The 1,153,433-nt window shown below is 37.9% G+C and overlaps 4 protein-coding genes, 1 non-coding gene and 3 pseudogenes across 15 annotated transcripts in view; 4 read left to right on the plus strand and 4 right to left on the minus strand.

Moving 5' to 3' along the window:
• Positions 1 to 66,880: 66,880 nt before the first annotated feature.
• Malrd1 (MAM and LDL receptor class A domain containing 1) lies at positions 66,881 to 684,851 on the minus strand. The gene is made up of 39 exons (XM_038334493.1): positions 684,653 to 684,851; positions 670,850 to 670,987; positions 649,220 to 649,314; positions 648,971 to 649,132; positions 641,767 to 641,863; positions 626,945 to 627,091; positions 618,930 to 619,096; positions 605,946 to 606,038; positions 603,845 to 604,070; positions 597,272 to 597,418; positions 583,358 to 583,455; positions 575,585 to 575,758; positions 567,183 to 567,303; positions 534,771 to 534,923; positions 534,295 to 534,400; positions 533,474 to 533,841; positions 525,588 to 526,000; positions 488,860 to 488,947; positions 469,798 to 469,974; positions 465,976 to 466,138; positions 433,903 to 434,059; positions 428,923 to 429,033; positions 425,433 to 425,646; positions 398,970 to 399,217; positions 395,465 to 395,756; positions 344,376 to 344,621; positions 342,673 to 342,830; positions 271,986 to 272,169; positions 242,181 to 242,309; positions 230,312 to 230,473; positions 203,578 to 203,735; positions 188,329 to 188,530; positions 172,530 to 172,793; positions 161,566 to 161,691; positions 152,179 to 152,245; positions 100,549 to 100,628; positions 100,365 to 100,461; positions 69,430 to 69,505; positions 66,881 to 67,024 (listed from the first exon to the last, which is right to left on the minus strand). Exons 1-39 carry the CDS (start codon positions 684,849 to 684,851, stop codon positions 66,941 to 66,943), a joined length of 6,387 nt encoding a protein of 2,128 aa, XP_038190421.1. The 3' UTR covers positions 66,881 to 66,940.
• Positions 104,171 to 104,271, plus strand: LOC119818089 (annotated as a pseudogene).
• Trnak-cuu lies at positions 109,373 to 109,445 on the plus strand. Its single transcript has one exon. It is a non-coding gene; the product is annotated as a tRNA-Lys (tRNA).
• LOC119818183 lies at positions 231,722 to 231,833 on the plus strand (annotated as a pseudogene).
• Positions 684,852 to 702,173: 17,322 nt separating the features above from the next.
• Positions 702,174 to 702,742, minus strand: LOC119816351 (annotated as a pseudogene).
• A 331,934-nt stretch (positions 702,743 to 1,034,676) lies between these two features.
• Arl5b (ADP ribosylation factor like GTPase 5B) lies at positions 1,034,677 to 1,062,590 on the minus strand. Its single transcript, XM_038334105.1, has 6 exons — positions 1,062,319 to 1,062,590; positions 1,049,445 to 1,049,505; positions 1,047,740 to 1,047,887; positions 1,044,167 to 1,044,250; positions 1,041,601 to 1,041,752; positions 1,034,677 to 1,040,341 (listed from the first exon to the last, which is right to left on the minus strand). The coding sequence occupies exons 1-6, from the start codon at positions 1,062,365 to 1,062,367 to the stop codon at positions 1,040,293 to 1,040,295; spliced, it is 543 nt and encodes a 180-aa protein (XP_038190033.1). The 5' UTR covers positions 1,062,368 to 1,062,590; the 3' UTR covers positions 1,034,677 to 1,040,292.
• Positions 1,062,591 to 1,068,841: 6,251 nt separating this feature from the next.
• On the plus strand, positions 1,068,842 to 1,117,629 carry Nsun6 (NOP2/Sun RNA methyltransferase 6). Of its 2 annotated transcripts, XM_038332738.2 has the most exons (13): positions 1,068,842 to 1,069,234; positions 1,070,531 to 1,070,686; positions 1,073,658 to 1,073,737; positions 1,087,525 to 1,087,634; positions 1,089,105 to 1,089,258; positions 1,090,976 to 1,091,057; positions 1,093,778 to 1,093,897; positions 1,095,122 to 1,095,167; positions 1,097,051 to 1,097,094; positions 1,101,454 to 1,101,598; positions 1,107,877 to 1,108,025; positions 1,112,112 to 1,112,237; positions 1,117,094 to 1,117,629. In XM_038332738.2, the coding sequence occupies exons 1-13, from the start codon at positions 1,069,160 to 1,069,162 to the stop codon at positions 1,117,325 to 1,117,327; spliced, it is 1,521 nt and encodes a 506-aa protein (XP_038188666.1). In that variant the 5' UTR covers positions 1,068,842 to 1,069,159; the 3' UTR covers positions 1,117,328 to 1,117,629. The 2 variants fall into 2 exon arrangements, with proteins under 2 accessions (XP_038188666.1, XP_038188668.1); XM_038332740.2 differs by lacking the exons at positions 1,095,122 to 1,095,167; positions 1,097,051 to 1,097,094.
• Positions 1,117,630 to 1,122,667: 5,038 nt separating this feature from the next.
• The window catches only part of Cacnb2 (calcium voltage-gated channel auxiliary subunit beta 2), a 351,316-nt gene continuing 320,550 nt past the window's right edge, over positions 1,122,668 to 1,153,433 (minus strand). For 3 of the 10 annotated variants that reach the window (XM_038332729.1, XM_038332731.1, XM_038332734.1), the window contains 11 exons: positions 1,150,129 to 1,150,251; positions 1,148,352 to 1,148,488; positions 1,144,961 to 1,145,037; positions 1,140,885 to 1,141,018; positions 1,137,206 to 1,137,286; positions 1,136,753 to 1,136,811; positions 1,129,534 to 1,129,643; positions 1,126,987 to 1,127,138; positions 1,125,513 to 1,125,608; positions 1,123,988 to 1,124,173; positions 1,122,668 to 1,123,159 (listed from right to left, as the gene is read on the minus strand). In XM_038332729.1, the coding sequence (XP_038188657.1) occupies positions 1,122,668 to 1,123,159; positions 1,123,988 to 1,124,173; positions 1,125,513 to 1,125,608; positions 1,126,987 to 1,127,138; positions 1,129,534 to 1,129,643; positions 1,136,753 to 1,136,811; positions 1,137,206 to 1,137,286; positions 1,140,885 to 1,141,018; positions 1,144,961 to 1,145,037; positions 1,148,352 to 1,148,488; positions 1,150,129 to 1,150,251 (1,647 nt within the window). Of the gene's footprint in view, positions 1,123,160 to 1,123,987; positions 1,124,177 to 1,125,512; positions 1,125,609 to 1,126,986; positions 1,127,139 to 1,129,533; positions 1,129,644 to 1,136,752; positions 1,136,812 to 1,137,205; positions 1,137,287 to 1,140,214; positions 1,140,277 to 1,140,720; positions 1,140,741 to 1,140,884; positions 1,141,019 to 1,144,960; positions 1,145,038 to 1,148,351; positions 1,148,489 to 1,150,128; positions 1,150,252 to 1,153,433 lie in introns of all 10 variants that reach the window. The other 7 variants (XM_038332727.1, XM_038332730.1, XM_038332733.1 and 4 more) reach the window with 3 other exon arrangements.

A 1,153,433-nucleotide genomic window follows, 5' to 3' on the forward strand; every position in this document is an offset into this window, starting at 1 on the left:
AATGCGATGCAAAGGCTTGAGAAGACAAGAAATGGGTGTGGTGAAAACTCAAGCTGCACATGCAACCAGCTGAAACTTGATGGCCGCAGCAGTTCCCACCCACCCACCCACCCACATGAAGATGGTAAGAGTCGCTGGCAGTCATCTCAAGTCTTCTTAACTGTGCCTTTGTGTTCACCAGTGTGGCAGAATAAACTCGAAATTGCATAAGGAACCATACTGATTGATGATCTGAAGGTCTCAGTTCAGGCAAAAATTGGGAACTTGAGGGTGGGGCGAGACGCGGCCAAGGGAAGATGGGGAGAGAAAAGCGTGAAGGGGAGAATGGGGGGAGCTCGGAGGAATGGGATGCTTGGGATCTCTGATTTTGAAAACAGATTTTTGTTCTTTCTAGTCCTGTGACATAAATATTAGAGAAATTATATTATACCAGGAAAAAACATTAGCAGACAAGTGTGCAGAGTTGGGTTGAAGTAATCTACTGGACCTCTCGCCATTTGAATGGGAAACCTCACAAACATCTTTCGTATTACGTGTAGAACTCCCTTTCACAGCTGGCATCTTTTAGGAGAAGATTCAGAGTCTTGGTTTTGAGACTCTGCGTTCCATAGGCCCAAATGTGAGATTTTATTCCTTATCTTGGAGCAAACATTCCAATGCAATGTGTCATGATATGTTAGGAGACTTGCTGACACAGGAGTGAACTGTCAGGACTGACTAAATAGATTTTTCTTGTTGGTGTTGTTCATGATACTAATAAAATTATAGTTATTTCAGAAAAAATATTAGCAAATAAATGCATACATATTCAGTCATGTGTGTAGAAGGACTATCTTACAATACCCAATTACTTAACAAAAACAGAAGAGAAGATAGTAAAGAATATTTCAGAGAGATGATAGGCTCTATGGTGGTTTGGATGAGAATGGGCACCATGGGCTCATATATTTGAATACTTGGTCCCCAGTTGGTGGGACTATTTTGGGACAGATTAGGAGGTGTGGCCCTGTTGGAGGAGGTGTGTCATTGGAGGTGTGCTTTGAAGTTTCTAAAGCTCACCCTCTTCCCCTCTCTTTCTACCTCCTCACTTCTTCCAACTTGCGGATAATATGTAAGTTCTCAGCCACTGCTCCCCTGCCATGCCTGCCTATTTTCTGCTATGCTTCTCCATCACAGTGATCGTGGACATAACCTTTGAAACTGTAAGCAAGCCTCCAATAAAATGCTTTTTTTTAAATAAATAGCCCTGATCATGGTATCTTTATAGCACTGGAAAAGGAACTAATAAGGTCAATATTATATTGATCTCATAATATTAAGACTAAACATTGAGGGAAAAACAAAATTAACACACAACCTTTCTACAGATTTCAATTGAGCTTGACAAGACTAGGTACTCACAATTTAGTTTTGTTGTGCTTTTTGGTGGGACATAAATATTACTTAATCATGTCTAATTCATTGAAATACATGTTATTTGTCAAAATTCAGCAAAAGATGAAAAAACATTTAAACTAGGTTATTCTATAACATACATAAAATGATAGATAAATTGAAGTTAAACTTGTGCACAGAGAAGAGAATGAAAGGTTTAGAATCTCTTACAGCATCTAACAATTTTAATGAATGCTGATACACTGTTAATAAATGTCATTTGCTTATGAATAAAAAAAGTCTATTCACCTTTTAACACTTAGAACATTCCATGTAGTATTAAAGAACCCAATACCCATTTGTCCATGTTAAGTAATGTCATGTGACATTTTTACACCTGGATGTGTTCTCTAATTGTGATTTAATTCTATTGTCTTGATTGACTCAGACATCATGTAGGGAGGTTTTTCTCCTTGCTGATTTGGAATCGTTTCACTCACTGTAGCTCCTCACTATTTTCTCTTCATGTTACATCACTGTAGAAACACCCCAGTGACATTTTAGGATGAAGTCCTCTAAATGCACATCCTTTTGTTTCACTTCACTTTGTCATTTATCTTCTGTGCTTTTCCCATGTTTTCTACAGGAAATATCACTTGGATTTCTAAAATTTGCATTTTTATGTGTTTTTGTATCTTCAGTCAAATAAAGAACTCCCCCATGGAGCCAGTGTGAACCTTAATCTGTCATACAATGTCACTTTCCAGCCTCTACATTCTGTACCTTGAGCACAGGCTTCCAAATGTTTTGTGTTTACTTGATCTTGTTAATTTTATGATTCCTGTATATAGGATTAACCTCAAAAGATAACATTGTTTTTGTTTATGCAGGATAGAAATTAAGGAAATACATTTTCTGCGACTTGAGGGTTAGCGTTTGAATGTAATGTGTAAAGTGTAACTGATACCAAAGTCCTTTCAGGACATGTTTGCACCATGGTACAGAGGACATGGGCAGCCATTACCTTGGTAACATTTATCTATGGAGATTGAGTGTGAAGGTAAGAGCTAAGGGACTCTTAGGGCGTCAGGGGATGTGCAAAGAAGCACAAAAATCTAGAGGTTGCATTCTGAAGCTTCCCAAGGTCTCTGAGAAGCTGTGAAAGTAAAGTATGTTCTGGATATGGGTGTTTACATTTAATACCCTACATCTATGATTTCAACCAATTGAGGGTCTTTCCAAAAAGGCAAATAAATGTCTACATTAGCATGTCCAGATTTTCGAATTATTGTTGAAGGAGAGCAGTATAATAGACTTTTAAATAACATATATTCTAGGTGTTAATCAACTATAGTTGATTTAAATTAGATGTGAAGATATATGTAGGCCTTACGCAAATACCAAATTACTTTATACGTACCACTTAAGCATTGGTAGACTTTGGGGTGGGAAGGTCCTGGATCAATCCCCTGATGACTGTATTAGCTATGGACTATTATGTGTAGCTGACATGGGAAAAATGTATAGATTTTCTGGGGACAGCTTGAAAAGATAATTCCAGATAGAAGTACACAAATAAAATATGATTAAGGTATTGTAAAAATAACAACTTCATAATGGTTGTTTTCTCTTTTCTAAGTGATGCTCCAGAGTCCTAGTCTCTCGTATGGACCTTATAACCTATCCATTCAATATTACAACTTCTACAATCCAGATCTAGATTAGTAGTGATAAGTGGAATCAGTATCTAAATTTTTATTCTGAAAATACTACTTTATGTAAATGTGAATCTCAACAAAATGAATGTCTTATAGGGCCTAAATGATTTGACAAAAATTAGGGTATATAGGTAGAATGTCATCTTTTATGCTTTTGTGTTTGGAAAAAATAGTTTAAAAAGAGACATTATGGAAATGTATTAAACATACTCTCAGCCACTTAGAATATAGAAAACAAAAAATGTGAATGGGGTACGAGGAACTTGGCATACCTTTGCAAATGAGTCTTCAAAAAATGTTTCAGAAAAAGAAGAAATATTTTCAAATTGATCCAAGGAAGACATGACTAATTAACCCATTTAAAAAATGGGGCTCTGAACTGAACAGAGAATTCTCAACAGAAGTTCAAATGGCCAAAAGACACTTAAGGTCATGCTCATCCTCCTTAGCTATCAGGGAAATGCAAATCAAAACAACTTTGAGATACCATCTTACACCTGTCAGATTGGCTAAAATCAAAACTACCAATGATAGCCTGTGCTGGAGAGGTTGTGGGGTAAGGGGTACACTCATCCACTGCTGGTGGGAATGCAAACTTGTGCAACCACTTTGGAAAGCAGTGTGGCGGTTTCTCAGGAAATTCGGGATCTACCTACCCCAGGACCCAGTAATTCCACTCTTGGGAATATACCCAAGAGATGCCCAATCATACTACAAAAACATTTGTTCAACTATGTTCATAGCAGCATTATTTGTAATAGCCAGAACCTGGAAACAACCTAGATGCCCTTCAGTGGAAGAATGGATGAAGAAAGTATGGAATATATACATATTAGAGTACTAATCAGCGGTAAAAAACAATGACATCTTGAATTTTGCATGCAAATGGATGGAAATAGAAAACACTATTCTGAGTGAGGTAACCCAGACCCAAAAAGATGAACATGGGATGTACTCACTCATAATCAGTTTTTAGCCATAAATAAAGGACATCGAGCCTATAATTTGTGATCCTTGAGAAGACAGTAAGAAGGTGAAACCAAAGAAAAACATATAGTTATCCTCCTGGATATTGAAAGCAGACAAGTTTACGGGGCAAAAATTGGGATCTTGGGGGTGGGGTGGGTTGGGGCAAGGGGAGATGGGGAGAGCAAAGCGTGAAGGGGAGGATAGGGAGAGCTTGGGGAAATGGGATGCTTGGGATATAGGAAGGGTGGATATGGGAACAGGGAAGCATATATCCTAATTAACGGAGACATTTTAGGATTATTAAGAGACTTGACTCTAGAGGGGTTCCCAGGTATCCAGTGAGACGCCCCCAGCTAGTTCCTTGGGCAGCTGAGGAGAGGAAGTGGGAAAAGGCCAGATCCTATAGCCATACTGATGATTATCTTGCATATCACCATAGAATCTTCATCTGCCGACGGATGGAGCTAGAGACAGAGCCCCACATTGGAGCACCGGACTGAGTTCCCAAGGTCCTGATGAGGAGCAAAAGGAGGGAGAACATGAGAAAGACAGTCAGGACCGTGAGGGAACCTTCATCTGGCGAAGGGTGGAGATAAATACAGAGCCACACATTGATGCACCGAACTGAGCGCCCAAGGTCCAAATGAGGAGCAGAAGGAAGGAAAACATGAGCAAGGAAGTCTGGACTGCTAGGAATGCTCCCACCTACTGAGATGGTGGGGCTGATCCATTAGGAGCTTACCAAGCCCAGCTGGACTGGGACTGAAAAAGCATGAGATAAAACTGGTCTCCCTGAACATGGAAGACAATGAGGGCTGCTGAGAAGCCAAGGACAATGACACTGGATTTGGACCCTACTACTCATACTGGCTTTGGGGGTCCTGGCCTGTTTGGATGCTCACCTTTCTAGACCTGGATCGAGGGGCGAGGAACTTCAACTTCCCACAGGGCAGGGAACCCTTACTGCTCTCTGGACAAGAGAGGGAGGAGGAGTGGAGGAGGGAGGGGGGTAATTGGGAGGCGGGAGGAGGCAGAAATTTTTAATAAAAAAAAAAAAGGCAACACAGGAAAGAGCAGTTTGTATTATTACTCATCTATCACTGGCATTCAGTTGTTAGCTTTTAGGAAGCTTTGAATGAACTGGAGTCAGATTGAGAACTGGACCAATTTATAGTATATAAGAAGGGATAATTATTGCTGACATTTTGAATTCCACACATTAGCAAACATTAGTTTTAAAAGGAAAGCTCATGGAGCTTAAGAGATGGCTTAGTGGTTAAGAAATCTTACTGCTCTTACAGAGACCTGAGTTTCTATTCCTAGCACCCACAGAGCAGCTCACTACTGTCTATAACTCTCTCTATCTCTGGCTAGTGAGTACCAGGCACACATGTACTACACAAACATATGTGCAGACAAAACACTCATACACATAAAAATTTGAAAAAAGTAGCTTCACAAAATACAATATATATAATGTATAAATATAACATATATATGTATATATATAATCTGTTCTAAGAGTGTATTGTTCATTAAATAAGCTTGATAGAGCAAAACACTGAAAACTGTGACATTAGACGTTGATAACAGAACTGCCTAGAACTTTCTCGACCAGTCTCACCAGCTCAACTTGTTTCATACTCAGATTTCTGAGCCACACCCTGCTTCAGGATGTTGCTTCAATGATGCTGAGTTGGGTGGAATGTGGGAGACTACTTTTTTAATAAGCTCTTTAGGAGATTATATGATGTAAGTTATCCTAAGGCCAAGCATGTGTATCATGCATGAATATAAATTCTATGTTTTTGAAAGCTCTCTCTCAAATGTCAGTGATGAATGATAATGAGTTTAAATGAAAATCTCTCTTATAAAATAATACTGCTTCAAATGAAAGGATATCAGTTCTCAGATGGTTTCCCAAATTCAGATTTCACTTGGATTACCAAGTAAGAAACATCAATTAAAAAATGGACTATAAAGCACATTCCTCTGAGATTAAATCCACTTACGTGCGGAGGTGTTGTTGTCTGGAGTTACAAAAGTAATAGCTGAGTTGGTACCAGCTGTGCTCCTTCTTAAATAACTTCTCGGTTATATTCGTACATTATGTTATTTGCTCTTTTGGTTTAAAAACAGTAATTTCTGTCATACAGGTATTTAGAAGTATTTGTGAGAACTTTTCTTTTGCCATACTTTATACAAATAAGTTTAGAAAATTATATATAGTGACACATTACTCATGTACCCCAAATATTTTAGGGAGAACAGTGTTTCTACCATAAGAAAGGACTAGCCCTTTAATTATAGGTACAGTTTTTCTTTGTAGCTTACTTATACCGTATAAAAAGGTAAAATATACACACGGATATGAATTATTAACATTTTAGCTTAAGTTTTAATTATGAAAAGTAATTATCACATTGTTCACAACTTTATCTAAAAAAATACTATAATTATATTTCTAGTGTAATACAAGAAATGAAATAAATGTCTTGTTTTCACAAATGCTGATTTTTACCCTTGCTGTAGATTTGTTTACTTAAAATATTTTTCAGGAATTAATACATGACATGTTATACAAAGTATAATTATTTTATACTTGCTATAGATCTATTTATTTAAAATGTTTTAGGCATAAACATATACTGTTCAAATTGTAGTCATTTACATTTTATCATGCTTGTGTAAGTTATAGTACCTAAAAATTTAAGGGTTAAAACAGTTAGGTTGACTATGGAGAAAGAATTGCTCTTCCAAATCAATCAAAATGATTGAATAAAATCTGGATGTGTCAAAAACATGGGCTGTAAGATAAATGTATTTAAACATGATAATTTTGAGAATCTTATTTTTGAGCCACTTTATTTAGAGATTACATGAAGCTTAATCCTTGGCTTTGAGCTGTAGAGCAGGAAGGACTCCTCAGGCACATTGTGTTGCCCAAATTCTGACTAAGCTTGACAAAGGGAACTATTCTGAAGCTGCATTGTAAAGTATCGACCATCTCACTCTACTAAAACAATAGACTTACAGTAACAGAAACAATATCCCCTTTGACTTCCTTCCCTTCGCAGTTCAACTCACAGGCCAATCTGCCTAATTTGGGAACAGCAACAAAATTACTAATGGCTTATAAATGCGTAAGTGAGGATTTGAAGATTTTAGGCTGTATTTTAACACTATGAATGTTGTGCAAAATCAGCAGAGCAAAAGGGAAAGCAACTCTGGAAGAACACACCTCAGGTTAGTCCACTGCTGTTCTCTGTCTTTCACCCTTCTCCTTTCTCTTCATAAGCAGATAATATTCTGTGGAAATTGCTATTTTCAATATAAAAGGGTTATTGTCACAAAGAATGTATTCTTTATTACCTCAGCTATATGTCTTTAATTTTGAAAACAGAAAAGAAGACCTTTGCAGTCACTGATCACCAAGTACACAGGGAAATTGGTTGGAAAGGTCAACGTCGTCAACATAAAAGTAGTGTGAACACTTGTGAATCACTGGAGAGTTTTCATCTCTGAAGCTCGGCATAAGGATGCAGGACAGAAAATAGGACACAGACGTCTTTGACTTCTATCACAATGTTTTCCTTAATCTGTTTTACAAAACAGTTTTGAGGTGCTAAGAATTAACCAGAAAAACTCTTTGCCACTAGCACTGCCTTAACCACTCAAACATTCCCATGGTCTTGGCTGTTTTATTGATAGGGTAGACTAGATAAAAAGTCTCTAAATATCTTATTAGATTAGTGGCTAATAATCTCTTCATAGATGAGGTGAATTTAAGTCTCTTAAAGCAGACTGATTACCTGGATTATTTGGGTGGATTCAGCATAATCACTATGGCTGTTATAAGAGGGAGGCGGGGTTAGGGTCCAGAACAGGAGGCTAGTGGAAGTGAGAGGTTGGGGTCATAAGAGAAATGATTCCTGAGCCAAAGGAAGCAGGCATCCAGAAAAGGAGCAGCATCCTTCCCACCAGGGCCCTGAACCTACTAATAACTTAGCTTTGCTCAGAAGACCCATTTTACTTCATTTTATTCATTCATTTGTTCATTTATTTACTTATTTATTTTTGGTTTTTCAAGACTCTGTTTAACACTCTGGCTGTCCTGGAACTGACTCTGTAGATCAGGTTGGCCTCAAACCCACTGAGACCCACTTGCCCCTGCCTCCCAAATGCTGGGATTAAAGGTGTGTTCCACCCACCACTCTGCTTCCAATAGCCCTGTCTGAGTTTTCCTTATGTCTCCCTGTGGCCTTATTCCAAGTGTTTTTACAAGCTGCCATGCTCTAGCCTTGCACCCGCCTACTATCTACAAGGCAGCCAGAAAGACCTGTTTACCACAGATATCAGAGCATGCTTCCTCTTCTGCACTAGATGGTCGGTCTCTTCCCCATTTTACAGGGAGTACAGCTCCAGCACTGGCCCCCAAATCCCTGCACTCTTACCCTTCAATGTCACATCCTACGCACTTGTCTATTCTTCTGCCCTGCCCTAGTCCCTTTGGTCCTTTGTTGATTGCTCCTCCACACGTTACTCTTGTCAGGAACCCACGACTTTAGCTCTTGCAGATTCCTCTGCCCGGAATATCATTTCTCTGATATTCATTAAACTCTCATCCCTTTCTCTTGAAATTGTTACTGTCAGCTCTCTGATACCTGCTCTTTCTATTTCATCTAAAATCTCAGAAACTCCTGAAAGTTTTGTCTTCAGTCTTTTAAACCCAGCTTTATTATTTTTCCATAGCCTTCACTTTTTAGTATACTAAATGCTTTATCATTTATAATATATTCATTATATTGACATTATTTCTTCAGTGAAAATATTAATTAACTGGGCTAGAAGAAAATACTAGATGAGAGGTAAATTGGAATAAGCTATTTAGTTTTACATTCCTTACATACAATCTATATCCTTACAATGCCTATGTTCCATCTCAATTACTGGGTACTGTCTCACTGATATTTGAAGACTAATTCAATAGATGCTGTGGTCAAATTAGGGCACAGTGTAAAACAAGCAAAAAGCATCGTGACATAGAATAAAGCAGTGAGAAGTTAGATTGTCTTCCCATTGATATCAGTTTACATTTTCACAAGAGAGCCATAAAGACATGTTTGGCTACAGTGACTACAATGCGAAGACACTCATCTGAAATGCTCTTTTTTAGTTATTGCTATTTGAACTGCCTTGTTGACTGTTATTTTTTTAAACTATGGAGATGTAAAATTCTATCAAAAGTGCACTCTTCAGTGTGTGACATGGATTTCTGACAAGGTGAAATTGTTGGGTGGTATCTCTCAAACAGATACCCCATCTACACAGAGATCCCCTCCACACACCATTTCGCTGGGTAGCATCCAAATATCTGCTTTTCCATTCTTTATTTACTTTTGAGACATGATCTTATTCAGACAATCTATAACTAACTCACTATGTAACACAGGAGGAATTCCTGATTCTTCTGGTTCTTGCACCCAAGTGCTAGAATTACTGGCCCTTGACATACTTTGGCTAAAAATTGCTTTCGAAAATTAAGGAAGCAAAGAAATCAAGCATTTGTAACTAAAGGTCCTGGTGATTACTATTAGACTTGGGGGGAGGCTTCTTGTATAAAGAGTCCTTTATTTATTAATATGTTGTTTACAACAGGATGTAAATAATGTGAAAGTCAAAGTTTATCTGCTTAATTAATTTTCTCTCTCTGCTTCTAAAGTGTGACTTGGCTTTTATTTGTATGTTTTCTCAGGGTCTTGGTCAATTCATGAAGTTTGTCTGACATGGGGGCAGTTATGGGGCACATTCCTCTAGAGATCTTTTGGGAGACTGCTTATCAGTGTGGGAATAACTGTCTGCTTCTGCATCCTTCTTTGTTTTCTGCTGAGTATGCACTTTTAACAGTCATCACATGCAATGATAAAACCTGTGGTTACTGAAAAGAAGTAATGATGAGCCCCATGGGATATGAAAAAGAAACCTGATGGATGCTTTGAATGCTGCTCTATGTGTTTTTGATAGCCAAGGGGCTTCCCCAACCTTAAGATTCTTCCAAATCTTAAAACTCTGTTTCTGTAAGTACTGTCACCTTCAATAAGTAGCATTATCTACAAAAAACTTACGAAATGTGAACACATGGTTCCATGGTGTTCTTTTGGGGATGGCATTGAGGGGGAGGATCATGGACACCTTAGGCAAGAGCTGAGCATAGTGGCTCAGCAAGCCATGGAATGGTGCTGTAAGGAACAAGTCTCACTCCAATAAATTACAATCTCCTGGATACTCTCTGTAGTTTACATGGACATGTAAGAAGAGACATAGATGCTGTATGTTTCTTGACATTTTGTGAAATCAGAGAGGATGTGGATGGCATGCAACTTCTGATCTCATACATTAGATTTTAAAAGGCTGGGGGAATTTATCATTTTAATGTTCTAGTTTAGTCTTAATTTTTTTTCTTATCCTATTGAATATATTATTGACAGTACCAGAATACTAAAGAAGTTGATAAATAAATATTATATGTACATGCATACACACATATATGCACACATTCTCTCTGTATGTGTTTTGCTAAGGATTAAACCCAACACTTTTCCTCCAAGCACTGTAACACTGGGTGATGGCCACAGTGAAGTTAACTACAGTTTAAAGAAGCAGTTCTCTAACTTTTAAAGGTCACATATCAGATATCCTGCGTATGAGATATTTACATTATGATTCATAACAGTAGCAAAATTAGAGTTATAAAGTAATAACAAAATCATTTTATGGTTAGGGGTCACCACAACATGTGTAACTGTATTAAACAGTCACAACATTAGAAAGGTTGAGAACCACTTTTTGGTGGAGGCTGCTTGTTCATTCCTGGCCACCCAGACCTGAAATAATCACACAGAAACTATATTATCTTCAGTACTGTTTGGCCAATAGCTTAAGAGTAATTCTAGTTAGCTCTTACATCTTATTTAACCCATTTGTATTATTTTTCTCTTTTACAACAAGGCTTGTGGTTTTCCAGCAAGGTCTTGTGTCTTTCTCCTTCAGTGGCTACATGGATTATCCCTAACTCAGCCTACTCTCTACTCTGTCTGCTTGGAATTCCTGTCTTGCTCTATTCTGCTAAGCCACTTTAGCAGAAGCAGCTTCATTCATTAACCAATAAAGCAACACAAATACAGAAGGACTTTCCCACACCAATCACTGATTTAAAGATTCATTAAATCAAAAATTAAAGAAATGTAATCACACACACACTTATATAAAATACATAGTCATGCTTATTTAAGTTTTCTTGTGTGACTTTTACTGGGGACATGTCAACAAAATTCTGCTCATCCCAGATGGAGAACCAAGAACAGGCCCAAATCAGGGATTCAAAAATGCTTTAACTGAAGAACCAATGACATTACTGGAGTCTTTGAAGGCATAACAGTAAAGTATAAGGATTCAAAAGCAGATGTAAAGCACAACCCAGCTTAAGTGGAAACCCACTGAAACTTCAAGCCTGGCTCTCTACCCATTTGCAGGCAGTTAACCAGGAGCCTCCTCCAGTTCCTTGGTTAAGTGATCTCCCCTTCTAGACCGTATTTCCTGCCTGCCTGACCTTGGATAGTTGGTATTGATAGTTTCAGATTCCCTAAACTTGTGACTTGTTGACATTCAGACTCTTGCAAGGAAAGATGTTCCATTTCAAAAGGATTAGCTGCACAATGGTGTTTTAAATCTTAGAAGAGAATCTCCCTTTCTTTATATGTAACATTCTCTTTTTAAACATTTGGAGAAACATTTTCTAACATTTGGAGAAAGTAAATCTTTCAAGGGCATTTATTCTATTAGTTGCTTTGTTCTCCACTCTGTGACCTAACCTGACAAAGGAGCAAATGTACCAGAAGAGGGTCTAATTAGCTCACATGAGGATTAGAAAGGAACAGAGGCAGGAGTGGTTCAGTAAGTAGCACTGATCTCGTTCGGTATGTGGCAGAGAAATGGAACTGTGATTATTCATTGGCTTCTCTTTTTCTGTCTTTGTTAAGTCTGGAACCCCATCCCATAAAATGGTGGTACCATATTTGAAGTGGGTCTTCTCCAATCACCTAAATATCTACACAGGCCACCCAAAGGTGTGCAAAATAAATGGCCTAGATATATATTTTTAAAAGATTTATTTATTTTTATGTTATGTATATGAGTGTTTGACTCATGTAGTTATGTGGACTGCTTGTGTACAGTGCCCACTGAGGCCAGAAGAAGGTGCTAGATCCTCTGGATCCATAGAGTGGCAGAAGATTGTTAGCAGCCATATCATTGCTGGGAACTGAACCCAGATCCTCTAGAGCCTGTGCTCATAGCTTCTGAGCTATTTCTCTATACCCCTATGCTTATCTTTTTTTTTTTTTTTTTTTTTTTTTTTTTTTTTTTTTTTTTGGTTTTTCGAGACAGGGTTTCCCTGCAGTTTCTAGAGCCTGTCCTGGAACTAGCTCTTGTAGACCAGGCTGGCCTCGAACTAACAGAGATCTGCCTGCCTCTGCCTCCCGAGTGCTGGGATTAAAGGCGTGCGCCACCACCACCCGGCAGCAACCCTATGCTTATCTTAATGCATTCAATTTAACACTCAAAAGTCAGAATCACAAGCACACCACTTGACATTTTGACACCTGACACATCACTTTGACCTCCATAGGAGTATTGCAGCTCCATATTGCAAAATACATTAATTATAACTTCAAAACTCTCCATAGGCTTAACAACTTCAACATGCTTTAGAAATACAGAATCTGCTCTGAGACTTAAGCAATCTCTTAACTCCGAATCTTTAGAACATACTTCCCAAGCTGCACCTTTTCCATATTCAGTGTCATAGAAGATATGCTCCTATCCCAAAAATGAAGAAGGGGGGCATATCAAATATCAGATCAAAGCAAGACAGAAACCCAGTATTCTGCAGACAAATCCTGCAGTTCCATGCCTGGGATCTAGAAGATTTTATAGTCTAGTGTCTTTACATCGATTTAGGTTTCACCTTAACAGCCTTACACAACTGCCTTTCAGTTTCTCCTCTCAGGGAATCCATTCTGTTACACAATGATTTCTGGAATCTTGATACAAGTCATTGTGACCTAGCTCTTGCAGTGCTGTGCCTGCAAAAACAGCACCAACAATGTGGACACTGATGATCTCCCAAGACCTGATATCAGACTGGCATGTAGTCTGCCTCCTTTCTACCATAGCTGCACTGTCTTCCTTGTACTTTGGTGGCTTCAGGGTGTGGGGAAAATGTCTCCAGGCATTTTTTTCCTAGAAGCAAACCCCTCTGCATCACTCACCTTGTAGTTTCTCTCATTTCAAATGAAATTGGTTTGTACTCTAGGATTTTGTATGGATCTTGTACTCAAGGCATCTTTCTCCTTTATGCCCATTTTTCCTAAATATTATAACTATTTTTTTGTAACTGCTCTCTCCTCAACTTGAATCAGGTATGAGCTTTTCTCATCAAATTGCACACTTATGTCTGCAAGTTTATTCAGGTTCACAGACTTTTCCGTAACAAACTGAGCACTTTTAATGTTTTTGTTCATCATTCTGATCCTTTTAGTTAACCTGAGTAAATGCATTAAGCATCAACAAGGTCAGAGATTAGATGTTTTGCTGTTATGAAACAAACAAATAAACTAGTTTATTGGTGTGGGAAGTCTTTCTGTATATGTGCTGCTTTTATTGGTAAATGAATAAAGAAACTGCCTTGGCCTGTGATAGGGCAAAAGGGTAGAGCTAGGTGGTGAAAACTGAACTGAATGCTGGGAGAAAAAAGGCAGAGTCACCAAGAGACACCAAGCAGTCACTGCTTGGAACAGAGGAGCCGGAACCTTGCGGGTAAGCCACAGCCACAGATTAATAGAGATGGCTTAAATTAAGATGTAAGAACTAGCCAATATGATGCTAGAGCTAATAGGCCAAGCAGTGATTTAAATAATATAGTTTTTGTGTGATTATTTCAGATCTGAATGGACAGGAATGAATGAATGTTCTCTCTCTGGCAACAGTTTATTACTTTGAATTTAACCTCATTCAAGTTTTCAGGGCATTGACTAAACACAGTTAGGATCTTTACCAGAAAACACCATGAAGATCCTTTAGCCTGGTTCTCAGCTGAATCTTTTGCTCTTCTATGTGGAGAGAAGCCTTTACTGTACACTGTCCTCTAGGCATTCTGGTCTTTTCAACTCCTACCAGAATGGCCTTTTAAGCTCTGTTTATAGCAGTCTATGGTTTCATTAATCCACAAGTCTAAATTCTTCTAGTTTTTCTCCCACAAATTAAGTTCAAAAGCTCACAAGTGGTTTGGTCAGGTATAGACAGAACTGACCCCATTTCTTATTACCAGGGGAGTCTTTATTTGCTGCCTTCCTTATGGAGATGGAATAACTGAAAAAAAAGGAATTGATGAGAGGGAGTGTTAATTTGTCTTCTCAACTCAGAAAGATGTCATCCATCATGTCGGTGGAGAAGGTCTTGTGGCCAAATCAGCTTGGTCTATGATGCTGAGCAAGGAGCAGAGCAAGATTCTTAGTTTAAGATCCTATGATATGGACTAGAAGGTTGTCCCTTCTCAACAACCCTCTCTGGGTGTTTCCTTACACAATATTTAAAGGTGTCCCTATGTTGGTATACAAAAGAGGTCCACAATAACCCATAATGGAGTATAACAAATGCTTATTTATCTTGGATAAACTCATAGAAAGAATAATGATCTGCAGCCCTCTGTGTGCGGTGGGAATTGGAGCTGAGTCTAGCAGCCAAGAGGCCCACAAAAGCTTTTCATTGTTGTTTATAGTACATGAGAGCATGCCCAAAGTGGGCTGTTATCTTAAAAGCTATTGGCTTAAGGAGTTTCCACAGCACCTCCCTATTTTGTCTAAGTAAGAGAGTTCTAAGTCTAATACAAAACTATATACAATACAAAAAAATACTAAGTATCATCCAGGGAAAAGAAGAGACAAAAAACATATATAAAAATTAGAATTAAAACCAGCACGAACAACATCAAACAAGAAACATACATAAATAAGAGACAAGAGATAATAGGCCAAGCAGTGATTTAATTAATACAATTTCTGTGTGGTTATTCTGTGGCTAAGCTAGCCGGGGAGCTTGGAAGAGCAAACGGGCCCTCTGCTTGCAACAATTGGTACCCAACGTGGTCAACTAACGCCACATAAAACCTGAGATGGCTTAAAAAGAAATTGTAATATATATATATATATATATATATATATATATATATATATAGAGAGAGAGAGAGAGAGAGAGAGAGAAAATTTAACACAGCCTTTAAAACATGTTGTGACTCATTTAGAGGTCTTTTATGTCTGAATCTATTTTTATTGTGTATGTGTAATCATTTTCTGACCAGGAGCCCCTCTTAAAATGTTAAGCAGCATGGCTAGGACTAAGGCTGCTTTGCCTTTTGACTCCACCCAGTCCAACATGGCAGATGTATGTTCATTGCCAGCTCTGCAAGTCATGTTTACTGCCCTAGGTCTAGGAATATAGTGGGTCTATATCACCATTAAGCAACTTGTAGCACAATACTCACAAACTTCATTTAAATATTCCATAACAGGACCTCCCAGAAGAGCCAAAGTCATTCCATGACACCAGCACAAAGCATGAAGCTGGCTTTTAAAGAAGCCAAACCACTGATTATAGTCAGCAAACATTGCCTATATGAAAAAAAAATGTGGCTATCAAGAAGCTGCACTTGGCTGCAATTTTTGTGGGTCTAGAAGCCCTCTTTTTGTTTTTTTCTAAGCTTTTTAAGGTCTTATGTGGATCCATACCCCAGATGGTGGATGCTAATTTATTGGTATACAAAAGAGTTATACAATAGCCCAGAATGAAGTATAACAAAAGTTTTTTTTTTGTTTTTTTTTTTTTTTTCTGGGGAAAAGGCACAGAAAGAGTAGTGACCTGCAGTCCTCTGTGTATGCTGGGAACAGGAACCAAATCCAGCAGCCAAGAAGCCTGTACACACTTTTCATCTGCATTAATAGTACATGAGACCATGCCCAAATTGGGCCAGTATCTTAAAAGCTATTAGCTGAAGGAGTTCCCACAATACTCCCAGTTAATTTGGTTTCTTAATCATAAACCTCCCTGGCATCTCCTGCCTTTGGCACTAAGCCTGGTGACAATCATCAACATTTTAGAAGTTATTTGACTTACTTTAAAGCAGATTAGGAAAGACATTTACTGCAGGAATCTTGCTGATCAGGTCACCTGAAACTTTACTGTTTTCTCTTAGTTTCTAATGATATTGTCAAACCAACAACACAGAATTTAATAAGCACAATTAATCTGTCATTGGATACATTAGTTCTACTCAGGCTGTTTTTATAATTTCATAGGGAAAATGTGCCCTGCTCAAAGCCAGAAATATCCTCCAATATCACTGATATTCTAAATAATTGACAAATCATAGTGATTTTTGTTGTTTCTTAAATTATTATTCAACTCAAAATGCTACAATCAGGTCTACTTTGTTGTCAATGTTTCCTAGAATGTGTCACACCTACCCTCTAAACATAACCTCATTCATGTACAAAATATCAGTGACAATTCCCACTCTACTTCAGATACATATTACAAATTATATGTGGTTCATTATACTGCTTCTGAACAGTGCCATTTTCTATTTAAGGTATGCTTGGGTAAGGATCCTACATTTAGTATTTCAGATGTTTAAAACCTTAGTATGTACTGCTAAAAGTTATTGATGAACTACACCTTTGCCCATGATAGCTTTGATAATTTTCTTCAACCCATTATATTTTCTTTTCACCAAATCTCAGTAAGTTTTCTATTCAGACTCACCCAAAGCACCTTCTCTGACTACCTGACCCTTCTTCTGTCACCACAGATGCCAACAATGTACTCATCTTCCTAAAATTTATTTTTTTCTGTCTCTTAGAACTCATTTATGTTATCATTGTGATTTTACTGGAAAGGTGAAATCAATCTTTTAAGTATCTTTTCTGTTAACCATCTATTACTGAAGACTGAACCCATCATGTCTGTGAAGGAAGGTCCAATGAAAAACATAAGCCTTCCTGAGTGTAGGCATCGCTTTCCTGAGTGTATCCATCGTTTTCCTGACTGTATCCATCACTTTTCGCACACTAGTTGTTTCATGCCCACACAATAGTTCCCCATCATCTGAGGTTTGTTTTCTATGGCCTTGGCTTCCCACAGTCAACAAAAGTTGAAAAAATGCTCTACAGTGTAATGATACACATGAGAGATGGGGGGAAGGAATCAGAACTTCTGCTAGAGTAAATAAATTGCCAGGCTATTTATGTTTACTTATAATTCAGCTTTATTATTAATTTCTTGTTTTACCTAAATCAACATTAAACTATTATATGTATGCATATATAAAAACATAACACTCAGTTGTTCATGCATGCATGCACATGCACACACATATGGTTCAATTCTGTCTTCAGTTTCATGCATCCAGTGGATTTTCCTCAGTGTGCCCCTCAAACAGAAAAGAGACACCACTGTAGGTTGATTTTCAGACTCACATTTTATATGTCCAATATTACTGGTGCCAGAGTTCAGGCCAGTGTCACAGATTGGTACAAATGAAAAGATACAGGGGAAAGAAATGGGGGAAAGCACTTTGAGATATTAATGGAAGAGAAATCATTGTCTGGGTCAGAGAAGGGAAGAAACATTTATGGGAGGATGAAAGAAAATATACTTTAAAAAACCAAAGTAAACCAGATAGAAATCAAAAGATTCACATTCTTCACATTGATATTGACTTTTGTGTTTCAGTGGATGCCCTGCGTGTGCCCTTGAGTATTTTCAAGTTTTTACAGTGCCGAGAAAGGGAAAGAAATAGACATGTAACATTTACTGAAGCTTAAATATTAGATGAAAACTCTTGCATCTTATTTTTCCCATAGTTTTCTATAATTACAGTATTCAGTACCATGTTGAATTTCTGTGCTAGAAATTTGTATATGGACCCTTTTTAAGGGAAGCCCCTCTTCCAGAGCTGACGTCCATGGTCATCACTATCTGAGCTCTTGTCTGTCATTGCTTCATAGGTTGCACTGACAAAACATAAGGAAACCTCAGCATTCCCTTAACCATCAGAGACATGTATGGAAGGATAGTTAAGTATGGTTTTTATTTTTAAGATGTTTGAAAGAAATATTTTAGATTCCATTTAATTATCTTCTTGTTTTAAAGACAACAGTTTAGTGCATTATGACGTAATACAATTTTAATTAACACCACAGCAATGTTTGTGATAAACCCATTTCTTATCTAGTATAGACCAGAAGCTTTATATATGTTCTCTTTAATATAGTGAACCTTATCTAGCACATGGCAGATGTGTTCCTAATCCTCACAGCAATCTTGAGTAGCCATGTGCTTGCATCCACTTTGTAAATGAGGAAACACACTTTTTGAGTGGATAAGCAACTTGCCCAAGGTTAATCAATGAGAGCCACAATTTTAATCCCCACAAACACACATACACATTTTTTATCATGCATTTTATGAAGTCGACAGTTTTTTAAAATTAACAAAGCTCCTAGAATTTCTAAGAAACTTAAATAACCCTTGTGTGAAACATGCTTTTATACCTCTGAATACTCAGAATTTATGGTGGAGGTCAACTCATTAAGTCTATCCTGAGGTGCACAATACCTGAAGATACCTCTAGGTGGCAATAGCAGGCCAAATGCATAGCAGAAAAAAAAGGCACACAAGAAGGAAGATAAAAGAAAACAGTGTAGAAAGGAAGGATTTGTTACAGATGACCAGAGACTCCCATTGGATGAGCTTACTTTCATACTTAACCTATTTACGAAGGTGTGTACAAAAGCTGCGTACACAGTAACCAATTATATTTTCCTTTTTCCCCCCTAGAAGTTTTAAAAAGTAAGCTTTCTTTTGTTAGTTCCAATGACAAAATTCCAATGTTCCATGCCTGAATTTAGAAATGCTTTATAATTTTTTTTAATTTGACAGTCAAATATAGACCTGTTTAATTTTAAAAGAGGCTTGATTAAGATTTCAGACTTCTTTTTAACTTAAATTATTTTCAAAACTCTCCAAGTGTTTTAAATTTACAACAGTCTTTTTCTTGACAGCAGAACCACACATTTTGTTTTTCAGTTTTTGTATTCTTCATAACGTGATAAGGAGAAAATGGAAATAAAATTAAAACGATTTGGAAGAAATGGTGCAAATCAGCAGGGACAGCAGAGTAACTGAACTTCTTCAGGTTCCTTTGTGTGATGGCTGAGTGTTTATCTTCTGATTGTAAAAGTATGACTTCAGAGTTCTCAAGGTTGCTTAAGGACACTGATGTATAATTTATGAAAATTAAGCTTCTGTGGAAGATGGACACATGGAAAAAGAGAAGCCTTATGTGACTACCTTCTTTCATATCTTTGCTTCAATTTCTCTGAGGCTATCTGGAGTTCTTTTGAAGTACATCTTATTAAGATCATAGTGACTTTCAAACCTAGGGGGTTTAAGTTTCACTCTCTTTGTTCACTTATTGCACCATTATTTTCTTTCTTTGTTCAGTTATAGCTTCATCTATGCACATACAAGCACACTAACAGTACCTACAAAGCACCTTGTGGGAAAAAATAAAAATATCTAAACTAGGTATTCATGCGGACAGAAACCTATAATCCCAGTTTGGGGAAGTCTCAGACAGGGAGATCGGCCAAATCTGAAGATGGCCTGGACTACAGATTGAGAACCCTACCTCAAAAAACAACCACACAAAAAAAGAAACACTGAATTTGTCATTCTCAAGTAATCACACACTCTGGAGGGATGATGAAGCAAGGACACGTTTGTGTTTGCTGTTCCACCTAGCAGAGTGGAAGACACCATGTCATTAGACTTTCAACAAAAGTGGTTGGTCACAGTCTACTACTGGGGGATCATTAAATAACTAGCACCAAAGAGATAATCCGTACGTAAGAGAATGAAGGAAGAAAGAAGCGAGAAAACTAGGAAAGAATAATAAAGTCAAAGGATTAACAATTGGGGAACCCTAACAACTACAGAGCTTCAAAATCTAGTCTGCAGCACTCTGTTTATTAAGTGACAAAGTTGATCTAGCTAGAGATATGGCTCAGCTGTCAAAAGCGAGCCTCACAATCACAAATTAAAGTGAAAGTGTTGAGAGAGATATTTGAAATCTTCGTATGTTGATCCTTTTAGTGCTTTCTCAATAATGTAATAAACAAATATATTAAGTACCTCTGATGCACTCATGCAGAATCAAAGTACAAAAGATTCTGGAAAATGTAACTTTACATGGTACATTATAAGTACTTATTATTTATTAAGTAGGTATGTAGACTATTCAAGTTGATATATATTCAAAAAATAAAAGCTAAGGTGGCCTCTTCCAGAAGTGAAGAATAAAAGAAAGAGAAATGTGAAGAATGATCAAAGTGAACTTAAAAAGAACCATAATATGACTAAAGTTTGCAATGCATTATATGATATTAGTCTTGGTTCTTATAAATAAGCTTCTTATTGAGCATTTTCCAATGTCACCAGGCATTATGCTTTAAGATAAGTTAAGGCCTCCAAATGCTTCTTTTAAAAAATCAGAAATGCCTTATCTCTAGTGTTCTTTGGAGGCATTAAGTTTTTCTGCTTTGGTTTTCTAATGGTGCTTTTCCCCAAAGCTGTCATCCTTTAACAAAAGCAGACTAATCAAGCTGCAAACTGTCCCTGAAATAAACTGAACAGTGTCCCTAGGTTTGGCCAAGTACTGGAAAAGTATTTTCCCATTATCTGGACCATGACAGCAACCATCCCTGTGAATTTGCTTCAGAGTGTGGGAGTGTTCTTGATTAATTATATGCTTTCTTAGTGTGTGTATGTCTGTGTATGTCTGTGTTTCTTTCCTTACTTTCTTTCTCCCTCCTTCTTCCTTCCCTTCCTCTGTTCCTTCCTTCCTCCCTCCTGTCCTCTTTTCCTTCTTTTCCTTCCTCGCTGACTTCCTTTCTTCATTTATTCTTATCTCTCCTGGTTTGTTTATCACTTTTGATTTGAATTTTTTGAGGATTAAAGAATGGAAAAGCATTAATTAGGTTAAAATATTATTTTCTTGTATGAACAAGCAACAGCTTTTATTCCTCGAAATAAAAGTTAAGCAAATAATTGCATGGGATGGGGCATGGTACTGTACATTACAAATGTTACAATTAACATTTGATTTATTAATATTCTCTGATGATGAAAGTTATAAAATAATCCCATACTAGTTCAGAATTAAGTATAATAAAGGGTTATTTATTTAGGGGTGATTCACAGATCACTGTCCTAGATCACAGTCCTCTGCATGAACAGGGAACAAGAACATAGTCTAGCAGCTAAAAGCAAGCACTGGAAGCAAGAGAGCAAGTGCAGGCTTTACAGCTACAGTATAAGAGACCACACCTAAGTAGGCTGGTATCTTAAAGGCTATTGGCTGAAGGAGCAGAAGGAGCTCCCCTAGCCCCTCCCCTTTTGTTTAATAAGAGTGTCCTAAACCCAATACAAAACTATATACACTAGGAACAAATATCAAGTATAAGATTAGAATTACAACCAGCATAAACAATATTAAGCAAGGAATGTATGCTAAATGTTTTAATAAACATTCTATCTTAAGGAGTCTAAGTTTTGTATTGGAAATGGCTTGGCTAGATCATAAGAGGATAGTGACTATGACTATCTAATCTTCAACTCCATCAAAGGCCTGAGAAGGGAGATACTATTACTTGAGTAGGCAAGAAGTACAATCAAGCAGCTTTCAAAATGTGCAGTAGATGACAGAGACAACTGGCTGCTTGAGCAATCACCCAAAGTCCCATTTGCAATGTTGAAGCAACCAGCTTTGGCTAAGGCCTAGAGTAACTGACAGACCAGTTTCACAGGCAGGAAAATTTTCCAAACTGTCCTATGCTGTCTTGGCAAGATTTGACAGTCTTTTATTCTTGTATCCTTCTTGTCCTGTCTAGACATCATGTACTTTGTCAGTGGTCAAAGCATGGGCAGTTTCATGCCCAAAGGCCAGTTTTGGGTCTTTATGTTTATTTGTTTTGAAGTTCTTATTTGGAGTTCTGGCCAGAACATTGTAAGAAGGTGTACCATTTCCACAGCTGGTACCCCCAAACCAGTCTTATAGTAGCACTATCAGCATCATGACATCATATCAACCAGGTGGAGTCATTTTTGTGAGGCCCCACCATTTTTCTCCTGGAAGTTTCAAAGACTACTGCAGGAAAATCTACTATTCATTGTGGAAAACTTAAGCATTATTCACATAAACATATATTCAATGAGAGATATGATACAAACAAAATGGGCATGGAGAAAAGTAAAATATTTCCTTAAAATATATCTTCTTTCTGTCCTATATCAGATGGCTCCTGACATGAGACAAAAATTCTGAATTTTTCTTTTAACAACTTGGATTTAGAGAAGGATAGCCATTGTCCAACTCCAAAGCTAGCATTTATTTTTAAGTAGAGATGTATACGTGTCCAAATAGTTAAATTTACCATACAGCTAATATAGCATCATAAGGCAGATTTCTCTTTGCTTGTTGATTTTTTCTGGATAGCTATCTTTGTATAATTAGGTATCTAGATGTCCAAGGTCTTTCCAGTCTTTGAAGATGAATATTTTCATGTAAAGACAAGAACAGAATGCTGCCACAACCCATATGAGGTTTTCTTACCATCTGTATCATTGTTACCTCTGTGGCTCCATCATTTCTCTTTCTCAAGGTTTCTTCTTTTCAAACCGAATCTTTATCAATTTTGATGGTATCCATAGCTTTTATTCTCCTGTGGAAACAAGAGTGAAACCCCTTCCCCAATGTAGCACATCTCTTGGTTTCCATCGTGAGGTCAGCACACCCTTGAAATATACTGGCTGATTTAATTCAGAAATTGTTTCATTATCAATGTCTCTCTGCTGCTGTTGTTCATTTCTCATTAGCATTAAGAAAATTCAAGGTTAATAAAGCATTGTGTAATCTATTTCTGGGGGTATTTTCCATCCCGTTCTGTGTGATTGGCATATCCTTTATAGTTCGATTTGATCTTTCTATTACTGCCTGACTTGTGGGATTGTGTGGTATAGCTGTAATATGCTTTATATTATAATAAGCAAAAAACTTTCATTTTCTTAGACATAAATACTGGACCATTGTCTGACTTTATTTGTGCAGGCACACCCACGAGGGCCATAATTTCTAAAAATGTGTGCTTACTAAATTAGCCTTTTCTGAACTCAAGGCAGTTGCCCATTGAAAATCTGAATAACTCTCAGTGGTGTGGTGTACATATTTTAATCTTCTAATTATGCAAAGTGAAACACATCCATAGGCCAGATCTCATTCCTTTGAGTACCCTTTGGGATACTCTCTGTGGGTAATGGTGTTTGGTTATAGAAAGAGCAAGTAGGACATCCTTATAATCTCCTTATCTTGTTGCCATGTAATAGAAAATTCTTTCTTTAAACATTTCCTATTAACATCATGGGTTTTAGGAAATTCTGAGGCCTTTAAAACAATAACTGATCAATTTCTGTATTACTTTCTGCTAGAGGACCTGGCAGACCCATGTGGGATCGAATGTGTGTTATGTATATGGGACAAAGCCTATTCCTGATTATATCTTGAACCTCTATGAATAATAAAGCCAATTCCTTATCATCTGGTATAAATTCAGCAGTTTCAATATGCAAGACAACTCTTTCTGCATATTGCAAATCAGTAACTATATTGAGAGATTTCTCATTTAATTATTTTAAAGGCAAGGCTGTTAGTGTCTCTGGATTTTTGCTAGTTGCTTTGTGTTCTTGTACAGCCTGAATATCCTTCCCAGAAATATGAGTTGGGGACTTCAGGAATGTAAACCTGGGTATGCCATTGCTGCAATAGGTCACAGACCCATAAATTCACTGCAATATTAGCTCCATATGGCTCCAACCTTCCTTTCTGTCCTTCTGACCCTATGCATTCAACCCACCTGGTGCTTTGTTTTACTGAAGGTAGGGTTCCAATTCCTAGGAATTGAATTTCTGCCTCTTGAAGAGGCCAATCTGGACGCCAAGATTCTGAAGTAATGATAGTCACATCCTCACCTGTGTCTAGTAATTCCTCAATTACAGTGTCATTTATATACACTCTTAGCCTTGGTCTTTGATCATTTATAGAAGTCTGCCAAAATACACAATTCCTATTTCCTACTGGAGTTTTTGACTCATCCTCCAGGTTTATTCCATCATCCAGAACAGTATGGTTTTTACGGTAGATACTAGATTGTTTAATTTTTATGGTGAGACATGTTCTCCACAGTGACTGGGAATGACTGGACTTTGTTTAACATGGGGGCCTATGAGAGCTTCCCCCCAGGAGTTTTCCAATGGTATCAGGTTGCCTTGTTTGTCTCTTGTTGACCTACATTCAGTAGTCCAATGTTGGCCTTTGCCACACCTCCTACATATACCAGAAAGCTGAGTCCTCCTATCTTTGCCATTCCTAGAGGAGACATTATTTTTAGAAATTCCTTGTCTACAGTCCCTTCTTAGATGTCTAATTATTCCACAATTAAAACATTTGACATTTTGGTGTCTCCTCATACTATTGGAAATTGCTTCTCCTTCTCAAGTTTCCATTCATCTATGGATGCTGATCTAACTTTTCAAGGTCCAAGGATCTTACATTCTAAGTTGGCATTTTCAAAAGCCAAGGATTTAATTAGTACACATGTAGCTTCAGGGTCTGTTACTCCTAATTGTACATCCTTAGTTAATCTTTGTAAGAAGTCAGTAAAGCGTTCTCTCTGGCCATGTTTAACCCTAATATATAACTCAGTCCTATTTCCTAGTTCTTGAATTCTGTCCCAAGACTTTATTTTTTTTCTTTTTTTTCTTTTCTTCTTTTTTTTTCATTTTTTTAAATTTTTTTCTTCTTTCTCTTCTTTTTTTTTTCTTTTTTCCCATGGTTTATTTTTTTTTTATATTTAAAATTTTCCATCTCCTTCCCTCCTCCTCCCCCCTCCCTCCCCTCCTCCTCCCCCTTCCCTCCCCTCCTTCTCCCCCTTCCCTCCCCTCCCCTCCACACATACCTCCCCTCCGTCCTTCTCAAGGCCAAGGAGCCATCAGGGTTCCCCACTCTATGCTAAGACCAATGTCCTCCCAACTCCCCCCAGGTCCAGGAAGGTGATCGCTCAAGCTGAGAAGGCTCCCGCAGAGCCCGTCCATGAAGAAGAATCAGAGCCCAGAGCCATTGTCCTTTGCTTCTCAGTCAGCCCCCGCTGTTGGCCACATTCAGAGAGACGGGTTTGGTCGCATGATCCATCAGTCCCATTCCAACTGGAGTTGGTGATCTCCCATTAGTTCTGTCCCACCGTCTCCATGAGTGAACGCACCCCTCTCGTTCCTGACTTTCTCCCTCAAGTTCTCGCTCCTTCTGCTCCTCATCAGGACCTTGGGAGCTCAGTCCAGTGCTCCAATGTGGGGCTCAGTCACCTTCCCCATCTGTCGCCAGCTGGAGGTTCCCTCACGGTCCTGACTTTCTTTCTCATGTTCTCTCTCCTTCTGCTCCACATCAGGACCTTGGGAGCTCAGTCCGGTGCTCCAATGTGGGGCTCTGTCATTTTCTTCATCTATCTTCAGGTGGAGGTTCTATGGTGATATGCAAGAAATTCATCAGTATGGCTATAGGAACTGGCCTTTTCAGGCTCCCTCTCCTCAGCTGCCCAAGGAACTAACTGGGGGCATCTCCCTGGAAACCTGGGAACCCCTCTAGGGTCAAGTCTCTTGACAACCCTCAGGTAGCTCCTTAAATTAAGATATATGCTTCCCTGCTCCCATATCCACCCTTCCTATATCCCAAGCACCCCATTCCTCCGAGCTCCCCCCGTTCTCCCCTTCACACTTTTCTCTCCCCATCTTCCCTTGGCCCAGTCTTGCCCAACCCTCAAGTTCCCAATTTTGCCTGGCGGTCGTGTCTACTTCCAATATCCAGGAGGATTACTATATCTTTTTTTGGGACTTCACCTTCTTATTATCTTCTCAAGGATCCCAAATTTATAGGCTCGATGTCCTTTAAATATGGCTAGAAACCGAATATGAGTGAGTACATCCCATGTTCATCTTTATGGGTCTGGGTTACCTCACTCAGAATAGTGTTTTCTATTTCCATCCATTTGCCTGCAAAATTCAAGATGTCATTGTTTTTTACCGCTGAGTAGTATTCTAGCATGTATATATTCCACAGTTTCTTCATCCATTCTTCCTGTCCCAAGACTTTAAACCTGCTGTGCTATACAGGGACAAGGTGCATTTGTCATAGCGAGCCTGTTCCTGAGGACCAGAGTAATGACCTTTTCCAAGAATTTGATCTTGGGACGTCTCAAATCCTTTTGTTTCTCCTGTTGCTCTAAATTTTTTGTCTCTTAAATAACACTTCCATGCAGCTGAGGTTCATTTTCTAGGACTTCTGAGATTAATTGAAGCCAATCATGTGGCATTGCCTTAGTGTTGAAGCCCATGTTTTTACCATTTCTCTGGCAAATGGTGAATGTAGCTCATAACACTATTGCTTGTTTTATTTCTTTTAGATCGTTCATATGTATTGCTTCCCATGAATATTCTTTGACTACCTTAGGGTACTTTGTGCCAGTTGGTCTTTCCGAGGAAATTACTGTATATGCAGTTGAAACTCTGTGTAGGTCATCCCAGGGTCTGGCACATACTGATGACGCTAAATCTTGTCCTTATACATTCTGCCCCTGCTCATCAATTGCAATAAATTCCTCAATCTTTTCACTACTTCCTTTTTTTAAAAGTCTGAATCTCCTATAATGTCTCATCCTTGGACATATCTTAACTTTTCAACAGATTTCAATAGATAGATTTAACAGCACAAATTCTTTCAGATAATTTTGTCAAATTGATTAGTATTCAACCATTTTTAATGAGATAATTTTTAAGGAGATAATATTGAAAACAAAGCTAATTTCTAGAATCAAAGGGATGTGGAAGGAAAATTGTGTAAGCCTTGCAGAATACCTTTCATACTATAAGCAAAATAATTATTGAACCCCTAGGTGTCATCGGTCATTTTTTTGTAGTTTTTCAGATCATACTTGTCATAAGGCAATTGCAATTAATTGGAGTGGTTGTAATAATTGTAATCAGCCAGCAGGTATTTCAGTTGCAGTCATGTGGCTGAGAGACACAAGCAGCAGTGAACAGCATGTATTGCTTACTTAGGTACTGAAAAATATGCTTTGCTTAACAAATTAAGAGCAGTTATTAAGGTGATCAAATGATTCTAAGTGTTGGGACCCAGGAAAAAGAGAAATCCCAAAGTTTTCTGTCAGAGCAAGTTGCGGACTGTGTGTACTACAGTGATCACAGGCAGCAGTGTGTGGGCTGGCATGTAACATACAGAGAGGCAGCATGTGGGTCACAAGCCAGGGAGCACTGAACAGCAGGTTGCTGCATCTGAGGGCTGGCTAGAGCTGCCCAATGCACCACACGGCTGGTGGACTGATCCCAAAATGTGTGGACTAGTTCCCATGTTCAGGCACCAGATGATGATGTAAGTTACAAAATAATCCTACACTAGTTCAGAATTAAGTATAATAAAGGGTTATTTATTTAGGGGAGACTCACAGATCACAGTCCTCTGCACAAATGGGGAATGGGAAGAGTTTAGCAGCTGGAAGTAAGAGAGCAAGTGTAGGCTTTACAGATGCATTTATAGTATAAGAGACTATGCCCAAGTGGGCTGGTATATTAAATGCTATTGGCTGAAGGAGCTATAGGAACTCACACAGCAATTCTCTATTATTTACCAGAGTTTATAGATTCAAAAGCACATAGCTGTGTCTTCAATCTTACCTAACCAATAGCCATGTCCGAACTCTCTGCTGCAAGACCACCAGAAACCACTCCCCTGTCTCATACTCAGAGGAACTGCAAGCACAGGAAAACAAGTTGTTTACTCAGAGCAGCTGCAAGCATAGGAAAAACAAGTTGTTTACTCTCAGGCAATGGGTCATAGGAAATTCAGGTTCTGGGGGTATACAATCCCCAACATTCTTCCAGTTCAAGTGTTCAAGTGATTTCTTTAAGACAAAATTTCTCACAGGTATGCCCAGATGTTTAGGTTATAGTTAATTCCAAATATAGTCAAGTTGGCAACCAAGAATTGCCAACAAAGCGACTCACTTTTGTCCATGTTCATTTAATGGTATTGAGTATAACCATAGATATGCCCTATTCTAGATCACAACCCAAAACTGTAACATGAATAATAAAAACTCAGAGACAGATATTCAGGTTTGACCTAAAGATCAGAAAAGCAAAGTAGCCAGCCACTAGAGAGACCTTTCACCTTTACCAAATCTTCAGACTGAAGGGACAAGATCCTGTGTTCATGAATCCTCAGGTTCCATACTCCACTAAGTTCCTGTCTCTTCCCTTTTATATTTCTCTCTCTAATCAGCCATATCACTCCTGTCTCCACCTTTCTAATCCTTGGATTGAAGGTGTGCAATCCCAAGTGCTGTGATAACCTTTGTGTGAGCTCTTTTTCTCTTTTAGATTCAATCTTGCGTGATCTAGGGTGGCCTTGAATTTACAGAGATTTGTCTACCTTTGTCTCCAGAGTCGTAGCATTAAAGGACTGTGCTTCTACTACCTGGTCTGTTTGGCTGATTAGTATGGCGGTTTTGCCCTCTCATCTTCAGGCAAGCTTTATTTATTAAAACACAAATAACATGCCACTGTATTTCCCCTTTTTGTCTAAAATAAAATAGAAGGCCATAGCTAATATAAGAAAAACTCTATGTAATAAGTACAATAAATAAATACAATATATACTGGCAATAAATACATCAGTAAAGTCTAGTTCATTTGCATTTGAAAAGTTCAGAGAAAGTACTACATTATCTATCCTATGTTGGTGAGTCCAAAGTCTTGTACCAAATTTACTTTCTATTATAACTTGCTTTCTGCATCTGGTAAACAAGGAAAACTATAACTATTTAGTATTCCACTCCCTCAGAGACTACAGAAGGAAATAATATTAACTGAGTAAGCAGGAAGTGTGAACAAGTGACTTCCAAAAGTTGTGAGAAATGATGGAAACAGCTGACTGCCTGGACAGACACCCAAAGTTCCTTTTCAACATTGGGGCATCCATCTTTAGTCTACAGGCTTAGCATATCTGACAAACTTTTCTGTGAAACAGGATTTTTCTGAAGGGCTGTCTCTCCTTGTCTTGACAATGTTTGGCAGTGGTTTTCTTTTGTGTCCTACTTATTCAATTAGGACATCATACCGTCAGCAGTTTAGGCAAAGGCATTTTCTTGCTCAGTGTCTTGCTTTTGTCATAAAGAAAGCAAACTTCCTGTGCAGTTTGTTCACTGACCATTATTTTTTTCTGTAGTAGATTGATGCTTCCAGGAGCAAACATGTCTCACTGTCATTTAAAAACAAGAACCTATTTTATTAAAACATCTTAAATTTCCTAATGCCATATTCTGTAGATCTCTGAAGTGTTTGAAGATGACCTGCCTATCTAAAATATATCTTTGTTTGACCTTAAAACATACCAAATGTGACTATAAGTTTGATTATAGTAGGCGATTACCTACTAACCTGCATTTCCTTATTATCCTAAACAGTTGGTAATGATGATTTTAAGGACTAGAAATTTGTATTACATTGTTAAATGAATTATATAGGAATTATACCTTGAACAAGAGCAGAAATGTACATACCAAATGTTCTAACAAAATTAGTCTCAAATTTGTGTCATTATACAAAATTTGTACACAATATACAAAAGTCCCATCCAATGTAAAGCATTTAAAATTGGTAGTTCCTTTCAAGTAGATTCCATAATCTACCTTATCATATTTATATCTTATCATATTTATATCCTTCCTTATTTCTTTCCATAGTAGATTCAAAAATCTACCCTTTTATTCTATCATAGTTGTATTCTCATTTTTTTCTTTTTAAAACAAGAACTCTGGATTTAAACTCCTTTGTTCAACTTTCCTCCTGACTGTAAGCAATAACAACTTGTAACTACCCCCCAAACAATGGCAAATATCCATAACCCATTGACCAATCAAAAACCATTTATTGCACCTCTTGGGAATGTGGTTGTCATATTCTTAAATTTGCTTCTTATTGTCTGGGGATGATGGTATCTTCGGGGGATACTAAAAAGATAAATTTGGGTTAATTGTTAAGTCCTGGGAGAGGTATCTGTATCATTTTTTTTGTCTGTGCATACACAATGGAAAAGTGCAGGACTTGTTTTTAGTTCTGACTACAGTAGTCTGCTAGGCTAAATCATCTTAGCTAACCACCTTAAAATTGTTCTGAGCACTTTGTAGTCTAAAGCCAATATTTAGGTAGTGTTTTTGAGCTTAGTAGTATTATCATAGTCCTTGAGGAATCATTATTATTATCCTCCTTTTGGAAACATCAAAGGTCATTGTTAGGTATGTGCTATGGGAGATCCTTTTGTCTATGTGTTGCTTTTATTGGTTAATGAATAAAGAAACTGCCTTGGCCTGATAGGGTAAATCTTAGGAAGGTGGGGAAGACCAGGCTGAATGCTGGGAGGAAGTGGGTGAAGAGAGAGATACCATGTAGCTGCAGCCAGAGTCAGACATACTGAAACATTGCCTGTAAGTCACTGCCACCTAGCAATACACAGATTCATAGAAATTTGTTAAATTAAGATGTAAGAGGTGGCCAATAAGAAGTTAGAGCTAATGGGTCAAGCAGTGTTTTAATTAATACAGTTTCTGTGATTATTTAGGGGCTAATTGGCTGGGAACCAACAAGCAGCCCCTCCCCAACAAACTGGTGCCCATATGGTGAATGAAATCCACCATATGAATGAAAGGACTGGATTATGTATATCATTGTGTTATCCTTGAATTTTGTGACTGTGAATGAGCTAAGTACAGAGAGACATGTCATTGTATGGGCAGCTAAGCCAAACCAATATGTATATTATAAATGTATTGTGACTTCCAAATTTAGGTCTAAGGATATGCTGCTTTGGAAAAGAGGTTCTTCTTTTTTCTTTCTCAGAAGATGAGAACCTGCCGGGCGGTGGTGGCGCACGCCTTTAATCCCAGCACTCGGGAGGCAGAGGCAGGCGGATCTCTGTGAGTTCGAGACCAGCCTGGTCTACAAGAGCTAGTTCCAGGACAGGCTCCAAAGCCACAGAGAAACCCTATCTTGAAACCCCCCCCCCAAAAAAAAGAAGATGAGAACCTGTGGTTTGCTTGTAGACCAATATGGTTTGATGGAACAAGACTCCCTGAAAGGTTGTTGTAAACACCACCACAAAGAAAATACTTTGCCCAATAAACAGCAGGAAGCAGTTTGGAGAAACTACACCCATGTTTCCAAATATTTTTTATAAATGTTAAAGGGGGGTATGCTATAGAAATGAATAATTTGCATTGGTATGGATCTTGTTTTATTGATGCGAATTTATGGTAAATTTTGTTATACTATGTATATGTATTTATGATCTTGATTAAGGTATTATGATTGTGTAGTTAATTTAAAAATATAATGCATAATTAAGAAATATAGGTTAATAGATGATCTTCTATAATAGTCAAGTTTGTAGTCATGTTAGTTAAACTTTAGAGATGTACAGAGATGTATTTCATTTAGATAAGTATTCATCAAATCTTTCATAGACCTTGAGAATATTTCATTTAAAATGTTTAAGAACTTAGGATTTTTCATGACAGTGAGACACATCTGCTCCTGGAAGTACCAAGCTACTTCAACAGGAAGATGGGCACCAAAGAGGCACCTTATGGAGTTGGTTAGCCATTTGTGCAAGAAACTGCTCTTGCCTCACCTGCTTAACTGTACATACAGAATCTGCAGAGAAATGACTGCTGAACTTGCTTAAAGGTGAGATGATCCTTCGGAGTTCTTGCTTCATGAAAGATTCTGCAAGACATTCTTCAGGATACAGAAGAAAATGACTGAACTTTCTTTAAAATCTCCTGCTTCATAAAAAAATCTGCCAGATTCTATGGGCCTGTAGGCTGAAGATGGATACCCCAATGATACAAAAGAACTTTGGATGAGTGTCCAGGCAGTGAGATGTCTCTCAATTCTAGAGTTTTGGAGTTTGCTTACAATGTACTTCCTGTTCAGTTAGGCACTATATCCTTCTGGAATCTTTGATGTAGTTAAAATATAGGTAGTTATAATTATAGTTTTCCTTAGTTATGATAAAAAATAAAGTAGTTATAAATATTATAACCGTAATTCCTGTTTTGTTATGTGTAATTTTACTATGTTAAAGTTAAATCTTCCTTTTCTGTTTAAACAGAAAAGGGGAATGGTACTTCTGTCTATGTGTTGCTTTTATTGGTTAATGAAAAAAGAAACTCTCTTGGTCTGATAAGGTAGAACTTAGGTAGGCAGGGAAGACTGGGCTGAATGCTTCGAGGAAGAGGGCAAAGAGAGAGATGCCATGGAGCCACAGCCAGATTCAGACATGCTGAAACTTTGCCAGTAAGCCACTGCCATGTGATGATACACAGATTCATAGAAATGGGTTAAATTAAGATGTAAGAGCTAGCCAATAACAAGTTAGAGTTAATGATCCAAGCAGTGCTTTAATTAATACAGTTTCTGTGTGATTTTTTTTGAAGCTAAGTGGGCAAGAACCAACAAGCAGCCCTTTCTCCATTAGGCATGCTCATGATTCATGGCAGAAAACTGATAGAGTCTCATATCCAAATTCATGTATATGAAGGTAGATGAAACCTTTTTGTAGACTGTTAACCTTCTATATGACCATTAATGTCATGACTAAAAGTCTGATATATATATATATATATATATATATATATATATATATATATATATTAATCTTAAAATTTTTATAACTTAAAAGTTGTTTAAGAGTCAATTTAAAACCAAAGGATAATGAGATTAATATCAATAAAACATTTCTTAAATATTTTTTCCTTCTGTCCCATATCAGGTGGTTCTTCTGACTTGATACAGAGATTTTGGATTTCACTTTAATAAGCATGCTTGGGTTTAGAGAAGGAGATAGTCACATTCCAACTTTAAAGCCTGTTTTAATCTTTAACTGGAGTGGGACTTACAACAAGATGATTTGCATTATATGTCTGTAGAGAATAGCAGAAACAAACATTTGTGAGAACTTATGAAATTTTATACTGTTGTAAATATGATATACAAATAGGCCAATTTACTCTCTTTATTGGGATTTTTTTCTGGATGATTTGTTTTTTTTTTCCAGATGTCTCATTTGTAGAGTAGTCTTTGGATTCTTAAGATGAATGCCTTATTCTCCTGAAAAGACAGAAACAAAACCCTTCCCCAAACCTAATTTTGGGGGAGATTCTCTTTTGGCATATTATATCTGTCCAAATGAAAAATATTTCTTAGTTTTATAAGTTAGTTTAGAGTAAATGTCCATGCTGTTTGATGAACTATTATCTCTTATAATTAAGAGATGACTCTTGTTCAAATAGAATCTTCATCAATTATCATGGTATTCATATCTCTTCTTCTCTTGTAGAAACAAAAGCAAAACCCCTTCCCCACTGTAACACATGTCCTGGTGTCCACTCTGAGGTCAGTATATGTTTAAAATATATCGGCTGATTTAATTCTGTAGTTTTTTTTATTCTATTTAATGTTTCCCCACAGCTGTTGTTCCTTTCTCATTTATATTTATTTAGAAAATTCAAAGTTAATATAACTTGATGAAATCTATTTCTAGAGGTATTTTCTATCTTTTTCTGTGTGTTTACCATATCTTTTAGAGTTTGATTTGTTCTTTCTATAATTGCCTGCCATGTAGGATTGTGTAGTATACCTGTACTATACTTCATATTACAATAAGCAAAAACCTGTTTCATTTTCTTAAGTGGCATATTCCAGAGCATTGTACATGTTTTATTTGTACAGGTATGACCATAACTTCTAGCAAATGTGTCATTACTGAATCAGGCTTGTCTGAACTCAAATTTCCCATTGAAAACCTGAATAGGTATCAATGGTGTGGTATACATATTTTAGTTTTCCAAATTGTACAAAATGGAACAAATTCATTTGTCAAATTCCATGCCTTTAAGTTACCTTTAGGTTACTTCCTGCAGGTAGTGGTATTTGGTTGTATAAAAAACAAGTAAAATATTTCCTCATAATTTCTTGGACTTGTTGCCACGTGAAGGAATTTTTTAAAAAAAAAAAAAAAACCTTTGCTATTGACATGATTTTATGGAATCTGAGGCCGTAAGCACATTTTCAATCAATAATTGATTGATTTCTGCATTACCTTGTGTTATAAGCCCTGGCAGACCCATATAAGATTGGTTGTCCGTTATGTATATGGTATGATTTCTATTCCTGATTGTATCTTGTAACTAAATAAATAATAATATCAATTATGTATCATCTAGTGTAAATTCAGTGGTTTTAATATGCAAAACAACTCTTTTGGTACTTTGTGAATTGGTAACTATGTTGAGAGGTTCTTTAAAATCCCTTAGCATCACAATAAAAGTATATAATTCTGACTTTTAGACAGAATCATAAGGGCTTTGATCCACTTTACTTAAATTTTCTGATTTTTGACCTGTCTTTCTTGATATATTTGCATCAGTATAGAATGTAGGGGTTAGAATTATGGAGTGTCCTATACAATATAAGGAAGGATCCAGTTATTTCTCTTAATAAGTTGAATTATCTTGCTTTGGGGATAGTTGTTGTTAATCTCTCCCAAAAATATACTACAAGTTCTTTGCCAGGGTTTGCTTTCTTCCCAAAATTTGTCAATTTATTTCATTATTAAAAAGTTCTATAATTTCTCCTGGGTCTATTCCTGCAAATTGATGAAGTCTCAATCTTTCTTTTATAATTAACTCACACACATTTTCATCATAAGTTTTTAATTTTTTACTTAGTTTATGTAGTAAAAAGATCTATTCTAAGATAATATTTTCCCTCTGTATTCAATTTGTTGTAGGGAAATGTTTGGCGGATAATATGATCAGAATGCAGTTTAGATTCAGATCCACATAATCCAAATATGCCTTCTGTAATTTTTCTTCCATCAAAACTAATTATATTTCAGGTTCATCTAATAATTCCCTGGGGCCATCTAAGGTTTTGTTAAAATTTATCAGTTCATCAAGTTTTATCCCAATAGTGTGTCATAGATGGGTAATGTCTTCTAGCAAACTTTGGAAGTCATTAAGAGTCTACAATTGATCTCTCCTATTTTGTACCTCTTGGGGTCTAATTCTTGTAAACCTACTTTATAGCATAAATGATTAATATAATCTCCTCTTTGTATTTTTTAGGAATAATTTACAATCCTCAACAAGTCAAAATTTTCTTTACTTCTTCAAACATTCTTTCTAATGTATCTACATTTGAATCAGATAGTAAAATGTTGTCCATGTAGTGATAAACTATAGATTCAGAAAATTGCTTATGCGTCAATTCCAATGCCTGCTTTAGAAAACATTGACACAGGACAGGGCTTTTTAACATTTCCTATGGGAGAATCTTCCATTGGTATCTCTTAGCACGCTGAGAATTAATATAAGTAGGCACTGTGAAGACAAATTTATCTCTCCCTTTTTCTTGTAAATGTATAGTGAAGACATAATCTTTTAAATGAATAACTATATTAGTACATCTTTTAAGCAATAGTGAAGGCAAAAGAATTCCATATTGGCTGAATCACCTTATTAATAGCTTTTTGATTTGTTACCATTATCTATTTTCCAGATTTCATTTAAACAACAAATACAGGAGAATCCAAGGGTTGGTTGATTCTTTAACATCCTGAGCATTTAGTGGCTCTGTACTGCTGCTCTAAAGCCTGCAGCTTCTCTGTTGTTAACGGCCATTGTTTAACCCATACAGGTTTGTTTGTCAGCCATTTTAAAGGTAGGACTGTTGGTGTCTTTAAACTCTCAGCAGCTGTTGTACCCTGTTCTTATACAATCTGAATGGTCAGTGACTGTTCTTTACAATATCTTGTAATATTTTTCCCAGAAACATACGTCTCATGGTTTGATTGTAAGATGGGGGAATGTTACTCTGAGTATTCCATTGCTGTAACAAATCATGTCCCCACTTTGCTACACTAGGCAATATGATTTAATATTCCTTTCTGTCCTGCTGACCCTATACATTTGACCCATCTTGCCTTCTGCTTTACCTGAAATAATAGTTCTATCCCTGAAAACTGAACATGTATGTCCTGAAAGGGCCAATTTGGATGCCAAGATTCTGATGAAATTATTGTCACATCAGAACTTCAATGACAGCATCATTTATTTGTATTTTCAATTTTGGTCTTCATTCATTTATAGACATTTGCCTGGAGAAGCGATATGTACAATGAGATATTAATGTAAATTCTATGTAAGATTTTTAAGGTAATTCCTGTAATTTTTTTGTCTTTAAAGTTGAGCAAATATTATCCTTCTAATCTCATATGCATACTTACAATAATGTAGATTCACATTTACCTAAAGGCATGTCCAAAGATGATTAAAACAGCATTCTAATATAACTACAAATTAGATATAGATGAACATGTTAATAAACAAAACTAACAAACAACTTTTTTGCATATTATATAGTCAATACCTTATAATAATAAAATGTGCTGCTTGAATGAATTTATTTCCCAAGAATGTTCTTGAACACAGAACAAAATATAGGATAACACTCATCATTCAATTTTTAGCAAATTTCCCTAACTGCCATATGATGTGGGAAGTCAGATAATAGCTACCCTTAATAGAAAGAAGGAAAAATGACAAAGCAGCCCTGGTGATGTGTCTGGGATGCTGGGAAAGTTCCATAGCTTGATGTGATATTGTGATATGGGTTTCTACACTCATTTTTCCACCTTTGGAATTTATTAAATGTAATAGGCATTCATTTAATAGTTAGTTGCATAAACTAAGTTGAACATAGGTCAGGAAGGAGGAGTTCTTCTAGGAGAACATGCTGTTGTGTTATTGCAGTCATCCATAATAATCTGTAGTTCTCGTAGAAGAGAAGTGATTGTATTGCTTATCATCTTTAAGTAAGCAAGTGTTTGCTAGGAACAGATATTTTCTAAATTTTAAATAATTAAATTAATAAATTATTAATTTCTAGAAACATTTTATTCAGTGTATTATTTTCCAAACAATAATTAGCTAGGTAGTGGTAGTAAAATTGTGTACACTTGATTTTATGTGGTATTTACCAAGATCAGAGAGATAATCCTCCCTGTATTTCAGAAAGGCAGCAATAAAGTTAACTCTGAAAGTTTTAGGAGATGTCACAGGAGAAAAATAGGAGAGCTTAAAAGTTTCCCTAAAAGAACAAGGCATTTGAATGCACAGTAATAGATATTAAGGAAGTAATTGGAATGCTTGGCTACTGTAACAACACAGCAAATGAGATAAAACATTTCCTGTATCTTAACATATTCAGAAAAACAAACAGCAGAGATAAACACTTCCCTAAAAATCATTAGGCAATACATTTTCATAATATTTTAAATTTAAAATTTCTAAGATGGGAAAGCCAACATTATTTTTCCCAACAATTAAATATTAGGTTTACTGTTTGTTGGAAACGATGGGGTTGCCTTTTCTTTGGTAAGGTTGAACAAGAAGGAATATACTAAACCTTGAGTTACACTTTGAAACATATTCTGATATTAGTACAATATGAATATTTATACATCTCACTATAAGACATAGTTTTACTTAACAATGGAGATCCCTAATATTACTATAGACTGTTTTTGTAGGTCCGCTGAGGAATCTCCCATGAAGAAGGATGGGTGATTTAGTAATTAGTTCAACACAACCTATTAATATTATTGAGGAATAATCAACAGAATGTTCCATTTGTTATTATTAGTTTTGAATACACATTGTGAGAGGCTCTAAGGCAGACTGGGTTTGAATCTTGCCTCCATAGTGCTTGTAAGCTGTGATTTAAGGAAAATTGTTCAACTCTTGCTGCTTCAAAGCCATTAAGTCATTAATAGCAACATAGGAATAGGAATATGCCTCAGAATCATGAAGAATATTGAATTAATACATGTAACAAGGGTTTCATATGGATCATTAAGTAAGTTTGAATGCATCTTAGTTACAATCCTGAGTGTATTGTTATTTCTATACAACTAAGAGAAAAGCTCAAAGACATAAAAACTTGGCCCTAAGAAATATGGACAGGTCATAAGTAAATCCATGAAGTCAAAACTTATTTTTGGGATGCTAATTCTTGTTGAACATAAAAGCAAGGATTGTCATCTAGACAGGACTCCACCACTGACCCTTCCAGGATGGCAAGGTGTCCCACTAGCACTGGGGCAATCTCAGCCACACTTGGTGAGAGGGAAAAAGGGTAAGGCTTTGGATCCAGATGATTTAAGGTTCTGTGGTTGAGGTTTTGAGCCCTGTTCATGTGACGTTCTAAAGATGAACACAGCAGATAACCCAGGTGAAATTCTCACAAGGATAAAGAGTTTTAACAACAGTCACCAGACTAGGGTAATCTTCCAAGGTAACAGCAGTTGCCTCAGGCTCTCCATTAGAAGCTTTGGAATTTGAGTTCCAATCTCATTATCTACTCAGCTCTGGCTTCCTTGGTTCAGCTTCTACCAAAGACTTGGAGTTAAGGACCTATGGAAGTAAAAGTTCTTCTTCAAGGGAGAAAGTGCAAGCATCTAGATTTAATGAGCTTTGATTATCACTGAAGCTTGTGACAAACTGTGGAAACTTGGGTAATTTGCTTTAAACACTTAGGGCAACTATACTTAGGATCAGGTAAAGGGTGAAAGACAAAAGTGAGGTAGAGAGCCTGATTATAGCCCAGCATCATTTAGTGAACTCCATTTTTGGTTTTAAATGCCAGGTGTCCTACACATATTTAAAATAAAATATTTTGTTCTTTAAAAAGACATGTTCATATAAATGTGCTTATTGTACAGCTGTGAGCGCTTCTTTGGCAGGATCCCCTGCCTCCTGTGCTCTGCATATAGTCCCATGCTTCCAAGTTCTTTGGTATGTGGCTGATTTGATGTCACAGCTGTGTGTATTGTCATTAGCAAAGGCTGCTATAAGAAAAACTCATAGATCCAGGGGCTTCAACAGTAACTATTTCCTCCTAACAGGTCAGAAGAAGGTCTTAGATCCCCTGGAACTGGAGTTACTACAAAAGATTGTGAGCGCCATGTAGGTCCTGAGAATCTAAACCCCAGACCTCTGCAAGAGCAACAAGTGCTCTTAACTGCTGAGCCATCTGTCCACTCCACTTCCCACCAGCCATCTTTTCTGAAGCCAAATACCTAGGAGACTGTGGACATTCTATACTTGCAGGAAGGTCATTTGCATTATGCTCACAGTGTGCTTTGTGTATGTATGATGTATCACACCAATCAAGGTATGATTTTTGCATCTGATAATTCACAAAGAAAATCAAACGTTCTTAAGTGCTGGGGTGCTAAAGGAAGACACGTCATTTGATGAATTCCAAAAGCAAAGAAGAAAAGGGTCTCTTCCATCTTTTCTTGTCTTAATGTTGGCTTGGTAAATAAAACATTTTAAGAACATTTTCTGTTTTTGGATTCAAAGGAAAATGCTAGATAAAAGCACTGGGTTATTGCAGCTGCCATAATGCACTACACCTCTAGAGAGTCCTCCGTGTGAAACCTCAAAGTCATCAAATTTATAGCACCGCAGTTCATTCTTTATGTTATGAATAAGAAAACAAAACTGAAGGCAACAGGGATTTACCTATAATTAAAGGCTCAGAGGGAAATAGAGTCTCTGAGTGGCCCACCATGCAGATTTTTTGCTGACTTGACTACAGGGTAGAGAGAATGTCATTCTGATGGAGGAGAGTTATCTGTCTATGTTTCTTTCATTGGTTAATTAATAAAGAAAACTGCCTTGGCCCTTTAAGAGACAGAAAATTAGGTAGGTGGAGTAGACAGAACAGAATTGTGGGAACAAGGAAGTAGAGTGGGGGAGACGCTTCAGGCAGTCGCCATAGTGAGTCTCCATGCTGCTCCTCTCCGAGATGGACGCAGGTTAAGATCTCTCCTGGTAAGCCACACCTCGTGGTGCTACCCAGATTACTAAATATGGGTTAAAGGAAGATGTGAGAACTAACCAATAAGAGGCTGAACCTATGGGTCAGGCAGTGTTTTAAAAGAATACAGTTTCCGTGTAATTATTTCGGGTGTAAAGGTAGCCGGTGGCCGGGTGGCGCAGTCCCGCTGCTTCCCACTACAGATTGGCGCTCCAACGTGGTGACTAAATCCACTTAAAAACCTGAGAGGGCTTTAAATAAAGGAGAGAGAGAGTTTAACACAGCTTTTTGCTGTTTGCCTGGACATGCTGTAGAGAGATCTCCTGTTTCCGCAAGAGCGGCAGAAAAAAAAAAAGCTGAGTCATTTTAAAACGCGGCTTCCTGGTGCTCTGCCGCCATGACTGAGGCAGTAGCAGCTCTGGCTCTGCTCAGCCATGCTAAACTGTGCTGACCTCAGGCAGGTCTATTGTAATTACCATAATAACAACGCAGTTAAGGTTTAGACTTGGCTGAAAACAGGCAGTACCGTATTACCTCTACGTGGCGCAACTTAAGTTTTTAAGAAGTGCTTAACCTTTTAAGAAGTGCTCCTGGATAGTAAAAAAATTACAGATTCACAATAGGACAGATTCAGACATAAAAGACTTTTAAATGAGTCACAATGTTGGATGAATGTATGTAGGCTTGAGAGAGAAGAAGAAAATATAGAAAATAAAGTTAATGCCTTTTAAAAAAAAGGTAAAGTCTTTAAAGAGACAGAATAAAGTAAAGTGATAGAATGAAAATAAGCCACGTAAAAATGGAAAATTCACAGAGAGTCTGGATTGTGTATTTTATTGTGTTTTCTTTGAAATTTTTGACTGTAAAGGAGCTAAATACAGAGAGACATTTCATTATATGGGCTGCCAGTCTAGACCAGAATGGACATCTTAACAGTATGACTTCAGGATTTGGATCTAAGAACATGATGCTTTGGAAAAGAGTTTCTTCTTTTGTTTTCACAGAGGACGAGACTCTGTGGATTGCTTCTATCCCAATATGGTATGATAGACCACGCCCTCCTGAAAGGTTGCTGTGAACACCCTCAAAAAATTACTTCGCTCAACTGCCGACTGAGATGAACCTAGCAGACAGGTTATACCATAAAAGACCTAAATAACAACGCCCCCATTCAGCAGGAACCAGTTTGGAGAGAAAAAACTGCGCCCATTTTCCCAAATATTGTTTATAAATGTTCTTTTACATTTAAAGGGGGAGATGATATAGATATGAATAATTTGCATTGGTATGGATTTTAAGGTCAATTTGTTATATGTATATGTATTTCTGATCTTGATTAAGGTATTGTAATTGTGTAGTCCATCTAAAAATGTAATGTATAATTAGGAAATATAGGTTGTTAATGGATAATCATTGATAATAGTCAAGCTTATAGTCATGTTAATTAGATTTTCTAGATATATAGAGATATATTTTAGTTAAATAGGCATTCTTCATATCTTTCAAAGGCTACAGAATATGGCATTTTAAATGTTTTTAATAACTTAGGGTTTTTCATGACAATGAGACACGTCTGCTCCTGGCAGCACCAATCTACTTCGAGAGGAAGATGGGCATCGAAGAGGCTACTTATGGAGTTTGTTAGCCATTTGGGCAAGAAACTGCTCTTGCCTGGACTGTTGCATAAACTGGACACAAGGAACCCACAGAAAGAGGACTGCTGAACTTGCCTAAAGGTGAGATGGCCTTTTGGTGTTCCTGATTCATTAAAGAGTCTGCGAGACGTTCTGCAGGACACAGTAGAAAGCGACTGAACTGTCTTTGGAATTTCCTGCTTCATGGAAATGTCTGCTGGATACTTATGGGCCTGTAGGCTGAAGATGGATGCCCCAACGGTACAGAGGAACTTTGGGTGATTGTCCAGGCAGCAAGTTGTCTCTGTCATTTCTAGAGTTTGAAAGTTACTTACTTCTTGTTTACTTAGGTAGTATTATATCCTTCTGGAGTCTTTGATGGAGTTGAAGAATAAATAGATAGTTATAGCTTTCCTTAGTTATGATAAAAGATAAAATATATTTAAATATTGTAACTGTAATTCTTGCTTGATAACTGTTTTGTTACATGTAATTTTACTATGTTAAAGCCTTTCTTTTTTGTTTAAACAGAAAAAGGGGAAATGATGGAGGAGAGTTATCTGTCTATGTTTCTTTCATTGGTTAATTAATAAAGAAAACTGCCTTGGCCCTTTAAGAGACAGAAAATTAGGTAGGTGGAGTAGACAGAACAGAATTGTGGGAACAAGGAAGTAGAGTGGGGGAGACGCTTCAGGCAGTCGCCATAGTGAGTCTCCATGCTGCTCCTCTCCGAGATGGACGCAGGTTAAGATCTCTCCTGGTAAGGCACCCCTCGTGGTGCTATATAAATTACTAAATATGGGTTAAAGCAAGATATGAGTATTAGCCAATAAGAGGCTACAGATAATGGGCCAGGCAGTGTTTAAAAGAATACAGTTTCCGTGTAATTATTTCGGGCAAAGCTAGCCGGGTGGCGGGACACAGTTTATAAAAGGTTAATCAACTATTTTATTACTTATGGTACACAGTTGTTTTCTTTTGAATCTAGACTGCCACAGACTTGTATTAGGAATGCTTAGTCCCCAGGTATGGATGCTATTTGGGAGACAATAGAACTTTCAAATGATGGGGCCTCACTGGTAGGAGCAGTTCAGTAAAGGTAGGCCTTCGGCAGTGATACTGGGCTTCTCCTTCCTGTCTCAGTCTCTCTGCTTCCTGTTCACCAGACAACAGCCTCAAACATACTTCCTCCAGCATGAACTGAGCTGTTCTCCCAAGGCTTCACCATCACGGCGAACTAACACCTCCTGGATACATGAGCCAAGACAAATCTTTCTTTCCTTAGGCTGTTTCTGCTGGGGAGTCTCTCCATGACAAAATATAAGAGACTGCTACAAAACTGAGTATTTCTGCTCTTCCCAAACCCACCCAGTGACATTCAATAAACCTCAATGTGATGGTGCTAGGAGGCGGAGTTTTGGGAGCTGTTTCTTCACAAGGGTAGGAATCTCTGGGGCTAGAGAGCAAACATCTTTAGTGCCCCACTCTGTGAGGACAGAGCAAGAGGACAGTCACATAGGAAGCAGATCTGCCAGTGTCTTCATTGTGGACTGTGGGAAATATATTTCTGTTTGTGTAAACTACTTAGCCTACTGGGACTAGGATCCTTTCCTGTTAAAATACAGACCATTCCAGAGTCTGTGCTTAAGTCAAATTCTGTGGCTAGAATGCTGTTCCACCAGACATTTTCCTGTGGATACCACAGAAATTGTGCTTGGAGATTTAGTTTTCCAGAAGTTTAAGAAAACATGAGACCATAGGGAAAAATGCACTTTCCCCAGTTGGTTGTATCAAACAAAGTCTTGGTAGTCAGCAGTAGTCAGCATGTGGTACTATTTGGTTCACTTTGAGAGTGAACTCTCATGAGAAGAAGTAGGGTTTTTGTGGGTATGCTCCAGAAGTGGCTCTAGCTACCCCGTCCCCTTCCTGTCCCACTTTTACCTCCCCGCCACATGAGGAATAAACTTCCTCTGCCAGCCAGGTCTGCAGTCAAGTGCTGTCTCACCACAGCCCGGCCAACCATGGACTGGAACGACCACAACAGTGAACCCAAACAACCCTTTCTTTCTTTTAGGCTAGCTATCTTAGGTACTTTCCCAGTGCCCGAAAACTGAATGCTACAACATTGTATTAACTGGATGAAAAATCCATGAAATCAAATTGATAAATATTTAATCCCATATCCATAAAATGTAGCAGTCTAGCCTCTTGTCAAATGTAGCTTAGTTAATAGCATTATTCATGAACTATAAAATAAACTTCAATATCAGGGCCAGGCACATTGTAAATGTGCTTGATGTGATATTAAGCACTTCCAAATGACGATAAGTGACCTTAAAACTCCCACCTCTTCCCATCCCACCTAGAGACAACTATTCATGTGTCAAATGCCACTTCCCAATGAGGCTGCCTGCTGCCCTGCCTTTCTGCCTCCTCCAGGTTAAGCGTTAGTGTTTGTTTCTCTCTGTTCTGCTGATAATTTATTCATAGTAATGAATTAGAGTTTTCTGTTTTGCTTGTCCTTCAGTATTTTTAATTTTTGTGTTTACAGACACGAGGCCAGGCCAGGTAAGACAGTGGGTGACCTGTGGAAGTTTGATGAACGAAACTTCTTTTCGGTTTAGGACCTAAAATTCTTCAGGTTCAGTGCTAATTTTTGGAATCTATCTATGCTTAGACTGAGATGCATTTAATCTTGGAAAGCATACTGCTTTTTCTGGATCCTTTTGCATAGATAATCTTCTTCCAACTGTGTAAGCCCTAGTATAGCAGAAACATATTCAATCAGTTAGCTTTTCATGAAGGAATGACTAAGCTGAAATTTCCCAAAGCTTTTTTGCCCACTTCTCTACTTCATTCCTCTTATCTGCTTCTCTTGAACACAGTAAAATGTTTTCTCTGTGATATATATATATATATATATATATATATATGATATATATGATATATATCACTATTTCAAGGGCCGAGAAAAATGGGGGAAGCACACAATCTGAGTTCTTATGGCTGGAAGTAAAAACCTCCAGAAGTGGGGGATTGTTAGACATGCTTACTATCCTCTGTAACAAACAGTTGCCACCTCGGGAAGTTCAGCTGTTTGCCACTTGCAAAAGATCACCCCAGTTGGGCTTGTCAGTCTCCATTCCCTCATAAAGGGGAAAGAATTTTTTACGAATTATAGGCTCGATGTCCTTTATTTATGGCTAGAAACCAATTATGAGTGAGTACATCCCATGTTCATCTTTTTGGGTCTGGGTTACCTCACTCAGGATGGTGTTTTCTATTTCCATCCATTTGCATGCAAAATTCAAGATGTCATTGTTTTTTACTGCCGAGTAGTACTCTAATATGTATATATTCCACACTTTCTTCATCCATTCTTCCACTGAAGGGCATCTAGGTTGTTTCCAGGTTCTGGCTATTACAAATAATGCTGCTATAAACATAGTTGAACAAATGCTTTTGTAATATGATTGGGCATCTCTTGTGTAAATTCCCAAGAGTGGGATTGCTGGGTCCTGGGGTAGGTGGATCCCGAATTTCCTGAGAAACCTCCACACTGCTTTCCAAAGCGGTTGCACAAGTTTGCATTCCCACCAGCAATGGATGAGTGTACCCCTTACTCCACATCCTCTTCAGCAAAGGCTATCATTGGTGTTTTTGATTTTAGCCATTCTGACAGGTGTAAGATGGTATCTCAACGTTGTTTTGATTTGCATTTCCCTGATTGCTAAGGAGGTTGAGCATGCCCTTAAGTGTCTTTTGGCCATTCGAACTTCTTCTGTTGAGAATTCTCTGTTCAGTTCAGTGCCCCATTTTTTAATTGGGTTAATTAGCATTTTAAAGTCTAGTCTCTACGCCCCCAGCTAGTTCCTTGGGCAGCTGAGGAGAGGGTGCCAGAAATGTCCAGATCCTATTGCCATACTCATGAATATCTTGCATATCACCATAGAACCTTCACCTGGCATTGGATGGAGAAAATGACAGAGCCCCACATAGGAGCACTGGACTGAGCTCTCAAGGTCCTGATGAGGAACAAAAGGAGGGAGATCATGAGCAAGGAAGCCAGGACCGCGAGGAGTGCTTTTACCCATTGAGATGGTGGGACAGATCTAACGGGAGACCACCAAGTCTAGTTGGAATGGGACTGATGGAACAGGGGACCAAACCGGACTCTCTGAATGTGGCTGACGGTGGAGGAGGACTGAGAAACCAAGGACAATGGCAATGAACATGAACTCTACAGCATGGACGGGCTCACTGTGAGCCTTGTCAGTTTGGTTGCTCACTTCCTGGACTTAGGGGGAGCTGGGAGGACCATGGACTTAACATAGTGAAGGGAACCCTGATGGTTCTTTGTCTTTGGAGAGGGGTGGAGTGGGGGTATGGGTGGAAAGGAGCGGAGGGAAGGGGGAGGAGGAGGGGAGGAGATGGAAATCTTTAATAAAAAAATGAGAAAAAAAAAGGAGAAAGAATTGTCAATGACCTCACCTGGGGATACAGCTGCTGTGCACCATCTGTTAGTTGCAAGCTACCCCAGTGCACGTGACCTTGGGGAGGGGCTAGAGTATAGAGGCTGGGGGAAACTAGGGGGAGGAACTTTCCACACCGTCAACCCTGCTGGGTAAAGACCTTACTGTGCAGCCCTTTGAGGGGAAGCACCTATACTCCTTGTAAATAACACCTTACCTATGCTCTGTCAAAGTCCAACAAACTGAATCTGGTTCACCTGTGTGAACTTCTGGGGAATCGTGCCTCAGTTTTTCAGTGGGAATTTAGGAGGAATTTTAGAAGTCACTTATGTCTCACCCTAGAAAGGAATTTTAACAACATGTACATTATATTCTCCTGTACCCAGCACTGAGTCTGCAGGAACTCTGGTTGCCACTTTTGGCTGAAGTCACCTTCATCCACTCACTGATTTATCTTGTGGTCCCAGGAACCAAATTTCTGAAGGGTTATTTATATTTTAAAAAGTGAATAAAGAGAGAGATGAGCGTCATACTCATTGTTCTCTTTTCTGTGGAAACAATTTGACCAACAGCCTCTGGTTCCCAAAAATTTCCTTTAAAAAATGATTCAAAATGTTCTGCCATTTGAACCTTTTAATATATATTTTTTTCATAATTCTATGATATTTGTTTTCTGATTTAGTGGAAGGGAAAAAGGCAGAGGATGCTTATCCTAGCACTTAATATTTTTACTTAGCCATCTTGATTAATTATAGCTATGTGCTGCAGAAGTTCAGCATAAACTGGGTCATTTAATGTATAATTACACCTTTTAGATGAAGTGCAGATCTATTGCTGCAATTTTCCATGGGTTGCTGGTGCTGTTCTGTGCCTGAACAGAAGCCAGTCCCAACCATCCTGTAGCAGGAGGAATTACTTCATGGACGAGGTGAGAGAAGTGGAACGAGCCCGAAGATAAAGCAATATTACAGCATCAGAAAAGGGAGAAAACTGGTAGGTGACACCATGAACAGCCATAAAAAACAAACTCCATTTCACAGATGGTGAAACTGACAGTCCGTATGATGATTGGTAACGGTTGACGCGGGAATAAGTTTTTAAGAAATGCTCCAAAATCTTGGAAACACAATGCTGTTTATGTGCCGCAGCCGACCTTGTGAAGCATGCATATTTATCTCTTAGCCCTGTGGAAAAATGGAATACTGCAGGAATAAAACAGTAAACAAGAGAAGAATCCAAGGCATAACTTTGGCTTTGCCTTGAACTTTACAATGTTAGCATAAAATTTATAAGGTGTGCTAGCTTTTTTTGTAAGGGTAATTTTTTAGAAACAAGAGTAACATTTTATAATTTGATTGCCTTCATGTGTGACAGCATTAGACTTTCAATACAGACTTGCACAAAAAGAAAAAAAATTATCACCAAAATGTTCAAATTATTTATTTGAGTTACACATTTAATACCTAATTTGCTTGGTAGTTTTGGTGCTGTGTCTCCTTCCTGGAAATCTTTTTTCCAATTTGAAAGGTGATAGAAGACCTCAGAAGTGCATCAGAGATGCCCTGCAGATAAAATAATTCATAGAGCTGTTTCCTTGTTCTGGAAAGTTCAGTGATACTAACATAAGTGTCAAGGTTCTAAACGGAGACTTGTTTTACAGTTTCATTTTCTTTAATGTGTTCTAGACATTAAAGTCTAGATTATTATAGGCAATAAATTGCCAAAAGGTCTTAAAAACTTTTAACACACAGCCATAATTTCTATCTAAATCCAAATAATGACCAGTCAATATGACACCCATGACACTGGTCCTGTTGATACCAATGTTCCCCTTTCCCACCTTTCCCAGACCATTTATTCATTTACAAACCAACTTCCTCATTGTAAAATAAGTATAATAAAAACTATGTGGTCATGTAACATTCTTGCTAAAATCACTCTCCTGGGGAATGCCGGCTACCTTCCATTTTGTCATTAAGATACTGTCCTTCACTAAATTGCTTTGAGTTTTACTTCTGATCTTATTTCTGTGTGCCCGTGTCTTCTCATTCTCTAGGGCATATAGCTAGAAGTAGAGTTCCCAAGTTATCTAATAAGTTCATATTTAGTAACTTGCGTAACTGACAGCATTTTGCAAGCAGATATAGTGTTTTATGTTATCCTCAGCAATGTGTGAGAGGGTTCTTGCTTCTTGATATTCTAAATAATATTTAGTATTTTTTGGACTTTTCTTATTTTAGTCAATCTAATTTATAAGAAGTAGTAGCCCTGGCTTTGGTTTGCGTTTTTCTGCTGAATAATTATGTCAAGAGTGTCTTCATGTGTTTATTCACCATTTGGATATCTTCCGCAGAGAAGTTCTTATAGAGATGCTCAACCTCCTTTTAAAATGATGTTTTTAAAAATATTCAGTTATTTGTCAGATTTCTGAACTAACACAACCATTTTCAATTCCTGAGCATAGGGTACTCTTCCTCAATCTCCATTTAGTGTTCATGAGGAAGTCTGTAGGTTGAGAGAAAAGGGGATTTGTTGAATGCTTTGTTTTGAGACAGGGTCGTCTTTGGCTTAGAACTTGCTATGTAGCCCAAGCAGGCTTCAAGCCCACAGAGATCCTCTTACCTCTACCTAATGAGTGTTGGATTAAAAGTGTGCATCATCCTGCCTTGTGATTTCTTTCGTGGTTATGGTGGTGATTTTCTACCACTAAGGGGGGATTCTTGGTGCCTTTCCTTTATCTTGGACTTGTCTATCCTGTAACACACAAATATTCGCTGTCAGGGTGACAAGGAGACTCTCCAGCCCAAGTATCCATCTGAAAAATCCTTATCTTCTAGGGAAGGGGAGGCATAAAATTCAACTGCCTTTAAAAAGTGAGCCTCTTACATCTCAAGATACAAACAAAACCCATTTCTGAGGAAGAAAGAATGCTATGCTCGATGGGTGGCATAAATCACAGCAATTTCTTCTTTCATGTTATGTATGCTGGAAGTCCAAGACTAAAGTCTGTAGAGGTTTGCTTTCTTTTGAGTTCTCCCTCCCTGGCTGAGATTGTTGCCACATGGTGTCCATTCTGTGGGACAGATTGAATTGGAGCCCCTTCTAAATAACCTCATTTTAATTTAATCATATTTGTAAAGACCCTGAATTCAGACACAGTTGAATTCTGAAGTGTTGGGGTTTAAATCTTTGATATTTGGGGGCTGAAGGGAGACCTCAGTAGTCAAGAGTATGTATTTTGCTCTTGCAGAAGACTAAGTTCTGTTCCCAGCACCCACAGTTAGCTGCTCACAATTGCATGTAATTCCAGCTCCAGGAGGATTCTAGACCTCATGGCCACATACTCACATGCAGAAGCACAAATACATACAATTAAAAATAATAAAAAATCTTATAGTTTTGCATTGAGATTTTTAAAAGTTTAGATTAAGTTTACAACAGGATAGAAGTTAAGACCTCTGATCCTTGGAAAAATCTCAAAACTCTCATCAAGGATCTCAATTGAAGCTTCAGAAATGATCAGGAAATGCTAGAATGGGGTTAGGAAACCATCCTCCTTAAGCGCAAATCATTAGTCACAGCCCTGAGAGTCAGAACAAGACATAGAACTCCCTACCACTGTTCATGAGACTGAGCAGGGGGACCTACCTCTCTCTACATACTAGACTGACATAAAGCTTTGTTGAATTGTTTCAATTACTGTTAGTTTTATGTAAGTTTTTCAAGTCTATAAGCACTTCTGATTTATTCTCCTATGAATAAAGAATTGGGAATGGCGTAATTTGACTTCTTAATAAGCTATAGGGCTCTCTTGTGTTATCTTTGCTACATGGACCAAAACCAATGTCAATCAAAGAGCCTGCTGGATCACCTTCATCCCTGCATCTACCGTTTTCAACATTCTAAAAATCATAGCAATCATCCTGTCTCTGAAGACATAGTTCCAGCTAGGACTGTTTTTTTTGGGGGGGGTGGATGGGGTCGGGAGGTAAGAATAAGTTTATTCTGAATCCAAATATTAGTGACTGTGACCTAGAAACATGGATTTAAGTCACCTTAGTTTCTGTGTCCCTGTGTGGTAACAGTTTGATAAAGCCTTTGAAATAACAGAACACCAATAAGAAAAATTTTCAAATCACTATACTTTCTGAAACATTGGTGGGTAACTGAGATAGATGATGTGATAGTTGTCAACATGAACATATCTGGAATTAACTAAAACCCAAATGATTTGCTACCCCTGTAAAAATTTTTTCTTAAAATTTTTATTATTTTTTTTCTAAATCATCTGAAGTGGGAAGAGTCACTTCTGACCCAGATCTTTGACTGTGAAGGTACACCTTTAATCCAGATCTTTTGAGTAAGAAGACTTTCCTCTAACTTGGGCCTCACCTTCTGCTGTCAGTCTCTAGAAAGGACATGGAAGAGGAAGCTTGCTGTCTTTGCCTGCTTGTTCTTACCCTCACTAGCCAAGTCCATTTCTTCACTGGTATTAGAGTTTACTTCTTTAGGATTCTGGTGTATACTGAGGACCAGCAGAGACATCCAACCTTGTGGACTGAACACTGGGTTCTTGAACCTTTCAGTGGTAGGAAGGCATTGTTGGACTAGCTGGACCATGGCTTATTAATCATTCTAATCTACATATTCTTTCTATGAGTTTGTTTCTCTAGCGAACCCTGACTAATACAGGCAGGTTAGAGTAAAGTGGGGAAATCTCCACTAGAGGATGGATTCAGAGGACTGCTTGAAATTGTTTACAACCAGCTTTTTGCAGTCACAAGACGCAACAATCCATTTCCACCTTGGTTAGAGGCACTACCTCTATCGGAGGGATGACTGTGACGGGACGCCAGTGCTATGGAACAATCTTTGTACACTATAAATATGTGTTACTCTCATTGGTCAATAAAGAGCTGACTAGCCAATGGGTAGACAGGATTTTGGGGTTGGAGAGAAGGGCTGAGTCAGATGAGACACCATAAGATGCAGAGTGAACAGGATGGGAAGTATGTAGGTGAGGTAAATGAGTCTCGGAGCAGCACATAGATTAAAAGGAATGATTAATATAAGTTGTAAGAGCTATCTAGTTAGAAACAAGACTAATCTCTGGACTAAGCATGTATAATTAATAATAAATCTCTGTGTGGTTATTTGGGAGCGGCTGGCAGGACAGAGCTGATCGTCAGTCCCAACAAAAATCTCTACCTGCAGGCAAGTCCTGATTGATGTAAAACACAAACCGCAATGACAGGGATTGATCCAAAATGAATGGCTGTCATTAGTCAAACAAATAGCTATGATCCATCAAAATTTAGGAAGCTACAGAAGCAGCAGCACAGCTCCTATGATGACTAGAGACAGAAGAAGGAGGGGAGTTGAAGTAGAAGAGAAGAGCTTTATAGAGAGCTATAAAGGCCGAATGGAGACAGTGAGACAAATGGCAGGCCTTGGTTGCCAGAAGAATTCTTGACATCAAAAATCTCAAATGCTAGAGCTAAGAGTGGCTACTGCAAATGGCCAAGTGTCTCCATAGCCGAGGCCCACATAGGGACTATGCCATTTGTAGGTCAAAGATCCTATACTCAGATAAACTTAGGGTCTCTACCAGTTGAAGGTGCCATTTATTGCTGCTTTTTGTTTGCCTGGCACTGTCAGACTTTGAGGAAAAATAACAGCTACCAGAGACCAGCGTCTGAAGGGCATCTTGCCTATTAGAGATTTCCATCCAGGTAGCTAAAGAACTCTGAGCCAGGAAAGTAGGAACACTCTCACACAATCTTATACCAAGTGGGACACAAAAGTTGATATACTTAATGTGAAGGTGGGAACAAATGCTGAAAATCATCTTCTGCAATCAGTCCCAGTTGAAGCACCAGGTAAAAGCAGGTGACTTTCAGTCCAGGGTACATCAGCCATAAATAGAAAGCGCTGATGTAAACACCGAAACCTAGCACAAAATGGAAGCTTCTCCAATTCTTCAAATCTGTTGGACCCCTCTTTGAGCACCCATGTGTAGAATTTTAGGACTTAGTATGGCCTCAAGAACCCGGAGAAAATGAAAGTCCCTTAAATAGCCTAAGGTACCTGAGAAACTCGGAGCCTATGGACCTGTACTACAAGAGAGTGAGTAAGCGCTTTGCAGAATGAGCTAGAATTATGGAGAGGCTGAAAATCCCAAATTTATAATGCATCATAAGCTCCACCTGAACTATGCACCAGTATAATGTATATTCCATCAAGACTGCCTTAGCTTAGGCTGCTTCAGGTTCCTCACTCATTGGGCAGACTGTTTGGGCCTGCCTGCTGTTTCCTTGTCATTAGGCTGACAACTTTCATTTATTTTGCAAAATAGTTTTTATTATTTTGATCTTTATGGAAGAGTGCTGTAGTTAGGTAATTTTAACCCCCTCCACTTCCATAGCTTCATCCTCCTGCTTGAAGTTCTCACCTCTTCATTGACTTTTATTGATAGACACCACACACACACACACACACACACACACACACACCTAGTGAGTCCATTTAGTGTACTTATGTCTACATGTGTTTAGGGTTTATCATTTGGGATTCCAGGGCATATTAAAGGTGCTTATTCCTGAAAAAACAAATTCTTCTCCACTCAGTAGTCATAGATTGATTGTTTTTCTTACTTTTCTTAAATGGTGCCTTAGTATTGCTTTCTATGCTGGTATCAATAACTTAATCCCACATGCTGAAATCATAACAAAAAGATCAATTTTTAATTATAAATTTTATTAGTGCCAGTTTTTTTTACATGATATCATTATCCACCACCACCACCACCAAACTCTCAGACATAAGAGCAAGGAAAACAAGTCTGTCATGAGAAGAAGCCCAGAAACCCTATTATCAATTGACCCAGACATTGAATTGTCAGTTACATGAGTATCTTGGTGGAAAGGGTGTGAGACCTAGCAATTTAATCAGACTGCTTATTTCTGCAGGGAGGAAGACGTGAGCATTGTCTGTAAGCAGAGTGAGGGGATCAGCACACGTGAAGTTAGTCCTGTAGAGGAGCAAAGACAATACTCCTAGACCAGCCGAGGAGCAAAGATAATACTCCTATACCAGCAAGGAACAAAGACAATATTCCTAGGCCAGTCGAGGAACAAAGATAATGCTTCTAGACCAGCCGAGGAGCAAAGATAATACTCCTATACCAGCAAGGAACAAAGACAATATTCCTAGACCAGTCGAGGAACAAAGATAATGCTTCTAGACCAGTCGAGGAGCAAAGATAATATTCCTAGGCCAGCAAGGAACAAAGATAATACTCCTAGACCAGTCAAGTAGCAAAGACAATACTCCTAGACCAGTCGAGGAGCAAAGATAATATTCCTCTCAGACTCACTACAAACTCTGTAACTCATAATAATTTGGAGTGGCATCTTTGTGGAGTTATTCATTTAAGATAAATATAAAATACAGACTCTTTCAAGCAGAAGTCCTGAAAATTTGTTGCCTTTAGATGCACGCTTGTTTGGGAAGTCCTGCAGACAGAGGGAGGGCTAGGGTACAAAACTGAAATTAGGAACTCTCTAATAAAGAAAGGTGAAAAATCATGGAAACAAATAATATTTTTTCATATTTTGAATTGCTCTAACTATAATGAAAAATAGTGATGTAGTGCAGAGTTTTGAAACTATAGAGATTTATAAAATAGTATAAAACAGCACATAAAGGGAAGGAAATTCTCTTTTAAGGTTTTCACACATGAAATGACATTTGAACGATGCAAAAGGTGAATGATACACATTTTAGACTCCAGAAACACCACTTAAAACAATATAATTTACTAAAATATGTAAAAATTTTTGATTCAAGGGTACTATTACTCTTTTTAAAAGCTTACACAAATTAGATCTATTGGCATTACAAAATATCTGATATCACTGCAAAATGTAAGACTTCTATGTACATTATTAATTTTCAAAGCAATTAACTCATCTTTTCATGATATAAGATCTCTGAGGATACAAATAATAACTCAAACTAAGATTAATATACTAAAGGGTTGTGTGGATAACACTACATCCCTACATAAGCTCCCAGCCCTTTCATGCACCAGTCTGGACGATTAGGAGTCCTTCAGTTTAAACAGAAAGCAGTAAGATGAATTCTCCCACTTATCACTTCTTATTCTGGCAGCAAAGTAACACACTTGCATTTTTAAATCACTCCCAGGGTATCATCTTTCAAGTATACCATGAAAAATCTACAGACAATGTAAAGAGCTAAGGCACTCCTGGCAAAAAGAAATTTCTATGTTCTAGTTTTAATGAGAAAAAATACCATTGTTTCTTTCTTCTTGCTATCTTGTTCTTTCAAAAATAACTTCTTTTTTAATGATGCCTTGGATCCAAAAGACAGAAAGAAACTACTCTCGTCCTTTCAGTGACCATGATAGTATTTAATTCCAATGAAAGAAAGTTGGGCTTTTAATTTTCATCAACTTTGCTCTACTTTCAACCTCCATACATACGCTGAGTGCTTTGATATGATTCAAAGCAGCACACTGACCACTGACCCCTTCCTTACATGAACTTGTCTGTCTATGTTTATTCTACACTTAGCTCCATGGTGGTATCATCCTCTGCGGGGGAGTGAGCAGATACAAGGCTGGTTTTCTGAGACCTCTGCTTATCCTCTTTTCTTTGTTTTGGGGTCTGCCTCTTGATGCTGAAGTAGATCAAAGCGCCTCTAAAGCTGCAGCTTTCTCATTGTCGTTCCAGCCATGGTGTGATAGAGGCTAACAAAGAGGAACAAGAACATTTGAAGCAGCTACAATAGTATCTATTATGCATCAATCATAGACAAGAGCTGAGTTGTGTAGGAAGGCTATGTAGCCATTGTGGAATATTTCTTTGTAATGCCAGACAGAAATAAACATTTGGAGCCAGGCTTTCCTAGGAAAATAGCCTCTCTGTGATGTGCATGCTCAATGTAGTTGGTGGGTCTGCAGTTCAGGCACGATGCCTCAAATGGGAAGTAAATTGCAAAACCTTGGAATAAAGGATACCAGGCACTGAAACAGCTGTGCTGTGAACCAGAGATTGAATGCTTTATAGTTATCAGGCCAATAGCTAAGTGTGCAGAAGTACAAAGGCTTTGGAGACTACGGGGAAAGAAGTCTACCAAATAGCAGTTGCTGAAAGCAGAGCATCCAGTGCTCTTGTATATCAAAGAAACGTGTTTGGAGAAATCTCTAATTTGTGTTGTCCTCATTCTTAGGACATACTTTACTCTCCATCATATTCTTTTAGGAACATCTACAGTTTTAAATGAATATGCTAAATATTTAATTACTGCTAATTATGTCATATAACATTTCTGATTATGACATAAATTATAAAATGTTCTTGAAAAGTGAAATCCAAGGCCCTTTTCTAGTAACAAGGTTTATTTCATCCTCCTTACTGTCCGTTACTATCTTTATTATTGTTCTTTATTTATTAGTAATTTGTTTCTATCACCATTATAAAATTTCTATTGGGTTAGACTTTAGTCTGTACGTGTAGTGTAGCCTTTTATATGGTCTTGAAGATGCTATTTACCTACAAGGACATAATATATGTTATAATTTATAAATGTATTTATACAATTTGAATTTTTATGTGGTATGTATATATGTGTGTAGATTTACATTATGTGGGCATATATATGTGCATATGTGTGTGGAGGTGTGAGGTTGGTGCAAAGTGTCATTCTCAATCACTATCTTCTTTCATTGAAGTAGGACCTCCTAATGGAACCTAATGGAACCTAATCTGGCAATCTGGATAACCAGTTTGCCCCAGGGATCTGTTTTCTTTGTCTTTTGGACACTGAAATTTCACTGCCATGCCCACCTGTTACTTGTGGGTGCTCATATAATCTGTCCTCACACTTGCTCAGCAAGCATTTTAGCCACAGACCTATGTCCTTAGATGTTTATATAAATACATATTTATGGTATTTCAGATGGAAATGGTTACTACTTTTCAGGCATACTAACAGAAATGATTAACATTTCTGATACTAATATGAGAATAATGTTAAATTTTCATGAGTATGCTTTAATTTGGCATTCAATTGTTTCTTTTAAAAAATCAAAAAATACACATAAAATAAAAACTTCTATCTTTAAAAAATAAATAAATAGCCGGGCGGTGGTGGCACACGCCTTTAATCCCAGCCCTCGGGAGGCAGAGGCAGGTGGATCTCTGTGAGTTCGAGACCAGCCTGGTTTACAAGAGCTAGCTCCAGGACAGGCTCTAAAGCTGCAGAGAAACCCTGTCTCGAAAAACCAAAAATAAATAAATAAATAAATAAATAAATAAATAAATAAATAAATAGGTTTCATGAGCAGGTTGATAATGAATGTATTAAGAGACTTTTATAATAATGTAATTCTAAATACTATATGTTCTTACTCTGTACATATGTACCCAAAACGAAAGTTTGTGAGGAACATCATATCCACTTCTGAAGGTTTCACTGCAGAGTGGTTATTAGTAAAGTTAGTCACAGGAACTTACCACCACAAGTTTCTCTTGGTTAAGTATGTATAATCCTTCATAAGGAAAAATAAAATGTGAAGAAGGGATGAAATAATTTTTAGAACCTAGAAAACTACATTTTCCTGACATATTCTTTCTCTGCAACCAGAGCCCCTCCTAGTACCAATATCATAAGTTTGTAACCTTTACAATATTCTAGGAAATTCAAAATTTATCTCCAATGTATATAATATTTAATCTATTAAAGGCAATTAATGGCAGTTCTCATATAGCGATTCTTCACAAACTGAATATTTTTATATACTTTACCGAATATTACATATTAAATTTCTAGACACCAGTGTGAAAGTACTCAGAGAACGGAGTTTTTCAGTAGTAATTTAAAGCGAATAAATTTATTAGGGTAGGCTGCTTGTGATCATATTTGTTCTCTTAATAGGAGACACCAGTTCTTCAGTCTGTGACTGCAAAAAGATGCCATGTGGAATGGAGGTCACCTGAAAGCCAGGATCCCCGAGAATAAAGCAAACCTCTTCATTCTTTTCATGTTCGGCTCAACAACAAGAGCATTTTTCTTTTGTTGAGGTCACACAGTCTGTGGTATTTTGTTACAGAAACTGCAGCTGAAGAAGTACCAGTTTGTGTTTCAGTTAATATTTTTGGTTTCTAATAGCAAAAGTTGCCATTGACCCATTCATGGATGAAAGGGGACATATTGAAAGGAGTCCAAGAAGTGAAGAGAATTACAGGGAACACAGAATGACAAGAACCTGCAAATGCTTCTCACATTTAGTCTGAGTCAGACACGCAGTTAAAATTGGGTCATTATCCTTCCAGGGATTTCTGTTAAATGCTCTACCACTCTTCAGTCTCGTGTATCTTTGCTTACGATGCTAGTCCTCTCCAGAAAGAAATTAATTGCTCTTTGAGTTCAATTGATTTGGAATATATAGTGAAGGGTTTGCAAAAGTCAATTTCAAAAGGACTTTCTTTAACTTTCTGTCTTTTAATTTTATTTCCAGCACGGCTCAGGCCTTTTAACTGAAAGAAGAGATGGTGGCAGAAAACAGTTTACATACCAGAAATCTGGTCCACATGCTTCTACAGAAAATGATCCTACACACTGTCTTAATTAGGGCTTCTATTGCTGGAAGAGACACCATGACCATGGCAACTCTTATAAAGAAAACATTTCATTCAGTTTGGCCTACAGTTTCAGAGGTTTAGTTCATTACCTTCATGGTGTCAGACACGGTGCTGCAGAAGGAGTTGAGAGTTCTACATCCTGAACTGCAGGTAACAGCAAGTGGGCTGAATGCCACACTTATGCTGAATAGCTTAAGCGTAAGAGACCCAGAAATCTACCCGTACAGTGACACACTTCCTCCAAAAATGTCACATCTATTCCAACGAAGTCACACCTCCTAATAGACCACTCTTTTCTGTGGGTCATTTTCTTTCAAACTACCGCACATACCACACGTACTGGGTCTTCTTGGAAGCCCCTTACTTTCATCATTTGAAATGCTAAAACATTCAGTATGTGATTTTCTCAATTTGAAAAGAAAATCTTTAGAAATTATAAAAACAATATTTGTGTAAAATCTCCTAAGTTGGAAAAAAATGGTGTATTGCCATTGCGCCGGTCAAGCCTTTGTTGTTGTTGTTGTTGTTTGTTTTTTGTTTCATCCCCTAAATCTTCAGTTCTGAATAAAGCACTCAGATGATGTGAGATACTTGGGCATCCACCCTCTTCATTTCATTATGAGACTGACCAATGTTACTGAATGTAGCTGCACTGCATGTATTTTCATTCTCTCACATTATTGTATGTTATTTACAGCTCTTTAAAAATGTACATGAAGCTAACTTATGGATGTCTGGTTGCTTTAACAGCTTCAAGCATGAGTCTAATTCCTGAAGGAAGTGATGGCTGGCCATGGCATATGCACATGCTGTCAGCAAGAAGGAACAGTCTGGAGGGGCCATGATAGTGACACCAGGATGTGTCTCTACTGCATGTACTGGCTTCATGGGATCCGATTCTCTTTGGATGTAAACCTTGCTCAACCTAGATGTAGTAGGGAGGGCCTTGGACTTTCCACAGGGCAAGGTGCATGGCACTCCCTTAGGGTTTAAGGAGTGGGAGAGGACTGGGAGGAGGAGAGGGAGTGGGAATTTGGATTGGTATGTTTAAGTAATAATATAAAAGAAAGAAAAAAAGCAAAACAAACAAATAAAAAGGAACAGTCTGCGTGCTTCTTTTTCTTGGTCTTGTCAGCATTTCCTGTACGTAATATCCTTGGAATTTGCTGAATGTCTGTCAGCTCAGACCGTTAACTACAAAATGCAATAGACCGAAAGACTTCGTTCTGGAGTCTGAGAATTGTAAAATCAAAATGGCTAAAATAGTAGGTTTTATTTTGGAGACTCTTCTCTTTTGTTACATGTGGCCACCATCTTTTCTTCCTTTTGTGTGCTCTGGTAGATGTACTAAACTCTTTGATGTCATTTTGTGTAAGGACATCACCATCCGGTACTTAATTACCTCTCAACAATCTATTTCTAAATATTACTCATTGTTTTTTTTATAGCTTACCCTTATTAATTTTTAGTATATATGAACATTCAGTCCAGAACACCAACTTTTGGTATTATAAACATTACTTAAAAAATAAGGACATTCTTTGTTTTATAGTAATATATAGGTTAACCTTATACCCACTGGTATCTAGTTGTAAATTTAATTTGGATTTTTCTGCTAACTTCATAGTTTGAAGATTTATTCACATATTATTGGCTCCCTATCTTTGTGAATTTCATGAATATTATCATTTTTTCTGTTTATTCTTTCTTACGGGTTTGTAGTGTTCAAATTCTGTATTTGAGTACTCCTTGGCTTCAAATAAAATTTTCTACTGTATAATTTATTCTTCTGTAGCTTACTGGTTTCTTTAACTGAACAGGAAGTTTTCAATTCAAGGTTACTCAGATTTTTTAATCCTTTTCTTTTGTTTATAACACCACTTAATTTTTATTTTACTGTATCTGTCCTTCTGGTGTACCTGTGTGTGTGTGTGTGTGTGTGTGCACATGTGTGTACATGTGTGAATTCCCCTATGCCATGGTTCATGTATAAAAGTCAGATCACAACTTCCTTCCAGGAATCAGTTCTCTCCCTCCACCATTTAGGTCTTGGGATGGAACTCTAGTGTTAAGGATAGGCAACAAGTGCCTCTACCTGCTGAGCCATCTTACTGCCCTACAGCCAGAGGGTCACCGAGCTTGCTGCAAGATTGTGTCTTGCAGAGAGTAAAGAGGGGCAGGCCACTAGTTCATGGTATCTGGGAAGCAGAAAAAAATAGGACAGGAAGTACATAGGGCAAGGTAAATCCTTTAAGACATACCTCCAGCTAATTAGTTAATATTTTTGTTGTTTTTTTGAGACAGAGAATTAACTAAATTCTCCAGTTAATATTTTGTTTTTTGTTGTTGCATCTGTAGCTTACTGGTTTCTTTAACTGAACAGGAAGTTTTCCAATTCAAGGTTACTCAGATTTTTTAATCCTTTTCTTTTGTTTATAACACCACTTAATTTTTATTTTACTGTATCTGTCCTTCTGGTGTACCTGTGTGTGTGTGTGTGTGTGTGTGTGTGTGTGTGTGTGCACATGTGTGTACATGTGTGAATTCCCCTATGCCATGGTTCATGTATAAAAGTCAGATCACAACTTCCAGGCAAGTTACAGAAGAGTTTATGTTGACTCACAATTCTAGAAGTCCACAATGGTGAGGAAGGCATGGTAGCAGCCACCAGAGCAAGAAACAGAGGAGTCACATCCGTCTTCAACCACACGAAAAAAGCAAAGACTGCAAACTAAGCAGGGTAAAGCCCTTTGCTCTCAGTCTACCCCAAGTGACTTACTTCCTCTAGCAAGGCTGTGCTGACTAGCGGAGGAAACCAAATGTTCAAATATGTGATCCTATGGGAGACATTTTTATTCCACTATATTCAGCTATCCATTTCTTCCAATTATACATACCGCTATCAGTGCAGCTATTGAGAACAAATGATTCATAGTCCAATGACTTGCCAAAGTTATTTCTGAGTTCAAATGAGAACTGGCCTCCTAAGAGTACTATGCTTATGGATGCCCCACTTCTGAACACTATTTGCCTTCAAAAGGTAATACTTCATAACCAAATCATAATACATAAACTCAAATCTGAACATATATCTATAATGACATAGCATGTATATTTAGTATTTCCCAACTATGTTTATAAATGACATTCATTTAGTGTTTGCCTTCTTTAAAAGGTCTTTGTTCATAGTTGTATTAAAATTTTTATATCGTCATGAAATATGTTAGAAAGAGTTATTTTATTTTCTATTTTCCAAAATACAATATGATTTTGACACTATATTACATGTATCACAAAATTCACTTTTGAACCCTTAGTTCAACCTTCACAATTATTTATAAATACCAATATGTTGTTACAAGACTACCTTGGTCCTCTAATCTTCCTTTATTTGCTTTATAAAAAAAATCACATTTTCTGGGAAATTTATTTGAGATTTTTGTTATACTTCAGTTTTATAGATCGTCATCCCACCCTCTCGCTTTTGTTTCTCTGAGGTACTACACCATTTCAACGGCTGTCATTGCCTAATTGGACATAATTTCCCTTTGATTAGTTATTTCATGTAAAATAAAAATTAAGAAACAAAAGGAGAGAACTGGAAGGAAAAATGGATCTTCTGTTTATAGACTGGCATATCTTTTATTGTCTCAAAGTTTTATATATTGATATGAAAAAATTACTCCCACTTCCTTGTGATGATTTCTTAAAAACAAATCTTTCTGCAAATATTTTGAGCAGTTCAGGATGTTATTTATAAAATTTCTGGAAACATATCTAAGTAACCAAATATTTTTAAACATCAAAAATTTAGAACGTTCGTTTCTATTGTTTTCATATTCAAGGGGAAAAAAGTTTTGCAGAGCACTTACCTCGGCCAGAGTGTTTAACGACATGTGTCAGTGTGAACCTTTAAGCAGCTACTTTGGGATTAGCATTATTTGTTTTAGACATACTCTGGTCCATGGTTATATAGTTCTCTAATTCAAGATGGGTCAGGAAGTTCATTTCACTGAGACTTCAGAATGTGGCTGGAAGGAGTGATGTCTTTCCACTGGTGTTGAAGAGCAGCTGCCCTCACTTTCTTTGTCTTACGTGTTAGCCCCCCATAGTGGTTTCCTAGATACATTAGCAATGAAATGCAAAACACTGTGATGCTGACACAGAGAAAACCAAGATCATGTTAAGAATCACAAGCCTGATATTTATTTGTCAGTAAAGTACATAGCTGAAGTTTTTCTTCTTTTTCTTTTCTCTTTTCTTTCTTTATTTTAGGTTTAAGAAGACTTTTGACAAAGAAAAATCCCTTGGTTCTCTTATATTTCTATGTAAATTTCTTCTGAATTTTATTCATAAGAATGAATTTTGATACTGTGAACTGTAAGAGACATCACTCTGAATAAGTAGTTTTGGTATATTTTGTTTTCCTTCCCTAACTGCAGAAGGCTCTTATGTGGGAAGCACAAAGTGGTTGTTTTTTAGAGGCAAGCTTGACTCTGCTTTATGGTGTGATAAACATCAGGAAATGATTGAAGTTCAAGAAGATGAAAAGAGAAAACAAATAATTGTAGTGTTTTCAAGGCTCCATCTAAACACAAAAGAATAAAACAGGCAAAGATGATGTGGTTCTATTTGAATTCTATATAATATTTATATAACAGGAAAGTGTTATTAAGTGGCACTCTATTATAGATACCTTATAGTTTTCTTCCAGATATATGTACTTTGTCTTCTTTAGAATCCATCATTATTCTGTGAAAATTGGCTGTCTCTAGTCAAAATACACACATGATAAAACCCTTTAGTACTTTTTAGACTTACAGATATAACAAAATGTTTTATATTTGAAAAAACTATTTCAACATTGACCTAAGCCAGTGTCATTCAAGAAAAGCCACTGGAAAGATAGAAATGTTTTTTCCCATTGTCCAGTATAGACATCTCTAGCATATGTGACTACTGAGATCTTTCAGTCCTGTTCAAATGAGGCACTGCATTTTAATTTTTTATTCAGTTTAAAGTAGTAAAAGACAATGACATCTTGAATTTTGCATGCAAATGGATGGAAATAGAAAACACCATCCTGAGTGAGGAAACCCAGACCCAGAAAGATGAACATGGTATGTACTCACTCATTAGTGGATTATAGCCATAAATAAAGGATATTGAGCCTATAATTCACGATCCTAGAGAAGCTAGATAGGAAGGTGAACCCAACGAAAAACATGTAGTTATCCTTCTGGATATTGGAAGTAGACAAGATTGCCATGCAAAATTGAGAGCTTGGGGGTGGGAGTAGGATGGGGTTAAGGGGAGAGGTGGAGAGAAAAGTGAGAAGGGGAGGATGGGGAGTGCTTGGTGGAATGGGACAGTTGGGACAAAAGAGTGGATATGGGAGCAGGGAAGTATATATCTTAATTAAGGGAGCCATTTGAGGGTTGGCAAGAGACTGGACGCTAGAGGGGTTCCCCGGTGTCCAAGGAGATGTCCCCAGCTTGCTCCTTGAGCAGCTGAGGAGAGGGTGCCTGAACTTGCCCTATACTATAGCCACACTGATGAATATCTTGCATATCACCATAGAACCTTCATCTGGAGAAGGATGGAGATGAGACAGAGACCCACATTGGAGCACTGGACTGAGCTCCCAAGGTCCAAATGAGGAGCAGAAGGAGGAAGAACATGAGAAAGGGAGTCAGGACTGCTAGGGGTGCATCCACTCACTGAGACAATGGGACTGATCTAATGGGAGCTCACCAAGGCCAACTGGACTGGGACAGATGGAGCATGTGATCAAACCGGTCTCTCTGAACATGACTGACAAGGAGGGTTGACTGAGAAGCCAAGGACAATGGCACTGGGTTTTGATTCTACTGCATGTACTGGCTTTGTAGGAGCCTAGTCTGTTTGGATCCTCACCTTCCTAGACCTGGATGGATGGGAGAGGCTTGGACTTCCCACAGGGCAGGGAACCTTGACTGTTCCTTGGACTAGAGAGGGAGGGGGAGGGGAAATGGGGAGAGGGAAAGGAAAATGGAAGAAGGGGAGGAGGTGAAAATTTGTAAAAATTATATAATTTAATAATAAAAAATAAAAAATAAAGAAACTAAATCAACCTGCATATTAAATAGCTGCATGCATATAGTTACACAAAAATAGTACACTGCACATTATACTTATCAACTAAAATATGAAAACTACATACAGTGCTATGTTGTCCATATTTTCACTGTTTACTATTTGTAACTGCTATTATTGTTTGCCTAAAATGCATTTGATGAATATGTTAATTATAAAACAGATTAATAAAGAGATATCTTAAGTACTCAAAGAATCAATTAGCATTAATCATTATGATCATTTGTCCTGATATGTCCTAAATTAGAAAATACATAACCCGGTCCAAGCTAGTAGAAAGGTTCAGATGCTTTCCTGCCCTTTATGTGAGTTTGACAGATTATACATTCTGTAACTACTTGTCAGCTCTTCTTCCTTTACCCAGTTTTGCAATCACAGTCGTGCAAGCATTGTCTTGTACAAGAAAGTTTTCAGAAGAAGCCTGCACAGAAAAGTGAATTATCTCAGTCTCACATTAAATTCAGAAAAATTCCATTCTTCTAGTTTTATAGAATTTTCATGTGTGTTTAGAATATCATATAAAAAGTTAAAATATTTTAGGGTGTATGCAACAAGTCCCTGCATGAACAAATTAATATTTCTATCTATAGTCTCATTTCTTTTTGTGTAGATTTTCTGTTATCGATGCTCTTTGTGTCATGAATTCTTTTAGTATTTACACAAGATTAGGTCAGATAATCATTTTCTTTTGAAAATAATTGTATGTTTATGTTTGATACATTTTTATGTAGCAGCCTTCTTCTTCACTGAATAACAACTCCTTATGTTCTCTCTATTATTTTTTCTGGAGTCAATAATTTTATTGTTGAAACGAAAGAAAATTTTTGAAAAATAATTACTAGAGAGATACAATATGTAAGGGAATACACAAAGGTGACACAGGGACTGGGAGGTGACTCCACAGTTGAGAGTTCTGCTTCTCTCCCAGAGACCCCAAGGTCAACTCACAACTCCCTGTAACTCAGTTGCAAAGGATCCAGTGTCCTCTTCGGGCATTGTACATGCACAATATTACATATATGTACCCACATACATGCACATGAATAAAAATTGGACCTTTAAAAGTTGAGTAAAATAAAATGTAAGATTAAGTTATTGAAAAGTTAATGACAAAAAACATAATTTTTGTCCAGGTTGTAATCACACAAAATGTTAATAAAATGTATGTACAAAATCATCCTTTAGCCCTCAGTTATTTTTCTGAGATGATAAAATTATCAAAGGATAAAGAACTTCTTGAAATGTGTAACTCAAGGGTACAGTCCATCTTGGCAGAGAAGTGAAGGTAGCAGAAGTTTGAAGCTATTGGTCATGTCAGAGTGACAATCAGGAGATGGAAGTGAATGCATACTCAGTTCCTTTTTCACTGTATAAACTCTAGCATCCTTGCTAGGGAATGAGACAACCCACAGTGAGTAGGGCTTACCCTCTAAGTAAATGCAGTTGATATAATCCCTAAAGCCATGCCTAGAGACCCATCTCCCAGGTGAGTCTAGACTCTGTTACGTTGACAATTTCCCAAATCCAGTTTCATTCAAATAGTTCCATTTGAATATTGTTTGGTAAAGGATTTCAGTCAATCTTGCTAGTTTTCATCTTTTTAGGGTGATATGTTTAGCATGGGCACCATGTCTATTCTGACAAATAAGAAGTCATTGATGAAAAATGTTTGCTGGATGTTTGCTGGACATGCATTCTAGAAAGTATATCTAGAAGTGCAAACTGAGAAAGTTTTTTCAGATGTTAAAACATGACACACAGGATAAAGTTATCCTTTCCTATCTTGAACTTTATTCTTTACACACAATGAAGCCACCATCTCATCTGTAGTGGAACTAACCCTAGAAGAGAGTAATTAATGTTGCAAACAAGTCGGAGTTTTGCTGAAATAGCTGAACAATGAAAAACCAAATTCATGTACCTTGTGCACATCTGATTTTCTGATATACATATATTATTAAAACTATCAAAGTGGAGGTGTTATATTTATATAATCCAATATCTCTTAATTTATATGTGGCATTTCATCTCTATGTAGATGTGTTGTGATTATCTAATAAACATGGATTTGGGATTAATTATCTTATGCTTTTTCAAAATGCAAATGTAATTATTAATTAGGGTTATCATCATTTGATCATTCTCATAAGATTGCAAATGGAGTGAGCTTACCTTTGTTTCTAAGCGTTAGTGAAAAGAAATAACATTTAATACTTCTTTATATTCCAGATGTGAAGCAATCTGATCATGAGTTCTAGAGCTAACCTCTGAGCCCTATAGAAAAGCTTGCCATATCTTACTATAACCACCTCTTTGATATACTCACAAATGTATTTTAAACTTGCCTTGATTTATGACTCTTTGTTTTGCAAAACCATGAAACTGCCTCCAATAACACAGAATATAGGGTAGCCTAAATCTATGTTCCTAGGCCATGGCCACTCAAATTTTGCTCTAGAATAAACTATATTTTCATTTCTTAAAATAAATAATCTGAATAAAAAACAAAAGTTAATTAGGCAGACTGTTTTATTGAAGTACTCAGATATGCAATGAAGATAAGGCGTTGTCTGTGATTCCATAGAAACGTTCAAATAATCGACAAGGAACGCTGCTTCATTATGTTGCAATCACACTAACATTTGGATATTTTCTTTTTTATCTCCTATAGGATCAGTTTAGTGAATGAAATTTTCTATAAACATATATTGGATGAAACAGTTTTGATGTTATGACTTGAGATGGTGAGATATCGTTTCCAGGCTTCCTGATTTTGCACCATAAAATGGATTTGAGAAAGAATAGATGGAACTCTAGGAGGAAACATATATTTAGAAGGTTAGTATTTTCCAGGTAGGAAACTTCTGAGAGAATCATGAGGAACGAAGGATATTTCTAATGATAATCAGAGTACCCTGGGCCTTGATTCAGATCACACTACCAGATCTCTGATGTGGGACACACTCGGTGCGTTTCCAGGAGCTGTGGACGTGGGTCTTGCTGCCTGCCCTCACCTATGCAAGCATAGAGAAATTCAGAAGGCAGTATTTTGGCACTTTCTCTTGTGCTGTTTCACTAAGCTTGATACATAGACTATGGTTAGGATAAATCCAATAAAATCACAAGAGCTTTGAGACAGAATTAAGGTTGTTGAATATATTAGAAAGTCTAAAATATGAGAAGTTATCTGGGAAAAGCTTGTTTCTTCCAAAAATATTTTGCAAAAGAAAACTAGGAGAATATAGAACATAAAGATTAAAACAGCCTTAAAAGACTTAGCTATCAATTTGTATTCATGTTCTTTATAGAGATTCTGATTTAAAAATACAGCACCAACAAAATCTTTACCTAGCTACAAAGGCCTTACACGTAAGACAACTGGAGTAGGTTGAACACTGAATATCTTTAGATAATATTATGAAAATACTGCTACATCTGTAGACATGATACGATGGGTATATTTTAAATATGTTCTTACCCCCTCAAATATACAACTGAAGTTTCATAGTTAAATTAAGTAATAGCTGTGATTTGCTTAGAGTGGGGCATGGGTTGGAGAACACATAGAAGGAAATGCGACAAAGGTGGCCAAGGGCTGAGCGTATCTGATGGGGACCAATGGGTGATCGAGAGGGTTTTGTTTCTTTTACTATATCCCCAAAATCAATAGTACCATATGACATTTCTGTATGAGTTTTACAGCAATAATTTAAATAAATATATTTTTCTTTTATGTCAAAGAGCTTAGAAAGGACTTAATTCATTTCTCTAAAACAATAAAAAGAGATGTGTCAGGTTTTCTTCTTTAGTCCTACATAATGAACTGAAAATTAAATTTTAAAAAGAATGTGGAAATATGGAAAGGAAATAAAATGAAATTCTGAAGTCTTGCTTTGCATAATAAATGTCAAACTGCAGTGAAACCTGCATGAAAGCATGCTGAAAAGTAGGCCAGGGAGCTAGACCTGTCCCTGTGCATTCCGGGAAGCATGCACCCACACACTATAAAAACTGTCTTTTCAGGACTAAGGAAAGTAGGGCACCTTCGTAGCCACTATTTATTGACTGTTGATTTGTTGAGGTACTAACATACAAATTCTCACATCTAAAAATTTTATTTTAATTTCTCTTAGAATTAGCATTTATCTGACACCAAAACACTTATCTAAGTTGGGGTTAAAAAATTAAATTTTCTTATCTTCAGCAAAAATATACATTTATTTGTATATCTTTCTTATTCAATTGATTAAATATTGCATCTCTGTAGATTTTTATTGTTAATTGAGTAAAAATATGTTTGATTTTCTCACTGAGTCATCCACATAAATCCCTGCATGGTCAGTGTGATTTCTTCCTGTTGCTTTTTTTTTTATTTCCACCTAAACAAAACCTATAAGTGTCCATGACATACTTATTGAAGAAAACATGAAAATGTAAAAAGTCAACAAATCTTCAATAACATCATACAAGGTCCTGAAATGTTAGAAACCATCTGACCTGCCTCTTTGGTGCTCGTTTTCAATGTCAAGAACAAAAAAATTAGAAACGGCTGATAGATTATTTTATAAAAATTAAGCAGGAGGACTGGGGAGATGGCTTAGGTCTTCAGAGTATATACTGCTCCTAGAATCAACTCAGGTTGCTGCATCACATCTGGCCCTCCAAACAACCTGTAGCCCATCTTTGGGTGTACTTCCTCCTGCTTACACCTGCACTGAGGTGTATGTATTCCCCACACCAACATGTAGACATAAAACACATATAAAAATAAATATTTAAAAATGTACTAAGGAAAAATATCCAAGTTTTCTTCTATATACTTATTAGTGAGGCTACACATAAGCCAGTAAAACACCCAGTGAGTAGTTGCCGGGAATAGCTGACTAATGCTTCTCTATGGGTTAAACAGATATTTTTCAGAATTACCAGCTTTCTTGGAGACTGTACAGTGACCACAAAGCCATTTAATAGTGAACTGATTTTACAAGCCGAATTAAACTGTCCTAAATGGAAAATATCACTCACTTCTAGAGCCTTAAATGTCTTTTTTGCTCCTAATTGAAATAGTTCACTAGAATGTTTCTCTTAGCCATGATGTAGAAATGGTTCCAAACACAACTAATTAATGATGGGTAGGACGTGTGTGTGTGTGTGTGTGTGTGTGTGTGTGTGTGTGTGTGTTTGCTTCTGAATCAATGTGATTTATCTTGCCACTTACCTCTGTTTTCTCTGGGTTCATGCAATTCCCATAAACTGGATTGACAAAGGCACAGTTGCCACCCCCCTCAGATTTCCTTAAAACAAAACAAAACAAAAACAACTCAGGGTCACAAAAACCCAAATGTTAGTGAAAGAGTACTGATTATTTGATTTCCTTATTCGTTCTTTTTCGGCAGTCTTGCTGTCTTGTCCAGTCCAGGTGCAAACTCTTCTTCCATCTGCCTTGACCTTTAGGTGAGTGAAATACAGGGATGGATGCCCTTACCTGGCAATAAAGAAGTATTAAGTGCTCTTGGTTCATGTTCAGGTCATTGTTAGAAATTTCTGAGGGACGCACTGTCTCACCAGTACACTCTTTTTTTCCTCAATACATTACCATAAAATATATATATTTTTTTCTCTGAAGGATACCAAGGCAACCACATTCATGAAAACAAATATAATTTGAACTCTCGAGTACTTAGATCTAAATAGACTCTGGCAAATAAAAGGATCGTCAGTTGGTTTCAATGCTGATTTTTTAAATATTGCTCAAGTTATTCTAACAATGCAGCATCAGAAAGAGCAATGGAATATAACACTGTAATATGGAAAGCCTGTCTTGGACTCCCTTACACTAGAAGTGCCAAACCACATCCTGAGATCACACCTCATGACAGTGTCTCTTGTAGAAATCTGAAGCCCATGAGTCAAAATATCTAGTAGTTTAACCAACAATCTTATATTTGAGCGTTTGAGAGTTTTGCTTTATTTTTATTAATTTAGTTTTGCATGTGTGGATGTGTGTATTCACTTATGTATGGGTACATGTGTATGTGGTGCTCATGCATTTGTTTGAACATTGTATGGAAGCCTAAAATTGACATAGGATGACAGTTTTTGATGAGTCTCACTTTCTGCACCAAAGCAGGGCCTGTCTATTGGACCTGGAGCTCACGATTTTGCCTAGTTCAGTTAAACAACTTGTCCTATGACTCCCTGCCTACCCACCTTCAAGGCTGGAATTCCAAGAAGGCTGTCATGCTCACCCAGTGTTTACATTAAATCTGGGGATCTGAACTCTAGTTCTCTATTTTCCCACAGAGTCGTCTGTTCAGCCTCTTGAAGAGTTTTTCATGTGAGTATTTCTTCTCAAGTCATGGACTAGATCTGTACAATTCAACATAATCGAACTCCTAAATGATTGCTTTCTTTTTATACTTTCTCTTCTTGTTGGAAGACAATCGACTCTGGAAGAACTGATAAAAAAAAAAGTGACACTCACTAAGAAAAATAAGTATAACCAACAACTACTCAGTTACAAATAAAGGGATATCCCAAATACATGCGTGCATATACACACCCAAGCGCATGCGCCCCCCCCCCCCACAAAACCATAGACACACACACACACACAGAGGATGGGAGGGGACATTTCTGGAATAATTACCATTGTCTTAAGAGCAACCAAGCGGAAAAATATAAATGCTATAATTTTTTGTGTCTAATCGGGGTACAATATTAATTAACAAGTTCATCAGTATACACCCTTAAATACTAAAGGAGAAGCGGAACCTCTCAACAATATTTTGTTTAAAGTTTCCAGAGGCTAGACCTCCTATCTACCCAAATCACACAGGTTTTTTTCTAAGCAGCAGCAGCATTGCAGACCCTAATCTGGGTGATGGTGTTTAGGTGGAAATACATCTCCCCCTGGTATCAATATCATCTAAGCATACTACCATTACTGCTTTTTAAACCATTAGATTAAATATGCCACAGATGAAATGGTTTACTGTCATTAAGGGTACATTTTAGTAAATTACACATACACCTAATATAGCTTTTTGTAAGTCATAATTTGAAAAACAGCTATATCTAACCTTAAGTAATTCAACAATTTATCTGTTATTCCTTAACCCACTAATGGAATGTGTAGGAATTTCACCATTTGACCTGGATAAATACATTTGGAATCTTTGTGTTTGTTTCTTCCCAAACAGGTTCATGTTACATTGTCAGAGCAGTAAATTCAGGGCATGCACCTGGACAGGAGCAATCTCTAACTGGTGACTGGCAAGAACATAAAGGTGGTTTTTGAAATGTGTCAAACGGCAAAGCAAGAGCTGGTTTGGGACAGCTTGAACATGACTTAGCAAGTACCAAAACAGAGTGAAGCTAGAAACTAGGAAATGTGAGGCAGCCAGAGACACAAAAACACTGCAAACAAAACTCCAGTCTAAGTTCAAATTGGGAATGAAACCAGGGAATAGGAAGAAGCTGAACTCCAGTGCTAGGCAGGACAGAGAGTCCAGGGATGAGGGGCAGGTGACTAGAGACTGACGAAGCAGGCAGGATGACACAAATGATGTTGATATACGGCAATGGCTTTCAGATTTGGTCTGATGGAACCCCAGGCAACTCAAAGACTGACAGGCAGAAGTCAGGGAAGTTGATAAAATTCTCAGTCATCTAAATATGTGTAAGGAAGCAATTCTTCTTCTGAAAAGATTCTTCAGTCTTAACTATTTAAGTATTTATTTTTCCTGCTAAAGTGAAATATGCTGGGTGTGGACTTCATGGGTTTGATCTACCTAGAAAGACAAGAATATGTGTGATGAGGGTATGGAGTTGTAATAAAGGAGGTCGGTGTGTGCTGATGGAAGGCAAGTACCTGTAAATTCTCATGCTTCAAAGTCTGCTTCAAGCTATCTGTATTCCAACCAAAACTATGGCTCTTATTGGCAATGGTTGGTTCTTTGGTTAAATATTGATATCTTTACTAATATAATATTATGGCAGGTGTATGTAATATAAATTTGCCAATGTAACCAATTTGAATTTTACAATTCAATCTTAATTACATTCCTAATATTGCAGGAATATCTATATATTAAATATCACACATGCCCTACAGATGACCCCATCAAGTTAATTTGTTATTACACACACTGCATAATGCTCTTTAATATTGATAGCCCCAACAATAATTTAAACACTGAGTTACTTACTTATTAATCTACAAATATTATAAAGAAGCAAAAAAGCAAATGAAAAAGAATAAAATCAAAATATATGTTATGGCAATAAACATGACTTTGTGATGAATGTGTGTGTTGTTTTTAACAGCTTTATTAGGTTATAATTTATATGCCATGTAATTCACACATTTGTGTCTGTGTATGACACATAAGCGTGTACCTGTTCATTTGTGTAAGTGTATGTGCACATGTATATCTAAGAGAGTGACTGTTATTCACTGTTTTATGCACTGAGCTAGGTGGCACACAGTTTTACCGGTTTTGCTGATTCCACTTCCAGTTTTATTTTATGAGTACTGGGATTACAGACATGGACTACTGCATAGGCCTGACTTGACATGGGTTCTGGGAATCTGAACATAAATCTTTCACTTGAGAGGTAAGCATTTACCCACTAAGCCATTTTCCTAGTCCTCAATTCACTCACACACACACACACACACACACACACACACACACACACATGATCCAATGATTTATGATATTAATTTTATTAAATTTTAGTTACTAATATAATATTATTGTAAATATACATAACACAAATTTGCCAATGTAACCAATATGAACTGTACAAATCATTCTTATCAGTTACATTCCTAATGTTATGCAACTGTCAATATTATCTAACTCCAAAATGTGTTCATCACTTCCAACTGAAACTCCATAACCATTAAGTTGTAATACACAACTAATTATTAGTGTGTTGGGGACATTATCTTACTATTATAGAACATTAGAGTACCAGGTAAATAAATTTTTCACCAGGCTAAAAAGAACAGAAAGGAGACAGTGACACACTGTCACTCTAAATATTGAAACTGTATCTTGGCAGGAGACTGGGCAGGGTTGACAGGAAAAGGCCAAGTTAAATCCATTCATGCACTGTAAGTTTATCAATTAATATTTTATAGACTGTTAAACTTTCATAATTTGTTTAATTACTTTTATGATTAGCAAGAGTATCACTTATAAAATTTATTTGCATAATTGCCATTTTTATCAGACATGGTTTAATATCTTTGTTAGCCTTGGTTTTTTTCATTTCATTTGCCTGTCGTTTTGCATGCTAGTGAGATGGACTGGCTTTTAAGTCAAACCCATCAAGCCCCTAATGGTACTACTCTTCCCTATAAGCAAAGATATCTATCTATCTATCTATCTATCTATCTATCTATCTATCTATCTAGCCCCTTAGGGGCTAGGAAAACAGCTTGTCACTGTATGTGGATCTGAGTGCAGTTCCTACAATGCATGTGATAAGGTTTTATGGTAGATGCTTATAATCCCAAGTGGACAGGAAGAGACAGGTAGATGCTTGAGTTAACAGCCATCCTAGGCAACTTGGTAAATTCTGTTCAGTGAGAGAATCTGGCTTCAAAGGAAAGAAAAAAGTGGGTGGTTCTTCTTTGGCACTTTGACATGCACACAAAGACATATGTACACACAATACACATATGCAACAATACAGAATTAAGAGTGCATCTTCTGAAATCAGGCTTAGAAAGTGATTAGGGAGAACCTAGTTCAATAAAGCAAAATGCAACAGCATTTCAGATGGTCTCTCCTGTTCATCTCCAAGTGAATCATATTATCAGACTTCCCTGTCCTCCGCAAAGCATACAGAACCATACTTCCTTTTCATTCATTTCAATTTTTAATTTATTTTCAGATTACCATATAAATAGATGAGTTTCACCCAGGCATCTTCGTAAACATGTTATACTTTGATCTCATCTCGCCTTTTTCACTGTTTCCCCTGAAGAAGGATGCTTAAAAGAAATCCCACATTAGCTCAGAATTGAGAATAATAGATGATTATTTATTTAGGTGTAGACTTACAAATCAGAATCCTCTGCTGGAACAGAAAACAGCCACTGAATCCCACAGCCAGAAAAGAGAGTGGTTGCACGCTTTACATTGGCATAAATAGTATAAGAGGCCATGCCCAAGTGGGCAGTAACTTAAAGGCTACTGGCTGTAGGATTTCCCACAGCAATCCCCCGTTAAGTCTTTCCCCATATACTTGGTCACCTCCCCTCATTTCCTATTACATACATTCCATTGTCTTCTTTGTCCCATTTTATTCACCCCTCCCCTGTCTTAATATTCTCTACTTCATTTTGTGATCTACAAACACATATATAAACACCACAAAGACAGACACACACACATACACACACACACACTTGGCTCTTCATATAACAGAAAACATTACTCTGGATTCTTTCATTTGACATAATGATTTTTGTTTTTATTTCCTGCAAACGTCATGGTTTCATCTTTTATGGATGCATAAGATTCCACTGTACATTTTAGCCACATTTTCTTCATCCATTCATCTACAGATGGACATCTAGGCTGGGTCTAGTTCCTGGATATAGTGAACAGTACAGCTCGAAACACAGATGGGGATTATAGGCATTTGAAACATAACCAAGACTTATGTAGTTGTGTCATATGATGGCTCTTTGTTATTTTTCTGGAGAATTTTCATGCTGATTTACATAGTGACTGCATAAGCTTATATTTTTTACTAGCAGTGAATAAGAATAAGCGTGCTTTCAGAAACTGATACACTTACAATGCAGATGTGAAAATAACTTGAAGCAAATAGCATAAAATTTTAATGGATTTTTCTATTAAAAGATATTGCCTGTGTACATTGTGTGGTAGAACTGACTTCTTATTAGGTAGAACTAATAAGCTAACTTCTGTATATTGTTTCTGAGAATCCAGACAATATTTCAAGTTCCCAGACATGAATGCTGGTAGTTCCCAGGTGGAATGGGCTGCACCATGGTTACACACCCTTCCAGATGTGTGATGATGGTGCTGACTTTGGTGTGTTCATTTCATTTGCTGTTCCTTTTCATTTCAGGAAATGCATCTAGTGTTTACAAACCAAACAGCATATGTTAACTTCTCTAAAAAGGTAAATTCTCTTACAGTGTTTATGGTGCATGGTTCATTCCTCTAGGATTTCTATTTAGAGATCTGTAGAGATGCTAAACTCTCTTAGATGCAGTTGTTCCCAGTGTTTACTACACGGTAATACTTGACAGTGATTTAATACTACTCTTTATTTGTTTCTTCTTTTGACACATACAGTTTCTTCTAAATTACCCTTTTTTCTACATCCAGGGCTTGTACTCAGTGGAAGTATAAATCTTTGTAATAGTGATAACTACTATTATTATTTAAAAAATTATTTTCTCTCTGTGTGTGTGTGTGTATACATGTGTACATGTGCGCTTGGGAAGATCTGTATGGTTATGTGTTTGTTTCTTAAGGTGAATATACGGCCAAAAGAGTGTGATTGTATTTCACGGAGTTGGAGTGACAGCCAATCATGTGCTGCCTAACACAAGTGATGATAACCAAAGCCTGATTTTCATTATTACTATTATTACTATTATTATTATTATTGTTGTTGTTATTGTTATTATTTGTTATTATTATTATTATTTTATGTATACAAGGGTACCAGGCCTCATTACAGATGGTTGTGAGCCACCATGTGGTTGCTGGGAGTTGAACTCAGAACCTTTGGAAGAGCAGGCAATGCTTGTAACCACTGAGCCATCTCTTCAGCCCCCAAAGCCTGATATTCTGAAAGAGCAGTAAACACTCAATTGCTGAGCCATCTCCACAACTCCAGCGCTGTCACTTAAAACATTGCTTAGTGCCAGTGGCCCCAAAAACTCAGCCCAGATACAGGGGAGGGCCTTGGTCCTGCCTCAAGGGATCTGACAGACTGCTGATTTCCAATGGGAGGCCTCACTCTTTCTGAGGAAAGGATAGGGAGTGGGGTACAGGGAAGGTGGGAGAGTGGAGGAGAAGAAGGAGAGGGGACTGGGATTGGTATGTAAAGTAAAAAAAGATTGTTTTGAAACAATAAAATTAAAAAAAACTGTTTAATGCTATCAAGAATCTTTTAAATCGTTCTGTTTCAGCTCTTTGTCTATCTGTCTCTCTCATGTTCTCTCTCTCTCCCTCTCCTCCCCCCCTCTCTCTCTCTCTGTGTGTGTGTGTGTGTGTGTGTGTGTGTGTGTGTTTATGTGTGTGTGGTGTCCCCTTTTCTCTCCCTTTGTAAAGACAGAACAATTGAAACTGTTCCTCTTTTAGCTCCTTGATGGTTAAAGATCACATCTATTTTCCTTACATCTTCCAGTACCTAGTACACTTCTGGGAATATAGCACAGATAAAGCAAACTTTTAAAGAAAGTAACTTTATATTGTTTTCTGAAGGATTAGTGATAGAACCAAGTCCATTCACTGCCTCTATTGTCTCTTCTTTCCTATGCTCAACAACAATTCACCAAGAGCTGGGGATGCAGTTCAGTGGCAGTGTTTCCCTGGCGAGCATAAGGCCGTGGATGTAACATGAGTTCTGGGACTTGAACTCAGGTCCTCGTGTTTGCACAGCAAGCACTTGGCCTGCTGAGCTGTGTCCCAGTCTCTTCATATCTATTTCAATGTTCATTGACTGTATTTTCCTTGTCAAGGAGAGATCTCTTCAGACATAATTTTCTCCCTCCATACCATCCTAAAGGGCCATGGAAAGATGGTATTTTTACCCCTCTGTTTTATAACCAGGGGAAGTTGGGGGGCATTGCTTTTCTTATCTTGCTTGTTCATTCAACAGTAAGAGACTACTGCTCTTGTTTCCAATGAAACTTTTCAGTGTCAAATAATCTGTCTAGGCTATCTTCCTCTAATCTAAACCTTAGGAAAGTTTTATTTTACAACTCACCTCTTGATTTGCAGACCAAATTTTATCTTGTCTGAATAGACTGATTTTAATGATAGTTATGACACTTTTAAATTTTAAACAATTTATTGTCATTTTTGTAAGGCATACTTAAGGCATGCAAAAATGCACAGTGAAAGAGCAAAACATAAACATGGAGAAGGTGCGAGGAAGTGGAGAGAACTACAGGGAATGAAATAGCGTGATGTGGGATTCTCCTCTGTATGCTGTGAATACCACTGGTTAGTAGAGAAACTGTCTTGGGCCTGCTCAGGGAATAGAGGGAGGCAGAGAAAACTAAACTGAATGCTGGGAGAAGGAAAGCAGAGTCAGGGAGAAGCCATGGAGCCACCCCTCGAAAAAAAACACGCTGAAACCTTGCTGGTATGTCATGAGCCTCGTGGTAAATTATAAAATAATGGAGATGGGTTAATTCTAGATGTAAGAGCTAGCTAGAGTTAATGGGCCAAACAGTGATTTAAATAATATGGCTTCTGTGTGATTATTTCAGGGTTGAGTAGCTGGGAACTAACTAGTGGGCTCCTTACAACAATAGCACATGGAAATGATATCATATATTTATTTAGCGTGTTATAAAAGCATGACATGGAGATGCTAGAAGTCAAATGTATGCAGGAAAGTCAATTCCACAGTCACACTTTCAAAGGGAAACAAACCAGGTACTCAGAAGTGCAAGTGACATTTATTGTGTGAAGTCTGCTATTGTCATCTAGCATGAACAAGTAACAAGTTGAGAACATTGTTTCCCTAGAGGGGTTCCCAGGTTTCCAGGGAGACACCCCCAGTTAGTTCCTTGGGCAGCTGAGGAGAGGGAGCCTGAAAAGGCCAGTTCCTATAGCCATACTGATGAATGTCTTGCATATCACCATAGAACCTCCACCTGACGATAGATGAAGAAAATGACAGAGCCCCACATTGGAGCACCGGACTGAGCTCCCAAGGTCCTGATGAGGAGCAGAAGGAGAGAGAATATGAGAAAGAAAGTCAGGACCGTGAGGGAACCTCCAGCTGGCGACAGATGGGGAAGGTGACTGAGCCCCACATTGGAGCACTGGACTGAGCTCCCAAGGTCCTGATGAGGAGCAGAAGGAGCGAGAACATGAGGGAGAAAGTCAGGAACGAGAGGGGTGCGTTCACTCATGGAGACGGTGGGACAGAACTAATGGGAGATCACCAACTCCAGTTGGAATGGGACTGATGGATCATGCGACCAAACCCGTCTCTCTGAATGTGGCCAACAGGGTAGGCTGACTGAGAAGCAAAGGACAATGGCGCTGGGCTCTGATTGTTCTTCATGGACGGGCTCTGTGGGAGCCTTCTCAGCTTGGTCGATCACCTTCCTGGACCTGGGGGGAGTTGGGAGGACCTTGGTCTTAGCATAGAGTGGGGAACCCTGATGGCTCCTTGGCCTTGAGAGGGAGGGAGGGGAGGTATGGGTGGAGGGGAGGGGAGGGAAGGGGGAGAAGGAGGGGAGGGAAGGGGGAGGAGGAGGGAAGGGAGGGAGGAGGAGGAGGGAAGGAGATGGAAATTTTTAAATATAAAAAAAATAAACCATGAGGGAAAAAAAAAAAGAAGGCAGCAGGAGGTCTGCAGAGTGCTTTATCATCTTTCATAATAAAATGCTGAGACTATGTCAAGATATGTTTTAGTAAAAAGCTATACAGAGAAAGCAGCTGACAGAGGGTGAGCAGAGGTTCTTTAGAGATCTGTAAACTTGGTAGGCAGAGAGATAAGTTCATTCAGGAGATGTTTTCATCTGTTCATATTTACAGTTCTTTTATACGTAAACTGGGGCAATATCTCAGTGCTTGTGCTTTCTACAAAGTATGAAGACCTGAGTTCAAATCCTCAGAACGCATGTAAAGCTGGATGTGGTGCTTCACTGTAATCATAGAACTCTTCCTGTGAGAGACAGGATACCAGGAGGCTGGTATAAGCAGTGGCCAAAAAGAGACCCTGTCTCAAATATGTCAGAAAGTGAATACTTTATGTAAGGCTGTCCTCTGACATCCACATGCAGGCCATGGCATATGTGTACTCTCTCTCTCTCTCTCTCTCTCTCTCTCTCTCTCTCTCTCTCTCTCTCTCTCTCTCACACACACACACACACACACACACACACACACATTCAAATACAAAACAAAGTCAGCATAAAAATGTAATACTAAATCTTTTATGAAAATCCAATGATAGAATAAAATTGCCTGATGCCCTAACATATTAAAAGAAGAAATAGAATCCAGGAAAGATACCTTTTCTCACTGTTCTATAAAAGATGAAGTAATCTGAGTATGGATAAAGGAAAATGAGAAAGGGTTAGAAATAAAATAACCCATTATCAAGAATTTGGAAATATAATGGTTTTATTTTTTAAATGAAATGATCTGTATGAGAGAAAGAAAAACGTAAAATGAGAAGGGGGAGAAAGGGAAGGGGAAAGATGAAAAAGGGGATAGTAAAGTCAAATTACATAGAGCAAAAGGAAAGGAAAAGGACCAATCTGAAAACACAGAGATAAATGGGGAGTAATATAGATGAGCTAGAAGTTTTCATTTCCAAGTTCTTTAGGACAAAATATTTGGTAGAAAAAGTTCAGAGTGAACTAGATTTGCAAACACGACTAGAAATGCCATAAAATGGAGAGGAAAAGATTTGTCATCTAGGGTCATGGAACCAAAAAACATTGGGACACCAAATTTTGCTGAACTCACTCAAATGAGATAGCAGCTGCCATATTTCTCTCTCGTATTTTCATGCAGGAAAAAAATATGTTGACCACAAAGCCTGTGACTGTTTAAAATCAAGCTAGCCACGATGGAGCATGCCCAGGAATATGGATGCAATTATAGGTATACAGCTGACCCGGGTTCCTGTAACCCAACCTGGAGTAAAGTGGATCTGCCAGGAGAGCTCGGGCATCACTCTGCTTCTCAAGTGCAGAGCTAGCAAATTCACAGGCATCTAACTTAAACCAGATGCAGGGCAGGAGACTTCCTGTGGACATGAATTTGAAAGCATACTGTAAAAGCAATTCCTGACCTGGTAAAAGGACGAGAGGAAAATATTGAGATGACAGAGGGGAAGATGAAGGTTTATGGAAAAAGAGGTCATCATGAGTTATTGAAATATTAACTGTAACCCCCACATCTAATAGCACAAGCATGATTAGGTGATGACAGCGTTGTACAGTCCTGTCGATACTTTAAAGAGTAGTTAGACAAATAAACCAATAGTTCTTAAATATGATCGATGAACCACTGTGTCTGAAGACCCCTTCCAGAGATCACTCAGTTCAGAGCTACTTCTACAGTAATGACATAATACAAGGGTAATAGATTATTTTTTATTACAACAATCTTTTTATTGGCTTCAGCTTCACCAACAGTGACTGTAATAGAGTGGGACCCTGATGACCTTTAAGCTCAGGGCCATGGTATAGAAATGGACATTGTTTTCTTATTGCCTCAAGCATGTGATAATTTTTAAGACGTCACCTTGATTTCTATAAAGCACTAAAAATTATTAATCATATTAACTCTCAACCCTTAACTGATTCCTTGCTCTGTTGTTGAAAACAAGCATAACAGGCACTGGAGGGGAAATATGCAAGCACAGAATACAGGCATGTGATACCTTTGGGGAAGGAATTATAAGACTGAGTTGCATGCTAAACTAACAGCTTTTCACAGAATAATGTTTGGAACAATGACTGACAGGAAAAAATATGAATTTTCCATGTAGCCAAACTTGTCCTCAACTCACGAGCATCTTCCCTTCTCAGCCTCCTGAGTGCTGTAATTATAAGTACAGGACTACATGCCTACCTTTTCAGTATATTTTTATTAGCTATATCTTTGGAGAGTATTTTACTCATATGTTCTTTCTATGAATGTGATAATTTAAAGCTACACAGTGTTTATAATTCAGTTTTCAGAAAATGCTGCTGTTTTCATATAAACACTATATTTTATACTGTACATTTTAATGCTACTTTGGGTGCTATAAGGCATTGTTAAAATAAATAAAACATAGCCTCAAATATTTCTTAGTTTATTTTCTAAATAGCAAATTCTGGTAGACATAAACCACATTAATAAAACCCCTTAGGAGTACTCAATAACATTTGAAATTGTAAAAAATCTCCCTTAATAACAAAAAAATTTAAGAATGGACAAAATGGAAAAAGCAGAAAAAGTTCATATATTCAAATTCTTCTTTCTAGGTGGCAGGTATGTATAGGGTCCAACAGACACATCGTAAGGGGAAGGTTAGATGGATTTTAAAATTCTCGCCTTTGAAGTTTGAGTCCCAGCGTGGTTGTGAACCGGAATCTCTGAGCCGGGTGATGTTTGTAGAGACCAGAAAGGATCTCTCCGAGCTTCTTGTGTATGAGCTGCACAGCTCTACGAGCTCCTTGTAAGCATTTCAGCAGCAGACAAAATCTCACTGTTCGGGATTAACATATGTCCCTCTAACCCACTTCCATGATCGCCCCTTTATCATGTCTTCTCAAGCTACCTGCTAACCCTGCTGCACTGTTTAATTTACAACTATGTTAGAAATCTGAGACTCCTCAGTTTGTTTTAGTGCCCTTCTCATTGACCAGAAACACTGCCAACTTCAGAGTCTGACTGATTCACTGTACTTTATTTTGTATTTATTGTATATCCTACTATAAAGACTTACAGCATTCCCTCATGTTGACATAAAATGGTTTTCCAACTTTATTGCTCTGCAAGAAAATTCACCTTAATTTCCTTTTTGAACTATCATGGATAATAAGTGTCTTTGATAAAAACATTGTCTTGTCTGTGACTGCCATTAGTAATTTATTACCTAGATTTTTTTTAATTGTTCAGGTAATGAAAAGGCAACAACTTATGTAAAAGTCTTTAAGGCAAATCAGACACTGTGGCATCTGTTTTCTTATATACATGTTTCTCCCACCTCAAGATTAACTTCCCATGGTCAGAGCTCACGGCCTTTTCAAGTTATTTAGAAAAGGAAATATTAATCAACTATCTGCTGTAAGCTCAGGGAGCAGTTTATACACAGGTTCTGTTTCATTAATCTTTGTTTCATGATGACATAACATAAAACCAACAGTAAATATTTGGGGCTGGTGATGTGGATTACTGGTAAAGTTATGACATTGACATGTTACACACACACACACACACACACACACACACACACACACTGAGAGAGAGAGAGAAAGAGAGAGAGAGAAAGAGAGAGAGAGAGAGAGAGAGAGAGAGAGAGAGAGAGAGAGAGAGAGAGGAGGAATGTTTATAAATATTACCAAAAGTAATAAAGCCCACTAGTTAGTAAGCTAATTAACATTAACTTTACAAAAGAGTTTAAATGTAATTACTTACATGGGTGGATAATGGAATTCCTGGAAGGCAAGGGTTACTAAATAAAAACTGCTATGGAAGACACTGGCTATCTCCCTAGTATAATGGAAGCCCAAGAATTTTTCAAACAAATCACGGTATTGCCATTGCTCTTGTTTCTCCATCATGCCTACATTATAAGATCCTATATTGCTGGAGACAGTACACACTTTAGCTATGAGACATATAGAAATCAGTCCCAGACAAAATAGGAAACTTCCTTCCTGGTAACTATCTTCCACAGTCCTGGGCAGTGCAGGAAGTTTCACCAATTGACTCCCAGCACTGGACTCTGCATCTTATAATGCTGACTTTGTAGGCAAAGTATCCACTGCTACTTATAGTGGTGTGACTGGTCTGTGCCAACTGAGTACTTCCTGGCTGGATTTGAGCACTGCTTCTTAGAAGAGAATTCAATGCCTGCTGCTGTAAAACTGGGTAAAGAAAGAAAAGAAAAGAAAAGAAAAGAAAAGAAAAAAGAAAAAAAGAAAAGAAAAGAACAATACAACAAACATCCCCCCCAACATAGTTAATGAAGTAATAGATTCTGGAATATCACTCACTTTCATTAATTTGTTACAGGATCATTGCCAAATTGTCACACACACATAGGCAGAGAAGCTTTTTGTAGTGAACAACAGTTACTTCATAGGAGCATAATTAGACCAAGTCCCAAGAGAAAGAGACTGAGTGCTTAGCCCTAAATGGGATATCTGTGTCAAGCCCATGCTCCCTGCCATGGCTCAGGGCATATCCCAGAGGAGGAGGCAGAAAGATGGACGAGTGAGAATGAGGGAGAGGTCTGTGAAATGCTGCCTTCTAGACAGGACATGCCATTGCACTAATCATCTCACAACATCTGGGATCACCTGCAGAAGACCCAAATAAGATGCAGTTGGTCGAGTCTAGTACAATGAGACAACTTCTCTCCAGGCCCAGTGCTTTCTGAGGCACTGTTGGCAGCTGATAGCTGCTGAAGGAGAAAAACTCATTTTTTTCTAAGGTGATGGCTCCTGGTAGGTTTGCTATGCTTCATTGATGATCCCCTGACCTATGTACATATAAACAGCAGTAATTAGACATAGTGCTTTTGTTTTAACAGGTCATAAAGACATTTTCAAAGAGATGAGAAGTGAGAGAGTTGAAAGAGGAGATATTAGAGTTGAATATGATAATATTTCATTATATACCTGTATGGATTTCTCAAGAATAAAGAAAATATAATTAAAAAATTATTTGAGGAAGTGAAGAAATATCTCAATTATCTCATGTCAATTTCCACTAATATTTTGTGTTTCCACTCCATTTTCCTAATGATCATTTGTCTTATAAAGGCATTAACCTATGATAGTTTAGAAATTAAAACCAAATCCTAACTGGTTCTTCTGTATGCAGGTTGAGTAGTTCTGTTTTCCAGCATGGTTTGTCAAATATTAGGAAGTGGTCATTGTCCAGGATGACTTCTGCTCTTTATTCATCTTTTGCGGTAGCTACCTTTTCCGGAAATACTCCCCCTTCTCTTCTTGTGACATCTTGAGGTTCCACACTTGAAGAAGACAGTTTACTGTGTGACTTTGGGTCATCAGAATGAAGTCCTTTTCCACGTAAGTTGCTGAATATAAAGACTCACTCTAATGTCCTTATTGAACTTTTTAGTCATACAATCTGTTTGATTGAAAACTGATTGCAATGTTGAAGTTAATTATCAGCCTCTGTGCTTCCCTCAGTAATTACCCAGCAATTTCCTTCTTTGAAAAGTTTGCAGACAATTAATTTCAAGTTGACAATTATATGTAAGGAATCTTTTGAGAAAATCAGTTTCATTTCAAAATAAATTCTGAATGTCCTCAAGTTCCTTTAAATATATGCCATTTTGGGTTTATTTATTTGGCTGGAATGCCCCCACATGTGTGCCTAATTTCAGTTTGTATCACTTATTAGAAAAAATAAAAATAGTATAAGGTAGCATTTATTTATAGTTATTTTGAAACTTTTTTACAAGAAACATACAGAGGATTTACAGACACAAAAGTACACAGCAGTCTATGTAGACTGCTCCACATTGATCTGTTCACATTGAATTCCAGCTAATTTCTGCCGCTTCTTTTCCTATCTGACCTGTGGATTCTTCGCACTGACCATCTGTATGACTGCTGTTATTAGACAAGTTCTGTTTTCCCAAGATGCTCTTCCTTTGCCATCTCTTCTTCTGCAATTCCAACTCCACCAAATTCTTAGTCTACCTTCCTGTTATATTGCCATTCCTTTCAAAGCACTATGCCTTCCTGTGCCTTTGCAGTGTATCCTGGGAAATAACGCTATGCAGTTGATACATATTTATTGTAGCATTGGGATTGTTTGATTTACATATACTTCCCTCATATAAATAATTTATCCCTCATGGCATATAAATTATTATTTAGTTATTTAATTTGGATGTGTATAGTATTTGTGAGTAGTATTGCATGTTATGCATAGTGCCTGTGTGTGTGCATGCTGGAGACATAAAAGGTTGTCAAAATCTTCTGTTGCTCTCCACTCTGTCTGTCTGTCTGTCCATACGTCTGTCCGTCCGTCCATCCATCCATCCATCCATCCATCCATCCATCCATCCATCCATCCATCCATCCATCCATCTATCTATCTATCTATCTATCTATCTATCTATCTATCTATCTATCTATCTATCTATCTATCTATCTGTATGGCCTCTCACTGAAGCTAATGTTCACAATTTTTGCTTGGTTGGATAACCAGCAAACTCCTGGATCTGTCTTTTCCCACCAGTATGAAAATTCCAAACACAATTTGCCAAAAATATCTTTCTTCAGGTGCTAAGGATTTGAACTCAGGTTCTCATGATTATGCAGCAAATACTTCTACCTACTGATCTCCCCAGTCCTATAATTTAGTTTTTATATTCTCAGCTTCTAGCACAATTAAATATATATCAGGTTCATAATAAGTGGTTGCTATGAGTACATGAAAGACTCTTCTGAGAGTTATGACTTTGTGATTCTTCCTCTCCACAAAGATGAAAGTAAGCTAATCTCAAAGGGCTGTTGTCTTCCTATCCTTTGATTCATTCGTATGATTGAAATTCTAACCCAGAAAACAAACTGCTGACATTGTAGGAGTGTCTCCAAGGATGCTTCTCAAGAGAAATTATGTGAATGAAAATTTGCAAGACAAAAATAAGTCCATCAGAAGTATAACAAAGCAGTTACTGAAGAAAAAAAAAACAGCCTTCCTACTCGACTTTCTAGTGGCATAAAGAAATCTCAGTTAAATTATGATGTCTACTCAAGGGTACTGGATGTACTCACTACACATACTTTATACTGTACAAAATAACTCTCTTGCCCTCTCTGCCTTCCTGAGTTTCATTACTTCATAGCAGCCTTTCTGATTCATTTCTAGCATATTAGTCTACCCAAATTGCTTGGTCAGGAGGAAACAAATGCAATCTAGAACTATGGCAGGCTCGAACACATCATCTTTCTTGTATGGAAGATTTACAATGACAAACGGAAGATAGTTGAAAGTACTGAGAAATGAATCCTATCCAGGGACTACCTTTACCTAACAGAGATATTAGCATAATAATAATCATGACTGGTTATCTCTAGAATGACTAACTAAATATGGGGCTGCTACACAGCAAAATGGTTTTCATATTTTATCAAAAATACCTGTCCAACTGTAGTCATACCCAATAATAACATATCATTAACAGTTTTAGATACTTAACATTAATATACTAACGTGTATACTCTGTGAAGCTTGGATTATTCTATACTGTGGGATCCTTCTCAGCTTGGTTGATCACCTTCCTGGACCTGGGGGGAGTTGGGAGGACTTTGGTCTTAACATAGAGTAGGGAACCCTGATGGCTCCTTGGCCTGGAGAGGGAGGGGGGTATAGGTGGAGGGGAGGGGAGGGAAGGGGGAGGAGGAGGGGATGAGATGGAAATTTTTAAATATAAAAAAATGAAAAAAATCAGACTATTTTATATGGCTAAATAATATCTTAAAAGATTAGAAAGTTGTTTAAACCAGTATGAGGTAGGAGTTAAAATAGAAAGTCATATTAAAATTATGCAAAAATTCTATTTTGTTTTATAAATATGTCTTACATTCTTGAAATAAACTTCACCATAATATATTTTAGAAATCATTTTTTGATCCAAGAAAAACAAAACAGGGATAATATCAATTTTTATAAATAACAGTAGTAATTAAGTTGTCAGGTGCCAGTATATCTTCAGGGCAAAATCTGTCGCACATATGAACATCCAGATTAAACAGTTTAGTATGAAGACTGCATTATTCTCACCAACACAGTCAACTGATTTCCTGCCTTCCTAAAATGCCAAGATTTTTGTTGCATGTTTTTTCATAGATCTTGAATATTTGGATTTGTATTGTTTGAGACTTTCTTCATTAGAATTCTAGTCTTTACAGCTCTAATTTACAGATTGAATCTGAAGCCCACCAGTGACCACAGGAATGGTTATGCCAAAGGCCACACAGGTAAACAGCATCTGGCAGGCCTTTAGATGTCCTTTTGGCTTCCATAGAACAGAGTGAAACTCAGCCAAGTTTAAAGAAAATTCTTCAGGAAAACAAAGATAGCCAAGCCTTTTTTTAATCATCTGGTGGAATTATTAAGTGAATAAATTATAGAGAAAGTATACCATTTGTTATATAAAATCTGAGCTCCAAGGATAGACAGGATGAAAAATTAGTTATAATAAACCTTTGATGGGATGAATGCCCTTGTCATTTGCTGAGCTTAGAGGTATAAACATGAGTGTGTTGGGGAGACTCAGCTATCATGATGGTTGAGATCTGTTATAGGAGACAAAGAAAGAAGTAATGAGCCAAGTAAAAACATGTCTGAGGACTGTGGTTCCTACATCTCACGGTGCCCTAGGAATGATGGCAGAAGACATTGCTTTTGGGTTTGGCCTTGATGAAAGTGTTCATTTTTCATCTTTTATTTTTTTACAGTGAACGCAGAATTAAATGAAAGATGTCTGAAAACTTGTTCTTTGTCCCAGCATTTCAGGAAATTAAATCTATCTTCATCTGATCAATTATTCCTTTATGTTTACCACCCATCCTATATTTTAGTCTTATTTAGCCCAGAAGGTCCAGGTCACAAGACTTCAATGTTGTGAGATATTTGATCACACTGTGTAAAGATATATCACTGCAATTGGTTCAATAAAATGTCAAACAGTCTATAGCCAGGCAGAATTTCTAGGTACAGGGGACACTGGGAAGGAGAAAGGTGGAGTGGCCAGGAAACCAGGAGGAAGCATGAAATGTAGGAGATGAGGTAAGAAGACATGAGCCATGTGGCAGCACATAAATGAACAGAAATGGGTTAATTTAAGTTATAAGAGATAGTGAAAAACAAGCCTAAGCTATTTGCTAGAAGTCTCCCTGTGGTTATTTGGGAGCTGCTGGATAGGACAGAACAGTCCAACTACAGTTCAAAGTTTTCCTTTTGTTTTGTTTTTTGGCAAATCTTCAAGCCCCAACTGTCTTTTTTTTTGCCTCAACAATTTTTATTAAATATTGTCTTGTGTTAAGCAAGATTCAAACAATTAAACATTGTTTTCCTTGCTTTTTTCCCCAGAATTTTGTCTACAAACCGAACTAAAACAATTGAGTCCTAGATGTTTGTAACTGTCAGCTAGTTACAGAGCAAAGTTAGGTCGTACGGGAAATTTTTCCAGGTTTCTTAATTAATCCTAATCTATAAATTAGATTACTTTTTGATATTTTCAACAGACTACTAGTCCTTCAGGGACTCACAAAACAAAGTTAAAAGTACGACAATACTGTGTCGAATGAAAGGCACCGTAAAAGAGGAGAGGGTTAGCGCAGTAACGTGTCAACCAGGGAATACTTAGGCCCCTAAAGAGCTAAGCTTAATACCTGATTTACACCAGGTAATTTCAAAGTCAGAAGGGAACTTAACAATGATCCAGTTCACTTTGCAGCTGTTATAAAGCCAGTTATATAAATGATTAATTTAAGCAGCACAAATACTGTAACTATACAATTCCATTTCACACTAAAGTATACTAGAGAATGTTGTAAGCTGAATATCAAATCAAGAGAGGTGGCCCCAACCCTCATGGGAGAGGTGGCCCCATTCCCACCACAGGCCAGGGAGAACTGACTCTGATAACATGAGTGTAGGGGAGCTCACTTCGTCCCCTTGCTTGAGGTAGGAAACCTCAATAATCTGGACTGACCAGCTTGGCTACCACCCAGGCTCACAGCTGGGCCTTGGGTTATCCCACCCTAATTTACGCCCCATCTAGGACCTACTTGAGCTCTTGAAGGACTGGACCCGTGGAACAATACTTGCAGAATCTCCATGACTTGGGGCAGTTGTGAGATATCCCAGACGAGTTTCTGTAAGGATCCAGTGATGATGATATACTAGAAACCAGAAGCCTTGAACCCAAGTGACTCATTGCAATGAACATTTGCTAGTAAAGCTGTTTGAACAAAATGTAGACTCTGGGACACAACTCAGCTCCCAATGCCACTAAAACAAATGAGGAGTTGTTGGGAAAGATGGAGAAGCAAAGAGGGTTTTTTTTTCTTATTTTGTTTTGTTCTTGGTTTTGTTTGCTTGCTTGCTTTGGTTTGCTTTGATTTTTTTTTAATTTTCTTTTCAGGGGTGCTGCAAGGGTGAGGGGAATATATGGGGGTACTCAGAGGTTAGTAGAATTAGAGTGCATGGCATGAAATTTTCAAAGAATTAACAAATTATGTTAAAAAATAAAAAGTTAAAACATGACTTATGTCAGTTTGCAGCCTTTGTAACACCAGTTATAGGAAAGATTAAGCAGCACAAACACTAACTACATGATTCCATTCCATACCTCAGTATACTAGAAAATGTTATAAGTTGAATACCTATGATCTTATGCATATTTTTGCTTAGAGGATAACTAAGTAAAAATGAATATTAACTGCACTAGAAAAATATCAAAAATATGCAACAGTAGCCTACATTTTGAGGTTCTCTTTTACATGTTAGAAACAGTCCAGTTTCATCATTTGACATATAAGAAAATGCCAAATATAAAAAATAGTTTATTTCTCTATTGCTCAAGCCTGCTTTCTTCCTGGTTTGGGGACAATCTCATCAGCACTGGGAGCCATGTTTTCACCCACATCAGACACTCTGCAATCTGCTTTAGTGCTCTGTCCCCTGACCTCCTTATAATACAGACCCCTGCTTCTGAAGGCAAGTCCTAACTTTGTCTCACCCGAACTACGGAATACATCTTTGTCCTTAGACTGCCAGGCCTCTGCTGAATCTCTTCCACTTACTCTCACCTGTTCTGTTACTTCTAGTTTTTAAACATGGACATGACCTTGGCATTAATTTGCTTCTCACACTTTCCTGAATTGTATTAGGGAGCTTTCTAGGGAGAAAGGGCTGACATACTCAAATTGAAAAAGAAATTTGTTTGATAAGACACTGCTTACATAATGGTGTGGCTAGGTTACAGCGAACCCATGAGGGGTGGTGCAGAATACCAGGCTAGGAACATTAGGTCTCTTAGCACTTAAGAAAGAAGAAAGAGTAAAGAGTTATTGGAAGCCAGACACAACAGTGGGGGTAAATGGGGAGGAGAGCTACCTACAAAACTATCAGGCTACCAATACCTAATTCTGCTCTCATTCCTCCTCCCAAATAACCCAAACCAACCACATACAAATGTAATTGCAGGTGACAAGGGCTCCTTAGTGAAGTCTGTCAGGGTCAGCCTCTAAATAGAACACACATATGCATACACACACAGACACATACAAATTAACTAATTAATTAAAAACATACCACATTTGGTGGTAGAAAGTAGTCCTCTTAGAACAGACAGAAGATAACATTTTCTTTTAAGAACAAAAGTAAATTGGAATCTCTTTAGTAGGCATTAAAGCCCTTTAGTGTCTCTGCCACATACATTGTAAAGAGTAATTTATTCAGTTTCCTTCCCATATGCTAGAATCCATTGTGCCATTTTTCAGCCCACAAGTTTCCATATTTTCTTCTCTTTGTTTTTGAACTCAAGATTTTTTCTCCCTTCAGATCTCAACACAAATGTGTCTCCTCCTCTTTATAGCCCTCTTCATACATTTGAGCTTCCAGCTCCCCAGATTGTACCACCTTCAAGTCATACATCAAGACTTGCTTTGGGTACCTCTCTCTCTGGTGTAAATAGGGAGTAAAAGAGGAACATCTTATGAGATCTGAGAATATGTGTTCTTTTCTTTGGGGCATCTATTTTAGATCTTTTCTACCATTGTACGACAAGGAAAAAAAAGTCAGAGTTAGAATGAAGGGAAAAGTAAAAAAGAACAGGATGCTTAAGAATCTTCTTCAAATAGAGATGAGGAAAACGAAGAAGGAGACTAGAAAAATATTATTTACAGCATAACCCTGTTTTTAATATCCCTATTGTCTTTGGAAAATCAACACTGAGCAGGCTGGCCTGAGAATGACCAAGACATGCACAGGGCACTGAGATGTGACAGATTGCTTTTCCTGCACTCAGGATGTGAGAATGGGATTTGTGTCTTACAGATGAATGCAATGAAGACTGTTGGAGAGTGCAAAGCTTTGCTAGCCTTATAACCAACCTCCATCACTGTGCTAGTGGCCTTCTGGGAATGTGCATGACAAAGAAAGTTTAATATAATAGGAATAGATGTTTGATTTTAGAACCCATGCCACTAATTTAAGAATCTCAAGGAACTTTCTGTATCATTGATAGAACAATAGGAAAATAAGGCTGATGTGTGATAGAGCATCCTGAGTATCCCTGCTTTTCTTCTATGAAATGTAAACAAACAGAATTCCCTTCATTCTTCCTCCCCATTTCACTCTTGTAGGATTTTAGTCTGTATTCTATCATTATACTCAACAGAATCAAACAAGTACCCTTCATGGTTGAGCAATCTTTCCAGCCCTGAGATCTCTTCCTAAATGTTTGTGGATTTGAGTTATGAAACTTGTCTAAAACCACATTCCCAAGAGCAGCATGTTCCCTACTCAGTGGTCATTCTGCTGCTGTTCATGCTGTTATATGCTGAATGTTTTAATCCCTCGAATTGGCATGCTGATGTTGATGTCCTTACAGTGATGGAATTAAGAAGGAGTTAGCTTTAGCTTTATATGAGGTCAAAAGAGTTGGACCTCCTTAAATTAAGGGATTTTATAAGAGGAAGAAACACCTGACTTTCTACCGTAGGTACTGTGAAGACACAGGAAGTTGGAGGCCATTTACAAAGAAGACAGAATAAGTCTCATGGGGATCTACTACACTTTAATATTGGCTCCATGGCTCCGTTTGAGTTAATCATAATCCTGTAAGTTTTTTAGGAAATATTTTATATATAAACTTTTATAGAAATTTTCATGGACTTAATTATTTCCCTTGATAGGTAAATGGAATGTGTTTCTTTATTTTTATTTTTTCTTTTCTTTTTTACTAAATTAATATAATACATGTGAGTTATGTGCCCTAGGTGGGAATATAAACTATTATTTTATTTTCTGTTTTGTGTTGTTTTTACCAATTTTCCCCAACCAAAGATGATTCAATCTAAAATAGAAAAGGAGTAGCTACAACCTGGCTATAGCTAAAGAAATGACCAATCGCCCTCTATGTGCATGTATCTTTTGATCTTGATCTATTGGAATATGTTTGGTACTGGCATCTACCTTCTCTTACTGTGAATCATTTTTTTAAATTTTTTTATGAGTCAATTTCCTCCTCCCACGATGTATTTAGGATCAAATTTACCACAGGTTTGCAAAGCAAACAATGTTGCATGTTAGGACATCTCATCAGACTCTATGAACAACTAAACTTTTGAAGACCTGTGTTTGTTATTGGTATAACCCAAAACTTACCCATATGTGATTTGATCAGATATGGGAGGCTGACTTGAAATTGCTAATTAGAATTTTTTTCATTTGGAATGCATACATTGGAGCAGGGAAAAATATTTCATCTCCTTATATCTCTGGGGAGAAAACAAATAAACAGCATTCATTCTCTAGTGGACAGTTTTGCTATTGGACGGAGAGTAGACTATTGGACTAGAGGTAGAACCACAAAGCCAGCAAGCAAAAAGAGGCAGAAATGAAAGATAATGGGAATGGGGAGTTCTCCTCCGTCCCAGTCCTGCTGAGGCTCTACCTCACTTTTTTATCTCGAACTTCAGTAAACACCCTGGCTCTTGTGCTAAAGTCTTCATTTTGATCAAGATAGTTAGTTCTGCTTTCTTTTCCCCGCATTCAACATGGCAAGCAGTTAACACAAAGGTCATGGAAACTATAACAAACGCCAGGAAATGAAATTTCTAACAGCAACTTTAAGAGCCTCTTCCCTGTCCTTAACAATGTTTGAGCACAGTCTTCATATTGTATTTTAAAAGAAATTAATTAAACTTTTCTTTGAAGTTACGGAAGGGTCTCATGTAGCACAGATTCTTTTCATAACATTTAATAAAAACCTTAAGTCAAGGCTTACTTGTAGAGGGTGATATTTACTTGGTTAAATTAATTTTTGTGTACATTGGATTTTGGCATTACTTTCAAGTAAGCCATTGTAATTTTACCTAATCATCTCTTGGCCAAATATTTCATATAACTTCCAAGCAAAACAACTTACTATGAAATTCTGTAGTGATATCTTTGTTGATTGAATCTAAGTATTTTCTGTTGTGGATGCCACAAAATAAACCATAAATACTCAGCTATGATCATGTATTGCGTACCAAATATGCATGAAATGTTATGTGCTATGACATAAAGACATGCACTAGTATGGAAATAGCTGTTACAAAACCATGTAATAAGTCCTATAACAGCATTGCTGAGTATGTTTTGAGTGATTAATATTGACGAGATGGAAAATATATTGACATAATATCAAATGTATATCATAATATATTTATCATAATATCATAAAACACCTATTTGATATTATGTCAATACATTTTCCATCTGGTCTGAATTCCACCATGTGGGCTAAGATGACTGGATCTTAGGGATCTGCCTGGCTCTGACTCTCTAGCTCTAGTATTGCAAGGACTGTCTGCCACACGGGGGTCTTTAATATGAGCTGTGGGAAGCAAGTCCAGGTGCTCAGCTTGTATTAAGGACATGCTTCTAAGTGAGTTATTTTTCCACCCTTTAGCACAGTCTTTGTATCTTAGGGTAGTATCTACATTTTAAGTAAATATATAAGTTTAATACATAAAGTATGTGATATTCTAGAGAATCCTTAAAGGGAACTCCATGAGGACCTGGGGTCATGTCTCAGTTGCTAAACTATCTGCCATGCAAACATGAAAAAAAAAACTGAAATCAAATCCCCAATACCCACATAAAATATGGACGGCAGACAGATGGTTTCCTGCTGCTCATTGGACAGCCACCTTATTTGAATTGATGAGATCCAGGATAAGTGAGATACCATGTCTCAAAAGATAAAGTGTTGTGGGGCAGGTCTTAAATTCAATCAAAACTAATTGGTTCATGCAACTCTTCATCCAATGAGCAAAACTTGATTGGGTGATGTCAATTGCAACTTGAATGGTTCATGGCTAGGTTAAGACTATTGAATATTATTTCTTCCCATAGAAGAAGGTTCTGTATAGTTCCTTCTGGCACTGTGAAAATTGAGCAGTACGGATGAAGCTTCCAGGTCAGTTCCAGCTTGATTTCTCTATTTCCTATGACTCAAGTAAGTATATGGTGTTATCATCAACAAAATCTTAATAACAAGTTCTAGTGGGCAGCCAGGAGCAATTGTAATAGCTTGTATTTATTGGGGTTCCTTGAGACCCCACTGATTAGCAATGTGAAAGAAGTTAACCCTTACCTGGAAATGTGTTTTTATTTTCCGATAGCTTCTGACATTAGAGATAGGCATTATCAACCTCATATATGATAATTAAGACAGAATGTCTCAAACTCTTGGTTATATAGGTCATAGCCCCTAGAGCAGAATATACTAATATTGCTCTGGTAAAGGAACATAGTATTAAACTGCCCCTAAACTTCCCTAAATAACCATCTTTTAACCCTTAGATTAGTGAAGTTTCTTTTTGTATTAGACCGTGGCCAATACAGAGATACACAACAAGCAAACGTGTAGGGAATAAGAGACTGGAGGAGCTAGTTGGTCATCTTTTTCCTAGTCCTCCCCACAAGATTGTGGAATCATCCTGAGGAGCAATTGAGGGACTGGAGGAGCCGGAGGCAGTAGATTACTGCTGTGAAAGTCTTCTCTGGTCATGGCACGGCCTTGCACACATCTCTGTCACGGTATGTCCTCACACACATCCCAGTCATGGCACGTCCTTACATACATCCCCAGCCATGGCACGTCCTTGCACACTTATCCAGTCAAAACATATTCTTGTACACATCCCCAGTCACGCCATGTTCTCACATACATCTCCAGTCATGACACATCCTTGCACACTTATCCAGTCAAGACATATTCTTGTACACATCTCCAGTCATGACACATCCTTGTACATGTCTCCAGTCATGACACATCCTTGTACACGTCTCCAGTCATGGCATGTTCTCACATACATCTCCAGCCACAGCACATCCTTACACACATCTCTAGCATGGCATGCCCTTATACACATGAACTTATAGAAGCTGTGACGGAAAGGACCTGACTTGTGCAAGATCGAGCCTGTCAAAAGTTCAGCGTGGTAAGGGAGGGAATTGCCAGAGTAAAATCCTTCCCTCGCTGGAAAGCTACTAACCATTGGTGACCACTGGAGGAGAGTCTGCTCTCCTTGGGTCTTGTTCCTGAATGGCTGCCCACGTTCCAGTGGATGGGGCTACACAATATTTATACTGGCAGCACTGAATTAATTCAATAGATTTTAAAAAGAATACAGGAAGTTGTGAGGGGAAAGGGTACTTCTGTATGAGAGGAATTGAAAGGAGGGAAGAGGGAGGTAGATTTGATTTTAAAAAAGCACATTATGGTCATATATGAAATGTTTAAACAATAAATTTTAAAAGTAAGTGTGGTGTTATTGAAGAAGCCATCTAACATGAACCTCTGGCCTCTCTCCATACATGCCTACATACGCAAGGCACACCTCCACACCCATATGAACAGGTACATACAGGTGCCCACACAAGGCACACCTCCACACACATATGAACAGATACATACATGTGCCCACACAAGGCACACCTCCACACACATATGAACAGATACATATGTGTGCCCACACAAGGCACACCTCCACACCCATGTGAACAGATACATACAGGTGCCCACACAAGGCACACCTCCACACCCATGTGAACATACATACAGGTGCCCACACTCATGTGAGCATATACATAGAGCACATACACAAATAATGATTTCATGAAATACCCAAAATGCCAAACTAGTTAAAACTACAGAAATTCTAAGATCTGGATAAGTTAAAACAGCTCTGTCCTCTAGCTGGGAGACTGAGAGACTGTAGAGACTGAGGAGTAAGGAAGAAAATACAGGGGGACGTGATGGGAGGAGGAAGGAGGGGGGAGAGGGAGAGAGGAAGGGAGGAAACATGAAGGGAGAAATTGAAGGGGGAAGATTGGTAAAGATGTATTTCATTCTCCTCTTTCATTGTAGCTTATCTCAAACATTTTAAACAAACCTCCATGTGGGTTGGTGGCTCCATTTTCAGATTACGCTTCTTCTGCTCCCCAGTGGGGATTACCTCATCTCCCCAATTTATTTTCATGATATTTAAAATATATACAAGATGAAGAAGGGGTCAGCTGAGGAGAGCACATGAGAGTGGAGTTGCAGCATGCGAGAGGCACATTAAATCAGTTTTTTTCTGGGTGAGTTTATAGGAAATATGATCTTCTGTAGGATGACTCCCCTGAAGCCATTTTGCTGGGAGTTCCCTGAGAAAGTTCCCTGAGAAACCTCCAGTAGTGGTTCCCTTAGTTCAATATGGACTGGGTTAAACTGGTTCCTTTTTAATTTTATGTGTGTCGGGGTGAGGGAGCCTGTGGTCTGAGGAAAACATGAAGGAGTCAGTCTTCTTCCTTACCCCTGTGGCTTCCAGGGATCAAACTCAGGTCATCGGTCTTGTCTGCAAACTCATTTCCCACTGAACCATCTCACCAGACTAAAATGGGCTCCTTTGAGGATTTTCCGCCTTTAGTGGGTGAGTGTGATCTTTGTTGGCCTTCAATGGGCTGTGAAGTGAGTTGGTGGGCAGACCATTAACAAACTGAGAATACTGTCTTGGATGGTTTGAGGCTTGGTAGAAAAGTGGACTAAGCATTTGGAGTAAATTTAGAATATCAGAAATAGAATACACTTAGAGAACGAAGAGAATAGGGAGTTTGAAAAAAACACAGCAGGATTTGTTTGAAAGTTCTAGCCTGGGAGTATAGCTTCTCCACTGTCCTTGATCAGAGAGTGGTCTTGCTGTATCAGGGGAGGTCATTCTCCTCAACCCAGTGCCCAGCCTCTGCAGGGGTGTACATGGAGTCATGAAGGATACATCTACCCACCATCCAAGTCAGCTGAATTGAGGAAAAGTGGAAATCTTAAAATTTGTTGGAAAATATCGTATTAAGCAAACTAAAGCAGGCAAAAAAAAAAAAAAAAAAAGACAGATGCCGTGCCTCCTTTCTCATTTGAGGATCCTAGCTTCTTGTTTCCATGTGTGTCTTATCTATGTGGGTGTGAGTGATTGCAGACACCATGAACACAGAAACAGGAAAGGAGCCCACGCCCATGATAAGGGGAACATGAAGCTCAGGGAGAAGTGGGAAAACAGAACACATGTGATCTGAAAGTGGGAGGGATCATACTGGGTGAGAAGAGTTGAAGAGGGATTTGCAAAAAAGGGATCCGGGAGAGTGGAGTGAGGGCCAACACAAACTAAGGAAACCTCCTACTTTGAAAGTGATTTTAAAAAATTAAATAAAAGCAGGAAAAACACACACAAAAGAGTTGGGAGGGACTGGACTCTAGAATGTGCAGAGTCTGCTGTGTCACAAAGAAAGCCACAAACAAAGGAACACAAAGTCAAATACCGTAAATGTACTCCTCTGTTGTATTTGGCAATCTGATTGCTAAATCTTTCATTTCCTCCACATTCCATTAGCTGCCGTCCTTCTCGCTCTACTTCTCACATCTTGGCCTATCATCACACATCACAGCTATAACGCTGTGTCCACTCTTCATGTTTAACACTTAAACAAGTCCTCTTTGAAGCCACTAGCAACCACCATTTCTCTCCTCTCCTTTTCTCACCCCAGCCTTTACATCTGACCTGAGGATGGTGAATCTCCCAGTTCAGGTCTGAAACAGCACAGCTCTCCTTGGTTAGGCTTGTTTTCATGTTGTAGGCAGAAATAGAAGCTGGGTCTTATGAAACTAACCACCCTATGGAAGTTGCCAAGGTGCCCTCGACTGCCTAAGCGGTTACTGTGAATCTGTTATTTTGGTGTTTTTTTTTGTTGTTGTTACTTGTTTGTTTGTGGATTTTTCTCTGGTTATGGCCTCCTGGATGATAACATTTAGATTCCACCTGTGTGTGGAAATGAATTTTTCATGAGTCATTTAAAATACTAAACACTGTCTAAAAAAACAGAGGGCAAATTAAAATGAGTTGGATCAGAAAATAGAAGGAGACTCTAACAAGGAATGGAGGTGAAGAGTGGAAGAAAAGGAGGGTGTGCAACTGAATACCAAATATGACGGAAGGGAGGGAGTGATAGCTAGATCACCCAAGTGCCGTGGCAAAGCTTGAGGACCCAACTTTGGATCCCAGCATCCATGCAAAATGCCAGGAAGTTTGGCATGTGTTATTAACCCCTGCATGAAGTGGTTGGTGTGTAGAGAGATAGGGAGTCAAACTTGCCTGAATTGATGAGTTAGGCCCCAGGTTTAGTGAGATATCCTGCCTCAATAAATTAGGTGGAAAACAGTTGAGAAAAATACAGTGTTTATTTATGGCGTTTACACACGTGCACACACTACATATATGTACAGCTGCACTTGCCCACATGATTACACACAAACAACACACAAATAAACAGGAAAGAGAAAGAACTGGTGACTGTCTTATTGTAGCGTAAAATCACTAACAAAATCTGTGAGTAACCTCATGCGGCAGAGGAGGTCCGACATGAACAGGAGAAGGTGTGAACGGAGGATGGCACCCTCTTTATACAGCTTGCTCATTAACTTAATGGGTCGCTGGAGTCAGGTTAGGGTGTCCCACCAGTAGTTCGATCAGATACTGATCTAGGTGTTTCTGGGAAAGCATTTGTTTAGATATATTCAAAATTTACTGTCTTTAATCAAAGCAATTTGTCTTAGGTTAAATGAAGGAACTTAAAAACAAAACTTACTTACTCACAATGTGGATGGCCCTCAAAAAAAAAAAAAACACTAAACTTTCTCAAGAAGAAAAAATTCTCCCTTAAGACAACAACTTACAAATCCTGCCCGAGTTTCCAGCTTGCTTGCCCGTTCTGTGGATTTTGGTTTCAAGGCTGCACCTTCAACTCAGGCTGGAAATCGGAGTTTGCCAGCTGCTCTCCAGGTTTCTAGTTTGCTAGGCCAACATCTATTCCCCTCCCCCACTTACACACAATTGGAGAATCTCACTTCATGTATGTATATATGTATTTCTACACACATGCAAGGTTTCATTTAGATTTAAGTGTCTGCTTCTTCCTTTATCTTAAAAACTCTTTTAAGTCTAAACCGCTTCTCATTCATATCTGTCTACAAATATTGCCTGGTAATATTTTATGAATATAGAAAGCAATTCTAAAAATGCTTCATGAATACAAACCCATGAATGGGAATACATTCAAAATGTTTTTTGATAATGCACATCATAGTTTTATAACAGATTCCCCTTAATTCATGATGTGAAGATGGATATTTACTGACCAATAAGATTAGAGTTTATGATTAGAGCTGGAGACCTGAGACGATTTCATTAAGCAGGACATAGGAATGATTCAAGGACATAGTAATGGCTTATCATCCACTGCTCTGTGACATAATAGTGTCACAAGTCTAGATGACCACCAACTTGGGCATTCAGAACAAGTTATAGCTCTTAAAAGTGAGTCCTTATCTTGATGAGCTTGTGAAATCAGTTCTGCTTGCTATTTGTGTCGCCTGTGGCTTATACCAGTGAAGGGAAGAGGTGCGATAAGTTGGAAACTCAAGCATTCATAATAGCCCTGTGCATTGTAAAAGGTAGACATGGACCCAGCTTTTTGGTTCAGTCCATCTTTGCTTCTGGCCTCTGTGCTGCTTGGGAGATAGGCATATGGCCTGGATTATGGATGCCAAGAGGCCAGCCTCTCTGTGTAAGCAAGAAAAGGTTCTCCCCTACAGATCTGAAGCCTTCTCTGGTAACCATCAGGATACAACATAACCAGATCTTTTCAGTCTTGGAGGATATCTTGTTTTCTTTCTTTTATGCCATCAGAAATAATCCAATGTAAGTAAAAATGAAACTCTGGATTGGAAAGTAGTTACTGCTTCTTCCAGGAAAAGATGCCCCAAAGCATGGAAACATAAAATTTCCTTCCACATGACGAAGGGTGAAAGGAAAGCATGAGATGAAATGTTTCAGGATTTTCCTGCTGTTCATGTCAGAGCCAGAGGCTGACTTACCTCGTCATTCTTCTTCTGTTCGCAAGACAACACAAGACAGCCACTGCAATGTGGGTCACAAGGAACCCGAATCCGATACCCAGCAGAGTCCATATGTCTGGAATTTCAAGCCCATGAAAAAGATAAACACGATTAAAAAATATTAAATATCCCAAGCTGCTTTCTTATGCATAATGTTACTTACAATTCTGTGTGTAAATTAATCCCACACTAGAAGGTTTAGACCTGATGTGGCATCGATTTCCAGTCCATCCTTGTCTACACCTGGAAAAGAAAAACCATGTGAGAGTTGAAAACAAAAGTCAAAAAGGAGAAGCCTACTGCAGCAGAACTGCAGTGGCACTGATGATGGACAAGAAATCTGGAGCTACCAGTTATATGAGAAAAAGGGGCTAAGAAACCAAAATGTTAAGCAAAATCAAAACATTACATTTTATTATTTTCATATTAAAAGATTTTGTTATAATCCATCCCCTTGTGGAGTTTGAAAAGTGGGTCTTGGCTTTCACATATTTCACTTTTTGTTTGGAAACATTGACTCTTTTCTCCTTGCTTATATCCATTCTCATTTTATACTTTGTGTCATTTGTCTCAGCTTGAAAGCTCTCTACTGTGTGGCTTTCTTTCTGTGGGCGTGGTCTGTGCATGAGGATGGGACCAGTAGACAAACATGGAAACTCCTCTGGTTCCATTCATCTGTTTTTGAGATGTAGTCTCTAATTGGTCCGGAACATGACAGATAAGCGTGGCTAGACGGCCAGGCAGATTCAGGATACAACTCTCTGCCTTCTCAGTGCCAGGATTCTAAACACACCACCAATCTCTCCCTTTCTATCTTTAAAGATGGATTCAAGGTGTTGAACACAGATCATCATGGTTTGAACGGCACACACATTATTACCCAAGCTTCTCCAGCCTTCGCATTTTTGGTAGTGAAGTGATTTAGTTCTTTCAGATAATAGAGTAGTTCAAAATATAGATTAACAAACATACAAACCAGAATACAAATGTTATTTCTCATCACAAACAGATGTTTCTTCAGTCGCTTAGATTGACAACTAATTTAGATTGATATCATCATTTGTACCTTAGAAAAAAATATTCATATCACACCAGGCTGCTGTCACCTATATTCAGGAATATAAATGGTAAAACTGGTCACACTGGAATACATAATCTTCAGAACAATAGGATCTGGAAATAATTTCCCATTCTAAGGGATGTATTTTTTGTTTGTGACATGGTTTTTCTCCATGTCACATTGGCAACCTGTAACTAATTATGTAGACCTTGCTGGCCTTGATCTCACAGAGACACATTGGTATCTGTCTGTCAATATCTGAGTTTAAAGTCAGTGCCACCATGCCCAGGCAAACATTTTTATTTCTAAGTCATTTTTTCTGGTATAATGAATCCCCACATGAGTGTGAAAGTTAATATCCATGTTCTTATTTAGCAGAAACAATGAGACACAAGCTAAAGTGATTTGGGCTGGATTTCCTTCAGCTTACTGAGTGTGCTAAAAACATCATTTTAAAATTAACTTTTGAATATGTGTTTAAACCTGTGTGTCAGAAGCATTGCTTACTGCATTGGCTAGTTTTATGTCAACTTGACACAAGCTAGGGTCTTTACAGAAGAGGGAGCTCAGTTGAGAAAATTCCTTCATAAGATTCATAATATTGAGCTGTGGAGCATTGATAAGAGGGCCCAGAGCATTGTGAGTGGGGCCACACCTGGACTGGAGGTCCTGGGTTCTGTATGAAAGCAGTCTGAACAAGCCATGTGGAGGAAGGCAGAAGCAGCTCCCTGCCATGGCCACCGTCTCCGGGTTCCTGTTCTGACTCCTGTTGGTGAGGAAGAGTGCTGTGGAAGTGTAAGCCGAACTCCTTTTCCCAAGCTACTGTGGTCACGATGTTTTGTTACAGCAACAGTGACCCTAACTAGGATACTGCAAGCACATGGTTTCTGTCTATCTTCCTTTTAAATTTGAAAATTTGGATGTATGAAAGCAATTCCTTCTCTAAAATTGAATTAATTAAATGTAAAGGCCCTAGAAGGTCATTAGAGTTTTCTCTTTTGTTAATAGTCCTTTAAAAGTAAAAAATCAAATACAATCTGATAATGTTGAAGTTTCTAAAATTCAGATGAAAAGAGACTTATTGAATTTGGAGTATTTAAGTACTATTCTCATAATACTTAAGATTGTGAGTCTTTTGTGTTTCCTTCTCAGTCCCCATTAAACAATGTGTGCTACATGACAATCTTTCACTCATGTGTGCTAGTGTGACTTACAGATACTTTTGTATTCTGTTAATTATGAGTTCATTGTGTGTTAACTGGGTTTCTTCAGACTTGAGACTGCCATGATCCTGGGGTCAGTACAACATCTCTACTTTAAACAAATACTACATATTTGAATATATCTATTGAGTTAAATTCTGTGGGAATCTCCAAGAATGTCTTTGGAGAGATAGAGTGATGATTCTCATCAGCTGTTCGAATGTCCTGTATCAGTACATCATCTGCCTGTGCCTGCTGTCCACCTACCTACATATTTAGATAGTGACATTTACATAGAATGTGGTTAAGGTGAATGGGGAGAGGGAAAAAGGAGAAACATTTACAGGGTTGCAGAAAGAATTCAGGACATTTAAAGTGCTTTCATCTCTGTTTCTCAAAGGAAGCCTCCTCTATGGAAAAAACATTGTTTGAAATAATTGTGGCAATTTGATCCCTAGACTTCTGTAACTTTTCCAGGGCAGAGTGGTCCTCTGCTTTTGAACCAGATTCTGAGGACAGCAGCACAACTATGCCAGGATGGTATCTGCCCAACCTGCCAGCAACAGCACTGAAACAAGTTTTTCTGTTGCCTCTCTTGGAGAATCGCAGTCAGGAAGTGAAAGAACATTCCTTCTGTTCTAAATACAGCGGAGTGCACTCAGTTCCTCCAAGCTTACCCCAAATCCCTATGAAATATCATGGAGATGTTTTTAAAGGAAATATTAGCATCATTTTCATCGTCGTTTTTAAAGGAGTCTTTCTCATTACAGAGTCAGTAGGATTAGAATAACAAATGAAAAGTGAAACAATGCCTAATGCCCCAGGATAAAGACTGTTCGAGAATTTAGTAGTTAGTGTACAGGGTGATTTTATACTTGTCAGAGGTGAAGGCTTGAGGCTCATGCAGGAGAAATGAGGCACGGAAAGTGGCTGGGCTGAGGGACTGAAACCAGCGAGCTTTGGTTATATGGCTAAGCACCAAAGAAGAGTCATCCAGACAGGGACAGTCTAGTCATAGAGATAGAATCTGGGCGTTTGGTCCAGTGACTTGGCAGGTTTGGGACTGTTGCATAATTGCCTGAGGCTAGAGACTTGTTCCAACAAGGAATAGGACAAAGATTCATCACACACCTTGACAATTAAAGTCCAAAATGTTCCTCATAGGAAATTATTTAGCTACTTTATGTCTAGGCAAGGCTGGAAGCAAATATGCTTTTGATTTTTTTCATTTTACATTTCAATCTCAGTTCCTCTTCTCTTCTACTCTTTCACTCCCCCCACCTCCCTTCCACCCAACGCCACCCCTCCATCCACTGCTCAGAAAGGGTAAGTCAACAAAGTCTGGAATATCAAGTTGAGGTAGGACCAAGGCAACCCTTCTCCCAGCCCTGTTTCAAGGCTGCCTCCATAGGGAGTTTGTTCTAAAAAGCCAATTCATGGACTAGGGATAAATCTGGTCCCACTGCCAGTGGGCCCGCAGAACTATCACCCACATTCTGAGGGCCTAGTTTGATCCTATGAAGGTTCTAGCAGTACAGATGCTAAAATTGGAATGATAGAGAGAAGATTTGCACGCCCCCTGCGCAAACATGATTTTATGTCTCGTGTATTGCTAATGTTATCTATGAAGACCATGAGCTATCTTAACCTAGTATGTAACATTCTAATTTAGAATGCTCGGATCTTGATGTCTGTCTCTCCCTCCCACTGTCCTTCCCTCTTTTCCTCTGTGCACATGTGAGTATCTCTTTATTTTTTCATGCCAAGAGGAAAGAAAATAGGTCTAAAATCTTTGAATTGTTAATTATATTATTTTTAAATGCAGTCATTTTATATACATTTACCTTGAATAAAGGTTCCAATGTGAAAAATACATATAGAAATCTGATTTATTTAGTTTTATACATGTTTTAAGTTACTGTGCTATATATGAGTGTGTGTGTTCCCTACATTTTAATTGTCTTCTAACACTTGATGATCAAACAATGACACAATTCCAGTGAGTATTGTAGAAGCTTCTCCCAAATTCATCCCACCAATCCTCTGACTTTAAACTCTGTACCTTTCCTTTGGTTTAGGTGGAGTGGAACTCATGGCAACGCCATGTCGTCCTTATGATACAGGCATCAGAATACAGATTCCCAGCCAGCAGAGGTGGGTTTATAGATAGACATGGACATAAGTCTATGCAAGTTCTTGGTCACAAAGAGTTACAGTTTGATGTCTATTTCTCCTTAAAGACTTGCTTCCTCAACTCGGATGTGAAACAGGAAGCATGCTTGAAGTCCTGTTGTAAGCTCAGATAGTCCCTTTGGTATCGTTTATCTGGAAAGGCCATTCTGAGGGTGGGATTGTCTAACAGGAGACAGTCTGTGAAGTCACTGGGAGATGGAGAAATGGTGATTAACTCTATAGTCTCCTATGTGTTCAAGGACCAATTATACACAGCAAGGCTTTTGGCTTGACTCAATAAATTTAGTTATCATTCTGACCACTATGATTTAAGACTCGTGTTTTAATTTTTATTTATGTGTGTCTGTGTGAGAATCTGACACATGTGTTCTGAAACCACAGAGGCCAGAAGAGGGCACTGAGTTTTTCTGGAGTTGGAGTCATAAACATTGTGATCCAAGCTGTGTCCTCTGGGAATGGGCTGGAGCAGTGTGCGTTTTCAATATATTGCTATTTAGATCTATGATTTAGCATGTAGAAGACAAGCTTATGTGCTTTTATTACATGCTTTTTTACTAACAGGTTCAAGCTATTAAATGCACACCTGTCACTTTTGCTAGGAGGATCCAAGGTCACTCCACATCTCCAGGCCGAGCTTAGCATATTACAAACTAGGGCATGTTTCTCCATTTCATCCTTCATGGAATGAAAGCACGGAGAACTTGATTCTTACATCGCTAAGGAATGCATGCCGAAAAACATTCCACTGTGGCTTCTCAGACTGTCCTGTGCTGACCGCACACGCTTCCTTCCCGTGGTCTCTCTCCAGTTAAAATATGGAGCACAGTTGATATACTAGTACTTGTTACTATACTTTGTTCTCATAAGAAAAAAAAAATCATGCTTAGGAGAAGTTTCTGGTATGGATGGTATGAACGTATCTGTTTGTCACATTAAGCCTTACCTGGGACATGTGGAAGTACAGAAATATAGGGCAAGCATAGGGCTAGGAAGATGAGGACATAAGGGGTACCTAGACACTGGGAGAAAATCTGTGTTCTAGCTCCATGACTTTCTACAATCCAGACACATCCGAAGCATTTATAGAAAGCCACAATGAGAACTACAGAACTTGTAGGTTAGAAACCCACAGAAGAGACGCATGAAACGCCACCATTGCAGATTTCACTAAGAGGTTGCATATATGGAATTTTGCTTTTTCGTAATTATTCTAGTCATGAATCTTCTCCACTGAACTTCTATTTCTTGTCCTAACAGTCTGGTCTTTAAACTAAATCTGACAAGTGTTGATTCTAATCCCTTCAAGGACACTTAATGAAGATGGAAGAAGAAATACAGTCAAAGCATCCCAAACCACGTAATATAGTAACACTCTAAGATTCTTGATGAATGTACATGGCAAGGAAGAGAGGGAGGTGTTGGATGTATTTCTACCCACTATATAGCAATTTCTCATGTAGAGAAAAATAGAGAAATCTGGAGGGTTTTTCCCAAAGTAAGTGTTTCCTGGGTGATGGGCTGGGGCTATATCAAGAAAATGGTGCAGGAAAATATAACTAATTGCTTAGCAAGGCACCTTCACATGGTGGATGAATTCACTCTAATAGAAAATAGGAAAGCAGGAGGAGCCTCTGAATAATCTCAGAAGCACAGAGTGCTGCAACTCTGCAGTCCATGCCAGTGATTAATTTGCTTGGATTAATTTCCCCCATGACTAATTAGCTCCAACATGTTTTCCAAAATTCGTAAGTACTAGGTGGAGCCCACCTGAAGGAAAAAGATAAACATCCTGCTCCATTCATGCGTACGAGTCTGTTTTCTTATACAAAGAGGAGAAAGGGAGAAAAAATGTCATTAGATTCTTTCAGCTATAGCCCACACCCTAATCTTTCTTCAATTCTAGTAGGTCCTTTGCTATTAGCAGGTTTTAACCGAGGTGCCACTGGAATCACCCAGCTCTGGGTGTGCTTGGCAACACCCATTCATTACTTTCCCACACCTGGAACACAAGCTCATCTTGTCTTTCTTGTCATTTGTGTACACACCCCAGCGATTTGTCACACTGCCAGGGCCAGTAAGGAGCAGCTCCACACTTACCGAGCTTGCGTTCATGGACTAATCGGTGGGACTCAGCAGAGGCTTTGCTCTGGCTGCTTAAGTGAATTGGGTTGTTGTCTCAAGTGATGAATCAAGTTTAGCTTCTTTCTATTTGTTCTAATAGGTCTGAAGAAAGCAAAGGGCGTTCAGAGGGAGGGTTCCCTCATAAAGATGCTGTTATCTGAATATTCAAACTTAGAAGATAGTGTGCATGACAAGGAGGTGGTATCTAATACTTGCCACAGATCCAGGAAAATTGAGGAACACACATTTATTTGTGTGATTCTTAATAAGTATGAATCACAAAGAATCTTCGAATTACTTTACAATGTCATATTCCATCAGGAAAAAATAAATTAAGAGTTCCATGTTTTAAAATGTTGGGGCTGAGAAGACAGTCCTAGTTGGTAAAGTGCTTGCTGCAGAAGCATGAAGACTGGAGTTCAATTCCCAGCACCCCAGTAAAAAGCCAAACACCCAGTAAAAAAGGGGGTGCCTGCTTGTATTACCAGCCCTGTGGAAACAAAGATGAACAAATTCCTGGGGCTAGTGAGAGGCCCTGTCACACAAAGCAAGGCTCCTCTGCTACTCTTGAAGTTGATCTCTGGCCTGCACATACACACATCCATACACATGTACGTGCACTTGCACACTGTACAGACACATGAACATGCACACATCTGCCTCACCAAAGTCACATATATGCACACACAAGGTTTGAAAGTCGAAAAAAAAGTGACAAGCTCTTATGTGTGCCTCTTCAATGTCATTGCAATAGCATGCCACATCACCTTCACCTCCTAAATCACTTTGTCTTCCAATCCCATTGCATTCCCGCTCTTGGGCCTGGCTAAAGGCCACTGTCACTTTGTTGTAGGAACAGAATTGACTTTCTGGTCTCCAGAGTAATGTCACATTGTAAAATTTCTCTTACTCTAAACCTTCACTGTCTCCAGTGCTCGTAGAGCCCTGCCAGGTGAGATGGTTCTGTGCCAAAACGCCTTCCCTAAAATGGGCTGCACAGCTTTGATCTCAATTTTTCCTTGTGCTCATAGCCCCCAACACATGTTTGAAGGCCTCTCATTGAGAGACGCTCTTTCATACTCGACGACTTTTCATGACCTCAACTGTCAATGACTAGAAGATGACTTCATTTCTTTATCCACCTGGGCAACTAGCATCAATCCCCAGAGACCATATTCTTAGGTCACTGGAGAATTTCTTTTGTGTCCTGGCTTGACTTAGACATTCCAAGTTTGGCACCATAGTGTCATGGACAGCACTTAATCCCACAGAACTCTAGCGGTCAGTTTCCTGTTGACTTCTTTCAAACTAACTTTATTGAGGGAAAGACCTATATGTATTCTCTCTTATAGGATCTAAGCAGCCAGCACCACTTTGTGTGTAAATGTTTGCTTATAATATTTATGACCATCACCATAACAGCAGCTAATATCTGCTATTAGAGTCATCAGAACACATCTCTTCTGTGCATACACAATGCCCTTTAACCTTTAGAACCCCCACTAACAGAATGAGCACGTCTTAGGGTCAACTGGGAGTTCAGCTCCCCAAGTGCCAGCCAGAAGTTGATAAGTGGTACCTAATAGTTTCTCAAGTGGTATTGACTCTTCTGTTCTGAAGGCCTTATTTTGGGAACCCCTTTCTGAGAACAACCTTTGAGGTAAAAACTATTCTTAATTTAGAGAAGAAGGAAAACAGAGAACATTGTCTTTTTTTGCAGTGAGTTCAGGTTCCTTAATCTACTTGAACTTTTATACTCATATCATATTAAATATTAACAAAAATTAAATTCTGGTTCCTCATAAACTATTGTTTAGATATTATTAGATTCTGTCCTTGGGGGATGATGATTCAGAGATGCAAAATGTGTACTCCTGTGTGGCTTTTATTGCAACCTAAACTTGAATCCCGAGTCAGACTGCAAAACATTTCATATGTAGGCAGGAAGCATATTCATAAGTTATTTCAAATTATTATAGTAAAGAAAAACTTTAACTACTTTTAAGTAGAAAGAAGATAAAATTTTCCTTCGTGTACTATGTTCAAACAGGTGTGCAGTGAACTGGAATTGTTGAATAGTATGAAATATTTCCAAGTTAAACACCATCACGAAGTTGATGTTTTGTACTTTGTGTCTCCCCTGCTTTCCTTTTGATTTTATGAAGTAGTAAGTTCCTGGAGCACTATGGGGAACAAAACAAACAAAAGGAAAAATTAAAGAAAGAAGAAATAATAATATATGATATAGATATGAATAATTTACATTGGTATAAATTTTACCTTTTTTCCCCACGCACGCCACAAGAGGGTGAGGAGCCCAAGACGGATGGCCAAAAGCCACCCTTTCTCAGCCAGGAATCGAACTAGGGACCTCTGGGCTCGCATGTGCCAAGCTTAGCCTCTGAGCCACTGCCCAGCTAGCTCAGTGGGTAGAGCATGAGACTCTTAATCTCAGGGTCGTGGGTTTGAGTCCCACGTTGGGCACCATTCTGTAGTGATTAGCAGGCCTGCTTTTTGTTCTGCCCAGCTCCCGCATGGTTAGCATTACACCCAAAATAACAACACACAAATTGTATTCTTTTAAACACTGCCTGGCCCATTAGGTTCAGCCTCTTATTGGCTAACTCTCACATCTTGACTAACCCATACCTAGTAATCTGTATGCCACCACGAGATCGTGGCTTACTGGGAAAGATTCAGCATGTATGACTTTGCTCCATGGTGTCTGTCTCAGAAAGGAAAGGCATTGCGATTTTCTAACTTCCCTTCTTCCCAGCATTCTGTTCTGTCTACTCCATCTATCTAAATCCTGCCCTATCAAAAAAGCCAAGGCAGTTTCTTTATTAACCAATGAGAGTCCTCCATCAAATATAACTAAAGAATTCACAAACTAGACACTTGGTAATAGACTATTGTTAATAGAAACTGGATCCTTCTAAGACTGAATAATACAGAGTTTTGCTGTGGAGTATTAATTGCAATACAAAATAATTTGAAGGGTATCATTTTTGGGAATTTTTTTCTCCCCATGAAATCAATTTTTTTCCTTTAAAGACATATTTTGGACTTTTAGTTCCAGCAAGACCTTTTATTCATACTTTATGTCCTACACACTGAAATATACATGAACAAACAAACACAACATGGGGAGGTTAAAACAAAGAAAGAAAGGGTCATGAGTTGCTGGGTTATGGAAGAAATTTCACTAGCTGTATTACAAAGTCTGGGCTAAGAACTGTAGGAGTCTTAGGCTCGCTCTGACCTTTTGGTAAAGAAAGGAAGGTTTTAGTTGTAAAACCCGAACAAAATCTGAACTTCTGCCATGGCTCCACACCAAACTGAGGGAGAATTCCAGGCCCAACACTCGGCTTTTCTGAGAAATTACTGAACACTTTCTGTTTTTTAGCCTTGTTTTAGGTTCCAGGCAACTTCATCAGCAGATTGTGTTCTTTCTGGCCTTCGGATGCACATAGGATAATGGCAATGCCCTTGCACTACACACAATTATCTTATTCTTGTCTCATATGTCTTCTGTGATAGGTGTACTCTATCCATATCTTGAGATATTTTTGCTTTCATATAATTGTCATTTTGGCTCTTATCCTAATCTTGGAGAAGACCTTAATCAAAAATCCCAGATGTAATACCTTTCACCTTGTTTCTAGTAATCTCCTTAACCCCATTAGTTTTTTTCTTAATCTCTTGTAATTATATATGAATGTTTAATTTTACACACACACACACACACACACACAATTTATACTAAAGTGTAAGAGCAAAAATCTGAAAACCTGACTGGGTGGATAATTTTGCAGAAACAATATAAATTGTGAACGTAATTTAAGCAGAATATACAGAGTAGTTTCATGACACCTGTGGTACTGAAAGAGTCTTAAACATGTTTCAAATTAGGCATCTTAACCACTCAAAGTCTCAGGAAGGGGCCATATAGTATCCACATCCAGTGTATGCTGTTTCAGAAAGAAGTCAGTGTTTGCCTGCTTTTAGGACCTCACAAAGTGTTATACACAAGGGAAAGGGACAGTATGGCCATTTTTATACATGGCAAAGTCTGAAGTAAACTGGCATCAACCCTAATGTAAAGGGCATACACAGCCTGCAGTGAGATTTTGTAAACACAGCCTCATCTCGCCATAAGTAGTTCTAATGCACAGGAAAAGGCAGGTGAATTTGTACAAGGAGTACGTGAGACATGACAGCACAGTGGACACCCCACTGTTCTAAGCCACCAAGAGTCTATGTGCAACAGTATAGCTACCTCCCCTCCCCCAGCCACAGTTCTGATAGCCTTTTCTAGGTCTCGTTGAACAAGTGTCAACACAAGTTTGTCTAACTATATAATCAATCCAAAATAATTTTGTTGTTTGTGTAGAATCTTTTCAGTTCTATCCTGGTCTAGATCATTTGCTGAGGAATTCCCTTAAATTTTTAATAAAGAGTCTCAAATTTTTAGTAATTTCTAAGTTATATGTGTGTACATGTACACACACATATACATATGGATATAAATGAATTTGCCTTTAAACAAATGAAAGGTTGAAAATTAGCTACTTTGGTTCAAAAGGCTAAGTATCTTTACTACATATATCCAAGTAACACATCCTCAAGATCATAAACTGATCTCTTTTGGAGATGTGTAAAAATTCCATATTAAATATGTTGGCTTTCAACATGCATGCTTCCTGCATTTGTGGATTCAATAATATTCAGACAGAAAATATTTGGGAAAAATATTGTGAAATTACATAGATATTTTTGTCATTATCTCCTAAACAATATAATATGATAATCATTTACATAGTATTTATACTGTACAAGTATTTTAGTAATATAGAAATAGTTTAAAATACACAGCCAATATGTGTAGTATATATGCAAATACTAAACCATTTTTTTAAAATTTCTTGGACAGCTATAAAGTCTGCAACACACATCAGGGTTCTAGAATCAGTCTCCTGTGGATATTGAAGGCTTATAGCACATTTAAATATCTATAACTAAGAACAAGTGAAGAAACATGTACATCACACTTCTACTGAAGGGTGTACACAACATAGTCAATTATTTATTGTGTGTACCTAGGCACACATGCACAAATCACAGAGTGGCCCTTGAATTCTTTATGTGTCTTCCACCATCAGATTAACTAGTGACCTCTTAAAGTTCTCATGCTTAGACAAAGCAAAGAATAATGGTCTTTAACATGCATCAACTGGAGAAGGAACACTATGGATGAGCATGTGTGGTTAGCACATAGTTGGGGTCTCTGGGATAAGATTATAATGGCTAAGGTATTGACGGAAGAAAAATTACCCTGTTAAGTACTATTTTATTTTCTGAAGTTCTTATCAATCTTACAGACAATACATCATTTGACTTCTGGAAATACTATAGGTGAAGAAGGTGGGGAAAATTAAAAAAAAATAAGGCAAAGAGGAACATGACATAGGAAACGATGTAACAGAGACTTGTGTTACAAACAGACTTTGTCAATATGTCATCTTAAGTTTGTGCAGTTTCTGTCATGATGAAACCTAATAATGATTTTACCACATCCCATATATAGAACAAGCACTTTTTGTTCAACTAAAAATGTACGTGCTTGTATTTCCTGAGAATCTTGCAACATTTGTCAGGAAGCAGATTCAAATTTGTAGGCAGTTACAACTGATATTTAGCAAATATTGCTTTTGTTTATATAGCTAAATACATAAGTATTTTTATATCATGCTGGTGTGTTCATAACATGCAAGCATGGTGGTAATGTAAACAGTGAAATATATTTGCATTTGTTTCACACATTTGATTTGCATATTTATATCAGTACAAGATTTTTAAAGCTTAAAGTGGATAATTCAAATATTTATCAGACCATATGTAACATAAATTATGTGCTAAAATGTCTTTTAAAATTATTGTGATGTTTTTAAATAAAGATTTTATAGTTCTGTGTTCAGAAATATTTAGGATGACAAAATGCTGTTTCCTGAGTGCTGGAATAGAAGCACAAATAAAAACTCTCTTGAGCTCATAAAATAAATATTTTATTGAAGGTAACATGGGTATGGGTGAGAGAATACAGTAAAGAAATAAACAAGTGAGTATGTATTTATTGACAGAATCAGGGAACAACTAAACACTAGACAGGAGACTACAAGTATAGAATAGACGACTTTCAAATTACTTTTTTAGGATTTATTGATTTAAAATTTTTATAAGTACTGGTGTTTTTTGTTCATGTATGCCATGCATGTATGTGATGTGGAAGTCCCCTCTGTGTGCTGTGATTACAACTAATAAATAAAGAAATTGCTTCAGACTTATAGCAAGACAGTACTTAGGTAATCAGGGAAAACTAAACTGAATGCTGGGAGGAAGAAGGTGGAGTTAGAGAGATTCCATGGAGCCGCCGGAGATAGACGTGCTGAAACTTTGCTGGTAGGCCATGACCTTGCCTTGTGGTGATATACAGATTAATAAAAATTGGTTAAATTAATATGAGTTAGCCAATAAGAAGCTAGAGCTAATGGGCCAAGCAGTGATTTAATTAATACAGTTCCTGTGTGATTATTTCAGGTTTAAGCTAGCTGGGTGGTCGGGAACCAACAAACAGTCCTCCTTGCAACATGTATGTATGTTCAGTGCCCATAGAGGTCAGACAAAGTGTCCAATCCCCATGAACTGGAGTTACCAGTTCTCATCTGGGTTATGGGAATCAAACCCAGGTCCTCTGTAAGAGCAGTAAACGTTTTTAAGCACTGAGTCATTGCCCAGGCACATTCTCAAGAAGTTTTAGCATTAAATGGCTGGCTTCAAGATCATGTTTGTAATTCAGTGGGGAGACTGATTTCTGACAGACAAAACCCACACAAAAGGAATTCTTGGGAAAAGGAGAATAGGTCCCAAAGCCCCTGGTGGACAGGGTCTTTTCAGAAAGATGCTGTAAAATGTGACAGGTGATGGCTTGTGTATAAGTTTCCTGATAAAACTACTTGGCATTCTCTGATAGTGAGTATCTTAGGGGGACTTGAAGGAAAGTGATTGGCAGAAGCAGCCCTGTGTGGTGGGAGGCATGCCAAGGGTGATAAAAGCACAGGGATTATTTCTGACTCTTAGACAAGAATAAAACTAGAAATGTGGCCGGGCGGTGGTGGCGCACGCCTTTAATCCCAGCACTCGGGAGGCAGAGGCAGGCGGATCTCTGTGAGTTCGAGACCAGCCTGGTCTAAAAGAGCTAGTTCCAGGACAGGCTCCAAAGCTACAGAGAAACCCTGTCTCGAAAAAAACAAAACAAAACAAAAAAAAAAAACTAGAAATGTGAATGCGTTTAAAGTCTTCATGTTAATGCATATGTAAGGTCTCCACGTGAATGCATGTGTAAGGTCTCCACGTAAATGCATGTGTAAGGTCTCCATGTGGATACATGTGTAAGGTCTTCATGTGAATGCATGTGTAAGGGCTCCATGTGGATGCATGTGTAAGGTCTCCATGTGAATGCACGTGTAAGGCCTCCATGTGGATACATGTGTAAGTTCTCCATGTGAATGCATGGGTAAGGTCTCCATGTGAATGCATGTGTAAGGCTGCCACTCTGTGGGTAACATTTGTGCTTCTTGTATTTTAAAAGAGTATCACGTGACCATATCCACACATGTGCAAGCCGTACTGGAAGTGCAGCTCTAAATATAAATGGTAACAATTTCTTCAGCTGCTTCTTGTGTTGTAAGCTTGGAACTTGCTAGGTAGCCAAGGATGGCCTTAAGCTCCTAATCCTCCTGCTTCCACTTCTCCAGTGCTTAGATAATAGGCATCAACCACCACAGTTGGATTCTAAATCTCTATTTTTAAGTAAATAATACCTATTTTACTTATTTTACTGTTACAGATAATTTCTCTATATTTCACAGCCAGCACCTTATTACTGCTCCTCCAATAGCCATCTTCTCCATTCTCCATTTCCATGTGTCCAAATTCATGTGAGTCACACACACACACACACACACATACATACACAAATTATCACATGAAGTTTTATCTATTACTGAGCCAATACCATATGCATATTAATATTTGCTTATTTTCAATTTCCTCGAGTTAATTATCCAATTTGTATTAGCTTCCTAGTTGCTATACTTTATGTCTAGGCTTGGAGCTTGCCAACAAATTTGAGTGCAACATTCTACCAAGTAAAATGTTAGGCAAACAAACAGGATTCCTTTTCTTTTCCACAGAGAAACTCCCAAAGGAGAATTTTAGAAGAGAATTTTAACCTTTATGCCACTTTCCTTTTATGCCGCCCTGGGCTGGCTTTTCAAGAACTTGGAGCTCTTCTGTTTAGAATCAGTTGAGCATCCCCGATCCGTTTCTTCCTCCCTGGTTTGGGTACTCTACAGCATGCATGCTCGTGGTCAGGTTTTAGTTTGTTTGGATTTGGAAATAAGGTTCAAAACTTGTCGATGTGATGCTCCCCATCACACTCCCCATTTCCTTTCAGCTTCTGTATATCTCCACGATAGTCTACCTTACAGAGATTCTCGGATCACTCACCATATTATCCGTAGAAACTGTTATATTCCAGCTGTCCTCAAGCAACTGGAATAGAAGAGGGCAAGGGAAATCATATAATGGTAAGGCAGAGGATGTATTCTTGGGGAGGAAGAGAAACCAACCAGAGTGACAGGGAAAGAGTGGGGAAGGATCCTAATTCTAGGATATCAGGCAGTCCACCTAGGATGGGCAGGAAAAATAGATTCCCCTGAAATAAAGAGACTAATGTAAGTAATTCTATGGGGCATCTCCTTATTAATCACGACCACTTGGTACTGGTGTTTGCTTTAAATTTAAATGCTTAACGATACATAAATAATGTTATTTTAAAATAACATTTGTAATAAAATATTTAAGTTTATGATAAAAGTACAAAAAGAAGCTTCCCAATGTTATCCAAACAGCATGGTCTTGTTTCATTGTTTTTGTTTCTGTTGCTGTTGTTTTTAAAGCTGCATGAGCATACAAACTGACTGCTTCAGAGGAATTAGGCCTTTGTTTTGATGTGTTTCTGAATTTTTTAAAAAAAATACTAGTAAATACTAATTTTCAGTGCAATACGAACACAAGAATCTTTAAAACATGCATGAACTTAATCTTTTCCCTTAAAATCTTAGGTGTGAGGAAGGAAAACATAATCACTCAGCCTTCAAGTGCCTCAATTTCCTCATCTATTAAACACACAGAGATGAAATCAGCGACGTCACGGTGATACTGTGAGTACCCGCTCATGAAATACCCTAGGTGCTTAGCATGTCATAGGGGCGTTGTCCACTTTCTATGATGATCAAATATTACCATACATGTTTAGTAAGTTCCTAACTTATTCAGTGTATGGTGCTTGTTATTAGACTTTTTATGGCTAAAGCTACTGACATTTTGATTTTAAAAAAATGTGCTTCAGATGACTGGTAGTGTAAATGCTTACAGACTGAAATAGACAAACCCTCCATGTCCTAAAATAACCTTGATGGCTGATTATCAAAGGGAGGAAAAACATAGACTAGTGACCTGGTTGTGGCAGGTCAGTAAACGGATAGCTTTACACAATGCCAATTAAAATATTCACAAGATAACAAACCATTTGCCTTCCAAAGTAAATCATGGACTGTATTGATTCTTCATTTCTTTCTTTTAAAAAGTCCCTGATTATTTTCAGTGGCTTCATGCAGTAAGACTCTCATGCAGTAAGCAAAATGTTGTTAGAGGCACACTACCAAGCACACCGCAGAGAGATTTTTCACTATGGCTGACTTTACAGTAAAAAATAAATGATAGGAAATTAGAGAGGGTTTAAGTATCCTGTTGGTAAAGTATAATAAAAACGCAAGCTGAGCATGTCCTCAGATGAGCTTCTAGTCCAATGCCGTCTCCATCCTCCTTCATATATATGTAAGAAAATTCAGGATCAAAGAAGAAAAGAAAATGGGGAAAAATGACTCAACTTGTGGTCCAGTAGCTGCTGTTCTTTACTGTTACCATCAAGCACATCACAAACTCTATGCCTTCGATATTCATCGTTAGGAAATGGAATATAAATGGAGGACAATCTCGGTGACCCTTTCTGCCTACTGCTCCAACTCCTTGTGTCCCTGCTTCTCTCAGTTATCTAGGCCAGCCACATCTGTCCTGTCAAGTTCTGCTATGAGCTGATAAGGGCATCAGCAATATATTCAAAATATCCTTGCTAATTGGACCTGCATATATTAGGCAGTATTATTATGTTGTATATGCTTCTCAAAACTGTTCTGCTTTTCTGTTAAAAATATAGTTGCTTACACTCAGCTATCAAAATACAATGGCCACTAATAGTGTGAACTCAATGAACCATATCACCAGAGTTCTTGAGAAGAGCAGAGTAGCTTCTGAAAAGTATAAGAGATACATCTTCTACTCAACTCTGAAATCTATGTGATGATTTCTATTTAAATCTTTCAACCTTATTTTGTTTTTATTTCTTTTTGGAGATAGATATTATATATCCTAGACTGTCCTTGGGCCTTTATGTATCTGAAGATGACCTTGAACTTTTGATATTTCTGTCTCTACATCCTAAATGCTGGGATTACAGAATTGTGTTAATACTGCAGGATATAACCTAGGATGTTATATATATTAGGCTAGCCTTCTACCAGTTACCTATATACTCAGTCCTGTGGAAATATTAAGGACTTTTATAAATTATTTTATTCCATTCTAGGAATAGTCTATGGAGCAGTTAAAGCAGATATTTACATTACAAACATGGAGATCTCAGTGTTTATGAAGGTCATATAGGCAACAAAAAAAACAATAATATACCACATGTTACTGGTGAAAATTTAAAAATCATTTATATTCTAAATAACTCAGAACTTTTTTGGATTAGGATTTACAATTCTTTCTTATTCTCTTCCTCCCTTTCTTCTTCCCTTCACCCTTACCCCTCTTATCACTTGGGATGGAACTGAAAGCATTATTCATGTTAAATATGCACTTTAATATAGAGCCATACTCCAACCCATCGAATCTCCTTTCTTAACTTCTTAATTCTTTAGATGTAGCTCCCCACCCCAACAAAATGTACTTTACTTATAGCCCCTGTGGTCACTTTCTGGTACCTACTAGGCATTCTCTTCCTATCACCAGCAAGATACAAGTGAGGAGACCACTGAGGTAGATGAATAAGGAGAAAAGTGTTCTCACTGAATTCTGGGAAAGGCGCTCTGAACTCTGCATTCTTAAAAAAGGAACAAACAATAGGTAGAGGATTCACTGTGGAAGAGTATACACTGTGAAGACATGGTAGAGAATAATGAATATTCTCTTCTTTCAGTCTAATGCAAATAAAAGTTCAATAAATTCAAAGGACAGACATGTCATTAAAAAACATGAAGCCTTGTCAGAGAAAAGATTGGAGTATATGACTAGTGGCTTTGGCCTTGGTCACTTATCACCTCTTAAGGCATACAGAACATTAAAATAGAAAACAAAAAAGAATCTGTGCATGATGGCTCATTCCCAATACTTGGGAGACAGTAACAGAAGGATTGAAGCAAGTTCAGAATGAATGTTATCTGCATTGTGATTTCGAGGTTAACCAGGGCTACAAAGAAGAAACCCATCTCCAAACAACAGAAGCATGAAGAACAGGAGGAGGAGGAAAAAAAGCTAGAGGACAGAGAAGAATAGGAGACTTAAAGAATGGAGATAGTGGGTCTAGTCTAATAGATTGAGACATTTGACGATGGAAAGAAGGATACAAATTATTACTAAGACTTTTGGCAAAAGAATTTCTAATGCATATCTATATGGGCGTTATATTTATGTGGTAGCAAATGTTTTTGAGATCCTCTAAATTATAAAAGAATTTACATATGTACATATGCATACATATATTGATAGATATATGATAGAAAGATATGCAATAAGGTAAAAAGATAGATAGATGATAGATAGATAGATAGATAGATAGATAGATAGATAGATAGATAGATGATAATGTAACATCAGATGTTACTCAACAATGTGAGGAAATTCATTTCATCACACCAGATAGACTGTTATAAAGTTAAATCTCTAAGATAAACAAAAGCTTCCTGAGAACAATATCAAGAAAATTGTTGCACAATTGAATAGAAGATATTAATGGATAAATTGTTTTCCATTCTAAAACCATTTTACTACTAGAAAATTAGGTGAATATTTTAGAGCAACTTTGTAGGATGTCAAATTTCTATCAATTTGGGAAGGTTGTATTTGATGGAAAGATCTCACATGCACATGGATCAGGTAGGACTAATAGTTTTAGGATTATTAGTCATCTTACCAAAAACAATATATAAATTCTATGCAAATTCAACAATTTTTTCACACATCTTCAGAAGACAATATTCAGCTTCATATGGAAACACAAACAACACAGGATAGCTAAAATAATCCCAAGTAATGAATTGCTAAGGTATTACTATTACCATCTTCAATTTGTACTACAAAGCTATAGTACTAAAAAGAGCATGTTATTGGCATAAAAGGAGGCATGTTAATTGATGGAACTGAATTTAAGGCCCAAACAAAAATCCACATGCCTGTGAATACCTTATTTTTGATAAAGAAGCCAGAAATAAGTAAAATAAAATGCAAAAAAAGTCAGCATCTTTAATAAATTGTGTTGGTCAAACTGGATGGCTGCTTGCAGAAGCAAGCTAATAGACCTATCCTTATCATTCTTCCAACTCAACATCTCATGGATCAAAGGCCGCAACACAAAATCAGATATACCAAACCTGATAGAAGAGAAAGTGGGGAATTGCTCTGAACTTATTCTTTATTCTTCACTAAATCCAGATATCTTCAGTCATCATAAGTTTTAATACAGTAGGAGGGGCAGGAATACAAAGCAGTGTGTAAGTATTCGTGACTTCAATCCCAGCACAGGCTGCTATGTCTCTGACATTTCTTTTAGGCAGAGCAATCTCTTGGTAATCACTTCTGGTTCCACTCTGCGCCTGGTTATTTTCATCTTCACATTATCTAGTACTGCATTTCCTAGCAACAAAGGGAGGTTCTTTGGGGAACTTAGTTTCCTAATTTGCTTTTACTTTAAGAGATATGAATTTTAAGTTCAGCTGAATGTTAAGTTTACTTATGCAACTGAGCATAAGTAAAAGCAAACAAAGTAGCCACTTATCATGCTGAAGGTATCTCCTTCAAAATTAGGTGAGAAGAGAATGCTTAACTCAATGTGACGTTCCTCCTGGGGTGAGAGTTGACTGGAGAAATGTGGGTCATGACATTGGTCCCAGTCTAAGCCAGCCCTCTATATCCATTTCCGTTAGTGCCTACCTTGTCCTTTAGTGAAGCGCTGACAAAATAAAATGGGCCTCCACTCACTCATGGGTTTGAAAAATGACTGTGGTTGATTAACTCTGTTCTCCATATATCTTATTAAATGCACTAAAAACTCACAGTTTAGGAAAACATGTTCTCTCCCTTCTCTTAATCTTAGATTTGTCTTTTCTACACCAGGTGTCCACGTTCCCAGTGGAGGGAACTTGCCAGAAAAATGGCAGTGCACTTAGGAGGTGATACATCACTTTGTCACTTGAAGAAAATCACAGATACATTTGCTCCCACAGTAGACAGCATCATGCTACAAAGGCATGGCTGAGTACTCTGAGCATTGACTGTGTGAGAAGGTGCTCATCAGTGATAAGCCTGTTCATTGGTAACACAGGGCCCAATTACAGAGCTAACACTTGAGACTAGAGCACCACTCGGTTATTCATGTCGATGCTTCTTTGACGGGATCTAGGGTGGTTTCTCAGCAGCACACATGCGGAAAAGCTATCTTTCTATCATCAAGTACCAATATCTCCATCAAGGATTAAAAATATACAGAATAGGAGAAAAATGGACTACAGATGAAAAGCAACCTGTACAGCAACCTCCATGACCATCAAAAATGAATGACATCCTAGATCATATATGGACTTTTAGAAATTTGTCCTTGAGTTTTGTTTACTTCTAGGAGTACACACACACACACAATCATGAGGGTGGTTGCATAAACAAATGAATATTAAAATTGAAGAAAAGTGAACTTTAAATTTTCTTAAGGATTTTATTCTACTCCTTTTTAAATATCTATGCTTATAGACAGAACTTATTTATCTCATTACTTTCTAAAATTATTTGTGTTGAGAGGCTATTTAAAGCAGACTTCTAGACAATAGTCTTAAGTTACTTTTCTCTCACATGACTTCCACTACAGTAAGTGAATTGGTTGATTTATTTTGCTCTTGTTAGTCTGTGTTTGATTACAAAAATCTATCCCAGCTATGAACTCAAGAATAGTTAGAGAAAATGTGTATTCTCTTGTCCTTAGCATTGAATCAATATTTTTTCTTGTTACTGTAATCAAATACATAGCAAGAAATAACTTAAGGGGATGGGGAGTTCACTTGGGCTCAGAGTTTGGGGTGGAGTCCACCATGGTGTGGAAAGCATGGTGATGGAGGGTATTCTTGGCTATGCCCATGCCCCATGCTGATATGACTCTGCTTTGCCTTATCTTGCTGAATCAGTAAAGAGAGAGCAGGCAGTAAGCATGGGTATACTATCACTCTCCATCCTCCCTCTCCCCCCTGCCCAGATCCTATTCCTTCAACTAGCTTCAACCTCCCAAAGAATCCATAGCCTCTCATATAGTATGAACTGCAGACCAGTGTTTCCAACACATGAGCCTGGAGACCAGTGTTTCCAGCACATGAGCCTGTGCAGACATTGCACATGCACACATTATGAAGCACCCTCCACGCGTGCACAGTGATTTTAAAAATGAGATTCCGGTGATGTTTCCCCACACTTACGTAAACTGCTCTGAATGCTTTGCTATTGTCCTTCCATTGTGCTCCTACAGAAGTCAAATAGTCAGTACCAGGCTACTTACAATTTAGCAAATACAATTTTGTGCATTTGGTTCCTCCTAAGAATAGGTTACAGTATTTAGTAACCTTTCATTTATTGTTCAAGTTTAGTCCTCAGATAACTTCAGACAAAGAAAAAATAAAGTAGGTAGCTCCTACCTAAGTAGAACACACCAGACACTTACTTTTCTAGTTTTCATGGCAGGTGGCAGCCGAGGATAGTGTAACTCTCTGCAAGAGACCGTCTGTCACCTTGACTATGAACTTGGAGGAAGTGATGCATCAAGGCCAACCCCAGTAGCCACTTTGGTGCTATCATCAGTTGTCAGCTGGTGGGCAGTTTTGCCATAAGCTTAGCTCTACATCGAGTAGTAACAATATCAGTGTACCTCCCTGTCAATACTGTGTCATGAATTAGGTCCCCATTCCTGGATCCATAGTCCAGCAGTCTTGTTTTCCAGCCTTCTGGGATCTGTACAAAGTTTGTTTTAAAATAAATTTTTCTACTTAAACCTATTTCCGTGGTTTTAACTGAAAACACTGACTGCCTTGCCCTCTGATCTCATTCCATTTTACAACAGTCTGCTATGCGAATATCTCATCTCACCACGGCTCTGTCGCTCATCTGTCCCTCTGGCTATATTAATCATCTTGAAGCCACAATAATTGCTTTCCTATGTTTCCCCCTCACACCTAAGAACCTTTGTGGTAAAAATAGTACTCATCAAGTGTCTGCTTATTTTGTATGAAGAAGCTGTTTAAGGAATAACTAAATAATTGTCTTTTTGAAGTAAGCTTTTTATTATATTGTAGTTTTTTTCTTTTTAAAACAATGCCACTACTGGAACTCGCTAATTTAGAGTACTTTCTAAAGATGCCCTTTTGAGTTGCCAAATAGCCCTCTCCTCGGCCTCAGAATAAACAATTCTAATGGTAGTGAGATATAAATGATCCCAGGATACCAACATCTTCCCAGGTATTCCAGTCCCAGTTGCTTTACTCACTAATCCAATCATTGGGAGATAGGATGTGCTAATTTCCTAGCCGTGATAATGGATTAATAAACTTGTAAATAAAAAACAGTGTCTGAATTTTTGTTTGTTTTTCAACAGAGGAAAGTAAGTGAAATGGTGTTTTTTGAAATATTCAATTATTGACATAAAATATTTGAAGCAGTAACAGAAATTATCCTTCAGTTTGGATAAAGTGTTCTAGAAAGAGTGGAGAGTTTGATTTTCTAGTGCTCGCCTGCTGCCTGGGAAACCCATCATAGTCTCTGCCTACTTCTGTTAACACTGTCAGAATTCACAGACAGAATCAACCATTCTCTGCCCAGTAGCAACTGTGCCTACAGATTAACCTCCTAGGAGGCTAGGAAGGCTGATCCCAGTGGCAAAGCTGCATTGGGGAATATGTAAGAACTGACTAGAAATCGGGAATGTTAGAAAATACAACAACAACAAAAGAGAGAACTGCTCAAAAAGAAGAACTAGTAAGAAATATTCTTTTATTTAGGCTAGGGACACTATTGGACTTCATTGTTCATCTTCATATCCTTAAGCATAGGCATAATATTTAAATACTCTAAGATACGCCAAGCACAGTTCATTAATCCTTAGGAGGTAGCTTAAAAGTTGCTTTCTACAAGTCAATTGTGGCAATTTATTTCTACTACTTATTTGATGGGTTAAAGAGATCTTCCAATTTTCCCTGTCTTATCCTTCTCAATAATTATCTTTTCAGTCAATTTCTGCTTTACTTTTAAGAAATGCTGAGTAATAATTTGGTTTTGCTTTGCAACACGTTTAACATCGTGGTTAGCAACCACATCTGAGTTATGTTATATTCCCGCCTTCTTTTTCACTCTTTGATTGTGATAGAGGTTCTACATTGTCTAGGTTAGCCCAGCCCTCACTAGTAGCCCAGGCTGGCCTTGTACTTGATCCTCCTACTTCAGCTTCTTCAGTTAGAATTAGATGATTATGCCACCAGGTCCATCCAACGTGTTTAAGATTAACAGCACCATGACTATGGTTTCTGACAACCACAAACTAGCTTAAAGTTTTAAATCAGTTCTGGCCAGGTAAAAACCCAGTGCAAGGGAATCTATAACCTAAAACAATGATCCTAGAAAAAAAACTCCTAGCAATAGCAGATATGTATCCTGAACTGACCATCCCCTGTGACCAGGCAATACTTCCAGTGGAGGGACTGGAACACCAAACCAGCCACATAACTTTTGACCTAAAGTCTGTCCTGTCTATGGGATGTGCTGGGGTAAGGGTGGTACAGAGATTGAGGTAGTGGCCACCCATGACTAGTATCCTGAGACCCTGCCATGAGAGTGAGCCCATCGCTGACAATACAACTTCTTTTATCTAAAATGTCTCTTTTGTCATTATAAATTTCCTTGCTAACTTCCTATATTAATACTTTCCATCAATAGTGCATCACCAATTTTCTCATTCTCTCTTACTGTCTACAGAGATTATACTCTTGTCTCCTGCTACTTACAATCAGTTTGTTTCTTTAAGTTTAGTGAGTATCTCTTTTTTTAAAAAAAATTATTTATATAGCATACAATATTCTGTCTGTGTGTATGTATGCCTGCAGGCCAGAAGAGGGCACCAGACCTCATTACAGATGGTTGTGAGCCACCATGTGGTTGCCGGGAATTGAACTCAGGACCTATGGAAGAGCAGGCAATGCTCTTAACCTCTGAGCCATCTCTCCAGCCCCTAGTGAGTATCTTTTATAGATAGGATTCAGATGGTCTTGCTGTTTATTTTCCATTTGTTGCCTAAAAACAACAGCAACATATTTCTCTAATGCCTCACGTGAGTTCTCTGGGTAGGTATGGTGTTTTGGAGAGTGCTAATAATACTTTGTCTGAATATTCCTTGACATCACTTCCATTATTGTTTTCTCTGACTTGAACTTGTGCTAAGGAAGCAACTGCGCATCTTTAATTTACCAACACCCTATGAGGAAGCATTCTTTCTTTGACTCCTTATCCAAATTTCCCTCTGTTACTTCACAAGCATAGCAGACTTTTACCTGTATAATTAGATCTACCTAGCTGAACCTATCTTTTTATTCTGTCATTTTGTCTCTCGTTATACATGTTTCTCACAAGTAGTCAATTTTCTTTTAAGCACAGTTTATATATTCCTCAGTTGTCTGTCCTGATATTTTTGTCTTATCCCCATAGATCCAAGTTTCTTTCACATATAATTTTTTGTTTTGATTATTACTCTTCTGCAATTCTAGAAGATATGGCTTTGGTGAGTAATTTGGTGAGTAATTTCTCTGGGTTTTGTTTATCTGCAAATGCCTTGCATTTGACAAGTAATTTGAATGGTGTTTTTGCTGCAAAGATTCGTTTTCTTTTGTCACTCGAGGTACTGGTTGATTGTCTTTTGGTTTTAGGCACTTCTGGTGGGAAGTCAAACTTCATTTATATTGTGTGTCTCTGTCTGCAGTGTATTGTTTTTCTTCTCCAGCAACTTCTAAGCCTGCTTATTTTTTCTTCGTGTTTGTACTTTGCAGTTTTCCTGGGAGCTGTTCAGATATGGTTTTCTTTGTATTTATCTTGCTTGGTGTTTTCTGTGTCTCTAAAATTTATGAGCTGGCAAATTTTATGAAATTTGATATATTTTGGTTCTATGTTCTTAAACATGTTTACGCTCAGTTCTTACTGTTTTAACCAGGACTCATTAGAAATATTTAAATGATGTTAATTATCTAATATGTTACCATGTCCTTTAATATTACCTCCTTAGACTTCTAGGCTTTCCTCTACAAAATTCTTTCTATCTGATGTCAACTTTATAAATTCCAGAAGCTCCACCCACTTTAATTCCCCTTTGGTTTGTTCAGAGAGGGTAATTTATGTCCAATGCTATAGAGAACTTTTATGCATCTCTCTTCTTATTTTAATTCCAATATTTCATGGCAGTTACTTTACAGTTCCAGGACCTCCATCATTTCTATCTCTGCGAGATTCTGAGTAACTTTATAAAAGATGAGGCTTTTGTTTAGTTCTTCAAACTCATTTCTAACCCATGCATTGACATCTTTGCTAAATGTGATAATGAGATATTTTAGATATATTGACCTCTGACCTCTTTTCCCCTGTGGCAAGGGATCATCTTTTTCTGCATCTCTGTAAGTTTACTTACTTCACCCTGAAGATTGTATGCTAAGACATACCAGTCACCTCTTTTAAGGAATGTAGTTTTTTTTTTCTGTCTGACAGTTCAATGTCTGGTCACTTATATTAAAATCTATGAAGGTGTAGTTTGAAACTATGAAAAGCAGTAGAACTCTTTCAAGCTCTTCTGTCTTAGCAAGATTCTGTCTCACTTTGTATATACCTCTAGAAAAAAATATCAAGGGTTAGTTTTCAGCTTTGTTAGGATGGTCTGGTATAGGCCTTATTCTGAGGTATAGTTGTTTACCCTAAAGTTAGGTGTTATCTTATATTTAATCTTAAATACTCCATATTTACAGGTGCAAGCCATTGAAACTAAAAAAGCAAGATACATATGTTTTAATTAATGAACTAAATCATTTATTTAATTTTGAGGCAACACCTTACTTTGTAGCCTAGCCTGACTTAGTAATTGAAGCCAGTCATCCTCATGATCCAATCTCCTGGATGTTGAAATTATAAGCTTGGGCCATCTTGTAAGTGACAAGATATTTATTTCTGCAGTACGTGTGGTGGGCTTTCGACACGCCAGGAATGCTTGGTCTTCACAATTTTGGATCTCATGACAATAGTTCTTAAGTGATTGTTGAACAGTTTTGCACTGTGCCTGTGGAACCTTACCCACAGACTCCTAGATCTTTCCTTTGAATAATTCTCTCTATCTGTTGTCAACTTCGCAAATTCTAGAAATATCACCTGCTCTAAATTGTCTCCTGCATAAACACATACTTTCTATGTCACGGTTGGGAAATAGTCACTACCCAGAGACTCTGCAGGATATGAGAGGGGCATTCTGCAGTTTCTTTTTCCTTAGGTTTCACAGTATTGTGTTGCCCAGAGTCTTATGTCAGGGAATGATTGCACCATATAGCACACTCAGGCTCATGATTGTTCCCATTGAGACAGTGGGCTGTGGTGTTTATATCATAACATTTCATCTTACATTATCTATGGTTCTGTTTTCCAAAGTTTCATTTATATATGTCAACAATCATGAAAAAAATATTAAATAGAAAACTACAGAGAAAAATCATTCTCCAATTATAACTCTTAGATCATTCTGAGTGGTAAGATGGACTCCAGGTTCTGTGCCTCCCCCAGTGTGATTCAAACTTTGTTTACTGAATCCAAAATACATATTTATCCCACTGTCAGCCACAAGTTTGCCATCTTTGTTGTCAAATTAGCTGTCTGGATGCTGTAATGGTCATTTGAGTCAACAACTAGTAGCAACTTAACACAGCTCCACAAGGCCCATATCATTCCCTTCACTTTGTTTCACGACATGAGCATGGCATCATATCACACCATCATCAGAAGGGTAACTATTTTTGCAAGATGAGAGACCAAACATAACTCTTTAAGCATATTGTTATTGCTGCTGTACTTCTTAAGTAACTATTCTCACAGTATGTTCTCTATAAAACAACCTTCAACTTACGTGCATGTATCTAGGAAAGAAAGTCAATATAACTTTCAATATTACTCATGGTTTCAAGCATTCACTGGTGATTGCAATGAATAACCTACAGATAAAGAGAGACCATTGCAGTCGGAAGCAGAAGTTCTCTCTGTCTATGCATATACGTATATGTATAATGCAATAATAATTGCTGGAAAAACAGGGCCATGAATTTGAAGATCAGTTTTAGTATTTCAAAGGGTTTGGAGGAAAGAAACAGAAGAAAGAAATTTAATTATAATCCCCAAAATAAAATTAAAAATAAAAAACATTCTAATACTTAGTATTCTTCAATAAAATTCTTCAATCACCCTTCCTCGTGCTGGTTGTTATTGTGCAGGATATTTCTATATCAAGCTAAATCTTGCTTGCTCTCACAGTTGCACGATTTACTAAGAAATTACACATGTAAATTAGATGACCGTTTGTTCTGGTATACTTGGGCAGTATTGCCTAGTTTGTTCTGGCTAAATGCACCTCCTTTCATTGCAAACACGTGCTGGTTTAGGAAACAAATTGTCACTGGCTTCACTTACCTGCCTATTCCCACACAAGTATACACAACCCATATGAATTGCTCCATTGTGGAAAGCTTTATTGCTCTGAACCTCCAAACAGACTGGGCATGTGGGACTCCTCTCTATGGTGGTTTCACTCTATATAGTTGGTGCAAGAGTGGTATGTTTCGAGGAGCACTTAAAACACGGTAGAGATGGCATGCCTTATCTTAAGGTATAAATATTAACTGATGGTCAATATCTCATACCAAAGGGAGTTTGAGACACATTGTTATATAAAACGAAATAAGCTATAACCCAATGCACACTGAAGGTGCTGCCACCTTTTCTCTGACAAAGCAGGAGAGGGTCAAGAAGTTACAGAAATGAAAATAAATGTTCTACATGCAGAGAGTGACCAGATCCTTCCCCCAAATTCTCCAGTGACATGAATTTATTACTCACTTCTACATGTTTCTTTTGACTAACAATACCACAAAGTATCTAATGCATACTTGTAGATCACCTGAGGATATTTCCTACATTTCATCCAGCTTCTGAAACTGCTCTGTGAGGCTTTCTTTGTCTGATTATCTCTAATTGGGAGAGGGAGAGGGAGAGGGAGAGGGAGAGGGACAGGGACAGGGAGAGGGACAGGGACAGGGACAGGGACAGGGAGAGGGAGAGGGAGGCAATCTATAGCAAACTAACGAAAGAACCATGGCCTCCTCAGAGCTCTAGAGGATTACAGGAAATATCAAAACAACTATTTTACGCGCTGTGTTCAGTTAATCATTGCAAATCGATTATAAATGGCTATATGAATTCTTGCTTTTTATGTCAGCCAGGAGGCTCATGGTGATGGTTAAGAATTGAAGGATGTTGTTTGCAGCAGTTAGAATGGACTGGACTGGCATTGCTGCTCTGTAGCTGACTGGGGTCTGATCTCAGCAGAGGTACAAATGCCCACAACGACAGGAAAACTGCATTTCCACATACCCTTTTCCTGAAGAACAAATGGGAAAATGGGAGCTTAACCTGACTATTCAGCCACAGTGACCTTTTATATTATTAGACAACATGCTGCTGCTAGCACAATTATTCTGCTCTTATTATAAAATCTTATGAGATAAATTTTCTGAGAACATGGTCATCTTTAAGAAAAGTTTCATTTTCCATAATATATACTCAGGTGCTGACTTATCACAGAGTGTATAATCAATGAGTTAGTGTTTACAAAAATACAATTTTCTTATGATCTGATTGAAGGAACTGACCTTCTCATTTATTTCTGATGGTGACATGCTAAGAATTTGTAGGCATATACCCCTTTAAGAAAGTGGAGAGATATGCACAAGCGGTAGCATTTCCAGAGACTTGAAATCAACTTCATGTGTTTTTCAAATGAATGGTATTTAAGTCCACTGAGTTCCTAAAAACAGCATCCCATAGGATCCCCGGGCCCTGGATTTCATGGACATGTAAGCTTAAAAAGCAATATCTCCATATCTTCTCCCTTGGTAACCAAGAACCTTGAGAGGAGGAGTTCTGGAAGAAAGCAGGCAGCACAGTCAAGTCAGGAGACTCGGTGGCAGGGGGGATATCTAGGAAGGGAAATGAAGGAGAAGTGAAGGTGAAATTTAGGGAACAGTTTAGGACTGGAGTCCTGTGTCAAGTTAATAACAGAAGGAATGTGAAGGAATAGTAGGAGGGAGCCCTTGCCAGAGCCAGAGCTGGAGGAAAAGAGATGTCTCTCAGGATATAGCTCATACAAGGGAAGAGTCAGCTTGCAGGGCCTTAGGAAGGAGCCAGTTGGAAATAACCTTATGCTCCTTTGGCCTCTGAACTCTACCAGTGTGCCCCACAGACTACATCCCATTAGAAGTCGGAAAGCAAGAAGCCTGCCAATATCGACCAGAAAAGTCAGCAGTCTAGGCAGAAAGCATGGGAACACAAAGGGAGAGAAACTGGTGTGAGGGGCAAAGGGATTTTATGCCCATGGAAAGAAACAGACCATGTACCAATTCTCTATATTAATAAGTAAACTTGTATTTAAAACAGTCTCATCTATCATTTAATTTGATCTATTAGTGCACAGAGTGGGAGGCTAAAGTTAGATTCAGAACGAGTACTGATTTTTCCACCTAATGTTAGAAATAATAACTTCCATTATAATGTGTTGAAATTATTAGATTATTGAGTCAAATAATTAACTCTGGGTAATTGAATGTATAATATGCACATTCTTATTTATGTATGCTTAAATAATTTTTATTTTACCCAAATTACTAGTAATTACCTTATTAGTCGATGGGCAACATTATTTTCCTACATCAAAGTCTATACCAAGGAATGCTCAAACTAAGGTGAGTGTTCACTTCTGCCTAGGAGGGGTGATATGACAGCTATGTTTTAAAAAGCACACAATTACTACAGTGAGTAAATCACACTGTAAGTCCATTCTTATGAACATATGAACACAGGAAGTTGCCTGTAATTCTGGGAAATACCATATAAACACAAGCCTATATGATCTTTTTAATGCACACTTCTCTCTCACCCTCTTGCTAACCCAGTGATTCTCAACCTGTAGGTCACAAGCCCTTTGTGGTCGACCAACCCATTCACAGGAGTTGCTACAGTCATCAGAAAATACAGATATTTACATTTTGACTCATAACAGCAGTAAAACTACAGTTATAAAGTAGAAACAAAAATGATTTTATGGTTGGGGGTCAGTACAACTTGAGGAACTGTAGTAGGGTCACAGCAGTAGGAAGGTTTAGAACCACCGTTTTAGGCCAACACTTATACTAGCAATGTATAGAGGACAGCAACCTTTAACACTTGTATTTGGGGCTCTAAACCTGGAAGAAGTAGCCACAACCTCAACTCTTCCTAGTATAAGCAACTTCCAGAGTTGTTACCTGAATTGCACTTAATATTTCTATTCAGAATGTGAGTACCTAAAGCTTCCTAATTTCTTTAGTGTAATAACCTTTTTTAGAAATAAGTTTGTCTAGAACGGACTCTGAGTGTGTGTGTGTGTGTGTGTGTGTGTGTGTTTTGCACGCTCGCACGCATGTGTAAATACATGGTTGGGAAGTTAACAGTTATTACCATATATTTTTTTCATTTTTTCTTTTTGTGATTCTGAAGAATAAATTTAAATTACTTGTTTGTTTTTTTATATCATTCATTTTCTTTTCCCTTCTCTTCCACTTTTATTGAGTAGCAGTATAAGCCTGTCAACTATTCGGGTAGACTGAGTTTCAAGCCCAAAAGAATATATATTTTGCTGTTTGGGTTAACCGTTCATTTAATTTTTTTTCCTGGTGCAGTGGTAAAATATTTTGTCTAAAACTATATTAGGAGAAGAAAGGATTCATTCAGCTTCTCTTCCAGGTTATAGTCCATTGTCTGGGAAATGAGGGCAAAAGCTCATGGCAGGAACTTCAAGCAGAAAACACAAAGATGCTGTCTCTAGCCCCATCACTGAGATCACTAACTTTCTTCCACAGCCTAGAGATAGTGTTGCCTGAAGTAGGCTAGGCCCTTTGCATCAATTAATAATTAAGATAATTCCTCACAGATGCCATGAGCTACTCCAATAAAGGCAACTGTTTAATTAAAACTGTTTTTGGGGGTTTGGTTATTTGAGACAGGGTTTCTCTGAAGCTTTGGAGCCTGTCCTGGAACTCTTGTAGCCCAAGCTGGCCTCAAATTCACAGAGATCCTCCTGCCTCTGCCTCCGGAGTGCTGGGTGGGAGTGCCACCACTGCCCGGCATTAAAACTTTTGTAAAGGTGATTCTAGGCTGTGTCAACTTGGCAGTTAATACTCTGAGTCTGTGCTTCATAACTACAGTCTGTTGCTAATGAAACTTCAAAATGAGAGATGCAAAGTCCTGGTCAAATGGATCAAAATGGTTCCAACTTGCTAGCTCTGGGTAGCAGAGAGCCCAAGTGCACTCCCAGATGTACAGTGAGAGTAAGCGTTAGATGGCTTCATCTGTTTTCTGGAATATCTTAACATCTTGTTTCTGCAGTAATTAAAGTCAACATATGGTAATACATTTAAAAACAAACAAAAAAAGTTGCTGACATAATCCTTACAAACAAAGAATAGAGTGGCATTTTTGGTAAATTTACTCTCTATGGCTATCTTTAAAAAACACATCCTGAAAAGCATCTTTTGGAAACTGTCCCCAAATAGCCACAACTGGGTTTAATTTTAAGGAAAATGACATATGTCTACAATTCCTGTATCACAAGTTTAGTTGTTACTACTACCAATAAAGGTCTGTGGGTTTTAACATAACTTGGTCATTTAGCATAGAGAAGTATGAAATTGGTAGTTTAACAGTCCTGTCTAATAAACAGAAAATACTTTGTGAAATAACTTTCAATTAAATTAATCTGCTTGTTCAAGTCATTAAAATTAAGATAATGATCTTGGATATGAGAGAGGCCGAATCCTATCAGAAAGTAAGTGGAGAAAGAGCTACAATGCTAATTCTTTGCCAATAAATACCTTTGACCCTCAAGAATACATATAATAAATGGACTGACAAAAGAGTATAGTAGTTTTTTGCATTCTTTGAAGTCCTTCCTTCACCTAATTTATGTTATGGATCCTATACTATGCAACAGAAAAGTAGGGTATAACCATGTCATACAAATTATAAGACTGTGCAAGAGGAAATAATATATAAAAGTTGTTAAATGTCTCAGGATAGATTATTTTGCTTTAGGGACAAAATTATATTTTGTAATATTGTGAATTATCTTTTTATAAAATTTCAAAATGCTGTATATTTTGTTGCTGCAGTGAAAGCACCCATCTGCTATGCAAAGGACAATGACTATACATTCATTTACTTCTTGGTTCTGAGTGTATGTGTATAATAGTTTTAGTATTGTTATCCACTCAGTAAGATGTTATGGAAGTGTGATAATATTTTTGACTAATAATTCTAGAATGTGATTATGTCTTATTATTCATGATATTATTCATTAAGCTATGTATGCTGACATGTCTCCTTACACAGAGATTGAGAAATAATATGACTATATGATCTTCAAAATTATTCAATGCCCTTTTATGATTTTTTGAAATTATTACTTTTTTCTGTGACAATATTAGTAAAACTTAGCTTCCAAAATTAAATATGTACACATGGAATTAGACGCTAACAACATCTTAGGAAACATCAGAGAGCTTCATATTGGATGTTTAAACAAAATGAAAAACACAGATGTTTCTTTCTTCAAAAACAGACCTGTGAATCCTATTATTCTTAAAAAAAATTGTCTTTAAGATTTCACATGAAAAGGAAAATTAATTTCCACACATCCTCCCTTTGCTGTGTAATACCACAGATATAGCTATTTCTAGATTGTAAAGAAAGGAGGAAGTTAGATAGTTCATGAAACAGAAAGAAACTAACACTAACCACAGTGTAACAATGACCCAGAGACAGACAGACTAGAAGCAGATGCTGTTGTTACCACATTTTCAAAAACACACTTGGAGTTAGGAGACTCCATTAAATACCTGATACAGAATAAACCAGGCAAAAGGCATGCTTGCAGCAGTCAGCTCCAATTACAATGTTTCAGTGGGATCCTGTTGATGTTTATCTAATCTTAAAAACATTCATTCTTTTCTTTCTGCTTTTCCTTTGGAAGGAATCTAGGGAAAATGGGGTTTGGTACCTGCTATGGGACTCAGGAACTACCAGGAACAGAATTGAATTGAGACTCTTCCTTGAGGGGAGGGACTTCGTGACCTTGGAGAATGGCTGCTAAGGGGAGGAGTTGTAATTGTTTCAGTTTAATCTGCACAGCTCTGCTGTGGACATAATCTCTGTGAACACTACCACTGCTCTCAAATACTGCGTAGATTCTGAGGTGTATGAAACATATACTAACCACACAGTGACGACTAGGACAACCTTCACTTTAGCTTTAGTTAAAGAGAACAAATAACCCATCCTGTTGAGTTGCAAAGCATTCAAATCATGTATCTCCTGAAAATAAGAAGTGTTTAGCTGCTGCCCAGGGACATGTTATTAGAAATGTGATCGGAGAAAAAATCAATGTCCAAACACTGTACATTACGTTGTCTTATTTAGTGCCTATTCTCCATGAAATGATTTGTATTTCTTTTAGGAAATACTGGGAATGTCTGTTCATGACCACAAGTATTAACCTGATGAGGTTCACAGGACCCCTCTACCAGCATACAGGGGAAACTAATTGTGAAGAGTTAGTGTGAATCACTAATTCTCACAGTCTATGCCGCAATCGGAATACACACTGCCTGTAAGGCTGTCCCCCCTCACTCTCTGTCTTTTTCTATTACTGGAAAACAAATCTTTTAATTTATTTTCCATATTTTTTACTGTACTATACATTTTTCTCTGTTCTTCTCCCTTCCTCCCCTCTCCCATGACCATTTTCCCCAGTATTGTCTGAGACACTATCTGAGGACTCTGCAGGCATCACAGGCAGGTCTGCTGTATTTCAACTCCTCCTCTTCTGAGCCACTTTCTCTTCAGTACCTTTCAGAGATGGCTGCATCATCTCACAAACTCCAGGGACAAATGGAGACACGCGTTTCTTTTATGTACATACAGTTCTGTCTCCCTTGAAGCTGTAACACACATCACTTGTGAAATAAAGTCACGATATCAAGACTGATTTTCTTCAGTGTATAACTTTTTAAAGAAAAATATACTTTTTTTAACTTTCTTGTATGTTTGTATATCGGAACATTTGGAACATTTTTCACTTCTATTTCTGATTTTATTTTATTTTATTCATTTACCTGCTTTGTGTTTTGTGTTCAGTCATATGTCCTATGAAGCTTGGCTCATTTTCTTTATTTTTGTTGTTTGTTTGTTTTTGTTATACTAAATGAAGCAATTTGAAAGCAGAACATTCACAAGGCTTCAGATTAAAAGAATAAATTTAAAAAAGCCTTTTCTGTTCCTCTGGTCACCCACATGACAAAAAAGGAAGCCAGGCAGAGCTGTTTGCTGACATGCCTCTAATGGACTGAGTCTGAACCTCCTTCACCAGGACTCTTGCCAAACGGCTTCCTCAGACAATCTGTGGGTGGTGACCTCATTGGAATCTCAGAGCAAAGGCTAAAAAATAAACCATAATAATTGCAAACAAACCTCTGATTTGGTGAAAGAATGGTTGGTAGAATTTGGGAAGTGGCTGGAAACACGCTTGCTGGAGAGTTTAATAGGATAGTAGGTCTCTCTTAAAATCAACACTCTGTCTACACAGTCAAGCCCCTGCCTCCAGCACCAGCATTTTCTGTGATATTAAAACAGCTTACACCGCTTTGGATTTTAATTCTTGTCCATCATCTCTGTGATTGTTCAATTAATTAATTTTGTTTTCATATTAATCTCCGGTGGCTCCCTTAAGCAGCCTCTCTCTGGCGCTATACCTCTAACACTGCCTGGAACGTCCCTTAACATTTCCTGTCCAAACATTCTACCTTCACCCCGTCCCACTTATTTTGCCCTGTGCCTTTAAGGGACAACATGATTTTACAACCTGTGGGAGAAACCAATAATGAAAAAAAAAAGTGGCATTTAACATGTGACCTTACAGGCTCTGTTTAACTTGTACCTTACGAAACCTTGGTATTCCTTTTGTTGACTAATTAGGACTCAGGCTTTGGCCTCTCTCCCGAATTCTCCCGCCAGTCATGGGATTCTTTGACTCCTTCTCCAGAGAGTGACCTCAATCTTGTTTGGGGCACTGTAGCTCCAGCCAGAACTGCATACCAGCTCTTTGAGTCAGCCACAGGTGGCTCCACACATGCCTGTTACATTTGCTCTTTTACTTATTTTAGAAAATAAAAAGAGTATTATGCAGTCTAAACCAGAATTTTGTTAATGGAGTTGAGACAGCAATATATCACCAAGGGCCCCAGACTGACTGTGGTTCTGTCTCAGGTAGACATGCATCCAGGACTGTTCTTAACATGGGCAAATCTTACTTTGACTCAGCTATTATTTTTATGCTGCTTAGAAAATTTGTTATAGAAATGTATTTCTTTATAATATATTTATTGTGTAAATTAATATATTTATTGAGTGGAATAGTGTCTCTTTTTCTTGGGTATTATAGAAAACTTTTTCTGGACTATCTGAGCATTGCTCAGGAGAGAGAATTACACACTGCACTGTAAGGCAAGACTCCTGCCTGTTACATCACTATATGGCTTTTTGGTCTAAGGCAGCAGAAGCTTTACCTGATGCTAGTAATTTTTTATTTTAATAACATTTTTTCCATTTTTTTACACTTATTTTACATAACAACCCAGTTTCTTTTTCCTCCTTTCTTCCCTCTTTTTCCTGCTCCACCCACACAAACCCCTGGCTTCCCATCTACACCCCTCCCCTTCCACTCCTCCTCCATCTCCATTCAGAAAAGGGCAGACCTCCTATGGCTTGAACAAAGATTGGCACATCAAGTAGAGGCAAGACTGAACTTCTCCCCTTGCATAAAGTCTGGGCAAGGTAATCCAGCATGGGGAACAGGTTCCCAGAAGCCAACTAAGTGGCAGGGACAGGTCCTGATCTTACTGTTAGGAGCCTTAAAAAAGAGACTAAGCTACACAACTATCACCCACATGCAGAAGGCCTAGGTTGGAGCCATGTAGGCTCCCTAACTGTTGATCAAGAGTCTATGAGCTCCCATGAGCTCAGGCCAGTTGTCCCTGTTCCCCTGTCATGGCATCCCCTGGCTTCTCCTCTTCTTCAGCTAGACTCCCAGAACTCAGTCCAGTGATTGGCTGAGGATCTCTGCATCTGCTTCGATCAGTTAACTGGATAGAGTATCTCTGATGGCAATTAGGGAAGACCCCAATTTGATTACAGTAGATGGCAGTTCAGGTACCCTCTCCACTATTGCTAAGAGTCTTAGCTGGGGTCATTCTTGTGGGTTCCTGGGAGTTTCCCTGGTTCCAGGTTTCTCACTAACCCTTAAATTCCACCTCCATAACTCCCCCAACCTACCTCCTGCACATAGCCCACCCAACCTGCTTCCTCAAGTTCCTATCTATTCATTCCCCACCCCTGCCCCAATTTACCTGGAAATTTCTTCTATCTTTCCTTGCCAGGGATAACCATGCATCTGTCTTGGGACTTCCATTTATCTAGCATCTTCTGGGGCTGTGGATTGTAGGTTGGTTATCCTATACTTTACTCCTAATATCTACTTATGAGTGAGTACATAACATGTTTGCCTTTCTAGGTCTATGTTACCTCACGCAGGATGTTTTTTTTCTAGTTCTATCGCTTTGCCTTTAAATTTTCTGATGTATTGTTTTAAACAGTTGATTAATACTCTATTTTGTAAATATACCACATTTTCCTTATCCATTCTTCAGTTGAGGGCCACCTAGGTTGTTTTCAGGTTCTGGCTATTATGGATAATGCTGTTATGAACATAGTTGAGTAAGTGTCCTTGTGGTATGATTGAGCATTGTTTGGGTATATACCCAACATTGGCATAGCTGGGTCTGGAGGTAAATTGATTTCCAATTTTTTGAGAAACCACCATATTAGTTTCCAAAGTGGCTTTTCAAGTTTACATTCCTACCAGCAGTGAGGAGGGTTCCTCTTACTCCACACACTCTTCAACCTAAGCTATCATCACTGTTTTTGATCTTAGGCATTCTGACAGGTGTAAGATGATATACAAAGCTTGCTTCTTGACAGTTTTTCTTAACTTTAAATTATCCCACCTACCTTTTGCCTCTGGGTTTTTACTTTGCTCTATTTCTGTATATCTTTTCTCTCCTTCTTACTCCATGTCTGGCTATGTGTCTGGGTGACTGGGTCCTGGAGTCCTCCTCTCCTCCTTTTCCCATTCCTTCGTCTTTCTCCTTCTATTTATTTTCTCTGTCTGCATGCCCCGCCTATCCTTTCTCCTGCCTCGTTATTGGCTGTTCATCTCTTTATTAGACCAATCAGGTGTTTAGACAGGCAAAGTAACACAGTTTCACAGAGTTAAACAAATGCAGCATAATAGAATGAAACACATCTTTGCGTCATTAAAACAAATGTTTCACAGCATAAACAAATGTAACACATTTAAAATAGTTTTCTACAACATTGAACAATTCTGGTAACCAGTGACAATTGTGTTTAGTAATGCTTGCTTTGGACTTGTGTACTTAGGTTCCTTAAGAATCACTAGGCTGGACTGCTTTTGTTCCTTATCCACTGCTACTGTGAACTCTAGCCTGCCTCACAAAACATATGGATTGTTCTATTTTCTCTTCTGTTTTTGAAGTGGTTGGTATAAAATAAGATTTAATTAATAAAAAATTGGTAAATCATTTTTAACACCAACATTATAGAAGTTTATTTTGGAATTTTGTATAAATACATACTTCACATTAAATGATAATGGAGAAAAAGCTATCAGGTGTTGATGGTCATTTGATAGAAATTATGATTAGCAATTTAATCCATCTAAGACATTTGGTTTTTTTAGTCATTATTTGTGTATGTATTCACACACATGCATATACACACATATACACATGTGCACACACATGCATATACACACATATACACATGTGCATACACACATACACATGCATATACACACATGTGCACACACATACACATGCATATACACACATATACACATGTGCACACACACACAGACAATTTTCAAAGACTACATATCCATCTCAGTGGTGGAGTACTTGTTTATTGTGCATAAGATCCAGAATACAACCCTAGTGTCTCAAACAAAAATTATAATGAAAAATATTTTTACCTGTTGAAAGGCATACCATTTTAATATTTCTGATTTTTAATAATTTTTAATTTATTTTTCTGGCATAATGTCATATTATGTATTGTGTCTTAAATGTTCCCTAAAAGCTTGTATGATGATAGTTTTGTTTCCAATTGACAGCACCACTGAGAAAAAATGGGGACTATATCCTGCCTATTTAGCGAGACTACACGACTTGTGGCAAATGTTTGAAAGTATATTAATCCCCTCCTTTTTCCTTTTGGTTCATGACAATGTGCTGAACAGCTTTCCTCTGTCACATGCTTCCACCATGATCTGCAACAAACAAACCTATGACCAAGTGGGACAAGGTAACGTAAACCAAAGCCAGACCCAGATGAATCTTCCCTTCTTTCTGTTGATTCAACACAGATATTCTGTCACATCACACACACATGCATACACACACACATACACTCATGCACATGTACAAACACACTCAAGCACACATGCACTCATGCACACCCACGCACATACACAAACACCCCTACATAAAGCTGAATATCATATGGTTTATGTATATGCATTTTTGTGCATGTGTGTGTGTATGTGCATAGGTACACAGAGGTCAGTGGAAGATATTGCATGTCTGCCTCAATCAAGATCAACTTAGGATACAATCACAGGTCCTATGGAGCTGCTTAGTCAAGCTCCCCCACTGTCTTTTCCAAGACTGCTACTCCCTAAAACCTCAGTATCCTTTTTTGATTTTTTAGTTCTGACTAATTAACAAATTGTTTCCTAAAAGCTTTGTGATTTGAGGTGACTTAGGTATATTCTCATCATGCTGGACTCTGCCTGCCCCTACTAAATGGCTATCAAATAATACTGAAGTAGATTCTAACCCCAAGTGCAGTCTTCCTTCCCTGTGTTTCATTATGCTGAATATCAGTGAAAGACTAAGAGTCACGTGTTGTGATATTTTTCATAAAGAGTCAGAATAAGTACCTCTCTCTCTCTCTCTCTCTCTCTCTCTCTCTCTCTGTGTGTGTGTGTGTGTGTGTGTGTCTGTCTGTCTGTCTGTCTGTCTCTGTGTGTGTGTGTGTGTGTGTTAGGGTGATTTATCCCAGTGAACAATGAGAGGCAGAAATAATACACTTCTCCATTTACCAACACATATTTTTATATTTATAGCTCATGCTCCTTCAGCACAGTGACCCCTAAGCAACAGTAAAAGGTGGTTACTACAACTGATATGGTTATGGGGAAAGTTCCTGAAGCTTTGATTTACATCTCAGCAGAAAATGTTTGTAAAGCACAATGTATTTAGTCTTACTTTCTACTATTGGAGTCTTTATTCAAACTAAACTAATTCTCATTCTGACACAAGATTAAGAAAGGTGTTTCTTAATGTTATCTACCAAATGAAAACGTGTTTATGAGGATGCTGTTGTTATTGTGAGGTTAGATATCTCCATGTACAATCAGAAAGCATGGCATGCCTGTTCGCAAAACTGCAGGACAGTGTTCACAGCAAAACTAGCCTTTGCTAGGAAGTGATCAATTGTGTGTTTTAACTCTATGTACTAGATGGTAAATTCCACACTGTATTTTGAAATTTAATACCAAGTTCTATGCTCCTATAAACACAGATTAATTTTTTGACTATTTATTAAGTCATTATTTCACCTTAATCTCCGGGATGTACACCACTATTGTTACCTTCTTTATTCTCTTGGTGAAAGAAGAAAAATAAATCTTTGCTAGAAGAATACACAGGGACTCCTCTCCATCTCAAGAGTTTCAGACAGACAGTAGATTTAGCACAGTGGCAAACACAGACCAGTATTTTCAGGGGCTAAGAAGAGTCCCAGAGGAGTTTCAAAATTAAAATGCATTGAGCTACTTAAGTCTGTCAACATTTCACTGGTCAAAGGGTGAGTTCAAAACATCTTACCCCATTTGCTAGATTTTTCTTCTATATGGCTGAGCTTAGCCACCTAGCAACAGCACAAAGGACTCCACTGTGACATAGCTAAATGCATGCTGGCTGATCAAGAAGAAAAGCCATGTAGGAGGATCAGGACATAGCAGGATGCCCTGCGATCCCACAGCCACCAGGGAGCCTGGTTAGGGAAACTGTGAAGTTGAAATGGAGGAATGACTTTTTGTCAGACATTCGGGTCTCTTAAGTGTCTTCACTGGACACACACACACACACACACACACACACACACACAGGCACACACACACACACCACATCGCTGGAAGAAAAGATCAATCAAATATACCCATTAAAGCCTCCTTGCATTGATGTGCAGAAAACTGACCAGAACTGTGCTGATTACAGTGAAGTATTTCCTATGCTGTTGTCTGAGGGTTGGTGAAGGAGCTGTGCATGCTCTGATTCTTATGCTATGGACAGCTATGTCTTGTTCTGTGTTTGAAAGCAAGTCATTTGACAGAAGAGACCATCCCAGATGTAACCCACCAATTTACTTCTCAGAAGACAGAAAGATCTACTTAGCAGTCAGGTCATAGCAGAGACCTTGGAAAACATATAGATCACAAATCCCTGTCAGCCATGACCAGTGAGTGGAATCTAGGCCATGGCCTTCCTCGGAGAATGCCTGCCTTGAAAGGCGATGGGTCCTGCAAGAAGGGCAGACCCCCCCAATAGCCAAAATAACTCAGCTTTCTGATTGAAAGCTCACTGAGCCTTCATGGGAAACCAGAATGCCATTTAGGAGCCTAGGCAAGGTCTGTTAAGGACCCTGTGAGAATCAAGAAAAGCACAGGAAAAGAAAACTAGGTAGTTGTGTTTTTAAAATAATTTTATGTATGTGCATATATGTAAGGGTGTCAGATCCCCTGGAACTGGAGTTAAAGACAGTTGTGAATGCCATATGGGTGTTGGGAACTGAACCTGGGAAGGATAGCCAGTGCTCTTAACTGCTAAGCCATCTCTCCAGTCACTTAATTGTGATTTCATGATCATGGCTATTGGTATATGGATCAAATCAAACCTCAGCTCTGGAGCAAGGAATAAAGGAGGCTTGGAGAGCTTGCTGAGAACAGGCCCTTTTTAATGTCAACAACATTCTTAGTAGGCCTTGCTTGGCTGGCAGGGCCTGGGGTAGAAGATGTGTAATGCTCTCTGACAACAGGGAGAACGCTGAGGGATAGACATGTCCATCTGTGGGGACACATTAAAAGCAGTCAGTTGATTCTGCTTCCACCGCAATTGTGTATATATATATATATTTACATATATACACACATATATATATGTACATATATATATTACATGAATATATTTTAATATTTCTATATATGCATATAAAACTCATTTGTGTGTGTGTGTGTATGTGTGTGTGTAAGGTGTAAGGACTTTTGAAAAATCACACTTGTAAGTGATAAAACCAGGGCATGTTAAAACAAAATTGTAGGAAGCTCCAAAGCTACAGAGAAACCCTGTCTCAAAAAAAAAAAAAAAAAGCAAAAACAAAAAGCAAGAAAAAAATGTTGGCACTAAAATGCAGACTCTCTCTTCTTCCCTGAAGCAAATCTCTTTTGAGATCATCAACTATTCATTGTAGTTCAATAAGTGTCATGGTCCTTTACACAGTTATACCCTTTCTCCTTCAACAAATAGGACCTTAATAAATCTACTATCTGGAATTTCTATATTTGCTCTAATAATATTGAATCTTCTCTATGTCAAGATTTGTATTTTGTACATTTTAATACATGTTACATAGTATTTCAGCAGACTATAGTGAACATTTACATCTGTTTTCAGTGGGGCCCTATGACTTAGTAGGACAATCAATACTTGTGCTTTTATATCTCAATAACATGTTAATTTTAATTCCCAAGACTGAGTTTCTTGAGTGAGTATATACTTTACCTTGAATTTTCAGATTGATGTTAGCACTTGTTTTTTTCAAACAATTCTGTTTTTCTTCCTACTTTGTATTCAGTTTCTTTTTTCTTTTGTTGTTGTTGTTGTTGTTATTATTATTATTATTATTATTATTTATTTTTTTGAGACAGGGTTTCTCTGTGTATCTTTAGTTGTAATGGAACTCTCTCTGTAGACCACGTTGGTCCTGAACTCATAGAGTCCCAACTGTTTCTGTCTTCCGAGTGCTGGGATTAGAGGTGTGTGCTACCATGTTCTCCTATGAAACAGTTTCTTAAGAATATTTGAAAATTGCATGTCCACAAGTTCTGTATATAATGGTGAGTGTGGATATATTTTGATTAATGGTGGCTTGGACTATACTGGTTTTCGTGTACGTTATTTAAATAGGACATAAAGCTAACAATTCAGTAGTTTCATTTACTAACTTTTTATTGCTGATTGAACTTCTTTTAGACAAATAATAACAAATAATTACTTCTTTTAGACAAATAAATAATTTTTGCTGAGAATAATTATTGTCTAGGTGTTTTTGTTGCTTTGAGAGAGAAATATATATTTTTTTTTCCTGGCTGGCAATTTTTTACTTGTAAATTCTGTTCTAGGTGTCTTTCATCATAATGCAGTGTTTATTTTGTTCAGGAGTTATGTATGATAACAGATTCTTACAGCTGTTAATTGTTTTTATGTTTGTTTTGAAAAGATACATGTAAAATTTTACAAAATATTTTATTATTTCTCTAAGAAGTTTTGTTTCCCTCTTTATGTCTCTAAAAAGCTTTAAAATAATTCATTTTATGATGTCAGAAATAGCTATAAGCAATTCTTGTATATAAATTTAAAAAGTAATTCATCATTGACTAACCATTTGTCCTAATACTAACTAATGGACAGTTCAACCTCTTCATTCTCATTAACTTGAAATTTTACCTTTTATGCTAGTTTCATGCAATTATACTGTCTATATAAGTAGATTATTTGTTTTAGTAATTATTTGTCTATTCCTTTTCAGATTGACAGTATTTATTGTATTATAATGTTCTGGCTTTGAAGGCTTTCCTAACTCTTAATTATGGCTTTTAGCTTTATGCTTATATTTTTAGGTGAGCATTTAAATCCTTTTGTTTTAAAATTTGAGTGCAAACACAGCGTGCTAATTGGACTGATTAGTCAGATGAGATAGTTGATTTTCTATAGCTCACCATCATAGGGAACTGAATACTGTGTCAAGTTGGGAGCATAGGCCCCTGCCCCTCGCATCTATCCCAGCCCCCAGGCCTGGTCTGGACTCCAAGTCCCAGCAGGCCAGGTCCTGACCCCACCCACAGGGAGGACCACTCCCCAGGGTATTTAATTGACCCCCCCCCAAAAAAAAAGAGAAACACGTGGTCTCCCTTTCCTCCTCCTGGGAGTGAAGTTCCAGCGGCTTCCCGATTCCCGCTCGGGAACACCGGAGAGGGCAGATCTCCCATTAAACCTGTATATTTCTTAATTTGGCTTGTTTTGATTTGGCTTGATTGGGAATTTTGCATCGGCAGGGAGCTAGTATTAAGAATTATTCCTAACACACTGGGAGTATTAAAGAGTGGTTTGCACACATTATTCCCCACCTATTTTTGACATCATCTTTGAAGTTCCTCTGTTTCCAGCTTTGTTTGGTTAATTATGCTGTTATTTACCTTGAATATAGTAAAAACATTGTTCCTGTTCCTGAAGAGACTGACAGTTTCCTTGTTCAATTGTTACTATTGCTTTTGAAAGCCTTATCAGTCTTGTATATTTATCTTGTGTATAGCTACCATGCCAAGCTCTTTCCTCATTTTAATTATTTTGTCTAGACTGTTCATATCTGCAAAATATTTGTGGTTTTTCTTTTTGTCAATATGGTTAGCATCTATGTCCCTCTGGCTTTCTCCTTTAGCTAAAAATCTCTTGAGAAATATATTAATCCAAATGCCTGGAAGATATTCCTTCATTATGGTTTTTTTCAGAAAATTTTCATTAAAAAATATTAGCCTTAAGTTTGAAAGATAAAATTGTATGCATTTATTGTAAAGAACATGATATTTTTATGTATGTATACATTGTGGCATGACTAAATCCAGCTGTTTAACATGTAGTTTACCTAACATGAGTATCACATTTATGATGATAACACTGTCATTACCTTTCAGTAATAAAATATATTTTTAACAGTAGTCATGATGCTTTCTAAATTGTTGAGGTTAAAATACAATTAAATTGAGAGAGAAGGATACCTTTGACTTAATTTCTACTGTGAAAATTAACATAACAAACTTATATTCCTATTTGGGCTCTTCTTGGTAATTTTATTTCTCTGTGAATCCATTTCTTCCATTTATTGCATTTGAAAAAATTCAACTACATGGGCTCTAAACTTACTTAAAATTGTCTAAATGTTGGCTTCTTCACATTGACTTTTGTAAAGTGCAATGGTTTTCATTTGCATTCTCTCGTGTAGCTATGGTTATATGCTTTAGTCTTTAAGCACTTGTACACTGAGTTTCAGAACATAACAAGAGGCAATGGTCTTACATTTTGTTGAATTGTTCTGTACAGCACTTTGAAAGAAGTACGGTTTGTTGTTCTGGAGATAATTAAGGCAATAGTATATAAACAATTCAAAAACTGTGTATCTGCCTACACATAGAGCCACCATGTAGATACAACATTCTTCAGAATGTTCTTAACTAATAAAGTGGCATACAAGCCTATAAGAATAAAAGTGCACAGTGTTTAAGAGTAGCAAACAACCAGAAGAAAATAAATCTTAGTGGACTGTAGACATTTGATGAAAATCTGCATTCACGAACTTTGTGTTTCTAGAATCAGAAGTCACAGAGTCAAACTCCAAAGAGGCAATGTATCATGCACTTAAAACCATATAAGCATAGAGTCTGCCTCAAAGACCCAGGTGTGAATAATAATGACATTTGTGTTTTGTTTCAAGGAAAATTTCTAATTGCACCATCTCATCTTTTTAAAGATTTATTTTATGCATATGAGTGTTTTATTTGTATATATACCTGTTGGGGCAGCTGGCCCAATCCCTGCGTTCAGGGGCGTGGCTGCCCCAGGGGAGAGAGGGACCTTTAAAAAGAACCGGGTTGGTGATAGCCACCCTGTACATGCGAATTCCTATATTAGATATGTTTTCAGCTCTCCTATGGACTTATATTAAGTTTATATCTTAACTCCACAGGTATATCAAAACATGGAAGTGCTGCTTATATGTAATTATTCACAATGCACTCTAGATTATTATTTTTATTGTTTTAAAAAGAAAAAAATGGCTGCTAGTGTGACTATTAGTCAATTTGTTCACTGCTCTTTAACTTTCCGTGGATGAGCTCTTTCCTATATCTGGCCCAATAGATGATCTTCAACTACTGCCCATCCCATTGATTTCTACTGGGTATGTATCATAGCTTATGTAATTGCTTCGCTCTAGGCAGGCACTTTATTTCCAATATTTATAAGTTATTAGAAAGCTGCAATAAACAGCCCATTGGGCAATGTTATTTTCATTTACTAATAGTAAAACTCTAGGAATGGAATTGTTTCATTTAAATGTAAATGAATGTGTAACAATTTTTAATATTATTTTTTAGTTATCATGGAAAACAGTGGACTTCAATCTGATAATACCATGCAGAGTTGAGTGAGGCCCAAATAACTGGAAAAAAAAAAAACAACTTGGTGTGTCTATGAGAGCGCTTGCAGGCAAATGGATGGATCTAGTAAACATCATATTGAGTGAAGTTTCCAGGCCCAGAAAGACAAATATCATATGTACTCATTCATAAGTGGCATTTAGACATAAAGCAAAAGAAAACCAGCCTACAGTCACAACCCCAGAGAACCTAGACAACAAAGAGAACATTCGGAGAGACATACACGGATCTAATCTACATGGGAAGTAGAAAACGACAAGATCTCCTGAGTAAACTGGGAGTTTGGCGACCATGGAAGAGGGTAGAAGGGGAGGGAAGAGGAAGGGAGGGGGCAAAGAAAAATATATAGCTCAACAAAAACAATTTTAAAAAAGAAAAAAATCCCTCTTGCTACTCTAAGGAGTCAGTCTCCCTCCTCATTTCATATCATCCTCTCCTCAGAACCAATACGATTCTGATCCCTCAGAGACTGGACATAAGCAGGGCTTGGTTTTATACTGTGTGGTGCAGTATTATTTTAACAACCCATTTGAATGTCAAAATGAAGAAATCTAGATGTTAAAGCAAGAAGCGCTATGAATCTATATAAAGGAGAATGAAAGCAAACCTGTCTGTATGGCCAGCAGTACTGAGCTTCTCCTGTTGTTTAAAGGGTATGCTTATCTGATGCTGGCCATCTCTTTCTAAATTTGGATCCTGAATATACCAATGTCTTAGGAACTATTACCTGCGATACGCTCTGTTTTCTGCATCTTTACTACATTTTAGCAAAAGAGGTTTGTTTATTAGTTGGTTGGTTGGTTTTTAACACAAATCACTTCTGCTACTCAGGAGTCTTTTTCAATGTTCTGATAGATGTGTAAGAAAATACAAATGGAAATAAATGATAAGTTTGCACCACAATTCTTAAAAAAAAATGAAAAAAAGAAAAGAAAAGAAAAAAGAGAGCTTTGAATCAGTGAACTGAGTAACAAAGACCTGTCCTTCTCATGGAAGCTGGGCATCACCAGAGCTACTGAAGGCCTCAAGAGAGATAACAAAAAGCTGGAGGAAAATACGCCCCTCTCGTCTTGAGAGTGCCGTCTTCTCCAGCTATTGCTATCAGAACTCTTGTTTCTCTGGTCAAGATGTGCACACGCAACAACAGCACCTGGTCCCATGGCTTTCAGTCTTGCTACAAAAGTCCTGTGACTGCATCCTTAAATGCTAGCTCTGCGCATTTGCATTCTGCTTCCTCTGTGGGGACTTCAGGAATGCAGATGATCGTCATCTTCCACCTCTCCTACTTCCTGTGACTCTTTTTCTCTTTATCACCTTTGCTCCTGATTATTTTCTCACCATTCTCAAAGTCATAATATTTTTGCATTTAGATCTATTAGTTCTTGAGAACTAATCTTTGTTATATCTTTTCTTAACTTTATTTTTCCAAAGTTCTAGTAACAATTCAATTGATTCAAAGTATTTCATTTTGTTTCAATTGACTCTTAATACTTTGTTGTCTGTTTTTATACATAGACTTTGAGTGTCTTAGTGTTGTAGAAGCTTAGGTTTAAATAATCCCAAATGTTTACAAGTACTTATTCTCTTTGAAATTAGAGTTGTTTGTTTTTATTTCATTTTTCTCACGCTACCCTTTTTTTGTAAGAAAATAAGGGTAAAATCAGCAAAGGGAAAGTGTTAATAAACTGAGTTTTTAAAAACAGTAGCTTTGTGGAAATGAAATTTGTGTTCTCATTGTGGCAAGGGTCAGACAGTTGAGGAAGAATGATATTCCTAGTTTAAGAGCACCCTCTTCTGTCATTGTAAGAAAGTCGTAATTTTTAATCACATAATAAACACACCATGTGCTTCTCAGTATATTGTTTCTTCTGGCTTAGAAATTCGTATCTCAGTACATTTAAGTACATACTTTAGCATAATGATATTATCTGTGAAAATTCAGAGTTCATTTTCATAAATGCAATTCACTCATTCGTTTATTGATTCATTTATTCTTTGGTTAGCACATTATTCAAATAGCTCTTGTCAATCACATATGTGTTGTACGCTTATAATGGAAAGATAATGAAAATTATGATCTTTATTATCCATGGGAAAAAGTAATCTACCCTCATACCCTCAAATATTGCAAATTTTAAAGATGATAAAAGAAAACTAAGTTTTCTTCTACTATTAGAAGTCTAGGTGTGTGTGTGTGTGTGTGTGTGTGTGTGTGTGTGTGTGTGTGCATTAGAAAGTGTGGAGGTCAGAAAACATTTTTATGGCATGGATGGTGTGGATTATCCCTCCTTCCTGTTATTGGACTTGTGTCATCGGGACTACATAGAACACTTTCTCACTGTTCCACTTCCCTAGCTATTTTGTGTAAATTGTAAGAAAACATTTGAATGCAGGGTTATCTAGGAATGATAGTTAAAATGTCCAAAGGCTATTTTTCCCTCTTCCCCCATTAATGACATTTTATTTTATTTAAAAAACACATAAATAGGCCAAACAATAACTTTTAGCCTTTTATTAAAGTATCCTATTTAGTCAAGTAATTAATTGCTTTGATCACACTATCATGAGTTTTTGCTGTTATGACAAAGCAATGAAAATATAAAATTGTGTGAATTGATTTGCTGTGTGTGTATAGAGATTTTTGTTTTTCCTTTGAGAATTGAGAAGTTCTACCTCCTACATCTGTTTCTTATAGTGTTGGATGCACACGAACATTTGCCTGCATTAGCATTTTAATTTCACAATATGTATTCATTAAGATATATTTATATTATAATTTGGCTACTTGCTTTCACACACACACATACACACACACATATGTAAGATTACATAAATTGCCTCCATTTCTATTTGTCTAGTTGTTTTCCCTGATTTTTTACTTTTCTTCTTGGCATGTTTCTTATTTAAAAATAAATTAGATTAAATTATATATATTATATATATATACAAAGCATATGTGTATCATTGTTTACATATATAAGACTATATTATGTACATACCTCCCAATTTTATATAGTCTGTGTTTAGTTGACTGTAATCTTCATATATATAAAACAATCCAATAGACTTGAATGTATTCTTTGTGTTTTAGTTTACTATTATATATATATATATATTCATATATATGCTGATAGTTTAGAATATATTCTTTCTGCTTAGTTTCCCCTAAAGCAATTTTATTAAATGCTGACTTCTGAATCTTTTCTTCACCCACTTTTCTCCTATACCCACCCGTTTACTTGATCACGACCTCTGCTGTCTGGGATGCCCTGATGCCCTTAGTGTTCTCAAGTGACTTTCTAGTAGAAACTTTACTTTCACTAGATTATGCACAATCTACTTATTAGGCACAAAGTATGTAGAGACCACACTATTATAATATTATATAATTATATTATAATGTCAAAAATATAAAAAAAGAAAACAGTGATTCTGAGAAATTGCTCATAATCATTGTTATTAAAGTTTTTCTTTGAAAATGGTATTTGATTTGTAAACATTTTATTGATATATGGATCTCTTGGCAGTAGTATAATTACACTTTGCTCCAACTATTTCCTTCCTGAAATTCCATCTGCCTTTCTGTTCTCTGTCATATCTTGTCCCCCACCTTTGAGTTTTGCATTTGAGAGAAATAAATTTAGTTCTTCTCCATCTGGATTTCAATTGCTAAAGTTTATTTATGTACTTGAGGAGGTTGCCAAGAATGCAAAGCTTTTTGCTTACTCAGCTGAGACTATCTAAAGCCAGGGAGCTTTCCAGCTCAACAGGGTTGAAGAGGACAGGACTACAAATGGCCTTACTGAAACAGTTGACATCAAATAGCATCATCCACTTAGCTGATGTCTAATAAACATCGTATGGTAGACTTCTCAGTTACTTTGAGAGATCTTAGTGATTAGTAACTTGCATTTTAACTCTGAATCAAATAACAGTTTATGATAAATTTCCATGCTAAATAATATGAGGAAAAGTATAATCCTGAGATGTGAGATCAATTACATAATGGACTTGAGACCAAACTCTTTAAGAAATTCACTTGAAATTCAGTTTCATCGATGATACTCTCTCTCTGTCTCTGTCTCTCTCTCTCTCTTTCTCTCTCTCTGTCTCTCTGGGAGGAGAATATGTGCACAAGCTTCTGAATGGGCTCACACATGCTGCTGCCTGCCTGTGGAGGCCAGAGGACTACTTCAGAGAGCTAGTTCTTTTCCTTCACCATGTGGGTTCCAGGGTTCAGGTTCAAACTCAGGTTCTCAGTCCTAGGCTGCAAAGTACCTTTACTCTCTGAGCTATCTCATTGCCTGGAGTATTATATTGTTTTTTATTTGTTTGTTTGTATGTTTTTAGAGCTTATATTGTTTTGTTCTTTGACAGTTTCATACATGTATAATGTTTATCCTGATAATTATGATCACTCCACTAATCTCCCTTTCATTTGGTTATCCCACAACACACACACACACACACACACACACACACACACACACACACACACAGACAGACACCCTTTCCACATTCATGATTTTTGTTGTTGTTGTTATTTAGAAACCCAGTGAGTTTAATCAGGATCATCTATGGTACCATGGCTTTGAAACTCTCCACTGGAGCCTGGTGGGACCACTAACGGTTACCCAACCAAAGACAATGTCTACAATGTCTCTAGAATCTCTCAGTAGCTAATAGCTGCAAAATGAAGGGTTGGGCCTCCTAACCTCCTCTGGAGAGAGAAACAAACTACCTAATCTAAGATATGAGTGCCAACTCAAAAGGATTTAAGAATATAAATAGATAATAATGGGTATTTTTAAGATATTTGTGTTTCATTATAATTAGAATATCAACCTTCAAAAGATTTGCAGTTCTCTACTAGATTAAAAAGCCATAAACAAAAATATAATGCAATATGCATCACTTCATTTCGAATTTATGAAACTTTTTTTTTTCACAATTCCCTACAGTCGGAGAAAAAAAATCAAGAATCTTTGATATGCAATATGAGTAATTCCCAGAAGAACTCACAAGGTCTGTTTTTGTTTATTTTTGCTCTAAGTATGCAAATGGACTCCTATCTGTACTTTTAATCTCACAAACATCCATTGAGAAGTCAGAAGATAGTCTTATTTATGAACTAATTCTATCCTTTATTTTTATGCAGCACAAATATGGGATTTGAAATAAAAAAGAAAGAATGGAATTGCAGAAACTAGCTGTATATGAAATTGGAGAACTGTATCAAGAAAACATCTTTTGAGCCAAGTGTAATGGCTCACAGCAATAAATCTGGCCTTTGTAAGGCTGAGGCAGCAGAATACAGCAAGTTCAAGATGAACTTGGTCTACAGAATGAGACTCAAAACACAGAACTCTTTTAAAACCATATAAACATAAAAGTGGTAATAATATACAGTTTTGAAATGCTGCATCTCACATGCTAGAAAATGTCAAAAGTATGTACAACTACATCAAACATCTAATGTTTCTTGAAATATAGTCACTTTATTTTATCTTACACACACAGAAATTTGTATATTAGCTTCATAATTCACAATTTTTACCTGGCTAATCATATATTGGTTTATGATTCTACTATCTCAAGCCTCAAGACAAGTAAGTAAACTATGTGACTACAATGCTAAAAACAATGAAATAACAATTAAGAACTCACCTACACATGGGACCAATATTCTCTACCACACAAGTGCCACCATTTCTGCAATAATACACTGGACACTCTGAAAAAGAAGCATCATGAAGGAGACAATTGATAATGAACATTTTATAAGTAAGGGGTATATATTTGTACTATATATTGCATTAAACTTCATCTGAGAATAACTGGCTTCTCGATTACTAAAAGCAAAGAATTCTTCCTAGGTATACTTCTTGCTCCTAACTTGGCCAGTGGTTCCTGATGGTCTAGATGCTTCTTGCCCTTTGTGTACCTGAATACTAAAAGAGAAGATGTTTACCCCTAGATTAGGCGCAATCTATTTATTTCTTAGGTATCTGCAGGGCTTGTTTTTTGAAATACTAGATGTTTGTGTTTACTGAAACATTTTTTTGTGTGTCACAGAAATCGCTGAATGATGGCAGATTAGCATGCATAGGTGGTCATGCACTCCTGTGCATATGTATGACCTGCCTTTTGGTCTGTGATAGACACTGGCACAGTTCATTTGGTCCCACTTACCCAGGCACTACTATTTCCTTGCAAGTGTCACTTTTTAGTTCACCTTTAGAATAGACATTTATTTTCAAAGATGGTCTGCTTACAGGTTAAATATTTCAAAACAGTTAAGCCATATATTTTCACATACTTTCTACTGCAAAAACACTTTGTGCCATTAGCTCTCTGTGCTGGATGTATTGATCCTGCATCTCCTTGATACACCATGGCTGGCCAGTGTTTCTGATCCCCAAAGTTCCCATCTGTCTTTAACACAGCCATTTTTTTTCAGGATTCTATCCTACCCTGCTTGGGCTATTGTAACTGTAATACTTGATGGAAACCTCTACCACTTTTAAGTTTAATACAGTGATACAATGTTTTGACCTACCACCTATGCAATGTCTAACTTTGACCTCGGCCCTGAGAATGTGATCAGTAACAGTACTGGCAACTTGACACTCTTGGTGAGGCTTTTGTTACTGGAACCATCTCTCTGAATTGGAATTTCAGATCAACTAAGCAGTTGTGTAATATTGGTGGAGGTTGTTAACTTCTCTGTGTGTTCCCTCTCTAGTAAACATAAGTTAGAAAAGAACCCTTCTCAGGTTGTGTTGAGGGTATTTGAGAACACCTCATGATGACTTCATAAAGATATTCAGGTATGGCGCCTGCTGTCATTAATATTCCAAGCTTAAGGAGGAGGCAACAGAGTAGCATAACACTGTACAAGGCAATGCAGCATCTTAGATGGGCACCGATACTTGAGAGGGATAACAAGGACGGGTGGGACCTTAGGTAAATCAGGGCACACTCTGTGCATTATACTTGGCGCCCACTTATGTTGACAATCACGTGCTTGTGTGAAGGTAAGCATAGAGACTGCTAGGCTTGCAAAATGGATTCAGTGTGTTTCAATAATGGGGATTGGGGAGTTCACCATGGTTGAATTTGTGGTAACTTAAGATTCAGAGATACAGGAGCCTATATTCAAAGCATATAGACTCATGGAAGCTAGGACTTTAAGAAAAAGCCTGGGAGCCTTCGTGCTTAGAAAGAGAACAGACTGGCTGCAGTCTGTCCAGTAAAGAGGAAAATCAAGAAAGAAACTGACCCAGTTAAGAGTCCTTTGTGAAGAAATGGTTGCCGCCTAAAGGAATAGGCTAGGGCTGAGACAGAGGGGTGAGAGCTGTATACATTTATTAGCAATTAGAATTCTAAAGTTTAAATAGTTTCATGATTATTTGGAAGAGTAGAGAATTATGTTTCAGGTTCTGACTGGGCCACTGGCACGCTGGTGGCTTCATTCACATAGCTGAATGACTGATGGGGAAGGAAAATTGAAAGATGATTCTGTGTTGGGTTGGTTAAGGGACATGCAAAGAGATGCACTCCATGATTCTCCATGGCACTGAAATCTGCAGCTCTGAGCTATATGAAATAAGGCTTAGACTCTCAAATTTGAATGTGGAGCTTTCTTTATGGCCATTGGTATTTGTGGCAAAAAAGGCATGCCAATAGGAGTTACCCAAGTTTAATGTAGAGAGAGTGTGTGTGTCAGGGAAAGAGGGAGAATTAACTTTTACTTGGGAAGAGAAAATATTATTTATGAATAAAAATAAAGAAATAGAAATTTCATGCAGACACTGTGGATTAAAGTAGATCACTGGGGGACAATTGGTTTGGGGAAGATTGTCCAGACAGTCATTGATTATTCTAAAAGCATTAGGAAAGAAACCAGAAGTGTGGAGGGAGGGGTGTCTAAAACTACCATGTGTTTAGTATCTAGTGTCAAGTGTCATTTTGGGTCCAGAGCTTTCAACAATTTGCTTTCTCAGTACTGCCTTTCCCATCTTGGCTCCCCTTGCCTAGTTTTATTTAACTATCTAAGGCTGCAGAATGGACAAGGAAAGTGAAAAGTCGTCTTTCCTTCTGTGATGCGCCTCCTTGAACTGAATAGATAGAAAATTTCCTCCAAAAACAAGAAACCAGATGCTCCGGTAAAGGAGCCCAGCAATCAGCAGGGCACAAATAGACACAAACATGCCCTGCTTATTTCTCCTAAGTACAATTGGAGTCTCTTAAGTAATGATTTTGTTCTAGCACAAAAAGTGAAACCAAATAAACAAAACCAAAGCATCATCCATGTGTGATGCTGTCAGGCATCACAATCCACAGGGCAACCATTGCCCCCCTCCTTCTGGAGTCATGCATGTTCACTACGATCACAACGAATAAAGCAGCCTTGCTGCTCTTCAGCATGATGCTATGGAAACCTTGTCTATGCTTCTTTATCGTAGCCAGTGGACTAATGGGGAGAGAACAAGGACGCTGCGTGGAGCATAAGGTCAGCTGTTCTTCCACAAGTATCATCTTCCATGGCTTCTTTGCTGTTGAACTTGTTTGCTTGAAATAATGTCTCTAACTGCCCTTGAACTCACGAAACCAGGCACCCACTGTCTGCTTCCCCAGGACTTAGATTAGAAGGTACCAGCATGGCAGGCTTTTAATTTTTATTTCATTTATTTATTTTTGTGTGGTTTCTGGGAGTCAGTCTCTTCTCTTCGGGCTTTGAAAACAAGTACTTTATAGGTTGAGTTCACTTTTTAGTTTCCATGCTGGTGTTCTGCTCAGAGTGTAATGTTTTTCTGTGAAGGTTTTATAAATTCATAGCAGATCATTAAATTGAAATACAGACTATTTTCATTTTTAATCTTCTCAAAGCAATTTTGAGCACTAAATGAAATGGTAAAGGGGATGGATATGGTTTGTTAGGAATGAAGAAGACCATTATTTCTAGTACATAATAGAAGAATCCATAAGAGTGTATTACAATGCTCACAAGGCCCCTTGTTCTTTGGTTATAGTGACCTCTCACTGGCCTAACCGTCTGGCCTTGGTGATTAGGATCCTGTGTCTGGAGGCCAACACAACTCACTGATACAACATTTGTGGGAGAGTTTATATTTAATCCCATTCTGGTGTATTACTTTGGACAAAGAAAGGCATGCACACAAGCACAGACATACTCTTAAATATGTAACTAGGTGCCTCTTTTTTTCTCTGAATAAAATAGAGGCTTGAATGTGTCATCTGCTTCACTAAAGTTTTCTGGAAAGATGGATAACTGCACAAACTCTGATTTTAGCTCTGTGTTACCTGGGATCAGGCACTTATGACCTGTGTGTGTTTGGGATTTTAAGTGCATATTTTTCATCTAAAATATCTATCATTGATCTGTCTGTCTATCATCTATATCTATCTATCTATCTATCTATATCTATCTATCTATCATCTATCTATCTATCTATCTATCTATCTATCTATCTATCTATCATCTATCTATCTAATCTATCTATCTATCTATCTATCTATCATCTATCTATCTATCTATCTATCATCTATCTATCTATCATCTATCTATCATCTATCTATCTATCTATCATCTATCATCTATCATCTATCTATCTATCTATCTATCTATCTATCTATCTATCTATCTATCTATCATCTATCTATCTATCATCTATCTATCATCTATCTATCTATCTATCATCTATCATCTATCTATCTATCTATCTATCTATCTATCTATCTATCATCTATCTATCTATCATCTATCTATCTATCTATCATCTGTCTATCGAGATATTTTACATAAATATACAGATAGATATATGAGAGTTGGAAAGATGAAGGCATAATTTTATCATTTCTACACTAGTGAGTTATACATGTAAGGTATTAAATAATTGTTCTCACTCATTGCTGTATTTATGGAGGAGTTTTTGAATGGCAAGGAAACTAAACTACATTTCCACCACTTGACATCACCAGCTTTTCCTCATCTCTTCTCCCATTGTTATAAACGCCATCACCTGTAGGGACACTTTGTTTGTGTTTTAACAAATAAAGCTTGCCTGAAGATCAGAGTACAGAGCTAAACCACTAGTGGCCAGGGAGTGGTGGCACACACCTTTAGTCCCAGTACTAGGGAGGTGGAGACAGGAGAGATATAGCTGGGCCGAGAGAGGAATATAAGGTGAAAGGAGACAGGAACTCATTGCAGTCTGGGGTTTGGTGGAGACAGATGGAGTTTGGTGTGGCATTCTGAGGACATGGTCACCCCTTCTTCAGTCTGAGCATTGATAAAGGTGAAAGAACTCTCTAGTGGCTGGCCTCTCTGCTTCTCTGATCTTCAGCATTAATCCCTATATCTGATTCTGGGATTTTTATTATTAAGACCAACTGAAATTTGTGCTCCAATCACCAGTGTCTGAAGACCTGCCATGAGACAAGTGCAGTCTAAACCGTTTGCCATATGTCGCTTTCTTAGCCCTCAGAACATTGTGTGGAAATGGAAGCTCCATGTGATTAACCAAATTTATTTGAGTTGTTAGCAAAGAAACATATACACTCTAAGCAAATATTGCTCTTCCAACTCAAAGAACTTCTTGCCTAAAAATGTCAAATATTTTCTTATTTAGTTCAGTTCCAATATGTGGTGTTTATACACTGTAAAGAAACAAATGTTTTTTGAGACAGGGTTTCTCTGTAGCTTTGGAGCCTGTACTAGCTCTTGTAGACCAGGCTGGCCTTGAACTCACAGAGATCCTCCTGCCTCTGCCTCTGCCTCCCGAGTGCTGGGATTAAAGGCTTGTGCCTCCACCGCCTAGCCCACAAGGAAAGAAAGAAAGAGAGAGAGAGAGAAAGAGAGAGAGAGAGAGAGAGAGAGAGAGAGAGAGAGAGATAGAGAGAGAGAGAAAGGAAAAGAGAAAAGAAAAGAAAAGAAAAGAAAAGTGTGAAATTTGTACAATCCCTTGTTTCTCCACCTTTTACACTGGGACAATGAAAATTAATGAACCTTAAAAAAAAAAAAAAAAAAAAGAAACAAATGTGTAATATCCACGTATGGTTTAAAGAGATGTGTAAATCCTAGAACTTATGTAGCAAGTCAAGACTTCAGTGATGGATACTCTTTCATAAAGACATAGTGTGTGTGTGTGTGTGTGTGTGTGTGTGTGTGTGTGTAGTACAGGTGCTTGTTTTGTGTATATGACTTTGAAGAAGCCACATACTCAGGAGATACCGTACATATTGATTTTAGCTGAGCTATTTCACAGAGACCTAAGTCTCACCATAATTAGCTAAAATATTTGGTGAGCCAGCACCAGAGAAATGTCTGTCTATGTTTGCCAGCTCTAAAATTATGAGCATGCACCATCATGCCTGGATGGATTTATCTATCTATGTATCTATCTATATGTATTTATCTATCATCTATCTATCTATCTATCTATCTATCTATCTATCTATCTATCTATCTATCTACCTACCTATTCATTTTTGTTTTGTCTTGTTTTTTGAGACAGGGTTTCTCTATGTTACCATCCTAACTGTCCGGGAACTTTCTCTGTAGACCAGGCTGGCCTCAGACTCACAGAGATCCTCTTGCCTCTGCCTCTCGAGTGATGGGATTAAAGGCATGCACCACCACTGCCTGTCTGCTCGGATTTATTTTTACACTGGTGCTGTGGATCTGAACTCAGGCTCTCATACTTTTATAAAACACCGTATTTGTCTCTGGAGCCTCTTTTTTCTATATTTTGAAGCCCCACTGCAAGGGCCATAGTAGGGATTATTATGTCTCAGAGATTTAAAGTAGCTCCAGGATCCTTGCTGGGAATTTTTAGTGCTTTGGTTTTGTTTCAAACCGTCTGAAACTTTATGAAGCTATGTCATTATCATACATTACATATGATATTATATTTTTGATGTATTATCCTATAATTTTATATTTTCATGCCATTTTCTAATTCTCTATGCAATGGAATATCACCATAATTATAGTATTACTTTATCATAAATTTTCCAAACTGCTACCACTGTACATAATTAGAAATATCACTTCCAGTTTAATTTCAGTTGGAGGAAACTTGATAATTTTTTTCTGTTGCATAAGCAATCAAAACCTGAAAAAGTTATGGCCTCCTGATGAGACTCAGGGACTGACAAAATTCATTGAAATATTCTCACTGTGCCTGAGTCTGATGTTCTTAATGACTAACTTAAACCTCGAGGTGTGCAAAGACAGATGCTCACCGACTGCTGTGAGGCCACTGTGGGGAGTACTGGCCACTGCAAGGATAGATCTCCAAAAATCCATCTAAGGCTGACCTTAAGAGAAGCACCAATTGAAAAAGCAGAGATGTGTGGCATACATTGGCAAGTGTGTATTGTGGATCTGTTTTAAAGGCATTCTCTAAAACACAAGTGTTGAGCACATGTCTTTGTGGTAAGATTGAACATCCTTTGAGTATATACCCCAAAGTGGTATTTCTGGGTCTTGAGAAAGGTTGTTTCCTAATTTCTGAGAAATCCCCACTCATAGCCAAAGGGCTTTACCAGCTTACACTCCCACCAGCAATGCAGGCGTGTTCCCGTTACTCTATATCCTCAAAAGCATAAGTTGTCATCAGTGTTTTTGATCTTGGCCATTCTCACAGGTATAAGATGGAATATCAGAATTGTTTTGACTGGCATTTCTCTGATAGCTAAGGATGTTGAGCATGTGTCTTTCAGCCATTTTATATTCATCTGAAGAGAGTTCTCTGTTAGGTTTGTACTACATTTTTTTATTGGACTATTTGTTCTTTTGATGAACAATTTCTTGAGTTCTTTGTATATTTTGGAGATCAGTCCTCTGTCTTATGTGGGGTTGGTGAAAATCTTTTCTCATTCTGTAGGCTGTCATTTTGTCTTTTTGACCATGTCCTTTGCTTTATAGAAGCTTTTCAGTTTCAGGAGGTCCCATTTATTAATTGTTTCTCTCAGTGTCTGTTCTACTGAGGTTATATTTAGGAAGATAGCAACATTGTTTGTCATAGCCAGAACCTAAAAACAACCTAAATGCCCCTCGACTGAAGAATGGATAAAGAAAATGTGATACATTTACACAATGGAGTATTACACAGCAGAAAAAAATAATGACAGCTTGAAATTTGCAGGCGAATGGATGGAGCTGGAAAACATCATATTGAGTGAGGTAACCCAGACCCAGAAAGACAATTATCACATGTACTCACTCATAAGTGGTTTTTAAACATAAAGCAAAAAAAATAAGCCTACAAATCACAATCCCAGAGAACCTAGACCACAATGAGGACCCTAAGAGAGACATATATGGATCTAATCTACATGGGAAGTAGAAAAAGACAAGATCTCCTGAGTAAATTGGGAGCATATGGGGACCATGGGAGAGGGTTGAAGGGGAGGGGAGAGGCAGGGAGCAAAGCAGAGAAAAAATGTAGAGCTCAATAAAATCAATATAAAAGAATAACAAAATGGATAACTTAGAAAAACACACATGTTAACTTTATCATATTTAATAGAGGAACCCAAAGTATAAAAATGTAAATAGAGAGCACAAAATATGGATTTCATTGTGACAAGGGCTTCACTAGCTGTTTGAGTCACTTTAACCCAGTAGCTATGTCAATGTGACCTGCAGCTCGTGAGTGGCCTATAAGTGACAGGTACTTGACTGAAATCAATGGGGTGTTTATCACCCAGTTTGAGTGGCAAGTCTTCCATTTCTCTGACCTTATTTTTAATGGTACACCATGTCAGTGCAGGCAATAAATCATAGCACAGTTTGATTTGTGCTCATCGAAGGATGTCTTAAAGAAAATCTTATCTTCACATGGACATGAGCAAACTGTCAAGAGTCTCAAAGAACAGAACTGTATTAATACCATACTATTATTCTCTTTTTTAATTTTACATTACTAAGTCTAACTCAGACTGGACTCTAAGTCACAATTTTCCTACCCCAGCTCCTGAGTTATATATAAGTCCTGAACCTCTATATGTCTTTACCACAGCTTCTTTCTTATGCTCTTTCAACAGACTAATGGGCCTTCCTTTGGGGTCACTTATCTTTAGGGTCTAATGCTTAGTAAAGGAAAAAAGAAAAAAACAATGCTTTTGTAGATTATCTTTGTGTATTTTATATATTGGACTATATATTTGTATATGGGACCAGATCTGGCCATTTATTCATTTGGTATTATGCTCATCAATACCAGAAGTAGGTAAATGAGTCTTTTGTGAACTACAACTGGTTCATGATTGTGCCACATACTTCATAATTCCATAGGTACCTTTAAAGACATAAAATATATTCTTGCCTACAACTGATATAAAATATTTCCAACTTATTAAGAAATATGATCAAATATGTATTTTACTACTGATTCATATTATCATTTAATTTTAATAGAATCATATTGTCTCTAGCTCTCTATTATTTTATAAATACCCCACATGAAATAAAAATTTGATCACTCAGAGAGAAGATAAGAATAGCCTATACCATGAGATTTTATATGTTATAGGAATTTTTAGAGCAGTTTTTATATACACAGGACAACTGTTGTATATTATCAGCTCTTATGCTGTATGAATGCTCCAAGGTCATAAAAATGTTTCAGAAAAATTAAAAAAACGCTTCAAAAGAAACCTAATATTTAATTACTTATAGAAAAATATATTATTAAATTATGTGATACTCTCATCAAAAAGTAGGAAAATGCATGTAATTTCATAAAGATAATGCAGTACTAATACTGTAGGCATAGGATATCTGAACCATCTGCCTGTTTTCTAGTAAATATTATTTAGTGGACACTTTATGTAATAATAAAGAGTCCATGACTCTTTTAAAAACTTAACAAACCTAGGATTTCAATAATCTTCATGCCTCCAAACCAATACCATAAATCCATGTCTATTATTATTTAGAAAACTGACTTTTAATACTTTATCACCTACAGATTTAGTTAATAGTCCATATTGCAAAGGAAAGTTCAAAAGAAAATGGAGTACCTGAGCAGCTGGACTCATCGAGTTGGAAGTGATCACAGTGGGCCACACCGTCACAGCGCTGGTGAGATGGAACACAGATGCCTGATGAGTTGCACATCAAAGCTCCATTGGGGCAGCTCTGATTGGCTGAACAGAAAACAGTGCGGGTGGTTAAGATGAGAAGTGGTAGCAAGTACATCTGGTTTTGAATGAGTTTCTAATAATTAAATGATTGCTGCCTTACTTTTAATTTTTCATATTTTATTTTAGAAAACAGTTCCTTTATATTTTTTCTTTATTCTGGGCAGAGAAATATCCCAACAGTGATAAAAGCTCTATCTTCTCTTCCAACGGACCCAGGTTTGATTCCCAGCACCTTCATGGTAGTTCAAACTGTCTGTAACTCCAGCTCTAGGGATCTGACACTCTCTTTTAGCCTCTGGAGACACAGCATGCAGGTGGCACCCAGATATACTTGCAGCCAAAGCACCCATGCACATAAAAAAGTAATTTTTAAAAAGTCTTTATTCTTGAAAATTTCTTACACTTGTAGAGTGAAGTATAATTACATTCTACCCATATTTCTGATCCAACTTCCACCCTTTCCCATTTGACATATACCCTCCATCTTCAAGTCTTTTTAAAAACCCATTAGCTCCAAAGCTACAGAAAAACCCTATCTCGAAAACAACAAAAACAAAACAGAAAAATAAAACCCCATTAAAGTCTTCATTAGTGCTGCCCCTATGGGAGTGGGGCTTCTGCTGGACAGTGAGAATCCTCTCAGAGAGTGATTTTCCCTCTCCCAGCAATGATCAACTATCAATAGTTCTCAGTCATGGGAGGGGCCTAGAGATTATCTGACTTATCTGTGCCACATTTTTGACCGGCTTGATCTTGTCCTGGTATTGTTATTGTACAGGCAATCACAGATGCTGTGAGCCCATGAGTACATCACACATGTCATGAGAAAATTTTTCTTTCTAAATACAATTTAAATTAACCTACAATTTTCATCAAAAGTAGAAAAAATTGCTGAAATCATTTCTCAATTATTGTCAGGGACTTGATTTTATGTTGCCCCACAACTGATGTTGAGGTCTGAATACATAACAGGACTGTGTTTCTGGTTAGAGACTTAAATAAAGGATATTACAGCTAAGTGAAGCCATCAGGGTAATACCCTAATCAAATGCTACTAATGTCCTTATAAGGAGAAATGAGGAGAGAGGGAGGAGAGGAAGGGAGAGAGTGAAAGCAAGAGCAGGGATCGAGGATGGAGAGAGAGGTGGGAGTGGGGAGAAGAAAGGTAAGATTAGGGTTTGTATGATCAGAGGTAAGGTCCTATCTTCTGGATTCTGCCAGAAGTGATAAATACTAAAATCTCTTTGGATCTTCAATTTCCAAAAACGATTTAAAAGCTGTTAGTAATCATTGTGTATATATATTCAACTATGACTTGAAGCACAATTAGTAAAACTCATAGAGAGAAATTGGGGTTCAACCTGAAGGTCAGCAAAGCAAAATAGTCAACCACTGGCTCTTACTTTGACTCCCCTTTTTGCCTACAATAAAAATAGGCTATAACTAATATAAGAAAACTATATACAGTAAGCCAACATGTACAGCCATAGAAAGAGCATAATAAATGCAGCCTGCATTGAAAAGAGTAGTTGCTCAATAACTGCACATGTCCCTGTGCTGATTGTCCTGAAGGTGTAGCTCTAGCCCATTCCCTCCTGGCATGCAGAGACTAAAGTCCAGTATCAGTACCTGTCACTGTATACCAGAACTCGGCCCCCAAGTGGCCTCCTCCATCATGGGAAGCCCCCCTCACCTCCCAACCCACATCCTGCAAGGGTCAGAGTTGACAACCAGCCATCATCCCTTATAAGAATATTCTGCTAGGCCATGGGCTAAGACCTGATAGAAGAAGTGACTTCCATAGTATATAGTTGAGAGAGACACCTGTGACTGCTCCCTTAGAGGGTCATGAGCCCCTCCAGGAAGCTAGGATCCTTTGCAGGTATCAGCTTCCCACTCACCGCCCCACCTCCCCAGAGAATAGCCTTGGCACACTGTAAAGCCAAGAAAAAGCCAAACCCCAGATCTTACATGGCTGCTACTCTTCCAGAGATCACATTATGCTGTCTAGGTACAGGTGATGCATGGTTAATAAAAACTCAGGGAGAATAATTGGAGTTCAGCCTGAAGATCAGAAAAAGCAAAGGAGCCAGCCATTGGCTCTTGCTTTGACCTCTGTCCAACACTGCGATCCTACCTTCAGGAATCTCAGAATGAGATTGTGTCTGAGAGCTGTCTCCTCTTATTTTATAGTCCTCTCTAGTTCTAGAACTAAATGTGTGCACCACTGGGATTAAAGGCATGTACCACCCGGTTTCTATGGCAAGTTATGTAGCTACTGGAATTAATGGTGTACCATTACCTGGTTTGTAAGGCTGACCAGTGGGCCTGCTTTATTCTCAGATCTTCAGATAAGCTTTATTTATTAAAATACTTTTAATTGAAATGCTACTATGTTTAAGTTTAGTAAAACATAGTATGTATAATTCATGTGGCTCTAATGGATTATTCCAGCATAATGGAAACAGAGGGCTTCCTTCTTGTGGTTTCTAAGGAGAGTTTGGCCCAACTTTAGAGCATAAGGATAGGTTAGAGGTGCTATGCTCACAGAACCCTAGATTGTCATGAAAATAATGTGTTTATTGAATCTCTATTGAACCTTGTCAGAATACTCTGCAGTGTGAAAAGCAGAGATTCCTTCCTTTCTCAGAGAGAACATTTCTTGTGGCTGAGAGAGCAGGACTCTAAGAGTCAATCACTTTGAGAAACAACTAAAATGTCACAAAAAGATGAGACATGTCTTTCAAAACACTGGCATTGAAATGGAAAGTAGCATTAATGCATAGGGTTATTTGTTTCTAGTGCTTAGCATAAGTTTATGTGTTGCAAGAAAAAAAGACTCTGGGGTCTTTACAATTTTAGGTAGGAATGCTAACAGCAGTTGATATTTGAAGGTCTTGTACGCTAACAAAATCAAAATTCCTAGCTATCAGAGTGCTTCCATGGATTTGTGGTGAGATCAATATTTAAAAATAATTCACATAAAGATCCATCCTGCCAATGAAATGTAACTTTTTCATAAATTGAAATGGTATATATTTTACCAAGAATCATTTTTTTTCCCTCAAAAAAACTAATGGGAAATACAAATACAGTTAATCTATGTGGTAAGAGGGTCTTGCTGTGAGGCCTAGACTACCCTAGAACTTGCGGTCCTGCTGCCTTAGCCTCTTTAATTCTGGGATTATATGGACAAGGTGGAAACCTTGTCTACCTTACATGACTTTAATTTCACAGCAGGATAAACAAAAGTAGGAATCTCTATTTGAGGAAGCGTTTGTGATTCCAGCATTTGTTCCATTAGTCAGTATCTACTCACCTCCCTCCAAAATAAGTCATCTGCTGATACTGCTTGCCGTGACTATAGAGTGACCAGGGAGCTGTTTCTCAGAGAAATGGCATGCCCAAGAAAGCTATGAAAGTTAGTATCAGTGGGACTGGCCAGAGACTGGGAGTTTACAGAAGTTACCTGAAGCTGGAGTTCAAGAACACATTAAGTAAAGGTTCCAGGGAGAGGGAGAGAGGGTGGTGAGTAGACAAATGGGGGAGAATGACAAGTCTTCTACAGCATGGTAGGATAATTAGGGATGACAATGATTATTTCAGAATAACTACTAGCAGAGTGTAAATATTCTCAGTACTAAGTGCTACATATCCCAAGTGATAGATTTGTCAAATAACCTGAAATGATCTTTGCATGTTGTGTACATGTGCTGAAATGTTACACTATATGTAGCCTATAAATAGATATGGACACTATGTAACAATTAAAATATATATGTTTGTGTATATACATGGGGGATGGTGTTTGAATAAGCAAAGGTGATCTTCCTGATAAACTCATGCTTTCTGTCCAGTGTGTTGAAATTATGCTGTTCCTCTCCATTAGCCAAACTCAGCCATACACTGGGCTGCAATTTAAAGAAGTTTGTTATATATGTATATATGCCCCACCACTGTTAGACAGAAACTTGAGAAGCAGACAGGTATATAGGGAGTTGACATATTTCTCACTAGTAACTGATGTGTCCCATGAAAGTTAGTGACACTTTTGGTGATGTGAAATGAATAACTTTCCTAAGATTATCCCTTATCAATATTTTTGTATAATTGGCTACTATGTATGTCAGTTATGATGCCAATATTAATAGTACTTGGCAATGGCAGTGTGAATTACAGTATGAAAGAATTAGCTCTTATGATAGTCACCATTGGTATAGTCTGCATTAAAATATCGGTAACTAAATCCATTTATAGATGTCTGGGAAGATTGTATGAAAGAATATGACTAAGTACATAATGTCCTCATAATAAATTATTATTCTTTCAGCACTAACTTATTTTAAAGTTTCACTAAACATTAAACTGTTAAGACAATTCATAAGAGTTCTTGTTACATTTAATTCAAAAACAGAATGTGCATCTGTACTATCAGAGCTAGATTTGAATATACACCGAGTCTTGTAGTTTTCATTCTAATGGACCATGTGTAACTTTGCTGTTAAAATTGCTGAGCTCTGGGACACAACAGGAGAGTTGCATACATAAATCACAGCAATTCAAACACATGACCTGTGTAAACTCAAGCTAGACAAAATCACAGCATAGAGAGAGGGGGTAAGCATGAATCCACCACGACTGGCATTTGATAGCATCTAAGAGAGGGAGAATCAGTTTTCTTTAATGATATATCCCCTGGAGGGTCAGCCACACTCCAAGGAAAAGAACACCTCTGAGATTAGTTGGGAAATACACACTACACTTTCTGGGCTGTAGGGCGGGTGATAAAGAAGAGAACTCAAAGTTGTGTAGGTAGAGGACAGGGTGGTTACAGAAGGAGTTGGTGGAAGATAGTAAACATGTTCAGAACAGACTATATGAAATTTTAAAGAGTAAATATGCTATTGTTAAAGAGATACTGAGTTCTTCTACTCTGCCCCCTTCTCTTTTCCTTCTACCAGCCCATTCTTCTCAACCTCAGAATCCCATAAACTAAGTGCACATTCTGAAGTGTACGCTCCTCCACTGAGCTATGCTCTCAGTCCCTTACTTCTGTTCTGCTACAACAATTACACTTTCAAAAAATCATTCTCAGGAACCATTTATGTTTGTTTTTAAAATAGTATCTACCAAGTGAATGAGTTTATAGATGGAAAATGATTTATGTTACTTAGGATTACTTTAGTAAGACAGAGTGGCAATCTCTAAGATGATGATAGGTTGGAATAAATATGCCCATAGATATGAAAGCATGGTGTTTGAAAAAGAGTATGGCAAAAGACGGATTCTTCTCATGAAACATTTAGAAACCCAATTTTCTATAAACTTTATAGCCTTATTTGGACTGATTTTGGAGTATTTCTTCATTGCCTAAGTATTTATACTAGAGTCATTTCCTATATTCAATGCATATCCTTTACTTTTATGAATTCTGATAAATAGTAACTACATTTGTTTTTTTGTTGTCTACTTCTAAAAAGGTATTTGTGAATATTCATTAACTATAATGTGACAGCATATAAAATCCATAGAAACTGAAATAAGTATACTTATAAACACTGTCTGCATATATTTATATATATACATATAAAGATATAGACACATTTACATATACTCATTATTTATAAGCATCTTTGCCTTTTAAAGGAGAAAAAACTACTGTATTTTCTGTTTTAATTAATTTGAAGTAAAATGTAGTTACCATTGTATATTATATAATGATTTACACATTGGAACACTCTTTCCATCTCTCCTGTGGGTGTTTATTTATCCATCTCTACGTCTGTTTCAAGCCTTGATAATTTTTGTCTCATGTGAACTATCCCTTAACTTATAGTAATTGATTGTCTGTCTAAAGATTTTAGGTCCACTCAGCTAAAGGTTTGTTTTGCAAATTAAAAATTTAAAACATGTTCTAAGATATGCTTACATGGAAAGAATCATGTTTTGTTTTTTTGAGACAGTCTTTCAACACAGCTCGGTCTGACCATAGACTCACCACCTCTTGTCACTCCTTCATAAGGAAGCTTCCTATTTTTAAGCATGGATTATGTTCCGGAAAGCTTTCTATGTCAATACTGCCTTGGATGCGTATTCCAGATGCTGATGAGGCAACTACATTTTGTCATACATGCCCTTTGTTGTTATTTTGGGCTGTAGTGTTACTATTTTCTTCCAATTTCAGTTATGCTCTTGCATTTAAAACAACTTCTTCCCTCTGCTCTTTACTGTAAGTGCTAAGTAGAGCATCTCACGTTTACTGGAAACTCAATAACAGATATTGGTGTGAACTGATAGTACAGCACCTTAGGAAGGACTGGTCAAGATAAAATACTGCTTCACTTTTTCAGAGCCAGCAATTCAGTCAATTGAGATACATACACTTAAAAACACCATTTTTCAGGTCCAACTTCACATTAAAATTTAATAAAAAAAACCCTCAAAAGTAAATTAGATGAAGCTTCTCAGATAATTCTTCTTTGTTGATTGTGCTTCCAGAAGGGGACATTATGTGATACAGCAACGAAAGATTTTCAAGTGCCATTTGACCTTTATTCCCGGATCACAAAAATTAACAATTTAATTCGTATAGACTGTGAGTTAATTATCTTTATTCTAGTACAAGGAATTTCCCACTCTATTCTTTTGTAAAGTTTTAACAGAAGGGTTTGACTAAGGTGTTGAAAAGATAACATGTATGACTGCACTAATTAAATCAGATAAAAATGAAACTGTTTTTGTAGAACTAAATTACATTTTAAAAAGCTCTGAATGACCTATACTGCCTTAGATGCATCTGTTTAGGATCCTTAAAACTCAGAGGAGCAGGGAGAGAAGGAAATGTAGATCGATATCATTTCTAATTGATTCTTTGGACTACTATGCCAGCTTTCTAGCAAAATGGTGCCATGGGTCATAGTATCACACACACTAAACACTCCAGACATGGAACACTACATGGAACAGAAGAGAAGAACCAACAAAGGTATTCACAGAAAAGATCAGTATGGATACCAGCAAGGACCTGCATTAAAATAGGGACAGAAAATAAAGATAGAACGAAAAAGCCGCAAACTGCTGGTTTCCATATCCAAGAAGCAAGAAGAATAACTGATGTTTTACACATGACAGCAGCCTGAAACAAAGGTTTCCTCTTCAGCTGTCACTCATAAAGCCATTCCAAATCAAAGCACACCAGTTATGAGAAAGCGATGCTAGTGAGAAATTTTAAAAAGAGAAGTAAGAACACCAGAACTAGTTTTGGTGCCGAGGACTGTTTTTCCTAATGCAGGAAAAACATATCTGCTAGGCCATATCTCTAGTCCAAGGCCTAGGCTTCATTATAACACACACACACACACACACACACACACACACACACACACACACACACGCATGCTCACGCGCACACACACACACACACACACATATATATATATATATATATTTGTTATTGATTGTTCCCTTCTCCCATCTCCCTCCTCTTGCCACACTCTTTGTTGTTAGGCCTTCAGGCCCACCCCAACAACACCCCCTTCTGCTTTCATGTAACCAATGCTAGTTTTTATTTATTGCTTGCTTATTTACACTTCAAGTGTTCCTTTAGATTTTATATCGCTCTATTTTTATTATTTTCTCAGCCATACTTGCAAGATCAGTTATCATATGCTAATGTCAGGAATCCTTCTTTGTCTTCTGTGTATACATTTCCAAACACATTCTGAACATTTATTTCCGTGTTTCACAAACACAGCATCTCAAATGAAGTCACGATCTTTCCAGAGAACCGCCTGTATCCCCTATTTTCATAGCTGTCAATATGGTACATGAGCTGCCCTGATGCCCAAGTAGGGAACTTCAGCCATTCTGGATCCCTTTCTTTTCCTCCTCTCATAATAGCATCATAAATCACTCATGATCTTTATCATATACCACACTTTAATCCATCTCTGAATATTGAAACTGTGACATCTAACGAGTCTCTCTGCCTCCAGCCTAGTCAATACTGATCTTCATTGATCAAACACTCTTACATAGCCCTGGCATAGACTGTAACACCACACTTAGAAATGCCTCATGCTCTGTAACACAGCATGTTCATCCTGCCCTATCAAACTGTATTACATTCCTCTACTTATTGATCTTCCTCTTCAGTATAGTTTGTATCTACACCCTGAGACAAGTGCATCTGTCTACATCAGTCATGCTTGTCTTAGTTAGGGTTACTACTCATGAAACACCATGATGAAAAGTAACTTAGGGAAGAAAGGTTTATGTCACTCACAGTTCCACATAAGAGTTTGTCATCCAAAGCAGTGAAGACAGGAACTCAAACAGGGCAGGAACCTGGCGATAGCTGCTGATGTAGGACATGAAAGTGTGCTGCTTATTGGCTTGTTTCTGATAACTTTCTTAGCTGCTTTGCTATAGAACCTAGAAACTATAGAACCTAGGACCACCAGCCCAGGGATAGCAACACCTACAATGGACCAGGCCCTCCCCCATCAACCACTAATTAAGAAAGTGTCTATATATTTGCCTACAGCCTGGCCTTAGAAATTTTCTTAAATTCCCTCCTCTCAGATTACTTTAGCTTCTGTTAATTTGACATAAAACTAACCACCATAATGCCTACCACAAGATATAGTGTCTATGAGGGTTCTATTGAAGGTATGTGAATAAATGTTTGAACTATAATTTAAATAATAACATTGCAAATGAATAGCAAAACCTAGAAAAAAGTGTAATGCCTTGAAATATTTGGTGAACTATGTTTGTTAACCACTCCTGTGCTTCTTGTTGCAGCGTTTTATCCTTCACTCCTAATGTGGATTCCCTTTGGGAACAGAACTTCATATAAGGAAATATCCGGATGCTAAGTTTCCAATGAGTACTTAAAATCATAATGATACAACAGTCTTCTAAGCTCCTCTTTAACTAGTGTTCTACCTTAAAGTCAAATGTCCGATGACATCAGATGACTGTATTGAATATAATATTGTTTCTGTTAGTCAAATTATATTAGAGCTCCGAAGGAAACAGCAATAAACAATTTGGCAACGTTTATTTGGAATTTTCTCCCTTTGCCTACTTCACCAATAACACAGTGTTATGAAACCTGCCTTCTTTTAATTCACACAGAGAAAAACAAAAGGGCAACAGGAAGCAGAATAACCAACCTTCAAGTCTAAGGCAGAAAAATGGTTTTACTAATGCGAGTCTAAAAACTCCATTCCCAGAGACTGTTTTCCACCTTTTCATTTATTTTACTCCCTTCCCAATAATCACATTTCTAGATTTCTAGTTGATTCCTAAACCCCCTTGCTTCATTCCTTGATTCCTTCATATGGCTCTATTCCAAAATGACTTTTCTTCATGTAAAAACCATGATCCACTCTTATGTTTTAGGAATTTAAAAAATATAATGTAGAAATAAAATAAAGAACCAAGCAAAAAAAAATATGTAGGATGTTAGTGGCTTTTGAACCTTACCATGACTGGCTAATCACCTTTAACTGTAAGCAATTATTTCTTAACATTTTGCCCCTTTCTCTCCGAAAGAGACTACATAAAGCAAAAAATGGCAAATATTGAGAGCAGAGTTTGGGATTTCTATACCCTAGCTCAAATTCTCCTAGTCCGGTAGGTTAAGTAATATTGACTTTGCTACATGGATGAGGAAATGGCATTGTCAACACTAAAATATTTTCTTGGTATTCTTTATCCTTAGTATTTAACATAATATACCCTTATATATTGAAAATATCTTTTTCATACATGTCTCTGATCACGGTTTCTCCTCCACCAACTAAATCTTCCTAGATTTTCCCCCACCTCCTCATCCATACAGCTACATGACTTATTCTCTTTCTTTGTAAAAAACAAGCAAACAAATTAGAATTATCTTAAAAAGAAATCACAAGAAACACACATATATGAACAACCAAAAGCAAAAATCATAAAAACACAAAATATTAAACCAATGATAATCAAATAAAAGACCATCTAGACAAAACAAAGCATTATGAGGTGAAAAATCTACAAATACCATTGAATTTGTTGTTTTAGACATCTATTACTTGCCATTGGACATACCATTACATGTGGCTAATACAGCCAGTGAGAATCCACTATAGAAAGCTATTTTTTTCCTTTGCAAGCAGGTAGAGATAGCACAGATGTTGAGTATAGAGTATGGGACTAGGGAGGGAGACAATCTTCTAAGGAAGGGGAAATAAAATACACAGTTATCAAGAAACGGCAGGCTGAAGCAGGAGGACAAAATGGGGAGGGTGCGAGAAGATGTGGGGTAAGGAATACAGGAAGGGCCAGCTAACACTAAGGGCCATTGAGAAGTCATAGGAAAACACCAGAAACTCTTAATGATAGGAAACCTACTAATATAATTTTCCAGGCCTAAACCAGTATGTGTGTGTGTGTGTGTTTGTGTGTGTGTGTCTGTCTGTCTGTCTCTCTCTGTGTGTGTTATAATCAATTCTTTGTCTATAGGCCTTGATTTGGGCTAACTTTCTTAACATTTAAGATAAAAATAAATTATAACTGCAATACTTGAGTACATTTCCAAAATGTGCTAAAAAGATATCATAATGAAAAATGAGCTAGAGTTCAACGGATGAGAAAAGAAGAAGCTAACAGAAGTTAGTGTAACCACAAATGGAGCCTTTCCAGAAAGGAAAGCAAGAGCCACATGGTTTGTTTAGACACAAACATACTGTTATTGATGATATGGGATATTCTAGAGACCTTGACTTCATCTGTCAAACTCTGTCATTTCTAAACAGAATCTCTTCCTGGAACCCTGAGTTAGTGAAAACACTCACCACAGCTGGATTCATCTTCATTAAAGTGGCAGTCAGCCACTCCATCGCAAAGCAGGAGAGACGGGATACACTGGCTTCCCGAGCACTGGAATTCTGTATTACTGCAGAGTTGAGGAGAGGGTCTGGGAGAGCAATCTATTTCATCAGATCCATCTATACAATCTTCCTGTCCATCACACTTCTCTGAGGCAGAGACACACTGGGTTGTGTAGAAACAAGCAAACTGATCTTCTTCACACAGTGTTGGCTGTGGTAAGGCCGGACCTGAAAAAGAGCAGGCGTGTATGATGTGATGCTTTTTCTTTGTCTATGTCCAGTATTGAATCATCCCAGGGAATACCTAACTGTTGTATAATTATAAAAGAATTCTTAACTTAAATAAATTAACTTCTAATTATGAAATAGTAATTGTAATAAATATATAAATGTGATAAAATATGCCTTAACTACTCTCAGAAGCTACAGTCTTCAAAGGCGGCATTTCTGGGGATGGCAAAAGGGCTCAGCAGATGTGTGAAGTGAATACTTGCTGCTGAGCCTGAGGAGCTGAGTTTGAATAACGGAACTGAGGGACAAAAGGAAAGAAACAGCTCTCAAGCTGTGTTTTGATCTTCACATGTGCAATGGAACATGATCCCACATGTACTCAAGCACAGACACCCCAAAATAAGTAAAAGGTAATAAGCCTAATTAAAGTGTGTTAATCGGGGGTGGAATAATGGGTATGCAATGTGGAAGGGGAAACTTTGCAGTGCCTCACACCTAGACGTGGACCTATGCTGGAAGCCTTGAAGGGCTAATGCAACTTAGGGGCCACGGCGTTGTCACACGTCATCTGTCACACAGGAACTCAGCTGGACCCCATCAAACCCTCTCACCTTCAGTTTTCTTTCCCCTGTTTATCTGTGGGGAGAATTTCCTGGGAGATTTCTCGGATGAAGTATCTCAGCAGGAATATGTCTCCTGAGTTAGCCTCCTGGGGACCCTGATCTAAAGCATAGCCAACTACCAACACATTTCTTGTTCAAAATTAAACCTCCTCTGAATTCCTTCTCAACTTTTCTACTGAAATATTTTTGATCCAGGAAGAATATGAAGTTTTATTTCTCGTGGGAGTCTAGGTATGCTCTGAGCTGGAGGCACTCCTCTGTTAGCTCAATATTTCTTTTAAGTCTCTTGTTTTATCCTAATGTAAATTCTGTGTTTTAGTACAGAATATCCCCTCCCTGCTTTTGAGATAAATGAAATTTATCAGTGTTCAAATAAAATTAAGATTCCTGTAAGAAACACTTTGCTTACCTTTAGACCTGAGTGTAGTATTTTGCATATATATTTCAAGTAATTTTCACTATTAGGAAATGTTTCTAAAATTGAAATTTTAATGAATTGGTTATGGAATATAATTTATGGAATCATATGATTATTTAAATTAGCATTTCTCATTTCACATTGTAACAACTGCTCTATTTTTACACATTAAAAACCCTAAGTCCAAACTTGAATTCCAACTGCACATGAAAGAAGACAGTTTCATGAAACTGCACTGCACAGTTTCAAGCACATGAATTTCAGGATAGGCAAGACCGTGGAAACAGTGAGTTCTGGGAGTGTTAGAGGTGGGCGATAAGAAGGAAGGGAGGGCCAGAACATCGGGGATTTCACAGCAGGGAAGCTTCTCCATATCATCTAAGAATCACCCACTTGTCAAAATACACTGAATTTTCAACACCAAGCAAAATCAATACCAGGGTGAACCCTAATGTATGAGCTTTGGGTGATAATGAGGTGTCAGTGTAGATTAATCTCATTGATGGTAGCAAATGTAGCACCCTTGTTAAGATGCTGAAGATTGAGGAACCAGAACTTCTATGTTGAGGGTGTAGTAAATTTCTATGCATTCTACTTGCTTTTGCTGTAATACTTCCACATCTACACACATAATATATACATAAATATGCTATGTGTCCTACACAAACATTCTATATATACTGATGTCAGTATATATATATATATATATATGTCAACGTTAGTGTTAAGCTTTACGTGTGTATTTTTATTCACAATTGCCAATATGAAACCTATATTCACCCTGCTATTCATGTCTAATAATTCTCTCTTTAAATCTGCATTTTCTGAATCTCTGCAAATCCTCAGAATATAGACATCCAGTCTTAGAAGCAGGTAAATATAGCGTATTCTGGTCTAGCTCAATGACCATGTCTCACTATGTCAAAAATTTGCTTAGTCAGGTTAATTAAACTAACAGCATTGAGGTTCAAGGACAGTGTAAAGAGAAGGAAAACCTTGTCGGATCAATAATTAACTATAATGAGTTTCCTTGAAAATGCATCACTTTAGAGAGCTATTTCACAAGAAAGTATTCCATGCTCTTCCAGTGATTTAACTTACATTAGGAAGATAGTGTATTCTATGTTTATAGTGTTTTGTTGTATCTCATGGAGTACAATTAAAATAGACAGGTTTAAAGAAAGCAATAGAGGGAGATACTCAGGAATGTTTGTGGGCATGTGTGCATGTATGTGTGTGATAGAGTAAAAAGATAGAGAGACAGGGACAGTTATATGCACACACAAACACACATACACACACACAAAGAGAGAGAGAAAAAGAGAGCACTGAGGAATGTTGATTTATTTTAACATGATATTATATATTATATGAATTAAGGGTGTTTTCAAGCTATGATATGTCAAATGTATCACATTGTCCTAATGACAGGCAAAGAGAAAAGAATGAATTCAACAAAATTCACAGTTTATAAGCTATGATGTTTCTCAAAAGGAGGATCACAGATTTCTAGTGCTTTGAAATCAGCTGTTATAATTATACAATAATCTCTTCTAGGTTGCAGTTGATTTATTGTTTTTATAGTGGCATTGATTCGTGGATGTAGCAATGATGTTATTTTCCTTTAATATGACACTAACAAATATGTTTTTGGCAGTGGAGATTAAAGGCTGAAATTGATAAGTATTATCTTGAAACTGTATGTAAGAGGCCATTCTTTTGACTCTTTTGCAAGCATATGACTATCACCTATCCTGTGCGTCAACAGCAAATGGACTCAAATCCTCTGTACACTTCAGTTCTTTACTGTATGAGTTAACATTAAGAACAGGCACTCTGAATCAAAATAGAATCTCCTAAAACTATATAGTATCATTAGGAGACTGCAATTCCTTTCCTACATTATTAGCACTTGAATGCATCTTTGCTCATCAAAGCTTTGATTTCTATATAGAATTTGGAAAAACCAAGTTGGAGAGAGAAAATATTTTCCTTTCCTTTGAGAAAATAGTGGCATCTCATTACCCAGATAGAGTTGAGGGCATGAGTTCAATATATATATATTCAAAGCCTTAAATAGTAGATAATATGCATTGCCTAATGGACTATTCCCATTGACTGATTATGCTGTAATAATAATGAACAGAGAAGCTATATATATATATATATATATATATATATATATATATATATATATTCAAAAAACTCTATTACTCTATAATCCCCTTATATTTAAATAAAATGAAGTGATAATTTCTTGTATAGATTCTGGGAAGTCTACCAGTTGTTCTGGGACAATTCGGAATTTGCCATAAATAGCTCTGACAAACAATGATATTTGTGAGGTTTTTAATTTTTTATATGTATGAGTGTATCTGCCTGCATGTATGTATATACACCATATGCATGTCTAGTGCTCATGGTGGGCAGAAGGGGCAGCAAGTTCTCTAGAAATGAGGTTACTGACAGTTGCAAGCTGCTGTGTATGTGCTGGAAGTTAAACCTGAGTCCCTCTAGAACAGTCAGTGTTCTTAACCATTGAACCATCTCTCTAGTCACCTGTATGTGAGAGTTCTTTTATATACTAGATTTGTTTCCTAAAAAGGCCTTAGACAGGAAAAAAGAAAAAGATGGTTTAGAAATAATGTCCCTGTGAAAAGTTAGTAACTGTCACTAACTTTAGCTTCTCTAGTTAACAAACTTTCCTTTGATTTCCACCTTCCACTTCATTTTGTGTTTTGCAGGCTGTTTGAGTGCCCAGCATGGTGACTATCTCTTCATCCTTCTGAGAATGCTATGTTTTGTTCACTTATGTCTAGATAGCAGTAGAACATATTCTTCACAGAAAAATTATTGCACAATGACACTCAGTGGGGCATTGTCATGAGTTTCATTGATGCGCTTTACAGACTCATGATGCCCAAGGATAATCTGATGAGTGTTATCTATATGACAAATATGTTTAGTGAAAGTGAGTTGAAAGGAAATACACCCAAGAAAATCTAGAACCAAAAGTCAAAAATTAATCTATTTGTAAATATGACCATTCTTGGTGACTTAGTATGGATAGTCATTATAACATACAGGAAATCCTTTATAAAATTGGTTATTATATTGAAGATATTATCTCAACATTAAAAATATTGTATACAATTTTGTGAGGGATATAATGTTTTTACACTATAATTCATAAAACCTCTTGACTTGATAACTTTGAATTTTTGGACTGTGTTAATATTTCTCCAAGATCCCTTTATAATGTATACAAATACTAACTTAATTTTTCAGAGTATTCATCTACCTACCATTATGGATTAAGAGGTTGTCAATGAAAGCTTATTCCAGAGTAAGGATAGTTATTGTACATTTTGTTCTTTGCCTAATTACTCAAACATCTTCTAACAATTAATAACTACAGGGAAATGTCATCAACTTCTCAGTGTCTTTCTATGTTTATCTAAGTACCCATTTTAAGACCTATCATTTTGGTTTTTACTCTCTTTTTCCTTACTCTGAATATGCTGATGAACAAATCCTCTAGGTTTTTATTTAATTCCTCTTGGTTTCATTTCATTTTCTTATCATGACTCTTTAGATTCTCTGAAACTATTCACATAAACACAAACACATACATACATACACACACACATGTTTTCTAGTACTAATTATATTGTAAGTTCCAAAAATGCAATTCTCTCATTTTTACTATCACAAAAATTGAAAGAATATTTTATACAACAAAAGGAAACCCAAGTCAAAAGAATAAATAAGGATTATATGAGGTTGCCATTCTCACAAGATTAGAGCATGGCTGTCTATACCCTTGACATCACTAGGCATATTCTTTAATTGTCTCTGTATTTACTCTTTCAAAACAAAAATGTGCCAGTTGGAAGCGTACATTTGGCCAATCCCTAAATTGGTAGTCATGTATGAGAGTCTCACCACTTAAACTAGCATATTGATTTCCACACTACTTTATTTTTGGTTATGCATCTTGTCTTTTTATTTTTGGAATCACTCTTGAAAATGATGTAACATTTAAACCAAATGATAATGCACATTGCCAACAATAAACACACTATATTCTAATGACAAATGGGAAGAGAAAACAACAGTAAAAGCCATCAAATGTATAAACTCATATAATATACAGTAGAAGAAAATTACTGAAAGTTTCTAGCCAACTACTAAATTAGTTTCTTACCCTTTAACACAAATATTTTTATCTATATCTATAAAAATGATTCCTTCAATGTAGGCCTCTTGTTTTTTTTCTAGCGCTCCTATCTCCATAAATTTAGCCCTGATGAATACCTGATTAAGAACTCCCTGCCACTTATCCCCTCTTGTGAAATCCTATGATTTCAAGGGCAAAGCCAAAGCTTGCTTCTTCAAGAAGTATCCTTAATCCTCTCCACAGGAAGTTCACTCTATTTCTGAATCCCTAGCTTTTAAGTTTGTATTTCCCTTATATGTTACTGTGCAATTTAACATAGATTGTTATTTGACAGTTTAGCTTTGCTCTATTAAAATATTCCCATTGCCATTATGCCATTTTGTTTATTTTCAATATAGCAGTAACAAGTGATCTTTGGCTTTAAGACTGTTTGAGAATCATATAAAGTTTAAGTCAGTAAAAAGAACATGTATATGGTAGGAATTGTAGTTAAAATTAAATATATTTAAAACAATTTGAATGTATTAATCAATTTTATAGTTTTGCATCTCTAGTGTCTCATAAATTGACCTCATTTTAAAATGAATGTTGAGGAATGAGCAAAATACTCAGAGAAAAAAATTGTCAAACCTAATTCACTTATAGGATTATGGAAGACTATTAGGCTTTAAAATTATTAAGGGGATCATAACGCTCTTATTGACTGTCAGAACATGGTCTTTTTCTGCTGTACTTTTCACATGGATGGATTCATTGGACTTGAAGATAAGAAAGCAAGAACCAGAAACTTTGGTTAGAAGTGAGAGTCATGTAGGTTCAAGGGGCCAAACTTCTGTCTTTTGCTCCACTGCCTTTGGGGAAGTCGCCTGCCATGGCAAAGGTTGCTTGCTCTTTCTTCCATGCTTGGCATTAGACAGGAAGGAATTACACAGATAAGGGTGAGAAATCCAAATTACAACCATGGGAAAGTCACCCACAGTGTGAACTGTACTCTGTCACCCTGATTTGTCAAAAACCTGAGCAAGCCGGAAGGTAAAACAGATCACAGAGAAATCCATCTGCCTTTCTCTTAAAAGATGAATGATTTAAAATCACCAGTGGTATTTTCCACATAAATATATAAACAACTTGAATTTTGGGATTACATCTGAGCTGGAATTCATCCTTGAACTTTCCGTGTAGGTGTAGAGACAGGAAAGAAGAATGTGGCCTCCATTCAGGAATGTGAAGAAATTTTTCAACAGTTATAAAACCAAAATCAAAACAAATTAACAAACACCCCCATGAAATTTCCTAGCTTCCTGTTGCCTTGAATTACTCTTATAAGTTCTCTCTTATTTTGTTAGCAACTTGATAGTTACCAACAATTTATATTTAGCAAGTCAAGATAAAAAGGGATACTCTGGGTTCATATTTCTTTCCTTTGGAATCTGTCTTAGGTTTTGGAAGGTCGATTTTCTTTCTATTTAATGAAAATAAGTTAGAAGGAGTATAAGATGTCTTTGGTAGTCACCGAAGAGAACCTTCTGAGCTTTTGGAAGCCATCAGCGGAGCTTGAAGTCCGCTGTGCTTATGTAGTGGATAGGACATCAGACAGCATGTTCTGCTGAGGATATTAATCAGTGGATGACTACACATGTAGCGTCACATAGAGTTATTCTCAGGCTTAAAAATAGCATTTCCCATTTACCTATTGAAATGGCTAATGCAAATGTTTTAGAGGGGCAAAGTCTTAAGTCCTGAATGTTGTCCTTTCATGGGTGAAAAACTCAAGCCCATTGGGCAGTTAATTGGTACATTGAAGATTCGAACCCAGGGCTTGATTTTTAGTGTGTACGTCAATAGAATCTAGCAACACTGGGTTCTTAAGGTGGGAACACCAAAGCAGCGCAGTCTGGGTGGTTTAAATAGCATATATTGCAGAAAGGTGGCACATATTTGTAACCAGAACACTTGAGCGGCTGAGGCAGAAAGATCATTAGTTTAAAGCCTGCTAGGGCTCCATTGTAAAACCCTGTCAAAATCAAAAACAACGAAAATCCACAAATCTTTATGTACCAATAGTTCCAGAGGTCAAACATTTGGGCTCAAGTCCTTTTCAGAGACTTTGAAGTCTCCATGGAAGAAGCCGGTCCATTCTTTTTTATTACATTGTTGTTTTACTAAGTATCCAGGTAAATTATTGCTTGCAAATGGATTACTTTTAATCTCTACCTATTTCAGCATATAGAATTCCATGTGTCTATCTCCATGTGACTCTTCTAATAAGCACACTGTCCACATTAATTTAAAGGGTCTCCCATAATTCAGTTTGAGATCATCCAAATCTCACTTTAATTATGTCTTCAGAACCTCATTTCTAAGTAAGATTATATTTGGAGGTTCTAAAATGGGCATAAGTTTGGAGTACCTCAGTTTTATTCTAAATCTGCTGTAATAAAATCATACAAAGCATACATATAATAAACAAAATGAAAAAAATCTAACCAAAAATGACTTGGGATGGCGAGGGTTTATTTACCTTACACTTTCACGTCAAAACATATCATTGAGAGAAGTCAGAAGTGGCTCTCAAGGCAGGCACCTGAAGGCAGACCCGTGGAGGAAAACTTTGTGCTGGCTCATTGTTCTGTACTCAGTCAGGTGCCTTCTACAGCCTAGAACCTCATACTGAGGAAGCTGTGCCTTGATACATCAATTAGTAGTCAAGACTGTCCTTTATGGACATGCCCATTGACCTCGATCTGTGGGACTCCTTAAATGGAGCTTTCAAAGAGAGCCTACCTCTAAGGAGGCTTGGAACCCAAATGTCTGGCCTCTTAACTATTGAGAAATAAAGATCTGTGGATCTTTGCTATTCTTGTTTTTGACAAGGTTTAACAATGGAGCCCTTGATCTCTCTGCCTTGGCCTCTCAAGTGTTCTGCTTACAAATGTGTGCATCATACTGCACAATTCTGGCATCTTTACTAAGATGACACTGAACTGTGCCACATCGACAATAAAGGCTTGCCAAAATTTGTGGAAGACATTTTTCAACCCAGCACAGCAGTAAATTCTGATGTGGAGACATGTGCTTCCTACCTGTGCCTCAATTTCCTACATTGGTATCTTCTGGTGTTGGCCTACTTGTCTGATTACTGGAAAAACTACATAGAACTGTATCATAAATAGTATGAGATAATTCATTGCTCAATATGACATAACATCCCCTTAGTTTTGGAAATATCTGTGTCCTCACAACCTTCTAAAATGTTTCTTAATCATGGATAAAAAAATGAAATCCTGTTTATCCGAAGGAGGAATAAGAAGAAAAGGAAAGCAGAAATCACCCCCCCCTCTCTCTCTCATCTATCTATCTATCTATCTATCTATCTATCTATCTATCTATCTATCTATCTATCTATCTATCTATCTATCTATCTATCTATCTATCTATCTATCTATCTATCTATCTATCTATCTATCTATCTCTTTTCTCCCCCCTCCGCTAGATTGCTGAAGGGGTGTGATTAGCTCTTCTGCTCTCATGCCATCAGTGCTGCCTCACCTGTACCCCAGACAACAGGGTCAGCTCTAGTGTGCTGCCCAGGTGGGGGTGCAGGGTCCCCACTCTCTTGAATGCCACAGCTAGGGAGGGACAGGACTGGTTCTCCCACTCTTGTGGCCCCAGACACGGCTCTCTCACCTCTGGCAGTAATGAGTGAGGGGAGGAGTCTGCTGAGAGCCCTGCTCCTGCCGCTGGCTTTTGTCATGGCCCACTCAGATGCAGCATTCTGGAATCTCTATGTCATCACTGTCCTTGTCCCCTCTGCCACCCAAGGTAGGTGCTTTTTAGGGTGGAGAAGGGCTGAGTCTTCAAACTCATGTGTGAAACATTAATTCTCAGTGGGCTACACTGAGAGGGTTGAACTCTCAGCAGGCCAGGGCGCCAGACGCTGTCTGCTTGGGGACCCTTAGGACTAAGACAGGCCTTCTGGTGTGAGTGTGGGTGAACCAAATCAGAGAACCTGAGAGCAGGAGAACTGGCCCAGCTCCTGGCTGCAAGCTGCACTGGATGAGCTAGAAAAGGCAGTGCTGGGGAGCTCACAAGGTAGTGATGATGAAGAAAGGTGCTTTGGCCACCCAACTACCACCCAGACCCAGAACCAAGGCTGTGAGCGAGCTCACCCCAGCATCCACTTCATCTATGAACTACTGGAGCATGTAAAGAGCCAGGACCTACAGATCAAAAGCTGCAGGATCTCCATGAGAAGAAAGCAACAACAGGATATCCAAGAGGAGTCCCAGGGAGAGCTCATTATCCATAGTGTAGCAGAAGCCACAGGTCTCAATCAGACCAATAACTTATAGCAAGGAGTACTTACAAGTAAAGAATGGAATAAATAAATGAGTCACACTACAGCTTCCACAATGAGACTTCCTCCTCCTTCTCTTCTCTTCTTCCTCCTCCTTCTTTTGGTTTGACTTGGTTTTTCTCTTAATTTTTTTTTGTTTGGGGATGGTTTGCAAGGGCAGAGGGCAGATGTGAGGGGACTGAGAGATAAGTGAAATTTGTGAGGCAAAATCCACAAATAATCAATTTAAAAAACATATTCTATGAAAATGAATGCATTCCCCTGTAGACTTATAGCATTTGTTACAAGGTGAGCAGAAAATTATCCCAGATAATGCCATGTCTTACTGATGTTTGGATTGTACCAACTGAGGGAAGAAGAACAGAGCAAGTAGTGTAGGCATAGAACAGTTTTGCTTCCCCCCTTGGAGGGCTGAGAGATGAATCAATACTGAAAGAAATTATGGAACTATCTATTGCCCACTTCACATAGCAAGCACTAATTTACAGGATCCCTTATTATAAAGTAAGGACATTTGTAATATATATATTATATTTCCACTGATACATACACACACACACACACACACACACACACACACACACACATCAGTGGAAAACTGTTGCACTCTCAGGATTTCTAGTCAATAAAACATAGTAAAACATGTAATTTGGAGAAGAATTTATTAAAAATCATCAGTTATTAATTTTCACATGAAACATTTACTCTTATTCAGCAGAACTGGTAAATAGTTTTCATTGACTGCCTCTTCAGTCTCCCTTCCCATACTTATTCCTAGCCTGTCTCACCTTCTGTCTTGCCTACTCTCCTTGTTACTTTCTTGATGTGTTCTCATTCTGCAGCCCGGGATGCTCTAAAATTAAAAATTTTTCTGCTTAACCTCCATGGTACTAACTGCCACAGACATGCACTGTTGGCATTGGTAGGAAAAAAGTTTTATTTTCTTCATACCAACTGCTGCTTACTTGTCTTAGCAAATATTTCTCATGAATTAAAATTCCTGTTCTCTTTTTGAAAGTCTAAAAATTCTGAGTTTTTGGCTGCTTCCTGGAAATTCAGTACAACTGGAGGAATGTTACTGGTGCAAAGCAATCTGAGGTGACCTGTTGCTACGGGGCACCGATATTTCTGCCGTGCAATGATAGACGAATCAGGTGACTGAAAAATAAAAGATCGATCATCCACAAGGCTTATGTCTAATGCTTCGCTGAATAGTAAACAGCTGAGGCTTAATCAGACTTCGTATTTCTCAAAAGTTTTAAAAACCTGGGTTATTATTGTTTGAAATAACAAGAAAACATGACTCAAAGTAATAAAAGTAAACCACGTTATGCTATAGCTTTTTATATTAATTCCAATAAACAATTTTGGAGAAATATTAAAGCAATGATTTAGAACCCGGGGTATAGCCTAGAGAAGAGAAAATTTGTCTATTCAAATATACAAGGCCCTGAGCATAATCCTCAGCACCATGCACACATACCCACCAACCCACCCACCCACACAGCACACACACACCATACACACACAGACACACACAGACACACACACACACATGAACATACACAAATAGTAAATAAAATAAAGCAAAGATCTTTTAAACATATAACTTCATTTCATATATGGTGTGGGATTTCCCTATGCGTGCTGTGAATATGTTTTAATACCACTGGTTAATAAAGAAGCTGCTTTGGCCTATAGCAGAGCAGAATATAGCCAGGCTGGAAGAGATAGAGAGAGAGAGTAGTCAGAGTCAGACAGATGCCATTTAGCTGCCAAAAAAGGAAGACAAGCTAGACCCTTACTGGAAGGCAATAGCCTCGTGATACATAGATTAGTAGAAATGGGTTAATTAAAGCTGTAAGAGCTAGCTAGAAATTTGCCTAAGTTATTGGCCAAACAGTGTTGTAATTAAAATAGTTTCTGTGTGATTATTTGGGGGGGTGCAGAGAGGAAAATGGAGTCTCTGCTGACACATACAGATTTCTTCACAACTAGAAATAAAATTGTTTCAAGTAGACATTTAACAATATAACAAAAATATCAAGAAAAAATAAATAATATTCTCATTTTCTTTTCTCAGAGTCGTATATTGTTTTGTATACTCTTTCAGACAGAAAAAGCACAGATGGTATCTGTAGATTATTAATATGGTTTTATATTTTCTTTGTCATGTTCTATATTTATTAAAAAGAAACACAGTCTTCTATTGATATTAGTCCTTCACATTCACCAACATATTATGAATATTTTTTCTCATGGTACTTTCCAATGGCAAATTCACCTACTCCGTATGTCTCTAAAATTTTCATCACAGTGCTAAAATCACACGGAAAGGCATTTATACCAGCCCTAAAAGGATACTTCTTTAAGGATTTTAAAATATAAGTCTAGCATTACACTGTATATTACAGTTATTTTTTCTTTCCAGATCTTCAAATTAAGCTATTTCAGGTTTACTGGGTGATACTAAAGACACCCTGGCATGTTTCTATGAGATCTGACAACTGTACCTTCAGAATCACTCATTCAATTTATTACTAGAAAGGTTTTGACCAATCAGCAATGAATCCCTCTGCCAGGATGCTCTGGAGAGGCACACGAATCCACAAGGTGACAGAGATGCCCAAGGTTTCATGGTCCAGGTATTAGTTGTTTATAAGCTTCTCAACAGTAAGTCTACTATATAACACATCTAGAAAGAATTACCACTCCATCAGGGTCAATCAGCTTCTCATACATTCACTGCTGTTAATTTTAACAAATACCTTAATTTAGGGAATATTATATGATAATTACTATTATTATCTGAATAATAGCAATGTTCAGGCCAATCTACTTTCTTCATTAAGCTTAAGATATGAGTGATATCCTTTGATTCTTGAAGATACAAAAATCAGAGTAACACACACACATATGCACACGTTCATATATACAAACATGTATGCACACATATATACATACAGTCATAGATCTTCCAGTCATTCTTAGTTCTTATTGTTTATACATACATATGTAGGATTTCCAGAGAACATGATTGTGTAACAGCTGCTAGAAGATGTTAAGAAAAAAAAAATGATCATGGCTATACATTTACTCTTGAATGGCAAGAGATTTATATTTAGAAAAAATGGTAAGGACAAAAGTTTATTTAGGAATAAAAATAAAAAAGTTGAAAGAATTTTTTCTGGTTCCTACACAAATGTTATAAGAACATCTGCAGATTGCAAAAAGCTAGAGAGACAAAGGAGATTGATTCGAAGGCTGCTTCAAAGAAGCAGGGTCAGAGAACAGGGAGCCACATGTGCTTGGCTCCCTGTAGTACCTAGCTAAGGTAGTAGGAGATTATTTTCTGTGCTTCTAATCTGCATGCCCAGGAACATTTTTTGAAAATCAGATAGCTATATGTCCTCAGTTTTGAAGAAAGATAAAGCCATTGTGACAGACCATGGAACTGAACAACAATTTGAATTTCTTTTAAAGTTTTATTACCTTTTTTATTTTATTATTTTTAAATAAATCTTTTTATTGATTTTATTGAGCTTTACATTTTTCTCTACTCCCCTCCCTTCCTCTACCCATCCACCCAACCCTCTTCCATGGTTCCCATGCTCCCAATTTATTCAAGAGATCTTGTCTTTTTCTACTTCCCATGTAGATTAGATCTATGTGTGTTTCTCTTAGGGTTCTCTTTGTTGTCTAGGTTTTCTGGGATTGTGAATTGTAGGTTGGTTTTCTTTGCTTTATGTCTAAAAGCCACTTATGAGTGAGAACATATATTTGTCTTTCTGGGTCTAGGTTACCTCACTCAATATGATTTTTTCTATTTCCACACATTTGTCTGCAAATTTCAAGATGTCATTATTTTTTTCTGCTGTGTAACAGTCCATTGTGTAAATGTGCCACATTTTCCTTGTCCATTCCTTGGTCGAGGGGCATTTAGGTTGTTTCCAGATTCTGGCTATGACAAACAATGCTGCTATGAACATAGTTGAGCACTTGTCCTTTTGGTACAATTGAGCATCCTTTGTGTATATAGCTCAAAAGTGGTACTGCTGGTTCTGAAGGAAGACCTTTTCCTAATTTTCTGAGAAATCACCATACTGATATACAACGGGGCTATATCAGCTTGCATTTCCACCAGCAATGCAGGAGTGTTCCCTTTACCCCACAACATCTCCAACCTAAGTTGTCATCAGTATTTTTGACCTTGGCCATTCTTACAGGTGTAAGATGGAACCTCAGAGTTGTTTTGATTTGCATTTCTTTGATGACTTAAGATATTGAGCATCTCCTTAAGTGTCTTTCAGCCATTTTAGATTTCTCTGTTGTGAGTTCTCTGTTTAGGTCTGTACTCCATTTTTTATTGGACTATTTGTTCTTTTGATGACCAATTTCTTGAGTTCTTTGTATATTTTAGAGATCAGTCCTCTGTCTGATGTGAGGTTGGTAAGATCTTTTCCCATTCTGTAGGCTGTCATTTTGTTTTGTTGACCATGTCCCTTGCTGTACAGAAGCTTTTCAGTTTCAGGAGGTCCCATTTATTAATTGTTTCTCTCGGTGTCTGTGCTGCTGGGGTTATATTTAGGAAGTGATCTTCTGTGCCAATGCATTCAAAGTGTACTTCCCACTTTCTCTTCTATGAAGTTCAGTGTGGTTGGCTTTATGTTGAGGTTTTTGATCCATTTGGACTTGAATTTTGTGCATGGTGATAGATATGGATCTATTTTCGTTCTTCTACATGTTGATATTCAGTTATGCCAGCATCATTTGTTAACCATGCATTCAACAGTGTGAATTCTATTGTCAAAAATACTAATATGTATATACTAATAAAATATAAGGGAATTAAACAGCATTAATAGAAGTGATTACAACTGAGGGACTCGGTGGTTTCCTTAAATTGTTTTATTTGGATAGAAAAATAAATAGCTGTCTTAGAGTTAGTATCTGGAGTAAAATTTAAAAATTTAAGCCTACAATGTTTTTCTTTTTTATGTATATGAGATATACATGTATGTATATGTATGCATATTTGTATGTATGTGAGCATATTTGTGTGTGCAGGTTCACATAGGTGCCATTACATTTGGAGACCAGAGTTTCATTTCAAAAGTCATCCTCCATTATTCTTCTACCTTATACAATGCAGTAGAACTCCTGCTTTCTCAGGGACAGAGATCAAACCAAAATGGCTAGTTTTGCTAGCCAGCTTTTCTCTGGGGATTCCTGCCTCTGCTCCCTAGACTAGAATTGCAGGTGGATTACCACTACTACCTTGCAATTGCAGGGGTTCTTGGGAGCTGAACTCCAGTCTCCTTGATGGCGCAGCAAGCATTTAACCACCAAGGCAACTTCCCAGTCACAGAATACATTTTAAAATAACATTATTCCTATCTATTAGTAATTGATTGTTTACCAGAGAACAAATAGCCCCACTTAACTAGAGACATCCTAAATATTCAGGTGTCAGTTATAGCGGCCCCTGACAACGTTTGTGTTTTCCTGCTGAAATACAGAGACTGTTCTAGGTTGTTTCACACAAATAAAATAAGGAATCAGCCTGGGGAAGGGAAAGGCTGACAAAGTGAGGAGAATGGAGAAAATGGATATGGAGAAAGTGCAGGATGGCAGCACCAGATGCACCTTTGCCTTGGCCAGTTACCGTAAGTCTAGAATAGAAAGGTAGGCAGTGAAGTCGTAGCAATGGAAGGATGTTCCTTTGGCTTTTCTGAAGCTGCTTTAGTGCAGTGTTAATTTGATGCCCCAAAGTCATGAAAATTTTATGACAAAGTTCATGGACAGAGAAACTACCTCTTGACATGTGCACTTATGTATTCAACACTTAGGAGTAGGACTTCATTCAGAACTAAATGAAATTCCCATGAATCTTCCAATTATTGTATATTTAGATATGAAATTAATATTTATTCCTATTTTCTGAAGCACATTACCTCCAGAAGCACATTCAGGGGTAAAAGTGATATCATCAAGAGCAATAAAGATGTCTTCCTTTCCACCTAGGTCAGCTTCAAACACCACCTTGAATGGACTATTACTGGAGAGAGGCACATGTGCATAGGTCCAACCAGTGCCTTTGTTTTGCATCATGGACCACATCAAGATGTTTAGTCCTGATTCCTCGATGATATACACCTAAAACAATAACCAGAGAAAACAACTTTCTTATGGTTGGATGTTAAAGGTAGATTTGACCATCCTCAGTTAAACTGATTTGGATTATTTAAGTCATTTAGTAATCAGAATAATATATACAAAATCTTTACTATTATAATAGAAAATCTCCCTGGAGCAAGTATATCAATATTCATCAATAAATATTAAAGCAAAAATACTGACCCATGTAATGAAGAAAACATAACATTAATTTATTATAATGTTATGGTTAAAGTTTTTGACAGATGAACTCCACAATATTTAATTATATGATGAAAATTTAGTGACATCTATGAAGAGGCTATACAAGTCTAAACATTCATGCTGAGACTACAGAAAATGGTCTGCTTTAGTGACAATCATGCATCCAGGTTACATGGGTAAAGGCAGAGACAAACTGCATAGCTTTCCCTGAATTCCAATGCTGCATCTCACAGAAGCTCCATATCCCTGCAGCACAGCAGGAAGGTCTCTGTTTTGACTTGGATTCCAGGAGTGGATACTCTGGAATATCAGGAATACTTTGCTTGTTTCATTAAGCATTTAACTCATGAAAAGTAGTGTAGGTAAAGCATGAGTGGGAAGAGAGTGTGATTTGTCTTAGACCCAGCATCTCTCAGTGATTCTGTGTTTAATCACCACAGATGGGGCAAAGTAGAAAACTGAAATTCAGTTTCATCCTTAGAAGTACATGGTTTAACAGAGTTTTAAGTTTAAAAATATACTCCAATCTTATTTGATAAAAAGACACTTTTCAGAATAGTAAATATGTAGCTTTCTCTTAAAACTAAGAACTTAATAGAGGTTAACATAAGTTAATAAAATATAAAAATAACAACAATGCAGTCAATATTAACAAAAGTTAAGCCCATTTGAATATTTTATAGTCGATGAACCTTAATTAGTGTATGGGTATGCAGTAGGACTATTAACTTCTATCTTGAACTCTGAAGTTGCAGAAACAGAAATCTAAAAATTAAAAATACACAAAGCACAGAACTGTGCTGTTGGGTGTAATATACAAGGGGCTTGGAAATCACCCTCAACTCCTTACAAACAAGAAAGTCATCTGAGCACAGTGAAAATGAGAAACTCTTCACAGATCCCAGAGATACAGAGAAAACAACTTCTAAAATGAAAAAAGGACAGGGAGTGGAGTGGGAGAAGGCAGAAGAAAGACTGAACAGCAACCTATGGCCAGAGAGTACAAGGACAAAACAAAACCTGAGAAACAACTGTAAATGGACTGATCCCAGAACACAGTCTCATTCAAAAAAGACAAACTTATATCAAAGACAGAACCACCTATTTGAAAACCCAACTTCCATCTTTTCTGGGACCCACAGCGGGAGGCAAAAAGTCACTCCCAAATGTTGTCCATTGACCAAAACACATTAAGTGGTAGGAATGTGCCTACACCGCACACACAAAACACTCACACACATGAACACACACATACACGTGGGTGTGTGCCTGGATAAGCATAAAATAATAAGAAAAAAACACTGAATTTAAAGTAAAAGGATTACAGAAAATTCTGTTACTGACACTACAAACAAACGAATGGTTTCTATGTAATAACAGGATTAGACACCTGAACAAAAGCCCTTGTTTGAGCAGAAATTTCTCGGGAAAAATAAAGATAGCATGTACCCATAGGAAATACTAAATAGACTAACCTCTGATCATAAAATCTTATACTAAATGGCTATGCATCCACTTGTTTCTATTTTCTTATTTAACAAGCTGTCCACAACAAGAAGACATTTATGTAACACAAGACAAAAGACAACACAGCTTAAATAACAGAACAAACCACGAATTAGACTTCTAGACGGGAAAGAAGCTGATAGGGAACTCTCTATTTTAGCTCAGGGATTTTAGCAGCATCAGAAAGCAAGAAAAGATGTACACTATGAGAACTCCAATAAAGGCCAAAAGAGACTGATAAAAATAAATAGTATAACAGGAAAGAATAATGCCCTTGATGGACTTGATAGACTTAACACAGAAAAGGAAAGAATGGAAGAACATAGAGAAAACGTCAATAGAAACTTCAAAATTTGAAGTAGGGCCGGGCGGTGGTGGCACACGCCTTTAATCCCAGCACTCGGGAGGCATAGGCAGGCGGATCTCTGAGTTCGAGGCCAGCCTGGTCTACAAGAGCTAGTTCCAGGACAGGCTCTAGAAACTACAGAGAAACCCTGTCTCGAAAAAAAAACAAAAAAATCTTGAAGTAGAACTATCCACAATGAAACAGACAATAATAGCAGAACAGGGTATTGGAGGCTGTGGACTGACTACGCGATCTTCTCTAATGATAGACATCAAAGAAAAAATCTGGGATGACCAGTAAGACAAAGAGTAACACAGGTGTTTATTATCTACACCTAAACATTTAAACTCCAGAGATGCAAAGAAAGAGACAAAGAGAAAAAACTTGAAAAAGCCCTACTGGGAAAAATATTCCTTAATTATAGATGAGGAAGTATGAGACTATGTGAGACTTCTTTTCAGAGACTTGCTTATTCAAGTCAAAAGTGTGGTGTAACATAGAATATGAAGAAGTTTTAAATGGTAAAAGGAAAAAAATCACTATTTAAAATTCTTTATCAAGTCAAGTTATTACCAAAGGATAATAAACCCTTCTTCAAATAAGAAAAACTTTGAGAAAAAAATTTTGTAGCACTAATTTGCAAATAAAATTAGGAGGATTTTTTTCAGACACAGGGGAAATAATACAGGCCCAAATACCAGATTTATATAAAGTAAGACTGTTATAGAAGAAACAGATTTCAAACTTGAATTGTTTTGTTGATGTTGCTCCTCTTATGTTATTCATTCAGATAATTTGATGCAAAAATAAAAAGAATATTATTCTCTTGTTTTAGCATTTGGGTATGAGAAATCAATGATTGTTACAAAGGAAATTTAGGGCAAACTGAGCGTGTTCTATTCTAGTGTACTTAGATTCCCCAGGAAACTGTGCAGCATTATTTGAAAGTGACCTTGGATTTATTTTCCATGGACACTGACAACTCATGAGAAAACTAGAGTTAGTTTGAAAGATAGAGCCATTGATAGACGAAGAGACCAGAATTTCAACCTAGCAAAATTGCGTAAGTGAAAAGATAATGGGGAGGGTGGAGTGGGGAGGCAAGCAGCAATCATGGCAGCCATTTATTCACGTATCAGTGCCTACTTTAAATGCAAATATAGCAACTGAAAGAAGGTATTTTTCAGAGCCAACTAAAAGTTAAGATCTGAGTGCATACTTCTTTGAAGGAACCCAGTTAAATATCAAGACTAGATGAAAATCAGTGGGATGAAGAAGAGTACACAGAGATGACACTAACTATAAGAAATATGGAGACACTGTTCTAATGTTGGGCAAAACAGGCTTCAGAGAAAGAAAATTTAACAGGGATAATAAAGTCCTTACTGTAGTCTCAAGGCTTTGTCCTTTCTTTAAACAAACCTGTTGAAGCCCCAAGATGACATTATTCCAATGTGCCATCTTCAGGAAATGATCAGATCTCAGGGACTGCCCTCCTCAATTTGATTAGTACCTGAATGAAGGAAGCCTGAGGGAGATTTCTGGGAGCTGTTCTCATGTAAGGACAGACTAGAAATAATTTTTCCTATTTACAAATTACTCTTTCTAAAGTCTTTTGCTATTGTGGCCCTAGTGAATTGAGATGGAATTATAAAAGTTTCCTAAATTGCATACACATCCTCAATGTATGTGTGACTAAAAACAGCGTTATCAAATACTTGAGACAAAAGTGAATATATCTAAAGGAGAAAGGAAATGAATCTATTATCATAGCTGAAGACTCCAACCTTTCTTTACCAGTGATTGACAGATCAGATGGAACAAAGCAGTCAAGACATGTTTGAAGTGAGGACCATCAATCAACTGGGTCTCATTTACATTTATACAATGCTTCAATCAGCAACAGAGGAAGATACATTCTTCTCAAGCTTACACATAAAAATCACTGAAATTGGTGGCATTCTGGAAAAATAAAACCCACACGGTAGCCAAGTTAAATGAACAAAAGTGATCTGGCTCTGGGACCGCCACAGAATTAAACTAGAAGATCATAATGGAGAGATAACACTTAAAGCAAAGAAGTTTCAGAAGAAACTAAACGATGTTTCAAAATAACTCAAACTTCAGCCTTTGATGTTTACAGGATAAAGTACAGAAGTGTGTGGGGTGTGGTGATAGGGGTGTATTTTATAATTACAGGATATTAGGGATAAGTATAAGGCTCTGTGTGTTTATTTGGGACTGAGCAGCTGCAGGACTTGGCAGAACAGAAACTTGTCTACCTCTAGATGTAACGAATGGACCAATTCCTTGAAATACACACAAATCAGAACTCACAAGGAGAAAAATCAGCAATAAAAATATGAATTTGCCTGTTAAAGAGTGTGAATGGATCGATAATATTCCAAATAATACACAAACCCAAACTAGTATTAGAAATGAAACTATACATTAATATCTCTCAAGAACATTAAGAAGAAAAATACTTCCAAGCTATTAACAAATTAAATCTAACAATATATTAAGAGTAAATCAATGTCATGAACAAAGAAATTGATTACAAGCATGTTATGTCAGTAAAAATTCAGTAATCATTCAATATAGTATATCAAATCAAGAGGCTATAGACAAAATGTCTTATATTTACACATGTAGACACATATATGGGATGGAAAATGCTGACTCTCAGGAGTCCTGGAGAATCAGAAACAGCTACTAATACACACAAATCCAAATAGAAACTGTCTGATGAAAACATACAAATATAACTGAGGCACTTTTGAAATATCACAGGTGTAGGAAACAATCACCACTATCAGCAACAACCAAAAAGGGGCAGGCTTTTCCAGCAGAATTATGGAAGCACTCAAGGAAATAATGCCTTAGGTACAAACTAATAATGAAGCAAGGGGTTGCAAGCATGCTGGTTCAGCAACTTGTCTGAGGAGCGGATGAGGATAACATTTGTATCTGGAAATACAGGGCAGGTAAATCCTCAGCTCAAGCTCAGGGATTTCCAAGTTGAGCAATGGAATCACATAAATGAGGCAATCCTTCCTGAGACTACTACAACTTTTACCTCCTCCAACAAGTAATAAAAAAGAGTATATCAAAAACATAAGGCCACCAAAGTCATAGTTCCTCTTTGACAATAGAGTAACATAGAGTTGGAGGTCATTCAGAGTGCACAGTCACTGCCAGAAGAAAGGTACTTATTGGTTTGTCTAACGAACTGGAACATATGTACTATTATTATTGGAACAAGTTTCACCTACATACAGAGATGTATCCAAATACTTTTGCGAAACAAAGAATTATAACTTATTCCTTGCATCTACATTGGTGTCAATTAAATCTAGCAAGTACAAACACACACACACACACACACACACACAAGAGATTTTTTTCATAAGTTATGAAGACTAGCACAAGTGTTCGGATAAAACCTTCAGTAATAAATCGATTATCAGAAGGGCCAGGATTAAATGCAACTGCAGAATGAACTGAGTGAATCAAAATTTCCCCGAGGATAAAGACAAAGCCATCAGGAATTCAAAAGAACTTAGGAACTGTAGCACTGGAATGTGAATGGCTTCTTCATAAGAAGGGCAGTTTGGACACAGGAAAGAACGGTGGGGTTTCAAACAGAAGAAAGCCCAGGTGGGGATATAAGTAAGCTAACGACAGAAGCCTCAGATGAAACCACATCTGTCCACACATTGATCTTGAGTCTTTGGTCAGAACTGTGAGAAATTGTATTGCTAATGGTTATGTTGTCTAGTTTGTAGTTTTGTGCTATGGTCCCTGGCAAATAAATACACATATCAAATTAGAAAACAACTTAAAATTGTAGATTGCATAGAATTAATAGGGTGGTGAGAAAAAATAGCTGAGAAATATTTTTAATCAATGTTAACATGCTATAAATGACAGGTATTTTTATTAATATGATTACCAAGAAATATGTGCGTTCTTTAGGAAGTTCATCTAATAATCCAGCCAATTACAAGAAACCACAGAGCCTGATTGGTAAAATCTTGCCAAACGTCGTCTTTTAGTGGTGGGCGGTTATATTCAAATATGAAATAGATTGTTAATCATAATAGATGAAAATTTTCAACTAGTTTAATAAAAAATATCCACTTCACAGAAAACAATGACAATTACAACTTTAAAACTTTTGGAATAAGGAAGAATAACTGAAATTCAGTGAATATAATAAACCCCAAATAAAGGCAATAAGTGCCAAAACAAAAGGCAAACAGAAATCCAAGAAAATGCCCTTATCATGAAGAAAGAAGAGTGGCAATAAATGTACAGTCTTATATCATATACTAACATAGCTTTGACATGTAAGAGCTGAGACTGACAAACACATAAACAAAAACAAACAACAGCAACAAAAACAGATACTCAGTATAAGTAAGGAATCTGACACACCTTTCCCAGTAGGCTAAAGAGGATACGAAAACTAAAGGGTAGATGAAATGGATCAATTTATTTCTGTTTTCATCACTCAACTATGTATATACCATATTAGCAATGAACTAGGTGTAATAATTCCTTCAAGCATCCTAAAGAAAATGTGTGTATATGTATAGATTCGACATATGACAAAAGGTCCTGGGAAATAAACAGAAGTAAGACAAAGGGTTCAATCAATGGAAATAATTACAGTTATGTGGGGGAAAAAATTGAGATTTTAATTATCATTTCTATTCAAGAGTAAAACCTAAGTAAATTAGCTAAATCCGGAACTCCATGTTGTAGAAAAATAAATGAGAACATTTTAGTCTTCTATGATGGGAAAGGGCTTGGTAAGTAAGATATCAAATCCAGATTCAATACAGAATCTGAAAAATGATAGAGTTCACCAACTAAAAATGTAAAAGAAAACTTTCTTTAGCTTCCAATATGTTAAATAGTCCTTTGAAGAAGTCTTCCTCAGCCTGGGACCCAGACTTCTAAGCAAAGCTGATTTGGTTATTTCTCAAGGTGACTTTGTACCTAGTCCATTTATAGTCAGGTGTGAGAAATACTTTCTTTTGCAAATTCCCACTTCTATGTCTTCACAATGTGACTTGATTTTCATTTCCAGAAGTAATGCTTTTCAACTGGAGGTCGCTTTTCTCTCTTTATTGCACTGTGAAGGGGAAGTCTGTGCAGAAGGTCAAATTAGATTAGCTCCCTCCTCTTGAGTTCAACCTCTGCACTTGTGCATTGCCATTATGTCCTGTGTAATTTATAATTTAATAGTGGATTACAGCAATATTTTTCTCTAAGGCTTTTTTTCTATTATCTGCAAGTCGATATATATACTATTCCAGCATCTTTTTCTCTATTTCATGTGTCAAATTATCTCTCTGTTGTCAAATCCTATACATCAAATTTTACCAAACTGTTAACATGGACCCATATTCTTGCCATGTGATAGGTGACAGGTGTGTGTAGATACACTGAGAAATCATTTAGGACTACATGCCATTAGCAGAGGAAGAGTTCTAGGCGCTTTCATAGGACCTATAACCTGTTCAGTCACAGGTTTTTGGCCCTGATACTGTTCTAGCTATGAGTTCTACACTGTGGAGTTGATGTTTGTGCCATTATTAGACCAGTGTGCATTCCTTGTCAATCAGATCTTTATTGTATCAAGTTGGATACTCATCTGACTAAAAAAAAAATCCCTTCTAAAGTTCAAGGACTGTTGTAGAAGATGAAGTGGAAAGACTGTAAGAGGCAGAGGTAGTAGATGACTACAAAACCAAAACAAAGCAAAACACAACAAAATAGTATTTCATGAAGACAGCAGAGTAGTTGCACATATGAGTTTACAAGGATTTGACAACATCCACAAGACCTAGACAAGTTCAAGTCAGACAGCAATCTCAATGTGGAGGGGTAACCTGGGATTGACATCCCACCCCTAGCTGAGGAGCTATTGATAATGATAACTGCTGGAGAGGGGAAGTTAGTTTTTTTTTAAGGTAAAATCCCTGGTGGGTCAAATATGTACCAATGGATGGTCACACATCCAAGAGTTTATTCGCGACAATAACTGGACTTCATAAATTAAAAAAAAAAAGAATAACAACACAATGTTGTTGTCATTGGATATTGAGTGGGGAGAATAGATTTGGGAGGAAATGGAAGAGGAGTTAGATAATCAAAATACAATGCATGGGATTCTCAAAGCATTAATAATAACAAAATCATATTTGCTCATTTTAACTATGGCTACAGCAATATTATTTGCCTTACAGTATAAAATGTCTGCAGCATAGCAATAGGTATATTGATAATGGCAAGCATACCATTTTTACTTTTATTTCTGCTTAAATTAGTGAGAATTGACCAATTTTATTGATCAATATATTCTGACTTTCTTGCAGGTCTTTTTAGGGTACAGATATCTGTTATGCATTTTCAGCCATTCTAATGTATAACACACGATAGGGCCATTTATATGTGTCATTGTTTCCTCTCTTAAATACTCACTAGTATTATTTTCTAAACCGGCTCTGATGAGAAGTGCCATACTACTTGTGAATGTAGCAGATATCAAATTCAGCCTAAGCAAGGATGAAAGAAAACTGCTGTGCTGTGTCTGGAAAGTCAATTAAAACCTACTTTAAAAAATATCTCTAAAAGGAGCATTGATAGCAGCTCTCAACAACGTTCATCATAACACAAAGTAGAAGTTTTAGTGGTTTTTTTTTTGTTTGTTTGTTTTTCATCTCCATTGTCTCCCACTTCTCTATCCACTTGCCTGGAACTTCCTGCAGCAGTAGCGAGAGCTATGAAATACAGTTGACTCTTTACATCTACACAAGCCTAGAGGGAACAGCCAAGCCCTGCAGAGCAGCTCACATGTAGTCACTTGTTAATTACAGCCTTACTGTACTAAATTCTAACCTAATGCCTGATTAATATGTGAATATAAATCCAAGATATATTTCTCCCATTACTAAGAGGACTTCATCATTGTATTTTATTGGGCCATTATTCATATTATCCCCTTATATATAGCTGGTGAAGAGAATTGTGAATTGCGAATTTGAAACCCTTCTTGTCTCACAGTATCTGCTCATGGCTAGTGTCTCTGGACCACAGTCATCTGGGTTTTTAGACACAAGATGTATTGGAATGGGTCTCATCTTTCTGTTATTTGCTATTTTGAGTTTTATGAGTCTGGGGTATCATAAAGATAGAGTTCTGCTTGAACTGACAGTGGAAGCATCTAAAAGTCTGGCTTTTGTGTAGGCAGTGGTCAATATTGTAATGGTCTGTCCTGTCCCTTTAAGAGACAAGCCCCACCTACTCCCTCCCCCATCCACCACTGAGGCAGGCAGATCTTCCTTCCTGCTTCCAGCTGAGTCTCTTCTCTTTCAGTCCCTCTTCCAAACAGGTAGCTGCTGCTGTGGTTTCCCCTGCCCCACTGCTCCCCTATTTCGCCTTTTCCCTTACCTTTCCATAACCATCTAAATAAATACTCACTTCCTCTGTGTGGTGTGTCTACCTGTCTCGGTTGGTCTCCCACTTATCATGCAGCTCCCTGCCTAGGACCCTCTGGCCCTCATGGCCTACGGACTACTTAGGGGCTTCTTGCCTGGGACCTGAATGCCTTTGTGGCCCCCATGGTCTTGTGACCAGCTGCCCCCTGCCTGCTGCCACTCAGGAATTTGTATATTTTATTTTAAACCATAACAAATATGACATACCTTAGGAAGTTACCAAAGGCAGACCTCAGTTTGACAAAGATGCCCTTGTGGCTCTTGTCCTTTAACTGTTTATCCAACAGATGATTATATGAAGTCCTGAACAAGTAAACTAAGTATTTTGTTTCATAGGAAACTCGGCAGAACAAACATATTCATCATACCTTTCACTGCTTTCTATACATGAAGAGTTCGTAGACACATACAACTATTTGGCTTACTATTAGATTTCTATGATATCTATGATTTAAAGCAAATTTATATTAAATGGTATAACATGTCATACATGTTATGCCCAGATCCATGAAGTCCCCCCAAAATCAACAAGTTCCATATGTAAAAGCAAAGAACCTTTCTTTCATACAATTTGCAAACTTGGTCTCTCCTTGTATCCAACATATTTGAATAATTGCAGAGCCACGAGCTCAGTTAGAGTTGGGTTTTTATAGTAGCAAAGATGGGGGTGAGGAGTTTCTAAGAATCAGGACCCCTGATGGACATTTGTCTAAGGGTGTCCTGGTGAGTATGCTGGCAGGTGATCCTATCTACAAGGGTTGGAACTTCAGGCATTTCCTTTGAATGGTCTGTCCTTGGGTGGTGCTCAGTAATCTGTTTGTGGCTCTTCCCCCACCAGGTATTGCTTCAGGCCTCCATTAAAAGGATGCCTGAGACCAACACTGACAGGTGATAATGGTTGGAAGAAAAGAACTGTGGGTGGTTTGTTTCTATTTCGCCTATCATGACTGGCTCCTACAATACACGGAATATGCAAAAGTTTTTCTAAAGAATTAGATTCTAATAACTATTTACAGAATATAAAGGCGATTTCTGAATAATGAGTATGTAAACATTAAATAGGTTATGGAAACAGCTCTTTTATCTATTTTTTTAAACAATTTTGTTATTTTACATACTAATCTTAGTTCCTCTCCCTCCCCTCCTCTTCCCCACCTTCTCCCCTTGCCACCCTAACCACTCCTCAGAGAGGCTCAGGCCTCCCATTTAGGGGTTAACAAGGTCTGTCACATCACTTGAGTCAGAACCAATGCCCTCCCCATGGTATCTACACTAAGCAAGCTATTCCTCCATAGGGAATGGGCTCCAAAAAGTCAGTTCATGTACTAGGGAAGAATATTGGTTCCGCTGCCAGTGGCCCCGCAAGTTGCCCAAGTCACACAACTGTCGCCCACTTTCAGTGTCGCCCACTTTCTGTCCTCTGCAGGTTCCTCAGCTGTCAGTCCAGAGTCAGTGAGCTCCCACTAGCTCAGGTGAGCTGAAAACAGCCCCTTAATGTGAGAGGCAGGAAGACACAAGAGGGAAAAGCAACAGAGCCAGTCGATGTGGGAAAACTAAAGTTTACCATCCTCTAATTTTAGAATATTGAGCAGATTCTGGAAGTTTCTCCTCTCTCACTTTATCCTTGACTTTAATGTATGGTGTACATAACATCATTGAATGAGGAATACATATTAATTAATATAAATTTTTTAGTAGTTTTTGACATATAATAAACAGCTGATATTATTATGTTTGATATTGTTCTTGTATTTTTTCCAGTACCACTCCTGTTTTACTTAAAATGGGAATCATAATCAGAAAATACTGCATAAAAACTATTATATATTATATATTATATATATATATAAATTTATATATGAGACATTATCTTTCTGCACATTGTAAAGACATTTATTATAGGTCAATGAAACTTGGAAAATGCAGACATTTAATTTTAACAGATTTATTAAGCAATCACGCATTCATAGGTTTTTCAGGCAAGTTAACTTTACTACCAAGAATGCATAAAGAAAGTTCATTGAGCAAGTCTCAGGGCTAATAATGTGCTCATGAGTAAACCGATGAGCATTTAACAATCATCATAACAACAATTTCCATGGGATTATGAATAAGAAGATTTACATGCTAAGTAAATTTGAATTCTATAGGTTTTAATAGTAATTGTTTAGATCTATGAATTCAACTTTAAAATAAAAGCTATTTCAGAATGGCAAGCTAATTATTCTGAAATATGAACATTAGACCTCTAAGACACTGTCCAGATTTGTCAAATCATGTCATCACAGAGGAAGTTTTAAGAAGTAGTTCATTTCACTTTTTCTCCATGAGCAGCTATATTACACAAAATTTCATGAAATATAAATTTTATTTTATTTTTTATTAATTTTTTCATATAATACATTTTGATCATATTGTTCCATCCAACTCATCCCAGATCCTCTGTTGATCCCTAAACACCCATCTACGTGTTCTTTCTTTCTCTGAAAAAATGAAGAATCAAAAAAAAAACCCAATAAGACAAAAACATGACAAAACAAAACAACATGAAGTATCTACAGATTACATGAAATGTTACAAAGGGTATATATTTAGAAACATATGTGTTTCCTTTGATTTTCTTAAGAAGAATTTGGCAAAATCAGGATATTCACTTTTTTTTTTTTACTGACATTACATTTAAAATATAAACAAATTCATGGCTAGGCATATGGGCTACTAAAAGTTCAATATTTTCAGAAAAAAAGTAATTTGGTTTCCCTTAGGGCTCTTAGGCTATCTGGATCAAAGGAAGACCACTATCATTTTACCGAGAGATTAATTTCATATGTGGCCATGTAGCTGAAAGTCAGAAAGAAGTTAACACGATTAAGTTCTTCTATATTAACAGCCAGGAAATAGGCAATATTTAGTGAAATGGATACTGGTGGTATTTTTCTATAATTTCTTGCCTTTGTATCAAATCATGCTGATGACTTTGTAAACAGTTTAATATTCTTATTATCAATTTACTTGGAAATGGTACTGTAGTATCCCTAGTCCTGCAAAGTATTTGTTTTTCTCACGCATCCTTCTACTGCAAAGGCTAGGATAAGTCAGAGTAGTTTGGCTTGTAATCCATAAATTTACATGAATATCATGTTTAATTTTACCTGAACTTCTCAACTGCATAAATTTATATTCATTGCTTTAGATTTATATGATGAGTCAATATGATGAGTCATGTTAGTGTAGTGACACAATTTAGGCGTGCTTTATTTGGAAATAATCTCAATATGCTGGTGAAGAAATGTCCTATTTGCTATTTGTAGGTATTGTTTTTGCAGAGCACATTGAGGGTTCATGTTAAATAGAGCCATGCAATCTTTTGCCATGACTTCTAGAGAATGCTAATGGTTCTTCCCATTCATATGTTGAATTCTATCCCTGGGAAATGTTATTGGGAAGTAGGGATCAACATCACCACATGAAAACTGATAATCCCAGGTTTCAGTGTTGACCAGGACCCTTCCAGTATCTAACTACTTCTAGAGTTATTGGCTCAAGTAAAGAAGGATCCAGGGAATTAGACAAAGCAATTCTGTCTCTGTCACCCTTTCTCTCTTTTTCTCTCTCTCTGTGTGTGTGTGTGTTTATGTGTATGTGTGCACGTACATAGCATAGTAGCTTATTTTTCCCTCAAGTCTCTCTTCTCATGTATGAGAGATGCTCTCAAATATATCAAATAACCCCAAGCCTATCATACATCTCGCAGTTTCCAAACTAGAAGAAACCCCACAAGCCAAATCAAATAGAGAAGACCAGAAATACTAAACAAAGTCACTGTATCACTGGACCATCAACCTCATCAAGACAGTCCAGAGCAGAAGCCCGCTTCCCTACCACCACCACCATCACCACCCCCACCACCATCATTACTGCCTATCATGTTGATTGCTAATTCCTCCCCAATATTATTTCTAGAATTACTTGAAGACTGCCCAGAATACAGAAGTATTTTTTATATTGCTGTCCTCTAATTAGAAAACCCATGAATGATCCCACAGCAAGAATCACAACTCATGGCAGAGACCATCATTTGTAATTTAGAGGATATTTACAGATATTTACAGATAAAATCTAGGTGTTATATATTTGGATACCCCAAGCAGATGACTAACTCACAAAAGCATGGTTTGGCATTTGTTCTGAATGGAGGAGGATGCAGAACCATGCCAGTAAGTAAGTAAGATCTGCTTGCTTTCATGAGTAACAAATCATAACAAAAAAGAAAGACTAATAATGCAGGGTGTTTAGGAAGTTAGACTCCATGGAATTTTTTTACAACCATAAGCCAGTGTCCCAAATTATTATATATTATATGTAGAAACTTTGAAAATATTACAAAGAATTAAGGTATTGAACTGAGGTCACATGTCCCTCAAATGCTAGAATGGACTTTCATTTCTATTGTTTTCCCTTTGAAAACAGATTCTCTCATAGAGTTGGGGTAAATATTTCATTTTCTTTGCATGCTTGAAAGACTCTGTTTGTCAGTGATTAGAACTTTTATGGCTTTTGTTCTTTTGTTTTCTTTTTCAGGCTTCTTGGATAGACCACAGGTTGATAAGTAATGGATGCTAGAGGTTTGACATAAGATTTTCTAATAATCGTGTAATCTAGGAGAAGGAAAAGTGTCTAAGCATCTTTGTGTCTGAATTTCCTTATTTTAAAGTTTGAAATGTACCTCCTACATTAGGCAAATGTTTGAAATAAAATTAATTATATGTGTAATAAAATTATATATATGGTTTTATTACATATATATAGTGTATAAAATACCTCCTGAAAGACAGGGAATGTAACAGCTGTCCCCATTTCCCAGAGACAGTGTTTGAGTTAAAAGCAATAAAACCAGTCATGTTGGTCTAAACAATTAATTGTTAGGTCATAACCTTGGGAGTTGTGCTCCAACACACACTTTTAATTAAACATAGAGATCAAAATTGGTTCATCCTGGTTTAAATAAACTCATTAATCTTTGATAAAGCTAGAAGTATAAGTATTGTCACCTTCCTTAAGGACTGATACTTTATAATTGGAGCAGATCTAAATTTAAAATTTCAAGGTAGCTTTACCTTTTCTGCTTGAGGTAGAGATTTCTCTATCATTATCTCTTGTATCACATTTCTTCATTGTCCTTAGGCAAGTTCTTATTTGTAAAGTACATGTACAATCTACTCAGACTCCTTTATCTCCAGGTACTCTTTAAATTGAGTTCAGGTGGCAGTCATCAATGAGTTTAGTCTTGACTCAGATGGAGATGAATTGCACAGAACAGTATTGTCAAAGCCCCACAGCTCCAGGTAGAGATGAGAAATTAATGATGCCACCATTGACAGCGTGACTACAAAAGGGGGTGGTGGCTGAAACTTATATGATGAATATTTCCATTGACATAGATCTATCTCCTTCCATACCTTTAAAATCCCCAGAACCTGGGGATCCACCATGTAGAACCAGAACCGAACGGTACACATTCCAAGGCTTGCCGGGAAGAGCTGAGAGGTAATGATTCTTGCAATAGACCCTTGTTTGGAGACAGAAGAGTTGACATACAGGAAATGCCGACCACTACCTAGAACAGATTGAGAAAAAGTTTTGTTTTTCAGTGCAGCAATTTATTTTACTGAACAATACAGAATAAGTTTAAACCATGTACAAATATCATCATTACCTTAAATGCTCTCCCTTCCTCTGCCTCCCCCAACCCTACTAGTTAAATAGAATTTATCTCTTACCAGTCATCTCAATATAGCAATTAATTCTTCTGAAGAAAAAGGTGTTGCTAGGGTCATGTGATAAGCAGGATTTATTTTACACAGGACTCAACTCTGTGTTGACTCTGAAGGTGTGGTCCTTTCCTCCAGTTCATTCAAGCCTGTCTCTTCAGAGCCATAGCATTTTGTATGTTATGCATAGTAGACGGGTACAGCCTGGGCACTAGGAATGACTGATGTGCAGCTTGCTTTCAATTGTTCTTACTTCTACACTAGCCAGAGTAGTAAGATGTGGCTAAAGTTTAAGCAGAATGTGATTCTGAGAATAACTACATAATTTGTTTGTTGATGTCTGTGTGTATTTATGGGGGGCTTGCCTGCGTAGGCATATGTGAAAAATACATAAGATATATTATATTATATTAATTACATTATATTATATTATAATTTATATTATAATATATATATTAAGGTTAATAATATATGTATGCTTCTGTCACTCTCCACCTTACACTTTGACATAAGGCTTCTCACTAGACCTGGAGTTAGTCCATTAGGATAATCTGTCTGGACAGCAAGCACCAGGGATCCTCATGTCCCCATGACCCATAGGTTGCAGATACATCTTACCTAGCCTGGTTTTTAAGTGATTGCTCAGGATGTGAACTCAGGTCCTTGTGCTTGCACAACGATGACTTTACTCATTGAGTTCCTAGCTCCATTTTATTTTTTCCACTGTACTATACATAGTATCTGTGCTCCTCGAATGCATTTGTTTGTCAAAGGTCTCTGCATTCAGTATAATTGGATTTATTTTCTGATTGACACCATTGTCAAAACTTATCAAGCTACTTTTCTCTTTCTTGCTTTTTCTGAGGTAGCAGATAAGTTACATATATAGTTACAAACAAGTCTAATAAATTATTTTCTACTTAATACGTTTTTTCCTTTGTGGCTTATCAGTGTTCAAGGATCAGCAGCAATCTTCTCCCTTCACTTCTGACAGTAGAACTTTGTGCTTTCTTTTGTTGTTTCAAGTATCTTGGTCAGAGTGTTTTTTTTTATTTTATTTAACCTTTCAAAAGCTATCTTCTATTTTTACTTATTCTTTTACACATTACATTAATAACTACTCATATTTGACACTTTCATTTTCTTCTTCCTTTGGTATCAAACAGCCTTTATCTTAAATTAATTTTATTGCTTTCTTTCCTTCGAATGTTCCAAATTTTCTTATGTGTTTCAGTACGTTCAATGAAATATACAGATTTTGATGCTCTGTTCTCTTTTGAATTAAAATATGTTAAGACTGCTATAGAAACTTCCTTTAGCCATGAGCTATTTACAAGCTGTTTTTGAATCTCTGTGTTATTGGGAGTGTTGAAATTATATTCCGAGTTCTTGCATTATAAGGAGAAATGTGGAAAAATTGGGAAAGAATTAAAAGACATCAGTTTCAATCACTGGCAGAAATGAGGTGGGGTTCTTCTCAAGTTAGGTAAACATGTAAAGAAATTAGAGAATACTTCTGATTTTATGTGAAATATCTGTTCTCCCAAGGGGAAATTGTAGGAAGAATGCTGTGGATGGCTTCCTTCTTTAGAATTATTATGATCGTAGTCCATGACACGTGTTCATCGTCTGATTTTTCTGTGTTACTTGAGACTACAGGCACTCTGCTGCTCTTGGATGAAGTAGATATTATCAGGTCCAGATGGTTGATTATGGTGTTATGCTCAGTCATGCCCTTCTTAGTATTCTGCTGGCTGGATCTTTCCATTGATAAGCAAGTTGATTTTCCAGGAGTCATAAAGTTCTTCTTAAATTTCTATGAGGATTTACTGGACAAATTATGGTATTTTAGGTGTTGAATACTTATGTTAGAGAATATTTTTGTATTCTGGGAGGAACAACCTATTTATTACCATGTGTGTTCCTCTTCATCCTTAATAATATTCCTTGTTTATGAGTCTTTGTCTGAACTCCCAAGTTCTTCTGATGAATGTCCTTCCTTTACTTTGGATCTTTCTGTGTTATATTTAGTACAGATTATGCACAGATAGTATTATGTCTTTTTTTCCACACTGACAATACCATTCTTTTAATTGATGAATTTTTACTATTAATCTTTATTGATATAGCATACTATTGATAGAGCTGGTTTAATATATATAATAATTTGTAACATTTTTGTACTCGTTACTCTGTTTCTTTTCCCCCTCCATTCACTTTCTCTATTCTCTGGCTTTAATTAAGAATTATATAGGATTTAAATTTTCATTCCTCTGTATGCTAGTTACATACCTTGCAAAAGACACCTTTGCTAGTGGATGACCTTAAACTTAAAAATACATTACAACTAACTCTAGCACTCCTTTAAATACCTACATATCACTTTATGGGTCACAAAGGTAATCACTGTCCAACAGCACACACCCTTTAAATCAACCCAACTTTCTCATATTGTTGAAGATTTATCTTTGCCTATGTTCACTTAGTTTTAGTGAAATGGTTTCTTCTAAGGTCAGAGCCACCTGAGAGAAGAACATTCATGAATGTTTCTGTGACTCTTCCCTTCCCCTTGGGAAAGCTGAGGAACTCCTATTCTTCTAGGCAAAACCCTGGTGGGATTTCAGAGTAGATGTTTCCTTAAGATTGCTCCTCTCTGTGTTTCATCTCCTTCAGGTTTCCATACTGGGTCTTCAGCTATTGGACAGTCATGGCTTCGATGTCCTACCGAGTTCCTACAGAAGTTCTTTCCCAGGGCTTTTGGTCAGCATTTGTGACCCTGTGCCCACTCGTTTGTCTCCCACAGAAGCAGTGACTGTTCCCATGACCTTGGCTCTCTAGTGGACTCATGAAAAGTGAAGACTATTCAGCTTGCACAGCTAGCTTATGATTAAATGGATGGGCAGTTTTCCTTAAATCCCCAACATGCTGGGTAAGAACTGGAAATAACTTGTATCTATTTTTAAATGTTGCCTACTGAAAATCTCTTATGATGCTCTCTGAAGACTTTTTTTAATCCATCAAGGAAAAAATATATCAAGAAGGGTGGCACACACCTGTTGTTTCAGCCTTGGGAGTTTGAAACAGGAAGATTATATCAATTTTGAGGCCAATCTTGGCCTCTGAGTGAGATTGTTTCTCAAAAACTAAAACACATTAAATCCAGTGGGTCACAAGGAAGAAAAGAAAGACAAGGGTACAATAAACAGATGTGTATGGAGTAAAGGTGGCCAACAGTGTTCAGAAAGAGGTAGGAGATTACAGGGCAAGGGTAACCAGAAGGCATCATGTCAAAGTGTGAAATTATCAGGGAACAAATCTGGCAAGAACAAAAGTAAATCCACCATCAAAAAAATAATAAAAATATAAAGCTAACACCTGAAATAAAACAACACCAAAAAGCAAAACAAAGCAAGAAGGAAGAAAAAATAACTAAAATATATGACTCAAAAAACATCTTAATGAAGACTCTTCAGGATAAAAAGAAGGAGTTGAGATAACTTGAAAGTTGTCTTCCTTCCCAAAGACCCTGGGAAGGGCATCTCACATGTTGCTAGATTAGGAGAAATAAGCAGAGCATTTTGTTTAATACACAAAAAAAATATTTCTAGATTTAAAGATATTTTGTTTCATCATTTGGAAGCAAAGGTATGTTGCTCCCATGGTCAAAATAAACCTTGATCCCTCTTTAACTTCTGCAAAGGACAGTAGCTTTTTCTTTGAAAATATGCTTTAATTCCATGCTGTCTTTAAACAAATAAGAACACATAACCTGCCTCTCATCTTGCCCTTTTCCTACATGAGGATTTCCAGTGCATTTAACCACATAGTTTTATCTTGGATATGAAGAAATAGTATGTTTGGATGGTGCAATCTAGGTTTTATAGTTTAGCTCTAAAATAGTATAACGTGCAAAATGTAAATGAATATACTTCAATCTCAAGCTTTTTCTGTCCTAAGTTCTAACCTGACATTGAAAGTCAAATATTTAGGGCCATAAGAAAAGCAGTAATTACATTCATTGATGCAAATGTAATCAAGTTTACAGGTAGGAATTGAATTATGATTCAAATCATTGCATTTCACTATATTTATTTTTCACCCTATATTCAGAAGAGTTTATGTGTGGAATTATCTGGTGGGTCATGGACAACCTATGGCAGCTGTGAGCCACCAACTGCCAAAAGCTCCTCTGCTGGGCTTGGGAACTCTGAAGCCCCTCTTGCATTCATGCCAAAATTTTAATTGTCTTCTTCTTGTTATGTCACATAAGTAACCACAGCTGTGGCAAGCTGTTTTGTACAGCAGTTATGCCAGGTTCAGAGGGGAGCATTGCACAGTTCTCTTCCACATTCTTAGTTCTTATATTCTTCTAGACCCATCCCACAAAGTTTCCTAAATCTTGGATAACATGAGGTTACTATAGATGACTTATCCACAAAAGAGCACTGAGTTACTTATGGGCTACACTGTACCACTTAGGAGTCTCTACATGACTGCTATCCTTTGCAAAAAGAAGCTTCTCTGATCAAAGTTGGGAGTGAAAATCCACAGATTTACACAAATATTTAGAATGCAGTTTGGAATCACATAAAAGATGGGCTTTTGACAAGATTAACAGTACCGAGCATGAAATCTCCTCTGCAAACCAGGACTCATATCTAATGAGAAAAGAGTTAAGTATTTCCATAACATTGCTATGCCGCTATTGTATCAGTGAGTACATACTGTCAAACAGGACAGTATTTTATCTCTCATGAGTCTAAACGAGCCTTTTCTGGTATGATATAAACTAGTCAATAAAGACAGCATTCCTGGTCAATTTGAGATGGATTTCTCTATGCCCTGTCTATTAAGCACCAAAGTGATCAATGTCCTCACTAATAGGCATTTTCAACACGCACATACTTAATTAGATGGAATAGGAGAACATTAACACCTGAAAATTAAGGGAGGTTGATGTGGAAGTCCCCTCTGTGTGCTGTAATTTCCATTAACAAATAAGGAAACTGTTTTGGACCTATAGCAAGGCAAAATTTAGGGAGACAGGGAAAGCTAGGCTAAATGCTGGGAAAAAGAAGGGCAAAGTCAGGTGGATGCCATGGAACCACTGTCAGAGTCAGGCATGCCGAAACTTTGCCGGTAAGCAACTGTCATGTGTCAATACACAGATTAATGGAGATGGGTTAAATTAATATTTAAGAGATAGCCAATAAGAAGCTAGAGCTAATGGGTCAAGCAGTGATTTAATTAATACAGTTTCTGTGTGTTTATTTTGGGTTTAAGCTAGCCAGCAGCAGGGAACCAACTAATGGCCCTCCTCCAACAGATTGGCATGCCAATATGGGTAACTACATCCATGTAAAACCCTGACAAAGCTTAAAAATTAATTCTAGACACACACACACACACACACACACACACACACACACACACACACGGTTTGCTATTGGCATTTTCTTCTATGGGATCTGTTTGCTAGAAGCAAGCAGAGGCATGGCTTCTTTAAGAGAGGTTTTCCTGACTCAGTAATAGCAAAAAAAGCCAGCTTGGGGAGTGGGAGGGTGGAGATGGAGGAAGGGCGGATATAGGAGCAGGGAAGAAGATACCTACATTAAGGGATCCATTTTAGGGTTGGCAAGAGACTTGGCTCTAGAGGGGATCCAAGGTGTCCATGGTGATGACCCCAGCTAGGTCCTTGGACAGCAGAGGAGAGGGTATCTGAACGGCCTTGCCCCACTATCACGCTGATGATTATCTCGAATATCACCATAGAATCTTCCTCCGGTGATGGATGGAGATAGAAACAGAGACCCTCATCAGAGGAATGGACTGAGCTCCCATGGTCCAGTTGAAGAGCAGAAGGAGGGAGAAGACGAGCAAAGAAGTCAGGACCGCGAGGGGTTGGTCCACCAACTGAGGCAGTGTGACTGATTTAATGTGAGCCCACCAAATCCAGCTGGACCGGGCCTGAATGAACATGTGATCAAACTGGACTCTCTGATTGTGGCTGACAATAGGGGCTGACTGATAAGCCATTGATAAATGCACCGGGACTTGTTTTTAAGGCATATTCTGGCTTTTGAGGACCCTAGTCTATATGGATGCACAATTCCCTAGGCCTGGATGTAGGGGGGAGGGCCTTGGACTTCCCACAGGGCAGGGTTCCCTGCCCTCTCTCAAGCAGGGTGGAAGAGGAAGGAGGGGGTGTGGGGAAGCAGGAGGGGAGTGGGAGGAGGGAAAGAAGTGTTAAATATTGAATGGAATAATAATAGTAATGATGATGATGATGATGATGATGATGATGATGATGATGATGATGATAAAAGATCAAAAAGCCTTTCAAAGAAAAATTAAATTTTTCTTAAAATTAAATTTTTAAAAATTTTTCTTAAAAATCAAAAGGTAGAAAGTTGCTTAGACTTTCAAAATTATTAATATATGAGTTATTTAGAAAATATACCACATCACAAATGATCATTAGAGTGGAATATTGTTTCTGTTTTAATAAATAAATCTTTCCTGAAGATCAGAGTACAAAGTAGCCACACTGGTCAGTCAAAAAGACTAGGGAGTGGTGGTTTACACCTTTAATCCCAGCAGCCACACTAGTTAGCCATAAAGGCCTAGCAGTGGCAGTGCATGCCTTTAATCCCAGCACTAAAGAGTATAAGACAGGAGGAGACAGGCCTCAGTCTCAGTCTGAGGACTCATTGAGGCAAGATTACCATTTCAGTCTGAGATAGAGGTAAGACCTAGTGGATGACTGCTTTGTATTTCCAATCTTCATCATGAACCCTAGTATTTGTCTCTGGGTCTTTCTTAGTCATGCTAAATCTGGTGCCCATCATTTGGGGAACATATTTATGAAAAAAAAAAAAAACTGTTCGCTTGTAGCTTACAGCCACTGGAATAGGCCAGAGCTACATGCAACTAGAGTCACCACCCTACAAGCTACGTATTTCTTTCTTCTCTTTTGGTGGATTTTCCCTGAATTCCATCCTTGGGCTGCAGCCTAACTAGGGAGGTGCCTTAAAATCCAGACAGGCTTTTACTGTTCTATGTAGCAGCAAGAAACCTCACATCTTTATCATTATTGGTGGCAGATTTGGTGAGAAATATGAAAATTCTTAAAGGGAGGAATTAGTTAAAAAGGGGAGTTTTTTCCCCATGTTAAAAAATGGAAAACAAAGTTATAATAGAGAAAGTTAGGCCTCTATATGATTATGTAGTACAAGATTGAAAAATGCAACAATTAAATGAAGGGATAAACAACTTATCCAGGATTGACATACTGTTAATTATTATTTTGATAATCATTTTTGTCATTTTAATAATTCTTGGTTTATCTCTTAAAAGTTGATTGGTTTGACTGCCAAGATACAGGTCTTAGAAAAACATAATAAAACAGATCATAGGCAGAAGAATATAATGGAGAAACAATTTAAGCAATGCAATATAAAATTACAATGGAACAGTCTAAGGTTTTCAAATAGCCAACCTTAATATATCCAGTAGCCTTACAAGAATTTTCAAATGATGGAGGCTCTGAAACAGCTGGATGGACCCTTGTGCCAATGTTAGATTTAAGGAGATTCAAGGAAGTAATAATCTAATATGGCATACATTTACCTTTTGTGAAGCAAATGTTAAACTCGAGGTAAGTTTGTAATAGAATTATCCCTAAAGACTGGATAAACTTGGTTAAACTTATTTTAGACCCTGGTCCATAATTACAATGGAGTACCTGGTTTAGAGAAAAGGCTAAGGCTATCGAACAATGGAGTAAAGTTAGAGGTAGGGAAATCTTCCAATATTAAATTCTTGGAGTAAGAGATTTTTTTACTCTAGAAAGGCAACCTCTATATAATAACCATTCCTTTTATGAGACACAGAAGCTTTGAAATCTTGGGTCAGAATTTAGGAAATAAAAAAGAAAATTGAGTCATGTTAAAGTTAGACCAGGTCCAAAGGAAGCCTTCATGAGTTTCATACAAAGATTGACTTCAGCAGTAAATAAGATGATAACAAATTTAAAACTTAGACAAATAATAATTGAATCCAAAAGGATAATCAGGCTGTTAAAGGCAAGATCAGCACCTTTGGAGGAACATATCTGACATACAATTAATATTGAATCGCATAACCATGATGATGCATTGAATAGGATAGGTGACTTCCAGAAGTTTCAAGAAAAATTGAAATGTCAAGTGTTTCAATTATGGCAAACAAGGTCACCAAAAAGGGATTGTAAACAGGGCATTCCTAGAAACAGTGTTTTTTAAAGCATAATCCAAGAAGAATGCCCCCCCTTTCTGGATTATGCAGGTGTGACAAAGGCAGCATTGCACTAATGAATGTAGATCAACAAGAGACATTCAAGGTGATCCTTTGCCTGTGGGAGACCCCTTTAGGGTACTCTTGAAGGACCCTAGGCTAAATCTAGTTCAGTTATTTCCATAGAGAAAACTCCTTCCCAGAGCAATTAAAAGATCTAATGCCTATTGTGTGAAATCATATATCTCTGGATAATTAAACAGCTATAGAAGAGAGAACAAAAAGTTCAGGAGAAAACATAAAGTAAATATTTTTGCAATATTTTGGCAAATGTCTATAAATGAACAAAGACCAAAATTAAAAATACGAAAAACATGATGTTGTTATTGAAGGTTTGGTAGGCACAGGTATGGATGTAACAGTAGTTTCAACAGAATCTTTCCATCCAAATTAGCCTCTTTAGGAAGTAAATGTTCAGATTTTAGGGATTGGAACTTTATTCTCAGGCAAAACAGCATGAGATGGGTCAAATATATAGGGCTGGAAGGACAGAAGAAAATGTTGCTAATAAAGCAATGAATTTGTGGGGATGTGATTAATAACAATGGGATACTCATATTAACATTTTTCGAATCTTAGAAACTAATCATAAATTCACATATGCTTCTGGGAAAAATATTACATGATATTATAAATAAGAGTCACTGAACATTCAGGTTGTAGAATAACAGGACACAGCAGTTGCTGATCTTTCAAAGGCATCAATACCCCTACCTTTAAAATGGTTGACAAACAAACCTATATGGGTTGCACAATAGCCTTGAATAATAGAGAAACTGCAGGATTTAGAACAACTGGTATAGGAGAAATTAAATGCTCAGCATATTGAAGAATCAACCAGCCCTTGGAATTCTTTGGTATTTGCTGTTGAAAAGAAATATGGAAAATGGAGAATGGTAGCAGATTTAAGAGCTGTCAATAAGGTGATTCAGTCAATGGACTCTCTATAGTCTGGAATTTCTTTGCCTTCTCTCTTGCCTAAAGGATGGACTCTTATAGTTATTGATTTAAAAGAATGATTCTTCAGTATACCTTTACAAAACAGATAAAGAAAAATTTGCCTTCACAGTGCCTACTTATAATAATTCTCAGCCTTCTATGATATATCAATGAAAGATTCTCCCACAGGAAATGTTAAATAGCCCTACCCTGTACCAATATTTGTAAATCAGCCATTGGAAATGATACATAAGCAAGTTTCTCAATCTGTAGTTTACCATTACATGGTCAATGTTTTATTATCTGATTCAAATGTACATACTTTAGAAAGAATGTTTGAAGAAGTAATGAAAATTTTGCTTTGTTGGGAATTACAAATAGCTCCTGAAAAAAAGTACAAAGAGGAGATTCTATTAGTTATTTAGGCTATAAAATAAGCTTGCAAAATATTAGACCCCAAAAAGTGCAAATTAGAAGAAATAATAGTTCACCATAAATTATGGTCTTTTAATCTAAACTAACCTATGAAACTAACAAATGCTTTTTATTTGATCATATGTAACTTGCCAAAAGAGAATCACCCCAAAATTAGGTTTGGGGAAGGGTTTTGTTTCTGTCTAGGAGAATAAAGGTATTCAGCTAAGGAATCCAAAGACAACTGTACAGATGAATCATCTGAAGAAAAAGTACAAATTATCCAGAAAAAAATATTCCAAGAAAAAGAGTAATTGGTCTGTTGGTATATCACATTTCCCATAAGATAAAATTTAATAAATCTTCCCAAATATTTGTTTCTGCTATTCTCTACAGACATATAATGCAAATGGTCTTTTTTATAGTCCCAGTTCAATTAAAGATTAAAGCTGGCTTTAGAGTTGAAATTTAGCTATATGCTTCTCTAAATCCAAGGATGCTTATTAAAGTGAAATCCAATATCTCTGTCTCAAGTCGGATGAACCACCTGATATGGAACAGAAGAAAACCAAACATTTAAGTATTTTATTGCCACTAATTTTATGATCCTTTTGTTTTATTTTGACTCTTTAAATGCTTTTTATAAGGTATAAATTATATATATATATATATATATATGTCTTGGAATTAATGGTCATATAGAGTACTAACTAATTCTAGGAAAAGGTTCCATCTACCTTCCTGTACATGATTTCAGGTGTCAGTCTCAATCAGTTTTTTGCCATGAACCATGACCTTTGAAGTCTCAAAAAATAAGGATGGAGTTCCACAATGACAATTCTTCCCAGACTATGATAACACCACTAAGCTGAAAAACACCACCCCAAATCAGCTTTTGGACAACAAACTGTTCAGAACAATTTTGAAATTGGCTAGCTAAGATGATCCAGCCTAACAGACTACTCTAAACAGGATTTGATACAAACCCTGCACTTTTCCATGATGTATAGACTGAATAGTACAGCTCCAAGTTTCTCAGGACTTGACAGTTAACCCATTATTTTTTCTGTTCAGGATCTCCTGAAGATCCTGTTGCCCCAGATAGCAAAAAGTAAATTTAAGAATATGATGTCCACATACCCAAGAGGTACGGTGGGTGGTTTAGGGTTGTTCAATGGGTTAATGATATTTGTCATTGTTTAAAGGGGTTGGTTACAAGTTGTTATTGGTTGTGGTCAGGAGGAAAATTGAACAAAGGAGATTAGAGTCAGTGTTCTTGTTTTGAAAAGAAAAAAGGGGAATGAAGATATGATAGGATAAAGGGGTAGATTATTGATCTACTTTGAAAAGAAAAAGGAAGATATAGATAAAATAAGATAAAAATGTAGATTATTGAATCTACTTTTTTTAAAAAAAAAAATGCCACTACTAATTTTAAATATTTTATGTTGGATTGACCTGTATTTTGATACAAAATGAGATTAATTTGGTTAAAACATACTGAACATATATTTCTAATCTTGTTAAGGTATTGTACCTGTACATTTCATTTAACAATGTAATGCATATTTCTAGTCATTGAAAGTTATTATTAACAACTATATGGGATAATAAGGAAATGTAGGTTAGTAATTAGTCACCTATAACAGTCAAATTTGTAGCCATATTAGGTATGCTTTCAAGGTCAAACAGAGATATATTTTAAAAGATAGTTCATCTTCAAACACTTCAGAGTTCTACAGAATATGGCATTTAAAATGTTTTAGTAATGTTGGCTTTTTTTTAAATGACAATGTGACATGTCTGTTCCTGGCAGCACCAATCTAGTTCAGAGAAGATAATGGGTATCAAAGAAATTCCACATGGAGTTTACCTTCTTTGTGGAAAAAGTAAGCCACTGGGCAATAAAATGCTCTTGCCTTGACTGCTGACACTTTGCTGTTCTAATTGGACAAGCAGGATACAAAACAGAGTGACTGCCAAACATTGTCAAGACAAGGTAGGAAAGCCCTTCAGAATATCCTGCTTTACAAAATGTCTGTCAAATATTCTAGACCTGTATGCCAAAGATATATACCCCAACAATAAAGAGGAACTTTGGGTGATTGTCCTGGCAGCCAGCTGTTTTTGTCATTTCTCACATTTTTTGGAAGTTGCTTACATGCACTTCCTGCTTACTCAGTTGATATTATTTCCTTCTCAGGTCTCTGAAGGAATTGAGGACTAGATAGTTATAGTTTTAGTTTACTTTGTTTACCAGACTCAGAAAAAAACTTTCACTAAAGCAGTGTAAAGTGTAAAAGGTTGAGAGGAATTAATAGATAATTGATAATACAAATTAGAATAGAAAGTGAATTAGGTACAATCTTTTGGACTCATCAAATTATGATAGATATGGAGATTTTCCTCTAAATTTGTCAAATGAAAATGGACTAGACATTGTTAATATATTTATTGCTGGTGAATATTGTATATAGTTATTGTACTTATTGTATATAGTTTCTTTATATTATATTCTTATATAATATAGAATATTCTTATATTCTTATTAGTTATAGCCTTCTTTTTATTTTAGACAAAAAAGGGGAAATGTAGTGATATATTACTAGTGTTTTAATAAATAAAGCTTGCCTGAAGATCAGAGTTCAAAACAACCATTCTAGTCAGCCATACAGGCCAGGCAGTGGTGACACACACCTTTAATTCCAGCAGCCACACTAGTTAGCCATACAGACCAGGCAGTGGGGGCAAAAACCTATAATCACAGCAGCCACATTAGTCATACATGTTCAGTGGTGACGGTGCATACCTTTAATCCCAACACTAGAGAGGAATATAGGATTGGAGGAGACAGGTTGTATTCTCAGTTTCAGACTGAGGATTTGTGGAGGCAGGATCACCCATTTTGGTCTGAAGTAGAGGTAAGAGCTAGTGTCTGGCTTCTTTGTTTTTCTGATCCTCAGCTTGAACCCCAAATTCTCTCTCTCCCTCTGTTTGTATTATTCATACCACAATGCTTTACACTACATATGCTTTCTAAATAGAGCCATCATTCACCCAGAGAGCTCGAGCTACTCTCACTTTCAAACATTTACCAACATTCAGCTGCTTACTGAAAACTAAATATTAACATCTAGCAAAACCCTTAGTGAAAGGTCAGAATAGACTCCCTATACAGTTAAGAATTTGATACAGAAGAAAAACATGAAGCCCTAAATTCTCAAGTGCCAGGACAATTTAATGGGGAATCATTAAACCAATTCACTTCTGTTACTTACATGAAGCTGTGAGGAATGATCAATAGCAACCAAGGAGGCAGTAATTGCAGAAGCAAAATTCTTTGGTTATTTGATTTAGAGGTGCCTAAAAGCTTCCTATCTGCTATCTTAAATTCTCCATACTATTCATATATCATATCTCAAGACTCTCAGTGTGTCTTATAAAATCTGTCATAGTTCAATTAAGTGTGATCAGGGTGCAATATTCTGAAAAAAAAGATTTTTAGCAAATATTTCTAAATTTTACCCTCCCTGTTGATCCTAAATATTTTTTGCACACTTTAAGTTTAGGACTTTACCTTTGCTTTATGATTTAGAGTTTCTAAGATTTTTAGTGTAAATATTCTTAAATTTAACAACTATTTAGTTACCACTGGGAATATAGACAACTTTTCCAGTAGTATTCAACTTTGATTCTAACAATTATTTGACCACATTTTTGAAAATTAGTGGTCACTTACTATCACATGTACATAATATGCATTCAACAGTGAAGTGTGCTTTGCTCAAATGACAATGAAAATATCCTATTGTAAGGGAAACAATATAATAGATACTTCACACTTCATGGCCATTCTTGTATGAGCAGAAAATAGTCCAAAATGTCTTTTAGATGTGAGAAGCTACCATCTTATATTTGAAAAAGTTTCATTGAATTATTATGTTAAATGGCAATAAATTTGACATTTCTCTTTTAAAAAGACAGTTAATACTCATGAAGAAAACTCTGTTTTTATAAGACCTCTGACATAAGTAAAGGAAAACACATTTGTTTCCTGGTCAAATCATAAGAAATAATTTCCTGTGTTAAATGATCTGAATTTACTCCTTTGTTTAAATTGAAGGCAATTTTCCTCTTTTTTTTCTTCTGCTTATAATACAAGGCTGTTGGGCTTTTTGAAAGCAGTCTGTAATGTCTCTCCATCAAAACAGAGAATTCTCCCTGCTTCAGGGTAAGATGTCTGGCCCAACATTTTGTGTAATTTCTGCCTGTCCCTTACTCTGAAATAGAAGGGTGCATAATGACTATCAATTGAAATGCCCTCAATCCCTTTATGTACTTACTTCCTCCAGGATTTCTGAGCTACTGGCAATTTGTGTCTAAAATATTTCAGGAGTTCAAAATGTAAACACATTTGGAGTACAAAAGTTTCATCCAAGTTGTCAAACTGGAAGTCTTAAAGCATCTTGTAAGTCAAGCGAAATTTGGTATAGATGGGAAAGAATGGCTGTCACTATCTTATTTCCACTCGTTTTTTGAGCAATACAATAACTATATTTGAAATTTTGTTATTTCTGTTTTTTCCTAAAGTGTATCTTTGGTCATTATACTTTTTTGAGAATGATTGATAATTGAGATATAGTACACTCTCAACAGAACTTTTTTTAATGTTATTAACTTATACCATATTTGGTTCTATAAAATTTTATTATGGCATTTTTAATCAGGTATAAAAGCAAAGTTTCCCATAGAGGCATATTAATATAAGGTAGTTTCATATTATTTCTAAACTTATTGATTTAGTATGTGGAAACGATAGCTCAATCACATGAAGACTATAAACAGATGGTGTTAGCTGGCACTTCCTACAAATTTGAGCAGAATCAGGTTTCTGAATTTCTAGTTCTCATATTGAAGGGCTCAAGGACCCATTTATGTGCTGCTTATTTATCAAAATGTCTTGAGAACAATGAATCAGCCTAATTGCATTTGTATAACTTGATCACATTTTTCAACTGCGAATATAAAGTTTTTTGCAGTCACACAACAAGGAAACACTAATAAAATGAATGAGAAACAATTTCTTTTTTCTTTATTATTATTATTATTATTATTATTATTAAAATTATTATTATTATTACTAATTTCATTTTATATTCCAACTATAGTTCTCCCTTCCACCCTTCCTCCCATTCCCCACCCTCGCATTTTTTCCAACTCACCTCCCATCCATTCCTGCCAATGGATAAGGGGTCTTTTGGGGAATCAAAAAAGTCTGGCACATTAAGTTGGTGCAGGACCAAACCCCTCCCCACTGCATTAAGGCTGAGCATGGCATCCCACTATAGTGAATGGGCACCAACAAGCGAGCTCGTGCATCAGAGACATATGTTGGTCTTAGCCAGGGCCCCTGGTATAAATGAAACTTTAAAAAGAGCCTACCTTCATCGAGATTTCAGAATGATTGTCGATGAAGGAGTGTGGAAAACAAGAAAGAATGGGATAACTATTCTCTTTTAATTGGAACATGATATCTGATTCTTGTACTGACTTAGGAGTCAATACACACTTTGAGGAAGATGAACCACTTATCTATTGACACTCAGGCCAAAGATCTGATTTAAACCCTAACTTTACTGTTCATTTGGTGTTTGATCCTGAACAACCCTATTTAAATTCTCTAAGACTCAGAAGCAATAAGAGGTAATTACCATAGGTACTTTTCTCTCATGAGGTTGTAGAAAAAATTAAATGCTATACTACAGGCAAGGTGCTTAGAACACAGTTGCAAATTAGAGTTATTCTCCTGGGAAATTTAGAGAAGAGATATATAGTGATTCTAGCAGTATGAGCAAGTTCATAAACCATGCATTACTGATTAGATAGCTTCTATGAGCCTGTGATGTGTCTTCCATTTTTACTAGAGAGATCAATAAGATCTAATAAAGAAAGTATTGGGCACATACCATAGAATCCTACAGTTAAGGCAACACTAGGTTATTTTTAGAATGAGTATAGGCCTATGCAGGCTGAGTTTAAACCAAATATTCATATTTACAACTCTGTAACCTTGGGACACTCTCTCCATCCCAAATTTGTTGCATAGTAATTACCTCTCAGTGAGTGGTAATACTAAGAATGCAGAGGGCTTAGGAGGGATTAGTGTGAGTATAAAACAACATATTGATAAAAATAGAGGAACAGTGAATCTGGGGAAAGAGCGTAGGTGTAGGGGGCATTAGAAGGAATGGAGGGAGGGGAGACTGAGGTTTGGATGTTTGTGTGAGGGAAGAATAAATCAATAGAAAAAGGACAGGCCTCAATAACTTATCACAAGGAACTATAATGTACAGAACTTTATCTTGCAGACTTATTTAAGGGAAAACCTCTAATGAAGTCCAATCCTGACAGTTGGGAACAAAACACTTCACTAAATATTAAATTATATAAAGATCTCAGGGGCTGTAACTGGATGTACAGACAGCTTTTTTAAATGTGGTTCTCAGAGTTAGAATCAACCAGAACCTTCTGTGTTATGATTGGGTGGGTTACCTTTCTACAAATTCACTACCTCCCCTTTAAACCCTCAGGAGTTCCACGAAGACTACAAGAGACCTTGATTAAACCAGAGTGTGAAGTGAGTAGTACTCTGAACAGTGGCTGCAGAGGCACGTCAGTATTTGGCATAACCTAGTTTGACAGATAAAACAATCCTCTCTATAATTACTATAACGTTTGTCATTTATTTATTTGTGTGTGTGTGTGTGTGTGTGTGTGTGTTTGTGTATGCTGGCTTGTGTATTCACATAGGGATCCATGTGCTACAGCTTGCAAATGGTGACCAGAGGATGAGTTTTAGGAGTCAGTTCAACCACCCTACCATGAGAGGGCTAGGACTGAAGTCAGATTATGATGCTAAACAGCCAGCACCTTTGTGTGCTGAGTCATCTTGCTAATTCAGTAATTCTTGTTTTAGTTGTATATTATTCTTTAAGAAGAAAGAATAATCACCTTTAAAAATCTCTTTTGTGTTTTACTTTTTTCTTCATGAAAACATACCACTATTAAGATTCATTTAAAAAGTAATCATTGAATTAATAGATATTTAAATACTAGAAGCAATTTAATTTTATAATTTCACATTAAATACTGTCAAATAATAAAAATCAAGATAAAAATACTTAGTATTCAACAAACATACTCCCCTTTATTACATATTTTATTATAATATCCTTAATCAGTCTCTTTTCCTAATTTTAATATGTTTCAATGAAATAAAAGGAAGAAAATCAGAGGATAGGACAATAAGGAAGTACAAACAGAAGAAAAAGAGGAAAAAATACTGTAGTGTGGGACAATGGTCTTGTACCTTGTACAAGATTTGTCACTTTTTTTTTTTAAATAAAACACTGATTGGCTAGTAGTCAGGCAGAAAGTATAGGTGGGGTGACCAGAACAAAGGAATTCTGGGAAAAGGAAAGGCTCTGTCTGCAGTCATCACCCAGACCCAGGGAAAGCAAGATGAGAATGCCTCATTGATAAAAGGTACCAAGCCACGTGGCTAACACAGACAAGAATTATGGGTTAATATAAGATATAAAAGTTAGTTAATAAGAAGCATGAGTTAATAGGTCAACTCATTTATAATTAATGTAGGCCTCTATGTGTTTCTTTGGGACTGAATGGCTGTGAGACTAGGTGAGACAGAACCTTCTACTTACAATGTTTTAATGTAGATAATGTGTTTAATGTTTTAATGTAGATAATGTGTATAATGTTTTCATGTAAATAATGTATATAAATGACATCATATGTGACTCCATACACCAGATACAAATATTGGCAACAAGAGAAAATGAAATAGCGATTTTGTTAATGATGAAGAGCATCTTTTTTGGGTAGGGGAGAGCTCTAAATATTACATAAAAAATATGAATCTTTTAAAATAATCTGAGATACATTCACATGGAGTTAAATGTGGTTTCCTGTGATCTTGGACACATTATGGGAAAGTGGTAGCTACTTCACTGAAGGAAAACATTCAAAGATGATCAAGACTATGGGCAACCATGGGCTGGCTAGGCCAGCCACAGGGGTGAGAGTCACATAGCATGACTTCCACTACAATCCAGTCTAATAACTAGGAAAGGCAAAGTTGTGTCAGTGTGAGAGGGTTCAGAATGTGAACACTAGTGGATCAACTAACATTTTAATAGGGAATACTTATTCTGTCAACAAGTATTATTTCATTTTAGTACTTAAAAATGATTTCAGAATATCACTTGAAAAAGCTGTTGTGTTTTCAGATCCTACATACCAGTGATACTATCTAAGAAATTACTTCCTATGTCTGCTTCATGTCCTGTGGGTTAGTCCATATTTGCAAATGAGATGTTCTTTTAAATGCTAAATGACATTCCATTTATATATCACATCTACATATATATTTCCTGTTCCCCCAAAATAGCACTTATTATCTTTTAAAACACTATGCTAGTTTTTAAAGTATCAGTGCTTGGTATTGATTTTGTATGGTCCAGTACATAGATGTTGGGATAGTTATACATTGTATAAATGTATTGCATGTATCTAATGTGTACTATCTGTCTCAGTCTTGGATCAACTTATTATTCTTGGTAAAGTTATTTTATTTCCTTTTGAAAGTATTTTGTGTTGATCACGTGTAACTTCAACCATTACTTGTCTCTACTTCAGAATATAATTATGTTAATCTCATTCATTCAATTTCTGTACATCAGAGGGTTTTTTGGTCTTTAAGCTACTAGAAGAGGCAACTTTTTTGTATTGTTAGGTAAATTGAAAACAGTGCTACTTGAAGATATAACTAGGATGAGGCCATGTTCCCAGCTCTTCCAGGTGTTCTAAATGCTATTTCTTAGTGAATTCCTTGGAACTTTCTTGATATTTGTATGAGTCTGCTATGGAATTCACAGTTAAATATCATTGACTGAGTGACTCTAACATCAGAAATGTATGTTCTCACAATACTGAACACAAGAAGAATAAAATCAAAGCATAATGACTTGCTTCTACTGGATTTTTTTCATTGGATTAGTGATGTTAGTGATGGCTAACTCTGTCTCTGCCCTCACACGACTTATGTTCTGTGAGAACCCAATGCTGCTGTCTTTCCTCACAAGGATGCCACTCCTATTGAAATAAGTTCCATTATTTTCACTTAATTTAATGGGAATTACCTTTTCCAAATTTCTCTCTCTCTCTAAATACAGTCAGAATAGGGTTTGGATACCTAAAGACACACGAGCAAAATATTTGGTGGAGTAAGACAGTTCAGTCTTTAATGGTGAATTTCAATATGATTTTTGCATATCTATGTATGTTTCTAAGAAGGTTCCGAGGGCTTCAGTTTCTACTGTGTCTGTTTCATCTCATCGGACCACACTATCATCTCCTAACTCCCCCTGTCCCTTTTCTCTTCTATCTATGTCACCTCCTTTGCTTCCCTATCCTCTGTTTTTTCCTCTTTCTCCTCCTCTTCATGAACCCTTAAATTTGTTTCAAGATTTCTGAGTCCAGTGACAGTAAATTCTAAAACTGTGTAACAATATAGACATCGGTTTTGTGTACATACATGTGTAAATATGTATGCATGTGTATTGAGAAGAGTGAACTGAGTCAGAATGACATGGTACTGAGCAGAATGACATGTGTATTGAACATGAAGAATTGAGTCAGAATGACATGGTGTATAAAGAATTAGCTCTTATCCATCAAATTACATGTTTATGTCTGCCAACAATCCTAAGTAAATGAGTGTTTTAGTCTTCTTGTTCCTTTTTAGACAACAAAGATGAAAGCCTACAATTAATTAAAGAATGGTGGCCTTGACGAGCAATTTAAAGGAAGCCAGGTAGAGAAGCAAGAAACAGCATAGTGATGCCCTGGAGAGGGCTTATAATAAGCTTTATATTCTGCTCTTACTGTTTAGTCTTTGTTAATTCATGATACATACATTTTAGAAATAATTTATTCTCCATGTTCTTCATCTCTGGTGTAGGAATGAAAGCATTTATCTCCATCACAGGAAGTATAGTTATGTGAATAACATGCATGATACTCCAAAATATCAAATTAAATTCTATCTACTGATTGTTTTATAATTTAAATTATTGCTATAAGAAAGACATAATATTATATGACTGCAATCCCAGTACTGTAGAGGTGATTGTCATACTTAAAATATATCTATTGAATTCTTTATAATTTAAATTATTGCTATAAGACAGACATAATATTATATGACTTTAATCCCAATACTGTAGAGGTGATTGTCATACTTAGCTGTGTAGTGAGTTTTCAGCTTATCTTGAATACATGGGACTCATTCTCAAAACAAGCATTGATATATACCTGATAACTTATCAGTACTAAGATTAATAGGTGATGGCCATGATGTCAAGTGTTGAAAATAGAACTGAAAAACTATAAGCCTCCTTTGCATCTAAAGACCAATCATAGTATTTAGCAGAACTATGGATTTATGGCTTTATAAATTAATCAAAACACAGTGTGGCAACAAAAGAAAAGAGGATATATTCAGTAACACATAGCCTATATGTATAGTTATCAAGAGTGATAAATGCTAGCACAAATGTATAAATTACAGAATTTATGATTCTCTGCCACTAGAGATTACAGCCCAGCTGTGGAGACAATCAATTATATCATTAAAATGAAACTATAAAGGAAAGGAATGGATAGAAAGAAGCCCTAGTTGTTATTCCTACATTAATTCCAGTCATGCAAATAACACTCTTGCTATTAAGCAGAATATATATTGAGACTAAACACTATTCTTCTGTAGACAAGACAGTACACTGGTTCTCATAGTTCCTCTATACAATTAAGAAATGTCGCGAAAATTGTTCATGAATAGCCTGTGATTAATGTTGAAACTGTCTTCTTTATGTTTCTAAACCAATAAGTGAAAGGATCAATAAATATAAATTTAATTAACAGCAATACTGCAAAGCTTACAGAAAAGCTGTAGGACCTTTGAATATGTTGGTCTCTAAAAAGAGACTTTGAAAGTACTAGAGGGTTAAAATTAATTAGTGTTTTTAATATTTATTTGCTAGCCCATTGTCTCAGAGATACGAAAACAAATTTACTGAGCTGTATTCTGTATCAAGATGATATAATCAGATTGCATTAAAAAGAGCACTCTGAAAATATACTGTCTCAAGTACTGATTAGCAGGGTGCATAATCAAGTACCCTATCAGAAAGATTACATTTTTTTAATCTTTGGATAACAGAATTACAGATAAATTGAACAAATAACCATACTGAAAATTCTTCCATGTACTCAAATGAATATACACTCACCATGGAAGTTCAATAAAGGAAAAACAACTATTCCCATTATCCTTTATCATGAGAAGGAACTGAAAAGTTGTGGTGCATTTCTAGTGGTCCGTTATTATGTATAGTACAAAACTACAGTAAGCTCAACTATGAAAAATGAAGATCCAGTCAATAGATATTAGAAAGGTCACATTAGAGGTCAAGAATTCCCAGGTGAGTGACAAATAGTGCCTTTTAATGAAATAAATAAAGGAAGATATTTGAGGTGTATCTGAGGGCGCGTCTAAAGAACTCAGCAATTTTTATGTCTAGGTTATTGTCTGGATTACATAGCACAAATGTACATCAGACTGTTTCTCACATCATCTCAAGGAAAAATAACCTATGTCCAGTCCCAGAAATTACCATCTGATTCAGGATACTGCCATTAGAACCATGTTATTAAAATACATATAAACAGTCCTGTACCACATTTTAAAATGAACAAATATAGTGAAATTATATTAATATATAAATTAGTTTTAGACTTTTGTTTTATTATTTTTTTGCTTTTGTGTTTTGTTGTTTGCTTTTGAGACAAGGTCTCACTGTGTATCCCAGGCTATTCTGGAACTCAGTAGATCAAGAAGGCCTGAGCTCATGGAGATCCATCAGCCTCTGCCCCACAAGTACTGGGATTACTAGTATGTGCCACCACAACCAACATAAAATAATCTGAAAGACTAATACATTAAGAGTCATAGAAGTAGCTATAAATGGTGGCTCACATACTGTATGTTAGTTTCTTTTCATACTGCTATAACAAGAATACCTGATAAAAAACAACTTATAAAATAGCTCACTTTAGCTCAAGGTTTAAGAGAGAACAAAATCAATCATGATGGAGAAATGGAGGTGGCTGGGTACATTACATTAGGTAGCAGAGAGATGATTGGTGGTACTCAGCTCACTTTTTTTCAGTCTGGTATCCTCACCCCATTGGATGGTATAGTATCACCCACGTTCAGGGTGGGTCTTCCTTATTCAAGTTACATTTCTAGAAAAACTTTGAAATGTTTGTATGATGATTATAAACCCAATTAAATTGACAAGAAAGTGAATACCCATACCTTGGGAAGCAGAGCAGAAAAGGTGTCTAGAGTTTGAGACCAGTTTGAGCTACCTAGGAAGTTCTATGCTAGTCTGGAGCTCAGTGTGCAGAACCAAGAAAGAAATCCTGATAAAACAATAAAAAATGAAAATTGAGGAAATGAAGTATTTGAAGTTAGAAACAAGAACTCAGCCACCTGGTTCACTCACTCCCCTCCTCACAATCTTTTTTCCAACAGGATTTTCTAGGTGACCTATTTCACCAGTCAGTGTGCACTGAGACCCTACCTTGATATCCAGGCATGCACCATCCACTGTCCCTCCAAATCCTACCAGCTATGACGTTTTTCCTTGTTTAAATCAACTTGCAAAAGCCACATGTTTTATTAACTATGTCTATTGCCTTTTCCCTCCTTCTATAATGCAAGCTCCACTATGAAAGGTTCTCTTATGTATCAACAGCAGCAGGAGATGTCCCTGATGTTTAATACATGAATAAATGAATATTCAAAAGGACATAGATGATATGGAATTGGTATTTACTTATTTCTCATTTTGGTTATAAACTGTACTAAATTTTATATATATATATATATATATATATATATATATATATATATATATATACCTATGTCCGTCCTTATGTGCTCTTTTTATATAACTCTTCAGCAAGAATGCTTTCTAAATTGAGTTAAGAAAATTCCTCTGGGTATTAGCAAGCAAGTTCTGTATTTCAATTTCACATAGTTTACTCTGTTTCCTTGCAAGGTTTTATTATTTTCTTATTACATTTAAACTTTTGTTCTACCTGAAATGTATGTCTACATATTATATCGTACATGGTAGAAATTCATATCCTTCTGGTTACATGACAAGGTATGTCACTGTATTAAAGAACACACTCTGTCTCTATTGAACTAAACTATCCACACTTGGTGATATACCAAATATATTAAATCCCAACTGATCTTAGGTTCTTGATTCTCTACCATGTTTAACCAATGATCTAATGTGTATTAAATTATTACTTTTATAATGAAAACATATCTTAGGTTAAAAAGAAGAAGAAATAGAACTTAATCAGTGGTAAGAATATTCAAGGTAAAGATTAATTTTAAAACAAATCAGGGAAAAGACATGATTTTTAAAGCATATGGCTGTTACACATTGGTAGAGATAAGGAAAGAAGTCATACTATAAGTAAACTTCATAAATATTTAATCTGCTCAGAATCTATATAAATAAAACAATGTGCTCCTTTCTCTGATCATATACTGGCTAAGCCAATCTTCCATGTATTTCCTTTGAAATGTTATTTAATTATTAAATTATTTTGTGGTTTGCTACTGTTCCTTGCTCCAATTGTTTGAGGGGGCTATTGCATTTGGGTTCTCCAGTAAAACAGACCTAAAAACTCTGCATGTGCATATAAACATGCATACTTAAGTACAAAAAAGTTGACAGACAGACACAGAGACGAAGAGTAACAGAGACATAGAGACTAGATGAGATAGAATTTTATAAGAAATCAGAAAGATAGTGAGTCTGTAATTCTCAGAAGGGGCTACCAGCCTGGAGTGCAGAAAAGCTTATGGCATAGATGAAGTTCAAAGACAATCCAATGAGTGTTCTTTATCTTCCTAAAGGGGCTGGCTCTTTTTGTTCTAGACAGACTGGCACAAGACAACATTATGGCAGGCAATCTCATTTACTCAGAATTCTACAATTTAAATGTCAACCTAAGCCTTTAACAATGTTCATTTTGACAAATGAAATGAACCACATCAAATATTTCAGGCTGCTTCATAATCCTAAAAAGATTCATTTTATAGGAAAAAAGCTATATATACATAAAACAGCAGTTATAGAAATGGAGACCATGAATTTAAGAGAGGGAAAGAATATGAGTTACGTGGGAGGAGTTGGGGAAAGAAAGAGTGGAAAAGTTGTAGTTTTAAATTATAAATTATAACAAAAGGTTCTAAGTATTTTGCAGGAAAAATCAGTGGTTTTTTTTTGGTTTTTCGAGACAGGGTTTTTAATATTTAACAAATCATACTGTGCTATATTTAGAACCAATGTCTCTTTAAGTGGGTGGTGCAGTCATTGAGGAACTGATGATTGATCATAATGTGACCTTTCTTATTTTTCTGCTTTCTGTATTTATTATTTATTTATTGTTTCATTTTTACATCCCAAGCACAGTTTACTGCTGTGGGATAATGCTCTTATACCTGTAAAGATTTGTCACTTGTATTGGCTTAATTAAATGATGATTGTCCAGTAGTTAGGCAGAAAGTATAGATGGGGTGACCAGAAAAGGAGAATTCTGGGAAGAGGAAAGGCTCAGTCTGTAGTCACCAACCAGACACAGAGGAATCAAGATGAGAATACCTTACTGAGAAGAGGTACCAAGCCACATAGCTAACATAGACAAGAATTGTGGGTCAATTTAAGTTGTAAGAGCTAGTTAATAATAAGCCTGAGATAATAGGCCAAACAGTTTATAATTGTTATACATCTTTGTGTATTTTTTGGGGACCAAATGGCTATGGGACCGGACAGGACAGAAACTTTTATCTATGGTTTCCCCTCCTCTTCTCCTAGTCCCTTTGCTCCCTCCCCTTTTCGTGTAGTTTTATCACTTTATATCCCCTAATTTCATTGAGAAATGTGATTCTGTCAGGAGATAATTAGATGTCCCTCGACTGAAGAATAGATAAAGAAAATGTAGTACATTTACACAATGGAGTATTAGTCAGCTGTTAAAAAATGACTTTATGAAATTTGAAGGCAAATGTATAAAACTAAAAAAAAATCATTCTAAGCAAGGCAACCCAGACCCAGAAAGGGAAACATGATATGTACTCACTTATAAGTGGATATTAGCTGTTAAATAAAGGAAAACCACAGTATAATCCACAGAAAGGCAAATCAATAAGGAAAGCTCTAGGGATTACAAATGGAACTCCCTGGGAAAAAGAAACAATAGATTTTGCAGGTGGACTAGGGATGCATAGAAATGGGAACAGGAGGGATCTAGTAGAGGAAGGAGGGATGGAGGGAGAGATGACTAGAATTTTTGGAGGGGCATTTGAGGAGTGATACCAAGTACAGTAGAAACTTCCTGGAACCTATGAGGATGACTCTAGCAAGGACACCTAGTAATGAGAGATCTGGAGCCTAAACTGGCTATCTTCTGTAACAAGACAAATCTTCCAGGGATGGGACTGAGAGACTAACCCAGTCACATGAATCTTCAGCCTACAACCTGTCTTGCCTTCTAGACATGGTGGGGCAGTAGTGACTCAGAACTTGTGAAAGTGGCCAACTGATGACTGGTCTAACTTCAGGCCCACACCAAGAGAGGGAGTCCATACCTAACACTAGGAACTCTCTAGGAGCTGGAAGCTGAATGACCCATAGACAGACCTGTGGTAGAACAGAACACAACTGTCCAAAAAAGAAAAATTGGTAAAATCATTCCTACTGATATTCTGCTATATTCACATATTGGTGCCTAGCCCAGGCATTACCAGAGAGGCTTCATCCAGCAACTGATGGGAGCAGATGAAGAGACCCACAGCTAAATATTAGGTGAAGACAAAACTTCAGGGAACCCACAGAAGAGGGGGAGGAAGGATTGTAGTCACCAGAGGGGTGTAGAACACCAGGAGAACGCATCCCACAGAACAATTAAGCAGGGCTCCTAGAGGCTCACAGAGAGTGGAACTGCAATCAGAGAGCCTTCGTGGATCTGTGCTAGGTCCTATGCATATACGTTGTTATTGTCATCTTGACATTTTCGTGGGACTCCTAATAGAGAGATAGTGGGTGTCTCTGACTCTCTTGCCTTCGTTAAGGATCCTTTTTCAACTACTGTGTTGCGTTTCTCAGCCTTGATATGAGAGTTTGTGGTTTTGGTCGATATTTTAGGAGGCCTGCTCTTATTTGAAGAAAAATAGGGGAGCAGTGGACCTGGGAGAGAAGGGAAGTGAGGAGGAATTGGGAGGAGTGGAGGGAGGGGAGCCTGCAGTCAGGATGTAGTGTGTGAGAAAAGAATAAATAAAAAGAGAAAAGAATGTTTTAAAAGGTGCCTTTCTTTCTTTTTCTCTTTTCTTTTATTTATTATTTTTAATTAAAAAAGAGTCATGGGCTTCCCTGTGACAGTGACAGCATCTGTTTAAGATTTCAGTATTTAAAATAGAAGGGACAGCTCTTTTACTTCTCTTTCCAAGTTCTATTTTATGGGAAAATTCACACCATTTGCTAGGCTTCCCCACAGCTGCTAAATTTACCTGGTGTGTGATCAGATTCGGGGTTCAAGGCTGCAGTAGGAATTGTGCTGCCGATGGCCCAATCCAAGTCGTCTTCAGGACCTTGGGTGAGACCACAATCTACAGTCCAGTCCCCAGATGCTGTTTCAAAATTGCAGCTTCCTGCTGTGCTTACGTAATAACCTGGTGAAGGAAGATAGCCATATAAGCTTCACAACACATCTACAACCTTCCATGCCCCCACTATATTGTTGATGATTCAAATCATTTTATAATAATTTGTTTTTAATTTTGAAACATTTTGTGTATGTGTGTGAGAAAGAGAGACAGAGACAGAGACAGAGAGACAGACATAGAGAGAGAGACAGAGAGAGAGACAGAGAGAGAGAGAGTGCGAGAGAGAGCGAGAGAGAGAGAGAGAGAGAGAGAGAGAAGAGTGTGTGTTTGCATGGGGTAGGCTTATGCCATGGAGTGTGTGTCGAGGTCAGAGGACAGGCTCAGGTTTCGGTGCTCGCCCACCCTCTTTGAGACAGCATCTTTTTCTTTTTGCAGCTCCCTAAGTGCTACACAGACGGAATGAATTCTTACGTTATTTAACCAGTATGCATCAACCGAGATAGCCATCAGCACTTCCTTTCTTTTAAAAGGATGTTTTCTGTTATCCCTTAAATTTCTTCTTGGCCCTATCCTTTTCTCAATAAAACACCAATCTTAGCTCATGAAACCTTAATCAGCATAAAGCTCTGTGTTAAATGGATGCCAAAGACAGAACACACTGAACTAATGTTCTCTTACACCTTACTGAGTTCCTAAGAGAATTTCCATAAACAAAAATTTAATTCTTTAAGAATTGTTTCATTTTCTCCCTAAAAAAGCAAGATTTTTAGTCATTCTTTTCTTCTTTTACATTATTTTAACTCATTTTTAATGACTACATAATCTATTATCTTTTGTGCTTATTTATGGACTTTGTTTCTTATGCATGTCATGCTAGTATTCCATAATACAGAACATTATATGATGCAAAGACGCAATGAACTCACCAACACCAGCATTTAGTCACCATATCATCAAACATTCAAAAATTTTTGGACATACCCAGGACTGCTATTATACTTTCACACATGGGTTCTGTGCTATTTGTATTTCCATATAACTCAATCCCCTTATTCATAAACCTAATGCTTTTGTTAGTGCCCTAACCCCTTGGATAATATTGTTCCCCCTAGCTTAACTTACCTAACTGTAAGAACCCTTCAGCTTTCAAGACACACATGTAACTAAGATATATTTTCTTACATTTTGTCTACCCACCTTAAAACAGGTGACTTTTTAAAAATTGAGCTATACATTTTTCTCTGCTCGTCTCCCTTTCTCCCCTCCCCTTCTATCCTCTCCCGTGACCCCCACACTCCCAATTTCCTCAGGAGATCTTCTTCTTGCCTTTTTGGCTAAGATCATGTGTAGTATCTCTTCTTATCAGTTTAAAACAGGTGAGTTTTTGTCTTCTAAAGTGAATCTCTGCCTCTTATCTGGACTCCTCATTAAAAATTTATTCCTCTTCTACAGCTCATCTCTTTTAAGGTCATGTTTTTTGGTCTTTCAATGTACAGCCCTTGCCAATTTTTTTATAATAACTTGCACTGGTCTTCCACCTTCATTTTAAAATGCATGTGCTTATTTAGGTTTTTCACTCTGTATATCCTCACTTGTTCTTCCCGCATACTTTTATATAAGTGTCCTGAAAACATGCACACATCATGAGATAGAGACTAACATATTCAAACATTTCTGGAACATTCCATTTGGAATATACCACCATCATTTCCAAACCATGACAGTGTTCTCTCCAAGTATGCCCTCTGTGAAATTTCCATTTAACATGAATCTTATCTCTTTTTGTAAAGGCTCAAACTCTGGAGTCACTATTGGTTCTATATCCATATTTATACACTGAACATGTAACCAGTACCTGGATATTTTTCCTTTGAGGATTTGTGAGTGCATCCCCTTGTTTGATGATTCATGAAAACCACCCTGGCTCAGGCCCATGATTATTTTTGCAATGTCTTTAGCACAGGCTTCATCTTACCCACCTCACAAACTCAAGCCACATTAATCACCCTTAACACAGTTCTTGTGTTATTTCATCTTGCTTAAAATAGTCCATTTTTTGCACACAGTGTGAAAACACTCTTCCAAATCCTAGCATTGAATATGATAACCTCTACTTGGATGAATTTTTTTTAGGATGAATCTGTCTCATCTTTACAATTGTCTCAACCTCAACCATGTGTTAGAAGATCATCTCGTTAAAATAAACTGACTTTATAAAACATTTATGCTAAGACCCATATCTATATTTTTAAAACTACTCCACCAGCAGTTGGTTACTCTTTTCTTAACCATTTTTATATGTCTTACTTAAGATAAAACCGTTCCTTTATTTTTATTTTTATCTGTATGGGTGTTTTGCCTTATGTATATCAGTGTACCATATGTGTGCAGCAAGACAGAACATTTAATCTAAGTAACCACGTTTTTCCACTGAAGAATGTGTGTCAAGCTGAAACATGCCCCTCCCCAGGTGGCTCATGATTCAACTAGTCAAGTGTGATGTGAACCTTCTTTTCCTTCTGTTGGTTAGTTTAGGCATAGTTTGGAATGAAAATCTAGATAACAGCATCTTCAACAAATGATGCCGGTAAAACTAGCTGGCTGCATATACAAAATCATTATTTATCACTCTGCACAAATATCAACTGCAAATGGATCATAAAACCAGCTAAAGTAAACCTCAGAATAGAAAATAGGGAATGGCCTTGAATTCATTGGTACAGGAGAAGACGTTCTAACCAGAACACTGTTAAAATAGGCATTAAAATCAACAATTAATAAATTGGTCCTCATAAAACTGAAAAGCTTCTGTAATGCATAGGACACAAGCATTCAGCTAAGGAAGCAGCCTATAGAATAGGAAAATAATTTTACTAACTATACATTCAATACAGAGCTAACATCATATATATCTCTATATATAGCCAAGAAAGGAGATATCAGAAAACCAAATAACTCAATTAAAATATAGGGCACATATCTAAACAGGTTGTCAACAGAATAAACTCAAATGGCTGAGAAGTATGTAAAGAAATGTTCAATGTCCATAGCTATCAGAGAAATGCAAATCAAAACTACTTTGAGATTCAATCTTACACCTGTCAGAATGGGTAAAAGCAACAAAACAAATGATAGCTTCTGCTGGCAAGAATGTGAAACAAGCGAAACCTCATCCACTGCTGGTGGGAGTGCAAACTTTTACATTCACTATGGAAATCAGTATGGTGGTTCCTTAGGAAGATGGGGATTGTTCTACCTCAAGACCCAGCTATACTACTGTTGGTTATACCCCCAAAGGATGCTTCATCCTACACAAAGACCTCTGCTCAAGTGTGCTCGTAGCTGCTCTATTCATAGTAGACAGTAAATGAAAACAACTTACATGTCTCTCAACAGAAGAATGGATAAAGGAAATGTGCTACTTTCACACAATGGAGTATACTCAGGCATTTAAATATGACAACATGAAATTCATAGATAAATTTGTTGGAACAAGAAAGAAAATCATCCTGCATGAGATATCACAGACCCAACAGGCAAATACAGATTTTTATTTGCTTATATGTGTATATGAGCTGTTAATTCAATGATTACTAAGCTACAATCTGTAAAACCATCAATTAAAATCACCTGTAGAGTAAGCAAGTAGGGGCGAGAGACAATCTTGTTAGGAAATGGAAATAGAATTGATAGTTAATTGATAAGAATAAGGAGAGAGAGCTGGAATGGGAAGATTCAGTGGATAGAGGAAGGGAAGGGGTGAGGTAAGGAACACAGGAAGAGAGCTAAAATTAAGGGTTATTTGAGGGGTAGTATGGAAGCCTAATACAGTAGAAACTTCCTAAAATATATACCTACATAACAGCAATTTAAATGAAATTGCCAAATAATGGGGAGACAGAGTCCAAGTGGTCCATTTCTTATCACAAAATCAATCTTCCAGTACAAGGACTGGATTACATCTAACTAAGTTGCTGGTTAAAAAGGTCTCATGACAATGCCCAATCAACCCAAGTTATTGCCAAGACTATAAGCTGCTCTCCACAAACTGAGGGCAAGGCCCCATTGCTGATTGCACCTACACAACTCGTTGACCATGTAGAAGTCAAGCTGTACCTATACAGGCCCCTTCATCCCCTGGTTCTATCATCTATAGCACAAGAAAGAGCTGCACATTCTACCAAGAAAGAAACAAACACAAAACTAGCCACAATTCTTTGATCTACAATGGTGTCCTGTCTGCAAGAAATGCCAGTAAAGTGGTGGCTTAAAAGTTGTGGAAGTAACTAATCAGTGTCTGATTGACTTAAGGCCCACTCCATGAGATGGAACTGCTTGGATGACTGAGAACCTGTGACTAGATAGATCCAAGCATCTTCCATGAACCATGTTTTTCCATTTCATGTAACATCAAATTCACCCTTGAATGAGCAATTTAAATCTCAGGTCTCCTGATTCAGAACATACTAATTCTCAGGGTGGGTTATATGTGAGCATATGGGGGTAATTATAGCTCCTATTATTTATTTGAAAAGATATTCATTATTTTGCACTATTGCTTCAATTGCTTTGCAACTTTGAGGTATTGTAAACATTTCTAAGAGAGGATTTAGTTCTTCTGGGTTTTGACATATTTGTGGTAACTATTAATTTAAAATTTCACTTTTAGACCAGAGATAGCAAGGATTTTATATTTCCAGATAATGAATATGTGTCAAGTGTTTTAAAATGGCAGAGACTTTATAAGAACTCTGTCAGATGATGATCTTTAAATGAATTTAACACATTACTGATATTCCTTTAAGCAACAGCTATTTTCCTAGTAGTATATTACTTAGCCACATGGCAGTATGATCAGTGTAAATACTCATCAACACAGAAATATGTCCATAGTAGATTATTTTTTGCCTCATCTTCACATATTCACCTGATTCAATCACATCTCAGTGCAAGGTACAGGTTACTTCAAGTGAATAATACTTTTAATTCTTGTCAACTTTCATTGAGCAGGATTTCAGAGAATCTGTATAGTGTGAGAGATAATACCATGACTGAACAATTCTGTGTGTACTTGCTATAAAGGAGGAATGAAAGCATCTGTCCATCACAACACAGCATACCCCTAGCTGATATACTGCTACAATGAATACAAGTAGTAGATGAAAAGACAGCATTTTAAGTTTAATCATTCATTATTTTAAATTAATTATCTCACTTCTTACAAATGATTCATTTCTGCAACAGGAGGGAGGGAAACAGAGTTTTACGTCTGTTTTCAGCCTATAGTAACATTGAGTCATGAGAACAACTGCATTTTTTTGTTGTAGATAAAAAGGTCATGAGACACAGACTGTGACTGAACCTCAGCAACAATCTATAGAGGCAAAGGAATTAGGTATAGGGTAAGAGATTATGGAGAAAAGATAAATCTTGATAGAAGAGGGAAATAGAATACATAGTTATGGATGGATGAGTGGTTTTATACCTGGTGAATCAAGGAGGGTTGGGGTAAGATGGGCTCAAAGGGGAATGCAGGGAGAGATGGCTAAAATAAAGGGCCTTTTGAGGTGTAGCATGAAAATCTAATATAGCAGAGGTTTCCTAAAATATACACATATATGAATGGCTTCTAAATGAAATTGCAAAATAATGGGGTTAGGGTGAATCCCAAACTAGTAACCACTTGTGACTAAACAGAGATTCTAGTACCAGAACTGGGTTACATCTAATTGAGTTGTTGACCAAAAGGGTCCCATCGCAATCTGAAAACAATCTAGGCTGCTGCCAAGACTATAGGTTGCTCTCCATAAACTGACATAAAGGCCCCATTGCCATAGACAACACCTATACAACACCTGAACACAGAGGCATTGAGCTAGTGCCTACCTGGAGCATTCACCACTATATACTAGTATCTTTGGTACAGGAAGGTACTCTTCACACTATTAAAAGAGGAACGTAACCACCAAGCCAGTCACAAACATGTAATTAACGATGGTGTCCAGTCTGCAAGACATAATAGAATGATGGCGGCACAAAGCTTTTGGGAGTAATCAATTGATATCTGACTTGACTTAATGCCCACCCTATGAGATGGAACCCATACCTAATACTATTGGGTGGTCAAGAGCCTGAGAATTGATAGCCTAAGAACCTAGGAGGACACAAAATCTACCATTCTCAAACAGATAAACAAAAGGCCTAGCAATAAAATGACTCCTAAGAATATTCTACTATACTCATAGATCAGTACCTGGCTCAACCATCATCAGAGAAGCTTCCTCATATAGCAGATGAGAACCAATATAGAGACCTACAGCCAAACATTATGCAAAGAAAGAGATCTCAGAACACCCAGCCCTAAATTGGATATTAAATTACTCCCCTCAAGGTTCAGGAAACACGACAGAAGAGAAGACAGAAAGAGTGTAAGAGCCAGAGATAATGGAGGACACCAAGAAAAACATGGCACCCTAATTGAGCATGGTCAAGCACAGTGTATCTTACAGAGACTGAGGTCCACATGCACAGGGCCTACGTTAATGCTCTCCTATATGCATAGCTTCTAGCTTAGTGTTTTTTTATGCAATTCTTTAGTATGTAAACTAGTATGCAACTTCACTTAGACTTTGTTTTCTTTCTTTCTGTTTGTTTTTTCCAATTCCAGTGTGTTAGTATTTGTTTTATATTTTTATTTTATTTTACTCATCCATTGGAAAGTCTGTTTGTTTTTTAATAAGATACAGAAAAGAAGTGGAATTGGAGGGGAGTGGAGATGGGGAGGAACTAGGAATAGAGGAAGTGGAAACTATAGTCCAGGATATACTATGTGAGGAAAAAAATTATATTCAGTTAAAAAGAAGAAAATTTCAAATGAGAGCAAACTTAATGAAACGCAGATGCTCATATTGACCACTCCAGAATGCTAAGCCAACCTATCTTCAATTCAATATATTCACTCCAATGTTTTTATTTAATACGTTGAGTTGTTAATTATTATAGACCCGAATGACATGTTTACTATGGCAGATGAAGGAAATGAAACCTCTGAGAATGTAGATAATTGTAGCTCTTGGTTTTAATTTAATTTAATTTCTAATAATATAACTGAGGGTCTTAGTCAAAATAAAGACTGCATTTTACTAACTCCAAATGTCAGTTACACGCCACGAATTTCTCTAAATAACATTTAGTTATTCATAGTTAATATGTAGCTAATTGAACAAAACCACATTTCATACCTGCAATGCATCTATAAAACAATGGGAAATCAATATTAGTGAGTTAAACTTGGAAAATAGCATACCACTTATCTGCATGAGTGTTTTTTAAGGATGTAAGCAAAATCTTTTAAGTTTATTTTTTCACAAAATTGCCTTTATCATTGACAACACATGGTTTTATGCATAAAATGTCCTTCAGTAGATCATCAAAATTGTGAACATTTGTCCAATGAATATATAGTTGACTTAGGTTCTCAAAACTATGATCACATCTGTATTTTTATATCAATATCTGAACTATGGGAAAATTAAAATTATGTGAATCAGTCTGATAGTAAAACAAAGAAAATAATAACCACTTATATTTGAATAATCAAAATAAGTGTTATTTCTTAGGTTTATAAGACTATATTTATATTGTTTATACAATTGTGTATATCTTATATCATGTATGCTTGTTCACCAAACACATACACAACATTCTCCTTTTGTAATTTGTAAGTAAATGCTAATAAACTCATGACAGTATTTGTTACAATTTAAACTAAGAAACTTCATTATGATAAACCTGAATATAAAAATCAAATAACATTATAATTCAATGTAATAGTCTTCCACCTGATTTATATATAATAGAAATTGGAAGTTTAGAAGCCTACAATGTCTTTTTATATTTAGATATTCAGTTCTTTGTTCCTAACACATACTATGAACAGAAATTCATAGAATTTTATGTTCATATAAATATTTTATATATGAAAAAAGTAAAGGGAAGGCAATTTTATATTAGTGGTGTGTTAGATTGTCTACTTAATACAGTCTAGAATCACTTAGGAAGGCAGTCTCAATGAAAGATTGTCTACATTAGGTTGGCCAATGGGACATTTGTGGAAGATTGTTCCTAATTTAGTTAAATTGAGAAGTTAACTTTGAGTTATAATCTGATTCCAATTCATTAATTTGAGAAGACCCAGCCAAGTAATTGGGTAATCCCTAGTCAGGGTCATCCTAAACTACATGAAACAGAGAAAACTTGCTGAGGACTAAGCATGCATGCATTCATTCTCTTTCTGCGTCTCACCGAGGACGTGATGTTACCAGCTGTCTCAAGGTCTTGCTACCATGCCTTTCCAAGTATTTGGTAATAGCAACAGAAATAAATTAGAATAATATATTTAGAACTTTTATATCAACACAACAATGACATTTCTTTCTATTCAACTATATGTCAATGGCAGTAGGTTTAAATTATTGTTCCTTTAGATTTTTGCACAAATTAACCCAAACTTTCTATTGTATGCTGATGATTCTGAAATTTTGTCTGCATTATAACTTGTGTAGAAAAAAATGCAAATTCACAAATGTTTGGAGTAACATCCTTGTAGAACCCTTATTTGAAATTGATTCCTTATAAATAGTGCTAAAATATTTTTGTTCATTAAAAGTAGTTAAAAATAGTCCAAGAAGTTAATATTCAGTTGAAATTTAAAATTTTATATAAGAGATATCCCTGGCTAATATAATTTATGTAATATCAGTATTATAATACTATAGCATTCATAATTCAATCTGTAATTTTTGAGAATTCTTTTCATTTTTACACTTTAATTTAAAATTAAAATATTAGTACAGCCAGGCATTGTGGCACATGTTTCTAATTTCCACCATTTTGGAAGCAGAGACAGGTGGATCTCTGTGAGTTTGAGACTAGCATATTCTACAAAGTGAATTCCAGGACAAACATACAGGCATAGCTACAACGAGAAACCCTGTCTCAAATACCAACCACACACACACACACACACACACACACACACCACCACACACCACACACACACACACACACCACACACACACAATACCTAAATATTGAAAACATTATGTTAAGTGAAAAAAAGTCAGTAACAGCAACATACACCTCACATGAGTTACTTAAATAAGCCACAGAGAACACACCAGTTCAGTTATAAAAGGCTGGTGTCATGACTGGGAATTTGGAGAGTGTTTAATAGACAACTTGCAAATTTCTAAGCATTCTAGAGATGAAATACTGGTGAAGGTTGATACAACAACATAAATATGATTAATTTCACTACCCACTCTCTATTTAAGTGATTTAAATACAGAATTTTTTGTTATGCTTATTTTAAAAAATAATTTAAGAAATAATAGACCAAAAGGATTAAGGGAGAAATAAGTGCATCAGAGTCATTGCTATTATTATAGATCTCAGGAATGAAAGTTATGCTGAGTTAAACAAACCAAGCACTACTGGTCTGAAAACAAAAAGGAACAGCACAATGACTCCTATTGAATTTGTGCTATATTCATAGATCGGTGCCTTATTCAGTCATCATTGTAGATACTTCCTCCTCCAGCAGATGGGAACAAATACAGACCCACAACCAGTCATTACACAAAGAGTGAGATGATAGAACACGCAGCTCTAAGTGAGCTGTCTCCATCAAATCCCTTCCTTCGGCGCGTCAGAGAACCCCTCAGAAGAAGAGGCAGAAATCAGGGAGGACAGAAGGAATAGAAAACACAAGGAGAACAAGACCTTCTAAATCAACTGAGGAAAGTTTCTTATAAACTCAAGGAAGCAGCAAGCACAGGGCCTTCACAGGTCTCTACCAGGTCATCTGTAGCTTACAGAGTAGTACTGTTACAGGATGCCTAATGTGTAAACCATTGGGTCTCTAATCTTGTGCCTTCTCTTGGGGCCGTTTAATTTTCTGTTGGTTTCTCTTTTTAAAACTTGAAATCAGCTTTTTATCTTATATTTTATTTTCTTATTTTTTTAAAAAGATGGAAAACTAGAAACCAATTTGTTTATGTGGAATCCTGACTTCAATAATGTCATCAATAGTTCTCATCTCCCTGTTATAGGGAATATTTGCATATAAGTTCTTTATCTCCTAAATCTAGACCAGACTGTTAGTTGGCAATCAGAATTGGTTCATATGACATTTTTGGGATTATCTACAGTTAAGACAAATGAGCTTTGGTTAGATTTCCTGTGGCTCTTGAATAGGGGTTCTAAGAGGATCAACCTCTGATAGAAGCCAGCACCTCATAAGATGACTACCTGTCCTCTGTGGTGGTCTTAGTATGTGATCACAAGTTGTATGTCTTACCCAGGAGGAGGAGGTTCCATATGAAGTATGAAACCAGAGTACTAGTTGTCCAAGTTGAGAGAGGAAAATGTCATAGAGCTGATTATCCAGTTATCATTCCAAATCTATCTATCAAATTGATTATCAACTCACAAAGTGAGCAAATCTGAACCTGCTAACAGGACCACTAGCTTTTGCAGGAGTTTATCTGTGGCCAACTGTCACTGCAATAGACATCCTGTTAGTGTCAAGACTTCATGTTGATGAGCTGTACATAGCTCAAGTTCACTGGCAGAGGATCTATTATACAAAAGACCCTAATTTTCAACCAATAAGTGAAATCAGACAACAAAAAGATTTCCCTTTGGAGGCATATATAGAAGTACAGGCCTGGTATTTTAGAGGTCCAGAAGGTAAAGCCTTAAGAATAAAGAGTTGAAGATCAATCTGGGCTATTTTCAAGCACTTCTTCCACAGAGGAGGGCAGTGGGATTTGGTATAGAAGTTTAGAAGTAATATGCCCAGATAAAATTGGATTTAAACATGTCTAGCGCTTTTTTAAGTTACAACTTTTTTACACTTAGAAGAGTAAAATTTTTAAAAATAAAGGGGATCCTTCTGGTGATAATGCAACATAATTGATAAGAATATACTTATTTTTTACTTTTTCTCCAATCTATTAATCAGGCATTTTTTGAGGGAAGAATTCTGAAAGAAATGAAGCTGATAAAAGCAAATGTGGAATGGAGACAGCTATTGTTCTTGTCTTGTCTTACAGTTCTGACATCACCTCTAGTTCTGCACAAACATATGATGAAGGCTTTTTGTAATGTGATCCCATGAAATTTTCTGTACGGAAGTAAAGGGGATGAAAAGGCTGCTGTTCAGATATTTTTGCCAAAACTTGGAAGCAATGTTCAGCAGTTTGAATTTAGTTGAATGAAAAGAGCAATATTGTCCAGTATTAGTATTACTAATTTTTGTGTGCATATTGATGAGAGGTGCACATATTCACCATGTGTGGATATGATTGTTGTAATTTCCATGGGACCATGTATTAAGGTCAGAAGGTAACCCTCAGGTGTTGATGGATTTCATTTTACACTATTCAAACTAGGTTTTATTGTGTTTTTTCCCCCCTATTATTTCAGGCTGAATGACCTGTCTGTTTCTAGAGATTCTTCTGTCTTTGCCTCCCATCTTCCCTTAGGAGCACTAAGAGTAGAGACAAATATACTACAATGGTCAAGTTATGTGTATTCCTAAGGATTCAAACTCAGGTGCTTACATTTATAGGAAGTGATGTACGTACAGAGCCACCTCTTCAGCGCCTGCCTCCTGGCCCGGCCCAAAGAACATTTGCTCTGATCCATGCATGCGCCTGGAGAAAACCCGAGCCGACCAGGCCACATAGTGGCTGACAGATAAACTCACCGCAATGAGCTTCATCAGACCTGTCAGAGCAGTCAGGCTTGTAGTCACAAACGAGGTGGGATGCAATGCACGTCTTGTCGTGGCACAAAAAGTCTGTGGCTTCCGAGCAAATCTCAGCAGTTTCACCTACTATGGAAAACAAAAACAAAAACAGCACCGGCTCAATATTGTCATTACAATTGAAGACAGTTAGTTGCTACATAGATTTCCCATTCTTTTATAAAACTAGTGCGTGTTGATAATCGCCCAATGCTCACTTCTAAACAACCACCTATCTTTCCTTCTATCTCCAGTTATTCATCTTCTCATATAGCACCTGCATTTTCATTAAATAAATGTGCTTCAAAGCAGTTAAAGCATATGTAGTCAACACATACAGAACACTGTCAGCAACCACCTTGTTACTAATCTGCCGATACCAATCCTTTTACACTGATTTGGGAGCTGCTGCTATTAACCAGGGCAGTCTACATGACAGTGGGTTTGGAAATATCCTTAGGAGCCTGGTGGGCTCAGCAGTGGGTGTACAACTAAGAACAGTGACTCCTTTTCTCTCAGAACTATCAATAACCAACAGCTCGGAGGAAAAGAGCAAAAGGTACAGTGTATCTTTTAGTCTATTCAAGGCTGACCATATTCCTGTAAAAAGACTAAAAATCTGGTTAATGCGTTAAATATCCTTTGTTGTTGTTAGATCAGGCTCGTTCTATTGAACGTTCCTTCTAAGCTCTCTAGTTAACTTAAGCCCTCTACCAGAACGTTTTACAGTATATGACTTGTACTCTATGTCCCCATTCCTTTCCGCACGCTGTCGTCTCTCCTAGTGCAGACTCCTCTGTGGGTCATGAATAGTGTAGTATGCAAATACAAACTCAAAGAAACAGCTTGTTTCTTCTTCACCTGTCTTGTTCGTCTTTCTCCTAGGTCTATGCTCTTGATTTTAACTCATGTAAGAGCAGTTTGATTCCTGTATTTGAATTATTTCCATTTCACTTAGCAATGTTCATAGTTCTTTTTCTACACTCTAAGCTCTGGTGAGTCAGAGGTTTTTTTTTATCATATTCTACTGGGCCTAACACATCCTTTATAAAATTGGTGACAAATAAGTGCAGGTTATAATAACACATCATATTGCCTTCATTTAAGGGGAGTTAATAGATGTACACAGAATCTTCAACGTATTTTTATTTTTAAAATTACACACACACACACACACACACACACAAATGACATTTCACAGCTTAATATAGCTTAAAGTTCTAAAGCTAAATTTTAAATTACCTTCAACAACACAAGGAAATACAGAAATGTCTTTATTGCATAGGCCAGTGGTTTTCAACCCTCCGAATGCTGTAACTTTTTAATACAATTCCTCATGTTATGGTGACCCCCAAACATAAAATTATTTTGTTGCTACTTCATAAGAATAATATTGCCACTGTTATGAATAGCAATGTAAATATCTGACATAAACGACATCTGATGTGTGACCCCTGTGAAAGGATCATTTCACCCTAAAAGGGGTTGTGACCCACAGTTTCAGAACTGATGACATAGATTATTATCGACGGGTATGTCTGAGATTAAGTTAATTTACTTAATTTTATATTGTATTTCCATTAGTAAAAGGCAAAACTTTTGTAGACTCTACTTTAGGCATTCCTATTACCTTGAGCCATCTTTATATAGCAATAGCTAATACCGGTGGAACTTCCACAGATAACAACCATGAATTAAGATGGTTGCAAAGACAGAAGAAGGAAGGACAGGCAGTAGTCTAAGGCTACAGTCACCAGTCAGCTATGGGCTCAAAGGTCACCGTTAAAAGAGTACTATAGAAACATTGTTAAATTATCCTGATTAACTCATGTTAACAGAAACTATAGAAAACTTTGTTTAAATTACCCTAATTAATTACCTAATAAGGATTTTTTAGTGAACCAGCATAGTATATGAAAACTCTTCAGTATGTAAGTATATGCAATTGGAATTGATGTTTTTTTGTCCCCTATGCCATAGGATTTGAATCTGTATAATTATTCCCTGGGGGAAAGGTGTTTTGATTTTAAACTGTAAATTAAGTGTCATTAATTATGTAAAATATGCCAAAAGCACTAAATCTTCAAGTAAGGCTTATGTTTCTGCAATATATAACTGCAAAGAATAAGAGAAAGGAAGTCAGTATTCTGTGGTTCACTGAATATAAATGGTATCTAGGATCTCTATAGAACAGCAGATACACAGCAACAAATAAGTTTTTTAAAAGAGCCTTCAAAATCTCAAGAAAAGAGTCTTTTAAGATAAGGAAACAATAAATTAGAAAAGCTATATTATTTGATGGAGAAATATTTTGCACATATTGTAGTCATAATCCATATCTTTAGTCAATCAAAAATAATGAAAATTGGCTATTAATTGTGTGACAAATGTGTGAAATGAAAGATACTCTCATTCTGAAGGATTTTTCCTGTTATGACTATAAAGTGTCCCTTCTATCTCTTCTGATTGATTTTAGTTTGAAGTCAACTTTGTTAGAAATTAGTATGGCACACACCCGCTTGTTTCTAAGGTCCATTTGCTTGATAAACCTTTTTCCCAACTGTTTACTCTGAGTAGGTGTCTGTCTTGTGGTTGAGGTGTGTTTCTTGTAAACAGCAGAATGTTGGATCCTATTTTCCTATCCAATCTCTTAGCCTGTGCCTTTTTATAGGTGAATTGAGTCCATGCTATTAAGTGATATTCATGAACTAGTGGTTGTTAACTCTGGACATTTTTTTTTTGAGGTAGAAGATTGTGTGTTTCCCTTCTTCTAGTTGTGATGGTGAAGGGTCACTAGATGTCTGAGTATTGTGGGCATTGTTGGACTCCTTGGTTTGTGATTTTCCTTCTATTACTTTCTGCAAGGCTGGATTTGTGGTACATATTGTTTAATCTGTTTTTTTGTCCGGAATATCTTGTTTTTCTCCATCGATGGTGAATGCAAACTTTGCTGGGTATAGTAGTCTGGGCTTACATCCATGTTCCCTTAGTGTCTGTAGTAACTCTCTCCAGACCTTCTGGCTTTCATGGTTTCCATTGAGAAGTCAGGTGTAATTCTGATAGGTTTCCCTTTATATGTTACTTGACCTTTTTCCTTTGCAGCTCTTAATATCTGTCCTTTATTCTGTATGTTTTGTGTTTTGATTAGTATATGGCGCGGGGATGCTTTCTTTTGATCCAGTCTATTTGGTGTTCTGTAGGCTTCTTGTACCTTCATAGGAATATCCTTCTTTAGGTTGGGGAAATTTTCTTCTATAATTTTGTTGAATATATTTTCCGGGCCTTTGAGTTGCAATTCTTCTCCTTTTACCCCAATTATTCTTAGGTTTGGTCTTTTCATGGTGTCTCAGATTTCCTGGATGTTTTGTGTTAAGAATTTGTTGGATTTCATTTGTTCTTTAATCTGTGAGTTTATTTCCTCTATAGTATCTTCAGAGTCTGAGATTCTTTCTTCCATCTCTTGTATTCTGTTGGTAATACTTGTCTCTGTAGTTTCTGTTCATTTACTCAGAATTTCCATTTCCAGTCTTCCCTCGGATTGTGTTTTCTTCATTACCTCCATTTCATTTTTCAGGTCTTGTACTGTTTCCCTTACCTGTTTGATTGCTTTTGCTTGTTTTTTCTTGGGTATCTTTGAAAGATTTATTTATTTCGTCTACCTTTTTTGTTTGTCATCTCCATTTCTTATGGCCGTTTTTTACCTCCTGTTTAAGGTCCTCTATTATTTTCATAAAGTACTGTTTAAGGTGGATTTCTTCTATTTCTTTGGAGTAGGGTGTTCAATCCTTGTTGTTCGGGATGCATCCTGGATTTCTGGTGATGTCCTGTTGCCTTTAGGGTTGTTGGAGGAGTTCTTGCATTGGTGCCTGCCCATCTTTTCCTTCAAATGAGCTAGGAGAGAACTTGATGACTTGGTCCAATCTTTGCTCTGAGTGATTCGGGTGGATCTTCTCAGTGCTGGAGCAGGAGCTATTCCTTGCAGCACAATCTGAAGGATGACAGTACTCCCTTGCCTGAATCCTCAGACCTTCCTGAAGGGCAGCCTCTTACCACTCTGGGTAGGTGGCAGACATTGAGGGCTGCTGAGAAGCCAAGGACAATGACACTGGATTTGGATCCTACTATGCATACTGGCTTTTTGGGTGGGCCTAGCCTTGTTTGGATGCTCACCTTCCTGGTCCTGGATGGAGGGGGGCGGATACTTGGACTTCCACAGAGCAGGGAATTCTTACTGCTCTTTGGACAGGAGAGGGAGGGGGTGAAGAGGGGTGGAGGGTAAATGGGAGGCGGGGAGGAGGCGGAATTTTTAATAAAAAATAAAATAAAATAAATGACCATTAAATTTGTATCGATAAACAAGATCCATACCAGTGCAAAGTATTCATCTCTATAGTTTATCCTCCATTAAAAGTAAAAAGAAATTATAAGCAATCACTTAGAGAATTTGTTTTGTTCTCTAGATTATTTTCTTGCTGGTTGGGGTTGGTACTATTAATCAGGTCTTTCATGGGGCATATTGTGAGGGTAAGTCCATCTCAGCCAGCAGTCCTGAAGTTGCCAAGGATATTAGACCATCTGGGCATGCCTCAGGAGGTCTGTTTCATCAAACCATATTTACTAGTAAGGAATCCATAGCTTTCTATCATCTTTGGAAAATAAAAGCAGAATCTTTTCCAAAGCAACATATCTTTAGTTCAAAATTTTTGAAATCAAGCTACCTTTAAAGTATATATGTTGTGTTAGCTAAGCAGTCCATACAATGAAATGTCTCTCTGTATTAGTACATTCACAGTCAAAAAATTCAAAGAAAACACAATAATATACACAATTCAGATTCTCTGTGTATATTCCATCTTTACATGTATTATATTTTTTCTTCTTTATTCTATGACTGTCTATATTCTATCTTTTAAAGACTCTGTTTTATTGTAACATGAGGGCCCTACTTGTTGTGGTTTCTGTCCTGCCTGGTTCCTGCAGTCGTTATGCCCGCCCCCCCCCCCCCCAATCACACAGAGGCCTACATTAGATATAAACTGATTGGCCCATAGCTCAGGCTTTCTTATTAACTCTTGTAACTTATATTAACCCATTCGTATCTATGTCAGCCACATGCCTTGGTAACTTTTTAAGCGGGGCAGGTCACATCCTGCTTCTTTGATGTCGGGGGAGAAACTGGGGAGGAATGGGCTTCCTCCCTTCCCAGCATTCTCCTGTCTCATTGTCCCACCCTTACTTCCTGTCTGGTTGTCCCACCTTACTTCCTGCCTGGCCAGTCAGTATTTAAACATGATGACAGAATACAGACAATTCTCATAAAATTTTATTTTTTTTTTAGAACCACTTATCTTTTTTATATCTATATCTAATTCTTCTATCTCCCAAGCCTACATACATTTATCCAACACTGTGACCTGTTTAGAGGTCTTTTTTTATCTTAATCTGTCTATATTGCATATCTATAATCATTTGTGATTTCAAGAAGAAGGAGTGCCTTTTAAAAATTCTAAGCAGCATGGATAGGAATAAGGTTGTTTTGCCTTTTTGGCCCCTGCCCAATTCAACATGAAGAGAGATAAGTTGACTGCTAGCTCTATGAGCCATCTTCTCTAACCCAATTCCAAGTACAAAGCAGAATCTATGTTGTCATTAAGCAACTAGTAGCCGGATTGCTCACAAACCCCATTTAAGTATAGGACCTCCAAAAGAGCCATAGTTCATGCTTGCCAGCAAGAACCAGGAAGCTGCTGGATCAGTTTCTTGCTGCTAATGCTGAGTCATTTTTAATGACTTTTAATTGGCTAATGGAGCCTGTCTCTGCTGCCACCAGTAGTAACAAAGCCTATCTGAAAAAAAGTGGCTACTAAGAAGCCATGCTAACTCTTGTCTTTTGTGTCTAGAATTCCTTCCCAAGCTCTCTCAGGTTTATGAAGATTGTAGTTCTGTCCCACATTGGGCATTATTTTGTAGGTGAAGATGCTCGAGCTTCATTCCCAACTGCCCCAGGACCAAATAATAACACAGAAAACTATATTAATTACAACACTGTTTGGCCAAATTAACTTATGCATAATTTCTAACTAACTTTTACATCTTAAATTAACCCATTTCTATAATCTGTGTAATATCCATGAGACTGTGGCCTAGCCTTTTTCACCTTGGCAGCTACATGGCATCTCTCTGAGCCCATCCTACTTTCTTTCTATATCTCTGTTTGAATTTTCCACCTGGCTTTACTCTATAAGCCATTGACCAAAAACATTTCTTTTATAACCAATGGTAATAAAACAATATTTCATAGCATATAGAGGGGAATCTCACACCATACAGAAAAATTGATAATGGGTTCCAAATCAAGTCAATTATTTGAGAGGCGTGTATGGGAGAGGTTATATAGGATAAGGTGGGGAAATTATATAAATATTGTACTCATGTATAATAAGGTTAAATAAATAAAAAGAAATTTGTAATAGGTGTTGAAATGTCAGTCCAACACTGTGCTTGATGATTAATAAAGGATGTTTAGGAATTACTTTCAGAGGAGCCATAAAGTATCCTAGCCTGTACTGTTGTGTTAATATACATTTAATTATTTTTCTTTAGATCGTCTTTCAATTGCCTAAAAACACCATCTAGACACTTATCCAGATGGAGGGTGGGCCACCATAACTCCAACTGAAGGGAAAGACTCCACATAGAACTGTTTTGAAAATCGCATTTGCCTTAGTTTCCTATGCCAATGCCACAACATATTGCAAACTAATATTCCTCGGATATCTAAACTTATTTGAAGGAAGGTCAACATCTGGAGTAACAAAAAAGGAAACTTTTATCAGAAAGTCTATGCTTCAAGTGTCTTTTCATAGATGACTGCCCATTATACTTCATTGACCTCTTATTCTAGAAAGGAAGATGTGTGGGGCAAGGTTTACAAGTGAAGGAAACCTAAACATTACAGACAAGGGGATATTATATGGTCATTCTTTTTCACATGTCTAGAAAATTTAGCTATTTAATAACAAATCTGAATTCATAATTTCTTCACATAATCTTTGTATTTTATTTCTGTTGATGTATTTTGCCTTGCTGTAGGAATTCCTACTGCCAGTAGCCTTTAAGTTACCCACCCACTTGGGTGTGGCCTCTTATACTATTTATGCTGATGTAAGGCATGCATCTGACCTCTTTTCTGGTTGCATGATTTGGTTGCTGTTTTTGGTTCCAGAAGAGAATTATGACTTGTGAGTTTACCAGAAAATAAGTAACCCTCTATTATTTCAATTCTGATCTAGTGGTATTCTTTTAAGTGTCCTTCATCTGGCGCCCCACATGATTCGGGCTTCAAATCTACCAGGTGGATGGCCTAAAGGCCTAACTGGTCCACAGCCAGAAAGTCTCCCAACCCTGCCCTTTGGCTTGCTTTTACTTTAAGCAGATTTTTTTTTTTGTAAAATTCCCACCACAGCACAACTAACTGCGTACAGCGACTTGAAAATTTCCCAAATTCATTAACATCCCCTCCCCCACCGCTGCATTCCTTGCCACATGGCGTCTCTTGTGTAGCTTCTGGTTTGTGCTCCCTAGCCGTGAGGTCTGGCCTTCTTGCTCCATGTATGGAATTGATTTAATTGCTTTTAGTTTGTCAAACAAAGCATATTTCTCAGTATTTGGCCAGTACCAAGGTGGGAATCTACAGTGGCTCAGGACCATTTGTGTCACCACCCATTGCATCATTGTTAGTTGCAAATCTGCAACCATGACACCAACACCTGCTGGACAATCAAGATTGTTACATCTAAAACAATTTACTGGACCTCAGAGCAGATATTTAATAAATCAATATGACAGACTACATTAACATTGAAATTTTAGTAACTTTTTTGCTAATACTGTGGATTGATTTCTGAAAGGCTTATATGGTTACAGTGATGCATACATTTATTGGATATTGGTACTCATTTTTTTTCTTCACATTATATCCTTCAGAAAGAATGTAGCATTTTAGAAATGATACAGTCTTTACAGACTAAAAATGAACAGCTTGTTGACAGGATTAATACCATTGAAAATCAAAAGTTACCTGAAAAAACTAATACTATTGAAAAGGGTAACATTAATTTGGCAGACAAATTGAATCTATATCTAAGGCTACTGAGAAATTATCTGAAAGAATATATACTGTTGAATTTGACAATAAAAATGTATTAAAAATTATGACAGGCTAGCAGATAGAATATCTCTCCAGGATGGCAATCCTCATGCTATCCAAATAATGTCTAAGGATGAGGTGTTATCTTTAAGGAGAAACTTCAGACCTTGGAATCACATGTGCAGAATGTGGACCAGAAGCTAGGTGCCTCAATAAAACCACTAGAAATATATATATATATATATATATATATATATATATATATATATATATGCCAGGAGATTAAGGATTTACAAAAGACAACAGTAAGAAGATTTGAAATAATTGAGGAAATTATTGGAGTTGATAAACAAGAAAAGAAGGTACAAGGACAGGATTCAACATCACCAGTAGCTGTCAGAGATGACTTACCCACGGTTTTAGCATCCTACCCTGTAATCTACTCTGACAAAACATCAAGTTCTAAAGGGCCAAACAGGTCCAGAGAAGGTAGATGATACCTATAGGAATGAATGATCTAAAAGAAATTAAGCAAGCTGTTGTAACTCATGGCTTGGATTCCATATTTGTTAGGGAGATGATAAATATATGGGATTCTAGCATTAAGGTGACACCACATAACTGGATTCAATTAGTTACAGCAGTCCTGGATGATGAGCCCCCATTGATGTTTGGATGTTACTTCAGGGAAGATGCTAAAATTTTAGAACAGGGAAAATCAAAATGACTTAAGACTTCCCAAAGTCAAATCTTGGTGACAGCAGCTTTTTACAATGAACAAATCTTGTCCCTATGCCACAAAGCAGCCTTAAATGATTGGGACAGGATTCAAGAATAGGAAAATGAATTGAATCATATGCCAGGGTTAAACAGGGTCAGAGAGAACCCTTTAGTGACTTTTTACAAAGATTAACTAAGGTCTTACAAATAGGAGTAACAGACCCAGATGTCAGACGAGTACTTACTGTATTTCTGGCTTTTGAAAATGCCAACTTAGAATGCAAAAAAGATAGTTGGGCCTTTAAAGTTTAGATCAGCACCTATGGATGAATGGATCCTGCATAAAAGGATCACTGAGATATTTGACTATAATACTGAATCTTTGGTAAGAGAACAATTTCCAAAGGTATGAGAAGACATAAATGTGCCAAATGTTTTAATTGTGGTAAATGGACATCTGAGAAGGGATTGTAGAGAAGGAATTCCTAAGAATAATATCTCCTCTGGGAATGGCAAGAATAAGAGGACACAGCCTTCATGTATATGTAGAAAGCGTGGCAAAGGTCGACATGGAATCAATGAATTCGGATCAACCAAGCACAGACAACGCATTCTGATACCATCAGGAAATTCTTTGAGAGGCCTCTCACAGGTCTCCAAGCCAAACGTGGCCCAGTCATTTCCAGTCACTGTGGAGGACATGTCTCACCAGGAAAATTAAAAATTCCAGAGCCTTCTGTAAAAGATCAAACTTTTCTAGAAGATGGCATAAACATGGAGGATAAATCAAAAATTCCAATAGGAAGCAGTAAATGTATATTCTGCCAAACTTCTATAAATGATCAAAGACCAAAGCTAAGAGTGTGTATAAATGACATTGTAATTGTTAGTTTGATAGACACAGGTGCAGATGTGAGTATTATTACTCCAGAATCTTGGCATTCAAATTGGCCCATTCAAGAAGCAGATGTTTAATTACTAGGAATTGGAAACATATTTCATTTTTAACAAAGCATAAGATGGGTTGACTGCATAGGGACAAAAGGTCAGAGAGGGAAGCTAGGCCATATGTGCTTAATATTGTAGTAAATTTATAGAGTCATGACCTGCTGTAGCAATGGAATACCCAGATTAACATTCCTGCAGTACCAGGAGTTCATAATTCTGGGAAGAATATTATAAGTTACTATACACAAAGGTCACCAGCCATTCAGGCTATACAAGAACACAAAGGAACTAGAAAACTGTTATAGGTACCAACAGCCCTACCTTTAAAATGGTTAACTGAGAAACCAATATGGATTAAACAATAGCCTCTATCTGGAGAAAAGCTGCAGGCTTTAGAAAAGCTGGTAAAAGAGCAACTAGTTGCTCGCCATATTGAAGAATCAAAAAGCCCTTGGAATTATCCTGTATTTGTTGTTTTAAAAAATCTGGTAAATGGAGAATGGTTACAGATCTAAGAGCTGTCAATAAGGTAATTCAACCTATGGGCCCTATACAATCTGGAATTCCTCTGCTTTCTCTACTACCAAAAGATGGCCTTTTATAGTTATTGATTTGAAAGATTGTTTCTTTATTATACCTTTACAAGAAAAGGATTGAGAAAAATTTGCCTACACATTGCCTGCTTATAATAATTCTAAGCCTTCTAGGAGATATCAATGGACCATCCTCTCACAAGGAATACTCAATAGACACACTCTGTGCCAATACTTTGTAAGTCAGCCATTGGAAATAATACATAAGCAATTTCCTAAGTCTATAATTTATCATTATAGGATGACTTTTGCTATCTAATTCAAACATAGATACTTTAGAAAGAATGTTTGAAGAAGTAAAGAAAGCTTTGCCAAAATGGGGATTACAAATTGCTCCTGCAAAAAATACAGAGAGGAGATTCTCTCAGTTACCTAGGTTATAAAAATAGGTTTTCAGAAAATTAAAACACAAAAGGCACAAATTTGGAGAGACTTTTTACAGACTCTCAATGTCTCTCAAAGATTGTTAGGAGACATTTCCAGTCTATGACCAGCTGTTGAGATAACACCTGATGTAGTAATTCATTTAAACAAAACCTTAGATGGTAATAAAGACTTGAATAGTCCCAGAGAATTAACAGCTGAAGTAAAAAAAACGAATTGACAATTGTTGAGGAGAAATTACAGGAGGCACATATGCATAGGGTGAATCCAAATCTTAATTGTATTCTAGTCATACTGCCTTCCAGAATTTCTCTTACAGGAATTTTAATGCAGAGGGCTGATATTGTTTTAAAATAAATCTTCTTAACACATAAACCAAGTTAAAAAAATTAAAACTTATGTGTAAAAAGTCTCTGAATTAATTATAAAAGATAAATTAAAACTTTGTCAATTAGCAGGTAGGTATAGACCCATCAGATATTATCGCGCCTTTTACTACTGATGGAATAAAAAAAATCTATGGGAAGACAATGAACAATGGCAAAGAGCTTGTGCTAATTTTGAGGGAAGAAATTAATAGCAATTGTCCCAAAAGCAATAGACTTAACCTTATATAGAGAACTCTTAAGATTCTTCCCCAAATTGTATGTGATTCTCCAATAACTGGAGCCCGTACATTTTATAATGATGCAAATAAATCAGGGAAGGCAGTCTACAAATCAGAAGAATTAAGTAAGGTGGAACAAAGCCCTTATAATTGCGTACAGAAGGCAGAATTATATGCTATTCTCAGGGAGCTAAGAGATTTTAAAGAACCTCTTAATATAGTTACTGATTCACAATATGCAGAAAAAGTTGTCTTGCCTATTAAAATCGCTGCATTTATACCAGATGATACAGAATTTACTTCATTATTTATCCAGGTGCATGACATAATCAGGAATAGGGTTTGTCCTATATACATAACACACATCCAATCCTATACGGGTCTTCCAGGTCCTCCAGCACAAAGTAATGCAGAAATTGATCAATTATTGATTGGAAGCATGTAGCAAGTCTCAGAAATTCATAAAAAAAACATCATGTTGATAGCAAAAGTTTAAAGAAAGAGTTTTCTTTTTTTTACTTTATTAGTGTTAACAAAAGCACAGTTTTAATTCCTAAAATGTTAGTGGTCCTGTAGTGAGGAGCTGTGGGCCTGCTTTTCGTCCTGCCCAGCTCCTGCACGCCTAGCTTAGTTTATACCCCAAAATAATTACACGGAAACTGTATTCATTTATACACTGCATGGCCCATTAGTTCCAACCTCTTATTGTCTAATTATCACATCTAGATTAACCCATTTCTAATAATCTGTATAGCACCGCAAAGTGGTGTCTTACCGGGAAAGATTCAGCATGTCTGACCTGGTGGCTGGCTTCATGGCGACTGGCTCACTGAGGAGAGGCGGGGCAATTGTCTGAGCCATCTACCTCACTTCCTTTTTCCTGTTCTGTCTACTCCACCTATCTAAATCTTGTCCTATCAAAAAAGCCAAGGCAGTTTGTTTATTAGCCAATGAGAATCCTCCATCATGGTCCCCAGTGGGCTCTTGGAGCAGCCACCAGCCTGGCAGAGACAGCTGCTAGAGTAAGAGTAGTACAGATTCTTAGTTGCAAGCGGCAGACACATGGCAGGTGGGCAGGAGACAGAGACATGGACAGACACAACATGTTAAATGTTTATTTAGGGTGTTATGGAGGGGAAAGGGAGAAGGGGGGAGAAAGGGAGAGAGAGAGAGAGAGAGAGAGAGAGAGAGAGAGAGAGAGAGAGACGTGTGCACATGCTAAGAGCAGAAGAACAGGCATGAAGAGAAGGAAGCAAGAAAGAGTTTTCTATTACATGGCAACAAGCTAAAGAGATTATGAAGAGATGTCCTACTTGCTCTTTCTATAGCCACCACTACCTACAGGAATTAACCCAAAGGGTACTCAAAGGAATGAAACCTGGCAGATGGATGTGTTCCACTTTACAGAATTTTGTAAATTTAAATATGTGCACCCCACCATAGATATGTATTTAGGTTTTCAGTGGACAACTGCTTTAAGCTCAGAAAAGGCTGATTCAGATCACACATTTATTAGAAGTTATGGATATCATGGGTATACTTGCAGAAATAAAGAAGGATAAAGTTTTTCCTCAGGGTTAGGGACATCATTTAGGGGTTGATTATAATTGGTATAAGGTTGGGGATTGGGGGGAAATTTTGTAGGCTCAGGGATCTCTTTGAAAAAAGGGAGCAACTGGATGGGATAATAGATTAGTGTGAGCATACTCACGATAATAATAATAATAATAATAATAGAGTAAATACTTGTGAGCTATTATTTATAGGGAATTTACATTGGTATAGATTCTTGTATATTGATACAAGCTTAAATTATATTGAATATGTTCCTATTTTTGTCTACAATATTAGTATATCTAGGCACAGTTACTTTGTTGTACTATATGCATGCATGCTTCTACCTCTGCTTAAAAAATTTTTGTATATTGATACAATTTTAGGATATATTTATCAAACTGCAATGTACATTTCTAACTCTGATCAAGATACTTAAACATTATTTATATTTTGAGGTCATTATCCTCATTTGTTGCATATTTGTTTATTGTATAATATTTTTATATGAAGTCTTAATCTCTAAGTTATATAGGTATTAAGAATTATAGATCAATAGTCATCTATGTTTGTCAAACTTATGTTATACTAATCAGGTTATTTAGATACATAGAGATTGTATTCTGCATAGATAGGTAATCTTTAACAACTTCAAAGTACTGTAGAATATGACATTTAAGTAACTTAGGTTTCTGTTGATGTGAGACACGATTGCTCCTGGCAGTACTGATCTATTCCTGAGAGAATGTTGAGCACTGAAGTTTGTTTTTGAGTTTGTTTTCTTCATGGCACAATTGGCTTTTGGGCAAGGAACTGCCCATGCTTTAACCACTGACAAGGTACATCATATCCGGAAATGGATAAGCAGAACACAAGGAAAAGGACTGTTAATTCTTGCCAAGATAGGGTAAGATGGTTTTGAAAAATTTCCTGCCTTTGAAAATGGTCTTTTAGTTACCCTAAGCCTTAGCCAAAGTTGGTTGCTTCAATGTTGCAAATGAGGCTTTGGGTGATTGCCCAGGTAGCCAGTTGTCTCTCTGTCATTGTACATTTTTGGAAGTTGCTGGATTGTACTTCCAGCTTACTCAAGTAATATTATTTCCCTTCTTGAATCTTTGATGGGGTTGAAGACTAGATAGTTGTAGTTACTTTCCTCTCATGACTTGGCCAAGTTATTTATTATACAAGACTTAAACTCTTTAGGATAGAATAATTATTGAAACATTTATCACATGCTTCTTGTTTGATATATTTGTTCTTATTGTATATAATTTTTTTATTAGGCTTAGAACTCTCTTATTTAAGCAAAAAGAGGAGGTACTGTAGGAATTCTTATTGCCAGTAGCCTTTTATGTTACCCACCCTACTTGGGAGTAGCCTCTTAAACGATTTATGCTTATGTAAAGCTTATGTAAAGAAAAGTCTGGCATCTTTTCTGGCTGCAGGATTCAGTTGCTCTTCTTGGTTCCAGCAGAGGATTGTGACTTGTGAGTCTACTCCTAAATAAATAAACCATCTATTATTCTCAATTCTGAGCTAGTGTGGGATTTCTTTTCAGCATCCTTCTTCATTGCCTATTCATTATGTGATATATATATACTATATATATATAATGTATATTGTTTTGTAAATGTATACTATATCATGTATGCATATGATTTTTGAGTGGTGTCATAAATATGTGTATTTATTGTTTTTTATTTTACCTAATAATATTTGGAGTTTGTTTGTTTACTCTGTTGAACATGATAGAATCCTTTCTAGACCTTTTTCTATTATAAATTTTGTTAATTTTTTTGTATTCTTGTGATTGAGGTTATATTTCTTCTTTTCTGTATATATTATTTCTTCAAGTATGCATTACTGACACATTGACTATGAAACAGGCCTGCTTTGAACTTCTATTGAAATAGCTTTACTTCTCCATCAATTCTAAACACATAGTTTCACTTGGTATCCAATTTTGCTTGCCAGTTATTTACTTTCAAGACTTGAAATATATTGAATCATAGTTTTTTGGGTTTTTAAGGATTCCTGTGGTTGGGAACAAATGTTATTCTGATGTACTTGCCCCTTTTCTGTGTTCCTACTTGCCACTTACATTTTTAAATATTGTTTCTTGATATATAATTTAAGTCAGAGTTGTCAGAATACCATCATTTCTCAATGGCTGGATCTACTCAGAGGGAAGCACACCTATAAAATATGAACCTTCAGGGAAGAATTTCCTACATAAACTATAACAAATTCATCAAATGTATGACAAAATGATTATTCCTTGTTGAATTAACTTTTGCATCAACCACATTCCCTCAAATAGCAACAGGTATGAAATAGAAACTCAATGAAGAAAGTTCTCATAGACTCCTGTAGTTTGGACTCTTAGACACTCTTCTTTCAAGGACAGTTCATTCATTAGTTATTTCTGTTCTATGATCCATCATCTAGAATCTTTAAAAATAAAGCTTTCTGATTCTTTAACACAAAAAAATGGTTTCCTGTATAGGCTCTATAATCATGCCTGTGAAAGATATCAATTGTTTATCCATAAAAGTCTTACTTAAAAGTGGGAAAGGACCATATTAATAGTCAACACCATGGAATTAAATAAAAACAATCATAGTCAAGGAAATAAATGTCATTTTTAAAATGTAAAATTTTGTAATCCTTAAGACTTTTATACCACTACTGAGCTTTCATGAAACAAAGTCTTTATAAATGCTGAGCAATCTGATTTAGAACTTTTAATTAGTCTGGGCGTATATATTATTTTTTGTAGTGAGGTCACTTCAGGATAATAGTACATAATTTTCAATTTGCATGCAAATTTCAGGGTCAACCATGATCAATTTATAGCCTTTCCTGAATAAAAATGATACAAATGCTTCTAAGTGTAGTACAATATTATTTTGACCTTTTCAATGAACTTTCTTATATTGAAATATGCATAAAATTTTTTATCTGAAAGAATCGTTTAACATATTTCAATCAGAACCCTAGATGTTGGTAGGCTTACTGGAAAATGAAAATAAGTTCTGAAAGTGGGACACTGGCATATATTATGTTATAGTTTAACTTTGTAATTATTAACAAATGCGTTATATACAAAGAAGAAAGTTTGAAAAAAATAGTTAATTAAATCTTTAAACTTCCCTGAATATAATCTACTCATATTTTATTATTTATTTAATCTTCTTGAGTCTTGATTTTTTTCATCTGCGGAATGGACACTCTATGATTCATATGTTATTGGAATAGGTAAGTGGACATCAAATGACCTAACACATAGATTAATTTCAGCATATGTTTTACACTTGATAAATGCTTTATAACTACTATTTTCTACATTTCCTTCTGAATTTTTATTTCTTTATTTCACTTACCATTCATCTTTATATTTTAAAAATGACTTCCTGGATGATCTAACTAAGATAACAATACAGAGTTGACATAAAAAAAAACTTTAGCTTTTTAAAAAAAAAAACGTGGTGCTGAATGTTGTGGCCCTTTTACCCCATCATAGGCCAGAATCATTACCAGCAAAAAATATGATTTTCAAAACTATTTTAAATGACCTTTTACTTTTTCTGATTTATAAATAATTAGTATTCATATATTATTTCTCAATACTAGTAGACAGATTCTTGGTACTGACTTCAGATAATGGTATCACTGTATTTGGTGAATGCTCATCATAACAGAAAGCACTGGTTGTCAGAATGTTAACATTAGCAGGATGAAAACAGACATTCAGCAAGCAGTATTGTTACTAATGTGATTGTGTTGAAACAAGTCACAAGTCTTATTAAGTAAAGAGGACTTTCCTAGAAATGAGCTTCCTGCCCTTCCCAGGGTGCCAGAGACTCAGGGAAGTGGCAAGCCTCTGAATGCAGAGGTCTTGGTACCCTGTTGAAGTCTTCAATGGTTCTGATGAGGAAAGACCTTTTCACTCTTCCACATACTTGCCTGCTTTTTGGAAAAACCACATGAGCTGATCAGAGAAGCGGAACTAATTCAAATTTCATTTCAATGTGTTTGTAATTTTTAACATACAGGAGATAACTTTCAATCTCTGATTCTACTCCCCAAAATATATGCAAGCTTAAAAATAATTTACATAAAGATGATCTAGAGATACATTAACAAGATTCAAAAAGAAATTAGTTGGGGATAAAATTACTAATTTCTTAATACTTTCATTTCTTTTTCCATTTTAATCGCTCAAATTACATATTAATCTTACTACAGATTAAAAGAACCTTTTTAATACTTTGGATGATGCTTATATTTAAAGCAATTAAAAGAATGAAAGCATCATCTAGCCAGATGAATTCCTGTGAGCCTCAGATAATCAGGATAATCACCTAATTCTACGTTTGAGTTTCTACCAGAGTGGGACAATTAAGAGAATTCTAATTAACCACTGAGAGAGCAGCAGTGAAAATAAATCCGGGGTGTTCCCTGGAGCCGAGCACAATGGACTAAGTAAGAAATATGTAGATTATGCAGCTAGGGACGCAAAGTGTATCAGAGTTTTATAAGGGGGAAAATTAAAGAAACATAAGATAGAAACTCTCAAAAGTCTGGATGAGTTCACCAAGGCCCCAAATAAAAAAATAATATATCCTTTCTCATATATATCTCCTAGCCTCAAGCCTTTGCTTTGTGTGTTTAACTTGTGGAATCTAGGAATTGCAGGATATAGATGAAATGGAAGTCATAATAGGAAGTACTGGAGGGAGAAAGGTTTAACCAGGTAGTAGAATGGTGGGGATGGAGGAATGAAGGGGCATGAGAAAGGTCAACCAGAATAACATGTGCATGAAGAACTTTACTTGAACTTCAAGTAAATCATATAATGAGAGAATAGAGTAGAACAAAGGGGGAAATGAAAAAAAAATATCATTATCCGGGTGCATTCTGGAAGCTGATGAGTTAAGCAGGGATGGAAGTAGAGGAGTTGAGGAACTAAAGAATAGAAAATTAATAAGTGAAATTAAGAAGCTTTATGAAACCTACTACCTTGTAAGATTATTTAAAATATCATTTAAAATATAAAGTTTAAATAAATGCTGTTCGTTGCTGAACAATGTTGTTCCCAGAAACCTAAATATTAAATGAAAATCTCAGTACAAGTATAGGCTGTGGTTACTTCCCTATGAACTATATCAGGGAGGTTCCAGGAGCATTCAAAACAACATACATTATAACCATTGATCTTAGTTGCCAACTATAAGTATCTGATAAAATTCTACTGTTGAAGACCCCACATATTTTTTTTGTTTGTTTTTTTGAGACAGATTTCTTGTGTAGCTTTAGAACATATCCTGGTACTTGCTCTATAGGCCAGGCTGACCTTGAAGTCACAGAGATCTACCTGCCTCTGCCTCTGCCTCTGAAGTGCTGGGATTAAAGGCATGTGCAACCACCAACTGGCAACCCCACATGTATTGGTTGCAGGAGATAGAAGAATAAATCTTGAACTGACCAGGAAATTCTCTCCCTGCTGGATGGCTTTCATAGTGCTGGTAGGTGTTTTTCAAATTACTCAATTTGAGGGGAGGGAAAGGGATTGTGGTCTTAACAAATGCTGGACTATTCTCGATACATTATCATCTTGCCAGGCAAGATGGATTTACCACTGCAATAGTAACAGGACTGGTTATGGGAATAACCAACCACTCTCTAAATTGGATTTGAGGCATCTCTACTAGAGGGAATCCATATCTGGTCCTGGAAACTCCATGGAGAGAGAAGTCATAAGTTCAAAGAAAAATCTGTGTACTTTGATTTTTAATAATCATACTGTTAAACTGCCTTCTAGACATTTATTTTCTAACCATAGATTTGTGTGAGTCGGGTAAGTTTCTATTTATACCAGGTAATACAGAGGCTCAGAGCTTTTCTCAATGTTGAGACTAAGTGACAGTGAGCGCTTAAGCAGAGAAAGGTTGACTACATCTCTCCTCCCAAAGGTCAGAAAAAGTCACAGAAGAGAAGGCTGAAAGAAAGTAAGAGCACTGGGGTGAAGAGGAGTTCTGTGAAGCTGTTCTCTTGACATGGCATGGCTATTGTACCCATGAATATACAGCAGCTTCAGGTATTCACAAGAACAAGCCAGTTAAAAATTCCAGCAGTGTGTGTGTGTGTGTGTGTGTGTGTGTGTGTGTGTGTGTGTGTGTGTATTAGGTCCCACCTCTAACTCAAGGGCTATTGTTAGTTAATGCTAAAGGAGAGAGGATACTTTTCTTTGGCTAGTGGCTACTGATAGGCTACCCATCTCACAATGGATGTCCCCACATACATTTACATATGGACAGTAATAACTGGATTCAGTGAAATACAACAAAAAAGAGGAAGACATGAAATTGGAAGGAAATATGTATGAGCAAGAATAGAGGAGGATGGGTTAAGATATATTGTGCATGTCAATATCGATCTGTTTTCATTTCTGTAGCTCTGTAGTAGAGTTTGCCATCAGGGATAGTGATGCCTCTGGATTTTTTTTAATGTACAGGAATTTTTGTCTATCATGAGTTTTTTGTTTTTCCATATGAAGTTGATTGTTGTTCTTTCAAAGTCTTTGAATAATTGTTTTGGTATTTTGATGGGATTGCATTGAATCTGTAGATTACTTTTGGTAGGATTGCCATTTTTATTAAGTTGATCCTACCAATCTAAGAGCACAGGTTGACCAATGGAATCAAATCAAAGACCAACATATTAATCCACACATCTATGAACACCCGATTTTTGACAAAGAAGTTAAAATTATACAATGGAAAAAAGAAAGCTTCTTTGACAAATGGTGTTGGCATAACTGGATGTCAACATGTAGAAGAATGAAAATAGATCCATATCTATCCCCATGCACAAAACTCAAGTTCAGTTGAATTAAAGACCTTAATATAAATCTGACCACACTGAACCTGACAGAAGAGAAAGTGGGAAGTAGCCTTCAATGTATGGGCAGAGGAGACCACTTCCTAAATATAAATAGATTGGAGATTTTCTTTCTTAGAGAACACATTTGGTTCACCATTCCTGTATGCTCAACATGCAGATCACAGATTCAGTCTTTGGAGATCTCCACATCTGTACTGAACATGTATAGGACTTGCCATCTTGTCATAGTTTCCTAAGCAGTATATAGAGTGCAACACCATTTACATAGCATTTGCATTCCATTAAGTACAGGTAATCTAGAGATGATTTATAGTGTATGGACGACGTATGCAGGCAGTGTAAACACAGTATGCCATCTTGAATGAAGGACATGAGCATCCATGGATTTTGATATCCATGGAGGTTCCTGGAGCCAAGCTTTAGTGGCTAACCAGGGATATCTAGAAACATTAAACAGAAAGTCTCACCCTCACAAATTGTCTTCTATAAAACTGTGGTGAGCTACTTGGTTTTTAATGAAAGTATGTATTTTCTTTTCCTCGGTAACAAAAGTGTTTTTAAATAAACATGTTTCCTTGTGGTTTGGTCATGCAAGTAAACTTTGGTTCATTTAGTGTAAGTATAACTGATATGCAGAAGCTTTACAAAAGTTTCAGAGGCAATTGGCACATGATTTTTGATTCTTTCCCCACCTTAGTTCTGTCCAGCCAGCTGGAGAGGAACCATATGACTGAGCAGTTATTCAGATTTATCATCTCTCCTACCATATTTTATGTTCTCACCCACACTCTATTCCCACTTTAATATTCTAGTTACTTTCATTGATTTTTTAGATGAACATTGTACTGACCAGCTATGAGAATAATAGAACATATCTGGAAAACACCCTTCACCACTTATTTATAAAAAGCAATGCAGTAATATTTGTTTGAATGCATGCTACAAAACCCTAAGGATACATTTTCAGTGAGCTTATCTTGGTTTGTATTTTAACACCAGTTTTGTTATATTTGAGGCCAATAGATGTGAAGGAGGTGACTTGTAAAGACGGTTTATCTTGCTCACAGATCCCAAGAGAAGAGAGACAATATACCCATGGGCAGCTACACAGGGAAGTCTTAGGTTTGATTTAAAAATATAGGAGATGGGGGACTGTAGGAAATTATATTTAGTGTGGTTTCTGTAGGAAACAGATTTATGATTTGCCAGTTGGATGATGTTAATAAGATTCATGGCATAGTGGCCATTCCTGACAAAGGTACCTGGGATGAGTAGGGCAGAGAGGCAACACCCTGAATGTGTCACCTCCAGCTACAAAAGAGGTGACAGAGGGGTTGAAGTCTGAATTAGTAAGTTTGTATTTTTCAAATACCTCACAGAAAATATCAGGATACTGCAATAAAACACAAGCAACTTGCATAGCTTGCTCTCTGTCACTGGTCCAGCGGAGTTCCACAGGCATAGAGCAGTCTCTATATAGTCTCTATAGCTAACTCCAGTTGATTGCTGTCAGCTTTTCTTAGACCTAAGAAAAGGCCCACCGGAATGTGTAACTATGAGGAAAGCATGTTTGAAGCAATATGTTCATACTTGAACTCTGTTATGTCATCTTTTCTGTGTTCAAATGGTAAAACAAAAACATGTGCTTTAAAAAATTGGCCACACAATAGATGGGCAGAACAATGTAACCCAAAGGAACAAGATGCACCCAAAAACCACAGCGTAACACAGTCTCACATTTTGGTGTCTGATTTTAACATCTTCCTCAAGCTGGTCTGCATTTTTGATTTTGGGTTCTGTAAGATTCCCTGTGCCCTTAAATAAACTGTCCTCATACTTAATGTTATTGGTAACAAGAGTAGACCTAATTAAAATCAAGATTCTCAGCAATTAGCATGAGAATGCAGAAAGACTTAAAACCTAAGATTAAGTTAGTGGAAACAAATATAAACCACATTCAATTTCTTTTTTCTTTTTTTCCCTGAGCTTTTCTCTTACCCCTCAACAATCTAAACACTTCATTCTCCAGCTCCTTGGAGGCACTTCTCAAGCAATTTGTGTGATTCATTTGGTTCAAACCCTCTCCGAGACACCATCCTGCATTCAGTCTCCATAAATGAGATCACAACTGCACTAGAGTTAGTCTGCTCTTGGCACCCAGTTATCACTCAGTATATAGTATTAATAGTTTCCTTTGTTGGCTTCATTGATATTTATGCAGTACATGATTCTATAAAACAATGAATCTCATATCCAACAAATCAAACCAATAAGAAAACCGCATCAGTTTAACAGAGCTCAGGGTTTGTGTTGATTCAAGCATCACTCAGTCTCAGTATGGTGTGAGTAGCTAGAAGGCACAGCAGTGAAAACGAAGAACTGAATCTACATGACTACATTCTCACAAATGAATCCAGAACTGGTCAATTCATGCCTGACCTCCATCCTTTGCTCTCTTACTCCATATGCCAAATTACAGAAGTACTATTTTATTGCAAGATGCACTTCCCAGTCCTATTTTAGTGTGTGTGAGTGTGTGTGATATGTGATAATTAGTGGGTCAGACATGTGCTACATAACATGTGTGGAAGTTAGAGGACAACCTGTGTATATCTGCCCTTGTCTTCACACTCTGTTTAAGATAGGGTCACTTTGCTATCATACAACCCAGGAAACTGGTCTGTGAGCTCTGGAGATGCTCCTGTGTATGTCTCACCTTTCCCAAGGGTCTACTGGGATGACAGATGCCAGAGTTACACTATTGTATTAGCTTTTTATAGGTTCTGGGGATCTAAGCTCAGGACTTCAAGCGCTTTTATCAACAGAGCCAATCTCTAGTCCCATCTGCCTAGTCTTTGGGAGACTACAAACTGTTCTCTATAATTCCACAGCCTTAACCCGTTTATGTTAATCCTCAACAAAATTAGTGCATCTCATCCACTTTGCTTTTTAGAGTAATAAATTTGCTGAAGTTTTTCTATGCATTAGTAATTTAGTATTTTAACCATCTTCATATTTGCAATGATGGTTTAACAGTTGTGTTACATGACTTTATTTTTTTTGATTATAGCTGCTTGTCCCAAACCTATATTCCCCAAGCCTACTTCTCATATTATTCAAAAATAAGGTATTTGTTGTTGTAAAAATGCTGTGTGTATGTATATTCTATAAAGTGCAATAATGATAGAAAAATTAACAAAAGAAAATGAAAATGGTAGATCTGGCTTGATATATGCATATGCATAAATATAAAAATTGTATATAACTTATTTTATCATTTGTAATCTCATGATATAATCTTCTAGAATTTCACATTGGTTTTGATGTAAACCCTAAGTTTTGATTTATTCTGCATTGTAAACATTCACTCAAATATTTCAGGACTGGAGAACTTATCTTGTAATTGAACAATGAGAAATAGAAAAATAGATATAAAAATAAGCATAAAGTGAAAATTTTGCTGGAAAACATTAATTTTGTTTTAAATAAAATATAGTCCAACAAAAATTGAGGCACAGTGTTATCTATGTAATGACCATACTGATTCAATAATATGTGGAGTAGTTCATTAGAGTTGAAACAGTTTCTAATTAGAAATTACATGAACTGAAGATCATGTTAGCTAGCATTCAGATTTATAATGCCTTCATTTGAACCTAGGGTTGTTTCAAGGGCTATTTAAGTCTTACTAAAATATCTGCTCAAGTAATTATTTTTTCTTAATATTACAAATAAACTAAGTCATATCATTGGGCCTTGATTATAATCAAATATAATAACATTAATTATAATATTCCATTTATGATAATGTTATCCATAAATTACATCTTCAAATGTAGACCTTTTAACATTAAAATGCTAATTTTTCTCAATTGAAAGATAAATCAATATCTGATATTGTCTCAGTATGCTACAAATGGTTTACTCAAATACAATATTAAACTAATTAGACTCATCCATGGTCTTGATTTTGTTTTAATTTAAAATAGCTGATTAAAGATACATTGAATTCAATCAAATAGTCCTCTGTTTACAATATGGCTCTGGGCCAGGATTAATAATTATTTTCTGATTTTAGAGAAAGTAAAAAGTTTGATCCTAAGTCTTAAAATGAACAGGGAGGATGTTTGACCCTAACACTGTGGCCTCTTGCTTTCTGTCAACCCAAAGCCAGCAATAAAGGCAGATGAGGGCACAGATGCCACTGACTGGAATGGGAGGGCAGATGCCACAAAGGCAAGAACAAACTCTTAGTTCAGAATAACATAGTGTCAACTGTGTGCACCCTGAATCATTCCTCACAGCATAGAACTGGGCATGCTCAATATGCTTTCTTGACACAAACAAATTAAATCTGAAGATAAGTTACTCTGTGTTGACATAAACCCATGAAGGATTAATTACTCATATGCCATTTCCTCATTCATCCATTAAGCAACAACAACTCTTAGAATGGGATCTTACAAGGGGTAATGAGCTTGAGCACCTAGATGATAATGCTGGACAGTTCACTACCAAACACAGCTCTTTGTACAAAATAGTTTTGTAACTGTTTTAACTAAAAGTAATGTCTCCCTATATTATACAAGACATAGCAATGCATTTTTGACAGGATTGGCTAAGTGATATTTTACTTAAACATAATCCACAAATTTTGAAAATCAGTTTTATTTATTAATCTCTTCATATCCAAAAACTCTTAGGTGGTTCTGTAAACTCAAGGAGACTAGAACCAGTAGATTTTCAACTTGCCATGAGGTCTTCTCTAATACACAGGTAATATCTAGGATCATAGCTATATTTGAATAAGACAATTTTATTAAAATGAATCTATAGCAATGGAGTTCAGAGACAAGATATCAACGTTTCATTTTTCCAGTGGCACATTCTAGCTGTTACAACATGCTTGTAAGATTTACTCATGTGAATTCTTCTAACTGAAGAGGAGATGTGCTTGAAAATATTTTCTGAACAATAAATATCTCTGTCAGATGTATTAATAAGCTATAAGCAATATGGTATTTATTAATCGGTAGCACTGTGTTCAAGGATAGCCTGTGCTACATATTGAAACACATCTCAAGAAAAAGCAATCCCATTATCACCACCATTAGCAAGAACAAAGCTTTCTATGACCTGGATTTTTCTCAAGAGTTAAAGTTTTGCTTTGATTCCCTTACTAGAATATTTTCCTAATATTTCTGAACACAGAGCAACTCTAACAATGAAAATTACTTGAACACTAAAAAAAATTGTGCTTGAGTTGGCATTACCTTAAAGGACTTGTTATTACAAACTGTGCCTCTGTAGGAAACAATGATAAGTCTGACATTACATTTTCCTTTGAGAGCTTTTGTTGCTGTCAGCTCCGATAACTGAAGAAGGTGCTGAGAACACAGCCTGCTAAGTTAAGAGAGAAGTGGCTGGGACTTCCTATGCTCCATCTCTGGTTTTTTTCAAGTATCCTGCTGCATTGTTGCCAAGTGGGTCCTTTTCCTCAGAGAATAAAAACCAAGGTAGACTCCATTCCTCTGACTGTCAGCTGTGGGCCAGTTTGTGAAAGTTTAATTACAATAGGTATCCATCAGTGCTGGACAGCTTTTCCTAGCCATGTTGGTCCAGTTTACCATGAACCCTAGGCTTTGCTTGTTCCTCTTCATCTTAGGTTGTGATACACTCATTTCCTGGAACAACTTGAGTAGTTGACTCTTCTGTTCTACTGGAATCAGAAAACTTGGCAATCATTTTACACTGACCACCAGATATGTCACCACTAGATAACTGATTTTTACCTCCAGGTAATCAATGTGATTTTTTAGAGAGTAGCTCAATAAATGGAGGCTACCATTAAATATTAGAGAGATAACCAAGCTGGCAAACAGAGTAATTTCTATGTAACTTTTCTTTCAGAGATTGTGGGAGTTAATTTAAGCATTATGACAGCAGTAATTCTAATGTCACTAATCATTTAATGTAGGTGGAGTAGCGAACATGAAGTATTAACACTGAATGTTCACAGTTTGTATTGATTTGTTTTATCCTCCAACTGAATCTATAGAGTATGTCTTATTTTATATGCAACAGTTAGAAAAATTATGAAATTTGTTTAATCTTCTAGAGAGTCAAAATTACACCTAAGAAATCTCCCTCTAGAATCACCTTGCTTAGTCCCCTTGCTAGGAGGGAGAGTCTATTTATACATAGCAAGCATTGATTTTGGATGACAAAATTCTATACACCATTGAGCTGTCTCTCTTATTTTGCACTAGCAATGTGTTTGCTTAAATCTGCCCATCTCAAGGTTATCCTTTCCCTAAATGTCTCCATGGTTGACATCTACTTTTATTTAGGTTTTGACACCTGCAACTTCAAATTGCATCTTTCCTACTACTCTCGTCAGGGCGTAGTTCTCTATATTGTACAGATCGTCTCTATAGATACATTTCCATCTGTCCCTCCACCCACCCACCTTCCACTTAGAAACCTCACTTTGTTTATTTACCCTTACATTATAAAGTCACAAATGCTGTAGCTGTTCGCTATTTACAATAAAAGTCATTTCTAATTATTTTAATGGGGAGAGATATTTATTTTTTTCTACTTAGGATCATTCCTCTACCCCAACATTTATTTTAAAATAAAGCAACACTCATACACTGAGCAGAAACAGTACTTACTACTTAAACAAAAGGTAGAGATTATGTTTTAATATCAAATTCTACTGGATTCCATTTATGGAATTATTTATTTGTGAACGTTATGTAGAGTAATCACTGCTTTATGACCTCTAATATCAAGCTAAATCCAAGGTGGTGCAGGAGTGATCCCCATACCACCTGTTGACATTTCAAACTAGTTACTCTTTCCAGGAATAGGCAGGAGTCTCAATTATAGGTTTGCAGGGGGAAAACAGAAGATATGAAACAGTAACAAAAAAAGTCTCTTCTTCAGATTAGCTGTGGGACAATGTCCCTAGACATCTAAAATTGGTGCTATTTTCTAACATTTTCTTTCAAATTGTTTCAATCTTTTTGTAGTCAGGATTATTTGGTGGGTATGATATGACTGAATATTCTGAATGTATAGAGAAATAACATAGATCATTTTCTCCTTTGTAGATTTTATGGACTTATGGGAGTATTTTCTATCCCTTAAAATTTGTCTTTCCTTTTTCCTAAACTGGAAACTGGCAATGACTCATTTGCATTTTCATATTTTCTGAAGAAAAAGGAATAATTTATATAGCTATTGGATTTTTACCCTGAGAACCTAGGTTTATTGGTGTCTTAGAGGCAGTTTACAGAGAGGTCTTGGAAATAGACTATCCAGAGGTATCACACTGGGAGAGTGTGTGTATGCATGTGTGTGTGTTTAAGGTGTGTTCAAGTCAAGAACGATGCAATGAAATGGGAATTTTAAAAATCCACATGCTGAGCCGGGCGGTGGTGGCGCACGCCTTTAATCCCAGCACTCGGGAGGCAGAGGCAGACGGATCTCTGTGAGTTCGAGACCAGCCTGGTCTACAAGAGCTAGCTCCAGGACAGGCTCCAAAGCCACAGAGAAACCCTGTCTCGAAAAACCAAAAAAAAAAAAAAAAAAAAAATCCACATGCTGGAACATTAAGGGACACACACTCATCCCTGCTATCCTGCTATGAGGAGATATGCAATGAATCTTGTTGAATTTTTTCAAGCTCAGTAACCAATAAGTACTTGCTAAGCATGTGGGAACTAGGGTCTGGAGGAGAATCAAATGGTAAGTGCTGAACAGAACTTTTTTCACTACTAAAACATTCTTAGCCTTTTGCTGTTGTTTGTATATATTTATTAAGCTAACAACTATTATGACACCAACTATGCCTTAAACAAATTATTTAGAATTAGTAATTGAATCTTCACGAGCATAGTATAAGATTGAAACATCATCATTGGTATTTTATAGGTAAGAAAATAAGGCAAAAAATATTATGTCACTTGATTTAAGAGAAGAAACAGAGGTCAAGTGGGTGCTAAGGACTCTTGCTGCAGAACTGGGCACAAATGCTACCTAACATTAATAGCAAGTTCTGTATCAGGTGAATGTTTACAATTAGGAAATAGCTGTACCTAAATTGTAATTGATTGAAATAGATACCCTCTAAATTAAGAACTTTTTTTTACTATAATTATGGCCATTTGTTTCTTTTTCAGTATATACCCTTCCTTCTTCCCATATTATGAAATGGATATTTAACTCTGTGAGATTTGTATTGGATTTTTAAAGAAACTAATAAAAATGGGGCTATAATTTTGTTATCTTTAGCTATGTGTGTTTGTTTCTATATTAACTTGTCTAAAAAGTCATAAACTTCAAGTTGTGAGCTAAAATAGACTCCTTAATAGAACCATTCTTCAGACTTATTTAAAAAATGAATTTGATCCTTATTCAAGATATTATAAGGCAATTTACAGAATAGTTATTTAAGGAAGCACAATTAAGATTATCTTCATTATTTTGTATAAGTGTACTTTTATTTACTGGAACATCAGTCCCTAAACATCTCCAAGTCTTATCATGTAGGAATAATAGGGACCATGTGGAGGAGCCTCTCTTCATGTACATATGTCAGGCAACTGAGGAGTGACTGCCTTTTCTAGAAATAATGGGGAAGGGGCCAAAGTTTCAAAAGGTTTGTTTCCTATGAACCAGAGTACTTTGAAGCAGCCCTGCTCAAAACATGGGCAGATAACATCACTCATGACAAAGTCACAGTTTTAGCTCCCTTGTTGAAATGATATTTTAATATGATAACAACAGGAAAATTAATTCACACACAGGATCTGTCCTTCTCTCCCAGAGGCTTGTGTCCAAGTGGGTAAGAAAAGAAAACCACAGAAGTGTCTTTCATTGGCAGTATGTATCACACAGGACTGTTTTGGAACTCAAACCAAAGAATTTCTCTTAAAGAATTTTGCAAACTGAAACTGTACAAACTTATATATAATTATTTTTTGACATTTACTAGGTAATTCTGTAAAGAAAATCTGTAGCCAGACTTCACACTTAGATGTGTCAGGAAGGATTGCAGAATTCTGTCACAATTCTGTCTGAATGTAGGTCTAATCTTGGAGCAGCATTTAAAAAACTCCTAAGCATAGCACCTAAGGTTATGCTTGATGTAAACTTAAATTTATTTCTTATGCATGCATTGGCAGCCAGTTTCTAATCTGTTTAACTGGCTTATTTTTGTCACTTTAATATATATATATATATATATATATATATACATGTATGTGTATGTGTATGTGTATATGTATATGTATATCAGATTTTATATTTTATACTGTTTTAAAAATAAATTTAAAAGGGAAAACTGCATGGTACAAAAGTGAAGTTACTGTTGCAATTGATCAATGAGAAGGTACTACAGCTTTTAAACTACTTTTTTTCGTGGGGGTGCTTTTTGAGACAGGGTTTCTCTGTAGCTTTGGAGCCTGTCCTGGAACTAGTTCTTGTAGACCAGGCTGGCCTCAAACTCACAAAGATCCGCCTGTGTCTGCCTCCCTAGTGCTGGGATTAAAGACGTGAGCCACCACCACCTGGAGCATTTAAACTATGACTCAGCAGAAAGGTACTGTCTCCAAACATCCCATGAACTGGGAGGATGGTTTGGGGATTCTGGCATCTACATCAGTGTGCAGCAAGTTTCTGTTTACTTAGACACAAAGTTTATGACAAATGATTGTGGACAGACATGACTTTTTAATAGATGTTTTAAAGTGTACAGTTATTAAGCAGCACTTTTCAATTGATCTGCGTGTACAGACAAAGGCGACAGAATGACACAATTTATACATATATAGAAAAGATGAAAACAGTCACACTCTGAGTGTGTTTCTGGATGGGAAAGCCTCCCAGAGACTCACCAGTTGTGCAGTTCTTGAATTCAATATCATCAATTGCAGCTCCTCCTCCAAGATCCTTTGTTCTGATTCCTTGAAATATGACCTCAAAATTCCTTAATTTCCCCAACAGGATGGTGGCCTTTTGCCAATGATTGTCGGGGTCTGGCTTGCTTTGTTGCCATACTTCTGACAGGCCTTTATCTGTCTGAAATTAAAGAAGTTCACATTAGTGGAAAAGCTAAGGCCCTTAAGAATAAGAAGAAATATTGCATGGCACTGGAGCTCTAAACCAATGAAAATGGGACTTTTGCATCCCAATGCCACTCATCTCCCACCCCCATCTCCAGGAAATCTGACCAAAGTTCCACAGCTCTGAGATAAGGGACTTGTTGTCCCACAGCATGGGAAAGCTAACTACATCCCTAATAAGAGAGAAGGTCTACCATACTTGGGAAAGCTTGCCCCACCCCTCATGATACCCTGGGAGAGCGGGCTCCGCCCCTCAGCTGAAGTCCTCAGGACTGATCAACTGAACTTCCACCCTAGCACACATCCAGCACTTGGAGTAGTCACACCCCCAAATCTATCCCAGCTATATGACCTGCTGGGGTGTGTGAAGTGACTAATCCTGCAGAACCTTAGTCGCAGGACCACCAGGACAACAGGATATTCGAGAAGAGTTTCGGGGAGGACCTAGCAAAGTCAGAGGCCTTGAACCTGCCAGCAGCTCTGGACAGAGTGAACATTAGCAAGTAAAGCTGTTTGGATGGAAGAGTATAGGGCATGATACACAGCAGTTCCCACCATCTCTAAGATGCATGCAGAAGCAATGGAGGGGAGAGAGAGACAGAGGAGCAAATTGCTTTTCATTTCTTTTTAATGATTATTTATTTTATCTTATTTTTATTCCTTTTTATCTTTCCTGGGGGGAGCAGTACAAGAGAAAGGGGAGGATATGGAGAAATTGGGAGATGAGTGGGATCAGGATGCAAAATTCCCAAGGAATCAATACAAATCTGAAAACTTATATAAACAGTTGAACTCTGATAGCATCCAATGCTGTTGTTTATCTCACCCCAAGAGACATGCTGGCCTATCCACATGATTTCCCAAAGCAATACTGGTGGGCATAGCAGTGAACATGCTTTAGTATTTACAGAGATAATATCATGACAGTGTTCTCATTAGTTAAATCCACCTGTCCTTACATATAAAACAGATTCTTATTGAAAGAAATTATGGGATTACTGAGTTTATAGTTCTGGACATCTCTTCTCTACTTTTAACACATTGTAACTAATTATTCTGGTTATACATTTCTCCTAAAGAGCTTTGTGCACTGATAGGGAGAAGGAAGCAAGAGGCCAAAGGATTCATGGGAAATCGGTTATATCTGTGCAGCGAGTTGAAGAAGGAAAGTGATACTTGTCTAACTCAGTTAGATTTCAAATATCCTATTAGTACACACTCAAAGTATTTTTACTTTTCAAAAGGATAAATATCTGTGAACCAGCTATACTGGGTTCAGGATATAATTCTTCAAGCTAAGAGTTAATTTAAAAAGACACAAGCAAATATTTCCTCAGAATAGTGAAGGTCCAAGTAGATAACATGCTAATATGTGAATGCTTTTAGAATTGTATCCTGATCTAACATACGCCATAACCCTAATGATCAAAACGTGGGGAAAACCAACTCCTACATGAAGCTAACAGTTGAGACGCAGAAGACTTTGCTTTTGCATGCTGCTTTGTGGTGTTTTGTTTCGAGCTTTTCTGGAGAACTTGATATCAGGTTCTAGGCATGCCTATGGGGAGTTTACCTTGACTGTTCTGAGATGGGAAAACTTGCCCACTGTTCCTTGTTTGTATCCTAGACAGTAAAATTGAAGAGAGATCCCTGACTGGGTTCAGCACACTCTGCTTGGGATTGTAAATGTAAGGAGCTGGTTCATGCTCCAGTTCCCTCAATTTTGCCTGTAGGATGAACTGTGCACTTGGAAAGTGAAGCAAAATAAACCTTTTCTCTCTGTGGTGCTATTATCAGGTTATCTTATCATAGCAACAACAGAGAAATGGGACGGGATGATTTAATAGATCACAGTGACGGATATTGCCCAGAGAAGAAAGTGTTGACATCAGGTTGCACCTATGGTTAGCATCCAAACACACAGCACTACCTGCTGCTCAGTCATTGTTCTTCCCTGATGAGTTCACGATAAAAATGTGGCCTCAGAGGGTAGGAATTTGTAATTGTTTTTCTTAGATCTTTGGGGAGCCCACCACCCAAAATAAATCACACAAAGGTTTGTTCTTGTTTATGAATGCCTGGCCATAGCTTGGCTTGTTTCTAGCCAGCTTTTCTTAACTTAAATTATCCTGTCTATGTTTTGACTCTGGGATTTTATCTTTATTTCTTAGTTTATTTCTTATTTGGTGGCTTACTGTGTAGCTGGGTGACTGACCCTGGGTGTCCTCTTCTTTATACTGCTCCTCGATCATTTTTCCACAGACTTCTCCTCCTATTTATTTTCTCTTCTTGCCAGACCTGCCTATCATTTCTCCTGACTTGCTATAGACAATCCAACCATTTATTAGGCCAATCATGTATTTTAGACAAAATAACAGCTCCACGGAGTTAGACAAAAGCAGCATAAAGGAATGTAACACATATTTGCATCATTAAACAAATATTCCACAGCATAAATAAATGTGACACATCTTAAAATAATAATCTACAACAGCAATCAAGTAACAAAAAAGTTGAGCATTTAATAGAATAGCATCTAGAAAATCAGACATCATGTTCACATGAATTTATAATGCACAGATAGGAAATATATGACTTATTTGTATTTAAAAGATATAAGGAAATTTACAAAGAGAAATGTCTGAAGAAGGATATAAAGGAGTTATATATTTATAATTTCTTGCTTTGGAGAGTTAATGCATACATCCAATGCTTCATTCTGTGGATATATAAATACTTGATCAAATTGTTATTTTTATGGATTAGAGGAAAGAAACAGAAGGTGTAACTATGTATCATTGATGTAAAATTAATTTTGCAAAATAAATAGCAATTTATAGATAAAGCTTTTTCTCCTATTTCCTCATATATGATTATCCCCAGTGACTTGTGAGATACCTGCATTAAAGGGAATGGGGTTAGGAATTCCATCTTTCTAATAACTAAAGAAGATCTTTTCAAGGTTAGTATTTGACTCTCAGTGATGTTTTAGTGATTGAGAATCAAAGGAATGATAAATTAAATTAAAGATGAAACTGCGAGGATCTTTCTGACACTTAAAAATATCAGAGACAAGGGTATTGATGAAAGCCTGTCTTAATTTATAAATTGTAACATTTTCCCAGGCATCCACTTCTGTACCTCATACAATACTCTTGAGATGTGCTAATCTTGAAAAGGGTTTTCAAAAAATAACATCAAAGAAAGTCACGTGATCCCCTTAATAAATAAAATATGAATCATTTCTTAAATCTTATAACTAGTCTTCTATTAAAAATAAAAAAGGCTAAGAGACTTGAACAAGGCACTTTGATTTTTACATGAACAAAAATAGAAAATGAGAGTTAATTATGTTGTGAATCTTCCATAATTGGGTGTCATAGGCTATCACTTTAATATATTCTAACACTTTATATACTCTAATACATACATACATGCATACATACATACATATACACATATACATATACATATATATTATATATGTATATATATATATATATATTTGGAATGTAGCATCAATTCTTATTCCTATAATTGCCAATTTCTTTTCCTTAATGCATATTTCTACTTACATGCCTATGTACTCATTTGTTTATTCAGAAAACATACAATGCTTACACAGTGACGATTTCAATACTACAGTCTTGAATAAAATGGGGAGAAGATGGAGCCTACCCCGTGGAAGTTAAGTAGTCTAATATAGAGTTCACAAAAACAAATTGCTATACTGACTCCCTCTCTCACGCACACAATTTTACAAGGTGGGTTTGTGATCAACTCCAAGTTCTTTGCTTCTCAAATCGTTTATTAATGTCCTGAGTTCAACTCTTTCTAAGGGTGTATGATTAATGCCACTCATATCCATCCCATAATTATTCCACTAACTGGCAATGGGGATAATATTTGTATACACATAGATTTTAATTCAAGATTCCTAAAAATAATTAAAGAAAAATAACATATATATGTGTGCGTGCGTGTGTGTGTGTGCGTGTGCGTGTGTGTTAAATTTCAAAAGTGGAAGAAACATTACTCCCTATATTTTAACAATTTCTTAAGCTAAGAATACATTGTATTGTCATGTGCACAGGAGACTGCATAAGGTATTTGCCTCCATGGCTCATATAAATCTATATTTTTTATGTCTGATAAAGAAAGGCAATGGGAAACACTAAGAAGATAAAGCCACTTCCCATTTTAAAGTTGTGTTAACAGAGAAATTAACTCAGCGATCTAGTCTGATACATTTGATATAAATATACAAAGTTTCATCAAAAATGAAAAGTTTATCCTAAACCATTTGAGAAATACCTCTTTTTATTCACTGATATATTTATGATAATTGAAAGGTTTTCACAGACCCTAAATCTCTTGTTTAATTATCTATCTATGTTGTACCTATTGAGATACCATACTTTTTCATCAACTATTTTAGCAATGTCTTTATTTCCTCCTAAGAAAAATTAAATTACTTGGCTATAAACTGCAGAATACCTAAGGATGTCAGGCAATAAGAAGTCATGAAGTCATAGGATGACAATGTGTCAATTTGTCATCATCTATACAGTTAGATATGAAAAATAAATTGTTGGAATAATCCAAGAGCCCTGATTGGTTTTTGTAGTCAAAACACTGGAAAGGGGCAAGTTTTGCAAGAAAGGTAGCACTTGATCATTAACCACACTATCACAACCAAACACTTCTGAAAAACCATTTGGTATCCCTCCACCTGAGCAGAGACCCTACATTTCTATCTACACTAGGACTGTATTAGGTCCCCTCAAGGCTGCATTAAATGAAGGTAAACTGAGAGAATTTGTCACAGAGTGTGGTCTTGTGTTTTCTGACCCACCTGTCATTTCTCTGTGTCACAGAACATTGAGGACAATCACTCACACATTCATTGCAAATAGTTAGAGCATATTTTGGTGGTGGGAATTTAACACAGAATCTTATTTTAAACCCATACTACATCCATGGCCTGTTTCCCTTAGCCATATAACATTTACAGTATTGGAAGAACCATTGTTCTACCTTGTAAACACTCTCAAATGCAGCTGCCAAAACATTAGAGGATTCAAAACTGCACTGGTAGCAAAGCCTTTCTGATAACCAGAGGTTTGGAAATATCAGAAGGTAACTGTACAGGTGATTTATAGTGGTACTTTTTACAACAGGAAAACTTTCCTATAAATACATTCCTATACAATTCTAAATTTCTATGTAATACTAAGTACAATGGTAAACATAAGACATTGAGCATCAATCAAAACCCATGCAATACTGCAGTATTAAAATGACCCCAATGTATTACTCAGGAAGTTGAATAGTCCAAATGATTTACCATCTGACAAACCAGCTAAATGCATGAATGATGTGTATAGCAAACTCAAAGACATAATAAATTTGTAAATAAATATATTTGTAAGAAAAAGGAAAATAATTGCACATCAGCAATGTATTATAGTTAATAAAGTTCATAAAGAAGCAGAGATTTTATACTAAAATTTTGAAAGCATAGGTAAAAAATATGGTAAATTTCTTGCTATTTGAATAAAAGTTTACAAAAAAGATATTGGAGAAGATCTGAATGATTTGTGTAATAATGGCTCACATTTAGAGATACTATAAACTTATGTTTCTATCAGTCTAAAGAGATAATGACACAGAAGTATTTACAATTATATATGTACATAGAACTGTATGCAGATTACTTATATACATCCATGTATATCTTATATCAGTACCACCTGAGCTACAAGAATAAGAAGATCAGACCATCAAGGAGCATACTTGGTGCTGAGATCTTTATTATAAATTTTATCTTCTAAGGAAAGGGTACTGTATCTTAGTGGGACAGCAGAGACTAGACCTGGACCAAGTGTGTACCTGAACTTGATGTGTCTTACATTTTTCAGAAAGTGAGAAAGTCACAAAATAAAGATCCAAATGCATGGGGGATGTGTCACAGGGTTAGAAAAGCAAAGCAGAAGAGTTAAAGCCCGCAGAGTGTGAAAAAATGAAAAAAACTCATATACGATTGCTTTGTAATGTATGGTAACAACAAATATAAAGAAGCCCCACAGATATAAATAAACCATACACTGAATAAATGAGTGGGGGAAAGAGACAAATCTCCTATGTCAAATAGTTTTGAAAAATTAACAGAGATATTTTGCTGATGAAGATATGGAATTTAAATTCTCACCCTTCGACTATGGGTTGCTGAGAAGCTCCTGTGTTTCTGACATTATACAAAGTAATTGGCTAGTATTTCTCAAAACTGCAAAAATTATATCAAACAAGAAAAGTCTCAGAAGGAGTATAAGAGGACAGAAGTGCTATAATAGTTTTACACATTGGGTTTAAAACTGAGATACTGTATCTTATGTATAAACTTTAGATAAAATTTTTAATTTTTATAATGGTAAATATAAGCAGTTGGATTTTAGATGATAATATTAAGTGACCATGAAATATATAGATGATCCCTCTACTATTTTGCTGAAATTATATCAATCTGTGTAAGATAAAAAACACTCAATAAGTTTTAATATATTTCTTATTTACATATATTATATGATATTTATTAACAATATATTTATAGTAATCTTATTAGTATTTATGATATATGAAATCAAATTTGTAAAGCTGGGAAAGCTATTACTGCCCTTAACTCAAATTAACATAATAAACGCAGAGGGAACAGCCTCCAAATATTACAATTAAATAAAATGTATTTTGTGTATCTAGTGTGCTCATAAATTCTTTTTGACTTAACCTTTTTTAAAATTCATCAACTGGGAAAATTTTAAATATTTTTAAACAAGAGTAATGATGACAAAAGGATAATGATATCTGTAATACCCCAAGAGATTGGACACTATGTAGGAATTATGTTGAATCTAAATGACAGCAAAATAAAATTCACTTCATAAATATGCAACTGAATCATTTCATAGAAACCAAAACTGATACTTGTTCCTCAGAGAAAGACTAAAACACAATATGATTCAGCTCATATAGATGATTTTATTGGTAAAAAAAGTCCTCTACAGTTATAATAAAATATTGTTTGAAAATACAAAATAATGATTTGTATTTATTAAACAGAAAATGATCTTCCAAACATTTAAGATGAGAACTGGGCTGGAAAGATGGCTCAGTGAGAAAGAGCGATTACTGCTCTTGCAGAGGACCCAGTCTGGTTCCCAGCAGCCACATGAGGAGCTCACAAGCACCTGCAACTCCAGTTTCAGGGACTCTGATGCGTTCTTGCTTCCATGGGTACCTGCATGTGTGTGGTGCACATACATACATACATTCATAATACTCCCATACACATAACTGAAACAAATAAATCTTAAACAAATCAATCAACTGAAGCAAACTGACAAGTACTGAAATTTAGAAGTCACACAATTTTTAAAACTATACATAAATATGTTTAATGTTTATGTATATGTTAATGACATTTTCATTAAAAATAAGATGGAAATCAAGAGCAGTTAGCACACGTAAAACATGAGATAATCTGCACAGAAACTTCTTGCAAACTACTAGGAAACATCTGAAGGGAATTCTGGAGTTAGTGGCTCCTGTTTCTTTTAAGACGTGGGAGGCAAAGCAAAGCATCCTTTGTTTGGATGTGTGGCCACAGACACTTTATGAAATATTCATTTAATGTTTGTTATGTTATTTTAGGTAGAATATATTCACTTTATTGCTGGAAGGGCAATTCTATAACCCCAAAATTTATTTTGTGAAAATATTCTTCACAGATTCCTGTAACCAAAATAAGACTCTCAAGTGAAATGGGGAGTATAATAAAAATATAAAAATTAATGAAGCTGGAGTTATACAAATCATTTCTTCAGATCATAGTTATTTTAATCCAACTTTCTGTGATACTGAGGATTTCTAAATATAGCATCACAACCTTACATGATATATAATACATCTTTATTTTCTCCTATTCACACAAGGATAAATATCATTTACATATCCCCACACATGGGTAAGCATATGCATTTACATTTATGACTGAAAATATCCCTCAAAGGGCCTTCCTTTGGCATTAAGAAAAACATCCTTAACATGACCCAGAATCGTCTCAATGGCCTCACACATGACATTCATTTGTGTTTTCATTCGCCAGATGGGTGTTAATTTCTTTTTCATCTTTATATTCAATTTTAATGATCAGAATCAATAATACAAATATGCTAGATGTCTTTTGATCTGCAAATATAGTTGAAGAAGATTAAGTTATATTCTTCTGCAAAGGTAAAAATGAATCATCATATGTTGAATTTTCACATTAAACAGCCCAGTACCTGGTATCTGTGGCCCTTTAATCATTCACTCAAGGTGCCCTCAAGATACTCCTCAACCAGAGATGCTAGATTCTGGAACACCATCCTCTTCCTCTTTCTCCTCTTCCTCCCATTCCTCCTTTGATTTCCTTCTTGTGTCTCATTGTTTTTGCTAGTACTTCAAATACTATATTAAATGGGAGTGTTTAAAGTAGATAGTCCTATATTGTCCTTGACTTTAGTGGGAATGCTTTGGGCTTTTCTCCATTTAGGATGACATTGGATTTGATTTTTTTTACATGCAGGCTTTACTGTGTCAAGGTATGCTATCTCAAATCCCGCTCTCTTTAGGACTTTTATCATGAAGGTATGCTAGGATTTGTGAAAGATCTCTTCTGAATCTATTGAGATGAGCAGGTACTATCTGTTTTTTAAATGCATTTATATGATTTATTAGATTTTACTGACTTATGTAAAGCCAATTGGCTTATAATGGCTATCTTTTCGATGTATGTTCCTATTCAGTTTGCAACTTTGTCGTCATGACTTTACAGGGTATGTGGTTTAGAGTAATACTGGTTTCATAGGAGTTTTAAAGTATTTCTTCCATTTATTATACCTTATATAACTGAACTTAAGGTATTCTTGATAAGAGGGAATTTATACCTGGTAGTATGAACCTAACAAACTAACTATGGCTAAAAGAAATTGCTATTGCCACTAACCTAAATCAATGAAATCTCCTAGTGTAGTCTAAGTACTTATAGCAACTAGCAACAGATAGAAACGACTACAAAAAGCCACAGCTGCTCCAAATGTAGAGAATAAGAAATGGTGGAGCTTCCAACCCCAACTGATACATATATAAGGCAGTCCCTAAACCGAAGGATCAGGAAAAAATACTGAAAAGGTGAAAAGACTGTTAGAGCCTGAGGCTCAGAATGTTGTCTGGGTTGGTCTTGTTTCTAGAACATGACAGGGTAAACGTACCCATTAAATATTAACTATTATGATTGCCTGATTAAGATCACCACAATGACAGCCTCGGTTTACAAACCAACACGTGCAGAAAAAATTCCACATGGCCTCATCCATAGATGAAGAGCTAAAGATGGTTGGGGGCACAAAGGTCCTTGTGTCCAAATAACACTAGAAAACCAGGAATGTTAAACATGCAGGGGTCTCTCAGAGGAGGAATTCACCATTTCCTACCCAGAAGGCTGGGGTTGCACATTGTTAAGGACCTGATATCTTTTATGCTCTCTGTGAAGTCAGACCTCACCTTCCCTTTGCTAGAGAGGCAGACCTCACCAAAATCTCCAGATGCCCCTTCCTTAGATTATTATCTTTAGATCTCAGCTAATGAAAACAATCCTTAGGGGAGATGTCACATGTATTTAAGTCCTGCCGACCTCTATGGTATTTTGATCAGAGACTACACTATAGTTTCGACCTTTTTGATGTAGAGCCCACCTTCAAGGTCACATGTACTTTGCAAAGAAGTTTCTAAGTAGTCACAAATTAAGCTCTACAGCTCAACTGAAATAGGAATGATTGTTTCCTAGAAACTTTGCCCCAAACTGTTCTGAGTTTTAAATATATTGACAATAAGCCACATGACATCAGACTCCCCAAATCTGATTTAGGTTGATAAAATTGGCCATCCATAGACATATGTATAAAATTGCCATGCTAAACTGACTCAGTAAGTTGTGTGTATATGTGTGCATACATATGTATATGTACATAGATGTAACAATAATAACTATGAAGAGTTCATGAATTTGGAAGATTTGGTTGGAATATAAGAAGGAATAGAAGAGGACAGATGGTTGGGAGTGATGCAGTTGCAATACTCAGCTATAAAGTTCACGACAAAAGCATTTACAACTTAAAAGGTACAGAGGCTGCTTCCCAGCCTCATTCTCCCTAGCTTCTTTTCATTCTTCGTGTTCCTCTTGAAGCCATCCTTCATCATTCTTTTAATGTCCCATCGCTGGTTTTGGACATCTACCCAAAATGTTCTTGGGATTTACCAAACTGAACCTAGTTACTCCTACTCATGTGTCAGCTTAATTAACACTTCCTCTTGGCAGCCTTCACCGGTGTCCTCAACAAGGACATAATTACCTAATACATAATTCAAGAATACACAATACTATACTTACGTTTTTATAGTGTGAAAAATGCAATCCTCCCTGCCATGAATAATTAACAGATATCTGTTTCTATCATTAGATAAACATGAAATGATGGGAATAACTGGATACATAGTACTAAGCATAGTGACTTTTACATAGTAGGTGTCCAATAAATAATGGTATGTATAGTGAATATATCCGATATGCATGTGTGTCTGGAAAGAACAATAATTACATTTTAAAATGAACGTGTAGACTATAATGTGACTTCCAGACTATTTATAAGAAATATAAATTATTTCTTTTTAAAACATTTGATGAGTCTTAGGGTTAGTTTAAGGTCAAAGGAGAAGGATAATAAGAATGCCATGACTAGAAATCTGTATTCATGACTGACCTTTTCCCTTTTTCTTATTCATTCCCTTGATAAAATTTTTTGGAATGTTCAAACTTTATTATGTCACACTCATGTAGCACCCATTTGCATTAATATTTAAAACTTCCTTAATGATGCACTTTACAAAATTACACTGGTTGATTTCTCCAGGGCAGTTTATGGTCTACAAATACAAGAACCTGGCTCTACTTAAATAACTAAAAACCAGAGACTGGGTAGCCTAGAGACCTAGAGTAAAACCAAACACTGCTGGTTGACAAAAAGTAACAATGAAATCACTCCTAACCATATTCCTCTATATTCATAGTTCAGTGTGTTATCCAGTCATCATTAGAGAGGCTTCCTCCAGATGGGAACATATTCAGAGACCCACAGCCAGTCATTACAGCAGAGAGAGCATAAAAGGAAGTATTTATTAAATCTGTCCCCTCAGATCTCGGGGAATCCCACAGGGAGCAGGTGAAAAGATCATAAGAGCCAGAGGGAATGGAGGACACCAGGAGAACAAAGCCCTCTGAATCAACTAAGCAAGGTGCATAAGAGCTGACAGGGACTGAAGCAGCAAGCACAGGGCATACATAGGTCTGCACTAGCACACACACACACACACGCACACGCATGTACGTCACGTATACTCTTCACTCTGCAGCTCATGGTGTCTCCATCAACTTCACCCTTTTTCTCCCCAGCAGTTTCCCTGTCCTGACAATCCTGCCTAGCCATCTGCCAATCAGCAGATGCACACACACACACACGCACACATATATATAATGATTCACATCATTTAATATTCTTATACTTATAAATTTTAATGAATAGAAATTGCATAGGTGAGTGAATGTTAAATTAAAGTTGAAAAGTGCTGTTGAATAATCATTTCATACACTGCAAAGATATGTTGCTCTCATCACTAATAAAAGCTGATTGGCAGATGGCTAGGCAGGATTGTCAGGACAGGGAAACTGCTGGGGAGAAAAAGGGTGAAGTTGATGGAGACACCATGAGCTGCAGAGTGAAGAGTATACGTGACGTACATGGGAAGCGTGTACAGGAAGAAAATCTGCCCTGTGGCAGCACATAGTTTATTAGAAAGGGATAATTTGAGTTATAAGAGCTAGCTGAAAACAAACCTAAATTGCCAGCCAAGCCTTTAAACTTAATAATAAATCTCTGTGTGGTTATTTGGGGAGTGGCTGCTGGGACACAGAAGAACTCTGCATACAAATGGCAACCACCATCAGGCAACATAGGTCCAGGTAAAATCCGATAAAGCTTTTAAAAATCTGTTCCAAACACATAAAAAAACCTGAGTTGAGTGTGGCTTTCTGGTTACATAGTCTCTTGCCAGCTGCAGTGCTGAGATACTGGGAAGAAGAGGACAGAGTAAAGTGAGTCAAGAGGAGATACTGTGAGATGCAGAGCAAGCAGGATGGGAAATTTGTACATGAGGTAAGTGTGCCTCATGGCAGCACATAGATTAACAGAAATGGGTTAATTTAAGTTATAGGAGAAAGCTAGAATTGAGCCTAAGTTATAGGTCAAGCATTTATAATTAATATTAAGTTTCTGTGTGGATGTTTGAGTAGTAGTTAGAGGGACAGAAAAGACTAGCTACAGAAAGGTCACTAAGAATTGTTTTTTCTTTAACAGTTAGGTAACTTTCCTAGAATATACAGTAATTGATCAAAGTCTCAGGTAATGCAGGAGTTTATTGAGCATATATGGTTATATGGAATATACCATGGAACTGCTACTTTGGTAGAGTACCCTACAGATGACTCTTGCAAGATCTTTGCTGTCCTCTGTGTAGAAAAGGGTCACTAGCCCAAATAAATCCCCATCTATGATATTCAAGATAATTTCCTACTGAGTGCTCAATGACCAGATTCCCTTGTCTTTCACACTACATATCGTTTTTGAAGGAGAAAAAGAAAAAAAAATAAATGAATGTAGAAAAACAATGGCAAAAAAAGAGAATGAAAAGTCCCTAGAAAGCACAAGACAGAAAGAATAATCAGAAAAGGCGGCAATGTCAAAAGCAAGATGTCAGAAGATGTCAGTTATGAATGATGGTGATTGTCCCTTGGCACATTGTCACTTATGAATGCTGATAACCAGTCAATGCAAATGAAGGACAGTGCTTTATGATGAAATTAGGGCACATAAATCGGCTCACTCATCCTCTAGGAGAAGAGGAGGAGTAATGAGAAATAACCTACAAATGCATGCACATAAGGCAACAAGGAAGGAAACCGAGGGCATCAGTGTGACTCTTATCTAAATTTCTCTTCACAAAGTATCAACTGTATACACTGTTGCTATTTCAGAATAAAATTCTTTCACCAAGTATAAAAGTAAAATCTCAAGGTAAAGTGGCTGTAAACCAATACTATTTAACAGAATAAAATGTACAAAGCTGTTTGTCTATTAAGAACAGTATATGTTTGGCATGAAGAAGTGTTTTCTTGCTTTAATAATTTACTGGGCACTTAAAAGTAGGTGTTGTTTTGTATTTTCCTGGCAATAGACACATTAAAATGTCTACTATTTTACTTTTAACTAATAATGAAACAGAGTAAACAAAGAAGAAAATAATAAAATGGATAAATTTACACATTAATTAATACAGAATGAAAATGATATTTGATAAATGTTTATTAACTAAATCTTAGAACTTTAACATGATAAATGTATTCATTTTATACTTTAAAACTCATTGATTGAACATTTGATTTGTGGTAAGTACCCCTCTACTTGTTGATATAATATTATAAAAGAAAATGAAATTAAAACTAATATTTCTTTATATATACACAGAAAAAGACATAGTTAACTTCAAGGAAAGAAAGGGTTATTCCAAAGTTTATTTCTAGCAAAGAGAACCACATTATCAAAGATTGTGGAGTTTTTAAATGTTTTATTATTTTGGAATACTATCTAAAACAGTTGTGGTAATGAAAACAGGTATCAGTAATATAACAGGATACAAGATTAACTAAAAGAAATCAGTAGTCTTCCTTTACACAGATGATAAATAGGTTGAGAAAGAAATCAGAGAAACATCACCCTTCACAATAGCCACAAGTAGCATAAAATATCTCGAAATAACTCTAACCAAACAAGCGGAAAATTTGTATTACAAAAACTTTAAATCTTTGAAGAAAGAAATTGAAGAAGACACCAAAACACCAAAAATGGAAAGACCTTCCATGCTCTTAGGTAGGTAGAATTAAGATAGTAAAAATGGCAATCTTACCAAAAGCAATCTACAGATTCAATGCAATACCCATCAAAATTCCAGAAAAATTCTTCACATACCACAAAAGAACAATACTCAACTTCATATGGAAAAAGCCAAAATACCAGGATAGCCAAGACAATCCTGTACAGTAAAGGAATTTCTGGATGCAATACAACCCCTGACTTCAAACTCTACTACAGAGCTACAGTACTGAAAACAGCCTGGTATTATCATAAAAAACAGACTGGAGGACCAACAGAACTGAATCGAGGACTCAGATATTAATCCAGACACTTACAAACACCTAATTTTTGACAAAGAAGAAAAATATATAAAGTGGAAAAAATAAAGCATATTTAACAAATGATGCTAGCATAACAAGATATCAACACATAGAAGAATGAAAATAGATCCATATCTATCCCTATGCACAAAACTCAAGTACACATGGATCAAAGATCTCAATATAAAGCCAACCACACTGAACCTCATAGAAGAGAAAGTGGGAAGTACACTTGAATTCACTGGCACAGCAGATCACTTCCTAAATATAATAACAGTAGCAAAGACACTGAGAGAAACAATTAATAAATGGGACTCCCTGAAACAGAAAGGCTTCTGTAAAGCAAATGACATGGTCAAAGAGACAAAATGGCAGCCTACAGAATGAGAAATGATCTTTACAAACCCATGGGACAGAGGTCTGATCTGCAAAATATGCAAAGAACTAGAGAAATTAAGTCATCATAGAAACAAATAATCCAATAAAAAATGGAGTACAGACCTAAACAGAGAATTCTCAACACAGGAATCTAAAATGGCTGAGAGACAATTAAGGAAATGTTCAACATCTTTAGTCATCGGAGAAATGCAAATCAAAACAACTCTGAGATTCCATCTTACACCTGTAAAAATGGCCAATATCAAAAACACCACTAATGACTACTTATGTTGGAGAGCATTAGGGTAAAGGGAAAACTCCTGCATTGCTGGTACAGCCCCTTTGGTTATCACTATGGCAATTTCTCAGAAAATTAGAAAACAACCTACCTCAAGACTCAGCAATACTTTGGCTATATACCCAAAGGATACTCAATTGTACCACAAGGATATGTGCTCAACTATGTTCATAGCAGCATTGTTTGTCATAGCCAGAATCTGGAAACAACCTAAATGTCCCTCAACTGAAGAATGAATAAGGAAAATGTGGTAGATTTACAAAAAAAAAAAAAAAAAAAAAAAAAAAAAAAAAAAAAAAAAAAAAAAAAAAAAAACGTACTACACAGCAGAAAAAATAATGACATCTTGAAATTTGCAGGCAAATAGATGGATCTAGAAAACACTATTTTGAGTGAGGTAACCCAAACCCAGAAAGACAAATATCACATGTATTCACTCATAAGTGGCTTTTAGACATAAATCAAAGAAAACCAGCCTACAATTCACAATCCCAGAGAACCTAGACAACAATGAGGACCCTAAGAGAAACACACATGGATCTAATCTACTTAGAAAGTAGAAAAAGACAAGATCTCCTGAGTAAATTGGGAGCATGGGAATCATGGGAGAGGGCTAAAGGGTAGGGGAGAGGAAGGGAGGGGAGCAGAGAAAACTGTGTAGCTTAATAAAATAAATAAAAAGAGATTAAAAACCAGGTAATAGGATTTGAGTTTCTGTGAAACTTTTGATGATAGTGATGAAGATGGGGATGAGACAGAGATGAGAAGAACATGGAAGATTTGTGAGTCACCCTGAGACAGAAAAAATAGTAATTTGAGACATAAAGTGACAGTTTTCGTCAGTGTTTAGTGTTTTGTAGTGATAGAAATCAGACTCAGAATGATTTCACATGAAAGAATGTTTGCCTAGGCAGCTGCTCAGAATTCAAAGGGAGACAAGACAAAGCAGGAAGTCAGAAAAGCATGAGTGTAATCTTTATTAAGAAGGACCCAGCTTCGTGAACCCAACTCCACACAAGTCACCAAGTAGAAGTGCCACATACCGTGCACGTATGTCCTAATTGCAGTATGGCATCTTCAGTGCCATTCCGACACCAAAAATAAATGATGGCAAAGTACAATGGTCATGGGCCAGATTGTTCTTTATTCTCTCAGCAATGTGGGGATATTGGCTGGGAACTGTTGATTCTGGGTCAAAATTTCTAGACAGTAGAGGAGGAAGGGTCAAGTATTTACTAGCTCCAATGTCTATAGTTCAGGATATAACTGAAGTCAATTTTATATTTTGCCTGGTTATTTTTGGATATATAGGTCTAGGTAGCACTCACAAGTGTCTTCCTAGATTGAGTTTCTCCATGACACATTCTATGTCTTACCTCTTTTTAACATGCTATCAAAAATGCATAATGCAGACATCCAATACATCTCAATAAGCTATGATATTCTTGAAACTTGTTTTGCTTTAGTGTGTGTATGTGATTTTAATATAGGAATAAACACAATCAGAGAAGGAGTTTTGATACAGCATAGGTAATGCTAATAATAGCTCTGAAATTATCTATTAGTAACTACCAATACAGAAACTGAGGCTCGGAGTAGATAAGAAACTTGGAATTGATATCAAACAAGCAGGAGCATATAGTAGAGCAGAAATGGAAGCTACATTTGTTTGAATGCACACTGCTGCCACTGTGTGGAAGTGGAGAACCATGATAGGCCACTGACTGGCAAGGCCTGGCTGAGTTCCCGCTGAGCCAATGGTAATGTAAACTTGTCTTTAAAGAGGTAATAACAGGACTCACTCTACATTTGTCATCTGGACATTTTAACTACCGAGATGCCATAGCAAGAATTGAAAATGAAGCTTTGATGTGGTTTAGGTTTTCAATTTATTATGTATATAAAAGTTATGAGAGCCAGGCTCATTAAGGTTTAACATAAGAAAAAGACTGTGTTTGTCCCTTAAAAGCTTGGGCAAAAACAATAAGACCCAAACATCCACGTGTAGTGAATTAATTAGTAACAAATAGCAACATATGTTCTGGGGACCAGAACACATGGGGAAAAATAATATTGAATTTATTAATTAAATACTGTCCCGATGATTGACAGTGAAGATACTGGGGTGTAACGAGATAGAAGTATGTGATGTCAGAAGTTTAGAAGATTAGCAGGCAGTTCACATAGTTAAAATAGATCAATCTTAGCTTCACACAGGGCCTACCTGTTGACTACAGACTTCATACCTTCTCGCAACTACACAGATGTGCACTGGGATAACTGGGAAGTGGGCGATAGTTTGAAGTTTTAGGAGGAAATGTTAAAATGAAAAGAGTCTTTCCATAGACGAGTTGCATTGCTTCCTTTTCATTTATCAAGGATTTGACAACTCCAACAATATATGTGGGCTCAGAGGGAAAATGTAACAATGAATCATGAAAACTTGCTTGGAGACATAACTACCTTCTGTAGTACGTATTTCCTACCCTGGGATTGCATGAGAATGACAAATGAATTAAACTATTTCATGATTTTCAACTTAATTAACCAATATTTACTGTTTTTTTAGCTCAGCAGGGTAAAGTGAAGCAAGCCATTTATCTATAATTCTGGCATGTTTTTTAAATACCCTGAGCTTCATTTACCTCATCAGGAATGGCAATTGTAAAATTTATCTTTCAAACATTGGCAGAGATTAGAAGTCAGTTGTTCATAGTTTCCAACATGAATTCAGGCACATAGATGAATAGTCTACTTACATAGACTTAAAGGCAAAATTCATTAAGACCATGATAAATTAAAGAGGTAATCTCTAATTAATAACTACTTGCAAACAAAAAAATTGTTTTCACCAAAGGAATCTCACTGGGGAAACAAGCCACTCTTAAGGGTAGGCCTCATGTCCAGCAACAGATGGCCAACACAAATTGAACTTAATGACATAGTTCGAGGTCCTTTGTCTCCAATATGTGTGTCAGATATATGTAACTCTTCAAATCCTTTATATATATAAACACACTCATTATGGCTTTCAGTTTTGTGTTTTTGTGGGCTTTCTATATGTAAGAACATGTGTGTGTGTGTGTGTGTGTGTGTGTGTGTGTGTATGTGTGTGTGTATGTGTGGTGTGCATGTGTCTGCAGTCATTTGTGGTTTTTCCCCACTGTTTGTTTTGTCCTATTATGATTTGTTTGTTTTGTTTTATCTTGGTTTATTTTACTATTATTTTTAGATGCCTATTTGTTTTCTAATAAGAAATACAAAGAGTATGGAACTAATTGGGAGGGACGGTGGGGAAGAACTGGGAAGAGTAGGAGAGGGAGAAGCATAATTAGTATATATTCTATAAAAGGAATCTATTTTCGATAAAAGATAAAAAAGGTATATTTCTAAAATAAATGAGTTTTTAAAACATAAATCTTAATCATTTGAATGATAAATAATTGAAAATGAATAAAAAACAAACCCAATAATAACAGATGCATCTTAATTTCATAATTAAGACAAGTTTTGGCATTAGAAAAGTCATGAGAGAAGTGAGTTGGTAGATTATGGCTTGACAGGGACTAGAAGGACAAATAATTCTCCTAGGATCATTTTATTCTATAATATTCTGGATCACACAAGTCTCCATGCTAAAACTATCTGTGCTATAAAGAAGTGGAGCTAGAAGTAGTTTACCTGGATTTCCCTGTCCAGTTCTCATCATCCAAGAAAGATACACAGATCCTCACACACAGCAAGCTGACCAGGTGCTGACCAAGCTCCTCTGCTCCAACCTTGCACTTCAGTGCAACCCTCTGAGCAGCCACAACCTACTTCCAATCAATACCACTCCCCTACCATTTATATATGCCCTCCTCTTTCTCTCACACACTATTATCCATTCAAAACCATTTCCTACTGATCAACAGCACACTATTTCTCCATTTTTTCACATCTTTATTGATGCAGAAAAGGAAGGAAAATTGTGAGGAACACAGCAAGAGCAAACAGAGATAAAAAACAAACAGACAAACAACAACAACAAAAAACACAACCCACTGCATTAATGTCAAAATGGAAACGAATGGTTGGGTGTACTTTTACCTTGTCATTTAATAGCTGTTAAAGGAGATTGTCATTATCTCCGAAACCTGTTCTGGCAGAGAGAAAAGGCAAGGGAGCAAAATTCCCTCACTTCTCTAATCCTGCATACTTTAAATAATATGATTAACTGTACAACTATAATATTTTAAAAGACAATTCCAAAAGGTAATTTACGTTAAACCATTCTACATGAAGTGTTCTTCTTTTAAAATGATCTCTGTTTCAAATTAATCTGCTTCTTTGCATTTTTTTCTTTTTATTTCCCCTGTGATTCCTGATGATCAATGGTAGAGAGCTGCATCTGTCAGCTAGAGATTCCACAATTCTCTAGTACCTGATGTTAGATCTGGTCACTTGTGTGACTGCCAAGCAAACCCAGGTCAGGATTTTATTGCTTGGATAGAGGCCACTCCGAGAGAGAGAGAGAGAGAGAGAGAGAGAGAGAGAGAGAGAGAGAGAGAGAGAGAGAGAATAAAATCAGCTGTTATTTTTAAAGAAAATTTTTATACTTAACATCAAACAAATTTGGAGGATTTTCTTAATGCCATGGGAGGTTATATTGCATTGGCACTTCATAGAAAACAAACCCAAAACAAACACTAACAACAACACCAAAAAAAAAAAAAAAGGTTTTGGAGCGTGTTCTTTTTAGCCTAAACATTACTTTACTAGAATATTTTTAAGTATTTCGTGTAAAGAGGCAGATTTCACCTGTGTGTTTTGTATAGGGAGCATCCATTAATTTTTTAAAATTAAAATTACAGTATTAGTTATATTTTGGGGGCATAATTCCAGAAACACAAGTTAAATTTCTATGTTCTTAGATTAACTCATTAACTTATGTATACATACTAATTCATCATTTTTCTTTTTTAATTTATTGTACACTACTTATTATGTCAATCTTTCCTATAATTGTTTTCATCTATATTTTTACATGTCATCCTGTATGAATTACATCCTATCAAGCATTAATGAGCTATATGTCCTACTTTATAGCTCATTTTATTATTATTATGTTTGACTCAACCTCTTTTTAGGCCAACCCATATTTGTGGTGAGGTTGGATGCTCTTCTTGCTAGGGAAACCAGATTTCCTGTTGCCACCTGGCCTCCGTGAGCAGCAGAATGTATGTTTTGCGGTTACATGCAGCTGTTAAGTTTGATAGTCTCCATTTCAATTTTGCTTACAATCAAGCCCTAGGCATCATGAAGACACACACACAGCCTTCCTCCAGGGTTTACTTTTATTGATTTCTTTTCTGTTCATGCTCAGCATTTAAATAGGATGTCTCATCTCTAGACACATGATGGCCTACTACTGTGTCCACAATACACTCCTTGTTTCCTTTGGTCACTCAGAATACCTCCTACTCTATACTTATTACAAGCAAGATGATGGTGATGTGAGACTTACTCTAGTGAATTTAATATTACCATTGTCATTTCCACAGATGTATCATTGTACGTTATTTTTAAGGTACATGTATTTGTATAGGGTTATTTCTGAATCACAAAATTTTAACATACATAATTCCAAAATTGTGTCCCTTTGTGTTAAAACAAGTCATTTTAATTGTTTACTTATATATACGTGTTCACAGAATAGTAATAATGTTATCACTGGACAGATATATTTTGAAATATAAATTAAGTAAAATTAAGAAAGAATGATTGTATTTTATTGATGAATGCTATAAGTATATACACTACCCTATATTTGTGCTTAGAGGATTAACACAAACAAGTAAAACCTTCAAAAATTTATACACAATATTGAGATCACCTAACAGTGAGATTCACAGAACCTCCTGATAGGAAGGAACAGTGTTTTTGTTGCTCTCTGATCTCCAGTTTTCTGATTCACCTTCCAGGTACGGTATAAACCAGAAATCACTGGGGCTATGATGAGCACATTGTGGCTCGATGGCACATATTAGGGGCTTCTTTGCTGGTGAGGACAGCAATTCCAATCATATGTGAGAGCAGTTTGCTTTCTGGTGGCATTATCCTCAGATGGAGCAGAAGATAAAGACTCTGGCGCTCATGGGGCACAAAAGCGGACAATGAAAGCAAATGTTCTCATTGTTCTTTACGTTGCTCTCTTTTTAAAAATTTTCAGTCCAATTAGTGGAGATTCGTAGTGGAAAAAAAATGAAAATATAAGATAAACTTCAAGGAAAAACTCTAGGCAGAAAATGAAATCTATCTTAGAAGATTATGTAATGAGTAATTCTCTTACATTGCCAGAGTGAGCCATGGATCCAGGGCACACCACTTGTCATCTCTAAGCACAAAGGTCCAATTCTCATTTGTTCAATATTATGCATATCTGTACCTCTAACTCCAAAATAGAACTACTACTTTATGTGAAAATACTGTGGGGAGATGCTTGCCTTTGCCATACTTAAAACATTGCCTCTAAGCCGGGCGATGGTGGCGCACGCCTTTAATCCCAGCACTCGGGAGGCAGAGGCAGGCGGATCTCTGTGAGTTCGAGACCAGCCTGGTCTACAAGAGCTAGTTCCAGGACAGGCTCCAAAGCCACAGAGAAACCCTGTCTCGAAAAACAAAAAACAAAAACAAAAAACAAAACAGAAAAAACATTGCCTCTAATTAGCCTTCATGTTTTTCTATCATGTCTTCTACAAATATTGCTGACCTGGCTTTAGTATCTTTGTTGCTATGTTTGTTTTCTACATGTGACATTTTAACAGAACTTATTTACTTTGCTGATGTTTTAGTTATTGATTGGTAAGAAAATAATTTCTCATGCACTGACTACTGTGTTCTGAAACAAAGGTATGTTATTGATCAAAAACTTGCAAAGATATCACACAGTGACACTTCTTCTCGGGGTTTCAGAGGCAATTGTACTAAATATTAGTAATGCCAGCATGAAGTAGAGAGATAAAAACATATAAGGGACAGAGCAAACACAGAAGCTATGTGCATTTTCTAAATGGATTTTGCTTCTCAAAATATAGCAAAGAAAAAATGTATAGCTCAATAAAATCAAATTTTTCAAAAAAGTGTGAGTACTACAAAAAAAAGAAAAAGAAAAAAAATCCTCTTGGAAGCAATGCTGTTCCTCTGCACCAGTGTCTTCAATGGTCTTTTGAGTACTGGGCTCATTACTAGGATCATTTACCTCCCTTTGTTATGCTTAATTATTCTTGTTGCATCATCAAAAGCAAATTCTACAGATGGACTCAGTCACATGTGCCTTCCAGCCTTCTCCCTGGCATGCCTTCCTGATGCTGACTCCGATCTTTGAAAGCCCTGTATTCAAGCCAAACTTTCAAAATATTGTTCATGTCAAATATTTTAACCCGATACTAGTCAAATAATGAACAAGGAAAAGGGCAAAAGAAAAAGGCAGTATCAGTCTCTGCCTTTGAGAACGAGAAAGAAATGATAAATTGTCAAATCTTCTTTGTTAGCTATGGGTAGTCCAATATTCTGAGAGTGGGAAAGCACAATTATAGTTTAAGCCTATCAACATGACTTGAATACATAGGACACACTGACCTCAATGGCAATTAGTCACTTTCTCCAGGTAGTCATACTGACAGTAATAAAATATGTCTCTCATACTTGAAGCTTTTTAACATTCTGGAACCCTAGAGAAATTATTAATAGACACAGTAATTTTAGGATTTGATATTTATAAACCTTCATGTTAATTTCATTAGGTCATCTAACCAAGAATTTAAAGTGCTCTCTCAGGATTGCCCATCTTTTTTCTACAATGATCCTAAATTAATGTGAGTTACTTGATACTAACTATATAAATTAATGACTTTCCTCACTAATCTCTCAACCAAGAATTATAAAGTCAGTTCTTAGAATAGAAGTTCATACAAAGGAAGCCAAATCTTTCTTAAAGACTGTGTACAAATCAAGGAGGTATAAAGGAAAATGCACTGTTGGAGAAACTAAGAGTTAATAGACAGGCATGGCTGGGATACAGACTACGCTCAGAAGACTGAGTCAGGGCAGATTGTCTTCCTGTAAATTGCATTTAATTTAACTTGGGTAGCATTTTTGTCTTTTCTTTTTTAAAAAATTGAGAATATACATGCAGAAGATTCAACAAAATGCCAAGTGTTAAAAGATTATAATGACAATTTCCATTTCCTCTGGGAGTTGGTGAAATTAACTGATGAATAAGTACTTTCTCACACATGTATGATTTGTGTATGGCTGGAAATTATCTATGCTCTTTCTTCATTTATATACTCCTTAAAAGTTCATCAATTGTTTGTCAAATGAATATTCATTTCTCTATTACACATTCAATTTTTAAAATAAATTCTGTTTTTCACATAGTGTGTATGTATTTGTGTATGAGAGAAAGAGAAACAGAGAGATTCTCTGGATGTAGAGTTATAGATGGTTATGACTCTGGACATAGGTTCTGGGAACTGAACTCTGATTCTCTAAAAAAAAAAAGCAGCAAGTTCTCATATCTATGAGCCTTCTCTTCAGCCCACAATGCTCATTCTTAATGATTGGGACTCTGGTGGTTTGGATAAGACTGGCTCCAGTAGACTCATATATTTAAATGCTTGGTCATTAGGGAATGGTGATACTAGGCAGGTATTAGGAACAGGTGTGGCCTTGATTGTAGAAGTGGGTCACTGGGTGTGCACTTTGAGTTTTTCAGAAGCCCAAGCCAGGCTCAGAGTTTCCCTTTCTCTTCCTGCTTGCTGTGGATCTGGATGTAGAACTCTGGGCTTTCTGCCTGTATGATGCCATTATTCCTGCCATGATGATAATGGATTAAACCTCTGAAACCGTAAGAAAGCTCCAATTAAATAATTCCATTTATGAGTTGTGATCACGGTGTCCCTTCACAGCAATAGAACAGTGACTAAGACATATGTGAACAACACAGACAAAAACTATGATGACCTTTTAAAAAGATTTATTTTTAAGAGACACCTATATCCTCTTGATAGCATCATGTTATTAGGGATTTTTTTCTTTATCAGAATTCTTTCATTGTTTCCATTCATTATGAGTCTGCTCTGGTTTCTTTCTCTTTTGCTTTTTAATTTGTTATATTGCTGTTTTGAGACAAGGTATCATTAGGCTATCTAGGTTGGCCTTGGCATAGCCATCTTCCTGCTTTAGCTTCTCAATTGCTGTGATTATAGGCTTGATTACTATAGATAACCATGTAAAAATGACTTTTTAGAATATACTTATCATGTTGTCATTTGCAAAATATAATTTATCCTTTAAGATGTCTTTTACAGATGAGCATATCCATGGAATTGAAAGCCAACAATTAAAATGATCTGGTAACCCATGTGTGTTCTCATAAATCACTCCTATCCTGTAGGCTCAAAAAGAAAAAAAAAATGCTGTGTAAATGTCTCCAATTTCAAAATATGTTGATTAATTCAATTAGCCCAATGACAGTATGATAGTAGATTGTTTGTGAAAGTATTAATTATCATCTAGGCATGGAGGTTCATGCCTATAAATCTCATCAGTCACCTGGAAGTCTGACTCAAGAAAACACTCATAAACTATATTCCCAAATGGAGTACATAGCAAGCTCCAGCCTGGGCAACAGAATCTCTGCCTTCCATTACAAAAAGCACAAATCTTCAACAATACTCACCAAAAGAATTTGAAAGAATAGCTTGAAACTACTGATTTGTGCTTAATAACACAAAGGTGTTGGAAGACTCTCATTGGTTAATAAAGAAACTGCCTTCCCGGGTGGTGGTGGCACACGCCTTTAATCCCAGCACTGGGGAGGCAGAGGCAGGCGGATCTCTGTGAGTTTGAGACCAGCCTGGTCTACAAAAGCTAGCTCCAAGGACAGGCTCTAAAGCTGCAGAGAAACCCTGTCTCGAAAAACCAAAAACCAAAAAAAAAAAAAAAAAAAAAAGAAACTGCCTTGGCTTTTTGATAGGACAGGATTTTGATAGGTGGAGTAGACAGAACAGAATGCTGGGAAGAAGGGAAGTTAGGCAGTTGCCATGACTCTCCTCGCTGACATGGATGCAGGCTAGAATCTTCCCAGTAAGCCACCACCTCGTGGTGGTACACAGATTACTAAATATGGGTTAATCAAGATGTGAGAGTTAGCCAGTAAGAGGCTAGAGCTAATGGGCTAAGCAGTGTTTAAATTAATACTATTTGTGTGTTGTTATTTTGGGTGTAAAGCTAGCCATGTGGGAGCAGGGCAGGACGAAAAGCAGGCCTGCTCATCTCATCACTACACAAAGGGGGAATTAATCCCAACTTTTTCTTTTGTGTGAAGTTTACATAATGACTTTCATTTAAATAAATTAAAATCTAAGGGCATAATCAGAGCCTAAACTGCCAATTGTCTTTGTAATATTTGATTAGTATGTATGTGCCTGGGTACTCATCTAACAGGGTGACTGTTGATGTTCTCACCATACCCACTCATTTCTCAGATCTCTCTCTATTTCCTTTTGACCATTCTTTAAGTTTAGAGCCTTAACTCATCACATAGTAAGCTGCTTTCATGTTCAGGTTACCTAATTTGAGAGTTGTATTCTTCCATCCAAATCATATTATTTTGGTTTAGCAAATAAGGTGCTATTTTCTTTGTAAGAATAAGTAGTAGTCAATTACTAATTCCTTAAATAAAATTAATAAATTCTTCAAAAACTCTTAAGAGGTGTGAGTGTGTGTGTGTGTGTGCAGTATGTATTGCTGTTGTTGTTGTTTGTTAATTCTTGGATTGAGGAATTTATAACCAAACTAAGGAGAAATTCTGAAGGCTTGAGTACTCAGGGATGGAGGGGACCACTGAAAATTCCAGGATATATGTGAAAGAGCTGAATGTCCCATCTCTTGATGATAACATAGTGAGAAATAAACACTGTGTATGTGGCAGGAGAAGGGATGGAGGATGTCATAGTTACTGTCCTATTGCTGTGAAGAGGTACCATGGCCATGGCAACTCATAAAAAGTACATTTAATTGGGGCTTGCTTACAGTTTCAGAGATTTAGTCTATTATCCTCATGACAGTGAGCATGGTGGCATGCAGGCAGACATGGTAGCTTAGAGTTCTAAATCTCTTCCATAGGCAGCACAAAAAGAGAGAATATCACTGTTCCTCGATTGGGCCCTTGAAACACCCCAGTGACACACTTCCCCCAACAAGTCCACAACTACTTTTATAAAAGTGACACTTCCTAAACATTCAAATATATGAGCTTATGGGAACTTTTTTTTTTAAACCACTTCATATAAATCAAAGAAAAAAGAAAATTAGACCAAGTAGTATAGGCCTATAATCCCAGTTACTCAAGTGACTGAAGAAAAATTATCCTATTTTCAAGACTTGTCTGGACAACAGAGTGAGTTCAGAACTAGCTGGGCAACATCATTAAGACCTTGTGTCAAACAAACAAAACAACAACAACAAAAACCACAGAAAAGGGCATCAGATATCACTCAGCAGAGTAGAAAAATTACCTAATATACATGAAACCTCAGGTTTGCTGTACCACCAAAAATTAAAAGACAGAGAGAAAAAGGGAGGGAGTGGTCAGGGAAGAAGGAGAAAGGAAGGTAAAAGGATTGAGAGAGGGTAAGAGAAGGAGAATTAATGAGTTTTGATCTTATGGTGTAACAGGGACAAATATATGGAGATATATACTAAGGAAAAACAGAGAATTTTCATCCAAATTTCATTCATAAGAAGAAAATTTTCATGTTTAATTTTAACTAATGTATTTTAATAATTTTAAAATGAGTTCTTAAGCTTTACACTCCCTACTTACTGAAAACTTTCTTGCTAGAAGTCACATTCAAGTATTTGAAGAGGTCATCATTACAAGTTATATTCACGAATGCCATATAGTCTCTTATGCCAGAAATCCCAGTAGCAGAAATCTCTGACATAAAAATTTCCTCATTTGCATTTTGAGACATTTTGAGACATTGGCCAGTAGCCAGACAGGAAGTATAGGCAGGATAACCAGACAGAAAGTAGAGGCGGTTCAATGAGAACAGAATTCTGGGAAGAGGAAAGTCCTATTCTGCAGTTCTGACCAAGCCACAGAAAAAGCCTTGCTAAATAAGGTACCGAGTTACATGGCTAAGATAGACAAGAATAATGGGCTAATATAAGTTATAAGAGTTAATAATAAGCCTAAGCAAATGGGCCAATCAGTTCATAGTTAATGTAGACCTCTGTGTGATTTATTTGAGACTAAACAACTGCAGAAACCAGGCAGGACAGAAATCCCTCAGTCAACAACATATTAATCATACATTCTTTATTGAATATGGTGCCATATTTTCCACAAAAAAGAAAGCAAATCCAGTTAATTTGGAAAAATTCTTATGGATACACATCTTACCAAAAACTATGTAACTAAGAAACATAAACACAAAAAGATTCTTCTTCTTTTTCTTCTTAGGTTCTCATACAAAATTTATATTTTTCTTATAGTAGATGCTTAGATCAGGACTCTTGGAACTTTTTCACAACCTGGATGTAATTTTTAGGGTTAATAATAATGTGCTTTCTATTAACAGGCAGATTTATGATTTACAGGAGGTCTTCACGAGAGATGAAGGAAGGAAGCAAAGAGAAAGGACAATGAAGGAAATGAGGTAAAGGGGGAGAGGCAGGAATAGGGAGAGGAAATAGAGTGGAGTAGGGGAGAAGAAAGGAAAGGAAGGGAGGGTAAAACAGAGGGAGGGAAGAATTTCAGGCAACCAGCTACTCTGTCTGGATTTTCAGTGTATATTGCCAGAATTATATCCTTAAATGCACAATGTGAATATTAGCTGAGAGAGTAGACTTGATTTTCAGATGTCAAGAACTGAGTTTGTGCTAATCAAGTTTTCTAGTTTGTTAGGCTTATATCTTCATTCCAAAGATGTAGACAGAGACTGTACTTTCCCAGCTTCTCAGACCCAAATAACCACACAGAAACTATAACACTATATTATAACACTGTTTGGCCAATGGCTCAGGCATATTCCTAGTTAGCACTTACATCTTAAATTGACCCATTTCTATTAATCTGTGCATTGTCACGTGACTGTGTCTTACCAGTGTTTATGTTACTCTTTTGGAGGCCAGATAGTGTCTCCTTTGACTCTGCCTATTCTCTCTATCTCTGTTTAGATTCCCTGCCTAGCATTACTACGCCAAGTCATTGGCCACATTGGCTTTATTTATTAACCAGAAAAACAAACACATATACAGAAGGACATACCACATCTTCTCTCCTTTTCTGTCTAAATAAAAAGGGAGGTTTTAACTTTAACATAATAAAATTACATGTAACAAAACAGTTACCAAGCAAGCACTCTAGTTACAATATTTAGTCTATTTGCATTAGGCAAATTTAAAGAAAATATACTATCATCTATTTTATCTGTATGAGTTTAAAGTTTATATTAATTTATCTTTTATCAAAACTAAGGAAAACTATAATTTAAACTATCTAGACTTCAACTCCATCAAAGACCCCAGAAGTATATAATAGTACCTAAGTAAACAGGAAGTGCATTGTAAGCAACTTTCAAAGTTCTAGAACTGACAGAGCCATCTCTCTGCCTAGACAGTCACCCAAAGATTTTTTCTAACATTAGGACATCCATCTTCAGCCTATAGGCCCATAATATCTGGTAGATTTTTCAATGAAGCCTGAAATTTGAAGATCAGTTTTGCCTAGTACTGGCAAAGTTCATCAGTTGCTTTCTTCTGTGTCCTGCAGAATGTCTGGCAGTTTCTTCTGTGAAGCAGGAACCCCAAAGGACTATCCCTTCTTTTGGAAGATTCAGCAGTCATATTTCTTTTTTTTTCTCATTTTTTTATTAAAAATTTCCATCTCCTCCCCTCCTCGTCTACCTTCCCTCTACTCCCTTCCACCCATACCCCCACTCTGCCCCTCTCCAAGCCAAAGCGCCATCAGGGTTCCCTTCACTATGTTAAGTCCAAGGTCCTCCCAGCTCCCCCTAAGTCCAGGAAGGTGAGCAACCATACTGACAAGGCTCACAGTGAGCCCTTCCATGCTGTAGAGTTCATGCTCATCGCCATTGTCCTTGGTTTCTCAGTCCTCCTCCACCGTCAGCCACATCCAGAGAGTCCGGTTTGGTCCCCTGTTCCATCTGTCCCATTCCAATTGGACTTGGTGGTCTCCCATTAGATCTGTCCCACCGTCTCAATGGGTAAACGCACTCCTCACAGTCCTGACTTCCTTGCTTATGATCTCCCTCCTTTTGCTCCTCATCAGGACCTTGGGAGCTCAATCCGGTGCTTCTATGTGGGGCTCTGTCATTTTCTCCATCCAATGCCAGGTGAAGGTTCCATGGTGATATGCAAGATATTCATGAGTATGGCAATAGGATCTGGACATTTCTGGCACCCTCTCCTCAGCTGCCCAAGGAACTAGCTGGGGGCGTCTTCCTCGATACCTGGGAACCCCTCTAGAGTCAAGTCTCTCAGCAGTCATATTTCTATGGATCCTGCATGTCCAGTTCATACAGCGTACCATCAAGCAGTCCAAGGAAGAACAGTTTCTTGCCCAACTTGTTAGCCTTGTCACATTGAAGGTAAATTCCATGATGAGCTTTTCAATATCCATGAACCTTTGAAGTAATTGGTGCTGCCAGAAGGAGACATGCTTCACTGTCATGAAAAGTTTAAGGTTTTAAAATCTTTAAATGCCATAATCTGTAGGTTTTTGAAGTGTTGAAGACCTGAAATATATCTCTGTATATCCAGAAAGCTTAACTAACATGATTAAAATTTGATTATTATACGTGACTATACTAATATGTATTTCTTAATTATACATTATATTTTTAATGAGGTACATAAACATAATGCCTTAAACAAGAGTATAAATATATATAAAGTGAAACACTATTGACCTTAAATTGGTTTCAATAGACCAAAACCCATGTCAATGTATTTCTATATCATATCCTTTCTTTAGCTTAGAAAGAGATTGACTGTGATCATTAATGATTTATACCAAACCCCTTTTAAATAAAAATAAACATTTATAAACAATCATTTTGGGAATTTGGGTATAGTTTTTCACACTACTTCCTGCTAATGATTGGGGGAAGCAATTTTAGGGTTCACAGAAACTTTTTGGGGGATCTTGCTTCATCAAACTACATTAGCCTGGAAGGAATCCACAGGTTCCCATCTTCTGTGGAAACAAAAGCAGAATCTTTTTTTTTTCAAAGTAACATCCTTAGACTGAAATTTTTAAGTTGAGATACCTTTAAAATATATTTGTTGGTTTAGCTTAGCAGGCTCCAGAATCAAATGTCTCTCTGAAGTGATAATAACTTCAAGGAAAACACAATAATATATATAATCTAGACTCTTTGTGGGTTTTTTTTTAGTTTTTAGTGGGTCAATTTTGATTTTTATTCTATTTTTTTATTTAAGAATTTCAGTTTGATATCTTTAAATTGCTTCCTTTTAATCTATGGCTTTGTTCATCTTTTATCCTCTCTGCTTTAAGCCCATGCAAATTTATCATACTTTGTGTGGCCTGTTTAGAGGCTTTTTAAAAATCTGAATCTCTCCCTTCTTATTTCTGGGTTACAAAGGCCTTTTTATAAAGCTATTTTAAAATAAAACAAACTAAAAGGTGTACAAAAATACAGAAAATAACTTGCTTCATATGTCTCCTAAAAGAGATAAAAATAAAGGGGACAATGCCAACATGTTCAACAATAAGGGATTCTTGGATTCTTTCCTTTAAAAAAAATGCAAAATACAAGCAAGGATACACATACTTAAAACAAAGTTCAGGAGAAGACAGAAATCCTCCAATCAGAGCAAAGCAAGAGTTTCTTTTTGTTTATGTAGATACATACAGACTGAGATATGTAAAGGAAGATTCACATTAGACCATCACATGATTCTACCAATGCATGTTGCACCTATAATTCACAAACATCGTCAAAAAAACATCACTTCAACTTGGTTTCATCAAAATTAAAGAAAACCTTTAAATAAAGTGGTTACATTCAAACTTTAACTTCCTTAGTACCATGCTGTATATTTTTAGCAGATCTGCTTTAAAATAAATAAAATAAGTAAAATCTGAATCTCTCTTAACTTTGTATCCGTAATCTTTTTCTGACTAGGAACGGTTTTTAAAATGGTAAGCCCTGTCTGTGGTCATGGCAGGCCCTGGATGCTGATTCCACCTCTCTTGGCCTTTTGATATAGCGGAGCTTAGTTCTCTGACAGCTCTGCGACCGCTGAGTAGGAGCTGTGCTCACCACTTCAACTCTGGGAAAGCATTGTGGAACACATAAACCCTTGTTGTCTGAGTAAAAGCTAAATCTGCCATGCAGCATGCTGCATGGCCTGTGAATCATTTCTTTAAATGTCTGTTTTTCAGATTTGTCATTTTAAGAACTGTTACAAGATCAACCTAGAGAAGTCTATAATGAGCCTAAAAATGCAAAATTATCTTGAGTACAAAATCTCAAAAAATATTCACTATACTAATAGACAAAATCTATCTATCTATCTATCTATCTATCTATCTATCTACCATCTCACATATATGTAGAGAGAAAGAGAAATACATTTGTAATAATTATAAATTACTATTTAAATGGCAATGAAATAGAACAGAATATACATGTTATAGCTATCTATTTTTCAATCATACAAATTATTAATTAATATCTATATTATCATAAACACAAACTATTTTGTCCATTTCAAAATAATATTATGAACTATGGATTCCATAGTTCTAAATCTGGTACTTAAATAAACAGAGCTGTTTCTGAGATTCCAAAATATGTCAAGCTAAGATATATATATATATATATATATATATATATATATATATATATATATAAAATAGCTTTTATTTTGTGGCCATCTATGTACCGTAAACACGCAGTTGTCTCTGTTCTTCTGAACAGAAGGATGCTGTTACATTTTTTCTATTGTGTCTACACTGTATCTTTCGTTCTCCATTATCTCCCCATCTCTGTTGTTTACTCTTCCTTAAGTTTCAGTAATGAAATGGGTCCTTTGTTCTTAATTTTCATTAAAAGATGAATAATTAAACTTCCTCCAAAAGAATTATGTTAAAAACATAATTTTATTCTAATGCAGCACTTTTGCTGGGATAACTATGATTCACATGACATTGAAGAACATACAACAGACAAACATCAAGACATCTTTTCTCCATGGCATGAAATGATAGCAGCTTCCTGAACTGAGCATTGTTGAGATACCAATTCCAACAGAATCAACAGACAGAACATTTTCATGACTATATGATTTCGAATAGCTTGTACATTATCTTTCCACATCTAGTGCAGGATATTTGATCACATTTTGAGAAAATGTGTAACTGTTTTATTCTGACTGGTTTAATAAAAAGATGAATGGACAATAGCTAGGTAGGAGAGTTTAAGTGGTACTTCTGGGCTGAGAGAGGAACTGAGCAGGATAAATCTAGGCATGGGGAGATGCCAATGAGACACTGAGGATGCTGAACATACAGGATGGAGGAGAGGTAAAAAGACATGGTATAATATAAATGAATAGAAATGGGTTAATTTAAATTGTAAAAGCTAGTGGGACAAGCCTAGAATAAGATCAAACTCTCATAATTGATAGGAAGTCTCAGTGTCATTATATGGGGCCTGGTGGCCCAACAAGAAAGCCAACAACACAATCTAATTCCCACTTCTCCTAAGCCCATACCCTTCCTTTAACTACCAACATCTATCATCCATCCTTACAGTATTGCCACTTCCAAAACGGAATATGAATGGCATCATGAAATTGCCATTTTGGGGAATCATCTTTGGTTCAGCAAAAATTCTTTGAACATCCCACGTTTTGATAGGTGTCAATAATTTCCTTTATTTTGTTACCAAATTATATGTCATGGCATAAACTTAAATCAGTTTAGTCAACTTCTCACTGAAGTACATATGTGTCAAATATAATTTGGGGTGTTTCTGAAAATTATAATATGCATAAACATGTATGGTGCAGGAAAATTCTGTATTCTGTCAATTATGTTTTAAATAAATGCTGATTGGCCAGTAGCCAGGCAGGAAGTATAGGTGGGACAACCAGACAGGATGTTGAGGCGGGAAAATGAGAACAGGAGTATTCTGGGAATAAAGAAGTTTTTCCTGCAGTCCTGTCCAGACACAGAAGAAGGAAGATGTGACCTACACTGCTGAAAAAGGTACCAAGCCATGTGGCTGACATATATTAGAATAATGGGCTAATGTAAGTTATAAGAGTTAACCAGAAGCCTGAGCTAATGGGCCATCAGTTTATAACTTATGGAGACGTCTGTGTAATTTTGTTTGGGGTTAAATGGCTGTGGGACCTGGTGGGAGGACAGAAACCAAGCAGGACAGAAACCCCAACAAGCAGGCCCTCATGTTACGCATGTACAATATTGGGTGAATATTTCTTCATTATAAACTAGGGTTATAATTATTAGCTCATATGTTGGTGGAAGTCTCACTTTATTTTTTTACTAACCTTTATAATTTATTTTATTTATTGTTACAAAAGAAAACAACTATCTTTTTTATCTTACATAACAATCCCCCTCTCTCCTCTCCTCCCATTTCCTCCACCTTCTCCCCCAACCTACCCCCATATACTACTCAGAGAGGGTAAGGCACATTGCTTTGAGGAAGGTCCAAGACCCTCTCTCCTATATCTAGGTGAGCAAGGTATCCATCCAAAGAGAAAGTTCCCAAAAAGCCAGTGCAAGCAGTAGGGATAAATCCTGGTGCCACTGACAGTGATCCCGCAGTCTGTCCCAGACATACAACTGTCACCCACATTCAGAGGGACTAATTTGGACATATGCTTGTTCCTTCCTTATCTGGCTGGAGTTGGCCATTAGCTCAAATGAACTGTTTCAGTGGGTGTCCCCATCTGCAGGTAGTGGTGGTGCACGCCGGTAGGATTTGCTGGTGTTCCCACTTATATTCCCACTAGCAGTGTAGTATTGACCCTGAATCTCTGCAGCCTACTGACAATTTGAAGTTGGCCATCTTTATTTAGATGCCCTGAAAATTTTATTGATCTTTCACTAATAAATTACTTGATATTTTTGTGGTCAGTTATAGTGAAAATTCTTTCATGTTTTTGCTTGTTTCTAACATCTTTATTCTTCACCACAAATATATTTTCCTCATTTTCTGATTGGATTGTTTTAAGTTATTACTACAGAAAGGGAGGAAAGTATGAAAAATAGAGGGTGAATATTCTTGAGAAACTCATGAATTTCCAGCTCTTGTTTTGCATTTTAGCCATCACTCCTTTGTCACTTTTGAAGGAATCACATACACTATCTTTTCAGTAAATAGAGTGTTATCCATTAAATTATGAATAGGATGTTTCAGAAAACCATGACCATACACAGTACTGTATAATTTTTATTCAACACTGAATATTGTCTAAATAATTCCTTGTTGCAGTTTTGGTCTCCACTATTATGATCTCTATAATATAGAACATCATTTTATAAACTTAGTGGACATTTTCATCTCTATTTTGTTTATTGTCTATTGTGTCTTTGGTTCATTTTTCTACACTTTAGGAATCTGTAGAATTCATTTAAAGGTGCTGTAGTATAAGTTAGTTAACTATAGCACATGAAGCTTAAATATTGTGATTTCATTTGGCTCATTTAAATCTGAGTATTAGGATGAAAGTCAATAGACTTAAGGATGAAGGTTGGAGGTTAAAGAGTCATTCTTTATAAGGATAATAAATCCTCCCCCATTTACACATTAAAAACAATATGCTTGAGCGGAAGGGGAAAATGAAAATCAAGGTCGTACACAGAAAACTAGGAAAAAGTCATCTAATGTCATTCCAAGCATTTTTTATCCTCTTACATTTGGCACTGGAGACTGGTAAAATAATAGCAAAGTGAGGGCAAGCATTTTCATTTCTACAAAGTTCCTAAATGACTTGGATGCAACACCATGTCGTATTAATGCCATTCTGCCTATGAGATATGGTGTTGATTTGGACATTTGTCTTATGTGAGGAGGAGGGTAATGACTTTTTTCAATGGGAAATGTCAATAGCTCACTCTTCCTTTGCTTTAAAAGCACTCATTTTGTATTACCTGGATATTCATTCATCACAAATAACTGACTTCCGACTACATCCTGCTATTCCGCATCATCTCATAATGACACCTTTAGCCTGTTACAGAAAATAAACATCAGCTTGTGCTCTAAGTGCAACACCTGACAAATCACATTTTGGCTCAGTTATCAGTGAATGCAGAGACTAAGATTCATGCAACCCACCTAAACAGACAGGATGCAAAAATAAACATGTGGGATGAGTGACAGGGAAGGTCATTTTGTTGGAAAAATAACAAAATTACTATTTAGAATGAAATAAGTCACATATTTGGAATGATACATATATTGATAGTGTCTCCTTTATTTGAACAGATGCACCAAATAGTCTGAGTTTACCTTATGTGAAAGATAAAACTAAAATTATGGTTTCTTAAATAATTTATAGCTTCAAAAATATGTCCTTGCATATTAGTATTGTATTAGGTTATCCTGAATTCTATTTATATGAATGGTAAGAGTATAATAAAATATATTGTATGAAATTCTACAATATGAAAAGGAAATTATTTGTAGTTCATATTATGAGCATAATTTTTCATATGCAGAGAAGGTGGTGTGTAGATGCAACTAATTTCAAACAAGTTTATGAGTGGGAAGCAGCATAGCTGGGACTCAAATTCTTGTCTTTATTCGATGATCTTTTTGCATATCCAGGAGCTTTCTGCCCTTCTGTCAATTAAATTCTTCTGGTTTGGGGAAATAAGGTACTCTGTCACAGATTGAAGAGCCAGATTCCATAAGGAAGGTAAATTCTTTCCCACTTAACATTATAAGCTCTCTTTTAATTGTTTCTCTTGATTGAATTCTTTTCTTCATAAAGAAAAGTAAAACCGAGGAGAAACCCTTGCCTGGTACCAGTTGTATTCACAGGAAATAAAAGACCAATGAATCAGTAGATTTGTGCTGTCTTCTCTGTGTACGGAAAGGTCATATATTTTCAGGAAGGTAAACATATCAGAATGTACAGATGGCTAAGTACAGCAGTTTTTATCATGGCCCAAACACTCATGCTGACATCATTATATTTTCTAAAATGCTCTTTTTGAAAATAAAGTGGACTTTGAGACAGCTCTGTCTCACAGTGCCTGCTATGCAATCTGAAATCACAGGAATTTGAGTTTAATACCTGTGCATGTATGAATAAGTCATGGATGGTGACAAGTTTATAATCTCAACACAGGGAAGGTAGAGAGGGGTTGATGTCTAATATTAACTGGCCACTCACCCTAACTTAATCATTAGCTCCAGGACAGTTAAAGAGTCTACTGCAAAAATATAAATTAGAGAATGAAAGAAACAATCTAACTTTGACATGTGACCTCCACATGTGTATGGACAAACACACACTTGCACCTGCACACACAGGTACACCCTTCTACATGAGCAAATACACATGAATTAAGAGAAAGGTAATTCTTCCACAGTGTTAGGAATATAAAACATTTGTGGTGAAGGTTGTCAATCATTTTGAATGATCCATTTACTGCTTTTACTTCTTGATATCTGTGTTTGCTTTAATAAAATTTTCTTAGATATTTCATATTATCTAAGCTACTGAGGAAAAAGTGATCACAAGTTTTCAGCTGCAAAGTTTGAAAAATTTGTTAATTTCAATAAGGCAACATATATCAGTAAGTTTAATAAGAACAGAATGTATAATATATTAATCAAAGATGTCCTATCCTGGTAAAAAGTCTAGCCTTAATAATTTTGCAAAATGTGAAACATTTCTCTAGTTCTGAGCTATCTGTTTAAAAGTATCTTCTGGGTTTTTTGAAATAAGGATTATTAGTATGACCTGGAGAGAATCATAATATAGAAGTAGAAATGCATCATGCGTTCACCCACTGAGACGGTAGGACAGAACTAATGGGAGACCACCAAGTCTACTTGGAATGGGACTGATGGAACATGCGACCAAATCGGACTCTCTGAGGGTGGCTGATGGTGGAGGCTGACCGAGGAGCCAAGGACAATGGCGATGGGCTTGGTCTCTACGACATGGACGGTCTCTGTGTGAGCCTTGTCAGTTTGGTTGCTCACCTTCCTGGACCTGGGGGGAGTTGGGAGGACCTTGGACTCAACATAGTGTAGAGAACCCTGATGGCTGTTTGGCCTCAAGAGGGAGGGAGTGGGGGTGTGGGTGGAGGGGAGGGGAGGGAAGGGGGAGGAGGAGGGGAGGAGATGGCAATTTTTAATAAAAAAAAGAAATCAATAGAAAAGCAAAAATCCAAAAAAAAAGAGTAACACATTTTCTGAACTTAATCTCACTATACCAGAATCAAATTCATCTGTAACTTGGCTAATATTTTGTTAGTTGAATGAGCCCCCTGTGAAGTAAAGAGTAAAAACAACTCAGTAAAAATCATCCCTGTACATCCTTGTAGCCTATGATTGTTGGTGAAATGAAATCCCTGAATTCACACAATGTATCTTTCCTCTTCTTTTAAACCACCAGCCTCTTGGTAATTTCAATTTCTTGTGGTCAGAGCTATACTCCAGTTCATAAATCTGAAGTACCTCCCAAGCTTCCTGGCTACCACAGATTAGTACCAAAGGTGAAATTAGCACCATGGTCTAATTTCAGCACACACTGAATGGCAAATAAACATGATCAGCACTGAAAATCTGTGCGAAGGCTGCAAAGATGTATTCCCTCAATCTAATGATAGAGCCTTCATACACTTGATCTGGTCTATTAAGGAAATTCATCAATAAAGTTATATAGACCATTTTTCTTCTATTGTTTAAACAAACTTCCTTCCAAAAGCAATTTTAGCAAGGAAGGGTTTTTTTTTTTTTGGCTCACAGTTCCAGTGCACTCTGTCATTTTAGGTGGCAGCACGTGGTAGCTGGTCACATTGTATTCAGATTCCTGACGTGGAGAGGGGTGAGTGCTAGTACTTAGTGTCCTTGCAAGGGTGCCACCAACATTAGTGGAGGTCCCAACACTCTATTAACCCAGTTTAGAAACTCCATCTCAGGCCTGTGCATAGTTTATTACCTAGATTATTTTAGTTCCTGTTGACAACTGATGTTAACTAACATGTTGGTTCAATTCACAATAAAAGGATAATTCAAAAAGGTCCACTTTTAGTAACTTTAAAAAAAAGTCTTGAATGGGAAATTATCATAAGATGATACAGAGTTAAATTAGCATTAAAAGTAGTTATTCTATATGTAATGTAGATTCTTTCTAGACTGCATAGCCAATTCCATAGTAGCTCCAACATATAATCTTCCTCCACTTTATAAATTATTTTATGATATATTTACATACTTTTTTAATGTTTATATTTAACATCTTTAAGTATTGAAAATATATCTCATTGTTTTCCAAATAACAAAATGCCTTTAATAAGCAACTCGTGATTAGGGACACACAAATAGATCACACATGCATCCTGCATTCATGATAGTGGAAGAAAATCAAGTAACAGAAAGAATATTTAAGCTGGACTCAGAAAGTTGCCCATTGTGTAGGTAGTTTTAATTGCCAACTTCACATGTTAAAATCACCAGAGGAAAGTCTCAAAGAGGGGGAACTTTTGGGGATGTCTATAGGAGATTGTCTTATCTGCACTGTGTTGGGAAACATGCTAATTATGGATGGCAGTATTAATTGAGTCTGAGTATTGGAAGATGTAAGCACAGAAAATAGGCAAACCACAAGTACACATCCTGCATTCCTTTCCCTACTCTTGACTAGGGATGGGATACAACTAGGCATTTTCCAAACACATTAACTTCTCTGCTATGATGGATTGCCACATAGAATCATGAGTTAAAATAAGATCTCTCTTTCATATATTGATTTTTATCAGGGTATTTTATCATTGCAACAGAAATAAAATGAGGACACAGTCAAGATTTGCCTCTTTTAGGTTATGTGTGGATGTGTATTGGTAGAGAAAGAATAGAGAATAAAAGTGCCAGAAAGCACAGATATTTTTATTGTTGTTGTTTTACAAGACAGGTTTTCTCGGTAGCTTTGGAACCTGTCCTGGAACTTGCTTTGTAGTTCAGGTTCACCTTGTACTCACAAAATTACACCTGTCTCTGCCTCCCAAGTGCTTGTATTAAAGGCATGTGCCACCACTGCCCAGATAGCACAAATACTTTAAAAGCCATGGATGAGGAAACGGTGTATATAGGAACACAATTGACAAATCTGTTTGGTCACTTGTAGTCACATTTGTTTGACGAGAATCATATGAACAGAAGTGCTAAGTTAGGTGAGGTCATAGGATTGGACACCTTGCACCATGAGAACGTGAAGAATTACATTTCTCACAAAAGAAAGGACTACAGATGGGGCATGGTCAGAGGCATGAATATGGAGAAACATTGCTTCTTACGTAATCAATATGTTAGCAACCCACCTTCATTCAAGGTCTCTCAGAAATCAATGTCACCCTGCAGAACTCTTTTCATTAGTATCCAACTAATAAGTTTGGGTTTTATGGATACCCCATGATGAATGTTGATATGGAGTTCTCAAACAGTATTTAAGATGTGCAGCATAAGACATTGACTAAAGGATTTGACTGGAGAACCATCTCTTGATTGACCTGCTCTAACTTAAATTGTGCCATAAGAGAGTGTAGTCTATTGGCTGTCAATGGCCATCTCATAAGTGCTGTTTATGCTTGACCAGCATGATTTATTTTTGTATAACTTGGAAATTAAATGAAATGTTAATATTCCGTTATAGTATCCTCCAAAATTACTTAACCTGTCATCATTCAAATTTCAGAGGTAAAGAAAAAAGAATGTTAGAAAATAGCAGAGAAACTGAAATTTGTCTCTTTTATCACGCAAAGGTTCAAAATTAACTCTATTAAAAGGATCATTAAGGATTTAATATTTCAATCTTTTTCTCTTGAGGTTGCAGAAGGAATTTTAGATTTTTTAAGTTGATGACTTTATTGTTCAGTATTATACAAATTGCTATTTTGCATGTATAATTTGATGCCTTACAATCTGATGTAAAAACAGTGCTTTAAAAGTTACTCAGTACATAACTAACTCACGTGTAAGATGAATGTTTTCTTTGTCACTATCACTAATTACTGTTATATAATATTTTATATTCTGAACAGTTCACTGACCATTTGAAAATTCTGAGTTTAGGGGATTTGTTTTTGATATTTCTAAATCTGTTCTTTAAAGCATTTCTTATTTCTATTTATCCAAATTCTACTCATCTCTCAAGATACAACTTAAATACTTATTTGTATCAATCCACCTAATTCTATAAGCATTTTAACAATTTCTGAGGCCATAGTATGTTAAATATTTCATTCTATATGTGGTATTTAATTATACACTATGTTACATTCTAGGATAGGACAGTAGGCAGGCATTTACTATGCTTGTGTCTTGCAAGTCACTAATCAATGAAGAAGAGCATCTTCTTCATGCACAGAGGTCTGGTAGGGTAGTGATGTTGGGAAACAAAGACTCCATTCTACAAGCATATTTTGACAGTCTGGACCTATCATTAGAATCCATTTAGGTTCCATGACTGACTGAAGTACAGGAAGTCATGAGCCACATTTTGCTTCAGAAAGATTAGAACTATGAATGAACACTCAATTTCTACCATCAGAATCTTCATATAGTTTCTCACAAAGAGACTGAGTACCACCCCATTGCCCTTTGAAGCACAGCCCACTCTAATTTTAGAATCTCACCCACCCTTCAGAAGAGGCGAGCCTGAGTAAATATGTTTGAGTGTAAGAATGAGAACAGAAGTAAAGAAAGTTGAGAATAAACTTGAAACTTCCTTTTAGAGACTAGCTGTCTTAAGTTAGGGAATTTGTCTTCAGAAAGAGAATCTGAGTTGTGACTGCATATTCCAAACTTCACAACTTTTCATATTTTTTCAGCCTTTAACTTTTTATCCTTTTCTACATAGTTTTTGGAGAATGGCAGATGACCTCGACAAAGCTTCCTGTGGGCATAAATGATTAGTAATTAGAAAATATTCCTGACTTCTTCACAAGTAGAAAGATATAATACTCAAAGGAGTGTGTATTTGCTAATGAATATTCCTTCACCACAGAAATCTGGGTTCTGATCATCCATTTTAATTAAGATTATTCTAGGAGTGTGAATAGGAGATATTTGTTTCTTCACCCTTTACAAGAATTGATAAGATTTCTCCCATGTTAACTGTTCATTCTGATAAAAACCAGAGCAAGAGAATCACAGAGCCTTTGTACTCCAATGCTATCGTCTATAATTGGGCATATCACCCACTATGTAGCCTCCTAAGAGGCAGGGTGTGAAGCAACTACAATGATAAGACATTCTGATCTATTTTGGTTAAAACGTGTATTGCAAACTCTATAGAAAATGAGCTGAATAGATACTGAAACATAATTGATAAGAGTAGGTAAATTACACAGAATTGCCATTATGTAGAAAAAGTATTTTAATTTTTTAGGCAGTGTCCTAGAAAACCTGAAAAAAGGATAATAAGTAAATGCCTTCCTATGCTGTATATTTTATATGTATATGTATATTTTAAAAATATACAACCATTATCAATAAAGAAGCAAAATTTGAATTAGCTAGTTCTTGGCATTCCCAGAGATCTGCTCTGTAAAATAGTTGGGAATTTAAAATGGATAAACACATAGGAACCTATTGGTTCATTTTGTTCTAAAGCAGACAGCCTGCAATACTGTGTTTCCTCCTTTCCTGCAGATTGTGCGGAGGATACAAAGTCGGTGGCTCATTCATTTCTTTTTATTTTCTGGTATTTTGTGTTTTTGTTTTTTAACTGATGCATCGTGCTTCCACACACAGAATGTGTTGTGATGTTTTGATACACGAATACATTAAACAATAAGGGAATGAAGGTAGTTAGCATGTCCATCACTTAATATTTCTTTGTGAGGACAATATTTTAAACACTCTCTTCTAATTGTTTTGAACTAAAAGTACAATATAATCACCTGACTGAAAAATAATAGAAATTATCTTTTCTTATTTCAATTCAAATTTCACCCACTGGCTCTTCTCTTAATTTTCTTTCCTCTTTGCATGACTGAACCATCACTTCAAAAATGACAATTATCAATTCATAAGCCAAATGTTCCTATAAAACCCAAAATCTTTCTGGGATTCTTATATAGAAAATAGTAATTTTCAGCCGGGCGGTGGTGGCGCACGCCTTTAATCCTAGCACTCGGGAGGCAGAGGCAGGCGGTTCTCTGTGAGTTCGAGGCCAGCCTGGTCTACAAGAGCTAGTTCCAGGACAGGCTCTAAAAAAGCTGCAGAAAAACCCTGTCTCGAAAAACCAAAAAAAAAAAAAAAAGAAAATAGTAATTTTCAACAGTTTGACAAAATGAAATACAGAAAATAGGTCTTCTTTTCATTAACTTAAGCTAAATTTCCTATGTTTTTTTTTAATCAATGAACACAGGCATAAAAATAATAAGATAGCTGGCATTAATGTTATGTGACTATCTCATTGGTAACAAGGGCAGATATTTTATCACAAGGAAGTACTATGAAAATCTATGTCTATCATATGTGCTTCTTACCCACATTAAATAGCTGTATTATCCATTCATACATTTTATTGTGTATGCCCCCATTCAATTTTAGAAAACAAATTTCTAAAAATTATTTTCATAATTAATTCACTCTCCATTTATCAGTATTGGCATATAGCTATAAAATATCATTTAAAGTTAGGAATAAATGAAGAGAACTGATTTAGATATATTATCATGTTACTAAATGACAAACTAAATAAAAAAAATAAAACCATTCTTCTCACACGATTACCTAAATATCTTGAGTTGACCACCACTCAACGTTCACAGGAGCTGAAATACTATACTGTGTCTCATAGGTTTATATAATTATCTGTCAATTAAAACTTAATTCAAGCTCTCTCTTCCTGTCCCTTCCCAGCTTGCACCCAGAACCCCCTACCCCGCCTCATCCTCCCATCTTTGGGGCCACAAAATCCCACAGCTCAGCCTGTTTGGGCGCCGGGGACATGGAATTGAGTGTACCCAGGCCAGTGGGAGGTCCCCTCCTTCATTAGCCTGCATGTAGCAAGGTAGGCCCTTTGTCAGCGAGCTGCTTGGCCTGCAAGGAGACCTGACAGTCTGCCAGAGGATCCATCATTCATTGGGGTGAGTGAATTGAATTCATTGGGGGGAATTGAACTTCTAAAAGAAGACCCAAAGGGGATTATTCAGAGGAAGAAATGGGCAGGCGCCAATGCAAGAATTCCTCCAACAATTTGAAAAACAACATGAAAGCACCAGAACCCAACGAAGTTATAACAGGAGGACTTGAATATGCTAATCAAGAAGAAGTAGAAAAAATTGACTTTATGAAAGTAATAGAGTTCCTTAAACAGGAGGTGAAAAACTCCCTTAAGGAAATGGACGAGAAGAATAACAAAAAGTTTGAAGAATTGAGTAAATCCGTAAATGATATCCTAGGAAACCAAGAAAAAGCAATCAAACAGATAATGGAAACAGTGCAAGACTTGAAAACTGAAATAGAGGCAAGGAAGAAAACACAACCCGAGGGCCAGCTGGATATGGAAAATCTATGTAAACGAACAGAGACTACAGAAATAAGCATAACCAACAGAATACAAGAGATAGAAGAAAGAATCTCAGATTCTGAAGATACCATAGAGAAAATAAACGCACTGATCAAAGAAAACAGCAAATCCAACAAATTCTCATCACAAAACATTCAGGAAATCTGGGACACAATAAAAAGACCAAATCTAAGAATAATAGGCGTAGAAGAAGGAGAAGAATTACAGTTCAATGGCCCAGAAAATATATTTAATAAAATTATAGAAGTAAACTTCCCAAACCTAAAGAAAGATATTCCTATTAAGGTTCAAGAAGCTTACAGAACACCAAATAGACTGGATCAAAAAAAAAAAAAAACAACCCCCGCCATATTATAATCAAAACACAAAACATACAGAATAAAGAAAGAATATTAAGAGCTGCAAAGGAAAAAGGTCAAGTAACATATAAAGGAAAACCTATCAGACTAAAACCTGACTTCTCTATGGAAACCATGAAAGCCAGAAGGTCCTGGATAGATGTTTTGCAGAAACTAAGAGACCATGGATGCAAGCCCAGATTACTATACCCAGCTAAGCTTTCATTCACTATAAATGGAGAAAACAAAATATTCCAGGATAAAAACAAATTTAAACAATACATAGCCACAAATCCAGCCTTACAGAAAGTAATAAAAGGAAATTCACAAACAAAGGAGTCCAGCATTGCCCAAAATAACTCAGACATCTAGCGACCCTTCACCAGCACATCGCAAAGAAAGGAAACACACAATCTCTACTACCAAATAAAAAATGACAACTGGAGTTAACATCCACTGGTCATTAATATCACTTAATATCAACTGACTCAATTCACCTATAAAAAGGCACAGGCTAAGAGATTGGTTACAAAAACAGGATCTAACATTCTGCTGTTTACAAGAAACACACCTCAACCACAAAGACAGACATCTACTCAGAGTAAAGGGTTGGGAAAAGGTCTATCAAGCAAATGGACCTAAGAAACAAGCGGGTGTGGCGATACTAATTTCTAACAAAGTTGACTTCAAACTAAAATCAATCAGAAGAGATGGAAAGGGACACTTTATACTGATTACAGGAAAAATCTATCAGAATGAAGTCTCAATCCTGAATATCTATGCCCCTAATACAAAAGCACCCACTTATATAAAAGAAACATTACTAGAACTCAAGGCAGCCATCAAACCAAACACACTGATAGTGGGAGACTTCAACACTCCTCTTTCACCAATGGACAGGTCAATTTGACAGAAACCTAACAGAGAATTAAGAGACTTAATAAGGTAATTAATCAAATGGACTTAACAGACATCTATAGAACATTCCACCCAAACAGGAAAGAATATACCTTCTTCTCTGCGGCTCATGGAACCTTTTTGAAAATTGACCACATACTTGGTAACAAAGCAAACTTCCACAGTTACAAAAACATATTAGTAACCACCTGCATCTTATCAGACCACCATGGATTAAAATTAGAATTCAACAACAATGCTACCCCCAGAAAGCCTACAAACTCATGGAAACTGAACAGTCAACTACTGAACCACAGCTGGGTCAAGGAAGAAATAAAGAAAGAAATTAAAGTCTTTCTTGAATTTAATGAAAATAAAGACACAACATACTCAAATTTATGGGACACTATGAAAGCAGTGCTAAGAGGAAAATTCATAGCACTAAGTGCCCACTTAAAAAAAACGGAGAAAGCACACATTGGAGACTTAACAGCACACCTGAAAGCTTTAGAAAAGAAATAAGCAGACTCACCTAGGAGGAGTAGAAGACTGGAAATTATCAAACTGAGGGCAGAAATCAACAAAATAGAAACACAGAAAACAATCCAAAGAATCAATGAAACAAAAAGCTGGTTCTTGGAGAAAATCAACAAGATTGACAAACCCCTAGCCAAACTAATCAAACGGCAGAGAGAGAACACACAAATTAATAGGATCAGAAAGGAAAAAGGGGACATAACCACAGACACAGAGGAAATTCAGAGAATCATTAGATCTTACTACAAAAGCCTGTATGCCACAAAATTGGAAAATGTAAAAGAAATGGACACTTTTTTAGATAAGTACCATATACCAAAGTTAAACCAGGACCAGGTAAATGCTCTAAATAGTCCTGTTAGTTGCGAAGAATTAGAAACTGTTATCAGAAACCTCCCTACCAAAAAGAGCCCAGGACCTGATGGGTTCAATGCAGAATTCTACCAGAACTTCCAAGAAGACCTAATACCTATACTCCTTAAGGTATTTCATAATATAGAAACAGAACAGTCATTGCCAAATTCCTTTTATGAAGCTACAATTACCCTGATACCTAAACCACACAAAGACTCAACCAAGAAAGAGAATTACAGGCCAATCTCACTTATGAACATTGATGCAAAAATTCTCAATAAAATACTGGCAAACAGAATCCAAGAACACATTAGAAAAATTATCCACTATGATCAAGTAGGCTTCATCCCAGAGATGCAGGGCTGGTTCAACATACGAAAATCTATCAATGTAATCCATCATATAAATAAACTGAAGGATAAAAACCATATGATCATCTCATTAGAGGCAGAAAAAGCATTTGAAAAACTTCAGCACCCCTTTATGATAAAGGTCTTGGAGAGATTAGAGATACAGGGGTCATTCCTAAATATAATAAAGGCTATTTACAGCAAGCCGACAGCTAACATCAAATTAAATGGAGAGAAACTCAAGGCCATCCCACTAAATTCAGGAATGCGACAAGGCTGTCCACTCTCTCCTTATCTCTTCAATATAGTACTTGAAGTTCTAGCAATAGCAATAAGACAAAACAAGGGGATCAAGGGAATTCGAATTGGAAAGGAAGAAGTTAAACTTTCATTATTTGCTGATGATATGATAGTGTACATAAGTGACCCGAAAAACTCCACCAAAGAACTCCTACAGCTGATAAACTCCTTTAGTAGCGTGGCAGGGTACAAAATCAACTCCAAAAAATTAGTCGCCCTCCTATATACAAAGGATAAGGAAGCAGAGAAAGAAATCAGAGAAGCGTCACCATTCACGATAGCCACAAATAGCATAAAATATCTTGGGGTAACTCTAACCAAGGAAGTGAAAAACCTATTTGACAAGAACTTTAAGTCTTTGAAGAAAGAAATTGAAGAGGACACCAGAAAATGGAAGGATCTCCCTTGCTCTTGGATTGGGAGGATCAACATAGTAAAAATGGCAAAACTACCAAAGGCAATCTATAGATTTAATGCAATCCCCTTAAAGATCCCATCAAAATTCTTCACAGATCTTGAGAGGACAATAATCACCTTTATATGGAAGAACAAGAAACCCAGGATAGCCAAAACAATCTTATACAATAAAGGAACTTCTGGAGGCATTACCATCCCTGACTTCAAACTCTATTACAGAGCTACAGTATTGAAAACAGCTTGGTATTGGCATAAAAATAGAGAAATCGACCAATGGAATCGAATAGAAGACCCAGATCTTAACCCACAAATCTATGAACACCTGATTTTTGATAAAGGAGCTAAAAGCACACAATGGAAGAAAGAAAGCATCTTCAACAAATGGTGCTGGCATAACTGGATGTCAACCTGTAGAAGAATGAAAGTAGATCCATGTCTATCACCATGCACAAAACTCAAGTCCAAATGGATTAAAGACCTCAATATCAATCTGAACACACTGAACCTGTTAGAGGAGAAAGTGGGAAGTACTCTACAACATTTGGGCACAGGAGACCGCTTCCTACGTATAGCCCCAGCAGCACAGACATTAAGGGCAACATTGAATAAATGGGACCTCCTGAAGCTGAGCAGCTTCTGTAAAGCAAAGGACACTGTCACTAAGACAAAAAGGCAGCCTACTGACTGGGAAAAGATCTTCACCAACCCCACAACAGACAAAGGCCTGATCTCCAAAATATATAAGGAACTCAAGAGACTAGACTTTAAAATGCTAATTAACCCAATTAAAAAATGGGGCGCTGAACTGAACAGAGAATTCTCAACAGAAGAAGTCCGAATGGCCAAAAGACACTTAAGGGCATGCTCAACCTCCTTAGCAATCAGGGAAATTCAAATCAAAACAACGTTGAGATACCATCTTACACCTGTCAGAATGGCTAAAATCAAAAACACCAATGATAGCCTTTGCTGGAAAGGATGTGGAGTAAGGGGTACACTCATCCATTGCTGGTGGGAATGCAAACTTGTGCAACCACTTTGGAAAGCAGTGTGGAGGTTTCTCAGGAAATTTGGGATCAACCTACCCCAGGACCCAGCAATCCCACTATTGGGCATTTACCCAAGAGATGCCCAATCATATTACAAAAGCATTTGTTCAACTATGTTTATAGCAGCATTATTTGTAATAGCCAGAACCTGGAAACAACCTAGATGCCCTTCAGTGGAAGAATGGATGAAGAAAGTGTGGAATATATACATATTAGAGTACTACTCGGCGGTAAAAAACAATGACATCTTGAATTTTGCATGCAAATGGATGGAAATAGAAAACACCATCCTGAGCGAGGTAACCCAGGCCCAAAAAGAGGAACATGGGATGTACTCACTCATAATTGGTTTCTAGCCATAAATAAAGGACATCGAGCCTATAATTCGTAAAAAATCCTAGAGAAGCTATATAAGAAGGTGAACCCAAAGAAAAACATATAGTTATCCTCCTGGTTATTTGAAGTAGACAAGATTGCCGGACAAAAAATGGGAACATGGGGGTGGGGTGGTATGGGGGGATGGGGAGAGAAAAGTGTGGAGGATGGGAAGAGCTTGGGGGAATAGGCTGGTTGGGGTATAGGAAGGGTGGATATGGGAACAAGGAATTATATATCTTAGTTAAGGGAGCCATTCTAGGGTTGGCAGAAACTTGACTCTAGAGGGGTTCCCAGGTGTCCAGGAAGATGCCCCCAGCTAGTTCCTTGGGCAGCTGAGGAGAGGGTGCCAGAAATGTCCAGATCCTATTTTAATACTCATGAATATCTTGCATATCACCATAGAACCTTCACCTGGCATTGGATGGAGAAAATGACAGAGCCCCACATAGGAGCACCAGACTGAGCTCTCAAGGTCCTGATGAGGAGCAAAAGGAGGGAGATCATGAGCAAGGAAGCCAGGACCGCAAGGAGTGCTTTTACCCATTGAGATGGTGGGACAGATCTAACGGGAGACCACCAAGTCCAGTCGGAATGGGACTGATGGAACAGGGGACCAAACCGGACTCTCTGGATGTGGCTGACGGTGGAGGAGAACTGAGAAACCAAGGACAATGGCAATGAACATGAACTCTACAGCATGGACGGGCTCACTGTGAGCCTTGTCAGTTTGGTTGCTCACCTTCCTGGACTTAGGGGGAGCTGGGAGGACCTTGGACTTAACATAGTGAAGGGAACCCTGATGGCTCTTTGTCTTTGGAGAGGGGTGGAGTGGGGGTATGGGTGGAAGGAAGGGGAGGGAAGGGGGAGGAGATGGAAATCTTGAATAAAAAAATGAGAAAAAAAAAAACTTAATTCAAAAAAAAAACAAGAGGTCTGAGAGCTGCTTGGCCTGCAAGGGGACCTGAAAGTCTGCAGGAGGATCCATCGTTCTTTGGGGTGAGTGAGGAGTGAGTGCCCGAACCGCGGCAGCTGCCCGGAGAGGGACCACCGACTCTCCACAACTCCCTCTGCCACCAGCACACTTCCTGCTCTTCCTGCAGGGGTTATTCTCCCCGGATACCGCCTCTCTCTCCCTGTCCCTTCCCAGCTTGCACCCAGAATCCTCCCCCCCTCCCCCTTCCTCATCCTCCCGTCTTTGGGGCCACAAAATCCCACAGCTCAGCCTGTTTGGGCTCTGGGGACCTGGAATTGAGTGCACCCAGGCCGGTGGGAGGTCCCCTCCTTCATTTGACTGCCCGGAGCAAGGTAGGCCTTTGTCTGAGAGCTGCTTGGCCTGCAAGGGGACCTCACAGTCTGCAGAAGGATCCATCATTCTTTGGGGTGAGTGAGGAGTGAGTGCCCGAACCACGGCAGCTGCCCGGAGAGGGACCACCGACTCTCCACAACTCCCCCTGCCACCAGCACACTTCCTGCTCTTCCTGCAGGGGTTATTCTCCCCGGATACTGCCTCTCTCTTCCTGTCCCTTCCCAGCTTGCACCCAGAATCCTCCCCCCGTCCCCCTGCCTCATCCTCCCGTCTTTGGGGCCACAAAATCCCACAGCTCAGCCTGTTTGGGCTCTGGGGACCTGGAATTGAGTGCACCCAGGCCGGTGGTGGGAGGTCCCCTCCTTCATTTGACTGCCCGGAGCAAGGTAGGCCTTTGTCTGAGAGCTGCTTGGCCTGCAAGGGGACCTGAAAGTCTGCAGGAGGATCCATCGTTCTTTGGGGTGAGTGAGGAGTGAGTGCCCGAACCGCGGCAGCTGCCCGGAGAGGGACCACCGACTCTCCACAACTCCCCCTGCCACCAGCACACTTCCTGCTCTTCCTGCAGGGGTTATTCTCCCCGGATACCGCCTCTCTCTTCCTGTCCCTTCCCAGCTTGCACCCAGAATCCTCCCCCCCTCCCCCTTCCTCATCCTCCCGTCTTTGGGGCCACAAAATCCCACAGCTCAGCCTGTTTGGGCTCTGGGGACCTGGAATTGAGTGCACCCAGGCCGGTGGTGGGAGGTCCCCTCCTTCATTTGACTGCCCGGAGCAAGGTAGGCCTTTGTCTGAGAGCTGCTTGGCCTGCAAGGGGACCTGAAAGTCTGCAGGAGGATCCATCGTTCTTTGGGGTGAGTGAGGAGTGAGTGCCCGAACCGCGGCAGCTGCCCGGAGAGGGACCACCGACTCTCCACAACTCCCCCTGCCACCAGCACACTTCCTGCTCTTCCTGCAGGGGTTATTCTCCCCGGATACCGCCTCTCTCTTCCTGTCCCTTCCCAGCTTGCACCCAGAATCCTCCCCCCCTCCCCCTGCCTCATCCTCCCGTCTTTGGGGCCACAAAATCCCACAGCTCAGCCTGTTTGGGCTCTGGGGACCTGGAATTGAGTGCACCCAGGCCGGTGGGAGGTCCCCTCCTTCATTTGACTGCCCGGAGCAAGGTAGGCCTTTGTCTGAGAGCTGCTTGGCCTGCAAGGGGACCTGAAAGTCTGCAGGAGGATCCATCGTTCTTTGGGGACACCAAACACCTCCGCGCTCCTTTTGAAGGAAGAGATGGGCAGGCGCCAATGCAGGAGCTCCTCCAACAACATGAAAGGCAACATGACATCACCACAAGCCAGACATCCCGAAACAACAAGAATTGAACACCCTACCCCAGAAGATATAGAAGAAACCGACATTAAACAGTACTTTATAAAAATAATAGAGGACCTTAAACAGGAGGTAAAAAACTGCCATAAAGAAACGGAGATGACAAACAAAAAGGTAGACGAAATAAATAAATCTCTCAAAGATACCCAAGAAAAACAAGAAAAAGCAATCAAACAGGTAAGGGAAACAGTACAAGACCTGATAAATGAAATGGAGGTATTGAAGAAAACACAATCTGAGGGACGACTGGAAATGGAAACTCTGAGTAAACGAACAGAAACTTCAGAGACAAGTATTTCCAACCGAATACAAGAGATGGAAGAAAGAATCTCGGACTCTGAAGATACTATAGAGGAAATAAACTCACAGATTAAAGAACTAAACAAATCTAACAAATTCTTAACACAAAACATTCAGGAAATCTGGGACACCATGAAAAGACCAAACCTAAGAATAATTGGGGTAGAAGAAGGAGAAGAATTACAACTCAAAGGCCCAGAAAACATATTCAACAAAATTATAGAAGAAAACTTCCCCAACCTAAAGAAGGATGTTCCTATGAAGGTACAAGAAGCCTACAGAACACCAAATAGACTGGATCAAAAGAAAGCATCCCCACGCCATATAATAATCAAAACACAAAACATACAGAATAAAGAACAGATATTAAGAGCTGCAAAGGAAAAAGGTCAAGTAACATATAAAGGGAAACCTATCAGAATCACACCTGATTTCTCAATGGAAACCATGAAAGCCAGAAGAGCTTGGATAGATGTGCTACAGACACTTAGGGAACATGGATGCAAGCCTAGACTATTATACCCAGCAAAGCTTGCATTCACCATTGATGGAGAAAACAAGATATTCCAGGACAAAAACAGATTTAAACAATACGCAGCCACAAATCCAGCCTTGCAGAAAGTAATAGAAGGAAAATCACAAACCAAGGAGTCCAACAACGCCGACAATAACTCAGGCATCTAGCGACCCTTCACCAGCACAACTAGAAGAAGGGAAACACACAAACTCTACTACTAAAAATGACTGAAGTTAACAACCACTGGTCATTAATATCACTTAATATCAATGGACTCAATTCACCTATAAAAAGGCACAGGCTAAGAGACTGGATACGAAAACAGAATCCAACATTTTGCTGTTTACAAGAAACACACCTCAACCACAAAGACAGGCACCTACTCAGAGTAAAGGGTTGGGAAAAGGTTTATCAAGCAAATGGCCCTAAGAAACAAGCGGGTGTGGCCATACTAATTTCCAACAAAGTTGACTTCAAACTAAAATCAATCAGAAGAGATGGAAAGGGACACTTTATACTCATAACAGGAAAAATCCTTCAGAATGAAGTCTCAATCCTGAATATCTATGCCCCTAATATAAAAGCTCCCACTTATGTAAAAGAAACACTTCTAGAACTCAAGGCAGCCATCAAACCACACACACTAATAGTTGGAGACTTCAACACTCCTCTCTCACCAATGGACAGGTCAATCAGACAGAAACCTAACAGAGAATTGAAAGACTTAATGGAGGTAATGAACCAAATGGACTTAACAGACATCTATAGAACATTCCACCCAAATAGGAAAGAATATACCTTCTTCTCTGCGGCTCATGGAACCTTTTCGAAAATTGACCATATACTTGGTAACAAAGCAAACTTCCACAGTTACAAAAAAATATTAGTAACCACCTGTGTCTTATCGGATCACCATGGATTAAAATTAGAATTCAACAACAATGCTACCCCCAGAAGGCCCACAAACTCATGGAAACTGAACAGTCAACTACTGACCCACACCTGGGTCAAGGAAGAAATAAAGAAAGAAATTAAAGTCTTTCTTGAATTTAATGAAAACAAAGACACAACATACTCAAACCTATGGGACACAATGAAAGCAGTGCTAAGAGGAAAGTTCATAGCACTAAGTGCCCACTTAAAGAAAACGGAGAAAGCACTCATTGGTGACTTAACAGCACACCTGAAAGCTCTGGAAAAAAAAGAAGCAGACTCACCTAGGAGAAGTAGAAGACTGGAAATAATCAAACTGAGGGCAGAAATCAACAAAATAGAAACACAGAAAACAATCCAAAGAATCAATGAAACAAGAAGCTGGTTCTTGGAGAAAATCAACAAGATTGACAAACCCTTAGCCAAACTAATCAAACGGCAGAGGGAGAACACGCAAATTAACAAGATCAGAAATGAAAAGGGGGACATAACCACAGACACAGAGGAAATTCAGAAAATCATTAGATCTTACTACAAAAGCCTGTATGCCACAAAATTGGAAAATGTAAAAGAAATGGACAGTTTTTTAGATAAATACCATATACCAAAGTTAAACCAGGACCAGGTAAATGCTCTAAATCGTCCTGTTAGTCGCGAAGAATTAGAAACTGTTATCAGAAACCTCCCTACCAAAAAGAGCCCAGGACCAGATGGTTTCAATGCGGAATTCTACCAGAACTTCCAAGAAGACCTAATACCTATACTCCTTAAGGTATTTCATAATATAGAAACACAAGAGTCACTGCCAAATTCCTTCTATGAAGCTACAGTTACCCTGATACCTAAACCACACAAAGACTCAACCAAGAAAGAGAATTACAGGCCAATCTCACTCATGAACATGGACGCAAAAATTCTCAATAAAATACTGGCAAACCGAATCCAAGAACACATTAGAAAAATTATCCATTACGATCAAGTAGGCTTCATCCCAGAGATGCAGGGCTGGTTCAACATACGAAAATCTATTAATGTAATCCATCATATAAACAAACTGAAGGAAAAAAAACCATATGGTCATCTCATTAGATGCTGAAAAAGCATTTGACAAAATTCAGCACCCTTTTATGATAAAGGTCTTGGAGAGATTAGGGATACAAGGGTCATTCCTAAATATAATAAAAGCTATTTACAGCAAGCCGACAGCTAACATCAAATTAAACGGAGAGAAACTCAAGGCTATCCCACTAAATTCAGGAACACGACAAGGCTGTCCACTCTCTCCTTATCTCTTCAATATAGTGCTTGAAGTTCTAGCAATAGCAATAAGACAACATAAGGGAATCAAGGGGATTCAATTTGGAAAGGAAGAAGTTAAACTTTCATTATTTGCAGATGATATGATAGTATACATAAGCGACCCCAAAAACTCCACCAAAGAACTCCTACAGGTGATAAACTCCTTCAGTAACGTGGCAGGATACAAGATCAACTCCAAAAAATCAGTCGCCCTCCTATACACAAAGGATAAGGAAGCAGAGAGGGAAATCAGAGAAGTATCACCTTTCACAATAGCCACAAATAGCATAAGATATCTGGGAGTATTGCTAACCAAGGAAGTGAAGGATTTATTTGACAAGAACTTTAAGTCTTTGAAGAAAGAAATTGAAGAGGATACCAGAAAATGGAAGGATCTCCCCTGCTCGTGGATTGGGAGGATCAACATAGTAAAAATGGCAATTCTACCAAAAGCAATCTATAGATTCAATGCAATCCCAATCAAGGTCCCATTAAAATTCTTCACAGAGATTGAGAGGACAATAATCAACTTTATATGGAAAAACAAGAAACCCAGGATAGCCAAAAAAATCTTATACAATAAAGGTACTTCTGGAGGCATTACCATCCCTGACTTCAAACTCTATTACAGAGCTACAGTATTGAAAACGGCTTGGTATTGGCATAAGAACAGAGAAGTTGACCAATGGAATCGTATAGAAGACCCGGATCTTAAACCACAAACCTATGAACACCTGATTTTTGATAAAGGAGCCAAAAGTACACAATGGAAAAAAGAGGGCATCTTCAACAAATGGTGCTGGCATAACTGGATGTCAACCTGTAGAAGAATGAAAGTAGATCCATATCTATCACCATGCACAAAACTCAAGTCCAAATGGATTAAAGACCTCAATATTAATTTGAACACATTGAGATTGATAGAGGAGAAAGTGGGAAGTACTCTACAACAAATGGGCACAGGGAACCGTTTCCTATGCATAACCCCAGCTGCACAAACTTTAAGGGCAACATTGAATAAATGGGACCTCCTGAAGTTGAGCAGCTTCTGTAAAGCAAAGGACATTGTCACTAAGACACAAAGGCAGCCTACTGACTGGGAAAAGATCTTCACCAACCCTGCAACTGACAAAGGTCTGATCTCTAAAATATATAAGGAACTCAAGAGACTAGACGGTAAAATGCCAATTAACCCAATTAAAAATGGGGCGATGAACTGAACAGAGAATTCTCAACAGAAGAAGTTCGAATGGCCAAAAGACACTTAAGGTCATGCTCAACCTCCCTAGCTATCAGGGAAATGCAAATCAAAACAACTTTGAGATATCATCTTACACCTGTCAGATTGGCTAAAATCCAAAACACCAATAATAACCTTTGCTGGAGAGGTTGTGGGGTAAGGGGCACACTCATCCATTGCTGGTGGGAATGCAAACTTGTGCAACCACTTTGGAAAGCAGTGTGGCGGTTTCTCAGGAAATTCGGGATCAACCTACCCCAGGACCCAGCAATTCCACTATTGGGAATCTACCCAAGAGATGCCCAATCATACAACAAAAGCATATGCTCATCTATGTTCATAGCAGCATTATTTGTAATAGCCAGATCCTGGAGACAGCCTAGATGCCCTTCAGTGGAAGAATGGATGAAGAAACTGTGGAATATATACATGCTAGAATACTACTCAGCGGTAAAAAACAATGACATCTTGAATTTTGCAGGCAAATGGATGGAAATAGAAAACACTATTCTGAGTGAGGTAACCCAGACCCATAAAGATGAACATGGGATGTACTCACTCATATTCGGTTTCTAGCCATGATTAAAGGACATCGAGCCTATAAGTTTGGGATCCTTGAGAAGATAATAAGAAGGTGAACTCCCAAAAAAGATATAGTAATCCTCCTGGATATTGGAAGTAGACACGAACGCCAGGCAAAATTGGGAACTTGAGGGTTGGGCAAGACTGGGCCAAGGGAAGATGGGGAGAGAAAAGTGTGAAGGGGAGAGCGGGGGGAGCTCGGAGGAATGGGGTGCTTGGGATATAGGAAGGGTGGATATGGGAGCAGGGAAGCATATATCTGAATTTAAGGAGCTACCTGAGGGTTGTCAAGAGACTTGACCCTAGAGGGGTTCCCAGGTTTCCAGGGAGACGCCCCCAGTTAGTTCCTTGGGCAGCTGAGGAGAGGGAGCCTGAAAAGGCCAGTTCCTATAGCCATACTGATGAATTTCTTGCATATCACCATAGAACCTCCACCTGACGATAGATGAAGAAAATGACAGAGCCCCACCTTGGAGCACCGGACTGAGCTCCCAAGGTCCTGATGAGGAGCAGAAGGAGAGAGAACATGAGAAAGAAAGTCAGGACCGTGAGGGAACCTCCAGCTGGCGACAGATGGGGAAGGTGACTGAGCCCCACATTGGAGCACTGGACTGAGCTCCCAAGGTCCCGATGAGGAGCAGAAGGAGCGAGAACATGAGGGAGAAAGTCAGGAACGAGAGGGGTGCGTTCACTCATGGAGACGGTGGGACAGAACTAATGGGAGATCACCAACTCCAGTTGGAATGGGACTGATGGATCATGCGACCAAACCCGTCTCTCTGAGTGTGGCCAACAGCGGGGGCTGACTGAGAAGCAAAGGACAATGGCTCTGGGCTCTGATTGTTCTTCATGGACGGGCTCTGTGGGAGCCTTCTCAGCTTGGTCGATCACCTTCCTGGACCTGGGGGGAGTTGGGAGGACCTTGGTCTTAGCATAGAGTGGGGAACCCTGATGGCTCCTTGGCCTTGAGAGGGAGGGAGGGGAGGTATGGGTGGAGGGGAGGGGAGGGAAGGGGGAGAAGGAGGGGAGAGAAAGGGGAGAAGGAGGGGAGGGAGGGGGGAGGAGGAGGGAAGGAGATGAATAAAAAAAAAAAAAAAAAAAAAAAAAAAAAAAAAAACAAGAATCAAATGAAGTTAATCCATACGAGTCACTTCTTTCATGTGTAGAACAAGCCTGTGGTTTTAATAATACACAGAGATAGAACTCTCCAATTGTTATGACTTCAGAGGCCTTGGGGAACACTGATGGACAGTCAGGTCTCTGTCTCCCGGTTATCAGGCAGTTTTAAAGTATGAAGGCAGATTGGGACTGTATCTTCCTTTATGGTCTATACTTTATTTTTGAGCCAGGCTTTCACCAACCCTGAAGCTAGACTGGCTGGTGAGCCATCGCCAGGAATCGTCTTGCTTCTACTCAACAGTACTAATATAACAGGTTCACACTGTCACACATAAACTTCTTTATTGAGGGTTGGTACTGGCATCCTAACTGAACTTCTTATGCTTCAACTATAAGCACATTGTTATTGAGTCCTCTGCTCAGGCCAATGGAGAGGGATTGCTATCTTACAACAGCTACTGTAAGTGCTGGACAGACTTATTACTTGCTTGGATGTACATTGAAATGCAATCATTTCTCCATTAGTGTTACTAAATTTATAGTCATGATAGTATAAACTGTTTATTAGTGGATTGTGTAGTTACGCTTTCAGAAATGATTCTGAAATAGCAAACCCAATCCTAGCACTGAAGTCTAGATTATCTACAGTTGAGGCAACTGCAGAAAGTACTGGAGGCAGCTAAAGAATGCTGAAGGAGGGAAAAATAGTCTTCCCCAGGAAGGAACACACCAACTGGTTATGTACCAAACTGTCAGCCCTGAACGCATGCATACGAGTAGCATTATCCAGACAGAGAAGGTTGTATTTCTGTATTTAGAAAACATATGTACATACACATACACATACATGTATGTAGCAGCAACTAATGAGGAAAAAGGCCATACATTTGAAAGAGAGCAAGAAAGGTGTACCGGCTAGTTTTATGTTAACTTGACATAAACTAAAATTGATTTAGAGGAGGGAACCTCAATTAAAAAGATGTCTCTATAAGCGTGGGCTGTAGGTAAACCTGTAGGACATTTTCTTAATTAGTGATTGATGGGGGAAGGGCCCAGTCCATTGTGAATGGTGTATCACTGGCTTGGGGTCTTGGGTTCTATAAGAAAGCAGCTGAACAGGCCACAAGGAGCAAGCCGTTAAACAACACTGTTGCAGAATATTTAACAATTGAGAAAATGTATCATTGTTATTGGTTTAATAAAGAGTTGAAGGGCCAATAGCTAGGTAGGAGAGAATAAGTAGGACTTCTAGCCAAAGAATAATTGAGGGTTAGAATCTGTTGTGGTAGGAGACACCAGCAGGTCACTGAACATACAAACATATAGAACAGAGGAGAGGTAACTGAAACATATAGCAGAACGTAGATAAATTAAAACAAGTTAATTTAAATTATAAGAGCTAGTTGGGGGAAAGCCTAAGCTAAGGCCAAGCTTTCATACTTAGTAATAAGTCTCTGTGTCATTATTTGGGGTTTGGTGCTTCAAAAAGTTTGACTAGAATGTAGTAAGCATACTACACTTGGTCCCACCCAGAGGCTTACTATTGATTAAGAAAGGTTGACCTTAGCTTGGACTTTTCCCCAACTAGCTCTTATTTTTTATTTTTATTTTTATTATTTTAGCTTTCTCGGGCCCTATGTGGATAAAAAAAATCCCCAAAAGAGTCAGATGCAGCCTCCAGGCAACCTTCACCTCTCAAGCAAGCCAGGTGCTTATAGCATATGGAGGTGTGGCCCCTTTAATTTAGCCAGCTCTTGTGCAGTCAGGATCAGCGCTCCTGGAGTGGGAGACTCGGGGCAGAAACACCTCTTCAGTGTGGACACAGCAGTTTCCCACTGCGAAACTGGATATGCAAGGCTGGGATGGTTTGACCAAGGTGGTGGACCCAGACACTAGTGCCATCTACTATGCTAGCTGCATAGTGGAAGGGCCTACCCTTTGCCTAGCTGTTGAAGCTATCTGTTGAGAGACCTGTGTGGTCAGAGAGGTCTTAGTAAATTTAGGTGCTGCAGGTGCTTAGTAAATTTAGGTCTAGACCCCAAAACTCCTCTAAACAGATATAGAATGCTTAAAAATATGCTTAAATGCCAAAGAAAGAAATAAAATGGATATAGACAGTCAAAGAATAAATAAGTCTAAAAACAATGAAGTCTTTTTTGGTGTTGAATATTGAGTAGCTGAGACAGGGTCTACATGACCTACAGAGCCTAAAGTATTTGCCCTTACAGAGAGTGCTCTGTTGTTCAGAGATATTGAATTGTGGGAAAAATACTGGGTTAAACCAGCCTACATGTTTATGAATGTTTTTTTTAATTGATTTTTGTTGAGCTCTACATTTTTCTCTGCTCCCTTTTCTGCCTCCTCCCCCCTCTTCAACTGATTCTCAAGGTCCCCATGATCCCAATTTACTCAGGAGATCTTGTCTTTTTCTACTACCAATGTAGATTAGATCTATGTATGTCTTTCTTAGGGTCCTCATTGTTGTCTAGGTTCTCTGGGATTGTGATTTGTGGGCTGGTTTTCTTTGGTTTGTGTTTAAAAACCACTTATGAGTGAGTACATGTGATAATTGTCTTTCTGGGTCTGGGTTACCTCACTCAAAATGATGTTTTAATTTTGGAGTGGAAGTCAGAGTATGCACTGTGTTGGGTGAGATGTTATGCTTTAGTTTCCACAGGGGAAAAAGCTGTGGATTCCTTCAAAAATCAATGAAGAATAGATTTGATCATGGGAGAACTCCTGAAAATCTTGACTACAAACATGAAGGAAGAAATCAAGAAGAAAACTCAAGAGAGGTGACATAGAAGCTGATTCCCCCTTCATGGGAACAGCTCCAAAACTGAATGAATCATGATACATCACAGTTTGGTTACACGGTCCAAATGGGACTCATAAAGTTCACAGATGCCTCTCAAACATAGATCAAAAAATCATCTTTAGCTGACGTTTGCACACCACACATTCCATATTTGTGTTAATGCAAATAAGCATACTATTTTTAAAAGTTTGTGTGTTTTCAGAAAAACAAAAAAGGATCAGAAACCAATAAAAACAGGTACCCAAGGGATCCAGGCACTGAAAATGCCTCTGTTTCAGTTTCCTAAAAATTCTATATCCAGGACAAATTCAGAACTGCTTGCTGAGATGGTCCAGTCTTGCAGACTACTCTCACCAGGACATCAGATAAGCTCTGTACTTTCTGATTTACAGAGACCAGACAACAAATGATAGAGACAGCTCATTATCTCTGTTTCCTCAGGGGTCCCCTAAAGATTCTGTTGCCCCCTGACAACAGAATGAAGTCTAGAGAAGATGACACCCACATCCCCAATATGGATGTAGATGATTTTTGTTCTTTTGATGGGTTATATATGTTTGTCATTGTTTAAAGTGGTAAACTGAAAGTTCTTATTGGCATGGTCAGAGAGAAAACTAAGCAAAGAAGGTTAGATTCAGGGGGTTTGTAAGAAGAAAGGGAGATATGGGAATGATAAAGGACAGATTATTAAATCTACTTTTAAACTAAAAAAGCCACCATACTGATTTCCAAAGTGGCTATACAAGTTTGCACTCCCACCAGCAGTGGAGAAGTGTTCTGCTTACTCCAAATCTTCTCCAACATTAGCTGTCCTCAGTGTTTTTAATCTTAGCCATTCTGACAGGTGTAATATGGTGTCTCAGAGACATTTTGATTTGCATTTCCCTGATGACTAAGGATGTTCAGCAATTCCTTAAATGTCTTTCAGCCATTCAAGATTCTTCTGTTGAGAATTCTCTGTTTAGATCTATACCACATTTTAATTGGATTATTTGGTATTTTGATATCTAGTTTCTTGAGTTCTTTATATATTTTGGAGATCAGCCTTATATCAGATATGGGGTTGGTGACAATCATTTCCCATTCTGTAGGTTGTCATTTTGTCTTATTTACCATGTCCTTTGCTTTTCAGTTTTAGGTGGTTCCATTTGCTTATTGTTGCTGGTGTTATATTTAGGAAGTGCTATCCTTTGAGAATGCATTCAAGGCTATTTCCCACTTTCTCTTCTACTAGGTTTACTGTACCTGGATTTATGCTGAGGTCTTTGATCCACATGGAATTGAGTTTTATGCATGGCAATAGATATAAATCTATTTGAAATCTTCTACACATTGACATGTTATGCCCACACCATTTGTTGAAGATGATTTCCTTTGTGCATTGCAGTTTTTTTCTTATTTATAAAAAATCAGGTATTTATAGGTGTGTGGATTAATGTCAGGGTCTTCAATTTGATTCCATTGTTCAAATACCAGTTTTTATGCCAATACCAAGCTGTTTTTATTACTATAGCTCTATAGTAGACCTTGAAGTAAGGGATGGCGATCCCTCAAGAAGTTCCTTTATTGTGCAGGATTGTTTTTAGCTATCCCTGGCTTTTTTCATATGAAGTTGAGTAATGTTCTTTCAAGGTCTGTGAAGAATTGTGTTGGGATTTGGGTGGGGATTGAGTTGAATCTGTAGATTGCTTTTGGTATGACTGCCATTTTTATTATGTTGATCCTACCACTCCAAGAACATGGAAGATCTTTCCATTTTCTGATATCTTCTTCAATTTAATTTTTCATAGACTTAAAGTTCTTGTTGTACAGGTCTTTCACTTGTTTGGTTAGAGTTACCCTAAGAGAATCTGTATATTTGTGGCCAAAAAATGATGTTTCTATGATTTCTTTCTCAGCCCTTCTTATTTGTATATAGGAGGGCTACTGATTCTTTTGAGTTAATCTTTTATTCTGACACATTACTGAAGGTATTTATCAGTTGTAGGAATTTCCTGGTAGAATTTTTGGGGTCACTTATTTTCAGAATTTTGTGAGTTCAGCTCACAAAATTACCTCCCAAGGTTCAGGTTAGAAACCACAGTGTAGCATAAGGAACTTAAAAATTTTCTTATCTTCGGGTACAGAATGAACTCACACATGTGCTGTTTCAATCATTCCTCTTTATTCTTCTACTTCTCTAAATCTCTTGACCTAATTGTCTATACTTTCTTAGCTCAAAGTCTTTAGCTCCAATTCTATAATTCTAAATGTTTTTTTTTTAATTCTCTGTTTCAATTCTTTCTTCTTCTTTATTCACCTGGCTTATATTCACTTTTTTGTATGAGGCTTAAAACAATAATAAAAAAATTACAAGAATTACATCTCATTGGTCAAAAGCACATTTCTTTGGGTGAGTAATAAGGGAAGAGCCCTTTACCATGGCAAAGCAAAGTTTCATTGTTTCTGGAGTAAGACTGTGCCCAGAGAGTGGAGGCACAGTGCTCACTGAGATAAGCTATGAGACATAGTTCGTTCATAACCCAGGCTCGGCAAATGAAGAATCGGTATAATTTTTTTAGGCTTCTTACTATTGATATCCTTGGTTAGGCATCTTCAACTCTGACCTTGTGCAAAACTGCAAAGTTTTAAGTTATCGTCCATTTACAAAAGCCTTTAGTCTAGTTTGAACTTCCTCTGAGGGAAAAATGAGTTAATTGTGAGCAATTTGTCTTAGACTGAGGAGAAATTGTTATTTTCTTGTGTTATTCTATATAAAAGGAACAAATTTGGTTTTTAAGTATCTCACAGTCCTCGTGGGATGATAGATTTAGTTATGAAACATATTTTAGTATATAATCTATATATTAAAATTATACAGGTTAATAAGAAGTCACCTTTCTGAACATCCACAGCTATATGTGTACCCAGTAAGTGAATAATATATCACAAAAGAGCTTTTGAAAGAACACCACAGCTTTTCTGTAAAGGGAGGAAAGTAATGGCATTTGAGAAAGTTATGGACAGGAAAAACCAGTAACTTACAGTCAATACCCTATGTCTTTTCCACGAGAGACTTCCTAACAGGAATTATCTGTCTGGTAGGTTGACTTGTAAAATACTAGTTGTCACTGCTGTACATTCCTATGGCCGCTTGCAATCAGCAACTCTCAGTAACTTAGTAAGCTATCATATATCATCTACAAATGGCCAAAGTTGACCTTCTTCCTTTCCATTTTATATCCTCTTGACCATCTTTTGCTGTCTTGTATAGGTAGAACTTCTTGTACTGTATTGAATATATATGGAAAGAGTGGCAACTTTGTCTTTTTTCTGACTTTAATGGAATTGTTTGAGTTCTTCTGCATTTAATTTGATATTGGCTGTTGGCTTTCTGTAAATTGTCTTTATTATATTTAGATATGTTCCTTGTATCCTAAATCTCTCCAAGACCTTTATTATGAAGGAGTCAAAGGCATCTAATGAGATGATCATGTTGCAAATTCTCAGAAAATTTGGAATCAATCTACCTCAAGACCCAGTGATACCACTCTTGGGGCTATACCCAAAAGATGCTCAGTCATATCACAAAGACACTTGCTCAACTATGTTCATAGCAGCATTAGTCATAATAGACAGAACATTGAAACAACCTAGATTTCCCCTTAACTGTAGAATGGATAGAGAAAATGTAGTATATTTATATAATGGACTATTAATGGCTGTAAAAAAATGATGGCATGAAATTTGGTGGCAAATGGATGGAACTAAAAAAAAATCATCCTGATTGAGGTAACCCAGACTCAGAAAGACAAACATGGTATGTACTCATAAGTATCAATATATATAATCAGATTAGGTATAAAGCAAATGATAACCAGACTACAATCCACAACTCTAGAGAAGCTAGATAACAAGGAGAATCCTAGGAGAGATGTATGGATCACCCTGGGAGGGGGAAATAGATGAGGTCCCATGAGTAAACTGGGGTCAGGTAGTGGTAAGGGGAGGGGAGGGGAGATGAAAACATAAGGGAACAGGATGGTCAAACTGAGAGAGGGCCAGAGAAAAGAGCAAGGAAAGAGATATACTGATTGAGGGAGTCATTATGGGATTAGGGAAAAACCTGGTGCCAGGGAAATTCTCAGGAATACACAAGGATGACCCAAGCCAAGATTCCTAGCAATAGTGGAGAGGGTGCCATAACTGGGCTTCCCCTGTAATCAGACTGGTGAATACCCTAGCTGCCATCATAGAGCCTTTATCCAGTAATGGAAGCAGATGCAGAAATCGACAGCTAATGGAGGACTCTCATTGGTTAATAAAGAAACTGCCTTGGCTTTTTGATAGGGCAGGATTTAGATAAGTGGAGTAGACAGAACAGAATGCTGGGAAGAAGGGAAGTTAGTTAATCACCATACCTCTCCTCTCTGGGACAGTTGCCATGAAGCCAGCCACCAGGTCAGACATGCTGAATCTTTACCGGTAAGCCACCACCTCGTGGTGCTACACACATTATTAGAAATGGGTTAATCAAGATGTGAGAATTAGCCAGTAAGAGGCTAAAACTAATGGGCCAAGCAGTGTTTAAATGAATACAATTTCTGTGTAATTATTTCGCGTGTAAAGCTAGCCATGTGGGATCCGGGTGGGATGAAAAGCAGGCCTGCTTGCCTCATCACTACAAACAGCCAAGCACTACAAAGTCCAGTCAAAGAAAGGGGGAGGATTATATGAGCAAGAGAGGTCAAGATCATGATGCAGAAATTTACAGACAGTCGAACTAAGCTTGTGGGAATTCAAGAACTCTAGACTGACAGTTATGGAGCCTGCCTGGTACTGAACTAGGTCCTCTGTATGTGGATGACAGTCTGTAGCTTCTTCTGCTTGAGGAGCCCCAGGCAATAAGTCTAGAATCTATTTCTGGTGCATGAACTGGATTTTTGGAGCCAATTCCCTATGGTGGAATGCCTTGCTAAACTTTGATGCAGTGCTCGATTCTGCCTCAACTTAATATGCCAGGCTTTGTTTACTCCCCATGGGAGGCCTTACCCTTTCAGAGGACTTGGATGGGTGGGTTGGAGAGGGAGGTGGGGGGAGAGTGGGAGGAGAGGTGGGAGGGGAAACTCTGGTTGGTATATAAAATAAATAAATATATAAAATATAAAAACCAACTCCTAGTCTCAAATACTTTACATTGGTATGAATTTTGTATATTAATATAAATTTAAGGTTATTTTTGTTATACTGTATATATGTTTCTATTCTTGTTTAAGGTACTTCTGTATATTGATACAAATCTAAGGTTACTTTGGTTAAATTGTATATATTTTTCTATTCTTGTTTAATGTATTGTACCTACATAACTCATTTAACAATATAATATAAATTTCTATGACTATTATTGCAAACTTTTTAGGATAATGAAGAAATATAGATTAGTAGTTAGTCATCTCTAACATTAAATTTGTAGTTATGTTAGGTATGTTTCCAATGTTAAACAGATATGTTTTAGATAGATAGGTGGTTTTCAAAGACTTCTAAAATCTACAGAATATGGCTTTTAAGATGTTTTAATAACATGAGGCTTTTCATAAAAGTTGAAATACGTTTGCTCCAGGAAGCACCAATCTACTTCAGAGAAGATGATGGACATCAAAGAACCTCCATATAGAATTTGCTTTCATTTGTGACAAAGTTAACCATCAGAAAAGAGACTGACTTTTCCTTGACTGCTAACAATAAGCTGTCCAAATTGGACAAGCAGGACACAAGACAACTGCCAAACTTTTTCAAGGTACAACAATCCTTCAAAAACTTCTGCTTTACAAAAAAAAATCAGTCAGATATTCTAGCCCTTAAGCTAAAGATGTATGCCTCAATCATGCATAAGAATCTTTGGTGGCTTTCCAGGCAATCAGTTGTTTCTGCCATTTTGATAGTTTTGGAAATATTACTCAAGTAATAATATATCCTTCTCAGGTCTCTGATATGGTTAAAGAATAGATAGCTATAGTTTTACAGTTTTTCTTTTTACCAAATTCAGAAGAGAAACTTGTAAAGAGAGATAAAGTTTATAAGGTTGAGGGACATAAAAGCTTATGTTGTTTACCCAGTCAGATATTTTAAGGTCTAAAAGACATTTTTAGGTTGGTAATACACGTTATGATAACAAATGGTCTATATATAAAACTATAAACTCTTCAAGATAGGATAGATAGTAAATTATTTTCTCCAAATTTGCCAAATTCCAGTGGACTGGACATTGTGAATGTAATTCTTAGCTGATAGTTGTTCTTATTGTTCAGTTTTGCTATATTCTAGTTAAAACCTTTCATTTTTATTTGGACAAAAGGGGGATATGTTGTAGAATATTTGCTTATACTATTCAAAGGTGCATCACTGTGATTGATTTAACAAAGAGTTGAATGGTCAATACCTAGGAAGGAGGGAATAAGGAGGACTTACAGGCAGTGAAAAACTGAAGGTTACAATCTGACATGGCAGGAGACACCAGTGGGACACTGAAGAAGTCAGACATATGGTGCCGAGGTGAGGTAACCGAGTCACATAACAGAATGTAGATTAATTAAAAACAGGTTAATTTAAGTTATAAGTTCTAGTTGGGGAAAAGCCTAAGCTAAGGCGAAGCTTTCATAATTAATAATATCTCTGTGTCATTATTTGTAATCTGGGGATCAAAGGAAAGTCTGACTACACAACACTTCTCCATGGCCTCTGCATCAGCTCTTGCCTCCAGGTCCCTGCCTTGTTAGAGTTCCCGTCCTTACTTCCTTCAATGATGAACAGTGATAAGAAAGTATAAGCCAAATAAAGTCTTTCTTTCCCTACTTCCTTTTTGGTCATGCTGTTTCATCTAAGTCATGGAATCACCAATTAAAAAAGAAACCCTTCTTTTATTTAAAACAATAAGGGATTCAGATGGAAAAAAGAGAAGGTGAAATGATGTAATAATAGTAGAATCTCAAAAAATAACAGAATTATAAGAAAATTCAATTTGATTAGTTTATGTTACAAAAGCCACATGATTGTAAACATAATCATTACAAAACCAATTTTCCTTTCTCTAGGTTCTATATATCCTTTATGTCTATATTCTATAAACCCTTTTTCTAAACTATGGAATAAATGTAGCTGCATTAAAAATTCAGTGGGCTAAAGAGATCAGAATACAAACAGTTTGAACCTTGCCAATAACACTGTGTGAATGTAGAGCTTCTCAGATTAGAGTGATGTTGAATGTATAGAAGATAAGGTAATTGGAGGTCTTTAGCCAGAGTAAGTATTTATATTTAAATCAATCGAATATGAAGAGTAAAGGAAGAAAATGATAAGCCACTTACTAATTGAAGAACACTTGCCTTTTTATTTGATCATTTGATACTTTCTACAACTCAGTGAACAAAATCACTGCAGCTATTCTTCACTGTCCTTAAGGAACTGGTTCCAGGCACCCTGGGATAGCGAAACCCATATATATTCAAGTGCTGTTAACAAAATGGTGTATCTAATGCATACAAGCTAGGAATGTTCTCCACATGTGTTATATCATCTCTGATTTTCCAAATATACCGAATTCAATGCAAATGATATATGAATTGTTATTATGTTACATCACCTAGGGGATGGCAAAAAAGTCTGTGAATGGACTGGAGAGCTGACCCAGCGATGAAGAGCACTGTAAGCCTTGCAGAGGGCCCTGGGTATGGCACTCAGCACCCACATGCTGGCTTACAGCCATCCCTAACTCCAGTTGTAGGGAATCTAACCCTCTTCTGATCTTAAAGGAGACTATGAACACATGCGGTGCACATTCATACAGGTAAACAAAAAGCTCATATATAGTAAATAAAATAAATAAATGTTAAAAAGAAAGATCTACGTATGTTTAATTTAGGTGCAGTGGTTTTGTATGATTTGAAGAGAAACCTGAATAGATATACACTAATTTTTAATATTTCATTGTGAAATCTATAGATAAGGAACCCACAGAGAGAAAGGCTGACTCTATCTCTATTTTTTAAGTTAGAAATATTAAAAAAATTTCTAAGAAATTGAATAACTCAAATTAGAAATCAGAAAATTGAATACAAGCTCTTTTTTTCTTAAAATGCCATGTGAATGGACTTTAGGAAGTATACTTCTCACTCCTAGGCCTTCAACTTTTGAGTGAATTGCCTCTACTAGAGAATATTGAAGGGCTTGCCAGATCTAAAATTTCCCTGTTCCACTAAGCAAGACAAAGCAAAATAGCAGTTTAATTATGATCCTTCTGCATTACAGGGTTGCTCATTCAGGAGAGCTCTCCTGAAATACATTAGTGTTCTCCATTTCTGGCCTGAATATATTATGTGGTCTATCGTGACTGCATAATGGACAGTCCCAAATGCTTACAATTAAATATATTTAAATTCCCTAAAGCACCCAGTAATCTTGATTTTTAAAAAATCAACAGTTTATTACAGATGGAGCACTTCCAGAAGGCGAGAATGTTCTTCAGAGAGCAGGTGCTTCTTTTCAAATAACTTGTTGAAAAGATGCACAAGGTTGTTTGTTTCATTTGCAGCTGGGCAGACTTCACTGTACATGTGATCGATGAATAGCAAAGCAAATTGAAGAGGTCCCCCCTCCGAGACTGAAGAGTGTTCATACCCATATCCTAGTTGTCCTCAGTTAATCTCACCAAAAGAAAAACAAGTGACTGGAATAGTAAGTGAAATCACAAACAAAGAAATAAATATAATTTATTTATTTTTATTATTTTTAAAATATAAATATTTTAAAGCCAACTGTGCTTTTATGCCACTAAAATATTTATTATTGGGATGGGTACATAGCACTTTTGGTAGTGTGCTTGACTAAGATGCATGAGATCTTGGATTCCCTTCTCATCACTGCATAACTGAGCATGAGAATGGATAGGAGTGGGAATAAACTACATCATTAAAGACAACAGTGTCCTTTCCCCCAGCATCCCTCAACCTTCTTTAGCTTTCTCTGGTGGGGGAGAGTATCATGAACCCCTCACCAGTGACGACTGGATGTTTAAGGGCTCAGTCCCATACAGGCTCTGTAAAGTTAAGTCTTGTGAGCTCATGAGTGCTACAGCCATGCCATGCCCTGAAAACAAAGTTTTACAGGCTTTGTCCCTAGAGTCCAGCTCAATAAGATCATATGTATATTTATTTGTTTTGTTGGGTTTTTTTTTGAGATACTAGTCTTTTAAAATGCTATTAAATCCCCATGAGAATCAGTTAGAGGAGACAGGAGGTCTAGACTACTTCTTAAGAAGACTGATACCTCTAAAAATCTTAAATTTCATGTTAGTATATTATGAAGTTTGCTTCTATAATATAGATAGTTGGAAGCAAGTTTCGTTTAAGTAAATAACAAAAAAGCAAATCCACAAAGGACAAAATCCCTCACATGTGAAACACCAAATAATACAGTATCCCATTCAAAAAAGTACTAAGGAAAACTTTTGTGAGAACTTTAAATTTCATATACATTTTTTACATTCAAGCATAAGAATAACATTGTGGTTATATGCTGCATGTTTCTTCCTAGGCTGTTTTTTTTATACCTTATTATAGCGTGGTCTAAGGTTTGCAAGTCGGTTCAGATTTCCAACAAAACATGAGCACACAGTTGTAAATGATTCAGACAGATGAGGTCTTTGACATTCAGGTCAGGTCTTTTCCATCAGCGCCGGGGCACTTGAGCCAAGCTCATGTGTTAAGAAACAGCAGTGGTGGCGAGAGCATGCTTTAAACTAAGATTTCTTGGAATCAGAACTAGATTCTTAAAACACATAAACGAAACACACACGCACACACACACACACACACTTCCTTCTAACTGATGCTTTAATTTGTTAAAAAGTAGAGGTGTTTTAATTATGTCTTGTAATATTAATATTGATCTTGTTGTTTTGTCTCCAAACTATGTCACTTTATTATGCTAAATTAAAACTCTGATGGAAACATCCAATTAATACTCAGGACCAAAATGCATTCATATGTCACATTTAATAAGCAGTTCAATGCAATCATACCTTGATCATACTCATGAGCAGCTCAGTCCTTTGTGATGTATTAGTGAAACCGGAATATCTACTATTAGTACTCAATAATTATGTGAATGAGAGAAAATGAATAGTTGCTCTCCTTTCAAATCTACAAATAACCTCTTTCCTCTCGCTGAAAAAGAAAGGAAAGGGAACAGTGGAATGAGAGAACTGAGAATAACTCTGATCAAAGCAGGCTCTGGAACTGGGGAGTGCCACTGCACTTCACGCTCATATGTTCCAGCTAATCAAACATCAGAGGGTGTATGGCCACAGGAGCTGCTCCTTGTGAGGAATGAGGTTTCCTCTGGCAAGACCAGAACACTGTCCTCCCTGCTGGTGTCCCAGAAAGCTCTGCAGCATCCTTAGCCAAGAGCCTACCTTAATGAGAATCTGAATGGACCCTGTTGCTTTTTCAGATATGAAGTACCAGAAGCTCATAGTGCAGGCAGCGCTGGATTCTTTCCAAATGGCACTCGTGAAGTGGGCTTTGTCACCGCGAAGGCCCACTGGGGTGGCCTCTAGATACATGAAGTGACCTAGGAATAAGGATGGAATTTAAATAGGACCAAAAGTACAATGAGAGGATTATTCTAACTTTCTCATCTTAGTTGAGGTTTTTTTTATTACATCTCACGTGATCTAGCTGCCAATGGCATTTTCACCTGATATGGAGAATAAATCCATAGCTTTGTCTCTAGCTCACTGGCAGAACAACTTCCAACAGTGTGTGCTTTTGGCATCATGCCTCACAGTATGCAGATTAAATGATTTGCCAGGGTATTTGTGCCATCACATCAACAAAATGGTCACAGGAATTATTTAATTGACTCCACAAACTATCCAGTTATTATAAAAGACTTCAAAGATTTCCATGAAATAAAAATAAGTGAAGATCCAGTCACCTGTTATGTGTATCATGAAAAAGAAGCTACTGAGTTTTATCATTACTATGAAAATATCTAAAGCACATCATGGATGTCAGTATGTCAGATGAGTGTTTAGATCTTTGCGTCTGTGACCTAACTTATCAGATACATTTTATGTGATAGGAAAACCTTAACATTAAGCTATCTTTCTGCTATTTTGTACTGGTCAGGATGTTATAGGTCTTTGTTATCCTGTTAATGTTCTTTGCTCCTTGAGTGTTGCATCTGACATTTGGCTATAAATACTTACTATAAATAATAGTCTATGTCCAGCACTTTTACAGACGTAGTCTTAAGGTATTATTTTCACAGTTTCTCAATAAAGTTCAATCTCTTTACCTATAGGCTTAATCCTGTTCAATCTTACAACCTCTGTTAGGTACAGTGAGAAAACTTCACTATCTCCATTTGACAAATTTTGATGCTGAGTTTGTGAAAAATCAAGTGATTTTCTAATGATCAAATGAGTGTACAAATTCAGGGAAATTAATTACAGATGAGTATATTCCACTTAGGAAAGGTGTCTGGTAAAAGAAAGTGTTGTCATTTAATTACAATTACTAAAACTAAAATTAATGCAAGATTGTGACTGTCGTTATGGGCTGATTTTCCTCTGCCATCTCCCAATCCCTGATCAATTAACTAGTCTTATCATGATAACTGTTTGGAAATATTACCACTTACCTACCTGTTGAAGACAGGTAAAGGTGATGCAATTAAAATGAACATTAGTCAATATACCTAGGATCTAACAAAAAAAAAGAACTGTGGAAAATACTATGCCACACACAAGAGGAGTTGATGTGATGATGCAGGGCAAACTACTGCCTAAAAGTGGGGAACTTGTGAAGCTACGAGAGCCTAAGGTAGAGGCCTGAAAGAGCAGCTTCTTCCTCACAACCCTTAGAAGGAACCAGTGCTGCCACCAGCTTCCTTTTGGGTTTCTGACTTCCAAAACTGAGACAGTATTTGTGTTCATGGTCTCAGTCACCTGTACTAGGTGCCTTGGTACAACGGTCCTAAGATATGAACACACATGCTGAATGTTTGTTTGAACAACACTCTCCCTGCCATGGGCTCTTCAGCTGCTGCTGCTGACAATAGGGTAGACTTTATGAACATAAACAGGGCAACCACAACCACCTCTTCACTTACCATGCTCATTCCCAAGGGTGTGGTCTCTGGGGGGTCGACGACTTTTATGAGAGCCAATTCCTGAAACCCAGTCTGAGTTTTCAGCTAGGGAGTTCTTCCAGCCACACCAACCTTCCTCAAAAGTGCAGGAACCACCACATTCATTTTCGTCACTGTTATCCCCGCAGTCATCCGCAAAATTACAGCTCTGCTCAGGACTATAGCATCTGCCATTTTGACATTCTTTATAGCCATGTGGGCAAAAACCTGGAATAAAACAAAAATGGAATGATAGATTACTCCATTGACAGTCTAGGGGCCATAGAATGGATTTGTTATAACGTAACAAGGACTACAGTTTGCTCAATAACTTGAGGTATCTGACTCCCATTTCTCTCTTTTAATTTGTTTAATAGGTCAGGTTCATTCACAAATAAAACAATGAATTTGAAATTTCAGAAGAAAAGTCCATTTTGTACATTGACCTCAAATTTGATCTTTTACATTATAATATAAAATCAGAAAGAATCTTCCTTTTTGACTTTTGTTTGGTTCTGATGTTCTTGGTGTTAGTGTTATTTTTTTTTAAGATAGAGTCTCTCTCAGTAGTCTATCCCAAAAGTAACTATGTTGCTTAGGCTGACCTGGAAAATTCAAAGCAGCCCTCAGGCCATAGCATCTTGAGTCCTAGGATTACCTACAGGGACTACATACTTATTTCCTTTCTAAGTTCCTAGATGCCTGGAAGACAAGCTATTAAGATCATTCCTATCTATATTTCTAGGATGAGGACTCCATGACTGGAAGGAAGTTGCAGGGCAGCTGAGAGTTGGTGTGGATAAAAGTGTTGAGTGATGTTTCAGGCATGCACTGAAAGATGCGCTGGAAATTCCTGCAGAAATGTCTGTTATAGCCTGAATCTTAAATATCTTCCAACAGATTGTTTTGGAAATGTAGCCCCCAGAAAGTCCCCATTGGAAGGCTGAAGAACTTTAAGAATCAGCATTTACTTTAAGTCACTAGTCGTGTGACATTGAAGGGAATTGTGGAATCCTATCCCTTCATCTATCACTTTTCAACTTCCTACCAAGAGATTAAGAGTTATGTTATAGTTAGGCTCCTAGTTATGATGTGCCTCACCCCAGGCATAAAAGCAAAGGAACCAATGAATCATGAACTACAAAACTCTGAGTCAAAATTAATGTTTTTTCTTTATAATTTGATGATCTCAGGTATTTTAATAATGACAGTGAGAACACCACAATTTCACATGAGGACATTGATTGTCATGGGAAAGCAGATGACAGATGAAAAGGGATATAGAATTTACTGGGATAAACCCTGTCCAGAAGGTTCCCAGCCAGTCCCTGCTGTGTACATTCCTGCACCACCATTGTGAAGATGCCCAAATCAATGGGCTTCACTCTCCAAAACCCATGAAGATAAATTTCCATTGAGCACTCTGCTTCCACCAGACTTCCTTCCATGGATTAATTTCTGAATGTTTCTTTCTGTTTGTTTGCAGTAATGAATCAAAATTTGGTTTATTTTAGTGGATAGATGATAAGACAAAAAACTTTTAATATTTAAATTATGGAACTCAACTAAGAACCACAATGTAAAAGCACCTTCAGAGTACAAGAGAAGGGAAAATACTTACATTAACTTTCTCACTCATAGACGAGAAAATCAAAGGTTAAAGATGTCAAATGAAATGTGAATTTTTCAAAAACGGAGTTGCCATTTAGACCTAGCTCTCAAATCTTCTAACTATGTTTTGAATCCACTGGCTTAAAATGGACAAGGCTTCCTGTCACAGGGAAGCCCTACTGAGGACTTGTAGGGTGGCAGAAGCATTATTTATGAAGGCTAAAGAGAAGCTGAGAAACTAATAAATTATTTCATTTTACAAAAGCTGGCACTTACATTGATTCTGTCCATTCCAATTTATTTAGAAAAGAACCAGTTAAGAACTTAAGAGATGATTTCCTCCAAAGAAACTAAGTCAAACCACAACTGAATCCTTCCAAGTTAAAGAAGAAAATATATACATAGCTCTGAACCGAAAAATATTAAAATGTTAATACACTACAAATCTCAGTACAGCTAATATTTTGGGAGAGTGATATATTTGAATTTTAAAACTAACTACATAAATAAAAGTATGTCATATAACTATACAAAACTATATTTGAACACAGTCTATACATTAATAAAGAAAATATCACTGTTATAATACAGTTCATTCCATTCATAAGATTCATAGTGATTTTGTTGTGAAGTTCAAAACAATAAAAGACCACTTAAACTCTATCAAGACTTTGGTCATCCAAATTTTAACTAATCTGCAGCTGACCACAAATCCCTTGATGGTACTGTGGCCCAGCTAAAAGGGGAGAGGAACTTTCAAAGGCAAAAAACATAATTCATTGCTGCAGACACACATTTCTACAGGTGTGGGATAACTCCCAGGGTCTTTTTAGTTCTGGGGAAATTTAAAAGACATAAAATTCCTGGAACTGTTTTTAAAGCCTCAGGTTACTTAGGATTAGCCGCAGTCCTCTAAGATAGGGGCTTTCTTCAAAATGGAGTCCTCTGCAGCTACATTCTTCAGTGGCTCTGGCTCCTTTGAATCAGACTGCTGAGTCACTTTCTTATTGGACTAAAGGTTGATATTGAGCCTGTAGGGTATGCAAAGTTGATTTTATCTGTGTTAACTCTCCTTTTCATATATGTAAATAGCTACTTTATAACACAAGTGCCTAACCACAAGCAACATGAGACACTTTTCAGTTGATATAAATGTATCATATGCTGTATACATATGATATTTGGGGAAGGACATAGACCAATGGCACATTAAGGAAAGAATGTCCAGAGTCTTGACAAACATGAAGCTTCAAATGCCTCACCAAAGGATCTCTGGTGTTGCAATTTATTCAATTTAACAAAATAAATCTCCTTGCCATGATGGGGAATGACTAATTTAAAAAAATGAACACAATATACATACAAAGAACATGTATAGAAATATGTATTTGAAAATCAAGGAAACACATTTTTATGAGATTAATCATCAAAACTGTTAGCAACCACAGAGTTCCAAATTTTTCATATTCAGCAGTTAAAGACCAGACAGTTCTTATAACCTTTAGGTCAGGGACATATTGTATAGGAATTTATAGCTGTGGCTAGAGATGTTAGTTTTATGTCTCTGTGACCAGAAATCAGTTTTCCTAAGATAGGTTTAGCAATTAAAACATTCTCAAGAATACTTTCCCGGGATGGTATAACTGTAGTTTAGTGGCCCACTACAATCTAGTTTTGATAAAGGACATGAGAAATTATTAACTAATATTATTTACCTATTTCCACGTTATTTTATTTGATTACTGTTTTTTGCCAAAAGAAAAACAAAGCAAAATAAAAAAACCAGCAATGTAAGCATAGGCATTATTTGCTGCAGCTTTGATGATTAAACTCATAAGATTGTGATTCATTGATTTTTATAAATATATTTCCAATTATGTGCTTCATATTATGTTTATTGATTAAATTAGACATTTACCATCATGGCAGAGATGTTTATTTTGTTAAAAAGAATAAATTAGAACAGTATGGATCCTTCTGTATACATCTTAGACATCTGTAATTTCAAGTCTCAGATTTTCTTTTCTGAATATGCCAATTTTGATGGACAGTCTCTTCCTTCTCTATTAACAGTGATTCCATGCTTCTAGTTATGCAAGAAATGATATCTAGAGGAACTCTATGAACATACGAAACATATTTTGGTATTCAACTTGACTCCTTACAGTCTTTAAGTTTCACCACATTTTTCCCATTTGTCTTTCGCTTCTGGGACTTGGAGTGCCCTGTTAATCCCACAGATTTAACAAGAATGATCATTGACCCAAATCATGGCCAAATTAATTAAAGCAAGCCTTTTTATTCATGTATATGGGCTATCTCTTCCTAAGGTGGGCTTAAGAGGTCATTGAAACAGGGAATACAGAATCATTTGTAGTTAATGTTACAGGCAGGACTAGCCCAATCTTTGAGAAACAGAGATTTAATCATAAATAGGAATGAGTTTAGTTTGTTTTTGCTAAGAGATATCTTTCATACCTAAGATGTAAGCAGGCTAGTTTATTGTGCACCACTTGGGCAAAAAGGCAATAATAAGAACATATACAAGAATGTACTTATGTACTTGGAAACAGAAAATCTGATGCAACGTTCTCCTTAAGCAGCATAAAATCCCTAAAGCAATCTCTTCCCCTACTCCTTTATTTGTGACTAGCTTGACACCCATGTACTTCCCATAAATCTCCAGTATGTGAAATACAACTTTTCAAGGGGTCTTAGCTTATATACACTGACATTGGTCTCAGAATTTGCCCACATCTGTCATAGGGCCAAATTATCTACAGAAGATCCCGAGGCCCTAGGAGCAGTGGTTTTCATACATATAATATTTTAATCTCATGAAATCATAAAATCTCTCAACAAACATAGTCAACTGTTGGCCCTATCACTTAAATATTTTGCACCATATCTTCTGTCTTTATTTTGGAGAAAGTCAGTATTGCTTTTCTGGATTTCATTGCCATTTTCTCTCTGATTACTGCATTCTAACCTTAACACAAATATAATAATCTAGAACCACAAATTTTTCAATATGAGATAAATGACATATGCGACCTCAGTTTTACAACTATTACTACAGTAGTCTCCATTATGGAAAAAAAAAGTCTTCAAAATAGCCTATTTGGAGGCCAAAAAGAAGAAAGTTGAAGATGAGCCTCAAATCTATGAGTGTGCACCAGACATGTAAATAACCAAAAAAGTAGCATTATGGTTTTCTTAGTTAAGGTTTCTATTGCTGTAGGGAAACACCATGACCAAAAAGCAAGTTTGGGAGGAAAGGTTTTACCTGGTTTGTGCTCCAACATCAGTATTTATCATCAAAGGAAGTCAGGCCTAGAATTCAAACAGGGTAGGAACCTAGAGGCAGGCTCTGGAAGGGTGTTGCTTACTGACTTGCTCTCTATGGCCTGCTCAACCTGATTTCTTTTAGAGCCCACTAGCACTAACCAAGGGATAACACCAACCACAATGGGCTGGGCCCTCCCACATCAATGACTAAGAAAATGGAGGCGTTTTCTCAATTGAGATTTCCTCCTTTCAGATAACTCTAGTATGTGTGCCAAGTTGACATAAGACTAGCCAGCACATGATGAAACACTTAAAGAGGTTTAGGATGTTATGATAATTAAGAAAATATGTTACTGACTTTCAGAGTTGTTTTATGATAATTTTCTGTCTAAATCATAGACAATTTGATCATCAAAGTAAATAATAAGATAACTTCTGCTTATAGCTAGAATTAAAAAGAAGGTATGAGAGCTGAGTGGTGGTGGCGCACGCCTTTAATCCCAGCACTCTGAGTTCGAGGCCAGCCTGGTCTACAAGAGCTAGTTCCAGGACAGGCTCTAGAAACTACAGGGAAACCCTGTCTCGAAAAACCAAAAAAAAAAAAAAAAAGGTATGAAATTGCCTTCAAACCACATACGCAAATCGAGCACTAGGCAAAATACATTAAACATTTAATCAAATATTGAAGATAGGAATTATAGGACTATGGTGCTTTAATAGAACAAAAGGGAACCTCCTACTGTGGTGCTTTCCTGGGTTGAATTCTGGAAGTGTAAATGAAATACACTGAGGACACAGGAGTGGAAGCATATCAAAACTACAAGGCAGAACTATAGAGAGAAAGGACTGGTGTAGATAAAGAGATGCAGAAATGTGCTCAAGTCTTTTGCTGAATTTCAGTTGGCATATGGGTAGAGCAGAGTTGATAAGAACAAAAGGTAACTTTTAAGACAATAACAAACTTGCAGCTATAAATAGAAGTTTTCAAGTGTTCACAGAAAGACAGGCATCTTTATCCTTCTACCATCTAGAACAAAATGTTCTTAACAAATACAAGGTATTCAGTGGGAACTTTAGAAAGGAAATGACTTAGTAGAAGACAAAATAACTTTGGGAAGAAGTATTCTTTACAATATAGATGAGCAAACTATAGTCCTCAGTTCAACCAGCCTTATCTGTAAATAAAGTTTTATTGAGACAGTCACAACCACTTATTACATATTGAAATATAACTATTTTTATCCAATAGTGGTAGAATGAAACAATTACAATCAGGAGTAGAAAATATGTAATTTTTTTTAAAAAGTGCTTTTTGGTAATTCACAGAATCAAATTTCCTGAACTCTGCTCTAAGTCTCACAATAAACATTTAAAATAGTTATTAAGTAGGCAAATCAGAACAGTAAGCAAGTTGGCTTACTAGGACAAAGTTCACGAGTATGTATATGTATACAAACACACACACACACATCAAACTTCACCAGTCAGCAGGCCAACACTTACAATTCATGAATAGTTAGGAATAGGTAATCTATATATTCCTAGGGGAAAGTGCTAGAATGGAGAACAGCTGAGTAATGATGTTCAAATTGTAAAACTTTTCAGACAGGAGAGAAAATTTCAAAAAACCCGTTTTTATGGTGACTTTCATGAAAAAAATAATATAAATATTATAAGAATAGCTGAGATTAATGTCTTTAAATAATTGAAAATAAACACAAGGAGCTTATTTATAAAAAGTTGTTTGAACTCCATTAATAACTCCACATCTATCATATTTTGATCATCCCTCAAGTTGTCATTGCAGTTTTATTGCTGCTAAAGTTGTATGTATGCTTGGGGAGATGTCTGTTTACACAGCTTGATGTCTTGAATTGTGTGTGTATTGTGGAGTGGCAGATTTGAACTAGTATGTGTGTGTACTGTTTCACATATATTTGATTTTTTGTAGTGGAAAAGGAAAGATGCACCTAGGAAAGTCAGGGGATGAGTGGCAAATATAATCAGAACATGTATAAAACTCATAAAGAACTAATGACATTATTTAAAAGAAATAAAAGAATCAAAACAAAAAATATTTTAAAACAGCTATTAGAAATATAATATTCTAGGTTAATTTAACGGGATATTTCCAAAAGTAAGTACCAAAAACTACAAAGGAATCATTTAAGTCAACAAAAAGGACTTCCAAAAAATACAGATTAAAAGCCAACTTTATAAATAAAATAATTCAGAATTGTTAGAAACTTAATTTTCCTAAATGAATCCATAGTGTACTATCCCAATCATACTTTATTAGGTGTTTTAAAGAATTAGAAAAATTATTCTAAAACTTGTATGGAAATGCAGTTCTTAACTTAGCCTGAAATCTGGCAGACTTACAGCATCTGACATCAGGGTATCTATAAATCTCTGTGGGGAAAAAAAGAGTTTTGTTCCTCTGCTTGAAATAACACTTTGTGAATCTGAAAGTTCACAGGCCCAATATGATCTCCCTCAATTTCTCTTCTATTGTTGTCGTCCAGGCAAGGACCCTGGGGTTGGACACCCTTGGCTTTGCAGTTGTTGCAGCAGAGGTGTCATGGTCCTGGGACAGTATGGAATATCCAAGGGAACTTTGGTCAAGTTGCTTAAAGGAAGGTGCAGTCATGGAGTTCTGCTTGGATCAATACTATGGTGATGGATGAACACGTCTATGACTAGACGTTCAAATTCTTATCCAACAGGGGCAGAACTACAAGAGATTAAAGTTGTAATGGGTTAGACTTCACTTCTCCTCCTCCCAGGTCAGGATAGGGAGATGTTTTCCCATCATTTTGGTCAATAAAATGCTCTTATTTACTTTATTCTTAGATTATACCTGCAAGACAAATGTTTGTGTGTGTGTGTGTGTGTGTGCATGTGTGTGTGCACATGTGTTTTATTATTAATTTTAACACCTGATTCTTGATGTGGTATTGTTTGATGCTGATATCCCTGGGACACTGTTAATGCTGACTCAAACAACATTAAAGATACACTCTGCATAAGTACTTTAAAAGCAGTGAGTAGACTCCCCAATTGTTCCAGACTAGGTCCTTGATATTAAGGATCTCAGGATCTCTTTTCTTTTTTGTACTTTTCTGTTGCGTTTATTTGCTTAGAGAGATGGATAGAGCAGCATATTTTTCATGTAACGTGAGGACAGAAACAAAACCAGTCAGGACTTCTGAATATTTTTAAAGCCAACTATCCACTGTAGACTGAATAATTGCTTTGTTAGAATAACAAGCATATTAAAGGTCTTCATATTTATAATTTTTAAAATACCTTTCATTTGTTCTCCTTGGGAAATTGTACAAAAATCTTAGAGAGAAAAGAGGGAGAGAGAGAGAGAGAGAGAGAGAGAGAGAGAGAGAGAGAGAGCTGCTAAGACTTTATTACTGAAGACACATATTCTGGTGGCAAGACAAAGAAAAGTCACACTGCATGGGCTGGGAGCTTCCTCCCTGTTGGCTAGCATTCACAGTGCCAGAAGGTACAGACTGCTGAGGGAGCAATGTCATTAACAGTGGCACCCAACTGTGAACCCTGAGAACTACAAGACTGACCTGTCAGGTAATAGTTGCCCAGTGCTGCAGTCAGGCAGTTACCACAGGAGTAACCAAACACCATCTGACAGGATTTCAGGTTTGCTATACAGGAGGAATTCACGTCTGGTACTGGAATGATGTCTGGAAGGAGAATAGTGGTCATAGACTTTACGAGGGAACTTACTAATGCTTTGATATATGGATATGATGTACAGCTACCTTCTAAATGCTATACCCATAGATTAGTAGCACTTTCAACCTTGGTCAGAGGAACTTCTCTTTACAGTGGGCAATTCTTAAGGCTGAGTCTCATAACTGCTCAAAGTGATGAGAATAAACACCCACTTAGGCGTTAGCTCTTTCCCTCCCCAAACAAGTCATCTACATTTCTCTTCCCAGGCTCAGGACTCACTGCACAAGAGTGAGGGAAAGGCTCACAGAGCTGGAGGATGGAAAGAAGTGCTGTGAAAAGCTGTGGACTAATTTCATAGCAGCACAGGTTACTTACAGAAGAACCGTGACACACATGGCCCATCAATATTGTATGAAGGATACGGGAGGAGATCACTGGGTCCTGTCTCTCCCTGAGAACACATATCAGTTATAGTTACTGGAAGAGGGGCAGTAATGTTTCTTGGTGGTGAAGCCAATGGAAAATTGCTTGTGATCAAGAAAAAAAACATCAATCTGGTGCTCATACTGCAACAATGATTAAATCAACACGCTACAAAAACAGGAACCTGGAAGGAGACTGGATTGGATAAAGGAGTTTAGTGGGAAGGGGAGAAGGATAAGAAAGGAATTGGGAAGATGTGAGCAAATTAAATTATGAAAGTGTAAAGAATAATTATTAGTATAGGAGATGAAATACAAAAAGATAGCCCATAAAGATGATCCTAATCTTGAAAGATTGTCTTTCCCAGATTTTCTTTCTTCTTTTTCTTCTGTTGAATACAAATTACATCTTTTTCTTCACACTTTCATAATTTTAATTCTGTATTAGCAAAACACTGGAACTAGAAATCCAAATATAACCACAAAAATCATTGTTCCTTAATGATTTAAGCTGGAGTAAAGTTCTAATGCCTCAATTGAAAATAATTTATACGCACTGAGTTTACAGCTCGTCACATTTACAAAAGTAAGTAAATAGGATGGGCTTCTGAATCTGAACCTCAACCATCCATAATAACGGAAAGATGCTCCAACATTTCTTTCCTTTCAAATGACTGGAAAAAAAGTATAATAATCTTTCATTGTGTTTTAGGTTACCTGACAGAGGCTTTAAGTATTTAAGGAGAATTGCTTTTGCTGTAGATACTGCAAATAGAGCAGCTGCTAGCAGACAGAGATTGAGTCAGATTTAAGGATAAAACCCAAGATAAAAATCATTTTAGAAAAATTATATCTTGTGATTTTATGGAACAAAATTTATCGATTTTCCCTTTCATGGTTTTTTGTCATCCAGCATTAGATATAATTCTCCCAGACTTTTTCTACTACTTTGTGACTTTCTGTCTCCTTTTAAAAACATTTAAACCCTTTATTCAACTGAAATGTACTTTGGGATTTGGAATGTAAGAAAAGGACTTTTAAAGTGAAAAATGAGAACTGGAAAAGAAAGGATGATGCTAGTGCATTTATATCCAAGAGGAGGGATGCACACACATACATAAGAAGAGCGCATGTGTTCCCACATACACTGTGTATACACATGCTAGTCTATTTGTTTAAAGTCCTGAATAGATACACAAGAACTGAACAATTGCTCTAAAACTCAGAACATTAATAGACATCAGGAAAACATTTTAAATCAATTTTTATGCTAATATTATATGCAGTCATTAAATAAACATTTGCTTTATTTTAGCAATAACTCAAGGCTAGACAGAAAAGCAAGAAAAGGTCTACAATAGAAACATACTTCAAGACAAAGGACTGAAGAACAGAAAACTCTCATTCAGGAAACTAGGACAGGCCAAAGCACCTTTGAGGAATGATAGTCTAAATTAGATGGCAAGAAGGTTGACAACGTTTTTGCATGCCATGGTTTGGGAGGGATTGAAGGTTGTTTCTATTCTGAACAGTTGTGGAAGACTATCACACTTAAACTATCAACTTTAAGTCTAGAAAAAGAAATGAAATGGTCCATGACTGTTTCTAGAATCTATATGAAATTTATAGACCAGTGTCAAAAGGGATGTTAGGTAGGAAAGTTGAATAGTCATAAAAGAGATTAAGAAAATCTCAGTAGTGTCCTGGCTCTCTCCTTTCTTATACTCAATTAACCCCTAACACCTATTTATTTTGCTATTTAAATATCCCTTAAACAATTTTTTTTCTCAAACAGCTACATGGGACATTTTTTTTCTTTCTTCAGCTAAAACAGGGCTCTGTAGTTAATTGCTACATGTTCATTTTTATCTTGCTCCTATTTCTGTCTTCTGTTTCCAAAGTTTCAAAATGCAAACTAGATCACCTTCATGCTTTAAAGTCCTTAAAACTTAAAAGTCTCACTCATACCCTGGTGTAGGAGGTCCTTCTGTTTATGTGTTGTTTTCATTGGTTAATCAGTAAAGAAAGTGCTTGGCATAATAGGGTAGAATTTAGGTAGGTGGAGAAGACAGAACTGAATTCTGGGAGGAAGAAGGCAGAGTCAGGAGAAAGCCACCATGGAGACGCCAGGTCAGACATGTTAAATCTTTCCTGGTAAGCCACAACCTCATGGTGAACACAGATTAATAGAAATGGGTTAAATCAGGCCGGGCGGTGGTGGCACACGCCTTTAATCCCAGCACTCGGGAGGCAGAGACAGGCGGATCTCTGAGTTCAAGGCCAGCCTGGTCTACAAGAGCTAGTTCCAGGACAGGCACCAAAGCTACAGAGAAACCCTGTCTTGAAAAAATTCCAAAAAAAAAAAAATGGGTTAAATCAAGATTTGAGAGTTAGCCAATAGGAGGCTAGAGCTAATGGCCTAGCAGTGTTTTAATTAATACAGTTTCTGTGTGATTATTTCGGGTGTAAGCTAGCCAGGGGACTGGAACAAAGGGCCCCCGCCCTCCATGCAACAATACCCTCTTGCTCCACTGTCTTGTTAAGGAAGGGAGAAGGAGACTGCATTGTTACATTTAGGTTAAGCAACTTCATTAACATGGCTCATGTTCACTTTAAAGTCCCCAAGGTATTCATTCTAAACAGCCTTGTCTCTTACCCTGCTTCTCCTTAGCTCCCTGGCCCAATAACTTTGATTTCTAGTGGCTCCCTTAATCATATACAGGCTGGGCCACTTCCCTTCAGGGATCCCTAAAACTTAAAGATTTTAGCTCCATCTCCCCTCGTCAAATTCATCTCCTGTATCTTCTGTTATGACCAGTAATGCTGTCATAGAGGTGTAGCATGATCAGGGTGACAGGTTGTTGGGGAATATTATTTTGAGGTGTGTTTCTTTTGTTGTTTATGCTGCATTTTTTAACTCTATGAAGCTGTGCTTTTTTTCATGTCTAAAACACCTGAATGGCCAATAGCGAGGTAGGAGCAAGAGCAAGGGCAGGTGGGGCTGATAGGCAGAGAGAATAAATGGAGATACTAGGAAGAGGTAGAGCAAGAGAACAAGGAGAAGAAGGCATCAGGGGTCAGCCACCAGCTACTCAGCAAGCCATGGAGAAAGACGTAAAGAAAGGGATACAGAAATAGAGAAAGATAAAAGCCCAGAGGCAAAAAGTAGTCAGAATAATTTAAGAAAAGCTATCAAAAAAAAAAAAAAAAAAAAAAAACAAGCCAAGTTAAAGCTGGACATTCATAACTAAGAACTAGCCTCCATGTGTGATTTCTGTGGGAGCTGGATTGTGGGTCCCTCAAAAAGCTGAAAGAGTAAAACACCACATAACAATAGGTGTTACATGAGTTTAGAGAATGGCCCTGTGTCAGCAAGCTTCATGGGTGAGAGAAACTTGCTTGTATCGATGCTATATATGTGCTGGACAAATAAGAACCATAAAAAGAAATGAAGAAGCTGCATAAATCTGAAGAGATAGCAAAGTAAGTGAGCAACAGCGTTCTGAGAAAGGGCTGACTGGACAGTGAGTCAGCATTTTTGTTGTTTGACAAAAGTGACAGCCATGTAGCTTAGCTTGACTGCAGAATCTGTAGACGGCAAAACTAAGGGCTAGACAGGGAGACAGGCATCAGCAACCATTCACTACGGGCAACTGCAAACAGTGTCTTCCCTTCATTCTCAAAATCCATAGCAGCATATAGTTTGTTCAAAACATATATATTTCCAATTCTTTAAGCAATTTTTTTTCATTTGTCAATAGAGAAAATTCCAAAGTCACCATTTTAGTTCAAAATGCTTTTATAGAATGTCCTTCTATAATAAGGCAATGTCTGTTTGTAAACCTTACTGGCCCAGTTAAAACAAATTTTACTTAATGGTACTGAGGCACTTATCATATATAAATATGTATTAAAAAAATATATATATATAATATAAAGACATATATAATACCAATGTGGGGACATAAATGAGACTGTTTAGCCTAAATTCTATAAGAAGGAATCAAAACAAATCTATATTATTTTATTCAATAACACCATTTATTCAGCATATTTTAACTAAAGTAACTATGCTTAAATTAATTTCAGTTGAAGTGATTAAAATTTGTGTACATGATTGGTAGTGGTATAAAATTTTTATAGCAAACTTAGATCATAGGCTTTTTCTCTTTGAATATTTATTTAGCTAAAGTAAATTTTTTTTCAATATTTTAAATTTAAGGAATATTATATAACATACACATTACAGGTGTATAAAAAATAGGAAATACAGTTAAAGTGGCTGGTAAAACTAGTCACAATTTTATAACTCTATAGCATGAGTTATATGAGGCACTTAGAAACATCACCTAAGATACACATAACCATTGTAAGAATGTTCCTTATCATTATTTTGGACTGTGGAAATTAAGGATAAGCAAGCTAAAATGGCTCTTTGTAGTGGTGCATGCCAGACTGAAGAAGAATGCCTTCCAGGCCAAACTTGATTGCATATCAAGACTCTGCCTCAAAAGAATATTAAAAGAAAAAAAAACCAGAGAGAGAGAGAGAGAGAGAGAGAGAGAGAGAGATGTTGAAGGCAAATAAAAGGAGTGTTGCAGAAACGAAGGGAAGGGAAAACTAAAGTGAAATTTCTTAAGTTATACTGTCTGTTTCTAACTCAAAATTTGTACATTGTTATATTTATCAAACACATTCAAATCAAAATGACACAGTAACAAACATCTGTTGAATACTTATTCTATCAAGGGAGTTTTCTACTAAAACATATGTAAGTTATGTTAAGCAATTATTAGAATCCTTCTATGAGGTAGAACCACTGACATTCCAAGCTCTTATTATCATATTGTTTTAGAGCAGCAGTACTGATTTTATGATACTAAACAACTAATGTGAAAAACCCTCCCTATTCAATATTAAAAAAAAAAAACCTAAATTCTCATTCTCATGCTTTCTTATCCCATTGTATTTGGGTAAGGGTCTGAGAAGAAGAGAAAAAAAATTTGAAAACACTGGTTCAAGCCTGAACAGACAGTAACTATGAACAGAGGATCCTTGGTCAAGCCTCACCAGGGAGAACCTTCTGTGTGTGTGTGTGGAGGGGGTATGGCTCTGTGAGGGCAACATGACTAACACAACTAAATGCTTCATGCAGACCACTTCAGCCCCTCAGGGATGAACATTTTCATCTAATAAACTCCTGGAGGCTGGAGAAGTGGCTCAGCAGATAACAGACACACACACACACACACACACACACACACATTCCTTAATATATAAATACAACCTGTATAGTCTGTATAATATCATTTGTTTGTAGGTTTTAAGGGATGGCCATTGGTATTAGAAAATCAGATAGAAGGCTTCTTCCCTGGGGAAGACAAATTCTAACATTCTCTGCATTTTTTTTTTCCTGTAGTTCCTTGTAGAGGTTTGAGGTCTATTGGGCTTTCCCTTGTCGACTTTAGAATGTCTACAGTAATTTTTCTTGTTCAATTCTTGTTTATGAAGTCATGTTGGTAGGACTTTGGTTGGATATTTAGACATTTCTAGGGGACAGTCACACATCATACCCTCCAATCCTCTGGATCTTACAATCTTTCTCCCCCTCTTATGCAATGTTCCCTGGGCCTTATGTGTGGTAGTTGTTCTGTAGATGTTTCTGATGGAACTAGGCTTCACAACTCGGCATGTTGGAATTTTCTGTAATGATGTCTTTATTTGTTGCAAAGGTAAGTTTCCATGATGAGATGTGGATATAAGGCCAAATATTTAGAGTATCTATAGGAATTATGCTGCTTTACTTAAGAGATGGTTATAGGTTCTCCTTCAAGACTCATGACTTTACTAGCCTTGTGCCGTTGGCTAGTTTTACAGGTACCAGTTATGACTTCACTCTTTTGAGCTGATACAATTAGAAAATTATTGGTTACTGCCAAGGTATGCATGCCACTACTGTATCCTATGCTTCTCATGACATGTTGATCTTTGCTGTGGTTTATGGTCATCATAGGTAGTTAGGAGTGTTGGTGGCTTTCCTCCCTTAAAAACTTGCATAGCTCTTCTTGATACCATGAATGCTAGTTCTCTCAGAGGAGGCATTCAGGTCAAGTCCAGGTCAGGAGCCTCTGAACCCTGACCTGATGTGTGTGCATGGTATCTTCAGCAATGGGGACTTACTTTTTACTTCTGGATGGTAGCTAGCAGTAGCCTGCAATGTTTTGGGAGTCTGTTTGACAATCCTCACCAAAACAAGTCAGAAAGGGTTTCTACTTCCTACTGTTGGGATTTGTTCTATGTCTTTGACTCTTGGAGAGAGCACTGTCACTTAAACTATAATTATGTATGTATGTATGTATGTGTGTGTGACTTATATGTATTATAAGGTTTTAAAAGGTATATAGTAGTATGATTCTTTGTGATTTTTAAGGGAACTTCACTGTTATTTCACCCTTCTTCAATATTTATTAAATCCATTCACCCTCCCTAATTAGAGTGCCATCTTTCTACATCTCAAATCAAATGTACTATCGTACGACTTCAGCAAATGTAGATATAAGCATATAACACAAAAGTGGCCCTGAAATGAACTTAGTTAGACCATAAAATCAGGCTGGATGTACTGTAAGAGAAAGTCTGAAGAATTACAAAGGTTAGTGGCTGTGAGATTAAAAATAGTCACACCATTTTATAAGACATTTTTATAAGATGCTATGTTATCAAGAAGTTTCTCCTTTGGATCTTCAATAATTTAAAGGAGATATTTTTTAAAAAGGAAAATTCAATTTACAGCTTTCAACAAGACCAAAATATTGAGAATTTCCGTGCTATTATTTGATTTATTCTTTGCCTAACAACTAATTTTTACTTCTGTTGTGCCAGGTCCTGTCTTTGTTGTGGGGAGTACAGCAGAGAACGCAAGCATTTCTCCTCATGTGAGTTGTCCTCTAGTAGAGAAATGGTGTGGGAGGTCCTTCTGTCTGCATGTTGCTTTTATTGATTAATGAATAAAGAACTGCTTGTAGCCTATGGCAGGGAAGAATAGACTTAGGGGGGAAAGATAGGCTATAGAGAGAAGCAATGGAGCCATCACCAGAGTAAGACATGCCAAAACTTTGCTGGTAAGCCACTGCCACATGGCAATACACAGATTAATAGAGATGGATTAAATTAAAATGTAAGAGTTAGAAAATAAAAAGCTAAAGATAATGGGTCAAGCAATGATTTAATTAAAACAGTTTCTGTGTGGTTATTTAAGTTCTGGAAGTGACTTAAGTAGAGAACTGAATACATGGCAGGAAACAGTTGTTAAAGCAAAGAGGCCCATTCTCAAACATGAAGCTCTTAGTGAAGAGAGACTAGAGTTTTGGAGAGACTAGGGAATCTCAGGATGCTAATTTCCCAGTGATAAATGTGGATGCCATGGAGAGAAGAAGAGTAAAGGCAGCAGGCAGGCACTCCTGGTTCTACTGGACACTGGAATGACTTTGGTCTTACTCAGATATCTCTGGCCAACAGAAGATGTTAAAAATCAATCTTGGCAGGCACACAGAAAGTAATCAGTGAAGACTTGCATACAAAAGGAGACTGTTAGAACAGTCTAGATTGGAAGTGAAGCAGCTTTAGACCCAGTGTGTTCAGGTGCTAAACAAGGAACACCAGTAAGGTATTGCACACCCAAGAAGTGTAACCTCATCTCATCAGAATGTTGGAGTCTTGATTGTGAAAAGTCTTGATAGTGAAATTGAAATTTTGTTTTCAAGTATTGAAAAAAATTCATATAATATATTTTGATAATATTTTCCCTTTCCTCCAGTTTCTCTCAGATTCAAAAATATTTTTTATAATACTGTCTGGGTAAATTAATAATAGATTCAAGGTGAATAAACAGAGAATGAAGAGGGTTAGAACCACTTTTAGAGCTTTGGCATGAGACAGGCTGAATGAACCAATTATTTACTTTAATCAAGTAGTGCAAAATCTAAGGCTGAATCAAGATATATTTTGTTGCAAAAAGAAAGAAATATATCTTATCAAATAATATAAATATGTTGTTTTGCAGGGTTTTGACTTGTATCATTTTATATGCTTCTCTCCACAATTCCCTGAAAGGTGCAGAGACTAGAATCTTCTTGGACAGATTGCAGAATTGAACTTGAGAGGAGTCTAAATGATCTCCTGGCCTGCATAAATCAGCCAAGATATATTATCACAGCAAATCACACGTTGGCAAATATTGACTATTCGGCTGTGTAAAAAGTGTTCTCTCTGGAGAAAAATAATGGTGAAATTTCCTTGAAGTTTACTGATGACTAACCATTTCTCTGGTGTGTTTAGAGAGTAAAAAACACCCCCCAACGACTTAGAAAATGTTGAAAAATGGACCGAAGACTGTATCAATGCAGTAGTGACAACTAAGTTTAAAACTAAATTTTCTCTTGAAGCGTTTGTTGATTAAGCACAAAACTAGTAAATAACAGGAAGAAAAATTAATTTTAGAAGATCCTGCATAATTTAAGATGCTATGTTATATCATTAAAAGTCCAAATGATTTTGATGGATACATAGGAGTGGCAAGCATTTAGTACACTTTTGTATACTGCAGACAAGATTAATTGCAGAAAGCAAATCTGTCTTGTTGACTATTTTTAGGACCCAAAGTTGCCATATTAAATTCAATTCACAATTCTTGAGTGACTCAAAGCCTGGCTTTAATCTGTTCCCTTAACATTTCTGCATAATATTTTCCATTATGAAAATTGTTACTAATGTAATTAATGTACCACTATCAAGCCTGTTTTGAAATATAAATGATTTATCAGATATTTTACAAAAGGATGTGTCACTGTTTATTATATCAAAACAAAGCAAATTTAGTTTAAGAAGTGATTGGTTTAAAAAATTAAAAATTCATTAGCAGTCATCAAAGCATGAATTAGTCCCACTCTGTCTCTATGGTATCAGTTTCTTTCAGATTTTCCATACATCATGTATCTATTCACACTAATGTTTCTCAGTTTCCCTAAGTACACAATAACCTTTAGACACCTGAGTCACTTAATCGGATTCACCCCAGTGTTGAGTCTAATTTTCTTTATTGATATAAATTTGAGTCTAATTTTCTTTATACCTAAACCTTACCACTTTCACTCACTCTTTGAAGAAAAAAATATCAAATAATGGATTTTGTAGAAATAACATTGAGCGATGGTCCTACTGTGTGCTCTAGGACCTTTGGATACAGAATAGCAAAGACAGCCCACCCCCTAAAAATCAGATGATGAGGCAGAGTTAATCAGCATCTAACATATTTTCCATATTCTGAAAACATAATTGGAACCAAAGGTGAGAGTATCTTGAGACAGAACCCTGGCAATCCTGTGGAAGCTGTTAATCTTCTCAGGTTTTCAATACTAGTTCGGCCACACATTGTTAAAGGAGATGTACTTAGTAGACCTCCTAAAGATGCAGCAATTTGAGTACCCAGAATTCTCAAGGCAGAAAGTGTCCTTTGGCCAGAGTCTCTTATCACTAACAATAAATAACAGGTGCTTGGAGTTCATATAGAATTGGGATTTTTTTTAGTTCCAAGTACAGTGTCTATAAGACAATTCTTGCATACTTGTAGCACTGTGTACTGTTGAAGATACCAGAGAAATTCAGCAGATTTTCTGATCCACTTGAATAAAATAATCTGGATGGTATCCCAGACAGAGTGATTAAGTCATAAATTTTCTTTTTTGTTGTAGGGGTCACATCAGGATTAAATTTTTTTTTCTTGTATTTTGGATCAATATTTGAGCTTCAGTCTCCAGCCTTCTTAATATTTAATTGGGGCATCAAGGCTGGCAGGCACTGGAATTTTGCTAGAAGTAGAAATAACCTCTACATCTCAAAGTTGTTAGTAAATCTGCACTTACGTAAGAGGTAGACCAGTCTAAATTGTGTAGTTCTGTTTTTCTTATGTTGGCATGAAGATTGTTCTGAGCAGAGCAGTTAGTAACTTGCTCAGGAAATTGTGAAGATATGCAAGAGACACATGGGAAATTCTACCCATATAGGAAAGTTGGAGTAGATACTTATTAGAATTAATGAGCTATTCTCAGGGCCAGATCTGAATCTCTTTTCCAACAAGTCTGTCTTTCTTTCTTAGAATTTATCGATTTGTCACTACTACAATGAGAATAATCATCCCTTAAAAGAGTAAAGGGTCACTGTGGCATTAGCAGATCATTACTAGGCAGGACAGTAATGCTTGTGAGAGTTCAGGGTGACAATGGGAAGTCTTGTCTGATTTGAAAGTGAGCAAGAAAAGGGCATTGCCAATGGCTGTGATGACAAGCTAAGGTCTGCTGGTAGTATACTATAGGACTCACAACATATCAAATATTCAGAACTATACACATCAACACTAAATTTAGTTGGTGACAATTAACTGTATACTTTCAACTGAATCCATTGGGTTGATTTGTTAAGGTATTTCATCATTCTAAACAAGGCTTTGAATGCCTTCAGGAAATCTGTGATATTATTTACCCTTCATTGAATATTAAACATTTCTGTGATAAGTATATGAAACCTTATTGATGGTTTCTCAGGAACCAGCCCCACTGCAGCTTCCCTTGAAGATGCTCTCTACCACCAGGGGAGCTCCTGTGACATTTGATGAACACTCAGAGCACCAAGGTAAAGTGTCTATAGAAATTACTTGCTCAGCAGCATCTGCAAGATGCTCTCCACCATCAGAAAAACCCTGTAGGGTAATGTTTCATGAACACTAAGTGTGCCCAGGTAAAGTTTCTATTCTAACTGCTTGTTCAGATGCAATGGCAAAATGATCTCTATGATCAAAATGGTCTCATAACTTTCTATGAATATCCAGGATACTTATATGGAAAACTTCTATAGCATCCCACACAGTCAGCAGCATCTAACATGGTGCAAAACTCAGGTCTGAATGGTTCCTCTCCACATGACAGAATGATTTTCTTTTCTTATTTTATACTTCCTAATCTACTGATTGACATTCACACTTCAGGAAAAACTCCTTTTCAAGAGAAATGTTTCTCTAATGTTCATACTGTCCCCTGGCCTGCTTTATTTTATTTTAACTCGGTCATAATTTATGATTTTTGATCTATAGGAGTTGGAGAAACTTGAGAACCATCCTCAATCTCTCTTTTCCTTAAAGGAGATCAAATCAATGTCCTTTGATTCAGTCATATTTTGGAAGAGATTTAGAAATGATCTGAGAGTTGCACAATTGAATTCATAGTTGAGTAGAGGACTATCAACTACAACAGAAGATCCTGAATACACAGAAGCCCATTTGCTTTAAGCAGTGTGGAAAGTTACCATAGCACATCAACTTTGCTTGATTTAGGGAGGACATGTCTTTATCCCAAAAACCTTTTAGCTTCCTGCCTTTGAAACCTAATACTAAATTTAGTGACTTCTTCCACTTTACAGAGTGGTACTGGCAGAGCATATCCCAAATGTAATCAGTTCTTTCCACAAAAGACAGATCATCAGGGATTTTGCACAGATCATAAAGAAAGCTCTGACTGGAATCCTCCATAGATTGTAAGAATTTATTGAACCTTAGGAACCATCTCCTTGATGACAATGGAGTCTTAGAATGATAAATCCAAAGCAGTAGGCTGTCTTGTGTGGAAGAGCACATTCCCAACAGCATTATAGTGGCTGGAAACAAGAAGCTATATGTGACATGGTTTAGGTGCTGCCATCTACCTATAAGTATACTCATTCTCTTCTAACAGATGTACAAGCAGATTCTCTTCACTTTTCACCCTAAGTCAGTGGTTCTCAACCTGTGCAACATGACCCTTTAAGGATCAACTGACCCTTTCATAGGGATCACATTCTAGATATCCTGCATATCATATATTTACATTATGATTCATAACAGTAGCAAAATTACAGTTTTGAAGTAGCAATGAAAATAATTTCATGACTGGGGTCACCACAACAGGAGGAACTGTACTATGAGGTTGCAGCATGAGGAAGGCTGAGAACCACTGGTCTAAGTGTTCATAAATCTCCATGGGTTATACATCAGAATCTCAGCAGTACATAGACATTTGGTATCCAGAAGTGGTTCCCATGTTGCTGAGGATTGAATGTTTCATTCCTCTTTTAGGGAGTAAAAAAATTGTTACTGATTTCTCTCAGAAAAGAGCCAGTCCTATGACAGTTTCTCTTATCACCCGAATATGTTCAACTGCCTGGATGACTCGATCTAGAAAGTGGCCAGTGCCAAGCAGCAGCCTGGCACACTTAACAAAGCTGGAGTGGAGCCTCAGTGTTCCATCTCCTGTCTAGAATTTGCTTAAATTTGGCGATAGCTTGTGTCTTTGTAGAAAGCATGCTACCAGAATGCCTTAGCTATTTTTGTTTCCACTTAGTCAAATATCTGACAGAAAAACAAGACAAAATACAAACTTGAGGAAGGAAAGATTCACTTTAGTTTGTGATTTCAGAGAGTAGTCTCATGCCATGATTTTGTGTTTTCATGTGCTTGGACAGAACATGATAGAGGTAGGGCTTGTCAGGTAGAAGAGCTGCTCACTAAATAGTGGGTGTGAGTGAACTGGGGACCAGGTCTAAGCTTCAGAGGTTTCTCCAAGACCTACTTTTCCTGCTTGCTAAGATCCATATAAATTGTACACAGCTTCCCAGTAATGTTACATGCAGAGAACATTGTATTGAATATATGGGCCTGTGGGGAATACTTTATGCTCAAACCTTAACAAATAAAGTAAATTAGTATTCTTTGATAAAGCCTATCACATTCCATTTTTTCTGGATTTCATTTAATGATGCATGGACCTTTGAAAAGTCTTTGAGAGGCCAACATAAACATAATTAAGAATATATATCTGCCAAATTTAGAGTCCTAACTCTTCAGTTAATACCTGGGCTATTTGATGGTGATATTTAATAAAGGACACAAAGGTATCACAAAGACCTAGACTATAATAATTCTTTCACTATAAAGAATGACTAATCTATTTGTAAAATGTCCTTATTTGATTTGTTCTTCATATGGTAGCTCAAATTTTTACTTGTCATTAATCAACAGAAATAAAATAAAACAACAACTAAAATAAAATAAAGCAACTACTCCTTCCTTTTTCAAATTAATTTAATATTACAGTAGCTTAAGCATACCTATTATTGTCTTTCTGTGTTTGTAGCATCTTGAGCAATACCCTTTAGGCTTGATATGTTAGTACCAGGATTACTAAACCACTAAATATTCAGTCAAAAGAAGGATCAAGTATATATGTGGTATTTTTGATAGATCACTATGACGGAATAAAATGCATCTAGAATCAGCTTTTTACTGCTGAAACAAATAATATTAAGTATCAAGAGTAATGTTGCCATGACACAGATTGGTGCTTTCAAGAGTTACCCTTTCCTACCCTCTTATTTCTTCAGCTGTTTCAGTTATAGTTTTGGGATTGAGTATTTTATGGATTCTCATTTTTCAAACTCATGAGGCTTACTGCTACTTTCTGTTATGTACTCACTAAAGAAAATATTTCTCTACCATAAACATGTCCATCACTTAAGGGTCCTTGAGGAGGAGAAAATGAATAGCAGTAGATCTTCAAGTAGACATTTATCTGGAAAGTTATTGGTGAGGTAAGTACAGAAGACAAACCACTCTGTGCTAAGTGTGAAAAAAAAGCTCCTGACTGTTTCATAAAGACGGAAGGGAACTGCTCCCTTAATGGAAAGCTTTCTTTCCTATTTATAGCACAAAGTGAGTGTTTTTCTCCCAGCAGTGGTTTGTAGAAAGACAGCCTGAAGCACTCTATTTGGGATCTATAGAATCTAGGTAAAAAAGAAGCTTGGAACACTGCTCCAGAGGAGCTCAGGGACAACCATTATGGTTTTCATGTGGTACAACTCCATTTGAACACATTTCATATTTCCTTTCTGAGTTTCCTTTGTGATTTCTTCTTTGGTAGTTGATTTCACTGACAAGGGTGGGATATCCAAGTTTTGTTTTGTTGTTGCAATAAAAATCCTGACCAAAACAACACAATGGGGGAAGGAAAACTTGGTATAAAGTTTCAGGTTATAGTACATCATTGAGGGAAGTCAAGGAAGGAACTCAACAGCTGATAATATTACATTATTGCATTCATAGTCAAGAGCAGAGGGGAAAGAATGATCCCATGATGCCTGCTTGCTTCCTTGCTCATATTCAGATATATATGCATATATATGTATATAAATATGTGAAGAATGTATACATATAATTATGGTAGCTTAAAGCCAGTCTAGTTGTAAAATTATTGTTTCTGTTACTACTGTCTGCTTCTTCCCTCCAACTAGTCAAGGGAGCAAATGTCTAAGTAAAGACCACACATTAAAAAGTTAGACATAAAAGTAACCAAAAATGTGGAGAAAAGATAAACATTAAGACCTTTAAGATACAACCATTCCAACAAATTGCAAATTGTAGCATAGAAACACAAAAACATCTTAAAGATGAAGTTTGCCAGTTAAAGACACTGAAAACATTATTAATGGAAATAATTATGCAGAGGAAAGAATATTAGGAATGTAAGACAATCACGGAATTATTACATTCAGATGCCAATAAAGAAAACAATAGTTTAGTATACCCAAAGCTCTCAAGTACACTGCAGCATGAGAAATTCTTTTAATTCTTAGTCTTTTGCTATGCATCTACAAAGTAGAAGATAAAGATAAGATAAAAATTATGTAATAAAATTATATAATAAAATCTCCCAAATTTAAGGTAAGATACATAAAATGCCAACTGTAAAATGAAGATTTAATATTCAAAGCCACAAAAGAAAAAAGTAAACTTACAAAGGCAAATTCTTTAGGGGAACATCATACTTGAGACTATGAGAGAATAAATAAGTATATCGCAAGTCTTGAAAATAAATTATTATTGAAGCAAACCATAGGAAAGTATAAATAACATAATAGAAACAGTTTAATACATTGAGGAAAGTGTCAATCATCCCATTCAGTAAATAAACCTTCTAAGACAAATCAGGTAAAGATGAGAGAACAAATTGTGTTTGAACTAACTAGGAAACCATAAAATTATAGAATCCAACAAATATTTATAAATTAACAATATAAATGTGAACGATATTGACTCACTAATTAAAAAACATAAACTAATCACCAGTGCCCTCCAAAACCAAGGTTCACCTGTTGTTTCTTTCCACAGATTTCACTGAATAGAACCACAGAGACTTGAGATTTCAGGACAGAATAGTATATAACAAGAAAATAAAAGCTGGAAACGTATGCGCAGAGTAGTGGGAAATCTCCTTTAGCCAAATACATTTAAGAGGCTGGACCAAGTTGGGTAGCCAGAGAAAACCGCCAGTCCGCCCAGCACTCTTTCTTGTTCCCATGCTCTACACCTTGAAGTTGCATTTTTTTTTGTTTCTGTTTTGTGAGTTTTTTCCTACAATAAAGAATAATAACTGTAATCTTTTGGAGCTATCTTTGGATTATTTGATTCATGTCTTCCCCCCTTTTTACATGTTTAGTAACATATGGCACACAATATGGGTCATATGGACCATTTCACCCCTTTTGTAACCCCCATGTAGTACATTGGGCACTGACTCTCCGTTAATAGGTAGTTTAGTGTGAACTTACTCACAATAATAATAATAATAATAATAATAACAATAGTGAGTAATAGAGTGAATACTTGTGAGCTATTATTTATGGAAAATTTACATTGGTATAGATTCTTTGGTATTGATACAAATTCAATTTATATTTGTTATTTCTGTTTACAATATTTGTACACTTATACAAAGTTATTTTGTCAGATTATATGCATGCATGTTTCTACCTCTGTTTAAGACATTTTGAATATTGAAACAATTTTTAGGATATATTTATCATATTGCATTATATATTTCTACCTCTGATTAAAATTGTTTACATTTTGAGGGCATTGTCTTCATTTGTTACACATTGCTTACAGATATTTTAAAATTCTAATATAAAGTTTTAGTCTTTAAGTTATATAGATACTAAGTATTATAGGTTAATAGTCATTCATGTTTGTTATAGTCAGATTAATTAGGTTCTTTAAATACATAGAGATTGTATTCTACATATAATTTTCAACTACTTCAAAGATCTGTAAAATGTGGCATTTAAATAACTTAGGCTTCTGTTGACGTAAGACACAATTACTAACAGCACCAATCTATTCCCCCCAAAAATGTTAAGGACCAAAGACACTCCACTTAAAGTTTGTTTTCTTCTTGACACAACTGACCTTTGGTCAAAAAACTGCCTATTCCTCAACCACTGACAAACTATCCAGACTAAATAAACAAGATACAAAAAAAAGAAAGACTGTCAAACCTTGCCAAAACTGGGTAAAATGGCTCTAAAAATTTTCCTGCCTCCAAAAGTAGTCTGTCAATTACTCTAGGTCTTAGCCAAAGTTGGTTGCTTCAACATTGCAAATGAGACTTTCCATGATTGCCCAGGTAGCCAGTTGTCTCTGTCATATATTGCACATTTTGGAAGCTGCTTAATTGCACTTCCTGCCTAGTCAAGTAACATTATCTCCCTTCTCAGGCCTTCAAGTGTGTTAAAGATAAGATAGTTGTAGTTACCTTCCTCTTATAATTTAACCAAGCCATTTCCAATGCAGAACTTAGATTCCTTCGGATAAAATGTTTACTGATGGAACATGCGACCAAATCGGACTCTCTGAAAGTGGCTGATGGTGGAGGCTGACTGAGAAGCCAAGGACAATGGCGATGGGCTTGGTCTCTACGACATGGACGGGCTCTGTGTGAGCCTTGTCAGTTTGGTTGCTCACCTTCCTGGACCTGGAGGGAGTTGGGAGGACCTTGGACTCAACATAGTGTAGAGAACCCTGATGGCTCTTTGGCCTGGAGAGGGAGGGAGTGGGGGTATGGGTGGAGGGGAGGGGAGGGAAGGGGGAGGAGGAGGGGAGGAGATGGCAATTTTTAATAAAAAATAAATATACTGGAAACAAAAAAAAACATTAAACACATATTCCTTGCTTAATATTGTTTATGCTGGTATAATCCTAATTTTATACTGGATATCTGTCCCTAGTGTATATAGTTTTGTATTGGGTTGGAAACTCTCTTATTTATACAAATGGGAGAGGTGATGGGGAACCTCCTTCAGCCAATGACCTTTAAGAGGTTGAACCAGGTTAGAAGTGTGACCTTTTGGGTACCCAGAGAAAACTGCTGGCCCACCCAGTGCTCTCTTGTTCCCACATTCCACACCTTGAAGTTGGATTTCTCATTCCTGTTCTATGAGAATAATAACTGGAATCTTTTGGGGCTACTTTGGGATTATTCTACTTGCATCCTCATTCCCTTTTTATGCATTCAGTAATATCATAGACATTCTCATATGCAACAAACAAGAAATTAAATAAATATACTACAAAGTGTAAGCATCACTATGTATTAATAAAAACACCAAATATAAATATATTTCTTGAAATGTTGGTGCTTCTAATATCATAAATTGTTATGACCTTTTTGAATTTTAAGCACATACAATTAGTGTTTCTCTCTATATAAAACATCAACCTATTCTGATACCTGGTAAGATAATTAAATTTATTGTTTGTGCTTAAACCACAAAATCTAAGAATTGCTTTGAATGTAGTCCATGTTTGGTCAAACACTATAACTTAAATATTGCTTTAAAACATAAATATTTCTTTAATCAATTATTCACCACATTGACCCGTGATCACCTACACCTTAGCCTGTAGTGCAAAAGATAACAACACATTTAACTCTTTTAACACTTCATCCTTTCTATGTCATGTTGGGGCCTGACAGGCTGAGAAAGAGATTATTTGACTTTCAAGGAGACTATATTATTTTATGACTTATTATTTGTTTATAATGGATGTGACTGGATGAAATGACATATTAATTTATGGTGTATTCATCATTAAAAATACCAATAGTTTCTGTACATATAAAGCAAAAACTCAACACATGCTTCCAAAAGTTGGAGTTTAGTGTGCTATGGGACATTATTCAGATTTGTCATTAGCTATAAAAATTAGCCATATAATTTTCCCAATATGAAGTGGATATATCATAATGCCTTAGTATTACAAGTAGGTTATTTTTATTCATTCATTAATATTTCCATGAAAGTTAACTTTTTAACTATTGCAAATACTCTTGTAATGTTTGGAACAATCTATCTTCCCCATTTTAACCTTTTTTTATGCTGTTGCTAGATGTACAAATTTCAATGCAAATCTCTCTCTCTCTGACAGTTGTTCTTTAAGACATTTACATTGTGTTTGTCATCACCTTTAAGAGAATACTGCTTATAATTTGACTTCTATGTACTTCTTCAAATTTATCAATTAAGACAGTCTTTTTATAAGTTCTTCTCAACCTAAATATGTTCATTTCCTCATCTTATTGAGTTAGCTTGGACTTTTGAGTATGCTTTGGAAAAGGAGTAGTGAGATGATAGGTGCACTTGTGTCTGTTTTCTAAAGGGTTATAATAGGCTTTGCCAAGTTGGATAAGTTATATTTCCAACTTTCCCACAGTTTCTACCATTACTTGATTGTTTATTATGAATTTATTGATATACATATGTAAGTTTTCATTTGTAGGCTGTGGATATGATTGTTCATGTACTTCATTTTTCTACTGTTGCACTGATTTATAGACATGGACTAAACTGTCCTTGGTCATGGTGAATGATTCTATTTTTAATATAAAGTGTTTAGTTTGTTTCTTGATGTTGACTGAGGATATCTGTATTTATGTCATGGGCAACTTTGGACTTAATTTATCTTATCTATATCTGGTTTTGATTATTTGTGCTTATTGGCCACAGAGAATGAACAATGATAAGAAAAACTATGTGTAAAAAAATGACATGATTTCTTCCTTAATGCTTTGTGTAATTCACCAGTATCTTCAATAGAACTAGGAGTTTCTGTTTTGGAAAGGCATTAACTAGTGATAAAATTTAATTTTTTTAATAGTACAGTCTTAATTCATTATTTTCAGTTCTTTTTTTTGACAGGCTGTATTTCAAGAAAGATTCATTTTACCTAGACTATCTGACTAGGAAAACAAATTTGTTGACAGTATTATTTGATTATGTCACTATATTATCCTGATATCAATATTCCACATTAAAAGATTTAACATGTAGTAGGTAATGGAAAGAAATTTCTCACTAAAAGAAGGTAAGAACATAATTATTGAGCATAATTGAAATGTTCAGCATTCTTTCAATGTCTTCAGAAAACACTGAATAGCTTTAGTAAACAGTATGAAATGCTTGTATCTGGTGCAATTTTATTAAATCTAACTGATGGCTTATTTCCTGAGCCTTCCGGATAATTGAGTGTTGAGGTCACTAGGATATATATTATAATTATATATTATATATATATATGATAATTAAGAAGAAATGCAATTAAGAAAATATGTCAGAGCTGGGCGGTGGTGGTGCACACCTTTATTCCCAGCACTCAGGAGACAGAAGCAGGCCGATCTCTGTGAGTTTGAGGCCAGCCTGGTCTGCAAGAGTTTGTTTCAGGACAGGCTCTAAAGCTACAGAGAAATCCTGTCAAAGAAAATCAAAAACAACAAAGAGATGGGGGAAGAGAGAAAATATGTCAGGAGTTAGAGAAGTGATTCTGTAGCTAAGAGTACTTGCTACTATTGTAGAGGACAATGGTTCAATTCCCACTTTCTACAAAATCTCATAAACATATATAACTCCAGTCTCAAGGGATCCAAAATCCTCTTCTGCTTACCATAGGTATTATACACAAGATATATACAGAGATATATATGTATATACAGACACACAGGAGGAAAAAAACTCACACACATAAAATAAAAATAAATAAGCAATAGAAAATATGCCAATTTGTTTGTGTCCATATAGTGTCAGCGACTAACTTTAACAAGGATCCCACTTATGAGAGTAGGGGTATCAGGATTAGAAAAATAAGTAAAGAAAACAACGATGTAAGTGAAAATAATAAATAGAAGAACAGTATAATATCAGGAGGGAGTTCCAGTGAATATTTAAAATCACCAGCTGTTTAATTTCCATTTCCTAAAATACCCCAAGCACAAAGGCAAGAGTAAGATTAAAAAAAGCGCATTAACATGATACAAGGAATGAACAGAACAGTTGAAGGATCACTGGCTACATTCTTAGTTAAACATTCTGCTGCTAAAAGAAGACAAGTAAGGCTCACGCCCTAGAGCAAAACATTCTGTAGGCAAACCACTCACTTAGTAGAATCCATTGTTATCTCCCTAAGACAGTAGGAACCTAGTTGGATCCTTAGACTTTTCTTTGTGGTTGAAACAGATCTACTTCTTAATACCTGACATACCTTGCCTGCACATTAGTCAGGCTTCATCTGAGATGTTGCCTTGAGAAAGCAGAACTCTCTGCTCTAAATCAGGGTGGAATGGGGCCTTGACCTTTGAGGTAGAGACAGATCTACTTCTTTATACCTGAAATACCAGGTCTGGCTACTAGCCACACCTATTGCCTGAACTGTTGACAATAACCTTGAAGGAACAGAAGTAAGTTCCAATTTTCTGACCTTTAGTCAAGGTAGAATGGACTCATATATGGACTCTGTCAATATAGCAAATAATAACTAAATTCACCTTTTATTGTATTGATCCCAAGACAGACACATGGACACAGATAGATGCCAGTGCTTTCATCTGTCAACCGCTGGCAACCACAAAATGTAACATGCAATAGACAAACAGATCAGCAGTGCTTTTGAAAGACCTCCAGAGCGGGGAGACTCTCACTCCAGATTCAGGAAAACACAACCCCTCAACCCCAGGAAGTCACGAGAGACCGTCCTTGCAGCAATCACACAAGGTTTATTGACAGGACAGGAGCTAGTGCACTGGGGCTGAAACTCATTTCCCATGCAGGTATAGAGAGTTTGACCCCAAGTAGATGGGAGAAGGGGTATTTAAGGGAAGAAACCACAACCCAGTAATCCAAAGGGGATAGGGAGGGCATCATTGGAAATCTCTGAAAATACCAGTGATAATCACAAGGGGGGAACAACCTCCAGCTGGCAACAGATGGGGAAGGTGACTGAGCCCCACATTGGAGCACTGGACTGAGCTCCCAAGGTCCTGATGAGGAGCAGAAGGAGCGAGAACATGAGGGAGAAAGTCAGGAACGAGAGGGGTGCGTTCACTCATGGAGACGGTGGGACAGAACTAATGGGAGATCACCAACTCCAGTTGGAATGGGACTGATGGATCATGCGACCAAACCAGTCTCTCTGAATGTGGCCAACAGCGGGGGGCTGACTGAGAAGCAAAGGACAATGGCGCTGGGCTCTGATTCTTCTGCATGGACGGGCTCTGTGGGAGCCTTCTCAGCTTGGTCGATCACCTTCCTGGACCTGGGGGGAGTTGGGAGGACCTTGGTCTTAGCATAGAGTGGGGAGCCCTGATGGCTCCTTGGCCTTGAGAGGGAGGGAGGGGAGGTATGGGTGGAGGGGAGGGGAGGGAAGGGGGAGAAGGAGGGGAGGGAAGGGGGAGGAGGAGGGGAGGGAGGGGGGAGGAGGAGGGAAGGAGATGGAAATTTTTAAATATAAAAAAAATAAACCATGAAGAAAAAAAAATAAATAAATAAAAGTTGAACAATGTTATCTTTTCTTCTATTAAAAAAAAAAAAAGATTATTCTAACTTTATCTTCAGCTAGTTACTGAAACAGAGTCACTGAACCGGCTAACCTAGATTTTTGGCTCTCCTCTTCCAGCTAGATGGATCTGGATTTATCTGGGTCTTTCACTTTGAATATCAAACTTTAATAAGGTCTATCTTGAGATTTGGGGTTTGTTTTGCTTTTAAGCACTAATAAGTGTATCATTATTAAATTGCTGAAATAGTCCTCAATTATTAAAGACAAGCAAAATTTAAGAACAGAGACAAATTTTTGTCTTCAGGGAAAAAATGAAAGAGCTGTTTTGAATTTCAGTTTTTACAAGTTAATTGTCAAATAAGCACAGTAAAGTATATACATAAAGTTAAAGACCTGGATAAATCCAGATCTCCCCAAAGAAGGCCCTGGATGAATCCAGGTTTCCCCACCACCACCCCCAGCAGGAAGAAAAAAGCCAAAAATCTAAGCAGGAAGAGAAGAATCAGAAATCTAGGATTAGCCGGTTCAGTGACTGTGTTTCAGGAACTAGCTGAAGATAAAGTTAGATTGTAATTTTGAGAATAATCTTGAGAAACAGGGAGTTTCCCCCCTGTGATTATCACTGGTATTTTGGAATACTGTGTTTCAGGAACTAGATGATTATGACCCCGAGAGTGATCTTGAGAGGCAGGGAGTTGCCCCCTTCTGATCATCACTGGTATTTTCGGATTTTTCTACACCCTCCCTGCCTCTTTCTGATCACTGGGCTGTGGTTTCTTCCCTTAAAAACTCCTTTTGGTCACTCGGGGTCGAACTCTTCCCCTGCTTGGGTTATGAGTCTCGGCCCCAGTGCACTGGTTCCCGTCTCATCTCATCATTAAACCTCGTGTGATTGCAGCAAGGACAGTCTCTCGTGAGTTACTGGGGGGGGGGGGTCGTTTTATCCCGAGACTTGAGTGAGAGTCTCCCCACACTGGGGGTCTTTCAAAAGAAGTTTTATAACTTTGGAAAACAATATTTAATAGGTACCAAAAATTTAGCAAAATGTTCCTCAATTCAAAGTATATTTGTCCTGAATCTCATGTTGTCTTTTGTTGCAAAACATTAACAATAGCCTCATTTATAAGACAATGTAATCAAGAAAACAACAGAGATGAAATACACTGCACTTTGTGGAAAAGCTATTTATAGGTAAGGCATTTGGCTAATGTGCTTGCAGCAAACTTGGCCTCATTCACTACTAGAAAATGGAATGCACTGCAGGGATTTGCTAAGCATTTTTTCTTCAGATTAGAAGCATTGCAAGCCTTGTAATATATGCAAATGATATTTGCATGCTTTCAATCTTTAATGTTATAGTGTTGAAGCAATACAGCTAAGATACAAACTAGATTGAATTTTATGAATATTTTATTAAGATAAAGTAGCCATGCCTTCTAATGCATACCTGACATTAGTTTGTATTGTCTCTGATTTCATACACATTAGCTCTTGCTATAAAAATGAAAAGAATTGTACAAAGGAGCTGGAGCCCTTTTAAAAACTTTTCTCTATTCTCTCTCTGTTTAAAAAAATCATTAATAGAAAACTACTGAATAAAAATCATTTGATTTTCAAACAAATTTTGAAAGCAAATTATAACATCTTAAGTTGTAGGAACCAAAATATAGTGTTATAAATTATAGGAGAATTTATGTAATAAATGATACCAAATATATGCAATTATTTACAAAATTGCAGTCATATAAGACTTGCCATGAGTGGACTACATGTTGCTGAATGGTTTTATGGAAACTTAGTCAATACGAAGGTCAGTGACAGTGGACAGGAAAGCCTGAAAATACAAAGAGAAAATTTTTCTGCTTCTCAGTAATAGGTGAAAAATGCCACAGAAAATCTGTTGTTTCTTAAGTAAAAATTGCTTCACAAGAATGTTCTTTACAGTGGACAAATCAGGAGAGCTGTGATGGCAAATAGTGATTATAAATTTGATTGAACCAATAGTCCTAACAGATAGGTAACACACAACTCAAGGCATACACATCAGGATGTTTCTGGAAGGAATTAGATGATGAGAGCTCTGGCCAAATCAGTGGAATAATCCCCTCGGGATTTATAGCATGAAGCATTTGGAGCAGGGTTGGGGCCTTCCTGCAAGAATTAGCTTTCTGGAGGAATGTCCTGGGGTGGGGGGAGAGAATGCTTTGCCCTTGTTCATTTGTGTTCTCTCATGCTGATTTTTGCATAGCAGGAACCTTCACCACATGTGGTGCTGTGGAGAAATTCTGCTTCTCACACCATGAGCCCAGAAACAGTCACCATGGATTGAACACATCAAAACTATCAGCCATATTAAAAACATCCTTTCCTGAGCTGCTTTTACTAGGCATCATAATGGAATAAATAGAAAAGTAACTAAAGGAAAGTCCATTTGTAACATATTCCCAAACTGATAGAAAACAGTTCTGTGAGTTGTACATATTAGAAATTCATTTGTGTGGTTCATGGAGATTGAGACATAAGAGATTGAGATGGGATCAAGAAATACAATACAACCTAATATTGTGTTTTACAAAATTTAGTTGAATATTAAAAATAATTACTGAAGATGACTTAGAATGTTCCCAACACACACACACATACACACAAAATTTGAGATCGATGTGCCAATTATTTTGTCCATTCATTACATGTTTATTGAAAGATCATACTTTAAAATATTTTCAGTAACTGTCAGTCAATCCATATGGAAGAACTGTGTGGAAATGTAACAATGAGACACATCATTTTGCACAGTGGATATACCCTAATAAAGGAATCTGGTACATATAATATAAAATTTCAAGAGACTGGGCCAGTACACAGGTGCAAATGAAGAAGAGGACAGAGTTAGATGGTCACATCTGTGTTACAGCTGAATGCTACCAAGAAGCTAATCAAATAAAAAATTTTCCAAAGACACAGAAGACATGTAAACTTAGAAATATACTGGCGTAAGGGATAATTTCTCCTGCCAGTGATAGGTGCTTTGTGGATGTGGAGAACTCTGTCTTTAGCATGGTCTGTGTGATGTCAGAAAGAGGAAGTAGGTCAGGTACATAATAGGCAAGATGATTGACATACTCATGACATGACATACTCATGACATGACATACTCATGATATGACATACTTATGGCATGACATGATGGGGGAGGGTCTTCTGTTTTGTGTTGATTTCATTGGTTAATAAAAAAACTGCCTTGGCCATTTGATAGGCCAGCCCTTAGGTGGGTGGAGTAGACAGAACAGAATGCTGGGAGGAAGAAGGAAGTAAGGCAATCGCCATGCCTCTCCTATCTGGGACAGTCGCCATGGAGCCAGCTACCAGGTCAGACATTCTGAATCTTTCCCGATAAGCCACCACCTCATGAGCTACACACATTATTAGAAATGGGTTAATAAGACGTGAGAATTAGCCAGTAAGAGGCTAGAGCTAATGGGCCAAGTGGTGTTTAAAAGAATACAATTTATGTGTTGTTATTTTGGGGCATAAGCTAGCCAGGCAGCCCAGAGCTGGGCCACAGGAATGCAGCCTGCTGCTCCTTCTACAATGACATACTCATGAAAGGACACACTCATGACATGGCACACTCATGACATGACACTCTCATGACATGACACAAAAATGACATGACATACTCATGACATGGTACATTCCTGCATGGTCTTCATTGGTTATAAAGACTGTCTTTCCTATGTCAGCTTTGGTTTCACATCCCCGGTAACATTCTGGACAATATACATAGAATGATTAAATTTAATCCTTTAATAATAATAGAATATATAGAGAGAATTTAAGAATATTAAAATATAATTTCTCTGGTTATTTTTGTCAATCCCAATTTTCATTGTAAATACATGCATTACTTTCATTTATGGCTTTAAGAACCTTCAAATACAGCCTGCCATTTAATCAGAATCTATAGGAAGCTTTTATTTCCTGAGTTACGGCTTTATATTTCCAATGCTTAACTTGTTTGTCTTCCAGACAGTCCCTTGGGTGATACCTGAAATTCAACACACACAGAAATTTAGGGTCTTACTAACCTCTGAACATCTCTAAGAGCCCAGGAGATCTGGTGTTCATTATGCTCATTCCGTCTGTTTCCTTTCCTTTTCCCTGTACACCCACCCCCTTCTCTGTCTCTGTCTCTATTGTATAGCCACCAATGCATATTACTCCTACCTATTACTTTTCAAATACACTTCATCCCCCTGTATTGCTTCCACTCAGGCAGGCATTATCAATTATCTGGAATACTTCTTCATCATCATATGCCCTTCCTCTAATTAATCCCACATGATACCTGTTCCTATTATCTTTTTAATTAACAAATAAATTATATCACCTTCAATGACTCAAATGATTTACTGTTCTCCAAAGTCACAACACTCCACAGATTCCAAAAGATCAAAGCTCATATTCTTTAAAGATGGCATTTAAGACCTTCCACAGTAGATACTTATGCTATTCTTATAAAATCTAAAGATCCATAGGAGAAAATACACCATTTCCTAAACTTTACAGTATCTTTGTACATTTAACTCTGCATATTCATTTCATTATGGAGTGACCTCTTCCTGCTTTTTCCAACCATTTTTTTTAAAGTTTAACTGCAGTAGTGTACAGACTTCTGTGACACTTTACTGCCACAGAAAGACATTTTTTCTAGTTCTCTGTCTTCCAACAGATGCTACACCCCCTGTATAACTTCTATTTCAGTAAACACTGGGGAATAAAATTAGTGGTTTTAAGTTTTTCCAGTTACTCTTACTTTAATTGTGCTGTTCATGCTTTTGAGTAAGTAAACAAAAAAGTCAATGCATGAATGAATGAATGAATGAATGATCTGTATTTTTTTTCTCATGGTTTATTTTTTTATATTTAAAAATTTCCATCTCCTTCCCTCCTCCTCCCCCCTCCCTCCCCTCCTCCTCCCCCTTCCCTCCCCTCCTTCTCCCCCTTCCCTCCCCTCCCCTCCACCCATACCTCCCATCCCCCCCTCTCTTAGCATAGAGTAGGGAACCCTGATGATCTGTATTTTTAAAGAGATAGAAAACCTAGTTCAGGTAAAACTTAACACAGGTACATTCATAACATTAAAATCAACTTTAAATCAAATTTAATAAATGGGAGATAATAATGAAGATATTTACAAAAGAAGACAAGTAAAAACTTCAATAAAATTAATTCTTTGACAATATTAATAAATTTCTAAAACATTGTGCATAGAGTTTGATAGTTAAAACAAGTGTAAATAGGAGACAAATCAATAGTAATACAAGATATCATTCCATAGTCTATAAATTTTAAAAGGACAATAAAGGACTATCATGAGAATGTTTATAAAATAAACATAAATTGGAAAACTTTGGTGAAATAAATACATTTTTTTCAAAAATCTGGACCTGGGGGGAGTTGGGAGGACCTTGGACTCAACATAGTGTAGAGAACCCTGATGGCTGTTTGGCCTCAAGAGGGAGGGAGTGGGGGTGTGGGTGGAGGGGAGGGGAGGGAAGGGAGAGGAGGAGGGGAGGAGATGGCAATTTTTAATAAAAAAAAATTATTTCTACTTGTACTTCCAAGAGGAGACAGAAAGGTTGATAATGTATATATTTTATACAAATTAAATCCATAATCAATAACTTTTCCACAGAATTTTGAAGTGAGAATTTAACTTTTTGTTTCTATCTGATATTTAAGAAAAAAGAATAGGAATTTACTCTTTTATAAAGCACAAGAGGATTTTGACATATATTCTATGGAGTTATTACTAATAGTAACTCAAAGAGGAAAAGATGGTATAAAGAAAACAAAACTATAGACCAATATTTCTCAGAAACTAAGGCACAAACTTCTTCACTAATTTACAAACAAAATTTAATTATGTAAGATATGGCAATCCTCGACAATTTTTTTTGCCAAAATGCAAAGACTTTGTTCAAAGTCTTAATATAAACAACTATATAAACAAAGAAAAATAAAAACAAGTGTTTTAATAGATGTAGAAAAAGATGAAAATTATAACAAAATTATCATTAGCAATGGAAATATACCAGTGAAAACACTAGACTCTATAGGTTAATAAAGGGTCCTGCATTCCTTAAACCATATCAGGAAATCATATGTGTTCAGGATTTATGAATTTTTATAGTCTAATACTATGGCAGCTTTAATCAACAGAATCAAGAACATCATCAGAATCTTAATAAAAATGTATCTCATAAATTACATGAGAGAATTTTTTTATCTTCAATTAGGCTTTTGTGAAATTAAAGATTATTTTCCGTCTCCATTAATCCATACCCGTATTGTTTTTCATTAGCATGGTCTACGTCAAGATACAGAAGCAACTTCAAGCAGTATAAAATCTAGTCATTACATTCTTAAGAATTTTAAATTAGAGTATAAATAAGTCTACAAACTCAGAAAGTTAAATACATTGATTTGGGGTTAATCTTGTGTTTCAAAGACAGATGGTTAATCAGTGTAATAATTCTTTAAATATAAGATGAATTTACTTTGGGATAAAATTTCTGATCGTGTTGAGGTTGACAAAAATGGAGAAAATTGTGACTTGAAACAATTCTGACTTGGAGTTTTCTGGTTTGGATTTTATTGTTGATATTTAATCAATAGTGACTAATAATGTATTATATCTCATTACCACATTTCTTCTCTTCAATGATATTATAAGCACAGTCCTAATCTGCCAATAGAAAGTGTGTAGTGTCACAGTGCATGCAGTTCCCCTTGTGACTCTTCCACCTGTCGATTATTTTCATACCATGACAGAGTCTGTTAACTGCCCTCTTTATGTGCCTTCTGGTTCTCTTTTTTTAAAAAAAATCAATTTATTTTACATACCAACCACAGTTTTCCCTCCCTCCTTTCTCCTCTCCTCCTGCTTCTCTCCCTCAACTTCCTTTCTATCTACCCATCCACTCCTCAGAAAGGGTAAGTCCTCCCATGAGAGTCAACAAAGCATAGCTTATCAAGTTGAGGGAGGACCAACTCCCTCCCTCCTGTGGAAAGGGTGAGCAAGGCATCCCAATATAGAGAATGGGTTCCAAAAAACCAGCTCATGCACCAGGGACAGATCCTTGTCCTCCTGTTAGGGAACCCAAAAATAGACCAAGCTATACAACTTACCAACATACAGAGGGCCTAGGTTGGTCCCATGTGGGTTCCCTGGCTATCAGTCTAGGGTAGGTTAGTGGACATGAGCTCAGGTCAGCTGTCTCTGTGGGTTTCCCTGTCGCAGGCAGTCTTGTCAGCCCTTGCTCATATAGTCGCTCCTTCCTCTCTTCAATTGGACTCCCTGAGCTCAACCCAATATTTGGCTGTGGATTTCTGTATCTGCTTCTATCACTTACTGGGTAAAGGTTCTGTGATGACAATCAGGGTAGTCACCAATCTGATTACAGCCACCCTCTCCACAATTGTTAGGAGTCTTAGCTGGTGTCTTCTGATCTGATTTACAATTTTCAGCTGAATTCAAAGCTGCTCAAAACACGTACAATTTCCCAGAATGTTTTACTGTGATTCTGTGACTTGATTCTGGCTAATTTCAAGTTTCAATAGTCTTTTGACAACCTCCAGAAACAGTTCCTATACAAGAGCTTCATGAATTTTCCCAATCATGACCATGTCTCACTTGTAAAACAATCTTTCGTGTGCCTAGGCATTCAGGCATATAAAACACGTATAAAATAAAATGTTTCCTGATAACCACAGGAAATTTATTCTAAGACAATTTTTGTTATACATATAATTATTAAAGGCAAAGCACATTTTGATGTTAACTAGGTGTATATGCTTATTTAATTTTACATAAGAAAAAAATCTTGGCTGAAATTTTGATACCTTCGGGATTTAGAGAATTGCCAACAGTTTTCAAACAATTGATATTTTGACTTTATAGTCATCAATATTTAAAAAGCCATTTTCCAAAAATACATAACATAAAAGTATGTTTAAGACCATGTCAGAGATTGATAGAAATTTTTGCTGAGACCAAGACAAATTTTGTTCAATGATTTTTTTTTAATGAAACTCAACATTTAAACACACTTGAACACACTACAACCCACTGATATACTATCTACTTACTAAGCTCTGAAATGATGATAGAAAATATTTAAAATTTTTATTTTTTGTCATTAAACTATTATGCTTCTTAATAGCTAAAACCATTTTACATAAGTGAAATCCCTGCCAGTTATAACACACAATAGTTAGGGATCTGAATTCAAGTGGTTCTAGCAATTTGTTAGTGCTGTATGCTGTTAGAACATGCTAATCAAAACACATCTTTGTCATGTGTTCTGAATCAAAGATGCAGGGAAACTTACATGGTCACAGCTGAAAACTGCTGGAAACATTGCACATTAACTATGTGTTTGTTTTAATCATTTAATTTTTGGCCATGTGAATTTAGAACCTTTTACTGTTGCTGATTTTTTTCACAACTTCCACTTTCATTTCTGTGATCTCATATGGGCTTATGATCCACAGTTTAACTAGCTATGCCTTAGATTATAGCTGATGCTCAGCTCTGAGCCACTTTCAAAAACCCATTCACACTTATTGCTGTCCGGAGGGTTCACACTGCTGCCCTGGACCATGAAGATGATGGACTGTAAAGGACTGTTGACTTAGCTGAGTCTCGATGCCATAGCCTACCAGTTAGCAACCATCTGCATACATAAACATATGTGTGTATATGTGTCTGCTTCTGTTGATAGGTTACATAGGAGATAACAGAAACCACTTATATAATAGTAAATTACAATATAACTGTCTTTACTCTGCAAAAAAAACTTCAGAAAATATGTTCCCTAGGTTTTTAACAACACAGAACAGCTTACTGTACCAATTGTACTACTGAGATTCATACCAATAAACAAAATTTTAATGTGAACATTTATCAAGTAGATTGTTAAATTCAAATTTTTAATTTATCTGACATGGGTTATAGTATTAACATAAATTGAATTTAAACTTTACACACTGGCAAGATTATATAATATTATATCTAGGATATTAAAGTATATTCTGTATTACAAAACACTGAGTTTCTGAGCCTGTACTTTACTGGACTGTGCATAATGCTTAAATTTCTAAGGCATTTAGAAAGCAGCAATGCATTTATATATGCAATTAGAGTCATTGAAAACATTTAAAAGTAGCTAGAACACGCACACATTAAAATGAGCTTTGGGAAGGCGATAAAGATGACAAAATTATAGTCTTTTGAAATAGCTGCTCCAGCAATTTCCCAGGACAAACAGTAATTTATGCTAAATGAATAGTAACATACTGAATTCCATTCAGTTCAATTGCTTTTTCACTATCCAAGGTGAAAAGAAACAGACTATTTACCAATTGTTTTTACTTGGTAAGTGTGTGCTCTTGCATGTTCTGTGAAAATCTAACCAATATAATAGTCCAGTCTTCAATTTCCAAGCTGACCTATATTTTCACTCTAAATTCTGGGGTGTGTCTGCTAAACAGTGTGAAATTGCTGTGATAGCATCCATGAGGAACATCCTCCTTTCCCCTCCATGAAATTTTAGAACACTTCTGCCTACTAAATACAAATGCAATGGATGTTAAAAGGCTCTTTATGTTATTGCATAGTAAATATTGCAATAAAAATTTCCTAGTGGATTTTCAGTGATGTAAATATATTTTATAGTTTAAACAATATCACCAAAACATAGGGGAAAGTAAAATAAGTCATTTTATGAAGCTTGAGTGTTAAAACTAAGATGTGTTCTACCAGGCAAACATTAACTCAAAAATCATTCCACAGTACATCTATATGTATACAGTAAACATCTTTCAGCCACACCTCCGGAGGAAGCTTCCAATTCTGCAGAGGCTAGGTCAGCATCCTGAACCCTAGGTAAGACAACACCTTACCCCATCTGTGCTGGCCCAGCATAATTCTAACCGCCTCTCCTCTCCTCATCACCATATACCCATGCCTCTTGCAGAGGCCTTCCACTCTATCAGAGGACAAGCCAGCTCCCAGAAAACCTGAGACAAGGCCAGCACCCTGAACCACAGAGGCTAGGCCAACTCACTGAAAACAGGAATAAGCCTCCTACCCAAACAGAAGCTAGACCAGCATCTGAACCTCAGAAGACCCCTAGCTAGATCATAGGCCACACACATACATAGCCAGAACTTCAACCCCAAATGTGGTCAGCAACCTCCCTGTTAGACCACAAGCCATCTAGGCCTTTGGAATTCCAACCCCCAATGTGGGTGGAAACTCAACTACAGGCCATGGGATCAAGAAAACATAGAGGAAACAGAAACAAAGAAAGGAAACACTCAGCTTACAAAGATAAATCCAGAAATGGTCACCTAGAACTATAATAACTTGTAGTGTTGAGCAGTGGTCCACATTCCCGCCTCCCCGTTCCCGGCTTATGCCACAAAATAACAACACACAAACTGTATTCATTTAAATACTGCCTGGCCCATTAGTTTCAGCCTCTTATTGTCTAATTCTCACATCTTGGTTAACCCATTTCTAATAATCTGTGTAGCACCACGAAGTGGTGCCATACCGGAAAGATTCTAGCATACGTCCATCTTGGGCCGGAGCTTCATCACATCTGACCCAGAGAGTAGAGGCATGGTGATTTATTAACTTCCCTTCCCAGCATTCTGTTCTGTCTACTCCACCCACCTAAGGGCTGGCCAATCAAATGAGCCAAGGCAGTTTCTTTATTAACCAATGAAATCATCACAAACAGAAGACTCCCACATCATTTCCCCCTTTTTTCTGTTTAAACAAAAAAAGAAGACTTTTACTTTAACATAGTAAAATTACATATAACAAAACAGTTATCAAGTAAGAATTATAGTTACCGTATTTATATATACTTTATCTTTTATCATAACTAAGGAAATCTATAACTATCTATCTATTCTTCAACTCCATCAAAGACTCCAGAAGGTACCAGATACCATTGAAACCAAGTGGCCCAGGTCATTTAACCTCTCAGAATGACACTGTTGTAGTATTCTCAAAATTCTGCATCCAGAACATCTTCAAAGCAGCTAGCTGAGATGACCTAATGTCACAGACTATCCAGCCAAGACTTCAGATAAGCTCTACAGCTTCTCATTACACAGAGACTAAACAAAAATAATGTAACTAACTCTTCCAGGGCTTGACCATTATCCAAATTTTCTCAGGGTCCCCTAAAGATGCTGACAGCCCCATTCAGAAAGAAACAGTTTAGAGAATACAACACCTGCATTCCCAAGAGGTGAGGTGGATTGGTTTTGGTCATTCAGTGGCTTATGGACGTTTGCCATCTTTTAGGCAGATTGATTATAATTCCTATTGATAACTGACAGGAAAAAAAGCTGAACAAAAAAGAATAGAGTCAGGGATCTCTTTCTAAAAGAAAAAGGGGGGAACATTGTATAGAAATGATGGGATAAAGAACTGAATTTTGAATTTACTTTTAAACAACTACTAGTTTCAATTATTTGACATTGGTATAGATTTTTATATATTGATATACATTTAAGGTGATTTTTGTTATATATGTTTCTACTCTTATTTAAGGCATTGTATCTTTGCAGTTTGCTTAAAATAGTAATCTAAAGTTTAAGTCATTGATAGTTTTTTAGGATAATAAAGAGAGATTGGTAGTTAGTCATCTATAACAATCAAACTTGTAGTCATGTTAGATATGTTTTCAAGGTCACACAGAGATATATTTTACATAGATAGATGGTCTTCAAACACTTCAAAGACCTAAAGAACATGGAATTTATAATGGTATGTTCACACTTCTAAGTGTATATTAGTTCTAAAGGATAACCAGAGATGCTAGCCAACAAGAAGGGTTCAAGTGGGACACTTGGATCTCACTAGGAAGGGGAACTAGAAGATATTTCATGTGTGAACTGTGGGCAGCTGGGAATGAGAACATGAGGGATTAAGGAGGGGTAAAGTGAAGGAAGAGTCCTGAAAAAGCCAACTGGAAAATGATTCATTTTAGTTACGATCAGGAAGAAACATGGTACAGGTGAAACTCCCAGGAATCTACAAGGATGACGCCAGCTAAAACTTCTAGCAAGATGGGATGTATAACCTGAACTGGACACCATGTGTGACCAAGCAAAACTACCAGTGGATGGATTGAGACACAACCCAGCCACATAACATTCAACCTACACCCTGCCTACAGAATGTAATGGGATAAGTGTGACACAGAGATTGTGGGAGGGGCTAACCAATGACTGGTCCAACCTGAGACCCATGACATGAGAGTGAGCCCAGCCTGACCCTTCCGGGAGCACCAGGAACTAGAGCCTGGGAGCCCCAAAGACCTAGGATAGAACCAAACACAACTGGAGAAAAGTCAATGTGATGATGCCTAAAGAGATTCTGCTATATTCATATATTAGTGCCTAGCCCAGTAGTCATCAGATAGGCTTCACTCAGTACCTGGAGGAAACAGATGCAGAGGCCCAAGGTCAAACATTAGGCCAAGCTCAGGGAATCCTGCTGAAGAGAGGGAGGAAGGATTGTAGGAGCCAGAGTGGTCAAGGGCTTCACAAAAATGCCACAGAACCAACTAACCTGGACTCATAGGAACTCACAGAGATGAACCAACAGCCAGGGAATCTGCAGGGGAGTGACCTAGGCCCTCTGCATATGTGACAGTTGTGTAGCTTGGTCTTTTAGAGGGAGATCCAACAATGGGAGCAAGGAGCTGTCTCTGACTCATTTTCTGACTTTTGGGATCCTGTTCCTGATACTAGGTTGCCTTACCCAGCTTTAACACAAGCCAAAGCGCATAGTTTTACTACAACTGGATATGCTGTTTTGTAGATATCCATGAACTGCCTGCCATTTTCTGAATACAAAAAGGTGATGCAGCAGATGTGGGGGCAGAGAGAAGGTTGGGGGGATGGATTAAGAGGATAGGAGGGAATGGAATTTCAGTCAGGATATAAAATAAATAAATATTTTTAAATGGAAAAAATCTTTCAATTTCCTTATCCACACCATGCACAGCTAAGTATGGCATTAACATCAGTGACTCTCAAGAATCTTTTAAAATGTGCCAAGTTTAAATCCTGCAGTCTCTGGTTTCTTTTCTGTCTCTTTTATGCTTCAGTGGTTATCATGTCAATCTACCTCTGAATCTTTACTATGACTTTTCCACCATTTTAAGTTCCAGATCATAAATTAAATCACGACAGTCAATAAACACATCTTTTAAAGATTTTATGAGAGCTGTTTCTTTGCAAAGAACAAGATGTTCAAAGATCTGACATCTGCTTTTATTAATGTAGAGAGAAAAGCAGGTAGACTCTGCTTTTAAGAAAATTCTCTCATATACAGTTAATTTTATAATGTCTCCAAAGTAGAAACCAAAGGACAGAAAAGAGAAAAGTAGCACAAAACACTGACACCCAAGCATTGCTGAAGACATTATATAGCATTTCCTCGGTTTTCAACGGCTTACTCAGATTCTTTCAGATCTACATTTTATAGAAGAGAAAAATTAGAATTAGAGAAGTGAGTTTGGCCCTACACACAGCTAACAAGTGGTGCTGAGATCCAAGGGCACGTCTCTACCTGCGGATACATTCATTTCACCCTGAACATCATGTGCAGTGCACAACAGATTATCATCCCATGTGCAATCAGAATTTTGAATGACTCTATGCCTGCATCCTTACCAGGGAGAAGCAGCATTTTTTACTATAGGCAAATATTTCAAAGAAATAAATAATAGATAAAACATTTCATAACCATGCTTATGCTAAGACAAGCATTTTTACTATGAGTTAATATCAACAAAAAGAAAAATAACGGTTTTCAATATTTACAAAAAAAGACAAAACCAAAAACCAGCTCTAGTCATGTCAAATATGTGATTTACCTAAATCTGCTTTACACTTTTATTGTTATGTGTATATCCTAATAGAAATTTATTATGAAACTTTATTTGGGAAAAGCAAAAGTGATTAAACCGAAAACCATAAGCAGGTATTCAAAATTTATCCCCTTCTTTTATTATATTAGACTTCATAAAGTATTTATCAAAAAGATGAAAATATAATAGTGGCTCAATTTGGACCAGGGTATTTCAAAGGAGACTGAATAGTGGCTTACATTTTATCATTAAATTTCATTTAATGTGGCGGCCGCACTTACATTCGCCATTACAAGATGGCGCCGAGGGCTAAAGTAAACAAGTATGTGGCGCGAACTTTTCGCGCCACATCTGCCTGGCAACAGGTTTCCACCAATCCTTTTCTGCCACGTCACCTAATCAGTAGACACGCCCCGTCCTCCTCTATATAAGCCGCCACCCAGCCCGGCTCGGGGCCCCCTGCTTCCAGCTCTCCCTCAACCAAGCAGCGCTTCATTAAAGTGTGATCAGAGAAGAATCCTGTGTCGGTGGTGATCTTTCCCTGCTGGTCAGGGTTCGCTCGCCGCAGCTGGTGCCGAAACCCGGGAACTTCGGCGGACACACACAGGGGGCCGAAAAGGATTCAGAACTCTACACACGAAGCGGTCGGCGCCGGTAAGTATCCTTAGGTATGCTTCTTGGAGGAATTAGTCCTTTGTGGTTTGCACTAGCAGTGGTTGTTTTTGCTGTAGTGGTTTATGCCTTTTGCATTTTTATCCGTTGTCATTTAACAACTATTTTTATACTTTTTCATTTAGCAATTACTAAAACTGCTATTAAATAAATCAAATAAGACTTTAAATTTTCAAGGGATCAATAATAGCATCACTTTGGTAATAAAATCTTTGGTCTCTTTTGATCATTGCTTCTAGATTTGGTCCAATTGCATCTTCATAGGAATCATGCTATCTTTTTTCTTTTGCTTTGTTTAATTTTATTTTTTTGGGTGCATGGTTCCTTTGGCTTACAAATTATATTCCACCATCAAGAGAAGACAAGAAAGGTACTCCTGGGAGCTAGCCGGGTGAAGGTAGGGACTGAAGCAGAACCAGAGAGGGCATTGCTTACTGGCTTGTTCCCATGACTGCCACAGAGGGCACTGTTTACTGGCTTGTTCCTGTGACTGATAGAGAGGACACTGCTTACTGGCTTTTTCCCACGACTGCTCAGCTTGCTTGGTTTCCTCCTTTATTTTTTCTTTGTCTTTTTCTAGTAATCAGGGAATTGTAATTTTAAACTACTTTGAGAGTTCATCTTCCTCCAGTAAGAATGGAAGATCAAGAAAACAAATGACAACACATACTGGCTCCTTCAGCTCCTTCAGCCAATAGCCGCTGAGATACCAGCCCATTGGGGCATGGTCTCTCTCTCTTTAAAAAAAGCAGCCACTTTCCTCCGCTCGCTCTCTGGCTTCCAGCTCTGCTTCTGACGACTAGGCTCCTTTCCTGATTGCACAGAGGGCTGTTGTCTGGGACGGTGATCTGTAAGTTTTTCCCCCTTAAATAAATAACCATTCTATTAATCATTAAAAAAGAGGGATAATTGGCTGATGGGATGATAGTTTTGTACTTGTGATTGTTTCTAGACAAATATATTGGTATCGATTCTTGTATGTTGATACAAAGTTAAACTATATTGACTATTGTATGCATGCATGCTTCTACCTCTGTTTAAAACATTTTTATGTATTGATATATATATATATATATATATAGTATTGATATGTGTATATTTACCATATTACAGTGTACATTTCTACCTCTGATTAAGATACTTATATATTGTTTATGAACTGATATATATTTACCATATTGCAATGTATATTTGTACATTGTTTATATTTGGAAGTCATATTGTCCTCATTTATTGCATAGTTGTTTATTGTCTTAGTCTTTAAGTTAGATAGGTATTGAGAATTATATAGATCAATAGTCATCTATGTTTGTCATTTATAATTAGACTAGTCAGGTTCTTTAGATACATAGAGATTATATTCAGTATATATAGATAATCTTCAACCTCTTCAAAGAGCTGTAGAAAATGGCCTTTAATCTAATACAGAGTTTTGTGGTAGTAAGACACAATTGCTCCCACAGCAGAAGGGAAACACTCATTCACTGCTTTTGGGTGTAAACACTGGTACATCCATTATGCAACTCAATGTGGAGAATCCTTGGGAAGCTGAGAACTGATATGGCTGAAGATGCTGCCATACCATTCTTCAACATATACTCAAAGGACTCTACACCTTCTTACGGAGATACTTGTTCATTCATTTTCATTGCTGCTCTATTCATAATAGGCAAAAATCAGAAAGAGTCTGGGGTATTTATCAACTGCTGAATGGATAATGATGATGTGGTGTATTTACACAATGGGATATTATTTAACTGTTTAAAATGAAATTATTCAAATTGCAGGTAATTATTGCAAAAAATTATTCAGTTTGCAAGTAAATGGATAGAGCTAGAAAAAGATCATACTGACTGAGGTAGCCAAGACCTCAAAAGACAAATATTGTATGTTTTCTCTTATATGTAAATGTTTGCTTTTAAATTTTCAGTGTGTGTTACAGATGTAGGTACCTAGCAAGAGATCACTGGAGAAGATGGGATCTTCCAACAAAGGGGGAATAGAATATAGTGTTATGAAGACATAATGGGGAAAATAGAATAGGAGTATTTTATGGGGAGGAAGATGAGAGAAGGATAAAAGAGGCATGATGGGGTGGACAAGCAACACTAGAGGCATTTTGAAGAACCACAAGGAAACCCGCTACTGTAGAAGCTTCCTAAAATACATAAGAAGATGTCACCACATAGTGTGGGAGATGATGCTCCGACTAAGCATCCATGCTGTCAAGTAAAGCCTCCAGTGCCAAGAATGATACCTCGTAACTCTCTTAATGCAACTTTCATTAAGATATAATGAATCCATTCAGATTTTCATTTGGTTAAGATGCCAGCTCTTCTTAAAATACCAGGATCCCCTAAACTCACAGTGAAGTCAATATTTCATATCAATTTCACATTAAATCTCCAAGATTTCACACTTAATGGGTGTGCTTCTGAATGCATTGGTCTAGTTTCTGAATGTAGTTAAGCATCCATTTAAATATTACAAGAAAGCAAATAGATAGCATACCCATTTATTTTATCTTCTTCACTTACATGTACGCATTACAATAGGATAGCTATTAAAATGTTAATCTATTTCATCTTTATTTTCAGAATACTCCTTTGGGTATAATATCTCTACTGTAGTCATATTAACAATTTATAGCAGTGATGTGCTTTATCTAACAATATTGTTTAATATAATTTCCATCAATATATTAATATTTTTCTTATGTTCAATATCCTTTCTTGTGTTCCATATCCTTCCTATGTGTGTTCATTTTGAGGGAAAAAATAGCCAAGACAATTCTGAGTTGCCCCATTTCCTTAGGATATCTCAGGTATTGAGCTCTCCAAGTGACTGTTCATTCCTGCTCAATAACCCACAGTCCACCTCCACAGTTTACGGGACACCGTCTCTTCTTTCACGTGATATCTGTCCTGCCATTGCCACCCTCTCTACCATATTGTTCATCACTGTATCATGTGGACCTTAGGCAGAAGGGGTCATTTCCTCAGATGAGCAGAAGCATGGTTTCAAATTCCTACACATCTAACAAATGTCTCAAATTAGACATCCTATAAATACACTCATGAGGATTTTTATACATCCTCAGGATATAATAATAGCCCAAAAGATACTATGGTACTTTTAAAATTTTTTCTTTGCCTCACTGACTTGTTATGAAGAACCCAGTTTCTTTTCTAAATATGTTTTTATATGAATGTGTGCCTGTGTATATATAAGTACCACATGTGTATCTGGTATGTGCAGAGGCCAGAAACATTAGGCAGACCTCCAGAAACTAAAGTTAAAGACATTTGTGAATCATGTGGGTATTGAGAACTGAACCTGTATCCTGTGCAAGACTAGCAAATGCTCTTAACTGCTGAGTTATTTATATAGCCTCATAGTACAGATTATTCTATTTTCTATTGATCAAAACTAATATATATGTATATATACATATACATATATATATGGGGGAATGTGTTTGATGGTACAAATATATATGTATGCACATGTGTGTATATGTAAATTTGTACATATGAAAGCCAGAAGTCATTATCAAGCATTGTTCCACAGGAGTCACCTACATTGTAATTTTTGTTCATTTGGTTTGGTGTTTCTTGAGACAGGGTCTCAAGACCTACCTGCTGCTAGTCTTCAATGATCAGGCTAACCCAGCAGGCTAACCCTATAGATCTGTCATTTTCTTTCTCCTCAGCATGGGATGGATTACCAGTTGTGGGATTCTAAATGCACACTACCACTTCTCCTCGGGAAGCCACATACACACACACACACACACACACACACACACACACGGCTCCACTTCTTCTAGGGATAAATCTCAGTCCCTCACACTTGGAGACAAGTACTTCAGCAACAGATCAATCCTTCCTGGGCCTCACTAATCACAAACCTTAACACACATTAAATATTGTAAGGATAAACAAAGAGTTTAACATTACTCACATATGCTATTAGCTTCATAATTAATATATAATTAGTGTTATTTTATAATAATTGTTTACTTCTTCAAATATTTTAAATACTTTTTAGTAGAAATATTTTATATGTTTAAGGTATCAATATACCCCAATACATTTTAATTTATTTTTCTTGTATTCCTTTTAGTAGTTGTTAGTTGAAAACAGATGGGTCAACAAAAATGTGTAATCTTTTATACTTTGAATATTTAAGGTTATTTTTCAATAAGTTCAAGAACTTACTTTCTTACAGAACAGACTTCTATAGCATCAGCACAGATAGCATTCGTATACACCAGTCACGAAGGAAGGCTATGCTTTCCAGGAGGTACGTTAACTGAGGAAGCTCGGTGGCATTTCAAATAACCCATATAAGGAGACTTACTCCTATATAGTCTTGGTATGTCTGCAACCTCTATGCCATTCTACACAGTGTTAGGACTACTGCAGATGAAGTGCATGTAATAATGGCTACTGAAAACCAGATAAACACTTTCTCTCAATCGTATTTAAATACCACCTCTGTGATTAACAGAAAAGAAAAAGCAAAAGTGATGGAGTTCCCTTTTTTGCTCAGTAAAACAATCCAGACAAATGATTGAACTCATTCTGTATGGATGACATTCGTTTTTCTTAAGTACAAGAGAGGTGTAGATACTAGCAGAGAACATGTCCATTCTCTACACTAAACACATAGTTACATATTAACATCTATTACAATACAATTGGAAAAATATATTTTATCATTTTATTATAATATGCTATTTTTATATCACCCATGTGTAGATTCATGGGATTAACAGTATTCTCTAACATTGCCATAATATATTGAAAGTTGCTCACTCAATGAATGCCAATGGTATTTTTAAGAAATCACTAAATATTTCAGGATAAAACGACATGTGGACATTTTAAGTCATAAAGTATTTCAATATATACATTCAGTAATTCAAATAAGTACATCCATTGGTCTACAAAGAATAAGTAATTACATACTGCTCATGATTTGTTTTGCTTAATAATCTTTTTTTCCCTTCTTATGATGAGAGGATGTAACTAACGTTCCATGGAAACCATTTTAAACATTTCACAGTTTGAACTTAACTTAGGGTATCACTGCATGGTGTGGCACTCTCCTGTTGCTGGAAGCAGTAGCTCTTATCAGTGAGCATCTGTCTCACTGCAGTGCACCCTGTGGTTAAGCTATGAGAGTCAGCCCCTTAGATGTGTTAACAGCAATATTGACATGCATGACTTTCACCTTACTGATAGTTTTCATAGAAGGTAACCTCATTGTGCCTGGAAAAGCATATAACAAGAATAATGTCTAATTAAAACAGAAAATCTCTCTCTGCTCTTGATTTTCTTTGTATTTTGTTAAAATATATAAGACTATTTACTTAAGACTGATCTGATTTGAAATCAGATGCCGTTCAATAGAGTCTTCCTGTATTCAACTTATCTAAGACACGGCTCTCTACACAAAGAACCCAGAAACTGCTAAATACAACAGAGCTTGGAGAAAATTTGGGAGACATTTTGTAAGTAAAGACTTGTAAAATACATTTCAGTTTAAAAACATTTTTTTCATGATGAAGCAATGCATAACTAGAAATTTATTTCATTTTCACCCATTTCCTTATCTACAACCTACAAAAACACAAAGGAAGTACAACTGAAAACACACCTGTTGGAAGGGGAGGATCCAAGTCTTCCTTTGTGGAGCCGAGAGATGGCAGACATCCTTTTGTAAGCACAATGTCATCAAGGGCGATATGGCCAGGGTAGCCTTCCCCAACTCTGCCTTCAAATTTGAGTCGAAAGTCTTCATCGCTAGACAACAACAATTCTTTTCTCTGCCAGAAATTGCCTTGTTCTTCAATGAGATTGAGCAGTGTCTTTGTGTGGTTTGTGACTGTCACCTGGAGCAAGATGAGGTTCCTACTGCCAGGACCATACATGTGATAATTAAAAATTATCTGTAGGAAGAACAGAACATTACAAATGATGAGTATAATTATTTCCACTTTAAAAATATTTCAGTATCCTCTTCTTTACTAACAGATATGGAAGGGAAATTAGATGGGTACAGTCTATTGATTCCTAAGCACTTTAGCACTGAAGAAAGGCAGAATAAATACATGCAGGGAAGATAGTATAATAAAGTTGAATAGACATTCAGAAGAAGATGAAAAAAGTTTATTTTTCTATTTCTAAAGCAAAATTCCTCTCTAAAATCCCCATGTTGGCAATTAACCGTCAATGTTCAAGCATGAATAGAAACTGTGTCACGACGTCTCTGTCATCACTAATGGACTGATGACACGTGAGAGTGGCTTCATTATGGCCCAAATGGGTGTTTTATGTTGAATTACGAAGGAGTATTTTGCTTATTCCACTATATTCTTATAATAGAAGCACATTTTTAGTGCTATAAGAAAAGGGATTCCACAGAGCAAACCCTGCAGAGTTGCTCTTACCAGATTTTACTTGGGATGCTAGAAAGAGGCACCAGCAGAAAAGACCCTGGAACTTCTAAAACTAATAAAATTGCTATTTCCAGTGATTCATATTCCAATATGTCCGAGACAGAGTTTACTAGATTATCAGTCATTCTGAAGTGGTAGAAGAGAGTAAAGGAAAAATCTGGGAAACAGAAGAAAATGGCTTCTAAACAATAATGATTCAGAGCTTTTAAAGGCTTTTATTTTGCCAAGTGTCTGAGAGAAAATGATTACAGAAGGAACTCTTTATACAAGAATACCTATTGAAACATAAACAATTGTGCAGAGAATACTCTGGAGAGATAGAAGGAATGTACTTCAAGAGTGAAAGATATGGTTAATTAATATGTGTAATGGATTACTACAGAAGCTTGGACTAAGAGGAGAGCCAAATTCCTTAGCTGATAAAATCTCCAAGTGTTTTTCTTTGTAAAATTATCTCCACTGATTAATTTTTCCAAGACAAATTTTATGATGGTTTTTCCTGGGACAGAAAAACTTATATAGATTACTTATTTTAGTGATGAATATAAGGGACTGGACAGATCTCAAGAATCAACAGATGCTAGGAATTCAGGATCAGCTTTTTGATCCACTGCTGTGTGAATCCCAGGCAGCTACAAACATCCCTAGCCAATGTTATGCTTTACATTCTCATTAATATAAAGACAATGAAACATATATTCTCTACCTGTATCTTAAGGTATGTTTAAATCATGCCAGTGGGTTTACATAGAAACAACCTCCTCACCTTTATTTCCTGGGAGACTATTGACAAAAACAAAAACTATCCTTGGGGCAATAAGAAGGAATGAACATCTGGAAAATATTGTCTTCTAAATATTTTTTTACATAAAATCATCATCTAAAGATCCAATTTCTCAATCAATTTTAGTATTCTCCCTGATACCTGCTTTTCATAATGAAAGAGAAAAACAATTTCATTTTCTTTGATTAAAGATATCCCATAAGGTGAAAAAGAACACACATAATTTTACCAAAAATTTCTTGTTGTTCTGCTTACCTCATACAAGTATTCGTCATCTTTGAGAGCCAACAGTTCTCAGGATGACCTTTTCTTGACTATTTGTATTCAATATATATCATAAATATTAAGAAAATAAGCCATTTCTCTTAAAAAATTGACCCTTCCAGGCATCCCTTATAATTCTCAGACAGGAGGTTTTAATATGAGCAAATATAATTTAGTGACCAAAGGGATATAGAGATGGATGAGATTTTTAGTTACTATAACAAAAAATTATTTTAAGCATTCATAGAAAAAAACTGTAATAGAAATGCTTGGAAATCAAACTATAATTTTATATATTTCATGCTTTACTAGTTAATTAGGTGTGTAGACTAAAACTAACTTGCAGTTTTGAGACTTTTCTAAGGACATATACAACTAAATTTATAGACATAGACTTAACATTTATTTAATCTGCTGTGTCTAGCTTTCAATTTTGAGAAAGTGTCATTTCTTTGCAAAACAGCAAAAGCACGTAAAAGGATATTTTATTAAATTCAATTCAGTACCAAACCAAGGTGTAGTTTTATTGTTTGATTTCTCACTTCCATTCTGAACTTCTGACCAAGTTTTCTCTCTAAAACTCTTATCCAATTCCTCTTTTGTAAAACCTCACTACCCAGCTGAGAGCAGAGATTACTCTGGGAGAGCCCAATTGTGAAGGCATCCTAGGATGAGACAGAAAATCCCCTTTGATGAACTGAAGGTTTGCCAAGGATTAAGACCAATGGTGATGAGTGCTGTCTGAAGGCTGATGCACGTACGGTTCTCTTTGGGTTACAGCTACCTCTACTGTGCACACAGCACAACAAAGAGTGTCATTTTGAATATCATATCATAACAATTTAGATTGTGAACCTTTCATCTAACCTGAAATGAGCAGAAAAAAAACTTCTTTAAATAAAACTTACTTTCTTTCAGTGTTCAAATATTGGCGAACAACCAATCCAGCATATATATGTTATAACATAATTTTAATGTTGCATATCTCATAGTACAAATAAGTGGAGTATTTATTTAACAGTCTCTTGTGAGCAAGGTAACAGGAATGACTTCTAAGAGCTTACTTTACAGTTAGTGCCTTAAATTACATTTAGTTAGGTTGAGTCCTGTAGCTGAGATGCCCTAGACATTTATTCAAATTTTTATAAGCCGAGGATGAAGTCCTGTTTTTTCTTGCCTATAATTTTTCTTCATTGTTTTAAGAACCAAATCTACTTTATCCTCTCTGAAAATATACCTTTGTCTCTTTTATAGATAGCTTTAGCTACATCAGAGTCTTGAATATATTATTTATATATTGCATGATATTTATTTATTTTTCTTAGTGGTGGTCATGAAATTCTCATAGTTTCTATAACACTAAACTCCTAGGGGGAACAAAACTTGTCTTTTACTTATTTTGTATTATCTATAATCATGAACAGTTAACCCTGGAATTTTTCCAGTTATTTCCAAAATTCTGACTTCTGTATAGTATATTCACAAGAAAGTTTCTCCAGTAATTCTAATAACTGTTCCCATTTTTCTTTGTCCCCTCAAATATGCTATGCTGAGTAAGTCCAAATACACAGTGATTCTAGCCCCAGGCATCCCATTTTCTGCACATGACCCTTTCCAATAGCTGTTTATAAGATCCCTGAATTTTCCCATCATACCTTGCAGTCTTTGCTTCTCTTGCTTATAACTGGGCTTGAAATTCTGGCTGTTTTCATGGACTGCTGTGGGAAAAAGGTTTTGAGAAGGATGTAATGACCAGAAGAATTTCCCAGGGTATGATCTACAGCTGGCTCCATGCTTGTAGCTGGGACGTTGCTAGATTTCAGATTCCAGTCAAAACCCTCATCCTGATCCTGATCCCAGGCACAAAGATCAAATTCGAAGTCACAGCGCCCACCGGAGGTACCTGGAAAAAATGCAAGCTTAGGTTGAAAAGAAAGACTACCTTTAAACCTTCATTGTTTCTTTTCCCTAAATCTTTTCTTTTCCATTTTTTCCCTTTACTGTAAATAGATTCTTTCTCATACAATATATTCTGACTATAGTTTCTCCTTCCTCTACTTTTCTTAGTTATTTTTCCCCCTTTCCTCTCCTCCAGATCTACTCCCTTTTCTGTCTCTCATTAGAAAAGAGACAAAATAAAATATAATAAGATGAAGCAAAGTCATTATATCAAGGTTAGGCATGCCACCCAACATGAGGAAAAGAGTCCCAAGAGTCTGAGACCCACTTGTTCCAACAGTCAGGATTCCTATACAAATATTAAACTGAAAACTATAAAATATATGCAGAGAACCTAGTGCAGACCTGTAGATCCTGTTCTTGTTTCAGCCTCATATTTGCCTTTATCAAATGATTGAAAGGGTGTTGCTTTCCTGGTGTCCTTCATCCCCTCTGACCCTTTTAATCTTTACACTTCCTCTCCTGCAGGATTCCCTGAGCTCTAAGGAGGATTTCATAGAGACCTCTTTCTAATGACTTATCACATCCAAAGATCAATGCAATCATTCAACCTTCTCTGCCATTTTTCAATCTGCAGTGGATAGTAATTAACACAGATACCCACAACACAACTACCCATGGTATAGAAAATAAGAGATTTCAGAGCACTTAGAGCAAAAGGGGAAATATATTTCATACCCCCAAGGCTCAAGGATCATTGTGGAAAATTGGCTGAAAGAGTGTAGGATCCTGTCATAGTAGATGACTACTAAGAAACATTATCTTTTGTACACAGCAGGGAACTGTACATATGAACTTGCAGCAATTGTAACAGCATTCACAGAATATATGAAAGGCAACGCAAAACCAAATCCCAGTAAGGGGATTGTCGTGGGGGTGAGCATATAATCCCAATCCTACCCATGGAGCACTTGGCAATTGTCAGTTTTAAAGAGGAAGAGACAGTTTTCTCTGAGAGTGTAACCCTTGGCAAGTGAACCATTGAAAGGATACATATCCAAGACTGCCTAGGCATCACAAATTGGTCTTGAAGAATTTAAGAACAGCAGGAAAGGACAAAGATGCAGAGAGAAAGGGAAGGGTATAGAAGGATGTGAAGGAAGAGCTTGAATATGATCAAAGCACATTGCATGAAGCTGTCATGGAAATAATGCAAATAAGTACATAATTCAAAATAACAAATGCCTTGTGTCATGCAATAATAAAACGTCCAAATGGTATATCCACAGTAACGTTTAAAAATAATAGTTTAGTTGTATACAGTTGTGACCATGGCTTAAATGAGTTTAATTTTTTAAAAATCTAGCATTAGCCTCAAAACCATAAAGAAAAAGGTGTTAATATTGTGCAACTTTCCTCCCTGAAACATGAATTCATGTTTCATGGAATAAACTATTTCTTTTCTTTCACCTTTGTTTCTTGTGTCTCGTTAAATAATTAGGAACGCTATTACTAAGTAATGGAGTCTAACTTGATAAATACTACCTGAAACAATAGTTATAACTTATCATTTTAATTGTTTAGAAAAAACTATTTAATATAGGCATGGAAAATTTGTGGAATTTTATATAAAAAGTGAAATATTCACTAACTTGAGTTAGTTATTCCAATAAGTTGCAGAAATTAAAAGTTAAGTTGTATGGAACACCAAATTATCTCTTGGATGTTCTCTTGAATATTTAACTAATATAGTGTTTAAGATACATTTTCTTCTCATTTCCATGTTTGTGGTGGTTATACATACATCTCTTAATAGTTATATAATAGTTTATAAAGCTAAAAATGTTGGTGAAAATGTTTCAGAATTAAGCCATATGCTACAATTGATCATGTCTTACAAATTATTTACTCAGGACACTTTTAAATAACATTTAACTTCTTTGCTCATGTTCTTCCTCCTTCTGTTCCTCATTTGGACCTTGGGAGCTCAGTCCAGTGCTCCAGTGTCTCTGTCTCTATCTCCATCCATCGCTGGATTAAGGTTCTATGGTGATATGCAAGATATTCATCAGTGTGGCTATAGGATTAGGCCAGTACAGGCACCCTCTCTTCTGCTGCCCACAGAACTAGTTGGGGACATCCCTTTGGACACCTGGGAACCCCTCTAGAGCCAAGACTCTAGCCAACACTAAAATGGCTCCCTTGTTTAGGATAACTTCTTCCCTGCTTCCATATCCACCCTTCCTTCATCTCAATTATCCCATTCCCCCAAGCTCTCCCCAATCTTCCCCTTCTCCCTTCTCTCTCCCCATCTCCCCTTCCCTCCAACTCACTCCCACCCCCCTGCTCCCAACTTTTGCCCGACGATCTTTTCAGCTTCCAATATCCAGGAGGATAAATATATGTTTTTCTTTGGGTTCACCTTCTTATTTAGCTTCTCTAGGATCACAAACTATAGGCTCAATGTCCTTTGTTTATGGCTAGAATCTGCTTATGAGGGAGTACACACCATATTCTTCTTTTTGGGTCTGGGTTATATCACTCAGTAAAGTGTTTGGGTGCATCCACCCACTGAGACAATGGGACTGATCTAATGGGAGCTCACCAAGGCCAGCTGGACTGGGACTGATGGAGCATGTGATCAAACTGGACACTCTGGATGTGGCTGACAATGAGGGCTGACTGAGAAGCCAAGGACAATGGCACTGGGTTTTGATCCTACTTCATGGACTGGCCTTGTGGGAGACTAGTCTGTTTGGATGCTCACCTTCCTAGACCTGGATGGAAAGGGGAGGACCTTGGACGTCCCACAGGGCAGGAAACTGTGACTGTTCTTAGGACTGGAGAGGGAGGGGGAAAGTGAGTTGGGGGAGTTGGAGGGAAATGGGAGGAGTGGAGGAGGTGGAAATTTTAAGGAAGGAAGGAAGGAAGGAAGGAAGGAAAGAAGGAAGGAAGAAAAACAAAAAATTAATGTTTTTTGGTAATTATATTATTTCCTCTTTATTTCCCGCCTTCCAAACACTTTCATACACCCCTTCTTGTTCTTTTTCATTAATTATTGTTATCTACATATGTATATATTTATACATATTAATACTTTGAGGACATATTTTATCTTGTATAAAACCTGAGTATAATTGATTTGCTCAAGTTTAGCAAAATATAACATAATTATTTTCAAGTAATAAGTTTTGATTAATTTGTACTTAAATATTAATGAAGAAATGAAAACTTGTGTAAGCATAAACATATTGTGAGCTAGTATCCGGAAGATGAAAAGCACTTAGGAAAAACCTTTGCAGCATGTCCACCTCTATTCAAACAAATAGCACTCCTGCGAAGAAAGCTTGTTTGGACAACTGTTTGAGTTATACTAAGGCTATTTTATTTAAATGAATGTGAATGATTTTTTATCATCAAAACACCAGGAACCATCCTCTCTAGCACACTGGCCAAGGAAAAACTAATAAAAGCATGTAGAAGGTGCAGCAATTTCCCCATAAAGAATTTACTACACAATATTCTCCATAAAGTGTCCTTTCTAAATTCTTTCTATACAGCACCGAGGAATATATTTTATTTATGGACATAGTCTCATCACTGATCAGATAAAGTTTAAATTAATAAACTCTGTGTTTCTATAGGTTATGATGTGAGGATTGTGGAATAAACAGTTTTTATTATTATTGTCATATTGTTTGGAAAGATAGAAATTTTGTGGTTACTTTTTATCATTTTTGAGGCAGACTAGTGATTTTTAGATCTTTCCTCTTGCCACGTTAAACACACGATCCTAAGATGGCTGTGAATGTCTGAAGCTACTTTATGTTGTCTTCTCTTGTGGTTGTGCTGACAAAGCACAAACCAGTACTGTTTTCCTGGTCCCAGCTGGAAGCAGAAGCCTCTCTAGTGTTCTTCCATTATCTCATTTCTTAAGCTGTCTCATGTTTTACTAATATGTTTTCATAAAAAAGGAATTGTGAAACACAAAAGTATTTGGAATTCAAACACACATATGCTCTGGGTAAAATGTAGTTGCTAGGTACAAACTCTACCATTGTGCTAAATTTCCAACCACCCTTTTTTAAAAATTATTATAACAAAAGTTTGATCAAATTTGGACTCAGTTTAGGGGAATGTTTTCATCTCTCTACTTGCAAATGTCTTTAAAATCTTTTTGGCTGGTAATGATCTCTCTCTGGTTGACCAAGGATTGTGTCTGGATGATCAAAAGATGGCTCTGAATGAATGTGAGATCTGCCTGATTGATCTTGAGATCTTGAGATCTTTCTGGAACCCATAAGACTTCTATCTTATTATCAAAAGTATGTTAGGTAATATTATTGTTACTTCAGAGAAGTAATTGCCTGGGGAGCCTATGTTTTAGATCTCTCCGAATGGTTATTACCTGGAGAACTTCTTAATACTGGCCTTGATTTTCTTCTAAATTATATCTCTGTGTTTGGGTTCTATCCAACTCCATTCAGGTCTTACACTGTCATGCACTTTTTAATTAAAAACTACTTTTTTATATTATGTGTTCAGTTTATTGAACATTCATCAAGTAATAAGGTCTATTCAATAATCATACATAAAATTATCATATAAATTGCGGCCTGATTTGTGGCAAATGTTGCATTCAATTTTCAAATGTTCTATGCCTTTTTTTAACCTAAGGATAAACACCACACAGAAGTATTTTGAAAAATAAACCAATAATTGAGCTTTTAGTTTTTTCTTTAATCCATTTACAAATGTCTTTTAAAATGGTAGGTTATACTATATAGGAGAAAGCTAATAAATTATATTTTCATTGTATTTTTTTCTGTAAGCATGCAATTATTTTGACTCAGAAGTCCATGCTAAATTGATTGGTTACTCATTCAGCTAACCTTAAATCTTAGTTTATATTTTAGTTATCTCTTTGCCATTATTTATATTACTAGTAGGCATGTTTCCATACCATGGTATAGTAATTTCTTTTACACTGTGTAGCTTTGTGTCTAAGCCAACACAAGTCAGACATATAACTTTATTCACTGTCATTTCTATTTTCATATTTCTGATATCTATTATCTTATCTCAGTTTTTGCATCTTAATATTTTTGTATCAAGAAAGATCTGTAATTCCTAATCATAAAATTACTATTTTATAACATAATTCCTGCTTATTGTTTCACTTATGAATATAACTGCCATTTTTATAAATCTTCCTTTTCTTGTCTAGATCCATTCCAATCTGCTTCTTTATGCTCCCACATGCATTTTACTCCTATTTTACACAAATCCTCTTTTTATGTGTTTAAGTGCACACTGTATATTAAACCTGATTTGTTCAAGTAAAATTGGAATAATATATTTTTGAAGAATGAATAATCCTGATCCATGTTATTTCAGAAGTATCTGGGTAATAATAGTACAGAAGTAGCTTTAGAGTATGTGGCCAGGCCACTATTTGGATCTCTCAATTTTGTTTGTTGTAGAAAGCCCCCCCCCACCATTTTTTGAGATCCTGCAATGTCCATACTCCGATTTTTAGGACATAATAGATTATAATTTCTGTGAACTTTTGTAATGAGGTGGAGCTCCTTCTCACACTGCTTTTGGCTCTTTGACTCCCCAATCTCCACAATATTTAAATAATTCCAACAACAGTCCAGGACACCAGTCATTATCATATCCCAATTCCTGTTGTCCTTCTAGATGTAAGGCTAACCCCCTTTGCCCATGTAGGGCCTCACTATTACAAATGATAATGAAGTTCTCTCCTTACTTTATATAATATTCTTTCTTACTTTAAGATAGTAAGTACCTAGGAGAAAGTGTAAACAACTCATTTTGGTAAATTTATAAAGAACAAACTGACTCTTGAAATGTTAGATACCTGTTTAAGCTGATGAAAAGAAAATGAAGTTGTTTTATATTGACTATTGGAATTCAGAAACTATGTACTCACATGTAACAGCATTTTTGTATGCATAGTGAGGTCATTAGTTTTCTGTAAACTTGACACATGCTACCTCAGTATCGGAATAGGATCCTCAATTGAGAAAATGCCTCAATCAGACTGCCTGTAGGCATGTCTTTAGGCATTTTCTGGATGAAAGATTGATATTGTTGGCTGCAGCCCACAGGGAAGTGATGTCACCCATGAGCAGTGGTCCTGAGTTTTGTAAGAAAGCCTTTCTCCCCAAGTTTCTTTGGGTGATGATGTTTTATCCCAGCAATATAAACCCTGACAATGGGAGATAGTGAGAGTATATTTTACTTAAAAATACATTAGAGGAGGATATTTGGAGAATATGCAAATACAAAAGCAAAAATTTCATGCTGAGCTGAGTAGTTTTCACATGCTTGATAAGTTATAAAAAACATAACATAATAATAGTTTATTGTGAGTAAATTTCAAATTATATTTCTAATCCTAAATTTTAAGTGCCTGAATTAAGTGTAAGCCAGGGTAACTATAGCAGGAAATAGGACTGACACCATTAAATATAAAAAAATTTCAAATTTAGTTTCTATTAGTTTTTATTAGATTACCATTGTCCTTCCTTGTTATTAACTCAGCAGAGGTTTCTGAATCCTCACTTTATTACTGTCTGCACAGCCAGTGATGCTGACCACTTTTATAGAATAGCATCCTTTGTCTTTGGTGATCACAGTGATTGGGTGTTTTCCCTCTTTTTCCTTTTGCCGCCTCTGATTCTGTCACTTTTGTAAGCATTCTCCTCTTAACTATTGCTGCTTTTGGGATTATTCATGCTATTCCTGTTGTCTATCCTCTCTATGCTATTAACCTCCTGATTACCATTTAAATATAATACAATATACATATTCTATTTTTGTTACCATTATGTATGGATATAATACAATTGCATATATTATATAATTGTGTGTGTGTGTGTGTGTGTGTGTGTGTGTGTTTTCCTGGCATTATAAAAACTATAGAAAGTCTTTCTCAAACCTGATATCTTTTTTGCCAGCTCTTGAATGGTAACATTTCTAACAGTATTGGATACTTGTCAGGCTATAAATCAATACATGAAGCTGTGAACTTTAAAGCTTTTTGTCCTTCTTTAACCAAGGATAGTGGACGAAACTGTCAGTAATCCACTCACTAAACCCAGATATTCCATTAAGTGTCCTTCATTAAGTAATTCTCAGATTTATAAGGTTCTCCTCCCAATAGAAATTAACTTTCTTTTCATTGAAAGTACTTGACATGGTAATCTCTTTAATAGACTACTCAGGTGCCTTTCTCTGACCCTCAATTTCTATAGTTGTCCCCATCATATATTGTCAGAGTACTGTCTCTAAAACTCAAATTTGATGGCACCGCTACTCTGTTTATATTGTTTAAGTGGCTTTTAAAGCATTCACTTCTTTGCATTGGTATATGTGTGTGTGTGTGTGTATGCCTGTTACTTGAGAAGCACATAGGAATACATTATAAACATATTTTGATTTTGTTTTGTGACTATTAAGAAAATGCAACTAATAATAAACTTTTCCTAATTGAATTTCAAGGCTTAATTGGTCTTACTGAAGATTTTCCTAGAAAATATTCAGTTCAGACAGATTGTAAGAAACAGCAAAATTCCCTATGTTCAGATCATATAGAAACTCTAGAATGTAAGCCACTTTCAGAGAGTCCAGCTGGCCTTGGTGAGTTCTTATTAGATAAGCCCAACCGTTACAGTGGGTGTACCCCTCGCGGCCCTGACTTCCTTGCTCATGTTCTCTCTCCTTCTGCTCCTCATTTGGACCTTGGGAGCTCATTCCAGTGCTCCAGTGTGGGTCTCTGTCTCTATCTCCATCCATTGTGAGATGAAGGTTCTATGGTGGTATGCAAGATATTCATCAGAGTGGCTATAGTATAGGGCCAGGTCAGATGCCCTCTCCTCAGCTGCTCAAGGAACAAGCTGGGGACATCCCCTTGGATACCTGGGAACCCCTCTAGAATCCAGTCTCTTGCCAACTTTCAAATGGCTCCCTTAATTAAGATATATACTTTTCTGCTCCCATATCCACTCCTCCTCCATTCCAACTGTCCCATTCCCCCAAGTTCTCCTCATCCTCCCTTCTCACTTCTCTCTCCCCATTTCCCCTTACCCCCATCCAATCCCCACCCCCAAGCTCTCCATTTTTGCCTGGAAATCTTGTCTACTTCCAATATCTAGGAAAATAACTACACTTTTTTTGGGGGGGGGGTGGAGGGTTCACCTTTCTATTTAGCTTCTCTAGGATCGTGAATTATAGGCTCAATGTCCTTCATTTATGGCTAGAATCCACTAATGAGTGAGTACATACCATATTCATCTTTTTGGGTTATCTAACTCAGGACAGTGTTCTCTATTTCCATCCATAATTGTAGCTGTGAAGACTGTGTTATGATAGTATAAGGGTAGATACTTTGTGACAGTCAGATTTATATAGCTGCCACCAATCTGCTATGAAGCAGCTCTTAAAACTGGACTGTTGATTTCATTACACAGTTCTGAAGCAGGAGTCAAAGCTCAGTTGGTTGTGCTGCATATAGCCCACCTTCAGGAAGGAAGTCCATCATGATCGGAGTATGTTGCAGAGAAAACCATGAAACTAATGATTATCAGGTAGTACACTGGTAAGAGGGGAAAAGAGAAAGAACATTCTACAGTATTCTAGGGAACATCACCCAGTGGCTCAGAATTCTATCTAGGTTTGTGTCTTTGATAGTCTACTATATTCCCATAGTGCCTTGCTGTGAACCAAATAGTTACTTTATGATTGTTTAGGGGACATGCTGGATCCAAACAACAGAACATGTAGAAATAAATAGACCAGAAGGAGTACAATGTAACTTTAGTCATTACAATCAATTATATTTGGCATGGATGTAAATAGCAAAGTAATAATGAAAAAGGAATTGAATGGAGGGCAGACTTGAGACTGTGAGCTACTAATGCATAGCTTTAAGAAAATCAGGGATCTTAGCTTAAATTTTACACATAAAATAAACAAAATGGGTCACTGACTTAAGTATAAAGTGCATGCGATAAAACTTGGGCAGCTGAGGAGAGGGAGCCTGAAAAGGCCAGTTCCTATAGCCATACTGATGAATTTCTTGCATATCACCATAGAACCTCCACCTGGCGATAGATGAAGAAAATGACTGAGCCCCACGTTGGAGCACCGGACTGAGCTCCCAAGGTCCTGATGAGGAGCAGAAGGAGAGAGAACATGAGAAAGAAAGTCAGGACCATGAGGGGTGTGTTCACGCATGGAGACGGTGGGACAGAACTAACGGGAGATCACCAACTCCAGTTGGAATGGGACTGATGGAACATGAGATTAAACCAGACTCTCTAAATATGACTGACGGTGGAGGCTGACTGAGAAGCCAAGGACAAAGGCACTGGGCTTTGATTCTTCTGCATGGACAGGCTCTGTGGGAGCCTTCTCAGCTTGGTTGATCACCTTCCTGGACCTGGGGGGAGTTGGGAGGACCTTGGTCTTAACATAGAGTAAGATGGCTCCTTGACCTGGAGAGGGAGGGAGGGGGGCTAAGGGTGGAGGGGAGGAGAGGGGGAGGAGAAGGGGAGGAGATGGAAATTTTTAAATATAAAAAAATAAACCATATATATATTCCACAGTTTCTTCATCCATTCTTCCACTGAAGGGCATCTAGGCTGTCTCCAGGATCTGGCTATTACAAATAATGCTGCTATGAACATAGATGAGCATATGCTTTTGTTGTATGATTGGGCATCTCTTGGGTAGATTCCCAAGAGTGGAATTGCTGGGTCCTGGGGTAGGTTGATCCCGAATTTCCTGAGAAACCGCCACACTGCTTTCCAAAGTGGTTGCACAAGTTTGCATTCCCACCAGCAATGGATGAGTGTGCCCCTTACCCCACAACCTCTCCAGCAAAGGTTATTATTGGTGTTTTGGATTTTAGCCAATCTGACAGGTGTGAGATGATATCTCAAAGTTGTTTTGATTTGCATTTCCCTGATAGCTAGGGAGGTTGAGCATGACCTTAAGTGTCTTTTGGCCATTCGAACTTCTTCTGTTGAGAATTCTCTGTTCAGTTCATCGCCCCATTTTTTAGCTGACTGAGAAGCAAAGGACAATGGCTCTGGGCTCTGATTCTTCTTCATGGACGGGCTCTGTGGGAGCCTTCTCAGCTTGGTCGATCACCTTCCTGGACCTGGGGGGAGTTGGGAGGACCTTGGTCTTAGCATAGAGTGGGGAACCCTGATGGCTCCTTGGCCTTGAGAGGGAGGGAGGGGAGGTATGGGTGGAGGGGAGGGGAGGGAAGGGGGAGAAGGAGGGGAGAGAAAGGGGAGAAGGAGGGGAGGGAGGGGGGGAGGAGGAGGGAAGGAAATGGAAATTTTTAAATATAAAAAAAATAAACCATGAGGAAAAAAAAAAAATAAACCATATAAAAAAACTTTTAGAAGAACAGGAGAAAATTTGTAGCAGCTAGGACTTCTTCCAATGTTTTCCTAGGTACTACTTCAAAACCATGATCCTGAAGAGGAAATATTAACACACTGGACTTCATAACAATTAAAACTGGTGTTTTGCATAATTATCTGTAGAAGGAATTAAAACACAAATTGGGGCTTAAGGGCAAATATTTTTCACCTATATATCAATAATGTACAAAATGGTGTTTAAAGTTGTTTGTAAAAATATCACTTAGAAAACAGTAAAAGATTGAAGAAACATTTTAATAAAAAGGAAATATAAATTTTAAAAACACATGCATAAATAATCACAGCATTTGGGAGACAGAGGCAGATAAATCTCTGTTCAAGGCCACTCTGGTCACGTAATGCGTACCCAGTCAATCAGAGAATATAGCGAGATACCCTGTTAGAGCTACATTGTAGGAGTTTTGTCGAAGGCCATGAGAGTTACAGCAGCTAGTGTCCTGATGTCAACCCACCAAATAAGTGATTCTTTGATGGAGGTTAATCCTACCTAAGCAAGGCCTGCAAGACCATCACTTTGGAAACTGTTGCTCACTTTTGCTAAAACAGCTAAAACTCTCTCCCCAATATCTGCATTGTAGTGTGCAATGTGATGTGTATATGTAATCTCATGATTACATCTCAATCTTTATGGGCACATATATCTGTAGGTGGTCAGGATGAAGACCTTTCATTTAAATATATTATTTTGATATATAGAAAATATACTAGAACATGCTTCATAACTAGATCTATTTGTCCCATGAGATTTGTAGGCACTTAAAAACCTGTCTTGTTCCTTTCACTCAGACTAACTGCATACAATTTGTTCACTTTCACCTCGAGCAAGTTCAAACTAGACTAAAGGATTTTTATAAATGGATCATAAGTTTAAAACTTTACAGTTATGCACAAGGTCAGAGTCACAGATGTCCAACCAAGGTTGCCGCACAAAGAACCCTAAGAAAAGCATGCCAATTCTTTGCTTGCCAAGTCTGCTGACAATAGACCTATGTCTCAAAGTTTGTCACTGGCACTGTGCCCCACCCTTGACTGGTCACAGTCTTTCTCCTGAAATCATGAAACCTTGAAATCCTTGTGTTTCCATTTCAAATGGTTCAACTACTTATTGCTTACTCTAGGAATGTGCTTTTGACCAATGAGAGGTAACTTGTAATTTTTTTCATTTTTTCAAGCCTCCTGAAACAAGAGAGCTTTTAAGCTAGAAGAGAAGAAACTAGGAGAAAATAGAATTAGAATGGAGACAGAAGAATATAGAGACAAGTTTGGAATAGCACAGTGTGACAGAACTCATTATCTACAAGATACCCTAAGAAAAAAGTGCCCTTTGCTGGCTGTAGAATCCATTTTGAACCCTGATGAGGACCTTGTGGCTGGACTCCAAAGGCACTCATTAGAGTTTGTGCCCAAAAAGAATGAAATAATATTCGATATTGTGCAAACTAAGGGTAATACAAATTACAGTCATACTATCTCATACCCATAAGAACAGGAAGAATAAAAATAGTTAAAATATCAAATGTGTAAGTGTTGGAAAAAAGCACCTCTTATTCAGTGCCAGTATTCATGCAAGATAATATAGTTAATATTGTAAATAAAAACATTGAATATTATATCTATATCATAGAATATGAATAAGAAATTTAAAAATTATTTATATAAGCAATGTTAATGTATCTTAATGATATTATACTGAGAGGAAAGAGATGGTCTGGGGAGGCCATTTAAATTTTTTCTAAAAATGATAAAATATAAAACTAATTTAGAATCCATAATTTTCCAAAGCTAAGAATGGTGGAAGTAAGGATAACTGTATGGGATAAGCCAAAAAATACATTTATGAAGACAGAAACTACTAGCTGTAGTAATGACTATAATGACTATAAAAGGAACACATATAAGATACAAAAAGCTAAACACACATGCTGTGCCAAACCACTGTGTTAGCTGACACTTTACTATAGTTCTTTTCTGTTACTAATGCTATCACTACATGAAGGGCATAGAAGACTTCTGTATTATCTATGCATAGCTTCCAGTACATTCATATTATCTCAAAATTTAAAGGAAATTGATATCATTTTGCAATTATTACAGGGTGATCTCAGTAGGAATTAGTGATATAATCATTTCATTTGAGGTTCCTTATTTCCTTATCGTTTTCATCAAACAATAATAATATAACATGAAAAACTAAGACCTTTGCTAACAGTGCTTAAAAAGTAGATTCTGGGATTAGAACAATAACTTAGTGGTTTGGAGCACAGTTTCCTCTGACAGAGGACTCTAATTCTGTTCCCTGTACAAAGAGATGTACAATTATCTATAACTGAAGTTCCAGGGGATCCAATGCCCTCTTCTGGCCATGTGAGCAATGCATACAAAGTGATACAAAGTACTCATAATAGATAAATTAAAAAAAATAAGTCTTTAAAATATCTTTCACATGAAGTATATTTGTTTGCATATGAAAATATTTTAGGACATAGTATTATGATAAACTTCCCTGATAATGTTAATTTTTGAAAACTTAAAATGAATTTTACATATTCAAAGCATTTACGTGATCAATAAAAACATTTCATGCAAAAATTCTTCATCTCTACTGACAATCTGAGTGCAAAATTTGGACAATAATACCCTACTATGTTATATAAAATACTGCATAAGGAAGAGGAGGGGTAAGTGCTGGTAATTCTGAGGAGACAATGAAAGGTTTCTGAGCTGTAAGCCACTCAGCAGCAGCCTTCAGTAATGACTTCCTAAAGCTTAGGGCAGCTGCTCCTTCACAGAAAACCTGGCTTATTAACATCATGATACCTGACCTACTTTCTAACATAATCTCCCAAGGAAAGCAAAAGATTCCCAGCTCACTATTAATAAAGTTTCTGAACACACGCCCATTGTTTTCAGGAGGATGTATGCAAGCCAATGTTGGGATTAGTGTTTAAACACGATTTCGTTATTTCCCTCTCTTCTCTGTAGAAGCAATTTGCACTTAACTATAATTTCCCCGTCTCTCAAAATGTGGATATTCTTACATCCTCTTCCCTTTCTAGACAGCACCACCAAAATCATTCATGCCATATCTTCCTCTCTATGACTCTGCCAAGATCGGGTATATTGGAGTTATCAGTGTATGCCACATAAATAAAGAAAAAAGAAGCTGGGTACTAGCAAGTCAAGTGGCATGTGCTAATTACAAATTATTTTCTTAGTTTCTTTTTTTTACATGACTTTTAACTTGAGCAAAACGTGGGGTTTCAAATTTTTTATGGTTTGGCTTAGTTTTTTGACTTTGTAAGGTGTAAAGAGACACATGAATTTTGATCACAGTGAACTAAAAGTACACTGTGAGTCTCTCCTATGATGCTGGACAACTCCAAGTCATCCGTTCAGGCTCTAGGGCACACAACTGATATACTAATGTGCATACACTGCACTACTAAGCTAAGATGGCTCATAGATAAGATGTTAAATATACTTTGGTTAGTTATACATTTGCTTTACAGTGATTTGGGGAACCAGGTCCAGTGAACATTTAGGAGTATCTTACAAGTATCAAAGACTTTCAGTACCCAGGCTAGTGCACAAAGAAATTCAGAGAGGACACTCAGGAGTGCCATATTCACTCTGTCACAAAGGACACAAATTTCAATGCAGTGTTTTAGATGGATCATGGAACTGAATGTAACAGAGAGATAATGCAGAGTAGAATGTAACCTACTCTAAGTAACAATATAACAAGGGGTTGGAGAGATGGCTCAGCAGCTGAGAGAACTGGCTGCTCTTCCAGAAGACTTGAGTTCAATTCCCAGAGCCTGCATGATAGCACATAATCGTCTGTAACTCATGTTCCAGAGGATGGGATCTGATGTCTTATTCTGGCTTCTGTGGGTAGCAGTATAAAAAGGGCTGCTTTAATTATTGCTTTCAAATATGCTTTATATTACCTGGCTTGAACCAACAATACTTCCCATTTTAATTTAAATGCAATTCCTCAAGAAGAACTAATATGACTACCACATTCAATGCTATTATCCACTACTCTAAACATTTACTTCCTAATTTTCGCTCTTACAATAATATTATCACTATAGAATAAAAATATATATGGCACTGTAATTATTTTGTTATTTCTAAATATTGTTATTTTACTTTTTGTTTGTGTTTTTCACTGCTAAAGTAAACATTTACAAATGAAATTCTGTAAGAAGAGAAAATTCATGTCTATGTTACACTGCATTATTCCACTGCATCATAAACAGAATAAAACCTGTTACATAATAGATAGTAAATATTTTCTGAAGGAATAAATAAATGCTCATTTTTAAAACTTTGATAAAATGAGGAATGAATCCATATTGCCTATAAGCACACACTTAGTGAAGTTTGCACCTGTTTTCCTGTTTACTTTGGCCCTAGTAGGTTATGCCTCAAGGAGCTTCTTGTTCAAGGAAGATCAGAAAATGTGAAGTAGTTCTGGACTCTACCCATACCTGTCAGTTTTAGGTAAGAATGTCATAATCAATTTTGTCAAATTTGACAAGCAGGCAAAAGTTTATTTAGCAAGAAAATACTAAGAAGAAAACAGAACCCTACAAAATTAGGAAGGTTCTCCACAACTTATTTGACAATAAGGATGCAAAAAAAAATCTTCAATATAATCATTGACATGCCCAATACAACACTTTTAAAAAATAATTCTACCTCATAACCAAATGATATCACTTACATGTTTGTAAACATTATTCAGCACTCAATAGCCATGCAGTACAGTTCATCACAAAAGGCTGAAGAGGGAAAGTCTTTTAATACACATAGAGAAAAAGCATTTTGCAAAGTCCACCCAAAAGCTCTCAGAAAATTACATATAAGTGGAAACTTCTTCAACTTTATATAAACTACATCAACAGAATACTGCAGATAGTACAATTAATGAGGAAAAGCTTTGTGCTCTAATTCAGACATCAGAAACAAGACTCTCTTTCCCTTTTAATGCTAGACAGGGTGGAATAGGGTAATGAAACTAGAAAAGTAAGTAAAAGTAAAGTAACAAATAAAATTGCCTTTATGATGCATGACATAATAGACTATGGAAAAGAAATCTAAAAGAATAAATACCAATAGAGTCATGGAGTTAATAAGCAATTGCAACAAGATTGTAAGAGTAAGGTTAATATAAACACATCAGTTTCTCTCCTATACATTAGCAGGAACCAACTAGTGTTTGAAAATAGTAACCTAACAAAAGATTAATCTTTGAGGGTATATGAGGAAAGCTACAAAATATATGACTGATAAAACAATAACTAAACACAAGGGTTATTTTCCATAATCATAGATAAGAATACTGAATATTGCCACAATGTCAACTCATAACTAGTTTTATCTTCACATTCAATGAAATCCCCCAATGAAATGTTTCATCATTGCTGACAAATTGATCATAAGTTTATAAGAAGAATGGAAAAAATAACCAGTAACAGAGAACCAAGGTCAGTGATCTCAAGCTTTTCAGTGAAATATCATCATCATCACAGTAAAGTTTTGCTTAAAAAAAAGCAAATAGCCCAGCCCACACCTCTATGAAAACCTCCCACACCACCCAGGCCAGGCCAGTGTCCTGAATCATAGGTAAGACTGCCTACCACCCTGCCTTCATTCATATACCATAACTACAATTGCTCCTCCTTGCCTCATCACCATATCCTAGCTCACACTTCTGGCAGAAACTTCCACCCTATCAGAGACAAGGCCAGAATTCTTACCTCCAGAGGCCAGACAACCATCCTGAACAACAGAGACCAAGCCAACTCCCTGAAAGCAGGCAGAAGGCTCCTACCCCAACAGAAGCCAGGCTGGCATCTAAACGCCAGAGGACCATTGACCAGGATAATAGCCATGCACATACTTAGCTAAAACTTCAACCTCAAACTTGGGCAGTAAGCCCCTAAAGAACAAGAAGCCTTCCAGCCATCAGAAGTCCAGCCCCAAACATGGACTGTGACCCTCTTTTCAACCACAGGCCATGGCCAAAGACCAGAGAGGAAAAGAAACCAAGGAAGAAAACATCCATCCAACAAAGACAAACCCAAAATTTGACACCTAAACCTATAATCAATCCAAATTCAGATGCCTAAAAGTAAATGTAAGAACGCAAACAACAACAGCCAGGGCAATAAGTTACCACCAGAGCCCAGCTATCGCACTACAGCAAGCCGTGAATGCAGCAGAAACAGAAGAAGATGACGTTAAAGCCAACTTTATGATGATGATGGATGTTCTTAAAGAGTAAATGAAATGCTTTCTTAAAGAAATCAAGGTAAAAACAACCAAAAACTAAAGAAACTCTACAGATCCATAAATGAATGCCAAGAATAAACAAAGAGTTGAAGGAAACTATTCAAGACACAAATATTGAAATAAAATCAAGAAACAAAACACAAGCTGAAAGAATTCAGAAAATAGAAAGCCTGGGTAAGCAAACAAGCATTACCAACAGAATTCAAAAGATGGAAGAAAGAATCTCAGGCATTAAAGCTACATTAGGAGAAATAGATTCACTAGTCAAAGAAAATGTTAGATCTAAAATATCTCTACCACATAACAGCCAGGATATCAGAAATATCGTGAAAGACCAAACTTAAGAATAATAGGAATAGAAGAAGAAACAAAACCCCTCTAAAATCCCAGGAATATATTTTAAAAAAAACATCACAGAACAGTTCCCTAAGGTAAAGAAGGACATGCCTATAAAAGTACAGAAATTTAAAGAACACCAAACAGATTGGATCAGAAAAGAACATCCCTGTGTCACATAATAATCAAAACACTAAATATGTAGCAAAAAGAATATTAAAAGCTGCAAGGGAAAAAGGCAAAGTAACATATAAAGGCAGACCCATAAGAATTACACCAGACTTCTCAACTGAGACTCTAAAAGCCTAGACACATAGATATCTTGCCAACTCTAAGAAACTATGAATGCCAGTTCAAACTACTATATCCAGCAAAATTTAAATCACCATAGATGTAGAAACAAGATTTTATGGCAAAGTCAAATTTAAACAAAATCTATCTGCAAATCCAAACCTATAGAAGGTACCAGAAGGAAAATTCCAACCTATGGAAGTTAACTATACCCACATAAACATAGACAATAGATAATCACACAGCAGCAAAATCCAAAGAAGGGAAACAGACACCACACACCTACACTCATTCACACACACACACACACACACACACCAAGAACAATAATATAATAAAGGAATAATAGTAGTCATTAATATTTCTCAGTATCAATGGATTCAATTAACCAATTAAAAGACAGGCTAACAGGAAAAATACAAAAACAGAATCTGTCCTTGTGCTGCATATGAGAAACACACCTCAACATCAAAGACAAACATTACCTCAGAGCAAAGAGAAAGAATTTTCCAATCAAATGACCCCAAAAAGTGAACAGGTATAGCTATGGTAATTTCTAACAAAATAGACTTTAAAACAAAATTAATCAAAATAGATGGAGAAGGACATTTCATACTCATTAAAGGAAAAATAAGCCAGGAAAATGTCTCAATTCTGAACATCTATGCTCCAAATGCAAGGGCATACACATTTATAAAAGGAACATTACTAAAATTTAAACACACTTGGAACATATACATTAATAGTGGGAGACTCAACACCCCACTATAACCATTTGACAGGTGTCCAGACAGAAACTAAACAGAGAAATAATGCAGCTAACAGATATTTTTATTTAAAGGGACCTAACAGGAATTTACAGAACATTTTACCCAAACACCAAATCACCAAAATGAGGCTTCTCAGCGCTTCATTGAACATTCTCAAAAATTAACCACATACTCAGTCACAAAACAAGTCTCAACAGATAAAAATAAATTTATATAAGCCCCTGTATCCTATCAGATCACCCAGATTAAAGCTGGATATCAATAACAGTAACAAAAGGAAGCCTATAAACTCACGGGAAATGAGAAACTCACTACCGAATTACCAATGGGTCAAGGAAGCCATAACGAAAGAAATTAGACTTCCTAGAATTCAATGAAATAGAAGGCAAAATATACCAAAACTTATAGGGCACAATAAAAACAGTGTTATGAGAAAAGTCCAAAGTACTGACGCCTACATAAAAAAATTAGAGAATATTATACTGAATAGCACACCTGACTTAACAGCACACCTGAAAGCCAGAGAAAAATACTCTTCATAAATTATAATATATTTTACTGTAATTCTAACAAAGCAAGCATAGGACTTTTATGACAAGAACTTCAGGTCTTTGAAGAAAGAAATCTGAGAAGATAACAGAAGATAGAAAGATCTCCCATGTTCTTGAATTGGTAATATTAACATAGTAAAAATGGCCATTTTTACCAACAACATTGTACAGATTCAACACAATCCCCATTAAAATTCAAACACAGTATTTACAGACCTTGAAAAAATATACTCAACTTCATAATAAAAAAAAACAGCATAGTCAAAACAACCCTGTACAATAAAAGAACTTCTAGAGGTATCACCACCCCAGATTTCAAGATCTATTACAGGGCTATAGTAAAAAAAAGTAAGAAATAAACAAAAAAGCACCTCATAATATTGGCATGAAAAAAAAAGGTGGCATAGGGAACTTGGGAGAGGGTTGAATGGGAGGGGAGAGGCAGAGAGGGGAGCAGAGAAAAATAAAGAGCTCAATAAAAATCAATAAAAAATAAACAGGTAAATCAATGGAATTGAATTGAAGACCCAGTCTTAAATGTACACACCTATGAACACCTGATTTTTGACAAAGCAGACAAAATAACACAATGAAAATACAAATGGTGTTGGAATAACTGATTGTTGAAATATAGAAGAATGCAAATTGATCCATATCTTTCACCCTGCACAAAGCTCAAATCCAAGTGCTCAAAGACTTCAACATCAATCCATATACACTAAGCCTGACAGAAGAGGATGTGAATACCCTTTAATACAATGGAACAATGTATTAAATACAAATAAAACACCAATAGTGTAGGCACTAAGATTGACAATTAATGAAACTGAAAAGCTTCTCTAAGGCAAAAAGCACTGTAATTAGGATAAAGCAGAAGCTAACAGAATAGGAAAAGATCTTCCTTGTCCCCACATGTGACAGACGGTTAGATTACAAAATATAAAAATAACTCAAGAAACTAGACATCAAAAATAAATAGTTCAATTTAATAATGGGTTACAAATCTAAATAGAGACTTCTAAACAGAAGAATTTCAAATAAAACCTAAAGAAATGTTCATCTTTATCCATCAGAGAAATGCAAAGCAAAGGGACTCTGAGATTCTGCCTTATACCTGTTAAAATGCCTAAAATAAAAAACACAAGTGACAGATTATGCTGTAGAGGATGTGGAGCAAGAGAACACTTTTTTCGTTGCTAGTGGGTGTGCCAACTTGTACAGCCATTTTGGAAATTAATGTAACATTTTCTCAGAAAACTGGAAATCCATCTACCTCAAGATCTAGCTATACCACTATTTGATATATACTTAAAAGATGCTCAATAATACCACAAGGACACTTGCTCAACTATGTTCTAAGCAGCTTTAATTCATAATAGCCGAAACCTGGAAACAATCTAGATGTCCTTCAACTGAAGAATGGGTAAAGAAAATGCTTACCATTTACACAATGGAACATTACTCAGCTATTAAAAATGACACTGTGTTATATCTTACTACAACTTGATATGCCATGCTTTGTCAATATCCATAGAAGGGCTGCCCTTTTGCTGAATAGAAACAGAAGAAGGAAGGAGGCAGGGGCAGAGGAGAGGTAGGGGATAAAATTGGGAGGAGAGAAAGAAGGGGAAACTGCAGCTGGGATGTAAGGAAAACATTAAAATACTTTAAAAATGCAAATAAATCAAATAAATGTCTAGTTGTGGCCTCCGTGCGCATACACACAGCAGACAGACACAAATAAGATAAATACTTTTAAAGTATACACACACACACACATTCAGCATATGTAGAAAATTAAGACATAGGTAAATCAGCAAAGGCCAATTTTTCAGTAAATCACAGCAGGGTAGTAAACATTCATGGGAAACAAAGGAAGTATACATCGGTGGCATTCCCTTCACAAAAATAAATGCTGAATTGTGGACCCAAATGTAAGAAATAAATATAAAAATCTTACCAAACAACAAGAGAAACATTTAGAAGATCTTTTACGGCAAGAAAAATTAAGACACAATATCAAAGCATAATCCATGAAAGAAGTCATTGATGAGCTCAACTTTATTTTGATTGAAGCCGATTCTTTATCTAGTCCTCTCTAAGAAAACTCCAAAACTAGAAGAAATATCTATAAACCAGATATTGAATTCTACTCCATAGGTCATGCTACCTGACTTTGAACCTTGGCAGGCCCAAATGTCCTGGACTGCTCATATTTGTAATTCTGGCACTCCTACTTTAAGATGAAAGCTTGAGATGAAAATGAGGTAGAACTCATCTGTGGAGTATTCAAAGAAGCGAGAGAGAGAGAGAGAGAGAGAGAGAGAGAGAGAGAGAGAGAGAGAGAGAGAGAGAGAGATGATCTCAAGGTGGGAGAAGAAAACTAATTCCTAAAAGCTATTCTCAAACTTCCACATAAGCTGTGGCAAATACATGCCTGTATTCAACCAAAAGACACACATAGTTAAAACAAAAAGATTTAAGACAACATAGAGAAAAATAACACGGTTTTGAAAAAATAGTTTTACATTTAGCAATAGCTTAATCTAGAAATGTATGTTAAGTCCTGTGACTCAATAAAATATAAGTAATTCTATTTTAAATGGAGAAAAGCAAGCCTAAAAGATGCCTGAGCAGACAAAGGCATTTGCTGTCATACTCGACAACTGGAATTCAATGTCCAGAATTCATACACACAGTAAAAAGAGAGAACTGACTTGTAAGGTGATCTTTAATTTTCACGTGTACACCATGACTCACATGCATGGGTATATACACATGTATGCATACACATAGAGAAAAACCAATAGGTGAATAATAAAATGATTTTTGGGAAAGGGTTTCAAAAAAAAGATGCTCAGCATTATTATTCATTTGGGAAATAAAAATTCAAACCACAGTCAATTCCACTTGAACACAGTACATTTTAAATGAACACAAGTCCATCCTCTGCTTTAAGATGTTCTTATATCCCTTCTCATGGAGGCTTCTCCTTGCTGCACTATTTACATGCATAACACATACTTGTGTGAGCATTCATACATGTTTATGTGTGTTCTGTGCATCTACCTGCCTACACTGAGAAAATATATTCTATTTAACAGAAATATGTGGTGTACTGCTGAAAAAATATTTTGGACAATCTCACAAAACTCATACACTGCCTGACATATAACTGACCGATAAAATTTATGAAATTGTTTTTAAACTCCAATGTTCACTATTTTTCTTTGTATTTTAGTTGAGTTATGAAAAACTTTAAAATCTTTTTAAATTACCTGAATATTACCTTAACAAGGTCCAGAGGTCTTATTATGAATTGTTTTATGCCTCTGTATCTGGGAACGTTTCCTAGTTTTATTGTGCTTTTTGGAGGGAAGAGCATAAGTTATTAAAATATTTTTCGAATCCTATCCAATGGGAATTTTCACATCTACTAATTGAGTCCAGCCTATTAACATTAGTATTAATTAATGTATATTTTATACAACTAAAATCTTAAACTTAGCTTAATGTTTAAATATATAATTTTCATTGTCTTTAATATACATATTCTCTGTATTTTTAAAATGAAAAGAAATATAAAGCTGCTTAATTGAGTTACGCATTTACCTTCCCATGGCAGAATTTAAGTATTTTGATAATGCCTGCTATGGTGCGGGAGAATTGTCTGTAATCTGTCAATCATGTTTTAAATAAAACGCTGATTGGCCAGGCAGAATGTATAGGCATAAAAACCAGACAGTACGTGGAAATGATGTAATGAGAACAGGAGAACTCTGGGAAGGAGGAAGTTGATTCCTTCCTCTCCTGCCCAGATCACCGAAGCAGCAGGATGTGATCTGTACCACTGAAAAAAGGTACTGAGCCACATGGCTAACATAGATCAGAAAAATGGGTTAATCAAGATGTGAGAGTTAGCCAGTGAGAGGCTAGAGCTAATGGGCCAATCAGCTTTATAACTTATAGAGATCTCTGTGTTATTTCTTTGGGGCTTGCCGGCTGTGGGGTACTGGGTGGGACAGAAACCCCAACAAGCAGGCCTGGCTTCCTTCATGTTACACTGCTATACCATTGATAAATTTCCAATTCAAATATTAAGAGAAAGTCAAGTATGGTGTTTCATGCCTATAATCCCAGCACTTTTGTTGTTCTTGAGGCTGTAGGATCCTGAATTTGATGATAGCCTGGACTACCAACAATCTCAACAATCTTCTTTCTGAAGTGATTGATTAAATACAATAAAATTACAAGGAACTGAAATCACAATTATTTTCCTTAGGAACCTTTATATCAATCATATTAAATTAAGTATTTGAAGATTTAGATAAACTAATCAGTTTGGGGGAGTATTTTTCATATTTTAGAGAAGTTATCAAATGCTTAATTAAGAAGTGATTTTCATTTTCTAATAGGTTATGATATGAGTTCATATTAATTTACATCAGATTAAATAATACATAAATTTGTATTATAATTTATTACTTTTTACTCCAAAATACTGCTTGCCCAGAGCTGACTTTAGCATTCTTTATGTTATTTGTAGATGGTGCACTACTAATTAATGATGATGCTTTACGAGTTGCAATTCCCTTTAGCTATGATAAATGTTCAAAATATACTTAGAATTCTCAATAAAAAAAGTAGACTTTTAAGCCCAAAGCTTTAAAAGGTTGCCAGCTAAAGTTCTGAAGTCAGTTGCTATGGTGACTCTTTTAATTGTTTCTTCCTATTCTTCCAGATCTAATTAGAACATCAAAGTTTATAGCATATGTAGGATAAGAGCACTCATAATTCCCTCAGCAGGTTCTAGCTGCTCTGTAATTAAAACATAACATTTAAGACCAGCAGACCAGGAATACATTAGAATGTTTAAACTGTATAATAGAAGAAAGAAGGCTATGGAAAAAAAGGATTCCGTTTCTGTAATTAGAACCAGGTCAAATATGACTCCTTTGGAGGATCATTTTAACTTTTTGTTGACCCTTTGTACTAAGGAGTTGAAAACATTTTCCTCTTTCCTATGCAGTCTCTGGAATAAATTTAACTTCTATGTTCTGACATGCAAGGGTCCAATAAAAAATTCAGGGCATTTAGTAATGTGATCACCACAGAACATGTTCTGAAAAGCAGGCCCAGTATATTCTGCCTAAAATCTCAGCACTTGGAGGTGAAGGAAGGAGAATCACAAGTTCAAAGCTACTCTCAGATGCTTGAGACTAACAGAAAGTCAAATATGATGTTTCATGCCTAAAATCCCATCACTTTCGTGGTTCTTGAGGCTGTAGGATCCTGAGTTTGATGATAGCCTGGACTACCAACAATCTCAGCAATCCTCTTTCTGAAGTCATTGATTAAATACAATAAAATTACAAGGAAATGAAATTACAATTATTTTCCTTAGGAACCTTTGAGGACAGTTTGGCTCCATGAAAGTGTCTCTCAAGAGATCAAACAGGTCTAATGCACATAATCTCTGCTGTTATGAGTGTGGAAGGGAGGGAGGGAGAGAGAAAGGGAAGGAGGAAGGGAGGGAAAGAGGGAGAGAGCGAGAGAGAATGAGAGAGGTGCAGGAGAAGAGAGGAGAATATAGAAGAAGAAAAGGGGGAGAGGAAAGAAATGAGACTCTTTAGAAAAGATTACTCCATAATGGCTGCTTCATAAAAAAATGTTTAAGAGAGAAAGTTTTCAGCATATGTCTCATAGTACATTACTGAATTTTATAAGTACCACTATCCTAAAATAGCAGTAATATTATAGCATATATGCAATTAGGAAAAGTTTATTTGGTAGTAATTGATGTTTTGAGCACTGAAAAATACATTAAATTATAACTTTAGAAATAACAAAGGCTACATTACAAGAGACTTTCAAAAACATATCTGTATTATTTAAATAATAACTTAAAATTAGCATGTTACTCAGATGAAAATGCCACTAAAGCAACATTGTAATTGTTGGATGCAAAATTTTAACTGAAATTTAGCAGTGAATATTTAAAGGTAAATATAAATAGTAATAGTTATATATTAGTAAATACAGCATTTTATAATTACTTAGATTTTTCACTTGGTTTATACACATTTATATTTATTTTTTACATGTTCAAGTAACAAATATTTGTGTCATAAAAAAACTTCTATATCAATAACTATTTTATACCTATATGTACAAATCGCAAAGTGTATATACATGTTTATGTGGATTTTTACACATGTACAAAAGTTGCCTACACATGTGTGCCAGAATAAAGAGGCTGAAAGTCAATCACACTTCACCACATTTTTTTAATTAAAGGTTGTTCATCAAACCTGGGGTTTATTATCAGGTTAGGCTGGCTGACCAGTGAGCTACAAGGATCCATTTGCCTCCATCCTCCGGTGCTGTTTTACCACACCTGTACTATTGTCCAGGATATTATGCTGAGACCCAAACTCAGGTCCTTATATTTGCATGACATATACTTTATAAATCAGGCAATATTTCATCTCAATATCTTCTCTGAAAGAATCAATTTTTAATATAATGATTTCATAGCTTGAGCAGAGCAATGGGTCATAAATCAAAGTACTCAGGTACCAGGACCAACTTAGTACCATTTGTATTTATTATGATGAAACATAAACCAGTCTTGTTGGTAGCTTCACCTATAATAATCACTAATAATATTTGTCCCACTGTCTTCTAAGGATTAAATAAAGATCAGATGGAAATGAGTAAATAAAGGCTTTAAACATTAAATGTTCTATGCAAGTATCAGTTCTGATACTAACATTGTTATTGAAAGTACAGATTTGGTTTCAAGATGCAGATAATACCTAATTATAACATTTTAGCTCAGAACTGGTAACAGTAGAATAACCTATCAACCTTCATTTTGACAATCTGTATTTACCTCATTTATAATGAAATAAAGCAACCTTGGATTATGCCACACCATGTTACAGGATTACCTCAATAAGCACATATGGCCCATTTAGCTAAGGACTTTTTAATAGGTACTGTCTAGTATGAGTTGAACCCAAAGAATAGCTCTACAGTTTCAATCTGTATGTATTACATTAGAACACTTTGCCATCATATTATTACATTTTCATAGCATTATTTTGTTTTATTTATTGGCATATCACATCTTATTTATGTAAATAGATGTCAGCCTTTTAAAATCAAAGTGCACATACTTACCAATCTACATAAATTGATTTTGATGGGAGTTTTGTCTCTTTTCCAAATACATTGTTTCATATGGTAAATAACTGTTCCCACACCTACTTTCCAATTTAACTCCAATTACTTATACCTTTGTGCAAAAAAATGCCATGCAGCAGTTTTCCATAAATTGTGTTCAAAGTTAAGTTCTTAGAGGGAGGAAGGAGACCACTTAAATAGTTAAATCACTATGGCTGCACCTGCCACTAAGATCAACTAATATTTGGGTTCAATGTCGAGCAGCAAGTGGGAACCTGAGACACACTTTCACTTACCACAGATGAACACAGTCTCGTCTGAGTTATCGGCACAGTCATTCACAAAGTCACACAGCCTGTCCTTTAGAATGCAGTGCTTGGAAGCACACGTGAATTCGTCAGCAGCACACTTTCTGTTTGTGTTAAGTAACGGGGAGCAATCTCGAAAGGAAACATCATCGACTGCCACATCTCCTATGTAACTGATACCACGTTTTGCCCTAAAGACAATCTAAAAAGATAAAATGAACAAGAAGAGCCAATTAGCATTAGGCTGTGAAGAAGTCCAGAACACAAACAAACATGGCAACAAGAACATCTAGATTGACTTTCATAACAAATACTCCCAAATGAAAGTGACCTCTATCAAGATAATGGCTCAGAAAGACTAAACATCATGAGTGTCTGCACTATACTCAATTCTGGGAATATGAGAAAAGCAACAGTACCACCTAAGAGATATATAGTTAGCATATAGACTATAGACTCCAAGCAGAAGTCATGCACCCACTTCTACACCCTGTGCTGACTCTCAAATCCAAAACAAGACTGCTTACCTCGTAGACACACACACACACAGAGAGAGAGAGAGAGAGAGAGAGAGAGAGAGAGAGAGAGAGAGAGAGAGAGAGAGAGAGAGAGAGAGAGAGAGAGAACCCAGTTACTTTTGTGTATATATAGACTGAAGATGTACCCATTATATTTTTCATAGGATTGAACTGCTGAAAAGGATAAATGAGTAGATATTTTAAATACATGGCAAAGTCCTTAGTACACGCATACACACAGAGGTGTGTGGGTGTCTGTGTGAGTGTCTGTGTCTGTGTATGATGGCCCTGGTTATCATCGCAAAACTTGTGTTTAAATATAGGGTTTTCTCAAGTAAGACTATGCAGACTTCTCAGTGCTGCTTCACAGTATAAGTCATGAGTTAAAAACTCTGATCTTTCTGAGTCTATAGAGAAAGGAATCATGGGAATGAAGAATCACGAGCAATATGTAATGTATGCTCATCACTGTGCCTTCTCAATGTATTTTGGCACAGCAGATGCTCAATACCTTGTTACTGAGGGGATGGATAAGTCATAAGAAAAAGCAAGTGTTTACATGTTATCCATACTTTTAAGAGTCTATCAGTATGAACAGACTTTTTAGCCAGATTTCAATATGTGTATTTTTGAATCTTAAAAAGCAAAATTTATAAGTGTGTCCACATGCTGAAATATCACTTAATACAATTTTGAAAATAATTTTTCCATATTAATATTCTATATGCATAGAACTGTTAAGGAATTTGCTACATGATCTGGAAACCCATGTCTGACAGAAGCAAATCCATTTAAATATTCTCACTGAGATTTTTTTTTCTTCATTGAACATCCATAGAAGTTGAATATCTAGCCTCCTTCTAATGATGTCTTATAATATGCAAAGTCATTAGTTTATTCTCGAACAATTATTTCTTCAGGTTGAACATTTTACCCACATACTAAACTATCTCCAAGTGCATAATAAGGAAACTAGATAGTCAAATATAGGGCAAGAAATATATGGCATTTTTTCTGCATGGCATTCCTGGAAACTGGGACAGTGCAGTTCAAGCCCTTATACATATATATCATGTAGAGCTCTCATGGCTGAAAGAGCTGGTCCATCAGAAACAGAGCCATAGAGATATCTGCTGTGTATTCACAACCAGCAAGCTTACTTGTGCATACAAACAAGAGAACAAATGGAATTTTTAATTATGATCCTATTACTTGAGTATTTTCAAATTCATGAAATTCAACTCCACATAATTAAAAAGAAAACAGTCTCCTACATATGGTATGAGCATCTTGCTCTATTTATTTTAAAAGCCATTGTTTGGTTTTCTATTTTAATATGTAGTACAGTTTTATCTGGAAAAGCTGTCCTTCAAATGAGAAACAGTGGTAAGAGACAAAGTCGGAGGAACTCGATTTACAGTTGGGAAAGAAAACTTGGGAATGTTATGACAAATATTTAAGTCAGTGTAGCGTAATCCTGGGAACTAAAGATTAAATGCCTATGCTTTCAATAATGAGCTGAGGTGGGTGAAGTCAAGCATGGAAGAGCCTGGTGATGTTAGGCAAGGGATTTTAAGGAAAATCATGGGCACGCCATTCTACCCTGTTCTTGGGTCTTAATACACACTGATTTGTAGGAACTCAAAAGTAGCAAATGATCCAGATCTTAAATATTTTATTTTTAGCATAGCTGTTTTATATGTAACTTTTTGTTTACATGCTCTAAAAGAAAATCAGCCATACTCAACTGTGACAATTTTTGGAAATGTGAAAATATGTTATTTTACCTCGCTATAAACAGATAATTATCAATTTCTCTGGTTTGTTTATTTAACTATCTAAGTACCTATCTGCATGAAAATGGCATAAAAGTAAATTTAAGAATGGTTTTATTTCAAGCCATTACATTTTGTTAATGAATGGACTTTGAAATGAAAGTACAATATCCTAAAATATATATTTTTCAGAAGATCTCATTGATTTTCCCTTCCCGGGGGGATCCATGTGTCTCTGTTAGGGTCTTCTTTGTTACCTACCTTCTCTGGAGCTGTGGATTGTGGTCTGGCTATCCTTTGCTTTTCATCTAGTATTTTGAAGTGATGGGGGTTGGGTTAGGGGATTAGGGCTGGGGGTGTTGGTCCTGCCTCAACTTAATGTGCCAGACCTTGTTGGCTCCCCTTGGGAAGCCTTACCCTTTCTGAGGAGAGGATGGGGGTGGGCTGGAGGGAGGGAGGGAGGAAGGGAGAAGATGGGAAGAAGGGAGAACTGTGGCTGTATGTAAAATGAATAAAATATAAATATGTACAAATAAAATTATATATTATTTTATTTCAAAAAATAAAAAATACTCAATCCCCATCAAAACTACAGATTTCCTGATTCTTATTAAGTCCCTCAAAATGGAAAAAATACCAAATATCTTATAACTTTGTGATATTCATTTTTAAAATTGTAATATTCGTACTACTTGAAATTTTCTTTGGTTGTTCGATATGTGCTATTTTATATATAATAAAATAAAGGCATATACCATCATATACTCCAACATATTTTAATTGTATAAATCTATTCAATATAAGAAGTTCAAATCATTAAAAAATATTTCAAAAATGACTTTTGCAGCTACATTTACAAAACCTGTATTACAATGTCTGAGAGTCAAATCTCAGAAATAGAGGAGGTGTTCTTTCAATGTGAGAAGCTTGCTGAGAGTAAAGGACTTTTATCACTCACATTACGTGTACCTACAAGTGTAGTTGTCTAATTGGGAAAAGTTATGGCTTTTTAAAATGGTAAATTCTGTGTGGAAAATGCCATATGGGGTGCTAAATGTTCTGCATTCACACAGCACATCAAACTGGGAATGAAAAGAGATGAGAATAATGAGAGAAAGAAGGAAATTAGTATTTGAGACAAAAATTAACTAAGTTCTGTCTTCAAAAATCGCTTTGGTTACAAACCTCTGCGTGTGAGTGGGTGCCCAAGAACACTTCCACTTTCTTCCACCGTGGCCCCTGCTGTCCACTCTGAGCCCACACTTTGGAGATAACATTGCCTTTTTTGATGAGCACCTGCAGAGATTAATCAAGTAATAGGTTTTAAATATTTAAACTTTAGACATGTTTGATTTAGGCTTTTAATTCCTACATGTAGTCCCTGAGAGAAAATCTAAGACTTTTTCATTAGATACCTTTGTTTTCTACTGTGATCGTATAGCGCCAGGCCTCAGGGGCATCTCACAAGCTCTGTGGGATGATGCTCTAAAAATGTGCACGAGTATCTGTCAATCAAGCCCTAATGTGTCCAGACACCGTTTCATTAAGAATTCAACTCTACTAGCTTTATGAAAAATGTGGCAGCGCAGCAGCAGAAGCAGCTGATATTTTATATATTAAGTAATATACAGATGATTGAAAGGAAAAGTATTAAATTACTTAGTAGAACATTCTTTTGAGAATGGCTTCTCTGGCCAATTGCTTTTAGCAGACTGGTGTGTCACAACACGTGCCCATCACAACAGCATAGATGAGTGATATGTGCAAACACTAACCGCACTGTATAAGCTTCTTGCCCAAGGGTCTTGAAATAAACAAAGGCCTATTGTATTTGTTATAGTTTTTACTTTACTGTCTCCTAAAGGTCCATGGGAAATGGGTTGGTTTTTAAGTGGTATTGGGAAGGAATGAAATCCTTGAGGGTAATCCTAACAGGACCTTCTAGGTCACTGAGTTTGTGGCATCCCACACAATAAGATAGATATCATTAGGAGCAGTTGCACAATTCCTCTGTTAAAATAACTAAGATTCTTCATTTTATATCATTATTTTTTAAATTTTATTTATATAACTGAACATATATTTAGATTGAATTTATGAAGCTTTTAACTTTTAAAAAGTAAACAGGCTCGTGAGATGATTAAAATGGAAAAAGTGCTTGTTCCACAAAAATTACAACATTTCCATCGCCACTGTCCAGAGCAGAAAGAGAGCCACATCCTGAAAGTTGTTCTTTGGTGTCCACACACATACTCTTGCACTCACACACCATACACACAAAGATAATATTACATAAAAGTATAATTTAAATTAACATTTAAAGGTGTTGTGCTTTTAAGATTGAATTCACATAAATTTATTTTACACAACTAGAATTATCAGAGCAAAATAGTACTAGAAAAAATAATATGAAATTCTTGGTCTGTGAATATCTAATTCAACACAGTAAAATCAAGAAGCATAATTATAAATAAAGAATCCATTTCTGGAGCATATAAGAAGAATGCACAGGAAGAAGTCCTTTGTATGAAAGCCACATGTTTCACAGGATTAGCAACAAGGGAAATTATGTAAGGTGATATACTAATAACAAAATAGTAATTAATTTTGTTAATGTGATTTTGTGTAACCATGCACATATATAAGGAACATGTGTAATACCATTTGTTACTTATTAATTAATACCACAGAATATAATAAGTTGATAATGCCCATGCTACTAATAAAAGCAATAAGTAAAAGTTTTGACTAAAAGAAAGTGTGTGTTTTTTTTTTGTGTGTGTGTGTGTGTACATGTCAGTATTCATGCCTGTGGAGTCTGTGTTTCTTCTCCACCTTTGTCTGATTTTTATTTGAGACAGGGCTTCTTACTGAACCCCATGTCTATGGATTTAACTGGATTTACTTGTCAACCCCAAAGCTAGTGCTACAGGAGAGTTGGTTTGGGCTTTCTACATGACCTCTAGGTGTCTGAAGTCAATTCCTTTTGCTTCCATGGTATAAATTTTGTCCACTGAGCATTGACACAGCCCCAAAAAGCAGTTTTAATACTAATGTCAAATAAGTGTAAATCATAACTTCATAAGATTGTTTAAGGCAGTTTTAGAATATTAAACAAGTGCATTATTAAATACATGCACACAAATACACTATCAAACAACATTGGTTAGAAGATCAATCTGCCATAAAAAGGTGATCCTTACAAAGATAACTTTGTAATTTTTCCATTATAAAAACCCCTAAGGGAAAAAAAAGAGAAAAAATAAGAAAAATAAGAAAAAACTCTAAGAAGAGCATTTTTTAAAGAAAGATATGCTTATACAACTTTTAAGGGAAAAGTTTAATATTTTCTAGGCAAATTCTAGAACCAAAAATGTGAGGCAATAATACTCAGAACAAATATAAAATAAAGTAATTCAATGACTATTGGAAAAGAAGTTGTACAGCTTGTGACAGTCTGCTTCTTTCTCTTGTGGGAAAATAGGAAAGCAGTCCAGTTTCATCTTATTGTAAGTATGATGAACCCAGTCTCCTTAGCAAGACACATTTATCAGTATTTAAAAGGATAGCTTTTGTCTACATATTGCTTTTAGCAGGACTGGTTTAAAACTATTCAATAACTAAGTAAGATTTTTAAGAGGTAATGCTAGGACATGGCTGTCTGCACAATAACAAATGGTAAGGCTTGTCAAATGGATGAGGATTATATTATATTATATTATATTATATGCAATGTAGGGATCTAAGAAATAATATAATAAACCCACACATTGAAATGCATAGGCATGTATTATTAACACCAATATATGGAGGATTCTCATTGTCTAATAAACAAACTGCCTTGGCTTTTTGATAGGGCAAAATTTAGATAGGTGGAGTAGACAGAACAGGAAAAAGGAAGTGAGGTAGGTGGCTCAGACAATTGCCCCACCTCTCCTAGGTGAGGCAGAACGCCATGCCTTTCCTCAGTGAGATGCAATGAAGCCAGCCGCCAGGTCAGATATGCTGAATATTTCCCGGTAAGACACCGCTCGTGGTGTTACACAGATTATTAGATATGGGTTAGTCAATATGTGGGTAAGAGGCTGAAACTGAGCCAGGCAGTGTTTAAAAGAATACAATTTGTGTGATGTTATTTCGGGGTATAAGCTAGCCGGTGGCCGGGAGCTGGGCAGGATGAAAAGCAGGCCTGCCCGCAGCTCCTCACTACACCAATATAAACATAAGATAACATATTTTTATCATGTATTTAGTACTAGTACAAAATAGTTGAGAAAAGGAGACTTGACATGTTCTGATTTAAAACAGGAAAAGAAACTAGAAATGTAGATAAGTAATGGAGTTAAATCATCCTCAGGCAGTCAGAGTACCATTAATTGAGGCAAAATTAAAAACTACTAGAGGCAAAGACTGGGGAATAAAATTGAGTCAGATTTAGACTTTGCAATACCTTGAGTATCAAGACAAAAGTATTTTTTAATAAAAGTGGACAAAAGAAATAAAGTCCATAATGATAAACTAACAGCACCCAATGGTATAACATGAGGTGAGATAAAACCACAGCAAAAAGTACACACAGCAAATTCAACTTGAGGGCATTTTGAAAAATGGTTTGACTGCAGTCTTATAAAATAACAAGATCCTAGAAATGATGTGGGAGGTCCTTCTGTTTATGTGTTGCTTTTATTGGTTAATTAATAAAGAACTTACTTGACTTATAGCATAGGAGAAGGAAGGTGGGGTTAGATGAAAGCCATAGATCTGTCACCTGAGATGCTAAGAACTTTAGCTGATAAGCCACAACCACATGGTGATACATAGATTAATAGAAATGGGTTAAATTAATATTTAGGAGTTAGCCAATAAAAAGCTAGATCTAAGGGGCCAAGCAGTGATTTAATTAATACAGTTTCTGTGTGATTATTTTGCGTCTAAGCTAGCTGGGCAGCCAGGAACCAACAAGCGGCTCCCTTCACCGACACAGAAGTCTACAGAAGATCAGGAAGTGTTCATGTGAAAGGTAGTAGAGATTGGTGGCAATTGTGAGTTTGGTATTAGGACTTTTGTTGAGGGAGAGGTGGGAAAGACAAAGGAGCAAAGAGTCTTGTTTTGTTAATTTTGGGCACTACAAGTGTAGAAGGCAGACTTTTAAAGACTGGGAAATGAGTGGAGTTGGGGGTGCATGATGCAAAATTCTCAAATATTGATAAAAATGTGTTACTACAAAAGAAAAGAAATAATATATTTCCTTCTAAGTTTCCATGTGAATTAGTACTATCTTTCCAGAAGGTAATAAGGCTCTAGTATGAAAAGTAATAAATAAATATTAATGACATGTTTTATTGCCTAAATTTGTCTATAGGAAGTCATGTTTCCTGAAAAAATAATCAACTCTGGTACAGATATATAAAGTTTTCTCTGAATAGAAGATTCGAAATTCAGAGTAGGTGAAGAAGCCTTTGTAAGTGAAGGTCAAACAACCATTCTGTACATAGCTCCAACTCTGCTTCAGTAAGCACTGTGATCACAAATTCATCCTGCTGCATGCCTGGCTGACAGGCTGGATGACCACAAGCAAATGATGCATCGTGTCCTTGGCTTGTGTTAATGCTTTCTATGGACATTACTAAGTAATAAAAATAATACTTAAAAAGACTTATTTTAATAGATGCAGTATGCAATTAACAAAAATAGGGTCTCGAACTGATGGGCATAAGGAAGTTAGTTGTAAATGAAAATTGTAAAAGGTTTATTGAGGTTAATAGTTTAGTTATTTTCTCTTAAAGAAAGTAGTTGAAAGAAACCTATTGAAAACTCAGCATTCCTACAATTTCAGACAAGACCCCAGATTATAGCACTGCCAAACCACACATAGCATGTCCACCTGATTATGTTATACTCTCAACATTGACGCTGAAATCAACATGGCATGCTCCAATATAAATAATACCTCAGAAGAGCCTCAACCTCAGAAAAGAAAATAGTCATACACTGCAGAAAAAGGAAATCCCATTTCACCCACAAGTGTCCAACCCTGGAACAGCTTGTTCTATAGCATATCACTATGATGCTAATAAAGTTTAAACTTGTCTTAATGACACTGTAAATTATGACACAAGCATTTTTATAGAGAAATTTTCAAAAGCAACATTGGCTATACAGTACCTGGAGAGAACCTACTGTGGCACCATTCATATATGTCCAGAACACCAAAGTACACCTCGGTCCCATGAGTGAGATGACAGGTGTGAGGATGTCGGCCAGGTCACCAAACTTCCCATTTGAACTGTCAGCATACAGGTACCAACCATCTGTGGTATTTCTAGGAAAATGTTCATCATATACAAAAAGAAAATTTTCATAAAATATAATTTGACAACGTCCATATATTATAGTTATATAATTATTTTCTATTAGTATAATGTTTTATGGCAGAGTTCAGTTCTATAACCTTCACCTAGAATAGACCTCTGTTCACATTCTGAATTCCTGGTTCTTGCATTATCGATTGACACATGAGTATGAATTATTGTAAACACAAAACTGACCAATTCCTTAAGAGTAAGATTGGTTTCATATTTATATAACAAATATTCTGATCTATTTGTAGAAAGTATCTTCAGTTGGGTAAGATGTAGCAGTAAAACCATGAGGGCAGTAAAGGGAGGACATGACCACAAACACACAAATACAGACCATGGATAGCAGCAAAGCTGGCCTGGAGCACAACTCACAGGTCTGGAAAGGTTTGTTTAAACTAATCCCTTCTTTAGTTAGTTAAGTTTCATGTCCACATATTTAATAACCTTATAGTATTATTTACTATTTTATTTAAATAATAGTATTTATTTAAACACAGTTAATAATTTATTAACCTTTTTAATAACCTTATATAAATAACCATATTTAAAAACATTATATTTTTTTCACATATCCAGGTATAAAAATGGTAGAAATAATTAAATAACAATGTTCTTTTCTCATAAAAGACAAAAATCTATGGACTTATATTTAAAAATTCAATAAATAAAAAATACAAAAGACAGACTAGGTTATTGTAAGCATTGTGTAAAGATTCTTCACATTTTGAAGACAAATTCTTCTTAAAAAGTATTTATTTTCTTGCTCCTTCCTAAGTCAGGTAGAGTTACTTGATAATGTAGATATTAAGCTTACTGTTTTTTAAAACCATTTTCATTGTGAGTTTTATCATCTTTTGTTTTAGAAAAGAAGGACTAACAGGGGATAAATGAAGAGGAAGACAGATTTATTCACTCAGTTCACATATTCACTTTCCAGAATGTTCAATCTTTCCAGACATGCCAGTAGTTGTCCAAGGAACTGGAAATAGAATTACCTGCAAAAGACTTGATGAGGTTTGGCCTCTGGCCTCACCTTTCACAAAGTACACAACTTTGAACAGGCTGTTTAACTTGTTTCAACATAGGCTCTGCATTTTCTACAATAAGTAACTCTCTTTGCAATCTTAATAAGAACTAGAAATCAATAAGTGGAATACCTCACAGAACCTTTCCCACTTAGATAGGTGGCATAGCAGCTGTAACCCATGTTTCTGTTTCTGTTAAGTTTCTGCTAATGAAGTAAGCAACTTTGTATTCTACCTTTCAGGGGTGATAAGGTTTGGGCCAGGAATATTTACTTAAACTTGAGTTATTGAAGATATGGTCCATGAAGCACCTATCTTCAGAAGTAGCATTTCTGAGAGGTGATGGGATCCTGAAGGCTCTAGACTCATCAGTGGAACAATTCAATTATAGATTCACAGATTAATGGACTGGTGACAGAACTTTGAGAAGTAGGGATGAGCTGAAGGAGGAATGCCACCAGGAGTATAGAATGGAGGGATACATTTTGTTGATGGCCTTGGGTCTCTTGCTTCCTGACTGTAGTATGATGAAGAACGTTTGTCTATTGTGACCATTTATGTGCTCCCTGCCATGTTGCTCCCCTTTGACTACCATGGACCGAGCTGCACGAAATCATTTTTACCATACATCACAATATAGTCTCTTTTTAAAAATTGTTTGTAACAGATGGAAAGCATCATACACAAAGTATGGATTAAGGCAGTTTTGAAGAGGCAAGACTGTTATATGAATTTGTCTGAACTTTATCTCAGTGAAAAGTATTTCCAGTATTAATCCTTATATGCTTAAAACCCCCAGTATATCATCACTACCAAGAATAGAGTGTAGTTATATACATTAAGGTAAACAAAAGAAGCAATGAAACAACCAAAAAATACCTTATGCTTTTCTACCCATATTTTATCAACAAATGGATTATATGTGGCTTATTTAATATATGAACTTTTATTTAAACAGCTGTCTTGTGTGGTTTAGCTTTATAGCAATTTGTCATAGAATAATCTAAAAGTTTCTCAAGTCTTCTGTGAAACTTCGTGTTACTATTAAGATATGGCTTCAAATGAACATTCTTCTCTAAGTTATTGCTATCACTCAAGAGAAACTTGGTGCATTCTACTGAGATAACAGGAAAGTGTTCACCCAGAAGTTGATACAGGTATGGTCTAAGGAAGCCAGGCTTCCTTACATATATCTCCATTTGACAGAATTTTAGGGCACCATTTGCATAGTCCTTATTTCAAAGGCATGAAAGATGAGAGACTGAGGGGGTATGGAGAGCTTTTGAGGTCAGTTAGACTCTCTTCAGAGAGATCCTGAACAGCAACAGGGTAAAGCTTTGATGTTAAGTGCTATGGAAGGACCCCAGCATATTGGAAATGTCAAGACCATGACACATCCTCACGGAGGCCATGGATATAAAAAGGAGTTAGCCTATACCTAAATAGACATCTGTGTGGTGTTGTTTTCAACACTTGAAAGGATAGGGCTACCAAAGCCCTTCTGAGCTCAGCTGATACTATTCCAAACCCCAGATACAGGACATGGAGCTGTAGGATTTAGGGTTTTACCTGATAGTTAGTGACTCTACTTTGGTGTCATTATCCTTCATAATGCCTTGGTTCTTCCATTTTGAAATGGAATGTTAAAAAAGAAAGAGAAATAAAGTAAAGAAAGAAAAGATGAATGAAAGAAAGATAGAAAGAAAGAAAGAAAGAAGAAAGAAAGAAAGAAAGAAAGAAAGAAAGAAAGAAAGAAAGAAAGAAAGAAAGGGTAATGTTTTCTCTGTCCTATATTTTGAAGCTTATAGGAGGTCAGAGTTAAGAGAATTAAAACTTTAAAGTGTTGGAATTTTTAATGCCCATGGTTCATAAAAATTAGACTTTGGGACAAGGGTGGAAAGCTACAGCTTAAAGTAATCTCTGTGCGTGTCTCTCTGTTCTCTCTCACGCGCGCTCTCTCTCTTTCTCGTGTGTATGTGTATGTATGTGTAATGACAGAGGAAGAATTGTGTTGCCGGCTATTGTCTTAGTTAGAGTTTCTATTGCTATAAGAAAACACAATAACCTAAAGCCATTTGGTGTGGGGGTCTGTTATTGAATCTTTTAATTCCACATCACAGCTGGGGGAAGCCATGGCAGAAACTCAAATGGAGAGGAACTTGAGGCAAGAGCTGATGCAGAGGCAATAGAGGAGGGCTGCTCCTGGCTTATTCTTCGCAACTTGTTGAGTCCATTTTCTTATAGCACCTAAGACCACTGTGAACCCCTTACCCCCATCAATTATCATCCAAGAAAATGTCATAGCCTTGTCACAGCTAATCTAGTGAGGGGAAATTTCTCAATTGAGATTCCTGCTTGCAAAAATTACTCTGACTCATGTCACGATGATATAAATAGCTACCAGAGTCAGTTTAAGTCATCAGTTTGACACCATCTCGAGAGAGTCTGAATGAGGAATCACCTAGATTAGACTGAGCAGTAAGCCTGCCTGTGAGGGATTTTCTTGGGTTAATTGAAATGAGAAGCTCCACATTGAATGCGGGCAGTACTGCATCACAGGCTGGGCTCTGTAAAAAACACAAAAGCCTAAGTGACCTGAACACCAACGCACGTGAATACATTTGATCACTATTGTCTGCTCTTGATTATTGAAGGAATGGGACTAGATTTACCCAGTTCCTGCTGTGGTGACTTCCTTGCCATGTTGTTTATAACCTGGAACTGGGAGACTAATAAGTCTGTCCTCCCATGTTGGTCTATAACTTGGAACTGGGAGACTAATAAGTCTGTCTTCCCATGAGCTGCTCTTGTCATGGTATTTTACTGAAACAATCAGAAACAAAACAAAATAGCTCCCAACCTTACCCAAGGAAATATTTGACAGCCCTCACAATCACAAATCTTTATAAACCCATCAGAAATAAACAGTTAACCAAAAGTCTGAGGGGAAAAAATTCTTCTCCAAGGAAACATGGCATAAAACAGACACATACTGGGCAGACATCCAGATGTCAAAGCTGGTAAAATGTCAATGAAATTTTCAGTGAAATACTAATTAAATATTTGCTGTATGTGGGAACTGGGAGGAGTAAAAGCCAGGAGGTGAAATTGTACTCATTTATACCCTCTAGTCTGTTACTCATGGAGCAGTTACCAAAGCCATTCCAGGATGGAAAGAAAGTAGGAGTCTGCCTTCGTGATCGCACAGGTGTAAAGGTACGGGGAGGGGGGGGGGGCACTGTAGCAAGGCCACAGGGCCACCTAGACATTACTCCTTGAGATAACATGCACACAAGAACGTGTTTAGAATATTTATTTCTCAAAAAGCAGTACTGGATTCTATTATCAAAGGGATCCTTTATCTTTCAAGCCAAACATGAAAAGCATCATAAGATAAAATTGGAAATTTACTGAACTGTCTTCTTTCAAGTAAACTGTGTTTAACTAAATTTGAATCAAAGACATAAAATGCAATGTTTTCTTTTGGTCTGAAACAAGGACTTCATCTTACTGTTGGTACAGTAGTTGCTGGTAACAACTGAAACATTTTTTCTGCCTCTATGGGATTACTGAATTGCACTTTTAGAGGAAAAACACAGAAAAAGTTCAGTAGCATTCTGTTTCAGAAGTGGAGATTTTGCTGTGAAAGAGCAGGGTTTGTATTTTACTCTACGCAGGATCTTATTATTTTTCCTTTTTCAGGCAAAAGTAACCATAGACAACATACAAATGAGGGCGTAGTATACACTGTGTTACAGTAAATAATATTTCCAAAAGTCAGGCAGTGGGCTAGACAGCCTAGGGCTGGGTTTTACTGAATTGCTGACTCCTGCTCTATTATATCGACAGCTGCTGTGATAATTGCCGGTGCTTGTAACAGAGACAAAAACGGGGCACAAACAAACGCCTTCTGGATGTTTCAGAAAACAGAGTCTGAAACTGAGAACAAGGAGATAAATAAGGAAATTCCTAGAAGACGGTGACGTGCAGAGCAGATGAGTTCGTCTCTGCCTGAAGCCTTGGCTGACCAAATGGCGCAGTAAACAATTCTGGAAAGCTACATAAACATTGCAGAGATGTTAGCAGCTGCACACTGTGGAGGAGGATGGATGAAGTGTTAATCCCCTAAGAGAACAACAGTACATTTAAGATGCACATGAGATTCACGTAGCCTGTAATTTACAATATTCGCTTTTTAATCAAAAACTACTAAACATGTAGCCTGATGTAAAATGTGATGATTATGAGATGAAAAATGAGTAATAAACAGAAACTCACAAGTGTGAGTTTATTTTAGATACATCAGAAATATTCCATAGCACATACTAAAGAACCATTCAAAAAATATAAAAAATAATGTTAAGAAACTAGGGGAAATTTATTTTGGTATTACCTAATATACACATAATCTTTAGAGAAAGATGTAAATTCTAGTATAATTAACAAAATAAATTCGGGTATTGAAATATGAAAATTGAATTTTTTAAAGTGTAGGTGGGATTAAAGCAATGATTGTGTAAGATCAAAGGAGGAATGAGTGAACAGGAAATATGTCAGCACACCATTACCTTGAAAATCATAGAAAGATTGGCAAGCAAAATCTCCAACTCAGAGACATGGAAGGCACAAAGAACACCAAGACTGAAGTAATTAGAATTGTAAAAGATGGGAAAAGAGTAGAAAAAAATATCCGAAGAACTATGACTGAAAACTCCCAAGTTTCATGACAAAAGGGTAAACATTAATTAGGTGAACAGCATGTTTACAGCATAGTCCAGCAAAGATGAAGAGAAACCTTGTACACAGACAAGGAATGGAGTAGAGAAAATCAAGAGGAATTAAAATAAATGTCTCATCTAAAACCATCAAAGACATCAGAATTACATGTTCAAAGTATTTTAAATAGAACAAACAAGAATGTCCTATAGCTTTAAAAATAATGAAGAAATGGAGACATACTCACATTTCCTTAAACAGAATAATTTACCAGCAAGCTTCCTGATAAAAATTATTAAAAGAACTATGGTCCTCATGAAGGTAGAAAAAAAATGACATATGCTACATTTTGACATAGAAAAATGGTTTTAAAAACCTCAGAGATGTAGCTAGAGGGTGGGAAAAAGGAGGATTTTATTTTACTACAGACAAGAAAAGAAATAACTACACAGAAAGACCCTGTCTGGATGAACAAAGAACACACAAAGAAACTAGCAGCCACATCTACTGTGTGTTCCACGCTAATTGTGCTCCAGTCTTTTCTTAACTGTAGTTTTAGCACATCATGGAATCATCTGGCATACTAGCCATGGCCAGTGGAAAGTGAAATATGTAAAGTGCATTCTGCAAACATGATACTGACGTTTATTGAGTTGTAGCTGAATGTCTTTATGTTCAAAATCAATCAGAAGTAATTCTGTGTAAAAATGAGAATGTAGACAAAGTACCATTTACCAGCAATTGTAATAAATAATGTGTGTGCTTTTAGTCTTTCCACTCACATAGAAGTGAGGTAAAGTATGTCTCATTTCTTACATGAACAACATGAACTTAAGACGAGAGCAATGAACAAATTCTAATTCAGTTTTTTCCATTTTAAATCCAATTCTTTGTCCAATAAATATTTTTCTCCCCAGCATAAAACTGTCAATATTAATTAAAACTGTACCTTAAGACCCAACATATTATTCTAATTGTCCATTTATATGAAAAATTGTGTCATTTACTTTTCAGTAAAAACTATTATTGAGTTGGTTCTCCTAAGAAATTTTCACCTGCCACAGTAATGTCTGATCCATCCCACTAGTTATGAATGAATCAGTAAAACTGTATTTTCTGGGAGAATGGGTCAAATTTCCATTAATTTTTCCCATCTCCTCTCTTAAAGATTTATAGCTACTAGCTGTGTTCAGACTGTTTTTACATGTCTGCTATATACCCCCTCATGACTGTTGAATGGCACATAGAAATTATGCTCCTGTGGAATCAGAGCACAGGCTATGGGCAAGTGTTAGATTTGGACAGAAGCAATTATTGAGGATCCCTCTTAATTAAACATTAACAGAATACAGATGAAAACCTATTTCTTCACAAGAGAGTTCAATATTTCTGCAGCTTTGAATAGTGCTGCTTCCAAAGTTTACACAGTAATTCATACTTTGTAAGATTCCGAGTAGATACCTGACATGGCAGATGACAAGCTGGATTTCACATTTGCCTTATGTATATGTATAACGTTTAGTTTGTAAGCTCAGTACAAGAATTAGCTGCATTAGCTAGTGAGAACAATGCAGGTAAGAACAAAAGGACTGCTTAAACACAAGCAGTATCTGGCCAGACAGCTTGCTAGTCAAGATGACTACTCACTAACAGGCAGAGAGCATTCAGTGAGTTTAATCTCAATGATGGAATGACTCATGACCCAGATGGGCTAGATTAATGTGGCCGGAAGCTATCCACTTCTCACAATGACACATATTTAAAGCTTACGAATAATCGGTTTCTAAAATTTTCCATCCAATTTATTTAAATCTTGAATATCCAGGAAAACTGAAACCATAGAAACCTAAATAAGTAAAAATGGATACTACCATCATGAGTAATCACTCTTACATGTCAGTGTATTGTACTTAAACTCCAGGTTAAAAAGTCATTGATATTACTGGTGTAGGGTTCTTGCACATTGAATTTATTCCATTATATGACAAGTACTGAAGTATATTGCTCAGCTTTCTGAGGTAGAGTGTATTATAAACTCCATAGACTAGCTTTGTTTCTTATATGACAGAGGACCATATGCCTAGATATGATAGTGGCCAGAGCCAGAGCAAGCTGGGCATTTCTACATCAATTAATAGTTAAAACATATGCAAATCTTGTTGGAGGGAGGCCACTTGCTCATTTCCCGGCTGTTCAGCACCTCAGACCCAAAATAATTACACAGAAACCATATTATTTAAATTACTGATTGGCCCATTAGCTCTAGCTTCTTAGCTGCTAATGATTACATCTTAATTTAACCCATTTCTATTAATCTGTGTATCTCCATGAGGCTGTGGCTTACCAGGAAAAGTTCCAGCAACTATTTCCAGTGGGGCTACATGGCTTCTCTCTGATTCCACCCTTCCTTCTCCCAGCATTCAGTTTAGATTTCCCTGTCTAGCTCTGTTCTACCCTATTAGGGGCTCAAGACAGTTTCTTTATTAACTAATGGTATTCACAGAATACAGAGGAGAATCCCACATCGCCTCCTCTTTTCTGTTTAAATAAAAAGGAAAGTTTTAACTTTAACATAGTAAAATTACATATAAAAAGAACAGGTATCAAATAAGAATTACACCTACAATATTTATATCTATTTTATTTTACCATAACTAAAAACCTATAATTATAACTACATAATTTTCAACTCCATCAAATATTTCAGAAGGATATAATATTACTTAAGTAAACAGGAAGTGCATTGTAAGCAACTTCCACAACTCTATAATTGACAGAGACATGCCATTGCCTGGATAGTCACCCAAAGTTCTTCTGTATCATTGGAGCACCCATCTTCACCCTATTGGCCCATAGTATCCAGCAGATTTTTCCATAAAGCAGGAAATTTCAAAGACAGTTCTGTCTATATTGGCAGCTTGTCAGTTACTTTTTTCTGTGTTGTGAAGAATGTTTGGCAGACTCTTTCCTAACTTCAGATTAGGAACCCTGAAGAACAGTCTCATCTTTAGGCAAGTTCAGCACTCATTTCTCTGTGGGTCCTGCATGTCCAGTTTATGCAGCATACCATAAAGCAGTCCAGGCAAGAGCAGTTTCTTGCCCAAATGGCTAGCAAACTCCATAAGGAGCCTCTTTGATGCCCATCATCTTCTGAAGTAGCTTGGTGCTGCTAGGAGCTTATGTGTCTCACTGTTGTGAAAAGTCCTAAATTTTTTAAACACTTAAAATGCCATATTCTATTTGAAAGATTTGAAGGATGCCTATCTATCTGAAATACGTCTCTGTACATCTAGAAAATCTAAATAACATGACTACAAGCTTGACTATTATAGATGATTATTTATTAACTTATATTTTTTAATTATACATTATATTTTTAAATGAGCTGCACATACAATATTTTAATCAAGAGCAGAAATATACCTATAACAGAATTGAATTTAAATTTGCATCAATAAACCAAGATCCATACCAATGCAAAGTATCCATAGCAACATTTGGGAATATGGGCCTAGTTCTCTAGACTACTTCCTACTTACTGGAGGCACTGCTAATTAGGTCTTTCATGGTGTATCCTGTGTGATAGTTTCATCTCAGTCAACAGCTGGATTAAGTAATTTTGGGGGGGGTTTACAGTGACCTTTAAAGGGGTCTTGGTGTATCAGACCATATTAGTCTTGAAGCAATCCACAGGTTCTCATCCTCTGTGGAAACAAAAGAAGAACCTCTTTTCCAAAGCAACATATCCTTAGGTCCGTATTTTGAAATAAAGATACCATTAAGATATATAGGTTGGTTCAACTTAACAGTTCATACAATCAAATGTCTCTCTGCACTTAGCTCCTTCACAATCAAAAAATTCAAAGAAAACACAATAATATACATAATCCAAACTCTCTGTATGTATTTCATCTTTACATGGCTTGGTTTTACTTTATTACTTTTCAATATCTATCTTATTATTTTTACTCCTTTAATCTATGCTTGTCTATACTCTTTCTCTTTAAAGACTTTGTTTTTTTTATTTCCTTTTATAAATATCTATATTTTTTTCTTCTCTCTCCCAAGCCTATGAACATTTATCCAACACTGGGACCCATTTAGAAGTCTTTACCATCTGTATTTGTCTTTACTGAATATCTGTAATTATTTTCTGGCCAGAAGTACTTCTTAAAATGCTAAGCACTTTCTTAAGAATCTAAGCTACAGCATTATTAGGCCTTTCTGCTTATACCACACAGTCCAACATGGCAGAGTCCTAATCACTGCTCTGCACACCATACACATTTACCCAGCTCCAAGTATGCTATGGTCTATGTTGAGCCATTAAGCAGTTTTAAGACATAGTTTACAAACCTCACTTAAATGCTCAGCTTCCTGAAAGAGCCAGAGGTTGTGTTGGCAGCACGGCCCAGAAAGCCGGCATTTCAAAGCCATGCACTTTTTTTTCTGTTGCTGCCAAGTCAGGAAAACTTCTCTTAAAGGAGTTGCAGCAAGCCCCCAGCCAAAAAAATGCAGCTTTACTTTGTTTTTCTGTGTCTAGAATTCCTTTCCAAGCTTTTTTTTTCCACATGGATTTAGTCAACCATGTTGGCACCAATTTTTGGAGGGAGACCGCTTGTTCATTTCCCACTGCTCAGCAGCTCAGACCCAAAATAACCACACAGAAACCATATTATTTATATCACTACTTGGCCCATTAGCTCTAGCTTCTTATCTGCTAATTCTTACATCTTAATTTAACATATTTCTATTAATCTGTGTATGGCCATGATGCTGTGGATTACCAGGAAAATTTTTAGCATCTATCTCTGTGGTGGCTTCTCTCTGACTCCACCCTTCTTTCTCACAGCTTTCAGTTTAGATTGCACTGTCTAGCTCTATTCTACCCTATCAGTGGCTCAAAATAGTTTCTTTATTAACTAATGGTATTCACAGCATACAGAGGGAAATCCCACATCAAAATCTGACATGATTGAGGCAATTCCCCAATCAAGACTTTCCTTTAAATGACACTGGGCTCTGTCAGGTTGGCAATTAAAGCTGAATAAGACACCCTACCTTGTCAATTCACAAACATATCTCTTTAAACCATAACCTTTGAATTCATTTGTTTCTGATATCTCATGTTAAAAATGTAAGACACAATACAACTTTAACAACTTTTTTTATGTCTGTAAGGTTGTTCGTAATGACCTCCCTCTTCTAGCACCATTAGTCTTTTCTCTTTGTTCTCAGGAAGTCTTTTCAAAGACTTACCTTTGAAGCTGAACACATAAGTGGGGGGAATGCAAGTCAAATAATCCCAACTAACTCCAAGAGAATTCAAGATTATTCTTTATTTTAAGTAAAAAAAAACTCATGGAACAGGAATGGGAAGTCCAAGCTCAAGGTGTGTAGTAGGGGAACAAGAGAGAGAGAGAGAGAGAGAGAGAGAGAGAGAGAGAGAGAGAGAGAGAGAGCTGGGTGGGCCTGTGGTTTTCTCTGCATACCCAAAAGGTCATACCCCAAACTGGTCAATCCTCTTAAAGGTCATTCATTGAAGGGGGTTCCCTATCATGCCTATTCTTCTTTCCAATAACCCAAACATGAGAGCTCAATCCGTTTAGCTGATAACATTTGGAGGTAACCTGTCATGGTATGGTTTTCTCTGATATGTAACCATAACCAGGTAAGAACTGAGTTCTGGGGGTCGCATGCTTGTTGTTTAGATGTAGAAGGCTTCTGATGCATCATTCGATGATCTTCTCAGGAGCTTTCTCTATTCTTCCATGGTAGATGAAGAGCTAACAGTGTCACTTCCCAGAGTATCCATGTGTGTGCTCCCTATTCCATCCCTTAATAAGTAAGTTTTCTTCCCAGGTATCCGTGGATTTCTTGTAATACCCATGTTTTGAGTTTTGATTACCCTTATTATTATGGTATTTACTTTATTTATTTCTACTCTAACAGAACTTCTCAGCATGCTAATATAGTTGTGATTCTATGACATGTCAGAGAAGATCCAAGCCTCCTTTCCTATCAGTGTCCACCATGATGGTACAGGTTTTTGCTTCTGGGTTTAGTTTGTTTGGTTGGATGTTATTTTCAGTTGAGAAACATGGTTATTGGTTATCAAGTTTAACTGAAAGATCATTGATAGGAATGGGGCAAGAAATTGTAGGAAAGAGCTTTTGCCACCACTCCTAGGCTGTTTCAAGCATTGCATTGTGTTATAGAGGTCTCTGAGCTTTATTTGAAAATTTCTGCTATTTTTATCAAACAGATTTAGAATATGATGTGTTTTACAAAGATTTCCATTTTTTAGTGTTTTGTTACTAATTTAGGGTATTTAAAAATGAAAATTACATACCTTAAATACCAAAAGATTATTGCATATAGTCAGTGTTCATTTGTATTCACTCATGTTATCTATCTGTCAGCAATTCAAGAACTAACACAACCCTTACTTCCATCTAAATTTTCTCTTTTTAATAATTTTTAAGCATGAGTTTCAGATAACAAATTAATTGTTTCATTTGTTTGAAAATAATCTCTGTTTTGCCTGAAATTTTGAGAGTAGTTTTAAAATGCAGAATTTAGCATTACACCCAACATGGGTAACTTATACAAAAGGATAAATGTTTGATTCTGACCAGCAAAAAGCCAAACAATAAGACATAACATTCAAACATGCACTGAATTGGATGAGGCTGGTCTCTGGTTGTCTTGCTATTCACCATCATCTCAGCCTCTCACTGATGCCTGTTCCAGGGACATTTCGTATTCTGCACCAAGACAATTTCTTTTTGAGCATCTTTTCTAGTCTGCCTAACTCTAAAAACATTATACCCTAAGCTATCAGTCCTGCTTCTGTTTTAGTGTTTCCATCATTATCTAGGTAACATCAGAGCTTCCTAAAACTTAATAATATCCCCCTCTGTCTCCCTCCTCTTCACTCCATCCCTTCATCCCTCCCTCCCTCCCTCTTTGATACCTATTTGTCTTGCAGGTATTTTTGCTTTTCATTCTTGACCTTATCATCTCTCATGTAAGAAATACCCTTTTGGTGCAATCTTTATTCTGATTTCAGTAGCTTCTCTTCCAGAAACCCAGACACCGAGTCTCTTTCCTTCCTAAGCACTTGCTCTTATTTCACTTTCACACAAGATAACTATCATTTGTCATTCCTCTCGCTGCTATAAATATCACTTTCAGTTTGATAAGTAAAATTTTTTACAGCTACTTACAGTCAGCTCCAAAGTTCAGCCTGCCATAAATCTCCTTTGCTTTGTTAACTATCGAGCTTCCAACCTTGTGCTAATGAATACTTGTTTCTGTTTTAGTTCTTGTTATTCTGCTCAAAATGGTATCTAAGGTTTTATTTGTGATATCTAAATGTGTTTCTATAATTTGGTTATTTGTTTGAGTTATTTCTATGAATTAGTATATAAAATGTAGTTATTAAATGACATTTATTGTTTTCAAAAACAATGTTTGAAGACTATAACTTTTATTAATATAGTTGGTACATTATAAGACTGTTTATGTATTAACAATGTTCAAACAGAATATAAACAAAGAGTTAAAACAAAATCTTTTATTTCTTTTGAAACAGTTTCTTTTACTACATAACTCTAATTGGCCTGACACTTGCTATGTAGGCAACAGTGGCCTTGAATTTATAGATATCTGTCTGATTCTGCATTTAAAGTACCAAAACTAAAGGCATGTGACACAACAAACAGCCTAAAAAATCTTTTAAAAATTATTAGTAAGGGCAGAGTCATAAAAGTCCAGATTTTTTGGCCACAAATTTTATTATTCCAGAGACTAGATCACTTTTATTATCAGGCCACAAATAAAATGTCAAAATATTGTTAATACATAAGAAAAATATCTTCTATATAAACTCTGTTTTAATATGATAATTGTAGAATTTTAATAACTCTAATTATTCTAAGATGAGTAATTATAATGAGAAAATTGTGATTATTGCATAAAATGAAAACAATTATCCATACGTAATAAACTATCCCATTTAAAACAAGGCTCACAAATTAGTGTGTTTTTAATAAAATCACTAATTGGGTCATTTTATTTTTATTAGTAATATTTAAATCTCACTATATTCCCAAATTATAATGTTATTTGCAAATATAATCTCTAGTATCAGAAGCTAAGAGATGCGTACAAAAATACTTGTCATATGTATATGGTTTATAAGAAACTTCATTATTTCTCTATTCTGGTACAAAAACCACTTCAAAGTTGCCTAGAAAAAAAATCACGCAACCCATTTTCACTGGCTCAAAAATTACCTTTCTTATATTTTCTCTGTGTATCATTGTTCCTCTGTGTCCATTAAATCTACATATGAGTTTATAAAGCATGCATTTTGTATAAGTGATGTACTTAAGCAAATATGTACAAATACTCTGTTTATTGACAACAGAAAAATAGGCATAAATACTATGGGAAATCAAGAGTTGAAAATTTTATTGTTATTGGAATAAAAATTTTGTTCTAAACGAGATGTTCATTAGCAGATGAGTGGAAAATAGTGTGACGCCCACACAGAGAGAGAGAGAGAGAGAGAGAGAGAGAGAGAGAGAGAGAGAACTGAGTTTTAGTTGCAATGAAAAATATAATTTTCTTTTTCCAGAAGATAGATGGAACCAAAGACCATCAGTCTAATTAAATAAACTTGAGTTGGAAAGACTAATATCATGCTTTCTCTCAAATGAAGAATACACACCTGTCTGTATATACACATATAAACATGAACATTTGCAAATATGGAGATGGGTATTGTATAAAAAAGACATTAAAGTAGAAGTGATACAGGGGAAATGTGAGGAAAAACGTCAACTTAAAGGAAGGTTGAGAGAAAAACCAAAAAAAGTTAATAGAGGGAAAAATATTGACAAAAAAGTATGTTTTCTCACATATATCAAATCTATAACTAAATATATATGTAAATATGAGAACTTACATTTCATAGATAGAAAACATAGAAACACTAGTGGGCTATTGGGTAGAGAGAGAACATGATCAGGTGGGTGATGGAGGAGAGTTATCTGTCTATATTACTTTCATTGGTTAATTAATAAAGAAAACTGCCTTGGCCCTTTAAGAGAACAGAAAATTAGGTAGGCTGAGTAGACAGAACAGAATGCTGGGTAGCAGGAGTGGGGAGATGCTTCAGGCAGTCGCCATATGCAGTCGCCATGCTTTTCCTCTCCCAGATGGACGCAGGTTAAGATCTCTCCTGGTAAGCCACCCCTCGTGGTGCTATATAGATCACTAACATGGGTTAAAGGAAGATGTGAGAATTAGCCAATAAGAGGCTGAAACTATGGGCCAGGCAGTGTTTTAAAAGAATACAGTTTCCATGTAATTATTTTGGGTAAAGCTAGCCGGGTGGCAGGACGCAGCCCGCCACACCATTCTACAGATTTGTGCCCAACGTGGGGCTCAAACCCACAACCCTGAGATTAAGAGTCTCATGTTCTATCGACTAAGCTAGCCCCACGTTGGGCACCAAAATGATGTGAGGGATTTGAAAAAACCAAAAATAGTCCTTTTGGAATAAATCAGTTTTAATAAAAGGAGAATAAGGGAACTTACAAAGCCAAGGCTCCAGTGAAGCAGAGGGTGACGCGGGGGAAAAAAAAAGGCAGCTATCCCCAACCCGGTTCTTTTTAAAGGTACCTCTCTCCCCTGGGGCAGCCACGCCCCTGAACGCAGGGATTGGGCCAGCTGCCCCAACAGGCAGGGAGAGAATGGACAAGTGCTATTCAAATGGCAATGATAATGTTTTCTCCCACATATCAAATCTACATCCAAATATATATGTAAATATGAGAACTTGTATTTCATAGATAGATAGATGATATATAAATCTATGTGTCATATAAAGTGCCATAGTGAAACTCATTACGTTGTTCACTAAAGAGTAATAATAACAATAATAGTAATAATGGTTTGGCTCTAACCTTTCCATATTAGTGGAAAAGAAAAGCTCTACAAGAATCATGAATCAGTAATCACAAAGGCAAACACATTGCTTAGTAAAAGTATCACATATTCATAAGAGTATTTCTTACATATTCATGAAGAGAACAAGAATAATTTGTTAACAATTATTTTAGTCACATTTTTAAAATACAATGAACAATAAACTTATTTTATAAGCAACAATGAAGGACTTCCAAAGATTAGTTAGCAAATACCATAAGTAATATACATGTAACTCTATCTTTTATTTATTTATTTATTTATTTATTTATTTATTTATTTATTTATTTTTTGCTTTTTTCGAGACAGGGTTTTCCCTGAAGTTTTTGTGGAGCCTGTCCTGGAACTAGCTCTTGTAGACCAGGCTGGCCTCGACCTCAGAGATCCGCCTGCCTCTGCCTCCCGAGTGCTGGGATTAAAGGCATGTGCCACCACCGCCCGGCTCTATCTTTTATTAGATAATTCCAGTTTATCTTGATATCATAATGCTGGTAGAACCTTATATAGTATATATCTTAAATCATTCAAATTTTTAATCCCTTTTAATATTTAAATGCTGGTGAAAGAAAATAAAAACTGTAAAAATGAAATTAAATTCTTGTACAAGATAATAAAAGACTTCAGGAGGGGGAAGTCAGATAATCAGAAAAAACCACCAAAGAATAACAAACAAAAAATATATAAATAAACATGTTAACTAAAAGGAATAATTACTAATGGGGATTCAGCAGAGATGTAAAATTGAGAAAAATAATAGGAGTATACATGTGGCAGGTGAATAAAAAGAAAGACAAAAAAAGCTGTCAAGTAAAGCCAGGCATCATTTAGAGTCATTCTTGTGAGGACATGAGACAAGTTGTTGTGTATTGCGTTATCTGCTTTAGGTGGCTGGATATTCTTCCAAGATGACTTCAAAAATACCAATATTTCTACCACCAAAATCTGTATTTAGTTGCATGTAATTGACCTTGGTGCTCTGTGTCTGATTTGGGGTCCTTGCGCTATGAATTTCAGAGCTAGGTCTTGCCTATACCAGGACTTCTCATTTTACATGTGAAGAAACTAAGGCTACACTTATCTCTGGATATGAGGATAAATATTTAGAATGCAGTTAAAAATAGTACTAGTTATGCAGTTCCAATTTTCAACCCATAAACTCATGTACATATGAGTAGCACTAAATAGATTCAGGTGTGGAGAAGGTATGGGCAAATTAGAGGAGTTCGTTTGGAAAGGAAAAGGGGTTGAGAGTGATATAAATAAAGGCCTCATGCAAGAAATTCTTCTTTAAAAAAGAAGTCCCCTCTCCACTAGTAGAAAGCTCACCTGCGGTACAAAATGTGAATCCCTTGGTCCAACCCAGACTTATTTAATAAGAAACTTCATGGTGTTTTAACTAAGTCTGTGAGTAACTCTATGGCATAGATAAGAACCATTACAAAATTGGACTTGATGATGCCAATCTCAGGGACTGAGAAAGGGAGGATCTCTCAGGCTCTAGGCCCCCATTGGATACATAATGTATCCTACCCACTAAAAACAAATCAGAAGAGAAAACTGGGTTTGGGGTGGAGATAACAAATACTCCAGCCATTGGTCTAAAACGATGAGCTTGTCTCATTAGCCTACAGCAGCAAGATGAAATTCTATGAACAAAAAGAGAGATATGGATGTGAAGAAAAAAGCAGGCAAGGAACTGGGGGCCATTGGATATTTCATAGATACTGTTTGTTCTCCATCCTACCGTTTCTATCTTTACCTAAACTCTTTTCCTTTGGAGACACAATTAGTTAACTGCAATTCAGGCATACTATAAATCTTCCAAAAGTTTGGCTTTCAGAAAACGAAACCCACAATAAAATGCAGGAATGTGTTAAAGAGCAGACTTTAACATCAACAAGAACCAGATATAAAGACTGTAACTCCCACTTCACCAAAGAAAATATCAACGATGATACCCTTTTGGGTTTGGATCTTTTTGTGTTTGACTGTCAATCAAGAATAATATCACTGAAAAATTAATTGGATTGATATACTGTGATTACAGATGAAAGGAACCATACAAATTCTAACATATAGTCAACTCTCAAGTAGTGTCACTTCATTTCTAGGATTTTATATGAAAACAGGTAATATTTAGTAATTGTTACTCTCTATCATTTCTTTTACCCCAGGAGGACAATATTGGAGAACAGTATCTACATATACATCAGAGACCATTCATAAACAGAAACTGCCCTCAATTTTCTACAGGTATCTTATTCCATTCATTGTTGTGAGAAGTTTCTGGGGGAAGCCATGATTTAGCATGGGTCCCAGAAACTGGACCAACAGACATATACATGCAACCTACATACAGGTTCCTCAAAGTCATGGAGCTTGGCTGCAATAGCATACCCTGTAATAATAAGCTACGTTGCAATGATGAATGGACTGAGCTATGGGAAATGCAATTGTTATTTGTGCTTTATTTTCCTGTAAATGCTGTCGGATCTCATTGGTAAGGACTTTGCAGAACCATTCCATTTCTAAGACAACAACTTGATCCTTTATCTGCTTTTATTCTGCTTGCAGAAACCACTAGGTTAATTTCCCACTTTTTGCTTGTTCAGTTATTCCATGAAGTTGACATTAAATATGGATTTAAGTATTAAGATAATTTATTTTTTTCTATTGTCATTTATTGTTACATGTTTCATAGGAAACAGTGACTGCAGCAATGGAACTACTGTAATATCTCTACACTACAGACACATCTGGAGTTCGTTGCAACTGGTCACTTGCTGAGCACTATGTCCAGCCATTTTTAATTTCAAAGAAATATAAAATTTTATTTGTTTTGAAAAATAATAAATATAATTTGATGTTTTCTGCTCCAATTTTCCCAGATCCTCACCACCTCTCTACATAGCCAACTTTGTTCTTTTTCTCTCTAGTTGAGTAATATATATATATATATATATATATATATGCAAAAAATCATAAAAATCAAGACAAACAAGCAAGACAACAAAAACAACAAAACTGTCAAAACAAAGCAAAAAAAAGCAAATTGAAAAAAGTTCACAAAAATACCACTGAGTTTGTTTTCTATTGACCATTGTTTCTGGGCATAGAGCCTTCCCTGAAGTGTGGTTGATACACCAAATGAGATTTCATTACAGAAAATTTCTTTCCCATTGCCAATATCAAATGGGCATCAGTTGTAGAAAACTTTTTCTTAGGGGTAGGACCATGTGTCTACTACCCACTCTCAATGCAGAAACTTTGTTTGTCTTAAACCTATAAGGGTCTTTTGCATGCTACCACAGGCTCTGCAAATTCTAATGTACATCCATACCTCTGTCTCTGAAATACACCATACCACTGGAGTCAATGCAGAAACTTTGTTTGTCTTAAACCTATAAGGGTCTTTTGCATGCTACCACAGGCTCTGCAAATTCTAATGTACATCCATACCTCTGTCTCTGAAATACACCATACCACTGGAGTCTTTCTGTCACCCTAAGAGTTGAGGTAAAAGGTTTGATGAAAACATTCTGTTTAGCCCTCAGTTGGTCCTGTAGCATCCTGCTTGCAGGAGCCCTTCCTCCTGTCTTACTTCTATTCCCTGTGAACTCCAAATCTTGGTGCAGACTCTGTTCTGTCCTTTCCAAATTTTCTCCTAGCACAACTCCATTCCTCTGTGCCACTGGATAGCCTGAAGAAACAGTCTCCACCATGGTCCATACAGACCATCCAGTCAACTAAGAAAAGAGCATGTGGGATATTGACACCAAGAAACACCCCAATTATCGTTAACTCCAGATGCCTAGATCCCAACACAAAAACAAAGACACAAATTGTAAAGACTATTTGCCTCCTTCAGAATCTAGTAACCTTATTGTAATTAGTGCTGAAAAATGCAATTTAACTGAGCAAAAATAAGGGCTACAGAACATCAATTATAAATATGTTCAAGGGCCTAAAGAAGGGTATAAAATGCCTTAATGAAAAACTAAGAAACAATGGGAAACATGGAAAGAATTTCATGACATGAAAGTAGATATAGAATCACTAAAGAACACACAAACTGCCAGGCGGTGGTTGGAGTGGCGCACACCTTTAATCCCAGCACTTGAGAGGCAGAAGCAGGAATATCTTTGTGAGTTCGTGACCAACCTGATCTACAAGAGCTAGTTCCAGAACAGGCTCCAAAGATACAGAGAACCCCTGTCTCAAACAAACAAACAAGAAAAAAAGAAAACACAAACTGAAGTAAAACTAGAAATACAAAATTTAGGATGCCAAACAAAAACCTTGGAAAGAAGCCTTCTTGATTTATTAAAATACATGAATGAGAGATTTTCAGATTGCCTTTTCATGGGTCTCATGAAGTTAAATGGACTGGCTTTGAATTTAGTCTATAGCCCAGGTAGGTATTGATATTATATCACCCTACTTTAGACTTCTGAGTAGCTGGTATTATAGCTCTGGACCACCAGGCTTAGGAGGACTGCTTTCTTATTTTACAAACATACTCAATATAATCTCTGTTTGTAAAATATTTTAATAAATGTTATAGTGTTAGTCCATGCAGATATACTTGTCTTTGGATATAGAATACAAGTTAATATATATCACTAACCTCCGCCTTCCGTCATTTGGTCATTTAGTTTTTAAAGCATGATGGAGGACTTTCATTGGTTAATTAATAAAGAAACTGCTTGGCCCAATAGGACAGAAAATTAGGTAGGCAGAGTAAACAGAACAGAATGCTGGGTAGAAGGCAGTGAGGCAGATGGCTCAGGCAGTCGCCATAGCAGTCACCATGCCTCTCCTTTCTGAGATGGACGCAGGCTAAGATCTCTCCTGGTAAGCCACCCCTCATGGTGCTACACAGATTACTAATTATGGGTTAAAACAAGATGTGGGAATCAACAAATAAGAGGCTGAAACTAATGGGCCAGACAATGTTTAAAAAAATACAGTTTCCATGTAATTATTTTGGGTAAAGCTAGCCAGGTGGTGGGACGCAGCCCCGCCGCTCCATCAACAAAAGCAGAAGAAAATACAGAGTTTCAAACTGACTTAGGTCTTATCTGTCCCATTGGATAACTGACATAAAAGAGCTTTTTGTGGATACCAAGGAATATTTGAAGAGCACAACTTCTGTGTGATAACATCCACGGAAAGTCCCTGAGAGAGAGTGGGGAGGTGGCGAACACGATGCTTTATTTTGCATTTCATTATGACTAGAGAAGATAGATTCTCTAAGATTAATGTAACACTACTTAGGAGAACGGGAGTGTACCAGGTAGCATTACTAAATGCAAACTACCCATACTCCTGGTTTATGGTTTAATTTGAATACCATATAACTCTCAGGAACAATTTATGTTCCTAATATCAGAGATATGTAGATGTTTTCATTAAACTACATCATCCTGTGGATAAATATCTCTTTACTATTCAAAACACAATCATCACATTCACACAAGCACTGCTGTGCTACGGAGAAAGTGCTTTGTTCTTTGCAGCTCCTATTTGACTGAATACACAGCTGTAAGGAGGAAGCAGACATGCTTTCTCGCCTATGAAAGAGCACAGTGTATCTACTGGGCTTTGTGTGTACTGTACTGTTAACTTTTCTTCAATATACTTTAATTCCCCAGAATCAACAGAGAAGTTTAAATGAAGCATGATGAGTTTATTTTAAAAGGGCATCATTTTTGAAAACCCACTTATATGGTAATCCTTGGTAATTGGAAACATAAAACAGGTAACTAATGTTTGTATAAAGGTTCTCATGGAAACTAAAACCAAACCAACAAGGACAAGTGAAAAATGAGTCCATTAAAGCAAGCTTATCTAAGATGTTGAATGTTAACTGCAGTTGGACAGCAAGCCAGGAAGACAACTGATCAAATCAACCCAAAAAAGGTAAGGCAGAAGTCTTGCATCTTCCTCTAATTGGGAAGGGGAGGGAAAGGGAGAAAAATATATAGCTCAATAAAAACAATAAAAATTAAACCATTTATATTAATCTAAATTGTGCCACATGAATTGTTGCCTCTCCTCCATACTGTACCTCAAACTTCCTCTAAACATTACAGTATATCATGTCATCTCTGTATACAGATTATAGCAAAAATCAACCTCCCTGTTATCACTCACAAATTAACTCTATTCATCTGTCTTAATTCTTAAACAAACAAGTGTTTTGAGCTGTAATATTTGGAGGACTGTTCATGTTAGCTTTGCTTAGACTTCATCCATCTCTATTATTTTTCACAGTATATTCTACTTCCATCATATCGTTTCTGGTGTTGCCAGCATCAGAAACAAGAGTTACAATTACTTTTTTCCCTACAATGATAGCTTTTAGCTTTTCATGTAAGAAAGAAGGTATTCCTTCCCGTGAATTTCTCTTTTGAGACCCTTCCTATTATGATTAAATGTAAGTCAGTACATTGGATGTGAAGTGTATAGTACAAGCAGCAGGGCATTATTTGCCAGGATCTCAGACACAGTCCTCCTGCTTCTGGATAGAATTCAGTACCTGAAAAAGTCAATTCCTTATCAGATAGACCTGAAAGGGACTTTACTGATGCAATTGTTGAGATTTCTACCATAATGATGTCAAAACATGGTCTCATATTGAACAATAAAAAAACAAGCAAAAAACAAGAAAATTTATGAGCCATTTCAGGGTTCTCGTTGGGGTGCTGTATTCATAGTCCTAAATATGCCTCAAGTACCTACTAAAGCTTCTTCCCTATCAGCTGTGGATACTATTGGTAAATGACACTCTCCTCACCTTGCTGTACTCTTTTACGCAACAAGATAGCTGAAAACAAAAACCTCCCATTCCAAGAGTCTATCATTAGCAGCATTCTAACTTAAACTCTACAATAAGAAGGACAGAGCCAGGAATGGTGGAATAAGCCTGTAATCCCAGAACTTTGGAAGTACAGGTAAGTGGATCAGGAGTTCAAGGTCAGCCTCACTGCACAGAAAGATTGAGGCCATTCTGATAAACATGAAATACTGTCTCTCAACCATACATGCATACAAATATAAATAAATATACATAGAGTTTTGTAAATACAAAAATAAATAAACAAAACATAAAGTCTGAAGAATGGAAAAGAAGCCATTTGTCTCCTTTGAATTTGAAATCAAGCACAGAACACAAATAAGAAATAAAGGACAGAGAACTAGACAAAGATTAAAGACAAAAGTTTGGAGATATCTACTGTCAGAAATGCAAAAACACAATCAAATCAATTTGGAAAATATAGAAAATATTAGAGTCTCAGTACTTGCATTAAGATAGAAAAGTAAACACTGTTTTTGCTCTTGGGAAAAGAGCAGGGGTTAACATGTAAGTGTTTATAAACCAAAAGTACTAAAATTTAACCAATTGCCATTAGTATAAAAATGCAACTCTTTTTTTAATTCTCTCAGTTTATATTATGACACGTCTATGTGGATAAAGTTATATATTATGCAATGAAGCAGGTTAAAATCTCCAAGGCTACTCATCAGTAAAATAGTATAGGCATGATTTACTGAGTTATGGCATAGTCATTTGAGTGAATACTGTTGACTCAACAAAAGTATTAGTAAATTATTCACTCAAAATTTTGTGTGAAATTAAAAGTTTATTAAAATAATAGGTACAAAATATTAAAAACACATGTACATACATATACAATGCTTAGGTAATGGTGGTAGATGATATTAGATGCCATTTTCTTATGTTTCCTATGTTTAAATGAATTGCTAAAAGGCAATTATTATTTTATCAATATGACAATTAAAAATGTAAACAAGGACCCTGTCTCGAAAAACCAAAAAAAAAAAACTGTAAACAAGGAAGGACTTATGAGATGACTCAGTGGGGAAAGGGACTTCTGCCAAGTTCGATGCCCTGAGTTCAATTCCCTTTACCCAATGAGAAAACCACTCCCACAGTTCTTTCTCTGAACACCATACATGTACTATAGCATGTACAGCTCTGGTCCTCAACATATAAACTCACAAATATGTAAGAGAAAACAGTCCAAAAAGTTATCATATGATATTATTCATGGCATTGTTCTGAGTAATTGGAATTAGCCATGAGAGAAATTCAAAACTAAACTACATTGATATTCAATCTTATTCCACTCAGAAAGGCTATCACATAGAAAACAAACAACAAACATGGATAAGGATTAGGATAATGAGTTTGATGGAAAAGAACTTAACACACTGCTGATGAGAACATAATAACCTGCTCAAGTTTCCTCAAAAATCTAAAAACAGGAGATTAAGCTGCCCCACCCCTGGGCAGGAAATTACCAAAGGAAGCCAAACCAGCATACCTCAGAGATATGTGCACATTCATGTATATCACAAGTCCATGCCTAAAGTCTAGGACACAGAATAATCTTAAATGTCCATCAACAGATGATGGCCTAAAGAAAATGTGGTATACATTTTTTTGGTTATAACAAAGAATGAAGTCATCTTTTGTATAAAAATGGTTGTAAACAGAGATTGTCATATTAAATAAGGCAAGCCAGACTCAAAAGGATGAGCAGTTATTGTTTTCTTGCTAACATAAAATATTTATTTACAAAAATATCAAGCAAAAAGGAAAATAAGTACTATCTGTTAAGAAGGGACAAGAGAAGTCTGGAGCAAAGTACATCAGATGCATGTATGAAAACACAAAATTTAAGACAATTATTTTGTAACCTTATTATATACCAACAAAGGAAAAAATTGTGTATCAATTTTTGTTATCAATGAAAGCTGTGAGTTATTAAATGTAGACATACAACCAAGCATAGCAGTGTCCTCTAGGGAGAGTAAGCACATGTAGGCAAAAGATAGCAAGGGGCACTCACCGCTGTCCATGACACCCGCCCTACATACACAGTGGACCTAGAGTAGATATTTTCAGAACAGGTCTTTTAAAGGAACAGAAAGAAAGCATCGGCCTAAACAAGATGACCCGTGGGAGTACTGAACAGGAAAATTCGCTGTTTTGAGCAACTCACTGATTTCTCAATCATTGTTAGAAAACAACATTGGTGCTATCTACAAATGATTAGTATAATTAAAATCTTATCTCAAAAACAGAATTAAGTTGAATCTATGTTTCTAATACTGGGGGAGATGGTTTTCTTCTATATCTGTTCAACTATATTGACTACAGGAATTGAATATATTTACTTCATTTCAAAAAATTACATAATAAAAATATATTTTGATTTTTGAATGGAATTGAAATTGTTTAAAAATCAATTTTAGTGAATATTCAAAAGAGGGCATGGTCTCTGGTAACAGAACGATTCTATAATCTTCTTATTAACATATTCTTAAACTTTTATCTTATTTAGTAAATAAGCTGGCAAATCTCCCTCTCAGTATATATTATAATTTTAAATATTGTATAAACTCTTAAATTACAGCACTTTAAAGCACTGAAGTTAGCTTTGTAAAAACCTACCCCTCAATAAAAAATATTTCTGAATTAAATGAAAATATGTAACTTAACTTACTTAATTACACAAGGCAAACACATATGAAAGTATAACAATAAGAACTATGGTGGATTGAAAGACAATGGCTCCCAAAGGGAGGGTGTGACCTTGTTGGAGGAAGTGCGTCACTGTAGATTGGACTTTGAAGTCTCTTTTGCTCAAGTTTCCCTCAATGTGATAGTCAACTTCCTGCTGCCTCCATGCTCCTCAGCATAGTGATGATGGACTGAACTTTTGAAACTGTAAGCAAGTTAACTCAATTACATGTTTTCTCGATAAGGGTTGTCATGGTCATGGTGTCTCTTCACAGCAATGAAAACCCTAGGACAAGAAGGTAACCTCAGGACAGTCTAACAGAAAGGCATTTATTCCCTACTGTTTTAAAAGTGTAGCTAGACTTCTCATCCAGTCCTTCAGTAATTAGCAGGAATGCTACTTGCCAACAAGTATCAAACAGTTCAAAAATCACTTCGGCCAATTAACACTTGAAATATTTATACACTTTTTTTGCTGTAATACTGTTTCTAAAGACTGATATTTAACCATTATTCTTAATGTTGATATAAATTCTTTAAAATCTATACTTAAATATAATCTTATACATATGTGGGTGTACATGTGTGCATGTGTTTCATCTATTTTAATGTATATATCTGCAAAATTATAAATAGCAATATTTCACATACACATAAACTATATTAATATGTATGAAAATACATACATTTATTTTAAAGGCCTTGATAATTTCAGAAATTTCTCTATGATTTCTGGAGCATATTTAAAAATCATCAACCTGGAAAGCACTAGTTATTTTTTGTTTTTATCAAACATCATTCTATATAACGAAGCATGAAGAACTTAATTTTGCCTATGACCATGACATACATATATATATATATATATGTATGTATGTGTGTGTATATATATATATATATATATATATATATATATATATATATATAATTATAGTAACACTTCCTGAGCTATCATACTGACTGTTGATCGTGTGGGTCAGAGAGCAGGGTTCTGCGATCAGAGGAAATCACAAGCTGGGAGAAATCATTCCACACCGCATTCAGATCCACACCATTCCAAGCATGTTCACACTCCATGGAATTAGGTGACAGTCAAGTCCTGCATAGGGTCAGTGTCATGCTTCACTCTTAAACGAATAGTAATTTCTAAACAAATTCATCTGATGATAAAGCTTCCAGACAAAGCCCCTAGTAGTTTCTACAAAATTAAAGGTACAGATTCATGCCATATTGCCTGCCACCACTCCCTCCTCTTTCCTATGTCCCCCTCTTATTCTTCTTCTGCCTTTGCTTTCCCTTGTCCTTGCCATTCTCCTCTTCTTCCTTCTCCTCCTCACCACATTATTTTACCCTCTCAAAAATAATAAGATAACTTTTCTTCCCAATGTTCTCTTTTTTCATACTGTAGGAGGAAAATGAGATTTTGCCTAACCCCAATTTAAAGAAAATAGGCAAATTTCAGGTGCTTTAAGTCAATTTTATTACTGTGTTGAATTATAGCTAAGATAGGCCTTTCTTTCTTCCTTGTTGCAGTCTTGGGAGGCATCTTGCCAGCTGTTAAGCTGTATGCAGGATGAGTACCCTCATCAACTTCCTGCTTTTTAGGCTTAGCCTTAAAAAAGGCAATGACTGTCAAAAGCATCCAAAACAAATGAACTAGTTGTATCAAATGGTGACATGCTACTGAAAACAAATGAAAAATAAGACTGCACCTGTAATTTTACAACACAGAATTCATTTCAGATGTACAAATTGTCTGTATATTTTTAAAAAGCAAAATTCACTTTGAAATATCAGTCTATTAAGCCTGCCATTTTATTTTCATGTGGAAAAACACTCACTTCTAGACCTTGTCTAGGATTCCAATACATGGTGAAAATTCCCTATATATTCCTCTCATAGCATGAATTATCTAGACTTTTTATTGCCTCATTAAATGTTTAAAGTGAAAGAATATTTTGAAATATATGAGCATGACTTTTTCTTCTTGCACTTGCCTGAAAATGATCTTTTCTGCACTGGACCAGAAGTGATCTTTGCCGTGGGTAGAGCTTGAGGAGCAGGTTGTAAGGGAGGATAATTGGCACAATTTATTTAAATTCTCAATACGGGTCTTGAAAATTCTTTAGAGAAGATGGCTTTGAAAACTGACTTTGTCTTTCTAGAGTCACATGCTATAGGAAGGAGAGAAAGGGGCACATTTTCTGAATGGGCAAAGCTACCCTTCAATTATAAACAAAATTTGAAAATTGGAGCTTGAAGCTTACTATGCAGCATAGAATGGGGGAGACAGGCTCCCTTGGCTGAGGATGAAACCTGAAGAAAGGCAGAGAGATATGCAGGAGCCATGTGGGCCATTGCCTTCTTCAAGGCTCATTGTCATGTGGGTATAGAAATTTAACAACATCTGTTAAGTGTTCTTATTTAAAATGAATTTAATTTTGTGCTTTATCTCCTTGTGGAGAATTACTGCGGGCCAGACAGTCGAAAAACAATGCAACAGATTGGGAAATGTAGTCCCTGGGACTCCTCCAGGATTTTCTAGCTTATTGGAAGTATGAGGGTAGGGATAGACAGAAACCAGCTGCTGCCTTATAGAATATATTGATGTATTTCATTTACACTTTACTTCCAGGGACAGCTCTAATCAAGTCCTTATTTTTCTTTGTAGAAATTGACTTTCATAACTTCACAGAGTTTCTTTATACACACAAGAGAAGTTTCTAGGATATTCTGCTGACTTTTAAGTCAGAAGCAGCCCATTTAGTATATGGACATTTCAATTCATTGCTTGCTAACTAATGAAAGTGTTTAAAACAACACATTACTGTTGTGTGTCACTCTGTAAACTACGGACAGCTATGCTGTTATCATTTAAGTCAAATGAAGGTAAACAAATCATTTACTAGAAGGAAAACCATGAAAGAGCTCAGGAAACAAGGGCAAACTTGAACCCACAGAAAATGTCAAGATGCTAACTTGGTGACTTCCCTTGAATCTAAAAGCACTTTGATCAATATGATCAGGGAGGAGGAACGTTTTCTTGAAGCAGCAGTCGTAGATGCTGAGGGATCTTTCCATCCTCAACTGTAGCAACTGTAACATAAACAAGGTTCCTTCTATTGAGTTCTGCAAGAGTTCTCTGAAACCAGACTGAGAAAAGGAAGAAGAGGGCACTTGCGGACTGGGGACACTAGCCACACTTGTAGAGCATAAAAGAACACAGACATTTTCTACTGGACTATAGGAAAAAAGACCAAAACAAATGATGAGAAGCAACAAAATGACACAGGAAAAGCTCAACTAAAATAATGATTAAGATGAAATATAAAGAGGCAATGAATGGAAAAGCTTCATAGAAAACAAGAAAATGATAGCTGAAAACAACAGAGTATAATAGAAACTGGATATCAGGAAAGGGCCGCTAAGAGAGAAAAATACGTTCATCACTATTGGTGAATTGAACTGTTGGTGAATTTGAAAAATTTTATATGCTTCCTAAGTCAAATTGTTTACTCCTCTTCTGTTTTTTAAATTGTAAGGACTCTTTCTTCCAAGGTCAAATTAATATTTCAAATAGTATGATAGATTCTGACTGCTGTATAAAGGCCCAAATTCAAAAAAGCCAGAATAAATGTACACACATATAATTTTAAGATGGGAAAGATCTGTTTTTTTATTAAGTATAGTATGTGAGGAATAAAACATTAGGGAAAGACACATTTAACCATTTAAATTAGGAAGTATACATTGCTGTGGATCCTCCTCCTGCTATTGACACCAAATATTATTTTAACTAAATCTCTATCATTCTATTTATCAATCAGACTTGATAGGCTAGGATGAAAAATAATGTCTTAAAAATCACTATGGAGACATGTACTAGCATGTATGAATCTATCAGTTAACAGTTAAGCGTTCCATGTCAGAGTCTGGTTCAGTTCTCTAGTTAACTTTTAACTTCTTACACATTAACATTACTAGATATCCAAAGGGGATCATATGTGAAAAATCCCTAATATTTAAGGAGATACACAAACAATAAAGGAACATAAAGATGCCTGATAATATAGGAAGTGCAGGCTTAGTCAAAGACAGGAAGTCACAGTGTTGAGAGCCTAGATTTTGTACTTCTGTGGTAGATGGAGATAGAGCCTAGAAGAAGAATTATGTGGCAGGTCAGAGGGAATTCAGATGAGAGTCTGGCAAAGGGCTGCAGTGACAGCCTTTCTAGAAAACAAAGGGGCTGAAAGATGAGTTACATACTTAGAAGAGTAATTAGGTAAAACACGCTAAGAAAGTAAAAGATGAGGCAATTATTAATTTCAATGTAAATAAAAATTCATAAATCATTTTGTATCCAGCCATAGCTTGCAATAAGACACAATATTGCTGAACTATATAATGATTAAATTCAATCACCAGATATGGCATACAACCTGTAATTCTAGCACTCAGGAGGCAAAGGCAGGTGGATTTCTGTGACTTGTGGTCAGCCTAGTCTTTACAGAAAATTTCAGAATGCCCCAAACTACAAGTGAGAACCTGTACCTCCCATATAAAACAAAACACATAAAAAACAAATTCAAATGAAATCATACCAGGAATATGGGGAAGAGAAGCAGGAGAATTGAGGAAACGGATTCTTCATTTGTTAAGAAAAATTAATATTTTTTAAAATGAAGATATGATTATAGACTATGAGAACATACTATTTTACAAATATGAACTAACCAGTGGCTAATAAAAGCATAGATGAAAAGTTATACTGTCTTAGAATAAATTAAGGTCTCTCCAACAAATTGGGTTGGGGTTACTGCAAATGCAAAGTCTTTGTCATCATGGGACTGTCAACTTTCTTTCACAGTTCTCCCTTTGTACATGTAGCCACTGAGTTGATATTAATTTGTAAAATGTAATATATGTAAAAAAAGGAAGCCAAGAGACAGGATGACTGCTATACCAGCCAAAAAGTTTGCCTTCAAGGGTATGAAATAGTCACATAGTTCCAAAAATGAGAACTATTACAGTGAATGAGTGGTCTAAAGGTGAATACAATAAAGAAAAGGTTACATTGCCGTCTGGTTTGCTCTTGCTCTGTCTGTCTGGGAGAGACCTCTCTTTCTGTGCATCACCAGCTAGAGCTGTTTCATTTGTCCTGTGTGCAGAAAGAGCCCACCCATCATTTACTAATCCTTCTATTTCCTCTTTCAATGAGGTGTGCTTGACATCTTTTTTTCCCCCCACTGAGGTCTTCCCCATAAGAACTAGACTCACATTTTATTCCTTTTTCAACCCCCATTAAAACAATGTTTCTCAGACAGTATTCATTATATCTGCTTACCATCTCACTGCTAACATCATTGTAGAAAAATTAATTGGAAGTCCAAGAACCGGGTAGAGATTAATAAATTATGGAAAGTCCCTAAATTAAAATTCAAATTAAGTTGTAAATAATTATTTAATCACATAATTTACAAAATACTAGATAAAATATGTTCATAGGTTTATAAAGAAAGTCTGGACATTTGCCTGTGTTCATATGTATATGAAACACACAAAGAATGAGAAAGAGGAGAGAAATAGAAATTGGGATAAAATGAAATTATTTGAAAAAGAAAATGCAGATGTAGAAAGAAATGGATGAATAAAAGAAGAGTGGAAGGCATTCAAAGAAAAGAACTATGAGTAGATTTTACTTTATCTTGCGCATGCGCATGTGTGTGTTATGTATGTGTATGTTCAAGTACATGTATATTTTGTGTTTGAACAGGTGCATGTATGAGGTTATACATGCAACTGTGTGCATATGTGTGTGGAGGCCAGAGGTCAACTCTGTTTCCTTTCTCAAGACATCATCTACCTTATTTTTGAGACGAGTCTTCCCTAGCCTGGAAGTAGGCCTGCCAGGTTGGCCAGGGAGTCACAAAATTCTACCTGTTTCTCCTTCCTCGGCACTCTTAGTGAGTGAGATGTCTCATCAGCCTCAATACTTTAAAAAATTAGCAGTAATTTTCATGCTATAAGTGTTTGACTAGAATATTTAAGACCATAGGCAGAGGCAAAACCAAACCAACAAGCAAACAAATAAAATAGGTTAAAAAAATTCCTGTTTCTCACAGAGAAGGGAAATTAAAATATTACATAATTTTACTTTATGATTGTTTATGACCAGATTCTATGGAGATCTCAGAATCATTCCTTGCTTTTGACTATGTGCATTTGTGTATGTGTGTGATTCTATGTGTGCGAATGCGCATGTCTGTACATAAATGATTGCATAAAACGGTGTATCCTTGGAAGTCAGAGCACAGCTTGTGGGACCTGGTCTTTCCACCATTTGTGTCCTGGAGATTGAGCTCAGACCCTCATGGTTAGCAGCCAATGTGTTTACCCACTGAGGCACCTTGCCAGTTCCATTTGCTTTTTTAAGTTTTTTTTCTCCCTAGTACAGTGTGAAAGAATATATGCAAACCTCTTGTTCTTGAACAATACATTATTCTCTACAATCACACGGATCTAGGATAAGATGGGTAACAGCAATATTTCCTAGGAAATGCTTTGAGAATATGCAGCCACTTACTTTGTGTGATCTACTGATGGTCTGTGGTTTTCTTCCCCGTGGTGAATACTGATCCCATTACTGAGTCCCCACCTGAATGTATTTGCGTCATTGAGTGAATTTGCAGGCTCTGGCTGGTACCATTTACATAGGTTTCTCTCTTCAAATGTACAAACCTCCAGAACTTAAATGAAACAGGATAAAAACAAAAGCTAATCACAATGAACATGTTAGGAAGGGGCGATTTATTCTCTGCAGCACTTTTTTTCCTTTTCTTTTTCCTGTCTTAGATTTCTTTTATGTTTGTTAGTTTTTTGATTGGGTTTTATTTATATTAAAAAAACTATATTTTCTCATGTTACATACCAATCCCAATTACCACTCCCTCCCCTCCTCCCATTCACTCCTCAGGGAGGGTAAAGCTTTTTTTTTTTTTTTTTTTTTTTTTTTTTTTTTTTTTTTTTCGATTTTTCGAGACAGGGTTTCTCTGTGGCTTTGGAGCCTGTCCTGGAACTAGCTCTTGTAGACCAGGCTGGCCTCGAACTCACAGAGATCCGCCTACCTCTGCCTCCCGAGTGCTGGGATTAAAGGCGTGCGCCACCACCGCCCGGCGAGGGTAAAGCTTTTTATAAGAAATCAGCAAAGTCCAGCACATTGCTTTGAGGCAGGACCAAGGCCCTCCCCACTTTACCTAGGCTGATTAAGATATCCATTCAAAGAGAATATATTTCTAAATGCCAGTACAAGCAGTAGAGATAAATATTGGTCTCACTGACAGTAACCCCATAGTCTGTCCCTGCTCTACAACTGTCACCCACACTTGGAGGACCAAATCATACTGCAAAGTGTGTGTGTGTGTGTGTGTGTGTGTGTGTGTGGTGTGTGTGTTTTCATGTGTGTATATATCTGTGTTTGTGTTTGTGTGTGTGTATATATGTATGTGTTTGCCTGTGTGTGTGTATGTATCTGTGTGTGTGTGTGTGTGTGTGTGTGTGTGTGTTCCTGTGGTGCATGTCAAGATCACACTTGGATGTTGTTTTTCAGGAGCTGACCTTACTTTTTTTAGGCAGGATCTTGCATTTGTTCTGCCGTTTATCAGTTAGGTAAGGACAGCTGGCCAGCATGCCTCAGTGAATCTTAACTTTCCTATCTCTGGATCTCTGAGCTTACAAGGCTAAACTGTCACACCTGAATTTTCTGTGGGATTTGGACATCAAAAACAGGCTCTCGTGCTTGCTCAGCAAGCACTTTACCAACTTAACCATCTTCTGAGTTTCCATATTGTAACTTTTAAGCACTACTTAAATATTTAGGCCAATGTTTTATATAATCACAAGAAAAATCTTTAAAAATACACCCACTGAAACAGTCTACCTAAGCTAATAGGAACTCACCAACTCCAACCAGACTGGGAAGAAACACATAGAACCAAACCAGTTCCTCTGAATGTGGGTGACAGTTGCATGGCTGGTGCAGACTGAGGGGTCACTGACAGTGGCACCAGGATTTATCTCTACTGCTTGTACTGGATTTGGAGAAACCTATTCTCTTTGGATGGATACCTAGCTCAGCCAAGATATAGTAGGCAGGGCCTTGGACCTTCCACAAAGCAATGTGCCTTACCCTCTCTGAGGATTGGATGGGGGTGGAGTAGGAGGGTATGTAAAAGACTGGGAGGAGGGGAGGGAGTAGGAACTTGGATTGGTATGTATGATGAAAACAGATAGTTTGTTTTCTTTCTTAAAAAAAAAACAAATAGATAAAAAAAATTGAGGTTCATTTTTATTTGACTCTCCATAGAAAGTAAAATATGGGAGTGAATGATTATATTAGCAGTGCGCTCTATGAGGTGAGATGCTCATTACTTCCTACAGCGTCTGTTTCCCATCTCTTCCCAGCTGGCATTTTTGCTGCCTGTTTGACCTTCAAGCTCTGACCTGTTGGCTCTTCTTTGTCCATGGCAATATTCTGCTTGACTTTGGCTTAGTCCCTGAAGATGTCAGCACAAGTTTAAAAGCATTTGATTTCAAAGCATTGAAATTTATGACAATGTTTATATAGTCTTAACTACCTTTAAAGATTTTAAGATTCTTGTAATGATTTATTATGCTATAAAAATTAGAATGCAATTGATTTTCATGTGAAAATTCTTCTTAAATTCTCTCTCTCCCTCCCTTTTTCTTTTCCTTCTTTGCTGAATGTGTCCATGTATCAATTTATTTTAAAATTACTATTGCTTGAGTAAAAATGAAATCACTTCAATGAATTCTTATGTGTGTTATAGAAAACATGACATTGACTCATTTTCTGAATGCATCAACAGTCATGATATGCCACAGTTGAAAACTTTAAATTAGTTTATATATTTATCATTATGATGATAAGTATATAATATCCTTCTTAAAAATGTGCAGTGATTCATGGCATTTGAGTGCTAAGCTCTGATATTAATATATGTTGTGTATATTTATCTTGTGAAGAGACTTAGGACTCAATAACCGTTCTTTACATTGTCAAAATAATAAGAACTGTTCATTTGTAAAATTATTCACATAAAATATCAACCAGCAAAGATGGAATGTAAAGATATGCTATATGACATGGCACCTGCAGTCAATAATAATATATATCAGAATGAAAACATATTTAAATGCCAGGTGTCATGATAAGTGTTCATAACACAACTTTTAAAAACACATTAGAAATTCTAAACCTATAAGTTATAAATAAGTTTATTATGATATTTCATCTTACAAAGATATAAACAATGGAGGTCATACAGTGTATTTGAAAATCTAATGTATCCAAACCAAAAAGACCCTGTGATATCAAAAATGAATAAACATCTGTTTATTATTATTAAATAATCTGTAAGTTGTCATGTATTAATAAAGGGCAATACTAAAATAGCAAAGCTGAAAACTACAGCGTTTATTTCTAAAAAAGCTTCAATTATGCTAGGTTAGGTTTTTGTAAACCTTTCGATCCGTTACTGCTTACATATATTTTGTCGCTTCCCATGAGAAAGCCTGAATACCACGTCTTCCATCTAATTATCTTCAATTTGTGATGCATAATATAAATAAGTCCCAGGACACATTGAAGGAGATAGAGCCATCTTATTTACGGAGTGCATCAGTTTTGAATTTATGACTTGTTTTAGTGTATATTTTTGTATAGTTGCAGAATATGAGTGAATTTTTTTTTGAGTTAAGTGAAAAGCTTTTACGAGACTTCTTAAAGCCTAAGCTTCTTGACACACTGGTGAAGATAGATGAGGCACACCATGCTTTGTGTCACTGGTATGTTTGTAATTCTCAATATTATGAATACTTTGATCAATAATACTGCAGTGTTGTAAATTAACATACTAGTCACTTAAAGCACAGAAGGAAAAGATACCATAAAGTATTTGTTCTGTCTGACTTTGTGTTTTACCTCCCAGGCATGCTTCTTCCATTTGCATCTTTGACGGCAAAGCTCAATATTAAATTAAATACTTTCTCACTGATCCATTTAAGAGGTATGAATTGTCAGGTACCAATAAATGAGAACCATATTTTATCAAGACATAGGGACACATCTCACATGTACTAAATTTACTCTTCTTATGAACTCAGTGTATTTTTTACAGTGCTCTTTGTTTGTATGTGTGTGTTTGTGCATTTGCCTAGGGAAAATTTAAAAATAGTTCATCTACTTCAAGTTATTATACTGTTCTATTCCTAATTACTTCTCACTTGAGTATATAGGAATAGTTGGGTGAGGGGTAGATGCAGAAGAGGTATAATTCCTTCAAACAGTTTTATGGATAAAACATGCAGGAATTAGGAATTCACCTACCACAAGAGGATTCATCTGACTTGTCAGGGCAGTCATTTCTGAAGTCACATTGCTGGATTTTTCCAACACAGTGACCGTTAGACCTACAGACAAATTCATCATCTGTGCAGTTGTGTGGAGGCAAGGTCACTGGAACTGAAGGTTCTGGTGGATTTGGAATGTCCATCGGCAAATTACCTTGAAGAGAAATGACACAAAGACATCAAATTTTGTGCCTTGTAGTTTTCTTAAATGTTTTGCAAAATTGAAATTTCTAATTACATTATGTAATTTTATGAGGGATATTTGATAGTGTTTATTACTGTGTTAAAACCATCTCAGCATTTAAATTGGGACTTGTCTTAGCAAAGGCAGAAAACTTGAATATTTTTTAATCATAAAAAAGTAGGTGAAAGATTTGATAGATGACAATGAAAGTTGACTCAAATTCAAATAAAAGGAAAGTCCATGACAAACACTTGGGAAAATGAGTAGAAGCCAAGAGAGCGGTGGGTGCTACCATCTAGAAATAGAGCCAGTTTCTTAGCTGGGGTCATCCTTGAGGATTCCTGAGAACTTTCCTAGTGTCAGATTTCTCACTAGCCCTTTAATTGTTCCCTCAATCAAGATATCTCTTTCCTTTCTCTCCTCCGCCCTTTCCCCCTTTTTGAGCATCCCATCCTAATGTAGATAAATCAAATATCATTCTAAAATTTAAGAAAAAATAAACAATGATTTAGTGTTTGAAATGTTGATAATTTTAAAGGAATTAAAAGATAGTTTGAATAAAAAAGAACAGCCACTAAGCTTAATGGAAAATTACTTCAAGGTAAAGTTAATCATGATAGCTACAGCATTGCCTCCACTCCCAAATTATCTGCAGTCTTGGTTTCTGTTACCTCCAGGTAACTGCAGTCTGAAAACACTGGATAAAAAATTGCAGAAACAATCTGCAAGTTTTAAATTGCGTGTGACTCTGCCAAGCATAATGAAATCATGCATCATTTTGTTTTTCTTGCTTGGGATATGAATCACGCTTTTTCTTGTTTACTCACACCATACAACCTACTGTCCATTAGTCCTGCTACTAGCCTTCTCAGTTATCAAACTGACTGTCACAGGAGTGTTCAAGTTCTCCTTACTGTACTTAACGATATGCCTAAAACACAAGAAGACGACACTGGAAATTCAGCTGTGCCACAGTAAACATGCAGAGCTGACCTTCAAAGTGATAATGTCCAGTTTACCGACCTGATAGTGAATTATAAAAATGAATGTTTAAATTGCCAATATCTATGCTGAGAACAGATTTTCCACATTTGGAGTCATAATAAAGAAAGAAAAAAACCTGCTTAATTTTTGCTATCACATCTAAAATTGGAAAGGTAATGATGGGAGTAAATGGTAATTGTTCAGATAATATGGAAATGGTACCAAATTTGCAAGAAGAAATGAACAGAAAATGTGTTCCCACTGAAAACAGTTACGTTACCAAGCAAGAAGCCTGACAAAAGGATTCTCCAATAAGAAAGGAAGCAAGCCCTTTATTGTAAGAAAGAAATGTTTGCACAGATCCATGAATAGGTGTGGACTGAAACCACACAAACCACTGGAGAGGCTATGCTTGCCAACAGAGAAGCTGCTGGCACATTTGTGACTGAGTTAATGAAGCTGACTATAGAGAAAGAATAAACCAAAAGCAGTTTTTCTTCTTTGAGAAAACATGCTTTTTGAGAATCTTTCTAGTAGGTCTATGCCTAGTAGAGTGCAAAGGAAGTATTTAGGCATGAAGCACAGGAGAAATGCCCTTGCTATAATATGGCAACAGTGCAGGATGCATAGCTAAATCAGAAAGAGTGTGGAGTGAAGACTCCACATGTTCTCAAACAAAAATGAGAATTATCTGCCAAGATCCCGACTACATTATTAGAAACCATGGGTGACAGTCATTTCATTTATGGAAAGGTTCCACTAAAGTTCTATTCCAAAAGTGAAATGCTATTTGAAAGAAGAGGGAATGGAATTGAAAAGTGTATTAGATATGTATCTGGCCATCCAGGACCTATTGGCCATGAAAAAAAAAATGAACCAAAAGCTGATCATTCCAACCACAAGCAAGTGTGACAGAATTCTTTCCAAGAGATGAAAAGGCATGCAGACATATTAAATGAAGAATACAAAGCATCTGTAGCATCATACACAGATGAAAACTAAGGCACTATGCATCACTTAGATGAGTTAAAAAGAAAAAGGTGGGGCTGGTAGGTTAGTTCATGGGTAATGTGCTTACACAGGCATGCAGAGTTCAGTCCTCAGAACCTTCATTTCTAAAAACCTGCCATTTAAAAAAAAATCCAGTATGTGCCTTGGATTCCAGAATTGGATAGGTATAAAGAGGCAGATTCCTTCACTAGGGCCCAACAGCCAGCCAGTCTAGCTGTACTGGTGAAGGATAGGTTCAGCAATGGACCCTGTCTCCAAAGATAAAGTAGTGGGTGAGTGGGAAAGACACATGACACTGATCTCTAAGCTCCATGTGCATAGGTACACGTACGTGTACACATATACAATCAAACTAGTATGCACAAATGAAAAACAATAACTTCTGACAGCACTGCTCTTCCAAAGAATGTGAGAAGCAAACAAAAAAGAAAGACAATTCTTCATCTGTATAGATTTGAGCCATCAATCATCTGGACTTGACATACAATAGATATCAGCTAAGGCTCGGTGATCCTGGTTTCCTGGAAACAGATGAAGCACCCGCAGATGAGAGTGTCCTAGTGTTGACATCTTTCACCTCTCGTATCCATTATGTCATTCATAGTGTCACCTGAGGAGGCTCAGTGCAGTATCGGGTGCTTTGAAGGGGAAAAGAGAGCAAACAGCTTCATATAACCAGGTAAAAGAGTGCTAAATTTTTCTATTTTAAGTTACTCATCTCTTCACTTGCCCAATTTATAAAATAAAGTTCATCATAGATACAAGTGATATTATACAGAATGAGCAGGATATATAGATATAGATATATGTATATATATATTATATATATCACAACAATAGAAAGAAACCATGAGTTTAACAGAGATCATAGGAGTATTTGGGGATGGAGGTTTGGAGGGAGGAAGAGGAAGGGGCAAATTATGTAATTATATCATAATCTCAAAAAAAAGTAATTAAAATATATCTTAAGTATATAGTATTCACAAAAGATCATGGAGACCTACATTGCCTGTATTTACATTTATGTCAACATTCCTATCTATCTATATGTCCTGGCTTGTTTCTCTACTATTATAAACACCATGATCAAAAAAGGAACTTGGGCAGGAAGGAGTTTATTGGTTACAGGTTACAGCATATCATCGAAGAAAGCCAAAGCAGGGATCCGGAGCCAGCAACTGTACAGAGACTATGGATGGATGATGTTTACTGACTTGCTTCTTCTGGCTTGCTCAGTTACATTCTCTGTTGAATTTAAAACCACCAATCCATGGGAGGCACCATTCACAGACTCTCTCATCAATCAGCAATAGAGGAAATCTTCCATAGGCATGCCCACTAGCCAGCCTGGGGAAGGCAATTTCTCCATAAATTTCCACTTCCCAGCAGTTTGTGTCTAGTAGACAAAAATTAACCAACACACTCTATGCAATTATCTATCTCTTTTATGTGATTAAGTAACTTCCAAGGTTTGGGGTATTTACTGAGATCCCAAAACACATTACATGTGGCTATGGAAAGATTGCTATGGTATATGAAGTAATTTACCAAATGTTACAAAACATTTTATGCACAGATTGCTTTCATATGTTTCACTGGAATATAAAGGAAAATTCCTTTGTAGATCATCTTCTTAAAGTGCTTAAAACTAACTCCAACCAGAAATGAATTTAACCATGAAATAGGTTGTGAACTTCCTAAAAATGGTTCGTTCCTGCACTTTTGTTGAAAACACACGATGCAATTAAAATTCAGGAAGGCAGAGATATTGAAAATTCTCAGTTGTATATTCTGTTTCAAGATTGTCATCCATAAGGTAACAAATATACTCAGTTAGGCTCATATCAGCTTTTGCATTTATTTAAATGAGGATGTGATCGCATGATCCTGTTCTCTAGTCCATGACGGTCCTTATGCTAGACAATATGGCTTTAGTTCAGGGCCTGGGCTGTGGAGCTGATTACACAAAGATCCATATCATTGGCACTGAGGTATGTGCTGTAAGCACTACTCTGGGTATGCACTGGGAAATATGTTAATTTCAAGGGAGACCCTTAATTTGTGTTCCAAGGTCAGGATATTCTAGAAGAATAAAAGCTTACATGGCAGTGGATCATAAACTATTTCTTTTTTTGGCATTGCTTTGCATTATACATATTTATAGGAAATTCTATTATCTTGAATTCATATATTGTAGTTAAATTTGAACTCATACAATATATTGTTGACTACTACTTTAGTATTTGCTATACAACATACATCTAACCACTGCTTTCAATTTAGTAATTTTTTTATTGTTTTCTAATTCTGGAAATGAGTATTTTGTGGCAGGAGAGCATCCGAGTGGACTTTGTAGAAGTTCAGAAATTTATTCACTCCAGACATAAAAGACTGTATTGTAGTTGCTTCAAAATTAATGGTATTCTCACTTTTTCTTATTTTCAAAATTATTTTTAATAATGAATCATTTAAACATTAATATATGTTAATAAAATATTATAAAATATGCCTCACTCCACAAACATACTAAAGGAATTATTACTAACTAATAGCTTCAGATCCTCATTCTCAGAGAAAAGGAGGAAGAGAGGGAGGGAAAGAGAAGGAAGAGTCAGGGAGGGAGAGACACAGGAAATCCATACCTATTTTTAAAGCTACTCTTTTCCCAAATGCCACCAGCGAGACCACACATCCACATAGAAAACTGTACTAATTTATGATTCCATGTGTATTTTTATAAGTTGAGTTATGAAGTATTTGCCTGTTTGTTACTACCTAGTGAGCTTAATATAATGTCCTTCAGTTTCATCTTCTGTCTGGGGAAGGTTGTTAGAAAACAGTGTCATGGTCTTGAGGCTTAAATAACAACTTTGTAACTGTCAGTTCAGGAGAAAGGGAAATTCAAGATCATGGTGTCAGTAGATTGGGATCTAAAAAGAGCTAACTTCCTGACGCACAATGGACACTTTTTCCTTATGTCCTGAATTAATGAAAAGATCAAGTCAACTCACTTTTTTCTTTCATAGGGGTGCTGTGCGTTCTTGTGAATATTTAAGTCCTAATTATCTCTCAAAGGCTCCATATTTTTGTGCCATCACTCTTAAAGATTGTTATACTTCAGTATGAAGCAGGCTCACATGTCTGAACTTTCATGCCTTGGTTGATTAGCGATGCCATTTTGGAAGATTGTAGAACCCTTGAGAAATGTGATGGGACCCAAAGAGCAGAATTAGTCAATGGCAAAAAGCCTTGTGGGGTATATGTACTTAGTCTCCAGTAGAACTTCAATGCTTCCTGGCCAGTGTCAGGCAAGGAGCTGCTGCTACAAGCTCCTATATCAGAGATGGACCTATTGCAGCCACGATGTGTTGTCGAACCTGTGAACGCAAATCAACCCTCACTCTCCATGGTTGTTCCTGTCGGGGTATTTCCATCACAGTGAAAGGTAATTAGTTTAGAAAACTAGTAATAATGTAGTCATAATCTTCACCTCACTTTTGCATATGTGAATGTGAGTGTGTTGACTGGTGATGATTTAGGTCATGAAACTAGAAGAGGCAAAGAAGATGGAAAAGACGTTCTAAGGTAAGTGTGGAATAGAAACAGAGAAATGGAACACACATGAAGAAAAATTGGAATGGGGCCACTGACAGAAGGCATCTTGGTTCTTTCATATTTTTATCAATTATTAATAAATTTCCTTCAGTTATCCATGTATAATCTTACATGCATATAAATATTTATTTTGGTAAGTATTGATATGTTTTATTAGTGAATCTATCTTTTATGAGAAAATCCAGACATCTACAAAATGGTCTAACTTTTTGACATCCTTGCTTTGAGTGTGAGAATCTTTTCTAGTATGTGGTATCATTTGTATTTTCGAGATTCTAAAATCTGTGTAATATGCATCAGTATTCTGATAGGCAATTCCTTAATGATGTATGATAAACATATTTTCATTTGCATATTTGTCCCATTTATAACTGTGAGGACAAATTTGTTCAGATCTCTTGATTATTTTAAGATTTTAATCGTTTTATTAGCATATATTAATGATGAAAATAGTTTTCATTGTGACATTTCCATACAAATACACATATTTCACCCATTGTCCTCTATATACTCACTAATTTCAAATCAGGGTTTCATTACCTAACTCTGAGATATGAATGTTCCCTGGATGTTTTCAATAGCACAAAGGTCTTTTTCAAATGTTTTTCCCAACAATGACTTATTTTATTTTTCATTCTTCAGTATCTTTCAAAGAAAAAAGTTATAATTTTAATGAAATCCAGATAAGTAATGCATTATTTAATAGTTTAATGTCTTTTGTTGATGTAATTAAATTTATCATTAAACCCAATGTCCTCCAGATTTTATGTCATTTTCTGTGCGTTTTGTAGTTCAGTGACTTTTACATGTAGGTCTTCAACCCATTTTGAGTTAGATTTCTGTGAAGGATCTATATGAAGAATTGGTGTTGGGTTTTGCACAGGTCTTTTGAAGAAAGAGGATCACTCCAGAATGTAATTTCAGGCTTAGCAAAAGTAGCAAGGGGCATAAGCCTTGATGGACTGACCATTCCTGGCTTTGCCAAAGCCTCCTTTACTGTTACCCTAATTATATCTCTAGCAACTCAGTTTCTACATACTGAAACCTCTTATCTGGAGTTGTTTGAAGGAATCATTTGCCTAAGCAATTCTCAGCCATGAGACACCTGGTTTGCCAGGTTCACTCAAGACTGAGTTTTGTAAAGGTTTTTAAATTCCTTCAGAAAGAACTCAAATAAGTATCAGACTTTAAACAAAAGATAACAACACTGACTTTAAACAACAAAAAAAGATAGTTCAAAGCCTAAGTGTATTGCATTCAACCAGATGCAATCGCTCTGTGGAATATCTCACTTCAAAGACTCAATCTTTTGCCTGAGATGTTCACTGATTCTAAGCAAGAGAGTTTGTGCAAAAAAAATTCTTTTCTCCATAATATTTTCTTTATTTTTGGCTCGCTATTTTATATTGTTTATTCTTTATTTGATTGCTCTTTCACTGGTGCCAACTGGCCCTGAACAGTGCTGTTTCATAGTATACCTTCAAATTGGGTTATACCAACCCTCTGCTTCATTCTTTAGTTTCTTTAGTATCATCATAGGGTTCTCATACCGATTACAACAATCTTGTCTTCCACTCTTCTTCTTATAAGGCTGTGAATCCCATCTGCAAGTCCTGCCTCATAATTTAATCTAATCTGAACTGTAGCCCCAAATTCCCTTCTCTAAATATCATCAGACAGGGGATGAGGATTTCAGTCTATTAATTTGGAGTGGACACAAAGATTCATCTTATTGAAAATTTGTGGTTTAGTGTTTTGAACTATTATTGTTAAGAGTGAGACTGAATTGGTAGAGGTATAATAGATTTGTTTCTTTAAAGAAATAAACAGACACAATAGGAGAGCCTCGGTTGAAACAAAAATTGCAGAGGCAACATACAAATGGCTGCTTTCCATCCCCACCGAGAAGCAGAGATTAGTTTGCTTTGATCTGATCTTCTGCCACACAGCTAAGCCACAGGGAAACCAAACCACCTGCACATCTGTCATGTGGAAGATTTCCTAAATTGATGGCTCAGGCTCCAGATGGACTTGGTGTTCTAACTCCTTGCTCTGCGAATTCCTTGCAACAAATGTGATAAACTTCAGGCTACACTAATAAATTCTTTTTGATAAAACAGATTTTCTAGCTTGTTTTATGCTACAGTTCTCTCCCAACAGCCATCCCCACATTGATCATTAAATAGACAGAGTGGCTATCTTACCACCCTTAGTCCTTGATAAAATTTACCTTGAAAAAGCTTGAGATCTAACTGGTGACTTAATTTGCAGAGCTGTTATTTATGTCTTTTAGAGGAAATCATCTATATATTCTGCCTGTGACCTTTCATGTTAAGAAATGACTTCATTTAAAATTCTATAAGGTCACTGGAGCTTAAATTTAATCAATCTTCACACAATTGAGAATGTGGAACTACCTACACCTCCAGGGTCAGGGCACAGGTATTTCCTATGGCACTAAATGCAACAACAGAATAGACTCCGAGGAAAAGAGCTCCATCTAGTATGATCAAAATAATAAAGTGCATGTGTAAGCCCCGCTTAAGTGAAGTGGAGTTTCAGACATAGTTGCTAGCCACATGTGCTACTTCATGCCCTAACCACTGGGGAAGCCAATACAGGCAGTCTTAGGCCAGTCAGAGCTATATAATGAGACCCTATCTCAAACAATACCACCAAAAACCGACAAAATCCTAATACAGTTATTGTTTGAAATTGACTCATAAAAATCACAATATAGGTCTTTGCTGCATATTATATCATGGAGTTTATTTTCCTATGTTTGATACAAATATGGTCTTCCAAAGTATGTTTGCTTTATAACATAAATGAAATGAAATTTTTGTATCTATAAGCATTCTGTTACATTGAAGTGGGGTTAGAAGTAGAAAGAAAGCTTGGGATTAAGGTTGTACATTTCCCTGGCACTTTCAAGCCTAGAACAGAAGACTTCAAATTAGGACAGTCCTTGAACCTCAACCTAGCAAGTGCAGCCTCTCACAATGACCCTGCAGCAGGTCTTCCTGGAGCTCTCTGAGGACAGGGATGATTCTGAGAAGAAACGAGGTCTCTCAGTGAAGTGAAAGCTTCCCCAAATACAAACATCCTCCCCTGCCCCCATGGATGCTTTCTCCCTCTTGCAATTTAAAAGTTTTTGTTTTAGTACTGCATATCTATTGTAGATACACAAATTATATGACCATGAAGAAGGCAATAAGGTGGGGAGGGTAAAGCACTTATAGATAGAATTAGAGCATTGAACTGGCTCATTCTCTTTTCAGAGTTGCTTTGACTGTCATTTTAACACACATTCATTGTACACATTAATGGGTTTCACTGTGACATTTCAGAACAGGTATTATTGTGCATAGGTTACACATAGCTTCTTTTCTACCCTTCTCACCTTCTGAAGCATATTAATAAAAACTCAGAGAAAGAAACTGGGGTTCAACCTGAAGGTTAGAAAAGCAAAACAGCTAGTCACTGGCTGTTACTTTGACCACAGTCTGAAAAGGTGATATGCCTCCAGGAATCTCAGGACAATGCTGGAGAGCTGTCTCCTGCCATTTTATAATCCTCTCTAGTTCTAGGATTAAAGGCATGCACCACTACTGCCTGGTTTCTATGGCAAACAAACATGTCTACTGGGATTAAAGGTTTATGATACTGCGGCCTGGTCTATAAGGGTGGGCAGTGTGACTGTTTTACTTTTCTCTTTCTCAGGAAAGTTTTATTTATTAAATTACAATAGAAATGCCAATACAACCTTTAGTCTCCTTCATAGTCCTTAAGATCCTTCTAATTCTTTTGGTTTGTGGTTTCCACACAAAAAAGAAAACATGTAATACTTGACCTCTTTCTGTCTTTTTTTTTTTTTCAATATGATCTCATCCACCTCCATTTATTTTCCTTAAAATAATAGGATGTCCATCTTTTTTACAGGGTATGGTACTCCATTTGCAACATACATACGAATTTTCTTTATCTATTCTTGTGCTGGAGGGTATCTAGGCTAATTCCATATCTTACTTATTGCAAATAATACCACAACATACATGATTAACCATGTGAAAAAAGAAGCAGCAGCTGAGAAAAGTTCCCCCTGAATTCTAAGACCTTCACATCCATTTTGTCATTTGTGTGAATGAGTGTTGTGTTTGCATCATTTCCACCACACACTTTCCCCTCCCCAACTTCTTCTACCCCTGCACTCCCTTTCAACCTCAAGACCTCTTCTTTAATTGCTATTCTTTCATACACACACACACACGTATGTGTGTAGAAGGAGCGGCGGGGCTGCGTCCCGCCACCCGGCCGCTGGCTAGCTTTACACCCGAAATAATTACACGGAAACTGTATTCTTTTAAATACTGCCTGGCCCATAGTTTCAGCCTCTTATTGGCTAATTCTCACATCTTCCTTTAACCCATATTTAGTAATCTGTGTAGCACCACGAGATGTGGCTTACCAGGAGAGATCTTAACCTGCGTCCATCTCGGAGAGCAAAAGCATGGAGACTGCATATGGTGACGGCCTGAAGCGTCTCCCCAACTCTACTTCCTTGTTCCCACAATTCTGTTCTGTCTACTCCGCCTACCTAATTTTCTGTCTCTTAAAGGGCCAAGGCAGTATCTTTATTAATAATGAAAGTAACACATAGACACTCCTCCATCATATGTGTGTGTGTGAGTCTACTTAATGTTGCTTATATGTACATGTACTTAAGGCTGACCTCTGGGATTAGATAATTTATCAGGGGCTCATCCCAGAAGGAGACTGAGTATCTCTCTTAAATTGGGAGAGGGGCCTCGTGCTCCAGACACTTGAGGTGTCAGCTTATGTTGTCATTATGTAGCTCTTGTTTAAATGTCCATATTGTCAAGTATTCTGGCAGTTTTACTAATACATGCATTGATATAAAAATGAATATTGAGTAAAATAGTTGTTTGTATAGAATTAAAGCTAATTGCTATCAGCATAAAATAAACTGTCATACACTCTTACACATAAGGAATTAGAAAATGAAAAGGTCCAAATGATTTACAGGACAAAGCAACAAAGCACACACACACACACACACACACACACACACATATATATATATAAACACATACATACACATACGCACACACACACACACACACACACACACACACACACACTAAGCTAAGCTAATGAGAACCCTATGATGTCAAACTAATAAGAACCCTTGGAAATAAGAATGTTGTATTGTAATATTATTGTCTTGGATGAGGGTCATGGTAGAGATAAGGGAACAGAGAGATGTGAAAACCATTCTAAGTTGCAATTGACAGAAATTGCCAATGGATAAGTATAAAGAGAACTCTAGTTATGGCTAAATTTCAGCCTGGGGTTGGTAGATAAAAATGGTGTCATAAAAATAGCATGAAAATCATTGTTGGGGGAGGCCGCTATTTGTATCTCGGCCACTTGGCTAGCTTAGACCTGAAATAATCACACAGAAACTGTATTAATTAAATCACTGCTTGTCCCATTAGCTCTAACTTCTTATTGGCTAACTCCTATATCTTAATTTAACCCATCTCCATTAATTTGTGCATCACCATGAGGTTGTGGCCTACCAGCAAAGTTTCAGCACATCTATCTACGGAAGCAGCTCCATGACTTCTCCCTGACTCCACCTTCTTCCTCCCATGCTATAGGCCAAGCCAGTTTTCTTTATTAATTAACCAATGGGACCAACACATAGATAAAAGGGCCTCCCATACCAATACATAAAGAAAGAAAGGCTGGAGCTGAGACAAGGTAAAAGAATAAATACCCGTCTAGATAGTTCTATACAAATTAATAGATGATACAGAAAGCATAAGTACTTTGGAAATTAGTTCAATGATTTGTATTTGCATGAATTTTAATTTTCATTCTACATCATTGTATCACTGAACAAAAAATGACAGTTTAGTTAGTACTGAAAGCAAATTGATGAGTAAAAATGAAGCTACAGGCATTCATCCTACCTTATCCAACATGATAGCAGAAGAAAAACAGCTGAGAAGTATTTATAACGGTATATTATTAAGTCTTATTTTTGTTTGTGTTCATTGAACAAAAGACTGTAGGGCATCATTATATGGAACATTCAGCTCTGAGGGGCTTTGTGGTTTAGACCAAAAGTCCCATTTGTTATGAAGCTAACACAGAGCCAAATAGTTCAGACAGGTTTTCAAGTTTCATATTTTTCATCCCAAACTTGAAGCAGAAAATTGGGACTAATGATCTGTAACAGACACTTCCTATCTTTGCTTCTGCCTCCAGCAGCTCTACTCTGGCCATCTTGGCACCATTAGCCACAAAATATTTTTAGCAGAATAACTGGAGAATCTAGAGTTTTGGTAGTGATTAACCCTACTTTTTGTATTCTTTTTCCTTCTTCAGTGTCCCCAATGATTCTATCTCCAAACTGGGAAATCATGTAGGGAAAACTCTGGCCATTAGAATCAGACAAATTTACACTGAAAGATCATTCCTGCCCTGAAGCTTTACTGTCATCTGGGCCACTTCTGTTCTGTAAAATAATATTTTACAGTTTGAAGTAGAAATCATTGCCTCTTTTGTTAGGGTTAGTGTATCTGATTATCAATGTGTTAGTGTTTTACATCATGGAGCTAAGATATACATCCATTTGGGTAACTTGTCTCTTCATTTCTCAACATAAGGCTAGACAGTAAACTTACTAATTTGACTCAGCAGTTAACATCTAGCAAGCTTAGATGGAGCAGGATTGTTCTCAACACTTAAAACATTATGGGAATGGTCTTGTACTGTAGTTCAGTACTAGCATAATTGTCTAGCATGCTTTGGGATCCCATCTCATTCCTAGCACTACAAAAAGGGATGCAAGAATATACAAAACACATATTATTATACCGTATTATAAAGCCCGTTCATAAGTTTCCTATCTAGATAGGAATTTATACATTCTCTGACCTTACCAGTCCTACTGGGTATTGCTACCCTACTGCCAGGCTTAACTACATAGATGTTGGTAAATGCACACATATCATATCCTAATATGGGCTGTAATTGTTTTCCTTCTTTCATCCTCAGATTTAACAACAGAAATTCCAGACATGGATGTGGTCCTTCAACTCTGGTTCCTGCTTGTGGAGGCAGGACATGTGGAAGTGGATTCACAGCTTAGGACTTCAGGGTGTTGCAGAGCTCTGAAGAGGAAATTGATACCATTGCTATTTTTGTTCTGAGTTAACTTGCATGCTTGAGATCTAGAAGTAGATTATGTGACTATATGTAAATGAAAATAGTCTTTCAAGAAATTCATCTGATATACAATAGAAAATTTTTATGTGGAAGTATTTAATACTTAAGGAATAATAAAATAGAATACATATTCAAGATATCTAAAATACCTAAAAGTTTAATATTGCTCTATCTAGCCATTACTTCAGCAAATATTTATTATTATCCCCATATTTCACTACTTGGCTAGTTGCTAGAGATCAAACAGCTGGTTTGACTGCTTTCTTATAACTACAACTGTTATTAGGGAAAAGAGAAACTTTACTGTAAGGGTAATATGTGTTGTGTAGAAAATAATTTTTCTAAATGTATGGGGGAAAGATAGAAAATGCCAAAAAGAATCTATGTAGGTGGTGTTCCAAGTACTTACTGAATAAGCAGATGCTGAGGGGAGAACAGGAAAAATCACTGGAGGGGAATAAATAGACACCCAGAGGAAGCACATGCTAGGAAGAGGAAAAGTGTAAGTCCAGACTGAGATCTGAACTGGAGAGAGGGAAAAAACATTAGGTAGGAGGCCTTTCTTTATAGTTGCAGAATATAAAGACACACCATAGAAAGGGAAGTCATGAAGTCTGAGGAATCCAGGCATTTATCCTTCCTCAGCTTCCTCAGCTCTTAACTGAAGTTTGGTTTTACTTTGTTTGAGATAGGACTCTTAACGTTGAAGAATCAGGAAAGAGGACTGAGTCATTTACTGAAATTAAACAAGGCCCAAAAGAAGTCTTCATTGATTTTTTTTTACAAAGATTAACTTCAAATGCAAATCGAATGATATCAGATTAAGAAGTTAGACAACTTTTAATTGAATCTTTGGCTTTTAAAATGGCTAATTGAAGCTGGCCAGTGGTGGCATATACCTTTGATCCCAGCACTCAGGAGGCAGAAGAAGAACTTCTACAGATATAACAAAAGTTCAGTAGAGATATTGAATATTAGAAAAAAATTGCGGAATTAAATCAGGCGATATACTTTAAAGATATATTGACCTCAGAATGGTAACAGGTGGATATCTGTAAGTTCAAGGCCACCCTGGTCTTCAAAGTAACAGTCGGGACTGTTACACAGAGAAACTCTGTCTCCAAAAACAAAAAAATAAAAAACAAAAAAGTGCTAATTCAGAAGGCAAAAGGATGATTAGGCCTTTTAAAGCAAGATCAGCACCAATAGTTGAAAGAAATGGAAGTACCACTGATATTGTATCTCACACTTAAGATATTGCTTTGATAGGAGAAGTAATTTCTAGAAATTTTAAGAAAAATCAATTTTTTTGTGGTAAACAAGGTCATCTGAAAAGGGATTGGAGGCAAGATGTTCCTAAAAACAATGTTCTTCCTAGAAGTAATTCAAACAAAGGGTCCCAGCCTTTTAGAGTATGAAGAAAATATGGCAAAGGCCAGCATTGAGCTTATGAATATAGATCAACAAGAGGCAGGCAAGGTAACCATTTGCCATGGGGAATGCACTGAGGGCCTTCCTGGAGGCTCTAATATCAAAGTTGGCCTATCAGCATCATAGAAACTCATCCACAGGGCAATTAAAAGACACAATACCCATTCTTAATAATCACATATCTCTGGCTATGACTGAGCAGAACAACTTCTACAGATATAACAAAAGTTCAGTAGAGATATTGAATACTAGAAAAAAATTGCTGAATTAAATCAGGCTATATACTTTAAAGATATATTGACCTCAGAATGGTAACGGGGATATGTGTTACACTGGGGATGAGGTTTTGCTTTTGTTTTCACAGGAGAAGAAAATACCATCAAGATAGATAAAGATTAGATTCAAACAGGAGAAAACTATTGATTTGGAGAAGTGATAGTTCATCAAACCTCATGGCCATTTCAATAAATTAACTTATAAGACTAATAAATTTGTCTTTCATTTGATCAGACATAACCTGCCAAAAAGGGAAACTCCCCGAAGTAAAGGTTAGGGCAGGGTTTTATTTTTGTCTTTACAGGAGAATAAAAATATACCACTAAAAAAAATCTAAAGACCAATGGATAAATAAGACCTCTGAAGAAAGATGAATCATCCAAAGCCAATCCTAAGAAAAACAGTAAATTGGCTTAATGCTTAATTTCCAATGAAAAAAAATATATAAATGTTTTCAAATGTTAGTTTCTGTTTTCTATAGACATATAAGGCAAATGGTCTTTTTGTGGTCCCAACTCAATTAAAAATTAAAGTTTGCTTTGGAGTTGGAATGTGACTCTGTCGTTCTCTAAGCCCAAGCATGCTTGTTAGAGGAAAATCTAAAACCTCTGTTTCATGTCAGAAGAGTCATCTGGTATGGAACAGAAGAAAAAGCAAAATGAAGGGACTATTATATTTGCAACACATAATCTGTTGGCCTTACTTTTACTCTTTAAAACTTTTTATAAGGTACAAATATTATCTCAAACTTTATAAAAATTATATATATTTAAACTTTCTGTCATGATAGTAATAGTCATATAGGGTACAAACTATTTCAAGAAATAGACTTGATTTAACTTCCTGTATATGATTTAAGGCTTCAGTGCAAACCACGTAATTAGTAATTAGGCTTGTGAATCTCTGGTATATTAGAGTATGGTCCTTTTACTTCTCCAAGATCTAATGCATGTGATATTTAAAATGTTTAGGTTTTCTACAGTAAATCGCGACCATTCCCATTAAAGACTTTTGAAATCTGCAAAAGGATGATGGTCCTTCCCCAATGATGATCCCACCTAAATTGTGGTAATGCCACTGAGATGACAAATACCAGCCAAAATCATCTTTGAACTACAAACTTCTCAGGACAGTTTTAAGGTGGCTAATTAAAATTGTCCAGCATCACAGAATACTCCAGCCAGAACTTCATTGGTAAGCCTTGCACTTTGCCATCACACCAAGACTGGACAACAGCAAGCTCTCCCAGGACTTGCTATTTATCTCGTTTTTTTTTTTTTTCAGAGTACCCTGAAGATGTTATCTCCTCCATCCAGTAAGAAGTAATCTTAAGAACACAGTGCCCACATTCCTAAGAGATGGAGTGAGTAGTTTTTGGTTGTTTGGTGAATGCTCTCATTGTGTAAGGTGCTTGACTACAAGTTGTTATTTATCATGGTCAGAGAGTAAACTTAAGCAAAGGAGATTAGATTCAGGAAAAGAAAAAAAGGTGGGATTTAGAAACAATTGGATAAAAGGTTAGAATATTGAATCTACATTCAAACTTAAAAATACTATTTGTCTCAAATATTTTACAGTGGTATGGGTTTTTTTGTATACTGATACAAATATAAAGTTACTTTGTTATACTGCATATATGCTTCTACTCTTGTTTAAAATATTTCTGTATATTGATACAAATTTAATGATATTTTTATATTGTATAATGTTTCTATTCTTAATATATTTTGTATATTGATACAAATTTAATGTAATTTTTGTTTCACTGTATATATTTCTATTCTTCTTTAAAGCATTATACCTAGGCAGCTCATTTTAAAATTAAAAATTTAATGTAAAGTTTTAGTCCTTTAAAGCTATTTTGGTTAATAAAGAAAGACATGTTAGAAGTTAGTCATCTATAATAACCAAACTTAGAGTCATGTTAGGTATGTGTTCAAGGTAAAAGAGAGAGATGTTTTAAATAGATGGATGCTCTTCAAACATTTCAAACCAACAGAATATGGCATTTAAAATACTTTAATAACATAAGATTTTTCATGACAGTGAGACATGACTGATTTGGTAGCACCAATTTACTTCAAAAAATTATGATGGGCATCAAAGAAACAATTTGATATGGATTTTGCTTTCAATGTGACAAAGTTAGCTGTTTGGTCAAGAAACTGACCTTACTTTGACTGCTGATAGTATGCTGTTCAAATTGAGTGAACAAGACCCCCGAAAATAGTGACTGCCAAAGCATGATAGGAACGTCCTTTAAAATTTCCTGAATCACAGAAAATTATATCAGATAATCTAGGCCTGTAGGTTGAAGATAGGCATACTAATTTTGCAGAGGAACCTTGGGGTGACTGTCCAAAAATCCAGATGTCTGTATTACTTCTATAGTTTTGGAAGTTTGCTCTACACTCCCTGTTTACTCAGGTAATATTACATCTTTTGGAGGTCTCTGATGGGGAGGAAGACTAAATAGTCAAAACTACAATTTAGTTACAAACCTTAGAAGTCTCCAAGAGAGGATAGAAAATAGAGGAGTTTTTCTTCAGTCGCCTAATACACATGGACTGAACATTGTAAATGTAATTCTTATTAAATAATTGTTCTTATTGCATTTACTATGTTAGACTTAAATGGAGTACTTCCTTTTTATTAGACAAAAGGGGAAAATGTTATGGGAGACTTGTTTGTATTGTTGTTTCAAGACCTCCAATGGAGTTGGGCCATGAGTCTGCTGGATGGAGCCCATGTTCAGCAGGCTGGAATGAACCATGGTGTTTTCCAGTGAATTCATAGGAAGATAGAGAGACTCAGAGAGGCATAAGGAGGGGCTTGGAAAGATTTAAGAGTCCTTTCATTATGAGAAAAAGTGGAGGTCAGCTGATCCTTTTCTTTGTCACTCTGAGAATTTATCAGATTTATACCCTAATATCTGACTCCAAAGCATTACTTACTAACAAAGCATTAAAGACAACAATAGACCATTTGCAAGGCAAATAGAATAATACTCTTTGAAACAAAGCTGGCTTCAGGCAAGAGCAAATGAGTGAGTTGGTTCTAGAAAGATCTGATCCAAAAGATGACCAGGTATATGTATATGGAATGGGCACATTAACTAAAATATGAATGAGTGATGAATCTGACTTCTTACTGGCCTTCCATAGAAAGATTTAACTTTGTATAGTGTTTTTTGGAATAGATAGAAACCATTGACATCAGTCAGCACTGCCATAATGATAAGATGGGGAAGGATCCTAACTACATAGAAGGAAGCAGGGTGCAGCCCCTAAACATGCTTTAAGGTCCTTCACACAGGGACACCAATGTGAGGGGACAATGCTGAGTCAAAATTTCTACAATCAGGCTAGTGCGGTGGTTCATGCCTTTAATCCCAGCACTCAGACAGGCAGAGGTGATCTCTGTATTTGAGGCAAGCATGATCTGCAGTGCAAGTTCCAGGACAGTGAGCGCTACAAAGAGAAATCCTATTTCAAAAGACAAACAAACTACAACAAAATGATATCAACAAACCAGGTACTCTTGGATTCCTGTATACTCAGCAAGTGACATTAGTCTCCCATGTCATTTGATTTAAGAGCATCCAGTCTGAGTACCAGTGTAATATTTATGAATTTCACTGCCAGTTTTTCAAGACTACTGTGCATTGTAGGAGCATCCCCTTCTCCACACCATCTTCCAAGCCTGGGCTGTTCTAATTTTAGTGGCTTCTCTCCTTTCACAGAGCTTCTTACTAGATGTCGAGCACAGATATGGAGTTTAGGAGAAAGGTTGCAAGTGAAGATATATGTCTTGGAAATAGATATAAATAAAAAATGTGGAAACAATAGATTGTAAACAGTTCCTAGAAATATTTTACAGTACATCCTAAATTTAGGATATCAGTGTCACTGAAGAAAAATGAGAAGCTAATGAAGTTTAAAAACCACAATGAGTCTATAAGCAACTCAATAATTACTACATTGGGATAATTATTTTTACAATCACTTAAGTCTCATAAAGATCATGACAGTATAATATAACTTCAGATATGACTTCCTAATATTTTGTATATGATAAGTGATTAAAAACAGATTCAAACATCTTTCCTATGTTTCAGTTTTAAGACTATTTATTAGCAGAGATTTACTATATTTTTCCAGTGTCAATATATTTAAGGAAGTGCAAAAATGAGGGCACTTGAGTTTACTCCTGAATATGAAGTATTTATTTCCTTGTTGATTCTTCCAAGTAAACAGATTTCAAAATGCTCTCTCTTACCTGGGTAGAGGGTACAATCCATGAATGACAGATCATCAATTGCAATATCCCCAGTGAAGCCATCTCCAACTGAAGCCACTATCAAGATCTGAGGTATAAAAAAAAAGGGTATTGAATTATGAATGAAATTATACAAACCCATGACTGAGAAAGAATTTACAAGTCTGGGGAGACGGCTCATTCATTATGTAAGTCTGAGGTCCTTTGTTTGATTCCTTACACTAACATAAAAATTGTGGGTTCTGTTGAGTACCTTTAATCTTAGCATTAAGGAGGTGGGGACAGGAGGGTTCTAGTGGCTCACTGGACAGACAGTCTAGCCTGATTGGTAAGACCAGGATCTCAGTGAGAAAAAGACCCTCACTCAAAGAGATAGTTATGGTTCATGAGGATGACAATTGGACTTGTAGTCTGAGCTCCACGTGCCCACACAACTGTGCTTGTACCACCAAACACATGCACCTTCCTACGAAATGTATGCATGCATAAATTGCAAACACACACATATACATATATATGCCACATGAACACATAGTGCACTTGTACTAGCGCTTACATACACCTTCCTACAGACATATATGCATTAATGTGAAACCACAATATATTCATGCACCCATGTGAACACACATACACACACACACACACACAGAGAGAGAGAGAGAGAGAGAGAGAGAGTGAGAGAGAGAGAGAGAGAGAGCACAAATAAAAGGAAAACTCTTGGCTTCCCTTGGTTATAGGAAGTATTAGCATTATGGAGCCTATTTTGATGCTCAGTCTTTATCTGTACTGTGTCTACTGTGTCTTGTGTAGCTAGGGTCCCAGAAATCAGACTGAGGGAATGAAGAAAGGACAGACACACAGACACAAGCACAGAAAAGCTGGGGTCAGGGCAACTGTATACCTCTGAGAGAGCACTGCCAAATACTCAGCAACCAGGAACCTGGGTGCATTTATTATCTATAGCAAAGGGGAGAAGTTAGCTAACCTCAGCAGGAAGTCTCTGGTGGCAGCAATCTCAGACTATAAACATCCCAGAGGAGGAAGCTATAGATGAGAGTTTTGCATACACTAGTTAATCATTTGGAAATGATTAACACTCTCTATCAACATTCTTGCTGAGGTCTGAAGAAGGCATTTCTGTTCCCTGGTCCTGACCTGTAAGGAAGGCATTTTAAATTTCCCATGTCCCAGAGGCTGCTTTGCTCCTTGTCAGTCATATGTATTCACAAGGGGTTCCTCAGTTCCATACACTGAATCTGACGACATCCAATTGCCTGAAATCTCATGGTACGGCTCCAACCTCTTCCCTAGAGATTTCTGAGTGGTTCTAAGACAATGTGATTGTCTTGTTTCCTTCTGACTTTTAGGCATCTCAGGTTCTCTCACTTCCCACCTCTTCCAGTTTTCCCCTTTTGCCTTTCATCAAGAATTTATCCACTTCTCAGGTTAAATGTCCACACCCTTTCAGGAGCAATTTTAAGTGTTTTTCAACATGTATCAGAAACTGATGAATCCATATTGATTTCCTTGGGACCGCACTAATCACAACAAATCACGTGACTATGTTGCTGTTACAGAAGCTGTAACTCCACCAAAACCCCAGGAAAAGGGGAAATACAGCAGATTGTGATTAAAGCTGAGATTTAGTGTAATAGAATTAATCATGATGAATTATTTTAATACCTATGCAAATGTGTGGCATACTTACACAACATCTTCGTATAATTTAATAAAAGAGTTCTTGACGCAAATCCAAAGTTTTAAGAGAAAAAACATTCTTTTTTCCACTATTAAAGCAAAAGAGAATTTCCATTCATGCTCCCTTCACAAATGCTGACTCTGGAAGCAGAATTTTTATTTCACTTCTCTTGTCAAATCCTATCCTGCACTGAATGTTATCATGTTCCTCATTTATGAATCAGCCCATCGAAGAAGGGAGGTCTGGAAGGTCAAATTTGCTGACCTCAAATGGCTTGGTAACTGTAGCAAACTTTTCTTTCTTTCTTTCTTTCTTTCTTTCTTTCTTTCTTTCTTTCTTTTCCCTTTTTTTGTTTGTTTAATATTTTTCAGGCCAGGACATCATAAAGTTTTGTCAACATGAGAAAGATTTAACAATTCAAATCCTAGGCAAATACAGTTCACCTGCTATTTCCCGAGAAGAGCTTATGTATTGACAAAACGCATTATTTTCATTACCATCATGATACAACAAAATATTGCAACAAGTTGGTCCACAGGAGGAAATCCATGCCGGGTATTGTAAACTCAGTTAAAAAAAATCCATAGCTAAGGAGGTCTTAGGTCCTAGGCAGGAGGTTAATGCTGTTGTTTAACTAAATTCAGAGTGACAACGCATGTTTATGGCCTCAGACATCACTCCTCTCAGCCTGATCAGAGAAGCTTCTCTTTGCAATGATAATCACAAATATCGTGACTGTCGTTGGTCAAGGTAATGAAAATAGGTGACAGTTGGATACTCAACCCTATAAAAGGTGTTTGTACCATCCCCTCTAAGATTCAGGGAATACTGTGGAATATAGGACAGAAAGAATATAGGGAGAAAAACTTCCAAATACACTCCAAGGCATGGCATAGCTGTCTGTTGCACCCATGTTTACACAACTTAAGTTGCCTACTGAGCCTGTACAGATTAGGTCTGTCAACTGTCAATCATAGATCAAAGAGAAATCAAATTGGCTAAATGAATTCTGGTGGAGGGGTAGTAATTGTTAATTGTTTTCAATTGTGTACCCACGCAGGAGCCTACCCTCACACCAATAGCCATTTCTAAATCATAATCACAGATAATATGCTAGTTAAAATCAGTGGGTCATAAAATAGCACAATAGATATGAATGTAGAAAAGGGGCATGTTGGGAGGAAGAGGGAAGGAGAGAGGTGGAGGAAGAATAAGGAGGCCAGGGTCAAGTTGAGAAAAATAGTAATGTACTGAACAAATGTATGTGTCAAAGAAAATATCTAAGAATTTTTTTAAAAAACCATTGGAAGGGAAAACAAAATGCAGAAAATATATTCAGGATAAAATCCTACAAATATCAATAAAAGGAGATCAACCATGGAATTTGGCAAAAATTAGTACAAAAATGTATATTGAAGAAAAGCCCATGAATAGCTGAAAATAGCCAACAACCAGCTCAGCTCAGAAGAAAAGGGAAATCAGATAAATAAAGATACACTGTGATTCATATACACAACTCATGGTTATCATTAGTGTAGCAATATGCATGGAGAGAAAAATAATGTCAGAATCCAAATATTTAATGGAAGAATACAGTTGTAGCCCATGGAAACATCTGTGCAGTAACTTTGGTTAGATAAACAATATATAGCTTCATTCTAGGATAGAGGCTCATCTATTGTCTTTGTATAGCCACAAAATAAGAAACTGGTCAATTTTATTAAAAATTACAGGAATATAATTGTAACCTAGAGAATGCCCGAGGAGGTGAATATTACATTTTAAAGACTGCTGTTTACATGGCTTATTCTGTTAGAGATCACTCGGTATAATCTGGCAAGCACATTGTTGCTGCCTCTCAAAGAAGATAGGCAGGTCCTGCCATAACACATAAATTGAACCATGCATAACATTTGTCAAAATATCACTATGTTAAGGATATATCATGTGAGCATTCTTGAGAACCAATAGACAGTAGTTTCAAGTTCTGATAAAAATAAAATGTTCAATTCTGTGTCTTACAGAGAGTCTTTCTCAATAACTGGTCAAACGAATCATTTTAAAAGGCTCCTAGGGGGTGGTCAGATGACTCAGCAAGCAAAGGCTCTTCCCAACAAGATCGAGAACCTGAGTTTGCTCCCCTGGACCCACATTGTGGAAGGAGAGAACCCACTCCTGCTAGTTGTACCCTGATCCCCACAAACATACTATGGTGAGCACTCCCCCACCCAGTAAATACATATAATAAATAAATGAATAAATAAATATAACACTTAGTAACACATCATAGTCTTAAAACTCATTTTTCAAATATTGGTATAAATACATATGCCCTATATTTAACTTAAGTACATAAAAAGTTCTTAAATTATCATGAATAATCTAGAAATTACTATGTCTCTGCACTCATGTGTCTGTACGCAATCATACATACAAAATATCTCTGTTCTGAAAATTCCTCTTTATATCTAGTGTTGTTTTTAGAGTGAATAGAAGTACATTGAAATATTAGTTCTATATGCAAGATAATTGCATTCTGGAAATTAGGGGAGCCACATTTTATGCCCACGTCCCATTGCATTTTATTAAATACCTTAAGATGCAATTGAAAACCCAGTTCAGTGTAAACTATGGCTTTCTTAACTTACAGGTCACAACTGTGGGTTTACAAAGAATTGGGAAAGAATTTGGCAAAAGATTTCTTGGTGCACATAACCTAAAATTAATTAAAAATCTAGTGTGGTATAATTGAGATGTCTTGGCAGCTGTACCACATACATTCCTACATCCATGATTCTAAATACACAGCATGTGTATTTTGCTTACGCATGTCCTGGTACCATGGGTTACCTACAGACACTGCCTGAAACACCACAGCTCAGACACAAGACTATTGCATGCCACAAGCTGCCATGGTTTGTTTGTTTGTTTGTTTGTTTGTTTTACTAAGGCACACTAAAGCTTTTCTGCTCTTATAGAAGTGCAATGTTTTAATGATGGAAGAGACATCACATGTTCTTTTCATCTCTAATGAATGGAGTTTTCAAAGCATGTCATCTTATTGTTCAAGTCTTGAACAAAGTCACACCTTACTAGTTACCAACGATTTCCAAAGAACAGACATTTACATTTCCCCCTCATATTTCTTAATAGTTTCTCTTTAGTTTTCATTTTGTTTTCCCAGAAACCTGAAGGCCTTGTAAGACTGATTTTACTAAGTGTTTGTGAGGAATTGTCCTCAATTCTGACTAAGACATCCAGAGAATTACTTAATATGTATCATGTAATGGATAATTCTTGTGGGGCCCTGAAAGTTTGCTGTAGAATAAGAAAATCTGCCCTCTACTACACATGAAAAGATTTGTTTAATTCAACATAAAAGGGCTTTTAATCATCCTTAAAACTGCTTACAAAACCCTAAAAGGAATCCCTATAAAATAAAACTCAGATTTGATCTAACAAACCTTATGTTTATAGGTCTATCTCTATTTCGCCTTATTGCACGCACAAACCACTGCAGAATAATTGGAGCTTTTAAATATTATACTGAATATGAAAAAATTATTTAGTATGGACCACAAAAGTACATCTAAACTGTTTAAGAAACTAAGCACAGAGATGGATAATAAAAATATAATTGTGATATCAAAGGATTAAGTGAACTTAGACATATAAGTAAACCAAGTAAAATGAGAAGATTCCTTCAAAAAATATGATTTCTACATAATCTGTCTGAGTCCTTAAATGGGTTAGAAAAATGTTAAATGTTTTGTTACTCTTTAGTATTCAGAATGAATTTATTTTTAGATAATGTTGAGCTATGTAGAATATGGCATTTTACAGGTTTTTGACTTAAGAAAAGAATTATGTGCCACATTGGTATTATAGTGTTTCTATGGTAACCAGAATGAAAAACAAAATCTGACCGTGCCTTTGAATATCTTATATATAATACACAAAAGACTAAATAGTGACTCTTGGGCTAGACCTAGATCATCAAGTTTTGGTTTAACTTAAAAGTATTTTTCAAGTCAAATAGGTGGCTAATGTTTTAAGTAGGATATTTCTCAAGAAGACACTGCCCCACGGTGATCACAGGCTCTCTCTTCTATGTTGCATACTACTGATTATCTTCTTTTTTATTTATTTATTTTTATATTATTAAAAATTTCTGCCTCCTCCCCGCCTCCCATTTACCTCCCCCTTCCACCTCCACTCCCCCTCCCTCTCGTGCCCGAAGAGCAGTAAAGGTTCCCTGCCCTGTGAGAAGTCCAATTTCCTCCCCACTCCATCCAGGTCTAGGAAGGTGAGCATCCAAAGAGGCTAGTCCCCCTCCAAAAGCCAGTATGTGTAGTAAGATCAAAATCCAGTGCCATTGTCCTTGGCTTCTCAGCAGTCCTCCTTGTCCACCATGTTCAGGGAGTCCGGTTATCTTATGCTTGATACCTGTCCATCATTCCTATACTTTGTCTGGTCTCAAAAGCACCTAAGTCTATAAATTTCTTCATTTTGTTAAGTCAGAAGCCAAAGTGTCTGAGATTTTCCCCTACTTCTCAGGCAACAAGCCAGACTGTCACATGCCTTATACAAACATTTTTTTAAAAAAAAAGAAAAGCAGATTGTGTAGTAAAAAGCTATAGTCAGAGAAGGAAGTGCCTTCCACCATTGTCCCATTCCCACATGGTAATAGTGTACACAAGGACTGGGTTCTTAGAAGAAGCATGACATTGAGAGACTCTTGTTGCAGGTTGCTGGCATAACTGCCCGTTGTGGAAGGAAAGAAGGAGGGAAAGCAGTGAGTGGGGGATTTGCTTTTCTATGTAAGGGATGAAAACATCGATAGAGCAAGACCATTCGTGAGGTGTCTTTTTATACTTTCTCACTATATCTATAATTGAATTATTTAAGTCAATGCAGCCTCCCATGTTGTGACTGCTATTCTTGGTTGTCAACATTATACCTGGAATGAACTATAAGCCAGAAATGAAGAGCACACCTGTGATCTAGATCTTAAGGAAAGAAGATAACATGCCTTTGATCCAGACCTGGTACTAGAAGGCACATCTTAAATCTTGGCAACATTTTTTGCTGGAAGCTTATAGAAAGACAATGAAGAAGGAAGGGTTTGTTCTTACCTGCCTGCCCTTGCCTTGTCAGCACATCCCTTCCAACTGGGACACCCAGCCTTGCGGGACTGAAAAGCTACTAGATTCTTGAAATTTCTATTTATAACTAGTCATTGTTGGACTGCAGCCGGTAAATCATTGCAATACATCCCCACATTAAAGGCATGTTGTCTTGTTGTCTCAATATCTGGATCATAGGTGTGCCCGCCTTTTCCAGAATACACAAACATACACACACACACACACACACACACACAGAGAGAGAGAGAGAGAGAGAGAGAGAGAGAGAGAGAGAGAGAGAGAGAGAGAGAGAAATAGAGAGAGAGCTAGACAGAAAGACAGACACACAAACACACAGGGGAGAGAGAGAGAGAGAGAGAGAGAGAGAGAGAGAGAGGCAGACAGACAGACAGAAGGACAGATAACACACACAAACACAGAGGGAGAGAAAGAGAGATTAATAGATTAATTCATTCCATAAGTTGAATGACGCTAGAGAACCTTGACTAATCCTGACTAATATGCTTGTCTTATTTAGAACCAAAGTCTTCTCTTTTGTCAGGATCCCAGGGACTGCACACAGTTACAGCTTACAGTTTCTCTTCAGCAACAAGACCTCTCTCTCCCCATCAGTGTCTCTGCTGTGTTGAGTGCAGGGAAAAACATACTGAAGAGCTTGGAGCTTGGTAGAAAAGGCAAGGTCATAAAAACTTAGACATAACACTTTATATACAAAACATGTTCTAAATATTAAGTGACCTGTGCACACACACAGACACACAATCTTCCTTCTAAGTCGTAGGAAATGTGGTTACTTCTGGTGATTTTAAAGGGCTCAGAAAGCCAGAGTTTATTTCAGCTTCTTTTGTCACATTAGATGTACTCAAAGGCAAAAACAACTGGACGTGGTTTGCTTTGATTCTACTTTTTCTTCTTTCACTTCCCCTACATTACAGTGCCTTTCTGAAACTTCCTAAGTGGATTTTGAAAGGGATAAACGTTGGTCAATTTGAAACAAATTTGCTCCTGAAACTCTGCAGACCTGCATGCTATTTTAAAGCATCCTCTGGGGACCAGTTTTGTAGAAGCTTTCTCACATCCCATCCGTTATTTGAATGAAGACAAATAATGCTCTGTTTCTCCAAGTCATAAGAATTTATACAAAGCAGACTTGACTGCTGGTTACAATGAAGCATTTAATTGAAAAAGCCCGGTCGATAACAGGAAAAGAAATGAAAACGAGGTTTAAAGCTATTGACTGAAAAGTTCAGAAAGTTGTGGTTTTATTATTAAGAATTACATAATGAGGCCTACAATCTTAACAGAATATAATGTACTATTGCTTAAACGGTTTCCATACACATGCCAGAGTGCAGTTCTCCTTTAATAACCATTTATTTTTTATTGATTAAATATTTTCTTTGATAGCCTCGTATATGTATTTAATGCATTCTGGTTATTATTCCGTCTCTTTCCCATTCCTAGCATTAGCTCCCTCCCGTAAATTTCCTTTCCTGTCTTATCTTTAAATAATTTTTTCAATCAACGGAGTCAATCTTCTATACCATTAAATATTATATTTAAAGAAAAGTGAGTATAACTCTAGTTTATTATTATATATACAAAATGATTCCTTATATACCCAAATACCTATATACTTTTTATCTCCTTATGTAGGGGGCATTTAGCCTCTATGATGGCTAAAATGAAAATGTCCCCATAGACCCAATGGTTGAATATTTGGTCCCCAGTTTTTAAAGCTGTTTGTGCAGGTTTCGATGTATATGGCCTAGCTGGAGGCTGCATATCACTGGGGATAGGCTTTGGGACTTAAAAGGCTCTTGCCATTACCAGTATGCTTTTCGCTTTCTGCTTATACTTAATAGGCTGTGAACTTCTTGCTCCAGTCTCCACAGCTGCCTTGATGCTCCTATCACCATGGCAGCCTGCTGATATGCTACTCCACCATGCTACTAATAGACTTTTCACCCTCTGGAACTATACATCCCAAATAAACCCTTCCTTCTAGAAGTTACATTGGTTATGGTGTTTCATCACAGTAATATGAAGATAACTAATAAACTTTTCTACTTAGCAATTTAAAACTAACCCAGACTTAAGTACGGAGGGAGGGGAACTGGGAGACAAATCTATACCCTTCCAATAATCACCTTGTTTAGTTTTTTTGTTTTGTTTTTTATTATTTTTGTGTTGTTGGATCAAAGTCAACTTGTGGAGGAAAAGGTTTCTTTCATCTTAGACCTCTAGGTCACCGTTCACCACTAAGGAAAGTCAGGTAGGGACTCAAGATAGTAAACTAGCAACAGCAACCATGCAGGACCACAACTTACTGGCTTGTTCCCCTGAATTATGCTAAGTGAGCTTTTTGTACACCAAATGCCCACCTTTGGAGGGGGCAAAGCAATGCCCACAGTACACTAGGCTCTCCCACATCAAACAGCATTCATGAAAACCCCCACAACATGGTCATAGACCAATCTGATGGAGGCAGTTCTTCAGTAGACATTCTCACGTCTACTGAGTTCAAGATTAGCCAGTACCACTATATTTGTCTTGGCACTGTCAATGTCCCATAATATTCACAGCATTAGCTATTGTGCATTAAAAATCCACTGAGGATTCCTGCACAGGCTTTACTCAGAAAAGTCTATTGGGCTACTTGAACCGAAGCTGTGTTTCTCCTCCCCACTGCTTACAGTGTTGTATTCTTTGTGCATTTCTGCATTTAGATGTTATCCTCTTCTCTGATTGAAAACAAGTATAAATTGATACCGTGCTTTTGTTTCCCAGATTCCAAGGACCGAATAAACACACAGAAACTGTATTAACTACAACACTGTTTGACCAATGGCTCAGATATATTACTAGCTGGCTCATACATCTTAAATTAACCCATTTCTATTCCTCTATGTATTGCAATATGGCTGTGGTGTTACATTGTTTTCTACATGTCTTGTTTTGTTGGTAGCAAGCTGGAATTTCCCTGACTCTGCCTTCTTTCCTCCTTTATCTCTATTTGAATTTTCCACCTTGATATATTCTGCCCTGCCATAGGCCAAAGCAGCTTCTTTATTAACCAATGGTAGTAAAACATATTCACAGCATTGCAGAGGGGCATCTCACATCAGACAAGCTCTCAGACAGGCATTGAGGGCCATACAACATTGCTGTGAAGCCATCTTTCTGGACACTGTGAAGATGTCTTGCTCTCATTGGTTCAATAATGAGCTATATGGTTCATTAGCTAGGAAGGAAGAGGTTAGGCAGGACTTGTGGACAAAAAGAGATCATGGTGATAAAGAGGGTGGAGTCAGCAGCCAGATGCAGGGGAAGCAAGAGATTAACATGCCATGCTGGAAAAAAGGTACTATCACATGGTAGAATATAGGTTAAATATATGGGTTAATTTAAGTTGGAAGAACTAGTGAGTTACAAGCCTAAGCTATCAGCCAAGTATTAATAATTAATAATAAGCCTCCATGTCATTATTTGTGGAGTTGGGGGTCTCCACACAAAACTCCACCTATCCAGCATTTGCAGAGCATACCCAAATCACAGTAAATGTTTACTTATTTGGGGAGGATTATTTCCAATAAAACAGTTTACATCATTATGGTGATGCGGCCAATTCCCTACATTTACAGAGCAGGTACTGTGGCTGATATATCCCAAGTAGGTTTTATTTACATAGCATGCCAAGACCAAACACAGTGCTAATTCTTCCTACCCCACCACACTGTCATCTAATTTTGACAAACCTTCCTTTGCTTCTACAACTCTCATGTATCTCTCTCTTCTTCCTACACAGCCTTCCTGTTAGATTGCAATTTAATTTATACTGTTTCTATGTAGTTTTTCAAGTGTGTTCTTCTCTCTCTATCCCTAAATCCACTTGGTTATAAGTTTTCAGATCCTTCCCTTCCTCTTTTGCTATTTCTCAATTATCACATTCTATTAAGAATAATGGTTTTATTTGTTAGATAAACATTAGGATATGTTAAAAGAAATTAATAATTTTATATATAGAACATTATGTATTAAAAATCTATCATTTTATTTTTGTTCCTTTTGAGGTGCATTTTGCCCTATGGACTGATAGTAATCTTCCAGTCAACTAGAAGGATTTATAATCAGTACAGAAACACAGCATTGGATATATAAATGAAAGTGCTTTTAGACAAGATTTGCAGAACAGGGAAGTGATTCCGAATGGGAGCAGCACCATTCCATGACCTGAGACCTAGGACTAAACCAAGGGAGAAAGCATCTTGAGCACCAGTGTTCTCCCATACTGCTTCCTGACTGCAGATAGTAGGGCAAGTCTCACATTCCTGGCATCACTATGTTTCCTCTACGATGGCTTGGCCCCTAACACTGAGCCAGAATAAACCTGCTTTTCCTGAGCAAGGAAAATGTAACTTATCCAGCACCTCTTCTTGACTTTGCAATTCTGCTTCTGTGTCTGCTGAGAGTACAACTATGTGCCATGAGAATTGATGGATATTTCTTTAGCTCTGGTTGGGGCAGAAGGAATGTGTAGACTCTGAAATCCTTATACTGTATTGGAATGGGATCTAGAAAATGCAAATAACTCACCTCTAGGCCCCAATGAAATGATGCCTGACATACTCCAAGAAAACTCTTGGCTGTTAAAAAAAAAATAAAAAAACCTAGTCCTTTCAACCAAATTTCTGCTATTTGTTTTTCTTTTTGTGGCTTCTACCAGTATGACTAACGATGAAACAGGGAAGATCTACAGCAGTACAAACCATTTCAATATTTAAAGAGTGGCTCTGTATCACTTGGTTTTGCTTTTTTAAAAAACAACAACAAAAAAAATCTTGTTTTTGTTTTTGTAAGGGAGGTGCTGAGACAAGCTCTCCCTAGACCACCCAGACTAACCCGGAACTTACTCCCTCATCCAGAACGTCCTCTGACTCCTAATCCTCCTGGCTCAGCCTCCTGAGTTCTGGAGTAACAGGCATGTGTCTGTACTCCAGTCTCTTGTGTTGAGAAAATGATTGATTTCTACTATGAAAACATGACATTTCTCCCGCTAGCCCTGCAGCAATATGAACAACACCACACCGGTCTTTGTCACACTTCATTACTTAGGGACTTTATAACTGCTCTTGTCCCTCGGATTCCCATAGAGGGAGTGGCCTCCATACTAGGTATTCTGCTATAAACTCATTTGCAGTTTAAGTTTTAAAATACCATTCTAATTAAACAACAGTTGCCTTTGACACTAAGGCTTTTAATGACACTGTGGTTGAAAATAAAGTTCCGGCGTGACATTTGAAACGTTTATTTGAAGACTTCATTATCATGTTCTGTCACTCAAGAGTTTTACTTCCTTAAAGTAAAAAATTCGATTTTAACCTTCTCGTCCATTTACTATAAATTTAACTATAAAAACTTTATTGGCAACTAAACCATTGATCCCCAGAGTGATATTTTATGGTTATTTGGTCATTAATTTTAACATAACATGGTTTGCGGGGAGAAAGTAAGTCATTAAAATCCCCGAATTAACACATATTTTTACTTAAGACAGACTAAAATATAAAACAGACACCAGCAGATGTTATCAGGATGGCGTGAGGGGCTATGCACAAACTTTGGAAATCCTTTAGGAACTCAAATTCTTTCTTTACATTATATGGGGGAAAGGGATAATTTTAATTTTAGAAATCTACAAGAAAAACAGGGCTATAAAGATGGCCCAGAGATTAAGACCTGATTACTCTTGTAGAACATCTGAGTCCCCAGCACAAACTGACAGCTCTGGAACCCCAGTTCCATGGTATCCAGCACCCTCTTCTGGACTATAGGAGTACTGCATGAACATACATGCAGGTGTGACATTCACCATGTAAAATAGTAAAATGTACTAAATATTTTATACAGAGGAAAGTATTTGCAATAAAACCCATGTATGATTGCTTTATGTTTTCATATAATATTAAGAGAATATTACTAGTAAAATTGTTAAAGTTTTTATTCTGTTTTATTTACACTGCACCACAGCCTAGGACAGGAACATTCCTAAAAAACACTCACCTGCCTATGGTCCTTCTCAGCCTTGAGATTAGCTGACCTTGTAACCTCTGCTAGAGTATTAGATGCAATAGATATTATTATCATTGCTTTTCATTTGGTTTGGCTTTGGTTTGTTTTTGGTTTTTTTTTTTTGTTTTTTTTGTTTTTTTTTTTTTTGAGGTAAGGTCTCACTCTGTAGCCCATGTTGTTCTAAAACTTATGTAGTCCTGGCTAGGTTCCAAGTCCCAGTAGGCCTCCTGCCTCAGTTGTTCATATGCTGGGATGTAGATGTGAGCCACCACCCTCAATGAAGAGGCAATAGAGCCTTAAAAAATCCCATGTACTAGCTGGGTGGTGGTGGCGCACAACTTTAATCCCAGCACTCGGAAGGCAGAGACAGGCAAATTGCTGTCAATTCAAGGCTAGCCTGGTCTACAGAGTGAGTTCCAGGATAGCCAGGGCTGTTACACATAGAAACCCTGTCTCAAGAAAAACAAACAACAAAAAAATTCCATACAGCTTTTTTTTTTTTTTTTTTTTTTTTTGGTTTTTCGAGACAGGGTTTCTCTGTGGCTTTGGAGCCTGTCCTGGAACTAGCTCTTGTAGACCAGGCTGGTCTCGAACTCACAGAGATCCGCCTGCCTCTGCCTCCCGAGTGCTGGGATTAAAGGCGTGCGCCACCACCGCCCGGCTCCATACAGCTTTTTGCTTTATTTTATTTGAGTCTTTGTATTTAATGAGATTGCAAGATGTAGCAGCCAGGCTGAGAGAGAGACTCAGTTCTGTAGATACATGGGACCAGAGAGTTTAAAGTCTTCCATGGTCAGCCCTAAAGACATGCACATACAAGTAACCCTAATCGGACTTAGTAGGGTACACGCACATGTACACAATAATGTATAAAATATAAGTATAAAATATATGTAGCAATAAGAATTTTGAAGGAGGTCAAAAGTTTGAGAGGGACACTATGGAGGGATATGGAGGAATTAGAAGCAAAAGAAGGTATGTACATGATGTAAATACATTACTTATATATGAAATTCTCAAAAAAAATAAGTTTATAAAAGGTATAGCATCCAGTATATCTATCCTACTATATAGAAATTTTCCCATATGGAAGTTTTTGGCTTATGATGAAAAAGAAAATCATTGTTCTCTATGTCATTTTAGAAAGAACTTTCTGAATCTTGAGACCGGAAACTGAAAACATCTAAACTGCTTGTGCAAGTTAAATTTTCATCATAATTGTTCAGTATTTGACCAAAATATTCTCTTTTATAAAATTTCACCAAACACAGTGGTATATTTTCTGGTTAATCCCATTTGTATAACAGAACTGCTGACCTGGTATCAATATATATCATATTTAAAAAGTAATAGAATAGAAAGAAAAGGTGGCAAACTTGATGAATTGGTTATAGGTCAAAGTCACAACTTCCCATTGACCAAGTGACCAACGAAATTGCTCCCTAGCCCTTTCCCTAAACTCAAGTCTGTGTGTGAGCGTGTGTGCACACGTGCAAACACAAACTCAAATATTCTGACAAATGAATGTTTTATAAATCAAAAAAGCAAAGTCATCCTGATCTAGACCTCCTGCAGTTCCTGAAACAAACAGGCAGAGTCCTTTGCTCTGGTTCTACTGAGTCAACTATATAAGTCACACTTATATAGTGAGGCTCTCCAGCCTCACTAAATACAAGATAAGCCTGTTTCTGTTTTAACTCCACCCACTGGAGGGGTGTCCAATCAGCCTCAGGCAGTCCCTAAAATCAGTTTTTACAGCACTAGGTAAGAAACCCCAGATGAAATTACATCTGGGAATCCACCAGCATAAGGAAATCAGTGCTCATCTCATTTTGCTTTTGAAATGACTGCTCCCAGCTATGCTATTCTTGATGTTCCAGGGCCCAGATATTTCTCTATAAACTGATATTTAAATTTATAAGCTTACATATCTTAAATGAGAAGCAATTGTAAATGTTATTCACATACTTATCAAATTGTAGCTATTGAAAAAAAGAAATTTGGATCACAACGTGATTTCTAGTAAGATATTGTAAGCAAAGAACTGTGGAGTGCCTTTGGCACTGGCAGCTGCAAGCTGGTGTGGACAGTTGTCTATCCAGCAGAAGGGAAAGGGAAAAGCCCACTGAGTCCTCTTTTTTTTTTTTTTTTTTGTTTTTTTTTGTTTTTCGAGACAGAGTTTCTCTGTGGCTTTGGAGCCTGTCCTGGAACTAGCTCTTGTAGACCAGGCTGGCCTCGAACTCACAGAGATCTGCCTGCCTCTGCCTCCCGAGTGCTGGGATTAAAGGCGTGCACCACCACCGCCCGGCTCTGAGTCCTCTTCTTTATATAGAACCAGATCCAGATAAAATCTGACTAAAAAAAAAAAGCTTTGATTAAGATTGTAATACATTAGGATTTGTTGTAATTTAGCTGGTTCTCATTCAGTGCATTTAAGTTGACATCTTTTAAGAGCTATTTAAAGACAGAATATAGACTTCCTAATGCTATTTAAGTGATAGGATTGAATGAGCTGTCACATTTCTAACCCTTCCAGTGGTATATGAAAAGAGGATTCCCACATTGACTGTGACACTCAATTTAGACATCATTTAATCTACTAGTTCCCAAACATTTTATCATAAGAATTACCAAAGTCTTTTTTTTTACCAAGTGTTAAGGCACTCCATTAGAATTCCAAATATGGAATGCATAGCGATTGAGACAATATACTTTTGAAGACTCTGAACAGTGTATTAATTAGGAAAATGTCTAATCTGTGAGTCAAATACAGATCCTTTGATTGAAAGGGCAAAGCAGGTAAGGAGGCCCAGGGTTCTCTGCCTGGCAGCTAAGACAGCTGTGCACACATTTGTGTTTGCTCTCCCAGAAGCTCTGACATGTGGATTAGCTCTGACATTAACTGATGTGAGAGGGGATAGAAATGCCTTTTTTATTTTTTATTTTTTACTAATGCCTCTTAAACCACTTTTGTAACTATTCAACCTTGCAATATGAAAAAATGCATTAAACACTGATTTGTTATTAATTTCATTGCTTCAAAGAAAACTTTGCTTGCCATTGGTCTAGACTCATAGTAGTGTGTAGTGACCTGCTGTAAGCATCAAATTAAAATGTTTTATAATTTGGTGAGTTTCCATCAGCTTCTACTCCCCTAAGCCTCTAACTATTGCTTCTTCTAGATCCCATATACCTATGCTATAAATGGACATAATGCTTCATCTCACCCTAAACTCTCAATAATTAAGAAACTTGAGACTCCAGTATTATGTTTCATGATGAAACAAAATTGGAGCAATCTGGAAAGTTTAATATAACAATGTGTTTCAAGCTACTTCTCAACCCTAAAATTTCAAAGGTATTCTAGTATGATATGCAAGTTCATTGAGAGAAATCTTGAGTAAATAAGCGCAGGTACCAATCCTAGCACTTCTTCCCTGGCTGGTGTTCACAGATCACTGTACATACCCCACCCCCCGTCAGAGGTACAGAGACACAGCACACTCAACTGCCGGGAACAGCTGCGCAAATCTCTGTAGGGTTTTTGCTCCCTCTCGCTGGAGGCTCGAGGAGGGAGTGGAGAGGGAGACCGAGTCACAGTGGAGTTTCCCAAAAGCAGACTCCGGAGACCAACATTGAGGTTCAGATCTGGTTAAATGTATATGTTCACTGTTATATAAGCATACATTATCCAATCAACTAAGGTCATATCAAGTTACTGTCCAATGAGTCCAAACGACACAGACCCTGTCAGGGTCCGGTGCCAGCCCAGACCCTAAATTATTCCTCCAGACCAGAGGGGAGGTGTGGGATTAAAGACACAACTCACATGGCTTTTTCGGGAGGGAGATTCTCATGAAATCCTCAGTTCACATCCTGAAAATTCCTCTGCTTTTATTCTCCAAACAGCCTTATATATCAAAACATAAACTGAGGAGGAAATTCATTAGCATTCTGTTTCCTAGGCCTAACCAAACCCATGTTATGTGAGGGTGTATGGGCGGGAGTGTGTTCAGGCAGTGTATGTGCAAACAAAGGGCAGGAAGCATCAATATGCTGTGCTTTGGAGCCAAATTAGAAGGTCTCCAGTTGTTTGGGCTCCATTATGAGTCATTTACTTTTCCAGAGACTCAGGTCTGCTCAGTCAGCTGCAGGAGATGTCACGTCTCACATTCCCTGTCTTTTAGTGACCATCTGAACAGAGACTGACCCCTCGAATGTTCTTTGGTATACATGGTAGATTGGTTCTAAAGCCCTGCACTCCCTTAAGATACAAAACTACAGGTGTGCAAGTCTCTAGTACAATGTGGCATACATAGTCTTACACGAATACATTCTGCTGTATACATTAAACCATTTCTAGATTACTTGTAATCTTGCACACAGTGTTAATTTGCATTGCTTTTGTATGGCATCGTTTTGACGATAATGACAAGAAACAATTCTTTATCTGTTCAAAAGGATAATTTCCCCAAATATTTTGTATGAGTATTTGTTTTAATCTATAGGCTCAGAATGCCCTGTTCTTGCTTTTAGCTGAAACCCAAGACTGACATGTGTTAAAGAAATTAGACATGAAATGTTTAGTCTATACTTCATTTATCAGAGAACCTCAGCAACAACTAACTTTCAATGCCACCCCGACATCTAAGTATACAGCCAATTATACAAGTTTAGCTTGGTTGGAGTAACATGCCACCATGTGTACTTTCTCTCTAGAAAATGCAAGCACCAATCACTATTTCTTTTTAAGTGCCTGGAACCCCACTGTATGTGAAATACAATAAACCAAAGTTTAACTTCTCACTAAATCCTCAAAAATTAATTTTACATAAAATTATGTAAGAATGTGAGAAATGATAACCAATTTGAGGGAGAAGTCAATGGACAAGAAAAAGCAGTAGTGTATGTATGTATGTCAACAGTATGGTGCAATGAGCTAACACCAAACACCACCTATGGTTCTTTTTTTTTTTTTTTTTTTTTGGTTTTTCGAGACAGGGTTTCTCTGCAGCTTTAGAGCCTGTCCTGGAGCTAGCTCTTATAGGTCTCGAACTCACAGAGATCCGCCTGCCTCTGCCTCCCGAGTGCTGGCACCTATGGTTCTTAAATGACAGAATGAGGCAATTCTTGCCAATAGAAGCAGTAGTTCACCACACACGTTTACATAAGAAAAGGAAAGCCCAAACTGTTTATTAATTGGTTTGTTCAGTTAATTTGAAGCATAAAACACTCACTTGCATTATTTCACAGAGAACCAGAAGTAAAATTGGGCCTTAACTTTTAATCCCTCAAGTTCATATTCTGCTTCTCCTTCATCCTCGTATTATGGCTTTTCCAGTGTGTTCTACTGACCCATTTGAAAACAACTGGTTTCAACCTTTCTGGAGAACTACCACCACCTCCCAGCTTTCTGTAGCACCAGCAGAAGTCTATTTGTATTACATAATTCTAGAACTAGATGATTAGGAATAATAACTCATGATTTCCATTATACCCTCATTTAATAATCAGAATGTTCTGAAAACAAAGAGGCAGAAGACTGGAGAGTAGCCGTTGTCCACTTGTACAGACATTTCAACAAACTTGGGTAATTCTTAATGCTCAGAAGGGATTGAAAACTGCTGGAGCTCCAGCTCAGAGGTTAAGAGCACCGGCTGCTCTTCCAGAGGTCCTGAGTTCAATCCACAGCAACCACAGGGTGGTTCACAACCACCTATAATGGGATCTGATGTCCTCTTCTGGCATAAGGTTGTACATGCAGACAGAGAAATTACATAAAAAGTGGGGCTCTGTGCCATGTCTGGGCAGCCTAGAGGAACTGACCCAGCTGATGAGGGCACAGGTGAGACAGCCCAGGAATGTGAGCATGATCCCACCCCTCATCTGCTATATGGTGGCATGGTCAGGAGAGAGATGTCCCCTCACCTATCAATACCAGAGACAGGTGGGAGAGCTGGCCCTAAGGTCATAAGAGCTAAAGATCTACCCCTGCTGCTGCACTGATTGGGAGAACAGGTTCTGTGCCTCCTGTGGGCAGCACAATAGAGCACACACCCCCATCAATGACTTCATAGGAGAGAGAGTTGACCTTGAGGTCATAAAAGCTGGAGGACTATCCCTGCTCTTCATTAGCTGCAGCACTCAGAAGAGTGGCCCCTATGCCATGGCTAAGCCACACAATAGAGCAGGACCTGAAGGTATAGGTGTGGGAAAATCAACCCTGAGGACCTGAAGACAGAAGAACCATCCCAGCCCCTTGCTCATTGCTGTAAGGAGTCAAGGAGTAAACTAGGCAGGGACATGCAGGAGATGTCACCCTGGAGATGAAGGCAAGTGAGAACTGGCAGGCTGATCAACCCTGCAACTGCCCTGGCTCAGAACCAGGGTTATATAGTGGCCTATCACATCTGTGATCTGCAGGTGCACATGAAATGGACTGGTCCTGCTGACCCAAACCTGCAGGGTCTCCAGGACATAGGGCAACAGCAGGATATAACCAAGAGGAGTTTCAGTGAGGATTCAGCATCCATATGTAACAAAAACCAGAGGCCTCAAACAAGATAATGACTCTTTGAAAGGAATACTCGCAAGTAAAGATCTATGATAAAAGTGTTTACTGCATGACTCTCTGTGTTTCGCTACAGCTTCCATGATGACATCAACTTTTCCTTCTCTCTTTTTCCTTTTTCTTCTTAAACTTTATTTTATTTTATTGGTGGAGGTTACAAGGGCAGAGGGCAGATATGAAGGGACAGGGAAATGGATGGGATGAACATGCATGATGTGAAAGTCAAAAAGAATAAATTAAAAAAAGTTATAAAAGTGTTCAAAAATTCCACTCACATTGCTGATGGCAGCTCTATGAGGCTACCTGCACAGGGCTAAATACACTGAACCACCTAGAAGGCAACAAAAGCTTTCCAAGGTCAACAGCAGAAGTGAAAATATGCTCCTTTCGTTGTGACTTCCCAAAATAGCAATCTTGTAGAGTCTACGGTGGTTGTATATAAACAGCAGGGATCATAAAAGGTAGAAATCGTGTTGGTATATGAAACTTTATGAAGGAAAAGTAATATTTATCTCTTCTATTTTTAAAAAAATAAGCTAGTTCTTCAACAACCTCTACATTCTAGTTACTCTTCCATATTTCCTCTCTTATCTCCTTCCATCCCTATCAATCCCCTCTATTCTTCCTTTCACAAATGAAGAACTGTATAATAATAAAATACATATGAAACACATATCGTAACAGTTAAGTGTAAATAAAATTTTAAACAAAGTCTTAGGAAACAAATCCTAATGACTATCTAAAAAAGAACGAATTAAGATAGAAATTCTATGTACATGTAATGAGTCAGAAATGGGTTATCATTGTTTAATGCTTCAAACTGGATGAAACTGACTCCATAATTCTTCTTATTCTCATGACAATAATTACATTATGCTGTGCTTCATACTGAGTATAGCATCAGATTTTTCCTTTTCACACACTCTGGAAGTTAAAAAAGCTACTATATTGGAAATCAGTAGAAAGAATATTTGTTTCCTACTAATTTCTACTTTCTAATTTTTCTAAATCACCTAATATTTTATAAAATATTTTAATCATTACTAATTTTAATTTAAAAATTTTAATAAAATGATTCTCCTTAATATACAGCATATACGGGACATAAAAATGGTTAGGTATTCAGGATAAGATATTATTAACTAAAAGTTTTAGGAGGGCACAAACTGGCTCTGGAAAACGGTTTTCTTCTATATTTAGGAAATTGTAAGAGTGAAGGAAAAAATGGATCTGGGCAGTGTCCGTGCTATATTACTAAAGTTTATCTGCATGCTGACTGATGAGCTTTTATTTATATTTATATAAATATATAAAATCATTGCATACTTGTCATGAAATCACAATTGATCTGCTAACTGTTAATGTAGGCAATGCACTCGCATCGCATGTATAAAAACATTTGAGCTGACTATTGTCTGTAGATGCTAATTCACCATGAGTAAAGAGACGCATGCATGCTGCGTTCTTGTAGTTTGTTGTTATCTGAGGCTGCTTGCTCATTTTCTGGCTGCTCAGACCCAAAATAATTACACAGAAACTGTATTAGCTAAAGCACTGCTTGGTCTATTAGCTAAGCATATTTTTAGCTAAGTTATTATATCTTAAATCAACTCATCTCTATAAATTTGTGTATTGTCACGTGATTGTGGCCTACCAGTAAGGTTCTGTTTGGCGTTTGATGTCTGTTTTCTGCAGTGGCGACATGGCTTCTCCCTGGCTCTGCCTTTTTTCCTCCTCTATCTGCTTGGAATTCCCACCTTTCCCTATTCTGCAGCGCAATAGGACCAAGGCAGATTCTTTATTAACCAATGGTATTCATAGCATACAGAGGGGAATCCCACATCAGATTGTGACAAAGAAACTTATGTTTCTCAGGCAGTTTGGGTTAGTAATTAAGAATTGAAACAGGAGTCATGGGGAAAATTCTCTGTGCTCCCGTTTTACCATTCATTGACTTAACATTTTCATTTTGACCTTACATTGGAGGACATTTGTAAAAATAGTGCTTGGTGTTGCCCATGTTCCCCACACTATTTTCCCCAGTGTTAATTTTTACATGATACTGTTCACTTCTTCCACAAGAGAGCCGAATCTTCTCAGAGGTATGGAGAATTGATAGAGAGACTATATCAATATATAGCATCTGACATGTCAAAAGCACTAAGTGAGCATTAGTCATGGTTTTTCTATTTCATATCTACACAAATAAAACTGGTAGAAAAGAGAGTTAGAAAGAAAAACATTGAGCAAAGCTGTATGATTTAATCTTGACTTCTGTGACTCAGCAGGGCAATGGTCAGGATTTTATGAAAAATTCGCGCTCAGCTAAGGTCCCTGGAAGGGATATGGAGATTTGGGGTATAACATATTTTCTAAGAAAGCTCTGACAGGTCTATGGCCAAGCAGTAAAACATTAGTTGTGCAAATAAGAAGACCAGAGTTGGGAAGGAGAAATGAGGATTCATCAGAGAAAGTAAGTTAGGACAATCCTAATCAGCAAACTCTAAATTCAAGTGAGAAACCACATAAATAAATATATAATGTGGAATAATTAAGGAACACATATGACATTCACTTCTGTCTTCCACACATGTGCACACATACCTACAAACATGTACACAGATGTAAGCATGCACACACAATGTACACACAGTTAAACACTTGCTGTGGAGGCATGAGAACTAAGAGATATGTCCACAAACAAAAGCAAAAAAAAATTAAAAAAACAAAACAAAAATCCTAGGGATCTAAACAATGGAGGCTAAAATGAAGTGTAGACCTGGAGAAGATGAGTTGTAATAGAATCAGAATATTGTCCTTAGTCCTAACTCTTAGATGGTCCTTCGAAGTTGTCCTGAAGTGAAGAAGGACCCCATACTTTTATTCCTTGCATTCTTCAGATATAGAATGCCCTAAAGGGGCACCATAAGCTCTAGCATTCATCAATAGTTAAGAATCTTTAGAGATGGAAAATGCACAAGCTTTCTCTCAGTGGGTACTAACAATAATAAGGACATATCAGAAAACTATCAGAAACAGATGTGAAGGATGGATAGGGGAATTTCAGATGAGATGTGGTGATAGAACACATCGGTGACCACAAGAAAACATCTTATTGTTTGACTAGATTTTCTGTCATACAGAAACCATAAATAGTGATAGTCATTGAGAAAGAAGAAAGGTTTGTGTGGGGGAAGGCTACTCAATCAGGGAATGAATTTAAAGCACCATTTGCAAATCAGTTCAGAGATACAATAAACTGAGGGAAAGACACAGAAGAACCATGAGAAGGGTACAGAGAGACTGGACATACATGGAGGCAGCTGTAATGGCTAATATCAAAGCTATATTCCCAACACAGAACCCAAGGAAGCAATATGTTATTAACTATGTGTCATGTAAGCAAATTTTAGGTTAATTTGACTTATCATCTATACCTATTTTGGTACTAACTTCTCAACACACTAATGACAAACTTGCATATATAATGATTTCTCTTACACAAAACTGTAACTTTACTAGAACACTTTTTTTTCCTTTGATTAATATGCCCTGATACCTTGTGAAAGAGCTGGAAGATGTTGCATATTCAATTCAATCTGGAAATCTTACCTGACTCCAGCAAGGTACATTCTTTCAATTCCCTTACTACAGCCATACTTGATTTTTATTTAAAGACAATAAAATTCAACGCCATAACAAGGGATTGTTAACAGCATCACTACAAACACTTAAAAATTTTCAAATACACACAGTCTCATTCCCTAAGCAGTTCTGCTTCAAATCTTTCATATTCTTTTAACAACAAAAATTACTGTGTATATATGCTGGGTATTTAAAACTATAGTGTGACTGTTACACATGTAAAGTCACTTAATTAAAAGCTGCAGCCCAGAGAACCACAAGAATATCCTAAGAGAGTGTTACCTAAAATCCACTGGAACATTGAATTACTTTTAGTTTATATTGCTTTGATAAAAACTATCTTGATCAAAAGCAATTTGGGAAGGGAAGGATTTATTTCATCTTACACTTACAGGCAACAGTAGATCAATACATCAATCAAGAAAATGCACTATCTGCTTGACCACAAGCCAGTCTTGTTGGGGGCATTTTCTCAACTGAGGTTTTCTCTCCCCAAATGTCTCTAGCTTGTGTCTAGCTTGGCTATAAAACTAGCAAGCACATTAATCTTTTTAACAGCTCTGTAAATAAGCACATTTCTTCTGTCTAAAAATAACTACCACATGCATATGTTCATTCAAAATGTTTACATACTCTATGCTCATAAGCATAATATATAGTTGATAAAAGTCTATCCCTGTTGAATGTACAGTTTAGTATATGAGATGAATAGCATCATGTATTATCTTCTCAAGGATCCCGAATTATAGGCTCTATGTCCTTTAATTATGGCTAGAAACCGATTATGAGTGAATACATCCCATATTCATCTTTTTGGATCTGGGTTACCTCACTCAGAATAGTGTTTTCTATTTCCATCCATTTGCATGCAAAATTCAAGATGTCATTGTTTTTTACCGCTGAGTAGTATTCTAGAATGTATATATTCCACAGTTTCTTCATCCATTCTTCCACTGAAGGGCATCTAGGTTGTTTCAGAAAAACATATAGTAATCCTCCTGGATATTGGAAGTAGACACAATCGCCGGGCAAAAATTGGGAACTTGAGGGTGGGGCGAGACGGGGCTAAGGGAAGATGGGGAGAGAAAAGCATGAAGGGGAGAATCGGGGGAGCTCGGAGGAATGGGATGCTTGGGATACAGGAAGGGTGGATATGGGAGCAGGGAAGCATATATCTTAATTAAGAGAGCCATCTGAGGGTTGTCAAGGGACTTGACTCTAGAGGGGTTCCCGGGTTTCCAGGGAGATGCCCCCAGCTAGTTCCTTGGGCAGCTGAGGAGAGGGAGCCCGAAAAGGCCAGTTCCTATAGCCATACTGATGAATTTCTTGCATATCACCATAGAACCTCCACCTGGCGATAGATGAAGAAAATGACTGAGCCCCACATTGGAGCACTGGACTGAGTGCCCATGGTCCTGATGAGGAGCAGAAGGAGGGAGAACATGAGAAAGAAAGTCAGGACCGTGAGGGGTGCGATCACCCATGGAGACGGTGGGACAGAACTAACGGGAGATCACCAACTCCAGTTGGAATGGGACTGATGGAACATGTGACCAAACCGGACTCTCTGAATGTGGCCAACGGTGGGGGCTGACTGAGAAGCCAAGGGCAATGGCACTGGGCTATGATTCTTCTGCATGGACAGGCTCTGTGGGAGCCTTCTCAGCTTGGTTGATCACCTTCCTGGACCTGGGGGAAGTTGGGAGGACCTTGGTCTTAACATAGAGTAGGGAACCCCGATGGCTCCTTGGCCTGGAGAGGGAGGGAGGGGGTATGGGTGGTGGGGAGGGGAGAGAAGGAGGAGGAGGAGGGGAGGAGATAGAAATTTTTAATAAATCATGGAAAAAAACAAAAAAAAAGATAGCACCATGTAGATATAGCTGTAATAAAGATGCAGAAACTTTATCCCAAGATGCTCTCACCTCTTTGCATTTTATCTTTTGTTGCACAACCCACGAAGTCTCCCATTCATTTTTATGGTTTTGAAGTATAATATTAGTACCTCATACACTGATGTCTTTGATGTCCATGTCTTTCACCGAGCATAAGTGTTTTTGAGAGTGCTCCAAACTTCTATTGTTTCAGTTCTATCTTCCTGTTATTTGCTTAGTGCCATTTCACTTACTGGTTTTCACAATGGGTTTATCCATTTGAATGAACTTGATCTTCTGTTTATCCTCAGGAATAAGCTTTTATTTCTTTTGGAACAGAATGGAATTCCTTTCACATGATGAAATTTTTAGTTTAATGTTATAATAAACAACAAAACTCTTTTACAAAGTCTTTATAGATATTTTTGAGACAGGGTCTCACACCTCTAATTCAATGAACATCTCAAATATCATAAATTATAGCTGTTAGTATAGTTATCTGTTTTTTTTTCTATTGATCAAACAGAATATCACAGTTCTATAGAACAGAGACATATGCCTCACAGTTCTGGAAGATATAAAATTCCAGGTCAAGTAACCTGAATATGGATTCATAATTGACACTGTATATTAGACAACTAAAAAAAGAATCATTACTGAAAGAGACCAATTCTCCTTCTCCCAGCAGTCATGTGCTAGCTTGTCTATAGCTCATCTTTCTCAGATAGGATTTCTATTGCTGTCAAGAGACACCATGACCACAGCAATTCTTATAAAGGAGAACTTTATTTGGGACTGGCTTACAGTTTCAGAAGTTCAGTCCATTATTGTCATGGCACTAAGCCAAGCAGCATGCAGGCAGACATGGTGCTAGAGAAGGAGCTGAGAGTTCTACATCTTGATTCTCAGGCAACAGGAGGAGTTGAACACTTGTGGTACAAACACAAGAACCAAATGATATGTTAAAAAATCAATCAAACGAACAAAAAAAAAAGAACAAGAGAAACCTAGGGAGCAAAACAGTAGAGGCTACAATGCCCAAGTCTGTGTTCCACACTGGGCATAGCTTAAGCATAGGAGACCTCATAACCTGCCTCCACAATGACACACTTCCTGCAAAAGGCCACACCTATTCCAACAAGGCCACACCTCCTAATAGTGCTACCCCCTATGACTAAACATTCAAAAATGTGAGTCTATAGAGGTCATACCAATTCAAACTACCATATCTTCTCAACTAAAAAAAAAGATTGCCTTCTTTCTGTGTCAACATGATAGGGCATCACATCATGAAAGCACGTATGCTAAGTGTGTGGAGTCTGTACAGCAGCCAGAGTACAAAGTCCACCTCACTGTGTGTGAAAGAAAAGATAAAAGACCTGTCTTTATGCTCCCAAGATAACTAATCCCCTCATTTGATTAGGATATCCATACCTATCTGAATTTGGAGCCCTCAACCTAATCATCTCGCAATGGTACCACTTCAATATCATGATGGTGATTGAGTTTGCATGAGGTTTGAATGGGATTATTAAAGCTCGATTATATGAATATGAAATTTTAATAGACAGAAACTAACTCAGAAACTGTGAGAAAAATTCTATCAAATATTCAGAATAAGCAGTGTAGATATACCACAATTTTTTTCTAACAGCTGAGAAATTTAGAGCTATGCAGCCTGGGCCCTATTTTTTATCATATTTTAAATATCCCTCACCTTCCTTCTCTGTTCTCAATACTCATGGAAAATGACTGAGAGCTAAATAATCAGTTATTACAAAAACTACTTCAGAATTATATTTGCTCTTATTATTGGATCCCTCCTATGTTGATAGAAGGTTTTACATCATAGCATATATAATAGATTCCCTAGGCAAATGCAACACGGGCCTATCCATTTCAAGTTCAAGTTAAAGATTTCACTATGGCAATAATCAAAGAATATGTTTCCAAAACAAATAATGACATAAGAAAGAAAGATGGAATGTGTGTTTCCAAACAGAAAAAAATACTCTTTTTAAAAATATTCCCTTCCCTTCCAGGAAACTCATCTGTATCATTCATAATGTAATTTTAGTTCAGCAAAAACTGTTGACACTGCTTTAAAACAGTTTTAGACAACAGTCTCTAAAGCATCTTACAGGTGAGCTATAGGAGGAACGTGTTATCATACCAGGAAGTCAGGGACTTACTTTAGACACAGATATTAAATAAAATAAAATAAAATTACATTATACCTCATGCTATTACTCCCTTCAGCCCCACTCAGCTACTTCCTTTCAACCTCTCCTATGAACTCTCATTCTCCCTTGATAGCCTCATTTGACCATTAATAGAACCAGATACACACACACACACACACACACACCACTGGATTGCTGAGTCTGTGTTTGTTGTTTGTAAACACATAGTTTCAGGGTGACATTTGGATGACTGATAAGGGGCTCATCCCGCGAGCAACAAATTCTCCTTTCTCAGAATCCTGTAATGGTCTGTAGTTCTTCCAAACTAGCAAAAGTGTGTACTAAAACCAAAATCTTCAGTCTGACATTATAAGAAATAAGAATGCATCATGTCCTTCCTCTAAAGTGAACCAATAGGTTTCCTAAACAGTTCTAGACAGAGGCCAGACTCAAAGTGTAAATTGGTATAGATCGCTGAGCTCTAACAGATAGCAGCACAATAGTTTCTGTTGAATGTGAAAAAGGCTGAAGGCACAAATCAAGATAAAGCAATCATCTGACAAAGAATTTCAAAAAAGCCCCAGACTCTCTCCTCAGTGAACACTACGTGACACATCGATTTCCACTGGAGATAAAAGCAAAATTCATGAGTCACCAGTATCCGCAAGAGGATTTGGTTCAGTGTGTTATAATGCTCTAAAAATGAAGAGAAAAGGCAAATCTGATGTATTTCATGTGATGAAAATTATGTGGCTCTGTAGAGGCAAACCATTCAGGACGTATTTCATCCCGTTATTCACAGACTGAACAATACATCAGAGAGGAGTTGCCGCTTTGGTTGTGTGTCCAGAGAGTGCGTCGGTCTGATTAGGATTATTTGCATCAGATATGGGATGGCGTGTAGAATTTTCAATGAGATAATTCAGTCATGATGATTTGACACACCTTTCCACCTTTTCACAAATCATTTAAATAGTCCTTGCAACGTGGAGGTGAGTGGAGCAGGTGCTGGCAAATCCAGCATGTGTATACAAGTTTCCAAAGAGCAACTAAATCCCACAGAGGAGATTTCGACACAGCTATATGCTAGCTCTGCAGCCTCAGCCTGACAGAATCTGCCAAATTATACAAGACTGCCACAGATGCAAGAGGCATCACTCACTTTGTTCTCCTAAATCCAGAGAGAGATGGGGCAAAGGGATTGGGATTTGGCAAGGTTCCTTGGTAGAAAGGAAAGAAATGCTGGCCTACGTGAAAGAAGAAAGGGGAGCAGAGGAAGGTAGGGGTATGAAAGGAAGGACAGTAAAGGACAGATGGAGAGGGGAACAGAGGAAGGAAGGAAAGAAAAAGGAAAATTAACACAGCTTCAAGCTCAAAGTAATCCACAAATTGACAAGATTTTAAAAACATAAAATTAGCTTATTCATGTTCATACTTAATATTTATCATTCAAAGTTTTTGTTTGTTTTTGTCTATAAATTGGCAGGCTTTCAAGGAATAATTCCTGATACCTGCAATCTTTCTCTCCTTCCTGCCTCTTATTATATAAACATTTGGGTACTATCATGAGTACATATTAATTTCAAATTTTCCTGCATATCATCTCCAATGAAGACAACCCTTAGCAGTACCCTACAATGATTGCAGGGAGTTTAATTAAAAGGTGACATTTACTGTTACAAGAGTTCTAACAAGTTCAGGAAGATTGAAAAGAATAGATTGGTGATGTTGGACTTGTTTTCTGACCTTTCTTATCTCTGTTTTTGCTGTTCTGCTTCCTTTTTGTTTGCTTGTTGGTTTTTTTTTTCTATTTTTGAGACAGAATTTCACTAGTTAGCCCAGGATGGCCTCAAACTCATATTGTTCCTGCCACTGCCTCCTATGGGAATCTGTGTTATTGTGTCTGGCGAACTGGTCAGATCTACTGCCTCCTCTCCTTCCCTATTCACTCTTCTTTGTAAACCTTTGTATTCATTTTCTCTGTTACGATACAGAAGACTGTGGTCACGTTTGAAGTGGGACAACCTCTGAGAAGTGAAGGTGGTGACCCACGATGGAGGGAGCGATGCACACCGACACATCCTTGGGTGCTGTTCACAGAGAGCTCATGTCCGAAAACTCCATCTAAAACCTGTCCACACAAATTCTCACAAAATACACACGACTGCAAGGAAAATGTTAGACAAAGTGACATAAAATTTATGTCGTCAGCACTTCTGTATGTAATCTCAGGGAAAGTCGGATGAAGCTGACATTTGTTAAATATGGCCCTGTTTATTTACAACATAACTTAAGCATTTTCACCTAGCAGTATTGAAAATGATACAACAGTGGTTTTTTATAGGCATATTCTACAATGCAATATCAAAATATTATAAATTATTTAAAATATCACCCCATCTCTCACTGTAAAATTTAGCTGAAAAGATTTCTGTTATTACTATTAAAGCAGGTTTCTAGAATGCAAGAGGAGGCTTCCTAACTTAATCATAATGTTCTCTGCAACTGAAATAGCTATGGATGTGGTCCAGCAAAAAATCATGCACTTATTTAACACATTATGAGACATTTTATCCCTTTTCTGCAGCTGTGGCTCTCCACTGTGAACTTCATAGGCAGCAATGTTACATTACAATGCGAAAAGTTTGGGGCATCTTTTTAAAAATCTTTTTCAAATGTCCTTATCCTTGGTCTACGTTGTACACTATTATGTTCTCCGGGGCAGGGGGGATGTTGGAAAGAAAATGAGCTGCCAGTAAAAATCTCTGAATTCTCTATTGTCCAACGATCAAGAAATTGGATTAAACTGGGTTATATAACACTTCTCACTGAATGCCTTGATACCTGAATCCACACCAAGGATTCATTCCTACAGGAGAAAGGCAAAGGGAAGAGAGAGCACAGTTCAATATAAGAAGGCATGTTCTGTCTGCAGACAAGATGGGAAACTACATGAAGCAAAGATTCCCAAACACGATGGTGCTAAGACACCCCTAGGTTGAATTCCTGGTAAAAAGTTTGTTTACACACACACACACACACACACACACACACACACACATATGAAATTTTGTCTTTCTCTCTCCCTCTCTTTCTCCTTAATCTCCTTCTTTCCTTTCTCTCCGTGGGCTGCAGGATATCATGATTCTGTGGAAGCCAGAAAAAAGGCATTATATCTCCTAGAACTGGAATTACGGGTGAGACAATTGAGATGGATGCTAGAATTCAAATGCTGATTATCTATAAGAAAAAAAGTGCTTTTGAGCCATTCTACTATCCCTCAGATTAATTTTAAAGTTAAACAAATTAAACTACCATGTTCTGTGATTTTGATGTAACATTTTGTGAGCCAACCACAAAAGTAGCTGAAAATATCATATAATAAATACATGAGAAATTTATTTTTCATTATATGCCTGGTCTATCACTAATGTGAATAAAACCATGACATGTAAGAGATGGTGTATGCAATAAAGGATTTATTTAAAAAGCTAGAAATCTTCCTTCATAATGTCAGTAGTATACTGATTACAGGAGTTGAAACATATTTAGAAGTTAAATTTGGGGATGCTTTTCAAAATAGCTGTGATAAAGTTTCCTTTTGCTCTCATTTAATTCAACAGCCTCTATAACTAAATCTGTTTCAAATGCTTTTTCTTTTTGACATGTGAATCCCTTAGACCCTCCCCATGAGATGTCATTCTGCCAAACTGAATTTTCATGGAAATATTTTGATGGTTCAATACCAGGAGAAAGTGAGATGTCTCAACTCAAAAAGATGCTGGAAACTATGAGTTCTGAGAAATATTGAATAACTTTGGTTAAATGCAGCAAACCTTTTTGAACACATTAACTACAAAGAACTTATTTAGAGCATTAAGAATTTCTTGAAGGTGAACAACAAATCGTGGTCAAGTTGACTTTTCTGTCTGTCAACTGTGCCAATCAGGGACAGTACATATTTGTCAAGTTCTAGGGCCACAGGTTATTGTGTTTATTTGGTGGCAATGTTCTAGAATGAACAGAACATACGACAACACTAATATAGAGTGTAACATGGTTGTAAGCACCAATCATGCCTAAAGGTATCTCAAAGTCTACATTGGCTAAAAGTGAAAATTCCTCCTGGTATTGGCACTTGTCATAACCTGCAATGTGGTGGAATATTATTTTAAGGTGTGTTACAATGTTCCTTTTTAATATATAATTTTTTACTATTTTGGTTTTTATATCTAATGTGTAACTGATTGGTAATATGGGTGATAAGGGAAAAATATACTAAAATGTCAAATAACTGAGGAAAAACTCAGAAGACTTAAAACCTAGCCTTTCTTCCTCAGTGCCTGTAAGACTTTAAAGACAATGGCTTCACTTCCTACGGCAGATGGAATGAGTGGAGACAAATAACACCTCACTGTTTATTAATATTCTAATTCTATGACCATTCTTCCATTGAGAAACAAAGTCCATCTCCTGTACAAACTGATGATGCAGATGAAGACTACTCATCCTTGTGTAATTAGCCATATAATTTTCTATTTTTCTTTTCTTGAAAACAATTTATTTGTATAATATATTCTGATTATAGTGTCCCTCTTGCCCAATTCTTCTGGAATCATTCCCACCTGTCCTCCCATCTGAAACCAACAATTTTTGTCTCTTCTTAGAAAACAAACATGTTCCTAAAGAATAATAATAAAATGAATATAAAAAATCAAAACAAGGGACAGAACTAACAAGAGAAAAAAAGATCCAAAGATCCAAAAGAAATATTAATGCCAACTGCTCTTAGTGTATGCTTGTAACAGAGAGATCTTGAAATTTTTTAGAATGAAACTAACAAATGTAAACATCTTTATGTTTCCCTTACTTAAAATTTTGTTACTTTATTCCTTTTTTACTTACTCTGTGTGTTTGTACACATGTATAGTGGTGAAAGGACAGTTTGCTCGACTTCCTTCTTTCCTTTTACCATGTGTCTCCAGGGGTAGGATTTGGGTAGTTATGCTTAAAGGCAAAAACCCTTACTCACCAGCTCCCAAAATCTTTACTTCCAAAGAACATTTATGTAAATTATGTGAAAGCAGTGGTTTGATTACAAGAAAAAAGGAGAGAATACATTTTATGGGTTAATTAAAACTATTACTTTAATATAAATCTGCAATTACACAAACCTGTCAAAATAAAAATGAGACTATTTTATGTCAAGTTCACTAATACTGAATTTATTTTTTTTCATGGTTTATTTTTTTATATTTAAAAATTTCCATCTCCTCCCCTCCTCCTCCTCCTTTCCTCCCCTCCTCCTCCCCCTTCTCTCCCCTTCTTCTCCCCCTTCCCTCCCCTCCCCTCCACTCATACCTCCCCTCCCTCCCTCTCAAGGCCAAGGAGCCATCAGGGTTCCCTACTCTATGCTAAGACCAAGGTCCTCCCAACTCCCCCCAGGTCCAGGAAGGTGATCGACCAAGCTGAATTTAAAATACAAATAAAATAATAATACCCAAATGTCAAAAGATAAATTTCAGTCTCTCTCTCTCTCTCTCTCTCTCTCTCTCTCTCTCTCTCTCTCTCTCTCCACATATTCACATATGTATTAACTCTGTGTGTGTGTATGTGCATGTGTGTGTACACATACACACTATGTGTGTGTATCGGTACTTTTGTACTACAGCTCATGTGTGGAGATAGAGGATAGACTTGGGTTTTTGTCCTCCATCTTGTTTGGGGAAAGGACTCTTGTTCACCATAACATTAGCCCATTTAGCTGTCCCATAAATCTTTGAGGATTCTCCTATCCCTGCCTTTGACTTTGGTATAAAGAATTGGGAATACTGGCATTTACTACGGTGTATTGCTTTTAGGTAGTTTCTGGAGATTTGAACTCAGCAAGCATTTTACATACCAAGTCATCCCCCCAGCTCTTTCAAAGTTATCAGAATTGCTAAATAATCTTCTTAGAAAAGTCAACCATTGTTGCCATGGCCAAAGAAATTAGTTTAGCAATTTAAAATTGTTAATAATTATTTTCATATGAGGTGATAAAATCAAACTAATATACAAAGAATAGTCCTAACAGTCTACTTACTAATTATTTCTTCATTGTCCAGTCCAATCATTCAGTAAGTAGTTACTACACAGCTGAGTTGCAGATACCGTGCTAGGTGCTAGAGTAATGGAACTGCAGGGTAAGTCATGTCTCTAATAAAAGACTTCCATCTGTAATATACAAAAACTCAACCCAATTTTCAAACTTTTATGGAAGATTGTAAAATACTTCCTAAATAAATATTCACTAGGCAACTAATCTCATGAAAATGTGTTCAACGTTGTACCACAGCGTACCAGTTAAGACTACAATTAGATGTTGCCACTGTCTTTAAAAGAATTAAATGTAAAAGACAATATAATAGACATTGGCTTAGACAGGGACATCCATACACTGCTGATAGGAATGAAAATTAGTGAACTTTAAAGCCAGTAAGAGTGTCTTAAAATGATAAGCGTACGTTTCTCAAATGCGGATAGATAACCATTACTGGTTTTTCACCTATGGAAATGAGTCAATGTTTATATAAATACATGTACACATCTGCTCAAATAAGACTTATTTACAATAGCCCATACTTCAATCAACAAGTTAATGCATAAACTGTGGTTTATCCAAATGAATGATTGATACATGCTAATGCTTAAATAAATCTTGAGATGATTATTCTGAATGAGTCAGGTGATTAAAGATTTCATGCACTCTCTGATTTCCTTTATATAAAAATTTAAGTTTCACGGAAAGTAGTGGCTGTTACTAGATGCTAAGTCAGGTCTGAAAGATGTTTCATGTGAGGGCAGGAGCAATTCTGAGACCATGGGGTCTGTGTTCATTAGCTTGATTGTGGTATTGACTGAAGCGCCAAACATATATGGTCTATTATGTGGTAATTACTCATAATAAAATTCAGATGGAAATTTCAAAAATTATCTGTAATGACTTGTAAAGTCTTTACTGGACATGCTACACATAATACTTCTGTTTATTATAGCTGAACAGGCAAAACAAGAACTCCCATACCTACTATCCAATCCTATCTTATTCATTTCATTTTATGTGAGGGATCCAGAAATGTCCATGAAATTTACTGTTAAGTGCATACTTCCTGAGAACCTGTTATTTCACTAGGAACCAAGTTAGGCAATTTCCCTTTTGATATTACAGTTAATGAAAGCATTGATTCTTTCACTGTTTCTTCAAATAGAAACTGGGACTAGCTGTTATGCAATGGAGAAAAATACCTTCTTGATTAAATTGAACTCCACTTAAGCAACCTCGACCAATCAACAAAACATGCAAAATATGTACTTTTAACATTTATCAATGTACTTTACCATTTCTTGGTTGTATTTCATTAAAAATAAAAGTTCAAAAGAACTTTCCATTTATAAGTTCCTTTATTAGACAATAGACTAAGTACGGTCAAGGAGAATACTTTCTATGTGACTGCAATGGGTTTCAATTCCCAACTTTCATGTTTGGATTCATAAGGAAGGGTGCTATAGTAAATCCCATGTTCACCTGACTGTGAAGTTGCCTTCCTATAAAGTTGCTTTTTCATGGAATCCAAATATTGGGTAGCCTTTACAAGAAGAGTCAATGTCCTGAATAAGTGTTTGGTCTAAATTATAAACTACCTAGCTAGATATTAAGAATTATTTAATATCAATAATTGTATTGGACCATGTCTTTGTGGCAGAAGAGGAAGATATCACCCTACCCATGGTAGATTAGATTTCATGATTTCTACTTATATGTCCCTGGACAAATTACCAATCCCTGTGTGCTCTTTACCAACTGAGTCACAGTTAATGTGCATCTCGATTGTTAGTTTCTCTGGAGCTATGTTTGTGTCTGTAAAATAGTTAACCTGATTCAGGCATTTAAATGGAGATAATGCTTCCAATGTTGGTAGCTGAAAGAGATTTAGCACATGAAAGAATAAACACAGAACTTTGAGTCATAGATAGATATGATGTTCCTTACAATACTTTATGTATGGATCTTTTTGACAAGCAGGAGGAAGAATAAATACTGGAGCTCCTGTATGTTCCAGGTTTCGGGAAGTGCTGGTAAGAGGAGGAATGGCAGCCATTCACAAACCTGTCTGGTCTAAATCCTCTTTCTGCTACTTACAAGCTTTTCTTTTTAAAGGGCAAATGACAACTTCTCAGAAATGCTCTCCCTTATATCTAAAGAACTTTCAAACAAATAGGGGGCCTCTGATTTAACTTCAGGGAATTGATAAGGAAAGAAAACATAAAACATATCGAAGTCTTTTACAAATTTGTAAAAAAGACACATATGCATTTGAATGAGCTAGAAGACATGTCAAATTTAGAATTAAAAAAGTATTCCACCAGGGATAAGGTAATTTGTAGTCAAACTGAGTTCTTCCTGAGAGGAGAGATGTGATCTTTAAAAACGCGTGTGTTCTTTCCAGTGCAGTTTCCAGTTATAGTGCCGTAGGCTCCTTCATGCTGACTTCCATAGTGGCTAGCTGAAATGACTTTTTTAACCAGTGTAAGAACTCCCCTTTCCCACATCCTCATATTTGTTATTTGGTTTCTCTGTGGATAGTCCATCCTAGCTGTACCACTCCCGGACCAAGAGGTCACAGGAAACAGATGAATAACACCAGAACTGTTAACCAAAAGACTCTGAGTCAATATACCATAGAGGTTCTTGCAAATCCATGTTTTCTGTATACAATTCACAATAGCCAGGTAATGGCACCAGTTTAGGTGTCAGTTAATTAACAGAATGAACAAAACCATGGATATATCTAATGCAAATTTTTTTCAGTCATACCAATAAATAAATACATAAATAAAATGGGTCTTTCATAGGAAAACTGATGAAACTAGAGATTATATTAACAGAAATAAGACAGATTGAAGAAATTAAATATTACATGCTTCCCATGCTTCAAACTAAATATGAGGGAGGAAAAACAACATGGCACAATGGGTGAATACAGTCAAAGTACATGACATACTTAAAATAAATTGTCTTTATGAAGCCCAGAACCATGTGCAGTGCATACATTCCAGCTAAACAATAATAAAAATTAGAAAATAAAAATATATTCTCTGCCTGGATTTCAGCTGTTCACCTATAAAAAATTTAAATGTCAAACGATGTATTCAAAAGCATATATTTATGAGTTTGTAGTCTGCAGAATTCACAGATTAGGGGAAACTCTCTTTTGATGTTTTAATTTCAATAGAACAGGCACTTAATATTGGAGGGACCTACAGTTCTTTCCAGTGTCAAGCGCTTATCTAAGGAGATGTTAAACATACTCTGTTGAGGTAGTCGTGAATCTCAGCAACTCAAAGAGCCTTAGCGCACCCTTCAGTAAATGATGAATGTGTTTCAAAGAATCTCTGATCCAATTCTACCAGCTTTTAATTCAAGATTACAGCGATATTTCACATTGCTTAGACAGTAGAAAGCATTTCAAATATATATTATGAAACCCATTATCCTACCTGAAAGGGTTGCCTGCTGGAAATTGGGAGGTGTTTCCTTATCCATCTGTCGCCTTGATCCCCAAATATCTGCCAGAGCAGCTGTCCCCTGGAATTGCTCCAGATTCTCTGGTAGACAGCCAGCTGGTAAATATGCTTTCCAAACATGTGGTAGTACAGGCGGAAGGTGCAGCTACTTGCTCCCGTGGCATTAAGGATCGGACTTAGTAAAATAGCTTCGTCTTGAAAACCCTGTGGCCCCGATGTTTCTATATAGAGGTAGTGTCCTGTGGCTGTGCCCAGAGTGTTATCCTTCATTGGGCCTGTGTTCAGTGTTGAAGTTGGACCCTGCTTCCTAGTCCAGTCGAAGTCATCTTCCACACTTTGTTCCCAGTTACAAATTCCATTTTCAAAGTCACACTGTAATTCAGGTGCTAAAAATGGCATTAAACAATATCAAATTAGTGTAGGGGGAAAGAGGTGATTAAGAACACTCACCGATAATTGGATCATGTAAAGGAAAGCTGTAGTTGTTTTCAAATGTGACACAAAACACAGTTATAAAAAGAGTAATTCCTAGGCATCGAATAATATTTCATGGAGTAAAGATGAAATGTTTAGACAAGAATCTTCTTAAATATTTTTAATGTTAATTTATTTTCATTTTTTGTAACATAACCCTGGGCTTGTGATATAGCTTAGAGGTAGAGCATCCTCTAGCAAGCACAAGGACCTAAGTTTAATTTCCCGTGCTACTATTATCATAACCTCAGGCAAATGGTCATGGTTGTTTTGTTGTAATACCTTTCTGACTGGGTACATTCTCAAACTTAGCTGAATGGGCCAACCAGGGAACATTAAAGAAAAATAAACAAAACCACTAAAGCTTACAAGTTATATATGAATTATTGATTTAATTGGTCCAAATAGTTTTAAAAACATGCATTGGGATTCTTATACTGGCTTTGGTATGTGCAATTGTGTTTAGTGTATATGCTTGTGTGTGTTTTTGGTTTGTACACACACATGCATCATAAGGGTACATGTGTTTGTTTGGAGGTCAGAGATGGATGCTATTTCAGACAATCCAGCTATTCTCTTCTATAAACCTCCACCTAATTATTGTGGTGTGTGGGGGCAGTTAATGTTCACACCTTGTGCATGAGGGTACTTATTCTTTGTGTGTATGTAGAAGGCAGAGGAGGGCATCCATGTCTTCCTCTGTTATTTTTGGCCTTGATCTTTTCATGTAGAGTCTTTCTGGTTGAACATGGAACTTGTGGGCTCATTATTGTAGTCTAGGCTAACAGCCAATAAGCCGCAGTGATTCTCCTGTCTTGGTTCTTTCCATGCTGGGGTTATGGGTTGGCGGGGGATCATGCCAGCATCAGGATTGTTAAGTAGGTGCTGGGATCCATACTTCTGACCTGATGCATCCATAGCAAGCAACTCAACTTCTGAGCCATCTCTTCTGCTCCTTCAAGCACTCATTGATGAGCTATACTGATTGACTAAGGGGTTCCATCTCTGTTCTTTCACCTTTAATCTTGTTGCAATGGTTACTGAAGGCTTTTAGTTTAGGGTCTGGGATTTGAACTCAGGACCTCAGGCGAGCACTTTCCCCTCTGAGCCATCAGCTCAGTCCTTACATTAGAACTTTTTAATAAGTTCCCCCAGTGATTCTAATAGAGCCGAGAGTTGTTATTCTTTAACAATTTTAAATATTTATGGTTCGCTTGGTTATCATGGAAAAAATTGCTTACATCAAAGTAAAAAGTCTCAAATAAACCCCAGTCTATCAGACAAAACCCACATATTTCCAGGTATTCAAGAGGATTCTGATGAGGGGTTCCCCAAAATCTCACTCCAAGAGTGTTTTCATGTCTTTCTCACCACAGCTCCAAATGTCTCTACACAGCTGTGCTCAAAGCACACCACTGGGGAATGGCAGCAGTGCTATTTCTTTCTTTATGTAAAATCCTGGACCATTATCATCTTCCCATTTAATCTATATTGTTAAATCTCAGTCCTAATTAAAATGGCTTACAGTTTTTCCTCATTTGTCTTTCCCCTTATCATATACCATCGTTTCTACATGTGCTAAATACTCATGCCTTCTTCCATGTCTCATTTTGTCTCCTGTTGCACTATGTACAATATTGACTCTTCACTGTATCTCATTAATGGTATTTTTCTTTTTTTCTCTGATATTTTCATATCATGTACTGTTTATCACTAGTACATACTAATTATACAAAATAACATATCTCATTATGATGTTTTCATAAAGGCATATAATATATTTTGATCTTATCCACTGTCTTCTATTACCCTTCCTTGACATCCTATGGTAGTTTGAATGGTAATTGTCCCCATAGGCTCATACATTTGATTGTTTGGTTCCTCAGTTGGTGGAACTGTCTGGTGAGAATTAGAAGGTGGGGATTGTTGGAGGAAGAGTGTCACTAAGGCAGGTTTTGAGGTCTCAAAAGCCCACTCATTCTGAATGAGCTCTATTGGTATCCTGCTTGTGGAGAATGATGCCAACTCTTATCTATTATTTCAGTGTGGTGACTTTCTGCCTGATCCCCTACCATCATGGTAACAAACTCTCATGCTCTTACATGTAAGTCATCGATAAACTCTTTCTTTTATAAGATGCTTTGGTCATGGTGTCTTATCACAAAAATAGAAAAGTAATTAAGGCAGAAGATGGTACCAGGGAATAGGCTATTGCTGTGACAGATCTAACCATGCTGGGTTTTTTAGGAATGTGGAAAATTTGGGAACTTTGGACTAGGAAAGTGGCTAAACACTGTAAGCATAGATTAGTGGTCTATCCCAGTAAAAGCTTAGAAGAAAATATAGTGACCCATCTCAAGAGGATCCTGAGGGGAAAATATTAACAACTGTGCTAGAGATCATTCTTGTGATATTTGTCAACAATGGGTCTGGTTTTTGCCTATGTCTTAAGAATCTGCCTGAGGCTAACTTTGAAGAATTTGAGACTAATTTTGTTGGCTGAGATTTCAAGACAGCCTATATTAACTCTGTGCAGTGGTTATTAATAATCATGCTTATGCAGATCTATAGTAAAAAGGAGCAAGCAAGGCGAAAAGAAATTAAAAATGTACATTTTGAGGAGAAAAAGAAGCCCCAGGAAATACAATGTTAGAGCCAAGGCTTGTGCTGAAAGAGATAATGAGGTCAGATATGAAAGGGAAAAAAGGAAGTGATCCTCTCAGGACAAGCCCCATATAGCTAACCTTCCAACTCATAAAAAGGAAGGTTTATGCAACAAAGAAATCTAATGCAAATATAATTCAGGGAGGGGTCAGGTTGAATCCCAAGCAGGCAGACCAGTTTTGCAGCATTGGCCATGTGGTTCTGGGTGTAGAGTTATGAAAGATACAGGAGTAAAGGTGTTGTGGTGTCTTCCTCCACAATTAAAAAAGCTACTGAGACCAGGAATCGGGCAGGGGAGTTGCTGAACATAGGCCTGAAGGGTGAAGATTTGAAAGTAAAGCTGTGATTGGGTTCAAGACCCCAAGATTTAAGAGGTGCCAGAGGCAAAAAAATGTCTGCCCAGGAGAGCTGCAGATAAGGAGTGGAGCTAGTCCAAGAGAGAGAAGTGTGTTGTAGTCAGCAAAGGTGGAACTGCAAAGTCATTTGAACCCTTTGACATCAGATATAGAACATGATTTGGAGTTTGCCCTGCTTGTTCTCATTATTGCTTTGATCCATCCCTGCTTTTAGAATGGTAATGTGTATTCTAAGTCACTGTATGTTAGAGTTATGTAATTTGCTTTTTTTATTTTAAAGGGAGTTAGTTACAATTAAGAGTGCCTTGAGTCTCAGAAGAGACTTTGGACTTTTAAATTGCATGGGGTCTGTGAAAGACTATGAGGGCTTTTGAAGTTGAATTAAATTCATTGTATATTATGATGTGACCACAAGCCTAAGGGGGTCACGGAGTACATTGTGGTGGTTTGAATGAGAATGAGAATATAGGCTCAGATATTTGAATTCTTAGTCCATATTTGATAAAACTCTTTGGAAAGGATTAGGATGTGTGCCCTTGTTGGAGGAGATACATCACTGAAGGGGTGGGAGGCTAAAAGGTTTCAAAAGACTCATGATATCCCCAGTGAGCATTTTCATCCTCCTTGAAGGTAAGCACGTAATCTCTCAGATATGCTCTGGTGCCATCACTACCAATCTGCTCCCATGATCTCTACCACAATGGTCATGAACTCTGATCTGAAACTGTAAGCCTGAAATAAACTTTTTCTTATAAAAGTAGCCCTGGTCATGGTATCTTACCACAGACACTGAAAAGCTTTCCCCTCTCTCTGATTTTCTTCCTCTTTTCTAATAGTCCATTACATGCCATTTATTCATTATTAACATTTATGTATATGTGTGGGCCTAAGCGTACGTATATGCATCACATTCCTGCAGTAGCCTATGCAGATTAGAAAAGGTATGGAGTCCTCTGTAACTGGAGTTACAAACAGCTGCGAGTTGTCATGTGGTGAAGGGATCTGAACCCAGGTCCTGCGTAAGAGCAGTAGTTGCTCTTAATTGCTGTGCCATCTCTCTAAACTATATCATATATTTCCCATTAGTTTTCACACATGACAGAAAGGATGACATACTTGTAGTTCTAAGTAGTTTATTGCACTCACTATGATAGCCTCTAGTTTCATCGTTCTTCCTATATGTGACATGATTTTGTTCCTTTTTATGCTTGAACAATACACCATTGGCCATGCACAGTATTTAATATATCCATTCATTTCTTTGGAGAACATTAAGGCTGATTCTCTAAGTTGGCTTGTATGAATACACATAGCCAGATATATAACAATGCCCATTATCTACTATCATAGACTCCCTCAGGTGTATGCACAGTAGTAGTCTAACTGAATCATGTGGTAGCTCTATTTTGGGGTATGTTGACAAATCTGCATGCTGGTTTCCATAGTAATTGTACTAACTGATATTCTCATTACATTACACAAAAAGAGGCTTGGGCTTTTAAGCTTCTGACATCATTCAGTCAAACTTAAAAAAGAATTGACTAGGACCTCATCAATCAAATACTCCATTTTTAGGATAGCATTTGGAGCATGTTCATTTTTCAAGACACAAAGATCTTGTTGATGCCAGATACTTGCTTTGAGAAAATAATGGGATAAAAATATACATTTGAGAGAACTGGGCTGAGGAGACATGATTACAGTTTAAAAGTAGTTTCACATTTTAGATCCATTTATGTGTTAATATTTAAAATATAAATGTCAGCTGTCTTTAACTATTTATCTGAGTGGTGGCTCTTGGTGCCAAAGGTGAGCAAGCACCCTAAACAATAAGTAGAAGTGCAGGTAAATCAAAGCAACTGGATGAGAACAAGTCATCTGAATGGACAGCCCCGAAGAGAAGCTAGGACCTAATGAAGGGAGTCAGTGAGCAGATGACAGCAGGAAGACAGGCTTTCATCTGATGACTCCTCAATTGTGACTAATCAAGCCAGCTGTGATGTGGATGGGGACATTCCAGGTACTCCCCAGGTGTCAGTCTGTGTCTGTGAAGCAGAAAGGGGATGCCAAATTGCTGAGTTTCTGTCAGAAAACTGACACTAGAGCCAACAAGTTTTTACACTGACTGTTGACATACTGACTTCACATTCAATCTTCATTCCAAAAGAAACCATGGGGAACTCCACCCTTCAGTAGAGGACCACATCTCCAAGTACCCTGCAGGAAGCACAATTTGAATGTTGGGATATGTAATGGAGACTATATTTAATAAAGTACAGTTTCAGCAGATGCCACTGTGATTTCTCTGCATCACTGAGTAGGCAAGAATTACATTTATACTATGATTACATTTTTATACTATGATACACCATACTAAGTTCTACTAATATCAGGATGCTTAAGGAATAATTTAGAGAATTCTTAAAAGCTAAAAAAGACTTTGCAAATTTGCAAAAGACTAAATTAGATTTTAAATCAAGTTATATATCATATGATTATCACTGTCAAAATTCATTGTTTACTCTATCCACTCAAATAAGAGTCGTGTAAGCTTCATGTGCTAGGTGGTAATTTAAACTTTGATATAATTTATTAGCATGTATATCAAAGATCATATGCACATATAGCTTTCCATTGTGGCTAATATGGAAATTACTATCTGAATGTTTAATATGGGGCACTGAGCATTCGGTGGTTTCACTTTGGTATCGAATGAGTTTGCTAATTTCAATGTAAGGTTGAAATTTGTAAACTATGTTGAGACAGGATAGGAGTCAAAGAAGGTTGGAAACATTTTTGTTTCTGACATTTGTTAACAAAATAAGACTGTTAATGGCTAACTCATTTTCTGATGCAAGCACTTGATCTGTGGGAGCCAGGTCCAGCAAACTGGGAGTCAGACCAACATAAAATACTACAAACTTTTTCCTGTTTGAAACCAGAAAAACAAATCTGAGCCTTGGCTCTTCACTATCTACTCTTGAATAAACAAATAAAGAACCCCGCACAGGTAATTTCTCTTCCTCTAAACTTCCTCCCTGACTCGGCTCTCACACTCAGCAGTTCTCCAAAGAGTAGCTGCAATCCTCCCTAACAAATCTCCTAAACCTGTTCTCGAACCCACTAGGTACAGCACGCCCACACTGATATTTATGTATGTCAACTTTCAGTTCTTTCACTACCCTAAATATCTTTGAAATAAAGAATGCTTCTTTAGTATGGATCACAAAGATCTTTGACCTTGGGCCTCTGGTGTGGGAAGTCCTTCTGTATATGTGTTGCTTTTAATGGTTAATGAATAAAGCTGCCTTCAGCCAATGGCATAACAGAATATAGCCAATCTCATATATATATATATATATATATATATATATATATATATATATATGAGAGAGAGTAGGTGGAGTCGGGAAGATGCCATGTAGCCACCAGAGGAGAAAGATGCTAGGATTCTGCCAGTAGGCACAATACTTGTGGCAAAATATAAAATAATAGTAATGGGTTAATTTAAGATGTAAGACCTAGCTAGAAATATGCTTAAGTTATTGGCCAAACAGTATACAATTAATATAGTTTCAGTGTAATTATTTTGAGTCTGGGCAGGCAGGAGATGAACGAGCAGCCTCCCTTAACAGGCCTCCCCCTTACCCCATCTCTGATTTATATTCTCTTAGTGCACTCCCTGTTTCACCTGTCTCTTACTTCATGGCTTTTGGCTTTTGGACATAAGCTTTACTTGCCATGTTTCACATCTTAGCTAAATCATCACCTACAGAAAGTCCAACTTTACTATTCTATAAAGTCACCCTGTATCTTTCTTCACCGTTTCAGTTATAATTGCCATAATACATTTCATTAATGCATACTTGATCATCTATCTCTTCAGTTAGACTGTGAAGCACATGGAGGCAGGAATTCTATACTAATTTTTAACAATGTATCCCTAGGAGCTAGTTTGTAATCCTACTGAAGAATAGCAAGGGCCTGCCAAGATAGTTCAGCCAGGAAAGCCATTATGCCTGATAACTTGGGTTTGATCTCAGCACCCACACAGTGGAAGGAGAGAATTGTTGCATGGAAGTTGTGTTTCGACCTTCATTCATATGCTATGTCATGCATAATCATTCACACACACAACATAGAGACAGAAAAAATAAACTAATAAAATCTTTAATAATAAAGGAAAGACTGACATGTTTTGTTAATTTGATTGTACAGTACTCATCAACTTTTCAATTATATTTGAGTCATTGCCTAGTCGCCTAAAATGTACTGAACTAATTCAGACCAATTATTCCACACTACACGAAAGGAAAAACAGCACCCTTCCTCCTGGGGAAAAATAATCAACCCCAAATAACTTACCACAGTCAGTTTCATCTGTGCGGTCTCCACAGTCATCAACCAGGTCACAGAGCTGGTGTCTTCCCACGCAAGCCTTTGTCTGTCTACACCAGAAGTGATCTGGCTCATCACAGCTCTCGACAGGAGGAGGAAGAGCACAACCTTCAAAACGAATGTCATCAATAGCAGAGACCCCACTATAAACCGACAGACTGACTTTCTTTAGTGACAGGTAGAAGGGCTCAGTGAGGCGTCCGAGCTGGACAGTTGCCTCTGACCATTGGTTTCCTTGGTTATATAGCACTCTCCAAAGGGCTGTGGTATCCTTGGAATTTTCTAGATGTAGTCGCAACTCAGCTGCTCCCACTGACAGTCCATAGTTATAAAACCTGAAAGAAAATCAACATAAGAACTGAAAACGTTATAGGAGAGATTAGACAGTTAAGCTTTGTACACCTTCGAACCTCCACTGACATCAATTACTAATTAATTATGATAATGAACATATTTCTTTCCTACAGTAACTGTAGCTGCCTATTTACAAGAATTTATCTGTTGAGATGCACACTCTAGGGCTCTTACTTACAACCCTGGAACCTCTTGCAAAACACAGGGAGACTCCTAGTTAAATTCAAATCTAATGGTAGAAGGGAAACCCTCCTTTCATCTTGAGAAATAAAATAACCAATGCTGATAATATACTCTGAAGTCAAATTATTTTAATTTAATGCAGTAGTCACCATAAAGTGTAACCATGGGTAAAGCTTGAATAGCTAGAAAGTGCAGAGATATGCCCACAGTCATCATCCCCCTAGGACAGTTTACCCTCATATAATAGTTACCAGAACGACAGTGTGCACCCGGGCCCTGTCTGGCTGAACGTTGGGCTCTGAAGTTTGGCAGTTTGAAACAAGTTGCTGCTGTTCTTCAAAATGAACATGAAATGCCCTGTTGAGATATAAAACCAAAGCATTAAGTTTACCAACTGGATTGGGTGAAGCAACAAAAGTTCTGTCTCTTAATGCTATGCCAAGTAAGTTTCATGTCCAATTAAAATTATACAACAATAAAAAGTCAACACAGATAGCAAAAATTGCCTTTGTACATCCATCCACAATTAAATGATGCCATTAGCCAATTAATAATTTCAGTTTATGTGGTCACAAATGTATCTATTCCAGTCATATCCCCAATAAAGAAATCACTTTTTACAGAAGGCACAATGGGTTGTCAGTGTCATCCCACATGCTGTGCTCTTCCGCCCCTGAGATCCAACCAGCAGTCTCTAGAAGTGTGCAAAGCATCTCTAGTGTTTTACCTTGAGCTGTGCCATGAGTGTGATCTCCAGGTGGGGCTTGCTGCTCAAAATCAGCAGTGAGACCGCTTTGGGAGCTCCATGTCCAGTCAAAATCGTCACCGCCACTGGCTTCAAACCACCCACAGCTGTTTGCTTCGAAGTCACAATCAGCAACTGAAGAAGAGAAATGAGACATTTAGACAGCGTCCACCTAGTCCCCTGCTTTGGAAAAAGGTAGCTGTCAAGTAGTTACACTCTCAATGTGCTCTTTTAGGTACAAAGAGTCACAGAAAAAAAACTTTCCTGGTCTGGAAACAGGGCATGCTTTGCACATTAGAAACAGAGAAGTCTGATTTTCAGAAATTCATTTTCTCCCAAGCATTCTTTCTGGGACACAGCATTACTCAACCACACTGCTTGAGTAACTGCTAGCATTTGTAACTTTGCTCCAACAATGTGTCATTTCCTGTCCTTCAGCACCAATGGGGTGTTTGTTTCTACAGAGCATTTTATATTAAACTGTTAACTGTCACTGACTCAGACACTGACACTGTAGAAGCCCCAGATCTACTTCCTTTATCTCCTTCCTGACTTTACAGAGGTTGGTCTTTCAAACATCGCTATGTTTGTCACCTGATTTGTGTAGAATAGAGAATGTTTTTTCTAGGAAATATGGTCAGTTACATTTCACAAAGCCTTCTTGAAAAGAAGAAGAAGGGAAGGAGTTGGAGAAGAAATAGAAGCTATGAGCCACAAGACTGCAGTCCTAGAGCCAACAGTTCCTACAGACCTGCACAAGAGACTCTGTGCTGCCCACTTGGTACAGTTCCACAACAGCCCTATGCTACAGGCGATGAAGAGAGTGGTTCTTTCTGAATATAAAGTATGTAATTTCACCAAGGCCACATTATGGTCAAGTTGTAGAGGGGGATTATATATTATATAAAATATACTTTTACATGACAGTTAAAAAAAGAAAAAAAAAGAAAAACTATACTCATTACATTGGGAAAAGATAAGTCAAAAGTATAGTCAGAATTAATTTAGCATAATGTGCAGCCAGTAAAAAGGATTCCCATTTGTGATTGATCCATCAAGATTCTCCACCACCACATAGATTTGAAAAGTTCCAAAACATGTAGATGTCATGTTAATCCCTGTGAAGCAAATACTTTGATTCCTGCTTCAGACAAACTTAAGAAAAGGATCTAAGAATTCTCGCTACAGAAATGCAGAAGGGAACACATTGTGATGTTCCCATATAATGTGTATCTCATACAGCTACCTGGAGAGGAAACCTGACTTTCTGATAACAAGGAATATGATGCTGCAGACATGGTGAGTACTCCAATGACAGCAGGGCAGGGCGGGAAGCACTCTGAGATGACTCCCGAAAAGGAGTTAGCTTTGCAGGAACACAAGTAGGGTTATTCTTAATAGTCAAGAGTTGGAAATCAGGCAGGGAAAGCAAACTCTTCATACCCTTGGCTCCTGTGTGGAATCCATAACAGTTGATTTCACAGAAGTTGAGAGCAGCAGATGGCTACCAGAAATGGGAGAGAAGGAAGCGGTGGTGAAGGTTTGCTATTGTTTAGGTGGGCATGGGTGGGATGGGGCAATAAGCCTTGATAAGCTATTGCACAGTGTGTTGCTCAAGCAGCATGATACTGTGCTCCACATTACAAACAAGATTAAAGAGGGTTTTGAATATGTTTACCACAAGATATGAATATATTAAGGAGAGAGACATGATTTCTATTATTTTAATACCATTCTCTGTATCTATGTATTTAAACACTGAATGGTACCATATAGATATATACAATTTTTATGTATCAATGAAAAATTATTTTAAAAGAAAGCAATTTTATGGCAGAAAGACACTTAAGGAAATGTTCAACATCCTTAGTCATCAGAGAAATGCAAATCAAAACAACTCTGAGATTCCATCTTACACCTGTAAGAATGGCCAAGATCAAAAACACTGATGACAACTTATGCTGGAGAGGTGTGGGGAAAAGGGAACACTTCTGCATTGCTGGTGGGAATACAAGCTGGTACAGCCCCTTTGAATGTCAGTGTGGCGATTTCTCAGAAAATTAGGAAACAACCTTCCTCAAGATCTAGTAATTCCACTTTTGGGTATATATCCTAAGGATGCTCAATCGTGCCACAAAACATGTGCTCAACTATGTTCATAGCAGCTTTGTTTGTCATAGCCAGAACCTGGAAACAACCTAAATGCCCCTCAACTGAAGAATGGATAAGAAAAAATGTGGCACATTTACACAATGGAGTACTACACAGCAGAAAAAATAATGACAGCTTGAACTTTGCAGGAAAATGGATGGATCTAGAAAAATTATTTTGAGTGACACAGAAATAAAATTGTCACATGTACTCATTTATAGGTGGTTTTTTAACATAAAGCAAAGAAAGTCAGCCTACAAACCACAATCCCAGAGACCTTAGACAACAATGAGGACCCTAAGAGAGACTTCCATAGATCTAATCTACATGGGAAGCAGAGAGTAGAAAAAGACAAGATCTCCTGAGTAAATTGGGAGCATGGGGACCTTGGGGGAGGATTGAAGAGGGGAGGAGAGAGGTAGGGAGGGGGGCAGAGGAAAATATAGAGCTCAATAAATATCAATGAAAATGTATAAAAAGAAAGCAATTTTAACAGAAAAATGCTATTAAAACTCAAATGTGCTTTTCTACTTTTCCTTGTTCCCAAGTTCTTATGCACATTTAAAAAGCTTAATTACTTATAAAAATAATAATGAAATTAGTCTCCAAGCTAACTGTTAATTGCAGATATACTTTATTGGAATAGCCATGGACAATTATGCATGCCATAACCATTTCTGACTGAGAAACTCAATACGCTGGGTGCATATGAATAATTGAGGTTCAAAGATTTGTCACTGCTTCTGGAGAATTATTGACTTTCTCAGTTATATCCACTGCAAAACAATGCCACAGTCACCACTTGCTCAGAGCACATGGGCAGGAGACTACGCTAGGGCCGGTTCCATTTTTAACAGAAAGCGCGTGGACACAGACTTTCTGGAAGTTATGCTTATATTTTCTATGACTAAGGGTTGAGAAGCTAATGATTTTACTGTGGCTTTTAATTATTGTTACAAAAATTACCTAAGTGTCCTTTATTAATTATGTTAATTATAATTACACTCGTTGCCTCCGGGGAGAGGTGATGGAAGATACTTGCTGGACTGACAAATAGGTTCAAAACTGTCAGGTTTGCAGCCGTTTGCTGAGTAAGAAATCAAACTGGTATGAAACTTAAGAGCACTTTTGACTAAATATCCAGCCTTAGATCCTGTCTTATTTTGAATTTACTATCTAGAACTTCTTTGATGGTTTCGATGATCCCATTTGGGTTTAATGAAAGGAATAAGCACAAAATATAAAAAAAGAGAATTCTGAACTAATAATTTAGGCATCACACAAAACTTAAGAAAAAAAACTTTGGATGAAATATGCCCAAATGTATAATGAAGTTTAAACACAAATTCTTTCATATTAGCCTTATAGGCAGATGCAAATGTTGAGTTTAAAAGATATTAGACAGAGTTTGTGAAAAATGTTTTTTAAAAGTTAGAATCTGGACTGGAGAGATAGATCAGGGGTTAAGAGCACTTGCTTTTCTTCCCAAGAACATGGGGCTGATTCCTAGCACCCACATAGTGGCTCACAACTGTACATTGATCCAGTTTCAGGGGATCTAATGCCATCTTCTGGCATCCCTGGTACCAGGTAACTGTGTGATGCACAAACATTACTGCAAGAAAGACATCCATATTTGTAAAAAATGAAACAAAATAAATTTAAAATAAAAGTTAGGATCTAATGCTCTTTCAGAGATCAGCACTGTAGACCAACAGTTATTAATTCTTTGTTGAAAACATCTTGAAACACCTGCTGTCTTATTTAATCCCCAAGAAATATCCTAGAACTATAACTGTACTTTAAAAATGTTTTATGACATTTAGTTGTGTGAGTGATAAGATGCCACATGCTACCTGCATGTAGCGATCAAAAGACAACTTGCAAGAGTCCACTCTCCTCTTTTTGGCAATAGATGTCAATGAACACAGAGACCTACAACTGTGCATTATGCAGAGAATAAGCGTCTTTGAAGTGCTTAAGTCTATATGGGATGTTTTATACCACATACCTGTCCTGTAAGGCTCTGGGTTCTTCAGGGAAGAGGGAATAGAAAAGTTGTAAGAGCCAGAAATGTCAGGTACTTATAAGGAAACAGTGTCTTCTGGACACCACAGGGCAGATGCTCGTGTGAATTCCTCATGATTGTGAGAGCATGCACAAGGCCTGTGCACACTCCAGTCAAACAAAATCCTAGCATGGAGTGAGGAAGGTGGACACCACTAGCTGAAGGACTATTTGGGATTTGATATTTTCTGGGACAGGGAGAATTGGTTTTGTTTAATAGTGTGACTCCTTGTATATTGGCACCACTCCAGAGCAAGCCCCACACCCAAAAGCAATTGGGTAACAGAAACTCGACTCAATATTTTTTTTAAAAAATAGAGAGTGTTCAAAAAGTTGAATGGGTAGGGTGACTGGAGTAGATCTGGAATATACATATGCACACGTGCACACACAGTCACACGCTAGACCTCTAGCTTTTTTGAGCTTCCTGAAAGGTGATTGAAGGATAAAAGTTGAGAATCCAGTGTCGTGGATTCTGTTCATTGAGGTCAGGCCTTGATTATTTTAATTTTGAGTGCATTAGTACTGTATCCCCTTTTTTGAGCATATTCTCTACTTTTGTAATTATTTCATTTCAGCTTTTTATCATGCCTTTAAGTGATTATATGCTTGAAGTTAAGATAAAGTTGAAATAATTGAACTCTGAACTTCATCAATAGTTAATATTCATTAACTATTCATTAACTGTATAAAATAGGGAGAAACGATTTGGAAATGAACTATATAATAAAAAAGAAGTCTGTGTAAATGAATAAAAGGAATTAGCCAATCTAAAGTAAAGTCAATGTATAAACAACCAAACAGCATTTGATCTTCAAGATTACTGTATTTTAAAAAATAATGGTTCACTCTATTATCATACACATATTTTAAAATCCATAAATTTATGTTTTTTATCAGTGAAAAAAATTTAAAACACAAATTCTCCTATTTAAAAACTTATAACTACAATATTGTTTCAGAAAAATCCTGTGATGTATCTAACACAGATTCTGTTAATAGAATGTTAATAGAATATTCGTCATGTATCTCACATGCTTTGGCATCCACATATGATGGGATCCAATCATTGACTACCCTTTGTCCAAACTGTACTTTCGGGAGAATTAAATATCAAACAGCCTCACTCTGCATAGGGCAAGTGACTATTCTACATAATAAGGGCAAAGTTTTCATAAAGCTCACTGATAATCAGGTTGGTTTGCAGTCCATTTGTAAATGATGTTGGCCAAATAAGCATGGGATTCCCAATTGCTATGCAAACCTACTTCAAATGCACATCCTCCTGCCGTTCTGTGTTCCCTACTTAAAGGGGCAAGGAAGACCAGCTCAGACATAAAGGCTACATTGATTATCATATTCATAAATAAAAAGGTCATCTGTGTCAGCTAAGAATTCCCCTCTTCCCCCAGCATCCAAAGGAATTATAGCAACACAAAGCTGTTAGTTAACAGAGAGGGAAAATTTCCAGAACAGTCATAGTCCTTGACATATTAACCATATGATATATATTCATATTCTATCAATTAGGAATCTAGAATTTATAAGCAAGTAGGTAATTATGGCAAAATAACAAGTACTATGTGTTCATTTATTCCTTCAACCATTCATTATCCATTTATTAAAAAAAACCTGATAGAGAACATGTTACATATTTGTAAAAATATAAGGAGTAAGACCACAACTGTAAATATAAAGGGGGAAAATTATAATGGGCTGGAGAGATGGCTCAGTGGTTAAGAGCACTTGTTGCTCTTCAAGAGGACCTAGTTCTATTCCAAACACTACATGGTGGCTCACAGCCATCTATAATTCTGGTTCTAGGGAATAAGACACTCTATCTTGCCTGTGTTGGCACTAAGTATGTACATGTACACAGACATTCATTAAAGGAGAATACCCATAAAATTAAAAAACAAAAAAGATGCAGGAAAAAAATTACCTGTTACACTGAGGGACTAGGTAAGGTAGCATTAGCAGAGATGAAAAATAATTGGTGATAAATAGATGGATAATGATAGATAGATGATAGATAGATAGATAGATAGATGATAGATGGATGGATAGATAGATAGATAGATAGATATAGATGGATAGATGGATAGATGATGGATAGATGGATAGATGGATAGATGATACTAAATGGATGGTGATAGGCAGATGATAGATCATCACCAGAACAATGAAATGTCTAATACATGTGTCTGGGAGAGAACACTCGCACAAGGGGAACAGCAAGAGCCTCAAGAGCAGAGCTAGAACCTAGGAAAATAAATGTCTCTATTTTATAAATAGTAAAAGAATAGGAAAAGGGGAGGAAAGCAAGGAAGAAAAAAATTATAGATGATGAAATTAGATATCTATAATTTTCAATGAGATAAGAAACAAGTGAGATGCTTTAAGTGTGTGAGCAACAAAATCTACAAAAAACAATATATTTTATTTTATATGCTAAATAGATATGAAATAAATATTTATGAACACATATTTTATATATGGTTATATATATTTATCCCATAAATGAATATATATACAAATTAAAAATGAATAATAAAACCTATAAAATAAGGATATTGTAAAAATCTAGACAAAGGGAATACATGCTTGGTACTGTAAGCCTAGCCAAAAGCTTATATCTAACTATGTCACAGGCCCTAGGGAAGATTCTATTATTCATGTTTTGCTAAACGGACATGTAGTCACTCTGCATTCTAAGTATTTATATTTCTATATGGACTAGTGCAGTTCTAGCCTTGGTCAGAGATTGCTTTTACAGTAGTTAAGGCAGACACTCATGGACAGGCAAGGTTCTAGAATAAGTAACTGTTGAGTACTTGGTGATGAATAACTATCTATGTCAACCTCATTCAGGGCCCAGGGAGCGTTATGGGATAGGAGGTGAAACCATTGTAAGAGCTCGATGACAGAGAGAGGAGTGTAATGAAGTGCTGTCTCTAGGATATCACATGGTGTTGCAGTGATGAATTCACAGGAGCTGTGGCTATCTACATACACACACAGACAAACACACACAGACACACAGAAACACACACGTAGACAGACACATACACACTGACATGAAAGTAGAACGAAACTGTTTAAGAAGGGAGTCAGCAGGAGTAGAATAAAAAAACAAAAGGGGGAAGGGTGATAGGGAGACCAATATAATTGCAATACATTGCAAACATGTATAAGACTATCCAAAAATAAACAAAAATTGATATTTTGTGATATCAAAGGACAGTCTTTATTAGAAGAGACAGTTCCACAACTCTGAGTGATGGGCAGTCTCTGAGGTAAGGGTCTAACCCACCAAGATGGAATAGGCTCAGATTTCTCCCATCTTAAGACAATCATTTTTCCCTGCCCCAGCTTCCTGTGCTGTTCATGTTCTTTTTCACCCGCTTTCTTCTTTCTTTCCCCTCTTCTCCTCTTCTCCTGCTTTTTATATGCAAGTTTTTGTTTTTAATTATCATTGACCCCATATAGTCATTTCCAAATAAATGTAGCATCTCTAGGTTCTATCCACACCATTTTATTAAAATTATATTTTCTAGGAGTAACAGCATCATCCCTGTGGCTAAATCCCACAAACATCTTCCGTCTTTTATAGAATGTAGGTATTTTCTTCACTCTGTGTCCTTAGAGAAATCGCCTTAGTCATCACCTCACTCCTTGGTCCTATGGCCTATGAATGCCCACATCCTTCATAAACTTTGTAAAGAATCTTCCGAGAACTGAGATGTGCCAGGACCACGTACACAATAATGTTGTGCAGTAGGGAGTATTGATGTCCTTCTTTTTGCAAAGTGAAACACTGTAGCTCAAGACAGTTCCACAGCTGGGAAGCTGAAAGGTCAGAGCGCACTTGTCCCAGACTTAGAATTGGACCTCTCACCACCTCTGTCCAGCCAGACCCCAGCTCATCACCACCTCTGTCCAGCCAGACCCCAGCTCATCACCACCTCTGTCCAGCCAGACCCCAGCTCATTTTTATCCCTAGTTTCAGTTTCTCTCACCTGCTCTCCCTCGCTTTCTATACCTTCTCCAGTTTGTTAGTCAGCCTCCTGTTGCTCTGAGGGGAAAGAATCCTAGATAAAAAGTTAAAGAAAGAAACCTTATTTGGTTTGATGGTTTCAAAGATCTTAGCGTATGGCCTGCTGTCACCGTTGTCTTTATGCCTGTGGCAGCATGGCACGTGGCAAAGAAATCTGCTTACCTCACAGCAGCTACGAAGGGAGCTGGAGAGAGAACGAGACTACGAAGGAGGAGGAGCAGAAAGAAGAGAAAACTGAGGACAAAATGAATCTTTCAAAGACACTCCCCAGTGGCTTACTGCCATCTCCTAAACCAGAGGTTCTTAACCTGTGATTCATGACCCCTTGGAGGTCGCATGTCAGATATCCTGCATATCAGATTTTTACATGACAGTTCACAACGGTAGCGGAATTACATTGATGAGCCATCAAAGAAGCAAGCTTATGTTTGAGAGTCATCACGACATGGAGTGCTGTATTTAAGGTTGTGGCTTCAGGAAGGTTGAGAACCACTATAAAGGATCAATCCATGCTCAACAATGTCACTGGCTAGAGACCAAGCCTTCATACCTCCTGAGCTCATAGGAACCATTCCATTGCCATCTCCAAATTATAGCACAGGTATAATAATTACACTAATCACTTAAATCAAACAAATGTTGATTCATGTTTACAGTATTGTGAAAGTCTGGGAAAGTATCCCATCAGTTAGGGAGCCCCCTGAATTTCTCATCATTCTCCTCTCTCACCCTTGATAAATTTTTAAGCTGATGTTTCACACCTAAAGTTGTAAGAAGATATTGTTAAAATACGAAAATGGAATTTAATACAACAGAAAGTCTCCCAACATGAAAAGCCAGGGATTTGGCAGACTTTAAAGGTTCAGTGTTAGTTCCTGATACCAAAACATGATTAGGGTAAGGGAACACATTCTCTCTCTCTCTTTCTCTCTCTCTCACACACACACAAACAGAGAGAAAGAGAAATGTAAAGTTCTTATACAACTTACTTTCAAGTTCAATTTAACAACACCTAAAATGATAAAAAAGAGCATATGCTATAATCAAATTTGTTTTAGTCCAGGGATATAAGTACAATTAAACACAAGTAAATCAGCTCCATATATATATATATATATATATATATATATATATATCCACAACAATAATTATATAACCATCTTTTAATAGACAGGGAATAGACTTGGCTAAAGTTAGAATTGTTTCATGATGAATGCCTTGAAGAAAAACTAGGTAATGGAAGGCTCACACCTCAACAGAATAAAGAACATGCACACACACACACACATATACACACACACACACACACACACACACACAGGAAACCCATAGTCATTATGGGTTTTAAAATCAGAACTAAAACAAGAATTTCTACTCCCACTACTCTTATTTTAATTTAGTACTGATACTTTAGCCAGAGCAATAAGACAAGGGAAAATAAAAAGGAATAGAAATTAGGTGAGAAAGAAGTCAAATGTGACCCTGTGTTCAATGTGATCTATAAGACTTTAAAGGTCACTGAAAGATTTTTAGCTTGAAAAAACAAGCTAAGTATTTCATCAGGACAAAGTCAACAAACAAAACCCAGCTGTTTTTATGTTTGCCCATAATGAACCTGCTGAGAAAGAAATCAAGGAAACAATCCCATTAACAATAGCCTCAAAGAGAACAAAACAACTATTTCTTACCACGGTGATAGAAGGTCTCTACATAGAAAATATAGAATACCAGAGAGAGAAATTAAAGATGACACAAGAAATAGTCGCATTCCTATATCCATGACTGTGCAGAGTCAATATTTTTAAAAACCGTCATTGACCAAAGTGTTTCACAGATTTGGTGCAATTTCTATCAAAATACAAATGACATTTTTTATAGTGATAGAATAAACAAAGCTAAAATATGCATTGGAGTATAAAATACCCTCAATAGCAATCCTGAGCAATGAAATTCTAGGATTATTACAATATTCTATTTCAAATTATTCAATATTTCTACAATCACTAAAACAGCATGATGTTGGCTCCAATTCTGGCATGTGTGCTTGTGGGATAGAATAGAAGACTCCGAAGAAAGCCCACACGGCTTCACGATGGGATCCTTGGCCAAAGTGCTCAAATAACATATTGGAAAAGCAACTACAACAATTGTGATTAGGAAACTATATAACCACATATACAACCCTGAAACTAGATCCCCATTCCTCACCAGTACACAGATCAAGTCAAGTGTATTCCACTCTTTAACATACTAAAGAAACACACTGGGAAGCTTTCAAGATGTAGACAAAGGCAAAAGAACTCTGTGTAGGACTTCAGTAACTCAGGAAATAAAATGAAGGATTGTCAAATGAGATTTCACCACACAAACATCTTGTACATGCCAGTTCCAGGGACACAACCTTTTAATCCAGGCATCCAGGAGGCAGAGTTTTGCAGATTTTTACAAATTTGCTGCTAGTATGATCTAAATAATGAGCTCCAGGTCAGTCAAGGCTACACAGTAAGATCCTGTCTCAAAAAGAAACCATCTGCACAAAATGGAAAATAAGACAATTTAGAGACATAAAATGAAAATAAGAGAATGAGAAAATATTTGTCGGCTATTAAACCAGCAAGGAGTTATTATCTAGGATATAAAAACAAAGAATTAAAAATGTTAAACACCATCAAAAATCTAATCAATAAACGGGCAAATTTACTTAGTTGACATGTTACAAAAGAAGAATAAATGGTCAGTAAACAAATAGCTAAAGTTTGCCATCTTTAGCTATCAGGAAAATAAAAACTAAAACTACCTGGAGACTCAATCTTATCCTAGTGAGAATAAGGAACATCAAGCAATTAAAAGGGAAAGAAGCTTATACCTTGTAGCTTGGAATTCAATTCAGTACAGATACTCTGGAAGTCATATGGATGTTTTTCAACAACAACAACAAAAAAGGAAAACTACCAAATGACCTGCTATTCCAGTCCTAGGTACATACCTGAAGAATCAAAGCCAACATACAACATAGATACTTGCCACCCAAGCAGCTTAAATTACTATTAAATAGCCAAGCTCACAACAATAGAAGAATGGATAAAACAAATGTGATCTCAGACAGGTGGTGGTGGTGCATGCCTTTAATCCCAGCAGAGGCAGGCAGATCTCTGTGAGTTCAAGGACAACCTGGTCTACAAAGGCTATTTCCAGGACAGGCACCAAAACTACACAGTGAACCCACCCCTGCCCCTGAAAATGTGATCTCTCTCTCTCTCTCTCTCTCTCTCTCTCTCTCTCTCTCTCTCTCTCTCTCTCTCTCTCTCTCTCTCTCTCTCTCTCTCTGTCTCTGTAACAAAGAAAGAAATCATATTACTTGCTGGAAAATGAATAGAAGTAAAGATCAGACTCAGGATTTATGCATTACAGGTTGAACATAAGGGGTCACAAGAAGGAATCTCAAAACTGAAGGGAGACAGTTAGGAAAGACAGAAGAGATCAATCAGGTTTGAGGAGAAAGGGAATACAACAGAAGGTAGAAAGAATTCAGAATGAACAAAGTACATTACTTGCATGATGCAAATCACCATAATAATTCGAATCAATACAGCTGAAACAGTAATTCCAGTTTGGGTTATAGACTAGAAGGAATTCGAAGAATGCCATGAACAGTTATTTGTACACTAATTCTCACAGAAGTGTTATTCACAGTGACCAGAATGTAAGAGTCACTCAAGAATTCACACAAGAAGAATGAAAAATAAAGGGCTGAATATACATGAAAAGACTAGCATACATCCTTTAATAAAAGGAGATTCTGGTGTATGATAAAATACACCAGAAAAAAAAGCTTCAGGGCATTATCTTGATATGAAATAGATCAGTTGCAATAGAAGAATATTATATAGCTCGTTTATATAAGGGGCTTAGAGTAGTGCAACTTCTACAGAGAGACAACAGAATAGTAGTTGCCTGTGCATGAAAGTAAAGAGAATGAAGAGTTATTGATTAATAGAGTTTCAGAGAGATTGATGAGTATTGGAGATGGGTGGTGGTGATGGTTCTGGAACAATGTGGACAAGTTAACACTACTTAACAGCACAACAAAGATTTCTAAGACTATAATTTATTTTTGAGAGCAAGAATAACTTAATCCAGGCTGACAGTAGCCTAGGGTGACCTTGAATTTCTGGTTCTCCTGCATCTACCTTCTTAGTCCTGGGATTATAACTATGATCAACCATGCCTGGTTTTATACAGTGCTAGAGATTCAACTCCTTGCCTCATACCCAAAGGTGTGTACTCTACTAACTCACTCATGCCACCAGCTATTAAATTTTATATTATATGTATTCTATTCTCACAAAGAAAAACTAGAGTGGGAGAAAACAAAAAAAATAAAGACTTGAGATTCCATTGCTGATTTAAAGACAGAGGCTATATGAGAAAGAATATAAACAAATCAAGGACAGTGAAGAAGTCCTAAGCCGTGAGTAAGTGTATGAAGCCAAAACCTCAGTCTTGCAGCCAGCAGGAGCCCAGTTATACTAACAACCTGAAGTGAACAATAAGTAGCTATTTTTGATGTCTCAAGATGAAAGTCATCAATATGTTTGATTACAGCCTTATGAGGCACTAAGCCAAGAAGAAAATCACACCATCCTGGGATTCTGGTATCCAGCATTATGGGACAGGGCTGTCCTACTGTGTAGATGAACTGCTTGTAAAATCCCTTCCTCACTTCTCACCTGCTCATTCCAATATCCTCGAGGGTTCAAATTACCAATAGAGAAAGGCATGGTATTTCCCTAAAACCTGAATACATCCTCCAACATGCTTTGAAAGATGTGTAATTATGGTAAAAACATAATATAAATAATATGCAAGTAGTCTCATAGTTTAGGGAATAAAAGCAACCTCTACACAGGTTTAGTGCAAGCATAAAATTTTCATTCAAATATTTTGATCTACATTTAGTTAAATCAGTAGATACTGGACACGTGGATGAAAGCGCCAATTTTCATGAATGAGCACTGCTTTTAGTCACTATGTTTGTAGTAGTTACATACAACGAAAAGCTCATAGACAATTAGAAAATAAATACTCTGGGAAAAACAGCCAAAGAATTGGCAGGTGCTATCTTTCAAATGCTAAAGGCAACAACTCATTTTTATCTGAGTCCTATTCTATTACAGAGGACTAGAAATTATTCTTTGCAGGCAACAAATTATTTTCTTTTCTTTTATTCTAAATGTGTCAACGACACTTTTTCTTTTTTAAATTTTGGTCAATCAAGTAAATATGGTCTGCCCCTGAATTTAAATTTTGTCTTTATTACTGTCCTGATAACCTATTTGTGAATTATAAAAATAAGCTGCTTTGACAAGAGTGACAATTGATGTACCAACTGAGTGTTTAATTTCTGCATCATAAATCAGATATTAATGTTGAGCATTAACAGGTATTTTCACATATTTGACTATAGTATGCATAGAGTGAAATGGAACAAGTAACTAAATGGGGACTAAAAATTGGCCTTTACTTTTAAATAATTTGTTATAAATCTTGGCAATAAAGAATAAATTGATGTTTTAAAAAAAATCAAAAAAAAAAAAAAAGATTTCCAGCCAGAACAGTATTAGGCTACATGGGACTCCCTTTGAGTCTTTCAGTGTCCCTGATACTACTTCAAATCAGAATTTATATCCTCTTAATTTCCTAAATTTTCAGACATATGCTCCAAATGTTTCTTTAGTTCCTAGAAAGATGGCGATTCCCTTAAAGAAGTCAAAGAGAAGGCCAATGCTGCTTGATAAAAAATAACCCACAACATAATTAGGAAAGGAAGTAGATGTAGTAATAAAATAATTTTTAATTTGGAGGCATGTACTATCATGAAGTAAAAGTGAACTATTAAATGAAGTTAAAGATATGAAAGCTCTAATTAGGCTGGACTGGAACAAGACCTTTAAAATGGTTAAGTACAAAATAAGAAGTGTGGAGGAAGAGGGGGCAGGCCATGTAGAGAAGTGAAGGATCCTAAGAATTGTAGCCAAATAACCTCGGTGCCAATTTAACCTGTACCTCTTCTAATTATCTGCATAATTGGACTTTTACTGAGAAGTACAAAGTATCAGAGATCATTCACTGTGTCTGATAAAGAGACTATTTATTTTACAAATACCTGATAAGAAAAAAATTGATTTCTCATAGCAGAAAAAATTACTCTTAAAAATGATCCACTAGTTTTTGACTACCCTGACTCTTCCTTATTACCAATGAGGAAACCTCACTTTTTTTATATATTTTTCATAGATATTTTCTACTGTCCAGATGAAGTATAAACTACTTTCCACTGCAGAATTTTTTCTTCTTTTGTACCACTTCTAACAGCATACATTAGTCATTGTTCATAGTTACTCTTATTATTTGTACCATTTCCTAAGGCATGTATCAGTCACTGTTAATAGTTACTGTTATTGTTTGCTTGGTAATGAAGCAGTTGTAGTCTCTTTCAGTCAGACATCTAGAGCAGTGTTCCTCAATCTGTAGATTGCAACCCCTTTGGGATTGCATCTCAGATATTTACATTATGAGTAATAACAGTAGCAAAATCACAGTTATGAAGTAGCACAAAATAATTTTATGGCTGGTGGTCCCCACATGAGGAACTGTATGAAAGGGTCGCAGCTGTAGGAAGGTTGAAAAACCCTGAACTAGAATGTCTCCTTGGACTCCTTGCAGAAGGAACAAATTCTGCATTTGCCACAGAAACTCAGCAAAGTGATGAAAATCATCAAAATATATTGACTATAATTTAAGAAGCAATGAGGCAGTTTTAAGACCTTTTCGTTAAATGCCACAGGTGTGGAGTGGTTACATTATTTGAGTACCTTGCAAATTTAATTTTCTGAAGACTCAGTGGAGAATCTGAGTCCCACTTCAGTGCCCAACTCTATCTTGAACTCCGGAACAGGGAACTACTCTGACCCTCTCTCTCTCTCTCTCTCTCTCTCTCTCTCTCTCTCTCTCTCTCTCTCTCTCTCTCTCTCTCTCTCTCTCTCTCTCTCTCTCTCTCTTTGCACTTCTCTTTACTTAGCTACAGAAAGAAGAATAAATACGAATGCCCTTCAGCACGGTCAAGTCCAAAGTCAGTACGGAGAAGAACATAGAGCACTCTGTGATTAAGTCGTCTTTACAGTTTGTTCACACAGATACCCAAAAGGCAGGTTCCAATGATCCCGAGAAGCAAATGCATCATTATCTCGGCCAGTTAAAGTTTAGAAAAACTGATGTTAAATAAAAAAGGATTAATATTTTTTTCTGCTTTATGTACACACATTGCTAACTTGAATATGAAAATCAGATGTGCAGAAACAGTAAGCAGGGAAGAAAAGGATTAAAATGGATAAAGTTTATAGCAACAACAACAAATGAACTACTTACAATTCTAATCTGTAAGCTTTGGGTGAAGAACAATTATCTTGATGGAACAAATATCCCCATGAGCTCAAAGTAAAAATATGAAGAAAAAAATTCTTCAAAAAGCATTTAGAAGTGATCTTAAAATATAATTTATGCAATCATAGAAAAGCTTTTTAATAAATATTATAATTTTAACAGAAATCAAATTTTCTAGTGAAGCCATCACTCATTTTCCCTTCTAACTTTGATTTTCCTGATCTAACACCATTATCTTCAGACTGATCAAAATACCACAGGTTACTCAGAAGATTTTACCTTTATGTGGAAATGGTTTTTCCTCTGTGATCAATGTCTTTGATAAGTGAGAATTAATGGGCGGTCTCCCCATTTCTTGGTTGTATGTCACAGAAATGGAAAGCCCACCCCAACACCAACTTTCCATTAGGGCAATTTCCATTATCTTCTCCTGTGGAGGATTTCAGGGTAGAAAAGGGTGTGCAGATTCTACACTTGAGGACAAGAAGACGAAAACTAGAATCTTTTTACACAGATAAACCTGTATAAGTTTTCTTCTACCAGGATTCATCTCCAATATGATTTAATTTAAAGGCTAAGCAGCTCAATAGTTAGTAGATTTATGTTGAGATCCCCCACTCCTTATTTTGCTTAGAGAAAACAAAATAAAACAGAGGCTAGAAAATGGCAACTCATTTTCTAACATTTATTGTGACAAAAGTTTTTTATATAAAAACATCTTGCATCAAGCCTTTTAGTTGATAATTAATTTAAAATATTCCCAATATTACCAACAGACTTCTCAGAACTTTTTTTTCAGAAAACATACGTGAAATAAAACCATAACTCTTGGTCAGTCTTTTAATACAGGGAATGCAAGCTTTCTCTCTCACTACATTTATTTCATGAAAGGAACTCACAGTATCGCTGCTGACAGGTTGTGATTTGCAGAAACAGGCAATCAGCATCTAAAGGTGATTACATATATCAGGAAAACAGATTGTTCCATCTTGAGGGCTGCTAACTTACCTTTCCCCAAGCTCCATTGAGTTCTATGCTAAACAGATTATTTATTTTATATGAAACAGAGTAAGTAAAAAATAAGAAAGCATCTAGATATTTTTAATTGCCCCTACTTTAGAAGACTCTTTAAACAGAAAAAATTGGTAGTACTCACAAGATGGTCTGACATACAAAATGGCATTCTGTTTTACAGAACTGTCAAATAAATTTTAGTTTTTGTCACTTACATCTTAGTCCATAGATGAAAATCCAATGTGGACATGCTAAAACCATCTATTGATGTTATTTGACACATGAAGTCTTTATTATCTGAATAATCAAGTCTTTCTGAGCTGTATGATATAAAGTTGCAGTGTCTGTTTTACTATATTTTGTTAGCTCATTGCGAATTCCATACAATGCATTTCAATTGTAACTCTCCTGTCTCTTTCCAGATTCGCCCTCACACCTCCTCCCCCTCCCTACTTTGCGTTCTCTTTATTATAATAGCCCTTCTGCTCCAGTTTGTGCTGCCCACCTGGACCTTGACCAACATGCCAGAACAGGTTGAGGACGCCACAACCCTAAACAAATTGACTCTCCCTCCACAGAAACCGTCGTTTTCCAGTAGCTACTCTGGTGGAGGTGGGAACTCATGACCTCCTCTCCCCACCATGCTAAAATGTAGAATGGCTTGAGGATTGGGTTTTATTAAGATGGATTTTACTTTTAACTACGTGTATGTGTCGGGATGGGGGCATATGCAAGTGTGTGTAGGTATCTGCAAAGGTCAGAGTCATCAGAATCCTTGGAGCTGGAGTCACACGCCATTGTGAGCTGCCCACTGTGGGTGCTGATATCCAAACTCAGATATTCTGTGGGGGCAGTCTGAGTCCTTGATTGCTGAACCACCCCCATCACCCCAGAATTTAGTAAAACTATTTCTTGACAAAAGAAGGCCTTCTGAAGAAAAAGTTAAAGCACATTTAAACAGTGAAAACCTGACTCCTTCCTCCTTTCATTTTTTCATGTCGCTGCTTATTGACGTAATACAGTGGAGGTAAGGCTAGCAACAATAACTGAGTACTACTAAATATTAAGCCAAATTTGACTCCAAGGAATATGTTGACCTAAGCAAATTAATAGATCCCCTAAGAATGATAGTAATCACGTGCTTATTGCCATTAACCTATCATCAAATAACCGGCACAGGAGCAATGGACCGTACAGAACTCTAGAGTGATTTGGGCAAAACTGGTTGCTGACTGTTCTCTGCCACCGCTGCCCATTTACCCACTTGTCACAGGTTGTCCTGCTGAGATTCAGTTTGTTTTGAATAATAAGACAACCAGAAGAGCTGTAAACATTGCCTTCAACGTCAACATACAGACCAGCTATCTTCACAAATGGCAAAAACACCATTTATAAAATACTGACATGAACTTCATGACATGATATTGTAAAATACTCACCATGTATAACAAAGCCTCATTCTTAAGCCTGTCACTTCATGCTTTTATGATGATCAAAAGATTCTGTTGAGATGGGTTATGTGTGCCCAGTTATGTAGGTGCAGTCATACACTCCACCATAGCATTTTCTTCAGTGATAGACCACTTACATTACAGTGGGTGGAGCCATGCTGGAGCCATTAAGCCTGTGTATGTTATGCTATAAGAACATGTGACACTGCCCATGACACATTGTATGAATAACTCCTATAACTAGCATATGACTGTATCTCAGTGAGGATGAAAATATACAGGAGGAATTTAGCAAAACACCATAGTCAGTATGCTGTGTAACTGGGAGGCATTGGGGGAGAAGAGAATGGGGAGAGAGAGTAGTGGGGAGGGAGGGAAAAGATTCTTGGAAACCTGTTACTTAAGTTGCAATGTTATACAAGAATTAAAGTGAAGATAAAATATTGAATTAAATTATCCAAAGCTACCAACATTGTGTAAAACTTCATAGTTTCTACATATTTCATGTTTATTTTTAAAATAATTTTCTCTCATTTATAAAAACTGAATATATAAAATACTTTAACCATGCTTCTAAAATCTGAACATAATCCAGAAGTACTAGAATTTTAAATCTTTAATATGATTTATAATTTTTCAAGTAGATTCTAAAAGAAAAAGAAGTTAAATTGGACTAGTGATAGCTATACAAGTGAGAAAATTATATTAAATCCGATGAAAACATTAAATATTTGAGGTTCTATAACAGAACCATATTGTCCCTTTCTCAATAGGATTTCTGCTTATGGCTGGACTCCCAGGGCGGGGGGTGGGGCAGGCACAATGTCTTTTCTTCTGGGCCGGAAAGCCCCGTGTTCTAAGGAAGTTGGGTTCTCTATGGGAAAAATCATTGTGCTAGCTAGGGCATAACTAAATTCCAGCCTAAAGTCCACACTACTCCCTCTAATATCCTTACTCAAAGAACAAAAAAAATCGAACTCCACTAACTCTTCACAGTGCCTTTATCTCATCTTAACTCAGGGCCAGAGTCTTAATGGAAGATCTGTTTTTAAAAAGGAATAAAGCCTTAGCATTTCTATGAATAAACAGATTCATGGGAGAAAATTAACACTCTAAAATATAGCAAGCAAAGAAATCAAATTACAACTTTGGAGGCTGAGAGTTCATTTGCTAATATTAAACTCGATTCACTATGACTGTTGCCCAGTTATGATTCCTTTTATGTCTATAAATCTATTATTTACAAAATGTGATCTATAATGTGGGCTTGGGGTTTTATAAGAAAAAGAAAGAACATGATGATGGATCTGGGAGGAGCTGGGAAAGGGAAGTGAATGTGATCAAAACATATTATATAAAAATTTTATTACTAAAGGAAAAGCATTAGTAGTTATTTTCAAGACATGTCCTTGATACTCCAGACAGCCTGCACTATGCTTCCATGTGACATTCTAGAAGCCTGAGAGAGTGGTTTCTCTTCCAAGAGTGACTCTCATCAGAGGGTTGAAACTTAATATTACTCAAATCAACCACGAAAGTGACTCTGGAAAATCTCAGTCTGAGGCCAGGATGGCCTTGAGGACTCCAAAGGGCTCTGCAACACGTGCCTTGGAGAGCAGGGTTTAGAGGCAGCCTGTGTTTAAACTCTACCAGCTATATTCTGTAGGCTGAATTAAGCATGTGTGATGGTTATAAATTTATTATGCCAGCTTTAAAATCACCCTGTTTGAAATTGTAAATATTCTTCTTTTGAATAGCTCAGTATCAGGCATTGCAGTGGAAGCAGTTTCTTTCCTTTTAGGGTGGGTGTTCTAGTAGGGTTCTGCTGCTTGTTTAGGTACCTTCCCCATAACTGCACAGTGGTACAGGAAAATTATCTGTATTCTGTCAATCATGTATTTTAATAAAACGCTGATTGTCCAGGAAGGAAGTAGAGGCGGGAAAAGCAGACAGGAGTAAAGGTGGAAAAAAGAAAACAGGAGTATTCTGGGGAGCAGGAAGCTCCCGCTCCCATTCCAGCCCAGAACACCAAGAAGCAAGATGTAACCTGTCTGGCTGAAAGGTACAAAGCCATGTGGCTAACATAGATAAGAATAATGGGTTAATATAAGCTACAAGAGCTAATAAGAAAACTGAGCTAATGGGCCAATCAGTTTGTAATCTTATGGAGATCTCTGTGTGATTTTCTTTGGGGCTTGCCGGCTGTCAGGTACTGGGCAGGACAGAAACCCCAACAAGGAGGTCCCTGATGTTACAGAATGAAAGAAACCCAATTATAGTTCTCTTCAGTCATGAACATATTGGGATATTACATCCTTTATTGACATAGTCATCCTGGAAATAACATGCTTAGTGGTATATCGACTATGATCCCCTTCAAAGTCAGCTCATGTATGAGGATAGTTAAATCACATTCTTGTTCCTTATTTGCATTCTATCTCAGCCTTAAAAACAATTTCTTTATTTTCTGTTGTTCTCTTTTACTTCTTTTAGTAGCTATCTACTTTTTAATACATAATAATACTTTACAGTAGACTTTGACTGTTTAAATCATTCATGTCATTTTCTATTTTTTGAAGAGACACCCTGATAATAACATCTATAAAATAAGGAAAATAATAGTGTCTACCTTGTGGATTTGTTTTGATGTAAAAAACTTTATAATCATATTCAGTGTAAGCCTCATGCCCAGCAGGGGATGGCCAACACAAAACAAGCTCAAAGCTATTTTAACAGGTTTAGAGGTCTCATATTTCTTTGGACATTGTGGTCTTATTTGTTTTTTGCTTTTATATTTTGGTTTCTGGTTTTGTGTTTTTATAAAAGGTCTCTTTTGTGTAAGTTTTTATAGTTTGGTTGGTTGGTTTATTTTTAGAGAGAAAAAGAAAGGGCATAGAGTTGAGTGGGTGGGGTGGTCGAAAGGATCTGAGAGGGGTTGAGGGAGAGGAAGAGTATAATTAGAATACATTATATGAAATTTTCTTCATTTAAAATAGGTTTTATACAAAGATTTTAAACTATGTACATTTGGTCAGAATTAATTATATCAGAGGCAACTATAGAAACATTCATTTATAGCAGAAGTTTCCATAGATATACTTATGTAATAAGAAAAATAAACAGCACTTTGTTAAATTCCATCTTAGAAAATTTTTATTTGTATAGATTGTATTTTCCAACTCACTTGAGTAGTTATTTTCCATAGTTATTTATTTATACTTATATCTAGTGAGCTTTGTATCATCCTAACATTACTTGTATTCAAAGTATACAATCTGATTTCACAGGATATTTATGGTAGAATTGTTGCTCCTGTAAAGCACATTATCAAGCCTACCATCTCACACACTTAGTCTTTGGAGTTTGAGTGTTTGTGCATGTGTGTGTGTGTCTCTGTGTGTGGGTATGTGAGTTTATGTGAGTAATTAATTGTAAGATCAATTGAATTTACTCATTTGTTATAAATCATCACTATACACAATCTTGTTAACTATAGAGTTCATCTTGCTCACTGTATCTTTAGATTTACATATCTTGTATGCTTCCTACATTGTACACCTTACAAATTCCATTTTCTTCACAGATTCTCATATCCACAGCTATATTATTTCTTAGTATATATCACCTTCTCATATATCAGCAAAACAATGGAGTATCTTTGTTTCTTTTCTAATTTATTTCTTTTATTTCAATATCACATAGTTCGTCCTTGTTAAAACAAAAGACAGAATCTCATTATAAATGTCAGTATTATATCATTTTTTCACATATACTCCTTTCTTTATCATTTTATCTGTTAATGGACACGTTATTATCTAATGCTGGCCTTTATAAACATTACCGAGACATGCCTAGAAATATCTAGACTTACATGATGGTGATTTCATTCCCTCTGGGTAGTTTCCCAGAATGGGAAATTTTAGGAGATTCTTTAGGAATCTCCACATTGTTTCCCATAACTCTGACAACTTATATTTCTACCAACAGCACTCAAGAGTATACATTAGTCTACCATTATCTAATGGTGATGATTAATGGCAGTAAACAACTTTTCATATACCAGTTAGATATAACTTGTTTAGGGGAATATTATTCAAGTCTTTTGTTTATTTTTCAATCATAATGTTTCTCTGTTATGAGTTAAATGTATTCTTTTTAATTTTTAAGTGCCAACCCCCATAATATAGACAGTTTAGAAACATTTTCCAGTTATCAGATGGTCTTTTTATTTGGTTATTCTTTCTCTATTTTTGGGCACTTCAGGGTAGCATAGTCACACTAATTCTTTCTGTTTGAACCTCATGTTATTATCTTCTAGGAGTTTTAGGGTTTGAGATCATTGTTTAGGACTTTACAGATTTTCACTAGACAGTTCTCACTGGACTAGCATAGTTTACACACTCAGATGGTAAACACAGACACATAAATCCTGGCAGAACCAGTGACACTTTCAGCCGAGACAGCCTTCACACATTCTGTTTGACCACTTGGGTGTGAAATCACAGACCTTGTTAAATAAAATATAGCCTGTATCCTCTGGAGATGCAAACTGAGCTGTAAACAAAATCAAGGGGATGAGAAGCATTCTATTTCCTATCACCAATTCAGTGGGATGTTTAACTGTTTCAACAACACTCATTTTAATAAGAGCCAATGGTAAAGAAAATGAATAAAACGAGAAACTCAAAGGAAAAGTTTTGCGATTTCGAATATACAAAAGTAGTCATCTATGGTTCTACTTGCTGTTCGCATTGTACATGGAATACAAAGAATGGGCAAGTGCACCTGAGGGATCTGCGGTAGGGCAATTATCTGCATGCCAGGAAAAGCTTCCAGTAGCTTCAGCTCAAGCATGGGGCCTTTTGATAGCCTTGTCAGTCTGCCCCACAAATATGACAACTAACTACCTGGTTTTGATGGGCACATTCCCAAATTCCTTTATCCGGAGTTTCATTCAGCTTCTGCCCAGGTGAAGCCTTAACACATGAGAAGATCTTATAGCAACATGGCAGATATACTGTAAACTAGTGGGAATGAGGGCATTTTTATGTAACAAAATAGTATATGAAGTACATTAGTTCTGCATGAATAATTCATTTAAAATCAGTCTATCTAGATTTTTGGCTGAAAGAACTGATTTGGGATTGACATATAGAAATATTTCTGTCTTATGTTACAAGAAGAGTTATTCATACATGTGATTAAGTTTTCCCACAGACTTGCTAAGGTTAACTTCAGTTATATTTAAAGTTTTTCAACATTCTTGTTTTTCGGAGCTGAAATAAAAATAAGAAAGAGCCTAAAGCTAGCAAAACAAAAGGGCCTCAGAAGCAAGGTCACCATGGCCTTTCCACTTCTCTGTGTGAGAGCTTATCATAACCATTTCTATGATAAACGTGCCTGATAATAAGTGTTGAGACCCTTAGTCTATCCAGAGTCTAATCCATATCTAAGAAGAATAAATGCTATGCAAAGACCAAATGAAACTGAATGTGTGGGCTTTGTTCAGTTCCCCCTCCTTGGTCTATTACCATTACATCATATACTCTTTTGTCTACTCACATTTCTTCATAGCTGCTCATCCTTTATGGAACCTAAGCCCAACAGTGGGCAGTTTTCTCGGGGCACTTCTGTTTTTATTCCTGATCTTTCCTATGCTATACTAAACTTTGTTTAAAAATAAATTTTCTATGCTTTTTTCTTGTTAACCTGTTTTTTATATAAAGGAATTTAATTTGTGGTCTTTGTAGATAGAGAAAAGTATGAAACCTTCCTTCTCCTACAGCTTCAGTTATACTGAATTCAATGTTAACTTTGAAACTTGTATATTACTCAAATTCTAGCAATATGATCTGTAATTAAAAAACAAAATGATTAATTAAACAGAAATAAAGAGATACTGATTAGCTTTATTTAAAACTCATCAATTGTTAAATGCATCATACACCCACTTCTTTGTATTCCTTGTTAATTATAAGAAACATACACACATACATGGTACTTGGAAAGATTTATTAGGCACATAAGTTATACATTCTCATTCATAGAATATTAACACAGAGAATTATATATTATGTAGAATGAAAGATGGTTTCAAGTGGGCTAGAGAGATGAGTCATCAACCAAGATCATTAACTGCTTTTCTAAAAGAACTCCAGCAACCAAATGTCAGCTCATAGTCATCTGTAACTCTAGTTCCAGGAGAGTCCATCTCTCTCTCTCCCTGGCCTCTGAAGGCACTATACATATGATACATTGACATACATGCTGGCAAAACACTTGTACACATAAAGTAATAAATTAGTTGAAAATATTAAAGCCATGTACAATATAGAATTTCTACTTAAAATAGTATTCATAATGCCTAATATATGTCCTTAAACTATGTGCCCATCATGAATGGATGGATAAAGAAAATTTATTATGCACACATAATTTAGTATAATTTAGCCATTAATGATAATGGTATCCTACAAGAAATTTGAAAGGCAACAGATAGAACTAGACAAAAATATCTGAGTGAGGTATTACAGACACAGAAAGATAAATATGGTATGTATTCACTTATATGTGGACATTGAGGTTAAGCCAATGATAACCAAACTAGACTCTGCAGGACCATAGATGTTATAGCGTAAGAGACTGGGGCAGGGTGGACAGATATGTCTCGTTAAAAATGAGAAAATAGATTGGTGTGGACGGATGAGGGAGTGCTGGAAGGAGAGGATCAAGTTGGGAGGGAAGAGACACCAAGACAACAAAGCCCCCAAACAACACAGCCTAAGAATTCATAGAGCCTGAGGTACCATGCACAGAACATGCAGAGGTGAGTAACCAGGTCCTCTGCATAAATATTATGGCTTCCAGTTTAATGTTTTTGTGGAATTCCTAGATGTCTGAACAAGTGAGTCACTGATTCTTGTACCTTCCATTGAGATCTTTCTTTCTCTTTGTTTCATCTAATTCTGACATGTTAGTTCTTATTTGCTCTTATTATTATCCCTGAGAAGTCTGTTTATTTTCTAATGGAAGACAGAAAGGGAATGGAACCAGATGGGAAGAGAGGTGTAGAAGAACTGATAAGAGCAGAGGAAAGGGAAACTGTAATCCGGATATGTTATGCAAGAGAAAAAGTATTTTCAATCAAGGAAAAATGAATTTTAAATTATAGATTATAAAAAATGGTTACCCATTAATTGTATCAGAGTAATAGACATGACTATGATTAAGCTAAGCAAAAAAGACAGACAAACAAATACTGTATATTTTCTCCATTAGGGGGATATTGAAAATAAGCCAATTAGACTACATAGTACAGATTGCAGTATGCTGAGAAGGCTTCCTAAAAGAAGCTAGAGATTGGTTAGGTAGTGATAACTATGATATACTTAGATAAAAGTAGTAAGTTATAATGCCATCTACAAGACTGTGGGGTGATTATAGTTGATAATAACCTGTTACAGGAATTCAAAAGCTCCAATAATAAGGAGGTAGAAGTGTTATTTATCCTGATTTGTTCAGTATATGTTGTAGCATGTATATTAAAATATCATTTATTCTTTCATCCACAAATATATGCATTTATTATTAATTACAAATTTAAATATTTCCCTACAACCTCAGTGGAACTCTAAAACACAACCTGCTACTACACAAAGAGGACCAAGAGGTAAGCGACAACCCACCCTGTGGGACACCCCACTTTCTAGGTCCTTCATACCTGGGAGAAACCCTGGGCCCCTTACCAACCTGCCTCAGCTTCTTTACCCAGCAAGCAGGCGAATTTCCTGCAGGTAGGCTGCTCCAAAACCACCCATCATATCCATTGGACTCTACAAGCTACAAAGCTACAAGTTCCAACCTACTCCCCAACCCTCCTTTCCCCCTCCCCCTGCAACCTCAGAGGAACACTGAAACACACGCTGCAACTACACAGAGAGGACCAAGAGAGAGGACCAAGACAGGAACTCAGAAGCACAAGCTGTGACTGCACAGAGTGGACCAAGAGAACAAACAAAGAGATCAGAACAAAAGAGCAAGCCAAGAGACAGGGCAAAGAGAGACCTCAGTGGCTCGCTGAGACACAGACAGTGACAGCACTGAGCAGAACAAGAACAGTTCCCAATGACACAGACAGCCACTGCAAGGATTGGACCAAGAGGCAAAGACACTACTGGCACCAATTGGAGGAAGAGATGGGAAGGCACCAATGTAAGAATTCATCCAACAATCTAATAAGCAACAAGGTAACACCAGAACCCAGTGGTCATAAAATGATGGGGGAAGGTTTGTTAACCAATCATCTTTAAGAGACATACTCATGAATATCTTGCATATCACCATAGAACCTTCACCTGGCATTGGATGGAGAAAATGACAGAGCCCCACATAGGAGCACCGGACTGAGCTCCCAAGGTCCCGATAAGGAGCAAAAGGAGGGAGATCATGAGCAAGGAAGTCAGGACCGTGAGGAGTGCGTTTACCCATTGAGACGGTGGGACAGATCTAACGGGAGACCACCAAGTCCAGTTGGAATGGAACTGATGGAACAGGGGACCAAACCGGACTCTCTGAATGTGGCTGACAGTGGAGGAGGACTGAGAAACCAAGGACAACGGCAATGAATGTGATCTCTACAGCATGGACGGGCTCACTGTGAGCCTTGTCAGTTTGGTTGCTCACCTTCCTGGACTTAGGGGGAGCTGGGAGGACCTTGGACTTAACATAGTGAAGGGAACCCTGATGGCTCTTTGTCTTGAAGAGGGGTGGAGTAGGGGTATGGGTGGAGGGGAGGGGAGGGAAGGGGGAGGAGGAAGGAAGGAGATGGAAATCTTTAATAAAAAAAAAAATAAAAATAAAGTAAAAAAAATAAAAAAAGTAAAAAAAAAAAAAAAGAGAGAGAGACAGATCTAAGGATGAGGCATGGCTTTTGGGATCCAGAGAGAAAAAGTGTGCACGGACCAGGAGCTTTCTGTGTGGGTCCACTGTGACTGAGCAGAGCCTGAGCTCTACATTCTTGTAGCATTAGTTTCCCCTTATAATAAATAAAATTATAATTATTTGGGGCTGGCTAGATGGATCAGCGGTTAAGAGCATTGCCTGCTCTTCCAAAGGTCCTTGTTCAATTCACAGCAACCACATGGTGGCTCACAACCATCTGTAATGAGATCTGGTGCCCTCTTCTGGCCTGAAGGTGTATATACAGACAGAATATTGTATACATATATATATATATATATATATATCCTTTAAGCTAGCCTGGTAATTTCAGGATTCGAGTTAGCTTAAACAATACAACAGGAAGACTTGATTATCATAACCCAGAAGAATCAGAAGAAATTATTTTAACCATAACTTTATGAGGATGATGGAGACCTTTAAAGAGGAAATGAAAAATTCCCTTAAATAAATGGAGAAAAAGACAAACAAAAAATTGGAAGAAATCAATAAATATATCAAAGAAACCCAAGAAAATCTAGAAAAAAAAACAATTAACCAGGTGAAGCAAACAGTTTAAGACTTGAAAACTGAAATAAAGGCAATAAAGAATACACAAACTGAGGGAATTCTGAATATGGAAAATCTGGGTAAATGAACAGAAACTACAGATGTAAGCATAACCAACAGAATACAGGAGGTAGAAGAGAGAATCTCAGGTGTTGAAGATACTGTAGAGGAAATCAATTCATTGGTTAAAGAAAACATTAAATCCAACAAATAATTAACACAAAACATCCAGGAAATTTGGGACACCACGAAAAGACAAAAGCTAAGAATAATAGGGATAGAAGAAGAAAAGAAACTCCACCTCATAGGCACAGAAAATATATTGAACAAAATCAGAGAAGAAAACTTTCCCAACCTAAAGAAGGATATCCTATGAAGGTACAAGAAACTTACAGAACATTAAATAGACTGGACAAAAACAAAAGTTCCCTTGCCATATCATAATCAAAATGCAAAACATACAAAATAAAAAAAGAATATTAAGAGCTGCAAAGGAAAAAATGTCAAGTAACACATAAAGGCAGACCTATTAGAATTATACACAACTTCTCAATGAGAAACATGGAAGCCAGGAGGTACTGGACAGATGTGCTGCAGACACTAAGGGACCATTGATGCAAGACCAGACTACTATGCCCAGAAAAACTTTCAATCGCCATCAATGGTGAAAACCAAGATATTTCATGATAAAACCAGATTAAAACAATACCTGTCCACAAATCCAGCCTTACAGAAAGAACTAGAAGGAAAACTCTAACCCAAAGAAGATAATTGCACCCTCAAAAAAACAGGCAACAAATAACCTCACACCAAAAAACCCCAAAGAAAGGAAACATAGAAACACTACCACCAAAAGATAACAGGAATTAAAGATCACTTGTCATTAATATCTCTTAATATCAATGAGCTCAATTCAGCTATAAAAAGACACAGGCTAAGAGAATGGATATGAAAGCAGGATCCATCCTGTTGTATACAAGAAACATACCTCAACATCAAACACAGACATTACTTTAGAGTAAAGGGTTGGGAAAAGATTTTCAAATCAAATGAATCTAAGAAACAAATGGGTGTAGCTATCCTAATATCTAACAAAATAGACTTCGAACTAAAATCAATCAGAGAGATGGAGAAGGACATTTTATACTCAAAACAGGAAAAATACATCAACATTAAGTCTCATTCCTGAACATCTATGCCCCAAATACAAGAGTAATCACATATATAAAAGAAACATTACTAAAGCTTGAATAGCACATCAAACCCCAAACACTAATACTAGGAGACTTCAACATCCCACTCTCTCCAATGGACAGGTCAACCAGACAAAAACTTAACAAAGAAATAAGACACCTAATGGATGTCATGACTCGAATGGACTTAACAGACATCTACAGAACAGTCTGCCCAAACACAAAAGAATATAACTTCTTCTCAGCACCTCATGGAAACGTCTTTAAATTGATTGCATACTTGGTAACAAAGCAAACCTCAACCGATACAAAAAAATTTGAGTAACCCCCTGTATCTTATCAAATCACTACAATCTAAAATTAAAAATTAAAAACAACACTAATTGCAGAAAGCCTACAATCTCATGGAAATTGAACAGTGCTCAATTGAACCACTCTTGGGTTCAATTTAAGACTTCCTAAAATTCAATGAAAATGAAGGCACAATGTACCCAAACTTATGGGACACTGTGAAAGCAGTGCTAAGAGGAAAATTCATAGCATGAATTGCTTACATCAAGAAAGTAATGTCACACGAATGACTTAACAACACAACTGAAAGTTTTAGAACAAAAATAAGCAGACTAAGCCAGAAAGTGTAGATGACAAGAAATAATCAAATTAAGGGCAGAAATCAATAAAATAGAAACAAATAAAAAAATACAAAGAATCAATGAAAAAAAGAACTGGTTCTTTGGGATAATCAACAAGATAAATAAACCTTTATCCAAACTAATCAAAAGGCAGAGAGAGAACATATGAATTAAAATCAGAAATGAAAAGGGAAAAATAGCAATAGAAACTGAGAAAATCCAGAGAATCATTAGGACATATGACAAAAACCTGTACTCCACAAAGTTAAAAAAATAAAAGAAATGGACAATTTTCTGGATAGTACGTCATAGCAAAATTAAATCAAGACCAGGTGAACAATTTAAGCAGACTTATAACCTGCAAGGAAATAGAAGCAGTCATCAAGAGCCTCCCAACTAAAAACAGTCCCTGGCAAGATGGTTTCAGTGCAGAATTCCTTCAGAACTTTAAAGAAAAGCTAATGCCTATACTCCTCAAAGTGTTTTACATAATAGAAACACAAGGAGCATTATCAAACTCTTTTTATGAGGCTACAATTATCCTGATACCGAAACCACACAAAGACTCAACCAAGAAAGAAAATTACATATGAATCTCACTCATGAACATAGATGCAAAAATATTTAATAAAATATTGGCAAACCGAATCCAAGAACACATCAAAAAAAATTATCTACCATGATCAAGTCGGCTTTATTCCAAAGATGCAGGGATGTCTCAACATGTAAAAATCTATCAATGTAATACACCTTATAAATAAACTGAAAGAAAAAAAACCATATGATCATCTCATTAGACGCTGAAAAACCATTCAACAAAATCCAATATACCTTCATGATAAAGTCTTGGAGAGATCATAGATACAAAGAATATATCTAAACATAATAAAGTAATATACAACAAGTCAACAGCCAACATCAACTTAAATAGAGAGAAACTCAATGTGATTCCATTAAAATAGAGAACGAGACAAGGCTGTCCACTCCATATCTACTCAACATAGTTCTTGAATTTCTGGCTAGATCAATAAGGCAACAAAAGGATATCAAAGGGATTCATATTAGAAAAGAAGAAGTCAAACTCTTGCTATTTGTACATGATATGATAGTATTCATAAGTGACCCCAAAATTTCTACTAGGGAACTCCTACAGCTGATAAATACCTTCAGTAATGTGGCAGGACACAAGATCAACTCAAAAAAATTAGGAGCCTTCCTATACACAAATGATAAAGAAGCTGAGAAAGAAGTCAGAGGAACATCATCTTTCACAATAGCCACAAATAACATAAAAAAACATCTTTGGGTAACTCTATGAAAGACCTGTCCAATAAGAAGTTTAAGTCTTTGAAGAAAGAAATTGAAGAAAATGTCAGAAAATGGAAAGACATCTCCCATGCTCTTGAATAGGTAAGATCAACATAATAAAAATAGCAACCCTATCAAAACAATCTAGAGATGCAATCCAATCCCTATCAAAATCCCAACACAATTCTTGAAAGAACAGTACTCAGCTTCATATGGAAAACCAAAAATCCAGGGTATCTAAAACAATCCTGTACAATAAAGGAACTCCAGTGGTATCACCATCCCTGACATCAAGCTCTATTAAAGAGATATAATAATGAAAACAGTTTGATGCTGGTATAAAAACAGACAGGTTCACCAATGGCATTGAATTGAAGACCTGAATATTAATCCACACTCTTATGAACACCTGATTTTTGACAAAGAAACTATAATTATACAATGGAAAAAGGAAAGCATCTTTAACAAATGGTGCTGGCATAACTGGATGTCAACCTGTAGAAGAATGAAAATAGATCCATATCTATCACCATGTACAAAACTCATGTCCAAATGGATTAAAGAAAGACCTCAATATAAATCTGACCACACTGAACCTGATAGAAGAGAAAGTGGAAAGTTGCCCTCAATGCAAGGGCACGGGAGACCAATTTCTAAGTATAACCATCTCATTCCTGACTCTGTAAACCTGACTAGGATGTCACAGGTTCTAAGGTCCTACTATTATCACTTTTGCTAAATAATTATGTTGTCAGACATACTTTTAAGTACTGTTTTATACCTACAGATTAGTTCTGGATCCAGCTTTTATCAGAGAAGCTTTATGCTACAGTAGTCTGTGGCTAATGAAGAAACATGTAACTGACCAAATAACCTAGAATGAGTAACGGTGGGGTGCTCTAACCTGACTACAGCTATAACCCCTTTCAAGGTTCAGGGAACATCATGGAAGAAAGACCACACCGAATATAGGAGCAAAAATGGGGAGATGTGTAATAAATACTATCTTCTGGATACTACAGGGCCATTATACTAGGAACTCACTCCAGCCATGCTGGTCTGCATGAGACTTGTGTAAGATTGGGCCCTCAACATTTCATTGTGGTTGGGGGAGGGGCTTATGACATCCCACCCTTCACAGAGGGACTGGTGGCAATTAATGCTTTTTGTGGCAGGAGGGTCACTTTCTTCAGTGGTCTGACTAAAGATAAGTTGCTCTTGCACTGTGGAAAAACTTGAACACATTCAAGCAAGTAGCTCTATACTCTGTGTCACACACAGAAAAGAAGATATCAATAGAGGAGGAGGGACTCATTGAGAAGGGTGCTAGTGGTAGGTAGAAAGCAGGAGCTAAGGGAAGATAAAAGGTGTGAAAATATAAAATACGAAAAACGGCTTTAAAATAGCAAAAACAAATCTTTCTGTAAATAAAATTACTTCTTAACATTAAAAAATTGATTCAACATATCCATACCCTCTATTAAATTCTAGTGACTATAATATACTTTAATAAATAAAAGCAATTGTTTGAATGTCTAAAATTACAATAATCAAAAGAAAACAAATCTTACCTGGGTTTTGTAAGCTGGTACTTTGAAGTGACTTAGAGGAAATTTCACATTCCTGGGATATACTGATGTCATCTACAGCAACAGCAGCATTCAAAGACAAAACTGTAGCTTCCAAAACTAACTGTTATTGCAGAAAGAGTTAGTAAAATACACCATAGCATTAAAATCTCAAGATGATTTTATTTTAATAAAGAAACTCATTTACACCTGTTCCATTTTTCAGTCTAATTTTAGAAAACTTCTGTGACCTGAGCATTCAAATTATAAAGCCACATAGTCATAGCTGCTTTGACAGCCTCTTATATAACCTTAATATGTTAGGTAACCTTGTTTTAGTTAAAAGTTGCAACATTCATCACTCATGAAGGGCATGCTTCCCGTCGGAGCCACTAAGCATCATATACATTTAAAATGAGCTCTTTGGGGTAATCAACTGTGTGGTTTACAATTCAATTTAATTAAGATATGAATTAATTGTAATGGTTTAGCTAGAGTTATTCATTTCTAAATCTGAATATTTAAGTATGCATATATATTATGTATAGATTTAGGAACATACTTTATGTGATAATGATTACAGCCATTAACTATGTAGAGCCATTTGTTATATTCATTTACTAAGCCATAGGAAGCCAAGCATTGATTTTGTTTTATTCCAAAACTCTGAATGGTGACTTGACATACTTTTTTTTTCTTTCCTGTTAATCACTCAAATTCTCACATGCTTATTCTACTACAAAAAAAGGAGGAAAAGATTAAGGGAGAAAATCAGAGAAGGTGGGAAGATAAGGAGAGGGAGAAGAAGACTGAGGAAGAGATTAAAAGAAGAGGGAGAGAGCAAGATAAAGAAAAGTGAGTAGGGGAAGAAGAGACTGGAGTAGAGAGAGACAGAGATAGCTTGTTTCTAGAGCCCTGAGGGGGTAAGCTAAGGATACAATCTGTAGGCATACTTAGTAGCCAGAGATACATCTTATCATCTAATACTGAGGCATTAACTGTTTACTTAGGTTGAGGCTCAGAACATGCTTCTCTACATCTGTCAATTGAGACATCATTCTGCCTGTGCTTGTGTGTGGCCTTTGCACATGGTAGCCAGCTGTATAGAAATCTCTGCGGTACCTCTCCTAGAAATCGGTCACACAATCGCACCGTATCAGGTGACCTGCCCCATAATCAAAGAGAAATTTCCAACAGTGAAGAGCCAAAAGGACTCTGAATAAAGAGGGGTGGGGAAGCTCCCTTTATTATATTACCTTTAAATCAGATTTTATTCAATCATATCTGCTTGTCTGTCCATTCTCATTGAACCTAAGCATTAAAACACAGTCCATGTTGGATTTTTAGGAGTTAATGTCTATGACCTATATGATATCAAAATTGATGGGTACTTTTTTATACTTTGCTTTTTTTATTCTAACTTTGTGTTCTTCACCAATCACAATGGTCACAGTTGATATCCTGTAACAAAATTAGGATAAACCCTGATGATAATTTCTGCCAAAGATGTTGTCAAGAAGAAACAGAGACTGCAACCCAACCAGAAGTAAGGGGATATGGAAGTGTATGTAATGTTGGAAACCTTTGGGTCTTAAGGAAGTATAGGATTTTAGACAACAACCAATTAATTGGATAATGAATTGAAAGGATCAATTGCTTGAATTAGCACAATCTTGCTAAACAGAATGATATTATTCAAAAGAAAAATAGCTTAGGATATACAAGTAAGCAAAGTTCTCTGCATTTATACCTGAATTCACATATTTTAATTTAATGTTGCTTTTGTTAGTAGATGCATATTCTCTATGGAATACTATCCTTGTTAATATACTCTCTTAGCTACCTTTCTATTGCTGTGATAAAAACCCATAACCATGGCAACTTACAGAAAAAAAGAGTTTATTGGAGCTTACAGTTTCAGAAGGTTAGAGTTCATTGCCTAACTAAGCATGGCAACTGGCAGGACAGGCATGGGGCATGTTAGTTTCTGATTTAGCCACAAGCATAAGACAGAGAAAGCGCTAACTGGGAATGGCAATGGGTGTGGGTTTTTCACATGTCAAAGCCCACTCCAACTGATACACCTCTCCCAAAAGGGCCACACCTCCTAACCCTTCCCAAGCAGTCCTACCAATTAGGAATCAAGTAGCTAAATATATGACCCTATGGTGGCTTTTTTCCCTCAAGAAATAGCATTAGTTAAATCCATTTCTTTCCATATATACTCAACACTCACAGATTTAATATTGCTTTAGATAGTAGATACATATCCACTATGGAATAATCTTCCTTTTAACATATTTTCTGTCTTTTTGAGCTAATATGAGAAGACCTTCAGCATGTGTTTCTTATTTTAAAAAGTTACATAAAAAATCAATAGGCTGGAATTTTGTAGCAGTTGAGATTTCTATATAAATTTGATAAAAACATATATATAAGCAATCAATAAATAGAATTGAATAGAAATTAAAATAAGGCAGTCCATGTGAATACAGGCTATGATGGCAGATGGTAATAATGAAAAAACACAAATGTTTTATATGCAATTTTCAATATTTTACAATGTGATATATAAAATTTGAAGAATTTTTTTAAATTCTGATTATATTTGGCTACTTTGATATCTTGGATAAGAAATTTTATTTTCACACAAGAGGCAGAAAATAATAGCACAGATGAAAATAGTAGCACAAGTTTTAGAAAATAGTTTTGGCATAATGTACAAAAGTGCTATAATTTAGAAAATGTTAAATATTATTTGCAATTTATTTGTGTCAATATTAAACTTTAAAATTCCCCTTTTATATTTTATTGCTATATATCACTGATAAGGGGCATATATATTGATAATATGCACTGATAATGTCAATTAAAATAAAATGTGTAATTCCTCATGTCAAGAAAAGAGACCTTTATTAAAAAGAAAAAGCAGAATATTTGTGGTACCATTCTGTTCTTGAAGAGAAATGTGTTTGTACTCTGTATGTGTAACTGGTGGGTCCTGGATGAAGTAAAACAATGATATAGATCATGAAGATATGACTATTTCATTTTGGCTGAACAGAAACACAAGGTGATTTACTAATATCACTAAAGTGTACCTCAAATTAAATTGCCACAAATAAATTAAACATACCTCAAAAGTCAAAGAAAACTGATATTCAGTTATTTTCAAATCCAGTAGCTTACTTCCATGCAAGTAAAATCAAGACCACATATTGAAAGATTACAATGAAACTATTAATTTAAAATAACCCACTTTTTAAAAATGGTTCTTTAATCTTATAATGCATAGCTATAAATAATTATCAGCTCATATCTATTTCTATTTTTATAATACTCTTTGGCATTTAGTGTGTATGTACATGTGAGTGCATGTGCGTGAGTGTGTGTGTGTGTGTGTGTTGTGTGTGTGTGTGTATGTCTGTGCAGGTACATGCTGGTCATGTCACATCTGTGGAAGTGTGAGAATAATGTGTATGAGTTAGTTTTCAACTTCCTTTCTGTGGGAGTTGAACTCAAGTCCTCAGGCTGGGTAGAGGCTGCCTATTCCACTGAGAGGTGCCATCTCACCAAACCATTACTCTTGTTACTGTTTTTATCAGACAGGTCTTTGTATTGTGACTAAGAGTTGTTGCCTTTTGGAACTACAGAATCAATGATTAGCCAATGTGGAACAGTTTGTTTAAAAGAATTGTTTCAACTATGAAAAAGGGAAGCTAAAATATTCTTTTTACAAGATCCTCTAATAACTCAATTCTCTAATTAAATATAGATGTATTTCCTTTTGAAAATTATTTTAAGCCCTTGTTGGTTTTGTTTTATACATTTATAATTATTTTGAAAATGACAAAATTTCTTGCTTTCAGAAATTATAACCCATAATATTGTTAACATCCAAGTAATTTTTATGTATTAATGAAAACAGAAGCTTTCCCAGAAAATAAAATAAGATTTCTCAATACCTTGGTATATAAAACAACATGAAGAAAATTAATTACTGAACAAACAAAAAGTATAATTTGTTAGAATTAGAAACTAGAATGTGGTTGCTTTTGAATAATAATGGCTGTATGAATAATAAGAGGAACAGCCATTTCTTCTGTAGAACTTATAGCATATAGTCCATAAACTTAATCTTGCAAGCATAGCAAACCTTTTGTACTCATTTTCAAATAAAAGAAAAATAAGTTTAGAAAAGTAACTAGCTAACTGTCCCAAAGCCACTGGGAAGAATGTCTTGCTTAAGCTATTGTTGGTGTATCTGCACAGTATTACATCACTTAGTGGAGTAAAGAGATCTCTGCTCCTCAGCATACGAGTCACACCAGAACTACTGATCAACTGATGCCATAAACAGAGAAGACAGAGGACAAAGCAACTTCATTCAGATGATATTTACTGCTGTGTCATAATTCTTACCCTTCACTGACTCTTCAGAGAAGTTTATGAAATTGTTATTGATTAATAGTTAATAACTGATAGAGAATGAACATCAATCCAATAATTGTAGAAAATACAAAAAATCAATTTCTGGTGAAACCTAAAATATGACCTATATTTAAATAGGAACTTATACATTGACCAATAAGAAATCCAGGGACAGTATTTAGACCAAAAAATCTCTTAAGATATTAAAATTTAGAATCTAAGTTACAACAAAATGAAATTTCAAACTGCAAAAAAATATACATATTTTTGTAAAGAGTTCAACATCACAGCTGAACAGGAACAGACCAAGTTCAAACAGATTGGAAGAAATGAAAATAAAATTAAATATTTGACTAAAATTCTTTCAATTCTTCTGCCTAAATGATGGAGAGATTCCTGAAAGGCTGTTAAATTAATTTTCTTACAGAATCAACAGAAAGTCTAATCCTTTCCCAGCAGGACATTGAAAATCCTAAGAACTAAAGGTGATTATTTCCTAGGAAACTCAAAGTAATTTGTTCCCTGTTGTGGTCTCCAATTCACATCAAAGCACCATACTGCATCCAAATTTCATGCTTCAAATGAAATACATAGGTCTCATAATCCAAGGCCTTTCTTCTTTCTTGTGTTTAGACTGGATTGGATTACCCTAAATAAATAGGTTCAGAGCTTAAGCATATGAAGCCAATGATCAAACCGAGACCAAGGCCACCCTTAAATCATGCAGCCCACTAAACTTAAGTGTTCAAACTTTGGAGTTTTTCTTAAATACTCACTTTAAATATCTTCAGATTTGAGCACTAGATAGAATATTTATGGGCACCATATCATCTTTGTTTGTTGTTGATATATGAACTCGTAGCTAGCTAGAATCTCCATACATAGCTTCAGGACTTAAAATATATAGTTAGAGAAATCATATCAAGACCAATATAATATCAGTATTTTCAAGTATAGGTGATAAAAGGTACAAGACCAAAGCTGTATCTTTTTGAATAATTAATGCTAATATGTGAGCAAACAAACTGCTGATACCTTTTCAATGTATGACTACATGTATATTTATTTTTATATGAATTACTGGCTATAAACATGTTATAAATGTATATCCTCTTGTAGAAAAAATTGTTTAAAGCATATAAGTATGCACATTTTATATATTATTTGCATTTTAAAAAAAATGTACAAAATCTTAACTGCTCTATATATCAAAGTTATTGAAAGACAACAATTATTATCCAAAGTTTATGGGGGCCAGATGGGTTCAGGCTTCAAATAGTTTGAGGTTAAGGGTAATATTTCTTACCAGTTACACTATGGGAAATCAGCAAAAGTAAAATGAGCACAGGAGTAAAATCAAATGCAGAGTTAAATAAACTATCCAAAGATTTCACATTGATTCATGTCAGGTTAGGTTTTTAACTCTCAATTTTCCAAAGGATACTGCTTTCGAGTTTAATTTCAGAAATTTCTGATTTGAGATTATAAACTTACAATGATAAAATTTGGTAAATGATTAAGGGATTCATCCCTCTGATTTTTTTCACTTGTCTGTGTTTTCTAAACCAAATGTGTTCTTCAGTAAATATATAAAAGGATTAAAGAAAGACAAACGAAAGTCCAGAGGAGAATTCACACCTGTTCTTGATTGAATTAAGCATGAAGAAGGTTCAGCAAAAGCCCAATGTCAAGGATTGTTGGAAATAAAAGCCAAAGCATGGTGCTGAGTCACAGGCATGGGACTAGAACATGGGATTGGTAGTGCAGAGCCATACCAGAAACTCTCACCATCTGAGGTCAACACATCACACACACACACACACACACACACACACACACACACACACACACACACACACAAATCCACCAACCATTCTTCCACTGAGCTAGTATGATAGTGAGGGGTAGGCTCAATTTGTATAACAAATCAAATCCAAAACTCAAACCCCAAACAAGTAATTTTAGAGAGAATAAAATCTACACTTTATTGAAATTCTCCAGTAACAGTGGAGAATTTCAGGTCACAGAAAGGAATGGCAGGCATTTCTGCTCATTTTGCACACAGCTAGACCTATCAACAGCTATTCTCTTTCCTTCTCAATGGCAGTCAACAGCGAACTCTGATAGACTGGTTTGATGAGCTTCCATCTAAATAAAAAATGAGAACACTGAAGCAATGGAATGTAGAATACAAACACTAAAGAATAAATTTATCTTGTTTTTTTGTTTTCTACCAAAGGCAATAGTGAGTAACACTGAGTTGAATCCATGGGTGGTCTTGGTTTTCTCCCAAAAGAAGCCATCAGCCCTGTCTTATCCATTAATGTTGGCATTGAATCCACAGATTTCTCTAACTAAGGAGGTCTCTAACTATTGAATCCAAAAAGGGCCCCCTTTTAAAAATATGAAGAAATCCTAATAATTATTACATATCCACTATTTCTAAGCAATATGGAGGTAATAATCACCACATCTACAATAACAGCTCCCTTGTGTGTAAGCTACTTCATGCTGGATTGTCTGTATTTTACATTTATGTAGAAATATCTAATCCTTATAATGCTTCTATAAAGTGAATAGTCATAAAATTAATGTTTGTTTCATATTCCAATGTTTACTGGCAGGAATTGACTTGCAGTGGCATTGCTGCCACCTACTGCTACTCTTTGTAATGAAGGGAACAGCCGCAGTTAACTGATGAGGGATGGTTGAAGAGGGCACTGAGGAGGCTCAACTTATCCCCTTTTTCCATTCCAGTTTCCATTTTTAGAGGACGCAGCTGGTTTTCAGAAGATGTGTAGCCTTCAAGTTGGCAGGATCTAGAATAATTTGGGGAATGGCCCCTGGGCATGCCTGTGGGGATTATCTTGATTATGTCCATTAATCTTGGAACACCTATCTTCCAAGTGGGTAAAACCATTATCTGCGCAGTGTAAAATGGAAAAAGACATCTAACCAGTAGCTTTCATCTCTCTCTCTCTGTCTCTCTCTCTCTCTCTCTCTCTCTCTCTCTCTCTCTCTCTCTCTCTCTCTCTCTCTCTCTCTCTCTCTCTCTCTCTCTCTCTCTCTCTCTCTCTCTCTCTCTTTCTCTCTCTCTCTCTACTTTTTGATTTCAGAAGCCATGTGACCAGCTCCTTCAGCCTCTTGCTATTGTGACTTCCCTGCCATAAATCATTTAGAAGAAAATCACAGTCCAGAAAGTTGGAAACTATTGCATCCACTTAGAGAGTGAGCTATAGTCACCTGCTTTTACCAATGAGCAAGACAACAAAATCAAAGGTAGCAAATGTTCTTGTGTTATTGGACGAGAGCAGTATGGTGAATATGTAGGCACAATCCAAATCACTTTTGTCACCCCAGATATGCCATACTCACTTAGAAAAACATTCTTTTTCTTCACTTTTGACATTTATGCATATATCCAATGAACTGTGGTTATATTCATCCTCCTTACCCTGTGTTATCCCTATTCCTTTCCCTATGAACCTCATTGTATCACCTCCATACTCCATTTAGAGAAAATGAAATCTCTTCCCCTCCAGCAACCTGATTCATTAGCTGCCTAATGAATAAAGATGTGCCGTCATGGGTGGCCCTTCTATCCATGATGTATTCTGGTGGATCCAGCCTTGTGTAAGTATTCATAGCTACTGTGTGTCCATGGTGGCAGCCTCTGTGTCAATTCTAAGTGGCACTGTTTAAGGACACTCTTCCTCACCTTCCAGCCCTTATGTTCTTTCCAAATTTCTTTTCTTTCAGCCATCTGATGTTAAGTTTTATTGCTGATAGTTGTTATACTTCCATACATAATTATTAGTAATAGTTATAGGTCATAGTAGCTATCTACTAGTTCTTGAACATTAATGCCTCATTAATACTGCAAATATTCATTGGATGTACTATTTTGTTGCCAGAAATGATTAGTATGAAACATGTACCTTCTGATGAGCTGCATTCATTGCTTACATGCTTACCTGGAAAGGAAAAGTTGACTCTCCAGCTTTTGCATGAAGATCGACTTTTGCTTGGCTCCACTGAGATTCAGGGAGCCTGGTAACTTCACTCTGCTTTAGCAAGCTGCCATCTAACGATGTTCTTGTGAAAACAGAGAGACGTGAATGTTCAGATAAATAATACCAAAACAAAACCTGTAGAGAAAAGTTTGGAATTATATGCATATTCATTTAACAATCTAGTGTAGTTTGTCAATAATTTAAAATAGTAGGCCATCAATAAGATAACAGATATTGTAGCCAGATTGCCCTTACACTCCTCCTAAATGTGATGTCTGTCAAATCCCTCCCCTCAGGGCTCAGGGAACTCTGGAGGAAGGACAAAATGTAAGAACCACAGGAGATGAAGAAAGGCCAAGAAAACATGGCCTTCTAAACGAACATAATCAAAGTACATATGAACTCATAGAGACTGAGGCAGCCTGCACAGGTCTTACATGGATCTGCACCAGATGGGGTCCTAGAACTAAAATAAGTGGACACATGGCCCCAACACTCACCCAGAAACCATCTCCAATTGATAAACACCAGTAAAAGAAAGTTTAGTTTTCCCTAAGGGAGTGTCACTAGGGAAACTAACTTGTTGAGGGTAGACTGTGTGCCCGGCAGCAGACAGCCAAAGGAAAACAAACTGAACTACTTTGATGATTCTTCATCTCATAATGTTGCATCAATGCTTCTTTTGCTTTAATTTTAGTCTTATTGTATATCTTTAGTTTGCTATATTTTATTTACAGATTTCTCTCTTTTTACCCTCTAGGTCCTTCGGGTGTATATTATGGCATCTCAGTTTAATGATTTTATGGGGTTAGAAAGTGTGAATGTGTGAGTCTCTGAGCACATATCTGTTTTCTGTGCCTTATTTCCTTCTGTTTGCTTTTGTTTTGCCGTATTCCAATGTGTCAGTTTTTATTTTATTATATTATTATTCCTTAGAAGCTTGATTTTTTTTAAATGAGAGACATAAAAGGGGTGGATCTGGATAGGAGGGAAAAGGAATAGAAGGAACTGGGAAGAGTATAGAGAGGGAAATCATAATCAGGATATATTATATGAGGAAATCATAATCAGGATATATTATATGAGGAAAACATTTTTAAAAAATAAAAACTAATGGTCGAGCATAATGACTTAGAGGGTAAGGCTATTGCTGCTGCCAATACCCACGCTTAATGCCTGTCAGCAACTCATGGAAGTTGTTCTATAACCCTCACAGACCCACATATATACCCCTCTAAGTGAATATAATAATTTCTTTTAAAAACAAAATTAAAATAACCCAGAATAAGTTCAGTTTCACAAAATACTAATGACTTTCCCTGAACCTTTTGTATTTCTCCCCTGAGAAAAATATATGGACATCTGTGTTATTTTTAATATTTGTCAAAATTGCATCAATAAATCAAAATAAAAATTTGCATAACAAAATAAGTTTGAGGATTTTTCTTTGCCAGAATAGTCATGGGTCCTCCCACTCTACTCCCAGAGACATTTCCTTGGTTCCTACCCTATTGCTTCTGTAAATCTGGGTTGTGCATGATTCAAAGTTACAACATTGGGAATAATTATATATGCTACTTTTACTCAAACCCAAAACTAGTAAAAGCTTTCTCTAAAAGTTAGTTTTTTTCAATACAGCAAATTATAACAAATAAGTACATTAATTTTTCTATTATGATATTATTGGTGAACTTGAATGCTGATGGGATACTATTCATCAATTATTTAAGGCACATAAAATATTCTTTAGGAGGTTAGAAAATTTTAATAATTTTTCTCCTTAGTCATCATTAATGAGGACAGCATCTAAGGGACTGGTGTCTTAACAATATACTAAAGAGAATGAAAGGAGTTCTCTGTTCGCTTCTGACAGTAGCTCTAACAAGGAATCGGAACTTATTTGTTCTACCAACATTTCCCAGGCACTCTTTCGGGACCTGGTACTGTGTAAGAAAGAGATTAATCCTTTCAGTCTGAGGATGATTCATTCTGCATAATATCTTTTTCAAAACTTCCACAAAATGAACTTCAGATGCACAGTGATTTTTCATCCTACCCATTATCATATCGAGAGCACTAAAGAAAGCTGTAGAGACATCTTAAAGAAAAATGGTGCGTTCAAAAAAGGAGGCTTTTGGCTGGTAAGAAGAATGTTTTAAATATTCTTTTCTAGTTCTTCGGTGCAAGATACTAATCACTCTGTATCTCAATTATTTTCCTGTGTAGATGTGGAGACCTGATCAGAACAATATCTCTGATTGTCCATTGCATCTTAGATTTTGTTGTTATGCTTACCTAAGTTCAGACCTTGACAGGTAAATTAGAAATATAGAGTCAAAAGGAAGCATTTAATTAAATGCCATGGAAAGTGAGGCCTTGTTCCTCGATGGCAATTAAATTTTAGATCCCTGCTGTAAGTCTTGCCATGTTCCCAGCTTGTGAATATGCAAAGGGGGCTTTAAACCTGGTTGTGCATGAGATGCTCATACCCCGTTAGTATTTGAGCTGTCAAACTGTCATTCAGCTCTTCACTACTGTGAAGTCATTTTAATAGTCGCTAAACATAAATGCCTAGGAGATCCATATTCAACAGCAGAGGAGCTTACAAGTTATATTTAAGAGAATTCGCATTGTATAGACTTAAATCCTTCAGTTTAGTACAGACCAAGCAACCTTCCAAAGCCTTTTCAAATTTAGTACTGTTAAGGGAGAAGTCATTGAACAAAACTTAGTACAACTGGGATTTTAAATAGATACTCATCAATGGTGAAAACCTCGAGACTGTCTCACTGGTAAACCTCTATGCTTTAAACTCAAGATCATGAGGCATCTCTTAAATTCCTTGCAGACCCATTACAGCAATCTGTGTATAGTGGGTATTCTATTAACACATTGAAGGAGAAAAAGAGAATAAATGGACTATATAGGAGTTTAATTCCTGTAAATATTTAGAGAGGAAGTAAAGGCAGAAGAAAGGGAAAGGGAATAAGGAAGGAGGATGGAAGAAAAGCATCTAAAATAGATAATGTCTTAGATGTTCTTAGGAATCTAGAGTATTCAGTGGGAGTGGAGGAAAATAAGGAACACTAGTGAAATAACAAAGGTATAACATTTTGTAGATATTTAAATATAAATTAAAACACAGCAAGGAGAGAACTTCAGTGTCTCAGTGATACTCATCATCTTAAATGCTCAAGAAAAACACAGGAATTTTTTTATCATTGTAGGATATCACTTTAAACAGAGCTTAAAATTATCATTGTATCATGCTTAAAATTATACCATTATAGACAATTGAATACAATATTAACATAAAGACTGGAATTTTTACATTTGTTTTATACTAAGATGGCTGGGTAGTTATGAGCACTGTCTGCTCTACCAGAGGACCCAGGTTTGATGATCAGCACCCACATGGCAGCTCAAAAACATCTGTAATTTCAGATCCAGGGAATTTGATGCCTTCTTTTGTGCTCCATGGGTATTGCAGGCATGTGATACAGAGATATACATGCAGGCAAAATACCCAAACATGGTTTTCTTAATGCAAAAAAGAAGTGTGGAAAAGCATACACACACATATGCATTTTAGTACACAGGGAAGGTTCCTTTTCAGTTAACTGACAGCAGTAAGCCAGATCTAGTGACTCTTTGTAAGTCTCTAAACAATACCCTAGTATCTATCTTACTTAGTATTGAAAGCCATTTCCCCAATATTTGAGCTTTCTTCTTTATACAGTGTTGATTTATCTCCATTCAAAAAGTTACTTCAAATTCTCTCTCTTTCCCCATATCTCTCACAGTCTTTGCCCCATTGTCTTTCTGGGTTGGCTTAAATGAGAATACCCTCCATGAGCTCTGGCATATGAACACTTGCTGGCCAGTTGATAGTGCTGTTTGGGGGAGGTTTAGGAGGTGTGACCTTGCTGGAGGAAGTGTGTCACAGGGATGGGTTTTGAGAGATTAAAACCACTCCCAGTTTACTCTCTCTGCTTCATGCTTGTGGTTCAAGATGTGAGCTTCCTGATGCAGCTGCCGTGACTGCTGCTTGCTACTGTGCCTCTCCTCTATGATGGGCTCTTATCCCTCTGAAACCATAACTACAAATAAACTCTTTCTCCTGTAAGTTGCTTTGGTGTGACATTTTATCATAGCAACTGAGAAGTAACTAATATCCTTCCCTATCTCAGAACTCCAGGTCATGGGTTTGTTACCCTTTCTCGGGTGTATATTCCGTGCTCTCAGCTAGCTCTACTTTCTGGTTTCACAACAGACTATATATCCTGTTTATTTCTATTTTTGTCAGACTTGCTACATATTTTAACATCTAGAATAAGAACATCTTTGGTCCTATAGCACATATACCTCTCCATGCTTTGGCTGAGAAACCTAGGTTCAGATATGGAGAGTCTGCTCCTTGGGAACTTTAGTATAAAAGACAACCCCCTTCACATCCACCTTTGCCCTGGTTTTCTCATGTGTATGTTTTAAAAGAGAACGTCGTGAATTACGTTCAAGCACAGCCACATTAAAACAATTGCAGAATAGCTGAGGAATTAATAAAAAAAAAAACTGAAAGCTCCAGGTTCATATTATCTGCTTTCTGACTTTAATGGCAAAATCCTAAAAGTAAACCACTGTGGCATTTTGGCAGCAACAAATGCGAACTCAGAAAATATTAATGCTCACATTAATATCCTTCATATTTCATATTTCCTAGCTAATTACAACCAATAACTACACTTCAACATCAATGAGAAATGATGACTGCTGGTCCACATGTGTTCTGTTTGTCCTATCTCCTATTTGTAGGCAATGTGCCAAGTTTCCACGAGGGGCTGAAGTGACATTTGAAGCTTCTAAATTAAAGTCCTCATTGTGAACAATGACAAGCTGCGGGAACAACGTACATGTTGGAGCCATGTGTTGACTATATACAAAGTACAGGGTAATTCATACAAAATGACCCTAAATTGTGCTATTAGAAAAGGTGACTCAGAAGAAAGCTCAGGTTCCTTTAAAGTCTTCAGAAACTGGCCTTAATGGTATCAGCCTGATATGACTGTGGAGGGGGAAGATAATCACATCATTTCATAAGATGGAGGCTTTAATCATATCACAGCGCCCAACTTGGGTTATTTTATTGCTTTCCTGCATTATTTTATAATGAAGAGCATTTGTTCCATAAACAGAACTATTATCAATATGTTCTGAATCAGAGAAGCAGAGGTAATTTTCCAATTACCTAAGAAGATAGGAACTTGGTTTGGTTGCTTCCTCTGTAACTTTTCTGAAAGCACCATACATTACCCTGTGCTTAGAAGTAAGGACATTTTATACACTGAGAGAAAGACTCTGAGGGAGAGCATTAGCTATTTGTAACTCCGGCCACAGATGGCCTCCCTGTAGTCTATTGCTTCTTTCTAGGCTAGAATGTGCTATCAAGTAGCCCTGACTCCTCTCCAGCTCAAAGATGGTTAAAATTGAAACAGTTTCTTCCAAAAAAGAAAACCAAATACTTCTGCAAGTCGGTAGTGGTTCTTTGAAGCACTTTCTTTTTACGTTTAAAATAGGGAACCTTTAACTCAGCTACTGGGGATAAAGCTTTAGTTCTGAGGTCAACATTAATCATCAGGAATGTGGTACACACTGGGATCTATTGAAAAATCACCCCCAGTGAAGTTATACATATCACCAAAAACACAAAAAATTTCCTCAACATTGATGAAAACCTGGCATCTCGATGGCTAACAATAAATAATGGTCATCAACAAACATATAGTGATGAAATATGCAGGGCATCTTCAAAAAGAACACACACACACACATGGCTTTTTCAGTGACAATCAGTGAATCCTAAGAAAACCATCTTAATACTTGTTTCCAAGTACATGGAATGAGGGCAAAATTAATACATCCCATTCTCTTTCTCTTGGTGACTTTGTGTCTATAACTTAGTGTATGACCTTGAATTGAGGCTAGGTAAGCTTGTAAAGTACTTTGTAAAGTGTGGAGAATTGCTCCTGGGGCTTCTAAAAAAATCTATATCATTCTATCACAGAGAGTTTAATTAAAATAAAGGAGAGGTAGAAACATGGTGAGGGCATTTGGCTAAGGTAGAAATGGAAGGAAGATAAACAGTGACTTTAATTTTCATCCCCGCAAAGATATGGGAGGGGGAAAAAGTAAAAAAAACAAAAAAGAAACTGACAACCCATTAAAACTCGAGGCATTTACACTCAGATCTGTCCCAAACTAAAAAACATAATTAGATTTATAACTCTAGATGATAAGCAATTCATCATCAAGGATGTTTGAGTAAATGTATGTAGAGGCATGAATTTACTGTGTGCTTCAGGATTTTTTTCAGTCATTATTTTCTTATCTGTAAAGACCAGATCATTTAAAAATAAGCTAAATCTTTTGAATTAAAGGTATGCTCAACCTCTGCAAAAATAAACAAGATGAACAGGCACTTCTGGTATAAGAGTTGGGTCTTATAGAAAACCAAAGGATTGTTTAGTAAATACCTATTGTCTTAATGACTTTGCCCGCTGCCATGTTCAAATGCAAGACAAATGCAACTTAAGTTCAGAAAGGATTTATTGTGGTTCATGGCTTCCGGTTATTAACCATCATGATAGGGATGTCATATAGCATACTCAGCCTCTATTTAGGGCCAGATCCACTCCATGTCGGCAGCTTTTCTTAAAGAATGCTGGTGTGTTCCAGATCCTGGGTTCTTTTTAACGTAGGGTTTTCTTTCCTAGCTCTATGCAACCCCTTCCTTTCCTGCAGGAATATGACTCTGCTGTATGGCAGGGGAGTGTGAGGTACCTGAGTATGTTGCTTATGTTGGGAGGAAACAAAGATGATGCTTGGCTTGCTTTCACTTTTGTATTTTTTCAGAACCCTAGGTGATGGGATGAGGTCTTCCACATTAGAGGTAGATCTTCCCTTTTCTGCCTAGCCTTTCTGGAAATACTATCATAGACATATCCAAAACTTCATTTCCACACAGGTTCTTCACCCTCTCAAGCTGAAAATTAACCATCACATATACTATGTGCCAAATGCAGGGCATTATTTAATTAATTTTTATCATTATGGCCATAGGAAGGATGTACACTAAAACTAATCATTTCAGTAGAGACACTATCTCCAAAGTCATGGTCAAACAATATGTATCACAATTGAAAGTGACAAACCAAAGATCTAAATCCCTGCCCAGATATGCTTCCTTCTCTGTTGTATTGAAATGGAATGAAAATTTCACTTCCTGTTGTGTGTTTGGCAGCATTAACAAACTTACTAACTCACTGAAAAAAATATCAAAATAATTGTAGTTTTTCTGCATATATCCATCCTTTCTCAATATTTTAGCTTCCTCTCGACTGGCACTTACTTAACTGATTTTATTCAAATAAACTTACACTCTTGAGCAAAACCGGTAGTACATTAGGCAAAGACCATCCACTTTAGATTATTGAAAGGCCCACATGACAAGGATGTAAAATTACAAAAGCTCTAGCAGGCCCTATAAGAGAGCAGTGTATGTGGTATTTTGTAGTCTTTTAGAAGGACAGAATATTTCAGACCAAAACAGCTCCTGGAAACCTCTTAAAGCATCATGAAAAGTGATAAGAAAACACGGCAGGCATTTGCTGTCAATACAATCTGAGGTCAAAGATGGAACCACAGAACAGACAGTGGAGGCTCAGCAGAGCTGGTTACCTGGCATGGAGTAGAGGCAGTAGGGGATTTGGTAAGGATAGGACTTCCAAGCCTGGCCACCCCAGTAGACTGCTGTGGGCCAAAATAAATAAATGATCCTGGAAAAAGAAACAGAAACAAATGTGAAGTCACGTAGGCAGTTGCCAGTTCTGTGCACATTTAGCACTTGGCCTCCTTGACCTCCTTGGCCTGACTCAACTGTAAATCAGGTTTTAAAAAAATCACATTCCCACTATTTACTACTAGGTTCTGTGAATAACCAGAGAACTTCATATGTATAATATTAAATATCTAAAACAAAATTTAATTGATAAAAGATAAACACTGAATGCAAATTACCTAAACAAACATTTTTATTGCTTTAACGCCTGTCATAGAGTTTGAAATCAAATTAAATGAAGCTTTCAAGTTTACAATTAGATATTCCACATGCCCTTAGGAAATTCTCGTGGGAGTTTTATTTTTAAGTCTCTTCAACATGCACTGAAGGAGATGCATGTATGCGATGAGTCTGGTCCCTCTTGGGGCTTACATGGTTGACATTGTTGTCTATGCTGGAGGGGATGAGAGCTTAATTAAAGATCTAATCTGAACATTAAGAAAATAACTGCTTTTAGACTTTAACTGACATGGACGTACTCACAGCAAATGCGCAAGGGACAGCATATTTTAGCAGCTTGGAAGATCATATGCTCTGAGCTGCATGAGGGAGAGCCACCTTGAATATTGAAAACTCACAAAGAAACCAATGCCAAGCAATGTCGGTGTCTGATCCTGCTCTTTGAGGACCACAAAGTGACAGGCAGAATGAAACACAGTCTGTAGACAAAATAGAAATCCAACTGTTTCGACTTAGAAAACACCTCATTCAGACAGTAATTTTCCTGGATTCAGGTCAATGCTGAGTACACTAAAAACAGGGGGACTTTGTAATCAAAATGTACTGCATCCTAGAGTACTGCCCATGTTTACACATTTTACATTTGCAGACACGTGCTTGTTTCATGTAATGGCCTGAAAATTAGACTGTGTCTTAAAAATGGAAAGACCAGTCTGTTAATGAACATAGGTAAAAATCATAGGTAAACATACATATATGAGTACACAAATAAAGAGTAGGTTAAACAAAATCAGCCTAACAAGTTTGGCTCAGGAATGGTTAGAATGACCCTAGTGTTTAAAAATCAATCTCTACAATAAACAAAAAGGATAATCTGAATATCACAAGACTATCAAAAAAGATGCTAAAACGCTTAATTGATAAATTTCACCTCATGTTCATGACTTTTTTTTCAAAAACAAATTATATTATGAGCCAAAAGGAAAGTTACAGACAACTGGATTAAGCAAACATGGCACTCTAGGATGAATTTTTGATATATCCCTGGAGATAAGACTAAAAGAAGCCCAGCAGATACCACTACTTCCATTCAGCAATTCCCAGAGGCTTTATCCCATGCAGATGAAGAACATGGACAGTTAAAAACTCTACATAAGCAAGCATACACACATGCACACATGCACACACACTTGAGTTCACAGAAGGTTAAAATCAGGAAAGAATTGTCATTATTTACAGACAGAATAATATTAGATATTTAGGGAAAATGTAATTGCTAAAGACATTGAGTTCAGGGTTTAAATTTTAAAACACTTCTGGTGTATTGACTGATGGAGGAACCTCCGTGAGAATAAACACATCCAATGGGATAGAAAGGGATGAATCAGCAGTTAACAGTGCTTATCGCTATTTCAGAGGGTCTGAGTCTATATAGCTACTGTCTCTGAGATTGTGTGTTCTGACCTGTGCACTGGTAGAGGAAACCCCTTAGGAATAAGCACATAAAAAGGGGTTGTAGAACATTTATTTTATACAGGTGACAAAGAACCCAAAATAGAGGAGCCCCTAAGTAAGTAACATGAAAAATATTACAAGCATTTGACAGAACATACAGGATAAGTGAAAATGTCTATCAGTCAGAACTGAGACCCGTACAGTCCAAGTCTCTTTACTTGATAAGTGAGTAAATAAAATGTGGTTAGTCCCCCAAACGAAATATTGCTCAAGAGTCAAAAAGAAGGAAAATCACTGCAATTATTAGCATGAACAAATTTCAACTACATAGTGCTAATTTAAGGGGGTCAGAATTCAGAGTCTATATATTGGATGACCTGGTTATCTGCCACTCTTTTTTTTAAGAGTCTTACTATTTTTTTTTTATTATTGAGATCTATATTTTTCTCTGTTCCCCTCCTTGGCTCTCTCCTCTGTCACAACCCTCTCCCATGGTCACCATGCTCCCAAATTATTCAGGAGGTCTTGTCTTTTTCTACTTCCCATGTAGATTAGATCTATGTATTTCTCTCTTAGGGTCCTCATTGTTGTGTAGGTTCTCTGGGATTGTGATTTGTAGGCTGGTTTTCTTTGCCTTATGTTTAAAAGCCACTTATGAGTGAGTACATGTGATAATTGTCTTCCTGTATCTGGGTTACCTCACTCAAAATGATGTTTGCTAGCTCCATTTGCCTGCAAAATTCAAGATGTCATTTTTTTCCACTGTGTAGCACTCAATTGTGTAAATGTACCACATTTTCCTTATCCGTTCTTCTGTTGAAGGGCATTTAGGTTGTTTTCAGGTTCTGGCTATGACAAACAAAGCTGCTATGAACATAGTTGAGCACATGTCTTTGTGGCACAATTGAGCATCCTTTTTATATATACCCAAAAGTGGTATTATGGGGTCTTGAGGAAGGTTGTTTCCTAATTTTCTGAGAAATCACCACACTGACATCTAAAGTGGCTGTACCAGCTTGCATTCCCACCAGCAATGAAAGAGTGTTTCTCTTTATTTACCCCACAACCTCTCCAGCATAAGTTGTCATCAGTGTTTTTGATCTTGGCCATTCTTACAGGTGTAAGATCGAATCTCAGAGTTGTTTTGATTTGCATTTCTCTGATGACTAAGGATGTTAAACATTTCCTAACGAGTCTTTCAGCCATTTTACATTTCTCTACTGAGAGTTCTCTGTTTAGGTCTGTACTATGTTTTGGGGTTGTTTGTTTGTTTGTTTGTTTGGATTATTTGTCCTTTTGATGACCAATTTCTTGAGTCCTTTGTATATTTTGGAGATCAGACCTCTATCTGATGTGGAGTTAGTGAAGATCTTTTCCCACCCCATAGGCTGTTGTTTTGTCTTATTGACTGTGTACTTTGCCTTACAGAAGCTTTTCAGCTTCTAGAGGTCCCATTTATTAACGGTTTCTCTCAGTATATGTGCTACTGGGGTTATATTTAGGAAGTGGTCTCCTGTGCCAATGCGTTCAAGTGTACTTCCCACTTTCTCTTCTGTAAGGTTCAGTGTGGCTGGCTTTATGTTGAGGCCTTTGATCCATTTGGACCTGAGTTTCATGGAGCTTGCTTTCTCAGGCCTTACCTGCCACTCTTTAAACAGACAATGAATTTGATACAGGTCTTGATGGGGAATCTTTGCCAACCAATTATGTTTAAGAGGTGGGACCAAGTTAGGGTGTGGCTTCCTGAGATCCTGAAAAAACAACATGCAGCCCAGATGCCCTCTCTCATGTGGTTTCCTTGCAGCACAGCTTAGCTTGGACTTCTAGTTCCTGTTTCATGGGTTTTCCCCTTATAATAAATAAAAATATAATTGTTTTGTCTTCTAGCTATCCTGGTTATTTCCTGAATCAAGCTAACTTCAACAGTTGGCACCGAATCGTGGGTCTCGGGTCTCCAGCTGTTCTAGCCAGCCACCATCGGCTCCACGCCATTCGTTTGGTATAGAATTCCCACGTAGCAGCCCTGAGTAGCCGCTAGCCAGGGTTCTTCATATTTTCCTCATTAGACATCTCAGAGCTGCTCCACTTCCTCAGGCACCTGGACCACCTGTGACTGAGCTGCTGGTTTCTGCGTCCAGATTTTCCAGTGCTCACAGAAGCACAGGTGGGATGCGGGCTTCCCCAGGTGTCTCTGTTTGGCATTGCCATCTTGTTCTCTTTGTGCTCCTGGGGCTGCAGACCAGTCAGGAATGCCCGTGGAGCTCACAGTCTGTGATTTACACTGAATAACTGTTTTTAATTTGAGCATATCTTACAGTATTTAACACTAAATTCAGATTCAAGCTGGCCACATGGCTACAAGTGTGCCGCAACACCTACTGGCAGGTAACGGTTATTGCACCTACTCCAGCTCAAACTCAACCACAGGTAAGATTTGTAATATAAAAGGGAAAGATGGCAGACAATTTAACAATCCAAGAATTCAATAGATTTTTTTTACTTATACCTTGTATGATGTTATGCAAGATTTATATAATTTCCCTCCTACATCCCGCTATTTGATTCTAGGGATTAGCTTGTCCTTCTTATTTTCTCCTTAAAAACATGGTTTGATAATAGGGCCAAGAATAAGGCACTCTTAGAAATGATGCAGTCTTAACAGACCAATAATGAACAATGAAAAGGGAAAGTTAGCACTCTGGAGAAGGATACAACCAATTTGACAAACAAAACCCAGTCAATGATAGAGTGTGCTGAGACACTGTTTGAGAGAATTCATGTTGTTTATGTATTAGTCAGACTTTGTTGAATGGTTATGATAGATTTACTGATAGAATGTCTCTCCAGGAAAGAAATACGCATGTTATAAAACTTATGTCCAAGGATGAGATATTACCTTTACTGGACAGACTTCATACCTTCAAATCCTCAATGCAGGCATTAGAACAGAACAATGGACAGGAAATCCAAACTTTACAAAAGGCAGTGGTAAAAAGATTTTAAAAAATTGAGGAATTTATCAAATTTGATGACCAGGTAGAAAAGATACAAAGACAAAATGAAGTCTAATCACTATGTACCAAATTCTGGGATAGCTTACCAGAGTTCTACCTGTATTTCCAGTGATATCATCAGAAAGAGCATCTGACACCAAATACCTTAACGTAGTGAAAATATACATGGGAGCCCATATGTATGACTGATCTAAAGGAAAGTAAACAAGCAACTGTATCTTATGGAATACATTCATCCTTCATTAGGGAAATGGTCAAAACATGGGCTTCACGCAACAAGGTAACGCCACAAGATTGGATTCAGTTAATCTCAGCAGTCCTAGAAAATGAACCTCAGTTGCTTTGGAGGTGCTACTAGAGAGAAGAGGCAAAAATTTAGAGCAACAGGGAAAAGCAAAAGGACTTCAGGTTTCCCAAGATCGAATTCTGGATGAGGCACTTTACTCTGATTCTCAGGATCAGAATCTTTTTGATGAACACACCTTGTTCCTGTGTAGCACAACAGCTTTAAATGCTTGAGACAGAATTCAGGATCAGGGAAGAGAACTGAATCATATACTGGGGTTAAACAGGGTCAGAGAGAACCCTCTAGTGACTTTTTACAAAGATTAACAAAGGCTGTACAGATAGAGGGTAACAGATCCATAAGCTAGACATGTACAAATTGAATCATTGGCTTTTGAGAATGCCAACTTAGAATGCAAAAAGATCCTGGGTCCTTCCTTTAAAGATCAGATCAGCACTAATGGATAAATGGATCTTACAAACAATGAATGTTGGGAACTTAACTATATTACTGAAGCTTGGGTAGAAGCAATTTCCAGTGGTATGAGGAGACATCAAAATATCAAATGTTTAAATTGTGGTAAATAAGACATCTGAGAAGGAATTGTAGACAAGAAATTCCTAGGAATAATGTCTCCTCTGGGAGTGGCAAGAATAGGAGGACTCAGCCTTCATGTATATGTAAGAAGTGTGGCATTGGACCAATGTAGGTCAGCAAAAGACTGACACTGACAAGGCAACCTGTTACCATCAGGAAACTCTTTGGGGGCTTCTTGAAGGACCCCATGACAAACCTGGTCCAATCACTCCCAGTTACTATGGAGAATATATCTCACCAGAAAAATTTAAAAATCTAGTGCCTACTGTAAAAGACTTTACTGGTCTGGATGATTGAACAGATGTGGAGGATGAATCAAAAACTCCAGTAGGACATAGGAAACATATATTCTGGCAGACTTCTATAAATGGTCAAAGACCAAAGCTAAGAGTGTGTATAAATGGCATTTTTATTGAAGGCTTACTAGACACAAGTGCAGATGTAAGTATCATTACTCCAGAATCTTGGCATCTGAATTGGCCTTGGTGTAAGAGGTCCTTCTGTATTTGTATTGCTTTCATTGATTGAATAAAGAAACTGCCTTGGCCTTTTGATAGGGCAGATTTAGATAGGCAGAGTAGACAGAACAGAATGCTGGGAAGAAGAGCAGAGTCAGGTAGACACCGTGAATCTCCAGCCTGAGACAGACATAGGTTAGAATCTTGCCGGTAATCCACAGTCACATGGTGATACACAGATTTAATAGAAATGAGTTAATCAAGATGTGAGAGTTAGCCAATAAGAGGCTAGAGCTAATGGGCCAGGCAGTAATTTAATTAATACAATTTCTTTGTGGTTATTTAGGGGATCAAGCTAGCCAGGCAGCAGGACACAGCCTGCTCATCCTACTACAGGCCTCCTCAAGAGGCAGATGTTCAGTTCCTAGGTATTGGAACCCTATTTCAAGTGAAACAAAGTATGAGATGGGTTGAATGCATAGATCCAGAAAGACAGAGAAGGCTGAGGTCACATGTAGCTAATATTGCAATGAATTTGTGCGGTCATGACCTATTACAGCAATGGAATACACAGATTATCATTCCTGCAGTCCAACAATCTTATGTTTCTAGGGCGGTTACTAGAAGATATTATAGACAAATGTCACAAGCTATTCAGGCTGTACAAGAACACAAAGCAATTGATAAACCTTCAGAGGTACTAACAGCCCTGCCTTTAAAATGGTTAACTCGGAAACCAATATGAGTTAAACAGTGGCCTCTAACAGAAGAAAAGCTGCAGGCTTTAGAACAGCTGGTATAAGAGCAACTAGATGCTCAGCATATTGAAGAATCTACCAGCCCTTGGAATTCTCCTGAATTTGTTGTTAAAAAGAAATCTGGAGAATGAAGAATGATAACAGATCTTAGAGCTATCAAAAAGGTTATTCAACCTATGGGCCCTTTACAATCTGGAATCCCTATGCCTTCTCTATTACCAAAAGGATGGCCTCCTACAGTTATTGATTTGAAAGGTTGTTTCTTCACTATACCATTATGAGAAAAGGATAGAGAAAAATTTGTGTTCACAGTGCCTACTTATAATAATTCTCAGCCTACTAGGAGATATCATGGAAAGCTCAATTGCCCCACATTGTGCCAATACTTTGTAAGTCAGCCATTGGAAATAATACATAAGCAAGCTCCTAAATCTACAATTACATGGATGACATTCTGTTACCTAATTCAAATGCAGATACTTTAGAAAGAATGTTTAAAGAAGTAGAGAAAGTTTTGCCTAAATGAAGATTACAAATTGCTCCTGAAAAGATTCAAAGAGGAGATTATGCTACTTACCGAGGTTACAGAATAAGTTTGCAGAAAATTAGAACACAAAGGGCACAAATTAGGAAAGACCAGTTGCAGACTCTTAATGACTTTCAAAGATTCCTAGGAGACATTTCTAGTCTACGACCTGCTGTTGGTATAACACCTGATCTGATAATTCATTTAAACAAAACCTTAGGTGGTGACAAAGACTTAAATGATGTCCCAGAGCATTAACAGCTGAAGCAGAAAAGGAATTGACAGTTGTTGAGAAGAAATTACAGAAGGCACATGTGGATAGGATGAATCCAAATCTTAATTATATTCTAGTCATATTACCTTCCACAGTTTCTACCACAGAAATTTTGATGCAGAGGGATGATATTATCTTATAATGGATCTTTTTAATAAATAAACCAAGTAAAAAATTAAAAACTTATGTGGAAAAAGTCTCTGAATTAATTATAAAAAGTAAATTGAGACTTCATCAATTAGCAGGTATAGACCCAGTAGAGATTATAGTGCCTTTCACTTCTGACAAAATAAAAAAGTTATGGGAAGACAATGAACCATGGCAAAGAGCTTGTGCTAATTTTTGGGAAAAATTAATAGCAATTATCCCAAAAGCAATAGACTTAATCTTATAAAGAGAACTTTTTGGATTCTTCACTGAATTGTATGTGATGCACCAATAACTGAAGCCAGTACATTTTATACTGATGCAAATAAATCAGGGAATGCAGGTTACAAATCAGAAGAATTAAATGAGGTGGAACAAAGCCCTTATAATTATGTCTAGAAGGAAGATTTATATGCTATTCTTATGTTACTACAGGATTTTAAAGAACTTCTCAATATAGTTACTGATTCACAATATGAAGAAAGAGTTGTCTTGCTTATTGAAACCACTGAATTTATACCATATGATGCAGATTAACTTCATTATTCATTCAGGTACAACACATAATCAGGAATAGGATTTGTCCTATATACATAACACACATCCAATCCCATATGGGTCTGTCAGGTCCTCTAGAACAAATTAATGCAGAAATTGATCAATTATTGATTTGAAGTATGCTGCAGGCCTCAGAATTTCATAAAAAAATATCACGTCAATAGTAAAGGTTTAAAGAAAGAGTTTTCTTTTACATGACAACAAGGTAAGGAGATTATAAAGAGGTGTCCTACTTGCTTTTTCTATAACCAAATACCATTGCCTGCAGGGACTAACCCAAAAGGTACACAAAGGAATAAGTTCTGGTAGATGGATGTGTTCCACTTTACAGAATTTGGAAAATTAAAATTGTGTACCACACCATAAAAATGTATTCAGGTTTTCAGTGGGAAACTGTCTTGAGCTCGGAAAAGGCTGACTCAGTAATCACACATTTATTAGAAGTTAGGTCATCATGGGTATACCTTCACAAATAAAGGCAGACAATGGTCCAGCATATGTCTCTAAGAAAATAAAACAGTTTTTGCTTGTTATAATATAAAGAATATTATAGGTATAGCAAATAATCCTACAGGTCCAGCAGTTATAGAAAGGTAATATTGAACTATAAAGGATATGCTAAACAAACAGAAAGGGATGGACAATATCCACAGAAATCGATTACATTATGCTTTATTAACCTTGAATTTTCTTAATGCTGATGAAAAGGGAACAATGGCAGCAGAGAGACATTGGATAATAGAAAAAAACTTCTGAATTGAATCAACCAGTGATTCAATTCATGGTGAATTGACCTCAATTTCAAGGATGTGTTGACCTAACAGTGGAAACTAGGAGATGAGCTACATTGGAGAATTGGTTTCGCTCTTGTTTCCACAGAAGAAGAAAAACTATGGACACCATTAAAATTAATAAAGATTCTCTTTGAAAAAGAGAAACCTCTTGAGAAAATGAAATGACAGCTCATCCATAATGGTGACAATCATATAGATGGTGAGGAAAACATATAAGGTTGGGGCAGGCTTTGACTCATCTTTACAAGAAAATATGCATCTTCAAATATTCAAGAGACCCTGGATCTTTGGATGCTGACAGAAGGAAAAATAATTATCAAATAAGGATTATTAAGAAAAGGTAAAATTACTTATGTGGACAAGTGATCAAAACATACATTTAACATATAAAGAGCTGGCTTTGGAATTGGACAATGTCTCTGTCTTTCTCCAAATCCAAGCATGTTGTTAAAGGGAACATTCAAAGATTCTGCCTCGTGTCAGGAGCCATCTGCTATGAGAGAGAAGGAAGGCTTTAGAAAAAAATTACTTTTTCCGTGCCTATTTTTGTCTATATCATATTCTTCATTGAATGTATGTCTGTATGAATAATGTTTATATTTTCCATGATGAACAATAGAGTTTCCTACAGATCCTTTTCCTGCAGTAATCTCTGAGGTTTCCAGGAAGAAGATGGGGCCCCACAGCAACAACTCCACTTGATTGAAATGACATAATGATGCTACTACAAGACTGGTTTTTGGATACCAGCTGATTACATGGTGCACCTTCTCATGACGTTCTGGCCAGAACTTCAAATAAGAACTTTGGAGAAAAAAAATACCCTATCAACTGCTCGGAAATCACTTGCAACTATACTAGATAATAATCTTGAAACTTAACCATCACTTTACTTTTACAGTATTTCATAAAAAGAACATCACCCCATGACAGCTGGAAGAAGATGACGTCCCCTCTCCTAAAAAAGTTTGTCCTCAGGGTTGGGAACACCATTTAGGGATTGTTGATTTTTACTTGTATAAGGTAAAGGATTGGGGTGAAAACTATGTATGCTCAAAAAAAGAAAAGAAAGGAAAAATCAAATGGGATAATATATAACTTAGTGTGAACTTATTCACATGAATAATAATACTGGGTAAAAGAGTGAATACTTGTAAGCTATTATTTATGGATAATTTACATTGGCATAGTTTTTATATATGGATACAAAATCAAATTATATTTGTTATTTATGTTTATAATATTTGTACACCTATGCAAAGTTATTCTGTCAGATTATATAAACACATGTTTCTACCTCTATTTAGGACATTTTGTATATTGATACAACTTTTAGGATATATTTTCATATTGCATTATATATATTTCTTACCTGTGATCAAGATACTTATACATTGTTTACATTTAGAGGTCATTGTCCTCATTTGTTGCACATTTGTTTACAGATTACTTAATATTCTGACATGAAGTCTTAGTCTTTAAGTTATTCAGGTTTTAAATATTATAGGTCAATAGTTGTTCATGTTTGTTATATATACAGTCAGATTAATTAGGTTCTTTAGATACATATATTGTATTCTGCCTAGATAGGTAATCCTCAACCACTTTAAGGATTTGTAGAACATAGCATAACTTAGGTTCTGTTGACATGAGACATGATTGCTTATGACAGCACCAATCTATTCCCGAGAGAATGTTCAACACTGAAGATACCCCACTCAGAGTTTGTTTTCTTCTTGGCACAATTGGCCTGTGGACAAGGAACTTCACATGCCTTCACCACTGACAAAGTACATGGTATTGGGACTGGAGAAGCAGGACATGAGGAAAAGGACTGCCAAATCTTGCCAAGATGGTAAGATGCTTCTGAAAAATTTCCTGCCTCTGAAAATGATCTGTCAGCTATACTAGGCCTTAGCCAAAGTTGGTTGCTTCAGCATTGCAAATAAGACTTTGGGTGATTGCTCAGGTAGCCAATTGTCTCTGTCATATACTGCTCGCTTTGGAAGCTGCTTGATTGTACTTCTGGCCACTCAAGTAATATTATCTCCCCTCTCAGGTCTTCAATGGAGTTGAAGACAAGATAGTCATAGTTACTATGGCTTAGCCAAGCTTATTTCCAATGCAAGACTTAGACTCTTTGGAACAGAATGTCTACTAAAACATTTATCATGTGTTCCTTGCTTAATATTGTTTATGTTGGTTATAATTTTATACTTGATATCTGTTCCTATTGTATATTGTTTTGCATTGGGTTTGGATCACTCTTATTTAGACAAAATGGGGAGATGATAGGAAACCTTTGCCAACTGGTTATCTATAAGAGGTGGACCAAGTTAGGGTGTGACTTTGGGGGACCTAGATAAAAACAGCGAGTAGCCCACATGCCCTCTCTGTGTGGTTCCCTCACAGCAAAGCTTAGCTTGGACTTCTCGTTCCTGTATTATGTGTTTTCCCCTTGTAATAAATAAAAATATATTTTTTTTATATTTTATCTACCATGGTTATTTCCTGAATCAAGCTAACTTCAACAAAGTCTCAACAGGTGCCTGTGGCAGGGTAAGGGAGCAGTATCAACTACAAAGCCACACTTGGTGGAGAGGAATCATTCTATATCTTGATTTGTTTGGTGGTTACAGAACTGTGCCTAAGTTTTAAAACTCACTATTCCCTTTGCTAAAAAGGCAATACTTTACTATATTTCAATTGTAATTTCACACAAAACCACAAAGGCTTAATCATAATTTATAGTATACTGGAATGTCTGTGAGCTAAATGCACATAAACACTAAGTAAACATCTGTGACCAGTGCATGATTCTGTGAACAAACAGAAAGGTAGGAGGTGACTTAGGGGCTTCTTTTTAGAATGTTTTAACAAAACAGTTATTAATGGACAAAGAGAAACAAAGAAAAAAAGAAGAAAGGGAAAATCACTAGTCTACTATAAAAATAAACATAAATATCCACACACTCTAGCATTGGGCCACTCTGTTTTCTTGTAAAACTGTACATAGTTCTGTGCACATATGTGAAGAAACACTGGAGATTAGTTTTAAAAGCTGTAACTTACAAATGGAAAGCTTCAAAATGAAACTGGATTAGAGCACTGTGACATTGTAGACATTGTAATGGGAATCCACCCTGTTCCCATGAAAACTTCTATTTCTCTGCCTTCTTTCTTGTCCTGATACAGTTAGGTGACTCCGCAGGTAATTGAACTGGAGTTTCCTGTGAGACCTGAGTAGGTTCCCTGGGACTCACATGGTACAAAGAAAGAATTGATTCCAAAAAACTGTGCTCCAACCTCAGACCTATACACGTGCATGTCTCACACCCACACCCACACCCATGCCCACAGAGAGAGAGAGAGAGAGAGAGAGAGAGAGAGAGAGAGAGAGAGAGAGAGAGAGAGAGAGAGAGAGAGAGAGAGAGAGAGAGAGAGAATGACACTAATACCCAGGTCCTCCATTGTTGTTATCCCAGCATGCATATGTGTGTGTGTGTGTGTGTGTGTGTGTGTGTGTGTGTGTGTGTGTGTGTGTGCTTTCTGGCTTTAGCTATCAGATTCTGACTGACTACCTCAACCACTGAGACCACAGCACCTAGCTCTGTCCATGCTATTGGCTTAATGATTGGCCTGGGTACAGAAAAAGGAACAATGCATATTAGCGTACAAAGAAAATTGATACTTATATCTATTTTAAACTTTAAATTTAAGTCACTGTAGTACTGAATATTAAGGGGGACGCTATGGCTTACTGGATCAACAAGCAAAATGTCAAGCACTAACTGTTCCAGTCAACAATAAACCTGTTTAATATTTGTAGCCCGCAGTCTTCCTCCCTGATCACTTCCAATGCTCCACCAACCCCATGTTCCAAAGACTGTAATTGAAAATTCTGCTAAGATTTGTGTTTGGCATACTTCTTTATAGGTCTCAAAGGAGAAGCAGGATAATTCCCAGTGAGGAAATTTTCAAAGTCCTAAGTACTCTCTCCTCTCCTCTTCTGCCATTTCTAATTATATGCATGTCTCAAACAGAAATCCTAGCAAAGCTCCCATCCCCCTTCAAGATGTTTCCCTGGTTGGAACATTTTGTATAAATGTTTAGATTATGAAAGTGATCTCAACCTCCAACTGTGTGATGACAAAGTTAATGCAATATTAGGTATGTGTGCCATGCCATAGAAATGTAAACAAAACAAAGAACTAGAGAGCAAGGCTGTTATGTGTGTCTGAGAGTGTCACAAAGCATTTTCAGAACACTGCAGGTAGTTATGGTTCCTTGGCTTTATGAGGATATGCAAAAGCTATAATGATGTCTTGTAGTGTATAGTTTATAGGATTTTCAGGTTTTATAGTGCTGAATCCTTATCCTCTGTTTCCACATAGAAGATGAGACTATTTTTTTCTTTCTGTTTTGCAAGACTTGGAATGCTTAAAGGAAGGAAGCAAGCCTGCTGCACAATCCATACCTCCCTCTTTACATCATCACTATAATATTTTTCAAATGCAATCATAAAATTGATGGTTGACAAAAGCATGCTCCTTTCAGGACACCCAATTAGTTATTAATTATTAATCAGGTCTTAGGGTTTAAGACAAGATGAACAATGCTTCTTTAGTCTGCAGTTAGAAATGAAAGCACGCAGCATCAGCATCTCAACATGCATGAAAACACCTTTAAAAGAGGAGGACGCCTTACCGCGGTTGGTGTCCTCTGTGTGGCCAGCCCCAGGAAATGGGTGTTCTCCACTGCTCAGCCCTTCCACGACCTCCCAGTGGGAGTCTTCTGTGGAAAATGGTTCCCAGCCACAGAAACCAGACTCGAAGTCCCAGGTGAGGTGACTTGCTGTAATGTATGGAGAAGGAAACATGGAAAGGTAAAGACAGGTTTGTCTTTATGAGCAGATATTTTTGCTTTTTAATGAAATTCTCCCTAAAAAAAGAGAAAAAGCAACTACAAAAAAAAGTTAAAAAAAAATAAAAACAAAAAACAAAGAACTTACATGAACTAACCTAACAAGGGAGCATAGTTCACTCCCCCTCCCCCTGAAACTTATTCCTCTTGGGTATTCTTTCCTTTCATGGACTCTGAACAGACAGTTTAGAAGGTGTGGTTATGGACAAGAAGTAACCCCCCTCACAGGAAGTCTATTCTTCTATTGTCACAACCATGCAGACGTATAAACTAGCTATGGCTGTCTCTCCTGGGCCATACATAAAATATTCTTTGGTCATTCTCTGTGAGCTCAGCTAGCTGTAGGCCACCTCAAGTTTCTTCTAAGCCAGGAAATGTCGCTTCTAAGTGTAAAATAAGATATAAAATATATACTTGATCTCCAAAATGGGCTTTAACATTGTAAAGTCTTGGGGGTGACTTGAACCTTCCCACTTATTTCCAAGGCATCTCCAAATTTCCACAGATACTTCCCCTAAAACAACAATCCTCTTCTATAAAGAGACAACCTTTCTGGCTTGGTCCAGAATTGCCTCCATTTTATCCTTGCTGTCTGAGCATAGTAACTAAGGCCTCTCATTTTCCTCCTGCTTTCCCTAACTGGGTAAAATGCTCAGTTTTACTATTTGGGGCTATCAGTTACATACTGTTTCCCAAAGGAAGAAAGTTCATATACATAATCCTTCTCATTGTAGCAACTGGATGCTGCTGATGCCATCCTACTAATTACCTTCAAGCCAATGTGTGAAAATAGAGGGTGTCACAAGATCTCTGAATTCCCAAACCTTTGAGCAGATAAAAAAAATTGCAAAAGTTTTCATGGTAAAAATGACAATGAGTTTTATAAATGTTGAAACTGTCTACAAAACAAAATTTGGAATCAGGTCTCTTATCTTTTATCAGTTAAAAAGTTGGACTAGGGAGATAGTTCATTGGGGAATGTGCTTGTGAGAAAGCATTAAGGCTTTAGTTTGGAACCCAGCACATATGAAAAGGCAGGTATGTCAGCCTGCCTCTCTAATTCCTGTCCTAATCAAGTGGAAGATCCATGGAGCTGGCTGGCCAGTCTAACCTTACTCAGTGAGTCCTGGGTTCAGGGAAGAGACACTACACTTAAGAAAAGTAGTTTTTTGTGTTTTGATATTATCAGGATGCTCATAGAAGGAGCCAGGGCACCTCAAGGACATGTCTTCCCGACTCCATCTGGAGGTCAATGACAGTTTCTCATGAATTAAGTTTTTAGACAAACAAAACAAGGAAACAAGGGATACAGCAGTAGATGAAAAGACACCACACATGCCCAAGCATCCACAGGCACAGGCACACAAACACATATACATATTCCACACACAAATTTAAAAATGCATAAATAAAAATAAATATCAACGATTATGCTTTGTGCATAACAGTAAAAGGATGCTGTAATAATAAACCACTTGGGAGATTTTATTGATGACATTTGTTCTAGTACACTTACAAGGAATAGTTTTTACAAAACAATTATTTTCAACATTAGTTGTTGTATAGTGTAAAAACCAATTTTACTTCATTATATTGACATTTTTCATTAATAATTGTTCCCCTACATATTTCAAAAAGTTTCAGGTGAAGTAATAAATATCAGAAGAAAGCAAGGTCAATGATATAATGACAGCTTGGCATACTAAGTGTGGTGTGCTAAATGCTATACATGTGTAAAATTAAAATGATATTCCTCTGCCATAAATAAAGTGCATTAATTGTAAGCATAATTTTGACTTTTTGGTCACCTTCCTTGCTGTAATTATGGGGTACTTTTCACTACTTCTAAATAGAGTACATGATACTCTTTACAGTTTCAAAGAAATTTCTCTCCCAGTTAGTTTGTTAGAGTAATGTTTTCAGATGCTGATGATGCTTTTTCTTAAGTGTTTCACTGTAGTATAATAAGGGCACAAGAAAAAGAATTGATAAGAATGTGGTCCAAAAATGTAAAATATTTATGAATCTTTTACTTCAGTTCTTAATGATATACAAGGAAATCTTGTATGAGAGCTAATACGGACATCTTATTTACTGACTATATATTAGGTTCTAATAAGGCTATATCATAAATATGAAGTTGATATTTATGAATCCCACAAGGACTAAAGCTCTGTAACTCACATACAATTGAGTACAGCATACCTCTTACTCATAGGGGTATATCAGTATCCGAAAATGTGCCTATGAATTTCACGAGTCTATAAATCTCACTCATCAAAGTAGAATTGTATAAAATTGATTTACCTCATGTTGTTTAGCACAGTCAAGGTTTATCTGTGCTGCATTGTATCTTAATATTTGATATGTTTTATGTGACAGATGCTTAGGAATATAGCGACTATCTTAGTATATTCTTGATATATATATCAATAATTTTGTTATAAATATTCAAATTATTCAATAAAAATGGAAGAGAACGTAAAAGGATAATGAAGTAGAAAAGAAGGAAATAGGAAGGTAAAGAACGAGGGAGAAAGGAAAAGAGAGTAAGGGGAGAACAAAAAGGAGAGGAGATAAGGGGAGGAAAGAAGATAAATGATCCAGATTTTTTTCTCAGCTGTCAAAATAGAAGAGGCAGGCGGATTTCTGTGAGTTCAAGGCCAGCCTGGTCTACAAGAGCTAGTTCCAGGACAGGCTCCAAAGCTACAGAGAAACCCTGTTTCAAAAAAAAATCTTTTCTTGTGCCCATACGATACTATCGTTAAATATGCATGCCAAGTGTATTGATGGATAATTGAATAAATTTAAAGATTTAGAGATGTGAAACACAGTGATTGCTATATGTATATATTACAAAATGCTTACGACAAGAAAGGTATATAGCACATCATTTGTGACATTCTATGAGTGATAGGAACATTTAAATCTACTCTCATTGTTTTAGTGAATTTTACATCTTCATAATTATTAGATGCAGTGACCATTCTCTAATTGGATCATCTTACCTATGGAGTCTGTGTCCTTGTCCTCACCCCTTGTAAACACTGTCTTCCCCTTTCTCTGAGCTTGACATTTTTTCATTGCATGTACAGGTACAATCACACAGTACGTACATTCTTAAGCAGAACCCACTCTAGAATCATTCTTGTTACGCATACTAGCTGTTCCTTTGTTTTGACTCCTCAATAAACTTTACATAAATCTCTCATTACTTTCAGTCTTTGTTTCCCCTGGCAGTGGATAAAGTTGTTTTATTTTTGCTATTATGGGGAAAGTTTCAATGAACATGGGGAAACAAATACATTTGTATATTAACTGTGCTTATTTATACAAGATTATAATAAATGACAAAATCTCTGCTTTGGTATTATAATGGTGTTTTTAAGTGAAATTATGAGGGCTTGGGAGTCTCTATTGTTGGAGGCCATGAAGTACTTTGCCTTTAGTTTATAATGAGTTTTAATATGACGTCTGTTTCTTCCCTAAGCTGTCTTCATTTTTAGAAACTTCTTTGTCAAAGTGGTTCACTAAGCTTAAGATGCAGATGAATTATTGGGGACCATGTTACAATGCAGCATTTGGTTCTGTAGTGCTGGTATAGAGCCCAAAGTTTTGTCTCTTTGAACCAGGTCCATGGTAATCTGCTTTTTAATTCCACAGAGTACATGACACAAAAAAAGCAAAATACCAGCAAACTCAGTGGCACATGCCAGTCACCTGCTTTTGACAATCTACTGAGTACAATCTTAATGTATATTTTCACTAAAAAGAGCAGCTGAAATCAATAGCTTTAAGGAGCATCTATATGAGGATGTCTTTCAAGAAAGGCACACTGTGTATAGATTATCATGTGAAAAACCCCATAAATTAGTATTTATCAAGTCTCTGTGGTATTGTAAATATTTCTAAAACTGTTCAAATTACATACACCATGCTGAGGTATGTGGAACAGTCAATAATAATGTGTTTGCTTAAGGACCTGCATTCAGAACCCAGAATTATGTACAAAATTAGGTGGGGCAGTGTGTACCTATAATCCAAGGCTGGGAAGGTGAAGACAAGAGGACCCCTGAAGGTGTTGAACAACCCCTGAGGTTGTTGCATCCAACCAAACTGAGAAATGGATTTGCCAATTAATGTCTCATAGGGAATACAGCAATAGAGGGAGACACCAGACTTCAACCTCTTGTTACTCCTTCTATATGAACATATGTACTAAACACCACACACACACACAATAAATTTTAAAAAGAAGAAGAATAAAAAGAAAATATTTGTAAAAGTTTAAAAACATATAAAGACATTTTACTTAAACTACAAATTTGAAAGTTTATTTGTAAAATCTGAATTAAAACTTGGACTTGCAAAACAGAAACCTAAAATATGTGTAAAATGTATCAATTATATTTAAAAAATTTAGTACAACCTCTTATTTTATAAGGACATACCTTTATGTGTACAAATATATAATGCTTTACTAAAGAGAACACTGAACTTATAATGATGCTACTAACTCACTGTAAATAGGGTTCCCCAGAGCAGGGCAATTGGATTAGTTCTATTTTCACTATGACAAAATGCCCGGTGAAAATAAAAGGGAGTGTTAGTCTGACTGGTGATTTTAGAAGGTTTCAGATGTTGGCTTGGTCCCTTAAAACTGACCAGAAGACCATGTCACAGGGAACAGATTCTTCATCCTGTCTCACACAGCAGCAGGGGGGACACTCTGATGGTTAGTTTTATTCCATCACTCCTCCCTCTTCCCAGGGGATGGTGCCATGGACAGCCAAAAGGAGTCTTGGCCCTCGGTTTAAGGCAAGAGAAAACTTAAGGCAAGTAATCAGTAGAATTTGTTGATGGGCACAAATAAGCTGTCTTTCTATTCACCCAAAGGAACTGATAGAATAGTTCTGAGACTGATTACATTAGAAAAAAGACAGTAGAGTCATTCTTGACATTTCAGTAAACAAAAAATGTACAAAATTAATAGTAAAATATCAGCTAAATGGTTCAGTGATGCATTTGATGTAGGAGCCCAGTGAAAGTGGGGAGGGAGTGGTCAAAGAAGCATTTACCACAGCGAAAAAATAGAAGATAAACTTCCAAATGAACAATTAAGAAGGAACATATTTTCTCTCAGTCTTTGAAATTAAAAATAATAGAAACTTTTAGAAATGTGAATGCCCCCCCAAAAAATAAACTTTCTATAAAATGTTTAAAACAATGATGAAATGAATTTCATATACATTAGAGAAAATAAATTCTTCTTATTCTCTTTGAAAGCAAAAGAAAAGCAAGGGCAAAAGCCCACTGAGATCACACTGGTTAGAAGATTATATGGCTGGAAGAGCTAATTGAACTTCTGTTTATAATCAGGCCCACCTGGGAGTATTCTTTTGTTTGCCCGTTTTCTTCTCCCAGTGTCCCCAATGACTTTAATAAAGTCTTCACTGGACCATCAAGAGAAGAGTGTTGTATAAAAGATCTTCTCATTACAGAGTGGAATTTATCTTATTGCAGTATTTCCCCCTACATAATAATATCTCACAAAATAAAGCATTAAAGGAAAATAAATGCCAAATTTTTAATTTTTTAAAAAGCCCTTATTTGTGACACAGTAAACAGATTCACTGGGGCTCATGGTTTCTTCAAACAATCCATGGAGTTAGATGCTAAGTTACCTCACATGGGAACCACTGATTGCATTCTAATGCAAATCCCATTTCCATGGGAGTGTGATGTTTGAATCATTACAGAATCTTTCCTCATTGCTCTCATCAGAGACACTTCATACAAAGCCCAGAAGGAAGGTGTTGGCCAAGTTTGGTCTTCTTTAAGATAGCTGGAAGGAATGTCTACAGTCACCATAGCTGGGTTGGGAGGAGGGGGTAATGGCAACCCACATCCTCTTTATTCTCCCTTCCCAGCCTCCAAAATAATTACTTAGCTGGGAACACACAATGCATTCAACAAAAGTTATCAATCTGTAATATATCTGTAAATAAAGATACCAAGCTCTTTCTCGATCTTTTTGTTCTTTAATCAAAGTATACATACGTACATGAATGCACACATGCACACCCACACACTCACACCCAACACATGAAAACACACATCACACTAATCATAACAATTTATTTGAAGAACAAAGATGGACATTTAGTAACTTTAGCAGCAGACACCAAGCATTAAATTAACAAAGAGGCCAACAAGGGAGCAATACTAATAGTTTCAGAGTGAGAAAGCACTTTCATTTTAGCTCAAAGAAATTGTGCCCGGGGAATAGCAAAGGCTATTTCCATCCCCCAAACATGAATGACAACAGGAAAACAATCCTAGAGAGAGTCAACTTACCAGAAACCTCTAGGGTTGTATTCCTGAATGAATCTTCATCATTCCCACTGGAGCAGCCTGTTCCAGAATCGCAGACTGAAGAATGGGTAAGGCACTGGCCACTGGCACAAGTGAATTTGTCAACAGAACAAAGCTGCTGTGAGTGGGTCTGGCTACAGGTGTAAACCAACAACTGACCAAGCCCAATAAAACTTCTCTGTCTCAAAACTGTGCCTTCAAAAACAACCTTTATGAAAAAAAAAATGATGAATAGGTGAATGCCTGGTCTTAAAATACAAAAAAAAAAAAATAGAAAAAAAAAACTGAAGGGTCACAAAGATAAGTCACTGAGGAAACACCTGTTTAAAACACATCCAATGCATCTGATGGCAAAATCTGATTTCAGATTTTTGACAAATCTGATCTATATTCCTGAAAGTGATAAGCACATGGGCTTCATGAAGTTTTCTGGGAAGTCAATCAAGAAGAACCAAATATCCATGTAACCATGAGGATTCCTTTTACTGCAAATGGATTATTCAGGTATCATTTTTACAGTCTTCTTTCTTTTATTTCAAAAAAGGAAAAAGTCACACAACAAAAGAGATTTTCTCTATTACTCTAGAGAACATCTCTGTTACTGTTTCAGTAAAACATCACTGAACATCATACAAAAGATCTGTCAAAATACTGGTAGCAAAGATTGGCCTCTTTTAGCCACACTGCGTTTAATGGTTCTGTGCAGATTTTATCTTTTTTAAGGACAAAAGAAGTACATATTTCTTGTTTAAAAAATACTTTGGATCAAATATCAGATGGAAAATACATTTAAAGTTTTGCTTCAGAAGATAATATTCAATTCAAATCCTGTGTTAGAAGCAAAGTATGCATGCGGTTACATCATTCTCTCATAATCAATAACGCATGTGTACATACACTACTGGCCAGCAGTTATGTCTTTTCAGAGCATCAGGAGACCTGATATATGATTCACATGGGATCTCAAAAATGATGAGCTTAAACTTTGATCTCCACACTCTGCCTTTTTGAATTCATATTTTAATACCATCTTCTATGCAATAGAAACTATAACTCCAAAATGTACTGTCTTTAAATTTTGCTTTATGTTTTTGCCAAATCACAAGGCTAATTTCACTTTGTGGAAAAGTACACTTACTGAATATGTCCTTCAGCGGTTGTAAATATCAGCTTATAAAATGGCACACTAGTGTCAAAATGTTAAGCCTAAAGAGTGTAATATAAACTTCGATTTATACGACTTCAGTTTATAAATGCTATGCTTTAAAAGTGCCATGGTTAGGGCATATAGAATTCTAAAAGTCCACATGGTTATCCTCAGTATTTGGGGAGAGGTGTTCAAACACAGTAAGACCATGAAACAATGATGCTCGTTTTGTAAGTCACACATAGTCAATCTTGTATTTTTACTTACATGCTAACATTGGTCTATAGTCTATAAATAGCAAAGATCTCAAGTCAGCTCTTGAAAGCCATCATCCACCAAGTCTTCTGTATGTTTCAGGTGTACAGTGGTATAGATAGTAATTTCATCACCTGAGTTTCAGTAGAAGTATTTGAAACAAAATATCTGCATCATGAAGAAAAGTGCTTGCCAGGGGCAGTGCTGGGAGCTAGGAAGCACAAGGCAAGAATATAGAGAGTAAACAAGGTTTGTGTAAGAATGGGCCTGCTAGTCCAGAGGTTCTCACCCTGTGGGTCACAACCCTTTGGGGTCAAATGACCCTTTTCATAGGAGCTGCCTAAGACCATCAGAAAACACAAGTATTTGCATTACAATTCATAACTGTAGCAAGATCACAGTTATAAAGTAAATAATGAAAAAATTTATGGCTGGGATAACCACAACATGAGGAACTGTATCAAAGAATCATAACACGAGGAAAGTTGAGGACCGCTGAGCTAGTAGTTCCTCTGCTCACAGAAAACTTGGCCTGTTAAGGACTCAATATAAAGAAAAGAAATTCTAATTATTATTCCCAAAGATACAAGTATACTTTTCTAATTTAAATTTAACAGTTGATGAAAAATTATATATTAGCAAAGTAAAAATTTAAATTGTAGCAAAATCTTATTTTTATACCTTAAATATCTTCAGACCTTCTGGTATTAATACCTCTGCTTTCACCCATGTCTTGTGAGTTGATATATTGAATGTCCAAGCCATTTTTTCTTCCTTTGATTTGAAATAGAAGCATATTAATAAATTCCCAAATGTTACTCTCATGTTCATATATGTGCTCTTTTAATTATATGTGTTTGGGTGGAAGTGCCCCTGCAATCTCTGGCATCCCTATACACAAAAGGTCTGGAATGTTCAGGTGGAGCCTCTGCTCCAAGCCCCCTCCCCTGTTGTTACCTCAGTGTGGACTCCACCCCTGAGAAAGCCCGCCATCAGTGACTCCACCCCTGAGGGCATTAAACGCCCCCACCTCATGGTTTACCCTTGAGGTATCCTCAACTTCCCCTGGGCCCACCCAAGAATGCTGTTTTCAGAATAAACTTAGATTTATTGATTTAGATTGATTAGTTTATTACATTAGCGGCGGCAAATTCCTATTGGCCAGAATTTAAACTTAACATTTGGTGCTGAATCTGAGAAGAATGGAGTGTTCCCGCTACCAGGTGGCCATGGAAACCACTCTCAGTTCCCCGCCATTAGACAGACTCGCTGCATGAATTACCCATTTTCAATCCATAGCCTCTAAAGAGGTGAAGGACCCCTTTTGCCTTCCAGTCTGCCTGCCAAGACGCTTCAGGTGGCTGGTCTGTTCTGGGGTAGAGACAGTCTCTACCTTTTGGGACGCTTGTTTGGGAAATGTCCTGCACAGGGGAACCACAACTCTCCTACTGTTTTGATCCCAGGCTATTTTGGAGGATTCTCTTAGTCTTCCAGTCTCCTGCTAATGACTTGTGAGTGGATACTTCCGGGTCCAAGTTCGTTACCCAAAACCCTTCAAAATTTATCAAAACTGGGGCTGAGCTACCCTGGCCAGGTTCCTGCGCACTCTTTTTCTGCCCCTCTCCTCCCGCTGTCCCTAGGCTTTCTCTCGGCTCCCAACTATTGCCTGCAGGCAATCAATCTCCTTGCTCCTCTGCCTGTCTGGATTTCAAGCTTGCCCCTGGCAAGCACTTCATGATGCAGATATTTTGTTTCAAATACTTCTACTGAAACTCAGGTGATGAAATTACTATCTATACCACTGTACACCTGAAACATACAGAAGACTTGGTGGATGATGGCTTTCAAGAGCTGACTTGAGATCTTTGCTATTTATAGACTCTGTGAAGCTGTCATACTGTGCCTTTCTAAAACACCTGATGGTCTAATAATGGACTGACAGGCTGTCTCACTTCTGCTCGTTTACTTATCCCTCTCAGATGGCTGATGGCAATTGATGACTTAAGGTACTGGTAACTCATTACTTCATTAGTTAAATTTCCTGCTAGAAGTGCAGACAGGGGTGCCCCTTTCACAGGCCTCATAGTCCAGGATTAACAGGTTTCAGATGTAACTTCAGAGGTTCAGAATTTTAAAATTTCCTTTGTCTTCTAAAATAGCCATGCCTTTTAACCTACAGCTGTTTGCTATGACACCAAAATGTAAATCTGTTCCAGCTGTCTTACAGACAGATACTTGCAGTTTGCTGGGAGAAGTTCTGCTGCAGTTTCGAGAAATCTGGTCTGGTGAAAACTATCCATCTCCAGAGCCTATGTAGATCCCACCTAATTTCAAGCATATTTTACAGGTCCCTCCTGCTGCCAGAGCTGAGGCCAGCCTACAGGGGGTTCTCCAGATATGTGAGCAGCTACACCAGCACTTGGGACTTCACCATTGGCACTGCCTCTCCAAGCTCAAATGGGCACCTACTCAGCAACTGCTTCTCTGGCTTTCTTTCTGGCAGTTTTCACCCTTTCCATGGCTAGTGCTGTCCATATGGCCAATGACAACAGTCTATTTTTTCTCCTTGCAACCTGTCTTCTCAGTCCCCTCAAGAAGTGATGTAGGTGTGTCTTCTATCTATCTGATGATTTCATTGGATAATTAATAAAGAAACTGCCTGGCCCATCTGATAGACCGGCCCTTAGGTGGGTGGAGTAGACAGAACAGGAAGAAGGAAGTGAGGTAGATGGCTCAGTCAGATGCTACGCCTCTCCTAAGTTAGACAGACCACCGTGCCTCTCCTCAGAGAGAAGCCAGACGCGATGAAGCTCCAGCCCAAGATGGACGTATGCTAGAAACTAAACGGTAAGGCACCACTTCATGGTGCTACACAGATTATTAGATATGGGTTAAAGCAAGAGATGTGAGAATTAGACAATAAGAGGCTAGAAATAATGGGCCAGGCAGTGTTTAAAAGAATACAATTTGTGTGTTATTATTTCGGGGCATAAGCTAGCCGGCGATCAGGAGCAGGGCGGCAGGAAGCTGGCCCGCAGCCCCTCACTACAGAATGGCACCCAACGTGGATAACTGAATCCACAGAAAGCTTGAGAAAGCTGTCTGGCTCTGTTTGCAAGAGGCAAGAAAACACTCTCATCTGAGAGAGACTTCCTGACTCAGCTTTAGCTGCAAAACCCTGGAGCTCTTTTAAGAGGTCCTGACACGAAACACTTAAACGGTGTTGATGAAGAGCTGAATGCATGCTTTTCGGTTTTTAGCCGTAGCAGGAAAAAAGCTGGGCCATTTAAAATGCTGGCATTCTGGTCCGTACTGCCAGCGCAAACTCTGACTCTTTCGGGCAGGCGGTCCGACTACGTACAGAGCATTTGAATGTGGTTGGTCTTTGAGAAGAATGCTGCAGCTTGCTTGCTGGCAGGGACCTTGAACCGCCACAGAGTTGTGGTGATAAACATGGCTACAACCGGTACCTCTGCCATGAGGCTGGAAAGCTAAGGAATGGGCTGGATCTAGCTGTCAAAGCCACGGCTTTAATCCTACCTATATTGCTTGGTAAATTAAAGACTCGTGTGGTCAGAAAAAGAGAGATATACAGTAAAGAGAGATTCAAAGACAAAGAAAACCTCTAAATGGTTTGCAGTGAGTTAAAAATACATGCAGGCTAAAAGTTAAAGTTCTTTTTTTTTTTTTTTTTTTTCTTTTTTTTTTTTTTTTTTTGGTTTTTCGAGACAGGGTTTCTCTGCAGCTTTTTTAGAGCCTGTCCTGGAGCTAGCTCTTGTAGACCAGGCTGGCCTCGAACTCACAGAGATCTGCCTGCCTCTGCCTCCCGAGTGCTGGGATTAAAGGCGTGCGCCACCACCGCCCGGCAAAGTTAAAGTTCTTACAGTTAAAAAAAAAGAGAAAGAAAGAAAGAAAAAGGAAGTAGTTTGTTGTGGTGGTATACACCTTTAATCCCAACACTTGGGAGGCAGAGGTAGATTGACCTCTGTGACTTCAAGGTGTGGCAGGACATACCTTTAATCCGAATGCCTGGGAGGCAGAGACGGAAAGATCTCTGTGAGTTCAAGGTTTTGTAGCACACACCTTTAATCCCAGCACTGGGGAGGCAGAGACAGACGGATTTCTGAGAGTTCAAGGACAGCCTGATCTACAGAGTTATTCCAGGACAAAGATATACAGAGAACCTGTCTCAAAAAATAAAAGTAAAAATAAACGAAATAGAGGTTAAAATAAAGCCGCACAAAGATGGAAAATACACAGAGAATCTTGATACTGTATACTATTATGCTCTCTTTGAATTGTTTGAATGCTGAGGAAGAAGCAACAGCTGCTAAAAGATATTTGTTTACAAATGCTGCTGAACTAATCCAAGATAGATATTTTGAAAATACCTTGACTTCAGAATTTGGATCTAAGGATATGATACTTTGGAAAAGAGATTCTTCTTTTGTTTTCACAGAAAATGAAACCCTGTGGATTGCTTCTATCCCAATATGGTATGATAGACCACGCCCTCCTGAAAGGTTGCTGTGAACACCCTCAAAAAATTACTTCACTCAACTGCCAACTGAGATGAAAGTGGCACACAGGTTACACCATGAAAGACCTAAATAACAGCGCCCCCATTCAGCAGGAAGCAGTTTGGAGAGAAATAACTGCGCCCATGTTCCCAAATATTGTTTATAAATGTTCTTTTACATTTAAAGGGGGATATGATATAGATATGAATAGTTTGCATTGGTATGGATTTTAAGGTCAATTTTGTTATATGTATATGTATGTCTGATCTTGATTAAGGTATTGTGATTGTGTAGTTCATTTTAAAAATGTAATGTATATAGGTTGTTAATGAATAGTCATCAATAATAGTAAAGCTTGTAGTCATGTTAGTTAGATTTTCTAGATATATAGTGATATATTTAAGTTAAATATGCATTCTTCATATCTTTCAAAGACTATAGAATATGGCATTTTAAATGTTTTAATAACATAGGGCTTTTCATGACAATGAGACACATCTGCTCCTGGCAGCACTAATCTACTTCAAGAGGAAGATGGGCATCGAAGAGGCTACTTATGGAGTTTGATAGCCATTTGGGCAAGAAATTGCTCTTGCCTGGACTATTGCATAAACTGGACACAGAGAACCCTCAGAGAGAGGATTGCTGAACTTGCCTATAGGTAAGATGATCTCTCTGGGTTCCTGATTCATAAAAGAGTCTGCGAGACATTCTGCAGGACACAGCAGATAGTGACTGAACTGTCTTTGAAATTTCCTGCTTCATGGGAAACTCTGCTGCATACTGTGGGCCTATAGGCTGAAGATAGATGCCCCAACAATACAAAAGAACTTTGGGTGACTGTCCAGGCAGCGAGATGTCTCTATCATTTCTAGAGTTATATGGAAATTGCATATTTCTTATTTACTTAGGTAATATTGTGTTCTTCTGGAGTCTTTGATGGAGCTGAAGAATAGATAGTTATAGTTGTTTTCCTTTGTTATGACAAAAGATAAAGTAGATATAAATATTGTAACTGTAATTTTTGCATGATAATTGTTTTGTTATATGTAATTTTACTATGTTAAAGTGAAAGCTTTTCTTTTTTGTTTAAACAGAAAAAGGGGAAATGATGTAGGTGTGTCTTCTATCTATCTGATGATTTCATTGGATAATTAATAAAGAAACTGCCTGGCCCATCTAATAGACCGGCCCTTAGGTGGGTGGAGTAGACAGAACAGGAAGAAGGAAGTGAGGTAGATGGCTCAGTCAGATGCTACGCCTCTCCTAAGTTAGACAGACCACCGTGCCTCTCCTCAGAGAGAAGCCAGACGCGATGAAGCTCCAGCCCAAGATGGACGTATGCTAGAAACTAAACGGTAAGGCACCACTTCATGGTGCTACACAGATTATTAGATATGGGTTAAAGCAAGAGATGTGAGAATTAGACAATAAGAGGCTAGAAATAATGGGCCAGGCAGTGTTTAAAAGAATACAATTTGTGTGTTATTATTTCGGGGCATAAGCTAGCCGGCGATCAGGAGCAGGGCGGCAGGAAAGAAGCAGATGCCTGAGGTCTCCATGATGGCAGGTAACATGATGCCTCTCCTCCCACACTTCCTGCAGAGTATGAACCCACCAAATCCCAACTCTCCCGCTTCTCACATCATCCCACGCCCACTGGAAGTATCCAGACTTAAACAGGTGCCCCTATACCCAAAGAATCTGGAATGTCTAAGTGGAAGCACTGTTCCAGCCCCTGGCATCCCTATACACAAAGAGTCTGGAAAGTTTGTGTGGAAGCATCACACCAGTCCTGGGCATACATATACTCAAAGAGTCAGGAATATTCGGGTGGAAGCTCCACCCCCAAACCCCTCCCCTGGGGTTGCCTCAGTCCAGACTCCGCCCCATCCCTGAGAAAGCCTGTACAATCAGCAGCTCTACCACTGAGGTTATTAAAAGTCCCCACCTCTTGGTTTCTCCTCCTGGTTTTCTCAACTTCCTTTGGGGCCACCAAGAGTGCTGTGCTCAGAGTAAGCCTGGATTTATTGATTGGTTTATTACATCAGCAGCCACAGATTCCCATTATCCAGGATTTTAGTATAACAATGTTTAGTTGGAAGTCATGTATCTTTGTGCTCTAAGTACTAGGAACTCTTAAAGTACTTATGTAATAGTAAGAATAATTTTGAAGGAAAATATAAAAGTAATCATATCTGTACATTAAAACTATTTAAAATATCTCCCTTTATTAATGCATGTCAATTGCACATACTAACAGGATTTGGTGTGGAATTTTCAAATATGCTTACAGCGGACATTGACCACATCCAATCACACATCTTCCATCTTTTTCCTCCTATCAAGAGGATATAAGCAATTGCATTTCTGAAATAACACCACAAAAGGCAGCTGGCAGAATTGGCGACTTAAACGCTGATCTGCTTACATTGTGCAGCATCGCTGTGCTGCTGGAAGGCAGGCTCGTGCGGTGTGAGAATATGTAGCTGCACATGCAGGCACAGCTTTGCTTTTGGTTTGTTTTCAACCTGTAGGAGAAGTGATTCTAATTTCTACACAAAGTAATTTTGTTGTTGGGTTTTTTTTTCTCTTCACTCTTTTGGGCGCCTGCCATCCAGTTCCCAAATGAATTACATGTGGAGTCTTATTATTACTTACAAGAGCTCCGGCCTTAGCTTGGCTTGTCTCTAGCCTGGTTTTCTTAACCGTCTACCTTGTGCCTCTGAGCTTTTATCTTTTCTTACTTCTGTGTATCTTACTTTCACTCTTACTCCATGGCTGGTTGTGTGGCTGTGTAGCTGGGTGACTGTGTGACTGGTCCCTAGAGTCCTCCTCTTGTTCTCTTGCTTTTTTTTCTTCTCCTGCCACATCCCTCCTCCTATTTATTCTCTCTGCCTGCCAGTCCTGCCTATCCTTTCTCCTGCCTTGCCTTTGGCCTGTCAGTCCCTTATTACACCATCAGGTGTTTTAGAAAGGCAAAGTATGACAGCTTCACAGAGTTTAACAAATGCAACATAAAAGAGTGCAGCACATCTTTGCATTATTAAAACAAATGTTCCACAGCATAAACAAATGCAACACATCTTAAGATAATATTCTACAACACATAATTACTCTCTGAAGATTGCATTTGTATATTTGACTCTCTGACAATTTTGCCTCAAAAGCTTTTCCCTTTCCCATATCATATCTTAGACTTCTATGATGATCGTTTATTACAGCAACTTGAAGCAATAATGAGTAAAATCATTACTGTGTGCTATGAGCTAAGATCTGAGACAAAGTCTATACTGTGCTGCTTATCAGAGCTAATAGTTTTGGCCACTGTGTTCTAAGACCTTGCTTCCATACTCTGAATTAACCCTATCCTTCTTCAGATATTAGCAAGCATTCAAGTTATTTTGACATTTTCCTGGGGAAAATAAATGAAATTATTCATAATATAGGTAACCATTATTGTTCACGAAATTCTGTAGTGCAAATGTGAGGTGACAGAACTTCCTCAGGTGAGGTTGAGCTCTGGCAGCCTTGCTTGCTTCTAGTATGAAATGGAATAAACAGGAAATATCCACTTCTAAGTCTTATGATGGAAGGCATGTTCCCAGGTAATAGGCTTCTCTCTCCTCAGTTCTGCTTATCTCATCCACGTCCAAGATTTTCCTAAAATGAATCTATCTGCCACTGAGTGTTATAGCCTCTGATGCCTATCCCAGATTCCCAAGCCTCAAATACTTAAGAAGGTCTCTCAGATCTACTGAGTGTGCTTCCTGTCCTTCTGCATTCCTATCAAGTCCTGAGATTTCCACAGGGGGGAGGACCACACATGAGGTTGGAGGTGAGATCTCTCGTGTCACACTGAGATGAAGAAATTAAGGTCTATAACAAATTTCCTCACCAATTATTTCCATATAACTTTAGTTATTTAGCAAGAAGACACTTCTAAGCCAGCTCTCAATGACACTATGTGGCAAATTACACCTACCAATCCCCACGATGACCACTTTAGAAGAATAATTTAAAGCATTTGCCATTGTCCACAGTGACTGACCGATTTCCCTCTACCTGAAGGTAAATGCATTTACCCTCTAACTGAACAGAACACTTTGAAAAATGAATTTCTTCCCATATACTAACTTAATGTATATTATGAGTGAGACTGAGATTTTTCTACTGTTTCTCTGTTTGAGAACACTTGTGGTGAAAAGATAACTTCCCCCAGCTAACTGAAGGTAACTTTTGAGTTCTGTTCTTAATCTCAGACTATTCAGTTAGTTTGAACAAGTGACAATATTAAAACATAAATAATTAAACCCCCAGCTTCAGAAAGGTTTTCAAGCATGTTCTAATTTTCTATTACCTTAAAGCCCATCATTAATCAGTTGATCAACAACTTTAAAACTTCTTTGCTGTTCCAGATAAGGTTAAAAAACTCTGACGTACCTGTCAAACACTGTGCCTTCCCAGAAAAGAAATCAGATGGAACACTTCAATACTGATTTTTGAAAAATCTACTTTTGAACACATCTTATGATAAAATCATAAAACTGAAGAAATGTTCTAATAGAACTAATTATAGCCTTAAAATTGTATTATATAAGAACATCAATACCTTCTAAGAAATTTCATTCTGATCCAACCTCTATATTTATTTTATTTGGAAATGAAAATTTTAAAAAAAATGTAAAAGTTACAAGATAAGTTCCAATTATCTATAACCTATTAGCACTAAAAAAAAAATTCAAAAAGGGAGTGTGTTGCTATTGATACTGTTTTGTAGATGGAGACGGGAGTTCTTGACTCTGCATAGCTAAACTACAAACAGGAACTGGATTTCCAGAATGAAGAAAACAATTGTCTTCATTCAAAAGACAAAGGTGGTTTAGGTCGAGACATATTTGAAAGGTAGTTGATAGTCCTTTTATGTGTGGGATAAAGCATGGACTTGTGACTTAAATGTACTCCGAGGAAGAGTCTTCATTCATGATCAACAAATGGTAAAGAGGGGGTCAGAAAAAACATGAACACTTTCAAAATAAGTATGATCTGAGGGCTTGATGTACAACACTCTACACTCAATTTGAGTCATTACACACATTTCCATTCTGTAGGATAAGCCCCTCCTAGATGACTCAATGTAACACACTCTAATTAAATAAATATGTGGCACTTACAGGCAATTTCTGAGTCTTTTATTACATAGCTCCAAGGCCACTAACAGAAAGATATCATTGATTTTTATTGTTATATATACTAAAACTTTGAAAATCTATCAGTGATATTTTGGATGGATTAAAATAATCCTGAAAACTAATGCAAATATTATTTTAATGTATGATAATATCTCTTTAGATATGTAAATAAGCATTGACAAATTTTTGTCATGAGATATCATCAGAACATATTTTTAAAACATTTGCAAGCATAATCTGAACTCAATAAAACCATTTTAGATTTTTTTTCACTATTCCTTGGTCAAAGGAGATAATTGAAAACCTGAAAGATTACTGAGGCATGAATAATACCTTAGCATATGCAGATAAAAATTAATTTGGTTAAAAGTTTCTTAGGTGTTTGTGTGTGTAGAGTTTTTTCCATGTATATGGGAAGTTGCCAACATGGCAGAAAATGTAAAAAAAATAACTTATGCCAATCTCTCGAACAGCTTATTAAATTGACTGAAATACTTTAAATATATCCCAATAACACATTAAAGAAGGAATTATGAAAGCTGCAAAGAGAGAGAAATAATCAATAGTCCTTTCCATCTATAATGCCAATGAACCACAATAATAACTGCAATGCTAAGATATTCTAAAAAGTGCTATAGTGGCACTTAGGTCCAAGGGGTAACCAAAAATTACCTAACTGGACTAAGGCTAGTTCAAGAGGAGATAATTTTTGTCTGGCTCTGCAAATTTAGCCAATACTTGCAGTTGTAAAGCCAAAGAACCTAGAGGAGAACCTACTACTTCTGTCCTATAATCTGTAACTGAATCCTAAACACATATTGTCATACCCAAAGAATGGGGCAGATCTCACCCCTCATCAAAGAAGCTTAGTTTTCTAGCAGAAAGAAATAATTACAGAGGCCACAATAAAAAAAAAAAGCAAAGGTAAGCTGACCATGAGGTGCCTGCCCTCAAATAGTACATTTACAAAACAGCCTCTAACATACAGCTCATAGAACGTCAAGGAAGACAGTGGAGTATGATTGTAAGAAATTGAGCTAAAAATGTTTTAAATAATAAAATATATAACAAGAAGAGAAATATAAAAAAGAACATTATATAATATTAATATTTCACACCAAAAAATATCTGGTGGGAAAAAAGAGGACATGAAGTGAGTTTGGGGAAAAAGTTGGACAGAGTATCAGGTGGATAAATATGATCAAAACATGCTGTATGAAATTCTCTAAGAATTAATAAGTGTATCATATTTTTAAAAGGGATACTAGGATCCATATCTCATCCCAGTAGCAAACAGCATTTTGCCTTGTGATGTACCATACGGATACAAGTTAATGTTTTAGAACTCTACTTTTTTCTTCAAGCAGCAAAAAGAAGGAGGAAGGACTGGGTATGATGAGAAAAGTAGAAAAAGGAAAAGACAAGGTGAATTGAATGCATTCCTTCCCTGTTCCCAACTATCATTCTTAAAAGCATCCTTATCTTTTGGGATTAATTATCTTGATACTTCAAGCTTCAGAAGGAAAAAGAGCAAAATACAGTGCAGGTGACAAGTATTCTGTCCTACCAGACAGGCACAAGTGACAATCAGACTGTTCTTGTCAATGTATCCAACAAAAACCGTGAGAAAATTTCAACTGGATTTAAAAGCATTCCAAAACAAAAGAAACTCTTTTGAATAATCTTACAGCCTCTCCAGTGTTGGATTTTCAGCAAAATATTTTCCATTTCTTAGATGATTATAAACGATTCCTGTGGTTTTTTTCATTCCTAGTAAATAGACTTCATAGAAGTGGAGATTTGCAGAGTAATTAATCAAAATGTAAATTGTAGCTAATTTCATTCCATTATATATCAACTGGAAAGTTGTGGATTTGTTTAACCCATTTGCATAACCACAATGTTCACTCTACACAATAGCATGCATTTAAATTTAACTCAAATGACTCCTTTGTGTTTAATCAGGAACTATGAGTCTTCAAATCCCTACTTACTGATCAGAACAAAGACTTTATTTCCATCATATTTATGCTTTTAATAATTACTGTAGATGTAAAATCTCACACAGATTACACAAGAACTCTAAAGCTGAGCTAACAATGTATAATTCCAATTACATTATTTCTATCAGGACCATAATTTCTTAAATATAGGTTCTTGAATTTTTATTCCAATGTCACAAGTACGTTGGAGTCTGATAGTATCACCTAAGTTGACTTCTTAAAACATTCTTAAAATGTATAACAAATAAAGTTAGGAAAAAGAATATCTAAATCTAGTGCTGGATAAATAGCTTAGTGGTTCAAAGCACTTGAAATAATTCTCATTGAAAATATAGTTGAGAAAATTATTGGGAGACAGTATTGCCCTTATTAGAGAAAAATTGTAGGCAAGAAAACCATAAACACCAACAGACTCAGTTTGTGTATGCTATATTGTGATGTGGGATTCCCCTCTGTATGCTGTGAATACCACTGGTTAATAAAGAAACTGTTTGGGGCCTGTGATAAGGTAGAGGAGAGCTAGGCAGGGAAAACTAAACTGAATGCTGGGAAAAAGGAGGTGGAGTCAAAAAGAAGCCAAGTAGCCCCACCAGAAACAGACACCAGAACTTTACCTGGTAAGCCACAGCCTCGTGGCCATAAACAGATTAATAGAAATGGGTTAAATTAAGATGTAAAAGTTAGCTAATAAGAAGCTAAAGCTAATGGGCCAAGCAGTGATTTAATTAATACAGTTTCTGTGTGGTTATTCAGGACTGAGCCGCTGGGAACTGACTAGTGGCCTTCCTACAACACTGTAGACACTTTCTCACTCACATAGCTCACTTCAAAGATGCACACATTGTTAAATGGCTGTCTTATATGCTGGATCTTCACCACTGGTTAAGTTTTATCATTGTTTCCTTAGATTGACCCTCCTTAGAGGCACTCTGACTGCTTTTCCTTTGTCCCTTTGGTCAACTTGAATAATTTACAGCCTTCACCTAAAATGCATAACAGCGTTTAAGGTGGACCACTGAGAGCCGATAATGTGGAACTAGGAGTTAGACAGATTCTGCCCAGCAGAAAAACAGGGAAAGGAGCCACAGTGAGATAATTAAAGATGGCAAAATTCCTGACCTTTTTACTCTCATGGCCTGAGACAAAGGCCTGGTAGGATTTTTCTTTCATGGTAGCTCCACCCTACCTGTCAGCAGATGACTAATCTAAGTTGGCCAAATAAGCTCAAGACTTGAGCTTAACCTCTGTACCCAAAGCTGTGGGCATCTCAGTTCCTCTTTCTTCATTTAAATTGACAGATCCTAAACTAGAAAAAAAGATTTCCCCCCCCCCCCTCTAGCCCACCAAAGACCATTAAAACTCCCAGGCCTCCAGAAAAGGCTCAGGTCTGCCCTTCCTGTCTTGTAGGGGAATTCTCTCTGTGTGCCCTGATGTGCATGCTTCTTCACCTTTTTTGGGGGGAACTGGGGATTTTTGATTTTTCGAGACAGGGTTTTTCTTTAGGTTTGGAGCCGGTCCTGAAACTAGGTTGTGTAGACCAGGCTGGCCTTGAACTTACAGAGATCTGACTGCCTCTGACTTCCAAGTACTGGGATTAAAGGCACATGCCACCACCACCAAGCTCACTTCTTCACCTTTAATAAAAGTAGCTTTCAGCTATTGTGGAAAAAGAACACTTTCTGCTCTTGCAGGAGACCTGGCTTTGGTTACCAGTACACACATGGAGGAGAAAGGACTGACACCATTGTGACTCAAGCCACAGGGCTCAACACCTCTTCTGGCCCCTGAGGGCATTGTCTACATGCGGTGCACATGCATACACATAAGAGTGAAAAGAATTTAAGAAACAATATATCAAGTCTATGCATGACTGAGAAATAGAAAGACAAGCAAGTTCTTAAGAACAGGAATGTCATATATTCAAGGTATTTTAAATATTATTTTTCTCACCTTATTAGTGTACAGTCTTACTCTCAGAACACTGTTTTCCATAGTGTAATAGAATTGAAGATAGCAGTGTCCGTCCATGCAATGATATACTGAACTGTTAAAATACGCACTGCTCTCTACAGATCCAAAAGTAGAAGCATGATTGTCCCTCAGCCACACCATGCAACCTAAAAGTGAAGACAAAAGAAGCAATTTGGGGAAACAATTATGTGGTTGCTTATGTTTATTTATTTATTTGGTTTGTTTGTTTGAAACACACATTTTTTATGGAGTTTTTTAAAACCATAATTAAAATATTTTATTTTAAATGGTATGACACCTGAAAATGATTATAATAACAAAAATGGATGAGCTTTAATTTCACACATCAAATCACTCCAAATTCTTCAAGGGAAACTTTACAAGGCATAGTGAAAGACCAGAGTCACTTTGAAAAGAAAAAGCAAGTATCAGAACCGGACACACATATGTCTGGAAATCCTGGAATGATGAGACTGGAAATCTGATATAAATAAAAATGATATGAAAATATTGATAATAGAAGAAATAGAAACACATAACATTTTGTGAGATAATCTTTTGAAATACTCTGAGGTCTCTTTTACCTCATCTGCCAAAAGCACCTTCTCATTGGCTTGGTAAAGAGCTGAGTGGTCAATACTTAGGGAGGAGAAGATAGGTGGGCATCTGGGGAAATAGAGAAACTGGGAGAGGTTGATCTGAGAGACAGGGAATTCTCCAGATAGATGTAGAGGAACTTTGAGGTACAATATGGAGGAAAGGTAATAATTCATGTGGCACAATGTAGATTAATATAAATGAGTTAATTTTTATTGCTTTTATTGAGCTATATATTTTTCTCTACCAGTTATAAATGAGTACATGTGATATTTATCTTTCTGGGTCTGGGTTACCTCACTCAATATGATGTTTTCTAGATCCATCTGTTTGGCTTCAAAATTCAAGATGTCGTTATTTTTTTCTTGTGTAGTATTCAATTGTGTAAATGTACCACATTTTCCTTATCCATTCCTCAATTGAGGGGCATTTAGGTTGTTTCCAGGTTCTGGCTATGACAATGCTGCTATGAACATGGTTGAGCACATGTCTTTGTGGTATGATTGAGCATCCTTTGGGTATATATCCAAAAGTGGTATTGCTGGTCTTGAAGTAGGTTATTTCCTAATCTTCTGAGAAATCGCCATACTGATACCTGAAGCTGCTGTACCAGTTTGGACTCCTACCAGAAATGCAAGAGTGGACATTCTCTTTACCCCACAACCTCTCCAGCATAAGTTGTCATCAGTGATTTTGATCTTGGCCATTCTTACAGGTGTAAGATAGAATCACAGAGTTGTTTTGATTTGCATTTCTCTGATGGCTAAGAATGTTGAATATTTCCTTAAGTGTCTTTCAGCCATTTTAGATTCCTCTGTTGAGAGTTCTCTGTATTAAGCTTTTTTTGATTTAATGTTTATGTGGTCAATGAGTCTATTTTCTATATTGTATCTTCAGCACTTGAGATTCTCTCTTCCATCTCTTGTATTCTGCTGTTTGTGCTTGCATTTGTGGTTTCTGATCATTTTCTCATAATTCCCATTTCTATAATTCCCTTGGTTTGTGTTTTCTTTATTGTCTATATTTTAGTTTCCAAGTCTTGAATAGTTTCTTTCATCTGTTTGATTGTTTTTTCTTTGTTTTCTTTAAGAGATTTCTTGATTTCTTCTAATTTTTTGTTTTTCCTTTCCTCCATTTCTTTCAGGGAATTTTTATTTCCGCTTTAATGGCCTCAAACTTTCTCCTAAAGTTATTTTTAGGTTATTTTCTTATGCTTCATCTATATTTTGTTGATCAAGGCTTGCTGTTGTAGAGCCACTAGTTTTTATTGGTATCTTGTTGCTCTTTGTGGTGTTGAGTGTGTTCTTACCTTGTCTACCCATCTTTTCCTCTGATTGGTGTAGTATGGGAGCCAACCATGATAACCTAAGTATGGGCAAGTCACACAAAGGAAGTTCTTCACTTCCAACCATTATCACCTGCCAGAGTAGGACTCAGCAATCGATAAATTTAACAAGAGGCCTGGGTCTCAGTAGTTTACCTTGAAGCAGTGTCTGTTTACAGGAAGAACTACAAGCTGACATTACCTGAGCACCACCCAAAAACAGACCATCCAAAGGAAATGCCTAACATTCCAACCACTGTAGATAGGATCACCTTCCAGCACACATGCACCAGGACACCCCTAGACAAATATCAGCCAATCAAAGGTCCTGAAAGTCAGAAACCCCTCACCCCCACCTTTACTATTATAAAAACCCAATTCTAACTGAGCTCGGGACTCTCTGTTTATTCCAATATGTTGGACATGAGGAAAGACCGAGTTTGCAAACTTGCTTAAAATAAAGACTCTTTGCTTTACATACAAGACTCAGTCTCCTTGGCTTTTGCAGGGACTTCGCAAATTTGGGTAGACTAGTAAGTAGTTGGGGTTCTGTCTCTGGTGATCAATCTTCCAGGTGCCAGTGGATCCAAGGTTCATAAGGCTGCTCCTTGAGGTGCAGTCAGGGCCATGGTTCCAGCCACCGTGGAGGTCACTCAGTGTTCCTGGAGGTGGTTCAGTGCTCCTAGGGTTGCTCTGCTCCTCTGGAAGTCATTGCCTCAGTCCTGCTCTGGTGGAAGTCACTCGGTCAAGTGTACTCCTGTAAAGGTCACTGCCTTGTACCTGCTTAAGCTGAGGTAGCTGGCTCAGGCCTGTTCCTAAGATGTCCCTGGCTTGGGCCTGTTCCTCAGAGGTCCCTGACTCATGCCTGGTCCTGTAGATGCTTCTGGCTCGGGCCTGCACTCTTGGTGGTTGCTCGCTTGTACCTGTTCCTGCTCCTGTGGAGGTTTCTGCCTTGGGCTTGCTCCAGCGAAAGTCACTGGTTCAAACCTGCCCCTGTGGGGATCACTGCCTCGGGCCCGCTGTGACTAATGTCACTGGCTCAGACCTGCTTTGGAGGAGGTTGCTGGCTCAGGCCTGTTCCCACAGATGTCCCTAGCTTGGGTCTGTTCTTGCAGAGGTCCTTGGCTTCTGCCCAGTCCCACAGTGGTCTCTGGCTTGGGCCTGTTCCCTCGGTGGTCACTCCTTTGTATCTACTACTGTGGAGGGGCATAAATGGGTTAATTTAAGGTATAAGAGCTATTTGGGAACAAGATTAAGCTAAGGCCAAGTTTTCATATTTCATAAGAAGTCTCCATTTCATTTGTCTGAATCTGGGGTACAAAGATAGACCTGTTACAATAATGTATTCGTTAGTTTATGTCAGCTTGTAAAACTTAAACACATGTGGGAAAAAGGACTTTTTAAACACACATGGGAAAAGGGAAGAGGGACTTTCAGCTGAGAAATTGTTTCCATCAGAATGGCTTGAAGGCGTGTCTATGGGGCTTTTTCTTGATTGATAAGTAAATGCAGGAGAGCCCAGCCTACTCTGGATAGAGATACCTGTAGGTAAGTAGGCTTGAGTTGAAAAATAAAGATGCTAAGCAAGCCATATAGGCAAACCAGTAAGCAGTATTTCTCCTCCCTACAGGTTCCTTCCTGATCCTGCCCCAGCTTCCATCAGTGATACTGTAACCTGAAATCCTAATAAATATTTTCCTTCTGAGGTTACTTCTGGTCATAGTATCTTATCATTGCAACATAGAAGCAGACTAGAGCAGAGAGCACAGGCAAAGAGATGGAAAATTTAGGATCAGAAAGTAACAATAGTGCCCAAAGCAGTGTAACAGAACTTAAGAATGTCCTTATGGTTTTTATTAGTAAACGAAACACTGTTGAGAGAAGAATCTCCAAACTTGAGGACACTTGTAGCTCTTCTAAAACTAAAACAAAAATAAAATTAATAAAAAAGGGAATATAAGGAGAAAACCAGAAAAGCAACAAAAGCAGTATTTGAAGCAACTGTAATAGAATTTTACCATATCACAGATTAAAACCCATAAAATACCAAGCAGCAAAAATATTTTTAAAAGAACAAAAACTAATATGCAGATCAAAGAAAAAATAAAAATTTAACAAAGGCTAGAGAGGAAATATTTTACCTATAAAAAAGCAAAATTAAAAATTTTTCTCTTTCTAAAAACTATAAAATATAAAAGAGAATAAAATGAAATGCTTATATTCAGATCTGGAAATGATTCTTCTGTATTATGGCTAGTGAGAAGTTGCTTTGTAGACATATCTAAGGAGAAGTGGTGGTATAGGAAAAAGAGAATCTTCTCCAAAAAGAGAAACTGAATGTCCAGCAATTCAAAAAGGCAGTGGCCACAAGCCTGAGCAATACAGAGAAAAGGACAAGTAACACACTCAAAAGAGGTAAGCCATGACAAACATAGGTGCAACCTTGTTGCTGCCAACAGTGAAAGAGGAGCAATAATCAGAAGCCTCATCCAAATGAAACTCAGGAGGCCCTGGTGAAGATACTAACAATCCCAGCTACAGGAGAAGCCCAGAGTTCTCACAATCTTCTAATACATTTGCAGGTTTTACTGCAAAAGTGCCTCATGCAGATGGATAAACTGGAGGCATAACCCTTTTCTCTCATCTATATGACTCTGGGTACCATCTTCATGGAAAATCTATCATTGAGTAAAACCAGCTAATTACCAGCTTCAGAACAAGAAATGATCACAAGTCAGGGAGTCTGAATGACACCCATGATGTCATTCATCCAGGGGTGATCAACACTTGGGAGATCTGGAAGGTACGAAGATACATCTTCTGGATTTAGGTCTGTATAAACTTCAGTGCTGTAATTGCATCCCCTCTTCCAAACATACTTGGGAGACAAACCCAGCCTTAGTATTAGGCAGTCCAGGGAGTAAAATCCAAAAAGGTTTGGAAAGGTTAAAAATCTGTCCAGTATAAACTGCAAAGCTGAATTTGTCCAGCAGAGGCCCCTGGTATCCAAAGAAAGAAGGCTTACTGAAGTCTGGTGGGCAATGGGCAGTTGTACAGTAGATGTTCAATGCCACTGAAATCCTGTGAAAGACAAGAGTCCACCAGTGCAACCAGCTGTCATGTGTCCCTGTTCACATAGCTGGCATGCCTATAATGGACTTTGAAGATATGTGTGTGGTTGATAAATCCACTATTCTATCCAAAGCAAAAAATAGTAAAAAGACTGACCCAACTCAGCACAATTAAAGATGAAAGGGGACATTACTAGAATTCCAAAGAAATATACCAGATCTTTAGGCAACACCTCAAAAAGTTATATTCCAAAACATGAAAACACACAGATAAGGCGAGGGAAGCAAATTATAAAACATGCAATTATGATCTCCATAAGATATGAACTTAAAAAGTCTTCAAAAGAAGACTTTAAGCTATAATTAAAAAAATAAATATTATAGAATAGATGAAATTTTCAAGATCTTCCTCATATTCAAGAAGATGAATGGACAAGGTAGATGGATGTAATTGGAATGGGAAGATCAAATAGGGAAGGGAGGTGAAGAGCAAGGAAAAAGATGGAATCTGGGGAGGTATAGCTAAAAGAGGGGGGCATTTTAGGCGTCATGAGGAAAACAGCGAAAGTTTCCTATAATGTATATTTATATGAAGGCAATCTAAAATGAAATCACAAAATAACCGAGAAGACAGGGCCCAACTGGACATACCTTGTCATGAAATGAAAGGTTATATCTAATTGAATTCTTGGCCAAAGGGGTCCCATGGGAAGTTACAAACAACCTAAGCTTAAGGCTATTAAGTCAGCACAAACTGACAGTAAGTCTCCATTGCTGAAGACAATATCTATGCAACTCACTGAACATGAAGAAGCCCAGCTGGTGCCTAGCTGGAACCTTTACCCCTATGGACTAGTGATCATGCCCTGGAAGGTACTCTGCACACTGCCAAAGGAGAGTTGAACACCAAGCTATAAACCCTATGTTCTACAATGGTGTCCTGCTTGTAATATACCAAGGCAATTTGGCACAAAGCTTGTGTAAGTAGCCAACAAATACCTGATTTGATTATGGCCCCCTCCTTGATATGAAACCCATACCTGATGCTGTTTGGGTAGCCAAGAATCTGAGATTAGATAGGGTGTGGGGAAAAATAAATACTACTGTTCTGATGAAGGAATATAAGAATAAAATTACTCCTAAGTCATTCTACTACACTCATAGATCAGTGTCTTGCTCAGCCATTATCAGAGAATTTTCCTGAGGGGAACAAATACAGAGACCCACAGCCTTGGAACACCATAAAAGGATGTTTCCATCAAATACCCCCCTCAGGTCATAGGTAAACCTGAAGAAGAGGCAGAAAGAATGTAGAAGCCAGAGAGAAAAGAGGACACCAAGGAGACAGGACCTCTAATCAACAGGATTGAACACATATGAACTCACAGAGACTGACGCAGCATGCACAGGGCCTGCACTGGTCTGCCCAGGTGGGGTCCTACAGCATACAGAGAAATGGACATATCCCCTAGCCCTAGCCAAGAAATTATCTCCAACTGATAGGCACTTGCAAATGAAAAGCTAGCTATATCCAAGGGAGTCTTACTGGGGAGAGCAACCACTCTTAAGGGTAGGGCCAAGCAGTAGATGCCAACACGAAAAACTAAAAAAAAAAATCTTTAGAGGTTCCTTGTCTCATAATGCTATGTCATGCCATTTTTTATTTGACCATATACATATTTATTTGCCCTTTATACATATATTATGTCTTCCATTTTTTAATGGAATTCCTGTGTGTGAATGTATTGGCCTCTTTGTTTCTTTTTTCTTTCTTTCTCTCTTTCTTCTTCTTCTTCTTCTTCTTCTTCTTCTTCTTCTTCTTCTTCTTCTTCTTCTTCTTCTTCTTCTTCTTTGTTCATTGTTTGTTTGCTTGTTTTTGTTGGGGGGAAGTTCTTCCTTATCTGTTTGTTTTCTAATGAGAGATAGAAAGAATGTGGATCCATATTTGAGGGAAGGTGGGAAAGGACTAGAATGTATAGAATGAGGCAAAATCATAATCAGATTATTATATATGAAAAAACTTATTTTGAATAAAAGAAAAAGAAGAAAAAATACAAAGAAATTTTAGTTAAATACAAATAAAAATAGTAAATAAAAAATTTAGTGTCTGTGCAGGTGTGTGCATGTATGCGTGCATGCAGTATGTGCAGTGTGTGTGTAGGTGCCCACAGGAGCCAAAAGATGATGCCAGGTCCCCAGGGCTGGAGTTCTGGCTGCTGTGAAAAGCGTGTGGGTGCTGGGAACTGAACTCACATTCTTGTAAGGAAGCAGATGATCTTCACTTTAGGTTTTATGTAATAAATTTAGTATTCATGTGTGTATATTAAAATTAATATTATTAAGCCAGTTAGGTAGCTTATCAAGTCAAAGTGTTTATACAGCAAACACAAGCAGGAGGACTTTTGGTTCCATTTGGTTCCCAAACCTACATAGTAGAAGTAGAAATCCAAATTCTCACATACATTTTGTGGCATACTTACACTCACACACACACATACACACACACACACACACACACACACACACACACACACACTGTATACATTAATAAATCAATACAATCTTAAATTAAGAGTACATATTTAAAAACATGTCAGGTTACATTTTCAAACTAGTAGCAAAAATAAAAGTAAAAAGCAACCAATAACTGAAAAAGAGCTCAGGGTGCGGAGACATGCACACAAATCATAATAACTTACATTCCAGTAACAGAAGGAAACATCATTTCAGTGAGAAGCAACATGACTGGGCTTGATAAAAGGCTTTGTTTTTAATTCATATAAACGAATACATCCAGACCATAAGAAAAATAAAATAAAACAACAGCTAATGTGGCATAATTTTTCTTTCACAGCTTTAAAAAACATTATTTTTCCCTTTAAAAATTTATGATATATTATACTCTTATTAATATGTATGTTTATCAACACCCCTGGCTTAAAGATTTAATACTCATCACAATAAAGCATCCTATATAAAATACATTGCATTTCATTTGGTACCTTCATCATTGCCACTTTGATTCTGCCAGGGTACAGAGTCCAGGAAAGGGACCTCACTTGCTTTTGTGCACATCCAAGAAGTTTGCTCAGCAGATGCCTCGGCTACCCAGGCACACATGGCGAAGTCAAGTCCACAGGGCTGGCACACTGAGAGGAGAGCAAAGGGCCTTGGTGGATTATTCCAGTCTCCTGGAGTGACAACTCAGCCTCAATTGTGTGTTGCAAACTAAGAGGTCTTCTGCAAATGCACAAGGGCACATCACTATCTTGAATGTTTGGTTCAGTAAAGCCTTAGACCCAGGCAGGTGCACCCAACCTTCTTCAACCGGGACATGATAATGTCATCTACAAAGTTCCTGCTGGAGAACTACATAACTCCATTACAAAAAGGCATCATGTACAATTTTAAGTCATTTTTGTTTGGCCAAATTCAAAACTGTCCTGGGGTACATGTGACCCACAGGCCAGACACAGCTGCAAGAATGCCTAAGCCACTCTATTTTGCAAAAGTTTTTCATTTGATAAAAATGTGGATCTTCTCTTCAAAGGAATATTGGCTTAAAAATTAGATTTGTAATTTTTCTTGCATCATAGCTTTAGAACAAATTGTGAAGTTCCCTATTTCTCCTTATCTACTTCATGGAATTATATCCATTAGTTTGTTTAGCATTCACCCTCAAACTCAAATTTTAAAAGCCATATATTGTATATGATTATAAGATACTCTGTAATGGTATGACTTTATAAAATGTCATCTTAGGTAGATGTGTATAAGCTTGTTCACTATTCTCTTAAAGTGCAAACTTGGACACCCGGCTAAAACCAAGACATTAGTGCCAACAAAGGTTGGCACATACATGCTGCTGTAACTGGTTGCTGGCTTTTATACATTGTGACCATACCAACAAAATGGGAATCTCAGTTTGACACTTACATCTCAAGCCTTCATCTGAAGAATCAAATCTGTGGAGCTCCATATCCGAACAATGTAGGTCCTGCTTGTTTTTCAACACTTCTTGACATGGTAAAGCCTCATCTGTTAAATTTATACAGAGAACACAAGTGAGACGCAGGAGCCCTTGAAAGCACATCTCTCCCAGAATGGTACAATTTACTAAAATGTTCTGAACACTTGCACAGAAGATTACAAAGCCATAATCTGGACAAAAGAGATAGGGAGACAGAGACAAAGACAGAGAGACAGGGACAGTGAGGATAAAGCAACCATGCCACTGGATCTATGGTTCAATAAGATCATGGTAGTATCGAGGAAACTTCCAAACCTAACCATCAATGTTTTCAAAGAAGCGATCTACACTGACACTGAAATGAAGAATCTAGGATTGTGACTTGTTTAGGGAACTTATATGGTAGATGATATCTTCTGACGCTGGAAACGGGCTCCACTCTTGATCTACCTTCTCTGACTAGATCACATTATGAATAGTTTTGTGACAGAGATTATACTTGGAAGTAGACTCGCTGTCCCCTCTGATCTTACTACTACTTGCAGAAAATTCTTACTCTCTGATTAGGAAATACTGAGTTTAACTCTCTTGACTCCCACTGGGCCAGGTTGTCATACTCAGCAGCAAATGGTATGAACTCTTCGGTCTTTGAAAATTTGGGCTTTGGCTGTTTCAACATTCACTTTTATGTTATTTGTTGTTGTTGTTATTTAGTTCCTGGAAAATAACTTCGAAGAAAATGTGAACTCTATTGAACCTTCCACTTGCTTCTGTAAGTGCTACCAATTGTAGCACAAATAGCAAAAACACAGAGACAGATACTGGGGTTCAAGCTGAAGATCAGAAAAGCAAAACAGCGAAGCAACTAGAAAAGTCTTACCTCTACCAAGGCTGAGTGACTGCAGGCTGAGCCCTAAGCCTTTGTCTCCTCCCATTTTATATTTCCCTTTAGTGCTGGGATTAAAGGTGTGACTCCCTGGTACTGGGATTAAAGGTGTGAGCCACCACCACCTGCATATGTTTCTACATTGATCTTGGGTAGGCCAGGCTTTGAACTCACAGAGATCCATCTGCCACTGTCTCCCAAACCATGGGATTAGAGGTGTGACTCCACTGTGTGGCCTCTAGTGGCTTATTTTTACCCTCTGATCTTCATGCAAGCTTTGTTTATTAAAACCTAAGTGAAATATCACTATAACTAGTTCTCACAGATTCTAACTTGTTTCCTAACTCACTCTTGAACTTGCCTTGGGGATGAAGAGACACAACTCCATTTTTTCATTGCAGCATGAAAACCTCTGATGATACTGAATTCTCCCTTTTATACCTTCAAGTGGCCCACTCTGCAATGGTAACCTAGCATGTGTAGCTCGCTCCTTTTGATACCTCAACTCTAACAAGTCTTTCATGTTTCTTAGTGACACCAATGAAAATGAGCTATATATGATGATAATCCTATAAAATCATATCACCTACTGACCCTGGAATCATCTTAGTTTATTTGAGAACATTCCATGGTGTTTGCTCAATGACCGCTTTTATCATACCAGCCCATCAGTCTATGGTCGTACAATGTTTTTAATGACTTTTGTACTTGGTCATGTCTTTATTTCTTTTCTTACAGTTGTTCAGACAAATGCCTTTCCCTTTATCATTTTATGCACTTCCAGTCTCTCAAAGAAAAACTAAATACAACCCTCTACCTGGTCTGCCCTGTATTTATACAGCTAATGGCCATAAAGAGAGGATGCAATCTTACAGAATGATATAAGTTCATATTTGTGACCCTCCAGTTCATTACAGTATGACACCCCAATTCTCTTCCATCTTAGACAAGTGTTCCTATCCTCCTCATTCTTTCCCACTCCAACATCATTGTCAGTTAGTCACCTTACTTCACACTTCGTTGGGAAAATTAGAGAAATCTGATGAGACCCACTCCAGCCCCACCTTCACCTGCTGTGTTCTCTACATCTTTTCTTGTCAGCTGCCCATGCTCTTCTCTGGACATCATTTTCATTTGTAAAGAAATTGCATATTCTGCTTATTTAAAGATTCACTCCAGTAAGTTTATCCTCTCTCCTCTGCAACCACATGTTCTCTTTCTATTGAGATCGTTCCCTTTGGTAACCAAACAACAGTATTTCATTCATCTTCAAATGGCTCAAATTATCAACTTATTTTTTTAAGCAATGCAGATTCTCATGAATTCCATTTACTCTTGAACTTGGATTGGTGAGGGCTCTTCTTAATGTAAATTTCCTACTCTATAAAACACACTACTTGAAGTTGTTCACTTCGGTATCATTTTGTAGATCTGCAGCATTATACAATTAAAATCACTATGTATTTCCAAAACATTCCTTTATATTAAATAAAATCCATTGCTGGTAAGGCTCCATTCTCTCTACCGTCTCAGACACTGCCTTCTGTCATTGTGGATTTACTCACTCTGTGCTTTTCAAATAAAGGAAGCGATGTGGTACCTGGTCTTCTGGGTCTAGCTTCTTTTGCTTAGCGTGTGTTCATACTGCCTCCATACTACAAGTATTGTATTTCATAACCTTTACTTCTGCCCCATCCCAGTTTCAATGGAAACTGCATCTATCAAGCGTAACTTCTGAAGTACTGTATCTATTTACTTTTCAATCCTCAACAAACTGTTCAATAGCGTTGTGTATACTTGATTGCTCCCTATTCTTGGTGTCTGGAGCTTTACTGGAATGAGGGATGGAAAGATGGGAAATGCAGCATTCTCTCTAAACTCCGCACACCATTTTCTCTTATGTGACCAGATTTTCACACTGAGCTACATGTCAGGCTCTATTTCGCGCCTTATCTGGAGCCCAACTAAGCCATCCTCCTGCCATTTTGGTTCTTTCCCTAAGATGATTAAAGTACCTACAAAAAGTAGTCCATAATCTGAAATTTATTTTCCTCTGCCCAAAATATCTTTCTACAGATTTATTTTCAATTAGAAATAGCAAACAACTTGTACTTGTGCTTCAAGCATGAAGTTTGCAACATGCCATCTCTTATCTCCTCTCCTCTCCTCTTCGCCTCTCTTTCTCGACCCTATTCCCTACTCCCTCCCTTTATCCTCCTCCCTCCTGGCATCCTCTGCATTAGAAAAAATTCTACTTTATCTGCAAAACATGTAAAAGACTCCATTAATATTACCAGTTCTGGCTCAAAACACAGTCATCTTATTCTGGATTCTATTAACATTATTGCTTGAGTCATGGTATTATGTGACCCACACTGATCATAAACTCCTGACTTTTCTGTCTTTATCAACATGCCAAGATCTAGAAGTACAGGTATGTACTACCATGATATGCTATAATAATAGAAGCAATGATGACCTTGAATTCCTGACCCTCCTGCTTTTGCATTTCTCCTGAGCAGAGAGGGAAATATTTTTAATAGATGCCCTTGTAAGAGGGAGACAGAAAAGCCCTTGCTATGATCTTCACCTAGTAAACCAATCTTACTCCTGCAGGCTTTTACAATTACATATCTTGCTAAAGTGCACGTGTCTTGTTCTCTGGACCCCTTGGCCTTCCTGCTCAATTACTATCTGTGCACTTAAGGTCAGCATACTGAGTGTGCTATTTAAATTTTTACTTTTTTACCCTCACCTCTGGCACTTTATCTCAGTCCCATGCTCTCTTGCTCATCATTGACATAAAACACATTTATTTATTTGCTTACTGTCTGTTTACCCCAAATAAAAATGCAAGTTCCCCGAACATAATGAATATTACTTGTCTTTTTGCTCTTGTTTATCTCAATGCCTAGAAATATATCTTGGCAGGATACAGAGCTAAATTCATATTTATTTCTTTAACAAATGAGTAAATGACTAAAGAAATCAGATTGAAATTACTTTATGGTCTCTAGAAATCATCTTATATTTTATTTGTGATAAAGTATATCGATTGGTAATAGCAGTGATTTACCAATACCTACATAATATGTTTTTTTATAATGAGAGTTTGAAACTGATGAATATGCAAATCATCTTGAAAATAAGATACACTGGAAATAAAACTGCACATGCAATTTAGAAAACAATGACAATAAGTGACGCTAGGATACGACAATAACAATTAGCATGAAACAATTACAATGGTAATTTTGTGGATTCAAATCAGTTGCTACAAATCTTCCCTTCAGAGCTATTAACATTGGGCATAATTCATTGAAATGTTATGTATTATCTCTGATTTACCACTATTTATACAATAGTTTTAAAGTGATATAAGCAAAACTAGCAAAATATTTAAGTGAAAATTGCATTTGATTGGGATGTATTCTGTATGGATAAGGTATGACATATTTCTTTTATTTCTCAGTATAACCACTTTTAGTGATATCCTAACCAAATTTATAACCATAATAGGTTTATGTTTGGATGTTGTTTGCATACATTGCCAATCAATAAATCTTCAAGAAGCTCATATTATTTTAATATATTCAATACAGCAGCTCAAAGTCATGTGTAGATATCATATTCATTCTTTCCTTCTCCTTCCTCTCTCTCGTCTCTCCCTTCCTTCTCCCTCTTTTCCTCACTCCCTTTTGTACATTGTACTGCCATCTCAATTTACAGAAAATTTTTAGACAGGTAGTTAAAATTTTTCATCTTTAATAGAAGAGAGGTTTGCCAATCATCCCAAGGCATCTAGACTAATGAAGTCACGTGTCTACCACAGCCATCCTTCAAAGCTTATCTCACATAAACAGGTTGTGTGCAATTGGCCAGTGATTCCCATTCATTAGGTAATGAATTCCAGCTCTGTTGCAGTAAAAGTTACCATTAACATCCAATTTTGACCCTAAAGATTTCAGATAGCTTTTGGTAAGTTTTCTTTAATTAATAATGGATTTAAATGAAAAGTTATTAGTTCTTAAAAGGTTACTGAAAAGCTAGCATTTTAAAAAGGTAAGTAAGATTTTAGTTATTTAACTGGATAATATTTATGCATCATGAAGATTCTAATTAAGCAATGATTTGTACATTTGTGTTATTTTATAAATGACACTGAAGCAAAGTCCTGAAAACCCAATCAAAAATATTCACGGATTTCACAATATTCTGATTATGAGTCACAGCATGCAATCATTATAAAAATTATAATCATCAATTTATTCAAGAATCAATCAGTGTTATTCAAGAAGCACTGATTAAATACATTTTATTTCCATATAGTCACAAGCCTTGATTTCTATTTTGTGCTTAATAGTTTGGGAGAGTATAAACTGATATTTCTTCCAATAAACCTACCATGAGTTTTGTATTCTGAGAAGGACAACAACTCTATACAACATTATTTTTAAGAGTAGAGGAAATGTCTGAAGGGTTTCTCTAATACTATAAAAATAACATAATTTTATTGTTTCAGTAAGGAATTAAGAAATGATAAAAGTAAGTATAATTATGTATTGCTATAAAGTTGTTATATTGCAGTAAAAATTAAAATATTTTTACTAAAACAATAGGGTTATTTTCCTCTGAACATATAATTACTAAATTATGGAGAAACTATACCATCTCTATTTTTTTATTTAAAAAGCTACCATTGTTTTATAAACTTGTTTTTAACTTACTTCTCATAAATTCAACATTTATTTCTTCTTGAGAGCCTTTGTCAGTGTTTTGTGGCTTTCTAAGTGCAGATCAAACTCATATTGGTATATTTAAGAATTCTTTTTACTCTGCAACATGTCGAGCCATTTTGTAATGTGGATTTTTAGTGGCTCATTGCTATTACACTAAGCCAAATTAGATGCTTCTTCTGACCTTGTCTCCAGCTACTATGTCAAGGTAATTTTCCAATTCTAGAAACTTTTAAAAACTATATTCCATGAGACTGTTTAAATAATTATCCAAATAGGGAAGTGTACTTTATTCTGTTCTGATTGTGTGCTTTGTTTATGTGTATTACTCTGTTGTACCACTTAGGAATTTTGGTGAATTACAGTGATGAATCGCCAACCTTTCTTGGTTCCAGTTTCAGGGCACAGTACCATTCTTTCATTGTTAGCTTTAGTGTTGGCTGTAAGATTTGAGAACATTTATGATATTAAATAAGTTCATAATTCTTCATAGTATTTTGAGTTTTGTCAAACAGTTTTTCTGGATCTACAGAGGCTATTGTATGGCCACTTCTGCATGAGTCTGTTTACATGGTCTCACAAACTGATTGCTTTAGTAACATTGAACCAGCCTTGCATTTCAATTGATTCTATAACATTTTACTAAAATTTTTGAGTTCTGTGAGAACAATGACCATTGAAGTTAGACAACATGGTATTTTGTGGATTTTGTCTGGAGTTTTGTTGTGTAATGTAATCTTTTCAGAATGAGGTGGAACATGTTCTCCTAGTTTCTATTTTCTATACTGAAAAGAATGAACACCATTTTATTTTTAATAAGTCTTTAACAATATTTGCAAGTAAAATATGTTGTCTTAGAATTTTCTTTCATGAAAATATGCTAATTTTGAATTTTACTAAACATAATATTCGTCATATTATCACTTATTATTTTAATAGTTTAACTGAAAGAAACTACCAGAAATCAATTGTTAGATGTGTTATTAGTTTAATATCTATAAGATTTTTCTCATTAGGCTTCATTTCATTCATGACATTTGTAATCTATGTTTTTCATCTTTTTAGTTTGGCTAATCTAATAAAACAATTAGTTTATTTTCCTTTTACAATGATTGACTTTTGTTTCTGGAATTTTATTTCTCATTGCCATTCATTATCAATGCTATCATGTACTTCCCTTTTATATGGTACTATATGGTACTTTAGCATCTATCTGTATTTGAGAGAGAGACAGAGACAGAGACAGAGAGACAGAAAGAATATATTTGCCTATTACAAGACTACAGTGTTATCCAAAAAGATTTTTCGGACATTTTTAATAAGAAATTTAAATAAGAATGACCCCAGAGAGTCATGCATTTGGATGCTTAGTCATCAAGGAGTGGGACTGTTTGATAGCATTAGAAGGATTTGGAGGTGTGGCCTTCGTGAAGGAAGTGTGTCACTGGAGTTAGGCTTTGAGGTTTCAAAAATCCATGCCAGACCCCATCTCCATGTCCCTGCCTTAGGATCAGGATGGTTGTAGATTTCAACTACATCTCCAGCACCATGCCTGCCACGTCTGCCAAATACTCCCTGCCACAATGATAATGGACTAAACTTCTGAAACTAAAGCAAGCCCCCAATTAAATGCTTTCTCTTGTAAGAGTTGCCTTGGTTGTGTTGTCTCTTTACCCTAATAGTACAATGACTAAGACAAAGGAGCAATGTGTTTCTACTCAGCCGGATTACTAAGTCCCAGTCTTCTGGTGGAGGTCAGGGCTTTATCATATGACTGAATGGAGGCAGGCCCAAATTAGCACTTAGCTGTGAAATTTTATTCATTTCTTAATCTTCTTTCCCCAGATTGAAGACTTTGCTTGTTTTCTACCGTTGTACCCCTGGACTGAGGCTGTCCTGGACAAACATTGCATTCGACTGGGATTTAGTTTAACCATTATATTGTTTTAAAATATTTTAACAAATAATAAATGTTAATTGTTACATATTGGTAGATCATTTTGTTCAAGTATATAATATGGTGATTTTGATGACTTTCTGTATATGCTTTCTATTACGTTTGGGAGAGATGTAATGAAGTTTCCTGGTGAAATCATACATTGCTTTTAATTCCAACAATATTTTCTATTCATTTTGAAATACTGCCATTGAAGCCATATCTGTTGAAGATTGGGGGGGGCGTTGTTTGTTGTTTCGGTTTGGTTTGGTTTTGGTCAACTTGCCTTTAACCATTATGCAGTACAATGTTTCTACTTAGCACTGCTCATTTTCATTGTATTGAGACACATTTAACACTGATTTAGCCACTCCACTTGGGTTAGAGATGTGTCCTGTGTCATTTTCCAACTTCTTTGGTAGTTGTTGTTCTGTTTTATTTATTGAGAAGAGTCTTGCTTTATAGTTCAGAGTAACCTTAAACTGTGATCCTCCTGCCTCAATCTTAGAGAACAGTGATAACAGGAGTATCCCACTATGACCAGCTTTCACCTCCCCTTGCTTTTGATTAATATTTGTAATTTTAGTTAGAATGAGATTTCATAAAATAAAATTGGTTCACTTTTTAATCCTAACTTACAACCTCTGACTTCTAGAAGTAATTGCTTTGTGATTACAATAAAATTGGAAATTTTATTAATTTTTGTTTGTCTACTCTGCATTAATTACCTTTGTCTCATAATAGCATCCCTTATATCTTTATCTCCACTATATATTTCTCTTCTCCTCTGAGTGTATTATTTCAAAGATGAGTATTTTTGATACATTTATCTTCTATATGCCTATTGTCTTACATTCATTGTGACTCTGAGGATAAGCATATTTTAATATTTTTCTTATCTTATTAACATTTCCAGCAAAAGGCAAAAGTCTTATAGTCCTAGAAATTCTACACTAACCACTTCATGTAGTAATTATATTTGTTAATCTCCATTCATTGAATGCATAAGGTGATATAGAAATATTCCTCTGTGTGTGTGAGTGTGTGTGTGTCTGTGTAAGATGTAAATATAAATATATATCCCATATGCTATGCTTTTAAGAGAGAAAATTACTCTATATCTGGATATTTTTTAATTAGTTGTTTTTCTTTTATTCTTGAAGTTGTTACTTTTGCTTTGGTATTGTTTTTGATTTTATGTTTTTGGTTACACCTGGAAAAATCAGCCACATTTCCTTTTAGAGATATCCTTCTGGTGATGAATACACCAATGATGATAATAGGAAATAAAGCAGACAAAATAGATTTTGAAATACAATAGAAAATAGAAATTTATTCCTAAATGGATGGATTATCAGTTTTTGAAGCAAACTTACTTAACTTTTAAAGTGATTCCCACTGCTTATCCCTATTATAGGAACCAAAGTAAATATTCAGAAGAATTTTGTGCTCCCTAGCAATGAAAGTTATCCGTATAAGAACTGACTGACCAATAGCTTGGCCAAAAATAGCCTCCCTCCCTCTCTTTCTTTTTCCAGTCCCCAAATTGATATGTACAGAGTTCATCCTCAATCTGAACAGCATGGGGAAAACATTAAAACCTTTCTTTATCCTTGACTTTCATAAGGAGAGAAACAAGTTAAATACTCACGCCTTTACTTTATAAAGTCATTTAAGCTTACTTATCTGTTTACATCCGATTAAAGCCATGCCTAAGCCCAGCTTGCATCCGGAAGGATTTTCTGATGGAAGACAACCATTTGGCTTTGTCTCCATGCCTCTGGTGCTCCCACTCAATCCCACCCTCAGGAACCTAGGAAACTAAATCACTGACTCTCTTTATTGGACTTCTGTTCCTTGTCCAGGAATCAGGGAATGACCAGGATGCACATTTTGCCAACGCCAGGTCTGTTTTTTAAGCGTAGCTTTGCTTATTTCACAGAAACTGCCCCAATAACCTAATTTAAAATGCAAGCCCCTCTTCAGTGATCCTCATCTCCTAGGTCTGGAGGGAAGCCCAGCCCCAATCACTCTCACATGTGGTTCTGATGATGAACTGTACTCAGTCTGTTCCATTACTGCCTGGAGTTGGCTGCTCAATCCCAGTGGAAATTTAATGCTTCTTAATTTAACCACCTTTCATTCCTGTCCTTTACAGAATGGAGCCACACCCCTTGTTCCATGACATCTAACTTATCAGAACCCTGTCTTGCATGCCTGACATTCACATGTATTGAAGACCTCAGTCTTGAATCCTAAAATCATCTGCTCTGATCCCAAACCCTGCAATGATGTATGAATTTAACATATAAAAGGCACAACTGAAAAGAACAACCTTGAAATGTACACATGATGACTAATGCTTAGTATCTTTCACTTCCACAGAATCTGATGTACATTACAAGCAGATTGTGATAACAAGTAAAGATATTGGTGTTTTTCTATTTGACCCCAGGTTTCTCTGCAATGTTTATGGAATGTTATCATCTATTGACTCTTATTTCTGTTTTGTTTTTCTTCTTTCCAGAGGTATTTGAAGTGGTCACTACAAAATCTTGTATTTATCTTTTGAATATGTATTATGACTCCCACTACCTTGGTCTTTATCCCAAAATGATGATCACAGATAATGAGAAAGTTGCTTTAATTTCAACAACTAGTAATAGAGAAAACGTTCACATCTGAAATGAAAGTAGGGAAGTTCCACTCCCAAGCAACATCAAATGGTGTCCCGTGGAAATATGCAATGTAAGTATAGCATCAAAAGCAGAAGCCCAATAGCAAGGAAAAACTCTATCCAATTGATGGCCTACATGTCTGTTTCTCTTTTGAGGATGATTAACAAGACTAGTCAATAACATATTTTGTTAGAAGTCAGTTTGACAGTTTCCAATATCCAGGATGACAACAATATGTTTTTCTTTGGGTTCACCTTCTTATTTAGCTTCTCTGGGATCATGAATTATAACCTCTATGTCCTTTATTTATGGCTAGAATCCACTTCTGAGTGAGTACATACCATATTCCTCTTTTTGGGTCTGGGTTACCTCACTCAGAATGGTGTTTTCTATTTCCGTCCATTTGAATGCAAAATTCAAGATGTCATTGTTTTTTACTGCTGAGTAGTACTCCAAAGTGTATATGAGCCACACCTTCTTTATCTATTCTTCTATTGAGGGGCACCTAGGTTGTTTCCAGGTTCTGGCTATTACAAATATTGCTGCTATGAACATAGTTGAACAAATGCTTTTGTAGTATGATTGGGCATCTCTTGGGTATATTCCCAGGAGTGGAATTGCTGGGTCCTGAGGTAGGTTGATTCCCAGTTTCCTGAGAAACCGCCACACTGATTTCCAAAGTGGTTGCACAAGTTTGCATTCCCACCAACAATGGATGAGTGTTCCCCTTACTCCACATCCTCTCCAGCATAGGCTATCATTGGTGTTTTTGATTTTAGCCATTCTGACAGGTGTAAGATGGTATCTTCGAGTTGTTTTGATTTCCATTTCCCTAATTGCTCAGGAGGTTGAGCATAACCTTAAGTGTCTTTTGGCCATTCGGACTTCTTCTGTTGAGAATTCTCTGTTCAGTTCAAGGCCCCGTTTTTTAATTGGGTTAATTAGCATTTTAAAGTCTAGTTTCTTGAGTTCTTTATATATTTTGGAGATCAGACCTTTGTCTGATGTGGGGTTGGTGAAGATCATTGACAAAATTGCTGGGCACGGGTTGGGAGCACAGGGGTGGGGGTGAGGTGGAGATAAGGGGAGATGGGAGGAGAGAGGGAGAAAGAGAGAATGGGGAGAACTTGAGGGAATGGGATGATTGGGATGGAGGAAGGGTGGAGATGGGAGCAGGGAAGTATATATCTTAATTATGGGAGCCATTTTAGGGTTGGCAAGAGACTTGACTCTAGAGGGGTTACCAGGTGTCCTAGGAGATGTCCCCAGCTTGTTCCTTGAGCAGCAGAGGAAAGGGTGCCTGAACTGGCCTTGTCCTATAGCCACACTGATGATTATCTTGCATATTACCATAGAGCCTTCATCTGGTGATGGATGGAGATAAAGACAAAGACCCACATTGGAGCACTGGACTGAGCTCCCAAGGTCCTAATGAGGAGCAGAAGGAGGGAGAACATGAGCAAGGAAGTCAGGACCACGAGGGGTGCGTTCACCCACTGAGATGGTGGGACAGATCTAATAGGAGATCACCAAGGCCAGTTGGAATGGGACTGATGGAGCATGTGATCAAACCGGACTCTTTGAATGTGGCTGACGGTGGAGGCTGACTGAGAAGCCAAGGACAGTGGCACTGGGCTTTGACTCTACTGCATGGATGGACTCTGTGGGAGCCTTGCCAGTTTCGATGCTCACCTTCTTGGACCTGGGGGGAGTTGAGAGGACCTTGGACTTCCCATAGTGTAGGGAACCCTGACTGCTCTTTGTCCTGGAGAGAGAGGGAGTGGGTGTGTGGGTGGGGGGAGGGGAGGGAAGTGGGAGAAGGGGAAGAGATGGAAATTTTTAATAAAAAAATAAAAAATAAATATTAATTAAAAGAAAGAAGTATTCACTTTGACAGACCCAAACTTTTGCAGAAAATAAAAAGTACACTGAGGTGGACAGGGTCAGAAATAAGTGCTTTATTAAAAAGACTGAGTGAACACTGGCTGTATTCCTAATTTGAGAATAGCATCAGGTAACAGGAAGAGAGAGACTATGATGGGAGAGTTGAGCTGATGGGCAGTCAGCAGTGGAGTAGCTCAGCCTATAATTCTGATAGGCTGTATTTTTCTTGTCTAATTAATACCACCCTCTTTTCCTGAAATGTCTTTGGTGTTGATAATCTGATTATTTACTTCTAAAACTGAGTAGCATGAATCTAGCCCCCTGAAATATCTATTTCAATCAATCCTAAGGAAATTCCTTCTCTAATATACAGCGAGCATTGCTAATACAGGCCTTTGTGTATTTCAGTGTTAGAAGGACTTTTACAGATCCCATAAATCCTGCATATCTGCAACTTCTATCATACCAGAAATAACAATGATTAAATTTCACATACAATAAAAGTATCCACTAACAAAATCCTTGTTCTTTCTTAGGAAAGCCAACATGTCTCCTTGAATCTTGAATTATTATCATAACTGCCATATATTTTAACTAAGTTCAAACATGGAGTCCCTTCTGACAAAATAGCTTCTAAGGTTTGTGTATAAGTTAAGTCCCCCAGAGGTTTATGTCTTTACTGTTTGATCCACTGTTTGACAACATTAACAGCTGTTGGGACCATTAGTGGTAGATCTTAGTCAGGGAGTCATTAGAACAAAATATGTACAACTTTGAAAAGGATCTACTGTAATTCTTGTGGGATCCCAGTTGGTTCTCATAAATTTATTATAATAGAGAAGAAAACCTTTTTCCACCTCAGTTTCCTGTCCCATCAAATGTTCTTTCCCTCTTGAGTATTCTTTTCTATGATGTCATCCACAATGATGTATTTCTATCATGAAGTAATCACCGGAGTCAAGCATATACCCTGAAATCTAGAACTATGAGCTATATTAACTTGATTTCCTTATCTTGTACCTAGTCTCAAGTACTTCATTATAATAACATAAAACTTACTACTAAAATAGTTATTGTATTTGGTTATATTATATTAAACCATAATGCAATAAAAAGTAATGTAAAATTATATATATATACATATATATGATCCTTGGTTATTTGGTTAAATTTTTACCCAAATCATGTTTTAATTTTAATACTAAACTTCCCATTGGAAAAATATAAATAGGGAATTGAATGGTATCTGGTTAATAAAATTAAGAAATCAATACTGATGTCATCTTATATTGACATATGTAGATTATCAATGTATTTTGTTTTATTCCAAATAGAAGATAGATTACAGCTACTATTTTCTTCCAATTGATGCCTTGCAGTGGATTATCAAACCTGTTCTCTTATGAGGCCATTTCTAGTGTGTGGATGTCAGTTTTCTATCAGCCCTCTGGAAGGCACAGAGCTCTCTAGTTTACATTTAGCTAGCCAGTGTAAACATCACTAAGAGATTAGAGGCTAATGCTACATCATCCCACTTAATCCTTTATAGCATCAGAGCCTCTGAAAGAACCTATCCTCACTTCCAATGTAGGCAAGTCGCTCACTGTTAAACAGTATATCAGGGCAATAAAACATAGCCACTATTAAAATGTCACAGAAAAACAGAGAGGAGAAAAGTCATTGCAATGCCTACATTTTCAGGGTAAGAATCAAGATGAAACAAAAAGTTCTTACCATCTGCAGGCAAGCACCCTGAACTGAAAGATATATCATCGATAGCTATAACTTCCTCTTGTCCATGAGTGGCAAGCATTTGAGCTTGAAAAACAACCTGCACAAGAAACACAAAACACATGAAGGACACAAAGTAAGGTGCACCACGCTCTCATGACGCTGTAGAAGAGAGCTTACAAATAAAACGCACGCCACTTCCTGGAGGTTTTCGGGTACCACACAAATTCCAAGGAAGGGGGATCAAATATTTTCAAGAATAAGACAATATTGCCATCATTGTACTGCAGATATTTGGTGTGGGTTATGGGCCATATTCGTGAAGTCATGTGGCATCTCTCTTACATCTACCTTTACATTTTGAGCTCCTATATATGCAATTTATGTGCTCACATAAGTTTCATCTTGACCTCTGGACCTTGGCAGTTTGTCTCACCTTCACCTTTTAGCCACAGTCTCGTCTGAATTGTCTTTGTGTTATCATCGTGTGCATTGCTGGTCACTTGCTGGCCAAATCATGCTTGGAAAACAGACTTACAGTTTTGTGTTATGATGTGTAATGTGTAGACAACCCATGTCTACATAGCAAGAAATATTGTGCTATGATGAATCATAGCAATCCAAAGAGAAGCCATTTTATTTTCTAATTACTTAAATCAGTAGAAAATTGGTATGTTGATAGAAGTTTTATCATAACCTCACCAAGGAATGCCATGGTGCTTGTGGCCTCATTCAAGTGTGTATTAAACATGTGTAGATCGTTCAGCCTTTTTTACTGTATAAACATTATCACTTCAGAAAATGAATATCCCTCCTTGGGTTAATGTTTAGTATGGATCCACTGAAGCACATCCCTGTTCTGAGTTGCATTCACTTTTGATCCTATACAACATGTTGTGGAAGTATGAGTCCGTACAAAGAAAATGTTGTCTACTAAATATCTGATAAAACATGTGTTCCACCTTGAGTAACCTAAAATGTAAGTCTTAGAAAGTCATATTTTTCACACTAAATAGAAAAACTGGAAGATTACATAGAAAGTAGAATCATGTAGGAAAGACACAGAAAATGTTAAATGAAGATTGTTTCTAAGAAAAGCAGCATGCTGCTCATATGGGTATGTAAAACAGTACGTACAAAAATAATACATAGGAGGGCTACAACAACAACTCGGTGGTTAAGATCAATGGTTACTCTTCCAGAAGATACGGATTTGGTTCCAGCACCCACATAGCAGCTCACAAACATTCCTGTAATCCCTGTTCCAGAGGACCCAACACGTTTCTGACCACCGTTAAGCACATGGTTCACAGGAATGCACTCATAACACTCATAAGCATAAAATAAAATTAAACTTAAAAAAATAAATAACCCATATTACTTTAACTTTAAAAAATCAACAAACAATCCATGTTATATGATTTATACAAGGAAAACAAGTTATACCTAAAGCAGCAACTGAGATACAGTTCGGTGCAAGAGTACCTGCATTGTACGCCTGAGTCCCTATTTATTCCCCTCCAAGCTCAAAGCTAGGCCAGGCATATGGCTCATACCTTTAATCCTAGACTTTGGGAGAGAGACAGTGGAGGATCAGTAGTTCAGGATCATCTCCTGTCATATAAAGAGTAGGAGGCCATCCTGAGCTTCATGAGACTCTATATCTAAAGAACACTATGCGCTGTGTAGATAAGACCAACGACTGATCTTCCAAAGCACCCGGGTTTGTTCCCAGAACCCTGATGCTAGCTCACATCCCTCTGTAACTGCAATTTCAGAGGAGCCAACAACCTCTTTTTCTTAACCTATTAACTTTCTACAGATTTTAGGCTTGTATGTGATATATTAACATGCATTTGGACACTCAAATAACATATTTAAAAAGTAAGTAAGTGAATAAATAAATAAACCTTTAAGAAATAAAATACAAGGCTTGATACATAATTGATATTAAATAATGTTAGCAACTGTTATTATAACAGATATTAAGTTATGAAAGCTATTCTAGGAATTATGTTTGAGAATCCAAACCTCAATATTTCTATAAATTGTATTTTCTATTTTTCTGAGCAGTTTTTCCAATGTCTATGCTTTCCAGCTCATGCCAAGTGTATCCCCACAGTCACAATATTTAAAACAAGAAGTGGAAATAAATGTCTGTTTCATCACCAGTCTAATTTCTGCTTCTCCTACACTCTCTCCCCAAAAGACCACCCATCATCAGAGTTGAGCTGGTATCCAGCCTAAGGGAAAACATGTTTTACTTCACAAATATCTGTCACTCTCCTGAGCTCTCCTCCCATGTCTCTGCCGCCTGCCAGTCATTTCCCCTCAAATGAGAAAAGTTCCTTCTAAATCGTAATATGCTGCTCTTTCTCCCCAGATTGAGCCTCTCACTTCACTCATTTGCTGACAATGAATTCGACCGCAATGTGGTAATGTCCGAAACTCCAAAATGACCTTTACAATCACTGTCTCCTCAGGTCTCACGTCTAATCAGCCAAGACCCATTAAGTCTATTTTCCTTCTAGCCTTGTTTCCATTCCTATTTCCTCATGCCTGATCTATTGAAGCAGCCTTTAAATTACCTTCCTGCCCTAATCCGCTTCTCATTAGAGCTTGCAATAGATATTGTATGTTTATTTGGCTCAGCTAAATCACAGGTTAACTGAAGAAAAGTTATTGTGATAATTGGCTGCCATTTGAGCCCCCAGCTCAGCCAGGGGAAAATTTTTCTTAAAAAAAAAAAAAAAAAAACAGGGACAATTTCTTGAAGGGAAATTTACTAATGGCTCTGTAAAGCTACAAAATAGAGTCTATCAAGCTTAACTAAATGGCCCCACTAACAAGATTTAAACAAAAGATTTGTTCCCCAAGGATGTTGGTTATAATCTGGAAATGTAGATAAAACAAGTAAAACCTCAGGCTAATGAGAAAGAGCCAGGTCTCATGAAGGAACAATGTCAAAATCTGTCTTAGCTGTGGTAGTGCTAGTTCTATAAAAGCTGATACATAATATTCCTTGCTTTATGCAAAGCTTTTTCAAAGATGGTTATTCCAAACATGTATGTTATTTAGATGGTATTTGGAATTTTTTTAAAGGAGTAAACCAGTCCCAGAAAAGGAGGGAAAGGGGTAGGGGAGAAGCCAGCAACTCACAAGAGAGGTTAGGGGTTTACATTATCTCGGGAGGAAGGCATAGCTTGCACCAATTCAACAATAAAATGAGCCAAATTTATTTCCCCTGAGATATTTTAGAGAAAATGACCTCTGAAGAGAAATAAGAGCTCTACTCTCAGAATTCTCGATTTAAATGTTGGAGTAAGCTGTGATATCAGATCAGTAACAGATCGGGTTAACAATAAGTTCATGACCAGAAGACCTTACACAGATAAATAATAGAAAGACACATGCCATTAGAGCTAATTCATAGTAGATATTCAATTATTTTCCGATCAATCTCTTTTCTTTCCCTTGCATTTTTAGACAGGGTCTCCTTACGAACACCAGGCTGATCCTTGAACTTTGATTCTCCTGTCTCAGCTTCCCAAGTTCTTTGTCTATACCACGTGTCAGCATACCTTGCTGTCATTTTTTAGCATATGAAAAAATAGTTACTGATTACTACGTAATAAAGTTGACTGCTTTGGGGGGGTTCATATTTTTATCCACATCTTCTCAAACTTTATAATTAGATACAGTTTAGAAAATTGCTATAGTTCAGTGTTAAGTGATTGTCATATAAAATCAAACTATATGCTCAAACATGGTGTGCTGATATGATAGATTATCAAACTATGTAAAGCTTAAATCCCCAGTGTTAAAATGGGGGCAAGTCATCACTCCCCCTCAGAGGGATTCCTTGTGGAATAGGTTGTGGCACAAAGTACTAAGCACCATTCCCTAACTTAGTAAATGCTCTTCAGTAAGTATTAGTTGCTACTATGTCTTACGCGTTGTCAATACATCTATGAAAATTTGTTCATTCTTTGTTCATAATGTTAACTCCTTGTTTATGGAAGAGCACATTCTGGGAAATTAAGACACTTCAATTTTATTAAGGGATAAAGTTAGATAAAGGGCTCTGGGTGACCACCAGCTTCAGGGGATTTTCCTAAATCTCATGTTCATCTTGGCTGTAGCTGTCACTGACTGAAATAGTCCATCTACGTATTTCTAAAGAAAGTGTGTGTGGCTTTAAACTATCAGAAGTCTGCAGGGTGGGGAAATTGCAGAGAATGAAATAATTCTCAAAGGTTTATAAGCTGCAGAGGCAGCAGGTATAATATAGAGGTGCTGATTACAAAATTCCTAAAATAGTCTTCCCACCAAAGCTCTACAGGAACAAGATGATAGATGAAGATAGTCAGCATTACAAGCACAACACGTCTCTGCAGCCCAGCACACAGCAGTGTGTGAGCATCTGTTACTTGATGTCAGGACAGTGTTAAAGCATGAGTACAGCCTCGGCATCCCAGACGCCATGCCATCTACTTCCTACAGAACTTTAAGTTACACACACTATTTCTCCAACAATTTAAAGTGTTTAGTGAACACACATTAATATACTAAGTCTCATCTATGAAAGTTGAAGTTGCTGCTCCACTTCAAAAACTCCCATGAATAATCTGTGTCTTAGTCACAGCTGAATTTCCCTAGAGATGATATACTCTGGAATTTAAAGTTTTATATTTATTGGCTGCACAATTTGAGCAACAAAATCTATAATGTCTGGAAATGGGTAGCTGTGGTAACCAAGGAAGTCACTTTGAAAGATTTGATTGACAAGGTCCAGCAAGTGTATCACCTTTGCCAAGCCTACAAATCTCTGTCACCCTACTAAGAGGAACCTTGACCTAAAGATATGGACAACTAGATACTAATCATGTATCAACTTGGGAATGATCATTTAAGATTTCCTTGGTACTCATGGTTTAGAAGTTAAGAAAAATGAATAAGTAATGGTTAAAACATGGTCCTAAATAAGATCCTTACCTGTCATTAAAATTGACACCAGAGAGAAGCTAATGGAACAAATTGCATCCAGTGAGATGGCTCATTCTTAACAAAATCAATCTGGGCTTTGCTGTGTTGCATAGGCAGACATAGAGGCCTGAAAATTGTGTAGGAAATATACTAGAACCTCCTCTAGCACCGACTCTCATCTCAACCATCACAGCAATCACTGGTGTCCAGGGGAGCATAGGGCATACCACACCCAGCTAAAGCCACTGAAACACCAAACAGTGCCAAACATCTCTTAAAATGGTACTTGAAACCTTTCTTGTATCATGCTCAGCACATCCCAAGTAAGTCATATTTAAATAAGCAAAGCAAGCAGCAGAAAAACTTAACTATGTCATGATGTAAGATGTCTCTTGCCCACAAAAACAAACATGAATGTTGACTTCAATAGATGACAAATTATCAAACTGTAAAACTATGCCCAACCATAGAACTATTAAATCTATGCAGCATTTAACCAGATCCTAAATTATTTTGTATCTTCTTTAAATAACCTTTTAGTTGAACAATGACTGAAAATTTCAAGTACAGTGATTCCATGGCATCAACTAAGAAAATGTCACTCACAAAAATGTCATTCAACATTTATAACTGGCATAGATACCTATCATTTATCCATGCCTTTCCTCTTAGTCACTCAAGATTAACTGAAGGTTGACTTGAAGCTAATTCATTCCTTAGGCGGAAACAACTGGATATATAACATCAAATTAGATATTTTTATATGAAATGTATTTTTAAATGATAATTATTGATGAGAAATTTTGGGACAATTTACATCTCTCAACCTTCATCAAAGAAACTTCTACTTCTATTTACAGTAGACTGCCATTAACACAAAGACCAATAAATTGTCAATGTGCAGAGAATAAGGGATCACTGAGTATTCAGCTCCCCCAAGACTAAGAGACCATCATGGTAAAGTGGATGGAAGAATTTTAAGAGCTAAAAAAGTAGATGTCTTCAGCAAAACTTTTGGTTGGATATGACAGGGCTTTTGAATATGTCACCTCATAGCAACAGTGTCTTCATGCAGAAGATCAAGTCAGCTAAAATACCAGGACGAAGCAGGGAGGGGATCCAGAAATACACCCCTAGCTGAGAGGTTATTTATGGCTGCTGAGGCAGGAAGAGACATTTTTCTTCAGGGATCCAGCACTTGAGAGGCTACCCATGCTCCAGCAGATGGTCCTATACACATGGATGCTCAGGCAGCATTTGTAGTCTTAAGGGTTTTTTTTTTAAGTACAAAAATTTGGGAAGACAAAAGGGGGAGGGAGGGTAGTGAAGAAATTTGCAAGGAGGAAACAGGGGGTTATGTTTGATAAAAAAAAGACATTATATGCATTCAAGCAATGAAAAAAGCAAAGCTAAAAATAAGATAACTGACTGCAACATTATTTCAATAATAAATGATAAAGAAAATATTTTGGCTAAATTGGTCCATAAAATAGGTTTAGAAATTAATTTTCTTAAAAAAATAAAATGCTTCAAAATACTTCTCATCTTTATCTGAAAAGTTTTCTTGACCATCCCAAATGTTAAAACATGTAACACTTTCCCAGGAAGTCTTATAATAAGCATTATATTATAATTTCTGTCACGTATAAAGTTTAATAGGCTGCATCAATAAGCTTGTCTTTTATAAGCTTGCATTGGATTTAATTCATAAAATTATTTAGGAAAATAAAGGATGTGTTGAAATGAGCTTGACCATGAGATAAATATGAGAATCATCCTACTTCAACAGCATTTGGAATTAGAATGTAAATTAAAATCTCTTTTTTTTCTTCATAATTATCCTCTGCTCTCAAATGCATGGGGAAAGTTAGAGAGAAAAATGCTTCTTAGGAAGAAAAAGTGTGGAGAAAGAGAAGTAAACAAAGTAAAAGACGAAAATAAAAGATTTAAGAAATTGAGGCCTTAATTCATAAAATTATAGTTAACCTTTACATCAATGTATCTTAAAATATATCTATTTAAATTCAAAACACAAAGTCAACGTTTCACAATGAAAATGTCTATTACCATGACTAACCATTCTAATTTACTCAAGACTTGAAAATTATGAGGAATTCCAGTCTGGCAGATGAATCGGCCATGTGACTTTTTAATTGGTCTCTTTTGAAGTCTGGGTTCTTACGGGTTTTGCTCCAAAGTCATAGCTGGAGATAAAGCTTACCTGAAACCGCTGTGAGCTCCGGATTTTGATGACATTTCTCTCCCACTGACTCTGGATTGTCTCTGCTTTCTGCCATACTTGCTGGATAGGACTGTCACAAGTGGTTTGAAGGCCTGCTGTCAATTTGTTGTTCTGGTGACTGGAGAAGTCATAAAATGTAATCTGTAAGGAATAATTGATAACCAAATAATAGCAATAAGGGAATTGCCAAGTTCATCAGAACTGGAAAGGCTTTGTGTTGTCAAATACCTGACAAACTTGCTGGTCATTAGTTGGAAGAAAAGTTCTGCTTCTTAAGTTTGAGGAGATGGAATTCACTCTGGAGACCAAGGTGAGAAAATTGGCTGTAATGAACAAGAATTGTGAAATTAGATTAAAGCTGATCACTGGCAACCTAATTTTAAACACTGGAGTCTCTTCTGGTATATATACCCAGTTATACAATATAACTGCGTTGAAAGGATTAAAAGCTAAAACACACCAGTGAATTGACTGATATTTTTACATTTTATGTTTAAAAAACTAACAGTGATCATTATAATATTATGGGCAACAGTCCAAAATACGCTGTAGTCACATTTGACATAGGAACTCACAACTCCATAAAGAAGTTATCTAGGAAAAACACAATTCTGAGATTGCCTACTAAAATAAGCACCTTAGCAGCAAATGCAATGATAATATTGTTTTCTATACCATCGTTTCAAAAGACTTAGGTGACATGGCCCTAGATTTTAGCAGAAATACAAGGAAGAGCACTGAGCACTGATGTTTTTCTCACTTGTTGTGGTAACAAATATACCACTCTTGGAAACAGTTTTATTGTTTGGAAGCTTCTAATAATAAAAAAAAAAAAAAAAAAAAAAAAAAAAAACGCACTGGATATTCGCTCAACTGCCAGAGAGTCCCTGGTGTGCTTTACCAGGGTTATCACGGCTGATATGGAAGCATCTGCTATGTTGACACTGTGTTTGGTACAGTGATGTTTGTCAAAGGAGAAGAAAAACGGTGTTGAGAGCGATTATGATAACCTATCTATTCAAGCCACTCAGCGGTATTTTAAAGCCAGACTGGAAGTCAAATCTAATTGTCACATCATTGAGTCAATCAATACTAATATTTTGAGCCCTAACAAACCTCATCTTTTATGGTATTCTGGTAGAACAATTGGACAGCTATTAGCTTGCTCTTAAAGCAATAAACTGATGTTGAGAAAATTACTAATTAACAAGCATAAGTGTTGGGAGGCCCAGCTGGTCAAAGGTTGCAGTCTACCATCGCCAGGTAGCTTTTGCCAAACTCAGCAACATGAAGCATTTCCTCCCTAGTGAAACTTCCTGCTCTCTACCTTCCCTTACTTGGAGGATGTCTCTAGGCCCAGATGCCTGACTTATCTCTAGCGTGATCCTTGGAGTAGTTTCCTGCTAGAGGTTTTCCCCCAGCTACATATATGGTAACTAAGACTTGTACTAGGAGCGTTGCTGTAGGACCCTACTGCCACATATGAAGGTTTGTTATAGAAACATGCTGTTTAATGCAAATTAGGATTTGTTCCAATGCTTTCCAATCCTATATTTTTCCCTAACTCTGGAATATGGTTGAGTTGTCTCACTGAAGTTATCTCCCAGAGGGCTAGCTCTGTTGTGTCCACAGCTGGCTGAACCCTTTTCCCTGCTTCTCCCTCACCACCTCAAGGACACACAGCTGATGATCCTAAGGAGGAAGGAGAACCACACATAAACAATGTGGATAGAATGTTGGTTTTAAACAGAGTGTTAGCTCTATGAATAGATTTTTTAAAAGATTTCAATTATTACATACAGATATTCAACATAATAGACAGATAGACGGATAGATAGATGATAGTCATATATATTCACAGACTAGCATATCAAAAAGAGGAAACACACACACACACAGCCACCACCACCACCACTACAACAGCAACAACAAAATAACAAGAATCAAAAAAACCCACTGCTCATTGATAACTCTAAACATCAACAGTCTCAATTACCAAATAAAAACACATAGACTAAGATTATGGATATAAAAGCATAATCTATCCTGCAGTATCCATAAAACACCCCTTAACACTAAGGATAGACATCACCTCAGGGTAAAGGGTTGGAAAAAGATATTCCAAGCAAATGGACCTAAGAAATAATCTAATAAACCATGTCTGACAAAATAGACTTCAAACCAAGATTAGTCAGAGAAAATAGGAAAGGACATTACATATTCATCAAAGGAAAAATTCACTAAGACAACATTGGAATTTTTAACATCTATGCACCAAACACAAGGACACCCATGTTGACAATAGAAACACTATTTCATCATATAATTGCACATTGACCTTCATACACTGATAGTGGGAGGCTCCAATACATCACTCTAGCCAAAAGACGGGTCATCCAGACAAAAAGGAAATACAAAAATGTTCCAGGTAACTGAAGTCATAAACCAAAAGAGACTAACAGATGTTTACAGAACATTTCACCCAAACACAAAAGAATATACCTTCTTCTTAGCATCAAATAGAACTTTTTCCCATTGACTACTTACTTTGACACAAAGCAAGTCTCAATAGTTACAAGAAAATTGAAATACATCCTATATAACCGCAAAGGATTAAAGCTGAATATCATCAACACAAAGCTTGCAAACTTTTGGAAACTAAATAGCTCACTACTGAATGAAAAACTGGTCAAGACAGAAATTAAAAAAGAAATGAAAGATTTTGCAGAATTCAATATAAATCAATACATAATGTACCCAAACATATGGAACACAGTGAAGGCAGATCCGAGAATCAAGTTTATAGCACTAAGTGCTTAAAAAAAATGGACAGACAGCTCACGTGGAAGTTCTAGTGCAAAAAAAGCAACCAGACCCAAAAGAAGTAAATGGCAAAAAATAATCAAGTTAAGGGCTAAAATTAATAAAATAGAAACAAGAAAAACAATAGCAATAAAATAAAAAATAATAATAAAATAATAATAATAATAAAAATACAAAGAATCTTCTCTTCAACTTTTAGATAATATGGCTAAGTGCTTATCTATCCTATTGTTTTTCTCAAAATACTGACTTTTGTTTCATTGATTCTTTGTATTTTTATACAAAAAACAAAGAAAGAAAATTAGAGAACAATTTCCCCTATGAACATAGATGCAAAAATTCTCAATAAAATACTTTTATACCAAAACCAAAAACATATTGAAAACATCATTCCCCATGATTTGGTAAGTGTCATTCCAGATATGCAGTGATGGATCCATATACATAAATTGATAAACATAATCCACCACATAAACACACTGAGAGACAGAAACCATGTGATCATCTCATTAGATGTGTAAAAGGCCATTGGCAAAACATAACAACCCTTTATGATAGAATTAGGAAACAAGGGAGGTACCTCAGCATAGTAAGGCAGTTTACAGAAAGTCTAGATTTAACATCAACTTAAATGAAGACAAACTAAAAACAATTCACCTAAATTGGGAGCAAGACAAGGATGTCCACTCTCTCTATATCTATTCAATATCTTGATGTCTTAGCTACAGCAACAAGACAACTGAAAGCGAGCAAAATCAAAGTATCTTTACACGTAGATGATATGATTCTCACATAAATCACTGGAAAAAATGTACCAGGAAATTCCTACAGCTAATAAACACTTTCAACAATATAGCCTGATAAAAAATTAACTCACAAAAATTAGTAGCCTTCATATATACAAATGACAAACTGGGAAAGAAATCAGAAAAATAAAACCTTTTACAATAGCCTCAAATAATATCAGATATTTTGGGTTAACTCTAACCAAGCAAGTGAAAGTCTTGTATGCTAAAAAAATCTTCAGGTCACTGAAGGAAGAAATTAAAGAAGGTATCAGAAGATCTCCCATACTCATGGATCAGTAAGATTAATATAGCAAATATGGCCATCCTACCAAAAGCAATCTTCAGACTCAGTTATCCCCATTAAATGCCAACACAATTCTTCACAGAGCTTAGAAAACAATTCTCAGCTTTATGTGTAAATAAACAGTAGCAATAAGGATAGCTAAAACAATCCTGAATAACAGAACTGCTGGAGGTGTCACCATCTCTGATTTCAAGTTGCTACAGAACTATAGTAATAAAAATATCATGGTATGGGCACAAAAACAGACATGTAGTCCAATGGAATCAAAATGAAGACCCAGATGTAGATCTGTAGACAAATGAATACCTGATTTTTATTTTAAAAAACGCCAGAAACACACTAGAAAAAAGACAGCATCTTCAAACTGGTCAGACATATGAATGTAGAAGAATCCAAACAGATCCACACCTATCATCCTGAAGGAAACTCAACTCCAAATGGATCAAAGATTTCAAACTTAAACAAGAAACAATGAATCTGATAAAGGAAGAAGTGGGGAATAGCCTTGAACTCAATGGCACAGGAAAGAACAGAACACTGTTAACATAGCCACTAAAATCAGTAATTAATGAAGGGTACCGTATGAAACTGAAAAACCTGAAAAGGTTCTGCACAGCAAAGGACAACATCATTCAGACAAAGGGAAAACCTACAGAATGGGGTGCTCTTGGTAGATTGGAGAACTTTCAGTTTATGACTTTTTTTAAATGACTGCTGCATGCTCATGCTACAGCACTCATCCATTGCCTGTGGGACTAGAAACTTGTACAGACTCTATGAAAATCAGTGTGGTGCTTCTTCTGGAAGATAGAATGGATCTACCTCTAAATCCATCTATGACGCTTTTTGGTATTTACCCAAAGGTTATTTCAACCTGTCATAGAAACACTTGCTAAACCATGCTGATTGCTGCTTTATTCATAATAGCCCAAATGACAAACAATTTAGATGACCTTCAGCAGAAGGATTAATAAAGAAAATGTGGTACATTTACACAATGAAATATTGCTCAGTCATTAAAGGAAATGAAACTAAAAAATTTTCCAGTAAATTGATGAAACTAGAATAAAATCATCCTGAGTGAGTCAACCCAGACCCAGAAAGTCAAATGTGATATGTACTCACTTATATGTGGGTATTAATTTATAAGCCAATGATAGCCAAGCTACAATATATAGAAGCACAGAGGTTACAAATAGAATAAAAGACTAGGGGGCAGATAGACCTTCCTAGGAAAGGGAAATATAGTTATAAATAAATAAAAAGTAAAAGAAACCTGAAAAAGGAGAATCAAACTGAGGAAGGAACATGGGGCCATTTGAGCGTCACATGGAAACCTAATACAGTGGAAGCTTCCTAAAATATATACTTATATAAGGCATTGTAAATGAAGTTGTCTAATAACAGGAGAGACAGAGCATCAATTGGACATCTCTTCTCACCAAATAAAGCTTACAGTACTGAGAATGACTTATAGTTAATTGAGTTGTTGGCCATTGGAAACCCATGGGAATCCACAAACAACCCAGGTAGTTATAAATGCTATAGAATGCTCTCCACAAACTGACAGGAAGACCCTATTGCTGAAGACAAGTCTTATACTACCAATTGAATGTATAAAAGTCTAACTAGAGCCTACATAGATTCTTCACTTCTGTGTTTTAGCGTTTGGTATAAGGTACTCTACATGCTACCAAAAGAGAAACATAAACACTAAACCAGCTAAAAATCTTTCAGTGTACGATGGTGTCCTGTCTGCAAGATGTACTACTGCAATGCTGACACAAAGCTTGTGGACATAATTAACACATATCTCATTTGACTAAGGCCCATTACACAAGATGGAACCCATACCTGATCCTGCTTGATTGATCAAGAACCTGAGACTGTACAACCCCAGGATCTAGAATAAAACCAAATTCTACTAAAAGAACACAGCAATAAAATGATTCTTAATGGCATTCTGCTATACTCATAGATCAATGTCATCTTCAGCCATCATCAGAGAAGCTTCCTCCTCCACCAGATGGAAACAGAGAATCACAAGCAGATAGTGACCTTGGAACACTCAGCCCTAAAAAGGATGTTGCGATCAAATCCCAGCCCTGGGTGCTCAGCAAATTCTGCAGAAAAGGTTATGGAAAGAATGTAAGAACCAGAGGAAATGGATGGCATCAAGTTTTCAAAACCCTCCTAATCAACATGAGCAAACTTTACCTAAACTCACAGACACCGAGGCAGCAAGCACAGGGTCTGCACCAGACAGGGTTACAGACCTAATAGAGATGGACAAACACCCCTAGTTCTTACTCAGAAGCTATCTCCATTGACAACCACATGGAAATGAAAATTTAGTTGTCTTTAAAGGTGTCTCACTGGGACAACAAACTACTTTAAAGGCTCAAGTCCAGCTGTAGACAGCCAACAGAAGAAGAACTCAATGGCATCTTTGGAGGTTCCTTGTCTGTTAATATTCTGTTAAGCATTATTTTTCTTCTAAAAATTTTTATTTTCACTCTTACTTTTATGTTATTTATATGTATTTTTTCTATTGTCTACCATATAGGTCCTTTGTGTTTATTTTATGGTACTTTGTGTTTACGTATTTTAGTTTTCTGTTTTGGGGGGATTCCTGAGTGGGTCACTGTGTCTTTTCCTCTATGTGCAGTGTTTCTTTTCTTTAAATATCTTTATTTCTTCATCAGCTCTGAGAGATAGCTTTACTGGGTATGGCAATCTTGGTTGCTGGTGATTTACTTTCAGAACATAAAACATATCTTTACACGTTTACCTGGCTACTGGGGTTCTGATCACAGATCTGATAGTATTCTGCTGTGCTTGCCCTGTAAGGGCCATTCACATTCAAATTACCAAAGTCTTTTCTTCCTCAATGATCCCTGAGCCTGGAGAGAAGTTGGGATATAGATACCTTTTTAAGGCTGAACATTCTGAAGTCTCTGTGTTAATCAGCATTTTTTGTAAGCAGAAGCTTCACCGATTAGGGTTGAGATGTTAATTAACCTATTAATCTACAAGCGTGATACTAAGTCATTAGGAGTTGTTTTAATAATAATATGTCCATTTCTGTAAATAATAGTAGTGGTTTTTCCCACAAGGCCAGAATAGCCATGGTTTGGGGCTCCAATGTTGATGGTAAATGTGGTTTCATCTTCTGGAGTGCAACTTAAATCCAATCAGAAAGTGGTTTGTTATCCCCATCCTGTTCATGTCGCTCTTGCAGCAGTGAGCATGATTGCTGGCCAGTCATTATTGTTGCTCTCAGAGCTCACATTTGTGTAAGGTTGATGATTGCTTCTATTATTACAGTAATATGTATACCACCCTCAAGCACTATGAATGCTAGCCAGTGGGGATGAAACTTCCAAATAAATATCAGTTTGACATCCATGTCCCATGACTGAATTTCATGCTGTCTTCAGTAGTAAGTTCTTACTGTCAACTTCTGGAAGATAATCAATAACATTGGCAATGGCCTAATGTTTAGTGACCTATGGGACCTTACTGGTCCACATATTATGGCATTTATGATATAATATATCATGACTTATATTTGAATATATGTATGTGTATATATATTTATATGTAAGATTTGTATGTGTGTATATATTCATTTTCATTTGTGTGTGTAATTCTTCTCCTTACTCCCACTGCCACCCTGCCTCCTTTATCCTATGATTTCTTAAAATTGTTTTTGTAGAGCTATATATTTTTCTCCGCTACCCTCCCTTCCTCTCCCCTCCCCTTCTACCCTCTCCCATGATCCCCAGGCTCCCAATTTACTCAGGTGATCTTCCCATGTAGATTAGATATATGTGAGTCTCTCTTAGGGTCCTCTTTGTTGTCCAAATTCTCTGGGATTGTGAATTGTAGGCTGATTTTTCTTTGCTTTATGTCTAAAAGCCACTTATAAGTGAGTACATATATTATATTTGTCTTTCTGGGCCTAGGTTACCTCACAATATGATATTTTCTAGCTTCATCCATTTGCCCGCAAATTTCAAGATGTCATTATTTTTTCTGCTGTGTAGTACTCCATTGTGTAAATGTACCACATATTCCTTATCCATTCTTCAGTTGAGGGGCATTTAGGTTTTTTCCAGGTTCTGGTTATGGCAAACAATACTGCTATGGACATAGTTGAGCACATGTCCTTGTAGTATGATTGAGCATCCTTTGGGTATATATCCAAAAGTGGTATTGCTGGTCTTGAGGTAGATTATTTCCTAATCTTCTGAGAAATCACCATACTGATATCCAAAGCTGCTGTACCAGATTGCACTACCATCAGCAATGCAGGAGTGTTCCCTTTACCCCACATCCTCTCCAGCATAAGTTGTCATCAGTGTTTTAGATCTTGGCCATTCTTACAGGTGTAAAATGGAATCTGAGATTTGTTTTAATATCCTATTTTTTTCATGGTTTATTTTTTTTATTTAAAAATTTCCATCTCCTCCCCTCCTCCTTCCCCTTCCCTCCCCTCCCCTCCACCCATACTCCCCCTCCCTCCCTCTCCAGGCCAAGGAGCCATCAGGGTTCCCTACTCTATGTTAAGTCCAAGGTCCTCCCAACTCCCCCCAGGTCCAGGAAGGTGATCAACCAAGCTGATAAGGCTCACAGTGAGCCCATCCACGCTGTAGAATCCAAGCCCATCGCCATTGTCCTTGGCTTCTTAATAATTATACTAGCTATGGAAAGAGAAGTAAGTGATCTAAACAAATCACTTATCTCTAACATTGGACAATTTTTTAAAGACAGGTAATGGTAATCATGATAAGAATGTGGAAATTGAAAAATTAGAGGAATTTGAATCATGTAATAGATAAGAAAAAGCACAGACATCCAGTGGCCTTCTCAAGCAGTAGCATACAGCAGAACAAAGGAAGGGATTTCAGACTCTGGGGCTTTGGCCCGAGAGTCTCATTGAGACTCAGAGAGGTGTGTTGTTACCAAAACCCTGGGGTGATGTTTGTGCAGCTGAATCAACAACTGGACTTTCGAATCTCTAATCTAGAACTTATTTGTTAGCCTGTTCGATTTCCCTTTTCCTAAGGTAAGGATGTCAAAATGACAGACCTCATCAGTGCCCCAACTTGTGAGCCACTGGAGAGATGATTGAATAAAAAAAAAAAAAAGAAAAAAAAAAAGAAAAAGCACAGAATGTTACATAAAATCAGGCTGCTAATTGTTGTTCAGGTGGAGTCAAGAACACAAAACTCCAGACTTCAAATGTAGATTGTGTTTAGTTTATTTTGGATTTATCAAGAAATAGAAACTTTATAGATGTTGAAAGGTTAATAAATAGCATTAGTGGATGATCAGGGTATTATAAAACTTTCATTCTCTAAAATCTGAGGAAATGAGAAGTATGCAGGGCAGCCACTGCTAGACCTCAGTTGTCATTGCTGCTGTAACAATCTACTCTACAGATAGTAACCTCAGAGCAGCACAAATTATTATCTCACCCTTCCTGTGGGTTATAATGCCAGACACTGGGTGATTTTTTTGTTGTTTGCTTAGATGTTCAAAATGCTAAAGTAAAAGTGCTGACTGGCTTTACTTTTTTTTCTCATGGCTCTGGAGATGAAACAGCCTTCAAATCCAATCAAGCTAATCAAGCTGTTAGCACAATTCCGTTCTATGCAGTTAGGCTGAGGTCCAAGTTCCTTTGCTAGTTCTCTACTTCTGTAAGCTATTCTACCCCCTATTTTATGTTTTCTTTTCTCCATCTTTGCTGCCATCTTAGAAGGATTTCAGGCTTGTGAACCTAAATAGCTCTGATGCTCACCTTATTTCTCCCATGTTTCTCTTCTCTTTTCATTGACTCATGAGATTGCTTTTGGCCCACTTCAGTGATACAGGATGATCTTCTAATTTTAAGGTCAATTAATTGGAGATCTTGTCTGTGTTTGAAAAGTCCTTTCACAGCAAAACCTTTGCCTTCTTTAATAACCGAGGCATAGGAATCTTACTAAAGTGGGAATTTTTAAAATTCTGCTAACTATGACCAAGTACATACTAATTAGCTTCTCTTGCTCCTTGTGCTACAACTTAAGTCATTGGCCGGAGTTTACAAAGAATAAATGTAGTGTGGATTACTGTTGTATTTTCTTGACTAATAGGATGTAGGAAATTCAAGTGAGTATTCCTGACTGTACTCTAAGAGCACAGGCTGACAACTGACACCTGCTGAGTTCTGCCAACCAACCCCACTGGCAAAATTCTCTGTTACCATATTTAATAGAGTTTCATCCTCATTTATTGCTGTTTATCATTCAAAAGTAAACCTTTTGCATTTGCTTTCATTTTACTACAAACACTGTTACTGAGTCTATGTGTCCACTGAGAATGACTGCTTTTCACTTATTGCTCAATTAATTTGAATAACATAGATCCACAAGCCATTTGTCCATACAGTTCCGACCAAAATAGAGCACTCTGTCTTTTAGGGTCAGATTTGATTCTAGCCCAAAAGCAGTTGGCTGTAATCCATTGTACCTCACTTTTCTTTCTCTCTATAAACATTTGCATCATTTCCAAACATACATACCAAAGAAAATTTAACAACAAACATATGGGGGAACAGAGATCAGGCTCAGGGGTCTAGAACACTGCCCACTTTCTCACAGAGTATGGATTCCATTCGTAGTTCACAAACTACCTATAGTGTGAGTTCCAGGGAACCTCAGGTCCTCTTCTGGTCTCTATGGCAACCTGCATCTGTGTGTGTGTACATCTGCATGTGTGTGTGTGTGTTTGTGTCTGTGTGTGTGCATGTGTGTATCTGTGCACATGTGTGTTCATGCACATGGATTTCAAAAAAATTCTTAAAACTTTGAAAATGGTTCGATATTATACTGAAAAATGTACTGGTGAAAAAGCATTCATTTGCATTCTACTGAGCATTTTATTTGTACATTAATTCTAAGACAGAGATGTTATTCCAATATTTATTTTCCTTAGCCAAGATTTTCAGTCTATAGCTTTAGTTACTTATGGCGAACTACAGCAAAAGAAATATTAAGTAGAAAATTCCAATCAAATAATTGTGATTTTGGATATTTTTAATGATAATCAGTATGAATTGTCAAGTCAGCGCAAATCTAGAATCATCTCAGAGACTGACCTTGGAACATGTCTGAGGGGCTACCCTGATTGTACTAGTTGAAGTAGGTAGAGCCACCCTATATAAGTGTCATCGTATCATGGCATAAGTCTTGGACTGGATAAAAAGGAGACAGAGACAAACATCATTGCTGACTACTCCTGGCCACAGATATAGAATGATCAGTTGCCTCAGGTTCCTGCATCCCCAACTTCCCTACCACAATGATCTCTGACTTAAACTGTGAGATATAAAATAAAACTTAAGATGTTTGGTCACAGGAACAGAAAAAATAAAATGATAAAAGATTATATTTTATTATTATTGCTAATCTATCAAAAAATCTGTACATATGGGAAATGTATAGTATCCTTAGTCTCTGTCACCCTCTGGGATCTTGAAATGTATCCACCATTAATAAGAAAGAACTATTGTGTAAATAAATATCTTCATCTATGCAATGTCCAGATGAAGTCTTTAAAAATAGCATAATAAAGCTGATTGTTATATAAAATCTGCATGTAATTCATTTATATTGATGGCTACAGTTCTCATTTGTAACCAACGTAATGGGAGCATATTTTTATTTCTAGAAGAATAGTTACAATATTTACTCCTTGTCTTATTTAAGGTTTCTTTAACATGAAGAGACACCATGACCATAGCAACTCTTATAAAGGAAAACATTTAATTGAGGTGGCTTACAATTTCAGAGGTTTAATCCATAATCACCATGGCAAACATGGTAGTATGCAGGCAGACATGGTGCTGGAACAGAAAATCCTACATCTTGATGGGCAGGCAATGGGAAGTAATCTGGGACAGTGGGTGGTGTCTTGAGCATATGAGACCTCAAAGCCTGCCTCCACAGCGAAACACTTCCTCCAAGACCACACCTACTCCAACAAGGCCACACCTCCTAATAGTGCCATTCCCTTAGGGGGGGGCATTTTCCTTCAAACCACCAAACTCCTCTTTTTCTAAAATTCCATTCTGTCAGACATAGAAATCTTCACTCTTTATTGAACATACTAGGGGATGGAAAACTATGACCTACTGATTAATCTCACTGAAAGACTAAATTCTATTTTCTTTAATTTTTTAAATTAAATGTGTCTACGTGAGTAAGTACATGCACGTCATGGCACATGTGTGGAGGTCACAGCATATCTTTCAGTCCCTTCCTCCCATATTGGGTTCTGAAGATCAAACTCAATTTTTCAAATTGCATGTTCTTATCCACTGAACCATCTCACTGAACCAACTGCCTAAATTCTTAAATTCTTAGTGGAACAAGGTAATGGTAAGTCCTTCTGTGTTAGTTATGTCTATTTCCACAATACATAGCAGACTAAATCGAACATAGATAGTACAGTTCCCGAAATAGAATCCTTAAACAAAAAGCAAGCCGAAGCCTAGAACAGATGAATTATTCTATTGAAATTGCTTTGGGTAAAAGCAATATAAATGCTCCCAAGCAATATCTGCCAGGCATATACATTTACAAACAGACTTTATCTTTGCCCTGTTGTGAGATCTTAAATACATGCATGAAGCCAGAAGAATGGTTGGTGAATGGGATATTTTGCTCTTGTCTTGTAAGTACAAGCATGAGTTTTGTTTTTATGTCAGTAGATTGAATGTTCACTGGGGAGAAGAACTATGCTCTTTTCCACTGTGTTGTTAGGCCCTAGAGAAGTATTAACATAATACAGATGCTTAATAAAGAGCTTTTGAAATAAGATGGAAACTAATAAATCAACATTATTTTTTCCTGATTTCTATATAAACTGCTATTCAAACTATAAAGCTGCAAAAACATGATTTATTTCTGCTGTGGAGTCTTCATGATAACATAACATGACTCACTACATAATCTAGAAGCCTGTCCACTCTTAAAGCGTGGATGTTTATTTTCATGTTCTGAAAGAAGCAGAAACCCGAAGCAGACTGAGAGATGCTGAGTTTTACTAAAATGAATAACCCAGAGATAAGCAGAATGATTATGCCAGAGGAAAAAGTTCGTGCCTAGTCTTGTAATACAGTGTTCCATTGATTTCCCTGGGAGGCTTGCTCTTTTCTGAAAAAAAAAAAAAATGGAGAAGGAGCAGATCTGGGGAGAAGGGAGGTGAGGCAGTCCTCGGAGTAGTGGAAGGAAGGGAAGCTGTGATCAGGATGAGAAAAGAATAATAAAACAGTATAGGGAATTAGTTTGGATAAGTGTTTGTCTATCTTGTTGATTTTCTTAAAGAACCAACTCTTTGTTTCGTTGATTCTTTGCATTGTTTTCTTTGTTTCTATTTTATTGATTTCAGTTCTCAGTTTGATTATTTCCTGTCTTCTATTCCTCCTGTGTGAGTCTGCTTCTTTTTGTTCTATGGTTTTCAGGTGTGCTGTTAAGTCACTAGTTTGAGCTTTCTCCACTTTATGCAGGCATTTAGTGCTATGTAGGCATTTTGTGCTATGAACTTAACACTGCTTTCACAGTGTCCCATACATTTGAGTGGTTGTCCCTTCATTTTCATTGAATTCTATGAAGTCTTTGATTTTTTTCTTTATTTCCCCCTTTCCCCAGGAGTGTCAGTAGAGCACTGATTAATTTCTTTGTGTTTGTGGGCTTTCTGCAATTAGTGTTGCTGTTGAATTCTAATTTAAAGCATGGTGATACAATAAGATACAGGGGTTACTCCAATCTTTTTGTACCTGTTGAGGTTTACTTTGTTAATGAGTATGTGGTCAATTATAGAGAAGGTTCCATGAGATGCTGAGAAGAAGGTATATTCTTTTTTTTGTAAAACATATATTCTTTTGTGTTTGGGTGGAATGTTCTATAGTGTCTGTTAAGTCCATTTGAATCATGACATCTGTTAGTTCTCTTATTTCTCTGTTAAGTTTCTGTCTGGTTGACCTGTCCATTGGGGGCAAGTGGGAGGTTAAAGTCTCCCTATGTTAGTGTGTGGGGTTTGATGTGTGATTTAAGCTTTAGTAAAGTTTCTTTTACATATGTGGTTGCTCTTGTATTTGGGGCACAGATGTTCAGGATTGAGACTTCATCTTGATGAATTGTTCCTATTATGAGTGTAAAGTGCCCTTATCTACCTCTTTTGATTGATTTTAGTTTGAAGTCTATTTTGTTAGATATTAGAATAGCTACACCAGCTTGTTTCTTAGGTCCCTTTGATTGGGAAATCTTTTCCCAATCCTTTACTTTAAGGTAATGTCTGTGTTTGAAGTTGAGGTGTGCATCTTGTATACACCAGAAGGCTGGGTCCTGCTTTCATGTCCATTCTCTTAGCCTGTGTCTTTTTATAGATGAATTGAGTCCATTGATGTTAAGAGATATTAGTGACCAGACACAAGCTTAAGAATTGACTGTAATTAAGAATTACAGAATTAATGGTAATTTCTGTGGCTAAAACTTTGAAAGAAAAACTGCTAGTTGGAAACTGAGAAAGGGCAACAGGAGAACCATGTGTGGCACTAAGAAAAAAAATCAAGAAAGAGAGCAAGAATAAGAATGTCTCAGTGGAACCAAAAAAACTAGAAAGCAATATTTGAAGAAAATACAACTTAAGGAAAGGGGATAGTAAATTATGGGTAAAAATGAAATCAGAAAAAAAAGTGAAATTAGAGATATTGAATAATAGGGTTAGAAAGGGTTAAGCAGTGAGGAACACAAGATTATCAAAAAGATAACTTAGTGGAAGGAGGGGTAACCCAAAGAAAGAATGTGTGAAAAGCCACACAGTCTACTATATCACAATCCACTTAAAAACATAACGGGAGTTATTGTAATTCTATATGTTTCTATATGTGACATGAAAGATGTGTGGGACATATATAGATTAAAAGATCAAGCATGGCTACAAGTTTGGAATAGAGGAGGAGGTTGATTGGTGGATTAGAGTTTCAGCGTATAACTAAAAATGTGTTCAAACAACTTTTGGAAACCCATTAGAAAGAAAATTTAAGTATATTGATATTAAAAAAATATCAATAGTTTAACTGGATGTGCAATGTGTTATCCAGAAGACAGGGGTTAGTAAATGAAAATTGGTATAGGAGTTCCTTCTGTTTGTGTGTTGCTTTCATTGGATAATGAATAAAGAAACTGCCTTGTTCTAGTGGATAGGACAGAACTTAGGTAGGTGGAGTAGACAGAACTAAATGCTGGGAAGGAGGCAGAGTAGCAGACACCCATGGATCTCCTTCCGGAGATGGAAGCTGGTTAGAACCTTGTCAGTAAGCCCCAGTCATTTGGTGATACACAGATTAACAGAAATGCATTAAATTAAGATCTAAGAATTAGCCAATAAGAAGTTAGAGCTAATGCACGAGGCAATGTTTAAATAAATACAGTTTCTGTGTGATTATTTCAGATGTAAGATAGCTGGGTGGCCAGGATGACAGGCAGTCCACTCTTCCTTTACAGAAAATCACAGTGCTAGGAAAGGAATACCTCTTTATACATTATTGGAAAGTATGTTGTGTTTAATAGGTATGGCCCACATAGCCCCATGGGTTTGAATGTGTGGCCCATAGGGAGTGGTACTATTAGAAGGTATGGCTTTGTTGGAATAGATGTAGTTTGTTAAAAGAAGTGTGTCACTGTAGAGGAGAGCTTAGAAATCATATAAGCTACACCCAGAGTGGAAAAATTTACTTCCTGTTTCCTACAGATAAAGTGTAGAACGCTCATTACCTTTCTCCAGCACCATGTTTGACTATATCCCACCATGTCCTACCATGGTGATAATGTTTCAAACCTCTAAAACTGTAAGCAAGCTCCAATTATATGTTTTCCTTTATAAGAGTTGTCATGATCATATTGCCTCTTCACAGTAATAGAAACTCTAAGACAGTCATGGAGGTCACAGAAGCACTCCAAACATCTTAGACTATTAAACTACGCTAACTAAATGGTAAGACTCCATTATTGAAGATACCACATAGTTTGACTATAGGAATTAGAGAAATTAAACCAACCTGGAAACTTCCTCACTGCTGGATAACTTTTATAGTGCTGGGGTATGCTATATAGGATACAAGCAGAGAAAAGAATATCAATATTCTTATCCAGCATTTGACCCTCCATGCTACAATACCAACCTGCTTGGCAAGAGGTCTCCACTAGTGTAACAGTAACATGGTTGTTATTGGGTAATTAACAATTTTCTGATTAGATTTGGGGCCTGTTATACATGAGTGAAATTCATGCCTAGAATTGGAACTTGATCAAAAGTCTATTGTTGGGCCTACCATGGGTTCTATGATAAAATCTGTTATTGTTATTTTGCTATATGGTCATAGTGCCATGTTGACTTTTAAATACTTGGGGTACTCTCAGCTTTAATCAGAGAAGCTTCTTTGGTATTGGGCAGTCATCAATGCAGAGACTATTACTTTGGTATTGGGCAGCCATCAATGCAGAGACTATTACTTTGGTATTGGGCAGCCATCAATGCAGAGACTAATTAATAACTGACCAAATGCTAATAAGAGATTGCAAGTGCTAAACCTTAAATATAACATCCTTATCAATGACCCCATCTGTGGAGGCCGAGATGCTGGCCCATTCTCACTATTTTCTGATGGTCAGAGACTTTGAGAGACTAAGAGGCTTAATTACACCTCCTAACTCAGGAGGTGGTTGCTTGGCTGTTTTGAAGTGAAGGTAGCTCAGGATATGCAAATGTACTTCAGCTCCTTCCATTGTTACTATGAGGTCACCTAGGGACCAGCTGTTTACTGCATAAGTAATTCAGTGTACATGAGTATATGTGACTTCAGCTCCTTCCATTGTTACTATGAGGTCACCTAGGGACCAGCTGTTTACTGCATAAGTAATTCAGTGTACATGAGTATATGTGACTTCAGCTCCTTCCATTGTTACTATGAGGTCACCTAGGGACCAGCTGTTTACTGCATAAGTAATTCAGTGGACATGAGTACATGTGACTTGGGTCATTTCACTAACCAGGCAACAGAATGCCGATAATGGGAAGTCTCCGAAAGGCTGTGTGAGTTAGCTTTGCTCTATCATGTTAATGAAGTCTTTGTTACCTTCTCCCCCAGTTAATATTGGGTATAAAAGCTGTGGAAAAATAAATGCGGGTGATTTTAGGATCTGAGTAATCCCTGAAACTTCACCCCAATACTGTCTTGTGGTTTCTGTCCTCAATTCCCATGCCCCTATGCTGGTAAGAGGTGATTTTGTTGATGTTCTCAAAACACATCCTCCACCAAGCCTCCAGAAACACCACAGGACAGGTGAAAAAAAAAAAAAAAAAGAAAAAAGAAAAAAACCTGAAGGATGGGAAAGAGTGCTATGAAATGCTGTCTTCTGTACACAACATAGCTACAACATAGCTATTGTACCCATGAACACATACAGCTGTGGTGACTTGGACAAGACCTGCTCAAGATCAAGTCAACCAAAATGCCAGCTAGATAGAGGGTCCTGTCTAGGCCCCATTCCTAACTGAAGAGCTGGCAGCTGATAATAGTGCCCTGGGAAAGAGAGGGCCTCATAGTAAACACAAATGAGCTGCACAAATTGAACTGAGTGGTTTATCACACACACAAAAAGAAGGCATGTAGTTGAAAAAAGAATGTGTTGTGATACACGAGGAGTTGGAGGTGAAATGGGGTAGATGTGTATACAGACACCATTCTATACATATATGTAATTGTCAAATAATAAAACACCTATAATCAAAATAATTTCTGGTCATCATCTGGCTAAAATGTCAATTTCTTTGTGTCGGGGACAATTCTAAACTATTAATAAATCATTTCCATAAGTCAATTAATCAACATAAAATATTTTCAAAAAAGAAAAACAAAACAGTTGGTCACCAGCAGAAGTACTTTACATGCCATACTAAATAAAATGTAATGTATCTACTTAAAAGCAACATTAGAGAGAGTTGGGTACTTAGAAGGGAACGAAAACTTTAGATAAAAAGATTCTTTTAATTAAGAATCATCTTAATAGTATTTTAAATGAATAGAACAAAACTATTTGCTGGAATTATCATATATATTGATTACAGATGTAATATAAGTGCCAACTACAGAAATATTTTAATACTATCTGTTGATTAATATTGCACGTGTCTCAGGTACGAATTGAGTGTAGTACCAGTATATCTAATTCCCTCACATAAAGGCATTCCCAAGTGAGAAAACCATAATCAGTGACACAAATAAAAATATTAGAATTAAAAAGTGATTTTTTTTTCTTTTGATAGCCTGTGGTTTTGATTTGTATTGGACCATGCATTTCTAAGGTTTTTTAGACTCATATGTATCTGTGTCTATCTAAGTGTGCACCTACTTGTAGTGCTCGTGAAAACCAGGAGTCATCAGATCCCCTGGAGCCAGAATAACAGGTGAGTTGTGAGATGAACAATGAGGGTGCTGGGAATGGAACTCAGGCCCTCTGGAAAAGCAACGAGCACTCTTCAGTGCAGGGCCATCTCTAAGGGGCTGGATTCTACCTCCTAAAAGTGTCTATATGGAATGTCTTAAATACCACCAAATGTCAGAAATAGCTGAAACTCTTTTGTGGTATTTTTTTGAGATTATATTGTAAGTCTTTCATTTCCTCTTTCCTTTTCTTTTTCAAAACCTTCCCGTATGCCCCTCCTTGCTCTCTTTCAAATTCATGGCCTTATTTGTTCATTAATTGTTGCTACATGCATATCTTTGTATACATATGTATTTCTAAATATACTTTACCTATATAATGTTATTAGTATATATGTTTTTAGAGATGATTTTTCATATTGAGTAACCGGTTGGAGAAACTTCATGGGTACATGTTCTGAGATGTCTAGAAGACACCATCTCACAGCAAACTCCCTTATTCTCTGTTTATTCTTTTTAGAAATCACATTACCATTTTAAAGATATATTTGAATTTCTTATAGTGATACTACTTTATCCCATGTAATGCTGCATGCTTTTAAAGCCAAGCATCATACTTTCACCTCTGCCTCTGAGCCTCATTGGGTTTCACATACTGCCTAGGGTAATATTTTAATTCTCTAGAAGATGCCCATGCTCAACTCTAAAATCTCAAGACTTTAGTTGCATGATGAATATCTTATTTTGAAGAACTGACAAATTACTTCAAGAGTAAGTTAATCAAAAAATTTCATTAGTACTTAGGAATCAAGGATTTAGAAAAGGAGATAAGATTCTAAGACAATTTTTAATAAATATTTTCAAGAAGTTAATATCTAAAGTAAAAACCATTCTTTACTCAAAAATATTACTAGGAACTATTCACAATTTAAAATTAATTATACTTATAAATGATTCATGGCTACTGTGCCTTTGAATAAGGCCAGGAAGAAAACATACACACACACACACACACACACACACACACACACACGAAAGAGCCTCTGAGTACAATGAAGAGAATGGGAAAAGCACCAAAGAGAAATGTTCTACATAAGAAATCTGAATGATATTGCAATAAAAACACCCGATGCAGCAAAGTCAGCGAGTATCATAACCTAGTGAGGTTACTGTATTGTAGTAATAATTGGTCCTGTTTGTGAAACTGGGTCTTTGTTGCAATAAAATTGGTTTGTCCCTAACAATAATTAAAGATTCTAAAGAAAAATATTTTTACATCAAAGCCAAAATATATGAAATTATATCTTGCTAATAACACTAATGTCATCCAGAAATGGGAATATCTGCCATTTGTTGAGTACCAGACCATCTATGATAAACTTTAATAACAATGTATAACTTAGTTCCTAAGTCCATGCTGCTCTTAAAATAATTCCGTGAACTTAGCGTTATTATCTTTGCTCTTAAAGTTCAGAGAACTGAAACACAACACTAACTAGGAAATGAGATGCCCATTATAATCGACAAGTCTAATGTTTGTTTATATGAATCTTGAGTTCTTGCTTGCTTTAAATGATCTCCGCAGCAATATCCAGCACTGGATAGTTCATTGTTTTTATTTAATGGAAGTATCACCCATTTCTTTTAAAAGGTAGGTCATAATGTGTGGAAACAGACTAGTTGAACGCATTATGGAGTTGAATTTTGCTCATTCTAATGTATGGTAATCAATTACTTAATGTAAGTTAAACACACAGTGTTGGATGAATGAAGTTATTTAGGTAATTAATAAAGAACTGAATGAAAGTCCAACCCCCAGAAATATCTCCAAAGCTAGAAGGCAGAATATCTAGTAATCCTGAGTAGGCAAATACTGTTGTGGAATAAACTTATTGTACACTGTGAAGATGTATCACTTGGATTTTTTAAAAATAAAAAGCTGAACAGCCAAGAGCTAGGCAGGATTTGGGGGGCAAGGAGGATGCTGAGAAGAAGGAGGAGACCCTGAGAGATGGAGAACAAGCCAGACACGTAAAAGGGGAGGTAGAAATCACAAGCCTCGTGGTAGCACATAGATTAATAGAAATGGGCTAATTTAAGTTATAAGAACTAGTTATGAACTAGCTTAAGCTATAGACCAAGCTTTCATAATTAATAGTAAACCTCCATGTCATGATTTGGAAGCTGGCTGGTGGGACAGAGAAAGACTTGCAACAAAGTACTATCAGACAGAGCTGGAATTAATCCTACCAAAGTAAAGACATTCAACCATTTAATCTGTATAGTGTTGACATGTTCAGATTCACAATTCCCCAAATGCATCCAAAAAGTTTGCAGCATACCAACTGTTAGCTAAACAGACCTGTTGGAATGCCAGGAATTTGAGCGTGAAAACTTGTGCTATATTTAGAATCAGAAATATTTTAAGGAATTAAAATACATAAATTTCATGGAAGAATGTCAACACAGATTCTACTTATCTAATCAATTACAAGGAACAAGCTAAAGATTAATCCAATGAAGAGATTAAAGGAAAAAGAAAAATAGTGTGTTCAAGCACAGAAACTAGTCTGGTTAGTTATGGAAATCAGTACGAGGGTTCTTGAAAAGTTAAAAATAGAACTGCCACATTATAGTATTCAAGTATTTATACTCAAAGGAATAGAATCTAGATAGGTAGAGATGCCTAAACATCTATGTTTACTGAAGCACTGTTAACAATAGACAAGCTATAAAATGGGTCTGAGTACCCATATATGTGTGAGTTGTTTTTAAAATGTGGTATATATGCTTAGGTAGAATTTGATTTGGCTGTAGAGTAGAAAATCATCCCATATTCAGGAAAATGAGTAGAATTTGAGATATCATGTTAAGTGAAATAAGCTAAATTTGCAAAGTCAAAGAAGCCATGTTTTCAGTCATGTGTGGAATATTGACTGAGCAATAGATTATGAAAGACAAGGGAGGTAGGAAAAATGTGTGGAAGGAAGGGTAACAAAGTGTTGAGTGTTATCCAAGTACATCATTTAATGGATAGAAATATGATGACTGAATCTTCCTTGAGTGAATTAATTCTGAATAACTGATATGATAACAAAAAACACAATGGTGTGGACTGATGTTGGGGCAGCTGGCCCAATCCCTGCGTTCAGGGGCGTGGCTGCCCCAGCGAGGTAGGATACCCCTTAAATAGCATCGGGGCGCCGGGAGGAGCCCGTTTGCTTTCCCCCGCGTTACCTTCTGCTCCGCTGGACCCTTGGTTCTGTAAGTTCCCTTATTTCCCCTTTTATTAAAACTGATTTATTATAAAAGGACTATCTTGGTTATTTCCTAACCCCTCCGACTGCCGGTACCGCCCGTACCCGCAGGTACATTTCCGCCGGTGCCTGCCGGTACAGACTACAAAGCATATCATGTAACTTAAACAAAATTAAGTTCAAAGCATTTACCAGATACGTTGCCATTGTGGTCCCAGAATGGAGGTGAAGGACCAATGAGCCCACTTCTTCTTTTCCAAGGTAGTAGATTCTGATCTTGTGTCATGATGCCGAGCCCATCCTCAAAGTCACACCTTTCATAACTCTGGCCTAATGAGCAATAAAAAGAGATTTTTTTTTTTACAATTTCCTTTCTTTTGTATTAAAGACTATATCAGATTCAGATTTTACAAGGTCAGCAGAAAAGGACTGTGATTCACAGCTCGACCTCTACTCACACAAATCCTTTTGCACACGACATTCTAGTAAATTACCAACACACAAGACTTTGTGCACTCAAAGAGAAAGAAGGGTTCACAGAACCATAGGACCACTGTGAATCTGGGGTTCCATTAACTGAGTGACTTGACCAAATCCTTCAGGAAGCTTTTGCGTTTTCTTGTAAAATTAAAATATCAGCAGCCCATCTTGTGTCTCTCAAACTACTACTGTGAGGATCTAATAACATATGCATAATGACATTTTAAAATCTTGGGGTACCATAAGATGTAATGGTTACTATTACATTTATATCTTCATCTAAATATTGATTTGCATGATACCTGGTGATAGCAGAATTTTAGATTTTAAAAAGCAGTCATAAAAGCCTCCCTGATTGAAAGTCAAATGTCTCTAGTATACATCTTTGGAATTAAGCTGCCTTTTGGTTGAATCTCAGCTTTGGGATAAATACTGGTGTTTTTATCAAGGAAGAGGCATTTCTGTGTCCCCTTCTCCTTTAGAGACAACTGATACCCTGGAGAAGGTTAAGAGTAATTAAAGACTTGGGTTTTGGTTACTGTTTGTGGTTGTTGTTTGTTATCTTAAAAATGAGTAGGCTACTATTCTTTATTCTACTATTTGCAATGTCAAGAAATGTCATGTCCTAAAAGTCCAGTGTCTCAAATGTAAACAGCCCCTTCCCTAGCTCTAAGAGTCACAGCAATGCTTCTGCTTAAACTGCTACCACTAAACAACCTCAGCTCTTTGCTGAGTGCTGAGTGCCAGTAGGAGTAAATATGCTTGCCAGTTTTCAGATAATGCCTGACATCTCAGTGAAAAAACCAAAAACCAAAAACAAAAACAATGGTTTTCATTTAATCATGTTTTCAGATGTAAATATGATTTAGTCATAGCCATGTATATGGTGTATTTCTTCGACATCTTTTATGGGAATGAAAAAGTAATGTAGAAATATCTCTTTTTTGTCAGTTCTGTGCTTTATTGTCTTTATTCCTAGCTTCTTTAATTTGGAAGACTCTGCTAAAGAGCAGTATTCTGTTACACTAGCAAGAATCCTCAGTGAGCACAGGGGTCATTAAAGCATTCCCCCTAATCTAACAGTTTTGATCTTCAGCAGCCTCAGGAAAAACAGCATTTTCTGAAGAGGAATCTGAGATGATGTCTTCTAGATATTAAGGAACTTAAATAAGTTAGTAGAGTTGTCAAGGATGGGTCAAGAGTGGAACTCTGTGTTGTTGTTTGCAGTTCCAAAAGCCCCACTCCAAGGCCTAATTAGTTTAGTCCTTAAGCTATTTTTACTAAAATACAGGAAAAAATCATTAATTCTAGCCAACCTAAGAAAGCCACTTTTTTACAGATAGTTGACACCATTCTATAAAAAAATCAAAAATTCTATTAGGCTAAGAATTATGCCACATTAAACTTGGGATTTTATAAAACCTCTAAAATATTTAGGTTATCTGGTTGCACAAACACTGAACTAATTATCCAGCCAGTTGTATAAATGTATGGCATTACACCATATGCCACTTGCCTCAGCAAGGACTGAGGGCAGATAGAATGTGATTATTTCAACCAGCCCAATGTGCATAGACAATAGACAATAATATCTTAGTTTAAGCAACTATATGCTAGGAACTATATTCATAGAATTATGAAATCATTTAACAATATGTTTCTCAGAACTTAAACTTTTCATTAGTTAACACAAAACTGTATGTTATCCACTCAACTCAGAATATATTTGCATAAATATTTTTCTATTTTTCAAATTTTATTTTGGTTTCCAACAATTTTTACAATGATCCATAATTAAAAACAGCTCTTTTAATCTCCATATTTTAGCAGTCATGTGTATAAATGTGCACAAATTCTCACAGAGGTGACAAATATTGTTTTAATAGAAAGAGATTACCTTCAGCCTTCAGTACAATTGCTGAGTTGATGTTCTTTTGCTAAGTTCTTTGTTCTTTTTTGCCTAGAGGTAATGATGATTTCTGGGCATGTTAAAACTAGAGAAAAATAGCTAAACAAACCACCTTTTCCCTCTTAATAGTCTCAATGGGGGTTCTTTTGTTATAAAATGAATCTAATCAGCACACATTTTCAACTAATTTTGTTTGAAAAAGCAATCATGAGCTACTGGATTATTCAAAGACATCCAAAATTTTCATAAGTATTCATTTTCCCACCAGCACAGAATTGCACATTTTAAACCATTTTGTCAATTTCACAGAATTGTGGCTGTTTAGTTTTCTAATTCAATATATGACTCGGCACTCAAATCTTAAACTATTTGCTGTATTCAAATCTGCAGCTATGTAGACTGCTACTAATACAGCTACAACACATTGTGAGGGTTAGAGCACATTTAAACAACATAATGACCAGCAAGTACACAGGCATTTTGTCAAATTCCCGTGTGTTTTTTTCAACTTCTGAAACTCGTCTTTTTGCTTTTGCTTTTATGAACCCTAAGGTCAAACCTCCACTCATCAAAGAGGGAGAATGATTCCATGTTGTGTTTTAAAGGTTTCCTGGAATCCCTAATTATCTTGTGAGTCAGCTTGCACAGCCCTCGATTTGATCATTAAGGAAATTCTGAAGAATCACTCGTAGAGTCAATCTTTTAGAACAGAATAAAAATATCAAGTCTTGAAAGTTGGCTTCAGTTATGTTCCTGAGAAAATGAGAAGTCATAAGTCTTTAATATTGACAAAAGTGGGGCGTGTCAGATAACCCAGAACTCACGATGCATTCAAGAAAGTGTGGTAAATCATTAAAATATGATGTTCTCGGAAGAAAGAACACAATGTAAGAATGAGGACAGCTCTAGCAAAACAAAAGATAAGGCAGAAAACATCAAAAGCAAATCACATTTCAGTTTTCCTAGGCTTAAGTCTAGGAAACTACCTAATAGTTCCTGGAAGCATAATTGTTATCGTCAATGAATTTATATAATGGAAAATACATATCGCCTAACACTTATCATTTTAAGCATGTAATCCTGTGGTGTTTATTTTTTACTTTGTTACATCACCATGCATTTTAGATTTCCTTTTTCTGAATTTTATGGAAAGGAAACCTAGGCTAACACAGAGTCGTGCACATATTGAAACAGCTGTAACTAATGGGTTATTTTATTTAGAAAAGTTGCTGAATTTTATGATATCCTATGAGACTTACTGACACATTATTTTTAAATAGCATTCAAACGAAAGGAACTGTTCCTGTTTAAAACATAGTAGTAGTCAGAATTCAAGTTTAGAGTGTTGGGTTTTCATTACATGTCTATATATCCAGGTTGCTGACCTTAGATCTTACTTTCTTCACATTGATAGGAGCCAAGTGACTTAGAATATTCCTTTGTGATAAAAGCTTTAAGATTATTACACTCGCTCCTAACATCCAATGAATCTGCAGAGATATTAATTCTGGATGACACTGGTGATTCTGTACACTAAAATTAAAAGTAGCTGATGTTATTTGTCATAGAATGACCAGTTTGGTTGCATAAAATTATAAGTTTGATATATATATAATACTGAGTGAATTTTAAGTGTTTTTATGGATATTTTCAATAGTTTTAGAAAAGCCCTATGAATCTAAAAATTTCAACTTTATGGTCATTTGGTTCTGAAATCCAGGAATTAGGATCAGTTGAATATTATGTCTAGCAAAGAGAAACTGTGATTTAGACCTGAATATTCCAACTTTCAAAATTAAGAAAATGATTCTGAATAGTCTCTGTTGGTGGCCTCTAATGAAGCCAAAGCTAAATATTTCCATAATGTGGTTCTCACATACCCCTCCACTCCACCACTCCATTATCTGGTGTACCCCATGGTTATAATTGTGCTGGATAGAAGAATTACAGACTTAGTCTCTCTCTCTCTCTCTCTCTCTCTCTCTCTCTCTCTCTCTCTCTCTCTCTCTCTCTCTCTCTCTCTCTCTCTCTCCCTCCCACTTTCTCTCCCTCTTTCTCCATCTCCCCCGCTCTGTATGTGTGTGTGTGTGTGTGTGTGTGTGTGTGTGTGTGTGAGAGAGAGAGAGAGAGAGAGAGAGAGAGAGAGACTGTGGTTGGAGAAATGACACTCAGGGTTCAAAGTACTTGCTCTTTTTGCAGAGGACCCAGGTTCACTTCCCAGCACCAAGGTGGTAGCTCACAGCCCTATGTAACTCTCTAGTTCCAAGGACTTTGATGTCCTCTTTAGGATTCTGTTGGCAACAAGCATTCATGTGGTGCAAATATGTACATGCATATAATGTAAACCTCCTACGCACATAAAATAAAAATAAAAAACTTTAAAACTAATGATTTTTTCATCAAATGATTTTGCAGGCCCTCAAAGCTTATCGTTCGGATCTACTGGGTCTTCTCTCCCTAAATCTCTTTATCCCATTATGCACATGGTCAGACCTAGGTTTGTATTGTGCATGACCCATCTGAAGACACTGAAGATGGAATCTTATCTTTCTTCCCATCATCTGAGTCTCACAAGACAAAGTCTCTAAAAATATTAAAGGAAGCTGATTTTAGCAGTAAATCTTGAAAACTTAATAGGTATCTTTTGATTCTTTTCATCTCCTAGTATCTCTCGCTCTGGCCATTGTCTCTGAAAAAGTTAGATCATCAATCATAGTAGAAATGTAAGAAGAATTGGGGATTTTTCAAATATGACTACATGAAAATTGTTTGAGTCTGATAATAACAAAGGGAGGTCTGGAGGATGCAGGTGTAGACTTAATGCCATATGATTATATTTGAGGAAAAAAATCACAATTTGAAGCAAAGCCAGGAGATATGGGAACAGGAATGAAGGAGGTACACTGGAGGTTCAGGCTTGAGAAGACAAAAGACTTGGTCTTTAGGAACCACATAGGGAACCATGTTGGCTGTGTGATGAGCAAGTCACATGTAGTTCAGACAGGAGTCAAGAGGGAGTTGAGCTCAGGCCCATAGATAAGCACGAGCACAGAAGAAACTTTTGACTGTGGTCACTGCTCAGAGATACACACAGGCATGGTAGCCTTGAGCAGTAGCACACAAAGATAGAGTCCTGGCATTCTACTCCAATAAAGTGGGAAATACAGACTTCTTTTCACCCATGTGTGCAGGTGTGGCAAAGGATGAGTGCCAGGTCCTAAGTGTAGGCAGGAATGTACAAGGCAGGATGTGCATCTGTTACGCTAATGTGTTTCCTCTTACACTGACTCCTCTTCTAGAAAACTGTCACACACACTACCTTACCACCAAATTCTATGCTTTTAAATGCTGACTTCCACATAGACACTTCAACAAGAAGGAAAACCAAACATCAAAAAAACCCAAACATCTTTTTTTGTATTTTTGAGGAAAACAAATAGAAACTTATGAGAATAGAAATTCTGTAATTGGGCCAATGTGCCTAACAATGCTTTGTTCTCATTTTTAGTAAAGACAATACTAATAAAAATGCTGTTTCTTCAATAATCTAAAAATACTGTCTTATTATGATTATAAGAATGTGTTTTAGAAACATAAATATAGAAAAAAGGAAAGATTAAATGTAATCCCAGTGTACAGACATTTCCACATACTCTTTCCATGCAGCGATATTCCATATTTTGGGTATACTTATTGATTATAATTCTTTAGTAATTATATAACATGTACATTCTCTCATTTTAAATAACACAAAAATTGGCAAATTTTTGGACAAATTACTACAGCATAGATATCCCATGATTTATTTAAACATTAACTGAATATAACAGTAGGTTATCTACACCTTTATCATAATTGATAATGTTGCGAGGTGAATAATATTTATATAAACTTGTTTGCTTCTTATAAAAAATTGCTAAAAGTGAAATCACTATTGGGAAAGTATGGATATTTTTGTAATTTTTGATAATATTACAAAAGTATCATTCAAAGAAGAAAAAGTGTTTCAACTTTAGAAATATTTTATAAATAGAACAAATCAAATCAATGTCACAAAATAGTCCCATACACATCTGTGACCTCCATGCAGTCTGCAGTCAGTGTTGGACAGTATTTAGTGACAGAGACTGCAGAATCAGAGTTTTGTGTAAATTGAAAAGCTCTGTGTGTTTTGGTGTTTTATTTTTCCTTATTGAGCTGCCTTTTTCAATCTGCAAAATTGGAAACATAGTACCTCCTACTATTTGGATACAATTCCTGGGAGGATAGTGCTTAGAGGTGCTTGTCATTTCTAAGTACCCAGCATATATCAGCTAGAATTATTAATTATCACAATTTCTCGGCTCATCTGGGATGCCACCATTCTGGGTTAAGTATATTACAGACATGATTTCTAGTTCTTTAAATTTTGTAAAGATAAATTTACTTACCTGTGTGCGTATATGTGGGCATGTGCTTGCCATAGCATGTGTATAGAGATCCATGGGTAACTTGCCAAAGCCAGTTCTCGGGTTCCACAATATGAGCCCCAGAATTGGGCTCTGGCCACCAGGCTTAGTGGCCACTGCTTAACCCATTCAATTATCTCACATCCCCTTCTTATTATTTCTAACAATCATATTTCTAAATATTGATTTCCATAATATCAGAGTAATTTACAGAATGTATTGCTATAAGCCTATTCAAGAAAATATTTTCCATCAATAACACAAAGTGCATTTCCCATTAGTCTTTTTGCTTATTGCCTTCCTAGCTGTTATTAGTCATTTTCTAGGTGACCTTGGACGATACTTTGACATGTTCCCAAATTTCCTTCTGTTGAATTTTGTACTAGAATGTAATTAACATATAAATTGATTCCATGAAAATGTACCGTGGTCATGTGACTGAAGCAAACCATTCAGAAGACTCTGAAAACAATATAATTTTTCTAATTTGCTTCACACAAGCCTCCAGTGCTTAATATTATATGGTTTAGTTATGTAATGTTGCTGTTTTTTGCACTTTTGTCTGCCTTCCACCTCAAACTGAGGGGCTGGATCTTAAAAGCACTGGCTTGTGGAAGCAGAAATTATGGGAAGTGATTGACAGAAAGAATCCTTATTACACAATCAGTGCTCTAGCAAGGAGAGATGTTAGAAATTTGTCTATGTAGATCCAACAACCATGTACAAAGAAGGAAGAATATCCTCATTTCACAGTGAACCCAACACCTCCATATAGCTTTCCCAGCTCCAGGTCTGAGAAATAAGTATCTGTTATTTAAGTCACCCAGTCTATGTGTGCATTGCAGCATGCTCACAGATTAAGACATGTCACCAGGGCCAGCTGAACTGTTAAATAGTTCTGTTAGCTGCTTCATGGAACACTTTGTTTTGAAGCAATAGCAAAGGAAATTCCACACAACACCTCACATTTCATCTGTTTCTGCAGCATTTCAAGGAATCAATTAGTCTTAAAAGTAGTTAGCTCTGATCCTATTGAAGAAACACTTTGATACTTAACCTTATCTGGTTAAACCTCTTAGATTTAAAATTGCACTTCTAAGACAAATTCTACTTTTTGCATATACATTTATAATTTTGCACAGTAATTATGTTTTGAAAAACTTTCTCCTTGATGCAAAATATGCAAAAAGCATCACTTATAACCTCAAAATATAATGACAGTTCATGTTAAATTATAAATATGAAAATAAATTCCTACTCCAAAAATACTTACATGGATAGAAATGCTCTTAGCATAATACCATAGTAGGAAATAAAAATAAAATGCCTGATGAACTGAATACGTCTTTCAATTTTGAATCATAAAATGCAACTAAAGATGACTGTGTGTATAGAATATATTAATGTCACCTGCAGATATATAAAGATACCACCTGAACTTTATGTTAACTGAAAATTTACAGTGAGAGGAGCCCATTGCAAAGGCCATATCTCCACTCCCCATTAATAATCCACTCTATTATTAGCTTCTGGTTGTGTTAGATGTATGTTATAGCAATAAAATAATTCCATGGAATTTATTGCTAAGAAAAAGCAAGCAAACTAAAGTCTTTGTACAGGAAATAACTTCGAGCAAATGCTAGTAAAGAAACTATAGCATTTTTGTGTGTATTTGCATGGACCTGCCGTTAAAAGAAATAAACCAGGTAACATAGAAGGGAAAAGAATGCGTCGAAGTGTTGACAGGTGGTAGACGAGGCAACATCAAACTCCAACTTTCATCACAGCATTCTTTTAGTAACTATCCAGAAATAAAACATAAATGATGTTGGGGATACCGTTTTCAAATCTCCAACTGAGAAATCCCACGTTTGCAGGGTAAGAGGAGTGGTTCCCCTCTCTGTTACCCGTTACCCAGGCCAGCCCAGCACTGCAACCGAAGGTTCCCGCAGAGCTAAGGAGGCTGTGAAACTAACTTTCCCAGCCTTTTAGTACCTTTCATGGAAGGATCTTTCTTGTCTTACTACATGGGGAGCAATGGAACATCTTCTCAACTAGATCGCCAAGCATCAATTAGGTACTAAGGAACAGTGGTGGTGCCCTCAGTAAGCAGCATGCAAATCTGGAGACTGCTCACCTTTCACCCAACAAAGGCACCATGTTGCAAAGTCTCACCGCTGTCCGAGTCTGCAGGTAGCAAGTCTGTGTGTCTGCTAGACTTGAGTTCCCAGTCATGTTTCTTGCCCAGTCCCATCCTTTCCCTAAGGCATCCCAAGATCAAAAGCCCAGCATAAGTGGACAAGTATCTGAGACTCTCTCTCTCTTTCCCATCCCAGTCAGTTAGCAACATGACTGCTCCAAATCTTGGTGTTCTGAATAAGTTTACCACAGACCTAAAGGCAAGAGCATATCTAACCCTAAATATGGATGGATCCATTATATTTATGAATATAACAATATTCATATATAACATATATAACAATACATATACATACATGCACATAACATCAATTAATGAAAAAGTCCATTCATTTATAAGAGAGTAAAATGGGGTATATAAAATAGTTTGGAGGGATGAAAGGAAAGGGGGAAATAATTTGATTATATTTTAATCTCAAAAATAGAATAAAAAACAAAAATAAACAAATTGGAACAACATTATCTAAACTTACCTTACCCAAGTGGCTAAGCAGTAACCCTGAAGTCTTGCTCATATTCACTGCCCAATACAGAGCTTTCTTTGCTCAGTGACAAATTACAAAGCATATTCTTGTCCAAATGGGAAAATAACTTAAAATTCTGATCTACCATAGGCTATAACAGAACCCAATTGGTATTGTTGCATGAGACGGAATCCAGCCTGGGAGTCCTACTGGGTCAGTTCCATTTAACATTAGTGAACAGGCAGTGGCCGAGCTCAATATGACAAAGTCAGACCACCCACTAGCAGAATCCCGAGCAAGACTCAATAGTAAAAACCTCTCCCCATCTTCCAGCTGGTAGAGCTGGCATTTTCCTATATTCTCAAGCATCAATGTAAAGGCACTGTATTATGAAACTTGTCAAGTACATACAAAAAAAGCTCTCAGCTCCTACGTTATGTTATAAAATAAATGTTATTAAACTTAAATTTATGAAAATCAGTTCAAGTGTCTTTTTAAGCCATAATAGCATAGATCTTGAAATCAACAGAAAGAAGGATCTTGGAAATTTCATAAATATTTGAAAATTGAGACTGCTTAAAAATATCCAAGATCTGCAGCTGGAGAGATGGCTCGATGGATAAAGCCCTTGCTGTGCAGGTATGGAGATCTGTATCAGATCCCCAGTGCCAGAATAAAAGCCAGAAACAGCAATGATGCTTACAGTCCCAGCTCTAGACGACACAGTAGGGTCTCTGGTGCTCACTGGCCAGTCAGCCTAGCCAAGTGGTGAGTTTCAGATCCAGAGAGAATTACAATCTCAAAAAATAGGATGTAGAAAATTGAGAAAGACACCTGGCATCAACCTCTGACCTTGACACCCATGCATATACACATTACAAGCACTATGGCACAGACATGCATTCACATGTACACACACACTATTGATTTCAAGTAAATAATCTACCATTGTATATCAAGGAGATAAAAGGAAAGAACAACAAAACAACCCCAAATTAGGAGAAGTAAGACACGAAAGAGATGATAGGAGACAATTTGTGGGGATATGACTCCCATGGCACAAACAACAGAAGCAATCATGTACAGAAAGGATGGCTTCAAACTAAAAAGTTTCTACACAGCAAATGAAGCAATTAATAAAGTGAAGAAACAATCTTCACAGTGGGAATAAAAGGTGCCCATCACATGACATGTAAAAAGAATATCCAATATAACCGAGGAACTCAAATAACTCAACAGCAATAGAGCAATGCAATTTGAAAATTGGCAAAGGACCTAAAGAGACATTTCTCACTCAGCGAAGCCCTACACATACACAAGTAAAGGCAAAATAAGATTACAGAGGGATGCTATTTCATGCCTGTTGGGATTGGTTGTTATGAAAGGACAGGATAAAGGAGCCAGCTTAGTACTGCAGGTCTGTAATTCTAGGTGCTAAGGAAGAGGTTGAGGCTGAAGGATCACAAGCTCAAGGTCAGCCTAGACAATGGAGGGAGATCCTTTCTCAAAACTAAAATATAGAAAGGGGCTAGGGGTGTAACTCAGTGATAGAGTGCTTGTCTGTCATTCCCATGGTTCAGTTCTTATTTACCATAGAAAAGAAATAAACAGATAAAAGAGAAGTATTAGCACAAACAGGAAGAAAAAGGGAAATATATACATTTCTGAGGGGAATGCAAATTAGTACAACCATCATTAAAATTAAAATTTACTATAAAACTAAACATACAATGACCATATAGTTTGGAAATGCCACTCATGTATGTATATAAATAATTTAAATTAATGTGTGAAAAGAATGTTCCCATCTCACTATTATTGCACATTAGTCAAATAAACACCTAATGGATGAAGAATATATGATGCATACACTATGAAACTCTATTCAGACTTACAAAAGAAATTTATGTCATTTGCAACAGCATTCTTAAGCTAGAATTAAGCTTAAGATTGTGCTAACTGAATTATGCTAGCCATAGGAGAAGAAATATCTCAGGGTCTCACTTATATATGGAATCTAAACATCTTGAACTCTGAGAGCAGAATGGCATTACTAGAACGTGGGGCTAGGATGGGATGTTATTACTCAAATGGTATAAATTTCAGATAGAGAAGGAGTAAATTTTAGATCTACTGCATGGTAAGATGATTGCAATTAATAACAGAAAGAGCAAATTAAGTGTTTTATTACAAAAATAAAAGAAGCAATTAGATATGCCAAATTACTGATATAATCATATTCTACTATATACATATAACATTGCTGTCAAAACACAGTGAGATGCTACACCCATGAACACTCAACAATGTGATTGCTTTCACTAGACCTCACAAGACCACACCAGTGACCATGTTAGCATATAGAGAGGGAAATTCACAAGGCCCCAACCCTAGGTGATGAACTACAACAGCTCATCACTACTAAAAGAGGGAGAATCAATTTTTTCCAGGTTTCTGATAGTTTCCCACCCCCCAAGCAGGCAGCCTTAAATACACATACCTAATGAGAAATAATGAAAGTACCATATATTTATCTATGAAATTTTGAAACAATTTAAATTGTTTAAATATGTCTATGAAGTAAAATGAGAACAAGAATATTTTCAAAACATATGAATGCCATCAGTGGTGAGTGATATTCTACTTCAGTTCCTCCAGTTTTATTAAGAAAAGTCTCAAAGGCTTACATGCCGATCTATTTTTTTAAAGGTCATATAAATTGGATGTTAAAGGAGGCATACACTGATATTTATTTCAACATAGCTACCATACCATCACTATAAAGGTAATTTGTTAAGCCAAACTAAGCTTAGCATCACAAGTTTTTTGTGAGTGAAATTGTTTATCCATCATCCCTTTACAATATTCTTCCCCTAGACTTGTGTAAAAAAAAAAAAAATACCTAACATTTTAAAATGTCTCTCACTTTTATCTCCAGGTTCTTGTCCAATTTTAAATAAAATATCAAAGCAGAAAGTTTGCAGAAAATGACAATAAAAAGCAAAAAAGCCAAAGGGCAACTTCCCAATTTAAACATTTAAAATGAAATGAATTTACTTGACAGACCCATGACTGCCTTTCTCAGAGACTGGCTTATTAAAACTTTTGATACAGCAGAGGCTTTTCTAACTCAGGAGCATTCTCCCTCTTTCTCCCACATTAACTTTTCCCCCAAAGCAAGACCATCCATGATATCCCGGCACCAGGACTAAGGAAAGCTTCAGCGAGATTAATCATAGAGGGACATTGCACTTCCTGTCAAGCCAACAGAGTGGTTCCTCTCTGCTACCCACTGAGGGCAAGAAGAGCTCTGCAGACAGACCTGAGCATTGGGCGGCATATCCATATTTAGCCTCACTGGGAAAATTGGACAGATACAAATGGATCCTTGTCTTTGGTTGCTCTCTGTGTTTAATAGTTACTAGATACGATCAGATGAAAATCCCAAACTAGGAGAAAAATCATCACCTCTTCTTCTTCAGTAGAAAAACTGTACAGTAATCTTTTTTTTATTTTTTGATGTAATTATGACCAACTATGTAAAAGGAAGGTAACTATAAGAAGAAATATAGAGATGCTTATTCCCAAAAGAAAGCAATAAATTCTATAAGCACTGACTGCCACTTAAGCAGAATAAAATTAGAAAATGGAAATTTGAATTATGTAATGGGCAATAATAAAAATCTGTGATTCTGATAATTGCATCAACGGTTGTATGACCAACAACAAAACTGTCACAATTTTGTAAAAACATCATTTGCAAAAGGAGATTGTATAAAAGAATGGAACCAGTCTCCACGTGCACTGTACGGTGTACCTTCAAGATTGTATATTGTAGTGGAAACACCAGAGGCATACATGTTACCCTCTGCATCCTCCTCCGATAAGTTACTTCCTGTCATTAACACTATTCCAGTAAACAATGGTGCCCACCCGTTTAGGGCATTCTCTCATCTTAAAACCATTAATAATAAAACAATGATTCAACTTCACACAATCAACAAATAGCTCACCCCAGACTTTAATGCCCGCCATAGTCTCAACTGTTCTGTAGTAAAATATGTAAGCTGACATTCTGCTATGCATATTAAGTCATTTGGCAGTAGTGTCCCATAAGTGAAAATAAAATCTCTCATCCAAACTAAAATTACTTTCCATATTAAATCTAGACTTTAGCTCATAATTTTCATCCTAGCATTTTGCAACTGAACTAATGAGTTTCTTTGAAATTGTGCTTCACTAGTCAAACACTAAAGCTAAATTTCTGTTTACTACTTCTTTATAAATACAAAAGCTATTTTAATATGCTTTCCATCTAATTAAAATTGTAGAGATGTGATATTATAACAATTTTATACAGAAATCTTATTTATTAGTACTTCTGAAATAAGAGCATACTTGCATAGGAACCTAGCTGGAGCTCATGACTCCTCAGGAGGCTCTGTGTAAGAAGAGACAAGGAACAGGACTTGGGGGAAGGATAGGTGACACTTACATTGCCGCTCATCACTGTTGTCCCCACAATGGTCTGTGAAGTCACACACATGATCAGAAGGCAAAGAGACTCCATTACTGCACAAAAAGGCTTGGGCTCCTCGCTGACATAGTGGAGAAATGAAAAGACAGGCAGTCCAAAGGAAACAAAAAGGTCCTTTCATTGGGAACACCAACAGGACAGCCTGGAACAGGAACATCCCTTGGTGTTAGAGATGCAGAGTCAGTCACGTTCAAGATGACAGCTCATAACTGGAAGCTTTCTTTTCTCTCTCTCTTTTCCAGATTTGTTTCCTGTGAGTGTAACTCTGAATCTCTAATACAATTCTGAGCAGATGCCTTCCCTGGCAGTAACTCGCTCTTTCAGGGGAAGGACTTTGGAAAATATTTAACTTAAGTAACTACACCACTAAAGCTAGGTGACCGTGGCTGTTTATAACCCTGTGTAGAGTTTTATGATCTTGTTATCTACTGAAAGAAAAACTTAACAAAGAGCAAATACACAATCGGGGGGACTATAAGAAAGTTGTGAACTTCATAAAAATTTTCGGCCTTCATTTTTATATCATTTAACCTCTTTCATATAAAATTAGGGCACTATTATCAGACCAGATCATTAGAATTGCTGAATGAAATGCTTATTTTCTTTTGCAGGTTACAAACAACGCAGTGCCTTGCCCAAGCATATTAACACATGTTCTACCACCAGTCTTTCTGTTTTGATTTTGCTTTGTGTTTTTCGAAAGATGTTCTCCCTTTGCAGCCTAAGTTGGCCGTGCATTTGCAATCCTACTGCCTCTGACTCCCAACTACTAAGAATATGGTACAAGTATAGGAAAAAATACAGACAAGAATGCTCACCTGTCCATACACTTTAAATGGTTTTTAACAATAACTGGTTTATTTAACAATAAAGCGTGTGACTTGAGATGCACAATCAAAATTAACATCATACTGAAGTAGCAGATACAGAGACATTAAATAGAGACTACCAGGAGGGGTCATTAACATTTTTATGAAGTTCACTATTTAAATTGGTCTTTACACATAATTTCCTGGGATTCTTAACCTTCCTTGTTCATTGGCAGGGTCCAAAGGAAATCATCTCATTTAAAAGGAATTAGCTTTGAACTAATTATGCTGCCAAGTTTAGCCTTAAACTGACTAGCCTGCCTCTGTCTCCTAATTGTGGGATTTAGAGATATATGGCCCCATGCCTGGCTCATAGTGTTGTTTTCAACTACTACTTTATTTTTAAGTTTCTGCAATGTAACTGCAAAAGACCAAGCTAACCCCTAAGCCAGCAGGAAGCAACTACAAAATGTAGAATGGGAAGGCCCAGGTTTAAGGGTAGGGAATAAGCCTGTGCACATTTTTATTCTTGTCAACAAAGTAAACTTACCCTGTATTGTGGGCAAAGAGCATTGTACATTCGCAGTGTGATCATTTAAGACTCTCAAAGGAAGGCAATCCCTCTTTGTGTCTTGTCAGTAAACTCTTAACACACTCTACAGTCTTTAAACCTTCTTCAGAAATATTTCTCCTTTTAATTTTATATATGATGAATGAATAATGATAAATACATTCTTTATGGCTCTTTTCTGTTCCTCTTTTAAATACTGATTATCTTTAGAGATTTCTAGTGTCTCATTTTCTGATCCATTTGTACGTTCTTCTCAGCTTTCTATTCACATCTATAACATCAGGAAGTATCTGTTTACTGTTGTCTTGTAAATCAATACCTGCGATCCTGAGAGACTCTTTTTCCTGTGTATAGCACACATACACACATACACACATACACACACACACACATACACACAAATTGATGTATATAATTGTGTCAATAACTGAATCAACCAGCTGCTACTGTGTTTCATATTTCAACGAATGGTTCCTTTGAAACTGTCTACTGAACTCTCCACTGTTCCTGGGTTATTATCACCCATTTTATCTCAATAATCAAATGTGTCTTCTATGTGCAAGTTGGAGACTATCAGTTCTCATTTCTGTCATTCCAAATATCCTTATAACTCATCTTCTATTCTTTAAGCACAATATCAACTCTAAAATTCAAATATATTTATTACTACTTATTTTCCTCTAAAATAAATAAAATAGTAAAGTCCTTGATGTGTCTGGTGCAATGTGTGCCCTCCTTTCTTATACTCTGTTGCAGATTTCAGAACATGTCTCAAAACTCTAGTTCCCTTTGTCTCTTCAAGTTAATATCTATTATTGACTTCTTGGCTTATATGATTATTGAGGGCTGAATTTGAAATGTCCCCATATGCTCATGTTTTCAACTCTTGTTCCTCCAGCTGTTGGCACTATTTTGGAAGTCTATGGAAATTTTAGAAAGTGGAACCTACCTGGAAGAAGTAGGTCACTAGGGGCATGCACTTGAAAACTATACCTATCCCTTGGTTCCTACCTTTCTCATGGCTTCCTGGCCTGCTCTGATATAAACAGCCTCCTCCACATGTACCTGCTACCATGAGGTGAGCTGCTCATCTACTCCTTCACCAATGTAATGGTCTGAATATAGGAGTCAAAACAAGTCTTTTATCCTCCTAAGTAATTTTAGTCATGTATTTTGTCACAGCAATAGAAACTAATAAAGGGATTTTTTTTTAAAAAAATAACAAAGTGCTCTCCCCATCCTCCCCTTCCTGCTTTTCTCTCCCCATCCTCCCTTACCCCCATCCCACCCCACCCCCAAGTTCCCAATTTTTGCCCGGCAATCTTGTCTACTTCCAATATCCAGGAGGATAACAATATGTTTTTCTTTGGATTCACCTTCTTATTTAGCTTCTCTAGGATCATGAATTATAGGCTCAATGTCCTTTATTTATGGCTAGAAACCAATTATGAGTGAGTACATCCCATGTTCATCTTTTTGGGCCTGGCTTACCTCACTCAGGATGGTGTTTTCTATTTCCATCCATTTGCATGCAAAATTCAAGATGTCATTGTTTTTTACCGCTGAGTAGTATTCAAATATGTATATATTCCATGGGATATAGGAAGAGTGGATGTGGGAACAGGGAAATATATATCTTAATTAAGGGAGCCATTCTAGGGTTGGCAGAGACTTGACTCTAGAAGGGTTCCCAGGTGACCAGGAAGATGCCCCCAGCTAGATCCTCGGGCAGCTGAGGAAAGGAGCCAGAAAGGGCCAGATACTATTGCCATACTGATGAATATCTTACATATCACCATAGAACCTTCATCTGGCGATGGATGGAGATGGAGACAGAGCCCCACATTGGAGCACCGGACTGAGCTCCCAAGGTCCAAATGGGGAGCAAAAGGAGGGAGATCATGAGCAAGGAAGTCAGGACCACGAGGGGTGCGCCCACCCACCGAGATGATGGGGCTGATCTAGTTGGACCTCACCAAGGCCAGCTGGACTGGAACTGAAAAAGCACAGGATAAAACCAGACTCCCTGAACATGGTGGACATTGAGGGCAGCTGAGAAGCCAAGGACAATGGCACTGGATTTTGATCCTACTACACATACTGGCTTTGGGGAGGCCTAGCCTGTTTGGATGCTCACCTTCCTAGACCTGGATGGAGAGGGGAGGACGTTGGACTTCCCACAGGGCAAGGAAGCCTTACTACTCTTCAGACTGGAGAAGGAGGGGGAGTAGATGTGGGGAGGGGGAGGTAAATGGGAGGCGGGGAGGAGGCAGAAATTTTAAAAAAATAAATTAAAAAAATCAGTAGATTTAGTAAAAAGTAAATCAGTTTGATGAATGTTAAAAAAATAACAAAGTGTTTTAAACAATTTTCTAAGAGTGGAAGAAGTTTCATTTCTAGTTAGTCACACAACCTTCAATACTCATTTACTGTAACATCCCTCTGTCTAGGACAGTCAGTGTATCCATAACTGATTCTCTCAATTAGCTTATAAGAATTAAACAAGTTATACACTAGAACTCTTAACTTGCTCATCCTACTTATCTGCCTAAATCTCATTTTCATTCTCTTTTGGTAACCATGATTTATTCCCTATTTTTCTTTATGTGAACTTTTAAAATTTTAGAGTCCATATATGAACTATCACACAACATCTTTCTTTCTTACTCTGAATTATTTCACGTATAACAGTATCTTCTGGGCTCATCCAATTGCAGCAAATAGCAGAAGCCTGGAATTCTGTTGGAGCTCAATACTTAAGTGTTATGAAAACAAAAAACCTAGACAAAGGAGTTAAAAACAAACATCTTTTTCTAATGGAAAAAAGGGGGATATTTGCATAGAAATGATGAGATAAAAGGGTAGGTATTTTAAAATCTACTTTCATCACCATTAATTTCAAAATATTTTACATCTGTATGGATTTTGATTTATTGGTACAAATTTAATATTAATTTTGTTATACTGCATGTATGTTTCTACTTTTGTTTGGGGTATTGTGTTTATGCAGCTCATTTAAAAATGTGGCATGTAGTTAAGACATATAGATTAATAGTTAATCATCTATAATAGTAAAATCTATAGTCATGTTAGGTATGTTTTGAAGTTCATAAAAGATATATTTAGATAGGTAAGTGGTCTTCAAATGCTTCAAAGACCTACAGAATATAGTATTTAAAGGTTTTAATAACAAAGTTTTTCTTGACAGTGAGTCATGTCTGCTCTTGGCAGCACCAATTTATTTCAGAAAAGATGGTGGGCATTAAAGAACCTCTATATGGTGTTTGCTTTCTTTATGACAAAAGCTAGCCATTTGGGCAAAAATCTGCTCTTGCCTAGATTGCTGACAGTATACTGTTCAAACTGGAACAGCAGGATACAAAAAAAAAAAAAGCAACCGCCAGACTTAGCCAAGACAAGGTAGGAGAGTCCTTAAAATTTCTTAATTCTCAGAAAAGTCTGTCAGATATACTAGACCTGTAGTTAACTGTTAACTATTCAGGCAGGCAGATGTCTCTGTCATTAGGTAACATTTCACTTTTCTGGTTCTGGGGTCTTTGATACAGCTAAAGACTAAATAGCTAGATATAAAGATTTCTTTAGTTACTATAAAAAAGGAAAATTAGGTATAAAACTTTAGACTCACAAAAATAAGATAAATAGTATTTTCTCTAAATTTGCCAAATATAAATGGACTAGATATGATAAGTGTAATTCTTACTTAATAACTGTTTTGTTATATATAATTTTACTATGTTAAATTTAAAACCTTCCTTTCTAATTAGACAAAAATTGGGAAATGTAAAATATTACTTTATACTGTGTATATATATGTTGCTATGGTTGGTTTAATAAAGAAGCTGACTGGTCAATAGCTTTACAGAATAAGGTTAGGAAGGAAAAAGTAGACTAAGGACCCTGGAAAGAAGACGGGAAGTATCAGATGAATCGTTAGCCAGACATAGAGAGGAAACAGGAAGTGGTACAAGATAAAAAAAAGGGGAGGGGGAATGCCATGTGGCAGAATACAGATTAATATAAATGGTTAACTTTAAAATATAAGAGTTAGCTAGTAACAAGCCAGATCTATTGGCTGAGAGTTTATAATTATTAAGTCTTTATGCATTTATTTTGGAGCTGGCGGTCCTGAAAAAAATTCGTGTGTGTGGGGGGGGAATGGGGAGAGAGAGAAAGAGATTCTATCCGTTCTATTCCCCTAGATAACCCTGACTAATACAAATTTTGGTACCAGAAGTGGGTCTGTCAATCATTAGTTGGGTATTATCTGACCCATCAAGCCATAATTTAGGATGTACACAGCATTATCAAATAGAAGTGGTATATATGCAATTAGGCCCAAACAGGTCCTAAAAGTACAAGCAAGTTAAATGAAGAAGTTACCTAAATGTCTATGGTTTCTACTCCTGTTACAAGGTTGCTGCTGCCAAGGATACATTTACAGCTGCCTCGTGGGGCATATATGCCCTATGATAATTGACTGTTTCTGAATGATATCTAGTCACCACCCAGAAGTGCACAGCTGCAGCATGACAGTCCCTCTTGGACAACCCTGAAAGATACCAGTGAAGGGAAATCTTCACAGTGGGCAGGACTTTCAGGCAGGACATGTGATCATGTATTTTGTCTGGAAAGGAAAATGGCCAGATGTTTAATTATTCAATGATAAATAGGCTGGAGCTAGTAGATTGACTGGATTGCCAGGGACTTCGAAAGATTTCAATTGGAAAATTTGTAAGAAAAATCTGGGGAAGAAGTATGTGCATAGATCTCTTCAAATGGGAGAAGGATGTGAAGGTAGTTGTGTTCTGCATAAATGCTCATCCAAAGGTGACTTCAACTGAGGAGGAGTTCAATAATCAAGTAGATAAGATGACCTATTCTGTAAAGAGTCAGCCTCTTCACCCAGCCATCTCTGTCATTGTCCAATGACCAATGAGCTAAGTGGCCATGGAGGCTGAGATGGAAGTTATGCATGGGCTTGAACATATGAACTACCAATCACTAAGGCTGTCCTGCCTACAGCTGCTGATGAGTGCCAGATATGCCAACAACAGAGACCAACACTGAGCCCCAGATATGGCACCATCCCTGGGGTGACCAGACAGTGACATGGTGGCAGGTTGACTGTATTGGACAAATTCCTCCAAGGAAAGGACAATGCTTTGTCCCTACTGGAGTAGATTCTTATTCTGTTTATGTATTTGCCTTTCCTGCAGATAATGCTTCTGCCAATATTGCCATCCATGGATCTACAGAATGCCTTATCTACCATCATGTTATTTCACTCAGTATTGCTTCAGGCCAAGGAACTCACTCCACAACCACAAAAGTGTGACAGTGACAGTGACGGTCATGGAATCCACTGGTCTTACCATGTTCCCTAACTTCCTGAAGCAGTTGGCCTGATAGAAAGATGGAATGACCTTCTGAAGAAACAATTACAGTGTGTGTGTTTGTTTGTGTGTGTGTTTGTTTGTGTGTGTGTTTGTGTGTGTGTGTGTGTGTAAGAGAGAGATAGAGAGACAGAGACAGAAAGAGAGACAGAAAGTCTCTCTGAATTAGCTAATTTTAACTGCTCCTGTCATACAGCAAATGACAAATGTGTAAGTTATATGAGCTAATGGGCATGTTATCTCACTTCATGATTAATACACCATTTATTCTTCTGATATTTCACTGAGTACCCTAAACACACAATAAATGTAATTTTAAAAGACGAATGTAGAGACCAAGGCTGACAAAATGGGACTGCAAGAAAAGGTGATTTCTGTACTAGTCTGTCAGCTCAATCTCCAGAGTCCATAAAAGCAGGAAAAAAACAAATAAAAATGAAACAAACAATCAAAAACAACAAAACCTGTCCTGTGGGACTTGTATGATGGTTCAGAGGTAAGGGTGTTTGCCACCACCTCTGACCACTTGAGTTCTATCCTCAAAATCCACACTGGAGGAGAGGGTCAGGTCCCACAAGTTGTGTTCTGACCTGAACAAGTGGACGTGACACATGGAAGGACACACACATACAAATGAATAAACAAGAAAATCCAGAATGTGTTAAATGTACATGATTAAGAAAATGAGCCAGGTGGTGGTGGTACATGCCTTTAATCCCAGCACTAGGGAGGCAGAGACAGGCAGATCTCTGTGAGTTCAAGGCCAGCCTGGTCTACAGGCTGGGTACCAAGTTCCAGGATGGGCACCAAGGTTACACAGAAAAACCCTGTCTTGAAAAACAAAAAAAGGAAAAAGAACAAGAAAAGAAAGAGAGAGAGAGAGAGAGAGAGAGAGAGAGAGAGAGAGAGAGAGGAAAATAAAGGGCCTTATTTACTTTGGAGCTAATTTCTCCTTTAGCACATGACTGCTGTGTAATTAAATTTTGTGTGTCCACATGCAAAACAGGGCACGGCTGTGACTTTTTCATCCTTGTTTCTTCGTTTGGGAACACAGGTTCTGGGAAATTCTAATTGCTTGAACAACTTGATTCAATTGTTACCTGAATGAAATTAATTAGAGACTATAATTATTTTACCTTTTGTGTGTATACAAGCAACATTGCTAAAGATGTGGTTTTCAGTGTTGCTTTTATATTTTTAGAACTTTTGCTAATTTTCAAGACCTTATTACATTAGAAATTTCAATTTTATGTAATAGGAACGCTCGCATTTCACAATACAAAGTCAGTAGAGGATCATAATGCATAAAGCTCATTTTAAATTTTCCTCTTTTAAAAAGAAAGGAAGTTTGAGAAGGTGGAAAAATAATGATAAGGAAAAAATGAATAAATAAGAAATAAAAGAAACAAGAAAAAAGAGAGAGAAGAAAGCCCAAAGCAGCATGAAATGGCATGAAAAGAGAGGAGTATTTCAATTTTATATCCTGATCCTAAATTCAGGTCTCATAATATTTTAAAATATTAACCAATATTTCATTTTGATTGAAAACAGTTGCAAATGTTATCACTATTACAGTTGTTTCTTACCTGGTTTCAGATGGTAGACTGCTTTATTAGCTATTGCTACCCTACTAAAATTGACGGCATCCCATGTTGTTTGAAGTGCCGTTAATAATTTAGAAGAAAATGAACTTGGATGATGAAAACCAAAGCAAATGCTTGTAGCTCCATAGGTTGACATCTGATGAGACAAATTATCTTTTGTTCCTAAAAGGTAAAACTAATTTCAACAGATTAAACTTTGTCACATTTCCTCTGAAAGTGGCAGAGGGGGTGAGAAATCACAGAACACAGACATGGCACAGGTTGTTTCTATCCAGGATATGGAGAAGGTGGGGGATGGGCTCACTGGAGCCCAGAGTTCTGACCCTCACTAGAGGTTTTTTCTATCCTCTGATCACATCAAAGCATCTCGCTTATATTATTTTCTATGTTACCTTTAAAAACTGCAGCTCAGATATAGTAGGCATCTGTCCAGGATCACATAGCAATTAAAAAGGGATCCTAGACCTTAACTCTAAGTAAAAACATTTATTGAGGCCAATGTGAATGTGTTGAAGTTTATTACTAATGATCTCATCATTTATTATGAAGTCCTAGGAAAGATGTCAGGAGTGAAATATTCAATAAACATCTTACATAAATTATTATTTTCACTTTTATAAAAACAAAAGCACCTACCTATTCTTTACTAACAATTGGAACTAGACAGAAAAAAAAGATATGGTAGATAGGTATGATGCAGTTTAATTCAATGACTTAAAGAATATATATATAATCTGACTTAAAGAAATTTTACTAGTTGTAGAAAGGTATGTACAGATATTTACAAAAATCTACACATACTGCTTCTACTTTTGGTTTTAAAAATGATCAATTGTATCTTGTCATAAAGCTACTCTGTGCTCTATCTAGACGGTTCGGCATGAGTGTCGACTGCAGAAGCCTAACACTACCTGAATTTTATCCCTGGAACCCAACGGGGAAGCAGAGAACCAACTCCCAAACTTGTTCTCTGAAATCCACACTCATGGCATACCATGTGCAGTCTTTCATGCGAGCACACAGGTACCTACACCCACGCCCCTCAGTACAAACACATACACCAATACTAAAATACTAGAAAAAATAAGCCAGCTCTAAAATTACGCAAAAAGTTCTCTCTGAGGTAAAATAGAATATAAATTTTAATTTATTTAAAATTAGAATTATAAATTTTAATTTATTGATTTACTATGTGCATTGGTTTTGTCCTAATTTAATCAGTTAAGGTAATGAAGCTTCTTTCACATACACCAGTTTATTTTTATATATAATTTGTTTTAGTTTATTTTTTAAAAAACAAACTATCTATTTTCATTTTACATACCAATCCCCGTTCCCACTCCCTTGCCTCCTTCTACTCCTTCCCTCTACCCTCTTACCTCATCCCCCATCCACTCCTCAGAGAGGGTAAGGCACATTGTTTTGGAGAAGGTCCAAGGCCCTCCCTCCTATATCTAGGCTGAGCAAGGTATCCATCCAAAGAGAATGGGTTCCCCAAAAGCCAGTAAAAACAGTAGGGATAAATCCTGGTGTTGCTGCCAGTGGGCCCCTCAGACTGCCACAGCCATGCAACTTTCAACCACATTCAGAGGGCCTGGTTTGGTCCTGTGCTGTTTTTTTCCCTGTCCGGCTGGAGTGGGTGAGTTCCCATCAGTGGAGCTAAACTACTCTGTGGGTGTCCCCATCATGGTCTTGACCTCTTTGCTCATACTGTCACTCCGCCTACTCTTCAACTGGACTTTGGAAGTTCAGCTCAGTGTCCGCTGCTGGTCTCTGCCTGCAGTTTCCATCAGTGGCTGGATGAAGGTCCTATGATGACATTTAAGATATAGAATATAAATTTTAAATTCAGATCTAAGTGCTAAACTTGAAAATTGAAAAGCGGATGTTAAGAACAAAAAGAGTGCTAAATATAGAGTTAATGAACTAGTTTATTATTAAAACAATACTTATAGGAAACTCCACAATTAATGCTAAAATAGCCATTGAAAGAAAGTATGATGAGGTTAAATAGAATCAAAGACCAAAGTAACATTGTATTACAAAAAAAGAAACAGACCCTTAATGTTAAACAATGAAACAGACCGTGTAATAAAAGGATTTCAATCTGAGAAGACTAAAAGTTAGTATTGATAGTCTTCACAAAGGAAGAAAGGGAATTTGCTAGAGAAAAATTCCTGGTCTGCTTAAAAATCCAGTTCAAGATTTCCAGAGATTATGACCATTCAAATACAAGCTTCCCATGAGACATTGTCTGCTTTGGGCAAAGCAAGTTGATGTCAGAAAAAAACAAAATCAACAAGCTGGCTGTGTTTAATATGTAGACCCTGCATGATAAAGAAAATAAAGCAACTACCTATAAAATAATTGGAAGATTAAATAAATACTGAAAATATGCACAACAAACAAGAGGATAGCTGAAAATTAAACCGGACTTTGTGAATATTCATTAAAATATAATTATTGCAAAGAAAAACAAAGCAGATGACATAAGCAGAGCATAAAAATCTGGACACAAATTTAGTGAAATGAAGATAGCTATGGATAAATGATACAAAATACAACACAGACTTGAATGAGAAATGTGAAATTATATAGTTTAAGTAACTAAAACACAGGCTAACAAGATTTAACGTGTGACTAAAAGAAATTCACAAAAGTGAGACAATGAGGAGAATTAATCAGATGTGCTGGCTACACAAGACTTACAAAAGATCAAGCCAGTCAAGGGATCAGGAGTCACTCAAAACATTCTCCCTCAGCCCTGACAACTCAGGCGCTTTGGCAGCTGAAGGCTACCTGGGTAAGGTGGGGAGTTTGTTCCAGTTATGTTGGCTAGGCTCGTCGATGGCCCTACACCTTATGAAGATAGCACTGATTGGTTTCATTGGGTTATGAAAAAAACCATGGAATTGGGAGGGAGATACTGTGAGAGTGTGTCTAAGAATAGTTACCGGAGAAATGCAGAACCTATGTGATCAAAATACATTGCATGCATGTATGAAAATCTCAAAGAATGAATTAACAACTTCAGACTTTATTCCCAACGACTTCAAAATAATGAATACATTTAAAATTATAACCCCTAGGAGAATACATAGAAATAAAATGTTAGGTCATCAAACTAGCTTCCATTTATTTTGAAACTTCAGTGTATCACAGATGACTACCGGTAGCAATGCCATTTGGTGAGAAGCAAAAACAAGATATTTGTGATGGAGGAGTGTCTATGTGTTACTTTCATTGATTAATAAAGAAACTGCCTTGGTCCTTTAAGAGGACAGAAAATTAGGTAGGCGGAGTAGAGCGAACAGAATTGTGGGAGAAAGGAAGCAGAGTCGAGCAGACTCTTCAGGCAGTCACCATAGTGAGTCACCATGCTTCTCCTCTCCGAGATGGACACAGGTTAAGATCTCTCCTGGTAAGGGACCACCTCGTGGTGCTACACAGATTACTAAATATGGGTTAAAGGAAGATGTGAGAATTAGCCAATAAGAGACTGAAACTAATGGGCCAAGCAGTGTTTAAAAGAATACAGTTTCTGTGTAATTATTTCGGGTGTAAAGTTAGCTGGGTGGCGGGACACAGCCCCGCCGATACGTCTACATATTTGAAAGTGGAAATTTTGAAAAACAGGAAGAAAGTATGAATTAGTCATACAGGTTTCAACAGATGTATTTGAGTTTGAACAATCTGCTTCTGTGATCTACTTGAGATGTGGAGACCTCTTTAAGTCTAGTGCACTCTGCTCTCTTAGCTGAAAGGATGCTTGCACTCTTGCATGATGAGGGGGATGATATTGCTTCCTACTTACTTTAAGCAGCTCCAGTAGCAGAGTCATTGGTGTCTCCCAGGAATTTAGTCTCTGTCTGTCCCTAGTAGCCATTTCCCAAGAATAAAGGCAATGTTTACCAGCTTTGATCTGAAAGAATGGAGTCTGGAAATGTCTTACATTAGAGATAGTTTTGCAAGGTGGATCAATTAATCTTCCACCGATGTTTATGTTGTAGTTTTATACTCAAGAACATCGCCTCATTTAGTTACCACGCACTGCTGCACTTCCCCTTGTCCACATCTTTTTCTAAAACTTCAAAGGACCCAACTGAGTTTTCTACCTCTTCCTCAGAGATATGATCTACAGATGGCACAAATAGTTTTCTGGTTTAACTTAGCTCAATTCTCCATAACTTTGTGAAAATGTCAGAAGTGTGTGTATGTTTTCTCACTCAATTTTTGCACATGTAGACTTCACCAAAGGCTCTAGTCAATCTGCTAGTTCATGGTGCCCAGATTCTGCTAGAACAATATCATGTTTGTCATGGGTGCACAGAGTGCCTTGTCCAATAATGAGACCACTGAATTCCTGCAAATTACAATTGGAGTGATTGTGCCTTTAAGTAAGAATTATAGCTAGAGAGATGATTTACTTAGTAAAATCTTTGCTGCAAAAGCTTGAGAACCTTAAAATGCTAGCCCTCATATAAAAGTCAAGTGTGCTGTAATTCTCCTGTAATCCCAGCACAAAAGAAACAGAGACAGCAAGATCCATGTCTCAAAAAGTAAAGCAAAGAGCTTTTGAGGAAAGTTCCTGATATCCACTTTTGACCTCCACATACCCATGTATATATACAGACACATTCACACATGTACATGAATACACATATATGAACACTTGCAGACACACACAACACATATATAGACATACAAACACACACACAAAGAGAGAGAGAGAAATTGAAGGATTGTTGTCTTCTTAATTGAAACCCAAATATTTCTATAGTTGCTTGCTTGATGGGGTAAAGAAAGCAATACATTTTTCCATGCTGATATTTGTACAAAATCTTGATGATTTGTTTTGGTACAAAACCTGCATCTGGAGGCGCAGCTGTTACAAGAGTCTCAATCTGATTATATTTTCAATAACTCTCCATTATTTTCTGAGGCTCATCCATCTTCTTCAAAGGACAAAAGGCAGGTTAAATTAGCAGGGACGAGGATGAGTGCCCATGGTAGTACTCATTTCTCCCCAGCTCTGGGAGTGCACCTTCCCTTGTTGATGCCTATGTGCACAGGAAAGAGTGCATACACAGCAGGTCTGAGGATGCCTCTTAGAAAACTTGTTTATGGTGTTACCTCTTGGCTAGCATCTGGAGTCTTAACATTTCAAAAGGTTGCTTACTGTTCTGTAATAAATGAGGAAAAAAAATCACTGTTCCTAAAGTCTTAGTGTAAGCAACATGGATTATGCCAAATGCTTGCTTTCCTTATGGGAGGCTGGACTTTTGGGGGATGCCAAATAGAATCTGACTACATGAATAAGCCCTACTGATACAATGGGCATGGGGTTTCTAAGGAGTATTGTTGCTTGTGACATTTCACATGTATCGCCATAACTCCCTACTGTGTAAATTGAGGCTGCCCCGTGTGACTCCAATTGGAAAGCACTCTACAAACTTGCTTCTGGTTTCCCCTAATTTTGCCTCATGTTCCTTTTCTTTTCTCTAATCTTACTCTGCATTGTTTTATAATAACAAAGCTTAACGTTGCACGCAATGATATGCTGTGTTCTATAACTCCTCTATTAGTCAGTTTGCAGTGCTATAACCAATAACCACCTCCATTATTCTCATAATTCTAGAGGATGAGAAGTCCAAGGCCAAGGTGCTGATGAATCTGCTAAGGATCCATTTCATGATTTAGAGATGATTTTACTATCCTACAAGCAATGGTCCCTTATGATGATTCAAGTGTCCTTCCTGATTTAAGAAGGAAAAACAGTGGTAGAAACAAATCATATCCCATTTTAATAGCATTAATCTTATCCTGAGCTAATTTCCTCCCAAGTTCTCAGCCTCCAAATACCATCACATTAGGATTAGGCTGCATTGCATGAGTCTGGGACAATACAAACACATAGTCCTTTTTCCTAAAAATTCATTAGATCAAGACGGTCTTGCAGATCTCATGGAATAAATTGAGCTTATCCATTACATTTGTATATTAATTAATTGCTGTGATGATACTTCCAGTTGCACAATAAATCTGTGCCAACTACCCACTTATCAATGTGGAAAAGTAACCAAGTGAAGGCTTTACAGAAATACTGAACTCACTGGGAAGTAGACTTGGTCCTGAAGTCCACTTATCAACCATTGTTCTCACCTCCAATCACTGCTCAATGAGCAATGTTGTTCTTCTAGATGTGAATGGTTTTAATATTAATTTAGAACCGGCTTAATGATTTAAGAAACTGCTGAGTATTTCCTATATCTCAATAAACCTCTCCATTCAAAAGACACAGATATTCACCCAGGCAAATCACTTGATGTTTCTGTATCAAAGTACAGTGTACTTAAAGAGTGACCCACCCATTTTAGTGTTGTGCACTTCAAGGTTCATTAGCCACTACTCAGATCTTTTATATATCTGACTTGGTTGAATATTATATTATAGCAACAATATTAACTTTGCCTGCAATCATTTTGTTACCACATCAGTATCATTTTGAGATAATATCTCTATTTCATAAGAAGTTCAAATAGACCATCCACAAGAGCATTTTGTAACAATTTTGAAGGTTTTTTTGTGGGAATTTGTAGATGTTTAGCAAACAGGCTCTTTTAGGCCATCTCATTATATAGCACATAGGGTTCAAGGAAGCAAACAATAGCAATAATTCCATGGTCACTACTTGATAATAACTACTAGGCCTCCTATTTGATAGACCTATTTACTATGTCTTAAGTTACTACCTCTTCATTATAGGCATCTCAAATACCCTAAATACCAGGCTCCATAGAGTCTAAGACTCAACTAAGTGGGCTTAACAATTCTACATAGACAAAACTAAAATATTTCCATAAATCCAGAATTGTTTTCCCACTACCTGAACCAAATTAGTCATCCCTATATACACATTCCCCATTTTTAGTTGATAGGATTTGGCAAATGCTGACATCTTCTTAGCTTTATCAGTCTGCTCTTCACAGTTGTGCCTGCTCTGGAGTAATAAGGTTGATGGAGTGAGACCTGAGAAAAGCTGGGTCATCAGGGAGATTATAGCAAACCGAAGCAAGAAAGGGCTGCTGTCTTCACAACGAAAGATCAGGAGGGTTTTTGGAAGTCAGAAATGCCTTATGCCCTCCACCTCCCAAACTCCAGTTATTCAGATCTTAGGCTCTCACACTTTCATAAGCAATTCTCTAACTTCTGCACAGAGTTTTAATGAGTCTTTAAATTCAAGCTATTTTTAAAAATCAACAACTTGCAAAAGCAGACTCAATCTACAAGTAAAATTCAGCTATTTTAAGGAGTCATAAAATTTGCTGGTCCCTTGACCATGCGTGCCTCAGCACAGGAATTTAGCAGCTTGAATGTGTCACTTTCTTTCTTTAAAAATGGCACTCACCCCATCCAACAAGGCCTATGTCCTCAATCCCAATCTTTCATGTGTTTTGTGTGTTGTTTGTGTGCACCTGTTTTGTTGTTGTTGTTGCTGCTGCTGTAATTTGCTGTATCAATGTCACATAAGTCCCTCTTGGCAGCTATTCAGAGTCATTGAAGGCGTTTGCTGCCTTTTGGCTTCTGAGCAGTAGAATCTGTCACCCAACCTCTATTCCTGGAGAGTCCTGTTGTCCTCGTCATTAATAGAGAGCCTAGCCCTGTGACAATACCTCCAGCCTACAATGGTCAAAACTGAACATAGCAATGCTGATGTCCTATCCTCAGGCACTATCTCTGTGCTTTTAGCAAAGGTGTATCCTCTAGATTTTTCTACATCACTCCGTATCTCCCCTTGCCAGGGAACCTCAAGCATTTCTTTATAATTGGTGTTGCTTATTCTGTCATAGAGCTTTAAATCCTAGGTACCAAGAGACTTCTCTGAAGTTAGTGGATTTGGGTATACATGGCATTTATTACCTTTAAGTTCCAGATCCAGAATCTCTTTAAGCTCTAGATAGTACATACTGGCCAATTTTTACAATTTCTGTCATATTAATCACATTCTTCCATGGTCAGGCCCAACATATCTACAGTCAATTTATGCTGATTTCCCACTAACCACCTGACAGCACAAAGCAGAAGTGGGCACAACTCCTAAGACAGGCAGACACCCATAGGTTTGTGAAGGAAAGGTCTCTGAGCATCTTACAGCATGGGACAACGAATCTTTTCTAAAGGAAACTCCCTTCCAAGCTCTTTCCTGTTCTTTATCTCTTCACAATAAGACAATGGCTGCCAAAAGGCCATTAATGCTTCCTCAGGGATGAGTCCCTGTTAAGTTATTCAATCCCAAGTGATCATTCCTAAATGTATATACATATGAACAACACTAAGTGGATTCAGCAGGTTGTGTTTATACACACGCATGTATGTATGAATGCACGTATGTATACATATTTGGGTGTAACAATAAAGAAGAAGTCCTGAAGTTGAGAGTGAATCAGGGAGACACAGGAGGAGTTGGGGATATCATAGAAATGATGGAAATGCAGTGCTCATCTATAAAATTCTCAAAATAAAAATAACTCTATATAAGAGAAAGGAGGGTAGAGGGAATAGTAGCACAAAACAAAACCAAGAGTGACCTGTGCAGTAGCGTCATGCCCCAGAGGAACTTGCTGATGTTGCTCCCATGAGAGGTTGAATGGACAGAGCTAACACATGGAAAAAGACCCAACAGTGACCCAGCAACCAATCTAGAAAGACAAAGACAAGTGGCAATCAGCAGGGCAACAGGCACAGAACACTCAGGAAATGCTCCTGTATCAACCTGAGGCTCATCCAGAGAAAATCAAATATGTTCCCCAAACCAATGATGCAGAATGGCCCATGTTTTCTTACCTAGTCCATCTCAGACTTCCTTGTGTCTATTCAGAGCTCGTGTGAAGCCTTCCTTTCTTCCAAACTAGAGCTTTCTCACCTTCACTCTTCCTTTGAGTCTTTGTTTAAGTGTGGTAACCGACTCATTTCAAAACTATGAATAAATAATTTTGGTTCTCATCTGGGTATTTGACTGCTTTCACACATTCGAAGCCTGAATTCATTTTTTTTTTTCTTTTAGGACAAAAAGAGAAAATTTTATTTGGTGAAGACAGACATCCAGAAGAGACCAGATGGCAAGGTGCTGTGACAAGGGAGCCTAGAAGGGGCCACAGAGAGATCCCACACTGGGCAAGGCACAGGCTCAGGATCTGGAAATGTCCTCAGCACCATCCAGACAAGCTCTGCGTAGTTGATACAACCGTTGCTGTCCTCATGACCTGCCACCACCATCTCCACTTCCGCCTCTGTCATTTTCTTTCCCAGTGTGATGAGGACATGTCAGATTTCAGCACCTATGACGGTACCATTCCCTTCCTTGTCAAACACACGAAGGCCTTCAACATAGTCCTCATAAGTTCCCTGGTCCTTGTTCTTGGCCACAGTCTGCAGCATGGGCAGGAAGTGCTCAAAGTCCATCACCTTCACACTCATCTCATCCCTCTTGGGGTTCCCAGGACCTTGAGCACCTTGTTGGTAGGGTTCTGGCCCAAGGCCCTCATCACGTCCCCACATTGGCTGTACAGGATTTTGCCATCACCTGTTTGGTCAAATAACTGGAAAGCCTCCTTGAATTCTGCAGTCTTGCCCTCGATGAAGTCACACATCTTGGCTGCTCAGCTCTGTAGGACCTTTTATGGCCAGTAATGGGCCCAAACTCATTTTGACTGTCATTATACCTCTGGAGGCAAGATGAACTTGAGTTACACATATTTGAAGCATAACCTGAAAACCACATTAATTGTGTGGGAGCCATAGACCCTGGTACTTAGAAAACAGGTAGTCACCTTTGGAAAGCAACAGTCAGAGCAGTCACCAAGGACAGACATTAAGCCCATCCCATGTCCCATTCAGTATCCTAAAGCATCCTACGCCAGGACACACACACACATACACACATACGCACACGCGCGCGCACACACACACACACACACACACAGTGTCAGAGTTTGACCCTTTCTACACTTCTTTACAGCATCTCATGATGTTTGAGCTCAGGTGCTTCCAAGCATTCTGCAGAGCAAGGCTCTCATGCATCTACTTTGTTTTTGTTTCTCTCCCTAAGTTTCAGGATATAAAGCATTTTTGGATGGGGCCCTTAACTTAGCACAGCAGGTCTGTCTTGCTTAGACATTTACTGTCTCTAGAGGAGCAGAAAACATGGCTTAGTAGTTAAGAGCAATTATTGCTCTTGCAGAGGACCTGGGTTTGATTTCTAGCACTCTCATAGCAGTTCACCTAGGTCTGTAACTCCAGTTCTGAGGGTTCCAGTGCCCGCTTCGGGCCTCTATGAAAACTGCAAACATGTGATGCACATGCATACATGCAAGTGAAATACAAATATACATAAAATCAAAAATATTAAAAAAATAAATGTCTCCTGAGCTCCTCATCAGTAACTACTGAGTTTCCTTATCTAGTTCACCCATATCCAGGTCTACTCTAGTGGCTTACATTGCTTACTCAGTTTTTCCTTACCCTTCTGGTTAAGCGCCCTTATTTCCCCATTAGCTCTCGGGGAAAGAATTTAGCAGTAATTAAACAACTCTCCTGTCTTTTTTTTTAACTTTCATTGATATTTTGCAGGATTTCACATCATGCATTGCACCCATCCCCTTATTCCCCAAACCTGCCCTCCATCCTTGCAACCTCCTTCACAAAATGAAATTTGCAGGCAAATGGATGGATCTAGAAAACATATTGAGTGAGGTAACACAAACCCAGAAAGACAATTATCACATGTACTAATTCATAAGTGTTTTTATACATAAAGCAAAGAAAACCTGCCTAAAAAATGACAATCCCAGAGAATCTAGACAACAATGAGGACCCTAAGAGAGACATGCATGGAACTAATCTACATGGGAAGTAGAAAAAGACAAGATCTCCTGAGTTAACTGGAAGCATGGGGACCTTGGGAGTGGGTTGAAAGGGAGAGGATGGGTAGGGAGGGGAACAGAAAAGGTGTATAGCTCAATAAAATCAATAAAAGAGCAAATAAAGCAAGCAAACAAAATAAACAAAAACAAAAAACAAAACAACAAAGAAAATTAACAACCAAAACAAAAAGGGAGAAGAATCTCAAGATGGACGCTGTAGTGTGGCCATTGAGTGGCACTGTTAATCCGTTAGCCCTTCCATCTTCACTTGCTGTGAGTCATTGGTCTGCTAGAGACCTCTGACTTCTGCTGGACCATCCATAAGGGACTCGCACTGGGACTCCTCTTGAATATCCTGTTGCTATCCTGAGTCATGGGGATCCTGAAGTTATGGATCTGTAGATTCATTTCCTTCACAAACTTCAACAGTTCATAGATGAGACAGAGACAGACACGAAGAGATCATGAGACAGGTCAGATTGTCAATAAATATTAGCGTCCCTCCTTTCAAGATACCTATGAGCCTATAGGCAGACTGTTTGGGCCCCTACATACACTACAAACTTTTTTTTCTGAAAGGAAGTAAAAGAGAGATGAGCACAACAAACTGCCTAAGCAATGTTAGGAAAAGGAAATGCTTGTTATGGGCTGTTCTGGACCTCCTGTGCCAGTTTGGGATGGAAAAACTCCACAATGTTGAGGTCCAAGAACAAACTAATGCCATTATACCATGTATCACTGATTAGAAAAGAACAGGGATATTGAATTGACTTACATGTTGGTTCAGTCTATAAGTTTTGTTGCTCACCTGATTTTCTTCTCTCTCTAGAACCTTCCATCTCTGTCATTGTCCCAAAAATAACAAGTATTGACTTGTGCTTCACAATGTCAGGTTTGTTTAGAATTTGGAAAGTGCTTTTCTTTCCATTCTCCCCTTACATCCTGTCTCTCTGTCTCTTACCTATACAGTCTCTTGTTACTGCAGTGTCTAACCATCCCTTTGCTTCATATCTATATATGTGTATCTGCATATACATATATAGTGTGTGTGTGCTCTAAGATGTGCATGTACACATGTGTGCATATGAGCACATTTATGTGTCTGAATGTAGGTATAAGAATACCATGGTGCATGCGTGGAATTTGAAGACAGTTTTGGGGGTTGTGCTCATTTCCACCATATCTGAGATGTTCTCTTTTGTTATTGGCTGTTGCTTATGACGTTTGTCATAAGCTGACCCACAGCTTCTAGGGAGTTCCTGTCTCTGCCTCTCATTTCACAGGACACACGGTGCTACACCTGGATTTTATGTGGACTCTGGGGGCTCAAATTCAAGCCTCATGTTTGTGTGGCAAGTACCATTGCCCTCTGACATATCTTCTCAGTCCTCATATCATCATGTATGTCTTTTGTTAATTCTTAAATTCTGTTTACTCTACTTTCTGATTAATTAATTCACAAGAAAAACCAGTGAGCTCCTGGAAAGTTTACTATTTTTACTACCAAAATATTACAATTTAATATATAGAATTCAGGATTCCTGGCTACTTACGGTGATTAATTTTCTTCAAGATGGTCTTGTCTTGCAAACTGGACTTAGTTAAAGTTGAGAATGAGTAAAGAAACTGTTATAATTTTAATATCAGTGATGCAAAAGCTATTTTGCTATCCTTTCTTTTGACGCTAGAAAAAGGTTCCACTCAGCTACCAACAAAGATCAGTGATGATGTGGAATGTGTGCTACTGGAATGTGTGCTAGGCCTAGAACTGTTCCAGCTTCTAGCTGAATGCCAAAGACAGTGGCAAACAAGATGGATTACGTGTTATGTTTCAATAGAATTGAACGATAACAAATTAAATAATGATGTAGAATGAAAACAAGAACCAAGAAAAGACAGTAGAAAAGAAAGCAAGAAAAAAAAGAATGAGAGAAAGAAAGGTATGGCAAGGGAAAAGCAAGAAAGGAGAGTGGGAAGAAGAGGATACTTTCTAGTGAACACAGCGTGATAAGATTCTCTCCCAGAGCGACAGCAAGGCAGATGCAAGCTGAGCCCAGGAATGAAGGCATGTACAAACTTTCACACCCCTTTCTAGTTAATCAGCCATAAATGATTGACATAAAACACACTTAAGGAGCAAGAAGAAAAGTAAAAATGAACCATGAAGACATTTTAAATGCTAAATATCCTTAAACACAAGGGAAATGTGAACAAAATCAAGTGTGAAATCCCATCTCGCATAGCTTAGAATATCTACCCTCAACAAACAAACCGGAGTGAAAAAAACAAATGTTGTTAAGGATGTGGAGAGAAATAAACTCTTCTGTACTCCTTAAACTCATCCAGCCACTGTGGAAATTGATACAGAGGTTTCCCCAAAACAAAAGGTCATCTTGTAAGACCCAGCTAGACCGCTGCTGGGTAGACACACAGCTGCAATGGTTTGAATCTGAAATGCATTTTGCAGTCTCATGCTTTTGGTGCCTGTCTCCAGTGGATAGTGTTATTTTTGTGAGGTTTAGGACCTGTAGCATAATAAATAGTTCACTGGAGTAAGGACCTTAGTGGTACACTGGTTCTGGCAGCTACCTCCTGTCACTGCAATGGTAGGAGCATCAGACATGTGAACCTCCACTCCTTCTACCTTGTAACCTTGAGCCAAACCAAATCAATCTTCCCTGCCCACTCCTTTTCTGTTCTTATATTAGGTATTTGGACACAGTTCAGTGTCTCTGTGGTGGCTAAATATTTTAATATGGTTTGTAGGTCTCAAAGTTGGTTTGCTGAAAAAATGGTAAAGCATTTGAGGCTGTCCTACAGGGAACTCAGAGTACTAGAAAGAAACCTAACTGGTCATTCTTATGGAAGCTTCTAATGTGGTTAGAAATATGGACAGTAAATAAATATGACTCAAACAGTGTCAAGGACTCTACAGTGAATTGAGTTAGAAATCATTCGTGCCATCCAAGAAACATTCTGGCAACATCCTGACCAAATTCTAAAACTCTGAGTCTTAATTTGAAAGTAATAGACAAATTAATTTGATAGAGGAACTTTTAATTCAATATAGCATGGTGTTCATGACAGAGCAGCTCTCATTTCAAAGGAATAAAAGAGACAGTTTATCCTGGGTCCAAATATGAGTAACTATGGCTCAGAATCAGAGACTAGGTTTCCTGAAATGCCATGTTCTAGTGAGGTATCACTTCTGTGAAGTTATTATTAAAAACAGAACAAAGAAGGTCAGTAATCCAGACACTTTTCAAATACATTGGTGGAAACGTCTGACACACAAAGTTACAATGATTTGGAAAAGTCCTTGTAAGCCTTCGACATTACCTGATGATATTCTTATCTTTGGGGTCAGTAGAAATTAGTTGTTTGCTAAGTTAATAGATTTCAAAGATTTCACTTGATAGGTATAAGGAAGTTAGATAAGAGATGGGCAAAGAATGACCACTAAGGGAGCTGAAAATAGCTTAATAAATTTAAATTAGGCTTTGTAACTGAAACATGCCAACGTTTCTGCCATCTTGAAGTTCTAATTTTTAGTCAGAATGTTCAATGGGAAGTGTGACTTCAGTGGTGATAGACAACAAGAATCCATTACTCAGTGCATAAAGTCTAAAGAAAAACTGATGAACGCTGTCACCATGAAAAAATAACACAGACTTGATACAGAGCTGTGTAAGCTCACTGAATCATCACACAATGGATGAGTTACTGAAAAGCTATACTCATTTCCTCATTAAATATACCATTCTCAACCTTTAGTGTGAGATAAAGAACAGTTTCGAAAAAAGAAAAAAGACCTTACCGAAAAGCAAAAGTAGAATTACAAAACCTTCACTCATGTATTCTCAATAATTTACAAGAATATCGTATCTGTCTTCTCTCATTTTTGAGCTGAAATTGCACATTCACACCTTGACTAGAGCTGCATTCATCCATGTGACAATTGCTGAACCTCTGCTGTTCGTCTAGCTCTCAGCAGAGTGCTGGGCACACAGTGAATGGTGTTGTTCCTTATGAGTGGAAGTACTAAATTCTCACTAACTGCATGCCTGTCTAGCCTGAATGTGTGCTGATGGACTTAATCTTCTGTTAGCCGGTTTTCCGTTACCCACCCGGGACAATCACCTTATTAGGTGAAACGGTTCCTTCTGGCTCCCAGTTCTGAAGTTCCAGTCTTGACTGATGGGTTCTTTGCTTTCCTGTGAAAGAGCAATACGCCACGTGGGAAGTTTATGGCACAGGAAACTGCTGGGTTCCTGCATGGCAGCCAGAAAGCAAACAGAAATAGAGCGAGAGATTACAACCCACCAGTTCCCTCAAAGGCCTACTCCAAATGGCCACAAACCTACTAGGCACCACCTGTTAAAGTCCCCGCCATCTCCTAAGAGCTCCAGCAAGCTGAGGAACACGCCTCTAATACAGGTGTTGGTAAGAGGCAATCCAGATACAAACTACAGTAACCTGCTTTTAGAATTTTCATGCAACTCTGTTGAAGGGTTAAAGAATATAAACCGGGCGGTGGTGGCGCACGCCTTTAATCCCAGCACTCGGGAGGCAGAGGCAGGTGGATCTCTGTGAGTTCGAGGCCAGCCAGGTCTACAAGAGCTAGTTCCAGGAAAGGCACCAAAGCTACAGAGAAACCCTGTCTCGAAAAATCAAAACAAAAAAAAAAAAAAAAAAAGAATATAAACAGTGTTGGCTACAATGGTCACATCTGTAGGTGCTATTACAGGGTAGATGGTGAGTTGGTGTTTATCTTCCAATACATCCCCCAAAGAGAATGTGAAAATTCAGGAGAGACATGACTGACATTTGAGATGAGCTGAGGTGGAGAGTGAGGGGGTTTTACTGAAATGCATTTTATGTATGTATGACATTCTCAAAGAATAAATAAAAACATCAAAAATAATAAAAAATAAATCCCCAAGCTGGAATTATAAATAAGACTCATTTGACTTATAAGATCCTTTATTATATCAAGTATGAATAAATGCATTTGAAATTTAAAATAAAGATTTAAAGATTTATATTATCTGAGAAAATTTAAAGAAAAATCTGAAGTCAACCTCCATATAAAATGATGATTGTATCAACAAAGGGTCGGAGTATTAATAATCATTTCTAGCCCTAAGGAGATACACATATGGCATCTAATGTATTTTTCAGTGATGAAATATAGTCTCAAAAATACAAATCAATCATAGGAAGGAAGTCTGGCCTCATCACCATCAAAGATCCTACATAACTCATCTGCTTTGGTTCAGACCTCCCTTTGTCTCCGTGAAATGAAAGCTGATGTATTCAGTTATAACAATACGCCCAGGGCAGGATTTTCAAAAACTTTTGAAAGTTTTAGCTCCATAATGAGTGACATAAATGGGAATCTGCACACAGAATGTGGACAGCTATTGATGCCAGGAATTCTCTACACTAAACAAAAAGGATCAGGGTTTTCAAAGGTATGGATGCTTTGAAAATGTTCCTGAATAAGATTCATAAATACCTCCCTTCACAACAAAATACTCCAATTTGCTTTTTCTCTCTCATTTGTTTAACTCTTTAGCAGAAAATTCATACTCTGGTGCTTAGGATTGATGTCACCATAGGCATGAGTTTGTTTGAAAAGGGTCAGGATACATTCTAATTTTCCTGGTCAATCCCTATCAGTCTAGGGTTTCTTTCCATCTATAAAATTAGGTTTGCATCCATTTGGAAGTAGCAGAGCTGTAATTGGTGCCTTCCAATCAATTCAGACCTCCCAGAAGGTAAAAGCCTGAGGAAAAGACACAAATACTGATTTTTTTTTTCAGTCTTAAAGCTCATGTTTGTTTAAATATGGTGGCTACACAACTCCTTGCATTGTGTGAAGATCATGGTCATTATCAGAGTGCATTGCAATGCTCCTCATGTCTGTCTAGTCCCACTAGAACTGAGAGGTGACTGAGGTGTGTGTGTGTGTGTGTGTGTGTGTGTGTGTGTGTGCGCGCGTGTGTGAGGAAGGCTGTATATACATATGTGGGAGTGTTTTGGAGACCAGAGGTTATATTGTTTGTCTTTCTTAATTGTTTTCCACCTTATTTTTGAGACAGGATCCCTCACGGACCTGAACCTATTGATTGGCTAGACTGTGACTGGCCAGCAAACTCAAGTAGCCTTTATCTACGTTTCCCAAGCACTAAATTACCAGATGTGTGCAGAGTTGGCAGCTTTTTATGTGAGCGCTGGGTATCAAACTCAGGTCTTCAAGCTTACAGAGGAAGCACTTTTTCTACCAATCATCTCCCCAACCCCTGAGACCTTCTAGAACAATGTTTCCACAGTTCAAAGTTAGATAGCCCAGGAGAAAATAAGGTTACAACAAATGAATAATAGGGATCCCACAACTGCAGACCGAGAGAGAGATAAAAATGTTTATAATAGTTCACAGCAAGGATATTAGTCCTTAAGGAAGGAAGGAGCCTGACTTTAGCTAGTCTTTCATAGCCTCTGATATAATTGGAACTAAATGGAAAAATTTTTTGCTTATGAAAACTGCAGCTATTTAGAACCGAGTGTTTTAAGAGTTTCAAACAACTCAGAAGTGCATGATGTGAAAGCAGTAGACAGGTGGTTGCATGGTACCATCTTCCACTGTCCTCACTGAGCATGAGCTGAGGGGTTCCAGAAGCATTCTCCAACAGCTAGAGGTCATGAGCAGCAGCTAGTAATTTATATGACAGTCACACGTCTGAATTAGTATATTGTATTTAGCTCAAAAGATATTTTCAGTTTGTATGGAAAAATAAGCAGCCAAGCACAGCACTTCTACATCTAAAAATGTCTCTAAGGAAATACTTGAAAAAAATATGGAATAATTTCATCTTAGATTTCTTAACATAGTTATACATGTGAAAAATTTAAGGAGCACAATGCATTTATAAGAGTTGTGACTGAGAAAAAACACGGCCAGGCATGGAAGTTCGTGCAGGAGAACTATGATGTTGATTCACCCTGGACTACACAATATGAGTTCAGCCTGACCTAAATGATAAAACTCAGTCTCAAAACAAACTTTGCAAGATAGAGATCAAGTATTGGCTGCAGGCTACTTTCTAATAACGAACTAGATATGCAATGTCTTCACTCATATTTAAAGTATTAAAAACAATAATAACAAAAGAATACAATATAAACTACATGCTGTTCACAAGGTCAAAGAAAATATATCCTGCCTAGATTTTTACAAGGAAAAAAAAAACTTTTGTTGACTTTTGCTACAGATCGGCAAAAATCAATATGGAAAGACATTTGCACAATGGCTAGTGTACAAGAAAGTATATATATAGTAAGGTCTAAAAGATAGTGGGTACCCTTTTGATCAGATCATGGTTGCTTTCCCGTAAAAATAATATTTTTACTCAGGTATATATTGATGCTTAAAACAATGGTCATATTTCCATCCATTTGCATGCAAAATTCAAGATGTCATTGTTTTTTACCGCCGAGTAGTACTCTAATATGTATATATTCCACACTTTCTTCATCCATTCTTCCACTGAAGGGCATCACTGTGAGCCTTGTCAGTTTGGTTGCTCACCTTCCTGGACTTAGGGGGAGCTGGGAGGACCTTGGACTTAACATAGTGAAGGGAACCCTGATGGCTCTTTGTCTTTGGAGAGGGGTGGAGTGAGGGTATGGGTGGAAGGGAGGGGAGGGAAGGGGGAGGAGGAGGGGAGGAGATGGAAATCTTGAATAAAAAAATGAGAAAAAAAACAATGGTCATAAATCATTTTTATAATTAAAGGTCATTTTCACTTTAAAAATAGAACTACCTAAAATGTAATCAGAGCTAATGCTTTGGTCAGGCTTCTGTTGCATGCATTTGTTCATGTGAATCTCACAATAGCCAAAAAAAATGGGTAATCTTTAAATCTCATTTTCTTTCTTTTTTATAATTTCTTTTCTTTTATTTTAAAAGAAAACAAACTATCTTTCTTCATTTTATATACCAATCCCAGTTCCCACTCCCTCCCCTCCTCCCATCCCCCCATTCACTCCTCAGAGAGGGTGGGGCACTTTGCTTTGGGGAAGGTCCAAAGCCCACTCTACTATAGCTAGGCTGAGCAAGGTATCCATCCAAAGAGAGCAGGTTCCCGAAAAGTCAGTACAAGCAGTAAAAGTAAATCCTGGTGTTGTTACCAGAGGCCCAACAATCGGCTCCAGCCATACAATTGTCACCTGCATTCCAAGGGACTAGTTTGTATTGAAGGAGGCTGATTCTTCATTTCTGAGCTGTCTAGACTGCCAAAATAATCACACAGAAACTGTATTATTTGAATCATTGCTTGGCCAGTCACTTAAGCATATTGCTAGCTAGCTCTTACATCTAGAATTAACCTATTTCTATAATTTTATATTTTACCACGAGGTTCGTGGCCTACCAAGAAGGTTCCAGGATGTCTGTCTCTGGTGGTGGCTCCATGGCTTCTCTCAATGCTATCTTCTTTCATCATTCAGTTTGGTTTTCCCCGCCTATCTCTTCTCTATCCTATCATAGGCCTAAAACAGTTTCTTTATTAACCGGTGCTATTCACAGAATACAGAGGGGAATCCCACATCACCTCCCCTTTTCTTTTTAAATAAAAGGAAGGTTTTATCTTTAACATAGTAAAACTACATATAACAAAACAGGTATCAAGTAAGAATAATAGTTACAATATTTATATCTTCTTTATCTTTTATCATAACTAAGGAAAACTATAACTATATATTCTTGAACTCCATCAAAGACTCCAGAAGGATATAGTATTACCTAAGTAAACAGAAAGTACATTGTAAGCAACATCCAAAACACTAGAATTGACAGAGACATCTTGATGCCTGGACAGTAACCCAAAGTTCTTCTGTACCATTGGGGCATCTACCTTCACACTACAGGCCCATAGTATCCAGCCGACTTTCCCATGACGCAGGAAATTTTAAAGACAGTTCTGCCTATATGTTGGCAGTTTGTCAATCACTTCTTCTGCATCCTGCAGAATATCTGGCAGACTCTTTCATGAAGCAGGAACCCCGAAGGATCATCTCACCTTTAGGCAAGTTCAGCAGTCATTTCTCTGTGGGTCCTGAATGTCCAGTTCATACAGCACACCATCAAGCAGTCCAGGTAAAAACAGCCTCCTGTGCAAATGGCTAGCAAACTATATAATGAGACTCTTCAATGCCCATCTTCTTCTTGAAGTTATTGGAGCTGCCAGGAGCATATGTGTCTTATTTTCATGAAAAGTTTTAAGCTCTTAACACATTTTAAACGCCATATTCTAAAGGCCTCAAAGATTTGAAGAATGTCTATCTAACAGAAATATATCTCTCTACATCTAGAAAAATCTAACTAACATGACTACAAGCTTGACTATTATAGATAATTTATCTATTAACCTATATTTTTAATTATACATTTTTAAATGAGCTGTACAAACACAAAACTTTAGTCAAGAACAGAAATATGCATATAACAAAATTGACTTAAAATTTGTATCAATAAACCAAGATCCATACCAATGCAAGTTATTTATCTCTATAGCATATCCCCCCTTTAAATGTAAACAAACATTTATAAACAATCATTTAGGGAATTTGGGATTCGTTCTCTCCAAACTTCTTCCTGCTTTTGTTGAGTGAAGTAATTTTTTGAGGAATGTTCAAGGCTGCCTTTCAGGGGATTTTGGTCCATCAAACCACATTAGTCTGGAAGAATTCCACAGGTTCTCATGATCTGTGGAAACAAAAGAAGAACCTCTTTCCCAAAGTAACATATCCTTAGGTCCATATTTTGAAGACAAAATACCTTTAAAGTATATATGTTGGCTACTTAGCTCATTCACAGTCAAATAAAATTAAAGAAAACACAATAATATACATAATTCAGACTCTCTGTATATAGTCCATCTTTATGTGACTCATTTATTTTCACTCTATTACTTTTCAATGTTTATTTTATTATCTTTACTCCTTTAATCTATGCCTGTCTGTACTCTGTCTCTTTAAAGACTTTGTTTTACTTCTTTGTAAACCATTTACGTAACTTTTATACTCTCTTTCTTCTCTCTCCCAAGCCTACATAATTTTTTAAACACACTGTGATCCATTTAGTGGTCTCTTCCATCTGTATTTGTCTTTATTGCATATCTGTAATCTTTTTCTGACCAAAAGTGCTTCTTAAAATGCTAATCCTTCTTATGAACTTAAGTGGCAGCATTGCTAGGGAAAATACAGCCTGCCTGCTTGCTCTGGCCAGTCCAGTATGGTGGAGCTATTTGCTGCCTCTGAGAACCATGTACATTTTTAGGCACACAGAGGGTCTATGTTGTCATTAAGCAAGTTGTAGCACTCTGCTCACAAAACCCCATTTAAATGCTCCATAGATGAATCTCATCAGAGTTTGTACTAAAACCATCACCCAGTAAGCATCCATTTCAAAACAGTGTGGCTTTATTTCTGCTATCACAGAATCAGTAAGACCTCTTTTAAAGGAGCCACAATATGCTGCCGCAAGCAAAGCCCATTTGGGAAAAAAAATGCAACTAAACTTTGATTGTCAGTGTTCCTTTCCAAGTCCTCTCATGTTTTATGTGGACATAGTCAACCATGTTGGAGTGCCAATTTGTAGTAAGGAGGCTGATTTTTGTTTCTCAGCTTCCCAGACTCCCAAAATAATGACTCAGAAACTATATATTGAAACACTGCTTTGCCCATTGTAACATGAAGGGGGCCTGGTTGTTGGGGTTTCTGTCCCACCCGGTACCCCACAGCTGGCAAGCCCCAAAGAAAATCACACAGAGATCTCTATAAGTTATAAAGCTGATTGGCCCATTAGCTCAGGCTATTTATTAGCTCTGTAGCTTATATTAACCCATTATTCTGATCTATTTTTGCCATATGGCTGGCAGGTCACATCCTGCTTTCTCGGTGGTCTGTGCAGGACTGAGAGGAATCAGCTTCCTCCTTCCCAAAATTCTCTGTTCTCATTGCATCACCTCTACTCCCTGTCTAATTTTCCCACCTATACTTCCTGCCTGGCCAATCAGCATTTATTTATTTTTTTTTTTTCCTCATGGTTTATTTTTTTTTTATATTTAAAAATTTCCATCTCCTTCCCTCCTCCTCCCCCCTCCCTCCCTCTTCTCCCCTTTCTCTCCCCTCCTTCTCCCCCTTCCCTCTCCTCCCCTCCACCCATACCTCCCCTCCCTCCCTCTCAAGGCCAAGGAGCCATCAGGGTTCCCCACTCTATGCTAAGACCAAGGTCCTCCCAACTCCCCCCAGGTCCAGGAAGGTGATCGACCAAGCTGAGAAGGCTCCCACAGAGCCCGTCCATGAAGAAGAATCAGAGCCCAGAGCCATTGTCCTTTGCTTCTCAGTCAGCCCCCGCTGTTGGCCACACTCAGAGAGACGGGTTTGGTCGCATGATCCATCAGTCCCATTCCAACTGGAGTTGGTGATCTCCCATTAGTTCTGTCCCACCGTCTCCATGAGTGAACGCACCCCTCTCGTTCCTGACTTTCTCCCTCATGTTCTCGCTCCTTCTGCTCCTCATCGGGACCTTGGGAGCTCAGTCCAGTGCTCCAATGTGGGGCTCAGTCACCTTCCCCATCTGTCGCCAGCTGGAGGTTCCCTCACGGTCCTGACTTTCTTTCTCATGTTCTCTCTCCTTCTGCTCCTCATCAGGACCTTGGGAGCTCAGTCCGGTACATGATTGACAGATTACAGACAATTTGCCCATTAACTCTAACTTCTTACTGGCTAACTCTTACATCTTCATTTAATCCATCTTCATTAATCTGTGCATCACCATGAGGTCATGTCCTACAAGCAAAGTTTCAGTGTGTCTGTCTCCATCAGTGTGGCTCCATAGCTTCTCTCAACTCTGCCTTCCTTCTTTCAGCATTTAGTTTAGCTTTCCCCACCTAGCTGTGCTCTACCCTATCACAGGCCTAAGACAGTTTCTTTATTAACCAGAGGTATTCACAGCATATAGAGGGGATCCCAAATCAAGTTTGGACCTATGCTGGTTCCCTTCCTTGTCCTGCTGGAGTTGGTGAGCTCCCATTAGCTCAGCTACACTGTTTCAGTGGTTGTCCGCATCGTGATCTTTACCTCTTGTTTCATTATTCTCACTCCTCCAACTCTTCAACTGGACTTTGGGAGTTCAGCCCAGTGTTCCGCAACAAGTCTCTGCCTCTGTTTTCATCAGTTGCTGGATGAAGGTTCTTTGGTGACATTTAAAATATTCATCAATCTGACTACAGGGCAAGGCCAGTTTGGGCATCCTCTCCTCTATTGCTTAGGGTTTTAGCTGGGGTCATCCTTGTGAATTCCTGAGAATTTCTCTAGTGCTAGGAGTAATGGTTCCTTATAATGGTTCCCTCAATCAAAATATCTCTTTCCTTGCTCTCATCTCTGTCCTTCCTCCATATCAACTATCCAGTTCCCTCAAGTTCTCCTCCTTGCTTCCCTTATCACCTCCTCTTCCCCCTTTACCTTCCTTTCTCCTCCTGCCCCCATGCTCCCAATTTTGTCAGGTGATCTTTTCTACTTCTTTTTTCCAGGTGGATCTATGTATCTTTTTCTTAGGGTTTACTTTGTTATTTAGTTTCTTGAAAAACAGAATCAGGTGAGTTTCTTCACTAAGTTCATGTCACTTAGCAGTTGAGAGCCTAGGGTAAAGCTTTAACTCTACTAGATCTATGTGCTTAGTCACAGTTCTGAATTGCCTCATGGAGATTGCACATACCCAAACAGTAGGTCTCTTTAGAAACTAACATTTCTAAAATGTAATGTGTGATTTGATGTTTAGGGGAAGATAATTTGATCATTTATTTCTCAATCTACAAAACCACAAAGATTGCAGTTCCCTCTCCCCAGACTTCAGAACAGTTTTAAAAATGACTGTTTATGTGAAGTATTTTAAGTGGAGAAAAAAGCATAATAAAAATGACAAGAAAGAATAACACAAATATTTATCCAAAAGTAGCCAATACATGAAAAGGTAAACTAATGAAAATTTCTAATAGCCTTAAATCTTTGAAGAAGGCTTGAGAAGGTGAGGGCAAGTGTGAGTCCTGAGGAAGCTGCTCTCTTCCTAATTTATCCAAGGTATATTTTTCCTTCTTAGAAATCACAATATAGGATAAGACTGCTTATTTCCACACAGGGCCATTTATCCAATGTGTGAAAGAAAATATCTGGAAATTCATCCATGGAGACAGTGTGTGCTAACATTTAGATGGTAGCCACAAATGGCATTGTAAATGTGACAGTAATGTAAGATTGCTTAAGACACTATATAAAGATTGATGACACAGAAAGTCAACAATAAAGATTAGTGTTTGGGGAATTTCATAGTAGAAAACACCCATCACCAGACATAAATGATCATGTCTCTATGCATATAGATGACGTGAGGATGTCAGAAAAGGTGTCCTGATTATAGATACTATAATTTTTCCAAAAAGTGTAAATGAAGTAGAAAAAGGACAAGGAATCAAACTATTAGCCCAACCCTCAGCCAAGACACCGAAATAACGCAGACTCCTCACGGGTGTGTAGGAATGTAAAGACATTATTTATGAAATAACCTAAAGATATACAGTTAGTAAAATTTCACAAGAAGACAAATATAGAGCAGCCAGGTAGAGATAAAATAAAATAATCCTGAACAATAAAAAATACTGTTGGAAGTCTCACCAATCTTAATTTCAAGTTGTACTACACAGCTATAGTAATAAAAGCTGCATAATATTGGCATAAAACCAGACATGTTGATCAATAGAATCAAACTAATGACATAGATGTAAGTCTACATACTTATAAAAACCAAAATTTTTATAAGGAATCCAAAAATACACAAGGAAAAAGACAACATCTTCAACAGATGGTGCTGATAAAACTGAGTGTCTGAATGTAGAAGAATGCAAATAGAACCATGCTTATCACCTTGAGTAAAACTCAAGCTCACAGTGTACCACTGATTTCAACATAAAACCAGACACCTTGAACCTAATAGAAGAGAAAGTGGGGAATAGCCTTGAATTCATTGGTACAGAAGAAGACTTCCTGAGTAGAGCACTAATAGTGCAGGCCTAAGATCAACAAAGTAATAAATGGGACCTCATGAAACTGAAAAACTTTTGTCAGGCAAAGTATCTCATTAATAGGACAAAACAAAAGCCTACCAAATCAGGAAAGATTCTTTTTTTTACCAACTCCACATTCAATAAAGGACTAATATACAAAATATAAAAAGAACTCAAGAAATTAAATTAAAAAACAACTAATACATTTTAAAATTGGGGTGCAGATCTAAACAGAGAATTCTCAATAGAAGAACCTCAAGTGGTTGAGAAACACTTAAATGTTCAACATTCTTAGCCATCAGAGAAATGCAAATTAAAGATGCTTTGAGATTCCATCTTACACCTGTCAGAATGGCCAAGATCAATAACACAAGTGACAGCTCATGCTAGCAGAGATGTGAAAGTATAAACTTGTACTGTCACTATGGTAATCAGTATGGCAGTTCCTCAGAAAGTTTGGTATCAATCTTTCTCAAGGTCCAGCTATACCACTTTTGGGCATATACCCAAAGGACACTTTATCATATCACAAGAACACTTGTTCAACCATGTTCATTGCTTCCCTGTTATTAATGATCAGAACCTGGAAACAACCTAGATGTCCCTCAGTGGAAGAATGGATAAAGAAAATGTCATACATTTAAACAATAGAGTATCACTCAGTTATTTAAAAAATGCCATCATAAAATGTGCAAGCAAACTGATAGAACTAGAAAAATAATCATCCTGAGTGAGGTAACCCAGATCTTGCAAGATAAATACGGTATGCATTCACTTACATGTGGATATTAGCCATTAGATAAATGGTAACCAACCTACAAGACCCATAGAGCCAGAGAGGTTGTATATAGAGGAAGGGACTAGGGAAGACACATGATGTCCTTGGGAGGGGAAAATAGAATAGATTTTACAGGTAGGGACAGGAATGAAAGGATGAGTTGAGGTAAGGAAGGAAAGAGGAGATAGGGTTAAAAAAGAGGAGGGCTGAAGAGACAACTTGAGTTGACAGGCATTTGAGGGTTGATAGAGAAACCTAATGCAGTGGAAATTTCCTAAAATGCTTGAAGACAATCCCTCTTGAGGTCTCCTGATAATGGAAGATATGGAGTCCAACTTGCCATCTGTTGTCACCAAACAATGCTTTAAGTAGTGGGACTAGGTTAGATTCAATTAAACTGCTGGTCAAGGGGGTCCCATGGAAATCCTCAAACTAATGCTGTAGTTAAGACAATGAGTTTCGCCAGCTGATGGTGGAACACACCTTTAATCCCAGCATTAGGGAGACAGAGGCAAAAGCAGGCAAATCTCTGTGAGCTTGAGGCCAGCTTGCTCTACAAAAGCTAGTTTCAGAACAGGCTCCAAACTGATAAAGGAACCCTATATCAAAAAACAAGAAACAAACAAAAAACAATGGATTTCTCTCTGCAAACTGACAACAGGACCCAACTGTGTATAACAATACCCACGCAACTCACTGAACTTGAAGAAGTAGAGCTGGTGCCTACATGGAGCCTTCACCCCTATGTTCTAGTGTCTTTCTTACAGGAGAACACTCTGAAGGTTACCAAAACAGAAAGGTAAACACCAGCCCAGCCCATAGCATTTAACCTACAATCTCTCCTCTCAGCAAGATATGCTAGAGCAATCGTGTCACAGAACTTGTGGGAGTGGCCAACCAATGTCTGATTTGACTTAAGGCTCACTCCACAAAAAGAAACCCATAGCATAGCTGACACTGTTTGAGTAACCAAGAACCAGAGACTGAATAGCCAGAGAACTAGGATAAAGCAAACGCTACTAATCACAAAAGGCAGCGGTAAAATTATTCCTGATAATATTCTGTTATACATCAGTTATACATTAGTGCTTTATTCAATAATTATCAGAGATGTTTCCTCCTACAGCAGATGGGAACAGATGCAGAGATCCATAGCAAGACCTCTCTCTCTCTCTCTCTCTCTCTCTCTCTCTCTCACTCTCTCTCTCTCTCTCTCTCTCTCTCTCTCACACACACACACACACACACATGAGAGAGGGGGTATAGATATGAGGAGGGAGGGAAAGAAAGAGTATGTGGGTGTGTACTTGTTACACACCACTCTAAATGAAATATCTCTATCAAATATCTATCCTCAGGGCTCAGGGATCTCTGCACAAGAGGAGGAAAAAAATCATTTAAGAGACAGAAGGGACAAAAGACACCATGATAACAGGGCACACTAAATCAACTAAGCAAGGTTCATATAATTTTAAATAAACCTTGAAGCATCAAGCATAGAACCTCCATGGGTCTGTATCAGGTCCTCTGTATGTATGTATGTGTGTGTGTGTGTGTGTGTGTGTGTATACACATATGTGTGTGTATATGTATACATACATACATAAATTTATATGTGTGTATGTATGTATACATACATATTATATCTTTCAACTTAATAATTATATCTTTCAACTTAATAATTTTATGGGACTCCTGAGTTTGTGAATGACTGAATCTAGGATTCTTTTGCCTCCTCTTGGGACTCCTTTCCTTCTGTTGGGTTGCCATGTCCAGCCTCAGTGTGATGGTATTTGCTTTAGCCTGTTCTTTTCTCAGGAGAGACAGAATAGCATTGGATCTGGAGAGGAGGGGAAGTGGGGAAGAACTGGGATGAGTTGGGGGAAAGGGACTGTAATCCGGATATATTGTATGATAAAAGAATCTATTTTCAATGAAAGGAAAAAATGAAAAAAAGACTACAGAAGATGGTTGTTATAAGCAAGTCTGCAATCTATTGATATACAATGTGTTTGTAAGTCTTTTTTAATGGGAGAACCCATCTTGTATGGGATATTTTACACAAAAATGTGTTGGTTTAATTGTCCACTCTCATTCATGGAAGAACTATGCAGGAGCAAGGAAAACTGAAATCAGAGAATAGAAAATTCATATCAGCAGAAAGGTGTTATTAAAGACCAGCCTCAACAAAAATACTTCTTCCCAGAGTAGGGGCATGGGAATTGAAGGCATGTAAGTAAAGAATATGAAGACACATTAAAAAAAAAGACAGAAACCATAAGACAGTACCAGGAGGATATTCCAGGGATTACTGAAATCCTGAAAATTGCCCGTGTTTATTTTTCCACAGATTTTATACCCAATACAAACAGGGGAGAAGGTAACAAAAGACTTTGTTAACATGATACAAAAGGTAACTCACAAAGTTGATGGCCTTATCACTCTGAGACATCAAATCCTTTGCATTCTGTTGTTTAGGTAGCTGAGGTGCCCTAAGTCACCTACACTGAAGACCACTCTCCCCTAAGTGACTTCATAGTTACAAAATAAAGGAGCAGAAGTACATTTGTATATTCTGACCACCTGTCATGATGGCACTAAGCTATCTTAACTTCAAAAGAGCCAGACAACCACCTCCTGAGTTAGGGGGTGCAATTAAAACTGTTAGTCTTTAAAACTCTCTGACCATCAGACAAGGTGGAAATGGGCCTGCATTTTTTGGCCTCCACAATTCCTCCTTTTTTATTAATTTTAATAAAGCCTGTGCTTCTGCAACAGGACAGATGATCACATCTGCCTTAGGTGAACATTTCCCATTTCCCGAACTTACTTGTCTTTGGAACATGGACTCCAATTATGCAAGTCCATGCTTTAAGCACCTGGGGGTGAAAAGGGATCAAATCTGTCACTGACTGCTGATCTCTCTGTAAACAAAGGGGAGAAAAATACTTTTGGGCTCTGTTTTTTGGAGCCAAACTTTTTGTCAAGAGAGTTCATTTGCAATTAGATAATGTTTTGTCAACAATCATGCTCCTAATGGCTACAGTCTCCTAATTAAAGAAGAGGATATCACCAGTGTTGGGAATGTCCTCTTCAGTTGGTGTAGAGCACTTCTTAACAATTTTTTACTGTATCGAAATAGAAATTTCTTATCAAATATGTTAAATCCATGTACTCACAGGAAATGTCAAACTTTTCTTAACATCTTATAGTAAAGTAAAGCAGTTACAAACATTACCAGGTCAATGCCATACTTCTAGAATGGAAATTAACAATAAACGCATAATTTGTCAAATCACAATTCTCTTAAATCCATTCTAATCAAAGCTACCCTCCTCATATTTGAAGAGGGGTTTCACACTCCTTGTAATGAGGCCTTTTTTACCTCAGGGGAAAGTTTATGTCTCAGTTCTCAGGTCCCATATTTTAACAGCAGATTGAATACCATACTGTCAGAATGAGTTCTGTGCCCCATAGGGTAAAAGAGTCAAATGTTCAGTCTGCATTTCTGGTCTGGCTCCAAAGTAAGCAGGACTCACTAGGTCTGGACGTCTGCATAGCAAGTCTATCAAGAGGCTGGAAATCACCAGCCATTGCCACCATCTTCTTTCCCCTGTCAGACTGCAGCAAGCTGTTGTCAGTCAGGAATATTGATTCAGGTGTCCCTTTCCTTAGCCTGCAGCATGGTGATACAAGAAAATCGGGATCATCCGCGGCTGCAGTGTCATCAGGGCTGGTACTCCTCTGTGGGGGTGTTAGCAGCTAGGATGTCATTGGGGCTGGAAGGCCTTTGCTGTCTATGCAGTCATTTTTTTCCAGCTTCATTTTCTTCCTGTGAAAAAAAAAAAAGCACAAACATATCCTTGACCCTAGATTAATACAGGGTCGGGTCTTTTCCATAACCCAGTAAAAGGGCTTTTTCACCTTGCCTTACCAAAGGTTGCCTTACTGCCATTATGCCAAAATCTGTCTGCAGCAGATTGTTCATGGGCACCCATAAAAAGTGTATGACTTAAGGCAATATGTGGCAAATCTGATTCTGTTTTTATCCATTTAAGTTGTTTGCAAGGAGCTCTGGGCATGCTCCACAATTCCTTTACATCATTAACAACATATGCAACTCTTCCATTGGGAGAACCATCTGTAAAATTTAGTATAACATCCTTCAAGGGATCTTTTACTACAACTTTAGGAAAAATAAAGGAACACAGTTGTGTGAATTGCAGCAATGATCAGCTCTGAAAAGATTGTTAATCTGGCCTTTAAATTAAGTAAATGCAATTGTCCAAGAATTACTATTTTGAAATAAAAAATCAATTTGTTATTTAGTGTAAGGAACATTGGTCATAGTCGGTTCCCTGCCAAAATATCTCCTGATTCCATACTGTTGTTTTGTGCTAAACAAGCTATTGCTTCAAAATAATTATGTAGCACCTTAACTGGTGAAAACAAAAGGTACAGTCATAGAAGCAGACTATTTTGGCATAATACTGCTGTAGGAGTAAGTTTTGTTGGTAATATCTATGATTGCCAAGGCAGATCAAAATTAATATAATGTACTTACTGTTTCTGTAGCATAATCTACCTGCTTGAGTACCTGTCTGGCAGCTTCTGCAAGCTGTCTACTGGAATTTAGACCACTGCTCTCTTTAACAATTTTACTTAGTGGCTCAAGGTCTCCCATAAGAATATTATAATTAAGGTTTTAGCCACCGTATATCTTGTTAAAAGTTTGTAAGCTATCTTTCTAATCCAAGTTGCAATTCAGCCTGGCTGACAGGAAAATGGAAAAAAGAAAGCATATTGCTGGCGTAACTGGATATCAACACACAGAAGAATGAAAATAGATACAGAGCCATCACTATGTGCAAAACTCAAGTCCAAATGGATCAAAGACCTCAACATAAAACCAACTACACTGAACCTCATAGAAGAGAAAGTAGGAAGTACACTAGAATGCATTGACATAGGAGACAACTTTCTAAATATAACCCAGTGGCACAGATACTGAGAGAAACAATTAATAAATGGGAGCTTCTGAAACTGAGAAGCTTCTCTAAAGCAAAGGCCATGATCATTCCAAGACAAAACGACAGCCTACAGAAAGGGAAGAGATGTTCACTAACCCCACATCAGACAGAGGGCTGATCTCCAAAATATACAAAGAACTCAAGAAATTGGTCATCAAAAGAACAAATAATACAATAAAAAAGCAAACAAAACAATGACAAAAATAGAAAATCAGCCAGGCATGTACAACCCTGGATACTGTGACAAAACGTTGTCATCTACAATAACCACACTGGTCACAAAACAATGACAAGAAATCCATCACATTTTAAATAAAGTCACATTTTTGTGTTAGACAGCATCCATAAGTACCTTCAGCTGTGGACAGCAAGTGTTGGCACTTAAGAGATCTGTAGGATAAACTGATAAATGTCAGCTTCAGTGTTCAAGCTATAAAACAGAATTCACAGCTAGAAGATGGTGGAGGGGTAGGAATTCCCTGCTGTGTCCTGTAGTGTTCAGAATCTAGAAAAAGTAGAATCCAAGAGCGGTGGAGAGCAAACAGCTGGAGTTAATGAATGAAGGCCGGAAGACTGTGGGGTTTGAGAATTAAATTCAAAACTGGAATGAGGAGACTTACCAGGGAAGTCAACTGAAGCTGAGAGAACATAGCAGGGTCACTGAATAAACATGTGATGTTAAGGTGATTGGCGGCTTTGTTGAGAGCACACACTGGAGAATCGATGTGTGGAGTCCAAGCCCAAAAGAGAAGAAAGCAGTTTAGGGAAAAAGTTTTCCCAAGAGTTTTATCTCAGTGGGAGCAAAAAATAAAGAGATGGAACACTAAATGAAAACAGGAAAGAAAAAGTATGAGTGAATGGTGCAGGTCCTTTTTAAAGATTTATTTTTAGTTTTGTGCAGAGGCAGGGATGTATGTTCACTTGAGTACAGTGCTTGCAGAAGTCAGAAGGGGGCAACAAATTTCCTGAAGCTGGAGTTACAGGCGGTTGGGAGCCAGCCAACCCTGGTACTAAGAATTAAACTTGGGAACTGGACAAGTGGAATATCAACTCTTAACCACAGAGCCCTTTTCCTTCCTGAGCAGAGTCTTTTAAGATGTTGCGTCATGTCTGTGTATTTGTGAGAAGATTAAGGGAAGGAAAAAAGTGAATGCAAAGGAAGAGATAATCCTGGAAGGTCACCCTTATGTGGTTGCCCAAGAGAGGAGTCACAGGCAGCTTACCACATTCTCTGGTGACAAGGCTGAGTATAAACAGACTGAGATTGAGATAAGACTCAGTCTCTGGATCATTTTAATTTTCATAGAGGTATAAAGAGCAAAGCAAGTGGTAACCTGCACATGAACCCTGAAGGGGAAGAACAGTAAGCTTGCAGTGAAGAGTTGGATGGAACAGTCCTACAGGACAGGAGGGAAGAGGATGGGTGCCACATACAGTCATTGGACGGTGGCATACATCAACAGTCCACAACAGCTGAAGCAGAGCTTTAAGAGAAGAAGGAAGTAGAAATCCTAATTGTGACCAGCTTTGAGCTGTGTGATCTACACAAATAAGTTGTCGTTACTGTACATGTCAATAAAATAGAGAATATGTATTTTCACATAATATAGAATAGATACTATGTATACCTATCTAGTCTTCATATACATACATTATTCTTCACATATTATACTCATTGTCTCATTCCTCATACAGATACAAATGTGTGTATCACATCCAAAATGGAACTGGAAACAGGGTTTAACATGCAGTGGTTATTTTCTACACTAGTATTAGTGCTTATAAATTTAAATATAAGACAAACCCAAAAGATTATAATTTATCAAAGTTTATTAACTCCTTTTCGTCACCTAATAGTTAGCAAATACAATTCACTTTATAAAGTTTTTTTCAGATATCAGATTGGATCATCTAAAATTGATTCTACTCAATTGTTGGGCTTACAAACTATGTAAATACGGTTCTGTTTATTATGTCCCGATATTGCTGAGGGACCCAGGCCCTAAATAGCATTTCTATGGTGCATTGCTGGCTTCTTTAGAGACCACGGTTCAGCTATCTCCTAGCTTTTGCATGGCTTTCTTTGTGTCTTTTCTCATGTGTTTCCTAGCACTTTATGATGTTTAAACATGCTTGAAAAAAAAGTTCTGAAAACTTTCTTTAAAAGAAAAAATCTTTGGCAGAGAATATTTTTCTTAACTGAAGAGAGAGGCATCTAAGTTAGTCAGAAGACGAATGAGCGATGAACTGTCAGAGGCTGAGAGGAAAGTGATGGACCCACCGCTGAGAAAGATCAATGGTGCCCCGGAGGGAGAGAGGGAACACAGCCCAGACCACCCCCAGGCCTGCCTGAACCAGAGATTTCCCTGAAAAAATGAGCCATGAGCTGCAGGCTGAACAATGAACCTCAGAGAGGCAAAGGCCTGAAAACAAACAAACCAAAACCCTGACACATTCAACTCTCGGCTCAAAAAATAAAACAAAACAACAACAAAGAAAATCCCTCTCAAATCTGTGGCAGAAGGACTTGCATAGTTTCCCAGCAATGCCTGATGTGGTAGGGTGTGTAAAATCACATCTTCTTTCCAGCCCCAAACCTCCACATACTGCAGCTCCTCCATCCAAGTGCAGTTAAAGGGCTGATTGAAAATGAACCTAGACTCTGGGGAACAGGTTTATGTACTTGCTGGATAAAATAATTTACTTTTTAAAACACAGGTACAATTTCTGAAGAGTGAAAATACCATTTAAATTCAACCCACCGCTAGCACTGTCAGGGTGCCTGCATGCACAATAACCCTTATGCTACCACCTTCCAAGCAAAGAGCACAGAGCCAGAGACAGCCGGCTACAGAGCTCCCTGGGCTCTGAGCTCACCCGTAGCATTTCAGAAGCATTATCAAGTTAAAAACATGCTTGCTTCTGCCTCTGTGTACATAGGGACAATTTCATATTCTAATTTAAAACAGCAAAGAGACACGCTGTTTCCAGAATTTACATAAACTACTTCATTTTGAAGTTGAGGTCCTAAGATGTTCAACGTAATCTACAGGATTTGGATGCATTTTAATTGCCAAATTCAAATGGAAAGAACTATATTAATAAAAAGCCAAGCAGTTGCAGTAACCCTTGGCTTAATCCCTATTTAACAAGTATTGACAGGCACTTTTATATTAAGAAGGCAATAATCACACACCATCTGCTGCCAGTTAAATGAAATTAATTCAATTGTTAAATTACAAATGTAAGGACTGAGTTATAAATGTGTTTGATTAAAACTGACCATGGGAAGATTTTTCTTTTTGGTAGTGTCTGTTGTGCTCATTTTGAACTCTTTTGAAGCAAAATGCCCTGGTCTCCTTCCTTCCTCATGTTTTGCTATGTCAGTGTGTCTACACTCTTGCCAGAGAATGAGTAAACTGAGAGGCAACACACACATTCACGCACACGTATACACACACACACATGCACACACACACATGCACACACACATGCATGCTCACACACACATGTGCACACATGCACACACATGCATGCTCACACACACATGTGCACACATGCACCTGTGAGACTCTAAGGTTAAAACTACTAATAGCACTTATTGTCCAGGCTCATTTTCAAACAAGAAGTGACTATATGAATCAGTACCCTGTGTGGTGAATGCTAATTGTAACATACACTTGTCATACTCATGAATTTGACAGCTGAGGACTGTATATACAATGAATTAATATTCAATTAATATTCATAAGTTTTTAATGTATTATTTGTCAATATATAAAAATTTAGTCTGAATCAATTTATAAAAATGTCTAAGACTATTAGTTACACATCACAGATATTCATTGATACCTAATGAAGCACAATTAATAAAAACTCGGGGTCAGAAATTGGGGTTCCACCTGAAGATGCAAAAAGTAAAACAACCAGCCACTGGCTCTTATCTCAATCCAGTCTGGAAATGGTGATCCTGCCTCCAGGAATCTCAGAATGAGACTGAGTCTGAGAGCTGTAGAAAAAAAAAAAGCTGTGTCCCGCCACCCGGCTAGCTTTACCCAAAATAATTACATGGAAACTGTATTCTTTTAAATACTGCCTGGCCCGTTATCTGTAGCTTCTTATTGGTTAATTCTCACATCTTCCTTTAACCCATATTTAGTAATCCGTGTAGCACCGCGAGGTGTGGCTTACCAGGAGAGATCTTAACCTGCGTCCATCTCAGAGAGGAGAATCATGGAGACTCACCATGGTGACTTCCCCAACTCTACTTCCTTGTTCCCACAATTCTGTTCTGTCTACTCCGCCTACCTAATTTTCTGTCTCTTAAAGGGCCAAGGCAGTATCTTTATTAATAATGAAAGTAACACATAGACACTCCTCCATCAGAGAGCTGTCTCCTCCTATTTTATATTCCTGTCTAGGTTTGGGATTAAACGTGTGTACCACTGGGATTAAGGTGCATGTTATTGTGGCTACTGGGAATAAAGGTGTGTGTTATTGTCACTAAAGGGATTAAAGGTGTGCGTTACCATAATCTGGTCTGTAAGGTTACCCAGAGGGACTGTTTTACTCTCAGATCTTCAGGCAGTCTTTAATTATTAAAATACAATATACAATTGAAATGCCACCACAACCTAAGTCTGATAATAGGATAAAATTTATATATGTGTGTGTGTGTGTGTGTGTGTACATACATATATATGTGTGTGTATATGTGTGTGTGTGTGTGTGTGTGTGTGTGTGTGTGTGTGCCAAATACAAAGAGAGTAAGAGGGGCTGGAGAGATGGCTCAATGGTTAAGAGCATTGCCTGCTCTTCCAAAGGTCCTGAGTTCAATTCCCGGCAACCACATGGTGGCTCACAACCATCTGTAAATGAGGTCTGCTGCCCTCTTCTGGCCTACAGACATACACACAGACAGAGTATTGTATGCATAATAAATAAATAAATATATAAAAAAAGAAAGTTTTTAAAAAAAAAAGAAAAAAAACAAAGAGAGTAAGAAGATAAAATCGGATCTCAACAAAAAAATCTAACTATGGACAATTGTTGGAAAATTTGCAAATAACTTGGCAGAAAAGGGGATGATTAAAAATAAATTATCCTTCAGAGTTCCTGAGATTATCCATTGTCAGAAGCCAGCACCACATTTTAGAAATAAAACAATTATTTAAAGTTCTCAGTATCCCAGAGCACCTTAGCCTCTACTCCTCATTCTGGTAATGTCTTCCCCTCCCTCTGCAGGAGATGTAGGACTAGCCTCCGAAAAGTCCGAGATATTCCCAATTGCTCCCAACGGGATTGGTCATCAGTGAGTGGATAGTCAAAGGTCATTAATATTTAAAGAAGGTTCTAAGCTTTGTCTAAATTTGTCTCATCAGAATTACCATTTTTCATTCTTCGCTCTGTACTATGAGCCAGGAGTTTGTGCCCTAAGGGGTGTTCTGCCTGGCTTTCAGGTGCCTGGAATGAGTAGGGAGCTACAGCAGAAGATGCAGGTCAACAGTAAAGCCTCTCTCCTTGCTGGGGCATAGGTTAGCAAGGCTGCATATCTCTAGTAAGCAATGTAGTAACAGTTTACAGTTGTTGGTAACTATGAGCTAGCCCTCTCTTCTGGTGGCTATTATAATTAGTGTGGCTTCCAATCCCATTCATTTAGTTCCTTCCACATTCCTGGTCACTAAAACTCGTCATTTCTGCTGATTTCTATTTTCTCACAAGTCTTTCCGTTGACCTAACTCTGCAAACAGACAGACTCTCTTAGGAAACCTGCCTATGTCTTTGCTTTAATGTCACTATTATTACCTACCTGCCCAGTCTGATGCATCCTCTGACTAGAGACAGATCATACAGGCAGAAAAAAATCATATGAGAAGAATTTATGAAAACTATCAAAAATATATTACATCTAACTAACTTCAGAAAGAAGAGAAAGCCATAGGAAAACACTTAGACATTAAAATTTTAATTTATTAAAATAAAATCTAATAGAAATGATAGAAACTAGAGCATAAGAACCTTCTAGAAAACGAATGAGAATGACAAAAGTTAGTGATGTGGAAAGGAGAAAAATAAAGAAAATTGAGCACAAATCCAGGACATCCAACCTCCCCTTCATAGGTATCCCAAAGAGAGAACACTCAGGGGAGGAACAAATCATTAGAGAAATGCATGAAAAGATTAATTTAAACTGAACATACAGACCTCCAGACTAAAAGGACTCCAAGGGAGCCAAAACATCACTGAAATTCCAGTACTTGGAACTTTCTAGACTAAATAAACAAGTGTGAAGAAAACTAGTGATCCATGCAGTGTGGTAAACAATTTACAGTGTATGATCTTTAAGTCAGAAATTGTTTTCTTGTTTGTTTAAAAAGTATGCCAACTACATAACATAATTATATCAAAATTAATTTCCTCATCTAACAACCGTGGTTAAATTTGGCTCACAATATGACCTAACTTTCTGACTGAAACGTATTGTTGCTCTAACCATGTCTGTAATCTATTGTAGTTTAACTCAGGTATATCAAAGACCTTAATTCTATGTCACTATGCTAGTGGAGAAGGGATACAAAGAAGTCTATTACCTCCATCTTCCGTGCAGTAAAAGGTCACCTTCAGACAGAACAATCACTGTGCTGCTTTAGCTTTGGCATTAAAAACATTACAGCTACCATCCTAGAGCTATAGATCTGCTGTGAGATCACCTTCCACTGCTTGGCTTGCTTAACCATTTCATGGCTAAACCATGAGGTGTATTGTGAGTAAGGTAAACAGCTTTAAAGAAGAATAAAAAAGAGATTGACATGAGGCAAGGGGAATAAAAGAAAGGAGACTTTTATATCCATCAGTTTATTGTGTTCTCTTAACAGTAAGAGATTATTCATAGTAGTCAAGACTCACACATCAATTTAAAAGAATAATTAAATTAACAATTATTAAACAATGACTGTATAACAGATACCACACCACAAAACAAAAAGAATACAGGCGTGATGGTTTTCCAGGGGCTTCCGTATCAGAAGAACATGAAAGAAAGTCAAAAGAAATGGCTATCCAGTGTGCTGAGGAAGCAACTGAGGCAATAAGGAATCTCCAGGAAAGCTGGTAGATAAGGGGGAGCCTGGAATAAGAGGAGAAATTGAGGATACTCCCAAAGAGCAAATGGAAGATATCAAATGCCACAGCTAACCTCACTTGAGGATCTAGGTCTTGCACCCAATAGCATTTAGTGATAATTGCTTTAAAGGATTTCTACATCCTTCCCATTTATACAGACTAATCCTTGTGACCTCTAAAGGCCCTACCCTCCCAGATGAAGATGTTCTTTGGAGGTGAGGTTTTAAGAGGTAACGGGGCTCAGATGAGGTTACAAAGGTCAGGCACTCTCGGCAAGATCACTCCTTGGGAAGAGATCAGAGTTCTCCCTCCTTCCCTTCCTGCCCATTAATGTAAGGACATAGCAAAGAGAGCAGTGATCTACAATCTAGGCAGACTATAGAAAGAATGAGAGGAACTTAAGCCAAAGCGAACCAGTCAGCAACTTTTAAAAGCTCAGGAAATGCATCATTACTCTCATAATTGTGAAAGTTATCACCTTATCACAAAGCTACCTAGCCAATGACTAGCTGATAGAAGAAACACATCCAATTTCTTCTTCAGCATCTTTGCTCTTCATTCTTCTGGAACAATTTCCCACCAACAATTTGCAGGCCTACTCTCTAATCTAATCAAAATTGGATATTTAGATCTTTGTTTATCACTGGGAATATTCTTCATCTAGTGGAACTATAAATAGGATCTTTATTCATCTTCAGTTGTAATTTTATGAAGTATTTGGTGGTTGTGGGGGCCGGCAGCACCCATGGTGCCAATGACTATGGTAGAGGTGCTGGCAGTGGTGTAATGCTATTGCTGAGCATCAAATAAACCCTCACCCTCATACCTGTCATTTCCTGAGCCTATAAAAGGACTACACAAGCATTATTGCACCGAGTTTGTACAACACTCTATAAACTGAGTATGATTCTCTAATTTCCAACCAAAGATATGACACTGTCATGGAGAGGTTTAGTCACATCTAAGATTATAAAATTCAACCAGGTCATTAAACGGCAACCCCTGCTCCTCACTGAGATTCTACATATTTTGGGATTGTTCACTTGTTTTGTGATCTTATCTTGACTTAAATATAATCTAAAAATAATGTATTATTTGATTATAACAAAATGACACAGACTGGGTGGCTTAAATCAGGACTCAGAAAGTTCTATTGCTGAGCTGCATACCCTGCTCTCATTGGCACCAGCATCTTTAGGAACTAGTCACTACAAGAGCTTTTTTTTATTTGCTTAATTTTGTTACCTATCTCTGCAGCAAGCTTTCTCAAACTGTCATCTACCAAATCATGACATGGAGACTTACTATTAATTATGATTGCTCAGCCTTATACGTATCCCACTAGCTCTCATAACTTAATTGAACCTCTTTCACTTCATCTACATTTATGCCTCAGGGGCTGATTACCTTTCTTTCATTCTGTATGTCCTACTTTACCTGCTTCTCTCCTATCTGACTGGCTGGCAGCTGTATGGCTGCTCCAGGGCATCTCCCTCTTTTTCTTCCTCATTCTCTCTTCTCTATTGAGACGAGATTCTTCTTACTACTTATTCTTTTGGGCCACCAGCCCCACCTATCTCTCCTGTGCCCAGTTATTGGCCATTCATCTGTTTATTAGACCAATCAGGTGCCTTAGGCAGACAAGTTAAAACAGCAACGCACCTTTATATAATTAAACAAAGGCAGCAGAAACAAATGTAACATACCTTTACATAGTTAAAGTAATATTCCACAACATAAACAAATGTAGCACATTTTTACTTAATGTAATATTCCACTTCTGTCCTAAGTATTTTTCATTTCTCTAATAAGCATCATGAGTAAAAGAAACCTGTAGAAGAAAGGGTTTATAAGGCTCAATGGCTGTGGTTCATAAGTAAGGGGAGCTAAGGTAGGACGTCAACACAGGAGAAAGGAACTGAAGCAGAGAACTTGGAAGAACACAATTTACAGACTTGCTCTCCATGGCTCAGTTGCCTTGGTTTCTTATACAGCTCAGGACCACCCACCCAGGCATGGTAACACCCCAGCAGGCTGGTCCTCCCAAGTGAATCAATCAAGCAAATCCCCCCACAGTCATGGCCAAAGACCAATCTGGGATAACAATTCCTCAGTAAAGGTTCTTCCAAGAGGATTCCAGTTTGTGACAAGTTGGAAAAAAACTAAGCAGCACAGCCTCTTAATAAACAACTCCCAGACTCCTTTATTTAATGCCTCATTCTAAGATACAGGAAAAAAAAAACTATGTATCATCCAGCTTGGGAAACATTTGGACAAATGAAGAAAAATGCTACTGGATTTTAAAAGTATAAGTAAAATACATAGAATTGAATTGTTTCATAGGGAAGTTTGCGTCTCTGTGGAGTGTAATCTGTGGAGTTCACCTTAAGGAGAATACTCTTTCCAGGAATCATGTGCTCTCAAATCTACTAGCTGCTCCCCATGCAACATTAAAATTGGTCTTGATAATGACAGATGGTTCACCACCTTGAAACTTTTTCATCTCACCTAGTAGTTCCTAAACAGGGACAATATGACCCCTTTGGGCATATTTTTTCATTATATTTTGTTTTGGCTGAAGGTTATTTTTAACAAATATATAAAATGAATAGTACCTGGAGAGTTTGGTTGGCACATGGGCCTGAGAATGAGAGATTCTAGATGTTCTGAAATGAACTGGGAAAATTCTTCACAACAAAGAATATCACCAAGTAAAAGACAGTTTATAGCAGAGGCATTACAGGGCTTGTCTTCAGGGTATACTCTGCTGGGAGTCTGAGAACATGGACTCCCATTCTGAAACAACTGTATCTGCTTATTGTCTAGCTAGGGATTCTCTTTCCTCTGGTTCTAAGTCTACATTCAAATGAGAAATGTTTCCTTTCCTACCACTGATCAGTTTCGCTTAAGAAACATCTTCCTGTTGAATATCTGATGCTTTTAAGTACATATTATGTAATGACTACCTGACAAATCAGGTTTCCCCATATCAACTGACCTCCAAAGTAGTTAAGATGACAAAATAGGCAACTTAATTTCTTAAATAAGCTTTTGAAACAAATATACTAAATCAGGAAAAATCCACGTTGATAGCACTAGGGCAGATGAAGACAGTAGTAAGAGGCAAAAGAAGTGCCTACTTTCATTCAATATATATATTTTTGTATTTATTTCTTGAGCATATATGTCATAGAATAGGACATATATATATACTAGAATAGGACCATGTGTGACACAGTCATGAATGAGATTTGATCATTGTATTAAAGCCACTAAGAGACAAAGGTCTCTCATGACTCTACATACAACACTAGGCAATTTCTTGATGTAATCTATTTCTCTGAAGGTGTTTTCAGAGTAAACAGCAACTGGTAGTGAGGACAGTATTCAGGTTTGCTAATTATCCAGTATTATAAATATACCTTCTTTTATCTAAAAACTCTTTGAAAGATATCCAGTCCATTACAATAGACTCAATTTTCTAAATTTTGAGTTTCCTCAACATTGAAATAAAGCTGTTGGACACACAGTATTCACCCAGGTTTCTCTGGTCCTAAGGAAAACAAGAATTAAGGAATCACTAGCGCCATGTCTCAAACCTAAGTGTCAGCTGTCTCCTGGGCTTCTGGAATTGAAGATCAGCATGCGTGAAATTGAGAATCATGAATGTTATCTTGAAATTAAGATAAATCGCCAATCTGTTCATACTTGACAATAAGAAATAGCCGTTAAAGTATAGAAGAGCACAGAATACAGTTTGAGAAATATGACAGACAGCATGTCATCACACATGCTTGGAGGAAAAATGACCTTGGTAGTGTTTGGATGTTATCCAAAAACAAATACTTAAGTATTTTACCCAAGGAAAATGAAACATTATACGAAGAAGTAAAAAACTTGAAAAATAAGGGTCAAGTTCAAGGGGTGACATTTCTTTTAGCTGGACTACAGAGTGGATGAATCTGAAGCTAAATATAAAGGTGTAACTTACTACTTTGCAGCATTTATTCCAGAGACTTGTGTCAGAGCTTTAAGGATCCATTAACTTCAGTACCCAAAGACAAGCAGAAAGTCTGTCCTGTCTGCTTTTAGAAATACTCAAACCTGATTCTAAAACAGAATCACTTTCCCACACCCTATCCATGAGAAGGCAATGGCAAGAAGAGTCTTTTCAACCGACAGATGACAGTTGCACATTGATTGGGGAGCGATGTGATGACCTGAGCAATGTGTAACTTTGTATCTACTAAATCAAGCTAATTCTCTATCATTTTACAAAGACCACTTTTGCCAGCTCTGATAATGTGAGCCGATTCCTATAAATCTCTGCAAAGCTTGCTGCTGCGTCTCCTCAGCTGACTGAAATATACTTTCTAGAGACATCGTGTCTGACCCAAGAGAACATGATGACCAGCCAGGCCTGCTGAATCACCCAACTGTAAGAGTCTTTGACACCAAGGCTATATGAGCAAGACACTAAATTCCCCAACATACAATCTGAGCAGACACATACAAAATCTCCACACTCCCTCTCTACCACATTTCCTCATTTTGCTTTCATCATACCCTGTATTCCAATGTAGTCTTGTCTTATTTTCTGCTCTGGGCATTCACTTTTACCTCCTTGGCTTGGAGACAACCGCAGATTACCTCACATTGCCCAGAACTACGATGCCATATCACACATATCACAGATGCTATTTACTATATCTCAGATGAATTGACAAATACAGCATGGACTTGATCCTACTTCTCTTCATCCTATTACACACAATCCATTCATAATATAATAAGCAATTTTTTCTCATAAAGGGAATTTAGATATTTAGCCAACTAGAAAACAAAGGTCAAGTGTGTCGCAAATGTTTGCAAATCACTAAGATAAACATTTGTAAGAAAAGAGCCACCACACAGTAGGAAACTGCTGGCTTGCAAGTGGAAGAATTAGAAAGATGATCATCTGTGTAAACATAATTATAAGCACAATTTCTAAGAGTTAATAATAATCTTTTAGAGAAAATAGTGTCTGAAGAGTTCTCTATTAATGTAGAGTAATAGCAGAATAGTTTGATCAGATAAATGTTGCCTATTTTAGAATATAGAAGAAGTTGCATAATATTCAATACAGCCTTGCATTTGTGTGTATATGAATTTCATGTATCACAAGTTGAGGGGCACAAGCCCCAGAAATCTGTTGTCTCACAGCTCCTCCACGGGCTGACATTCCAAAGTCGAGGTGCAGCAAGACTCAATCTGCCCCCAAGGCTCTATCGGTTGAGCTGCCAGTGCCTCTTCCAGTTGTTACCTGACTACTGATTTCCAGACTGTCATGAATGGAACAGAGGTACCACCACTGGCTGCAAATAAAAGCAGAAGAAATGAAAGAGTGAGTGTCTCTTCTCAGCTCACTCAGGAAAGTCACAGGAAAATTTGCCAACCCCCAAACTGGTGAAGAGACAGAGGAGAAGGTAAGGTAAGAGAAGAGAGGAGAGGGGAAGAGGAGAGCAGGCCTCAGGCTTCAGGGCTGAGGTAGGTTCGTAATGGAGATTGCTATCTAGAGCAGCTGCACAGGGAAGTCTTAGGCAGCAGACAGGGGCTCTGTGGGAGTAAGGATTGCGGCCTGAGGGCAGTATGCTTGAGACAGACAGAACATATTTCCTTCCAACTCTGTGCTAAATTATGTATTGAGCTATATAAGAATTATCAATCATATATCCACCAAAGAATTTTCATAGGAATTGATCAGGTACGTGGAAATGCAAATTACTTAAAAATAATAATCAAACAAGACAAAAAATTGGAAAAGCATGTATCACATGACTACAGAATTTGAATTAAAAAAGAAATGGTTTATTGAAGACAATAAGAAGCCCAGAAATGATACCGATTTATAAACCTGAAAGGGAAAAATGACATTTAATAAGAAATATTGGAATATGGGTATCTAAATCATAATAAGCAATCTCGATCCCAATTTCATGCCATATATAAAGTCATGCACATCAAGCAAAATGGCTCAGGGGGAAAACTTACTTGTGGCTAAGTCTAATGACCTGAAATTGACCTCCTGTGTCCTCATGGTAGACAGAAAGAATCAACTTCCACAATTTGTCTTCTGGCCTCCACAAGTGGGCTTGGGCACAACTTTTGCCCCACAAAATGTAATTTTAACTTGAAATTATGCAGAAATAAAGCAGAAGCCAAAATGTGAAGTATCTCATCCTAATATGTTCAAGAAAAAACATAAATAAATCTTTTTTCAGACTAAGGTTAGAAAAAAAAACTGTCTTAGGAAACAGAAATAAAAAAAAAAGATATTATTTAGAAAGTTCACTACAGGCCACCAAGTAGAGAAATACTTGTGACCATGTAGTTAATAAAGATCTTATCAACAGAACACAGAGGGTATTTTATAAAAACACATGACAAAGGAGTAAGTGGCAACACTTGAAAAAATGCTCAATATCATTTTCCAGCAGGGAAATAAATTAAAGCCATAAAGCATTGCTAATGGAAATGTAAAAATTCTACAACTACTGTATAAATATGTTTAGTATTTGTTGTACAGCTAAACACCCACTAGGGCCTAACAGTTATGATACTTGCAAGTATTTATCGAAGGAAAAATGGAAACACATGCTTCCCCAAAGGACGTGTACAATAACATTTATGCTAGCTGATGAGATGAGAGCTGAAAACATATTCTTTTCAGCTTAACATGAAGCATTCAGCTGGACATGCCATTTTTCCGGGTCATGATACAATGTCAGATGCCCATTACTGGTAAAATAGAAAGATAAATCACCTTATACTGATATAATAAAATATTATTTTTCAGAATAAAGGAACTAATTGCTAACACATGGAGAAACAAGGATGACTATTGCAGACATTATTTGTATAAATGGAGGCAGAAAGGAATGAAGAGACCTATGGTAGGATTCACCATACATGATGCTCCGAGTAGGTAAACCTAAGTTATGGTGAAAGACATCAAAGTAATGACTACCTGAACTGGTGGGGTGAGGGTGGCAGAAAAACCTGCCTTACAGGGTACCCTGCCCCCTCTTAGGACTGGAATAGGAGGGGGCAGGGTGAGTGGGGGAGCGAGAGGGAAATGGGAGGAGGGGAGGGAGTGGAAATTTTGAATGGTATTATTTATAAAGCAATAAAAATTTTTAAAAAAGGAAAGCCTGCCTTAGACGAAACCTGAGAGAAATGTCTAGGTGGATGAAATGTGAAAAATATAATTCAATAAGTGATATTTGATAATGGTATCAAAACACTAATAAATCATACTTGGTGCTATTTCACAACATATATAAAATTACCCAGGCCCAGCAATATGGCACAGTGACCAAAGCCACTTGCTGTCAAGTTTGGTGATCTGAGTTTGGGCCCAGGGACAATTGGTAAAGAAGGGAGGGTGATACATTAGATGATTATGACTGAGTGATGTAGAATCCATATCTTTATTTTGCATGTGTTTGTTATGAATTTTATGCTACTGTATAATGTTTGTTCATGCAGGCAGCACATTTCCCTCATGATTTCTCTGTACTTGGTACTCCACTTATTTCTAAAGATAATACAATACACATAACTTGCATTCTAGTGGAAGAATAAAAGAATTGATGAATTAAATAGTAGATAAATATGTGTTAATGTGCAAAAAAATAAATCATGGCAGATGCTCATAACAGCTTTAACAGAAAGAGACAGTAGTGAGAACAGGTGAGGGAGGGGTTAAAGGCTGCAATTGTAAACAGAGTGAGGAAAGACTCCCTGAGAAGGCAGTACATGAGGAAAAGCCTGAAGAGTGTACAGAATAGATCACAGCAGCAGGAACAAGGCCCCCAAGGTGCTGGCACTCCTGGCATGATGAAGCAGAGAGGTGGGGAGGAGCACAGATCACCGACGAACCCTGGAGGCCAGTGTCACACCTTTGGCTCTTAATTGTAATAAGATATGAAGCCACGGAGGGATTTGAAACAGAGTCATGCCTTGGTCTTATTTACATTTTAATAGAATTGCTCAGGGTCCTGTGTTCAGCATAAATTTAAGAAGTCCAAGGTGAGAGCAGGGAGAACACTTTAGATAAGAAAGAAACCAGATAAGAGAATGTTGGATTGGACCACTGGCATGGCTGTGAAGTGTGAGAAATAATCAGATTTTCGTCATGTTCTGAAGTCAGAGTTGCAAATTATTTCAGGGACATCAGAGTAGGCGAGAAATAGAAAGGAGTCAAAGATGGAACTGCTTTTACAGACATGGGAAGAGTACAAGAAGGGGAGCCTTGTTGAGGCACAATCCAGCAGGGCAGGGGGAATCCTGCGAGTTCTAAACACTTGATCCTCTGAAGACTAGGCAGGCAGGCATCTGAGAGCCACTGAAGAATTCCATTTCTTACAAGTGGATCTCTGCAAGATGCACCAAGCTTTATTTCTTCACCCAAAAAAAAACTTGTTTCCCAAGGAAGTAATAGAAAATTTAGAAAGAAACAAAGAGGAAAAAAATAGTACCTCTAGCCCCACAGAAGAAAAGAAAGAGGCAGGTGGCTCTCAGAGGCTGCACTATAATTATCTGTGTCCTAAATGCAACTCAAAATTCCGTGTAGATCAGGAGAAAGAAGTTGGGTGAAATCAATTAGTACAAAGAGGTAATGGAAGCCAGAGTCTATGTGGAGATGATTCAAAAGAATGAGCAGGGGGAATGGTGGACAGAAGAGAAAGAGGAAGGGAAGGAATCAGTATGAACGAAACAATGGCTGTTTTATGTTATTTCTAGCACTTAGAGTGAAACAAAGACCTAAGGACCTTCTCCTAATATTATACACAAGTTTGTCTGATGTGTGTTGGGTTCCCAAAGGCATCATTCCACTCACTTCTCCTCACCATTCTTGGCTAAGAGTGATGCAGTCATAACTGACAAGGAAGGTGGTTTAAAAACATGAAAAGAAAGAAGACACTTAGTGACCCATTGTGCCACTGGATGCTCTGGGACCTTTCTTACTGGTTCTAGAGTCTGTGAGAGATTGTTTTTATGCTAAATCACCCAAGTCAGCTATTCTATTACTTGACACATAACACATCCTACTGGAATCATTTCCCATGTACCAATGAGTCTCTCTTTGTGACAGCTGTGTGCTCTTAATATTAGCATATATGCTATATGATATATTATTTTATAATACAGTTTGAGAATGACTGCTTTTGAACCATAATGAATAGGAGAAAAATGACTCAAAATTTTTTACTTGATCCCCCTAAACTCTGACTACCAAAAGCAGATGCTCTGAGACCAGTGAGAAACAGCTTCAGTTTAAAAGACCTACGCCTTGGGAGCTCAGTCAACTGGACCTTGGGAAGAGCAGAAGGAAGTCAGGACCACCAGGGGTTGATCCACCCACTGAGACAGTGGGCCTGAACTAATGGGAGCTCACCAAAGCCAGCCGGACAGGGATTGAACGAGCATGGGATCAAACTGGACCCTCTGAATGTGGCTGACAATTGGGGCAGACTGAGAAGCCAATGATAATGGCACTGGGATTTCTCTACTGCATGTACTTGGCTTTTTGGGATCCTAGTCTATTTGGATATATACCTTCCTAAGCCTGGATGGAGTGGGGAGGGCTTTGGACTTCCCACAGGGCAGAGTACCCTGCCCTCTCTTATGACTGGAGGGGGAGGGGGAGGGAGAGTGGGGGAGCAGAAGGAAAGTGGGAAGAGGGAAAGAGGTGGAAATTTTGATTCCTAGTATTAATAAAATAGTAAAAAATAAAAAATAAAAGACCTATGCTAACATCCCAGAAATTTAAACCGGAAACCTGTGGACATGATCATAAAGAGCTTGAAGCATCTATGTGGCCTATGCCACTCTTTCATTATCCTAAGACTAGTTATTCATGAATAATATAAAACTTAGCTATTGAGAACATAGAGAGGTTTGTTGCCTGGCTACAGGCTAGAGAACAACCCATTCCCTCAACATCCTACATCACAGTCAAAACTAATTTCACAGCAACTGCTAATGCCATTTCTATACTCATATTGTAACTACTTTACCTGTAATCCCCAAACTGGTTCCTTACTGCTAAATTTATATATCAGGTGCTGGCAGCAGTTAGGGTTGTTAAGCATGGTCAATCACATTTCATAATTCTCTGAATTTAAAACATTTGAAACTAGTTAAATGGTTATGTCTAGCATTTGATTTTTAAATGCAGCAATAAACTCTTATTGCTTTCCTGACTGATGGAACATGCAATACAATTACCCCTGTATATTCTAATGTATATATATATATATACATATATATATATATATAAAATCTTCTTTTGAAAAGGGAGCAGCTTCTGTCAGATATTTTAAATGAAAATTCAAAGCCAAGGTCATCAGAGTGCTTCAGGAATCTTTCAGAATTAATTGAAATGCAGGCTCCTTCTCTAAAATGATTTGAAGTCTTTCCCCAAATATACAAGTTGTCTGGAAGCATAATTTACCATTGTGCAGACTGAGAGATTATACAATTATCTGTGACAGCTGGAGCTCAGGGATACACCAAGCAAGACCTGCACACCGCCAACTCTGGGCTGACAGGTACGGGAATAAAATTGGACATAGTTAAGGCAGCTCTCTTTTACATCCATAGTGGAGCCCCAGGGTGTAAAATCCACTGAGAACCCACCCAGAACCGTATGCTGAACTCCATCAATTTACATCCTTTATCTCTTTCAACTTTGAAAACAGGCAACTGAAACTCAGGGAGGACAAAGCATTTTCTCACGGTTCTACATGAAGTATATCCAACTCTCTGACGTCAAGGTTTCTTTCTGACAGAGCATATTTATGGTTACATATAAATGATTTATCTACTTCTTGAAAAAGATGGATGATATCAGCCTACATCCCAATGTGTAAGAAGGAACAAATACATCTGCCTCATTCCACCGTTGATGGAAGAGGGTCATCTGTCTATGTGTTACTTTCATTGGTTAATAAAGAAACTGCCTGGCCCTTTAATAGGACAGAAAATTAGGTAGGCAGAGTAGACAGAACAGAATTGTGGAAGAAAGAAAGCAGAGTCAGGCAGATGCTTCAGGCAGTCGCCATGACTCTCCTCTCCGAGACATACGCAGGCTGGAATCTTCCCAGTAAGCCACCACTTTATGGTGGTACACAGATTATTTGAAAAGGGTTAATCAAGATGAGATGATTAGCCAATAAGAGGCTAGAACTAATGGGCCTGGCAGAGTTTAAAAGAATTCAGTTTCCGTGTAATTATTTCGAGTACAGCTAGTCGGGTAGTGGGACACAGCCTGCTGCTCGTTCTACACAACGTAAGTTTTAGAAGGTGGATTCTAATTGTTGGCCAGTTCAACCAAAGCACAAATGGTTGCATTAACCTCCTGAACCCTTTCACTTCCTTTTATGGGGAGAGGGAACTAAAGGAAGACAAAGATTCAGTCAGTCTTTTACACACAAGATAAAGGGTACCAAGACACTCTTGCACATTAACCCAATCCCTGTCATTCTCCTAACACCAAGGAGAAGCAGATATTTGTCGCAAGGATGACTCTGAGTCAGGCTGGTGTGGTAATTGACCTATTGATTACAGAACTATTTAGGTGTAATTGAAATTAAAATTCATTTTGCTTGACCCAAAACAATTGCTTTTCCTGCCATATATTCAGGATATATTTACTGACCCCTCCATATTCTTTGGGGGGAAGTCCTTAGATAGAATCTCAGGCAACAGGGAACCTCCCAATCCCCATGTTGTAGACAAATGCTTCCTTTGGTTCCTATTTATAATGAAAAATATATACTATATCACTTGAAGACTCCATTTTCAGCTAAGTACTTCTAACTCCTATGCCTCCCCTATCTCTCTGCTACAGAACTCTGTGGTTGAGTTTTACCAGTGTTAATTTCCCCTGAGCAATTCCTGTTGGATGCACAGTGAATAACTAAAGTTAGAGAAGGAAACAATCCACCAAGGAAAATGTCTGCATTATTATGTCTGAGAAGTTAACTGTGACTCCTTTACTGCATATATATCTTAAATAAAAATATTAGTTATAGATTGACCAACTTTAAATATTACATGTGTGTTTTTATGAAGAAACTGCTAAATTGCACACCATCCTTTCTCTTACAAACTTCTGAAATTCTAAGATGTATTAAAGAGCCTACTTCATATATCAAAATGGGAAATCTTTGTTACATTTCTTTCATCTTAATAAGATTCCCTACAGTTCTCAGTGTGGTCTTTATCAATGCACATTCATTCAAAATAAAAAAGTATAGATGTCCACATATAGTTAATCTGCAATGATTGTCAGCTGTGCCCTAATTGATTTGATGCCCATTAAAATTCTATTTTGAAATATAAAACACTCCAACAAGTAATAAATAAATGATCATCCACCTAGCATAACCAGAAAATCACATTAATTATAAATTATTCAAATGAAATAGTGTCTCAGCAAAAATATCTTTAGATCATCTCTAAAAATTAAGTAAATATGAAAGAAGAAAAATTAAGGTTTCAAGTTTGCCATGGTTGAACTGGTGCAATGTTTTGAACACCTGGTTAGGATTAGTGCTCAATAGAAACAATATTGAAACAAGTCTTGGTGCTTATATTATTTTTCATGTATTTGATTGAAGAAGAACAATTCTGAGGTCATCTAGAAAAAGCCTAAAAAGTGATTTATTCTGAGGTTTTATGTTAAAATAAATCACCTTATCAGGAAGCTAATGTATGGTGTGTTTGGATGAACCTTGATACACCTAAAGATAGATTTTTTAAAAAATAACAAGAGTGTTTATGAAGAAAGGAAAGAAAAATTCCAACATATTTCAAGCAATTAACTCTTTAACATTTTCTCTCTCCCTTCTCCTTTACCACCCTTACTCTACCCCCATTGTCTTCTCAACCTTAATATATAGATGAGTAATGATTGATAAATAGATGATAGACAGACAGACAGACAGACCCACAGACACCCACAGACAGATGACAGAAAAAATATTCACAGACACATAGAGAGGCATGATAGAGTTATAGACAGAAACATTTTGGATGGATGGATGGATGGATGGATGGAGACCATAAAGTCTAGAAATATTGTAGATCTGCCATATGTGAATTACTAGGTGATATGTCATAATCTTGTTGATTGGATCCAGTGGTGTGGAATGGGTTATGTGCTACCCAGAACATACTCCTTTGATTATAATCCCTCCCATGTTATGAAATGAGAGGTTTGTTTAAAAATATGATAAGTTAACTGATGCATATAAATGTGTCACATACTCATACTAGGGATGATGAAAGTCATGTTCATATATGATGAGCACTATAATTTTTCCCAATACATGTACATACTAATAACTGTTTCCTGATAGAAATTAACTTCCCCATGTTCCTTGGGAGTGGCTTAACCACCCAATATGGTGGTTCGTTATATGTCTGTATTCCAGACTGCTTGGTTAGAGCTACAAGAACATGAATCAGTGATTAACTCTACTTCTGCCATTGCAATACAAGAAAAAGCTTATTGGAAAAACATAAGAAAGAAGTGTTGCCCCTCTTCTGAAACTTTTATAGAAATATTTTTAACCTTCGTGGCGTTGACAAGAGAACAAGGAGCCCTGTGAATACCTGGCCGCAGCATTAGTTGAGCCTGGAGAAATAGGAGTAAAGTTTCATTATCAAAGACAGGTTGGGAAGACACAGCTGTCTTTGAAGAACTGAATTAGGGTCTCTGACAGACCAGGACCAAAGAAACTTCACCTTTTCACTTCCTGCTGCCAGTTACAAATGGCAGTTTTCACATAGAACCAAATCCATTTGAAATGACAGTCTTATTTTAACCCAAAATATTTAGTGTCTACTTTTGCAAAAGCAACTAAAATTTATAAAAAATAAAAATTTATAGAACTATACCATATCCACTCAGTAAAAGAAGAGCAACCTGGCATTACTCATCTTTGGTCAAGTTCACAATGGAAACAAAATATGTATATCCCAGGTCTCCTGGCTTGTGACAACACAAGATAATATCTCATTTATATTGCACACCCATTATGGGTCATCTCTGTTTATCTCATCCTGTGAGCATTATTAAAGCAAAAGTAAGCAAGTCACACAACTAATCCTAAAGTTGTATATGTAAGTTTCATGGAGAAATTCCCATGAAATTTCACTAGCCAGAACAAGCCATGTAAGCAAGTCCAATGTGACATGAATAGCCAAGGGAAGACATATAAATAATTGAAAACAAAGTTAGATGGTGTTATATGCCCTACCAAATGTTGTTACTGTCCAACAAAAGACACATCAAAATAAAGCATCTTAAAAATAACAAATAATGAAACCAAGAAGAAAATGGAGGGTTTTTTGTTTGGTTGGTTGGTTTTTTGGTTTTGATTTTGGTTCTGAAAGATAGGGTTTCTCAGTATAGCTTTGGAGCATGTCTTGGAACTAGCTCTTATAGACCAGGCTGGCCTCAAACTTACTGAAATCCTCATACCTCTGTCTCCCGAGTGCTGGGATTAATGGTGATTATAAACTGTGTAAGAAACAAGATTAAGTCAATAATTGGGAAAAGTCACAAATTCTCTAAATTTTTATGTACAAGTTAAATAATTTATATGAACAATATTTTCTCTAGCCTCTAGAAAATTAGAATACCATCATGTATATTCATAATAAAAGATTAAATATGGAGCCATAGAACAAGGGTTCTGAAATCAAACTCAAGCCATTCCTCTGCTTGTTCTTAGAATATTTTAGGCTAGTGACTTCAACTCCTTTGCCTCTGTTTCTTCAATGTAAAATAATAATAATAACAGTACCTGTACTATTAGTATATGGTAAGAATAAATTTAAAACATGCATAACATTTGTAAAAGTGTGAGGCAATCAGCATCAATAAAACTAGCGTTCATTAGAGTGGTGGCATTAAATAAAGATGTATCTAAAGCAATGCTATTTTCTAACTTTCCTAATAATAAGAGAGTACTCTCTTTTGATAATTGCCCTTCATTTTTTTTTCCTTTTAGTAAACATTTTTAGGCTTATACTAATAAATAACATTAGTCATTCTTTGAGCATTTGGAACGTAAGAGTTCTCCTGTGCACACTTTTATTTCCCATTGCAACTCTAAAGATGCTTGTTACTTTGAAAGTAATAAAATGAAAGATTAAAGATTAAGTCGGCCAAAGTCATAAAGCTACCAAGCTAAATAAAACTAATAATCCCATAGCATATAGTAGCAGCTTAAGTTTTCCAAATCTGACCATACAAACATATCCCATGACACATCATCAACAACATGATTTGATGTTTCTCATTTATACATGAACTTGGGTTTGACATGTAGGTAAACTAAAACCCAGAGAATGTAATGATATGGATTCCTATGGCTTCTGAGATAAAGTTTACCAGGCAACATAACTGCTGATTTTCTCAAAAACTTTATTAAGAGAATTTTGCTATGGTTTAAGAACTTGGAAAACTCTGAAACATGACTGGAGAGGTTATGGCAGCATCCTGACATCCCCAGTCAAGAGCCAGGAGTAAAAACAAAGCCAACTTAGAGACTTTAGACCAATGGGTCAATCAGTTAGTTCAATATCAGAGGGTCAGCTGCCAGCATACAGTACAGGAATTACATAATTGAACTCTGCGTGATGGCCCCAACTATAGAATAAGATAGGATAAAATGCTTAATGTTTTAAGTCCCTCGATATGAGGAGGGCTGTTACATAGCAATAAAAGTAGAACACCCAGGAGTAAATTGGTTTTTCTGTGCTGCCCATGAATTTTAGAGTTTGATTTCATAATAGCACTATAGATATTATTGCTCACATGTGAATTCCCAATCCTTTCAAACTAAAATCAAATCTGAATTCTTTATTGAAAACTTAATATTTTTCCCTCTGCCTGGATAACTGACTCATTCCAAACGTTCTGCATTTTTAAGTCATTCAACCAAGGTGTAGAAAGTTCACTTCTGAAGCAATCAAAACTTAGCAAAAGATAGCTATCAAGTTCTAAATGCAAATAAGGGTACTGTGTTTGCCCTAACAAATAACTATCATTTCAGCAAGAGCAAGTTTTCTTGCTTTCTGAAATAAGTTTGCCAACGGAGTTTACTGTGTTAACCTGGCCAGAATGCCAATGAAGGAAATTCGTATCTACTGTGGATTATGGATGGGGGAATTGTTTTTCTGGAAAATTTTAGTAGGAAAACTGCAATATGTAGGAAAGAATGAGAAATGTGAAAATAGTTCATTTTCCAACATAAATGTAACTTAAAATTCTATTCCCTGTTGGTGTCTTCAATTCCTTAGCATAAAATATATGCGGGGATTAGCACTAAAATATCCTTTATTTCATGTGGGAGCTAAGAGAATGTACATTTATTTTCCATTTGAAGAGGAAAAGCAAAGATATAGTTAAGGTCAAAGCACTTTTTGAATCAAATTATAACATTTGTTCAAAGAAAACATAGTTTATGAAGTAGAAAGATGCTTAAATCAGAAATAATTTATAAAATGTTTTCATTTTAAATGTGAAATCCACAGTAATGCATAATTATAAATTCTAAATAACGTAATTTTTATTTGAGGCTCATTTGTTGAAACCTCTTCTTTTTAAGCCTTTTGCCCAGATAGACAAAGAAAATGATGCTATTGCTTTCTGGATTCCTTCCTCACCTTGAACTAAAAGCCTTCAAGAACTATGCATCATTTTAGTATAAAAATGAAAAATGGGATCAACAGCACTGTGGATATACATAAAGAAAATGCTCTCTTACTATTCCCTGGGCTAGCTTATTATAAGTCTAAGAATTATGAACTTGGTCTGAAAGCATTTGGCAAAGGATCTGAGAGGCAGAAATTGATCCTGAGAACACTTTAGGTTTAGAATTTGAAGCTCTGCTTCAGGTAGTACAACATACTGAACATGGAGAAGTCCAGCTGGTTCCTACATAGAGTCTTTACCCCTATATTCTAGCATCTTTGGTATAGAATGGTGCTCAACACATTACCAAAAGAGAAACATAAACACTAACCCAGACACAGCTTCTTTGATTTACAGTGGTGTCTTTCCTGCAAGTTATGGAAGGGCAATGGCCGTACAAAACTTGTGGGAGTTTGACTTTAGGCCTCCTCTGCGAGATGGAACCTATTCCCAGCATTGCTTGGGTGACAAAGAATCAGAGACAAGATAGCCCAGGGACCTAGGATAAAACCAAATACTACTTTTGGTCTTAAAAAAAATACCCTGTAGTAAAAAAAAAAAATGACTACTAGTGACATCTGCTATACTCACATAGATCAGTGCCTTGCTCAAACATCATCAGAGATGCTTCCTCCTGCAGCAGATGGGAACAAATACGGAGACTCGCTGTCAGACATTATGCAGAGAATGAAGACTCAGCCTAAAACAGGATGTCTTCATCTAATCCTTTTCCTCAGGGCTGAAGAAACCCTGTGGAAGAAGAGTCAGAAAGAGTAAAAGCCAGCAGAGATGGCAAACAAGTCCCTCTAAGTCAACTGAGCAAAGCTCACTTGAACTCAGAGACTACAACAGTATGCCCAGGGCCTGCACAAGTCTATACCAGATTCTCTGCGTATGTATTATGGCTTCCGGTTTAGTGTTTTTGAGATTCCTGAGCATGCAGACAAGCAGGACCCTTGTGCCTCCTTGTGTCTTCTCCTGGGCTTTTTCTTCTGTTTGTTTGTCTTGTCCAAATCCAATGTGAAGGTTTTTGTTTTTCCTTATTATATTTTCTTTGGTTACATGTTATTATATTCCTTAGAAGACTGTCCTTTTCTAATGATCTAGATCAAAGGAGAGAAGAGGAGGAACTGAGGGGAGTAACTGGGAGGGAAAACCAGATCAGAATATATTATGTAAGAAAAGAATCTATTTTCCATAAAAGGGAAAAAATAAAATAAAATAGAAATTTAAAAGAGGAGAAACAGGAATTATCGTGCATGAGACAGGTCCATATAAAATCGGAAATGGATAGCAGAAAAGCAGTGACTGACAGAGCAGGAGGTAAAACAATCTCCTACAAAAAAGTTCAATAGTAAGAACACCAATTTCCATCGGAAAGCAGAGCAGTAGATGCTAGAAGAGGTCCAGTTGCATATGATTGAGTGTTGACGTGCGGGAGGATTTTACATCTGACTTGCGTATGACTGAGTGCTGACGTGCGGGAAGAATTTACGTCTGATGTGCCAAAGACAGGGCCCACATGTTTACTCACACCTCTGGTCCTGAAGGGAGGAGAGAGGTTACTCTGTAAAGATGATGAACATGAGACTCTCAAAATTCAGGAAAAAAAAAACGAAGCCCCAAAGACAATAATGAGAGGTTTAGGGCACAGATAAAGTTCTCAGTGAGTGTATACTGTTGACGTGAACATGGCCTCAGACCCATTGCAAGAGCAAGGCCTTCCTTCCCTTGGTTAGAGTGTAGATGTTGACAGTGTGCACAGAAAGTGTCAGTCCGGCTTTCTCCTGGATGAGACTCCCTGCCTTGATTAGCTAACCTTCCTCTTTGTTGGAGTGCATATAATGAGGCCACGGTCTTGTTCAGCTGTGTCTAACAAATACACTTAGTTTCCCTGCTGCTGGTGTGTCTCCATTAGAGTGTATCACCCGATAGCAGCTTTTTCTGTCTGCATATGTTGTTTCTTTATTCCCAATGACCTCAGTCAGGCCAACCCAAAGCCATTCGGGTCACATATGTGTTGGGGGTTGGGGGTTAATTCATATCTCAAAACTAAAATGGATATTGACTTACATCTAAGTCTTCAAGTCTAAAATCTATAAGGAGAGCAGTTAGAAATTCAGATGGAGGTATTGAGTGCAAACTTAGGTTGCCTTCCATAGGGAGGGCTGATTCTGTTCGCACTTTAGTTTTCCTCTCGGGAGTTTACACTGAAGCAGCAAACACTGGGGTTACGTTAGGATGTTACCTTATTTCAGGTCAATGGTTCCTGGCCCTTCAGGCAGTATCAGGGGTAGACTGCCTTTCATGGCATCGGTCCCAATTTGGTCTAGCCCTTGATTGGTCACTCCCACTAGTTCTGCACCACCTTTACCCCAGAACATCCTGCAGACAGAATAAATTGTAGGTCAAAGGTTTGTGGTTGGGTTGATGTCCCAATCGCTCCACTGGAAGATGGCCAATTGGGGCTCTATAGCCCTCCTAACTAGGAGTCTTTCTAGGGTCACCCTTGTGGATTCCCGGGGTTTTCCATTGCACTAGGTTTCTACCTTGCCTCTGAAATCCCCTCAATTCCAGTCATTGCATTTTAATTTTAAAAAGTAAATAAGTTAAATTCTTCAGATGATTTCTTTGTAAGAATTTAAGTTTATCAACATTTCTCTTCCTAGCTAGTCTCCCTGCAGTAGTTTCTGTGGTGGAATCCAGGGACTGGATTCTGATCTGTCACTGTTTCATCCTCAGACCTCTTTTGTACATCCATACACACATGTGGTTGTGTTTTTGTGAGTGTATGAATATGTGGGGATATGTGTATAGACTAGAGATTGATGTTGAATATCTTCAGGAATTGCTCTTCACCTTTCCAGACCTAATATTTTATTTCAAGTGAGCTTAATTCTCTGTTTCTAAATTGAGAACCTAGCAAATGTAACTGCATACAAGAACACTTCTTGCCATATCTAAGCATGGTCTTGTGCTTAATCTCCAGCACCATAAATAATAATGGTTATGATAACAATGACAATAAAGTCAGGCATGGCACTACACATTTAAAATCCTATTACTGGATGTGTAGAGGGAATCCTCAAGACTCATTGAACCCCCCCCCCCCAAACTATCCAGGGCAACTCCAGGCCAAGAAAATGTTATTAAATGAGAATAACCTCAACAAACCTCAGAGCACAGATCTTGAAAGAATATCCATACACTTAACTGTGTTTTTATGGGCTATGAATATGTGGGTCTCGGCATTTGTATGTGTTTCTTGTGTTTTTGCCCTTGGCTCTTTTTCCTCTGTTTTTTTTTTTTTTCCCGATTCCTATTTGCTTTATCCTTTTTACTTTATTATGATTCCTTAGGAACCTGTTTGTTTTCTAACTGGTGATGAAAAGGATGTGGCTCTGGATTGGAGGGAGGTGGGGAAGAACTGGTGGGAAAACTTAAATCAGAATATATTGTTTGAAAAAATAATCCACTTTCTATAAAAGAATGAATAGGAAAAAATTCCAAACCAGAAAAAAAAGAAAACATGTATTGTTGCTACGTACATACATAAACGGTTAAGTAATCCCAGTACTGTGGCAATCAGGTGAAAGTCAATATAAGAAAACAGGAAAGTATAGCATTTACTGATTTCGCAATAAAATCAACATAATGGATAAAAATTAATTAACCCTATCTATAAAAAATCTACATCTAAGATATCACTCTACATTTATACCAGGATTTGTTGTAAGAAATTTTAAATTTTGAAATTTTCAATTGAGAAAGAGAAATATGTAATGTTATTTGCATAGATTATTTAAATCTTGTTTTCAAAAGTGCATTTTAAAACCTATGGTTGGTATGAATTCTCCTTCTGCTTATACTAAATAAGCATAATTTGAAAAAAAGAATATAAAGAAGATACCAGCAGCCCAAAAAACTTAGAGAAAAAAAGGCCTAAGTGATGTAAGTGATGCCTAAATAACCAGACACAGGCTAATGACACGGCGAAGGCATCCACATTTGAAAACCAAATTCAAGAAAGAGATAGAAACATTGAAAAGAATTCAAACTGAAATGAAGATGGAGTTGAAAACCTCAGTAACCTACTAAGAAAACTCAGGGAAAAGCCTTACAGATAGACCTGATCAAGCAGAAGATGGAATATCAGGGGCTGATAAAGCAGAGGATTTAAGCCACGCAAGCAAAAAATATTTTTTTAAAAAAGTAAAATAAATGCACTGAAGGGAACAAGAAATGAGTGTGGGACACTATGAAAAGAACAGTATTCTCATTGTAGGCATACAGAATGGGGAATGCTAGGTCAGTGGAGCAGACCAGATCCTCAACAAGGTTATAGGAAAGACCCTGTCTCAAAGGGAAAAAAAAAAACCCACTTAATAAGAACAACACTCAAACTTAACCTTTGGTCTTCACACAAGTGCACAACCATCCACCCACATAAGCATGTACACACAAACACATACATATGTATATGGAATTATTATTGTCAGTAATAATTATTATTGTCAGTAGGTGAAGGTGCCTGACACCAAGCCTGATAACCTGAATTTGACACCCAGGACCCACTAGAGAGAAGGAGAGAACCAACTCCAAGAAAGTTGTGTGATGGAGGAGTGTCTCTGTGTTACTTTTATTATTAATAAAGAAACTGTCTTGGCCCTTTAAGAGACAGAAAATTAGGTAGGCCTAGTAAACAGAACAGAATGTTGGGTAGAAGGCAGTGGGGAGACACTTTAGGCAGTCGCCATATATAGTGAGTCGCCACACTTCTCCTCTCTGAGATGGACGCAGGTTAAGATCTCTCCTGGTAAGCGATCCACCTCGTGGTGCTACACAAATTACTAAATATGGGTTAAAACAAGATATGAAAATCAACCAATAAAAAGCTACAGATAACGGGCCAGGGGCCAGACAGTGTTTAAAAAAATACAGTTTCCATGTAATTATTTTGGGTAAAGCTAGCCGGGTGGCGGGACACAGCCCGCCACTCCTTCTACAGTTGTGTTCTGAGCTCACCATGTGCTCCATGGCATGCATGCATACATACAAACACACACATACACACACACACACATGCAAATAATATAATTAACTTAGCCCATTTTCTATGCTATTTCTCAATTTACTTTTTCTATGAATCTATGTTTGTAGATATGATCTATTTTAGTACATTGGCTTAAAATGATTTAAATATGGATTATTGTTTATAAAAAATTATAACCACCATGATTCACAATTTTCACTACACTTCAAATATTATGTTTCCTAAATTAATAGATTGTTTTCAAGGCCATTGTAAAACATGGCTGGTGTAATCTAACTGATGTTCACTTTTGTATCTCAGGCCTTCAAAAGCAACATTGTAAAAGTTGATGATTACCCAGTGGATTATATGAAAGACTTACTTTTTAATGATTTGACCCCTGACACTCAGCAAACCCATCCCTGAACTTGCCCACATTCTTTCCAGATGTGTTTTTAATCTTTTTAATTTTTCTTCTTTTTTTTTAGAATACATAACATTTTATTAACTTTTAATATTAAAATTTTTTTCCAGTTTATTTATTTTTTATTAAAAATTGCCATCTCCTCCCCTCCTCCTCCCCCTTCCCTCCCCTCCCCTCCACCCACACCCCCACTCCCTCCCTCTTGAGGCCAAAGAGCCATCAGGGTTCTCTACACTATGTTGACACCAAGGTCAACAACTGACAAGGCTCACACAGAGCCCGTCCATGTCGTAGAGACCAAGCCCATCGCCATTGTCCTTGGCTCCTCGAAAAATTTTTCTAAATTTATTACAAAGATATATTTTTTAAAATAAATTTTGGGCTGAAATGTAATATAGTACAGGTAGTCCTTTCTGGTACAATACTAGAGAGCCTTCCTTGTCATAACAAGGAGAATTTCAAAATCAAAAACACAAAATCTGTTTTATCATAATGAAGGTCAAATTTACAAAATGTTTCCTGAAGCCGCAGTTCTCCCTGTGGCCTTTATCAGATAAGAGCTAAGTGTACTGATTCAGTACTTTGATTGGCAGGTCATTTAGGTAGTAGATTCCCTACAAGGAGTATTAGTCAATGCTAAATTACATTCTCCTAACAGACAGTAAAGTTTAAAAGGCAGAACTGATTTGGCAGAGACATGCATAAAATCTTTTATAGTCTATAAACTTTAGCTTTTTACGTTGAGCGTCATAGAAACAGACCAATTACATCTTGACCTTCCTGTTGTAACAAGTGTATAATATGGAGATAATCATTTGAGTTTTCCCACATTTTATTTCTAAGTCAATCAAGTTATTTTAGCACAAAGAATATAATATTTTCCTTAAAATGGGAAATAAAGTTTATAAGCATGGTGGAAAAATGCAGCTACTGTATATTTGTTATCAAAATAATCCATTTAAGTACTTTCAGTCTTGAGCAAAAATTTAAGTAGCAAAAATATATTTGAGCAACTCTTTGGCATGTTCTATTTAGTGAGCCTCTATTGAGCCATGGGCAGACTGTCAAGGGAGAAAATTCCTGGTGTATGCCTTGTTGAACAATAATTCTCATTTAAGCTGGGTTACAAGAGACCCTGTCTCAAGTACATACCTTTTGGAGTAGTTGACTATCAACCATTCCAGGGCAGGACTCATGTACAGAAGTAGTTGGCCAACATACAATGGACTCCACAGTTTTTGTTGTTGTTAGTGCTGTTTTTGTTTTTTTGAAGGGGCGAGGGAGGTATGTGCTCTTATTGGGATACAGTTTGGTGGGGTTTTTTTTGGTTTTTTTGTGGGGAAGAGGTGTTTTATTTTGTTTTTCTTGGTTGGGGATTGTTGTTAATATTGAGGTGTTGGTTGCTGAGAAAGAATGTAATGTTGGGTAGGTAGAGAAAGGGAGAAGATTTGGGAGGACTTAGGAGTAGGGGAGAATATGATCAAAATATATTACATTTAAAATTGTCTTAAATAATAAAAATATAATTTATTTTTTTTATTTTTTTTATTTTTTTTTCTCTTTTTTTTCTCATTTTTTTTCTCATGGTTTATTTTTTTTATATTTAAAAATTTCCATCTCCTTCCCTCCTCCTCCCCCCTCCCTCCCCTCCTCCTCCCCCTTCCCTCCCCTCCTTCTCCCCGTTCCCTCCCCTCCTTCTCCCCCTTCCCTCCCCTCCCCTCCACCCATACCTCCCCTCCCTCCCTCTCAAGGCCAAGGAGCCATCAGGGTTCCCCACTCTATGCTAAGACCAAGGTCCTCCCAACTCCCCCCAGGTCCAGGAAGGTGATCGACCAAGCTGAGAAGGCTCCCACAGAGCCCGTCCATGCAGAAGAATCAGAGCCCAGAGCCATTGTCCTTTGCTTCTCAGTCAGCCCCCGCTGTTGGCCACATTCAGAGAGACGGGTTTGGTCGCATGATCCATCAGTCCCATTCCAACTGGAGTTGGTGATCTTCCATTAGTTCTGTCCCACCGTCTCCATGAGTGAACGTACCCCTCTCGTTCCTGACTTTCTCCCTCATGTTCTCGCTCCTTCTGCTCCTCATCAGGACCTTGGGAGCTCAGTCCAGTGCTCCAATGTGGGGCTCAGTCACCTTCCCCATCTGTCGCCAGCTGGAGGTTCCCTCACGGTCCTGACTTTCTTTCTCAAGTTCTCTCTCCTTCTGCTCCTCATCAGGACCTTGGGAGCTCAGTCCGGTGCTCCAATGTGGGGCTCTGTCATTTTCTTCATCTATCGTCAGGTGGAGGACATCGAGCCTATAAATTTGGGATCCTTGAGAAGATAATAAGAAGGTGAACTCCCAAAAAAAGATATAGTAATCCTCCTGGATATTGGAAGTAGACACGATCGCCAGGCAAAACTGGGAACTTGAGGGTTGGGCAAGACTGGGCCAAGGGAAGATGGGGAGAGAAAAGTGTGAAGTACTGAAATATTGACTGATTAGCATTGAATATATAACCAATCAGACTGTAAGGAAATGTATCTAATGTGCAATTTCTTCTGGTGAGGAAGATGTGAGCAAAGAGGACAGAAATTAAAAATAAAAAAAAAAACAACCAACATGTCACTAAATGCAATTCACAAAGTCACTTGCTTAAAAACCCTGAAACAAGCAAACATAATGTTGCCTTGTCTTATCTCACCAGGAAATACACGTACTGTGAAATTCAAATTTCCCAACACTACAAAGTATTAAAATCATTACTTTCCAAGTACACAGGCCAATTGTGGCATATGCTTATAATCTCAGCACTTAGAGACAGAAGCAGACAGTGAGTCAGAGGTCACCCTGGACAACACAGGATGACTCTCACTCAAAAAAACTGAAGAGAAAGAAAATGAAGAAAAGGAGGAGGAGAGGGGGAGGACTCTACAACCCATCTTTAACATTTTATAGTGTTTTTACTTTCTCTACACAATGTAAACCAACATTTTATTTATTCTGAGTTTATTTTTCTCAAAATTTTCATAGTCATCTTTCCATCTGATGGTTTACTTCCAAAGGTTTAACCAAAATGTGTTTTATGTCTCAACTCTGCTTTGGAAAATTAATGAAAATAAATAAAATGACAGGTCAGTATATGACAACTTGTCATACTCTAATCTTTGGAACACATCTGATTTGATTTTTTGTTCCAGTTCATTTTCAAACTGTGAACTCTTCACCACTTAAGTGAAATGTTTAATCCTTTCTAAACAGCCTCCAGTGTCTAAACACAATGGTGTTCTATGAACTCACACTTACAGCTTGGAGCCCAGTCCAGAGTGGAAAGCACCCTTGTAAACAAGCTTCCATATTGCTATCTCCTTCTCAGCCAAGGTGAAAGACAGAGTCAATACCTAAAATTAAAATAAGTACCCAAGGATGGCTTTGGTTTATCTCAAGTCTCCTTATATTAAAGACTTTTTTTCTTAGCTATAGACTATGGAGTGCCTATTAAGCTACTAAAAGCTTTGGATTAAGTAAAAAAAAAACAAATCCACTTCAGCGTCTGGAATAACTCTTTCCTAAGTACATGGCTTAATCAAGTATGCAGAGTAAAATGAGGAAATATATTCCACCCTAAGTCTTCAGTAAAAGGTAAACCAGATATGTGGGAGGTATACCTTCTTACTTACCAAGGAATTTATGTATAAAGGATTAAAATAGTTAATTTGGAGATAATATAGATTCAATCCTGAAATATTAACCTCTACAAGATGTGAGGAAAGCATCCTTAGGCTGAAATGCTGCTTACATGCCTCCAGAATATTCTCTGCAGCCCTGGCTGTGGCATAGCTTCCCCCAGCTTTTCTTCCTCACTCTGACACATGGTTTGTCAGCCTGGTGTCACTGCGCTTGCTGCTTGAATCTGCAGGGGAAGCAGCCACATATCAAAGCTCAAGTGTGCGCTGTTCCATCTTTGTTCCTTGTGCTTGCACTTTGGCCTAACAATCTCCAGGGTGAACTGTAAATCACAGGGAAGATCAATTTGGGGATAAGGCTTCAATTGGTGTTGTTAAAGATAAAAGAATACCAAACAAGGTTGATCGTGGCTTTATAGTTGTTCCTCTGTAGGTGGTTCTTATCAATGCTGCCCTTGGCCGATTATTGAACTAGGGTTTTCTGTTCATATGTGATTGCTCTCTCTGAGGAAATTAATTGTCCTCTTTGCTACTGACAATGCAGTCTTGAAATCACTATGCAATTATTCCTTATACTTTACTAGTATTAAAAAAAGGTCAAGTATTTGAATTAAGAATGCATGCTAATCTGTAGTATTTACTCCATAAACTAGTGAAAAGTTGTAGGCACAGAATTAGAAATTCAGCAAATCTAAAGAAATCACTCATCTCTCAGTCTCAAGTCTACCCTTCTATCCTCAAAGGTGTTTGTCACCGTCCTACTGCTGTGACAGTAATACCTGAGAAAATCAGCTTAACAGGAAGAAAGGTGTTTAGGCCCATCATTTCAATATTCTAGTCTATAATTGCTGGGCTGTGTTGCTTTTGTCCTGTGCTGCTATAACAGCAGGGCCTATGTGTTGTGAGAACATATTCCCCTCACCATAGTCAGGAAGCAGAGATTGGAAGAACCCCAAGTATCCTTCTAAAGTGTGCTTCCAGTAACTTTACTTCCTTCCTGTGGGCTCCACTTTTTAAAGGATCCAACATATCCCAGTAATACCCTGGCAGGTGACCAAACCTTTAGCATTTGTGCCTTTGATGAACATTACAGATGAAAATAAGAACAGGAACCCAGGCACTGCTCTACGAGGGCTGGCTCATACTGCCTACCAGGACTGATATGGAATTCCCCCTTGTATGCTGTGAATATGTTTTATTACTGTTGGTTAATAAAGAAGCTGGTTTGGCCAATGGCTTAGCAGAGAAAAGACAGGCAGGAAATCCAAACAGAGATATACAATAGAGAATAGGCAGAGTTAAAGAGATGCCACGTACCTCCCAAAGGAGAAAGACCCCACTGGAAAATTTTAGTAAGCCACAACCTCGTGACAATACACAGATTAATAGAAATGGGTTAATTTAAAATATAAGAACTAGGCAAGAATATGTCTAACCCATTGGCCAAGCAGTGTTGTAATTTATATAGTTTCTGTGTGATTATTCATGTCTGGGAAGCCAGGAATAAAAGAGCAGCCACCATTTACACAGGACACCCAAAGAACACATTTCCTCCAAAACTGAACTCTAGAGACTTCCTGATGCTAGCTGAAACTGACATTGGCAGAACTCCTGCCCTGCAGATCAGCACACATAAATCAAGATACGGTGTTTCCTTTTACTTGCTTTCAACATTTGAGAGCAACTCACCACTGAGGAGGTTTCAGACTTTCTTTGGAGTAGTTTTTACAAATTGTTAGGAGTATAATTCTTAAGGAGATTTTTTATACCAATTAAAGCTTTACCAAAAAATGATATTATGTTTCATCTTTCTCCTTGAAATGAGTAATTTTCTGTATTTAATTTCTTATTGAATTTCAGAAGAAATCTATTCAGCACTTTAGAATGTGTGTATGTTTATGGTCACTTTTTATCACTGTTTATCACTTTTTCTGATAAATCTTGATGGTCTCTCACTTTTTTATTAGTTAAATGATTTTACTGTTTACAATCATATTGTACTAAAAAGCACTTTTCTCTAGCTTAATACCATCCTGGATAGACTGCGTACTGGATTGGAAAACAAGCATATTTTGATATTTAAGTGTGTGTGCGCGCGCGCGTGCGTGTGTGCATGCACACACGTGCACGTGCACGTGTGTGTGTGTGTAATCCTTTATTGTGTGCACTTGAAAGTCCTATTTCAGGTAGGGTGGTGGTCAGTAAGCCTCAGTGATCCTCCTGTCTCAGCTACCTCACCCCCAATGCCTAAGCAGCAGTCACATATAGATACCCTCAGCTTTTTACATTAATTAATGCAGAAGTTCCAAACCTGTGTCCCCCATGCTTGAACAACAAGCATTCGTATCCACTAACCATCACAGCACCCCACATTTTGATATGTAATGGGCATTTATTTGTTTATTACATATTTTTAAAATATTTAGTCTTAAAAGTGGCCATTTCTGTGTCATTGTTGTTGTAAAAGTCCTGCTAGGTTGGCTGTCATAGTCAGTGGTTCCACAGAATTCCTCCTACCCCCACAGGTTCCCTCACTTGCTTCCTGAGTACCCTTTTGGCTTCTAGGTACCAATCCCTGATTAGTGAGGTGCACCTACAACAGCACTTTCATCAGTGATTTGAGATAAAAATGAAACCAGCCCGGGATCTGCTTGTCCTGTTACTTAAACTTCACTCGTAAATGAAAGTCTGGCAGAGTTTTGCATTTCAGGTTATAGCTTCTAAATACAGGCTTCATTCAGAGAGGCGCTGAGATAAAAGGGTGCCACCAGCACAACTGCCAGTCTTTTTCAATAGTTATCCTTTCTCTCTGGTTGTATTAAAAGCTTCTCCTGTGGCAAATGTTCTGTATGTTCATACTGTGGCAATGTGGACTGTGTTTCATTTATCCAATTGAAGAATTAATGTGCATCTTCAGTTCCTACTCTTGTCATTTTCTTTAAAAAACTATTTTCTATCCATTATCTCTGAATTTTGTCTCTCTTCTAGTCTCTACTGTCTCTCCCTGGGCTTCTAATGTGTTACACTTGGCTAGGCCTGTTCAGCATCCACATTTTTTTCTCTCATATGTTTCTCACTTCTATCCCTGTAATCTATTCTGAATTTCTCAGCTCTGTACCATAAACCACTATTTCTTCTTAGCTGTGTTTAAATCTTTCTGTCATTCTAAAAGATTGCCAACTTTAATGAACAAGGCTAGCTATGTTTTTTCTTCTCAGTTTTTTATTTATTGCTTCAACTGTATTTTTATTCTTTGAATAATTTAATATTTCTCATGCATACATTTAGGGTGTGTGTGTGTGTGTGTGTGTGTGTGTGTGTGTGTGTGGTGGTATAAATCTAACCAAGAGCTGAATTGTTGCTAAACAGGTACTCTTGTTCTGAGCTAAAGAATCAGATTATTTCTTATTTCCAATTTTCAGAGTATCTATTCTCCCATTATTACATATGCTAACTTTTTTTACAGTTGTTCCATCATTATGTGGCTTGTAATATTTTTAATTATCAAGTTACCTTTAATGAAGTATGTAGGAATCTAGCATCTTGGCTCTCAGGTATATCAGCATGCACAGAGTGTAGTTCTTCCTTTCCTGGGATTCCAGATGACCTGCACTAAAGGCTGCCTTCAAGGCTTAGCTTGGGTCCTCTATCAGGAGGACTCCTTTGAAAAAAGTTTCTTGTTCACTGTGTATCTCCACCTCTGTCAAACACAAACTGCTCAATATTATGGACTATATCTAACCTTATAATTGTTGTCTTCGTTATTCAATGTGTCTTTCTCTGTCCTAACACCATGGGGTCTTCATTACTGCCTTGATACACAGAAAAGTAGGAGTTGGTGAAGGAAGGAAATGAGCCAAGTCATGATAGTTGGGAGAATCTTGCAGCCTGACTGACTAGCAGCCAGAGTTCTTCTTTATTTTTACAGAATTTAGTAACCAGGGACACATTCATGTTTTTTTCCAAAACATAGATCATATCATTTTTGGTTTTGGACATTTGTTTCACTTCCTTTTGCTTCTCTTTTAGTCATCATTAATAAATTATGACAGAACAATCATCATTTCTAATCATTTACCCTCAAGTTTTGACATTATTGATAAATAGTTATCATTTTTAACTAACTCCATAACCCAATATTTTAAGAATCTAGATGCATATGACAACTTGTTCTCATGCTAGTAGTTCTGGTTGCTTAAAGAACACAAGACAAAATTTCCAAGTCATTTTGGGCATATTGTCATGTCCTAAGCAGTGTCACAATACACAGGAAAATTCTCAGGCAAAAATAGCTGCAGCTATTATTCAAATTCTGGCAAAATACAATGTTTATATCTAATGTCTCTATAGAATTTGTCTATTTGTCTAATCCTGGAATTCTCTTTTACCTTGGTTGCATGACACTACATTGGCTCTGCATGTGCTAATTTTTCTAAGAAAGGGAGGTCCTATTTTATCATTGTTCTACATCATTCTTTGTCCATCAATATAAGTCTCTGTGTAGGACAGAGTAAGCATCATATAATTTAACTTTGTTGTTTTATATGCCACATAATGACCTGAGTGTATAGTGGGAAGTGGCTTGTAATCTGATCTGGGGCCAACTCCTCTAGCCCACTGAATCTTATTGACTTTTTGTTTGTTTGTTTGTTTGTTTGTTTTGCTTATCTTGTTCCTGTGTGAGTACAGGGACAGTTGTTTCAAGAGTGTCTCATAGCCTCATAAACAGACCTTTGGCTTCTTTATGTGTATCACAGCCTCCAAGGCATAAGGAAGACCTACAAGTAGATAAGGATATCCCGCTAAAGCGGGAGGGGAATAGTGTGCTCAGGACTGTCCTCGGGAAGATTAGAAATAGCGTTGCTGGAAGAAGGCATAAATGATTCAAAAACTGTGATCATGGGCCTAGGAAGATGGTTCATAGATTAAGAGCATCTGCTACTTCCAAAACCCACCTGATGACTGATAGTCTAGTTCCAGGAAATCTAATGCCCTCTCTGGCCTTTACAGGCACTGCATGCATGTGGTGCACATATACGTATACATACACATATAGGCAAAGCACTCACTCATACACATAAAACAAAACTAAGGAACTTTTTTATCAAACTATATTGTATATGTTAATATGCATTTAAGCCTAAACTTAGAAGGAGCCACTCTTGCTAGAAAAAGGATAAAGCCTGCTTGAGAATCAGCTCTCCAAAGCAAAAATGCTGAAGTCAGAACTAGAGGGAGGAAGTTCCTGGGTCCCTTACACACACCATGCCTAAGAATTAACCTTTTTCATTTAAATAACTGGTGCTCAAAATTCCTATCTCTCTCTCTGCTTGTGTCACCACCATGTTTCATTTCATTTGATTATAATCTGATGGAAGACTCTCATTGGTTAATAAAGAAGCTGCCTTGGTTTTTTGATAGGGCAGGATTTAGATAGGTGGAGTAAACAGAACAGAATGCTGGGAAGAAGGGAAGTTAGGCAGTCACAATATTGAGAGATTACTAAAGCAAGAAGTGAGAATTAGCCAATAAGAGGCTGGAACTAATGGGCCAGGCAGTGTTTAAAAGAATACAGTTTTCATGTAATTATTTCAGGTGTAAAGCTAGCTAGGCAGCCTGGAGCCAGGCGGGAACGCAGCCCACGCCTCCCTTCTACAATAATCTATGTCAGTCAGCTTTGCTTCACTGTTCAGAATCCTTAGACACTCAACTTTAAAGGAGCAAATAAACAGTTCACATCTTCTGAGCTTTCAGTCCACGGTCACTTGGCTCTGTTGCTTTAGATTTGGTGCAGTACAGAACATCATAATAGAGCACATCACAAAGCAAACTGCTTCTCTTGTGGTGGCCAAGAAACAACAATGATGAAGGAATCAGAGTCCATAACATTTTTCAGAATACATTTCAGTGACACTACTGACTGAAAAAGAAGTCATAATTTAGATTAGTACTCCATGGTGACTAAGTCTTCAATATATGAGCCCTTGTTTGGGTGGGATATTCAAACTACAAATGATAGCACAATCTGAAGAATTCTATCATAGTGCTGTTCTTCATTCTCTTTATATCCCAGTAGTCCACACACACTACTGTTGTGTGAAAGCCACTACTGTGTTCCAAGCTACCCTGACTCCCAAAATAACCACACAGAAACTGTATTAATTAAATCACTCCTTGGCCAATTACATAAGCATATTGTTAGCTAGCTTGTACATCTAGAATTACCCATTAACCCATCTCCATTATTTTATATTTTACCATGAGGCTCATGGCCTACCAGCAAGATTACAGCATGTCTGTCTCTGGCAGTGACTCCATGGTTTCTCCATGACTCTGCCTCCTTTCTCCCAGCATTCAGTTTAGTTTTCCCCACCTACCTCTATTCTGCTCTGTGCAGGCCCAAGACATTTTCTTCCTTAACCAATGGTATTCACAGCATATAGAGAGGAATCCCACATAACACTATAAATGAAAAAGCATTTATATCCATCAAAATGACTTTCAGAGAAGAGTAAATCACTGTTCATTGAGTCAATGACTACATTAAATAAGTAAAAATTATATTTTACAGAGTAAAAATGATAGACTTCCCTGTTCTATTTAAATGTCTTTTGACAACTTAATATTTTATACATGATAAAGTAATGATAAAGATATGTTCATGAGCTTCCTGTTGTTTGTGTTTGTCACTTCTGTTTCTCTTCATTTTCTTCATTTGTTTGCTATTGTTGAAGGGTATAAACCCCACTTGCTGCTTTTTTTCCTCTCCACTTTGAGCATGAACAAGGATGTACTTATGGCCATCCATGCAAAGACTTGTTAGATGCTAAGGAGGCTCAAAATGGTGTCAGGCACAGTTGCCATCACTGAAAAGAGACCCCAAGTTCTCTTCGATGCACCCAGGTGTCTTCAAGCATGTCATCGAAACAAAGACCAAGGGAAAGGAAGAATGGGAATTTCTGGCTCTCCAGAAAGCCAAATAATAGTTCTGCAGGTACAAAATTATATCTAAGGAAAGCAAGAAGACATGGAGGGAAAACAACAGCAAGAAAAAATAGGTAAAGATGATGTTATAAAGAGGTAAATTAAACAGAGGTGAGGAAAGTTGGAAGCATGCAATCAGAGCTGGACTAGATGCTTCGCAGCAGAGCCATTGCTGAAATCACACCTTAAAGATCTTATTCTCTATATTTCCCTTTTCAGAAATTTACCGGCTTTTGGCTACAGCTTCAGGAAATTGCATCTGTGTCAGGACACTGAAACGTGCCAACACCACTGCTGCTCTGACCATTACTGTGTTGTGTGTTTACATTACTGAGGGTATATTTAGTCTGCACCTGACTGCCCTCATCTGTAATATAAAAATGTAGACTCTCTGGCACCTTAACTTGATGTGAGAGAAATCAAATAGGATGATACAGTTGAAAGTAGGGCACATGAACTCTAAGCTTGATATAAATAAAGAGAGAAAGCAGCGGGGTCACTAAAGCAAGATATTTACTTTTTATGTAAAAAGGAGTGTCATAACGCCTGCATAGCCAAGCAGACGCTTTCCTGATTACTGTCAACCCAGAACCTGCCCTTTCCTTCTCCACATCCTGTAGACTCTTCCCCAGCACAGCAGCCGTCAGAGATGAAAACCTCTGGAGTATATGGAAAATGTTCCCAGGCAACAGGCTCCAGGAGTAGGTCAGGAACTTTAATAAGGACGAAGATTCTGATAATGACCTGCACTTGCTCATGGATTGACAGGAGTCATCAGAATAAAGAAAAAAAGTGTCTATCTGCAAGGGGACAACTCCACCACACTGCTACAGGTACCCAGAGATGTGGCCACTAGCATCTGAAAAGATAAAGCAAAGTTGATACTTTTTATACATGTACGAAAAGCTGACAAAAATAAGAGACTATATGCTATAAAGAAGAGGGTCAGAAGCCAGGCGGTGGTGGTGCACGCCTTTAATCCCAGCACTCGGGAGGCAGAGGCAGGCAGATCTCTGTGAGTGTGAGGCCAGCCTGGTCTACAAGAACTAGTTCCGGGACACACACCAAAGCTACAGAGAAACCCTGTCTCAAAAAAAAAAAAAAAAAAAAAAAAAGAGTGGATGGCACAAAACCAGGACTGGAAAAACAGGGCCAAAGTATACAGTTCTGACTCATCCATGATCACAAATATGCTAAATACCCTGTGTGCATGTATGGACTGGTGAATATGATTTGTACATGTTTGTATGTATGAGTATGAAACATATGCAATTTTCAAAAAATTAGCTGATGATAATAATATCATTACAAGAAACAATGAACAGATCTTACTTCATTGAGTAGGCTCAACCACTTGACTAACCATAAGGTTGTCTTTAAGTTTCCATATTTGGAGCTGGAGATGGATCAGCAGCTCAGCAGTTAAGAATACTTATTGCTCTTCCAGAGGACCAGAGCTCAGCTTCCAGCACACACACACTGGGTGACTTATAACCAGCCACAACACGAGCTCCACAAAACCTGATGCTCTTGTCTGGCCTCAAAGGCACCAGGATACACATGTATGCATACCCTCATGTGTATACATACCCATAAATAAATACTAAATTAACCTTTCAGAATAAGGTATTTCATCTTGAGCTATATGTGGGATGAAATTAAAAGTGGTGCATAGCATAAACTTTCAGTTTTCATTAGGTGGTAACACTATCTAAATAGCTTCTGAGTAGAAGGAAGACTTGGAAAAGACACTGAAGACTATTAAGAAAGAAACGTTTTAGTAAATAGTTCTACAGTGTAGCTGTGTACTAACAGCTGAACCACATAAACTGTGGTCACCTTCTGGTTGTGTCCTCACATGGCTAGAAAATGAGCAGGAAGCAAGAATTTGGTGTCTGTTTTACATTCTATGTCATGAGAGAACCACCCTCGTGAACTTATCCAAACCTGTTTACCTCCCAGAGATTCCGTTTCTAAACAGTATCTCACTGGGTCTCAGGTCTTTAATTTATGAACCTTAGGACCTGAGTTAGTACACCATAGTACTAAGACCCCAACCAAACATAATTAGTTATGCAAAGAAACAGACCGTGATCTCAGTTCATTAGCCTTCTGGTTTAGCCATACAACGCCCTAAGATCCTAACCTTTGTATTAAGGACAGACTTGAATATTATCCCTCTGTATAGCGATTGAAATCATGTTTCTTCAAGAATATTACCAAATTACAAAATCCCTGACTCCCCAAGCAAATGTAAACTTCAAAAGAATTAAGTGGGATTTTTGTAAAATTTTAATTAGCAGTGATCATTAAGTCTTAGTCTCCAGAATATTTCTTTTGGAACAAAACAAAACTCAGTAAAATATGAATGAATATGTTTTAAATTGGAAAATCATTCACTGTGTAATAGAGGCACCAAATGGATTTGTAGATGGAAACTAAATGAGCTGGAAATGAGGGAGAAACGCACTCGGGAGACGATTCTTCGTGTAATGTTTCAAGTGTCTGATAGGATTGAATTGGCCATCCTATCAATATCTCATTCGATAGACATGCCAGCATAGGGGGAGATGCGTGGCGAGAAATTCATATTGTCCGTGCTATTAATTTCACTCTTGCTACAAGAAGTCAAGGGCATTCCATACGGAAATGTACTCTCCACCTGCACTCAGGTTATCAGCCAGGCCCCTGGATGATTGAGGCCATATCTCAGCAGGACACACCATTCATTTTTGAACTGAGTAATAATTCAACATTATAGCAACTAAGAATAAACAATGGCCAATCTTACCTCAACAAAGACAGCATTGTGCATATTTTTCCATCTGCCATCGAACACTGACTAGCCTCCACATTTACAGTTCTCCTGTTATCAGTATTGCTTGAATGTAATTTTACCTTGTCAAATCCTATCATGCCTTTAGATACCCCACTAGGGTTTTAAACAATTTGTGTGTCATTTTCTTTGTCCCCCAAATTAGTTTTTTCAAAAACTTTAATGAAGTCTACCAAAAGTTAGTCAAATACAAATAGCTTCTGTGTTATTTAAATTGTCACAAGGTTACCTTTCAATGAGAGGTGTTTCTACACTCAACTCCCAGGTATGGAATTTCTTTTATACACAATAATAACAACAAAAGATGTTTGCTAATAATGGTGGGGGAAATGTGAAGAAATTCTTTCCTCCTTAGTACTTTTTGCCTAAAATTTTCTGACAATGAAAAAAAAGTAAACCGAGGTTAGACTGAGTTTAAAATTGTGACAACTCTTCAGATGAATTGGTAAAATCAGTGCATTCTAAATGTAGCATTCTAGCTTTGAATTATTTCTTGGGAAATGACACAAATGGTTCTTTATTAGAAGAAAATAAGTTTGAAATTCAGGTGGGTAATGATCAATTTTTCCTAAAATAAAACTCTACTTCAGTGTCTTGGTATCTTTTTAAAAATTTTTTATTGACTTTATTGAGCTATACATTTTTCTCTGTTCTCCTCCTTTCCTATCCCCTCCTCTTCTACTCTCTCCCATCATTCCCAGGCTCCCAATTTACTCAGGAAATCTTGTGTTTGTCTACTTCTTATTTAGATTAGATCCATGTATGTCTCTCTTAGGGTCCTCTTTGTTGTCTAGGTTCTCTGGCATTGTGGATTGTAGGCTGGTTTTCTTTGCTTTATGTTTAAAAACCACTTATGACTGGGTGCATTTGATATTTTCTGGGTCTGGGTGACCTCACTCAATATGATGTTTTCTAGATCCATCTATTTATGTTTTTCTCCTGTGTAGTACTCCATTGTGTAATGTACCACATTTTTCTCATCCATTATTCAGTCGAGGGCACTAAGCGTTTTCGCTTCTGACTCTGTATTAACCCTTTCCTGCTGTTACAGCAACATATTCTGTCAAAGCAACTTAAGAGAGAAATGGTTGATCTGAGTTCACAGTTCCAGGGTGCGGTCTCTCATGGTAGAGAACTTAAAGCAGCTGGAGCTTAAAGCAGCTAGTGACTTCGCACCAACAGTCAAGAAACAGGGGCCACTGCTTGAATGCTTGTCTCTACTCATCTGTTTCTGTACTAACACAATCCAGGACTCTGTTGAAATGGTCCCACCCACGATTAAGACAGATTTTCTCAAATCTCTTAATATAATCAATCAAGATAATCCCTGTTTACAAGTCCAGAGATCTGTTTTCCATGTGATTCTAGACTCTCTAAAGTTGACAACACTTTTGCAAACAGCTTTTAATTATATATGACCCACATAAGATTATAAAAACAATAAGGTTGCATTTCAATGTCATCCACATGCTCTCCCCTTAATTTAGCAAGCATGGATTCATGTGATATAGTTATCAGATATGTGAGCTTCATAGAAGAATACATATAACCACTTCACATAGGACACAGTCCCCAGTATCTAAGAGGCATAAACCTACGTGCAGTATTTTGATAAATGGTATTCTCGAGGATTGTTTGTCTTTATAGTCTTATTCCTCTCCCCTAGCAGTGAACCAGATCATGGTCATTCATTTTGAGTTTTACTTCTTACAAACAATTCATCTAAATGTATTTGTATTTTACCTGTGTTTAAGGGACCTTACTTAACTCACCAAAGGTCTCATACCTCTATCACACCCAAAGTCTTCTCAAAAGACATCTGGCATTTACAGTGTATGTTTGCACCAGTGTCAAAAGAAAAGCCAAGGTCAACAGCATAGTAATTTGTATGATTTGTTAAGTGCCAATGCTAACATTTAACTTTTAGTCATTAGGAAAGAGTAAAATATGGCTGAATGAAAAGTATATTATTTGTAGATGGGGAAACATCAGCAAAATTCCCAAATTTATATAGTTAATATACACAAATAAAAATTATGAAACTGGAAAAATAGTTCCATGGTTAAGAATGCTGATTGTTCTTGTGGAGGACCCTGGTTCAGTTCCCAAGACTGGCATTAGGCAGTTCACAGCCTCTTGTAACTCCAGTTTCAGAGGCTCCAATATCCTCTTCATGACTCCTCAGGTATATGCAAAAATGTGGTTCACATAAACTCACACAAGCTCACACATCTATGCATAATTAAAACTAAACAAATAAATCTTTTTAAAAAACCTAAAAGTTTCAAACAGTGGCAGAAAGGAAGAAAAATCTAGAGTTAAAATTAGTGCTTTTTGTCAGTTCCACTAGAGAAGCTGCTAAAAAGTGCATCTATTCCTTTAACCAGAAGTTAAACAAAGGTAAATGCCATATAATTCTGTTTGAACCACAGCACACACTCTCTAGATATATTGAAACAGGTAAAGACTACATTCCAACTGACATGTTTTCTGAAGAGTAGTTGTGTTTGCTACCTTTTTGGTCAGTTTGATACAAGTTAGAGTCAGCTAAAGGGAGAGAGTCTCAACTGAGACAATGCATCCATAAGAATGACCTATAGGCAAGTTTTCGGGGAATTTTCTTGATTAATGATTCATGTGAACAGGCCCAGCCCAAAGTGGTGCTGCTATCCATAGACAGGTGGTCCTGGGGTATGGAAGAAAGAACTTAAGCAAGTCGGGGGAGGGGAGAGACAAGAAAACAAGGTTTCTCCACGGCCACTCTTTCATTTTCTGACTCCATCTTCTTGCCCTGGTTTCCTGTCCTAACTTCCTTCATAATAGATGTTTTAGTTACTTTTCTATTTCTGTGATGAGACACGATGATCAAATAAACATATAGAAGAAAGTTTCTTGGGAACTTACAGTTCCAGAAAGTGAGTCTGGCGGGCAGGGAGGAATGATGTTGGAGCAGCCGCTGAAACCATATTGAGATACAACCACCAAGCAGAGAGAGCTAACTGGGAATTGCATAGACTTTTGAAGCCTCAAAACCCACCGCAGTGACACACCCTAACAGGACCACATCTCCTAATCTTTCCCTGAACAGTTCCAGCCACTGGGAACCCAGCATTCAAACATAAAAGTCTTTGGTGGTTATTCTTATTGAGCCATCATAATATAATATAAAATATAAGCTGAAATAAACTCTTTTCTCTCCACATCGCTTTTGATCAGGGTGTTTTATCACAGTAATAGAAACCTAACTCAGAGCCAGCCATGGTGGCACATACCTTTAATATCAGCATTCTGGAGGCAGAGGCAGAATGATTTCTTTGAGTTCAAGACTAGCTTGATATATATAGGGAGCCCCCAAAATAGCCAGGATTACATAGAGAGACCCTGTCTCAATAAAGCAAACAAATAAAAACCTAACTAAGATAGTAAGATAAGGTGGAAAAGAGAGATTGTAACTGAATATATTCTTTTCCAAAGCAGAGAAGGTGGCAAAAGTTTAGGAGGTAGAGCCCAGATGGAAGAAATTGGTCATTAGGCGTGTGTTTTTTAAAATGATCCCTTTCCTCTATGACTCTATTTTTCTGATTCCTGTCTACCAGCTGAGCTGCATTATTCTACTGGTTTTGAGCCATGATGGTCAGCCTTGCCTCAAGCCTGAAGCAATGGAGCCAGGAGATCATTGATAGAAACCTCTAAAACTGAGCAAAATAAATCATTCATGCTTCTCTCAGATATTTGTCAAAGCCATAAAAGTCTAATTCTCCATGTAACTACAAGACAAAAACTCATCTCTTAAAGAATGTATAATCCTCTACTAAATTCTTTCACTTTAAGAAGACCTGATCAACAAGATCAGTCAAACAAACGTTTTGATGAGGAAAAAGACCCTCATAGACTTCCTCCAAATATTATATTTAAGTAGTTACATGATGAACTTAATTTTATATAAAGAAGAACCATAGAGTCCTGTTTTTATTTCTGTTTTATTTAGTGTTACATAAGTAAATCTTGAAATGAGGTAACTGACCTAGAGAGAGGAATTGCAATTAACTTTCTCAAATACCCATGCAAGCAAAAGGGCTATGTAAAATTTTACAAACCCAATAAAAACAAAGAAAAAACAAATATGACAACAACAAAAGCCCACCAATATAGAATTCTAAAACTAGTGAAATTGTTTCTAAAATCATAAGGAGAATTTAGGGCACTCTAGATAAGCAAAAACTAAGTAGCCTGTTGCAAGAAGTATGAGAAGTACTTTAAGAGAAAAAAAACAATAGCTCATAGACTCAGATATACATGAAAAGGGAAAAATAAGAGAAAATCAGGTATAAATTGTAGTTTTCTTTTTGTATTGAGTTGACTGAACAAATTATTTAAAATAGCAATATGCTCAAATATTAATTTGAATTTTTGTAAATTCAAATGTTTTATAAATATGATTCCGTGTTATACAAATTATCTGATATAAATATCTGTGGTTAAAGTACTATGTATACATATTGCTGTAGATAAATGCCATAAAACTATACAAGGATAGGAAGCAGAAATCAGTATTATTTTGTTATTAATAAGACTCATACTTATTTATGGCCATGAATCGGCACATTTATTTAAGAATAAACTTAGATTAATTATAAACTGGGGAGACAGTGCAGGGAGCCGTATGTTTGCTACACAAAGTCAGTAAGACAGAATAAAGACCCTAGATAAGATCGGGCACATTCAGGGTGGCATAGCCATAGATTAATAAAGACCCCAGAAATAGATGAATGACAATATGGTCAACGGGTCTTTTTTGTCAGTACAATGGAATAAATCCATGCACTAATGCACTGGGCAACTGTTTTACAACTCATCTACATCGCTGGCATAGTCAACTGATTTTTAACAAATGAACAAATTCACAGAGTTGGGAAAGACAGCTTTTCAACCAACTGTGCCAGAAGAGCCACCTGCAGGACAGCCACTTGCAAATAAATAAATCTCAACACCGGCCTTACTTCACAAAACTTAACTAAAGTTGGATTGTGGACCTAAACAAAAGAAGACAACACAGGAGAGAATATAGGTAACATTGGACTGGCAATGACTCTAGGTAGTATACTAAAAGCACAATCCATGAATGACTGATCAAGTACGGTTTCTATGAAGTGACTAAAGTGTCTGTAATAGAGAGTAATATCAGTAGAATGAGAAGACAAGCCACTGATGGGGAAAAAGTGCGTGAAACTTATCTTTGAGATTACTATTATTAGAATGAACAAGAATCCTTGATATTCAACAAGAAGATTTAAAAACTGAACAAGAAGCACAGCGGACACCTCACCAATGAAGATACATTTAAATAGTAAATAAGCCTGTGAAACAATTTTTAGCTCACATCCCTGCTGAGAAATCCTAATTAAAATAACAACGAGAGTGGCCAGACTCCAAACACCAAGGACAAAGATGCTGGCAAGAATGTGGAACCACAGTAGCTCCGACATTGCTAGTGGGATTGCTAAATTTTACAGCTACTTTGGAAGACAGTTTGTTTGACAGTTTCTTACAAAACTAAATACACTTCTGCCGTATGATCCAGCAATTATCCTCCTTGGTATTGGCCAAAAGTAATTGAAAAATTATGTTCGCATAAAAACCTTTACGTGGATAGTTACGGCAGCTTTGACTGAAGTTTCTAAAAATTTCAAGTGTTAGGAAAGAAGAGATGAAAAATAGAAGGATGGTAGACAGTTAAGGCACAAAAACTACTCTGCCCATTGCTGCAATGGCTGATGCATATTTATACATTTGTCCAAACATAAAATATTCAGCACCAACAGTAAGCCCTTATACACATCACTTATGGTTTCTCCTGGAGCTTGATCAAATATGGAAAAAAATGCATTACCGAGATAAGGCATGTTGACATTCAGGGCAGTCATACCTGTGGGGAGTGGGAGTTGGAAGTATAATAATGAACTTCACTTCTATTCATGACTGCTGTAAGCCTAAATATGTTCTGAAGAATAAACACTTTTAAATTTTGATGAGGAATAATATAAAATGTTAACAAGGAGCAGAACTGGCACCTGAATGATGATCCACAGCACGGTGGGGAACAGCCTCTTCTAGGAAGTATCTCCAAACCATCATCAATAACAACAGCACAGACTGGGGTGGGTAGAATTATTCTTTCTGTTGCAAGCCACATAGAAGTCTGGATGACATAAACTTCAATGTTTTTACTGAAAATTTATTAATTCGCTGAGAGTTTCTTACAAAGTATTTGGATCTTCTTCAATACCTCATCCAGTCCCTCCAGAAGCCAACGTCAACCCCTACCAAAAAAATTCAGCTTCTTTTAAAAAAAAAATCTCTCAAGCCTAGTTTGTGTTGCCCAACAGGGTGTTGGGCCTTCCCTGGAATGTAGCCGATCTTGCATAGAGAGAAGAACCCAATCTCATTCTTTAAATGTGCTATAATCCAGTTTGATGAGCACCATTTGTTTAAGATTTTGGTCTCTTTGTCAAAAAACAGTGTCTATAGCTGCACATTCTTACATATGGGTCCTCTCTTCTATTCCATTCATATATGTGAGTGATTTTAGGCCAATACCATGCTGTTTTTCTAATATTGAACTATAGCCTAACTTAAAATCAGGCATGATGACACCAACAGTTACCCTTTCTGTTTAGGATTGTTTTGACTATCTGGGGTCTTTTTTCCCAGCTCAGGCATGGCATCAACCACAATAGATTGGGCCCTCCTCCGTCAATCACTAACTAAGAAAATGCCTTAAAGCTGGGCCCTATGGGGGAAATTTCTTGGCTGAGGTCCCTCCTTTCATATAACTCCAGCTTGTGTGTCAAGTTGACTGAGACTAACAAGACAACTCCCCTTTCATTTCTACTTTTACAAATGTAGGTTTCCTCCCTTTTGGTTAGTTTGCCAACAAACATGATAATCTTTTCAAAAAATCATTGTTTCATTTATATTTTGAATTATTTGTTTGGTTTTCTTTTCCTTTCATTAATTTCTGCTTTGATATTAATAATATATTTGTCTCTTTTTTCAGGATGCAAGAAAATGGCAGACATTCAGATCAAGCATGATGTGGGGTTCCCATCTGTATGCTGTGAATACCACTGGCTGATAAAGAAACTGTCTTGAGCCCATGATAGGGTAGAGCAGAGGTAGGTGGGGGAAAATAACCTGAATACTGGGAGAAAGAAGGAAGATTTAGGGAGAAGGCATGTAGCCACGCCAGAGACAGATGCTGGAACCTTGCCAGTAGGCTATGAGCCTCGTGTTAAAATATAAAATGATGGAAATGGGTTAAATTAAGATGTAAAAGCTAGCCAAAAAATTGTTAGAATTAATAGGCTAGGCAGTGATTTAAATAATATTGTTTCTGTGTGATTATTTCTGGGCTGAGCAGCCAGGAATGAAACAAGCGGCATCTCTCCAACACAAGCGTGGTTACTAAAAGCAAACCACAATATTTAAAAACAAGAAGCTTGTTCTACCGGAAGAAACCAGCAAGGAGAAGCTCCCTCACTACTACAAGAACGTCAGTCCAAGTGTCAAGATGTCCAAAGCAGCCACTGAGGGCACTGCATGGACAAGAATGCCCTTTCACAGTAATGTCTCCGTCAGAGGTCAGATGCTGTCAGTGTCATCACCAAGATGAAGATGCAGAGGACCATTGTTATACAAGGGACATTCTAACTACATCCAAAAGTATAGTCATGTTGAGAAGCTCAACAAGATATGTCTGTATACCTGTCCTCCTGTTTCAGTGATGTGCAGGTTAGTAACATTGTCAGTATAGGATTTTCTCAAGGGTTTTGATTTTAAAGTCTATTTCATCAGATATGAAAACAGTGACTTCTGCTTACTTTTAAGAACCATTTGCTTAAAATATCTTTTTTCTATTCTTCTATCCTAACATAGTGTCTCTCTCTTTTTTAATATTTTTTATTGTTTTTATTGAGCTATATATTTTTCTTTACTCCCCTCCCTTCCTTCCCCCCTCCTCTTCTACCCTCTCCCATGGTTCTCATGCTCCCATCTTATTCTGGAGATTTTATATTTTTCTACTTCCTATGTAGATTAGATATATGTATGTCTCTCTTAGGGTCCTCTTTGTTGTCTAGTACTAGGCTGGTTTTCTTTTTTTTCTTTTTTTCTTTCTTTCTTTTCTTAATGTCTAAAAGCCACTTATGAGTGAGTACATATTATATTTGTCTTTCTGGGTCAGGACTACCTCACTCAATATGATGTTTTCTAGATTAATCTATTTGCCTTCAAATTTCAAGATGTCACTATTTTTTCTGCTATATACTACTCCATTGTGTAAATGTACCACATTTTCTTTATCTATTCTTCGGTGGAGGGCATTTAGGTTGACAAAATCTTCATCAACCCCACATCAGACAGAGGGCTGATCTCTAAAATATACAAAGAACTCAAGAAACTGGTCATCAAATTAACAAATAATCCAATTAAAAAAATAGGGTACAGACCTAAACAGAGAACTCTCAACAGACAAATATAAAATGGCTGAAAGACACTTAAGGAATGCTCAACATTTTTAGCTATCAGAGAAATGTAAATCAAAATGACTCTGAGATTCTGTTTACACCTGCCAGAAAGGCCAAGATAAGAAACACTGATGACAGCTTATGCTGGAAAAGGTGTGGGGTAAAGGGAACGCTCTTCCATTGCTGGTGTGAGTACAAACTGGTACCACTGCTTTGGAAATCAGTGTGGCTATTTCTCAGAAAATTAAAAAACAATCTACCTCAAGACCCAACAGTACCACTTTTGAGTATATACCCAATGGATGCTCAGTCATGCAACAAGAACATGTGCTCAACTATATTCATAGAAGCAGCATTTGCAGCAGCCAGAACCTGTAAGTACTTTCTGTCTTTTATACTGATGTACATTACTTGGACACAACAAGTGTATGGTTTCTGAACCCTAAACCAATTTACTATTTGTTTCTTGGGGGGGGGGAGTGTTGAGACCATTAATATTCTGACAGATACATTGCTAGGTATAATAGTAGTCTGTGTTGGCCATTGTCTTTCAGAAGTTAAAATATACTTTTTAGGCCTTTCTATACTTTAAAGTTTTTGTTGAAAAATCTAGTATCATTCTGATAGTCCTGCCTTTATGGGCAGCTTGGGATTTTTCTCTTGCCACTTTCAATATACTTTCTTTGGTTTTTTGTTTTGTTTTGTTTTTGCTATTTTTATTTTAAGAGTTTTTTATGGTTTTGTCTGTTAGGCACTCTAAATACTTCCACTACCTGGGCTGACACTCTTTTCCTAATTCTGGGAAACTTCCTATTATGACTCCTATGAAAATATCCTCTATGCCTTTAGGAAGTTGCTTCCCCTTTTATTCCCATAACACACAGGTTGGTATTTTCATAATGTTTAGAATATATGAGGAGTCTCACTAATACCTTGTTATTATTCTATCTTTCTCCTTGTTGGATTTCTCTAATTCCTACACCTTGAAAAATATCAGCTATTCTGTGTTCTCCTTGATCCAATTTGTTAAATTTTTCTACAGAGCTTTTTATTTGCTGTATTATATTTTTTTCATTCTCAGCATTTAAGATTTCTCTTTCTTCAGTATTTCTGTCTCTTCCTTGAATTCTCCTTTCATACTTTGCACTACCTTTTTTAGTCCATTTAATTGTGTTTTCGAATAGGATGATTTTGTTTTCTTTGGCTTCCTTGAATATACTTATAATCATTCTTTCTAGATCTGTCTGAGATTTTGTCAGTCTCATTCACAATGAATGTTATTGCTGTAGGCTTAGTGATTTTTGGAGAAGTCATTATTCTTTGGATTTTCATTCTTTTACTTTCATTCTTTTTCTTTTACATTGGTTTTATGAATTGGGGGTTATTCCATTGCTTGGATTCTTAATTTTAATTTTGTATTTAAATAATATTTTTATTTATCTTACATACCAACCAGTTTCCCCTGCCTCCTCCCCTCCTGTCTCCTCTCCTTTCCCATCTACCTCCTTCCCCATCTACTCTCCCTTCATCTCCATTCAGAAAAGAACAGGCCTCCTATGGGCCTTCACAAAGCAAGGTAAATCAAGTTGAGGCTGGGCCAGATAATCCAGCATGGGGAACAGGTTACCAAAAACCAGCTAAGCATCAGAGTGAGGTCCTGGTCTCACTGTTAGAAGCCTTACTAAAAGACCAAATTACACGATTGTCACACATGCTGAGGGCCTATGTCAGTCCCATTCAGGCTCCCTGACTGTTGGTCCAGTGTCCTTGAGCTTCTGTGAGCTCAAGTCAGCTATCTCTGTGGGTTCCCCATCATGACCTCCCAGCTGGTACAATTCCTCTCTAACTTTTTTCCACAAGATTCCAGAGCTCAGCTCAGTGCTTGCCTGTGGATCTCTGCCTCTGATTCCATCAATTACTGATAGCAATTAGGTAAGTCACCAATCTGCTTACAGCAGATGCCTAGTTCAGGCACCCTCTCCACCATTACTAGGAGTCTTAGTTAGGGTCATCCTGTGGGTCCCTGGAGGGTTCCCTGACTTGAGGTTTATGGTCCCCTCAAGACATCTTTTGTCACTCTCCCCCTCCAACCTGCCTCCAGTGCCCAGCCTGTCCAACCTGCTCCCTCTTGTTCTCATCCTCCCATCCCCCAACCCCTCCCCCCAGTTTGCCCAGGAGATCTTTTCTACTTCCTTTTCCCAGGGAAATCCATGCACCAAAAAAATCTTTATCTACCACCCTACCCAAAATTCATTTCCAAGTAGATCAAAAACCTCAAAATAAATCTCGTTACACTGAACCTGATAGACAAGAAAGTGAGAAGCAGCCTTGAACACATCAGCATAGGAAACTACTTCTTGAATATAATACCGGTATCACAGATACTGAGAACAACAATTAATGAATGATACCTCCTGAAACTGAAAATCTTATGTAAGGCAAACGACAATGTCAATAAGACAAAATGGCAGCCTATAGAGTGGAAAAAGATCCTCATCAACCCCACATCTGACAGAAGCCTGATATCCAAAATATTTAAAAGCTCAAGAAAGTAGACATCAAAATACCAAATGATTCAATTTTAAAAAGTGGTATAGATCTAAGCAGAGAGTTCTCAACAGAAGAATCTCAAATGCTCAACACGCTTAGTCATCAGTAAAATGCAAATCAAAACTACTCAGAGATACCATTATACCTGTCAGAATGGCTAAGTTAAAAAAATACTGAGGATATGAGGGAAGCATATATCTTAATTTAAGGAGCTACCTGAGGGTTGTCAAGAGACTTGACCCTAGAGGGGTTCCCAGGTTTCCAGGGAGACGCCCCCAGTTAGTTCCTTGGGCAGCTGAGGAGAGGGAGCCTGAAAAGGCCAGTTCCTATAGCCATACTGATGAATTTCTTGCATATCACCATAGAATCTCGACCTGACGATAGATGAAGAAAATGACAGAGCCCCACATTGGAGCACCGGACTGAGCTCCCAAGGTCCTGATGAGGAGCAGAAGGAGAGAGAACATGAGAAAGAAAGTCAGGACTGTGAGGGAACCTCCAGCTGGCGACAGATGGGGAAGGTGACTGAGCCCCACATTGGAGCACTGGACTGAGCTCCCAAGGTCCTGATGAGGAGCAGAAGGAGCGAGAACATGAGGGAGAAAGTCAGGAACGTGAGGGGTGCGTTCACTCTTGGAGACGGTGGGACAGAACTAAAGGGAGATCACCAACTCCAGTTGGAATGGGACTGATGGATCATGCGACCAAACCCGTCTCTCTGAATGTGGCCAACAGCGGGGCTGACTGAGAAGCAAAGGACAATGGCGCTGGGCTCTGATTCTTCTGCATGGACGGGCTCTGTGGGAGCCTTCTCAGCTTGGTCGATCACCTTCCTGGACCTGGGGGGAGTTGGGAGGACCTTGGACTTAGCATAGAGTGGGGAACCCTGATGGCTCCTTGGCCTTGAGAGGGAGGGAGGGGAGGTATGGGTGGAGGGAAGGGGAGGGAAGGGGGAGAAGGAGTGGAGGGAAGGGAGAGGAGGAGCGGAGGGAGGGGGGAGGAGGAGGGAAGGAGATGGAAATTTTTAAATATAAAAAAAAAAATAAACCATGAGAAAAAAAATACTGAGGACAGATAATGCTGGACAGGATGTGGAGTAAAAGGAACATTCCTCCAATGCTGGTGGGAGTGCAAACTTACATAGCCACTTTGGAAATCAGAATGGCAGTTTCTAAAAAATTAGGAGTCCATCTACCTCAGGACCCAGGTATACCAATTTTAGCCATATACCCAAAGGATTTTTCAATCATACCACAAGGACACTTGCTCAACTATGCTCATAACAGCATAATTTGTAATATCCAGAACTTGACAACAACCTAGATGCTCCTCAACCAAAGAATGGATAAGGTAAATGTGGTACACATTACACAATGGAGTACTACTCAGCTGTAAAATATGATAACCTCATGAAATTTACAGCCAAATGTATGGAACTAGAATAAAGTTCTTCTGAGTGAGGTAACCCAGAGCCAGAAAGACAAACATGGTCTGTACTCACTCATAGGTGGTTATTAGGACTAAAGTATAGAATAACCAATCTATACTCCCCAGCCTCAGAGAGACTGAATAACAAGGTTGGCCCATTGCTTGAATTTTTGAACAGCTAAGTTTGGTTCAGGTGAAGTACTTGCAGTCTTCAAGTGGGATATGGACGTAGTAGAGTTAAGGCTTATAATTTAGCAAACGGTTACTAAGTCTAGTAACTCAGTTACTGGGTGCTTACTATACATTAATCTCTGAGTAAATATTAACCATTAACCACCCCTTGCTGGGTGGTTACCAGTATATTACCACTATACCAATATTGTACTAACCTTTCAACAACATTGACCCCTTCAACTTAAATAACTACTGAAGGATAAACAATCAAGGGTACTAGTATGTTGTGTACTCAGATTTCATTTAATAAAGTTAAGAATAAGAGAGAAGCAGGATGGATCAGGATAAAGATAAATAGTAGATTGTCTTTGAAAAAAAGCTAATGTGGGTAAAGTTGCAAGAGAGAAAGAAAGCTGAGATGCTGTTGCTATAGTCTCATATTCTAGAGATCATTAAAGTTATGGACGTTTATTTAGGAAGTAAAAGAAACAGTGGAAAAGGAAAAGATATAGGGAAAGGGGGAAAGTTTAAGAGATGTCAGTAACAAGTATGGTAAAGAAAGCTTTATAGAGAACACATTGCTATTAAAACCCAACTTATTAATTTTCCAAAAGCAAAACCATGGAGACGAGAAAGCAAAAGGTTCGAAATAAAAAGAATCCCTATGGAGTGAATTGCTGGCACCATTGTGCTGGGTTGTCAAGTCAAGTTCTCTGGTCCAGGGGCTTACCAGAGTAGGAGCCAGAGTTGGGGACTGGCTCTGGTTCCTTGAGGGAATCTATCAGTAGAAGCTGACCCTCACATACTTTTTTATCTTCTTCACCATGACCACATTATAGGGGTTTTATTTTAGAGAACAACAGACGGTTACTATTTATCAATTTATGTGCTTCATTTGAAAGAGGTAATGAAAAACAGAGACTTTATTGCTTATTCCTGCACAGAGTGTGTCCTGGGACAGATAAGGCACTCCACAGAGGCTCTTGTCGAAGAAAAAAATGAGAGGATGGGGTACAGAAGGAGGTGGAAAGTTACCTGAAAGCACTGTGTTAACGTTCGATGTTAAACAAACAACCGCAGCAAAAGGTAGCCAAATCCAAAGTAATACCAAATCAGGGAAAATCATGAATCTGCTTTTGTTGCAAAGTGAACTGAGCTTCAAACAGTTACTAAGTCAGCATCTTTACCTCAAAATCAAAGACTCCCAGGAAGTCCATACACTAATCAAAAAGCCAGAATTCTTCACTCAGCTCAGAAGATGGAAATGAATTCTTCTATTTGGCATGCAGTGGACAAATACCAAATCAGAAAACAAAGCCAAATAGCACCAATTTAAACTGCCTATACTTTAGAAAGAAGGGCTCCCGGGAGACAAAGCAATCAAACAAGCAACTCTTCACTCAATAAACAATGATTTAAGGGTATTTTATACCTGACACTACAGAGTTCTTACATTTAAAAAAAGTCATAAATTTCTCGGAAGGAATCAAGTATCCAGAAGTCTCTGTGGTTGTTCTGTGACCACAACACCTTTATTGAGACTTCTCTCAATTTTCTGGTGTTAATTCTATGTTGATTGCCCCCATTCAATACCTTTAACATTAAACATCTCACCAGATTTCAGTTTACATCAAAAGCAAAATAGATGTCCCAATCAAATTTTCCTGAATACATACCAGGTAAGGTCTAGCCTATAGCATTTGTGATGGATATATTTGGTGCCAAAGAATTCATCCTAAGAGACTGCATCATTTTTCCTTTCTACAGAGCCAAGAGCAGTGCAGAGCAGATGACTTCTTCCTTTTCAATTTCAGTTCTGCTCTCTTAATCCTGGCTTCTATCCCTGCCCTGGAGGTTACCTGGATCAATAGATATTTTTTCAAGACAATAAACTCATATACCCATGAGTCCAGTCCTTAGAGAGTTTGTACATTTCTTAGAGAAATAAGAGTCAACAAATGTGAGTACCAAGAGCCAATCCTAGCTTAACTTGGGAAGTATTGTAAGAGGTTGGATAAAATTAACTAGCTGGCATTTCTCAGAAGAAATCTACTGGGGTTCTGCACATATTGGGAAAGTGTGGGATGAGGCTGGGACTCTAGAATTAGATGTTTTATTGTGAACTTGATAAATATCTGAAAACTGACTGATGATGGCCACCTTAGGGCTCAGATAGGAAATAACTTGGCACAAAATAGACTTCTCATGAGTGACTGGGTCAATAGGGCGATTGCAGGAGAGATTTGCAACAGTGGTAGTGGCTCAAAGATCAAGGACAAAAAGAATTGGACCTATTAAAAGTGACAGAAAGAAATATGAAAAGATACATCAAACAGTTCACAAAGAAGAGATGTATGAGACACATGACTTCAAGTTTAGGGAACTACTTGAAGAAAAGGAGTGATTTCTAAAATTAATTAGGTTTCATCTGAAATGCAGAAATGAGAAAAAAACCGAAAGGATGTGGCATGTACTTAGGAACGGATGGTGGTTTGTTTATGGAGTTTTGAAAACAAAAAGGCAGCGTTCTCCTTCCACCTGCCTTTGGTTTACTCACATTGCTATAGCTTTTCTGCATTCCCTGACTTCTTTACCTTACAGTCTTGAAGCTGTAGCTTCTACCCAGGAAGTTTATCTGCTAAAGTTTACTCATTTCAGAATAACAAAGGAAGCTTAAATGTTAAGCTCATCATGATTCTTTTAAAATCATTCTTCTAGCATAGGATGAAGTCATGCCATGACACTTCATTTCATTCTCTGCATAAGCAGCACTGCACAGGCAAATGACTTTCTACTATACTTTTAGACAACTGCAGTGAGTGTCTTCCTATACAATAACAACTCTGGTCGCTCTTGCTGATAGTACCAGCAGGGAAACTTTCAGTATACCTGTAAGACACGAAGAACGTAATGATTTCTAAGAGGAATATTAACTCCTACTGTCACTTTCTTGGTACTGGGTTCTCCACAGAAGTGTGCAGCAAAACCAGACAGTGATGAATGAGTCCTCGAAGTCAAGGATCATGATTTCAACAAGCAATAGCTCAACAGACCCAGCTGACAGCAACAACTGAAATCAATGAAGAGTCAGTTGGCAAAGTGGATAGAAAAAAAAAAGAAGAAAGAAACAGAAGGCTATATTCAAACTGTGTTCCTAACAAACTAGAGAGCTCTAGCATAACTGATTAGAAATCTAAGGACATCCCCTCTGTCCTCACAAAGCAAGAAGAGAGTGTAGATACCTGCGCAGTTTTTGTGGAAACTGAAATTGAGGTTATCTCAACAGCAGTTAGCAGTGCTAAAGATGTAGTACAGTCACGTTAGAAGAGAGTGTGTGGAAAGTAGGAGCATTCCAAACTCTGTTCAGCAATAATGACACCACAAATACTGCTAGGAAATTTTTTTTTTTTTTTTTTTTTTTTTTTGGTTTTTCGAGACAGGGTTTCTCTGTGGCTTTGGTGCCTGTCCTGGAACTAGCTCTTGTAGACCAGGCTGGCCTCGAACTCACAGAGATCCGCCTGCCTCTGCCTCCCGAGTGCTGGGACTAAAGGCGTGCGCCACCACCGCCTGGCTACTGCTAGGAAATTTATAGTACAACATTGGAAAACAAGAATGATATTCTGGGAACATTTCAAAATGGTAACTGCAGTTTGGTTTGAAAATTTTACAGTTTCTATTATTAATATAATTGTATCTTCTTCTGAGGTTAAAATCTAAACATTTAAAAAGTATAATTTTGTGTTTGAGTAGTCCTAGAAATGTTTCAAATTAAATATAACTTAAAAGTAATTAGCATCAGCCTTTTCAAATTCATTATTTTAGCAACTATAATCACACAACATTTATAATATTTCCAAAGATGTAAATGTGAAAAGTAACAAATCATGTAATCTTGAAATCTATAAAATTAACTATTAAAGAATCTAACCAAATACCAAAGTTTAAATGTGGAAGTAAACTGGACAAAAAGCATAAAACTGCACTGTTTTAACAACTACAAATTCTAAAGTAGATATGTACTGAGTTTTCCCCAGTTACAATCATTCTATATTCCTAAATGAAAGAAACTTGTTTCTCATTAGAAAATTAATTTCTACTGTTTTGATATAGGCAAGAATGGATTTTAAAACATTGAATCACTTTCTCCTGTAACCTACCGGTGAGACTGTGAATCCAAGTCATTGAAATTCCCTCCCAGATTGTGAACTTAGGAGTGTTCAGAAGACTGGACCAGGCAAAGCTTAATTGTTCCAGCTGAGGCAAAAAGCAGAGGCCTGGTGCTACTTCATCCGAAGAACAGTTGATCAACCTAGCTAGTACAGTTGCCATCCCTTGCTAAGCCCTGTGGTCAAACCTTTTCATTAACCTGTGAACTCTTTCCTATCCGTTATCCTTCAAATGAATGACCTTTTTTTTAGGTTTCTATTTTTCTATCCCATAACAATTAGTTTCTATTGATTGCAAATGAAATATTTGTTAAATAACACTTAAAATCTATATTCCTAAGAATCCTAATGCTTTTGATCCTAAAATCATAAATAACCAAGATGAAATAAATTAATTAATCAGAAAAAATCTTATATTCCCACCATTAGAAACATTAGTTATGGGTTAGGGAGGTTAAACTGACTCTAAAGAGTAGGACAACTGCTTCTACACTGAGAAAGCCACCCTCCATAACAGGAAAAAGTGATTTAAGAGAGTGAATACAGTCAGCCATAGGAACTCAGCTTGAGTCCAAGGAAACAGAAATTACTTGTACATGCAATACAGTATAAATTTATCACCAATGGATCATTTTAAATGTATTAACATCAACTTTCAGAGATAATACATTTTCATTTTTTTGAATTTAATATCAAAACTGTCTTACAAATTTTAAAAGGTGGCAAACACCATTTTAAATTGTTTATCAGAAAAACAAAGTACATCTTTGGTTCATGTACCTTCATCATAACATATTAGCCTTTAAAGACCTGACAATATCTCTCTAAAAACTCTGATAGCATAGGCATAGTAACCTTCCAATCTGTTTTTCTTAAATAGTCTTTGTAGTAGCAATAAATTTATCATTTAATTTTTTTATTTTCCAGTTTTTAATAAAGAGACTGGTCACTTTCACTGCTGTCATAAACCTTCATATCCAAGGCAACTTATAAAAAGGTCTTATTCTGACTGTGGTTCAAAAGTAGAGTCCATACTGGAGAAGCAGGCATGGCCACAGTAGTCTGAGCCAGAAGCTGAGAAAACATCTTTCCAACAATACACAGAAAACAGAGGAACCAAATGGGGAATGAGGTGAGGCTGTGAACTCTAAAACCTACCCCCAGTGACACATTTCCTCCAGCTAGGTTCTACCCCCTAAAGATTCATGACCTCCCTAAATGGGCACCACCAACAGGGAACCAACCAAAAATATATGAACCTTTGGGGGGGCAGTTCTCATTCAAATGACTACAGGGAGCAGCAATCATTGAAAGAAGCCGTAACCAGATGAGAGAATCATGAAAAATTCAGACTGTATAATCATCTCAAGCAAAGTAAAAGTTTGCCTGCAATTGCTGTAGTCACTTACATAGAAAGAAAAATTAAACAAAAAACTTAGTGTTGGTGTGGGAGGTCCTATTGTCTGTGTGTTTCTTTTATTGGTTAATGAATAAAGAAACTGCCTTGGCCTGTTGATAGGGCAGAACTTAGGTAGGCAGGGAAAACCAAATGGCATGCTGGGAGAAAGGAGGCAGAGTCAAATAGATGCTATGGAGCCACCACCAGAGTTAGACATGCCGAATCTTTGCTGGTAAGCCACTGCCATGTGGCGATATACAGATTAATAGAAATGGGTTAAATTAATATAAGAGTTAGCCAATAAGAAGAAAGAGCTAATGGGTCAAGCAGTGATTTAATTAATACAGTTTCTATGTGATTATTTCAGGACTAAATGACCAGAAACCAACAAGCGGCTCTCTCCTCTTATACAGTGTTATTTTCTAATACTAGAACCATGAAAAACAAACAATTAAATTTAGTTGTTAGCCATTTTGAAAACAACAACCTGGGACTAGAGATATGGCTTAATAGGTAAAAGTACTTGCTGAGATGGGGACAGATGTAGAGACACACAGCCAGACATTATGCAAAGAGAGGGTCTAAAAGGAATGCCTCCATCAAATCCCTCCCACAAGAGTTCAGAGAATCCTATAGAAGAGAAGGAGTAAATATTGGAAGAGTCAGAAGAGATGAAAGAAACAGGAGTACAAGACCCTCTGAACCAACTAAGAAAGGGGTATATGAGGTCAGAGATTGAAGAAGCAAGCCCCAGCTTCTCTGCATTTATTTTATAGCTATTAGCTTCATGTTTTATAGAACTCCTGACTGTAAGAACAAGTGATCTCTGACACTTATGTTTGCTCTTAGGACTCTTTCTCCTGTTGGTTTATCATGTACAACTTAATATGAAAGTTTTTGCTTCATCTTATTTTATTTTATTTTATTTTATTTTGTTCTGTCTGGTTGTTATCTCATAGAAGAGTGTTCATTCATTATGAGAGACAGAAAGGGTGTAGATCCAGACAGGAGGAGAGGTCAGGAGGAACTGAAAGGATTGGAGGGAGGGAAAATCAGGATATACTTCACGAGAAAAGAATATACTTTAAAAAAAAGAGTACTTGCTGCAAAAATACATGGGCCTGAGTTCAGTCCCAAGCAGCCACATTACAAAACGTTCAGGCATGGCAGCATGGGTCTGTAACCCCAGCACTGTCAGGGACTAACACAGGAAGATTGACTGGTCTTGCCAACTACCAGCTTAGTCCTTTGTTCAGTGAGATCCCCTGCCTCAAAGAATGAGGCAGAAAAGTGAGAGAGAAGGACACCTGACATCTTCCTCTAGTTTCCAGGTGAACACAGGCATGTGTACTTGCACATATATATGCATACACCACACACATACACACTAAAGTAAAACAATAAAAACCGCATCATTGCTATGGCCTGCTAGAAATACCATTATTATCTTTTTGCTTTAAAAGTATACATTTGTGAAGTGAGAAGACTCTGAAAACTATTATTAACTTATAGACTCAATTCAGGATAAGAATTTCTATTTTTGTACTATCTTAGCCTTGAAGCTCTGAAGCAAGTTTATTCAAAAATATCATGTCATCTACCTTCAACTGAAATACATTTTCTTGTGAAACAACAGAACCATGAAAATAATATTGGGTAGAAAAGCAATTTTATCCAAGTCAAAGAACAGATGACGACTGTTTGCCTCTGATGTCTGCATAGATGACATTTAGACAGTGTATTAAAAACTAATTGGACAAAATGGTTCAGAAAGTTTAAGACTTGTGTTTCATAACTATTCCCTCCAAAACTCATCGTAGCAGAAAGGGAGATTGTAGCCAATGGTAATTGGAGTGGTGAAGATATTTCTCAATAACCAAAACCAATGTGTTTTTTCATTCAGAAAAACGTCTAGTTTCTCTCTCCAAAAAAATGAAAAGTCATTATCCTTAACTTTACAGAGACATAGTTAAGACATATAATTTTAAAAGTTCATTTCAAAATTTTTGGTGGCCAATCTCAAGTTCTTCTAGCTTCCCATGTTTTGGAGTCATCCTCAAAGTATTATGCAGCTCCCATGGTTTGGATGTTCACCAGACCAAACTTCTCAGCTCTTATTTTTACTATTATTCATCCATAGCTCCCACAAACAGAATAAGAATAAGAAACATATCATTTGTGTTGAGTTGTGCATTTGAGTAATCCAGAACAGGGTTTAGCCAGCTTGTGCTACATAGGGTCAGATAGGAATGATTTTATGCTATGTGAGCTATCAATCTTTGTCAAAGCTACTCAATTCTGTTGCAATATGAAAATGTCACAGGCAGCACAGAAATAAATGGATATAGCCGTGTTCTAAACCACATTTATTTACAAACACAAGAATAAACTAGATTTGTGTACCAATATTTCCCCTAGACTGTAGCAGTTATCAATTTAAGTTGAATATTTGAAGCTTAAATGAATTTAACGTGACTTCTTATATTTCTATGAGAGCCACAGAATATAAAGTTTGATAATTTTACTTACCTTTTGCCACTAGACAGGAACTTCAACTTCTTAGACTAGATAGCTCTTGATTCTTTGTAAAAGGATATGCCATTACTACAAATAAACTAAGAAAATATATCTATTCTTAAGGTCAAGACTTATGGAAAAAATAATTGTGACACAGATTGAAAAAACATACATAGGTGATATGGATAAAATGATAAAGATGCTGTATAGTAGATATAGATGAGGTAGGTCTAAATGTCAATAAAATACTATTCAACCTTTCAAAAGAATTCAGTACTGATGAACGTGACAACATGGATGAACCTTGAAGACGTTATTCCAAGACAGAGTGGTCAGCTCCAAAGGTCACACCTTACAAACATTATGTTTTGCCAATGAAAGGAGTATCATGGGAAATATCCAGAAGAATGACAAACAAACAGACAAAAATGTGTCAAGACACACATCGTATCAATGGCTAAAAGTAGAGGCAAATAGGAAATAAGTACATAATGGGATTCAGATCTTTTGGGGGATAATGAACAAAGTAAAACTAGAGAGAGGAGGTAATTTAAAACTGATGCAAAGTCATTAAATGCTACTGAGTTCTTCTCATGACCTGTTAATAAGTGGTGAGAATTCTATTTCAGTTTTTAAAAAATTCCGATTTTTAAAAGCCTATTGCCAGTGTCTTTTCTTTCCAATTAAGAAATTTTGATTCTATAAATGCAAATATCCCTCATCAATTCTCTGATAATTTTCTCACAGGATCTTTTCCTTAAACAAGTGTGTATTGTATTCCTTCCTGGAATCTGTCCCAGAGACACAAGAAAAGGCATTGTGTTTATCTTCATGGGAATGGCAAGAGAAGTAATGGCCATTGGTGAGTCTGTAAGCTCAGGGAATGAAAGGATATATTTTTAAAAAAAAACAAACAAAAGAAGACTTACTGAATTTGTAGAGAAGGGTTAGAGAAGGGAATGTAGAGGTACAAAATGTTAGGTTTTGTAAATGGACCGAACAAATTATCGGAGTTCACCAAAAGGCAAAAGAGAAACCTGTGCAAAATCTCCATATTGGCATAGAAAACACATGTCATCTGAAAACCACCAAGTGTAAAGAAAGCCTGTTCCACATGACTGGTCAAGTTGCTGTAAATTGTACATGAAGCATCATGTGACATGGTACAGATCTCCATACCCTAACATCAATGGGTAAACATTTCAGAGTTTCTTCAAGAAAATTACAGTACTTGGGACACTTTCCAAATGATAACTGGAACCATGGCAACATAGGGACTAGAGAAGAACACTGATTGATAGGCAAAGACATAGGAAGAGACTATGGTAGAAAAAGAAAGGAAAGGAAATAAGTTCGCAACAAATGAAACACTTACCCCTAATGCTAAAGATGATTTCATGTCTCAAATGATTGTTTCTGTAACATTACTTCAAGGCATAACATCAAGCAAGTCTGCCTTTAAAAACATGGGACAAGATTGCAGTACTATGACTTTTGCAAAGCCTTCAGTACATTTATGCCCTGTCCTTGTCTGGTAGCTTTAGTGTAGGGACATTCTGTGGAAGAAATTCTTTGTGCAGTATAACAATCCAGAAAACATAAATGACTGAAGATGACAGATGAGGAACTTGACTGTTCCTTCAAATGCTTTATAAAAATAACAGTGAAAATAATTACTGCAGGATTCAAGTGGAAATCTTATGGTTTAAACTAGAAAAAAATGGAATTTACAACGAGAAAAACTTAAAATATTTCATGTGGAAAATCTCAGGTATTTTTCAGTGTTCTGGTGTGTGGGTTATGAAACAGGATACAAGATAAGACCTTCTTCCTAAATACAACTTCAGTAAATACAACAGCACCGGTTCCGTGGTCACCTTCCCTCTTTCTTTCTTTTTTTTTATTTTACCTTCCCTCTTTCTTAACCATTTTCTCACACACATATTCTATGAAAAGCTCCCTCTCCCACCCCAGTGTGGAACTCAAGGCAAAGGAGACAGGTTAAGAGGAGGTCAAGCTTTAGAATATTTCTGCACTCCATCTTACAGGTTACTTAATGAAGCAATGTTCACAGGTGGCTCTTTTCTCAGGAGGCATGTTTATAAGTACATATGTGACTTCAACTACAGATCATTTTGGAATAAACAAATCAATCCTCTGGTCATAAATAACTAATGAAGCTGCTTTTCTCTCCAGGACTTCATGTATAGAATTCTAATATGACTACAGAGTGCTTTTTCCTATTAGCAACCTATGTGCCACACCTAGAAGGCACTGGGGACACCTGAACACTTTAAAGGTAAAGAAGTTATTGGGTGTTTGTGTTTCATGAGTGAAAAAGTTCAGAGAAACAAGTATATAAAGATAATAAGAAGCAAGGGGAGATGAGGTGGGTAAATATGATGAGTTTATATTTGAATACAGGTCTGTACCACATAGGAACTTTTCTGTTGATGGGTAATTGCATTATGTAACTCTGGCCTCTTAAGATTATGTTGCCTAGTGACATCACTGCTAATGTTGTCCATGTAATTGGATGCTGTGCTGTTCACACAGTGGAAAAATCACATAAGACTATATTTCTCAGATCATACCCCTATGATGTGATATGATAAGATGTGATATCATATCACATCTTATCATATAACGAATGGCATATATCAATAAACAAGATGTGATGTAGGTAATAGGATGTGTTCTTCTGGAACTCAGAGATTTCAGGATACAGAGGACAGCCTAGGAATTTCTATCATGTAGTAAGACAAGGAAAATGGCACAGGATTCTCTACTCCTGTTAATGAACAATATGGGAAACTGAAAGGGCTGGTGAGACAGCTCAGTAGGTTAACATCCCTGCCATCAAGCCTGATGAGCTGACTTTGATCCCTGGGCCCACATGGCAGAAGGTAAGAACCCACTCTAGCAAGTTGTCCTCTGATATCCACATATATGCTATGGCACATCCACACAAGCACACAATAAATAATGTAACAAAGAAAAGGAAAGACGGCTGAGGACTGGTAGTAAAGTAAGAAAGATTGCATGGGTCTCAGAAGATCAAGGACGGAAAGTGACTACAAGAACATCAGGCTAGTGATAGGTTAAAGGTGACTGCTGTCACACCTAACGACCTGAGTTTGGTTTCCCTTGGATGTTGAAAGGGAGCAGGGCCCCTTGTTCCGGCCACCCGGCTAGCTTACACCCAAAATAATCACACAGAAACTGTATTAATTAAAACACTGCTTGGCCATTAGCTCTAGCCTCCTATTGGCTAACTCTCACATCTTGATTTAACCCATTTTTTATTAATCTGTGTTTACTACGAGGTTGTGGCTTACCGGGAAAGATTTAGCATCTCTAACCTGGCATTTCCATGACGGCTTTCTCTGACTCTGCTTTCTTCCTCCCTCCCAGAATTCAGTTCTGTCTTCTCCACCTACCTACATTTTGCCCTATCAGGCCAAGCAGTTTCTTTATTGATTAACCAATGAAAGCAACACATAAACAGAAGGACCTCCCACACCACTAGGACTCACATGGTAGGAGGAAACTTTCACAGAAAAGTTGTTCTCTGACCTCCTTCCACATGTAATGTTGCATGCAAATAGGCAAACACACACACAAACCTAATAACAAAAATATTAAACAGTGCAGTATGCAATGGTGTACAACTGCCAACACACTGAGCAAGCTAAAGTCTAAAACTTGCTTCTTAAATTAATCCATAAGAGTAGCATTTGTGATTTAAGTCTGTTTGATTTTATTTGACAAAACTTGGACCACAAGCCTAGGGAAGGATGGTAACTGGGTTAGACCAGATAAGAGACTGAGATGGTAGTTGTTGTAATGCCTAGAAAGAGGAAACACTTTTTTAAGAAGTTAATATTACATTGACTGATTTTGTTTTCTTTTAAACCTCTAGGCATTTTTTGCACAATGGAAAGCAGAACAATAAAGAGAGGAGGCTCTGAAGAACTTAGTGAGCACTGGGTCACCATCAAGAAGACCAGAAGACAAGGGGCATTCTGAGAAGGGAAACACCTTGCTGTGCACTGCTGTTCATGCAGGTCCTGGCGTGGCAGCAGATATTCTGCAACTGTGAAACAGCAGTTAAAAGCAGAGCAAGCATGCTGGGCAGCTACACAGGAACTAGATGAATCAGCATGGCTGTTAGGGTTCTGCATTGTTAGGGATTCATCCTAATCCAATCTTGAGGGTTGTTTGTACAGTGATCCAGATGTGATAAGGAAAAGATGAAACCAAGCAGCACAAAGCAGAACAATGCACATATTGCATATACTTAGAAATTCTGAGAAGGGCTTGCCAATTGGAAGTTTGATAGTGACAGCTTTGCCAAGGGGCGAAGATAGAGATTGTTGTTGGATGGACCTTATCAAAGAGAATGTGGTGGGGAGGCACCCTAATCAAAGCTCCATCACCAGTTTTCTCATGCTGTTCATTGCCTGGTTTAAAAAGCAATATATGTAAATGGGAGTTTATTTACCTGACATTAATACTGAGCATTTGGTGATGTGAGGGTCAGCAGCAATGCGTTGTTGTGGATGGAGAATGAGTAGAACAAGGAACAGTATATTTGTATAACAAGCAACCATGTAGGGGAGGGAGTGTTAACTAGGTCAAAAGTTATGATACAAATAAATTCTACAATTGAGAGGATTCAAAATATGTATGGAGGTAGCAGCTGTATTAAACTGATCTGTGATTGTCCTCATCTCTCCCCTATGTGCTTCAATTTATTAAAACCACGTATTCTTCTGTGGATTCTGAAAGCTGTTTTCTTCTATTTAGATCAAATGTAAATATAATTAGTAGACCGTGTGCATTATTTTAATGAATAGGGACTGCTCATTCAATCAACAACCTAGGGAAGCTTGAAAAACACTGACAAAATTGTTTAATGCATGCTGGGAACAATACTTATAAAGTCATCTAAAATTTCTGCATATTGACTTTGGATACAATTAACTCAAATCCTCAGTTGAAGCTGTCCTGACAACTGGAGGGATAGGCAAGCACAGAAATGCAGAGAATTCTAGGACCAGAGCTTTCTGAGGCCAGGTGCTGTCAGGGAACTGAAAAGGCAATTATGGGCATACAAGGACAAGTTGAAAAGAAAGACACATATATACTTCAAATTTGTCCTGAGGGAGACTAGCACTTTTGTGAGGGTTCCTCTGGGAGATGCTCAGGTCTCAAGGGGAAAACTGGAGGAAATCTTCACACTTCACAGAAACTGTAACAGTCCCAGAACAGGAAAGAGAAAAACAACCTTCTAATTAGTCCCTACAGTCCATCCTTTACACCCTCTTCATTGAAGGCCTGTCTTCAGCAAGAACTCTTTTACCAGATTCTAGCCAATAGGACTTTGCCCCAAAGTTTAAACAATCCCCAGTCTGTATCCAGGTCCAGTGTATCCTTCACAGCAAGGAGAGGGGATCCTCATCATCAGCTATCTCTTGGGTGAAGAAGTATGGAAGACTGAGAAGCACTTGAAAACTTTGTTGTTCAGGTACATGGGATCTCCAAAAAACCCAGACCTACTCCAAAGACTGCAAAATGTTCTGCTTGTGTCATATGTAGCCACATCCACCAGCCTCCTCTGCAACAGGGACCATGGCTGGAAGTACCAAACACCTGTCTCCCTGTTCAGATGCTTTTCCCAGGTAGATAGATATACAATGGTCGAAGAAGACTCAACAGTAGAGTCTTTACCTGCATTCCCCAAATCCCAGGTTGTGCCCTAGGGAGGGAACATTTATGTCTTAGCCAGCAGCAGACATGGAACTCCCAGTCCAATCATCAGAGAAGTTGGAAGTGGACACCTGTTCACTTCCATATTTTATACGCTATTAGTCAACCAAACATATCAAGACATACTGAATGGTGAAAACACAGACTGCTAAAAGCGCAAGCCTCAGAAACACACTGCAGACAAGGCAGAGATCTGGGTGTTATCACGCAGGAACTGTAAATCAGCAATTCATGTTCGAAGAGCTTGAACAGAAACACATTGCTGAAGGAGAGAATATAGGAGGGCAACTGGCATAGCCTGGCATCCATGTAGTGTAACGCTACAGCTACCAAGACAGCAGGGAGTAGGCCGGAAAAGGCAACTAGATCCACAAGAACAAACAGCCTAAACAGTCCAGACTAACCCTGACAACCATGGCCAACTGAGCTTCCACAACAAAACCAAAGCAACTCCAGAGATAAAGGGTGGTGTTTCCAGGAAAGGACACTGGAACATGCACAAAATGTATCTAATAACAGTTTTTTGCGTTTCACAAATGTTAACTCAAAAGAGATTGTGAACCTAAATACAAAACACAAAACACTATAAGTTTTTCCTGATAAGGCAGAGAAAAACCTAACTGATTGTTCTAAATTGGTGATGGCTCTTTAGCTAAGATAAGCAAAGCACAACTATGAAAGGAAAAGTTAAGTTCAACCTCATTGAAATTATCCATCAACCACACTTATATGTATTTAGCCCAATGTGTTGAAATTTTAATCCACACAAAACTCACACATGAATATTTATAACAGCTCCATTCATAATTTGGAATTAAGTATAAACAAACAATTTCCTTCAGCAAGTGAGTAGGCCAGCATCTTACAGTGGCATATTATCCAGTAATACAAAGAAATGAGCTCTCAAGACACACACAGACAAGGGGACACATAAGAAATGATTAGTGTTGTTTCTTATTTATTTTGGAAAGTTGAGACACATTCTCCAAGGTAGACTAGGCTGACTAGTCTCTAGGTAGACTAGTGGAGAAACAAATGCTGCTCTAATCATCTACTCTGCTGCTTTTCTCCCTCAATTTACCCAGACAACGCTCATGTTGGTTTGTCAGTTTGCTGGGGGTGGTGGGGGGGGATCTGCTGACTCTGCTACCAGAAGAGGTTGTCGCTGTGCCACTTTCTGCTTTAACATAGTCCAGTCAAATATTTCGGGATCCTGAGAAAATGCTGAACATTGTCTCACGTGCATGTGAACTGGAACTTCCTCAAATCACAGTCCATGACAGTAAATTCTGCAGGCAACCCCTTACACAAAACTCCAACGCCAGAGAACCTTTCACTACGCTTTTCATATTTTTGTTTCTTTGTTGCAGACTCAGCCTTTGACTGGCAGGCAGATTCTATTAAAACACATCAAGACATGTCCTAAAGATTCCATATCTTGGTGAGTGCTCAAGGCCAAGATACATATTGATGCCAATGTCTTGGGCAGTGCCACGGAGACCATCTGGTCAGCTAACAAAAATAATCTTCATTGTGAAACCATCTTAAGCAGGAACTGAAGAGATCTGTGCAGCGTGGCCAGAGAAATCCATGACTAGCACATTATATATTTTCTCTTGCCCACACCACTGTATGTGAGGGTTGCCAATGCCACCGTGAAGAGTCATTACAGCTTGTTCTCATACAGTAGCTGGGCTTCATTGCCACTTCCTTAAATAATTGATAAAAAGAGATTTTTTTTAAACAAACTGAGAAACCTGAGTTTACTCTGCCTTTCTAACGAGTTTTTCCTTTCCAGGAAAATAGTACGGTAGACTGCTAAGCCAGGAAAACTGACTGGCTTTCAAAAACCATTTTTCATATACTATATTCTGTTCATGTTCTCTCCTCTAACTCATCCCAGGTCCCCTCACCCACCTAATTCCATGCCTTTTTATTCCCTCTCCATAAAACAGGCAAGGAAAAGAGTACAACCACTGTTACACACACACACAACCCATAAAAGCACAAAATGGGAATGTACATTTCACCTCACTCACCACACCATCACTTGACTCTTTTTGGAATCCAGTACCCTAAAAAGAGCTGCCGGAAGTGAGTTCGAGGGCTCACATCAGAGTGGGCTGCTCACTTGGCAAAGATTTAAGCTTCTAACATGTGAGACATTAACATTCTGCACAACATCTCCATGCTCCAGCGACTACAATTCCTTCTTACTGAAAATGTGAAGCTGCTGCATTACTCAAATACAGTTTTATTGTCAACTTTTTCAATATGCATGTAGCAATATTGCCAGTAGCTGTGTGTTTAAGGGAATTTGCAGTATCAGATGGCCAGATCAAATTTTTGTCAGCATTACTGTATAAAGAAAATAATGAGCTCATGAACAAATAACAAAGAGATAGACCATTCGAAATAGCTCGTGCTGTAAAGTGCCTGGATAAATTCGTTCTGAAGGCTGGCACACTGCCTGTTGTGGAAGATTTTTATCACATTTTCAATCCAGCACTTCCAATTACAACAATCACTAGAGGAGATTTTAGAAGGGATTTCTATTAAATTTTCCCATTTTACTGATACATTATCCCTTTCAATGATCTCTGTTGAGTACTAAACTTTACCATTCCTGGTTATTGCTGAACAGATAATTTGAAAAACATGGCAAATATCCTTTTACCTGTAATTAGTTTTGCCTATTAGATTTACCTATGCATCAAATGAACAGTCTCAAAATGAGATCTTTTTTCCTCGTTTTTTCAAATTTCTTGGCAGCATTAAAATAATGAAGTGATGCTAATTTGAGGTAAAAAACAAACTGAATAAGAAAGATTATGAAAATATGTCAGGAAAGAAAGGAGCTATTAGTATAGAAAGGTAGTAGTGTATACTTATGATGTTCTAACTGTAGTCATTAATCCAAGAAAAATCTCTCCCGTATACCCATTTTACAAGTACTTTCTACTCGCAGACTCCTCTATGTTCAAACACAGATAAAAACTCAGCATGACTTTAGCGGGATCTATTATGTACTAATATGACAACTGGCATATAAAATAACACAAATGTCAAAGAAGAAAATTATGACTGAGTTAACAATCTGATTGACCTTATTTTTATTCCAGAATCAGGCTAATTCATAAACAGAATAAATAAATAATAAATATTTCAATAACCTAAATAGAACCAAAAAGAAGGTGGAAGCAAAAATTGTTATTTTCCTCATGTTCCCAGACAAGGAAGCCAGAGAAATAGAAAAGCAACTGAGTGATCAGCATCAGGTTGTTGGGTTTTCTCTGTGTGAGAGAGGAAGGAGACAGGGGAACTTTCCTATCACGTCAGGTGGGAAACTGGGAGCTTTTCCTCTAACCTAATTTCTTAGAAGATTAAGTAAGACATTTAGTTCCAGTTTCATGGGAAACTTTTTCATGAGTGACCCCATTTTAGCTTTAGCCTTGTCTGAAATTCACCCCACAATGACGGCCTCTTTCAATTTTTATTTAGCAAAGTGATTGTTGTGCCAAATGAAGACACCAATGTCCACAGGCTTCAGGGGTCTTGCATAAGGAGCATCCACCTATTTAATAGCTGCTAAGTGTTTTTTAGAGGCATCAAGAACTCCTGCCTGCAGCCATTTAATTCTCACTTTGGATATCACAGGATTTTTACTTTCTATAATTCTTTTATCAGAAACGCTTGAAAAGAAGAAAATGGAAGAATAAGAATTTCAAAAGGATCAAAACTATATAAAACACAAAGAACACAATCTACTAGATTCTACTCATCTTAATATAAAGATTGATCACAGGAAATCAGAGAAGTGGGTTCTGCTACCTAGTGCCTTCCTCTGCTCTAGCCCATGAGGACTCCTAGGTCCAAACAGAAGGCTCACGGGGAGGACATAACTAGAAAGCTTGGAAACAGGGTGTGAGAAAAGAGTTCATTTCTGCTATTGTACCACTGGTTGGAGCCTGGCCTTTCCTCATTCCTGAGAAATGTCTTCTCAGAGCTGGAGAGATGGCTCAGAATTCAAAAGGAGTTGTTCTCCTGGAAAACCTGGGCTGAGATCCCAGAACACACAGGTTGACTGACAACCATCTGCAACTCAGTTTCAGGTGATTTAATGCCCTCTTCTGACCTCCTTGGCTACTGGGTAGACACATGACACACACACCACTCATACATATTGTCAATTTGAAACAATCTTTTCATGTCTCCCTGAGATTGCTGTACCAAACAGATTTATTGGTGAATTAAAGAGGACAATAAATACTGCGTAAGTACATGCTTGTAAAGATCACGGGTTTGGTTTCCATTTCAGCTCTCAGCCCTTGTCTTTATCACTGCAGTGTGCTGAGGTTCTCATAATTTTGTTCAATGATTTCTCAGAGCGCAGCCTGCCTCCCCTAACAACAGGTGAGTCAACACTGCCTCTATTTTTAACCTTTCTGTCTTGAACTGACTTTTCCTATAAATCAGATCAAAAGCAAATACTCAGGGCTTAGGTGTCACCAGGCCCTTTCCCTTAAGCCACTCACTTGCACCTAACTCTCATTTCCACCCCTGTTTTCCTCAACTTGCCTCCTTCAGGGACTCTCCACCCACGCTCTTAGCGTAAGACTTTTCCGGCAGAAAAATGCCAAATTTTCAATATCAGAACATGCTCCCAAAATACAGATTGTTTAATAATTGACCCAGTCCCCCACGTTTACTATTGAATCTTTCATCTCATTCGCATTTCTGAATGCCTCACATGGACATGGACAAATAGGAAATCCCTTATGACTGATCCTCTCTCAAGGTAATTCCTCCCTGAAGCCATTTTATTTCCTGCAGGCATATCCAGGTAAATGGTGGCCTAATTTAATTAAACAGGCAGAATCAAATTATGCTGCTTTTTCTAATAAATAAAACTTTTAGATATATTTGTTAATATATTATTAAGTAAAGGAATTTGCAATTCAACTTCTATTCAAAAATATGCTCAAAATCCTTCTGCTATTTTTATTCCCAGAAATGGCCAATGAGATAAAGCTTTTCTCATTTTTTTGTTTTTTAATTTATCACTATTACTTTATTATTCTCAGGTGTAATATGTGGGCTTGCTAATGAGACAGCTTCTGACTATCTATGTGCTGGTATGTATGGCTGTGTCTCTATGTGCTCATGCAGGTGTGTGTGTGTGTCTGTGTATGTGGATGTAACTGTGTATGTGCTATTTGGGAAGGACATACAATATAATTCTACAATAGCCTTAAGGTATCCTTTTATTTGACTGAATTCCAAACATGTGGATTAACCTACAAAAACGTTTAAAGTATAGATAGTAAGTAGTTTATTTTGAAGTAATTCTGTTGAAGGGAGAAGTTCTCCATAATCCTAGCATAGATGTAGTTCATTCTGGCTTTTAGCTCCTGATTCTGATTTTAAAATTATAAATATGTTAGAAATATTCTCAGAAGTGTTTGGGGGTACTACCTTTAATAGCTCCAATAAATCTGAAAATTCTTATAAAAACACATAAGAACAGCCTAGAACTAAAACTATTAATGATCGCAGTAAACAATTGTCACTTCAATTAATATCATTAAAAGCGGTTGAACAAAACAAATTGAAGCCTCATAATGCCTTCACACACATTTGACAAATACAAAGTAAGACACCCAGCAGCTTATTACTTAGAAGGACACTGAAGCCTGAAGCACATGTATTAAATTTGGGCAGTCTTGGTGAAAATGAGAACCGGCTTTCTCATTATACACTCTGACATCCTTCATCTCAAACCAAACGAGAGAAGAGAGCAAGAGAAACTAGGGATATTTTCTGCATAAAGAACCGTATAATCCTTCACCTCCTCTGAATAGAGATTTATAGTTTTATTCCAATGACACAGTTCTGTGGCATCTGAAAGGCTTCAGCCACATGCTGGAAAACATGCTTATTTCTGTGCAAATATTACGTGCATGAAAGCTCACTTGTTCTGACTTTCATTTAAGCCACCATTCTAGGGCCGTGGTTCTCAGCATTCCTAATGCCACATCCTTTAATACAGTTCCTGTGTTGTGGTGATTCCTGGTGTAGGAGGATCTTCTTTCTATGCGTTGCTTTCTTTGGTTGAATAAAGGAAACTGCCTTGGCTTTTTGATAGGGCAGCAACTTAGATAGGTGGAGTAGACAGAACAGAATGCTAGGAGAAAGGAGAAAGAGGCAGAGAGCCGCCCACAATGAAGCTGACAGATCAGACATGTTGAATCTTTCCCAGTAAGCCACGAGCTCATGGTGACATATAGATTATTACAAATGGGTTGAATCAAGATGTGAGAGTTAGCCAATAAGAGGCTAGAACTAATGGGCCAGGCAGTGTTTAAATGAATACAGTTTCTGTGATTATTTTGGGGTTAAGCTAGCCGGGTGGCCGGGAGCCGGGCAGGAACGCAGCCTGCTCCTTTTACTACATAATGGCACCCAACGTGGTAAACTGACTCCACATAAAAACCTGAGAGGGCTTGAAATGGAATTCTAGGCACATGCACACACAAAAGAAACAGAGTTTAACACAGCTTTTTGCTGTTTGCTAGTGTGCTGCAGAGAGATTTCCTGACTCAGCAGCCTGCTCCTCCTCCTACAGACCCCCAGCCATAAAATTATTTTTGTTGCTGCTTTATAGCTGCAATTTTATGCTACTGTTGTGAACCATGATGCAAATATCTGTGTATTCTGATGGTCTTAGGTGACCCCTGTGAAAGGGTCTTTCAACGCCCGAAGGGGTCGCGACCCCACAGGTCAAAAAATGCTGTTTTAGGGGTTTACACATTGTGCTTCCTGGAAACCTGAATTTTCCACAAACAGGACTGAGTTCCTGAGAGTGGAATGACAATGGGTGGTGCACCCAGGAGCAGGAGTCGTTACTATAACTGACATCAACTATTTCTAGACTGTCCCAGATAAAAATGAGACTTTTGCAACCCAGATGTGGGATTAAAGTATCAGTTCATGAAAATTTTGTAAAGAACATGTCATGTAAGTACACAATAACCGTTACTACTCATTTTGCTTTGTTGTCTTCAAAATTGCTTCCAAATTTTGAGATAAATTACACAGTAGTCACTAAGATCTCATACTATTTTCCATACTTTCTTGAAAGCTAAAAAAAAACTTTGAGTAAGTGAAAATGGTTTTCACACATTTTTTTAAAAATCCACGAATTTCGTAAGTCTCTAAAATATAGAATTTTATAAAACCCCATTTACAAATACTTGAACACAAAAGAATACGAATTTCACATAATATAATATGCTTGGCATAATATTATACTTGTAAACATGAACAGCAGAGACCCCACTAGTCAAATTTGCTCACCAAATAAATCAACAACTAAGTCATGCAAAACAACTAGAATCAACCTGTCGAAAAGGGAATCATAAAAAGGAAGAAAAACAGGTTTTGAAACAATAATGCCTGAAATTGAAGGAAATTTGTGAAAATTACAATAATCCCCAAATTAAGAAAATGGCATATGAAGACATAAAACAAATAAGAAACAAGTTAATGTTACTCAATTTTAGCAAAACTAGCAAATTACAGTCATTTTAATCTCATTTATGAAACCCTTATTTGTTAACTTCCATATTTTTCTGGCACTTTCTACTTTGCTTTGTTCACATAATAACACATAACATTTAACTTGCCCTCTAAACCTTTTTTAAGTGTACTGTTGAGGACTTTCAAGTATTAAGTAACACTCTCTAGAACATGTTTATCTTGTGGTAATTAAATTTTACCTCCATTAAACATTAATTATTAGTTATTTATCTGTCTTCCTCATGGTAATCTTTATACTTAAGATTCTATTATTTTAATTACTTCTGATGCTACATAACAAATTTGGTACCATCCCAGGCTACAGAAGATCCTATTTCATAAACATAAATAAGCAATTTTAAACAAATAAAAAAACTAATAGTGATATCCAACCACCGGCTTTTCATCTGGAGGAAAACTAAAGCCAATTCATTCTTTCGTCAGGTACAATAATACATTTTAGGACAAAAATGTAATATTTATTTATCACAGAAAATATTAGAAAATTTTTAATGTAGTTAGAAACTGCTACCTATAAAAGATCAAAAGTTATTTGAAGCTATATATTTGTATATTGATGAGAGAGATATCATAATCCAACCAACAGAATGAGTTTGAAAATACTTTCATGTAAACAAAATTATTACTATGTTGTATAATAATATAATATGCTAGGAGATTTAACAAATAGTTAAAACTAATATAAACTTCCCTATATGAAAATATCTACAGTAAAAATGTGGAAATACAACCCTCAGAAAACTCTACAGAGAAAGTATATGTTTATATAAAATATACATGTTTATATATTAGGAAAAAAACAAATATAATATTAGAGATAGAAGTTCATACTAAATATGCTGCTGGATATCATATTATTCCCAGAGGTAAAAATTAAACATTATTTTTTTCGTTTCTTATAGATAGAAAGTGAGGCCAAGGGCACTCATACATACTCCCCATGAGAAATGGACTTTTTACAATCCTTTTGGAAAGGACTCTATCAATAATTTTTCAAAGTAATTTATTCCTGTACCCTTTCAAAGCAGCAGTCAAAAAAGATATACATATAAAAATGGCAAATTCTTCTCAGCATGGTGGCACACATTTATAGCAGTGGCACATGAGAGGCAGACACAGAAAAGTGGCAAGTTTGAGAGCAGCATTGGCTACATAGAGATTCCTATGCTTAGTCCAGACCCTGTAGTGAAACCTTGTCTCAAAGAAAGTTACTTAAAGCATTGCTCAGAATTACTTAAACTGCCAACAGATAGGGAGGCATTATCATAGAAATTCTGGAGAACTTAAGGTTGTACATGACTTTGATACATTTCATGGCTAATAAAAATAATGAGTAAGAATTACACCTCTGAATTTCAACTTGTGAAACTGTTAAGCAGAAAAAGAAAACAAAACACAGAAAAGTATATGCAATGCTTAACTATTCCTACAAGCATGTATGCATATATTTTCTATGATTTGGCATGATGGAAACAGACACTATTACCAAGAGAAAATTAAAACAAAGGGTCAAGCAATTTAAGAGGAGGCAGAAGAAGCTAGGCATAAACTAAAATAATAATGGAGAATGCATAATATAATAACATAAATTTGCAGTATGTAGGCATGTGTCTATTTAGATGTACAATCTAACAATTAGACAACAAGGACCATTTGAGCCACTTATCAGACAATAATCAACTCATTAAGTCATTATGGTTAACTGGTAAATGGGCTCAATTTAATTAAGCTCAATAACCTACTCTTGAATTTTATAGTGATATTTGTTTATGATCTAATAAATAAAGCTTGTCTGAAGATCAGAGTGCAAAACTAGTCATGCTAGCCAGTCATAGAGTCCAGGCAGTGGTGGTGTACACCTGTAACCCCAACACTAGAGAGGAATATAAGACAGGATGAAACAGGAACTCCCTCTTTTTTCAGTCCGAAGATTCCATAGCAATAAGAGCTCTCTAGTGCCTTGGCTGCTTTGCTCTTCTGATCTTCAGCTTGAACCCCAATATCTGTCTCCAGGTTTTTATTATTAATAGCAATTAGAATTTGTGTTACGGAATTTCCCCTTCACCAATTACTATCTGTCTAATTCTGCACAATCTAGGTAACTTCACTGTGCCTTGGCCGCCTCTTTGTAAAATTCAAAGTCATCTACTTTCACAAGATTGTTACCAGAGTTAACATCTAGAACATGCATTAACTTTTAAGGGATTGTAAATTTCACAGCACACAACTGTTGTTATTGTTGTCTTATAATTTGAGTCATATATTATATACTTCATTCTGACATTTCCATAAGCCATTCATATTGTTACTATGCAGAAGTTATTTATCCTTCCAAAGTAAGAACATTACTGATGACAAAATGGATGGTAAAAATCTTAACTATATGAGTCTATTTAATTTATGATAAAGTTTCCCATTAACCACCACCATCATTACCATAGCCTGCCTACACCCTGAATAGTAAGCTGAATCTAGGCCAGCCTATATTTCTTCAGAAAGGTCTGTGCTCACAATTTGTATTCCATTATAGCAATAATGCAGCAAAATACTAAGCAGGTATTAGTTTATAGTTTTTCATAACTGCTTTCTTGTCTATTTAATTAGCCACAAAAATCAAGAATAATAAAGACTGATAAACTTTCCACACATAACACTATAAACACCAAATGTAACCCTGCATTGACCAACAACTGGTTGAGCAAAAGTTTCCATTGCTTTGTAGGTCTTGGTACCCATCTCATGATCCATGAAGCAGCAGTATCAGCATCAATTAAGAACCCATGAGGGCAAATCAAAATGACTCTGAGATACCATCTTACACCATCATAATGGCTAAGATAAAAAACACCAATGATAGTTTGTGCTGGAGAGGATGCAGAGTAAGGGGAACACTCCTCTATTGTTGGTGGGAGTGCAAACTCATACACTCGCTTGGGAAATCAGTATAACGGTTTCTCACAAAATTTGGAATCAATATACCTAAAGACCCAATAGAGAGAGAGATACATGGATCCCCCTGGGAAGGGGAAATAGACAAGAACTCCTGAGAAAATTGGGAGTGGGTAGGGGAGGAAGCCAAAAGGGAAGGGGGAAGAGAGAAGGGAAAAGAGAACATGAAGGAATGGGATGGCCAAGGTGGGGAAAAGACCGAGAAGAAGAGCAAGGAAAGCGATGTCTTGATTGAGGGTGACTTTATGGTGCTAGTGAGAAATCTGGCCTAGGGAAATTGCCAGGAATCCACAGGGATGGCCGTAGCTAAGACCCTAAGTAATAGTGGAAAGGGTGCCTGAACTTGCTTTCACCTGTAATCAGATTGATGACTATCTTAACTGTCATTATAGAACCTTCATCGAGCAACTGATGGAAGCAGATACAGAGATCCACAGCTAAGCATTGGACAGAGCTCCCAGAGTCCAGTCGAAGAGAGGAAAGAGTGATAATACAAGCAAAGGGGTCAAAACCATGATGGAGATACCCACAGAAACAGCTGACCTGAGATAGTGGGAACTCGCTGACTCTGAACTGATAGTGGGGGGACATGCATAGGCCCAAACTAGGCCCTCTGAATGTGGGTGTCAGTTGTTTGGCTGGGGCAGTCTGTGGGGCCACTGGCAATGGGACCAGGAGTTATCCCTGGTGTTTGAACTGGCTTTTTGGAATCCATTCTATTTGGTAGGATACCTTGCTCAGCCTGAATATATGGGTGAGGGTCTTGGTCCTGCCTCAAAGTGACATGCCAGACCTTGTTGAATCCCCGTGGGAAGCCTTGCCCTCTCTGTGGAGTGGATGGAGAGTGGGGTGGGCAGAAGAGGAGGGGAGAGGAGAAGGGGAGGAAAATGGAACTGGGATAGGTATGTAAAATGAGAAAAAGATTGTTTTTAAAAGTAAATTTTAAAAAATCAAAAAAAGAATAAAGAATAAAAAAAAACTTATGAAGACTAAATCATGAAGAATCTGTATTCTGACAAGATTTCCTGAATGACTCTTTTGTGTATTAAAGTGGGAATAGGAGATTCCTAAGCCATGTCTGGCACTGTTTTGGAAGGTTACATGTTATTCATCTGAGCATTAATGTCTGCCCTATGGGAAGGTCACATCAGAAGCTGGCTTTCCTGAGACAGTTGGAAGGGATCCTTTGTGAACGAAGTCTGAAAAAGTGTATCTGTGTGCATGGTGTGTGTATGGGTTGCAGATAAGGAATGCAGGTGGAGCACCTGCTCGCTGTAACCTGTGAAGGCCTACAGACTTATTTCTAACTGCTAGGGAAAGAGGTTTCAGATCAAAGGTGCAGTTCTAGCCCTTGGGTACCCTAGGGCCGACACAAAAGCACAGAAGTAGAGTGGCTTTGTGACGAGGGATTCCCCTTTGTATGCTGAATGTGTTTCGTTAATGAATAAAGCTGCTTTGGTCCTACAGCGGGGCAGAATAGAGCTAGGCAGCAATACTAAGCTGAATGTGGGGAGAAAGTAGGTGGAGTCAGAGAATCATGTAGCCTCCAGAGGAGAAAACTAGTATGGGTGAACCACAAACCTCGTGGTAAAATATAAAATAATAGAAATGGGTCAATTAAAGAGGTAGCTAGAAATACGCTTAAGCTATTGGCCAAACAGTATTGCAATTAATATGTTTTATATGTGATTATTTCAGGTCTAAGCAGATGGAAATGAATGAGCAGCCTCCGCCTACAGCTTTGCTTCTGTGTGGTAACATGTCAGAATAAAGAAAAGGCTGTATTCGGATTTTACATGGCACTGAGTACGGTGATGTCATCAGGTGGCTTGCAGGAGCTACCTGCATGGGTTCTCAGGGCACCTGCACCAGTGGCTGCTCTGACAGTCCTGGACAACAGCTAGGCCAGTACCAAGGAGGAAACACTGGGAGTGATGTGAGTAGCAACAGTCATGTATCAGAAGAGGAAAACCCTATTCATAAGATACTTAAGCTTTTTGCCAAAGTACTAACAGCAGGTCCCTGGGCTCCTTATGAACAGACGGTGTTGAGTAGGCCAATATGGACTGGTGATTCTCAAATGCTACCTCTAGGATCTTGTGCTACTTGGAGAAATATATTATTAAGCAGCATTTCTTGGGACAGAAATTCTTCTAACACACTGTCTAAGTGCAGCTAAGTCACCACTTCTCAGCAGCTTCTAAATTTCTGGAAGAAAGGAGTCTCAGTGAATACAATCAATTTGTCCATTTGAAAGCACAAATACCGTAGATTTGTATATTGTTAGTGGTAATGTTTATGGTTAATGGAAAAATCAGCTTTATTTAAACAATTTTTCCAGAATGCTAAAAAAAGAGTGTTAATGTTATCTTTTTTTAGACTAATTTTTCTTTCCAGTTACAACAAAAGCATGCTACTTTACAGACAACAGATTTAAGACGATTAAATTAAATTAAATTTGGTGATTATGTAATCATCTCTCCTCTAAGGGAAACCAGTGGCACTCTATCTCTTTCAGTATTCCTTGAACCAATTTGACAATCAAAGAAGGAGAATGCAGTGTACAAGTAATAAGTAAAGGAAATTGTGTCTTGGCATATTAGGAAATTCAATTTGAGGGTAGGAAAAAAGTATATTCTTCACATAATGATGTGTTTATCACCCTTGCATAAGTCTGTTCCCTTTAAATTTCTAGCTTTTAGGCATCAGATTTTCTCATTACAGCTAGGAAAATGTCTTGAACTGTGTGCTCCCACACAGGCCTGAGCTCTGTACAAATCCATCTACAGTGTTTCAGCCTTCATACTGCACGTGACAGATTCACAGCTGAGCATGGATGGAACTGTGAGATGGCAAAGAATTATTATCCTAGCATTTTAAACACTGACTAATTGATCAAAAAATAGAATCCTTATCTATGGAACACTATTCCAAGAAGCTGATGCTAAGATTTTCCATATCTTGGTTATTAGTTCACTTACTTTTGTCACAAAATCTCCCTTTATGTACAGAACTCACTGTATATGTTACAATAGAATTTCAATATAAATTGAGCAAAAATGTATTAAATACCTGAAGTGATCCAAACACTATATTTAGGCCATGAATAAAGATATGTAGGAATTTTTAGTGATTCCAAATGCCTTAATGTCATATTTAGTTGATTTGAAACAATAACTACCTATGATAACTAAAAGACTTAATATTTTCTACTATTTATATGGGGTTTTGCCTACATTTATGTCTGTGTACCACTTTCATATATAGTGTCCTAGGAGACCAGAAGAAGGTTTCAGATTTCCTGAGACTGGGATTACAAAAGGTTGTAAGCTGCCATGCAAGTGTTAGAATTTGAATCTGCGTCCTCTGCAAGAGCATCCTGTGTTCTTAACTGCTGGGCTATGTCTTTCCAGCCCCTACATAAGATAAATTTTAAAGTCATTGTAATCTGAGACTGCTTTTTCATTTCTTGGCCATCCAGACCCAAATAATCACTCAGAACCTATATTAGTCACAACATTGCTTGGCCTTTTAGCTCAGGCTTCTTAATAACTAACTCTTACATCTTAAATTAATCAGTTTCTATTAATCAGTATATTGCCACAAGGCTGTCTCCTTTTACTCAATTAATCAATGTATTTCCATGAGGTACTGTCTTCTGTCTCCTTAAGCAGCTACATGGCATCTCCCAGACTCTGCCTACTCTCTCTCTATATCTCTGTTCAGATTTCATACCTTGTTATATTCAGCCTTGCTATAGGTCAAGGTAACTTCTTTATTAACCAATGGTAATAAAACATACTCACAGCATACAGAGGGGAATTCTCACATTAGTCATGAGATAAGATTCTAATTGAACAGAGAAAACAAAAGAATAACACAAAAGCATCCTCCTGAAATTACCATCAGCTCCTTAATTCCTTCGTACTGGACTTACTACAAAACACTGAGAGGGTAGATGAGAATTAACGAAAACATGCCCGTTGCTATTTGCCCTTTGCCCATTGCCCTTCACAACAGCAAGACTAACTTAACTGTAGGGCTAAAGTGTTAGTTCCAAAGCCAGACATCAGTGAATGAGTTTGAGAAAATCTTGCCACATTTTTTGGGGGGGGAAAGGAAAGACTATATTTCACACTTTCTTTTTCTTTCAGTGAAAAAAATACCAGATTTTTTGAAATGTATTATTATTCCAGAGTTAAACATGAGCATACATATATTTTATCCTGCAGCATGTTTTTGTAAGTAGTGTCTGCCTCAGTATAAGATAGTGGTACACTCAGTGTATAACCAGGGGTCCCAAATTAATAAATTTGGATATGATACTACTGGATTGTGCTACATGTTATAAAATCAATATATATAAATATAAATATAAATATAAATATAAAATCAATAACATTTTATGTTATGATAAATTATATTTATAACCCCTTTTGTCATATTTCCATTATTAACACATTTCATTCTTACGTGTTCCTACTGGTCTGGGCTAAACCTAATGATATAATAAGACTGTAGCAAATTTTATGACCATGGAAGCTTGATGAACTTCTTGAATACACATATAAGAATCCTTGAAGCTTTTCTTGCACCATCATTACAACATGCTTTTATAACACCATGCATAGAGGATGAGAGAGAAACATGAGAAAAAGCCACCTTCTCCAGCTGAGTTATCATATACATGCCAGCTTCTTACCAACATGCCAATAGATACAGTAAAACAAATAAATAAGTAAACTATCCAAAGAATCGCTAAGTGACTAGACACTCATAAGAAATAATGAATGAGGGCTGGAGAGATGTCTCAGCAGTTAAGAGTGCTGACTATTCTTTTATAAGATCCAGGTTTGATTCTAAATACCAACACTGTGTCTCACAACTATCTGTAACTCCAGTTCTAGGGTATCTGATGCTATCCTCTGGTCTCTGCATATACCATGCACAAATGTAGTTGGTACAAGACATACATGCAGGCAAAACACAAGTGTACATAAAATAATAATAATAAAGTATTTTTAAAATAAAAATGTCATTATAATTTAAAGTCATCGGGTTTAGAGATATTTTGTTACATACTGTGTGTTAGTCTACTGTCTAATTCCACAACAAATGCCTGAGAACAAATAGTTGAAGCAGGTTAATAAAAGGAAAAGTTTGTTTTGACTCACAGTGACAAGGTTCTGGTTGGTGATTGAGGTGATGAGACCTTTGATTTTAGACTGTGGATGGAGTACGGCAGGAAATCTCACCAAGAGGGGGTGGCCTAGAAAAGCTGATCCCCTCATGGGAAGAATACAAAATCCAAATTATTACACAAAATTAAACTGGTAATAGAAAATTGGGGTGTCATAACATGTAGCATATTCAGTATTTCATTGTTATAAAATCACATCACAGGAAAATGATTACAGAATGATCATACTGCATTAAAACTGTATCCAACATACACAAAAAATAAGGAAACTTGTCTGGAAGGTTGTAGCACATTTATCATATTTTGTTGAGGGAGAGAGTAGATTTAATATAGATGTTGTGATCGATTTTCATTCTGGAAGTAAATAACCTCAGCAATTAAAATTTTTTCCTCAAAGAACATATTTTCATATGTTACTCATATAACCTAAAGAACATCTTCAAATTAAAACATAGCTATAGGAAATTACTGCTACAAAATATATTTTCTCTATGTTCCACTCATTTGCTTAAAGGACAGTTTGCTGTGGATGATAAATACTTTAGTGAAAATTCATCTGACTTGCAAAACACTTTGGAATTCTAAGCACTTAAGAAAGCAGAAATAAGATAAATGCATACACAGCGAGTCTAAGAGTAGATCCCTGTCTTACACTTGACACTATTAATTGTGTTTCTACTAATGGCACAGGGCAAACAGCCACAAGCAAAATCCTGTTGAACCCCTGAGGAGATTCCACACTGTTACTGTGTCAGGTATAATACTATTTCCCTGATCCCCAGAATTGACCACTGAGATTCACTGGGAAATGCATCATTTGGATGACATAATTCTAAGGCATCTCTGCTGAACACATTCTGATAGAGAAGCCATTGCATTTTTAAATTATATATTATTTTTATTGAACATTTCATATGCAATTGTTGCATTTTACATCATTTCCACTCTTCCCTCTTGCTCCACCTCTTCCTCTCAAATTCATGACCTCGGAGCCTAGAATAAATATTGTTTTAGACACGCACACACACACACACACACACACACACAATTACTCCATTTAGTAGCTTTTGTGTGCACATGTACTTAAGGATGAGCACTTGGGCTTGGATAACCTATCAGGGTTTCAACCTTGAAGAAAACTGATTCTTCTAAAAGTCACTAAATGACAGTCATCACTTTTGAGTTAGGAAATTCAGGATTTTTCATTCAGCTAAGACACTTTTTAATGTTTTTCTATACTAACAACACAGAATAATTATGACTAAATAAGATTCCTTCCCTACTATATAAGTAAATAAAGTTGTATTGCTTAAATACCTTAAGAGTTGACCAATAAAGTGTGCAGCACATGATCACCCATGAAGTAAGATTTCAAGTAAGCCTGAGATTATTTTCTTTACTCTAAATACCTACCTTTCTCATTTATCATGGATTGCTGACATTCTGCACCAAAAAAAGCATTCACTTTGCTTAAAATATGTTCCAATCTGAAAATCCCCTGGAATAATTCAAATCTTTATGTAAAACTAGTGCTGCTGACCTTTAGGAGGTATCTAACAATAATGACAATGTGATGAAATGAAAAATTCCCCTACATAGTCATAGGAACAAGATATGACACTGAAAATAGCCATGCATAACATGAAGTCTTGCTCGTGTTATTTTTTAGTTGTTTGAGACAGCAAAAAATTTAATACTTCGTACTTTTATAGGTCAGACGTAGGTCACTGGTATTTCAGGATATTTTCAGGGTGTTGGGTTAGACTAATTTTCTTTCTGAAGCTAAAGGGAAGAATTTCTATGTTTACCATTCAGGTGTTAGAGGCCACCTCGCTGTTTGGCTCAAGGCTACTTTACTCCATCTTCACTGAAAATCTCTGTAGGTCACATCCAGCCTGCATACATCTGACATCTGTTGTCCTCTTGTTTATAAACCTTATGAGATCAGCTTAACCAAAGCAACCAAAAGTAATTACATATGAAAAACAACTGCTTTGTGCCCTTTGTAGCTATAATTATAATTCCATTTTGCCATGTATATGGCCACAAAATTCTACTGATTAGGATGTTTTGCTACTTAGAATCATAACTCTGACTTACCTGAGCTTTTTAAAACTATTTTTTTTCACTCTTACATTGTTTTTATTGAAAATTAATTCTCAATTGAGTTTTATTTTTTTTTCTTTTTTTCTTCTTTTTTTATCACATGTGACTTTTTCTTTTTTTTTTCCAGTTTATTTATTTTTTATTAAAAATTGCCATCTCCTCCCCTCCTCCTCCCCCTTCCCTCCCCTCCCCTCCACCCCCACCCCCACTCCCTCCCTCTTGAGGCCAAACAGCCATCAGGGTTCTCTACACTATGTTGAGTCCAAGGTCCTCCCAACTCCCCCCAGGTCTAGGAAGGTGAGCAACCAAACTGACAAGGCTCACACAGAGCCCGTCCATGTCGTAGAGACCAAGCCCACCGCCATTGTCCTTGGCTCCTCGGTCAGCCTCCACCATCAGCCACCCTCAGAGAGTCCGATTTGGTCGCATGTTCCATCAGTCCCATTCCAAGTGGACTTGGTGGTCTCCCATTAGTTCTGTCCTGCCGTCTCAGTGGGTGAACGCATCCCTCATGGTTCTGACTTTCTTTCTCATGATCTCTCTCCATCTGCTCCTCATCAGAACTTTGGGAGCTCAGTCCGGTGCTACTATGTGGGGTTCTGTCATTTTCTCCATCCAATGCCAGGTGAAGGTTCTATGGTGATATGCAAGATATTCATGAGTATGGCAATAGGATCTGGACATTTCTGGCACCCTCTCCTCAGCTGCCCAAGGACCTAGCTGGGGGCATCTTCCTGGACACCTGGGAACCCCTCTAGAGTCAAGCCTCTGCCAACCCTAGAATTGCTCCCTTAACTAAGATATATAATTCCTTGTTCCCATATCCACCCTTCCTATATCCCAACCATCCTATTCCCCCAAGCTCTTCCCATCCTCCACTTCACACTTTTCTCGCCCCATCCCCCCTCCCCCCATCCCACCCCTATATTCCCATTTTTTGTCCGGCAATCTTGTCTACTTCCAGTATCCAGGAGGATAACTATATGTTTTTCTTTGGGTTCACCTTCTTATATAGCTTCTCTAGGATTTTTACGAATTGTAGGCTCGATGTCCTTTATTTATGGCTAGAACCCAATTATGAGTGAGTACATCCCATGTTCATCTTTTTGGGTCTGGGTTACTTCACTCAGGATGGTGTTTTCTATTTCCCTCCATTTGCATGCAAAATTCAAGATGTCATTGTTTTTTATCGCTGAGTAGTATTCTAGCATGTATATATTCCACACTTTCTTCAACCATTCTTCCACTGAAGGGCATCTAGGTTGTTTCCAGGTTCTGGCTATTACAAATAATGCTGCTATAAACATAGTTGAACAGATGTTTTTGTAATATGATTGGGCATCTCTTGGGTAAATTCCCAAGAGTGGGATTGCTGGGTCCTGGGGTAGGTGGATCCCAAATTTCCTGAGAAACCTCCACACTGCTTTCCAAAGTGGTTGCACAAGTTTGCATTCCCACCAGGAATGGATGAGTGTACCCCTTACTCCACATCCTCTCCAGCAAAGGCTATCATTGGTGTTTTTGATTTTGGCCATTCTGACAGGTGTAAGATGGTATCTTAACGTTGTTTTGATTTGCATTTCCCTGATTGCTAAGGAGGTTGAGCATGCACTTAAGTGTCTTTTGGCCATTCGAACTTCTTCTGTTGAGAATTCTCTGTTCAGTTCAGTGCCCCATTTTTTAATTGGGTTAATTAACATTTTAAAGTCTAGTCTCTTGAGTTCCTTATATATTTTGGAGATCAGACCTTTGTCTGTTGTGGGGTTGGTGAAGATCTTTTCCCAGTCAGTAGGCTGCCTTTTTGTCTTAGTGACAGTGTCCTTTGCTTTACAGAAGCTGCTCAGCTTCAGGAGGTCCCATTTATTCAATGTTGCCCTTAATGTCTGTGCTGCTGGGGCTATACGTAGGAAGTGGTCTCCTGTGCCCAAATGTTGTAGAGTACTTCCCACTTTCTCCTCTAACAGGTTCAGTGTGTTCAGATTAATATTGAGGTCTTTAATCCATTTGGACTTGAGTTTTGTGCATGGTGATAGACACGGATCTACTTTCATTCTTCTGCAGGTTGACATCCAGTTATGCCAGCACCATTTGTTGAAGATGCTTTCTTTCTTCCATTGTGTGCTTTTAGCTCCTTTATCAAAAATCAGGTGTTCATAGGTTTGTGGGTTAAGATCTGGGTCTTCTATTCGATTCCATTGGTCGACTTCTCTATTTTTATGCCAATACCAAGCTGTTTTCAATACTGTAGCTCTGTAATAGAGTTTGAAGTCAGGGATGGTAATGCCTCCAGAAGTTCCTTTATTGTATAAGATTGTTTTGGCTATCCTGGGTTTCTTGTTCTTCCATATAAAGTTGATTATTGTCCTCTGAAGATCTGTGAAGAATTTTGATGGGATCTTTAAGGGGATTGCATTAAATCTATAGATTGCCTTTGGTAGTATTGCCATTTTTACTATGTTGATCCTCCCAATCCAAGAGCAAGGGAGATCCTTCCATTTTCTGGTATCCTCTTCAATTTCTTTCTTCAAAGACTTAAAGTTCTTGTCAAATAGGTCTTTCACTTCCTTGGTTAGAGTTACCCCAAGATATTTTATGCTATTTGTGGCTATCGTGAAAGGTGAAGCTTCTCTGATTTCTTTCTCTGCTTCCTTATCCTTTGTATATAGGAGGGCGACTGATTTTTTGGAGTTGATCTTGTAACCTGCCTTTAAAACTATTTTTAAGAGAAACCTATTAGATACTTTTAGATTCATAAGATATAAATACAAGAGAGAATTTATGGTAGGTTGTCCTTTATCTACAGGACTTCAAAGCAATGCAGATCTAGCATCCACTATTATGATGTATATGATACATTATAGAACATACCAATTAGATCTGTGTCCTAGTTTTGTTTACTGTTGGAATGATTAAACTCCATGACCAAAAGGAACTGATGGAAGAAAGGGTTTATTTCAGATTAAACTTCCAGGTCACAATACACCTCCAAGGAAGCTAGAACAGGAGATCAAGGTAGGACACTGGAGGCAAGAACTGAAGCAGAGACCAAGGAGGAATGTTGTTTACTGGCCTGCCTCTAAGCTTACATTCAGCTACCTTTCTTACACAGCCTAAGACCACTGCCTAGAAATGGTACCACTCACAGTGAGCTGGGCCCGCTACATCAATTAATCAAGATAAAGCCCCCCAATGACCGCCCACAGACCAACATAGTAGACAAATCCTTCAGTTAATGTTCCTTATCCCCAAGTGTAAAACTGAAGGCCAAGATTATCCATCATAGTCTGTAAACATAACACTTCATTTAAATTAGATCATTCTTTCCTACAACAAAAGTCAGAACATTGGAATTTATATGCACAGTACCTCTAGTTATAAAAGCAGAAAATTAGTGTATGCTCCCTGGCTTGTATTAAGAATGATGATCATTCTGCTTATCATGCTAACAAATCTAGTCATGTTATAGTACATTGCTAAAGTCTGTATAATCTCTATCTATCTCTCTCTCTCTCTGTCTCTCTCTCTCTCTCTCTCTCTCTCTCTCTCTCTCTCTCTCTCTCTCTCTCTCTCTCTCTCTCTCTCTCTCTCTCTCACACACACACACACACACACACACATGCACACAGTAGTGTAAAGGGACCATATATATGTACATCTTACTACCCAAAAGGAATTTGGGTCCAGGACCTTTAAGCATACCAAAAGTCACAGATGGCAAACCTCCAAATAAAGTGACATGTTACTACTCTGCTAGGGAAGCTGGTAGGCTAAGTGCAGATCTTCACCTCGGCCTCCATTACTCCAAGACCAATCCTTAGCCTCGTCCTCTTCTGTATAGCAAAACACCAACTGTGCTCTCCCCCCCTTCCTCTTTGACCCCCATCTCCAACTGATCATGTAGGCCTTCTCCTCCAACATTTCTTCCTTCTACTCATCCTCTATCCTCTATCCAGACTTTAGCGCTAGCAGGCATTCCCTGGAACACAGGCAGGGAAACAGTAAGGCTAAATGCTAATCTTTTTATCTCCCTCCTGTACTCTAAATCCCATCCCACTTCCTCAACCCTGCACTGTAGTTGAACACCTGCTGCAGCCTTGTCTCCCGAAGCCCCCATTCCCAGTGGAACACTCAGATCTTTCCCTCAAACCTCACCCCTCCCCATCCCACCCCACCTTGCTCACTACTTTGTCCCAGTCCCCAACTCCAGTAGGCCCCTGGGGCCAGGGAAACCGGCAGCATGACTGCGGATCTTCACCTTCCTTCCCCTCTCCAACTCCAGTCCCCTAGTCTCTTAGGATCACTGCAGCAAAGCACCTGCTGTCGCCTCCCCCTCCCCTCTGTCCCCATCTCCAGCAGACCATGCATATTTTCTCCTGCAACCTTCTTCCCTACTCGTCCTGTTAGCCCAGCTCAACTTCAGTTATCCCAACTGAACACCAACTTCAGCAGGCTTTCCCTGGGAACCCTCCAGCCAAGTCTGACAGCGAAGCAAGTAGGCAAGCCAAACAAGAAGGTAAACCAGGACTTCATTCCTCTTTTCTACACCCAATCGCTCAAGTCTCATCTCCATCTCTGTAGAAGGATATCTGGTCTCTCCTCAATCTCTACCTCCATCCCCAGAGTACTAAGCTGATCCTAGTGGGACACCCTGTTTTCTTCTTGTCTATGAACCCCCTCAACTACCACCATCTGCCAACCCAATTTAAGTATCAGTTACCAATACTTAGGAATATGTTCTACCCAGAACAAAAAGTAACCACAGGTTGCTCCATTATCAGGATCTCAGAAGTTACTTTCTACCAGGAAACAACTGTCATAATCTCCTAACAGGCAGGACAGCAGAAACCAAGGGAAAAACCCTCACACAAAAAAGACCAGATACCACCACCTAGAATTACTACCTTTAAAAACCCAGATTCCTAGACACTGTGAAAAAAAAAAAAAAAAAAAAAAAAAAAAAAAAAAAAAAAAAAAACAAGCAAACAAACAAATAAAAAAAAAGAATATAGCAGTCAGGATAATATGTCACCACTGCAGTCCAGAAAGTAGGCCCTGAGTATAGCAATATAACAAAGCATAAATGAAACATAAGACAAAAGAAACTTTATGAATACAATAGAGGTCCTTAAAGAGGAAATGAGTTAATCCCTTAAAGAACTCTGTAAAAACACAAACATTGGAAGGAAATGAATAAAATTGTTCAAGACCTGAAAGTAGAATCAGAATCAATATAGAAAATCTAGAGAAATCTGAAGTGAAAACTTTAGAAACTTGAATGGGAAGTTCAGAGGCTAGCCTTGCCAACAGAACGAGAACTTCAGAGGAACACCTCACCATTGGAATACAAGAGACAGCAGGGAGAATCTCACTGAAGACACAGTAAAAGAAATGGGTACAGCAGCCAAAGAAAACATTAGAACTATAAAATAAATCCTGACATAAAACATCAAAGAAATCCGGAACACAATGAAATGACCAAACCTAAGAGAAAGAGGAACAGAGAAAGGAGAAGAATCCTAGCTCAAAGGCTCAAAAAGTATTTTTAATAAAATCATAGAAGAAATTTTTACTAACCTAAAGAAGAAGCCTATCAAGGATAAGAAGCATACAGAACACCAAATAGATAAGGCCTGAAAAGGAAGTCCCCTGTCACATAAGAATCAAAACACTAAGTGAACAGAACACAGAAAGACTATTAAAGCTGCAAGGAAAAAAACAAGTGACATATAAAGACAGAAATCTAAGAATAACACCTGACTACTTTCTTCATCCATTCTTCCACTGAAGGGCATCTAGGTTGTTTGCGGGTTCTGGCTATTACAAATAATGCTGCTATAAACATAGTTGAACAAATGCTTTTGTAATATGATTGGGCATCTCTTGGGTAAATTCCCAAGAGTGGGATTGCTGGATCCTGGGGCAGGTTAATCCCGAATTTCCTGAGAAACCGCCACACTGCTTTCCAAAGTGGTTGCACAAGTTTGCATTCCCACCAGCAATGGATGAGTGTACCCCTTACTCCACATCCTCTCCAGCAAAGGCTATCACTGGTGTTTTTTTTTTTTTTTCCCTGAAGTTTCTTGAATTCTGTTACAAATGATACCTCAAGCTTCTGAGGGCTCTAATTGAAAAAAGCACTGTGATCAAAGAGGTTCAAGGACAGTGAAAACTTGTTTAAGACTGATGTTTGCTTAGTTCTTCATAGATGGAGCTGCTCTTTCTCTACTCTTTTTTTTTCTCATTTTTTATTCAAGATTTCCATCTCCTCCCCCTTCCCTCCCCTCCCTTCCACCCATACCCCCACTCCACCCCTCTCCAAGACAAAGAGCCATCAGGGTTCCCTTCACTATGTTAAGTCCAAGGTCCTCCCAGCTCCCCCTAAGTCCAGGAAGGTGAGCAACCAAACTGACAAGGCTCACAGTGAGCCCGTCCATGCTGTAGAGTTCATGTTCATTGCTATTGTCCTTGGTTTCTCAGTCCTCCTCCACCGTCAGCCACATTCAGAGAGTCCGGTTTGGTCCCCTGTTCCATCAGTCTCATTCCGACTGGACTTGGTGGTCTCCCGTTAGATCTGTTCCACCGTCTCAATGGGTAAAAGCACTCCTCGCGGTCCTGGCTTCCTTGCTCATGATCTCCCTCCTTTTGCTCCTCATCAGGACCTTGGGAGCTCAGTCTGGTGCTCCTATGTGGGGCTCTGTCATTTTCTCCATCCAATGCCAGGTGAAGGTTCTATGGTGATATGCAAGATATTCATGAGTATGACAATAGGACATCGAGCCTATAATTTGTAAAAAATCCTAGAGAAGCTATATAAGAAGGTGAACCCAAAGAAAAACATATAGTTATCCTCCTGGTTATTGGAAGTAGACAAGATTGCCGGACAAAAATGGGAACATGGGGGTGGGGTGGGATGGGGGGATGGGGGGATGGGGAGAGAAAAGTGTGAAGTGGAGGATGGGAAGAGCTTGGGGGAATAGGATGGTTGGGGTATAGGAAGGGTGGATATGGGAATAAGGAATTATATATCTTAGTTAAGGGAGCCACTCTAGGGTTGGCAGAGACTTGACTCTAGAGGGGTTCCCAGGTGTCAAGGAAGACGACCCCAGCTAGTTCCTAGGGCAGCTGAGGAGAGGGTGCCAGAAATATCATTGGTGTTTTTTATTTTAGCCATTCTGACAGGTGTAAGATGGTATCTCAGCGTTGTTTTGATTTGCATTTCCCTGATTGCTAAGGAGGTTGAGCATGCACTTAAGTGTCTTTTGGCCATTCGGACTTCTTCTGTTGAGAATTCTCTGTTCAGTTCAGCGCCCCATTTTTTTAATTGGGTTAATTAGCATTTTAAAGTCTAGTCTCTTGAGTTCCTTATATATTTTGGAGATCAGGCCTTTGTCTGTTGCGGGGTTGGTGAAGATCTTTTCCCAGTCAGTAGGCTGCCTTTTTGTCTTAGTGACAGTGTCCTTTGCTTTACAGAAGCTGCTCAGCTTCAGGAGGTCCCATTTATTCAATGTTGCCCTTAATGTCTGTGCTGCTGGGGCTATACGTAGGAAGTGGTCTCCTGTGCCCAAATGTTGTAGAGTACTTCCCACTTTCTCCTCTAACAGGTTCAGTGTGTTCAGATTAATATTGAGGTCTTTAATCCATTTAGACTTGAGTTTTGTGCATGGTGATAGATATGGATCTACTTTCATTCTTCTACAGGTTGACATCCAGTTATGCCAGCACCATTTGTTGAAGATAGTTTCTTTTTTTCATTGTGTACTTTTAGCACCTTTATCGAAAATCAGGTGTTCATAGGTTTGTGGGTTAAGATCTGGGTCTTCTATTCGATTCCATGGGTCAACTTCTCTGTTTTTATGCCAGTACCAAGCTGTTTTCAATACTGTAGCTCTGTAATAGAGTTTGAAGTCAGGGATGGTAATGCCTCCAGAAGTTCCTTTATTGTATAAGATTGTTTTGGCTATCCTGGGTTTCTTTTTCTTCCATATAAAGTTGATTATTGTCTTCTCAAAATCTGTGAAGAATTTTGATGGGACCTTTAAGGGGATTGTATTAAATCTATAGATTGCCTTTGGTAGAATTGCCATTTTTACTATGTTGATCCTCCCAAACCAAGAGCAAGAGAGATCTTTCCATTTTCTGGTATCCTATTCAATTTCTTTCCACAAAGACTTAAAGTTCTTGTCAAATAGAACTTTCACTTCCTTGGTTAGAGTTACCCCAAGATATTTTATGCTATTTGTGGCTATCGTGAAAGGTGACGCTTCTCTGATTTCTTTCTCTGCTTCCTTATCCTTTGTATATAGGAGAGCAACTGATTTTTTGGAGTTGATCTTGTATCTGGCCACATTACTGAAGGAGTTTATCAGCTGTAAGAGTTCTTTGGTAGAGTTTTTGGGGTCTCTTATGTACACTATCATATCATCTGCAAATAACGAAAGTTTAACTTCTTCCTTTCCAATTGGAATCCCCTTGATCCCCTTGTTTTGTCTTATTGCTATTGCTAGAACTTCAAGCACTATATTGAAGAGATAAGGAGAAAGTGGACAGCCTTGTCGTGTTCCTGAATTTAGTGGGATGGCCTTGAGTTTCTCTCCATTTAATTTGATGTTAGCTGTTGGCTTGCTGTAAATAGCCTTTATTATATTTAGGAATGACCATTGTATCCCTGATCTTTCCAAAACCTTTATCATAAAGGGATGTTGAATTTTATCAAATGCTTTTTCAGCATCTAATGAGATGATCATATGGTTTTTTTCCTTCAGTTTATTTATATGATGGATTACATTAATAGATTTTCATATGTTGAACCAGCCCTGCATTTCTGGGATGAAGCCTCCTTGAGCGTAGTGGATGATTTTTCTAATGTGTTCTTGGATTCGGTTTGCCAGTATTTTATTGAGAATTTTTGCATCGATGTTTGAGTGAGATTGGCCTGTAATTCTCTTTCTTGGTTGAGTCTTTGTGTGGTTTAGGTATCAGGGTAATTGTAGCTTCATAAAAGGAATTTGGCAATGACTGTTCTGTTTCTATATTATGAAATACATTAAGGAGTATAGGTATTAGGTCTTCTTTGAAGTTCTGGTAGAATTCTGCATTGAAACCATCTGGTCCTGGGCTTTATTTGGTAGGGAGGTTTCTGATAACAGTTTCTAATTCTTCGCGACTAACAGGACTATTTAGATTGTTCACCTGGTCCTAGTTTAACTTTGGTATATGGTACTTATCTAAAAAAGTGTCCATTTCTTTTACATTTTCCAATTTTGTGACATACAGGCTTTTGTAGTAAGATCTAATGATTCTCTGAATTTCCTCTGTGTCTGTGATTATGTCCCCCTTTTCGTTTCTAATCTTATTTATTTGTTTGTTCTCTCTCTGCTGTTTGATTAGTTTGGCTAGGGGTTTGTCAATCTTGTTGATTTTCTCCAAGAACCAGGTTTTGTTTCATTGATTCCTTGGACTGTTTTCTGTGTTTCTATTTTGTTGATTTCCGCCCTTAGTTTGATAATTTCTAGTCTTCTACTCCTCCTAGGTGTGTCTGCTTCTTTCTTTTCTAGAACTTTCAGGTGTGCTGTTAAGTCTCCAATGTGTGCTTTCTCTGTTTTTTTTTTTTAAAGTGGGCACTTAGTGCTATGAACTTTCCTCTTAGCACTGCTTTCATTGTGTCCCATAGGTTTGAGTATGTTGTGTCTTTATTTTCATTAAATTCAAGGAAAACTTTAATTTCTTTCTTTATTTCTTCCTTGACCCAGCTGTGGTTCAGTAGTTGACTGTTCAGTTTCCATGAGTTTGTAGGCTTTCTGGGGGTAGCATTGTTGTTGAATTCTAATTTTAATCCATGGTGATCTGATAAGATGCAGGTGGTTACTAATATGTTTTTGTAACTGTGGAAGTTTGCTTTGTTACCGAGTATGTGGTCAATTTTTGAAAAGGTTCCATGAGCCGCAGAGAAGAAGGTATATTCTTTCCTATTTGGGTGGAATGTTCTATAGATGTCTGTTAAGTCCATTTGGTTTGTTACCTCCGTTAAGTCTCTTAATTCTCTGTTAGGTTTCTGTCTGATTGACTGTAGTGTGAAGCGGCGGGGCTGCGTCCTGCCACCCAGCCGCCGGCTAGCTTTACATCCGAAATAATTACACAGAAACTGTATTCTTTTAAATCACTGCCTGGCCCATAGTTTCAGCCTCTTATTGGCTAATTCTCACATCTTCCTTTAACCCATATTTAGTAATCTGGGTAGCACCACGAGGTGTGGCTTACCAGGAGAGATCTTAACCTGCGTCCATCTCGGAGAGGAGCAGCATGGAGACTCACATGGCGACTGCCTGAAGCATCTCCCCAACTCCTGCTTCCCAGCATTCTGTTCTGTCTACTCCGCCTACCTAATTTTCTGTTCTCTTAAAGGGCCAAGGCAGTTTTCTTTATTAATAATGAAAGTAACACATAGACACTCCTCCATCACTTCCCCTTTTTCTGTTTAAACAAAAAAGAAAGGCTTTAACATAGTAAAATTACATGTAACAAAACAGTTATCAAGCAAGAATTACAGTTACAATATTTAAATCTATTTTATCTTTTATCATAACTAACGAAAGCTATAACTATCTATTTATTCTTCAACTCCATCAAAGACTCCAAAAGGATATAATATTACCTAAGAAACAAGTCATATGCAACTTTCAAACTCTAGAAATGACAGAGACAACTCGCTGCCTGGACAGTCACCCAAAGTTCCTCTGTACCGTTGGGGCATCCATCTTCAGCCTTCAGGCCCATAGTGTCCAGCAGACTTTTTCATGAAGCAGGAAATTCCAAAGACAGTTCAGTCACTTTCTGCTGTGTCCTGCAGAACGTCTCGCAGACTCTTTCATGAATCAGGAACCCGAGTTGTCTCTGTCATTTCTAGAGTTTGAAAGTTGCATATGACTTGTTTACTTAGGTAATATTATATCCTTTTGGAGTCTTTGATGGAGTTGAAGAATAAATAGATAGTTATAGCTTTCGTTAGTTATGATAAAAGATAAAATAGATTTAAATATTGTAACTGTAATTCTTGCTTGATAACTGTTTTGTTACATGTAATTTTACTATGTTAAAGCCTTTCTTTTTTGTTTAAACAGAAAAAGGGGAAGTGATGGAGGAGTGTCTATGTGTTACTTTCATTATTAATAAAGAAAACTGCCTTGGCCCTTTAAGAGAACAGAAAATTAGGTAGGCGGAGTAGACAGAACAGAATGCTGGGAAGCAGGAGTTGGGGAGATGCTTCAGGCAGTCGCCATGTGAGTCTCCATGCTGCTCCTCTCCGAGATGGACGCAGGTTAAGATCTCTCCTGGTAAGCCACACCTCGTGGTGCTACCCAGATTACTAAATATGGGTTAAAGGAAGATGTGAGAATTAGCCAATAAGAGGCTGAAACTATGGGCCAGGCAGTGATTTAAAAGAATACAGTTTCCGTGTAATTATTTCGGGTAAAGCTAGCCGGGTGGCGGGATACAGCCCCCCGCCCGTTCTTTCTACAATTGACCTGTCCATTGGTGAGAGAGGAGTGTTGAAGTCTCCCACTATCAGTGTGTGTGGTTTGATTGCTGCCTTGAGTTCTAGTAGTGTTCCTTTTACATAAGTGGGTGCTTTTATATTAGGGACATAGATATTTAGGATTGAGACTTCATTCTGATGGATTTTTCCTGTAATGAGTATAAAGTGTCCCTTTCCATCTCTTCTGATTGATTTTAGTTTGAAGTCAACTTTGTTAGAAATTAGTATGGCCATACCGGCTTGTTTCTTAGGTCCATTAGCTTGATAAACCTTTTCCCAACCCTTTCCTCTGAGTAGATGTCTGTCTTTGTGGTTGAGGTGTGTTTCTTGTAAACAGCAGAAAGTTGGGTCCTGTTTTCATATCCAATCTCTTAGCCTGTGCCTTTTTATAGGTGAATTGAGTCCATTGATATTAAGTGATATTAATGACCAGTGGTTGTTAACTCTGGTTGTCATTTTTTATTTAGTAGTAGAGATTGTGTGTTTCCTTTCTTTGAGATGTGCTGGTGAAGGGTTGCTAGATGTTTGAGTTATTTTGGGCAATGCTGGCCTCCTTGGTTTGTGATTTTCCTTCTATTACTTTCTGTAAGGCTGGATTTGTGGCTACGTATTGTTTAAATTTGTTTTTATCTTGGAATATTTTGTTTTTTCCATTTATATTGAATGAAAGCTTGGCTGGATATAGTAATCTGGGCTTGCATCCATGGTTTCTTAGTTTCTGCAAAACATCTATCCAGGACCTTCTGGCTTTCATGGTTTCCATAGAGAAGTCAGGTGTAAGTCTGATACGTTTACCTTTATAAGTTACTTGACCTTTTTCCTTTGCTGCTCTTAATATTCTTTCTTTATTCTGTATGTTTTGTGTTTTGATTATAATATGGCGAGGGGATTTTTTTTTTTGATCCAGTCTATTTTTTGTTCTGTAAGCTTCTTGAACCTTAATAGGAATATCTTTCTTTAGGTTTGGGAAGTTTTCTTCTATAATTTTATTAAATATATTTTCTGGACCATTGAGCTGTAATTCTTCTCCTTCTTCTACACCTATTAGTCTTAGGTTTGGTCTTTTTATTGTGTCCCAGATTTCCTGAATGTTTTGTGATGAAAATTTGTTGGATTTGCTGTTTTCTTTGATCAGTGCATTTATTTTCTCTATGGTATCTTCAGAATCTGAGATTCTTTCTTCTATCTCTTGTATTCTGTTGGTTATGCTTGTTTCTGTAGTCTCTGTTCATTTACATAGATTTTCCATATCCAGCTGGCCCTCGGTTTGTGTTTTCTTCCTTGCCTCCATTTCAGTTTTCAAGTCTTGCACTGTTTCCATTATCTGTTTGATTTTTTTTCTTGGTTTCCTAGGATATCGTTTACGGATTTACTCAATTCTTCAAACTTTTTGTTATTCTTCTCGTCCATTTCTTTAAGGGAGTTTTTCACCTCCTGTTTAAGGGACTCTATTACTTTCATAAAGTCAGTTTTTTCTACTTCTTCTTGATTAGTGTGTTCAAGTCCTCCTGTTGTAATTTCGCTGGGTTCTGGTGCTTTCATGTTGTTTTTCAAATTGTTGGAGGAATTCTTGCATTGGCGCCTGCCCATTTTTTCCTCTGAACATTCCCCTATGGGTCTTCTTTTAGAAGTTCAATTCACCCCAATGAATTCAATTCACTCACCGCAATAAATGATGGATCTTCTGGTAGACAGTCAGGTCTCCTTGCTGGCCAAGCAGCTTGCTGACAAAGGGCCTACCTTGCTGTAGGCAGGCTATTGAAACAGAGGACCTCCCACCCCCCTGGGTGCACTCAATTCCAGGTCCCGGTGGCCAAACAGGCTGAGCTGTGGGATTTTTGTGTCCTGGAAAATGGGAGGATGAAGCAGGGTGGGGTGGGGGGGGGGTTCTGGGTGCAAGCTGGGAAGGGACAGGAAGAGAGAGGCAGTATCCGAGGAGAATAACCCCTGCAGGAAGAGCAGGAAGTGTGGGGGGTGGTTGGGGAATGTCGGTGGTCCCTCTTCGGGCGACTGTTGTGGTTCAGGCACTCATTCACCCCAATGAATGATGGATCTTCTGGTAGACAGTCAGGTCTCCTTGCTGGCCCAGGGGCTCACTGATAAAGGGCCTACTTTGCTGTAGGCAGGCTATTGAAACAGAGGACCTCCCACCCGCCTGGGTGCACTCAATTCCCAGTCCCAGCGCCCAAACAGGCTGAGCTGTGGGATTTTGTGGCCCCGAAGATGGGAGGATGAAGCGGTGGGGGGAGGGGGGTGAGGTGTGGGGTTCTCGGCATTGCAATTCTTAACATCTATGAACAAAACACAAAGATGCCCAAGTTCATAAAAAAAGAAACAGTTGCACACCAAAATCACATATTTACCTTCATACACAGATAGTGGGAGGTTTCAATATCCCAGTCTTGGCAATACAATGTTATCAAGACAAAAATTAAACAGAAAAATTCTAGAACTAACTGAAGTTATAAATCAAAAGAACCTAACAGATATTTACAGAACTTCTCACCCAAACACAGAATAACATACATTCTCCTGTGCACCTCATGGAACTTTCTCTGAAATTGACCACATACTCATAAGCAAAGTAAGACTCAACAGAAAACAAGAAAACTTAGGTAATTCCATGTTTCCTATCATATCACAGCCTGATATCAACAAAACAGAAACAACAAAAAGCTTACATACACGTGGAAACTCGCTACTCAATGAAAAATGAGTTAAGGTAGAAATTAAAAACAAATTAAAGCATTTCTAGAATTGAATGGCAATGAATATACAACATACCCAAACTTGTGGGACACAATAGTTCTGAAAGGCAAGGTCATAACACTAACCTGCCAGTAATGTAACAGCATAACTGAAAGCACTAAAATAAAAAGAAGAAATCACACCCAACAGAGTAGAACACAAGAAATAATCAAAATCCAGACTAAAAATCAATAAAATGAAACAAAAAATGCAAAGATACAATAAAATAAAGTTAATTGTTTGAGAAAACCAAGAGGATTGACAAACCTCATTAATTAGTTGAAAGGTAGATAGAAGATCCAAATGAAAAAAATTAGAGAAGAAAGGGTGGACATAACAACGGACACTGGGGAAATCCAGAGAATCATGAAGACATATTTTAAAACCTGTTCTCCACCATATAGAAAAGTCTATAATAAATAGATAATTTTCTCAATACATACCACTTACCAAAGTTAAATCAAGATCAAATGAACAATTTAAACAGAATTATAGTCACTAGTGAAATAGAAGTTGTAGTTAAAAATCTGCAAACCAAAAAAGTCTAGGTATCACATGGTTTTAGCATAGAAATATACCAGATTTTCAAATAAGAGTTAATTCCAATACCCCTCAAATTATTTCACAAAATATAAACAGAGGGAACATTGTCCAGTTAATATAGAGAGAGAGTTACCTGATACCCAAACTACATAACAACCCATCAAAGAAAGGAAATTGCAGAGCAGTTTTATCATGAATATAGGTATAAGAATTCTAAATAAATAAATAAATACTTGCCAAATTCATTTCAAATTCAGAAACACATTGAAAAAAATCATCCACCATGACCATGTAAGCCTCATCCCACAGATGCAGTGATAGTCAATGTAAATAAACTGATATATGCAATTCATCATATAAACAAAAATTAATCTATAAAACCCATTGGAGGCATAAAAGGTCTTTGACAGAATCCAACACACCTCCATAATAAAAGTCTTGTAGAGATTATGGATACAAGGGACATACCTAAACATAATAAAGTGAGTTTATAACAGTCTCACAGGCAGCATCAACTTAAATGGAGAGAACTCAAAGAAATTCAACTAAAATAAGGAACAAGGCAAGGTTTTCCACTCTCCATATCTTTATACTATACTGTTTGAGGACTTAACAACAGCAATAAGACAACTGAAGGAGATCAAGGGGACACAAATTGGAAAGAAAATAGTAAAGTGTACCATTATTAACAGACAATATAATACTATGCATAAGTTGAGCCAAAAATTCCACCAGGAAACTACTACAATTGATAAACACTTTCAGCAAAGTAGCAAATTTAACTCATGAAAATCAGTAGTCATCCTATATATAAATGACAAATAGACTGAGAAAGAAACTAGGAAAACAATACCTTTGAAAATAAAAGGTATACCACAGGATAAGACTTTCTGAAAAGAACACTATTAATTAGCACAAGCACTATATTCAATAATTAATAAATGGGACCTTATGAAACTGAAAACCTTTTGCTTGGCAAAGGATACTTTTGTTTTTATAATTTATTTTATTTTTTAAAAGAAAACAAACTATCTTTCTCCATTCCACACAAATCCCAGTTCCCACTCCATCCCCCTTCCTTTCCCACTCTGCACTCCATCCCTCATCCACTCCTCAGAGAGGATAAGACACATTGCTTTGGGGAAGGTCCAAGGGCCTCTTCACTGTATCTAGGCTGAGCAAGGTATCCATTCAAAAAGAATAAGTTCCCAAAATGCCAGTGCAAGCAGTAGAAATAAATTCTGGTGCCACTGCCAGTGCCCCACAGTCTTCCCAGCCACACAGCATCACCCACATTCAGAGAGGCTAGCTTTGTCCTATGCTAGTTCCTTCTCTGTCTGTCTGGAGTTGGTGAGCTCCCATTAGCTCAGGTAAACTGTTTCAGTGGGTGTCCCCATCATGGTCTTCACCTCCTTGCTCACATTCTCACTTCTCTCACTCGCCAACTGGACTTTGGGAGCTCAGCCCAGTGCTCTGCTGAGGGTCTTTGCCTTTGTTTCCATCAGTTGCTGGATGGAGGTTCTATGGTGGCATTCAATATATTCATCAATCTGAGTACAGGACAAGGCCAATACAGGCACCCTCTTCTCACTGGCTAGGATTGCCTAACAAAATTGGGAGCATGGGAGTGGGGGAAGAAGGAAGGGTAGAAGGTAGAAACAGGGAACGGGAGAGGGGCACTTGAGGGAATGGGATGGAGAAGATGGAGGAAAGAGAGAGATGAGAGCAAAGAGAGAGGGATATTTCGATTGAGAGAGCCAGTATGGGACTAGCAAGAAACCTGGCACTGGGGCAATTCAGAGGAATCCACAGCGATGACCCAGGCAAATGAAACTTTCATTCAGAAAAAAACAGCAGCCTAAAGAATGGCAAAGACTTTTTATCAACTACACATCTTTTAAAGGGCTAATATCCAAAGTATATTTTAAAAAAACTCAAAATAATGATATCAAAAAAGAATAACCCAATTAAAACATGGGGTACAGATCTAAACAGAATTCTCAAAAGAAGATTATTGAATGGTTGAGAAACCCTTAAAGATATTCAACATCCTTCATGATGAATGATATGAAAATCAAAACTACGCTGATATCTATCTTAAAACCTTCAGAATGTCTAAGATCAATGAAACAAATGACAACTCATGCTGGCAAAACATAATTCACTTCCTGTTGCCTGTTGATCAAGAAGCAGAACTCTCAGCTCCTTCTCTAGCATTATGTCTGTCTGCATGCCACCATGTGACACCATGATAATATTGGACTAAGCCTCTGAAACTGCAAGCAACCTTTATTAAATTTTTTCCTTTATAAAAGTTGCTGTGGTAATGGTGTCTCTTTACAGCAATAGAAATCCTAAGATGCTTTATCTTACCAGAGAGACACTTTCTCAACCACTTTCATTGCTGTTCTATAGCCATAATAGCCAGAAATTGGAAACAACCTACATGTACTTCAACAGAAGAAGAATGGATTTTTTAAAATGTTCATTTATACAACAAAGCATTATTTAGCAAAGAGAAAAGAAAAACATAAAATTTGCAGTTAATTTTGGGTCATTTGAGGGGTTGTATAGGAATCTATTGCAGTAGAAATTTCCTATACTATGTACATGTTTGAAGGGGATTTACACGAGATTGCTAAATAATGGGGGATACAGAGCCCAAGCTGGACATCTATTGTCACCAAATGAAGCTTCCAGCACCAACAGTACTATGTTACATCTAATTAAGTTATTTGCCAAAGATGAACAAAAAACCCAGGCTGATGCCAAGTCTATAGGTTGTTCTCCACAAACTCATGGCAAGGCACCATTGATGAAGACAATACCTACACAACTCACTGAACCTGGAGAAGTCGAGCCGATGACTGCATTGAGTCTTCACTCCTACGTTCTAGCATCTTTGGTAAAGGAAGGTCCTCTGCGCGCTACCAAAAGAGAAACATAAACACCAACCCAGCTACAAACCCTTTGATCTACCATGCTGTCCTACCTGGAAGATACGCTAGTGCAATGGTGACACAAAGCTAGGGGGAGTGACCAGCCAATAACTGATTTTGAAGCAAGGCCCACTCCGCAAGATAGAACCCATGCTGGACACAGGTTGGGTCAATAAAAAACCTGTGACTAGATAGCCCAGGGACCTACAGTTATACTAAATATTACTATTCTTTTTTTAAGTAGCAGTAAAATGATTCCTTGTGGCATTCTGCTATACTCACAGATCAATGCTTTGCTCAGCTATCATCAGAGAAACTTCTTCCTACAGCAGATTGGAAAAAAATGCAAGGACCCTCAGCTAGACATTATGCAGAGAGTGCGAGAACTTAAAACATCAGACTTAAATCCCTCCCCTCAAGGCTTGGGGAACTGAACAGAAGAGGAAGTGGCAAGGGTATAAGAACTCTACAGCGTGGATGGGCTCACTGTGAGCCTTGTCAGTTTGGTTGCTCACCTTCCTGGACTTAGGGGGAGCTGGGAGGACCTTGGACTTAACATAGTGAAGGGAACCCTGATGGCTCTTTGGCTTGGAGAGGGGCGGAGTGGGGGTATGGGTGAAAGGGAGGGGAGGGAAGGGGGAGGAGGAGGGGAGGAGATGGAAATTTTTAATAAAAAAAAAATGAGAACCTGAGGGGATAGACAACACCAAGAAAGCAAAGCCCTCTACATCATCATGAGCAAGGCTGAGGCGGTGTCCACAGGGCCTGCATGGTTCTGCACCAGATGTGGTCCTAGAGCTGAAAAGAGAAGTTTACAGGTGCCCCATTGCTAACCCATAAGCTATCTCTAATTGAGAACCACTTGCAAATGAAAATGTAGTTTCCTCCAAGGGAGTCTCACTGGAAAAACAAACCACTCTTAGGGGTATGCTGTATGCTCAGCAGTTGGTGGCAAGCAGAAAACAAGCTTGCTGGCATCTTTACAGGTTCCTTGTCTCTTAAGGCTGAGGCAGAATCCTTATTATATCTTTTTTGTTTTGCTTTTTAATTTAATTTTACTTATGTATATTTTCTTGTCTTTTTGAGCTACAGGTTCTTTACATATATATTATGGCTTCCAGATTAGTGTTTTAATGGGAATCCTGAGTATGTAAATGAGTGGCTCTGTTTCTGGTACCTTCTCTGAGTCTCGTTTTCTTCTGTTTGCTTTATCCAATACTGATGTGGTAGTATTTGTTTTGTTATATTTTATTCTATTAATAAAAAATTTAGCCGGGCAGTGGTGGCGCACGCCTTTAATCCCAGCACTCGGGAGGCAGAGGCAGGCAGATCTCTGTGAGTTCGAGACCAGCCTGGTCTACAAGAGCTAGTTCCAGGATAGGCTTCAAAGCTACAGAGAAACCCTGTCTCGAAAAACCAAAATAAATAAATAAATAAATAAATAAATAATAAAAAAATTAAATTACATGATGTTTGAAATAACCTATATCTATCCTCCCACACAATTAAAATCATTTCTAGTTTACATATATCTAATACAATTTAAAAGATATGTAAATGGTTGCTGTATCCTACTGTTTAAGAAATAATTTAAAAAATAAGTATATAGTGTTCAATAAATGAAAACTTTCTGAATATTTTCAACTCATTGCTGGTAAATATATGGGTTTGGACTTCAAGCATAAAGAGGACTACGTGCTAACGCAGACCTCACTAAGGTCTTGCCCTCTGGCAAGTGCTACAATAAGCCTAAAATTGAAATTCAAATAAAATAAAAATCACTGTCTCTAAAGTATTCACTCTTAGCCTGAAAAGAATGGAGGAATGAAAGGTCATTAAATAATATATTACATTCAACTTCACACAGACAATTGTGTTCAGGGTAATATGCAACTATTAGACTACCAGCATTAAAAATGCGTAATTTCTAAATGTACCCCAACACAAGAGCACAGCCATCAGCTATATGTGAATAATGAGAATAAGAGACTTACTTTTCATTTTATTTTCAGTAATGTAAATTTAAACACTATAAGATGCCAGTAGCCCTCATATTAAAAGTGCAATTATCAACATATCTGTCACTACAGAAATGCCCATTAGAGAAGATTGCTCTACACAGGGGTCAGCATGATGTGTCTGTAAAAGGTCAGAAAGTAAATGCCTTAGTCTTTATTAAACTATGATCTCTGCTACAACTATAAGGCATAAACAATGAGTGTGCCTGAATTCAGTCAAATCATATTAATGGTCACTGATACTCAACTTTCACTCAATTCTCAGGTATTATTACAACGTTATTTTACTTTTCATTTTTCTTCAACTATTTGAACATATAAAACTTTTTCTTCACTTTTCTATGTAGGCCACATAGAAAAGAGACTATGTTACTTAAATGTCCTGCTGTCATGAGACAGTACCCATACCAAAGAACTTTCCTTCTGAAGATTTTCCTTAGTAGAGATTTGAAGAACTAGCAGCAGTGGGCAAAGGTGAAGTAGGTGAAAAGTGGAAGAAGCAAGGGGCATAAGAATAAGTGACAAAGCAGAGCATGTGCAGGGAGCTGCAAACACAATACATGAGATGAAAATGTGGCACAAACACATAGTGCAAAATCACTCAGCCATGAAGAAACATGTAATTATGACATTTTCAGAAAAATATGAGGATATGGAAAACATTTTTAATTTAGGTAACATATACACATGTCGGGGGTGTTGTTGAGAGTATATTTTGTGGTATGTGTGTGTGTGTGTTTGTGTTCGGGTATGGAGAGTATGGTGTGTGTGTTTGTGTGTGTTGATGTGTAGGTAATATAACAATAAAGGAGGAAAGCAAGAGGGGAAAAACTAAGTGTTGAAATACAATAAATTGATTGCAAATTTAAGAATTAGAAATAAAGAAATAAACAGAATACAAGACATGACATTGAAAGTAGTTAAAATCTAAGAAGAAGGAAAACTAGACATTGAAGGTAGATACTCTGGAAGAATAACTAATGCTCTTAACCCCTGAGCCATCTCCCTAACCCTACAATTCTTTCTTACCACACCGCTATTACTCAACAACTGCTACACCATTTCCTCATTATGAATGCAAGTTCTCTGAGGGCTGCACATGTAACTCAGTGGTACAGTGCATACATAGCATGTGTAAGGCCCTAGACTAAATCGCAAGAGGAGGGAGAGGGATAAAAGGGAGGAGAGGGAGGAGGAAAAGAAAGAGAAGAAAACTTTTCATGGATTCCATTTCCCTATATATGGACTATATTAAGCTACCAAAAGTTATCTTTATCAGAAAATAATATGACTTTGCTGTCTCTCTCATTGTACTTTAACTGATAGATATGCCAGATGCATTCAAACTTAGTAGGGAACATAGAAACAATTCAGTTTAATATCCACATTTTTGTGATTGTGCCGTGTTTGCCCATGTTATAAAACAAATTTTCATAATTTTATTCTCATGGAAAACCATAAAAGAACTAGCATTCTGTCATTAAATAATGTAGCTGTCTAGCAACTCTACCTACAGTTTCACAAATGTGACAGATCATTTTCTTATTCTACTTATGCTTTATGAAGGGAATTAACTTGTAGTTGATGAACACACAATTTGCATTGTTCTTTGTTATTTCTGAGAAGACATAAACTATAGCATCTCATAATTGCATAATGTTTAAATTGATATCAGTTGCATAATGCTCTGTGCACCTTGAATTTGTTTATGTAAAGCAAGCAATAGCAGCATCATTGTCATACTTTTATGAGGAAAGTGTGAAAAGTATATTAGTGGGCTCCCCGCCTACAGCTGAGGAATACCAATGATTCTTTTTCCTGGTCCTTGGTTGGCCTCAGTTTTAGTCTAATAATATAATGAAGTATGATTCTTTTTAAAAAGAGAGATTTATTCAAGAACAGGACAAGGTTGTCCACTCTCTCCATATCTATTCAATATATTTCTTGAAGGCCAATCCAGAGCAATAAGACAACAAAAGGAAATCAAGGGGATACAAATTGGAAAAAAATAAATCAAACTCTCAATATTTGCTAATGATATGATAGTTTACATAAGTGGCCCCAAAAATTCTATCACGGAACTTCTACAACTCATAAACACTTTCAGTAATGTAGCAAGATACAAGATTAACTCAAAAAAATTAGTAGCCCTCCTTTACAAAGATGATAAATGGTCTGAGAAAAAAATCAAAGAAACATCACCTTTCACAATAGACACAAATAGCATAAAATATCTCGGAGTAACTCTAACCAAACAAATGGAAGACTTGTATGACAAGAACTTTATATCTTTGAAGAAAGAAGTTGAAGACACCAGAAAGTAGAAATACCTTCCACACTTTTGGGTAAGCAGAATTAACATAGTTAAAAATGGCAATCATACCAAAATCAATCTACAGATTCAATGCAATGCCCACCAAAATCTTAGCAAAATTTCACAGACCTCAAAAAAATGGTACTCAACTTCAAATGGAAAAAGAAAAAACCCAGGATAGCCAAAAGAATCCTGTACAATAAAAGAATATCTGGAGACATCACAATCCCTGACTTCAAACTCTACTACAGAGCTACAGTGCTTAAAACACCCTGGTATTAGCGTAAGAACAGACAGGAGTACCTATGGAACTGAATAGAAGACCCAGATATCCACATACCTATGAACACCAGATTGTTGGCAAAGAAGCAAAAAATATCAAATGGAAAAAAAAAACATCTTTTATATATGATGCTGGCATAACTGGATAGCAACATGCAGAAGAATAAAAATAAATACATATCTATCACCATGTACAAAACTCAAGTCCAAATGGATCAAAAACCTCAACATAAAGCCAGCCACACTGAACCTTACTGATTTCCAAAATGGCTGTACCAGTTTGCACTTGTACTAACTCATAAGTGGCTTTTAGACATAAAGCAAAGAAAATCCAGCCTATAATTCACAATCCCAGAGAACCTAGACAACAAAGAAGACCCTAAGAGAGACATACATGAATCTAATCTACTTGGGAAGTAGAAAAAGACAAGATCTCCTGAGTAAACTGGGAGCATAGGGACCATGGGAGAGGGTAGAAGGGAAGAAGAGAGGAAGGAAAAGGAGCAGAGAAAAAAAATATATAGCTCAATAAAAACAGTAAAAATTAAGTAAAGTATGGTGATTCTTAGCTAATAAAAATAAAAATAGAATTTTAAAAATAGACATCCAATTAGAAATGTATTACCAATAGAAATATCAATAAAATGATTTTATTTTATATAAAAATAAAACTGTTATCTTGAAAAAGGTTTTAGAAATAACTTGTATCAGAAACTGAAAATAAATCATTGTATTTTTCTTTTGTTTAGATACAAAAATTACTAATTTTTATTGTTCTTAAAGGTTCTTTTGTTACTTTGAAATATAAATACCTGGAAATGGAGCACTTGTAAGAAAGAATTCACATTTCAGGGATGGAAAGGAAACAAAATAACTAGAAGATATTTGTTTTTACTAAGTTAATTAAGGTTCAAACTTCTACATATGTTTATGTCTTCCTACATGTGAATTTTTTCAAAGTATTGCCTCTACTTTGACTTAAATATGTTTATTTGTTCATGTGAATCAAATACAAATACACACTTAGGAGTCTCATAACTTATTAAATTGCAAAAAGCTATATATATTTCAAACCCCCCAAAATAAAGCAAACCCTGATTAAATAAGATAACACTAGTTTATACTTACAGTTGAACAAAATATTTAAGCTCAATATTTTAATTTGTTTTGGTTAATTATTTTTTCTCAACTTGACACAAAGTGTCTGTCTTTGGGAAGACAGTACTCTGATTAAGAAAATGACTTCCCAGGTGGGTCTATATATGTTTTTCTTTGGGTTCACTTTATTACTTAGCTTCTCTAGAATTATGAACTATAGGCTCAATGTCTTTTGTCTATAGCTAGTATCCATTTATGAGTGAGTACATACCATATTCATTTTGGGGGGTCTGGGTTACCTCACTCAGGATAGCGTTTTCTAATTCCACCCATTGGCATACAAAATTCAAGATATGTTAAGTAATTATGACTGATAAGAGGAAGACAAACCAGGGGAGACAGAGGTAGGATCCCTATCTCTCCCCGTGGGATTCCTGGTGCCACAGCAGGGCTCTGCTACCAAGAACACCACACTCAGAAGCAGCCCCATTAGCCTTGCTCCAGAACTGTGAGCCAAATAAGCTTAATGTTTTACAGATCACAAGGTCTATGGTACTATATCATTAACAACAAAAAAGTAGACTAATAACACAAGAACAATAAGCCAATAACAAACTGCATTACTGAGACTTGAAAGGGAAGGTTATCTAAAGAGGATATCCAAAGAGCACTTGAGGTACCTTTTCTCTGGAGACACCTGGTGGTTCAGGGGAGGCAAACTGTAAGAAGCAACCTCATTGAGCGAAGTTTGATGAAGGTTCATGGGGTTAGAAAATCAAAACTCGGAAATCAAGTACAAGTAAAAAGGGCTTCTAAGCTGGGAGCTTCTCCATAACCTTCCCACCTCACATGTCATATCAGCCGCACCCCAAAAAGAGTCAGCTGAGGAGTAAACATACCCAGAAGTCTTTGCAAATGCCAGAAGTCTCCCTGCATCTTCATTTTTACAGTTATGAAGTATGTTGTTTTCCAGATTCTCCTGGGGAAAATCTATCTTAGTGAGGTCAGATCAACTTCAGAGGAGGGGAACACGGAAGAGAGATACCAAGAAGATTCATCCCGAATGGGGATAGCTCGCTCAGAGAATGAACCATGGCCAAGGAGGACAAAGCTTCAACTATAACAAATTAATTCAAGATCTCTTGCACAGCACGGTGACAACAGTTAACAATAATGGATTATTTGCCCAATATTGCTAATAAATAATTAGTCCTATGCTAAATGATGAATGTGGTAATTATCTTTCATAATTATGAATAGCTAATGTTATAAACTACAAATGCGTGTAATGTTTATTTGTCAATTGTATCACGATAAAGCTATAAAGCCCTCGAGAGAAAGCCCCTTACTTACTATTCCTCATAGTGAGAATATCAATGGTGATTCAAGCAAACCTAGAGAAAAAAGAAAATTGAAAAATGAATTAAAATATTAAGAAAATTTTCTTGTTAAATAAAAGCAAAAGTTGAGCCCAGCTGAGTCTTTGGGTAACATGAGGTCTAATCACATCCACCCAGAGCCACAGTAGAACCATCATGTAAGCCAGTCACCACAGAAATGTAACGAACCAAAAAATATTGGCTTATGACATTAAATTTGGTGCCATTTTTGTGCAAAAATAGGTATCAGAAATATCTTGTGTTTCCTAAACAACAAGAATACAAATGTGTGTTGTAACATCTTAGGTAACTTCTAAATCAAAGGAGAATGACTATGTCATTAAAAAGCTAATGGGAGAAAAGTAGAAGAGTAACGATATCCAACCCTCCCAAACTTGAGAGCTAGGTCTGGGATACTAATTTACAGCAGGCCACAGCTCCTGCAACAGTAACTACAAGAAAAAGATAAGTAAATGAATCAAATCATGCTGTCATGGTATTAGAAATCAGTGAATAATAACTAAGCAACATAAAATTAAAGAAAACTAAGAAAAATTTCAGGAGACATGTGTGAGAAGGAAGACATCCCACAGAAAGCAAATAATGCCCAGATCTACACCACACTACCACCCCCCGAACAAGAGCTGAAGGCAGCTGCAGACCAAGATCTGTTATCGCAAAGCCTGTCCAGGCTTGCCTTGGCACAGTCTCAGAAGTGGGGACTGTAAACTAGAGCAGCTTTCAATATTCATAAGGGGAGATTGATGGTTGGAGGGAGCAGAAACTATAATGATGTATTCACAAGGTGTCTCCACAGTCTGATGCTAGACACAAACTCCTGTGTATAGCACAATATGACAAGTATCACACTGGTCTAGTAGCCTAAATACCTGCTTTCTAATCTGACCTCATCTCTAGACTTCTTTGTTGTTTATATAAAGCATTTTCTGTCTGTGATACATTAACAGATGTGGGATGTGGGGATGGTGTGAAAACTATAAACATAAGTGGTCCCCTTCCTCCTCACTGGAATTAAATAAAAAGAATGAAGCATATCTTCACTGAAAAAGTGACACTCATATATCCAGACTTCAGCTTTCTACACAAAATTAAATTATTTCACTGATTCTGACTCTGTAAGTGCAGTAAAATATGTTTTCACCACACATGAATTTGAAAGGTATGGAAGTATTACCAGTGTGACATAGTATGATGTCTAGAATATGAGTAAAAGAATATATCCATTAATTCAAAAGGCTATAATGAGAAGAGTTTTGAAGAAATTGACCCACCAGCTATGTAAACACTCCACATTCTTAACACATACCAGCATTTTTTTCTCCTTTCCTGTTCAACATGCTCACTGGTGTTCAAAATTCTATGATGCAAACCCATCGCCAAAATGATGGTCACAAATTGTTAGGATTGTGGTGATTTGGTGAACTTTAATGATAGCGTCATAACAAACAGGAAAACGGGACCAAATGACATGACTAAGACAGATTTTGCTGAAAAATTTATGCTCTAAAGTGCAATTAGCTGCCTCCTTAGCAGATGGCAAGGGGTTATCCATTTATCAATGGAAAACCACAGGGGGTATTTAAATGTGCCCTTTCAGATCTTGAAGACTTGATAGACAGCAAAAGCTCACAGGTGCCATCTTCTTTACCAGGGAAGCCTTTGCCCATCATTTCCCTCAGTCTTGGTGGCAGCATAAATAAACAGTGAAACAAATGGCCAGTAAACTGCTTAACAGTGACATTTAAAGAGAGTATCAAGAAAATGATCTTTCAGTAAGAATTATTTAGAAAAGGGGAGTCATTTAGACAAATTCACTGTCAAACCATCTTGAATATCTTTTTTAAACTGAGATAAGTACGTTATCTCATGATTTCACGCCTACAGAAGAGATATATTTAAACCCTAATTTGTTGCCTCTGACAGCAAAAGGGAAGCACAAATTAACAGGCTTTTAAGTCCAGGTCAGAGCTTCCTGTCCCTGCAAGTTGTAGAAATAAGCAGCCTTCACATTTGTCTTTTTTAAAAATCCCAAAGTCAGGAGAGCCAATGAAAGAACTCTTTGAGCCATAACTATAACTTGTGATCAAATAAGAAATTTTGCCACCCATGATAACACTTGGTTACATAACAATTTAGTGAGTGGATGGTGTCTTTGGTGTGAATAGCTTGTTGTGCCTTGTTGTTGCTGTGTTTTTAAGAAATGGGTTGCATGAATATACTACAGAGAGGTTAGAATACCAGGCTTTAAAAGTAAGTACACTTGAATTCCAGACTGAGATTTAATATCCACTGCCTGTAACCTCAAAAGTGCCCTACACTAGACTTATACTCCAAGCTCTTCCTCTAAGAAGTGGACAGCACAGTGTATATAGACTGCACAAAGCTCAGTATTAATTGGTCAATGTCTTAGTCTATGTTGGGATGCTACAACAAAACAGCACATATTAGAAAAATATAAACAATATTATTTGTCTCAGTTCTAAAGGTGGAGAAGTCCAAGGGTAAAGGGAACATCTGATGACCTTTCAGTTGAAAGCTATCTTGCTGTATCATGTGAAATATTTATTTTTACTGTGTGAATATGTATCACTGTGATTAGGTTAAAAAAAGAAGCTGACTGACCAATAGTTGGACAGATAGATATTAGGGGGAACTTGTAGAAAAAAGGGAGTATGAGGAAGAAGAAAAAGAATTGCCCAAAATCAGGAAGAGTTGCAGAGAGAAGGAAATGAATTTTTTTTTACTGAGAAAAAAATATTGAACCATATAACAGCATAGATAAGAAATATATACTAATTTAAAAGTAAAAGTTAGTTGATAATAAACATGAGCTATTGGCAGAGCATCTTTAAGCCTCTTTGTGGTTATTTGGGAGTGGATGCCAAGACCCAGAGAAACTCTGTCTACAGTATCATATGATGAAAAACACCATGTGGCAAAAGACAAGATAAGAGAGAAAGAAAAGTAGCTTAACTTCCCTCTTTTATAACTAACCCAGCCCTGTAATTGGCAACCTTAATTGGTTGCCAAGACACAGATTCCATATTCTAATCATCTCTTCAAGGATTCACCTTGCAATACTGCCATGAGATAGTTAAATTTTACAGCTAGTCTTTGATAAGAAAACTACTTCCCTATTGTTTTATGTAATTATTGAGGGATAAAGTCACATCATCCCTAATCACCTAATGTGTCCCTTACACAAGTCACTGCAATGCCAAGTAGATAAACTACACTCCAAGCTATGTATGTCCTTACAATATCTTCAGAAAATTTTTTATGAAAAAGAGCAAGCCCCATTAAATTCTCTTCTAGGAATTGTTTGTTGTTCAGTTTCTCAGAAACTTCTAAGAAACAGATTGTGCTAACCATGGGGCAGGGCAGAACTCCAAATAAGAATCCACAATTCTGAAGCTGTGGAGTGGACAAAATAAAGAAAAAGGGAGTTGGGGAGAAATATTGGGGATAAAAGATTTGCCAAGATCGTTAGATCTCTGCATAATCCAGAAGGGAGGGAATAGATAATGGAGTAGTTCCTCTGAATTTGTTAAATACAAATGGACTAAACATTGTTGATGTACTATTATCTGTATAGATTATATATAGTTATTGTACTTACTATATATAGTTTTCTTATATTAGTTATAAACTTCTTTTTATAGACAATAAAGAGAAATATAATGATATTTTATTTGTATTTTAATATATAAAGCTTGCCTGAAGATTAGAGTGCAAAACTACCCACACTAGTCATCCATACAGGCCAGGCAGTGGTGGTGCACACCTTTAATCCCATCACTAGGAAAAATATAAGGTGGGATGAGACAGGAACTCTCTTTCTTTGCAGTCTGAAGATTTCATAGAGGTAAGAGCTCTCTAGTTGTTGCTGCTTTGCTTTTCTGATCTTTCAGTTTGAACCCCACTATCTGTCTCTGTGTTTTTATTAGTTGTGCAACACTTAGTTCTTAAGGTCTTCTGTATGTGTATCTTTCTGATGAAAAAAAATACTACTTCAAAACTATCCTTAGGTTCTACAGTCATGAATCTAACCAAGTGTATCAAGAAACTATTTAAAGAAAAAGAAGTTTGTACTAAAAATGACAGGCTTCCTTACAATATGGTACAATTGTTTCCAGAGTGTTGACATAGTATTAGATGTTATAAGGAATCTAAGGATCATTGCAAGTACATGAAAGTCTATGTGGGACCTGTGCAATGTTGCAGCTTTTCTAAACTCTCTTTCATCCACATTCTTTCCATTTTGCCTCAGTGTCTGTACAATGGTCTGTGACAATTCAGTGATGCTCTTGGCCGTTCATTGACCAGAACAATGTGAGCTACAGAGCATTCCTCAATGGGAAAACAGTGCACTCCACTCTTCAGTTAGGAACTACTGAGCAGGCACAGAAAGGGTTCTGCACACCTTTGGATCAGTCGCCACAGACTGAATAGCAATGAACTCAGGAACTGGTACAATCCATTTGCCCCCAAATCTTTCTTGGTTACAAACTTTTTAGCAGTGACTTCTTTTTCTTCTCCATTGTTTCAGGATGTTTAGAAAAGCAAAAATTAGACATGGCTTTCCATGGGTGCTTATAGGAGATGGTGCCACACATGTATAGAGTTTCCCAGCCAGTATCACCATAGCAGACCTAACCAGTGAGTTCCCTTCTTGTGGCATGGGGTAACAATGTCCACACACTGCATAGGAAAATCTGTGTCACTCAGTGCAATGGTAGGCAGGATGAAATAAGACGTCTCAGTGAGATATTAGTGGTCACCCCTAAAATCAGTCACCAGCAGAAGATACAGTTCCCATACAGCTTCATGACAGTTAGCAAAGAGCCCAAGAATCATATAGAGGGACACTGGAATGGCTCTAGTCACACAGGCAAATGGCCTGTATTCCTGGGTGCCGATATCAACAGTACTTCCAAAGACAACAACGGCTATAACCACTAGCAGCTGCTTCTCCCAGATCTTCTTCAGATTTGGGATGTAAAGAACATCACTTCTCCATTTGTAAACGTTCCATTCCATCTGAAAATCTAGGTTGGTAACACCTAGGTGCTGTAAGGAATGTAAGGACATCCTCTCCCATCATTTGCACCAAAATCTCTGAATTTCATGTGTGTTTTCACTTTGAGTTACAGGGGGAATCAAGAACAACATTGTATGGTCCCCTTTCTGGGCAGTGTGAAAGCTACAGCATTTGTGTAAGCTCCTTCACCATGTTCAGATTCCTGATTTACAGGAGAGGGGGGAGATATTCTAAAAACAATCCACTGTAGGTTCTACATATGGCGAGTTAATCTATCCTAAGTTCACTGTGCTAACATGCACACTGCTCCGATTCTTAATGTCAGTGCACTCCAAGGTAACGATAACAGTAAAGAATGATAAGGAAAGTGGGGTAAACAGTTGGAATAGAATAGTTAAACCTGAAAACCAAGTTGCAAGGGGTGTTTTATGGTTAAGGAACAGTTCCTTCTGTAGGCGAAGAAAAGCCCTTAGGAGAGCCTTGGGTCTGTCCCAGCAGATTATTGATTGCTCTGACGTATTTATCTCACCAGATTAAAAACAGATCCTAGGAAGTCAAACACAGGGGTTGGAAGACGTTCACAGTCTGTTTCCATGTTTACAGCGGGTAATGTATTTCATAACTGCCTTAAAACTTACATATGATGAGGTATAAAAACTCTAATATTACCCATTAATCACTCAAATGGTAACTGTCTTGCCAGTCTGTCAAACATCAGTATACTTTATAATCAGTGAATGATGAACTTCTTACATTTGCACCCTAAAGAAATACCAAAGACCCCCCCACCTCTAAAGTTTCCTCCATTCTCAAGGGTAACTCGAGAACTCTGAGGAACAAAAGTACTTAGAATATCCTGGAGGAGAAATTTGAAATTTTAACAAAGAGGTGACATAATAAAATATGAATATTGCTTTAAAACATGCTTACCAGGGGATTTTATGCCCACAAAAATAAATCTAACAACTCCTAAAGAAAAAGATTCCCATTTCAATCCACAGTCTAAACCCCATTGCTTAAAAATGAACAGTGAACTTGACAGAAGTAAAAATGTCCTTTGAAAAGTGACCTGTCCCTCCCCATACAGTGTCTCCTGTAGGACGTGGAAAGTATTTTAGATCTTCCTTGCTTTAGGCAGGGGCACAGAGTCTGCTGAGCTGAATGTTCCCGCAAGACTTGCTTCACTGTTCAGAATCTCGTCGCTTATCATTGGTTTCTACGCATGATCCTATTATAACTGCTAGTGTTGAGAGCTGTTTGCTGCTATAAAAACGTGCCAAGATGTATAAGCTTGTATTTACACCCTGTGCTAAAATAATCTCTTCAGCTTCAGAAGTCCTGGATCTACAATAAAAATCACAGCTTCAACCCAATTACTTCTCCTTCACCCTTCTTCAAATATCTTTGAAGTACTTTCAGCACAGTTGCTGTTAGTTGAAACATTCCTTCTCCCTTGCCCATTGTGTGCCAGGGAAGAAATAGAATAAGCATTTAATTCAGTTATTCTCCAGACATATGCCTACTTCTTCATTAGCAAAGCTATATTTTTATTTTATTGATTATCATTCCTTAGACGCCTGTTTGTTTTCTAATGCTAGACAGAAAGGATGTGGATCTGAATGGGAGGTGAGGTGAGGAGGAACTGGGAGAATTAGGGAGAGGGTAACCATAATCAGAATATATTGTATGAAAAAATCTATTTTCAATAAAAGAAAAAAAAGGTTTAAAAAACTACAATTGCCCGTCTTACCTAGATTACATTCTCTGTTGTTGATTTACCCTATCCCCAGAGCACTGGGTTTCTATTAAATCTGAATTCTGCTCCATCATCATGGAAGGTGTACCAGACACAGAAACATACCAAATGAATAAATAAGCATGCAGCTTTCCTGAGGACAGCAGTCAGCATGCTGTCTGCTGCCCTCTGCTCCTCTGTGGTCCCCCTTAGGCTCGTCTGTGTCACAGCAAAGGTCTCAGCAGAACACACTGTAGAGCTACTTGTGCCACATTGCTCTCTACTAACTGTATTTAACTGGGATGCAGGGAAGGGTTTGTGCAACTTTCTTTCCACTGTAGTAACTGATGAAATCCTCTAACCACACCTCTGATTGCTTTGTGTGTGACAGTTTCATCTCTAAGCAGAACTATTCTCATTTCTGTCTCCTCACTTTTTCCCATGGCGTGGAGTGAGTCAGAGCTTCTCTAAACTGGCATTGCCTTGGACCAGGTGATTTACCAAAGCCCTTTCTAACTCTGGCGAACTGAGGTTCTCTCAAGGCCTGAAGGCAAAGGGGACTGTAGAAAAAGGGGTGAGAGAAGCCCAAGCTTCCAAATGACTTCTAGTCATTGCATTCTATTAGTAAGCAAGCTATAAAGTGGCAGTTGTGCTCTGCAGGTAAAACGTATTCACATTCTAAGCACTGGGGAAATTTCCCTGTAAAACATAAGAAGGAGCTAGCATACCAATGAAGCTTTTGTCCTTTGAGGACTACCTAGCTTGGAAAAAAAAAGAAACAAGACAACAAAACCAAAAATTGCTGGAGGGAAAATATGTCAATCTTTTATGTCTTAAGGTAAGGACATTAAAGGGCTTCCTATCAGGCATAAAGAAAGTCTTTTAATGCAGACAGAATTTTGTAGTTGCAATCAATGACACAGTCTGAAAAACAAAGAGAAACGTGTTAGCATTAGAAGTAGAGTTCTTTCTTTGTTTAAGTTCTTTCTTTGGAAAGCTTACTGAAGTTAGTTCATTAAGGCCAATCTGTATTTCCTGGGTGCCTCCTGTACCCACCTCAGGACCTCTGGGTTCTATATGACTACCTGTGTAAACTTCAATGACTTTTTGAACTTCTTTGTGGTCAGTTCCCTCCATGGAAGAATGATTAAGACACCAATCTGCTGTGCCCTGAGTCTGAAAAGTCCTCCACTGGATCATGTCTGAACACTCATTTCCCATCTAGTGGTAGAGTTTGTGGAAGGTAAGAGTCTTTTGGGACATGGCGCCTAAAGGTCTAGTTGGCAGAAATAGTCCACTACAAGAATGCCTTTGAGGGTCGAACGCACTTCTAGTTCTGGTTTTTATGCTGTTTCTTGCCTATCACCGTGTGAAGAAGCAGCTTACTTCTGATACCACCACTATTAAAGCATTCATGCTTGTCTCTGCACCTTTACTGTCTTGATGGGCTGAACTCTAACAATATCATCAGCTAAAAAGTTTTAACTTCTATAAGCTATTTACTCTGAGAGAGCATCATGGAAATCAGAAATTATACATGTTGATTTCACAGGTCACTGTAGACCAAATACAAAACTCCAGAATAAAGGCAAACGTGTGATTAATGGCATTTAAGTGGATTATACCATATCTTATTACTGTTTTTGTTATCTTTCCAGTGCCTTCCTGGATTTCCCAGAGAAGTCCCTCTGCTAAATGTGCTAGAGAATTAAAAAGAGAAATTATAAACACAACACTCATGGCTTGCCTTTTAAGATTTTTGCTAACCCATGAGAAGTGTACTGAAGTTATACCAAAATAATGTTATAAAAGGCATATAAAGTGTTTTTGAAATTTAGGAAGAAAATGGATTATGTGCCTAAATTTCTGTTATGGTCCTTATATTGTCATATTATTTTTTCACATAATTTGTTCCCTCCCTGTCCATTCTCCCTCATAACATTTGACTGAATGGCACCAGAAAGGTTAGAACCATTGCTGCTTCATCTTTTATTCATCTTACTATATACAAAATGCAATAATAAAGAAAGGCTTCTATAATCTGGCTTAATGATGGCAAAGAGCTTTGTATTCAGATTGTGAACAACTGATCTCAAACTGAACATCCAGACAGGAAAGAATGTCTAACAAATAGTGAAAACAGCAATTAACCCAAGCATCTTTAGTAGAAAAATAACCAGATACTGACATTTATTTTCTTTAAAAAAAAGATTCTAAAAATTACCAGTAAGAAAAATTGGACAAAAGGAGACCATTGAAATCTTCCAGTGTCATAAAGAAATTTCACTAGAAAAATTTTCACCTTCCCTAGACTATTAAATACCTAATAAGACTTATAAAAGTACTTTATTCCACTACTGGAGTGGTCTTATATTACTAAAGTGAAATCAGTACATTCTAACTATAAATTCATTCAGCAAATACTAAAGTTACATCAGACCTAGGAATCACATTATATACTGTTGCACAAAAGAGTCTCAGAACAGAAACTTTGATGAGAAAGTTGGACTAGGAAATCTTTGGCAGGGATTTTTCTCTGAGATACCTGTTTGTAAACTGGCCATCATAAATGGCTATTTTTTTTAGTTTTGATTTTTTTAATTTATTAGATTTTTAAAAAATATCAATACGAGATCCCACTCCCTCGTCTCCTCTAATTCCCTCCACACATCCTCCCACCCCGCTCCCATCCAGCCCTCAGACAGGGTAAGGCACATTGCCTTGTGGAAGGTCCAAGGTCATCCCTACTATATCTAGGCTAAGCAAGGTATATACCCAAAGAGAATAGGTTCCCAAAAAGCCAGTACATACAGTAGGGATAGATCCTGGTACCACTTCCAGTGATCCCTCAGTCGACTGCCCCAGCCATGCAACTGTCAACCATATTCAGAAGGACTAGTTTGGTCCTATGCTTGTTCCCTCCCAGTCCAGCTGGAGTTGGGGAGTTCCCATTAGCTCAGGTAAACTGTTTCAGTGCATGAACCCATCATGGTCTTGACCTTTTTGCTCATAGTCTCATTCCTCCCACTCTTCAACTGGATTTTTGGGAGCTCAGTCCAGTGCTCTGATGTGGGTCTCTGCTTCTGTTCCCATCAGTTGCTCTATGAAGGTTCTATGGTGACATTTAAAATATTCATCAGCTCGATGTCCTTTATTTATGGCTAGAACCCAATTATGAGTGAGTACATCCCATGTTCATCTTTTTGGGCCTGGGTTACCTCACTCAGGATGGTGTTTTCTATTTCCCTCCATTTGCATGCAAAATTCAAGATGTCATTGTTTTTTACCGCTGAGTAGTATTCTAGCATGTATATATCCCAGCCTTGTCAGTTTGGTTGCTCACCTTCCTGGACCTGGGGGGAGTTGGGAGGACCTTGGACTCAACATAGTGTAGAGAACCCTGAATGGCTGTTTGGCCTCAAGAGAGAGGGAGTGGGGGTGGGGGTGGAGGGGAGGGGAGGGAAGGGGGAGGAGGAGGGGAGGAGATGGCAATTTTTAATAAAAAATAAATAAACTGGAAAAAAAATATTCATCAGTCTGACTACAGGGCAAATCAAGATTGGGCCCCCTCTCCTCTATTGCTTAGGGTCTTAGCTGGGGTCATCCTTGTGGATTCCTGGGAATTTCTCTAAAGCCAGGTTTCTGCTAACCCCATAATGACTCCCTCAATCAATATCTCTTTCCTTGCTCTCATCTTTGTCTTTGCTCTACTCGACTATCCCATTCCCTCAAGTTCTCCTCAACCTTCCCCTTCTCCACTCTTCTTTCCCTTCTACCATCTCTTCTCCTTCCACCCCCATGCTCCCAATTTTATCAGGCGATCTTGTCTGTTTTCAGTTTTCAGATGGATCTATATATGTTTTTCTTTGGGTTTACCTTATTACTTAGCTTCTCTAGGATCATGAACGATAGGCTCAATGTCCTTTGCTTAAAGCAAGTGTCCACTTATGAGTGAGTGCATACCATATTCATCTTTATAGGTCTGGGTTATCTCACTCAGGATAGTGTTTTCTAATTCCATCCATTTGCATAAAAATTCAAGATGTCATTTTTTTTTTTACCACTGAGAGAAAACATAATGTGTAAATGTGCCACATTTTCTTTATCCATTCTTCAAGTGAGGGGAATCTAGGTTGTTTCCAGATTCTGGCTACTACAAATAATGCTGCTATGAACATAGCTGAACAAATGGTTTTGTAGTATGATTGAGCATCTTTAGGGTATATGCCCAAGAATGGAATTGCTGGATCCTGAGGTAAGTTGATTCCAAACTTTCTGAGAAACTGCCATACTGATTTCCAAAGTGATTAGACAAGTTTGTATTCCCATCAGCAATGGATGATGCCCTTACTCCACATTCTCTCCAGCATAAGCTATCATTGGTGGTTCTGATCTTAGCCATTCTGACAGGTGTATGATGATATCTCAGAGTTGTTTTGATTTGCATTTCCCTGATGGCTAAGGATGTTGAATGTTTCCTTAAGTATCTCTTGGCCATTTGATATTCTTCTGTTGAGAATTCTCTGTTTAGTTCTATAGTTCATGTTTTAATTGGATTATTTAGAATTTTAATATCTAATTTCTTGAGTTTTTTATATATTTTGGAGATCAGTCCTTTGTCTGATGAGGAGGTGGTGAAGATCTTAACCCATTCATTAGGCTGCCTTTTTGTTTTATTGGCTGTGTCCTTTGCTTTACAGAAGCTTCTAGGTTTCAGGAAGTCCCATTTATTTATTGTTATTCTGTGCTACTGGGGTAATATTTAGGAAGTTGTCTTTTGTGCCCATGCATTGCAGGCTACTTCCCACATTCTTTTCTATCAGGTTCAATGTGGTCAAATTTATATTGAGGTCTTTATTCCATTTAGACTTGAGTTTTGTGCATGGCAATAGATATGGATCTATTACCATTCTTCTACATTTTGAATGTAAAAATTATGCCAGCATCATTTATTGAAGATATTTTCTTTTTTCCATTGTATAATTTTAGCTTCTTTGTCAAAAAATCAGGTGTCCATAAATGTGTGGATAAATAACCAGGTCTTCTATTCAATTCCGTTGGTCAATCTCTCTGTTTTTATGCCAATACCAAGCTGTTTTCATTACTGTAGCTTTGTAATATACCTGATGTCAGGGATGGTGATGCCTCCAGACATTCCTTTATTGTACAGGATTGTTTTGGCTATCCTGAGTTTTTTGTTTTTCCATATAAAGCTGATTTGTTCTTTCAAGGTCTGTGAAAAATTATGTTGGGATTTTGATAGGGATTGTATTGAATCTTTAGATTGCTTTTGGTAGAATTGCCATTATTGCTATGTTGATCTTACCTATCCAAGAGCATGGGAGAGCTTTTCATTTTCTGGTATCTTCTTCAATTTCTTTCTTAAAGACTTAAAGTTCTTGTCTTCAATTTCTTTCTTAAAGACTTAAAGTTCTTGTCAAATAGGTCTATCACTTCTTTGGTTAGTGTTACCCAAAGATATTTTAAGTTATTTGTGGTTGTTGTGAAAGGTAATATTTCCCTGATTTCCCTCTCAGCTTTTTATCCTTTGTGTATAGGAGGGCTACTGATTGTTTTGAGTTGATCTTGTATCCTGCCACATCACTGAAGGTATTTACCAGCTGTAGAAGTTCTTTGGTAGAGTTTTTGGGGTCACTTATATATACTATCATATCATCTGCAAATAACAAAAGTTTGACTTCTTCCTTACTAATTTGAATCCCCTTGATCTCCTTTTGTTGTCTTATTTGCTATTGCCAAAACTTCAAGTACTATGTTTGAAGAGATATGAAGAAAGTGGAAAGTCTTGTCTTGTTCCTGATTTTAGTGTAATTCCTTTGAGTTGCTCTCCATTTAATTTGACATTGTCTGTTGGCTTGCTGTATATTATTTTTATTATATTTAGATATATTCCTTGTTTTTCTGATCTCTCCAAGTCCTTTAATATGAAGGGGTGTTGAATTTTGTCAAATGTTTTTCAGCATCTAATTAAATGATAATATGATTTTTCTTTCAGTTTATTTATATGATGGATACATTGGTAGATTTTCATATGTTGAAGCAGTTCTGTATCTCTGGGATGAAGCTGATTTGATCATGGTGGATGATTTTTTTTGATGTGTTCTTGGATTCGGTTTGCCAGTATTTTATTGAATATTTTTGCATCCATGTTCATGAGTAAGACTGGTATGTAATTTTCTTTCTTGGTTGAGTCTTTGTGTGGTTTTGATATCATGGTAACTGTAGCCTCATAAAAAGAGTTTGGCAATGTTCCTTTTGTTTCTATTATGTGAAACACTTTGAGGACGATAGATATCAGCTCTTTTTGGAAGTTCTGGTATAATTCTGCACTAAAACCATCTGGCCCTGGGCCTTTTCTGCTTGGGAGGTTTTTGATGAAAGCTTCTATTTTCTTGCAGTTTATAGGCCTATTTAAAATTCTCACGTGGTCTTGATTTAATTTTGGTATGGGTACCTATCCAGAAAATACCACTATGTAAAAGAAATACATTTTCCAATTTTGTGGTATACGGATTTTTTTAGTATGACCTAATGATTCTTTGAATTTCCTCCATATCTGTTGTTATGTCTTCTTTTTCATTTCTGATTTTGTTAATTTGGATGTTCTCTCTCTGTCTTTTGATTAGTTTTGATAAGGGTTTGTCTATCTTGCTAATTTTCTCAAAGAACCAGCATTTTTTCATTATTCTTTATAAATTTTTTGGTTCTATTTTGTTGAATTCAGCCCTCAATTTGATTGTTACCTGTATCCTACTCCTCTTTCTTTTTGTTCCAGAGCTTTCAGGTATGCTGTTAAGTCACTAATGTGAGCTTTCTCCATCTTCTTTATGTGGGCACTTAGTGCTATTAACTTTCCTTTTAGCACTGTTTTCATAGTGTCCCAAATGTTTGGATATGTTGTGCCTTCATTTTCTTTGAATTCAAGGAAGTCTTTAATTTCTTTATTTCTTCCTTGACCCAGGAATGGTTCAGTAGTTCACTATTCAATTTCCATGTATTTGTAGGCTTTCTGAAAGTGGTATTGTTATTAAATTCTAACTTTACTCCATGGTGATCCAATAAGACACAAGTTGTTACTCCAATTTTTGCATCTGTGGAGGTTTGCTTTGTTACTGAGTATGTGATCAATTTTTGAGAAGGTTCCATGGGGTTCTGAGAAGAAGGTATGTTCTCTTTTGTTTGGGTGGAATGTTCTACAGATGTCTGTCAAGTCCATCAAGTCATTACATCTGTTACTTCTCTTATTCTCTGTTAAGTTTCTGTGTGGTTGGCCTGTCCATTGGTGAGAGTGAAGTGTTGAAGTCTCCTACTATTAGTGTGTCGGTTTGATATGCGATTTAAGTTTTAATAATGTTTCTTTTACATATGTGGATGCTCTTGTATTAGGGGCATTGATGTTCAGGATTGAGACTTCATCTTGATGGGTTGTTCCTGTTATGAGTATAAAGTGTTCTTCTCCATCTCTTCTGATTGATTTTAGTTTGAAATCAATTTTGTTAGATATTAGGAAAGCTACAACTGCTTGTTTGTTAGGTCCATTTGATTGCAAAACCTTTTCCCATTCCTTTACTCTGAGGTAGTGTCTGTCTTTGAGGTTTTATATGTTTCTTGTATACAACAGAGAGCTGGATTTTGATTTTGTATCCATTCTCTTAGGCTGTGTCTTTTTATAGGTGAATTGAGTCCATTGATATTAAGTGATATTAATAACCAGTGATTGTTAATTCTGGTTATTTTTTAATAGTAGTGTTTTGTTTCCCTTCTTTGGGTTATGCTGGTGGGGGGGATATCGGTTGCCTGAGTTTTTCTGGGTGCAGTTAGCTTCCTTGGGTTGGGTTTTCCTTCTAGTACTTTCTCTAGGGCTGGGTTTGTGGATACATATTGTTTAAATCTGTTTTTGTCCTGGAATATCTTGTTTTCTTCAGTGATGATGAAGGCAAGCTTTTCTGGGTATAGTAGTCTGGGCTTGGATACATGGTCTCTTAGTGTCTGCAACATATCAGTCCAGGACCTTCTGGCTTTTATGGTTTCCATTGAGAAATCGGGTGTAATTCTGATAGGTTTACTTTTTTTTTCATGGTTTATTTTTTTTATATTTAAAATTTCCATCTCCTCCCCTCCTCCTCCCCCTTCCCTCCCCTCCTTTCCACCCATACCCGCCCTCCCTCCCTCTCCAGGCCAAGGAGCCATCAGGGTTCCCTACTCTTGGTCTTAACATAGAGTAGGTTTACTTTTATATGTAACTTGACCTTTTTCCTTTGCATCTCTTAAAAGTCTTTCTTTATTCTATATGTTTTATGTTTTGATTATTATATGGCGAGGTTTTTTTTGATGCAGTCTATTTGGTGTTCTGTAGCTTCTTGAACCTTTATAGGGATATCCTTCTTTAGGTTGGTAATGTTTTCTACTATGATTTTGTTGAATATATTTTCTGTGCCTTTGAGCTGAAGTTCTTCTTCTTCTTCTTCTACCCCTATTATTTTTAGGTTTAGTCTTTTCATGGTGTCCCAGATTTTCTGGATGTTTTGTGTTAAGAATTTGTTAGATTTATTGTTTTCTTTGACCAATGCATCTATTTTTCTATAATATCTTCAGCATTTGATATTCTTTTTTCTATCTCTTGTATTCTGTTGGTTATACTTGAGTCTATAGTACCTGTTTACTTTCCAAGATTTTCCATATCCAAATTCCCTCAGTTTGTATTTTCTTTATTACCTCTATTTCAGTCTTCAAGTCTTGAACTGTCTGCTTCCCCTGAATGATTGGGTTTTTTTTTCTTGGTTTTCTTTGAGGGATTTATTAATTTTTTCTAAGTTTTTGTTTGTTATTTCCACTATTTCTTTAAGGGAGTTTTTCATTTTCTCTTTAAAGGTCTCCGTCATTTTCATTAAGTTACATTTAAAGTCATTTTCTTCAACTTCTTCTGGGTTAGGATGATCTAGTCTTCCTCTTATATGACCCACCGGATTCTGGTGTTACCATGTTGCTTTTTAGATTGTTGGAGAAATTCTTGCATTGGTGCCTACCCATCTCTTCCTTCAAATGAGGCCAGCAGTGTCCCTGAGTCTTGGTCCAATCCTTCTTGCAGTGGCTGGTTTGAGAGTGAGAGTTTGGGAGGTTTCTTGGTCATCTCTGTACTGTCGATATCTGTCTCAGAAAGCCTCTGGGGTCTCTATAGACTTTCTCTCTTGGTCTTCTCTCCTAGTTTGCTCTCTTGGTGCTCTCTCTTGGTCCCCTCAATGTTGTAGCAAGCTTTTAGTCCCTCAGTATTATAGAAAGTTCTCAGCTCTTAGGCAGGGTGTAGCTAGTAGCTTGGAGGGTCCAGTGGATGGGGTTGGGTTTAAGCGGAGCCTACCCACAGGAAACTCCATGAAGGCTGGCTAGAAAAGCCGAAGAAGTTGGGGAAAGGCCCTGGTTTTGCTCCACTGTGGAAGTTCTAGAGAGCTTAGCTGTTCACTCACCTCTTAAGTCCCCTCAATATTGGTGTAAGTTGTGTTTCAGAGGTGTACTGAGGTTGCAGGAGGATAGGTGGGTTTGAGGGTAGGGTGGGGCTAGTAGTTTGGAGGGGCCTCTGGGTGGGATTGAATTTTGGGGGAGCCTACCAACAGGAAACTCCCTGCTGGCTGGCTATAAAAGCCAAGGGAGTTAGGGGAGGGGACTGGGTTTTGTCCCACTGTGGAGAACCTAGAGAATGATGTATCCTGCTGTGTGGCTCTTCACTCATCTCTTAAGTCTGCTCAGTATTGGAGCCCATATATGGCTTTTAAAACATAGACTGGAGAAATGCATTAGAAATTAGGAGTACATTTTGCTCTTGTTGAGGACCTGAGCCAAGTTCCCAGCATCCAGATCAGCCAATTCATAGCATCCTGGAACTCAAACTCCATGGAATTAGTTCTTATTTATGGCTTCACAAGCATATACCTATGTACAGACATCTACATGTACACATCATTTTTACAAATAAAATTTTAAAGCGTATCAGAATCTTCGCACTTACAGAACAAAGTAGACAAATCAGTTTCTTCTATCCTGCAGGAGCTATCATTAAAGAATAACCTGTTAGTGATACTTATCACACCACACACCTCTGCCAATCAAAACTTGCAGTTGTTTCAATAGAATTTCTCATATACCTTTTATTTTTCCATTAGAAGTGAAAGTAATTGAAATACTGGGCATTTGTTTTTCTGAAACCATGTCAAACTTTTCTTTCTAGCCATTTGAGGATTAGTACACCAAACATCCTTGATCAGTGTGTAGTGCTTTTCAAAGCAAACACTAACTAAATCATTGCTCCAAATCCCTTATTTTTAATGCAGTGCTAATGTAAAAACATCTGGGAAGAACCCAAAGGCAAAATTAATGGTGATGACAATGATAACAAAAAACTAAAATCTTACTGAAAAGAGATGAATTGACAATATGTGCTGGGCAAATGCCAATCACAGAAGTGCGACCTTTGGGGATAAAGTCTTGAGGTGCTGGACACTTAGGATGAGGCTGTGGGGGTTGCCAAGAGAGAAATTGCTGGATATAAGACCACTAGAGTACGAGCACAGCATGTAATCCAGTCCTGCACACAAGAAGCTGAGAGAGCTAATGAAACGCCTGCCTGAGCCAGCCCTCTGTTCCAGAATGGCAGAGAGTCAGTAAATGAAAACAGTTTCTTATTTAAAAGTCTAAGCACAATGCTATAGCCATATGCTTCTGGGGCTGAACATCATGCTATAGAGGAACAAAGGGAGGTGCAGACCCAGTAGATTTCCCAAAGCAACAAAATCTCTTGGGAAGAATTTGTCTTATACTAACTAAGTTAACACATATTTCCTACAGTTACATATTAGCCACAAATAATTATTAAATGCATGAGAGAACAAGCCATCTGCATGGAAATCATTAGAGAATTACAAACAATATATTTACATCCCAAAGGAGTCTAACACTAAAATGCAATTTATTTGTGTATATATATATATATATATATATATATATATATATATATATATATATAAAATGCATAGTTGGCCAAGGAATCCACTGTTTAAAGAATAAAGATCAAATCACAGGCAGGCAAGGATTAAGAGAATATTGAAAATGATGAGGAGATGTTAAAAAAGAACCAAGGTCTGGAAAGCCAAAAGTCTTAAAAAGAAGCAGAAATTGAGGCCCAAAACTTGGGGGATGATATAAATAGCACAAGAAACAAAACCAGAGAGAAACTGAACAAAAAAGGCAGAGAGATCAGAAAAGTGCAGAATGAATAAATGAGAATTTTTCACTTCATGGACTAGAATGAGAAGGTTTACGTGCCCAACCATTGCTCCAGATGAAGATAACAAAGATGAAGTCATGGCCAAAAGCTAAAGACTGTCTCATGTTAGCAAGATGGCTCAGCCAGGGAAGGCACCTGTTGAGAAACCTAACAACCGAAGTTCAGTCCCCAGAACCCACAGTAAAGGAGAGAACCGATTCATGCAAATTGTCTTCTGACCACAAGACATATGCTATGGTTCACACACACACACACACACACACACACACACACACACACACACACATATATACACACACTAAATATATAGATAAGTGTTTAAAAATAATACAAAAGAATATTATTTAAGAATTTTATTTACATAATAAAACGTGGAAATACCCAATCAGGCTTTTAAAAAATGAAAAAGCTGCAAGCAATGTACATAACAGTAACATATTTGAAAATTAAAGACACAGGCAAGATCCTTTAGGAAGTCAAAAAAGTTGATGTGCAATGCTTTGTTGATGCCCATGGGAAGCCTGCCCCTTTCTGAAAGGAGACAGGGGAGGAGTGGATGGGGGGTGCAGAGGGGAGGCAAGGGGAGGGGACAGAAGGAGAGGAGGGAGGGGAAACCTTAGTTGAGATGTAAAATAAATTTAAAAAGTTAATTAAAAAAGAAAAAAACAAATAAATATATTTTATGTTTTAAAAAATGAAGATGTGGAATACCATCACATGGCAATCATGTCTATGAAATTAAAGACAAATATGAAAAAATGTATTTTAATTATATGTTGTCTTCAATACCTTGTATCTTTGACAGGGTTTCTATTGCTGGGACAAAATACTGTGACGAAAAATCAAGTTGGGGAGAAAACAGTTTATTTGACTTATACTTGCAAATTGCTGTTCATCACTGAAGGGAGTCAGGACAGGGACTCACCCAAGGCAGGAGCTGGAGGCAGGAGTTGATCACAGGCCATGAAGAAGTGTTCCTTGCTGCCCTGCTTCACATGGCTTGCTCAGTCTGCTTTCTTTTTTTGTCACCTTGACATCATTTAATGTTGGTCTTATAAAAAACCATTGCAAAAATTATGTCCCATTTTCGTTATCTGAGCATCGATGTTGCTCACGCTTTGTTCCACTTCCACCTCTTCAACAGGTGCAGATTTACATCGTCTGGCTGCACACAAGAAGGCTCTTGCACATGGGGCTTTCTTATAGAACCCAGGACAACCTGCCAAGGAATGGCACCACCCACTATGGGCTGGGCCCTCCCCCCACTGATCACTGATTGAGAAAATCAATCTGCTGGATCTCTGAAGGCATTTGCTCTCTGAGGCTCTTTCCTCTCTGATGGCTCTAGCTTGTGTCACGATAACACACAAAACCAGCTAGGACACCTTGTGATTAAGAAGTCTTTCTCACACACAAATCATGACAGAAAAAATAAAAACTTTGAGTACTTGATTCCTTGAAATTTAAGATTTATTCATTCAAAGATATGTTTAATAAAATCCAAGAATGGGGCAGCAAGATAGCGCAACAGTAAAGGTGCTTGCTTGATCCCATGACTAATGATCTCTGTGCAATCCCCAGACTTCATGTGAGAGAAGGAGAGAGCCAACCCCTGTGGTTGGTGTCTTCTGACCACCACAAACATGCTGTGGCATGAGTATGGGTGCATACACACATGCATAAACATACCATGTCACATCAACATCACAATTTAAATTTAAAGAAAATGTAAAACCAAATATTAAACCTAGAACATTTTAGAATTGAGATAATACAGAAAAGATAAACAATTCATGCAAAACAGAAAAATAAAAAGAGATAAATAACTGAATGGGCAAAAAGAAAAGCATAAATATATAACAAATAAAGGAAAGCATATCCCTTCTCAATTATAATCAGAAACATAAAAATTATGTGCATCAGATTGATGGTCATTTGAAACAAACTTTAGTAAGTATTGACGAATATGAGCAACAATAAATTTTAGAGTAAGGGAAATTAGTTAAAAGTAAGAAAAAATTGTCATTGTTATAAAATGTCTCTGAAAAATTGTCATTGTTACAAAATGTCTCTTCTGTCATGTTATTCTACTTGTGTGCTAATAACGTTGAGTTCCTCCATTTACATTTACAACAGATGGTTACTTTCAGCAGCTAAAACTTAAAAAAACCCTGCAGGTTAGTCCAATGTCCATAGAAGAGACTAGATATGTAATATAAAGTGGAACAGCTATCAAATAAACTGAGTTGTGAAAATAAAGAATTGCTTCTACCTACAATCAAGAATGAATCTACGATCAGAATAATGAATACTATAATGGTAAATTCAAATCAGGAGAGACACCAGTTTATTTTCCTGCCTTCAAACAGCAAAAGAGATGGGTATTTTTTTGTTTTAGATCATTTCATTTAAGTTACTTATTTTCGTGTCTCTCTGAAATATATGTAAATCTCTTCTTAAACCCTAAATAAACTGCTGTCAACTGTGCAACGTAATGAGTTTCTCAGGGAGTTGAGAGTCATCTCTCTGAAATGGAACTATGGAAAAGGCAGCACCCTGACTTCTGGTTTCGGAGGGAGGGTGGGATGTCAACTTAGATGAGTACCACAATGCATATCTACCTCACCATGAAGATATAAGAAGTTTATTTCTCCTTTATATAACACTGACCAATGAATGAAGATAGTTCCAATTATCAACTGAATATAGGAAGAAGATGTCACATGATGATGGAGTTATCAGCCTAAGTTCATATATGTAATGGGATATATTTTGAGACTATAAAAACAAAGGGGGGTTCTTCTTGTCTTTACAATGTAGAGAATTGTGATATGCATCATACTTTGATGTACTATTTAGTCAATAGTAAAACTCCTTCTTTACTTCTTCCTCCTCATCCCCTCCTCCTTTTCTTCCTCTTCCTCTCCCTTCTCCTTCACTGCCGCTGCCTTAGAGGAGAGGTAGAAGGTATATTAGAGTATTCAAAAAAGAACCAGCCAGGCGGTGGTGGCGCACGTCTTTAATCCCAGCACTCGGGAGGCAGAGGCAGGCGGATCTCTGAGTTTGAGGCCAGCCTGGTCTACATAGAGCTAGTTCCAGGACAGGCTCTAGAAACTACAGGGAAACCCTGTCTCGAAAAACCAAAAAAAAAAAAAAAAAAAAAGAACCAATTGAAGCTTGTATGAGATTGAAGGAATTGGTTCACATGATTATACAGCACGGCTTGTCTATCTCAGCAGCCACCGTGCAGGAGACAAGAGAACAGCCAGGCTTTCTTCAAGTCTGATGGCTTTCTGGGTGGACCCCCAGAGACTGCAGAAAGCAAGAACAGTCACAGGAAAACTGATGGTAAGCCACTTTCAAGACCACCAGCTGTCAAAATTCACTCTTACTTAAAGGAGGTCAATCTTCTACTCTCCTGAGCCCATCCGTTGATTGGATGGGGTGTATCTGCTTTATGGAGAACACTCAACTTTACTCAAGTGTCTATTAACCTAAATGTTAATCTCAGACAAAAGCTTTTTACCTAAACATTCAGATTGGTTGTACATACATCTAAGCACCCCCATGGTCCAGGCACTTGACATAGGCAATCAACTATCAATTGTAAGAGATTGTTCTTACCGCCGTTGCAAAATAGCTGATAACAGAAACAATGTATCATGGCATGGTGACTTATGTGGCTGTCTGTGGTGACAAGAGTTTACAGCATGGCTTGTTCACATCCTGTGCAACCAGGAAGCAGAGCACAAGAGCAAACAGAAGCATGGCTGCGAAGGATTATAACTCCCAAGGCTTCTTCTTGTGGCATACATTCATGAACTAGACCTTACATCTGAACGGTTCTGCAAATGTCACAAAACATTACCAGCTAAGGGCCAAGAGCTCAAACAATGAGCCTATGGGGGTCATTTCATATTCAAGCCACAGCAATCACTACATATAGCCCTTTGTACTTTATATCAATGTACATCCTTCTTAAATGCATTAATCTCTAAATTTTAACAAGCTGACATCTCCTCTTAATAGAATGCCATGAACCTATACACAATGAAAATCTCACTGACACCCTCTTCTCTGAAGAAAAAAATAGATGCAAGGTTCATGAGTGGTGTCAATATTTTAATATATTATAACTTAAACATTAAGTGGTAGATTTAATAATACTCAAATGTTATGATATAAAGACAATATATCCCAGGTTTAATGATGGAGGTATAGAATGAAACAGATACTACATATATGCATATATATATATATATATTGATTAACAAATGAGCCAGAATAATAAAATCACAGTCTTCATAGTCTGAAGATCAGGTCTGATTAAGATCAGCATAAGATTACTTACCTAGTAGGCATGAGACCCTGTTTTCTATCCCATACACTGCCAAAGACATTGCAGTCCTCTTGACTGTGTATATCACGTGATCCTAGCTGATACTGTTATATGCCTTGTAGTGATTAGCTGCGGGCTGCGTTCCTGCCGCCCTGCTCCTGGTCACCCGACTAGCTTTACCCCGAAATAATTACACACAAACTGTATTCTTTTAAATACTGCCTGGCCCATTATTTTCAGGCTCTTACTCACATCTTGACTAACCCATATCTAATAATCTGTGTAACACCACAAAGTGGTGCCTTACCAGGTAGATTCTAGCGTACGTCCATCTTGGGCTGGAGCTTCATCGCATCTGGTTGCAGAGGCAGGGCAATTGTCTGAGCCATCTACCTCACTTCCTTCTTCCTGTTCTGTCTACTCCACCCACCTATTTTCTAACCTATTAGGCCAAGCAGTTTTCTTTATTAATTAACCAATGAAATCAACAGATTGATAGAAGACCCACCTCCATCAATGCCTTTTCCTGTCACCACTCTATTTCCTTTGTCCCATTTACACAACAAAGTAGCACTGAGACATGTATATTCCAGACATATACTTCCTTACTTGCTACTATACAATTTTCTTTTGGAAGTTAAAATTAGTAACCCCAGCCAAAAGTTCCTCCTTGGACCATTGACTAAGGTGGGTAAAGAACCCAAAATGTCATAGTAGCAGTCTTAATTCAATGTCTTCCTGTTGGTGGTTGTCCTGGTAGAAGCATTTTCTCCTCTGGACCACAGACACTAAGATCAATAGAAAATAAAGTCATAGTAATATAAAGCAAAATTTCTTTTAATAGGTCATTAGAAGATCATCAATGATACTACTCTCATTTCTACTCCTGGTTTCTTGGACCTGTCAATCTTGACTCTAGGGAAAATAGCACCATATGTCAATTGCTAACTGACTTTCTGAGGGACTTCAGTGCTGCAAGGTATACCCACCTCATTGATACAGTGATTCTTCTAAAGGCCTTTACCCAATTCTATCGAGACAACTGGTTCAGAGTGATAAAAAAAACATCTGGCAGGACTAGTAAAGACTATGATCACAGACCCATTACCATATTTCATTGTCAGGAATATGGTCTCATTGATTAGGAACAGTGTTCTGTAGACTTCCATGATGTTAAAGAAGGCTTTTTTTTAAATCCACAGGTACTGGGTTTGGGAAATACACTGTATGCATTCAGAATGTCTGTTCCAGTGATGAAAGCAGTCCATTATAATAAACTATCTGCAGGTATCTGGCTGAACATTTCAGAGGATGATGTCTTATCAGGAACTGGGTACTGGTATTTGTTGTCAGCACACTGGACACTGAACAATGGTCTTGGTGGATGAATGTGTGTGCTGCTGAATTCATATCTAACTTTAATCCTGCCATGCTGGTCACTTTGTTCACAAGCCCACTGGTCAATGACAAGAAAACCTAGAAGGGAGGATGACTTGTAACCACACAAATTCCCTTCTATTAGATTTATTCTACAGTGAGCATTCATATGCCACACAAAATCTTCATTTACCATTGAGAGAATTTTAACTTACCTACTTCTTGCTTGTCATTTTTTCATCTACATTCCTCCTAAATCCCTGACCATCTGGCTAAGCCATTGGCCACAGCCCATTAATCAGCATATAATTATATGTCTGATCCCTTCTCCTTCCAAGAAAAATGAACAACCAGATGTGTTGCTTGACTTCCTGCCCAATAAGAATTTTCCTTCCCTGTTGTCCTTCAGGTGAGTTCCAGGAAGAAGTTGAATAACCACAGCTGTGCACTTGTAGCTAGTGCCTGCCTATCATGTAAAACCATCAGTACACCCTCTGCCAGCTGATCAGAAGGAGCTCCTCATGGGTACAAGCACAACCTTAGAGAGAAAAGGGGGCCCAGCTGCAGTGGAGACCATAGGCCTTTAAGTCCCTTTTCCATGTAATTTGCTTCTGCCTCAGGTTCTACTTCAGAAAATCAAACATACAATCGCTTTCTACTGTGGTGTTGCTTCCACCCACTGAAGGGAAGATGATGTAGTGCATAGTTTGTGATGAATGAATGTCTCAGGATACATTGTAATTGGTTTGCCTATGGCTAGGAGTTCAGCCCTTACTATCCAATAGCAGAAAAAGAACTGCCCCTCAAAAGAAGATGAGTTGTGTGCAGAGGAAAACAGGACATCCCTTCAAAATGTTAGAAGTTGTATGATTCTCTTAAAAATACAAACATAATCCCTATCTCCACTGATGCTCTGAGTCCCCATTGGATGTGCTGAATCACGTAGTCTAAGGGGCAAAGTAGCTGGCTGTGTACCTGTTGCAGGACTTCGTGTTTTGCTTGGCCTCATTGCTCTTTGTTGCCCACCAGAACTTGATGGAAAGAACTCTTCACTGAAGACACCACACACTTTGGTCATAGGACAAAGGGAAAGCAAGTTGGAACATGCTGGAAAGGTTTTTGCTTGAGGGCCCGTTTGCATGGTAGCAGAAGGTACTATGTAGGCTGCTGGAGGAGACATCCTTCACACCCTCTAACTATGCTGATGCTGCCTACACAGCCTGCTGCCGCCCCTCCTGCTACTAATTTCACCACCTTGCTCGCTATTCCACCATAAGCAAAACTAATAAGAATAATGAGAACCCATCATGTATTTATGCTTCACCTCCTCACCAGAGACATATCTCTAACTGTTTCATAGGCTTTCTTGTTGATGCTACATTGGTGTTCGATTCAGAATTCCTCAGTTATGTGGAGCTTTTCTCCTTAATTTAAGCTGTTTTGCATATATTTTCACTAGCATTTTTGAAGGCAAGGGACAGAAAATGGGACTTTTTTTCTATTGTCTAGGTCTTTGTCCATTTCACTAAAAAAATATTATGCAGAACTGGCAAGGTGACTCAGAGAGTAATTGAGCTTGCCATCAAGCATAATGACTGGAGCTGGACTCCCTGGACCCAAACACAATCGATATGCCTAGGCTCAGGACACACATACACAAATAAATAAATGCAATTACTCCAATTATGATATAAATACATAAATAATAGCTATAGTGGTGATGAAGGATATAGGCTATCAAGTAAGAAAGTCATATTTTAAAGGAAAATACTTAATCAAATATTAAAAATATGGTTTAAATGATCCGTGATATATTGTCAACAGTTTGGGAATGAACTATGGAATTCAATGGCTTTTAAATTTCACTTGAACTTTTTGACACACCTGTCACTGAAAGATGGTGTTTATGTTTCCTCATGTTGTATTTGGATGCTGCAAGGGCTTTACAAACTTATAACGAGATAACACTCTTTTTGAGCATCTCTGAAGATAGTCTTCAAGAAACTGTCGGCTTCTCCTGCCATTCTCTCAGGACACTTGGACACTTGTTCTATAACTACGATGCTAAGCCACAAGCAACTATCAGCAGTACACGAAGAAGTCCAAAGGAAAAGAATCCAAATTCCCAGCCATGGCAGACACCCCCTTGCAAAAGAGCATCTTGAAAATAAACCCACTCATTGCCACCCTAGCAGTCCCAGATGCCATGGGGATAATAGGCACTCAACTTTCAAGTTCCATCCAATGTGTAGGTCCATAACAAATTTATAAAGGTACATGTGCATTTATATGTATGTATATGCTTTGTTTATGCCAGTGGAAACACAAACACTGAACTTTGTAAGATACTTTAAAGTAAACTTAAACCATACACAAATGGTAAAAATAAATAATAGTAATGAGCAACATATGTCATCATATGCAGAGCTGAATTTTGAGATGCTCCTGTGTTCTCACTGTAAATAAGATGGACGTCAGGAAATTAAAACATCTCCCACAATAAGGACTTTAATGAGGAGTGACATTAAGATCCCAGTGCAGTCCTCCAGCTGCTGACTTGGAAGGTTTGCCAATCACCTGTGCCCCTCTACACGTAGCCTGTGTTTGAAAGGCATTTATCTTCTCAAGAAGGTCTGTATCTAATTGGCATTCTTTAAACAGTAACTCTAGTGCTAATCAAGGCAAGGGAAACTCACATTATAGTGGAAGGCAAATGCATGTCCCCAGTGTAAACACTTATTTTATGACCAAAGTTTCTTCCATAGCTTTAAGTAACAGTATTTATTAATTACTGGCAACTCTACTCTATCCAACATCTGGATAGTGCCATCAATTATGCCATTAAGCAAGGAGAGCTGGGCAACATAAACTCCCACAAGCCCATAAAACAACAGCCAACCAAATAAAAGTTTTAAAATTGAGCAACATAAATAGGCTCTGACTGGATATAAACCTGAGAATATACTGAGCCACCTTTACAATTCATGTAAGAAATAATTACTTGGCATCCTAGAAGTAACCATTTGATTTTTCCTTGCCTATTGCAAATTGACAAAGTAGTCATCCTATGTAATGTACATATTCTTCAGAGCTTGCGTTTAATCCATACCCATTAAATAGATGCCAATATAAACAGAAGGAAAGGAAGAAGAAAGGGGAGGAGAATAAAACGCCCTGTGGAAGAGGTTAAAAGAACTTGACCAAGTCAGGGCCACAAAGGAGAAATGTATACAGACTACAAATCTCATGTACGTGCTCAACCAAAACCCCTGAGCCTTGCTCAGCACCACATGAAGACAGAGAACTAGGGGACTTCCTGCCTGGTGATTAGGAAATTAAAAAAAAAAAAAAAAAGAATATCCCTCTCTGTCACTTTTTTGCATCCTGTTTTGGCAGATGAGAATGAGGTTAGCATATAAACTTAGAATTTGCATTTGCTGATGGCTGTACCCCAACAATTTCATCAGCTAATAGACAGTTTCCAGGAACAGATTATGACAATTTCTTCTGCATATTCAGTTTCTCTCCGAAATTAACTTTTTAAGAAACAGACGTCTGTTTTCAGGAGATTTCTCTGATACTCAAGCACGACTGTGCTGTTGTCTGTTTCTAAGGAGCAGTCGCTGGCTGACCTGCTTCCAAAGATCTTGCTATTAAGCTTGAAACAGTTCTAAGAAAGTGTTCTGGGCATCTAGGAAAGCATGAATATAGGGACCGAGGAGGGAGAGATGGCCCCCTGTTAACTCTGTGTGATGGTCTTACAGAGAACCTGAGATCAGTTTGAGGCCCTGAAGACAGTGAAAGCACAGCAAAACAACCTGCTAACTCCAGTGCCAGGGGATCCAGTGCCCTCTTCTGGCCTCCGTGGGTACTGCACACACACAACTGAAAATAGCTGAAATAATTTTTAAGATAATATTACATTTTTATTATTACTTTCATTCTGAAAAGAATCTTTTGAGGTAGCAAGATGGATACTTACTTGTAAAACTTCAAAAATAAAATGATTAAACCAAAAAGCTTCTGTGAGGAAAAAGATATAACCACCATCATGTGATAAACAGAAGCACCAGTACTTCAGAATGTGACTGTACTTGGAATACAGAGGCTGAAGATGTTGTCAGCTAAGATGAGGTCATTCTGGACCAGACAGATGTGAGTGATCAATGGTCATTTTATAAGAGGAAAGGATAGAGACACGTGAGAACATGACCGTGTGAAACACCCAAGTATAGAGCAACACGAACAGCAAGGATGCTAGCCACCATCAGAGTCTAGAAAGAGGAAAAGGGACATCTTAGCCAGAATTCCATAACAAGGACTGAGGACCAGCAGTGAGCATAGCATGTGAACCTTGAGGGAGACGTCCAGAGGACAAGACATACAAGGGCTGCAGAAAGACTGAACTCTGCAGAGGACCCAACAGCCATGCCCACATCTCACCATTCTATCTCAGTAACACAAATAGGAAGTCAATCGAAATGCATTCCTCTTCTGTGAAGTGAACATGATGGGTCTGAAGTGTGTTTTCCTCATTGTTCACATCTAATCTGTTGTTAAAGTTACAAGTTCCATCAGGAAGGAGTGCTTTTCCTCTCCTAAGCACCTTTTCCATATCCACCAATGGCTGCCAAGTGCATTATTGCAGTAGTTTGTTTTTTAAGAGGTTTATCTCTTGATTTATTTTATCTTCTACCCTATCTCCATGGTGTAATAAAAATAGTCCTATTAAATATAAAACACATCATGTCTGATCTAAAATCACGTACCTTCTCACAGTTTTCCATATAAAAACCTAAGCCTTTAAAAAGTCCTAGGATCTATGCAATAAGCCTTCCTGCTCCTCTGTGACTCTTGCCCTTTTTACTGCTGCTCCTCTATAGGGCACTGACCGCCTTCATGACACTCAAGCACTCTGAACTCACTTCCATCTCAGGGTACACTCCTCTTCCTAGGACATACTTCCCTAAGTATTCTGTGAATCGCTCCCTCATAGTCCACAGCACTCTGACCAGAAGATCCCTCATCAGAGTGGCTTCCTTTACCCACTATAACTCAACAGATCCCTCTTCTCTACACTTGCTTGTCCAGCTTAATCTCCCAATACACCTGTACATGTTCCATCTAAAATAGAGATTACTCATGTATGATTCCTCACTTGGACAATTTCCCCTTGAAGTTAAGGACTTTGCCTATTTATCTCATCACTATATGATGGAGACAGAGCCAAGAACACACTGCCCACTAAACAGATTTTTGCTTTTCAGTGTGGGAAGAAGATGTGATGCACATGTGTTATCTGAAGGATCTCCTTTAAGGGAAACTACAAGGTCTGGAAGAGAGGCTCTGCATGGACTTACTATGACGAAACAAGCCACAGTTAAACAACTGAAAAGGAAAGCTAAGAGTAAGTCTTCAAATAAGTGGGGACATTTCTTATCATTGAATCACAATCATGGCTTAAATATCTAATTTTACTTATCTGATTTTTGAGAAACTGACATGTCCTTTGCATGGGCATTCATACCTCTTTTCCAAGTAGTCACGCCAGACCTAGTGCTTGAATCACTTGAAACTGCTAACAACCCTGTTAGGGAGATTTCTGGATAAGTTTAGGGAAGAAGCAAAGACACTAAAACTCAGGCTCACAAAGCATCCATCTGAAAGTGGAAGTAGTACTGGCAGGACGCGGGATAGCTGGCATCCTAGAAAGGCAGCATGCATGCCCTGAAAGGCAGGGCCCACCTTTCCTATGTAAGGAAGACGTAAGATTAGAAGGAGAAGGAATCACATCAAGGAGTCTTTCTTGCTTCTCTTTATGAACATCCGTGCCCCTGTTCTTAGACTGCCTTCTCTGAGCCATATGGCTTACTCATGCTCATCACTGTACATAAACTTCTAGCCTCAGACTAGAGAGCTGAGTACTGGGTTCCTACTTCCTAGCTCCAGGTCTTTGTGTTTGAAGTGGAACATGCACATCAACTTGCAAACAGCTTATGGAACTTGTCTACTCCTATAATTACATACATCAGCTTCCATATTTTATTTCTACCTATCTATGAACACTTCTGCTTTCTTGAAGAACTCTATCATACTGTGATGTAATTCTTTTCTCTCTCAGAAAACAACTAATGTGTGTAGTGATTTGCTCAATTATGATCTCAGAGTTCCAATTTGAAAAAGTTAATCCTATACAAATCTGACTCTATATTAATGTCAGAAGAAAAAATCTCAAACAAATACAAATTCAGAAGTAGTTCTCTCTCAAGTTTAGTACTCAACAGAAACAAAACATTTTACATAATTGATACCCCTGATTTATTAAATTTCCTAGGATATAACCCCATAAACCTCATTAATAATGTAATTTATTTTTCTCAAGATCAATTTACCTTTTCCTGTCCTCCTTAATATCCATCATATAGTAAAACAAACAAGAATACTTCACTATGCTGTCTTCTCATTTTCATTAGATACATAAGGATGCCTAATTTCTCTTTAAAATTATTTTGAGAGCCATGCACTTCAAACTCATCAAGTTGCATATATTAAACGTACAGCTTCTAGATGTCAATCACACTTCAATATTCTTTTTTAAGGAAGTATTCAAAGTAGAGGGTTAAAAGTTGCACTTCGGCTCTTCAAATTAACTCTGAATATTTCTAAAAGTGTAGTGAGTAGCCTTGAAAAATAATAGTTTCAAACTTGCAACTGTGTGAAACAACATAAAATTCAAATAGCTGGATAATCATTATGGGACCAATTGATGATAATGCAAAAATTTCTATTGTGCAAAGTTACTGTTTAAACTTGTCAGGCTCATTAATGAGACCTACCCAAAGGCCTACATCACGAATCTAGCAAGGCATTTATAAGTTTATAAACTGATGGTGTAAATTGTTCCCTGGCCTCCTGGTTTATAAGTTAGCATTCAGGGGGAATGGGAACTTGATAAAATTTAGAGGAACTGAGATGCGTGTGGCTACTTCCAATGAATCATTGAGACAGAGTTTGCTTTCCTTCCTTCTTTTAATAGGAAAGTGAGCTCAGTGAGAGTCATGATTTCTGTCCATCAAAAGCTCAATGCGAGTTTACAAGGTGCGTGGGTGTGGAAGACTGTTTGGATGCAGAAGGAAAGGCGTCAGGACAGAACAGGAACTATCCAGCAGCTTGCCAAGCATCCAGAAAACACAGCGTTTGAAAGCATTTTGCAGAACAAACTGAAAAGCCATTGAGAACACTACACTGCTCCACCATCCTTCATCAGTCCAAATGACCTGCACCTCCTGATTCTGTCAGAACACCAGAGCTACAAACTTCCCGCTCATACACAGGAATGAAAGTTTTGCCTGGGTTTCTAAATATAGAAATTCGGAACAAAATAAAAATCTGGCAACTTCACAATTTTGCACCACAAACTGATTTCTGAGTTTTCATTGCAGCATGGCCAATGCCTTAACTCATACTATCATGACTCTTAACACAGGGGAAAAAAAATTCTGTTCCTGCCTCTCTCTATTTCTTGTCATGTTTCTCCTTTCCATACTCTACCAATACTGAAGTTGCACATTAGCGTCCTGATGTATTTGAACCATAGGTAACAGAGATGGCATTTCAGGCCCGAGAGCAGGGAAGAACATCTCTGCTAATCACATAGCAGTTAATCTGAGTGTTTGTCACATACTCCCTAACGATCCTTAGGGAACTGAAAAAGTGTCTCAAAAGAAAAGGTCTCCTTCCTGATGCAAATGCCTCCTCTTCACTGCTACTGATAAAAGAACAATGTGTATTAATGAATGTGATATCATTTAAAATAGCGTGGTGACATGGTGAACATGATCCAGACAAAAGTCCAGCAAGCTGGAACTATCTCGGGACGGCTGGAACAAAGTCCAGCTGGCATTTAAAACCAATTTCAGTTCCCTGTAGACCTTTCAGAGGCTGGCCCTGTGGACTCATACTAAATGTGTCCAATCAAACGCATAATTTTAGTTGCAGATTGTTATGCATAAGCAGGCTAGGCACAACCACTAATGTCTGTATTCTCTTCCTTTTTTAACTTGATCACATAAAGCATCGGGAAGCCCCCGAGTCAGGCCACAATAGTGATCAGTGTGCTGTCACTCAAATACCTGAGAGGTATTAAAACTGGAAAAGCACAGCAAGAAGTCAGCAGAGAGGGCTGCAGGCTGACCAGTGAGACCAAAACTTGACCTTTGAGATATTGGCTTTGCCACCGCAAATTATTTTTAGGTTGTTCTCCCTACCTCTGGAGTTCATCTGTTTGGATCAGAATTCTAGCTTTACCACTCTCGGTCAAGTATTTCAACCCTCTCTGCGACTCAGTTTACACACCCGGAAAATGGAGTTGAATTTATTAATCATGTAGGACTTCTGTAATGACTGAATCATTTCTTATTTAAAAAACACGAAACAAAGAACAGGGTAACTTCATCACTGTTGATATCTGCATTGCTGTTAAAATGAAGCAGATATTCTTTCTGCTACCAGTACTCACATAGTATCTATCTTAGGGTAACAGTGCAAAAACCTGTTAGCTGTGTGGTCTCGAGCAAGGTATTTAAATTCCCTAAGACTGTGAGACATAAAAGCGTGAATTCGAGCAGAGCAGGGAACAGAGAGCCTGGGTGGAGCAAGACCGCCAAAGGGCCATTCTCTAGTTTGATTCCAAGCTATTTCTTTTCTCCATTTTATTTTCTGTATCTTGGAGTATGTCCACAGTTAGATTTAAACAAACAAACAGAAACAAATAAATAAACTTATATTATTTATTTTATCCACCTATAAAACAGTAACAGCAAAAGGCTGGAGAGATAACTCATCAGTTAAGAGCATGAGCTGCTCTTGAAGAGGAGCCAGACTCCATCTCTAGCCTCCGCATCAAGTGGCTCAAACAACCTGTAACTCTAGTTCTGGGAGATAATGCCTCTCTCTCACATCCACTAGCACCTGCACACACAAGATGCACAAACATATACTTACATACATATACATACACATACAAAATAAGTGTTTAAATAAAAATAATAGTAGTTGCAGCCTTCTTGCAAAGCTGTTAGAAACATGTTACTTACATGTATAGCACACTGTAAAAGCTGGACAAACAGTATCTCATATGCTTACACTTCCTATCCACTTGACAACCTGTTATAACACTTGGAAGTAGAGACATAGACCACTGGCACCATGTTCTTCTGGACATAGGGACTGAAGATCAAGTTTTGAGGGAAGAAAGGAAATATATGAAAGGCGTTAATTACATTTAAAGGGATAAAATAAGCCACCAAATTCTAACACTTTGATGAGCTAAGTATTTTTCGACTCCATGCATTCATTTCTACCACTGTAGTACTGGTTCATATTATTATGTTTAAATGTGATCAACAATTTACTTGTGCTGGTTTTAACACAACAATAATCTTGCATTTTATTTCTAAGTTGCCTATAACTCAGTTTATTTTTCTAGAAAATGGGAAATTATAACAACAATCAAAACATACTCAAGTATATTCACTGAGAATAACAACAATGTTTACTGAAGCTTTGTATAGAAAATAAATCAATAACCACAAATATTAGAGAAAACATGAGCTATGCATATAAATTGAAGAAAATGCAAAAAGTCTTGGAACAATAATAGAACATGTAAATTTAAATCTATTTGAGTAGAAACCGCTTTAAAGGTAAATACACATGACCAGCATAAATCTCATTATATTTTATTCTTCAAAAACACTATAAACAATACTGCATTGTGAAAGAAAGTTTTGCCTTCTAAGGTAAAAATACAAGAACATACATGCCTAATAAATGTGCCTTTGGGCATAGGAGGATGTAGATTAGTTCTTGTTAACTATATTGGCAAATAAATTAATTATGTAGCAGAAATACTTTTGCAGTAGAGATGCAGTAGAGATGTTTTGGCACTTGGTGAAAATACACTAGAAGCTCCTAAGTGAACTATTTCTGATAAAGTGCTTACAATATACTTTATTAAAATCTAAAAATGTTATGCACATGTCCCAACAAGAGACCTTCATGGTCCAGCTACTGATCCTTCCCTCACAGAAGTAGTGAGTAAGGAGGGTCAGTAGATCATCAGCTGATATTCCAGCTCCTCTTGCCCACGGCTCCTCACAGTTTTCTTTAATTCTCCTCAAATTTTACATGGTCTAGTAGTCTTGGAGGGATAGCATATATAAGGAGGGACAAAGGTTCACTGAAGTTGGAGAATTAGCCTTGTTGCTATAAGCAAGTCCCCATTCATGCTGGAGTGAGATTTTTTTTCACTATCCAGCTGAAGACTTTGCTTTGCATAGCTTGGCCATTTATAAACCCGCTAAGTTTCCATTATCTTCTAGAATATGCCATGTGCTGACACATCCTCCCTTTCATTGAAAGCATATATTCTCAGCTCTCGTCTAGGGTGAGCTGCAGCATCAATTGAGCTGGTTAGAATGTTTATGGAGTCTTCTGTAGACCACTGACTACATGCATAAATTATTCAACAGATTTCTCAGAGAAAGGTATTAGAATTTCACTAGTGGATTTATTTATTTATTCAGTTCTACCAGATTTTATTCCATAATTTTAGTGTACCTATTTGGTAAATAAATATTTTAATTTGTATATTATTTTAATAAAATAATAATTTATTCATCAATGTTTTTCTATGAATTGTATTTTTAAGTAATAGAGAATAATTCGGCTAATGTTAGCATTATAGAGTCTTTTAGTTTTATTCTATTTGTTAAAGTTGTATTTTTGAAGGCAATATGTAAGTGGGGTCTCCCATTTACCATCCTATTTGATCTTGTTTGTTGGAGTATAAATGCCATGCCTGATTTACTGGATTTCTTAGCTTTATGGATCTAAAGTTTTATCAAATTTGGCTAGCTTTCAGCCATAATCTTTTCATGAATTTTTCTGTACATGTGTTAGGCACTTGAAATTGTCTTATGCATATAGCTTATTTTGTTTTTCTTTCTGTGTTTCAGTTGAGGTGGTCATCCTCACACCTTCAATTTCACTTCTTCAATGACATCAATGTGACATTAATCCAATCCCGTGCACTTCTCTAATCTAACATATTTTAATTATGATATCTGTCTTCAGATCTGTATTTAAGCTTTTGAATATTTGAATACGCAAAAGTGTTTCGTAGTCCATGTTTCTGAGAAGGGACCTTTTCTGGCCTTGCTTCATTGCAATCTAGGAATAATAAATTCTGATATTTTGTTCCCAGATCCCAGATCCACTGTTAAAACTCAACACACACACAGCAATCACTACTCTACAAACTCTCTGGGAGTTAGAGAAGATATCAAGGCCTCTTTTTTGAGCAACAAGCTCATTCCACAATTCTGATCCAAGCACTCAATATGATTTGGACTCTCAACTACTTCTGTTTGTTTGTCTTGTTGTTGCTGATTGTTTGTTTGTTTGTTTGTTTGTTTTGATAAAATGTTTTGCTATGAGCCTAGGCAAACCATGAACTTGCAATCCTCCTGTCTCAGCCTCCCTGAGTGCTAGGAGTACAGGAGTATACCACCACAAATAAACTTGCCTCCATTTCTTGAACTCAAATTATCTGCTGGGTTTGGCCTGAACTGCCCCACCACTCACTGCAGCACAGAAATTCTTCTTTGTCAGCAATAACAATGCCAGGCCTCATTTCATGTGCTTTCCAAACCCAACACATCACTGTTCTTCACAGCTTAAAGGAATATCTACAGTTGTAGCCTCATATAGTTTACACAACGTTTCTTCATGAAATTATAAGTTATGTTTAACTTCCAAAATAGCATTTGCTCAGTACAAATAACGGTAGAACTTGTGGCTTTCTAAGTCACTAGATGGAGGCTCCTAGGTGGAGGCTTGTTAGAAGAGAGGATAAAAAGGGCCCATCAAATGAAAGAGGGACAGACAGACAGACAGACAGACAGACACACACACACACACACACACACACATACATACATACATACATAGACAGACAAAAAGACAGGCGTACAGACAGACAGATAGAGATATGTTCATTTCAAAAAAGTAATCCTTGTTTACCCTCCCAGCAATTAAAATTCTAGAAAGACCTGGAAGGTCTCAAGGAGGGAATTCACTGGCTGTACTTGACTGTTCTCTCTGAAACCGTAACCTCTTTATCTGACAACAGTTGTGGAAATTTTCCAGGAAATGGGACATTGCTCTCAGAAAGGATTTCCAGTCAACACTCTGTCCATCAGTTGTGATTGAAATTTAAGGAGACCTGCTATACCTGGTCATATTTACTGCTCTCACAAAATGCTTTAAGGACACAATCTGGCTTCATTTTGCAAGCTGTTTCTGCGGGGCCAAAGACAGCAAGATCCTTACAACACTTCCCAATTGGAGTCTAGCTCTCAAGACTCCGCTTCTACCAGCCCTTTGACACAAACCTTTCTGATCTGAGCCTTTAACTACAGAGCCTCGGAACAAAAGGTTTCAAGGGAAGATACTTTCCTTCTGTTGCAGCAATAAAAATGATTCCAAAGGCAAGTGAAACATCAGTAGATAGAATGACGGCTGTGTGAAAAGATGTTTACCAGAATTTGAGTTGTCCTTAAAGTATCCCGGGAGAGTTCCAGTACCTGATGGTTCAAAGGAAATACCGTTTGCATACATATTTAGGGATTAACTCCATACTTTTCATGAGGAATAGAGAAATTAAGTAAGTCATTGCACTTTCTCGGTGTTTACAGACTGGAGTCAGTATAATAAAGCAACAGCTACAGAAGTATTTTGTTTCCATATACAGCTTTTAAAATGTCAGAATTATGCAATTAATAGGGCTTACTTGTTATTGATTTCCCGTACCTTAACAAGTACTTTTCATAATTTCTATGGGCAAATCAGAACAGAACAAAGGTCTCAAAAATATAACTCAAGGGCCAAATTGTAGTAGTACTTTTATATCCGTACTGCCAGCCCACAAATAATGACACAGAGACTTATTATTAATTGTGAAAGCTCAGCCTTAGCATAGGTTTTTTATTTATTTATTAAAAATTTCCACCTCCTCCCCTCCTCCCATTTCCCTCCCACTCCCCCCATTTTCCTCCCACTCCCCCGACTCCCTCTCTGCCTCCCTTTCCAGTCCTAAGAGCAGTCAGGGCTTCCTGCCCTGTGGAAAGTCCAAGGTCCTCCCCGCTCCATCCAGGTCTGGGAAGGTAAGCATCCAAACAGGCAAGGTTACCACAAGGCCAGTCCATGAAGTAGAATCAAAACTCAGTGCCATTGTCCTTGGCTTCTCAGTCAGCCCTCATTGTCAGCAACATTCAGAGAGTCCATTTTGATCACATGCTCCATCAGTCCCAGTCCAGCTGGCCTCGGTGAGCTCCCATTAGATCAGTCCCATTGTCTCAGTGAGTGGATGCACCCCTCATGGTCCTGACTTCCTTGATCATGATCTCCCTCCTTCTGTTCCTCATTTGGACCTTGGGAGCTCAGTCCAGTGCTCCAATGTGGGTCTCTGTCTCTATCTCCATCCATCACTGGATGAAGGTTCAATGGTGATATACAAGATATTTATCAGTGTGGCTATAGGATAAGGCCAGTACAGGCACCCTCTCCTCTGCTGCCCACAGAACTAGTTGGGGAAATCCCCTTGGACACCTGGGAATCCCTCTAGAGCCAAGACTCTAGCCAACCCTAAAGTGGCTCCCTTGGTTAGGATAACTTCTTCCCTGCTCCCATATCCACCCTTTCTCCATCTCAATTATCCCATTCCCCCAAGCTCTCCCCAATCCTCCCCTTCTCTGTTCTCTCTCCCCATCTCCCCTTCCCCCCCAATCTACCCCCACTCCCCTGCTCCCAACTTTTGCCTGATGATCTTGTCAACTTCTGATATCCAGGAGGATAAATATATGTTTTTCTTTGGGTTCACCTTCTTATTTAGCTTCTCTAGGATCACAAACTATAGGCTCAATGTCCTTTGTTTATGGCTAGAATCCACTATGAGTGAGTACATACCGTATTCCTCTTTTTGGGTCTGGGTTATCTCACTAAGTAGAGTGTTTTCTATTTTCATCCATTTGCATGCAAAGTTCAATATATCATTGTTATTTACCACTGAGTAGAACTCTAAAGTATATATATTCCACACCTCTTTACCCATTCTTCTATTGAGGGGCACATAGGCTGTTTCCAGGTTCTGGCTATTACAAATAGTGCTCTTAGCATAGGTTTTTCTATAACTAGTTTTTTGGGTTTTTTTTGTTTTGCTTCTTTGATTTTTTTTCGTTTTGTTTTGTTTTGTTTTGTTTTGTTTAAAAAGAGTTTCTCTATAGCTTTGGAGCCTGTCCTGGAACTAGCTCTTGTAGGTCAGGCTGTCCTCGAACTCATAGGGATCCACTTGTCTCTGTCTCCTGAGTGCTTCCATTAAAGGCATGTGCCACCACCACCGAGCTCTAATAGTTCTTATTACTTTAATTATCCCATATTTTTTAATTAACACTCTTCCATGGAGCTTGTTACCAAATCTCTGTAGTGCCCATCCTGCCTCATCTGCAACGGACTGGCGACTTCAACTTTCTTCTTCTCAGAGTCCTCACTCTGCCTCAAAATCCCACCTAGGTATTGGCTGTTCAGCTTTTTATTACACCAATTACAGCCTCACACAGTGTACAAATATCCCACAACAGCAAATCCCTCTGCCCACTGTGTTTATAAAGATTTATTATAATGTGAGCACATTCATTACATGGTAAAAAGAAGAGCTTTCCATTCACTGCAGCAGAGCGAAGTAGCTACAACAGAGCTTACATATTCCTCAAAAGTGAGCAGATTATTTTTACTGCTCTTTATAGAAAAAGGTTTTGGACCCCCACATCCAATGAGTAACTTCTCTCTATCTAAACAGAAAGTTCTACCCAATCTAACATTCAAAGCCAGAAGCTTTGAAATACATGATAGTGAAAATGAAGCAGCTCATTAAGTTATGCTGGTCCAACTGCTTGACAATTACTTTCTTTATTGTACCCCGTGTTCTGTTTTTACAGTTCCTCAATGTGTACACTGTATTGTGTAATAGTCATCCCTGTTACCTTCTCTTGCCTCTGCAACTCTTGCTAACCCACTCCATAAAACTAGATCTCATCCTCCTTTTGTGTGTCTGTATACATATACATGTATATATATAGTTTGTGTATGCGTATATATATAGTGTGTGTATGTGCATGTGTGCAGTGACAGTTGCTGAGTGTCTGTGATTGGCAGTGTTGTGTTATGTACAGAAGACAGCAGTTTACAGCATTCCCTCCATCCTTCAACACCTATATACTTCCTGCCGCTTCTTCCACAGCATCTCCTGAGACACAGAGAGAGAGACACAGATGTCAAATTAGGCAGAATACTCAGCAGTCCTTGTTCTCAACACTTTGATGACTAGTGAGTCTCTGCTTTGACTGCAGCTCACTGGTGAAGATGCTTCTCTGACTAGTTCTAAGATCATCTCGTCTTTTGATTTAAATATAATTATTTAAAAATGGCATCTGTTTTAACATGTCATTGCTTTCACCAATAAATAAATAAATAAATAATAAAGTAATGATGATTGAAATCTTTAAAGTCATTGTAATACAAATGGTGTGGTCTGATGTCAAGTCGACCTGTTGTGGAAACTTCCACCACACCTCCAGCAAAGGATTCTTACCAAACCTCCCTTTGCAGATTTGGTAAGGTCTCATCTCTCACTGGCCCTTTAGTGCTTCTATAATCTTGGGGAGGGGACTTTGTGAGTCTTGTGTCATCTTTCCCTATCATGTGACATCTGTGTCCTCCCTTAATCTTGTGAATTCAACACCAGCTTTTTTCTTGGAGGAATCAACTAAAGGGGGATTGCTACACAAGAGCAGGGTAGAGCTTAATAGCATTCGATTCACAATTAATCTCACTAGATGGAGCCACATCAAAATGATATTCATTACTCTCAAATATACATTGAGTAGTTTAACTAGACATAAGTTCAAATGCTGAAATATATAGGTGAAACATTTCCAAATTAGTCTATGACTATATACAAGTTTCCTTAAACATTGTAAATCCTTGATATTAACATATATGTCTCCCATTAAATTATAGTGGAAAAACATTTGTCAGTATGCCTATTTACATGGGTAATTAGCTAATCAGATGGAAATGAATGTAAATAGAAAATAGCCATTTTTACAAACTCTGTATGTACAAATGAGCTTTATATATATTTTAATTAAACTATTCCTTCCTCAAGTCAGTCTCAAAGCCCATTTTCAGAAAAGAAATTGTCCAAAGTTTCCTCAAATGACTTAAGGATTAAAAAGGAACAAGTTTAGATTTCTCTCTACAAATCTAGGTCACTCCAGGGGATCAAGAGCAGCAGTGACTTAGATTCCAGGCTTAGCCACTGAAGTCTTTAAATATAATTATGGACATTAAACACCTGCACGGGTTTTCAGGTGCTAGGTAGTTGTTCTATAGCATTAACTACACAACCTCAAGTTTTAAAGATGCTATGCTCTGTTTCCTGAATTATTTATGTTACTTCTCAATGAAAATATTAATTTAACTAGTTCTTTGGAAATTTCATAAAATGTTGGCCCCCACATATGCTTCTAGAACTCCTTCAGTGTCCACACCCTTCTATATCCATAAAATGTGTGTTCACAGTTCTTTAAAACCCATCAACTCCAATTTGTGCTGCCCATAACTACTTGGGTAGATTTAGACTCTGATGTGAGCTAGCGAGAGAGCTCATCTGGTAAAGGTGCTTACCACTAAACCTGATGACTTGATTCCTTAGTGGAAAACCAAAACCAACTTCCACAACTTGCCCTCTGGCCTCCACACACCTGTGCATGTTTGCACATATGCGTGTGCACACACACACACACACACACACATACACAAGCACACATACACACACACAAAATAGAAGTATAGAGCTAGTTTTCCAGTTTAGTTTATAGCTAGTTTCCAGTTAATAGATAGTTAATACCTGGTTTTCAGTTAATAACTAGATTCCCATTATTTGTTTTTATTTCAAGATCAAATAATAGGATGCATGACAATTAGATTTCTTTATTAATTTGAATGTGTGTAATAATACACAATGATAAACTGAATATCATTAGTCTGTATCTACTCCACTTATTTTAGCAATGGATTTAGTTTCTGTTATCTTCCTTTGGATTTCTCACTGTAAAGCACTGTTTTAGGCACCATTAGTTAGGTCCCACAGATCCGTTGGTTTCTCCTGTTTCTAAATTCATAATAATTAAAAATCAATCAATAAAGATAGATTTATATATGCTCTAATTATTTTCTTAGCCCTTTAATGATAACAGCTTAAGAATAATAGAAATAAAATAAAGGCTAAGAATGTAGCTCAGCTGGTAGATGCTTTCTATAGCAGGCACAGTGACCTGGGTTTGATCTCCAGTGCTGTGTAAACTGGGAATCACAACACACATCTGTAGTCCCAACACCTGAGCTGTGGAGGCCGGAAAACCATAAAGTCCAGGGCATCCTCAGCTACATCGCGAGTTTGAGGCCAGCCTGGCCTGCTTCCTCTTACAATTTTATGTAACAGAATGTGACAGAATGAAGAACTCATTTCATAAAATAACAGTGCTGCTGGATATGGTGGCTCACACTTGTAGTCTCAGGAGACTGAAGCAGGAGAATTGCTGTAAATTTAAGGCTAATCTGGGCTAAAACTGAGTGCTATTTCAACCTGTCGATCAATAATCAGTACTGACGGATATTCCTTCTACACTTTAGAAATATCATGCCATCTTACATAGTTGTTTTTAGTGCTGATTCTTGCCTTTAAGGTGGTTATTTTTAGTGCACAGCTAATTATTCTGTTTCTTTGTGTCACAAAAGATGTATTCAAAAAGTTCTATTAGAAATATCACCAGAACACAACCATAAGCAGAAGTATAATCCTTTCTGTCTCTAACATGATTTACCTATCCAACTCTGGAATTGTAATTTCTACTTCAGTAATTATTGATATACCTCAAAACAGTGGAATTCAATAATAAAAACAACATATTAATACTAGAAAATTTAATAAACACCAAAATGTGCCAAACTTGTGAGAGATACATGATGTAGGATGCCCATCTGTATGCTGTGAATTTATTACCATTGGTTAATAAAGAAGCTGATTTGGCCAATAGCCAGAATAGAGCCAGGTGAGAAATCCAAGCAAAGATAAAGGGAAAGAAGGCAAAATCAGAGAGATGCATCAGCCACCAGAGAAGCAAGATGTGAGGTAACAAGTGATGAGCCTTGTGGTAAAATAGAAATGGATTAATTAAAGATGTAAGAGCTAGTTAATAATAAGCCTGAACTAACAGGCCAAACAGTATGCAATTAACATTAAGCCTCTGAGTGCTTATTTCAAAGGCTGCTGTGGGACCAGGTGGGATGAGAAACCTCCAGTTACAAATGGTACTCACTGTCTGGCATGGATCCACATAAGACCTCAAAAAGCTTTAATATAGTTCAAAATGCCTAAAAACAGAGCCACACTGGGCTTCCTATTCTCTCATGCTGGCCACAGTTCAGAGACATATCCTCCAACAGCTACCTACAAGATAGAGCTGGCTGCCAGCTGTCATTTAACTACGTGGCATGGCAGGTTTCTGCAGACTCTCACAGGCTTCATTACAGAGAGGCTAATAAGTCATGCATACAGTCATTCATACAGACAAAAAGGTTTGTGGGCCAGTTTCATGTTACCTCTGATATGTTGAAAAGCCTAGCAGGTCAGATCCAAGAGCAAAAGCAGTAGCTTTGGTCCTAGCCATCCGCAATTAGCAGTTTAAAACAATGATCAATTAATGATGACAGATACACAATAAAGATGGAGTCAGACAAAAGAAATCCTCTAAATGAGTCACAGTGTGTTTTAAAAATGTACATAGGCTTAGGAAAGAGAGGAAAAAGAGTAAACAGTTATAAAAAGAAATAAATCATTTAAAAAATAAAACAAAGTCTTTAAAGAGACAGTAAAGTATACAAAAACACATGAAGGTTGAAAATACACAGAGATTCTGGATTATGTACACTATTGTGTATTCTTTGAATTTTTGACTGTTAATGAGCTAATTGCAGAGACACATTTGATTGTGGGGGCTTCTAAGCTAAGCCAACATAACTGTATCTTGACTTCAAAATCTGGATCTAAGGATATGTTGCTTTGGATGGTCCATGTGATCCAATATCCAGAACAGCTTCAAGACAACTGTCTGATATATATCCTCACAGACTACTGCAGCCAAGGTTTAAACATAATTCTAAATTTTCTAAGGATCCCCATAAGATTACCAGTATCCCCAAGCAGGAAGTAGCATAAAATTATGCCAAAATTCCCAAAATATTATTCATAAATGTTTGTTTTTATTTAAAAAGGGTTGATTATAAACAATTAATGATTATAATCAATCTCTTTCTGAGATAAAAAAAACAGGATATGATATAGAAATGAATACTTTACATTGGTATGGATTTTGGCTTATTGATACAAATTTAAGTTCAATTTTGTTATATTATATGTATATTTCTATTCTTGTTTATGGTATTATGTTTATACATCTCATTTAAAAATGCAATGCATAATTAAGAAATACAAATTAATAGTAATTTATAATAATCAGACTTATAGTCATGTTAGGTACTCTAGATATACAAAGATATATTTCAGATGGATAAGTAATCTTCAAACACTTCAAAGACCTACAGAATATGGTATTTAAAATGTTTTAAGAACTTAAACTTTCCTCAACAGTGACACACATCTGCTTCTCCCAGCACCAATTATTTTAAGCAGATGATGGGTACCAAAGACACTCCATGTAAAACTTGTTTTCTTCTTGGTAAAACTGGCCTTTGGGGCAAAGAACTGCCCTTACCTTGACTGCTGACAGTAAGCATACTGTCCAATCCAGACAAGCAGGATACAAGGAAAAATGACTGCTGAAACTTGCCAACACAGGGTAGGACAGTCTTTCCAATTTTCCTGCTTCTGAAAATGGTCTGTCAGATATCCTGGGCCTAACATTGCAGAGAGACTTTGAGTGGCTCTCCAGGCAGCCAATTGCTTCTTTCATTTCTTGCATCTTTGGGAAGTTATTTGCTTGCACACTTTGATTACCCAGGTAATATTAGTTTCCTTCTCAGGTCTTTGATGGGGTTGAAAACTAGATCATCATAGTTACAATCTTCTCATATTGTAGCTAGGGCATATTAGGTACAAGACTTAGATTCTTCAGTATAGAATAGCTATTGGAATAATCTGTTATTTGCCAATTACCTATGGTCTGGATATTTAGAATGTGTTTCTTGCTTGATGTTCTTGTTTGTTGTATTTTCATCTTTGTTTATGTTATTATCTTTTCTTTCATCTGCACAATACTTGATCGTTGTTATTGTATATAGTTTTATGCTAGGATTAGAACATTCATATTTAGATAAAATGAAACTGCTGGGAGATTTTAACCTATTTAGCCAATGACTTTTGAAGATTATGTCATCTATGAACATGACAATTTATAAACTGAGGGAGAGAGTCTCAACCTCTCTTGTCTGCACTGTCTTGGTGGTCAGAGCAGAGCAGGCAGCTTGCTCTTCACCCCAGACAGAATAATTGGATGAAGATAGTTTGATCAGCAATGGCATCCAAACTGTTCTGTATCAGTGAGTGTTTACCCTATATACTTAAATAAATTCTTGAGAACCCTTAACAGACTCTTATGGCTTCTCATAGCAGGTACATTAGATCACTGTTTATCTAAAAAACCTCCTAGTGTCTGGTCCTTCACACACAAAGATTCTGATGAGAAGAAATACATAAAAAATGCTCAAAGACACAAAGATAATAAACCTCAGTCCAAATATCTTACAGAGTTTAAGTCAAAAGCCTGACCCTAAGCCACACACTATAGCAGTCTTTCTCACACAAAGCCCTAAGCCACACACTATCACAGTCTCTCACAAGCTGTATGGTCTTAGAATTTCGGTGGTTTTTATTTTAATGCTGAAATAATTCAATTGTGACTTTTTCCTATAATTGGTACTAGACATACTTCATAGTAACTCATTGTGATTTCAATCATCCAAAATATTGCTATATAGTTTAGAAAATTTAAATGGATAACAATTATACTTCTCTTCATAGCAAGAGCATTAAATATGAGTGGAATAATTTGTTTGTTTCATAAATGTATTTGTTTCTTATTGTAAAAAGTCACTGATATTATTAATAAACTATAAATTATTTGAAAGTGTTATTAATTCTGCAGCATTTGTAACATGTCAAACTCCATAAAAAATCCTGGCAGGGACTGGAAAGATGACTCACTGGTTAAGAGTATATACTGCACTTACAGAGAATTTGAGTGTCTCATAAAAACACATAACTTCAGGGAGACCAACACCCTCTCCTACACTCTAGGGAGACAGTACTCAAAAGTGCACAAACACACACAATTTACTAATAAATCTTTGCTTAAAATACAAATAGTAGGGGCTGGAGATGTAGCTTAATGAGTTAAGTCTTTGTTATACAAGCACACAGATCTGAATTCAAATCCCTAGCATACATGTAAAAAGCCAGAGGTGGAGATGTGCCTGTAATCCAATGCTGAAAAAACCAGAGGCAGGAAGATTCCTGGAGCCAGTCTAGTCACTCTCCAAGATTCTTTCTCAAAATAAGTAAGTAAAAAAATAAGATGCAGACCAATAAAGGAATAAATACAACCATCAAACTCTGATCTCTACCAGTGCATACATGGTCACATGTACCTGTATGTGTGCATAAACACAAAATAACATATGTAAATATTTGTTTTAATAGTTTGTTTCTAAAAATTTCTCATAGTTGAAAGAAAATCAAAACTATTGCAGTAATCCTTGAGTGATTTCCTTTCTCCCTCTGATGTTTACTAATATAGCACTAATACTGTGGCACATGTTCCAGCCCATACCTGTAGCAAGAAGCTTGCTTTAATACCACACACATCTGATAACCAATACTCTATTACAGTATGCCAAAGTATCTAATGCAAATCATTCAGTTATAATATTAGATAAGCAAAATTTTCCACAAACAAACAAAAACAATAATCCTCTAAAATACAATGCCTTGCTTTCTACACCAAAGATACCAGTGCAAGAACTTTAAAATCCAATCCAAAATAAATTTTATATGATGTTTATGATGGACTTTCATCTTATCTCTGCCATAAATTGCAGTTATTGATACTAAGACCTTAGATAAGAGCCTAAATACAACAGTGTGGTGTGTTTCTTCCCAAGAGTTAGCATGTGTTTGGCAAAAAAAAAAAAAAAAATGAGGTCAGACTATTTCAAGCAAAATATCCAAGCATCACTCTTTAATTAACATTACTGAAGATGCTCAAAACTCTACACAATGGTAAGGGGCCAGTGTTGACAGGGGCCGCTTGTTTGTTCCCAGCTGCCCAGACCACGAAATAATCACCCAGAACTTACATTTTTTGCAATACTGTTTGGTCAATCACTTAAGCATATTGTTAGCTAGCTCTTATATCTTTAGTTCACCCATGTCTATTATTCTGTGTATTGCCACGTGGCTGTGCCTTACTGGCAAGGTTCTGGTGCATCTGTCTCTGGCGGGGCTATATGGCTTCTCATTGACTCCATTTTCTTTCTCCCAGCATTCAGTTTAGCTTTCCCCACCTAGCTCTATTCTGCCACATCACAGGCCAAAGACATTTCTTTATTCATTAACCAATAAAAGCAACACACATACAGAAGAACTTCCTATACCAGGACAGCATATAACACCTAGGACTTCAAGATTTATCAGTCCATGTACTTTCTGCAGCCTTTCATTTTATTGGTTCAAATTAATTCTAAAAAGTCACGTAAAAAGGGTCTCATACTACCACAAAATAAAACCACTTCAAGAACAAAGTTTATTTTCATTTCTAAGAATTGCCCAGATGCTATGCATCAGCACAAGTGGGTAATGCTGATTATTCTGGAGTAATGTCCTCACTGTGGTTATTTAAGGAATGTAAGGAAGATCATTTGTTGAGCCTATGTGATTTCCCTTAGTCTTTTCTCCCAACCAGTAGAAAGTTATTCTCTTTGGAACTAGACCTATCTGCTACTCTCTGCTCCATCATTCATCATATTGTCTAATGCAAGTTGTGTGACTTCTTTGAATCTCCTCTAATAGAACAATCATTTTCTGTTATGACAGAAATGTTTCCCAGACACTATGCTATCAACTGATGGCAGGGTTTGAAGAAGTAACTGAACCATGGGAGCTCTGACTTCAACAGTTAATCCATCCAAAAAAATGTAAAGTGATGGTAAAACAGAGAGATGTTAGGAAGCTGGGCCTTGCTGGAGAAGTAGTCACCAGAGCGTGATGATACACCGTGTGTCACAAGTCACTTCCTCAGCATTCTTCCTCTCTCAATACCCTGTCTTCCTTTGGGGGGGGAGTTACTTTACTCCACCAAATACTTCCTACCATGATGCTCAACCAAGCCTCACGCCCACAGCAAGGGGCTTGAAAACCCAAAACTGAAACCTCTCAAAGCATGAGCCCAAATGGATCCTTCCTCCTCTTTAATCCAGCCAGGAACTTATCACACTGAAATATGAGTGAGTGCACTAGCTAATGAGTATAATGTGAAATTTCTTCATACACAACTGACCTTAAGTGGGATTTCCCTATGTGGTCCTTATGCACACACACCTTCCCACGAGTGTGTGATCCACATCTCCTCAGCCTGAGCACTGGGCTTTAACACCATCCTCAAAGTCTGGGGATTGACTTGAACTGGCTAGGAAGATCTGGTGACACCATTATCAGGGCTTTTTGCCAGGCCCAGCTGCGGCAGCTCCCCTTATTTATTTCCTTCATCCCTGTTGCTTCTCAGTGTTAAAAAATATCTAAGTCACTCAAAAAACCCAAAAAAAAATATATCTAAGTAAATTCTAGTTACAGAATGACAGGATGCAACTCAGTTTTTTCAAATCCAATCAAGATAAGCCATCATTGTATTTCCACTTCAGGTATCACAGCTTAAACTACAAAAAAAATATAGTTGATGCCATAAATAAATGTTCATGGTCCATATAAAAACTTAAAGGTAAAGGTTAGGATGCCGTGAAACAGTTACACAAAAATTATTCACAGCGCTGCTGGTTGCGATGGTATGTTTTTTAATCAACGTGGGTAGATCTTGGTTTTAATTTAATTTAAGCCCAGCCTGGTTTAGATATTGAAACCCTATCTCAAATAAGAAAAAAAAATATTTACAGTATTATGTTGTCTTTATTTTCTTCTAAAACGGACAATGGAGAATGAAAATACCCTTCTTGAGTCCCCCAAATCTGGATTTATCCATGCAACTCACTCCCTGCAAGAAAAAATGTCAGGATTAGTGTCTAGGTAGGCTTTTGTAAATGGTCAATGGTATATGTTTAGGGTGTATTTTGCTTTTGCTGTTTATCCTTTTCTTTTATGACAGGAACATGGAAAGAAAACAGTTAATAAATTGTTGTGGAAGAATCTTGTTGCAAACTATGAAAATTTGTCACTTGGATCGGTTTGATAAAAAAGCTGAATGGTCAATAGCTAAACAGGATTTGGAGGTCAGAGAATATGCTGGAAAGAAGAAGGGTGGGACACAGAGTATTGCCAGTCAGGGATGGAGGAAGCAGGAAAGCGGCATGGGCAGTACAGAGCAAAGGTAATAAAGCCAAGAGGCAGAAAGTAAGTTAATAGAAATGGGCTAATTTAAGCTATAATAACAAGTTAAAAACAATCCTAAGCTATCAGCTGAGCTTTTGTAATTAAGTCTCCATGTTGTGATTTAGGAGCTGGCAGGCAGAAGAGAAACATCCACCTAAGTTAAAGAGGTAGGAACCGTATTGAAACTCTAAGAATAACAAACACAGTGTAAAAATAAAAGGAAGTCATACATCAAGTCTCATTCCTGTAATTTAAGCACCTAGGAAGCTGAGGCAGGATTACAAGATCTAGAACAGTTTGAGCTACATAGTGAGATCCCGTGTATATATATATATATATATATATATATATCAAACACATAGATATAGACATACATACATACATACACACATGCATAATAAAGTGAACCAAGGTCTATGATGATGAAAATATTTAACTACCAGAATAATACATTCTAAGTCCAAATTCCTTGTAAGATTAGACAAGTAATTGCTTAATCATAATATATCATAATATGATTTTGTGCTTAGTTTTCTACTTGTTATAGTCAAAATTTATGCCAACTATCTCTTTTTCTATTGATTTGTTCCATACAATCCTTAACTTTGTACTCAATCCAGAGGAATATAAGAGAAAGGCATCAAAATATAAAAGTTTACAGAAGCAAGAATGTATTTGTGAGACATTTCCGCCTTTTACATAACACATAAACTCTGTAATTGATGAAGCCTTGATGGAAAATAGCTTCACAAGTTTTGCTGAAAAAAAATCTCCAAAAATATCTCCAGAAGCCTGCATGACTTCATAATGCTTTCAGTCTGCATGCCTAAAACATCATCACCATGTGACCACTGATAAGGTCTACTGCCAACTAAAGCGGTGGATAGCCTACCCACCCCAGACCATGAATACAATGACCTCTGAATACATAGATGATGCATGGTCTTGATTAGTCTTAATAAAAACACCTGGAGTCAGATAGTAGAGTAAAAGCTGAAAGATCAGAGAAGTAAAGGACCAGCCTCAGTCACCTCTTATCTCTCCAACTTCTCAATCCAAAAAGGGCCTAAATCTTATCCGTGCCCTGACTTATCATTTAGTCGGTACAAACCTCTATGGTTAACTAGTGGCTAGCTCTATCCTCTGGTCTCCAAGCAAGTTTTATTTGTCAAAACTCAAACAAAATAACACAACATTTTCCCCCTTTTGTCAAAAATGAAAAGAGAAGGCTATAACTAACAAAGAAAAACTATGTACAATAAGTAAAATAACTATATATAATATATACCATCAAGGATTGCATTAGCAATGTCCAGTCCAGTAGTCTTTGACAAACTCAGAGAAAACACTTTTTATCAATCCTATCTTGGTGAGTCCAAAGAATTGTACCTAATTCACTTCCCATCCTAATATGCATTGCCAACCCAAAATTATCTTTTGATGTCTCTCAACCCTATATACTTTCCACCTCTTTAGTGAATTTCTGAATTTGTTAACAAGAAAAGTTATAACTATCTAGTTTTCAACTCCCAGAATTAATGTTGGGCAATTCACAACACCCTGCAACAATAGTTCCAGAAGGATCTAATACCTTTACTTTATGTGTGCATCTGAGTTCATGTGCATATACAGGTGCACACACACACACACACACACACACACTACTTCTAAAAGGGTAAGCATATCCAGAACATGAGCAGAAGATGAGCAGAAGCTCCTGACATCAGAAGAAAAGTTGATCTCCAAAAGAAAGACTATCTCTGGTGACTGGGCCACCAGCCCGATATGCACAGGCATATTCTTGGATTTTTGTCTCATCATTTATATGAGTTTTGAAGCTTCTATAAGCTATCGAGAGTCAGAATTTCTTCCACTCCAAACAGTAGTAAGATCACAGTGTGTGTGTGTGTGTGTGTGTGTGTGTGTGTGTGTGTGTGTGTGTGATTTTTGTCTTAATGCAAGTGAGAATTTGGACTCAGGACTAGGTCTTATGGTTCCGAGCTCCAGTAATAGTCTGATCTAGAAAAAATATTAGTAAATGTGTAGCGGTCGGTAGCAGGTGGGAAGATCCACTTTTCATGAGACTCGGGCCATAATCAACAGTCTAGACTTCTAAAGTGCAAAATCCCCTGATGCAAGAACAGGTGGATTTCCAATGAGGAAAATAATAGTTTAGGGTTTTTAGTGTGAGTGTTTATAATTACAGACAGCAATCACGTACTCTGGGTCTTTGAATTCACTCTTGAGACAAATCAGACTAAAAGTTCCTATGCCTTTCAATAAGATCCACCTGGAAAGACAGAGGCAGACATTCTCTCCAGGACATACCCCGGTGGGAGGCAGAAATGAGTTTCGCAGCTGCCTCGACACATTTCCATTAAAAACCCAAGGATATTTTGGACATTACTTATTTTGGTATTAAGGATATTGGGGCCTGGTAGTTGGAGTCAGGCATCTCTAGTCATAGGATTTCAAAAAAATGTTCACTCACTGTTCTCACTTACTTTGATATTTCTCTATTTGAGAACACACCACAGAATTGCTTCTCAATGCATGGAATACTGGAGGCTCCCTGTGTCTTTCTTCTACACATGCCTGGATTCCTAGTCCAGAAATTTTTATTGATAGGTTTGAGGAGAATGTGAACATGTACATTTTTTTCAGACTCCACAGGCAACGCTAATGCAAAGCAGGATGGAGAGGTACCCCTTGAAGTGGAAGCTTGCCTGCTTGCCATGGACCCGCTGCTTAACTGAAAGGTTGACATGCACAAAGTTATTTGAACTTCATCACAAGGTTGTACTATTGACACTGTTATTTCATTAATTTTCAAGTTGAGAAATATGTAAAAACAGGGTAAGCGATTTTCTCAAAGTCACATCAGAAATGTCTGATGGAGGCAGGGTTTAAGTCACATCAGAAATGTCTGATGGAGGCAGCGTTTAGGTCACATCAGAAATGTCTGATGGAGGCAGGGTTTAAGTCCAGACAGCTTCGCAGTTTCAGCTCCCTCCTCCACCTCTCTGTGTGTTTGTGTTCCTGATACTACACAAAAACAACACAAAATAGTTTCTATAACCCCATAGCTTATGCAGTACATTAAATTTCAATTCCTAAAATCTGATTGTTTAAATGACTCCAACTCTAAATGAGTTAAGCTTGAATATCCACTGTATTAAATTTTCATGACTTCTCAGAATGGCTCCACTCTGACAGTGATAGAATCCTGACTCCATATCACAGCTTTCACTGACCACGTTTCTCTTCATCAGGAACTGGGGCGTATCCATGGTTATATAGAATTAGTATGTGCTAGGTCCCCAATAAATGGGTTGACAGTTAAGATCATGATGCAAAGCACATGACTCGTTAAAGAATTGCAATGCTTTGATAAAAAAGAAAACTTGAGTGTATGTAAGTACTCTGAGGTGTGATCACACTTTCATATTTCAAAGGAGAGACAGATGAGTCTAAAGAGGGAGGAGGAAATGCCTCAAAAAAGGTAACTGCATGAGTAGGACTCAGAAGGTCACACACTGACATGGGAAGACAGCTGTGTCCTGCCACATTAACACAGTCACAGTCTCCATGGGCAGGACCTGGAATATGATATATACATAGCTGAACATCACCAGAGTTGGTCATTTGAATTTCTAGTGCATTGTGGCTGCCTTATTGAGAAAAATTAAGAAAAAACATGAAATAAACAATGTGGAATTTGTGATATGAAAAAAATTCTCAAAGTTTCCAGGTGGTCTTTACAGTACACACAAGAGGTTATAATTATTATATTTTGTTTTATCAGATAAACTGTTTCATATACATTGTTATAAAGATAATATGGGTCAAAGGAAATATGAAATATCATCACCAAATCTTGGTATGCCTCTTCTAGCTGCCATAGCAATTGCAGTGTGTGAAAATGCCAATCAGTCTCTATGTGGACAATTTTTCTCTTAAGACCAATATTTGAAAGTACCATATTCTTTGCATTTTCATGAGATTTGAACTGTTATTATCAAATAGGCAGCAATCAAATCTATGTAATTACAACATCATGCTGTCATTTGTTTCCAGAACAAAACCTTCATAGGAGAATTCTACATATAGCTATGGAGACAGTTGTTGTCTCCAAATGTCTTGAGGCTGAAGACAATTAGAAAGCCCAAGGAGAAAGATGTAAATTAACAAATGTAGGGACCTAAAGGCCAGGGGTTGCCAAAGCAGGAAGGACTTTAGAGGCTCACATCTCTGAGAAAGGGGAAGTACTAAGTGGTAAGGCCCAGAACTGTCGCTCTGTTTTCCCCTAGAGCCATTGGTTGGTTTCTGAGTGTGGCTCAGCGCTTGTCCCCAAGCCTGAAAACCTGAAAAAATGAGTTCTGTCCTCAGAATCCATATGGTGAGCTGACTCCTGCTAGTTCCCCAATTGTCCTCTTACTTCACAATGCATATGAACATGCACACACAAGAAGTGTACACACTTCATACATGAGTGTACACACACCCATGAAAGAGACAGAGAGAGAGAGAGAGAGAGAGAGAGAGAGAGAGAGAGAGAGAGAGCACAAATCATTCAATAAATGTAAAATGAATTAGGAATAAGGACAAGAACTAAAATGACAATTAAAATCAACTCAGCCCTAGCTGGGATGTGGCAGGGTTCTTCCCCATGCTACTAGCACGCCAGAAGCAATAGCAAATTCCCTGTGTAATAATGTGCCATCTCAAGCTACCCTAGTGTGCTCACATAGAACAGTTATGAGGACAGTCATCTCTTGAAAGAGAAGGTAACCATGTTACCCTATACTATAATATTGAGAGTGGTAGAGGAAGTCTGCCCAACACCAGAGAAATCTAATAGTGATTGATGAAAAAATATGTAACCAAAATATAATTTCAAAATACTTCGCAACAGTTTTTACACCTACAAGGGAGACTGGGGAGGTAACAGCTTTATTTTCCAGCTGTAGAAGAACAGACTACAATTATAGTATTGCCAGGATTAGAACTTCAACATAGACACCTTTCTTTGTCATTTCCTAGGCAAGAAACCAAAAGCCAGCAAAGACAACAGCTCCTCATTAATGAAATAGGCACAGCTTGAGACATACTTTCCTAGTACCGTACATTTCTAGTCACCCTCACTATGTCAAATTATAGTATGTTCTGTTTGTAATTAAACAAAATTTCTGTATATAACATCACATTCTGAAGATTCATAATCAGAAGAAAATAATGATCATTTCTCTGTGGGTGTTCCTTAATGACTGAAAATGGAATGTACTATCCGCGCTGTCAAAGTCCTGTATTGTTATGCTTCAGGATAGGGTGCTGGGAGTAAGAATTAAGTGTACTTCAAATTTATTAAGTGTTTTAGAAACAATTTTTTCTTATTGCTATATTTTTAAATATAAACCACTAGCTGAGAATATGAGGCATCAGAAACATATGTACCAAGTCTAGTCATATAATTTGAAAAGAATTAAAGCTAAATTAAGAAATATCAGCTATATTTTACTTATGCTACTTAGTTGTATGTTTTAATGCTTTAAGAACTGCATACTATCTCAACCATGATCACTCCTCCTCCCCCAACTCCTACCAGATCTACCTCCCTCTCTACTTGTCCAACTCTGCATCCTCTTTTTTTATTCAAATCCATCAAGTCCAATTTGTACTACTCATATTCCTGGATTTGTAGCCTTCCATTGGCTTTTCATCAGCCTAACCAGGGGTTACACACTTTAGGTAAACTGACTCTTTCATCTTACGGTAGTGATTAATTGCCAAGAACTCCTCATATAAGGGTGGGACTTTGTGCCTACCTGCCCTCTCCATGCTGAGATTTGGTCCGACTTGAAGCTGCACAGGTCGTGTTGTTACAACTAGTGTGAGTTCATTTATGTAACTGCCATGTTGTTTCTGAAAAACAGGTTTCCTTGCGATCAGCTATTGCCTCTGGCTCTAAATATGTTTCTGCTCCCTAGTCCATAATGATTCCTAAGCCTTGAGTTGGGGGGGGGGGGAGTTATGATATACATTCCCCATTTAGGGACAAGCATCCCATATTCTCCTGTCTGCACCTCTACCAGTTGTGGATTTTTGTGTAGACCACCATCTACTGCAAAAGGAAGCTTCTTTTTATAAGATTTGAGAAATGCACTAATTTATCAAGATAATGATAATTCATTAGGATCCCATTTAATATTCTATCCATTTGGCATAATAATAGTAGTGGGTTTTGTTCAAGGGCCTATTACCTATGTAGCCAGATCCTTGGTGCAAAATAATGGTTCTGTATTATGACCTTAAATCTAACTAGAAAGTCATTGGTTACACCCATAGCATCCATGTCTCTACTATATCAGTGGGCATGTCTTCTCAGATTTGTCAGTACTGTAGCTCACAGAATTAACAGCTGGGGGAAAAATGATAATTACTTTTCTCCTAAAGTGGTTTGCACGGCACCCTGCAGCACTATGAAAGCTAGCTAGAAGGTATGAAGCATCCAAGTTAGAATTCCCTTAAGTTCTCCCTGTTCTAGGACTCAAATATGTGGTGTCTTTAGCAATTGGATTATACTGTTTAACTCCAGCGGATAACCAAGAGCATGACCAATAGCTTGTAATGTTTGTGGATCTATGGAACTCCACTGGCCAACAGCTCCCAAGAGGTAAACCATTCCTGACTCTGGACTTCTTATTTGTTAGTGTGTGCTAGAAAGAAGGTTTTTAATATGATTTGTGATACACCTGAAATATGAACATTCTACTCTGAATAACTGTGACCAATATTTTAGAAGCACCATGTCAATAAAGTTTATTGATAAAATACACAATGAAAAAATATGAGAATACTTCTTTTTCATAAAATAAACAACTCTGTTCATCTATTCTACCACTTTAGCAGTGACACTTCTGAGAAGAAACACTCAGAAAGTTGATTGATTGAGTCATTGCTCTTTATAATTCTCATTCTATAGCTGTAATAAAGCATCCCAAGAAATAAACTGCTCCTATAAACAATGATGTTATTGAACTTCACACAATGAATTTCTCTTTCCCAAAGGATAAAAGTAGGACCTATCACATTAAAGGAGTGCCCATGCACAGAAAAGTCCTAAAGACACAGCAGAAAGGAAGTGGCAATTGCATGTGCTGAAAGTATTGACTAGAGCATGTTATTAGAGACAGGAGGTTTGAGAGCAGAAAAGTAAAATATTAAACTCTTGATTTTTTAAAGTTTTAAAAAGTCACTTGATATTAAAATTTATTCTTAAACTAGCATACATATGCAAATTAATGAAAATATATCTGAAAATATGAGATGAAATGGCAGAAGATAATTTTAGAGAATTATAAATGGCTACAAGATGCTTTAAACTATTATTGGCAAAAAAGGGAAAGCCATACCAAGCTACCTTAGAATACAGAAATATATAACATGTGATAAAGTCAATAAAATTAGCATTTGAGTCTTAAAAGAAGTAATGTACTCTTTCATCTTTATTAACCTAGATGGAAACAATATCATTGTGTATATACAAAAATATAACCAGTGATACAATTGTCTTTGAGTTTGTACTCAAATTATCAATCTCATAAAAACACACCTTTGACGTTTGAATTAACTGCCATTGAAGATCAGGGATTGGAGAGATAACTCAGCAGTTAAGAGCATTTGCATTGGCTGGAGAGATGGCTCAGCGGTTAAGATCACTGCCTGCTCTTCCAAAGGTCCTGAGTTCAATTCCCAGCAACCACATGGTGGCTCACAACCATCTGTAATGAGGTCTGGTGCCCTCTTCTGGCCTTCAGGCATAAACACAAAAAATATTGTATACATAATAAATAAATTTAAAAAAAAAGAGCATTTGCATCTCATGAAGAGGAACTGAGTTCCACTGGTAGGCACACATAGCAGGTGACAGCTCTATGGTAACTCCAGCTCCTTGGGAATAAAGTGTTCTCTTCTGATGGTCACTGCACTCACATGCACATACCATTCATATTTACAGGGAAAAAAAGTAAAACTAAAAATTTTCAATAGATTCGAAAGAAAATCAAGTTTAAAATTATCATCATCTTCATTGCATATATAATATTCAGGATCATATTAATTTTGTAAAAAAGTAACAGTCTCCCTATATTTATTTTAAGGATGTTTGTTTTACTTTTATAGTATCATAGATACATAATAGTTCCTTGAATAATAATACTATAGTTTTATATATTTGTTTAAATTTTATTTAAAATTATATCAATCTGAACCTGGGTCATCCATCAAATCTATATTATAACTCCAATCACAATCTAGTTTCCTACACATATTTATTTATATTGTTGTTGTTGTTTAAAGGCATCTACATTTTAGCCACACATATTTCTTTTGTGATAGAGAAAAGTCATGTTGAGTATAAACTTCATATGAGAAAATTACTATCCAAAGGTAGGCTACACATTTTTGAAGTATAAAAAGAGAAATTTTATTTTTTTTATGGTTTATTTTTTTATATTTAAAAATTTTCAGCTCCTCCCCTTCTCCTCCCCCTTCCCTCCCCTCCTCCTCCCCCTTCCCTCCCCTAAAACTTGTTTTAAAAAAAGCTCCAGTTTTTAAGTTTGGTATTAGTAGAAAATATATAACTATACTATTTTAGTATTGGAAAGGGAGCGCTTATGCTTTTAATGTCATGAGAATTTGATGGATAGGTTCTTATCTGAAGAAAAAGAAAGGAACAACTTTAAGATGCTGTGAAACGGTTACCTGTTTAAGAGAAAATTAGGTTGAAATCGCCTAAAACTAAACAAAAGAGCTTATGTAGCGGATTTAAGAAAATGTATTCAAAAGTAGACAACACCAACCAATTTTTTACTAATGTTTAGGTGGAAAACCTTGCAAGAAAGAAACAAAAAGTCAAGGTCACTGGAATTTAATATTCATTTCAGCATCATCAATAACTGTTGAAATCAACCAAAAGATTAAATAGAGTTAAACCCACTCCATAAACAATCACAATAGCTTTCCCTATGAAACTACACAAAAGAAAGAAATACCCAAATGGGAGAAATATGGAAAGAACATAAAAAATAAGTTACAAAAGGAAAAATGTAGCAGTCTCCAGTGACCGACTTTGGAGTGGGGCAATCTGCTACAAGGAGCCGGGACCAGAGGGGTCATGATGGGAATGTAAAGGGGACCAGGCAATGGGCCAGTGACTTCTTAATGCTTGGAGTTTATAAACACGTGATTTGTGCCTTTTGTCATGGAAACTGCCAAATTGTTTCTAGCAGAAGCGAGTGAACTGATGTGACGGTTTGAGTGATGGATGTCCCACAGTCCCTAGCACTGAATATTTGGTACTCGGTCGATGGCACAGTTTAGGGAGGCTTAGGGTGTATGGATTTGTTGAAGGAAGAATCTCGCTGGAGGTAGGTTTTGAAAGTGTAAAAACTTGGCCTATTTCAAGTTTACATTCTCTGCTTAATGCTTGCAGATCAAGATGTGAATTCTGTTTCCTGCTCCAGCCACCATAACACCAGTCATCCATAATTGTCCCCTTATCCCTGAGAAACCATAAGCCCACATATGTCCCTCCTTCTGTGAGTTGCCTTGGACTTGGTGTTTTATCACAGCAGCAGAAAAGTAACTAATACGTTTAGCAAAGGATGGAAAGACATCTTACAGCTCCTCTCAGCGGAAAGACGGTTGAGGGCTGCGGAAGTGGCTTAGTCAGCAAAATGCCCGTAACTCGGACACGGGTGACTTGAGTCTGGATCCCTAACCGACATGGAAAATGATAGGCACATTTGCCCTCATTTGTAACCTCAGTACTTGGAATCTGAGGCAGGTGGATCCCTGAGGCTCATTGGCTGGCTAGCCTAGCAAAGTCAATGAGCTCTCTGTTCTGTGAGAGATGCCCGTTGCAAACCATACAGGGCGGTGCAGTAAGACATCCACCACAGCTGATAAATTGACAAGCAAACTTCTTATTGAAATATAGAGTCATACTCCCTTTTCAATAACAGGCACTAAGGTGTACTGGTTTCCTATCTCTTTAGCAAAGCACTGGACCTAAGTTGGCTACATAAAGAAATCTTTTCACTCGTATATAGTTTTACAGGTTCTCGTTCATGGTTAGTCTGCCCCATTGCTTTGGGTCTGTGGCAAAGCAACAGGAATGCGTGGTGGAGAAAACCCATTCACCTCAGAGCGTAGAATGCAAAATGGAGGAAGAGGCTGAGATTTTAGAGCCCCCTTAGAGGCATGTTCCTAATGCTATAATGACACCCCACACTAAACCTATTAAAGTAGTAACCGCCTCCCAGTTCGACCATAGAAACTTGTTGTTGTTGTTGTAGTAGTTGTTGTTTTTCTTGTTTTGTTTTGTTTTTTGAGACAGAGTTTCTCTGTAGCTTTGGCACCTGTCTTGGAACTAGCTCTTGTAGACCCGTCTGGCCTCGAACTCACAGAGATCCTCCTGCCTCCGCCTCCTGGGTGCTGGGATTAAAGGCGTGGGCTGCCACCGCCCATCCTGTAACTCTTCTTTTTAATTTAACTTTTATTTTATTTTACGCACCAACCCCAGTTCTCCCTCCCTCCTTTCCTCCCACCTTCCACCATCTTCCCCTGCCCCCACCGCACCCCCATTCACTCCTCAGTGGGGTTAAGGCCTCCCTTGGGGAGTCGCCAAATCTGGCATACCAAATTGAGACGGACCAAGGCCCTCCTCCCTGTATCAAGACAATGTTAGCCCACCCTAAGAAATGGGTTCCAAAACACCAGTTCATGCACCCGGGATAAGTCCTAGTCTCACTGTCAGGGGCCCCCCAACAGGTCAAGTCACATAACTATCACCCCCATTCAGAGGGTCTGATTCAGTCCCATGCAGGTTCCCCAGTTGTCAGTCCAGAGTCTGTGAGCTCCCACTAGTTTGGATCAGCTGTTTCTGTGATTGACCCATCATGATCTTGACTCCCCCTTGCTCACGTGATCCCTCCTCCCTCTTTTCATCTGAACTCCAGGAACTCAGCCCAGTGCTACCTGCAGGCCACTGCATCTGCTTCCATCAGTTCACAGTAACTCTTAGAACCAGATCTGAAGAACATATGGACCTCTGGAGATGAGTCAAAAATCTAAATTACAACACTGGTCTCACTATAGACATGATAGATACTTTTCATACAGGAGAGAATAAATCAAAAACCATTAACCTATATACCCAAAACTGGAATTTTTAAGCCTTTTTAAAAACATAAAAATGCCATGCATAAATATAAATGAAGATAAAAAATGAGTTGTGGGAGGTTTAACTAGCCCACACAAATCAAAGCGTCAGACAATAGTATCCTTCTTGAAATGCTCCGCTTCGGCTGCTGTTGGGCTGTGACATTTTCCCTCCAGGTCTTCTCCTGCCTCTGCCACTCCAGCCTGCAAGTAATCTTTGAAGATGATAGAGTGTATGGGATGTCAAACATTAACTGGAAGCAGGATTCCAGGATGCAGCTCTGTGAAGTTGTCATCAATGATAAGGTTGGATATTTGAGGTGATACAGCTGTTTGGGGGGGGGTCACTTGTGAACCTCTACATAACTTCTCACCAATGACCAGAAAGTAAGCCCAAACTCATTGGCTCACCAGGCTGGGCTTTGGTGGAATCCTTCATCTTCCCTTGGTGGTCTATCTGGGGTGAAGAGACATTTGTTCCTAGCACCACACAAAAGGTTAATGCAACTACCACGTTCAGAAGGTTGTGTATGAGAAGCATCCATGTGTTTCCCTGGAAAGCACAGGGGGAGCATGCAACTGTCGCTGGAAGCTCTCGCTTTCAGTCACAAGGTAAACCAGGTATAACATAAGGGTGTGCCCAGAATAGCAACGAGAAGATAAATGTGCATAAAGGTATCCTCCTCACAGAATTCCTGAAATCACTTGTTCTCTGGAATATCCTAGTACGTTAGCCAACTGACACTTTTTACCCTTTGAGAAACCTTAAGTGATTTTTCTATCTGTACCATGTTTCCCCTCTCATGTAAGCTAGGCTGGCCTGGAACTCACTGTGTAGCTTAGGGTAACTGAGTTCCTGGTCCTCCTGCCTCCATTCTCAAGTGATGGGATTATAAGCATGTGCTGTACACTCAGGCTACCTGTACTTCTGAAGTATCTTGACCAATTCAAAGAGCTGAATCCGTAATGTTCTAGTGTAATTAAAGAAGATGATTCCATCAAATATCCCGTACCTTAAAGCTTCTAGAGGTAACTAGCTGGCCCCTTTAGAAACTAAGCCATCAGCTTCTCATCTATAATTATCCCCATGGGCAATGTCCATACGTCCTCTGACTTTTACAATTGTACCTCATTTTATGTAATTTTTGCGCTACTAACAATTTATGCCTGAATAAATCACACACGAATTATACCACACTAAAACTACACTTTGATTTGTGTTGGTTGGCATTAAAGCACTGCTATTCCAAAAGAATAATGTGGAACCCGGCTACCATATGCTAGGCTTCAGAAGGGTCTTAGTGTGGCTTACATTTATTTCTTGTTAATGTATGAAATCAAAGTCTTGAAATTAATTACACAACATCACATATGTCTTGATAAATTAAGTTTTCATCATCAGGTGCCTGTTAATATTTAAGGAAGCTGCACAAATGTATCATTGTTCACACCCTCATTACTGCTGCCTTTAATCAGCCCTTGACATTCTTGAGCTTTGGAACTGAGGATAAAAGAGTTTATGCAATAATATATCAGCATGTGTGGTGACAGGATAATTATTTTAGAAAGGTTTAGTCAAAATCGTGCAGCACTTAAGAAATGTACTAATTGGGGGCCTGTCATACATTTCTAAGGCATTTGTGAGTCCAAAAGAGGAGAAATTTTTTTAATACCAAAATAGACTACTTGTTATAATTTTGAATGTCCAGCTACAAAGAATAATGTGAATCTTTAAAAATTCTTTTCTGATTGGAGAAGTGATTTTCAGCATTGTAAATTCCACTGATCCTACTCTGTGAGATGGGCTGGACCCTTAAATCTTCTGGCGCATTATGTACTTGTCCTCTGACCAAGCCTTTTTCCAAGGAATCCTAACCACGCTGGCTGTGTTGGTTTGAATTGTACTTAGAAATAAAGCCTGGATCAAGATCTTGGGAACTGTGACTTATTTTAAAGACAATACTATGAAATCGTACCAAAGGCATAAAGCAAGGATAATGGCTAAGTTATCTAAATATCTATTCAGGAGCTGTGGGTCATGGAGTCCTATTACGAATCCTCTGAGGAATTGGGCAAGCCCTGAACTGTCCTCACAAATTGATTATAAACCACTGGTCAGCTTCCCACTCCCTGTTAACTGGGGCTTCCCCACATCCTCCACCTCCCACTCCCTGTTGGCTGAGGTTTCCCCATATCCTCTAACAAATCTTTGAACTTCAACATTGCATGTGCTTGCAACCTTGATAAATTGCTTTTCCAAGTCTTTTTCTTTTCTTTTTTGTATTTATTTTTTAAAATAAGTTTTCCACATTTTTACATACCAATCCCAGTTCCCTCTTCCCCCATCTTCTCCCTTACCGCCTTCCCCTACCCTATCTCCCAACCACTCATCAAAGATGGTAAGGCTTCCCATGGGGAGTCAACAAAGTCTGGCAGGACCAAGACCCTCCCCCCTATATCTAGGCTGAGCAAGATATCCCTCCAAGGAGAATGAACTCCAAAAAGCCAATTCAAGCACTAGGGATAAATCCCCACAGACTGCCCCAGCCACACAACTATCATCCACATTCAGAGTGCCTATGCAGGTCTCCCTCCATCTGGCTGTCAGTTCAGAGTTAGTGAGTTCCCATCAGCTCAGATCAGCTGTTTCTGTGGGTATCCCCATCATGGTCTTGACCGCTTTGATCATATTATCACTCCTCTCTCTCTTACACTGGACTCTGGGAGCTCTCTGTCCAGTGCTAGCTGTGGATCTCTGTATCTGCTTCCATCAGTTAGTGGATGAAGTTTCGATGATGACAATTAAGGTAGTCATCAATCTGATAACAGGTGGAGGTTAGTTCAGATACCCTCTCCACTTTTGTTTAGGGTCTTAGCTGCGGTCATCCTGGGAATTTGCCTAGTGCCAGGTTTCTTGATAGCTCCATAAAGGCTCCCTCAATCAGGGTATCTCTTTCTCTGCTCTCCCTTTCTGTCCTTCTCCATCTTGGCCATACCATTCCCTCATGGTCTCCTGTCCCCTTCCCTTCTCACTTCCCCCTCCCCTTCTGCCCTCCTTCTGCTCCCATCCATGACCCCAATTTTCTCAGGAGATCTTGTCTATTTCCCCTTCCCATGGGGATCCATGTATGTCTCTCTTAGGGTTCTCCTTGTTATCTATCTTCTCTAGGGTCATGGATTATAAGATGGTTATCTTTTTTTAAGTCTATTATCCACTTAAGAGTGAGTATATACTGTGCTTGTCTTTCTGGGTCTTGGTTTCCTCACTCAAAATGATTTTTTTCTAGTTCTATCCATTTGCCTGAAAATTTCAAGATGTCATTTTTTAACCGCTAAGTAGTACTCAGTTGTGTTAATGTAAGACAATATGGATATTTTCTTTATCCATTCTTCAGTTGAGGGACATCTAGTTTTTTCCAGATTCTGATTATTATAAAAAATGCTGCTATGAACATAGTTGAACAAATGTCCTTGTGGTACAAGTGTGCATCCTTTGGGTATATGCCCAAGAGTGGCATTGCTGGGTCTTGAGATAGGTTGATTCCCAATTTTTTGAGAAACCACCATACTGATTTTCAACATGGCTGCACAAGTTTGCATTCCCACCAGCAATGGAGAAGTGTTACATTTACTCCATATCCTACCCAGTATAAGCTATCATTGCTATTTTTATCTTAACCATTCTAGCAGGTGTAAGATGGTATCTCAGAGTCGTTTTGATTTGCATTTCCCTAATGTCTAAAGATGTTGAGCAATTCCTTAACTGTCTTTCAGCCATTTGAGATTCTTCTATTGAGAAGTCTCTGTTTAGATCTATACCCCATTTTGTAATTGGTTTATTTGGTATTTTTATGTCTAGTTTTTTTTAGTCCTTTATATATTTTGGAGATCAGTTCTCTGTGATGTGAGGTTGGTGAAGATTTTTTTCTCATTCAGTTGGCTGCTTTTTTGTCTTATTTACTTTGTCCTTTGCCTTACAGAAGCTTCTCAGTTTCAGGAGGTTCCATCTATTTATTGTTGCTCTCAGAGTCTGTGCTGCTGGGGTTATATTTAGGAAGTGCTCTCCTGTGCTCATGCATTCAAGGTTACCTCCCACTTTCTCTTTTATGAGGTTCAATGTGGCTGTACTTATGTTGAGATCTTTGATCCATTTGGGTTTGTGTTTTGTGAATGACAATAGATATGGATCTATGTGCATTCTTCTACATGTTGACATACACTTATGCCAGCACTATTTGTTGAAGATACTTTTTTTCCATGTATAATTTTAGTTTCTTTGTCAAAGATCAGATGTTCCCTTACACACTGGACTATTTGACATTTTATACTTACATTTACTGTAATTTTCTATTTGAAGTATGTTTAAGTGTATTGGCCTAAGTACATTCCACTGTCTTGAAATTTCCTAGTCTTAAGTGTGACATTCTGTCCTGGTTTATAGCCGGCAGTGAGAGGCCACTTCATTTCTCTTCAGTGTGTAGTGGATTATAACATCTAAATTTGTATACGTATTCTCTGTAATCTTTGGAACAATAATAAAGTCACCAAAGCATACAACCTCTGGGTTATTCCCATGCTTAGGTAAAACATGACTCTGGGAGATGTACTTAAACTATCAACAAGACAAATACAGAAAGAGAATCTTGAAGCAACTGTTTCCTTGAGAATAAACACTTATCTCACATAAGGCAAGTACCACAAGCTACCAATGTACTTCTTCACAAAACCTCAAATTCCACCAAACAGTGGAAGGGAACACTTGAGGTTTCAAAAGAAAGAACAAGCAAGATAAGATTTTGATACCTGGCCAATTTGTCCTTCATAAGTAACAGAGATAATGAACAGTATTCCAAGTAAGCAAAAGCTGATGGAATTCCTTACTAGGGGAACAACCTAACGAGAAATACTAACTAGCATTGTTCAAGTTGAAATGAAAGTGTACAGAGTAACAGTGTAAGAACATATGAAAATTTAAAACTTACCAATAAGCGCAACAGTAAATACATATCCAAAGCCAAGATACATTGATACTATCAGGAAAAGTATAAATCACTCTGAACTCCAGATAAAATGTTAAATGAGAAGTCTAGTAAAAACAACTATGGCTATAATCATTAGTCAGTTGACACAGTATAAACAGAAGGAAAATATGACATCAACAGCCGAACTTGGAACTTAATGTAAAAGCAGAGAATCTTTATTGATGTTTTATATAATCCTAGAGTTAACCAAAAGGAAAGAAAAGCAGTAGGAAACACACAAAGAAGAAATACCACCAAGCCTAAGCAGGAGAGTTCCACCAATCACAAAGGATGCCAGTGCAGCTGGAAGAAAGTAATTATTAGAACCATTAACTAAATGAAGATAGGAAATATCTCTAAAAAACAGGTTAAAAATTTCAGTCTACTGATAGCAACACTGAATGGACTTAAGAGAATACAAAACAAGTTATGCCAGTTTGTGGTGCATTTACACAACGGAATATTACTCAGCCATTAAAAATTGAGTCATAAAAAATCAGGTGTTCATAGGTGTGTGGATTAATATCAGGGTCTTTGATTCAATTCCATTGGTCCACCTATCTGTTTTTGTGCCAATATCAAGCTGTTTTTTATTACTGTAACTCTATAGTAGAGCTTGATGTCAGGAATGGTGATGGCTTGGGAAATTCCTTTATTATACAGGATTGTTTTTGCTATCCTGGGTTTTTTGTTTTCCCACATGAAGTTGAATATTGTTCTTTCAAGGTCTGTGAAGAATTTTGCTCAGATTTTGATGGGGATTGCATTGAATCTGTAGATTACTTTTGTCAAGATTGACAATTTTATTATGTTGGCCCTACCTATCCAAAAGCATGGAAGGTCTTTCCATTTTCTGATATCTTTTTCAATTTCTTTCTTCAAAGACTTAAAGTCCTTGTTGTAAAGGTCTTTCACTTCTTTGGTTAGTATTAACTCTGGTTAGTGTTAATGCAAGACATTTTATGCTTTTTGTGGCTAGTGTAAAGGTTGATGTTTCTCTGATTTTTTTGATCTTTTATCACTTGTATATAGGAGGGATAGTGATTTTTTTTTGAGTTGAACTTGTATCCTGCCACATTACTGAAGGTGTTTATCAGCTGTAGGAGTTCCCTGGTAGAATTTTTGGGGTCACTCATGTATACTATTATATCATCCACAAATACCAAAATTTGACTTCTTCTTTTCCAGTTTGTATCCCCTTGATCTACTTTTGTTGTCTTACTGCTCTAGCTAGAAATTTTCATAGTATATTGAATAGATATGGAAAGAGTGAACAGTCTTGTCTTGTTTCTGATTTTAGTAGAATTGTTTTTGAGATTCTCTCCATTTAATTTGATGTTGACTGTCGTTTGCTGAATGTTGTTTTTATTATGTTAGATATGTTCCTTGTATCTCTGATCTCTCTAAGACCTTTATCATGAAAGGGTGTTGGATTTTGTCAAATGCTTTTCAGCAGCTAATGAGATGATCATATGATTTTTTCTTTCAATTTATTTATATGGTGGATTACATTGACAGATTTTCTTATGTTGAAGAATCCCTGCATCTTTAGGATGAAGGCAACTTGATCATGGTGGATTATTTTTGATGTGTTCTTGGGTTCTGTTTGTCATTATTTTATTGAGTATTTTTGCATCAAAGTTTATGAGAGAGATTGGTCTGTAATTCCCTTTTTTAGTTGAGTCTTTGTGTGGTTTGAGACTCGGGGTAACTATAGTCTCGTAAAAAAGAGTTTGACAGCGTTCTTTCTGTTGCTATTGTGTGGAACAATTTGAAAAGTATAGATATTAGATCTTCTCTGAAGTTCTGGTAGAATTTTGCTCTAAAATCATACAGCCCTGGACTTTTTTGATTGTGAGGCTTTTGATTGCTGCTTTTATTTCCTTTGGGGTTACAGGTCTGTTTGAGTTGTTCATCTGGTCTTGATTTAATTTTGGTATGTGATACATATCCAGAAAATTATCCGTTTCTTTTAGATTTTTCCAATCTTGTGGAGTACAGGTTTTTGAAGTATGACCTTATGAATCTCTTTATTTCCCCAGTGTCTATTGTTATGTCCCCCTTTTCATTTCTGAATTTTTAATTAGGACATTATTTCTCTGCCTTTTGGTTAGCTTGAATAAGGTTTGTTTATCTTGTTGATTTTCTCAAAGAACCAGTTCTTGGTTTCATTGATCCTTTGTATTGCTTTCTTTGTGTCTATTTTATTGATTTCAGCCCTCAATTTGTATTCCTCCTTGGTGGGTCCTGCTTCTTTTTATTCTAGAGCTTTCAAATGTGCTGTTAAGTTGCTAATGTGAGATTTCTCCACTTTCTTTATGTATGCATTTAGCGTTATGAACTTTTCTTTAGCACTGTTTTCATACTGTCCCATATGTTTGGATATGTTGTGCATTCATCTTCATTGAATTCTAGAAAGTCTTTAATTTCTTTCTTTATTCCTTCTTTGACCAGGGGTGATTCAATTGAGCATTTTTCAATTTCCATGACTTTGTAGACTTTCTCCAATTAGTGTTGCTGTTGAATTCTAACTTTAAGACATGGTGATTCAATAAGACACAGGTGGTTATTCCAATTTTTTTCTATCAGTTGTTTTGTTACCAAGTATGTGATCAATTTTAGAGATTGTTCCATGAAGTGCTGAGAAGAAGGCATATTCTTTTGCATTTGAGTTAAATGTTTTATAGCTATCTCTTAAGTCCATTTGAGTCATGACATCTGTTAGTTCTCTTATTTCTCTGTTACGTTTTTGTCTGACATATGTAGGTGCTCTTGTATTGGGGGCATAGATGTACAAGATTGAGACTTCATGTTGATGTATTGTTCCTCTTATGAGTATAAAGTGTCCTTCATCTCTTCTGACTGATTTTATTTTGAAGTCTATTTTGTTAGATATTAAGATAGCTACGCACGCTTGTTTCTTAGGTCCTATTGATTGGAAAATCTTTTCCCAACCCTTTACTCAGGAAATTTCTGTCTTGAGAACACAGAGCTACCTAAAACACAAGACCACACTGTGCAGGGAATTGTCCACCCCATGAGTGCTGAAGTAAGTATTCTAAGAGATGGCAATTTCCATTACAGTGCATGCCATACAGTGTATTTATACAACTGATAGAATAATTTATTGAGGACTAGTGGGGTGACTCATTAGAGAGGAAGATGTACTGTTCTTGGAAGGACCTGAGTTTGGTTCCCAGCACCCATGTATACAGCTCACAACTGCCTGTAATACCATCTCCAGGGAACATGAGGCCCTTTTCTGACCTTTTCAGAGATTGCACTCATGTGCAGAAACCCACAAACAGACACATTTACAAATATAATTTAAAATAAAAATAATGAGTGCAGCAGGTACAATATAAGGATCGGAACAGAGATGGGAAATCATAAACTCATTTAGGATACTTCATAGGCAACCTCATACAAAAATATGCTTGCAGTAAATCCTAACCATCAGGAGCACCTGCTCCTTCTAAAAAACTAAAGCTTTGAAATGACATGAGACTTATTTTGTTTCTCCTAAAATAAATTTAATGCTGTGACTATTGAAAGCCTTACCACATAGCAAGAAATAGTATCACATGAGAAATTCCAGACTTCCAGTGACTATAGAAACCACTTTGTATTCCTGCAGGGGTTATTCTCCCCGGATACTGCCTCTCTCTTCCTGTCCCTTCCCAGCTTGCACCCAGAATCCTCCCCCCCTCCCCCTGCCTCATCCTCCCGTCTTTGGGGCCACAAAATCCCACAGCTCAGACTGTTTGGGCTCTGGGGACCTGGAATTGAGTGCACCCAGGCCGGTGGGAGGTCCCCTCCTTCATTTGACTGCCCGGGGCAAGGTAGGCCTTTGTCTGAGAGCTGCTTGGCCTGCAAGGGGACCTGACAGTCTGCCAGAGGATCCATCATTCTTTGGGGTGTCCTGCTCTAGTTCTAAGGCCATCCACCCAAAGGGGTCAGACTCTGGCCTCCAGGCAGGTCTGAGGATTCCTGCGGAAGGGTGCGGGCTCCTTCAGATTGTGCTGCCAGGTTCGCTGTGTGGTATTCCATCCCGCCCTGCCCCCACCTTGGCCCTTTTGTCTGGGCTGCGACCCTGGGCTGCCTGAAATCCCTGATCCTGTGCACTGACATTCCATCTGAACTGGTGAGTGAATGCGGACCCTGGGGCAACCTGCCCTGGAAGAGAGCACAGACCCCTTACCCCCACGTCCCTCTGCAGGCTTGTGTCTGTTTCTCCCATCCCTGTGTCTCCCAAGCTTTCCCTAGTGTTCTCAGGTGTCCTGCTCCAGTTCTAAGGCCATCCACCCAAAGGGGTCAGACTCTGGCCTCCAGGCAGGTCTGAGGATTCCTGCGGAGGACTGCGGGCTCCTTCAGATTGTGCTGCCAGTTTCAGTCACAGCAAAGATTGGTCTAGGACACCAAACGCCTCCGGGCTCCTTTTGAAGGAAGAGATGGGCAGGCGCCAATGCAGGAGCTCCTCCAACAACATGAAAGGCAACATGGCATCACCACAATCCAGACATCCCGAAACAACAAGAATTGAACACCCTACCCCAGAAGATATAGAAGAATCCGACCTTAAACAGTACTTTATGAAAATAATAGAGGACCTTAAACAGGAGGTAAAAAACTGCCATAAAGAAATGGAGTTGACAAACAAAAAGGTAGACGAAATAAATAAATCTCTCAAAGATACCCAAGAAAAACAAGAAAAAGCAATCAAACAGGTAAGGGAAACAGTACAAGACCTGATAAATGAAAGGGAGGTATTGAAGAAAACACAATCTGAGGGACGACTGGAAATGGAAACTCTGAGTAAACGAACAGAAACTTCAGAGACAAGTATTTCCAACCGAATACAAGAGATGGAAGAAAGAATCTCGGACTCTGAAGATACTATAGAGGAAATAAACTCACAGATTAAAGAACTAAACAAATCTAACAAATTCTTAACACAAAACATTCAGGAAATCTGGGACACCATGAAAAGACCAAACCTAAGAATAATTGGGGTAGAAGAAGGAGAAGAATTAAAACTCAAAGGCCCAGAAAACATATTCAACAAAATTATAGAAGAAAACTTCCCCAACCTAAAGAAGGATGTTCCTATGAAGGTACAAGAAGCCTACAGAACACCAAATAGACTGGATCAAAAGAAAGCATCCCCACGCCATATAATAATCAAAACACAAACCATACAGAATAAAGAACAGATATTAAGAGCTGCAAAGGAAAAAGGTCAAATAACATATAAAGGGAAACCTATCAGAATTACACCTGATTTCTCAATGGAAACCATGAAAGCCAGAAGAGCTTGGATAGATGTGCTACAGACACTAAGGGAACACGGATGCAAGCCTAGACTACTATACCCAGCAAAGCTTGCATTCACCATTGATGGAGAAAACAAGATATTCCAGGACAAAAACAGATTTAAACAATACGCAGCCACAAATCCAGCCTTGCAGAAAGTAATAGAAGGAAAATCACAAACCAAGGAGTCCAACAACGCCCACAATAACTCAGGCATCTAGCGACCCTTCACCAGCACAACTAGAAGAAGGGAAACACACAAACTCTACTACTAAAAATGACTGAAGTTAACAACCACTGGTCATTAATATCACTTAATATCAATGGACTCAATTCACCTATAAAAAGGCACAGGCTAAGAGACTGGATACGAAAACAGAATCCAACATTTTGCTGTTTACAAGAAACACACCTCAACCACAAAGACAGACACCTACTCAGAGTAAAGGGTTGGGAAAAGGTTTATCAAGCAAATGGCCCTAAGAAACAAGCGGGTGTGGCCATACTAATTTCCAACAAAGCTGACTTCAAACTAAAATCAATCAGAAGAGATGGAAAGGGACACTTTATACTCATAACAGGAAAAATCCATCAGAATGAAGTCTCAATCCTGAATATCTGTGCCCCTAATATAAAAGCTCCCACTTATGTAAAAGAAACACTTCTAGAACTCAAGGCAGCCATCAAACCACACACACTAATAGTTGGAGACTTCAACACTCCTCTCTCACCAATGGACAGGTCAATCAGACAGAAACCTAACAGAGAATTGAAAGACTTAATGGAGGTAATGAACCAAATGGACTTAGCAGACATCTATAGAACACTCCACTCAAATAGGAAAGAATATACCTTCTTCTCTGCGGCTCATGGAACCTTTTCGAAAATTGACCATATACTTGGTAACAAAGCAAACTTCCACAGTTACAAAAAAATATTAGTAACCACCTGTGTCTTATCGGATCACCATGGATTAAAATTAGAATTCAACAACAATGCTACCCCCAGAAAGCCCACAAACTCATGGAAACTGAACAGTCAACTACTGACCCACACCTGGGTCAAGGAAGAAATAAAGAAAGAAATTAAAGTCTTTCCTGAATTTAATGAAAACAAAGATACAACATACTCAAACCTATGGGACACAATGAAAGCAGTGCTAAGAGGAAAGTTCATAGCACTAAGTGCCCACTTAAAGAAAACGGAGAAAGCACTCATTGGTGACTTAACAGCACACCTGAAAGCTCTGGAAAAAAAAGAAGCAGACTCACCTAGGAGAAGTAGAAGACTGGAAATAATCAAACTGAGGGCAGAAATCAACAAAATAGAAACACAGAAAACAATCCAAAGAATCAATGAAACAAGAAGCTGGTTCTTGGAGAAAATCAACAAGATTGACAAACCCTTAGCCAAACTAATCAAACGGCAGAGGGAGAACACGCAAATTATTAAGATCAGAAATGAAAAGGGGGACATAACCACAGACACAGAGGAAATTCAGAGAATCATTAGATCTTACTACAAAAGCCTGTATGCCACAAAATTGGAAAATGTAAAAGAAATGGACAGTTTTTTAGATAAATACCATATACCAAAGTTAAACCAGGACCAGGTAAATGCTCTAAATCGTCCTGTTAATCGTGAAGAATTAGAAACTGTTATCAGAAACCTCCCTACCAAAAAGAGCCCAGGACCAGATGGTTTCAATGCGGAATTCTACCAGAACTTTCAAGAAGACCTAATACCTATACTCCTTAAGGTATTTCATAATATAGAAACACAAGAGTCACTGCCAAATTCCTTCTATGAAGCTACAGTTACCCTGATACCTAAACCACACAAAGACTCAACCAAGAAAGAGAATTACAGGCCAATCTCACTCGTGAACATTGACGCAAAAATTCTCAATAAAATACTGGCAAACCGAATCCAAGAACACATTAGAAAAATTATCCATTACGATCAAGTAGGCTTCATCCCAGAGATGCAGGGCTGGTTCAACATACGAAAATCTATCAATGTAATCCATCATATAAATAAACTGAAGGAAAAAAAAACATATGGTCATCTCATTAGATGCTGAAAAAGCATTTGACAAAATTCAGCACCCTTTTATGATAAAAGTTTTGGAGAGATTAGGGATACAAGGGTCATTCCTAAATATAATAAAAGCTATTTACAGCAAGCCGACAGCTAACATCAAATTAAACGGAGAGAAACTCAAGGCTATCCCACTAAATTCAGGAACACGACAAGGCTGTCCACTCTCTCCTTATCTCTTCAATATAGTGCTTGAAGTTCTAGCAATAGCAATAAGACAACATAAGGGAATCAAGGGGATTCAATTTGGAAAGGAAGAAGTTAAACTTTCATTATTTGCAGATGATATGATAGTATACATAAGCGACCCCAAAAACTCCACCAAAGAACTCCTACAGCTGATAAACTCCTTCAGTAACGTGGCAGGTTACAAGATCAACTCCAAAAAATCAGTCGCCCTCCTATACACAAAGGATAAGGAAGCAGAGAGGGAAATCAGAGAAGTATCACCTTTCACAATAGCCACAAATAGCATAAGATATCTGGGAGTATCTCTAACCAAGGAAGTGAAGGATTTATTTGACAAGAACTTTAAGTCTTTGAAGAAAGAAATTGAAGAGGATACCAGAAAATGGAAGGATCTCCCCTGCTCGTGGATTGGGAGGATCAACATAGTAAAAATGGCAATTCTACCAAAAGCAATCTATAGATTCAATGCAATCCCAATCAAGGTCCCATTAAAATTCTTCACAGAGATTGAGAGGACAATAATCAACTTTATATGGAAAAACAAGAAACCCAGGATAGCCAAAAAAATCTTATACAATAAAGGTACTTCTGGAGGCATTACCATCCCTGACTTCAAACTCTATTACAAAGCTACAGTATTGAAAACAGCTTGGTACTGGCATAAAAACAGAGAAGTTGACCAATGGAATCGTATAGAAGACCCGGATCTTAAACCACAAACCTATGAACACCTGATTTTTGATAAAGGAGCTAAAAGCACACAATGGAAGAAAGAAAGCATCTTCAACAAATGGTGCTGGCATAACTGGATGTCAACCTGTAGAAGAATGAAAGTAGATCCGTGTCTATCACCATGCACAAAACTCAAGTCCAAATGGATTAAAGACCTCAATATTAATCTGAACACATTGAGCTTGATAGAGGAGAAAGTGGGAAGTACTCTACAACAAATGGGCACAGGGAACCGTTTCCTGTGCATAACCCCAGCTGCACAGACTTTAAGGGCAACATTGAATAAATGGGACCTCCTGAAGTTGAGCAGCTTCTGTAAAGCAAAGGACATTGTCACAAAGACACAAAGGCAGCCTACTGAATGGGAAAAGATCTTCACCAACCCTGCAACTGACAAAGGTCTGATCTCTAAAATATATAAGGAACTCAAGAGACTAGACGGTAAAATGCCAATTAACCCAATTAAAAATTGGGGCGCTGAACTGAACAGAGAATTCTCAACAGAAGAAGTTCGAATGGCCAAAAGACACTTAAGGTCATGCTCAACCTCTCCTTAGCAATCAGGGAAATGCAAATCAAAACAACTTTGAGATATCATCTTACACCTGTCAGATTGGCTAAAATCCAAAACACCAATAATAACCTTTACTGGAGAGGTTGTGGGGTAAGGGGTACACTCATCCATTGCTGGTGGGAATGCACACTTGTGCAACCACTTTGGAAAGCAGTGTGGCGGTTTCTCAGAAAATTCGGGATCAACCTACCCCAGGACCCAGCAATTCCACTATTGGGAATCTACCCAAGAGATGCCCAATCATACAACAAAAGTATATGCTCATCTATGTTCATAGCAGCATTATTTGTAATAGCCAGATCCTGGAAACAACCTAGATGCCCTTCAGTGGAAGAATGGATGAAGAAACTGTGGAATATATACATGCTAGAATACTACTCAGCGGTAAAAAAAAATGACATCTTGAATTTTGCAGGCAAATGGATGGAAATAGAAAACACTATTCTGAGTGAGGTAACCCAGACCCAAAAAGATGAACATGGGATGTACTCACTCATAATCGGTTTCTAGCCATAATTAAAGGACATTGAGCCTACAAATTTGGGATCCTTGAGAAGATAATAAGAAGGTGAACTCCCAAAAAAAGATATAGTAATCCTCCTGGATATTGGAAGTAGACACGATCGCCAGGCAAAATTGGGAACTTGAGGGTTGGGCGAGACTGGGCCAAGGGAAGATGGGGAGAGAAAAATGTGAAGGGGAGAATGGGGGGAGCTCGGAGGAATGGGATGCTTGGGATATAGGAAGGGTGGATATGGGAGCAGGGAAGCATATATCTTAATTTAAGGAGCTACCTGAGGGTTGTCAAGAGACTTGACCCTAGAGGGGTTCCCAGGTTTCCAGGGAGACGCCCCCAGTTAGTTCCTTGGGCAGCTGAGGAGAGGGAGCCTGAAAAGGCCAGTTCCTATAGCCATACTGATGAATTTCTTGCATATCACCATAGAACCTCCACCTGACGATAGATGAAGAAAATGACAGAGCCCCACATTGGAGCACGGGACTGAGCTCCCAAGGTCCTGATGAGGAGCAGAAGGAGGGAGAACATGAGAAAGAAAGTCAGGACCGTGAGGGAACCTCCAGCTGGCGACAGATGGGGAAGGTGACTGAGCCCCACATTGGAGCACTGGACTGAGCTCCCAAGGTCCTGATGAGGAGCAGAAGGAGCGAGAACATGAGGGAGAAAGTCAGGAACGTGAGGGGTGCGTTCACTCATGGAGACGGTGGGACAGAACTAAAGGGAGATCACCAACTCCAGTTGGAATGGGACTGATGGATCATGCGACCAAACCCGTCTCTCTGAATGTGGCCAACAGCGGGGGCTGACTGAGAAGCAAAGGACATTGGCGCTGGGCTCTGATTCTTCTGCATGGACGGGCTCTGTGGGAGCCTTCTCAGCTTGGTGGATCACCTTCCTGGACCTGGGGGGAGTTGGGAGGACCTTGGACTTAGCATAGAGTGGGGAACCCTGATGGCTCCTTGGCCTTGAGAGGGAGGGAGGGGAGGTATGGGTGGAGGGAAGGGGAGAGAAGTGGGAGAAGGAGGGGCGGGAAGGGGGAGGAGGAGCGGAGGGAGGGGGAGGAGGAGGGAAGGAGATGGAAATTTTTAAATATAAAAAAAAAAATAAACCATGAGAAAGAAAAAAAAAAAGAAACCACTATGTAGGTTTGTGGGGACTACACTGTTAAGGAGTAGATTAATGCAATCTTTTAAGTTGGATCTGTTGCTCACATTTACATGAAAAAGAGATTTCCGTAGCCTATAGCTGTGGGCAAAGAGTGCGTTTATCATTTGGCACTAAACACATACCTTCTCTTCATCATTTCATTCCACTTTGATATCTGGCCTCTGGGCAGTAGAAGCCCATGATGACAGAAGTAGAAATAACTGAATAAATTAACTGAGGTCTAGTTTGATTTTTTTTATTTTTTTCTTATTTTCTTTTTTTTCTTTCTTTATTTTTCTTTCTTCATTTTTTTTAAATAACATCTCAGAGCATGGCCTAAGAAAATAAGGAGGCATACTAATAAAATGCATATTTAAAACATTTTAATACAGTACACACCAATAATTTCATCACCTAACAGTCTGATGCAAGTGCATGTGAGTTCGGTTTGAGGGTGGGCTACATAGGGAGACCCTGTCAAAAGTAATTCATATAAAAGAAATTAAAAGTAGAATTTTCTTAAGTAGTTTCTCAAACACAAGCAAATAAAGATGAAAATATTTAGTTATTTGATTTGTTCTTCAAAATGATAAATTATTGATATTTATGGTCGTATTTATGTTGCAACTGAGATCATTGATAGCAATTGAGAAATATGTAGACAAAATTGATAGGGATTTGAAACTAAAGAAGCTCCCTTACCATGGAAGAAAGGCCATCTGTGGTTGGTAAGAGTTCACCTGCACTCTCAAAATTAGTTTCTAGGAACAAAATAGTGTCCTTGTCTATCATCTGACCCTCAGGAGTTGAGTAACTGAGAGGAAAATCAGCATACACTCATAAGCATGAGAAAGGAAGGCTCTTACTGCTTAGCATAGTGGTTCTTCAAGAGTTCAAGCCCAGCAGGGGGGGCTATCACCTGATCAGAAACCAGGAATAGCAGTGTGCAGCTCTAGTGATCTCCTCAAGCAGGCACTACCTCCAGGTGACGCTGATACGTGGTAAATCTTAAAGGCTACATCTTAGAAATGACAGAATATGAGACCTGTAGTTAGATGAACACATCTGGACTGGGGAGATGTCTCAATCAGTAAAATGCTTGCTGCACAAGTGTAAGAACTTGAGTTCGGAACCATGTAAAGCCAAATAGGATAGACATGGGTCTGTAATCTCAGAACTCCTAGCACTCCTAAGGTGAGACCAGACACCAAAGAACTCCCCCAGAGTTTTGTGGATGTGTGAGCCTGGACTCCTCATTGAGAACAATAAACCCTATTGCAAATGAGGTAGAAGGCACGGACAAGCTTATGAGGTTGTCTTCTGACCTCCACACACGGAAGGTGGCATGCTCATTCCTACACAAACACAAAGATAAACAATGTTTTTAAAGGGGGCACACATTATGTCTGATAACTTTCAACTGCCTGCTTCCAGGAGCGTTCATAAGCTCATATCAGCAATATTCAGATGAGGGAATTTTAACTACAGGGACATATTTGAATGAACAGTGTTCCCCACAGGTTCATGCATTTGAACATTTGGCTTGCAGTTGTAGCTGGTGGCACTGTTTGGGGAGATTATGGATCCTCCAGGATGTGCTGGAGGGAACACATCACTGAAGCAGGTTTGGGGGGCTAATAGCCATGCCCCACTTCATGTGCACTCTCTCTCTCTGTCTCTCTCTCTGTCTCTCTCTCTGTCACTCTCTCTCTGTCTCTCTCTCTGTCTCTCTCTCTCTCTCTCTCTCTCTCTCTCTCTCTCTCTCTCTCTCTCTCTCCTCTCTCTCTCTCTCCTCTCTCTCTCCTCTCTCTCTCCTCTCTCTCTCCTCTGTGTGGACTACATGTAACCAGCCAGCCCTCCACCACGCCATGTTTCCTGTGATAAGGACACCCATCCTGCTCTACTCAAAAGCAGAAACAAAACCTTTCTTCTGATTTGGTCACGATATTTTACCACAATAACAGAAAAGTAACTAATATGTAACTATGGAAAGAGACTCGATATGCAAATGCGCACCTATTGACTGGCTTCTCTTATTCAGGTTAGGTACAATCTGTGTTGCTAAGGAAGCAGTGAGCAGAAGCAGGACATGGACATGAGGTAAACCCGTCTTGTTCTTTCAGCCTTTTCCAAAGGTTCTACCTGGGATTCCACCAGATGAACTCAGATGATAGCAGGATTTTAAAAAATGCTGTCATTATGCCTTAGAAAATAAAAATGACCCAAAATGACCCCACCAAATACACACATGCGTGCGCACACACACACACACACACACACAAAAATACAAGTGCTAAAAAAATACTTGAAACATTACTAAGAAAGGCATTTGAACAAATGTAACCAAGGTAGTTGAAAATGAGATATAGTAGGATTTGTACAAAAAGGTGGATGGGGCAACACAGGCGTAGTACTGAGCACCAGAGAGCCCCAAAGTTCCAGGCTCTTTTACTTATGTGGGGCTTGGAGGGAGGGGCGGTCCCCATGAATGACATCTGTGTGTGGTCTTGCTTCACTCTGCCTTCACAGGAGCCTTGGCATTACAGCGTTAGCTCATAAACTACATTCCAAGCAGTCCACCTCCTCTGGCCTCTTCCTTGTTCTATTCCCATTCTTCAGAGTGCTCTGTTGGCAGCATGAGTATCTCACAGGACTTGTCAATGGAGAGTTATGTAAGTTTCATTGTCTTCCAGATACTCCCCTACCTGCTGAAACATGAAAGATTTCCAACTTGCACTCCACAACCTGTGGAACATTTTAAGCTCAGACACAGTAAAGACCAAATATGTTGTTAAAAAAAAATCATCTTCGGGGCAAGTGAAAATCCTGACATTTTTCTATGTATGATGTATTTGTTGTCTCACAACTATACCTACTTTGACACAATCCCAGGTGTGCTAGTGTGAGAATGTGAAAGTGTGAGCGCAAAACCTTAACTTCAGTGTCTAGAGTCCTAGAGACTAAAGCAAAGCACCACCAGCTACTGAAACTCAGCTGCAGAAACTCAGAACTGAGATCTAGTGTTTCAAAGGACTTCTCAAATGTAGATGTTTCAGATAAAATTGTTAGTAGAAATGACGCAATTATATGTGTTCAATTTATATGGAAGGATTTGTCTTACATTTTTAAAAGAAAATATGCTATAAAAATGTATTCATTGAAGATATTTGCTGACATCTTTTATTGTACGCCTTACGTATTACAAGTAATTATTATTTCTAGATGCTTTGTATATGAGTTCTAATAAGCCATCAACTGAGGATCAATGACTAAGAACAAAATGTAATATAAATATATGAAAATCACAATGAGATTTCTTCCTAGTTTCCAGCAAGATGGCTCAGCTGCGCAGAATGGTGGTGGTGCACAAATTTAATTCCAGCACTCAGGAGGCAGAGGCAAGTGGATCACTATGAGTTCAAGGCCAGCCTGCTCTACAGAGTGAGTTCCAGGACAGCCAGGTATACAAAGAGAAACCTTGTCTCAAAAAACAGGGAGAGAGAGAGAAAAAAGAAGAAAGAGAGAGAGGGAGGAGAGGGAGGGAAGGAGGGAGGGAGGGAGGGAGAGAAGAAAGAAAGAGAAAAATGGCTCAGTTGGAAAAGATTTTATCTCTTGGACTCACATGATAGAAGAAAACTAACTCCTAAAATCTGCCCTCACTCACTCATATACACACACTATGTCTGTGTGTGTCCTCCCATACACATATACACACTATGTCTGTGTGTGTCCTCTAATACACATATACACACACTATGTCTGTGTGTGTCCTCTCAGCCACTATACACACACTATGTCTGTGTGTGTCCTCCCATACACATACACGCACTATGTCTGTGTGTGTCCTCTAATACACATATACACACACTATGTCTGTGTGTCCTCTCAGCCACTATACACACACTATGTCTGTGTGTGTCTTCCCATACACATACACGCACTATGTCTGTGTGTGTCCTCTCATTTTACACTATACACACACTATGTCTATGTGTGTCCTCCCATATACATACACACACTATGTCTGTTTGTGTCCTCTTATACACATATACACACACTATGTACATGTGCCCTCACATACACACATGCACTAAATTAATTAATATAAAAAATCTATTTCTCTGTGTACTGACCAAATCTTTGGCGAGACCTGCAATTGAGGTTCCTCTATGATGTTTCCTTGCAACCGTCTCTTACAGTTCATTTTGTTCTGAGGCAAAGCTATACAACCTAGAATTACTCTTACATAAGCTGCCTCACAGAAATAATTTTTCCCCAAAGCCAACACCTATACACCCAAAAATCTAAAAATATCACTCTAATTTTCTATGTAAGAGTTGGCCATAAATGCTATGATGAACTATCTGTCTTGTTTTATTTGGGGGGTCATAAGATCTTCATTCTGGAAAGGGCCTGGACCTATCAGCAGGAGAAAGAAGCACATCACAGAGAACCCAGAAGGTATTTAAATATATAGGCCTTGATAAGCTTCTGTCTTAGTCTCTTCTTGGATATCGTTCTCTTTTGAACTTTTCTTCTTCTTTTTCCAGTGCTAGAGATCAAACCTGGGCCTTGTGAATGACAGGCCTGTAATGAGACAAGGACCTTTACAACTTCCATTCAATATAGCACTGCAAGATCCAGTCAGAGCTATAGAAAGAAATCAAACAAGAGACAGGTGAAATAAAAACCAGAAAGGGAGAAGTAAAAGTACTTCTGTTTGCAGATAGCATGCTTGTATATTTAGAAAGCACAATGAGTTTTGAAAACCAAGCTACTACAACAAAGGTGGGAGAGTCAGTCTCTTGAATGGGCAGCCCTGAGAAAACAGTATGTCCACATGTAAAACAAAAAGTGGAGGGTGTGCAAAGAAGTTGTGGTTTCGCTACCCAAACACAGAATCTGTTCGAGAGAGAATGATAATTAGAATGTAAGGCCAGAAAGTATGAAACTACTAGAAGAAAACAAAGAAGAAACATCTTGCCATTGAACTTGACCGTGATTTCTGAGATGCTGTACCAAAAGCACAGTCAACACCGACTAAACCAAGCAAGTTCAAACATACCAAACTGCAAATGGCTGTGCCTCAAAGAGAGCAGGCAGCAGGCAGCAGGGTGCAAAAAGCACTCAGAACAAAGAAAAACATGTTTGCAAATTGTACATCTGCAACAGGGTTACCACGCAGAATGTACAGGTAAACAAACAGCAATGGGCCAGGGCTCTGAGAGGACATTTCACACACAAACACACACACACAAAAAGATATGCAAATGTCCAGCAGGTCCATGAATTCAACAAGAAATATCTAGAAATTCCAAATCTACAATGAGATAGCACCTCATACGTGTTATGGTGGCTGTTAGCAAACATTGTCACAGCTGCTGATGGGAGCATTTAGAGGATAAACATGAAGTTGGACACATAGTAGAGTTCCACGTGGCAGGGAAGGGGAACTTTAGAAAAAGAGTAAGGAATCCCAAACTCTTAACTGGGGATTTAAAACTCTGGAAGACAAAAAGGCAGAGAGGGGAAGAAGAAATAGTCACATCTTTCATGGTAGCTTATAGGACTGCACTAGGCAAGAATTCAAGGAGGGAAAATACATCATCTTCTTGAGAGCGGTTGCTTAGGCAAGTCCCTGATCTGTCCCTGGAGTTGCTCCTAAGAAATCAATCACCTAGAGGCAGAGTCCATTTATTTTATTTTATTTTATTTTATTTTATTTTATTTTATTTTATGATTCCTATAACAAGAGTTAAAAGTCTCATTGTGCAACTTCTAGGAACCTCCAGTACAGTGCCTAAAGTTAACAAAAATAGAGTCTATATTTACAATTTTGTTCAAAAATGCTGATCATAAGTATTCCAGAAGAAAGGGGGAATGAGGAGAGAGAAGATAAGAAAAAGAGAGGAAAGGAGAGAAGAGGAGAGGAGAGGAGAGGAGAGGAGAGGAGAGGAGAGGAGAGGAGAGGAGAGGGGAGGGGAGGGGAGGGGAGGGGAGGGGAGGGGAGGGGAGGAGGGGAAGGGAGGGAGGGGAGAGGGTGAGAGACAGAGAAAGAAGGAAGGAAACTAGAGGTGACAGATATATCCATTGAGTGTGGTGATGGTTTCAGAGTAGTATATGTATCTCTAAACTCACAATACACACAAAACATGCAGATCTTTGTATGTCAGTCTCAGCTCAGTAATGTGATTTGACTTTCCAGCCGCAACAAGAAGTTTCAGTCTTTTTCCAGCCAACATCTCTAGCTAACAGCTACACTTCCCTTGTTTAATTCCCAATGCTCGCTGTTTTCTTTCCCTTTCACTTTTGAGACATGGTCTCACTATGTAGCCTTGGGTGACCTGGAACTCACTGTATAAACCAGGCTGACTTCAAATTCACAGATCCATCTGCTTTTGCCTCTTCCTCCAACTGGTAGGATTAAAGGTGCACACGAGGGGCTGGAGAGATGGCTCAGAGGTTATGAGTACTGGCTGCTCTTCCAAAGGTCCTGAGTTCAATTCCCAGCAACCACATGGTGGCTCACAACCATCTGTAATGAGGTCTGGTGCCCTCTTCTGGCCTTCAGGCATACACACAGACAGAATATTGTATACATAATAAATAAATAAATATAATTTTTAAAAAAAAAGGTGCACACGATACTACCATGCCCAGTCATAGCCCACTTCTTAACGAAACCCAAAATTTTGCTTCAAGGTATGATATAAAAAAAACTAAGGCAAGCAAACAACTCTGTTTGATTAAACAGAATAAAAATACAAAGTTAGGTGTGATTGTTTAGACGAGTAATCTCAGCCCTCAGATGGCTGAGGCAGGAGAATCATTTATTTAACACCAGTTTGGGCTCTCTAGAAAAAACACACCTGAAAGGTTAAAAACATATAATATGCACACATATACACATAACATACATGCATGCATGCATACATACACACATGCAAACATACATCAAGGAAGCACACTAATGCTTTAATCATAGTTCATACACCTTACAACGTGTAAAACTCTTTGATTTGTGATAAGCCTGTATTAAGGTGGTTTCTAGAAAGGACACACACTTTGACCATCTTTAATGTTCCCTGAGCCTTAGCTGTGGGGCTTGCTTTGCAGATGTATGCATGCTGAGACTCACAGACCAGGGAGTCTGCTATGAAACCATGTTTCCTAGGAATGTCAGAAGCTACACACATAAAATCATGCCAACATCACTGCCTTAACATGAGCTGAACAAGGACAACAACAGACATGCTAAAGGGGGCAGAAGAAAGCCCATGAAGCCGCAACCCTATACCGAGAACTACAGGCAGCTAAGGATGCTGAGAGCAGGAGAAAGAGTTTTCTCTAGGGAATAGCACACTAATTGTTTACCCAATACCAAACAGTCAGCACTGGAAACATGCACACAAGTAAAATTATACAGACTGAGCAGCTTCTATTTAGGAAAAAGTATGCATGCATGTGGGTGCGGGTGTGCATGCGTGTGTTTGTGTGTGTGTGTGTGTGTGTGTGTGTGTGTGTGTGTGTGTGTGTGTGTCTGTGTGTGCAGGTTAACAACATTAATAAAAAAAGAGGCCATGAATTTCAAAAGAGATCAAGGAGAGGTTATGGGAGGCTTTGGAGGAGGAAAGGGGAGGGGTGCTGCAATTATATTAATCTCACAAATAAAAGGAACAGTTTTAAAACAGAGTACATACACTATTCCTAGTGCACAGGAAGACAAATGATTGATTTGTCTTCCTGTCAAGTCAATTTAATTCAAATAAAGTCTCTCGTGGGTGAAATACTTAATATTTTCCCTCAAAATGGATTTAATTAGCTATGATGACATTTTTCTTTTCTGCATAATAGCCACAAAAATATGAGTTCAGAGACATTATAAAACTATAGATCTGAAAGTGAAACTGTATTTGAATTCAGCTCAGAGAGTAAATGCCACCTGCCCGCGAGAGCCATTTGAAAGTGTGCAGCTGTTATTTGCTCTGAACCGTGGCTGTGTTTCTCAGGCAGCATTAGAACAGGAAACAGTAAGTCATTTGCCTTGTGAAAAAAAAAAGAAATGCATTTCCACTCTTATGGATTTCAAACCCAATCCTTTTCAAAGGAAGAAAACTCTGCTTTTAAACACCATTTGTGATTGTTCCCAGAAGAATACCGGGGAGAGCATGAAGCAGGGACAGCTATTGTTTCTGCCTCAGCTATTATTCTACTTAGCCCACTAAACCTGGTAGAAATGGAAGGACTTTCAGGAGCATTCTCGGTAAACAAGCACAAACTCTACTGAGGCAGAAGCTTTAGAAAGTTCAGTACAGTTAAAACGCATTTCTTCATTGGCTCCCTAGACGTGGCAAGCATATTCTAATTCCTGTTTTGGGGTATGAAATAGCCCCAGCAGGCTCATGTATTTGAACTGTTGCTCACTGTAGTGGTTTGAATAAGAATGGCCACCATAGGCTCATATATTTGAATGCTTGCTTCTCAGATGATGAAACTATTGGGGGAAAGATTAGGACAGTAGTTCTCAACCTGTGGGTCGCAACTGGAAAAAAGACCATTGGAAAACATAGATGTCAACATAATGATTCATAACAGTAGCAAAATTACAGTTATGAAGTAGTAACAAAAATCATTTTATGGCTAGGGTCACCACAACATGAGACACTGCATTAAAGGGTCTCAGCATTAGGAAAGTTGAGAAGCACTGGATTAGAAGGGGTCACTGTGTTAAAGGAGGTGTGTCCCTAGGAAAGCATTTTGAAGTTTCAAAAGACTACACCAGGCCCGGCCTCTCTGCCTCCCACTTATAGATTCGATGACATGAGCTCTCAGCTGCAACTCCAACACCTTGCTGGCCGCCATGTTCCCTGCCATAGTGATGACAGATTCACCCTCTGAGACTGTGAGAAAGCCCCCAATCAAATGTTTTCTAAGTTGCCTTGTTCATGCTGTTCCTCAGAGCAATAGAAAAGTAACCAAGACAGACAGTCACCACACAGTGAGGGTGTTTTGGAAAGTTGTGGAAGGCAGAACCTCACTGAAGGAAGGGCATCCTTGGGAGGTGGTCCTGTAGGCTACATGTGCTTTCAGCCCAAGATCTCCACTTCCTGTCCACTGTTATGCCCAAATCTGTGGGTCCTCACAAAACCCAACAAAGGAGACTGAGTCCCATATGTAAAAGCAAAGAGCCTTTATTTTAATCAAGTTTGCAAATTCGATCTCTCCACATGTTTAACAAATTGGAATATCCGAAGAGCCCTAAGATCAATTAAAATTGGATTTTATAGTAGTAAAGGTGGGGGTGAGGGGTCTCTGAGGTTCAGCACCCCTGATTGGCTGACATTTGTCTAGGGGTGTCCTGGTGAGTTGTACTGGCAGGTGATCCTATCTACAGCTGTTAGAATGTCAGGCACTTCATTTGAATGGTCTGCTCTTGGGTGGGGGTCGGGTAATCTCAGCTTGTAGTGTTTTTCTTCTACCTGGTATTGCTTCAAGGTAAACTACTGAGACTCAGACCTCTTATTTAAATTTATCGATAGCCAAAGTCCCAGGTAATAATGGTTGGAAGTAAAGAACTTCCTTTGGGTGACCTGCCCAGACTTAGATTATCATGGCTGGCCCCTGCATTCACCTCCACAATAAGTGGAGCTACTTCCATGATCTTTCCTCCCGTGGCAGACTAGACATGTGAGCCAAAATAAACCTTCCCTCCCTCAAACTGCTCCTCCCTCAAACTGCTTCTGTCAATCAACCAATCACTGAAATGAGAAAAAAATGGCTGTTATACAAAGCGTGTGATCTCTTAAAGATAAATATGTGAAATTCTGAGGGACAACCACTGTTTATTTTTTGCTAAAAGTGAAAACAAAAACTCATTAGGCCAGCTTTTCTTTAATTTGCTGGGATTGCAGATCATTTTCAAAGTTACAGAGTGCTCTTGACCTAACTTATTAATGAAACTGTTGCCTGTCTCATTAAATACAAGGCAGAGAATTCACCAAAACAACACTAATGAAAGACTGCAGTGCTGGTCTTATCCAGGCAGGAATGTGTCTTCTTTTTTGCTGTCTTCTCTTTTGTCTTGCACAAAATCAAATTGCATCATTAATCAATGTGGCATCCTTTGTTGAAAGAATAATTTAATTGAACTGACCCAAACTGAGCTGACCCAAGTCCTTCTGAAAATGGGAACCTCCAATTCTTCCTCGTTTCCTGCCTCCTTTACCAGAGACACAGACACAAAGACACACATGCGCCGCCACGACCACCACCATCATCACCACCTCATTCCACTCTACAGGACAGAAAATATCAATAATCACTTTGCTTCTTGACTCTTTTTATTACGGTAGCTATGTTTTCTTTTCCCCTTCATGTAGTTTTCCATGCTTCTCTAAGTTTTCCTTTGAGAAACCTTAAATTCAGGAAGAGGCGATCTTGAGGAGCAGTGTTGTTTTGGATTGCACTGTAAATTGTCTCTGACAGTGACATTTATACTTGCCAGACATGCACTTAGGCAACAGGAGGGATGCCAGCGGTTTGAGTTTATGCAAACCTATGTAATTGCTGGTGATGGGGGAGAGATAATTGAACTTAATATTTGATGAGAAAGACAGAAAATTATGATCCTTTTTGTCTTCTCTGTGCTGAGTTGCCAATTAGTAGGATTTGGAGCTCAATGCCACAATAAAATGAAAGAGGAAATCATAACAGTGGTAAGTTTAATCAAAATCTAGCAATGCAAAGATTAAAACAAGCTAAGATCAGCAAAAAAACAGATATGCAGAATGTCTCCATCACAGCCTAAAAGACAAGACTAAGATAACACAGAATGATGAAGGAATGCGGTAACAACAGGAGCTACTGCAGTCCCAGGAAACAAATGTAATAGATGGTTCTTTGTTTCCATTTAAGCAAACGCTGGCCACTGGTCCCAGCTTTGTTTATGCAACAGAACCCAGAATGTCTGCCCAGCTGCTGGACTAGAGAGGCAGCAAAATTGTCTTGGCTAAGTCATGAGGGCTGTCCTGGGCATGCGGAGATCAGACCATCCTTGTTGTCATTGTTCTTGGACTGGTTGCTTGTTTTGCTACTTGAGCCAGGGCAGTTTGTAGAATTAGCAAATGCTCATCTTCCATGATGATACATCCCATATGTAAATCCCTCCATTGAAATCACTAAACTCTCCAATTTAGAAGTGAAGGATTTGCTCTTATTAAGTGCTGAAGCATCCAAAACAGCAGTTTATGGTGTGAATGAAACTTAGAAATAAATACAATTTAAACATCATTCTGTGACTATGATTGTAGAAATAGTTCCCCTAAATCAAAGAGCATTTCAGTATTTTCATATTTCATCGTTATAAATTTGAATACATGCATATTTTGTTGTATAATTTGAAAAGTCTACCAAATGATAGCAAAGCATTATTCTTTTTATTCTATCACAGTAAAGGCCCTTCTTGGAGTGTGTGTGTGTGTGTGTGTGTGTGTGTGTGTGTGTGTACATGTTTGAGTATGGTGTACTTGCATTAATGGATTTATGTGTGTATATCTATGCATGCTGGGGAGTGTACATGTATGCGGAAGCCAAAGAAAGACTTTGAGTGTCTTCTTCCAAATTTCTTACTTGACCTTGAGTTCCCTAAGTTGGCATAGACTGAATAGCTAGCAAGCTCAAGGGATCTACGTGAGGTTGCAGCACCTTTGGGTGCTGACCATCTGAACTCGGGACCTTACCCTAGCACAGCAAACACCTTACCTACTGCAATCTCCACAACCCCTGAACTTTTGACTATTTCTTCCCAAGTAATATAAAATTTCATAATGATGGTATCATAAGAACGAATGTTGGATTCCTGAGGCAGCTTAAAGAAACAGAACGCAGAAGGAGACCAGAATCTGACCTCAACAGACAGAAGTGTTTATTACAAAGACCTCGGGGCAGACACCCCGGGCAAAGTGTGTCTGACGAAGGAGAAGGGGGTGCTCCGGCTTTGCATAGGAGGTTTATGGGATGGGAAGTTAAATGCAACTTCTGGAGAGACAGGAAAGCCTGCGGTTTCTCCTTCCAGGAGTTGTTTTCCGAGAAAAGACCACTTCATCTTTAGACATCCTTGTCCTGGATATCAGAATGTGCGGGACTGAGTCTGGCAATGTCAGTGAGAGAGAGGTGCTGGGTTTTCAACATAGGTCCTTCATCAGGATTTGGCCCTTTGTTCAAGGCTTATTCTAACAAATAATATGTGGGAAAACATATTAATAGGGCTATGGGCATAGCCTAGTTGTGGAGTACATGCTTAATTGTGTGGGGTTTCGGATTTGATCCTGATACAAAAAAATCAAACTAACAAAAAAAGACTTGGTAGCTATAAATGATAGAAGACAATGATGTTAGATAGACAGAAGACAGATGGTCATATGGACCTATAAAGACATAAGTACATGTAGACTCTGTTTATCTGATCCATTTGACTCTGCTTGTGTTCAAGCCAATATGCAAAGCATAAAATATATATCCCCCTGACAAGCAACTTCCATCTAATTTTGCACTCGATAAATTATGTGCTCACAATTGCCTCAAATTTGAAAAAAAAATTACTGAGATTATTGGCAACCAGACTATTATATCAACTTCATAATCACTGTGCCCTCTTCATTCCACTTGGGACTCTATTCCAGTTGCCCATCTTATGAATTACCATGCCCACTTTCTCACATATACTTCTTCCTATGACTGTAGCTCCCTGGGAAAGCCTCGGCTATTGTGGCATAAAATAGATATGAATACTCTCAATGAATATGAAGGCCTACTGAAGATCTCTGGGCCTTTTAGTTTCAGGGATCCAAAAAGTGACAAGTTCAGATCAATGAACCAGAGCTTGATATATATAACTATTATTTTCTTCATTTACTCTTTTGGCCTTCTGCAGCAGATAAATTTGGTAACTTAATGGGAATTTATTATTCTGGTTCATAGGTCAGATGTCCAAAATCAGCACTAATGGTCCAAAAGCAAGGCATCAATCAGCAGGTTTACACTTCTTCCAAAGGCTCTAAGAAAGAAAGTGTTCCTTGCTTTATCTGGCTCCTGTTGACTACAGTATCCTTGACTTGATGCTACATCATTCTCTCTGTCCTTGGCCGCATTACCTTCTCTTTTTCTCTGTGAGTAAGTTCCATTGATCTTCTAAGGACACAGAAGTAGTTTCACCCAAATAGACCAGGGTAATCTCTCCATCTCAAGATACTTAATGTAATCAGAGCCACAGTAGAACTCTTCCTATACATGCCATTTCAGGCTTCAGGGATTCGAACTCCTTATGATTAGGGATCACAAGTTTATTAGATTCATATAATACATTCATTTAAAATTATCTTCAATTCAACCCCACCAACTGTCACAAAAGCCCACACTCCAAATTAAGAAGTTAGGTCATTCAATGGTGGCAAAACATGACAAGTAGTCTCTGCTCCCCATTCAGAGATTTGCACCCTTAGAGCATCCCTCTGAGTGATTTCATTATATGGGCTACTTTTGCATTGCTGGCACAGAAAGACACAATTTAAGGAGCCAAGGCTCATTGTGGCTCACAGTGGCAGAAGCTGGCAGACCATCATACTGAGGGAGGCGGGTAAATTTCTGTCCAGTGCAGTAGTAAAATGAGGTGGCAGCTGTTCATGCAGTGGCTTCCCAGAGAGCAAAGACAGCAGCCTACAACCTGAGGCTGGCTAACCTTTTAAGGCCTGCCCCTGGTGGACTATTTCTGCCATCCAGGCACCACCTCCTCAACATTTTTCAACCTTCAAATTAAAGCCATGATCTGGAACCAACTGCTCAAAATGTGACACTTCAGATTCAAGCTATAATCAACATTATTACTAATGGCTTTCTCCCCAACACCCAACCACAGCCACCTCATTCTGAAACAGACAAGTCTAGATTGCAGGTTTCTCTGACAACTTCTGACATCAGTGGATCTCCATCTATCTCCACATTCCTCCAGACCAAACAGTTTGAAATAGAGATCCATCACCGTCTCTAAACCAATTCCAACTAGTTAGGCAAGCACTTACCAAAAGGTTCTCTGTGAATTGCTCTGATGTGAAGTATTCTTAAGTATTAACAAGCAAAATATTACCAAGACAGACTGGAAAACTCAGAGCTAGACCACCCTAAGCACTCAGCCTGCTCCACGGCTTCAGTGGGCTGATGACTGCCAGAACTGTATTAGCAGAGAAGGCCATGGAAACATTTCCTGAGGGTGTCATTTCATGGGACAACAAAGATGTGTAAAATTCTTTTATCTAGAATCTAAAAATGTAATAAAAAATAAGAACGGGATGATTGTAATTACAAAAAACAACAACAGAAAAAAAACCAGAGTTGTCAGCATAGTCTCCTAGTAGCTGAAGAGGAAGAAAACCTGGTCCAGGAAAATTTTGAAATAATTCTGGATCCAGCTCTCTACCTGCTAAGAATGGTGCTCATTACAGTCATCCAGGGTTGTTTAACCATCACCTACTGTTACTGCACATTTTGCATTATCTATCTATAAAATTATAAAAATGAGTCAACTCTATTGGTTACAATTTTTTTTAAAAAAATATGTACTCTATAGAGTATCACCTCATGGGGCTATATAATTCCCAAAAGTGTTCGGAGATTGAAAGTATTTATGTGGCAAAAGAGGAGAAAAGTTTTCCATGGTATTGTAGAACTCGGTGAATCTACTTGAAAAGATGTCAATCAATAAAAGTACAAGTAAACTGATGGTTAGCCTGTCTGCTGTGCCTCTACAGATTTTGATTTTAAGATTAGGCTGCTAATCAATATAGTCAATAGCAAGAATAATTACAGGGAAATTACAAACATTTCAAAAATCTTTTCTATAATGGTCCCCTGCACTACTTGAAGTGAAAAAATAATCTAATGGAGTTTCTTAGAGACATTCATCGTGGGGTACTTAGGGCAGTGGGCTTTGTAAGAAAGTGCCATTGGGCTCTTTTGCCTTAGAAATCTCAGTAGAAGCACTCAGACACACAAGGCAGAGGTGGCTAAGAAAAATGTGGTATTATTTTTCTTCTATACACACATAGCCAAAGAAAGGCATTTAGTCACAAGGGTGAGACAAGAGGAAAAACTGTGGACCAGACAGGTCCAGCTACATAATTTGTAAAGCCCAATGCAAAACAAAAATGCAGGGCCTCTTGTCACAACACTGGCAAATAGCTTTCTCCTTTCTTTCCCAGCTTTGTCTCTCAGTAGGCTCTGCTGGTTTTTCTTTCTTTCGTTTTCACCTTGGTATCCTCTGTTGCACCCACTCAACCCCAGCTCTGCATGCTGACCTGCCAAGACAATTACAGGAGGTTGGAGGTGACAAGCAGTAACTAAGAGGGGCAGGGAAGCAGATGTCTGTGAACCCATCCTCAGGACTCACACAGGCCACATAAAATAGACCTCACATGAGCCAAGTCCCCAAGTCCAGAGAACACATGCCACAGTCCCTTCAGAGTTCACTTATAAAGCCGGATTCGAGAGAGAAAGTCATTAAGAACAGCAACATGACAACTGCAGAGCATTAAACACAAGTGTTCTGCAGTCACAATGGCCACACGTCATGTAAAATGCCCTGCTCTCAGAGGACGGTCCCAGGCAAAGGCATAAATGATGAAAGTGTGAGCTGGCAGCACCGGTGCAGATGGCCGTGCTGGCTGGCACCTCAAAACCTCGCTTTCCATATTTTACCTTGCTCTGCGGCCCAGAAGGAAACCAATGGGGCTGAGCAATAATCAGGGGGCACTGGCAGCTTTCTAGGAGGTTTCGAGATGGTTCCTTTCCCCTCCTTATTATTAGCATCACGTTTAACTGCCCATTTCGCTACTACTGCATAACTGTCGATTGTAAATCTAATAATTTACAATTTCTACAAGCTATTTATTGCATTCTCACTCTTTCTCAGACTAGTAACAGGGAGACTCACAGACTTTGGTCTAATTCCCATATCACAGAAAGATAATAAAATAGGAAGAAAACAGTTTCTTACGTATTTATCAAAAAATAGAACTTTATTTCAGAACTAGGGTCTCACTGTTTGCCCAAGCTGGTCCCTCACCAGCCTCCTGAGTAACAGAGACTGTGGGCACCAGCCACCTTACCTTATTCAGAAAGATTTCTGCCTACTTTCTCCATCTCCTGAAATATTTCTATCCTTGCTTAACTTTTGTGTCTGCTGGTGAAAATCTGCCATGAAACATTTGAGACGCATACATTTCAGAAATAGAGCAGTTAGCATTTTTTAATGTAAGTTTCCTCTGCCAAACTCAGAGAATCTAAAGCACATTAAATAAGTCATCAAAAAGATTAAGTCCCCAAAGCTAGAGGAATCTGCAGGTAACAAAAGGCTGCTAACGAGAATGGCAAAGTTCTATTATAACTTCCCACAGCACTTTCAAAATTATGAAGTGATTTATAAAGTTCTGACGAGGGAACAATACAGCACCAAACACTGTCTTATTAGCTATAAAGCATCTAATTTGTGAGCAGATGTACTATCCCTATTCAAACTCCTCCAGGGGCTAATTCAGAACCACGGGGTTTAATTGCGGGAAGGAGAGAGTACTCTTTTTTTCCTCATAATATCCTCGCTGCAGCCTACACTGCTGCTCCACTGTTTGTGTCCCGGCGGGGAAGGGAGGAATTCTTCCCAGATGCTTGTCTATTATTTCCAACATACTGCAGAGATCTAGGGCGATCAAGAGTCCGAAGAATATAAAAGCATATTGAATCAGAGCTTCTTAGGGGAAGGATATCCAGCAGGAGGTAGCATCCCTGATCTTTACAGTGATGGATGCCTGACGGCACACAATTCTTATAAAGAAAAAAATGGCATTCTGTTATTTAGAATGAGTTCCTCACAGCAGCCTGGTTTCCTCCGACTTTGGAGCAGAACACACAGGGCACATAGACTTGTTTTATTTGATAAGACTCACACATATATAAGGACCGATTAGAATCCACCTCAGGTGCCCAGATGTGCTTCAGAGTAGATTCAGCTGCAGAACAGCTGTGCCTCCTCCATCAGTAACATTGAAGGAAACATGAGGAACTGCTGATTACAACATATATCTCCAAAGGCTAATCTCTCTGCAGATTCTTACCTCCAGACTCTGATATGAAACGATTTGCTAACTGTTCTATACCCCATGGGTATAGGACAGGACTGCAAGGAATGTCATGGACCTCTTCATTAACACCCTTAGGACAAAGATCTCTCAGGTCTATGTACATTGCAAAATTATTCATACATTACACTAAACACTTTTTCTTTCATAATTACTAAGGTCACATGATGATACCACTAGCCACCATGGAAATGCAAGCCATAACCACTGTGAGGCAGGGCTCCACAGTGAGAATAAAAACGTTGGAGCAGTGTGGGGGAGTGTGTGGAGAAATTAGAATTCCTCTGCTATGCTGTGCTCATTTTGAGTAGGCCAAAGTAGTTTGGTAGTTTGTGTTTATGTTCTAACCCTTCAAACCCACTCTTAGCTATGTTGCTAAGAGAAACTAAAAATACATACTACATAAAAACTAATGTGAAGAACGTTGTCTTAAACATCTGCATGCAATAACCAAAACCTGGAAACAACTCAAATGTATATCAATGGATAAATAAAACACAATATGGCTGGGTCACAAAATAGTATTGACATGCAATGAAGGAATGGAAAGGCTTGAGAGATGGCTCCTCCAGTCAGGCTTCTGATGCACACACAGCAGGAGGATCCCTATAACCTAAGAGAAAGCTGAGAGTGGTGCTATACTCTGCAAACCAAGCTCTGGGGAAGCAGAGACAGGCAGATGATCCCTGGAGGTCACTGGCCAGCCACACCAGCCCAGCTCAGGAGCTTGAGTGTCACAGAGCAATCTTGTCTCCACAAAATCACCTAAGCAGGACTCACAGGTGCTCTCAGAGACTGAAGTGACAATCACAGAGCCTGAATGGATCTCTGCTAGATCCTCTGCATGTATGTTGATTGTTTAACTAGAGTTTTTATGGGAGTGAGGATGTCTCTGACCTTTTTTGTCTGCTCCTGGGACCCTTAGCCTCCTACTGAATTGCCTTATCCAGCCTTGATATGAGGGTTGATGCTTCTTCCTATTTATGCGATAGTCCTATTGCATCTTCTTATGGTGCGTTCAGTTGATATCACTGGGAGATCTGCTCTTTTCTTAAGGGAAACAGAGGAGCAGTGGATCTGGGGGAGAGGGATCTGGGAGGAGGGGAGTGAGGGGAAGTTGTGGTCAGGATGTATTGTATGAAAGAAGAATAGATAAGAAGTAAAAAAATAGTGAAGGGACAGCAATCAAAGAAAGACATGTAATGTAACCTTAGGTCTCCTCATGCAGTTCACCTACACATATGCACATGTTATACATGCACACCACAACACACTCACACACATACACAAACACACACACGCATAAACACACACACAGAGAGAATAGAGAACACATAAAATACTACAACATACAGTCTTTGAAAATACATTCAATAAAGAAAGTCAACTGCCAGATGATTTCATTCATATAAAAGTCCAGGCTTTCCTGAAGTGAAGGAATGATCTAAGCTTGATCGTGGTGCTGGCTGCACAGAATCATAACTAATCAAAACCATTACCATTTTAACTATTTGAATATCTGACCATGTGGCATATCTGACTATGTGGTATATTGATAGCCAGTAAAATTGTTCATTACTAAACAAAATAAAATCACATAATTTGTTTTCTTTCTTATCACATAAAACAGAGCTAACATTCTGAACAGATCCAGTGAATGTTTGATTTTATAGATGGCTGCCACACCCTCATTTCATTCCAGTCCTGTCTTCACTTGCTTTCTATGTGTTTACCCCTCTGCTATCTCTCTCAACATCTTACCCATTGATGCTTTCATGTATTTGCCCTGCATCTTCACATACTTGGTCTTAAAGTGTTCCCCAAAGATGCATGTAGTAACAGTTCCGTTCCCAGGGAGGTGTCAATGGAATGTGGTGGAAATATTAGGAAGTGGGACATAGTGAAAGGTTTTTAGGTTACTGGGAATATTCCCTTAAAGGGGACAATAGTCCCATAGTCTCCTCCCCCCCTCTCTCCCTGTTCCTCCCCAGCTCTCTCTCCCTACCTCCCTTTCTCCCCCAGTCATAAGGTGAGCTTTGCTCTGCCTTGTGATCCTACTATGCTATACTTCTTCAGGCCCAAAGTAAGAGAACAATTGATCATGGGTTAAAACCATTGAGACTGTGAACTACAATAAACTTTTCTTCTTTTATTAATTGATCATTCATTATTTGCTATAGTAACAAAAATGAGTAATACAACACCTATTTACACCCTATGTAAATGTTTACACTGTCTCGTTTTCTCTTTTGAGTGATGTATACTATGAATAGAACATTTGCCTAGGATACCTGAAGCCCTGAGTTCAGTCCCCAGCACTTCACAGACCTGGTTGATGTTACACATCTATAATTCCACCACTAAGAAAATTGGTTCAGATGAATCAGAAGTTCAAAGTCATCCTCAGTTACATGATGAGTTCAAAGACAGCTAGAGAACTATGAGATTATGTCTCAAAACTTAACTAAATTGTTACAATTATATCAAAATTTTATGACCTCATTAATGTTAATTTAGCTATACTTTGTTCTTCTAACTAATCAATTTGAGCCAAACCAATCTTGTGCATAATGTTATAAACGAGATTTGAATTTCTTCTAAAATAAAACAAAAATAATAATCATACTAAAATATGACTTGCTGAGTTTTACTTACTTGAAAATCTCACTTCATATACTCCTAAGATAATATTTTCTTCCCTTTGTGGCTAAAATTTATGAAATTTTTGTTAAATCTTTATTATCTCATAGAGGTCTTTATGCTAGAAACACACCAAGTTGTGAAGTCACTAAGAGATTACAGGAGTGACAGTGTGACAGTCAGTCACCTGAGGCCCCTGTGTGTATCTCTTGGGCCAGTAAACAAAATATAACATATTGTGTGTGTGTGTGTGTGTGTGTGTGTGTGACACACAAAACTTAAATTCAACCTGTTAAAGAAAGTACAAGAATATTATTTTTGTCAATAACATTGAACATCTGCTCTATCACGCATCAATTCTTAAGAATCAAACATCGCTTCTAGCAACCTGGCAGAAAACAAGTAAATTCCTGTGTTTCCCAATAGTAAGTATGAATAAAACAATATTTATTGCCACGCTTTCTTCAGTTCACCAATTTCAGCCTCTTTTCTAATTTCATGAAAGCAAGAGTCAGAGTCTCCTGAAATGATGCAATTGATTCCTGTTGCCAAGGCGACAACATTCTCGCAACTTGGATCTTTTTTTTTCCACTCCGTATAGTAAAGATCTCATGATTCAGTTGCTTATAGGTGTGAGGAATGTTCCACCAGTGAAAACCCAGTGAACACACGCCCCCTGCTGGTTAGAGGCTGTCTTCCGCAAGCTTATTTTCTCACCTGGGTGCTTTTTATTTGCATAGAGATTTTTCTATTGGACATTCTTTTTTTGTTTGCATGTGTATGTGTGTATGCGTATGTGCATGTGTGCCTGCATGCGTGTGTGTATGTGTACAACTATGCCAGGGTGCATGTGTGGAGGTCAGAGGGTAATTTAAAGGAGATGGTTCTCTCCCTCTACTATGTAAGTCGCAGGACTCAAGTCATGCAACTTGGGGACAAGAGCCCTTATTTCCTGAGTCCTTACACTGGCTCTCCATTGTCTTATTAAAAAAATAAATAAATAAGTGAACTAAGTTACCAAAATTACCTCCAGTAAATGAAAACATAGTAACATATGTATTACAAACTCCTTCTTACTAAATTTATACGCTTTACAAATCTTCTTCGCCAGCAAATTCCAATGTGTTTGATGACGTTGACTATCTTATTTAAACTTTCTTCCATCTTGCCTTACAAACTAATCTAGTGAAAGAAGAATTTTCCTCTCACTTCTAAAACTATTAACAACCCTCCTCTATTCTCTGATGTAATACACTACTTTTTAAAACATTTAGAATATTAAATATAAAAATCAAAATGTGCACACACAAAAGTAGTCACTATGCTCTCTCCATTTAAAAGCTCATCTTCAGCTGTTGATCAATGCCTGCCTGCCTGTCTGTCACTGTCTTCAGGATGCCCAGTACAGATTGCCTTCCTCCATTCTTAGAATCAGCAGGAGCCTCCCTACATTATAAAAACATCCCTAAGTACATTGTAATAATTTCACTCTCCTACTCATGAATCTATAACTATTTTCAAATAAACCAATTCTGCATATCCTCCATTAGTTTTTAGGAAATTTGCGAAATGCCAAAATTAGATGCAACTATAACTTCTCTTTGTATGCTGTAAGAATTACTGATCTGTTATTGTGATAAACGCCTTGAACAAAAGAACTTACAGAAAAAGAACTGTATTTCGGTATAAGTTTCCAGAAGAAGATGGCAAGAGAGGTCTGGTGGCAGATGGCGGGAGCAGAACACTGAGGGCTCACTTCTTCAACAAGTCAAAAAGCAAAAAGAACAATCTGGAGGTATGGTAAGGTAGGTTCTGAACTCTCAAAACCAGCCACAGAGAAGCACTTCCTCTGGCAAGGCCATACATCCTTATGGGGTTGGAGAGATGGTTCAGAGGTTAAGAGCACTGGTAGCTCTTTCAGAGGTCTGAGTTCAATTCCCGGCAACCACATTGTGTCTCATAACCATCTATAATGAGATCTTGTGCCCTCTTCTGGCCTCCAGAAATACTTGCAGGCTGAACACTGTAAAATAAATAAATAAATAAATAAATAAATGAATAAATCTTTTTAAAAAAATTCATAACATCTCCCAAACAGTACCACTGAGGACCAAATGTGCTTATAGGGAGATTTCTCATTCAGATCACCATGCACACATTGCCCTAGATAACAGGATGAAGTGGGGACTAAAAGTCTCTTATCACCCCTCCGAGATATAAGTACTTATTCCTGTTCAGAGTTGGCACATACTTGACCCAGTACCTATTCTGGGGCTCCTTATACCTCACTGGTGCCTTCCTTCTGTCCAGAATGTCTTCCTTTCCAGTTTCATCCCTCCACTCCTGCCATTTGCTCAGGACACAGAAAAGAGCCTGAAGTAAAGTCCCAACTACTTCAACCTGGACTGCACTCTCTGCTCTCTGGATCTGTATAAGCTTTAAGTAGTATCACTACACAACACTAGGTAACTCTCTAGTAACTATGCAATTGTGGTCAAATAACCATCTCATAATATTTGTGTCATTTATGTTGGTTTGATTTCAACTAGAGTGTACATAAGGTATCTCTGTTTTATTTCTAGATGCTTTTTTCAGTTTTCTGTATTCTGCAAGCACAGAAAGCCTGCTATGCATTTATCTGCTTCCCAATCAGCAACATCACACCTGACACAGGGAAGAGCTAAATGTTTGATGAACGAAAAATTATAAACCCTGTGAAAGACACAAGCATCTCATTTCTTCTTCCTTTAGTTAGACAGCCATTCGAAAATATTTATAGGTTTAAAAAGGATTTTGTTAAAATATTCACAATCTAATTTTATCTAACTCGGAAAACAAATCAAGTGTAAAAGGATTTTGCACAGTATGAGTTGTGCCTTAGTTTGAAAGTTGTAAAGCCTGTAGTTTCTACGGGAAAGTTCGCAGTTTATCACAAAACATTTATAACCACATAAACAAAAGAAAGGAATAAAAAAGAAAACCCAAAGTTCTGAACTCATGGGAACCATCTATCCCAAGGGAGATGGGGCCTAGTCATGTGCACTCAGTTTACAAGCCACAAAAGACTGTGATGTTTTGGTGGTGTTCTTAACAGTTTGTTTATTTGTTTTGTATGTCAGGGTTGGAGCATGAATGTGTAAGTCCCAGGGTGGAATTCAAGTCTTCAAAGCTGAGAGCAAGAGCCCTTACCCACTAAGCAATTTCACCAACCCTTCTTCTATTGTTGGTCTCTGGGCAGCAATCTGTTTCTCTTTAGAAGCTGTAAACACAGATTAGCGTTTCAAGATAGACTCAACAACAATGGTAGGTTGCAAAAGGCCTTGTTTGACACTCAGAATACAGTTAAGTGGTAGAACATGTTTGTGCTATGACCCAGCATGGAGGGGAAAGGGACTTCAGTTAGTTTAAAAACTGGAATCTATCAATGACAAACAAGACAAACTACTGTTTCTTAACATTAAAAACAATTTAAATTATCTAAAAAGCTGTTAGGAGAATATGAACCCAGAACCCCAGACTGGGGTTTCTTTACACTGTGTATCTCACTCAGCTCCCAAGGTAATTTTTATGTAAGGTTGCTTGGAGGCTCTCTTCTCTAAACCTGATATTTAAAAAGTATATGTAAGCAGTATTTCTGTAGTAAATTATACAACGTGGAAACTAAATTCTTTACTAGAGATTGCAAGCATAAATAAATACGACAAGTAAAGGCAGAAAGTCAAGAAGAAAAGCAGCAACTAGAAAGACTAATGGGGATGTGAAGGGAGGGGGAACTGTGTGATGCCATAAAACCCATGATACACAGACCCGAAATTACAAAGCATATGCCTTTAAATGGTTAGCTTGAAGTCTATTAGCCCTTAACAAACATCATCTTTAAGTCTATTGACTCTTCAAAGACTGTATTTGAGTCCCAAACACAGCTGATAATCAGATCCAATACACATTTTTATTTTAAATACAGATTTAAAATAAATTTTCTTTTCATTTCCTGCTTTAAAAAAACATTTTGAGTCCAAGAAACTAATTATTATATGTGAATTTAAAACAAAATAAATGGAGCTAGGGAAATAGATGTCTCAATCAGTAACATGTTTGCATGAGGACCTAAGTTTGGCCATCTGGCACCCCTGCCAAAATGCTGGGCTCTAAGACATATGCCAATAATCCCGAGCATCTCTCCCCCAAGTGCTGGGTTGACAGGTGTGTGCCATCACCCTTGGTCCCCTTGCTTTTCATTTATCTTTCTTACCTTGTTCACTGGATTTTTATTACCTAGCAAGGGACTCTTTAAATGAAGCCAATATTCCACATGGCGGTGGATGCTGCCAGGCTTAAATTCTTTGCTCTGTCCCCCTTTTAACAAAACTACTTGAGGAAATGTAATATTTGTTTGTGTTCTCAGACAAAAAGCAGGAATAAGTAAGTTCCAAAGCCTAGTATTAAGAATTTAGTGGTATTCTAAGATAATATGTAGTCTTCCTATACCACCCACTTACCATAGCACAATCTTGAGACATGTAGCAGAATCTTGAGACAGTGGGTTTTAATAAACACAAATAATCCTATGACTTGACAAGATTGGGAGACACTATGTTTTATTACATTACCTTACTCATTCTATATTCTGAAAGTCTTTGCAGTTAGATAAGCTAATAGATGGTGGAAGAAGAGGGGGATGTCTAAGGTAAGAGGAGAATGCAAGGTAATTAGTAGTGATGCCTTGGTTGGTTTTTATGTCTGGTTTATGCAAACTGGAATTATCAGGGAAGAAGAAACTCAGCTGAGAAAACGCTTCCATTGGATGGTCCATAAGCAAGCCTGTGGTGACATTTTTCTGACTGATGGTTGGTGACTGATGTGGGAGGGCCAAATCTATTGCGAGTGGTACCTGGGTGTTTAAAAAAACTAATAAGCAGAAGTCTCTGTTTCAATTCCCATCTCAAGTTCCTGTCTTGAGGTACAGCCATTACTTCCCTCAGTGATGGGTTATGAACAGGAAGTTGTTACACGATATAAACCCTTTCCTCCCAAGTCGCCTTTGGTCTTGGTCTGTAGGAGGCATGGAATTCCATGTGCTCACAAAGAAGCACTAGGAAAGCTGGAATGATAAACATACAGGGTTGTTCTTTGCAAGGAAGGGGTGCATAGCCTTTTAAAGTTGCCCAGAAGGCTAATAACAGACATATGTAGACTCATGACCTTTGAGCTATGTGTGCAACCAAGACCACACTGAATCCTCTCCAAGTTTTTCTCAGTCAGTCTATAGAACCCATTTTTATAAAATGTATCACATGTACTTTATAAAGACTTTCAATGTAGTCACGTCTGAGTCTTCTTTAGCTAAATCAAGGAAATTTAGGCATGCTTTAGTGTGCACACAGGTTCAGATAATTATCACCAGAAAAGTTTTTACAAACTTGTGTTGTGCTTAAAGGCAACTGTTCAATGTCAGATTCCTGAAGTTTAAATCAACACCAGCTACCTAGTTGTATTGAGTCAAACTACCTTCTTGTCCCTTGTAGACCATCATTCTGCCTCCCATGATGGTCACAGAGACCTCAGATATGATCTTTATCACAGCTTGAAAGCAAACCAAGACAGGGTCACTAAAAGAGAGAGAGAAAGAGAGAGACAGACAGACAGACAGAGAGAGAGAGAGAGAGAGAGAGAGAGAGAGAGAGAGGCAGACAAAGCCAGCTATGGAGGTTCATGCTTGAGTTCAAGATTAGCTTGGGCTGCAAAGTAAAACCCAGTCTTTGAAGGAAGTGGAGGAGGAGAGAGGGAAGGAGTGGAGTAAAGAAGGGAAAAGCAGGGAAGGAGACACAATCATGATTTGATCAACATATTATATAATATAGACTTAAATAAACTAAAACAGCAAGAAAAACACTATTTTGCCCAGAGATACAGGACAGTACCTAAGTATGACTTTTGAGACTTATCATTTTCACTTGTCCATTCCACTACTTCCGTGCAAGATTTGCACTGGCTGACAGTAAAACCGTAAATGCATTGCTACTAAATAAAATGAAAATATCGATATATAAAGACTGGAAAAATGGAAATTACTTCCTTACTAGCATAGATGTATGCTACCACACCTGAACTCAGAGCTTTGCCTTGGGCTTCCCAGCAGCCTAAGTCAGAGGAGACTGACTTATCAAGTATGACTTTGACTCCAGAAGAAACCCATCAATTCATTGGAAGAAGTATGTTCTTAAATCTGTGTTAGAAGAGATGTATCCCAAGTGCTTTAAGGAACATTGAGAAGGCAATGGGCCATGAACTTTAAAACAGTAAAGGATAAAGAATACCATTCAGTGGATTGCTATTCTTAATACCAAAACCTCAATGAAAGAAAAGAACGGGTACACGCATATTGCAAGGCAGGTAGATTTCTCAGGCAGGTGATATGGCTTACTCGGTAAGAGAAATTACTTTAATAAGATGTACTCTGACCTACACAGGTTCTAGACACTGTGAAACACTTGCATGTGTACACACACACACACACACACACACACACACACACACACACACCATAAGCTATCTAACTAGATAAAATATAATTTTTACACTTTTTAAATAAGGAGGGAAGATTTTGGGGTTTTCCATATGGTCAGTGTCATAGTATAACTCAGAAGACATTGAGGAATGATAGAGCTGTGTCCCTAAATTACTAACAATGAATAATCATAATTTTGCTATTTTTTATTCAAAAAAAAGGAAAGAAAAACATAAATTAGAACCATGCATGGAATCAGGACCAGAGATGTCCACACAGATCAAGCAATGTCAAGTAACTATGCAGTCACACTGGGAGCAAAACCTTCTAAAACTGACATTTCCAAAATCACTGTGGGCTCTGCTCCCACTGTGTCAGCTCAAAGTAGTAGAAGCTGTTGAGTGACTGGCAGATGGTTGGCTAATGCTTAAAGAAATAATGTCTCAGAGTTCAGGCTACCCAAGTGTGCCTCATTACCCTTGGAGACTGTTAAAGTGATTGACTCCTATAACCACCCAGGGTCTAAGGCAGGTCAAGCTCCCAGCCTTAGAAGAATGTGGGAATCTGCATTGAATAATAAAGTTTAAAATCTTCCATCCTAGCATTTGTGCATGCAAATGGAAAGAGAGCTACACAGACACAGACACTGCATTATGAAAAGTGAGGCTTTTCAACTGAAATCTGGTCTCACAGAGGACTGTTGGAGGATTTCTCAATAGCAGAGCCAAGACTTCCAAGAATGCAATTTCAGATATGTTCCACCAATGCAACCAGAAATTAACTGGATTTTTTGTGTCATCCCCAATGAATAATTAAAATTCCCCAACTTTGAACTCTAGGAAATGTCCTGATTTTGCATTGGTTGGCACTCCAGAATTCTGCTTCCAAATATAATCACCCCTCTGTAAAAGCCTTGAATACACATCCCCACAGGAGGATTTTCCATTCTCCTAATTAATTTTTCAGTAAAACAGAAAAACATGCATTGAAAGCAAGGTTGTGCCCAAAGTGGCAGGACTAATTCAGCAAATGCCTCTACAAATTCTACCTTCTAGGTCTCCAATAAAGCCATAACTAGCTCCTTCTATGGCAGTTGTGCTTATTCAAATGAAGTTTTTATTAGGTTTTTATTGGGTTTTATTAACCTGGGGGGCTTTTGATGTGGAAAATTCTTCTGTATACATGTTGCTTTTATTGGCTAATGAATAAAGCTGTTTCAGCCAATGGCTTAGCCAGGCAGGAAATCCAAACAGAGACATAGAGAGAAAGTGGGCAGAATCAAAATTATGCCATACAGTTGCTGAAGGAGAAAGACATGCTGGAACCTTAGGAATCTTATCAGTAGGCCACATCCTCGTGGTGATAAACAGATTGATGGAAATGGGTTAATTTATGATGTAAGAGCTAGCTAGGAATATGCTAAACAGTGTTATAATTAATATAGCTTCTTTGTGATTATTTGGGTCTGAGCCAGGAAATAAACAAGCAGTCTCCCCCTTACAGGCTTTGAAAGCAGCACTTAATTCTCTCATATACCTTTTCAAACACTAAGAATATACTGCCCTATCCTCAGGAAATAGCATGGTGTCATTTGTTGATTTTGTTCTGCTTCGTTTTAAAAAAGAGGCTGAGTTTAAATTAGTTTGGAATTTGATTTGGTTTAAATGTGTTGTTTGTGGAGCTGTGCTTTGGCTAAAGGACACACCTGCTGATCAAGCCAGTCTCTTTACCCATTTCTTTGTTTAGACATCACTTTGAAAAAGGGTAAAACACAGGCCTTTGCTCAAACCAACATGCAGCATCAAAAGCCATGTTTGTTGATCCCTTGACCCTTGTGGCTATAATGTTGCATTAAAATCCAGGAGGGCTCTATAACAATCAGGAACTTATCCCTTCAGGAAAACAGTTCCTTCCTGACATTTTGTGACAATACTGCCCAAATTTCCTGATGTGAGTTCATTCTTACTGTAAAGGCATTGAGTTCAGATAACCCAAATATAGATCTGACCTTGACATTACACAGACTGGCTTTGTATTCAATAGGAGCTCAGAAAGACAAGCAGAGAATTCCCTTTCTAGACTCTCTTAACATGTGAGAAAATAATCATGATCCCTGCGTTTTCACTAGAACATGTTCAGATGCTAATTAATGCCTTGCAACAATCAACTCCATCCCTATAATGAGAACACAGATTCACTCCAGTCCTTTCTGAAGTAGAATATATAGGACAAAGGTTTGTGGGTGCCTGAGGCAGTCTTCCTAGCAAGAGGCAACAGAACTAAGCACTATACTCAGAAAATAAAATACATCTTAATAGAGACACATGTCTGAGTCCATGTGCATATGTTCATCTCCATGTTGGAGGGTAGAAATGGGGATATTAGGGCAGAAAAGCAAGTAGATTAAAAGTTATGAGTAATTAGATATACTTAACGTTCTATACACTGACTAGTGTTAATGTATGTGTGCACACACAAAGAGGTAAAAATTGGGGACAGGAGTGTGTGTGTGTGTGTGTGTGTGTGTGCACGTGCGTGCACAGTGGCTATGTTACCCTAAAGTGCTATATTCCTCAGGAGCCACCTTCATTGTTTTTTGAGACAAATTCTCTCATTGATCCAGAGTTTGCCGATAAAAAGCCCAGGGATAGCTGGTCAGCAAGCCCCAGGGATCCACCTGCTCAGAATTGGCACTGGAAGTGAACACTGCCAGCCGTGACCAGCTTTTTAAATATAAGTTTGGGGGATCAAACTCAAATCTTTACCCTTGAAAGGCAAGAACTTTACCAAATGTGCAATGTCTACAGTCCTGTAATGACTGTTTCTTAAACTTTATTCCCTCGGTGTTGTCAGTGTTAAAAATAAACTAAAATAAAAGAGTCACTCTAGGGTTAAAAACGATGAAAAATACATACAAAGTATTTAGCTAGCTGTAGTACAGGGCAATCTGTTTAATTTAAGAACAAAAATGACTTGGATTTTTCACTTAAATACATCTGTGAACAAAGGTTTAAGGAATATGTAACTTCTACAATCATGGTGAATTTACTACAAAACTATACAATTTGGCATGCTTTAGGGATGATGAATGGTAGCTATGCTGTCTTGGAGTTAATGGTTTTCCTTCACTGAGCTTTATTATTCCATCATGTCACGCCTGGAATCTCTCAGCTCCACACTTCACCATTGTATAGTCTGCACTGCTATCCTCCTGCGATCTAGCTCCAAGGAGTTCTGGGTCATCACTCTTCCTTCCCGTCACCTGGAGAGTCCCTCTATAAAGCAGTTCAGGTGACCAAACACCCATTTAAAACTTAAATAAAAATACATAAATATATGCTGGCTGCTTTAAACCCTGAACTGTGAGCGCCTGATACCACAAGAAAGCATAAATATATAAATGAGATCTTTCAAGGGCTTGCTATGACTAAGAGAAGTCACTATCATAGCCTACTGGTCGATGAAAGTATTGACTCTAAATCAAGACCTGCTAGTGATACTTTGAAGTTTTGGTCTTTCAATGGATTCATTACAAATTGCAATCGTGTTCCTGCCTGATTGCCTACTATGTGTATGTGTACATATACACCACCCACACATACCCCATACACACATACACAACACACACACACACACACACACACACACAGAGGCATACGGTCAAGAGGAAGTTATCAGGACTCACCAAAGTCAGAAGGGTTGGGATATTTATATATTCCTGCTTCCATTCCTCATTTCTCATCCATTGATAATGTCTCAGTCTTCTTTTTCACATATACCCCGCTGTGTCTGTAAGCATTTTCCGTTGGTTCTACATTTAGGATATATCTAGAAAACTGATGCTTCTCGCCAATTTCGTCTGCACCTCCCTTTTCAGAATAAGGAACAGAAAGATGGGTAGAAAGGGTAGAAGCTATAGGATGCAAGGAAATAACACATGGAAGAAAAATTGAGAAGGTATAGTGTGTGTTAGACAGCTTTATAGCATTTGAGCAACACAGTAAATATTTTAATTACTTTCATTTAGACTCTGTAAACCTTTGAGTAACAACCTTGCTTGTTCATGTCTGGACTCTATGAGCTTTGACTTAGTAAAGCCTCTGTAGAATCTCCCTTAGTTATTTTTGTTATGAGGGTCATTAGAATTCTCCTTGCATAGAAAAGTACAGTTATATATCTATTCCTAGTTTCTCTCCTGGATGCCAATCTTGTATTTTAATCGTCTGTACCTCAGACACTACCTTGACAGTCATATTTGCTTCCTCCATTCACCTCCCCCAGACCTAGAGATTCTGGCAGCAGCCCTCATTCGCCTTACTAGACAGTAGCTACATTGTCCCCTTTGCCCCGTCATTAACTTACCAACTGAAGTGCCTTCCACCTTTGTACTATCGTGTCAATAGGGTATAAATGAGCTCCTGGCCAGAAACAGATGCCACACTTCAACTAGGATAATGGTGAACAAGTGACTAAATATGTCAACATCATAAAGAGACAGGGAGAACCCATTATTACTTCTACATATCCATATCCAATGAGTCGGTATGCTGAGGAATGTTTAACCCATGAAGGAAGCTGCTTACAGAAAGCTACTGTGAACGAGAGTGACGACTGTAAGTCACAGCAAAACCATACAAACCCTGACCTCACTCTGCCGTGCCGACAATGTCTAGCCCAGGTGTCTCATTACCTAAATCTAACCGAGAGGAACAAAGCCCTTAGATGTTGTCTAAATTGATTAGTTTTTAGATTTTGATGCCTTAGAGAACCAAGTTTATAGAAAAGAAATGGAGGATATCTCTGAGTAAATACTTCCTCTTTTTCTTCCTTTTTACTTCACTAATTTAAGACCCTATTGCATCTGACAAGGTCTACTATATTCTAAAGATTTCTTGTCCACCAAACAATCTTTCTTTCTGCTTTGGAAGAAGGCATTCTGTCTATGCAATATCTGTATTTTATTTTACATTTTTATTGATATTTATTGAGCTCTATATTTTTCTCTGCTCCCCTCCCTGCCTCTCCCTTCCCCCATTCAACCCTTCCCCAAGGCCCCCATGCTCCCAATTTACCAGGGAGATCTTGTCTTTTTCTACTTTCTTCTTCCCATGTAGATTAGATCTATGTAAGTCTCTCTTAGTGTCCACATTGTTCTCTAAGTTCTCTGAGATTGTGGTTTGCAGGCTGGCTTTCTTTGCTTTATGTTTAAAAAACACCTATGAGTGAGTACATGTGATAATTGTCTTTCTGTGTCTGGGTTACACTATCTGTATTTTTATACAGTGTAAAGTCTGTATGCTTTACACTGTATAAAAAAATCCTCCAAGCAGCCCAAAGTAAAAGCCGTCAGCACAAAAATGAAGAGGTGTAACAGACTGGATGAAGAAGTGGCTCCAAGCTGTTGACAATGTGGATACCTTATAGGTTTTTTTCAAAGTCTGGGTCATATGAACAATCATCTAGCAATGGTCCAAGATGATACACACAAAAATCAATTTATCTCCTTTCTCTACCTCTATGATACTCCATTCACTCAGCTTTTGAAACTACCAAAAAAAGAGAACCCCACTTGGTATTTAAAATTAAAGGCTAAATTAAGGAGGTGAGAGCCATGCTGACCAAGCCCTTCCACATACTAGGCAAACATTGTACCACTGAGCTACCTTCCCCAGGCCTGATATCAACTCATCTTAACTTAGTCACAGATGTGTGACTGAATTAGTGTCAGACTTCCAAGTCCATCCACCATCAGTTGTCTCAATTCCAAGTGTGAAGCTCTCATTCAAGGTTTTCTCCTAGTTAACTTTTTTTCTTTGCAAGTCTAAATTTATTTTATTTCATTTGGATTGTCAATTTTGTCTAATAAATTGATTTGGCAGATAAATCATGAACCTTGCATGAAATTTACAAAATAGTTGTATACCAAGCATGCTGATTATTTAAAGCATGAAAACTTTTGTCTCACTAAAAGTAAACACCTGAAATTTTTAGGATTTTCCATTTAATTATTTTTTTCTTTTAATCTGTATATTATAACCTGAGATAAGATTAAATATAACATGGATATCAATATACATGAGGAATTTTCTCTGAATCCTAGTTAACTTTTGACTGGACCTGATTGTCATTTATTTCCTGTGTTTACAGAGCTGTCACCAATTAATCAGACAGGTTTAAAATTAAGTTTGGTCTGTACTGTATCCAAAGGTAGAGTACTTATATGAAGCACACAGAGCCCTGGGTTCAATCTCCAGCATCACAAAATAAAAACACTTTCTTATTTGGCCCAAGTATAAAACATTAAGTTTTCTTCAAGTTCATCTAAAGAAAAACACTATTTTGTAAGTGTTTGCACCATTTCTCAAGACATGTCACCATGGGTTACAGCCTCACAGGCACATTTCATATCTAAAGCATCCTTTCCCAAATCTCTGATATGACTGTTCTTCCCTGACAAGAAAATGATCAGGATGATGGATTAACTTCAGAGGAAAGAAATGGCTCTAATGTAGCCCGCAGCACTATAGAGAAATGGAGCTTTCTCCTTGTCCCTGGTATGGATCAGTACATCTTCCAGAAGACACGCCCTTTCACAGCATCTGTTGGTCCCCAATATCAATATATCACATCTGCTGTTATCCTGGCTATCTTAACCACTGCCCAAGCTGTAGATAGCTAAGTTTCTGACAGAAAGATTAATGAATGTTCTTCAGCAAGCATCTAAGAGACACAATATCACAACTGATAAGTCTTCCAAAAGAAATAAAGCCATCTATCAAAAAGTAGTTTTAGACGGATGTTCATCATAGAACATCTGCTCTTAAAAAGCCCTACTGGAATGAATGCCAGTGTTAGGCTACTCTAGAGAGATCGTTATGGTCTGCCTCACTGCTTCTTCTTCTGCTGGCCATCTTCTCCCACACCCATTCTGTGTTTCACCAGGTCCTCTGCTTTTGGACCTGAGAACGTCTCCATTGTTGATACAAATTCATTAAATGTTAATTTTTATATAACAATTTTTTAAAAATATTTAGATAATCTTAGGACATTTTAATCCTCCTCTCTATCATATTCTTTCCATTATTAGTCAAATAAATTCAGAACTGGGTGTGGTGGCACACAGCTGTAGTCTAATCACTTGGGAGACTGAAGTAAGAGGATTGTGCGTTCCAGGTCAGCCTTGGTTGCACAGTAGACTGGTTGGCTTTTGTCAACTTGACGGCTTGGAAGAAGGAACCTCAAACTGAGAAACTACATCTAACTCATGCTGCATGGTGCTATCAGAGTTGAGGTAGTGAGGGCGACTCCCACCCAGCAGTCCCAGAGCAGGCAGTGAACTACCTCTGCCATATTGAAAGCCTGAGAGAGGTGGAGCCAGCATCCAGGGCCACTGTGACCAAGCTGCTTATAATTTTAAAAGCACTCCTGGTCAAAAACAGCTATGCAATAAAAACAGATTCAGATTTTTAAAAAAGATCTCTAAATGGGTCACAGTGTTGGATAAATGTATGTGGTCTTGGGAGAGAGAAGAAAAATAATAAAATGAATAAAAAGACAGAGTACAAACAGTGATAGATTAAAGGAATACAGAAAAATAAGCCACGTATAGACAGAAAGTACACAGGAATCTGTATTATGTATATTATTGTGTTTTCTTTGAATTTTTTGACTGCAGAGAGACATTTGATTCTGGGGACTGCTAAGCTAAACCAACATAAATACTTTAAAGGGATCTTGACTTCAAAATTTGGGTCTAAGGATATGTTGCTTTGGAAAAGAGGTTCTGCTTATATTTCCATAAAGGGTGAGAACCTATGGATTCCTTCCAGACTATGTGGTTTGAAAAATCAACACCCACCAAAAGGTCTACCTCCAATAAGAAAATATTTCACCCAACAAAAAGCAGGAGGAGGTTTGGAAAGAACTATGCCAGATTCCCCAAATATTGTTTATAAATGTTTGTTTACATTTAAAGGGGACTATACTATAGAGATGAATACTTTGCATTGGTGTAGATCATGGTCTATTGATACAAATTTAAGGTCAATTTTGTTATATTTATGCTCTTGATTAAAGTATTGCATTTTTGCAGCTCATCTAAAAATGTAATGTATAGTTTAAAGTACTGTTAATATATAGTCATCTATAACAGTCATGCTTGTAGTCATGTTAGTTAGGTTTTCGAGATGTACACAGATATATTTCAGATGGACAGATATTCTTCAAACCCTTCAAAGACCTATGTAATATGACATTTAAAATGTTTTAAGAACTTAAGACTTTTCATGACAATGAGGTACATCTGCTCCTGGCAGCATCAATCTACTTTGAGAGAATAAAGGGCATTGAAGAGGCTCCTTATGGAGTTTGTTAGCCATTTGGGCAAGAAACTGCTCTTGCCTGGACTGCTTGGTGTTATGCTGTGTGAACTGAACAAGCAGGACCCACAGAAAAATGACTACTGAACTTGCCTAAAGGTGAAACCATCCTTTAGGGTTCCTACTTCATGAATGAATCTGCCAGATATTCTGCAGGACACAGAAGAAAGCAACTGATGGACTTTGCCATTACAAGGCAGAACAGATTTTCAAATTTCCTGATTCACTGAAAAGTCTACTGTATACTATGAGCCTATAGGTGAAAGATTAGGTGTCCCAATGTTACAGAAGAACTTTGGGTGACTGTCCAGGCAGTGAGATGTTTCTGACAATTCTAGAGTTTTGGAAGTTGCTTACAATGCACTTGCTGTTTACTTAGGTAACTTATATCCTTCTGTGATGTTTGATAGAGTTGAGAATAGATAGTTATAATTACAGTTTTTCTTAGTTATAATAAAAGATATAGTAGATATCAATATCGTAACTGTAACTCTTGCTTGATACCTGTTTTGTTAATGTAATTTTACTATGTTAAAGTTAAAACCTTCCTTTTCATTTGAACAGAAAAGGGAAAATTTTGTGGGAAGTCCTTCCATATTTGTGTTGCTTTTATTGGTAAGTAAATAAAGAAGCTGCTTTGGCTTGTAATAGGGCAGAATAGAGCTAAGCAGGAAAACTAAATTGAATGCTGGGAGAAAGTAGGCAGAGTCAGTGAGAAGCCATATAGCTGCTGCAGGAGTCAGATGCCCCCACAGGAGCCTACTAGAACTTTGTTGGTAGACCACGACCTCATGGCGATACACAGATTAATAGAGAGGGGTTAGTTTCGAGTATAAGAGCTAGTTAAAAATACACTTAAGCTATTGGCCAAATAGTATTGTAAATAATATAGTTTCTGTGTGATTATTTCAGATCTGGACAGCCAGAAAATGAACAAACAGCTTCTACCAACACTTGCTGAGTCTACTACCACAGATGAGAGTCCAGGCCCAGAGGTCTCACACTCATTAGAATCCCTTTGTGCCCCTGACACAGCATCCTCACTAAACCCTAGAGGTGAATGAAATAAAAGCAGCATTGAAAACCAACTGCAAAAATGGAGATCTGAGTTAAATTACCTTAAGTCCATTATATGCCTCTAAGTCATTTACAGAAGGCTCAGCCTCACTACGACTCTGACGAGTTATTCAAGTGAAATAGAAAGCACATTTTTCTGGCTAAGAGAAGTATATGATTTAGTCAAAGAAAGTGAATTATGAAAAACCTATATAATATGCAAAAAGAAAACCTAAGTGCAGCTAAATGCAATTGCCTGTCCTTCAACTTTTAACTCAACTGCCATTTCATAAATTTTCTTGATAGCAATCAATGTGATCCTTGCTCTCAGATCAATGCAATAATTTCCTTCATTTGATACACCCCGTTGTTAGGCTTTGTGTATGTGATGGATTATTTGATTAAAGCCTGTCTCTTGCCCTGGCCTATAATCACCCAAGCATTCAGAACCCAAGCTAGCTGTTTGCTAACTACCTAATCTTGTGCCCAGCACCTCCTAGTGACTCTCAGTACCTACTTTGGAATAAATGACTAGCTGAGAAATAGTTCCATTATATTTTTGTCATTCAAAGTTCTGCTCTTGGACATGTGGAACTTTCCAGCCACCGCTATCCTCTGGTTACTAGGCCTCTAGAGGCAGACTTAAGCCATACCATATACCTTCCTTATTTACCAGTTTGCAGGTGTCAGATGGGTCTGTCAAATTTCCATTATCACCAATTCAAGTGTGTGTGTGTGTGTGTGTGTGTGTCTTTCTATGTGTGTCTGTGTGTCTGTAGGCCTGCTTCTGTATGTATGTGTAATAGTGTGTGGACAATACACATTTTTGAATGTATGTAAGGTGCATGAGTAAGAATTGTTTGGGAGAACTCTAGTTAACGAATTCTGAAAAATGTTACCTGGCCTCTCTTCACTGAGCACTAAAATGAAAATATATTTTTAAAAAATCTTATCAGTGAACACATTGATCATGAATATATTTTCTGGTGATTCTTGCCATATAACAAACCATCTGTGTTAGTTACCCTGTCATTGATGTAACCAAAATACCAGACAGATATAACTTAAGAGATAAAGGGCTTATTTGGTCTCACAGTATCAAAAAGATTCCAATACATTATGAAAGGGATGGCATTATAGAAGGAATGGCATGGTAGAGGATATGATATATGTGGCAGTGGGAGAGTAGCACGCTGGTTGTTTACATTGTAGTGGGCCAGGAAGAAGCAAGAGTAAGGCAAGGAGGTTTATACCCTTCTAAGGCCCACCTCTAGTGGACTACTTCTACCAGCAACACCCAACTTACTAAAGACTCTATAGTCTTCTAACATGGTGCCTCCAGCCAACAGCAAGCACTTAAAAGGTGAATTTGTGGTGAGTGTTACATTTTTAAACCATAATATTACCCAAGCTTAGAGGCATAAAATAACAATAGAACTCTACTCATAGAAACTGGAAGTCAACAACTCAAGCAAAGCAAAAATGAACTTGATAGTTTCTAGTCATAAATGTTTATATCTCAGTCAGAAGAAGATGTCAGGTTCCTGCTTTATCACTTCTTTTGCTGGGTCTTGAAGAAGGTTGTTTCTTAATTTTCTGAGAAATCGCCACACTGATATCTATCCAAAGGGGCTGTACCAGCTTGCATTCCCACCAGAAATGCAGGAGTGTTCCCTTTACCCTACATCCTCTCCAGCATAAGTTGTCATCAGTGTTTTTGATTTTGGCCATTCTTACAGGTATAATATGAAATCTCATAGTTTTGATTTGCATTTCTCTGATGGTTAAGGATGTTGAGCATTTCCTTAAGTGTCTTTCAGCCATTTTAGATTTCTCTCTTGAGAGATCTCTGTTTAGTTCTGTACTCCATTTTTTATTGGATTGTGTGTTCTTTTGATAACCAATTTTTTAAGTTCTTTGTATATTTTGGAGATCAGACATCTGTCTGTTGTGGGGTTAGTGAAGATCTTTACCATTTTGTAGGCTGTCATTTTGTCTTGTTGACCGTGTCCTTTGCTTTACAAAAGCTTTTCAGTTTCAGGAGGTCCCATTTATTAATTGTTTCTCTCAGTGTCTGTGCTACTGGAGTTACATTTAGGAAGTAGTTTCCTGTGCCAATGCATTCAAGTGTGCTCTTTTTTTAAGTAGATTCTTTTCTCATGCAGTATATCCTGATTATAGTTTCTTCACCCTCTAGTCATCCCAGTTCTTTCCCACTTCCCACCCTCTTAAGATACAAACCCTTCCTTTCTCTCATTAGAAAGGAAAAAGCTTCTAAGAGATAACAACCAAACATTACAAAATACAGCAAAAGCTATCATTTTGAAGTTGAACACAGCAACCCAAAAGGAGGAAAAGAGTCCCAAGAACAAGCATAAGAGTCATAGACTCACTTTTTCTCACAGTCAGGAGTCCTATAAAAACACTAAACCAATAACTATATCATATATGCAGAAGTCATGATGTAGATGTAGACTCATGTAGGCCCTGAGCTTGCTGCTTCAATCTCTGTGAACTCGTATGCACCTTACTTAGTTGATTCAGAGGAACTTGTTCTCCTGGTTTCCTCCATCCCTCTGGCTTTTAAAATATCTCTGGACATCTCCATGGATACCTGGGACCCCCTCTAGAGTGAAGTCTCTTGCTAACCCTAAAATGGCTTCCTTAATTAGAATATCTTCTTTCTTGTACCCCTATCTACCTTTCCTCCATCCCAATCATCCGATTCCCCCAGGGTCTCCCCATCCTCCCCTCCTTACTTTTCAATCCACATCTCCCCATCACCCCTTACCGCCACCCCACCCCTACCCCCAAGATCCCAGTTTTTGCCTGGCAATCTAGTCTACTTCCAATATCCAGGAGGATAACTATATGTCTTCCTTTGGGTTCACCTTATTTAGCTTCTCTAGGATCTGGAAATATAGGCTCACTGACCTTTATTTATGTCTAGAATCCACTGATGAGTGAGTACATACCAAATTCATCCTTTTGGGTCTGGGTTACCTCACTCAGAATAGTGTTTTCTATTTCCATCCATTTGCATGCAAAGTTCAAGATGTCATTGTTTTTTACCGCTGAGTAGTACTCTAATGTGTATATATTCTACACTTTTTGTATCCATTCTTCCATTGAAGGACATCTAGGTTGTTTCCAGGTTCTGGCTATTACAAATAATGCTGCTATGAACATAGTTGAACAAATGCTTTTGTAGTATGATAGGGCATCTCTTGGGTATATTCCCAGGAGTGGTATTGCTGGATCCTGGGGTAGGTTGATTCCAAATTTCCTGAGAAACTGCCACACTTATTTCCAAAGTGATTGCAAAGTTTGCATTCCCACCAGCAATGGATGAGTGTACCCCTTACTCCATATCCTCTCCAGCAAAGGCTATCATTAGTGGTTTTTACTTTAGCCATTCTGACAGGTGTAAGATGGTATTTCAACGTTGTTTTGATTTGCATTTCCCTGATCACTAAGGAGGTTGAGCATAACCTTAAGTGTCTTTTGGCCATTTGAACTTCTTCTTTTGAGAATTCTCTGTTCAGTTCAGTGCCCCATTTTTAATTGGGTTAATTAGCATTTTAAAGTCTAGTTTCTTGAGTTCTTTATATATTTTGGAGATCAAATAAGACCTTTGTCTGTTGTGGGGTTGGTGAAGATCTTCTCCCAGACAGTAGGTAGCCCTTTTGTCTTAATGACAGTGTCCTTTGCTTTACAGAAGCTTCTCAGTTTCAGGAGGTCCCATTTATTCAATGTTGCCCTTAATGCCTGTGCTACTGGGGTTGTACATAAGAAGTGTTCTCCTGTGCCCATGTGTTGTAGAGTACTTCCCACTTTCTCTTCTATCAGGTTCAGTGTGTTCAGATTAATATTGAGGTCTTTAACCCATTTGGACTTGAGTTTTATGCATGGTGATAGATATGGATCTATTTTCATTCTTCTACAGGTTGACATCCAGTTATGCCAGCACCATTTATTGAAGATGCTTTCTATCTTCCATTGTGTGCTTTTAGCTCCTTTGTCGAAAACCAGGTGTTCATAAGTTTGTGGGTTAATATCCGGGTCTTCTATTCGATTCCATTGGTTGACCTCTCTGTTTTTATGCAAATACCAAGCTGTTTTCAATACTGTAGCTCCAGGTATCCATGGAGATGTCCACAGCTAGTTCCTTGGGCAACTGAGGAGAGGGAGCCTGAAATGGCCCTTTCCTATAGCCATACTGATGAATATCTTGTATATCACCATAGAAGCTTCATCTGGAGATGGATGGAACTAGAGACAGAGACCCACACTGGAGTGCAGGACTGAGCTCCCAAAGCCCAAATGAGGAGCTAAAGGAGGGAGAACATGAGCAAGGAAGTCAGGACCCAGAAGAGGGCGCCCACCCACTGAGATTGCGGGGCTGGTCTAATGGGAGCTCACCAAGGCCAGCGCGACCTGGACTGAAAAAACATGGGATCAAACCAGATTCTCTGAACGTGTTGGACAATGAAGGCTGACTGAGAAGCCAAGAACAATGGCACTGGGTTTTGATCCTACCGCATGTACTGGCTTTTGGGGAGCCTAGTCTGTTTAGATGCGCACCTTCCTGGTCCCAGATGGAGTGAGTTGGACCTTGGACTTCCTGCAGGGCAGGGAACACTGACTGCTCCTTGGACTGGCAAGAGAGGGGGAGGGGACTTTCGAAAGGGGGAGGGAAATGGGAGATGGGGAGGAGGTAGAAATTTTTAATAATAAAAATAAAAGTAGTTTAATAATAAAAAATTAATAAAAATAATATAAAATAAATAAAAGAAAATCTCTCTGTTTCATTTTCCACAGTATTCCCTGAGCTAAGAAGGGAGATATTTGATGGAAGCCTTAAATGTAGACTTTCCATCCACATAAGGTCTGGCTGTGGGTCTCTGCATCTGTTCCCATCTACTGCCAAAGAAAGCCTCTCTGATGATGACCATATAAGACACTGATCTATGAGTATAGCAGAATACATTGTATTCATACTTTTTTAGACCCAGAGTGTTTGGCTTTACCCTAGATCTCTGGGCTATCTAACCTCTGGTTCTTGATCACCCAAGTAGTTGGGTATAGATTCTTTCTTGTGGAGTGGGCCGTAAGTCAAATCAGACATTAAGTGGCTACTCCCACAAGTTCTGTGCTACCATTGCTCTAGCATATTTTACAAAAAAAAGACTAATTATAGTACTCCTAAGTTTTTATGGCTTGACTGGTGGCCATGTTTCTCTTTCATTAGCTTGTAGAGTACCTTTCCATACCAAAGAGACTAGAATGTACAGCTAAGTATCCATCCATGAAGGCAACAGCTCAACTATGTTCAATGAGGTGTTTGAGTGTTGTCCTTGGCCAATGTGTTCAAGGATATTCCCTACTTTCTCTTCTATAAGGTTTGCTGTGTCTGATTTTATGTTGAGGTCTTTGATCCACTTGGACTTGAGTTTTGTTCAGGGTGATAAGTATTGATCTATTTGCAAATTTCTGTATGCAGACATTCAGTTTGACCAGCACCATTTGTTGAATATTCTGTCTTCCCAGTGTGTACTTATGGGTTCTTTATAAAAAAAAAATATTAGGTGTCAATAGATTTGTGAATTTATGTCAGGGACTTCAACTCAATTCCATTGAACAACATGTCTCTTTTTATACCAATACCATGTGGTTTTTATTACTATATAGTTCTATAATACAACTTAAAATCAAAAATGGCGATAACCTCCAACTGTTCCTTTATTGTTTTGGATTGTTTAATTATCCTGGGTTTTGTTTTTCCATGAAGCTGAGAATTGTCCTTTCAAATCCTGTGGAGAATTGTGTTAGAACTGTGATGTGGATTGTATTTAATCTGTAAATTGCATTTAGTAGCATGGCCACTTTTATTGTTAATTCTACTGATCCATGAACATGGAAGATCTTTCCATCTTCTGATATCTTCTTCACTTTTCTTTTATCAAAGTTTTGAATGTTTTATCATACAAGTCTTTCACTTGCTTGGTTAGAGATACTCCAAGATATTTTATATTATATGAGGCTATTGAACAGTGTTGTTTTCCTGATTTATTTCTCTGTCCCTTTGTCATTTGTAGATAGGTGAGCTACTAATTTTTGTGAGTTAATTGTGTATCCAGGTACTTTATTAAAAGTGTTTATCATCTGTAGGAGTTCTCTGGTGGAATATTTAGGGTCACTTCTATATATGACCATATCATTTACAAATAACAATAGTTTATCTTCTTCCTTTTGAATTTGTATCCTCTTAATCTCCTTTGGCTGTCTTCTTGCTCTAAGACTTTAAGAACTATATTGAATATGGATGGATAGAATAAACAACCTTGTCTTGTTCCTGATTCTAGTGATAAAGCTTTGAGTTTCTCTCCATTTAATATGATGTTGGCTATAGGCTTATTGTAAATTGCTTTTATTATGTTGAGGTATGTCACTTGTATTCCTACTCCCTTTAAGACTTTTTATCATGACAGGGTGTTAGACTTTGTCAAAGGCCTTTTTTACATCTAATGATATAATCATGTGGGGTTTTTTGTTCAATTTGTTTTTATGGTATATTGTATTTATTGATTTTCAATAAATCATTACTGCATCTCTGCAATGAATCCTACTTGACCTCTTTGATGTGTTCTTGAATTTAGTTTGCAACTATTAAGTATGTCATTACAATTCTCTGGATTTCCTCAGTGTCTGTTGTTATATCCCCCTTTTGTTTCTGATTTTGTTAATTTGGATATTATCTCCATTTCTTTTAGTTAGTTTGAATAAGGGTTTGACTATCTTGATTTTCTCCAACATTTGCTAACTCTTTGTTTCATTGAGTCTTTTTGTTTTCTTTCTAGTTTATTGATTTCAGTCCTCAGTTTGATTTCTTGTCATCTTTTCCTCTTAGGTGTGCTTCCTTCTTTTATTCTAGAGATTTCAGGTATGCTGTTGAGTTGCCAATCAACCATTGGCACCTCTAATACCAAATGGCACATTTTATACACCAACAATTCAAAACACGAAATATTTCTGTGAAATACTAACTCTTATCATTTGAGAGGCAACCTGATAGGCATATTATTATTACTAGTATTACTACTCTCTTAAAGGCATGTTTTGAAATTTCACAATGTATCTTCCACCAGTCCTTTTAAAAAATTCTCTTAGCTGTCTCTAACTCAACAATGATATGTTATATGAAATAGACTTCTCAAAGCTATCTAAAACATGTCACTGGTATCTATCTCTCTTGGCATGGAGTCTAGATTTTCCCATATACTTTCTCTATTTCTTTATAGAAGTGCTTTTATCATTTCAGAGGTAGTGGAATTTAGCAGTTGAAGCATAATCTCTGCAGTTTCTCTAGTTGGATCCAGTTTGCACCAGTCAATAATAACACACCATGGTATGCTGCACATCGACAATTATTCGCATCAGTGCAGTGGGGTATTTACAAGAGCACAAACCAAAGAGTTTGCACAAAGAGTAAATGGGTGATATTTTAGTAAAATCATAATGGTTCCATAGCATAAGTGTTATGATTTCTCACTGACACAACGAGAAATCACTTTACCCAAGTACATTTATTTCCCCAGGACTATGAAAGCAGCCTCCCCAGCTACACTCTATCATCTAAAACACTTCTCATGGGACTGAAGGGAAGGTTCAGCAGCTAAGCATACAGGCTGTTCTAGTTGAAGACCTAAATTCTGTTCTCAGCACCCACATGGTGGCCCATAACCATCTGTAGCTCTGGTTCCATAGAATCTGACACCCTCCTCCAGCCTCCATGGGCACTGTATACACACACAGGCAAATAAACATACATAAAATAAAAAAAACACTCCTAATTTCTAAAAAAATTAATGAGTAAATTCATTCATTCACAAGTTTTCTGATCAAATAACACTTTCCAAATTTCTCCTGCTTGTAGGGAGACAATTTTCTCTCTGTCACCTCCCACATATTACCTATAACATACCTTGGTCTGTTTTGTGTTGCTGTCACAAAGTATATAATACTGGGCAATCTATAAGGACAGGTGGAATCTTCTGCCTCATACTTTGAAAGGCTTCGAAGTTCAAGATTGGAAGCTCTAGCTGGCAAGATCCCCATGCTGTGTTAAACAACAGCAGAGGGGAAAGCAGAAGGGCAAGGAGATGCCTGTATAAGGAGGGGGATGGAGCTGACCTGCTTTTAACAACCCACTCCAGAAGAACCAATCCACTTTTGCTAGAATTAACCCAGTCTCAGGAGAAAGAAATTGATGGGTATTAAAGGCCCCACCTCCCAACACCATCATATTGGCAACAAAATTTCAGCACGACTTTGTATTGACAATCACATCCAAACCACAGTGTGGGAATTTCCAGCACTCTTCCCCTGTGTGCCACTGGCTTAGTCCAGCCAGTTTGCTTCGTTCTTTTCTGAGCATCATATTCATATTGCCCCCAAGACTCTGGTAATTTTTCCTTTTTTTTCAGAATATCCTCCTACCAACCTCTCTTATCACATTGAACCCCAGCAGAAAGGTATCATCATATCTGCCACTAAAGTCCCCACCCATGCACAAAAACAGCCTGTATTACCAGAAACTCACACTGCTTTGACCTGAACAACTCCTCTGGTGGCAGGGAATGGAGAGGAATGGAAGGAAAGAGGAGAAAAGAAAGAAGAAAGAGAATAGGGGGATTCCAATTTTTAAGAGATTACCTGGGTCTTTTATAAGATATTGCCCTGAATTTCAGGGTTTGTGGCTCATGTAAGCCAACTCCATCATGCCTAGTTTTGGCATTCTCTTTAAATATCTTATTTGGAGAATAAGGACTGTGCTTTCTCATCTTTTATGGAAGCTACATTGTGCAAATGACCACCCCTTTATAGATGGGTGTGAATATGGACGATCCTGGGCAGACAGACAGACAGTGTCGTATCAATATCTTTCAGTGAAGTCTTCTGTACCTAAGAACATAGTAGTGATTCTCTACTGGGAAACCTCATGAAGCAGAGCCCAAGATCTGCGTGTGGATGATCTCAGATTTATGTTTGGGTAGAGAAGAAACTATAAATCAAGAGCAGCTGCAGTGAACTCAGGCAAATGTCTTCAAGTCCTGCTGGGAAATAAGAGATGAACCTAATCCTGTCACACTGATCTCATCAACAGGAGCCTAAGGTAACTACTTTAGTTAAGTCCTGTGAGCTCTCTAAGTTCCTCCTGCCAATTCTAGTACCGCGCTTGAATGGATTAGTCAGTTCGCTACTGTAAAGGTGACTCCTTGGGATTTTGTCAGAGCCCCACATTCAGGCTCACAAAACAGCAGGGGAAAGTTCTGCTTCGATACTTCAGGTAATAGCCCAGAGGACTGCAGGTGTTCTTAATCTGTAGCCCTAGGGACATAGATGTCAGGCTTCACTCGCCCAGCAAGCCCCTCCCTCTACACGGCCTTCCCACCTCAGCAGTTTCCTAGGAAAGCATTTGCTTGCAGCAGAGTTTATCCTGCAGCAGGAAATTAAACAGCAGGTGTAGCCAAGGTTATTGTACATTGAAAAGTTCTTACTATAGAGGAAGAACATAGTTTGTATATAATAATATATAAGTGCTCATATTTATTATTCCTCATTCAGTATTCAAGACTGAACCAAGAGGCTTAGGCATGCTAGGTAAGCACTATATCACTGAGTTATATTCCAAACCCTTGTTTTAAATCTTTAACTAATATGTAACCATAATGTGTATTTATGGAGAATAATCACCTAAAATGCTCTTTTAATTCTTAAAGTCGGGAAGATTCAAAAATCCTCTCTGCTAGTTACTTGGAAATATTCAATTCTTTATGGTTAACTAGTATCCTGCTGTGCTGTGGAGTGTTATAAGATCCTCTTCCTGAACAACTGCAGCCCTCCCCTGACCACCCATCCTCTCTCCACCCCTCCAGTTTTTCCCTTCCCAGCCACTGATAACCATTATTCTATCCTCTCGATCATGGAATCAACTTGTTCAAGCTTCCATGAATGTGAGAACATGCAATATTTTAGACATAGAATTGGTTTAGTTATTATTGTAAAATAAATGTTACTTAGCCATGTTAGGAATATGACTCAATGAACAGAGTACTTCCTGGCAAGCATAGGATCTTAAATTGGATCTCCAGCATCCATGTAAAAAGACAAGCACTCTTGCATACATTTATTCATTTTAGTACCATAGAAGCAGAAACAAGCAGGGACAAACGAGTCAAATCAGTGAGATACAGGTTCAATGTGAGATCCTGGCTTAAAACTCAAATAGAGAGCAATTAAAGAAGGCATCTGATGTCAACCTTTGGCTTCTGCATGAACACACACACACATGCACGCACATATACACGCACACATAAGAACACATACACACACTTATTTTTAAAATGTTACTGAGCTATAATTTCTGTCTTAGTTTGCTTTTCATAACTTAAAGTAACTAGTGGGATGAACATGTTTATCTCACCTTACAGATTATTATCTATGATAAAGGGAAGTCAAAGAAAGAACTGAAGTAGAGGTCATGGAGGAATGCTGATCACTGACTTGATCCCTATGGGTTGCTCAGCCTAGAGGTGGTAGTGTCTCCAATAACCTGGGTTCTCGCATATCAATCTAGGCCCTCACACATCAATCACTAATTTAAAAAAATGTCCTACAGACTTGCCTCCAGGATAATTTGATGGGGGCATTTTCTAAGTAGACGTTCCCTCTTCCTAAATGACCTTAGTTTACATCAGGTTGACAAAAAACAAAAACAAAATTAAAAAAACTGCTAAGTACAGTTGATCCTTTGCCAATACGCAAATATAGCACTATTAACCTATAACCTTTTTCTTCTTGTGGTGTGGGAGGTGATGTATGTTGTGAATATGTTTTATTACCATTGGTTAATAAAGAAGCTGCTTTTGGCAAATGGCTTAACCAAGTAAAGCCAGGCTGAAAGAGATAGAGAGAGAGAGAGTAAGTAGAGTCAGAGAGACCTCTGACAGACCTGGACATGTTGTTTGTTTACATTTCAAGGGGACTATACTATAGAGGTGAATACTTTGCATTGGTATAGATCTTGGTCTATTGATACAAATTTAAGGTCAATTTTGTTATATTTATATTTATGCTCTTGATTAAGATATTGTGTTTGTGAAGCTCATTTAAAAATGTAATATATATTAAGAAATACAGGTTAAATAGATACTCAGTTGTAATAGTCAAGTTTGTAGTCATATTAGTTAGGTTTTCTTGATATAAAGAGATATATTTCAGTTAGATCAATAATCTTCAAAGTTTTCAAAGACCTATGGAACATGGCATTTAAATGTCAAAGAAATTAGGACTTTTCTCAACAACAGACACATCTGCTCCTGGCAGCACCAATCTACTTAAGAGGATGATGGAATTGACAAGGCTCCTTGTGGAGTTTGTTAACCTTTTGGGCAAGAAACTGCTCTTGCCTGGACTGCTTGATGTTATGCTGTGTGAACTGGACATGCAGGACCCAAAGAAAAATGACCGCTGAACTTGCCTAAAGGTGAGACCATCCTTCAGGGTTACTGCTTCATGAAAGAGTCTGCCAGACATTCTTCAGGACACAGAAGAAAGCAACAGATGGCTTTGCCATAACGAGGCAGAACAGATCTTCAAATTTCCTGATTTATGGAAAAGTCTGCTGGATACTATAGGTCTGTAGGTGGAAGATTGGATGCTCCAAAGTTACAGAAGAGCTATGGGTGACTGTCCAGACAGCAAGATGTCTCGAACAATTCTAGAGTTTTGGAAGTCACTTACAATGCACTTCCTGTTAATTTAGGTTATATTGTATCATTATGCAATCTTTGATGGAGTTGAAGAATAGATAGCTATAGTTATAGTTTCCCTTAGTTGTGATAAAAGATAAAGTAGAAATAAATGTTGTAACTGTATTTCTTGCTTTATAACTTGTATAAGTGTTCTGTTATATGTAATCTTGCTTTGTTAAAGTCAAAACCTTCCTTTTTATTTAGACAGAAAAGAGAAATGATGTGGAAGGTGATGTATGCTATGAATATGTTATATTGTCATTGGTTAATGAAGAAGCTGCTTTCAGCCAATGCCTTAACAGAGGGAAGCCGGGCTGAAAGAGCTATATAGAGAGAGTAGGCGGAGTCAGAGATATGCCACGTAGCCACCGAAGGAGACAGACATGCCCTAGAACTTTACCGGTAAACCACGAACATCGTGGTAAAATATAAAATAATAGAAATGTGTTAAGATATAAGAGCTAGCTAGGAATACGCTAGAGTCATTGGCCAAATATTATTGCAATTAATATAGTTTCTGTGTGATTATTTCAGGTCTGGGGAGCCAGAAAATGAACAAGCAGCCTCTGACTGCATTCCTATTTGTCCCTAGGATTATATTAGTATTCTAATATAAAACATAGTATAATAGAAGTCCCACAGTCTTTAAAACTTACAATACTTTACAATATTTTTATCTTTAAAATATCTAAATGTGTTCAACTGTGGCCTCCAAAACTAAATTACACACTTTCTCATTCCACGGTAACTGAGGTTGCATTTCACCATTAGCTCCCCTGAGCTCTCTGAGGGGACCCCAACCTGCCACATGCTGCCAAGCCTCAGCTTTTTACCATGAGCCCTTAAATCCAGGTTTCTACTACAAGTAACCCTGCATCCTTTCCAACCACCTCTCACAATGCCAAACAACAACTTATTTTCATGACCCCTTCAATCTTTCAGCTCTCACGCTGCCAAAAACACTACTACCTGGACTATTCTTCCATGTTGCCAAGTTTGGCTGCCAGCTTGAGATGTAGCCTTAGCCTCCCCTGGATCACAGCTTCGGTTGCCCGTATGCTGATCCTAAAGAAGCATTTTCCAAAGGTTTCACCTCAATAATTCTGATATCACAGCTTGTTAATCACAACTGATTCTTCGGCCAAACTGACAAGAAACCACAGATTCTTAATTCAAAATATGTCACCTAAACCACCCTGATAGAGTCTTTAGGGGACTCTCAGACTTCCCCCTGCAACTTTACATGTGAGACTTCAATCATCTGCACTTCTCTCAACTTTCCTATTGTTCAAGCTCCATCAGAACAGCCAGTGAGCTTTAAACACTAGATGGCTTATTCATACCAAAGTTCTGAGCACTTTCACAACCCTTCCAAATAAACAACATGGCCAGGTCTGTCAAAGTAATAACTCATAATCCTGGCACCATTTTGTTTCCCGGTTTGCTCTCTATTACTGTGATAAACACCATGGCCAAACACAACTTGAGAAGGAAAGAGTTTATTTCCACTTACAGTTTACACTCCATCATGAAGGTAAATACAGGCAGGAGCTCTAGGAAGGATCCTGGAGCCAGAAACTAAAGCACAAGCCATGATAAAAGGCTGCTTACTAGTTAGCTCCCTTTGGCTTGCTCAGCTTGCCATTTTATATAGCTCAGGACTGTATAAAAATAAATAATAAAAAATAAAAAAGGAATGAGTCCATCCACAGTGGATGAGCCCTCTCAATCAATCATTAGTCAAGAACTATGTCCCACAGGCTTGCCTAGAGGCTAATCTGATGGAGGCATTTTCTCAGCTGAGGTTTCCACTTCCCAGATAACTCTTGTCTGAGTCAGTTTGCCCAAAAGCTAACCCTTGCAGGAGCTAAAACTATGGCCAAAATAAATCTTCCATTCAGTTGTTCCATCAAGTATTCTGTCACAACACCAAGAAAAGAAACCGATCCACTGACCAAGAGCAGAGCTGCCCATAGATGCAAGTGTACATGCAGAGAAATAGGGCTGGCTCTAGGATGTGCTCAGTACTGAGGTCCCCTCTTGAGGCAGTAAGACTTCTGGAGAAACTATTTCTTTTCTGTTCTTTCTACAGCCAACCACTGGTAAGGAAGATATCAACCGAACATGCTGAGAGTCCCCACTTGGAGAATTTCACCCTAGTCTGTGCTGCGTAGGTGCTGAGGCCTTTGAGAAATGACTGCAGCTGTTTTCTGCAGTGCAGAAGAGACTGCTGCAATGCCACCTCTAAGCATGCAATAAGGAGTTAGTGTAAACTTCTCTGTAAGGGCTGAGACTAAGCAGATGAATACTTAAAATCTTTGGGTGGAAATCTGTTTCACAACCTTGAATAAGAAAAAAGAGAAAGATCCTAAGTTGTCTCTCAACAGTTAGGTATTGGTGATTTGAATGTGGGCTTCTACCCTTATCACTGAGTCAATTCTTACATGTTACACAGGTAGAGGAAACAGCTATATTTTTGTAAAGTGAAGATTGGGAACAAAAGTGCATTTATTATTCTCGTCAATCGTTCCTGGGCATCCTATTGAGAAATGCCTTACTCAGTACTCATACCTTCATCATCCTTTCCAATGAGAGTTATCACATCATGTTAATTAGCGAGTCAGAAACCAAATATAAAACAAAGTGATGATAGTATTGGATCTTATCATTTTCATGTTTCTTCTCTTTTCTGACAATGGAGAAATGATGTGTTTTAAGTTTAATACTTTAACTTTAAAGACCATTGTCAAAGAACAATGAAATGCACATCTTTCATGTTTAATCTAAAACACTCCCTAAAGGGAACTGAAAATAGCCTTATTCTAAGGACAATAAATTTGTTCTTATCCCTATTTCTAACAGATTAGAAACTTCGCATTCTGAATCATTCATCAGGAAGGACAGAGTCATATAGTACACACATAGGACTCGGGTTTATCTTTCTAATTAGTGAAATTCAAGAGAAATAAACTTGTCTTTAACTATGGTACTCTTTGAATGGTTGAGGGCATGACCCCTTGAGATAAATGTAAATGGGATTTACTGTAAAGGTTAAAATGATACAGGCAATACTCTCCAGGTGATGTGGGAAAGCAAATAAAGTCACGACAATGAGTAGAGCCTTTCAGCAGTGTTTATAAACGGTCTTCCACAGTGTGGGGTTCTGGGTATGTTAAAGGACACCATGTGAGGTTTTAAAAATAAAGTTCCACAAAGGCCTATGGGATGACTCAGAGAGGAAGGGTGCTCTATCAAGCCTGACTTGAGTTTTATATCCAGAACTCACAGGGTGAAAGAAGAGAACCTACTCATATGCTGTCCTTGGAACGTACATGTATGCCCATATGGTGTGGGAAGTCCTTCTGTATATGTGTTGCCTTTATTAGTTAATGAATAAAGAAGCTGCTTTTGGCCAATGGTTTAACAGAATATAGCCAGGCTGGAAAAGATAGAGAAAGAGAGTAGACGGAATCAGAGAGAAGACATGGAGCCACCAGAGGAAAAAGATGCAAGCCGCCAGTTGGAATCTTGCCGATAGGCCACGAGTCTCATGGTAAAATATAAAATACTGGAAATGGGTTAACCAAAGATATAAGAGCAATATACTTAAGTGATTGACTAAGCAGTGATTTAATTAATATAGTGATTTAATTAATATAGTGATTTAATTAATATAGTGATTTAATTAATATAGTGATTTAATTAATATAGTTTCTGTATGATTTCCGGAGTCTGGGCAGCAGAGAAACGAACAAGCACCCTCCCCCAACACCCATACACATATTCACACACACACACACACACACACACACACAGAAGTTAAAAGTATCGCTGCTCTTCCAGAGGATCCAAGTTCAGTCCCCAGCAACTATGTGGCTACTGATAAAAAAAATGAGGCAATAGAAAACTAACTCAGCGGCTGGAACTCACAGAATAAACAAAAAGAAAACTCACAGAATGGGCTAAATATTTACAAATCATATATCTATAAAAGGGCAAATTCCTAGAATATACAAGGGACTCCTATAACTTGGTCAAAAAAACAAAATGATCTAAAAATAGCAAAAGCCTGATTTCAAATGATGAGAAAACACATAAAAGACTACTAATTTAGTGTTATTAAATAAATACAAATTAAAACCACAAGATTCCATCTACTATCTATTGAGATACCAATAAAATCCTCAAAGAAATACATTTACAAAAGTGTTTGGCAGTATTATTTGTGATACTTGGGAGATAGAAACAACCGTGATATCCAATATTTTCAACTAAACAAAATACTGCCTTTACATACAGTGAAGTATTACTGAAACATAAAAAGTAAGACATCCTTATATATGTTTATTATTCTAAGTGAAACAGGTCAGTTACATAAAAAATTATGGATGGCCCTATTTATTATCAAAAACTTAGACCAATCAATTCATAGAGATTGAGACTAGGACAGTGACTTCCAGGGGTGAAACAGGGGAGACTGCAGAATTGGAATTTAAAAAGTAGAGAGTTCCAGTTTTGTAAGATGGAAAGATTCTTAAAGCCATGTTGTTGATGATGGTTCCATAACAGTGTGTATGTACTTACTGCGACTGAGCTATACATTTAAAATGATTAAGATGCCAAATTTGATGTTACATGAATTTTACCACAGTTACGTATAACACACAGATTAAGATGCTTAAAAGTAAGTAGAAAAAGACAAGATCTCCTGAGTAAATTGGGAGCATGGGGACCTTGCGGGAGGGTTGAAGGGGAGGGGAGAGGTAGGAAGGGAGCAGAGAAAAATGTAGAGCTCAATAAAAATCAATTAAAAAAGAAAGTAGTTGAGAAAGCCAAAAAAAAGAGTCTATTTTCCAGTCTGTGAAACATAAGATTAAACAAAGACAAGCTGGCATCTTTACCGTAGAACCTCATGTTTTGTGACTGAGCAAGAGGGAAGTATCATAGTGCTGTATGGCTGGGTAAAGGAGAGATTGTGTACACTACTCCTCAGCCTTTCTTTGACCACATGTTATGCAATTGGCAGGGTTTCCATCTGTGTTATTGTCTCACAGAACACTTTGAAAAACACTGCCTTGGGGGAAATGCTGAGCGAACAGAGCATAATCAGAAAGATGACTTTAATATCCAAAAATGAATTTATTAGTGGTAGAGCTGGCGGAATATGGACAAGGAGGGAGAAGTCATAAAATTGATGAACGGCAGAGCTGTGCGATCCCTTCAGACACCTCTGAAGTGCAAAAGAGTAAGTTTTGGAAGACTGGCTCATAAGTTTGATCCCTTTGTAGCCCAATTAATTTATATCAATCAGTTCCATTTGCCACTTTCTTTTCTTTGTGGTGTATCTTAGTTAATATTTCTAGTGCTGTGGTAAAAACACCATGACCAAAAGCAATTACAGTTCCCACCCAGGTCATACGCTATCGCTGAGGGAAGTCAGGGCGGGAACTTGGATGCAGGAACTGAAGCAGAAGCCATGGAGGAGTGCTGCTTAGTGATGCTCTGCCCTTGGTTTGCTCAGTTTGCTTTGTTACACATCTTAGGACCACCTTCCCGGGGGTAGCACCTTCCTTAAAGGACTGGGAGATTCCACATCAACCATTAATCAAGAGGCATTTTTCTCAGTAGAGGTTTCTGCTTCTCAAATATTTCTAGCTTGTGTTGAGTTGATCAAAAAAAAATTACCCATGTGCAAAAGTGTGAGAGATTGTGTGTGCAAGAGTGTTCATGTTTGTAAGAGTGGAGGACAGATTGTCTTTGAATGTCGGTCCCGCCCTCCACCTTCTTTGATACCTAGTCTGATGCTATCCACCACAGCAAGTACAGTGTAGCTTCTCAGTGAGCGTCCAGGGACTCCCCTGCCTCTGCCTCCCTTCTCTCTATAGAGCACCAGGATTATGAACACACACCATCACATCTGACTGTGAATTTGAACTCAGCAAGTACTTTTGTCCACTGAACCATTTTCCCAACCTAGAAAATAATTTTTATTTTTATTTTTCTGGCAGTATGGGGACTGAACCCCAGCTTCATGCATCCTAGGCAGGTGCTCTACCACTGAGCTACAGTGGAGCCTTAATATATCATTTTCTGTTTGCTTTCCCATAGACACTATATACATTAGTGCACTACCTGTATTATTTAACTTCATTGAACTCTTCCAATAAGCCCATGAGAATTATTTTATGGTCACCATTTTCCAGATGAAGAAAACAAGGCTGAAAGAAACTAGGGTGACCCTTGAGGTCATGCACAGTGAAGTAAGCTCATCACAGACAAATGCTGCACAATCCAAATTACTTCACATGCCCACTATAATCAAATTCACAGAGATGGAAATTTATTTCAATTAATTCCTAAATTGAGCAAGCTGAAAAGATAATTTTACTGTTTCTTACCTATATCCTACTGTTGAACATCAGATAAACAAGCAAAAAAAAATTAACGTAAGTACATGCAAGAAGTCACTTAGGACCAGAAGCACACTTCAACAGATTGGAGTGCTATGCAGGATCTGTTTTCAGGATCCCGTGGAGTCCTTGAAATGTGTTTTAATTTGTCTATGGAACATCCCCATTTAAGTGTTTAATAGACACTTTGAACTCATGTATCTGAAAGCAAACTCTTGGTTAGACACACTTGCCAAGCAGTTTCTTCTACATCCTTTTGTGTCTCCGCAGAAAGCAATCTCCCCTGATCAATTGCTTCAGCCAAGTCCGTCAGGTTCCTCACTTTCTCACTGAACATCACATTCCACATTCAATGCTGCAGAAGACCTGTCAGTTCATCCTTTCAAATCTCTCGTGGATCTGACCACATCAGCCATATTGGATCCTTCTCCCCTTTGCTTTTGTACAGAGGCTTCTATGTCTCTTGTTGTTTTTCTATCTATTCCCTCTCCTTTCCACACTAGAGTGCCATCCATCTGAAACAAAGATGCATGTCTCTCCTTTGACTATTACCCTGTGGAGGATTCTTATCTCACCCTAAGTAAAACTCAAACATGTCTAGAGTGGTCCAAGGCATAAGCAGTTACCAGCTTCATGTGCAACCTGTCTCACCCTAGCCCATTCCCAATCCCACTACACCACCCCAGTCGCACATTCCATGAGTTCCCATTGTGTATCCGAACACTTCCCACTTAACACTTTGGCTCTCCGTCTTCTATCTGAGATTTCTTCTCCCTAACTGTAGGCTTCTACCCACCTGCCATTTAAAGTCTTGATGCAAAGATCGAAGACTTAGAAAACCTACCCCTGAATGTCCTGGTGCCGTGCTTTGAATGTAGCTCACAGATAATTCGTCGTACATTAAAAGTTGAAGTTTTGCATATGCGTTTGGCGACTTGCTTAGCAAGTATTTCACTCTACCGAGATTGTAAGCTGAAGGTGGTAGAGATAGCACTGTGCCCTCTTAAGTGTCTTTAAAAATCACAGAAATCTTTCCAAATGGATACATATACTAAATGTAACTATATTTGTAGATTTAATTTAAAATTTACTTCATTTTTCCAATTAAATACATAAAGTTGATTATTATCATTTGAGCCATAAATGGCCACATCTGGCTCATGTGAGAAAAGTCAGCTTTATTATAAGGTTGGTGGGAAGAGGGTATTTAATTGCTCCTTGCAGACCATCTTACAGTTCAGATAATCCCTTATTCCAGTGATGTTTTACTCATTGCTCTGTGAAAGAATCTGCTGAAAAGAGATCAGTGTGCAAAATACTGCCAGTCGCTGGTATTTCCCCAGGTGTGGATCTATGGATTTGAGCCACTGTTACCAGGAGTTGAAGCAAATTTCTCCTATTGCATATCAGGCAAGTATTGCAAGTCAATAGCATCTTCAACACAAACTTGTAGCTATTCCTATTTGCAGAGTCTTTCCAAATCATAGAAGCAAACCAAAAATTATGCAATTTTTATACTACATTAGTAGATTTCAGGATGCAAATGTAGTGTTCCCTGTGCCCACAGGAATGGTCATTTTCACACGGGAGCTCTTCTCTGTATCACCAAGTCTGTGTCTGAGGTTGACTCTAGTCTTGAGCCCTGCCCTAATGTCTTCTCAGCTCATGGTGCATTTCTTAAGCTTTGGCTAGAAGAATGTGAATCAGATCAAAGAAGAATGATAAATAATAACAGTTCATGGAAATTTTGAAAAAAATCTTTTCAATCACTGCCCCAACCATGCTGCACACAGACACTGTAATGTGCCAGCTCAGAAAGCATGGACTGATCAACAGACTAATAGGATGCAGCATGACAGAAGTAAGGAAGTTAGGATTCGGGTGTCACTCGGTGACAGAGACAGAGAAATATTACAGTTTCCCACTGGTTGTAATACTAAGTGATCATTAAAAGTCACATTCTCAGGCTCAGGAGATGACTCAATGAGTAAAGTACTTGCTGTACAAGCATAAGGACCTGAGTTCAAATCTCCAGAACCCATGGTTGAGCACATCTCTAATCTCAGCATCCCTGTGGGGAGGTGGGCGGCAGATACAAAAGCATCCTCAGAAGCACCCATGTCAGCTAGCCCAGCATACTTCAAGGTAAACAACAAAAATAAACCCTGTCGCCAGCAAGATGGAAGCCAAGGACTGACGCCCAAGCTTGTTGCCATTGGCCTCGTTCGAGGAGCAGTGAGTGGCAACTGAAATTCCAGGTGTCAGCCCACCAGGAGGAAGCTTTCTGATGAGCCAAGCTTTGGGGGGCAAGGCCACGGGACTGCAGAGCCTGGAATGCCTTTTGCTTCTGCTGTGCCTTTACATGTTTACTGTGGCTCTCTTTCTCTGGTATCTAACATGGTGTGAGTGGATGTGAGGAGATCTCCACTGCCTGTAACATAGTGTGTTTATCTCTTGGAAATATCCGGGCTAGTGGGCATTTTTACCTGTGGATTGTTGGGAAGATGACCCCTCCCTAAGCTGTACTGTCTAATTTGATAATAATAATAATAAAGGCCTATACAGAATTTTTGATGAACAAAAATAAATAAAAGAATATACTTCACAGCTAAGGACTATATATATATATATATATATATATATGTCTTGTGGAATCAGGAGCTGATGCAGAGGACATTAAGGGGTTCTGCTTACTGTCTTGCTCCTCATTGCTTGCTTATCCTGCTTTCTTATACTACCCAGGATGCCAAGCCCAGGGATAGCATCACCCAAAATAGGCTGGGCCCTCACACATAATCACAAATTAGGAAAATGGCCTAAAGGTTTGCCGATAGGCTGGTCTTATGGAGGCATTCTCTTAATTGAGGCTCCCTCTTCTCAGAAAACTTTTTGCTGTGCCAGGTTGACATAAAACTAGACAGAACAGTCTATTAGCCCCAATTTTCAATATAGATAAATAAAGGACCTAGAAAGTCATCAGAAAGAAAATTAATTAAGAAAAAACTGAATTAGCACCAATAAATGTTCCCCCCCATTGATGTTTCATTTTAGCTACAAGGGATTGTGATGAAGCAACCAGCTAGCCAATAAAATTAATCAAAAACATGGCCTCCAAAGTCAAATTTGGACAACATCCCCACAGAGGAAATGCTTCTAATAAATCCTTAGTTTTGAGCAGTTTCAGACACCTGTCCTTAGGACTCCCACATAAAGTAACAGGAGAAAGAGTCTATTAAGTTGAGATCAAGGAAATAATTAGATGGAGTAGAAGTGACCCTGCTCTTGGAAAGAAGGAACTGGGGACCACTCCCTCACCCAGCCCATGACGTCAGGAAACTAAAGCAGGGCAGAGCTGAATGTGCATGCAGAGGGATCTGCTCTGTGGTAGGAGGGTGGGTATTTTCCGGGAGAATCCCAAGCAGGAGGAGATTCTTATAGCAAAAAGTTTGCAGTGACCCTTCCATTACTCTTTCTTGACCTCAGCAGGAAGACAGGCGGGACACTCTGAGTGGTGTTTCACGGGTAGTAACTATGTCACTACCAACATGGTTTAGAATTTACGTAAGGAAAGCAAAGCACTGCCACACCAGTGTGCTTTATCCACATCATCCCCATTCATCCACTGAAAATAACATTTGCTGAGCATTTACTGCAAAATCATCCACCAAGGAGGACACAGCTTATAAATACAAAGGTTAGAGAGACTGTATTCTGCAGAAGAAAAGTAGCCATCAACCATGAGTCAACAGATAACTCATGTTGCTATGTACATAGTGTTTTTGAGACTACATTCCTGGGTAAGCATGGCTAACCCCAAACTCACCATGTAGCCAGACTAGCCTGGATTTCTACTGCTTCAGTTTCCCAAGTACACAGATTCAGCATCTGTGGTAAATTATTAACCCATGCTTCTTAATGGATCTTTATAGCATAGTTTCTCTGTAAAATTACCAGCCTTTTCACACATATACACACACTCTCACACACACACACACACACACACACACATAATTTCAGACATAAAATCAGGTAATCCTAAAATTTACCAGTTGAGTTCCCACAAATATAATAAAATTACTCATGAGATGAGAAATGAAGAAATATTGGATACTACAACTGTCTAGGAGCAGGGTCTACAGGATCCTTGACTTTGTAAGAAACCTCCTGCAAATGTGTTGGCTGTCTTCACTAAGCAGCACCTGACTCCTGGTCCACCCATTTAGAGATGTGCCATCCTCTCTTCATCCATCCACACAAATGATTATGAATTCAGGTTGTGTTCCTCTCATTGCATATATAAAAGTTCCCTCAAGAAATCTACAAATGAGGCAAGGAGATGGCTCAGGAAGTGAAGAGTTCCCACATGTATTGTTGGTGGAGTTGTTTTGTTGTTCTTTGTTTTTGGTTTGTTTGTTTGTTACTTTTTGGCTCTCTTCTCTTTGGGGGGCCCACCATCCAGCTCCCAAGTAATCACACACAGAGGTTTATTATTATTTATAAATGTCCGGCCTTAGTGTGGCTTGTTTCTAACCAGTTTTTCATAACTTAAATTATCCCATCTACCTTTTGCCTCTGGGGTTTTATCTTTCTCTATTTCTTTATACATTTCTTTACTTCTTACTCTGTTGCTGGGTGTGTGGCTGGGTGGCTGGCCCCCAGCATCCTCTTCCTTTTCTTGCTCTTAGATCTCTACTCCCAGATTTCGCCTTCTATATATTCTCTACCTGCCAGCCCCACCTATCCTTTCTCCTGCCTTGCTATTAGCTATTCAGCTCTTTCTTAGACCAATCAGGTGTTTTAGACAGGAAAATAACACAGCTTCACAGAGGTAAATAAAGGCAACAGAAAGGAATGGAGCACATCTTTGCTTCATTAAACAAATATTTCACAGCGCAAACAAATGTAACACATCTTAAAATAATGTTCTACAACTCACAAGCATGGAGACCTAAGTTCAGATCCCCAGCATTCAGATAAAGGACTAGGCAAGGAAACACATTCCTTTGACCCCAACAATGGGCAAGTGGAACCCGGAATTCACTGTCCAGTCAGTCTAGCCAAGGAGGTGAGATCCAGAGTCAGTGAGAACCCTGTCTTTAAATATGAGGTTGAGAGTAGTTGAGGGCATCTGGTCTTGATCTTTGACTCCACACATACATGCCTGGGCATGACCACCATACACACATACGCACATGTGTATGACCACCACACACATACACACACACCAAGGAAAATATGAAACCATAGCATGTTCTCCTAAAGTAAAAACTACCAACTGAATCCATTTTCTTCTAGAGAGAACTGCTATTTGTTCAGACTCTAAAACAATGCAAGCATGCTTCCTAGATCGTCCAGTTTCCTCAGAACTCTCAGGACAATGGGGAAGTAATTCTGCTTAACTTTTCAACAACACACCAGTTTCCTCATGACTCTATCTTGCAGCTGACTGTGCAGACATGAACCAAGGACTGGCAGTGGAGCTCTGGGCCAGTTGCTTGCCTACCACATGGAAAGCCTTTGGTTCAGTCCCCTGCACTGCCCAAAATGTGTGAATGGGTAAACAGATCTAAAACAGAAACATCCATGGCAATTTGCATGGTGGCAATGCAAACTGCTAAGGTTCCAGAGGAATCTCTGATGGAGGTTACTTTCATTGGTTAATAAAGAAACTGCCTTGGCCCTTTAATAGGACAGAAAAGTAGGTAGGTGGAGTAGACAGAACAGAATTCTAGGAGAAAGAAAGCAGACACTTCAGGGCAATCACCATAGGCAGTCGCCATGCCTCTCCTCTCCCAGACAGGCGCAGGTTAAGATCTCTCCTGGTAAGCGACCACCTCGTGGTGCTACACAGATTACTAAATATGAGTTAAACCAAGATGTGAGAATTACCCAATAAGAGGCTGAAACTAATGGGCAAGTGTTTAAATGAATACAGTTTCCATGTAATTATTTTGGATGTAAAGCTAGCCAGGTAGTAGGACACAGCCCCTCCACTCCATCTACAAATCTCTTATTTCAGGGTGCCTGCCTTGGGCAGGAGGGCAAGAGGAAAGAAGAGAAGGAGGAGGAAGCTGGAGGAAGGCTGTTATTTACACTCCTGTAACAAGCCTACTTCCAAGGCCAGGGAAGCTGAGAACACCCACAAAAATGAAATGGTATCAGCACCCAGAATTCAGTCAAATGTATTTGTGCCCAGGTCTATGACTGAGTATGAAATCAGAGCATGGAAGGATTACGGCCCAGCTGCCTGGCTTTGGATCACTGATTTCCCCAGGGTTGAGAAAAACCTGCTATTTGTGATATCTCTTGACACAGAATTTTTCAAATGTAGAGTACCTGGGAAACTTAGACATTCATACCTCTTCACTACTAATATGCACATAAGTTACATATGCTATGAATAAGAACTGGCTCTATCATTAAAGGAAATTAAACAAGAATGTCCTTAGAGTCTGTACTGTTGGGATCACGTCAGAGAGAAACTTCTGGATTATCTTTGGTTTTCAATGCTTATTTGGATAGTTTTATTATTCATAACCCTGAAATTTTGCCAAGATCTGAGCACATAGGAACACACAGACAGACAGAAACACACATATACCCAAGCATATCCAATACCATTTAACTGATAATTTAAAAACAACAACAAATCATCTTTTGGAAATGACTCTGTTCTGATTTAGAAGGTTAATACATGCACGAATGGTTTCCTGGCAGAGCAATCCCACTGCAAGGCATACAATTGAAAGGCTCAAATGATTATGAGGAGGCTTTTAAAGGGATAAGTCGTCTAGAGATAGGCATTGTGACACAAATGACTTCCTTTGTGTGTTCGTTGGATTTGTGTGCCGTGGAATACCTGACAAGCAGACTTCAACAAGTCAGTCCCGGAACGTTCAAGAATCGTCAATGAAACCAGTGTGAAAAGGACAAATATGAATTACCCTGGTTTCAGAACAGGCAGGCTTCTCAGTCCGCGGCCACATTTGTCTCTTTGCTGATGAGAATAGGAGCCAGGAGACAGTCCTACGCACTAATGTAGCAATGACGCTTTACTTTTAGCCATTGCTGCAGTTTCCAGTTAACTTATTTTGAATCCTCCCTTAGGAACCAGCAAGGTGATATTTATTTTTCTGTTTCTGGAGGGACAGGATCTTGCAACTGACTTCTGGACAAATGCAGAGAGCTGAAATGAAGCACATGACTTCTCACTCCTGGCCAGAGAAAACCCATACTTATTTTTCTGTCAGATACAGCATATCAATTCCTCAACTCAGAGAAACTGAGTGGTTTCCATTAATGAGCTGTGAGCCTCTGAGTAGCCACATAGATCAGAGTCCCTTCACCCACTTATTGCCAACAATAACCATTTATTGTGCTAAACCTCTGGAATTTTGGTACTTGTTATAGCAGTTAGTGATAGGAGGCCACTGTCATGACCCAAGTCTAATAGAATGCTGGATTTGATCTGAGTGATTACAGTTGGTAGAAGCACTCAGATTCTTATAATATCTTTAAATTGAATCAGTATGACTATCTGGTAGATTCTGTTTGGATGTGGCATTAGAAGAGGACTCAAAGGCACGTATATGGAAATCGAGGCAGGGAAACTATGAGTTTCAGGCCGGTGATGCCCTGTGAAATAAATAAGATTGAGAAGCCTAAGATGTCTGAAAGATTATTGGCATAGACAACCGGAAAGATGAAGATGAAGCCTTCACCAGAAATGGAGAAAGATTTCGAGGTGATCAAGTTGGAGGACGAACAGAAACTAGTCCTAAGAAAGGGAAGAATTGAGATCCAAAGATAAAAGCCATGTAGGCAGTGTGGTACACAGTACTATTGTCTAGAGGCCAGGTCTAGGGTGGAGAACCAATTTCACAGCTGTCAGCCTAACATTCAAGTCATAAGACGGTTTGAGATCTTCCAGCGTACTTGTGTAGATTGAAAGGGAAGCAGCGACATGCCCAGGAGTGTTCTGTTTCCAAAGGATGTTTGATGTTAAGAAAATACACAGAAAAATATTTTGGAGAGAAAACCCAGTGAGCTGTGGAAAACAAGCCAGACAGGAACCAAATGAAAGGTCTCAATGATGGAGTAATTTAGCTGACTGGGTACAAATGGCAGACACCTTACAAACATAATGCTTTATTCTTTAATGTACTACCTGATACATAGCAGCAATAAATAAATATTAATGAATTGTAGATGAGTCTAAATAATAACTATAATTTGCTTCAAGAAGAGTTTAGAGGGCTGATCAAGTGACACACAGTGAGAATTACATTGGCCAAGAACAATCAAACGTAATTTGATGCAAAAGCAACTAATTAAATGGCAGTTTCACCCACCCCAAGCAACAAGTCACATTTTTGTTATTGATCAGTGATACATACAGCTTCTTATTCACATAGCCAGTCAAAATTACAAGGAGGGATAGTTAGGAGGCTGGGGACCCATAGGAGGAGTAGGAGGACAAGAGAGGACAGTAAAGGGTAATTATGGTCAAAATACATTGTATGCATGTATGAAACTGTCAGGGGAAAGAGTCTCATCACAAAAGACCACAAATCACATGATTCATGTATATAAAATGTCCAAAATGTGCAAATACAGAGAGAGAAAATAGATATTAGTGATCGCTAGGGCCTAGAGAACTGTAGCAAGCAGGCAGAGCTACTGTCAGAACAGGGATTTCTTTGGGCTAATGAAGACGTTCTAGAAGATAATGGTCAACGCCGGCACAACCTCGTAAACATTCTTAATCTCCTGAATCATAAACTACAGCTGATGGATTGTTTGTTGTTGGAAAGTAAATCTTACACTATCCAAACTATATTTCGCTTAATAAAACTTTCACAGATTGAAAAAACAACTATCTGATAGCCTGTCCAGGAGCTAGACAAAGTAATCTTGGAAATGAATAGCATAAAATAAAGCCAACATTTTTAGTGTACAGTTCCATGAGTTTTTGACAAGGATGTATGGCTATGTGATCTGTGCAAGATAGAGAATTAAAACAAAAATCCTTTTCCTCTGTGGCGTTAATTCCTCTATGCACTCCCATCCCTGAAACCTGACACCTGTGGCTCTGTGTCTTCCAGTATGTCATATAAGGGAAATCAAACACTGTGTAGTCTTTTGTGCCTGGCTTCTCTCACTTAATTTAGTGACTCACTTAACTTAGTGTTTCCACCATGTTGTTTTATGTGTTTCAGTAATTTATTTCTTTCTATTTTTGAGTTACATTCTATTACATATGATGTCAAAAGTCCTATCCATAAGGAAAAATAATAGATGTCTTTGACATCAAAATTACCTTCTAGAGTTCTTTGAGGAGCAGTATTAAGAGATTAAAAAAACAAGACACAAAGTAGGATAAAATATATCTGGTAAGATACTTATAAAGGCTTCTTACGGTAATATATTTTAAATAATTTAATTAATCAAATATAATTAATTATATTTAATAAAGCAGCATTTTAGTTATTTTATTAGCCAATATATTTAAGTATTTAGTTAATCAAATGTATCTGCTGAGTGAATGTATGGTCTTGTAATCTCTTTTAGGCTAAAAATAAAACAGTTTGTGAGAAATATCATTCCAAATGAGACAGCCAGTCATTGGCACTAAGCAATTTCAAATGTGTCCTAAATTTCAAGCGGAAAGTCACACAAGAAAGCACATGGTGGGAGTAGGCACATAAAAAGATTCTCCATAGCACTAGTCATGGGGGAGGGGCTGTAAACCACGGTGTGGTGTCACTCAGCATCCAATACGATGGTCAATTTTCAAACAGGCAAGGCTGAGAGCTCCGCAGTTTTTGCTTGTATGTTTGTTTGTTTGCTTGTTTTTGTCTTGTTGGTTTTATCGAGACAGGGTTTCTCTGTGTAGCTTTGGAGCCTGTCTTGGAACTCGCTTTGTAGACTGGGCTTGCCCAGAACTCACAAAGATCAGCCTGGCTCCGCCTCCCAAGTGCTTGGCGTGCACCACCACCACCCGGCCACCCATCTGCACCAGCACCCCGCTGTGAGCTCAGCAGTTTGTACAGCTGGCGCCTTCCTACTTTCCCGAGGGAATGCAGACCCTTGTACTTTCTTCATGGTACACCAGTTTGGCAGTTTCTTGCAACTTAAACATGTACTAACTATAACAGGGATGTCGTGGTAGGCAAAGGGTTCACTGAGCTCAAAGACTGGATTGTTGGAGATGAGAGAAGGCATGACCAGCTTTGTCCTCCAGGATGCAACGGAGCTGAGAATCTTTAAGGCACCCTGAGGCTGGCTTGGATAATTTACAGGAGCCCTCACCACTGTTTGTCCTGCTTCCATACCCACCTCCCAGTCCTCCCCGTTTCTCCTTGAAATGTCTTATGGGAGCAGGAAACTGTCTCCCAGAGAGTTAGCTTTTGCTTTCTTTGGCTGCATGTGTCCCTCAAACACTCCTTCAAACAACCCAACATTCTGCTTCTGATTATTTCTACACATAAAATAAGACTTTTAGTTCTCATAAAAACCGCTGTCAGCTAAACACGAGAGGATAAGCTGCCGCCTGTTGATCGGCACTGACTAAGGATTTAAAAGTAACCTCACTGTAAGACAAAATATTTTCCAAGAACTCAGGAGGCTGAGTTTGGAAGACAAGGTTTTAGGCTATGGCGTCTAAAGAGTAAGATTTTGTCTCAGTTGTGTGTAATCACCACCAAGTTGGAAAAAATCCAAATGAACCGTGGGGGGGGGGATATAGAAGGCGATCATTTTGCAATGGTAAATGACACTATATGGGTATATACGAAAAGCTCTCCAGTTTGGTAAATGCACATGTCTGTTTTGTATCACACAAGACTGTGATTTTAGTTCTACACTGTTGTTTTAGAAAGTTTATTAGTTTGTCTTTATTGTCTCATTTCAATGAACAATTGGAACGTTTGAATAAATGAACAATGCTTTTGGCAAGGAAATAGTGAGAAAAGGACAGAACAAGCATCTGTTGGGAAAATGCATGAGATTGAAATATCTATTGGGCTTAAAAAAAAAAAAAGATTGCAGGAAAGATTACTCAAATGAGACAGTCAGTCATTGGCACTAAGCAATTTCAACTGTGTCCTAGATTCCAAAAGCAAAGTCAATACTGAGCACAATAGTTCTTCAGAATCCCGAGGAAGGCTTAATTGACTGCTGGGCTCTTACAATGCAGGTCCATTTCCCAACACTAGGTGAAAGTTCCAATGTATTCTTAGGAAAATAGGCCAGTGGCCATTTTAATGACTTTCAGCCAGCTCAGGCATACACCTAAATCTTCTGGTATTTCAAAAAAAAAAAAATGTATTTTGGTTTGGTGTTATTCACATTAGTCTCTTAATTTTGAACCATTTAGTGTTTATTTACAATTCTTTTATTTTAAGTTATCATCAAAAATCGTAGTTCTTCTTGATGATATACTTGTAGCAATCTACATTATATATTGGGAAGGGAAAGTCTCATCTCTGGCTTCTTGTAAAAGTACTAACAACGCCTATACCTAACCTGTTTGCAGGGCCCTAGGGAGGTATTACACAATTGGGAAAAGAAAACAGGAATGAAGCAAAGCTGATACAAGAATGATCAGAACCACGTTCCAGGGCAATGGAAACGGCTTAGGCATCCAGGCTACTCAGTGTGTAAACTCCTTGCTCTGCCAGCAGTACCTGAGTTTGCATTCTCAGCCTTCACACGAAAGCTAGACCGAGGGCGGAGGGACTCTGAGCTGAAGAAAGCTACTTCCTCCGTATCAGACTCCCAGGGCCTCAAAATCTTCCATGGCCACGGGGCAATAGGTATTTAAATGGCAGTGCTCGTTGCTACTTAGTATTCGGCAGGAAGCAGACAGCTGACTGAATGTTTACTTGGACTGTACACTCAGCAAGCAGCTCTCTGATAATGTCCCCCGAAGCCATCTTGAACTTCTCCTCCCCATGAAATAAGTTCAGACTTTAAAAGGCATGGGAACATTCAGAGTTTGTTACTCCTTAAGAACCCAGAGTTTCCTACTTTAACTTCTGTAATGTAGCTGGAAATAATTGCATATAATCAGTTTAAAAGTGGGTTGCAGGTCATAAATCCTTTTTGTGCAGGTTGAATGCTCACATTATAAGGACACAAGTTGACAATTTAGGCTAACATTCTAGTCTAGTAGACCATTTTTACATATATCAATCAAATCAACTTAGGGTTTTTTCCACAGATAAAATAGGGGAAGTTTTCTGCCATGGTTAACTTTTTTTTTTTAGAATGTACTAGGTCAAGGCTGGAACCATAGCTCGGTGACCGAGAACTTGCCTAGTATGGAGGAGGCCTTAGAGTCAATCGATCCTAAATATATGATACAGGGGAGGGAAGTAGGCCTGGGGAGATGGTTTAGTAGGTGAGAGTATTTGTTATACCATCTTGAAGCCCTGAGTTCATACCCCAACAACCAATGCAAAAAGCCTAGCATCCCATAAAGAGCCTGGACTGCTGTACACATGCCTATAACCCCAACCCTGTACTGTGTGAAAACAAGACGACTGCTGGGACTGACCAGCAACCAGCCTTGTTCCAGGTCCAATGAGTGTCCCTGACTTCAGGTAATAAGAGTGACAGATGAAGGCACTGTGGTGCAGGAGACTTGTCTGTATTCTGTCAATCATGTTTTAAGTAAACACTGATTGGCCAGGCAGGAAGTATAGGTGGGTCAACCAGACAGGAAGTAGAGGCTGGGCGTTGAGAACAGGAGAATGCTAGGAAGGAGGAAGCCCATTCTTCCCAGTCCTGCCCAGACCACGGGAGAAGCAAGATGTAATCTACTGGGCTGAGAAAGGTACCGAGCCATGTGGCTAACATAGATAAGAATAATGGGTTAATATAAGCTACAAGAGCTAAGAAGTAGGGGGCTGGAGAGATAGCTCAACGGTTAAGAGCATCGCCTGCTCTTCCAAAGGTCCTGAGTTCAATTCCCAGCAACCACATGGTGGCTCACAGCCATCTGTAATGAGGTTTGGTGCCCTCTTCTGGCCTTCAGGCATACACACAGACAGAATATTGTATACATAATAAATAAATAAATATTTTAAAAAAAAAAGAGCTAAGAAGTAGCCTGCGCTAATGGGCCAATCAGTTTTATAACTTATGGAGATCTCTGTGTGATTTTCTTTGGGACTTGCTGGCTGTGAAGTACCGGGCAGGACAGAAACCCCAACAAGCAGGTCCTCATGTTACAGCACTGGAACTCTACCACTTTCACAAATGCATGCATGTGCACACATGCATACGCACACACACAGAGGCGTGCACGCATACCCCATACACAAGCATCACACATACAAAAGAAAGAAATGAGAGGAAAGGAAAACTGGGGTAAAATCAGAGGTAGACATTACCACAACTTCCTAGAAGAACTAGTAATTTTTGTTACTTTTTGTTTATTACACTTTTATTGTGTGTGCGTGTCTGTCTGTATGTGTGTCTTTGTGGCTATGTGTGCTGCAGATCCACATGTGACAAGGCATGATCGTGGAAGTCAGAGAATTACACTGGGTCAGTCAGTTCTCTCCATCCACGATTTGAGTTCCTGAATTTGATCATGAGGCTTGGAGCAACTGTCTACCTGCTGAGCCATTTTGCCAGCCCCAGGCCCAGAAATAAAACTGGATTTTCTCATGACATCAAAAGACTTTGCAAAACTGGACTTGGTGGCATGGGTTTACAGTATTAGCTTTAACTACTTGAGTGGCTAAGGCAGGAAGATTACAAGTTCAACATCTATCTAAGCTACAGAGTGACTTCAAGGCCAGCCTGGATGACTAAGTAAAATCCTACATCAAAATTTAAGCTGATTTTTTTTCTTTTTTAGGAAGTTGAGCATATTAGTCAGAGGCAGAGTTTTGCTTAGCATTCTTAAGACCATAAGGTCAATTCCCAGTACTAACAGGGAAAAAATGTTTTGCAATTAATTTTAAATTTCACTTTTTGTTCTCAAAATGGCATTTAGGGAACAGAATCAAAAGACTGACTTGTCTGTTGGATAAAACACTGCCTTTTTATTGGCTGAAAAATTCTGTTCTATTTTGAGGTGGTGTCTTAAACAACAGGGTTAATGACAGTTTCTCAGGTCTATAATTTGAAGTCTTCGCTTAGTAACGCCATGACCTAGCTGCATGTTCTTTAGTGGCTTACTTCTTTTCTCTGAGGTTTACTTCCACACCAGTATAAGAAGAAATTTTCAATTGCTTTATCTTCATTGACTTACTTAGATATTGATTGGTGCTGGAGATTGAGCTCAGTGCCCCACGAGCGCTAATACCTACACCCCCATCCCCCAGAACACAACCTCACAGCTAAACAAGTCAACTGATCTTTATAAACTGACTCTGTCCTGGGAGACTTGTCAGATGGACAGGTAACTGCTAAACTGCTTAAAAGCACCATAAATGTTCGAGGCCAGCCTGGTTACAAGAGCTAGTTCCAGGACAGGCTCTAAAAAAGCTGCAGAGAAACCCTGTCTCGAAAAAAAAAAAAAAAAAAAAAAAAGCACCATAAATGCATTCAGTCACTTTATATCACTTGTGGGAATATAGGATGGCCCAGAAATGAATGCAGTACACATGGTTGTTGATCAGTCCATAGAATTACCTAATCATCCCTCATACCTCACACAGTCTCGGGCTCTCATGCTAATCAGAATAGCACACTTAGAAAAGACCAGGGAGACAGGATCCTTGCATTTCCATCTCTGAGAGAGCGTACGGTGGAGGAGAGTGTGCAGTGGGATGAATGGATAAGGTCGTTTTTTTACCTCACGGCTGCTCAGCTCTGGATCCAGCTGGGTGTGTGAACTGCGAATGTGACTGAACTCCAGCACTGTATCTGTCTCATTGGTTTTCAGGTCAGGTTTCTTCCCCCGCAGAAGCTTGCTTTGTATTGCTTCATCTTGGCCTCTCACACCCTAGAGTGCAGCATTTGAGAGATTGCTGCAAAGCCATTATAACTTTTTCCACAAAGAAGCCATGTCTCAGGCCCTTGTGGTTCTGAAAGACACCTCTTTCTCCTTCAGACACCATTCCTAAGGTTGAGGGTGTCTCATATAAACACCTTTTACTTACCTCTTAACATCCGGTCATACTTAGAAATCCTACATTTTAAACAAAGTCCTATTTGTGTTCAGCAGTAGCATGCTTTTCAGGCTAATAAAACCCAAATATAAGCATTTAAGAATTAGTGCAAAATATATTACAAGATTTGCATTGAAACTTCTACTAGGATGAAGAGTGTTTAAAAAACAAGAATCAGGGTCTTGGAAAGTGGCTCCGTGGGGAAGTACTTGCTGCATAAGCAGGAGGACCTGAATCCAGACACCCAGCACCTACACAAAGGACAGGCCAGGCAGTGTGACTCTGTAATCTCAGAGCTGTGGAGGCCATACAGCCAAATCCCTGGCGCTTCCGAGACAGCCAGTCCAGCTGAATCTGTGAACTTCAAGCTCGGTGAGAGATCCCCTCTTGCAAAACTAAAGGTGAAAAGTGATTGACAAAGCGGCCCTAACACAGCTCCTCTGACCTTCACACACACCGATACAGGCAAGCCCGCCGCCCACACATGTGAATGTTCCTCCTCACACAGGAAACAAGTAGCAGAAAATGTGGGCCTGTGTCCTGCTAACCATTAAGTTCTACAAGTTCCTTTTGTCTTTCTTCCTTTCTCTTTTCCTTTCTCTCTTTTTTCTTTCTTTCTTCCTTCCTTCCTTTCTTTATTGTTTATTTCCTTCCTTCCTTTCCTCTCCTCCTACCCTTCTTTCTTTTTTGTTCTTAGCTCATAAATGAGAGTCGTGGCATAGTTACAATCAGATCAAAGCAATAGACAATCAGTGTAAAAGTTCAGAGTCTGAAGTTCGGAATTCAGTCTTGTGAGCTTCATTTCTTTCCTGAGCACCATTTCCACCGTTCTGCCATTAGCAACCACACAGTTTCTCTTGTAGGCTCAGGCCAGCTCTTCTTCATAACTGCTACTTTCCTTGGCTCTCATCCCGTGGTACAGGCATCGGGAAAGTGCTGAACTTTCTATCTATACTGGATGCACCTCTACCAATGGCATCTTCTTAGGGACTCTGAGCACTGGGTCAATCAGCTTCTCTCTCCATAGTCCCTTTGATCCTTGGGTTTCTACTGAAATTGAGACTGAGCCCTTAGCGATGGCCTCTCCTCCCTTCTCACAATCACAAGACCCACGTGCTCTCCAGTAACCCTCCGTAACTTCAAATTCAGGGTGAAAATAAATGTCAGAAGCCAAAGAACTTCACATAATTCTTCATATATATATATATATATATATATATATATATATATATATTCCAAATGGTTTTTGAAATATCATAGCCTAGTTCCCAAGTAAGAATTGTAGTAATTAATGCATGTCCACCAAAACTCATTCACAACCATCAGAATTCATATTTTAGAGCATGTTACAGTACATGCTCGGGAAATGCCACTGGATTGGACATGCCCCTGCCTTTAGGAAGGTCATAGACACTAGCAAACATGCTCTCTGGCATCACTGTAGACTGTACAAAGGATGGTAGAAACCATCCACTCCACTGCACGCAAAATGAAACAGAGCAAGGGACTAAATGATGTCTACCTCACCATGGTTTTCTTTGATTTCTCCATGATTGATTCCTCACTAGGAAAGAATCTGTATTTGAATCATTTGACATATCTGCCCCTCCTTTTTATAATCCATAAAAAGTGCACTGTGGTATAGTGATTTATAACAGGTCCACAAGAAGGGGAGCCAGCCTAACTAATGCCAGGAAGAGGACCTGGTTTCAGGACTCCCTTCAGCTGCAATGAGTCCCTTCCCCCTTCTATTGCCACCTTCTACAGCCTTTGATGTCACCTCCCTGACCTTATCTGAAAAACAGCAATAAAAATCGTTGTGGAATAATTTGTGCCTTGAAAGTAATCTGCTGAAGTGTACTCCCCAGTGAGACTTTCTTAAACACAGGGTCATTAAGGAGATAAAACTAAATGATGCTTATCTTAGTTAAAATTACTATTGCAGTAATGAAACACCATGATCAAAAGTAAATTTGGGGAGGAAAGAGTTTATTTGATTTATACTTCCATGACACTGTTCACCATTTGAGGAAGTGAGGACCGGAACTGAAGCACGGCAGGAACCTGGAGGCAGGAACAGATGTGGAAGTCATCGAAGAATGTTGCTTACTGGCTTGCTCAGCCTACTTTCTTTTTTTTCCGGAACTGGGCTTTTTTTTTCCATTCAATTATTTACACTTCCTTCCCTCCTCCCAATCCCCACCTGCTCCCCCACAGCCTCCCTCTCCCACCCTGCTTGAGAGAGGGCCAGGTACCCTGCCCTGTGGGAAGTCCATCCAGGTCTACATCCAGGCATAGGGAGCTGTGCATCCAAACAGACTAGGGTCCCAAAAAGCCAGAACGGGCCTTAAAAACAAGTCCCAGTGCCTTTATCAATGGCTTCTCAGTCAGCCCCCATTGTCAGCCACAATCAGAGAGTCCCAAGACCTCCCCAGGGGTGGCCCCACCCACACTGGGCCAGTCCCTCCCACATGAATCACTAACTAAGAAAATGCCCTACAGGCTTGCCTTCAGCTGGATCTTAAGGAGGCATTTCCCAATTGAGGTTTTCTCTCCCATGACTCTAGCTTGTGTTAAGGTAACATAAAACTAGCTAGTACATGCCATAAGGCTAGAAGGGAATGTAAAAAATCTTGGTGTGTGAGGCCCCTCTGATTCTTTAGTAGATGCTGGGTTAAGCATAGAATGAAGAGCACCTGTATTTAATCAATTTCTGACGGTTCAAAATCCCCAAAGGAGTTTAGCTGTGAATTCACCTTCTTCCTCACTGTTTCACTGCCTACAAAAGGAAACAAAAACTAATAGGAAAAAGGCAAAAAAAAAAAAAAAGTTCAAATCTTTGTGCTTTTTATGGCATCCACCGAAGATAAATAAAAAATAAAACAAAGTGCTATGGTAGTTCTCAGTGTTAGATTGAGCTTGGATTTCAATAAGCTTGCTTTCATCCACTGGTCTGTTTAACAACCTAGGGTGACTTGGGAGCAGAGAACATCAACTGAAGAACTGCCTTGATCAGATTGGTCAGTGGCAGTATCTATGAGAGGTCGTTTTGACTGTGGGCTGGCCCAGCACACTGTGGGTGACACCATCCAGAGGCAGGTGGACTTAGGCTATATATGCCAAGCGGTTGTGGCACACACCTTTAACCCCAGCACTCAGGAGGCAGACACAGTTGGATCTCTGTGAGTTCGAGGCCAGCCTGGTCCACAAGAGCTAGTTCCCAGACAGGAAACAAAGTTACACTGAGAAACCCTGTCTCGAAAACCCAAAAAGGAAAAGAAAGCTGAGCATGAACCAGTTAGCAAGCCAGTAAGCAGCAATTCCTCCATGATTTATGGTTTGAGTTTCGGCTATGACTTTCATCAGCGATGAAGTGTGACCTGACAGTGTAAGCTGAAGTCAACCCTTTACTCCCCAAGCTGCTTCTGGTCAGTGAGTTTTATCACAACAACAAAAGGAAACTGGACAATTCCCCAAACAGAACACAGCTAAGAACATGTGCTGCTTACTCCCCCCCCCCCCAACCAACAGCTTTCTGTTCTCTTTCTGTAAACCCTGCTGCTCCCCACTGATCCAGAGGCAGATCGGAGCTGTAGTTCCTGACCTCCGTGGTAACTGGGCACAGTAGATCCTGACCTTCTTGCTAGCTGGGCACAGTAGATCCTGACCTTCTTGGTACTTGGGCACAGAATGGTGTGGCGGTTTTCCTTTTTGCAAAGATAATTTCACAGTACCTACTCCTATACATTTCATGCAATGATTTCTCGCTCAATGACCCTACCTTTGGCTGCCTAAAAATCCTTTACTAAAGCAGGTGGTGGACGTAATTTAAGGGCCATCTACTAAATGCAGGTTTGCATTGACAGAGGACCCACAACTCATTATGAAATAATCACAGATGACTGTGTTCCTCTGAGAAATTGCCTAGGTGAAATCGCTTGATTTCTACCTCATCCTAGTCATATTTATCTTGTGTGTGTGTGTGCATGCATGTGCATGTACACATGCACGTGTGATGTATGTACATATGCACGTGGAGATACATATATGTGTAAGCCAGAGGAGCACACTGAGTGCACTGCTCTGTCACTCTCTGCTTTATTCACAGACCCATGTTCTGTCACTGAACCCAGAACTAGGCTGGCAGCCAACAAACCCCAGCCACCCTCCTGTCTCCTCCCCACAACATTGGGATGACAGGTGCGTGGGACCATGCCCAGGTTTATCCTGTTTATCTGTTTGAGGATAGGGTGTCTGTGGACCAGAAGTTCCTCTGCAGACCCACTGGCTGGAGTTAACATGGTTGTTAGAGCAACATCTACCTTCATTATAATCCAATTTGCATGCTGATGTCACCCTCCAGCACCGTAACACCTGCCAATTGCCATGCCTGAGTGGAAAGAACCATCAAAGGACTGAGAAGAGGTGGGTGCCGGTTTTCCTGAAAGTCTTTACTAGTACCCATCAAAGACATGAATATTCCTCCCATTGATAAGGCCACACTCTCCCTAGATTCTTTGAACCTGTATCTAAACTCTCCTGAGCGCACCTCAAAGAGTTGAGAAGTCGATTTGCCTGTTCTTTAAAGCAAGTCTGTTGCAGCCTGGTGGAACATAGGATTCCTAGGGTGCTGACAGTTGCAAGGTACAATGTTTGGAGAAAGGCATGTATGTCAGTTAAGGATTTCAGCCTTCCAAATGCTTTATTAGAAGAGGGTGAATGCATAGCACAAACCAGTGGAATCCCTGGTTGCTAAATTATTCCCTATGCTTCTCTGATTTAACTAGAACTAAAGACCCTCACCCGGCTGGCCATTAACCGTAATTGTTACCTGAGTTGTCATTTAGTTGGATGGTTGAAATGAGAATGCTCCCCCAAAGGCTCAGATGTTTGAATACTTGGTCTCTAGTTGGTGGTGCTGTCTGGGTAATTTCAGGAGGCGTGACCTTGATGGAGAAAGTATGTCACTGGTCTTTGAAGTTTCAAAAGCCACAGTTATTCCCAGATCACTTTCTGCTTCCTGCTTGTACTCTAAGTTGTGAGCTTCCTTGGGCTGAAGATATGGATCAGCAGTTAATAGTACTCGGAGGGTCCAGGCTCTGGCCTCAGTCCTCACAACTCCCAGGGTAGCAAACAAGCACCTGGAACTCCAGTTCCAAGGGGATCTGATGGCTTCTACTGACCTCCACAGGTACACACATGATGCACAGACATATGCAAGCAAAACACGTACACACATAAAATTAATCTCAAACAAACAGAAACCAGACCTGCTGTCTCAGCTTGCTGCTCCGTCCACTATGTCGATCTTCTGCCACGCTTTACTGTCTGCTGGTGATGGACTTCTACCTCTCAGGAACTGGAAGTCCAAATAGACCCCCTTCTTTTTTTGTTGCTGTTTTTGTTTTTTTTTGTTTGTTTGTTTTTTGTTTTTATATTTAATTTCTTTTTTTTTCATGGTTTATTTTTTTATATTTAAAATTTCCATCTCCTCCCCTCCTCCTTCCCCTTCCCTCCCCTCCCCTCTACCCATACCCCCCCCTCCCTCCCTCTTCGGCCAAGAAGCCCTCAGGGTTCCCTACTCTATGTTAAGACCAAGGTCCTCCCAACTCCCCCCAGGTCCAGGAAGGTGATCGACCAAGCTGAGAAGGCTCCCACAGAGCCCGTCCATGCAGAAGAATCAGAGCCCAGTGCCACTGTCTTTTCCTTCTCAGTCAGCCCCCACTGTCGGCCACATTCAGAGAGTCCAGTTTGGTCGCATGTTCCATCAGTTCATTCCAACTAGAGTTGGTGATCTCCCATTAGTTCTGTTCCCACCGTCTCCATGGGTGAATACACCCCTCATGTCCTCCTGACTTTCTCTTCTCATGTTCTCTCTCCTTCTGCTCCTCATCAGGACCTTGGGAGCTCCAGTCCAGTGCTCCAATGTGGGGCTCAGTCATTTTCTTCATCTATCGCCAGGTAGAGGTTCCCTCACGGGTCCTGACTTTCTTTCTTATGTTCTCTCTCATTCTGCTCCTCATCAGGACCTTGGAGCTCAGTCCGGTGCCTCCAATGTGGGGCTCAGTCATTTTCTTCATCTATCGTTCAGGTGGAGGTTCTTTGGTGATATGCAAGAAATTCATCAGTATGGCTATAGGAACTGGCCTTTTCAGGCTCCCTCTCCTCAGCTGCCCAAGGAACTAACTGGGGACGTCTCCCTAGAAACCTGGGAAACCCCTCTAGGGTCAAGTCTCTTGACAACCCTCAGATGGCTCCCTAAATTAAGATATATGCCTTCCCTGCTCCCATATCCACCCTTCCTGTATTCCCAAGCATCCCATTCCTCCGAGCTCCCCCCATTCTCCCCTTCACGCTTTTCTCTCCGAGTCTTCCCTTGGCCCGTCGCTCGCCCACCCTCAAGTCCCATTTTTTGCCTGGTGATCGTGTCTACTTCACATATCCAGAAGGATTACTATATCTATTTTTGGGGGTTTCACCTTCTTATTATCTTCTCAAGGATCCCAAATTAGAGGCTCGATGTCCTTAATTATGGCTAGAAACCGATTATGAGTGAGTACAAAATCCCATGTTCATCTTTTTGGTATAGACCCCTTCTTATATAAGTTGTCCTGACCATGGTGTTTTATCGCAGCAATGAAACAGCAATTTATATACTTTTGAACCTGGCTGGCAGTTCCTCAAATTAGTGGAAAGCATAGATACTTCTCTTAAAGCTGCACAAGTGTTGGGTATATGAGATCGAGTAACAGGAGACCAGACAATGCTGTGCTCAACGCACATCAGACCGCTTGCTGAACATGCACTCCAGCAGAGGACACTGAAGTCTGATCCATTGTGCAGAGACCACACTACCCCTCTTCCTTCTCTCTGATGACTTCCTCAGCCTCAGACCACCCTATTATTTCTGTTTAGTGTTTGTCTGCTTCTTTCCCATAGTAGTAGCAGAGATCATAGCTTGCCAACAAGACCAACATTAAAATAAACCAAAAGTAGTAGAGTGAGAAAAAGAGAAAAATAATAACTGAAAGATACGTGCATCCTGTCCACAAAGGCCCAGCACCATAGACCCTCCTTTAATAATAAAGCCTGAAACACTATCAAAGAACTAAGAAATTCTCCTTGGACCAGTGTTCAGTGACTTCAGAGAAGAGTCAAGCAAACAAATGAAGGAAGAAACACAGTTCAGGACCTAGATGAGAAAATCAGCAATGGGTCAGAGAAAGTCAGAAGATGGATAACAAATTCAACATGGGGGGATAACTCAGTAACGAAATGGCTTTCATGCAACATATGAAAACTGCTAAACAGAGTTTTCTTGGCAATGGAAAAAGTGACAGTTATGTCTTAAACTGAAAAGACGAGCTGCCTTGAGAAAAGTCTCCGATGACTGAAAATTGTTCAGCGGCTTTCAAAGGGTTCGATTGGGGGAGACAGTTTAATAGGCATCACGGGAAACTTTAGAGAAGAGAAGTTATTAAACCTCTTCCTAGCTGTGAAAAAATAATAAGGGGCTGGAAAGAGATGAATCAATGGTTGAGAGCGTATATTAATCTTGCAGAGGAACCCAGGGTCAATTCCCAACACCCTCATGGTGGCTTACAACCATCTGTACTTCAGTTCCAAGGTTCCAACTCCACCTTCTGACATCCACAGCTATGCACATGGTACACAGACATATACACGAGCAAAACACTTATATACATAAATAAATTCAATTTTTTAATTTTAGAAAAGAGGAAAGGAAAGAAAAGGACTGGTTTAATGAAATGAACATTGATGCATTTAAATATAAGTTGTGATGGTGCAATAGCAAAACTTGGCTAAACCAAAGGGAATTTGAAGGTCACCGATATGAAGGGATCCTATCTGGTTACCTGATTTTTAACAAAATTCAACAACATAGAAAGAGAGATTTTCAATTTGTCCTCACTGGGGAATTCTTTGAGTCTGTACCCTAGGCAGAAGAATCATCACTTTTAAATTAAGTTTGAAAGAACTTAAAGAAAACTCTTCTCCACAGCCTCTTTATAGAAATTGGTTTTACTCAGATTAATTTTATTCTTTACTACAGTAAACTTTTAATTTTTTAAAAAAAAAATGCTGTTTCATTATGTTTCCCGCACATAATTCCTACAGCTTCAGCAGGAAGAAATGATAGGTACCAGTTTGCAAACTTTCTTAACATTTAGAGAGTCGTGTTCGTACATCCATTTTTTTTGGTCTCTTTAATTTGTCTTTTCTCTACCCTTTATCAATTTAAAGATTTTTCTTTCTTAGTTTTTTAAATCTAGTTCAATTTATGTGTATAGGTGTTTGCCAGCACATATGTTGACCACTTGCGTGTCTGGTAACCATGGAAGCCAGTAGGGGCATCAGATCACCTGAAACTGGAGTTAAAGACTAAGCTGCCACGTGAGTTCTAGAATTGGAGCAAAAGCAGCAAGTGCTCCTTACAGCTGGGCCATCTTTTTAGACCTGATTCATGTCTTTTCTTATGTATGAATAATATTGAAAAACTTGACTTTCCAACCACACAGAACTTAACACATTTTTCATTCTGACTGGCACCATGTATATTCCCTAGAAATCTTACTGCTAAATTAGAATGACCCAGAGTTGCTGGCAAATCCGCACTGCATTGATCAGCTTTCCACCTGAGAAAACAAATTGAAAGCGAGAAATTCTAACTTGACTGGTGGTTTCAGAGGTTTCAGTCAATGGCATGTGGCTTAGTTTCTAGTTGATGATGAAATAGATACCATGGTAGGGCGCAAACAGAATAAGAAAGGAAAAGGTTCAAGACAAGAAACACCTCCAAAGGCTTCCTTTCTCAGTGACCTACTTTCTCCGTATAGACCCCACCTCCCAACAGTCCGTTCACTATGGCTCATCAGCGATTGAGACGATTCGCCCTCGTGATCCAAGATCCAATCATCACTCGGGAGTTCACGAGCCAGGGGACAAGTCTTCCTCTGTGAGCCATCAAGAACATTTTATATTCAAGCTACAGGACACAGGCAACGAGAGGTCACAATTAGGCCAAATGAGAAAAACTTGAAAGAAAGAAAACTAACATTGCTGCTCAGTGATGCGATGATAATTTATTCAGCTGATTCGCCTGAGCAATGGCAGTGTCGGGCCTGGGTTGAGTTTATATTCTTGTAAACCAGATGAACAATAAGCAGGTATATAGTGTATATAACAACTGTAACCCATGACAAGGGATCTGTAAAGGGGTTCCAGCAGACAGAAGGAACTGAGAGAAGACTGGTCCATTAGATAAGCCGTCCTTCTGGGTCATTCAAAGCTACTGATATCTAATCATACCCTATAAAGTGAGGCATTGAGACATCTGGTTTCATCTTAGAAGACATGTCTTCTAAGATGTCCAACAACAGAACCCTCTGACGGAGAAATGAGCTCAGTAAGTGTGGGGAGAGAAGGGGGGCAGGGAGGCTGGCATGAACTCAAGCAGCAGAAAATGTCAACTGGAGCCAGACTATAAAGCCGTCACGAAGAGTTTAAGTTGTGCTCTTAGCGGGGACACATAGATGTGTGCCTTAATTTTAGTGCCTCTGTAAATAGAAAACAGACTGCTGCGTGGGAGGAGAGGAGGAAGGCTGGCAGAATCAAATTTTCATTTTCTGTTTGATTTAATGGAGTCTCTAACAATGAGCCGATTTCTGCAGGAAGGAATCTGTAGCAGTTCACACTGAAAGATGATCGCAAACCGCATAGGTGGAGAGTGGACGAGACGATGAAGGGGTCTCATCAGTAGTTTAAGATGGGCTGAAGACGGTTAGACTTCACTACAGACAGGAAAAGCAACGCAATCAATGGAACTCCTCTTCTTCCTTCTGACTGAGTTTACTTTCTATTATCTGCTGATAGAAATCCTAAACCCAATTCTTTTTTGAGACGTGGTCTCATTATATAACTGTGGCTGGCCTGGAACCTCACCTATGTAAATGAGGCTAGCATCAAACTCAAAGAAATCTGCTGCCTCTACCCCTAAAAGTGTTGAGATTAAAGCGTGTGCCACCACACTGCCCAGGTCCAAATCTAATTCTCTGGTGGTGCCCCTCCCCCATGCTTAGTAGCCCTACGACTTCACAGATGACGAGAGAGACACTCAGAGAAGCTGCCTCGCTGTGCTGTTGTAAAAAGGTCAAAGTTCAGACTCAGCTCTGCCATCAAAGGCCGAGTTCCCCTTTGCCCTTAGAAACCCACCCCATTACCTTTCCCGTGGCATCATGTGTTTGTGCTTCACTTGAGTGACACATGCTGAAACATCTCCTGATGTTGAGTAACCACGGGTAATAGAGCTTTAATAATGGGTTAACCCATGAATCTTGTGATGCAGTTTCGCACCAATTTCTGTTTCACTTTCTAGCTTATCCATTCGATTTAATACATTTGTCATTATTACAAGGCAGCTTACTCAGAACGCTTCCACATTGTGATAGGCCAAAAGTACACAGTTTTACACCAATTCAAGTAGAGCCAGGGTTGTAGCCTCAGCTCCTTCCATCCACTTTTAATGATGCTGCGAGACAGAGTAAAGCAGCCCCTTGCTATCTAGGAAGGCCTGGGCTGGAACTCGCTGGTAGGATTTAACGTCCTCTTGCCGGCAATACATAAGCGGTTGTTCAGAACACCAACATCAAGTGAGGACACTGTGTAGCTGTGATGTATTGATATAAAAACAAGATCGTGGTGTTTATCTGGACGTGAACACAATGTTGACTCAGGCAAATGTTGGCATTAATGATTAAACACTTCCTACCTGACTAACAGGAGTGAACACCATGCCCTGGACTGACCTCTTTCTAGATAACCTTTTACAGATATGGGTATGTGTGCTTTGAATGTGCGATGTCCCCACAGGCAATACTCAGCTGGCAGTGTTGTTCTGGCTGACTGTAGAAATGTTGGGCCATGAGGCCTGGCTGGTAGGGATGGGGTCACAGAGGATGTCATGAAGGCTTATGTACTGCTTCTTGTCCCTACTGGGTGCTCTGCTTCCTTTCTTCAGAGCTGTGAGTAGTCTTGTCCACCAATGCCAGCCATTGTGAATTTTGTAATACATTCCTCACATAGCAGACTGAAATTCCCCCAAAAACTATGAGCCAAAATAGACTTTTCCCTAAGTTGTTTGTGTCGTAAGTTTTGTCAAAGCAACAAGGAAAGTCGTTGCTACATGAGTTTCTGCATAAACTCCGTCCCTATTTCACAGACTGAAGTCCTAAACCAGTGTCAAAATGTGACTGTATTTGCAATATCAAAAGTATAAACTGTCATTATATTGTACTTAGCTCTAGCCCAACATACCAAACTAAAATCAGATATATGCTATGGGATATCTAATCAAGTAAAACTTTGATTATTTATTTTATTTAAAAATAAATTAGTTTAATAAACAAACAAATGGATGGAGAGATAGCTCAGCAGTTATAGCACTGGATGCTCTTTCCAGAGGACCTGGGTTCATGTCCCAGCACCACTATTGTGACTTACAACCATTCCTTAGTTCCAGTTCCATGGACTCCAACACCCTCCTCTGGACCCCCACAGGCATCAATCACACATGAGATTACAGCCATGTAAAACACACATACACTAAAAGAAAAATAAGTAAGTCTTTAACTTAAGAGAAAGAATCACAGCCGCTAATTTGAATAGGCCTAATCAAACTGACTAAACACCAAAAGGAAGACCCCTCTGGCTTAAGCACTTAAAAGAAAATCCCCTCCCGTACACTGAGAGTAAAGGGCTTCTTCTTCTTATGAGGGTCTTGCCCTTATCAATCAGTCTCTTCTCTGGAGTAGGTCACATGACTTGATGAATCATTTCTTCATCATGTTATTATTTTTGCACAGGTGGGTGTCTTGCCTGTGTGTTCTGCCACACCCAGCAAAACACCTTTTCTGAATCTTTAGGCGAGGGAGTGAGCAATCTGTGGATCTCTAAGAAAAGCCAGCTTTGTCCAAATCTGTTTATTATAACAGGATCTAGAGGCTCTAAAGAGACAATTTATTTGAAATGTGGTCTTAAAATGAGTCTTAATTCAGTCCAACCTATTTTTGTAAGATGGATAAAAGTACACAGGACCTGGAGAAGACAATATGAAGACGCATGTACCAGGGGATGGCCATTTCTCAGCCACAGAATGAGCCCTTGGGAGAAACCAACAAAAGGATGATCTGATCTCAGATTCTTAATCCTCCAGAAACATGAGAAAATAAATTCTTTGAGACATTTATTCTGTGGGCATTTGCCATGGCAGTCAGAGCAGAATAATCTATTGCAGGAGAAGCATGGAAGCCTGCATGCTAAGAACACTGATGACACCTGGAGTGTGAGTGTGCCTTGGTGACCGGTTCCTGGTGCTAATGTTCACTGTCATCACCAAAAGTGATACTTGAACAGATTTGGAGGAGCCATGCCCTCTTTTTTCATATGTCTACTCAGGAAGAGACAAGTTGAGGGAGGGCTATTTCAGGAATGATGCTGGATTCTCCTCTGTATGCTGTGAACATGTTTCATTACCATTGGTTAATAAAGAAGCTGTTTGGCCTATGGGCAAGGCAGAATATAGCAACGGCAGCAAATGAAAGCAGAGAAAGATGAAGAAGAAAACAAAGTCAGGGAGACACCGTGTAACCACCCAAGAACAAGATGTGAGGTAGCAAGCCACAAGTCTTGTGGTAAATATAAAATAATAGAAATGGGTTATTTAAGATGTAAGAGCCAGCTAAGGAATATGCCTGAGTCATTGGCCAAACAGTGTTGTAATTAATATAGTTTTGTGTGATTATTTGAGCCTGGGTGGCCAGAAAACAAAAAGCACAGTCTCCAATTACAAATAGCACCCAAATGTTCCACTTCAGATTTGGGTGTTTGTACACCCACTCATCGTCAGGAGAAAAGTAACCAAGAGTATGCCCTCTGCTTAGCACCCCTGCCTAGGCCACCAGCTGGATCAGGTATGCTAGATGTGCACAGGCAGGAGAGCATGGGAGATTCCTGCTGCATGCACAGAGACATTCCCAGGCTGCACAGCATGGTGGGTTTAGCTTTTACCCAGAGGGGGAAGAAAAGAGTTTATGTGCTGTACGCTGATTTTCAGAATTGAGGAGATGATCACAGCTCCCACCCAGCAGTTCCAGTGCTGGCAGTGAATGTACCTCTCCCATATTGAAAGACTGAGAGAGGCAGAGTCATCATCCAGAACTGCAGCAACCACACTGCTTACCATTTTTAAATGATACTTATCAGAAAAGCATTTCAGATGCACAAGAGAACAGATTCAGATATAAAAAACCTCTAAATAAGGCACAGCGTGTTTAAAAAATGTATGCAAGCTTGGGAGAGAGGGGGAAAAGAGCATAGACAGTTATAAAAAGAAATAAATGTTTTAAAAAATAAAATAAAGTCTTTAAAGAGAGATCAAAATAATATTAAACAAATAAGCCACGTAAATAATGGAAAATAGACATTGGTCTGGAACATTAAAGGAAATAAGCAGGAACCAGAAACCTCTGCAGGTCCAAGCATGAGTCTGGAACCTCTGATGGAGTAAGCCTGAGTCAGGTCCTCTTCAGGTCTGGGTGCACCCGAGTCTGAGAACTATGAGAGAGTAGATCAGAGCCATAGATCTTTGCAGAGCCAACTCCAAGCTAGGGACCTCTGCAGGAGAGGATTCAGACCAGGATTTACAGTAACAGGTCAAAGTCGGTAACCTAGGCCAAAGTAGGCCTGAGGCAACAAACTCCACCTTGGACTGGAGCTTGTGCTTCTAGTCCTGCCCTCCTTCAGTGCCTGTCCTGACTTCCTTTGGTGATGGGCTGTGATGTGGGACTCTAAGCTGAAATAAACCCTTTCCCCCACAACATTCATTTGGTCATAGTGCTTTACCACATCAATAGAAACCCTAAGACAAAATTGTTACTGCTATAAAACTGAGACAGCTGTACTTAATAGAATTCTGTATCTCAAGATACTTTAAGCATGTGCTTTACATAGAGTTTTAATATTTGCGAACGACTTTTGAATCTTCCTTGAAACTCTCATTTTTGAATATGCTGCTCTACATCTAAGGAGATTTTCACAGAGGTCAACAGACACATGGCTTCTGTGTCACCTTTTAACTTCTGTCAGCAGTTTTACTCAGAGAAATCCTGCTTCGTCTCCGGTAACTTTGTTGCCATGTCATGCGCTGCTTCCCTTTAGACACCTTACTCTGCTGCATAGAACCCCGAGAGCATTGCAGAGGGGGCAAAACTTTGGAAATGTCTTTGCAAGCCTGCATTGTCTGATTTCTGAGGACCTCACTTTGCTACTTCCTTATTTTTTTCATCTCTGAAAATTTCTCAGTTATTGCTGAAATGAATGAGTCTGTGCACCCCACCTTCCGGATATAACGTAACCATTATGAAAGTCATGCTCTCCTAGGAGCATCACTGATGAGTAATGAAATAGAGACTGCTACTTTCTCTTGTAGGAGAGGTGGAGAGGTCATCAGCCCTCCCTCCTGACCTCCTCTCCCACCTGTGTGTATGTCTACCCACCTGCATGTGATCCCGGAAGTGCTGGCTGGACCGTATAGGTAGTTGAAGGTCAAATGAAACGACACTTTATCCCAGCTTCGGGAGGTCGTCACCAGTGCTGGAGCGAGACTTTTCTGTGACACAGCATTTTTGGGGACCGTGGATGATCCCTTCAAGTAGGTCCAGTACACTCAGTGATTTCACCAAGGTTGTTAGCATTGTCCCTTTGACCTGTCCTTGATGCCCTATCAGGGGTAACTAATTTTTGTTAAGCATTCCCATAAAAGTTAACATAAATTTTACGGTATAAAATATTATAATATTAATTATAATTATAATTTTAGAACATTTTTATTCTTAGGAAGCCTTGCCAATTTTCATTTTATAAATTTGATAATTGGATGAAATATGATGTAAAGTCTGAGGAACTAGATTTGAGGAGTTTCTTATACCAAGGTTGTATGCTAACATCACTGTCAGGTGACTAGATTAATATATAGTATTATTTGGGGACTGTTTGCCTCATTTTGACAAGATGTCTGACATAAACAACCTAAGAGGTAAGGGGCGATCTCAGTGCACACTTGCAGAGGTTTCAGACCTCAGTCATTGGAAGCAGAGGTGCCAGCTTGTGGTGAGGCAGGACACTGTGGAGCAGGAACATGTGGCAAAGGTTTTTCAATTCTTTTTGGACAGGAAGCAGAGAGCAAAGGGGACCAGAGAGCAGATCTAACCTTCAAGAACCCTTTTCTGCAGCTAGGACCACTTTCACGAGTATCCAGACTTTCCCTCAGTGTGCTATCAGCTGAAGTCCAAGCCCTCGATAAAAGAGCCAGGGGCCGAATTCTTAATGTCTGCAAATCATCAGAGGCCAAATAGCGACCGATGTGAGTACAGCCTGGCTGTGGCTCCACTGATCCAGGGAGCAGAGATGGCCAGTTCCAGATAGAGAATGGAGGGCAACAGGGCAGACCTTAGGACTACCCCCGCCCCCGCCCCAGCTACCTGCACAGGAGTTTGGATGGCAGTAACTTCCAGCTGTAAGTCCTTAGATAGCGACATGGAGAAGTCTCTGCAGAGATTGTGCTGTGCTCATTTGAAGGGGTAGGTATTCTCTGCACTGAGTGGTATTGCCTGAGATGCTAAGCAGGAGAAATTAAAAGAAAAATAGTGGTGCACAAAGGTTTCTAGCTGCTGCCTCAGATGAAAGGAACCGACTCCTTTTTTTCTATTTTAAGAGGATCGTTTTGCTTGATATAAACTCTTAGGTCTCTATATATCTTTAAAACACTCACAAATTTCAGAATGAAAAATTCTCTAAGGAGCCGAATTGACTCTAAGGTTATACAGCTCTTAAAGTAGAAAAACTGTGTTTTCTTATCCACTATTGAGTTGGGCGTGCCTTCTTCTCATCTTAATCTTTTTGGGGCAAGTGAGTGAAAGCATCAAGCTATGCTTTTGAAATGTGATTACCCATAGTCCAGGCAACCTCTAGAAGGAAGCCTGGGCATGTCTTGAACTCTTCATTTTCTTGTCTCAACCCTGAAATAGTATAGGTCTATGGTATCACACCCAGCTCCCCAAAACACTTATTCAAACTACATTTTTCTATAAATTATTTGTATTGTTATTCTTATTTGTGTGTGGGTTTATATGCACGTGCATGTGTGTTTTTGTGTGTGAGTGTGGGGATACGGTGTGTCCATGTCATGGCTCACATGTGAAAGTCTGGGAACAACTTCAGGGAGTCAATTCTTGCCTTACAATGAGTTCCAGTTTGCATTCAGATCTTCAGGCTTATGCGTGAAGCACTGTTATCAACAAAACCATGTTACTATCCCCACGTGACTTTCAAAGTCAATATATCATCTGTAAATAACAATGACAATAGGTGATTTTTTTTTAGGGGCCACAAAACCATCTTTGTGCTTCTCACATGTGGCCTAGAATACTTCATTCATTCAATACAATAAATCAAAAAATTGAGTTCAAAGCTTTAAGACAATAAACACCTGACTTTTAGAAAGATTTTTATTTACATTTAAGTATATATATGTATGTGCCACATGTGAGTGGGTTGGCATGGAGAACGGAAGAGGGTGCCAGATCCTCTGGAGCTGGAGTTGCAGACAGCTGTGAGCCACCTAATGTGGGTGCTCACATCCAAACTTGGGTCCTCTGGGAGGAAGTACAGCAACCTTTCTTAACTGCTGAACCATATCTTCATCCCCATACATGAGCTAAAATTCTAAAATGAATGGCCAACAAGAACTTGCAACTTCTCACAAAGTAAACTATCACAAAAATATCTGTCCATTTTAAATTGCAACAATAAGTGTACAATTCAAACCAGCCACTTTCCACATCATGAAATGCAGATTCAGAGTCTTTTTGCTCTTACTGAAGAGGCTGAACCCACAAAGGGGAAATGCCTTTCCTGTCCTAGAGGCATGAAACAACGTGGGGAGGTAGAACCTTTTCTGAACTTCTGCTCCTAACAGTGGCATCTACACATGAAGATGACACTTGCTGTAGCCTCCCTTTAAATTCCTTGTGGTCACAGCATCCATCAGAAGGAAATTTACAGCATACACAGGTACAAAATGCAGTCCTGTCTGCAGCATTCTCCAAGACAACGAGTCATCTGTCCATCAGCTGCTCTATGCAGACTTATTCAAGCTGTGCTGAGAGCTGACTTTATAGTCGCTGATGACCACACTTGCTCTCTATGGAAAAGAACCATTCGCCCATGTTACGCTTCACAAAGGTCCTGAGACACACAAAAGACTGTAATACAAATTGTGTCCCTTTGGTACACTTGGCTTCCACTAGATGGTCGCCATCTGAGAGAAAAGTGGAAGTATTGTTTTCTTTTTTTTTTCTTTTTTTTGGTTTATTTTTTATATTTAAAAATTTCCATCTCCTCCCCTCTTCCTCCCCCTTCCCTCCCCTTCTCTCCCCCCATAACCCCCCTCCCTCCCTTTTCAGGCCAAGGAGCCATCAGGGTTCCCTACTTTATGTTAAGACCAAGGTCCTCCCAACTCCCCCCAGGTCCAGGAAGGTAATCAACCAGGAAATTCACAAGCACGGGGTTGACTAAGAAGTAGCTCAGTGGTAGAGCACTTGCCTGGCATAAACAAAGCTCAGGGGTCAACTCTGATGCCACATAAAAATAAACAAAATACCAGTCTCTCCTAGGAATCCAAGAGAGAGTAAAGACTGACATCCACAGATGTAAGCCCACATAAGAGATAACTCAAACCTCTGCAGGGTTCAGGGTTTCCTGAAAACTGGTGTTCTTTCAGTTCACTCGTGGGCCCCTGTCTTATGCAGCCATGGCTCTTTTTTTTGGTTTTTTTTTTTTTTGGTTTTTTTTTTGAGACAGGGTTTCTCTTAAGTTTTTTAGAGCCTGTCCTGGAACTAGCTCTTGTAGACCAGGCTGGTCTCGAACTCACAGAGATCCGCCTGCCTCTGCCTCCCAAGTGCTGGGATTAAAGGCGTGTGCCACCACTGCCCGGCGCAGCCATGGCTTTTTAAATGGGCTTAGTTGCCAGGGAGTTGACAACGTTTTGCTTCCATGTCTACAGAATGGAGAGAAAACATTTACCTTTTGACTGTCCCATCGAACGACTGGACTCTCATTTCCTGGAACCAGCCTCTAACATCCCACCTCTCCTCCTTAATTATCCTGCAGGACAAGGCTCAGGATAGCCTCTTCTTTCTTCTACATGCAACTTCAGCATCATTATCCTCCCTCCCCCGCCCACCGTGCACCTTCTTAGGAGAGTGTTTTTCTTCCACAGGGCCCTCCATTGCTCTATGAACTGCAGAACAGAGGCACTCCCACATTTTTCTTCAATGGAACTTGTCACTGCTGATTAAATGTACAAATTGGCTTTCCCACTATTTGCCTTCCATCACCCACTCCTACTAGTCCACCTCAGGAGCATCAAAGGATCATCCCGAGGCTCCCTGGCCATGTAGCACACATCTCTAGGCCTTAGCAGTGAGAATGAGAACTTCCTTGGCTAACCTATAGACATGCCCACCCTCCATCTACAGTTCAACATCTTTCTTGGCCCTCTTGTGATTTCTTGAATGATTGACTTGAAAAAATGACGTGCTTAATTAAATAGTACTATTGTTTTCCTAGTCTCTAAGTACAACTCATGAGTTTACATTAAACCAGTTCTATATTAAACAAATTTCCTATTACCTAATAAAGATAATGAGAATCAGGACATTGATAACCCAGAAATGACATTTGGTATATCTGAAGAAAATGGCAGTAGGAATGTTACTTTGAAGCTTTATGACTCTCTGAAGCAAGACATAAAACCTGATATTATTCTGATGTAGGTTCTAAGACCTTTGGATAAGAAGTGTGCTGCGGGAGCTCCTTCCACTCCTTCAGCCAATAGCCCTTAAGATACCAGCCCACTTGGGTATGGTCTCTTTTGCTTTAAAAAGCAGCAGTAGCCCTGTGCTGGCTCTCTTGCTTCTGGCTCCTCTTCTGGCTACTAGACTCCTTTCCTGGTCATGCAGAGAGCTGTTGTCTAGGACAGTGATCTGTAAGTTTTTCTCTTTAAATAAATAACCCTTTTATTAATCAAAATTCCAAACTGGTGTGGGATTGGTTTGTGACTTACACCTTCAGAAGTGCCTTCTCAATGCCCAGAGAAAATGAGCATCCATATCTCACAGGACACAAATAAGAATCTGAACAAGCTGACATTGCAAAAGTCTCCTTGACTCCATACCAGATTCCCTGTATAGAACAGACACTCTCCATTAATTACTTTTCTGAAATCTTTGTCCAAATACCTAATAAGAAACAACTTAAAGGAAGAAGGGTTTCTTCTAGATCACAGATTCTAAGAATACAGTCCCATGATACCAACAAAGTTCCATACACCACATCATGGTGGCAGAAGCCTGATGTGACTGGTCACATCACTCCTGCCATCAGAAAGCAGGAAAATGACAGGAATTAGGGATAGGCTAAGAAACCTCAAGTCTTAGCCACTTCAGTTACAATAAAATCCCATCTCAATGTTCACCCCAGTTTAGAGTCAAAGTTTGAGTACATGAATCTATCAGGGACATTCTACATTCAAACCATGATCCCTGTTTCTCTAATAATTCTGTACAACTCTCAATATTCCTCACCAGACATAGAGTTAAAATGCATATATACTCAGTGACACAGGCCTGTAATACCAGGTTCTTAGGAGACAGAATCAGGATGATCCCAAGTTCAAAGCATATAAGGACTCCAGTGGGAGTTCAAGGTTTGCTCATTCAAATTAGCAAGATGCTCTCTCAAAATAAAAATGTTTCAAAGAACAAGGAATATAGTTTAATGTTGATTACCATTGTGAAAATTAAGAGGCCCTACTAGCTGCACTGTGTGTGTGTGTGTGTGTGTGTGTGTGTGTGTGGTATGTGTGTTTACAAATGATGTATAAGTATGGGGAAGAAGCAAGAGTATAGAGTTCAGAGGACAAATCTTGGGGGTCAATCGCCACCTTTAACTCCTTGTTTTTGCAGCAGGGTCTCTCATGCTTTTGCTATTGTGATCACTAGGTTAGTGGCCCTTGAGCTTCCAGGCAACATCTCGTCTCTGCCTCTCATTTTCTATAACAATGGTGAGATTCCAAGACATTGGAAACTCAAGTTATGATACAAAAATGATAAATTTTTTTTCTGATGAGGGAATTTCAGAAACGAATGAAAGTTCTAGAAACACGATGATGAGGCAACCCCATGGACTGCAGAGATCCTACAAATAACGCTCTCTTCTTCCAGATGATGGGAATTTGCAGTGTTTCTACACCCCCTTCCCTATAGCTCCTGCACACAGAAGGTGGTGTTTACCTTTGACTATAAACTGGTTTGGGATGAATCAACCATCCAACAAAAGCCACAATACTTTTCTTCACCCTTTAGAAAGTTGTTATTTTGTTATTTTAATGATTCCACGCTATTACGTAGTTATTTACCACAAATCTCTCTAAACTATTAACCCTTGATCTACCTACCAACAAGACACAGATTCTACACTGGAGCTTCTTTTTCTTGATTGTGAGCCTAATCTCTGACAGCAGAGTCATCTCTCTAGTCCTACACTGCAACTTTTTAAAGCTAATTTGCTACCTGCTTTTACCATTAGGTTTGACAAACTTGGGCCTTTTAAATTCATTATCTATCTACAATGATATATAGGAAAACACAAAACACAGCAGATTGACTTTGCCTGAACCTACCTAACACCACACAGAAGGACTAGACTGATTAGCTTCTTATTCTTAGGAGCAAATAGGCTTGATCTCTAGTTTTATGTTAACCTACTTTTCATCAGATTCTAGAATTGGGATTGCAGCTTTTGAGAATCTCACTCTCATCCTTCAAGCTGCTCTACTTGGTGATGATGTGTTTCTTGCAGACATTAAACAATTGTCTTTCGCCCTAGTATTTTGCCAGCTCTTCAAAACAGTTATTCGCTGATAAAACCAACTTTGCAGTTATATGTTGACCAATTAAGCAATGTACAAAGAAGTATGTTTTTATGACTCTGAAACAAAGCTCAGCAAAGGACAGGCAGCAGAGGGACATTTCAGTACCTAAGATGAAAATGACTCAGACAATCAGCTCATTTGCTGACTCCCGCAGACAGTGGTTTTGATCACAGCTTCAGTAGCTAAAGAGTCTTCTATATTTATTTTTGAACTTTAATGTTTATCCATGGCATAAGCTGTTATAGGCCTCAAGGCCATGGCTGAGGTAGGTTTCAAGGACAATAAAAGTTAGCCCTGGCCCTGACTAGCCCAGACATGACTGCTTTCACATCAGGTGAACATAACTCCTCCTAACAGGGTAGCTATTGCCTCTTAGACAAAAGCAGCATGCAGGAGGCAGGTCTGGGCCAGTGAGGAGTCAGCTCAGGATAAGAAAGGAGCTTTCCTCTGCCCAGGCTGAGTGATTCACTGATCCTCACATAACAATGGTGTTTGGGACTGAGGTAGTTGTTCCCAGTCTTACTAAAGTATCACTTCACCTGGTTGGCAAGTAGACAGAAGTTAAAGGCAGGTTAACAGGGAAACAGAGACTCAGAGTCCTAATATAATAAGCCACAGAAGGCTGAAGGGAAAAGATATATTGTTAGTGGTCTTAAGTTCCATGACTGAATCCCAAAGCTCGCTCTCTCTCTCTCTCTCTCTCTCTCTCTCTCTCTCTCTCTCTCTCTCTCTCTCTCTCTCACACACACACACACACACACACACACACACACACACACACACAAACACACACACACAAGTGTGCGTGCTCACGCGCGCACACCAGCCTTGTAAATAACAACTTACAGTGACTGTCCCATGAGAAGTCCACACTCACTGTTTCCTTGACTGTGTAAAACTTCTGTCTCCTTGTATGTGTGTGTTTCTCTTTCCCTCTATTAATAGCCATGCTTAAATATGTATCAAACTCATTTCCTAATAAAATTCAACTTTGCTTCCAAACATAAAAAGAAATAATACATCATACTGCCCAAAGCCCATATTGTGAAGAAACAAACACGAACTTTGAGGCAGTCCACAAGATTCCTAACTACTACCTCTCCAAGGCATCAAATTCAGAAGCAACGAAAGGTGAAGTCAGTGTAACAGGTTGAAGGAGACGGAGGAGGCTTAATGTCTAAATGCACCTTGAAATCCCATTACCATGCTTGGAACAGAAAGGAGATAAGTGAAAAAGTAGGTGAAGTGAAATCACAAAAATGTCTATCATTAAATAAATAAATCCAATGTTTATTTCTTAGTTTGGTCATTGCATCATGATTATATAAAACATTGACATTCAGAGAAACTGTGGTGTAATGGGTAAAAGGAACTCTATATTTGTAATCTTTCAAATATTTAAAATTATTTTTTAAAAATAAAATAAAAACATAAAGGACTAGAAGTTGTTATCTCAATATTTTATAGTTATTTAAAGGGGGAGGTATGAAGTTGAGAGACGTGTTGGCAAAGAGCCCATGGTTAGTTGAGGTGGAGAGTGGAGGTGGAGAGTATGCATCTAAGAAATCTTCAAATAAATTAAAGTATTACTTTTCAAAATTCAACCTCCTTTGGATGTTCATGTGCTATCCTTTTGTCTCATGGAATGTTTTTAATAAAATGTTTTGATTTCAAAGATTGGTCTGAAACAAGAATGAGAAGATAAGGCACAATCTTAGAGGAAATGTCAATAAAATACACACAATAAAGGACTGGTACCAGATATACAAAGAATACTTAAGTCATCATCCTAAGAAAACAACTTAAGCTAGATTTTAAAAAAAAAAAAAAAGGCTGGAGAGATACTTTAGGGGTTAAGAGAATGCAGTGCTCTTGCAGAGGGCCTGAGCTTAGTTCCCAGCATGCATGTCAGACAGCTCACAATCACCTAGAACTCCAGTTATAGGGGATCCGAGACCCTTCTGGTCTCTGTGGGCACCAGCACTGACACATGCACATGTGTACAGACACATCCATATAAACATAACTAAACTATGTCTTTAAAAAGGATTAGCATACTATCACCTGAACTGAAAATTAGCCAAAGATTAGTAAATAGTGTCTAGAAAGATGCTCATTGTCACTTATCATTGAGGAAAGTTGAACTGATTAGCAAAACTACACACATGTGGCCTCAACCCAGAATAATGACAAGGACAAACACTGGAGAGTGCTCCAGCAATTCTCACTAATTCTTTGTAGTCTTTAGAAGGCACTTCGGTAGTTTCTTTCAACTAAATGTACAATGTAATCTGACTTCCAAGTTCCTTGATATTTGCCTCCATGGGTTGAAACCTTATTCTTCCATATAAATATATACCTGAGTAATTATTATAGTTTTATTCTGAATTGTCAAAACTTTCAATCAAGGAGATACTTGGTAAATTAATAAAAGAACTGAAGCTTCCCAGGTGTCCAGGAAGACGCCCCCAGCTACTTCCTTGGGCAGCTGAGGAGAGGGTGCCAGAAATGTCCAGATCTTATTGTCATACTCATGAATATCTTACATATCACCATAGAACCTTCACCTGGCATTGGATGGAGAAAATGACAGAGCCCCACATAGAAGCACCGGATTGAGCTACCAAGGTCCTGATGAGGAGCAAAAGGAGGGAGATCATGAGCAAGGAAGTCAGGACCGTGAGGAGTGCGTTTACCCATTGAGACGGTGGGACAGATCTAACGGGAGACCACCAAGTCCAGTTGGAATGGGACTGATGGAACAGGGGACCAAACCGGACTCTCTGAATGTGGCTGACGGTGGAGGAGGACTGAGAAACCAAGGACAACGGCGATGAGCATGAACTCTACAGCATGGATGGGCTCACTGTGAGCCTTGTCAGTTTGGTTGCTCACCTTCCTGGACTTAGGGGGAGCTGGGAGGACCTTGGACTTAACATAGTGAAGGGAACCCTGATGGCTCTTTGGCTTGGAGAGGGGCAGAGTGGGGGTATAGGTGGAAGGGAGGGGAGGGAAGGGAGAGAAGGAGGGGAGGAGATAGAAATTTTTAATAAAAAAATGAGAAAAAAAAAGAACTGGAGCTTATTCTCACCATGGGATTATGTGCCTAAACAGCAAACAAACCTCAAAATATAGAAGGAGCTTAAATGCACATGGTGATATGACAGGAGTCAATTAGAAATGATGTTCTGGAAGAGAGAAGACTTTGAAGATAAAGAGGTCGGAGTTCCCTAGGATTAAGGGGAAGTAAAAAGATGAACAGGCCTATCACAGACCATTTTTAGTATAAAAAAAAATCTATTCTATATGATAATTTAGTAGTAGATACACAGTGTACCATAAATGTCCAAGATCATAGAGTGTATAACCGAGTGACTCAATGTAGACTACAGACCTTGGGTGATGACATGCTTGTGTGTGTGCACCCATCCTAACCACACTGATGAGGTTCATGACAGCAGATGAGGCTGTGCTCTGGAGGATTCTCTGCACCTTATGCTTAGCTTAGCACTACTCCACAAAACAAAGTATATATACTTTAAATTCCCACGTAATGAGTAAAGACTATGTATGGAGAAAAGAAAGCAGCTTAATCTTTTTTTTCTTTCTTTTGAAAAGTAGCACAATTAGCTGAACACAGTCTGCTCTGTGTCATATTCAAAAAGCTTTGTGGGCATAATTATGCTTAATAATTACAGCCTGACTGTGGAGCAGCGACTTTTATAATTACTACTTAGCAGAAAGGGAGCAGACAAGGAGGTGAAGCAAGCAAATGAAAAGGCACAAAAACACAGGGACAGGTAAAGGCTGCCTCTCACTTTTTGGAAAACAAAAGGACAGGGCTCTCCTTAAACATTTTTTTCTTAAGAATGAAGCTGAAAGCTGGGGAGATGATTCAGTTGGTAAAGTATTTGCCTTGCAAGTATGAGGACCCAAGTTCTATTCCCAGAACCCATGTAAAAAGGAAAAGAAAAGAAAGGAAAAAGAGGGGCTGGAGAGATGGCTCAGAGGTTAAGAGCATTGACTGCTCATCCAAACGTCCTGAGTTCAATTCCCAGCAACCACATGGTGGCTCACAACCATCTGTAATGGGGTCTGGTGCCCTCTTCTGGCCTGCAGGCATACACACAGACAGAATATTGTATACATAATAGATAGATAGATAGATAGATAGATAGATAGATAGATAGATAGATAGATAGATAGATAGAAAGATAGATAATATTTTTTAAAAAGAAAGGAAAAAAACAGGCATGGTGGTGTACGCTTATAATTTCATCCAAGGATGGATCAAGATTAACGAGTCTCGGGGCTCACTAGCCAGACAACCTAGTTGTTGTGTGTGGTCTAAGAATGATCTACAATAGCCAGACTTTTGGTTTCGATGAGTCTGTGTATTAAACATGTAGCAAGCCAAAGTGAAAAAATAAATAGGTTGTGATGATTCACCAGTATTACTCATATAAATCTAGTTTGCTTAGTCAGCCTACTAAGAGATCCTCTATTAGAAAGAAGAAGAAAAATGAGGAGGAGGAGGAGGGTAGCTAAGGAATAACAGCTATGTACACATGTGTATGCTTCCCTGCCATATACACAAACACACAAAAGAATGTACCAGACTTTATATGTTGGTACATATTCCTGTAGGTGGGGATTTTCATTGGGACCACCAGCTCTGCAATAAATAACATGAAGATTTATTATTAATTGTAAATACTTCGTTGATAGCTTAGGCTTGTTACTAACTTGCTCTTTCAGCTTAAATTAACCCGTATTTATTAACTTATGTCCTACCGCATAGCTCATGGCTTGCTATCTCATCTTTATACATCCTGCTTCCTCTGCATCTGGCTGCCCTTCTTCTTCCCTGAGTTCTCTCAGTCTGGCTGTCCTGCCTAACTCTTCCTGCCTAGCTATTGGCCAGTTAGCTCTTTATTAAACCACTGAGAGCAACACATTTTCACAGGGTACAAAAGGATTATTCCACAGCACATCCCTGATTGCAGGAGGATCACAAGGAAGTTCAAGGTCAGCCTGGGCTAGTGAGATGTGAACTTGTCACAGCAAACAACAAAATAACACAATAACAAAACAAACAAACAGAATACAGGTATATTTAGTGACCTTAAGCATAGGTCTCCTAATAAATGCCTTGACATCTTATATTTTGCATTTCACACTATAGTACTGATTAATAATTATATTACACATGAAAACACAGAAATTTCAACAGAAACGCACTTAGTTTTTATGAATTCAGAATGCATTTTCCCCCATCTATCTTTACTTTAAACTTGTGCTTAGCTTACATTCCAACAGAGCACTCCTGCAAAGAATGCCCTTTTTATGTTAATATAAGCAATCACCCACTAATTAGTCTGTATTACCAACATGTGACTAAAGGCAAACTTGATGTGCCAGGTGTTTATTCAAAACTAATCATGATGGAAGCCGAAGTCATTAGACTATTTAATATAAAGAAAAGTTTCTTTGCATTTATCATTTTGAATATATCGGTGTATTAAGAATGCATTGGGTTGTAAATAACCTTCTCAGAGGATGCAGCCTAACCTAATGTGAGGGCTCACGGTACTTGCTGGAGCTGCAAGCATCCAGTGATAAGGCGGAGAGAAAGGTCGGTAGGGCTGATGAGGGCCTTCCCTGAAGAATAGCTCCTTCATTGGTGGTGCAGAGACAGAAGGAACAAGAGAATGGGAAGTGGGGGAGGGGTGGACTGACTTTTATACCTTTGTGCTTTTCTCATTGCCAGGAAATAAACTGCCAGCTCCATGAGATGTCATCCTAGCTTTCTTGTCACTGATTACTGAGCTGCATTTCCAGACATGACTTCCTAAATTCCAACTTCATTAGATTATTTCACTACTAATTCATGGTTTCCCTTTCGGCCTCAGTGCCTCTGCACAGCTCACAGTGCCCTTGAGCAAGGTCTAATGCCAATGCTAAGCTTGCTGAAACACGTTCCTAGACTGTATTTCACCGGCTGGAATCCACCTACTCCCTCTCTGTCTTAACCATGTGTACCACGACTGCGGCACGTGTTCTTCTGCACACTTATCTCAGAACGTCTATTCCCTGACTTAGGGCTGTAATGTGGAAAGGGACACTACACATTACTCGTCTTAGATGGGTCAGTCCCAGAACATCAGCTGTTGCGGTGGATTGAATGAGACTCAACCTCATAAATCTTGGGCATCTGACGTAAGAGTTGGTGACCGTTAGTGGAAAACTATGAAGGTGGTTTTTTTTTTGTTGTTTGTTTTTTTTTTTTTTTTTTTGAGAATTTCAAAGGATGCCATTTTGAGTTAGTGCAATCTGCCTCCTGCTTGTGGAGATGGGAGCTGTCCACTGCTGCTCCAAACACTCTCTATAATCACAATGAAATTAAACTCTTTTCTAAGTTGACTTTGGTCATGGTGTTTTATTACAGAAATAGAGAAGTAATAAAGATGATTGCATGCCTGAAATATAAATCTGTTCTAAAACGATAAGCTCAGAGGGAGAAGAAACTTGAAGCCCTGATAGGAAATGCCAGAAGATGTGATGTGAAATGTCATAAAGAAATGTCAGATGGGGAAAAGGCATAGAAGTTAGGAGACGCAAACTGGAAAGAGCAATAGAATTAAAAATATTTGTTAAGATCTGCATGCCTCATAATGCTAAGCCCTGTATACGCATTATTGTCAAAGATTTCTACCTTCCACCTTACTGCCATAGAAATGGAATGATGGATGGGCCGTGGGACCAGGAAGGAGGACTTAATTATTGACTTAAGACTCTCTCTTGCTTCATTGTCCTCGTTTTCTCTCTCTGGTCCCTTGTACATTTTAGAAATTAGGAACCACAGCTTTGAATTATGAGCATCTTAAGACCAAAGACAAAACTGTTCCCTAAACAAGAGAACTTCATGCTTGCAAAGTTGCTCTGTACTGTGGATCCTGAAGGAATGACTGGAGGTCATGGCCAGACCCAGATAACTGAACTGTTGTGGTGGACAGCACCAATCCTGGCCTTTGTTCTAGTGAGCTACAGAACACAGAGATAAGCACTTTGATGACTTAAAAAATTGCATATATGAGTGTTTTCACCTACATGTATGTCTACACACTATATGTATGCCTGGTTCTCATGAAAGGCAGAAGAGTGCATCACAACCCCAGGAATTGGAGTTACAGGTATTTATGAGCTACCCTGTGGGTGCTTTGCAAGAACATCAAGTGTTCATAACCACTGAGCCACCTCTTTAGAACTAGGGACTCATTTCAGATAATTAGATTTCTCTTTTTCTTAACCCTGTGGTGATCCCTTTCTGGTTTCCATTCCCTTTTGTCTCTGTGGTGCTTCTATCTATCTATCTATCTATCTATCATATCATCTATCTTATCTATAATCTATCATCTATCCATCTATCTATCTTTTCCTTTCCTAGCTAAACTATCATCAATTGGCAGTACGGATAGTTTGAAACCCCCCCAATGCCTTGGACATGCTGAGAACCATGTACTTAGTCTGCTTAGTTGACTTTCTGGGAGAAAGGTATCTGAGCTGCCACTCCCTGGAGCTGGAGGCATTTGCTTTGTCCACAACAGAAGCACACCTTTCATTTCAAAAGAAGTACAAGATAAGTAATTCCAGAGCCAAATTGAGTAGCCAACCATGACTGTGGGAAACATGGAAATAGTTACTTTCAGTTTCCATGTTTCCAACATGGAAGCAGTTCCATGGAGTTTTATAGTAACGAAAAAAAGAAAGTTAAAAACCAATGCATTAAAAAAAAATACATTGGTGGAACATTAAGTAGCCTTTCGATTGGTGAAGAATGGTGTTTATTAAGTTAATACATTCCAAATGTTATCTATTTATCATAATGACGCTAGCAAAGAATGGCTCTTTAGGGACTAAAGAAAGTACAAAAGAAATTGTCCATAGGTCATTGAATTACAACATTCCAAACTCTCCATAGTCATTGAAGCTTTTAATGGTCAAGCACCCTTTGCAGACAGCTGCTTTCTGGGAGCTCTCATTTACAGGCTTAACTCTAGCACCCTTAACCTCATTTAATTTTTACAATTCCACAAGGTAGAATTCTTCCCATTCTCATTTGGTAATGATAGACCAAACCTGAGATACAAAAATATTAAATAGATTTCCCAGGGTAGAGAACTCAGGAACTCATGCAGTCTTATTTCCAGTGCTAGGAAGTCTAACTCTGATATCTGGCAGGAAAACATGTTTTGACAAAAGGGCATTTCACACAAGAGATGGAACCTTCAAGAAGCATGGGCAAATGAAATTTGTATTCCATCTGGTAATATTAGGGGTAAGGGTGCGACACCTTGATATCAACAGTCCTCAATCATTAGGGAGATGCCCGAGTTGGTGAAGTACTTACCACTCAAGTACAAGTCCAATCTCCAGCACCCATATAAAAAACTGGGGATGGTGGTGGGTGCTTGTCCTCACAGTGCTGGGGAGCTGGATAAAAGTGGATCCTTGCTGGGCAGCCAGCCTAGTCTAATTGACAAATGCAAGGTCTCTTTAAGAGACTGTCTCAACATTTTAAAAATTTATTTATTCTTTTTTTTTTTTTTTGGTTTTCGAAGACAGGGTTTCCCTGTAGTTTCTAGAGCCTGTCCTGGAACTAGCTCTTGTAGACCAGGCTGGCCTCGAACTCAGAGATCCGCCTGCCTCTGCCTCCCGAGTGCTGGGATTAAAGGCGTGCGCCACCACCGCCCGGCTAAATATTTATTTATTCTTAATTAAAAATTTCCACCTCCTCCCCTTCCCCACCCCCTCCCCCCCTCTCTCTAGTCCAAAGAGCAGTCAAGTTTCCCTGCCCAAGTCCAAGGTCCTCCCCTCTCCATCTGGGTCTAGGAAGGTGAGCATACAAACAGACTAGGCTCCCAGAAATCCAGCACACTCCGTAGGATCAAAGCCCAGTGCCATTGTCCTTGGCTTCTTAGTCAGCCCTCCTTGTCAGCCACGTTCAGAGAGTCTGGTTTGATCACATGCTATATCAGTCCCAATTTAGCTAGCCTTGGTGAGCTCCCAGTAGATCAGCCCCACCATCTCAGTGGGTGGGCGCACCCCTCACGGTCCTGACTTCCTTGGTCATGTTCTCCCTCCTCATTTGGACCTTGGGAGCTCAGTCCAGTGCTCCAATGTGGGTTTCTGTCTCTAGCTTCATCCATTGCCAGATGAAGGTTCTATGGTGATATGAAAAATATTCATCAGTATGGCTATAGGATAGGGCCATTTCAGGCTCCCTCTCCTCAGCTGCCCAAGGATCTAGCTGGGGACATCTCCATGGACACCTGGGAACACCTCTGGAGTCCTGAGTTAGGTAACCCAGACCCAAAAAGATGAATATGGTATGTACTCACTTATAAGTGGATTCTAGCCATAAATAAAGGACATTGAGCCTATAATTCGTGACCCTAGAGAAGCTAAATAAGATGGTGAACCCAAAGAAAAACATATAGTTATCCTCCTGGATATTGGAAGGAGACAAGATTGCCAGGCAAAAAAATTGGAAACTGGGGGGGGGGGGATGGGGTGGGGGTAAGGAGATGGGGAGAAAAAGTGAGAAGGGGAGGATGGGGAGAGCTTGGGGAATGGGGACGGTTGGGATGGAGAAAGGGTGGACATGGGAGCAGAAAGTATATATCTTAATTAAAGGAGCCATTTTAGGATTGACAAGAGTCTTGACTGTCTCAACTTTTAAAAAATGGTAGATGCCTTTTAGGGGGATGAAATTTGGTATTGACCTCTAACCTACACACACACACACACACACACACACACACACACACACACATATTTTTAGAATCGTTATTCTCATTCAAAATGGTCAACACATAAAATATTATAAAGCATCCATATTTCTTGATAGTTTTAGAAAGCAGCTTTCTGTGAATCCTAATATAGAAAGCCTGTGAAAATAGAACGTTCAGTAACTAAGCCATGCATCAGCGGAAGCTCAATAATTAATCAGAAGCATTCCTGCCTTCCCCTCGAGGAGTGCTGGCTAGAGAGCCACACAGAGCTTTCACTGCATGTCAGCCAGCCTTGAAGCAGCCCTTCTTCTTCTCCGCTTAGTAGTAAACCAAAGCAGGCTGCCTGTAGGAACGATTTTTAATTGACTAATTTTTATAACTTTGATGCTAGGCAAATGTTTCCATTTTTCCCATTCCAATTAAAGTTTAAGAAAATATCTATGAACTACTGAGGTTGATGGTTCAGTTTTCAATTTTTAAGCAACATGGAATAATACCAAGTATTGATGTCATATACATTCTCTATTATCATAACACAAACATGCTGTTAAGTCCACTTGACTTAGGGGAAATGTGTAGATCAGCTCAAGTTTCCAAATCTCCGTAAAATTACCTAAGTGTAACAGTAGAGCAGACTCATAAATTTGAGTGTGTGTGTGTGTGTGTGTGTGTGTGTGAACAAAACACACACATGCTTTGTTCCTGCTGGCTAGGCTGTTCCCAGCGGCACCATTCATATTGTAGTCTGAGTAAATATTCCCACTTAGTCATTCCCTCTTTTATTTATAGCCTCTTCTGTCAAGTAACCTCAAGGTGTTCCCTTTTCCTAGTCCCCAGATCTCTTGCTGTTCATACAAATTAAAAATATAAGAACCAAATTTAGGCCTTTAAGATATAACCTTCTTCCATTTTAACAGAATGAATATGAATATATATGTATATATATATATGTATATATACAGAGAGAGAGAGAGAGAGAGAGAGAGAGAGAGAGATCAGATTAAGGCCAAAGGTCTAAGTCTTTGGAATTTCAGGAAGTAGATGGCAATAACAGAAAATATCTGAGGACATCCAATATCTCATTTTTATAATAAATCCTATGAATGCAAGTACCTAATCCTCCTACATTAATCCAGCCCTGCCTCTTGTTTTTTCCCAAAGCTTCACAGCCATTAGTCTCTTGCACGCACATGGAGACGGGAGGAGAAGGAGCCAGAAGACTCAAGGTTTAAATCCACTTTTGTCATTTGCTGTGTAGCCTGAGCTGGTCTCAGCCTCCTGAGTGCTGAGATTGCAGACTGACAACACTCTTCTCAGTCCACTGCCATCTCTAATCTGTCGCCCCAGCCTCAGGGGCCCCTTCCTCGCTCAGTGCTCTGCTTGTTGATGGATTCTTTCACCTCAGACAGAAGAACCCTCAACTGTACACCCAGAACGACAGAAATACCATTTCGTGGAATGCAGGAAGTTTCCACACCTATGCATTTGCCTTGGCCCGCATGGCACCCCATTAATACATACGGTGCTGTGAAGTACGTAGTATAAAGTTTTGCAGAATCCCATCTCTACAGAAACGGCCTCACAACTTGCTTCTTGTTTCCAAACGCTGGCATTGACTGGGCCCCAGGCTTTCATTACTGGCTCCCACCAAGATGACAGGCCTCCAGATGTTGTTTCTCCTCTTTCAAATCGCGTAATACCTCTGCCTCTTCACTTTCCATCAGCCCTAATAGGCCCTAATTGCAAACATTATCGATGCCAATGGTGCTACTTCCTGATAAATGAGCTTGCTACACAGTGGTGTCCTGCCGCAACACACAGATGAGCACAGACAAAGCAGCCTCTTCCCACAAATCACTCTTGGCACCTAGGACATGGTTGGTGGCACCTGGCAGCCTCCTTGTTTCAGGCCACTTTGCTATGACAGTGATGGACACAGTCTAGTGTTATCTCTATGGTTTGCTTCAGCAGAGAGACCCATCCTAAAAAGCCCAGTTGGTTCAGTTCCAAGCCACTGCAGAGTCACATAGAACAAGGGACCTTTTGGTGGTTCACAAATTCTAGAATGAAAATTAGGAAAAGTGAAAGGCTGTGTTTTAGCTACAGTTTAAGACCAAATGCTGCTAGGGTCAAAAAGAGGATACATACTCATGGCCTTGTAACAATAATGTTTGCAAAGAGTTTGAGTAAATTCTTTGATGAAAATGTTCTCCAAAAATTAAACATATCCTTACCACAGAATATATTCTCTAACTGCCTCAAACTTGAGCTTGAGCAGTTAACCTCACAAGTTCACTGACCTGTTAATGTGTTGCAGATGATTTTAAATAAATAGAAAGGCCAGGAATGGGGGTGTGTGAGCCAACTATAATAAGCTCAGCCATCAGTGAAGGTTGGGGAAGTAAAAATAATGCCTTTGATCACATTCATTTTACAGAATATGACAATAAAGGGGAGAAAGTAAAAACCAGGAAGAGAAAACATCTTTTTTTTCTAGATGAATGTGTAAGTCACTTCTCAGAAAGTCTCTTTCCTACAAACCAGAAGATGTTAGTGTCAAGGTTCAGCTTTGGAAGATCCTCCTGCCTCTTCCCAAACTGGTTAATTTGGTGCCTTCAGCACGATTCAGCTCTTCCACATCCCAGAGCCTATACTACTCTCAGTCTTGAGCCTGCCCTATGCCATTGAACACCAAGGAAGGGACCGCATAGGAATCACATTTGCGGTGTTTTCTACTTGGTGTCTTCCTTCACACCCTGGCACGCCATCGTTGTCCCTCATTCCTCTCCAGACCCCTGCTCCAGCAGCAGTTTTTTAGGGAGCCATTCCTCAGGCCTCCCTTGAAGACCAATACCAGCTCCTCTTGATCACTGTGTCTCTAACAATTACTATGAGGCTTGGCAGATTTTAGGCACTGAATAAATGCGTTGTTGAATTGGTTATTATTATTTGAAGAAACAAATACAGGTGTTTTGATATACTTTTAGATGGTGAGTGTAAGTTGACAGAAAGAGGTAATTGTTTTTACAGAAGTGACATCAGGAGCATTTCCCCCACCTCCTTCATCAAACACACTGTGTCTAGGAGCCCCGCTGTAGGTGTGGATTAAAAGACAAAATTAAAATAGCCATGTGTGCTGCAAGTCTAACCCTGGGAAAATTGAAAGAGATGGGGTTTAAGGCCTAGGTGAGACCCTGTCACAAAAACAAAACAAACAAATAAAAACAAAACAAACAAATAAGAATACTAAAAATAATACAAAAGGCCCAGAACCAGACTGTAGTGGTGCTTGCCTTTAAACCCAACACTCAGGAGGCAGAGACAGGCAGATCTCCTTGAGTTCGAGGCCAGCCTTGCCTACAAAGCAAGTTCCAGGACAGCCGCTTCACAGAGAAACCTTGTCTCATAAAAACAAAAACCAAAACAAAATAACAAGGCCCACACTACATCTTGGTCTATTTCCAAACTAATCTACAATACTAAAAGGTAAGCTATTCTTTAGTGAGGAATGTGGTTTTGTACATCTAAGCCTCCTCTTACTATTTGCCATTTTCTAAAGGTCTCTGGAAAACCAAGGTTTATAGACTGTAAGAAACAGAAGCGAATGAGCACATGAAAAACAAGCAGAGCTAGGGCTGTAGCTTAGTCTAGAGACCACTTCCCTAACATGCAGGCGACCCGTATCTAGTCCCCAGCACTATGTAAACTCAGCCTGGTAATGCTACCCTGCAAATCCCAAGGTGGCGGCAGAAGAAAAGAGATAAAGGTCATCCTCAGTTACATAGTCATGGGCTCCTTGAGACTCTGTTGTGATGAAAAAAAGAAAGAAAAGTATAGTGAGTCTTTCTCCGACTTACCAGCCAGCTCCCAAATCATGACACGGAGATTTAATATTAATTATGAAAGCTCAGTCAATAGCTTAGGCTTGTTTTTAGCTAGCTCTTAGAACTTAAATTATCCCATATCTTTTAATCTATGTTCTTCAATGTGGCTCAGTTACCTTTACTTTGCAATGTCGATGCTGCTTACTCTGCGGCTCCTTTGGTCTCTCCTTCTTCTTCCCAGCATCCTTTTTGCCTGGAAATCCTGCCTAGGTAATGGCTGTTCAGTTTTTTTATTAAACCAATCAGAGTGACACTTCTTCACAGTGTACAAAAAGATTATTCCACAACAGAAAAGTAAAATAAGTAATCACATAAGACACTAAAATGTAGAAATCTCATTATGAGAAAACTGATTGACAAGACGAGCTGGAGAATGAGACAAAAATGCAAACAGCATCCATTTCCAAAGTCATAGATTGCATCTCAACCCTTCCCAGCTATTTAACTAGATCATGGTCAAAGAAATGATAAGTCTTGCGTTACTGGGTTTGGTGGGAGAAATTGGACCAGTAGTGTTGTGTCCATATATAGAAAGTCTTTAGGGGCTGGAGAGATGGCTCAGCGGTTAAGAGCATTGCCTGCTCCTCCAAAGGTCCTGAGTTCAATTCCCAGCAACCACATGGTGGCTCACAACCATCTGTAATGAGGTCTGGTGCCCTCTTCTGGCGTGCAGGCATACATGCAGAGAGAATATTGTATACATAATAAATAAATAAATATTTTTTTAAAAAAAGAAAGTCTTTAGAACCCCAGATGACTTGACACAGAGGATGAGGAGGGGTGCTGCTTACTGCCTTGCTCCCCATGACTTGTTCAGACCGCTTTAATAGAACTCAGGACCACCAGGCCAGGGATGGCACCAACCACGGTAGGATGGGCCCTCTCCAACAAACACTAATAAAGAAAATGCCTTACAGGTCTGCCTACAACCTGATTTTATGGAGGCATTTTCTGACTTCAGCTTGTGTCACGTTGACATAACACTAGCCATCATAGTTTTGTCTTTGTTTTTGCTTTGTGATAGGATCTAACTTGGTAGTGTTGTCTAGCCTGAACTCACTATGTAGATCAGGCTGACCTGGAACTTACAGAGATCCACCTGCCTCCTGAATGCTGGCATTAAAGGTATGCTAACACACCTGGCTGGCTGTACACTGAGTTCCTTCCACAAGCACCTCTCCATTGGTCAACCCATATCATGGTTGATGGTTTTCCTCAGCACAGGGGCACATCATGACAGGACAGAACAGTCAAAGAAGGAAGCCTTAGTCTTGCATAAACTAACATCAGAAGTGACAGGCATAACTCTCACACTCATTATATGTGAACTGCTAGATCTAGCCCACACTCAAGGGGGTGGACATTTTACAAGTCAGGATTCACTGGGGGCCATTCAGAGGCTGCTTTCCACCTTGTTTGGGGCTGCCTTTTTTCATCTTTTTGTTTTTGCTGCTTTTTTTTTATTTGTAAAGTGTAGGTCAGTATTGCATTGGAACTCCTCTCAGATCATGCATTGAACATTATATGTGATGGAATATTAAATAACCAAATTAAGTCCTTGTTCTGTGGTCATTTAAAAATTAAGAGTGTAGGCCGTTTTGAACAGCTACTGATCTCCTACTTGATATTCTCCTACTTGATCTCTTACAGGACTTACTGGGGTTTGAGATTATTCGCATTTTTAATTAATTTTTAATTTATTATTTTACAATTTCATTCTATATATGATATAGGATATATCTTGATCTATCCATTTCCACATTTTTCTTTTGTTTTATTAATAGTATTTGATACTGTGCTGTCAATTAAAATAGTTTGAGGAGTAAGTGAAATGGTATGTTAACAAATTTGAGTATATCCAGGACTATTTATTAATCATAACATTTCTATTCAAAGAGAACTTTGTTGCCTGAATTAGGAGCTGAGTACCAACCAACCTCATCAATTAAATAGACTAAAACTTCCAAGATTCACTTCCTGGTTTTGGATGTGTTCTTGACAGATAAGGTAGAAGGGGATGAAGTCATGTGCTGAGGGCTTATCACAGTGGACCATTGACTAGTGGTGTCACTGGGAAACTCAGCCTAACTGAGAACATTATCCCAAATGCTGTCACAATGCTAAAGGAGAGAGCTCCAGAAGGTCTTACCACAGCAATTAGAGACTTGGCTCAGAAGTGACACGCATCTTAAGTCATTAATCAGAGCTACTTAGTGGGTTTCCAACCGTTGGATTAGAAGAACAAGTGACTCATCTGCCCAGAGTAGGGCAAGCTCCAAATGTTAGCAAACATTGACAAAAATTCTGCCTTGCAATCAAGTGTCACTAGAAGGAAATATTTCATCTTCATTTACAACTTGAAGGTCAAACAGCACTATTACTATACTCAAATTCTTTTATAACAACAGTGACAACCAATATTCTTTCTTTAACACTCCATGGATTCCTAAAATTTCCACTCAAACTGCTTGGACCAAGTCCCTAGGTGTAAAAACAGCTGAATCTGTGCACACACTCAGCAACTCCACAGTGCTTGTGCAATCTGACAGATAGGACCTGGTGTTTCTTTTATAGCATGTGTGTAAGTATGTGTGTGTGTGTGTGTGTGTGTGTGTGTGTGTGTGTGTGTGTGTGTGTGTATGTGTGTGTGTGTTTCTGTTGGTGATTGGGTATTCTTGCAAGCATCACATCATTGAGCTACATCCTTAGGCTTCTTTTATGTCTCCTAATATTTGAATTAAAGATATCAGTAGCCGTCAGGAGTGAAGGTGGCTTACCTTATAATCCCAGTACCAGAAAGCTGGCAGGAGGATCCAGAGTTTGATACCAGCTTAAACTACAAAATAAGCTCAAAGTCAACCTAGGCAACCAGAATATTCTCTCTCTCTCTCTCCTCTCTCTCTCTCTCTCTCCTCTCTCCTCTCTCTCCTCTCTCTCTCTCTCTCTCTCTCTCTCTCTCTCTCTTAAAAGGCATTAACTTATTTGTTTACATTTCTTTTATTGTTTTAAAAGCATACAAAATAATAGGTTTCATTACATTTTTTATATAGGCATGCCAATGTCAATGACTCTTTCTGTTCCATGAATTCTAACATGGCATATGAAATACAGATATTTGAGCTATATAAGACAATGTAAAACTAAAGCTAATGAGATTCACATGTCTTAATGGGTATGTGAAGTTTTGGTTTTTGAGGTTTTATATAAAGTATAAAAATATTTAAAAATTTTCTTATAACTTTCTTAGCTACTTTTCTTTTGCTGCTGCAAAACACAGTGATCAAAGTAATTTATAAAAGAAGGGGTTCAATTTGGCTGCCAGTGTCAGAGGGATAGAATCCATGATGATAGAACAAAGGCATGGTGTCAGGAACAGCTGAAAGCTCAAATCTTCATCCATAAGCTGAAGGCAAGGAGAACACTGGGAAGAGTGGTTTGAAACCCCAAGGCTCCACCTCCAATGACACACCTCCTTCCATAAGGCCTCACCTCCTAATCCTTCCCAAGCAGTTTCACCAACTGTAGATCAGACATTCAAGCATATGAGCCTAAGGAGGCTATTTTTATTCAAACTATCCCTATGATGTGTGTAACTCTTCTACAATACAGTTGTGTTTTCTGGACTTAATATTTACTCTAATTCTCTTCTTAGCTTAATTAAATATTTTAAAAACTATTCAGACTTCACTAATTTTTTGTTTTTTATTTTCTCTGTTTTCTCCAGTATCTCCCAAAACACTTTGGATAAAACCTAAGGTCCATACAGCACCTGGTGTCTGTCTCTACTTCCAGCTGTTTGTCATTGTACTACCCTTGAATTAGGCACTCCTAAAAAATAGCCTTACAACCTTTGCCTTTACACAAGTCTCATTACCTAGTGAGCCTTTTATATTCTCTGCCTGAATAGTCCTTCATTTTATGTACACTACATTTTAAGAATTATTCTTTAGTGCAGATGTGTAGTAATGAGGCGAGTAGGCCTGCTTTTCGTCCCACCCAGCTCCCACATGGCTAGCTTTACACCTGAAATAACAACACACAAACTGTATTCATTTAAACACTGCCTGGCCCATTAGCTCTAGTCTCTTACTGGCTAACACTCACATCTTGATTAACCCATTTCTAATAATCTGTGTAGCACCACAAAGTGGTGGCTTACTGGGAAGATTCTAACCTACATCCATCTTGGGCCGGAGCTTCGTGGTGTCTGCCTGACTCTGCTTTCTTTCTCCTAGAATTCTGTCCTGTCTACTCCACCCACCCAAGGGCTGGCCTATCAAAAGGCCAAGGCAGTTTCTTTATTAACCAATGAAAGTAACACATAGACAGATGACACTCCTATACCACAGATGTATGTCTATGTTCATATGTTTGGGGTGGAGTGAATATTTGTGTGTGTTTTCAGGCCAGAGGTCAATCTCAGTTGTCATTTCCCGTAGCTTGTTCATTATTTTTTGAGATGAGATCACTCAGTGTTATCTGGAGTTCACCAATTAGGTTAGGCTGGCTAGCTGGTTAGCCAGCATACCCCAAGATTCCTCCTGTCTCTGTCTCCCCAGTACTGAAATTATAGGTGTCTGCCACTGTGGTAATCTGAATGTAATTGGTACCCATAATGTCACAGGGAGTGATGCTATTAGGAGGTGTGGATTTGCTGGAGGAAATGTGTTGCTGTGGGGTGGGCTTTGAGGCTTCCTATACTTAGGGTACCATCCAGGGTTCGGTCAACTTCCTGTCGCCTGCAAGATGTAACACTCTCAGCTCGAGCACCACATCTGCCTGCACGCTGCCATAATGATAATGGAGGGATCCTCTGAAACTGCAAGTGAGCCACACCAATTAAGTGTTTTTCCTTTGTAAGAGTTGCTGTGGTCATGGTGTCTTTTCACGGCAATAGAAAACCAAACTAAGACAGACACTTTGCCTGGCTTTTTAAAATTCATATCTCTTAAAATTTTAAAACCTTCCCTCCCCTTAGCAGTCTTTCACTTCTTACTTTCTGCTTCAGACCTTCCCTTAGCGTATGTATCACTATCATTGTACTGTTTGGTCATCTGTCTTCCTGTTAAAGTGACAGCTCCCCATCAGCATGAGCTTTGTGGCAGTCACTGCTAGCTATACGCCAAGTGGCACAGTGTAAGAATCAAACTGACTCAAACACCCACTGTTTGTTAACTCCAAAATCTAGAATCACTGGCAGATAGGGCACTAAGGTGATAATGGAGGAAAATCTTTATTAGGTTATTTGGGGTGAGAGGGTCTCCCCATTGTGGATGGCATCACTCGAAGGGCTGGAAGCCTGGATTGTTTAAGGAGAAAAAGAAGTGAATTCATGTATTCATCATTCCTTCTTGACTGTGGCTATAATGCAAATAGCCATCTCACCCTGCCACTGTGACTTTCCCACTAGGGTAGTCTGGATCCTTGAATTATGAGCCTGGATGAAGCCTTTCTCTGCTGTTACTTCAGCGACGGCGTTTCAGCGTGGTGACAGGACAAGGGACTATGATACCCATTCTGCCAAATGATTCTAGAGGAATTTGAATCCACAGGTAAATTCCAGAAGGGCAAGACTTTTTCTCCCAGCACTACAAACAGCCAGAGTTGACAAAGAGCCATGTTGCATAAATAAGCACCTGCTGTTGAAATTCATGAATAAATGCTAAAAGTGAAAAGAACCTCTGCTGTGGATTCTTCCAATGTGCAGCAAAATATTTCCTCAGCTAATACTTTCTATGAGAGAGAGAGAGAAAAGAGAGAGAGAAAAGAGAGAAGAGAGAAAGAACTCTTACACAGTGCAAAAAGCAATGCATGAATTTTAAGACAAGTCTTCTAAAAACCTCTGAAAGGCATAAAGGACAATTTGAAATTGCTCATCTCTGGCCTAACCTATAAGAAAGTGGAGCCGAAGAATTCTTAGAGAGACTAGTTTAATCCTACAATCTAAAAGCCATAGGCTGAATGCCTGTGGAGAAATGAATCTGAAATCCCTGTGATACCACAGCCAGAGCCTAAAGAAGGCCAAGTCCTAAGGCATTTGCCTGCTTCCTGTCCTTCGATCAGTACAGAAAGTGCATCAATCATAGCATCCTTTCCCTTGACACTAGACTGGATTCTTTAAGAATCGCCTAGAAGTCAAGGCCACAAATACTCTAGATATTCATCTGTTGTTATTGCTTCTGTTTTAACCCAAAACACAACTGCCGAAGACTAAGAAAGCACAAATCCTGTTTTCCCTGCATGCTTAACACAAAATTAATGAATTTAAATTTCAATTTAGCAAATCTAAAGTACAGAAATTAGATTTTGTTTTGTTTTGTTTCTTTCTGGTTTTTGTTGTTTGTTTTGTTTTGAGGCAAGTTCTCATGTGATTGAGGCTAGCCTCAAACGCACTGTGTATCTCAGGATAGACCTGAACTCCTGGTCCTTATGCCTTTACCACACAAGTGCTGAAGTTACAGGCATATGCCACAAAGCCCAACGCCTTTCACTACTAGAAATTAGTCTGCATTACTTCATCCCCTTCTAGTAGATACTGATCTTCATTTTGGAATATAGTAGTTCAAACTTTTTATGGTAGAAAAAAAATGGGTCATTCTCAAAAAGAAAAATTACACTTTAACTCTTGGGTATATTTCCTTAGATCGTTGAGATCAAAGTAATAAATGTGACTTATATTCAAATAACTCAAATTCATAAGCGTCTACAGAGTCACTGCTAAATGGGAAAAAGTATTGCCAAGTTGAAAAAGGCTATTGAGAGATGGAAGAAAGCTAGCAGATGCCTAGTGGTAACGGTATTATGACATGACCCCTCTGGTATCATACACTCATAAATAATTGGTGGTTACTTAAGGAACATGATCTTTTAGATGTGACTAAATTAAAATTTCTAATAATGAAGTAGGCTCTATTCTAAAGCTGATTTGTAAAGTTTCTTTAGGGAAATTGTATTAGTAAACAAGTTTATGGCGAAGAGGCTGTCTTAGTTACTGTCCAGGGCCATGACAAAACACCATGATCAAAGCACCCTACAAAAGAAAGCGTTTCATTCAGTTTCTGACTTGAGGGGGTTAGAGTCCATGACAGCAGGACAAAGGGATGGTGGCAGAAACAGTTGAGAGCTCATAGCTTAATCTATAAGTAGGAGACTGAGAGGGAACACTAGGGATTGCATGAGTCTTTTGAAACCTCAGGGCCTGTCCCCACTGACCTACTTCCTCTGACAAGACCACACTTCCTAATTCTTCCCAACACTTTCACCAACTAGGGACCAAATAAGAAAACAGATGATCCTGGGACAGGGGCATTCACATTCAAAACATCACAGAAGCAAAGATCATAGAATAATTCATCTGCATAAAAGAGAATATTTAGCCAGGCATAGTGGCAAATGCCTTTAATCCCAACACGCAGGAGGCAGAGGCAGGTGGATCTCTGTTCAAGGCCAGCCTGTTTTACAAAATAATCCCAGAACAGCCAAAGCTGTTATACAGAGAAACCCTGTCTTGTAAAATAAAACAGAACGAAACAAGTCAATAACAATGACAGGAAGGAAGGAAGGAAGGAAGGAAGGAAGGAAGGAAGGAAGGAAGGAAGGAAGGAAGGAAATAAAGATCTTTGAGGACACCAGCAGATTTCATTTAGTAGCAACAATATATTATTGATAACTGTCTGTTAATAGTTCACCTATCTGTAAAAGCCAGGCCAATAGTATGTTTTTGTCACGATAAATAATTAGTAACTGATTCAAGATAATACATGTTGAGCATGCCTAATCCCAAATCCAGGTTTATGGAGCAAGAAATGGAAAATTCCATATGTGACTCTATATGTCAAAATTAAAGTACATTAAAAGTATAGTATAAAATGCAAAGACACATGTACATGAAATATAAGTGTATTTTTTGATTAGTGGGGGGGGTTTCCAGTCCCTAAATAGCTCATGACGTACACACATACATATATGGAGTCAGATTGGCTCAAGACTTTCTCAGAGTCTCTGATGAAAGAACAAAGGGAACTTTAGTTCTGTGTCCTTGTCCAGGAGCAGACTTGGCAAGGCTGGTTTGAGGCTGGGTCTTGAAAGCATCAAGGTTGCAGTTTCTGGGGACCTGACTCTTTGCTCTGGGCTTTGACTATCAATCCTAAAACAGCTGTGTTGGAAGTATCCCAGGTTCCCTTTGCCAACACTGTGTGATTTAGCTCTCTTCTGACCTTGGTCATTTTCCCCCAGCAAATAGTATACAAGATGCTGCTTATGTAAGACCTTCTGACCCCAGATTTTATCTTCTCTATCTTCTATATTTTTTATCTTTCTCATCCCTAGGTAACTTCCCATCAGGACCCTGTCACTGAAGATAAAACTATTGTTCCAGATGTGTCTCTGTCTCTCTCTCTCTGTCCCCTCTCTCCCTCCCCCCTCACATACACACAAATACCACACCCAAATATATATATATATATGTAAACATTTTCAAATCCAAATTCTAAGATCCAAACATTCCTGGTGCAAGCATTTCAGAAACAGAAGCTGAACCTCTATAAGAACTCCACGCCATCAAACATAACATTGAACTTGGGCTTTATTAATATTTATTCATTATTTTGATTTCTCATGGATCTACCAAGGCCTCTCTTTTTGAGAATATGTGAGAGGAAAGGTTTTATCCTAACAAAAGAAATATTTAAAGCATCTAAAACCTGTAAAAATAGGAAATCTTGTATGGACTAGCCAAAAGGAGTCAAGAGTACAAAATGAAGTCCTACTCTGCCATCTAGAGGACACACACACACATAGAAAGCGGTTACCTCAAAGCCCCTGGAGCCTTACAAGAGACACTGTTTTAAAAAAGAAAAACAGGAAGCAGAGTTTGCTCAGCAGATAAAGGTGCCTGCTACCAAGTGTGATGACCTCAGTTTGATCCCTAGGTCCCACAGGTGGAAGCAGAGAGAACCAATTCCCCCAATTTCTCTGACATCCACAAATGTACTGTGGTACATTCTCATTCTCTCTCTCTCTCTCTCTCTCTCTCTCTCTCTCTCTCTCTCTCTCTCTCTCTCTCTCTCTCTCTCTCTCTTTCTCTCTCTCTCTCTCTGAAGATGATCTCTGTGTTACTGTATCAAATTTCATTACAGAGCTGTCGTTCAAAAAAAGCAATTTTTTAAAACAAAATATATGGGTTACCTATTAAGTCAGTTCTACGGAAACTGAACCAGAGGATCATAACTGAAGGTCAGGACTGAGATATATAGCAAATTCCAGGCTGACTTGAGCCACACAGGGAGATCCTGTCTCAAAAATGAAAAGCAAAAACAAAACAAAAAAGCAAACGTGGATTATCCATGGAAAACTGAGTTTGACCCTTCTCAGCTTTGCACCTCCACTTGCTTTGGACAGCTGTGGCCACCTGCAAATGCAGGGATTTAACCACAGTTTCACCCTTTACACTGGCCAGACATGATCTCTGTTGTGCTTGCCATGTGATAACCAAAATTATTATGGACACTTAATTTTCCCCTCATTGGTGTGAATCAGCCTTCCAAATACTGCAGTACATGGGGGCTGGGATGATGGTTCAGCTGGTAAAATGCTTGCTTGAAACTTGAGTTCAGGCCCAACTCCCAGTCAGCTTGAGGACTCCAGATTCAGTTAACAACCTGTCTCAAAACAGAATGTGGAAAATGACTGAGAAAAACATCTAACATTGGTTTCTGGCCTCCATTTTCACGTACACACACACGAACACACAGAGACATATACAGAGAATACTTCAAGATATGGTCTCTTTGGTTCTCGCCACCAAATGAGTCACTCCAGATTTCTTCAATCAACCTTGAGAGTGCATGTTCTTCAGCAACTGCCTGTGTTCTTCTTTGAATTGTATATAACATTTCAACTCCTCACAAGTTCTTTGACAAGAGAATGAGAAGAGCGAAAATAAGGCCAATAAGAAAAATTATATCCCTCAATATTTTCTGTGATCGTTTCTGAATCTCACCTGTTTTCCTGCTCGTCTCAGGAAGGAAGAAGAGGGGGAGGAAGAGGGGGAAGAAAAGAGGAAACAGAAGACTGAAGAAGAAGACAATAATGAGAGAGACAGGAACCAAACATCTGGATCCTCTGATTGCTAAGGACCTACTCAGTATTTCTATAATTTACATTTCTTTGTTGTGGGTGGGGAGAGGGGATGCACACACTAAGAAGCATATCTGGAGGTTAGAGGCTAACTTAAGGAAGTCCATTTTCTCCTTCCACCATGCGAATCCCAGCAAGCACTTTCACCTGCTGAACCATCTCAAGGGCACTAATGACCTTTGCAATTATTTCATCTTAAACTGTTTTTGCAATTACTTACATTGAAAACTTTATGCATCACTGTTAAGACTGTATAACTTTCCTTGACTAATTTCAAATAGCATTATAAACTATAATTCAACTATATTGACAGAATATTTGTATCACAATGTATATTGTACACATGCATGTAAGCCACACAGCTGCCTAAAACTCACTGGGATCCTTGTGGAATCTGTGTTATATCTGCACCTCTCCCAGTGTCTACTTTGGCTATCAGATTGGTTTCAATGCTCTCCAAAAGCCTTAAATTTCTCAATGTCCATCATGTTTTATAATGCATTGTTGAAAGCCAGATATTCTGGACTGGCAGGCACACCTTCAGTGTGAAATTCTATGTCCATCTGGCTAAGAGGTAGGCCATGCTCACTGATGCAGCGTTGATGTTACAAACCAAAACCCTGAATGCCCTTTTGATTTGGCCTTTGTCACTGTTTTCTTCTTTTCTTCTTCCATCTTCTTCTTTCTTTCTTCTTCTGATGTGGAAAGTCCTCCTGTATATGTGTTGTTTTTATTGGTTAATGAATAAAGAAGCTGCCTCGGTCTGTGATAGGGCAGAATAGAGTTAGGTGAGTTGGGGAGGGGGGACTAAACTGAATGCTGGGAGAAAGGCAGCAGACATTCTTCTTCCTCTCCTCCCCCTCATCCTCCACCTCCTTCTCCTTCTGATTTCTTCTGCAAAACTAGCATTCAGCATCTGCTCCTGGTAAATGGTTTCTTCACTCCGCTTATCTTTGTCTTCAGTTACAGAGAAATAAACTAAAGAAAACCAGTTTGTGCTGTGACCTCTGTTCTCTGAGGAATATGAGTGGATATTTTTCAATATGTTCGCCTATTTTTTTTTTGGTAAGGATAATTTCTCAATTCTTTGCTAGACAGAAACCAGAAGTCCTCCCAGAACTTTATAAACAATGCAATCTTACATCAAAGGACCTGCTTCATGTTGTGACCAAGCTGACAGAATAAGTGGCAAAGCTAAATGTTGTATTTGGTTCAGTATTAGGTCAGAATGTTAATATTTTTGACCAAAGGTAGTTATGAAATTACTGAAATAAGAAAAAGATATTACAGGTTATGCTTATTTATTGAATGTGATTAGATTCATTATGTTGCCCAGGCTCACCTAAAAATTTCAATTTTCTGGACTCTTCCTTCAGGGTATTTGGGTTTTAGGAGCTGCCACCCCAGTTGTACTTTCAATTTTATTTTCTAAGGTTAAAACAGAGATATTTACATGGCATTTCAGAGTATTGGGCCTCTGAAGCATTTATCTAAGTTACTATAATATCAATAAAAACCTCAGGAATCAGATATTGTCGTTTAAAAAAAAACCCTAGTAGATCCAGAGAGGTCGTTCCAACCAGCTGACCCTAACTCTCCATGCTTCACAGAGAGAAAAGGCCATGAATCTCTCTAAGCCCCTCCCTGTATCTTCTTGTGTCCCCAAAATCTCTATGGCTAATTCTAGTCAGCCAATCACTGACTCCAGCCTCTGATTCAAGGTAAACTCTATCAGTAGTCTTGATTGTCAGTGCAAACAAATATCCCACAGTAGGCCTGCTGTAAGTAGAGACTGCATATTTGTTTCCTGGCTACCAAGACCCAAATAATCACACAAAACTATATTAATTAGAACACTGTTTGGTCAATGACTCATACTTAGTCCTAGGTAGTTCTTATATCTTAAATATTCCACTTTATTAATCTGTGTATTGCCACGAGGCTGTGGTTTACCGGTAAGGTTCGGGGTCATTCTTCTTAGGCAGCTACATGGTATCTCTTTGATTCTGCCTACTCCTCTCTCTATAGATAGACAGACAGACAGACAGACAGACAGACAGACAGACAGATATATAGATAGATTGACAGAGGTTTCTGTCCCATCCAGTCCCATCCAATGTTCAGTCACAAAGAAAACACACAGAGGTCTACATTGATTATAAACTGTTTGGCCTGTTAGCTCGGGCTTCTTATTAACTCTTATATTAGCTCATAATTCTTGTTTGTGTTAGCCATGTGGCTTAGTACCTTGTTTGGTGAGACAGTCACATCTTGCTATCTTGCTTCCTCTGTGGTTGGATCATAACTACAGACTGAAACTTTCCTCTTCCCATAATTCTCATTGCCATGCCTGTACTTCCTGCCTGGTCGCCATCACCCCGCCTATACTTCCTGCCTGGCTATTGGCCAATTGACATTTTATTAAACAAGTACAAGCAACAAAACTTTCCAGGGTAAAACCATTGTCTCACAGCATAAATCTGTTCAGATTTCCTGCTTCGATTTGCTCTCCTAAGCCACTGGCTGAAACAGCTTCTGTATTAACCAATGGTAATAAAACATATTCACAGCATACAGACGAGAATTCAGTCTGCTGCAGTTATCTTTAGATTTCTACTCTGGATTCATAAAGAAGTACTTGTAAAAACAAACTCTGACCCCAGGTTCTGTCGTTAGAGATCCAGGAGGAGTAAGAAAGGGTCTTACAACAAGCAATGACTTCAGGTGAATTTAGGTGATTCAAATGCTGGTCATCTGCTGACCAGTTCATAAAGATACAACAAAGAAATAATGGATTTGCGATCAGATTGCCTTAAGTATAGAAATTCTAGCTTAGTCACTCTGCATTATTATGTCTCTTTCTAATCTACAGGAAGGTTTGTTTACAGATGATAACATTTCATTATAGCAATAATTACCATTTCTATACTCTGGACATTCTTTTAAGCTCTCTTCTTAACTCATTAATATTTTCAGTAGCCCAGATGAGAGTTTTAAAGAAACTAGGACACAAAAGTATAACCTACCCAAAGATTTATAAGCCAAATGAGAAGAGCCATGGCTGAGATGCACATAGCCCAGTCATTTTAAGATGTTCTGAGTTGTCTAGATCAATGGACTTGACAACTTTGTAACCTTACTGGGTCCCATTCCATTCTAATAACTACTGAACTTACAAATTCATTTTATTATCATTTAAATTTTAGTTAGAGGACTTTATATTGATCTTAGAAGCAACTGGTGCAAAAGATTATAAGTCTAGGGCAGAATTTTCTTTTCTAAAACTGCCCTCGAATTTGCCTCTCAAATACTATCTTCTGTAACTTTTGATGTGGAGCATGTGGAAGGTAGTAGGGTTGCACTACTACAATATAGCATCCATTTTTTCATCATAGTGAGCACAGGACACGTGCCAAGATCAGAATCTAGAGAGATACACAATGCACAATCATAGCTGTGTTTATGTTACTCTTAGCTTCTGTACTGGCTAATTTTATGTCAACTTGACACAAGCTGGAGTCATCAGAAAAGAGGTATCTTCAATTGAAAAAGCACCTCTATAAAATCAGGTTGTAGGCATGCCTCTAGGGTTTTTTTAGTGATTGATGGGGTGGTGACCAAGGTGGGTGGTGCCATCCCTGGGCTGGTGGTCTTTGGTTCTATAAGCAGGCTGAGCAAGCCATGATGAGCAAGCAAGGAAGCAGCACCCACCCATGGCCTCTGCACTGGCTCCTGCCTCGAAGATCCTGCCATTTGAGTTGTGCAGACTTCCTTTGAAGATGAAAGTACTGTGGAAGTGCAAGCCAAATAAACCCTTTCCTTCCCAACTTGCTTTTCAGTCATGGTGTTTCAGCAATAGAAACTCTAAGCCAGTTTACTTTTCTATTTACTTTCAGCTTTTACCAACCAACCCCAACTCCTAAATAATGCACGTGCCTACAGGTGTGTTCATACTCACTACTCACTTCTGATATCCAGCTATAAGGTACCCCCTACCTTACTCTGGGCCAATCATAGTGATTCTCCAGCATGCTAGCTGGAAAACAAACTCTGTTCTGTGGCCATTAAGCTCTTAGACTATGAACCTAGAGCAGCTGGCAAGGGGTCCCTGCTGTAGGAAGGGGGAAATGTCAGCTACCGATTATGAATGCTTGGACTGCTGTCATTTGCAATGAACAATGTGAACACTTGCATGGAAACACATTTCTCTAGAAGGATGAGGAAAAGTCATTACATACTATGCCATAGTATTTGGAAAAAAGTGAAGTGACCGCTTTGATCAGAGATTTACTCGCAAAGGTAACTAAAGAAATGAGACTTGAAGTCCAAGAAAAAGAAGTTGAAATAAGAGATGTGGCACTATGCAACAAAAAGTTTTGTCTCACAGTACTAGAGACTGTGAGTCCAAGGTCTCCAGGACAGTTGATTTTCTTCTGCTGTTTGTCAAAGATCAAGCCTTCCTTCCACAGTCTGTTTGGTATTGCTCCATCCCTGTGTCTTCACTTACCTTTTCTCCATACATATTTTTGTTCCCAAATTTCCTCTTCTGGGGCACCAGTCATATTAGGTTTAAACCTACCCCCCCAATAGACTCATTTTTAATTGAAAATTAATTTTCCATATAATGTATTTTGATCATGGTTTTCCCTCCCTCATTTCCTTCCAGATCTTTTCTGCCCATCCAATTCCATGCCTTCTTTCTCTAGATCTTTAGAAAACAAAAGGACCAATTAAAAAAGCAAAAAATCAAAAAAGAAAGAGAATCATAAAAACATGTAATTGGGAACCATAATATTTAAGCAAAAGACCCTTAAAATAAAAAATGTTCAAACAAAACATCTCCAAAAATACAATTGCATTTGTTTTGTGTTAGTTGGGCTTGGAGCCTGCCCTTTGGTGTGGTTTTTATACCAAGTGTGACACCATTGTAGAAAACTGATTTTTTTTTTCCCTTTTGAGAGGATGTGAAATAGAGATAGCTTCTGGGTTAGGGCTGGGGACTCCTGTCCAGTTACTGTCTCAGCACTGGGACCCTATCTGGTTTGAGCTTGTGTAGAGCCTGCGCATGCTGCCAATTTCTGTGACTTCATACTGTGTCAGCCCTGCTGTGTCTGTAAGCACTGCTCCCTTGGTGTCTTCCAACACCACCGGCTCTTACAATGTCTCCTCTTCTGCATGACTCCTTGAGCTCTGAGAGGAAGGACTTGATTAAGCCATTCTGTTTAGAACTGAGTAAGCCAAGGTCTCTCAACCTCTGCACATTGTCCAGACAGACAAGCCATGCCCACTCCCTCCCCTGCCTGCCAAGGCAAGCTGATCTTCAGCTTCCAGCCTGAGTCTTCACCTCCCCCACTCTCTAAGGCAGCTTCTGTGTCTCCCTTCTCCCTTTCCCCATCTCTCTCTCTCTGTTCTTCCCCCTTCTCCCAATCCCTTCCATAACCCACTAAACAAATATCCAACTTCACTCTGCATGACATGCCTAGATGGCTTAGTCTCTCACCCACCATGCCATGGCTGGCTGCCTTGGGACCCGTGGCGTGGTCTCAAGGCCCACTGTCGCCAGTTGGGGACCTGCAGCATTTCTGTCTCTATGCCCCTCGGGGAACCTGCAGCATTTTATCTAAACTTTTACACTCAGCCTGTTATTGCGACCTATTACAGCACTGTGACTTACATTTATATTTATCTCCACAACTGGGTTGTATGCTCTGATGATGCAAATTCACAGCTCTCACCTCAAAGGGAGTAAGAAACTATTCTGGAGCCAAACATGAGTAATCATGGCTCAGAAACACAGAAGTGGGATGCCCCAAACTCCATGTTCCAACATGGTAACATCAAATACCATCTTCCAATATGATACCAGTTTCATGACGTTATTGTTGCAGCAGAACAGAGAAAGTCATTAGTTACTTTTAAAGCACTTTGATAGAGATATCTTGTTGGCAGGCACAAGTGGGGGCATTCTACTGTAGGCCTTAGATGTTATCAAATGACATTCCTAGCTTTTGCAGTGGAAGAAGATAAGTCTGTACATTCCAAAAAGGATCTTACCTGATAGTCTAGAGGTAAGCAATGCATGCCTATTGAGAAGGTCAAAGATGGACAAAGATAATTTGCTTCTGGACCTGTAATATGCTCTATAATCATTTAAATTCTAATCAGTTAATTATCTTTGTAGATTTGTTAACACAGGTATGCCCTTCCCTAGAACTGCATGTCACAGCTCTGTGAGGAAAAGGCCCATTGTAATGCTTTTGTTATTATGTGTCCAGGGCTTGAGGAAGTAAGTGGTGAATATACTTTCTTTTAGCCAAGGCTGGTACTACAAACTATTAATTCCAGACAGGAGTAGAAAGAGGTTCGAGTTTAAGTTCTGTCTCCTAGGCAGACCAAGAAAGGCTAAGGCAATAATGGGTTAATTGAAAGCCAAAATAATTTAAAAGACTATGGACATAGCTTGGGGTAGACCACATAGGTTCAATCCCTGCCACCACAATACAAGTGGAAAACTTTTCTTACTTGCAATATCACAGACTTCCGGAAATGAGATGAATGGGAAATCAAAGCCACAAGCCCACCAGATTTCTTATGTAAATCCTGGGACATTCAGTGGTTTGGAGTGAATCAATAATCACCTGACCCCACCTTGGGATGTATTCTAACTATATCCTGAAATGGATGCTTAAGGACTCAATGAATCTGAGTCACAAGTGTAGGAAGCTATTTCTAGGAAAGACTAGAGTGGGTGGTGAGGACATAATTAATCCCTTTGTTGACCTGCAAAACTGTTTCCTGTGGATTATGTAGTGATGAATTTACAAATAAGGACATTTTAACATTGGTGAGAAAAGAATAAACATCCAGTGTGCTGAGCACCTTTCAACATACACAGGAAATGTACCCACAAGTTGTGGGGAGTCAGTGAGCATATCATGGGTTAAAGAGGCATGCTACCTAAACCAAAGCAATCCCTATAATCAGTGCGAGTTGCAGCAAAGGGATTATAATGGTCTGTCCTGTCCCTTTAAGAGGTAAGTCCCACGCACTCCTCCTCCCCCTTCAGCAGAGGCAAGCTGATCTTCGGCTCCCAGTCAAAGCCCTTTCCTCTCTCCCCCACCTTCCCCCCCCTCTCTCTTCTCATCTCCCTTCTCCCTCCCTCTCCCCTTCCATAACCCACTAAATATCCAACCTCACTCTATATGGTGTGCCTGTCTTGGTTTCCGCCAAGTGGCTTCCTGCCTGGGGCCTGCTGCCCCTTGTGGCTCACGGGCCACTTGGGGTACAGCCCCATTTTTATCATTACAGGGAGACCCTTGAACAAGCCACTTGGATATCTCTAGCCTGTTTGCTCAGCGGGTGACAGCTACAGGAAAGTCCCTGTATTATCAGCGAAGATGGGAACTTTGGGCTTGAAAACACCAGAACCTGTTCAGAGAGATAGCATGTATACTGGATTTCATGGTACCACCAGGGCTGAATGTATGGAGCACCCAACAATCCTAGAATGAGCAAGGTTGAAACGTGATGACCAGGTCCATGCCAGTCTTGAGTTACAGTCAGACTGTCTAAATACATACTTATATTCCCTAGTTGCAGCCCATTTTGTAACTCATATTTTGATTAACTGGTATTTTAACAAAGCAAAACTTTACTTGACTACCCAAAACTTAGAACATACCTAAAAAACAATGATATTCTTTCAAGGTCACATTAAGACACTATCAGGTTCATTTTAAGGCTGTCTTTCAATATGCACATAATTTTATTTACTACCAGTTAGGCCCTAGAGTCCATAAAGTTACTTACATACACACACACACACACACACACACACACACACACACACACACACACAAGAGAGAAAGAGAGAAAGAGAGAGAGAGAGAGAGAGAGAGAGAGAGAGAGAGAGAGAGAGAGTGAGAGAGAGAGTGAGAGAGAGTTTTCCATCAGCTTCATCACCTGTTGGTTCATTACTGGATTTATTTTTTGTCTTACTATATAGCCCAGGATGCCCTCCAAATTAACATCCTCCTGCTTCAGATTCCTCAGTATTGGGGTTAGAGTGTGTGGAACAATGCCTGGTTAAATAAATATTTGACAATTGCTCACTATATCCATACACAAAATGTTTTATTGTTGTTGTTTTTGAGACAGAGTCTCATGTAGCCCAAGCTTGCTTTGAAGTCCTAATCCTCTTACTCCCATCCACCATCTCCGTGACAGGATTACAGGCTTACATTACCAAGTCCAGGGAGAATTAAATTTTTAAACTTGTAAGAATTAAATGACACCAAGAATCTCTTGCTGAGAGTTTTAACTGACCAACCAGCCAGCCAAACCCCAAATCTTTCCCACAAAGCATAAGAATTTCTCACAAGTTTGAGGCAGTGACCAAAAAAGTGTAGCTATTAATTACACTTTATGGGGAGGAAGCCAGTCTGCGAGGTGAATTTCTGTTTCATAGGCTCTCCATGAGAACTGGGCAGATTTGCTTCCCTCCCTGTCTGGCCTGATAGACTGAACCCTAAAATTATGCAGAAGAAAGTCAGTCTTCCTTGTTTCTCAGGTATTGGGTCACAGCTATACAAAGTAACTAATAACCATTGACACAAAGTTTCCAACTCCCTATGATTTTTAGTGATCTTTCCTCACACTGTCAAAGAATCTGAGAAAGTGTTTTTTTTTTTTAACTAAAAGCCACTAGTTAAAGGATCTAAATAAGGAGGAACACGGTATTTTCAATCTGCTCATAAAGCTACGAATGTAGGCACAGCATACGAGCATTCTCTTACACGGTTTCCTTTTTTCCAGGGTCCCCTGCTTTAAATATACTTTCTACTTAGACAGATATTTGGATCAAAGAAGCCAACTGACTATATTCAGGCTAGTGAATGAATTTCTTTAGGGAACAAGGAATTTTTTTTTAAAGAATCTAACAATGATCTGACTTTTCCCCTGTACAAAGAAATACAAGAACTATTAGACTTGGGTATCATAGCTCCCATGTGGAGTCAGGTTCAATGGGAAATTAAGAAAGAGGGGAGAAGGAAGGTAAGTCTGCACAACCTTCCAGTATGTTGTCTGTGAGCTGCGGGACAGAGCTGTTTCTTACCGTGGGCTGTGAGCCCTGACCACATCACAGCTGTAAATTGCTGTTAGCTTACCTGGGTTGTCAGCACCGACAACCACAGAGGCCATTAACCTACACTCCATTTCTTCAAAAGAAAACACGGGCTACACTTGATATTGGAAAAGTATTTATTATGACAAAAATAAAGCTGTGGACTGAAAACAAACAGATGTTATGCTATATTGCACCATGACTGCAAATGAGCCAAAACCTGCCTAAAAGGTTAACATTCCAGAGCAAGCTGCACCTTTGTACTTGGGTAAGTTGGCATGCACACAATACATTAGAACATAAATGCAAAAATAAAAAATCATGACCATGACCTAATATATAAAAGATACATTTCGTGATAGTGAAAAGTATTAAAATTCAAAATCCATGTCTTTTCAACAACCTCACAATCAAACAAGCCTGGAACCACTTATGGGGAGTGATGGTGTGAAACGCATTTGGCATTTGCTTTTACATTTTCTTGGTTATCACTTAAGTATTAGATCAATGGCACACACTTAGGTTGCTTGCTGAGGGTTCAGAAGCAGTATGTGATATGGGCGATATCATTTCCTCCTGTATAAACACCAGAGGACCCACAAAGAGATGGGATCCTACCTTGATCTTATTAATACTATCTTCTATTGAAACAAACTGCTTGGCAAAAATATTGTCAGAACACTTGCACGAAGCCTGAGATGCAACCGATAACAATTTCTATTTAAATCTTATGAAAAGAGCATATATATACATTTAAAGAGTTTTGCAGTCTGAGCTAGAAGTATAATGAGTACAGGGTCTACTTTCTCTTTATATAAAGCACCAAGTTATGTGTGGAGACGACAATGTGTAATTACAATCATTACACTCCCATTAGAATAAACAGGGCAGCAGGGCTATAACTGCCAGGAATTTGTTTTCCTTATTTTAAACTACATCTGCAGAACAGTCAAAATGGGGAAATAGAAAACTGTCTCATAATTGGAAAAGCCATAGCCATCATTTTATTTTACAATTTCAGTGAAACAGCAGCTAAGCTGTTTTCAAAACCATGATGAAAAGTGTTCGCGACTAGACTGAAAGTTTACTCCAAGAGAATCAACAGAGCTCCAAGGAGCCCTGAATTTCCTGAGGGAAAATCCATGTGGAAATGACAAGTTTCTCATTAGTGCAGCTAAAACACGCCCATAAGTCATGAACTCCTGAGATCAAGCGATGGTCATCTGCTGTCTGAGCACATTGATCAAATGACAGGACTTTCTTGTCCCTAACTGATTCAATATTGACTGAGGCTGGCTCCCGTGCACTGAATGAACGGACACTTGCTCACCCTGCTGCGGGGACCCAAAGAACTAAACAGCAGCCCCACCTAGCACTTGCTTCAGCTGGGAACTCTGCACATTCCAAGACATTTGGGGGAAGGGGATTTATGGCACTGCACGATACCCCAGACACTTAAAGCACCTTGTGGACTGAAAAAAATGAGGTAATTTTTAAAAATAAAATTTGATAAATTGTGCAAGAAAACATTTTCATTCTTTTAGATGTTTCATTTTCAATACTCAGTCTATATAGAGCACATACTATTATTTCTCCATTTCAGGAGAAAATGCAAGGAATTAATTTAAAAAAAAAATCAAGATGCGCCTGTGTGATTAGCGTTCCAGATTCTAACTCAGAATGATAACTGGTCTCAGGTTTTCCAGCCATAATACAAGCAATTAGAGTAGTTCTCCCATGTTGCCAGAATTAAACACAAAGAAGGAAAAAAAAATCTCTCGCATCCACATTTTCTTACCTCATTTTAGTTGATTTTTACCACATAAAGCTTGCCTAATTTTGAATTTGTTTATTTAGCTTTGGTAACCTAGAATCCTTAAAATATACTTTCTTTCAAAACGTGGCTCTTGGTGTCAGTCTTCACACTCTACTGACTAAAAATGACACTTGAAAACTGCTGACCTTCAACACAAGCCATTTTCACACCTCAGTGGACATGAGCCTGCCATGACCACACTGGAAAACCCAAGTGTTTTGAGATGCCTTAGGGCAAGAAACAGAACAAGGGAGGAAGTGAAACCACGAGTGGGAATCGAACAATGAACAAAACAACTTAAATGTGGTACCACAAGCATTTCCCTACTATTTTAGATTTTAAAAAATAGTAATAGCGTGTAAGGCTTTAGAATATGAAAAACATTGTGACTTAGTTTACCTAAAAGCTCCTTGGTTTGGGAAGAACAAAAATAAGTGGATAGATTAAGATCAGAATCCAGTTCTTTAGCTAGTCAGTGCAATGTTTGGCTAGATACAAGACAAGAAGCTGTATCTTGAGGTGGCCCACTAACAGAAGAGTAAAGAACCTTTAAAACTAAAATTTGGGTGTGTGGGGATTTTGTTCCAAAGCCACAGGTAAAAAGTTAACTCATAAACTTCACCATGTAGAGGCACAATCCCTGTGTTTTTACACAGTGAAGGATTAAATGAATGTTCTTGGAAACAATTCTGCTTCTAATCTGTTCTGAAATACAGCATCAAAGACTTAAAAAGTTTTATTTTCTTCAAAGATTCCTTCATGGCAGACTTGGCAGATCAAAGACCATTATTTATAGCATTATCTGTACCCTTCATTGTTCCCACAGGAAAATAACTGTTTTCTTTTTATGCTACAATGAAAGTTAAATTATATTTAATTAAAATACCAATGGCAATCCTGGCACTGAGGATGCAGAGGCAGGAGCTATTACAAAGGGAGTTATTTAAATCTGCTTTTAAAAGAATGAAATGAATATATATTTTCTCTTGTGAATATGAGACCCTAAAAGCAAATGCTACATATTCAATCCTCAGTTTTCAATAGATTATATAATATATATTAATATTTCTGGTTTTAAGAAATAAAATCATATTAAGAATAAAAATATTTAGTGCATTCCCCTACAAAAGCGAGTGCTACTTCTAAAGGGATTCTCAATGTGCTTCTAGGTGAAGACGACATGCTCAGGTAAGAAAGTGGCACACTTCATTTGCAAGGGTGGTGGGGTTTTGTTTGTCTGTTTTTGCAATACTTTTGGCAGTAACATATTTAATATATTTTAGATAAACTTAATTTCTCCATTTTTGAATTTAAAAATACAAGACTTTTCTGAAGGTGTAAAGCAGGTGTGGGAGGTTTCTGTACAATACAAACTCTGTCAAATAACATGTGCAGACAAAGGAGAGCGAGACTCACATCACCCCCTCCATCTCATCAGCTGTTAATGTGAGCCCTAAAGAACGGAGTAAAAAACTGAGAACTCATCTCAAAGTAACAAAGGCACCATCACAAATTTACATTTTTCATCAAGTAATATTTTACAGCCATTTGATTTACAGTGAACATTCAAGTCAAATGCTCTAGCATCACACACGTGCTTGGGTCCAAGCATTCTCTTGGAGTAAAGGAAAACTAGTTTCCTGCTGCTGTAAATGGGATTCCCGATGGACCCTATCCCAATCAACGGCACGATGTCTACTTGAACACTGGTTTCATATTTAGATGACTAACAAACATTGCTTCTAATTCAAACTAATTAGACGCTTTTTAAAAAGGATTTAGAAGTAAAATAAACTGTACTTTTAACAAATAGCAAATCTGCATCTATATTAGTAGCTGTTTGGCAAAATACAATTAACTATTAAAAACACTTTCAATATAATGCTGACATGGTAATATAAAAAATAACCATATTATCTGATAGAAGAAAAATGAACTAGTCAATCTCATTAGATACAAGAAGGCAAATAATTATTTCAAAGGAAGAAATATGGGGGCAGTAAATATGCTTCGTTTCAAGACAGGTTTATGAGAATTTTTTTATATTCATGGTAAACAACATAGAGAAGTAAAGTTCAGGCAAAGTGTGCTTTAGGTAATTGGTATTTTCTTAGTCCCCCCCTGCAACAAACACCATCCCCAATGATTTATATCTGTTTTTCTCTTTCACCTTTGATTATGAGTTATATTTAAAACACACAAGAAAATTAAACTTATCCTCTACTTGACACAGAATCACTAAGAAAAGATTCAAAGTTTAAACAATTTCCCACAGCCCAGAAAGCTTTTCCTCTGGCCACTTTCTCTGATCAAGGGTGCAAACACTAAATAAAAATATCAAGTTCAACTAAATTAACTAAAGGAAACAAGCAAGCACACCTGAAAAGAGAGAAAAATTTAAGGCAGCTTACATACAAAAACCTGAAATCAAAATACCAATTTTGAGCAGGTAATTAAGAACACTGAAGCTGATTTTGATCCAAATAAAAAATACTGCAAATGAAGAATTACCCCTAAGTACATTTTATGCCCTTTCCACACGGCTCCACACGGCAAATGACCCTTGTCCTTTTTCACCCTAGACAGCGGCCTTGGGAACCGTTGATACCGTCCAGCAGGCCTCTTTCTTTCACTTTTATAACCAATAACAGCATTTATTTTGCTAAGATTATGACAGCCTGGTCTACCTAGTGGGTCCCAGGCCAAGGACTTCTTAGAAAAATTCTCTCAAAAAAAAAAAAAAAAAAAGAATACGAGCATTGAGTCTTATAGGAATAATCGACAAGCTAGGGTTGATTCAGCAGTGACCTACTGAGTTTAGGACACAAGGTCGGCCTACACACACAGAGAGACGGCAACTGTTTGAAGCCTCTTTCAATTCACATCCTTCACATCATCCTCAGCCAGATTTAAAGAAAAGCCATGTTATTTTGCCTTTCAGTAACACAGTGCTGGTGATAAAGGTACTCTGATAGATACTACCACAAACCTAAGAAATAAAAAGGATTATTCAAACTTTGCCTGCTGCCCAAAGCAGGTACGGTATCTCTGACAAAACAGCTGAAGATTTGTTGACAATAAAACAGGCAGCAAACTGATGGAAAACATATTCCAAGTGTCCTAGCTTAATTTCATGTTGGTGTGTTTTACTAAATTCTGACAGTTATAAACAGTGAAAAATCTTAAGCTATCAAATGAAGCCAATAATATTTACCATCGAAGCTGGCTTTCCAATTCATGCTTCACCGTGTGTTTTTAATGAAATATTATTAGCAGAAAAATGAACTTAATTCGTTACATAAATAAATGGACTACTTAATTCCCATGCAAAGAGAAACTTAAAATTAAACTATGATATTCAATGAGGTGAGGGAAGTTTAAAGGCAAGTATTCATGATGTTTGCACGCATACACACAGCTTCTAGGTAGATTTTCATCATAAGTAATTCTGTCCGGAAGATGAAAAGGGTTCGCAGAAAACAAATGTTTAGTGCTGGAGGAGTAGTCCATGACGATTCCTACCACGGCTCCGTCAGATCCTAAGTACCTGGGAAGGAGGGAGTAGTGCCCAAGAAGTGAAAGAAACGGTTGTAAAGGACATTAACAATACTTCAGATAACACGAAATATATGACGAACAGTTTTTACAAGGCAGTCACCGAATAGTTAGAACAGGCAGTCAGAAGAGTTCTGTTGCTGCAAACTTTGTTACACATTATGCTCATCCGACTGAAGATTAGTGCATCTGAAACAAAGGTAAGAAAACATCTTTATGTTCCAAGACAGCGGCACTTGATTCAAGTGTTGCTCAGAGGTTTGTGTTGTTATAAATTAAACATGCTGCTGCCTCAGCAGCCAAAGGTATTAGGAAAAATGTTCATGTCACGGAATAAATAGAGAAGTCCTTTTCGAGCAAAAAATTATCTCACACCAATCCTGGAGGTCATCCACTCTAGACCTTGGCATAACCTAAACAAAAGACAGAAGTATTTTAGAAATCAGAAACTTTCTGTTCAAAGATTGAAGCCATACTTACCTAAACGTTCATGTTACAGTCAAATGCTATTTACGGATATTGGTGACAACTTTTTATCCCCCTCCCCCCAGAAACAGGGTCTCATGCAGCACAAATTAGCCTCAAATCTTCTCTGCAGAAAGTATGAACTTAATCTCCTGATCCTGCTGCCTCGACCCTGCCTACAAAGGCTGCGATCGCAGACCTATACCACCCTGTATATGCAGTAATGGGGACAGAACCCAGGGATTTATGCATGTGGTGTGAGCAGTCTAGCAACTGAGCCAGATCCCTAGTGTCTGTCAGAGACAGATTTCAAATAATGTCCTAAGTGAAATTTTAATGGAAGTGTCACTTAAACAAAATAATCTTGACCATTCAAACAAAGTGGCAAACTGCTCTGGTCTTATCTCAAGTTTATTCAGTTTTTCCATCAAGATTGTAAATACCACACCCATTCTCCCCATTTAAAATGAGCTGAACCCACTATAAAAATACCAAAACCTCCTCCGTATTCACCCAATTTCTAAAGTTTCTAAAATTTCTAAAAACCTAGCTATTGCATTGCAAAGAATAAAAAATATAAAGAGTTTAAGAAAAACTAAGCAATCAGGTTGATATGAGGATCCTTGGCATGAACTAGGTAAAAATACTACGACACCACCCCCGTTCCTCCTTAGCACAACTCTACAATCACGCTCACAGGAAAGCAAGAATAGACTATAGTGGATTTTGTCAAAAGTTTCTTCTCTAGAAGGACGCCTCCTGAAAGGACTCTTGATAATACAGGAGACACATTCTTGGAGAAAACTAAGTTAAGTCCTTTCAGAAAACGTGTAATTCCTTTAAAACTTCCTCTTTAATTTGGGTGGCCTCACAGTTTTTGCTTAGTAAGTAAATGACGAAAGCAACAGATGTGCAAAAAAAAAAAAAAAAAAAAAAAAAAAAAAAAAAAAAAAAAAAAAAAAACCCCAACTTCTAAACATTTAATTCCAAAGCTGCTTATGCCTTTGAAAATACTGCATTTATGTTAAAAAAAAAATATGAACAACTTGTTGGCAAATTGTTCACTAGAATTATTCCCAACTTCTAAGCCTGAGAAACAATATAAAAACCATTTTTAAGAAAAACAATAAATGGTACGAGGACAAGGAAGGAAAGCTGTCCTAGCACCGTGGAAGTTCAACCTTGGGAGTCACCTGGATCCACCTACCCTTCTCCGGTTAGCGCACAGCACGACTGGATGTGCCACGGGTGGTCCTTGATTGAACTAAGGGTGAGGTATTTGGAGATCTCGGCTGCCGTCATACACCCTTTCATATCCTGTTTATTTGCAAAGATGAGAACTGCAGCTTTCCTTAAATCCTGCAATTGACACAAAATACTGAAATAACAAACCTGAGCACAATCACAAATCAAATTTATATGTCAACTACCATAAACAAATTAAACTCTGAAGTGAGAGCATAAAATGTACCCTGTTAACTAATTATATAAAAGACCTCTATTTTCCAAAAACATCTTATACTAACATGTAATTTTAAAATAATCACATTTTAATGTTTTATCCTAATAAAGTATAATTATTTTTCTATTTTTGGATGAAAATAGACTGAAAAGAAAATAAACACTCTACATGTGTGATACTCTATACAGGTGAGAGTGATAAACTTATTAGCCTTTACAGAACTTCAAACTCACTAGCAGTGGTCACTGTGGCTTTGGTTTTTGGTTTTTTTTATAATTAAAACAATATGACATAACCTAACAAACTAAATCAATTGTGACATGCACAGTGAAGTAGTGTCACTCTGAAAATAATGAACTTCAGCTATGTGCAGTTTTTGGCAGTGCACATATTAACATAGCTAAATCATATTTACAGTGCTGGTGCGGGTGAATACCAATGCAGCCACTATGGTGGATTGTGGCGTTCCCTCAAAAGACTAGAAATATAACACCATATGACCCAGTTATACCGTTACTGGGTCACCTCAAGAACTCTTAAGCCAATAGGCCACACAGATACATGCACATCCATGTTTATTGTTGCACGAATCATTAGAAGCCTACAACAGAAGTGCTCTAGACGTCTATTAGCAACAGAACAGAGAAATGTGGTACATACACAATAAAAATTTTCAGCAATGAAGAAAAATGAAATATGACATTTTAAGGAATGTGGAAGGAATTGAAGACCATTATGTTAAAACATTATGTTAAAAGAAATAAGCCGCTGGGCGGTGGTGGCGCACGCCTTTAATCCCAGCACTCGGGAGGCAGAGGCAGGCGGATCTCTGTGAGTTCGAGACCAGCCTGGTCTACAAGAGCTAGTTCCAGGACAGGCTCCAAAGCCACAGAGAAACCCTGTCTCGAAAAACCAAAAATAAGCCCGACTAAGATAAGAAAGACAGGTATTTTTTCTCTCATATATGCATCTATTTCTAAATTTAGTTTGTGTGCGTACACAGTAGCGTAGTGGTCATCAGAGTAGTAAAGAGCATGGTAAGGAGGAGACCTCAGCGGAGAAGAAAGGGAGGACAAGAACAATAAAGTCATGGAATTCGTGTGGTCTGAAAGCAGACAGGACTATTTGTAGAGCAGTAATGGGACCAGCAAGGGTGCACAAGGGCACAGAACCAACTGATGGACTCATGGGGGCTCACAGAGATCAGGGGGACTGTAGGGTCTGGCCTAGGTCCTCTGCATATATGTTATGGCTGAGTAGCTTGGAGTTCCCAACAGTGGGAGTCGGGGGGGGGGGGGGCTGTCTCTGATCCTTTTGCCTACTTGTGGGTTTCTTTTCTTCCTACTAGGCTGTCTCATCCATCCTTGACGTGATGGTATGTGTCTGATCTTATTGTAGCATGTTATGCTGTGTTTGGTTAATGTCCCTGGGAGGCCTGCTCTTTTTGAAGGGAGATAAGAGTAGATCTGGGGGGAAGAGGAGGTAAGGAGAAGGTCTGGGGAAGGGGAAACTGCAGTCAGGACATAATATAAGATAGAAAGGCTTAATGGCACACGCCTTTAACGCCAGCACTCCTGAGATAGAGGCAGGCAGATCTCTGTGAGTTCAAGGCCAGACTGGTTTACAACCAAGGCTGTTAGACAACCTTGAAAAACAAAACAAAACAAAAAGGGGGAGACAAGGGCTGACGAAAGCAGGCAGAGACACACTGTATGAAAATACCATTAATACTACTGTGTATGTCAATTTACAAAATCAACTTTACCACTCAAACGTGAAAAAAGTGCAAGTCACGAAAGATAACACAGAATTTAGTATTTTATACATCTATGCACAGGAATAACAATTACTACATTTAGATTCGAGATACATTTGAGACAGAAAGTAAATCAGACTGGAAAATCTCACAACGCACTTCACACCTTATGCTAAATAGCATGTGCGAGAATATGTTTCATTGTCACTTTTTTAGAGCTCAAATATTTATAATCGAGCTACCTCAAATCATTCATTATAAACTTCCGGCTGAAAGACCAGAAGTTTTGTTGACCCCCAACTCCTAATCGCAGCATATCAGTTTTTTAAGACCAGGAATCAATAGTTTTAATTCTGAAAAACAAACAGCTTTTAATAATCATATCAAACAAATTATCAGACTTGAAAATATGTGATTTTTTTTAACACAGCTTAATATATAAAGTTCTGCTTATGATAAAATGGCCAACACTGTTTCACATTAATCTTTACATAAAATAAAACCAGTACACATATAACTTATTCCATGTTTTAAAGGTTTGCTTTCCAAAGTTACCTCATGAGCCAACATTCTGTATAACTCTTCTTTTGTAATGGCCAGCCGCTCCCGGTCGATGCTATCGACCACAAGAATGATGAACTAGAAGACAATTTTAAGATAAAGGAAGAAAATTAGTGGCTTATTCAGTTTTTGCAAAGTCACCGCAGTGACATTAGCTCTCACGGGCATCGCCACTGCTCAACAGCACTGGTACTTTCCACCAGGGAGAGTCTGACACAGGCACACCAGGCAGGACAGTGAGATGTGGCAGGAGCGCAACACCTAACCTCTTAAAGCTCCTGACTGTGCGTAACAAGAAGTAATGTTTACAGCACAACAGGAATTTAATACTCCTTCATTAAACTTCAAAGCCTTCATTCTACAATCCATTACACCAATAGGGGTCCAATGTCAGATACCCTGCATACCAGATATTTATATTACAATTAACAACAGTAGCAAAATTACAGCTTTGAAATAACAATGAAGTAATTTGGTTGGGATTCACCATAACATAAGAACTGCATTGAAGAGCTGCAGCATTAGGAGGGTTGAGAACCACTGATTTTAGACAATAATTGATTACTTATTTATGTATAAAGTCTTTTGCCTATTAAAAGAAGAGTTAATTTCTGAGAAAAAGTGTTTCAAAAATCATGAATAAAATATTTTTTTTACAGAAGGAATTTCAGCAATAAAAGCTCAAGAAGAAAGCGTGCTGAACTGTGCCAAGTTGCATGCGCTGACGTTAATATGCTAAAAGGCAGGTGGTATTAGAAAAGACAAGGAAAACTGGAGAATCTCTGCATATGTGCCTTTGTGTTGGGGTAGGGTGGGAGATAGGAGAGTGTGATATGTGTGTGTGTGTGTGTGTGTGTGTGTCTAAATTAAGTCTTAAACATTAAGAATACAAGCAAATGAAAAACTAAATAAAAACAACTTTGTTAAGTACATACAAGAAAAGAGTGAAATGGAGCTGCTAAGGCAAACAGTGTGTAAAAGAAAGGGCTAAAAACTCAGGGGTAAATAGTGTCATCTCTCTTATAGGAGAGTAATATAAATCAAGTTACAATAGAGAGACTGGAATCAACTTACAGGATAACCAACTACAGTGTAAACTCAATACATACTACAAGAAAAGGGAGCATGGCAAAGAATACCGGGAAGTAACTGGATTAATGGGAGGAAGCTGTCAGGAACTAATGCCTGGAGCTCCTTACACCACAAAGGAGATACCCACTTTGGGAGGCCGTATCGAAGTAAAGGCTTTCCTCAGAGCAGGATTACGAGCGGACAAGGTGATGAGTGAAGCAGCTCTTCATAAAATCTTTCCTGGAATCTAAGGCTGAAGTGTAATGGACCATGCTGGTGCAATAAATTCTTTGTGGTAACTGAGATATACTTGTAGAAATGGTTTACAAAGAGAGCATGTAATACTAATAGCATGAGTAATAAGACATCTCTGTTTGGACCGAGGTTAAGCCTAGACTGTCAGCAATTTCAAAAACTGCCTCTCTGAGGTGCTGTAAGTGCACTCGGTCCAGCCTGAATCATCTCGTCACATTTGTGTGTAAGAACTGCCTTTCTTCACCGCTGGAGTCAACTGCAGCGTTGACAGTGAACTCTGACAAGGTACTTCTGCCACCTGAGCATATTAAAACACTGTTATTCTCCCAGTAGTATTTTACTGTCCAAATGCATATTCCGCTGCCTTATAACCATATTTGCTCACCAACCACTTCTGTGCTGCTCAACCCCCATGAAGAGGAGAGCCCAGTGCCATTAATGTCTGCAAACTCACAACATGCCACTCTGGTTCATGCACTACACTGGAATACCACACAGAAAACAAAGTGTTTTTTTTTTTTAATTTTATTTTAAAAGGCAACTTGTGCATCAAAAATTCTTTGTGTTATACTCTTTCAGCTCCATTTTTTATAAAATGTCACTTTAGAAAACACAATTTCTTAGCTGTCCCTCCTTACAAAGAAAGCTTACATGTGTAACTGTACACCATTATTCTAAATGATAAAACTAAACATGGCATTATGAGCATCAAGAAAGAAAGTCTGCCTTTAGACAACCAAGCACAAATGAAGACAATACAGTGTATTCCCCAAGCTAATACTGAAGGAATAAGTGATAATAAGAAAACAATAGAAACTGCTCGACTCTGAAGCTCTGCAGACAAGCTCTCTACAGAATTCTCCCATGCACTGCCCTCTCGGGACCCGTCAGTGGCCAACACATTCATCTCTACAGATGATGCTCACCAAGCTCCTTAGTTTATCCTGTCTGGGTCTACATGATTTCTAATACAATTATGTGAGCAACAGAACATTGGGAACCCAGTGTCTTGTGCAATGTAAGTTTGCAGACGTTAATATATTCAGTGGCTTCTCTGGACTAACTCCTCTACTTACTTTTAACAAGCAATTTCTTCCCATACTCAAAATACTCAATAAGTATACAACAAAAAATTCTATGTCCTTTGCCTTTTTCTATGCCAGAGGAAGAAAGTATAAAAGCCTTTAAAATGATAGTGATGGCCTGCAAGCCTATTTTTCACATTAATTATATCTGAAACTCTGGGTTGTTATTTGAAAAAGTATGCTTTAAGTATTTTACCCTTCCCTCATCAGGTGCTCATGTGGCAAGACTCATTATTCAGTGGTGCGGGAGAATTGTCTCTAGTCTGTCAATCATGTTTTAAATAAACGCTGATTGGCCAGGCAGGAAGTATAGGCGGGAAAACCAGACAGGAAGTAGAAATGATGCAATGAAAACAGGAGAATTCTGGGAAGGAGGAAGTTGATTCCTCCCACTCCTGCCCAGATTCCGAAGAAGCAAGATGTGAGCTGCCCTGCTAAAAAAGGTACTGAGCCATATGGCTAACATTGATCAGAATAATAAGTTAATATAAGTTACAAGAACTAACAAGAAGCCTGAGCTAATGGGCCAATCAGCTTTATAACTTATAAGGATCTTGTGATTTTCTTTGGGGGTTGCTGGCTGTGGGGAACTGGGCAGGACAGAACCCCCAACAAGCAGGCCCAGCTCATTACGATTCAGCCAGCGTCACATCTGTCCAGTCCATGGAGCACTGACAGTGCCACTGTAAGGATGGTCTGGGCCGGCCAGAGTAAGCCCTCAGCTGCACACCTACGATCCCAGTCCTTAGAAGGCAGAGAATCAAGAGGATCCGTGTAAGCTACCTCCAGGCCAGCCTGAGCTGCACAGCAAGTTCTGCTAGCCAGGCACATTTTGCATGTATATAATTTATTTGCTTTAGTAAAACAGGTTTATACATCAATGTTTTCATTGACTGTTCTGCCCCTCGTAGGGAGAAAACAATGCAAGTACCCTCTTGAATCTTATCCTCAAATCTCCTCAGTACAAGTCTCAGCAGTAAGACACCACTGTGAACAGAACAAACTCTTTAGGACTCCTACTTGCCTTTCCTTTCATGAGGAAATCTCAATTCCTTACTAAAGGCAACTGCTAATATGCTTCTTTACAGCCTAGCCATCTCCTATGCTGACTCTTAAAATTTTTTTAAATTAAAATTCCAAGGTAATTTTGGCATACCTCTGTGTTTGAATAATAGGTGTTCCAGGATGAGCGCAGAGACTCTTGACCACCAATGTCCCACATTAGAAAATGAGTGTTCTTCACGACTATCTCTTCAACATTACTTCCTATGGTTGGAGAAGTATGAACTACTTCATTCATTAAGCTGTTGAAAGATAACATTGAAAACTCTTTGTAAATCTTGAGAACCCCAAGCATATTTCATCTCTATGTTTTTAAAAGAAGTCGACCTTCCCTACTTATAACGATCGCTAACACAAGAAAGAGAAGCTTGGAGACTTTCTGCACAAATAAAGATGTAAACATGGCACAACCCCTAAATACTATTGTCTCCTTTTTAATGAGATGAACTGCAGGCCTGACACAAAGAGATGGGAACACACTGGTGTGGGTTCGAATGTCTATGGGCAAAACACCAATATGACCAGTTACTGCATCAGAACCAATGTTCTATTCTGAAAGAGCAATTTCTGGATAACTGTGACAACAATACTTGCAAGGTAGCAATAACTCAGTAATATCCTATGCATCATTTTGCTGAATGTCTATGTAAGCACAGTGAGAGTTAATACAGCCATAAAAACAAGTTTAGGCTCATCAACCTATAATCTTAAGGTCACAAATAGAAATCTTACTTAAAATGAACTATATTTAGAATATTGATTTTCATATCACTTGCATTCTTATTGACTGCTTAAACACTTCATTTAAAATGTATAAATTGGCTGATAACATTCCATGATAACACGTATTTGAAGACACTTAAAATTTTCTCTTAAGTTTACATAATTTAACAATGTGCACAAGATTGTTATCAAAGAAAAGCTTCAGAAATAATTGAGATTTATATTAAAGGCTAAATGATATTAAAGTACATTTTTGGCTAATGAATAAAAATATACTAAAGGAAAGTAACGCTTCAACTCTGAAATAATAACAAAAGAAGCCACCTGGTAGCAAATGTGTTCGTTAGGCATTTGGAAAGTGAGCACCTCTGGCAACTAAAGGCTAACAATACTGCTTTTTTTCCACCCTCTTCTTTTGCAGGCAGGGCCAGGAATTTTAGCTCAGTGTCTTATAGAACCTGTTCTGCTGAGCTATAACCCAGCCCTAAACCAGGGGGCTTTAAATGCAAGATGAGGGAGGGAGGGATGAGATTCACATAACAGTACCAAGTACAATGTGACTGTTTGTTAAAATGCTCCAGGTATGTAAATCATGGCAAACCCTCGCCAGGGGATTCCAGAGGTGCTCATTACTGATGATGAGCCTAATGTACTTCTGAGAATTTCAAGCCTCTCTCTGAAAGCTCCTACAGTAGCATTTTGACCGCCATCATTTCAGACGAGTCTGGCTCTGTTAAACAATCCCAAAGCTCTTAGGGGAGAGCAGCTTCCCAGAGACAGCACTCTATTTATGCATGGCTCCTGAGGGAGCATTACACGAGAGTCATCTCATCACCTCACCCCAGGATAGTCTGCACTTCATTTTGGTTTATTATTAAAGCCCATTCTTCCTTGGGAAGTCACAGAGAGAATACTTGCTGAAGGCTTTAGTGAGTCTAAGACATTTTATTTTACTTTTTTATTTGGTAAAATAAAAAGTTACATGTCTGACTATTGTATTATTAAAACTGGGAAGAAAGGCATCTCATTTCTCAGCAGAGGTTTTCAGGAACTGTTAAGTAGGCACCAATACTTACAACTGATAAAGAATGGTGGTCTTCCCTGCATTATCCAGTCCCACAATGATTACTTTGTGCTCTAAAAAAAAAAGAAAAAGAAAACAAGCCATGAACATTTACACTACTGCTTGCACACTACAGCACAGGCTTCCCACAGTGATAATTTTAACCCAGAGGTGTTTAGTTCACCTGTTAAGCTCCCACTACTGGAATACCACGGGAGGAAACTTTCCACAGTAAGGACCTGCCGTGAGTCACACAATCCACTATCACATTTTCTATGGCGTTCTCCTGTTAACGTGTTTAGACTGGTTAGGCAGAAACAGAGACTTTTAGTCACTCATGAGTGGAGGCTGGGACAGTAGATAAACATCTGACATCATGACATAAACTGTGTATGTAAAGCGCTGGCTCTCCACCCCTGCTCAAGGTCTGCTCTGCATATCAGCACTAAGTGGTTTAACATAAGGAAATTTCCCACTCACATGTACTAACATTTTTGCCTTTCATTTAAAAATGGCATTTGCTGCTGAAAACTGCAATGCTCTTTGCATTAGCAGACAGATTTTTATTTTTACATTAATTGGCAGAAATAAAGGCAATTACTTAGCCTTCAATCGTTTTTATTGAAACATGTTTTATGTAATCATTCTAAGTAGGTATATCTGCTGACGCTGCCCAACAAAAGCCTTTCCCCTCTGATGACAGGCACTAAATAACCATTTTGTTATAAGCAGTTATTAGGCTTAATTATTCTGTTAAGTGGTACATATTTTGAAATCTGCCTTGAATATGTGATTTTTAAAAAACCCAAATTTATTCATAGTATGTTCAAAATTCCCCTCTCTTGGTGCACAGGGGGATTCAATAAGCCCCCACTCCTAGTGAGAAGCCACTGATAGTTGATCAGTCTCCCAGGGAGACGGAGATTCAGTTTCCTTAAGGATGTGGATCCAGGTAGTCAATGCTCCCTGACCAAGATTACGTGAGCACAACAGAAAGGGCTTGGTAGGTGCGGGAGGAGGAGGCCAGAGAGAGAAAGACAAAGGGGGAACGGCAAGGGGAAGGGAAGGAGGAGGTGAGAGGGGAAAGGAGAAGGCAGAAGAAGGTTGGGGAAGAAGAAAAAGAGGACACAACGCTGGGAGGGAGTTGAGGGGATCTGGGAGGAATGAGGGGGAGAAGTTGGGAGAGGATTAGGATGTGACTATGACCAAAATACATTGCACGTATGCATGTATGAAATTTTCAAAGCACAAAATGAACATTAAAAATCTCCTCTCCAGCACAAAATGTTTAAGGTGCCCTACTGCTCCAGGGCTTCAGCAGGGCAGGGTGGGGCGGGGCGGGGCGCGGCGTGGCGCACCAGAGGAACACAGGAGACAGACTTCTCTCAGGAGCTTGCTGCTCTTCTCCCAGAGTGCCTCCCTGAGAGTGAGCACCCTCTGGCCTTCACCACCATTGCCACCACCAACCCAGTCTGGGCTACAGAAATAAGTTGCTGCCCTAAAGTAAACGAAAGAAAGAGAAACGAAACAGCCTATATGAAGGCCAAAACCAGGAAATTTCCACTTCAGAGCCCTGCTTCCAATGATAAGCTTTAATGAGTATCAAAATACTGCTAATACAGTTTTTCTTAACAGTGCATCCACCAACAAAAAGATGAAGCACAATTCATAGACAGGTTGCGATGAGAAACTTCTGTATTTATCAGTAAGAACTATCTGCAGTATATTACAGAACAAGTAGACAGTGGAAAGGCTGTTTTCATTTCATAGCAAAATGATTACAACTGACTTTCCTCTCCTGGGGCGATTGCCTTGAATTTCCTAGGTTCTAATGGAATGAACCTTGACACACTTCACTGGTTTGTTGTTCCTTAAAGGTAAGAGCAAGAACACTCTTTATCAGCAGAGGAACAGACAGATTGCTTGGCACTGGGCATTCTCAATATTTTTGACTGTCTAGCTCAAGAGACCTCAGTATGACTGCAGCAATGAGGAAAAGGCCACCGGAACAGCCAAACTTGGCTGCACAGAACCCCTGCTCAGGATGAGAATGGGCAACAGCACGAGATGTGGCACTGTTCAAACAACTTATGTGGGTAACTACAACTAATTCTTTATTGTATTATGGTGAGTGTTGTAGAATATTGTATACTGTGAAGATATGTCTTTGCCAAGACACCTTCTGATTTTATATATATACATATATATATATATATATATGTATATATATTATACGTTTTTATAGAGCTGAACAGTCAACAACTAGGCAGGCGATGATAGGCGGGAATTCTGGGGAGAGAGAAGAAGAGGAGGAATCTATGCTCAGGGATTTTGCCCACAGACTCAGAACAAGTCAGACATGCTGTACTGAGAAAAGATAAAAGTCGTGTGGCAGGACGTAGATGAATAAAAACAGGTTAGCTTCAGTTATAAGAACTAGTTGGGGAAAAGCGTACACTAATGCCAAGTTTTCATAATTAATAATAAGCCTCCATGTCACTATTTTGAAGGTAGCGATCCAAAGCTAGTCTAACTGCAGGTCAGACTACAGGTGAGGATCCTAGTATTGAAAGTCTGATGTTTGCACTCCTGCATAAGGCATCATTTTGAAAGGTTGGTCTTCCAGGTGCACCAAGGGAAAGAGGCTCTGGTGGTGGACAGGGATCAGACTTCAAGTTCGAACACTGGGGTTTAATCTTTCAGATCCCCTTTCTTCACTTTATATGGAACTCTAGCAATTAAAACAAGGCACACAAGTCTAGCTCTTTCTTAGGATGAAGATATGCACAATATCCTTCAAAGAAAGAGGCCTAACTACTCAGGAAAGCTCACCACCAACTGAAGTCACACATACAAACACCAACAGAAAGGACTGTCCTTTGTACGATCATGAAGTAGTGCAGTTCATTTTAGATCTTAGCTCTGAAGAGCTATCAAGACCATTTATACAGCAAGAATAAAAGCAGGCTCAGTGGCCAGCTACTAAAGGCCACGTTCACAAAGGCCAGCTGCCCTGTTACATAACTGCACTTCTCCCTCCAACTCTCCTGAGTTTGTCAATGGCTAAACAATTTTTCCACACTAGTGAAAGTTTTTCACTCAAAGAGCAGTGAGGAAAATGTAAAAAGTAGTGTGAATGCATGTATGTAGAATCTCCTTCTAAGGAAAAGCAAAAACAAAAACAAACCCTGAATGTACTGTCCCTAAGCAATGCTTCAATGACGAAGGCGTGAAGCCTCTTAAGAGTCCATTTGACAGAGTGGACTTTTTCCAGTCGGTACACTGGTGGAGCTACTTCTGTGTAGTGTACCCAGTACTGTCATGTCTAAGAGGAACCCCAGGCTCGAAAAGACGACAGCTCTTGTTCTCTACTGCTGTCTTTCGGTTGGGCAGAATCAATAGGCCACAGACAATCAACTGAACTGTATCAGAGACACTTTCTGTATGCTGCTCAAGTGTTAATAATGTCCCTCATCTCTACCATAGTAAACTCAAGTAAATGTCAAAAGGCATTTGACTATTCATATTACTCAGCAGTGACTGTTAGCATCTGTTGATCCAAGAAGTAAAACAGAAAGGAAAAAACAAAAGAAAATAAAACCCTTTAAGAAGCTACCGAATTCAAGGTAGTATCGATTGCAAATGAGAAGGACTCCATCCCCAAAGTCAAAACTGCTGCCCATCGGATAGGACATCGACGCCATTTATGTACATCGATGTCATTTAATGTCATTTTGACCTCGACTTCGCTAGATCTCAAGTTGTGCTGAGCCATTAAAAAACCCCAAACCCTATGTGACTCTCAAGCTATGGAGAGAAGGCCAGGGTTCTTTCTTCTACGTCCTCGAGCCCCTCTCTTAGGAAAACCAACCACGCAGCTCACTGTCGCCAACAGCCTAAATTTATTATTTAAAACAGGTTTTGCAATATCCAATGGACCCATTAGCCATTTTAAGAAGCATTATTAAATTCGACTTGCTGTCACAGAACCAAGGTCACACACTGCAGTCTGCATCTCTCTGAAAAGCCAGGAAGAGAAGCAGGGCTGTGAAGGACCAGCCTGGTCTGGGCACACAGTAAGAAATGCCACGAATAAGAACAAACGAGAAAAACTAAAAGAAAAACAAATCGTGTGAACAGTCGTGTTTTTAGGTCTAGGGTCATGCTCCTAGATGAACACAGGCAGGAAAATGGCTCACAAGAAACAATGCGAGCAAAAATTTCAAAAAAAAAAAAAAAAAAAAAAAAAAAAATATAAAAAAAAATTAAAAGTTTTTTCCTGTACTTTTTCTTACTTTCACTAGCATGAACAAAATTTCCTAGAGTTTTGGTTAAGAATACCATTATTTGGGCTGGAGAGATGGCTCAGAGGTTAAGAGCACTGACTGCTCTTCTAGAGGTCCCGAGTTCAATTCCCAGCAACCACACGCAACCATCTGTACTGAGGTCTGGCGCCCTCCTCTGGCAGGCAGGCATACATTGAGGCAGAATGTTGTATACATAATAAATAAATCTTAAAAAAAAAAAAGAATACCATTATTTAACAGAATAATATTACTGGGGGGGAAAAGACTATATAATGACATGATTTTAAAAATTATGAAATAACATGCAAATTTAAGCTACATTAAAATTCTATGTCGTCAAAACACTACAAAATGGTAAACTTCTTTTTAATGCATATGGGAAATTTCATGACATACAGACTGCTACCTTCTAGGTATAAACGGCTGTATCAACACTGTGATCACAGGAAGTTTTACATGAATTAAATGCTAATTAAAATGTCAGATGCAGTGAGGCAGCGCATGTGGAGCAATCACACACAGAATACACCTCAGCGAATGCAAAGGCTATGGGCTCTTCATGTCCCTGCACGGCTCTCCAGCCTCTCCCAATCCCTTCAATGTATCATCCAATGTGTGGAGTCCATCTGATGATTCAGCTGCTCCAGTCAGTGGATCATGTCCATCTGATGATTCAACACTTACCTCCAGAGTGCTGAAGGCAAACACTTGCAAAATCTCACCAGTACAAAACACCATTAGGACAAAGTGACAGAGTGAGGAATGCATCTCTTGAAAAGAGCTGAACCCCAACTTTCAGCTAAGGAAAGAAATGTCAGTAATAAAAAAGTAAACTCTTAAGTGGCTTATCTTTTTTATTCTTATTTTTAAAGACAAGGCCTCCTTGTAGACCTTGCTGGCCTCCAATTATGTAGACTAGGCTGGTCTCACACTCAGAGATCTGCCTGCCCCTCTCTGCCTCTGAGTGTTGATATTAAAGCTGTGTGCCAATATGTCCTGCTATGTTTGACGCATATTTTATAAGTTAATATCCATAATTATCCTGTGAAAAAATGACATCACTCCTCAGTTTACTCATGAGGAAACTAGGTGTATTGGCTGCTTTTGTTTGTCTGTTTGACACAAGATGGACTCATCAGAGAGAAAAAAAGAGTATCAACTGGGGAAATGCTTCCATGAGATCCAGCTGTAAGACATTTTTCAATTAGCGATCAATGGGGGTAGGGGCAGACCACTGTGGGTAGTGCCATCCTTGGCTGGTGGTCCTGGGCTCTCTAAGAAAGCAGGCTGAGCAAGCCATACACGTCTAGCCCGTAAGCAGCTCCTCTTAAGTTCCTGCCTCCAAGTTCCTGACCTGTTTGAGCTCCTGTCCTGACTTTCTTTAGTGGTGAAGAACAATGAGGAAATGCAAGCCAATTAATCCTTTTTCCCCCAACTTGCTTTTTGGTCATGGCATTTTGTCACAGCAACAGAAACCCTAACTAGGACTTATAGGCCTCCGGCTATATAACCTCCCACATCATCCACTGGGAGGGAAAGATGGTCTTAGCTGGCGTCTGAATCCAGGGATGGGCTCTAGATAATGCACTCTCTTTGCTGGTTAGCTTTGAACTCTATATATCAAGTAGCAGTATGAAAACAAAAGTTTACACCTTTTATTAAAAAAAAATCCTTTCATACATTAAATGCTTAAAGTGAGTATAAAATCCTAAGGAAAAAGATAATCATGCTATACATCTTAACTTCTCCTTGACCCAGTAGTACAAAAACATACTTTATTAGTAATAGACTACAAGTCTGAGTATGTTATCCCAGTATGAAGTTTCTCCACTTCAGCCAAGAAGTGAGTATTAATCAAACTTTAACAAGTGTAAAAAAAATAGTTCATCAGGTGGAGGAAAACAAGCTTCTGGTAAACAAAAGAACTAAACAGACAGAGCAGCATCAAATACTCCGAGAAGTTCCTCCAAAGACACAAACACAGGCAGAGCAGCATCACAGACCGAGAAGGTCCTCCACAGTAACAAACTGCTCCAACTGAAGCATCTGCGGAGACCACAGAGATGTGCTTCTTCAACTAGCTGAGTAAAAGCCATGGTAAGACTGCAGACCTGATCCAACAGAAACTTGTAAGCTGCCCACCAGAAGGCTCTATTCTGGAAGGCTGATGTTCAAGGGCACAGGCATCTAGCCCATATGTTTTAAGCTTGTTACTAAAGTTGAAAATAATTCACACTTTGATCCAGAACATGATCTTTAATACCAGAGGTAGATTCTGAAAGTTTTCATTTTAGAAAGTTCATTTCTTTTTAAACTAACTACTGGTCTTCAATAAATATGCATCCATAATGATTCATGCTGTTGAAAAAATATGGAACAATAAATTGAAAAAGTAAACTAGGTGAGTACAAAAATGTGAAAATCCAAACTTGAGAAGTTTAGTAAATTTCAAAAAAAGTTAAGAAAAAAGTAGATTCAAAAAAGCTAATTTGTTATAAAGCAAAAGATGAAGGAAAACCATGAAAATAACGAGAGAGAGAGAGAGAGAGAGAGAGAGAGAGCGAGAGGGAGGGAATCAACACAAAAATCAAAACTAAAATATGTGCAAACTAGGCAACAAACATCAATAATCCAATCAAAAATAAAATCACGCAAAAATACTTCAAATTGAATAAAGGAAACAGCACATTAAAACAAGTGCTAAATCAGTAACTAAAGGGATATTTTCAACTCTAAAATGCTTATATTTGACATGTGTTTAAGAATTTAGTAATAAAAAACAAACCCAAAGTAGGTAGGAAGACGGCAATAAACAGCAGTAGTTTAAGTTAGAAAACTTAGATTAGGCAAAGTTCAAGGACTCTGTAAGCAGAGACTGCACTTTCACTTCCCAGACCTGAATAATAACACAAAAACCGTATTAATTACAACACTGTTTGGTCAACAGCTAAGATGTACTCCTAGCTAGCTCTTATATCTTAAATGAATCCATTTTTATTAGTCTATGTATTGGCACAATGCCATGGCATTATCTCATTTTCTACATGTCTTGTTTCCTTGGCAGCGAACTGGCTGGCTGGTGGCTGACTGACTCCACCTTCTTTTTTCCCTAAATTCTATTTAGTTTTTCCACCTAGTTATATTCTGCCCTGTCATGGGCCAAAGCAGCTTCTTTATTAACCAATGACATTAAAACATATTAATAGCAAACAGAGGGGAATCCCACATCAGGACTCCACTGAACTTCAAAACTCACCACGGCTGTAATGTCATAACCAAGATTATGGAAGTAGCCTAAAAATCAGTGCAACAGAACAAAACACACAGAGCTAAGGCTCACTTATTTTTAAAAAAAAAAATGACAATCTGAATTTCTACAAGGGCTCCAAAGGGGGGAAATGTCTTCAGAAAAATCAAGTGGAAGAAGTGGACATACACGTGAAAATGTGGAAATGCACCCCTATTCACATCACAACAGAAGATAAACTGAAGTCTATCACAGACATTAACAGAACAGCTAACACTTCTGGAGGAGAGGAACAGACATCTTGAAGCTATCAAAAACAAAGAGCCATTACAAATATTTGAGAGAGCTAGTTTGATGACAAAAGTTTAAAAGTTTTTTAAGTGGGTAAAGAAACTAAATTGTCTACAAACAGCAAGTAAGGACATAAAAAATGGCACAGACAGCACTCACCAGAGTGACTAGAATTAAAGGCTGACAGCATCATTTGCTGGTGAGGACATGGAACTCTGCTGCCAAGAACATAAAGAGATTGTAGCAACTTCAAAAAATATGAGCAGTTTACCTGTTCTGTGACTTAGAAAATGCTATTTTTACACACTGCTCTAAGAGAAACAGCACCTTCTAGAAAGTTCTCAGAGTGTCCAGGGATGGCTCGGAGTGGAGCATTACTCTGTAGGCCCTGAGCTCTATGCCCTGGGTCATAGGACTGATTGTCTTTTTTACTACTCACAGTGTTTAACCCAGCAGCATATAAGGGGAGAGTCACAAGATAGTTATGGAGAACACTTTCAATGTGAAAAGCTATTCAAAACTACATCAAAACAGAAGATAAGGTCATGTCAAACACAAGAGTGACAACAGTCTTCACAAAAATCTGCCACTAGGACAATAGAAACATATCTGCTGGACCAAAATATTCAACAGGAAGATTTGAAGACAAAAAAAAAAAAAAAAAAAAAAAAAAAAAAGACCTAAGACTAGAACACCATCCACAGTAAGAAAATTTTTATGTGCATCTGCCACCTTAGCTCACTGGCAACAGAATGTACAGAAAAACAGGAATAAACCATACAAACAATAAACAAATTTCCAAGTGTCAAAAAAGGTAGATATTTAAATTTAAAAATTCCTGAGAACCCACAGAAATAAATGAAAAAAAACAGACATATGTGGAATTATATCTTTTTGAAACTTAAAATTATCAGAGGTAAAGATAAAATTCTTTTTTTTAAAAAAAAACCCTACTAAATATAGAAAAATATATCAAGAGACTACAGGACTACAGTTTTACTTAGCAATAGTGGAAGCTGGAGGCCAAGACAATGTCTTCAAAATTCTATCAGAAATGTTTCCCAATTCACAGCTGAACCAGCTGTCAGTCAGAGTGAGGATAAGTGACACATTTCCAGCCATCTGAAATTGAAAACAATTTCAACTTACAGATGATCTTTTTTGTGGGTGGATGGGGTGGAAACTGAGTTTCTCTTTCCTTAACCTCGGCTGTCCTTGAACTCACTGTGTAGACCAGGTTCAAACTTGAACTGAACCAGATCTGCCAGTCTCTGCCTCCCAAATGCTGGGGTTATAGCTCTATAGATAGCTTTGTGGCATATTTAAATAGTTGTATAGCTTTTTTGATTGTTTGTTTGAGGTTTTGGTTTGGTTTTGGTGTATTTGAGGTAAGAGTCTCTCTACACAACCTTGGCTATCCTGGAACTCACTATGGAGACCAGGCTGGCCTTGAACTCACACAGGTCTGGCTGACTCTGTCTCCCAAGAGTTGGGATTAAAGGTGTGCACCACTACACTTGGCTCAATGTGTGCACATTTGAAAGGAAGGCATCATGTAAGTATAGAAATACCCTAACATGGCAGCAAAGACAAGCCCAGAACAGCTATGCCCCGAGGATGGCAAAGGGAAGCCAAGGTGGCTGCTGGGTGGCAAGGAGGGCAAAGGGCGGGGCCGAGCTTTGGCTATTGCAGTCTCTCAAGCAAGGAAAGGAAAACTAAGATGCTGCTGTGATTTAACAAACTGAAGTAACAAACTGAAGGAAAAACAGTTGAGACAATTAAAGCAAATCGTAGCTCAGTATAACCAAACTTTATCACCACAATAAAGACAACTTAGAGTGTAGAACAAACCAAAGGTCTCTACCACTGGGATAGAGGAAAGGAAACAGGCATAAATGTGCTTTCTCCTCCTCTAAGAAGAGGGTAAATGATCGTGGCTATAATTCCCATCTAGACATATGATTCAAAATGAATACAGCAGTGTAAAGAAATGTGGAGAGCTGAACGACTGATCCATACATTACGATTTTAGCATTACTGCACTTTAAAATAGAATGTATATGTTACTACTATACAAAATTTTATACTGAAAAAAAAGAAAGAAAAAGGCAAAACACCCAAAATAAGTATATTTTGCCAGGTACAGTGACTATAACAGTAAGTTCATGCCTCAAGGAGATTATTTCTACTGAGTGAACAAAACAAAAAGAAACTTATAATACAATCACAAACAGTGACAAACATTCCCCCAAGCCAGTAATTACACAGAGTTAATGCTAGGCAGGAAGTGGGCCGCTTCTGGCAAATCTGTCAAGGAATGACGCTAACTGGTAGTCTTGACCAGAAATCTGGATGGAATCAAGGACTGAACTTTTCAAAAGTAGGAGACAAACATGCTCCAGGAGACTGGGAACAGATTTTGTTTTATGTGTAGAGAACCAGCGGAAGTCTAGAATTAAGAACAGAAATAGCCCAAGGGGAAAGGTTAACAAAACAGCCAGAAGAAAAAGCAACACTTAGCTACAACTGACCGTGCCCAGGTGGACAGCATAAAATTCGCTAATGAGAATGAAATGAGTTAGATGATGAGAAAATTATTAAGTTATTGCCTTTGGTTATGAAAATAAACTGTAATTAAAGCCTTTTCATTACATGTCTTTTTGGTTAAGCAAAAATCTGAAGACAGGTGTGTACGGTCCTATTTGTATCCTACTTTCTATTACAAAACGAAACAATACAAAGTTCCACGACACAATGTACAGTTTAGTGAACTTATCCCCAGGAAGATATCTCACATGAAAGGATGCTCCGAGCTCTTTCAGAAACCACAAAAGCATGATAAGAGTGAGGACTTACTGGAGGAAAGATAAGGGGAAGAAGTCTGGAGGTTGCGAAGTTCTTTCTAAGGCTGCACCTTCCAGCCTTATCCTGCCCGATGTCCAGCCCACCCCATTCTAACTTAACTGGTAGAGTTAATAATATCGGACAGATTATTCCAATATCCACATCTAACTGGGCACTACTAAATAAGAAATGCACAATGGTTAAAAAAAATGAAAATGCCAACACAGGTAACTTTGTTTATAAGGAAAACAAAAATTTCAGATTACTATATGAATCTGATCCCATTATTCCACGTCAAGAAAACACCTAATAACCAGACTCTTAACTGATTCTACTCCTTCCTGTGTTCAATGCACTGTCTTGGTCAGCATGTAAGAACCTCAGTGATACAGTTTCTTAGTTACGGCTCCAATCTCATCAAGTGAAGTACAACTGAACAAACTAATTAAACCATGCTAAGTTTCCTTAGGTGTATCCAACCTATTCCTCTTTGTGTACCTTAGCCCATCTGCCTCCACCAATATGCCCAATTCTACGCTTGTCTAACTTGCATTCACCCCAATCTGCCACTCAGCGTCAAGTCCTTACCCTGAAAGGCTTCAAGGAACCACCTGAGGCGGGCCAAGTCCCATCACCCCACAGGTAGAAACATCTACAAGCAATCTCCTACACTAATTCTTGCGTGTTCTGAGAGCACAGAGTTGGCATCTTGGTTGTTTTTAATCTCTGTAGCTACCGTGTCTAATTTGGAGAACTGGTTTACTGACTGAGAGAGTAATCGTGAATGAGATAAAGGGACACAACTAGGAGTTCCCAAAGTTCAGCAGGAAGGGGAGAGAATTTTTAAGCAGAAAGGGGGCTATGGAAGCTCAAACAATGTTTTAAAGATGGAAGTGGTCACACGAAGGCTTTCATCATCTTCGATGATTGGCCTTTTCACACCCCCCCCCCAGTCTGCTTATGGAATCCTCTAATGAACAAAGATAAAAGACAGCAATAACCAGACTAAAAAGGGAGAATCAATTCTCTGACAATTTTTATTGCTTAGGCTCAGGCGTGTGTGTGTGTGTGTGTGTATCATTGTGTAATTTGTTTATATTTACATAAACTTAACTGTATAATCAATATAAATGTGGTTACATATTGAAATATTCCTTGACATGGTACATTTACAAGCATTAAAAATTTTTTTAAGCTGCTCAAAAAAAAACCCCGAATATATTACATTCATGGGTAACACCGCAGGGAGCTGAACTCTGGACACTTTGAAGTCACTTAAAAAGGGTATTTATTGGTAGCACTTGCATAGACACGCGCACGCGTTAGTGTGCTTGCATGTATTTATACTCATAAGCTTGAAAAAAGTTTTTTTTTTAATCCACCCACAGGACAAGTGAACTAAAGCCACTCAAATTCATTTCACGGTTTAAAGCCACAACATAGATATAAACACCTTAATGTTAGGAATTGGTACTCATGAAAACAAAACTAGTTTATAAATCACACCCTTTCAAAATGAAACAAATGGAAAAAAAACTGGTCTTAATTCTCTGAAACCAGTCTGTTACAAGAACGCCCAAGATTTTATCACTGGGCCCCCTTTCTGTCCGGTACCAACTCTTCTCAAGCTTATTCTGAGTCGGAACAGGTTTTACAACTTCTAGGTATTTCCTGACCTGTTCTAAAATAACTACGGCCACGTAACATCTTACACATAACCGAAAGCATTTAGTTTTTTTTTTTAACGCCTACGGGGGGGTGGGGGGAGAGCCGTGCCTTGTGTGTGAAAATTTCAGAAACCTGTACACCTGAATAATCATTCTTGACTCTTAACGAGCAGAAATCAGAGCCAAGTCGGACAACGTGAAGGTGCACTGGCTCAAACAAGGGGAAGGTAAACAGTGCAAAACTAATGTTTCGTGTTAAAGAAAAGGAAAGTTTGGGGTTCTTGTGGAGACACTTTTCTACGGCTAATCAGACCTAGGGCTGGTTCACTAAGACGAAAAGGCCCGCAAACAGAATGCAGGAATCTGTTTCCACCCTGGTTGGCTAAAATCCGGACACGCATGGGATTCCCGACCACCAGGTGCCTCCCCTGCCGGAGCTCCCAGTCCCCAGATCCGAGTTCTACCCTGAGCCCGAGTCCCGATCTCAATCTAGACTTGCCGGCGCCGCGTCCACCAGTCCGCTGGCCTCACCTTGGTTACAGAAAAGGCTCCACAATTTAGCGAAGATCAGCCCCATCATGAGCCCCGGGCGGGACGGGCTCCCTGGGCAGCACTCGGCGGCAGGTGCCGCGGCGCCCGCGGTGGAGCCGACCCGGAGCCGCCGAGCCTGAGTCCCGCGAAGCTTCGGTCCTCCGCGGAGCCGGGAACCGCCGCAGACTCCTTTGTTCGCAGCGCGCTGAGCCCAGCCCCGACCCGTAGTCGCTCCGTCGGCGCCCACCTACCCAGCACAGCCTCAACCGGCCGCCAGCCCCGCCCCCGCCCCGCCTCCCCACCGCAGCCCGGGACCACCCATCGCCGGAAGGTCGGCGCGTGACGTCGGCACAACGACGTCACCCGCCGCTCGGACGTGGCGGGTCCTCCCCGCGCACTTCCGGCGTGCGGACGGTGGGCGGCTTGGCGTCAGCGGGGGACGGGAGTGGCTGAGCTGGGGATTTCCTCGGCGCGCGCTCCCTCTCCTGTCCCTCGGAGGAAACGCGGGTTCGGCTCCCGAGCTCCGGCGTCCCCGCGGCGTCGCTGCTGAAAGCCTGTAGAAACTCAGCTGCTTGGGCAGGAATGGTGTTTCATCCCCGTTCCTCCCGGGCTGGCCGTGTTGGGATTCTAGTGCGATTCTTAATGGAACTGATGGGACGCGCGCCCTGGAATGCCTGTACCCAGGATTCGGTTATGTTTCCAAACACACACTGCGACCAGTTTGGCCAAAACCGGTCCTTGATCTCAGGGAAGCCTCGTAGGCCGGAATAGTCCTTGAGGGCCCACATAACGACCGAAGAAGGACTTTAAAGGCTGGTTTGACACCATAACTTATTCCATGACCTAAATAAAACGAGTGTGGCTTAAGATGTCTGTTAGTGCTGCGCTTCAAAGACCAGTGAAGACTTAGGTGTGTAAGTCTTCAGCTTGATACTAAACCCTAGCTTCAGTCTCACACGGAGGGAAAGATGTATTGATCTTTCGGCATTCAAAAGGCTTTAATGGCCATTTCGTTGGAATATACATATAAACGAGTTTGTAGTTGCGTTAGCAAGTTTAAAGGTTTCCTGGTTTCATTATTACAAAGCTGACTTTAGAGTCTTTAACGCTCCTTTCAGGTGAGAATTTAGAAATTTGAAAGTTAACCGGACGGCAAGGAAACCTAACTCCGACTAAAACAAATGACCGATGCTGACAACTGTAGTTGAATATTGTTAAACAAATGTAATGCTGATGTCTGTACTGATGTTAGGAAAAATGGCACTTAAATTTGTGCTGTGCACTTGTATTGGCTATATATATATATATTAAATTGCAGTGGAAATGTTTATTAAGAATGTAATGAAACTAGAAAATTCTGGGGATATACTTTTTAAATGTAGCTCATATAAACTAAATACTTTTTCTTTAAATGTCCCTTTAAAGTTTTGTTTACACTAATTTCAGTGTTGCCCTTGGTATAGACGAGGTAACATTGTTCTATAGAATAGTGCCATTTGAAAACGAATATAGTTTGAATTCTTGAGATGACAATAACTGCATGGAAATATCAGGAACATAGGCTATTGTGTTCTGTGTCAATTGGAAATGGCATCTTTCCATAAAACAGAATCTCAGTAGAAACTGTCCAACAAAATATTTAAAAGGTCTAAGTGCAAAATTAGTATAAAATAAACTGAAATTTCAAGGAAATAAAATGTTAACTCACGGAGTTTAAAAGAGCAAAATTTTGTAGATTTTTTTTTCCTTAGGAGGAACCATTATAAACTGACCAGATGATACTTGGAAAAACTTGGTGTCTTTGGCATTGAATTCAACGTATTAATCAGTTAAGTTCGATCAGTTTGTACAGAGCTTGAAAAAAGTCATTCCAGGAACTGTGTGTTCTGCCAGCTATGGAGGAAAGGCGCTCTCCAAAAACTCAACCTTTCTCAAGTCAGTTGGGATTTTAGTCCAGTTGGTCCGTTTCCAGATGGGTTGGGATTGATTGCCCATCAGGAAATTCCTTTCTGCCATATGGTCAGAGAAATCAATACACTTTCATTCAGTAGATATCTATTAAGACACTTTTTGTACGTGATTGATAGATGCAAACTGTTTACTTTGTCATTCTTGAGAATAGGAAAGAACATATTGATAAATTTCTGATGAGGTGTTATTTAATAGAGTCACAGAGAGGTTACATGATACCCTGAGTTTCAGAATATTTACTGGGCCAAAATATCATTAGGTCTATGACTGTGGTCATAAGTTATACAATGGGCCATGGTGTCTCTCCTCTGTGCTGCAGGGATCTCCACACTCAGTCTTCCCATACTTTGTAAACGTTCCTGTCAACAGATGCTTGGAAGCTGTTGTCTTGTGCAATGTTATTGTTTGGGGACAAGATACTCTCCTCCCTGGCTCGACAGAAGCCAAGGTAGTTTGTAAAATTTGTGGGAGGATTTTGTGACATGCTCTAGTCCTCTCCTCTTTAGAAACAACTGTACCCTGCCCTTTGTTGCAATCCAGTTCCTTAGGGTGGAACCTATAACACACATTTATATAACCTCTCATGAAAAACCTGAAATCTGCGTCCATGCCTCCCTGATACAGATTACTTAACTCCTGATGTGTCCGGATTTGGGTCACGTTAGTTCTTCCCTGCTGAGTGGAGACTGACAGCCATTCCTTCTGCATGGGTAATCATATCATCTAAGACTTAGAGAAGTTTGGCCTTTTCTGACGCTCTTTGAAGTGGGTTATCTAACATGTAATCTCTAGTAACACTTTATAGCATGAACTACCTCCATTTAATAGTACAGAAAAATAAGGTGTAAGAATTTTTAATAATTTGCCCAGAGTTACAAGAATTGCATCTGAACCATAGCAGTCTAGATCGGTAGTGAAATTCTTAACAATTAAGATAGGACTCACTCAACAACCTGATAAACCCCATCCTCTGAGGTTAAAGGATTTTATTTTCAGAATCTTTACTATTTGTTTCTTTCTCAAGTGGCAAGGAGATATTTTCAGGACAAAACAGCAGGAATTTAGGCTTGTAGATTGTTGGATCTACAGAGATGTCTGGCTTGTAGTGAGTTGTGGTGTTAATCCTCAATGTTTCATAATCACAGCAAGGGAAATGAGGAGGTCCAGGTAAGAAATAGGCTATCATTTATAGAACGTAAGATGAGCAAATCCAGAAGCTGCTGTGCTTAATCTTGACGGCATATTGAACTAGACTATATTCATTTTTTGGCTTTCCAACTCTATAGGTCCTAATTTGTATTTTCTCAAATGACACCAACTTATTTAAAAAACTGAGATACTATATTGACAGAATTAGATTTGTGGCTGAATGGATGTGTATAGATGTCATGTTGTCTTCATAGAACATTTAGAATTGTCAGGAGGAGTTGGGTGTTGTGGTAAATGCCTATATTCCTGTCTTTCACAAGGCTGAGACAGGAGAATTATGAATCAAGAGCACCTTGGGCTAAATGGGGAGGGGTCTGTCTGACAAATAAACAAACAGACAAATGGAGCTAAGGAGAAATCCCCGTTAGTGAAGCACTGGCCATGGAAGCATGAAGACCTGACTTTAGATGGCCAGCACCTGGGGTTTTTTGTTTGTTTTGTTTTTGTTTTTGTTTTTTTAAGGCTGTAGTCAGATTTTTCTTTGGGCCACCTGCTCTCAAATAATGACTCAGAGACTTAATCAGTGATGAAAGCTTGGCCTTAGCCTAGGCTTGTTTGTAACTAGCTGTTATAAAGTAAATTAACTCATTTCTATTAATCTACATCCTGTCATGTACTGCCCATCCGGCTTCCTCCATGTCTTGCCCCCAACCCTCCTCTCTTGCCTAGATTCTTCCTCCTACTTTGGCTTTTTATTACAGCAATCACAGCAATAGACCTTCACACAGTTTACAAATATCCCACAACACTGGGCCAGGAGTATGGACCTGTAATTCCAGCACTGGGAATGCAGAGACATGACATGCAGATTCCTGGAGCCTGCTGGCCAGTCGGTCTAGCTAAGTCAGCCATCTCCAGATTCAGTGTGAGACCTTGTCCCCCCAAAATAAAGTGGGAGCAGTTCTGATTTCTACATTGATCTCTGCCTTGCACATGCACACATGTATACTTGAACCTGAACACACACATTTGTACACACACGTTCATGCTCATCTATGCAAGTCCAAGAGAAAAGCAACGAAAGTAAACGAGGAAGTTCCCTTTACTGCAGAAGCGTAGAATCCAGAATTAAGATCCTGTTCCCAGGATTAATTTGAAGTAACGTCCTCAGAGATGAAATGAGGCCAGGTTGCTGTAGAAGAAATGTAGGTGAATATGATAAAATATAAAATAAGAACACTAAATAGAAATTGGTTACCCTTTTTTGTATGAAGAGTGAAGAAGCTACTTTGAAATCAGCATTTTGTCACCACTTAAAAGGATCATCCCAGTCGGTAGCCCTTTCTAGAATCCCCACCCCACCCTGTTTCTCCTTGTGACCCCACTTCTCATTAAAATTAAATAAGGATTAAACTTTTTATGTGAAGTTCAACTTTGGAGTGTCATGAACAAGCTTAAAATGATGAGATTAGATCTGAGACTTATTCCTCCCATCAGTCTCTGCTTTGGGCCATACTATCTCTATAAAGAACGTGTAGCCTCAGTGGCTTTTGCATGCCTGTATTCCTGTTGGAGTCTTCCTTAGCTTAGACGGCTCACTCTACTGACTGCACATTTATGGCGTTTTCTTGGTTCCAGTTGTACAACATCAGCACACCCACTCATCCACTTAACTCCCATTACAGCCATACCTAGTCAGGGCTAATGTAAATTTCTGGTTACTAGTCAAGTGTTCTGAAGTAGTGAACTACTTTATATCAAATATACGTTTAGCAGCAATTTCTGTTTCTACTTCACAAAGGTGTCTGCTGGGTTAGTCATTCAGGGAGTGCCCTTTTTACATCAGACAATGAGTACGCTATGTGGAAATGAAATTTATCCCTCGCGAAGTCTATAATCAAGTTCAGGTTTTCCTTATTTCCTAAACATTTTTACTGCATCTTGTGTCAGAGTCACGGCAAAACTGCCAGTCCAAATTTTTTCGTAGGGTTGGCTAGTCTTCTGAATCCTAGCCAAGGCATCCATTGCTGCAGTAAGCTGCCACTGACCTGTTCTACCTGCCAGATTGCCCAGAACAGGCCACCCTGCCCAGGCTGGGCAGTGTCTCCGGAGACTAGCAGGATGGCTGGTGACAGCAAGGGGAGAACACACAACACTTATCCACTTCAGATGTTATATCTTCTCAGAAAAGTCATGCAACGTTTTCAACCTGTTTTTCAGACATTTTCTTTACTGATTACAGATGATTTGGTCAAGAAAGAACCCCATGAATTCATTGACGATACATGATTGGGTATTGGTTTTTAAAAGCAACTTACTAGTTCTAAGTCTCTTCCTTCCTTCCTTCCTTCCTTCCTTCCTTCCTTCCTTCCCTCCTTTTTTCCTTCCTTCCTATTTATGAGATCATGGAAAGTTATTTCAGCCCTTGGAGCCCATTTACTCATTGAAAAACTGTTTATAAACATTTTTTTGCAGAGCCGTGGTAGAATGCCATTTTTACAATATTTTCACGTGCCATAGTAAGGAGCAGATATATTTTTTTAAAGCCAATGTGAAAACTTATAAGAGTTAAGGGAGGGGAAAAAATCCCGTTTTTACAGTTATCTATGAGATACTGCCTCAAACAACAAAAAGCACAAAATAAAACAAAAAACTCCACTCAGCAGCAGAGACGGAACTGTTTGTCATGTTCAAGTATAAAACAGCCAGTGAGTGGTTACTTTTTAAATTCCTTTTCACCTCAGCAAAGTCACATCAAGGGTCTAAAGTGTGCTATTAGCCTTATGACTAATTGTAAACACTATTGAGCTTTTTAGCTTTACCTGAGTACACACGCGTATTAGCACAGAAAAGAAAGAAATATGGATATTAGGGCCGGAGAGATGGCTTAACAACAGAGAACACCTGTTCTTGCAGAGGACCCTGTTTCCATTGTCAGCACCCAAATGATGGCTCACAGCCATTTAACTTCAGTTCCAGGGGATCCAATAGGCAAGCACGTGGTGCACGTACGTGCATTCAGGAAAAACATTCATACACATATATCTTTTCTTTCTTTTTTTTTCTTTTTTTAAGAGAGGGTTTTGTTGATTCACAGCTGATATCAGTTTCATGTGTCCGAGGGAGGGAAATAATTTCATGAAATCCAAGGCCAAATAAATTGAGGTCTTCATCGCCACTTGTACCGGGGAAACAACTGGAAACCTCCCTTAGAACAACAAAGTATTCTGCACAAACCAGGCCCAGTCCGAGGCCAGGAGCCCTTGGTGAACCAGGCAAAGGGCGTTCCACACAAGAAGAAGCACCACCCTCAGGGGTCAGGACTGGAGGTGATTGGCAGTTGCAGATTGGGCGTGCACAGAAAAGCGGACTGCAGGCGCCGGAAGTGACGAACCCAGGAAGTGACTTTCTGCACCGGCGTCGGGGCGCGGTTTTGGAAAATGGGTGTCCGCGTGCAAGTTGTGGCTATCCGGTTTCCGATTTGCGTCTAGGTACTTTTATTTGCCACTAAGCCGATTTTGGAGAAGCGTTTCAGTGGCGTTCGGAGCTTTCTCACAGCCTCCCAGAGAACGACCTGGACCCTGCCCACTCGTGGACGTACTAAAGGCATTCTCCTCGGCTACTGACTGGCAAGACTTCGCTGTAATTCTGAAAGAAAAAAAAAGAAAAGAAAAAAAGTTTCCCAACAATTTTCTTGGATGACTTAAAACAGAAAAAAGAAATGCCTATTTTTCCTAAGATATCTTTGAGGCCTGAAGTTGAAAACTATCTCAGAGAGAGCTTTATTAACAAGGAGGTAGGTCATAATAAATAGACATTTGCACCAATTCAAGTGCAATTTCTAGAGAAGCAGAAGGAAGACTAAAGGGTAATCTTTACAGCCTTGGTTTTTGACACTAGACTGTTGGAATTTCCAAAACCATTTTTTTGTAGGCGTCGGTGCTTACTAAGATAAGATGAATATATGTGCTCGCACTTAGATGTACGAAAACAAGTGTTATGTGCCTACCAGTACGCTTAGTACTGAAGGGCTAGCAAAATCAACAGGAAAAGTTCCCTTCCACAAACCTTAGTTTTAATGTAGAGGATGGACCTGTTCTTTTAAAGCACATGCTTTTGTACTCAGTTGAAAAGACACACACGAGTGCCTCTTTAACTGCTGCCAGTTGTTTGATTACAGACCTTTACATTTCAGTCTAAGCAATCTTGATAGAGTGATTTGGTCTCATTTTTAAGAACTGAGATCAGAGTCAAAGAAATCCTGTTAATCCTTCAAACTGACCTAACTGTCAAACAACTAAAGCTCAGATGTGATGAAAGAAAAAGATTTACATTTCGAAAGCTTGTTTTCTTCCTTTTTTTCTTCCTTTCTTCCTTCGTTTATTTTACTTACTGAGATAGGGTTCTTCATATAGCTCTGTCTGTCCTGGAACTCATATCTTATAGCATGCTGACCGCAAACTCACAGATCTGTCTGCCTCTGCCTCCCCAGTGCTGGGAATACTGACATGCCCAACCATATCTCTCTGGAAAGCATTATTTTTGTATGAATTACCTTGAATTAATTATCACTGTTAAAGTTTACAATTTATTCTGTGAAAAATCAAATAGGTCTCAAAGCACTTTCAAAGGTTGTTTTTGGGCAAACAAGTGAAAGCAACTATATTGATTAGGCAGACAAGTTTTCAAAACAGTATTCTTACTGGCTGCACTTAACACAGAAATTCCCAGTGAGTGTTGATTGCCTTCTAATGAAAGGTTCTTACATGTTCTGATCACCCTACCCTGCCCCACCCCTGGAGAATTTTGATTTTTTTTTTTCTAAATTGTTGGTTTCTAGCAAGACTAAATCTTACATGGTTTTTATTTTTGAACGTTATTGGAGCTGAGATTTTAAAACTGATTTCTATGTCTTATTTCCAGATTGTGCTAAGAGGCTAGACTATATGGAAAGAGACAGTGTTTCATGTTTAACTCAAGTGGCCCTATAAAGTGTGTGTTAAGAGAGGAAGTGGTATTTAGCATCATTTTCAGCAGGTCGGTGCCCAAAAGGTATGAGTTGAAATTGAAATCATGCTTCTTTGCACTTCAGGTTGTGTCTGCGTCAAGCAAACAAGAAGCAGAACGGAAATTTGAAACTCTTCTGATTCACTTGTCACACCCGCCGTCCTTCACAACCGTCAGGGTGAATACACATTTGGCGTCAGTTGAGTACGTCAGAGGTCGGCTGCTGGACGAGCTTCAGAAGGTCTGTGCACGTGTGGTGGGTTGCGCAGTTACACGTCTGTGCTCTGCCACAGTCTGCTCCATCAACAGCCCTTGAACAATATGCTACTCCAGTTTCTTTAAACTTCAGAGTATCTAGAGTTTGTTATCCTGATAATTTTCAAACATACATAGTGGAAGAATTAATGGAATAAAGAATATATTTTCAACATAGAAATATTACCTCTTACATGCCATTAGTGTCAGTTAAATCATAGACATCTATGATATGTTTACAGCATTTCAATGGTACATGTCAAATATATGCTATGATTATACTTCATAATAGACTTATACTCAAATAGAACCCTACTGAATAAAGATATTTAAATGTTTGTGGATATTCAAGTTTTATAAATAAGGAAATTAAGTTATGAATAATAAATTGTTTTTAGGTTGTAAGAGGTGAGGTTAGAATAGGCCTCGAACTTCTGATTCTAAGTTTATTAGTACTTAGGATAAGTCTCTAAGCCCTATGAGCTTTATCATTAAAATATATGAAGAGCTTCATTCTGATCTGTAAACCTAATCACATAATGAGCAGCATATAATGAGGAGGGTTTGTGCTATAAGATAAGTTTAGACACATGAGGATATCTGGTAAATAATTGTCGAATTATTTGTGTTTTTAAAATAATTTTTGGGTCAACCAATGAGGTGTTTGGGCATATGCTTAGAGCATGGGTGAGTGGTCCTCGTGGGAACGTGGGTGACCCTGTCAGCTGACTGCATCCGCAGAGTCCCAGCCCACGTGGTGACTTCACAGACGCTGCATCGTGCAGTCACGCTTGCAGGTCATCACCTCAGGATTGTACTTTTAATTGCAGTTAATTGAATTCAACATATGCGTCTCGTTATAAAACCGCCAAATTAGGAGAATATGAAGACTATGGTTTTAAAATTTTTAACCAATAGGTTTTATCAGTATTGCGCCTGTTCTGAGTGAAGACAGTATTGTAAAGTGGCATTTTATGACTAAGCAGAAAAGAAGTATTGATTATGGTGCTTATATTGGGATCATATTGCTTATATTGTTCCCTCTTTGTTTTCAAGAGCTTTGTATTTTGTGTTACGACATTGTATTCTGTAATTTGTCTCCAAAGAAACACAAGGTTGGGGGGAAATTGACTGTAGAGGGATTTACTTTTGAATTGCATGTTGAGTTATAAAATATTTGATGACAAATAGGTGATGGGTGTAAGCAGATCCAGTTCTATCTCATTTTCATATAAATTAAAAACAAGAGACAAACACGATTACAGATCCAACTGTGTATGTGGCTGTTATGAGTGTCAAGTGGACACAGTGATCAGGATGCTAGTGCGCTAGACGCCACTGACATTCATTCAGTTATCTACTTTGTGTGTGAGCTTGTGTGTACATGTGTGCATGTTTTGGGGGGCGTAAGTGCACAAGTGTGTGTCTGTGAAGGTCAGAGGTCAACCTTTGAGCATTGTTTCCCAGGTGCCATCCACCTTACCTGGAGCTCACCACCTTACCAGAGCTGGGATTACAAATGTGTGCCATCACACTTGGCTTTTTATTCGACTCCAGCATAGGTTCTAGGGACCAAAGTGAGGTCCTCATGCTTGCATGGTAAACATGTTCTCAACTGCATTATCCACCAACCTCTTCTTTCCTTTTAACCTCGGCATCTCCCTGGAGCATCTGTCAGGCGATGCTGTTTTGGGGGATAGTATAGATTCTGCAGCATGATGCAATTAATGTTATTATTCTTTCAGGTAGTATGGGAAAGTTAATAGATATGTAAATCCAATCCTCGTGCATAAACTTTTATCAAATATTTGTGATTTTTTTTTCCCCATAGAAGACATGTAGTTCCTGTTCTCTGATCTGTGTGTCTGCTCTTTATACCACACTGCTCCAGGCTGCCCTCTCTCATTCAGCCTGCAGTAGCAATATAGTGGCTCATAGTCACCAATACATCTTCAGAGAAAAACTACCCTGACAAATGGTGTTTGATAAGTTTACATGGCATAAATACTGGCACCAAAGTTGATCTCAAACTTCTAGTGTATCCATTAAATTGGAAAGAGATGCCCACAGTGAGTCATGTAAGTTGTGCTAGTAACTTACAGCTTCAGCCTTTGAATGTGTTTCCAGACTAACCAGCTAAGTATAATAGATTTTCAAAATCCTGAACGTCTAAAATGTACATTTTGATATCAAAAATGACATGGCCTCCAATGTTCATGGTATATGTCATATTTAGTAATTCTAATCTCTAATATCCTATTCTGAAACTTTTAGAATGACTCTCTCTGTGTGTATATGAGCTAGGATTTGATTATGTATCCAAGCTTACCTGTAACTTAGTGGGTAGTTCAGATTTTCCTATATTCATGATCTTTCTTTCTCCTCCTTCCCAATGATAGAATTACAGATGTGCACCACTATACATAGCTTAAAACATGGTACCTGCATGTGATTATGAATAGAATATATGGTTTTTTGAGTAAATCACTTAAACATGGTTTGTGTTTTTAAAATTGAACAGTAAGCAAAATTGATTCCTGTAAAGAAGTCAGAACTGGGTGTGGTGGCCTGTGCCTGTAACTTCAGCTCCTACAAAATCTGAGACAGGAGGATTGAAAGCTTGAGGCAAGTGTGGACAATGTAGGGAGATCCTAACTCAAAATTAAAAATTCAAAACAGGCTCAGGGTACATCTCAGCGGTTCAGCATGCATGTTTGGCCCCCAGCACGCTTTCCCTCTGAAGTCCGGATAGCAGTGCATCAGAGAGGAATTAATTAAGCACTCCTTGAAGTAGGGTGGAATAGGACTAAATCAGGTTTCCTGTGGTGGAACTTGGTGACACAGTGAAACTTGTGCAGTTTACCAATTGCACTGGGGTTTTTGTCACTGTGTTCTTGGTGACACGGGGAAGCTTGTGAGATCTGGGTGCTCTATCATTGTGTGCTTGTTTTTAACAGCAATTCAGTGGATCCAGCATTCCTGTTCTTCAGCATCCAGCCCTCCCAGACATCTTACTCATCCCTGTGACTGGACCGAGGTTTGTGACTGTTTTCTTTTCCCCTTTGCTTGTCGACAGTATTATCTACATTCCAAAAACTCCCTAGAAATGGAAGTCACCAATTTGTAATTGCATGCTTCATGCTCTGTCATGTACTCTGCTGGACGATGAGGACTGGGCCAAGAATAATTGAGAATAATGCTTCTTATGTCTGTTCAGTGCAGTGATGGCTGTTATTCTAACTTTTTAGAAGTTTCATTTGTTTACTTATATTTCCTTTTAAAAAGGATTTATTTATTTTTATTTTATATGTACAAGTTTTTGTTGTCTTGTGTCTATGATGTCATACACATACCTAGTGCCCGCCAAGGCCGGAAGAGGGCGTCAGATCCGCTAGAGCTGGAGCTATAGACAGGTGGAAGCTGCCCTGTGGGTGCTGGGACTGACGTGGTGTTCTACAAGAGCAACAAGTACTCTTTACTGCTGAGCCATCTTCCCAGCCCTGTTTACTTATTGTTTTTTTTTTTTTTTTTTTTTGTGGGGAGGGGTGGTGGTTTGAGACAGGGTTTCTCTGTGTGTAATCCTGGCTGTCCCAGGTTGTAGACCAGGTTGGCCTTGAACTCACAGAGAGCCGCCTGTCTCTGCCTCCGGAGTGCTGGGATTAAAGGTGTGTGCCACAACCCTTTAGTTACTTATACTTCTTATGAGATTCCAGCATTAAAATGAGTTTTGAGTCACAAAATAAATAAATACATAATAAGTATTATATTTCATAATTGGATTTGTAAAATTTTATGCTTAATAATTATGTCAACTTACTGGTAACAAGGTGTGGTTCTCATTAACATATTTGGAGTATGTATTTTTGAAATTTGAAGAAGAGGCCTGCATATTATAGTGAGGATGTTTTTCCCACATAGCACATTAAAGTCCCTAATTATGCTATAAAATAGTTAAACTTGAGTTATGGTAAATATAAAAATGCTCATCTTGCTAAAGCTTTGAAATAGTTTGATAGTAACAAAACAATGATTTATAAATTATGCTTTGCTTGATGTAGTCTATGAAATATCATGCAGCCATTAAGATGATTTAGTTTTATGAAGCAATATAAGATATTTATGATCTGTTAACTACCAAAAGCTAGCTGCCACACTTAGAATAATTATAATATTTTGCAATTAAACAGAAAGCTATACATTTTTGTGTATTTATATATAGAAAATGTCTAGCTATTCCATATCCACCTGTGAACAGTGGTTTATGCTAATGAGGTTAGATTCAGAGAAAAGGAGATTTTTATTTATAGCTTTTTTATTATAAGTATGTATCAGTTTTGCAGTTAAAATTTGATTTTACAGACTACGCAATTGAAGAGAGGTGTTGTTTATATACTCAAGATAGAGGCATGGTCTGTGTATAATTTGCTAAATGTTACTATAGATATCCAGCTGCCTAGCCAACACACTCCACAGTGTACGGCACTTTGATCAGCCTGGAGCACTTCCTTGTATTCTTCTGCTCTACTAGACAACCCGTGTTGATCTGCTTCTTAATTCTGAAGCAGTGACTACAGTAGGTGGTGATCACAGGTCATTTGCTGTACATTTCCTATGTGGATGCAGAGTTGCAGTTGATTAGCTTCAGATTTTGACTGTCTCGTTGTGTAATAATAATCTTACTTTAATGTAATTTTCTGTGTTGTTTTCCTTTCTCTCCTCACGTACAGTATGAGATACGCAGGTAGATAGACTGTACAGCCCAACCTGGCTTCCAACTCTTAGTTCTCTTGCCTCAGTCTCCTTATGCTAAGTTTTACTGTGTGTCTGTTCATGAGTAAAGTTTAATTAGGCTGCTTTACTGTATGAATACTAAGACAGTTGAATCGTTGTTGACGAAAGTGAGGTAGTGACTATTTGAGTGTGTGAGCAGTCTGCAGGGTTCATTTGCTACTACTGTTCAGATTCTTCTTCTGCTTGCTTTGGGCATGAACTCTGTTTTAAAAGTGGCCTGTTGCCAGTCTTATATTATGTAAGTTGTCTCTCTTCCTGCTTTGTTTTTCTTGTTTCTCCAGCGGGAACTACATGGCCTTTGCTAGCTGCAGGACTGTGGCGGGCGTATTGTATATATTTCAATAGAACAGTGCGTGTGTATTGTATATATTTCATTAAGAGTTAGCAGTTTTTACCTGCTTCTAACTAAATTTTATTTCATAAATTTTGCTACCATTTGTTTCCTAAACTAAAGCAACTTATTTTTTTTATTTTGTATCTTCATTGTTCTTTCTTTCTTTTTTTGAGTTTTTTATTTTTTTAACCTTCAATCATTTTTTAATTGAATACTTGAAAATTCATACTTTATACAGATTTAAGCTTATGTTACACTAAAATCACACACACACACACACACACACACACACACACACACAGAGTTTTTTCCTGTTCTGAATGTCAAACCTAGGCCTCACATGTTAGGCAGGTGCAACTGCTGAACCCCAGCCTTTGTCCTTGGTGCCAAGTATTGATTTTCTACCTTTTTTGAGTTTTTTAAAGATCTATTTGAAGATGCAGAGACATATTTGGAGTAGTTCCCCTTATTGCCCCCTTTTAATCTGCCTTTCGGCTATTAAGATTACTCCTTAGGTACCATGTAGGCACAGGTTCCACGTTGTAAAGTTCTTTCTGCATGTTTCTTTTTAATTTTTTAGTGTAAGTGTGTGGGCTCCAGTGTGGAAATCATAGGAGAGCTTGCAGGAGTGGCTTCTGGGGATTGAGTACTTTTATCCACGGAACCTTCCTGCTGCGTTCTCCTCAACTTTCACGTTAACACTTGAGAAGAATCATTTCCCGAGAGGCTCTGGGCTGGGTTGTATGCAGGGCATGTGGGTGCTACACTGATGAGCATCAACTGTTGAGTCTTCAGTCGGGGGTTTGGAGCAAGTCACTGTAGGCTTTCCACTTAGAAGTAGAGGGGAAGATAGCGTAGGGAGGTCTGAGATCATAGGGACTGGCAATTGCTCTATTTCAGCTACTTAAAGATGATTAGTAATTAGTAATGGCAGAGATAGGGAGGGCAAGGCTTTGCTCGACAAGGAGAGAATAAAAGCAGGGGTGCAAAGGCATGAAAATATGTGGTGAGCCTTAACGAAAGTGACCGCATTTGACTACTAAATTGATTTTCCAAAGGGCAAGTGAAATCAAAGAAGTTGAGAGAGGCAGGCTGTGAACTGCAGAGTATTGTTTTGTTTTTACTGAGAGAACAGCAGCCCAAGACGGAATGAGGGTAGGGATTAGCAGAAGTTACTCGTGAAATAGCTCATCATGAAATAAGTTCGGTGTTTGTATTATAAGCAAATATTAAATGGGTGGGTTGGAGAGATGGCTCAGGGGTTAAGAGCACTGGCTGTTCTTCTAGAAGTTCTGGGTTCAATTCCCAGCACCTACGTGGCAGCTCACAACGGTCTGTAACTCCTGTTCCAGGGGACTGAACATCAATGGCGAAATATCAATGCAATTTAAAAAATTGTTAAAAAATAAATGGGAAGTTTAATCACACTGTTTTTCTCATAGTAAAGGAGTTAATGAAGCTTATTATAAATATGAATGTGTGTCCATATATTTAGCATTCACTGCATTTTTTAGGTCAGGGTACAACTAAAATCGCAAGAAATTCTTTTCAAAAGAAGACGAACTATAAAGTTGTAGACCATCTACGATGTTATTAAAGTCTTTTAGTGCCAGTGATATAGTAAACTTGATAATTTGGAAACAGTTCTGCTGTACACTGTTGGCAATGCAGAGAGAGAGGGAGGGGGAGAGGGAGAGGGAGAGGGAGAGGGAGAGGGAGAGGGAGAGAGAGAGAGAGAGAGAGAGAGAGAGAGAGAGAGAGAGAGAGAGAGAACACAAGCTTGATGCACGAGTGTCAGGGACCATTTTCCTAAAGGATAGATTTGTCAGGGACCATCGTCCTTACAGGGATAGCAGAGGTCATTGCCCTAAGGATGTTTATGGAGATCCCACCCCTCATCCCAAACTATCTTGAGAGCTATCTGTTAACCGAACCCACCCCTTACTCCAATGCTAAGGGATCACATGCTTCGGCTTACACCAGGTGCTGGCTGATGACCTTCAGTTACCCCGGCAGAGTTCCTGCCTACCCCTACCTCCACCCCATTCAAGGGTATATGAGCTGTAACTTTCACCCCAATAAACGGAGACCTTGACAATAGAATCTTGCTTGGTCTCCATTCCTCTTCTTCAGCCCATGTCTTGCAGGTTAGCGCCCCTTCAGAGTACCCTGAATAGCTGACCCTGCCGGCGGGGTTACACGAGTACAAGCAAAGTGCTTCCTAAAATGCAAAGCCCGTGAAGAACACGAGTGAGAGGGAGGAGTCAATAAGAATAAACAGGAAGAGCTCTAAGAGTGGGACCTAATGTTAGGGTCTGGGCTCCGGGAAAGGAGTCTGATGGCTGGTTTTCCAAATGTGTGGTCTTTGGTTTTAGCGATGGGTTAATGCTGGCAATAAAGACTGTTTAGCAGTCAGTCTAAGGTAGTTATTAGGAAGAGAGTCTTCATTGTAAGATCCAGATTTGAGGAAAAACCCTTCCGAGAATGCAGATGGTTGCATGTCTTCTGGAGTCTTCGAGTTTGCATTCTTACTACTGCAGATAACTTACTACTTGGAACCTCCAGTCTGGGAAATTGCAACAGACATTCGATTTTAAGTCAATTCTTGAGAGGTATGGTCGAAATCAACCCAACTGCTCTGTCTTTGCATGTTTTGAATGCATGTCACATACTTTCCACTTCACACTGTATTAGGAATCAACCTACCCTGAGAAAACAGTGGGTGCAGTAAATGGCAGGGGAATTCCCCCTCAACAAATTAGAGCTATCTGGTAGACACATAATGGCTTTCTTAAGATATCCAAACATAAAAGACCTAAGAAGAAAAACAAGTTGATATAGAAATCAAGTTTCATTGAAATAAAGCACTTGTTTCATAAGTTAAATATAGACCCTGCCTTCAAATTTATCTGTCTTGAGAAACCAAGAGAAAAAAAATACTGAAATAGGTGATGACTCTGAGGAAATTAACTACAGTCAGCAGAGACAAAGAACTGAAAAATATGGAAGCAAATTGAGAACAGAAAGAATAGGCAGCCTGACTTCCAGATGCAAAGAACAGAAATAATTGGTGAAAGACCGTAGTAAGAAAATGTGAGGACTAGGAACTCTCTGCAATTGTAAAAAATCAGCTTTAGGAACTACAACCCTGAAGCCCCAAATGAAAAAAAAAAGGCAAAACAAAATAACCGAAATCCAGAAAACTGAAAACCTCCCCAAAATCTGTGTCTCAACATTTCAAAATGAAACTGTGGAATTTTGAATGTAGTGGCCTCCATAGGCTCATAGGGAGGGGCACTCTTTTTTTTTTTTCATGGTTTATTTTTTTATATTTAAAAATTTTCCATCAACTCCTCTCCTCCTCCCCCTTCCCTCCCCTCCTCCTCCCTCTTCCCTCCCGTCCTTCTCCCCCTTCCCTCCCCTCCCCTCCACCATACCTCCCCTCCCTCCCTCTCAAGGCCAAGGAGCCATCAGGGTTCCCTACTCTATGCTAAGACCAAGGTCCTCCCAACTCCCCCCAGGTCCAGGAAGGTGATCGACCAAGCTGAGAAGGCTCCCACAGAGCCCGTCCATGCAGAAGAATCAGAGCCCAGCGCCATTGTCCTTTGCTTCTCAGTCAGCCCCCACTGTTGGCCACATTCAGAGAGACGGGTTTGGTCGCATGATCCATCAGTCCCATTCCAACTGGAGTTGGTGATCTCCCATTAGTTCTATCCCACCGTCTCCATGAGTGAACGCTCCCCTCACGTTCCTGACTTTCTTTCTCATGCTCTCCCTCCCTCTGCTCCTCATCAGGACCCTGGGAGCCCCGTCCAGTGCTCCAATGTGGGGCTCAGCCATCCTCTTCATCTATTGCCAGGTGGAGGTTCCCTCACGGTCCTGACTTTCTTTCTCATGTTCTCTCTCCTTCTGCTCCTCATCAGGACCTTGGGAGCTCAGTCCGGTGCTCCAATGTGGGGCTCTGTCATTTTCTTCATCTATCGCCAGGTGGAGGTTTTATGGTGATATGCAAGAAATTCATCAGTATGGCTATAGGAACTGGCCTTTTCAGGCTCCCTCTCCTCAGCTGCCCAAGGAACTAACTGGGGGCGTCTCCCTGGAAACCTGGGAACCCCTCTAGGGTCAAGTCTCTTGACAACCCTCAGGTGGCTCCCTAAATTAAGATATATGCTTCCCTGCTCCCATATCCACCCTTCCTGTATCCCAAGCATCCCATTCCTCCGAGCTCCCCCAATTCTCCCCTTCATGCTTTTCTCTCCCCATCTTCCCTTGGCCGCGTCTCGCCCAACCCTCAAGTTCCCAACTTTTGCCTGGCGATCGTGTCTACTTCCAATATCCAGGAGGATTACTATATCTTCTTTTGGGAGTTCACCTTCTTATTATCTTCTCAAGGATCCCGAATTATAGGCTCGATGTCCTTTAATTATGGCTAGAAACCGATTATGAGTGAGTACATCCCATGTTCATCTTTTTGGGTCTGGGTTACCTCACTCAGAATAGTGTTTTCTATTTCCATCCATTTGCATGCAAAATTCAAGATGTCATTTTTTTTTTACTGCTGAGTAGTATTCTAGCATGTATATATTCCACAGTTTCTTCATCCATTCTTCCACTGAAGGGCATCTAGGTTGTTTCCAGGATCTGGCTATTACAAATAATGCTGATATGAACATAGATGAGCATATGCTTTTGTAGTATGATTGGGCATCTCTTGGGTAGATTCCCAATAGTGGAATTGCTGGGTCCTGGGGTAGGTTGATCCCGAATTTCCTGAGAAGCCACCACACTGCTTTCCAAAGTGGTTGCACAAGTTTGCATTCCCACCAGCAATGGATGAGTGTACCCCTTACCCCACAACCTCTCCAGCAAAGGTTATTATTGGTGTTTTGGATTTTAGCCAATCTGACAGGTGTAAGATGATATCTCAAAGTTGTTTTGATTTGCATTTCCCTGATTGCTAAGGAGAGGTTGAGCATGACCTTAAGTGTCTTTTGGCCATTTGAACTTCTTCTGTTGAGAATTCTCTGTTCAGTTCAGCGCCCCATTTTTTAATTGGGTTAATTGGCATTTTACCGTCTAGTCTCTTGAGTTCCTTATATATTTTAGAGACCAGACCTTTGTCAGTTGCAGGGTTGGTGAAGATCTTTTCCCAGTCAGTAGGCTGCCTTTGTGTCTTAGTGACAGTGTCCTTTGCTTTACAGAAGCTGCTCAGCTTCAGGAGGTCCCATTTATTCAATGTTGCCCTTAATGTCTGTGCAGCAGGGGTTATGCCTAGGAAACGGTTCCCTGTGCCCATTTGTTGTAGAGTACTTCCCACTTTCTCCTCTATCAAGCTCAATGTGTTCAGATTAATATTGAGGTCTTTAATCCATTTGTACTTGAGTTTGTGCATAGTGATAGATATGGATCTACTTTCATTCTTCTACAGGTTGACATCCAGTTATGCCAGCACCATTTGTTAAAGATGCCCTCTTTCTTCCATTGTGTACTTTTGGTTCCTTTATAAAAAATCAGGTGTTCGTAGGTTTGTGGTTTAAGATCCGGGTCTTCTATACGATTCCATTGGTCGATTTCTCTGTTTTTATGCCAATACCAAGCTGTTTTCAATACTGTAGCTCTGTAATAGAGTTTGAAGTCAGGGATGGTAATGCCTCCAGAAGAACCTTTATTGTATAAGATTTTTTTGGCTATCCTGGGTTTCTTGTTTTTCCATATAAAGTTGATTATTGTCCTCTCAATCTCTGTGAAGAATTTTAATGAGACCTTGATTGGGATTGCATTGAATCTATAGATTGCTTTTGGTAGAATTGCCATTTTTACTATGTTGATCCTCCCAATCCACGAGCAGGGGAGATCCTTTCATTTTCTGGTATCCTCTGCAATTTCTTTCTTCAAAGACTTAAAGTTCTTATCAAATAAATCCTTCACTTCCTTGGTTAGAGATACTCCCAGATATCTTATGCTATTTGTGGCTATTGTGAAAGGTGATACTTCTCTGATTTCCCTCTCTGCGTCCTTATCCTTTGTGTATAAAAGGGCGACTGATTTTTTGGAGTTGATCTTGTAACCTGCCACGTTACTGAAGGAGTTTATCAGCTGTAGGAGTTCTTTGGTGGAGTTTTTGGGGTCGCTTATGTACACTATCATATCATCTGCAAATAATGAAAGTTTAACTTCTTCCTTTCCAAATCGAATCCCCTTGATTCCCTTATGTTGTCTTATTGCTATTGCTAGAACTTCAAGCACTATATTGAAGAGATAAGGAGAGAGTGGACAGCCTTGTCGTGTTCCTGAATTTAGTGGGATAGCCTTGAGTTTCTCTCCGTTTAATTTGATGTTAGCTGTCAGCTTGCTGTAAATAGCTTTTATTATATTTAGGAATGACCCTTGTATCCCTAATCTCTCCAAGACCTTTATCATAAAAGGGTGCTGAATTTTGTCAGATGCTTTTTCAGCATCTAATGAGATGACCATATGTTTTTTTCCTTCAGTTTATTTATATGATGGATTACATTGATAGATTTTCGTATGTTGAACCAGCCCTGCATCTCTGGGATGAAGCCTACTTGATCGTAATGGATAATTTTTCTAATGTGTTCTTGGATTCAGTTTGCCAGTATTTTATTGAGAATTTTTGCATCAATGTTCACGAGTGAGATTGGCCTGTGTAATTCTCTTTCTTGGTTGAGTCTTTGTGTGGTTTAGGTATCAGGGTAACTGTAGCTTCATAGAAGGAATTTGGCAGTGACTCTTGTGTTTCTATATTATGAAATACCTTAAGGAGTATAGGTATTAGGTCTTCTTGGAAGTTCTGGTAGAATTCCGCATTGAAACCATCTGGTCCTGGGCTCTTTTTGGTAGGGAGGTTTCTGATAACAGTTTCTAATTCTTCGCGACTAACAGGACGATTTAGAGCATTTACCTGGTCCTGGTTTAACTTTGGTATATGGTATTTATCTAAAAAACTGTCCATTTCTTTTACATTTTCCAATTTTGTGGCATACAGGCTTTTGTAGTAAGATCTAATGATTCTCTGAATTTCTCTGTGTCTGTGGTTATGTCCCCCTTTTCATTTCTGATCTTATTAATTTGTGTGTTCTCCCTCTGCCGTTTGATTAGTTTGGCTAAGGGTTTGTCAATCTTGTTGATTTTCTCCAAGAACCAGCTTCTTGTTTCATTGATTCTTTGGATTGTTTTCTGTGTTTCTATTTTGTTGATTTCTGCCCTCAGTTTGATTATTTCCAGTCTTCTACTTCTCCTAGGTGAGTCTGCTTCTTTTTTTTCCAGAGCTTTCAGGTGTGCTGTTAAGTCACCAATGAGTGCTTTCTCCGTTTTCTTTAAGTGGGCACTTAGTGCTATGAATTTTCCTCTTAGCACTGCTTTCATTGTGTCCCATAGGTTTGAGTATGTTGTGTCTTTGTTTTCATTAAATTCAAGAAAGACTTTAATTTCTTTCTTTATTTCTTCCTTGACCCAGGTGTGGTTCAGTAGTTGACTGTTCAGTTTCCATGAGTTTGTGGGCTTTCTGGGGGTAGTATTGTTGTTGAATTCTAATTTTAATCCATGGTGATCCGATAAGACGCAGGTGGTTACTAATATGTTTTTGTAACTGTGGAAGTTTGCTTTGTTACCAAGTATATGGTCAATTTTCGAAAAGGTTCCATGAGCCGCAGAGAAGAAGGTATATTCTTTCCTATTTGGGTGGAATGTTCTATAGATGTCTGTTAAGTTCATTTGGTTCATTACCTCCATTAAGTCTTTCAATTCTCTGTTAGGTTTCTGTCTGATTGACCTGTCCAATGGTGAGAGAGGAGTGTTGAAGTCTCCAACTATTAGTGTGTGTGGTTTGATGGCTGCCTTGAGTTCTAGAAGTGTTTCTTTTACATAAGTGGGAGCTTTTATATTAGGGGCATAGATATTCAGGATTGAGACTTCATTCTGATGGATTTTTCCTGTTATGAGTATAAAGTGTCCCTTTCCATCTCTTCTGATTGATTTTAGTTTGAAGTCAACTTTGTTGGAAATTAGTATGGCCGCACCCGCTTGTTTCTTAGGGCCATTTGCTTGATAAACCTTTTCCCAACCCTTTACTCTGAGTAGGTGTCTGTCTTTGTGGTTGAGGTGTGTTTCTTGTAAACAGCAGAATGTTGGATCCTGTTTTCGTATCCAGTCTCTTAGCCTGTGCCTTTTTATAGGTGAATTGAGTCCATTGATATTAAGTGATATTAATGACCAGTGGTTGTTAACTTCGGTCATTTTTTGTAGTAGAGTTTGTGTGTTTCCCTTCTTCAAGTTGTGCTGGTGAAGGGTCGCTAGATGCCTGAGTTATTGTGGGCGTTGTTGGACTCCTTGGTTTGTGATTTTCCTTCTATTACTTTCTGCAAGGCTGGATTTGTGGCTACGTTTTGTTTAAATCTGTTTTTGTCCTGGAATATCTTGTTTTCTCCATCAATGGTGAATGCAAGCTTTGCTGGCTATAGTAGTCTAGGCTTGCATCCGTGTTCCCTTAGTGTCTGTAGCACATCTATCCAAGCTCTTCTGGCTTTCATGGTTTCCATTGAGAAATCAGGTGTAATTCTGATAGGTTTCCCTTTATATGTTACTTGACCTTTTTCCTTTGCAGCTCTTAATATCTGTTCTTTATTCTGTATGTTTTGTGTTTTGATTATTATGGCGTGGGGATGCTTTCTTTTGATCCAGTCTATTTGGTGTTCTGTAGGCTTCTTGTACCTTCATAGGAACATCCTTCTTTAGGTTGGGGAAGTTTTCTTCTATAATTTTGTTGAATATGTTTTCTGGGCCTTTGAGTTGTAATTCTTCTCCTTCTTCTACCCCAATTATTCTTAGGTTGGTCTTTTCATGGTGTCCCAGATTTCCTGAATGTTTTTTGTTAAGAATTTGTTAGATTTGTTTAGTTCTTTAATCTGTGAATTTATTTCCTCTATAGTATCTTCAGAGTCCGAGATTCTTTCTTCCATCTCTTGTATTCGGTTGGAAATACTTGTCTCTGAAGTTTCTGTTCGTTTACTCAGAGTTTCCATTTCCAGTCTTCCCTCAGATTGTGTTGTCTTCAATACCTCCATTTCATTTATCAGGTCTTGTACTGATTCCCTTACCTGTTTGATTGCTTTTTCTTGTTTTTCTTGGGTATCTTTGAGAGATTTATTTATTTCGTCTACCTTTTTGTTTGTCATCTCCATTTCTTTATGGCAGTTTTTTACCTCCTGTTTAAGGTCCTCTATTATTTTCATAAAGTACTGTTTAATGTCGGTTTCTTCTATATCTTCTGGGGTAGGGTGTTCAATTCTTGTTGTTTCGGGATGTCTGGATTGTGGTGATGTCATGTTGCCTTTCATGTTGTTGGAGGAGCTCCTGCATTGGTGCCTGCCCATCTCTTCCTTCAAAAGGAGCCGGGAGGCGCTTGGTGTCCTAGACCAATCTTTGCTGTGACCGAAACTGGTTGGATCTCCCCAGTGCCAGAGGAGGACCTATTCCATGCGTCACAATCTGAAGAAGCCCGCACTCCCTTGCAGGAATCCTCAGACCTGCCTGGAGGCCAGAGTCTGACCCCTTTGGGTGGATGGCCTTAGAACAGGAGCCAGGGAGGGCACTCTTAGGAGGTTTGGCCTTGTTGGAGTAGGTGTGGTCTTGTTCAAGGAACTACATCACTGTGGAGGTGTATCATGGTCATGGTGTTTCTTCATAGCAATAGAAACCCTAACCAGGACAGAAACCAACACCCATGTTGTAATGCTGTAAAGACTAGATGAAGCAAACAAAGGCAGAAGATGGGAAATTGTTTAGTTATGGTCTATCAGAGACCTATCAGACAGACACACAGCAAGACTCTCACCTTGCAGAGGGGTTAGGATTGTGCAGAATGTCTTAACCTTCGTTATTACTGCAGTAGCAAATACTAGAGACCAAGTAATAGAGAATTCCAGTTGGCTTCCCACAGTTCTAGTGGCTGTCAGTTCTAAGACCGAAGTGCTGATACCTGAATTTCCTTCTGTAGCCCACGTGATGGAGGGTATGAACCTAAGTGAGAGGGAGCCCATTTCTGCAAACCCTAGGGCAGCCTCCATGTATTCACGAGGGCAGAGATCCTATACTTAGGATAACTACAGTTTATAATATGCAGATATCTGTAGACCACAGCTCTGGTTTGGTTATCTAGGTGTATTTCATTCAAGACAGCATGGAACGTCCTGCTTTCATACTAAGAATTCAAGGTGTATATAGGCAATAAGTATTGCTGGGTATTTGTTGAGTTTGGAGCAGCTGTGGTTCTTCTATGTGTAGTTATTTGACGTCAGTAGAAATACCAGTTCTAAATCTTGAGGAATGAAATGCTAAGGATATTTTGACGTTGTTCTTTGGTTTTTGGTGACTGGTTTCATTGTGCTGTTCAGCTGCTCCTTTAACAAGGTCCAAGTTACCTTCCTGATTTGTTGTGCCTACATGTCTCATAGTGCTGTGACTAGCTATAGGTTAAGATTGCCAGTGGTCAGCACATCAGGTGAGTAATACCTGGTGGCATGTTATGAAGGTAGAGGAATGGGTCTCTTTAAGAAACAGGCTCAGAGTGTGACTGCATGGGGTCAGAAAGCTGTGACTTTGGCAGGTGGTGTGAGATAGCTCAGGGGAAAGGAGGGAAAGAGTTTATTTCCCAGAGAGTGGTGACAGCACATGAGAGGTCCTGCCGGCTAGAGAAGTACACTGGGGATGTGGCGCTCAGAGCTGCTGAGCTCCCTGGTCAGGCCAGCACCTTCTTGGACTCCGAAGAGCTTCCCTTAGGAACGATGCCAGGAATTTAGTAGTGTGAGAAAAAAATGATCTGGATGTGAGAAAGTGGAGAACTTAAGGCTGAGCAGCAAAGGAAGGAAAGATGTGATTTATTTTTCTCTTCTCTTTAGCTTTAAATATTCATAATTTGCCATGCAACAATATACCACTTTAGAATTCTTTTTCCCCTGGTTTTTCGAGACATAGAGTTTTTCTGTGTATCCCTGGCTGCCCTGGAACCCCCTCTGTAGACATCAAACTCACAGAAATCCACCTGCTTCTGCCTCTGTCTCCTGAATGCTGGGATTAAAGGAAAGTAGAAAAATCTATTTAACTCCTAATGCTATTATGAAAGTAGTATTACTTATTGAATGACCAAATAACTTCTCTGGCCACTGCCTTCTTTCCACCAGAGGGCCCTCTGTTTCCTTTCTTTATCTTATATTTTCTTTCTCTTTTTAATTCTCTCTGTGTGTGTATGTAGGTGTTAAAGGATGACTTGCAGAAATTGGATGTCCTGTACCACATGGACTGACTTTAGGACCAGCCTCTGCAGCAGCTGCCTTTACCTGCCAGATCATCTCTCCTGTCCGTTTTTTGTTGTTGTTGTTGTTGTTGTTTTGTCTTCTAGTGCCCATTCTTTTTTCCTTTTCTTTCCTCCTTTTTAAACTGCTGCTTTGTATGAATCTTTCTTTTTCAGCATTTTCCTTGTGATTTATTCAGGAAAATCAAGACTTAATAGGCTACGTATGTGAAGTCTTTTTAAATAATAATTTATTTCTTTAAAGTTTTAGATATTTATACTGTGTGCATTGATCATACTCATCACTACTATCTCTTATGAGATGTTTAAAAAGCTTATGGACCTAGAAGAACATTACTCTTTATTTGTCTTTGTTTTTAACTATTCCTAGAAAGAATATAGAGCAACAGCAGTGTGAAGTGATTGTTGGAGCACAGTGCGGCAATGCAGTATTGAGAGGGGCCCATGTCTACGTCCCAGGAATTGTGTCAGCATCAAAGTGTAGGTATAAGATTTAGGGCGCCCTCTAATTCACGAGTGAGGTCAGTTAGAAGCTTACATATATTAAACTAACGTTTGTTATGTGTTTCCCGACATTTTCGGTGAAGGAAAATATAAAACTAAGCGTGATGGTGAGAATGAGTTGTTTATGTGACACAATGAAGTGTGGCTTGGGAAGGGACTCAGTGGGGGATTGTCTAGATCTCCTGGATTGTGGGCATATCTGAGGGGGATTGCCATGATAATGTTCATTGGGGTGGGAAAGTTTGCCCGATATTGGCAGAATTCCTTAGGAAACGGGATCCTGGATTGTCCAGGGTGGAGAAGGCAAGCTGAATGCAAGCACGAGTGTGTTTATTAGTTGCTCTCTGCTCTTGACTGGATGTGATGTGACCACAGCAGCTTTCAGTTCTTGCTGCCTTGATTTCCCCACAGTGATGGACTAGAACCTGGAACCGTGAGCCACGTTGACCTTCAGTGGCTTTTGACAGAGCAGCAGGAAGCAGAACTTAGGACAATTAGGCCCCCATAGGAAGCTTTCTGTCGCTGTTCGGCTTCCCACATAAGAACATTGTGGTGATATCTCCAGGGAACAGAGATACAGATGTCAGATGGTAGTGAAGGAGACTGAATGTTCATAGTTAAGAGCGCTCATTGCTTTTACAAAGGACCAGAGTCCCCTTTCCACTATGTCAGGTTGCTCAGTACTGCCTGTAACTCTAGCATATCTGCAGGTACCCTCGTACACATAGCACAAGCATGGATGTGTGTGTGTGTTTTTAAAAAGGTAGTGAAGTTCCATTTGTTATTCCCGACTTCACTGCCTTAAAACCTCTAGCTGGTCTCAGGAGATTTGTGAAGGTGACATCCAGAATCCTAGACAGGGGGATGTGCTTGGCATTCCTCATGGGTTCACTCTGAACTGCAGGTACTACACTGCTTGAGTGGGCCTCCCTGGGCTTGGATCAGGAAGCACTGGGTTAGATTTATTACAGATGTGTTCAGTTCCTGGACCTCACCCATCCTGTGTCTGATGATCTGGAAAATGATTGCTTGCTGACCTGATTGCTAGCGTGGCCCTGGTTTCTTCTTCATTGTAAATGTTTGTGGAATTCTTTTGCAGGCAACTTAGAAATGTGAGTTGTGATACTAAGTCTTATGGACAACTCTACTTAGTATTAGCTTTTGGGGAAATGAGTCACATAAATGATGCGTCCTGCTTAGTTGAAGATGTAGGTAGGATGTGATGAGTAACATTTCTGTGTTTTCAGTGAAAACCACCTGTTCATTTAGATGTTAGGGGATGTGTAAAAACTAAGAATTGAGTTGCAATTGAGGATTAGGCTGAGATGAGCCAGTTCAGATTATTTCTTGTTCATAATTGATGTCCAGATAACATTTTAGCTTGAAAGATTTTCACTTGTCTGCCAAAGCATAGATTAACAGTCTGATTTTTTTCCTTTAACCTAGTTATGAAAGCTGGAGATGTTATTTCCGTATATTCTGATATTAAAGGAAAATGTAAGAAAGGAGCCAAAGAATTTGATGGAACTAAAGTATTTCTTGGAAATGGGATTTCGGAACTAAGCCGTAAAGATATCTTCAGTGGGATACGCGAAGTGAAGTATGTCACCGAGCTCTGTGGGGGAAATAGCATCCTTTCTGTGGTTCATAAAGCTCAAAAGACTGAAGAAGTGTGCTTTGTTATACGACATAAATCTTTAAATTACTTCAACCGGAAAAAATGAGTCCATAGTTCCAGGATTTTTAGAAAGAGCTTTTTTTTTCTTTTGGTCAAAAAGGGTAAGTAGATTAAAAACCAAAGCAGTAGAATGTGGACGAAGCTCAGTGAGAGGGGGCATTGCCACTCTGCCTGCAGCCCTGGTTCAGTCCTCAGCAATGCAAACCTAAACGAAAAGCCCAGGTGAGCGACTGATAACACTAATTGTTTAGGAATTTTCCTTGTCCTTTTAGATTTTAATTGTTTAAACTTTGAAGAACAATACTTTTCTTAATGAAGAATTAAATGACTTATCTTTTTCAAACATTCTCATTTTATCAAAGAATAGTGTAATTTTAATGTAAATCAAATACAAAAAAATATTTTAAACAAAATAAATTAGACTTGAATTTAGCACTCTGAATATTTATGGTCAAAACTAAATGTTTCAATTTGTTCAAGCCACAGTGAAATATAATTATTTCTAAATCATATCTGAATGTTGGCTGCCTAAGTAGATTAAAACCATGAACAAACGAGGCCCCATTAGCATGGCTTCTTGAGCTGGATCTAGGAGTGCTGTAGAGTGCCACTGTTCCAAAGTTGGCACCAGGCACACAGATGCTAAGCTCTGTGAGTTGAGCCGCTTAGAATGGGGCCAGAGCCCTCATCCTGGACAGTGTGTCACATTGGAGCCGTTTCCCTGTTTGAATGAAATCAGTTCTCCTAAAGCAACAGATGATTAGGCTCTCAAGGTCTAAGAAAGAAAAGCTTTCCAAGTGACTAGGACCTGATTTTATTCTCCGTAGAACGTTCTGTAGGGAGCTGATAGCTTTGACTGCCCACCTTAGTTGATTATTAATAGAGCGCTCCCCGCGCTCTCATTTGGTGCAGTGTTTCTAGTGATGTGCTGAGCCATGTTTGCTTGTCTGGTGGGAATAAAGGTAGCCATTCTTCAAAGAGCCTGTCGGGTTTTTCTCGGCCCGTCCTTGTGTGCGCTCTGCCACTTTGATAGTTATGGAGCACGCCTCTCAGGTGCAGTGTTTGTCTTTATGAGTCACTGTGCACCACGCCATTCTGTGTCCCAGCCCTTCCTGTTCCCAGAAGCTCCACTGCCACTAGTAAAATGGGACAGGGTAGAGAGGTCGTGTGAGGACGGCCAGTACTGCGTATGCTGAGTGTACTGGGCAGCTTTTCTGTAAAAAGACGGGAGTAGAGCTGGTCCTGCCTTTGTCGGTGTTCAGCATCAGCCCGAGTCTTGCCATTTTCCGGTTTTCATATAACTGTCTAGCACAGTCATGCACAAAATGTTCGTGTTACCAGGAAGATTAGAATAAAGCAATAATAATTAGGTCTTGTTTGCTTTTTAATTTATTGACTTCTCTAAAGGAACTCTTGTGTTTACTAAAGTAGTTATGTAACTTATTTGTTTTTTTTTTTATTCATTTGGATTACCTGTCCTATAAAATATAAAACAAAACATAGGGCTAGTATAATTTGTTAAATAAAAGAAGTCTTAAAAATGAAGAGCAGTTTATACTTGATGTGTCATAGTGAGTGTTCCTAGAAATACATACTATATAACTTATACAGACTAATGTTTAATTTCTTATTTTTCTAGAGGTATAGGCATAAGAATGACAGAACCAATATATCTCAGCCCTTCCTTTGACAATGTTCTACCGAGTTACTTATTTTTACAGGTGAGTAAAATAGAATTGAGTGGCATTGAATCACTCAGATGAATTATTAGAAGTTATTTTATCTTTTATTAATATTATTGTGATCGCTTCATATTCTGACCTACCATTTTCAAATATCAAGACAGTCTTATGAGCACTCTTGTTTTCTTTTCCTGTATTAATTGTAATACACTTATCTGTCCTCTTGTCCGAGGTGATTTAATGATGTGATGTAATGACTGCTGTTCATCTCGGAAACTTAGTCCTGAGCACCGCACACCGCACTTAGTCCTGTGCGGCTGTGGGGCCGGTTGTAATATTCAGATGCTTTGTTGCTGGCAGGCCTTCGTCAGGTTGTTATTAAGTGCTGTGATATAATGAGCTGTTTTACCTTTTTCACTCCCTACGAACATTCGCAGACATCAATTCTTTTTAATGCTATTATTATTCTACGAAATAGAAATACTGACGACTAGATCTTTGGGGTTCTTGGTAGAGTCACCCTGCTAATAACTGGCAGCATCTGAAGTTAAACCCAAATCCAGGAGCTCTGTGCTTTCTTCTCTTCCCAGTATTAAGCCAAAAGCTCCTTACAGATCTGGGAAGAAGAGAAAGTGATTTGTTTGTTGTTACCTAACCTCCTCAGGGATGATGCAAAGAATTAGAACCCAGAGCCTTCTGCCTACTTGTTTGTGAATCACTTTGGGTGACTTTGTTTGCTTGGTTTCACTTGTGGTTATTTGCAAACACACCCCTGACTCACTGTGGGTGTTTTCTGCACACTTTTACATTGCTAACAATGAAAGAAATGTTAATTTTTGAAGATAAAAGACCATACCTCCTCATCCTATAATTTAGTGTAGACTTTGGAAAGGAGAAATCCATGTGGTACAAACTTCTTTTACATATCTTACTGTTATTCCAACTTCAACTACCTTTCCTAGCTTGGGACTTTATATTCTTTTTTTTCAGTTTACATAGGTGTATGTTTGCAATGTGGGTATATGCACCAAGTGCAGGTGCCCCTGGTGGCCAGAATAAGGTCTTAGAGCCCCTGCAGCTGGATTTGGGGCTGATTGTGAGCTGCCTAATGGAAGTGTTGAAAACCAAACTCAGGGCTGGAGAGATGGCTCAGAGGTTGAGAGCGCTGACCGCTCTTCTGGGGGTCCTGAGTTTGATTCCCGGCAACCACATGGTGGCTCATGGCTATCTGTGGTGGGATCTGGTGCCCTCTTCTGGCCTGCAAGTATACATGCAACCAGAACACTGTATATGTAATAAATAGATAAATCTTTTTTAAAAAAAAAAAGAAAACCAAACTCAGCTCTTCTGCAAGAACAGTACACTCTTAACTGCTGAGCCACTTCTCCAGCCCCCTGAGTTTCTGGCTGTAAAAACATAAATCACAAGAAATTTGTGATCCCTGATATCCATACACGCTACAGACCTATTGTTTGTCATTTCATAGCCAAAGAATTAGACCACTGTTGGACTGAAGCTTTTGTATTTGAGGATAAAGTTTCACTTTTGTCATTTTCCTGGTGGAAACTTGTATTACATGTCCTATTACAGTATTACATTGGTCATTGATTGATGGGGAACTGACTAGAAATTGTAATAATGATTGCACTTAATATGTACTGAGTATTTATCTGTGTTCCATCAGTATTTCAAATACACTGACTACTTCATGCACCACTAAGGGAGCAGAGGCTTGAAGAAGTGAAGTTTAAAGCACCAGTGGGCTACATGCCCGCCTGGTTGACTGAAGAGGTGGAGACAGAGCCAGTGGCTGGCTGTTTAGCTACTCTGACCTTCAGGTTGAACCCCAATTTCTGTCTCTGGGTTTTTATTAATTGTGCTACACATGCCAGTAATTGTTTGTTTTTTTTAAAATATTTATTTATTTATTATGTATACAATATTCTGTCTGTGTGTATGCATGCAGGCCAGAAGAGGGCACCAGACCCCATTACAGATGGTTGTGAGCCACCATGTGGTTGCTGGGAATTGAACTCAGGACCTTTGGAAGAGCAGGCAATGCTCTTAACCTCTGAGCCATCTCTCCAGTCCCTAGTTGTTTGTTTTTAAAGTCTGATATTAAATTGGGCACTACACATCTATTTTCTCAAGCCTGCACTGGCTTATTATAACTTAAGAAAATTGATAATGTTTTGTTTACTAAATGTGTGTGTGCACATACTCGCACGTGTGCACATGCATGTGTGCACATATGTCAGCATGTGTGTGTCATTCAGAGGACAACTTGTTGTAGTTAGTTATTTCCCTCCATAATGTAGGTCCTGGGGATCAAAATCAAATTTTCAGGCTTGACAACAAATATCTTTATCCACTGAACCACCTCAGCAGCTGTGGTCCAGTTTCCTGACTGATCTTCAGTAACTAACTTCTGAAGGAGCTGGAGCATGACAACTAAAGCAGTTAGTTATGTCTTGAAATCACATGGGGTATGCATAGAGTTTGGCAGAAGCTAGCCCTTCCAATTCTTATGATTACTGAAGTCACTGTAGAGAGCAGGTGGGGAATGCTCTAGGGAATTTGTGGTCTTCCTGCCTCTTGATGCTTCTGCCCTTGTCTTTCTCTGGAAGAACCATTATCTTCCAAATCTATGTCCTTCATTTCTTCCAAAATAAATGCAAACGTGTTATGTTTTGTTTGCTTATTGAGTTGAGACACTACATTGTCAAGACTCCATTTTTCCCCTTTTCCTTTCCTTATAGAATTTGCCGTCTGCTGTTGTAGCTCATGTTCTGAATCCTCAACCTGGAGAGAAGATTCTAGATTTGTGTGCAGCACCTGGGGGCAAAACTACACATATTGCAACCTTGATGCGGGACCAGGTGAGAATGTCGTCATGGCAGGCTCCTCTCATAGTTACCGCGGCTGCTGAAGGTAACCTAGGAAACAAAGGGTCTTCAATCGGAAGACTCTTCTGCTGTTTCATTTACCACATTCAGTTCAGTTGACAGATACTTGTGAGGACAACCTTGAAACAGTTCCAGTTTGCTAATACAGTTAGAGACTCGTTCTTTTATAGACTGAAATATTTAAGACGTCTTTTCTTGCTTTTAATTTTGAGATTTTATACTTAGATGAACTGCGATATAAACCGCCACTAAAAATGGTGTGTGTGTGCGCGTGTGTAAAGTTTGTGTAGAAAGGAGTAGCTGATGTGTTCCAGACTCTAAGGTGCTTGAAGAGCGTAGCATATAAATGGACACTTAGGAGGCCGAGGCACTATGATAACTGGTAGTAGCAGGTCAAGGGTTAGTTTATGAAGTATTTAATGTACGTTTTTAGTTTATTCAGAATTTAGATGTGATCACCAGTATGCTTTGAAAAGGTGATGATCTGTGATATATTGGTTGTATTTGTTAAAAGTTGTTTGCTTGGGCATGGGTCTCATGCTGGGATTGAAACTAGGGCCTTTGTACAAACTTCTCTAGTAAAATAAATCTTTCCAAAGAGAGTGAATATTTATGAATAAACCCATTTTCAATGATTTTATGATGCTGCTTAAAAAATACAGTGCCCTGGTGGCACAAATCTAAATGTGTTGTGCTGAGGCAGTTTAGGGGATCAGCTGGTCTGAATGGCCTAGCCATGCACCTGCTCAGCTACAGGTAAACTGGTGCTTCGGCTAATGTGGGGCGGGCTCATTCATTTGGGTTTTTCTGGGTTTTACTTAGCTAAAGCAACCTTTACTGAGACAGCTAGGATGCCCTGCCTCTCTGGCCCATGTGTTTCTCTCTCTTGCTAATAGCTGAGGATTAGCCCAGCAAAGGACAGTAGTTGAGGTATTTATCAGTTGTCCAAACTCTTTTATGTATCAAGTATCTTTTTATATCCCATTCGCTAGCCAAAAGTAACCATATGCCTTAGTCCTAGAGTTTCGAGTTTGCTGGATCTGTTTGTTTGTTTGTTTTGTTGTTATTAGATAAGCAAGGACAGAAACACAGCTTCTATACTTGTGATTTTGTGGAAGTGGCCTGGAAAGTTTCTCTTTCATTGTAGTGTAGCTGAGCTTTATTTGGCTTTTTTTTTTCTACTTTTTTTCTGTTCAGGTCACCTTGAATGTCAAGGTTTTGCCTGTGCACCCTGTTTGTCAAGGTATTGGATTTTTTAGTTTTAAGACCTGATGATGATGATAATAAAATGTGACCAGAAAATTTCTGCATTATAATGTTGATATGTGAAATATAAGGATGATATATACATTTTAAAAGAAAATACACAGAAGAGTTGATCTACCATGTATGCACCTTTACTTCATAATATGTTTCAAAATATCATCCAGATAACTCAGTATATTCTTACAACTGTGACTGTGTGAATTTGACTCAAGTATGATTTGCTACGATAACTTAAGTTAGTTTTATTGTGACATTTCCATACATATTTGTCATTATATTTTGTTTTTCTTCATCTCCTTCAGCCCCTGCTCTTCCCATCCATCCCTAATGCTGTCCCCTTATCCCCACAAATCACCTCTGCTTCTGCTTACATGTCACATAAACCCCAGTACTCTGTTTTCTTGCCTACTACCTCCTTTAAAATTGTTTTGTCTATTCTTATGGAACCCTTCTGATTTCATTATGAACACACACACACATACATGAATGCACACACACAAATTCTGCATATAGAAGAAAATATGCAATACTTGTATTTTTTAATCTGACTTGTTTTGCTTAACATAATGATCTCTTGTTCCTTCCATCTTTTTACAAATGTCATTCAATTTTCTTTGCATGTATTTCTTGAAGATTTTTGTCTGTGTTTATCAGAGAAATTGATCTGTAATTTTCTTTGTTGTGCTCTTACCTGATGTTAGTATAAGGGCAATCAAATTTGGTTTCAAGATCGAATTTGACAGTGGAAGAGTTTGAGTAATATTGATTGTAGTTCTTCCTTAAAGATTTGATAGAATTAAGTGTGAAGCTTTCCAGTTTTTCATTGTTAGAAGTCGTCTTATTACTGCTTCAGTCTCATTGGTTGCTACGAATCTGTCTAAGTTCTTGGTTTAATTTTAGTAGATAGTATGTGCTTAGGAATTTATCCATTTATTCTAGATTTGCTAGTCTCTTATAGGAATATTTTATGATTTAACAAATAAAGCTTGCCTGAAGATCAGAGTGCAGAGCTAAGCCACTAGAGGCCAGGGACTAGGGAGACAGAGGCAGAGGGATCTCTTGTTAGTTCAAGGCCACCCTGAGCTACACAAAATCCCAGCACTTGGGTATCACATGCCTTTAATCCCAGTAGTAGGGAGGTGGAGACAGGAGGGATATGGCTGGACACAGAGAGGAATATAAGGTGGGAGGAGACAGGTGCGCAGGGCAGTCGAGTTGGTGGAGACAGATGCAGTCTGAAGATGCAGTCTGAGGCCAGGGTTGTCCCTTCAGTCTGAGCATTGGTAGAGGTAAAATAACTCTCTAGTAGCTGACTGCTCGGCTCCTCTGATCTTCAGCCTTACCTCCTATATTTGATTCTAGTTATTATTAAACCAATTAGAATTCATGCTACAGTCTTTGGAACATAAGTTTTCACAGTATTCTCTAATGACCTTCTGTATTTCATTGGTATCTGATATAACATCCTATTTTTTTCCCTTAAGTTTATTAATTGGGTCTTGTTCATTTGGAGGCGCTTTGTTTAGGTAGAAGTTTATCAATCTTGTTCATCTTTTCAAACATTTTTTTGGTTGAGTCTGTGTATTGTTCTTTTAGACTCCATTTCATTAATTTCTGTCCTTTGTTGTTCTTGCTTTGTGCTGAACTCATTCTTACATCCCTGAGACCTCAAGCAGCATCATGAGGTTATGTAGCTGAGAACTCTGATGTTTTTTAAATGTAAGTGATCATAGCAAAAACCAACTAAAAATGTTCATCTTCACAGAGTTAACTATGCCCTAAATGTTCTGATACATTTCCTTTTCATTTTTATTTTTTCTAAATAATAAAAAAATTCTTTTTGATTTTTTTTTTTTTTAGTAGTCTACTGGTCACGCACAAATGTGTTTTCAGTTCCCATACATGTGAGTAGTTTCTGTAGTTGCTTTATTGATTTTAGCTCTATTGTAGTACATCCTAATAGGTTACAAGAAGTTATTTTGATTGTTGTCTATCAAATAAGACTTAATTTGTGGTTTAGAATATAGTTGATTTTAGAGAAGATTCATGGGCTTCTGAGATGTACATATATTCTGTTTGTGTCAGGTGGGATACTTTTGTAAGTACTATGCAGTTAAATGGGATACTTTTGTAGGTACTGTGCAGTTAAGTCCATTGGTTTATGATGCAGTTTCTCGGTTAATTTTTAGTTTGGATGACTTATCTAAAGACAAGAATAAGACACTGAAGTCTTCCATGTCATTATCTCGAGACATGCGTAGCCTTTTATGTCGACTAATGTTTGTTTTATAAAGTTGGTGGTGCATATATATGATTACATCAACTTGATGAATTGTCCCTTTCTTAATGTGCAGTGCTCTTCTTTATCTCTTCTGATTTTGATTTAACTCTTCTTTGTCAGATACCAGAATAGCGATGCTAACTTGCTTTCAACTTCTATTTGCTTGATTGATTGTACTTAATCATTTGAACCTTTGTGTATGGGTATCTTTGTTAGTGAGATATGTTTCTTGGGAATAACAGATACTTAAAGTTGGATCTGGGTTTTTCATCCAGTTAGCTAGTCTTTGCCTCCCTATTGATGTGTTAATGGACTTAATATAATTTATGAGAGATGTGTATTAATTAATTTTGTTTTACATTTATTTGTTCAGGGCAGGAGAAAAGTGCATGCAGAGGTTAAAAGTCTTACTGAGTTCTTCTATCCATTATGTCAGGTTGGCAGCAAGTTCCTTTACTCCTGCTAAGCCATTTTGCCAACCCAACTAATTCTTGTAATTTTGTTTGTCTTCTATTTTGCTGGATTGACATTCCTTACTTTCTCCCCCGTAACTATCAGGGATATGTTAACTTTCTGTGTTATATGATGGATTTCTTCCTAGTTCTTCTTTAGCCATTTCTCTGAAGAAATGCAGCCCTCCCTGTTCTCTCCTGGTTGAGACTGTTTTCCTTCTCTTTGGGTAGTGGTTTCTTCATGTAGCTTCTGCAGTGCTTCTCAGTGGTTTTGAGCTGCTTTAGTTTGTGCTTATTTTCAGATGTCCTTATTCTCCAATTTTAATAGTTTTGTTAGATCCATCAATATTGGTTGGTAGTCATTTACCGTGAGGACTTGGAATATATTATCCCTTGTTTTCTTGGCTTTGAGGACTGCTGGTTATCTGTGTTATTCTGGTGTAACTATCTTTGTAACTGACTTGAGGTCTTCCTTTGCATCTTTTAATATTCTTTCTTTGCTCTTTATATTAGCTGTAATAAGTTGTGGAGAGAGTCTTCTCTGAGAAAGCCTAGTTGGGTTTTTAAATAGCTTTTTTGTTTGTTTGTTTTTCTTGTCTGGATTCCTTTTCAGTCTCTGTATTTGGGAAGTTTTTTGCTCTTATTTCATTGAATAGATTATTTTGGTATCATGAATGCTTGTCTCAGATTAGGGAAAAGAAAAGAAATTAGATTTCCCAGTAATGAGATGGCTTAAAGGCAAAATTATATGGAGAGAAGCTGAGGAGTAAAAATGGAAAACATAGCTTTTTATTTTAAAGAAGTAAAAAAAAATGTTAGTGTAAGCACCAGCACTTATTTACCAAATCAGGGGTCCTGACATGGTCTGTGGGAATGAAACCCAGGCCAGGTTAGAGGGGCTCTCAGAAATTAGAGGCTGAGACAGGTTTATTCCAAGCAATCAGACTTTTTATCCCCCTATGAAAACAGAATGCAGTGGTAGTTGCCAGAATAATGGTGGTTTTAATTTATATAGGGCAAATAAGAATAATGTCTCAGACTAATTGTTTTGCCAAACTTCTGCATGCCTTTGATGACTTCTGAGGGACACAGAGAAACACAAGTGGCCCTAATGCTTCACTGCCTGAGGGGGTGCCTCAGTTTCTCAGGAACTGAAAGGCACCCAGTGCCTCGGGAGCCATGGGCTCTATCCTGAAAAACCTATGGCACGTGTCTCTTAGGGCAGCTAGACCAAGCAAACAGGAAGACCTGTCTTCGTACTGTCAAAACCTCCTGCGTCATAATCATCTCAACCCCGGAGTTCTTGGGGCTCTACAACACTGAAAGGTGCTCTTGAGGTTGAGCCACCCTCTGACCTCAGACCTAGACCACTAGACACCCCTGCTGTTCCCACTCGGTGGGATAATGCCAGCCTGTGGAGGTTCTGGTGCGAGACTCCTGCAACCTGCACTTTTCAGACTGTCAGCCCCTGGCCCTCCTGCTCTGCCCAGCCAGCCTCCAGGCCACAGCAGATGATGTTTAAATTTCCTGACTTATGGTTATTGCCTCCTCTCTGACACTAGTAGCTCATTTTAAATAATAGCATCCTCCTTGAGGTAGCCCCCAGTGAGTCCTAGGGAGTGCCAACTGGGATTCCCCTCTACTGCTGACCACCAGAGGCACTGCCTCAGTAAAACCAGCTCAAGGCTTTGTCCTCCAAGTAGGATTGCAGGTCTCTCTTCACCAGGGCCACCTGGGGATCATTCTGCTGGGCTGTGTTCCTGTCTCTGCCTTTGTGGCTCTGACCCTCTTCCTTGTCTCTGTTTGGAGGAGTCTTTGCTTTACTGACTGTCTTGGGGTTTCTATGGCTATAAAGAGACACCATGACCACAGCAACTTTCATAAAGGAAAACATTTAACTGGAGCTGGCTTACAGTTCAGAGATTTAGTCTATTATCATGGAGAGAAACATAGCAGTATGCAGGCACACATGGTAATAGAGAGGAGCTGAGAGTTCTACATCTGATCCACAGTCAGCAGGAAGAGAGAGTAAGTAAGCCACTGGGCCTGGTGGAGCCCCTGAAACTACAAAGCCCATACCCAATGACACTTCCTCCAGTAAGGGCAAACCTACTCAACCAGGCTATACGCCATGATTCTTTCAAATAATGCCACTCGCTGTGAGCCACTGGGGTGATTTTGTTTTCATGGTTTATTTTTTTATATTTAAAATTTTCCATCTCCTCCCCTCCTCCTCCCCCTTCCCTCTCCTCCTCCTCCCCCTCCCCTCCCCTCCACCCATACCTCCCCTCCCTCCCTCTCCAGGCCAAGGAGCCATCAGGGTTCCCCACTCTATGCTAAGTCCAAGGTCCTCCCAACTCCCCCAGGTCCAGGAAGGTGATCGACCAAGCTGAGAAGGCTCCCACAGAGCCCATCCATGCAGAAGAATCAGAGCCCAGCGCCATTGTCCTTTGCTTCTCAGTCAGCTCCTGCTGTTGGCCACATTCAGAGAGACGGGTTTGGTCATGCAGATGACCATACAGCTCTTCTCCTTCACTGGGTCACACTCGAGCACTGTGCAGTTGCCTCCTCATCCTGGTGGCCTACAGCAGCGTTTGAGCTTTAAGCCTTTCCAGAGCGTTGTGCTGTGGTGCACAGAAGTTGGGTTAATGATGTTCTCATTTTGGTTACCATAGTTCAAAGAATTTTGTATTCCTTGAAATATTAAGATGGGGATCAGCTGATATTTACTGATATTCATTTGTATGTAATTCCTTGAAGCTAGATGTTTCATAGAGGAAGCTCACGCTTTTGCCCAGGGGAGCAGTCACTCGAGACTGGTGGTTTTATGTTTACCTTCAAGAGTTTTTCTAAGCTTCTTGAAAATATAGCAAACATTTTTTTTCCAGTTTTGACTTCTATAGATTAAAGGTAGGCTATATGCTATATATTGGTAGGAATGTGTTTGTTTAAAGGAAAGTCTAGGTATTTAAGGAATTAATTTTTCAGTGCTGGGAACTGACTCTGGGACCTTTTGCTTGCTAGGAAACCCTCTACCACTGAGCCACACCCCTCTGCCAGTGTAAACTTGATGTGCATTTGGTTGAAGCACACTGCAGGGCCACTGGCAATGGCACCAAAGTTTATCCCTACCGCGTGTACTGGCTTTTTGGGAACCCATTCTCTTTTGGATGGATACCTACTCAGCCTTGATTTAGTAGGGAGGGCCTTGGACCTTCCCCAAAGTCATGTGCCTTGCCCTCTGAGGAGTAGATGGGTATGGAGTGGATGGGTAGGAGTGGGAGGAGGGGAGGGAGTAGGAACTGGGATTGGTATGTAAAATGAAAAAAGATAGATTTTTTTAAAAAAATAAAATAAATTATAAAAAAATACCAAGATGAATGAATATATAAATATAAAAAATAAAATAAAATAAAATAAAAAAATTCAGCAGGCATTGGAGGAAAACGGGAGACTACAGTTTTACACTAGTCTTTTATATTGGGGATTTTTATAACTGCTTTGGATTTATACTTTATTTTCATTTTTAGGGAGAAGTAATAGCACTGGATAAAATATTGAATAAAGTGGAAAAATTAAAGCAGAATGCTTCATTATTAGGGCTTCATTCTATCAAGGCGTTTTGCTTCGACGCAACAAAGGCACTTAAACTTGATATGGCTGATGGCACAGAAGGTAACCTTAATTTGTTTTTCTTGTTCTGTGTTTTTGTCTCATAATTACATGTACTTACTGGATCTTACTACAGGAATGAATGTGGAGTGACCGGAAAGTAATTAAGATAATTAGTGTTTTTGTAATATTTAATGTAATGTCTGCTAATGTCTTAATGTGATAATATTTAGGTGGCAAGACACTCAAAATTTACTCTCGACACCTTTGAAATGTAATATATGTTATTGCTAAGTGTACAATCCTGTTGCGCATTAGATCTTGAAAAATGACTCTTCCTGTCTAGGTAAACTTAGTAACTTTTCCACAGTATCTCCCTGTGCTTCCCAGCTGTTCCCTGGCAACCACGGTCTTTATCTGCTTTAATGTGCTTTGCTTTTTAGCTTCCAGATACAATTGTCTTTTGGTACCCGGCTTATTTTTGCTTAACTGTCTTGGATTCTTCCATGCTGTTGCCCATAGCAGATTTCTTTTCAAGGCTGAATAATATTCTGCTGTGTATATGCACTACATTTTGAAAATAACATTTCTTATTGGTAGACAGTTGAGTTGGTTCTGTAGCATTGCTTTTGTAAATACTGTTGAAGTGAACATGGGAGTGCAGATACCTCGACAACAGTTCCCAGTCGTCTGTATCCATTCTTGTATTCCCACCGGCAAGCAGGACTGCTGTATCACACAGCAGCTTTATAACTTATTGTTTGAAGAGCCACGCCACTTCATTAGTCGTTGTATTAATTTATGTCCTTAAAACAGTGCATGTGTGCCCTTTCTTCTCCATGCTCTCACCAAATTACCTTCTGTTCCTTTCTTTTAACAACTACTTCCTCATAGGGGTCAGATTATATGTCTTATGGTTCTCATTGCATTTTCTTGAAGGTTAGTTATAGTGAGCATCTTCTCCACATACCCATTGGCCGTGTCTTTTTTCTTACTGTTTTTACTGGGCTATGCATTTTTCTCCACTCCATCCATTCATTCCCTCTTCCCTTCTACCCTTTCCTGTGACCTCCACACTCCCAATTTACTCAGGATATCTTGTCTTTTTCTCCTTCCTATTTAGATCCATGTATGTCCCTCTCAGGGTCCTCTTTGCTGTCTAGGTTCTCTGGGGTTGTGGACTGTAGGCTGGTTTTTCTTTGCTTTATATCTAAAAGCCACTTATGAGGGAGTACATACCATATTTGTCTTTCTGGGTCTGGGTTACTTCACTCAATATTGTTTTTTTTCTAGATCCATCCCTTTGCCTGTGATATTCAAGATGTCATCATTTTTTTCTGCTGTGTAGTACTCCATTGTATAAATGTACCACATCTTCTTTATCCATTCTTCAGTTGAGGGGCATCTAGATTGTTTCCAGGTAGCCTCGTAAAAAGAGTTTGGCAATGTTCCTTCTGTTTCTGTTGTATGGAACAATTTGAGGAATATTGGTATTTGCTCTTCTTTGAAAATCTTGTAGAATTCTGAGCTGAAACTGTTTGACCCTGGGCTTCGTTTGGCTGGGAGATTTTTAATGACTGTTTCTATTTCCTTAGCAATTATAGATCTATTTAATTCATTTATCTGGCCTTGTTTTAATTTTGGTAAGTTATACTGATCCAGAAAATTGTCCATTTTTTCCATATCTTCTTTTGAAGAGCAATTAATGCCCATCTAAATCCTTCCCGCTTTGGGTTGTGTGTTAGTTGCTATGGTAAAACACTGACAGAAGCAAACTAGGGAAAGGTTCCTTTGCCTAACGTTGTGGATGCGTACCCTAGGCTTCTAGTCTCCCATCATGGTGTAGTCTGTCTTAATGAGTTTCCGCCATGGTGTACTCTGAGTTAATAACCTCCCCATCGTGGTGGGGAAGGTGCATGCAGTGTCAGGTGCTTCTCCAGCTGTTGTAGCAAGAGCATGAGGAACAGGTCACATTACATCATAGGTGGGAGGCAGAGAATGTTGAATGCTGCTTTCCACTTCTTTGTCCTCCTTGTTCTCCTGGACTCCAACCCATGGAATGATGCTGCCTGGTTCAGGGTGGGTCCTCTCTCCAGCTAAACATCTCTGATGCCTCCACAGATGCACCCACACTGTCACTTGCTGAGCTTTGTTTCTTAGGTGACCCTGAATCCAGTGAAGTATACTGATGAGCCATTACAGCAATGAATGGTTGGTGTTTGTTTGATTTTAGTATGTCTAACTACTCTGTCTTTTGTCTGAAGTATTTAATCCAGTTTATTCCAATAAATAACCGAGTGGTGCAGACTTGCTTGAGTCGTTTTTTCCTTATTTCCCAAGTGATTTATAGATGCATTTGTTTCTGTGCTGCTGTCTTCTTGTGTAGTTAGTTGTGTTTCTGTTGTGCTGTGTTTTAATCCTCTGCTTATGTCTTGTAGGGTTTGGTAGCGAATCTTATGAACTGTAAAACGTATCCATCACAGGCCATGTGAAGCTGATAATGACTGAATTTTACATTAAAAGCTCAAGATTTTTTCTTAGTTCTCCATTTTTATTTTATTTTATTGCATAATTTGTATATTTCTATATTGAATATACCTACACAAGTTATTGTAACTTACTACTTTTGGTGGTTTGGATGAGATGTCACTCACAGTCTCAGGCATTTGAATTTGCTGCTCTCCTCTTCATCTTTTTTCCTTTTGACTATATATTTTCTAATAATTCCTCTTTGGATGTGCCTCATGTTTCTTCTACTCAATGAATTTTCTCTTTCTTTCTGTTCATTGTAGTTTTTAGCTTCATTTGTTGAAGAGTCTGTCTTTGCAAGTACACTTTACTCCTTTGCCAAAAATGAGGTGGCCATGGCTGTGTGGGTTTGGGGCTTGTGCTCTGTTCCTCTGGTTGCTGTGGTCTGTGCCTGTGTCCCAGTGCTGGGCGCCTCTGTTTCTGTGGCTTTGTGATGTAATCTGGAGCCGGGTGTCATTAGCACTGGCCTTTCTCTTTAGGGTTGCTTTGGTTATTTGGATCTTTTTGCTTCTTAATGAATTTTAGGATTGCTTTTTTTCTTTGAAGAGTGTCTTTGGAAATTTGGTGGTGATGGTATTGAGTCTGTGGTTGGCTTTGCAAAATAGAGCCATTTTCAGAGTGTTACTCTACCATTCTATGAGCATGGTGGTCTTTCCATCTTCTGGTGCTTTCTCTGGAATTTTAAAGTTAGGAAAAGCTTCTGGCAAATGGAACATGTGTGTATTCTTATGGTATATTATTATAGAAGTGGCTTTGTTTTTCAACACAGGGTTTCTCTGTGTGTGTGTATCCCTGGTTGTCCTGGAACTTGCTTTGTAGACCAGGCTGGCCTCCAAGTTACTCTGCCTACGAAGTGCTGGGATTGAAGGCATTCACCACTATACCCAGCTGCCTTTCTAGTTTTAATAAGAGAAATTTCAGTTGCACCAAGTGCATTTGGTGACCTTTTTTGTGATCTTAATCTTTAATGTGTATATAACATACTGTATCATTGATTAAGTGCACTGTCTTAGCTTCATGTTTGTGGATGAAACAAAATGTTGGACAGAAGCAATGTAAAGAAGGAAGAGTCTAATTTGGCTCACTGTCGTCAGAGGTTTTAGTCCATAGTGGCAGGCAGGGCATGGTAGAGCACAGCAGCCCATTGTGCGACCTGGAACCAGAGCAAAAGGGACAAACAGCTAGGGCAAGGTATTGCCTCCAAGAAGATTCCCCCAGGGTCCTCCAACTAGTCCTGTCTCCTGTCTTCTACTGCCTCCCAGCATTAGGAGTTGATCAGTGTCTTAGATTAGGGCTCTTATGATTGGATCGTCTCTGGAAATACCGTGACAAACTTACCCAGAAGTATACTTTACTAATGTCTCAGATATTCCTCAAACTAGTCAAATTGGCAAGAAAGAGCAGCCATCACGGTTTATTAGGAACAGTGAGATTAGGCATTGCCATTGCCCTCAGCAGGATTACCAGGTATAGTTGTGTCCTATAAGGTGTGAGTCAGTTCTGAGTTATAACCTGTTAATTGTTTTTTTAATTTTATTTTTTAAAATTTTTTATTTTTTATTTATTTTTATTTTTTATTTTTTATTGGTTTGTCATAGTGTAGGGCCTGCAAATATGGAGCTTCAGGAGCATATTCAGAACAAACGTGGAACTGCAGATTTCTTAGCTTTTAGGCAGTTGTTGAGAGTTGTATTTCAGATGAATTCGGATGGTCACAGAATAAAAAACACAATGTACAAAGTATTTCAATAGCTAATTTAGTATAAATTTACATCAGTGAGAGACCACTTAGCATGAAAATAAGCAGTAAAAGGAGTAAGGCAAATGGATACTTGCAGGCTGTAAAGCAGAAGAGAAACTCTGTGGTAACCTAGAATTGCCAGCTGCTGGGAGGAACATTGCTTAGCTGCTGCAGGCAGAGGCCTCCACACAGAACAGGAACTTCCTGCACCTGGGACATCACCTGTAGAGGGCTCTGGCTACTCCAGGAAAGGATGGGACTGGTGGTGCCAAGGTAAAAAGGGCTGTGAAGGTTTTGACAAGAAAACAGATGAGGAGCTGGGCGGTTTTAATCCCAGCACTAGGGAGGCAGAGGTAGGCGGATCTCTGTGAGTTCGAGGCCAGCCAGAGCTAAAAGAGCTAGTTCTTCCAGGACAACAGGACAACTAGGGCTGTTACACAGAGAAACCCTGTCTCAAAATACGAGAGAGAGAGAGAGAGAGAGAGAGAGAGAGAGAGAGAGAGAGAGAGAGAGAGAGAGAAAGAGAGAGAGAACAGATGATGAGGAAAAGTCTGTTCTCCCGTTGTCTTTCCTCTCCATACCCCATCCCATCTCTTTTGTGCTTCCTGTTAGTGGTTGTTGAAGCCAGCAGGCAAGCATGGTTTTCATTTGCCCCAATTTAAGATGACTTCACACTGTGGACCACTTGAAAGAATGAAAGCTAAATTTTAATAGTTGGCATTTATGTATGCAGGTTAAAAAACTAAAGCTAAGATAGTAGATTATGGGAATTCATCATAGAATACTATGGGAAAGATTCCTATCTTCTATAGATAATAACTCTCCGTTCAGTAAGAAAAGGCAATTGTGACCCTAGCCTTTAACGGTGAGCCATCCCTCTTGCACAACATAAAGCAAAGAAAAACCAGCCTAAAATTCACAACCCCAGAGAACCTAGACAACCAAGAGGACCCTTAGAGAGACATACATGGATCTAATTTTCATGGGAAGTAGAAAAAGACAAGATCTCCTGAGTAAATTGGGAGCCTGGAGACCATGGAAGAGGGTAAAAGGGGAGAGGGGAGGAAGGGAGGGGAGTGGAGAAAAATATATAGCTCAATAAAAACAAAAACAAACAAGCAAAAAAGGCAATGGTTTCAGTAGGGAAAAGCTATACAAAGGATTTACTTATTTAAAGGAAAGATACAATTGGTCAATAACGACTTTTTTGATGAGGATTTTGGAAAGGCAGGCACACACACTCATGATAATGACAGCATACACTAGTATAATTTAGGGGGCATAACCAGTATGCATCAGAAAGTAAAGATTTATTTGAAAAATATCTTTTTTCCAGGACAGTAGATGAAAGAGAAAAAAAGAGATTCTAGATGAAGGTGGCCGACACTGAGAACAGCTTGTGTCTTTACAGCCTTCTAGCCAGATAGAAAGAGAAGGTAAAGCCGGGTTTAAATAGAAGTGATCAGTAGCAATGGCAAGCTTGCAGGTAAAGAACGCAAGGTTCACGACTTTCTTCAGTAACACCAAATTCATAAGAAATTACTCATGAGCACACAAGGAAAACTTGATGGACTGGTAAATCGAGGAGGCTACTGGATCATAGTGAACAGAAGCCATAAAACCAGGAGACTAGAGAACAGCAGCCAGACCAGTATGTCTGGTCAGAGCCCACCCGGCAGGCCCTGGTGTTTCTGGTGCTGTCTGCAGGAGGCGTTACCAAGGAGACGACTTCCTCTAGGACTGATGACTGGAGTTGGTACCGGCTCTGGGGCGCTGTGGCTTCTAACAGGAGTTAAAGTTCTTAATTTGATTTGGTGTGGGTTTCTGTTATAATATCAAAACTTGTCTGTAACAACTGCATTTTCAGTCCTTATGAAATCAAAGCTACATGAAATAAAAGTAATTTTTAACTTAGCCAAGGACTTGCTTAAAGGGAGAAAGGATTTTTCTTTATTTAATATCTTGGATTACAATGTTAATTTCTCATTATTGTTTATATGTCAAGAATATTTTATTCTTTTCTAGACCTATATGTAATAAAGCAGATAATATTTATAATTCTCTTTTGTAGGGGCACCTCCATTCTTACCAGAATCTTTTGACCGAATTCTTCTTGATGCACCCTGCAGTGGAATGGGACAGAGGCCAAACATGGCCTGTACTTGGACTTTGAAGGAAGTGACATCATATCAGCCACTACAGCGAAAACTCTTTAATGTGGTATGTAATGCTCTTTCACTGTAAAGGAGTTGACGATTCCTAGTTCTATGTTCTGTCTACCACAGCTTTTGTGTGTAGCAGCAACCTTCACTGTGGTCAAAGGGTGAAGGTAAACAGGAGGCATGGACAGAGACTAGATGTATAGGATTTGATATGGCCACTTGAAATATTTATTCAGCCTTAAAAAGGAGTGAAATTTGGTACATGCTACAATATAAATGAACTTGGAGACTGAAGTAAACCTGACACAAAAGGAAAATTTTGTATGATCCCAATTATAAGGTAATTAGAATAGGCAAATTCCTAGGAACAGAGGTTAGAACAAAAGGAGTATGTTGAGAGAAAGGGTAGTTACTTAATTGGTACAGAGGTTAAGTTTGGGATCCTTTACAAATGTACGGCTTATGTCATTGAATTATTCAGTTGACATGACAAATTTTATTTTCTAGAGACAAGGAAGAGATTGGGAATACCTAGTGTGTTTGTGTGGCTTTAGTTTTTTTAAAATGGGGTCTCACTGTGTATCCTAAGCTGACACAAGCTTGCAATAGTCTACCCTCAGCCGCTGTGATGGTTTGTGTGCCTCGTCCTGCCCAGTTACAGCTTTAAATGTGGGGAGTTTTCCTTTGTGTTGACCCGTCCTTTAAAATGTACAACTAGTTTCCCATAGAACATTTTCAGTGAGACATTTAGTTGATTGTAAACAGTCTACGCCTTAAATGAAAATAGAACAAAACAAAAACACAATTGGCTGAGTTGTTCGTGCATAATTGCTAATTGATGTAAATAATTCAATATAATTAAATTACTCTTCCTGGCTTTGTTTAGTTATCAGATTAGAAGTCTAAAGTCTAAAACAGGCTAACACAATGTTAAACTAGGCATGATTACATCCAGAATGTAGGAGGATCCTAACAACTGCAAATTTAATTGATCTGGTACATTACACATAGAATATTTGAGAATTTTTGTCAAGTTTTGTTAAACTTAGTCCATTTCAAAATATGATTTCTTCTATCTTAATTTCAACTTTTCTATTTTTAAAAATTTCTGAGCAGATGTATGTTTCCTTATCTGTGTATATACTGCCTGCATGCAGGAGTCTGAACAAACCAGAAGGCCTCTGGAACTGGATACAGGTGGGATGAGCTGCCACGTGGGTGCTGAGAACTGAACCTGAGTCCTCTGCAGGAGCAGTCAGTGCTCTTCGCTGCAGAGGCACCTTCCAGCCCCACTGCAGTGTTCTTCCCATGAGAGATGAGTTCATTATTTCTCCCCTTTCCTACAATGATAATACATAGACTTCAGCAACAACTAATATGCTGTAATCATTCAATCGCTAAGGTTGTCTTCTAGTACATTTCTGCTCTTTCTTGCTGCTTCCTTTTATAAACAAAGGAAGCACTAGTTGTGGATTATTTAAACAGTTTTCAGAATAGTCGTCAGAGAACATGCCTCTGGCACAAAAGCCCAAAGCAGCACCAGGGATGCTCTCCAGACAGAATGCCTGAGGGTAAAGGCTACTGAGAGCGGATGGATGATTTCAGTGCAGAGGACCAGCCGCGTGGGAGAACTCAGAGAGCAGGTGTGCCCTGTGCCGTAGCTAGAGGCCCAGCTGTGAAGGGGAAGTCAGAGAGCAGGTGTATGAGACAGGGTTAGACATCGAGAATGTGAACCTTAGGATCAGAACTGTCTTCATTTGAGCCACGACTCCTCCGTGCTAGTGACTTTGGGTACATTGATTTCCAGTTGGAGAGATGGGGAGTAGGCACTATCTGCTAGGAATACCTCAGTGGAAACAGCCTGGCTTCACTGTTGGTAAGGAACCTTTGAGAAACTTCCTATGAAAGTCTACCATAGTAGGTGGCACAGAGCCACAGTGTTTATATTATTCCAGTTAAGGTGCAAGCATGAATTATTAGTTTTAAAAAGATTCTAATTAAAACTTTAAACAAAATTAGGGGTTTATAAAAAGAGAAGAAACGTGAGTTAGATGGGTAGAAAATGGGGGGCATGACTCAAGGGAGAGTCAGGAGAAGAGGCTAAAAATGATCAAAACACATTGTGTAAGTTCCTCAAAGAACTCAGAAAATTTCTCTGAGCTTGAAAAGATAAACATTAATGATGTAGCCCAGTTGGAAGAGTGCTGGTCTGATGTGTTAGTCACTTCTTGTTGCTGTGATGAAATACCCCAGGAAACCACTTAGCGAAGGGATTGTTGATTCTGCTCACAGTTCAAAGGTCCAGTCCATCGTGGTGAGGCCGTTATGACAACAGGCACTGGAGGCTTCTGGTCCCACTGCATCTGAGATACAGAGGCTGAGAGCAGTGGATGCTGGTACTCATTTCACTGTCTTCTTATAATCAGTCCAGAGCCTTAGCCTATGGGTTAGTGCTCCTACGCTCAAGGTGGGCTTGCCACCTCTGTTAACCTAATCTTACAGTTTGTCACAGACATGCCAAGAGGCTTGTTTCCTTGGTGATTCTAGATCCTGTCCAGGTGACAGCATCAGTCATTACTCCTATCATGTATGAAGCTGGATTAGATTCCCCAGTAAGACATAAACTGAGTGGAACAGCACATTCCTGTGATCCTAGCACTCTGGAGATAGAGATCTTTGACTAGACAGAGAATTTGAGGCCAGCCTGGAATATGTGAGAACCTGCCTAAAAAGAAAAGAGAAGATAAACTTAAGATATTTGGGAGAAAATTACTTTAGCACTGTAGTCCATTATCTATTAAATACCTACAGCATGCAAACTGATGTCTAGATCATAACTGAGAAAGCAGACAGTCCATGCCCTTCTCTGAGAGCTTCCGTTTTGACTGACAGTTTGTTGTATTACGATATTAATGCTGTAGAGCAAACTACAGGAAGAAAGATGTGCTTTGGGGTCTGTTAAATCAGGAAGCACTTTTCAGAACAGGGGCTCTGTAAGCAGCAATGAGTGGAGCATTGTGAAGGAACAAGCAACTTTGAGGAGGAGGAGGAGAATTTCTAACCTGGTCTGGGACTCTTCAAGTATCAGTGACTTTGGTTGCTACAGGAGTAGCAGGAAAACAGGGTTGCTAATCCAGAAGGGCAGGAAGGACAAAAGGGAAGGTCGGTGTGGCAGGAACACCTTTATGTAGACCCTTGAAAATGCTTTCAAGACTTTGCTTGCGAAGCTGAGAAGCAGCAAATAGAAAAGCATTGCTCAGACTGGTGTGCAGAGACTGGCTTATAGGAAGGCAGGGAACCAGGCTGGCAGATTTAACTGTTGTGCAATGCAGCTGAAAGATAAAGAAGCTGGAACTGATGGTAGTGGACATTGGGAGTAATCGCTAAAACCTGGACTGTGTGTGTTCACACACACTTTTTTTATTCATTCATATGAATATTTCATTCATATTCATGTGTATGCATGTGTACCTGAGTACTATGTGCATGCAGGCACCAGCAGATATCAGAAGAGGGTATCAGATCCCCTGTAGCCGGAGTTATAAGCAGTTATGATCCATCATATGGATGCTGGGACTTGAACCTGGGTCTTCTGCAGGAGCAGTAAGGGCTTTTACGTACTGAGCCATTTCTGCATTATATGTTGAAAGAAGGGCCAGTGGGGCTGGCTAGTGGATGGGGGGAGTAAAAGGACTGCAAGCACAGTTGGTGCTCTGAGGTTCAGGGCTGGAGTTTGGGGAAGGCTGAGAAACCTTTTCTAGCAGGTTTCAGAGAATGATGAGTATTTGGGGACACATTACCTGAGGTAGCAGAAACGTTGACATGACAACTGAATACATATGCATGGATTCAGAAAGGAGGTTTCCCTACAAATATTAGTTTGGGAATAAAGACATATGGGAAGGGAGGTAACTGAAGGATGTATGTGAGAGGCTAGATCTGTGTAAATCATAAAGTTCCCAGGTAAGGCTGCATGCATCAGCAGGGTATACATTGTGCTATAACTACAGGAACAGGCTGTGTCATACTGGACAGCATTTTGTCACTACCAAGTGCTTGCAAGGTACCATGTGCCATTCTCTAACTTACTTCGGGTATTTATTGGGTCTTATGGCATGCATAGTCTGATCCTCGCTTTCTTTAGGCGGTTCAGCTGCTGAAGCCAGGGGGAGTGCTGGTTTACAGCACATGTACAGTAACTCTGGCAGAAAATGAAGAGCAAGTTGCCTGGGCCCTTAGAACGTTCCCCTGCCTTCAGCTTCAACCCCAGGTGAGAATACTAATGTTTTCTGTGTTACCAGCATCTCAGAGTATGATGTGCACTGGCATATATAGGATGTTATGGAGAGCTGCGTCAAGACTCTGAACTGCTCTGTTCATAGGAGTGATTGTGTTTTCTGACTGACCATGGGGATTCACATGACGAAATGAGAAAGCATCCGCTCCCTGCAGAGTGCCAGTGCTAAACAGGGACGGGCTTGGGTATCTTTCTGCTCTTTATTCCACTTGTTGGTATTAACACTGCATCTCCAAAAAATGCTTTCCTGTTTTTCTTTTTGGATTGATTTACTCATGTGTATTTGTATTTTGCTCACATGTATGTAAATATACCTTGTGCATTCTTGTTACCCATCAGGTCAGAAAAGGTATCAAGTCCCCTGAATCTGGAGTTACAGATGGTTGTGAACCATATAGGGATGCTAAGAACCAAATCTGGTCCTCTGCAAGAGCAGCATGTGCCCTTAACCGTTGAGCCATTTCTCCATCCCCATATAAGACTTTTACTTCATTCCCAGTCCTACATTATTTTGATTTGGAAAAGATTGAACATTTTTGCTTCCTGCCATATCAAACACACCTCTTCAAAAGTAGGCTGCAGGATATTAAAAAAAAAAGTAGCTATTGGAACAAGCCACAGCTCAGGAGTGTCACCCTTTACACTTTTATATTAATATAGGATATTTCCAAAGCCCTTTGTTGTTTGTTTTAATGGGCACTAATCTGAGTTTTTGTTATAATTTTTATAAAGCTGATTCTGTTTTGAGGTATGTGTCTACAGGGATGCTAACATTCAGAGACATTGGACAGCTGACTTTATGGCTTCCTATGCAGAGCTCTAACAGACAGAAGATAAGGTTAAACATAAAAACCATCTAGAAGTGGCCCCTAGGCAGAGGGATTAAGACAATTACATGTAAATGGAAGCAGGACTTCAGAATTTACGTGGAATCTGTATAACGGAGTAATTAATGGAAGGTTCTCCCCTCACTGCCATATATGATGACAATATTTTCCTGACAGCGGTTTCTTTTCCACCAGTGTCCAAGATACCTGTTGTGGAATGATGGCTTGTTGGTTATTTGGTACTAGTGTTTTTCAAAAATCACTGAATTTATTTATATTCCTTAAAAGCTAGTTGGTGTAGAACTTTAAGTCTTGAAAGAAATTGTGGAAGATATCAGAAAATGGAAAGATCTCCCATGCTCCTTTATAGGTAGGGTTAAAATAGTAAAAATGGCAGTCCTACCAAAAGGAATCTCCTGATTCAATGCAATCCCCATCAAAATCCCAGCATAATACTTCACAGACCTTGAAAGAACGGTACTCAACTTTATATGGAAAAAAATATAAAACCCCAGAATAGCCAAAACAATTGTCCACAATACAGGAACTTCCAGAGGCATCACCATCCCTGACATCAGGCTCAACTATAGAGCTACAGTGATGAAAACAGCTTGGTATTGGCATAAAAAAGACAGGTTCACCAATGGAATCAAATCAAAGACCCTGATATTAATCCACACACCTATGAACACCTGATTTTTGACAAAGAAGCTAAAATTATACAATGGAAAAAAGAAAGCATCTTCAACAAATAGTGCTGGCATAACTGGATATCAATGTGTAGAATATAAATAGATCCATATCTATTGCCATGCACAAAACTCAAGTCCAAATGGATCAAAAACCTCAGCGTAAATCCAGCCACGCTGAACCTCATTGAAGAGAAAGTGGAAAGTAGCCTTGAATGCATGGGCACAGGAGACCCCTTCCTAAATATAATATGACTAGCACAGATGCTGAGGGCAACAGTTAATAAATGAGACCTCCTGAAACTGAGAAGCTTCTGTAAGGCAAAGGACAGTCACTAAAACAAAATGGCAGCCTATAAGAATGGGAAAAGATCTTCACTAACCCCACATCAGACAGAAGACTGATCCCCAAAGTATATAAAGAACTTAAGAAACTAGACATTCATGTGGGATTCCCCTCTGTATGCTGTGAATGCCATTGGTTAATAAAGAATCTGCTTTGGGCCTATTGCAGCAGAGGAGGGCAAGATAGGAGTTCTAAGCAGATAGAGGAGGAGAGAGAAGGCGGAGTCAATGAGAAACCATGAGGCTGCCACAGGAGACAGACACCTGATGCCAGACAGAACCTCACTGGTAGGCCACAACCTCATGGCAATACACTTATTAATAGAAATGGGTTAATTTAACATGTAAGAGCTAGCTAATAAGAAGCATGAGCTAATAGGCCAAACAGTGTTGTAATAATCTGTGTGATTATTTTGGGTCTGGGCAGCCAGGAAATGAAAGAGCAGCCTCCATCTACAAGACATCAAATTATCAAATAATCCAATAGAGAGATGAGGTACAGATCTAAACAGAGAACTCTCAACAGAAGAATTACAAATGGCTGAAAGACACTTAAGGAAATGCTCAACATCCTTAGCCATCAGGGAAATGCAAATCAAATGATACCTGTCAGAATGGCTAAGATAAAAAAAAAAAACACCAAAGATAGCTTATGCTGGAGAGAATACGGACTAAGGGGAATGCTCCTCCATTGCTGGTGGGAGTGCAAACTTGTACAGCCACTTTGGAAATCAGTGTGGCGGTTTCTTAGAAAATTGGGAATCAATCTACCTCAAGACCCAACAACACCACTTTTGAGTATATAACCAAAGGATGCACACACATACCACAAGAACATTTGCTCAACTGTGTTCATAACAGCATTATTTGTAATAGCCAAAACCTGGAAATAACCTAGGTGTCCCTCAACTGAAGAATGGATAAAGAAAATGTGGTACATTTATACAGTAGATTACGACTTAGCAGTAAAAAACAATGGCAATGACACCCTGAAATTCGCATGCAAATGGATGGATGGAATTAGAAAAAAAAAATCCTGAGTGAGGTCACCCAGATCCAGACAGACAAATGTGGTATGTACTCACTCATAAATGGATATTACGTAAAGCAAAGGATAACCAGCCTACAGTCTACAATCCCAGAGAAGCTAGGTAACAAGGAGAACCCTAAGAGAGACATACATGAATTCCCCCTGGGAAGGGGAAACAGACAAGAGCTCCTGAAAAAAACTGGGAATGTGGGGGGAGGGGAGAACTGAGGGTGAAAGGGGAGGGAGGAGGAGAATGTGAGGGAATGGGATGCTCAAGAAGGGGGAAGGTCAGAGTGGGAGAGCAAGGAAAGAGATACCTTGATTGAGGGAGCCATTATAGGGCTAGTGAGAAACATGGTACTAGGGAAATTCCCAGGAATCCACAAGGATGACCCCAGCTAAGACTCTTAGCAACAGTGGAGAGGACACCTAAACTGGCCTTCCTCTGTAATCAGACTGGTGACTACCTTAATTGTCATAATAGAACTTCATCCAGCAACTGATGGAAGCAGAAACAGAGATCTACAGTGAAGGACTCCCTCCAAGAAAGGAAGGAGCAATAATATGAACAACCGGGTCAAGACCATGATGGGAATACTCACAGAAACAGCTAGTGGGAGCTCACTGACTCTGGACTAATAGCTGGGGAATCTGTACAGGACCATACTAGGCCCACTGAATGTGGGGGACAGTTGTTAGGCTTGGGCAGTCTGTGGGGCCACTGGCAGTGGAACCAGGATTTATCCCTAGTGCTTGAACTGTTGTGTTGGAGCACATTCTTTGTGGTGGGATACCTTGCTCAGCCTAGACATGGGGGGAGGGCCTTGGCCTTGTCTCGAAGTGAAGTGTCAGATTTTGTTGACTTCCCATGGAAAGCCTTAACCGTTTCTAGAAGTGGTTGGGGGGTGAGGGGAGCAGGAGGAGGGAAGGAAGTGGGAACGGGAATAACTATGTAAAATAATACAAGATTGTATTTTAAAAAATTCTTTTTTAAAATTGTTTTTATTGAGCTATATATTTTTTCTGTACCCCTCCTTTCCTCTTCCCTCCCCTTCTACCCTCTCCTATGGTCTCCGTGCTCCAAATTTACTCAGGAGATCTTGTCTTTTTTCTGCTTCCCATGTAGATTAGCTCCATGTATGTCTCTCTTAGGGTCCTTTTGGTTGTCTAAGTTCTCTGGGGTTGTGAATTCTAGGCTGGTTTTTATTTGCTTTATGTCTAAAAACCACTTAGGGGTGAGTACATTAAAAAAATAAGTTTTTGGTTGGGGGGTCACCACAACATGAGGAATGGCATTAAAAGGCTGCAGCAAGGAAGGTTGAGAAGAGTGTGCTAAAGATCAGGTAGAGGACTGCACCACCACCACTGCTGTTACAGCCATCAGTAGCAGTCTTGACCATTTTTATCAACCTGGGTTTAAAAACTCTACTAACAATTGAAAGTCAGTGAGATTCACCATTCTTTACTCATAGTCAGAAGAGAAATCTACTACATGGTTAGAAAACTGAGGCTTTCAATAGTTAAAAAATTATAAAAACAAAACAAAAAAGAACTGGGTATTTTACCTATTGTATACTTGGATAAATGGAGTTAGGTAAAGCTGCTTGCTTAGGTCTTATAGCTGAAGTATGTTAGGACTGCATTTTTAAATCTGCAGGCTTCTAATCATAACCTTCACGCATTTCGTAAAACCGTAGTGCTTGATAAGCATGGAGGATCTAAATATGCAAGAACTCCTCCATCAGGAGGCCACAGATCACTGCTTCTCTGCCTCCCTCAGATTGGCATGTGCATCCCATAAAAGCAAGAATATTTACCTCTTATGTATGCTTCTGGTGGGGGGGGGGGGTCAAATGCACAGCCAGTTTGCCTTTGTAACTTAAACTGTAAAGGGGCAGCTTACTAATTATAGGACACTTGTGTATTTCTTCCCAACAGGAGCCACAGATCGGAGGAGAAGGAATGGTGGGAGCTGGCCTGTCCCTGGAACAACTGAGACAGCTGCAGCGATTTGATCCATCAGTTGTGCCACTGCAGAGCGTGGACCGTGATTGTCTCCAAGATGCCAAGAGAGAAGACGTGATCTGGCTGGCCAACAGGGACTGTATAGGCTTCTTTATTGCAAAGTTTCTAAAATGTAAAAGCACAGAGGAGAAGGTTTCTTGGAACTGAAAATTCAGAATATTTTCTCTGTGTGTTGCTTTTTCTTACACCTAAGTATTGTCAGGCCAGTGTAATGATGGGCGCGTTTGCTTAGGACACAGGAAGGTGCTAACGGAAGGAGCAGTGTGTTTAAGTAGCCCTGCAGATGTCAGGGAGGCTGGGAAAACTTAATCTGCCTTATATGATACAAAAGGCAAGGAGGAATTCCCTCTGGGTCTGGAGTATATTGTCAGTTTTAACTCATAAATATTGTTTTTTCTAATGCGAAAAAAAAATAGTCCAAAGACAAAAGAATAAAACTCTGAACTTTTCATGTGGTTATGAAAAAACCTGTTTTCTGTTCCAAACATGGCAGTAGTTATTGCATTAAGTATTCAGGCCATGGGCAGTAGTCACACCGCGTGCATCATGACTGAGGTAAGTAGGCTTGTTACCTGAGCTCTGCCCCTCCCCCTCTGCTTACTAATTCTAAGTCAGGCTCTTTTAAAGATTTATTCACTTCTTTACTGTGTATGATCTGTGTGTGGACGTTCTGCACATGCCATGGCACACATGTGCAAGTCAGAGGACAACTTTGGGAGGGAGTTGCCCCGCTTGAGTTCATGTCATCAGTTTGTGTGGCGAGTGCTTTAACCCTGCTAAACCACTTTATCCGCCTCTGAATTGTGCTAGATAATAATCTAAAAGGTAAAATATAGGCATTTATTTTGTAGACTAAAACACAAAAGTAGTCCATATTTTGGCTGTATTTTTATCATTTTCTGGAACAGAAATCATGCAAAATAATAGAAACATGCTTGGTAAGGAGCAGAAAACAGTGGCCGACAGCCAAGACCTGGCCAGGCACTTTCTGCTGGGCTTTGGCTTCTCCTGAAGAACGTAAGCAGCTTCATAGAACACAAGCTCCAGGAAAACTGCGTCTGATAGATAAGACAAAATAAAAGCTCTTCTTAGTCAAATCTTAACTGACCTGAGACAAAAATAAGAACCTCAGGCAGTGTGGAGAAGTGACCAGGCATCCTGCCACTGTGGCTAGTCTACCTGGGATAGTATATCCAGTCCGCCTGGGCCACACTAGCAGCCTAAGTATTTCAAAGACTTCATCAGGTCTTCAGACTGGCTTCATTCTACCTGCTGCATAGATAAACTCTGTTAAGATGTCCAGTACCCAGCAACACTTGAAAGGTCTCACGTGGAACACACCAAACTGGTTTGTTATCTTTCATTTACATCCTTCCAAATTACAGGACTTTGTCAAATGGACAACTGAAACCAATTGCTGCTAGTTTCTTTTCCTCGTAGGTTTCCTGTAGGACGTTCTCTCAGCAACTTACCATATCCATGAAGATTGCAGCAGCTCTTGGGTCAGTAAAGCTTTTGGTGGCTTCTTCCTGGAGAACATCTCTTTGAACAGCTCTGAGGTCTATATATCCAAGTGCCTATATCCAAGGCTCACAGCACGTTATAATGCCATTTTACTGTGGTTAACCTGAGCTCACTCATATACTTGGGAAATGTACCAGGGTAGATAAACTAGTTTTTTTTTCTTTGCAGTCACTGCTTCATAGTGGATAGTCAATAGGTGTTTATTGAATATGAAAATTTATATTGAATTTCCTAAAATTCAAGTATATAAGCAAACCCTTTCCATCATTCATTCCACCTGTGTCCAGTAGATGCTATTTTGACTAAAGAGAAACACCATCTCCTTGTGGTATTTCTGTTTCTGGGACTCAGTGTAACCCCTCTGGTTTTAAAAGACTCTACTTTAAGCAATGCCATAATCATTGCTTTCTTTCCTGATCTCTGTACATCCTTATTTGCTAAGCTGGGGTGAGAATGAGAGAGAAATAGCCTAGCAGCAAATTTGCATGGTGTCAACTTTTAACCGTTCTAGTAAACCCAGAGTACATGCAGAGCTAACAAAAGACAACTCTGCTTGTGTTTAAAACATCAAGGACACAGAATGCTGTTAACAGCTTTCCTATTAACATGGGCCATTGTCAGAGGATTTATTCCCTCAAATTTAAAAGCAAACCACACATTCTTCAAGGACACAAAAATGTTAGAAAAAGGTGCAATAAATGAAAAAAGTCAGGGACACGTGGAAGGATATTAACATACCGTTTAAACATAGTTTTAATATAGATTATTTCTATGAAAACAGAAAAATATTTAATTCAGTGGTAAATACATGTTAATGAAAATCCTATGTTAGATTTTAGTTTATATAGCAAAGTGAAGTAAAGCAGTTAGTAAGACCGAGCGCCAGCAGTACGACATTTGCTGGACTAAGACCAGAGCATCAAGGAGGAATGGCAGCACCTCACTGAGCAGATGGGAGAGCTGTGGGTCCTCTTAAACATGAAATAAATTTCTAAGTAGGAATCTGAATTATTCTACAGGTTTGAATAAGGTGGGAAGGAGATGCCTCTCTGATTTACACTGTAAAAATTTTCCACCTACCTTGGTTTTTTAATTTTTTTCTTAAATTAGACATGGAGAGAAGATTACCAAAAGAACACCAGGATATTGGCATTGGCTGGATAAAGATATTCCACATGGTAAGTGTGGGATCTAACGTATTCATTCCTAAGATGGCAATGAACACCACTGGTAAACAGTGTAGATGCCAGCTCTTTGTTTCCATGAACGACTTTAAACCAAGTTCGTTAAACAGTTCAGGGTTGTGACAATGAGTGTTTGTTTAACAGGAATGCAGAGCAGACCATGTTAAAATGTGGCATTGTCTCGAAGTACAATGTGACTATAAGACATCCTACGTTTAGCAGCACCTTTTTTGGAATCAGTAAGTTAAGTCAAAGAGCAGTAGAGAAAGAGCATAGGAGGAGCCGAAATGACTGACATGGGAGAATAACACTGTTGATTCCATTTCCATCACTTCCTGGCTTGACTACAGAAAAGTCAGAATTCTACAACTGAGCACGTTACATTCCACAAGTCAGTAAATACCCCCAGCTTCATTGGAATTGTTTTCTCATTTCTAAATGTGCCCTACACTGCTGACATAGACCTACTGTGCCGTTTTCTATAGACGTGCGCTATGTCAGCTCCTTCAGCAGAACAGAGGAATGCTTTGATGTGCACAAACATATTCTCAGTAAAGCGAGGGCCTACAAATTGGGTGCACAATTGAACAGGTGGACACTCGTAGAACTGTTGTTTGAAAGGGATGGATGATGACCGACAGCAAGTGAGGGAAACGCCATCCTTCGGGAGTCTGAGTGCCTCGGAGCCCTTCCTTGGGCTGAAACAACACATAGGATCGGATCACCTTACCGCTGAACGCCTGTGACAAATGCTTACATTTTATTTTATGAGAACAGTCTTAACTTGAGTAGATATTAATTTGGGTATAGTCTGTAAATTCTGTAAGTAGTATAGTGCTGATGCTAAGGGGAACATTTCATTTGACAAGCCCCTAAAACACTGGTAAAATAGTGTATGCAATTCATATTTTAAATGCTTTTGTTTTCTTGAGTATAGGATAAAGTATTAAGCATAAAACTGCTTTAAATAAAAAAAAAAAAAAACTGCTTTACTCAGAAATGCCTAAGAGTATTTGGGAAGAACCTGGAATATCCAGGAAACAAATCAAAAATATTTTTATTAGAACAAATTATTTGTTTTGGTAATATATGGATCTGGTTGGATAATCACAAATAGGTGTTTTCCTGGGAAAAACTTCAAATGCTAGGGCCCATGCAACTAATACAGTCTAACCTAGCCATCAGCACTGGACTCCTGAGAGATACAGAGGTTTTATAGCCTTAGCATGAGAGCATTGTACACTTCTTAGAGCAGGCAAATTGAAGCATGAAGAAAGTGTCTTCCGGGTTTTCCTTCAGAGTAAGTGTCTCATGTAAGAAAGTATTAACTTTTTTTGCTTCAAGTCATTCCATTTTGCCCTGATAGGTTCTAACGATTTAGCAGAAACTTTGGTTATAAGGAGCACTTCTGGGTTCTGATAAACGGTGAAATTGTTCGGGTTGGTTCTGGGAGAGGACCAGCAGGTAACTGGAGATAAACAACAGGAGCAATAGGCAAGGTTAGAAAGTGAAGTGGGATAAGTTACAAAAATTTATTTCCCTACGAAATAATTGCACAAGCTGTGTAAACATTTCTTACTAAAACAAAATACGCTGACACACAAGGTTGTCCATTTCCAGTGGGACACGCACAGTCCAAGATGCCCGTGTTTCCTCTTTTCAGGCGCTCCAGCAAGGAGCCAGCAGATAAGTACTTCCCTAGTTACCTTTGGCAGCAAGCTTCTTCACATTCTCTGGCTGCTCAATGGGTTTTAAAGCAACATGGAACATAATTAAATCCTAAGCCAGGTGGACAGGACTCGGCCGTCAGCCTCGAGTTTCTGTGTCTATCGCCTGCATTCCACTTCTCCAGTCGCTCACACACTCACACGCGTGCACATGGCGGGTTCCAGTGCAGTGACTTTCACAGACACTAGCTGCTAAAAACGTGTTTGTCACAATCAGTGTGGACTGTATGGAGTAGAAAATCCTCTGGAGTTTGGTTATAATTACCATAATTTATGGTTAAAATTAAAAACTTAAACGGATGGGCTAACATTCAGAAATCAAACCTCAAGTCAAACAACCACACATATTTACAATTTGTACAGGCTCTCTTATAGAATGGGGAGAGGTGTCTGGACAATGTTATTAGAAAGTTCCTGAATGTGGGCATTTCTAGTCCCTGTGATTCATAAAGCAAATCTGCTGACTTGGCATTAATACCCTAAAATATTGTGATCAAACTGATATATATATATATTATATATATAATTATAATAAGGTGTTTGCAGAAATAACATTTACAAACTGTCTATACAGTACACAGTACTAGTACATAGAAAATAGATTCTAACTTTATAATCCCCTTTGTGTAAGGCAAGACTGAATCTGTCCCCAAATTTAGTCAGCCAGAGGTACAGGCAAGAAACAGTGGTCCATGAAAGAATGACGGGTCAGGTATCTGGGTATTAAAAATCTGGAGAAATTCCACTTGTTATCTGTGCTGCATCTGGCTCACTGGATACATTAACTGCATTTCTGAAGCCACTCTGTTACGTGGCAGCGGCCCCAAACTGCTTTTGGAGAGTCCGGGATAAGATGGAGGACTGTAACTGTACTAGGCCAATTTATGTGGTACTTTCAAAAGAATGTATATTAATACTTGGTTGCATGCTATTGCTATTGAAGCAACAGCAATACAATATACAGGACAGGTCACAGATGGTTGCAATGTAGCCCCCAGAGATTTTGCTTAAGGATGATGTTACACAAAATTTGGGGGCAGGAACACACACGGTCATTGGCGGATGTAGACGTCCCTATTCCATTCGCCAGCCTCGTTCCTTCTCTTGGATATCACTTCCCCTTCCTTGTCACAGTAGCGGTCCTTAGATTTATGCCGGCTCCGTTGCTTGTTGCACTCGTTGTGGTCCTGCTCTCGACCCGTGTCCCTAGAGCGGTGGCGAGACTCCCTGTGTCTGTGGCCATTGCTGCCGTGGGTCTCGTCTCTGTGGTTATGTTCGCGGTGTGGGGCATAGTGGTCCACGTGTTCATGTGAATAATCTTCCTTTGGCTCCACATAGGCAGAGTCTCGGCTCTCCTGGGTTTCAGAGTCAAACGTCTCTTGCCTAGAGAGGCCGCGACCTGTCCCACTGCGGTGGTTTTGGTGTGTGGCTGAGGAGGAAGAACGATGCTGGGATTTCTTGACTGGTTCCAGGCAAGGTTCTTCTTCAGCTTGGGAAGCAGACCTGGGAGCAGAGCGATCAGTCCTCTGATCACCTTGAGAACCCTGGAGAAGGGACACATGAGGGCATCAACTAAGGACAGAACCTAAGGAACATTGAAGTGTTTAGAGAACAGCACAGTATAAGTACATCCCTTTGAAGTACCCAGAATGCTGAAATGAAGCCTAGCCTACCTTAGGCACTTTTTGAAACACCTAGTGGCACTGCTTAAATTGGACTTGTGCTCATAGTCACATTTCATTTTAATGATGGGGAAAGAGTGTTCTTTTACAGTCTTGTGATTCTAGAACCGATACAGGTGTCTATACCATAGCTTTAACTAATCTGCTTTGAGTAGATTAAAATTCATTAAGATGGGGCATTTAATGGGACATATACTATTCTAGAAACCTCACAAAGGAGGGTGTCCTTAATTTGGCTGCTTACTTTCATTGTCTGCCTCAGCCTCCCAAAAAGCTAAGATTATAAGCAAGTGGCATAATATGGAGCTAAATACGACTCCTTTGAGTCAATATTTAAGCCATCTGAGCTAGCTCACTGTTATGGTTTTGGAGCAGGGACAGCCAAGGAACCGGCTGAGGTTGTAAACACGCTCCACCATCTTAGCAGTCAGTGGGCTCCAGAGGCTGAGCTGTTGTAGTGTGTTCCATTTACAGTTCTTTGCTTCCAGGTACACAGCTCATACTGGACTTAAGTTCTTTGTTCAAAGGTGCACAACTCAGATAGACTTGGTTAAATGACACGTGTCTTAGTCTGGTGAGCAAAGGGTAGTAGAACAAGCACTGAATTACCTCTCTGGGTTGAGTCCCAGGGGTATAGCTCAGGCCACCTAGAGTCTCAGTGAAGACCACCATAAAAGGAAGCCCTCTTACCTGTGAATTAGAGGCTAGGGTGGGGCTCATGGGTAAAGCTGAAGTGGCTAACGTTCGGCTAAGGAGAGGGTTGGGGAGGTTACTGCTGGGTGGGTGGGTGGCCTTCCAGTAGGCCTCCAGATAATCGGCGAGATGCTCACAAGCGTCCTCAAGCTGGTTCTCATCCAAGATCACATCAAATGACTCCTGCTAAAGCAAGCATTTCAGAGAGTACATTAATGCAACCCAGGACCAAGGTCCCTCCCCTCCCCAAACCTATAAGCAGAGGAGAGGCCTTGCCCATTGTATTTGTTCTTGCCCTGTTTTTCCGTTTTCCCTTAGCTGAGTCTCTTAGCTTACGCATGTGTGTCACTTCAAATCACTAATCAAAACACTGAATGGCTAACTAATTGCCTGAAAGTGGACAGCTGTCAGCATGATTGGTAAGGGCAATGCAGGGGAGTTATCAGTGGTGGAAAAAGCATACTGATACTATGGTAGGAACACATGGCAAATCCAAACAATTTAGAAGGGGGCTTATTCTTGTTACAGACTGCAGGAAGTTCTGGAAGCTGATGAGGCAAGATTAGATCATGCACTTTGGCAGAACTAGCTCAAACTACTGACATTTTGACATGATCCAAACTGCACAGTTCAGTGGGAGGAGAGGTTCTTTACTTTTGAATATTTAAAATCATTGATCTAGAAATTAACATACTTTAAATTAATCAAATCCAGAATTACATCTTTTATAACTTTTGAAATAGTTGTACTTTAATGAACACTAGATGGGATCCATTGTCCCAAAGTATAATATATAAAATTAGGAATGTGTTTCTGGGAAAGGTGTTTAAAAGTTGGTTTGGGATGATGAGCTAGCTCACTGGGTAAAAGTGCCTGCTGTGCACCTGTGAGGGCCCGGGTTTGAATCTCCAGACCCCATGCCCAAACAAGGCATAGCACTGAGCTTCGGTAATCCCAGCATTCCTCCAGGAACACAGGCTACAGGCAAGAGAACCTTGGAAATCAGCCAGCCAGCTAGCCAGGCGTACACACTGGACCACAACAAGAGAACTTGTCTCCAATAAGATGGAAAGTGGGGACCAACAGCTACAGTTGTCCTCTGACCTCCATGTATGCCGTGGTAAGCAAGCTCACGTCTGCATTCTCCTATACGAAAGTCAACATTTAGTTTGACATGGTCCCAAGTCAATTTCTCAAACACCTGTTAAGAGGAGACAACTTATTCCCTGTGACTAGATGTGGATAAGAACCAGCATTCAGTAGGTCCATCTTACACACCACAGTTCTGTATTAGGAAGTGAGGCCTGTAAAGGATGCAGGTGGCATTTTTGGAAGGGTGATCTGGTGTGATCTGGCCTAAGGATGCTCAAAATGCATGGTCACACAGGCTGCGGCATACTTTACGCATTCGGAATAAATACCATTGTAAGTGCGGAGGAGTACCTTCCAACAGGTATGTAACTGCAGCTTTTTAAAATGTAGGTCTGATTTCTTCAGCTTTTGCACCATATAGATAACTTACCGGAGGACACTGGGCCAGTTTATCAGCTGCTACCATCTGGACATTGAGGTGTTTTGCTTGCGATTTCCCTCGAGATTTTATTAATCTTTGTAAAACCTGAAAATGGTAGGCATTTGTAACAGGAATATCTGTACTTGGGTAAGCTACAGGGTACACCACAGAGTACTTTATAAATACAGAATATACAATACATACATATACATAATATATATAACACATTATATACATGGATGAAAGTCATCTATCATTAAGAAATAAAATACAACAGAGATTAATCACAAAATAATAGTCTTGCATAAGTCTCTTGCAAGCTTAAACACTAGTATAAGGCTGATGTGGACTCTTTTTTTTCTAGCCTAACAGTTCTCAAACTTTATACCTCATGATCTATTTAAGTTTAAAAATATTATGAACCCCAAAGGGCCATTGTTTGTAGGAAATATTTCTAGTATTTATCAAAAATCTTAGCACTGTTCATTCAGTCAGAAATGAATCTGGCACATGTTATATAAATCACTTTTAAGAAACCTTTAATTTGCTATAGTGTACAGTTTTATTGATATTTGTAAAGAGACCATTATAGATACACAGTTAAATAAAGGGGGATGTGCCAGTTGTGCCTCTTCAGAGACTTGGTGGCATTCTGTGATACTGTACTGAAGACCAGCAAGTTTATTCCCAGAAAGTCCCGTGGCCATGAAGACTCAGTAGCCACAGAGAACAGTTTAATGTACCAGAGTAAGAACAGTCCTATGATCTATACTGAAAATTGCCTGGACTCTTCACCATACATGACATGTAAGGTCATTCATGGATTCTGTATCTCTTGCACATTTACATACTTCATTGTTTAGTATTAGTGTTGGTGGCAACAAGCGGTTCTTTTGGAGTGTTGGACTGATTTGCTTAAGGAAAGATCTAAGTATGTGAGTCTGAATGAGCATCCTGTCATTAGTCCTAGAACAAGAGTAGCACAGTGGCGTTGGTGGTCCTCCTTGAGGCAGTCTGCTCTGGACAGTAGCTGAACGTTTTAGTTCATTACACAGTGTCAAACAGTTTGTCACTACTGCATCAGGACATTCTTATGTGAAACTGGTGTTCGTAACTGGGAGGACATAAACATGTGTTTGCTACTACATGTGTTCACGCTTGGACTACTAGCAGCTTTACCACCATGTATGTAGATGCTAAGCGTGTTGAAAGGAAGCGACATCTTAATTTTGTCACGGAAGCAGCTTCCTCTTTACAAACTCCCTGAAATCATTTCAGAGACCTATGGCCCACACTTAAGACCACTGGTCCCAGCTATCACACTAACCATGTTCGTACTTAAACTTCATAATTAGTATGGGTTTTCTCAAAAAAAAAAACCTATGTTCGTAATAAAGGCATAGCCTGTGACTACTGGAAATCAGAGCATAAAGCACATTGCAGTAATGTCTGGATATAGAAAAACAATGGCAACCCCGCTTACCTTAGGAGAAGAAATCTTTACATACACTATAATGGGGGCCAACGAGGTCTTACTGAGTTGAGCTGGGTGATTAATCGTATCTGCGTCAAGGACTACCAATTGCAGAGTTCTTGCAAGTTCGAAAATCCTTTCAATTTCACTCTGAACTTCAGCTGCAAAGGTTAAACAGAGGTAACTTATTTAAAAGGACATGGTTTTAAACTACAGTAAGCTGGAGTAAAATGGTCCACTCTTTCTTTCCAGAGAGTCAGCTGCTATTTTAACGATTATAGTCAAGTTGATGAAAGGTGTCCTTTGGCAAGGGCTGCGTGCTCACACCTGTGGTCCTCCAGGAATTATTCTTTCAGCCAGCACCAAATGTACCACCTTTCCTTGCGCATGTGCATGGACCATCCCTTATGTAAAGATGTACAACGTAAAAAGAGAGACAGGAAGGGTGCCCATTAGAAATTTAGCCCAAGCCATACTTCATACTTTCCACCAGTGAGGACATAAATCGTCTTAAGTATACTAACCTCTTCACTCCATACAATGCTACCTGGATATATGTTTTCAGGGTTGACCGTTTGGTACTGGAGGATGAGCTGGCGTGCTCTGCCCTGGGGAGGACAGCCTCTCCTGTCCCTAGCTCTCCTCAGTTGCTTACAGTTCTTTGGGTAGGGTTGAGGCCTTGTGAACTTTTCTGCACCCAGTTTGTCATGTTCATTGGTTTCCTCCTGTTCAGCTCACATTTGGGCAGTCATGGTGGTGAGACTTACAGGTGTAGCTTTTGACATTACCCGGAATATATGTGTGTATATATACGTATATGCATGCAATAAGAATTTGTAAAAACAGAGAGAGAGAGAGAGAGAGAGAGAGAGAGAGAGAGAGAGAGAGAGAGAGAGAGAGAGAGAGAGAGAGAAAGCATGAATTTAAAGGAGAGTGGTGATGGGTGTGTGGGAGGGTTTGGAGGGAGAAAAGGTAAGAGAAAATGCAATTTAAAATCTCAAAAATTAAAGAAGTGGTCTAGTAACATTCATGTTTTGAAGGGCAGCTTCCCACTAGAAGCATCATGTAAAATTGCATAAACGGCATCAGTTCTTACACTCGGCAAGGATCCCACTACAGCACTTCTCACTTGAACCTCTGTGATAATGGGGATGCTCCACACACTCTACTGTGCCTTCTGCTGGCCACGGGGTGCTCAGCCTTAAATTGTAGCTGAGCAAAACACCCTGAAGTTTTAAATTTTTATAATTTAGTATTGAACTGTAAAGCGCAGCATGGATGGAGCTTGTAGTTCTGCTTGAAAGTAAAAGGTTAAACGTCCACAAGACTTCTTCAGACCAGCCACCTGAGGCCTAGGAATACCTTCACTTTCTTTGATTCATTTGAATTAATGACAGAGCGTTTCCAAAGATGATTTTAACTCACCATTAGGCAAGTCACTAACTGTTTCCATCAAGTTCTTTACTTGGATGCCTTGAGGAACTTGAGATACTAACTTCAAAATAACGTTTGGTCATACAGCACCCCGAATGCATACAGTCTTGCTACAATAAATACTACATCTGCCATCTGATCTGGCTCTTAAGTTTGCTAATTTATCAGAAATGCAGAAACAGAATTAGATAAATGATAACATAACACAGTCAGAGAAATTCAGACCACCAGAAACCTTCAGAATAAGTAGCCCCGTTTTTCAAGAAAAAGTTTTTTTAATGAAAATAAGAGATTTGAGAGACTGAATTGCAATATATGGCCTCTATCATATTAAGATAGTAGTTTATTTATTTGGTAAAATATGTCTACGATTTGTTTACCAACAATCTGTGGGCGGAAAGATGAAGATTGTGCATAAAACAATGTTGGCTGCAGATGGCTCTTTAGCTTTGCAACTCCTGATTAAAAATTCTGCAGGTGCCCCAGCTGGAATACCCTTTCCTCCCACTTGTGGACTTAAACCCTGCCTCCCAAAGGCTTCACATATTTAACGTAAGTTAAAAAAATTAAGTGAACTTAAGCATGTCCCACAACTTTTAAAAATGTATAAAACCAAAAGTCTAATAATATCAGTTAAAAGTGTACCAGTAACTAAAACACCGAGGACATGTTGTAGTAGCTGCTGGAAGGTCTGGGTGTTATCATTGCATGTCAATGCACAGTTTTCAGTCACCTCTCTGTAAATACATCAACGTCCCCATGCTGGGTTTACAAAGAAAAATAGCGATGCAACTCAGAGAACAGACAAGAACTGACTTCTGTTATCTCGTTTCCTCTGTTATCAGCCTCAGCGGGTAAAACACGGTTTTGAAAATGATTTCATCACTGCTGTTAACTATTCGGTGAACATTTCTGAAACAAACCACAGTGCTGATGGCAGGTGGGATATTTTGGCTTACGCTATTTTTATAATTTACACTCAAGTCGTTAGGACTATAGATTAGCTGTTGACGCTGATTTTTCTATAGTACCTGGACTTAATCTCTATTCAGATCTGCTCACTGTTACTATTAGATAAGACATATTTGAATAGCTTGAGCTCATTGGTATCGACTGACTTACCTAAGCTTGACCTTGTGTTGGATCTTTCGATTATTGCATGCTTACTGGGGTTGTTTAATACTGAACGTTTGGCGAGGGAGATGTCAGCAGTGACTCTTGTGATGGATATCCTGTTGGAGAAAAGAGAAAAGCCAAAAGTTCTTAATCTAGTAAAAGAGAAGTCACATTTAGAACTTAAAAGCTGACTGATATATAAATATACACATGAGAGGCTAGCAAGATGGCTCAGGAGTTAAGAGCATCTGTTCTTGCAGAGAACCCAGGATTGGCTCCTCATACTGACATGGTAGTTCATAACCATCTGTAGCTCCAGTTCTAGTGGATCCAGTGTCTTCTTCTGACCTCCATGGGTACCAGGTACACACATGATGTACATATATGCATGAAGACAAAGCACTCATATACATTCAATAAATAGATATAAACTTCAAATACACATGTGTTAAGTATCAGCAAACACCTACATTCATGTGTGTGTATATTTTGAAACATACATGTTTCAAAACAGACTTAAAGGACAGGCAATCATTTATTATGCACCTGTTTTGCCTAGCATTTACTGATTGCTTGCCAAGTCTGATTAAGGGACTCAAATTTGCTGATAGAAAATAAATAAAAAAGAAATTACAAGCAGCCTTTTCTAAAACACTGTGTTACTACAAACAGAACCAAAAATTACTCTTTAAATAAATTGAACTGAGGTTCCTAATTCTGTAGTCTTAGCGCCTTTGCAGTGCTGTGATGTGCATGAAGAAGGCAGCCTTCTGGCGCCGGGGTTGGAGAGTGAGTGCAGACTCAGAATGGTGGCAGTATGGTATGCAGGGCACGTGCAGTCCATCACGACAGCGGTAATAAAGTCCAAGGTTTCATACGGGGCAGAACTAACGCGGCGGTAGTGCATGGAAGCTGGAAATTGGAAGCAGCTGCACGTGGGGAAGTACAGGAAAGTTCAGGGACTATTCGGATAGGTGGGAGAAACAATGTGAGACAAGATGAAAGGCTCGCAGTGTCTCTGAAGAAGCTGGTGAGAGTAAAGCTACAACCGAGAGGCTTGGTGTAAAAGTCTGTCCCAGAGTCAGACCCCAGAGCATCAAGTGACCTAATAAGAATTATTTATCCATTTGGTATAAAACCAGAGACTTAGCTATAGGCAGTAAGTCAGAGGACCCCTGACTCAGGTATTATAGGCAGAGAAGGGAAGCTGGGAACATCAGATGCAAGAGGGGAAAAAATGATTCTGAATGTTAAATCCTCAGCTTACTTCTCCATCTTCGTCTTTTGGAATCCCAGCTTATGTTTATTATTTTATATCTTTTAGGTATCAGAAAAGAAGTTGTTTCTCTGGATAAACAGAAAAATGACTAAACTATGTGTACATCAGATGTCTCCTCTGTAAAATACTCGTCAGGAATGTCTTACAGGGAAACATGCAGCCGCCAAGCCCCACCTATGAGTGCAGACCTTCCTGCTCATGCCTGTTTGCCCCATTCTTAAAGATAAGAGCAACACTAGGCATCTTTGTAAATGTCCTTCACAAGAGGCTATAAAAGAAACAACCATTAGTAAATACATCTGAAGGCTAAACGGAGTTCATAGAACTGAGACATTATTTTTTAAAGCTCAGAATAAGAAAGTTTTTGGAAATTTAAAAAGTGAGAGTAGAAATCAAAAGTGAAGAGATGAAGTTAGGGGCGTCTCTGAAAGAAGAAAAGCAAAGGGACATAAAAGTAGGAAAGTAAAGCTGGAAAGTTAAAGAGTTGCCCGCAGTTCAAACCCCAGATAGTTAGTAGCTAAATAATTAATTCCAGATTCAGAGTCTGGATTTTTATACTGAAAGCATCTAGCACTGATTAAAATCCATACCCGACATAAGTCCCATTACACTAGGAACCAAAAAATCTTCCAGAGGAAATTAGGGCTTTAGAGTTCTCAAGAGCAACAGTGGGACTAGAAGGTAACAAAGCAAAAGCCTTCAGAATCCCCTGCCCATGACTTTGTACCATAGGACACACTTGCCATCCCAATAGCGGGAAAGACGAAGCATGTGGGTGTCTAGTTCAAGGGCAGCCCCAGCTGCACAGTGAGATCCTGTCTCAACAACAACAAGACCCCAGCCATCACACCATCAGCTAAGTAGCTTGATTAAAGTCCTTTTAGATACTTCAGAAAAATCATTTTAGGGATATGAATGAAGAGTGTGTTTGGCTGAAATGGAAGGGTGAAGCTTGAGAGATGACAAGGGATTGAGGATAGAGGACCACCAACCCAACAGCAATCGGAAGAAATCCCCAAGGGTGGTGTGCAGTATACCAGGAGCTTAGCACAAAATGCTCTCCTCTCAGGTGAGATGGTTAGGTGGGGGCACCCTTGGGGACGCCTCCAGGGTACGTCATATGATAGGATTCCTTTTCTGCTGAGCACAGGGAACCCATCGCTACTCAAGCCATCATTCTAAAGTGCATATTTCAGAATACCTGCTGTAAGTTCGTGTGGGCCGGATGTGTTTATCTGGGCAAAATAGTAAGATCACCCGACCCCTCCCCCATCTCATAAAAAGTTATTTTATAGAATTTAAATTTTTATGGAGGAGCGAAGGTGGCAGAGAATTTTGACAAGTGCCACTTAAAATTTAAGGGAGACGAGTGAGGATGGAGATGGAACAGCATGGACGGTATCTTGTCTTGTGTTCAGAAATGTTGAGTGGCTCATTAATGTGGCATTGTAGACTGTAAGGAAGGAGTCAGGTAGATACTGAGGGAAGAGGATTCCAGGCGGAAGGGAGAGCAAGTACCTAAGCGTTAGTACCACGTGAGGCTGATGGCCAAAGGGAGGCAGCTGCCCTGTGATGGGGCCCATCATGGAGGTACAGCAGTGCCACATCTACTACCTGTGTGATAGGCATAACTGGCATTACTTTGGTTCTGCCCCCAAGTAGTTGAAAATCTAAGGGCAAAATTTCTGGGGATAATTAGGTTTAGAGTAGTGGTCCTCAATACTTGCATATACACCATTTAAGCATGTAATAATAGAGATTCTCATATCTTAGCGCCCGAATTTTGTCCAAGTCAAAGCAGGATCTAAGGACAGAGGGAGAGAGTACTGGGAGAGATATCTTACTGGAATTGGTGGGGGAGTTGAGGAAATCTAATGCGGTGGAAATCTAGTAATTGGAAATAAAGAGCCCAGACTGGCCATCTTTTATAATCAGGCAAGGCTCCCAGCAGTGGGACTGGGACATCAATCCAGTCACAGAACCTTTTTACCTACAATCTGTCCTGCCTGCAAGGTGGCCTGGGGTGTAGAACTTGTGGGAGTGGCCAGCCAATGACTGGTCCAACTTGAGGCCCATGCCGCAAGAGGGAGCCCATATTTGACACTACCTGGATGGCCAGGAACCAGAGGCAGACGGCCCAGAGACCCAGGATAGAACCAAACATGAATGGCAAAAAAAAAAAAAGTCAATGAAATGATTCTTCCTGATATTCTGCTATAGTCAAAGTCTGGTGCCTCGGCCTGTTTGTCATCAGAGGGGTATCATGTCATCCAGTAACTGCCGGGAGCAGATGCAGACACCTACAGCCAAACACTAGGTGGAGCCAGAGGAACCCTGCAGAACAGGGTAGGAAGGATTCCAGGACCCAGAGGGGTCAAATATTGCATGATGATGAACATGGCCAACATAGTCAACTAAGCAGACCTCAGAGGCTCACAGAGACTAAAGTGACCAACGCAGACCAGACGCTGTATGGGTCTGATCAAGGTCCTCGGCATATACCTTATGGTTGTGGAGCTTGGTGTTCCTGTGGAACTCCCAGCAGTAGGAGTGAGGGGTCTCTCTGACTTTTTGGCCTGTTCTTGGGACCCTTCCTACTGGGTTGCCTCATCCAGTCTTGGTATTGTCACTTCTTAGGCCATGTTTAGTAGAAGTCCCAGGAAGGCCTGCTTTATTATTATTATTATTATTATTATTATTATTATTATTATTTATTAACAGAAATGGAGGAAAAGTGGATCTGGAGGAGAGAGGAGGTGCAGGGAGGGCCTGGGAGTAGTGGAGGGTGGGGAACCTGCAGTCAGGATGTAATGAATAAGAGAAGAAAATAAAACAAGATATACTCTGTGTCATATAGGTTGGCATCAAAGCAGCTCCTCCTGCTGCAGCCTCCTGAGTACTGGAACTCCGGGTATGTGTCACTAAGCCTGGTCTGTCCCCAACCCCCACCAAGTGTACTTCAGGTAATTCTGTTCTGCAGCCTGGTTATAAAGACTATTAATTTTGAAGACATTGTCTCACGTATAAGAAAATTTCCTATACCAGAATATAAAGTGATGTAATGTCTTATTGATTTTCAATAAGACTCCTTCACAGAACATTCTGACAACAATGTCTAATATTCCTGTAGCAATTCAGTGCATAGTCCAAACATTTCAGGGCTAACAACTGACATTTGAAAGTTACCAGGGAAGAAAGCCAAGTCTACCCAGGATGATAGCTTCCCTTCTTCTCCACTTCCTTGTTAATGTACCTGTTATTATTCTAAAAGTAACAGTGATTGCTTTGCTTCCATGAAAAACTAGAGGGTTGAAGCAGGTCTCCTCTGATGTGGCACATACTGTTTCATGGCCCACAGTGATTCAGACTATTCTCCAGAGCACCCACAAATGTTCTTGACTGTGAGGGCCTAATACCACAATTCTTGATAGCCTAGAACCTTTTGCCAACATTTCCCACCACACTCCTCCTTTGTGACCCTAACAGTTTAAAAATATAACTCATTCTGTGGATTCTAAAGAGTACTTCAGTCCTCTTTCAGAGTGCCCTGTGTACACACCCCAGAGGCTTCTGTCTCTGTTTCTGTCCCCACTCTGTTTCTGTCTTGCTTTGCCAACATTAAAGACATTTAATGAGACAGTTACCCTGGATATGCTCCCACGAGTAAAGGTGAAAGTTTTATGTCTTTGGAAATGCTACCGTATGGGTTCTGACATCCCTTGAGAATCCTTAATGCATGGCCACAGGCCCAGACTGTTGAAGTGCAGTACAGGATGGGCAAGGCAAGACCATCGGCGACGCACATGGAAAATGCGTTTGTCTGGAAACGATAGATTGACCCTACCTTCTATTATTTCACTCATTTTCTTCTCAGATAAAATAAGTTGGGCTATGTGATTCCATGGAAAATAGGTCTGAGATCCAGATTCAGAAACGCTCAGGGCTGAACAGAAGTAGTACACGGGCGAGTAAATGGGTGATACCCATTGATTATTTGATTCGTCAGTCTTCCAGTAGTTACACATGCTTTCTGAAATCTCTGCGATTACAGGAAATAGTGTCCTTCAGCTCACTTTGATCTAAGCAGATACCTGTCATGTCAGTGTAGTGTGTTTGTGTCTGGGATACTGTAGTTCCTGTACCAGTGTCCATAAGCTAAACTTGGCCTGACCCCCACTAACCAGCCCCACTCTCTGTTGGATCCACTGGCCACATCACTCTCCACACAACTGTCTCGTATTCACTTTCCCCCTCTTCCAGAAGACTTGTTCCATTCCCTCTCCCTATAGGCCTTTACCCTCTGGAAAGCTAAGGTCCTTTTCTTTTTTACGTTTTTTTTTTTTTTTTTTTTTTTTTTTTTTAAGTTGAGGAGGGAAAGGATTAGGTCCCATCTCTTGGCTAGGACTTTTGAGGTATGTCCCAAGGCTATTAATGGCAGTTTCCTTTGTAGGTCCTCCAGTTGGGTTGCTTTGTTCATAATGCTGCCTCATGCCTCGGTACCTTCCTTTCCTTTCCATCGTCTGTTGGCCATGTCCTCCGATTGGGTTGGTGAGATTTTAGAAGAGTTAAATGCTTGCTGGGTAGCAAAATTCTCAAATCTGTTGACTAGTCCTTTCTCTGTACTACCTGTCCATTGTCTACACACATTTTGGGATGTTCTTGTATTTATATTCTGTTTTGCTGTACAAATTTCAACTTAAAATTTCCATATGGCTCTTCAAGAGTCAGGGAGTGGCTTCTATGTGTCTGCATTTCTCTAGTTGAGAATACACAGCAAACAACACTTCTGCACTCAGCTGTCCTTTTCATATTGAGTGCTTCTGCAGGCACCGAGAGTTCCCAAGTTCGCCATCCAGTGAATGCCCTGCCCTCACATTCTTGTTGGAGAGGATAACAAAGAGTCATATGCATAAATGAACATCAGGAAAGTGGAGAAGGAAGAGAGGCTGTGCTACCAGGAGAGATGTGAAGAAAAAGTTCCTACCAGAGGGAAGAGCAAGGAACAGACACTGATGTGGACATGGGCCTAGCTGACTGGAGCACCTGTCATGCTGAGGAAGTGGGTATCAGGGAAAATCTAACTGGGGCGGATATGGAAGCAGGAGAGCAGCCACAGTACGAACAACCCAGTGAGTTCTCTATGAAGAAGGGGAAATTAGGCAGCTGAGTGATAGGTGGGAAGGAAGTTAGGCTAAGTGTGAAGAGAGATAACTATAGCTAATGGCGTCTCCCTCAGGACAGGAAATACTGATGAGAGGGATGTATAGTGAGGTCATTGTCTAGGTAGTTAAGTGGGAAGGAAATGGGGAATGTGGTCTAGTGCCCAGGTGGTTATGGGTTAAGTTAACCGTTGCTAAGAAAACCCTAGGAAGGGGAAATGCAGAACATTGAGGCAGACATAAATGTAGTAGGGGTAACTCATGCCTTCTGTTGGCTTCTAATCCTCCTATCTCCAGAAAGAATCTAGCTATGAGACCTAGACTGGCCATATTCCTCCGCCTCAGGTCAGGTGCTAGAGATACAGGCCTGTGTCAGTCTTGGCTTGCCTGTTTCCTCCCTGAAGCAAGGATGTAAGTTCACTGTGGGAAAGCACAGTGAGAAGGGGTTAAAGGGTGATGGGGGAGGAGGTGATGGTAAAGTCTTTTGGAAGGGAGGGAATAGAAGAAGGTGCACTTGTGATATCTGGGCAGCAGCAAGGAACTAGGGCCTTGTGAACTGCAGGTGAGCAGAGGTGGGGCCACAGTCAGCTTACAGACACACGTGCAGTGACGGGACTATCCTGGGATGAGGATGCGCAGCGCAAACATGGGATCAAATTGCGCTAAATGAAGCCTACTTCCTGTCCAGAGAACAAAACAGTTTACCCTTGGGATCGACTATCTGTCCCACAGAGTTTGTCCATCTTCAAAACAAATATACACAAAGCCAGCATTGTGCAATACTTACCGCCCTTCGAATCTGTGTTTTAAAAAATCGAACAGTGCTTTTTGCATCATATCTGTGACCTGTAATTGGATAATAAATTAAAATGTGAGAAAACCCGAGGATAAATAATTGTTACTGATTATGAGAACCAAGTTTACTTCTCATCATTAACAGTTGAAAACCTGAGCGTCACGTTTGGAAGAAGTGTGGTTACCACGTTTCCTGTCTCCAAGCCCTAATGAAATGATAAGATAAAATTTCTGATCGTAGGATGCTTTAGTGACAAGAAATTCCTTTGCTAGGGCTTGCAGACATTCTCCACTTGATATCCTTTCCTGGATATGGTGTATTAGAGCTAGCAGGAGTATCCATGGCAACCTTCAGGAACTCAGAACACTAAACAAAACACACCACAGCCCGAAAAACAACCTGCTTGGCTGCTGTGAGCCTCGCTCAAATTCACCTCCTACTCACCTCATAGCCCTTCAGAGAAGGGCCCACTAGGACCACTGGCCGCATGGAAGGTACCACATCATAAGGAGGAGTGTGCTCTGTCTGCAGAGAGATGAGGCAACTTTAGACTTCTCAAAGACAGTGGGTCGGAGATACTTTGTGCATAAGGTACTTTCCTGAACTCTAATATACAAGACACTGGTTTTTCAGACATTTAAATATTTCCATCATTGCCTCTTTTCCAAGTAAATCAACTCAATGAAAGACTGGCAGCTTTCTTTTTCTAAGGTTTAAATAACTGCATAGTCTCTAGTTTCCTTGCATGTAAGCTGCTTGGTAGAACAAACAGAAACATGCCCAGTGTATACTAGTACGCCAGGCTCAACTAGCCAGGGCTTCATTGCTCTTCAGGAACACTTGGACTTCTGAAGACTTCAAAGGATCATGGTTAATTATGACAGATAAATCCCTGTCAGCTTTGCCTATGATTTGTTGGTCTTACCTGTATAAATTCTAGTTTCCAAACATTGTGCCTCTCACTACCAAATACCTGGAATTCCACTGAAATTCTGAGGGAGCAGAAATTGGCAGGCATGCTAATGCCAAAACAGTAATCATCATCACTGTTCAAGCTCTAGGGCTAGGGCATTGGAATTTTTGACCTCTTTTTTTTTTGCATTTATAAACTTCTCAAATCAAGATTTATGTGCAATGGTGGAAGGTGAATGATTTGTCCTAATTTTATTTGACCATGCTTCAGCGGCTTCAAAATGTTTCTTACTACCTTGCATATGTGATATGTTTCTGAAGCATGTACTAGCTAGTTTCTGTTCCATAACTGATTTATCCATCTCTGTGGGTAATTTGTTTGTTTGTTTAGAAAAACAGGGTAGGAGCTAAATTTTACTGTCACTTCTAAAACTATCATTTTCAACTTGATTTTTTTTCCAAATAAAAATTTGAAACATTGGTAACATAAATTTGCTAGATGAAATTTAAACAAGCTCTTGTAACAGGCACTTGTAAAGTTATGTAGAAGTAACCTCTCTTAATGCATTGGGCTTTGCACATTGGATGAACAAATCATTTACTCTAATTAATGACTTGTGAGCTCTGTAAGATGCATCATCCCTTGAAGAGCATCTAAAAATATATTTTAAACATGACATACATCGAAAGAACTTTAAGAACTTGATCAACTGGCGTGCATGTACTATTTTACTATTCTGTCGCTAAAAATCATTTGACAGTTGTTTCAAATCAGCCATCACAGACTTGCTGGCTTCCTCTTTCTTTTGCTTACGTGGCTATTTAGACACACATCAAACTCAACAGCGTCCATATGAGCTTTCGCCAGTAGTTGTAGAACATATAATCCAATGGAAAAAGATATTACTGCCAATGGATGTTCACCTTTTATTGTTTAAAAATTTCCCTAGCAATCCAAACTTCTTTTTAATAGACATGATAAAGATAAATACATATCTGAATGAAAGTGTACAAGTTAGACAAACACAGTACACCGACAGCACAAAAGCCAGACAAGCAGCGCACTAAAAGCAACCTAAGACATGGAAGACGATTGGGTGGACGCTCACACAGCCAGCTCTGGTCTGAGTCTACATTATCACAGAAGAAGGAACACAAGAGTGAGCACCAGTGCCGCAGGCATCAGAAGCATATTTATTAAGCGATTGCATCTCATAGCGCTTGGGTTTGTACTGAAAGTGCCTGGAAGCCACATCCTTCCGCTACTGCTGTGAGAACACTGCTGTCACCATTACCTATGGAGACAGACACTACAAGCAATGAAAGAGCAGCTATTAAGACATCTGAGTGGCCCAGTGTTAGATAGGACTTTGGTTCCTTCAGTCTGTGACTGCCAGCCTAGCAGAGGGTTACCCATGCTGGCCATCAATCAGCTTCTCTACCATCAGGGGCAGCATTAGAAATTACCTTATTTGATGGAATATTGATACTCTGTGCCATATTGCTAATGACAACATTTTTATCTGTCCTTTTTGGTTAAGCCAATTTTTTTGTTTCACTTCTTTAGTGGAAAAAATTAGGATAAATTTCATTAATGTTTTGAAATTTACAGGCAGGTGAACTACAAAGTACTTTCTGACGAGCATGGTCATATCAATGTTGCCACTTGAAGTCCAGAATGACTGAGTAGTATTGACTGTCTAAGAAATGCCTGCAGTTACCTAGCTGCAAGCAACAGTTGTGACGACAAAGTCGGACCAGAGAGGTGGTCCACTCCTGTGGAAGATCATCAGGTTGGGGCTTTCTGTGACAACAGAGAAGTCCAGGTGTTTAAAATTTTGCTTGGAGTTCTCTTCTTAATGATTATTTAAAAAGAAAAAACAAGCTTATGCTTTTGTGTATAACTTATTGTTAACATCTATAGAGCAATCAGTTGATTTTGTGTGTGGAGGTAAGACTTTTAATTTGATGAAAGTCTAGAAATATTGGTTCATGTGTAAGCTAAAAAAAAAAATACCCCTGGCCGGGTGGTAGTGGCGCACGCCTTTAATCCCAGCACTCGGGAGGCAGATGCAGGTGGATCTCTGTGAGTTCAAGGCCAGCCTGGTCTACAAGAGCTAGTTCCAGGACTAGTTCCAAAGAAACACAGAGAAACCCTGTCTCAAAAAACCAAAAAACAAACAAAAAATACCCATGCTTGTGCCAGACATGGTAACAATAGGGGCTATAAGTCTAAAAGCATAATGACTATGGAAGGTGTGTCAAAGGAGAAGAAAAAGTGGAAGTAGGGAGGTCTTTTAAAAATAGTGCTACAAAGCAATGAAATATGCCGAGAGGAAACTTGTATTAAAAGGTCTTGGGAATTCCTTGGAGTTTCCAGTCAGGGCACAGCATCAGTTTATCATCTCGATTGGCCAAGGGAAAAGGCTCTACATGTGGCCAGCAGCCATACTGTCTACTAGGTGAGATGCTGAAATCTGACTGATGGAGAAGGCAAAAATATTGGGAGAGTTCTTATATATGACAATAGGAAAAACTCACAGTAAACCGCCAAAACAAGCCTGCAGTTTTCCACTGGTCTTGTTCATCAGCAGATTTTGCACCTAATGGATTAGAAGTTTAAATACTGACTGAATTCAAAATTGAATAACCTCTTGATTAAAGCACAAGCAATGTATCTGGATATTATAAATCAGAATCCAATAACTGCTTTAATATGCTTTATTATAAATTATGTTTCTGGCAAAAAGACAGACAAGAAAAGCATGTACAACTGAGGTGTGCTGTACAGCAAGGCCAGTGTTGGATATCTTTGAGTATTTAAACAAAATCCCTTGTGGCAGATATTATTCCATCAAAAAGGATAAGTACTGTGACGGCATTTCAACAGGCCACTCACTGAATGTTATTGGTGGAAGATATATGGATTCAGTTATCTATTGATAGGCTGTCTTAGGACTGGGAAGACTGTACTTAATGAAACTGAAGGACTTGATGCTAATGATGCCAGTGGCAGGAAAAACATGGGTATGTCAATGTCGACTTACCGATTTCTGCTTCTGCTTAGCTACAGCAGCGTGGAAAAGAAACAAAGAATAACAGAGCATGCGTGTTATTGGCTTGTCAAAGGACACAGACAATCAACAGGACTGGAACTGTGACGCAGTGCAGTTGAGCAAGTGGACAACAGGAGCTGGGAAATCTGTGTTACCTTCTTAAAGAAGGGCATTCTTTTCTCTTTGGAGTGGGGTGACGTTACACTGTTTGCACTGGGCTTAGGGGAGCGGTGGTTTGCTGGAATATCATTCTCTTCTGCATCTAAGCCAGTAGCATCTATGTCTATAGCTATATACAGACAAACAATTCAAAAGTCATCAGGTAGATAGGAGAGGAAAAGCAGGTTATAAAGAAAATAAAATGAAAGCAAATAAACTAACCACTGTAGAAGATTTGTCATGAGGGAGCAGCACATTACAGAGTCAAATACAAATGTAAGACATGTTAAGATGCAGTGCCATCAAATCCAACTCGGCGGAAAGACACCCTTGCAATAGTTCTTTCTCATACAAGTCGGTTTTGTGCTCGATCTCCAGAGTACTTCTGAAGAAATAGCTTTTTACTGTCTCATCTCAAACGTTGCTGTTCTCCATATTAGCTTATAAATGTAAGGTACAAAGCACGTGGTCTCAGTGCAATATCTTCGCTTATCTCTTAGATAAAAGACGCGTACTCTGCACACATTGAATGCAATAGGCCTCAGTCTTCTCATTTTGTTGGATTTTAATGTTAGGAGAAAGGGGACCACATAAAAAGTTTCATGAAAATTACAACAGACATTTTAGGACAAGAGAATATAAATCCCTTAATCTAGGCAATACCCAGAAAATCATAGGGAAGGCAAATGATTGCTAGGGTGATCTGGGATGGGCAGGACTAAAGTGGTTTCAAGGAAGTATGTGTGTGTCCTCCGAGAGTCTGATTGAAGACCAGTGGGCAACAACAAATTAATGAAATCATCATATCAAAATCAGTTAGGATTTAGGCAGTTTCCAAGCCTCTGAGGAAGAATGCAAGAGCTCAAAGGCCCAAGAGAACAGGCCTCTTGCTTCCTCATGAGTAAAGGTTCTAGGTTGGTTGCTTGGCCCTGTTGTCACTTCTGAAACCCTTTTGCCCGAAAATATAGCTCTGAAACTAGTCAGTGAAAAAGGATGCATAATTTCATTTTCAAGTTCCTATAATCTTTCTACATCAAATTGCTGTAAAATTTTATCAACTACAGAATAGTAAGTTTCAAAGATCAATTCAAACAGTCTTGGTTTTAAGACTTAAAAGCTGAACCCACAGAATGAAAGTGGCCTCCTCTTGGCAGAAGTCCAGCAGTACCAAGTTGCAGACCCCATACCAGGTTGCAGACCCAATGCTCCTGCCTTAGAGTTGTACCCATTCCTGCACCGTCCAGTAGGTGAGGTACCCTCTGAAGGCCTTCTTTCTATTCCTTTTATTTCTTCATTGGTCATGTTTTTGGGTTCATGGTTCTGAACTATATCAGATTTGAGCCTGCTAGGTAATTACTTTATGATTGAGATTAGGTCAAGCAGAAGAAAGGAAAACTTATTCACCCCAGTAAGCCTGAGGCAAAATATGTTAACAAATCCTATAATGTGTTGATAGAAGGGACAAAAAAACCAGTTAGAGTTATAGTTTGGTGCTTAGGTTCAGCTACCTTGCCGTGTGATATACAAGCTGAGCTGAGGCCTACAGGAGCCTCCCCTGGCCTTTTCAAAGGACCCGAGATCATCTGATCTTGGCACAGTATTTTGCAGTTTTGTAGTTACTGTGATCCAAAAGGTTTCAGACTTGGAATATTGGGGATTTCCTGTCTAGTTGCTTTTCGTTTGATTAGTTCAGAAGTCTGTACAGGGGTGAACACCTGACTTAACTGCACAATGTTGCAATATCAACTCTGTTATTTTATGAGTAGGGATTTTCTTTTTCTTCAGTCTTTGCATACTAATTAGTTAAAGGTTCAGACCTTGATCTGCAGAGGAATGTCATAGTCAGGAAATTTTCAGGTGTTTGGGATCAACCTAGAGTTTTACACCACACTACAGCATTCATTGCTCATGTTGGAAGGTTTCTGTGTGGTGCTACTTGAGTAGTGTTACCCTGAAGAGGATGGAAAGCAGGTCATGAGTCCCAATACAGAAGCTTGCTATTAACAACTTCCAGATAGGGAAGCAAGGATCTAGGCTACTATCTCCTTCTTAATGTGTCTTAACCAATATCAAATCTGTTTCCTTATATACTTTATCCTCGCTACCTTCTACTGGACTTATGAAAACCACATTCAAGGACCAGTACCCTCCAAGAACTTGACTGGAAATGAGGCTAGAAACCATGACAAATGCAAGAGCTTACAGCCCTTCATTATGGTGACATTTCTGAGTTGGATTTTAGGGTCTCTCCACAAAATCTCATCTGCTATGGTCATCAGATGGATTTGTTTAAAAGGAAATTAAAGGAATTAAAACTGGAAAATCATAAAGAATGGGATGCATACAGGTCTAGCCTTGACAAGAATGACATATTCAGCCACCCAGGCAAAGCATGAGCTCCAGATGGAAACTCACCTGCACCTCAACACCAAGGGCCCCAAATCCCTTTCCAGTTTAGTACTTGATGACTTTTTGCTTTAACTTAGGTCTAGAAGTGTCTGGATTCATTCTGAAAGATTTCTAAAATATCATATTCAGAACACATTAAGAAACACGCTTTTCAACTTTCCCGTTTTCTATCCATGCCATTGAACTCAGGTGATTCTTCTCCTGAGAGATGCCACCCACTTTTAATTACACACCTGTATTCCCACACCTTAGCATACATTAGCATTACGTGGGAGCAGTGCTTCCACATTTTATAAATACTTATTAGTCCTCACTATTGTTTACTTTCTTGTCCCATCCCTTTTTATAGAGAAACTCAGAAACATATTTTAGCTTACTCTTAGAGCTTGGGTCAAGTGAAGCCAAGTTTGGGGATGAAGTCTATGCACAGGTGTGGTGTGAGTTACGTGTTGTGCAACTGGAGATTACCCCATCTCATGGGGATTGGAAATTACTCCTTGGTCTAGCAGTGAGTTGGAAATTATAGTTAGGAACTCAGGTAAGCAAAACAAATGAAAGTTACACTTGGAGGCTAGTCTACATTTGCTATGAAATGGTTAGTTGTGCTTGGAAGTTGACTTGGAAATTTTCTCTAGGATTTTCTGACGATTCCCTTTACATCCATTGAGCTATTGATATGAAACTCATCACAGAGCCTAAGTTCTAAATATTCTGATAGTACATCTTACGTTTGGTTTTATTTCCAGGTCAATCTCAATGTTGGGTTTTAGTAATGATAACATGTGACTCCAAAATTAAATATTATTTTACGTTCAGGCTGACTTACTTGTTCTCCAGTACACAGGTGCTTTTCAGCATTGCATTAACACAAATTGAGGTTGTGTTATTAGGGAGCATGGAAGAACTTTGTCTCCAGCAGGGCTTTACCTGATGTAACTTGCTTCCATGTTAGAGCCCCTACGAGTCTTCAGAGACAGACTTTTTGATAGTTAGGGTATCTGTAATGGCTAGAGAGGAATCCCTGTAACCTCACATTTGAACAAAGGCAGGAGTAGAGGCCTACAGGGATTCCTGACTCCTCTTCCACTGTGGTAGACATGCCCTGATTAACACTGCAAGGCCTTCAGTGTCTACTCTGAGCAGACTAACTTAATTTTCAGTGCCTTTAAATTGCTGTGAGTTTTTCCAGCCAGTATAGATCCTAAACTGACATTTCTTTTTGTGCTCAGATTTGGCTCACTTAGACATTTTGCTAAATGTTTACTTGATAAAAGATTTCAACTTTCAGGAAGTATTTATAGAAGAACTTCAGCTTTGCAATGACAGATTTATCAGACAAAATACAATAAAATAAACTGAAATTTAAATTCTAGCTCACATAAAACTTTTCTTCCCTTGTTAACATGTCATAGTAGGACTAAGGTATGCAATTAGATTACAGCTGTCACTTCTGTAATAACTTAGAGCAACACAGGCTAATTCCTTGCTTGATTTTCAATACCAAGAAAAAAAAGGAAACCCTGCCCATTCTGTCCCTAATTTCATGGGGACCTTTTTCTTCCTGATACACTGTCACATTTGCAGGTTTGAAATTCACATAACTAATGGAGTCTGGGGAAGCACTAAAGGCATAGGCAGTGGTCGGCACTGATCTCCTACTTACCAGATGATGGAGGTGTCGATTTCCTGGAACTAGGTACTATGTCACCCAGACTGGATGAAGAATTTCCTCCTGATTTACTGAAGTAAAACAAAAACTCAGATTAAACTTAACAATTGTTTTATATGCTAAAACATTGTATTGCTCAATAAATGTTCTAATTTATTGAGTTTTTAATTGAACCAAAAATGTGTATTTCTAACAAGGAAACAAACAGTCATTTCCCAATGGAGATTCTTGGAGTCCTTGAAACAGTTTTATGATAGTCTCTGTTTTGAAGTTCAGTGTTTAATAGCTTTTTTAAAGATTTATTTATTTATTATATATACAATGTTCTGCCTGCATGTTTTCCTGTATGTTAGAAGAGGACACCAGATCTTATTACAGATGGTTGTGAGCCACTATGTGGTTGCTAGAAACTGAACTCAGGATCTTTTGAAGAGCAGTCACTGCTCTTAACCTCTGAGCCACCTCTTCAGCCCCCAGAGTTTAATTTTTTAAAGTCCCTGGGAAAAGAGTTGGATCATTTCTACAGCCCTCTAGTTTCATGCCCAGATGACAGATGGGTAGACAGTAGAGATTTCCTTTGCCTATACATTTAGAGGATTTGTAGGCAAGGTGTAAGACCTCAAGGCTAACACCAGTTCCTTTGGCTTAGATTGATTATTTTTAGTATCTTAAGATTAAAATTATACCTTGCATGGCAATCTGTAAATGAAAATCATAGCAATACCTCAATTTATCAATCTTTAAGACAAAAGAAGAAACTTAAATACAGATTGTAGTATGAATTAACTAGAAATTGATAGTGAACATTTTCAGAACAAGACTAACAAGAAGGATTCAACTTTGTTGCAGTGTGAAGATTTTATTCAACACTTATGAACTGGGCAAAGGGGTATCTACTAAAACATACTTGTAAGAAAATGTCATAATGACATCTGATATCTTGTGTGATAATTTTAAAAGTAAAGAATATAAATTACACGATTCTGTAAATTAAAATTAAAGAATTACCAGATTCTGATGAGATGGAGCATATGCTTAAGTCTTAGGAACTTTGGAGTTGCTAGTATAATGTACGGCTCACCAGTACATATAAACGTGTGTCAACTCTTAACACACGAAGATCCCAGAAACGTGCCGACAGAATAAGAATGCCATGGAATTAGGCAAGATAAGTGCTTCTTAACATGGATGGACCAGGTCCTGCTAAAAATAACTGTGGACCATGGCTGTGCCTCAAGGGGCACTGCTGACAAAACTAACTACTGGCATGCAGGAAAATGATATGCCCTCATTTGGCATATCATTGATTCTAGTCTTCTAGCATTTTAATACACAAAGCCAATCCCAAGCATTTTACTCTATGTTGCTAAGAGTTTAAATACTTCTGCACATTCAATAAGGACATGCAGATGTGTATACAGCTCATAAAAAGTAGAACTTACAGCATCATCATTTTTGGCAATTCCACAAGGATGCTGATGGTTAAGACCAAGCACTTCCTTGCTGTGCCTTTTACCTTTGGTTTTATTTCCCCCAATCCTAAGTCCCACCTTAGTTCAAACATGAGTTTGCTCTACTTTTAGAAAGATGCTGCTAACCCCTAAATGGTTCAGAGGCAGATGGGTTCTTGAATGCCATCCACAGGCCAAAGTCTTGAACCGTGTGCCAGTATCACTGCCTTTGATGTTTGTTAGCCTTTTTAAACTTTTTCATTATTATTTGTGAATAATAATGTCTACACATATGTAAATATACCATCTGTATGCAATGTCCTTGGAGGCCAGAAGAGGGCATCTGATCCCCAGGAACTAGAGATACAGATGGTTGTTAGACTCCATGTGGGTGGTAGAAACTGAGCCTGGGTACTCTGGAAGAGCAACCATTACTCTAACTACAACCATTACTCTTAACCACAGAGCCAGCTCTCCAGCCCCTAATTTTTGTCAGACTTTGAAATCTTTGAATATCTGTACATATATGCATATGTATGTGTATATATAACACAGATAAGTATATGAATAAGTATATGTGTACATATATATACAAATTTCAATATTCTGAAATATGTATTATATACAATATATTGTATATTATTATATTATATTATATTATATATTATATATATATATATATATAAACTCTGAGTCTGACACTGGCATGGTGGCGCACACCTTTAATCGCAGCACTTGGTAGGCAGAGGCAGGCGTATCTCTGTGAGTTTGAGGACAGTCTGGTCTACACAGAAAAACCCTGTCTTGAAAAAAACAAAACAACAACAAAAAAACACAACTCTTTATGTCCTCACAAAATATCTTAATTGTTAAGAGGCAAATGTAAACACTTTCAGAGGTGAGTAGAAGTACTTACTCATAACTAGAAAAAGGTTGTTAAAGAGATACAGTAAAATCAAATCAGCAGAGGCAGAGTATACAGTTAGAAGAAAAACTAACCAGATCACTAGAATAAATTGAGGGCTATTGGGAGTGTAACAGTGATCAGATGTTGGTCTTAATTAGATTGGGTATATTCTATTTCACTCCGCTGTTGACAGTCGGTGAAAAATACTGCTAACATTAAAATATAATCACTAACAACGTAGTTTATGACATCATTGTATAAATGAGCAAGATGTAAAGGAGTGAGAACAGAAGCTCAGTTATCTACATGAAGGTAAAGTCTTCTTTATCCCCCTCCATCCATCCATGTGGGAAGAACCATACCGTGTTCTCCAGCTTGGCTATACAGGCTTCAATATGAAATTCAGCACAGGGATGAGAAGCCCGCCTAAGGAGTATCTTAGTGAAGGGAAGGGAAGCTTAAGCCTCCCATGAAGCTGCAGTCAGAGTAATAGGCCTGGCCTATTATATAACTCAGCTAACCGCTATTCGCAAAGGCAATTTTAATGTGCTTTATGCATAGTGTCTTTTTACACGCTCAACAGCTGGAAGAACTGAAAATTGGATCTGACGGGTGAAAATGAAACAGACCACAGAAGCTGTTGTTGCCCAGTGATGTCCGAGACTGATATCCCTAAAGAATCTCCCAGTCACCTAGGACGGCTACAGACAGACACTGGGACTTCACTGTGGCTGCTACGTTCCTGAGTATGTTCAGCAAATGACTAGGACTTCAGGGTCTCCTCCGTGCTGAAGGCAAACCTTAATGCTCTGTGACCTCAGCTGCTTTTATTAATGATCATAATCGGATTCTCTCTCAAGTGGGCTAGAGATCAGAAGCAGGGATGGAGTGTTTTTAAAGGGCTGTCCATGAACTGTATCAGCATCTGCTTGACGCATAATAAGGATCGCAGCTCTTAGCAAGTAACAGGGCAGAAGAGAGGGCATTGTCTGCATTTATTCATAAACAGCTCGTGTTTTCCTCATACCTGGAGTAGAATTTCCCTTGCTTGGCTCTCTGTTCATGCTGTAGCCTCATGTTTTCTAGCTTGACCGGGCTTGGAATAAATCCAATTTCACAGCCTTCTTTGACCAGTCGTCCTATCCACCAGTCATTATTAAATTTCTGCACACAAAATCAAAAGTATTAGAATGAATTAGTACACGGAAAGATCTGAATTGATTTCTTCTATAACCTTTTTCAGCAGAGAGAAACATGGCAGTTAGAAGCGTGCATCGAATATGAAAATTCAAGAAGCCCCTTGGCTTTATGGGCTGAGCTCAGAAGAGTGAGGTATTCTTGGTGCTCTCAGCCAGCAGTTCAATGAAGGCTTTGCATTCCCTTGTGTTCCCCTTCCCAGTGCTGTCTTTAGGACCAGGCTGAATCTGTGCTAAGCTTCCAAGGTTATTGTCCATACCTAGCAAAAGACAGGAGCTCAGAAGCCTTATGGAGCCCTTTCCCTTATAATATGGGATTAACTGAAAGTATTAATATTGAGAGAGATATTAAGTATACCTGAAATATTTTGTACCAGCAAAATGTACTTCTGTGCAGTTTTATAACCATATAGTACTGTGTTCACACATGTTTTTTTTCTCATGTTGTACTGACAATTTATCTCTTGCAGGTAAAGTGTTTATCTTGAATCTTCACAATCTAATTTTATTTTCCTCGATTAAATCTATTCTCAAACATCTCAAAGACTGCTCCTGCTTTTTCTCTCCTTAATAAAAAATGGTTCTTCTCAAAGTATTGGCATCAAGAAAGCCCCTGTGTTAGTCAACTTTTTGTTGTAGAGTGGTTCATGCCCTTTCTGAACGTGTGTATTTATGTGTTTTGATGCTGTGAGCTCTCCTAATGGGCAGTCAGCATTTCCTTCCCTCTCGCTCCTTAGTTCACTTGTCAGTTAATTTTCATAAGCTCCCTGTGAATCCTCCAACTGTAAATTAAAAAATCAAAATAAAAAGCTTGTGTGCACACAGACTGTCATCTAGGAAGAATTACTGTCACCGTGCTATCCCACAGAATAAGTACGTGACATGTGAACACCTAATACAACTTAATTAAAGGTGAATTTTTCCAATGTTCGGACCGTCATTGTCAGCTTAGGGGAAGAGGAAGTTCCTTGGCATCAGCTTCTTGTCTCATGTGTTCTGTCTGATTCCCGCCATTCCCTTTCCACTGCAGAAATTATGCTCCTCTGCAGAAAGCCACAAAACCTTCTCCCAGGAGGCAGGCATGGTGACTCATAACGACAGTTCTAGCTCTCAGGTGAATGAGGTGGAGCAGCGATAGAAGGAGGATTATAGCAAGTTTGAGGTCAGCCTGTATATAGTGAGTTTCAGAGCCTGGACCTCATAGAAAGTCCTGGGCCACAGAGTGAAACCTTGTCTCAGAAAAAAACGAAACAATAAACCCTCCTCCTTAGCATAGCTCCAAGTTCGTACATCATGGAAAATCACGCATAGTTAATCAAGGTTAATCATTTAAAGATAAAGTGCAGGTCACACATAAAAATGGATTATCTAACAAAACAGTTCCTAATTTCTAGGGCACAAAGCCCAGAGGGGCTCTGGCTCTTGCCAGGAGCCTCTGCCTCCTTCCTCATTAAGTTTATTTATACCAGAAAAGGCTGTGAGCCGCTGATTTAGCAGTATTTTAGACAGCCGCAGCTAGACAGGATGCATTCTCACAGCAGTAAGAAGGCAGTGAGCGTCGAAGGTGACATCACCTTCACACCCAAAGAAGCTGAAAGTTTTCCTTACTTCCTTAACATGCAGAAAATCCTTTGCCTCGAAGGAGATGGCCATGCCTGGCACCGGGACGTCATCCTCCTGGGCTGCGCTGTACCTGACGTTGGTCCGAACTGCAAATGCAACAGGTTTTGTCTAAAGAGGGATGGGAGGAAAAACAGAAAGAAAAGAAATAAAGGTGGCCTTCCCTTCTCCCGCTCAATTACAAAGACACACTCCAAAGCTGGTGGAATCCTGTCCTCCTCACTGGTTCCTCATCACAAAGCAACTTGTTAGGGTTCTCAGTGAATGTGATGGCCCTCAGCCACACCCACCCACATCTGAACTAGAAAACAAAAAGCTATTGTTCTCGGTGCAAGCGCTGAAGTAAGAAAAGTGAAGAGAGATGAAGGGAACACTTCAGCAGACAACAACCGGAAACCAGGACACACGCACAATTCCTAATTTGGTTTGGGTGGAAAAAAAAAATCACAAAACATAGAAACTGCCTCCCTACCCTGAACATTCCCTTCAATTATCACTAATGATTGATTCCCAATGGTATAATATTTGGAATGGAAAAATAACTAGAGAATATATGCTCCAGTCTTAGCAACCATTATTCATGGCTGCAGGGAACTGTGAAAGCAATGACCTTTTTATCCTACCCTTTTTCCCTCCTCGAGTTCACTGATTAATTTAGCCACCCTTCACTGTTGGGTGCTTCTGAAAATGCACAGGTAAATATCTGTTCTCACTGGCAATACATGCATATTCAGAAGAGGGATAAATGGAGGAGGCCGGTATTTATGGCATGCATATTCTGAGGCCAGTGGCTATTCCGCCTTCCCAGGTTTCCTCTGTCCTGGGGGCAAGATCAAACAGAATCAGACACACCTTGGCCTTGTAGAAGGTAAGAGCGTGGTTATAGACTAGTTATAGACAAAAATCTGGGACACAGTGGGACCCGAGAGATGATCTAGACCTTGGGGGCAGCAAAGCTAGGTCAGCCTTCTAGACCAATAGTCAGGATGAGCTCTGAGACTGAGCTCAAACTGCTTTGCTCCCAGCTTCAGACTCATGGGCCTTCCAAGTTTACTAGAAAAGCTCCGTCAGGGCTTAAGGTAAGGTGGCAGGGAGAATAGACAGCATAGACACAGGGCTAGCCCACAGTCCTGTTCCGACATCAATAGCGGGAACTCTGGGGCTGGTTGTTGTAGAATTAATTATAGTTACATCCATGTTTATTCAGGGTCATCATCAGGACACCTGCGAATCAACGTGGTCATCCCAGTGTCACTGAACTCTGTTACGGCTCCAAGGACAACATCCTCAGACCCCTCCCAGGGCTCCGCTGTGCTAGTCCCGCATCCCTTTCTAACTTGCTTTTTAGCTGTAAGGCACAAGGCACCCGAGGTAACCGTGGATCATTCAGCCCAGTTTTGCTTCTTGCAACCCTGTACCAAGATGCCATGTGGGCACATGCTACATTGCCTAAGGTTGACTAGTAACTTGTCCGTGCTCTGTTGCCTGGACACACAGAATTAAAGGCTGACTATAGATTACCTCGTGAAGTGAACTTAAACAGGTTGCCCAGGCAATAAACACTACTTCACAAGAGAGGAGCACCTCCCCCTCCAGGTAATGAAGTGGAGGTGCTTTAAGAACATAAAAGCCATGCCTTAGTTACCCTGTCTTCAGCCTGTTTCCAGTACTTAAGGAGATAAGAACCAACCCATGATGCAAATGTTAAAAGCTCCTATTCTTTTCTTCTCAGTGGCTCTCCACCTTGTATCTGACCTAGTTTACGGTAAAGTATAAAAGCGAGACCGGGAATGTGGCACCTGGCAGGTGTACAGAGCACTAAGTCACCAACGGCTGTTTATCCTAGATGGGGAAATCGGCTCCAGAAGCTTTCCCAGAAGTCTGGCGTGGTGGCATGCATAGATATCCCCAGCACTTGGAAGGCTCGGGCAGGGTGAGAGCACATTCAAATGCCTGGGCTAAAGAGCAAGACCCACTTCATAGAAAGAGAACACACCACAACCCAAACTGCCCCAGGTTGTGAGCAACGGAGTGGCCACTCAAACCCGACCTTGCGCCCCCCCCAAGTCCAAGTTCTTTTAGTAAATTTAGCTGCATGGCAGTTCCAGGCTGGTTGCATGGTTTGTATGGAATTCTGAAGACCTGAAAATTATATTTTACAGTGTTAAAAAGTTGACAGGTACCTCCCCCCCAAAAAAGAAAAAAAAAAAAAGCACGAGTAACTGATTCTCATAGTAGCCGATCAGGCTCCCAAGGGAACGCTGCCATTGTTCATGAGGAACATCACACACTTTCTGATTGTTTTGCTCGTACCAACTCGAGGCCGAGTAGTATGTCAGTAGCAATGGTAAATAATGATTTTCATTTATCTGAATATCTTTCTTTTTTACCTCTTTTTTCTCAAGATATAAAGCAGTATTTCACGCAATAAGAATTGAAATATTAAAATACTGTGGCTTCATAGCGTCTAAAAAGTACCACAGTTACTTCAGGAGACTGTGAGGAAGGATATAACTACCTCCACTCTGGAAAAACAAATGCGCAGAAAGCCATGAAAAATTCCTCAGGATGAAGTATCAACTAGAAAGGGTTAACTCTAACCGTTTTTAATAGCCTGAAAGTTATTTTGGGAACATGATAGCTTTACTTTGCAAGTTTATTAATTTTTTCTCAAGGCTGTTTTTCTGTGTACCTTTGTTGTGGCAGCCCCTACATGCCTTGGCCCAGCAACCTCCACAGAGTCCCATAGTCCTCTGAGGTCCATCCATTTGCCTCAATTCTGATTCCTTACACAGTGTTCATCGGTTTGTGGCTTTCATCATGAACGTCCTCTGGAGATGAATACACTTCGTTCTAAGGTGAGCAACGCAGTTACTGGACTTGCTGCTAAAGATCCAAGCCACCTGGTGTCACCACACTCTCCGGTCCTTCACTCTAACATTAGCCTATTTGGCCTAGAGACCCAAAAGGGTTCCAGAAATATCTCCTAACACAGCTCCAATGGTCTGCCTTTAGATGTTCCTGCTCACTCCAGCTCTCTACCCCTCATCCTAGTCATACAGTCTGTGGAGAGTCAGGCCCTGAAGGATGCGTACACAGAAAGCTAGCATGGCAGGCCCTAGAGGATGGTCTTGGATAGCTCTGGCCATAAGACTTTTTTATTTTATTTTATTTTTATTTTTATTTTTTATTTTTGGTCTCTAACAGATGCTCCACTAGCTCTACAAAAGTTCTGCGGAAGCCTGTCAGAGAGGAGCTTGAGGCTTCCAGTGGGAGCAGCTCTCATGTCCTCA

This window comes from Arvicola amphibius, chromosome 6 (assembly GCF_903992535.2).
Source record: "Arvicola amphibius chromosome 6, mArvAmp1.2, whole genome shotgun sequence".
Classification (NCBI taxonomy): Eukaryota; Metazoa; Chordata; class Mammalia; order Rodentia; family Cricetidae; genus Arvicola; species Arvicola amphibius.

Coding starts and splice junctions, on each gene's coding strand:
- Malrd1 (XM_038334493.1), bottom strand. CDS start 684,851: ATGTTCCTGTTCCAGGCTGTCCTGTTGGTGTTCCCAATGAAAGGACCT. Junction 230,474..242,180: donor GTCTGATGAAGCTCATTGCG/GTGAGTTTATCT, acceptor TTCCTTCACCAG/GTTATTACGTAAGCACAGCA. Junction 152,246..161,565: donor CGATGAGTCCAGCTGCTCAG/GTACTCCATTTT, acceptor CTTCTTTTTCAG/AGTGTCCAGTGTATTATTGC.
- Arl5b (XM_038334105.1), bottom strand. CDS start 1,062,367: ATGATGGGGCTGATCTTCGCTAAATTGTGGAGCCTTTTCTGTAACCAA. Junction 1,044,251..1,047,739: donor CCTATTATTCAAACACAGAG/GTATGCCAAAAT, acceptor ATTGTCTTCTAG/TTCATCATTCTTGTGGTCGA. Junction 1,040,342..1,041,600: donor TGTGCGCTAACCGGAGAAGG/GTAGGTGGATCC, acceptor TCTTTTGTTTAG/GTTATGCCAAGGTCTAGAGT.
- Nsun6 (XM_038332738.2), top strand. CDS start 1,069,160: ATGCCTATTTTTCCTAAGATATCTTTGAGGCCTGAAGTTGAAAACTAT. Junction 1,087,635..1,089,104: donor AATTGTGTCAGCATCAAAGT/GTAGGTATAAGA, acceptor CCTTTAACCTAG/TTATGAAAGCTGGAGATGTT. Junction 1,089,259..1,090,975: donor AGTGGGATACGCGAAGTGAA/GTATGTCACCGA, acceptor TTATTTTTCTAG/AGGTATAGGCATAAGAATGA.